The sequence below is a fragment of the Falco punctatus genome (assembly GCF_963210335.1).
Source record: "Falco punctatus genome assembly, chromosome: 1".
NCBI classification, from domain to species: domain Eukaryota; kingdom Metazoa; phylum Chordata; class Aves; order Falconiformes; family Falconidae; genus Falco; species Falco punctatus.
The window spans coordinates 122555333-123705955 of NC_137580.1; the positions used below are offsets into that span (position 1 = coordinate 122555333).

At 42.2% G+C, this 1150623-nt stretch overlaps 31 protein-coding genes and 3 long non-coding RNA genes across 133 annotated transcripts; 16 read left to right on the forward strand and 18 right to left on the reverse strand.

Moving 5' to 3' along the window:
• Nucleotides 1–8008: 8008 nt before the first annotated feature.
• LOC308063584 (uncharacterized protein C17orf67) lies at nt 8009–19989 on the reverse strand. Its single transcript, XM_080386741.1, has 4 exons — nt 18833–19989; nt 18056–18156; nt 14312–14451; nt 8009–12777 (listed from the first exon to the last, which is right to left on the reverse strand). Exons 1-3 carry the CDS (start codon nt 18885–18887, stop codon nt 14335–14337), a joined length of 273 nt encoding a protein of 90 aa, XP_080242867.1. The 5' UTR covers nt 18888–19989; the 3' UTR covers nt 8009–12777; nt 14312–14334.
• A 16-nt stretch (nt 19990–20005) lies between these two features.
• On the forward strand, nt 20006–37988 carry DGKE (diacylglycerol kinase epsilon). 5 transcript variants are annotated; one of them, XR_013927297.1, is made up of 12 exons: nt 20007–21492; nt 23169–23328; nt 23807–23926; nt 24817–24960; nt 26896–27053; nt 27353–27404; nt 27554–27667; nt 28167–28238; nt 28800–28927; nt 29850–29961; nt 30270–31079; nt 31807–37988. XR_013927297.1 is itself a non-coding variant. In XM_080381905.1 (11 exons), exons 1-11 carry the CDS (start codon nt 21035–21037, stop codon nt 30459–30461), a joined length of 1710 nt encoding a protein of 569 aa, XP_080238031.1. In that variant the 5' UTR covers nt 20007–21034; the 3' UTR covers nt 30462–37988. The 5 variants fall into 5 exon arrangements, 2 of the variants coding, with proteins under 2 accessions (XP_080238032.1, XP_080238031.1); XR_013927298.1 differs by having other exon boundaries at nt 30270–31036; nt 31080–37988; XR_013927299.1 differs by having other exon boundaries at nt 30270–31036.
• A 2250-nt stretch (nt 37989–40238) lies between these two features.
• LOC308063477 (meteorin-like protein) lies at nt 40239–49783 on the forward strand. 2 transcript variants are annotated; one of them, XM_080386508.1, is made up of 4 exons: nt 40239–40440; nt 42046–42455; nt 44085–44144; nt 46662–49783. In XM_080386508.1, the coding sequence occupies exons 1-4, from the start codon at nt 40352–40354 to the stop codon at nt 46976–46978; spliced, it is 876 nt and encodes a 291-aa protein (XP_080242634.1). In that variant the 5' UTR covers nt 40239–40351; the 3' UTR covers nt 46979–49783. The 2 variants fall into 2 exon arrangements, with proteins under 2 accessions (XP_080242634.1, XP_080242635.1); XM_080386509.1 differs by having other exon boundaries at nt 40346–40440; nt 42001–42455.
• A 3881-nt stretch (nt 49784–53664) lies between these two features.
• Nucleotides 53665–64392, reverse strand: TRIM25 (tripartite motif containing 25). Its single transcript, XM_080380860.1, has 9 exons — nt 63720–64392; nt 62611–62706; nt 60936–61169; nt 60290–60446; nt 59586–59669; nt 59112–59177; nt 58412–58438; nt 57951–58046; nt 53665–57212 (listed from the first exon to the last, which is right to left on the reverse strand). The coding sequence occupies exons 1-9, from the start codon at nt 64329–64331 to the stop codon at nt 56680–56682; spliced, it is 1905 nt and encodes a 634-aa protein (XP_080236986.1). The 5' UTR covers nt 64332–64392; the 3' UTR covers nt 53665–56679.
• Nucleotides 64393–67104: 2712 nt separating this feature from the next.
• Nucleotides 67105–72572, reverse strand: COIL (coilin). Its single transcript, XM_080381289.1, has 7 exons — nt 72291–72572; nt 70815–72006; nt 70401–70487; nt 69301–69348; nt 68616–68691; nt 67816–67904; nt 67105–67316 (listed from the first exon to the last, which is right to left on the reverse strand). The coding sequence occupies exons 1-7, from the start codon at nt 72539–72541 to the stop codon at nt 67230–67232; spliced, it is 1830 nt and encodes a 609-aa protein (XP_080237415.1). The 5' UTR covers nt 72542–72572; the 3' UTR covers nt 67105–67229.
• A 50-nt stretch (nt 72573–72622) lies between these two features.
• On the forward strand, nt 72623–83491 carry SCPEP1 (serine carboxypeptidase 1). Its single transcript, XM_080383548.1, has 13 exons — nt 72623–72773; nt 73817–73962; nt 74874–74963; nt 75863–76018; nt 76501–76575; nt 76784–76856; nt 77911–77948; nt 78135–78263; nt 79750–79834; nt 80638–80748; nt 81387–81524; nt 82867–83030; nt 83145–83491. Exons 1-13 carry the CDS (start codon nt 72710–72712, stop codon nt 83208–83210), a joined length of 1335 nt encoding a protein of 444 aa, XP_080239674.1. The 5' UTR covers nt 72623–72709; the 3' UTR covers nt 83211–83491.
• Nucleotides 83492–84721: 1230 nt separating this feature from the next.
• On the forward strand, nt 84722–262123 carry RAB11FIP4 (RAB11 family interacting protein 4). 3 transcript variants are annotated; one of them, XM_080380991.1, is made up of 16 exons: nt 84722–94306; nt 137675–137762; nt 147475–147563; nt 204476–204699; nt 208344–208535; nt 210043–210177; nt 211666–211701; nt 212605–212704; nt 213120–213223; nt 213735–213875; nt 214424–214505; nt 214773–214910; nt 215424–215582; nt 215918–216061; nt 217808–226437; nt 259907–262123. In XM_080380991.1, the coding sequence occupies exons 1-15, from the start codon at nt 94163–94165 to the stop codon at nt 217922–217924; spliced, it is 1893 nt and encodes a 630-aa protein (XP_080237117.1). In that variant the 5' UTR covers nt 84722–94162; the 3' UTR covers nt 217925–226437; nt 259907–262123. The 3 variants fall into 3 exon arrangements, with proteins under 3 accessions (XP_080237117.1, XP_080237118.1, XP_080237119.1); XM_080380992.1 differs by lacking the exon at nt 208344–208535; XM_080380993.1 differs by lacking the exons at nt 84722–94306; nt 137675–137762; nt 147475–147563 and adding an exon at nt 192909–193024.
• COPRS (coordinator of PRMT5 and differentiation stimulator) lies at nt 247961–434060 on the reverse strand. 17 transcript variants are annotated; one of them, XR_013927801.1, is made up of 7 exons: nt 432351–434060; nt 431443–431530; nt 430609–430863; nt 398207–398261; nt 272027–272111; nt 271134–271508; nt 247961–256280 (listed from the first exon to the last, which is right to left on the reverse strand). XR_013927801.1 is itself a non-coding variant. In XM_080385392.1 (5 exons), the coding sequence occupies exons 1-4, from the start codon at nt 432735–432737 to the stop codon at nt 272059–272061; spliced, it is 783 nt and encodes a 260-aa protein (XP_080241518.1). In that variant the 5' UTR covers nt 432738–434060; the 3' UTR covers nt 247961–251213; nt 272027–272058. The 17 variants fall into 17 exon arrangements, 8 of the variants coding, with proteins under 8 accessions (XP_080241518.1, XP_080241519.1, XP_080241517.1 ...); XR_013927795.1 differs by lacking the exon at nt 398207–398261 and having other exon boundaries at nt 271134–271296; XR_013927796.1 differs by lacking the exon at nt 398207–398261 and having other exon boundaries at nt 271134–271328.
• Nucleotides 434061–434195: 135 nt separating this feature from the next.
• Nucleotides 434196–447959, reverse strand: UTP6 (UTP6 small subunit processome component). The gene is made up of 19 exons (XM_080381659.1): nt 447025–447959; nt 446854–446938; nt 446141–446182; nt 445965–446057; nt 445269–445316; nt 444408–444471; nt 443722–443840; nt 443051–443128; nt 442566–442647; nt 441307–441388; nt 439901–440082; nt 438552–438631; nt 437873–437950; nt 437524–437703; nt 436537–436617; nt 435582–435691; nt 435429–435495; nt 435065–435137; nt 434196–434492 (listed from the first exon to the last, which is right to left on the reverse strand). Exons 1-19 carry the CDS (start codon nt 447114–447116, stop codon nt 434335–434337), a joined length of 1794 nt encoding a protein of 597 aa, XP_080237785.1. The 5' UTR covers nt 447117–447959; the 3' UTR covers nt 434196–434334.
• A 4018-nt stretch (nt 447960–451977) lies between these two features.
• SUZ12 (SUZ12 polycomb repressive complex 2 subunit) lies at nt 451978–492631 on the forward strand. Its single transcript, XM_080378084.1, has 17 exons — nt 451978–459321; nt 462158–462204; nt 462290–462354; nt 467129–467197; nt 470348–470397; nt 473181–473266; nt 474682–474913; nt 475692–475794; nt 478219–478324; nt 479968–480145; nt 484800–484891; nt 485343–485486; nt 486153–486310; nt 486781–486979; nt 487517–487596; nt 487921–491643; nt 491837–492631. The coding sequence occupies exons 1-16, from the start codon at nt 459006–459008 to the stop codon at nt 488264–488266; spliced, it is 2271 nt and encodes a 756-aa protein (XP_080234210.1). The 5' UTR covers nt 451978–459005; the 3' UTR covers nt 488267–491643; nt 491837–492631.
• On the reverse strand, nt 492233–507868 carry CRLF3 (cytokine receptor like factor 3). Its single transcript, XM_080380734.1, has 8 exons — nt 507448–507868; nt 504822–505029; nt 502914–503001; nt 502284–502461; nt 500588–500810; nt 499781–499913; nt 495637–495749; nt 492233–495318 (listed from the first exon to the last, which is right to left on the reverse strand). The coding sequence occupies exons 1-8, from the start codon at nt 507568–507570 to the stop codon at nt 495065–495067; spliced, it is 1320 nt and encodes a 439-aa protein (XP_080236860.1). The 5' UTR covers nt 507571–507868; the 3' UTR covers nt 492233–495064.
• Nucleotides 507869–508014: 146 nt separating this feature from the next.
• ATAD5 (ATPase family AAA domain containing 5) lies at nt 508015–526287 on the forward strand. Its single transcript, XM_080376649.1, has 23 exons — nt 508015–508231; nt 509072–510861; nt 511212–511299; nt 511872–512036; nt 512559–512697; nt 513177–513261; nt 513738–513919; nt 514703–514860; nt 515175–515328; nt 515568–515846; nt 516021–516117; nt 516990–517072; nt 517165–517319; nt 517434–517584; nt 518057–518227; nt 519229–519347; nt 520223–520316; nt 520542–520606; nt 521533–521713; nt 522486–522673; nt 522968–523785; nt 524944–525108; nt 525292–526287. The coding sequence occupies exons 1-23, from the start codon at nt 508160–508162 to the stop codon at nt 525368–525370; spliced, it is 5478 nt and encodes a 1825-aa protein (XP_080232775.1). The 5' UTR covers nt 508015–508159; the 3' UTR covers nt 525371–526287.
• Nucleotides 526216–528335, reverse strand: LOC308063746. Its single transcript, XR_013928061.1, has 2 exons — nt 528230–528335; nt 526216–527985 (listed from the first exon to the last, which is right to left on the reverse strand). It is a non-coding gene; the product is annotated as an uncharacterized lncRNA (long non-coding RNA).
• A 797-nt stretch (nt 528336–529132) lies between these two features.
• Nucleotides 529133–537174, forward strand: ADAP2 (ArfGAP with dual PH domains 2). The gene is made up of 10 exons (XM_080384508.1): nt 529133–529444; nt 530586–530716; nt 531399–531490; nt 531625–531710; nt 532060–532169; nt 532839–532985; nt 533705–533788; nt 534153–534215; nt 535491–535568; nt 536203–537174. The coding sequence occupies exons 1-10, from the start codon at nt 529351–529353 to the stop codon at nt 536419–536421; spliced, it is 1104 nt and encodes a 367-aa protein (XP_080240634.1). The 5' UTR covers nt 529133–529350; the 3' UTR covers nt 536422–537174.
• A 653-nt stretch (nt 537175–537827) lies between these two features.
• RHOT1 (ras homolog family member T1) lies at nt 537828–572432 on the forward strand. 12 transcript variants are annotated; one of them, XM_080379766.1, is made up of 24 exons: nt 537828–537967; nt 539955–540058; nt 540609–540798; nt 543084–544254; nt 549140–549198; nt 551380–551461; nt 552672–552715; nt 553485–553538; nt 553902–553954; nt 554488–554596; nt 555182–555283; nt 556709–556807; nt 557227–557335; nt 558259–558379; nt 559040–559124; nt 559504–559649; nt 560271–560371; nt 560621–560751; nt 561116–561199; nt 561898–562017; nt 562348–562550; nt 563925–564047; nt 569652–569795; nt 571280–572432. In XM_080379766.1, exons 4-24 carry the CDS (start codon nt 544218–544220, stop codon nt 571395–571397), a joined length of 2124 nt encoding a protein of 707 aa, XP_080235892.1. In that variant the 5' UTR covers nt 537828–537967; nt 539955–540058; nt 540609–540798; nt 543084–544217; the 3' UTR covers nt 571398–572432. The 12 variants fall into 12 exon arrangements, 11 of the variants coding, with proteins under 11 accessions (XP_080235892.1, XP_080235891.1, XP_080235890.1 ...); XM_080379765.1 differs by lacking the exon at nt 537828–537967 and adding an exon at nt 538938–539077; XM_080379764.1 differs by lacking the exon at nt 537828–537967 and having other exon boundaries at nt 539244–540058; nt 543035–544254.
• RNF135 (ring finger protein 135) lies at nt 538851–543028 on the forward strand (the record flags this gene model as incomplete). The annotated part of the gene is given in 8 exon segments (XM_080373797.1): nt 538851–539009; nt 539983–540058; nt 541796–541824; nt 541828–541998; nt 542002–542049; nt 542051–542176; nt 542179–542283; nt 542287–543028. Coding segments are annotated over 8 exon segments (759 nt in total). The 3' UTR covers nt 542332–543028.
• Nucleotides 572433–572547: 115 nt separating the features above from the next.
• On the forward strand, nt 572548–649835 carry RHBDL3 (rhomboid like 3). Of its 5 annotated transcripts, XM_080383688.1 has the most exons (10): nt 572548–579445; nt 582964–582987; nt 602833–602910; nt 616877–617035; nt 631439–631663; nt 632378–632526; nt 637657–637769; nt 640453–640553; nt 643519–643579; nt 644304–649835. In XM_080383688.1, exons 1-10 carry the CDS (start codon nt 579326–579328, stop codon nt 644573–644575), a joined length of 1302 nt encoding a protein of 433 aa, XP_080239814.1. In that variant the 5' UTR covers nt 572548–579325; the 3' UTR covers nt 644576–649835. The 5 variants fall into 5 exon arrangements, with proteins under 5 accessions (XP_080239814.1, XP_080239816.1, XP_080239817.1 ...); XM_080383690.1 differs by lacking the exon at nt 602833–602910; XM_080383691.1 differs by lacking the exons at nt 582964–582987; nt 602833–602910.
• An 858-nt stretch (nt 649836–650693) lies between these two features.
• LOC308063703 lies at nt 650694–658588 on the forward strand. Its single transcript, XR_013928039.1, has 3 exons — nt 650694–652128; nt 657152–657264; nt 658024–658588. It is a non-coding gene; the product is annotated as an uncharacterized lncRNA (long non-coding RNA).
• On the reverse strand, nt 652552–659703 carry LOC308062525 (protein Njmu-R1). Of its 2 annotated transcripts, XM_080384169.1 has the most exons (10): nt 658959–659703; nt 658594–658686; nt 657832–657957; nt 657275–657412; nt 657037–657094; nt 656261–656380; nt 655584–655648; nt 655327–655463; nt 654681–654784; nt 652552–654079 (listed from the first exon to the last, which is right to left on the reverse strand). In XM_080384169.1, exons 1-10 carry the CDS (start codon nt 659090–659092, stop codon nt 653870–653872), a joined length of 1185 nt encoding a protein of 394 aa, XP_080240295.1. In that variant the 5' UTR covers nt 659093–659703; the 3' UTR covers nt 652552–653869. The 2 variants fall into 2 exon arrangements, with proteins under 2 accessions (XP_080240295.1, XP_080240296.1); XM_080384170.1 differs by lacking the exon at nt 658594–658686.
• Nucleotides 659704–660131: 428 nt separating this feature from the next.
• On the forward strand, nt 660132–683617 carry ZNF207 (zinc finger protein 207). Of its 12 annotated transcripts, none has more exons than XM_080382238.1 (14): nt 660132–660322; nt 661904–662030; nt 662460–662598; nt 663201–663371; nt 664056–664131; nt 664618–664665; nt 666932–667032; nt 668161–668321; nt 670426–670668; nt 671376–671538; nt 671713–671896; nt 672118–672197; nt 676340–676394; nt 681071–683617. In XM_080382238.1, exons 1-11 carry the CDS (start codon nt 660282–660284, stop codon nt 671871–671873), a joined length of 1431 nt encoding a protein of 476 aa, XP_080238364.1. In that variant the 5' UTR covers nt 660132–660281; the 3' UTR covers nt 671874–671896; nt 672118–672197; nt 676340–676394; nt 681071–683617. The 12 variants fall into 12 exon arrangements, with proteins under 12 accessions (XP_080238364.1, XP_080238362.1, XP_080238359.1 ...); XM_080382236.1 differs by adding an exon at nt 669151–669243 and having other exon boundaries at nt 663204–663371; nt 666932–667002; nt 671713–672197; XM_080382233.1 differs by having other exon boundaries at nt 671713–672197; nt 681074–683617.
• Nucleotides 683618–687322: 3705 nt separating this feature from the next.
• On the reverse strand, nt 687323–725061 carry ERN1 (endoplasmic reticulum to nucleus signaling 1). Of its 3 annotated transcripts, XM_080377337.1 has the most exons (22): nt 724849–725061; nt 714957–715068; nt 704623–704656; nt 703539–703611; nt 701845–701917; nt 700640–700762; nt 699738–699839; nt 698971–699232; nt 698265–698343; nt 697332–697494; nt 695928–696046; nt 695400–695591; nt 694546–694801; nt 693704–693794; nt 692331–692520; nt 691692–691791; nt 691057–691256; nt 690667–690814; nt 690105–690232; nt 688697–688820; nt 688395–688462; nt 687323–688189 (listed from the first exon to the last, which is right to left on the reverse strand). In XM_080377337.1, exons 1-22 carry the CDS (start codon nt 724921–724923, stop codon nt 687983–687985), a joined length of 2919 nt encoding a protein of 972 aa, XP_080233463.1. In that variant the 5' UTR covers nt 724924–725061; the 3' UTR covers nt 687323–687982. The 3 variants fall into 3 exon arrangements, with proteins under 3 accessions (XP_080233463.1, XP_080233464.1, XP_080233465.1); XM_080377338.1 differs by lacking the exon at nt 700640–700762; XM_080377339.1 differs by lacking the exons at nt 701845–701917; nt 703539–703611; nt 704623–704656; nt 714957–715068; nt 724849–725061 and having other exon boundaries at nt 699738–699858.
• On the forward strand, nt 691720–697353 carry LOC308063627. Of its 3 annotated transcripts, none has more exons than XR_013928012.1 (3): nt 691720–691858; nt 692398–692641; nt 696218–697353. It is a non-coding gene; the product is annotated as an uncharacterized lncRNA (long non-coding RNA). The 3 variants fall into 3 exon arrangements; XR_013928013.1 differs by having other exon boundaries at nt 696221–697353; XR_013928014.1 differs by lacking the exon at nt 696218–697353 and adding an exon at nt 693600–693717 and having other exon boundaries at nt 692398–692781.
• Nucleotides 725062–728100: 3039 nt separating the features above from the next.
• TEX2 (testis expressed 2) lies at nt 728101–786009 on the reverse strand. Of its 6 annotated transcripts, none has more exons than XM_080376784.1 (13): nt 782792–786009; nt 782043–782172; nt 757882–759536; nt 750201–750401; nt 748209–748545; nt 746740–746987; nt 744169–744315; nt 742677–742776; nt 737893–738025; nt 733320–733442; nt 731349–731558; nt 730993–731113; nt 728101–730137 (listed from the first exon to the last, which is right to left on the reverse strand). In XM_080376784.1, exons 3-13 carry the CDS (start codon nt 759508–759510, stop codon nt 730015–730017), a joined length of 3372 nt encoding a protein of 1123 aa, XP_080232910.1. In that variant the 5' UTR covers nt 759511–759536; nt 782043–782172; nt 782792–786009; the 3' UTR covers nt 728101–730014. The 6 variants fall into 6 exon arrangements, with proteins under 6 accessions (XP_080232910.1, XP_080232909.1, XP_080232908.1 ...); XM_080376783.1 differs by lacking the exons at nt 782043–782172; nt 782792–786009 and adding exons at nt 767876–768065; nt 769516–769628; XM_080376782.1 differs by lacking the exon at nt 782043–782172 and having other exon boundaries at nt 782792–783363.
• Nucleotides 786010–796495: 10486 nt separating this feature from the next.
• PECAM1 (platelet and endothelial cell adhesion molecule 1) lies at nt 796496–838480 on the reverse strand. 13 transcript variants are annotated; one of them, XM_080378407.1, is made up of 18 exons: nt 838339–838449; nt 836635–836733; nt 830219–832531; nt 829610–829636; nt 827492–827785; nt 826356–826655; nt 825993–826262; nt 825350–825610; nt 824065–824346; nt 820243–820524; nt 819724–819831; nt 818873–818900; nt 818330–818400; nt 817605–817661; nt 815204–815272; nt 810257–810313; nt 802974–802996; nt 796496–798065 (listed from the first exon to the last, which is right to left on the reverse strand). In XM_080378407.1, the coding sequence occupies exons 5-18, from the start codon at nt 827625–827627 to the stop codon at nt 798036–798038; spliced, it is 1974 nt and encodes a 657-aa protein (XP_080234533.1). In that variant the 5' UTR covers nt 827628–827785; nt 829610–829636; nt 830219–832531; nt 836635–836733; nt 838339–838449; the 3' UTR covers nt 796496–798035. The 13 variants fall into 13 exon arrangements, with proteins under 13 accessions (XP_080234533.1, XP_080234534.1, XP_080234535.1 ...); XM_080378408.1 differs by lacking the exon at nt 836635–836733 and having other exon boundaries at nt 838343–838480; XM_080378409.1 differs by lacking the exon at nt 836635–836733 and having other exon boundaries at nt 830219–830345; nt 838339–838461.
• On the reverse strand, nt 838440–853644 carry POLG2 (DNA polymerase gamma 2, accessory subunit). 2 transcript variants are annotated; one of them, XM_080383323.1, is made up of 9 exons: nt 851035–853644; nt 850678–850804; nt 850423–850528; nt 849878–850051; nt 848750–848890; nt 847832–847912; nt 847112–847212; nt 846050–846187; nt 838440–838529 (listed from the first exon to the last, which is right to left on the reverse strand). In XM_080383323.1, the coding sequence occupies exons 1-9, from the start codon at nt 851495–851497 to the stop codon at nt 838526–838528; spliced, it is 1335 nt and encodes a 444-aa protein (XP_080239449.1). In that variant the 5' UTR covers nt 851498–853644; the 3' UTR covers nt 838440–838525. The 2 variants fall into 2 exon arrangements, with proteins under 2 accessions (XP_080239449.1, XP_080239448.1); XM_080383322.1 differs by lacking the exon at nt 838440–838529 and having other exon boundaries at nt 845986–846187.
• MILR1 (mast cell immunoglobulin like receptor 1) lies at nt 838552–849854 on the forward strand. Of its 8 annotated transcripts, none has more exons than XM_080384644.1 (9): nt 838552–839592; nt 839680–839724; nt 840658–840945; nt 841267–841566; nt 842095–842208; nt 842661–842750; nt 843820–843879; nt 844219–844275; nt 849275–849854. In XM_080384644.1, exons 1-8 carry the CDS (start codon nt 839559–839561, stop codon nt 844266–844268), a joined length of 981 nt encoding a protein of 326 aa, XP_080240770.1. In that variant the 5' UTR covers nt 838552–839558; the 3' UTR covers nt 844269–844275; nt 849275–849854. The 8 variants fall into 8 exon arrangements, with proteins under 8 accessions (XP_080240770.1, XP_080240768.1, XP_080240767.1 ...); XM_080384642.1 differs by lacking the exon at nt 849275–849854 and adding an exon at nt 846118–846621; XM_080384641.1 differs by having other exon boundaries at nt 838553–839592; nt 844216–844275.
• A 150-nt stretch (nt 853645–853794) lies between the features above and the next one.
• Nucleotides 853795–860925, reverse strand: DDX5 (DEAD-box helicase 5). 2 transcript variants are annotated; one of them, XM_080381411.1, is made up of 13 exons: nt 860782–860925; nt 859124–859289; nt 858897–858993; nt 858678–858811; nt 858491–858556; nt 857921–858062; nt 857681–857841; nt 857343–857515; nt 857039–857149; nt 856747–856808; nt 856609–856668; nt 855134–855358; nt 853795–854564 (listed from the first exon to the last, which is right to left on the reverse strand). In XM_080381411.1, the coding sequence occupies exons 1-13, from the start codon at nt 860787–860789 to the stop codon at nt 854182–854184; spliced, it is 1788 nt and encodes a 595-aa protein (XP_080237537.1). In that variant the 5' UTR covers nt 860790–860925; the 3' UTR covers nt 853795–854181. The 2 variants fall into 2 exon arrangements, with proteins under 2 accessions (XP_080237537.1, XP_080237536.1); XM_080381410.1 differs by having other exon boundaries at nt 860758–860916.
• Nucleotides 860926–861022: 97 nt separating this feature from the next.
• On the forward strand, nt 861023–882813 carry CEP95 (centrosomal protein 95). 5 transcript variants are annotated; one of them, XM_080377640.1, is made up of 22 exons: nt 861023–864447; nt 866343–866471; nt 867448–867555; nt 868455–868568; nt 869801–869909; nt 870411–870520; nt 871293–871427; nt 872220–872434; nt 872863–872932; nt 873527–873630; nt 874842–874963; nt 875276–875408; nt 875583–875697; nt 876511–876689; nt 876953–877045; nt 877951–878101; nt 879313–879473; nt 879976–880050; nt 880563–880715; nt 881802–881948; nt 882045–882116; nt 882189–882813. In XM_080377640.1, exons 1-22 carry the CDS (start codon nt 864426–864428, stop codon nt 882363–882365), a joined length of 2694 nt encoding a protein of 897 aa, XP_080233766.1. In that variant the 5' UTR covers nt 861023–864425; the 3' UTR covers nt 882366–882813. The 5 variants fall into 5 exon arrangements, with proteins under 5 accessions (XP_080233766.1, XP_080233767.1, XP_080233768.1 ...); XM_080377641.1 differs by having other exon boundaries at nt 875279–875408; XM_080377642.1 differs by having other exon boundaries at nt 873530–873630.
• Nucleotides 882814–887620: 4807 nt separating this feature from the next.
• SMURF2 (SMAD specific E3 ubiquitin protein ligase 2) lies at nt 887621–950893 on the reverse strand. Of its 2 annotated transcripts, XM_080378209.1 has the most exons (19): nt 950512–950893; nt 922082–922120; nt 920384–920492; nt 912513–912646; nt 911291–911356; nt 907627–907711; nt 906230–906313; nt 904629–904831; nt 904360–904444; nt 901477–901635; nt 896970–897180; nt 895325–895428; nt 893705–893819; nt 893080–893258; nt 892489–892626; nt 892134–892254; nt 890544–890745; nt 888628–888703; nt 887621–888314 (listed from the first exon to the last, which is right to left on the reverse strand). In XM_080378209.1, the coding sequence occupies exons 1-19, from the start codon at nt 950561–950563 to the stop codon at nt 888215–888217; spliced, it is 2262 nt and encodes a 753-aa protein (XP_080234335.1). In that variant the 5' UTR covers nt 950564–950893; the 3' UTR covers nt 887621–888214. The 2 variants fall into 2 exon arrangements, with proteins under 2 accessions (XP_080234335.1, XP_080234336.1); XM_080378210.1 differs by lacking the exons at nt 912513–912646; nt 920384–920492; nt 922082–922120; nt 950512–950893 and adding an exon at nt 909072–909187 and having other exon boundaries at nt 911291–911333.
• Nucleotides 950894–965389: 14496 nt separating this feature from the next.
• KPNA2 (karyopherin subunit alpha 2) lies at nt 965390–971723 on the reverse strand. Its single transcript, XM_080381765.1, has 11 exons — nt 971624–971723; nt 970728–970844; nt 970498–970635; nt 969990–970078; nt 968918–969186; nt 967693–967787; nt 967331–967594; nt 966508–966741; nt 966246–966428; nt 965988–966137; nt 965390–965879 (listed from the first exon to the last, which is right to left on the reverse strand). Exons 2-11 carry the CDS (start codon nt 970800–970802, stop codon nt 965787–965789), a joined length of 1590 nt encoding a protein of 529 aa, XP_080237891.1. The 5' UTR covers nt 970803–970844; nt 971624–971723; the 3' UTR covers nt 965390–965786.
• Nucleotides 971724–974982: 3259 nt separating this feature from the next.
• On the forward strand, nt 974983–986865 carry LOC308062622 (UPF0450 protein C17orf58 homolog). The gene is made up of 5 exons (XM_080384377.1): nt 974983–976396; nt 978299–978925; nt 979047–979127; nt 980716–980907; nt 981480–986865. Exons 1-5 carry the CDS (start codon nt 976333–976335, stop codon nt 981665–981667), a joined length of 1152 nt encoding a protein of 383 aa, XP_080240503.1. The 5' UTR covers nt 974983–976332; the 3' UTR covers nt 981668–986865.
• BPTF (bromodomain PHD finger transcription factor) lies at nt 985755–1042440 on the reverse strand. Of its 14 annotated transcripts, none has more exons than XM_080375397.1 (32): nt 1041393–1042440; nt 1028473–1029295; nt 1021050–1021273; nt 1020113–1020313; nt 1019392–1019580; nt 1016531–1016704; nt 1016246–1016421; nt 1015074–1015429; nt 1014650–1014781; nt 1013986–1014115; nt 1013083–1013218; nt 1011782–1012003; nt 1009055–1011470; nt 1008701–1008825; nt 1008334–1008462; nt 1007890–1008040; nt 1006974–1007097; nt 1005288–1005540; nt 1004693–1004854; nt 1003567–1003715; nt 1003100–1003223; nt 1002341–1002564; nt 1000868–1001090; nt 999747–1000633; nt 998901–998983; nt 996791–997016; nt 996005–996357; nt 992457–992630; nt 991358–991550; nt 990739–990823; nt 988709–988895; nt 985755–987413 (listed from the first exon to the last, which is right to left on the reverse strand). In XM_080375397.1, exons 1-32 carry the CDS (start codon nt 1042030–1042032, stop codon nt 987407–987409), a joined length of 9678 nt encoding a protein of 3225 aa, XP_080231523.1. In that variant the 5' UTR covers nt 1042033–1042440; the 3' UTR covers nt 985755–987406. The 14 variants fall into 14 exon arrangements, with proteins under 14 accessions (XP_080231523.1, XP_080231524.1, XP_080231525.1 ...); XM_080375398.1 differs by having other exon boundaries at nt 985755–986662; nt 1019392–1019505; nt 1041393–1042439; XM_080375399.1 differs by having other exon boundaries at nt 985755–986662; nt 1007055–1007097; nt 1041393–1042439.
• A 4381-nt stretch (nt 1042441–1046821) lies between these two features.
• NOL11 (nucleolar protein 11) lies at nt 1046822–1060783 on the reverse strand. 2 transcript variants are annotated; one of them, XM_080379544.1, is made up of 18 exons: nt 1060597–1060782; nt 1058217–1058330; nt 1057285–1057341; nt 1056533–1056678; nt 1056210–1056267; nt 1055525–1055663; nt 1054930–1055127; nt 1054134–1054210; nt 1053275–1053398; nt 1052492–1052595; nt 1052142–1052219; nt 1051127–1051311; nt 1050748–1050873; nt 1049639–1049860; nt 1049000–1049078; nt 1047840–1047932; nt 1047416–1047523; nt 1046822–1047116 (listed from the first exon to the last, which is right to left on the reverse strand). In XM_080379544.1, exons 1-18 carry the CDS (start codon nt 1060744–1060746, stop codon nt 1047003–1047005), a joined length of 2172 nt encoding a protein of 723 aa, XP_080235670.1. In that variant the 5' UTR covers nt 1060747–1060782; the 3' UTR covers nt 1046822–1047002. The 2 variants fall into 2 exon arrangements, with proteins under 2 accessions (XP_080235670.1, XP_080235671.1); XM_080379545.1 differs by lacking the exon at nt 1052142–1052219 and having other exon boundaries at nt 1060597–1060783.
• Nucleotides 1060784–1062513: 1730 nt separating this feature from the next.
• PITPNC1 (phosphatidylinositol transfer protein cytoplasmic 1) lies at nt 1062514–1149958 on the reverse strand. The gene is made up of 9 exons (XM_080389177.1): nt 1149634–1149958; nt 1111002–1111150; nt 1106979–1107067; nt 1106522–1106529; nt 1094728–1094799; nt 1083751–1083846; nt 1074864–1075019; nt 1073817–1073880; nt 1062514–1066941 (listed from the first exon to the last, which is right to left on the reverse strand). Exons 1-9 carry the CDS (start codon nt 1149679–1149681, stop codon nt 1066682–1066684), a joined length of 942 nt encoding a protein of 313 aa, XP_080245303.1. The 5' UTR covers nt 1149682–1149958; the 3' UTR covers nt 1062514–1066681.
• Nucleotides 1149959–1150623: the final 665 nt, after the last annotated feature.

The following is a 1150623-nucleotide window of genomic DNA, read 5'->3' on the forward strand; positions in this document are numbered from 1 at the left end:
TTAAAAAAAAATTTGGTAGCTTGAAATGATTGTTATTCTCTGAACTGCTCTGGTCTGTTATATTCCCTTCCTGCTCCTGGAGCTAATTTCTATTTCTTTGTCTCAAAAAATGATTGTATTTGTATCATCTCCAGACAGGTCACAGGAGGTACACTGAGTGCACACTGGATATGTTACACATCTGGTTTATATCCTCCTCCACTGGGCCACTTCATATCCCAGAATGCAGCATTTCTGTATGGTTGCCATATATCAAAACACAAAGACAGACATGCAGACAGTGAAGCTAAGTGGACACCGCTACATGAGACAGTTAAAAATTCAATTAATTTCAAATAGCCACTTTCTTTTAAGTGCAGTTCCTGAATCTTGAAGTAGAAGCAATACTGAACTGTAAAACTATGCAACACAATGTCAATGTCTCCATTAGGCAAAAAGGCCAACAAACTGGGTATTCTGGGTTTTCTTTGCAACAGCCCGTTGGCATTTGTATATAATCCCAAGAGACTCATTTTAGGGATGGAAAAAAGAAATGTCTATTTAGACAGAATCTGTGGCGGTCTCTCATTTTCATGATATGCACCACAACAGAGATTTACTAGCTGGTTTTTTAGGTCACTTCTTGGAGGCCCATGGACCATAGTTCAGGGGCTTCAGCAGAGGGTATAATGTATGTCCTGTAGGTGACCAAAGCACAATCGCAGTGAGAAGGCAGACCCTCGGTGCCCTCAGGCTGGCATCCACTGCCCCTGCTCTGCCAATTCATCTACTTTCCTCTTACGAGACAGGACAAATCTTTCTCGGTCAGCACAGGACAGTAGCTCTGTGAAAGGGCTGTGCCAACGGTAATCCCTGAGGCACCACCTCTGCGGGCCAAGAGAGCCTCCGAGCACGGGAGAAAGAAGTACTTGATGCTGCCTTGGGCTTCTCTGCTTCTGGCACAGTCTCACTGCCGAAGTGTTTTGTCCCATAAGCAGGTTTGGTTTGGCCTTTTAGCAGTGACAGAAGCTTTCTTTGGGTTATCTGTAAGTTCAAACTAATCTTTACTCAGATCCGCGTGGCTTTTCAGACTGGTGCAGTGACAGAAGCCAGGCAAGGTTACAGCCATCACTCGATGCAGTGACCTGACATGGAGGCAAGCAGGCAATGCCATGGACTGGCGGACAGGCTGACGGCCGAGCAGACGGCTGTGCTGGGCAGCCCCAGAGCAAGCAGGTCCGTGAGTGACGGGAGCGTGTAGCCCCTCGGCACTGCAACCACCCTGTGAAACGGCAGCGTCACAAGGCAAGCGGGCATCCCGAAGATCAGCGCTCAAAATTCAAAACTCTGCTTCTATAAGCTCTTGGGGTTGAAAAAAAGGTCCCCTGTGTGTCAGACCTGGGCCCTGGGAAGGTGTGACAGGAACGGGAGCTGGCTGGGGCAGCACAGGGATGAAACGTGCTGGGAAGAGGGACGGCACTGATTGCCCATTGTCTCCATCCTTCCATCCACCCCCCCCAACGTATGTGCACACCTGCACCTACACACCCAGTTTCACTATTGATTTGTCCCTGGATTGAATTAAGCTGAAGGATCAAAGAGCAAAGCTGGGACGCTGTTTCCACACAGACCGTAGGCAGGGACTCTGCTCTCAGAAGCCAGCCCAGTGTTTGTCCCTGCTGGCCTCACCTGATTCAATCAAAATACAGCCAAAGGCCTTGTGTTTCCAGCCCTCGCTCCCTCCCATCACACCCCCCTCAGCTTTATTCCCGCTTGGGCTCCTTCCAACTTTGTCCCCTGTTCTCCAAAATGCCAGAAAGTGTAATTCCTTCCCCCGGAGTTGGCATGTTAAAGCTGGGAGCAAAGACATTTCTGTCTGGTCAGAGGCAGGGAATATCTGTTCCAAACGCTTTTAAATAGGCACATCAAACTTTATGACACTTCTTCTAGAATAGTGGATTCTATTTTCCTTGTATAAACTTTGGTGGAACGATTTTCTGTGCCTGCATACATGTGGACTGCCTTATTCCTGGTTTGGGGAGGCTGGGTCTCTGGTAGTTGAGTGGTGCACACAGTTTCTTAATGTGAGCTTGCGTTTTTGGAAGTATTAAATCTTCAATTTTACCTTACGGTTCTGTTGAAAGTATGGCTCTTAATAATAATACACCGTTGTAGAGCTTTTTAGTTAAATGCAAACTCTTAGTGCTAATTTAAGCAGAAGTAAGATATTTACAGGTTTGCTCAGGGTGTGCAGTTTATTATTCCACCCTGAAAATTTTAGGACAGTTGAGGTGATGTATTTATAGTTCCCAAGTACCCCAGCCTAATAACAATCAATTTGAGCCGTGGCATGCATTGTTCCTGTGATAGCAAAGGAGATCAGAAGGTGAGGTTTGGAGATAGTAAAATCTGGTCATGAGGCAAATGAAGTGAACAATGTCTGAATGCTAATGTTATGGTAAATGCTGATCTCCCTGATTTGCAGTAACCACTATAATTGCAACATCTAATCAACTCTGTCACCACGTGGGTGAACGCAGCCATTGCAGTCCAAAGTGGTAAGTTGTCTAAATAATGTATAGCAATGTTACATGGGGAGGTGTTTGTACACCGCACCATAGCAGGACCTGGGTTTTAACAGGGAACATCACTTCCATAACTGAATTCTAAAAATAAAAGGAAATTACAAAGAAAAAGCATAAGCTAATAAATGCACAGCATCTTTTGTAGTCATCCTCTGCTGATAGTGCTCTGTAACCATCTCTCATAGGATAGAAATAGCAGAAGAGCAAAGCTGAAAATAAATGGGACACGTGCTTAAACTGGAGCAACAGTTAAGGAAAAAAGTCACCTTGCTGTCATTTCATATATTTTTTTGTCTTGTTTAATTTAAGGAATCATGCTCTAAAAAAGCACGTTTTGGTATTTCTGTTGTCCTCGTGCTTCTCTCTCTGTGCTGGTGATTTACTGTGTGTAGCCCAGAGCTGTAATCCATTTCTTCTGCTCAGGCAAGTCATTCCGGGCACATGTGTGTCCTGCCGCTGACAGACTGGTGCCACAGGTGCTGTTCGCTTCAGACCTGCTCTGGAGAGACTGTGGTTTCAGCAGCAAAGCTGTCGGCGCATAGGGAGCAGAATTAAAAGCTTGCGAATGAATTACCTAGGTGGCTTGCACATTTGTTATCCCCGGTAAATGGGAAATAGGTGAGTAACTGAGATGATAGAAGTAGCCTCCTCCTACCCCTTGGCAGCCATGAATTTCAGACCGTGCAGGATGATTCCCTTCCAAAGCGGAACTGAAGATGCATCAGCAGTCTGAGTGCGTAAATAATGCTGCAGCCCTTAGCACACCCAGGCAGTGTATCATCCATGCTACCCCATGCCCCTCGGGGTGGATCCCAGCCAAAGTTAAAACAGTGCCCTCTGTTCAGTGCACCATTTGAAATCTACTGTCAGATTACTTTGAGGGAAACCCCTCTTTCTTTCTTCCTTGGGTAGGATGAAACACTGTGAGTATCTTTGGGGTGAGTTGCCCCTAGGTGCAGCTGGCGTGATTATTACACAGGATGGCCGGTGGCTGAGCTAAACGAGGCAACCACAGCATGCGCTCTTGGACACGTTACTAGTAATGGGTAAGAAAGCTTTAACCTCCCTGGGCAGTTTAACCACAGCTGCAGAATTTCCCCAGTGGAGGAAGCTGTGCAGCTGATAAAAGCACCCTTAAACGGCAGGGAAGTTTCCCAGTTCACTAAAGCTGGTGTGGAAGGAAGCACTGGGATAGTGCGCTGCATGCTTAAAGCTTGAGGTGAGAAAAGGAAGACAAGTCTGACTGCAGAGCTCATAATCTATTGCATCTGTAAGTAATTCTTTACGGAGGTTGAACTGGAAAGCTGTGATACAATCACACATAATGAGTTCTGTAGGCATGCACCAAAAAACAAATAAATTGGCTTACTGTCAGCTGTAGGGATTTTGGTCTTACTCTATTTTTGTGATTGTTCACTTTGCCGAAATTCATTGGATTGAAGTGTCTCTTAAGAAATGCTTTTAGCCCCAAAGCAGTATTAATATTTAAAATGTTTTTCTCAAGCAGTGCAACAGCTGTGCAATGTGAAATAGAAGACATTTTTCTCTCTTTCCCTGAGCAGCTCTAAAGCATCAAATGGTAAACAGAGAAGAAGGGGAAAAAAAAGAGAATTTTTTTTTTCTGCTATGGCTCTTATATAAAAAACAGATATTAACACCCCACCCCCCCAAACCTCCTCCAGTGCTATAGATCTGACGTTAGCAAAACTTTGTGTATCACTGAAATGCCCTCAGATATTGATGACTTTTAAAAAAAAATTACTCTGGGCAGAAAATGTTCTTGAAAACCTTCATTTCTGCAGCTGGAATGCTGAAATGCAATTCAGAACCACCCACTGTTGAAACTTAAGCTTAATGTCTGTACTTTAGAGTACATTCAAATATATGTAAATAGATACATATATAAAAATAAATATAGACACAAATCTCCTGCATTTATTTGTTTTGATCTTTGCTTTGAACTGAAGTTTGTTGCCTGTGAGCCTAAAATTGTGGGGTTTGCAATTGGAAAATTAATAAATGTGCATGCATGGTTGGCCAGGCTGACAGCAAGCTATGACCTGCCATGGTGTCCCATGCTGCCTCTTGCCCTCAGACTTTAACCTGGCCCTCTTCAGAATTGCCAATAAATTTCAGAATTGGAAAGAACAAAGTATGTCACATGTCTTGGAACTGCTCCCTCCCTAAAGACACAGGCAGGATCTGCTGTGTGCAATTCGTATTTCAAGCTTTTCTTTGTGTCCATGGGGGCTAGAACCATGTGTTCTAAATGAGAGATTCTGGTTTCTTCATGTGGCTCTAGGAGATAATGACCAGTAGTAGTACAGCCTTGTCCATGTCAGACAGATCTTAATACCAGCCTGTTGGCCTCTTCTGTGTTAGTAAGGAAATGAGTATATTTAGGAGTTACCGGAATTGTATTTGGTAACAGAAAAAAGAAAAAGGTTGAGTACCATGTCCCATAGCATCTTTACTCCTGTGGAAGGTTGGACTTCCAGGGACAAGAGTTACTCGTATTTTACAGAACAAGATCCTGATTATTTATTTTTTAATTATACTTCTAAATTATTTCTTTTTCAGGCTCAAGGCTTCTGATTCTTGTGGATCAGGGTATTTGGCTGTTGTGCAGTCTGAGACTTCTGCAGTGACCTATTTGAAATGTGACTCACGCGATAATACAGTATCGCTGTAGTGTAAAATAGCAGCGGTAGATAATGCAGGATAACACAGTGAGGACAGCATAGAATAACCTAATATAGACTAGAAACAAAGCAAACCTACAGCTGCACAGTATTGCTACGAACAATTCCCTATATGTATGTATGGTTGTGGGCCACAGGTCTAGCTGGTGTTCGAATGAAAGGGCATGTCTCCTGATACACTTCGTTTGCTGTGCAGAAATCTTATCTAACCCTAAATACCTGACAGTTGCTTCCAGGAAGATTTTACTTTTTGAACATAACATTTGAAAAGATTTTTGGTTTTTAAGTCATTGCAGTTTCATTTGTAGAAAGGCGAGGAATCCAACACATCCGACTGAGCAGGGCTCCTTGATGGGTTGGGATGCTGCATGAATAATAAATACATCCGCAGACTCAGAGTAAATACTCAATGGCATACAACTAAGGTATAAAGGAGTAAATTTTCTACAAGTTGGCCACAGATGCCTTGTCGTTTCCCAGTAAATTAAAGAGTCTTCCATTGGACCTATAAATTTGTCATACTGGTATTCTTCCATGACTACAGAAACAGCCTGACCCTGCTTTGATGGAGTGTTCCATTCCCTACAGATAACGAGAGTCCAGTGCTGTTCCTGTGTGTACCATGGCACCAATAAATTGAGCATAAAACCCTTTTTGCAGCTCATCCTGTGGCTGCCACTGGGTGTTAGTCTTTCTTTTTTACTGGGTTTTTTTTTCCCAGAACCTTGATCAGCCTTTGCCAGAAAAAAAAAAAAAAAAAAAGTGCTCTGCTCATTACTTATAGGCTTATGAGCCATGTTTTGATAACAGAAGTGTAGGAGTAGGATGGAAATCTTTCTCCCTTTATGTATCACGGTAGGTCACCAATATTCCAAGCACAAACTGATTCAGAGGAATGGGGCTGAAGGCCATACTATTAGCCTGGATTAATTTCAGACTTCAGATTTGTTTGTGTCAGAGGTAAAACTGCTACCTATTTTGCTTAAAATCCTGTGGGTTTACATGCCTTACCCCTCCTCAGGATACTCCGAATGTCAGATCTTGCCCGTGGTTGCAAAGGGTCTCGTGGGGGAACGGATCAGTGTTGTGCTTTGCACAGGAGACTTCTTGCACGGCGCTGCACTTAGGGAGCAATCCCTGAGCAGTGCAAAGAGCAGGTGGAAGAGCTGGGAGAAGGAGGAGAGCTCTGTCCTTATGCCAGGCAAGGTAAGGCCAAACCACGTGCTGTGAAGGATCTGCCACATCCTGGGCGAGATTTGCTTGCACAGGAAAATGTTTTGGGTTTTATTTTTATTAAATATTTATTTAATATTTTATATATTGCTCTGTGGTTGGGGGGGGGTGGGGGGGTGGCGGGGTGAGGATTCTCCCTCCCAAATGTTCCACAGGCACCTGCCAGGCTCTTTGGATAGCTATGGACAAAGATGCTGCCACGTGGAATTCAGAACTTGACAAGTGTTGAATGGTTTTCAGCCCCAGGAGAAAAATGTTCAAAGTATCACAAGCACAGGTGTCTGAGCATAAAAATAGCCATGCCAGTGCTGCACAGCGGTTGTTTCTGCATAATTACCGAGGATCGGATTTTGAGAAAGCTCAAAAAGTTACAAATTTTGTAGATTTTGGGTACCTTCATAACCAACAAAAATAAATGGACGCTAGTAGAATGCCTATTCTGAGAATCTACTTTAGAATTAAAGGAATCATGACCTAGGAGGAGCAGATAAATCCCACCTTTGTTCATTATTAATTTAAGAATGCCTTATTTACATTTGATCCGTTCCTATTGCTGCTAAGGCTTGCTTTTATGTTGGGTGCGTTTTCTATGCAGGAATGCAGCAAACCCTGTTTATTTAAATCACCCACGACTGATTGCTCCTCAGATCCCTGTGAGGTAGGTGAGCTCTACTATAGTCATCTTATGGACCTTGCTTGGCCCAGTGTCTCCCCAACCAGAGAGGGGCAAACCCATCGTTCTGCAGGGCTTAGTTTAAGCTGTGCCTCTTACGGATCGGTAGAGGCTGCGACAACACTCAAAGGAGTAGATTTGCCTGTTAGGGCTGGGTTTGGCCAAAAGTAAAACTGGCCCACCAACACACGAGCAATCTGCTGGTTGAACTGGGTAAATCTGTGTGCTAGAACTGCGTATCTTAAATAACTAGGACAAGCTCTTACTCTGCAAATAATTATGCATGTGAATAATTTTTCTGATCTGCTTGAAGTTTATTACTGACATTGGAACTAATCCTATACAGTGTATGGGAGGTATATAGAAGTACATCCTGATCGCATTAAGTGGAATGTTGGGCTCTGTTGGTGTCTGGACAGTAGAAGTGCTGTGGATCTGATAATTCAGGCATTTTGTGGGCTGGATTCTGGTCTCTGTTCCATAGGCACTATAGGCATATATTCAATCACACCAAAAGAGTTCAAGAGCCAGTCTCTAAGCTGAATACGTTGTGAGCATTTGGAGCATTTTGCTCAACTGATTTTTTAAAGCCAGTCAATACTTGCTCTTCTCTGAAAAATGTAAAATGAAGCAGTAGTCTGCCCCACTTTTTCCTTGGTCTAAGATCTCCTGTATTTAAGGTTGTCTCACTCAGTTTAATAAAGGCATGTGTATGATGCTTATGTTGCATACATTGTGCGAGACAGAAATGCCCAAATGGATCCTTGGATCCAAATCCCCCCAGATTTGGAAAAAAAAAGTACTTCAAATGATCATCACTGAAATATCCTGGCGGGGGGGAAGATGGGAAGTACCAAGATGAGCTTCAGATTTGCAACAATACCAGTACTTCAAACTTTTGGTTTCACGTTGAGCCTACACTAGGCTGGACATGCCTATTTCATAGAATAAAGACAGTTGTATTAGCTCAAAGTTCATTGAACCTTTTCTGCTTTTTACTGTTTTTTCATTTTAGTACACATCTTTACCCCCAGACCTGAAAAAGGATTAAAATGCCAGAAAGGAGACAGATCACTCAGCATTTCTAATCACATACCAGAAATCTCAAGACACAGTTCTCACAAGATTTTCTACTCTTTATAGACCATAAAAGGCTCAGATACCCTTCTGAAGTCCACTCTGATCTCTTTAGTCATTAAAATTAAGATTTTACTGAGAATTTAAGCTAGTTTCCTACTGCAGTGATCACAAATCCAGTTTCACCCCACAGCTTCAGAAGTTATTTATGCATTCATTCATTCACTAAGACAGAGTAACAAGTCTTCATTCAAAACAAGATTCTAACATTCAAACCAAGGCTGTAACTATTGCAAAAAAAGCCCCAAAGCACTGCAGGAAAACATTTCTGTTCATTTCATTTTGGAGTGTTATAGGCATTTCCTTTGTCTCTGTCTTTCAGGTTCACTTTCAGAAATGCTCCAGAGAAGCAGTACTGTTGTCATGGGCAGAGGGGGACACTCACTTGCTTGGCCTCCATGAGAAGCAAGCAAATGCTGTATCATCTAAAAATGAACTGGTGAGTTTAATTTTGCATTTACCATTACCTTCACCACTGTAGAAGTGCATTTCAAATAAAGCAAGTGATTAACTTGCTTTGAGTGAAATTTCTGGAAATTCCAGCCTTAGTAAGTAAGGTGAACAGTACTTCTAGTACATGTTCTCCTGAACAGTAAACTGGTCTGGTTGAAGTAGCCCAGTAGTTGAACTGCTGCATTGCTTAGTGGCAATAGTAGAACTGCTTTAATATACCGTTTGTCTGACTGTGATAAAATCTTCTAGCCTTGGCCTTGCTGAAGAAGTTGATGCTTTCAAAAATTCCAGCCTTTGTCTCTTTCCCCTGACAGTTGTGTATTGAAATTACACTTGATATTATTTATCTACTCTTTATAGAGGTGTACTACATTTCAGGCCCTGGGCACAGTATGCTTTTTCAGTTTGGGTTTGTACAGCACCTAACACAGTCCTTCAAGCTCCTAAAGATAATAAATGTAGTAAGCTAATGTCATGCTGTGAAAAGCGATGTTTTTACCATATAGTAAAATGTCTGCAGATTACATTTTGGGCTTACTGAAGGTAGATCAAATGGGACCTACTCTGAGAGGGAAGAGCTCCTGCAAACACACAAAATTCTTTCTTAGGATCTGCGTTTGCACGGCCCACAGTAAAAAGTCACAAGCCACTACAATGTACTGTGCAGAAATCTTCAACCATTTCTTTCTATGGCATTAATTAAGCGTACTCACATAACCAGGCAGATCCCACACTAACATCCACAGCAGTCTTGGATCCAAAGGGGGAAAAAAATCAGCCATTTGCTAAAGGTCTTTTTTTTTTTCTTGTACGGTTCAGAGGTGACTTCTTATTTCAATCATCTGAGCTGAACATTTTAGGAGAAGAAGTAAAAACCCAAGAGGGGAGAAGGGGGGATGCAGCATTTGGAATCAAACGGCCGTTGAGGGCTCTGATGCCGTTTATACGCAGAAACAGTGGCATCTAGTGGGCTGTTTTTCAGATCAGAAAAGACAGCAGACACTGAAATATAAAACAAGTGAGCGATTAAAGCCAGTGATACGTTTATCTCTTTCACAGATGAAAGATTTTCCCAAGTCTGTTGTAATTCTTTTCTGCAAAAGCATTTGGAAACAAACTATTTTGCCTCCTTTCCCATCTTCAGTATACAACTTTCACAACACTTGTTCTTCCTATTTTCATTATATTAAGCCCTCCCATGGCTTTTGCTTGCAAATTCTAATTACTTAATGTCATATAGACTGTCATAAATCTTCACCCAGTAAGAAAGCTAATGGTTTGTGTGCATGTGCACAAGTCTAGCATTTTCCTCCAAGATGTGACATGGAGAAAAATAAACCTCCAAGTAGTCCTTGAACACACTTGGTCTAGTTCAACTTTGGATGATTTCAAGCACAACATGGCTTTGAAGGAAGGATCTGTGTAAAGGAAGAGAATAAAAACGCAGTAGAGCAGCCACACTAAGGGCTCTGAAAAGAGCTTGATTACATAATTTCTGTAGCTGTAACTAAATATAATGTTTATGCAGTGTTAACTTTTTATGCTAATTAGTATGAGTTTTTTCACTGCTGAGTCATAATAAATGTTTGAGTTAGTTTATTTATACCTGACCCTAAGATCCTGTTCTTTTATTAGTCTGCTGGATTACATGTAAAACTTGTATATATTATATGGACCTACAGAAATGTATAATAAGCAGGGTAAGGGGCTGCAGCATCCATGGCAGGAGTTTAAAGTAGTCACACTCATGCCTTCCCTCTGTCTTTATACTTCACTGTTTGCCAGTGCTGAGCAAACTTAAAGTCTTCTGTGCTGTCTCTCCCTTGGCTGTCTCTCAGATAGGTTGAAGGGTGTTTCTCTGTTTACTTACAGGGCCCAATTTAATTTGTATGGATGGAGAACTTGGCTGCTTAAATCTAGCAGAAGTGGATGCCTTAAAAAGCAGTATCTTGGCTGCATTCTTCATGATCACAAGATTACAGAGGCACTGATAGGCTTCAGACTAGATTTTTCTTCTTTTCCCTCATAATTTTCTGTTCTCTCTCTTTTTCTTTACACTTTTTTCTCGTTTGTGTTTCAAACTTTCCTGTGTGATATCTGCTGCTTTTCTGGTCTTGATGTACCAGGAGGTACTTCAATGGTCAGTTCTACTGCAGAACAGAAGTGCAGATACTTTTAAGAGAGTTTACTTTTGTAAAGAAGCAGAAGTGCTGGAATTCTAGAAACACTGGTGGTGTTGTTATTTGAATCTGAGTGCAGATACGAGTTGGCTCCTTTCGCCTGACACAAATTGTGACACAAATTGCATTGGCCTGGCACAAATGTGGGCTAAAGACTATTAAGACTACACCAAAATTTTTCCTCTTATGAAGTGGGAGGGAACATGGAACAAGGACCTGGAAGTACTTGACCTTTCTATGTTTCTACTTTTCTCCCTGTAAATTAGACTTAATAATACTTTTCTCTGGAGCTACCTATATGAGATCCTTCAGCCCTAATGCAGAAAAACAAATTTAGAACTAATAAACAGTCTCTATTCCACATGTTTGCTTTAGGATTAGCTCAGTGTTACTGAGGTGGACCTAGAAGCTACTATTTAACCTTACTAGTTATCTAACTCATGACTGAATATAACTAGGTGGGAGTTCTTTTATTTCAGATAAGTACTTAAATCAGTTTTCACTAGGTGGAAGTTGGCACAGTTGGCATTGGCATGAATTTTTCACTGCACAAGAAAAAACAGAGACAGGATTTCACCTAATGACTTTAACTTCAATAGACATATGCAAATTGATATCTATGTATTGAGAGTAGTATGAGTGAGGCACACAATAGCAGCCTGATTATACATTTTTACACTCCCAGATTTAATCTCTGATTTCATTTTGACAGTAGGGGAAAGCAAGCCTTCGATGCTTTGAGATTTAAATTATTTCCTTGAGTCATCTAGGAAACCTCTTACTGGAAGGAAAGTATACTAAAAGGACTGTTGATCTATTTCAGCTTATCAAATGCCCTTTGCAGCAATAATTACCTTATGCATCTTCATAAAACTGTGGTTTATTTTGCTAGCAGTCCTCAGGCTCTCAGTGTGACTGCAGTGAGGAACTCTGAAAGTTACTTTGGTCCATTCATAACTAATTCTATTGCCATTACGGATCATATAAGAGCCATCAAGACATTATTCATGCTGTTTTGCAGATGTCACATGTTTACCATCTGACTTTACAAGATATTCTATGCTAAGACATAAGTTACCAAGGCATACAGGCAGAAAAGGGATGGCTGGATACATGTGCCTGATCTGGCAGAATCATAAAGGAAAGGGAAAAGTAGTGCAGAGAAACTACAAAATGATTAGACTACACTGCAGTGCTTCCCAGCTGATGATCCTGGGAAGTCCTCTGACATTTCCTTAGGACTTCACAACACCAAGCCTTGCTTCCAGTGATTTTTGTCAGCGTATATTATGGGAGGCAAAGGCCATCTGAAAATGGATTTGAATCAAGCTTTTATTATGAAACAATACATGAAATACTCATCAGGCAATTAAACGTAGATTAGTGTTGCATAAATGTTATGTCTTCATACAATGTTGTTTTTAACCTAGGAAACTGTAATTAAGGATTCCTCCAAAGTCCAGAAAGCTGGCCTTCTCTTCATGCTTATATTCTCCAATTTCCTATGGATCTCTCCCTCCAAGTTCCTTTTGCTTCAGGCAGTCTAAACCTGTACCCTTAAAAAGCATACTGTAGGACTAATCAGTGATTTATTCTTGTCCATACCTCAGAAACTGTGGAAACCCTTGATTTATTTATTCATGCATGCAATCATTACTGGTAGCAAATATATGGTGGTCTATAACATATCTAGCCATTTATAGTTGGAAGTTTTGCTGTATCACTGTATTGCAAAGAGGTTCGGCTCTACAATGAGCATGCAGCCAACGCAGGAATGATCTTGTCCTCTTTAACACAACCGTAATATATATCCTCTTCAGCGCCCATGAAGAGATCTGCAGGAAAAAAAGAAAATATAATTTAAAAAAATGCTGACATTGGCCATACTAATAATGTATAAAGGGCTTCAAACCATTTAAGCACTTTTCTAACATTAATTCTTCACAATTGCCTGTAAGCAGTTATTGTGAAGAAATGCAACAGCCAAGTGAGCCAGCTTTCAACTGTGTCTCAGCTAGAAGATTTTTTTTAAACTGCCAACTTACCTCCCAGGGCTAAGGTCTGGGAATTTTATGGTTTTCGTTTTAAATAAGTTTCAGACCTTTGTCTTATTTTGAATTAACATAGCTCCATCAAAGTCTACCACAACGTCCAGATCTTCAAAGGTATTTAGATATGTACAGGTACAAGTAGATAGCAGAACTTTAAGCAAACTTTCTGCCTCTTGAAACAGATCATCCCTGTCAGACACCATCTCTGTATTCCACTGCTTAAATTCTTTTGAAAGTACAGAGCTAAATTTGCAACTTTTACATTAAAAAGTTAACTGTGAGTGATAGAGCATCACTGTTATGTTGATGATTCAAATTTATCCCAGTTGACAAATTTCATGTCTGCTTAAAGAATGCAAGCAGGAAGGCTTATCCTGTGATAAAAATACACAGATGTAGGTGTATCTTCTTTTTTTGGCATCACAAACAGCTGCTGGGTAATTGGAAGAGTTTATGATTAATACTTATCGTTTACAATCCTATATGCTCCTTACCTCAATACATCATTTTTTTAAATGTAGCGGTAAGTTGATAGTGCATGCAAAAAACATACAAGGAAAAAAAAAAGCATGACCATATCACAAACCTAACGTGCATGGGGTACTACTGGGATGTGTCATTTTGTCACTGATTGGCTTGTGAGTAGTGCCTGGTTTCTGAGCTGTGCTTTGGAGTCTATTTTCCAATTGAATTCTGTGATGCATATGATAAACAGAGGCAATAAAGCAAATGATGCTGCCTGTTACACTGATGTTGGAAATCATAAACAGAACTAATAATCTGTGCAACTTCTGTGAAAATGTTCTATGTTAATGTTTACCAGCATGTGTACTAAATAATGAAATCCATTTAAGAAATCAGCAGCTAGCAAATTACTATAGCTGTGATACTGCAGAACAGGCTCAACTCCTAGCAGGTCAGACTGCATCTTAAGTATCTCAAGGATGACAAGATTAATCCTGCCATAGTCCTACTAAGAGTTAAGTGAACAAGTACAAAACTTAAATAGATGAGTTGGAAAAGGAGGACAAGCAGACAGGAAAGAAACATTAATAAGAATGTTGTGCAGTCACCAACTTACATCCATATAGCAGAGAAATGCATAACCAAATGTCTTATTAACACAAATAGAACTACACTGACACAGCTGATCCTAGGGCATTTATGTTCCCTGCCAGTGCTCTGTTGCCAGGCACCTTTCAGCACAAGGTACTTGCTCCAGCCATTAGTTATTCACTCCTCTTCCAGTTTGTGGCTCTGCCTGTTATGGAGAAAGAAATATGCACCATAAAAAAAAAAAAAATATATATATATATACCAGTTGAAAGGTAGACAAAACCATTAGATCGGATGCACTAAATCCCTGTTGCAGTGTGGGTAGCAATGTGGGTTTAACCAGTGTTCAAGGAATTGCTCTTCTGATCTCTGCTCCAAGCGCTGGAGGTAAAGCATATACTCCTATTTAAAGAAAAGAAAAAGTAATTTCATTATGACATTTAAGTCTAATGTCAGGCCAATGAACTAGGAGAATTTTACAGCTTACATAAGAGCAATTAATTTACCCCTTAAAATTATCAAATATAGTGAAATGGTGTTGGTAGTCAGCTTGCTCAACCTAGCAATATGTAGTGAATGATATCACCCAGATCATTAAAGGTGTTGCACCACAATTTTACAACAATATTTATAAATAAGGAATTCTTCATACACATTTGCATTTCCACACAGAAGCCTTTCTTGGTGCTGAGGGCACAGAAGGATTCTCATAGACAGGTCTGTTGTAGCCTCTTTTGAAAATTGATTCCTGCTGATTAAAAAACATTAACCCCTTATAGGATCATGTGGCAGTACTCTGAAGGCTTCTAATAAGTAGCATGCATGAGCGCTGATTGTGCTTTCTGTGATACATAAAATAATGTGAATTTCCCATACTCCTTTATAGGAGGCTTGGTGTAAGCAACAAGTTATTAAACTAAAGTGGGCCGTGTACCAAAAACTTGACCTTCACAGGACTTTTAAAATGTTACGTCCCAGCGCATGTGGGCTGGTAAGCTTTGTGGAAACTAGATTTTGCAAAATAACCCCCCCACTGCTTTGCACAGTAGGCGCCGTAGGAATGGAAGCTGTAGCATAAACCCTTTGTACTGGCCAAGAATTCCCGCTGTCATCCAGTTCTCTGCTCTTTGTGCTGAGCAGAGGGTGACGGGGTGCCAGCAGGAAGCATTGGTATCCTGCCTTTTACTGTGCTTTCTCTCCTTGCGGCACAGGGCGACTTGGCTCGAGTCCCCCGTGAGACTGCACTATGAACTTACGGAGAACAGAACTATATGACTGAGAAGATGCAACATGATAAAAAGCAGGGTCTCAGTTAAAGTAAGATTAAAACATGCTGATAACATAAATGATATTTTTAAAATAATCAGAGATGGCAGATCTTGCTGTCTGTAACTGAACAGGCTTTTTGACTGAAACAACACTGTAGAAGTCAAAAAATGTCACAAAGAATTGCAAATTAAATTCCCCAGCTCAGCATGATCTGGCCTAGTACAAAAAGCTTTTGCTTAAAATAGATGAACGAAGGTGGGTTCATCCCAGCATTTCATTCTGCTACAAAGAACCCATACAAAATCAGTTTTTCTCCTGCAGACAGCAGTAGAACTGTGCACAGGGATACAGCAGCCATGCACCTTCATTACAGAGAAAGTCTTCATGTTCCACAAGGCAGAAGGGGATAGTTTTTTTTATTGAAAGGTAGTTCCTTTTCTACAGAAAACCTCAACATTTAGTGAGAAAAACAAATACTCTTACGTTGGAGGTTTCTTACAGAAAGCCAACATTGCTGTATAGAAAAAAGGAAAAAAAAAAGAAGGTTGGAATTCCTCAACTGTTTGCTACTAATCACGGTAGGATGGGAAGTGGCAAGGACAGAGCCACAGAAATCAGCCATCAGACACACCTCTAGCCCTAACTCCCTCTGCTCTCCATCTAGAATCATCACCTATCTCAGCTTGGAAGACCCATAAGGATCATCTGGTCCAACTCCCTGCTCCTCACAGGGCTACCTAAAACTAAACCATAGGCTGCGTTGTATGTACACATGTAACTTCTTGCAGTACAGGATATAATTCAATCCAACTTCTCTACTGTTCTATTTATTTTGTATTTAATACATGTTATATTTACTATATAGGATGTTATATAATTGTGGTGGTATATAAAACATAAGCATGGATGGGAGCTGTATTCCTGCTGATTTCTAATTTCTTACCCAGGTGGCCAAGAAGGCAAACAGCATCCTGGCTTGTGTCCGAAACGGCGTGGCCAGCAGGACCGGGGCAGCGACCCTCCCCCTGCACTCGGCCACTGGTGAGGTCACACCTCGAATCCTGGGTTCAGCTTTGGGCCCCTCACTCCAAGGGGGACGCAGAGGGGCTGGAGCGTGTCCAGAGACAGGCAGTGGGGCTGGGCCATGAGTCTGATGGGGAGCAGCTGGGGGAACTGGGGGTGTTTAGTCTGGAGAGGAGGGGGCTCAGGGGGGACAGTACCGCTCCCCACAGCTGCCTGACATGGGCTGTAGGTGGTGGGGGGTCGGTCCCTTCTCCCGAGTAACAAGCGACAGGACAAGGGGGAACGGGCTCAGGCTGCAGCGGGAGGTTCAGGTTGGATGTTGGAAACGTTCCTTCCCTGGAAGGGTGGCCCAGCGGTGGGGCAGGCTGCCCAGGGAGCCAAAGCACATAGATGTGGTGCTTAGGGACACGGTTCAGTGGGGGCCTTGGCAGTTCTGGGTTAACAGTTGGAACTGATGATCTTAAAAGTCTTTCCCAACCTACAAGATTCTATGATTCTAGTTTGCAAAAACAAGGCTCATTTAACAGCAGCTTAGAAACCAACCCAGTCCCGAATGCTGTGGGCAGCAGTGAAGCCCGTGCCTCTGGGTTTTGGCTCTGTCGTACAGTCTTCACCGTGCAAGGTGGTTAGCAAGCATGGTGCAGTACCCTTGTGACGGCTTTGATTTGTTGTGGCCTTCACACTCAACAGAGAAACGTGTGCATCGAGAGTGCTGTGTGGCCTGGTGGGTTCTTTTTGGCTGATGTACAATAACCACTGGAAAACCATGAGCTATGTCCACAATCCTGGCACACAGTGAGCTCAATCCTGCCAGGCACATAGCACTCCATGTCCCATGGAGTTCAGAAGTGTTCAGCACCTTGCCGAGCTGAGCACCTCGTATTCATCACGCATGCACAATCTATTGTGTGCTTTCTAGCTTCTGTGGGTTTTGCCTCTTCAGAACCATGCAATTTTAGCACAGCTTATTTACTTTGGAAAGAAATAGGCAGTAATTTTAAAATACCTTAAGCACCTCTTGAGAAGTGCAGAATTATATGTTACATCTTGTCAAAGCAAGTAAAACAGAAAGCTCTTTAATTCTTCTTTTGTTATAATATGATTTAGAAATAAATAAATGTAATTATTGCACGCAAAAACAATTTAGTTGCACTAAAGCTAGCAACTAAAAACTTGTACACTATCATAACAAATCGTCCTATCTGTAGCATTCATAAATAAATGAATGAAAGTAAGTGATTTTAAAAGCTAGTCGAGAACTACCTCAATCTCCACACTGACCACTGACACCTACATCTCCTTTCTGCCTTGAGTGCAGAATGTACTGTAAGCAGAAGACATTTCCTGTTATTTAGTTTTTCAGGAACAACCTGATGAAATCCACATTTCTATAAATGAAAAGCTACTTTCTTCTCAATAATTTAATCGGCATTTTTAAAGCATGATAAATAATTTCCACATTCTGCAAGCGTACGTTTCCTGAGCAATATTCAGCACTTACAGAATGCTACTTAACAGTAATTGAAAGAATGTAAAAAAGCTTTTTTAATATTTTACAGAAGAAGAACTCAGCTGCTTAAAAGGGTGATAATCATAACATATTGCTTGGAATTAAATCTATAGAAATTTAATACTAAGCACAAATGTTTGGGGGATTTTGTTTGTTTTGGGTTTTTTTAAGTTAATGTAATTTAAAAATAAGTATCATCATCACCCTCATTGGCTCATCAGGGAAACCAGCTTTTCTCGGTCTGTCTTCACGACGAGTTCTCAGAATCTGTTTGGCATCTTTTTCAGTCAAAATTGGTGAAGTGTCTAAAGACAGAAAAGCAGAAATCAGTTCTGAAATTACCAAAAAGTTAATATTTGATCTGTCAGTTGTAAAATGAAATGTCTCCAAACCTGATTTTTGTCTATATACAAAGTGTTCTTTCATTACAGCCCCTTCCCAGGGGATACTGCATTCCAGGAGATATGAGTGGAATTTTAAACCATTTTTATACTTGTGCTTTCTCTAGTTCTACCAGTATGAAGCAAACCCTACATATTCATGTTACTCTCTAAAATGAGGAAATATAACAGCACCATCTAACCACTGACATTAGTAACTCTTCCAATTATTTGTTCTTTTCTGTGTTGCTTTACTTAGGATTATTTTTCAAAGTAATGAGTTAGACTTTTGTTGCAAAGGAGAGATTGCATTGAACACTTAGCTTGCAGGACCTTGGTAAAATAATATTAAAATAGTAAGGTAGTAAAATTATTGATTTTACAATAAATGACTACAGTGTGGTAATGCAGAGAGTGAAATATGGAATACAATAGCATGATTGTTAAAAATCAAATCATGGAAAGCATGCAATGCAAAAATAGTTAAGTATCAAAAATTAAACAGGAAGATACTAAAATACGAGGCTGACAAACTAATAGTATTATAATATGCTCTGCAGCTCTACATACGTACACAGGTTTGTTTTATGTAAACTCCTACCTGTAAAAGTGGTCATCAGGACCAAAAAGGAGACAAACACAAGAAATGTCTTCATTTTGATTCTGCTTTCTCTCAGTCTGTTCCAAAATGCGTAACGCTGACTGAGGCATTAGCTTATTTGACGTAGCTACGTCAGTCACAAATGTTTGTTTATGCTTTAACTAATTTGAGCGATAGTATGATTTTGAAGACATCTGGCCTGAAGCTTTGAATTAGGCTATTATCTGCTCACACATTCTCAGCATAACTCTGTTCCTGAGGGAAAGAAAATAGCAGACCTTTTTTTCCACTTCAGGCTTCAGAGTTACACTGGGTATTTAAAATTTGTGAAAACAGATCAGATCACCTTACCTTTAGCGTAGCGAGCAAGAGTTTCGGGTGCCTCAGGTAAACGATTGTTTTTGAAAAGAACCAATTGCTCGTTACTGACCGTTAATCTCAAAGGTGGCTGCAAAGGGGCCCCTTTTGCAAAAATTGTCTCTACTACAGCACAGAAGTAGGTATTAATGTGGTTTTACTCTAGCAGAGCCAGATTACCACTGCTGAAAAACACAGCAGAGATATTTTTTATCAAATTAATAGAATGTTACAAATGAAAACTCATACGGTTCTTCTATTTTCAAGACAAGTTAGTAGGAAACAGGATTATAAATGTCCTTACTAATAAACAGAGTGTGAAGTAGGAACACAGGTTAACCAGTGTCGTTGCCAACAGCTTGTTTTGGGTTTGAGCACCACTGGCACCACCATGTGCAGGAGAAGAAACGTGTCCCTTTGAGTATAGCGTATGAAATGGGCACCCAGCACGATCGGCAGCTCTCGCCCAAGGGACGTGTGCCACTGGCACTTGCCCTGGGAGGGGACGGCGCAGCCGCCCGCATAGCCCAGCACATGGGGGCTGGTCGCCGCTTGCCGGCCTGGCTGCCAGCCGCCCCCTCCTCCCTGCCCGTCTCCTAACAGAGCAGCCTTCATCCCGCCGGTGCCGCGGTACCCGCACAGGGCAAACGGAGCGGTGGGACGTGGCACAGGGCCACAGGGCTCACCAGTGTTCTGATTCAGGAAGGTTCCAGAAACGCGAGCACGAGGCCAGCGGGAGGCCTGGCGCTGCAGCGGGCGGCTGCCTTGGCCTGGGCCCACGTCTCCTGCCTTGCACCGGCTGGAGCCCCATGGGCACGGCGGGGAGGGCTGGGGGGTCGGGGGCCATGGAGGGGCCGCTGGGGCTGGGCCGTGCCCCGCTCTGGCCTCCCTGAGCCCCCTCCCTCGGGGGCCTGAGCCCCCCCAGGCTGCGGGGGGGCGCCCTTCAGCGCAGGCTCTGCGATACCGACAGCCCAAATCCCCGGCAGTGCCGCGCGGGCGGCGTGGCGGTACGGAACTGTCCAAGGCACGTTCCGAGGGTGCAAGGCCCCGCGCCTTCTATAAGCAGCAACTGTTTATTTTTCGACCTGCGGCGGGGGCAAGCGGTTACGGCCGGGGCGGGAGGGCGAGACGGTGCGAGCACGCGGCCCCGGGCACAGCCAGCCGCCGCCGAGGCCGGGCCGCTCTGCATGTACTGTCGCGACAGCCGGTCAACCCCCAGTCGCGATAAAGCGCCGTCGAGCCCCCCCGCCCGTTTCGGGGCGGCGCCCAGCGCTTGGCAACCGGCCGCTTCCGCTTCCGCCGCCCCGCGCATCCCCGGCGGCCGGCGCTCCCCCCTCGGCCCAGCGCAGGCGGCCGCGGCCCGGGGAGCCCCGCCGCTGCGGGGCGGGCAGCGGGCGAGTGCGGGCGGTGGCCCGAGGGGAGGGGGCGTGAGGGGCCGCCCCCCGCCCCCGCGGCGGGGCCTGGGTGGGAGCGGGGCGGCCGGGGGCGGTGCGGCGGCTCCCTCCTGGCGCGGGGGGCCGGGCCCGGCCTTGCGCTTGACCCGGGCGGGCAGCGGAGCAGCCCCCCGCACCTGGCCGGCGCTGAAACCTGCCGCCGGTAGGCCGGGTGCGGGGCAAGGAGGTGCTTAGCCCTAATAAGGGATTAAAAGATGCTTAACGAAGCCGCGCAGCGGCCCCTGGAACTAGGGGGCCGTTCCCGGGCTCGGCCCGCTGCCCGCCCGGCCGGCGTGAGGGGCGCTAGGCGGGCCTGAGGGGGCAGGGGTGAGGAGCCAGGTGTCGGGGGGCCAGGCCGGCGTGAGGGGCTAGGCGTTGAGGGGCTAGGCTGACGCGGCCGAGCTGCTGAGGAATGGCAGGGGCGGCGGGCAGTGGTGGCGCTTCCTCCTCGGCCGTGGCGGACTGGAGCTTGGTGTTCTGGACTCTCTGCTCGGTGATCCTGCCGGTGCTGATCACCTTGTGGTGCAGCTTCCAGCGGTCCCGGCGGCAGGTGCTGATACGGGACATCTTTCGCAAGAGCAAGCATGACTGGCACTACACGGACCTCTTCGGGCAGCCCTCCTACTGCTGCGTGTGCGCCCAGCACATCCTCCAGGGTGCCTTCTGCACGGGCTGTGGGCTGCGCGTCAGCGAAGGCTGCCTCAAGAAGGCTGACCAGCTCTTCCTCTGCAAGGAAATCATGATGAGGAGCGATGGTGGAGCCCACAGCTCAATGCCACACCACTGGATCAGAGGCAATGTCCCGCTCTGCTGCTGCTGTATGATATGCAAACAACAGTGTGGCACACAGCCCAAGCTCTGCGACTACAGGTACTGCACGGGAATTTGACTGTATATGAGGAAAGTACGATGCCAGATCAGTATGGTATTTCCCACAGGGTTATTGGAATGCATTACCCCAAAGAAGAGCCTGCTGTAGTCAAAACATGAAACTCTGTTAAAATTACAACTTCAAGAATGAAATTGATTAAATTAAAATTGATGCTGGTGGGTAATTGGAGTCATAGATTGTGTCGTTGCATCTCAAGTCCGCTTGTTCTCTTAATTGCATGATGCACTAGCTCCTGTATAATTACATATGAAAGGCTCTCTGTGTCCAAGAGAGCTTATTTTTTAGGGGGTGACCTTGGGAAGGTTCTAACACATTTGCCATTCCTACAGTGGGTAGCCTGAGCAATTTGGGTGGTACAGCTCCCACTTCAGAGCACCAAAATGTGTGTCTCTGCAAAATTGGCGTCTGCTCAGTGTATCTAGAACAAACAACCATCCTATAGCTGTTTTAAGTTCATTTCTGGGGGTACTCAAAGCTAATGAGAACTTTTAAAAGCTACTGTAATATAATCTACTGTTTATAGGTTAGACAGGGGGTAAGAGTGTTCAAAAAATTCAAGGGACCATTGAAAGGGCTTGCACTTTCATCAGCAAGGCTGCTTGCAAAGTTGTCAGCGTGACACATGGTAGCACATTATGCCAAAATACAGTGCTAATGGCCCAGGTCCTAGGTGTCGTGTGTTACTTCAGCCTTCTCAAAGGATGTCATCTTCCCAGCGTGTATGCTACTAGCTTTTGCTTGGCTTCTGTGTGATACTGTCAGACTTCTTGGTAAGTAAGCAGAATTACTGTGTAAATGAGCATACTATCAGAAACAAAACCTTGAGAGAGAGTGGGTGTGGGAGAGGAGGGAAGGAGAGGGTTTTGGAGGCAAAGGGAGAAGAAGAGGAAAAGGAAGTCACAGTACATGGCAGATATCAGTGCCACTCTAGTTGTGTGCTGGATTAGTCAGAAAGACTCCAAAAATAGCTTGCACAGCTGCTTAAACCGAGGGTTTGGACGTAGCAAATGAGGATTAACATTCTGCAGGGGCTGGCAGTGCATATTGCAGTCTTTCCTCTTGTTCCGATCTGTTTTCCAGGACAGCTAGCTTTTGGAATAGGTCAAAAAGCTGAGCAGTTTTGCATAACAAAATCCCATCAGCCTTGTGCAGTACTGCGTAACCTTTTAGGTTTCAGACTTAAAGGGATGTTTGCATTCTTAAGAGATACATTAATTAATGTTACTAGTAACACTTCAATAAATTGAACTCTAGTGTTTTAAGTGTGCCCTTCAAGGGTGAGGGGGAGTTTCTCATACAAACTGCCGTGTAACCTAATATTGCAAACAATGCAGGAGGGTATTTATAGCACCTGGTCTGGGAATTAAAAAGAATAGAATTACTTTAAAACTTGGGGTTTTTTCCACAGAATTCAAATGCGTTTCTAGACTTGCAAGTCCATGACCTGGTTATGTAATTTTCTGTAACCAATACGTAGTCGTGTAAACTTCCGAGTAATGCATGGTTTTCTCCTCCTTGTGCTTAAAATGTTACTTATAATGTGCATGTGAACATAAGTACTTTGCAGAAGATTAACCTGTCTAAAATAAATGAGCAAAATCGATGTGCCTGTTGTTTGAGGACTTTTTTTCATGTATTTTTGTCTTTTTTCCAGATGTGTGTGGTGTCAGTACACTGTACATGATGAATGCATGATGGATTGTTTAAAGACTGAGGAGTGTACATTTGGAGAATTCAGAGACTTAATTATCCCACCATACTATATGTCTACAATCAACCAGATGCGTAAAGACAAAAGAACAAATTATGAAAAGGTAATTGCCTACTGCTTTTTGTTTTTTTAATAGATTAAAAAAAACACCCCACACATTAAAACTTGAACTCAGTACCTTGTCAGGTTAATAACTGTCAGGTAAATGTCTCAATGTACATGAAGTACTTGGAGTGTTAATTCAGAGGTGTTTGTCATGTTCTTAACATCGTAGTCGCAGCATGAGCAAAGATTTGCATTTTGTTACTCCAAAACACTGAGATTTGGGTACCTTCCTTGAATGTTTTGTGATTTTTCTGCTGCTGTGTTCATAATACTGCAGTATTTATCATCCTAGGCACTGTAGAATGGAAATCTTCAATTCGGTGTGTCAGAAGTATTTGTTTCTTGTTTGAATGCTTCAGGCTAATCGGTAGTTTCCTCATTTCAGCACTTAAGAGGGGACAGGTTTTGGAGCAAGGCTTTAACCACTTTCAAAAGTGCAGTGTTTGTGTGACTGACTGACTTTTACCTTTTTCCAGGTAGTACCTTACTGCAGAAAACACTGGATGCCAGTAATCATACTGGCTAATACTCGTAGTGGAAACAACATGGGTGAAACTTTACTAGGAGAATTTAAAATTCTGCTGAACCCCGTTCAGGTATTTATGGTGAAAAGCCACTATAATAAAATAAAAGTTTAAATTAGGATAAATGTAACTTTGTTTACACAGTGGCAGTAGGATCACAAAGGAAACACTCATGCGTTTTATTCTTTAAGAAAGAATAGCTTTATTTAGAGAGGTCAAAAGTGCAGAAGGTCCTCCTACTCCCATGTTTGTTACAGTTCTAATACTGCTACATTTTTTTATTTATTTATGTTAATACATGGCAGTAATTCTGTTAAAGATGGGTATCTGGCTCTTGAAACCGTGTACAATTTTTAGAAAATGAAATATTGAGATCTTAATTTGAGACCTGTGTTTGTTTAAATCCTCACTTCACTTGTGAAAACGTCAGTGTTTACAGTTGCTGCTTTGTGTTGCTGCTTTCCCCTTAAAATCCACTGGGATGGTACAGGATGTTGATGTAAGGCAGTTAGCTTCTTGGATTTCCTGGCTGCACCTCAATACCTTTCCTTTGAAGTTCAAAAGCCAGCCTTAGACTACAGCCTAATAGAAACCACTATGCGTTTTGTTTTGAATGCATCCCAATAAGGCTTTAAAGAATAAACCTCTTTGTATGCTATTTAAAAATTGCTTTTAAGTCTTCCATGTGTACAGAATTCATCATAATGCCTCTAGATACAGACTTTTCTTAGGACAGTGTTAGCTTGGTTTATTGGTGGCATTTATTCCTAGTGAAGCAGCTGGAGCTCTACTGTGAATTTGGGAAACCAAATCCTGCTCGTAAAAGTCACGTCGGCTCAGTTGCTAATGTAATATTGTAAATGGAGAATCTTTGTTTTGCATTAGAATGAGCTTCTTGAAGTTGTTCGTCTGTGAGGCAAATCCCGAGCCATGTTCTGTGAACTTATTTTCGTTTCTTCTAGGTATTTGATCTAAGCAAAATTGCACCTGCTAAAGCACTCCAACTTTGTACCTTGCTGCCTTGCAATGCTGTCAGGGTTCTTGTCTGTGGTGGGGATGGCACAGTAGGCTGGGTCCTGGATGCAATTGATGAAATGAAGATAAAGGTATTGTGTTTTAAATTAAAAGATGTCTGATGACAAAATGAGTTTTGGAGCTACAGAAGCAATACACCTAATCTCTTACCTGCATTTGTTGTTTTCATCTTCCTGAGTAAGCCTGCAGAGAAATACTGGTGGAATTGCTTATTTGTGTTTGGGAGTAGGGGGAAACACATCTTGTTATGAGTCCCTGTAGTTCAGGAAAAATATGAAAGCTTTAGATTTTCAATTATATTTAAAGTCGTTCTTTTCTATAAAACAAGAAGAGAAACTGCAGAATATTTTATGCGTTGTTCTTTCCTCTTTGTCTAAACAGATTTACTTTGTCGTAAAAGGCATTGCTAATAATGGCTAATGTGCTCTGAGTTCTTATTTCTCCCAGCACGCTCAGTCTTTTATAATAACCTCATAATTTTGCTGGCTGTACTGGTTATATCACTAGTATGTAAATGAGTGCCATAATTTGCATCTGCTCCTTACAGTATGTTCTAAAGAATCTTACCAGTCTGCAGCCTTACCTTTTAACAGCAAGTAGAGAAGGAAAAAATAAGCTGTATGTTTACTCTTGATTTGAAATGGAAGATGTTCCCATTTACAGGGTACTACTAAGAACTCCTGAGGAAGTTAAAAATTAAGAACAATTACTAGGGCTTTAGTGCTTTATGTAATAAACTTTTTCTCTAGTGATATAAGGAAGAAAGTTACTCTCATATTGATATTTTGCTTTTTTTTTTTTTTTCCCTGTGACTTTCTTGTTAATAAATGAAATGCTGTGGTTGAAGACCATTATTACAACTTCATGCATAGTCAAACTGAGCTTCTTTGAGAATTTTTATGTACCGATGAAGTAGAAATGCAACCAAGTTGAACTGTAGAGGTTAATGAAGATAAGTACGTGGTTACTTGGTCTTGGACAGTTGATATATTGTCCCTCGGAACCAATATAGTTTGATGAAATCTGGATTCTTTGTTTCCAAGTATTCAGATTGAGTCACATGACACACAACACATTGGAGTTAGATACATACCGTTGAGTTTATCAGCAAAACCTTTCTATTATCAGCAGTAGGTTATTTGCTCCCTTCATTTATCTTGACTCTCAAATACAGGTTACCTGGCTGATAACTCATCTTGAAAAAATAGTAACCATAATGCCACTTACTGCAAGTACTTTTCACAGCTGAATTTCAAAGGCTGTGGCACATCTGAAGTAACTGCTCGCCCTTCTGTGGTAAAGAGAACAAAGACCTTTGCTAAGGTGGCCAATTTTCAGTGTCTGCTGCTGTTGCTCTGTGATCTGCACAGGTGATTATCATCTGCTCCATCTGTCGATGACAGCTGGATCAGCGTGTGTATGTGGCAGCTCTGAAGCTTAGGTACTGACTTTCCTCCTTTGACTATGTGAATTTCTGTCTGTGGTTGAATACTCTACTATTACGTGCATCTGTTGTTTTAGACCTAACCTCACTTCAGTCTGTTCAGAGCATTTTGGTGTCTTGTTATGGTTCACAGCCTTGTGTGTTACATCTCGGTGTCCATACCGCTTTCCAGAGGTATGTGCAGTATCGGGGTGAGTAACTTACCACCGCTGCAGCAAGGCAGCAGTATATAATCAGGAAATCAGATGAGAAGTTCAGGCTTTGACTTGTAGATCCAAAGCGTCCTTCTCTTGAAGGAATACTCTGTTTGGTATTAATAATGCATTGTTTCCATATTGTGTTTGTGTTCTTTCCTTCTCACAATTTCCTTCCTTTGCGTTACCCCTGCAGTAAGTACTCAGATGTGCCATCTGCTGTGCTAACGCTGCCAGCTCCATTGCTCTGCACTGGGTAACAGGCTGCTGTGAAGGTTAATGATACTTATCTAACCTGAACATTGGGGGTAAAACGGGGAAAATGAGTGCTGGAGAAGGAGCTAATACACAGTGCTTTTGTGTCGTAGGGGCAAGAACGTTATATTCCACAAGTTGCAATTTTACCTCTGGGAACAGGTAATGACCTGTCTAATACACTGGGCTGGGGTGCAGGTTATGCTGGAGAAGTCCCTGTAGAGCAGATCTTACGAAATGTCATGGAGGCAGACGGAATCAAACTAGACAGGTAAGTAACAGTGAAAAGATAAAATCTGTACAACCAAATACTACTATAGCTCTACTGATGTCCGGTTGGTTCAGTGTATGTAAAGAAATACAACTATTGCTGAAGGGAACTACAAAAATACTGAGGTAAAAAATTGGTCTTTATTTAGTTGGTCTGTAAAGCTTAACTCTTTCATAATTTAACTAAATATGAATCTCTTGACTTGATGCCAACACGTATAAGAGCTTCCTAACTACAACTTTGATACTAAGTGAGAACAGTCTGTTATGAGTCTAAGTAGTGGCTGGTTTTTTTTTCAGGTGGAAGGTTCAAGTGACAAACAAAGGATACTACAACTTAAGGAAACCAAAGGTATCGTTTTCAAGTATAAATATGGATTTTATGGAATACCTGTATGTTTATACTTATTTTTCTGGTTACCTACTTCCCATTAAACACGTGACTCTTAAAACATAATAATGATATTTAATAGGACCATAACTGGAAGTTCTGTCTTACAGGTATTCACAATGAACAACTACTTTTCTATAGGACCTGATGCTCTCATGGCTTTAAACTTTCATGCTCATCGTGAGAAGACTCCCTCTCTCTTTTCCAGCAGGATTATTAACAAGGTGTGTTTGGTAAAGTGACATTGTCTCCTTGTAGTTGTTGACTTGATTTAAGGCTATTTTTTGCTTTATATTGCTTCACTGCCCTACTTCCTGTCATGCCATTTTAAGCGTTCACTCCTTTTTCTTGGGAAACAGATTCCATAAGTAAAACATGCTTCCAGCCCACGCACAAGTGTTCTTCCTTGCCTTTTCTTGCTTGCTTATAGAGTGTGGCTGTTTGGTCAGTTTTTTGTTTAGAATGTCTCATTTGCTTTGAAACGTAATGATTTGAGGACATTGCCTGTTTCCTTTTAAAGTGGAAAGTAAATTTCTTATGCAAATTGTAGCCTATCTCACGAAGAAAGCTTAGTTGAAGGCGTGCAAATACGTTGTGTATGAATTCTAGAAGAGGTTTGCAGAACAGTAACTATACATGAATATTTCAAATAGTCTTCATATGTATTGTCTTTCTCTTACAGTGTTTTCTGTTCTCCCTGTTTGGTTTTTCTTTTTTGTATAGGCTGTTTATTTTTTTTATGGAACCAAAGACTGCTTAGTACAAGAATGTAAAGATCTTAACAAAAAGGTTGAGGTAAGTTTTTTTTAACTTGCTTATTCTTTGGATAATCAGTGGAGTACAAAAACATACAAAAGTTTCGGGAATTTTTGTTGGTTTTGTTGTTCGGTGTTTTTTTCTTTTCAAAAGAAAAGGGGAAAAGCTTTGCAGTTTGCATGTATATGATGTTTGTATAGGATGGCTCTGGACTTTTAAGTATTTTTGATGTTCCTTTTGCGGTCTTCAGCTTACTTCATGGAATTCATGTCTTTGAGCTTAGTGAAAAGTCCTAAATTTTGGCCTTGACTCAGTTCTGTAAGTTCAAGTACTGATATTCAAATAAAATTTGCCTTAGCACCAAATACTTACATAAGTGAGGTTCCTTTTTTGCTTTATTAACAGAAATTTATTACAGCTTAGGATGTCTTGTGAAACCAGAAGTCATTTTTTAAAAGTATGAAAGGAAAACATGTTCTATTTATACAGGGCCAATTTTTCTTCAAGTGGAAGTCTATTAAATCCATAAAGAGAATAACTAGATAATATTGAATTACTGATTTTGATCCACAGTAATTAACTTGTGTTTGTCTTTTAAAGCTAGAATTGGATGGTGAGAGAATAGAGTTGCCCAATTTGGAAGGCATCATTGTCCTGAATATTGGATACTGGGGAGGTGGCTGTAGGCTCTGGGAAGGAATGGGCGATGAACCATACCCCTTAGCAAGGTACACAGTGCATCTTCTTTTTCCTTTAACAGTTCTTGTAGTGCAAGCATTTCCTGCAGCAGGCTGTGCTTATGTAGCCAGACCTGTCTGAAAGTCAGAAGATTCCTTGTGACAGTAGGCTATCTCAGATTATTTTTCTCATGTTAGAGACTTGGACTAAGTGCATCCCACATATTGAGGGTTTTTTTAAGACTTTTTTTAAATGATGTCTGGCGTGATTAAGTGATACTGTTGAAGAGGCTATTAAAAATAAAGGTAGGCTTCAAAAAGCAGAAGATATGTCCGCTTCAGAATATAAAAGAGCACATCTTAACGGAGGTTAAAATATAAAGTAAAAACAAAGCAAGCAAAAAATTTGACTCCCATGCTTGAGTAAGTCAGCTGGAGCAATACTAAAGAGAACAGGTGAGTATATTAGTTATTCCCTCTTGTGACTTCCTTCCTCAGAGGTCATATCAATATACTTCATAATTCTGTTACAAGGCTTATGATACTGGATTTCTAAAAAATACTTGGGCGAATATTTACCAAAAGCTAAAAAAATTAAGCCATGAAAAGGTTTTCCTGTAGATTAATAAATGAGTGAAAAGACAGAATATTGTACAAATTTATGGAAGTGAAGTCGACTGTGGGCCTTAAATATGCACAATGAACCTTGGAAAATCATATAATTTCCAGAAGCCAGCTAGGGTATACCAGCTGCTGTATTGCTCTACGCTTGTGTCTTTTTTTTATGGCTTCTTTTGCTGTTCAGTGTGATTTGTTGTCCAGCACAAATAGATAGTTTCAACATATTTGTAGAATAACATTAGTCTTCTCTATAGGAATAGCATAAAAGGACTGGGGTTTTTTTGGTAATCTTTGGACAGCTATTACAGAGCTCATGAGCATCACTAAAAGAGTCTGTTTTCGTAATTCATAGACATGACGACGGACTTCTGGAAGTTGTTGGTGTTCATGGTTCTTTCCACTGTGCCCAGATTCAGGTGAAGCTAGCAAATCCTGTTCGCCTGGGGCAGGCACATACAGTGAGGGTAAGTGGTGTTTATCAACCTGTTTCCCTAAATTTTTTTTAATAATACACACTACAGACTCTCAAGCGCTCAGCTGTCTGATCTGAAGTTGCAGTTGAGCTAGATGTTTCTCTTGCTTAGTAAAAATTAATTACTTGATAATCAACAGTACTTGCTGTGGTTGGTGGCCTATGAGTGCAACTAATTACATACAAAGTTTGTCCCTGGTCAGACTGAAAACGTGCAGCATCAATATATTGTAGTTGTAAAAGGTATCTTCAGAGCTCCTTTGAACTGCTATGATGGTGTGTTCTTCTGTTTAATACTAGCTGATCTTGAAGAGTTCAAAGATGCCGATGCAGGTGGATGGAGAGCCGTGGGCTCAGGGGCCCTGCACTGTTACCATAACTCACAAGACACATGCACTGATGTTGTATCACTCGGGTGAACAAACAGATGACGACGCTTCCAGTGTGTCTGAGCAAGACCACATTAGAGAACAGACGGATGAAGACGTATAGATGTCGTGGAATTAACATAGTGCAATGATGAACTTCAGCTCACTAAAACACTGAAAGCACCTAACCTCAGATGAAGGTTTATGCCCTAAGGTTCATACTTGTGAATGAACTAGAACTGAGGAAAAAGCCATGCTTTTACGTTCATGAAAACTTTCACAGCTAAATTACCGTGAACTGTTTTTTGCCTTTTTGATTGGTGGGGATGCCCGGCCTTTCTAGGTGGAGCAGTTATTTATTACTCCAATGGCCAGAAAGAGACGCACATTGCAGCCCTTCTTTGCTGTGGAGTCGGATCTTCTGCACATACACAGTATAGAATGCAAAATGTTTGATACCCTTGGAAAGGGGGAACAGCTGGGAGTTTGGCCTGTTTCCCCCTGCTCTGTTCCCCAGAACAGTCCCAGAACAGAAAACCAGACCAAGCAGGATGTGGGCTGGCGTTCTGACAGCAGGCCCGCTCCTGGCTGCCGTCTCTTCTTGGGAACAAGACAAGTACTCTTCTGTGCACCTGCCGGCGCAGTGCCTATCTCATAGGCTTGACGGAGAGAGCAGAGGATCTGGGAGCTCTTGGGAAGGTGGTTGATGGAGAGAGCAGAGGATCTGGGAGCTCTTGGGAAGGTGGTTAGCAAGAAAGATGATTTTGGACATAGGTTTCTGGAAATGTTCTGTTAGCAAATGACCTTTTTCATTGGCTTTGTAAGCCATACGTAGAATACTACTGAGGTCCCAAGTACCCAAGATACAACTTCCGAATAATTGTACCGTGACTTGTACTGAATGATCCTGTGGCTCTGCTTCTGTTCAGTGAGAAACTAATTCTAGATTTTGTACATAGCAGCATTGTAGTTCTTGAGGAGGCTTTTTAGGGGCTGTTTAGAGGAGGATTTTAAAGAAAAAATGATGATTGGCAAATGGGGGGGTTTTTTTGAAAGCTTGTTAAAGATCTTGCTTCATAATTACCCAAAAATGATCAACAGTAAGTCAGTCTGTTAACTATTGCAATTTTAAGTGTGGAGGCTGAGAGCTAAGTTTGCAGAGGTTAGCAGGTTCTGGCATTCACATGTATAATTTCTCAAAAAAACATGGAAGCATTTGTTTTCCAACTGGCTCTTAGGGGGACAAAGATACCTTGTTGGACCTGAAACTTCATTTCCTATATGAATATAGGGCAAGAAAAAGATTGGTGGCCCATGCTGATAGTAAAGGTTGAGAACACATACAACAATACACAGAAACTGTCAGTTTGACTTATCTGAAGCTTCTCAGGTTAAAAGCTTCTCAGGTGAAAACATCTTCATGGTTACTAGAAGTAAAAATCTGCTTCCTTTTTTCTTTTCTGTTGCAGGTATTTTAAGCCCGCAGCAGTTGAGAGCTATGAGTTGAGGTTTAAAATCTGTCATTCATTTAGTTGAGTCCAGTTGAGTTACTGAAGGTGATCTTCCAGGTAGGGAGAGAATTTATGCTAAATGTATACTGCATAAGCTAAGATCATAAGGAAACTTGAGAGCTTTGGTCTGAACTTTGAATGTTGCTGCTTTTGTCAGAACTCCCCCAATCTTTTTCTCTTCTTTTTTTTTTTTTTTTTTTTTCTTCTGGTGTTTCAGGTTTTGGTGGGTTTTTTTTTTATGCTAACTGAAAGTGATACCATTGGGTAAAGTAGGCAATGTTTCTAGGTTTTGTAAAATGAAACTGTTTTTCAGCTGTCTATAAAATGACATTTGCATTAACGGTGAATGAACTATTTATATTTTAAAATAATTTATTGAAACCTTGGCAAAGTCAGTATTTTTAAAACCTTCAATTGTAATCCTCTTCGGAGAGCATTTTTTTAACTTGATGGTGTTTGTTGTAGAAATTGTATGTACTAGATCTTAAATACTACTGATTATCAGTGAATTTACAGCTGTCTGAAAATGTGATTAGAGTGTAATGAACTGTAAAGCAGAAGCCATTTGTAAATTCCATATTCATTAGCCTTATACACATCATCTTAGTTTATTGTATGTAAATATAGAGAACAAATTAATAGTTAAATCTATGTAAAAATATCTATACTATTATAGTATACTATGTATAGTATAGTACACTACCTTTTTTTTTAGTTACAAGGTTCAATTTATATTAGCTTCAAAAATCTTACTAGTTATTAATATTTTTTTAATAACTTGTAACAGTATCCTAAAAATAGTTCTGTGCTATGGTTGTGTAACTGTTGTTTACAAACAAATTACAAGTCTCTGGAAAAGCAGGGTATGTGCTATGAAAGGCAGTATTTTCTCAGAGAAATGACACCACTGGCTACTTAATCTAAACTATTCATAAAACAGTTTAAAGAGTTATCTGAAGTTGATAGATTTATAGCCTAAGAACCTTTAACTATTCAAAAGCTTCACTGTGAACTCCTGACATCTAGAAAAAAAATAATCAATGCAAGACTTTGAAAGTCTCCCCTTTTTTACAGTAGGTGAGCTGGCTTCTCTACTCGAGCTTTGCCCGAGTGGGTGCCAGTGTCGTTGTACTGTGTTTGTGCCAGCAAGATCCTCCCCCTTACTGTGGCTTACTAGGAGTCAAGTCCTGTCCTAAATGCATGAAATCCTCTTTGGGAACTGTAAATCCATCATTCCTTTTGGAGAAGCATAGGAGAATTAGAAGTGAAAGTAGCATCTAATGGGGCTCTTGTTTGGGGGGACCCTCAGTAAATGGTCTTGTTTGTATTGGACCGATCATCCCCTTGTTGCACGTGGAAGTTAAGAAGTTTGTTTCACAAATTCACTGTTGGTGATTGCAGCACAAACGATCCATAGCAAATGTAGCCATTGTAAGCATGGGGAAGCCTCTTGTAAAATTGTATTTATGGTATGGAGAATATTCTGTAAGATTGAAGTGCCCAGTCCCAATCAGACATGGGGTCATCCTTCTATTGTAACTATATAGCTGTCATATGCATGACCAAAAAAAAAGTTCTTTTTAAGCGTACAGTGTTAGCACTAGAGTCTGTTGGGAAGTCTTGCTATTTTCAACATGCTGTCCTTTGATTTCAATGAATACTCCTTTCCACTATGTTGCAAATTGCATTAAAGTCTGGTTTGAGTTACTTTTATGGAACTGTTTTAAGTTTTAGTCCAACTGCAGACAGTAAATGTCAGCAATGGGCTCCCAGTTTCTAACGCTAGCATAAATGACCTTTCCTAATTTGTAATATAGCTGTAGTTGCTTAATGTTGTCATGTGTGTGTTGTGACTGTAAAGCTGTTACATGCTTTTTTAATGTTGTAGGTGCATAAAGCACCAACCAGTGCAAATAGCTACTCTGTAGCTCTTTGAAAACAGATTGGAAACCTGAGAATACTGCTGTACATTCTCTATCCAGAAGAGGGTACCCTGCAGCTGGATCTCACGTCCTGCACTGAAGAATTTTCCTTTACCCTGTAAACGATTAACATTTGGAAAAAGAGTGAAAGCGATGTTTCAAAAAGACAGATAATGAATAATTTCTTCTGGCAGTTTTGATACGGTATACCTTTGTGTAAAATGTACAGGGTGAATAATAACATCAGTTGTCAAGTGCTCAAAAGTGAATTCACACAGTTTTAAGTTTTATTGCTGTATATGCTAGCTTAACTGAAGTTCGGTCCGATTCAGATAGCTTTACTGTAGGTTCTCAGTCCTGTGACATGTAATAGGAAAAACTCGAACTTGTACGGAGAGCCTGTGAGTCAGCTTGCTGCCTTGCTCAAACCTCGCTTGTTTTCACGCCTGTTGAGAGGATGTGTATGCATATTTTCATGTGTGTAGAATTTCTTGTCATAGGCTTTGTTTTACTTCGTGTTTTCACTTCAGCAATTCATAGCAGGGTTAAACAGTTTCAAATATCACCTGCATTTTGGATCTTTCTCCATGTCTGGACTTTTTTAAAAAGGTATCTGAAGCCCAAACTTGCATTCTTTGTCTTCAAAAACAGCTGAGGTGAGCAGCATTCACTTGCATATATTTTTTTTTAAGTATGTCTGTTGTGCCTGGTATTTAAAGCAGGTTAAGGTAGTATTTAGAGTGTACTTTTAGCAACAATTTGGAATTATTGCAGTTATTACAGAACATAGTCTTGTGGTTTTTCTACTGCAATGGCAATATTTCTGTTTCAAATTAATTCGGAATTATGCTCAAATTTGAACATTTTTCCCAGCTAGCACTGTTATGAATTGCATTTCTTGTTCATAATATGAAGACCGTATAGCATAATTTATAGATTTGATACTCTTTTTATATGTTCACTTTCGATGTTGCCCCTTCATAGGGTGTTTTGTTCCCAGGTCTTGCTTTTCATAGGCACTGAGGAACTTGAAATGCCATTTACTTTAGTTAGAAGCTTGAAGTACTTGCTCTTGGAAAACAGACTTGAGTTTCTCCTGGTTGCAGAATAAAGTGCTGCCATGTTTGCACACACTTGGGGAAAATAATCTTGTTGAGACAATGCTTGTAGCAAGAGTAAGTTGGAAGTTTCTTCTGTATAACTTCAGCTGACTCAGATTGAGAATTTGTTCCCCTATACATTTTGTCTTTCTAATGTTTACAACTATTCAGTAAATACTGCTTTCCCTCAGTCATTTAATTACTCATTTCATGCTGTCTCACTACTTTCAGCTAAAAACATCATTTGGGACAGTATCAAAAGCTCTGCTGAAGCCAGGATAGTGAGCCTGGCATCTGTCCATTTTATCCATGCCAACTAGCTTGTCAGAAAACAAAATCGGAATGGCTTCACACAGTTTATTCCTAGCCCAGTATTCCCCACAGTTCGGCTTTTTCAGTCACCATAATCACACCTGGAAGGTAACTAGGAAAGACTCCGAAGGTTCCTGGTCTCCCTGACCTATTTTCAATGTACAGTTTTTGCTCTTTGCTGCTGGAGAGGAACCTCCCCGTTCTCCACAGGTTCTCAGAACTGGTAGTTAAAGGTTCTGGCTTGAGTTTGGCCAGTTCCTTCTGGTTCTGCATTATGTTGCACAGAAGCTCACAATTTTTATGGTGTATGCTATTGTATCTCACTGGTTTATAAAAAAAAAACCTGAAAGCACTGTACTTTAGCTGTGAACGGCATAATGGCATCAATGTTACGATAGTTACTCTTTTTCACTTGGCAACAAATGCTTTTTGGTAGAGCACCACTGTAACCAAGTTAGTTAATCTGTAGGTAAGAGTAGGACACTTGGGAATCTTTGCATGTGTTCTAACTGAAAATCCTTTTTTGTTCTGTATTTCATACCAACTACTGGCAGTTTTCTTCCTTTTGGAAAAGAAGGAGGATTTGTCCCTTCAGTTAGGAGTAAACTAGGATATTTTCAGATTTAAAAATAGCAGCATATAACTGATCCTGTTGAATGTGAATCATTTATTTAAAATGCTCTGACTTTTTTTCTGAGAAATGATAGCTTGCTGCTTGAACACAGGAACGAGACAACAGAGATCAGTTGTTCATTTAGCAATTAAGTATATTGAGAGAATTTATGCATTGTCTATTTCAACTTTGTTTAGGTCACAGTTCTAAAAGCACGACATGTCTTTATCTCACTAGCAGTGCTGAATACCCAGTTCAGGTTTTGGGCATCTCAGGGAGAGACTTGTAGCTGGAGTAAAGCCACATGCCTTGACTAAACCTAGTGATGTTATGTGAACTTACATTAGTTGAGGTTCCGGCCCTTAACTGTTCAAAAGTGTGAATGTATTCAAATTTTTACTTTGTTTCTTGTTAATACTGCCCTGTTTACTGTGTTGTATACCCTTATTGCTGTATGTAATTAATTTCTTGTTGCATTTGCAACTTGTTTGTAGATTTCAGCATAAAAATAATTTTACAAGTGGGAACTTCCATTGTGAGTTTATTGCGTTCTGTATCTTCAGAGTTTACATTCCTCAAAAGCCATTTTGTCTGCTACCAGCTGTTGTAATCCATAGAGTACCTCCAGCCATCTTCTCTTTGTAGGATTTTTACAGTTAAACAGAATGGATTTTTATTTTTGTAGCTTGTAACTTCAATATGTATAGTAGTTATTTCTATTTAGTAATTAGTGATTAGAATACTGTAAAAATGTTACTTTTAAGAGCAGTAACTTTAAATTAGTAATAACTAATTACAAGAAAATACCAGCATGTTAACAGTTTAGAAAAAGAAAAGTTACTCTTCAGCTTGGAAATACTGTGATGCTGTGACTTGGGATTTGTATTAAACATGTTCATGCATATATTCTGAAGTTGCACTAAATAGGGAAAAAATGAGCTTAAAATGCAAGTAATAGATCAAAAAGTAGAATTTATAACGTTGGGATTTGGTTTTGTTTTTTCAACTGAGAAAGGTGACATTTGGGATTCAGGGGTTTTTTTCTTTTGTTTTCCCACGAAAGAGTAACGAAGGAGTGATCAGTGTACTCTTGACAGAACAGTCGTTTTTTTATGGTGCAGTTTGAGAGATGTATTATTTAGTGCCCAAACATAAGCAAAAGCTGTCTGCACCATTCCTGCCTCAGAAAACAAAACCTCAGTGCAAACCTGTCTGCTCACAGCTATAAAGTATATGAGATCTCACTTGCAAGGAAATAACTAACTGACATAACACTGAACCTCCAATATAAATGTTTAAAGTCAGAATTTGCTATTTTTTTCTTGACATCATGATGCTTTCAAACCCAAATTGTTTTTCCTTTGTGTTTTTTTTTTAAAAAAAGGCAGGTTGAAGTGAGAGGGTAAGGAGATACTGCTGTAAAACTCTTGGTCATAAAAGCTGGGAAGAGTGTTCTTTTATTTACCCTGTAGGCACAGGGTGTGTGCGTGTGGAGCGTCTCGTAGAAGTCTGTTTGCATTCTCATCAGCTTCATCCAGTGTTTCGGAGGAGGGTAACAATATTATGGCCCCCTATAACTGTGACGTTTGCTCCAGCCGTTACACGCGGTGGTGTCTTAGTTGAGTAGCTGGGCCAGGTTCTGTCTGTCAGAAGCTGCAGCCTCAGTGAAATCCCAGCACGGCCCCTGGTTCTGTGGTGGTCTCACCATTAACACAAGTGGGACTGAAGAAACCTTTTGTCTTCAGTCAGTTGTGTCATGGCCTGCCTATTGTGACTTAGGCTTCCAGAAGGCTCTTTTGAGAAGCATCTGCTCCATATTACTCTTAGAAGTTTGTAAATACAGATTCTTCACAGCGCTGGCTCTGTTACTGAATTTTCCTAACACGTATTTTTGTTGTCTTGTTACTTGTACTGTATTTATCTGTAAATTAAACTGTGTGGATTAAAGTATTTCAACTCAGTTTTTCCTGTTCCCCACTGTGCGTAACCGCAAACGTGAGTTTTCAGCTCTGCAATAACCTAGTGATGATAGCGACTGCCGGGCCCGCCGAGGGCTGCAGCGTGATGAACTTCGTCATTTTGAGAACGAAGTTGCGTTCCGTTGAATGCTGCAACCGTGCTCCTGCCTGAGATCCCCGCCGCAAAGTCCAGGCGTTTCAAACCTCAGATACGTGAGAATTTCTAGACAACACGGTAATGTCATTCAGAGGCAAAGTTAATACTGTTTGGTAACCGACAAAGATGGCTCGGCAGCCACTTGCCTGCTTCTGGTTCAACCTTCTTGAGATGTTCACACCTGGGGAAGAGCCGAGTTTGTACAGCTTTATAACGGATGTGTTTAAAATGGTTTGAAAACCCCAGGCTTCAATAGTAAGGTGAACTCTCGAGATTGTCCTCGTCACTAATTTGGGATCTTAAAACAGTTTGTGATGCACACTATTTAGTCTAAGGGGGAAACAGGCATACGGATTTCTTACCTGTAAAGAGCAATTTCTGCTGTAAAGAGCAAATTAGCAGGAGAAGTTTTGGCGTTCTGTGGTGCTACTGTAAGGGAAATGCGGGAGGGCTGCTGGGCACAGGTCAGCAAAACAGACGGGGCTTTCCCCAGCAAGCGGAACCGCTGCTGGACGACGTCCAGAGATAAGTGGCGCAACGCTTGCTCCTGATGGCAGCAGATGGGTTAGTTTGGGCTTTTGGAAGTGAATAAATCCTCCTGTGGGGCCACTTCATCATAGTGGCAGCTCCTTCCCTGAGCCCTCTGTGCTGTTCCCCAATCTCATTTGCATAAAAGAGGGAACGGGCTCTGGCCACAGCTCCTACATTATGCTGCAGTCAAACCTTTTAAAGATTGTTTGTGTGTTGTTTTCCGTTCAAGATGGGGTCAGAGCATAGATATTCAGCAGGCTTTTTCTTACACGGGTAAGACAATAGTTTCACAGAGCTTTGAGGGTCACTGGCACTAATGTTAGTACAAGATACAGGTTTAATGCATTTTTATAAATATTATGCGTGGGTTTATATTATAAACATCATAAATGTTTGATTTGGGATCTTAAAACAGTTTGTGATGCACACTATTTAGTCTAAGGGGGAAACAGGCATAAGGATTTCTTACCTGTAAAGAGCAATTTCTGATTAAGAGCTTTAGCAGGTTCTCTTGGAGTGAACAGTGCCCGGCACCAGCTTGAGCCTAAAGTTGTGTGAGAAAAGTCACGTTGCAGGTACGTGTGGGGAGGAACACGGGGTCCTGGAAACGCGCAAGACTGAAATTCTATTTCTGTCTTTTGATAGTAAAAGTAAAAATGTAAAATATTTGATGAATGAAAAGTAAAAGTAGTTGTACGGGGATCCAAATAAGATTCAAGGAGTTCAGTGTATCTGAGGACTAAAACTCTGCTTTTGTGCTATCTCCTCTAGCAAATGTATTTTCCTTCTACAGAAAAATCCCTGGTTGCAGAAGCACCGCCGACAAACCCCGCTTCGTTCCCCACGCGGCTGCGGGCCATGCGAGAACACGCTGCCGCCCACACGGTAACAGATGGCCGGAGGGCCCGAGCGCATCGCGCCCAGCGGTGAACAAAGCGGCCGGGCCCTGCATGTGCCACCCAGCAGCACAGCCGCCATTGTCCCGGCCGGCTGCAAAATCCCGATTCCACGCTCAAGGGCTGCAGAAAAGCGCCTGGCTCCCGCCAACCTGCAAAAGAGCAGCTCCCTATGCTGTTCACTGAAAATATGGAAAGGTGAATGCGTATAGAAACCTAATTATCGGCAGCACAGCCTGGCTGTTAGCATGATCATCACAGCCCTGGTGCTTTCTGGTGCACAGACGGGAGAGGTGGTGGTGTAAAAAGTAACTAAGGGTAATTTGCTGATCAAATGGGGTTTTAACAAAAGGAACGTTCTTGCTGCAACAGATTTGAGAATGTTCTGTCTGGTGAGAAAAGACTTAACCATGAGGTTGCACGATGTACTTTCTCAAGGCAAATGTTAAACCATAATCTCATGTTACTATGGCAACTTTTGTCTTTGTTTAGACCTTAGTGTAAAAATAGATTAGTTTTTTAATATACAGCTTCTTGCTACGGGACTGAAAGCATAACTGTTTGCGTAAACTGGCCTTGAAGCTGAGGATAAAAGGGCTGTGTTACTTGTCGGAATTTACGAGCCTGGATGGAGCTGCGCCTCCCCGGCCGGCCAGCGCTGTTTTTGCTTTCCTGCGTTAATAAACACCTAGTGAATTTATTTCGGACTCTAGTTATTTCAGTTCAACTCTAACAGTGGTGCAGGCGGGGTTGAACGCTGGGCCGTGCACCGGCCGCCCCGCGGACCGGGCTTGTGCTGGCGCCGCGTGCGGCTGCTCCTCAGCCCGAGCGCGGGAGCCTGCGCGGGGCTTCCCGGCCCGGGGGTGCCGGGGGTGCCGGCCCGGGGGTGCCGCCCGGGGGTGCCGGGGGGCGGCCCGGGGGCGGAGGCCGGCCCAGCCCGGCCGCCCCCTCCCTCCGCCCGCGCTTATATGCCGGCCCGCGGCGGCCGCCCCTCAGCGGCGGGGTGGCCGGGGCATGGCCGCGGCGCGGGGCCCGCGCTGCCTCCTGGCCCTGCTGCGGCTGCTGCTGCTGGCGGGCGCCGACCGCTGCAGCTGGCGGGGCAGGTAGGCGGGGGCCGCCGGCGGGTACGGCCGGGCGGTTGGGGGGCGGCGGTGGCTCGGCCGGGGGGCGGGCGGCCCTGCCCTCGCCGCGCTGGTGCCTTGGCGGGCCCGGGCTGGGTCCCTCGGGCGCGGTGGGCGCTGAGGGCGGTGGGGTCGGGGCCGTGCCGGTTAGGAACGCTGTCTCTGTGAATTCTGACGGGAAACGTCAATAATAATTTTAGAAATTGCGGTTTATTAGACCCAACTTTCCAGGCGTTACAGCAGCGCTCGCCGTGCAGCTGCCCCAGCCCGCCGGCGGCGGGACCGGCCCGGGGTGCCTGAGGCGGGGAGGGGGCCGGGGCTGCTTGTCCCGAGCCGAGCGGGGCCCTGCCCGCCCCAGGCAGCGCCGCTGCGGCCGGGGGAGCCTGTGCGAGGGCTGCTGGGGCCGAGTGGGAGCTGGGGGCCGTGTCTCGGGGTCCTCAGTGATGGATGGGTACGGGGCTGGCGCACAGGTCTGATGGGGGGGTTAGTCTGGAGAGGAGGGGGCTCAGGGGGGACAGTACCGCTCCCCACAGCTGCCTGACACGGGCTGTAGGTGGGGGGGGGGGTCGGTCCCTTCTCCCGAGTAACAAGCGACAGGACAAGGGGGAACGGGCTCAGGCTGCAGCGGGAGGTTCAGGTTGGATGTTGGAAACGTTCCTTCCCTGGAAGGGTGGCCCAGCGGTGGGGCAGGCTGCCCAGGGAGGCGGTGGGGTCACCACCCCTGGAGGTGTTAAAAAAGCACGTAGGTGCTTGGAAAGTGGTTTAGTGGTGGTGTTACCGAAATCTCGGAATGAAGAATTTACCGACGCCAATGTGATGCAGATAAGCAGACACTTCTTTATTGATGGCCGGGTGTGAGAGTGAGTCTTCTCACGATCAATGCACACCAAACTTCAATATCATACACCTCATATAGAACTTATTCATACATATTCATTAAATATTCATGCATAATCATAATATTTCCTGAAAATCATTAACATATCCTCCTCCCAAATCCAATTCTGCACAGTAAAGGTTAGAAAAGTCTAGAAATGGGTCTGGGTACGATTTGGGTAGGTGGTATATGAGTCGGTGGTCGCGATCTCCCCCTGCCAGAATTACTTTTTACTAAAGTTCACGGTTTCTTGGCAGGTAACGACAAGTTGTTCCAGTCGACTCTCCCCAGTTCCCATTAATTCTATATTCTGACATTTCAATACACTTTCTACATACAGAAGACTAGTCAAATACAAAGAAATCTCTCCCCAGTCTACCTGTAAATACTGTATCCAATTATCTTCAATCATCTTGAATATTAAGTCTATTATCTAAGTTCTAATCATTCCTACTAGGTGATTCTGGCCTATTCTTTTGGCCTTGCTACAGGGCTGTGCAGAGGATTTCATAGCAGCTTTTGCTGTGCAACTACAAGTTTCATTAAAATATATTTCTTATTCCAAATGATTTTATAAAATCAAATAAAAATTCTAACTTATTAGCAGATCTGTAACAGTGGGTTTGGCAGTGCTGGATTAACAGTTAGACTTGATGATCCTGAAGGTCTTTTCCAGCCTGAGTGGTTCTGTGATTCCATTGCCTTGGCAGCGGTCTGAGCTGGGAGCCCCGATCCCGCGCGGTGGAGCAGGTCCATCTGCGCTGCACCGAGGGCTCCCTGGAGTGGATGTACCCAGCACGAGCCCTGCGTGTCCTCCTGGAGCCCAACCTCGCCAGCGCCCGGCACACCACTGTCTGCATCAAGCCCGCCAGCGACTTTCAGGGGGCCAGCATCTACGTGGAACATGCTGGGCAGCTGCATCTGGTGGTAAGCGAGGCAGAAGGAGCTCGACCTCACCACGTGTCTTGCTTCAGTGCCCACGCACCGCAACGAGTGGCCCTCTTCCTGCAGGCCAGCCCGCAGAGGGACATCAGCCGCCGGACAGCCAGCTTCCAGTATGAGCTGCTGAGCAACCAGAGCACTACTGGCTCCGACTTCAAAAAGATGGCACTGGTCGAAGGTAAGAGCAGGGCCAGACCTCAGGGCTCCCCCACTGGGGCAGATCCACGGTGGCATTGGTTATCCACTGACCTTGCCTGTGTGGCCCTAGTGACAGCCCTGAGGGGTTTGTCATTGCAAGGGAGGTCCTTCTCCTGCTCGCTGACTGCTTGGTGCAGTATATATTCAGATTTCTACCGTGGGGGGCATCATGTAGGCACAGGAGGGAGCACTGCAATGTAAGAAGAAGCTCTGCTTTTCCATTAGCAGCCAGCTTGGTCCTGGATATATGCACTGTGAACAGGGGTGTCCCCAGCCCCTGGCGGTACCATCACTGAGGACAACTGAGTGCCTTAGGAGGTTTATTAGGTTTTAGGAGCCTAAATCCTATGTTCAGAAGGGATTTAAATTAATCAGGTCCCAAGGTCTCAAGACAGTTGCTGAAAATTAGAATGAGAGTTTGAAAATGGGATTAGCTGGCTAAATTGCTTGAAACTTCATTTACCGTTCTTTCCTATTCTCACACCAACGCAATCCTGCACCTAATAATGCTTATATACTCCCCCTGCTTTATGTATCCAAGGAGCACTGAGGTTGAAGGGGCTCTTTTTCATCCTGGTTATTAAAAATCAAGACCCACCTACTGCTGCCGTTATATCCCTGCTGCTGAAATAAAGAATACCCTGGCTAAACCTGCTGTTAAAAAAGGGGAGTATTCAAGCCGTGTTGCAATGACAAGAAGCTGCCCTTAAAACGGAGGGTTTAAACAAAAAGAGCAACTGTAGTGCGTTTGGGTTGTCATCTCTCCTCCCCTCTTTGTTAACCTGCCCAAGGTGCTGCTTTGCTGTTTGCTGGAGCTTCATGGCATTAACTCAGGGAACATGCTTATTTTAGGAAGTGCTCAATAGCATCACTGGCCTGATGGCCCAGTACTCAAGGCAGGAGCTTTTGGTAACAAACGTGGTATATACCAAGTGTGTGGATAACAAATGACATTTATGGGGGAACAGAGCCTGATTGATTCAATGAACCCTACAACCTGGTGTTAGACTCATGAAAGCTTCAGGTGTGGCGTGCAGTGTTTTCTTTTATCGCTAATATATTGAATGACTTAAGCTGCTACCTCACACTTGAAAGAAAATTCAGCCACGTCCACGCTGGATTGCTGGTATTTCAGTAGACGATACTGGAGCGTTCCCTGGCTGTGGGGCTGTAGTTGTTGACTGAAGTTGTTGTAGCTCCCAGCACACACATAGATGCTTCTCTTTATTCTTATCTTTTGTAACCTAGAAGTAATATAGGAGGTTCTTCCCCTCTTTCTGCCAAAACAGAACCAAATTTGAAAAGGTTGAAAAAAGATGGAGGATAAGCGTGTGCCAGGTGCTGTGTTTTCTGCTATAGTTTTTGCATGCTTCGTCAGCTGGTAGAGGTATGGTGTGCTGCCAGGCCCTGTTGTCGCTCAGTGACTCTTACAAATCATCTGTGCTTGTTTCTTTGCTTCGGTTGTATTTGCATAACAAGAATTCTGGTTTGCACCTGATCATGATGTTCTCTAGGCTAGTAGTTCTACCCCATTTCCCCTCATAATTCACCAGTCCTTCAGCAATGAGACACACTATAGTATTAAAATAACTGTTCTGGTTTTTTCTAGCTATGTGCCGGCCTTGTGACAACGTGGAACTGCTTATGGCCATTTGCAGCAGTGATTTTGGTAAGCTGACTAAAGAGAAGTCATTTTGCCTTTAATTATGTATTGATTATTTGGATTTATTTGCTTCTTTTCTTAAAATAACAGCATGACTCTGCTCTTTGATCTGAGAAAGAAGTTATCTGTGTGGAAAATAATTCAGACTGGGGAGGGGGGAATGAAACCTAGAAGGAAGAAGCTTTCTTTCAAGGCACTTGTTTCCTGCAGGCAGAAGGGTTATGGTCTAAAACCGAACTGGAAGTAATTCTCACCAGTGTGCTGCTGGCTCTCACACAGAACAAGTCACACACCTGTGGACACGCGTACACACAGGTTATACATGCTTGGTGTGTTCCTTTTTATTTCCTTCATCCTTGTTTTTTTTGTTTTGGTGAGTTTTTTCCCCAGTGATTAATATGTTCTCTCTCTTCCCTCACAATCTGCGTACTTCCCAGTTCTATCTGTACAGAGGTAGTAAGTTGTTTGTGACCTAGCTAAGGATTTCAGGTGATTCAAACTTCTTCCAGTGATTACTGGTTAGGTTTCATGCCTTATGAGAAAACAGAGTTGAATATTCCCTAAGGGAAGAAATTATAAGAAATTCGATGGTACATTAAAAGCTTTTTCCATTTTCTCTACTTAATAATGCAAGGTATTTTTTTCCTTTTTCTCTCGATCGTGATTCATTCACTTTATTCCCATAGTTTTGCACATGGAGATTTGTACCTCTTTGATTAGCTAAAGTGGTAGAGCTGCCACGTGGCCACAATTATATTGCCGTAAATATGCCTACATAAAGAAATAAAATTATGAGCTATATTTAACCCTATTCAGTGTTTAAAAAAATCCACCAAATTACTGCTTTCCTACTAGAGGTTGCAATACTTCAAGGCTACTGATAAAATCAAACACCAAGATCGTTGTGCTGATAGAAAAACAGTGTGTGGAGCATGCTTCCCTTAGAGTGCTCCTTAGCGGGTAGTTTTCCTTCTTCTTCTAAATTAATTGGTGCAGTCCAGCTCGTTGTTTCTACTTCGTGAAGTTATCAGTTCCCAGGCACTCTCCCCTCGCACTGCCTGAAAGCCCAGAGATGACAGATGTGGAGGCCCAGGCACACAATGGGGGCACTTACACTTACAGCAGCAACAGACCAGAAGAAATGGCCCTTTGAACTGACTCTATTTATGGCCTGACTTCCCTGCCCTAAGCTCACAAATTGCCATCATCAACGTTTTTGATTAGAGAAAATAGCTGCTAATGAAAGTGTAAATGGCACTGGGAGTGAATAGGGGCTTTATTTATTTATTCTGAAGGTGGAGGTCTTCAGTCACTAGGCCCTGAGCAGTGCTGGAGCAACTGGGAGCACCAGGAGCAAGTGCATTATAGCTTGTCAATAGACTTGACTGCATCTGATTAAAAATGATCACACGGAGAGGCAGACAGAGAGCAGAGACATCTGTTACGCAGAGTTCTGGGTTCCACTGGAAGTGCCATTAAATGAGGAAGTTCTTGGGAACTTCAGAAATAAGCCTTTTCTGCCTCTTGACTTGTGGAGTTCTCTGTACCTGCATGAAAGAGCTTTGTGGCAGAAGCGTGGTGGTGTTCCCCTTGCATTCATAACCTCTCGTTTGCTCAAGAGCTGTTGGCTCAAATGGTGGCATGTTTCAAGCCTTCTCTGGATATGGGATTGAAATTAGTTTAGTTAGTAGAAGAATAATTCATTGCTTTGAAAAATGGGGGCGGTGAGAATAAGAGAGATGGCTTCAGGACAGCAAACACCTGTCAGATGAGACGTTTCATTCTCCATACAGTTGATGCAAAGGGTGCTTTCCATCAAAAAGTCTCTGGCTTGTTATGCTTTCATTCCCAGAAGACAGCTAGGATCATTGTGGGAGAAGGGAGTATGTGTATGCTATGTGTTTTTTTTTTAAATAAGGCTTCAAATAAAGTCACTTTAAGAGTTCTGCTTGTTGTTTATCATCTCCCTAAAGTGTCTTTTGGTGGATGGATGACATTTTCTTTTGAGGGGAAAAAAAATGCCAAACCTTTAAATGAAAAAATGTTTAACAAGCTCTTGTTTTTTCCAACCAAGCCATATTCTGATTCCTCTTGGATCAACCTCTGTTACTGCTGTCAAAGGAGAAGCTTCAGAGCCCCCTGGAGACAGGGAGGAGGTTGTCTGTGACAGTCATTGTCATGGAATATAGACTGAAAAAACCAAATTCCTGGGCTGACCTCATTTCATGTGCTTTTTTATCCTTTACTGCTACTTGGAAGTATCAAGCAAGTTATATGCTTTTTCCTCAGATGCAGCTGATTTGAGTAGTCATAAAGCATGCTTCCAGGCACATAGCACTGTGTGCGTAGGGATCCTCCGTGTAAAGGATGCAGTGTGTGCTCAGAAATGTGCCCACCTGTGGGTGGTAGGTGTCCAGACTGCACAACAAATCTGCTTCTCCAGTTATTTCATTCAGTGAGCTCCTAGTACCTGAACTGCTTACCTGCTGCTCCATAACCAACTCCTGTCTTCTTCACATCTAGTGGTGAAAGGATCTATCCGAAATGTTTCCCACGATTCAGAGAACCACACGTCACAGGTTGATATCAGCGTCCAGAAAGTCTACAGACAGAAAAACAGAATTTTCCAGCAGGATGAAGCAAGTGGTGAATGGCGAGGCCCCATCCAAACCCTGCTGCAGTGCAAGGTGAAGAAGGGAGGTGGAGATTTCCTTTTCACTGGAAATGAACATTTTGGTGAAGCTTGGCTGGGCTGTGCTCCTCGGTTTAAAGACTTCATGTTCATTTACCAGGCTGCCAGAGAAAGAGGAGCCAACCCATGTGAGTTTCAGCTCAACTGACAGGAGTGACACTGGAGTTGAGAGTGGAAAACTTTCAGCCCAGCTTTTGGATGCTGAGTCTTGAAGTAGAGTTAAAACCAAGGGCTAAAGCTAACAATTTCACCAAAACTGGGACCTGGAGACTTTCCTGAAGATAATGGCTCTGTGAGCCATGTAAACTCTGACTTTTAATCCACATTTGCATTGGTTGCATTATTTTCTCCTTTGCATCTTCTTTGCCTCACAAAATAACTCTGAATTTTGAAAAAGTCTTTTTTTTGTGGTTAGAAAGCAGCTTGGGCTCAGTGTTACAGAATTCTTTCCAACATCATCTGCTCTGTGTACATACTGTGTGCTTTTTCTCTAGACTTTTTTTCTCTCCTCCCCCATCTCTACTTGATTTCCCTTCTGAATAGCTCCTTTTTTTGTTTGTTTGTTTGTTTGTTTGTTTGTTAGATGACTGCTAACTATAGTCTTGGCCATAGTTACTAACCCTTCAGACAATTGGCGGGTTTGCCAGTTTTTTTGCCTTCTGTGTGTTAGCAGAGAGATTAACCCTCTGGGGCAAAATCACAGCTGGTGTAGTTCTGCAGCACTTTCTGGTTTCTGCACAGTTGACAGCATCTTATTTTTGCTCCTCACACAAACAGGCCAAGGAGGGACACAGCACTTTAGCTAATATGAACACTAACACTGTATCTCATCGCTACCACATGAGAAAAGGTGTTTGGGAAACACATTGAAATAGTCGGAGGTCTTGGTTGTAGCATTGGCTGTGTGAGAATGTAATGTTTGGTATTGATGGTACTGGGCCCACAACTACCTCTGGTTCCTGTTTAGGGAACAACAGGAGAGACCTAAGTGAACTGGCCGTTGTAAAGTTGGAGGATGGATGGGGTATCAGAGTACTTGGGTTTTGAGAGCTGGAGGTCAGCGCTACATTTCAGATTTTAAATGGAGCACTCTTCTTTGGTTGGTATTTGCACTGAAAATAAGAGATAAAATGTTTTCTTTTAGTGTAGGTGGGAGGTACTGCATTTCTTTGTTGTTTTATATATTTGTCTATGTCAAACTTCTGTGGGGTTTTGCCTTTTAAAGGGGCCTTAGCCATTTCCTATAGCGTTAATGTCATAATACTTGCTTTCATAGAGCATCATGCCTTTGAAGTAATGTGTTCTTTTTAAAGCATGTAACTAGTGTAGTTAATGAGCTGTTGAAAAACTAAAACAACCCAGTGTGAAGTGAAACAACATACTTAGAAATGCCTGTGATCTGGTGATTTAATCCGCAGCCTTGTGGATTCATCAGCCTTGCAATGAGCAACCTGAAATCCTTGCAGCTGGTGAGAATAATGAAAAGCTTATTAAAGACCGTGGATGTTGTATATGTTCATTCTATTTGACTGTAATCTCCCTATACCGCATAGATTTGAGATAACTGTCACAGTATCAGTAACTAGTAGAGGTACCTGATGTTTCCATGTGGTGGGGTAAAAAGCTTTTCTGTAGAAAATCCTTTTGTTTTCATTTGTTTCAGGTTTTAAACAAATATTCTGACTTTTCTGGGGAAAACGTGTAATGTATAGAGTGCCTACACTCAAAAAAATTTCTGCTGTGCTAACATCAGTAGTGCTACTGCTGTTTACGTTTGGTCCAAATTTCTCGCAACATCAAGACTGAGGGTGTTCAGATACAAACGTGAGTAACAGTGGGGCAAAGCAGCCAGTGTTTCCACTGGGATAAGATGAAAAATTTGAATCAGTGGAAGAGCAGTAAAGTGGTTAAGAGTAACATATGATCAGGCCATACACTCTTTAACTTCACTGACTCCATTAGTGTGACAGGGTGGACAGCCATTATCGCAGCAAGGAACTGTGGTTACATCAAGGCATTTTAATTTCATCTTTCGGTGTTTTAAGCTCTGTCAGCCTAAGTACTTAGTTTTGAGGGCAGCAAGCAATGTTTCTTGCTCTGGCATTCTACCTCCCATGGTTCCTAACTGAACTCTGGAGTCCTTTCTTTAGCCATAGTAGAATAAAAGCTAAAGGGGAATAATCTTCCTTGCACGGGCCGTGTTAGTCTATGTGTAATAGGAGCCAACAGTTGCATTTAGGTACTCATTTTAGCCTTCTCAGACAACAAGAGGTTGAACAGAGACAAAACATGTGAGGCAAGCAGTTTGTAATGCCCACTGCTTCATTGTGTGTGTCATTGGATGTATCCCAAGTTCACGCACACTGCTCTGTTTGGTGGCCCCCTTGCAAAAGAACAGGCAGAGACCAACTGTATTGAGGGCATGAAGCATTCAAACCAATGCAAATCAAAACTTAGAAAGATAGAAACGTGGACTGGGAGCAAGAGTGGTGAAGAACAGCAACAAGGAGTTCAAGCTGCAACTGACCATAATTTTTGCTTAATGGTTAGAGTAGGCATCTTCCATAAAGCAGCAGTCTGCCATGTAAGATTTGTTCTGTTGCTTGCTCTCTCCATAGATGATTAAAACCTTTCAAAAAAGTCCTAGATGTCCTAAAGGAGATATAATCTACTGTTCCAGAGATCTGTTACAGGAAGTCCCACATCCCAGGAGCTTGTCATTCTGTGTTCAGCAGCCATATAGAAGAGAAAGCATCTTTTATGACACCAAACAAACTCTTTGTTCAGTTGTTTCTCAAAAATTCTGTGGATTTTGCTCCTTTCAAGATGGATAAATAGGGCCAGGCAGCCTTACAAAAGCACAGCGATTCACGTATTCAGGGAATGGGTACCTAAACAAAGTAAGGATGCCAAAAGCATCTTCATGTTCATCTTCATGGGCTGTTTGTTTTCCCCCCCCACAGTCTTTGGGGATCAATTTCTTCAACTCTGCATACAGGCAGATGGGGCCAGAATGGTTTCACATACGGAGAGCTGAGGTGACGAAAAACAATTCTTGGAGGAATTTGGGTGCCAGCTCTCATTAGTGCCAACTTTAAGAATTGAGATAAACCTCGTATGGGGAAGGGGAGGACCTAAGTTACAGTCAAAACACATTTGTGAACACCTGCAAGCAACCAAGTGATCTTTCTTAACTGTGGTTGAATTTGACCCAATGAATTATCTTTACCCAGGAAAGCATGTAGAACATTTTTCCTTTCAGCACTGCAAGCTTAGGTCTTTCAGCCTCTTCCAGGAAGGAAGCAAAGCCTTTTCCGTGATCCTTCTGATGTGTAATATTTCATAAAGCAGCAGGGCTCTTTACACACTCAATCATTTGTTCTTTGCCGGGTTTGTGCCTGATGTGTAGATAGAGAATCAAAGGAGGGACAGGGTGTTTCCCCTGTTCGTTGAAAGACAAAAGAGCCGCAAGAATCTCTGCGAAGTCTTTGAATGACTGGACCAACACCGTGAAGTGAAGGTTTGTGAATAGACACCATGGGTTAAGTCTCCTTGACTGATTTGAATGAGGTTTCACCTGCTTACACCAGAGTGGATTTGGCCGTTTTTGAATGCAGCTGGCCTTCTCCTCGTGTCTACCTTGCCTCTTCTGTGCAGTTTCAAAGGCACTGAATTTTCAACATGCCATTCTGTAGGAAATGAATTACACGAATACAGGCTTATTCCCTTTGTTAGAGGTTTGACTCATTCACTCTCTTTCTCCAATTTATGACTGTTTTTAAGGTAAATGTTTCAATAGTTTTTGCTGCAATATAAGCTCAACTTTTGTGTCAAACAAAAGGATAAGAACTGTGTTTGCATAACAAAGTAGGGTAAGTCTTCTGTCACTGTATGAAATGGCAAAGTCGCGGCTTTCAGAGACCTTGACAGTTCTAGCGGGAAGGCACAGGAGCTGCGTGCCAAAGTCTTGAAATCAGGGGTTTATGCTGAGCTTTGCCACTGAATCAAGTACTTAATACCTTCTGCCATCAGTGAGAAAGCCCATGCTTTAATACCTCTTCTAGGAGCTCATTCTGCATTAAGATTTGTAATCTTAACTTCAGCGAGTGAGGAGGAATAATTTTTTTTTCTTTCTCTGTCCTTGACCAAGAATCCATCTTTTTCTCCCTTTTTAATGGTCTTGATCTCATTCTGTTGAAATCTAGCAAGGCTTCCAAAGTAATCACGGAGAGTCAATGAAGAATATTTGTAGTTTTTCTAAATGGTTTTCTTCATTTCAAAGTGGTGAGTTTTGGTTTCAGTATGCCACAGTGATAATTTAGAGATAATTAGAGATAATTCATGCTCCTGTAATATTTAACTTATTTATAATTTTGTCTTAGGATATAATCCTAGTAATGTTTGAAAAACTATTTCCCTGAAGGTAGAGCAGTGGCTGTCTCACTAGCTAAAGGAATACTCTCACTGTCATCTGTAGGCAAGTACCTGAAATGAATCGGGGGCTAACAGGGAATACAGGGGCTCCAGGGATGCCGTCAGCGTGCCACAAAGCAGCAGCCCTCTGTGCTGTGGGCTCGAGAAGTTACAGCAAAATTCCCATGTCCTTACCTATGACATTACCTATGCCAAGATTAAGGATAGCCGAACTGCTTGTCGATCAGTTTCACGCAAAATGAATGCTTGACTTGAATCCTAGGGGATTTACTTTTGCAGGAATGGTATTCCTGACTCCAAAAGAAAAATTGTTACACTTCATTGAAAAGTGCTGCTGATAATTTCATCTAAAGCTTTTGGGTTTGACTTCATATAAATGGACCTGTACACAAATTAACTTGTTGCCATCAAAAGTAGGATTTGCAGGATCAGGCTTCTAAGGCACAACATTCCTCTACAGACAGATCTGGAAACTCTCTCTAAATCTGGGGAAAAACCTAACCATAAAGCAAAAAAAAACCCCTTCCTTCCCCCACCAAGAACTACTTGATTTTTAAAATGGAACATAGGTGCTGTAAAAAAGGTGCTGTACAAATTCTTTTTTTACATTAAAAAACATTAATGACTTTAATACAAACACAGACAAAATACAAGTAACTCACTTCCTTAAAGTTCTGTTGAACTAATTTAGGATCTAGAATTGCTCACGATGGTATTTTCAGCTAAATTATCTGCCTCTTTTCAGTTACCTTTTATTATTTTAATGGTGGCTCCTCCCACCTCCCTTATTGCTTTGGCCAGACTCACATAATTGCCTATATTTTATGTAAATGGAATTGTTACACCGTAAAATGGTATAGAAATGTGTCTACCACACAAAGTCCAACAAATGGTGTGAATAAACCCATTATTTTCAATGTAAGAGCATCTGATAGCAGCCTGCGAAACAGGGGGCTGACAGATGTGAGCCCATGACAAGGCCTAGGAGAAAACTGAATGAGGAGCACTCTGACAGGCCACAATTAATTGACTTTTGAAATAACTCCTTTTTTTCCACAGTTCTACTTGACTGAGCAAGATTCACAAATTGCTGTCTTGAACTTTTTAATGGGACAGAATAGCTGCCAATGAAAGTCTAAATGACATGGGCTTTGAATAGGAGTCACACAATGACCACACCGTGACACGTTTTTAACTGACATATCGATGATTTGAGAAGTAGCAGCCACTCAGTTGGAAGGGAAGCGAAGGGAAGAGATGGAAAGGAGTCAGAAAACTGGCCAGAGAAACACACTTTGGTAAACATTAGCCAAATGCAATTTTGTTTTAGGAAGAGAAACAAGTATTAGGTTTCTTTCTGATAACGCTTTCACGTATGTTCCCAGAGACTCTTTGGAGTCCAAGTCTGTTGTACCTTTTGCTGTGAAAAAGTGCTCCCAAAGCTAAATCATGAGGGAGTTACATTAGTAAGTAAGGAAATAGACCTCATACGAGTGACGAGCATGCTGACTTCTGAGGTTTCAGTACCTGCTCAAGACCCAGGCTGTAGTCACCGTCAAGTTTACACAGGCTCAAAATACCTATTTGTCTTTCTTTGGAAAACAATGCCAAACTCTGGCAGACCTAATTGACCTCTTAATCCCAGGGACGTCATGGGAGAAGGAGTTAGTGAAGAGGAGGCTGGGTTGTTTTTCTTGGGGTTTTTTTGTTTTTTTACCACCTGCCACACTGATCAAGCAATACTGTTGTCTGACTGGGAACTCTTTGGAGTTTATTCCAAAACCCTCATCAGCCTAAGTCACTTGGAGAACTTTTAAGTGGAAAAGTCAATTTTTAATTTGTTTTGTGGGTCCCTTTGTTTTGGCTAGTCTTTAAAAGCCTGTTGAGCCACCAGAACAGCTCCCTGTTGAGCTGCTTTCCGCTGGCCACATGGAGAGGCAGCAGCTTGCAAACCAGAAATGCTTTAGCTTGATTTCACTGAGCAGTGTAAGGAATCGTCACCTATTGCTGCTTCTAGAGCTAACTTAAGCTGGCAGATGCTGGACATCACCTAAGGCTTTTTTTAAGCAATCCCACTGCACATACTGAGCCCTTAGTCATTCACCTTCCTCCAGCTATTGACCATGGTTTTGCTTACCTGAAAAGGTCCCAGTTTTGGTTACTAGCTAGGATGCAGCATTACTGGTAAAGGGTGCATAGCTCAGGTGAAGGGGATAGTTTAGGACAGCATTTGACAGTCCGGAGGATACCACAGCTGTCTCCCTTTTCTCTCTTCCCCAGTTCTCGTGTAACTCAGTGAGTTATGCAGTGAAAGACCTGTTGTTTGTACGCTGTAGCGTCTTTATTTCTGCCTTCCTTACTGCTTGCTTCAACTTTGAGCACGGAACAAAATACTCAGAGTTAGGGTTTACCATGAATATTTATTGAATTCAGAACGTCATCGTTCATTCACTTTCTAGCTCAAAAGATCAACAGTCGACTTCTAGAACAGGTACAAGCACACACATAAAACAGATGACGTAAAATCTATGTCTACTGCCCTGACAAGGATGTCTAGCTGATAAATATATATGAAATAACATGAAGTACATGGCTGATATAGCAGTACCATCAACAGGTTTATTATTACATAAGCATTTATTTTTCTAACTGCAGTATTTTACTGATGGGTTTTATTGAAGAAAAGATTTAAACAGATAGTGTATTTTCAGTGGGAAAACGTTTCTCTGTTTATTCTCAGTTGTTCATTAATATGCAAATCATTCCACATATTCATGGTTTTATTAGCATCAGAATTGGTTCTTTTTCTAGACTGGATAAGTTGGATACTTCATACTGTTAAAAAAAATAAGTATAATTAAAACACATGCTCATATCTACATTTTGTTTAAAACCAGTACAGCTTTGCTAGTTACTGGCTGAGTAAAACACTTCAGTTGTGTTGAAAAGGCTTTTGCACCATTATTTGTCATGCTGTAACTGGTATTTTTTTTTCTAATGTTTTGTCACCCTGATGTTTCAATATATCCAAAGATACCTGAAGCTAATGAAAATAACAGTTTTCAGGAGCGTAATTCAGTTACGCATTTCTCATTTAATTCCAATTTAACAGAACCTCATTCTAGCATTTCTAGTCGTTCATAGCACAAAACAAACAAAAAAGAGAACCAGGAATACAGCAGCAGGCTTGTATCACTGCCTGTGGTAATCCCAGACACCTTAAATATTTTACAGTGTTGGTCATACGCCAGTGTCACAGGTAAAGCATCCCACCTTGTCCAGTGTGGCAGAATAAAACCCCCCTCCTTTACTCTGCTTGAGTACCACTCCAGACTGCAGCTCAAGCCGCCCATAGTCTTAGAGGTTGGTATTAATCCCGCTTGAAAGTCAAGAAGCAAGCAATAGGAAATGTGGACTTTCTCCACTGCACAAACTGCCAGAGCACTTTTTTCCCCCGTGAACAAGGGGGCAGCGTACTCCTCCTGCACCCTGCCAAGGGGATCCGCAGCCCTGCGGCACAGCCAAGCGGCTAAAGGGACAGGATTTCCCAGAGGAAACTGCTCTTGTCCCTCGCTGCTGAAAAACTGGAGGTGCAGGAGGAAAAGCCTTGTGTTCATTGTTGCTCCTAGCAGGACACATCCTCCTTCCTGCACCTTCTGGAGTCTTCTGCTTAGTTTGGTAGTTTTAGTGCTGGCTGTGCTTTGGGATGCTGAGACCCTTGAGACAGGACAGCCCTGGCACACTGAGGTCCACCACCGATTCCGTATCCTGTTCTGCCCAAGGAAATGGAAGCCTCTTACTAGACTTACCCTATCCTTGACAAAGTACTAAGAGTTTACAAACCAAGTAAAGACAGAGATGCCAAGCCTGAATTCCTGCAAGTCTCCCTCTAAAGCACTTTGGCGAATGTGAAATGTTGTCCCAGAGGTTCTTCTGAGCCTTCCGACAACTCCCTTCCACACTGCCTGCAGCCGCTGGTTTATGTCACCCAGTCCCGTAAGGGGGAGTTTTGCAAATCAAAGCCCAGGAAGTCTCTCAAGCGAGCTCCCCTGTTCTTCATGGGCTCCTACAAGAAATCAGAGCTAGCACAGTGATTCCAGAGGCATTAACAAGTTACAGGCCCAGTTACTATGAGATCCAAATACCTTGATTGCCTACTGGTTGTTTTAAAGTTGTAAGAAATGCAAAACTACAGATCCCCCTGTACAGAGCGAGGACTTCTGAAGACACCACAACCCAAAGAAAAGGACACCAGGAGAATTAAAAATACATCCTCGTGGGAATGGACATATACTCTCCTTTGTGCTAATTCCCTGTACGTTTCAAGAGATTCACCTCTCTGCCTACAGGCTTCGAACAGAGATGAAACAGCATTTTCTAGGCACTGTGCATACTGTCTTGAGACTCCTCAAATCAGAGTGCCAGGAACACGTAGGAAATCCAGTGTCTGCCACCCGAACTACTACAGATGCACCAACAGAGAATATCCTGCCTCCCAAAGAGGAAAAGCTTTACAACAGGAGACCCTGCTTTAAGCAAACAGCACCTTTACGCTCCCTACACAAGCCAAAAAAAGCACTCCCTGAACTCAGCACACAAAGAGCCTTCGGTGTGAAGATGTGAAGCAGGTTCTGGGTCACAACATGAGACAGAATGCTTCATCCCACAAACTGTATTATGACAGGGAGCACACTACTGCTTTGCAGGCTGTCCTCCTGAAGACTGGCATACTCCCAGTCTCTGAGTCAATGCCATATATTTCCTGGTGATTCTGACACCATTTCTTATCCATCAACTCTAAAAGTCTCTGCATTTCCATTCTGATCAGATTTGACATACTAGCTTTTATAACTTAGCATCATAAAACCTGAACTTACTGATTTTAATAGTTCACTCTGTACCACCTCATGGAGTCGTACACTGGCAACATGTACGTTGCAGATCCTGACTATGAACAGTCTGTGTACAGAGAAAAAGGCAACACTGAGACCTACCACAAAGCCTGGAACCTGAATTTAGCAAGGAAGAATTCCTTGCTAAAGGGGTTACTGCTACCTGTGAAACACATCTAGACCTGAAAATTAATTCTGGAGATTCTTTACAGCAAACCACAGAAGGCACTGAAGACGTTTAACAGTTTGTATCATAACTTTGCTTTCAGAAGGACAATCAAAGTCTTTGCTAAACCTTTCATTATAGTTTTTACTATCATCAACATTTTACTGAATCACTATATCTAAAGGCTTTAGCGATTCAGACCAAAGAATCAGCAGATTTCCCAAGCTGCTTAAAAGAGCTAATAATTTTAGTCTCGAACAATCTTTGAGACTTCTTAGACTAAAACATACAAAGAGTTGCTGCAGAACTGATTACCTGCATGTAAGCACTTAGGTGAAATAAATAAGGACAGAGTCCTTACTGTTTCATTTGGCATAGAGAGAGAACAGTGCCACTGGAAAATAACCAGAAGGCAGGGTACAGGGCTTCAGTAAACTCAGCTTTGAATTTGTAGATCAAGTTATGCTTCTTTCCAACAGCCATGAAAATCACAAACCCTCCCTCACAGTGGAGCAGCACACCGATCTTGGTAGCGTGCACAGCGGGCAAACACTTCTCAACATCATTATGCCAGGATGATATTTTGGAATTAAACCACTCAATACACCAAGAGCTGCTGTTCCTCCCCAGGCGACTCTCAGGCCCCTGCCGGTCCATGCTGCCGTAGCAGATGCCAATGCCACAGAAGTTACTCTGTTGCAGTTCCACTTCCCAGTAGTGGATGCCCTTCTTGAAGCACTGCAACCCCAGAACTTGGAAACAATCGGTGAAGCGCTGAGGGTGGTTGTTATAATTCAGGGAGGTGTCCGAGACAGACATCCTGGTGTATCCGTCAGACAGAATCACTTTGTTATGAGCTGTGTTGCAATCCAGCATGATGTTAACAGCATCTGCAATAACGTGAATTGTTTGAATTTACTGAAGAGCAAAGCACTTTTATTTGTACTGTCCCACCTAGGCACTTGTTCCTAGACATGTTTATCTCCCTTCTCTGCTCTCCTCCACACTGCAGGCAATTCTTAGGGCCACAGGAACAGCTGTTGGGTTCAACTGCAGCTCTGTGTTACACCTCAGGCAAATGGAAGGCAAGTTTCCTTCCTCCCTGCATCCCCATGGGATTCCTTCACCACGTATATATATATGTGCTGGGAGAAGAAGGGGATTGCTGATCTGGCAGCAAAAGGTACACCGTATCATATGCCATCTTGGACAGCATCTTAAGCAAGCCATCATGGCCTTGCATAAAAGCCTACATGTCATTTCAAAGAGAAACCCAGTGTGTTACACATCCTGTTTCTGGGCTACCTTAATGCAGTCATGTTGGGGGAAACCAAAGCCATTACTGAGAAAACTTCATCTCCCTTTGTAAAGATACATTCATACCAAAGATAAATTTGATTCATCTGGCAAAAGAAACACTTAGAAACCTCCTGCCCACTTTTCCTCCAAAAATTTCCTTCATTTGTAGCAACCAATTGATAACCTACTAAGCCAACTAAACCCCCTCAGAAGTCTTTTTGCAGATAACTACAGAGGGAATATACCACCAGGGCAGTAAGTGCCAAACCCTCATCTTTAAGTAATGTAACTTTTAATTAGTAAACTCATCTTTAAGTTGGGTGTCTTACACTGCAAAAGCTCCTCTCTGGATTTCTTCAGAAAGCTGTCAATAAGCTCCTTGGTTGAAACGGCAGCTGCAGCATTCGATGTTCCCACGTCTGGTGCTGTGTCGGCAGAAGAAGAGAGAGTTGGGAAGTTGGGAAGAAACCCTGCATGCTTAACAACCTGAGCGCGTCTGTGATGGTGTGAAGTGGACCTCTAGAAGTTACCTGGTTTAGCTTCATGCTCCACACAGGGTTAACTTCAATATTAGCTCAGGTTGCTCACTGTCTTGCCAAGTTTTGAAAACACCCTGTTGTCTCTGGGCAACCTCTTTGGGCACCTGATCGCTCTCAGAGTAACTAGCAAGAGCCTTCTCAGAGCAAGAGTTGAACCTTTGCTTAATGTACCAACACTAGTGACCACCTACTTATCATTTTAAGAGCAGTTAATGAAAATTAGAGTAAGTATACAGAAAGTTTGGACTCACCAATTTTACCAGGTTTCTTTTTCTCCTCTGGAGGGGGAGGAAGAAAAAAAAAAAAAAAAAAAGAGAAAAAGGTGACCTGTGAGCTCTACTGAGACTGAAAAGCCACCGATAGACTCTGCCAGCTCTGACACCATCGTCATGGCTCTTCTGAAGCTGCAGCAGCATATGAAGCACTGAAGCCACATACAAATACACCCATACCAGGAAGCTGCACGTGAAGCACAACCTCCTGTTCTCTCTGTTTCACAGGGTCACAAGCCCAGAACGAGCTTCATCTCCACTCCAGGATGCAGCGTGTTCAGGCAAGTGGCAATAAGCCTCTTCCCATGAGGTACCCAGACCTGTTCCTTTTCTTTTTACAATGGAACTTCTGGTGCAGCAACAGGAGCCAAAAGTCCATTCAAGTCCAGCATCCCCCACAGACCCCGCCGAGTGCTCCACACCCGGGACTCGCGAATGGAAAGGACCAGGTGTCAAGGGCTCAGTAGAAGGGTGTGTTTAACACTTGGATTTATTTCAAGACAGTATGGAAGATCTTCCGAACAGGCTAGAGTGCCACATTAATACTAGTATCTGGACAGAAAACACTGAGGCCCTCGTATAACCTGCCACAGACTGTCTGCATCACCCCAGCCTTAGACTGTAGGCAAGATGTGGCCAGCAAAACGTTTGAGTAAGGCTGCTGTTCATCACCACTTACTGGTATCTGCCTCGACCTGTGAAGCGGCTGGAGTCTGGGGAAAGTTCTTCTCTTTGGAGGCATGATCTTGGGAGGGGGGGAAAGAAAAAACCAAAAACCAAACAACCAGAACATGGAACAGCTTGTAAGCAGGATTCAAGACATAAATCCATCAAATGTGCCAACAGACGTTTAGTGCAAATGAAAAAAAGTCTGCAAGAACCCGAGGGCTGGGAGGCTCTGCTTTGCTTTACAGCCTGCTGATACCGCTGCAGGAGCACACGGAGGCTAATGCGCCATCGTATCCGTGCAGTTTGCTGCTTTACAGCTCACAAGGCATCCAGTACTAAACAGCCCAAGCCACCCTCCCTCCCTTTCCCATGCCAGAGCACTCGCTACGGGGTAGTCACTGCATCACTGCTATAGCAAATGGCTCTTGGGTAACTGCTTGAATTCTTATTTAATTAGGAGAGGATGATATTCTTTAATACTTACATGGTCCCGGTGTCTGTCTTCCAACAAAGGTTCTGTTTGGAGTAGCTAGTGGAGGGGCTTTGGTTTTCCTAAGTGTTAGTTTTGCTGCAATGGTGATATTTTTACATTATTTTTGTATTGCCAGGAACATTAATGCATTAGCAAGGACATTTTTTAATCTTATTTTTCAGTTATGGGAAGAACTTATGTGACACACAGCAGAGATGGTAACAGCACAGAAGACACCCATACCCCAGTCCAGAAGACACTTTTGCTTAACCCGGTAAGTAGAGCTTTGTTCTACACCACTTACACAACCAGCACCTTCGCAGCTGGGTAGCCATAGTCCTGTCACTCTAAAGCATTTTATGACTTCCCTGAAATCCACATCCTAACTGTATCCAGCCCTGCTACAGAATAAAAACATAGATTACTGTAGGGAGTAAAGGCTGAGGTGTGCCGGCAGGGCTTGGTATTGTACTTGTCAGCTTATCCAAGCAGAGATAAAAGCAAAGAGACACTGATGCAATTTTTTTCTCCTAGTTTAGCCCAGACTGTAGCATTTTTGTGTGGAAATGCAGGACTGCAGGAGCTGGAAGACACAATTTATTTTAGCCAACTGTATGTGCTGCACTATTTTTTTTTTCCAATGATACTTGGATTGGAGGGGAAGATCCCTCATTTGTGCAAGGCAGAAAATGCCAGTTCTCCCAGCAGTACGTTACCTTCCACTCTTTCCTCCCTACACCGAGTCACTGCAAGTTTCACAGTGTCTTTAAGGTTAATGGCAGACTGGCAAGTGGAATGTATCAGGTTTTGGTCCATTTCAACTTCAGGAATGAAAGCGCTTTTTGTTGGTGTTCGTTGCAGTGCTGCTGCTTTCTGAAAAGGCAAATGGAAGATCTTGTACAGACCACCTTATGTAGCAGAGAGAGAAAAATACAACCAAACTATTATAAACAGGGTGGGTTTTGTACATTTATTTCAAATTTAAAGCAGCAAAGGCTACAGTCAATGACCCATGGCAAAACTTCAGCAGCAACCCACACACGATTCACAAGCCAGAAGGATCCACCAGCATCACAGCACAGAGCTGCAACACCTCACGGGGATGAGCTCTCTCACCCACTGGCCCCTCTGCGGGCTGTAGAGGTAGTAGCTGACTTGGGGCGAGTTACCAGACACCATTGCATCTCCCTTTCATTGGTATTTATGTACTTATCATGACATCCTTTTGTAGCAGATTTTTGCACACGCCTGCATTACCATTCGACTGAAAGTGTCTGGAGAGCAGGACTACCACAGCAGATTTTTGTGATTCCACATTCTTGAAATAAGAAGAATTGGATTTGCATTTAAAGGATATATTACCTTCAAAAACAGAACGTCATCCTGTTCAGTCAGCGCCACCTCAATCTGATCTCTCAGAGACTGAATGTCATTCTTCTTATTTCCCAGAACACCATAAATATAATCAAACTTTTTCCAAACTCTCTTTTCTTCATCTGCAATTACTTTCAAAATCTGATTTTCTCTTTCTTCAATTAAAGCTTTAATTTCTGAAAACTCATTTCTGATCAAATCAATCTTTCTGCAAGCTGTCTCCTGGAACAGATGAAGAACAGACAGACACTGGCTTCAAAAGAACAGTCTGTGGACAAAGTACTGCTTACTACTACTACTACAAGAAAGCCTTTGAGGAACATGTAGGCTTGAATTACTTGAAACAGGCCATAGAAAAGCTGTGTATTTCTGTGTCGTTAGGAAAGAAAACGCATTTACTCCCAAGGAATGAGGACACTTCTTGGTCTCCAGATCCCGGCTGCGGGCAGAGGCCGGGCCATCTAGGGGGCACTGGCACTGGGACAGGGCCATGCCACCACTGGCACACCGCTGTCCTAGGTTCGGCTGGGATGGAGTTACCTTTCTTCTTAGTAGCTAGTATAGTGCTGTGTTTAGTACCGTTGTTGCTGGGTAATGTTTATACTAAGTCAAGGTTCCTTGGGCCCTGCCAGCAAGAGGGCTGGAGGGACACGGAAAACTGGGAGGGGACACAGCCAGGGCAAGTGACCCAAACTAGCCGAAGGGGTATTCCATGCCATATGACATCACACTGAGTATATAAACTGGGAGAAGAAGAAGAAGGAAGGAGGGGGACAACATCTGACATTATGGCATTTGGCTTCCCAAGAAACCAATAGGTGTGATGGAGCCTTGCTGTCCTGGGGATGGCTGAACACCTGCCTGCCAGTGGACAGCAGTGATGAACTCCTTGTTTTGCTTTGCTTGCAGGCGTGGCTTTTGCTTTACCTGTTAAATTGATCTTCTCTCAACCCTTACATTCCTTTCTGATTCTCCTCCCAACCCCTTTGGGCGAGGGGGGAGTGAGCTGGCAGCTGTGTGGTGCTGAGTTACTGGCTGGGGTTAAACCCTGACAGCCACACACCCCCTTGGACAGCTGTAGCCACTTCTGCCTCGGAGATGCGACATCTCTGGTTCATACAAAGTTATTCCTGATTCTCCAAGAGATGTTCCAGAGGAGCACAAAACTACTAACAGTTTCTTGGTCTCTACCACTCGGTTCAGAAAGGACGGTGCAAGTGACACGTACCACTGATGTACCATCAGTACAAACAGCAGCCCCAATCGTCAGCTAAGAGCAAGGATTAGCTGTGGTCATTTATGGGGCAGAACCATCACAAGATTTCTGCACCGGTGCAGCCATTACAGCTCACTAATCCTTTAGCTTGGGCTGCATGGACACACACTTTCTGGTACGACAGGGAAGGAGGGGTTTGAGCCCCGTTACGGGCCGAGTGTGTCAGCACGTGCGGCTATAAACCCCTTGCACGGTGGCTGGTTTACTCCCGTCTCCCATGGAGCTGGCTGGCTCTGCCAAAACGCCTTTTCTGTTCCTTCCCAACCACATCTTCTCCTGCCAGTGCTATCTCAGTACTGCAGCCATTGTCACAAGAGTGTGACCCTCAGTGACACACAGTGGCAGTGTATGCCAAGCAACCCGACAGCATTTTGAACGGCCACTTACAGTAGTTTGGCTTTGATGTATTTTCACAGCCTTCATTGCCTGAGCAGCTTTTTCACACTGATTATGCAGCTCCACAAGTCTCTTCTTCAGCGCTGACTGCAACAGGAGAGATCAGAAGGTCGTTCAGCGCAGCAGTTGCCATGCCTGCCCTCAGTCAGGGCACGCATACTGCAGCAAGAATCATATTTACAGGACGTTTTAAATAACCATTGTAATCATTTAGCACTATTGGTTTAAAATCTACTGCGCCTTAAGCCTTGGGGGACGCAGAAGCCCTCTCCCACGTGTGTTTGACTCGTGCAGCAGGTGCCTTCCCCGCAGCTCCACCTCCCAGCAGCAGGAGCAGCTGTTGATTCAGTCTCTCTGTACGATACAGCCTGGGTGTTTTCATCAGCCCAGGGTTTCCCAGTGCCAAGAATAAACTTTCTGTTGGCTCTCAGGTTGGACTTTGGGCACTGGGTTGACATGACTGTTCACTCCTCGTTTTAATTGAGAATTTTATCACTCAGATGGGAGTTACCTATCCCTTTAGTTCAATATGCTGCCAAGCTAAATCAGGGAGGACTTCTGAGTGTAAGAAGGACACACACTTGCCAAACAGATGGGAGACTGGCCACCTAAGCTTTTCAAGCACACCTTACTCATCCACCCTCTGACTTTGCGCTGGGCTGTAGGAGAGGAAGGCTAGCCTCCCTTCCTGCTGCTCCTGCCAACCTCCTCCTGCCTCTTCTCCACCTGCTAGCGAGCCCCTGGGCTGCTCTGACACATCATCGCTTCTTAAGGATGTACACAGAGCAGCGCCTGCCTAGGGTCCCTCAAACGGCTGACAGCGGGGGCCCCGGGACACAGGTGACGCCCGCGGAGGCCACCTGGCCGGGCCGGGGGCTGCCAGTGCCGCAGACCCCCGCCCCCCCGGCGTGGGGAGAGGAGGGAAGCGCAAGGAACGACCCTGCTGGGGCCGAGCGGGCTCTGGAGGGCCCATAATGTGCTGCCAAGGCCAGGAGTGAGGTGTGCCCTCCGCGTCTTGTCCAGCCTCCCCCTGGCACACCCTGGGCCCCGGGGTGCCCCTCGCAGGGCGCTGCATCCCCCCCGGAGCACGCACCGCTCACCTCGGCGTTGGCTTTGGCCAGCTGCAGGGGGCTGGTGTAGCACAGCTTGTGCCCGAGGAGGCAGAGGGAGCAGATGCAGCAGCCGTGCTGCCGGCAGAAGAACTCGAGGAGCTTGTTGTGCTGCGGGCACTTGCGCCGCTGGAGGTCGCGCAGGGGGGCGCAGAGCTGGTGGTCGCGGAAGGCCGGGCTGTCCTGGTGCGGCCGCAGGTGCTCGGCGCAGAAGGAGGCGGTGCAGGTCAGGCAGGTCCGCGCCGCCGGCGCCCGCAGGCAGCTGTCGCAGCGGACCGGGGGGTCCCCGGGGGCGTCCGCGGCCACGCTCCCCGCCTCCCCCTCCCCATCCCGCTCCCCGGCCCCCGCGCAGCCCCGGAGCTGCTCCACCACCCGGCACAGCACCGTGTTCTTCTGCAGCTGCGGGCGGCCCGCGAAGGTGGCGCGGCACTGCGGGCAGCTGAAGTCCGCCGCCGGCCCGGCCCAGGCGCTCTCCAGGCAGGAGCCGCAGAAGTTGTGCCCGCAGGGCACGGTCACGGGGCTGCTGAAGAGGCTGAGGCAGATGGAGCAGGTCAGCTCCTCCTCCAGCACCGCCAGGCCCGGCTCCGGCGGCGAGCGGGCCATGGCGCGGCTGCCCGGCCCCGCGGCACCAGAAACGAAAGCGGCGGTGGCGCTTTCCGGGAATTTGCGTGGCCCGGACCCGCCCCGGCGGGAGGGGCCCGGCACCCGCCCCCCCTGCGGCCCGACCCCCCGGGGCCGCCGCTGCCTGGCGGGGACCGCCGAGGAACGTCGTGCTGAGCTGTCTCGTGTGTTACCAGAGAAGGGCCCAAAGAGCACCTGTTGATGCTTACATTTTTTATTTTTCTGTAGGTTAACAAAGCACTTCTTCCTGGGCTTACCTGGGGCAAGGCACCGTCATCTTTCAGAGGCTCGAAGCCGCACTGTATTTTCTCAGCACTCACCTGGTGTCCACCCGTGCAGACAAAGGTATGCAGATGTAAAGGGTAAATACACACCCTCACAACTACAGCTTTTGCTTCTGGAGCAGAAGATGGAACGTTTAGAGCTCAGGTGAGCAATTTATGTTCTGCATTGTCAAAGAGGGTTTGAAATTCTGTTTTGAGTAAGCTCGACCTCTCCTGTTGTCTAAAAACCCATAATGTTTAATATTAAAAATTACTGAAGAATTTTACCATTTAAATAGCTGCTGAAGTTCCTACTCCCTTTGCTTCCTTGCAATTACTTGAGAACTTCTCCATGTGGTTCTGAGCTAAATCTATCCCTTTGCCCAGAGAGTGCGGATTCAAAGTGCTGCTCAGTCAGAGCAGGAAGTTAGAAGCACAGCAGAATCAATTGTTCATGTACATGTGGCTGCACAAACATCGAGACAGCTGTTCCAGTATTCTTTGCCTTTTTTGGATTTAATATTCAAAGTGGTTTAAGTAGGTATGATTTGCCTATCAGAATTATAAATTACCCCAAATTCGTACAGAGCAAGCAGTATGTATAGTTGCAAGGTCTGTAGTCACAGCAGCAAACTTTTAGATCTAAGATCAGTTCAACAGCTCTGGCTTCAGCCTCCTGCAGGGGCTCAGCTGTGGGCCTGTGGCTCGCTAGCTCAAACACATCCTCGTTTTGAGTCGTGAGGCTAGAACTTGTCAAAAACTTTTAACAAGCTTTTTAAACAAACCCATAATGCTAAATTGCATAGAGGAGGGTGGCAAGGAGCCCCCGTGACTGACAGTGGGGCTGCCCCAGCAAAGGGGCTCACAACAGACGGGGGTTTGTTCAGAGCATCACCAGCTGCTTCTGGGATTCGCACGCACATTCCACATTTCTCACCATGCAGCGCCTGGGCCCTGCCCTGGCTCCCCAGGTATGAGGAACCTGTGTGTGGCTGTCAAGAGGTGGGTGGTGTGACAGGAGGGGCAGCCAGCCAGCTCCCTCACCCTGTGTTTACTTGATTTGATTGAAATTGTGCATTGAAACCTGCAGTTTCACCCAAACTTGGTAACAATGGATAAATAAAACTCAAGATTGTATCTTCAAAACATCCTCTCTCTGAGGTATGTTTGTTTTCAACCATCATGTTAAGTCACAGCCAGAGGGATTCTGTATCCATTTAATTTATAGCCCAAACACACAGTAGGCAAAGGAACAAGAGGCGAATCCTGCTCTAAAATGCTGTGAAATACTTGCATTTTGTTTCTGCAATTTCTGAAGAATCCAAAATTAATCATTTCCTTTAGAAAAAAGTCTTTCCATTAACCCCAATTGGCTCAGCACAACTGTGCTAGAAGCTCTGGAATTTTCTTTTTACCCAGTTTGCAAGAATATAGATACATGAATCTAACCATCCCTTTCTCTAAAAAACAAGCACTAGCATGAAACAATGGCAACTGAAGAGAACCACAATACACAGATTAGTTTTACTCATATAAAAAGGATTCCTTCGCAAACAAGACATTTTAATAAAGGTAATGCAAAGGTGTGCAGCATTTTAATGTAGTCAGGCCCTTGTCACGACTACATGTTAGCTAAACCATGACATACAGTTTGTCAGGTGTGTGTTTGTATCTAGGGGCTTTTTTCCATGTCTCCTGTTTAAGAGTCAACTACCCAGGACAGGGAGTATCTAAAATTTTAAGACTTGCCAAGGTGAAAGTACTTCATGGGTACGAGGTGCTGCCTCAATGCTGGTAACTAGCAGAGATGTCACTGAAGCGCAGTGCTCTGGTGAAGCGCAGAACCTGGTGAGCCATTCTGCTATTGAGAAAGAAAGAAGAAACTTTCAGCACTTAAAAGGGCAAAAAGGTTTGCTTTAAAACAAACCAACAAACAGGTTTTTAGAGCCTACACAGATTAACACACTGGGACACACTTTTGCCAGGAATTCATGTTATATTCCACGGGCTCTAGGTGAAGCTGACAGTTCCTAGTACTATTTCTCTGCCTCCCAAAATTACAGAAGCTTGAAATCCACAGGCTTTTCTTGACATCTTCAGGTAAACCCTGTAAATAACCACAAGGTCATGACATTTCCTCTGCAGCTGCAGAGCATGATACAAGAGATATGCACATCAACAATATTTATATTTAATTTTTAAAGGTTGGGTTTAATTACCCTTACAACAAACTACCTATGGCAGTTGCATGGCTCTAGCCAAACCCAGGCATTTAAATGGCATTACTGCCCATACAAGGTCGTATTTTTATCTTTTTGATCACACCGTTCCAGTTTTACAGCTTGCAGCAGTAGCATATAAAAATTGTTATTAAGCTTCTATTAAGGAAAAAACCTCAGCAGATCTATATTAAAGAGTTCTCATAATAAACAGTATTCCTGTATTACATAAAAACATATCCTAGAAAAAAAATGTTTCTTTTTCTTTTGGCATAGTTTCTTTTTTAAACCATTTATTAAAAATATCCACCAGTGCATCTGCTGCCCTCAGAACTAGAAGGCAGCATTTCACAAAACAAGTCCATACAACTATTTACATTTTTTCACATTGTAATTGTTCAGTGTTCATTTTCAATGCTGGATCCATTCACTGGGGGCTCAACAATCAGCCTTGGCTCTATCAGTGCATCCCAACTTTCAGTTATCTGAAAACAAAACACAGGCAAGACTTAGCATGCACTGGCTGTAACGGCAGATGCAATTTCTCCTACATTACGCTTTGTCTAGACTCAGAACAGCACCAGTGAACAAAGATCACAGATCCTTCCTGTGATGCATCGGTCTTGATGAATCTCAACCTGCCTGATATCCTTCCTGGGTAAGGAAAAATGCAGGTTTAAAAAAACCAACAGTGTGTGAAATTAATAACCTGATATGAAGCAATACTCTATCTACACATGATACTGTCTATTTTATTAGCCAAAACAAAGCGTTACACAGTTTGGTAACTTTGAACATGCAAGAAAGTGATTCTTTCGTAACAGTTAACATTCTTGCTAGAAAGAAGAGTTGGTTTTGCTTCCATTTATTTTAATCAGATGCATTATTATGAAGAGAATCTCACTGAGATGAATGGAGTCATAAAGCAGGCATGTGTCAGCTACCGAAAACCTCTAACAGGCTCAAAGCAGGACAAGCACGTACCTTTGTATCCTGAGGAACAGCATACTCTATCAGTTCCGCTCCATCCGCAGACTGGTAAACCAGATCAAATTTCCCTGGCTCTTTAGCAACTTAAAAAACAAACAAACAGACCCCATTGACTATAAAGAAAAAAAAAGAGTTTAAATGTTTACCATCTTTAGAAAGCTAATGAAAACCAGCTGGTTTTCTTAGCCAAGTGTTTGCATTCATAATTGTAACAAAAAATTCTGAGGCAGAACTGACTACTACACACCAACATTCAGGTAATTATCTGACTATATGCATGAAAAAGTTAAACAACAATATGCTGCCGACATTTGAGAAAAATACTCATATGGTGATGATTCATGAATTCTGGCTTAAATGGCAACAGGAATGTGTGTATACATATATATATATATATACACACACACACACAATTTCAGAAACATTGATAGTTTCAGGTCTCTGAAGTGCACTGTCTCATCGCAGGGACCCAGTTTCACATCCACTGAAGACAGTGGCTTCCCTGACACTGCAAGGAATGGCATTATGACCAAAATTTCTCTGTGTAATTCCATATGAAGATTTTAACGTTTTCATATTGGCTGGACAAATTTCATTTTGTAAATACCTACAAGCATCTTTAAAATAACTAGCAAGTGTTAGAACATCTCCATTTAAATACTTTCTTGGGAAGGATGTTTTGAGAACGAACTGGAGGAAATTTGAAATACTCCTGAAACATAAGCGTGCCTTGGACTAGCTGTTTTCCAAGTGATGTACATGCCCACAAGCATTTGGTGTCCCAGGGTACATACATTGTGCTGGTGATGACGAAAGGATCTCAAGCTCAATCTGTTTTTTATCAGCATTCCAACTGATTATTTTTCCCTCCTTCATAAAACAACAAGAAAAGAATCAGGTAAGATACACTTCAGTACTGAGTAACTATCCTGTATTTACAACCGCTGCGGTACTTGATCACAGTTAGAGGAAGCACAACCGTCTGCAGAGTTTATACACAGAGATAGGAAAATCTGACAGAGTATTAATGCTCAGCAATCTGCAGTTACTGGCATCAATAAACCGAAGTTATTCATTGTCACTGTCTTGGTAGTTTAAGTCAGTATTTATCCAGAAACTAAGTTATCTGAAATAGAAAATTTTACTTGTACCAGTTTCAAGAATTTGCCTTGACTTCAAACAGCAGCAGACTTGAACACAGCTGCGTTTTTCTGGTTGAAGGCCTGCATTTGTTTGTCATCTCTAAAATATTAATGATCATTAAGGATACCTGTGGTTTTTTTTTTAATCAACTGCTACACCTTTCAAATCTTCAGTTAGTTTTGGGTTCTAGAGTTTTCATTTTTACTCCTGTACCAGGAATAGCCGGTGGAGTCAACTGGGTGAGAAGAAAAACACTGCATAACCTCAAAATATTTAAGCCTTACCTGACCTATAATAGTTTTGTAAGTGAATTAAGGGAGGAAAGAAGAACAGTACCTTATAGTCTGAAACTTCAGGACTGTAATTTGCCGTTAGTTCCAAGCGCTGTCAAAAGAAATGCAAATAAATTACAGCTTCTCCTGACCCTCGATGATGCCACCTATACCCAGACATGATTTCCTCAGCAAGGGGAAAGTCCAAGAACAAAGTCTCCCGCTCCCGGATCCCAATGCCAGTCACAGTCCCAGGTTGTCTTCCAGGACTCACTGCTCCGCTGACCTACATTCAGGTCAGCCTGTGAGAGGAGATGAAGGAGATGGATCCCAGTCTCCTCAACTGCAGTTATCTTTTATTTGACAGTGAAATGTAATTATTTGTACAGTAAGATTTGCAATAGCATTGCAGAAATGCTACAGAGAGAAAAAACAACATTGAGATTTTTTGGTTTTTCCTTTTTATAGCATCTCATTTTAATGCTGACCTTCCTTGCGTGTTGGGAAGAGAGGGGCAAGATGCTTCTTTCTGACATTCCTGTTTAAATGTAAACCTTGAAAATATGCCCACAGTAGAGAGAGACTTTCTGAAGGTGAACCAAAAAATTCTGTTATTTGTGAACTGACCTGTGTGCTAGCTAAAAGAGTCACTGTACAAATGTACGTGGAAACGCACACTGAAATAACTGGAGAAAACATTTCTTTCTGTTGTACAAATACAAGAAGTCTAAAGAAATGCACTGAGCTTACGCACCTCCTCCAAACCTTCCTAAAAATCAAAGTCAGGCTTTACAACAGGAGAATTTTTTAAAGCCAACAACAAAAACTGTTAACAGTTTCTGTTGTATGGGCAACTATTAGGTTAGACAGACAGCAAAAGAGCTGTGAATGCTTTCAGAGATGCCTACAAACATCTGACACAAGGCATGTGCTCAACTGCTTAAGACAAAATTTTTTTAAAAGAACAATTAAGTGGGATGAAGACCACTTCCTAACTCTTATGCTTCTAGGATAACGGTCCCAGAACAATGTAAGATTAAGTTCTTCAGTGTAAGCTTTTAGCTGTAAGGACTATGCTATTAGTAGCGTGTCCTGCAAAACTTGCAGTGGCCCAAATGAAACAACTTTAGCCCACCAACATTCACTATTCCACAAGTTCTTTACCTTAAAGGCAATTCTTTCTCCCACTTGTGGTGGAGCAGCTAGAAGAGGTAACACACTATAGTTTCTCTTGGGGACCTCCACAGGATTCTGTGAAAGAAACAGTAAAGCCGTTGATTTTTAATTACGGTATTAATAAAAACAAGAGGCAATGTTTATGCTGTATAGACTGTAAGCAGTTCTGAGTCTTGGACTTGGACCAAGTAAGGTACATATTAAGAGTGCTTTGTTATGAGATATGTAATACAATCACTTCCTCACACTGCTAAATGGAGATACAGTATCAGATTTACTAAGTTAAGATCAACCTTTATCCTACTAATCTATTTCTGGTTTTAGGAATTACTCTCATCCTATACATTTTTCGTAGTTACAGCTGCAAGAGAAAGGTGACCTATGACTACCCAAGTCACTCACCTGGACAAGAACAGAAGTGTTTGTTGCAGTTTCATTTAACTGCCTCTGTTTCTGGCCTTCACTGCTGTAGTTATAGAAGAAGTTGGGGTTTGCTCCTCTCCCATGGCCTTGGCCCCTCATCATCCCACGAAACCCACGGCCCCTAGGTCCTCTCCAGAAGTTATCCTCTCCTGTTCCACGCCCCTTTCCACGGCCTGGGCTGGCAAGTGGTCCTTGAATACTGGTTGGGGACTGCTTAATAGAGTTTCTTACTATGGAATTACTCAGTCCAGTATTTGCTGTGGATTTTTTAATAACAAGTGTTTCTGAATCTGAACTATCAGACTCTGAAGAGGAGGTCTTTGCTTTGGGAGCCTTGGTGGTACTGGTTTTTACAGCTGCCGCGTTGTTAGGCGGTGACTTCTTCGCAGTACTGTCTTGTGCTGTTGCCACTTTCTCATCTTCTGTACTCGAGTCAGAATCTGAACTCGAGGACTGGGATTTTTGAGCATTTTTACTAAGTGCAGTCTTAGTGGAGTTTCCAGCGTTAGACTTTACAGTCACTTTATTAGAAGCAACAGTTTTCACATTAGAATTTGCAGCAGCTTGGAATTTGTCTTTGGGAAGCGTTGCCACTACAGGTTTACGAGAAAATTTATTTTGCTTTACGTTTAATTCACTGTTGTCACTGTCAGTTGACGTGCTGGAGGAATCTGAAGTTCCCACCCTCTTTTTTCTGCACTGTGTTGTGGTTTTTTTTGTGTTACTGTCACTAGAATTTAGAGACAAGCTCTTATTTGCCTGTTCTAAAGCCATCTTTGCTGCAGCAGCCTGTGTCTGCTTTTCATCCTTCTTTTTTGTTGGCAACTGTTTCTCCCTCTCCCTTTTGTTAAGCTTTTTAGATTGGTCAGTAGAGCTCTCTTCCTTACCTCCTGTGAGTTTATTTCTTCCACTAACTTCTTCCTTTTTTTTTCTTTTCTTGTACCTTTTTTGAGACTCCCAAATATCTACAGAGGCCTCTTCCCTACAAGAGGAATACTCAGGATTATGTTTATTCTTTTTCTTTTCCCTTTTATGCCCATCATCTTCATTTATAGGTAATTCTTCTTCCTCCTCCTCCTTTTGCCTTCGCCTTTTTTTGTCTTTTGGCAGGTAAGAGAAGCCATCATCTGTCTCTTTGTAATCCTCTGCGACTATCTCTTCCAGTTTGACTCTGTCAAAGAAAAAACACCAAGAAGCCAAAGCCGCTATTAAGGGTAATTAACACCATTTTCCTACACGTCAGCACACTCAGGGACGCGGGATACTGGGGATGCGCCACCCGCCAGAGGACGGCGCGGGGATCCCCCCGAGGCCCGCGCGGGCCGGCGGCAGCGCGCTCCTGCCGCCCCTGAGGCGATGGGGAGCGCCGGGGCCCGCACGCCCCGCTCCCCGCGGTTCAAGCCGCCGAGGGGACACCCCCCGCCCCGGCAGCCCCCCCCCCCCCACGCGCCGTACCGGAGCGAGTCGTTGTCCCGCACGAGGCGGGCGCTCTCGGCCGGGGGCAGCAGCGCGCCCTCCAGGAAGAGGCTGAGGCGGGCCCGCCGGCTGAAGCCGAAGCGGTGGCGGATGAGGCTGACGAGGTCGGTGACGAGGCGCACCTGGCCGGGCTCCAGCAGCAGCCAGCACAGCGCGCAGCCCGGGCTGCCCGGCGGCGGGTAGTCGAAGAGCAGCCGCAGCCGTAACGGGCCGCCGCCGGCCGCCGCCATCTTGGGGGGGGGGGAGCGCGGTGGCACCGGCGGGCGACGGCGCCGCGCGCGGGACAAAAAGGGCGGGAGGCGCGCGAGCTGTGGCCGCGCCCCCGAGAGGCGGGGCGAGGCCGGGCCGGGCCGGGCCCCGCGCACGTGACGCCGCGGGCGCCGCGAGCTGTTGGCGGGATGGGGCCGCCGCCGCCGCCGGTGCTGCCGGTGCTGCTGCTGGTGCTGCCGCTGCTGGCCGCAGGTACGGGGCTGGGGGGCGGGGGGCTGGGGGCTCTGCCCCGCGGCCGTGCCTCGGGCGGTGCCGGAGCGGCGGCCTCGGGCCCGGGCTGAGCCGCCGGGGGTCCCCAGCCGCGCCGAGGGTGCTGCCGGGCGGGAGTGGCGAAGGGGGTGGGGGCCCGGCGGCGGCAGGGCGGGCTCGGGGCGGGCCCGTGCTGTGCCGGGGGTCCCGCGGCCTGGGCAGCCGCCCCCTCCCGCCCCGGCTGACCGGGGTCCGCGCTCCCCGCAGCCCCAGCGAGCCCTGTTGGAGCAGGAACGTGGGAGCTCGGGTTCCAGCGGGGCAGTCCCCCCCGCCGGGGGTCCCCGCTGGGCAGCCAGCGTGGCCGTGCCCGCGCCCCGGGGGTCGGACGGGGGCAGCTTCTGCTGCTTCCCCGGGGGCCGCTCCCTGCGGGCACGGTCCGGGAGGTCAGGGATCTGCTCCGGGGAAGCGGCCGTGGCCCGGACGGAGGAGGCTGGCTGCTCAAGTCGACGAGACTCTACCGACCTGAGTTTGGTGCTGGCTCCTGGGTTCATTTAGCAGCGACCTCGCTGTGTGCCCAGCGCTCCCCGGGGGGCTGGGAAATGATTTGATCCTCCCAGGGACCAAGATCAGAGTGTCGGACCCCTGAAGGAGCACCGCTGGTGATCCTGAAACTGGTGTGAGTTACCCCATCGTGCCTGGTGGGGCTGTGCTTTCAGCCCAGGCCTTGAAAAAAACTTCAGATGTTTCCCCGATAGAAAAAACCACCAACTATCCGAGCTGTCAGGCTGCCATTTCGGCAGCAGCTGTAAGGTCAGGCGCTGATAAGTAAGCACTTAATTACACGCTTAACTTCATTCATTGATGATAACTCAGCTCTGTGTGTGGGTGTAAGTATAGGCAGGTTTCTTACAGTAATTTTTTGTAATGGAAGTAGTTCTAATTATCACACCCAAGACGGAAATGTAACATTTTAGAACAAATCTGGTGGGCAGTCCAAAGCAGAGCCTTTTTAACCAGCTGATTCTGATTTTTATTTCCCCCACAAGGTGTAGTTTTGAGGCAATCCCAAGAACCCAAAGAGCTATGGGGATACGTGCAAGTGCGAAGTAAGGCCCACATGTTCTGGTGGCTCTACTATGCAGATAACCCAACCAAAGACTTCACAGAACTACCTCTCATCTTGTGGCTTCAGGTAAGGTTTGGTGAAAGATGCTTAAAACCGGTAATTCTTTCCAGTTCAGTCTGGTAGATATCTTGCTTCTCTACAGAAACGGGACTCAAAATCGTCTGATTCTAAATGATTCACCTTGTGAGTGAGGTATTCAGGTTAGGAAGAAATAATGAAAATATCATTCTGCAGTTGCAGGGTGTCCTCAACTGCTCTCCTTCCACCAAGCTAAATTGCAGAAATAGAAGTTGTTCTTATCTTTACAGTAGTGCTTTCTGTGCCAGACACTACAAGTACGTTGTAGCGTCACAGCTCCTTTCCTGAAGAGCTTACAGTCTAGACAAGGTTTAGAGAGAGAGAATCGATACAAATGATTTCTATGTGGAAACAAGAGAGACTGATTGTTTAGAGATTGGTCGAATTCAGTCACAGCTTGATTAAAAGGCAGTGGCGTGTGCTCCACATTCACCTCCAGCGTGACATTTCAGAAGATAATGTTGGATATAATCACTTGATGACTTGGTCTTTTTCTTTCTTGGTTATTTCTTCAGAGCGAAATGCATGCGCTGTACATGCTGATAAAACTAATGACTTGCAAACCTCTGTAGGTAGCTGACTTCTAAATTTGGTATTAAGGGAATAAGGGGAAGGGTTTTCAAACTGCACTCATACAGCATGCAACTCGTTAGATGCTTTCACAAGTGGGCAATTACTTCTCTGTTAATTCTTGCTTTCAGAAATGGCATGTGTACACATAAATGAAAGATGATGAGGAACAAAGCCTGCTTGCAAATTAAAATGTAGTGCAAAAGCCATTTTTTAAAATTTATAATCTTGTCATTCTACTTAACTGGTTTGCTTATATTTTTGTCCTGTCTGTCATATCTATACCATGCTGCCTTTTAACTTATTTGTCACTTGGTATTTCCCCACAGGGAGGTCCAGGAGCTTCAGGCTGTGGGTTTGGGAACTTTGAAGAAATTGGTCCGTTAGACAAAGAAATGAAACGAAGAAATACAACCTGGGTATAGTATAATTACTGATTGCAGATGTTTGTTGCTTGTGCAAGCACATGATTGCTATGCAAAAATGCAAAGAACAGTTTTCATTTAAAGTTCAACAGAACTATAAGATTTCATCTTAAAATAGCATGGCTAATAAATTGGCTTAGAGGAATAGCATTGTTAAGAAATGAAGAACAGACCTATTATTTTGATTTGATGGAGTATCTCTGGGGTTCCATGGATTTGTGAATTGCAGATGTCTGGGAAACTGAGAGCAAGGAAATTCTAGAAAGATGTTATTTCAGGTCATAGCTTCATTGCCTACAGTCATAGCGGTTTTTCTGGATGGCTGGCAACATATAACCAATGGCTCATAATTACATTTCCAGTATGGCCTTCAAGGGAAAACAAATTGCAGCTGCCTACGAGGGTGGAAGTTTATTTAATGAAATCTATTTGTCCTCTGAGCTACCAGTGGTCTAACTCCTTTGGAGTTCCCTAGATGGTATGGGTGATCTGCCTTTGGATCACTGGGATTTTTTGGGTGCCTTTCTTGTTGCAGACTGAGCAAAGTGAAAGACCTTATGTTGTACCTCTTTATTTGTGAGCCTTACTGCTTTGAGCCATGCTAGCTGTCTGTGTGCTGATCTGCTGATCTTATTTGTACACTTGCAACTGTACAACTATAGCATTTACTGTAGTGATTTTACAAAACCTCCAAAAAGAAAACCCTCTTATTTTACATTCTGACGACAAGTCTCACCTTTACCATTCTCTCTTTGGACTTGCACCTAATTTTTTGGCAAGTTCTTTCTGGGCCAGAGATTTGGTGGCTCAGTGAATTATTTGTACCATCAAAACTAAGTTTTTTGCTGGTGCTGAACTGGGTTTTCATACAAACCTTCTTTCTGCTTGTACAGTTGCAGGCAGCCAGTATCTTGTTTGTGGATAATCCTGTGGGAACTGGATTCAGTTATGTGGATGATTGCAGCTTGTTTGCCAAAAACCTTACCACGGTAGTTTCTGATATGATGGTTTTTCTTGGAGAATTCTTCACACGTAGAACAGAATTCCAGGTAAGTGAATTGAATTCTTGGTTAGGATCATATCTTTTCTTTGCTTTTAAACAGGTCTCAAAAACAATTGGTGAACAGGCTTCCAGATGGGCAGGTTTTGCTACTAGGTAGCATGCAGTTGGTGGGAGTTAGTGCAGGTATAACCACTGCCTCTTACTTCTCACAGTTCAGAAGTTGTATCTTGAATCTGATGCTAGATAAGCAATGGCGTGGATTATTGTCTGTCGTGTGATCAGAGAAGCATAAAGAATCACTGCTGTTTCTACTTCCAAATACTGAAGTGCCTGCTTCAAAATTTACCCTGGTAATTACACCAGGACGTTACAGAAATCTTATCTGCAGCTTAGAATCAGAAAAATACCCAGTATTTGTTAGTGAGAGGTGAGCAGCCAGTGCCTGGGTTCTGTGGGATGTAGGAGATGGTTGGAGGTATCTTCTGTCCTCTGCCCAACAGGTTCATTGTGTGGTTTCTCTCTCTCCAGACCATCCCATTCTACATATTTTCCGAGTCTTATGGAGGTAAAATGGCTGCTGGCATCGCTTTAGAGCTGCATGAGGTGAGCAGTTGGAAGATGTAGTTCACTTTTTACTTTAAAGTGTGGTGGTCTGCAAGTACTTATATTTCCTGAAATACACTGTCCCTGTTGCCTAATTCAGCCTGCTACTTGTTTTTTTCACTTAAAGAAAACTGGTTCTAGAGTCACGAATATTTAACTAAAAGTTGATTATTTTTGTTTGGTTTTGTTTTCCTTCTTACTCACCAAGGCTGTTCAAAAAGGGACCATAAAGTGCAATTTTATGGGGGCTGCTCTTGGAGACTCGTGGATTTCTCCTTTGGGTACGTTTAAAATCCTCAGACTGTGGGTGGGTATTTGTTGTTGTGTTGTTTTTAAATCGTTCCATGGATACTGTGGGTGGGTGGTTGTTGTTGTGTTGTTTTTTAATAATTCCATGGATACCTAGAGTCAAAAATGCCAGTACTGCCTTAACTGAATTAAATCTCTAGTGAGTCTGGTAAATCAAAAAGAAATACTTCAACACTGCAAGCTGTGATTGAAGAATCTGCCTTTAGAATGTACCTAGATTATGAAAAGTCAGAGAGTAAAAAATAAAAAAAGTCAGCGAGGAGTATACTTGCATTTGAAGAGGGGTGGTGGTGAAATGTCCCTGCACATCTCTACAGCCTCTGAGGTGTTTTGGTAAGAGTACTGCACTTAAAATGTGGCCACCAAATGATTGACAAAACCTCAACTGAGGTTTTCTCTTTCTTTTCACAAGAAGACCTTGTGCTGAGGAACTGATGTGCTCTCAGACTTGGAAGAGAGACAGTGTGTGTCTGGTGGAGGACAAGAAACAAATTAAAGGACTCTTGATCCTTCAACGAGATTGGCCAGGGCAGGCTTCACAATTCTTTGCAGCATGGGACAGTATCAAGCAAACACCTGTCTGTCTCCTATCAGCTGATCCCTGAGACCTTGTAAACAAACTTGTTATATAACAGATTTGTTTTATATCTAAGTTTATTTCCACTATAACTTTTGCAAACAGATCAGTTTAGACAAAGCCCGTTCACTTGTCAGATCTCTCCTCGTGTTCTGGCAATGTGCTGCAGTGTTGGGTTGAGAACATTTTGGTAAGAACATGTCTGTTGCTTTAAATAAATTTCACTGATTAATGTTTAGGGGCTGAATGATATTGCAATGCTTTTATTTGTTCTCAGGACTTGTAAAGAACCTGCTCTGTGGTACATAACCTTTGGGCTAAACTGAGCTGACAGTACCTCTTTACTGATTAGTTCGTCTCCATATATGGTTACAATCATTCTTGCTACAGTAAAGGAAAACATATGTCAAAACCAAAAGCAATGTTTGAAATCTGTTCTGTTTCTTTAGACTCTGTGCTGTCTTGGGGGCCCTACCTTTACAGCACTGTAAGTACCTTCTTAACCTCAGTCCTCACCTGATTACTTGTACTGCCATGCAGTATAAATGGATAGTATAGTGATTTTTAAGGTTAGCTCTTACCTGGAATAACACCTTGAAAGCATGGAAACTGTTAGTGAGGAATGAATGTGAAATTACAATTAAAGCTGTCCTCCTTTGTGTTTGTCTTTAAGTCTCTCCTTGATGATAAAGGTCTAGCAGAAGTGACTGGTGTTGCCAAAGAAATAATGGATGCAATAAATAAAAATCAGTATGGGCTGGCCACTGAGCTCTGGGGCAAGGCTGAAGATATCATTGAAGAGGTGAGATCTTTGACCAGCATTAGTATCTAACTGGTGCCTGGGGAGGCACAGAACTTCAGGTTATCCTTTCTGTGAGCACTGGGCTGACATGAATTCTCCAGCATCCCATCTAGTAATTTTTGGCAGTGTTTGTTTTATCACAGTGCTGATGTAAAAGGGCTGTTTGTTTGCTGCGCACCACTGTGCAATTTTAAGAGGAAGTGGGTAGGGCAACCCATACGGGCTTGCAGTATTGCGTCAAGGCTTCAACCTGGCACATCACTTAAGTAGATCCTTATTTTTTAGCGTGCAGTTAGTCCCATTGATTTCTGTAGAACTGTCTCAACTTAAATGAGCTGTGTCTCCTTGAAAGCTTTGTTTTGGATATTGAAAACTATGAAGCAAGACACATATTTCAGGTTAAGCATAGATCTCTGTTTAAAGAACCATAGTAGGTGCACAGGATGGAAAGGAACCTCAAGTTACATTCTGTTACTGTGGGTTACTGCATCTTGTTACTTAGCAAGTTCCAGCTTAAAAGATAGGTAAAGTTTTACTCATTTTTCCCGTTGAAGTGTTGCTCAAAAATCTCATTCTTCTGTTGTTTTAGTACAAGTAAAGCTCTGGCTTCCTCAGAAAGATGAATCTGGATCTGCTTCCTTTTGTTGCTTTTTTTTTCTTTTTTCTTTTAAACGATGCCTTGCAAATAGTTGGTTTCACTTACTGTTTGGAAGGAGCTTGTGGTTCCTATTTTGCCTTTCTTAAGTCTGTTTATCTTCCCAGTTGTGGTATTGCTGTCAGGGTACAAGCACTTCATTTCTTTTAGGGTTGCTGTTGTGAGCTGATTTCTGTGCATCAGAACTTTTAAAAATGCAAAAATTGAATAAAGCCCGGCTTCAGGGATCTTGAGTAACTTACTCTTATGGCAGCACCGATCATACTTGTCCTTTTTATGCAGGCAGCCTGGTATGTGCATCAGAGCTGCTATTCTTCAATTCTTGGTTGCATCCAGATGTCAGCATTTCCAAAGAGGGGTGGCTGATGCCTGTCACCATGTTCTTGAGGAAGCAATTTGGGTTTTGAAGGGTTGTAGGTTGGGAGGATGTTGAGCAACACGCAGCATCAGGTGAGACTAGATCTGGCAGAAGAGACCATGTCAAAGCATCATCTGGCATTGCAGCTCCCTCCATGAGTAATGAGAATCTGCAGTCATCTGCAGGGTGTCAGGCTTCCTGTAGCTTCACATCCACTTCAGAGAAGTAAACAGCATCTCTGGCACAACCCATGTGTGAACAATAAAAACTTGAGAAACCTCTTCCCTACTTCTCAAAGCAAACATAGAACCAAAGTTTTTTCCATAAGTATCTTCCTGACATGTAGGTGAAATGCCACGTCACAGGGTCCTTTATTTAGTATTTACTTACCCCTCTTTTTTTCAGAATAGTCTGTTCCTCATATCTGAGAAATGTTTTTTTACAGTGTTACTGAAATTATCTTGTGTTTTCAGAACACAGACAATGTGAACTTTTATAACATCATGACTAAGGAGGTTCCAGAAGTGAAATCAAATGAACAAGGAAATCTCCATCTCAGTAAGTTGTACTTAAGTACTTGAGCTTCTGAGGCCCTATGTTTGCATTTATATACCTCCAACCCTGACAGTGGGAACAGCCTCAATTTAGCACATCCTTAAAATGGGGCCTTCAGATCCGAACAAGACTGATACTCTCCTGAGCAGAACTTGTTTGCTCTTGCATAAATAGGGTTAAATAGGAATGTGGAGCAACCTTTCTATAGATTACACCTCCACCTATTCATCCTGCACAAATTATGCAAAGGAAGCAGTCAGTATAATTGCAGCATAGTTTTATGACCTTTAAGTTACTTCCTCTTAATGTCTCTCATTTCTGTCTTCAAGCTAGGACACAAAAACATCTCATCAATATAGATAGTCTGATTGACTCTTTTGTTCCATTACATTTATGCATCAATGTGAAAAACACATGTATAGAATTTCTTCCAAACTCTTTATCTCTTTTTGTTGGCTTCAGCAGGGAAGGTGAGTGGCACAGTTACCTCCCAAAACTAAAGCACTGCAGCTCAAAAATAACTGCTCTGTTGAGAAGAAACCATGTCTAAAGCAGAAGCTGATCCCCTGAAAAAGTGCTGTGTTAGCCAAAAGCAGAAATGGGTGGTTGGGTTTTTCGCATATCATCCCCTGACCTACATAAGGGGTGACTTCAGTGGTTTCTAGTAGAAGTAAGCAAATCTCTCTCTGATGTTGTATTTTCATTAGAAAAGAGTTGGCTGTGACTGTAACACTGAAAATTGTTACCTACGCAGGATGACTGTCTTAAATGTGCTGATAATCAGTGTGTTCTCTCTTTTTCAATAGGACTTTACCAACGCCATGTCAGAAATATGCATAAGGACAGCCTAAATGAATTGATGAATGGACCCATCAGAAAGAAGCTAAAAATTATTCCTGACTGTGTGAAATGGGGAGGTACTTTCCTGCCTGCTAGTGTGCATCTAATGAGTCTGTTATTGCTGTTCACAATATCACAGTCTGTAGGAAGATACGTTACTGTAGTAAGCAATCACATTCAATTGTCATTATCCTTGGGCCTAAGAAGAGGTCTTATTCTCAGAAATAACACGTAATGAGGCAGGCCCATGGCAGCAGATGTGGTTCTGATTCTGTATCTACGTTTAGTGAAGCAGCTAAAAATACAGGGGGAGGAAGAAGATCCTCTGTATCTCAGCAGCTGGTTGGTCTTTCGTGCACTCTAAAATCCCTGTTGGTTTCTCTGCCAGAAATCTGGTATCATGTAATGCTGTATGGTGGGGAGGGGAGGGTGTAAAACAGGAAGGAAGGCTTAAAGGCCTGCTGCCAGCACCCTGTATGTGGTAACAGGAGGCAGAAGCTGCAGTGCTGTCTGTGAGCTCCAGCGGGAGCGTGGCTGCTTTCTGGTCCTCTTTAGTTCCTCAGATGGATAAACCAGTGGCTGCCCCTTTGGGCTACAACTGGTTTCTGTGCAGCTGTGAACTGCACTTTAGAACCCTTAGCCAGCTGCTTCTGTCCCAGCTTGGGGATGGCATTCTTCATCAGTTAAAATTTGTCATCTTTTTGGTTCCAACCAGGTCAGTCCATAGAAGTCTTTCAGAACATGGCTGAGGACTTCATGAAACCTGTCATTGATATTGTTGATCAGCTTTTGGCAGCCAATGTCAATGTTACGGTGTATAACGGGCAGCTGGATCTCATTGTTGACACCATGGGTAAGGGACTTCTTGACTGGGGTTGGGAACAGGTGACGAGTAGAATGTGAAGTTGCTGGTAATATTGGTACCGGGATCTCTGCAGTCTTCTGTGGAAATCTCTTATCTTACTGGCAACACTTAAATAGTAGTCACAAATTAGCAGCTGTTAGGATGTTTTGTTTACATCTCTCTCAGAGGTGATCCCTTTACCTCCATTATACTGTTGGGAAACAGATCTGCAACATCACTAATTGCTTGTTTTACTGAAGCCTGTAAGTAAGTAGGTAGCTAATAATTCACGTAGTTCTTCTGGCTAGACACTTATATATGTATGCTCATTCATAAATGAAGAATGAGGATAGATGAATAAATACATGGCGATTATCCTCTCTCCTGCTGTGCCTTGAAGATCCTGTTCTCTGGGGCAGAGGTCATGTCTTGCTGTAGATTTGTGCACAACACAACCTAGTGGCCTGCAGCAGAGCATGGTGCCAGCTGAGGTGGAACAAGGGTGTTGGTAGTTAATCAGGGAGGGTGCAGCTGAAGAGCGGTCACACCTGCTGCTCAGTAACCTGTAGGCTCCTGCACGACTTGGCCACTCAAGGACTTTGTTTGCATCTTGCAAGCAGCAAGGGACAGGCTTGATCAAGTGGCAGTTTGGGAGCCAGGCCAAAGGTTGCTGAAATGCCTTATGTTGCAAGACTGCCGCGCTCTCTTCCATTCACCTTTTCTTACTGATTTAAATAATCTGCAGTCACAGACTGAGCTAAAATTGAGTTGCAGTTAACATGTAAATTCTTCCAGTAGTTCAGAGGTAAGCTAAAGCTTTGTCCCCCTTGGAATTGTCCTTGGAATTGGGGCTTTTTCCTGTCTTGACCTCCACCTTTTCTAGCCAGCACCTGAAAACAGAAAAAATTCTAGTCTCTCCATATGACTGACTAATAAACAGAGAAGCAGTGTCTCTTCAGATCTCTAAGAAGGGGACTTGGTGTGGCCGATCCTTCTCCACAGCAGGACGTTCAAGGTGGTTAAGGAGTAAAGCAAAACATGTCAGAAATGTGGGAGCTGCAGAACCTCTGAGGCACATGTTCAACTTGTGCAATCATAAGTGCATTTCACTTAAATCTTCACTGTTTGCTTTTTCCCTTCTCCCTCCATTGGTTTGTTTCAGCTTGTCCTGAACATAGCCTTGGTTGTTTCTGTAGACATAGCAAAATTATTTTTAGAATCTGAGCATACAGAGACTTCCCACTGACTCTGCTGTATTGGTATCTAGTACAGTGGGCATCCAGCTGAACTGGGACTCCCAAGTTGCTATGTCAGTATTGGTGTAATCAAGCATCTCTCTTCTCTCTAACAGGCCAGGAGGCTTGGATCCGGAAACTGAAATGGCCGAATTTGAACCAGTTCAGCCAGCAGAGGTGGAAGGCACTCTATGTGTCTCCAGAATCCACTGAGACAGCTGCTTTCCACAAGGCCTATGAGAACTTCGCTTTCTTCTGGATTCTTAAGGCTGGGCACATGGTAAATAATGGAGTGGGATGCACCGTTATCAGCAAGAAAACTGAAGATGCATATATGCTTGCTCTCTGCTTCCTTATGGCACCTGCTTACCTTGTGCTCTTATCTCTGTGCTAGGTACCATCTGATCAAGGAGAGATGGCGCTGAAAATGGTCAGGATGGTGACGCAACAGCAGCAGTAGGGAAGGGGAGGCCAGCTGGCCTCGCTTCCTGCTGAATGTCAGTGCTCTTGCAGAATGTGTGTCCAGAGTAAGAAGCCGCAGGAGGAACAACAGCTGTTTGGACCCATAGCCTCTCTGTTTTTGCTGATAACATGCACAAGCATGTATGGAAAGGCGTTTTTTTTCCTTGAATGAGTTTTTGCTTTTGAATTTGTAAGCTGTGATTTGCTGCCTTAACACTGTTCATAATGACTCTTCCAGAGGGAAGTCCACTGTCATAAACAACTAGCCTTTGCCTTTGACTTGGAAGGATTTTGTGCTTTTGTAAAAAGCTGCCCTTCCCTGAATGCTCTCTTGTCTGTTCACACACCAAGGCTAAAACTGATTTGAATCCTGATAGATCTGTTTGTTCCTCTCTGAGAGCGAACTGTTTCATGAGGCCATGGAGCGTTCCTTCCTTTGTCCTCAGGCCTCTGCTTGAGTCACCTGGCTGGATTACAAGCTGAAGACATGGAGATGCTAAGATAGAGGACCTGTCCTAGAGCAGTTACAGTCCATCTCATCTTACTGAGCTGCCTGAGTTAGGATCCAAGATTCTGTGCTATGGAGAGAGAAAAACACACAGACACATGCATGCACAGAGGAGGATTTGATTTTTCTCATCTGATCGTTAGTTTCTTATTTTGTCTTCAGTGACCATTACTCAAACTTTGCCTGAAGCACATCCAGCAGGAATTCCTGCTTTCCTGTATGCTGAAGCAGGAGCCCTGTTAATACCCTCTTCTTGTACAGAAGAGAGTCCTAATGGACAGAAGCCTCTTAAAACCTTCTGAGCTCAGCCTGGAGAGTGGAAAAGGAGAGCATTATCTGAGCAATAACAGTGTAATTCTGAAAGATAATGGCAGTGTTTAAAAGAAGGATATACAAGCTAGAACCAATACCTTGATCCATACTTTTTTTAGAGCTTTTTTTAAGTCTTGCAAAGACCTGTTCTTTTGAAACATTTGGTTTATATAGTACACAGTCAAGAGGAGACTTGGTCAGGCATCATTTGACTTCTGCTATGGAGCACAAAGTGATGGTTGCTTATTGGTGTCTGATAGGAGGCACAAGAGCTTGTTCCAGTTGTCAGAATCCTAAATAAATAGCAACCCCTCAATTACTCCAGCAACTGAAACTGTCATGAAATGTCTGATAGTGTTGGCTTAGCAAGGACAGACACGATGCTATGTAAACACATGCACTCACCTAGCAGCTGGAGTTTTGGCATCTAATAATTGCTGCTTTGTGTTCTTTGCTTGAACTGTATTCTTGAGAAGTTCAGCAACGCAAATACAGATTATTTTTTTTAGAACATGTTTTTTCAATAAATGCAGTAGGTCTAATTCATCTTTCTTCAGCATCAAATCGATTTCACTGCTTGAAAATCACATCTTTTCTGTTTTGGCTTTTCAATGTAAAGCCCCTGCCAATGGGAGCAGATAAAGCCACGCTTGAGAGGGAAGTGTACAGATGTGTGCTCTTCCCCATGACTGCATTGCATGGTAAGGAGCACATGCACTGGGAACTGCACCCCCTCTCACCCTTTCCACAAAATGCACTCCTTCGGAGCAGGAAGGACAATCCAGAATGGCTAGGCAGAATCAAACCAGCAATTGTTTCTATTCTCTTTCTTGTTGAACGTTAGATGAATGAGAGGAGGGTCCTCGAGATGTGTAAATCTGCATCCTTTGAGTATCTTCAAATAACTTGCCAAGCAAGTAAGTGTCTGAGCCTGGACAGTTTGGGTTGGCTTGTAGTCCTGAATCCTGTTATGTACAATACTTTGTATTATGCCTGAACAACTAATACTATAGGGCTTGACAGAGGGAAAAAATGAGAAGATGGTATCTCCAGAAAGCAGCATTTGCTGCTGTTCTTATGCTTCTTTATCAAATAGGACATTCATTCACGTTGCCTAGAGCCTGTGCTTAGTGATAGGCCAGAGACATCTGTTTCTTGTCCTGCTTTGTTTTAGTTCTGCAGGTTTTTCTGTTGGCAGAGAGATGGCTTATGAGGAAAAAGAATGGTTTCAAGAAGGCTAGTGGTAATGATTTGTTGGTTTTGGGGGCTATGCCAAATCTAAACATGTTAGAATAAAAATACTTGCCCATGAAGACAGGCTTTTAAATAGCATCCATTTAAATGCAAACAACAACAAAAAAGCAGCAATCCTTTAATATCAGGGAAGATTCCTTCCCTTTATTTCACTAAATGCCTTGTAGCTGGCATCTTGCAGCCCTAGATCATCAGAAAGGTAGGTCAGCTGTCCAGCAGATGCTGTAAGCATCTGCTGTAAGAAATCAGTTGCTTTAAAAGGAGTTCAGGTTCTGCTGTGTATCTGATTAGTAGTGGCATACTTTATCCATTTTGATTTCATGTAGTATGCTATTTCCAGATAAGGGCTCTTGCTTGGCAAATCCATTAGATTGAATCATTCTAGATATTAGTAAGATTTTTTACAGGTGCTGGATCAGTCAAAAGAAAACTCTGTCCTCTGCAGCTGCAGGCTTTGATTGTGTAGATGGCCAGAGAGCCACTGACTTGTTTTGCTCCATCAGTTGAATCATCCATTTTCATAGAAACAAGTCTAACTGTGTTAAAAATCAGTAACTCAGCACAAACATTTTTGGCTTTCTATAACTACATTTTCTAAACTAGACAAACCTAAAAGTTACCCACTTTGATAAACAGGTGTCTCTGGTTTTTTCCTTTCTATTTTGCTGGATCTGGGAGGATATAATGGGGAAGGCTCACTTGATGCATCCACTGTGCATCCACAGTGTATACCAGTGCCTCATAGTCACAGGTGCACAGACGATACAGGACAGATGGACCTTTGGTCTGGCCTTTACAGCTGTTCCTATGCAGTAGAGGTTGAGACTGTTGTGGACAGATGAACGCAGGGGCCAAGAGACCTGCTCCATTTGCTACCATAGGGTATCTGTGCAGGCACATATTTGTGTCTAATGGAACTAACCTGGCATAGAATACATTTGCCGCAGGAAAAGTGCGTAACACAAGCTATTTCTAAAGCGAATTTGGCACATAATGCTCATCAATTTTATGTTTTTGAAGTTTGAGGCTTAATGGTGGGCATGTAGCTGTGTGTTTATCTTTTTTCAGAAGATGAACATTTTTAAATGTTATAACATCTGCTTATCTGAGGATTCAAAGCCACAACACACCTGTGTACTGAGGCAGGATGGAGATCTTGGAGCACTTCCTCACTGTCATGTTATGTCTGTTATCCTGTAAACGTTCTGCTGTATGGCAGCACAATTTGTGTGTGTCACTTCTGAACTCTGGGGTATATTTGTGTTTTTCCAGAAGGGATTCAGGAAGGGAGTAGTAATTTATCAGACCTACAGACAGTGATGAAGGAATAGTAAGAATTTAGAGCACAGTTCACCCTCACAAGGTTTCTCTGAAAACTGGTTTTGGCATTTGCTCTGTAATAGATGTGGTAGTTACAGAATAGCTTTAGCTCTTGTGGAGGAACAAATGTACCATTTTGTCACTGTTTCAGGGGGATATTTTTTTTCTTTCTCCCAACTGTGGCTGGTGATTGAAGTAATAGGGAACTATGCTTGATGTTTATCTGTGGGAGTAGAGGTGTGTTAGCATGAATGGCCTAATGCAGTGGTTTCCAACCGATCTCAGTTTACAAACCCCTCACCTAAAATATTTCCAAGGAAAGCAAAGCATCCTTACAATTTTCATATACTGACCATTACTCTTCCCTTGTATCTGATAAGTGATATAATTCAGTGGCTAGCATTAGCAAAGTATTTGCAGAATTAATGCACTAACCATACCAATGGTCTAAAACAGATGGGAATACTGGCAGGCCATGTCCCATAGGGGACTTCAGAATTTCCAGCCTTGGTCTGAAATAGCCCTAAAAAGTTAGTCTTCAGGACATAGTCTAAAGCATACTTTGCCTTTTTCTTTTCTTCTCTCTGCCCCTCCCAGCCCCTTCTCCCAGTAACCTACTAGATGTTGGGGGGCGGGGGGGGAAGGCACTAAAGGGGCATGGCATTGTGCTAATTTATCGTAGCTAGCTGTCGGTGTTGGGTGCTCCCACAAACTGGAAAGCAAGAGATGGACTACAAAAAGATTTGCCCTATGACAGGGACCTCTGGAACAGTCAGCCAGACAATAATCCCTCCGTGCCCACTGTTCCAGGGACTGGGCAAGCACTGCAGACAATCTGGCTTGAGATTAGTGTATCAGGTCTCAGCTCGGAAAGGGGGCTTTCCACTTCAGTACTTTTGTGGTCCAGAGCTTTGGTTTTCTGTTTATTCTGTGCTACAATACTGCAGGGAGGAGGCTGGGGCATCTCAGAAAACCAAAAACATCCAAATAATACCCACTTCCAGCAAATGTCTCTGTGGCTCTGCTGTTCGCTATTTCCATCTAATACCTTGCACAAATCCGAACCCAAAGTACCCTGTGGTGAGGCAGGGGTTTAGGATGTAGAACTTGCTCATCCAAAACATTCACTTGGATGTCATGTTGGCAAAAGCAGCTGCAAACTCAGAGGGGACTTGCACAAATAAGGCCAGAGTGACTGTATGGCAGGGAGGCAAAAATCATACTTTTATTGAAGCCGATTCAAATCCAGGAGTTCATTTCTGTTCTCCCCTAATTTTTATCCTCCATTTAATTACCAAAATTTATAGGTAGATACTGTGATGAATAGGGTTGTATCAATTTTAAAATGCTGTGAATTGTCTAAGCGTGAGACAGCTGGAATAGTTCCATCTGCAAGCTGTAATCAGTAATTTGATAATGCCTACCACAATCATTTTTGAAGGTAATTAAAGGCTGCTAGAACCAGCCTGGTTAAGCTGCTTTTCTAATTGCTTCTCTGTTCCTAAAAATGTCCTTTTCAGCACTGTTTGTTACAAGCAAGCTGGTTGCAGTGTGTCTTCGAAACAGCAAGACCGTGCTTATTATCACCGTTAGCCCCACAGCCAGGTTGGTCCATTGATGGTCACAGCAGTAATGATGCTGCACCTACATTCTCTTGCATAAGTATTTTTGTTCTGCCCTTTACCTCCCATTAGTCAGCCAACTCAGACTCATCTCACACAATCTGTTTCAAGACACAACAAGTAATCACTGTTTGGCTTTAGCATCAGTATGGTGTATTATGTTCTAATTTTATTGTTTTGTCCCAGATCTTGCTAAATACAGCAATATCTGGGAATTACATTCCTGTAGTCAGCTGTAATAAAATTGCAGATGGAAGATACTTATTCAGATGTATAGTCCATCTTGGATAGGACAAAATAAGTAAAATTTTAGAAACTATTTGAAGCAGTAAGGGATAACTTACTGAACAGTTCATATACTGTTATGGGTGAGTTAACTTAAAGAGAATACACTGGCTGGTGCATCCTTAGTCTTTAACAGCTGCTAGATTATTTTATTTTATTTTTTAATAAATTGACGGAGGAAAGGAAAAAAAAGTTTCCCTTCAAGAATCTGGGGCTTAGGTCTGTTAATGTTGTTTGCTTGTTAGAGCCAGAGAGGGATGTTTGTGTGTCTCTTGACAGCTCTTTTGGGGGTATAAGTTGAAAATAACGACTGTAACTACTACACTAGGTGTCCTATTTACATGATTGTCTTGGAGTCTTAAACATTTCATTGTACCGAGAATCTCTTGTGAAGGAGTGAAGATCTCTTCCTGAAGCACTAAGAGACAGAAATGACCTGGTAGCCTGGTAGCTGCTGGATGCATTCTAGCATCATTAATGCTTTCAGGAGGTTGCCCAGTGCCATTGCACATTGTAATCTGAGGCAAATGTAAGTCTACCCAACTACTTAGAGCTCATCAGAGGAAAGTTGACAGGTACTGTCTTTTCCCTAGGAGAAGGCAGCAGGGAGGCTTCTGGAACGTACCAAAAAGAGGTTTGGTCCCAGGGCATTTGGAGGACTGTGGGACTTCTTGGAACTGGAAGAAAACTTGCTTTATCTCATACTACTCATTCACCTTGTTTTACGTAATATTTTTCTTACCAGCCACAGTAGCCTCATCTTGCTGCCCCGCGCAAGGTGGCCGTTCTCTTGGCTGAGGACAAACGTGCAGTGAGATAGCTGGCCACTGGGTGGCGTAAGGAGACCGTGGGGACACGCTGGCGCCTGCAGCCGCGCTCCTGGTGCTGGCCCTGGAAACCTGGCCACCACTTGGAAACACGAGTTTGGTCCTATGAATTCACAGTGGAAATGGTTTATGTGAACCAGTAAAGAGGATTACTTGATTTTAGCAATAACTTCATAACAACAGGTATTTTGGTCTTTGGGAGCACAATCCAAGTTACAACAAGGCAGCTAAATTAGCCTGCTTTAAGCAGAACGTACCATTTGATACTGTGGTTTGTACTTACGCAGGCACTTTTGCAAGTGGTATATTCCCTGCCTATCCCTAGAACTTTTTGATCAACGTCTCTGAGGGTAGTAGCATGTTGTAAGAAGAAACAAGGCAGTGGTGTGTTTGCTGAGGTAACTGCAGTTAGCTGTCCAGCTAGGCTCATCTAGCAGTTATGCACGTACTTAATTCATAATCTGGTAAGGGTGCTGGTAAAATCAAGCAAGAATTTTCATGCTATGTAAAATTAAACCACTAAAACTTTTACAAGGTGAGGTCCATTAGCAACTAGAAAATTTGAAAGGAAGATTCTTGCTTGTTGAAACGTTTCCTCAAAATTTGTAAGGTTTTTTGTGTTCATATCACAGAAAAAAAGATTAAAGAAAATGGCAGTAAAAGAATCAAGTATCTTGCTTTTGTGCCATATTTAATTAAGCTAGCCTGAGAAAACTACATTACCTCAAGTAATGTTTGTTAAGTTTTCAGGCAGGGCTAGTTCTTGCTGCCTGTTACTTGTTCTTTATAACACTTAACAGATATGCTTTATCAGTTGGATATTCTCTTTTATGTTGCTAATCGGAGCTACAGAATTGAATGGGAAACAGGATTTGATTCAAAACACAGGAAGACTATTGCAAGCCAGACATTCAATGAGGGTATCCTGGTTTAATCCCAGCTGGTAGCTAAGTATCATGCAGCCACTCGTGCACCCTCCAGTCCCTATTGGGATGGGGAGGAGATTTGGAAAAAGGTAGTAAAACTTGAGGGTTGAGATAAGAACAACTTAGTAATTGAAATAAAGTAAAATATAATAATAATAACAATTATAATGAAAAGGAGAGAGAAAGAGAGGGAAATTGAACCCAAGGAAAAAAAAAAAGTGATGCATGATACAATTGCTCATCACCTGCTGAACAATGCCCAGGCAGTCGTTGTGCAGTGATCAGTGGCCCCCGGCCAACTCCCCCCAGTTTATATACTGAGCATGACTTTCTATGGTATGGAATATCCTGGCCAGTTCAGGTCAGCTGTCCTGGCTCTGCTTCTCCCTGCTTCTTGTGCGCCTCCTCATTGGCAGAGCATGGCGAAGTGGAAAGTCCTTGCCTTGGCGTAAGCACTATTTGGCAACAACGAAAACATCTGTGTGTTACAGTTATGCTCATACTAAATCCAAAACATAGTATTGTACCTGTACCAGCTACTAAGAAGAAAATTAACTATCCCAGCCAAAACCAGGACAGAGGGTTACATTGTGTATACTATAAAGAGAAATTGTGCTATGAAGCTGTTCTGAGAAGCTGGGTCTCGATATTGCTCCAATATGCTGGAACACAACCAGAATTGTAGATGAGGTCATCAGCCTTGGGGAATGCACTCCTTAAATGCTGTTTCTGGCACTGGATTAGAATTTGCTATGTAAGTGGAAGTGACACTGATGGAAAAGCAGCTGATTTTAAAGAAGTCCTGCAAATGACAGCCATGGCCTGTGATATTCAATGAAATGTTTCCTCTTGGACGATTTATTTTTAACAGGCAAATATGGTAGCACCACCGCTAGTCATATTTCAAGTCCAGAAAACTAGATTTGCAGAATGTAAAATATTTTTTCCACATAGTGCATGTGTCAAATGAAGAAGTTGCCAAAGATCTCCGATTAAACAAGTATTTTGATATAATACCAGTAAGGAAAAATAGCCCACTGTTATTAGCAGACATGTTCTACATAGACCTGGAGAAGCAGAGATCAGCAAGGAGTAATGCCAGCTACATCCACTGGCAATAAAAATTGACCTCCTCCTTGATTCGACTTTACAAACTGTACCTTGCCAGTGCAGTTGCCCAGCAAGTGTGTGGCATGTTTGCACATGGTGCACAGCTCAGTGTCCTGACTTCAGCACACTTAGGGCACCGCTAGTTTTCAGATCCTGGACCTTTACTGACAGCATCTCAGATCCCAATTCTCCTGTGTTCAGTGCTGTCAAATCATCTCCCAGCTGTCAGATTTTTGCTCAAAATATTCAGCTGTCTACAATGACAGCTTCTATAGCCTCTTCAGCTCTCCTGTCGGCTTGATTCCAGAGCTTTCTGGCACTCAGGCTGTCTGTGGCAGTCCTCAGGCTTAAGTACTAACTCCCCAAACTGTAGCGTCTATACTTGGAGCTTTTTTTCCTCTTCTCCTGCAACCCCCACCCTTACAGATTAATGCAAGAATTACACAGATTCTAATGCAGACAGGTTTTGTTTAAATCTATGTTGCCACTTACTTGTGTATCTAAATGATGCTCCTTCTTCCTCCACTAGAAGATGAAGCAGAACCAGTGGAAATTAACTGGAATCCACAAGACAGAGCATTATCCCTCTGCACTGTGGAAATTCTTCCTCTGGTCATGGCAAATGTGAATAAGTATTCCTTTTTTTTTTTTCCTCTCCCCATAATATTTGGTGTGACTCCACTTCTCTGTCTGAGACTACCACTGCCCACCTGCACACAGAGAGGTGAGCTGGAGGGTGTGAGGAGGCACTGAGGCAATTTCAGCAATCAAGGTGGAACAGTGACACAGTTGTGCTCTGAAGCTTTGAAGAGGCTGAATTCCACTTTAGAGCAGTTAGACTAACAGCAGCTGATTCCACACATGTGCTTTCCACAGCTCTGAGGGGTATCAGCTCACAGATTTTTGAATACTTGGAGTAGGTGCCCCTGATGGGTGTGCTAAGCTCGGTCCCCACGTAACATGAAGATGAGTTGACGGGTGCTGAGATAACAGCTAAATGTCCCCATGTCCTAAGAATCCTGCTCTAACTAGGTAACTTCAGAGAAGTTTGCTGATCAAATATTTTGCTACCCTTTCCTCTTTCAGATTTCCTCACATTTCTTCATAAATTCTTTGCTTCCCAAGGCTCGTATGTGATCTCCACACTTTGGTATTTTTCCAGTCTGGAAAGGCCCTTTTGTACATCAGTGAGGCAAAAGGAGAACTCCTCCATGTTTGTTGTAAAACTAAAGGAAGTTCAAGGTGGCAGAAGCTCTGGGACCAGCTCCTTATCTCTGTGTCGGAGGGCTGATATGTGGGGAGCTGTATTGCTAGTGCAGTGTGTGCTGTCACTCTGTTGTTGATTGACAGCTGACTTACAACCTACAGGGCTGTCAAGTCAGCTTCTTCCCAAACCCTGAATTTGCACATAAGAGACATGTGCTCAGAGAAACAAAACTTCCTGAGGAGAGCACCCCTATTGGTTCCGAGAAAAGAGATTAATTTGACTAGCTTGCTGCAATCATGGGATTTTCAGGTTGCCAAGGGCCATGTGGACCTCTCTTACTGCAAGAAGCAAATGAATGGATACTGTCTCAGTTCAAAACCTGCTGCACTTCCATGGTCATTTAAGATGGACAGCTATATCAATCACCTGCAGAACACCACTCGGTGATGGACGGTCACCTGTGCTCAGCAGCCACAGTGGGCACGTGCTGGCAGAGGCAGTAAGTACCTGAGCCTGACTTGGCCAGTGCTCCTTCCTCCCCAGGGTGTTGTCCCAGCATTCCTGATCTGAGGCACAATGCAGGAACCAGAACCATTCCTGGTCTTCCCTCTGGCAGCTCCTGGCTATGGGCTTCAAAAGCAGTCCAAAAGACTGAAAAAGGGGGACAGAGCAGAGATCAAATTAAAACCCAGCTATGGAGCACAGCAGTTGCAGAAGGCTTTAATGCGGAATCCTGCACAGGCAGGGACATCCCTTGGTTATCAGCTGTGTCTCATTAAAGCCCGGGTGAGCAGTGCCTGTTCTGAGCCAGCCCCAGCCACAGGGGTGCCTCTGCCTGCTCACTTGAGCTCAGTGAAGCAGGTGAAGCTGCTTGTCCTCCTTTTCCTTAATTGCCCCTTAACTCTTCACGCTCTGTTTTTCTCCCGCTAGCCTGGACCTTTTCACACCAGGATCAATGGCTTTTTCAGGGAAATTTATAATGTGACTGGTGTTTTATCTGAGGTGGTGGGGAGGCGGACTGAGGAGCGGGGCAGCGAAGGGACCGCGAATGGCTCTGTCACAGCCAGGGAAGGAACCCAGGGGTGCCAGGCCCGCTGTCCCTGGTGTCTTCATCCTGCCTCCCTCGCTGCCCCTTCCCCATTCCCTCCCTGGGGCGATTCTGCATCCCAGGGGAACTCCGCATCGGTGCTGCCCCCAAACCGTCGCTCCTGCCCCCCCGCAGGGTGGTCGCTCTCGCACCTCGCCCCGCCGGGCTGCGCGGCCGCTTCCCGCCGCCTCCCGCCCGGCCCCGGCGGCGCCTCTCCCCTCGCGGCGGCGCCCCCTGGCGGCGGCCCCGCCCCTGCCGAGCACGGATCCCACCACCCCTCCCTCTCCCTCCCCATCCTCCAGCTCTGCCCTATTGTTCTCCCTTCCCTCGCTCCCTCCCTCCGCCCGCGGCTCGCGTCCTCCCTCCGCTCTCCTCCATCCCTCCCTCCTTCTCGCCGTCCCTCCCGCTCCCCAGAGCTGATGTCACGCACCCGCTGAAGGCGCGGGTGATCATGGCTGCTGCGGCCGCGGCCGTGCCGCCGGCCTCCAGCTAATGCCCGCGATGGAGCCGGCGAGCCTGCTGCGATTCCTGCGGAAGCTCAAGGAGGTTTTCGACGTGTGCGACGAGGATGCGGACGGCTTCATCCGGGTGGAGCACTTCGTCGCCCTGGGGCTGCAGTTCGGCCAAGGGGATGAGGTGAGTGGCCCCCCGGTCCCGCCCCTGCAGCCGCGCAACTTTCACCTGCTGCGCCCGCCCCGCGGCCCGCGGCCCCGGCTCTGCCTGGCCAGGCCCCGCCGGGACCACCCGGGGCGCCCCGTCACCCACCTTCCCTCATGGCGGCCCGGATTCCCCCCGTCCCTTTGGGACCCACCCGCCTCCGCCCCTCAGAGCGGCCCAGACCCTCTCCTGGCAGGGCGGCTCGGACCCCCCCCCGCCCCTCAGGGGGTCCCAGAGCTGTCCCCATGGCGGCCTGGAGCCGCTTTCCCTCAGGGCCACCCAGCCGTCCTCCCCCTTTCCCGCAGTCCTCCCTGAAGACGGCCCAGAGCCCTCCTTCCCTCAGGGGGGCCCGGAGCCTCCCCCGTCCCTCAGGGCGGCCCAGATCCCCCGGGCTGACCTGGCTCCCGGTCCCCTGGGGTGGAGGGGCCGATCCTGCTCCCCCGGGCCGTCCAGGTGCCAGGGGTGCTCGGGGGTCTCGGTGCCTTTTGGGGAGGTGTATTTATTCTGGTGACAGCATGGGTTTTCTCCGCCCTGGCTGGACTGCGTCCTTACTGGGGTCCCAGGCTTGGTGGGGTACTGGGAGCAAAGCCCCGGGCTGAGGGAGCCGCAGCGGGGGCTGCCAGGCCTGCCCGCCAGCTGGTGGAGTACAGCAGCGAGGGAGGCACCAGCCCAGGTGAACCCTGAAACCTCCAGGTGATGGGCTGGAAGCGAGGACTCCATCCAGCCCTTCAGTGACACAGCGTAAATCTGGAGTCGCGCCACTGGTCTCAGTGGAGCCGTTGCGTCAGTGGGACCACTGTAGAGCCGTGACATCAGTGTAAATGAGAGCAGGATTCAGGCCAGTGTCTATGAGGGTAGTAACATGCATTGGGTTTGAAACAGTTCCCTTAAGTGATTGAATCGGAGGCTGCAGCTCCAAGAAGATTAACCAGCAAGAAATGCTTGCTTTTCCTAGGAGAACTCCCAGGATATTGCACTTAACTGTTCAATGCTTCACAATATGTCCCAGCTGTTTTGGGTGCTGGGCAGGTGGAGGGGCATTGGGACTAAGACAGGATTCAGAAAACCAGTATCAGCTGACCTTTTAAAGTACAATAAAACAAATTAATGTGAGGAGCTGATAAAGTGGTAGTTTATAAAGGGTTGCCAAAAAGGCAGCAAAACCAGAGTGAATTCACAGTAATTGTTGGAGCAAATTACTTATTTTTGGCCTACTGCTGGTAATGAAACACAGCTTGTGAATGAAAGCAGAAGACCAGGAGACAGAAGGCTTATTGCTTGCAGATAGGCACAGGTCTGTTAAACATTTTCTTAATGAGATGATGGAGTTACTTTTTTTAACAAGAAAAATGAGGAGGAGAAATGAGTAACAGTAGATAGCTTTATTGACTTCTGATTTTATTTGTCTCCTGGTTAAGTTTTGTAATTCTATATAAACTAGCAGAAGTATTTTTAAATCCTTACTGCCAGATACACGGCATCAGAATTGCTTTTTGCACTGCTGCATTTATTCAGAGGCAGATCAGTGGCTGTCTCTTGCAGCACTGAGGAAGACTGGTGAAATTCTACTGCCTGTTTTGCAGCAGGATGGCATTGATGAGTGTAACAGTCCTCCTTCTGTCTTAGAAATCTCTTAAGGTTGGGAGAGGGGAGCAGGTTCTGTAAGATGCAAAGGAGGGTTCAGGTGGTGATCTCATAAGCTTAGAGTGAATTGGAGCGTATTAGTTGGAAAATAATGCGATGGAAAGAAAGAGAAAACTGGAAATCTCAACAATGACGGCAGTAGAAAAAGTGCCACTCATCGGTGGTAGTAGCCAGGTTTCAGGATGTGATGGCTTACTGGGCAGGCACAGGAGAGATTACCAGTGATGAGAAATGCATCCTTTGTATTTTGCTCAGTTGTAACTGGTAGTGTTCAATAAGATGTTTTCAAAACTGTGACAGAGAAGTCTTATCTATATATCTATCAGGGTTATAATAAACTTGTTCTGGTTTGCTTCCCTGTGTGTATTGTAGTCATTGGCTGGCAGTTCCTTGACTTCAAAGGAGCATATGTCAACTCATTAAATGGGATTTGTAAATCACCAAAAGAGGCTTGCTAGGGAAATACAGAATCAGTTTTCCAAGTGCAGATTTACTGTAGAACAACCACTGTAGGTGAGCTAGTTTGGTTTTAAGTCATGTTAAAAATGAACTTTGTGTGATGAATCAGTTGATGTTTGGAGACGGTGAGAATCTATTCTCTCACATAGCATGGTGCTTTCAACCTTGCATCTGCAGGAACCTAATAAGCTCTGTGCAGGAACGCATCTCATGAAATTAAAGTGAGGAGACACTACTAGAGAGGAGTTCCCTTTAGCACACTAGAACATACTTACTGTCATTGAAAATTAAGTATAATTTGAACATGCTATACTTCTTGATACTTATCCACCTCAGCTCCCTTTACATTCAAAAGAAATCTTTCCACTGGCATTGGTGAAAGATTGCTTTGCCATCCTGTGTAAGTTATATGCTCCCTCTGTTTATGTAATTCATCTGGCCACAGGAAGGATCCTATTTTGTAGCATTGTGGCCTGAATAATTCTGACTCTTACCAACAGTAGCCCTGGGTCATGTTTATGAAATGATAATACCTGATACATGCAGCTTTCCACCTCTTCTGTACATCCTTGGGGCCACTGCCATCCAGAGCTTGGAGTCTGTAAATTCTTGTGTCTGGCATTTAGCTTTTTCTAGTTTTTCTGTGCATTTCCTTTTTCTTTCTTCTTTGTGTGTGGTGTGTGTAGTCACCATGCTGAAATTTATCATTCCTGAAGGATAACAACTGTCTGAAAACTGCCCCAAGGCAAAATGTTGCAGCAAGGCAGCAGCTTTCTGTTCAAACAAAGCAGTCCTTACCTGCACAGTGAAATAAACTTTAACATTTCGGATAAAATTTTTCACTGTTTTACTTTTAGTGGACTTTTGAGGGCTCTGCTTTTAGTAGCTCGATGCTATTCTTCTTTAAGACTGCACCATCACTACTGTAACTCATTCCGTTCTGCCTTTCCCATGCACACTGAAATCCTCTTCTTGCCATGTAGTCATTCATGGAGAGTCCACTGCAGCAGAACGCCGAGTGCCTGAGCGCAGCTGTTTAGGTAAGGTGTTTTGGCTGCGGAAGCACTTCTAGCAAGTTTGCTTGCGAACCTTTGCTTTGCCCTACCAGGCATGTGGTTCAACTAGAGGAAGAAATGACTTGGCCATGTTATTTTGGCAAGCCAGGAGCAGAATCGTGTCTCTCAATTCCTGCTGTGTTGCGTGAATTAATAGCAGACCAGGCTAGCTGTTGAGCACTGCTTGCCTGTGCTTTTAAGCACTTTGGCATTTTGGCCTCTGTTTATCCCGTCTTGATTGAGGGCATTTAACGGAGTTGTCTAAACTAATCTTTCTCCATGGTCATTGATGAGCAATTGAATGCTTGGAGGGTGTAGCAGGACCCAGGGATGAAATAAAGCCTTAGATGTGCTTCTTTGTCTCCACTGACAACAGAAACGCCTAGCTGAGACTTTTGGTTCAGTGCTTAAAAACAGCAGGCTTGGGCCTTGCTTTCCTGTTGAATGGTCTGTTTGTCGTTTGTGGAGAAATCTGAAGAAAGATGTGAAGAGCTGTTGCCAAAGCGACTTGACTGGATGGCATGTACTCACTAGCTGAAGAAACACTTCACATAACATTGAAAAATGCCAAGAGTCACTCACCATCTGGTTCCCTTTCACTGGGAAGATAGTTGCGCTAACAGCCAAGTGTCTAGGAGCATTGTGAGTGACATGTTCAGCAAGCCCCAGTTCTGGCACCAGATTGTGTGAATGTGTATTTCAGGATAGTGCCAGTTGATGTTTCATTATGCCAGATTCTATTTAAACTCTACATTCAGCTTTCAGCAACAAGTGAAACATGCTGAACATGTTGATGACTCCTTTTTGAGGTACGTAATCACCTCTTGGAGGTGTGCAAACTATACAGGTGCATAGACAGTAGTCTTTGTCACAGTGAGATTAACTTGAAGCAGTGTCCCACCTGAGAGGAAACTTGAGCAGCTAATAGAATTGGTAGGCCAATATCAGTTATCCTTGTGAGTAGACAGTAATTCACTTGAAGTCCATCGATGGTTTACTAGCGGTAGAACAGAGGTAGCTGAAAACAAGTTCACATATTTCACGTGAACAAATGAAACTTTCTGGCCAAAAGAAACGACTGAAATAGGGAGATGTTTGTTGCTAATTTTAGTCGCTTCCATTCATCCCCATTCTGGGCAGAAATTAAAGACGACAGCCTCAAGTAGGTACCTAGTAGCCTAGGTAGTAGATCGTGGCTGCTGGCTGAGTTTAATGACGCTCCTGATGGTCCATTTTGGCCTGTTCTCAGATGTCTCCCAGGGACACCTGATGGAGTCACCCTCTAAACACAGCCCTTCTACTGTAGCGACCCCATACTAGCTTGTCCTGTAAACAGCAGGAGTGTAATTTCACTGCATGACAGCATGGAGTCTGTCTGAATGGTCTGGGTGAATCTCAGGCTCCTAATTGTAGTGTTGCAGTTCAGAGTTGCACCCAGAAATTAATGGAATCACTGCAAATTTACATCAAAGTGCATGATGACAGAGGCTAATGCATACTTTCTTGACAATGTGCAGTGTGCTCTGGACTTATTACCAGCCACGAGAAAAGGAGAATTTGGCACTGAGACATTTAAATGAAAATATCAGGGTGTTACCAGGTGATACTGCCATTCTCATAATGGAGGCAGAAGAGAGTTATGACTTCTTTCTTCTTTGCTTTTCCTGGAAATAATTACTGAAAGAACAAATAAAATATTTGCCTAGATGTAGTGAGGATGCAATGAGCACTCCAGTGTGATGGTGTTCTCTAGGTAGCAGCAAGGCTGCCACACGTTTAGGCTCCTTAAAACTGTGTTTGCTAATGACCCAGATATTTCATATCATTTACAGTGACTTGGAAAAAATGCAGTTCTGAAATGGCATAGTGGGATACTTAGTTCATGGATTAGTCAAGGTACAGTCACTGTAGCCTTCCTAATTCAATACAAACTAGCAGCAATATGTTTAAAGTAACCTTTTGGTATATCCTGAAACTAAGCATGTATTTCTAAACAGCTGACATAAAGCAAGCTTAGTACTTACTGTTAATCAAACATTTTCTGAAACACTGTTATGAAGAGAGAAGCGGTAGGTTTGCTGTGCATTCATGAGTTTAATACATTATGTAATATGTTTGTATTTCAGAGGTAAGAGCTCTGAGGGGGTTATATGTATAGTTAAGAATTGATTGTGGCTGTTTTGCCATACAAGTCAGTGATCTGAAATAGTAAATTCTTAATGCCTGACAGAAAGGCAAACAATTTTGATAGCAATTCTTGATATTTAAATGACTGTGGTTTATAACTACTGTGTTTGCATTTACTACAGGTACAGTGATACTGTGTTGTCTTATTAAACACGAAAGTAAAGAAAAAAGTTAGCATATGGATCAAGCATAGAAGAGAGTACTGCATCTTTTGTGTACAGTATGGAAGGTACCATATGTAACTGGTAAAGTTAAAAGATTCAGTGGCCTAGCAAGACCAGATATTTATGTAAAGTCTTCTCCCTTTCCCCCTTCTCCATGCCTGATTCAATCCATGCTGTTAAGTTGTGAAATTTATATTCTTTGTCTGTTGCATGTCTGCTTGTTCTCCAGAAATTTGGTCTTGCAAATCCTAGGGAGGATTTCAGATTTCCATCACATACCGATTTTATTTCTTTAATATGAGTTAAGCTTTGAGAAGTGACTTGTACAAAATTGCTGCAAACAAGCCACTGCCATATAGTATTTGTGGGGGTGATCCCCAATACAGAATTTTTCTTGGTTTCTAAATTGCATCGTTAACCTACAATTTAGCACAATTGACTCATGCTCAGCAGCAGTGGTTTTACAGCAACAAAGTGGAAAAAATCAATGTTTAGATAAGTAAATGTGATTGTTTTAATTCTCTGTGTAGTTGACAATATAGTTTCCTATTAATTTTATTTGATTTTAATGCTAATATTCACAAACATTTTAAAATCCCGGATTTGATTTTTGAATCAGACAGTCTGCTCAGGAGCTAGAGTTGAAGTTCTAACAGTTCTTAAAATACACAGTATTTCAGGAGACACACATGATCTCAGACCTAGATACTTGCATAGGCTTCTGAATAAATACCCATCCATGTGGTGAATGTAGTTAACTCAGTGCAGGGTGTGATTGAGTACATGAATGATAAAAGAGAGCGTCAGACACAATCACTAGTACTATAACATATGGTTTTACAACAGCAATGTGAGTGTAAACAAAGCACTGTGTAATTCATCTCGGTTCCTTTTTACTGAAGATGTAACTGAAGGGTCTTGCTTGGAGGGAATGCAAGTGTTTTCACATATTTTGTGCAGTTAAAACCAAAAATAGTAGGGCTCCTTCCTAAGCCTTGTGTCCAGTTCAATCCTGTGGTATGTTTGGCCCCAGAGTGAGTGACAGGAGTGAACTGTGGGGTCAAAATACTGCAAGGGAGACAGGGTCAATGCACAGGGCAGAGACCTGGAAAAATTACAATATACTCTTTAGATTTTAAAGCTGCTTTGAGAATTTAGTTTGGGTATAGTGTTATGGCTTTAGGTCAAGTGAAAAGTTTAGAAATGCTAGAGACTTTTCTCTGTTAAGTTTCCTAAAATTAGAAGGAAAGGTACTGAATTGTCTGTTGTGGAGTGGAGAGGCTGTTGGCTTGGTGGAATGAGAGGTGTCAACCAAACCTACTTGTTCCTCTAGAGTGGTGGCAGTTTTAAATTTTCTACATTTTGATGCACAAGTATGTATCTTCTCAATTGTTCCATAACATCACACGTGCACATTCATTGTCAAACTTCTCTTTTTTCCACTCTCGGTTCAGGGCTTTCCTTAGAGAACAGAGCCATTCCCTGCTGCCCCGCAGCAGCCTGTGTCACGCTGGCCTCCAACAGAGAAGCCGACTCCTGGTACAGCACTCCTGCAAGCAGTCCTTGGATAGGAAGCTTGCAAGGAGTCATTTTCTATAGCAGATATTCAGCCTGTGGCAGTGTTTCGTGATGTTCCAAACTGGGGCACATTCCTGGTGTACCTGCTGCAAATTTGCTGATAAAGCATGCTTCATAGTTTTCCCTGCATGTGGGTCATTCTGGACATCCTCAGTGCCTGGCTTATTGTGAAGATTTGCAATGGGACAGTGAAGACATTCTGGTGTGGTTCCATCCCTTCTGGATAAACTGACCCTTCCTAATGGGATTCAGATGGATTTTGGAACATGGGATATTCTTTTCCAATGATGCTTCTGTTGTTGTGATAAAAAATCCAAACGAATGTGCAGATACAACAGCTTTGTCCATATGTTTGCAAGTATTAATAGAGTTGAGAAACTGTCCTAAAATATTGGTGATTTCACTGTTTTTGTGGCAAGTTGCTATAAAGGTATTATACCCAATTAAACCATGTGATGTATATGTTAGATACAGTAGCTAATGGCAATACAGAAATTGAAATGGCACAGAGATGTCAACACAGAGACCATTTGTAATTGTTGGCACTTACCCTTTTGTCCCTGTGCAACAGTATATTCTGTCACCATAAAGTAGTACAGAATCCTCTGGTAATGGTGTGAAAGCCGCCTTTCTTGGTGTTGTTAGCTGCTGGGAACAGTAGAAAGCTGTAGGACTCTCATTAGAAAAATTTTGTTGCAGGAGTCTCTTGTGTGCTGGATTGGTGTGGTGTTGTGTCAAAATACAATAGAGACTGCTGGGAAGAGGGCTAAAGGCAGCCATGGAGGGCTCCTAGGGATGTGGGGTGCTAATGAAAGGAAAAGGGATCTAGTAAGAAGGAGATTCTGCGGTTCTTTCCAAGCATCAGTGAGAGCAGGTTTGGCATTTTGACCCAGGGAATTGGTCATTTCATTGAATTCGGCAGTGTGACCATTGTGTGGCGTAAGCGAATGTGACTGGCTAGCATTTGCAGCCAGGTAGTAAGGACTAGCTTTGTTGCTGTTTCTGTTGCTGGTTTATTCTGTGGTTTTGATGTTCGTCATACAACAGACAAAGCACTAGCTTGTGGCCAGTGGTATGGAACAGACCCCCTTTGCATCCAGCCTGGAGAAGATGGGAGCCTGTAGTTACCCTGTCTAGGTGTCGTGGCTGCTTTCATTCCCATTTTAAGAACATTGTGCTCTTGAGCGCCCTGGTTGAATTGCTGTGTTGGTTGGCCGGCATGGCAGCTGTTGTGTTCAGCGGTGCATCTGGGCATGTAATGTGGCCATGAGCTAGCCGACAGCCTTGTCAAGCTGGGATGGCCTCGTGTTGGCTGCTGGGCCAGCCTGTTTGAACTGGGAGGGTCATGAGAGGAGATGTGTTGGAATGGGAGCAAAGCCATCTTGTATCGCATAAAAGTGTATTTCATGGGAGCGTAATTTTTACACAGTACTATTTCAGGCTTTATGCAGCCTCCGTAACAACTGCTATATAACCTTGTGCTTTCCTCTGGATCCATGCACCACCACATCCAGTTGTGCCTGGGCAAAGAGTGCTAATTTGATAGACTGGATCTGTCCACAGGAGAGCTGCGCTCAGTGAGTGGAGGGACAGACCCGAGCAGCAACTTCAAGGTAGGACCTTCAACATCAGAGGCAGATTGCAGTGCTGTACAGAGTGAGGGCATTGATTTGAGGATTTAGTCTGAGGCATGTGTGTAGTAACAACTGGATCCTGAACTTAAACTATTCTTCAGGTATGCGTGCAGCAACTTTAGGTAAATACAGATGTTGTCATGCTGCAGTAAATTGACATTTGTTAGCAGAGCCAGCAGATAGGATAGCTTTGTAGAACAGAAGGGAAAGTGTTTTGCATTTGTTGTTAAAGGGGAATCTCAGGGAAAAACAGTGCCAAAGAACTACTACACTGGCCCATTGACTTTTTTTGAGGAACCTAATGCTGCTGGGAGGGCTAAAGATAACACCTTGATGAGAGTGCTCTGAAGCTGTGTGTTTGCTTTGGTCTAACAAGAACTGGAATGTTGAATAATGTTTCTGCTTTTCTGAGTGGGTGTCTTTAGGGTTTTTTTTCCATCAGGTAATTCTTTTTCATGATGAAAAAAACAATGCAGGCAAAGCTGTTCCAAATCAGGAGTATCCTAACTCTGCCACAGGCATACTCTATAGAGGTTGGCAACTCACTTCAAACCTGTGTGTTCCCTCCTGTTGTCAGACAGATCTGACAACAGACATATGTGTTGACAACATAAAATTATTATGGTAGGATGTATACAATTAATTATGCATTTATTCAGTGCTGAGAAACTTAAAGTGTTGGCTCATTTGGAGCATGTCAGCATCTCAGCAATACAGAACCATCTAACAGTGTCTCAGCTGATGCTGATGTTTTCTTCCTCTCTTCTTTTGGCAAATAACATATAGACCCTGAGTCTGGTTTTTGTGTGAAGAGTGGGGAAAAAAAAATCCTAAAATTTCAGATGTTTAGCAAATTCTTTTTGCCTTAAAAAGGACGGAATGTAATTAACGTCTCCTTTTGGATTTTTTAAAAGTATGATATCTTGTTTGTATCCATTTGAAGTTAGCTTTTTATTGACAAAATTTAAATTGAAATATTTGGCAAACAACAAGTGAAAATGCTCTGAAACATAAGATTTTGCTCAACATAAAGCATTTTTTTTCTGTTTTCTTCTGAGAAACATGAAAAAATACGTTTTGATTTCAGTTACTTGGAGAGAAAGCTGAAAAATCAATTATTTAGCAAGTTATGTATTGAGTAAGTGCGGAGACTTTGTGGATGTAGGAGGAAGAGAAAATCTACTATTCAGTACATCTCTCCTCTGCCTAATTTGAGTTATGTTCAGCCTGCGGTTATCCAGAGCTGTGGGGAAAATAAAGCAACAGGTAAAGCAAAACCATTGATAATGCCAAGCTATGTAAAAGCCTAGAAGAATGTAAACTCTAGGAAAAGAACATCTGTGCAGGAAGCAGGATAAAAGTGTGGTACAAGACAGCGTAGGATTTTGGCTCATTAATTGTTTATTTGGCTATTGGTTTTCATAGCTCATGATCACAGTTGCCTGATCATTCCCTGGTCTTGAGCAAATGAAGTCTGACTTAATTTACTGCAGCCAGACATTGGTGAAATTTGTGAATTTTAGCCTCCAGTGTAAAGAGTGAATTGTATGTTTAATTCCTCAGTTTTCTTTGGGATTGTTTGAAAATAAGGAATTGAGGAGTGTTTTGGGATACATCTTCAAAGGAGCTTTGATAATGTCAGTTTTGCTTTCTTACTAAGCAATTACAAGGCATGGAAGTTTCCACAGAGGAAAACTGCATCTTTCCTTCTCACCTGGGAATTGTGTGCCCCTTACCCAATGCAAGCTCTTTTCACAGTTAAACACATTTACTGGAAAGTGCTGTGATATTTGCTCCCAATCAGACAGTCCAATGTGTCTTGTTTAGAGAATGAAACTGGTTTCAACAGTCTGCTGTTGACAACTATCATATGGGAAAGTCTAAATTTGTAGGTGAATACATCTGTATGCCAGGGCTGCTTTGGTGGTGACAGATTGCTCTCTCTGTTAATAATCTACCACCTCACAACTGTCCTAGTAGTCACCTCGCTGGACGACTCTCCTGGTAATGTAGAGGATTTCTGGATATCTATCAGCCAGATTGGAAGCTTTGGCTCTAATCAAGCTCATGATGTCTTTCCAATGGATGAAAAGATAATTTGCTGTGTACAGTGAGTTTGGCATAGGTCAAGTTACTGTCCTGGTGCAAATGCTGGCAGGTGCAAATAATTTGTTTCTTGATTTAGGTAGTCACCCAGGTAACCTCAGGAAAAGGTAAAAAATTCACAAACTACTTTCATTTTGCCAGAACTACAAGGCACATACTGCTTTTTCTTTGTACATTGGCCATGTGATTTCTCTTACTGTGTTTTTCTTTTAAACCTGGTATAACTATTGTGAACTACATTTTTTTTTTTCCCCCAGCAATAGTTTTCTTTCCTCCATGGCATTCTAAATACATTTTCAGAAACTTGACATCCTGCTGTGTGGAAGCATCCTCTTGGTACTTCTGATTTATTCTTGGTGTGAATGAACCACGCTGCTCCCTGAGCAGGTGCAGCAGCTGGTAGAGGTTGGTGATCTTCTGTATCAGCTCTTCTTTTAGGGTGGGCACTGAATATTCCGCACATTGGCACATGCTGGGCCAAATTACTGCTCTCGGTCTGGTGCCTGGGGCCACAGAACAGGAGGAGGAGGAGGGCACCATGCAGCAGGGATATTTAATGGGTGAGAATCAATGATGCCTCAAGGGAATGCATAATGAACGGACTGTAATCACCACTGTTATTCCACAGCATCACAGCTCTGTCTGGGTGCTGTGTTTTGGTGGAAACTATTTGAAGTAATGCATGACGTTCTGGCCCTGCTGTGTTACTCTCCCAGTGTATTCCTTCCTTCTTCCGGGTCAGCTTCAGTTTTGGACTTGTCACTGCTTGTGCTTTTTGGTGGGTGTCTCCCGTTTAACTGGTGGTGTTCAGTTAGCTCTAGCAATGTTACAGCATATCAGCACCTGTTTGGAAGGGAATGGAGCTTTGGAGGAGTTGGTCTAAGTGGTAATAAGCACAAGTGATTTACACAACATTTCAGGTGAAAAGCTTGCTTGATTGAGTTGGTGGAATAATGTGGCTATAAATCACCTTTGGGTTTATTGCAGTTGGCTGCTGCAGCAGTTCTTTAGCAATATGTTCTGTTCAATGGCACTTCTCCTAATTCAGTGCTTGCCATTGCTTGCATTTTGTAGATGTTGCACTATTCTGTAGCACTAATTCCCTGGATTTACAGTACAGGATGAAGAGAGTAGGAGTGTAGACTCTCCTCTCATAGCAAGAAATTGCTAGTGTCTCTATTTTGTGGAAGAAGTGTGAAGAGACACATTTCAAATACCTTTTTAACAGGGGGAAGAGTTGCCATGGATTTGTGAAACACTGGGTCTGATTTTGCACCCGTCCACATCGTCCCCCGCCCCCTTCACTTTGTTCTGTGATGAGATATGAGCATCAGGTTCATCTTCCAGACTCCTGTATGGCACAGAATGGCTGAAGGGACTCTTGGATTCACTGTGGTTGGCTTCATCAGAGATGGTCCTGAGCCAATGACACCAAGCTGAGCATCCTCTGGAGTGCCTGCAGAGGCAAAGGTGCAGAACTGGCCTTTTATTCTGAGGATTTGGTATGAAGAAGTGAGACACCAGAAGGGCGTTCCTGGTGTGCTTTGAAGGTGCCTGTGTGATCTGACCTCATTGAGCTGGTACCTTTCTTTCCCTTCTCACACTGTGTAATTAACTACTTTAAAATTCACAGTGTTTTAGGAGCTTGTGTCATTCACTGACTAGCAAGTATGCCCGTCACAGAAGGCATTTCTCTAATTAACTGAATACCGTTATTTCTCTTTTTTCGATATTTTCTCTCCCTTGTTTGCTACTGATAGGAACTTACCCATTTTACAATCAGTGTGTTAGTCATTATTCCTGCTTAATTTTGGTGAACCTGCTGTCAATAATGCTGATTTGTACCACCAGCAACACAAACCTGTGGTTTCTCAATGATCTGGGCAGAAGGATCCCAGTGGGAAGGGGAAAGAAGGATGTTCTCAAACAGATAGATTGCAAACAGATGGACAGCAGTGAATGAATACAAAGGAAATACAGGTGAAATGCATGAGGCTGTAAAACAGGGTATCAGTGTTTACACTATTTAAGTATGTTTGTGTGTGTATGTCTTAATACCCACATGCAAGAACTAATTTCTAGGAGTAAGCTGCCAGCTTGGAGTGGAAATTGATTTTAAGACACAAAATGTGTGCTCAGTGCACACTGTAATTAGATTGTGATGGCAGTTTCAGCACAGGACTGAACTTCAACCTTTCAAAAACTCATTCTTCCTACAGGAGCTCATGGGGCTATTTATGATATCAGCAATGAACTCAGGGGATGTTATAGGTTATCAGATGGGGAGGAAAGGAGAAGCTATTAAAAGATTACATTTTGATGGCATTTTAAATGTAACCCCCCCAAACTGCTTCTCTAATTCTGCTGAAAGTCAGTGACTCCAAAAAGCTCCAGTCATTTTTGAAAATGTGATTTTTATTTCCCCAAGTAGAGACAGTCTTAGTGAAATTTTAATGTGGCCCTAGGAAAAAGCTTCTAGCACCCAGGAGGTGCTAGACTCAATAACGTGTTGTTCTCAACAGAGCAATTTTCCCCACTGTCAAAACTGGCTGTTGTGCTTTCTGTTATTAATGAGGGAGTTATTGTTCTCTTTAGGTGAGGTTTCCATGATATCTGCTGCTTGGCGCTTCTGAGATCTTATTAAAGAGCTGATGTGATTCCCATGAAGATTTTGTGAAGGCTCTGTTAAATGGGTCACCACATGCCAGATAACATAAGCAGCATCTGCACCACTTCTTGGGACCAGCAAGGAAGGCAGGCTTAGTACAGTGCTTTATCTGTGTGTCAGCCACTGCTTTAAAGAAACACCACACACAATTTTAAAATATTCACCTTTGTTCAACTGATATTACCAAAATTAAAAAGACTTTTTTTTTTTTTTTAAATTGGTCTGTGCGGGATTAATAGATTTAGGTCGCAGGCTGTAAGTGAATGTGACTCAGCTGTGTGAATAAACCAGTTCACTTTATTGTGGGATGAATTTACACTTTCAAAGCTTTTAATAAGTAATGAATATTCAGGGTCTGCCACATGGTAGGAGATCTAAAACAAAGGCTTAAGATTCCTACAGCCTTGGCTCTCACTTAGCAAGTGTTGATACAAAAAAGAGTGTCTTGGAGTGGTAGATCCTGCTGCTCTGATCCCTGGGGTTTTTTCCCCTCTTTGCTGTTGCTAATAGGAATGCAACAGTGCTATATGCTAACTGGTGGCTCCAGAAGACAGGTTTTATCATGCTGTATTAATGCGCAGAGCATGTTGTCCTCTTAGCAGTATTTGTAGACATCAGATGGAGTTGCACATGTGTCAGAGAAGGGCATTTGAAATCTCTCATGGCTTACAGACACTGGGAGAATCTGGGAGCAATTACTCGCCCTAGCCCTGCAGGCAGAGAGGCAGCACCAGACTCCGTTTTTCTTTTAGGATGAAATGCTCAGCAATCCTGAAACTCATTTTTCTTAAATGTCTTGTTCAGCATACCCAGAATTGCAAGTGGCTTCTGAGAAAATCAGGATTTTTTCTCCTCTTGGGTATAGTCTTCTGTATATGTGTTGGGTTATGGGCTCTTCAAGGTGAGAGGAATTTTGTTCTTAATTTGTACAGCCTGGGGTGGACTGTACTCTAGAACTTTTGGCACAAACACTAGGCAGATAATAAACAATAAGCCCACATTGTTTCTGGGGAAACTATCTCCCAGCAAATGTGTTTTTGCTTTGTTGCAAAAGAGATTATCTTTGATTCTGATTAATTGCAAGGTGGTTCATCAATCCTGAAATCTGCTCATTAACAAGAAGTATTTAGTGGAACACTTATCAACTAAACTCATGCCAAAGAAGACAGCACCCCTGTGTTCCCATGATCAGATACAAGCTTCAAGGTGGTAAAAACCTGTGTCAGTGAGAGTCATGACATTGATTTGCACAGTAGAGCTCATGCTCGTGCAGGAACCAGTCAAGAAATGCATCAGACTTTCCTGGGCTCTGCTGAGTGACTCAGCATCCTGTAATAATTCCTAATCTGTTGCTGTTTGAAATACTGTTCACAAGAGTGGTGGGGAAGGTAAATAAAGGTGCTGGTTCAAAGTTACCCAGGTTAAGAATAGCCTACAACATGGCTGTGAAGTGTTTTAAGTTTGATATTTTTGCTTGCAATAGAGATTTCTTGCCAAAGCTGTCTGTGGAATTAATTTGAAAATTGAATTCAAGGTAGCTGGATAAAAATAAAAATAAAGATTTGACAGCACTGTGAAAATCTTTAATCAAAAAAGGTCTACGCAGCACCTCAGTAGAGTTCTCCTTGGTACAGCCTTGCACTGCTTTTGCTTGTGCCAAGACTTACAGCTGATGATGAAGTCAAAGAGGTGACAGGGCTGATACGGAATATGTCTGGATGAAGTGTAACATGCATTAGCCTGCCACAGCAACTTTATTACCAACACCAGGACTGCTGCTGATGGGTAACGCTTCCTAAAGTAGGGAAAAATGAGAAACACATTGTTATGAAAGTTGAGCTGATGATCCATGTGCAACTGGGAGCTTCTGATGTTTCACTGATAGTACAGCGCTGCAGTTCCAAAGTTCATGATGCTGACAAGCTTGGTAAGAAGCTCCATTACTTGTGCTGAAAATCCACCAATACAAAGAAAAAAAAAAAAAAAAAACAGCAAAAAAGAAAAAAAAAAAGGTGTTAGGTTTCTAAAAGGCAGGGGAAGATCCCTTTAACAACGGCATTGTTGCAGGGAGGTCTATTACAGCCTGCACAACTGCTCCTCCTCCTCTGCATAAATATAGCCAGACACTGATGGGTAGCCTGGTATGTGTGGCAGAATTTATACCATTGATAAAGGCAATGAATGCGAGGAAAAAACATATGCTTTAGTTGTGCCAAGCACTTGGGTGTGTGCTTTGATCCCAGTGATGTTAGCAGGGTCTGGGTGTATGAAGACAAAAGCACTGATTATTTCTGTTGAACAGGAATGGAGTTGAGTAAAAGGTTCAAGTTGAATGCATATAGCAGTGATTTGTTGAACTTACACCTTATTTTTTTCCCCTTAAGAAGTCCTGTATAACTGGGGGCATCCATTTTAACAGGATTCTCTGGAAATTAATCTGAAAGCACAAGGGATGTAAACCTGACAGCTTTCTAAGTTTTTAACCATGCTATAGAATTCCACAGCAAAAGTACATTTCATTATCAGATTCTACAAGCAGAGTAGAAATCTATCATTTCCATTAACTGCTACAGGGTTTTTCCAGAAGGGAGGTTAATGTATTGTTTGATTCTGTTTTATCATCTGTAAGGAGAGCTAAGCAGTGGAAGAAGTTGCTGAAAGTAGTTGTAAAATTCTTAAGATATTTAGAGCTAGGCTAGACGCCTGTCAGGAATGCTGAGATATTATTAAATCAGTCTTCCCAAGCCATAGCATAACGTTCCTGATGAGCCAAGGGCTACCTCTTTGATAAGGGAATAAGGCTAGGAAACAGAAAATAGAGAACCAGAAACTTGTGTTGATAGACAAAGAGGATTTGAACCTGCAAAATTTTGAACCAAGTGCAAGCTTGGCTGTGTGCATGAGTAGCCCTGACTTCAACAGGACTATTTGTGTCCTGTTCCAGAAAACTGTCCCGTTAGGGACTGGGGAATAGGCACAGACACCCTGTGAGCATGCTGCATTCTTCCTTTGAAGCACATGCTTTGCAGTTGTGCTGAGTTGGGGCTAAGCTGCTCAGCATTCCTGCAAGGTGAGAGTCTGAATAGCAGAGCAGGGCTGGGTAGGAAATCGGCTCGCTGATCAAGATGTTCCAAAGTATATCTTCAAGGCAGGTCTGAGTCAACACTTGGAGATAATGCTGTCAGGCTAAATGGTAACACAAAATATTCTGACAACCTACTTGGTCTGGAAACTCTGTTCTTTGGCAGTGATTTCTGATTAAACTGGGGGCTCTAGCTGCCAACAACCCAGTGCTAGCCGCTGTGACTCAAGCCGTTGACTCCTCTTGTTTGGCATAAAACATTCAAATATTTAAATTGAATAAATTCAAGTGAGAGACAGGAAGCATCTTTTTGTTTGGAAAATTAAACTGCACTGTAGCTTAGTAAGGGTGTCTGAGACCCACCTGAATCGCAGACAGCTATGAGGAAGCTCACATACACATGCCACAAAATAAAATGTGTAAGAGAAGATTCTTGATACAGGTACCCTCCATCTACAGTTTGCAATTATATCTGACCTTTTAAAATAACCCAGGTGCAGAAAAGGTGCTTGAATACGTAACACCCAAGATGAACTTCATATATACTTCCTGGTTTCCTGAGAGCTCTGCTCTTTGCAGTAAAGAGCAATCAGGTTAATCAAAATAACTGAGAAAAAGGAAATTATATACAGGAAATTCTCCACTGGCTCATCCAAGTGTACAGCTTGCTTGTGCTGCTTTTGTAGTAGTCTTGCAGACTTTAAGGGCAGAGACCTGAGACACTGAACAATCTTAGTGTGTGTGTGTGCGACTTTTAGTGAAAAGCCCATGCCAAACATGTTGCTGATTTTTTTCTTCATCATGTTTTGTTTCCTCTCCTGTTTCCTATTTCTGTGTCGTCTCTTCTTTTTCTTTTGCTACCTCTAGCCCTACCTTCAGGCCCTTTGCAGGATTTATATTCTCTCTGTCTTGCAGGGACAGTAGTCTTTCTGGTGACTGTTGTTGTACACCTTTCTGTCCTTAAATCTTTCCTAGCTAGTGTAGGTTTAGAACTCTTAGTGAAGTTCCCATCTTCTGTGGGAGCTGAGACCCTGGCGTTCAAAAGTATGAACAGCTTTATTTATCCAGACCTAAAAGAACACCTCCACCATCTAGACAGCATCCTCGAATTGAGACCGTACCTGCATGTTGGATAATCTGTGCATTGGGAACAAAAGGACATAAGCAGTTCCATCAAGTTGAATTACAGTGGGAGGATTAACAATAAAACAAACAGGTTCCTATTCACTATATGAAGGTCTGTCAACATATTTTGACTGTTTGTTGCAGTAGTCAGCACAGCAGCTTGTTATGTGAAAGTATCATATGTATCTGGCAGGAAATTGGCCAAATTACCTGTAACTCTCATGAATCTTGCTGTCTTTAAATAGCTTTTTCTTTTATGCATTTTCCCCATCCCATCTTCTTCCTAAATCATAGGTGGGGTGTTGTCAGAAGCTAAAGCCTGAGACGTGGCATCTCATTTTCTCCTGTTATAGAAAGACTGAACATACCTTGCTGAAGTGGACATAAAGCTTCTTCTCCATGTCATTGTCTGGTCTGAGTGTTTATGAACAGAGCAGGACTGATTGACTGGAAACCAGCCTGTAATGTTAGAAAAAGATGGTGTGGTCATCTGCCGCAATCTTCCCTGTTGCTCTTTATGAATATGTTGCTCATGCCAAAAAGAGCAAACCCAATTGTTACGTGGAGTGAGACCATACCCTACGCTGCAGTTCAGGGTTAGGGTCATGTTTGCTTTCCATGGAAAGACTGAGCGTGTATGAATGTGGCTGAGTATCTAGTCCATCTGCACATGTAACTCAGGTGGTGAAGTTGATATGTGCCTGAGTGTTGGCTTGTTCTGCATGGGCTTGTCTCTGAATGCTGGAAATGTGTGCTAGTCTGTTGAGGTGACCAGTAGGAAATTTCCTCAGACAAATGAAAATAACAATGAAATTGCAAAGCCCTGCATTGGTTTGCACCTTTGCGGAGCTCCCTTGACTATAGGAGGGCTTTCCGTGTCCACAGAGGTTGGCCGAATCTAAGCCTAGCTTACTTGCTACAAGTACCTTGAAGAGGAGGGGAAGAGGATCGGCCATGTCTTTAGAAGAGCATCCTTTACCAAGGGCCATGGTGGTTTGAACTGAGTTAAAAATAGATGCAAAGAAAATTAACATGCCTCAGAATCACTGCAATAGAGCAGAATAGAGTAAGATACCTTTCCTGATGTCTGTTCAGTATGCTTAAAATTGACTTGGATTTTAAAATTATGGGACAGACTCGGCAAACAATCAGTCCTGACACTTTCAAATCAGCTGAAGGGCACTTAGAAATGCTAATGGATGAGTTGTAGTGAACATAGAAGGGAGAAGAATGGAAATACTGTCTCAAAGGGTATCAGCAGATTTCTCTGCAGTACTAAATGCAAAAGCTAATGACCAGTGGCTGAGCACACATGTGACCACTGCATTTATTGTAGATGTCCTTCTGCAGTGTTCACTTTTTCTTATTCATGACAACTGTGATTTGCAACCTCTACCAACTGCTTAAATGCAGATCTTGTTCCTGCTTTAATTTCTTGCTCGGGAAGAATAAGAACTTATTATATATAATAATAATATTAATTATTATTATTAGCTCAAGCCTGTATCTTTACAGAAAGAATAGATGTGTCTGTGACAGTGAAGGAAGCTACAGTTCTGATTCTATGCAAGATTCACAATTTTGCCTGGACTCAGCCAAACTTGGACCAAAATGCCTGTGAGCTCTGCATTAAAACTTTTAAATGCAAACCGAGCACTTGTTTAAATTTTTTCAGTGTCTTTGTCCTTGTGGTAAGATTTCACTGATCTTTTCAAACAAAAGTAAAGATGTTTCATCTTAGACTGACTGTCTTTGGTCTTTACTGCAGAAAATCCCAGGAGTTTCATATTCTGTTTTTTATTGGCATAAAAGAGATAACAACAGGGAAAATCTGTCTGTCCTTTGACAGTCTTGAAAACACTGGAACATAAACAAAATAAATCAGAGGGTTTAGAGACCTCATGGAAAAGCACCTGGAAAAATTCAGAATTTCTCTTTGCATGTTATTAGGTAAGCAAATTCTGTTTAGGATTTTTATTCCCTTAGATTGAAGGACACTTGAAGGTCTAGCTCCGTTCTCCGTTACTCTAGCGCTGATGTAACTGAGCTTTAATGACATTCTGATTGATGCCACTCTGAGATTGGAGTAGGGCCTGTAATAGTTCTGTTAGAGTATAAGGAGCTGTACCAGTTAATGCTTAAAATTCAGGAGCCCTGTTCCCAGAGCAGTTATATAACATTTATACAGAAGAAACAAAGGAAAAAATTAATAAATTCTGGTTTAAATATTTAGAGGTCTCTGTCTTGCTTCCTAGAGATGCAGGTATGAACAGCTGTTGTGGAAAAACTGCTCAAGCTCTTTGTCTGACCAGGAATTTCCCTCTTTTAGTGCACAGGAGACAGTCAAAGGGGTGGATGCCAGCGCAGCTGAGAGCTGCTGTGCTGTGCACAAGTCCTTAAGCAGCTGGCTCCAGCCTCACAGCCCCCCTGCACAGGAGAAAGCAGTGTGTGTCAGCCATCCTTAGGAAACCTTTAGTAATCAGTACCATTTTGGTCACATCCTGGTCTACCTCCTCCCTAACTGTGGGTCCAGAGCTTCACTTCATTCACACTCTTGCTTTTCTGGCCATGTATGAAAGTAGCAGAGCCAAAGGAGAGCAGCTCCAGGGAGCATCTTCCCAGGTATGCCCAGAGTGCTTCCTCCCGTTCTTTGTGAACTCCACACAACCCCTGCTAAACATGGCATTTGGACTCCAGGGTGGAAGGGTGGAAGGCTAATGAACTGCCAGACTAGCATTGCTTCTGGAAGAGCTTTTCTGTGCACATTGCAGCTCACCAGCTGTCCACAGACTTCTCGACTTAAAAATCATAATATGCTTCTCTGTTCTGCAGTGGAGAGTGGGAGCACTGGTGTGATCAGTCCTTCTGGTGGATAAGTGGGAGCAGTAACACCTGGTTAAGGTACTGTGACAGACAGGTATGGTCTGCCCGTGCCCACCCAGTATTCAGACTGCATCAGTAGCCCAGTGCTTTAGAAATATACAGCACTTTAAAAGCTCTGTGTGTAATTTTTTTCCACTTCTGAAAGTAAATATTTTACATTAGTTCCATGATTTTAGTGTCACTGATCCGTGTTTGTGCTCAGCTTCAGTAGCCTATGCTTGAAGTCTTTCCCTCGTTCCAAGTCTTTACTGGTGAGTTATTTGCACAGGATTTGCTGCTACTGGGTTTTTTTTGCTGTCAGAATTTAAACTTTGCTGACTGTATGCTATGTGCTAGGTGGTGATTTCTTTGGCATATTTCCTTTCTTCTCTTGGCAGATCCTGAGTTTGTTCCATTCTCTTTATGAAGTGAAAAATGCTAAGCAGAATTTGCAGTGACTTTCTCTTTTATTTATTCAGTGCTTTATCTTGACATTGTCTAATGTGTAAAATTTGCCCTTTTGAAGACCAGGAGTAGTTGGTGTATGGTAGCTTTGTCACTGGGCTGCACTGGCTGTAGTTACCTATCTGCTCAGCAATTGGTATGTAACAAAAGTTTATTTCTGAGGTGGGGGAGTGGAACCAGCATTACAATTTACTAAGATTATCTGATAAATTATTCTGTTCAATAGCAATACAAACTGTGATGTTTTATTGCTGCCACCTGACCCTCTGAATAGTCCATTGTCCTCAGGTTCTTACACTTCACCCTTCACTATTTGCTCTGAACAGGCTGTGAGTTTGCAATATCCTGTGCCTCTGCTTCCCTGTCTTATTTCCAAAAGCTGTAAAGGGCAAAATCCACATCAGTGCTGAGCCCATATACAGGGCATATAGCTTGCACTGGACAGGCCAGGTGCTGCCTGTGGGTGTTGGTTGGATGTTTTGGGTAAGTATAGGGCATTAATCTGCAGCGTGATAACTCTGGAGAGCCACTGTTGCACACTCAGTGAGATCAAAACCCACAGAGATTTTCCAGAAGCCTGTGAAATGACAGCACAGATCCGATCAGCTGCAAGAGTGGAAGTAAGTGTTTGCTGTATCATGTAAGCCAAACTGTTTATTGTATGCCATGGTGAGATGAAATGAAATCAAATTGTGTAATGCCAGCATTTCTGACTGCATGATTTGAAGCTTCCATGTGTGTTTGAGCATGTGTGCTTGTGAGCGGAGTACTGCAAGGACCTGTCAATCTGAGTGGACCATCCATGTACTGTTCATTAGGAGAAGCACAGCGCAGTTTACCCTGTACAGTCTCCCCGTGTCCTCGGTTGAAGTATGTGTGAATGCCATCCACAGAGCAGGACACTTAGAGCTGCAGCATGAACCATAGTCTAAGGCTGTAGGGTAACAACTGATTTTCTGTACAAATCAATGACAGTAACGTTGAAGGACTAAGACCAAGGTAAAAACAGTTAGAGCTGTTCCCAGGTTTGAACTGAGAGCACAGCTTTGTCATGTGTTTTGTTGGGAGAAAGAAGAGCCTACAAATCATTTCAATCATGCAGTGCCCTTGCTAGAGAAGAGCAAGTTAATTGTACATCTGACGCGGCAGGAGCCTTTCTGGGTTGTCTTTCAGATGAGGTGACAACTGATAATTATGTGAAAGCTACAGGCTGTCTATCCTCTATTACTCCAGCATAGCTCTGAATGCTTCACTAGGGGAAAAATAGTACAAGGAGTGTGAGAAAACCTTTGATTATAGGGAAGGATGTAAAATTTGTTGTCATTGCTTGCTTTTATCCTAAGTAGCCAACTGTTAAATCTTGCATCTGATAGAAATTGCACAGTGTTGGGAGTGTTGCTATTGTGTTTCAGGTCTTACTTACTCTAGTGGGTAGCTGGAAGAGATCTGCACATCTAGCCAGACTTCTGTTTCTTGCTCAGTCAGAACGTACTCAGTTTGCAAGGGCAGGATTTGGGATGCAGTACATCTCTCTGCTGGCTTTAGAGGTATCTCATGCCTAATCTGCTGTCACCATATCTGCCCATCTCTCAGCAGTAACCTGAAGTCAATGTCAGTGATAAAATACAAGGTAGTTGAAAATGTTAGATGACATCTGGGTGTTACATCTGCTTGCAAATTTTTCCCAGGTACTGTATAAATTTATCTTTGTGACAGTATAAAATGTGCTGTATACTCTGGGAGCAGGGGCAAGGGGCAGCACAAAATCTGAAACACGGGGAGTTCCATCTGAACATGAGGAAAAACTTCTTTACTTTGAGTGTGACAGGGTACTAGAACAGACTGCCTAGAGAGATTGTGAGTCTCGTTCTTTGGAGGTATTAAAAACCCACCTGGATGCAATCCTGCACAAGCTGCTGTAGGTGAACTTGATTTAGTAGGGGGGTGCATTAGATGATCTCCAGAGGTCCCTTCCAACCCCAACCATTCTGTGATTCCATGACCATTAATCTACATAGACCAATTAAATTGCTTTCATCACTTTTCTGAGAACTTGACAGGAAGCCTTTTTCACTTATGCAGCACCAATTGTGCAAGAATTGGAATATGCTGTAGTTAAATGAGAATGGGACTGGGAAGGGAGGAAGAACAATATTTGTCCCAGCTTGCCATAAGCTTGTGACAGGACCCTGTGACTCAGATCTGAGCCCTGGGTAACAGTCCAGCAGAGGAGAAAAGCTTGCACACAAGAATATGGGTTTGCATTGGCTTCTCCAGAGTGTTGCCCAGAAGCAGAGGGCAACATATGAGTGTGATATTATTATTATTATTGTTATTATTATTATTATTATTATTAAATCCAATCTGACAGCTCATAGAAGAGACCTCTATCTAAACAGGCTAGGGACTAGATTCCTGTTACTGAATTAGCAGCTATGTATATTTGACAGCGTCAGGGTGATGTCCTAAATCAGTTCACTGACAGCTAGGTTTTGTCTTGTGTCAAAGCTCTCTTTTGGCTGAATTGTGACAATTTCTGGTCTGTCCTCAGACTGGAAAAATCCCTTCTTGCATGTCTTACATATGCATTTAGGCCATGTTAAGTTTCCATAAATGGTCTTGCCACCAAGACATTAGGAAGTGCAGAGCTGCTAACAGAACAGGACTGGAACCAGTTCTCCTTGGGCATTGTGAAGCTGCTGCCCAATCTGTCGGCCAGGCCAAAGAAACATTTTCTTCCTCATCCCTCTCTCCCTTTCCCTGCACTGGTTATTTTTAGAATCTCTCCACCCCTGTATGTTGGTTGTGAGGAACTGTTTTGCAGCAGATGACAGCACAGGCCAAATAGGTTCAAACCAGCCAGGCTTGGTGTTTCTGATGGGTTTTATATAACACTGCATAAGGCATTTGCTTCTTTTCATATGTCTGTGATACATGCCAACTACCTACTCTAGTATTGTTCCAGTGCCTGAAGTGGAATAACGTTTTATTTTTCAGTAATGAGACTCCTTCACACAGGACCTATTCTAAGAATAGATCTGGGGACAGAGAAGCATTTGCTTGACCTCCTAGAAGTTCTTGGAGTGCTGTAATTGCTGGAAGAAGTTACTCTGATGTGTACAAACCTATGTATGCCCACAGATTTGGATTAATTGCTGTAGTGTCTAAGCATCTCAGTCAGTACGTACTTGGTTTCACTGTTCTGGGGGTTTGGGGAGTGGACATGCAACAGAACTAATGACTTGTCCATGATAAACACACTACTCAGTCTGTGGCAGAGTTGGTAATTTAACACACATCTGCTGAAAGCTGAGCTACTCTTTCAAGAACTGGGGCTTATTTTGTATGGAAGGAGGCGCTGGGATGAGTGTGTGTGTATGTGTGCACCATCCAGACCATTTCATCACAAAATTAGCCTTACTAATTGCTTGCCCTTCTTCCTTAATTGAGTATTTACTTAACATTTTACCTCCTTTAATGTATTCAAACAGTCTGAGTTGGCTTTCTCTCAGAATTCAGTCTGCAGCTCTTTATTCGGGCAGAATTCCCTTTATACTAGTTATGCTTACTCTGGAGTAGGGCCAGTAGCTCCTACCCAGGCTACACCATGGCCTTTTAGACAAGGCACAGATTTTTTCCATCCTTGCCATTAGATGTTTTGTATGCACTTTGAGACTTTTGCTTCAGTGAGGACAAGAGCAGCATCTGGGGGGGGGGGGGGGGGGAGGGGGGGGGAAGTCTGTTTCTGTATAGTAGGAACTAGAGAAAAATATATCAGGAATTGTTTCGAAAACTTACTCTCTGGAGACGTTTTTCCAGCGTCACAGATGCAAGAAGCTTGGAGCATCCTGAAGTATGGATGCTTGCTTGATGCAGACAGAGGCAGTGCGAGTGCAGATGAGATCTGACTGCATTTAGTGTTGCTGTGCCTTTTAGGAAAAGAAATCTCCCTCCCCTTCCTACTTCTATTTCCCATCCTTTTGCTCTTAAAGCTTCAGAGTCTCACCTTCCCTCCAGGGGCAGTTTCCTGGCATTATAGACTTGAGTGATGTTCCTTGTCTCTTCTGAAGGAAGTTGCTGGTGTTGCTGCAGTTTTGAATGATAAAGAAGGAAGACCCTGGGGCAGTAAATGCCTCAGCAACGTTTGCAAACTTCCACAGATGAGCAGTCAGCGTATGCAGCTTAAACTACCATGAAAGGACAACAGGAAGAGTGCTATTTTTTTTTTTTTTAAGGATAGCATCGCATTATATTCTTCTCTGAGCAGATAATTTATTCAAGGAGTGACAGATTGTCTAGTCTGTCTGAGGCACTGGCCTGCGACTCGGCTCTAGCTGTGGTTGCCACAGATTCCCTTTGCTGTCAGTATGTGGTGTATCCAAGCATAAAATGAACCATCAGACCACATTTTAGAAGTGCTGTGTTAGGTTTGAATGGCCAGGATGAGAAACCCTTGAAAGTCTATTGCCTGCACCTGATTCACAAATGCGTTTAAGGCTTTGGTCTGCAAGGCTTTAATTCAGCATGCTGTATTAGCACTGAATTTATATCTATATTAAATGTTCATTAAGATATTAATAGCCCACACAGCAAGTGTCTTTTTGAGCAAGCGTAGGCTTTTCTGTTTGAATCAGCTGTGTATTGATCCTGGAATACAGGCACAGGAAAAACGTGAAAACTGATGAGAAAGGCTAGAGTTTACTCTGAAAGGTCACCTATACAAGAATGTAAAACTTACTTAGAGAGCTAGTGCAGGAAGGAACTGTCCTAGAAACGGAGCATCCCATTTTATAGGGAAAGTTTTCTCCATTGCCAAGAGAAACAATAGAAAATCAAGAACAGAGAAGCAGTTTTTCAGGAGCCTGACACTGAAAAAGTGAGTGCAGTTTGCAGCTTCTTCCTGATAGATGGCAAAACTTCTGGCAGAGCTCCATGAAGCTGCTGATCTCTGTCAAATCCCTTGGTAAGTCTCACTTCTACTGCTGAGTGCTGCTTGTGAGGAGCTTGACCAAGGGTGAAAAGGCCTTGCTATTAATTGGCTTATCCTCACTGCTGATCCTGCACACTGACCAGAAGATATTTAGGTCAATGGAAAGGTTCCTTTTCACTTCTTTGAGCTTTGGCCCTGCACCACAGCTGGCCTGTGCAGGGTTACACTTGCATTACTGTACATCTGTCCTGGCTGTTTGTCTCTCACTGTCTCAGGACTCATGATTGTCCCTGGAATATGGCCTGTCTCTTGTAGTGCCCCCCAGCAGGATAGCCAAGGCTTGGGGGGGATCTCTTAACCCATAAGAGGTTTGGCAGTCTTCCTCTGGTGCTGAAACCTAAGGCACTGGTGAGGTGGGTAGCACTTGCTTAGCTCCCAACCCATGGCATCCACCCCAGAAAGCAGACCTACAATGAGCCTTTGGTTTTGTGCAGCTTTAGGCTGAGGTTCGTTGGTAGAATGCTTTTGGATTAAAACTCCACAGCTTCCCTTGAGCTCAGCACTTGCCATTCGTCTTCCCTAGTCCTTTGTTCACCCACATTCCATAAAATTGATAGTAACAAGGACACAAACATTACCTTCTAATATTTCTTCCGAATGTTACGTTCAGGTTTTTGGTACGAAGATTGATCTCAGGCTGGTGTTGATGCTAGTGTTCAATAGTGCACGATTCAGTGTTCACTATGCTCTGAGATTCTTCTTTTGTTAAATAATTATTTGTTCATTTTTATCCCAGACAAGACTTGTGCTAGCACAGCAGCCTTTAAAAAGCCTTGCCGACATTATCTGCAAGTGTGGCAATAATTCAGTTATTGCACCTTTCCATAATTCTCACCAGTGCAACAGTGTAAGTAAACAGGGAGCAGTGAGACATATGATGGGAGCCAGAAGCAATTTAGCCACAAGAGTTTGTCATCAAGATACAAACCACCCTGGAGCTGGGGAATTGTCTCCTTTGCCAGCTCATGGCTTTCTGACTGCTGGCGAGATAGATGATGCCCTTTTTTATCCTCTGACAAAACATTCCTTTTTGCACAGCCTTGGTGCGTCCCCTGATGTCATTGCTGGACACAAACTACATGAAAGAGCTGTACTGATGCTGTTCCAGAGAGACATGGAGCCTCCCTCTATGCAGGGTTCAGCAGGAGACCAAAGATATCTGCACAGAGAGTTATATATTGGGCAGGCTTTGGTTTAGTGGCTGTGTTTTGAGAGGCATTTGCAAGACTTTCCTGACGGTCCCTTTAAAGAGGGATTCCTATTAGAGTGAAGAGCAAAACCATTTCATAAACTCTGTGCAAGAAGTGATGTGTCCTGTTCTGTGGCTTTTCATCCCATGTAAGTCTGAAAAACAATGGAGGTGATGAACTCCTGTTTTGTAAGGTGTATGGAAAGATACCCTTTGTGTGGAAGCTGGGAACAACAGTCTGTACTGGTATTTCTGGACTCTAGGATGATAAGACAGTCCAAACCCAAGAGTCTACTGGGTAAAAACACACAGCTGCTGAGAACAGCCAGTATGAAGGTTCAAAACAGGTGCCTATTTGTAATTCTCAGCACTTTACTATTGTACTGGTCCTGCCCAATGAGGCTTTGACAAACCTGGCTGTCGAGATTCATTCTGGACCAATGAAGGTGGAGTATGCCCTGTAATACAGGGAGGCCTGACTGCTGGACTGTATCTGAATGATAGCGGCCAGTGGAAAGTGATATCCATCTGGAGAGGGTTAAAGTCCTAGTATGAGACCAGTTTGATTTAAGTCCCACATCATAATGATGCCTTCCAGCATCTCTCAAATAAGAGGCTAAGTGTTGTTTGCCAAGGTTTAGAAATTTATTGCAAAAGCACTTTTCAGAGTTAAATACATCCATGTGGTTTTGATGATTTATAGATTTTATGGCCATTAAGTTCTAGCATGACTTTCACTGTATAATATGGTACAAGTGGTTCCTGCACCAAGTCCATTGCTTATGGCTTTGTTCAAGGTCAGGTGGAGCTGTCTACCCCTCCTGTCTACTTCCCTCCCCTTGTTAACTCTGTCTGGCATGATGGGAATCTTTAATGATGTGATGGCTCTATGGCTGCCTCACTACCTGTATACCGTCCTCACTGCTTCCCTACCTGGGCAGCACTTGGTCATTTAATAAAAATGCATCAATTTTTATTTGTGAGAAATCTGAATTCACGTCTAGAAAGAACAGCAAGGCTGAGCTGTCATCAGGTGCAACGCTCCATTGTGACTCAACGTACTTGAATGTCAGTTGCCCTGGTCTAGATCACCTTCATCCAAACTGCTCCCAGAACACCGTGAAGCATCTCCAGGACCACTTCCCCATTTCCCACGTTTGGCAGACTGTGCAGCTCCAGCCCATCTCAGTTAGGCAGAGAACTGCAGAGCCGCCCAGCTGGTGGGAGACACGGTGCAATTTGTCCAGGACATTGTGTTTGCCTCTCGTCCATCCAAGAGTCAGCACTGGCAGGATGCCCGTCTTTGTAGTATCTGTACACCTTGCTTGTGAGGTTGTTATTCCTACTTTTACAAAAAGTGCACAGATCCTGTCCAAACCGGTACAACGGAGAGCTATGGCAGCTGCTGGCTATTCAGCAGGTCGGTCTGCAGGGCGAGGTACTGCAGTGGGGGTAGGAGTGCCTCCCTGCAGTTAGGGAGGCACCAGCATATTTTTCCTTTGGTGTTTCTCTTTATATATTGACCAAGCTGCAGCCCTGAGATTCAGCACCTCACGGAGTCAGTGTCTTCATACAGAGATTTTAAGAAAATATGTACAAAAAAGGCACCGTGTCCATGAACATGTTAGGCAGAATCAGTCCATCAGCTGTCTCTGTGGAGAGCCCTCATATGCCAGGCCACAGTCAGCAGTGTCAGGTAGACACTGCCATTGCTATGCGTTACAAGACAGTTTCATGCTTTGTAACTATCTACTTTACTCCATGGTGAGGAAACTGACGATACGCTGCCCAGTGAGGATTCCTTTATTGAACTGGTCCAGTGAAAGATGTTCTCAGAAGGCTCCTTTTGTTCTTTCAAGCTCTCAGCATACCACCTCATGTTTCATACATCTACCTTTGCTACAGGGCTTCACTGAGCCTTATCACTGAAGGGTAAATTACATCCCTGTTACAGTAACAGGTATCTGCTGAGCACTCGCAGATAACACACATCAGAAATTGTGCTCCTGGAAATGCATGAGGTGTAACCTGTGGTTTGTTGTGGCTGGTACATATATAGCTATTAGCAGTGGACTGGCTCCTCAGATGCAACACTGCAGTGAAATGCAGTAGGGTGAGGACCTTGCAGTATAAATCTATTGTGATTTCTGCATTCTCTCACCTCTTGATTGTAACTCCTACAAGATATCTTTATGTTGGAGGAAAACAGATACAAGCACAGTTTTGGCAGGTTGAGAGGAGGCAGCAGCAGCAGCAGCTCCGAGCATTTGAGAGAAATGTGGAATGTCTGGCAAATACACAACAATCAGGTTTTGCCTATTTAGGTATTTCACAGGGGATCAATAAATTGCCAAGAACATTTAAACTGCGAAGTGAAGAAAAGCCTGTGAACTGAAAGGCCAAGAAGGGTGTGTAAGCACCTACTCTGACTTTTAAAGGGACTCAGCTACTTTAGAAATAATAGTTTACTGTATGTGTTATACCTGGAATTGGGGTATGGTGTGGTGGAAAGGATTAACTAGTCCACTCTCCTCTTTTGTAGATGCTCCAAAGCAGAACTGTGTGTAGTCTGATCGGCAGTGGGTAGCAGATGTTATACACTGGAGCTGATAATTTGAGCTCCAGTGACCAATTCTTTATTTCTGGGGGTCCATCTCAGGAGAAACTCTCCTGATTCACTGTAAACAGTACCTATTCTGTTTTTACAATGAAAGCGTTAGTTGGTTTTGCTTTCCAAGCAGGTCTTTCACTGATTGGGACTCTGGAGGTGCATAGCACATCGACAGGGGCAAACATGCACACACATGCCTGATTCCACAAGCAGTAGTGCCACAGTCCAGCTCATATTTCTGCTCAGGAGAAGAAGTAGGGGTTTTCCATTAGCCAAATCTCTGTTTCAAAATCTTCTGTTTCTATTCAGACCCTGGGCTCAGCACTCTTCACAGTCCATCTGTTTCTGGGTAAGAAACAGTAAAATCACATGCCAGCAGAGACAGTTACCTTTGTGTCAGATACTATCTTTTCAATAGTGTGTACAGTGAGTGGAGTATACTGGGTCCAGTCCCTCACTGAGATTCTTTCAATACCAGTACTAACTGATAACAGTTGAATTGGGCACACTTCTGAAACACAGAAGTAGCTGTGCACTTCTGTTTCCTTTTTCTTTGTATTAGGCTTTGGGCCTTTCTTCCGTTCAGCTTTCTAACCATCATCCAGACTGTAATGAGGATGCAGAGTATAGGAAATACTGTAACACGAAGCAGCCTTGTACAGCTTCTAAGGCTAGAAAGAGCATGCGTTTTCTATACGCACAGGCTTTGTCTTTCATCTATTCCTTTCTACACAAAAATGCTGGCTAATTATCATTCCTTCTAATGTCTTTCCCAGTGTAGATGAAAGACCAGTGTGGATTTCTACATGTGATTTTATACAGTGAAAATTTCCTCCTTTGCAGTTTGAATGATTCATATTCTGTATGCTCATGACATGGGAACGGGAGGTATGAAGGGGGCTTCTGGGCTATTACATTGCCTGGAGCTGGTAGTTGCAACAAGACACAGGGGAATTAGGAAAGATTAACACTGCCGGCTGTGTGAGTGCTATGGGCAGGAATCTGCCTACTTGTGCAAGCTGATGCAGCAAGGACTCCCTCTTTCCCTCAGCACCTGGTGGCTTTGCTCTTGGTGGGTTTGTTGCTATCCGCCCTTAGCATTAGCTGTTCTGACTCATGCTGTGTCACAGTCTGCTTATCAGTGCTTCCCTTGTCTTGACGTCAGTGGAGTCAGCTGCTGTTCAAACCTGTCAACCTCATTTCAGACTTGGTAATTATCCCACCATAGCGAGTGGTGCTTACTGCACATTTCCTCCTGTTTCTTTGGGGCCAACGTTATCTCCCAACAACACTTTTCAGAAAGGTTAAGCATCTTTCTTTTCAACTAAGGGGAAGATTGCTCCTTTAATCATACCTTTCTGCCTGATGTTTGTCATCTTAACTAATTGTGTGTCCCTGTGCTGGATTCATCCAATACTCATTCCTCCCAAGATTTGTGTCAAAGCATTAATTTGCCATGAAATTTCTTTCATTCAGTTTAATTTCAGGACTGCTGCTCAGGCATTTACATTTGAGATCGGATCTCTAGACCTACATTTCATCCTCCGTATCTGTGAGCATCTCAAAAGCTGACCACATTCCCTTTTAACAGCTGGGTTCAAAAGTGAGATAAGGCTTGGAGAGCTGAAGATGCCCAAATTGTGCTGCCCTGAGCAGGCCCCTGGGCAGGTCTCTGACTGGCACTCAGACCACAATCTAAATTGTTTTTGAAAGTAGATGTTGTGTGTGAAACAGAGCACTGTGTTCTGGTTGCATGTGGTTGGGTTACTTTTATGTGTTAAGCAGAGAAAGTAACAATGAAAACAGTCAAGAGAAGTGACTGTCTTAAGTGTAATTCTTGCTTTGTATCTTTGAGGCTAGAAATATAACCCATAAGGATGCTGCTGACAAAACTGGGTGTTACCATGTCTCAGGAACCTGCTATTGCACTTAGCTGTGGTTTTGACCTGTGAATCAGAGATAACAAATGAAGCACCATCATATGGCTGGCAGAAAAGTGTCTTGTTCTGATTTTGCGTAAGCTGTGCAGTCTGGAGTCACTACCTAGATTGCAGCACAATCCTGCAGCACACTTGTAGCAGTGGCACTAGGTTTATGCTCTGGTTTGGTGAATTTTCTACAGCTTCTGTTTGGCTTTAGGTGCTTTGTTTTCACTGGAATAAAGAATGTCTGAGCTGTATGCAGTGACCTACCTGCCAGTCATGGTTCAGGCTTGCTCTGTGCTCCCCACCCTCTCCAGCCTCTTCCTGCTAGTCTTTGGTGGTTTGTTTGTTCTTTGCACATGATAACTTCTCAATTAAAATGACTGCAGATGTGTCAGCAAGGAAGGTGCTGAGAAAGGGTTGGCTGATGAGCTTGCACTGTGTGCCCCACTTCTCTCCCTAGTTTTACATCGAAAAATGGTAATTATTTGTGGAGTAGATCCCATTTGGCTGATGTCTCACAACTGGAAGCCATGAAAACCATTATTCTGCGTAAGTCCCCTTTATGTGCTGGTGAGAACGATCACACTGCAAGCTGCAGAGAGAGAGAAGGAATGTTTTCTCTCAAAATAAATCCATGCTGTATCACTTGTAGATAACCCAAATATTTTACTCTGCATTGTTTAAAGGCAAAGTGTGCTGCACCGAGATCTGACAATTTCATGCTATATTTGACTTGCACTAATGAATGAGAATAATGGGCTGTGCTTCCTTTCAGCTTGTTACGACTTCTGCTAACAGCTTTGTTTTCCAGGAAGCCTTGGTTTCAGTTCTGGTAGCAGTGGAGAAGAAGGTGTTAATGCATCCCTACTTATTTTAGCAAGTGAGTGAATCAGTGGTTTTAGGAAGACAGTTCAACACATTAACCCATTTGTTTCCGGAGCAACGCAAAAAAAAAAAATCACTGTAGAGTGAACAGATGGCTCTGGCATATTTTTAGCCTTGCTCTCTGTTCCCATGGTATTCCAGACTGTGTGGGATTCCCCATAGACTGTTGTAAGATTGGTGGGTCCAGCCAAATGTCTTGTTTTGCAACACAGCATCAGAGGGAAGGAGGGAAACGGAATCCTGTTCAAATCATCTCTGTTTAAGTAACCTTAAATGAGAGGTTCTCACATATGGGATCATGGATGGTGGGGGAGTCTGTGGAGAGATGTGGTCTTATGATTCTGGTGCTTGCTCATTGTCAGCTGCTCTGTTACGTTAGGAGGGACAAAATAAATGAGAAATACTATTCTAGTGGTATTGTCTGTATGAGAATTGATGCATCCAAAGGTGTTAGATGGCAGAGGAAGAGCTCACCAGGATTTTGTTGGTCTCTGGCTTGCAGATAGGATGGGAGAAAGTAGTTTCTGTAGTTGTGAACAGTCTCTTTGGTATGTGTACTCTGAGGAAGTTCTGAAAACTTTGTAATTCCAGGCAATGATCCTTTCTTGGGTGTGGTTGGATTCAGAGCTATTCATGTGCACTCTTTTTCAAAGTTTATTGGTGAATCTGTGTGGTCATAAAATGTTTGTTCTGTAAGTACAGAGCTTAGCCAGTGAAGTATATGGTGTAAGAGAAGGGATTCCTTAGGTGTAATAACTTATGGGTGTCAGCTATGGTTAGAAATCCTAACTGTAAGGACGTTAACTACAAAATCTGGGAATGTAATATCACAAGAATTGTATTTGTTGTTATCACAGCTTAGGTTTGTGTCATAATGTGCATTAAAGTATTCAAGTAATTTCTCAATAGAGAACAGGAATCATAGCGTCAATTTTCCTGGCACTGCCTGGATTCCTGTTACATACACATTCATTGAGGTTCATGGAGTGTTATGTTCTTTTAATAGCTTATTTGCATATTAGAATGTTTTAAACAAACCATCCCTAACGTGTTCTCTCTGTGCAGTACTGTATGGCTCAATCTTTTACTGTCAGAAGATAATAAAATTATATTTGACAGAATAAGAAAACGAGACAATGGTAAGGGTCTGGCCAGTGGGCAAGTTTCATTGCAACACAGTGGAGTTCAGTAATACCTGTGTGGTGTTGTATCAGGCCAAATCATTAGCGTGTTTGGTGTTCCATGTAGAGTCAAGAAGATGTATTAAGGAGGTGACAGACACCAGTCTGTAGTACTGAGAAATTAAAAGGCAGACTATAGCGGGCAAGCAAGGGTAAAAAACCCACCAACCTACAGTGTGGACCAGCTTGGTGCAGATTTCATTGCTGTCTGCAGTATCGTCAGCTTTATAGTGCCCTTTTAATGTTGTTTAGGTATTGCCATAGACATTTTGAAGAAGGTGAAGCCAAAGCAGATAAAGTCATTTGCTGGTAACAGCAAGTTACTGGTAGACTTGCAGCTCTGACCCCCGTGCCATAGTCCCACAGTCTCTGGATACCTCTTTGCCCAGCAGCATGGGTCTCCAAGTCTAGACAGTTGAACCATCCTGTCGTGGAGGCCAGGACATGAATCCTATAGCTCCTGCCCTCATCACTCCCATGAGCTGTGAAGCAGCATTTAACTGCTCTCCTCTCCTGTTTGTCACTTCTGTAAAGTGCTCCAAAGCTTCTGCACCAGACGTGAGCAGGTGTGGCTCAGCAGATGCGGAGCACATGCTGTCCTTGCATTTTTGAAGGAAAGCAGCAGACCCCCTGTGTGTGTGCTGCAGATCTGCAGTGCTCTGCCGTTCCTGTTTTAGTAGTTCAACTGCATTCACCATCTGTTGCCCACCTGAGTCGAGGTGATGCTTACACAGGGCATTAATAACACATGAACACTAGAAGCTTCCCTTTTTGCTTTGCATGCATTCAACACCTGCAATGCCTCTGAAACTACCTCTTTCTTTCTGTGGCTTTGTAATTCACTGATAGATTTCACACACTCAGCAAAATGACGCATCATGGATGGTTTCTCCACCTGGGTAACTGGTGAATGTGTTTCTCCCATTGGACCAAGGCCCCATGTACTCAGTTCATATTTGGAAGAAGAAGCAATTCCATGTGTAGATGCTAAAGCCGTGAAAGCAGGTGAATGGATTACCTTGAATTCGATCAGATATTTTGCATTGGAGCCATTAGTAGGTTATGGATTTGACAGATTTAGGATTTTGCTCAAAGTCAAGATGAAGACTGTTCAACAAATTTGCTTATGTCATTTAGGATACAGTCCCAAAATCTGCCTCCTAGCTGGTAAATTGGGAGTCTTCAGTTACAGCAGAAACTGAAACAATTGTTTCTGTTTACAGAAAACCTACAGACAAGCCAACTTTCAGGCTTGAAGCCTGCTGATGAAGTACCAAGGGGCAATGATTGATGCTTGAAATCAAAATTCCAAGCAAAATCAAAGGCATTGTTTCCAGCAATGATGTATGTTCCTGCATGTTTTGGGATCAGACAGCAGCTGATGGAAATTCATAATGCTGTTTGCAGTGGTATGAATTATTTACAATACACAGTCTGCCAGAACTGAATGGCAAGGGCAGGCTGTTTGTTGGACTCGAGTTTCCTAAATATTGGTCTTCCATGCCTTGCATACGTGACTAGGAATTTAGTCCTTCATGTGCTTTAGGGTGAGGTTCAGGGAGAGCATCAGGTCATCTAGTGTCATTCTTGAAATGGTGACAGCACAGTTTTTAACCCACTTACTCTAGGCTAGGTAAATCTGTCAGGCTCATTGTCTTCTCAAAACACCTCAGATGAGGGAGTCTGGTCCCTATTTATAGTTCAAGACCAGTCCCATTTTATAGTTCTTATGGGTAAACAACCATGCTGATAAAAAATTGTGCTTTGTTTTTAATTTGAGTTTGTTCAGTTTTAATTTGCAGGTAATGGTTCTTTATGTCTTTCCTCTGCTAGACTAGGGAGTCCTTTAGAACCTGAAAATTCCTGCTTGCAGAAGTCTTTATACCTAGTAACAAATCACCACTTTGTCTTCCTTTTGCCAAATTAAACAGGGAAAATTCTCTTTAAATTTGGTTGCATAAGGTGTTCCCACAGCACTTGAATGTTATGTCAGTTCTCTGCAACTTGTCTAGGTTTTCAGCATGTCTTATGGAAGTGGGTACCACAACTGTGTTAGTATTGGTTTCTCCAATGCAGTGTAAAATAATTTCTCTCATCTTGTTCTGCTTCCCAGAATTGCCAGAATATCACAGAGAAGCTTAATTCGTCTCCTCTGTATCTATAAATCCCAGCTCGTTAAAAGACAGTCCTCATCTCAGTAGATGCGTTACTCCTTTTCCTTCTCTCTTTATTCTTTTCTGTTTTGTGACCTTGCCTGGCAGTGCTTAAAACATACTCTGTGTGTATGGGCTTCACTTATGAAGGTATCCAGGGCAGTGTGAGACTGTCTGCATTGTTGTTATTTATCAGCCTGTCATCTGAAAATTTCATCATCGTGGTTTTATATTTACTTCCAGTCTGTGGATGCAAACACCAAATAGTTTCAGAGGAGGACCAATCCTACTAAATCCCAGTACAGACATGGATATCCTGCACTAATGGGGCTCTTGAGCACCCATTAGCCTGTGCATCTCTGATACGGCAGGTTTGTTTTTAGTAGTAGCCCTTTAGAGGGAACTAATGAATAGCTAGATTCATCATTTAGGATGTATATGTAAGCAAGGGAACAGCAAAGTCTGTATCTAGGGTTGCCTCTAAGGACTCAAGGTGAAAGATTGCTGGTGTCTAGATGGCTGTGGCCAGCTGCAGAGTGAAGTAGTGGAAGACCAGGACCTGCAGAGCAAGGGGAAAGCAGGCTGGTACAGAGGAGGGTGGCAAATTTTGGGTGGCGAGTAATTACTGACCCACAGCAGCAAAAGTCCCCTTGCTTTGTTACTCAAGGCTCTAGATTGGGATCAGGGACAAAACAGCAGCCAGGTGCAACAGCCAGGGTGACGTACTGAGGAGGACCCTGACTGAAGAGCTCTAACATCCTGCACCACAGGGAACCCAGGGGCTGGCTAAAGAGCTGTGGGTGGGTCTCAGCACAAGTGGTGGCCACATTGCCTGGCACAGCTCAGCTGGCAGAAGTCCTGCCTTTGCATTTCGTACCATGAAGGTGTAAGCTGACACCCCTTCCGCAGATGTGGAAAAGGCCAGTCTGTTAAAATCAGGGTGAGTGCAGTTCTGCTGCTCTCTCTATAAATCATGTGTGAATTCTCTAATTCTACCCTGCAGCATTTGCATATTTAATCTCCTTTTGCTGCTTTTTGAGGTTTCTCATAAGTGCTTCTGCTTCAGGAGATCATGCCCAAATGTCGCTGCTGCAGCACAGCCTGACCTTTCCTGCAAGTGCTTGTCTTGCCATTCTCACAGCTCCCAGATGTTCCCTGCTTGCTCTTCAGGGTGAGACGTGCTCACAGACTCCTGCAGTATGAAGGTGAACAGCTGAGATGAGTTGTTTATTTCAAATGGCATCTTCTGGCTGTGACTTGGATCCTGCTGTAAGATTTCAGTGGATGGAGCCAGTGTGGGGTCCCTTAGAACTCAATTACATCTAAATCTAACAAATTTTCTTTGTGTTAACAAAATCTCTTCTGTGCTGGTCAGTTTTTGAAGAAAATTAAGTGAGGTCAGCAGGGGTCTGAGTTTCTTCTTGCCTGGAAATGGAAGCAGGATTCATTTCCAGCCAGAAAATCTTTGCTGAAAAAGAAACAGACCCCTAGCTGTTTTGGCAGCATCAGTATGAGAGCTGGCAAGGGGTCCTGAGAGGGTTCCTTGGCTGGGTGGTACCTCTGTATTGAACTCACTTGCAAGAGAAGATCAGTTTCAATAAATCACTTCCGAGGTATGTCAGTGACCTCTCCTCTTCCGTCCTCTTCCTCCACTCCATCTGATACAAAAATCCTTTCCCTTCTTGTCGTAACAGTCAATCAGATACCTGGTCACGTAGAGCATGTGGTCATACTCCAAGGTACTGCGAGACCTGGGACAGCAGGCATGCTCAGTGCTGCTGGGAAGGGAATTAACTTGAGCCAAGGGTAACAAACATTCCCCTTGCCTCTAGTTCGAGCAGTAGATTGCAGTGACTGTGCTCCCCTGTACACCTTGGTATGTGCCTGTGACTGGATCCTTGCTCTGTTTCAGGCGGTGTCTGAGTTAGTGACAGGTTCCTCTTTTGCATCCTTGGTAGGATGGCAGGTGCTTTCAGTTTGGATGTGAATTTTGGCCCAGGTGGTATGGCTACAGAGGACTCTTTACAAGGCACTCTGGGTTTCCTTTCTTTCCCCCATATCTGGTGCTCTGGTGTGGATGTAGGAGATAGGAGGGAATTTTTCTTGCCTTCGCTGGAGCACAGTTGGGAAACGGAAAGTTCTCTTCTGCAGTAAATTCAAAGCTGCCCCCGAGATAGTTAGGCGTGCCTCTAGCTAACATAGCAAGAAACTTTGGGCAGAAGAAACTGAGGAAATGCATTTCCTAGTTGATGCATTAGGTGATTTTGGCAAAACTGAAATCTTTTCTTCATAACCCAGATGGCACCAAAATAAAAAAGATTATAATATTTCAGCAAGCTCATTGCCTTTGCCTGCTTCCCTCCTTTTTTTTTTATGAGTTAAAACAAAATGACTAGATGAAGTTCAGAGAAAAATGCCCTTCTTCCCTTGTAATTTTTAGGACACTGAATTCAGTACAAACACTAGGTCTTCGGAAAACTTCAGACTTCAGGGTTGTGTGGCAGGACACCGTCTGAAATGCCTGTTGAAGGAAATGAGCAAAGGAGAGCACAGCTGACTGTATCTGCAGGCACAAAAATAACTTCAGTGCATGCTGGATTTAAAACCCTTGCAGGTAAATTTTTGAGCAACCCTAGGACTGACTGTGGGTTTCTGCCTTGGCTTCGCTGCTGCCAGGATTTCACCTCTCCTCCTGTGTCTGGACTCAGCCATGTTATCACTTCTGGCAACCAGCTGGTTCTGCAGCAGCCTAGGTGTCTAAGTGTTAAGCCTTTCGACTCAGTTCCTCTCTCTCTCCTTTCCTGGGTAGGGTTTAGTATGGCAGATTTCCTACTGAGCCTGTCTGCTGTGTTCAGTCTCTATACAGAGCTGGGTTGTAAATCATTTACTCATAGCCTTGGAGCTGAGAAACCAGCCCTTCCTGGTTCCTGACCTAAGCCAGCCTGCTTACCTACAGCGTGTGCCACAAAGCCTCAGCCGTTCACCTCCGTGTTGCATCTAGAATATTTCAAACCAGAGGCTCTCTGGTGGAAGAATATTCTGCTTCACTTTAATGTCTGCTGCTTTGTACTACTAATTCCTTCTCATTAATATGCATCTTTGCCTTGGTGAGTTTTGATTTCAAAATGGTTTTTTCACACTGAACTTGTCCCTTTATTTTCATTGTAGAGACTCTTTAAAAATGCTCCTGTCCTACTCTTATGTGTCTGAATGCAGCAGGGGGCAAACACGTCTCTGCAGCAGTCAGTGTAGCTGGGGAACCCAACAGAGAGGAGGCAAATGTGCTGTCTAATAACAGGCTGAAGTGACCTGTTATTACAATGGGGAAATATGTCTGCATTGAAAGGATAATTCATTCATTCATCCAAGCAATTTAAACAATAGGGACAGAGAGTTTGGTTTTCTCTGATTGTTTCCCAAAGCAAAAATGATTTATGTCTTCTCTCTGAGACTATTGGATATCTGCTGAAGGGTTCATTAGAGAGATCCTTGCAGCTGCCAAAAGAACTGGCTGGATTATTGAGCCTGCAGCTAATACTTTCTGTCCTTGTCCTCATCGTACAATGAAGAACTAGTTTGCAATCCAGACCTTGTTTGTGCTGTCCCACATGGTGGGGGACTGCTTTGTGTAGCAATGCAGAGAAAAGTGGCTGTCCCTAGCCCAAAACACTGTCTCTAGCTCATTGTGACGGCTTATGATGTTAAGCTCTGGAGCACTTGGTATTCCTTATGCTGCCTGCAGGTATCACAACAATCACATGGTCATTTCAGCACTGAATTTTGCCATCAGTTGGTTTTGCAGTGCCGTGTCCCTTGCAACGGGATCAGCAGAGGAGGCAGAGCCCAGCAGTGCCTGGCAATGCCGGGGGCTCCGGAATCTGGCTGTGCCCAGGACTGGTGTAGCCCGTGTATTCCACATGTACAAAAATGGGCTGCATTGCCTATTCCATTAACTGGGCTGAAAGGCTGCTGCATCCTTTTTTGCTAGCCATAGCTGTAAGCCCAGGGGGTTGTTGACTGCAAAAAAAAAAGGCTTCGATGTCATGCAGCCTGGTAGTTAGGCTGACAAGCCTTTAGTGTTTCCTGAGGCAATAAATAAGCATTACGACTGCTGATTAATTGCTGGAAGCCAACCCTTTCTGAGAAGGAGGAGGGTAGGACATTATTTCTCTACAAAGTAAAGCAGAAAGATGGTTGACACAGTATAGACAGCAGAGAAGATTTAGGGGCAGCTGTGATGGAATAGTCTATTTGGCCACAGCTTGAAATTGAGCTTAATTCTAAGTAATGCCTTCAGTCTGGAATTAACTAGGAAGAGCTTCTGGCCTTATCTCAGAAAGCTACTGGTAGAACTGCATGCTCAAGTGCACTACAGGCTCAAAAGTCTGTGCAAATATGCAGGGATTTATGTACAATACACATATGTATGATAATGCACAAACTCTATGCAAGTATCCATCTAAATGTAACCCAGTTGATAGAAATCCTTGTAGCCCCTGACCTCTGCTGAGAGCTGTGTTGATTAGTGCTGGCTGAAGATGTGAGCACTGGTGGCATTAGTTCCATCAGGCTGTTCTGTAAATTCTTCATCATCTCTTGCACAGAATTCAGTTATTTGCATTATAAAACCTAATTGAAAACCTGCAAAATTAGATTTCGAGGAAACTGAAGCACTTTGCTCAGGTGATAATTTAATTGACTTTTAAGGCATTGCTTAGACCTAGATGTGAATGTATTCTCTGTTCTTCCGTAATACACACACCCAGGTATATAACATCTTACTTAATTTTATTTTTAAAATGTGATTTTTTTTTATGGCTGAACAACTGGTTGACTAAAATCATTGGATCAACTTTGAGAAATAAACTGAATGTGCCAGATTCACTGGGAACACCCAGTGACACTGCTGTGTTGTAGCACAATATTAAATAGTGTAGAGGCTTCCCAGCTGGCTGCATCAATCTGTACATTAAAACCTAAACCACCATTTGTTGCCTCTTAGCAAGAGACCTACAGGAAACAGGATTCTCTAAAGCAACCGTGCAAGTATCTGAATAGTATTTACTTATGAGGATGCGAGCTTGCCCTTTGTCAAAGAGAGTTACAGGCTGATACTGTAACCTAGAAGACTGGTGTCTGGTTAGATTTTATTGCTGTATCTGTGAGGGGACAGTGGCCACACCAGGGTCTTCATCAAAGCCTCTGGAGCCAGGCTGAGTTACACCAGCTGACGCATCTGCCACATACTGTAAGCTACTACAGTGGTCAGGAAGATTTTCAGCAGTAAAATCTTGCTGCTCCCAGCATCAATAGCCTGTTTGATTATACTGCTTTGAATGCACCCAAAAATAGTTCGAAGAAAGGAATTTCTGCCACCGCTTCATCTTTTTATAGCATCTATATTGTTTGTGAAGGTGAGCAGGGGTAACACTGACCCAGCTTTCCTGTGTCAAGCATGCCTCTACTTAATTGATTTCAGTAAGGATTTTGAGTTAGTGCCGTATGCACTAAACACACACTACAGTTTCTGGTGAAGTGGCTGGTTTGGACACAGATACAGGTCTTCTCCTGCTACAAATTAGTGGGTCTACAGTAATCGCTTGTGATATTAGATGTAGGAATCCGATCATGACTTGCATGATAGCTGGCAGCTGGGTTCTGCTGCCTGGCTGGCAGGACTGGAGTTGTTGAAGCCTTCTGAAATAAGAAAGTTTTAAGAAGATCTCTAACTTGTCACGGGCTCTGAACTCATCATACTGTTCCTTATTTGCCCTGCCTACATGAGCTGTTTGGTTTTTTTTTTCTCAGAAAAGGAGAGGGGAGAGGATTTGATGTAAGGATCAAATTGTTTCTTTCTCAGTCAACACAGGATTTGTATGTGGGTAAATTTTTTATAATTTTCTCATTCAGACTTGCTTGTTCTAAATGAGGCCTTTGGCTGATCATGGCATTTATTGGCACAGGGGTAATTTATAAGCACTGAGGGAATCTAAAGAAAGAAGTGTCATGCGCACACATTAGTGCATTATCTGCAGGGCTTTAAGAAACTGCTAGGGTTTTGCTAGCGTGTTTAAAAAAAAAAAAAAAAAAACACACCAGAAAACTGAGAAACTGGGTCATCTGGATTCATTTGCTGCATATCTTTCCAGCTGGGCTTTTGTTGCTGCTCAGACTGACATATCTGAGCTCACACTGTAGTCGCCAGGATTGTGCAGCATCCTACGTGCCTGCTGTCCTTGCCTCCTACACTCACCTTGTTCATACTCCAGGGTGTCTGGAGGGCCCAGATCAAGGTCAGAGTTGTGCTGTAGCTGACTGTGAGCTTGCTTACGAGCAGCAAGTGGCTGCCTCTGCTTCAGTGAGGGTACCGGCTGGGTACAACAGGCAAAAGCACAGGGATGTGAGTGGACTTATACAATGTCATCCAACATATTTATCACCAAGGAGAACCGCTATCTGGGGTGTCAGAGCACTGTGCCCACCTCCCTGGACTGTTCTGCCTCTCTGCTTATTCTTCTTCAGCTGTTTTGTTTCTCTTTATTCTAGACAGCACAACACACAACAGCCTCTCCAGTCTAGACTGCTTTTTTCCCTCTTCCCCAAAGCCCTCTTGAAAAATATACCAGACCTTCTCTGGGGCAAATGCCAGTTTGGTGAGTGTGTTTAAGTTCAATGTAATCTCATTTTATGATGAGTAGTGATCAGAAAAGCTAAACTGTGAAGCTGAGATTATAAGCAGTAAGTACATTGCTTGTTTGCATACTGTACAGAAAAGAACTGTTCTGTGTCTTATCGCAAGAATCTTTCTGTGCTGTTAATATACTTCCATTTTCCTGTACAAAGCTTACATTCTCTGCTGCGGCAAGGAGGTTTTGTGTGATCCCAAGTGCCCAATGAATTTTCTCTCTTAGAGTCTGTATTCTTCAGGGAATGACGCTACTGTGGGTTGCGTACATCTTTGTCTGATCTTTCTCCTTCCCTGATAACTTTTGATAAGAGGCGTGGAGACCAGAAAGGTTTTAAGTTCTTATGAGCTACATATACAGCAAGAGCTCCAAGGGAGGGAGATTCTGTTAGCACCCTGCTCTAAGATGAAAGGCTGGGTCACAGCTTCATCCCTTATTAATAAGAGCTTAAGCTCTTGAGATCTACATAGGAGGGTATTAGCATGTCCCAGCTGCAGAAGTTTTGGTAAGAGCATGTGCCTTAGTACCAAATAATCTAACTATAAGACCTAATTTCTCCTTGCAGATCGATCTATTGGCTGATTCAAGTGAATGTTACAGGTATTCTTCCACTTGGGGTCTTCTGTAGAAGATATAAACCAACTGAGCAACAGATGATGCACCAAGCTCAACACGTATTTTATGATCTTTTCTTCTAGGTGGAAAAACTGGCAAAGTGCTTGGACCCAAATGATTTGGGAAGAATCAATTTTAAGGACTTCTGTCATGGTGTTTTTGCTATCAAAGGTATGTGCATATTTCTTAAAAATAATCCACTTCAGTTCCACTAATGTTTCTCTGGTTGCAGAAAATGTAATCAGCAAAGACATCCTCTCTTTTGACTGGTTATTTGTAGTGACAGTAGGATAACCCTGGGAACAGAACAAGTATATTTTTCCTTTTTGTGCGTCTTGTTTATCAGTGGTGAGCAGTGCTGGTGTTCCTGCATCTGCAGATGTGTGTGTATTGGTTTACTGTTAGTTTTTCAGAACAGAGGTGATGTGTTTTAAAGACAAAAGTAGCAAAAGAGTAGCTTTGTGGTTAGCAGGCAGTACCCAAGTCTGGTACTTCCAGGTTCTCATCTGGTTTTGCTGTTGATTTACCCAAGGAAGTTAGAAAGCCCTTGGGCTTTAGTTTCTCTACTAGGAAATTTAAGCCTATTATACTCTTGAGATGTCTGCAAGGTATAGTTAATTCATGTTTTCAAAGTACTTGGGGAATGTGTTGGAATGAAAAGTGCTAATTACAGGTTGGCCATGCAAGCTCTGAAGGTAGAAACCAGGTGGATCAAACAATCTCCTTTGCAAGGAAACACAGTCCTTGACAGAAAACATAGACGTTATTATGCTTTATAGCTTAGCCAAAGGGCAGTGAAGCAAACAGTGAAAAGGGACTTTAGCTGTTTTTCTGCTGATTAGTTTTCTAGCTTCTCATAGCAAAATAATCCAGCCTGTCCTTTTCCAGACACGTAGTATGTCCTAGTAAAGTGCCAGAGTACTGTCACAGCCCAGAGGCTTCACTTCAGAGATAGGATGAATGTCAAAGTGATCATAGTGTGATTCCAGAAGTCTCTGGAGAGTCTGCTACAATGAGATTATTACGAAGCCATAATGATGCAAGAACATAACACCGCAGCAATTTTCATTAAAGCTTATGGCAGCCGAGGACAGTGTATAATTATGTAAAATAAAACAGTGAGAAGCTGTTCTTAGTCCATGTTCATGGAGACACCTTCCAAGGTGGCACTGATGTGTTTAAAAAGAAGGCAATAGAAAGCCCAGAAGGAAAGTTAATACATTAGTGTGTGGACACTTAAGTCTGTACTAGAGGTTTTCCTTGTCCAGGAAATGCTGTAGCAAACTGGATTCTGGGTTAAGACACCAGCTCTGTAAGTCACCTGGTAGTCCTCTGTAATTCACAGTCTAAAGATGTGCACAAATGCATCAGGAAAGGGTAGATGTGACCCAGAAGAACATCTCTAATAACTGTGCTCTCTACATTGTTCGTAGTGGGCAGTACCCTCAGTGAAGGAGTGGGCAGCTGCATTTCCTTTACTGTGATGTGCAGCATGTGCTTATTGACACATTGGGGGGTGATGATGCCTTGGGAGCTTTCATCCTTGCTCACCTTGTGGGAACTGTTTGATGTATTCATATCCTAAGGTCTAGTCCTGCAAAGATGTGACCGAATCAAACTTTTTTGAAATACCTTGTACTCCAAGTTTATGAATAGCTTAAAGCCCTTATGTGGAGTATATTATAGGTAGGGTCCAAATCATATGCTTGATGGTTATTTGTATGTATATGTGAACAGTTACAGAGAAAACATCCAATTCTGCAGCATCACCTAGAGCTCTCAGCACATCATTAGCATTGTCGACACTTACACAGTGTCAGTGCCAAGCGTGTATAATCGCAGGAGCAGTTGTATCTGTTTCTGATAAGACGTTATTATGCATGCTTTCACAGCATTTCTTTAGAAAAGCTGATTCTATTGCTCATCTCACAGCATGGAAGCTTTATTGGTCTTTAGCTACCAGCCATATTTTTCTTAAAAATTAAATTGGGTCACATGAAAGTTCAGAACAGGTATGTCTACCTTTCACAATGGAAAGCCTCCACCATGTTGTTACCTCTCACTTCAGTGCAGTCACATTCCAGGGGTAGCAGCAGGCTTGTTATCAAATGAAAGTAATTTGTCTTGGCAGCAACAGATTATAAATACGATACTTTGACATCTCAGCCTATTGCAATTACTTGGAGCAATCAGATTAATAGAGCAAAATGAGATCCTACTATAAATCCAGTGGGTTTTTTTCAGTAATGGCATATGAAGCTGAGTTATTCTTAGCACTGGAAGCCAAATATTTGAATTCAAGCTTTACTATCCTAATGCCTTGCCTTATTTATTTATGAGACTTCAGATTAATTTGTCTCATAGATGCTTGCCTTTATAGTATGCGGAAGAAATTTTTTGCCGCACAGAGATGATGTAGTGCCAAGGTGGTGGGTTTTTTTGTAGTTCAGTGCCTTGAATTTGTTTAAACCATGAGGTTTGAAGCATCTAGAACAAAAGATTCAAATCTCAGTGGTAAAGAACTGACCTCTGATGACATTGACTTGAACATTTCAGATCCAGGTATGGATCTTAGCAAACCCCTAAATTTTAGAACCTGAAAAAATCCCAAACATTAGTGTTCAGTGTCTGCTCTGTAACTGGTTGGTTGCAGCTCTTGCTGGAAGGAGAAACTCTAAACCCTGGATCTAAAATCTCTGGCTTGGCCTCTGTCCTCCATAAACCAGGGCATTGTTCACTCTTGCATGGTACAAATGAAGTGTTGTGTTCCTTTGTAAGTGGACATCAAGCCTTGCCTCCTCCTTAGTGCTTCTGAGCTGGATAAACCTCATGACACATGAGTCATGTACCTGCACACCAGCTGCTGGGACTATCGGGTGGAAAAGACAATTAATCTTCTTCAACTGCTGAATAGCAGGAACTGTGGGGAAGGATGTGCTGAGGAGTCTTACTAACAGCTGGCACCTTTGGAAGTGATAAAGGGGACTTTTTCAAGCAGAGGTATCTATGCTAGAGGGGAAAAGTGTGCTGGAGGAACTCATTCCCACTGTCTCTGGGATGGAATACTAGACAGGCAGGGTGCTTTCTGTTTATGGAAAGCTCTGCTGCTTTTTGCTGGTCCTTTGTGGATTAAAAGACTTTGCCTCAGCATCTGTGCTGAGCCCCTGCTGCTTTCCCCAAGCAATTAGGCTCTGCCAGAACCAGGGACAGGCTTGCCATCAAACTTAAAGCTTTGCAGCAATTTAATTGGAATGCCAGAATATGAAGGTTTTAGTCCTGCTGAAGCTGCCCTCTCTATCTACTCACTGCATGGCTTTGGCTTTATTTCTAATAACTGTGTCTGGAGAGCAATTGCCATGAAATAACACCTGTACCCTCTTACCTAGCAGCTGTGTCAAAAACCAGTATAGCCTAAGTGGCACTGCTTAGAGACTTTCGAGAGCAGCCAGAACATCACTCAAAGGCTGAATTCCCATTGATTTCAGCAGGGTCAGCGTGGGATCCATTACTGTTTGCTCAGTAGAGCCAATAACTGGTTTTGCTGTGCTGAATTTATTGTACTAATCCAATAAATATTTTCTGCCAGTTGTAATACTTAAAGGTTTGAGTGGAACTGTTACTTCTAATGGGCTGTGCAGGCTGGTAGGTTCCACAGCCAGACATGTTTGCAGGACCAGGCTCCTGGTATGTTTAGCAGGCTCTAATTAAGTCTGACCTGTTCCTTCTATTTTAAGATTTCTGTTGTCTTTCCGATAGCCTCTCTGGTTTGATATTCCACTAAAAAACCCCAAATCCTGACAAATAAAGGATGAGCTCCCCCTAGTGACCTTGGTGTTGCAGCCCACAGAGATGAGAGGGTACAGCAGATAAAAATTAATACAGAATTAAAAGATAAAGGCAAATGTATTCTGACTTTATAGATTATTTTAACCGTGAAAACACCACTGACCACTGTGTACTGATTGGAGGGTAATGGCTTTCATAATGGGGAGACCGAGCCATGTTAGCACAGAGCATTTCTGCAACAGCGAATCTTTGTGCTCTAGAAGAATTACTGGGTTTTCAGATGAAATCACACAGCCTGTTTTTCTCCTGGAGCAAGAGGGTCTTTTCCTCATCTTGTAGAAGCTTAAGGACATTTAAGTTATGCTCTGTTACAATATTTGAAAATGGAAAGTTACAGGAGCTCTTTCATATTTATTAATGGTTTGGAAGAAGCATGGCTGTGAATTTATATGCTTCCCCACCTGTAGCAATAGCAAACTTTGAATCTTCAAAATAATGACACAGACCATTGTGTGCCTTCAAAAATCCATCTCTGTGCTTCCCTGGATCTTTAGGCATCTTATAACTGTAGTTGGCTGGAAAGCTTCTAGAAGCAGTCTTCATGTGAGCAGATAAAAGTTAAAAAGTAGATATGTTTCTCCATGAATTCCTAGCAATTTTGATGAAAATTCCAAGAATACAGATTTGCCCAGACCTTTAAAGAAATGTTGAAAAAGGGAAGTTGGCTGTTCTGGTAGCTCAGATTGTGACAAGTTATCTGGACACCAATATTTGCAATATATACCAATACCTAAGACCAGGGCAGCTGCACTAGCACAGGAATTTCAGTAAAGCACTGCAGAAAAGCTCAAGAGTCTTGATATATCCATTTAGGCTCGTACCTATAGATCTCAGACTTCACAGTACACGATAACTGGAGATGAGTGGATGAATCTATCCATTCTTGCAAGAATAACTTACTGATAGGAGTGGTACTTGGGATGGTTCCAAGGACAAGGACTGTCACGTAAATGTGAAGAGCTGAGCTCTCCTGTTGTAAATTACACTCTAGCTGTTTAATGAACTGAAGTTGGTTACACTTAAAAGTACTTCAGAGTTTTCTAAGACTCGACTAGATTTTACTAAATACAGCCTGAAACCATAAATGAGTCTAATACACCATTAATGATCCAAGGGTAGATAAAAGTAAAAAGCTATTACTCTTAGGAAAAGTGCCAGGAACCAACTACATTCAATTAGGTACCTAGGTTTGATTTCCTATAGTATTAAAATTGCTTAATTGCCTGTGAAAATTGCCTGATGCAGTAGGGGTTAAATCTCCCCCTTGGAGCATTTGCAGGAAATAGCTTTGATACAGTTGTGTTTGTATGTGGCCAGAATGTCTGTCTGCAAATTCAGGGTTTGTTAGGGTGTGACAACCAATTTTTTAAAAATGTAACTGAAGGTAAATTTGTAAAATGATCTCGTAAGATAAGTCATGTCTGGCATCATGAGTGAATTGAAACAAGTTAAAGGTTCATGTCTTCTCCTTCAGTAACTTTTTCGTAAAACACTTTCATTGTCTTTGCTGAGGACTAAAGGTGATCCTGTCCTGCCTCTGGACAGCCAGCACCGTTTTGAGAGTTTACGAGTCTTAGGCAGGTATTTTCAAGAAAGGAAGTATTTTAGCTGGCTCTTTTCACAAAGAGAAGGGATACATGACCCACTGATTTTGGTGCCACTTAGAATTCTTCTTCTGCAGCAGACTTCTGACCAGGGACAGGTCACTTGTCATTTTACTTTACTTTGTCCTGCAAAATGCAAATAATTCCAAGTTCATACGCTACTTCCTAACCCAGTTCTGGGCGAATGAACCGTGTTTACTTATGCATTTTTAATATTAGGATAAATAGGTTTTAACTCGGATAATTTTGACAGACCAGACTAGAGAGTGATTTAGCGTTTTGTCAAGTAAGTACTCATACACATCGATGTGTCGGTCTTCTGAGTGGCACAAACTAACTGCCTCGGTGCTGGCTCATCAGATGTCTTCAGCCGGAGAAGAGAATTCAGCAGCTTCTGGCCACTCTCATTTCATAATCTCATAGTTAAGTTCTCTCTCCAGATATAAGGTTGTTCCTGATCTGTGTTACCCTGCACAGTGATTTATATAATGTACAGCCTTTTAGCAGAGCGTTCCTCCAAAAAGGAAGATTTTTTTTTCTTTTTCTTTTTCTTTTTTTTTAATTTTGCAGAACTGCAGCAGTAAATAGACAAGGACTTGAAACAATTCCTGGGTTAGCTCTTCGCTTCTATCTGCTGCCTCACAATGATTGCAGTGCAGCTAAGTCTCCTTGGCAAGTGCTGCCCAAAAATGTAGATGAGGAAATTTTTCCAACCCTAGCAAGGGAAGAGGGAACATTGAGCACATTAATATCTTATGATAAAAGTAGACATCCAAATGAAATAACTCTAATCAGCCATGTAAGTAGCTTTTGGTTTTACCATTTCCTGGAAAATGAAGTTATAGCAATAATGGGACATCTTAGTGCAGAAGGTCCTTAAAGTAGCCAGGAAGTATTCCTTTGCTTATTTGCAATGGGTTATTTATGGACAGATTCTAGCCTTGGGTGCATACTGCTGCACAGCTTGAAATATCCATCATGGCAGTTCTGCAAGCCTAGGCAAGAATGTTTCTTCTCAAGAGGCGTACTGGTAGCAGAGAATACCCTGTGTGCCAGACTAGACTGCTCCCTGTACAAATTGTTGTTTGGTACCTTCATATTTCCATACTAAGATTTGCCAGAGTAAACTTTGATTTTTCGTTATTTTCTGTCTGAACTGTGATATGCTAATTTAGCTCACTGGCATTTCCCAGGCTGCAAGCCAACATATATTCTGGTAATAAACAGACATATGAGTATTTGAGACCTTCCAGTGTCCCTCTTTATATTATTCCCCTCATGTACTCATGGAGTACTTGGAAAATCCAAATTATCATTTAGATAAGGGGAGCGAAAGGTGAGATATATTAGCCCTGTTGCAGAAAAGCACCAAGAAAGCTGCTGCATTTTCCAGCAGCGTGCCAAACCCCACCTTCCTGGTGATAAGGGATGGCCCAAAGAAAAGACCAGCATCACAGTCCCCCAGAGGTATGAGAGTCTGATTTGTGTCTTCACAGGGAAAAAAAGCGATAGAGAATTTACTCCTTAAACAGTTCTTAACAGAACTAAAACCAGTGGCACAATCCTAAGATTCTTGAAGCCAGTGACTGTCTTTCCATTGATGTGATGGATGTTGGAACAGGTTCAGATGTCCACAAGGTAGCAATGATGTGTTTTAGTAATCTTAGAGGAAAATGGCTTCTCAGCATTTCCTTCTCTCCTTCCCTTTTTATGGAGTATAATAACATGCAGATCTTCCCTGCAGGGTGAAGACTTCCAGGCTGTCATGCCAGTTTGCATGCTAGACAAACCTCTGGTTGCTGCACATTCAAACATCTTCCTACCAAAAAGTCACTTCTGCAGGAGGAGATAGTCTCAGATGAAACTACATCCCGAGTCTGTCAGTGCCAATGGGAACTTGGTCTATGACTTCAATAAACACAAAATTTGGCTTCATTTGCCATTTTAAGCTGTGCAGCTAGGTAAACAAATTGGATTAAATGCCTGGTGATGTTCTGGAAATGGGTCAAATGCTTGATAAGCTTCTGTGATTCTGGATCAGAACATAAAAGCCTGTGCCAGGTTGTTTTCATGAAGATCTAAGGGCTGCCCCGAGTAGGTTAGGTACAAAGGAGACAATGCTTTTCTCCCCAGTGTTTTTACTGAATAAATGACAGGCTTGAATTTAAATGTCCAGGGGCTGTCATGAAGGGGTATGCCTTAATGAATAAGGAAAATTAAAGAATATAAGCAGAATAATCTTAGGTAAAAATTGAACAGCAAAGAGGGGACACAAGACCTTGCAGCCAAATGCTAGATTTCAGACCCTGGAGATGTAGGAACCATTTGTGACTCCAACTCTTAACAGATCAGTCTTGCTGGCATTTCAAAAGAAGGCAAGGCAGAAAGGTTTCTGACTGCCCTTGTTTTGGGCAGTTAAATTCTTCTTTGAAGACCCACAGCCTTTGTGACTTTTCCCCACCAAAGAAAGAAATTGGGGAAGGTGATAATTTCTCACCAAATAGGCTTACATGAAGATTGACTGTTAGAGGTCTTTAGCTAGAAGCACTGTTGTTAGTACCACTGAATTAGGAAAACAAGGCTTGAAATTACGGCTGAAGATATCATTGTTGAGAATTTTTAGAACTGTGTAAACAGGTCTCCTTCATTACACTAATCTGCATCCATTGCTGTATAGCACTTGGCATTTATTTTCTTTTTTGCTGGAAATAACTCATTTTAGTGAGTAGGTACTCCTTATCATGCAAAGCCTTTTAGCAAAGTAAGCAGTTCATACATGTAAAGACTGTCACAGTGGGTGCTGGCATAATGCAGTTTGAGTAATAAGCTTTGGTTATTAACGTCAAAAGGTACAAACAGTAGATTGAATTCTGCTCTGTAAGAGGACTAGAGAATGACCTCAGTCTAGCACAGGCTCTGACACAATGATAAAACCAAGAGAAAGAAAAGGATTGTGGCTGGGTGGGAAATGTGAGAGTCACAGGCAGGGCAAGTTATGTAGAAAGATGCCTTCTCTCGACAAACAAGTTTGACACCTTGCCTCTATCAGCCAGCAAATTATTTTTTTGAATTGTTATTCCCAGGTGAACTCCACTTTAGGAAGTGACCCTAACACACCATTCTTGCCCACTGACTTCTCCAGCAGAGCGAACAATGCACAGAAGTATGCAATTAATAGCTTAATTTATTCTCTGCTCTGTGCCACTTGAGAATCTCGCTTTGCTGTAGAAGGTGGAAAAGGGAAAAAAAGTCCTGCTGCCTGTTGTCCATGTGACGCTCCTGAGATCGTAATAGTTGCTTCATTCACCATGTACTGCCTCTGACATACGCATGTGTGTGAGAGACAGGGAGAGCGTATTGATTCACCATATTAGGCTGTTCTTTTAAGTACTCCTTTCCTTTGTAAGGGGCTCCCTTCCATAACCACAAGGTAACTTCACCCCTACAGGTGTTATAAATTTATTTTAAAAACAAGAGATAAGATCAGCTAACAGTATAAACCTGTGCATTCACACTGTTTCTCCTGGTTTACCTGCCTTGTATCAGTGGTGTAATGTCACAGCCAAATGTATTGCACTAGTTATGGGAAAGAAGAAAGAAATAGAGCTGGATAGTTGCAGCTTCCAAGTAGGATAGCGTACAACACATGCTGAGAAGGTTTCACACAGTTTAGGCCCAAGGCTGTAAGCTGGTTATTCTAAAATAACCTGGCCTGATAGTAGTGCCTTCTGCAGCTCAAGATGCCAAGTGCGGTCATTGGTAATTAATGGGGAATGAGGCATTTGGCGATTTCAGTGTTTCTATATTTGTCTCAGGTTTTCAGATGAGAGGACTGAGGGAAACACAGACATTGATTTTTCCAGCTGTTAATGTGCTTGTTAACAAAAGCAAACACAGAAGCTGAAAATCTCCAGTTGTGGTGCATAGATGTTTGCTTGCCAAACGCTGTATGCTCTGGGACCCAGCTCTTTTTGAAGGGGAATTTGTGACATTTAGGTATGGCCCCTTTGTAGCTTAGACCAGAGAAAATCAGAAGCAGCTCCACCGACACTAATGTGCAATAGCAACTGGCTTATGCCAAGCCTGCAAATCCAGCGTTTGACTTCAGAGGTTTGGGTTGGTCAAGGGTGGGTTTCTATCCCACAGGATAGTTTGCCAAGCAGTATTCAGCTTTCATTGCAATGTAGCATTTCCACGCTGAGAGTCAGCATTAGTGTGATTGCACTTAGTACATGCCACATGCTGAATATGTGCTGTGCAGAACTCTGAAGGCAGGACTTTGTTACAGTTATTTAAACATATTCCAGAGCTAGCTTTCAAGGGTTTGTGCATACAGATTAGCTACAAACCTGTGTTGCTTCTTCCATTGTCCATGCAATCTGTGGGGATACAAACTCTTAGCCTGACCATTTGCTCTTGTTTCTCTTTGCCAGGCTGTGAAGAGTTACTAAAAGATGTCCTGTCTCCTGAAAACTCTGGGCCTCGACACTACGAGCCACAGTACGTTGATTACTATTACCAGGTAAGAGAAGTGCTAATCTTGTCTTGTGTTAGCGGGCTGAGGAAGCCCCTGGAGGGATGTGGAGTTGGGTCATTGCAAACGCTGTTTTTTTACTTGGCCTATTGACCCTTCCTATAATCATGACTGCTAGCAAGCCTTCCATGCTCGTTTAAGCTGCATTTAACACAAGGTGGCCTGTCGTCTAGTGTGAGAGTATTTAGGACTTGGATAGCGTTCCTCTTGCAAGCCTCAGTATTCGCGTGGCTGTGAAGGGAGATACCACATACAAGCTCACTGGCACCACACAAGCAGAGAACACTGGTTTGTATCTAATTAAATCAGTCAAACTTTGTAGGTGAACAAGTCCTCAAGAGACCTTCTGCAGAAAATAAACAGGGACACGACAGCTGTTGGGAAGCAGAAGCAATGCACCTTTGGTAACCTTGATAGTATTTTGGCTGGTGGGTATTGCATATTTTCAAACCATTGAAGGTCTTCATTTGTATCCTCTGATTTGGTAGTGTCCGCTCAGTCTAACAAGCAGGGCAATGTTAAGTTTTCCTTTAAACATCTTTGTCTCTCCTTCGTTTTACTTTGGTTTTAATCATCTCCACCCATGTAAATTCTTAAGATTAAAGTTAGCATTGTATGTTCAGCTATGGATTGCATGTCAATGCTGTTACGAGACTGCAAGTGACCCTGAAATCAATAGAGAAGGCGTTCTACCTTCCCATGTGAAGTGTGAGAACAATACTCATGCATTGAGGAAAGACATGTGATAAGCATGCCGGTGTTACACTTCATGGTGTTATTATACAAAATGGTTTCCACTGTTCATACAGAAAGTACAGAGACATTCCTTCACCTCAGTGCAGACGATGTCTGTCACAAGACAGAAGGAGCACTCCATGACTGCAAACAGGAGGACAGAATTTGATCATAAACTTTCTTCGTAAGGAAGAGTTGTCTGAGCTTATTGGCTCTTTTTGCTTGATGAAAATGGCAGGCTGGTTTTAGTACCTGGGCTGTGGCAGGCTGACACCACCATCACTCTGCTTGTTTCTAAAACTTTATTTTTATTGTAACTGTTGACATAGGTACCACCATGCTGTTGCTTGGTTACCTTAATAGAGATCATAAACTAAACTCCGTTTTGCAGTAGATGATGGAGGCTATAAAATGGAAAGCAGGCTCTCTGCAAACACTAAATGTTCCCCATTGCTGTGCAGACATTGGGGGCTGGTTCTGACAGTCTTTCAAGGCAGGCAGCATGGTTGTTGGGTCTTCATTCCTCAAGGATTTCACATCTGCTGTCACTCAGAGATGTGCTGTGGAGAGTGCTTGAAGACAAACTGTGAGATGGCCGCAGACTGCACCTCTCCTGCCACCTGTCCTCCAGGAGAGCCTGACGGTGGGAGTTGCAGTTGCTAATCCTGATAGCAGCCGATGAGTTTCCTGTCTGAGTTCTAGATTTGTGCCTCTGGGACAGGAAGGGGGAAGAGGGTGACCCTTCCTGTTCAGAGAGTTGATCTGGCAGTGCTGTGGTGGAAGCCTTGCTGATAACGCCTAGGTAGGACTTGAGGACACCACCAGCCGCCCTGTATGGTCCCTGCAGTGGGCAGCACCATTGCAGCCGAGTCCATTAGCTGTGTTTGCCCACTTTAATTGGGCCAAGGCAGTACTTCTGTAGCCTCTGAGCAGAACCAGGTTCTTCCCCACCTGCCTACGGGGCAGATGAGCTATTGTGGTGGGGAGAGGACGGGAAACAGTGCACATTGTCGTACACCCCATGCTCATCCCACAGCTCCTCTGCACAGCAGCCCTCCGCGGGATCGTTCCATCTACAACCTCCAGGTCTTTCAGGTGCAGTTTAGCAACTCTTCGCTAGATGTCAGTTAGAGACTGGGGAAAGGCTGTGAGCAGACTGCACTGGCAAAGATCCTCTGCTGTGGCAGAAAGTTGGAGTTTTCAATCTGATGAAACAGAGACCTGAGGCCCGGGTGGATTCAGGGTTATCACTGTTGATGAAATTGTTCCCCGTTCCCAAGGAAGCACATACTGAAAACGTACAATCTATCCTTGCATCTCCCAGACCTTACTGAGTGTGAATTCCTGGTGATGTAGTGAAGTTTATGGGCAGCTCCCAACGGCACAAATGGTAGTTGCCTGTCTAATCTGATTTTCATCCCAGTATACCTTTTGCATGTCTGTTTAATTCTCAGGTGTAGTCAAATTCTCAGGCAGCAGCAGGATACGTCTGTTGTGATGGCACTAATAGATATTTTAAAAGGGAATGCATTTTTTTTATTCCACCCAGAGGGTCGTACTTGCACAAAGGCAGGTACTGAGCTGGTTCATTATTATGCTGTCTTTGTATTCACAGTGTGATTTCAGAGGAAGAGGAGATTTATCCTTGTGACATGTTATATCTCCTGTTTTCACTTTTGCTTCCCCTCCCAAGTGCCCACTCCTGTATTGTAGCTTTCTGGAGCCCAAAGGCAGAAACCTGAAGAGGTGAAGGTAGTGCTAAGCAGTGGGATGAAGTGGCAGGAGCTGTGGTAAGGTGCTGACCTGATCCAGCTGTTTATGTATGTTGAGTCAAATGGGGACGAAGAAACTGCCAACCCTCCAGCCTTTAATTGCAATCAACTGGATGCAATTAATTTAAATAGATACATAAAATCCCTTGATACCAGGAGCTTGGGGCATTTCATTTGACATTTTCTAAATGATCTGCTTTTAATTTTTATTTTCCTTCAGTGTAAACAAGAACAAAAGGCAACAAGCTTTTAACTCTAAAAAGAGAAAACACTGTTCAAAAAGAGAAAAAAATCCTATTGTATATGCAATTTGAAATGCAAAGACCATTCCATGGAAGCTTTCTAATGGTCTATAGGGAGAGGCTGTGTCAGTGATACTTCATGTGAATGGAGAGCTCTTCCTTTGAGCTCAAGTCTGTTAAGGTGAGATACACAGAAAGCAAAAAGCAGCGCTTGCTTGCTACAGGACTCTCAGATCAGTGGGAAATCTTCCACTGACTTCCATCAGCATTGATTCAGGTTGCAAACAGTACGTTTTCTTTCTAGACAGACCAGAGAACGCTGGTCCAAACTTAGGAGGATGGGATTGCAGTTAGGAGTTAGCAGTTGTAGAGCTCCTCAACTCCAGGACCTATGTATAAACCTGCCCCTTCTGTCTATGAATTAAGAGTCAGTTGATTTGGTTAAGGTCTGTAATTGTGCTCCATTTGAGGCACTGCTTCAGTCAAGTGCTGTTTATTAGTATAATTCCTGTCTCTTACAGCCTTTAGAGAGATAATAGAAATGTTTGAATTTGCCAGAAGCCAATTTATTGATCTTGAATTCCTTTCACAGTGTTTGCTGCTATGGCCTCAAGTCTTGTTTTGGCTCCAGTTTGAAGGGAGACAAAAGTCTCCCTAGGCCAGCGTGCAGGATTTGCTTTGTGGCAAGCATCTGGTAGCACTTCAGAGCTCTTGGATGGCCTTTTGGAGATGGTAACCAACCAAAAGTCCACAGCTGAAAGATGTGTGTGAAAACCCAGACCCAGATTCAGCCAGCTCAAACAAAGCAAAGTGCCTGTGTCTAGTATTTCCAAATGGCTGGCTCTGGGCCTTCCTGGGCATCTAGCCAGCTAGGAGTGCTAGCCACAGGACTCAGAGGTAATTAGGCTGGCGGCGTCTTCAGCTTCCTGGCCAAGATGTGAATTGCAGGCCCTGAAAAGAGATGACCTGGGTCTAGGTGCTCTTCTGTCTGAGCATCTAAGTTTAGGGAAAAGGGTGTTGGCGACAGGAGCTGGCTTTTTCAGCTCTTCACCTGGTGTATTTTGGCTGTTCAGATTTGAAGGGAGCCTGAATCTAGATCACCCAAGTAGATGACAGAAGAGGCTGAATGACAAATCTTAGAGCCTCTCACCACCAGGTAGCAGGGTACCTATTTGAGTAACTGCTTGTGAGGGAGCGGACTATGTGTTCTTACATGTGAGTAATTACCTTTTCAACTGAAATCAATGTCCAAATGCCATACGTGCAAACGCAGTGGAAGAGCATGTTGCAAGATATAATAATAACAGGGTCCTTGTTTTAAACAAGGCTGTTCCTTTCTTCTTAATTATTGCTGTATTGAGTTGCCAATTTCCATTTTTTTTTGCTGCTCTCACCTGTTAATAAGAGAGTGAATCTGCCTCTTAACAAGGTACAGGATGATTGCTGGATGTCAAAGATGGAGCTGCCTTTTCAGTCCTGTGTGTGTTTGCCTGCCTGCCAAGTGATTAAGTACACTGTATGAACAGCAGAAAAATTGTTGAAACATGACAAATAAATTGTGTTTGCCTCTGGGATGGAGCTGGGTCTACTAGCTGATCAGCTGCTGTGAACATATTTTCAGTAGCAATTAGGTGTCCCCCACTGGCTTCTGAAAAAAGTTTTTCCCCACTAGCTGCTTGAGAGTATCTGCTAACACCTGTGTCAGAACAGAGGGGGTCTTCCTGCACTGGAAAAAGACTCTGATCCAAATGGGGTTTTCATTAGGCTGTGGAAGAATGTAGCAGTCAAGACACAGCTGGACTGAGGAAAGGTGAAGGGCCATTTGCCTTTGTCAGCCTGGAATTGCAGTTATCATCTCTGATTGTGCTGTCTTGCTATTTATTGAAAAGCAAGCCCAGGAAAGCATTGACTATTTTATTGAATTCAAACCTGCAGTTCTCTTCTTCTTCTTGTTCCCATCTTAAATAAAGCTTTCCTTTTTTTAATTCTCTACTAAGGACAACCCTTTCACCAGGCATGCTAGCAGCTGCAGCAATGCTAATTTGCTAGTGAAAAAATTCCTCTGGATTGGGGAGCAAGTAAAGACATCAAATCCTACCTGACCCCAAGAAACATCTGCCCTATCACTTCTAGTTGCCCAGAAGCCTGTTCTGCCTAGTTTGGGGGGTGTCCACCAGGAAGACAGTGACAGTCAAGGGATAGTACTAACCTGCCACCACAAGTTAATGCAGATCTTCACTAAAGATAGCACCACACATTCCTCAGAGCTTGACTGTTGATGTATTTTTATCATTGGTGCAGACCTAGCAGTGCTGAGCCTCCAAAAAAATGTCTTCCCACATAGTTTGCTCTGGGTCTGTGCACCCTTGCTGTACTGAGCTTACTCTTCCTTCTGGAAGCTGTAGCAAAGTCATGTGAAGGATGTCAGATCTAGTGGGGAAACTTCGCAGAGTCCATAACCAGAGTTTTTTTTTGGTTTTCATCTCATATATGCTGTGTTTTGAAGCAATGACTCCACCTAGATCATCAAGTTGCCAGTGTTCTGGGGCAAAATGATTGACCTTACTTGTCAGGAAGGTTTTCTTGAGACTGTTTTTCCTAACATTAAACCTAGGTGTTGCCTAACAATGCAAAATGCGTCGTTCCTGCTGCCTTCTGCAGTAGCATTAGCAGAGACACTCCTGTCTTAGCAGAGGCAAAGCAGCTAAGAAGTTACTAAGTTGGAAATCCTTTCCAACTGATAGCAAAGGGGAAATAACAGCCTGTGAGGTAAGTAGAAGCAGTATTAAACACAGCAAATGAAGCCCTTTTTTTTTCTGTTTCTTATCAGCCTGCAGTTTTCTCCACCACCCATACTCAGCCATTCTTGGCTCCCATGGTGTTTTCAGCCCTGCAGATGCTGGATGTCTGCTTTGTATGTGAAGACTTCCCTCCCTGTGCTTGAGACTCTTGGGGTGTTTATGTTACACGGTGATCAGCACAGCGCATGTTTGCAAATCGCTTCCCTTACCAAGCTGCTGGTGGGCTTTTCTGTCCTGCTGTCGCTGTAGGACCCACACTGTGGTTATGAGCAGCTCATCCTAATGTTTTTCAACAAGAAGCTGGAAGAGAGGCTGCATCTTAATTCCTGCAGTAGCCAAAACCTGGGCCATACGTGTTCCTCAGTACTTCAGCTGGGGAACGTCCTGGCTCAGGCCTCTCTTTTGGGTGTGCTAAGGGAAACAGAAGGTTCCCTGGTTTTATATTTGGTGCTCCTAAATCTGCCAGATTGTCCTTCCCCTCAGCTTCTGCTGCATCCCCTGGGAAATAAGCATGCTCAACATCTTCAGGGATAGCCGTTTGGGAGGCCCAGCCCCTGCTGAAATCAGTAGAAAGACTTCTTGGACCCTAGCAGGAGTTAGGTCGACACCTTAGGTTGTTTCTGAGATGGTTGTTGCCTGAATCCCTCACTGTGGGGTGAGGGGAGAGAAAAGCTTGATAAAGCACAGCCTTGCAGTTACAGACATTAAAAAGTCCATGTTCCTAGGTAGAACTAGGCAGGATTATACACAGGCAACACACTGTCTGCGCCGATGAGAAGTTTATTGTAACCTCTAAGGGCAACACTGTCAGGAATTCATTTTTTTCCTATTTTTTTCCAAGCATCAGAAAGCAACTTTAACTATAACTGCTGAGGAACCCCCAGTGAACAATTACCAAGAGCAATGAAAAGCACAGCATGCCCCCATTTGGGACTAATTTACATGGAAATTGCCTGCTTTCACCTGACAGTATTCTGAATTATATTTTTTGGGTTTGTGCATACATGCAAAAATAAGTGTCCTTGGTACAGAACACCTGCATAAAAATAATCTGCCTCTCCGGCTGCTCAAGCTGCCCTGAAGAACTGCTGTATAGAGAATGAGCAGTTTTGCACTCAGGGCAAGGTAGGTATCTTTCAACAAAATAGTTGCTGACTCCTCCAAAAACAGCCATAAAAGAGATTGAGGATTATTTTCTTTTTCAAAACCAGTCTGAATTTTTGATTTGGTGGAACATCACACACTGACATTTTTAAGGGGGAAGTTACTTTGACTTGGTTTTTTTGCTCGGTTTTTGTATAAAACACACATAAAATGATACAAAAGAAGTGAAATGCTCCGGCCCAGTCAAAAAATATTTCTTCCCTTTCTAAAAATGTGGTTTGGATTTTCTTTTGAGAAAAATCCAAGGTTTTGACCTTCTCATCCTGACCTGGGCCAAGAAAATACTTTGAAATCTAAAAGGTCCCAGGCTGGGAGAAATGTTTTCCCACCCAGTTGTTGCCCCAACACCTCCAAAGCAATCCCACTGTCTGAGGCCAGCAGGACACTGCCCAGGGCTGGGGGTGACCTGGTAGTGAGGTTGCTTGAGTTTCCGTAGTCCTCAGAAGGGAGTATCTCAGTGCAGTAGTATTTATTCAGATACTGCCATCTTTCTGGGGTTGGGAAGCTGGGCAGAATTTCTGTAAGTCAGTGTTTTTTCACAAATTCTGCCAGTTAGCTGGTTTAAATTTTAAGCACCTGCTCTTTCAGGTGAACTACTGGCCTCCTGTAATAGAAGCTTAAATCAATGAAGGTCCAAACATTCACTTCCCTGTCTCAGACAGGGACTTGTCTGAGTCAAAATTTACCATTTCTTAGGACTATATTTGGCTGAGTGGTTTGAAACAGGTGGAAGGGTGATTGCCAGGTTCACCCATCCTTGCTGTGACTTGGTGACAGAGTTGAAGTTCTAACTGTAGTGTGCTTCCAGCATCTGTAGGAAAGTCACCTCATGCACTTATTGTTATCTATGACTCTTCTTAGAGTATTTCTATTCAGTGGCCCAGGTGGGGTTTTGTATAGCATTCAAAAGCTTTACCATTTTAAAGTGTGTCACCTATCTCTTTGTCAGAACCTTTGTTTAATAGACATTTTCTGTCTCATCCCTGTTTTTCTTTCTGAGGCATTATCTTCAAGCTTTTCATCTGCTGATTTTCTGATTGAGCACAGTTTTGCGGGTGGTTTTTATGGAATTGACAGTTGCCATGGCAAAATATTCCTCCTGTCCTTGTCTTTCCATGGATAAACCAATTTAGGCTGCGGCTCAGTCTTTGGGTAGGGGCTATGAAATGACTGAAAGCTAAAAGTTGGTCTCTTTCAGTCAAGGAAGTTACATCCCTATTGATTTAATCCTTCAGGTAAGTATGGCTTTGTGGTTTAGTCCTTCTTGCCTTTCGTTTGCTGTACTGAAAATCTGTCCACTTTAATTTGTAGTGTGTCTTGAATACAGCATTCCTAACAACATCAGCAAAAGAAATATTGTGACAGCACTCACTGTGTACTGTACTGCTGTGGAAGAAATACAACTGTTTGGGCAGAGGGTGTTGAGCAAGTCTTGGCTCTGATCTATGGCCTTTGGGACTACCAAAATATCTGTAATAAAAGTAGCTACGTAAGAGGCAGTACATGTAGCGTTTGGTGGGTTTCTTGACACTTGTGTGACAAGATGAAGGTATCTTTGCTCTCCAGTTCATAAACTTGAAACTGGCTATTTTTTCTTTTTTTTTTTTTTTTCTGTTTGTTTGTTTCTGCTTCATGTCTTTTCTCCTTGCTGCTTGGAGAAATCTGTGCAGCATTTATAGAAGATTTTGGGACATAAAGTGTTCTTGGAATATTTGCAGTGGGAAGGCTGTAAAATTGAAATGTAGGAAATCAATTGTTTAGTAAAAAGGACTGGGTTAAGTAAGTTTATCTTTTTTTTTCTTTTTTTTTTTTTTTGTTGTTAGAAGAAGAAAGTTCTGTATAGACCTGTAAAAGCTGGTTGATAAAGCCAAGATTCCAGGTTATTATGAAACTGTAGAGAGAAAGTCAGCCACAAAGAGATGTTCTAGCTAAACAAAACCAGTGAAATCCCTCACTGCACAAGCAAACAAAGCTTCTTTTCTGCCTTCTAGCCTCTCTGACCAAACTGAGAGCAGTGTATTTTTTTGGAGGCAGCTTCTCTCATTTTTCAAAACAAAAGAGCTGCACGTACTGCTAGGAATTTTCCTACTCACATCAAAAAAGTCCTCCATAGGTGAAATCTTACAGGAATAATTTCTGTCATGCAGCTGCTGCTATACTACCCACAATATTTTAGTGTTCAAATATGTGATTTCAGTAGCCTCAAGAATCGCCACCAAAGTGACCCATGCCGTTCATGACATTGCCCAACGCATTTCTTATTTATGAAAGCTCTAAGACACCGTTCCCACTTACTACTTCTCTTATTTCACACTCAGCTCTTGCAGTGTCCAAAAATCCCCACAAAACTGCGTGGACTTTGGCCTGCCACTTCAAGTGTCTCCCCCTGCTTGGTTTTCTGAGCCCTGCCTCCTGCTGTGGGACACTACCCCAACGAGGTGCTGCCGGGGGGACTGTGCCACTGTCCTCGATCAGAGGCAATGGAACTGTTTAAAATTAAACCATTATACTCAGCTGGGCTCATAGAGCTAAAAATTAGATCTTGATTATCTGGTCTATTTTTAGAAGGTGGAAAAGAATCAAAATGTGATTTTTGTATTATTTATTTATTATATTTTTTACAATCTGCAGTGGAGAATGTATTTGTCTGTGTAGAGGCAAGCTTTTCCAGGACTGTCACACATCTGGGCCGTGATAAGCAATTTGTAACTGAACAGGAAGAAAAAGTAGGCCAGCCTACAAGACAGTATCTAGGAATTACTCCTGAGGGAGTTGTGCTACACCGCCTCCAGCAGCTGAAATAACAGCATGAAATTGCGATTAAAAGTTGAGGAGAGATACGGGCTGTTTGACCTTCTTTCAATCAGGGACACGGAGGCCCTGTCTAGAATAAGGATGCAGAGAAATGCAGCTTCTGTTGAGCAATTGCATGCCGAGGAGAGGCTGCTGAAGTTCATGCTAAGCTCAGTGGAACAGAGAGATCGTTTCTTTCCATTTGACAGGGTCCTTGCAGAGCCTGGACCGGTTTCAGAGTGGTGTGTGGGCTGGTGGGGAGTGCCACCAGGTGGGGGGACTGCTGCCTGCCAGGCACTGTCTAGTAGTAGAGTGAAACAGTCCTTGCTCCAAGAGCTGCAGTCTAAACAGATGAGAAATAGGAAAGAAACTGTCATTTGTTACATTTTCTAAGTTTACAGAAACCCAGGCAAGATTAATTAGGCCCCTGAGAGGTCTTGTTAATTAGGAGTTTTGCTATTTGGCTCACCTTTTTACCCAGACTATTACTGTAATTACCCAGTTGACTCTTAATACCAGTTGGGGAATAAGCCATGAGATAGAGTAACCTGTTTAGGTGGATGTGTACGCTGGATCCCAGGCTTGTTTTGGTACTTGGCGTTATGATAAGCTACTAGGAAGGTTAAGTTGGAATAATAATGTAGCCATGGCAATATTGATACAGAGTTGATGCAAATGCTGATGAGCGTTTTGGGCAGACAGTGTGAACCTGGCAGCCTAGTCTCAAACCAGCATGACTAGGAAGTGTTCGGGAAGGGAATGCATAAAAAGTAGACACGGTAAGGTAAAAAAAGGCGTATCAAAAAGGATGATTCCTTGGAGCCAGCCTGTGTAAATAGGACTGTGATAACAAACAATTTGGCTTTGCTGCAAGAGGCTTTGATTTGTTCTTAGCTGTGGAGCCTGAGAGCCTGCAAGGAGACATCCCTCATGTGAATCCTGTTCATTTGTTGCCTTTTTACGTAAGTCTCTGGTAACTCGGCATATTGTTTGGGGCAAAGGTTTTCTCAGTATGTGTTTGTACAGCACCACGTAGAGCCAAAGCTGGATAATGACTGGAGGAGAGAAATTTTGCAGGTTTGCACCCTTTGACAGATACATCCCAACTACATAAATATGGTGTAAATATATTGTAGAGCTTTGGCCAGCCACTTTTATGGAACAGTGCAGTACTCAAAGAAATTTTCTTGCCCATGATAGCAATATATTCATAACACCGTATACAAAGCCTGACCTCATTTAAAATGGGGGGAATTTCTCAACTCACACACACCGAATATGCTACCACCTTCTTCCAGCAGCAGATAGGACATGTTTAGCTTTGTTTGGTCACAGACAGAACAATAGGCAGAACCTCAAGTATTTTTACATATTCTCCACAAGACGTTTCCTGTATTGGTAACTGTTCTGCATTTATTACTGGTATGTGTATGTTCAAAAAAAGATTATTGCTGTTTGTTGCTCCAGTGAGTTTTCCATTACTGTGTCCTTGAAGGCTAATGTCTTTGAGCAAGATTTGTTGGGGGTAACTGGGGCATATGTCTTTCATCAGGAGATGGACCATATGGTTACAATGCTCTAAGGCATGCTTATGGAAAAGTTTAGTGCATGGAGGATGGGAACCTGTCCAGACAGGGAGGGGTGTTCAGGAACCACTAAGAACTCTTGGTCAGATTCTTAGATGATGAAAATCAACCTAAGAACATGAAAGAAATTAGCCTGTGTTCCTGCTGAGTTGTTTTTTCCCCACCTTGTAAGCTTTTAGGACTGTTACTGTAGGAACTTTTCCCATATATATGCCTCCTTTCAACTCTTACAGCTTCTTCTCCAGGGTTCTCTTTTGTCTTTTAGAGTTTCAGAACTTAAAATGGCTTGTCATATTTAGATTTCTAAAAGGTCTCTGCCATAAATCTCAACATTTTAGACCAGTGCATTTCTTGGGATCTTTGCTCCACTGGCTTCTTGTTACACTCTTTGCAATATTTGATAGACCAGTTATTATTTCACTGTGTTCAACAGAATTTTCTCTCAGTGCATTGTACAAGAGAGCTCACATCGAGACTGAATGAAGAACTCATGTCCTACTTTCCCTTCATCCATTCACAGTGCAGAACTGTCTCTGAGTGCGTGTGCAGAACTGAGCTCTGTGCGCTGAGGAGATGGGTATGCAAAGAGAACTTACCGAAAATGTATACGCAGAATGACTGCAGCGAAGAATGCAGGAAAAAGGGAGGGGGAGATGAATTCTCAAGAATCAGATGAAACTAAAGCTAAGGCCACAAAAAGGAAGTTAAAGTTTGGGAGATTGAAGCAAAAGCAGTTGGGAAGTCTGAACAGTAATTAGAATAGTTTCTCTTGTTCACCTGCTACTTATGGAGAATGGATGTTCTGCAAATAGTTAACTTTATCTAGTACCCCCAGTTGTCCTAAAGGATCTCATGCACCGTGCAACCTCTAGACCAAATCTCACAATCTTAATTGAATTGGAAGTCTTTACTCTGGTTAAATTGCAATCAGTAAACTTGGAGGAGGAATTTCACAATTTGGTCTGACATATACGAAGCCTGTGTCTAAAGTGAAAAATAAGTGTTCCCTCTTTGTTTCTCACCACTCCCACCCCCCTCACCACCACCCCAATCTATGCATGATGACAAAATAGAAACCAATACTGTCGTGGGTAATTTGCATCCTTTTTGTGATCAGCTTATCAGCAACAACCCAAAAATGTTAAATTCTGAGGATGCTGAGTCCATTGTTCTGAGGTGTTTAGGCCTTGTCCAAATGACATCAGTCCTGCCCATAAAATAATGCAAATCTTTTCTGGAATGGGGGAGGAGGCCTTTCCTATCTGTGTGTCTGTGCAGTTGTACACACATTTTAAAACTGGATCCATGCATTTTCTACCTGCTTGCTATAGCTTTGCCTTTTTTTTTTCTGGGAGCACAGAGTGTGTCTCTTGAAGAAGAGATGCTGAGAATCTGTTTGGTGTTCTCCCTCCCTTTCCAGCAGGACATTTGCTACATGCATATGTACTGCAAAAACCTGAGGGCTCTAGACTGGTAAGCAATGTACCCTACCTCGGCATGGTATTTGGGCTTTAAGAGTTTGTGGAAATCTTAGCATAAACCAACAGTCTTTGCTTTATTAAATTCTTGGCTTTTTTAAATGAGCTTGCACAGATGTTACCAGGGAGAGATTCATAAGTTGCTATTTTCCCTGTGGAAAACTGAGGAGGGAGACCTAAATAATGAATGAAGTCAGTATTTCACTGTGTCTCTGAGATCTGATTTTTATGGAAATCAGTAACGCACAGTATTTTGTGAGACTAATAGATAAATATTGCCTTTCATAAATATTTTTCTGCTTCTGAACTCTTCAGCACAAGGATCAACAGCCATCCCTTTATGAATCTCTCTTTGCAGGGTTATCTAGCTGCAGGAGCTGTCACAGGTTTCTCATCTGAGAAGCTGTCAGTTCAGTGAAAGAGTAAATCACTGGCTTTCTATTTCCACTGTATTTTGAAACTGCGCTTAAAATCTTTCTGTTTGTCTCATTGCCAAGCCAACAGTGCGATGTTACAGGGGAATTATAGAAGGGAGTTTTGTGCAGTAAATTCAGAGTTTTCACCTGTTGCCTAGTATAATTCCTTGTCTATAAAGAAACCGAGTAAGACTTCTCCGATTACTGCACCATGACAAAACTTTGCTATCAGGAGACATTCTGTGTCATGTCGTGGTACTCAAATCGAAGGGGAAAGGGTTTGTACTCAGATACCATAGAAGATGCCCTGCCAAGAGTAACTGATATGCTGCTGGTCTATAATAAAAAGTTTTAGCAGTGAAATGTACTGAATAACACTGACCCATGTGCTTCATGAAGCAAAATCCTAGGGCCGGGGATAGTCCAGGAGCACTTTCTCTGCAGTGATTGAAAATTACTATTTTTCCTCATTAACAAAATTGTCAGATGTTTCTTGACTTAGAGCCAGGTCATTACTTGCTGTGCTGCTGAGTGATGTGCTTTTCCTTTAGCTTGTATATAGTCTCATTAGATCAAAAACCTTTACAGGAAGAAACAGTCTGTCTTGATTGTATTTTGTAGTGCCTGTCATGTGGAGCTCTTCCTTTCTCTCTCCCCTGGGAAGACAGGACCACTTCATTTTAGACGGAAGAGATGAGAAAGGGAAGAAACCAGTACTCTTAGGGTACATCAATATTTACTGTACCAAATGTTCATATTTTGTTTGACTTAGATGCTTGCATTATGTATAGACTTACCTTTATATGCAATATCTTCTTTCTTATGAGGGAACTGATACTCGAGAGAAGGATTCTTCTGAATCAGCTCCCAGGAGCAAAAACTGCATTAGGACATCCTCCCTTATCTGCTCACAGCTCACCTCGGTTAGCACAGCTCCCTGGGACTGGCTTGTGCAGGTCCACTTGGAGAGGCACAACATCCTTTCCCCAGCTCCTGCTTTTTTCCAGCAGGCTGGGGCTGCCTTCACACTCCTGCTGCTTCCACGAGAGCCAGTGGGTAACAAGAACCACATGGACCACACGCGTTTCTGTTTCCTGAGGTAATTCACCATCTGTAACTGTTTCTTAGATGATGTGGGGTCCCAAAGCTTCCCCCCAGCTGACAACTCACTGCCTCACAGGACCTCTTTTCTCATGGTATCTAAACACTTCCATATTGAATGTGATTAATTAGAAGGGAGAGGTGAGTGTCAAGGGCAGGGATCACTGTTTAAGAGTAGTTCAGTATTTTAATTTGACCAGATTATGGAAACAGAATGTGAAAGGTAACTGGAGGTAGTTTACTCCCTGCTGAAATGGTGGAGAAAGCCACATCACATTTAGCATAGGCAGGAGCCCTTCCATGACCTGTTCTTCACAGGACATGGGGCACTGCAGGCCCCTAGCTGGGCTCTCTCTCCCTGCGGCCACGGAGTGTCTCGGTCTTGCATGGCTGTTTCCAGCCTGCACTGCTAGTCTTGGTGCAGCTGCTGGGCAGGAATCTTCTGCACTGGGTTCGTTTCCTTCTAATATTGTATATTCAGAAGTATCTGTGCAGCACCAGGGCCACCGACAATACTGCTGATTACTTCATATCACAATTTAATTAGGATGAAAGACAGGGGATGAGCAATTGGAGCCTTTACACTTGGAAAAGAAACTGATTTATGGAACAATCAGTCTGTTGCCTCCGACAGGCTTTTCTTTAAAAAGCAAGGAAAGTATTCTTGTCACTTTTGGGTTCATCTGAATCAAGGAGCTTGTGCAAAATTATTCTTCTCAGCCTGTGATTGCAGAGACCTAACAATGGAGCAGAAATTGATCTCTGTTAAATTCTGTGCGGTACCTTGGGGGCTGAGGTAGGGAGCCCAGGCCCTCTCTGAGCCTGGAGTTCACAATGCCTTAGTGGGACCCCACTGAAAGGCCCTGCCTGGGCTGTACCTTTTCAGTCGCAGAGGACTGCTCTTGCTATAACTAAGAATTTCTGCTCTTTTGCCAGTGTAGAATTTCCTGGGAATTAAAACTGGTCTTCAAGAAAAAAAACCTGATCTTTAAAGGAAACTATGGGATGTACATAGATACTGCGCTCCTCTAGTCCTTGTATAAATGTGAACATTGCTGAAAAGCAGTAGAAAATTAATGTGATGGCACCTCAGAAAGGTCTTGATAGTGCTAATATTGTCAAAACTTTGCCCACACTCATGAGCTTTATTGGACAGCTGTATGTTTCTCCTAAGCTGGGAGTTTTCCCTGCAGCATTCTGAAGAAGTGTTACGTGAATCAAAGAAGGTATCCTGCCTCCTACGACCGATCTGCACCTGCTGTTCCCTGCTCCATGTCTAGGGCCCAGCATCATCTAGTCTAGCATCATCACACCCGTCTTTTGCTAGGCTGCCAACAGCCCATATGCAAGGGCTGGCCTCTGCTGTCTGAGGTGGAATGTCTTTCAGATCTTCCTCACAGTTAAGCTGAACCAGAGGTTATGTTTTTCCTGATATGTCTGTGTTTGTTGAGGAATCTTCTCTACAGTTACATTTTTACTCTTATCCATGAAGGAATGGTAATAGAAACAAAAGGCTGTTTTCTGTCACTCTCTGAGGCTGCTGGATCACTTGTTGCTTCAGAGTTCCTATGGGAAACTATAGGTTTGGTTCAACTATAGCTATGTTGCCTTCTCTTCCAATTTCTGTAGCTAGAAAGGGACATAATTCTGTGACCAGGATGGAGAGAGTGATACAAATACTTGGCTAATGAACATTTGTCAGATAAGAAAAATTAATTCTGACTTTCCTGTTAATGAAAGGAAGGATTAATGCTGTAAACACAGGACCAAGAGAGAAAAAAGCTGAATTCATTTTTCTGTTGCTACAAACCTCCTGTGATTTTTGGGCAGGGCAGCTGAACCATGCCCTCCATCATATTGTGTTGTCCTCCCTATCAGCAAAATAAGGATAAAATCAGTAGTTCTGGCTATTTGAATGGCAAGCTGGCTAGCAGAGTGCATTCCCTGACTACCTGCGGGCTGTGCTCGGCAGAATAGCCCCTTACTTGTTGACTAGCTCCAGGGAACTGTTGGTGAATTAACACGTTGTACCCCACAGCCTGAGAACAGCAGCCATGTCCCTCAGCAAACAACTGCAGAAGGGCTTGACAGTTAAATAATTGCCTCTGCTGCCTGCCTTTTAAGAAATGAAGTGAAACTTAAATGAGAGTTCTGCAAAGTTTGATAGCCCTTCCACTCCGCTGGCATCATTCATGGTGGCCGTTCAAGCTTCCAGCCTAATGGGGATTTGTGAGAAGGCATCAACTCAGAAAAAGTGTCAACAGCACCACAGGTCAGACAAGGACATATTATTATGCACCTTTGAAAACACAGCCAGACTTCACATCTCAGCCCAGCATGCAGCAATCATTAGTCACCCTGTATAATCCTCTTGACCTATTTTTTTTTTCCTTTCACAGTGGTCACATTTGAAAATACTGTCTAGAGCTGGTGGGCTCACACAAAGTTGTTAATTGGGAGCTGTCTAGCTAAGGGGTAACACAGAGGCAAAGTTCAACACAGTGTGCTTGGCGCCTGGGTTGCAATGCTGAGCGTTCCCAGGGAGGCAATGGCCAGGAGACCCGGGAGGTTTTGTGTCACCAGTATGCACAGGGACTTGATTTCTGTGGTTTCCAAAGGGACTGGTCGCCCAGGTGCTTTGATTTATCTGGAATTAAGGATAAACCCAACAGAAGGGTTTGACTATGAGATGCACTAATAGCATTTACATTCCAAGGAGGAAAACACTAGTTGGAACAATGGACCAGCCAGGAAAGGCTGCCCACACATCTCTGTCCCTGAGAGCTGGGTGAGTGTGGCCTTTGTCATTAAGGGGTGAGCATGGCCTTTGTCATTAGGGGATTTTTAAAGGGGTTGCCACCCTGGTTGCTTCCCCCTAAGGCTGGTGCAAAAGATGTGCAAAGCAGCATAGTTCACAGGCTCTGTGCACTGAGGCGGTCACTCACCATCATCTTACAGTAGGCTGCTCTCAGTTATCCTGGAGGGACAAGTGTAGGGTGGCCCTACACGGGTGGGGAGGTGTGAAAGTGATCTGCAAACTCTGTAAGGAGACTTGTTACTTCTGAGAGATTTATTCTGCATACCGTGTATCTGTTAAATTCCTGGAGGCGGCAGCCACAGATATGTAGACGAAGGAATTAGCATAAAAACTATCTACAATACTTATTCCATTATTATACTATCAAAGTACTTCATAGGCTCTACTGAATTCATGTCACAGCTTCTCTGGGAGCTAGGAAATTGTTTTTCATCCCAAGTTTGAAGATCAATTGAGCTGTTCAGTGATAAGGCCCAGGTAGGTGGCAGAGTCAGATTGGTTTCCAGAAGAGCCAGGCAACTACATACCACTGAGGTCACAGATCTCCATCACCAAGTGGGAGCCTGTGCCTACGTCTCAGCTGGTGCCCTGTCTGCTAGCCCAGCTTTTAGATCGGAGCATGTATAACATTCAACAGTACTTCTGCACATGTAGGTGGAATTGGATACTGAATTTCATGGGTTAATAATTTTCCAGAATGTTTTTCCTTGTTCCTCTGTCTGCAGAGCCTGCCCAAATGAAAGGTGGAGTGCAAAGCAGGGCTCCCTTGCCTCAGCCAGGGAGAAGATCAAAGCTCTGGTGTGATGGTGCTTAAGGCATATGCCTTTCTTGCTTACCTGCACTAGTTATGAAGCTACTAGCCTAGCAAGATTAGTATTGTCAAATCTGCTTTATAAAAATAGTCAAGGGTGGCATTATAAGTTTGCTGCACCCTTGTACAAACAAGCATGTTCTAAGTAATTAGGTCAGTAATTAGGTATTCTGCTGGAAGGAGCTAGTGTGGGAAATCTTGCCTCTCCCTATCATATCAGCCTTCCTGCCTTTTCCTGGTGTCTCGGGCCAGAGGTGTGTGTGCTGTTACTCTCCAATCCCTGAAGGCATCTATAAAAATTTGCAAGGCTTGATTCGGAGCTGATGGTCATGAAGTGTGGTGCCCACGCTGGCGTACACAAGTGGCACGAAATTGCTTCTATCCCACTGTAAGGCTGCGTGCTTGTCGTCAGGAGTGGTGCATTCACTGTATTTGAGGGATGGTGCAGGTAGGATCTTACTTGGTTCTTGGTTACTTGGACTCTGTGAAGCTATTTCCTTTTCTACTTTTGTCCTGCTGTGACAGGACTGGGCTGGGTCAATCTGCCCTGCATATTTCTGGCTTCGTTAAGTCCCTGGGTACTGAGTGCTACTGTCTGTGCTCTTTTGCTGTTCATTTCTGTAGGGACTTAGGGCAGAAGTGCTTTAACTGCCATCATCATCTTGTAAGGAGCAAAGAAGAAATGCAGTGTATTCCCTAGATGTCAGGATAATCGTATCTTGACAGCATACCAATTAATCATCTCATAATCAGGTAATTATTTCCCATGTTGCTGTCTGATTACCATTTAGTAGCCCAGACTTCAGCCTGCAAATAACTAACACTTTCAAGCAAAGGTTTAAAGGAGAGGAACACAGTCGGCCATTACTCCTGGTGTAACTCCTCTGTTTTCCTTGAATTACTTCTGGGATTGATTTGATCCACCAGTTCTTTTAGCCTACTGAACCACCCAGCAACCCTAATTATTGCCATATTGGCAACAAGAAAAGAGTATGACCAACTCCATTGCTCAGTGTAATGGGCTTAGCTGCTATACTACAGCTGTTAATGTGCTCAGAATTACATCCATATGTTGGCTCCATATGAGCTATTGCTAACCTAGCAGGTTATAAGCTAATGAGCTTGAGCCATACTTTTGGGATCAATATACAAGATGCTCTTAAAAGGTGAGGTCATATATTAGAGCATGCTGAATGCCTCTGTGGTAGAGGAGAGATTTACTTGTAAGCCAGGGAAGACGACAAAGATAAAAATTGCGATCTACAGTCAAAGCTTAATTAACATTCATACCTTGAGAGTGTTTTTGTCCCTACCTCCAGATGATTCATGTCTGGTTTAGTTAGGCTTCCCAATGTTTGTGATGTCTTGAGTGTGTGTGTGTGTGTATGCATGCATGAGTCCCACTTCTTTCCATCAAAAAGTGTAGACTCATTCCAAAATTTTAGCCACATTTGGAAGAGAGGCAGGAACCTCAACAGTATTAAACTCTTATGTTTCATAAAAATAGGCTTTTGTATGGGTATAGTTAAAGCAAGACAGGTCTGCATTCATGTGACTTTACTAGTGTAAAAATGATTTAATACATTGACACTATTCCTATATGTGAAATAAATCAATATAGGCTGATACAAGGCACTTTCCCACTTGCAGAGCCACCTCTTGGACTGGAAACATTATTAGGTGCATGTCGTTGGGGTTGTTGTTAGCTATGTCCCACACTATCTGTGTCAAAGTTATAAAATTAATCCTTAAGACAGAGTCCAGCTCAAACAGCATACATACACCTACCATGATGTTGGTCATGGACATGCCGATGAGTTAATCTCCTATTTTTTAAAGCTGTGTGACCCTAACAAAGAGGTAATTTCATGTCAGGTCAAATTTACCCCAGATGAATTGCAGTAATTTTCTCATGCTTTTTAGTGCTCAGTTGCATCCATCTGCCTCTGTGTGTATTTGCTGCATGATTACGCCTTCAGTTTTGCATTTCTATTCATGTGTCCAGATCATCAGACCTTTGGCCAACCCAGCCTCAGGATGGCCTTGCAAACACTCTGAGAAACTGGTGTGTGTTTGATTTTCCTTGGTTTGTTTTCTTTCCGTTATCTATCTTCATGGTGATAAAGACTTCTGCTGTTGACCTCAGAAGTGCTGTGACAGGTTTGCTGTGTGGAAGACACAAAGGGAGGAATGATGTGCAAGCTCTGCTCTCAATAGCTGGCATCATGGAGCTTCTCCCCAGAGAAGCCAAGAGGAGGGAAATGGGGACTACATAAATAGCAGGAACTCTCCAAGAACATGTGCTGAAATAAAAGCAGCTAAAAATAGTCTGTAAGGCAAAATGTAAATCATCTGGAGAGTAACTAGCAAAAGTTTCTGCAAAAAAATCCTGAAAGGAGGGAGAAAGCCATGTTTTCAGAAGCAATGGTGCAAGCTGGAAGCAAATAAAGTCTTCCTATGAAAAACTGCCACCTCCAACATGTGCTGTTGGGGAGGCTTCATACCCTTCCCCAGGTCTACCTTCTGCAGTTACACTGGGGCTCAGTCTCATTCGTACTAGTGCAGTTTTCAATCAAGTCTTTCTCAGAATAGGATTTTTTTTTCCAGATTTTGATTGTTGCAAGAACTGGAGCTCCAGCGAGTGGAATCAGGCTTTGCAAGAATAACAAGTCCATGTAATTTTTCTTTTCCTCGATGGTCAGGCAGCTCCCAGGTCCCAGAAACACGGCAAGGTGGTAAAACCTTTTTAAAAAGAGTGGTTTTCCTTTGCACCCCTTCTCCCAGTGCAAATGCTTATCCACTCCTGTCTTCCCTTTTTGCCATTCATTCTTCCCTTTTTGCCTGCTATAATCTGCTGCTGTGGGTTACCAGAGCTATTTCCAATGCAACATGTTTAATCCGAAATTGAAAAGTCTTTGTGAGCTGAGGCCTCCGTGTCATGCGGTGAATATCTTAGATGCAGAATGGGATCAAGGTGGCTTCTTAGTTACCAGTGGTTAACACAATCTATTGCGGTTTATTTAATTGCCATTTATACATGTCTTTGTGCCTCCTACTAGGAAGAAGTGCGATCTGGAAATAAGATAGCTTATAAATAGCTGTAGTTTTGCTTTAGCACAAGGAGAAACTTCAGCTATAGTACAGCTTTAGTGCGTTCTGACAGGCATTGAGGAGGCAGATTGAAGCCTTTCTGCTATACAATGCTGGGCTACAAAAGCAGCATTAGGGCCAGCAGCCCTTGCTAGGCGGGAGTAGCTGATCGCAGATGCATCCCATAGCATGCGGGGCAGCCTTGGCTTTCCAGAGCAGCACACGTCATGCACAGCTGCCCCAAGAAGTGATGGGAGGAGATGTGGTTCCACAGCTGCGCTGCTGTGCCAGGAGCAGGTCCTGACCTGTCTCATGTCTGCGGGAGGAAGCCTGGACCTTCAGACCCTGCTGCCACCAGTCCCGCGCCTCTGCAGTCCAGCTTGGTGTGATTTTTTTTTTTTTTTCTGGGTATCTTTCAGCTTCTCTTTCTTGTGATGGCATTTCTAGCTGAGACACTGGATAGAGTGCCAAGTCCAATGGTAAAGCTGTTTTCTGTCAAAGTCAAAATGTTCATAAAATACTGATTTTGACAACGTTTTGGCTTAAGAGAAAGGAATTATGTCTACATTTCAGAGTATCTAATTTTGACAGCTTTCAGAATGGAGAGTTTCAGTTTCATTTTGACTAGATTTTTAACAAATCTGTTTAATCACATAAACATTTAAGAAACATTTTAAGAAACTGATTGACCCCAGTTCTTTAAAAAATTATTTTAGTGAGAACTTCCACATTGTCCTTTAATTCTTTTTGAGAGTATCAGAATTTCTCTTTCAGAATTCCTATTTTCAGGTGAAAGACAGGGCAGCTATCCAGTAAAGCAATCTAGGAATATAACAGGAACTATATTTCATCAGAAATTGTTCTTTTCCATTCAGAAGAAGAATGGCTAATGCGCAGTGCTTTTCTACTAGCTGTTAACAATGCATTTATTTTTTCCTGACGTGTTTAGAAGAATGCGACAAGAGCCGCAAGACGTCTTCTAACAAAGAAACGTATCACTTGGCATTTTTACAGTGAACTGAGGCTTTTCTGGGTTACACATGTCAAAACTAAGTAGTGGGTGTAACTGCCATTACCCACCAGAAAGGAAACAGAAGGAAAGAGTCTGATAAAATCATAGTGTTTTATTAGGCAAATTTTCCCATGTAAGGCTAAAAGATTGCTGCCTGCTGAATTTATTCCAGACTTCAGGCCTGCTTTTTAAAAAGCCTGAAGTGTGAACAGATAAGGACTTAATTTACCTTCTCAGATTTAGACCTTCTGGAAGATTAATGGAAATTGTGAATGAGAGAGATACATTTTTAATCGTCCTCAGCTTATTTAATTGTAATCTTTGCCAGTCTGCTGTGGAGTGTGGAGCTCTTCCCTGTTTGCACTGTGCACCCCAGGCACATCCTAATGCTGTGGGAGAACTGGCTTCATCCCCTGCCCTGTAGCCCCTGGCTCTTAGGAGAAGGACCTTGAGCTGCAACGAGCTCCATCGCTGCTCCTGGTCTGGGCTGCAGGGATGCTCTGATGGCAGCCTTGCTGCAGAGCCGAGCAAACCCATCCTCCAGCTCAGCCTGCAGTGGGGCTGGCAAATAAGGAGTAAAATTTGTTTATGGTGGGATATTTCCAGGCAAACTCCAAATGGAGAGCCACTGAATTAAGAAGCTATAGACACTTACTATAGTCCTAAATTTTATGGAGAGGATGCTACATCAGGCCCAACTATGCAGTGATTTGACCTAGAAAGCTGAGCCTTGGCTGCTTGAGAGTGGTGTGCCTTCGGCATCTGTATGTAAAGAACATGAATTGTCTCAGGTGTCTCACTCCCTGGGGTGTCCATAACTAGTGTTATTAACAGACAATCATCTTTTTTGCAAAACTATTCACACTTAATCTCTTTGGGGCTGAATGATGAAGCTAGTTGAAGGCTGCACACCCAGGGCTCAATGCGAATGTAGTGCCAGGAGCAGGCAGAAGAGCAATTCCAAAATGTACTGCCTCTGGAAGTATGTGAAAACTCATATGCAAAACCAGAGTTATCTTCCCTCTGTACTTCCTTGACCTTATTGCCTGCTTTTGCTTCACACCCTCCTTTACAACACTGTTATTTGAAATCAGGAACTGAGGGCGTACTGGGAAGGTATATTTAACTGGTTTAGTTCAGCAGCGCTACACGTGGTCTTGTACAAGGAGTTCATTTTAAGTTACTTACATACACGTAATGGTAACTGTAGAAAGAAAGAAGAGGATTAAAGTATATCCTCCCTGAAAACTCTAATCTTTTATGTGTTTGACTCTTCCCACTTTGAGCAACCCTCATTAGCAAAATTAAGGGTTCATAAATTTCAGTTGTTGCAGAAATCTGAATGTTCATCTAGTTTATGATTAACTAATAGGAAAAGGCAGGAAATGTCTTTTCTATACCATTAAAGATTGAAAGATACTGAAAAATGTTGCCTGTATTAAGAAAAGAAGTCATTTTCAGAACTGTTTGTGATCCATATAGAAAAAAAAATATAAAAACAATCTGTCAGATCAGTCATACTGATAATTTTTAAATGCTTTCATGTGACTTCCAAAATGTAAGTCCTTTCATTGTAATCAAGCTACCTGTAGAAACAAAGATGAATGTTGAATGAGGAAGCTGAAGTGCATTCAGGATCGACTGTAACACAGGACCAATGGAAAATGCGATTCTTAAATGCCTATTCATCTCTGGCTTTACACAGGCTTCCATGAGCTCTGTGAACCTTTTCCATCTTAAAATAGAATAGCCATTAACAAAATTAACCTGTTATGAAAGGGGCAACAAATTGAAAAGGGTAAGAGCCCAAAATGACACCTATTATACTAGTTTGAGAGGTAGCAGGTAGGTATTTTTTCAGATAGGCAGTTTGATTTACTCTGCCCTTCAGACTTATGTTTTCCTTTTATCTGGTGATTTTTTGCTCTCTGCAGCTTTGTACATCTTGTATTTGGACTGTGAGATCTTTGGGATAGACCTTGTGAATTTGTACTGGCATCTGGTATCATGAGACCTGACTGTCTAGGATCTGTTGCCATAAAGCAAAGGTTTAGTCATGTGTGTTACTGCAGCAGCTGATTTTATGAGTTCCCTGTGTTTCCAGGTGTCAAGAATCTTGCAAATGCAGGTCGTAAAATATTGGCATACCAGATTCTTATAGCTGTTTAGAAATAACTGATTCCACTGCAGACTTCAGCATCAAACCTGAAGGCAGACTTTAATCCTGCCATCGTTTCTGTGATCTCCTCTGAGCAGCTCAAAGCAGAGGGGTGAAAGTATTTGTTTCCAAAGCAAGACTAATGTAGAGAACTTGTTACAATTCCAGGTAGAAAATGTTTTGTTAATAAGCAATATTTCAAATTGGTGAAAGCACTGCATGGAAGTTTAGCTTTACCTGAATCAAAAGAAAATGATGCTGTGTGCAGCTCTGTGTGGTGCCCGTGGCCATGCTGGAAGCTCCAGTTGAAAGGAGCATTTGATTAGGAATGCCTTAGCCAGGGCGAGATCTGGAGGCTTTGGAGTCTGCCCCGCGTGTCTTGGCAACGATACACAGTTGAGAGCCCTCATCAGCACAGAGAGAGTGTGTCCCAGGTCTGGCTTCACATCCCACTTGTGCGAAGGCAAGAGAGAAAACGTAGCTGCTACTAAGACGGCTTAGAGACCCTGCAGTTCCCTGTAGAGGCATCCACAGCTATTCTCAGTAAGTATTATTTCAAATTAAGAAACGATAAATTTTCTTCCCCCAGAAGTCATCTTTTGTTAAGTGTGCCATAGATCGGGGATGTAAATCAGGCTAAAAGCCACAGTTAAAATATCCAGAAGTCTGCTTCCAATTAGTGTAAAACTGCTCTAACTAGCCATTAACTGAATGGTATGCATTTGAAGGAGATGAGTCTTAGAAAAACCTTACAGATTGGGAAAGCAGAGCCTGACCCTTCCCCCTTTTGTCAGCTTTTTCTTTTCAGGAGTGAGCTCGTTGCATTGTGTGTGCAGTGCTACCTACAGCAAAGCTGTCTGCCTGAGCTGAGGGAACTGGGACAGCCTCCCCGGAGTCCTGCATGCCTTTTGTGGGCTCTGCAGAACTTGTCCTGCACTGCTGACGCAACAGGGTAGCCTGGCCGTGCAGGGGACAGCAAGCCATTTCCACTCCTTAGGCACCAAAGACAGACACTGTGATAAAGCGGTGTCGTTTTGAAGATGAGAACTTCAGCTGGGTTGGACTGTATTTTCTGTCTGTTTTCTTATGCAGAACTAGAATGCACGTTGAACTCCTTGTTCCCTTTCCGCTTTCTGAATTGCGTTTGCTTTTAATGGAGTAAAAAGTGATGGTAGAAATACAGGCCCTGGGGAGGTATCCCAAACCAGAGGAGAGGGCACAGTTGTGGTTGTGTGACTGGTTTAGGACAGGGGTGCCTGAATTCATCTCCAGCCTGTCACAGCTTTTCAGTGTGACCTCAGGGAAAGAGCTAATCTCCCTGTGCGCTGTAGCTGCCGCTGTTGAAGCGGGCCCACACACAGCCTTCTCTCCCTGGCATGTGTCGTGCCTGCGTGGGTTGGAGGTGGGGTGGGTGGGCACGACTGGCTGGTTCGGTGCTCATGGCAACTCCTCCCCTGCCTTGGATGCAAACAGCAATCACTGCAGGTATGGCTGCGCTCCTGGGTTTCAGGACGTTTTGGGGCAGAGCCGTGCACAGGCAGTGGCGCATCCTGTGAAGAAGCATATTTGTATGAAGTACATGTTAGTGTAGAGCTGAGGGGCTCACAGGCACAGCAGAGTTCTGGGCTGGCTGCGCTGCCTGCCGGGGCTACTTGTGGTCCTCTAAGGAAAGGCCAGGGCAGCGGCGTGGCTCCCTCATCTGCACTTCTTTCACAGCACAGTTCCCTAAAACTGTATCCCCAGGAAGACAGCTTGCAGCATTGCGGAGAGGAGAGCCGGTGCAGCTTCGGTGCGGGGCGATGACTCATGCAGCTGCCTGCGAGATAAGTGTATCTGCTTGTCATTCAGCGAGGGGCAGGGACCGCTCTGTGCCACCCATCCTGAAATGGCAGCGCTTCTCAGCAGCTCCTTTTGTAGGGATGAAGGAGATTAGTCACAGAGTACAGTGAGTGAAGAATTCAGATCGGCTCCTTTGGGAATAGTGAATGCTGCCGTGGGAGGAAGAGAAGTCAGGACTCGATTTATCGATGCTCTTTGATCGGGCAATCGTACAAATGCTTTTTGTTGGGGAGGACTGTGAGTTTAAAGAAACTTAGTTCAAAGGCTTCACACATCTGACGGTCGGGCCAGATCCCTGCAGCTTTGGTTGCTTGTTGGAATGAATGTGTAGTTCAAGTAAGGGCTGTCGTACTTGAATGGTGGCCAGATGAGACTGCTGCACCTCATCAGCTCTCCTGCTGTCCAGAGCTGCTCACAGCAGAGCGTCTGCGGGAAGCCAGCTGTGGCTCAGTCTGTGACCTCGCTGGCAGAAAAGTGACAAGGATTTGGCTGGCCCAGCTCTTCTCCACGTGCAGTATCATTTGGGAGATGTCAGACCAGAATCTTGCCGTTTAAATCAGCAGAGTTCACTGAAGTCAGAGCTGGGGTGATACAAGGTAGTTCAGAGTCTAGGTTGTCCTTGTTCAAGAAAGAATGTGACAGCCATGGCGGGTAAGAGGTGTGTCCCTTTGCTCCCTCGGGCAGAGGGTGGTTCAAGTGGTGTATGCAGAACTCCTTGTGTGTAGTGTGTTACTGATTAGATGGTTTGGGCTTTCCTGGGTCTCCTGCCTTGGAGAAGCACTGGGCATTCCATGGCAGTACCCCTGTGGATATTCCTGCTGACTCCCTTGCAGCCTCTTGTGATGACCTCAGGAGTATACTATTGCTTGGTGTTGAGTCGCTGGGCCTGTTGCCACAGAGCACTGATGTGTGTCATCACCCAAGTAACCTGTGCTCAGAGGTGCCAGTTGCCTCTGAACTGTGCTTCTGCCGTGACTGATGGGGAATCATTCTGGGAAAGATGCAGAATAGATCACATCTTTATCATGCCTTGCCCCAAGTCACTGTAATACTCGTTTCCTACAAGGCTGCTTAGGGATTCCTAACCTATTTTTTCCCCTTAGAGAAAAATGTGGTATTTCAGTAACAGCAACCAGCATGGATATTACTTGTTCACTCCAGATCCCCACAAAATGCGATGTTTCACGTCTGTTTCCCTCATTCATCTCAGTGTGTAAAACATGCTCCACGAGGAGACTGTCTACAAGCATGGAGCAAGTCCCCTTTCATCTCTGCCTCCCTCATCCCTCACTGAGTGTGCTCATGCGTGTTAAATAAAGCGTCAGCATTGGTCAGCTTTAGCTTGGACTCATCTGCTGAGTATTTAGGCCTCTCTGTCTCACCCGCCTTTATCTTCCCCTTCCTTTCTTTCTGTTCCTTCTCCTATTCTCCAGTATAACAGTGCCACCTAATTAGGTCATGGATTGTTTCAAACTCAGAACCTTTCAGGAGGTTTTCCAGTAGCTGTGGGTTGTTACTCAAAGCCACTTGTTCTGCTTGCCCAACCTTCCTGCTTTGTGCCTCTCTTAACTGCTCCCAACACTGAAATATTTCTTATTCATATGGCTGCAGCAGTAAAAGACACGTTAGCTCCATAACAAGCTGCTACTGACTCCTCAGGGAGCTCCCAGAGAAACATTTCACTCAGATTAATCTGCTTTTCTGCATTCCCTACTGTTTTATTAATAGGGATATTTTCATGAGAAGAAGACTCTTACATGAAGCCTTCTGCAGTTTCAGCTGCGGCTCCTCTCTGGAGCCCCAGCGCTGCCTCTTGCTTGCACAGGCTGTTGGGAACCACATCTGGGTAACAACACACACGTTGCTGCTTTCAGGGCGAGACCAGCCAAGTGAGGGGTCAGCAGCACGTGTCCAGACCTGGGAATATGGCCTTTAGATCACATGAAGCAGACTTAATAGCAGGTCTGGTTGGCTCCAAATTTTACTGTATCTGTACTCAAAGGTCTCACTTAGCCACCATAAGGTATTATTTTTCCCTACAAACAAGTTCAATTAAGCCATAAGGAATAATTCCAAAGGAGGTGCTGGTCAGTATAAGCAAGAATGGTAGAATGGGGGGTTTTGTATCTGTAGTCAAAATCTAGGAAAGGCCAGATACATCAGATTCAATCAGCAGCCAGAAGTCTGTGACAGGATGGGCTTGGACTAAATGCAGACCTTGCAGTGGGTATTTGTGGGAGACTCCTACCTGCCCCCTTGGAACAAAATACAAATTGTCTCCTGTTCTCTAATCCTAGCTTTGAAACATGCAGTTTAATACATGTTCCCAAATTATGGTTGTGAATTATGGTACCTCTGAATATTCTTAATAACTGTATAAATATCTAGACCTTTTAAAAAATCAGATTAAAGAAGGGCTGATAATTCAGAACAGTTGAAAAGATTTCAACTTTTCTTCAGAGTTAATTGAGAGCAAAGACTGTTACACCCACTCACTGCACAAATTTCAATTAGGCTGACCAGGAGAGAACTGGTCACAGTGGCTGAATCTGGCCTGTAACAAATTGTTAAGGGAAATCTTTCCTGTTTCAATCATTGAACCTTATTAAATCAATTTCATACAACGTTTTAGTCATTGCCTTTCATTCATGCCCAACTAAAGCTGCTATTTCAATCAGTGGCAACAGGGTTTGCATGCTGGAAATAACAAGACTGGCTTTGCCTGGTCACATGCTGCATAAGAGACTGTCCAGAAATTTTCATCCTGGAGTCTGCTGTATAAAAGAGGGGCAGGAGGTGCTTCCAGGTTCTTCACCAAGGAAGGTACCAGTGCATCCAGGTGAGATGGTTGTATCTAAGTCCTTAGCCTTAGTAAATATTTTACCTGGGATGTTTTGTAACACTTTTCAAAGTGAAGATAACACATGGCTATGGAGGGACTACCTTGGCTGGCTGTTTTCATGTGATAGTTTTTTACATTGCTTGCTAAATGCGACTTAGTAAAAGAATGGAAAGATACTGGAAGATGAGAAATGAATGAGGGAGACAAGAAAGCTACATGTAAGGGAAATAAGAACGGGGGGCAGTTTTTCAGTGCAGTTAGGATGTCCCAGATCTGAGCACCATTCCTGTCTCAAGAAATCTTAGGTAGGTCACCCAGTAAACTTTCTGGACTACTAGATGACATTTCTTTTGTGGTGCATTTTTTCTCAAATTTCTATTTGGGGTTTGTTGTGCCACCTCTGATTTTTTTAGAGATGCATTTCTCATTCCTTAATCACCTCAAGCACTTAAACTCAGTGGGAATTTGGAGGAAGTCAAGAGTTTTGAGCTCTCTCTCTCCTGCTGTCAGGCTGCAGGAGCTCATTGAGATATCCTTTTCGAGCAGGACATCTTGTCAGGTTTACATGGAAATAACAACTGTCCTGATTTTTTTTTTCGTTGCTTCATGTCCCTGCTGCCAGCAGCACATCAGAAATCAGGGATCCAGGCTGACCTCCTGGAGGGAAAGGCATGCTGCCAGGGAAGTAGATCTCAGGTCTCTATAGAAGGAAGTGTCACATTACCAGCTGATTAAACAGGTCTGACAGAGCCTAAAGCATAAAGCACTGAGCCCGAAGTAGTAATCCAATAACTGTCTTAAGAGGAGCCTGTGTAGCCATGGGGAGAATTCCCAGGTGACGGCAGTGTCTGCAGCCTTAAAGAGGCGTCCCCTGGGTCTTGTGCATTCCTCTGGGTTTCAGGTGGAGGAACTTAGTTGTTGCTGTTCCACTTAAATTGCACTTCCCAGAAGGGGCTGAGGGAAGAATGGATTACACAGCTCAGAGCATGCTCAGGTTATTTAAAAGGGTGACAGCTCTGACTGGGCACCTTTAGCTCCAGCTACACAAGCATCCTAACAAGCCCAGCTGGGTAGTGAATTGGTGTTCACATCTTGACCTGAGCCTGTGGAGCCAGTTGCCAAGAGGGGCCCTGTGCTGCAGCACCCGCGGAGGCTGTGCCTCTTCTCACCTGTAGCCTCTTGTCTCCTGGGCGCCTGTGCCAATAGTGTGGTGCTGCTGTGTGGACGTGGTCTCCTGGAGGGGCTGTGCCACATCTGTGTGAATGCCTCGCTTATCTTAGAGCTTTAGAGTGGCATTAGGTGTCTGCATCCAGGTAGCTGGAGCCAGTCTTCAGTCATGCTGGCCATCAGATAGGTAACTGATGATGCTGATCCGTCCTTGGGTTGTCAGTGCTGCCTGTGCCTGCCTGGGGCTGAGCCACCAGGAAGGAAGCAGAGCAGACACCCCGCATCAGGGATAATTGACAGCAGGGGCCCTATGGGGACACTGCAATTACTTCCTTCATTTTCCTTTTGTCTGATTGTAAGATGCATGATTGCCATGGGGGGACGGGGACCACCTACTGTTACACTACAATTTGAGAAAGCCTTTGAACTTGTTTATCCTGAGGTTTGGTCACCCAAATGTAAAATAGAAGCAATTAAAACATGGGAGAGGTGAAAAGGTGTGGAAGACAGACATGTAAGTAAGGCTGGTCTGAGCATCCTCAGAGCCAGGTCTGCAAAGAGCGTGGAAGAGAGGGAGGGCAGGTTTCTTTCTGGAGTGAAGGGCACTTTTCCCTTGAGATTTTCATCAGGCCTTACACCAGACTTGCAGTTCCCATGTTGTTTCCAGGCAGAGCAGTTGTGTCTGCAGGACAGGTACCAATGCAAACTCTTCTGGCAGAGCTGCCACTCAGCCATCTATCTGAAGCATTTGCTCTGTATCTGTTGCTATTCACAACTGCGAAAAGCTGCCAAAAGACAGAAAGAGCACTTGCCCTCTGTAAGCTTAAAAGGTAAAAAATTATTCCTGGCAAGACGGGGCTAGTGGCTTTCAGAGAGCTGTAGCAGCAAAGTGGTCTGTAGGACACACTTTCCATTCCCCTTTAAGCTTGGTGGAAGGGAAGGTACCAGAAGTTTCCAACCCCATCTCCCAGCCTTGGGGAGACATTCAGCCTGGCTGAAGGAGCCATCGCTCACATGGTCAGCACTGTCCCCAGGGAGGCAGCAACAGCACCTAACAGGGAAACCAGTTCAAACCAATGGAAACGTTCATGAAGGGACTTATGCTGGGGCTCAACACGTGCAAAGATAAGAGAATGAGAGCCTTGAGGCTAATGCAAAATGTGTCTTTAATGAAAGGAACATTGCTACTGATGTCAGTGACTTTTAGACCAGGTTTTGGCAGAAGTGCTGGTACTCACTGGTTCATTGTGGGCTGCCTGTATCTGGTAGCCAACTTGCTTTAACGTACTTGGATGTCAAAAAATCATTGCTTTTCCCAGGAGCAGCAGATGAAAAATTGGTTTCAGCTGAGGAGCTCTCTGATGTACTTTACTCAGGCCTTGGGGAGACTTCCAGTTTTGATGTTAACTGTGATTTAATGATAAAATGCTAATATCACTTGGGAAGGAAAGACAATTGGTCCAGCCAGCCACCCTCACAAATAACTGCTGTGCTGTGTGCTCGGGAGCCAGAGCGCTGCTGTCGCTCCAGATCGCTGCCCACGGCTTAGTCATTTGTCTGAGCACTAGTGAACAAAAACACAGATGTAGAAGGAAATGTGTCCTCTCTGCCAGAGCAGAAAATAAATCGTGTGAAATATTCTCCCCCTGTAGCTGCCCGTTGCTCAGGGAGGAGGGAAGGAGTGAAGCCAAATTTGTGAGGAAAATATTTTCCAGATGAGGATAATTTTAGACCTGTGCAGCATCCATTCTAGCAAAGTACTTCATCAGAGTCCTGGGGGTGGCATTGCAAGAATGGGGGAATGAGCATCCAAGTCCTGATTTTTTCATGGTTTTTCTGTCTGAGCTTGGAGAAGTCACTTGAAAGTAGTTTTAGGGCTAGAGACCATCTGGGCTGTATTCCTGCTGTTTAGCAAAGCCTTTAAGTGTTTCTTTGAGCTTTTATTGTACAAATATGGAACAGAAGCAATTAAAGGTTAGGAAGTAGGTGTCTGAACACCTTTAAAAGCCACAGCCTGTCTCTGTCAGATTACTTTCCAGTGAAATGGCAGTAGCCACTCTTTCTTTTCATGCAAGTATTATGAAATTACATTGATAGTATCTGAGCTGTGTTGCCCTCGAACTCCTCCTTTGTTCTCCTGTGTTTGCCCTGTAGCTCCAGACAGCACCTCCAAAGGGCCAGTTACTGAGCAAAGCTTCTCCTGGGGCAATTTGGGGATATCAGTGCAGATGTTTGTTCACAAAACAGCAGCATTGCAGGTGAGCAGCACAGAGCCACCTGTGCAGGCTCCCTGCACAATAACCCCAGGTTTCCCCATGTCCTTTCTCGTGCTCTCCATCTAAAAATGAGCTGCTATTGGAATAAACCTGTGATATGTAGAAACAATTCCAACAATTCCAGAAGAAACCACAAAGTATAGAAGTGAAATCTTGACTGCTTCCAGTTAAACACAAAAAATAGGTCCATTTTTTGTCGGCTGGCATTTGTCAAGCTGTTATCACAGTTTATGTTTATCACAGTGTTCTTTTGGGAACCATGAAGATTGCATGTGTAACTTAGGGAAATGGCCACAAGAATCAGATTCAAAATATTTGCATTGCTTACAGCCAAGGCTCACAGCATGACAAGGTCATTTCACTGTGTTGGGCTTTTAGAGGTGCTGGAGTAGCTGTGCTAGAGGTATTGAGCTGGGACGTAAAGACACGGCAGAGACAGACGGTGGCTGGGATGCCGTGCACGTTCTGATCCGTGCTGCTGAGGCTGGATTGCACACAGCCCCATCTTCCCTCCTTGCTGCCCAGTTTTTACTCTCTGAAAAATAACCACAAAGACACAGAATCATAGAATCACTTAGGTGGAAAAGACCTTTAAGATTATCAAGTCCAACTGTTAACCCAGCACTGCCAAGTCCAGCACTAAACCATGTCCCCAAGTGCCACATCTACACTCTTTTAAATACCCGCAGGGAAGGTGACTCACCCACTTCCCTGGGCAGCCTGTTCTAATGCTTGACAACCCTTGTGATGAAGAAAATTTTCCTATTATCCAATCTAAAGCTCCCCTGGCACAATCTGAGGCCATTTGCTCTTCACCTATTGCTTGTTACTTTGGCAGGAGAGACTTGACTTCACTAAAGACACTTGCATTTGTAATGTTTATAGGTCAGAGCCAGGTCTTCCTACTTAACTGTATCATGAGCTAATCCATTCATTTCAAGAGCAAAGCCTGATTCTGAGTTTACACTAGAGTAATCCCAGGTTAACTAAGCTGCAATCATTGAACAATCCCAGTTACAAGAATATCCTTGGGTGCTGAGAGAGAAATCAGGCAAGGTGTACGGACGAACACACTTTGCAGGTAGTCAGACCAGCACAAATGCTTACAGACCTTACTCTGAAACAGGAGCGTGAGGCTGGAAAGAGCTTGTGATGTGCATGTCTGCGTATTTAGAAAGACACTAGCCTCATAGCTAGAGTATAGTGGTTTTATATCAAAGTGGGAAGTTTGAGAAAAAGTGCTGATGAAGGCCAGGCTAATATCCCAGTACAGACTAAAAATACATTCCATTTGTCATTATGAACATTTGCACTTATTAATAGCCAATATTAAAAAAGTCCTCTGAGTCCATCTGTTACAGTTTCAGATTCAGGCGCTGAATATTCAGGGTATTTGGTAGGTTTTAAACATCTCTGCCTTGGGAAAGATTTTTTTTAGCTGCTTTTAAATGATGACAGAATTTTTCCGAAATCTGTTAAAAACACTTCACTTGTTCAGGTCAATAAATCAGGACCAAATTCTCACTGTTACCCACTGTCTTGAACAGTGTCTGAGGAGTCCTGTGATCAGAACTGGACACAAGTGGTGAATCCAACCTTATATTGGTGTGGTTAGGAATACAGCCACCCTTTTACCAGTAAACTAAGAATGTGCATAAAACAGTGAGATTATAATACTCAGGTTTTGGATAGCCACTTATGATAGGGGATAGCAAGTGGATTTATGTGCTGGGAGATCTGTAAGGAAAAAGGCCCTTAGATTTTCCACCTGATCACAAGACATCACTGTTGTGGGACATAAATCTAAATGACAGTGTGTGCATCTGGTTGTTAAACAATTATCTCCATACGAGTGATAGTTCGGTGCGGAATTGAAGGGGCTGTATGCTGCAGCTCTGGTAGCGTGACACAGAGCCAAAGGGAATCTCTTCGTGTGACCCATCCAGGCTCTTGCAGTAAAGAGACAAGACACAGACTGCCACTCTGGCTTTGAGGAGCCTGTTGCGGTATTAAAGCTGCCATCACTTGTGTTGTTCCAGGCAGCGAATGCATTTGAGGGTGAGCATCTCTTATCAGTAGTTCCCATGCTAGCGACTGGTTTGTCCTGTTGATTGACAGCTGTGATAATGAGGTTATTGTGAGGAGGCAATCGGTGCACTGAAATGTTTTTATGTCTTGTGGTCTGGGATCTTGGGCTTTTTGTGTCCTGAGAGGCTCTGTCTCTAGTTGGCTGGGCCAGAGCAAAGGGCAGAACATGAAATGACTGTACGAGAAAAATCCCTGTTGCTTTCTCATCTCTGCATTTCGTGGTTAGTTTGCCATAGCCCTTGTAGAGCTGTTTGCTGTAGTATCGAGACAGAGTTTTCTAAGCCTTTTTATATGCCTTTGGAGTGGAAATACCTGGGGAGCAAGGCAAGTCCGTTAGACCTTATGAACAACTGGTTGTTCATAGAGTCTCCATTACTAAGTAAATCTCCCTTGCAACACTCTGTTGGTGTTCATTGAACTCTGTTGACTGAGCTGGTTTTCATGCAGCTGACTTACTGCAGTACGGAGCTACAGCCCTGGAAAGCCTTGAATTTGGGTCTTAGCCTATACCAGAACAAAATACTGAGAAAGGGATCTGATGACTGGGCAAGGGTGCCGTGGAGGAGGAAGGTGGAATTCTGATTGCAAGGTTCCGCGAAAAAGTTTTCTGCTTATATCTTTTCTCTTTTATTCTCTGTTTTTGTCTTGCTAGAGGTTTGAAAGGTTGCTTTCCAAAGCACCACTTCCACTATGTAAAAATCTTGTATGTATGTATGTATTTATTTATTTATTTCTACTGATCCTCTCCATATTCTGCATCTATGAGTTGCAAAAAAACCCAGACCAGCAGTGGGTGGCAGTTCCTGTCTCTTAGGGACAAGATTCAAGTCCACCAAAATGAAATGTCATGGAAAGTATTGAGCTGTCATTCTCAGGTGCTACAGAAAATTGACTTGCTGTATGTTCCTGCTGCGGTGCAGAGCTGATGGAAGTGCCTGACTTGCTAGGTTTCAATATGAATGCAAAAGCATGGTGAGTAGGAACCATGAATCACAGAGGCAAAGGAATGTGCTAGGGATGGTCCAGGTTGGAAGTTGTATCTGCTTGATATCTATAATGAGTCATAAAGGCTAGAATGCAATTCATGTGTCAGCTGGTAAGACCATCCATTTGTGGCTTTTAAATTAAAATCTGTGTGTTTCTTACTGAGATTGGACTTCCCTCTGTGATACTCAACCATGCCTCTGAAATGCTTTGTAGGCATTACTTACAGTAAGTAGTGGTGTTTTTCCATCCATATGTTAATATTTTGGTGGTTGCTATTTTTTAGCCATAGTCAAGAATGAAAATCCTGTTTCTGAATAGAACTAATGGTTGAGCCCATTCCTGACTTTCTGTATGACCTGTCCCGGTTTCAGCTGGGATGGAGTTAACTTTCTTCTTAGTAGCTAGTACAGTGCTGTGTTTTGGCTCTGATGTGAGAACAATGTTGATAAGGCACTGGTGTTTTTAGTTGTTGCTGGGCAATGTTTATACAAAGTCAAGGACTTTTCGGTTCCTTGGGCCCTGCCAGCCAGAGGGCTGGAGGGACACGGGAAATTGGAAGGGGACACAGCCAGGACAGGTGACCCAAACTAGCCAAAGAGGTATTCCATACCATAGGACGGCATGTATAGAAACTTGGGGGGTTAGCTGGGGCGCGGGGGATCATTGTTCGGGGACTGGCTGGGCATCGGTCAGCGGGTGGTGAGCAGCTGTACTGTGCGTCACTTGTCTTCCTTTCTCCCTTTTCCTTTGGATTTTATCCTTTTCCCACCTTTCCATTATAACATCATTATTGTTATTATTGTTGTTGTTGTTTCTACCTTTTTATTCTGTTTAAATTATTACATTGTTCTTACCTCAACCCTCGAGTTTTACATTCCTTTCCAGTTCTCCTCCCCACCCCTCCAGGTGGGGGGAAGCGAGCAAGCAGCTGTGTGGTGCTTGGTTGCCGGCTGGAGTTAAACCCCCAGCAGTCCTTTTTGGCTACCAACCTGGGGTGATTGTTCTCACATCACAGCCAAAACACAACACTGTACTAGCTACTAAGAAGAAAGTTAACTCCATCCCAGCCGAAACCGGGACAGACCCAAGATTCTAAACCCAAAAGTAGTCCTGAACCAGGCATATGCAAATTTGCAGCAGCTGCAATTTAGACTGAAATGATTTTCTTAATATCAGTTACTGAAACATACTTAACCTGACAAGTCAGCTCCTCTGCTCAAAAATGTTGCAGTGTCTCTCAGTCAGAAGGAACTGAAAACATCTGGTTCCTCCTTTGGTGTAGCAAAGAGCCAGGAGTCTGCCAAAAAGTGAAAGATAAGGAGCACAGCAGCTGAGTGCCACAGCATCACCAGTGTGCAGAGTCACGGGAATGGGCCAGTTCCTGTCTCTCTTGTATCCATGGTGGCCTAGGGACTGTAAGAGGCTGGGATGTTGGGGTCTGTCAGCAGTGCTGTCACCATGCAGCCACAGGTGACAGTGGAAGATGGGAGCTAAGCACCAGCGCTGTGAGAGCTTACAGATCACTGTAAGGCAGCAGAGTCCCAGAGCCCCTGATGCAGGCAGATCTGCACCAAATTAATCTTGTGAAAACAGTCAAACACAGCAAACAATTCAGCTCCTGCACTTTATAACCTTCTCATCCCTCTGTCAAGCAGCTCCCTACTTAGTCTTGATGGAGTGAGTCAAGGCCACCTTATTCCTGATGGGTGTGTCTTCCCTGGTGGCAGCCAGTTCGTGGTGTTGGTGGCATTTGTCTAGATGACCAGCTCTATTTAAGGAGCCCCACTCACTGGAGATGGCACTGGATTGATAAGACAGAGAAGGTTCATGGCCTCAGCGGCAATTTTCCAAACAAATAAAACTAATGTGAGTTGTAATTTAAATTATCTACATCATGTACAGTTTGATGTATATATCAGGACTCTCAATTAAAAAGCATTTGCAGTGGCACTGTTTGGTGTCTTTCAGGGATAACAAGTGAAAAAGGCTTTCTTTTAGTTTCCGTGTCCCTTTCTCTCCAACTTTCATTGCCTTTCCTAACTGTATGCCTACCTCATTCATTGCTAAAAGCCAGGGTTGGAGGCAGGAGCTTGTATTAGGCAAACTCGTGTGCTAAGCGATGGCTTTCTGTGAAAGAGATCGTGAACTGTAGCAGAAAAGAATGTCTATATTGCATTAAAAAATCAACATTTTTATCAGATAAGTTTTCTTTTGAGATAGAAAATTGTCCATTTTAGGACAGAAGAGGGAGGATCAAACATCCTGCAAGCTCTGAGCCATCATCATACGTTACATGTGGTCACATTATCAATCTAAACACTGTCCTGGATTTGCAAGTCTCCATAAGCATAGATGTGCTTTGGGCACAGTGGGCTCATTGTCCCAAGAAAAATCGAAGGGAGGTCTTGAGTGATGTCTTGTTATATAGATGTTGCTGCTAAAAGCAAATTCTCCCAGCAAGTAAGTGCAGATTGTTTCTGTTATTGATTGCCATGGTCTCTGCTTTATTGAGACCACATGGCCCACTTTGTTTTTGTAGCTGCCTTTTATTAAAACTGACAAAGAGGTATCAGCGTTTGAAAAGATGAGTCTTGAGAGTCCCCTGGGCGGCATTTTCATGCTGTAAAGTGATACTGGCACATTTGATCCACAGATGCTTTTAACATACTAATAAAACAAAAGCTTTCCTTCCCAGGGTGGTCTTCTACACTACAAAGCTCTCTGGTTTTGTCCATGCTTAATGGGCCAGACCCCAAGAAGTGGAGAGAACCTGCAATTCCTCCTACCTTAAACTGTGCTCTCAGGATTTGGTCCTGTGTTGTAAACTGCAGAGAAAAATTCTTATGTGTATAGTTTTTCAAGCTATATTTTGCTGCTTCATTGAAGGCTCATGATGTGTTTTATATTCACATGGGTTACCTATATTGGTTTTCATATTCCTGAGAGTGGCAGTTGGAAAGCTTTCATTCTTATTTCTGGTGACTGGCATTTACAGTTCTTAATCCTCTCCTGTTCTTGTAATACCTGACTTTGTAAGGAGCCAGGTACAGCTCTACCAGAGCAAACCAGAAGATTTTTGTTTTGGCATTATATTTGAAGATATCTAAAATAATTTAGATCTGAGACATTTCATATTAGTACCTATCATGAAAGGAAATGTTTGACCTCAATCTGTCTATGCAACAGCTCCTGTTCTATAAAATGGGAATACCATCTTCTCTCATTTTGAAGAGGCTTTATGAAGACAAATTAATCTTTGCAAAGCACTCAGATGTCAGAGTGATGAACACCACAGAAAAGCTTGGGGGAAAATAAATAGTTCTGTCTATGGAGCAGGCTGTTAGTAGTAGCCGTAAATAAGACATGAAGCAACACTTTGATCAAGGAGACTAAAGCAGATATTGAACAGTTGCTGATAAACTGAGCACCATCCAGCCTATGTCCTAAACAAATACAGACCAGTGGAAAATAGTGGGTGATTGTGTGATGAAAGAGATATGTTAATGCAAGCAAGCAATAGGACTAAAGTAAAGTTGCAGTTGTGAGTTCAGTACAGGGTTTTCATTCCTTCAGGATGCTCTGTTCTGCAGCCACGTGTCATGTGAGAAATATTAGCCCCTGGTGAGCATGAATTATTCTTGTCCTGGCCAGGACAGCTTATTCTTTTTCTTTTCCTTTCCTCTGCTAACCAGTTATATTATACAGAGTAGGAGCTAAAAGTTTTAAACCATGTTTTAACTACCAAAAGGTCTGTTCTTCAGCCAGCAGACTGTTTTTTACAGACCATGCAAAGCAGAATCCAGCAGAGCTACACATCCGTCAGAGGGGCTGTCAGAACCCTCTGCTCTGTCCACATCTCCAGGCTCACCTAACTCCTGGCCAGTTGCTTGCTTGGGTAAATCAGCCAATAAAGCCTACTGTCACTGCAGCCACAGAGTTTATTTTTTAATTATTTATTATAAAATTATAAAAAGTATTATAGAAAAATAATAAGTAAAAAATATTTATTAAACAGAGGAGTTTATTTGCCACAGTAGAGACAGCTGAGTATATGTGTGTGTGTATTTTTGGTGCAACGTGGAGCTGCTTGGCACCACCTTGGCTTAAGCTTTAAGTTGGTTGAGGGATGCTCACACTTCCCTTGCCGTCTTCTGTTCTCTTGTCTGCGAATTGAAAGTGTCTATGCCCTCAGCCTGCACAGTCCTCCCCGCCCATTCCTAAAGGACAGGCTACATATTTTTCATTTAGATTTGCTCATGTAACCTGTTGTTTTATTTTAATCTTGTATTATTGGGCATTTTGACGAAGGCTAAGTAGAACAGATTTTGTGCCGGGCATGTTTTTGTAATGCTTTTGACAAAGGCACTTTAATTGTGAATTCACAGCTACTATTAGGAGATACCTTCAGAGCCTGATATGAAAAAATTATACAGTTGCAGTGATGAGCAAAAAATAAACTGCTTTAAAGAAGGGGGTGCATATCCTGTTTCACTATCAGGCCTTTGGATTTGCAGTTCTTGGCTTATTGTCCCTCAGGCTTTGGAGAGGAACACAGAAATTTTTTCCAAATGCAGCCTCATTATGCCACCAAAGTGTAACCTACTGAGGGCAAAGAGGTTGCAAGTAGCTCATCTCTAGAGAGCAATGGGTAAGTCTCCTGAAACGTCTTTGTGCTGTAATTGCATGCCGCAGAAGTAGGTCCAACTTCATTGCTCTTGTCTGTGCAGAGGCCTTCATTTGCGAGCCCTTCGTTTGACCCATGCTGTTTGATCTGCCAGGCTGCCTGCCCTATTCCTGAGGATAGTATACAAGCACACACTCTGCTTTTGTTAATGTTTAACGGGATCATAGGGAGAGCAGACCCCCATGGCCCGTCCCATGGCGTAGAGTCTGGAGAGCTGCTTCCCTGCTTGCTAAAATAAGCCTTAAGCCTCTCTGCAGAGGGGTCTTGTTTTTTGGGAGTGGGAGCAGGGGTTGAGCTGAGCCTGCTCCCACCCAGAGCAATGTTCCCATGCAGCTGTAGTTTGGAGCTGACCTCCTCACCCTGTCCTGGGGTGCAGGGATGGGGAGGGCAAAGGGGATAGTGCAGAATGCTCTGAAGAGGCTCTAGCTGCTGTAAATGTAGCCTGCTGCTGCTCTCTCTACAGTCTGCGGCTCAGCAGCTCCATGCTCTTCCTGCTTTCATGCTATCTTAACCTCCTCCTGGCTTCCCCTTCAGAGGAGTCATGGGAACAAACTGTAGTTGGGAGAGAGTTCACTCTGCACTCCCTCTGTCCCCTCTTCCCTACCTGAAAGTCTGTCTTTGCCTTTTCTGATTGTAAGATCTTTGCGGCAGGGACTGTACGCTCCCTGTGTTTCTGCAGAAACGAGCTTAATTAGGGATCATTCTTGGTTTGTTCTGTCATAATAAAAGGGATTCATAGTAACACTGCAGTAATTCACACCAGTCTCACTGTGTTTGCTTCAAAGGAGACGCTCCAAAATAAGATGAGAGTAGATGAGATGGAGATCAGACCAGCTGTAATTACTAGTCTGCGATATCTCATTTTGAAGCAGAGCAGTTACGTGCAGTAGTAACTTGGCCGGCTATTATTGTAGGGGAAAAACCCACACAAAAGGTATTTTTACATAAGTATCTGTGTGAAATAGCCACAAATATTCATCAGAGAGAGCATGATTAAAGGCCCTTGAAGCATGATTGGAGTTGCCAGTTTTCATGAGATAATTAAGATGCGGGTTTGGTATATACATTCTGGTGATCTCATTATCTTCATTATTAATTAGTCTCTGTTCTTCACATTTCAGCTCCAGTTTCTTGTCATTAGGGTGACTAGCCTGTAAGCAATGCGTTAGTAGATTCAGAGGAAGGATTTTTGCCTCTGGAACAGTAGAGGAGGTGCCAGCCTTTGTTCAGAACTGCTCCAGAAGAAATTGCAGGGCTTTGTACAAGATCAGGAGGTGTCCCTGCCGTAAACGCTTTCAACAACGCACCTTGCCTGGCATTTCCTGGCCAGGAGCCCCTGGTTTCAGCAGGCACTCTGGCTGCTGCTACTGGAAATCATAAAATGGTTTGGGTCGGAAGGGACCTTAAAGATCATGTAGTTCCAACCTCCCTGCCCTGGGTGCTCCAAGCCCCGTCCAGCCTGGCCTTGGACATTGCCAGGGATGGGGCACCCACAGCTGCTCTGGGCAACCCATGCCAGCGCCTCAGCACCCTCACAGGGAAGAGTGAGTAGTGATTGTGATTTAGGCACTCAGCTCTGTATTTAGGAATCTTCCTCTAAGCACTCAAATATGAGTATTTTGCCCAAATTTCCTCTGGCATGCTTCTGCAAGCACCTTTTCCAGGATACTTAGCATTATGAATCTGGCAGTACCAAGCATCCTTTTGCCAGTGTAACCATCTCTCTTCTTCTTTTCTGTGGTAATGGGGATAAAAGTCTACTCTCCACTAACAGAAAGGTGGTTGTCACCATCCTAACCTCAAACCCTGGACAGGAATGAAGAGTACTCATACTTTGCCAATGCCACCATGTACAAGTAGGCATACGGCAGATGAGATTTAGGAAAAACTAAGATGAATTAAGATGGAAACTGAGTGTGAAGATATGCCCTACTATTTCCAGGGGCCAGCTGTTATGTACTGGAGGAGCATGTCTGCCGTTGTACAGCTTTCCTTTGAAAAGTGGAAAGGCTGCCATTGATGGAGTCAGAAAATACCATGTTCATGAGGGTCTCAGTGGGCAGATCCTATTCATGTGAACTGCTCACGAAGCCTGGGGTATCTTTCAATGTCTGTGGTCATCTGAGCTGTTACTAACGTGCACAGATTCCTCAGCTGCCTGAAATCACAGCAAGGGAATAGACCTCCAGAGTCTCAGATGGGAAAAACGTATCATGCAACATCTTCTTCTCTGGTACTGACTCATTGAGTTGCAGCTGCCAGTCTTACTAAGCAGAAGCTGCTATCCTGGGCGTTTCGTGCAGCCGTGCAGCCCTTCCTCCTCACCCTGGCTGCTCTCAGGCAGGAAGCAGTTCAAGGTCTGTGTCACTCCCGATGTAGTTCTCATTCCTCCAAGAAAGGCAGTGATAGCCACCTTCCCTCCCTCAGCCGTGACAATGTGCTCTGGTTTTCCCTTTGTAGGAAACAAATCATAAGCGTTCGTAAACAGAAAACTATCACTTTACCATGAAATATGTAAAAAGTAAGAGGTTTGTCTCAATGGAGATCAAAGCCAGCCTATAACAATCTCTGCTTAATCAGGCTTAGCTTTAGTGAAATGAGAAATGGACCTATATTATAGCTATGGTTATTAATAAAGTCTTTATACAGTCATTCCTTAATAAGAGCTGGTTGTCTAAAATGTGTACGTTTTCTGGGATTTTACTGAGGAGCACTTCTATCAATGAGACATTTATGCCTTCTCAGTTTTTACTATGTAATAAATGGCAAAGCCCTGGGTAGCATACTGAGTAATACATCCAGCAGGTGTGCCAAACAGTTGTGCGTATGTTCTTAACATCTCTATTAGAATACTGGTTTTAACAGTAGCTGCTTGACCTGTTGAAGATTTATTTTACGTTTTCCTCCTCACAAGCTATTGAAAGGATAGCTGTATTGGGAAATCACTCTAAGTATCAGGAACTGTTTCACAAGGTGTCATAGTACTGCCTGAGCAGTGTAACAATAGAAACACTTCTTATTTGCGTCTTTCAGGAAACCATTAAAAAACATACTGTGCAAGTAATTATTTTATTTATGATTGTTATTTATTCGGCAATGAACCCTTGACATACAACTGTCTTTCAAAATGAAAGGAAAAGCAGATTTTAGAAGTGTCCTATTTAGTAAGCAGTGAAGTTGTCTGTCCCCAGATCTGTCTTGTAAAAATTGCTTTCCTGTAAATTTAGATTAATGAATAGAAGGATGTCTGGGAGGTGTTTTTGATCCCTGGCACACCGTTCATTATCAGCTTTTGCTCAGCTTCCCTGGAGAGCTCCCGAACAGGAGGGCTCCGGAGCCTGCTGCCGCTGCAGGGAGCCCAGGGTCTGCTGGCCCTGGTGTGCGGGGACCTTGCTGAGGCCGAGGGACCTCCTCGGACACGTGAGGGTGGCCGTGTGTGTTGGCTGGAGGTGCACTTTGCTTTCAGCTGTTGCTGTTACACTTTATTACACTAAACCTAAGGCGTTCCCTGCCCTTCCAAAGCTGCTCTGTTCAGCAGAGACGGAATTAATTTTCTTTTGATGAACTGGATAAAGGGTCAAGTTCAGTGAATTGCTTTAAGCTTTATGTGTAAGAATAGAGGCTAATGAATTTCTTTTGCTTTTGCTTTTTGAAAACAATATTTTGCACTTAGAAGTCGCTGGCTGCAATGATGATGAGGGCGGGCTCAGGCAACACCTGGGACATGTGACATTAAGCTGGTAGATGAATTTGAATGAAGCATGAACCGATGGGCTTGTCACTGCCCGCTTTGGTCTGTTTTCTTACAATTTCCTTATCTTCTGCTCCAAGTGACTCCTGCGCCTTTCTCCTCCCCAGAAAATGCCCTGTCTTTGAACACAATGAAGTCCAAAAGATTTGAGTATAGAAGTATAAAGTATTTAAATGATCTTTCAATCATTTACATTTACGGCATCTCTGTAACTCTGTATATGAGCACTGGTACTAAAGTACAGCGCAAACAGCTTTGTGTAACTCTTTTGAAATACTCAAAGCTACCTTTAAAAATAGGATTTGGAACGTGGCAGGATCCAGTGGGAGGGTAACGACTGGGGATTCTTTGCTTTTCAGAGTCTTTCAGTGCCATTAGGCTGGCAGGGAGGTGCTCACTGTGCTCAACCTTCAGGACTGTGTTTCCTTCCGTGTGTAATACTCTGGTGAAAACGGTGACAGTGGGTAAGGGTGGGGTTTGGCTCCAGGACAGCAGTATTGCAGAAAATGGTTGTTGGAATACCACCCCACTGCCTTTGAGTGAGTCCTCTACTGCAAAGCCACTGAAACAGATTTTATTTCTTTAATTTTTTCTTTATTAGCACAGACAGCACAGGCAAGAACAATTCTTAGGAGGTGTTGCAAAAAAGGAAGTTACACAACTTCTAAGAAGTGAATTTAAAATAACCAAGTCAGTGTGCATGTTCTCAGCCTTTTGTTTTGCTTTTCTTTATCTTGTAGCTAAAAGGATTAAAATCAGGGACAGAACAGACATCACTTCCTACTAGGATCTGTTTTGCTTAGTAGCACACTGAGGGTGTTTTACGTTGGCACCGCCATCACGGGGAGGCTGTACCTGTGTTGTGTCACACCAGGCAGGCGAGGTCATCTGCAGTGAACCCCAGTGTTCCCTGAGGCTGTCCCCCTCTGGGGACCTGGTGTCCCCACTGCCCTTGGGGGCTCTGCCCTCCAGGGCAGCCCCTTCACTTTACCTGAAAATCGGTCAGTAAAAATTCCTCCGTTGGCAGGCTGCTGGCCCCCGACACCGGGGAGGAGAAGCCGGTGGGTGCAGCGGCCGGGGGTGCAGGCGACGCATCACCCACCCTCACCTAGGGCAGCCCTGGGACCCCTTCCCACTGCGCCGGGCCAAACAGGTCTCTGCTGCCCGAGGTTTGAGCACAGGGATATGCATACACATACATAATACATACACATACACATATATATGTATATATGTATGTATATATATATATTTAGAATTAGGCGGGTTTTAAGCCACATTTCATTTCTAGGGAAGGCAGCTTCCTTTTCTACCCATGATCACGGATAATTTTGAGCCAAACTGAAGAATTATGGCACCACCACCCCCAGCGGGGTGCGGGCGACTCCCGCCAAGAACCCGGCCTCCCAGGCGCAGCCCCCCGCAAACCATCCGCAAACCAACCCGTCGGGTATTGTTGGTTTGCGCTTAGGAGTCGCTGGCTGCGATGATGATGAGGGCGGGCTCAGGCAGCACCTGGGACATGCGACATTAAGCTGGTAGATGGATTCGAATGAAGCATGAACCGATGGGCTTGTCACTGCCCGCCCGATCGTTGCGGCTGAAGGCCAAACCCCCCGCGCAGCGGCGTCACGGCGCCCCGGTACCGCGCCTACGCCAGGGATACACACACCGCCCCCACCGCCCCCCGCGTTGCCTAGCAACCGTGGGGCGGGTCGCTCCGCCCCCTCAGCGGGGCGGGGCCGGGCCGCGGGGACGGCACCGACCTCCCGGCGCCGGGCCAGGCGCGGGCAGCCCGGCGGCGCAAGGCGGGAGGCAGCCGGTGTCTTCGGTGCGGGGTGAGGGGCAGCTTCGCGGTGGTGCTGGGGGTTTCCACGCCGTGGCACCGGCGCGAGGGATGGGGGGGGAGACCAGACCCGTGCGGCGGCACCCGCCGGTGGTCGCGGCTGGACGCGGGTTGCGGAATTCCCCCGGACCCGCGGGGTTTGCTGTGGGCAGGAGGGGGAAGAGCATCTCGGCGAGCTCTGCCTGCAGTACCGGCGGGTTTGTGGTTGCAGGGAGCGTTTTGCAAGCGGGGAAGCGGGCAGGTACAGCGCAACCGTGCCGGGTTGTGTTTGGGGTTTGTTTTTTTTTTCTCCTGTTTGCCTAGGGAGGGGTTTGTCCCTCCAGGGCCACGTCTGCTGAAAGAAAGGTTGGGCGGGCGGTGGGAGAAGTGAGCAGGTCCGGGAGAGCTCTGGCAATACTCTTAACGCTGGGGAGAAACGCAAACCCATGTCTTGGCCAGCCATGCGTGGTGAAACGGGGTGTCGGGGAAGAAGGGGGGGTCTTGCTGCGTAGCTGAGCCTCACGCGCTGCTCGGGGCTCTCACCTGGAGATCACCCAGTATCTGGGCTTTAAAATCTTTAAAAAAGAGAAGAAACGAGTACTTTTTAAGGGTAAACGCAAGCAAGGGGCTTGTTGTGTAATTGTTTTCTGTGGCACTGGTGATGTGTTTGGATTGTCGTCACTTATTGTTAAATATTTTTTAACACCCAGCTGTGGTTCTGAATGCATTTGCTGGCTCTGGGATGCTGGTGACATAGTCAGGAAAAAATGATGCACGGTTAGTATGTGGCTGTCACACAGTCTGGTCTGTAACTATGGGGTCTCGTAAATAGCCCTCATGCGGGACCCGCATTACCCTAACGTGGTGGGTGAGGTGGTCCTGCCCCTGCTGAACTGAGTGGGGTCAGGCCTGTGTATGTGCTCGGCAGCATCAGCAAGCGGTTCACGGCAGAGCTCTTCCTCTGATGCTTTCAGCGGTGGGAGCATAGGAGGTATCTCGGTGTGGAGTTGCTTGTGTCTCTCTGAAACGCAGGCGGGCAGTTGTGCTTTTCTGTTATGCACAAGTGGCGTGTGGCAGAGATGCCGGGGCAGACAAATGCCATCCCTGCTCTGTGCCATGCTAGTGCTGATTTTTGGGTGGCAGTCTAATGTTACTGCTTTGCTAGTAGCAATATTCTTCATTTGTTCTGGCAGATCTATAGTTAGTGGCTTTGGGGGCACAGATAATTTATCCTCATGTTATTTGGCTGATTTAACTACTTATGTTAAGGAGGAGGGATGGTTGAGAGAACACTACTGAAATAGGTTCAAAATACGTTCTCTGAATGTGTACTTCATGGCACCTGTATTCAAGCCCTTATACCAGTATAATTTGTGACTCTTTCAGTCCCTTTTGATATGCTGTCACAGCTGTTCCCATTCAAAATGATCTTACTCCAGTCAGGTGGTGTGCTGAATGTGGGGTTGCACCCCAGTGATGGGACTAGACTGCTGTCCCTAATCATTTCTTGGTTCTCAGTAAGAAGTGAAGCGGTGGTGTTGGTGATGCGAGAGATTTTTCTGCCTGTGTCCCTTCTGACTTTTGAGGAGAGGGGAATAACATGGTGTCCCCACCGGGTGAGTTCAGTAGTGTGGAATGTTATTCACACAACTGGGTACAGAAGGGGACAGTGGATTTTCTTCTGGCTGTTTGGCAACATCTGCCCCAACTGAAAGGAGCTTGAGCTGTTCCCGATGCTCGATGTGGTAACCTTCAAGCAGTTTTAAAACTTCTTTTAATTGGGCTTCTTTTAACTTGTTGTTTGAAGAATTACTGCAAACAGCAGCAAGTCTCCCAGAAGCCACCTGACATACAGATGTTTCTCAGCTGTGGTTTCCTTGTCACGGCTCTTGCCACTGTGGTGGTTGGGGGATCTTAGCCATGTGCAAAGGCTGCAAAACAGAACACTTTCCATGCCAAAATGGGAAGGGGAATGAAATAGCTTTGCTTCAGTTATTGATTAACCAGTCCTGTGACATGTTAAGCACACCTTGATCTTAATTCTTTCAGTCTTTTGAATACAGCGTCCTAGTGAAAGATTTTAAATGGTTATAAAACTAATCATGGGTTGCTGTTGAATTAACCGTTATTCAAACATTAATATTCTCAAATGCTTCCCATATTTGGTTAGCTGAGCTCTTAAATTCTGAATTGCAGCACAACGTAATTCCTTTTGATCTTACTATAGGCATTTAGGTTGATAGCTGTACTGAACACAAAACCATGCTTTGGGCACTGTGTTGCAGCTAACACCACTGGTTAGTAGTAGGGTTCTCTGGGTATGGCTCTGCTTTGAACCCTGTTTTCGGTGTGTAAACTAATGTTGCTACAAATGTTTTTTACTTGATTGCCATCTGTTTTGTCTGTGCAGGTTCAAGGGTAGAACTGCCATCTGTTTTGTCTGTGCAGGTTCAAGGGTAGAACTATCTCCTGCCTACACATAGCTGTAAACTCTAAAATAAGCCATGTTTTGTATTTTACCATGTAAGTGAAAAAACAGTTTGTTGACTGTGCCAGAGTTTATGATCACTGGGTTCTTCATTTGTGTTTGTCATTTGTCGAGTGGTATGATGTGCTTGGCAGCCCTTCTACAATACAATTCAGTGCTTTCACTTCATTGTAAGAAACTAAAAAAGCAGGTACGTGAGAGCCTTTCTTTAAAAATAAATAAAATTACTTTTATAAATAGATGGGGAAACTGATTTTTTTTAAAAAAAAGCAGTGCTTGCAAACTTTGCTGGATAAAGGCTGCAATTCCAGTTATTCCTGCAGCAGAGACGCCTTAACCTGCGGTTTGCCCAGCCACCAGCTGAAGAGCAGCCAAGGTCCTGGAGCTCCTTCCTCCTCCTAATGAAGAGCTCTTCAGAGCTACTTCAGTATTTCTTAAACATGAAGTAAATTAGTTTTTAGGCTTGTCTGCATTCACACTGACCAATGAGCTCTGGGAAGTGTTTCTCTATAAACTAGAGCAAAGCCACATCCTTAATGATTTCCCTCTGCTTGCCAACGTAAACTATTCATCATCAAGCATGGCTGGATTTCTTATGGCGCTGGGGAAACTCGAGATGTTTCTCTACCTCTTGGGGTCTGAAGTTTCTCCCGTTCCCCAGTCATTCCTCCCCTCTGGAGACTGCAGTGTAATCTAGCCGGGGTGGGTGGGAAGACAGAAATACGATTTGTGAGGCAAAAAATCCTGTTTTCTTTGTTTTTCTTTAAATGCCTTTATTTCCTTGTGTTTGCTGGAGGCCAAACTTTTGCAGTATTATACAAAAGAAATGCAAATATTATAGTTTCCAGATTCTTTGGGGGAAGGGAATTTGATCAGGGCTCCTGTAAATAATTAGCTTAGACATAGGCAGAATTGTGCCTGCCTGGGACAGCATCTGCCTGTTCTTCACACTGGTTGTACTTAGCAATACTCTTGGGGATACTCGGAGTACCCTCCTCCTCGCCCAGGTGTGGAGCAGCGCTAAGTCTGCTCGAAGAGCTCTTCACCCATGTGCCTGCAGCACCTGTGGGCGAGTATGATGCAAGGGGTTTTTTTGCTATTTACTGAGTGCCCGACTGGGTGACCTTGAGGCTTGTCAAGGAAAACAAGTTAGCGTGTGAGCTCAGCTGTCTCCTGAGCAGCAAGCACCATTTGCAAAGAGCATCTTGTAACTTACAGACTCGGTTAATTAAGGAACTGAACTGAGAAGCAAGCACTGGACTGTGCTTCAGGCTTAAAATAAAGACATTTCTTTGCAAGCAGCCTCCAGCTCTCTTCGACATGGTAGAGGTGTTCATTTGTAGTATTGCTTCAAAATACCATAAGCTGACCTTCACCTCTGGCCCTTGGTTTTAAAGGCTGGTCTACGCTGGGATGTTTTTCGCGTGCCTTTTGCTGTGAACTGCAGCTCTGCGCTTCCTGTGCACGGGCAGCGCTGTGACATCCTGCCTGCGGTTGGCTCTGTGGACCCCAGACATGGTCTGCGTAGTTTTGTCGCACACTGTACGTGTCAACATAATGGTGACCACTGCTGCCTGAGGTGTGCCACCTTGGCTGGCCCCACTGCCCCAGCGGCAGGTTTAACAGGGGCAGGCCTGCACGTCAGTCCTAGGAAACGGGCCTTGGTAAGAGTTTGACATTTTCTGTCTTCCCTCCCTGTTAGTGCTGTTCTGACTTTAAAAATAGAAAGAGATTGTCTCATCTCAAGGCAAAGGCTTCTCAAGAGGGTTAATCATGTCACGTTTATTATCTGCTGCGTAGATCTTTTTAGGCAAGTATCGTGAATAATTATTTCTTTATTTAGTTGTATACCAGCTTTTTTAAACCAAGGGCTGCAGCACCCCTACGCGTGCAATGCAATGTTGACCATGGCTCACTTCGGCGGCGGTTGCTGAACTTGGGTGCCGTGCCCTGGAGGAGGGGGTGGCAGGCAGGTATCTGCTGTGGTATGTCCTAGCAGTTCCCTGCATGGGAAGGGCTGTGCCACCGGTCTGCCGAAGTCTGGCAGCTTGCACAGCACCTTAGGGATTCCTGAGTGACATCCTCATGGTATACCAGCATTGTGCCACTTCGCACCTCTTTTTCTAGGTATGTGAGAGAGAATGGAAACTGTCTTGCAGCTCAGAGCTGAAAGTGCCCTAATCAGTGTTGGAACAAGATGCCAAACAGTCTGGTGGGTTTTATTCTGAACTGTGGTTGATGTGCTGGCCCTGGCCGTGCTGAAGGTGAAGGGGATGCACTTTTCTTCCTAACACAGCAGTCTAGGATGTTTTTTCTTTTGCAAAGGGATGCTCCTTGCTTTGAGCCTCTGGTGATGGCTGATGAGTGTATGGCTGTCCAGTAGTGGGAAGCAGCCCAGGGAGTGATGGGGAGCAACTTCAAAGTAATGGGAAAGAGCCTTCCCGCCTGCCCCCTCTTCTCTTTAGAGAACCAAATTAGCAGCCTGCTAAAGTCTTTTAATGTTAAAACTTTCAGAGCATGAACAATGACCTGTGAAAAGGAGTGCTTGGATCTAGACCCTGTGCGTGATGAGGTCTGGCGTCTCTATTATGGCCAATTAAAGTGACAGGTAGCAGTGTAAACACTCCTGACTCCTGCCGTTCCCTGGCTGGCTCCAGGCTGCACACTGCCTTTCTCCTCTGCCTTGGAAAAGGCATGTCAGTTTGAACTTCCTATCCAGAGCACAAAGCAGTCATTCAAAACCTCTGTGCCCTCCACTCGTGTGGTTCAGCATCAACAGCCCAGAAGCTGAAGCTTGGTCTTTCAGTCAAAACCTGTTGTCCTTGACTTGCACGATTGTATGAGATACAGATGTTATCTTGCAAGGGAAGCAGGAGGCTGGCAGTGCGCTGCAGCACAGGCATGGCTTGCTCTCATCTGGGGACTCTTTGCCAGCTTTCCAGCATGCTGTCCAGCACTCGATCCTATATTTGGATTTTAGAAATAAACTTCCTCCTAGAAGTCCTTTCCAATACCCACAGCAGCTTTGTGTGTGAACCTTTGCCTTAAACTGAGCTTCAAATAATAGATTTGGGTAACCAAACAGTCAGAGGAAGATGTTCTGTTGAGCAAACTGACTTGTAGCCCTAGAATAGCTGCTTATTTGAGCAGCTTAGTGAAATAACCATGATCTGCACGCTGATAGGAACTCTTGAGAGATTTTGAACTCCCAGCTCTGTGGGGAGACTGGGTGCTCTTCCATGCTGCAGCAGGAGATGGAAGCAGTTTCTATGACTTGCTCCCTCCCCCGTCAGCCTACCTGCAAGCCATGCCGCTGCGCATGGCAGCCACTGCTGCGCCTTGTGCTTGGCTGCAGCTGTGTGGGTGAGAGCCGGCAGTGGCTTGCTCGGCTTCCTCATGGGCGCAGATGCACAAGTGTGGTCTTACTTAGTGCTTCTGCATTTTCCACTTACGTAAGTTTCTCCTGCTCCCAGTCGGATCAAAGGGTAGATCAGCATCTTCCCACCTGCCTGACAACTGAAGAGGAAAGGAAATATGTTGGGGGAGAATCTGTGCTTTAAAAGACGTTTGTAGCCCACTTGGTGTAAATATGCAAATGTTTGTAGAGGAGTGGCATTTCTAAACACACACTGGTGAGAAATGCTTCACGCCCTTCTTTGTTACCCAGGAATTAAGAGAATGCTTGCCTTCCAATGCAGTGGCTGCTTAAATAAAGGTGAGAGAGCCTGGATTTTCTCTGTGATGGATGTGCAGCAGTAAGTAACATTTCATCTGAGACTGCCAAGCCTGGCACACCTCCACGTGGCACCTCTTCCAGTTGCAGTGAGGTGACTTTTCCTGCACTCTTGCTGGGGAAAAAACCTGGATGGTGGGGGTGCAGAGACTCAGACTTGCATCTCCCCCACAGCGAGCAGATTCAGCTTGTCGGATGGGTGCAGGTCGGGGGCGTGATCCTGGTGAGGGACATGCCATGGCTGACATGCATGTGGCATTTCTTGTTTCTGGTTGCACGTGAGGGTTCCAGCTCTCGTTAGTCAGATTGCCCAGTGATGGGAGACTTGGATCTGCTTTTCTTCCCTGTCTTCTCTGGAATACTGGGAGGCTGTCTAAATGTCAGGGGTGCTGGTGATTTGGCTGCGATGGGAGTGAATTTTAACTAGGCTTGCTCTTCAGCGTGAATGTATTGATGTAGGCATGTCATGTAGCCTGTCTGTCAGCCAAGTTACTAGGTTTCAGCTGCTTTATGTGCATATTTTAGGGATTGCTTCCAACCTGGGAAAGCCCAAGTAGGTCACCGCAGGGCAAGGCAGAGCTGTTTTCCCATACCCACCTAATGCTGACGCCGCTTTCCTGCCCCACAAGGATCTGAAGGAATCTATGGGAATCTCTGTCTTCTGGCTCCTGCTTCTGTTTGGGGTGGCTGTGCAAAGGCAGGCTGTGCTTACTCATCTGGCTTCAATGCAGCCACACAATTGCCTCTTTCGAGGAAGGGAATTCATTAGTTTCTGTGAAGTGGCCTTGGATCTTTGGGCAGCAGGTGCTTCTATAGAGCAAACTGTTGCTGAATATTCAACAGTTGCTATACAAGCGTCTGGCCGACTGCCTGTGAAGCACTTGGGAGTTATCGTGAGCATCCGATTAGATAAAGCACAAAGTACTTACTGCTTTAAAGCTACCTGCAGCTATGTTGTGTTGGTGATATTTTAATGTACGATTGGTTTTGGGTTTATGTGAATCTTGCAAGATCATAAGCAGCAACTTATCTCTTTTGACTCAGCCAACAATGAAGGGAACTGCCTAGCAGGATGAGAAACACCGTGATTCATATTCAGGTTGTGAGAACCTCATTCTCTTACTGGTTTCAGCTAATGGCATGTACACTGGAAACGAATGACTCAGGACAGAAGTGTCGCCTAGTCTTTAACATACTGTTTAAACTCAAGTTAGCTCTTTCAAGGCTACCTGAATAACACCTGTTCTTGCTAACCTCTAATTTGATACATGAAGTACTGTAGATGCCTAAACTGTGAAGGAATAATTAGAGAGGTTAAGATGTGCAATCAGCCTTTTCTTTTTTGTTTTGTGGGGTTTTTTCTTTTAGAAGTTTTGTTTTCTTAGGTGTGGTCTGTAAGCAGCTTGTGCTAGATGGCATCATTGAAAGTATGGTCCTGTGTGAAACTGTGATCACTGAACAATTACAGCTTCAAATATCTTACAGCTTTAGTCAGTAAGGTGTGGATGCCTTTATGTGGATGCTATATGCCTAGCAATGTGCCCCAATTATGACTTCTTGGAGGAGCTTTCTTAACCTGTATTAGTTGTTTTGAAAGTGCTTTGTTTCCTTCTACTGGTTACTTAGGCGAGAGAAGGAAAACTTTTTGTTAAATGTGTAACTGAAGGCTGATTTCATCAAGGGAGCTGAAGAGACACCTCTGTGGTGTTATCCAAGACCCATGCTTTACAGGATTTCTGCGCTGCACATCAGAGCTATTCTTTGTGCCTAGAAATGCTGCATTATTAGGGGTGTAGTGATTCCCCACCCCTAAGCTCTTAAAACTTAATAGCTAAGCACATAATTCCTGCCCACAGAAAGCTGTCATGCAGGCTTCAGCACGGTGGCTGTCACTGGTCCTAGTTTCTGTACATCTTGCTGGAGCAGTGATCTTCAGCACTGATTGTAGGTGGACCTTCAGCACTTAAAAGCATGAATAAGCAGCTGATGCAGCTGCTGGAGCTGAGCCTCCCTGGCAGGATTGCTCATCAAGCTGCTTGCTTTGAAAGAGCGGGGGTCTTCAGTGTGTGATTTGGCTGCCAGGTACTCAGAAGAGCACCTGAGATGTGCCTCCTAAACACCCACTTTGTTTGTGCAGGTCTGTGGAGGAGAGGGGGGCTGCTGTGGTGTGCTGCGTGGTGTCTGCTTTCCTTGCTGTGAGGGAGCAGCGGAGGGCAGCTGAGGGGGAGCTTCTCAAAGGAGCTTGGCTGACCCATGCTCTGCCTTTATCCAGTCCCTGTCAGTCCCTGAGCTCCCCACAGGCCGATGGGACCAGCAGAAGGGAGAACCAGCTTCCAGGAGGAGTTCCAAGTCTTGCAGAGAGGCATTTCAGAAGCTGTAAAGCAGGTGTTCAGGCTTATGATGGGTCATTGCCTCCAAAAGCTCATTTCTTTCTTTTTTTTTTTTTTTGTTTGGTTTTTTTTTTTTTGTGGGGCTTAGAAGCGAAGGTTTAGGAGCAGAGTAATTACGCTTTTTAAAATTAATAAATGGTACTGACCAGCATGAGTACTGTCTGCACTGTACCTATAGATCAGCACTCTAATACAAGTAAATATGTGAAGGTTAGGTTACCAGAAAGTGACAGGAAAGAAAAGTGAGCCCTTAGCCTTTATAGATGACACTGCACATTTAATTGCTAATGGACTTCTTTTAAAGAGCATCTAGGCTCCTATTATTAGAAATAGCAAATGTGTGGTGTTACCTACAGGGAACAAAAAGGGAGTCTGTCATGGTTTTCTTGACCTTTACTTTCTTGTGTTAATTTGTTTAATGCCAGTGAGATTTTTCCTGCTGTAAAAACTTGCTTAAGCAGAGAGTTCTCCAAGACCTCTGAAGAAGGCATGCTAATGGCGAGGTAGGGCTGAGCAAGAGCGGTTTCTTCCTTTCCTCCCATGATTTGCGTACTCCTACTTCAGTGCTCCACTGTGTGCTCTGTGCCTCTCTCTTTCCCTCCTGGATCAGACTTTTACCAGCTGGTGCAATTCCATAACAGCAGCCAGGGCTTTATTGCATTAAACTTTTTAAGAGAAACAGGAGCTCTGTGCCTGTGGGGCTTAGTGTGCAGGAGAAAACTTTGGGGAAATGTTAGATAAAGAAACACTCGTGGATACTTCTGAAACTTCTTAATTGCTCTTAATGAGCTCTACTTTTTTGACACCTACTGAAAAGGTCTTATTGCTTGTGCTGTGTGGATCCCAAGGTACTTTGCAAAGAGCAATGGTGTCATTATCCCTTCTTGCTTGTGAGGATGCAAGGTGCAGGTCAGAAGACAGTGCTGAAGAACCTGGGGCTATAGCAGGGCCAGGGCACACTCCATGGCTGGTGTCAGACCTGGCAAACCACCAGCTTCTTGCAGACAAGGGATAGTGGCCATGCTGAAGGTGCTGCGGCTCAGAGCTATCAATTTGATTGCATGAGGCAGCATTGCTTCAATAAATACTACATGGCACAGACCAAGAATAAATCCTTTTGGACACCTCTTGGAGCAGTACCTAGGGAAAGTTTCAGGTTTAATAAGGCTGATGCAGAAAAGTGGGAGAAGGCATGTGCACACGTGTGCTTATTATTGTATGGTGCTGAAGTGACTTACTGGAATTACTTGTGTACCTGGAAGACCTGTTGAAAGCTCACCTAGAAAAGCATCCAGGTATCTGCTCTGAGTATGTACCTAGAGATTCACACTGCAGGTGAAGCTGACCTTTTCACTGCTTGGGTGTTCGTTAGTTAACTAGGTTTGAGCAGGTGGGATGGTTTTGAATTTCTTAAACCTCCATACGCTAGGAGTTTTCACAGTCATATAAATTGGTATTTCAGGAAAAATGGAAAGTGATACCTTCTAGCAGCAACCATTTCTAGTAGCAGTTTTTGCAAATCTTAAAAACCTGCACCGTCTGGCTGACTCCTCTCATGTTGAGGTGAAAAAGGCACTGAGAAAAATTGGTGTCATCAGCATAGAACATCGCTAGTTCTGCAAAAGGGGATTTTAGCCACCGTGGTTCTAGCATAGGAGTGTCCAGAGGCTACAGGGGTTGACTTGAAGCGACTCTGCTGCAAGCAATGCCACTGTAAATGTGTCCCAGTGAACGTGCTTGCCAGAAGGGCAGCTGGTGTTTGCAGTGGTGCCAGGCTGCCAGCACTGTGGGCTTCCTGGGGAAGGAGCTGGACAGGATGACAGCTGGACCTAAATATGAGGTGTATCCATGAAAGAAATGCTTTGTTACTTGCACTAGTTAACTAAGCCTTAATTGCATGATTGTCTTAACTTGCTGGCAATAGTTCAGTGGTATAGCTGCCTGTGGAGTTTACAGGTGAGCTTTGCAGCGGAGCTCTGAGTCAGAGCATTTGCAGGACTTACTCTGGAGTCATTTGTGTCACGCTGAATGGGAATTGTCAAAGCAGTATTGTGTTGTTATGTATCAAAGGATAGAGTAAAATCTTAAAACTGTATTTTTTTCAGTTAAGAATTTTTATTTGTCCCTCAGGGAGAAGCAAATAGAGAACAGCTTATCTTGGCTATTGTGAGTGTTCATGGGGCAAGAAGGGGAGGGAGGAGACAAACAGCTAGAGCAAAGTGTTGCAGTAATGAGAATGATGTCTTATTTTAGTTGATACTTAATCAAGACTTGCAGCTCCAGGAAGCAGGAACAGATGGCTTTGGCTTTGTTTTTTTTCCCTGCTCTCTTATATCTTTGATTGTCACCAAGACTTACCATAAATGTTTTAACACCTGCCAGCTTTTTTTTCACTGTATATTTTTGCCCATCCTCGAAGACAGAGTAAACTGTTAGACTTTTCAGGCTTGCTTTTGTTTAATTGATAACATTAATCACAGAACAACTCTTAGTGACTTTATGTATTCTTTCAAAGGATGCCTCTTTTATAAAGCAAACTTTGAGGATATTTATTATTTCAAGTGCGTTTTGGTAGTGAAATAGGGCAAAGCTGACTGCCTTTTATACCTGGGTGTTGTGTCCCTCTGCTATAGAAGAGTCGGAGATGGTATTTGAGCCTTTCTGGAAGGTGCCAGGTTCCTCAGGGGCTTCAAGAACTGGCTTTGTAAAGCACATCAGCCTTTTTGGTTTATGGCTTTTATCTAGTGTCACTCTTGCTTACCAGGGCATCCAGAGTGGTTTATTGCTTCTCCTGTATCCATCTAACTGCCTTGAAGGATGATCTGAATTGACTCCCCATTCTTCTTTTGCCAGGGTAGCGAAATCCAGGACTGCACCTACTTGGACAGTGAAAGCGCCTACAGTGAGTCGGAGCTCTTCCCTGATGACGACGCGATGACTCTAGCACAGCAAGAAGTTCACCATGAATCTGACATGGACAGTGCTATTGAGAGCGCCCAGAGCTCGGAGGCCTCCGACGTGTGTCGGAGCGAGGAGAAGGACAGTGTGCTTGGTGGCCTGTTTCTGCCTGGTGACAAGTGAGTGGTGGTTTTGCCCCATGGCACCCCTGTTTTGAGGCATGTGCAAAAGGACCAGGGAGGAAGGAATCTTCGTGTGACTAAACCATACTGTGGGAGGCTGAGGATGCCTGAAGGATTTAGAAACTTAATATCAATTTACAGTGTAAGGGAGATGGATGTCTAGGTCCCCTAAGTGGCTTAGATAATTCAGTCCTGGCTCCTTCTGGCATGTTCTGCGAGCACTCATGGGACTTGCATGTTGTGTGTTGAAGTGTTGGGTCTCTCCAGAATGGATCACTTCATTAGCATGCCCCAAAACTTAGGATCTTCTGTGTTCCCAAAACCTTTATATGCTGAATTAAAACAAATACTTCCTGCAAAGGAGTGCAATATGGGCAGTGCTACTTTAGTCTTTTGTAATCTAGTTATCTGAAAACGTGGGCTCTGCAGATTTGCTTTGCAGCTTTATGTACCAAGTTAATTCTGTGTTTCTAATTTTCCATAACCTTTAGTGTGCAACAGTAAATTGTGTTTAACACGGGGTGTCCTGGCATGTGTGTGTGTAACCATAGCTTGCTGTTAACACAAGATGTCTCTGTAATCCTAACTTGACTCTTCCCAGGTGTGTACCTGGGGCTGTTGCTGAAAGCTGACTGGGGGCAGGGAAAGGACCCAACTTGATTTAATCCTGCTTTGAACTGAGTTAATGCAGTACCACAGGACGGAGCTCAGCTGGGCTTGCTTTGTAAGCCTCTGCCCTGTCTTCCTTATTTTTGCTTGTCTTGATTTGTGCCTCTTGAGCTTCTTTCACTGCTAAGACAGTCCTCCTTCTCTCTCCTGGGACTCCTCAGATGCTCTCAGTGCAGCTTCATTCCTACCCTCCTCCCAAATTTCCCAGCTAGCTGAGATCTGGCCTTCTCCCATTTGCCCAAGCAATCCCAGAGACTTTATCAAGATAATTCCTGTTTTCATCTGCTCTTTATCAATCCTGTCTCCTTGCCTTGTGGTGCCCAGTTCTTCAAAGTACCAATCCTTGCGGTGACTGACTTTTACCCATACTGTGTTTGAAATTAGGATCTTTCCTCCCAGCTGTGCTGTTCAGGCTCTGGTGAAGGGGGTGGGGGAGGCATTGTGCATCCTGTACTCTCCTTCTACTGAGGGCAGGAACTACTAAGAGCTATTGTGCTACTACTGATAGATCTTGGTTTGTCCTCTGAGGCCCCCTCAGCTTTGGTAAATCTGTGGGAAAACGCTTGGGAAGCTTCAGGCTTTTATGTTAAAAGACAATAGAGATTTTTACCTTGGCCAAACCATGATAGCTGCTTGTTGAAGAAGCAGGTGGGCTGCGTATCAGGTGTGTCAGCCCTGTGAAGTCCTGCTCTGAAGAACAGGAAAGAGCTTTTAAAAGAAACAAACCTGAAAAGCATTTTTGCAATCAGACAGTGTTAGAATGGGGAAAAACAGCTTTAGAAAAAAACAAACCTGAAAGCATTTCTAAAATCAGAAAGTATTAAAATGGAGAAAACTGGCTGCTTTTAGCAGCTCCCTTGAAAATGACTGTGCAATTCCTAGACAATTTCAGCCTGTGGCTGGTTATGAGTTCAGGATCTACCGTGAGCATGGACTTATATAAAGTTTGGCAAAGTTTAGGAATAACTACAAATTAAAAGTGGATCCAGCAGTGGTGACTGTTTGTGTAGCTGCCGTAAAAGAAATTTAGCCAGGCAATGCACGAGGGATAATGGGCTACTGTTCCAGTCTGTTGGCAAGTGGTGATGTTCCAGGGCTGTTGTGCTGGAAAGTGGATTTTATGGACAAGTATGTGTGATCAGTCCTCAGCTGGGATGGTAACTCACCTCCGTCTGTGGTGGAAGTGTTATGAGGAGCTTCTTCCTAAACTGAGTTGGTGTAACAACATGGAGAGATGCAAACAGCAGTTGGAGTTACCCAGATCTTAGCAATACACAGTATGTCCGTGGCACAGCAGCTCTTTAAGAATAGATGTTTGTGTGATGTGTTGAGCTTCTCACTAATAGATCTCCCAGCCAAGAAGCCTTGGTAAGTTCGATCTATTTCTAGCATGAGTATTCCTATCTTCATCCTTTAATAGTGTGCCAGGCTTGACTTGCCCCAATTTCTGTTAATGTGAATTAGATAAATGAATTGCAGGTTATAAATGGATCTCATCAAAACAGGAGAAACAAAAGAGCATACATCTGAAAAGTTGGCAGGCTTCCTCTTCTACTAATTGCTTTTGGAGGAAGGGATATGCAAATAATGCTTGCACCATAGGCCAGAGGAACACTGTTGCATCTCTTGTTCACAGTTCAGAAATGTAGTATTACGGGAAGAGGAATCTCCCTGTTTGTAGAAGTGCAGGGTATGGTTAAGAGGCTCTAGGCAGATCCAGAAGAAACCTAGGAGGCAATACTGTTGAGCTGCTGGAGAACATCAGCTGGGAGCTACTGTCCTGTGGCTCAGCTAGTGGAGTTGAAGATGCAAGCACTGTGCACTGAAGCAGAGGGGGTGAAAAATTTAACCCAATCCGCACAGTGTCAGCGGACTGAGTTGGCAGACTGTACTGTATTGAGGCACTGGATTCTGTTTTGTAGTAGGAACACAGTAATGTGTTGGGCAGCTCCAGGGCTTCTGAAGTGGAGTATGTGTCTCAGGTCTTAGACTTGCATTTTCTGTAGGGAGAAGTTTGTTTATAAGAACTTGTATGCAAATTTATTGGATTGTCTGTTGGAATGCCTTACTGAGGTGAGAGCTGAGCAAATCTGTGTAAAATATCTGCCTCTGCAAGATAGCATGCTGCATGACTGCAGGGTGGTCTGGACTCTGGGCAGGAGAATCACCATGCACCCTCTGCAGCAAACTTACTCTGTTGTATTAGATGTGATGTGCTCAAAACTGCTCTGCCAGGTGCTTTCCTATGGTGCCTGGCTCTGCTGATCTATACCTGTATGCCCTCTCTCTCTGAGGTCACAGGGTTCTGCCATTCCCTGTGGGTTTGGCATTATTTTAGGTACTTCTCTGACAGTAAAGCAGCCTTTTCCTGTGGCCCATCTCCTCTGAAAGACACGTTTTGTCATGATGGAAGGAAGGGTGGGAACCCAGTCTCCGTTAGGTCACATCAGTAGGTGACTCTGGCATGCAGTGAGCTGAAGTTTGTTTCTGACCACACAAAAGAGAGTGTGGCTGGAACTCATGGGGTGTGGGAGAGGGTTTATGGGGATTACTGGGAAACTCTGATTGTGGAAGAGAGTGACAGCCTTTGTCTTGTACCTGTTCTTTTTGCTACCCCGTGCATTTCAGACTTATCTGAACAGTTCCTGCATTCAGATCGGAAGTCCCATAAGCAGCGATCTTCACCACGACATGGAAATGGTGACTGAGGATTGTTGAGGTGTGCTCTTTAAAGTGAAATGGTTTGTGTTGATCCAAACCTGCCTCACAGGTAGTTTGTTCATAGATTCTCATGCTCTTGTCTTTCAAGGCACTGTCAAATACACATCAGATGTGTTTAGGGCTCTATAGTTTTTTAACACAAAGTGGGTTATAACCTCAAATGAGGAGACAAGCTGTAAAGGCGGAAGATTCCGTGTGAGGTGAGATGCTATCAAAGTCTGCCTTCGAGACGTTTTGACCTCTTGTTTCAGGTCAAGTCCTCACAACCCTTCTGCAGCATCTGACCTCTCAACTTATTCCACCGCCTCTCTGATCAGTAATGAAGAACAGTTTGAAGACTATGGGGAAGGAGATGATGTGGATTTTACTCCCAGTAGCCCATGTCCTGATGATGAGACCAGAACCAACGCCTACTCTGACCTTGGCTCATCTGTATCTTCCAGGTTGCTCCTTATTCATTAACAAACAGTTTTTCAGTTTTGTCCTTCTCTGAGCATGGGTGACCATACCAGAGTTTACACTGGTTACGTAGACTCATCTTAAAACCAAAATGTTATCCATTCATTTTCTGCCCTCCAACTGACAGGCTACATTTATTAATAAGAGATATAGTAAATATGTTGTTTCTGGTAACCTCTGTTGGATTCTGTTGAAATAACTGGGCTGTTTTGCTTGTAGAGATTTTTCTATTGCAAACTGTAGGGTTTCACAGTTATCTGCTGCAAACTGGAAACCAACTGAATGCTATCCACCAGCCCTGATACAGCGGAGGGAAGATCTGTGAGAGAGCTGCTTCTCTTTAGTGTTCTGATACTACAGATCCCTTGCGCTAACCTGTAAGGTGAAGTGCTGTATATGGACAGGGGGTTATTTGAAATAAGCATCCATATTGACTTTGAATGTCTTGGAAAACATAAGCAAGTAGCTGCTGTCTATTAGGAGCTGGAAATGCCACTACAGTCCACCAGATTCCTGCATGTGACCTCAGTCTCTGTAGCTTTTACATCCTGTGGCCAAGTCAGTGGCTGATTCCCAAGCAAGGGAATGGGTGGATAGGGTTGGGGAAGAGCCAAGTGTGAAGATGCTCTAGGATTTGTCTGCTTGGATCGATAACCGTGAAGGTCTTGTGCTTCATTGCCAACACAGGACAAGCTCACCGCATCCCTGTGTTCCGCATGCAACCCCCATGTGCTACCCTCTGTTTCAAGCACTTCTGCAATCCAGCCTTGCCATCTCTGTCGTGCATGCAGAGCCAGCACCCCTCTCCAGAGACCCTTCATGATGATGGCTTGTGTCCTTCATCCCCTGTTTCCTCAGGTCTATGCAGCCCTTTCCATTCTCATTCCTGGGGTTCTGTGCACTTCATGCCATGATTGCTGTCTTTTATTTGAGTTTATTTTCTCTTTATCATGCCAAGAGCTACTGCTATCTCCTCTTTAGACCTATGTGCACTTCTCCCTCCCTCCCTCATTCTAGGGTTCCTTCCGTCCTACCATCTGAGGGGGTTTGTGTGACTACTTCTTACCAGACCACTCTGTTTTTCATCTTCCTCTCTTTCCCTTGGAGAAAAGATTCTTCAGGTTGCATGCCAGGCTCTAGTCAGAAGGTGGACAGATTTAGGGGGGAACATTGCTGAGGTGGGACATACTCATGTAGCTGCTTTTGCTACATGCATCGCATGGACTCTGTATACCTTTAGCTGTTCTTCTAGTCACCCAAACTGATCCTTTTCACTGACACCCAGAACATGTCCTGTAAAGTCTCAACTTGGGTAGACTTGCCCTAAGACTAGCATTCTCCATCAACAGCTCTGAGTTAGATGAGCTGTGGTTAGAGGTGGCTCCCCAAGTCCTTCATCTGCAATTCTGACACACAGACATGCAGTCAAGAGGAAAACCTGTTGTGAGTTGGTTACTATAGCCAGTAACATCTCTCCTTTCCTGCAAACAGCGCTGGCCAAACACCCCGAAAAATGAGGCATGTTTATAACAGCGAGTTACTGGATGTTTACTGCTCACAGTGCTGCAAAAAGATAAATCTACTCAACGATTTGGAAGCCAGGCTGAAAAACTTGAAAGCAAACAGGTAAGCAGCCTATTGCACTGCTTTTAGCAATGCCTCCTTGAAATGGGACTAGCTAGTGGCAGGAGGAGAGGAAGCAAGAGTCCTTTCCTTCCCTGTGTCCCATTCTCCCATTCTGTCTTACATATGTGGTGTTCTTACAAAACAGTAAGAAATTCAGACCTTGACATTTAGCCTGAACCAAAATGCTGGTATTCATTACCTAGTAAGTATTTTTCCGACTTAAGGTGCAGATAGCATTAATAAACTCAAATATTTTAAGCAATGAACTCCTGATTGCAGAGTGAGAGTGCTATTTCCAGGATTTTTTCTCAGGAATTGGGGTCTGCTGCGCAGCTTAGTGCAGATCTACAGTTAGCTACTCTTCTCCGGGTGGGAAGGAGTGACCTGGCAGATCCTTAGCTAATGCATGCAACCTTACATAGGCCTCTCCTAAAGCTGTTGGTCAGCAGAGGTACTTCATTCCTGTAGGAATTTTTTTGTCCTCAAGGGAGCTTGGAAAAACAATGAATCCTATGGCAGAAGTTACTTTTGGGGTTCTGTGCAATTTCAGCTTTTTTCTGACACTTCTATCTCTGCCACTTCATCTACTTCTAAACTGTACTGAGCACTTGGAAAGAATCCAGTGCTTACAACAATCATCTAAGGTTTTTGATGGAATTATTTTGGTGGGCTTCTAGCTCCCCCTAGAAACTGAATGTAAATCCTGCCTGTCTTCATAGTCCTTGGCACAGAGCGCACTGCACTGCTTCTTCTCTTGATGACACAGCAGCATAGTATTTGATATGAACAACGTTCCTGCCCTAGCAAGGAGTCTGCTAACACCCAGACTGTGACCAGCTGGAGCATTGGTAATTTTATGAGTGAGGCTATATGTACCTGGCTGAAAGAGAGCAATGCTCTGACAAAGAGCTGTGGGTCTGTGTGCTGCACACAGAGATGAGACATTCTCTTATCAAGATATGCAGCTGGATATTTTGATTTGGTTTGAGTGCTTTTGTCTGAGGTCTAGTCCTTCATTTAGGTAATACTGGCCTGTGGCTGCAAAAGGGAACTGTAAAAATGGAAAGGAAGCATCTCAGTTCCTGTACTGAACTGGGAAGCATTATGAGGAAGGATAAACTGTTTATAAAATAATCTAAAAACTGGGCATCCAGAATAAATGTCCATCACTAACTCAGTGTCCCTTTGTGGTGTTTCTAATGTTAGTTTCACTCTGATTTACACTGACAAATCTCTGCTAAATATAACAGTATTTGCAAATTGACTCATTAATGATCACAGTAATTTGTGGCTCCACTCATCTTAATGTTGTTGGTAACTGCAGCTTTTGATTAAGTTGCCTAATAGTACTGTTCACGGAATCATTTTCTTACTCTGCTAAAAAAGTCAATATTATGTTTCATTGTGCAATTCAGCCAAAGTTTAAGATTGAATCCAACACTCAAATAAGTGTTTAATTCCTGTATCATTCCCTCTGTATCCATGTAGCCCTAACAGGAAAATATCAAGCACAGCTTTTGGAAGGTAAGAGTCTTCAACTTTTTTATGAATACATGTGGAATCAGCTGTAACAATTCCATAAGTGGGGGTGGGAACGGAGAGGAGGAATAAGTTTCAGAAAACAAAAATGTACCAAGACAAGTTCTCAGGGCCTGTATTTGGATAGAGATGTTACAGAGTACTGAAGTCACTGCTAGTCTTGAAGCAGGCCCCTGAACTGGAAAGAGCTCTGGTCAGAACACAGATAGTTGCTTTCTTGTCTGCCAGCTTTCTTCCGTTTATACTGCTATTCTATCAGTCCAGCTATTGCTTCTTTCACCCTCATAATGTGGCCCTTTTTGTTATTGTTGCCAAAATGCAAAGGAAAGCAAGAGCATCCCTTTAAAAAGGACTTAGAGAACTGTAATATTCCTTTGAATGAACCAGCCCTGGGCTGGGGAGGGCTTTAAGTTTCAAGAGTATTTTAGATGAACTCCAGTGTTGTGTATTTGACACAAATCTATAGTGGGAACTGCTTGATATTTCCTTTTTTCTGTTTCTTAAATAAGTTTTTACTGTGTGAAATCTTCTAGATTAACTGTACCAACCAGTGTGCAGTGGTGGCCTTATTTTAAATTTCTAATAAGGCAAATACAACTCAGTACGCAGTGTGAATAAGGCTGAGTAATTTTTAAACTATGTTAGTGCTGGTGGCAGATTCTATCAAAAGCAACAAAGAACCCTAGAACTAATGTCATTTATTGTGCTCAGTATGACTTCATTTAGTTACCAGTCCCTTGTAAGACTTCAACAATTGTAATTGTCACTGAAATGATTACACAGATTTTAGCATCAGACATTCAAAGTGCAAAGCCAGGCTATAAGACAGTGCCCAGGCTTTCTCCTTCATCCTCATCAAGTAAAATAACTACCCTTCTGATCTTTCAGACAACTCTTCCACAACAGTAACTTCAGCAGCAGTAACGGCAGCACAGAAGACCTGTTCAGAGACAGTATAGACTCCTGTGATAACGATATCACTGAAAAGGTGAGGAGCTGTGTGCACTAAGGTTACTGTACCCAGCAGAATCCTGCTGGAGACATGCATCAACTGACAAAGCTCTCTTGCTCACAGTTGCCAGTGATCTGAAGTAGCTCATTGAAAACATCCTTAATATTTCATTAATATTGTGACTTCGCTTCACAAAAATGCAATAACTGTGCAAGTACACACCTAGGCATTGTGTTACTTCTTTACTGTATATTTACATTGATAGCCTTCAAGGAAAATACAGGGTCTGGGCAACTCAAAGTTTCGGAGCTTGATTTCATCACTGGGTGAATTTGCAGGGAAATATGCTCCCCTTAAAAAGGGTAGCGTAGCTAGATGCCAGTTAGGAACAGTGAAGGGATGTATTAAAGTTAGATTCAAATTCTCAATTCTTTTCCATGTCCCCTTCCAGGTAACATACCTAGAAAAAAAGGTGACAGAACTGGAGAATGATAGCCTGACAAATGGTGACCTGAAGAGCAAGCTGAAACAAGAGAACACACAGCTAGTTCACAGGTAATAAAGCACGGAGCCAGGTCTCTGCCATGTCAGAGCAAAGCAAGAACAGAGTTGTAGGGAAGGAGCAGCTGTACCTGTAGACTATGACCAATTCTTCTGCCTCAGTGCTGACAGGTAAAAGAAGGCTTTATCAGAGAAATCCAAGTGGACTATTTTCAGCGAGCAGAGGCCTTACAAGCAAGTTTCTTAGTACAGAGGTGTTACTGACTTGTACAGAGGAAACTTGTCTCTTACAAGACAGGTTGCCCCTGGTTTGTTTTTCTTGCACATAGCAAGACAGAAGGCTGGGTCATAGTCCCAGCTTCTTGAGACGGAGAATGAAAGAATAATAGATGAACTGATACTACTTAATTCTAAATGAGAGATATTAGAGGAGGTTAAATGCTAGCAAAGGTGGTGAAGTAGAATGACACAAAGGAATGGGGAGGAAAGGGAGAAGCAATGAAGTTGCATGCTTTTGTTTTTTTAAAGTACTTGTAAAGCTGTTAATGAGATCTGGTTTCCTTAGAGTTCATGAGCTGGAAGAACTATTGAAAGACCAAGAAACATCAGCAGAACAGACCCTGGAAGAAGAGATAAAGAGACATAGAGAAGCATATAGCAAGTATGAAAAAGAGAAGGGCACTGAAATTGAACTGCTAAATACAAGGTAACTAACATCTTGGTGCCACCCAGTCAGAACAGAGTAAAAATTCTTCTTTTCTTCATTTTACTTTGCATGGAAATGTAGGCTGTTCACAACCAGACAGTGCACAGATGGTTACAGGTTTGTAGTTCGGTAGAGTAGCTGTGCAGTTGCATGTCTAATGCCCAAAAGCTTGGAGGATGCTTTACATTAATGCTTTAATCCACGTGGCCCATGGAGACAGCTTAGCTGGGTATTTGGCATGGATTCAAGGAGGGAATTGTGACCAGCTGTAGCAAACACTTGTGTCTGCAATTGTTTCTTCATACTTAATTCTTTTTAGATACCTGTTGTTAGAAGCATAACAGTCTGAGGGTCAGTCTAGCATTTTTGGCCCTAAAAACAAACAAAAAGCACACAGTAGCTTGTGATTAAAAAATACTAAGATTAGAAGGACTGTCTTGTCTGGTCTCTTTATCAAGTGCAAGTGAAATGACTTTTTAAAGCGTGCTATTTTGTGTGTCTGCATTCTTGAAGAGGCATTTGCTGTAGGATTTTTGTTGTTGACGCAGGGTTCAGCAACTGGAAGAAGAAAATGGTGAGCTGAAAAGCACTGTCACACGACTGAAATCGCAAACTGAGAGATTAGATGAGGTAACAAAACTCCTGTGTGCTTGACCAATTTAACAGTACCTTGATTTGTGTAAGAGCAAACTCATATAGTGGTTGACCCATCTTCTTTAGTTTGCCTTCCCTAAAGGAGGTGACTAATGGAATTGGAACTTTGGTTACCTTTAGTGGCAGGAATGCCCAGAGACACATGCCAGCCTTAGGACCAGCTGTGTCTGTAGATTTGTGTTGTAAAACTGAAGATGGCTCATGCACTTACGAGCTAGCTATGAAGTTCCCCGTTTGTTCTAGGAAAGGCAACGCATGTCAGATAGGTTGGAAGACACTAGTCTGCGACTGAAGGATGAGATGGATTTGTACAAGAGAATGATGGACAAGCTGCGGCAGAACAGACTGGAATTTAACAAGGAGAGGGAAGCCACACAGGAGGTAGGTGTCAGGAGTGGTGTAAGACCAGGCAATTGCATCTCATCTGCATGGAAGCCCATCTGAAAAGAATGGACAGGCAGAATGAATGCTGAAAATGCAATATCCAGTGAATGTATTACTGGGTTGTGTTTCTATGGGAGGGGTACCCATAGTGCAATGAATGCTGCAAGAATATCTCATAAATGGCAATCCCTGACCCAAAGGGTTTACAGCTCTTTGAGAACTTGCAGCCTTGAATGTGTGCCCTAGCATTTCCTTTACTATGTTTGCAAGGGGAATTATACCGCTCAGACATGAAGCTTAGAAACCAGAGCCACTTTCGGCTTTCAAGAGGTTTAAGTGAACTGGGCTTCCGTAGAAGAGCATGTGGCTGTATTGTAGGACTGTCCGGCCTCAACCAGGCTCACAGAGAGCTTGTGTCAGAGTACAGAGGTACAGCACAGAGATGGGTGCGTACAGGGAGGTCTGGTTGTGCAGGGGCTGGAGAGACATGGCCTGCTTGCATGCCCACAGCTCATTGAAGACTTGCGGAAGGAACTGGAGCACTTGCAGCTGTACAAGCTGGAATGTGAGCGTCCTGGACGTGGGAGAAGCTCTTCATCCAGCGTGAGTGAATTCAATGCCAAAACCAGAGAGGTGGAAATGGAGCACGAAATAAAACGGCTGAAGCAGGTGAGCAGGGAAGGGCCTCTTGATCCGTGTATACAGGACTGTTTTGAAAAATGTCTATAGCTGCAAACTCTAGCGCACTGTGTTTAGATTCTCACATAAGACCTGCATTGCATCTGACAAGGACTTCTTTGCAGGTGATGTAAATTGTGCACATAGGAGACATCTATGATTCAGGCAGGGAGGACTGGTCAGTGCTGATAGGAGAGTTGCTGTTAGCTTGCAAACTTGCAGCCTTACCGTATGCCATCCAAGCTACCTGTGATTTTAAAAATTTATTTTTTTAATGAAGCCTGCTAGGAAGAACTTAAAAGCAATGTCTCTTCATCCTTAAATAGGAGAATCAGAAACTTCGTGACCAAAATGATGATCTTAATGGACAGATCCTAAGTCTTAGTCTTTATGAAGCTAAAAATCTCTTTGCAACGCAAACAAAAGCCCAGTCACTGGCTGCTGAAATTGATTCTGCATCAAGAGATGAGGTAATACGCTTTTCTTAAATCAAGTACTGCATCCAAAAATATGCATTTTTCGGTGTAATTAACTGTCAAGGTTGAACTATCTGAAGCTGACAAATGAACAACAGAAAAAATCTGCTTTGCAGATCAAGTGTGTTAGAAGATTGCCTTAAATCTAAGTGGTTTTGGATGCTGCTTTTAATATAGCTCTTCCATTTGTGTGTCTCAAAATACTGGCATTATTAGAATCTCGGTGAAGTGCTTTATAATGGTTTTATTTTAACATCTTCTATCTTACAGGGTATTGTGATATTACGACATTAATTTCATACAGAAATTACCATAGCTAGTCATTTAAGTTTATACTTTGTGTTCTAGATTTAGTTCTAAGTTCCTTCAGTAACAAACTTGCACTTAGATCTAAATTTGACCTATATATTCCCTGTAGCAGAGCTGAATTCTTGGCAAAAATAGGTGGTGTGCAAATAATAGTCTGATAATGCTTTGGAAGATATTATCAGAGACCCATTTGTATATGGGCTGAGTCAAGCTGGTATAGCTTCCTTTAAGCTCTAGGACAGATCGTGAGATCAGGCCATGTAAGAGCTCCCAGGGGAAAAAGACAGGTTAGTGATAAAGGAGATGAAAATAATTGTTTGCCTTTTACGCTTTACTACTTCTGGACAGAACTTCCCATTTCTTCTTCAAGAGGAGTCCTGAGCCAGACCGTTTTACCCAGCCTGTACCTGAATGACCCTTTTAGCCTTAGGTCCTGTGCAGTCCCTTGACCTGAGGTGCGTGCTTGAGTTTCTGCCTGAACCAGAGCACTGTGAAGGAAGGCTGTTTAATTGTTGAACTCCAATCAGGTGAAAGCAAATTGGGGTTTTGCTATTGTCAAGAAAAATTTTTATTTCTCCTTCTGAATCTCATGACTCTGGCTCATGCAAGGAATGCTCAGCACTCCTCTGAAGGAGTGCTGTACAGCTGTGGCCCAGGCATAGTAAACCTCACAGACCAGCACAGACTTTTCCTATTGTGCCATTTGTCCTGTATAATCAAAATGAAGGTAAGAAACTGCAGATTCAGGGTGGGACTTCTATGAAGGCTAATGAAAAGGGACACCTAAATCACATCAGCTTTAGAAGAATCTGGGGTTCTGGCAGTCCTGGGCAGTTTTGTCAGTTTGGCATTAAGCACGCAGAGTATAAAAGCAAGCAGTCTTCGTCTTTGGAGAGTCTGAGGGGCCTTTCACAGCTCAAAGGTTTAGTGAAACACATGTATTTAATATAGAACGTAGAATATTCACTGGGTTGTTCTTGAGGAGTATGTAGCTGTGTTGTTTGGGAGTTTTTTGAGAGAGTATGCACATGGTACAGAGGGAGCCCATATTGTTCCCAGTGCAAAATACTGAAATCCTTGTTCTGTTCAGCCTTTCATGTAATGTACTTCAGATTTCAGTAGATAGGAAAAAAAAGTTGTCATGAAGCTCTTGGATGAGCTTCCTCATCTCAGCGCATGGTGTGGATGCAGGAGGTTGATGAGGAATTTATTTCAAACAACCTGCCAAAAAGATCCTTCTGTAACTGTAAAGGTCTTTAACATACAGATTGTTTCCAATACAGATACAGGGAGGAGCTGGAGGTAGAATACCTATCACAGAAGGACTTGGTGATCCCGAGCAGGCACTAGTCTCTCACCTGTCTGAATTTCATGCTATTATGTAAACTAGTGAGAATATTTCAAGAGTAACTTCAAAATGTTACGTTTCAGCTCATGGAAGCCCTTAAAGAACAGGAAGAGATAAACTACAGATTGCGACAGTATATGGACAAGATCATTTTGGCAATCCTGGACCACAACCCATCTATCTTGGAAATAAAGAATTGAAGAGAATGTGAGAAGAAAAAGCAGCAACTGCCTGATATTTCTGCACATGCCACTGGATCTAAACAACACTCTGATACTGTAAATTAATCTATAAATATATATATACACTACGTGTGAGTGTGGGTGCGCGGGTGTGTTTATATGATGTTTGGTACACTGTTATTTGTCATTGAATTGGCTTGGTTAGACTTTTTCCATGCACTTTCAATACTTGTGATAAGATGGATACTGTATATTAATGTAATAACAATATAACTGGATCATGCTGGTTTAGATACTGGACAAAATGACTCTACCTCTAGTTGTAAAGGTAAAAAAGACAATGGAAACATATGGATGTGGCCCTAACTTTAGGAGCAAGAATTGTTCTTTCGTTCTTCCAGGAATTTGGGTACCACAAACCAATTAGCATACCCAGGTTCAGTTCCTGACTGGTGCTGACTGTGTAATTTCCTATCTGATTTAGTTTTAGTACTGAAACCACATATAAGATGATAAAAACAAACTTTGGGGAAAAGGAAGGACACCAAGTAAAAGGGAAGAAGAGGAAGATATTGTAGAACTGTTGCTGTTTGTGAAAAATCACCATCCACTTGTTTGCCACTGTCAGCACAAAGTGCTTTTTATGCGAGATCACTTTGAGGCCTGCTTTGGGATGCTCTGAGCCAGCCTGCTCTTCAGCGTGTATGCGCATGTGTGTTTCTTACGTCAGGGTTCCTGTAGCAATGAGGCTAAGAAGCTCTTCAAATCTGTTCCCCTATTTTCAGGGGTTTATTGTGGGCCATTAAGGTGAATTCTGAGATCCTTCCCCTTCCCCTCACCCTTAGTTTTAACAATTTCACTGAAGGAAGACATTCCAGTTCTTACAAAAAAAAAAAAAAAAATGCATACTCACTTTAGCGGGCTGAGCAGCCCTTGAAATTATGTCTTGAGTTGCTTTCCCACCCGAGATAGACATTTTATGGGCAAGCTGTGGAGAGGACTGGCTGGGTCCTAACACAGTGGTGGAGAGAAGTCTGATGTGGAGTGACTTTTACCTATAGGGCAGTAAAAAAAAAAAGAGCTTAGTCTTGCAGAAGTTGCCAGTCTAGACTGAGTACACACATGCATACCTAAAACTCTGAATAGGGAACATCCCGATTTAGATGAGCAGTTGTGCAGGTGCTTAACTTTAAATGTGTACTGTGACTGCTCATAGAAGTCGGTGGGACAGGACATAAGCTTTAAAGTTGAGTGAATGCTTAAATGCTGCCTTAAATAGGGGTGGACTTCAACATGTCCTGTGTTCTCCTGAGTAGGATCTGTGTACTGTAGGGCTAGGGCCTTTTTAATTAATAATGTAGCTTATATAAGGAGCTTATGGAATTGTTTGGCTAGTTGAATGCTAAAAAAACCCTTTTATTCCATGCACTTTTTTTAAAGTAAAAATTTGACACTTTTAATTCACACCAACTGGCACAGAAAAATAGGCCCAATTATCTGGCTTTCCCCAGTGCATAGAGATGTTTCCTCTATTGAATACACTCCCCAGAAGAACGTTACAGTAGAATGACTGTGCTTTTCTGCGTGTTTCTTGCTGTCTTTTGCCCCTCGTATTCTCTTGATGTATCTTGGTGTGTACATGTGATGCATTTTTCCTGAATTTGAATACATAAAACACGTATTCATTATGAATGTAAATATATTTTTTTTTTCTGCAATCTCTGTGCTCTTGCCTTCAGTGATGTGTTACTGGAGTCATGGGAAGCGGAGAAGTACTGAAATCAGGCTTTCTTGAAGGCAAGAAAATAAAACCAGTTTGTTTCTATGGTCTGCATTAGGCAGGTGTGAAGTAACTGGAAAGTGAAAAGGACCAGAGGAATAATTATTGGACACAACACCCCAGCACACAAAGATGTCTCTAAGACTTAAGTGCTCTGGGAGAGATGGTACAGTTTTGTTCCAACAGCGATGTCTCGGGGCTGGTTTCCTGAGGCTCTAGGATAATCTGGAGGAAGGGATTTAAAAACTACTCCTTTGTCACCTGGGGCTGGTGTAAAATGTCCTGTGCTAAACTGCAGCAGCTTCTGTTTGTGGAGAAGCAGGTGGAACACCATGGACACCGCATGCCTGCGCCTTTCCCACCTGTAGCTGCTTCTGGATGTGCTGCCCAGAAGGTAGGAGAGGAACAGTTAAGCCAGCGTGGTGCTACTTACAGTACGCTGCCTACAGGACTCTTCACCTGCACTTTAGTGATGGCGTGTCCCTCTGCATGGTGCATGTGAGTGAAGCTGTTGCAGGTCAGACTGGTAACTGAATGTTTTCCCCTAAATATTTTTAAGTAAACTGGACTTAGCTTCAAAATGTTAATAATCTAAGCCCCATTCCCATTAGGTAGAACATCAGCAAATGTTGAGGACTGTTTCACTGAGAATTATGCTGAGCACTTGAGAAGCAGAGAACCTGGCTTATTTCACTGAGACCACAGAGCCCGTGGACATGAACAGAAGACAGGACTGTAGCGATAGCCAAGTTTCTGTGCAGGTAATTATATGTAAGAGGTGAACAGTCACAAATAGTGACAAATAGTCATTAAATCTGGCTGAAATCCTGAAAGCGGTATTCTAGCCAAGGTTATCCAGCAGTGGATTTTCTAAGACTTGCCGGACTTCTTGTTTACCTGTGTACCCATCTGCTTTTAGCATTTAGAAGCTCTTCCTTGCTCCAGTGTTTGCATTTGAAGAGTTGCCTTACCACCATGTTGGTGGTGTTTGTAGCTTTGTTTTATTGCATAAAGGAGTTATACTTCTGCTCCTGTGGTGCCCTTGGTGTAGTGCTGCTTTCTGTTATTGTTCAAATACATATCCAGATACTTGCTATGAGTTGGAGGTGGGAGAGGCATTTCACTGGCAGATACATTTTCTTCTCTCTATATCTACCTACTAAAAATACTAATTAGCAATTGCATTCTTAGACTGAGTAACTACAGATATTAGACCAATTTGTCTTGCAGTCTAAGCCTTGGAGAACCCTTCCATCCCAGAAGAGTTGTCACGTTTTATGACATGCCAGGTAACTCAGTAATAAGGGATCACTTGATGGGTCATTGGGGCAGAGAGAAGAGTAATCTGATATCGACGCTGCGGAGAATGTATGTTTTGATCAAGTGTCAGACACATTGGCAGAATGGACAGGAGATGTGGGAGATAGGGAGGCACCAGTTTTAGTGTCCTCCGGTAAATTTCTTACTACTTTACTGTGGGTTTCCTTTGTGCTCACAGCCAGCTGGGGAACTGCAGTCTGTGTCTGTTACTGTTGGTGGAACAATGGCTTCGCTTCTCTGGGTAAATAACATCAAACACAGAAATGTGGTATCATCGCATTCTAGCAATACTCAAACGCAGTGAACATTGTTGTGTCAAACCTGTGCTTCTCATTTAACCCTTAGGGGTGCAAACACAATCCAAGGTACTGTATTTTGATCTGCTCCTTAGTTCGTTCTACTGTAGATTATGAAAAGCTAAGTGGTATCATGGTCAAACCAGCTGCAAACCACTGCAGGTATTTTTGTACAGTGAAAAAAAAAATTACTTGCTTCTGGCTAGAAGCTGTCCATCAGGCTAATCCCACATACAACCTGCTGCAGAAAAAATACCTCTTTCAGAACCCGCACTTACGAGTACCTGAAATGTAGTCTCAAGATTTTTCTAATGTTGGCTGCTTCCCTCCAGACATGAACCTTCAGCTGCTGCCTAGTTCTGGTTTTGGAGTGTGATGCTGATTCAAAACTACCTTGACATCCAAGGAGTACTTTTCAGATTTTTGAATAACTTCTATTAAAGACTCAAGCTGTTGAGTTTTTCGTCATGTTTTGAAGTGCAACAGTGGCAAATGCAAATTGTAACCATCCCATCTATTTTTAAAGAGGTTTTAATATGCAAATTTGTAGCAAGTCTAAAAATAAATAATCCAATACACTTTTGCTGCCAACTTTCCTGTTACAGTCTTGGGAGAAACTCAGATGTTTCTCAGCCAGCTCTGTAGGGAGTTGAACACAGCGTTATCAATTCTGAAAGATACGTGTATCAACAAATATTTTGCTGTCTGAAGGCAGCGGTGCTCCATTTACTTCAGTAGAACTGCATTACTCTCCAGAAAGGATTTTGGCCTATGGTATTTAGGCTCCCTAATCTGGTTAGCAATTGAGGGCTTGGAAGCTAATATATAAACATACATTGTGGCCTGCTACATCAGTCACTGTTCAGCGGTCTCTGCATCATAGTGCTAGTGACATGTGATGAATCGAAGAACTAGAATTTACAAATAAATTAATACTTTTTTTTTCTTCTTTAATGGCAGTGAATATACAGTGGTTTTCTCTTAAAACAAATACTGTATGGTGTGCTCTGAGGGATTTTTTCCAAGGAAGGAAGGAAGTAGCAGCTGATCAAACACTTGCCAAATCAGTGGCTTGGCTTATATTGATTTAAGTGAAAATTTGACTTAAACTTTAACTGAGTAGTTCCTGAATTGGTTCTGTTATAAGTAGCAATGCTTGTATTCTCGTTATGTCATTTGTTACTCGAGGAACGTTGTCAAAGAGACATGACAGGTGATGTAACACAGCTGATTTCAAAGCATATAGTTCAACAGTTGCTGGCATTTGGTTCCTTTGCAGCAGCATCTGAGTTGTTTTCTCACTATTTTTCAACTCAAAATACCGATCCTAGGAGCAGTTTGCTGTTGAAGCATGTGGCATGTCTGGGTTTCTTATTTAATGAAATTCTGCATGTACCTTTAGAGTTTGATAAGGATTGCTGTAGGTGTTTGGTCTGAATCCTGTGATCCTGCCTAATGCACTGGGAGTTGCTCTCATGTGCAAGAGAGTTGTTTCTTTGTGGGATTCTTCCCCAGTATATGTTTGCTGACATTTGCGTCCTCGGTCTTGTCCCCAGCCACTGTGCCCACTATCAGAGTGTCTGTATACCTTGGAGCAGCCACTTTGAGCAGATGGGAGGATCAGTTTGCTTCAGTTTGGCTTTAGCTACTGCAGCAAAGAATTTCAGCCCTGTCTTTATACCAGGCCAGTTCTGTCTGTGCGTTTTGTGTGGTTCTGAAAACAATTGGTGTCCCATCTATGTGGCAAAATGTTGTAGCCGAATCTCACTGTGTGGAAGCACATGGGGTGAATAATCCTGAAGTCCATCCAGGTAAGGGATCATTGGGATGTCCCCATAAGTTTTGCCTTGATTCTCTGTAGCTATCCAATTGCATGCTGTGCTTGGACACTGCAAGGCACAGCCCTACTAGCTCAGCCTAGTCAGCTTACCTTACAGATAATGACAGAAACATCTGCAGCTAGGGTCACTGTACCATAGTTTGCCACAGTGTGGAGCCAGCTAACAGGCTACATTGTGTTCTTAAACTTTTTTTTTTTTTTTTAGCTTACTGGCTTAAGTCTCCAACTTTTGTTCAACTGCGAGAGTAGTACCTATTCAAACATATAATGAGAGCGAGGTTACTTTTTACTTAAACTTTAAACCTAATGAGAACATATATTAACAAACATGGACTTCTGTGGTATAGTTTGGATACCTACCCCTAGAATCTGTATCTCTCTTTTATGTAGGTGTTCTTAGTGGTACAACTGTGATATCTGAGCTGTCAGCTTTTGCATCACCATTCTCAGCAGTGATACTCACCCTGGCAAGCCTCCGTAAAGCCCGTTGTGCCCTGGTGAAGGGCGCAGAGGTGATTGTTCTGGGACGCACATTCAATATGCAGATGGTAGGGGGTGCAGGAGGGCTGCAGTTACTCTTCCACCCAGACAGAGCACTGATCTTACACTACCCAGCATCGGCCCCGTTTTATTAAATACCTTATCTGTAGCTGAATTATTCTGGCTTTGGAGAAAGGAAGTCAGAAGGGGAACAAAGAATATCATATAACGTGAACACTAGTGTGCTACAGGGCAGTAAATTTTGCACTGATGTATGTTTAAATACTGAGATATTTTGAGAATTACTGTAAAATCAGTTGTGGGAGCCATTTGTTTTGCTTTGTTGCTGTACTTATATTTTTTGCATGGTTACATATTTTAGTACTTGTGCCTTTTACTTCTCTGTTGTGAAGAATACATTTTATTTTCACATTGTATCTCCTGTTTGGGGCACTTTTTATATACACCTTTTCATTTGATCTTCATCTCTGGTTTTCATGTAATGTACATGTGTATATATAAAATAGATCAGATTTGTATTCATGTGCCTATGAGATGTAAAAAATACTCATTTTGTACAGGTTTTTTTAGAAGCACTAGGTCATGGTCTAAATTACGTAGCAAATGAAATTTTACATAATTAGCAGTTCTTTGTCTTCTTTTAGAAATGTTGTGTCAGATGGCTGGTCTCTTTTGTAAGGCAATGAATGTCACACACACACACTCCCCAGATTTCTTGTTCAAGTGTTGTTATGAGACAATTTCCATCCACTTGTTGGTTTTGCTTAATTCAAAACAATAAAACAGCTAACTAAAAGTTACAGTCCTAACTTGGTGATTATAGTTTTTATTCACACTAAAGCCAATTTGTTTTGTGTTATACTTGAAATGGACACCAGGTCAAAATCTCATTTGAACACATTGCCCATTTCAGGTTAACTTCAGTTCTGGGATTATTTTTGTGGGAGTAGGCAAGTGATTTACTTTACCCATTGAAATGGAAAGAGAAATAGCATTACCTGTTCATAGACTCTCCTTGGAGAGGGTAAAATGCTTTACATCTGTTCCCTCCCTGGCTTCTGTGGCAGCTTTTCCTGAGGACAGATCCTGGATCTGTATGACTGGAGATCTTCCTCTTGTGGCTGTGAGAAATGGGGTGTCTAGCTTTTCACAACTTGGCAGCTGTAGAATAAGCTCCTTCCCTTGGGGTTTGTAGCACTGCACTCTCCTGCAACATTTGGGAAGCTAAACAGATGCGTTATGGTGGGCCATCTGTAACTGGCAATCAGGGACCGGGTCCTACAAGTGTCCTTCCATCCCACCAACCTCTTCTTGAGCCGGTGCTTTCATTTCTTGAGCGTTGACCCCCTCATCTGGTGAGATGCTTGAATTGTTCCCTCCCTCACACCTTGTGGTTTACGGATACCCCCACGCACCAGCCCCTGGATGCAGGGAGACAATAAACCGTGGTAAGTCACAAGAAAGAAATCATCAATATCCCCTAAATCTCCCAAAACACAAAGTTTTAATCTGTAAAATAATATGTTCCATTCTCATGAAGCAGAATTTTTTAAAGTGAATTTGGCACCTGCTTGACAGGTTATAAAGCTGCCTTAGAAACAAGGAGGTGGGTTTGTTTTTTACTTCAGAGACTGCTTGGTTGAAAATGAGCAAAGTCTACTCACTCCATTGTTACTGAAAAAAAACTGAAAAAAGCAGGCAGCAAAAGTGTCATATAACTATTTTTAATCTCATTCTGTAATTTATGACACGAGTGAAGTGACATTAGTACTGTTGCAATGTGCCATTACACTATTTTCTCTGTATTTTCTTGAAATACTCTCTGGGGACAATAAAGAGGTCCTTGCTCGTGTGGATCCTTTCAGGTAGCTGTAATGTACAATCAGACATGTAAATAAATTACTTGATTTCCCTGCATGACTAAAGCCTTGTCTGGAGTGGGTGCCTGGCCGTCCCTGCTCGCCCCGCATCCCTGGGCCTGGCGGGCGCCCTCCTCTGCCCCTGTGCTCGGTGGAGGCAGGACTGCGCGGTTCTGCCCTCGCCTGCCCAAAGGCCAGCTTCGCCTGAGGTACACGGATGTCACCAGGGAATGAGTTTGTCTCGGTACGTGCCTTATCCGACAGGCACCGCGATGTGAGCTTTGTGGGTCACACAGTGCTGAAGCTTCCCGGGACTGACCTGTTAATCTCTCCACCCACAGTGCTCCCCTGCGCAGCTGATGGGAGCTCCAGCTGTGAGCTGTTGGCAGGGTTCGGAGCCAGCTTTTTAATCTGACTTACATGTAATTATTTACTGACCCATGTGGCTAATGAGCATGTGCTCTGACTCCTTTCCTGGGGAGCAGCGGCGGGAGGGTGCAGCCTGAAGCCATGTCCTGGGGTGGGGTTGGCCTGTGCCTGGCCAGTGCTGCCCGCCCTGGGGGGCCCGCGGGGCACTGGGGAGGGGGGGTCACGGCCAGACTGATGGCAACAGCTCTCACCTGCGCTGGGGGGAGGCCCCACGGTGAGCTCTGCCCATTGCCAGGCCCCCGGGGCAGCTGCGCTCCCAGGTGTGCCTGGGTGAGGCCTGCTGGGAGCGGGAGAGCAAAGATGGCCGTGAGGGGCTGTGGTGGTGGTGGGAGCTGGGGCCTGTTGGTGGTGTGGTGTGTGGAGCTGGTGGGGACAAGCAGAGACCTTCGCTCCGGTGTGGGCTCAGGCTGGGACACCCCTGCCACCATCCCCAGCGAGGCGAGCTGTGCATGAGGCAGGAAGGCGGAGGGACATGCCAGTGGCTGCAGGCCTTGACCAGCACTGAGGTAATTTTTTTTTAATCTTCTCCTGTTTGAGCGGCCAGACCTACCAGCCTCTTCTCTGGTCTTTATTTTAACTGCTAGAGTGGAAAAAAAAAAACAATCTCCGTGGCTAGCTGTTTAGGTTCAAGGCTACTTTTTGCAGGTCTGTGTGGTGGAGTGAGGGGAGGGCACCATGGCGTGGTCACCTCAGGGGCACTGGCCTGGGGGCTGGTGTCTGTGGGCGCCATTACTGAAAAGAGGGACCTGTTAGTCTGAGAAAATGCTGCTGACAGAGGGGCAGCCGCAGCTAGCCTACGGAGGTGCTGGGTGCTTCTGACTGGGAAAAATGGCGCCTTTCTGTGGTGTGGTGGGAAGACTCCCAGGGTGAAGCGTCTCTTCAAATAGCCCTGTGCAGGTCACTGCCCCATCCTACCTGCCCAGCAGCGTGTCAGAGGGAAACCATCAGGGTTAGCCTGGAAATGCCAGCAAAGTCCATGCTGGTGTAGCCGCAGGGTGCAGATGGCTCATGGCTGTCCTCCCACAGGAGGCTTCAGTGGGTTTAAAGTTTGCCTCTTGAAAAGCTACCGCTGCCACCCCCAGCCTGCTTCTTTGTCAGGTGTCATTTGCACCCTTGATGTAAAAAAATGTGACTGTTTTGCACCCATGAGAATGACATTGAAGGATGTAAAGCCAGAGAACCAGGCCTGTGGGGTATTATTTAAGGTCTGAGGTGGAGGCTAACATGATATGCTCTCTGCCTCCACCTGGGCTCAAAGCAAGGAATGGGGGAAGGGAATTTTTGAAAGACTTCAAGAGTTGCAGGGCAAATGTTTTCCTTTAAAAAGCATTTTTATGATCTTCAAGTGATTGTAGCCTGCAGACTCCTTTGATTTGGCTGTCAGTAGTTTCTAAGCCCGGTATATGTCTTTTACAGTATCATCCCATGTGGTTGCTGGGCAGCTTTTCTCCCAGTCGGTACAGATATTTGGGGAATCAGAGCAAAGACAGCGTATGAATAATCTTTTGAGCAACATACCTGTGTGTTATGTTCTCAGGCTTCCCCATTCCCAGATTCCTCATGGCAATGAGATGTTGGATATTCAGATTTCTAACAGCAGGCTCAAAGAACGCTCCCTGCTGTGTATGCTAAACCGCTTTACCAGAGAGACACGGAGCAGTTTTGTTCCCAACTCTCAGCAGCTCAGGCTAACATGCTGTACTGCTGACCTACTTCCAGATCAATTACTCACTGGTACGCAAGAAAGACACACTGGGAAAGTAAATCAGCTGTTACTCGGGGGATAGGAATACATCAACACCATGTATCACAAAGTCTGTAATAGTTTCTAACAAATTATGCTGTTCCTACTGGGCTGGGGAGAGCAGAGACTCTTGGGTCATTTTGCAACCAGGAATTAAAGCTCAGAACTCCCTGGGAGGCGACTTATCTTGCTCTTATCTTTTGAGGGGGAAGGGAGGAAGGGAAAAAGTTTGAAGCCAGACAGGTTAAATAAGGCAGCAGCAAAGTAGGAAATAGATGGCAGGAGCTGACTCCTGAAAACTTGGATGGTGGCAAGGAGAGCCATTACAAAGAGGAAATACACCTCGCGTGAGCGCAAGTGAGTACACTAGCCAGCTCCTCTGGTCTGGCAGCAGGCTCTGATCTCCTCATGTTGTCTTGGCAGACACATTTTGTTGAACATAGCAATCTCAAAGCCATGACTTTGATGCTTTCCCTTGCTCTGTTTGCTGCTCTTGATGGCCCGTGTTTCACTGTTTGCCTAGATTTCCGATGGCAGACAGAGGTCTGGGATGTGTCACTTCACTCTAAATGTTTTTTGATGGATTTAATGCAGCAGGGACTCTCCTAGCTTGCATAACTCAGGGTAAGTTTTGTCCTTGGACCCAGCTGCTTTTTGCATGCAATAGAGGGGTTAGAGCATATGACTAGTAAATGGAAGACTGTCCCAGATGTAGAACTATAACTATTTGGGTTAGTGGTGACTTTAAAGCAACTTTGCAGCGATACGTGTCAGCATGTCTTCTGCACAGTGCTTAAACCCTTATTCCCTCACACTGAGATCTTTGTACCTTATCTTGCTAACAGACAAAGTAGTTAATATTTTGATGCAATAGCATATAACATAAGGTTACAACTCATAGTAAAGACTGTTTCTGAAAAGAAGGAAGACCTGAGCTGTGGTACCAAATGAGGTAGATGGAATTTAGCTGCTGAAAGGCTGCACTCACGCTCTCCCTGTTGTACCATAATGCAAACAAATAGCAGGTTGTGGTTTATGAAACACTTGTCTCTCTTGGCCACTGTGTGGCTTTTCTTAATGTGCTCAGGCTTTTATTTAAAACACAAACAGTCACCTGGCAGGGTTGCTGTCAGCCCTTCAATAATCCTCTGGTCTGCCAGAGCACTTTTCCTGTGTGACAGAGAAATAACCCTGACCAAACCTGTCCTTTAGCCTCTCGGATCAAAGGGTGGACTTTGGAGCTGAGCTCTGGCTGTGCAAAGCAATGAATTGCAGAGTTGCACTGAAGCAAAGCAGGAGCAGAGGAGTTTGCTTTCACTGGTGGAAATACTGTATGAGCATGGATTTAAGATGCAGCTCTGTTGCCCCCCCCCCCCCCTCAGCAGCCCCCATGCAGGTGAGCTGCTGGCCAGGACAGCGGGTACAGCAGAGCTGCCCCGCAGCAGAGAAGGGCCAGGCTCTTTGCATCACCGCTGCCAGGGCTGATGGCTGTGGAGGGATGTGGTTAAACTCCTGAAATGCAAAAGTCTAGAGCCATGGAGGGTGCAGGACGTGGCTGAAAAACAGCCATGAGTTCTGCAACCCCCATGGCTCCTGCCATCCTGCTGTTCTTGGCCTCTGGGTATCGCAGGGATGCTGGCTTCCCAAGCGACTGTACCATCAAAAAAGCAAACCTTAGCATCAGAGACCAGCTTGGAAATATTTGGCACAATATTTGTGTTAACACCTAAAAATGGGACTTACCCTTAGGAAAGCAACTGTTCCTCTTTGGCATGAGCTGTTCAGACCTCACATGTTTTATTTATTTGTGCAAGGAGCACACTGCAAACGCAGTATGTGTTCTTGCAATAAGGGTTGTGCAACTTGGATCTGATGGGACAGGCAATGATGTCTGGTTACAAATTCATAGGTATATGGTGCAAAGAGGGATTATGAGATGTCAGCTCGATAGCGGGTTCTAAGTGTGCCTGGATTTTTTAATTTTCTTTTTGTTTGCTGAATTTGGTTTGTGTTATTCAGGAGAAGTATGTGAGCCAAAAAATACCAGATTACTTTCTGCTGCCCAGCAATGACTGAAAACTAGAAACCAGAATTAAAAGTTTCAATGCGAAGCTAAACAGTGGTTCAAAACCACAAACTTCAAATTCTTCCCTCCTGCCCTACAGCTAGTGGTGATAAAAATGAGAGCTGATTCATTTCTTGGGTTTTAACCAAGCATTAGCCATAAGACTAAATATTTGGTAACTGGAAACCCGGAGGAGGAAATATTAATAATGTAGTATTGTATTTATGATTGATGCTATTATGATTTTACTGTGTAAACAGAAAATAATGGGATTGAAGTAAAACGTGAAAATTCAGTTTGAATATAGGGAACACTTCCCGACACAGCCCCCTGTCAGGCCGCCCGTTGCCGTCCCAAGGGACGGGGTGGAAACGCTGTTGCTTGGCGCACGGAGGGTGCGGGGCGGTGCGGAGCGCGCAGAGCTCGCGCCCTCCCGCGGCTCGCGCTCCGGGGGGGCCTCCCTGCCCCCTCGCCGCCCCCGAAGCGCGGCGCGCCCCTCGCCCTCCCCAGCGGGTGCGGGGCCCCGGGAGCGGCCGGGCGGCAGGCGGACCCCGCAGCGGGCTTTTTTCATACCAAACAGCCGCTGTTCGTGCCGCAGGCGGCAAGGCGTGTCCGTAGCGATGCGCGGCTATCCTCTGTCGCGACAAACACTAGCGACTGTTGGCTAGGAGGCAGGAAAACCAACGTTCACCGATATGTCTTGGTCTCTCCCGAGCTGCCCGCGCCGGTGCTGCCGGCCGAGCCCAGCGGGATTTGGGGGGCTTCTGAGCGGCGTCGCTCGGGGCACGGGGGCCGCGGGCCAGCAGCCGGCTGGGCCCGCGCCGCAGCACGGCCCGCTCGCCCTCCCGCCCCGCCGTGCTGGGCGGTTCCGCGGGGCCGGCGCCGCCCGGTCGCGGTGCCCCGCCCCGGCGCCGCACGTGCTGCAGGAAGCGCCGCGAACCGGGCGGGCGGCCCGGCGGCGTGCTGCGGTGCCGCGGACCCTGCCCCGCGGGGCGCGGGCTGGGCGGCGGTCGGTGGGAGGTGCCGGCCCGTCCCGCCGCAGGTAGCTCCCCGGGGCGGGCGGCCGGGCCCGGCGGCGGGCGGGTGGCTCGCCGGCTTCCACTGGCGGCGCGGGGGTGCTGCTAGCCCGTCGGGCGCGGTGGCCAAGTGGTAAGGCGTCGGTCTCGTAAACCGAAGATCGCGGGTTCGAACCCCGTCCGTGCCTGCCGAGGCAGCGCGGTGCGCTGGCAGCCCCCCCGCGGGGGGGCCGCGGACGCCGCCTCGTTTGCGGCTCCTTTTTGCTTTCGGTGGCGGGTGTGGGAGCTGCGGGCCGGGGCCGCGTTCTGCTGCTGGGGCAACTGACCCGCCGCGTGGTCGCCAGCCCCCGTGGATTCCCACCGTGGCCGCGGTCCCCGCGGATCTTTGCCACAGAGCTGGGGGCGGGGGGGGCTCCACGGGGCGGAGGCCGCGGGGGGAAGCTCCGGCCCCGGTGCGGCCCCGCTGCCGTGCACCGCACCTGTGCGAAGGGGCACGGAAAGCGCCGCCTCGCCGCAGGAATCTCGCCGCGCTTTGTTCCAGGACAGTTGTCTTCGCTGCAATGAATCATAGTTAAAATAAAGCTGATGTTTGTGCTGCCTTGCTGTGGGGGAAGTGTTGGGTGAGCTGGGGAGTGATGGATCCCTCTTGCTGTTGCTTTGTAGGTGTGAGGATTGGTGTAGTTCTCACACAGAGAGTCCTTAAATGATAGAGGGAGGCCAAATCCTGGAGTAAACAAATACGGCTAGGAAAAGCTTCGTGCAGTTGTACTGTTTACACCAGAATTGGCCTGGATTGCTTGGTTCTTAATACAAGTTTCACACATGTGCAAGGGCATTTCTGCTGGCTCTGTATAACATCACTTAAGCTGCTTTCAGACAGCTTAAAATATGTAAAGAATAGAGTAATTTCACTGCAAAATTGCAATAGCGAGATATCTGGGAAAAGCTGAGGAGCCTGTTCCAAAAAACTAGCTGCTTCCTTCAATGCGTAGAAAAAGCCGGCTTTTGTTGTTTTATGTGCCACACTTAGCCTGGGACTGGGTGGGCAGGAGGCTATTTGTCTTTCTAAATAAGCATTGGAAGTGTGTGTGTGTAAGGTGTTTGGGGAGGTTTGTGGGAAACGGTTCTACAGTATGTTATTAACAAGCTGCAAAAAAAGCCACAGTACATTTTGATATAAAAACAGAAAATGCAGTTTAGAACCTTTTTGGAAAAATGTAGACACCATTTTACTTGGAAAATGCAGTGCTGTCAAAATCCTGTCAACTTTGTTGGAGGCCTTTGAGGACGAAAGTTCTAGCTTTGAAACACCCTATTTTGACTTTGTATTATTATTATTTTTCTACAGCATCTCACATCAGAATGTCAAGCCAAAATGTTTCTAATGATTCAAAAGCCGTCTTGCAGCTTTTGCAGAGAATTTCAGAATTCTGTGGGTTTGTTTCTGGTTGAAACCAATTGTGAAACCACGGTCCTCCCTGAAACAGGCTTGCCATCCCGTAAACCTGAGCAGTTTAGTCTTGCCCAAACGTGTGCCACAAACCCAGGACCAAGAACCAGATATTTCAATAAAGCTCTGGCACTGCCATTCCCTGTGGCCATAACACATCCAGGCAGCTTACCAGTTGCTTAACTTCAGTCTCTGCAGAACTGGAATATTCACTCCTAGCTCCTGGGTGTCTTGTCAGGAAGGTCCTTTGCAGACTCTTTATATGGCTCCTTGGAGAGGAGCCCACAGGAAAGCTCTGTACCAGGACTACTGATGTACATCTTCACTCTTGGAACAAGCTCACCTGCCCAGATCCTTTCTGTTCTGTAACATGTAGTTCTGCCTTCAAGGCTCCCCAGTGTGTCTGTGAAGAGCTAATCCCAGGGCAGAGGTGTTTTTTTCCCAGTCTTCAGGACCATCTTTTTTGGGCTGTTGGTTTTGCTCAGCACAGCACAGTCCTGGTCTGCGATACAGGCCCCTGCTCACCCTCAAAGTGTGACTGAAAAATGGTGTGTTGGTTGTAGGAGTCAAGAAAGTCCAGACAAAGCTAAGGAGGTGTTCCTGTACAGCAAAGAATGGGCGGGGACCTTGCTATAAATACCACATTTCAGCAGGTAAAGCTTTCGGAGGAGTTTGTCACCTCTGAAAAGTTCTGGTTGGCTTGTTAGAAGGTATGCAGCTGTGCTTCGGGGCTCACATGTAAAGTTTACACCAGGGCAAGGTGCTGTGCTGAGCCTGCTGGAGAGAAAGTATGAACAGCCCTGGCTGAGGCAAGAGCGGAGGCTGCGAGTTACTTAAGATAACTGGGGGAATACTTCCAGCAGGAGCTCAGGGTGCGAAAGTCTGGCCCCACGCGTGTCTGTCACCTGGCACGCGTGCTGTGCATGACCTGCCTCCTTGGGACAGGAGCACTGCATGGTTTGTTAACAAAGCTGGAAATCAACAGCTAGACCTCAACTGATGTGAGTTAGCAGAGAGCTGCGCAAGGTAATTAGACTGTGTCAGCTGACCCTGTGTGTGAGCAACATCCAGCCTAAAAATAAAACCCGTATAAAATGTTCTGCCCATCACACCTAAGCAGAGCTGGTCCTGCTACTCGCTCCCTTCCTGGGTTGCTGGTGTGGGCACCAATGGGGCCTTTTGGTTCTCCTTTCTCCCCTCTCTTTGGTGTCTCCACACCTTCGCTTTTTGTGGGAGCTCCCAGCATGACAAGGTTGTGTTGAGGCAGATCACGTGTTTTCTCACCTCCCAGATTCCTGGCCCCCTCTTCTGACTCATTCAGGCAATAAAGTTGATTTTGGCTTTAATTTAATAGCTAAAGTCCTGAAGTGCCAATGAACTTTAATCAAGATGCTTATGATCTGATCATAGCTGTGCTGGAGATGGTTTTGGTTTGGGGTTTTTTGGTGGGTGAGGGAGAGCTGTTTATTTTGGATACAAGTCCTGACCAAAAACATAAAAAATTTTAGGTGCCCCATTTGAGTTGCTTTAGGATCTTTGATTTTATTCCAGAAAATACTGAGTAGCCTCCCTCTGAATATAACACCTCTATTAAATGAGGAGTTATTAAATGAGGCCCCTTTTAATTACCTAATAAAAACACATTACAATGACTGTACTTAAAAGATGTGTTAATGCTAGAAATCTTGGCCATATTTAGATACAGAATTTCCTGACATTTCTGGTTTGACAAACCAGTTATTCAGAATCCAGACATCTTCATGACCTCTTTAAAATAAGTGTTAAAATGACTCAATTTTAACAGCAGTATTTCTGAATTGTGTATTATATGTATTTTTGAAAGGCTGACAGAAAATGCTTGCTTTTGAAAGGTAAGATGTGAATGGGGACTAAAAGCATAATGTTCTTTGTTCGGATTATAATAACATTTTCAGTTCTTTGCAACTCTCCTGAGTGTCTGTTGCGTCCTCCCCAGGGTCAAACTTCAGCAACTGAAAACCAGTGTGTTAGCAACATAGGAGGAGCTGTGTGTCTGGTGCAGAAATAGTAGTGAGATCATTCGAAAGCCTTGCACAGATCTTGCTGTATGGAGCTGGGCAGGGGGATTGCCGCAAAAGCTCTTCAGACCCTCTTCTCCCATTAATAACGTGTTGGATTGTATTCCCCCTCTCTTGCTCTTTGGGTATCCCTCCATGGGATGGCTGACACCTTTTTTTTTTTTTAAAAAAAAAAAAAAAGAGAGAGAGAGAGAAAAAAACCCCAACAACCCAAGCCCTGAAACCTTGAACTTCGAAAGAAAAGACATGTGCCGAGTTGTGCAAATAGATCGTGGTGTGCCAGGGGTGAGCAGGCTGCCTGAGCCAGCTGGGCCATGTGCTGGCGGAGCCCTTGCTCTCTGCAGCAGGGCTGGTGTCGGGGCAGCCGGGCCCTGCCTTTGTACATGGTAAATAGCAGGGCCAAGCTGGGAGGATGCTCGGCGTCTGCAACGCGAAACTGCAGTGACGTTTCCTGCAGATTAGACAGCTAAGTGTACAAATATTTTGTAACAGTGTGGGTGCTGACAAGACCACCAACAAACAATTGAGGAGGAGACAGTGATCTTAGATGAGGCAGGAGAACACTATAGGCAGTATTGTCTGAATCCTAAATATATGGCTGAGTAAATTAACCCATGAGTAAATAAACCTCAACTGTGGAAATCTTCACATGGCTACAGCAATGTGATTCCCATTTCCATTATGCCTGGAATGTAATGGACTGCTGAAGTTTGACCAAAAGGCATTTCTTGTGTCAAAATGAAAAATTACAGATCAAAAGGGTGACTTTGCAGACAAACATATCGATCTAAAGCCTGGGTGACACAGACTTCCTGGAAGAGAGCCCAGAAGCATGTCTGTGTTTAAAGTCAAATGGCTGTAGCCTTTTACCACTGATGAATAAAAAATGTTTTTGTCTGCATGCTGAAGGCTCAAGCAGAAACAGAAATTACTCGATTTGTTCTGCCAGAGGAGCAGGTACGTGTTTGTGAATAGTAATCCATTGAACCCTGCCGTTTTCAGCAATTTAAAAAATGACAGTAAGACAGGAAATAAGAAAAAAATTTCCCCGTTGAAAACTCTGTTTATGGCATCAGTTGGAGAGGCAAAGAGAGTCGTCTCGTTCTGTGTTCAAGGGTCAAAGCTACTGGTGTCCCCTTCTCTAGAAACGTGATGAGGGCAGCAGTTGTGCAGCTACTCCGTGAGGATCCCAGTTGTATTTTTGCTTTGGTACAACACCTGTAGAGGTCCAGTCCTGAGGATGGTACTATAGATCCTAAAGAAAAGGTCCAGGTATGCCTCCCTGACCAGGATTAATGAAGAGGTCAGCGCAGCATGCTGCTGCTGCTGCTCCTCTGAGAGCAAGGTGTAACATCACGAGTGGTGGCAGTGGGATTTTGTGAATGAGCAATGTGGGCAGCAAGGAGAGGGAGTGGGAGTCCTTATTGTCATGCTGTTGTAGTGCAGAGCAGTCTTTGGTGCCTTGCTTTTCCAAGGGAACCCGTGAAAACAGAATTTAAATGGAAAAAGTGGTGCTGAATGGCAGCGAGTGCTTCTGTGAAGCCCAGAAGATGCCAGCTGACATTCCAGGCAGAGTGTCTGAAATGAACTGCACTTATGCAGGGAAGGAGGGGTAAGGGGGATGGATGGATGGGAGATTTCTAATCTCATCTCCTCCAGTATGTTTAACCTCAGCAGCACGGGGCCTACTGGTCACAGACACCCTGCTCCTCTCCCTCTTTCTCTCTCAGGTGCTTATTCATGTTCCTGACTGTAAACTGTGTGAAAGAAGCAGAGGCTCAGAGCCCAGGCCTGGAAGGTTTTGCGTGGGGGTTCTCCTTATCCGTGTGAATACCCTCTTGCATTCACCACTGAGTGGTTTACTGCAGTAAGCAAGCTGTTGCAGGATGAAGGGCAGTAACATGAGTATAGCTTTTGTTACGACCTTGATGTAAATTGGAAAGCAAATATATTGGAGCTGATGAAATTATATGTTTGTAAATGCAGTGCCATGGGAGCAGAGTCAGATTGGATTTATATAGCTTCTGAACTATTAGTCCTTATATGAATCTCGTATTATGGAGAATGATTTCCTTTGCATTCTGCACAATACAGCTCCGCCTGCCTGGTGATTATGTTGACAAAGCTAGGCTTCAGATTCCAGCCCGAGACATCACGTCAGCAATGCAAAAAGCATCAACAACAAACAGAACAAGAGACAAAGGGCACAAAGTGAGACACAGGAGGTTCCAACTGAACATCAGGAACACTTTTTCAAGTGAGGGTGACTGAGCTGGAACAGGTTGCCCACAGAGGCTGTGGAGTCTCCATCCTTGGAGACACTCAAAAGCCATCCGCACGCAGTCCTGAGCAGCCTTCTTTAGGTGGCCCTGCTTGAGCGGTGGGTGGACCAGGTGACCGCCAGAGGTCCCCTCCAACCTTAACCTTTCTGTGATTCTCTGAAACTCCTTTGCCTTTGAACTCAGTACTGTTTGCTGCTGCCTGAAAGACCCAGGGTCAAACCTGCCCCTGCACTAACAGCAGCGGGGCTTCTTCAGGGTGTGCTCCCTGTGACTGTGGCTTGCCATCTCATTTGTGGCAGCAGTAATTCAAATTGTAGTGCTGAGTTGGTGCAATCATCTAAATTAAAGTATTTAAACGGTATATGAATTCAAGGCAAGGACAACCTAATATAGAATTTAATGTTTACTGTCCTCGAAGAAGCTATAATAAACTTAGACAGGAAGCTCAAGCAAGAGATGGAGCAGTCAGCTAGCATTGCAGATATGTTGGAGGGTTCTTGGGAACCCCAGCCTGAAACTTCTGTATGTTACTGCTGGACACTGCGGTCATCAATTGAACCCAGATGGTCCTAAGAGTTTGATGGCATTGTGCAGTTTGCACTTCACAGCCTTATTGCGACTGTGAGGATTGTGCAGCTGAATGGATGGATTCCTTGTCACTAATTTCACAGGGACTGTACCCAGGTTCAAACGTATTTCATCATAGGAAAAGGAAAGCAGAAGGCATGTGAGGCTTTACTGGTGTAGCTGGGTTTAAAGCCTCATTTCATACTCCCAGTGTGTAGATGGGAGGAATAATACTGTGGCAGCATCTTTGATTTTAAGAAAGCATCCTGTATAGCCCTGGGAACACTGTCCCCTCTCAGCAGTCACTGTAATGCCTTGGTGCCCATGTAAGACCTGTGCAGTGAGAAAGGAGCTTCCACTCTGAGCCTGATCCTGCTCCCTGTGAGCCTCTGCTGGAGCTGAATTCCTGACTCCTGTCCTTTCATCACTCTGGGCCCAAGTAAAAGAGTGCTTGTGAGCTACCAAATATAGAATGTGCGCAGCCTATTTCACAACTGGAGCTTGCAAATGCTGGAGTGGATTTCATGGACTGAAACCCCCCAGGGAGGGAGCATTACAGTAAATAATGTTAGTGCATTTGTTTAATCCCTGGGAATTGTGGAACATAGGATTAAAGTGGGCTAAGGGGATTTCCCCATTGACAGCTGCTCCCTCTGTGCACACACACACACACACACACACGATTTTTTTATATGTAACTTGTTCAACCCCAAAGAATTTAAACTGCATATGGCACTGTGCATAACATGACTGTTGTTTCCACATCTGGTTACACATATCTGTCTCCCCCAGTAATTGTCTTTAATAGACACAATTGGGGATGAGGTAGTTGTACTAAGAAGAGAGATAGCTCTGTGTTTGAACAGGAAACTGTTATTTCTGAGTGTAATCGTAGCTCATCAGTCCTGTGATTTTCTCCTCTCCCCCATACACACACAAGCATATTTGCTTTAAATATGAAGGCCCCATTTATGGTGGGGCACTCATGTTGTACTGACAATTTGCCAGAGGTTCTTTGGATGGGCAGAGCCTTGGCCAGTGAGCAGAGCACTGGACCACGTCTATGCTGTGACTGGAGGCTGGAGCTCACTGGTGTTACGTGGGTGCTCAGAGCAGAACAACCAGGTCGTAGTAAGGATCTCAGGAGGACTGCAGTTTCTATAAATCCTTAATGGACTTGGCTGCTCTGTTCCTGCAGAGGTACACAGGGTCAGGCCACCTCCCTGCAGTACATCATATTTACACATTTCAGAACTTTTAATCATAAGCTTGATATTCCTATGGTTCTGATAAAAAAAAAAAAATTAAAAAAAATCTGAGACTGTCTCTGGCATGAATCCATATGTTCAAGTGAAGACCGGAAAAGTTCATCCTGTGCCATCAGTGGAGTTTCAGTTATTTCTCTCGCTACTTTGTGTTCAAGTTTAACTTCGTTGACAATCCAGTCTCTTTGTCAACAAGGTCTGATGCTGAAATACCAAGCTGTTGGCTACAAGCCACGCTTGCTTACATGCTGCTTAGTACCACACACTGGAAAGTTAACAAATCAATGGCTCTAGTTGCAGAGAAAGGTATTGCATAAGCATGGGCAGGATCAAGAAAGAAAAACTCAGAATAATGCATGCATTCAACTAGACCAAACTGTGCCCGCAGGGTCTAAGCATGTCCCAGTCAGCAACGTGCAGTCCAGTCTCCCACCCACAGAAGCTCCCTTCTGACTTCAGAGGTATCACACCAGCCTTCCACTTTGTGAAGCCTATAAAGGAGCTACTACATCTGGTTCATGGCTCTTGTTAAAATGTTTCTTTTTTTCTAAACAGGGCTATTTTCGGAAGTGATAGAATCTATTGTTCCATAGTTATTGTTCTGGGGTATTGTTGGTCTAATGTTATTAATATATTAGCCCTTTGGCTGCCAAACGGTTTGAAACAAACTGCTTATATTTATTTTTAGAGTTGTAAAAGTTGTGATGCTTTACAACTTGATATGCTTGTGATTACATCTGAACTGAATGCAGAGTTAATCCTCTGCCCAGCTCCTATCCAGACAGGGGCTGTAGTCATGCATTCCCAGCACATGGGTTCTGCACACCACAGAGAGAAGCCGGCAGGTATTTGTGAGAGTAGATGAAGTCCCGAGACCTGACCTTCTCAGGTATGGAAGTGCCTCCTGCCACAGGAAGGCATGCCTGAAACGGGCCTTATCCAGTTACCACCGCAGGACTGCCAGTGCCGTCAGTGGGAGTGGGAGCGGGCTGCCAGCAGCTGAGCACATCTCGTGGGACTAGGCTCCCTGCATAAGACCTCCCGCTGGGCAAAAATGTGTGAAAGTCTTGCCTTGCTCTCATGGAAATTAAGAAGCACTTCACATCAGTACCAGTGGGGGCAAGATGAAAGCAAGAGGCAACATGTATGAGGCTGCTGAAAATAGCAAATTAAACGGTTGGTCAGGACACCAGCTAAACAGTATGCCATCAGCTTAATTAGGAAGAAACTTCTCCATTCCCTGGCTCACGCCAGGAATAAGAGGTTGCTGGATGTAACTTGCAGTCTCCGTAAGAGTAAAAATCTCTTAGTTTCTAAAAGCTGTTGAGGCCTTTTCTTGTTCAACGCAAGTGATTTCTACAGCGTCCATGCCCTTCACCAGAGAAAAGTTTAGTGTCTTTTACACCGGTTTTGGAAGTCTTCATTTCTATCAGTTCTCACTGGGTGTTGTCACTACAGAACAAATTGAGTGTCAGCATTCCAGATGATCAAGAATGTCTTCATTTCTGTATCTTCCGCCAGTACATCTTATTTCCAAAATGCTCATACAACTTCTTCCTTCTTTCAAACCTTTTTGCCCATGGTCTGTGATTCACTTTGCGTTCTACTATCATTTTTAAACGACATGTTCCTTGGCTCTAAATATTCATTAGGCTTCCAGCCAAGGAACACGTTCTTCTGTGTAGAGAGTGGCTTTGCAGTGTTGATCAAGAGCAGTTACATGACAGATCGAGTCCTCTCTGTTATATTCTATCTGCACAAACCAGGTAGAGTCACTTGCCACATCCACAATGATGCTGATACCATACAGCTCTGAGCACACAAAGCCTTCTAGTGCAACCTGCTTACATCTGGCTGTCTTATGTGGCCTCTGTATAGACACAGGAAAAATACCCAGTGTACACAGCAGGGATGTGCATTTGCGTCCTGCTGAACCCAAATATTGAAAAGATGAGTCCTCTGGATGCTGGCTTTGATTTTTGTTAGCTTTAGCTTGTGAAGCCCAGTTTGGAACTTCTTGCTTAGCAGAGTTTTTCCTACCAGGTACAGAAGATATGGTGGAGACATTTCCATGTGTTGGTAATCTTGTCCCATAGCCTAGGCTCATTCTAGTCTGCATCTCTTGTGGACCTGCTGCTCAGCTCAATGGAGCTGTGTTCCTGCTGTGGTTTTCTGTGAACATCACCTTGGTTGCTGACATCTTGCAGGAACAGTGAGTGAGCTCCTCTCTTTTTGTAGGACAAAATGTTGCAAGCCATTCCTCATGTTTCTGGTGGCTTCAGCATGCTGCTGGACTGGTCACTACTTTGCTGTGATGCTGGAGTAAGCTGTCCAGGGGTATGATCATGCAAAGAACTGAAGCTGTCTGTAGGGTGTGTGTGTTTTGTCCCCTTTTCCACAGTTGAAAGGATCTGTAGCAAAGATTAAAGGGAGGTGCAGTAGCCGGCCAACCCCCTATGACCTGTGGGCAGGGCCCACACGTTGGGTTGGTATCCAAAGCACACAAAAGTTTCATTCCAAAAGGTCTAGAGAGCTGAAAAACGTGAGGCAGGTAATGTGAGAGCAAAAAACAGGAAGAAAGAAAGTTCCCTTTTTCATGGCATTTCAGCTGTCGCTTCTGACTTGACCTCACATTACTGAGGGCCTTGTGGCATTTTCTTAAAGTGCTTTCTTTAACTGCATGTACGTATAAATGCGTGGGTCTTTACCAAGCCCTGACAGACTGTACATCGCAGGGCCGTCCTCAGTGCCCAGGTTTTCTCGGCCGTGCAGACACGGCCACCCGGCCCTATGGCTATGGCACCAACGGGGCGCGGGACAGGCAGGAGGGTGCAGCATGCCGCTGACATCCCGGTGGCGGTGCAGGAGGTGAGGTGCCTACGTGGCTGCTTGCAGGCCCGCAGGAGAGGGCCGGCCGTGCAGGGCCGTGGCCGGGGGGTGCGCGGGGGGTGCCGGCCGCGGGCAGAGGCCGTACCTGCGGGGCGTGCGGCCGGGGCGCTGCCCGCGGTGAGGCCGGGCCCCGCGGCGCGGCCGGGGCTCTCCCAGCGCCTGTACCGGCGCCGGGGAAGGGAGGCTCCGGCAGCCCCGCCGCGCAGCCCAGCGGCCGCAGCTTCGTCGGGGTGGGCGGCAGCCCCCGGCGCGGCGCGGCCCGCGGCCGGCAGCGAGCGACCGCCAGGGGGCGCTGTCCGCCCTCGGTGGGCCGCGGGGCGCGCAGGTCGGCGCGGCGGGGCTGCCCCGGCGGCGGCGCCGGCGGGAGGAGCGCGGGGAAGGGCGGGAGGCGACCGGCTGCGCGGCGGCGGCGGGACGGCGGCGGGCACCGGCCGGCAGCAGCCTCGGCGCCCACTCCCTGCCTTGTGCGGGGCCGGATGGGCCAGCGGAGCGCCGGGGCGGGCCGGGGGTGGGGAGGGCAGCCCGGGAGAGCCTCCAGATCCGCCGAGCTGGGCTGCAGCGGGAGCTGCCCGGCGCAGGGGTGGGGACTGGCCGCTTCCTTAAACGGCGCGGGAGCGGCGGGGAGCGGGGCAGCGGGCCCGCACCGCCCCGGTGCGCCGGGCCGCGCCGACCCTCCCGGGCCGCGGCCGCAACACGTGGAGCAAACTTTCGAGGGATGTGTGCCTGCCGCCGGACAGAAACGCCGCCGCAGCAGGACTGCACCTTAGCGGTGCACGGAGCAGCTCGCCTCTCTCTGGTTTGGTGGTTTTTGGGTGTTGTTTTTTGGCTTTTTTTTTTTTTAATTGCTGCTTTTGGGTGTTTGGGATTTTTTTTTTGCTCTTTCTCCTACTTCTCTGCTGCTTGTTGGGTCGGGGCTTCCTAAGCTCGCAGGGGCAAACGCAGCCTTTGAAAAAGCCGAGAGAAATGTTGCAATGTCCCTTGTGGCAACGAATTTTTTTTTATTATTATTTTGCCTTTTGCAAGGGCAAAGACGAAGCGTGGAAAAAATCCCAACGTGATCGATACCAGTTTAAATACCCATCTGCGAGCAGCTGGGCTGCGGGAGGCAGGAGCGGGGACCGCAGCCGCCCGCTACTTCTCCCCGCTCGGTTGCAGCTCAGCCCGAGCCCTTCCCGTGCGTAATCCCGGGGACCTGCGGCGCCGAGGAGGGGAGGCGGCCGCAGGGTATCCCCGAGCCCCGTTCCCGTGCTCCCTCCTCGCTCGGAGCAGGTAACGGGGGGGCTCGGGCTCTTTTGGCCGTCTGAACCATAACGGGGTGTTTTCGCTTCGCGTACGAAGTTCCCGCAGGAGCGGGCTCGGGCTCGGCGGTGCCGAGTCACGACGCGCGTCGGAGCTGCGGGCCCGGGGGCTGCAGGCCCAGCCCGAGGTGCGGAGCTGGCCCCCGGGGTCCGCGGCTCCGGGACCGGGGGCCGGGCGACTCGCCCCGCCGCGGGCCGGGCCAGCTCGGAAGTTCGGGCAGGGGGCGGCGCGGATCGCTGGCTGCCCCGGCCGGGGGCGGTGGCTGCCGCCGAGGGGATGGCCCGGCTCCGGCGGGGTCCCGGTGGCCCCGGGGCGGGGGCCGAGGCTCAGCGCTGGCGGTGGGCACCGGCCGGGGAGAGGAGGGCGGTTTACAAACAGGCGTAAGGAATCGCAGCCCGCGCCTGATGGGCGAGCTGAGGGCTGGGTCTTTGCGGGCGAGATGAGAGCTCTGTGTCTTCAACTGGCCTACAAAGTCCCAGTTCTCGGCTCCCAGGACCTGCCGGGCTCGCAGCGGGCGAAGACGGAGCGCGGCGGCGCCGGGGCCGCTCCCGCCGGGAGGCGGCGGTCGCTGGGGCGGCCCTCGCCGCTGTGCCCGGACCGCCGCTTCCCCGGCGCTGTGCCCGGCGGGTGGCCCCGGCTCGCCGCGGGCGGGCTGTGGGGAGAGGACGGAGCTGGTTCTCCGCGAACCGTAAGTGCATTTTGTTTTCTTCCCCCGCGGAAAGGGCCTGCAGCGTGCGCGTCCCCCGGCGCTGCGGCCATCCCCGCGGGCCCCGACGTGCGCGGCCGCGCTGGCAGAACGCGGTGCCCGGGCAGGCAGCGAGCGTCCCGGTTCGCTCCTGCACGGCCATGTGCATCCTTGTCACCGCTTTCACTTTCAGAAAACACATCTGTTTTCTTTTTTCTTTCCCCTCCTTTTTTTCTTTTTTTTTTTCTTTTTTTTTTCTTTTTTTTTTTATAAATGTAGTCACCATACATACTAAGTGGCCTGGCTCCCGGTAATTCTCTTATTCACCCAAGTGCTTTAACCACCCCTGCCCCTTCTGATGTTCCTTATGATTTGTCTTTGGTTTGGGTTCGGTACACTGTTCTTCTGGAGGCACTGGTTTGTGCTCCTTCTTTGGGCACAGTATATATACCACTCTTGTATGTTACTCTTTGCTTATATCGTATTTGTAACTCCTGTGCCCTTCTGTGTTATGTTACATCACATTTTAAATTCTTAAATTAGAATTATTTTGAGGGTCCTCATTTTTTATTTTTTTTTAAATGTAGATATGTTTTTACTTCTCTCTTGTAAAGTCAATGCTATTGACCTAGAATAAGGAAAAAGGCCAAGCAGCAACAGTATTCTCATGGTTAAGGTTTATAAAAGCAAATGGAAAATTAAAATCTTCCTGTGTGTTTTTTTGAGCCACTTAAAATTTAATTCTCTCTCTGATGTAGTATCACAGGAGTCTACATGCTGCATGTGTGTACACAGACATTTACACACGCCACACAACTTTTATCCTCTGATCCCATGAGACTTTTGCAAACACTGTTTTCAGTGCTATATTCTGTAGCATTTGCCCATAAAAATAACAATATTTATTTAGTTTTTCACAATTAAGAGGAATTTGCAAATGGTGTTGCAGATGTCTGCATGCTTTTTTTCTTCTTTAGCCTTCTGTATCCAAACACTTGTGCACAGCGTCTAAAATGTTTATTAATAGCTGTTCTTCTGACATGCATTTGGGGCATATGGACCTTGATATATCAGAATTATTTTGTGTGTGCAGTCCCGCAGTTGCCTGTTTGACTTGGGGGACAGCACGCGCGGTCAGGCCTGCCTTGGGCCTGTTCCCTTTATAAACCTATTCGTAAGTACTGGCTGGGAGCTTTCTCTGAAACCAAAATTTAAAGCAAATTTTTTTTCACACTGCATTTCCCCATAGGCCCATTTTCCCAGGGAACTCTGTCTAGTGGCCACAAAAAGGAAAAGTATGTGAAAGTAAGGAGTAAAGGCAAAAAATACTGTTGCCCTTTTAGGAGACAACGCTGTTAAAAAGACCGTTCTGCTGGCCTATTTGCAGCCCTTTTCTCCCTGCAGATCTGTAGCTCTTTAATGAAATTAATCTGCAGTGAAATCACAGAAATCTGATTCTAATCATCCACCCTGGAACAAGTCAGGGCTACAAGATGACGAGCATAATGTAAAAAATGCTTTCAGCACGTGGAGCCGTATCATTAACATTAAAACCTGATGGTGTGAAAGGGGGGAAAGGGGAGTAGATTTCTGTGCCTCTTTAGCATGTTCTTTCCAACTTTTTGTACAACTTTGTAGGCAAGCAGAGATTTTTGTTGAGGTTGTTTGTGTTGCTGTTCAGGCTCTTGGACTAGCTGCTAGGCTAAACTGAAGTTTTCCCTTTCATAGGAGATTTTCTTAATTGTGGTTTGCTTTGTAAAGCTGGGTAAACTGCTGGGTTTAGCTTTTGTCAGGTTTAACATAATCTGGAAATTTTTTTTCCAGCAGTAATTGGTTTCTTCCTGCCTTTAAATAACTCTGGCAAGTTTTTTTTTCCCCCCAAACCTATTTTGGAGCACTACATAGCATAATTTGAGTTATGATCTTCTGATTTGAGTGCATCATACAAGATTCAGTCGGAACTTGGCTTCTGTAGGGAGTGAGTGCTCAGCGTTTTATGGTCATTGGGACTTGTTGAATGTGTACATTCGAGCTTCCAACTCCCCAGTCACTTTTAGATATTTTTTTTTTCTTAATGGCATTTGCCAAGGTGAAAGGACACATTTTTTCAAGCAACATTCATCTGTTTGAACTAGCATGGATGTAGTTGTTTATAGCTGCTAGAACTCTGTTGACAGACTTGCTGTACTAGGAATGTATTTTTTTTTTCTTCATTCATCTACATTATTAGCAATTATTTAGATCGTAGCTGCACACACTGCATTGACAGGCACGTCCCAACTTCTGTTTGTGCCTCAAAGAATATACAGTGCAATGCAGATGTATTTCTCAGCATCTGTTTTACACTGTTGAGTTTAAACATTCTCTCTGAATTAAAGTTCAGGCTGGAAGGGAACATTCCCTCATGCCCCAAATGACTTTTTGTGGGTCAAATTACAAAGTAAAAATATTTTATTTTATTCTTAAATAATATTGCTCTGAGGCTGGATTGGGGGTAGGCCATGGTTTAGCACTTTCCAAATGCTAAAGAAGATGGTTCAAGCTTCTGCTGCAAGTTGTGGACAAGCTCTTAAATTACTGTTTTAGCTCTGAAGCTTTCATAATGTCCTTTGCTCTCTGGGGTGCAGACTCAATTATTCCCCCCCTCCCCGGTTAATAATGGGGCTTTGTTTTATTTTCACTTCTAAACTTTATGCCTCTCTTGCTAATCTTTCTGTGTGTACAAATATGCTTTCTTCATCAGTCAGACTTGGCAATACTCAGGCCACACTAAACTAGTTCTGGGCAGTACAGCAAGGCTCTCTATTTATCAGTGCCTTTCTGGGGAAGTTTATTACACTGTAGGAGTGACATTTTCAGCCTTCTGAAAGACTTGGTAAATATTTGGCAGGTTCTACTCCTTCAACAAAAAAAGGGCCATATTTTATCTGTGATAAGGTCTGAAAGAAAACTATCTAGGCATTAAGGGCTTGAGCTGTTGGGCAGAAGGGTGGGGTTCATGCAGGATATTCTTTGAATTGCGCTGAGTGAAGTCAAATGTTTGCCTGCAATTTAGGAACCGCTGTTCCTCTGTGTTTGCAAATAAGAGACCTTCAAGCCAGGGTTGTATTTTAAGTATGCATGGAGCATAGCGAGTTTGCGGTGTTTGAGTTACAAATATATGTAATCAGGGGCAGGTTAGATTCAGACGGTGCCTGGTAGCAGCTCTGTTCTGCACAGGCCTTTCGCAGAAGCATGGACATGCTTGTGTTAGAATCTTGCACCCTTAGTGAGGACTAAATTTTGTAAGCATGAGGCATCCAGCATGTACCCAGCTTGCAGACACTTTCCCCTCCACTCTTGGCCTCGTCCACAGATGGCAAACCCCGAGCTCGGGGCGTGCTCTGTGCCAGCTCGCGCTGCAGGCCAGCTTTTAAGCACACACAGGCAAACCAGACGTGGAAGAGAATGTGCTTTTCCCTTCCCGCTGCTGGCCTGCTTGAGAAAATCTTTCCAGCTCCCGCTGATTTCATCACTTCCCTTCCTGGGATCTGTCCCTTTCTGGTCCCCAGAGGGGAGAGGAGGAGGGCAGGAGAGCTTAGAAGAGGCTGTGGGGTGGCTTGCACTGGTCGGCAGGTGAGGACGTCCCTGTGAGGCTTCAGCCCCTTCCTGTAGTCCGAGTGACATCCCTGTAAAACGAGAAAGAGTGGTGGCATCTGTGTGACTTTCACAAGGCACAGCTGTGTCCCTTTGCTGGGTATGATCTTTGCTTGGTAGAGGGGCTTCTGCTTTCTGCTTGGGTTCGATCGCTTTGGGGGAGCGAGCGAGAAGGGGAGTGTAAGCATGTGGTGGTACTAACGGCAGGACTGCGACTGCTGGGGGAGTGTCTGATGCTGGGGTAGGGAGTGTCTGATGCTGGGGTAGGGAAACCCTTCCTTGCTGAGGGCAGAATAGGTCTTTCAGATCCCACTGCCAGCCTGCACATTCGCATGAACCTTAGTGTGAGCCAGCAACAGTGTGGAAAAGAAATCATATGGCTGCAGACTGAAGGAAATGAGCTGGGGTGATGCTGGTCGGGAGATGGCTTCCTCTTCCCTATGTAACTGACGGACTACGGATTCATGGCATGTTTCTTTAGCACTGAATTATCAAAGTATTTCCAAGACGCTGCTTGGTAGATTTGATTTTGTATCTGCTTCGTGAGTTTTATTTGGATCTTAGTGGCCTGTCGGTTTAGGAGGGTTAGGCTGTTAGGATTTTTCCCCTTCTGTGGCAGCAAGCAACAGGCCTTTGTTCTTCCTCTCCTTTGGCAGAAAGTCCTCCATGGTGTCCTGAATGTCCACGTGGGTGGATGATGTGCCCACATTCCACGGCATCATGCAGGATTTCAGTATTTTCCCAATACAGATTTGTTAGTGACACCATTTCTAGATCCAGGATTGGAGCCTCGACTCCTAGATCGTGCCTGCTAGTGTTGTTATTCATTATTACTATTTTAATTACAAAGCGTCCCATCTGACCAAGGCTTTGGAGTATTGCTCAGGCAGTTACAGTACTCAGACAGTTGCAGTGCAGATGACAGACCACAGAGGAATGCGCGCTGCTTCAGGCATTATTTTGAGTAGCAAATGTTACCCTGAACTGTCCGATCTGGTGAAAGGGTCAGTCCTGTACAGCTGGAGGTAGGGCAGGGACCCTTCCCATCCTTTTCCTGGTGAAATTAATCTATAAATGAAATAGTGACATACCAGTTTTTACAGCTGTTTTGAATCTCTTTAAATGTCTAAATGCATTTTACTTTTTTTTTAAGTATGGAATTTCCTCAAACTATAAAATTTGAAAGCAGATTTCATTTAGCAAGATCTCTCTGCATGATAACTTTTAATATACGGTGAGGAACACAATTTGAAACACTTATATTTAATTCAGTCAGCAGCCTGTAGGAACTGATCTACAAGTGGCCCAAAGGCCTGCTAAAATTAGTCATGGTTTTATGTTTTTGGAAGAAAACTCTTCAGGAGTGGTCCTGTTATTTTACAAAAAAACAGGTCTTTTGAATGTGATACTGTCAATAGGGTTAAATTCAAATATGCAAGTGCAGTAGTTTAAGGAATAAATTCCAGAAGCTGTTTAACGCTCAGCTTCGTTACAGAGTGATGATCAGGTTGGGTTAGACAGAATTGCCGTATGCTGAAACATCTGGAATAATATCACATTTCTCCAAAATGGAATTTTCTTTAAGAGCAGCAGCAATTGCTGATATTTGAGAGGGTGGAGCTAGCAGCAACCTACAAATGCTGGAAAATGAATTAAGAATTTATAGAGCAAAATACTGAGACTTTGTCAGGGATTGTGATTTTGATTATGATCTCTTGTTTAAAACATCAGGTAATTCTGAGAGCTGGGACTTTCCAGGCTGCGGTGGTTGGTAGGACAGTTTACGTGGGGGCCAGGAGCTCGGCTCCTTGGCACTTGGCTTTTTAGTCTTTTGATGAATTCCAATGAAACAAGTTGTGGCAAACTGATTTGAAGCTTTGGAGCCAGAATATGCATGAAAAATCTTGCATGAAAAGAGAGATTGTTTCATAAAGAAGAATTTGAATGTAGTTCAGTTAAAATATGCCCGATTTAAAACTGTAAGTGTTATTTTGATATTTTATAAAAGATAAAAGTTTCCTCAATTCTAGCACTATGGGTGTATTTTACACCTGAAGGATACTATAAAAGTAGACTTGAAGCCTCAGTTGCATTTTAAATGGTTTTTATTACAAAATCTGCTTTGACTATAAAGATATTTGGTATAATTGTGACTTCATCTGTTAATTTTGAAGGAAATATTTCTGGAGGAGGAGAACATTCCCATGCAAATATAACAGTTGTAAAGAACAAACAGAAAGGTGCTTAATCACAAAGGAGCTTGCCCATTTTAACTTACCTTGGACTGTAAAACCAAACAAATAATGTAATTTGTGAAAAAACTTAATCAGATATTTACAGTATCCATTTTTTTAGTGCTGTGGATTATTCAGCAGTACGGTTAATGGTATTTTATGTATAGCTTTCAAATACTGAGTGTCTGTTTCATATGGATTATCATATGCCCCCCCCAATTGGCTTGAATCTACATTTTAAAACCAGCTTTTATTATTTTTTTAAACAATTGCACTAAACAAAATTCAACTGAGTAACTTAAGCTGAATTTCTTAAATCTGAGTTAGTAAAGAGCTTCCAAAACTTCATCCAAAATAGATCATAACAAAGGAGCAGAACTTCACTGAATCATTTTGCAATGTTTGTTAGCTGCAACTCAAAGCGCTACACCGAGATTTGAATTACGTTACTCCAAGTCCCAGCCTAAATTTAGCTGTAGGATTCACATACTGCACTCGCTTCACTGGAAGAGTTTGGTTCACTTGTAGCATATTTGAGCTAGTTCTGCATCTCCTTGGGGAATAAATTACAGCCTGAATGAGAACATTCACAAACACTTATGACATTAATGCTATATACAGTCGGAGGTTCTGCATGCATTCCGCCTTTGAAACTATCTCTAGCCTCCTTCCAGGACTTTATATAATTTCTGTATCAATGGCCATTAAGGACAGTGAGACACAATGAAACATTTTCTTCTGACAGTGTTTCTTTGCAGACATCTTTGCAAACATAGTAATAAGCTTCTCACTTTAGAATTTCCACTGGAATGAGCTCTTTCCTCCCCAGCCCAGCCCCATGTGAGTAACTGCACTTGTATAGCGAGTTGTTTCACATGCCCCAAATAAAAATGTAATAAATCCAGAGTAAGGAAAATGCTTATGAGCCAGTTTATGGTGTTATGTAATACTAGTTACATAAAGTTTTGGATGTCTTTATACTTTTAAGGTATTACTGCCTTCAAAAAGAACATAAACTGTAATTTAATTTCTAAACATCTGATAGGAGTTTGATCTTAAAATATAAAATGGGCTTGTATATTGTTTACATCACAGAATGAATTTACAGCTCTCCAAAGTAACAGCAAGTGTGCACATTGCTAAATAAAACATCTCTAAGGCAGTGGAGATCTGCTCATCTGCACCAGCTCAGGATTTGTCCCATACTCTGATTTTGGTGACTGGTAATGTTTTTGGATGAACAGCCATGAGCACTTCCGTCACTTAAGAGCAGTGTGTTAATAAATGTTTGGAAATTCTGTGACTCTCAAACCTTTTCTGACTTCGAAGTGCGTTTTCCAAAATTAACTGTTTTATAACTAGCTAGCTATCAGTGATACGTTAATGCTGAATTATGGTCAGTTGCTTGCAGGCAGCAAGCAGAGGTTTAAGTGCTTAAAATACATATAATTAGGTTGTTGCGAGTGCTGTAAGTTGGTGTAAATGAGCATGGGTGCTGACTGCAGTGGAGTCGCACCGATTTATTCCCCCTGACCTGATGGGCTACAAACATAAGGAGCTGGGGTTTTTTAGAGAGCCAGCTCATGCAGCCAGGATCTCACCCAGGGGGGAGGACTTGCATGAGCGCTACCTGTGCCTCACCTCTGTGTGGCCTGTGCGGTGCGCAGGAGATGAACAGCATCAACATGGTCACTGAGCTCTTCCCCTCTTCTCTCCTTTCCTCCTTAAGTAAATCCACGCCTGGAAGGAAACACTTTAGTCCAGGTGAAGGCTATGTACTACATCCCAATACAGCTTCCAGAAATAGTCTCCCACCAGAATGATTTCCACAGCAGCTAATGATATGGCCAAATGCTTTTTTGTTTTGTTAAATGAAATTTGCTACAACTTCGCTATTCCAGGCATGGCTTTGAATGCACTGCTGAGCTATTACCTGACAGCCAGGTAAAGCGAAACACGTTATCGTGGCTGACCTGGTGTCAAATGAGAAGGGCAGCAGGAAGCAGGCAGAAAAGGCACCGGGTTTCCACACTCGGCATATTCTTGCCAGCCAGTCCTCATGCCTGCCGCTTGCAGGCTGTAATGTCAGTAGTCTGCTAGGGCCAAAGGAAAAATACCATTAGATGCCCACAGAAAGTAGTCTGAGCCCAGCTCTGATGAACCAAAATGGTACTAACCACAGCAGGGGTAGGAGCAAGGCATCTTGTTCATGAATAGCATTTTTAAAGGGATAGACTTTCCCCCTTTCCCAACATTTCTTCTGCACCCCATGCAGTAGTGAACAGCAGTCGTGAACCCAGACACTGGTAGTGTTTTAACTGACAACATCTCGTTCTCATTGAAGTATCTCATAAAAGGTATCTAGCAAAACGATTCCTATTTCACCTAAGACAGAATTCAGTTAACTTCATCACTCTCAAAACTGGGTTCTTGGTCTGGGCTCCCTCCCGAGGCAGAGGGAAGGGGGTGATGGCTCCAGGGTCAGTGTGTCTCACTGGGCTGGTTCGCCACTTGAGGGTAGGAAGTGGCACCCTCTTTAGTCCAGTGCTCATCCGCTAATTACAGGAAGTTTGTACAATCAACTTTTAGTCACAGATGCTAAGACTTAAGGCTCCCCAAGCCACTTAGGCAAATGACAAGGCTTTTAACCACCTATTTCACTTAACTCTTAGATGTGCTCGATGGCTTTGGTATCAGAGATCTGCAACTTGCAGGTATGAAGCTGCTGTGGTAACAAGTCACTGGTGGTCAGGCACTGGGCACCAGTACGTGCCTACACCAGTCAGCTTTTATGAACGCTGCTGTGCCTTTATTTGAATCTATCCAGCAAGTGAATTGGGTTTCTCTAACCTGTTCTTACCGCTTGAAACTATCAGCAATTTTAAGGACACTAGCTCAACTTCATCTTGCCAAATCCTGTCTGGTTTAATTAATGACATTCAGCAAATGAGGGGAGGGGTCCTGTGACTTTCACTGCTGTAAGGAGTTTCTGGATATACAGGGTTGGATCCAAAACCAGTGGGCATTCCCAGTGGCTACTGAACCTGTATCTGGCAATCTGATCTCTTTAGAAAAACATTTCTGTGAAGTAAGTCTGAAATGAGAGAAAAAGTAATTTTTTCTCCCAAACCTACAGCATTAAGGCTAGGTTCCCTGCTAATACAGACTTCATTTTTCTGTGGAAGATTTTACTGCGTTCTGCGCAAAAAAAAATCTGCAAACTTGCAACAAAAGACCAGCGTTTTAAGCAGAAAGCAACATAGTTTAGACGCTTGATGTCACGATATTAATGGTGTGAGAAGAGTGAGGGCACGCAGGCTGGGCCAGCTGTCTCTCTGGGAACCGTGGGGTTTTTTTCTCTTCCCTGTTGTGCCCTGGTATCCAAAATAGGCACTTTTCATGAACATACTGGCAATAAATAGCATGTGATGGGATTAGTTAGAAGGAGCAGCCAAAATGTTTATCAATTATTGTATCTGTTTTCTTCCTCAAAGAAGGTTTCCTTCAGAGACACGTGCCCCCTCTCTGGTAATCAAATCTTGTGTGCTCAGTTGGTTGTTGAAAATTGATTTGTACATGCTTTGCTCTAATTGAAGTCTGTTGGCTTTCCAATATTAAATGATTTTACTGGGTGAACTTGGGCATGGGTGTTCCCTGACTTTGCGGTGCTCCAGCTGGCAATGCACATGGGTCACACGCTTGTCTCGAGAGGCAGCTCTTGTCTGGTCCATCCAGCCTCCTCAAGCGGGTATTTCCTTAGTCATAAAAGAGGCAGTTGTGTCTTAAAAAAAAATAAATGGAGCTTTCAGGTCCCAGTCTCCTCTGCTTGCTCTCCCTGGGGAATGGATACAACTCGACCTTCCTGAAATTATTATGAACTAGCAATAAGCCTTTGCTGAAAAGGTGGAAAAGCGCAGTGAAAAAAAAAAAAACAACCACCATCAAAAACCCAGGATCATGTACACTGTGGCTAATGAAATGTGAATTTACGTGACCACCCATAGCTGATGCACATTTTATGCTTGAGTTCTTCCATGTGATGAGTCCAGTGCTAGCAGGGGCAACAGTTTTAACGATATGCTTCATATTTATTTTTAGGAGTATGTACACTGCTCAGACATAAGGGAACTAATCCTGAAGGTGTGCAAATAAAATGAATGCAAGTTCTTACCTGAAGCCCTATTCAGGTAAAGTAAAAACCAAGGCCAAAGCTTTTTAGAAGCTTGTGAATCACAGTAATTAGCTCATGTTTTAATGCTAATACATTCTGATAATATACATACTATTGTAATACCCATAATCAGTATTCATGAGAACACGGGGAGAACAGGTACAGAAGTTGTAATTTAAAAAAAAGAAGTCAGAAACCAGACTTTGGGCGAATTTTTTGGAGTGCATGACCATGGGAATATTCTTCTATTCTTTCCACTTATTGAGCCTCAAAGAACTGGAAAATGGGGAGCACCAGAGTACCTGATAGATCCACTTAAAGCTCCAGGTCAGTAGCATGCTTAAGCGCATGCTTAACTTTAAGCATATGATTAATCACATCCCTGGTCCAGAGAGTAATTAAACATGTACTTATGTACTTTGTACAGTGTAGAAGCAGCCTGCAGGCGTTCTCTAAATACTGGTGTGCCTGAGAAAGTGGTGAATCAGAAGGTGATTTTTGGCTGGAATTTGGAAATGAGCTTAAAAGAGTTAGGCACCCAGGACTCATTATATTTGAATAGCTATGGAAAAGCTGGTCTTGTTAGCAGAACCACGTCAAGTAGCAAGCTATGGCCATTTACTTTATGGTAATGCTTTAGTTTTGTTTAAAGTGAAATGATTTTAAAATTGCTTCTGCTTGGTAATTCCCTGCTGCTCTCCTATAACTCTTTGCTTCTTTTAATGCTGACCAGACCAGCTTCTGTTCACCAAAGCCCAGGCCGGGCAGCCTGTGGCTGGCAGCTTCCCTCTGAACTTGCTGGTCAGTTTAGGTAGATGCAGAACTGGCGGCAGCGCTGGCAGGTTGATGCCAGCAGCACAGCTGCTTTTCCTGGCAGTGGTCAGTCCGGGCGCAGCCCTGCAGTAATGCACTGCTCCGGGACGCGGCGGGCAGCTCTGCAGCGCTGCTCGCTACCCATACACACCCCAGCCTGCTCGTGCCCTGTGCTGGGGGCCGTACCCTGGGCTCACAGCTGCCCTAGTAAGCCCAACAGCTGGTAACCGTGTTACTGAGTGTGGTCCTGGGCAGAACTTCAGCCTGGGACTCTTCCAGCCAGTCCTAGATGTGGTCTGAGAGTCAGCGTGAGCAAGGAACCGTTATCAATAGGCTGTCTGCATGCACCCCCCCCCCCCTTCTTTTCATGGCTAATAGACTTTAATAGGACAGCTGTGGCCAGACTGGGCTGGTTGGCCATGCCCTGGTTAATTTACTAGCAGTCTTGTAGCCTCTTCTAGCCAGAGCTCCTCCCTGGTGGTTTTCTCCGAGCTTTCTCCCTTCCTGTCCCCTTCCTTGTGCCAACCAGTTTAATGAGTTAGTCATCACACCAGCAAGCTCCCTTCCGAGCTGCTCTGGGTGTGTTTTGCCAGCGTGCTTGTTTGGCTGTGTGATCTGACCAGGCAGCGCTGCCATCCTCTTCTTTGCGAGCCTGAGCCAGAGAGTGGGTCTCTTGCCACTCAGGGTAGGTGTAATGTGGCAGCCTCTAGGAGGCTTTTTGATGACTAATTGTTTTATTTTATATACTTAAAGTCAGTTAGCTGCTTTAATTTCCTTGTTCTCCAAGGCTTCTGCATATAAATGCTAGTGAGGTCACCGCAGTGAGGCAAGTTGGTGCAGCATCAAACGGTACTGTCCAAACTATTGGCTCCTACGTATCTGAATGGTGGGAGGCTCGTTTTCAAAGCAGCCTCCATGGAAAGTCTGTGTAATGTGTTTGATTATCCAACCCTGTCACTTTCAGAGGGACCCAATCAAGATTAACAGAGCCTAAATGTACCCTCTCCTAAAAATAACTCCGGCTTTCCAGCTCCTCTGCTGATACTGGGGGTGGGAGGGAGGAGAAGTGACGCTCCAAACTGAGGATTGCAAAGAAAGTGGAAGTGTAAAAGGCACGTGGCCAAACCCACCCCTTCCCTGTCCCGGGAGGATGGGTGCTCTTGCATTAGTGCTCCAGTGTTCCTTCGCTTTTGGGTCCCGGTGCATCGTCCTGTGCGTTGGATCTTCCCAGGGACACTGCTGGAGCTGTAAGGACAGGGAGCTCAGCGCTCCGCACAGAGGTTGGGCAGCTCTCGCTGCTGGAGTCAGCAGCAATGGGGATGCTGTCTGTTCCTTGGCAAAGTGAAAGACTTCCGGAATTTTCCTAATGTGTATATTTTTATTTTCTTGTGGGTGAGGGAAACTAATGAACGCAGTTAACACTGGCACTTCTGGAGCACGCTTGGGCCTGCACAAAGGACAGCCTGATGAGAGCCATAGTTTGTGCTGGCAGGACCCAAAGCCAGTAACTGCTGCTCTTAGCAACTTGTTCACGGCTGACGGCACTTCCCAAACGCCGGCTGCAATTGTGCTGTGCCACAGTCTTGGGTGCAGGGCTGGCTGGGATAGATCACAGATAGTCATGCATTCGTTCTCCTGCACTGCACAGTTAGTATTTTCTTGGGGACCTCTCATGTCATTTTCAAGATGGCAATCTTGGTTTTGAGAGAAAAATCTGAAGACAAGCCTCTTTTCAGAAAGCAAACCCCACACGTAAGTGGTTTCTGGAAGCCTGCTTTGCCAGCATTTCTCCAAAGCAGCTCATTAATTTCACGGCCACGTTGGTATCAGTAATTTTCTTGTTATGTCCGTTGGCTCATTCACCTGGAGTCAGCTCCTGGTTTAGGCAGTGCACAGCGCACGGCGTGCTTGTAGCCCTGGTGCATTTTCAGCCGCTCTGAAGGCGGCCCTTCATCCTTTTCAACCTACCTCAAGCCAGCGCTGCTGCCATCTAAAACCACAGGCCCAAGCTCTTGTCTGGGAAGAGCAGGATCAGCAGCTGGAGTTAAAAGGGCCAGAGTCTCTCCTGTGAGTGGGTGTTATTCATTTGGTAGTACCAGTCCATTCCAGCTAGGGATCTGTCCCTTTGTTTTGTGTATAGGACAATTTGTTTTCAATTTTTGTTTCTGAAAGGAAACTGTCAAGACAAAATTCACACTTAAAAAAAATTAAGGGAAACAGCCCTTTGTCCTTTTCTAACAATCCCCCTCAATGACTAAAGCTGGAAGAATTGTAGAAACTGCGATCATTTTCTACCTTGGGTTTGGTTTTGTGCTGTTCTTGCATTTTCTGAGTTTCAAATCCAATGCACCAAAAAGACTTCAGTCCCAAATCACCCTGATAACATCAGTGTAACCTAGAGATCTGTGCTCTGATGACTAAAATCTGATTGTCCTTTATTTAGAAGTGGAACCGGGGCGGCAGGGAGCTGAGAGCAGCTTGGGCAGTATTCCCCTTTTCTTCTAGCACACACAGTCCCGCACTGGCTTTGCAGTCTGAGAAAGAACACATAAAGCCTCCACAAAGGGGGTTCCCTGGAACAGCACGTATACATCCTCGCTAGAATCTGCCAGCGACCAGATGCAAGTAAAATAAAATCGGGGGCGAGATAGCTACCCAGGCTGAAATCTGCAATGGTGCCGATTCCCTGTTTTGCTGTACCCTGGGTGTGCTCTGTCTGCTTGTGGTGGGATCCTGGCTGCTGGGAGGCTGTGGTCTCCCTGGGGCAGGGGCTCATCAGATTTTCTTCCATGTTGGTACAACAGCAAGTGCCGCAGGGACCTGGTCCTTGCCTGGGGCTCCTTGCAACTACAAAGAGTTGTTTATTGTCAATCCAAGAAAAAGAGGGGGGGGGGGGGGGGGGGGAGGAAAAAAAAAAGAAGAACTTTTGAAAATAATAACAGCATGCATCTCATTTAATCTTAGTCCTAAAAACTACTTCATACTCATTTCAAAGGAATTGATTCCTTAAATGAATGAAGCAGCCATGAGTGCTGCTTTCAGTGTGGGACTGCTGACGCTCTGACTCATGCTTTGCTTCTTGCAGGCTCTGGCTTTTATGCTTCATTTAGGACACCAACGTCATTAGCATTCAGAGGGCTGCTGCTTTTTTTTGGTTATTATTATTATTATACTGCTGTTGTAATTTTTTCAAAAGTGCAACTCATATTTGGACCAGAATCATGGCTGATGTTTTATTACCAAATCAGGGCATGGGGTTTGCTTTCGTTTGACTTGCAAGCCATAGAAGAAATGCTAAATGAAAATAAGGTGTAGCTTTGTACGGTAATGCGAGGATCTCAGGGGTTTCTTGGATGCCAGGCTGCCTGCTACTGTGGAGTGTCATCCTCTGTCAGGATGGGCGAGGATATTTTGTCTTGTGTTGGACATGGCTGGGATCCTGGTGACTGCCCTAAGCCTCGGCATTTCCACTGCATGCAGAGCGGCCGCGCCAGCCTGCCGTGCGTGTCCCTGGAGATGGCATGTTTGAACTGCAGCAGCTCCAAACAAGATGCTGCTCTGTGTGGCTGAAAGTGGCGACTCGGCCTCTTTTATTTTGGAGCTGAATGTCAACACCCCGGCTGGGGCCAGCGAGTGCTCGGGCCTGGGCAGGGAGCAGGGGAGCTGTGCCCTGGGAGATGGCTGTGCTGCCACTCACAGCTCACCCCGGTCCTCAGAGATGCTCAACCACTGGTGGTCTTCCCAGCCCGTGGGAAGCGGGGAAAGGAGCCTTTGCTGAGGGACACAATGTCTTTACTGCAAGGGGGGAGGAAAAAAGAAAAAAAAAGAATGTCCCTGAGAGTCTCAGGGGTTCCTTGCTCTGCCACAAGCACCCTGGAAGCCCTCGAGCATGTCACAGAGTCCCTCTCAAGGGCGATAGCTTGCAGGGACACTTGCAAGCCCACCATGGGGATGGGGCCATCCCAGCACCCTACAGACAGAGGTCATGGGGAAACAAGAGGGCAGAATTGTGGGAATCTGCCTATGGTTTCTTTTGAGTCCACCTCCATCAAAATTCAAATTACTGATGAATTAAAAGGAAAGTGTTGCTCCTTGTCCTAAGGACATGCTGGGCTGGGCTGGGATTTCCAGGAGGACTTGTGAATGAGAGTTGAAAATTCCCGGCCAATGACTTGGCACCTTTCTAGGAGGAAACCTATAGATCTTTTTTAGATATTACTTAAGATGAAAGTTTTTGAGAAATCAGTAGTAATTCCCTAATTAAAATCCTGTCTTTATTAATAAATTAAAAGCAACTGCTTCTGCATTTGGGCAGACGGGTGTGACTTGTTCTTGCTGGGAGCTGGGTGCTGCAGCTGGGCAGCCCTGGGGTCTCTGCTCCTGGACAAAGTGCCAGTGCTCACCTGACAGCCAATACCACGTGTATTTGCAGAAGGTGTCCCTGCCTTTTGCCCCAGGGGTTTGGGGTGTCCAGGGCTGCTTGCAGCTGGGCCAGGCTCTGTTTGAAGGCGTTTCTGCCGAGCGACAGACGAGCCATCTGGCGTCACACCAAAACGCAGCCTGGCCTGGCGTGCGCTGAGGAGGGAGCCTGCAGGGATGACAAAGCAGTTCCACACCTTCCACTGGCCATGTCACGGCTGGGCACTGGGGCACGTTGGCACAGCCGGGTGTGCCAGTGTAAGACGGCAGAGCCATGCTGGAGAGAAAGGCCCCTGTCAGACCTCTGCCCTTCTAGGGATGGACTGAGCGGCAGCAAGAAAAATGAGGGACTTTCAGGGGCAGCTGTGTTTTACTAACCCAGTCATAATGCCCCTAAAAATCCTTATTGTTCTTGCAATGGTCAACTGTGACCTCCGGCACGGGGAGGCCTGGAAGGAAAACACTAGCACTCGGGGCTTGGCAAGCGTGGAAGGGCAGGCCTGCCCTGGGGAAGGCTGGCTTGCAAGTCGGGGCAGTGTTTCAGGCCCCAACAGAAAGCGTTTCTGTTGGAGTGGAGCTGAAGAGATGTGGTGCTGTGAGTCGTACCGAGTACGTACTTGTGTGAAGCTCAGGGCAAGTGGGGGAAACGAAACAAACCGAAGCGCTTCCCCTCCCTGCTGTGTGTGTCTGGCATTTCCCCCCAGCAGCGAGGACTGCACCCGCAGGGACGCCCAGCCCAGCCCCAGAGAAGGAGCCGTACCCAAACCCTTCGGCCTCACCCCCGCAGTGCCCTGCTGTACTCCTCCTTCAGCTGACGGCGCTGTCGCTGCGCAGCTCTCCGCTCACCTGCAGCACCTTTCTCTGCGCTTTATTTCTACTCTCATTTTTCAGATCAGACCAGGATGCAGTAATTGCATGCAAAGAAGCAATTGGATAAACAGAACCATAATATTCAATTACTTGCCATCTTTATGCATTCTAATGCTTCATTTGCATTTCTGAGAGCTTCTATATGTTAAGCAAAAGTTTGTATTTTCATTGAACTCTGCAACAATGTTCAAAGCTTTTATCCTTTAATAAGCTACCTTGGGGTACAGATAGTCAAATTAATCTGGCCCCGCAACAGAAACAGTCCCTTTTCCACTGTCTGGTTGGTTTACTCATTACCTTTTTTAAAAGGCTTTGTTTAAAGCTTTTATTATGTTTATCAATTAATTGATATGCTTATCAATTAATTCTGCTTCATATGTCAATGGATTAGAAATGCATGCTTTTTTTTTCACAGTGACTACACAGACTTGCTTTACACATCACTTACCTATCTTTAATTGGGTTATATGGCTCTGGAGCAAGATTTACTAATTTGTTATTTGTTATTCTCAGGAGCATTTCAACTGCTTTTCTTAAAGCTGAATTCTTTGTAAACGAGAAATGACTAGAAACCCTGAACCGAGTCCCAGGCCCCGCTTAGCTCTGTAAGGCACGCTGCCGTGCTGACGCAAGGCCAGTTAAGGTATGGTATGAACGGGAGCTGTACCAGCTGCTGTGGAATGAGTATGTTCCTGTGGAGTCATCCTGCACAGCTACGGCGGAATCGCCAGCTCTGCGGTGTAAGCAAGCCCTAAAAGACAATCCTTGTCCCAGCGACTGTGTGACTAGATAAGACGAGACAATGGGCAGGAGGAAGGCACCTTGCTATCAGTTCAGGAGGGGCACTGTTCAACCAGCTGGGAACAAAGCAACTGGGGCGCTCAAGGCCCCCCAGGACTGTTGGAGTGTCCTTCCCTGCAGGCGGATTCCAGAACGGGCCACTTCTGGAGCTGTTTGTTTCAGGGATTCCTGCCTTGACACCTTTGATTTCTGAGACTGCCCCATCGTGGGAAGCCCCAGACTCTGCTCCTCTCCATGAGGATTTCTTCCTCTAGCAACTCTGTCTTCATTTGATACTGAAGAGGGATGGAAGGGCTTGAGTGCTTCCTTGGCACGATGGGCGGATGGAATTACTTTAACCTGTTCTGATTCTGGTACCTACCAAGCCAACTGGACCCAGTCACCTCAACTGCTAACAGGCTGCAGAGCGACGACCTACTACAGTGGAATATTCTTTGTGCTGAAAACAGGAAGATCAGGAATGAGGGTTTGTAACTTTTTTGGAATGTGTTTCTGTGTTATAGTTTTTATCTTTATCACCACCACCTTACTCAAAATAAGAATATTTAGATGTTAAAATAAACACATTTTTGCTCTGAAACGCTGGAATACACCTCCCCAGCTTCTTCCTCTCTCAGCTCTGCCACTATGAAGAGAACCCACTCATGGATTTTAGAGTCAGAAGGATGAGCCTGAACCTCAAACAGAGTCACTCCTGCAGTTCATCCTGAAGCCAGAGCCCTGATGAACGGATCTTTTTCTTATGTGCTGTGGGATTTCTGCCTATATAAATGTCTGACAAGCTGTTCCAGTGCTTTATAACCTTGTGTCTTGTACCTTACGGCAAGCTACAAGTTCCTGCTTATGCATCTCGTACAGCCTCTGTGGATGAAACCCTTCACGTATGTGACTGCATGTGGTGAACAGGAGAGCAGGGTGGTTCGGTCTTATTTTTATTCTGTCTGTTCCCAAAACATCTTTCCCAGTCACGCAGGTCACACACATCCCCTCCGGTTGCCATACTGCCTGTCAGCATGGAGGGAAGTGGAGCAGAGGTCTGTAGGGACACTTGGTAAGTGGCCGGGGCTTATATGCAGGATCCCTCATGCCTACCTTGCAGGTGGGATCCAGCTCTGCTGGTCTCTCTTTAGGACATTCTCAACAGACCCATGAGTCTGTTTCTCAGGGCCCAGGCTAAGCCACTAAGATTTCAAGAACAAATCTGGCTGGTTTTGGTTAGGGTTTGGGTTTTTTGTTGGGTTTGGTTTTGTGGGTTGTTTTTTTTGTTTTGAAGTTCAGGGTCCTTTAGCACCTCCAATTTGGCTTGGAAAAATACAGAAATACCTAAAATAAAGGTGCTTTGAAAAGTACATGCAGGCAATCATGTTTTTTTTCAGACTCAGTCTCAGGTGATGTCATTTGTTTTCTACTGCAGATAAGCACAGCCCCAGACTTCCTTCAGGCTGCCATCCCTAGTGGATGCTAAGTAGTATGAACATCAAAGTAGATGCTACTGAAATAAACCACCCTGGTATTCTCATGCACACAATTCTTTCCCTGAAAAATGTATTAACAGCAGATGAACTAAACTTGAGCCACCATTCATGCTACTTTGCACATCCATGAAGGGGCACAGCATCTAGATCGGTAATTGTGTTAGAGACAGACCCGAAGCAGCAAAGGCCAAAGGGTGCAGGGTCAGAGCCCAATAGGGAAAAGAAAAAAAAATCAAATTTCTCTTCAAGTACAAGCAATTCTATTAATGTCTTTCAAGAACTAGTGTTCTAGGCTGCAAGGAGTCTCTCACTGCAGGGGACACTTTCTGAACGGCCCTGTAATGTTACCAGCTGCTTTTAGTGCACAACTCCTGTCCAGTATGATGTGGTACATTCAGTCAAACAGAAATTATATGTCAGCCACATAAACAGAATAAAAACAGTGCAGGAAATACATTTTGCCTGCAAATTTGTTGCTTGCTTTTACTGAAGCCCTTTGGTACTTTGCTGTAGTTTCTGATTAATAGCTGCATCACAAAGGAAATACAGTTATTTAGGCAAACTTTGGTCATAATTTAAACACTAAATTTTCAGCAAGACTGAAGGAATCCAAGCTTTCAAGGAACCTTTAAGATTTAGCAGGTTGTTGTTAAGGTTTGTCTTTTTGGTCCAGAATTAGCTCTGTTTAGCTAAGAGAACATTTGTAGGAGTTGGTGGGAAACAAGTAGCAACTTCTCCAGTGGGATCACTGGGCCAACATTCACAAGAGCTGGACACTGTTCTGGTGCCCAGTTTGTATTGCCTGGAGTTCAAAGGTTGATATTTGGTACTTTTTAAAGAGGAAAACCAAAACAAACCCCCAGCAAAGTGAACAGACTTCCCTAAGTCTCAAGTTAAGCACACAAACTCATCAGCTGATTGAGGGTAGTGTGACTTGTGTGCATGCCTTCGTCTCGCCAAGTCTGAAACCTCTGTTATGGCATTGGAGCAGGATTTGTCTTCCTAACCTCAAAGCCCAGCAGACAGAAAGTCCGCTTGTTACTGAGGCAGATGCTGCTTTATATGCAGCTTTTAAAAAAAAAAGAAGAAGAAAAAAGTACATGCTTTTTCCTGACTGTTAAGGATACAAGAAAAAAGACTCTGGTATTCCAGATAAACAACGCTGCCAGGTGTAATGGGTTAAATCCCACATTATAACTGTCAGTAGTCCTTTGACTGTTTGTCATGGTGCCCATGACCTGACACAGTGTGACAGACACTGAAGGGATCCTTGTCAACTAGTGTCCCTGCAAAACTTTCCCCACTTTTTAAGTTCATATTCCTGTAAACTTCATTTACTCTCTGCATGTAAATTCAGACTGGTTCTTTAAGCTCAATAGCAGCATGTTCATAGACAAAGGATGCAAACAGAGAAATTTATAGAGTTGTAGCAATCCTCTTTGTAAATCGGGGTACCAGTGAGCCCACGGAGATGGCCACGATGCATTTATTTATTAGTCTGTAATTAAGGGAAGGCAATGAAGCTTCCTCTGCACACCCCCGGTCTCCTCAGGCTCTCATCTGCCTCATGAGAGAAGCTGAGAAGTACAAGAATTCACTGCACTCCTGAATCTGTGGATGAGCAGTTTGTTTTCTCAAACTGCCTGTGACTTTTGTTCAGCATTTTTAAAGGAAAAATTAAAGAAAGACTTACTGGTTCTACAGCCTATAGTTTACAAATACACTCTTAGTTCATCCACTTCAGATGATTCATTTACTTCTCCCACAACAGACTGACATCCCCTAATTAGTGCCAGCATATACAAGAGGCATTTTTAATCATTACATAATAAAGTGGAAGAGACAAGGACTAATGATACGGTAGAGCCCAATGACATTTCCAGTGCTCCATTATGTAGGACAGGTTTTGGCCACCAGCCTGTAGGCACAACAGCCATTACACATTCATACCACACTACCGGTTACGGTATCTTCTGATTCTTATGTCTGGCAGCACGGATCTTATTCTACGTGTAGTACCAAATTTTTTGCTCCACGATAGATGACAAGCAAATCTATGGATTCCAGTGGACTTCCAAGTAGTTACAGCTTGCTCTTAATTAGGGAAAGGAAGCCAAAGGAATCATGTGCATTGGAGTCAAATACCATTTATAGGAGTGGGAACTGCATGTGGATTTCAACAGTGATTAAAATAGCCAGGGACCGAGGCACACTAATGATTAATGGTCTCCTCTGAGCCGAAGACATGTCCTACAGAATCTGGCCCTCCTGAGAGACACTCACGAAGTACAGTTTGGCTGAGCCCATTTTAAAGGCACGAGCAGGAATTGGTTGGCTAGGCTTTATCTTCCTTCGTGTTGTGGATCAACTGTCACGTGGCTGGAATCATTAGATCCTATTTCTGACGTGTGTGATGTACACAAGTAGCTCTAACCCAACCCGAACCAGAGAGCAGTGGTCTTTCCCCACCCCCAGCCTGCCCAGAGGGCCTGGAGATGGTACTGTGAGCGCTCGCCCCTGCACGCTAAGCCTGGTGCTGCAGTTGGACTGAGACCAGCCCAAAAGTATTTTAAAGCCACTCAGTTTTTCTGACTCTGTTCTTGTTCACATTTTGTGACAGTGCTACTTCCTAGACCCCTGCCTGTCCCTCTGGCCAGGGGCTAGCTCTACCACCGAGGAGTGACATTCCTCAGCAGCAGCAGGTGATCTCCTGATGGAGAATCCTGCGGGACGCATGCAGGTGAGTTTGGAGAGCGGCCCCGACTCTCCCCTGTCCCCGTTACACACGGCCGGGCACCCCAGGGCCGGCTCAGCCAGGCCCTGGAGGAACAGCTGCTCCAGCAGCGGCTGCGAGCGGGCAGGGCCCGGCACGGCAGAGCTGCATCAAGGGCGCTGGGAAAGGCTGAAGCCCACGCAGGAGGTGAGCTGGAGGGGGCTGAAACCCACGCTCCACCCTCACGCGCTGTGTGGCAAAAACTACAGCCTTAACCTCGGCGTGCCTCCCACCCCGGGTGAACCAGAGGTAGGAACCTCTGTCTGTCTCAGTGGGTTTCTGCAGTACTTAATTGATTTGTGCTGCTAAACAGCCTCGCAATAAATGAGTACAAGGTGTAAAGAAGGATGCGTTAGTGGGAAAGATCCAGCTGAAACAAAGCTTAGATAGAAAACATGTGCGGGCTGAGAGCGAGCGTACCCTCTGCCCGTTCCCGCTCCCCAGCCCTGCACAGGGTGATTAATGCTTTACAGAAACACTGGCTGCTTTTCAGGCCGCTGCCTTGTGCTTGAGCATCTCTAGGGCCTGACCGTCCAGTGGGGTTTCCCGCTGCAGGAAGGAGGCCAGCTAAGGAGCTGAGTGACACCAGTTAATGCAGCTGCTCTATTCCAGCATCCTGACACATTAAGGGTCAGCCTTGCCCATTAAGGGTGTCTTTTCCTGCACAGAAACAACAGTACAAGGCATTACTATAAGAAAACTTGAAAAGGACACAAGTGAGGAACTTCTGGGAATTCCTCAGGTTTTTCCAGCTGCAGAGGAGGGTGAAAACTGTCAGCTATAAAAATATTATAGTTTATGCTGTTAAAGAAATCATCATTTGTTAACAGGTAGCTGAATTATATCCAATTCTGTTGGCAGAGCTAGAATTAATTTTTTCCCCAATGCTATTGTATAGTTAACAGCTGGCAGAAAACTGGCAACCAGGGCTGGGCTGGGCTGATAAATAACGCAGTGAGCCTTGGAGCAGAAGACACAGTATCTCATGGAGTGACTGCAGCTCATGCTGGAATGTGTTGAACAAACGCTTGTTAACAATCTATGCACAGGCGGAAAATTGCCTGATGAAAAGGTACTAGGAAAATGTTATTTAAATAAGACACAGATTTCCTAGGGTTAGCAAAAGAACAAGCCAGGGTTTAGGTCTAAGAATACTAAACCGCAGCAGCAAAGCAGCAAATATTAGCATTTCTCGCTCATTGAAACTGAGAGTCTGGTAATAATGAGTGAAATGTCCCAAGCAGTTCTAAGATACGAAAGGCAAGCCAGAAAACCAACAGAGAGAAATATTTTTATATTTGTTTCACAGCTCCCAAATTCTGCTGGAGAATTTTCCAGTCTTCCAGATGTTTTCTGAGGCAGACGCAGAGAGAGAGACACACACACTGATTTCAAATGTTGTGTTGCTTCTAAGCTGACCAGACCACGCTGCACCACCCGGGAGAAGGCAAGGTAACAAGTGAAAATGCCCCACCAGGAGATACTGCTTCAGGCTGGAGCTCAGCACCTTGTAGAGCAGCATATCGCTGCCCTGGGTTCTGTACTTAACACTGCTCTGGTTGTGTCTCTGCTTTGCAGGCATTTTATTTTTATCATGGGTAAGAGCAGGAATGTGTGTGTCTCTGTGAGAGAATGAGCATGGGGCTGCAAGCTTCATCTCAGTGCAAATAATATTTTGGCAGGAAACCTGAAGGAGATTAAATTAGGGGCCTAACGACTGAATATTAAAACATGTCAAACTTGGTGTTCCTTTAAATAAGCAGCTTCAAAACAAGGAAGCAGTCTGACAAAATTAGCAGGTCCAGAGTGCTAAAGGAATCCACTATGGGTCACTTGTTTACCGATGCAGAATTAAAAGCACCTTTTTTATTATTTTTATTGGTAGCTGTATATGTCAACATGCTATTTCCTCAATGCATTTTGAGTCCAGATTAGCTAAAGTTTTAGGTGTTGGCAGACTTGCTACAATAGAAGGGAAATGCCAATGGAATAACTTTAAACATGATCCAATCCCTGATGATTCATTGGATGTGTTAAAATTTCCTTTGAGACCATGTAAGTAATGCAGGGACTGGAGTGCAGAGTGCCTGTGACTCAGCTCTCTGCGAGGCAACAGGAGGATGTCAGAATTACTCACTGGGACAGGAGGAATCTCATTTATCTATTTATAGGCAAGGCTGAGATGAGCTTGTACCATTAAAGAGCCCAGTTTGCCAGTTCCCGTAAGGGGAGAAGGAGGGAAGGACCTCACTTTAGCTGTTGAGATAAAAGCTTTAGTATCAGCCTTCCTCCCCCCCGATTTCCAAACCTGACGACTGGCCAGCTGTATTTTCTCGCGCTTGCCCAAGCAGCGCAGGGCTCCTAGCCCCGGGCTCCTCCCTAGCAGTGCTCTGGCCGGGGGCACTGGCTGTCGCTCCCAGCCCTCCCGAGGGGCCTGTGGGATTGCCCAGTTCAGTGCCCCAGGGTCCGAGGAACTGCCGCCGCAGGAGCATTACTGTGTCATGTATCCAGCTACCAACTTCATTAAAGAAGTGCTCGTTAGAGGCCAGTGCCAGCTTTGCCACATCCTGTCTGCTGCACGTTTCTCTCTGAGGGGGTACAGCGTTACCCCTTGGCCGGGTGTTCTGGCTGCCAACATCAGAAGAGGAAAGGGCTGGGAGCTGAGCGCGTCCCCTGCTCCCAGCCGAGAGCCAGGGAGGCAAGGCAGCGGTGCTGCCAGCATCAGGACAGTGCTGCCTGAAGACGTGGTTTCAATCATGTAGACTCAGGCTTGGGAAGAGAAAGATGATGACATTTTTGGGTAAAAAGCAAAAGCTCAAACTCACAGTAAAATGTTTTAGCGGAACCATTTCTGTAATGCAACCAGACCTCACAGCACTTGCTTTGCCGTAGCTTTCTCAGCAAGAAAGAGATCAGCACGTGGTAGGGGCAGTGTGAGTCTCAGTTACTGCACTGCTTCATCGCTGGGAATGCATTTGTGGTCTTAACCTAGGCTGTTCCCTCCAGTTCCCTGCATGTAACCATCACCGTGGCTGACTCCCTACCTGTGGAGTTCTCTAGGAACACAAGGCTCTGGATTACCGATCCAGTCTCCCACTATTACAGTCAATTACATCATATCACACTTCTTGGCAAGCTATTCCAGCACTTCATTTTAAGTTTCCAGCCTTAATATCATTTGTTCTTGTGCCAGCATCATAATTTAGTTTAAACAATTCTCTTTTTTCTCTGATCTTTACCTATCAGATGTATTTACTGAAAACAATCCTATCTCCTCTAGTCTTTGTTTTGAGAAACTAAACAAATGAAGCTCTTCTAGTCTCCTCTTGTTCTAAACCCTCTGATCATCCTCAATGGCCTTCTCTGTACCTGCTAATCTTCCTTGAACATGAGTGAACCTGTATCTTCTAGGATTGTGTTTGCCTTTCCATATCAGATCAGTGGCTCACAGTTATCCCTCGAAGCAAGTAATTCTCTATATGTTTTTTTTTTCCACCACCCTGCTTTTGTCATTCTCAAGTGAGTAATGTGATATTCCAGTTACTAACTTTTAACTGCATTTTTATACCTCGCCTATTCTATCTCAGACAAATTCTGCCATTCAGTTATTGCTGATTGATGTCGTGATCTTCCTCTGTATTACCAAAGCCTGGGTCCTCAGCAAATTTCTTTACTACATTCCTACAGCTGTGCCAAAGTCATTAACAAAACAAGTAAGACTGGCTCAGGACTGACCCTTGAGGAGTTCCAGTCACTAACTGCCTCTGTCCGGCATTTCTCCTTTCCGCAGAGCTCCCTGTCATTTGCTTTAGCAGTTCTGCATTTGCTATCCACACTAATCCCCATCTTCTCAACTTCAACTAGTAATTTCCCATGTGCTATAATATCAGATTCTTGACTCAAGTCTGGATAGAGTAAATCACCTGTATTTCATTTGTCTAGGAAAAAAAAAACCACCAACCAGTCATCAAAGAGAAATACGAGGTTAAGCTGAGCTCCTTTAATGTGCCAGTTCTTTCCAAATCCTGGGATGGAAATCTGCCAGTGCACCTTGATCTGAGCACACTGAATTCTTTAAGCCTTTCCTTCCGTCTTATATGTGATAATTTTCGTTCCCTTATGTACGTTCCTGCTAGACATCCTATCTTTGCTCCACTATTCAACATGATCATCTCTATTTAAAATGTAGGCAAAGTGGTTTTGACTCATTTTTAGACCATATGTAGACTGGCCTAATGTCAGCCCCATTCTCACCCCATAATGACCACATTTATTCTCTTTTTCTCCTCTATTTATCTAGCTGAAACCTTCTGCCATCTGTTTTAATTTCCTTTTCAAAGTCTGATTCACAACTTTACTTCTGACATTTCTCATTCTACCCCTACATTTCCTGAGCTCAGCAAATTAAAATCGGATGACGAAGGCAAATCCTGCCTCCGGTCATCTGCCCCACCACTGTTCTCTGATGCCGCCCTTGTGGCAAAGATGACAGGGCAGCTCAGGAAGCAGGTGCAGAACGGCTGGACTGCACACATCACTGGCACGACGGCTGTTCAGGACCTGCTGTGTCAGCTGCTTACTCAGCCCCTGTGTCGGGGTGATGGGCTCCAGCGAAGAGCCGAGCAGGTGCTGGCCCCTGCAGTGGTTCCCCTCCAGACATCTGATTTCAATCCCTGGCCGCGTGCGGGCTGAGCACCCTCTTGCCGATCAGACCTTCTGCCCACTCCTTGCCTGCTCTCGGTTAACTCCCAACATGTGTTTGGGACTGGTTATTTATCCCACCCGTTTTGGAATGTTTCCCTACAGGGTTTGTCCTCCTGCATGTTCCAGCTAGTTTTGGAATCCAGTTTCCACCACATTCGACTCCTCAGCTCTTCAGTGCATTTGATTCCACTAATTAGTTCCCTTAATTTGCCCTTTTTGAAATGAATGTGTTTGGTGTACGACTACAGACAGTGCTGGAGATTCACTCTAATGAGGTACATTTCAAAGCTCCTGTTTCTTAACCAGAGCCTTCAGAGGCTCCGGATGACTCCCAGAACTGCACTTGCCTTTCCGTGTGTGTGAGCTCAGTATCACCGAAACACTTCTCACCATTAACTGGCATTTTCATTTTATGGACAACTGAGACGTAAAGAGCCTAAAGATCACATTTCAGAAGATACGGCACTGTATGAGGAATTAGTTAAGCACCTAAGGTGAACTGCAGAGCTTCCTGACCCCGCTGAGATCACTGCAGCAGTCTAACCTTGCTCACTCGAAAACTAGGTGTCTGTGCTTTGAATTCTGTCCAGTTCTTGAAGAGAGCAAACACATCCAGGCTGCAGATGGACTTCTCTCAGACGCACAGCCAGGACAGGTCACAGGCCAACAGCGGACCAGAGGAGCCCTGCCCCCAAAGCACCTGGCAAAACCATACTAGTCACCTAAGCCCCTTTACACGTCCGGGCCTTACTGCCAGGTAGCGCAGCGGTATTGAAGGTGGGGTTGGGACCTCCGCAGTGGGCCACCAGCCCGCAGACGGATCTTCCCCACTCCCTTGGGAACCGCCCTGGGATCCTGCCCATGACAGACGTCCTCGCTTTACCTGCTTTCTCAGCTGCAGAATGGCAGCAGCATGGCCCTCGCTCCCCAAAACAGCGTAAGACTGACACGAGCACAGCACTAAGGCCGTGTTGCCATCCTAGACAGACGGAAGCGATCTGGTGCGTGTTCAAACCCAAAGAAAGGGATGAAATGGCAGAGCAAAACCGATTTCTCTCCTTTCCTCTTCTCTCTGTTAATATACTTGAAAATACCTTGGAGTGAGAGAAAGATGTGCCCCTCTCCCAGAGCATGTCTGCCTTGAATGCCCACTGCTCCGCTGGGCACCTACTGGCCTTGGCAGTGTCACAGGACTCGTGTTTTTCTAAAAGAGTAACCTCCTTGTGAACAGGCTCTCTGCTTTAGGAAACACAAAGCACTTTTGTCTTCCAAGTGTCCTAGCCGTCTTTTCACATCTGTTGATTCCTTCACTAACATTTCTTTTTGGCCTTGGAAGAAAAACACAACTCCACATTAAAGGGCTGGTGCACCGTTAAACCCACGGGCTGCACCACCCTTTGCTCCCCCCCTGCAGGGGAAGGCAGCGGAGGAGACCAATGGGGGGGGGAAAAGAGAGAAAAATCTATCGGCTGTTGGGCACAAAACTGCTTTTGCTTTCTAGTGAAAAGGCAGCAGAGCATCCTCAGAAGCACATAGCAGCTGGTCAAACAGGCCAGAGCCTGGATGCCTGAGGATTTCCTGTAATCGTAGTAACAAGTCCAGGGGCCACATTTCCACTCATCCTGGAAAGCCTCTGCAGCTGGGATTGCTCAGGGGAGTGAGACACCAATGTTCCACAACGCCGTATGTTGTCTGTGGTGGGGATAACACTTCGGCAATCCCAGACTTTACGACATCACCTATCAAGGATACCAAATCAACAAAACACCCTTTCGTGCCCCTTCCACACTGACTCCACAGCCCTTCTGGCTACTGGAGAGCCGGCGCTTCAGGACAAGGCTTCTTACACTTCTGGAAGAGCTTAGGAGGGGTTGCAGGTGATCACTGCCTCCTGAGACCCGTACCAGCTGCACGCACGCTGCTTCCCCGCTCAAGGCTAGCGCTAAGCCAAACAAAAGTGCTGACGCTACCAGTGGATTACACTCACCTGTTTGACTTTGCAGAGAAGTATTCACAGACCTAGTGCCAGCTCCATGCCTGTCACCTCCCAGCAGAGACTTGCAACTGCGTGTGGCCTGATGCAGCTGCAGAAGGGCCATCTGAGGGCTCACAAAGCTGAAGTCCGAGGCACAAAGTTCAAGGCGAAGGTCCTGTCGTGACAGTGTGTGTGGTCAAGACCTGCCTGCCTTTGGGGAGAGGCAGAGGAGAGCAGGACTGCACCAGGAGCTCTTTGGGCTGGACCCGCAAGAGGCAATCAGCTCACTTTGGCAACAGCTGTATGTTTTGGGCCACCTGTCGGCACTCAGCATTCCACATCAGGTGGCTGTGCTCCCCTCCTGTAGCGTGATGACTGAGCTGGCACCTGAGAACAAACTAATTAAAGCACCCTGCTCTCAAGACCTATGTGACCGTGACTGCAGCCCTGTTCACTGAAATCAGTGGGACTCTGGCCACAGGCCTGATTCATCTCCCTCCTACATCAGCACCTTATCTTACAAGTCCATTGACTTGTATGAAATTAGAGCTGTTGGGCCCTGCACGTCCGTGAGGGCATGGCTAGGCCAAAGGAAATGGGGGCAGCAACGCTTGGACATGATAGAGATGGAAACCTCAGGAAAGACTGTGTCTGCCTTCCACGCTTAGCAAGTTAGCAGAACATTAACGATGTGTCACTCATAATAGAGTAAGTGCTTCTAGATGCTTGGCTGATTTTGGCAAGGGGCACTTTGTGAAGGATAAAACTGCATTTTCATTGCTGAGAATCTTCCTCCAGTAATAAGATGTGCCCCATGGGATGCTGGTAACATATTGGTATTGTCTGCACAGAGTAGCTAGGGGCTAGGGTCTTCCATTGCTCAACAGTATAGACAAAACACTTACCCCTGAGTATCACGCTAGTCTGGATCCAGGATTTACAAGCACAGGGACAGCCACAGGTAGGCTGTCCTCCAATTAGCCCATGAATCTAGAAAGAAAAAAAATGACGTAATTTTGTATTCTTTCCTTTGCATATAAAACATTATTAAAATAATCAGAAAAACAGATGCATTGTATCAGTAACTGACAAATCAAGAATTTGGTCATAGTTGCTCAGGAACCCACAGCCTTGTTGCAATACCAATAATGATTATTTATAGCCTACTATGCAAGGAAAGTAGTCCAGAAAAAATTATTATAATGTAATAGCATCATCCCAAGGGAGGAGTCTAGCGCAAGGTGCAGGCAGCCAAGATCTCACATCATTTTCTTGTCTTAAATTATAAACTTTATTGTAAGTACTGTTTGTGTATTTTGTACAGAATGTCTCAGTTCCTCTGTAACAAACACCCATTTTATTCCTGCTGAATTCCATTGAACTTAACCCTGATTTATACTTAAGATCAGAGGCAGATCCGTATTTCTGCTTTATATATAAATCTCTTGGCCGCCTGTTCACAAGGATGGGTTGAGAGAATGAGCTGGGTGGCAGAGTAGCTATTAGTCTTGATGATATTACCATAGCATCTGGCGAAGTTACATGCAGTATTAAAACAAGGTATGAGAAAATCTCTGCTCTTGAACAGAGCTAACAAAGAAAATACACAGAGGGTGGGAGGTAAGGAAGAGCCACAGAAAGAAGTAGCTGTACAACATCACATAGCAGGCAACTGAGAGAGGCAGGAGCAAATCCCTTGTCTTTCAGCCCTCCCCAGCTTCACGCTGCCTTTTGATCCTTTGTGTTTCTGCACATGGATGCATCTTTAACGACAAGCCCCGTCCAGAAAAAGAAAACATTTTTTTCTTATTGTCAAGAGAACTAGCTTTCTGCTAGTAGTGCAAACAGATTCTTTCCCGTGATTAATACCTGTCTCCTGTGTTGAAGACGTCAGTCTCTGCATGGATCGAATCCTAATAAAGCAAAGCTCTCTTCTTAGAAAATAACATGTTTTCCATTTTTTCTGCTAACATTCCTCCTCACAATTGCCCTTGTTTAGCCCTATGATAATTTTATGATGCAGTCCCAACATAACTCACAGTACTTCCCATTATTGTGTGCCACAAGTGTTTACAGAGCCGTTTTTGTGGTAGATACCAGCCTTTAGACATTCCACATTTCCTGTTTCACTGGAGCCAGGCATACACTGTTCAGTACTGAAATGCAAGTTCCTAATTAATTTATACACAGCAAAGTGCTTCAGTCATTGCAATGATAACGTAATGGAGAGCAGCCCATTAGCAAAAACTGGCTATCTAGCATGGACAAATTATTTTCTTTTCATGTTTCTATCAATATTAAGATCCATTAATCATCTTGGGGGGAAAAAACCCTACCCGAATCCCAAACTGCCTTTACACTTTTCTACCAGTACTGTATGGGATCCCAGGGCCAGTCTCGCTGCCTCTTATAGCCAGGAAACCCCTCTGATGTGCTGGGAACAACTGGGTTTTCACCACCACGGGGGACTTCACAACTGGTCCAACTCCACTAATATTCTCTTTACAGAATCAGCATGTAATAGCCCAGTTTCAACAGAAAGAAATCAAGACTAAATTCAGTATATTCTGAAGGAGTGAAAATTCCTAGCAACAGCTAAAAGGGAAGCGGAATTCATAAATACCTCTTTCATCTTTATCAAATTACCATTCAGTGCAGTTACATTTATTAATAACAACATCCCTTAAACCACATTGTGAAAATCCATTAGCAAGAAACGCTTTAAAATGTTCAACAGGCTTTAACAGATAATTTATCAAAGGCTAAAACAATTAAATACGATAAGCAGAGTGGGCATTTTTATGGCCTATGGAGCTTGCCAGGGGGCCGTTATGACATACTCAGAAATGGACTGTTTGCGTGGCATAACTCAACTTTTTTCTTTAATTCAATCATCTACATTAGCAAGGGGTGATGCAAGCTAATAGTATTCTTCGAGTATATAGTATATAAGCTAATATAGTATTCTTCATCTTACGTACTTGCCCCTGAAAATGCTGATGGCCATTTCAGAGCTGCCACCTGTAGCGTGTGCCGCGTGCCGAGGTACCAGGCTGCTGCTCTGAGCCGAGGGCGCAGGGAGGGAACCCGCGAGAGCAGAGCACGGCTCGCAGGGGAAACACTCTGTAACAAACCCCAACAAGAAGTTGCTGAACTACCCCCACGAGGGTCGGCCTTACCAAGGCTGACCTGGGGGCAATCGTCACATCATTCTCCCTTTCAGCACACCCTGCACTTGCCCTGGAAGTTCACTTATTCCCCTCTTTCATTACTTGTTTTTTTTGAAACTCAGTTTAAACGTTGATCGCTGTTGAGTAATCACTACCAAAATACCAGATACAGGGACTGAATCCAGACGAGGGGTTTTGTTGTTACCTTCATGCAACAAATTGCCAGTCTCGACTGTTGTGCATACCCTGCAACACCGAAGGTTCGTTCAGGTCCCGGGGGGGCTGTTACAGAAGGACCGACTGCGTCCCCCTCCTCCTCCTCCTCCTCCTCCTCTCGGTTGCTTCCAGCTTGCAGCAGAGAACAATAATGGCACAGGCAGCTCGGCACTGCTCCGCACTCATTCCCCAGCCGTGACTGTATCTGTCACAGCCTCCTGCTGCATCAGTGCAAGGAGGTTTTTGATGACATTTTCTTTGTTGCTGCAGAAGGCAAAGCCCGAGTCGGGGATTACAGGGAGAGGTGAGGGGGAAGAGGCAGGAGATGCAATTGCAGCTGGGGAGCGAGTGAAACAGCAGCTCTGGGGTCTCGGTCCACATTCTGGGCTGTGTGCAGGGTGGCTGTGGGCTGTATTAGGTTTTTGCTTACCTGCTGACAGATCAGCCCATGCAGGCTCTCCTTCCAGATCTGATCATTTCCTAAATCTGTAAAAAGATGCCCGAGGCAGGGGTCAGATGGGTTCTGAGGCAGACACACACACTGCCGCCCAGCTCCTCTAGAGTGCAAAGTTCTTTGCACCTTGAAGCAATATGTCTCATTCACCCCAGGCACAGACCAGCAGCACTCAAGTGTGCATTTGCTTCCCCAGTTCATTCCACTTAGGAGGGTGAAACAGTGGCAGAACAAATTAGTGGCAGAATGTATCTTCTGTAATCGCACAGGAGCCAACTTGTTAGATGATTTTCTGTCCCAGCTGAGATTGCAGCTCCATGATTACTTTCAACTGAGTGCAACTGGAAAACACATAATTGCATGGACCAAAGCACAGAGATCTGCAGCTACAGACGCCTGGTGCTCAGCTGGTAAAGCGCAGCGCACGGCGGGGGGCGGGGGGAAAGGAAGTCAGGAATGAAGCCTACCTTCCCACCCCACCACAGCCCCGCCGCAGAGCTTACGGCTGTCAGGCTTGGGCAGAGCAAAAGGCTAAAATTTCTCAGGTGTAACGGCAGATTGTGTGGCATGAAACACCAAAACCTATGTCAGTGCTTGAACTGGCGGGTTCGACTCATCCAGCCAGATGAAAGCAGCCCAGACTAATGCTGGTGAGACAACTCTTAGCATCTTGCAGGCACAATCATTCTTAGCTGTAACATCCCCCTCCTGGCTCATTTTCTCTGTTGTTGACCTCCAGTGATGGAGGAAAGGGGCTGGACGTGGAGAGGAAAAAGAGAAGGCAGTGGATGGTGCTGTGAGCAGGAGAGGGGCCTGTAGGAACGGGAAAGAGGGAACAGCTGTGGGGCTGGGAGGGAAACAGAGTCACGGGGATGAAACATACGCTTCCCCTTTGGGAGGATGGGCTGAGCCAGTCTGAACAAAAAAGAGCTAAAATGAAAGGGAGGAAACCAGAGAAGAGAAGAAAGATGGAACAAGGGAGATCACAGAGAACAACAGGAAGCAGCGCTAAGAGGACAGAGATGAAGGCTGGGGCTTGTTGGGGAAAAGCAAACAGAGAAAAAAACCTTCAGGAATATTGTGCAAAAGACAGAGAATAAAAAAAAAAAGCCCTATAAAAGTGCCAGCTACCCAGCTGCTGTAAGCGAAACTCCAGTACACTTACGTCAACACCACACCACTGATCAGCACCAGGGGAGGAGGTTTGGGGTTGTTTTTTAATTGCATGGAAAGGCTTTCAGCGACGCAGAATATGAACTCCAGCTTCCACCGAAGTCAAAGGGATTTACAGGTGCCTCCAGCCACAGAAATACAAGACCCAGCTTGATAAAGCCCATGAGACAAGATGCCACGTTACAACCTGGAGAACAACCAGCCTTTCACCTTGTCCAACTTCCACCTCAAGACCCAGGGTGGTAAGACCAGCATGTGTGGGGAGGGGGCACACAGCAGCCTCTGCACCCACGCCAGGGACAGTGCCCCAGCTCTACCCTGCCTGCACCACAGCAGCCATTTGCTCCGCTTTCCCTGATGAGCAGTGAGGTCCCTGATTTACATATCTAAGCCTGAGTAGGGGTAAGAGGCATCCGCTTTGCTGGTTGAAGTTAAATGTTTGGCTTATTGGCATGGCTTGTTTAATTTGGCTCTTAGTGCTCAGTCGGTGTTATTAGAGAAAGCAATAAAAGCACATTAAATACTAGGAACTACATTAAAACAACATGGAGCATGCAATGCAAACCAAAAAAAGCAAGAGGGCTGAGTATGGAGACTGCCATTCCCTCCTTCAGTCACCCTCTTCCACGTGAATATGGGGAGTGTTACAGGGCTGTTCGGAGGGGTAGAGGCCCAGTGGTCACCACGTGTCTGGGAAGTGTCAGACCTGTATCCGAGGTTGGCTCCTTCCCCCAATGCCAGGGTGGCTGCTGAAGTCAGAAGTAGGGGCAGATATTTAGCTCTGATGCAAGCTGACAATTCAGCAGCAGTGAGCTCTCAAAACCAAAGGCTCTGTCCCAGTCTTGCTTCAGTGCAATCTTCCCACAGGCAACAAGTGTCCATCCTCAGCCTGTCTCCCTCCAAGCTACATAAACCGTCATTAAAGAGAAGTCTGTGCTCCACTGTGCACCTAAAGTGTTCTTCTTCTCCAGGCTGGCGGATCGTCTGCCATCTGCCACCAACCCCAAGAGTCGCAGCAGCTGCAGAGAAGGACGCAGAGCCATGCACAGGGAGCAAACACCAGCAACAGAGGCTCTGCCACTCCACTGGCAGCAGCTGGGACTTGTGGCAGCCTCCCAGGCTGCACATATTGACTGGACTGTCACAGATGTTGAACTTAACTGGTCATTTTCAAATCCTAATTCACCTCAGCCACACTTCATACACTGCTACAGTTCATTAGATGCCTTTCAGCTCCTTCCACCGCTCACTCAGGGCTTCTTCTGCAAAAGACAGTCCTCCATCTCCGCAGTTCTTTGCAAACCTTGAGGTCCGCTTCACACAATTTCCTCAACTTGCAGCCAGTCTCACCCCGAACAGCTGCATGCCTCAGCTGCCCACCCGTCAGCTGCGCAGTCATAAAGCATCTGGGTTCACCACACGGCTCTGGGGGCAGTGCCCAGGGGCCTCGCGGCCAGCTCCGCTGGGGAGCAACACTTGTTTCCTAGAGATACCTCCCCATGCAAGTCAGACGACAGAGCAGAGTTTTGACTGTCTTTGGCCGACCACATACAGCCTGGCCACGCTTTTAGTGGTGTCTACCAAAGACCACCAGAGCCGCTGAGTTGTTGCATGCAGAAACGTGGGAGATGTCATCTCCTCTTTCCCCCCAGCTAGTGGTTCTAGAAAGGCTCTGAAACGGTGCGATCAGCTCCTACGTGTCCCTGCTGAGCTCCTGCCAGGCTGAATTCTTACGCTTGCCGTGTTTTCGCCAAGACATCATTTTCTTCTCACCATGTAATAATGGGCAGATCCCCACCACCACAGGGAGGGACTGAGAGATGTCAGAAATGACACATCTGTCACCTGCCCAGGCCCTGGCTCACTGCTCTACCCTCGCTTTTTGCAGCTCAGACAGATTTCTTGGTTTCTGCTTTGGCCTTGAGATAGGCCTCCTGAGGCCGTGGGATCATTCCTTTGCCCGTTTTGTTAACTGATTTGAGCCACAGCGGTATCCTTGCATTTCTTCTGCACCATGAAAACCACAACTGCACATTAGGTCTGGGCAGATGGCAAGGTGGTTATTGCAAAGCCGAGACGTCCTGAGCAAACAAAGCTTTACATGTCATCACAGTGTGTGTGTGTGAAAGCGAGAGAGAGAGTAGTTCTTGAACATACCAGTCAATTTCAGCGAGACAGAGAAAAGGATTTCTCAAAGCTCTGAAGCTCCCAGAGGTGCACTGGAGATGACAGATGGAGGATACAGACACCTTTAGTATCCCCCCAGGAAAAGGCAGCAGTGAGTGCTCCCTCCACATCAGACAGCAGAGATGCCACAAGGTGAACACTGCTCATTAGACCAGCACATCATGAAATTACTCATTAATAACCTCGGTGTGCCTGATCACCTTCTCCTGCCGCTCACCTCTCCTGCCTGGAGCCGGGCCCCACAGAGCTGTTAGTGAACAGCGTTCCTCATCACCTGCCCATCACCCTGAGGCCTGGATCTGTGGCCATAAGGGTACCTCAGTGCCGCTGCAGAACGGGTAACTGAGAAAACAGCGAGAGGATCAAGACACAAGATGACGAGAGCTGCAGTGGGGCAACAGCTGTCCCTCAGCGCACCCATTGTTCCTGCTAGGAGAAGCAGCCTTAAGAAAGTGGTGTTAATTACAGGAACTGGATCACTGGCTTGAACAATGTCAGCACGTCCCTTTGAGGGCATTCACTCCCCCTACACCATGAAATGACAAGTTATTATTTAACAGCGGACCTCACACAGAGGAATGTTTTTCTCTATTCATGACCTCTAACAAGTATAGCAATTGTTTACTACACTCTGAACAATCCAGCAGTAGCTATAATGTAATAATTATAGAGAAACCTTCCTAAAAATATATTTCTGATGCATCAGCAAAAACTCGGCAGGGCCCTCCAGCTGGCATTGAACATAGGAGTTAAGCCCAAATTGAGAATCAGATCGTGCACTACATTTTGTGCAGCTGTGCAAAGACTCCGGCGAGGACTCTGGAGCAGACGCCTTGCAGTGATGGAGGGAAGGACACGAAGCAGCAGAGAAGCAGACAGGGCAGGAGCCACAGGTGCCTGTCTCAGTGGTTAATGACAACAGAAAACATCACGCCTGTTTTCAAGCTGGATAAGCTGCGGTTCTGGAAATCAGAACACCAGCACTTTCTAATCCGGCTACTGACTTGCTAGTGTCTCAGCCTGAGTCCTGGCTGTGCTGGCATTTTTCATGGAGTGAGACGATTCATTATGTTGTTATTATTATTATTTTCATCCCTACACACTACAATAGCATCTGGAGGTTCCTGCAAGAATCAGCTCTTCTCTGTGCTCCTGTTGGCGAACTCCAGCTCATGTTCTTTGAGGAAGGTCCTACAAGGGCTTCAGATGCTGCTACCTCGTAGCAGAACCACCAAAGCACCACCCGTCTGCCACTTCCATTCTCTGCCCCAAGGCTGATCTAACCCCATTACTTTGATTTCAGCTAATCAGGCTGTGAAGGTCAATGCCAGGGTACAGGTGTTTCTTTTCTTCTTCCAGCACTGGTAGCACAGCCCTTCCCTGGAGACAAGCTGGATTCTTAGAGACTGTGGTACCGTGGTAGCCCTAAACGCTTCTGTGCCTCAATTTCTTCACCTGCAAAAAAGTCCAAGTAGAAAAACCTTCAACCTAGGGCCACGTTCAGGTTTGGAAAACACTTCTAGCACCTTGAAAGAAAGTTTCTGTGGAAAGCCAAACTGTAATTTATTGCTTCGATTTAAAAAGTGTGTGTTTTACAATCCACAGTCTGTTTACGCTTCTACTTCTTACAGCTATCTCTCTAAAAAGAACTCAGCTCTGGTAGCTCATGGATTTGGCACAGCTTGTCAAATAAGCAGGCTCACCAACCTTTCCACGACACACAGTGCTTCTGTGTAACTTTGCAGGCGGTGTTTGACTTGTCTGAACTTGAACAGTCACCACTGATTGATTGGCTTCTAAAAATACCCGCCCGCCATGGTTCGAAGTCCAGAGGGCTCTTGTTGATTTAGATGGAGACCTTCTCGCTGGTCAGAGGCTAAGACAGACATCTGACACCGGGGTGCTGCTCCGCCTGGGCTCTGCCTCCGGCCCCGGGAGGGGCTGGCAGAGACCCTGCGTGCCGCGCAGCACCCGTGCCCGGCACAGCCCTGCTCCGCCACGCTTGGCAGCCCTTGGTGCCGACCAGCAGAGCCAACGGCAGGATGAGAGCAGCCCTATGGGTCCCTTCCCTTCCTGCATCCCCGTTTCCAGACTCCCCTTGCAGCTATTGACTGTAAGTGGGATGGAAAGCGGTTACCACCCGCCCAGGAGGTGCTGCTCAGTGCCCCCCCAGCGACGGGAGAGCTCTGAGAGTCAGGCATGCAACTCCTGCCAGAGGAAGGCACGGCAGCACACCCTGGGGAAAGCTGCAGACACATGATTATTGCTACAACAGCCACAAGAGAAAAGCCAGGCTACAATCTCTACCGGAGGCAATGGATGCCTTGTTGTTTTATAAACCTGTCACTACGGGCCACTGAGCATGCTGTGGTGCAGTTCCCAGATCCCATCATCAAGCCAGCTTCAGGAGAACGGCCTCACAGGGTGTAGGCCCAGGGCTCCCCCCTTAGGGATCGTGGGGTTTGCACCCCCAGCTATGCACACCCAGATCACTACTGCAGAAGCCTCAAAATGCATTTTGGAATGGGAAGGGCGTGCAGGGACGGGGGGAACCAGGTTTGGGAAGAGGAGCCCAAGCAGCTGAAATCTTCCCCAGCGGCAAACAGCAGAAAGGCAGAGAGCATGGATACACACAGGAGTGAAGCAGTGTCTGCGCTTTCCAGCTGAGATGCATCGGTAGCGGTGTGCCGGGTGCTGGTAAGGAATGCAGCAGCACCAGGTTTGCAGAAGATGTAAAACTCGGACAGACTCAGCACCATGCACCACCACCACGTGGCTGGGGCCACGCTGATCACTCACCTGCTGACGTGGGCGCTAACAAAGACAAAGCAGAGTGCAGTGTAATATATACACTGGGTGTTGCCCCGTTACTGAATGCATCTTAACACAGCAGGGTCTTTTCTAAATGATGTATTATAGCTGAGCTAAAACCTAAATAATAAAGCCTACTTTTGGCTCTCGGGAAGATCACAGCTAGACAGTTGCCTATGGAACACCAGGCTAATGGAAGAAATTAATGTATTCTGGGAGCGTACAGGGCTGGAGATGATCGCTGCAGCCAGACTCCACCTGCACAGCTTGGCAGGCAATCCCTTCTGTGTATGGGTGACGCAGGGGGACCCTGGCCTTGCTGTCCTGATGCAAGGCCTTGCAGAACCCCGCTGCTCTGAGGTCCACAGCCCTCCTCATTTCCAGCCTAAGTGTATTCCATGGCAGTTTATAATCATGCTGTCAGCCAAAGAGCTCTTTTTATTTATATAATATTCTTCCTTCTGTTGCATCTACAGAAAGCAGTGCCCTCACTTCAGCTCTGCTGCACTGAGTGACCCACGCTCCTCTGGTTACTCCTTGTAAGCGTCACCCGTTGTCCCAGTCACCTTCCGAGTTCCACTTTGGATTTATCCTTCTGATATCCTGGCTGATGAGAACGGACCATGGCTTTCCAGACGAAGGTTCAGCCCTTCCTTGTGCGGTGGCAGCACTGCTTCCTCATGTTTTCTGGAAATATCTTGCCTGATAAACCCTCTGATCTCATCTGGCTTTTGTGTTTGGTTTTAAAAGGGATATAAAGCAGGCTCTCCAATATTTCACTTCATTTTATTTTAGTGTTTGTTATCTGGAAAGAAGAGGGTAGTTAAACTGCCTTTTTAATTAAATTCCTTTAAATCTTTGAAAACAATAAAGAAAGAAAGATAGCAAACAAAGTAAGACAGAAGAATTACCATGTATGAGCAGAGGTATTTTTTCCCGTAACACATCTATATATAAATCTCTTTCCCAAAAAGCTGCAACATTTCTCAGTTGCTCAGTCTGTCTCCTGGGTAACTTGACACGTCACAAGAGGAGCCTTGTGCCTCCGCTCTTTAGTGGGACATAAGTCTTGCGAACTCTATTGAAATTATCCTCTAAATAAAGCGTATTCCTAATTTCTTGAAGGTAAGAAGAGCTTGTGGTATGCATCCTTCTCTCTTTGGTTTCTCCATCTTCACACAGCTTACGAAAATAAAAGGCTCTGAGCAGCAATAGCCTCATTAAACCAGGGGGTTTGAGCTGTGGTCCCTTCAGGCACAAAGACTCTTTCCATAGGTCTGTGAAAAACTCCTAAGAATTTACATGAGCAGGGAGACAGTAAATAAGCTTAGGTTTGCTGCAGAAGGGTTCAAACCTGCACTGTCAAATGTTTAGAGCTCCATAAATTAAAAATAACGTTGGAAAACACTAGTTTAACTAAAATAACCTGACAAAGGTCCTCTGCAGTCAGCACAGCATCTACAGGATGAGATCTCACCACTTACACTGGATGTGGGAAAAAGTGCGTCTATCTGAAGGCTCAGATCTGTAAGTCAATCAAATCCATGGTGCAATGGTTCTGACCACAATGGAGACTTCTGAGCACAGAGCTCCATCCTGACTACACTCCACGTATCAGAGCGGCAGGAGCATTGGCCCCAAGAGATCAGGGCAGCTGGAAGCACCAACTTGACCAAGCTTGTCATCTGCCACTGCTATGGCTAGTGACAAGTAGCACGGAGTGGATGTAAACCACTGTAGGTTATTGGCACCTAAACTCACAGGGCACTTTAAAAAATCACGACATTAAGACTGGCACATGTTTGCCATTTCCATTGGAACTGGGGAATCAGGAAGATGCTGGTGTGCAAGTTGCTCTCAGTGCCCTGTGCAGCCCCAGGCACCGCGTTGCTCTCTGGTATGGTTTGTACTGCAGCAACACCCCAAAGCTCTCTCCAAAGCTGGACCTTTGTGGTAGCTGGTGCTGTAGAAGCACAGAGCACTTTTAATGCACATTCAGCCTATGTAAAGCAGATTTCAGAAATGTGAGACCACTGCGTAGTGAGGGCCACTTCACTGTCTACTAAATGGCTCTCAAACCTTGCTTGCTGCTTGCCTTTTAGCAATATCTACTTCATTTTCTCTACAACTTGCCTAATTTCTTTCTTCTTTTTTTTTTTTTTTTCCCAAATTGATGTTATATTCCTTCCCCACCCCCCGAATAAGGAGACAATGCTTTCTGTGTCTCCTTCCTCAGCCACCACCACTCTCCCAGGGATGTCTCAAACACCAAGGCCAGAAACCAAGTCCAAGAATTGTAGGTTGCAGTTAATCTAAAATTGGTGACTTGTCAATTTTAATAGTTTTAATTTCCCAACTGTCTGCTTGGGTTACACACATAAAACTTTTAAATAATATGCCTTCTCTCTCTCCCCACATAGAAAACCACTGTGTTTCCCTGTCCTCACAGTACGTGACCTTTAGCTGCTCTCCCTTGCTTATCAAGTCAAGGAATTCATTCAGCTTCTCAGCAGCTCCAACCACTGACTCTACATTCACATCCCTCTAAACGCCCCACCAGCTCCCTGATCAGTTTAGAAAGATTTATACTTGCCTGCCCCTTCATGTCCTTCCTCCTTAGGCTTTGATTTACCATCCTGGCTTCCTTATCACTCTATAGCACTTCCGACATGTTCGTCTTTATAGCTTCTCATTTTCCCTCTTTGAAATCACCAATGAGTTGTGTTTCCTTAATGGCAGTGGGAAAAATTCACTCAGCAAAGAGGCCTTTGCAAGGAGCTGTGCAAAACGGAGCTCCAGTGGAACATAAATGGCATTTTACTTCTGACACTGACCCTAAGAACAGGAAGGACTTTAAACCCGTATCAAACTTCCTTACGCAGCTCTCAGACCCTCGCCTAGTTTTACATTTCCTGTGCATTCACTAAAGGAAAGCTTTGTGCCTCCGCAAGGCATGAGGAAATACGACCTTTTTCACCTATTTTCTTAATGTCTCCCTCCACAAATCGCTACTCCAGCCCAGCGCCACTTTCTCTGGCAGAGATGGTGCCACAGCTGCAAAACGTTGCTCTTCATTTTTTCCCCTCCTGGGGTTTGTGATCAATTTGTTACACAGTTTGTGTTACCACATTAAAGAAAGGGGGCTAATGGAAAAACGCAAGGTCATGCTGGAGAGGACTCTGGCTGGGGTGGCCACCACCCTAAGGATCCCCATTAGGGTCTCTTGGAGTCACAGATACACCAATCTGGAGGAAAACAACGGATCAAAGAAAGCTGCAGACTCCTCTGCGCTCAGCAGCTTGTTGGCCAGGCCTGAGGTTCGAGTTCCTGATCTTTTAACTCAGCCTTTGAAGTTAATTTCACGTTTATTCTCCGACTCCTAAATATTCCCCTCTGCAGGGATTAAAGCTGGTAGTAAAATACCTCACAAATGTTTACGATCACAATTACACCTGTTCCTAGAAGAATTTCACAGTCAATTGAGTCACATAATTCTTTCATATCGGCCTTTCCTGCCCTGGTATCCAGACTTCCCCACCACACGCACCAAGTGAGAGCCTTGCAGGTCACGATTTCAGAGTATTCTTTAAAGTCTTTCAAACTCAGATCCTCCCCAGCCACAGACATGCAAGTCAGGCAGATAATGAAATGTCTTTAGCTAGCTGAACTGCAAAAAAAAAAGGGGGGAAATGTTTTCTGTAAACACTGTCTCTCTAAAGGACTGGGGGGTGTATGGCCAAGAACGCAGGCCAGCTGCTATAAATGTTGCAGATTCCCAGATTAGATCAATTTTACCCAAATTAAGGCATTCTTACTTTCGATCGCAAAACTTTGATCCCTTAAGGGGGTGTTTCAATTCCCAGTGTAAGTCAATACTGATCTGGGTATGACCAATACTCAAGCATGCAAGACACTGGGCAAAAACGAGGGGAAAATTCTAAACTGTCCTTGGCATTTATTCAGCCCGAATTTCTCACCAGGAAAACAGAAGATCGGCGCATGGGTGAAACTCCCCCATGATACAATAAGGATCGCCTGTTAAACAGGAGTTAAGGCACGCACAACCGGGCCGTTTGGAGGTGAGCCCTGCAAAGCCCCGCTCGAAGCAGGAATAGGAAACAGTCACCTTCACAGGAGGCTATTGAGTCCCCCACTCCCATCAAAATCACCTGGAAGTCCCGGGTGTTGTAAGGAGAGAAGAGGCTCGATTTGTAAAAGATTCCTGGACAGAGTTCAATTTTACGTAAGACCACTGCCTATCAACTTCCAGCTCCTTTTCTCCTGTAACCTCCTTCAGCTGTTAGCACCGAGCAGCAATAAAACTATATCCATGTTCACTCAGAAATCATCTTGAAATGCCTTTGTGCAAAGGGAAATAGTTTCACATCCTGCACGTTGGATTTCACATAGTCTTTCAGATTGCCAGTGTAGGATAATTTTTCCAATAGGAAAAAATCAAATCCTACAGTAAGGGCTAATCTAATCACAAGGATCATTCCTCACCTTTGAATGCCCATGAAATAAATAAGGCTGCTGATGATTACACAGTCTAACTGCATGAAAGGGCTGACAGACCGCAACGGCACCAAAACTCTTTGCCACAGAGACTGGGATATCACAGTTCTATCCTCCTCTAGTTCTAAGGAAAATACAGCTTATCTCTTCCGCTGGGATACAGTAACTTCCAGCAAAATGTTCAATAGTTATAGCTCTGTCCTAAACGTCTTAATTGCACAATGCAGTAAAAATAGATGCAACACTAGCACTTACAAAAAATGTACTGCAATGTCAAACAACACTGCCAAAAAAATACAATGGCAGGCCTCAGTTCTGCAAAGCCCCACATTTAGTCACTCTGCTTTTTCACACATTTGGAATAGCTTTTCTAAAATCATTGAACCTATCTGTAACAGGCAAGGGCCTTCGGAGGGATCAGGGGACTCCTTCACTTGCTCTACTGGTGGAAAATCAGCTCTGCTTGCTCCTATACAACCTTTTTCAAGTAATATTGAATTACCTACAAGTTACTAAAATTAGACTAACAAATAAATTACTTCGTAGCTGAGCTGATAAAATGTGACTGTTTACATATGATTTAATCCTATAACTAAGATTAAAGACTACTTCAAACAGAGCCTTTGCCCAGTATGTCATACAAAATTCTGTTTGGTTTCAGCAGAGCTGAGAATGACTTTAACAACCTTGTTAATCACAGATTAAGAATGGAAAAGATCCTATTTGGCACCAGGTGTGCCATTAATAACAACTGGGGATGCAGGGGAGCTGCAGAAATGACCTAGCTCGGACGCCAAGGAGAAGCTCTGAGCCCTGGAGCCGTGCCACGCCTGAAGTGCAGCAGCCCAGACACGGCAGGACAGCGTGGCACTTGTGCTGCCATGCGCTGCAAGCACGCAGGCACACCAGCCTGCAGGGACAGGAGCCCTGTGAGATCTGCTATGCCACCTCTTCTCAGCTCTTTTCAGTCCGAACTCCTGTAAGCCTACGCTGGATCCATTTGAAAGGTCAGGAAATATCCCTGGGAATCCAAAGTTTCCGAAAAGTTTTCTAGCCCTAATGAAGCCCCCTCCCATTTTGACAGTTTGTGCCCTGGATGAAACAAGGCACGAGGCTGATGTTCCTCAGACCACCTTTCCTTCGGCAAGGGCACCACCACACACGTTCCTTATTAAAGTCCTCGTCCACCTCCGGGCCAAGCGCAGCACTTGCGCGGCGCAGGCAGAGGCTGGGGCGGCAGAGCCTCCCGTGCTGGCACAGCCGGCGGAGATCCCTGCCACCCTCTGCTCTCCAGCCCACAGACACCTGCCCTTCTCACAACAGCCACCGGCCACCAGCATCTCACCGGACATTCCCGCACCTTCTGCCCTACCTTTCTACAGGGAACTCCTCTGCAGTGCTCCATGGTTCTGGTACAGCCACCTGATACCCTCCAGCTCTCCTCCCCAAAAGCATTTTTCTGCTGGGATGGGAAGTCAGCTGCTCTCAGTTTATGCACAGTCTGGTCCATGAGAGACTTGCAGGCAGCATCTCATCACAGATGAGATGTAGAAGTGTGCCAGAGTAGGAAGAAGGTCCAGGCCTGCAGGACCCTGAGCCACTGAGCGAAGCCCTGCAAGGTCCTTTCCACTCATCCAAGGCAGAGTGCCAGCACCTCAGGCTTTCCTGGTCCCACCAAACTGCACAGGAGCAAAAGAGAAAATCTGTTCCACACTGAATATATCTAAAAATCATTTTTTAGCACACCCATATAGGCTTTGCCTGAGCAGCCCTCCTCATCTTCACCTCCCATGCAGCCCCAAGGTCCCCCCAAAACGGATCAGAGGGACTTTGCACATCAGAACAATCTGGTTACAACAGCTGCCCCATGGATAAGCACTGGGCAATGACAAGCTTTCCCACCAGCAATCCACTAGAGAAACTTTACAAGGCCATCTTTCAGGTTTTAGTTCTTGCTCTGCAGAAACAAGGTCTATACGGTGGCACGCAGCACATGAGGCTGCTGACCCAGTGTCTAGCTGGCATTGCCCACCACAGCTCATTTCCAGCAGGCACACACCACCGAAGCCAGCACAGCTAACACAACCACTTAAGAGTGAATTATCTCCCAGTTGTTTGTTTTAAGAAAGACAGAAAAGGTAGGGAGGATGGCCATTTCTTTCCCTGTGATCTTTTAAAAGATGTTTGCCATAAATCTCTTGAAGGTAAAAAGCAGAAGAAAAGATCTGGAATCCTCCCTTCTGCTATGCAGAAGATAAGCTGTGATTCAGCATGAAAGGCCTTCTGAGTTCTTCCTAGTTCCCATTACCACAGTGCCCAAATATCCCATTGTGAAACAAAGTCTCCCCCAGTGAGGTGCAGTGCCAATGCACAAGAAACATCAGGGGGTTTACAAAAGCGAAGAGCAATCCTGGCGCCTGATATTTTGAAAACGCTGTGCAGCCGACCTTTGAAAAGCAATTCCGAAATCCCTCTCATCAAAACAGAGGCTCCTAAAATCACTTCTCATATTTTATAATGTTGGTCAGATCTCTGCCCTGACAGTTTTGCGGTAGAATTCACGTTTATGATTTGTACTCCATAGCCTTTAGTTGCTGCAATTTAATGCATGCTTAAGACCCAGACAATTGCAGAGAGTATGCACAGAATTCTATTCCTGCTTATATTGCACGTGTTTTACAGTGTTTAGTTTTTCTCTTATATTCCGTGCTACTAGTGCCCTGTGTTTCTATAGCATCTCCCAGGTGAAGGGCTCAATACACTACAGAAATGTAAATGAAGGTGAAGAATACCACCGGGACTGGCAGAACCTCCTGTTCCGTAACTACTTTGAGAACTTTGTCTTGTAACTGCTGAGTTGTGCTCTTCCACCCTTGCATGAAGCCTGTGTTCTTCTGCAAAAGGCTGCCAAACTGGTGCAGGACCAGACTAGTTTATCCCTGCAGTCCCTCTGGCAGGCTCTGGGGAAGTGACTCAGGTTTCTACCCTTTTCACAGTGTAGAGCCATGGCCTGCATGTTTGTGTTTCCTTGGGAAGCCTGGAAAGGGGCAAAACTTAAAAACCCACTGCTGTGCAGCCAGCCCCGATCCAGTTCTTCTTCCCCTGCTAGTCCAGAGGGCTTTACCAGCATGCTGCTGTCAGTACCAGAAATGAAATTCTCCTGAAGGTGCTGTGGAATAGCAAGAGTCTGGGAGCCAGGACTGAGTGTGCTGACAATGATATTTTCTTTGCGCAGAGCTCCCATGTGTTCAGGTTTTCTCGGATACTTCTTTTTTCCTCATACCAATTGTGCCTGGCAGAAGTAGAGGACTTTATAAATTTGTCTAGGAATCCTAGATACCCAGAGCCAGGTTGGGAGTAGCTATTGCTGGACTCCTGGCACTCCTTGATTTGTCACATACACAGGGATCAACTCCCCAACACGCATGTGGCCCTGGAGATTTGAGCCTGCTCTGTGCTTCAACAACAATCCCAGTGCCTGAGATTATCACGCATGTGCCGATCAGCTGCACAGAACACACACACTGGATGCTTCCTGCAAATGGTGCATTCACTATGCCAATAAACAGATTTCTGCAAGAAAATATTTACTTCAACTCGACTTTTAGCAAGTCTTCGTGTACCTCAGTGTCTCAGTGGGATGCTGTCATAAATCTACAAAGTTCTGCAAACGCCCAGGACACGTATCATTTCAGCTGAATTAAAAAGGTCACCCAAGAGCAGCACGATAACACAACCAACTCAATCACACGAGGTATTTGTGAGATCTTGTTCCTGTGTGTTGTTCTCAAACACGACTCTCTGTGGGTTCCGATTGGGCCATCACACTTCTCACCGTGCCCCCAGTACTCAGACATATGTTCAGCTTTGGTTAAATTTGACTTCTCGTTGTGTTATGCAACTGAGCTTTACTCAGTGTTATCTTTTGATTGACTCCTCCACTATTCCCCTTCCAATGTATTTATCTGAGGCCAATGACAGCCAGCAAATACTAGAACTCTTGTCTTTGGCAGCGCGTTCTGGCACTAAGTGTTTTCAGGCAGTTTGAGAAGTGGGTGTCATTTACATTAGCTCACTCTAAAATCTTGACTCACCCTTCACGCATATAATCCCTCCTGCAAATTCTAGGCCATGGATTTTAATAGAGTTTCCAAAGTAGGTGTGAGGGCCGCTGGCTGTGCTAATTTAGTTCCTATTGATTTATCTTGTCTCCTTTCATGGCAGCAAATTGTAAATGCTTCCTTTGCTTCACTCGGTGTTTGCTCCCCGTGTGACAAGTCTCTAGCATTGATGGAATGTGTTAGTAAAAAGTGCCTTGATGTCTGTTTTCAGTATCACGGAGACAGAGCCATCATCTAGTGACAGTCCCACTTTGGGAGAGCTGCCTCATTCAACCTCTACCCATTTACTCAGGGAGGAGAGCTGGGCCCCATGACGTGAAGGCTCCATAGTAAAAGACACAAACCAATCTCCACAAGATACGAAATAAAACTGCCTTTAGCATTGGTGGCAACACTAAACTACCGACCCATCACAGCTTTTTACGTGCCCCATAGCAGAGGCTGAAGTGGTTACAACCATGAATTTCTTTCTCTGAAGCCAAAATCAGTAAGACAGTTGTTGCGGGCTCCTTTCAGTCAGCAGCAGAACACACCCTCCAGCAAGAGTCCTGCTGCACACCCAAGTCCTTTATGGATTTTACTTAAAAATTTAAAATCCAATTTTACCTTCAGTTAGAAGTGGCTAAGAACTAGTAACTCTTGTTTTTATTTCCAGTTGAGCTCCTATTTCTACAATCAGAAGGGACATGTTCTTTGAAGTTGCTGCAGTTTTAGAGGGGTGAAAGGAGAGCCTGACACTCAGGTTCACCTGAGCGGCCACCTCCCTCTGGGGCTTTGATCAAGACCTTCCAGGTAACACTCCTGGTTAGCTGGTGGCAAGTCGTTATGTGTTTATTCCCTGCAGACCTCTGTGATGCAGCTGGAGGCAGCTCTGGGACTGTGTACTTGGGGAAGTATGCTGTGTTGTGTCCAACAGATAAGGTGTCCGTGCAGAAGCTTGAAGCCCACATCAGGACCCGGCGGGTCATCCACTGGTTTGAGTGACAGAGCTCGTCTAGCAGGAATATGTGGACAGAAGCTGGGAAGGAGATGGAAGAACAGGATCTCCCTCCTTCCAGCAGCAGCAAACTATAATGTGGCTCCAACCACATCAAGAAATCACACTCGAATTCCTGTTCTCAGGAGTCATTTAGGCACCAACCTCCAAACCTGCTCAGGGGTGGAGAGGAAACTGGTGTATTAACTTGCTCTCAGGACTGGGGCAAAGAAGTGGAAGCCCACGGTATAGCAATGTGATTCAGGAAAGCTGACACTTCATTACTGTGAGTAAAGGCATCCCAATCTAGCCTTTCATATGCATGTTTCATTACGTCTTGATCCAGTCCTGAGCTGTCTCACACAAGAAAGGCTGGTGTTCCAGTTGCTTTCAGTTCTCACTCATGACTTGGGTACTAATCACGTATTTTTTGCAAATACAGCACGAAGTACTCTCTCTAGGGAAGGGGACATTTAGATGGAGCCTACAAAGAGCACGCATTCTCTCTTTGCTTATACTTGCGTATTACATTAGTGTTGGTTTTTTTAATGAACAAAACAAGCCACCTAATCTTTATCATTACACATTTGAAAGAAAAAAAAAATTGTTATAGATGCCTTTTGCAGCATGCTTCCCCTGCCTCCTTCACTGGGAATCCCAGCATGTGCCTCTGAAACAGATAAGCTGGGACTGGCATCTGCCAGACTCAAATCCACAAACTTCTGGTTGTGCCAGTTCATGAATTACAGACCTGATGTCTGCAAATGACTGGTTTCCAAAGTGAAGGCAGCCATCATTTCAAAGGCTGAGAAATAAATATATCATAAATCAGCATATGTGGATTTTATTTACAAAGTTCTAATTAAATTTTGTTCTATAATTTCAATATGCAGTATACATGTACAGTGTGTATTTTTTTTCTCTTTTGGCCATAAATACGAGCGATATACCTTATAATTCTCTTCCTCCATTATGTGCTTGGTTTTTGTGCTGGTAAAGTAACATCTTAGCCTTTTGTAGTTTGTTACAGTGCACTATAGAATTTTTATTGTATGCTACAGTCTGGTTTGGAGATCATCCAACAAAGAGATCTGCTTCCTTTTAAAAAATAACATAAAATACAGCATTTTTCATAATGTGTATAAAGCCATGCAGAAATCCAAGCATGGAAAATAAACACAGCATTGCCAACACCAAGCACTTAGCAGTCCTGTCTTAGGCCACAAAATCATGAGTTTGCCTTACAAATCTTGAGATTTCAAAGAAATGTAATTTTGGGTTTCCTGTATTTGCCCTTCTTCCTTTTAAAACTTTTTGGTTGTTTTCAAGCTATTCTGTACAATCACAAAAGTTGTCAATGTACCTTCAGCTTTACAGAATGCTGAAACTCACATAATTACAGGGTATGAGGAACCAGAGCTCTGAAAAACAACTGCAACAAAATCTGTGGTAAAAATGCAAAAGCTGGTGCTGCTGCACGCTGAAATCCACTACCTGGCACAGGGCTGACACATCCTCATCCCTGTTAACCCTCACTGCTGAGATGTTCAGAGAAACAAGCAGGAACCAAACCTGCCCTGGACACATGCAGCAGTTGCTTGTCTCAACTTTTCAGCTTACTGTTTAACAGACTTTCTGCTACCAAACCAAATTGCATCCCCAGGCTGAAAAGAGCATTTCAAAATAATATGAAGTATTTGCTCCAACCTAAAATACAATTTTCTTCAGCAGAGTTTTAGATTTGTTTTTGGTGTTTTTTTTTCCCCAGGAAACACTGAAAAAAAAGGCATTATTGATCAATCCAAAGCAGGTACTGCTTCCCTCCAGTTTTCTGCACAACCCTTTTTCTGAAAGGTGCTGTTCTCACTGCTCTTGTGGGGCTTCTAGTCCCTGATGGCAAGTCTCACTGTGCAGACCCATGTGCTGGTTCAGCTCTCACAGGCAAAGACATCCACACACTTGCTCAAAGGAAAGGCACCGGCCTGATGTCAGGGAGTGCTCAACTAAACCACGCTGTGTGGCTGGGACTCACCAAGGGATCGGAGCTGCACGAGGGGATTTTGTGCCGTTGTGGTTTTATGTACAAGTGTTACATGGAATTACCACACCTCTACAGGAGACTTCTAAGTTATTGTGTTTGTTAAAGGGTAGAAAGAGGCAGCACACCCTCTGCAGCGGCACAGCAACGGCTCTGCCGGGACGGCAGCTTGTGAAGGGCTGGGCTGGATTCCCATCCACCATCTGTGCCCAAATCCTTAAAGTTCACAGGATGGGCCTGCGTATGAAATGCTCAGGCTCCCCTGGTAAAACAAAAGCATTTCATTGTAGTCAACAGGGCCGGACAAACAAGCATTAGATGATGGATCATCCGTCTTCTTCAGCAGAACCTCAGGCAGGATTCAAAGGCGACGCACTACCAAACCCAGGCGCCAATAACAAACCCAGGTGCCAAGCACCTCACCTTGGCTCTGGCAGTTTTCACAGGCGCTAAGGGAAACACTAATTCCCGTGCAGAGCAGAGCACCCGCTCATCACTCCAGGCAAGGCTGGTTTCAGCTTTCTGAGACACTCATTTTAACACCAGGATTCAAACATGAGATCTTTCTTCCCTTCTCTCTTTCACGATTTACCGGGGATAGGAAATGCACTCTGGTCCCTCTCCCCCTCTAGTCACTTCCAGGGTCAACACAAAGGGATAGGGAGACCCACAGCATCCTTCCCACCCTTCGATGCTGGGTCATGGGAAGGCTTTCTGCAGCGAGAAGGAAAGACTGTACGTTCATTCTAATTCAGAGAAACGGGCCAACTCTGAACTCACTTCAGGCGTCTCTATGCCTTTCACTTAGTTTGCTGCTGTTGGATTTCTGCACACGGATGCAGCCAGGGGTGCAACCTTTGTGTGGCCTGGCACGTCCATCACGGCACCCACACACCAGCATGTGCCCATCATACACGTACCCAGCTGTGTGCCTCACACAAGAGCATGTCAGAGCACAGCCAAGCACGGCCCATGCCACTCTGCAGCTTGTTTCTGCTCGGAAGCAGCCTTGGTGAGTGAGGCAGCGGTGTCTTCACCAAAGTATGCAATAAGCAGTTGCAGATTGGGCATCTGGAAACCAATTTTACTGTCCAGGGTCAAACGCTCAAGACCCAGTTGTGCAAACGCAATGAGGGGCCTTTCCTCACACAAAGCAGCCCTACAGCACATGCAGGAGCACCTGGCTCCAAGCACAGATCCATTTCCAGATGACTTGTTATGAAGTACGTCAATTAAAGGGCATCTTTCACTGTGGTGTTCGTTGCCAGTAGATGGACTGCATGCAGCAGAGATATGCTTTCAGTGTTGACATGTAAGGGTAGCATCGCTTCAGCAGCGACAGGAAGGTGTTGATGGGATAAAGCCCACCCTCCCAGTAACTCCATCTCTATAACTGTAGCAGGTCATAAGCCAGCCAGACAGGTTTTCTCTGTGCCACAGTCCCAGCATTAACACTAAGCAAGTGCCTAAAGACCCCAGTGGGATTGCAAAGACCTCGCTCTGTGCTGGGTGCTGTTCATAAGGTAAAAGGCAAACCTTATGTGCAAACTAACCAGCAAAAAGCAGCTGGGGAAAGAGAAGCAGGGTCAGATCCATTTTATATGCCCAGTTCCTACTGACAGATCACCTGAAGTTTGAAGGATGCACATTCACCTGCAAACTCAGGGCCTCAGTGCCTTTGTGGAGTGTCTCACGCTGACCTTCCTGAGATCACACAGTGGGGTGCAGCAAAGCAGGGAAAGTCAGGCTGCTTCCTCACCCTCTTCATCAAATCACACCGGTGCGAGCTGGACAGGTTCACCTTGGCAAGACTGAGGCAGCAGGGTGGAGCACTGCAGCAGCTAACGGCACAGCTCCCATGTCCACGGCCATCACAAGGGACCCCCTTGGTCCCACAGGGCACCATGCCCTGTCCCCATCAGCTGATAAAGGCATTTTACCCCAGAGGAAGAAAAAAAAAAAGTAGCACAATTCTCTCTGAATTTCAGTTGTTCCTTAAATATCCCCTTACATCTACATCAGGTCACACTGTGAGTCAGTTTGACACATAAAAGAGCCGTTTCGCAAGGCAGCGTTACGTGCTGTACAGATGTGATCAATCACACAAAGCAAATAACCAGCTTCAACAACTACCCAGTTCCAGCAAGGGCAAATGTCACCCCTGTGCCAGCAGTGAGCCCATGAGCCGTCCCACTCACCTGGGGCAGGGGCTTCAAAGGAAATCCCAGGATCTTGTGAGAGATGGGCCTTGTGAGCAGGATCCTAATGCCACGTTCCCAACAGTGAGTGCTCTATGCAAGAATGATTTCTGTCCTGAAAAAAACAAATCGAGTTCTGCCCAACTTTTAGGCCAAAGTGGCTTCCATGTCCACAGCGAGGCTGCAAGGCTCCAGAAGCTGTCCTAATATTTACCTGTGCTCACGGGGCACTCACAAAGTCATGACATTCTTTTGTACGTGGTGGCTAAAGAGCCTGAGAAGGCTGTGAGGCTGCTAGCACAGTCCGAGCATGTAGAGTGGGTTAGGGAATAGATCAGCGTCAATATGTAGTGAAGAACTGTTCAGGAACATCTTGCTGAAATAGCCCCTGAACTCTACGAAGATTTTGTAAGCAGCACTGTAAACACTTTTCTTCTAGGCTTTAGCCCCCAGCTTATAAGAGCAAACCCACAATTAAAACAGACTACAAACCCAGGGAAAATAGCGACACGGAGTGCCACAACCCCCCTGAGAGGAGGATTCTTCATCCTGTGCCTGGGCAAAGACTGAATGCAGATGTAATGGCAGAGGCTTCTGCGGCCTCTTCTGCAAGGTCTCCCACCAGGTCCCCCCGCAGCAGGAGGGCAGCCCTCTGCGGAGCCTGTCCTGCTGGCGCTGGAGGCGGTGGTAGGGCAGTCTGGGGACAGCCTCCAGGTCTGCCTGGGGACAAGCAGGGAGCTGCCTTCCAGATCAAGGCATCTTGCTCTGAATTCCTCCTGCGATGCATGGTCTGGCTCCCGGTCTGAGCCAAGGGTGGGTGTCTCAGGCCAGGGCTTAGACCTGACCGGGGTGGGTGAGACACAAACCCCCGAAGGTATTTCCAGCATTACACCAGCCAGCACTCGCCTTTCTCTCCCAACATGTGAGAGGTTCGACTTGTATCCTCATAACCTCTGCTCTAAAGCAGCAAAACCATGAAGTAAGACAAAAGCAAATAAAAAAAAATCTGGATGGTGAAAGATCCCATGTGTGGGGAAAACACAGTATTGACCCAATAGGGCAGGGAGCAAACATTGCAGCTAAAACCGTCGCTTGGGACAGCATAGATCGGCCTAACCCGTGGCAACACATCAAGACTCCTGTGTCACTGAAGCTCCTTTTCTGCAAGGCACCACACAGCAACACGTGCAGTAAGATGCCCAGCAATAGCAGGTGTGAGGATGGCAGGGGTAAATCCTCTCTGGGGAGGAGCCAAATGCTCCAGAAGCACTTAGCCATGGCAGAAATAGAGCTATGGCACACTCTGCAAAGAGCTTTCTTGCTAATTGAGCAAGCGAAGGCTTTTCTGGAAGAAAAACAAAGATACTTGCAGACAGGCTAAAACAATAAAGGCAAATTTAAAAGGCTGAACAAAGGGACTGGAAAGTCAGTGACAGAAATTAAAAACTCAGAAGCAGCTGCCTGCAAGCGGGCAGCAGAGGCTGCGCAGCCAGCGAGACCTTGCTGCCTCCATCCTCCCGGCCAGCCAAGGTCCTTCACCTGCCGTGCCGGGGCAAGAGAAGGCGCAGCAAGAGGCTGCCAAAATCAAAAAGATGTCCCAGACAGCCATCAATTATCAACGCCATAATCTGCGTCTAGGATTCAAAAAATGAGAAGTGTTGAAGCTATGCACTCTCCTTGGGGAGGAGCCAAACACCAGAGAAAGCCAAAGCTGTCGGGGTCAGAGCCGTGAAGAGAGGCGTGTGGGGGACCTGGGGACAGGAGGTGGCTGCAAAGGCACCTGTGAGCACAGCAGGGAGCTTGGAGCCCTGCCTGCCCCTGCCCCTGCCTTTGGGAGCAGGAAGGATTATGTAGCTTCATCATAGACCTTTTCCAAACTGAAGGATGCACACTTTATTCCTCTCATGGTTCAACCATCTCAACCAGCTCTAAGTCCACAGAGCTACAGGGTGGGGATGTACAATCCTGAACACCCCACGAGACCTTGTGTCACCGTGAGGCGATGGCTGGCGATGGGAGTGCTGAGGATAGCTGCTCGGCAGGGAAGGTCCCAGTGCCCCGTGAGGTACTGACACCCAAACTTGCAGAATGTAGGAATTAGTCACCGAGAACAGGGCAGAGCAGATCACATTTCTCCAGCAAAGACCTATCTACAAGTTGGCCATTTTCTCAAACACAAGCCACAAGCCTTTGACAGATTTTTAAGGAGGATTATACCGAGATCTTCAGCTTCAAGGAAAATTATGATGTGCCTAAAGCCCTTTACACTGCTTATATTTCAGCAAGCTGCCTGGGTGTAAGGGTGTGCTTACAGCCCTGCATTTTCTTGTACATCAGAAGCAGAGAAGGGCTCCTTACCACGTTCCCAGACACAACCCTCAAAAGCACCATTAACGGAGCTGCTTTGCCCCGGCCGTGGAGGAGCTGGAGGCAGGTGGGTGCCTGGCCTGGTGGAGCAGAGCAGAGCAGAGCAGAGCAGAGCGAGCAGCCCCAGCCTCGCCTGCCTCTGGAAGCAATTACTTAATGCAGGAACCCACCTAGATCCTGGTCTAACTACTAAATTAGATGCTAATTATTCCCTTGATGTTCTGTTCTTCCTGACGCCACAGCTGAGAATTGCTGCCTGTTGCGTTACTGTGGGGCTGCTGAAGACGCTGCAGTTGAGGGAGTGGTCTGGTGTGATTAACGCAGACTGTGTCTTTTCACACACATTGGGCCAGATGTCTCTGGTAAAATCCAGAGTCATTCCTTTGAAATGACATATTTCAAAGGTATGACTGAAAAATACTGGCTTATTTCAACAGGGTTATTCTGGATTTACAGCAATGAAACTAAAAGGAAAGTCAGAGTTTGCCTATCCCTGACAATTAGGCATAATACAGGGTGTGAATTTAAAGCACGATAGTTATTACTGAATTGCTCCTCAGAATACAACTGAATTAGAACAAAGATACCCTCTGTTCTGGAATAAAATGGTAGGATTTAGGAACAGGTACTTCAGAGTAGTATCTTCCTGTTATTTCATAACTCTGGAATAACAAGTGTAGCAGTGAAGATTTAGCAAGATGGCCATTCTAGGCTTTACCTTCTGGGCATCAGAGAAACTATCCTCCACCTTATTTTTTTCAAATCCCGCTGACTCTCCTGAAAAGAGTTTCTGTTCATAAATACAGTGCAGAATTCTAGAGGGCTCACCCGCACCACTTCCTTTCAGCATTAGTTTTTATTACTAAACTCCTGCTTTATTTTAAATGGGGAAAAAAAAATGACACAGAAAAGAAAAACAAGCATTTATAGGAGTACGGCAACGTTTTCCATACATGCTTTCCCCATGAGTCAGGGTCCATCCTGTGTACTGACACATCCTGCAGACTTGCACTAACTTGTGGGGCAAAGCCGTAGGTGCACACAGCCCAGTCACATGGAAGACACCCAGAGAAACCAGAGAGAAAAAAACTATGCGTTGCAGGAGCCGCCATACAGGACACCATCTCCCAGTAATTTTTTCCCGGGGTATCAGTGTGCTGGCTCATTTTGCTCCGCACCATGACAAATGCATATGTACTAGAAACTAGCTCCTTGGTGTTGGACTCAGGACATTTTGGAGAAGCTGTGATGTCTCTGCAGAGGCTGCAATTATAGTAACCATAATCAACATTGCCCTGTGTATCTTGCAGCACTTCTGCTGAGACTGGGAAACAGGCTTGTCTAAGCCTGAGAAGTGATTCAAGCTAAGCCTGTGCACTCAAAGCACAACTGCTGTGCAAAACGCACACCTGGACACATTTATTCTGGAATAAAATATGACTTGATACTATCCACTTTATCCCTTTGGACAGTTCAGTTGCATTGGCTTTAAAATCCGATTAGGCTAACATAGAATAACGCTCTATTTATTCTACAATGAGTTATGCAGGAATATTGACAATGGAATGACTCCATCCCTAAAATTAAACCCAGAAAAGCACACATTGAATTGCATATACTTACAACCAGTATATATCACTTCAGTGCTCAGAAGACCAAATGGCCCTCCTGATTAGGACAACTCAGGTGACTATCTGTCAGCAAGATCTCCACCCCCAAAATATCACTATCTAATCTAAAAGCTAGGCAGTTATTTTTTTTCAGTGGCTTGGACTGTGATTTATAGCATGGTGTATCAGCCCAAACCTCCTGAATGATCTTAATTAAACTCTGAGGGTGAAAAATTAATCACTATAGTTATTTTATTATGCATGACCAGTAAAAAAACTACTTCAAATTTACATAATGTCTAACTGAAAATTATTTAGTAGTCACATTGAGACTCGGATTATTATTAATTATTAACTTGTCCTTTTATCATCGGTGAAGAACAGACACTAAGTTTCTGTATGAGGACAGGGAAGGGGCTGCTTTGCTATTTCTGTCTTTTCCCACAGGTGGCCAGGCTCCATACCTGCTCTGCAACACCCCGATAATGCCCAATGTCTGCTCCTCTCCCCAGAAATAGCTCTTTATCAGCACTCCATCTCCAAAAATACTTTTACTGGTAATATATAACATAAACTGTATGCCACTAATTAATTTCCAAGCCAATCCTGTGTGGAAATGACTGTTCTCAGTGCTGAGCAGGATTATATGCAGGTTTCTCAAACAGGCAAGAGAACATGATGGGACAGGAGCCTCCCTGCAGATACCTGCCCTGCAGGTGCTCCCGAAAGAGCCCCACTTTGTGTCACCGCCGCGCGCACAGGACCCAGCTCCACCATCACCATCCACTCACTTTGGGATGCCTCCAACACCTGCATAGCTTCAACACTTCTCATTTTTTGAATCCTAGACACAGACTGTGGCGTTGATAATTGATGGCTGTCTGAGACATCTTTTTGATTTCGGCAGCCTCTTGCTGCGCCTTCTCTTGCCCCTGTCCCTGCAGGGGACACAAGCCCTGCACAGGGCTGCTGAGATGAGACCGTTTCCACCCCTTGGGTCCTTTCAAGGCACCTGAGTGACAAACTGAGCCTCGAAGAGCAGGCTGGTGCCAGCCAAGCCCCTACCCTGCTGCTGGGGTGAAATAACCCCTCTCCACTGTGTGTGATTTTGACTTCTCCTTGAGGGAAACTTATCCAGAACATCCTCACGGACCTCTGTCACCTCCGCAACCCACTGCAGCATCGGACTTACTGAAGAAATGGGCTCTGCCCTGAGCAGCGGAATAAACCCCTGCCTGAGGAGTCAGGGAGAGGCAAGGCCACAGAGGGGCTCCCCAGAAACCTCCCCCAGCCTTTTCCCCATGCCCCATCCCCAGCTTTTTCCCAAGACACACCCTGGTGCCTCTGCCAAGCGCGCTGTGCTGGGGCTGGCAGGCTGCACCAGGCGGGGGCCCATAAATCACTGTGCGGGACATGCCGCAGCACTCGCTGGGAACAAAGAGGCGCATATTGACAGGTCTGTCCACAGTATCAATGCATCAAACCAGAAGAGATCCCCCAAGGTAAAGACAACAACCTGCTTTATCAAATTATCACCTTAATGAGCCAAGATTGCAAATAAGAGACAATCATGTGGGCTACTGCCTTGGTACGAAACCAGATAAAGCAGAATATGACTGGCATGATCTCTGCAAAACGCAGCAGACTATTTATACTGAGTTTCCTTAAGAATACCAATGAGAAATGTCGAAATTGAGCAAGTATCCCAAAAATTAGCCTGATAAAGAAGTCAAGGAGCACCTGGTAAACTATTACCTGCCGCACTGCAGTTGAAAGCTAAGAAATAAATAAATAAATATTACACCATGAGAGTCCCTACTGCTGGTTTCATCAGCTGTAAGAAATCATTGACCCATGATAATATCAGCCGGAGATCAGCCTGGACGGTCCTTTCCAGCCCTGCCGCAATGGCCTCCAGCCACACACCCCATGCCTGACATCGCTCCTCGATCCTGCCGACAGCGCAGCGGTGGGCTCAGAGCCGCTGCGCCGCTCGCAGCTCCGGGGCACTGACAAAAGACACTCCCAGCCCTCCAGAACTTGATGAAATGATTTAAAGAGCATGAAGGGGTTTAGCATCACCGGCCTTTACCGGCTCCAGTGATTCTCAATAATACAACATAACAACAGTAATCATTGGGATGGTGGTGTTTTTGTAATTGCTGTGCCTGCTCCAGCCTATACTCAGTTTTTCTCTCTTGGTTCAAATACTACGGTGACAGGGAGAAAGGTGCTCCTGCCACAACTTTTTAAAACACTTGTCTCAGCATTTCCTTATTACAAAAGGGCAGGTTTTTTTCATGAATTAAAAGCATTCAGTCATCACCTTGATAACAGTTGGTAAAATGGACAGTGCTTTTCAAAACTAGAATAAAAGATGAAATGTTCCAGTTCAGGACTCTAAAGGAAAACAGGCTTTTCGTTGAGTTGTCTTCTTAGATGTGATAATGACTTTTTTCTTTTTTCTTTTTTTTTTCTTAAGTTTTGAAAAGCAGCAGAACAATACTTAACCTAGAGCACTCCTTTACAGGTCCCAAAACGGGGAAATCCTCTCAACTCAGGTAAGGAAACTGAGGCAGAAATCGATTAACAGAAGAGGTCAGAGATCATGTACAGGGACAACAACTTGGAGATTCCAGATTTTCTGGCCACCTACTACACTACTGACAGGATCACCACACAGAGGAAGTTTCATTTATAAGAATTCCTAAGACTTCTAAAGTCACCAAAGTGACAGCACGCACGGGGGCTGTGTCCTGACACCGCTGGGGCTGGGGCCACCCCTGCCGCAGCAGGATGGGTGGCATTTCCAAGTTTTTCTAAGTAGAACAGTAAGTGGGAAGGTAACAACACAAAGCAACTTACACACAACTAAATCCCCTCATTTGATAGCCCCAAAAGCCAAGCCCCACCTCACAACACGCTACGTGCCTACGCCAAAGTGCTACTGGACCAAGGCTCAAACAGTAAAACAAAGATCTGGAGGTGAAGACGGCATTGGACCTGTAACAGAGAAGAGACGTCGTTAGTCGGGCCAGTATGTATTTATATACCAGTCTCCAGAGACCAGCAATGCTCACTTGTCCTCATATGCTGGTATGCCTGGGGAGAGGTTTCCAGTTACACAAATTTATTGCAGGGTGACACTAACAGATCTGATTTCTTGAGAGAGAGAATGAAGTCCGGGACTTGCTGGCAAGGAGCAGAAATGTCAGTATGACAAGCTGATCACTTACTATACCATAACTTAATACATCCTGTGCGTGTTTGGGAGGATGTTTTTGATGAACTAGCAACCCAAATTAGCAAGGAATTTTTAGCATATGCCTGGTCTTCTCATACGTCAGGTATCAGGAATCACCTTGAACAGGGAGATCATTCCCTAAACATGACTCCATTTGCTCTAGCATTGCAATTTATGACTCCAAGGTGCTTGGAGGGATGAGTGGAGAGGTGGGAATGTCCACAATTATTCAGGGAAAGCAGATGCTATCAGACAAGGTTGCACCATCAGTTTCCAGATCACACAGCTCTCTTCAAAACAGGACAGCAGAAACGGCTGCCAGCACTGTCTTCCTCTTGATGGCCAGGATGAAAAAAATAGGACAGTAATATCCTATTCTCCAAAATGCAGAGGACAGTTTTGGAGTGATGTGGAGCACTGCCTGACCCCAGACAGTTAACTAAGTCCTTCTTTTGTAAATCCCTGCAAGAGTAAGAAGCGAGGCTGGTGATTTTTGATTCCAGCAAAGGACTCTGCAGGGGCAAGTTAAACATTGCAGCAGTGGACTTAAACACTGCAATGGTGGATCACGGAGGGATGAAGCAGAATGGCTGACATGAATGTTGGCAGTTTACAACTCAAAATGCATAGGAAGAGGATAGGCCCCCAGCTTTGTTATCTTACTGTAGTCAGAACCTGTTTACAAGACTGATGAACACAACAGCTAGAGAAATTCAACTGTTTACTTGTAGTAAACTGCTGACGCTCACTGCTTTTGCTCCATGTGCCTCTCATGTTGCTTTCCCATCCTTCCAAATATTGTCTTCAGTGACAGCCAAGATCCGGAAGGCTTTTAAGCAGGAGTCTCTTCCCAAAGGGCACTGTGCAGTGCAGTTTGGCCTTTGCATATCACTGGCACTCAGGACATAGGAAGAAATTATTTTTCTGGAGATTAGACAGGAAACTGTACAAGCTCAGAAACAGGAAGATTAATTGATGGAAATAATATTACCAAACCTGTATACCATGTGAAGTGCATGCTTGTGCAGGGTGTTTATGTATACGTGTGTATCTACTTGGTGTATGTACGTACAATCTGCCCATAATTTCACAACTTAATTTAATTGGGTGGAGGACAAAGAAGGCTGTGGGAAGGGAACAGAAGGATGCATCCATTTCTTCTACAGACCAGATGATTTGTTAATCCAGAAAATTCTCACTGATGTGCTAGCCCAACGTGAGTGCTGGCCTACTGACCCAGCCTATGAATTCAACTCATCTTCTTGTAGCCATGGGAAAGTCCATAAACATCACTTCTGCTTCCTCTTTCCAGTGTTACATGGATTCAGATCTAGAGCTTCTGTAGTAAACGAACCAAACGATTTCCAAGAGCCAGAGAGAAAGCGCAGTGATCTGAAGACAGAAAAGTAATGGTTGTGACAGACAACACCTGCAATTTACCAGCACAGAAGAGGCACCGCAGGTACTGCCAGGGCCCATGAGGCTGCCCACAGACTAAATATGCTTTAGGAAAAGCAGCTGAACAAGATAAAATATGTGCTCCTTACATACAGTACTAAGTGAAATGCTGGCCCACTGAAATCCATGGGAGTTTTGCCTTTGATTTTACTGGGGCCATAGTTCCACCCTTGTCCTTTAGTCCTTCTGTTGACAACACTTGTAAACAGCCTCACTAAGTTATAAAGTGGAAACATGCCCAAGGCACTGCTAGTGATGAGCTATGTTGCTGTAGGTGGTAAGTAAACTGTAAATAAAGCTGTCTCTTTGGACTTTGCCCACAACAATGTTTTTTCCTGACTAGAAATTAAGGCTTGATACAGAGCAGAGAACACACCGACTTTTAAAAACTGCCAGGGCAGACTGACATGGAAGACCAAGCAGATGCCAGGAACACAAGTAACTGACCTCTCCATCTTAGAAAAACCTATCTGTGCTCTGCAAAGCTCCAGTGTATAAAATGTATATAAGCAGATCTGGAAAAAAAACCACCCAAAAAACCAAACCAACCAATGATTCCCAAGTAAAATCTCTGACATCAGCTGAAAAAAGAACATGCCAGATAACAGCCCTCTGGGCCTAAGGCTTTTCATTCCTTTCCATATAGATATCGCTGGAGATGAGCTGACTCGGTTTTGGAATTGGCTCCTGAGCCCAAACCTCCCAAATTGCTGGACTCTCCAGGAATCTTCCAAACACCCAACACCTTTACAGAGAAGGCACCAAATTTTCTACTTTACAAGGGAGAGCTGGGCATAATCAGACTGATAATTATAAGCTTGGATCTACCATCCTACTATTGCTTATAATTTGGGCTTTCTTGTGAAAAACTCTTGTTTTATTTCCCAAAGCAGTACTGTCAGAGCCTAGCAGCTGGGTGAACCAAGCCTGGGTGCCGACCTGGGGAAGGGATGGTGAAAATCATAGCTCCGCTCAGAAGTCAGGCAACAGAAAGAGGAGAGCAACAGGTCCAACATACCTGTTTAGGAGAGAATTTAGTTTCAAATTTTAAACAACAGAAATATTAGTAAGGACATTATTCTGACATTTCTAAAAGCTAGCCCAAAATCCTGCTGAATAACGAGGTCTGACATGGTGACCCCTGCAATGAGTCTTTCTTCTGTGGTCCGTATTGCAAATTCATGCATTTCTAGCCTGTGTCACTCAGAAGAGCAGTACAGTTTCACAAGACAAGTTTACCAGATGTCATGCTGACCATGAAAACTCCTTGAGCTATGTCAGCAAACCCCTTTGCATAATGCCAGCAGTACACAAACCTACACCTGAAAGACATACAGGTGTTTAGATCTCCTAATCTGAGCTCCACATCTCACTCAGAGCCATCTTTGGTTCCTCATGCATCTTTTGATCTAATCCTTGTCCTGACTTGTATTGGTGATATTGCCACTGGCAACAGGCAAAGTCAGGAATGTAAGAACAAAGAAACACAGAACAGAGAGAGACCATCCAGGCCATAAAGCCCAATTTAATGAAAAAAACTCATGAGCCTGGAAATTTACCTGTTTCTTCTATCCATTTCTTCTACTTTGTCAAATAAAAGTTTTTACGTCACCCTGTAAACAGACTGGTACAGACATTTTTCAATTTGTTCAATGAAAGTCAGTTTGGCTGGGTTTTTTTCAGTCAAAAAAGCCCCCAATCATAATAATGAGACCAAAATTAATTGGAGTACTTTTATCTTTCAGATTAACAGAAAACTAAATTATTGCTAAAAAATTACTTTAGTAGGTTGATGCTGATTTAAATCAGCGAGTGCCAGAGGAACTGACATCTCAAAGCCAAGCCTGTAACGCCCGTAAGAGCTCCACTGATTTCCCTGGCCTTGCACAACCACCCAGCTCCTGCGTATCAGTCCCGCACCGGGCATTACAAGTGGAGAGAGAGCACTTAACTATCCTGCACACGTCTGCTCATCAAGGCAGCAAACAATGGAAATACTAACACTGACTGTCCAAAGGAAGGCGAAATAAGAAAGGAGACTCTGAGACTCAAGGTATTATAGAAATAGATGCCTGTAAAGCAGACAGAAAAAGCAACATCTATTACTGTTTACTGGGAATCCTATTATTTCAGTAGCGTCACACACAAAATGCCTGCTCCTGTTCCCATCAAAGTTAAAAGCAGAATACCCACTGGCTGGCCTAAGGATCAGGCCCACTATATATTTTAAAAAGTTAGATCAGCAGCTTTCAAAGTCTCTAGAGGGTTTTTATGATGCTGCCTAATTAATTCAGAAGCAAATAGATTATTTCTCAGGAGGTGAAAAGCAGGAATTATTTAAAAGCTGCCTTTAGGCAAACTACCAGGGAATAAGAAAAATGTAACTACTGGTTATGTCAGATTTCATTTTCCAGATCAAAATTCATTGTGTCAGCTCCTTTTCTTTGTTGCAATTCTTTAAAGATGTAACGAGAACCCTGGGTGTGCAGGAAAAGAAGGTGCTGCTTCACAGAGCAATGCAGCTCCAGATACCAGAGATCTACATTTTACTGTACATTTCCCCACCTAATAAATATCTTCCAAATGGGAGTATGTGGGGCTGGCCAAGGCAGTCAAGGAAACAGGAGACAGAGGTGCTTTCCCCTCATTTCCAGGTTGCCTCTGCATGGGAGAGGAAAGCTTTTCAAACATTGAATTGTGCAATGCAAGTGCTATTATGTGTCAGTTATTTAAGTGGCACATGACTGTAACCGCTTAGATTAACTCCTGCATAAAAGAATAATAAAGGAATCCTTATCCAGAGGTCTTGTCTTCTAAGTAAGTAAAGACAGGGTTGAAAGAACAGCAGAGCTGCAGATGAAGTCCCATAGCAGGTCAGTGACAGGGCTAGAATTAGCCAAGGTCCTCTGCTTTTACCTGCCAACCGAGGCTGCCTCCAGATTTGCAAATGCTCTAGTGTGGCACAGATCTGCTGAAGCGACTGAAACTACACCTGTCCACACCAGTTCTGATTTTGGCTTAGGAAGGTGGGAAATGTTTTTAGAAATTATGGCTGGAACATCAGAAAACCAAAAAGGCATTAAACAGCCAAGTCCTAGTGGAAGTCAATAAACTCAGCTTCCATTATATCCCTTGAAACAGCCCTGCTGAGATGGAGAGTGATAGGAGAGCTCTCATCTTAATACATCATGCATTTGGTAATTTAGAAAAGCTTACTTAGTATTAGCTCTGTGTGTAAGAGGTTTGTGCTTCTTAATCCCATCTAAGCCTTCTAAGACAATGCTTTTTAATTCAAGATTTTACAAGGGAGAGTGCTAAACCCTGTCCTAGACAAAGAAGCAAATGGTACAGGGCTGGAGAGCAAAGGACCCTGAGAAAAGCACAGCAAAGTCCAGCACGCTGCAAAACTCAGCTTTGTGGCAGCCCCCAGGGATGGGCAGAAGGAAGGATTGCTGGGCATAGCACAGCCTGGCCAGATCCTGCCAGAGTGAGTGGAGGTGCTGAGGCTGATGGAAAGGGAAGCTGCCAGGTCAGCAGGTCCAAGCAGGAGAAAGCCCGGAGTACTTGCCCCCCGAAAGTGCTGCAGGTTAACTCCAACAGCCGCAAGAACAGATACACAATTTCAAGCATAGAAATTGCCAGATGACCAAGCGGGAAAAGAAAGCATCTGGCCAGAAGTCTTTTATACTTTGCAATATTTTTTCTAATTTGCTGCAGTTACTGCTGCAGAGGCTTTTCAAAACCGATCCACTCTGATTTGCCTGAAGGACGTGGGAATCATTCCTATGCAACAGGACTAGCAAAGGCCTCTGCATTATTCAGTCCCACTACGCAGTCAGCCTTGTTGGTTCTCTTCACGCACAGTACGAATTTTACCCACAGCAATAAAAGCCCAGTTTCTGGAAACCACTAGGCTGGAATAACAGTGTGTCTTTGCAGCAGCTCTGGCTCCCAGCACCGCCGAGGTGATGGCTGACGCTCCCCGACCACGACTGGGTTTACCAGGGAGCGCTGCTGCTTAGCTGGTTTTTCTTCTGGGGTGGGGGGTGCTACATGGGAATTTTGAAGATCTTTAAATATTCAAACTTGGGTTTAGCCAGTCAGATTCAGAAAGCACTTAGAAAACACCAGCATTTGAGAGGGCTGGCTCAACCTCCTGTTTTTCTGGGATGCCCTCCAGGTACCTGAGGACTGTAAAGCAGAGAAAAGAGGAGAGTCAATAATTCACCCTTCTACAGGACAAAATTCAGATAAGCCTGAGCAAACCAAGCCAGCCATGCACTCTCCTTAAAAAAGCTTAGCTGCTTCAGTCCTTAAATATTTTTGGCTGACGGCTCCTTTGAATTCTAAAGGAAAATTAAGAAGCTTGCTGTTTTAAGAAGTTTTGCAAATCTCTTTCCTTTAATTCTCCTCATCTACTCTGTCTGGGTGTGTTCTCATTACAACTAGGAAAGACCTGAAGATCTTGTTTCCAGGCTCTTCAGTGTGGGGCAGATTTGAATTCAAGTCATAAGAATGTGAGAACAAAAGAGCTAACGTTGAAGAATTTCCTTACTCACCAGCTTTCCCTAGTTTTGACTTAGATCTTGGTGACTCTACTGATGTCTGTATCTTTTCACAACTACAAAGACAAAATTGTATTTGATGTGAATGTGCTGAAGACAAGAAGTTTACAACATTTCTTCACAGAGTTGTCTATATTTGAATATATTTGCTGCCTGGGCCTTAGATGGTCTTGAAGAAAATAAAGGGCTGACCCAACACCTGTGGAGTCAATAAGAATAATTTTTGACTGTGGTGGGTTTTAAATCTCAAGTCTATACCACAAAGCAGGTGCTGCGGCAGTAAAGTGAGAGTTGTGACTTCAGTCAGAGATGGTCAGGGACGAAGGACTAAACCCCTTTGTGCAATTCACTGATCCCTCAAGAATATCTGAGAGACGCAAAACTCCTTTGCAAATACCGTACAGGTGAAGTGCTGTGCAGGGGACAGAGCTGTGCACAGTCACTCTTCATGTGTCCTCCCAGGAATTCTGGGGTGGGATGGGAAGATGGAGGGACAGGGAACATCACTTGGCCAGGCAGCTTGCAGTTCTCCTCTTTTCACAAAAGGCAAAGAAAAAATAAGGAAACACAAAAAAAAAAAAAAGAAAAAACTCTGCCTGCTGAGAGGAAACCCTCATTTAGCCGTTACTGTGGAAGCCTTGGAGTAGTCTAAAGGAGATTGAGACAAGGACATCTACCTATGACTATTTTATAGCCTTCGTAATGTTCACAGCGAACTAATGCAAGCAAGGACTCATTTCTGTTACATTCAAGAAAGTGTTTACATTGGCAGAAAATGTATCTCTTCAAAGCCTAGTAACGCAGCATTACAAAAGACAGAACAGTAAGTTACTCAAACTGGAGATCAAACCTGTTTACTTTGATGAAAGAAATGGTTAAGGGCAACAAAGGGCGCAGCAACATCTGACAGGCCAATACACTGAGCCCAATCCTGCAAACCCTTCCTCTTCTGAGAGGCCAAAAACCTAAATAAAACAAACTATATGAATATGCGCAGCAACTCTGTTATTTCTAGCTGTAGTTAGGAATAAAACCAATCAGGCCATTTGTCAAGGTGCAGCCGAGCAGAACACGATGGTGTTATCTCAAATGATATGTAAATAAATAACATTTCCATTAAAGTTTTTTTGGTTGCTTTAGCCACATATTCGCAGTCACACTTGCTAAGCAGAAAATGGTTGGGTTTTAATAGGCTTTCCTGCCAGTGCGGGACAGTAGGGACACTTCAAGACAGTTTATCAATATTCTCTCACTCTCAGTCTCCCTTGGGCGGCTTCTGCATTAGCCATGCCAGGACAGAGACACTTGGGCTGCCTCCAGGCAGGACAGCTTGCTTCAGCAGAGCCTCTCCGTTTCTGTGAATGTGACTGTGCTGCTCTCAGCAGGCAGCCGGAGCGTCTCCGTCCCACATTCCTGACACCGGGACACCACTCCCATGCTGGGATGTGCACAGCACAGACATCCAGGCACGTTGCGTGGAGCCAGCCTGAATAGGAATTGCCGGCGCTGAGCCAGAGCTAATAAGGCTGGCGAGACCTGAGCTGACTCCTGCCGTCATGAGTGCAGGGAGCCAGGTCAGGGCCAGCACCGCACCGAGGCACCATCCTCGCCTGGAGCCAGGGGTGCTGGGAACCACGGCACAGAGCGTAGCCCAGACCCAGCAGAGTTCAGTAGCACCAGCTAGACTTCTGCCTACAGCCCTGCTGGGAATTTCATACTACTCTTCCAGTATTCGTAGTATCTAGTTTCTTTCCTTACCTGAACTATCCTGGCCTCTAACATGTAATGGTGAGCTGGCAGTGTTTGAAATTAATTTATAACAGAATTATAATACTCTGATGAGTTAGAGCCAATCTGCAGTGCAACAGTTTTCAGCCAGATGGTCAGGCTATCATGACCATCTAGTCTGATCTCCTAATTAACATGGGTCATGGAATTTCCCACAGCTGGTTGGTAGGATTAGCTCTGAGAGCTATTAGTCAGCAAAGCACTGAGCCGGCGTGGTTCTCCATCACTCACATGGTGGCTGAAGCAGTGCAGCCGAGCTGGATGGGTGCTTTTGCCTAGTGGGCAGCATCGCTGTCGTGAAAGATTCAGAGAGGTGCAGAGGGCTCCAGTGCACTGGCAGTCTGCTGGCAGCTGCAGAAGGGCATGGGCTCCGCACGTCGGTGCTGAGGTCCTGCCGCCAGCTCCCACTGGCAGGGGGGCTACATCACAAAGTCCTGCCTCCATTTGTAATGAAATCAGTGCAGTTTTGCTTAAGTAAGGGCTGAGTCAGTCATGAGTCAGGATTCATGGACTTGGCCCAAAACACACATATATTTTAAAATAATTGCCTTGAGTGCTTGGATAAGTTTTCAGCAACATTGGGGAGATGTGAATAACTTTGGTCCAGTAGGAAGATCAAAGAATGTTGAAAACATCCATGTTACCCAGCCTCACGGCCACTGTCCAGCCCAACCACTGGAGCTGTTTGTTTCCCAGGGTGAGAACCTCAGCCCATGGGTGTCAAAGAGTGAAATCATAGCTACTCTTTGATGTATTTATATGGGTGGAGATTCCAGGTCATGCGATGAAATGGAATTACTCACACCCTTTTGTTCCCAAGGATTAAAGCCTTTATCTTCATATTCTCAGCAGGAATATCATAATGTTTTGGGAAAGAAACCCTAAGATCTATACCAGTTATACACTACTGTTCTTTTAAATATATATGATATGTGGTTAGCCTTCAGGATAGAATACAGCAGCATAAGAGCAAACGAATTAACAGTAAAGAATGGCATATGACTGTGAACAACTGAGTACGGCCTATCGGTATGGGCCCGATCTTCTTTTTTCCTCACTCCCACGGAGCACTCATCACTTGTAATCATATGGGAAAACTACACCAGCAAAATAATGTATTGTTAATATTCCTATGTTGATTCTTTTCTGCCTGTGATATCTTGCCCTAGCTTGCACAGCCCCAGGCACATCTATTATGCTCATCCAATGGAGACAGTTCCTTATGGTTTGAAGGTAATGAAGAGCTCCATGAAAGTGTGTGCCTGCTTGGTACCAAGTTTGTATCTTAAATGATGATGATCGTGACCCCAGCACATAAAGTAACTCTGGGAACAAGAATAGTAACTCCAGTTAACAGGTATCAGTTATTCTGTAATAACTATCCTTGTGCTTGCTCTGCCCCCTTGGCAAATACAAGTAAGCCAAAGCAGTTTTCCCCTTCCACAAAAAAGGGGATAGCTGCATTGCCTTTACCGGGGTAAAAGCATGAACAAGGCAATTGTGGTGAAGAACCTGACATGCAGGAGCTCGTTACACTGCAGTAACTCGCCTGTATATCCGAGCCCTTAGCACAAGCAAGGCTCAGAACCAGTGCAGGTCATAAGCTGGAAATGGAAATATATGATACTGGGCAGGCAAAGCTACAGAACCCTCAGCACTCCTGTCATGGATCGTGCACGCAAACCCTCCTGCTATGTACTGAAATCATTCAAAGCCATTTGGCACTATGGTAATTACTTGCTTTGGTGACACCTCCTTGTGATCTGTCTTGGCTAGCTAGAAGAGGTATGAAACAGAGCAGCTATTAGGACTAATTACCATTATTTGCCTTCAGCAGGTGCTGAGAACCACAACACAGAATGCTAGGCGCTGTACAGGACACGGCAAGGAACAGCCATGCCACAAAGAATACACAACTGAAGTGAGCAGTGTGTCAATTCACAGTTTTAAAACACATCTTACAGTATCTATGTGCTTCTCAGTCATATAGTAAATCAGACCTTAAACATAGTTTCTGTAGGACTTTACTACATAGCAGTAATAGAGTACATAATTCTATTTTCATTCCTCCAGTCAAGCCCTCAAGGTGAACATCCTGTATCCACTGCAAAAGAACACGATGTCTAGTGCTCATACTTTCAAGGCAAAGTGTAAGTATCTTGAGTACACTCCAAAGCAGAGGCAGCAAATCCCAATTAAAGACTTAAATTTAAATACCTCTCTCATGATTTTACAAAGGTAGCTTTGGTTTTGCAGGGGTTTTTTTTTGTTCTTTTGTGTTTTTTTTTAACATTTGAGCAAGATGGAAATTTGATAAGGCTCAAAACAAGTCAGAGAAAACAGCCGATGGGACAGGCAAGTAACTGTGAGTGATGAGGACAGCACAACACACAGCAGCCGTGCCACAGGCACTTTACTCGCTGCTCAGCATTTTGCAGACATATCTAAGAGCATCTTAATAGGGGATTTCATGCTCTATTCCTTCATTGGACAACCACAAATTGCACTCATCTGCCATCAGAGCAGACCACTGACGATAGGCTCAGAAAAATGCTTTCACAGAGATCCCAATGAGAGCCTCTTGCTCATCCTGACATTACTTGGGTAATCAGCGTGACCCAGTGGTGACTGAGAGGGTCGAGGACATGCGGAAGACTTAAGCACATGCTTAAGACTGAGCACAGGAACAGCTTTAGTGAAGTTAAGCACATTTATGAGTGATTTTGTAGAGATGGGCTGAACTCTGAAACTGCTTGGCATTTTTGCTGATTGCATCTGCATCAATAAAAGGATTGTTTCAAGAACAAGTATCAGCTCTGTGTTACATGGAAGGGAAAGGTGAAGAGAAGAGAAATCAAGGAGGAAAGTTGGTTGCTAAGGGAAAATCAGGGTCTGAAGAAAGACTTTTTGGCTCTTCCAGCAATTACAAAACCTCCCCAGCTCCCAGAAGGGAGAGCTCAAGTGAGCTGCCTGTCATAGTTGTGACTCTAGTGTTCATAAAGGTCAGCCTGGCCACAGGAAAACGCAGGCACAGCCAAATGCCAGGCATTTGTTTGGCTTTAAGAGTCACTTACTGCTTTAAGAACTGCAAATGAAACACAGCAAGAAGCTAGAGCACACCAATACTTGAGCTTTCTCCAGCAGCATGGAGCACATGGCAAGCTGCCTCATGCCAGCAGTGGTTGTGGCTCACAGAGGTAAGGCCAGGCATGCATGTGGGCTCCTCACCTCCTCCCAGGCTGTTGCCCAGCCTGCATCACGCAGCAGCCTTAGGAACGTCGGTGAAGACTCAGTGTCTTGACAGAGGTGCATCCATGGCAGAAGACAGATGACAGGACAAGTTACTGATCTGAGACGTGGCACTGGGACCTGATGAGCGGAGCCAGGGCTCACAGGACCTGGTTTTTGTTCCTGGCCTGCCAGGTGATCATGTATAAAAGCTCGATTCCTCAGTTTCCCCCTCTGTAAAACAGTGTTAATGGTATTGACCCTTATAAAGCTCTATCAGACAGAGATATTCTCATATTTCAGATGAGAGGCAACCATGCTATGCCTGGCATTTATTTACATGCTTTAGGGCATGAATGGCTTTTTCTCTGTGTGTGTGTGGTGCACCATATGATGGGCTGCTGTCTCCACTGGGCTCCGCAGAGCACCACTGAAACAGAAATCACCAGTTAAATGAACAGACACTGTGTGTTAGGGTCTGAACTATTGCATTTGGTCAGTTATTGGATAGATGACCAGATTGCAACAGAAATTTCTTCTTCTTTGAGGGCAGGCAGCCAAAAGATCAGCATTTACCAAACAACGCGCAAACAGGGCATCCCAAGCATTCCTCACAGGAAGCGTAAGCCTCTGCTCCAGCCTGTGCGTGCTGGGGCGGGCACAGCACCATGCAGGGTGCAGGCAGGCCAGGATGGGCCCACACAGGTCACCCAGAGACACGGAGATCGCACTTGACTCGCTGGGCCCAAGACTTGGCCCCATTCCCCATGAGGGTATCCAGAGCATCTGCAAGCAGTTGAAGGCACCGAGCAGGTCCCCAGCTCTCTCTGGCTGGCAGCCCCCCCGGCAGCTCAGCCCCCCCATGCAGGCACTGTACCAATGAGCTGAACGACTTCTTCTCTCTCAATATTTTTAAAAACTTGTTTTCTGAGTATTTATTTTTTAAAAATCTCCGCTAATTGCTGTGACCCTTCAGTCCTTTCATGTTCTCCTCTAATTTTGGAAGTCCCAGGGGTCAGGTCCTGCAGGCCCATGGAGCTGGACAGCATCCATCCTCTGGAAGCCAAGTGAGGAGAGTGCGGATGGCAGGGCTGGAGAACGCCGGCGAAACGCCCCGCTCCGTGGGGACCCTGGCAGCGGGAAGGCGACAGCTCCCCGGCTTCCTCCAGCACCGCAGCTATTCCCAAGCGCTCCAGCCCCGGCAGCGTGCGAGAACCCTGCCATAAAGCTCGAGATAACCGGCTACACGCAAAGCCGGCGGGCAGAAGCCCTGCCACGGCTGGCCCGGGCTCAGCACCGGGGCCCGGACCCGCGGCCCTGGGCCGGGGCACCTGCGGGTGCGTGGGGCGGCCGCCAGCCGGTCCTGCCTCCTCCCTCGCCGCCACGGGCAATTCCCGGGTGGGATAAGCCACCCCCTGCTCCAGAACAGACCGAACTGGGGCTCCAGTTTGCCACAAGAGGGAGCAAAGCTGTCGGCAGGGCCTGGCGGGGAGAGCTCGGCCCCCCGGCTGGGGACCCCGGGCTGGGGACCCCCGAGCTGCGGAGCCCTGCCAGCCCCCCGCCTCTGGCCGCACCTCCCGGAGGGCAACACGCGGCACTTCCAGGAGGCGACACAATTTCTACCAAAAAACCAAGGTTGCACAAATACAGAACAGGCACTGGAATGAGCCATGAAAACCAATCACGCAGGGAAAGCCGATCAGCGTCTCCAGATTTCACAACTATGTATGCGTGTGTATGTATAAACGTATACATATATATAAACATATACATGTCTACATAAAATCTTCCATTATCCCTTAAGGCATTTGATTGTTTTGTTAATTCCCAGGATGTAATCTGTTTTGCATTAAGTGGGATGTTAAGCATCTAATTGTCAAGTGCTGATAAGCCATGGGAAATTTTATTACAAGATAGGCATCAGCTGAATGGAGATAAAACACATCAGATGTTACAGTGCGATTTCCAGGTGAGATCAGTCTAGGTACTTGTGAATACCACTACCCGGGGCATGCCAGGGATGAGCTGCAGAAGAGCTACAGGTGGAAATGGACAAATTGAGGAGTTACAGATCAGAATCTGCTATTACCAGCGGCTCCATGTTCCCAGCTGTGCACAGCACTAACAGTTTGCACCTGGGCTGATGTCATTTGGAAAAGGCCCCCGAACGTCATGCATTTCATGTAAAACCTGTCATTTACACCTACAAGTACCACAGCATCTAAAAATATCACCAAGCACCCATAAGTACCAGAGCAGAGACTGCAAACATGTTTTTCTGCTCCCTTTTATCTCTTCAAATGAGGCAGAATTCGCAGCTCAGCCCCAGCCTGCCATCTGGGAGCCAGTCCCTCACCGGCCAGCCCTGCCATGTATAGTTCATGCCCTTGTAAGTTAAGTTCAGTCATATTTTTGCAATTCAAACTGAGCTTATTGTCAGCCCAAGTAATTGCTTGATCTTGTGATTGCCATTACCTTCTGCTTCTTCCTGCCTGCGTACGTAGCACCATACCTTAGCATAGGCAGCAAGGTCTCTGAGCAGAGACTCTCTTCTCACGTCTGCCATAGGGGCCCCAAGGCTGTGTGACGCACAGCATGTGCCATCCATCTAGTACCAACAGCCAATATTAGGGTGTCACAGGCTACTCTGGGTCCTAGTCCATTGGTTTTACTATTAAAATTCTTTAATTATCAGTAGGCTGTTGAGCAACTTTGTCTGGAGCGGCACAAACCCAAGAGAAAGGAAAGTGTGTTCCCTTGGCACTGGCACTTGGGTAACAGCTCCTCTACCAGACAGAGCTGCGTCAGCTGGGTCCTACTTATCTCCATGACCTCCTGATACTTGCTGCTCTCTGCCATGATTTTGGAACGGCAGAAGCAGATGCAGAGATTGGGTTTTGTGATACTAATGCACTTTAAGCTTTTTAATGTCAAGTACTATTTGTTTTGCTTGGCACTTCCTCTATGGCCAACCACGCAGAGGTTGGTGCTCCGGAGCAGCCCTGCGGTTAGGAGCTTCCGACCAGAGACTGGAAGTGACTGTGAGCCTGTCCCTCACCCGCCCCACCACGAGATCTCCGGCTCCTGTTTGATAAAAGCCCAACAGGTAAAGGCAAGGCCTTAGAAGTGCTGTGAACTTTGTGCATTTACTGGGAGGTAGAGAAGAAAAGCAATATGCTCTGTCTGCCCCTGGCACCTGGCTGGGGCAGAGGCCACCTGCTTTAGCCACCATCCAGGCTCAGCAGGGACAAATCACCAGCTTGTACCCTGCAATGTTCGCACAGAAGTGGGAGATAAGGACCGTCAGGAAAACCTCACTAGCTCCCCCAGAGCTTCGAAGACCAGCCACAAGAGAAGCAGCACAGCTCTGGGGAAGAGGGAAGGAGGCTGTGAGAGCTCTCCTGGCACCCTCCACCTCTGGGAACACCTTCACCCTCCTCACAGCACCTCAGCCAGCAACCGGTGGAAAGATACCCCAGAAGCTTTGACAGGGGTAAGAAGGAAACACGTCAACTCTGACTTACGGAAGAGTCAGGAGCTTTAATCCATTGAAACAAAACTTGACACATCATTCTGCAATGCTGTTCACCCCATGTTATAACCTAAGCCCAGTCAAAATGATTCTGATTTCTTAATGTTTTACACCCCTTCACCCAGCTGGGAATGGCCACTGCAGGTCCCATGCTGGGCCATTTCAGGTCCCTGGCTATTTTGATGCATTAGCCCCTCCAGAAGCAGCAACTGCTGTTGATGAACTCACAAACAGCCCTTCCAGAGCATCCAGCTACTCCAGAACAAGTGCTTAGGACATCCCACCACTGCTTGAATCGCACCAGTGCAGTGGAGGGGTGCAAGCCCCAGTCTGGTGTGCTCCTGCGCTGCTGAAACCGAGGTCTTCTCAGCAGCCTCTGCCCTCTTGAGAAATTTCACACCAAGTGAGTCTCCATGTATTAAACCAAAATCATCTTCTCCTCCTCTCTCGACTGCCCTGACAATTATATCATATTCTTTAGCGACTGGCTGGAATGTATTTCCTATGCACATCTTTTTATTTTATTATGTGTAAAAGATGACCGTGTTCAGGTTCCTGAAATTTCCTAATTATACACTGTTAAAAAGCAACTGGCAATAAGTTCACTTCTTGTTCTTAAGAAGCCGCTTTTTTTCTTCTACTTTCTTTTCCCGTTTTGCCACAGAAGGTGGGAGAGGAAACCAAGGAGGAAACATTGTAAAAGTCCCACATATTTTAGGAACAAAAAGCAGTTGTCATTTCAGAAGGTATTTTTAAGAAACATTCACTTCATCAGTTGTCAGGCGATTCTGTTAGGCACAGTGCCACTGCAGGCAAAGTAACGACACAAGCCAGTATTATATTGTGTGTAAAAATAAGCTTATATTCCCAGCTGAATCAGAGCTGCCTTCAAACTAGGGCTCTGACAGTCCTGACTGGTACTCAGGGCTGGTGACTCAGCAGCTGCTGGTGACTCAGCACCCACGGAAATCGATGGAAGTGCCTCCAGCATTTTTTATAAGAGCTGAATCAGGCCCTAATTGCATTTTAGCCTGATAAGTGAAATGCGCTTCTGACAACTTAGCTTTGTAGCTTCAAGTCATTTTTTGTATCTGCTCTAAACTAGCTTCAACTGTTTTTTGACAAAGACAGCATTTCCCCACTGGCTTCTTGACCTGAAATGGGTTGAATTTCAACACTTGGAGCTATTTGAGCTCAGATCTTCTATGTGTTGCTTGCAATTACTGTAGGGATCTGAAAGACTTTTGACATGAAATCCTCTGGCTCCAAACCAGCATTTACGGACACAAACCCTTTTTTTCCCCTTTCTCTTCTTCTTTTTTTTTTTCTTTTTTCTCTTTCTTTTTTTTTTTTTTTTTTTTTTTTTCCCTCAAGGTGGAATGTGCATTCTTTGGGTCAGAAAAAGCTATCTACTGCTATTAGGACTTGTGGTACATTGTTACTAAACAATGCAGTGGAGGTGTATGTCTGCCTCTCAGACATTTGCCAATTTTCTCTAGGATGAAATTCTTAGTGGTAAAAGAAGCTTGTTAAAAAATGTGAGGGGGAGGGAGGAAAAATATTCAGTTGCTTTGTAAATAATTTTGCTCTGCTTTATTGCTCCTTATGTTTCTGGCTGCCTGTCTGCAGCCCAGCTCTGTTTCTCTTCCCGATGTACCACCCACAGGAACCCCACAAGCAATGGCTCAATACTGAGGTTACCCTGAGTCAGTTCTGGTAACCCCACAGTTCAAGGGCAAAGCACCACCACAGTGGTGGGCTCCTGAAAGCCGTGTGTGATACCTGAGGCCATCCTGAAGAATCATCCTCCTGAGTTACTGACCACCTTTGGCTCCAGATGGAGATCACTGAGGACCTGGCATCAGTTTTTGCTCTGCCAGGGAGGAGCAGCAGCAGCCAGGAGGCAGGGATGCCGCCTCTTCTGCTATTTAAATCAGCAAGGCCCAGCCCGTGTGTTTTGGGCAGCCCCTTGTGCAGATACCAGCCCTGCCACTCTGTGCCAATGCTCGCCACTCAGCATGCATGTGGGAAAAACACAGCACACCCACACTCAGAGTCACAGGCTCCAGTCCCAGCTGAGTCAACTCAGCCCCTTATTTTTGCAGAGGTACACAGAATCTGATGGAGCTTATCACGTGTGTAAGGGGCAGGGAGTGGCTCCTTGGCTTCAAAGGGCAGATAAAGCCATCAAAGTGATTGCCATCTTTAAACGCTGCCTACTTGCTCACTAGACCTGATCACCTCTTGAACACAGACTCAAAGCCTCTCACTCCAGTAACCACGTGGATGCATTTACTGCTTGCCACTCCTGTTCGCTTGCAGAGTCAGCACAGCCCTGGGGAGAAGAGAGTCATTCCTGCTTTCTGCTTATGCATCAGCAACACCTCGGTTAGAATGTTTGCCCTGAGATGCAACTGTTGTACCTACACAGTGTAGTACAAGGAGCCTGGGGAGCAGGAGCCCTGGGAGGACCGCGAGCAGTGGGCTTCCTGCCCTTCTGTTCCCCGAGAACATCACATGGATATGTTTGGGAAGTAAAGCAGTTATGTCAGGACACACTGCAGGTCTAGGTGGCAAAGACGGCCGCCTGGGAAGCAGAAGAGTCCTGTTTAATTCCAGGGACCCGTTCGGCAGTGCAAGTGGAAAGAACTAACCAGGCAAGATGACAAGTTCCCCGCCCTGGTGAGAACAGGAGATGGGAGGCACCACCCTTGGAGGCAGACAGGATGCCAGAGGGGAGGCAGAAGTGGATGAAACCAAAATGAACCTTCTTGGTTGACTCAGGGGCAGGAGTAGGGACAAGACAATCTCCTGCCAAGGGCTCCGTTTCACCCAGCACCACCTCGGGAGGACTCAGATGGAAAGAATTTCACTTGTGGGCAGGAGGGCAAGTCAGATACAGTATCTAAGCACACTACCCCACCCTTCCCTAGGCTTGTCCTAGGGTTTGAGATGCAGTGTGCAAATCTGGAATGCATTCACAAATAAATGTTAAATTCTCAGATGTATTGTCAGCCTTAAAGAAAACGAACAGACTTAATTAAAAATCCCACTGTTTCTTTGACTCATGACCTGAGTCACATCTCCAGCCTTGCTGCTTTTTATATATTTAACACACATGCACAGAAATACAATCAATACTTATAAACTTAAAGAAGCCAGCAAGATGATACTACTGTGTTTAAGAAAGTCATCCGTAAGCTGTAGCAACGAGGGGATCATGATCTTTAAGGAATCCTTGTGCAATACGCTTACGTGATAATGATACGCAGATTGCCATTTACTGAAATCACAAGATGCCACGAATCCGCTCCCATGTTTCCTATCCAGGGATTATGTATTTTGCTCCATCAGGTGACAGCACAGACCCATTGGGATCCAGATGTCTATTACTAAAAATCTCCTCGTAGTGGGCTGACACATTTCAATCCTTAAAAAATGAAGCCCATTTGTTCCAGATTTGTACCTCTATCTTTGACCCACGGGAACGCAACGCTCCCGCCTGGCACTCGGCATTAGAAGGAAGTCAGTTCTGACCCCCGACAGCGCAAGCCATTCCCACGGCTGGTGATGTCCCATTTCTTTTTGGTTTCAAAGGAGTGGCCAAGGGCTGCAGACAAGGCGCCGTTTGGCAGGGCAGGTTGGGCTGCACTCACCAGCGCTGCCCATTCCTCCTCCCGGGCAGCCAGGCAGGCTCTGTCCCAGCACAAAGCCCCAGCAAGCCGCTCCTCTGCCCCCGAGCAGTACCCGTATGCACCTTTCCAACTAGGATAAAAGGTGCTCCAGAATCCCACCCCTGACCACAACTGACAGAAAACAAAACCTGCAGAAGGCACCTAGCACCTCCCAGTGCTACCCTGTGAGAAGACTTCATCCAAACCACAACAAAGTCCACAATTTCCACAGGCTTCAGCTGAGGACTGTTTTAAAACCCTTCCTTTTCCAGGACAACCTCACTCCAGACCCATTTTGGCTTGTCACAAAGCCAGTGGCAAACCTCCAGTGGCTTCAGCAGTAGATGTGTTTTAGCAAAGCTTATCACAAACAGGGTTAACTGGAAGATCACAGCCATCACCTAGCCATCAAACAGAAAAAATAACCCTCTGGCTGGTGCATTCTGCTGCTGGTCAGTTGGCAGCAAACTCTGAGGAATTCAGCCTGCTGCAGGCAGCGCTGTGCCCGGCAGGCTGGGCAGACACACAGACTCGATGACCTGCCAGGCTCTATTTCAGCCATATTTTCTACTATTAGAGTTTCATCATTTTACTGCATTTTATCTGCTGCTAACAAGGTTTATCATTAAGGCTTGCCACTAGAGAATAGGCACTTATACCTGATAATACACATACAGAAAACAAAGACAACGGGCCAGCTGCTGCTGCGGTGATACCATTTTTCAAGAATGGCAGAGGACAAGTAAGAGCAAGCAGAATACACCTTAGTAATTTTGCAAACCAGGTTGTCAAGCTGCAGTGCCAGGAAATCTACCTGTTGCAAAATGCAACCTAAACACCACGTTGTTATAACATCTGCACTGCCTACTCATCATTATGTTTAATAAAAACTACCCATCTCCTTTTTCAGTAAAGCAACGTGGTTTGTATTTAGGCCTGTGTGAGGAGTTTAGCACCTCTCTTACGCTGCCTTTTTCCAAGAGATTGGAGCTCGGTCATAAAAATGTTACAGTGGAGTTAGCAGAGACACTGTCTTGGCTCAAACACAAACACCTTTTGGTAACAAACAGAAAAAACCTCCATTCAAGCACCGAAGTGCCCGGGCTGTGATATCAGTGTAACCATTCTCCCAGAGAGGTTATTTGCCTTCTCATCTGTTCTACAAGACTCAGGCCCATGCAGTAATTACAGCCTCCTTTAAGGTTCACTGAAGGGCAGTTGAAATTCTCCCATCACCTTCCAAGACCCTATCAAAACATAATTCACTGCCCAATTTTCATTTGTTTGCTTTTTTGCTAAACATTATTTTACCTAAAGCAAGCCTAAGCTTAGCAGGGTAGCTTGTCTCAGTACAGCGCACGAGCTTTAGTCCCAGGATTTAAGAACAGACTTAAAAGCTTGGTTGATACCAGAAATGAGCATCCATTTTGTTCATTATTCATGGCCCCGGCAGTGTTGGAGCTGCCTTCGGAGATTGCCTGCTCCACAATACCGCTTCTGACACGCGGAATCGCCAGCCCTTGTTGGCAGCCGCAGTAATCCCCCTCCACTCTGGGAATGCATCATTAATTGTGGAATTTGGATACTAGTGGATGTCCTTACAGTTTCCAGACTCTCACTGTTGAGAAAGCAGAGCCCATAAAAGGACTTGGTGGGGCTATTTCCTGCTCAGAAAACAGAGAAAATTAAGATTCAGCAATTTAGTCCACTCTGGACCTACTGAAGATTGAAGGTCAGGGTCTAACCTCAGCTACCCCACTGCTTGTCCAGAACACATGCCGAAAAGTTAATGGAATTACTTCAGATGTTCCCCAGCACGGCTGAGATCAGACACTGGTCCGCACTGTCTGGGGCTGAAGATATTCTGAGCCAAACTCTTCACCCTCAGCCTTGGGAACGTTTTCATAATGGAACACGATGTTTGCAAAAACTAGTCCAAAGGTGGCTTCTCTGTCTGTAAATATGTCAAGAGCGAATTGGCAAGGCGACTTCTCCATCCCTGGAATGCGCAGGAAATAGCTGTGACTATACTTATCCATAAAACAAATAGCTTAATTCCCACCACCAAAATGGTCTCTGACATGTCATGCTCACAGTAGCGTTGATAAAAGGTCATAATACACCGTATGCCCTGTAAATGGCTTTTAAATCTCAGCCCAAGCGTTTCATTACAAGCTCATTAAAAGATGACTGTTCCCTCAGACTGGCTGTGGTCACACAGCAGAACAGGAGGTAATTGGAACCACTTCCCCAGTCTTGTATAAATGTGTAACGTAGCAGTCAATGTAAACCTTCGCTTCGGTTGCCAATGTTGCCATACAAATCAGCACACTAGACTTGGCAGGAGTTCAGGCAGATTTGGCACAAGCTCTAAGCCAGTTCGTTTCACAGTTGTTAAGAAAAACAAATCTGTATCATGAACGTGCTTCAGAGCACTCAAGTTTCTGGTTTGTTTTTGGAGAAAAAAAAAAAAAAAGGGCCAGGTTCTGCTCTGATTTACTTTGGTGCAAACCCAGAGTAACTCTATTTGCTTTGATTCTTCCAGGTTTATGCTGGTCTGCATTCAATCACAACGTGGCTCTCAATCTGACATAAGGGATGATTAAATTAGGCAAGGTAAGTTCTTTTTACCATGCCATTACCATCAAAATCTTATTCACACAAATTAACAGCATTTTTAGTAGGATTATTGATTTTACTAAATTCTGTGTTGGAACTTTTATTTTAAGAATCTTGTTTAAAAATTTCATTAACTGCTGGCAACACTCCACCCTGGATTAAGAAAAGACAAGCAAGAAAGAACAAAATTTGTTTTTAACTTTGAAATAATTTTCTAATTTACATCCACTGAGGACAAGTGTTAGTTTTTGGCTTGTGGTTTGGGGCTTTTTTCCCCCAAAATATTACTAACTCTCCGTGGAAAACTATCACTGTCTTGAATTTGTGTTATCTTCTGTAAGGAGACAGATACTGGAAATTCACTACTTATATTTTGTAACGTCAGATAGAAGAAAATAAGTTAAATAACTGAAAGTACAAAGTGATTTTGTAAGGGATTTTAAGAGAAATCAAAACTGGATCAAAGCTATGTTCAGCACTACAGCATGTTTACAGCGAGCAATTTATCATTCTTCAATTAAAGTGGGCTAATTTCAACAGTCAATAAAGTAGGTTTAATTTTATTTAGGCTCTGATTAACTTTAGTAGTGAGGACCGGATGTTATTTGAATTACATATATGTTATTTAATATAATGTTAATTAAAGGCCTAATGCTACACTTGGTATACTAGTCAGCCAGTGTCAGCACTACACAGCAGCAGGGAACTCTTGAGAACTGTTAGAGCCTCATGGTAACATCCAACAATACGCACCTCCTTAAAATATCTAATTATGTGTTTCCTACCAACTGTACTAACGTTTAGGAAATGGACTTTCTATACTTTAGATGCTTACAAATAATACACTGGCTCTAAACTGTGCCCACTTCAGATGCCAGAGCTGAGCATCCTTCTTTGCAGGGAGGGAGGCTCGGGTTTGCCAATCCAGCATGCCGTGTACTCTGCAGAACTCAGAGCCAACCCTCGTCCAGTTCATGGCAGTACATAGACATACTCCTACTTTACAAAGCAAAGTAAAACACAGCAAAGAAGCAGAAACTCTGAGGAAGAAGATAATCTGAGAAAGCAGCGAGGATGCCAGCCCAAACACATCAAGCCAATCACAAGGCACAATCACAAAATCTGAGTAACACCAAACGCTGAAGTTCAACCATTAGAAATCCATGTCACTGTGGCTTTCAGGAACTTGTAACAGCACGTGTTGGAGAGGGAATGAGAGCTCAGCTAAAATGCAAGGGGCTTAAGAAAAAGATATTTTAAGCATGTGTTCTGTAACAAAAAGAGTAGCATGACTGGAAATCGTATGTCATCAGTACAATAACAAGAGAGCTTGTTAGGTGAAATACCAGACATTGTGGTGCTTGTGTGAAACATGTCAATAGCATTTGTCACAAAATATCCCCCAATACTCAATAACTTGGACATATATCATCTTGAAATGAAGCTATACTGGAAGCGTAAAATAGCAGTTGCCTAAAATAGGGTTTTCTGCACAGCAGTTGCAGGAAAAGAAGGAATGTGACAGGCCAGTGCCCCGCTGCCTGGCTGGTGTGGGCCACTGGATGGGAAGGGACAGAGACTTCTCTGCTATCGCACCCCCACCGCATTACACGGACTCCTTTTTAGCTAAATCAAGCTCCGTCTTAATAATCATTAAGACATTTCTGCCACCTCCCCTTTCACTGAAGGTGGCTCCAGAACCTCTCTCTTCTGTACTTGGAGACCATCCTCTAGTTTCCAGCTTAAATTCATCCATGGCCAGCTTATAAATACTTGTCCTCTGGCCAGAACTGGGGTTCAAACTGATTCAAACCTATTGAAATTAATGAGGTTTTTTTCCCCATTGACTTCAACAGGCCCTGAATTAAGGCCCTGTGTGTGGACAAAAAGGTTTAGGGCAGTTTTTGTAAAAGGAGAGTTTTATCCTGTTGATCTTGGCCTCTCTCCTCAGCCTGCTGTGAACTGTCTGCCTTATTTTAATGCTGTGTTCTCATCCTGCTCTAGTGCAAAACTCCTATTGAAATCCAGGATGGTCTTGCCAAGTTGTTATTAATTACTGTGGTTCTCGAGGCTCAGTCCTGCAAACTGATCTGCATGAGCTCAGAGGTTTCTCTTCAAGGATCTCCTTTCAGGATCTGGGCTTAAGGGCTACAAAACCGAGCACCAAAGGGACCGATCCAATCTCCTTCGGCTCTGCCTGCCACCCTGGTGCCACTGCAGCCCAAAGGAGCACGCAAGCCTGCACTGCTGTTTTCGTTGGAAGGCTTGGGGCCAGCAGGGAAATGGTCCTGTACAGGCAGCCTTGCCTTGAAACAGAGCGTTGCAGGCCAAAATAACCAGCCTTTTTGCTTGTCAGAGTTTAAGCACAATTCAGCTGTGCTGGAGGAGGGCACAGCTGAGCTCTGCTGCCGAGGACGGAGGGAAGAAAGCTGTGCTTCACTGTGAGGGCTGAGGAAGGGAACAACTGCTGCTGAATTTGACTTCTGTGGCTGGAGCACAGAATATTTCTTATCCTAAGAAACGGCAAGATGTCGCACAGGGCGCACGTGAGGTCAGAAGTATATCGATATGTGGGCAATCTACTGTGTTTCCAGCACTGGGAAATCCTTCTTTTATTACAAAATGGGATGTGGATAAGTTTGCCCTGCCTTCATTACCAAACCTAGTACTTAGCAGTGCCAGGACCACATTAAAAGCAAGTTTTGGACACACTTGTGTTGTTCATTTTAGCTGAATGGTGAAAAAAGCTGGAAAAAGCTGCTTTGCAGTGGAAACAGAAAAATCTCAACTAGTTATTTAAAAAAGTTATGAGCTCTTCAATTAGACCACAGGCATTTTATAAGGCAAGCAGGTCAGAATGTACTTTACTTCCTGAACCTGAAATGTTAAAATAGTCATGGTTAGGTATTTGCATAGAGTTATTTAGGATGAGTTTAGATCTCACTAATCTAGCTAGTCAGATGCCTGTAAAAATAAATAAGAACCTAAAAAGGAATGACATCAGCCATAACTGCTTATTCTGCTCCACATTTGGCAGGTAAAAATCAGCAAGAAACCAACTGCATTATGCTGCCTGGGCTCTGTGCCTATTTCCCATCATGTAGGGAGCCAGGCCAAATCCTTGACACAATAGCAATTTTTGCTCAATGCCAACTATTCCCAGCCTGGCAGTGTGAATGCAGAGCCATCTCCTGAGGTCATGGAACTGTAATGGCATCCAAGCTGCAACAAACTTCCCTGCTTTAGGAGGTGAAATGGCTGTTGCATGTAAGACCTCTTCCACCGAGTCACCGGATTCAAACACAAGCTGTCAGAAGACAAGTTACAGTGACAATAGACGAGGGCACCCTTAACGGAGTCACAGCTCACACCAAGCTGCATGTAACACATGGAGCAGTGGCCTCCAGAGAGCCTGCAAAACAACTGGGTCAGAAGAACTGCTAAACACCTCAGTATCAGCTATCTGTGTGAGCTACGACATAGCAACTGTCAGTCATGTTAAGTGACAACTGACTTCTATTTAGATGTGTTCCACTCAGTCGCTGCCATGATAACAAAAGCACTTTACTGCACTACATCCTTCCATGGGGACAGGGACACCCGACAATGGCACAGTAAAGAGTTTAGCTGCTACATTGCTATTCACTGCAGGCACAGATAGCTTCTCTTCACCTTTATGGTTGATCATCATGTCCTCTATATTGAACAGTGGGTGGAATGACACCGGCTTAATAATATACGCCTACTGAGATGGAAAAGCTAAAAAAATAAAATTATGTATTTATCTGCCACTAACAAGCACGCCCTTGCATGTGTTCTGTCTGTAAAAGGAGACCCTTGTCTTCATGCTAGAGTCACGGCAACAGAGAGGAACTTGCTCAGCTGGGAAGGTGCCAAGCCCTTTCTAAGTAATTCAAAGTCAAAGTGTCCTTAAAGCTCACTGTGGTATGGACTTACGGTGCCCTCAGAGGTATATGAATGCGCTGGAGCACTCAGAAAGGCAAAATATAACACCGCTGAGCACCTGCATCCACAACACACATGGGCAGCACACATTGGTAGTAGTAACTACGGGTATTGTCACCACAAACCACAGGACACCCCTCGCTGTGCAAAGTCAGACCTGTGCTAAGTTGTGCTCAGGGCCACAGTGCCTCCACCCTCCCAACACCACCGACTGACACCAACAGTGCTTCTACCTGAAAAGCAGTTAAGAGGCTCCGTCCCGCTGCGAGGCAGACAAGCCACAGCAGGACAGGACAGCTGCAATTTTGGGGAGCATTGCTATCTATTTTTTTATTCTAACATCATTGATGATCACTTCTCATGCACATTTTAAGCAGCACAGACTCTGCAATGCTGCCTCAGACAATCCACTCTTCTCAACCACTGCTGCCAAGCTCTCAGGCTCTCTTCAGCCATCCTACTCGTAAGCCCTACTGCAAAAGCAACATTCCTTCCTGTCTTTGTCCCCAGTTGCCTCTCACTGTCCTTGTGCCCTCCACCGTAACACAACAAGGTAACACCGGAGCAGCCTAGAGCATCACAATTAAATATAGTAACCAACAACAGGCTGTATAGCCAGTGGCACAAAGTATTTTGATTCACGTCCCTGTGAATGGCAGTATCTGTACAGACTGGACAGAATGGAAATCAGGTTCTTCTCCATGTATCCTGGCCCTGACAGTAGCAGTTTGGAAGGTTTCTGAAATCCCACGGCCTAGCACCAAGCTGGTAAGAGAAGAAATATCCCCATCACTCTCTCTTAGTAAGGGATGCAATCTATATTCTTCCGCAGTCAGAAGAGAGATGAAAGAAGAGTTCTTGGAGCTTTGTGGAAAGTGGATTGAAAACTATCCAACTGTTTAAAAATTACTTTAAGAAAAATCCGCAATAGCAGCTCCAGCGATGAGCCTCTGCAGAAAGCTCCTGCTGCCCGGGCAAAGCACGTGTCCTGCCCAGCTGCAGGGACTCCTCAGTGGACAGCCCCATCTCACACGTGGGCAGTGTGACTGCTCCTCAGCTCCACAAGCAGGTTACCGGCAGCAAAACAAACGCTGAACACATGAGGTGACCCCACAGCACCTGTAATGCAATTCAGGGTAGCCTGGCCAGCAGAGATAGCGGGGTAAGAATCTGCACACAGGGAAACAGCGAGGAGTAGCTGGGACCCACAGTAATGTGTAATCTGAAAGAGATGATTCACATGACTATAATCTACTTCCACTTAAAGGACTCATGGCGGTTCTTTCCAAAGATTAAGCAAGAGTATTACACTTTATGGCAAAACTATCTCCCACTGGCAGCGTGGAGCACTCCAGCATGCAAACTAGTCAACTGATGGCATATGCTGGCCCCGGCAGGCATGCATGAGGCTAGCCCATGCTGAGAGACCATAATCTGCCCACATGGCAGAAGGCAGCAGACAAGCTGCTCACATCTCTTGCTTCCAGGGCACAGCACCCACAAGGTGCTCCTCTGCCCCCAGTTCTGAAGCTTCTGTCCTCCACTCTTCCTGCTCAGCTGAGTTAGGTGGGAAAGAATTCCCAACACCAAATAAGCCTTAGGCAGACAGCCAGGTTTCCAAGGCCGAAGGGGAGACCATGCTTCTGCTTTTTTAAGTGCTCTGTGATCTTGCACTTGCAAGGCTTCTAGAGGCTTTTTCCTCCCACTGCACATTAGCAATTCATTAAGTGGTTTCTACAGGTCTGAAAGGGAACAGATGGACAAACTTTTAACGTATGGAGAGATGGAGCGGAAGAATTGCAAAAACTTCCCCAAGAGACCATCATTAAGCCCAAAGCAATAGGGTCAATAGCCTGCTGCACTCTCCCCAAAAGATGGCACACCCAGAGGGAGCTAAAATGGTCACAGGTAAAAAGCTGGTGTCTCCCAAGGAAGAGCTGTGCATCTTCCAAAGCTCCCCAGACGTCTTATGTGACCTCAGGTAAGTCACTTTTCTTTCCCATTTTCCTTCTCTGTAAAGCAGTGACAAAACTTCAGTTCAATTCATTAATCCTGAAGACATTCCAATACAACAGCAAAGATTCTCTATAAATATGCAAATCTACAAATAAATCAAGTATTCATAGGGCAGGAAAAATCCTGGGTGGGGGCGAGAACATCCAGAATTTGAAACTTCCCCTAGCAAGCTCCTCCCGCTGCAGTTTCCCAGAAAAAGGCTTTCTGATACACACACTGCTCTTGTAATGTGAATTTTGTTCAGAAGTCTGTATTATTATTTCTAAATTTACTAACACTGGATACAAAACCATCTCTATTCATGAAAACTTGCATGTTTACAAGCTCTCACACATACAAACAGAAGCCATTCCGAACACCGTGCTGTATTTAGAAGGCTGCTTTGAAAATGTGGCTCTTAGTTATCACCTTTGGTTGGTAAACAAACCTGTCTGGAGATCAACCACAGCCCGCACAAAAATAGTTACAAACCAGTTTATGACTCTGAGTAGAAATGGGTGTTGGTAAAGAAGCATACTTGATTTTTTTTTCACTGAAGTTGAAATGTAAAAAAAATACAATATAAGCTCTGTAAGCAGATTCTTCATGGTAAATAAATATGCAGAGATGCAGAGAATGCTAAGTGATCATTTTTAGAACATTTATTTTTGGCAGGATAAACACTTTCAGACCCCAAGCAACTTCTCTGTGTGTACAGAATCTCCAACTGTGAAAAGAAAACAAATAGCAGAGTTTCATTTGTTGTAATCAGGATTTTTTTCATGACTGTTTAGAATAAAGCTGGATCACATTTGGAGTGGCTTAGAAATTCATTGTTTAGACATTAGTCTCCAGTGGTAAACATCCTACAATATGCGTATAATACAGCAACTATTTTTGTACTTCAAAGTCTTTCCTCATAATTTGGGAAGGTGCAGGATACAAACAACCTCTTTTCCCTTCTAGGGAACGCTGGTTTTATTGCTTGTCTTTACTGAGCTGAGATCCCTCATCATCCTGCACTGGACTCCATCTACTTGTGTAGAAATTAAGACACACAAACACCAGACAGCAAATTGCGCTTCAGAAATGTAACTCTCTTGAGACATAGTATAATTGGGGGGGCTGTACAGTCCAGGAGCCTTATTATTCCCCCACTCCTCTGGGCACAGGGTTTTTTTAATACAGGAACTCACTGTTGACTCTTCAGGATTAAATATCCTGCAGATGAGGAAATCTGGAACAACAAGGACAGATGCTCAGCTGGTATGAAAGATCACAGCTCCATGGCCAGCGCCCAACTGCAGTCCCAGCTACCATCACACCCTTCTCAGAGGAGGTAACTTTCATCACTCTAGATAGAGGAATGGAAAGCTCAGGAGCAGACTGGAAAACGTATCTTCTCATTTTGAGCAACCTCATGGAAATCTGGCTGTTCAACGCTTCTGAAAACACCCGTCTGAACTGTCCCACACTTTAGTGTCCAAGGAACAAACAGCCAATATTAGTCAAGGATCTGGGAAATACTGGCTTGCCAAGGTCACGTAAGTCTGTGGCAGGAGAAGTAACAGGATCATCTGGCTCCTCTCCTGTTTCTCAGCCACAAAACTTTCTTCCTCCCCTAACAATTACATTTGTGGGTTTCCTTAACAGTTTCTTTTTACATTCCTGTTTAAACAGCACAGGGAAAAGGAAAAGGAGACTTGATGTGGAAAATTAGTTTTGGAAATGTCGAGCAGTGTGGATTTGCCAACTTCTGTTCCTCCAGTCAATTCATTGTAGACTCTCAGCTCTCACCGAAATGCTATTTTTAGGCTGTACGTCAGTTTTCACAACTGAGACTGACAGGATTTTTCTAAAGGCTTTTCCCTGAGCATTAAAAAAGAAAAACAACATGGAAATTCTGCTTCCCTCTTTGTGCTGCCGAGGCTCCACCACAGCTACTCCAGGACAAAGCTTCAAAGGGAGCCAGCCCCACAGGAGTGGCTTTTTCGGCAAGCATCAGGAGATTCCCAGCATGAGGAAGATGTGCAGGTCTTTTACATCTAGAGAGACACACGGAACCTGAAAATGTTCTGGGGAGACGCTCTGCAGCACAACAAAGCACAGACACAGAGTGGGGCTTCAGAAAATGCAGCTTTCTAATAAAACCCTTCAGCTGTTGCCAGAGCTGCCAGGCAGGTCCTCAGGGGCAGAGGCAGCTGCAGAGCCGCAGTGCCAGGAGTTCCTGCTGCTGCCCCCAGCCCAGCTCAGCACGAGGCTCCCCAGACCTTCACCACCACCTTCTTCACGCTGCTCGATAGTATCCACTGAGCTGTAGCCTTTAAATGAGAAAGCCAGAAATGCAGAGGTGGCACCTTTTGTTACAGTGAAATACCAGTAATGCCTCTGGCAGCAACAGCCATCTCCATTGCATTATTTGTTGAGCACTTGTCATGCTGTTGGACATGCACATTAAGAAATTATAGTTTCTACACAGTTATTTCCTGAAGCTAACAGGTGTCTAAAGCCAGCTTCCAGCGACGCTTGCCATCCAAATACAGGGAGCTTGACACAGGTTAACTGCTGGGGCTTTTTTAGAGACAGACTCGGTGCTTAAGATCTTTGCTATGGCTATTTTATATTTTATATTTATATTTTTATATCAGGATATGTATTGACAACACATATTGACAGCCCTTGCTGATGGAACGGGGCTGCAGTGAGGACATCTCATCCACACATAAACCCCATGGCTCAACCAAAAAAAATACTGCTGTAAAAGATTTGCTATTGCAATGTTGCTAAGCGTTTTTATTCAATATCCACATGGATATTTGAGAATGCCTGATGATAATGCAGATTGTTTCAAATATTCCAGGGCCATTTATCCGTAAGAGGCTTTGGACAAGTAATCCAGCTAGATTTCAGTTTGCAGATCAATGTGTCGAGGTATTTGATCGCACAGTTCTACAGAGCAAATGCAATGTCACTCTGCTAGCTGAGGGTGGTGAGTTCACACAGGTGTAACCGAGTGCAGAATCTACCTCCCAAAGGTTTTCTGGTGCTTCCTGAAGCTGACAAGATTCATTTAGTGATTTGAAATCTGTTGCCAAGCCCAAGTCCCCAGAAGACTGCAGAGCAACAGGAAGATTAAAAGCAGATGGTTCAGCAACCAAGGTTTTATAGTTAAACTTTTAACAGACTTAAAATTCCTGTGCTTCGTATCATCTTCATTCCTTCCTTCAATACAGTGTGTGTTAGTATCTCTTGAGCACTTCTGTAGGATGTGAAGCCAAGCACATCATGCTAACAATATGACCTCAAAAATATATATACCCTTACGACAGACTTAATAAGAGGTTAAGGAAACGTTGATTCTAGCTCAACCAAGGCTTTATGCAATTAGACCATCTCCACATCATTGTTCATTTCCACAAAAGGATGCTGGAATTTAAAATAGGAAAAGAGAACATTTCCAGGAGGTGCTTTAGCAGCTAAACCTGTTAAACACAATTTAAATGCTATTGCAGTTGACAAAGAGGCTCCTTCATTAAAGTGAGGCATTTGAAAAGGGTTATGGGTTGCTCCTGTGAGCCAATGGCCACACACTGCTCCTGAGTTCCCATTCCCAGAACTGCTGGAGTCCTCTGTCAAAGGTGGGGGGAGCAGGGGTGATGTGGGTCAGGCTGTTGGCATCCCCAGGCCTCTGAAGATCTCCAATGTAGGGGAGCAAGGCAGGAGCAGCTAGAAGCAGTAACAGTTTGGAAGTTACTTAACAAACTCATAATTTTTCTGTCCAGCCCGGGCTCTCATCTTCCACTGCCTTGATATAGCAACCATACAGCTTTGACCCACACGAGGCCAGCCACAGCTCCATCACCATTGTGCCAAGGCCCCCACCTTGGGCTCCCCTTCAGGTAAGCAGGATTTAGATCCCGACCAGTCCAGCCCTAAGCCTCAGCACACTGGGGTGATCTCCTCTCTAGATTTTTCAGTCTCTGGTGCTAATCCTGAGCACTTGTGGGAGTGGGACAGAAAACGAGGCATGTCCAAGCAAGAACGTGCCTGGCTGAATCCTCAGCAACTTGCTCCGAACTCCCAATTAACATCACAAGTGAAGGGAGGACAAGTGTCTCTCACTTGCCTACTAGAAATCTTTCCTCTCTGCAGAAGCAGCGGTTAAAACAATCCCCCAGACTTTCTACATGAGGCCCAACAAATACCAAACACAAATCAAACACACTGAATCTGTATTGGGCATTTCTTCCTCTCCAGCACCTTAGAAAACATCTTTATAACACAAACCCAGGATCTCAGATAACTTCATGGCCACCCCATCCAGAAGCTGAACGCTGCTGCAGAGATACCAAGGACACTTTCTTCACATCATCTGCACTGAACAGCTTCAGGATTTGCTTTCTAGAGGTCATTTCAGTTAGCTGGTACAAAGGCACTCGGGGGGACCAACAGCAACTCTCCACGAATGACAAAAATAACTTTGCATTAACAGCCTTTCTTGCCTAGAGTACCCTGTGATACCAAGGCAGCCTTTCACACTGCCAGCCTCAGGGTCCCTGGCTGCCAAGGCCAAGGCAATGCAGAGACTGTTTCCATCTTTCAGGTCAGGTGTGCTCCCCACTGAAGAATAAAGCAAGAGAAGTATCCACAACACCTGACACTGAAGCCTCCAGCCAGAGAACACAGCTGGCCTGATTCTTCCCATCCCTGAAAAGAGACTTGCAGGAGTGTTTCAAACCCACCCCACATTTCTGGGTGCCCACTGTGTTGTGCCGTTCTACATGCTGCGGTGAGTCCCACTTTACCCTCTCCAAATATCATTTGGAAGACAAAGTTAGTTGCAAGGACAAAAAACGGCACCTGCAAAAGCTGAGGAGGCCTGCTTCAAAAAAATCCGACCCCAAAATACATTTGGACACATGAATATAGCAGCCAAATCTCAACTTAACTCTTCCATATGAGGTGTAAGGAATCAAATAATCATGCAGAAAAGATGTCTGCAAAATAACTTGGCTCATAATATTTTCATTTGGGTTAAATTAGAATCATTGTAAATCTTCAGTGCACAGCACGAGAGCTTCATTCTGTGTAACACCGTACGTATCCCATTAAGCTTTATACTCAGTTCAGTCCTACAAAAATGCTTTGAAAACCAGACCGAGGTGCCTTTCCTTTGGGCAACCAATTGCAAAAACTGCATGAAATAAACTCTGTGAGTGAACTTTCTCCACTGCCGTTAACCAGAGCTAAAAGAGGCAGGGGAACAGGAGGGGCAGAAGAAACATTCCTTGGAACGAAGTGGAAAAGCATTATTATACACTGATCTCTTGAAGCTGCGTTAAGCCTCAGCTGTGCATGAATTAGAAGCCAGTGCCAAGTTCACTATCTCACACATAAACATGGTTTATCTAATGATCCATTCATAATGACTTCCAAGTTGTGACTTCCTGGGCATCCTGGAGATTTCAGGAAAGAAGGTATCTGGCCTCGAAGGCTCCTCACACACAAAGCACTGAGCCCTGCTGGCTGCAGCTCAGCTCTGTGGGGAGCAAGGAACTTTGGACATCATTTTCCAGGCTTTTTGCTAAATTCAAAAGACCAAGAAAAGCAAAGAGGTGAAAAATCACCTCCATTCACAACCCTATTAAATCATTGCTCATCACTACAGATCATGCTTTGATAATGTGATCAGAAAGCTCAATTCACACATTGGGATGGGAATTTACAGCACAACACGTGCAGTTGCCTGTGAAAACGATGCTAATTCCTGCTGTTCCTCCCCTCATTATGGATCATTTTTCCTCCACCACTCTGTCTTAACAACCCAGACCCCTAAGGGTATTCACATAGCTGGTGCGAGCAAAGCATGGGAAGAAGGGTGTTTGCACACCCTGCCTTCACTACCCAGGCTCAAGGATGGCCCCAGCTGGGTGAAACACAGGCATGTGATGAGACTGCTTGGCCCCTTCCCATACACAGCACAGTTGCATCTGAACGCATGGGATGAATCCACAATGCAGCTGCAAAGGCATTGCCCATGTACTTCTGGACCACCACCAAATCACCTGAGCTCTGGTCTCCACCCAGTACAGGAGCTGTCACGGAGGCCAACATATACTCTGCCCTGCATAGCATGGAAACTCCTGCAGGCTCACCACAGTGTACTGTTCTTGGGTGCTTCCACTGCATGGAGACATGCATCTGGCTCTGGCAGTGAAACATGCTGGTCTTCACTCCCAAGCATCAATCTGAGTGCTCCTGGAACCCCTCAACTCCTCCTTTCCACAGCACTGCATTTTGTAGGAACTCAGCCCTAGCCACGTGGGACAGCAGAGTTGTCACTCATGCTAGGGTCCTATTGAAGCTCTCACTTACTTGCGAGGCTTGGAATTAATCACTCCATTTCTCCAGTCCAGCTGTAAACAGAGTATTAAAATTCCCACCTCACAGTTGTGTTGGCACCAAGTGCCAACCTTAAAGAGGGTTTAAGAATCTTTGCTAAAGGTGGCACAGAAAGGCAAAGGTTAATTATTAATTGGCACAGTTCTGCTCATTACTTCTTGTAGAGGAAGAGTTCAGAGTAAGTTAAACCCCAACACATGAATTTATTTCCAGAGCTCTTTCTGAAATTGCTCCTTCATATTGGTGTTAATAAATCTTACATTCCAGCCATGCTTCTCTAATAGATACAGGCATAAATTCTTATTTCTATTTGGCCAGATTCACAACAAAGAAAAAGGGAAGAATAAAGCAAAAGCTGCAGCTAGCATTTATCTATCTCTATCCTGCAGCCTTCTCTCTCATTACTCCTGCAGCTCTCCTATTTAGAGGCAGCCAAGCTCTCTACATGCAGTTTTAATGGAACACCTATTCCCCAGCATCCAACTGCAGTGTTCAGCTGGGACCGCAGCTGCAAATAAAAAACATTGTACGTTTCCCGAACAAACACAGCAATGGTAGCACAGATAATACCTTGTACTGCTGAAACAAGAGCTACTCAAAGATTTCAAAGTGCTTTACAGACATTCATAATTTAAAGCAATCCACATCCTTCTAAAGGTGATACTGGATCCTCACTTTGCAGACGAAGAATGGAGGCATTAAAAGATTAAGGGATTGAGGGGCATGAAAAAGTAAGGCAGCACTGAACAAGGTCCTGCTCACAAGTGCATACATCACAGCAGCTGGGCTTTGTGATGGTTTTTGCAGGCACTGTAAGCATCGCTGTATGCTTCTGAAGTTTGCTTTACCAATTTCTGTTTTATTTCCTAAACTAAACTCCTGGATATTGCTGTCCCTATTACCCTCATCTTTTTCTCTGATCTGAACCCTATTGTTTCATACCAGTACCAATTCTACAGTCCGTATTACACTGTCTGGTACTCAGCAGTGCCACTGGAAACCAAGGGCATCTGCTATTTCCACATCATTCAGGCATGACCTGCTTTGGAGAAAGAGCTACAATGTTTTATCTCTTTTCTATACATTAAATATTACTAATAACTTATTAAATATACCCTACTTTCCTGCCCAGGCTGTATACTTTCTGACACTGTACAAGCTAGGGCTTTAATGAGATGAGCTATCCTTTCCAGAAGGAATCTGGGGTACCAATCTTGTTAACCAGGGTCTGTTCTAGCCTAGGGTTTTCATTCAGCAGAGGTTCTGTTTACTGAATAACCCTCAAACTTTCAGACTCCGGTTTAAAAGTTTTAATTGATGCACACAAAAAAAGTTAGATGAGGCACTGTCTCTCCTGATGGACCTCTCCCTGCAGATCATGAGACTGTGGAGTTTAAAAGCAAAGATTTTCCTCTTCCACTTCACTGCCATAAAACATCCATTCTCACTCTATAATTAATCCCAGTGAAATGAAACAAAGCAGCCTAACAGATTCACCTGTTGTGGTGCAAAGAGCAAAAAGGCTGACTGAATACACACCTTCAGAGGTGCAGTTCGACTTTTCTAATGTACCTCGTTAATGAGCATCTTGTACATGAACATCACAGAACACAGGACAGGCCAGAGAGATGATGACAACAAAAAGCTTCTACAGCACTAGACAGAGGTGAAGCAGCGCTGCAGTATGCTGAATTATAAATGAGAAAAGCAAATGTAAAGATAGTCTGTCTCATGAAAAGCCAAAACCAAATACGAGGCTTACTCCAGCCAAAGTACAAACTGAAAATAGAGAATCCAGTTTGCTTCTGAGCTGGCCTGAAACAAAAAGCTAAACTCACACCTAAGGAAGAACGCTGGAAGAGAAACCAAACCTAGAAAATGCCAGGGAATACAGTGGTATTCTTGCTAAGTGCAATGGTTTTCCTTGCTCCAAGTTGTAGGTGTATCCAGCTGTAGTTGTGCTGAGAGGGGAGGGACACGATCCCTGCCGCAGTGCTTTCATTTGATGTGTGCATGGTTCCACCTTTGGGGAGAAGTCCTGGGTACAGTTAATACATCGTCTGCAGTCCTTTCCAGTTCTGTGATGCTGAAGCCGTCACTGGTAACTTTTAAAATTAGATACTTATAAAGGCTGCCGGAGGACTATCAAGGGCGCAGGCAGAACAGCTTCATGAAAGAATGATCATTACAGCTACTTACTTAAGCTTTCCATTGAGTGTAAATAGGTGTAAATCACAGCAGGCAGAGAACCACTGCACCTCTAAGCCAGCTGTTGGCCACCTTTCCCCCTTTCTGCCCTTCCACGGTCAACAGCTGAAGGCAGGCAGAATCAGGCTCTGCCTTTCCCCACCAGTTCACCATCGGAATAACCCCTGCACAGGGATTGTTCTAGTTAAAATGTCAGGCCCACGACTCTGGCTGAACAATGGAAGCGATGTAGTCCTGGTACAAGGCCATGAAGGCACAGCTTATCCAGTCTAGGAATGTCCAACTTCTAACTTGTAGGTCAAGACAAGGGCACAACCAAGCATACACACCAAGGACTAGAGGAACAAAGCAATGCATGGTGCTGAGACTAGGGACGTGTGCTTTTACCTGCACCTTCAGGTGCCTCTCTCTTGAGCAATTCCAAGCGTGCCCTATGAACTAGCTGCTGGCATCTCCTCTTATCCAAAATATATCCCTTCAGATTCCAGTTTAAGAGAGAACAGTACCTGAGACCAAACAGAAATCAGTTAGAAGTTCATGGAGCTTGAGAGCAGGGAGATCGTAAAAGACAGAAATTTCCCCACCAGAAATCAAGAAAAACAACTTCCTCAAGGTTACATAGCACTGTGCTCACCAGGTAAGCCACAGGCTGACAGCTCAAATTCAAGTGCAATACTTAAGACTTAGTTCTTGATAAATATACACACAAAAATGATAATACTGGTATTATCTGGTAATGATGCTGGTAAATAATCGTGCAGTATGATTGAGAAGAGACAAAAGATAAACAGTATTATGGAGATGTGGAGATGAAATAATATTTTATACTTCAAAAGAATAAGATACAAAGCTGAGATTTTACTGATGGACTTTGGTTAAGGAATTAGTCATCATTATACGACAGCAATTTTACTATCCTAGCACAGCACATGTCACAAGAAAAGTCATTCAAAATTTGGCTGCATTTTAGTTGTATCAATTAAAGTTGTACAACACAGTACGACATCAGATAGCAAAACTTACTCCAAGCAAGTATTTATATAGTGCTATTAAAAGACAAAGATTTGGTTTAATTGGTAAGTAAATGGAGCTGGAGCTTGCAAACTAGTCTCTAGCAACCAAGAGGATCACTGGGGCAGAACAAATTGTTTTACTCTGATTTGTGCCTGATTTTAAGCCTTCCAGACCTTATAGTAAATGTAATAATAATATTGCATAATGAAGGTAAGTTGAAATAATGAGTTTGGGGTGAGAGGGTGAAACAGTGACTGGTATAACAGTATTTCAGCAGAAAAGTAGAGAGAAGTTGTCAGAGTTTCTGCCCGGAAAGGGGTAAGAAAAGTGGAGACACTGCAATAAACTAATGGAAATCCCCCAGAAACAAAGCTGGCACTTCAGGTATGTAGGACAGCTTTACCCAAATTCAGTACCAAGAAAGATTAGTGGTACTGTTGGCAAGAGTCAAAGCTTTAGGAAATGGTGAAAGAGGTTTGGAAAGCACAGACAAACCCAGATTTTTTCATAAACTTTCATGCAACACTCACATGAATGGACAAGGCACTGCAGCACCACCCTTTCCAACAGAGCCTGACCCAGAGACCGCTCTGGCAACATAAACATGTCCTCACAAACACTGAACACTTCCCTCAGCATCTCTGTTAGCAAAGCTTCACTACTCCATGTCTCCAAAAGAACGTGCAAACACCGTCTGAACAGATCTATGGGCCAGTATAATTTACACCAGCTGGAAATCTGACCCACCTATTTAATGCAATGGAATCGGCATGACTTCTTTCCTGCTGCATTGACTAATACCTCCCCCATCCTACTCTGAGAACTCTAGGCATTGGGATATCAACCACAGAAAACTGAGTGGAAATCCCCAGCCAGGAATAAAACATATGTTTAATAAATGGTTCTTCAGAAAACACACACACAAAAAAAAAAAAAAAAAATGAAAGAGGGGGAGGAGGAAGAAAGGAAAAGGTTTGTAGTTGTAAGATCATGAGTCCAACCATGTAAGTGATGACTAAGTGTAATCTTGTGTTTCAACAAGATGAAGAAAAACACGTTTCTTGAACTGTTGAGTGTGGTGTTCCCAGCCAACAGATACTCTTCTATTGGCCTGTGAGTGACCCTTTCAGCTTGGGCTTTCCTCCAGCCTGTGGGTCCACAGCAATGATTAGAGTAGAAAATCCCTGCTACTGGCCAGCTGTGCTTCAAATTACCTTACTCAACCATGCCTATAAATGTAATTGCTTGTTTCCATAGAATTGCATCAGAATGACCTGCTCACCCCTCGCATAATTAATGTATCTGCGACCTCTGTCTCTGTGATAAAAATCTCTTTCTTCTGCACATGTATGAAAGCACTGTGAGGACAGAGACAATTCTTCATTAACCAGGGAAATGGAGGGAACAACCAACCAGACACAGCAAAACTATGAAGAGTGCAAAACACAGGTAAAGTACATCCTAAAATGTTTAATAATAATATGGAAGTAGGGAAGAGTTTAGTGCTGCGGCCGACTACAGACCATGTATCAACATAAACCAGCAGGTCTACAGCAGGCAGCACAGCCCAGGCGGCTGTGGCGTGTTGAGCACAGCTCAACATCTCCAGTAGTTGATTACCATGGGGACAGTCTGTCTAGGGATAACTGCAGCTCATGCTGGTGGTGTACAAACAGTGTGGACAAACACTGAAAAACCCCAAGTCCCAGTTCAGGCGAGAGTGGGACCTGTGGACTCGCAAGAAGTGTCTTCCAAACCGAGTAACTGAGCACTCTCTCCTGCCTCAGCTCAGCCCCTCCTTCCCAGACTCAGCACTCCCTCCTTTCCATGCCTCTCTTCTCCTCCCTGGCTCTTCTGCCACAAGCTGAAGGAATTGGTACTTGTCATTTCTATTCTAAATAAGTGCTGTTCTGTCCCACAGCAGAGCAGGCTTTCCTGTGGCCCAAGCAAAGGGGAAAGTCACGTACAAGCAGAGGCATAGGAGGAGGTTTTGGTGACTCCAATGACGGAAGGGTGCCCTGGTGTGAACTGTAATTGGGGCCACAGCATGGTAGGGAAAGGAGAAAACTACATATCCTCAGATGGCTAGGGGACAGTTGGCAAGAGCCTAGGTGACCTAGGTGGAGAATTTTGGATCTAAGACGATGGAAACCCATGGTTTAGTTTCAAGATGAGTGAGGTCAGCCATGAAGAGAGATACAGACAGAGAGGAGGATAGGTGAAATTCACCTCCTTTCCTTTTGAAGAAAAGCCAGAGAAGAGGAAAATCAACTAGATCTAACAGCCAGCGAAATTTGTAAAACATCTGGGAGGCTAGTCTCTTAGTAGCAAGATAATGTAAGCAGACCTTTGTATTGGGACACAAATGCCACTTCCGCAAAGATGTAAGTGAACTCCCTTCGTTCAAAGGCTGCTGTAGGATGGACAGTCTCATGGCACTCCCTCCGTGCCCCACCGGACCCATCACCAGTTCCTGTCAGGCCCTTCACACGGCAGGACAGTCCCGCTCCTGACAATGACTGAGGCTCAGGACTATTGTAACCAAAAAATAAAATATGTTCCCATTAAAAAATGTGGATGATAGCAATTAATTCCACATTTTTGTGAATAAATATAATGTGTTTTGTGCCAGAACAATTTGGCTTGTTCACAGAAGCTAACAGTGACACATAAATCTAGTTTCCCTGTTGCTCAACAGACCAGCTCACTCTGCTGACCAGATTTTGCAGCAGAAGAGGTTTTTTCTTTCCGTCTTTTGGTCAGCACCTCAAACGATACTTGCTACCCATCTTCATGCCAACCTCTGGGTTACAAAACTCGCTCAAAGGTACTGGAGTCAAGGTCGTCCTGGGGTTTTCACCAGCCACTGACAGTGGTTATTTTGTTTCCAAGAGCTGCCCCACCGTGTCCCAGGAGTGATTCAACTGGAGTCAATGACCAGGATCCCTCCCCTCTCCTGTAGCCAAACCCAGCAGAATGGATGTGCCGTGAGCATCCCTGCCACCACAGCTATGCTGAACGACCCCATCCTGCTCTCGCTGTCACACAGCTAGGGAACAGCTCTCCCCAAGCACCCATGAGCCTGGGTTAGCAACAAGGACCGACCAACAACTGAGCAGAGAACGGTCAAACGATCCAGAAGAAAAGCTAATACACCCCTGTCTTTTCCCAGCTGTGTTTACTTTGCTTTACTCCACTTACTTCAGTGTATTGAACTGTAGAAGTGTAAAACCAAAGTAAAGCTGTATGGATTCTGGCTGTTTTGAAGCTTCACAGATGTTTGCCGGCCTGATGTGGGAGAAGCATCGCTGTTTTATTGACCAAAGTCTTTTTTGTTTTAATATGGAAAATCTCAGTGGCACTTCACTCCATTTGTCTTTTTTTTCTTCTTTAGTCATATGATAATGTACACTTATAACCGGTGAATCATCCCCCCAAAAAGTCATAAAGAGAAAAATAGCTCGTATGTATGCCTCAGCGGTCAATGAATCATTGACGACAGGTATAATGGGAATAATTATATACTGCTGAGAAACTTTACCCAAAGCCCAGCTCAGAAGGCTAGTTTCAAAACTTCTGAGTTATGCAGTTGGATCCAAGGTTGCGAGTGCCAGGTTAGGAAACAGCCAGGAGAATTTCAGATTTGTGTTACTGCAAGAAAATATCCTCTCCAAGCGTCTGTTATGTGTTGACAAATTGTTTATACTTAACCAAGCAATAATAATGAACAGTCTAAATAGACATTGATTTTTATGTTTTTAATTCACTTTTAGTGGGAAAATATCCTGGCAACAGAAATATGGATGTCAAGCTTTGGATGCCAGCCACTGCTTTATAACTATGCTATTTTAAGCAGTAATATGCATTATTTGGTATAACAACATATATTTTTAGGGTCTAATCCTGGAAGTTCCTACTCCAATGAGCTCCAGACTTCCAATCAAAGTTTCTAGGATTACACATATGAATTTGTAGCAGACACTGTCCAGGCAAAAAAAGGTTTCAGTCTCAATGCACTTTGCCTGCTGCCTCCTAGAAGTAGTCACAATAAAAATGTGAGGCACTTGCTCCAGAACACAAGCGCAAAACTCTTCCCTAAGCCAGCTCACAGAAATGTAGCAACTACAAGACGACGTGTCCATTGCATGAAGTCCAGCTATACAAGAAGGCTTTGATATCCCAGTGCAGTGACCATTCTGAAGATTGTGTATTATTACACAGAGCAGGCAGCCTGCTGACTCCACTTTTCAGCTGGATTTGTAACCTGGCAGCCCCCAAGCTTTTGCATATCAGTGTGGAGCCAGGTCCCACAATCACCCTTTGAGGGCTAAGATAGCAGCTATTTTGTTCTCAGATCTGCTGAAGCCTGTTAGAGAGAAAAGATGCACAAGTGTGCTCCCTCACAGTACTCTACCTGTGTCTCTGTGTCCACTCTCATCAGTGTATGATATTAATTCTTTTAAAGTGCAGAATTCCTCACACAAGGAAAACTAACAAAATGGATTATGGATTAAACTGATCTGCTGTGTGTAGCATGAGCCCTGCCATATGCCAATGGCAAACAGAAGTCCCTAAGCACCAAATATCCCCATGGTGCAAAAAAACGGTGATCAGCACCATCCTGCTGATGCCACAGCAGTACAGAGCGGTACACCAGCATTAAGTCAGCGAAGCTATAATCGCCCATACATGGAAGGAGAAGGTGGTTACAGGAGTCCTTCCTTCACTGGATAGAAACAGGCACCTTCTGAGAGCAATTAATCTGATCCATTTTAGATGTCTGTCTTAGGATAAGCTGAACCACCCTCTGGAGGTTCCCATTTCTCCTTGTCAACTGGAAAGGGAGCGTGGCTCCAGCCACAACCAGCTCAAACATAAATGTCTGACTTCTGGATGCCTTGAGATAGAGCAGAAATATCTCACCCTTAGCTGGTAAAGTAGTTGAGAAGAGATGAGTGGCTGCTGTTGCATTTCTGGGAAATGTGAGATATTATATGACCTGTTAATTTATTCCAGAGTTTCCCTTTATGCTTTAACAATACCGTTCAGTATTCAATTCAAGCCATAACATTTAATGGTTTGTGGTCAGTTAAGCTTATCCTGCATTTCTGTGCCAGCTTAAAAAATAAACAAAGCTGTGTCTACTGAATGGCACAATTAGAGGGATTTATCCTGCTCCTACCCCAAAACCCATACCAGAACATACAAATACTATTTCAGTTCAATTCAGTGAAGATGGGAAAGTCCTTTACATCCTGCTGTAGGAGGCTGTGAGAGTTGAACAGTTTGTTGAGATAAGAACATCACTATTTAGAGGACCCAAACACTGGGGACAGCTTCAAATTAACACTACTTCCACTTCAAAAATGTCTACTGACATCAGAAAAGATTGGAGATTCCATGTGTTAGGGGCTGCACAGTTATTCAGGACTTGTTTCCACCACTGAGTTAACTCAGCTAATAACATGAGTCTTCTTCTCGCTTAAAATACCATTTTGAGTTTGGAGGGTGCTTTTAATAGAGGCTAGCTGTCCTATGTAGGAGCAATGTGGCATCATTATGTATGAGCCGCCCCTCTCCGTCAGTTCCCTGTACAGCGCACTGAAGAAGAGTTAACTCCACTGCAGAGTTAATTCCATGCTGCAAATAACCACTCTGGAAAGAGATAATCCCTGTCCTGAAGAATATACAGCCAAAACCCCCATACAAGGTGTGGCAGGAGGCACAGAGACAAAAAGAGGTACACCAGCTCTTACAAAAGCACATTGGTTGCACAGTCAGGAACAGTATTTAATACTTAGCTTGTTAAAAAAGTAAAACAACCAACCCCCAAAACCCCAACAACTTGCCAAAGATGCTCCATATCTTGGGCAATGGGATCAAAAAAGCCTCTTCAGCCTAGAGATATTTTTCTCTCTCTCAGTGTTGCCAGCTCTTAAGCAAAATTGAGATTACAAGATTGTTTGAAAGTAAGGCCTGAGGTTGACAAGGTTTACTCTGAGGTTTACTCCTCACTCCCTGGGTTTCTCTTGCAGGCCTCTTCTACTATGCCCAGTTTCAGGTGTCAGTGGAACAGACCCTTCCCATACTCAGCTGGGTCACTGAGCAGTCATCCTGTATTGAGACACTGTCTGAGCATTAGCTTGAGTGTCAGCGAGTAACACAGCCAAACCTCAAACTCTACGGAAGTCTGAAGATATAAGAGCGGACCAGCCACTGCAGGTGCCAACAACATATGGAGCTCTCCCAGACGCACAATGTTAAATCTTGACAAAGTATGGTCCATGCCAAGCTTCTCTGGGTAAGCTCCCCAGTAAGCCTTCCTCCTTGGCATCTGCATCACCACACTTACAGGGTCTATGCACACTCAGCTGCTTCCATCACAATTGATGAAGGTAGACAGTAATTTCTTGGCCCCAAAACAGTTCTCTAGACATACCCAGTCTATGAATTGGCGGCATGGACCTTCTCCATGTACTCAGCTTCCTGGTTTAAAAGCCATCAACCAACTTGGATGTCTCAATTTCTTTAAAATCCTATTTTAATTTAATTTCGGCAAATAGGACTGTAACTATTTAAAGCTGTTTTGTGGGTCATGTGCTTTGAAGAAGAAACCATTGCAAGAGACTTTAGAAAATCTCCATTTATCCTCTATTGTTTCTCTGCCCTTATGCACCTTTCCCACCAGCCACTGGAATGCCGCCTGCCATCCCACCTCCTCCCGCTCCCACATTCCACATTCAATGGGCTCCTCTGCAGTCAAAAGCTTTCTCCTACCTTGTGGTGCCTTTATGAAAGACGAATAATTTGTTTGTTACATTCAAAAGGGAATTGCTTGGCTCTGTCTTTTAAAATGTACAGCATATTTACAGAGCCTATCTATCTTTTTTACCCATTGCTTGGAAATCTGTACAATTATGATCTTAGAATGAAAGTGCATTTTTTAGTAGATCATGCAGTGAGACAGGCCATTTTATCATAACTGCCTATACAGAACCCTGAGTGGTTTCTTAAATCTATCATAATAAAAGCAAAGAACAAAACTATGAGGCCATGTCCAAAAATTCAAACTTTTCCCCTATCTAAAAGAAACTCTGTTTCTGCTAAACAGAATGGAGTTGGCTGATTTGCAGGCAAGAGGGTGAGCAAGAAAGGGAATATCTTAAAATATATATTCTACATACCCTTCCATATACTAAGCTATATAGTTCAGGTTTCACCCAAATGGAGGCACTTCCCATTGCATGCTATCCTCTTTCCTTCCTGTTCCATGAAAAGCAGTAGTTAACTACTGAGTCCTTTGCTTCCTCCTTTAATGTCTTCAGCACTACAGCTCCTGCAGTTACGTCCTTGTAATCTACAGATTCACATCTAATAATACCAGAGTTTTTCTGTAGCATCTTCTGAAGCAGGATTTCCAAGCTGTGCGGTGAATATACATTAATTTGCAAATGAAAACTGTCATTATTATTGCATTAAAAATCAACTTGGTCAATATTACACAATGTAGATTCAGCACAACCTTCACATCCAGCCCTATGAAAGTCATCTGGTGAATAACTTCATTTCATAGAGGGGGCTCTGAAACTCCTCAGTGACTCCTGCTAACCTACCAGCATCGCTGCCTAGTTATGGGGACTGGATGACACACTGCAGTTCTGTCCCATGACCAGTATGTCCAAAGGGAAAAAAATAAATAAAAAAGAAAAAAAACCCCAGCCTGTGGAAGGGCTCTTGCTCAAATATTGGAACAGCAATCTTTCTTCTCTTCTGGAGGAAAATGTGGTGCTCAGAGCCTGTGGCAAGTGTCACACAAGCAGAGGAGATAAGTGAGGGCATCTAGCAGCAGTGTCTGATATGACAACATAAACCCAGGTGCTGCTGGCACAGCCCCAGGACCGCACCACTGCCAAGGCGGCAGCACCAACAGTAGCAAACACGGTTACCAGCCTTCTCTTACACCTCCACAAAGGTTCAAATGTGATGAGTTTTGTCAGAAGACCCTCGGTGAAAGAGACCCTCTGTACCGGGGGGCAAAATCCCAACCAGCCTTTGCTCATGTCTCCTGATTGCTGCTAAAATCATGTGCTAATCCTGTCAAAAGCTTTCTGCACGCACTGGCAATGGTGCACACACAAATCTGTTTCGTGCTAGCAACCACTACAAACACACATGCAGGAGAAAGTCTTTTTTAGCACGGCTCTGCTTTCAGGTTGCCCTGCTGGGTTATGTTACATACCCAGTCACAACATGCTGAAATACAATATCACACCAGAACAGATACACAACAAATTCTCCTTCAACCACCCAACAAGTGCCTTATCCCCATTCTGGTCCAAAAGACAGTGCTGCAGTGCTCCCCCAGCCACCCCAGGGGCACAGCCACACAGGCACGACATGAGCTTGAGGGGCGGATGGCACTCCAGAAATTGGGTAGGAGGAAGAGATAAAAGATATATCCTCTTGTTTATCCAGGTTTCACCTGCAAGCTCTGTTTGGTTGTGAGGAATTCCATTTCCTTCATAAAAATGGACCAAGGACTAAGCACCTGCCAAGGAGGGTGCCTACGGTGTGCAGCAGGAAGAGGAAAGGATGGGAGCACCACCAGCATCCTACCGCACACTCCACAGCTGCTAGTAGATTAGAAGCTGTAACAAATCTGCTTCACAACACCTATTGCTTTAAACTAGAAGAAAGGCAAGGGGCTAGAGATGTAGGGAGGACATCGTTAAATACCAATGACATGCACAGAGGCAGAAAAGCGGAAAAAGTTTCATCACTGAGAGTCAAGGGGTTTACTCTGAAATCCTGGCCCCATGCACCAGGTCGCTGGAATTCCTCAGCTTGCCATTGACAGCTGTGTGGCTACAGGGCGGGCAAACCTCTGTGACTCAGTTTCCAAACCTGCAAAGGTAGGAATATGAGCATTTCCCCTGCTTCAGCAGGGCTTGTTGAGGCTTGGAGGTTTGCAGTGTGCTGCAAGATCAAAGGATCAGAGTAATAATACATATTCAGTACAGGTCCATGGACTATTTGCAACGTCTAGAGGTGTGGCAGGTTGCTTAGCTTGCAAAGGAAAGCAGGGAAACCGAGATTTCACAACCCCTTATATTGCAATTACTTGTGCTGGAATTGGTCCTCTATGAGATGGGCACACGAGGCTGTTAGCTCCCAAAAAGCACTTACCTCAGAGGTACCAAAGTTTCCAGATTTGCCCTAATAGTACCCCTAGAAGGGAAGACACAGAGCTGATTCTTTCCTTTGTGAAAACACAGGGGTTTTCTGAAGCTTGTGAGTTCCCTCTAAACCATTTGTCCCTTGCAAATTTCTCTCTCTTTCGGTGGCCCTTCAGTTTGTTGGGAAACATAATATAAATCCTGGCATTCACAACACTGCCATAGATTGTGGTACTCTTGAAAGGTCTCATATTTCTAGAGAAGTAACAACTCTTTTGCTTGTCACAGTAAGCCAAGGTCTTTCTTACAGCAGACACAAATGCAGAAGAAAATAAATGTATTCCAGGAAAGCACAGGGACGAGTTCACAATTACAAATGGGAATCAGTGTTTTTGTAAACAGACAAAAATATATGACACAGATCTCTTGTTCCAGCTACCACAAAAGGTCACAAGTTAGAAGACTTGACTGGGGACCTGTGATAGCAGATGGACTCTGTTCTTCTTCCTCTTCTGCCTTCAGAAAGTCATGCTGCTGCCAGTACACCCACAGCGGGTGGGCTCTGTCCTCCCCGGGGCTCCTTCAACCTGCAGTCCCCCAGGTTCCTGCCTCCCAGTCAAATTAGGGGTTTGCTGTTCACAATAGTTTCAGGATTTTTATATTTCTTAACTTGTCCATCACAAGTGCTCACAGTGTACACATCTATCTTGCTAAAACCAATCTCCTGCTTGTTTTTAATTCTTCCTACTCACCACTCATGATGTACAACAAATGCAAAAGGCAGCACTGCCATACCCACAGACACACACACGTATGTCCACAGATCTTTGGCCCATCTAAGGAGGTCCAGCAGCCACACCTCTCTTCTTTTAAGTATCTTAAAATGTTTGGCAGTAAAGTGTTTGCCAAAGAGTGAATGTTGATCCAGTGCTCAACAAAATCAATGAGAGCCATTCCATTGACATCAGCAAGCTTCAGAGGATTGGGCCTTGAATGCCTCACACAGCTCTGAACACACACAGGTCACGCGGACTCCAGCCGCAGCACTCAGCACTTGGCAGGCTCAAAACCTGGTCTTGCCAATGCAAGCAACTAGGACAAAATGGAAGCAAAAATCAGGACAGGTGTTCTTTTATAATTTACCTAGGCTCCTGATTTAGGGCCGAGACACACAGAGAAAAATTTGTAAAAGGTACAGAAAATGCAATGAAATAAAACTGCAAAATGCAGCTGCCAGGAAAAGTTGGGTTTGGTTCTTTAGAAAAAAGCACATTATCAGAAAATATGAGCAAATTGTGGAAACCTGTGGAGGGAACCTGAGATGGTGGAAATGACTAAAACTTTTACACGAGTAGTGCAAGAATACAAAGCCTTACATGAAGAAAAAAAAAGCAAGAAAGAAATGTCTTTCTTGCAAAACCTTGGAAAAGTAGTCAAATAAAACTACATATTAATGCCAGCATTACCTGAGACCCTCATTACTGAAACAATGCTCGTGAGCAGACAACAGCAATCCTGGATTACACTCAACAGCAAGGACAGCCAAGATTTTATAAAAAAGTTTCTCAGCTGATGTAGATAGCAAATGAGCTTTTTGGGAATGATGCCAAATGCAAGAGTAAGGACAATGAAAACAGATCCGAAAACCAGGAAAAAAAGTTTACATGGATACTGCCTGCAAGCGTGACACAACACCCTGCACCCCATGTGCGCACAAAACCCCATAGGTAGTTCCACATACCACGACCTGAACTGGTCATCTCCTGGCTGGAATGACACTGGAAGTTTTCACCATCAAGGGGCCCAAAATGGAACAAGCTACATGGCGTCTTAATCTGCTACCTTAGCTTAGTCAAGCAGAAACAGCTCAGTGACTGCAAACTGAATCAAAAACTACTGAGACACGAAATAATGCAGAAGCTCTTCACACTAATTAACAATTGTATATGCAAGCTGTGGGACATGGTGGCTGGTCCCTCACCTGAAGTCTTTCAAGTTGAAGTACTCCAAGGCTCCTGTGCATATCTGGAATATTGGAAATTCATTTCCTTCTAACTCTATGAGGTCCTTTTTGATAAAAGAAGCTTAAATTGAGATTGGATGTTGTTCTCAGAGACATGTTCCAGTTCAGCCACATGTTAATGGCTGTAATACAGAAAACACTAGATGAAATGCCACAGGCTGTAATATGCAGGTGTTCAGGCAAAAGAATCACAGGGGTCCCTATGGGCCTTGAAATCATTGAACTGTGCAGAGAGCAATTAAACACTCTCACAACTGGAGATGACTTCGGTTTCCTTTGTTGAAAGCCTCAGAGTGCAGCTGGTCACCTCTTACTCTGAAGTTTTGCTCAGCACCCTGAGCATGAAAACAGAACAGAATCTGACGTATATATGCATATATATCTGCACACACATGTATACATATGGCCCTTTTGCATGACACCAAGTGAAAAGGGATCAGAGAGATAAAGGAGACTATCTCATGGAGCATTTGCAGCTGTGTACCACAGCACAGTGATTTACCAATGTCATGCTCCGTGGTGATGCTTAAGTCAGACCTTCAGCTTCACAGCCAAGTAACAGCTGAAGAGAAACTACTGGTCAAGTAAAGTAAGCCCTGAGACTCCAGGAGCTCTCTGCATCCCTTCTACCTGGCTGTTACTGGTAAGTAGTTCTACCAACTGAATCAGATGAGCCAGCAGTCCAACCAGAACATGTTCTTACTCCCAGTGACTAAAGAAATGAAGCTCTGCTAGGTAGCCTGTACGTAAATATTATTCCAGTTTGGTAAAACATCTCTATTCACAAAAGCACCCAGAAACATGCTTAAAATTACACTGTGTTTACATGCCACCCTGAATAATGAAGGTCTTCAGCATACACTTAAGAGCTTTCTTATGCTGGGTATTTGGACATATACTGGGGAGCCAAGGAGAAAAGGAATATGCTTGTGCTCCTGCCAGGTCTTTTAAGGAAGACCAAAAAAACCCCAGACATCATTAAATAGTAATATCATGCTGTGAACATGAACTAAAAAAAAATGCGCCAATAGAAGACTGAAGCATCGAGATTTACAAAACTATATGCTCAAAGGAGGGACAAAAAGAACACTGCATAGTCTAATGAGTACAAAGAAATGTTAACACTGCATCTGTACAGCATTTCTCACCCTAACATTGTGAGAAACTGGTATCCTCATCTTCCAGAGAGAGAAACTGAGGCAAAGAATAGTTGTATGACTTGCAAAATGCCCTATCAGATCTGGAAAGGCATTCTGTGAGGCTGACTCATTGATCTCTACACCAACACACCACCAAGAGGAATTGTTTCTAAGCCAACACCCCAGGTCATTGAAGCTGATAAAGAGCCAGGCCAGGGACGCCACTGTTTGCCGCGATCGAAAGCATGTGTTCAACTCTTGCAGATACCTGTTTTAGTACAGAGGGTGACTATTTCTGATAAAAAGTTTAGAGTATAGTACAGCAAGCCCACACATCTTACAGATCCCAAAGTCTCATCTGGAACGAATCAGTATCAATTCAGACTTTATTTAAACATATTGTTTAAATACAGTTTATCCCTCTTGATGCTGGGTTGAGAAGTTCAGTCTTTCAAGTATACCCTTTCTTACACTGAAATTTTCTTCTATTTAAGAACAACTTGAAAACACGTGAACACAGAATTAAGTGCTCAGATACCTTAATCCTATTATCAATAATCTGCGATGCTTTTCACAGGACATTAGACTGACATGTCTGTGGGACTATACACACCATGCCACAGCAAGTACAGCGGTGTCTGGGAATAGCTGCAACAGTGACTGTAGCAGCTAACAACATACTGTGCCACATGCATAATATACATAGCTTCGTATCTGGAAAGAAAGCTCCCAAACTTCCCAAGCCAAAAGAATTAAAAGCAAAAGGTATAGCTCAGCTATGTGTTTTTATAACATTCTGTGACAAACTAGTGTCTTCCTAGAAATTCACAGTTCAACTTCGTATAAGTTTATCCTCTGAACAATGTTATTTGCTGTTTCTCCTCAAAATCATCTCCCATTGTTCCCTACATTAATTCCTTCTTGGTAAAATACCTAGTATGGTCAAATGAATGACGAATGGCAAACTTTCTAAATTTGAGCACAAACTTGTCCAGGAGTAAACCTTTTAAGGACACTTTAAGGAGATAGAAGCTTAAATCCCGTTTTCAATAGTAATCTGGGGCCAGATTGTAAGGCTGCATTGGCATCTAAAGATTTACAGCAGTTCCTATTTTTATCCTAAATGGCTATATACCCTTCAAAAATCCGTCTGCTACAAACCAAAGACTGTGTTTGCCCTGACTGAGAGGGGAGGGCACAGAGATCTCAGAAATAGCTACACAGCCCAATCTATCCACATGCTGAAGGAAAAAAACATACAGGACTAGAGGCTCAGGCCTTGCAAGCCACACAGCCGCACTAGAGGGGCTTTAAGAACCCAGGACAACTGCTCGGTGCCACAACTCTGCTTTCCTGAGTTGGGCTGGCTGGTGCTGCGCTTCACTGGCCCCAAACCCTTCTGAAATGGGCTGCCAAAATCTCACACCACATCCATCAACCTCCTTCTCTACTTAGTACAGCTGAGGGTCATATCTTTTAATAAAAGATATCTAATAAACAGTTAACAGAGGGTTTATACATGTTTATCAGCTGTGAGCTGTGTGCTGCTGAATCTCATCATCAGTAGATGATTTACTATAAACTTACTTTTTAAAGGGATGACAGAGGACTGTGGACACTACCAGTTTCAGTGGTGTGACAGGTCCCAGAGAGGAAATACTGTGTATGGGGCTCTGCTGAACAAGGGTTAGAGGTGTTCCTGTCCTTTGCAGAAGCCAGTATCAGACAACACAGGTGTTGCTGTGCCCATGGGCACTCACTTCTCCTGCAGCTCCCCTGAGTGCCAGTGTAAAAATGCTGGTTGTACTGATGGTGCAAGATGCTCAGCCTGAGACAGAAAACCCTTTCATCGAATGCACTTACGCCTTATCCAGAGAATGAATGACCTGCTTGCCCAGCTCTAGGGTCAGCACATCATGCAATTCCGTTTGTCCCCACTCAGCAAAGCAAACACACAAATACTGAACAGCAATAAGACTAATAAGCCCATGCCTCAAATTAACCATGTGCTTAAGTATTTCCTGATTGAATCCGGACTGCAGCCTGAGGATCAACAGAGCGCCTTATGCCACCTCCCAGCACACAGAAGAGTGTACCTGGCTCTGAAAAGCAAGTGCCTCTACTGATTTTCACAGCACTTTTCCTCTTGGGTAAGCATTGGCAAAATCCAGCTCAAGAGTACCACCTAGCCTTCCTACAACATTTTACAAACACTATCCAGCGAGTTCAACATCACCAAATTAGGTAGTTACCAGCTCTTGCACCTGTCCTACAAAAGACAGATTTAAAAGACTGACTGATGACTAGGGCAGGTCTAACTCTACCACAGCATTCAGGAGTGCAAGAATTACAGATGTCCCACATAACCTTTGCTTACAAGGCGAACTCCCCCCTCTCCCCTCCTCCCATGCTCGCTGCAGGAGCTCTGCCACATGTACTCCTTCTGAAAAGCCATGCTGGAGCTGAGCCGATGTGATTGACTAGGTCAGCAAGGGATGCTCATGCCTTTGCTTGGTGTGAGACACACCAACACCGGTCCCATGGCAGTGGCACGCCTTGGAAAGCAGACAGCTAGCTACAACGCTTTCCCCCCCACAACAATACACTGGAGAAGGTTTGGATGTTTCAGGAATAATCACAGTATAGAGTAACAGCTTACACTTATTATTTTACAACCCCCGAACCCCTTTGATTCATACACACTCAGAGTGATACCCAGCCTCTGCAAAGGCTCACTATGTCCACCAGCAACTGCAGTCACTTCTGAGCTGAAGCAGAACAATGGATAACATCAAACAACAGTCTCTTCTTACAGTTTAGCCTAGGAAATAGGGGATATGAGCCACTCCAGGAAATACAGGGCATGTCCAACACTACTGGGTACCTACAGCCTAAATGCACAGTCTTCCCACGTAGCCTGGTAAGTGGGAACTACAATATAAAAGCACCTACATGGTGTGCTGCAATTGCTGCGTCATGCTGGCCAGAGGTGAGTCAAACTGCCTGGCAGCAGCATAGCTGCCCTTGTAACAGCATGGTCACAAAGCAGGAGCAGCCAGGTGACTCCTGGGCACAAGTTAGGAGGCCTGAGCAATGCTGGTTTTGTGCCCTCTGGACTTACTACTGGCTGTAATCTCTGATGTCTCAGGAAACCTTACTCCAATGCACAGCGTAAACACCCGGAGTAATCCAATGCAGAATCATGCCAGACCTCTGGCATGAAATCTCTTACTTGGGGGGTGGGGGGTTAAAACAATTAACATGATCTGAGTGAACAAGAAGGGACACGTTGCAAAGGCAACACAGGAGATTTGAGTTTTGCTCTTAGCTCCACCCAACCCTGGTGATGACAATCTTTTGTTTGCCTTTTTTCTCTACCTAGATTGCAAGTTCTTAAAGACAGAGACAGTCTCTTGGTATTTGTTTATACAGCATTTATGTATCAGTCCCAGGGATTACCACAATGATTAGAATAATCTTAAATGACCACAAATCACTGTGATCCCTGCTTTATGAATCCTCTAAGGACATGCACATCAAATAGGTGTTCAAAAAGAGGCTCTGAACTAATTACAAAGTATAAGATACACACTACAATATTTCTCCATGCTAGTTGCTGACCAGTATATCCAGCTAGGAATCAAATCCCTGTATTATTTGCCGTAACCTACTTTTAGAGGAAACTGGCAAATGAGCCTTAGCCTGACTGGGAACTCTGTGCCTTTCCTCCAGCAGGCTCACACTTGACAGAGAATTAAGAAAAGTCACTTCTCTTTTTGCCCTATTAAAAAAACAAAACCAACAAAACAAAACACCCATGCCCACCCACCCCCCAAAAAACCCAACCCAACCCCCAAAACTAAACCAAAAAAAGCCGTACAACTAGAGACAGAGAGAGATTCAACAACACTTCAGGGGAACTAAGATAGAACCTTCTTGTAACTGGGAGCTTTAAAATAAAAGTAGGGAGTCCGAGGCAGGGCTGCTGACTTTAACCGTCTACCTGGGGCACAGACAGGAGGAAAAGCAGAAAGGTGCCAGGAGTGGGAGGGACTCATTGATTGGCATCTGTTAAACCCAGAGCTGCATTTTGAATTTGCTTTTCACTTCTGAGTCTCTGCATCAAGAGGAAGTGCCAAGGGATGGGGAGGAGAGGAAACGAGCAGCAAACTGTCTCTCAGACTGGCAAACCCTGACTCCAGAATGAGCCTTTTTGGCAGATTTGTTTCTCCAGGATAGTGTGCCTTTCTCCAATGGCTGACCACAGCTCCTCCAGCTTAACTCATCTGCTACAGATTACTTTAGCATAGTCCTAGAGCTAGAATATATTAATAACTGAATTCCCTAGTTACATGTTTTTTCTAACCAACAAAACCCTGGCTCGGAGAAGTTTCCACCCTGTATGTTCTCCAGGAGAAGTGCCATCATGAACACTGCAAGCCCTGTTCTTGAAGTTTGGTTCCTTGCAGCCACTAGCTGACCTCTCTTCAGTAACTATTGCCTGGTTATGGGTGGCAAGTCCTTCAGCATATCCAGCCCATCGCTGCTCAGTCAAAGGCCGTTGGGAGTCACCAAAAAGGCTTTCATTCCCTTTTTGCAGGCTTTGGCTCAGGCCATGGAGAAGCAGCTTTTTGCTCTAATGACTTGTGACACCTATTTCAGCTACTTCTTGTACGTCTGTGGTGCTACCCTTCCCCTCGCACAGCGCAGTCCTGCGGCTGCACCAGCTCCTGGGGAAGCAGAATCAAATCCAAACAGAGCTGTTCTGAGATTGCACAGATGAAATACAGATTGGCCTGTGTGCAGACTGCGGATCCAGGATTTGTTTAGAAAAAGGACTCTGGTTTACTTCATGTGTCCATCCCTATATGCTCTTCTTCCACTTGAGATAATTAACGTTCTTGAGGAAGCATTGATTGGTGCCTAATATTCATTCAGTCCTGTAGAATGAAGCTCATTTTGGTTCTGAAGTCAGTCCTGTTCAAGTAAAGTGTTTGTTTGCATTTAAGATCTTACTGGATGTTAAGATGAAACAAGGTGCTTGGGGCTGTCAAGTTGAAAGCTTAATATCTTCAAATTGCTGCCCAGGTTACTTTGAAATATTTATATAATGTACCTTTCTTTTCTGGCAAATTACCATTAATGGGAAAGGAGCTTAGAATTACCTAATAGAAGCTCCAAAGTCCCTTTAATGGAAACAACTATTCATTCTAACCTTTTTTATATATTATTCTTCCTGTAGTATCTTAAAAATACCTGCAATTCCAAGCAAAATGTTTTATGTTAACCTAAACTGATTCCATCTTAGTAATTTTTCTCAAAGTTGCTGCCTTGAGGAACCAGACAAAGCAATAGATAAACACTGATTTCACTCTTCTGAGTACATGTTTGATTTGGAAAACCTTTTTACTAATGTAGGTTGTTTTTAAAAAGGCTGAAACCACTTCAGTTGGAAAGCATACTATCATGGTCTCAATCCAAGACCTATTGAAGCCAAATAGAAAAATTCCAAAAAGTACTCCTCAAAAGAGTTAATAAGTCAACAGCAGATATTTTCATGAGGAGTTACTCAATTCTAAACAATTATCATAGAAAGGTCAACAGGCTTTCTCTTAGCTACCTAAAATACTCAGTAACATGTTTATTCAAAGATCAGTTTGTTTAAAAAAAGCATCCATTTGAACAAAATAACGAGTTTTCAGTGAAATAATGAAGAACAAGATATTTCCATGCTGAAATGCCTACACAATGCCTCATCTCCTCCTCAAGGGGCAAAGTCTCCTATTGAAACTCATTTAATAGAACTGCAGGAAACTGGGGAATCTAAATTATAACGAAGAGGAAAGGTGGTTTGGGACTGTGCCAACAGGCAGGACATTCATATGATCTGGGTTAATTTCCCAATATTGCTGCAGACTTCCTGCATGAGCTTGGCCGAGCTGCTTACCCCCTGCATGGTACCCACCCATAACACAGCCATATCGTCACCTCTCCCCTGCTCCAGCCCTCTTCAGCCTTCCATTTCTTTGGAGCAAAGAAAGACTCCCTCAAAACGTATCAGCACAATATTTTTTAGCACAAAAAGGTTTCATTTTGGAATGGGAAGCTGGCCGCCACTGTAATTGAAACAACAGCTGCTAAATGCAGTGCAAGTCACTGCCCTGGTGTAAGTGGTGCAACGAAGCCAGAGAATGGCAGAGTTCTGAATGGCAACATTTCTGCCGTGTTATCAGCTCAAAGCAATTCATCTAGTATATATATAATTTTTTTTATGTCCCCTAGGCAATTTTTGCAAGGCCCACTAATTCAAATTGTGGTCACAGAGTAACTTTAGCAGAAGCAATGAGACAGACCCAGTTCTCCTGGGCCAACCAGCCCCATGCTAGACTGACACCATGGCATAGCATGGCTGATGCTCCCTGAGGGACTAGGACCAAGGTAGAGAAAACATCATCTCCCATGGGAGTTCAGCAGGTAGCACGTGGGTGATGCTGCTTCAACCCACATGTGCAACACCAAATTGCTTTCAGTCGGTATGTCTGAGCCTCTGATCTATGGAGTTCTTCATCTGCCCTGATTTAAGGCCTCCCATGCTATGGAAAGTCTATAAAATTGCTAGGTCCTAATATGGAGGTTGATGAAGCTACCGGAGAGGTGTGGAAGCCAAAGGGACAAATCCCTATTTGTTGCCATGCGATACACTGTTTACTGTTGTCTTGATATTCTGCCAAAGCATCAGGCTGGGGCTTTTTTGATTCAGTCCAAAACAAGAGGGAAAAGCTGCCTGTAAGTTACTTGCCACTGCTGAGCTGGAGAGTATTATAGAGAAGATGGAGACCTAACAGGATAACCTCTCATCACTGAAGGGTTGCTTGAGAGAAACATGGGCAATTCAGGTGCACGAGTTCCAGGGACAAAACAAGCTCTTGCACACATGGATGTGAAAGCTAGTATTACTATCCTCTAGGACAGTAAAAGAAATGTGAAGATGGAAGAAAACGGAATAAAGTTTTGGGGGAAAACACTGAGCACTGCAACTGCTACAGGCACATTGTAAATAATCAGGCAAACAGCCAGCTCAATACATGCTCTACTTTCTTCCTTAAGCTGATTGCAATGAATAGTAGGATGCTAAGATATTTTCATATGAGAACAAAACAAAATAAAACCAACAAAAAATTGCACCCCTCCCAGGAACTGCTGCCTGTTTATAAAAAACAAATCCATTAAGCCTCTTGGAGAAATGGAATATTCTGGTCCCAGCAATAGTGAGCAGGTAAGTAGGAGGCGAGATCTAAAAGCTATGTAGGACTCTGCAGCAGAGCTGCAGCTCTTTCAGTCGAGCATAAGTACTTACCTTTCCCAGTTATTGGTTTCAAATCAATCTCACATGCCCTATATTTACCCATCTGTACTTCTGCTCTGGCCTCTCTCAGACTGCAGGAGAGAGAGACCTTTTCTTTTTCTCTCTCTTTTTTTTTTTTTTTTTTTTAAATAGATGTCTAGACAGTTGTCTTCACATCAGACAAAAGTGGTCACACAGGAAATTCAAAGGAAAATTGATGCTGGCTGCTGCAAAATAGAGGTATTCAGGATGAAGATGGCAACTCTGTTCCCTGTCAAGGCTCCCAACATGGAGTGGGTGGCCCACCTGCAAACTCCGACCACCTACCACCACCCCTGGCTTTGCCCCCATGATGAACAAAGTCAAAGGAATCATTCAGTTCTCATCTGAGCTCCACAGAAACCAGTGAGAGATGCCCCATATAAAGCACCGCTATGACACTAAAGATCAAAATCACCCACATGGGTCTCAAGTCAGTACTAAAAGAGCGAATCAAATGGAAGTAAGCGTAATTCCCATCAACTGGTAGTGAGTTGAACACAGACACTAAATTGAGCTTCTGCTCCTTCCCTCTCTTAAACATAGTGTGTACTAACAAAATAGATCTTTGAATCATCTTATGATTCATCATAGCATAATATGAAGTGTTAAGTTACCTATCTGGTTACACGGACAGGTGACAGATGATTGGAGCAAAGTTTCAAGACCAAAGAAAGAATCTGGCTATGTAAATAAAGCAGGTGTGAGCTCGATTCATTTGTTTTCATAGTAACCATACCTCTATATGAACTAATAAAAAATTAGAATTTTAAAGTATTTTAGATCTTTTTGGAGCTACACAAATAAAACAAGAGCAGCTCTGATACATATTTTATGTTCTGATTTTTTGTTTTCTGCCTCAGGATGTATTACAGTCAGGATGGGCAAAAATCTTGAGACCATCTGATCAAAAATTGAACAAGTTGTCCAGTGTATGAAATGGATGGATTTTTTTCAGGTTTTCATTGCTCTTCTTTAAATTTATATATTATTTCAAAATATTAATGGTATTTCTCTATAATGGAAGCTATCTATAGACTTCGGTGACATTTTAAATGAAAACTTAAACTACAGTCAATATAAAACACCCAGTTCTGAAGAAAAATTCATTTTAGCGATTTTTTTTGTTTGTTTTAGATGAAAGATTGTTTCTTAATGAAAATCTTTCCCAAAGAAAAACTCTGTTTGTGTTACGCTTTCAAAATTCCAAAAACCACTTAGGAAACATGAGTGGAAGGAATCAAGGAGAAAGAGGTTCCGCCAGGAAGTGGGCCCCCTCCTCTTTAAAGACTCTATCAATTTCTCTCAAGTTCTCAAGCCAATCTAATTTACAGTGGTGGTCTTAAAGACATAAAATTCATCTTCAAACATAACCATAGTTAACTATGGAGCATTTGCAAATAATAATAAAGTGCTTAAATCCCGCAAGAAAGCCCTATTGTACTAATAGGAGCACCAAATTAATATGACCATTTTAAGGCAAAAATGATTACTGAATTACTGCTGTCACCCATATGACAGTATTTTAAGAGACTCTAGGAATAACTCTTCCAGAAGCAATTGCTTCATCTTCTGTAAAAAGTCGTGCAAGGCATTCAGTAGGGCAGTATTCGTATCAGAACAGCTGAAAGTCCCAAAGCAAACATGAAATGAGGATTCCTCACGATCCTTTTAATGGTCCCATAACATTTTTTTCTTGCCTTTTTTGGTTTTCAAATAATATACATCATTTTTTACTGCCAATAAAGTTTACTGGTATTTTCAGGGCTAACGGTAACTCGTAGTGGAAATCAGAGCCAGGGATTAAAGAGGATGCTATTTTTATAGTTCTTCTGGCACAAATTGCTTCTCCTCCATCCAAGGAAGTGAGCCGTGGCTGCCATGCTCTCCTACAACAGGTAAAGCCTGGCTACAGGGGACAAAACCAGAAAGCTTGGAGGGAGGACTTAGACCTGGGGGTTGGTTTTTATTAACCATGGTGTGCCACACAGGGCGAAATCCATCCTTTTAACAAGAAACAAGCAAAAAAATTAGATAGTATCACATACACCTTGTTTGGAGAGCTTAAAGGGGAGATGAGTGGCAGGCCAGCTTTGATTTCATCTGACTTGAGTCAAGCTCAATTAATAAAAGAACTGCAATATCAGAGTAGCGGGCAGAAAACCCTCATTTCCTTGCAATAACTCCAACAGGGGCAGGCAGGGCAGCAGCGCGGCAGTCCTGCTGCCAGTCACGTGGGTGCTCCACATTGGGGGTGCCAATTATTTGTTCATTCAAAAAGTAAAGTAAAAAAGACTTCTGCTGGAAACGATCATACTTGAAAGTCTCTAACTAAGCAGTGACGTGATCACACCTGTGCTCCCATGTAGCTTTGTCATTTTCCTTTCCTTTTCTTTGTCATACATTTGCTAAACTTTCTCAGTCTTTTGCAGCTGTAGCTGTTTCCAGTTCCTCAGCCAGCAGAGTCCTGCCTAGGTCACTGTCTTAGCAGCAGCAACAAAGACAAAACCCATCCAGTTATCTCAGGAGAAGTATTAAATGCTCTGGTGTTTAACAAATGTGAAATAAAAAGATCTGAAATACAAAACATATGGTACTAACAGTGCATAAACCAAGGAATCACGATCAGCCTGCCAGCACCTTGCAGTGGGACAGAGCCCAGGCGGGTGTCCCTCAGTGCTTTGCCAGGCCCTTTAGCCTCTGGTGCCTCAGTTTCCTTGGCAGGAGCGAATGCTTGCCTTGCCTTGCGTCTGGCCACGTGGGGAGTCTTGGTCAACACTGGGAGGCAGAAAGGAGCTGGGGTAGGAAATAGGTGGAATTCCTGAGCCTGTTGGAAAGGCTGGTGGCAACAATCCCACAGACTGCGTGGAAACAGGCATGTTGCTTTGTTTACCTCAAGCTTTATTTTTTAAAGCACCATGACAGCTCTGAGACTCGTTCTGTCTCAGGCTAATCTATTTTCCCCTCAACACCTTGCAACAAGCCGTCTGCCAGCTTCCTGTCCAGACCAGGGGTCAGAATCTCCCGCAGGGATGTACCCGGCTGCTGAGCACTGGATGAGCCGTACGGGAGCAGCAGGAGCAGCACAATCTGACCCTCTGGTGTCACCTCAGTATTCAGCAGCTCCCCAGATCTCAGGCTCAGTACTCGGCAGATTCCAAAACTCAACGTACAGAAGTCCCACCTCCTCTGCAAGCAAGGTTTTGAGGAAACGAAGGCAGCTGAAATTAAATTCTGCCTCGTCTGCTGGCACTTCACTTTTGTACAGGTTTGAAACGGGAATCTCCTATTTCTGCATTACACTGAACAAAATAAACTGTGAGGCAGAACAACAAAAATCCTATTATGCAACAAGGATTCGTAAGCCTCGTGTTACGCTGGATTTATCTCATGAGCATTTTACCAACATTTCTAACACTAGACAGTAAAAAAGTCGTGAGTCAGACTTCTTAAAATCACGAATCGGGAGTTTTTTCAACATCTCAGTCATGTTTTCAAGCTCCTTCAAAAACCACAAAGACAAGAAACTTGCTTTTTTTTTATGTGAAAGCTGAGTCTCAAGCAACATCTTAACTCTAGGTGCCAGGACTTTCCAAATAATACTAATTAACACAGCACTCATGATAAGATCCTGAGAACTGATCCTATAACTTCTGTAGGATAAACAATAATAATATTAATCATTACTATAATTATAACTAGATGTGGGGCTTCAGATATTAAAAAAAAAAAAAAAATCACTCATAAATGGGAATCCTTTTCCCAAGTTTTGCTTAATCCCAGTTTGTTTTCTGTTTACATGGTAAACTTGCTTGGGCTGAATCTTTCCCTGCTGTTTATACAGCATCTGGCATACAGGGATAGCGAACCTGTTGGGAACTTCTGAACATTGACATAAACCAAAAAAATATCAGCGTGCAGGGAATTTTATTCTGGATCTCAAAATATGGGTGGAAGTTCCCTGTTGAGAACTATCAAGGAGTTATTGTGCACATTCAGGTTTTTTTATTAAAGCAACTTTTTTTTTCTGGAGGTTTTGGATTTATCAGAACACAGCCAAGAAAAGATTCTTTCACTGCAAACAAACAGATCAAACAAAACAAATCTCTGCCACTTGGGATTTTACAGCCAACAAGCCAGAAAAATGTGCTTGAAGCAAAATAATTTTCTAGGTGTTTACAGCTCTTCTTGCACAGCTGCCCCCCATTTCATGCAAAAAAGTTTAAAAAATACAATCTAACTTGTGACAGGGACCTGTAAATATTAGCACACCACCAATTAATACCCATAATGTGATAACTGAGCTTTGCTGGCATAGTGCTGGCATAGGTGGAACGCTAATTATGTCATTAGAGGAGGAATGGGTAAGTAGATTTGAGCTGCAGGACGCTGGCAAAGGCTGGGAGGAGGCGCAGCGTCTGACATGGCCATGGCAAGCAGGCGCCGGAGGTCGAGTCTGTGCTCAGAAGAGTGCCAGAGCTGCCCTGCTTTTGCCAAGGCACGTGTTGGCCCTCCTAGACGCACCTCCCTGCCAGACAGAAATGACACGACAAACACAGCTTCTTTCCCCTTCCCGGTTGGCTGGGCAGAACTGATCCTTTACCGTTTCTATGATGTGGCACCATGAACTGTCTATGGAGCACACACAGTTAACCGCTCAAGTTAATAGTTTAACCTGAAAAATCCTAACATTTCTCAGCAATGGATGCGATGCAGACACAGCAGGGTTTGCTAATTAGGTCATTCTTTACTGGACTTAAATTTGAGTGGTGTTTTGAGTTCTCTTAAAACTGCAGCTTAATGAAGCAATTAAGAATTAGTATACTTTCATCACTTAGAAAGATCATTATTTCATTTACAGGATTAACAAAATCTAAATTTATGTCCAATATTTTTCTTTAAAAGCCACATAATCTCAAAGCAGTGAAGCTCACAGACCAGCTTCCTGCTCAAATTCAAATTTATATACCAGTATAAAAGGTAAAAAAATCGAGCTGGCAGCTCACGCCATCAACATCCTCTCTGCTACCACAGCCCAAAAGGAATCAAGCCCAAGAGAGATCAGAGTAGGAAGGAAAAGAATTCAGTACCATTTAGGGGACAGAAAAGCCTATAAATGAAGTAAGGAGCATGCCAGGTCCTCAGCAGGACTGGTACCGGGGCCGCTACCGATGACATCCAGTGAGAGTCCCTGCTCTGGCTCCTCTCAAAGCCTGGATTTCATCTGGGAGAATTCAGAGCATTTCCATCCCTCTCCAATATACATCTGTGTTTATTATTTTTTTGCCTGCACGACTGACAATGAGCAACCCTGTTCACATATTTTCTAAAAGGGAGCACAGTTTGTTTATCTGTCAGCTATAGGTGCCAGTACTTAATATGTCTGGGACGACAAGAAAATAAATGGACTTACTATGCCATATTTAGATCCCCTTCCCATCCCTCACCAGTCCCCCAATGTGTTTGTCTCCTTTTTGCTCTCACAGGGGACTTGCAGCACACACTGTGCCCTCTCCTGTATTCGCTTTGATGGTCAGAGGGCATTTTTTAAAGTATGGGATATTTTTTCATGGACTTGACTATTTATCATCCCAAAGGAAAAAGTTCTCTGTGATTTCTTGAGGATTGGCCCTTCGTCAACGACTGAAACAGCTTTCACAGACAGACCAGATTCTGCCACTTCAACCACTTCCTCACACAGAAGCAACGGAAGAATTTCATCAGATTTAAGGCCTGAAGCGATTTTTCTTCCTGGCATAGGAACCAGCCTGAAGGGAGGCGAAGGTCCCTGAGGTGTACTTACGGAAAAGCTCAGACTTTTTTCTGAGCATTCAATTCTTAGACCTGTAGCCTAAAGCCTGACAGGAGTGCATTTTTCCTCAAATGATTTTTTTTTACACATAAAATACGAAGAACTCTAAAAATTAAAATTCCAAGTCAGAAAGCGTCATGTCAAAAAACTGGCCCTGGCTGCAGGTTTGCAATGCATGCTCCCCACGCATTGGGGCTCCTCTGCTTTGGTGTTTTATAGGGACTGGCCTGAGCCGAGGAGTGCAGGACCTGCCCCAGTCCTCCCAACAGCCTGTGGCAGGGAGGGATGCCTGGAGCACAGTCAGAAATGTCTGCTGCATGGATATTCAGCTAAAGGAGAATTAAATGTGTCAAATACTCTATTTTCCCGTCCTTAAGGAAGTGTTCTAAAGGTCTGTCAGTCACATCCCTCTAGATTAAACTCAATTAAGCACTTAGATGTCCACTCTTCCTTTGTACTAACATAAGCAGTAAGTCTAGTGTCAACCTACAGGCTAACACCAATGTGAACATGATAAAGCAAAAATGCTCTGAATCAGTTTTTGAAAGTTACTTACAAGACCCAGGGTCCAGGGGAGAAGGAAATTCAGCAAGCAAAGTTAATGAAAACATTCCCAAACTACCAGCTTAATTAGCTTCAGCACAATATTTAATGTGGTTGAACAGCATGGGACAGTTTGGGAAACTCAGCATCAGCTGCAGCAGGCATGCAGTGCCTCAGTGAGAAATGGATGAGATCTCTTTCTGGTACACAGCAAACTTGCTGGGAAATGTTTTGTTTGCTGGGAAACAGTATCTGGCTGCAGGATGGATCTGCTGCCCAGTTTTGGGCAGTGGAGAGGACGGAGGACAGCATACATCCTTAGCTGGCCATCACACAGGGCTACAGTGTCCTTTCTTTTAATGTCCCAGCATGACAAGCAAAGTGGGGCACTGGAGAGAGCCTAAGCAAGTCCCCCACCTTGAAAGGTCTTGCAGCCTAGTAGGAGGAGATTAGGACATCTTTTAAACAGAAGGCGATCAAACCTGGGACTCCCAAATTAGATCTGAGCCTCTTACCCAGTTAGTCAGAGCGCAGAGCAAGAGCCAGCATTTCATCTGCCTCAGGCACCTTTGTAAATCTTGCTTCCCTTGCCCTAAGTGCAGCAGCCCAAAAGTGAAACCATCTTGTTTGGTGTGGAGCAGTAAATGGAATGTCTTGCTGGACACAAAAGGAATTACGGGTGGGGTTTTTTTCCTTTCACTTTTTGGTTGTCAAGCCAGAAAATCATGCATGTATACAGAGCATTAGTGAAATATGCAAATTATTAAAAAAACCTGTAGCGTTGAGACCAATAAACTGGCACTATTTTCTACACACACACCCCCCCTTGCAAACAGTATCAAGAGATCTTTAAATGGTAAAACCCTGGTTTTGTAAAGGTAAGAATGTAATGCCAACCAAGAGTCCAGCCTCAAATTGCCCCCATTTATGCAGTTTCCTAAGGAGACTTAAGAGGATCAGATTTAAAGATCTCTGCAAGACCAAAACTTTTATCTTATAAACTGGCGCCATTTCCTGAAGACATCCAGAAATGCTAAGCTCAAGCAATTTGTCTTCTCTACAGTCATTTGAAAAATATGTAAAAAGAGCCATTATATTAAAATCAAGATTAAAATGGCTGAAAACTTATGCAGCAAGCATCTTCTGGTGGGGGGAGGGAAGCTATTGAGCAGAAACAGTAAATCCCTGCTAAAGTAAATCCACAGCGACATTTATGCTTTTGCACCATCTGAGGATTCTGGCCACATAGTTGTTTCAAAGGAGGTCAAGGAACAAGGCTGAGAAGCTATGTACCAGTTTCCTAATAAGACTGCCTTGTCTCACATTTCTGCTGATTTCCTTCATACCTTCAAAGTTGTTACAGCAGCTCATAAAGAGAAAATAAAGATTAGACACAAGCCTTTGCCCTTGAGACCATCCCTGACCTCTGGTTTGCCATTTACATTTATTACAAAAGAGCCTGAAATGTTTTCAAGTCACAGAAAAGCATCTGATGGTTACAGAGGGTTTTGTACCAATAATGCTCTGTTCGCCGGGTTTCCTCAGACAGAACTTTGCAAGGATATTGAAACTCCCTCAGTCACAGGCAATAAACACAACTATGCCAAAGTTGGGAGGAGGGGAAGGAGGGGGATGATTCCTTGCACACCACTGTTTTCTTATCCATCTGGAATTAGGAAAGCATGCCTGGAAAGAAAGAGCCAACAGCTTTGGATAAGTCAGCCCAATTCCTCGGCTATGACATACTCATTGTATGCACGCGCAAGAGAGAATGCAAGTAACTAATTTGTCTGTATTCAACCATTATTTAAAATAGAATAAATTAAAAGAGTCACCATGGCAGTAGCAAAAGCCTTCTTTAAAGGATCTGCTAGCCCGCCTGATCTGGGCTGCGTCCCCCTCCTGCAAGAAGTGAAGCAGTCCCGAGTTCAAAATTGGATTTAGGAGAACTTCAGAGTGTTCACATCTGGTAAAATCTGACCCCAGATCAACACTTCCCTGCAGGCTTGTGCCATTGAAATCAATGGGAATTACGCTGGAGACATGAGTGTGGTTAGCTGGGAGTCACAGCAATGACAGGGCAAGAGTGAGCTGCCATGATGGGTGGGCTCCTGAAAAGGAGCATCCTTCCCTGCTTCCCACCTTTCTAGCTTCAGTTTTCTTCATTAAACTAGCTATATTTTGTCCTTGCAGAGAGCTATAGCTTTCTTTCTGTCTGCCACTCACAAACTGCCCATTGCTACCACATGCTGCACTACAGCCTAGAGGAGAAAGCCAAACTGTTTCTCAAGAGTGTTCATATATTCGTTTCAATTCAATTTAAATGTGAGCTTCATTATGACCTTGTTAGCACCCCCTCTCCTGTTTACTTTCCATTAACATTCAGTCTGTCAAACTTTATTAGCACAAATGACCATAGAAATTGTGAGCTGCTTGAATTCTCACAGTTTGAAACATATTTAGTGGGTGAAATTCAATCTGTCCAGTAGGCCAGGGGAGCTCTCTGCCATGCCCCAGCCTTCTGCTGACTTGCAAATTTTAGAAGTGTTCACAAGCAAAATGTGATGACAAGAATAAGTCTCTCTGAGTTAGGGAAAACAGAAATGACACACATGACTCCCAGGCAGCCAGCCACAGGTACGCTCATTCGGGATTGTCACAGGCTGGAGAAAACGTAAAAGGGAAAGAGCTGAATTTTTCTCCCCACAGATTAAAAAAAAAAAAAAAACACTTAAAAATTAGGAGATAAAAAGACCTCAAACATAAAGATATTCTACAAAGAGATAAAGCGGGGGGGGGGGGGGAGTCAAATAAACTATATGATTCGTAGAGCTCTGCAAACCACACAAGTATTTTGTATGCAGCCCACACTGTCACTGCTGTCTCAAGAGAAGATGACTTCTTTACTGAACTCACCCTTCCCTTTAGTCTCAGCTAGATTTCTTGTCCCCAGAAGAATATTATAACATATGGTTGGCTTTTTCACATAATACCTAGCTCACAATCTCACACAAAAACTTCCACAATATATGTCATTTTGACATGGATTTAAACATGATAAACAGTGTAATACAATCTCCAGCTGTTTGAACAATTCTGGTCATAAACTGCCTCACTGCACTGTCATCATGCTCATTTCTGCATCGAGCCTTTGTTCTCTTTTATTCCCTACATTGTTTCCCTTCCACTCTGAGATGTTTTGAAATAAAAACGTATAAATGCAACACTAAAACCAACATTCCCTTGGGTCTTTTTATCTCTATGCAAATAAGAACCTCGATTTTAATTTTTATTAAAGTCAGAGATAGAAAAAAGTGGCTTTTCTTTTTTTTAATCTGGTCAGGACATTCTGCAACGTTACGCGTAACTTTTCAACAAATGCTTGTACAAAGCATTTTGAGAGTGAGAGAAAGTATATGAAAAAAAATCCAGGAAAGTAAACCACTCCAATTTTTTAGTTCAAAATATCCAGGTCAATATTTAGTTAACTTTTATTAAAAAAAAATATGTATCAAAAAGCTTGCAAACAAAACATTTTGTTTGTTTATTATTTGTATTGTCACAGAAAAATACTTAGCTTTCAATCAATTGCAGTGATTTATTTTTTCATTTTTTGTAGCGTAGCCTATAAGATCAGAGAAAAACCTTCAATTTTTCTGTGTCGTTCTAGTAAAATAAATTTAACATCTAACAGTGAAGCAGATGTCGATTAGAAGAGGTTAACACGCACTGGCATGTTATTTTCTAAGCCCCATTTCTGGAGGTTCCCTGCGCTTGTCAGTTATGAAATACTATCTGCCTCTGCTCTAACGACAGACAGTCCTGGCAGAAAATGCCTCTGCTCTGAATGCTCTTGTGATACTTGAAAATTCTGGACAATATGTATTTTCTTACTATTCTTCTATGATAGCCCAGGATATGCTGAAACACTGAAAGATGAAAGGAAACAAAACAGCAGATGATTCCCATAAAGGCAAGCCCGTATCTCAGTCTACAACCGCCTGCAGTTGCAGGGGTTTTATTACAAACCCTTTCCCATAGAGTTACCAGTTTCTTCAGTGCTCCAGCCTGGCTGCAGAATTAATTTAAATCCCTCCCTGCCAATCCAGGTGTGGAAGAATATATTTTAATATCATAAGAAACACAGAGAAAAGGGAAAGGAGTATTTCACTTCATTAGTGTGCTTGAAAAAGGAAAGATCTAAGATAAAAGATGAAGGGAAATTTAGGGGTAGGCTAAGGAAAGAGTTCCCGAGGGAAACCATAGAAGCCCCATCAACTGCGATGTTTAATTTTAAACTCAATAAAGCATGACAAAATACATGGCACAAAACAACCCTGCATCAGCAGAAGTATCAGCCACACAAAGTGTCTTTTTTCACTCCTGGTTCCTTTTGTCTCCTCTCACTCATGCCCGAGTGTCCTGGGAGCAATCTGCTCCCACCCAGCACCCCTGTCACTCCTCAAGAAGCTGGGGCGCAGCTCCAGTTAATTTAATTGGTTTAGCTTCATGTTAAATTCCTATCTATAAATGCATATGGACACATTATTACGGGCTTATTTGAGCTGAGTAACAACTTAACTCTGGCTTAGCTTGTAACTTTACACTTCGCTCTGAATAAGGACTTCTCAGGGAAGAAGGAACTGAGGCCTCCTGCTAGTTCTTGCCCTTTTCATCTCCCTCTGGCCATAAGACATCATCTCGGGGACCGCCAGCAGGTGCCAGGGACGAGGCTTTCAGACTTCACGCTGCTGTAAGTCAGCAGAGACTCAGTGGCAGCCCCTGACAGCAGGCCAGCAGTGAAGAAACAACGGACAGGTGCCCGTGCAGAGAACTCCCTTTCACTGTGCAAACCTGGGGTAAATCTGGTTTGCAAATACAATGGGGTTATTCCTAGTGTAAGAGAAAGAATTACCAAAATCAAATAGATTAAAAACCATGTTGGCTCATGCCAGGAAAGCCATTTATAACTAAATACTGTTGACAGGGAAAAAGATAAAAATCACATGTCAAAGCTGGGGAGAGGAGGATTTGATTAAAGATGGCCTAACTGATTCAGCAGCAATTAAGGTTGCTCTTCAAGTGGTGCAGTTCATTCCTGCCAGGAAGGAGGCAGCGGGTCTGACTCTCTCCTCTTGCACCGGCCTTATGCTGGTGAAAGCCACCACCTCTGCTCAGGCAGCTGCTGCCTAAACTCAGCGCAGAGCAGAGCAGAATCCAGCCCCCAAAGGCCTGTGGCAATTGTACAGGATCAGATAAGATACCTCAGGAATGCGGCACTGAGTGGAGCACTTCGGTAATGCTTTAATTTCCATCCTTGGCTTACTCAGTCCCAGTTTTCATTAAGAGACTACACAGTGGTTAGAGAAAAAGTTTTTACATGAATTAGTTTAAAGGGCAGGAATTACGTTCGCATTTTAATGGTGTGGAAATGAATAATCTGAACAGGGAGCAACAAATGTGGGAAGGGCTGCTCCATGCTTTCTGTTTACCTAATTAAATTAACACTCGATTTGCTTTCTCAACTACCTCTTTAGTTCGCTGGCAGCAATCAGGTAGACACTGAGACTCCAGCCCTGCAGAGCGCAGAGATGCCCTCTGATGCAGTCCTGGGGTAGCAGCTGGGAGCCCCAGTTGAACTCAGACCTGGCTGTGCTGGATTTTGCCCCACCACACAATGTCATAAATGACTGAAGGGTCTGGTCCAACACAGTGGGTGATGCAGCTGCAGGAGAAGCAGGTAGCACCCTCTCATGTGGGAGGCAAAGCGGAGTCATCTGCCCACCTTCACACTGTAGCTCCATCGACAGCCCCCTCCCTAGTACAGCATCCAGACCAGATTTTAGTGAAATGCATCAGAGGACAAGAACGAATCACACCACTTTCCAGGATAACCTGTATCATACTGATTAGTCTAGAAGTGCTTTACAAGTAGTTATTAATTCCAAATGCACCCGTTAGGGAGTTAATATTTTTATTTCCCTTTTATCAAAATACAAATTGAGGTCCAATGCATTAAGATGTTGCAGTGATCAATGGCAGTCTCAGAAACAGAAGCTGGGGTCCTGCTCCAGCAGGTGTTTGTTCATCAAATAAGTATGTGTTTGCATGTTTGGTTTATACATGCATAAACTAAGGGAGACAACACACTTGCCTGAAGTTTCACAAGTCACTGCAAAAGCGTGGAAAGGACCCCAAGAATTCTCTTTAAAAACAAGAAAGCTTTGCTTCATTGTACACACAAGTCATGTGCAGCACCCATCCAAAAGCTGTGTCCAAGACAGAGGCTCATTACGGTTCAGTCAAGAAGAATCCCACAAGGAGGCCATGATTACATGTCGCTCTGGCAAAAGAACATGCTGCTGCTAACAGAGACCAGGCACATACGGATGACGGGTTTCCTGAAGTAGCTGGCAAGAATGAGCAACCAAAGGGAAGGAAAGATCTCGGACATGGGGCAGTGGAAGCTCCATCCTTGTGCTAACCGAGGCAGCCACGTTCTTGTAGTTTGCCCTCCATAGCCAGCAGTGCATCAAGCCCTCCAGTAGCCCCAGGAAGCCAACTGGGCTCCAGGGTCAGTGGCAGGGCTCTTCCAGTCGCTGCATAGAGTTAGATTGCAGTTGCTATCTTCTCATCTACTTCTGACATGCAGCAATGAGCCCGTTTGAAACATCCAACCCTTGTGTTTCTATAGTGGAAGGTCCTGGGTGGAACTGGTCTATTACTTCCTTCTTTTTGTTGCTGTTAAAGCTCTGTAGGTCTGGACTTCTGAAATCACACCACATACACTCAGGACACAAGGCCATAGACAGCTGTTGTATCTTATTTGTGCCTTATTTCCAGTCAGGCTCCTGTCTGAAACCTCAAAACCACAATATCTGCCACTTGGAAATACACAACAGTGACCAACACGGCAGAGTTCCTTGTTTAAGACCAATAAAATATGAAATTGGATGTATGCCTCCCCCACAGAGTTGATTTTCTCCAACATTTCCTAGACAAAAGCCTACCTACTGACTTCAGCTGGAATTGTATACGTGTATGGTTGCAAAGTCTGAATTATAGTTCCTGGAAATGAGAAATAAAAATGTGTCTCCAGCATCAGAAATACAATTTTGTGGTTGTGCAGGTAACCAACGTGCACGTACACATGCCTGGTCTATATGAGAAAGTGGACAAACCAGCTTCCCCTCACACCCACATAGCAGTTTCTCTTTAGAAAGGAAAATGGTGCCATCACATCTGGAGAAGGGGGTTGGTTGGTTGTTTTTTTAGTATAACTTGATTTTGGTTGCACTACAACTCTTAGCCTTTGAAGAGAAACGATCACAAAGAGCCTGCAAAAAAACTCAAGCATGACTGCCTGTTCCCCAGGGAGCTCTCTATCACATGAACTGAATCTACTCAGACAAATTAAGGGAACAGCAACTCTTGCGGTTGGCTAGCTCTCCCAAAAGAGCATCCCACCCTACAGCAACACCACAAAGGACGGAAGTGTGGGTGCACATGTAACAGTGCCATCTGGTGATGGCTGTCCAAGCCAGGCATGTGGTTTGCATATGTGTACTTACATGACATATTCAGTACGTGTGTACTGTAATAGCTTGTATTCAACCAGCATTTCAATTTTTCCTAGCTGTGCAATGGTCTTAAGGTTGGCCACTGGCAAAGACATCATGTAATTCTACCACCAATTTTTTGTTGTTGACAGATGCTTCACACTAAAATAAAAGTGCCAGATTGACTTGTCTCAGGGGTGCTGATTCCCTTTATACATCAGTATTCCTTTGGGGATGAGGCCTCACTGGCTGAACGTCAGCCTCATGATTAGAAGAAGCAATTTTCAGCCAGCACAGAGACACACCCACTACCTGAGAAAGACCCAGGGACACAAGAGGAAAGAAGCAGGTACAGCTTCACTTACTTACTAAAGTTGTTCTCTGTAAAGCGATGAACATGAGCTCTAAAACTACAGGCTATAACGGAAACAAAGAGACTTGAGAACAGCAGAGTGATCTGGAATAGATAAAGGGAATTTTGTGTTTACAAAGGGCAAGGACAGGAACAGCAACTACGTGAGCTGGGAAGATGTTCTAGGATGGCACAGAATATGTAACTGATGGTCATTAATCTCTGCAAGAGAAGGAGCTCTTTTTTTGTACCATCTGTTTCTAATTACTGCCCCACTCAGCTCTAGGCCCACATTGTGCAATTCAAACTCGGCTCCAAACCACCCAAAGTGCTAAAGGTTTTGGAAGGCACAGGAATGGGAGTACCGGGCATAAATTGCAGGGTTTATGGTATTTACACAAGAGCACCCAATTAGTTCATGCATGACTGCCAAAACAATACACACAAGCACCCCATCAGGTCACGCATGAGTGCCAAATTACTTCGCCCATGCGCACCCAATTAGCTTATGCAGGAATACTCTACTAGTTCACGTATGAGCACCCAGTAAATTAATGCATGAGTGCTCAGTTAGTATACACGAGTACCTAATCAGTCTGTGCATGAGCAGCCAATTAATTTATTCAGAAGTGCACAATTAATTCATGCATGAGCATACAATTAGTTTATGCATGGGTGCCCAGACTGGTACATGCATGAGCACCCAATTAATTTGTACATGAGTGCCTAATTGGTATATGCTTGAATGCCCTATTAGGTCATGCTTGAGCACTCCAATGCTTCATGCATGAGCACCCAAATAACTTACACTTGAGGGATGTATTTTATGCATGAGGACCCAATCAGTACACGCATGAATGCCCAAGGAATTTATGCTCAAGGACCCAAATAGTCCACGCATGAGCCCCAGTTAGTTTGTACATAAGCACCCTGTTAATTTACCCCCGAGGGCTGTGTTGGCCATGCATACAGGTTTTCAGTAGCTGAGGCTGCACTGCTGCCTCTGCCAGGTGCTGGTCACAGCCAGTGCACAGCCAGCTGTGAAATGGGTGGAAACAACCAAAATGCTCCAAAGCATCAGCCCATCAGAAGAGGCCCCAGTACCCTAGCTCAAACATATTTGAGAAAGAACAGCAGCTGCAAGCAGTGGAGACACTCGGAGAGATGGCTGAAGAGATGTGGGGCTGGAGATGCGCTCTTGGAAGGAGATACTCCATGTGCAAGGTGCTTCTTACCCCAAGGGACCAGCTTCAGAACAATTCATCAGTATTTTTAACTACTGTACTTCTGCATGTCTTTTGCAGAAGTGTCAGAAACATCACATCTGGAACCAGGAATAGAGCTGTCTAGAAGCACCGATAGAGCTCAGCTGCTTGTGATTCTGCAGCATGCCCACAAGAACTCAAAACCAGAGAGTAATGAGTCGTAGTCTTCTCGAGAGAAAAGTCTCACTAACAAAATGTATTGGCTTAAGGAGGATAAAGGATGAAGCTTTACAGCCTGTGCTACACAGGAGCTCAGATAAGATGATATAATGACACAGTGGCCATAAAGTCTATGATCTTATCATTCTGACTTGCTTCGGTCTTTTAATCACTGGTAAGTCCAACTTGCACAACTTGCCTTGTTCAGGCACAGAGAAAACAAGGTGGTATGTATTAAGCCTCGCTCATGCCAATAAAAATGTACTACAGGAATGAACATATTTATTAACTCTCAGCAGCGATGCCAATGGTTTTGGCTCAAATACAGTTTCCTGGCTTTGGACACAGGGTCACAAATTTCTAAGACTGTTGAATCTTGCCCTGGAGTAAGGAAAGTTCTAAAATCTGAGCTGGAGCTGGCTGCCACAGGGGACAGAAAGCAAAGTCTAGGCGCCCTTGAAAGAGTATGATCATTTTTTCAGCATTCAAACAGAAGAATTTAAACATTTGCAAGAACAGGGGAAAGGCTGGCTTCAAGATGTTTTGGATCATCTCTTTAGGCTTACATGCAGTTAGATGCAAAGAAAGGGCCCAGCGAGAGCACTCTGCCTGGGAGACCCTGCTGCTCCTGAAAGGGGAGGCTATTCCTGAAAGCACGCAGCAGTGTGTCAGGACAAGGCAAGTGCAGGACTGGCTGTAAAGCAAGAGGAAACGTGTGTCTACTTGGCTGGGAACCAAACTCACAAATGCAAAATTATTTATTATTTATCAGAAACAAATTATCTCTTGATGTAACTGACAAAACCTACAAATTCAGTCCTTTTAGCATTTTATTAAATATTCAGAAAATTACCACAGAAGAATGGCAAGAAGACATCCTTACTACCTAGAAAACAGCAGATGTGGGCATAAACAAGTATCACTATTATGTATCACTTGGCCATGATCATCTCGTAACTGTAAGAGTGTTGTCATTAGCTTCAAACACCACACCACCCCTTCGTTGCACACCGGAGCTCTCCTGTCCTTTGGACCAGGACAGGACATTATTTGTTCATTTGATTGCATATTCAGTATCAAGTGCAATGACAGGCAGATAACTCTTCTGAGACTACTCATGCTCTAAACTAACAAAAATACATTTAGCATTTGCCCATGGCCAATCAACCAGGGTCACGGTCAACCTCAGCATTTTGAATGTGTTCCAACAGGCGTACCATACACAATCGTAATGCTGGCACATCACTGAAAATAACTCACTTTGGAGTCCTATTTCTAAAGGTGACCAAGTTATAGAAGCACACATCTCTGTGAAAGACAATCAAAATCATCTTCCTAAGGCTCAGACAATCAAAATTTTACATTAAAAACCCCAATGCCTAGTGATTCCTCTCTGTAAGGCATCTCTTTAGGTCACACCCAAACAACAACAAATAGCAGGCACAGGGAGTACGTACTGGCTGAATCTGGTCTGAGGAATCTCTTCTGAAAATGGGTCTTGGCCTCTTAAATCCCTAAGCTGTTACTGAGAAAGTAAATACAATATTAGATTGAGAGGTAAAAAGACTATATATGGCTGCAGAAGGGAATTAGTCAATGGGTTTATGCAGGAGCATTTAGAAAGATTCAGCACATGCTCCAAGCAGAATTTGCCAAACAAGGTTTACTGAGGCTCCTGCTCCGCTCTGAAACCAATCCTCTTTCCTAACTGAAACCTAGGAGAACCAGAGATAAGTTTCTTCTAATCCAAGCAGGAGCTGCACTTGGGAAGCCATTAACCTCACCAGATGGACTACTCAATGCATTTTACTGGAAATTTTTTCAATTGAGGTTTCATTTACACCTCTGTCAGCTCAACATAAGGGAGCCTTGGCCAGTTTGTTCAGACTGGGCAACAGAAGCAACAAGTTTTACCCTTCTCCAAGAAGCATAGAAGCTTTTTTCATGTCTAAAGCAAAATCCATAGATATTGAACGTTTCTTCACGTGTCGGAATCCCTGCTGTTAGTGCTGAAATTTAACCTATCAGAATTTGCATTTAAGACGACCATCAACAGTCTGTATTTAAATCCTCAGGGGGAGATAAGGTACCTGAACACCTGTGAATGCCTGGATTTATAGACTTTCAGCAGAATCTCTTTCTGCCCATATTGAATGTAAACATGAGCTGTATGGAGTGCCACTGAACACCTCACCTTTTTCAAAAAACAGCTTTCTTCTCTTGGTCTCCTTACCTGCATGGGAAGCTTTCAGGGGAACCTTGCCAACCATACTGTAAGCTAATAACATATTTTGGACAAAGAGCAACACTAGCTAGGGGAAAGTAAAATGCAAAATAAAAAAAATACACATAATTAGTCTAGGATGTGATGTCATCAGTGATATGAAGCATTATTAAATATATTTGGCCCAACTAATGAATTGCAGGCTAGTTTTGCAGACATAGATAATCTTTATATAACTAAATGGCTCACAAATCACTGGCATTAAATCTTAGATTTGACTGTCAATGAGTTTCCAGATGAAACAGATGGAAAGGATGTCGCAAGAAAATCAGCAGGATGACGTAACAGCCTGCCGTCTTGATTGTTTTTTAAGCACAGTTTTGCAATTAGGCGAGAGGATGCCCTGTTACATGTAAACTTAGCGGGCAGAGTCAGTGTTTGAGAAATAGTATGTCCTATAAATGGAGGTTCAACCTACTGCATACAGATGGGCGAGAGCCCACACTCCTGCTCCCTCTCAAGATGAAACAGCAAAATTCAGACCACGCACATGGGGAGCTTCTCTGTGTTCCTGCAGTCTTAAGTACTTGCTTGACCCCGACTACCGCAACATCTCATCACTGCTTCGCTGTGCAATACATTCTAGATGCATTGGTCCTCACAATACTGCCGTAAGGTGGAAAACGCTTTCATAGCGATTTCACAGATATTAAAGGGAGGCATCAAGAGATTAATCTACTTGCTGAAAGTCACAGACAAAACCTGTGGAATAGCAGGGAACTGAACACAGGTTTTTCACACTTCGGATCGAAGTCATAAGTTTGTACTTCTCTTCAGAGCTATGCGAAAGACATCTTGGCTGTAACTGTTAAATTCTCTCCTTATCATAACAACTGATTTGTTTGTAGAAAGATGATGCATGTGTGCAAATGTGCCCATAAACTATGATGAGGTTATTTCATTTTCAATCAAAAATTCCGAACATTCCAGAGTTAAAAATAAAAGTTGCATTTAGCTCTACAGCGCATGTTTTTTGTTCCAGAAAAGGTTAGTACTGCTCTTGTTTCAAGAAACTAATAATTTTGGTTTTATCATTTGTATACAAGGTGTTTCTGAGGGTGTGTTTGGCCCCCGAACAGCCCTGGATCCAGCAGCGGTGCAACACATCCTTGCTGGCAAATGAATCTCTGCACATTTGGGAGCTACAGGCTTGAACGAAACATAAATCTCTTTCTGTGTGAGTGCCTGGACTCTTCTCCAGGTCTGTTACCATGCAGATAACAAGAGGGGTCACTGAACAGTACAGAAGAAAAGTTCGCATGGGGCTGGAATATGTCAAGCTTTACAATAAGACATAAGCTTTAAGAGATTTGTACTTCCAGTGCACTTGGACTCTTCTAGAAGCATCAGCCAAGGGACAAAGACAGCAAGGAAAAGATTCAGCAACTGCCTTCATGCTGCAGAAAGCCGCAAGGCTGGGTCGGCAGAAGTACACACATTATTCTGTATTAGAGCTACACAGGCTAACGATTTCCCAGAGCTGTCAGCAGCTGGACACTACCAGTCCCGTGGCTGGAATGGCTGCCGTGTACCCGCTTCCTCCTCACTATGTCTTTTGTTCTTCTCAAGGAAGGATCCACACAAGCATGAAAGAGTGCAAATAACAGCTCGAAAGGAAACGCAGGAGTGAACCTCTGGTGATTCGCAGCTCTACCTTCCCACTGTTACAGAGCATTCCTGAACAAGGATCCCAAGAAGAAAATACAGCCATCTCTAACACAGGCAGTATTTTAAAACCTCACCACAATCCATGCACATTTCCAAAAAACCACAAATCTGCTTCACACTGACATACTTTTTTATTAAACCTAGCTGAAGCAAACTGGATGCGTTTCCTAGTATATACAATCTGACCAACATCCCAGTACTACTTATTGCTTTTCAAGGCGCATTGTGGCTATTACGTCAAATGACTGCATTAGGCATTCTGAAGAGCTCTTTTCTTTCCACATCTGAAATTCCCTGTACAGGGCAGATCTTTGGAAAAGAGAACATCAGCAAGAAGTTAAATACTTGTCAGAGGGAAAACACTCACACACTCACACTTTACTAAACCTGCTCTTATCAAGCAAACCTTCTTCTACAAAGAAATATTCACCGCTCTGGAAAAGGAAACACACTTATCAGACCAGTTCTGTTTGCAAAGGAAATGAAAAATGGTGAATGTTTATAACTTCGAGTGTTTCTAATGAGCTTAACTGCTGTATTTTAGTCTTGGAGGAAGAGTAAAAATACTTAGAAAAGTAAGCAGTACAACAGAGATTATGAGATCTGCTAATACCCCTTGAACCACTTTGTACAAGTATGTATTCTTTCACCATCTTTGCCAGTCCTGTTTTATGGCATGTGGGATAACTGCAGTCTGGCACAGAAGGAACATGCCTTTTGCCAAATGCAAAACTGAGCTACTAGTACCTGTCACCTCCCTGTGGGATTCAGTAAAACTCATGACTGAATCACCAGCCACTTGCTGCCAGCCTGCTCGCTACATTTAACTTTCCAGTGGGATTCTTGCATGACAATCTCTTGAAGACAGCAAAGCATGTTCCTATTTTCTTGCTTCTGTGGCTAAAACACATGGGCTGTGTTGCAGGTAACAGCGCAGATGAATCAAAGTTTGAAACCAGTTAAAGACAGCAAGTTAGAACAAGAATCTGGGAGTGTAGCAATTTCATTAATCATCTTCATTATCTTGGCATACATCAGGAACTTATTAGCAAAACTTAGGAGCTAAGCAAAGGGGTATGAAGACTAAAAAACCTGCAATTAAAAGAGGACAACACACACCCAAGGGAAGATCAAATAAACACTAATCTGTTAAAAAGGAAAGGAGAATACAGAATATTGGAAAATAGGTCCTTATCACTAGTATATACCACAGCCAGATCCTTCTGCCTCCACTGCACCCAAACAACTTTCACTGCTCCCCCATAAATGCAGAACTGGACTTGAGTACTTAGAGAATCGTGTACACCACAAATAGGCAGAGACTGACCATAAAGTAGGGTTGACCCTAAGCAAATAGTAAAAGACAAAGAGAGCAGCTGGGTCAACCTATAGAGGGCTCAGCATGAAGCCTGGGACCTCAGCATGTTTCCAGGTTGCCAACACATCCTTAAACACTTACTGGCCTCTACAATAAATGCACTTACAGACTGAAGGGAAAGTCCAGCCCATGCTGTCGGTCAGTATGAATGACAGCTGGAGACAGAGAGAAATCTCCAACAGGATTTTCTGGAAGAGAGGTTCCCTGACAAGCATTAGGAAAAAAACCCAACTCTCATACAGTATGCAGAATTGTGCAAATTTGGACACACACAGAAAGCCAACTGCTTGGGGATTTTTGTTTTGTTTTTTTTTTTTTTTTCAAGATGTAGCTTAAAACACTATTCTTGCTTAAATTTTACTAACTGAAAGAAAGTCACAGTACCAACCTGGTTTTAACACAGTGAAACCAAGGCCTGTCTGTTTACATGAAAACACAGAGACATGAAGGAACACCAAGCCATCGGGAGTCCCAAGGTACTACGATGGCAGACGCTGAACTCTGGGCAGGCCAGTTTGTTGTAGAAACACCAGATGCCAATTTTAGCTGAGCTACATTGGCACATGCTACAGTCTGACATCCCTAAATATTGCAAAAATTTCCTTTGAATGCCAAGTGACTGGTGTTGCAAGGACTTTTGAAAGCCCATAGCAAAAGAACCCTTATTTCCTTCAACATAACAGTACAACTGGAAAAGAGAGAGATGCCTCCCCTTGTGACATACTGAAGTAAAGATGGAAGGGGGATATTCCCAGCAACACAAGCTGAGACACAAGGCAATGTCATGTACTGGGATTTCAAGTGTAGGACATCTTGTCTTTCAGAAAATAACAGGCAGGGTTCCCATTAACTTCAAAATGAGGAGAGCAGGCACCCCTCAGAAAATGTTCCTTAACCATGACTAATGAAAATTTCACTTTCTAGAAAAAGCTTGAGAGAACCAGTTGGGCTGTTTCTGATTAAGATGAAGTCAGACGTCCAAAGAGAAAATAAAATAGCAGAGGACATCTAAATTGGCTTATACATAAAGACAATTAAAAGGAAAGACAACTCCCATTCTGCTTCCTCCTCCAAGTACCCAACAAGTGAGTGAAATGCTTAAACATTTCTGATCTAACCTCATATTTAAACTCATACCAGTTTACACCACCTTGGGGGTACATAAAATGGCCTAAATATAAGTATAAATAATTATGTGTAATCAAGAATTCAGGCTCCCTTTGCCTGAGGTGGAAAAAAACCCATCTTCATTCCAAATCCAAATTCATTTTGGAAATGAATTTTCATGACTGATCAGCATATCTGCTAATCAACATATCTACAGTCTAGCCCCACAGCATGAATGCCAAGAACAGACGGTACCGATGACAAAAGATGATACAATCTGCATGTTCATTGAATTTATCAGAGTTTGACAGATACCCTGTGCCCTGGGCAGATAATTAAATGTGATTGATTGGGGTTGAATGGACCAAGTGGAAATCCATTTCAAAAATCTGGTTTTTTTCTCAAAAGCAATAGCTGACAGCAGCGACCAAGTCCCCAGCACATAATCCTTTCATCCACGGCAGAATTTCAAGGTCGTTCTGCTCAGTCGGAGAGCCACAGGAAGACCTGCTGTGCCTGTGTAACAGCAGGTCGTGACTGCAGACGTGAACGCTGAAGATGCAGTCTCAGAGCATCTTGCAGTGATGACAACAGTGCTCTCACCACCAACTTTGACCTCTGACAGATGTTGCCAAGACAAGGCCACCTGAGATACTCAGGACTTGGCTCCTGGAATCTCTTTGCCTTATGTGTTGGAATAAAACCGAGGTAAGCTTCAGAACACAATAGGTAAGCAGTACAGACCTTCCCTGCTATCCAGCCCTGATCTCCTGCAAACACTGGTCTCAACTCTGTGCCAATAAGGTTCAGTTACTGCATTTTAAACTCCTACCACACATCCTCCAGAGACTTTTAGCCTAAATCATTGGCAGAGAAGCATTTATAATGAGATGATGGCTGTAAAGCAGGGCCTGGACATGCCTTAGTTTCCCCAACGTCATTAGAAGAGTGATACCCTGCAGCGGGTAGGCAGCCCTCATCTGTCAGAGCCCTGCACAAGCGATTCCTCCATCCATTAACTCACCTGAATTGAGAGCCCCAAAAAATCACACAAGTGCTTTGTACAAAATTAGAAAGACAGCAAGGAAGCAGGCAGACAGATATTCATAACATATTTCTGAATATAGTTAGAGCTTACAACCAAGGAACCATAAGGGAAGGTATCTCTAGCATAAACCTTAGCAATTTTGCATAAGCTTTTTGAAGGGTTAGCAGCTGAAACCTAGAAACTCTTAACTACAAAACGCAAGCCAAAAGCATCTGACTAGTTCTCACATGGACACCACCGATGATTAATTAGGATTTAGAATCTGGCCTTTCTCACTCCTTCCCAGTTTAACTACCTGCTCATTACAAAGGACTAGTTCACAACTAGAAGGTTCTTGTTAGTTTGTCCTTGACAAATCTCCCTTTGGAGTCTACCATTTTCTACACATTACTAAGGATGAAAAAAAGCTGGAAAGAGAATATATAGATGAACTTTTGTTTTGCTGCCTCTTGCTCCCCTTACTTTCTACAGCCTCATCAAAGGGGGTTTGGAAGGCAAAAGCCCAAACACGTGACAACATTTCAAGAGTAATCTAGTTAGTTACTGTAGGTCTGGATCCTTTGCATTCTTGGCATCCAGCATGTGCAACTGCATATACATGAAAACCAGCACAGAGAAACAGGGATTATTTTTCCCATGGCGCTTCAAAAGAAGGTAAAGGTTGAATACTGCCTGGAAATTCACACTGGATGAACCCATCTGTCTGCAATGTTCAGGCTGTAAACATCAGTGCTGCTGAGAAACAGGAAAATTATTATTTAAAGGAAGAAATAGCCCAAGTGTGGTGATTTGTTGCACTGTGCCTGGGTTTTCTTCCAGTACTAGCAGACTGCAGCAGTAAATGAACACTTACTAATTATTTAAATCTAGAAATGGGAAGGCAACATCTACTGGCCTAATTCCCATGTCTATCTACTCTGTGGAAATATTTTACTCTGAACTTCGACACCAGTAACTCTCACAACAAACTGAGTGCTAAGGTGCATGATCTTATGGGTGCTCAAATTTGGCTCTTACTACTTTACTTGTTATAGCAAGCATAGAGATGTGACAAACCTCCTTTCTGGCTCTTCATTCCCATCCACTGACCTCGGATCTTGTAACGCACTTGCTATGTAAAGTTACCCATTATTCAGTAACAAGGATTAGCTGCTACAGCTAAAACCTGTGGGCCCTGACATCAGACCCAAGCGCAAAGCCACTGAACTGGGAAACTAAAACTTTGTACTATAGTTTACAGTAGAGATAATTTAAGCAATCACTCTGTATTTGAAAAATCCTAAATAAACAGGAGGAACGGGTTCAGCATACCCACCTCACTCCATATTGCTGGCCACTGTCACAGCTCTATTGGCACATCAAGGCAGCTGCACACACAGCCTTTAAACAGGTACTTCTGAGAAAGAAAAACTCTCCCTCAGACAATCCTGGCCCTGGCACAGAATCTGCCGTTAGCTCTGCTAGCTGAGCACACTGCTGCTTATCCACTTGGCACAGCCAAAGGAAAGTGCACTTTATCCTGCATCCGTCAGCATCAGTGACAAGCAGATTCCACATAAGGGCATGAAACAGCACATATCAGAGACTAGGTATTCATAAGAAATGTGCAAGATTTAAACAAGAATTTCCATCTTTGCACTTCTGCCCTGGGAGAATGGACTTGAGATGCAGCTCAGGAAAAGGAGAGATTTTTCCAGAACTGCCAAAGAAGCTTCTACAGAGTGACAGCAAAGTTTCCTCTCTCTGCACAGTTCCTAACATACTTACAAGTGCTGTGAACAGCGCTGAGCCTTCTGCAGCTCACCTGAGCTCTCTTATATCAGAAATCTCTGCGAAAAAAACGCAAGCTCCCGTCTTCCCAAAGGAAGAAGCCCAAATAGACTAGCAACACCTCAAGCTGAAGTGGAAGTTTTCAGAGACCAAGGTCACAGACAGACAGACCAGACTGCACAGCAAGTGCCTGGGCTCTGAAATGGTGCTTGGGTTCTGCTCCTGAGCTCTGCCACCAAACAAATGCCATGTCTGGAGCAACCCATTCAGCTGGGCTGTGCCTCAACCTGTCTTAACAGGTCTGACAGCACTGCTCTGAGAAGCAAATCCATGTTTGCTCTGAAGCCCTTAATACTGTCATACAGAAACCTGTTCTTTTTTAAACAGCAGATAATTACTAAAATACTACAAAAGCCAACAGTTACTTTTTTGGTGGCTCACGTCACCCTTTATACACACGCTAGGAAAAAAAATTAAATACTGATTAAATTCATGTATTTGCAAAGGCATGCATGTTTGTAAATGCACACATATATATATGGACACTGCTGCCTGCCTTTCCTCTCAATTCTCAGGCAATTCCACAAGTTCTTAAACCCCTTTTGCTGAATCAGTTCAGACTATATATGGGCAGCCCATTTCTGGAGTAACAGATGCTCCTAATTTATCTCAACATCACGCCTAGAAATTGTCACAATTGGAGGCCAGAGTCCCTAATTTGGAGCGTTGCCTGTCGGAATAGGGATGGCCACGGAAGAAGCTTCAGAGCCACTCTGCCATTCAAAACAATGTAAACTATTAAAAAGGAAAACCAAAAAGAATCAAGCCAGAAATCACTGCTCACTAACACACACTGCAGGGAGAGGGCAAAGCTGCAATGACTTAGCAAGAGCTGAAATTCATGCAGAGGAAAAGAACCACCAAAAATAATTTATTAGTGAATCAGAGACAAAGAAGGAAAGACAGTGAGCAATGGAAAGCACGTGGAGGAGCCCTATTGGAAAATAAATGCACACATTATCATGTATAGAAAATAGAAAAAGTGAGACTGAAATAGAGCCACTCCAAATATTTCTGTGAATAGAACCATTTTAAAATAATTTTCGTCATACTGAATCCACATGGTTCTTTTGGTATTTACTCTGTGTGACTGTTCTAGCACATAAGGTTATAAGTAGGAACGTTGTAAACAAGTGCATTTTAATCCTGTGTTAGCATATACTCAAATAATTCACATGCAAAAGCATTTTCATTGAAATCCTAAGAGTTTAATTCATTCAATCCAAGAAGAGAAACAAAATCACACGTGTAAAGCAAAACAGCATATTATCAGAGTTCAAAATACAGTATTGCCAACTCCGGCCATTCAAATGCCAGCAATGAAAACCTCTGCTTTCCATTTTTCTCATGGAAGCTGATATTAATGAATTAAAAGGACAAACTCATCAAACAGTGAGGCACAGCCAAATTTGGCAGTGGCCAAAAAATTGCTTATCTTTTTCCAGCAATTGTAACAGCTGGTCTAATAAAAGGTATTACTTCTCCCAGCAAAATCGTCTATCACCCCACCTAGGTAGGTGGAGAAAGGAAGAACGAATTAGCCTGAAAGACGTGCTAGGAAGATCATCATTTGCAAAAGGCAGACAAGTTTAGCAAAAGCTGGAACCCAGTTACTGAAAAACAAATTAAGATCTTAGATGAAACACTCCTTGAGACTGAGTCACTTCCCAGTAGCTGATCCCAGTGGTCTTCAGAGTATGTGGCAATATGAGGAACTGATGGCACATCATCTTTAAAATATGTCAATGGCACCTAGGCAGTAGAAACCGGAGACATTTTTGCAGTCATGTCACATGTAATGAATGTAAAGAAAACCTTTTTTTAAAAAAATTGCAGGTTCTCTTATGTGGGAATTGAAATGAACACATTGATTTGCTTTGCAAGGAATCACTGAATTATGCACTACTCTCAAGATATCAAGGTGCAGCAATTAAAGGTTTCTAGACCTGCAGCAATTCCATCTTGGAAAGGTTTACATTAACTGAGAGCAGGTGCATTTCTCAGCCTATTCTAAAACAAAGAGCTGATACAAAGGTATGGAAAACACAGGCCCTTTTTGTGGGATAAAGTCTGATTAACAAAGACATGGAAAACAGCAAAGATCAGTCTAAGCTGCCTGCCAGGTCTGGCTCCTTTCGGAGTGCCTCCATCACTCATAGCCAGCCCACACCCCAGCTGAGTCTCTCTGGGGAGTCGCTCTCACCTCTTTGGGGCACATAAACCAACAGGAGCTGAACACAGCCAAAGCCCTCCCGTGCGCGTTGCCTGTGGAATCCCTTGAAAAAAAGCTGAATTTGTTTTAATTTTCTCAGATGATTTGGTTCCACATTTAACAGAAGTAGTGGAGACTTTAAAAAATGAAGTGAGTCATATACTGCAGATTTTGTTTACTTCTGCATTTTTATATATAAATAGTAAAAAAAGCAATTTTTAGTATTTATTTCTCAACACCGATAAGGGAGTTACCATGGCTACCAGTCTCCAGTACCATGGTTTAAAACGACAAAAAAAAGGAAACCTGGCTGAAGCTTGTAATAAACAGGTTGCTCTGCCCAATACTCACACCATGCATGTTATGATAGAAACAAGGGACTGAAGTCAGTCAGGCTGGAAAAATACAACACCGAAAACAAAAACAAGGAAAAGGAGTTAAAAAGCTATGAGTGCCATGCACACAACTTCAGATTCAATATATTTTCAAGTACACAAAACATCTCAGTGGAACCTAGGCAGACCTACACTTAAAGCAAATCCTGTAGTAAAGTCCCTGAAACAAATTCAGACAGCTGCTTCACGAGGAGATTAATTCAGCTCCATGGGCAGTGCATGCAGGGTAGCCCAGTCCATGGGATGAATGTCCATTTTAAGGCTCAAGTACAAAGATTAAACACTGGCCCAGCTCCAGAGCATACCACAGACCAGCTGTGAATGACCCAGAAAATTGCTCATCATGTCCATCCCCTACTTTGTCCCCAAGTAAAAACACAGTTAAAAAAATTTTCCCAGCACTACAGGCATATGCTGGAAGGTCTTGCTTTCGATGTGCTCACATGCCCTGGCAACGAAGACAACAAGGGAGTGCACAGTAACACTGCTCATCCAGGCTGTGCCAGTTAGGATGCTGAATCGCAACGCAGTGCATTAATTAAAGGGCAGAGAATAATGTTACGTTTGTATTATGGGAACAAACTCCAACGAGAGAATGCTACTACTTTACTACTGGGTGAAAAAAAAAAAAAATCAGTTTAACACTTTCATGCCAACACATGCACACATCACGGATGGTTTAGAAGAAGTATACAGCCATCTTCCCACTCCAAACGCCTGAGGAGCCGAACTCAGGCCTTTCCACTTCAACATCACAGCAGCTCCTCCAGTCTGCAGACCTACCCCATACACATCTCCACCTTGCCATAAGGTCCTGACAGCTCCTCCCACTGTGAGGCATCACACCAAGGCCAAGGGGCACCCAACACTTTCCAGTCCCCAAAGCCTTTGGTGGCAGCTCCAATTGGTCCCCTCTGGGTGCACATCAGCTGCTGTATTCATACATTAATATTTGTTAACAGGTCATTCACCTGCACAATGGGAGCAATGGCACTTTGGTGTACCTCCACTCAGAAGCTGAGCCAGCATCACTTGTGTCTACAGAGTTTTTTCATCCTTCTGTTTTTATTACAGAAGAAAGTTCAATTGTCTCGGAGTCAAATTGTCAAGCCTACTGTCAGAGAGCCAAAAAAAAAAATCTGATGCTTGATACACTTGATTTTCTGATATACCGAAGGCCTTTAAACAGATGTTTGAACTATTTTATTGATATGATACAAAGGACTCTTTGTATACCAGACTTCCCATTAAGAATAGGCAAAGATGTATTCTTGTATTTCAAAAGCTGAGCAAAGGAGGTGTTAAGTAAAGGCCTGAGAAGAATGTGTGAGCGTGATTCATTTTCTATCAATACACACACTGTTCACAAAAATATAGTCTCATTTAAACAGTGTAATGTATTTGCAGGAGGAAAAAATTACCCGGCTGCACAGGATGCTGCACTTTCCAATTTGTTGTCATATGAGTGAGCTGAGTGTAGTGATAATTGAGAAAAAAGATAATTTGTGTTTATATGATTGGGACTTTAAAATTTAAATCATAAATAACTGTAAGCCTCAGTTTTTTTTCAAAAGTATCTTTTTTCTTCCCCCTCCCTCAGGTCCTTTAATATCATCCTTACCACTACTGGTATCAACTATTTAGAATGCATTCGCCCATCCGGCAACAGGCCCCATTGTGTACATGTCTGAATGCTGCTCAGCAGCAGTGAGGAAGGCTCAGTCCTTTCATAGGATTTGCCTCCTAATTTGTCCAATTCTGAATTTCCTTGTTACTTTAAATCATATGAGCAAAGAACAAAAAGATGCTCCCTTGGCAATGCCAGCAGCATCAGCAAATTTTAACAATAGTTCATTTGTGTGCTTTTCAACCTCATGATGGCCTCTGCGTGTTTGACTCAAGAGCTTGATATTTGTTGGAAATTCTGCACTGCCAGAAGTGTAATCTTTTTCAGAAAGAGTTAGGAGTATGAATTGTTTCCAAAAGCATCACAAATACATCTCTCTGAAAGACAAGGGGACAGGGTTTTTTATATGTTTAACATTTAAACAGTCCTAATCATACAAGCAAAAATTATCTTTCTGTCCCTCACTAATTTATTCCCACATGCCACTCAGCCACAGACCAATGAACCGCATAAGTATTGCGTCCTATGCAATGAAGCAATTTTCCCTCCAGCTACTAAAGTAGCACCTTGCACAGGGACGTGACAGTTCAACGCGTGCATGTTATTTTAATGAAATATCATGATAGCTCGTTAAAGAAAGATGGCAATGAAACTGGATTCTCTCCTGTTCCCATGTTATGTATACAAATGAATGCTCACCTTCTTCCAGAAGGTACAAGCAGAGTTCAGCTGAGACAGATGTCTGCTGCATCAATTGTCCTAACAACCACCTCTGACAGCCAGCCTCCAGTATGAGGCTCTGATTACCACAGCTAGACCCAGCCTATGGGTCACCCAGGAATTATGATTAGACCATATACATTTTTCTTAGAAGGCAGAAAACCAGGATAGGATGAGTAAGTTTTGGCTCACTAGAAGCTTTTTTTTTTTCTTTCTTTCTTTCTTTCCTCAGGATGGAGATGCTCAAGTTTCTAATGAATAACACTTTGTAAATGGCTGAACATGGATGGAATAAGGCAAAGAGGGACAAAACCCAGCAAACAACAAAAGCAAGTAATGCATGCTTGTAGACTACAATCTGCAATGCTTTCTGGAAAACGACATGGGGACCGACTTTAGCAGAATGGAACACACAGGAGAAGCAACTGAACAGCCCATAATTCAAGCAGAAAGGATGCAGAGGAGATGTGCAAACAGTCCACCTACAAGTTTTGAGAATACCAGTTCTGGTAGTCAGCAACCTTGTTCTCCCAGTTACCTGTGCTGCTGTGGAGAGCTTCTTCAGGAAGGGCGCTAGCAGGAACAAGATCTTGCATTGTCAAGGCTGAAGACTGTGAGCTTACAGGGAACCACCCTCCTACGCTGCTCTCCCCCTGCAGATTTGCAGTCAGGCCAATGAGAAATCCGTGGTGAGGATACACTGCTCCTTTGTACCATGCCAGTGAGTCCCTGGGTTCTGCTTTTGGCCTTACCATTCAGCAGCCACCTCAGCTTAGGTATAAAATCCAAAGTGAGAAAGGACAGATCAAGCCCTTCACTTCTTCAGCCTGCATAAAACAGGGAAACCAATCTCTGCTGAAGCCCTGTGAGGCAAATCTCTGTAGGTCTTTGAGATTTTCCTTAGCTGAAGAAACTGCAGAGTTCAATTATCATCCTGTAAGCATCACAGGAGCTGAAGAGGACAAACATATATATCAGGTTTATTCCTTGCTATACTACCAACTTCATGTGTGACCTTAGCAACTCATCAGCCTCTCCTGAGCCTCATTTCCCAATTCACTTTTAAAAAGTCTGTGGTTTCTACACAGACAGGTAAGATCAAATGATCCAGATATTTGCCATTATAAAGTTCCCCAACTCTGTTTTATATCAGCAAGGAATTTGGCTCAGCATTTCTGCTGGAATAGTTCATTGCTGTTGCAAATGAAATAGTAGAAAATAGAGAGAGAGGCTGAGAGATTAAGATGACCCTTAATTTAAAACCGACATGTTTAAATGCTAAAGGCCTGGAATGAGTGACACAAACACTCTGGCCAAGGAGATGCCTAGGAAAAGTCTCCAGAACAATAAGAAAATGGTTTGACAGGAAAAAATACCAGAAGTGCCTGAAGCAAGTTGTGCCTTTTAGCAGTCCCTTGGTCATCTGTTTCCATACTGAACAGAACAAAGGGAAAGGTTAAAGGCAAAATAAGATCATAGTTATTCACAAGATTTACTGTAAAATATATAACTGAACAGAAGATAAATCATCATTATCATTATCACACAGATCAAGAAAAGCATTGAACAGCCTGCAGCAGGTTCACTCTGGAATACCTCACTCTGCCATGCCAAGGAGAATCACAAACATCCTCCAGGTTCCTACCAAGGTGCAGCACATACAGCTTCACAAAGAGAGGTTGGAGCAATTGGGTGAGGTGATCTTAAGCCAGATTGGCACTGCCCCATGGCTCCCCAAGGAAGCTGAGCAGAGAAAAACTCAACTGGCACCATGCATCTCTGCACTGCTATACTGGGAGAGATGGGTTTTGTCAGAGATTAAGTCCTCTTCAACAGGGTCAATTTTAAGTGTTGCCTCTTGCCTCCTGCCAGCCTTCTGGGTTTCTAGGGTCCTGTGAGCACCTGCCAGGTGAGGAGCAAATGTTCCTGTAGGCTCGTTTGTTCCTTAGGAATGGATGCTTCTAGCCCTTTCCCATATATTATTCTGGTCTAGCTCATCCAGAAATTGTAGGTTTGTATTAACTATTGCACTGATACTGTAGGACTTTACACACTGATTTAATGCAGCATCATCATTTAAAAAAAAAAAAAAAAAAAAGTAGTAGACTAGTATTTCATACCCATCCAGTTTTTCCCGAAATCAACCTAATGGTTCAATTACATTAATAATAAAAAAGAAAGAAGAGCTTGATATGTCACAGTACTCTGAAGGTTATATTTAGCTGCAAACAAAAAAGAAACCACTGTAGAAAATAATGCAGAGACCATGCAGGAAGGGGGAGAGCAAAGAAGACAACAAGAGGAGTAAATTTGCAGGGGTTTGGGGTTTTGTAACCTGTCATTTTCCAGTTAGACCAGACTGGGATGTAGAGCACACCAACCACCCACTTCAGGTGCAATCCAAACATTTGTGAAAGGATCTCTTTCTGGCTTGGTTTTGGACTGAACTTTCCCAATGCATATACTCAATATGCCCTCCACTTTCCTGCTAAGAGGAGTCTGTTCCCTCCACTGAGGCAGATGTGACAGCTGGCTCCTAGAGTCTAGATCAGAAAGTAGAAAAAACCCAAATGATAGCGCAATCTTGATGAACACACACACAAAAAAAGAGTTGCTTCACTGAATTCTTAAAAGTTGTCAACATTTTGCTTAGAAATTACATGCTTAAAGATGTAGCTAATTATTTTTCTATGCATAAATTAAAAAAAAACAAAACAAAACACTACTTTGGTAAAATGAAGCACTTCAGGGATTTGTTCGTTTCAGTATAAAAAATATGGAGGGGAGTTGAATCCCAGCACATTTCTTTGCTTGCTTGTTTGAGCATTGAATTGACAAAAAACACCCAAAACAAAACAAACAAAAAAACCTCCACCAAACCAAAAAAGGGTCAAACCCCCAAACCTCTCCACACGGCTTAGGATGCAGAGTCAGGATATATATTAACCTCCACCAGCACATAACTGCACTGATTGAATAAAAGTGGCCTTCAGGATGAGTCTCAAGAAAAACTCTAGCTCACCACTCTGCCAAAATATTTTAAATTACTCATCATGGCACCTATGGCTCTCCGGTTTTCTTAGCTTTTTCTCACCACACAGCTATAAAAATGAAATGTCTACCCCATGGTTACAGATGTGAGGCACAGAAAGATTAAGCAACTTGCCTACAGTCACACAAGATTTGTGCCACAGGATAAGAAACGTTCCCCAGGCCAAAGGGGTACTTGGCATAAGGCTCGTATTTAGGAAGGAGCTGAGTTCCAATTTCACACAGGAACTTAATAAAATAGAGAAAGTGTTCTTGAGAGGAGTGCCTTGGAAATAAAAAGTACTGTTGTTACTACCCAAGTCTTACATACATTTTTATTTATACTCAAGTGATCAAATTAACTGTGCTGTCTAATTGTATGGCATGTCTAATACATCTCACCTTATGAGTTGAATTCAAGATTGAAAATAAATGGATTTTTTAGAATATCCTGAATAAAGTTTTGGCAGTTGCTTCTGCAATAGGATCTTTCTAAATTAAATATGAATATCAATATGAATACCCAATTCAAAAAAGAAAGAAAACACTAAAAAAGTTATTAGGATTTGACTCTCTCAGTTTCTATCCTAATTACTGTAGAATCTCTAATTCATATTCTTTATTACAAAATGTTATCAAATTAAAAATATATCTTCACTGTTAAAATCTGTACTTTGATGCAGCCCCACAAAAAGCAACCAGCATAATAAGAAGGGACATTGTGAATATTAACAGCCGCCTCCTCCTCCAAGTCATTAATTTTCACTGCCATGAGGAAGAATTCCTGAGAGCATCATTCTGGGTTAAGACATATAGTTCATTGATTTATGTATAAACTCATTTAAAAGAAACTGAATCTACCTACATAAATAAAGGTTATAAAAAGTCAGTTCCAAAAGACTTTTTATTCTGTTAATCCAATAATGCATTTCCCTTTTATTTTTTTGCCTTACTTGATACTTTTTCCATCCATATTTTAAGGCTATTTTGTGACAAGTAAATCCAGGCAATAAATATTTTTGTTGAGTCTGATCTGTGAATTATCAAATCTAATGACACACTGACACAGCGTGTTCTTCCTGCCATGCAAAATTTATCATATGCAACTCGAGCACCTCTGAGCAGGAAGAGTCCACCAATTTTGATTTACATGGCTTGAAAGGAAATGGACACATATTAAAGTTGCAAAGCTGCAATTCCGTTTTGTCTTCTGCTGGGCGTGTTTGATCAAATCAGAGCTTGCAAACCAAGCTCTCTACTGCGGTCCACGTTTCAGAGGGGAGAGAGTTGTTTTTGTGGGAATGATCTAGCTCGGGAAAAATGCCGAGGTTAGCACACCCTTGTGTAAAACACATTGTCGGCATTACTTGGCACTGCTGCCTGCAGGTCAAGCTTCTGCTCATGTCAGCAATCTTGGCAGGATGACGGAAAAAAAATGTACATCCCTCCCCTATGAAACCTCTCCTTCTCTCCTCGCCCTCTAGACATCAGCAGCAACACCACTATAGCTGGAGGTGCTGCTCACCTGGCCTAGAACATCATCTAACACTATTTTTAAGCATGGTTTTCCCATTAGGGAAATAGAAAGATTTATTCAAAGTTTCCTTGGCACCTTTCAAAAAATTGTAAGGGATGGAAGAGGAGAAGTAAAGAAATAAAGAGAAAGTACTACGAATCGCAGGAAAAGCAAGGGCAGATGGAGACACGTTAAAATTGCTTGGTTAAGTGGATGATTAGAATTGAAAATAAATCATATTAATATGCTGTGACCACAAGCAAATATGCTTTGATACACTAGCAGACATCACTTCAAATTCAGTGCATCTAAACGGTGACACACATTCACATGTTGCAACATCACCTCTTTCAAAGAGCATTAAGTATCCCCAGTGAGTGTGGCACCGGCTCCAAGAGAAACTGCTTTACAGAAGGTGAGGCTGACTTGGTGAGAGCAGGCACAGTGTCCCTGCCTCAGAGGGGTTGGGAAAGACCAAAAAAACCCTAAAAATAAAGGAAACTAAATAGGACTATGATTCAAGAAAGAAAACTGCTCTAGCAAACCACAAGGCTGTCTTGATGCTTTATGCTACAGTGAAGAAGTGTTAGCACCAGAGAACAGGATTCAGGTTCTCCTGCCCTGTAAACCCGACTCTCAAGCGAAAACAACATCTCTGATCATCAGCGGCACTGGGACCAGGCACACAGCTGAGTTCTCCTTCTATCCACGGGAGGGCAGAGCCGCTCACATGTTAGACATAAGACACAAGCACATTTTTACATAATTTTAAGCAAGTCTGTAACTCAGTACCAAATATCCTTTACACAGCTTCAAACAGCTTTAGTTAGAGAAAGCAAAACTCCTCTCTTTTTAAATAGATGTCAGACAGCTGGAGGAGCAAACACACAACTCTGTTCTTGGGAGAGATCTGCAAGAGAGAATTTAATTGAACTCTATAGCAGCTGCACTCCCATAGCCAAGATTAGGAAATTCCAAGAACAGATGAGTGAGGTGGCAATGAGATGGCAGAAAGAGTATTTACCCAGGATAAGAAAAGACTTTACACAATGGTATTAGGGTTCTTCTTAAGCATAATCATAAAGGCTTTAGTAAAAAGAAAGGGCAAGTACAGAACTTCCTAATCAAGATGACACACGATGACTAGGATTGCAGAAAATGTAACTTTGTTGTATTAGGAATTAAGTTACTGAGACTTCTTTGCATAGAGGTTGAACAATCAGTCCTCACATACACAAATCTCCAAAATAATGATCTAATATAGCTAAAGCATTTTTAATTTAATTCCTCGCTAAGTGCGCGAGAAATCATAGGCTAAACACAGATCTCAGCAAGCACCATGATTTCAGTTCATGTTATTCCTTACACTGATGGAATGGAGAGGACTGACTAAAAACCACGTGTACACTTCTGCTTCTCATACTTAAAAATAACACCTTGTACCTATTTTGACTTACAAGGATTTTGTGCTTTTTATTCCATATGGAGTAAAAAGGTTAAATTATTCATTCAAATTATCAGGTCCATCAGTTCCAACTTGGACAAGAAAATAAAGCAAAAGACACCATGCAGACCAGTGCACAAACACAGAGCATGAATCTTCCTCTAGGAAAAAAAAAAAAAAAGAGAGAGAGGAAAAAAAAAAAGAATGTCCTTTTTATAGGGCAGTTACATTTGTTTATATTATTTTCATAAAGCAGATCCAAGTTCTGCATTTGGCACACATTATTCAGCAGGCAACAGAAGAATTAAATCAATATAGTTGGCAGCATGGAGGCCCAAACAGCTGGCCAAAGTAGTTATGTGTGCAAACATGCAGCTGCGTGCATTGCTAATCCGTGCAAGCATGCAAATATGCATATATAGCAGAAAGGTTTAAAATAAGTCATGTCAGTTTATAATACCTCAGGTATCTGAACTGAACCGAATGCTCCACTGTGGAGTGTTTCAAGGAAGCCAAAGATTTACTTGGCAGCTCCATTTTCTCTTTGGGGCTCCCCACCTGCCAGGCCGCAAGGTTCTTTGTGCATTTTATCTGAACACAGATTTCTCTTTTACTCAGAAGTCAAAGGAAGCCGCCCAGGAGTTAGCACCTCCTGGAGCCAGGGCTGTTAAATGAGGTAACACCTCCCAGGTTTTGCTACATAGCAAGCAGAAGTAAAATACAGCACAGGAAAGAATCTCCAGACTTCCTGACGGTCTCTCTCCTATGTTATGCAAGGACAGGTGGAGGAAGGAACCTCCTTGCTCAGATGTTCCCCTTGAAGGGCCAATCCCCACAATATTGCTGAAAGCTCTCTGCCTTTCCTTCAACACATCTACTGAAATGGTTATTTCACTGGTCCCTTCCCTGTTGTGCCTTCAACCTTTAGTTTTGGGAACAATTGAGAAGGCAGTGTGCCGAATGTCTACATCTGTGACCCTGCATGCTCCAGTGAAGACAGCACAGAAAGGCTGTTTCCAGCTGAGCCCACTCTTGCTCAGCAGCTTCAAGAATGGAGCACTGAGGAGAGGGCAAAAGAGTGCACAAAATTCAAGTGACCCCAGGCAGGCTTTGCTCCACCACCTCCTGAAATAAGAAACTCTATAGCAGGAAAGCACCTGTAGCACTGAACACCACAGAGAAACCACCTAAATTACGCTCAGTGGGAATGAATGGGAAGTTGCTCACATCACATTTCTGCCACTGTACTGGAAAAGCAGATCAGAGCTACGGACTACTATGCTGGGAGTTAAATAGAAATAGGAAAGGGTGGAGGGAATTAAGAGCCAGTTTGCACTGACACTGAGATGCCATGCTCTGGGACCCGTTAGGTAAGCCTAGCCCTGAAACGCACACCAGCCAGGTTCTCCTCAGGTCCCTGACACTGCTCAGATGGTCATTGCCAACTTCAGGCAAAAAGGGATGGATGGCATCTTGTATCTCCCGTACCAACTATTTGATATAACTGTCTGCCCTGTCAGCATAATAGTTCAGGACATCATTAAAAAAAAAAAAATTACTAACGTTTAAGCAAGCCCCTCTCCCCTCCAAGCCTCAAGCCAACGGACAAGACAATGCACGGAGCCAGATGAAGTTAGCAATAGGCAATGCTAAACCACTCCTGAAGAAATCTGAGCTTGAGCCAATATCCACAGAAGTCACTGTGAAACGTTGTTCTTCAGTAGGTGTTGGATGGGAGCTATACAGTTCATCACTCATTACTACATTATATAGAGGGGGATAATAATTCCAAAACTAGGACCCTTGGGGATATGATGCTTTACATGGAGACAGAAGATTTAATGTTACAGGCATGATTTAACATTACTTTTACAGACAGGTGTTAACCAGGAGCAAACCTATTGAAGTCAGTGGATTTATGCCAGTGTAAAACCTGCACAACCAAGAGAAGAGACAGGATCAACATTAAATGGAGATAGCAGACGCAGGGATTTTGAGAACCGCCTGTGGAAAAATGTTCACACATACTTTGCACACATCATTGCTATGATTAATTTCTTGTGCATGCATGAAGTACTCAAAACGTGGGCTTGAACTTGCTAACTCCAGCAGTATGAGAATAGACTCACACAGCAGATCCTCAGCTGGAGTAAATCAACATAACTCTATTGAAACCAAAGGAGCTACATCAATTTATAGCACCAAAAGATCTGGTCTGGAGGCATTCAAAAACCGCATGAGGAAAACAAACGCACCAAAAAACAAAAACAAGAGGAAACACATTGTTGGGAATGTGCTTTTCTATCCTAAAAGGCAACTTTGGTTTTCTTTCCCTAAAGATGTACTTATTCATCCTACTCCTCCGGGAGTTGCTCACAAAGCTTTCTTACATTGCTGTCCATTTAGCATCAGGTTTCACTCCCACCAGCCATCCAGTTCAGGGGCTCCCTTGCTGATTAAGAGACTTACAGTAATTCAGTAACAGTCCAGATGCTAGACACTGCCTCTCTAGGTAGCTATTTGAGGCCTGGTAATTTGAAACCTTTTATTTAAACTCCCATCATCTTCCAAAATACAACTTTTGAGATCTAACTCACTATGCCTTCAAATTACTGAAAGCAGCAGGTGGGCTATAAGGAAGCAATTTGTTATAAACATGATGCTGCCTACATAATGGTAGCTGTTTAATCCCTGCAGTGGTTAATGGCCAGCATGCTGGAGAAGAGCACAGAACAATTTATGAATTCCAAATAAGTTTTTTGTAACAGAATTCTGGCATCCAAGAAGAGTAATGTGATATATGGAGCCGACTACTCTGATTATGCCTCAACCCTTCTTGTAGGGCCTGAAGGAAAGGTTTTAGGCTGTTCATAACCTACAGTTTAGCAGCCTAATCTGCAGATTGGAAACACCTTGAATCCCTGGGGTCAATTTAGCTTTTCATCCTTTCAGTGTACAATAGGGGTATTGAGATTGGGAGGCATTTCTGAGCATAAAAGCTCTGCAGACAGTACAGGAAGCACGTCTTGGATTAAATGATACAAATCAAGAGACTATGTTGCTTACAGATAGATACCCACAGCTTGGTGGCACACATGGGTGCTGCCCAAAACCCTGACACACACACACCCTGCTCTCCAAACAACTCTGAAAACTGTTTTCTCTTAATGTATTTGAATCTTCAGCATCTTTCCTGCAGTCTCTATATGTGGTGCTGGGCAGTGAAACGTGCTCCTCTCCTCTTTGAGGAAAGGACATTTTTCAGATTTCACTAGTGATTCCAGGAGTCCCTCTGAATGCTCTCATCCCAGCAAACACACTGGTGACTGACCATGGCTCACTAAAAGGAAGAATTGTGAGGCAATTGAGACATGTCAGACCACAATGAACATTTCTAACTGCTGCCTTAAATTATTATAACAATGATAAATGCGTGCCGTGGCCAAAAACTCACAAATGCTTCCGTTCCTAATACTTCAGACAGGTGTGAAAAGCAAACTGATTGCATCTTTTTGAGTCTGTGTGCTGCAACTGAAGATGGAAACAAAACAAACAGCCATCGATGTTATTTCATACAGCAAATCCAGTAGAAAAATAGCATTAATAGCCGACACCAGAAGGTTTGTTCTGTTTTGGGGGGTTTCAAGTAAACATCCCGAGCAATGAGTCTGAACTATACTGATAATGCATCACTGAAGATCGACGCTGCGCAGAGGACAGCAGAGGCTCTATTTATGAATCCTGGATTCAGGACTGAACCAGTAATTTCCAGTGTGTACAGCAAAAAATCCAAATGCACAGAAAGGAAACAACCCCACAAAGAGAACAAGGGAAAGCTTGAAAGTGATGTCCCTTCTAAATGAACTGGAAAGAAAATGCACTTACCGCTTTGACAGCAAATCACAAAGTAATTGTTTCTTCCTACGGACATTATTGTAACCTAGACGAAAATTGGTCATCATTAAACAAAGTTTACTCAGTGGCGTTTTTACTGTTCTGCTGATGGGCCAGTTAAGAAAACACTGAATAAATTATGAAACAATAGAAGGAAGATGTCTCTTTATAAGCAGCGTTCGATATAACAATTTTAAAAGGCTATAACACAAGATTATTGAATTTGGCAGGGCTTATAAATCCTAACTCCCATTACTGTGCTGCAACTTAAAAAGTATTCTTCAATTTGTCACTGGAAATTTCAAGTTTAAGTGGTCCCAGTGCAAAACAATAACTTATTCCATGTTCAAATGTTAACATGTACAGACCACAGGTCAAACATCTGGCTAAATGCAGCACTCCATACTGCAGCCTATCCTCTGCATGCAAGCACATGTGAGACTGGTCTTTACATATCCAGCTGACCAAATACTCATCTCATTTGAGATCCCATTGGCAGTGGTGTTTTGTTGTTGGTGATTGGTTTTGGTTTGGTTTGTGGTTTTGTTTTTTTTGTTAAGAATTCTGACCCTCTTGAACAGCTTTTAGCATGATTTGGTGTTGCACAAAACTCAAAAGGAGTGCCAGAGCATTTCAGTTCAGATGCCCCTGAGTACACCCAGCTGGTTTCATGGCAATTGAGTAACCAAAGGGCATTTTGGGAACCTTTAACTCTGGTGCAGAAACTGAAGTGCTTGCCTGCAGACTGTTTCTGGCATGCAACAATCTCATGTTGTGGAGTAATGCTCCCCAGTAGTTAACCTGGGCTCACAAGACCTTCCTCCTCCTCCAAAGATCATGAGATCTTTAAAGCCCTGATTTGCAGCAGGGAACAGGTGAGACACAAAATGCATCTGGCCACAGGCAGAACTGTAGAACCAAGTCTGAAGGATTTCAAAGGCAGCTAGGTTCTTTCCCCCTTTCGCTACATAACAAGCATGCCAATATGAAGGTGCTCTAACCAGACAACTCTTTTCTAGACTACTGTCTTACAGGCATGTCCAGTTTATTAACAGCAGAACAGGACTGGATAATTCAACATGTATTTGGAAAGTAGTAAAAATTAAAAAAAAAAAAAGTCTTAACTAGTGGGAGCTGCTAGAAATGTAGCTGCTCCAAGCCTGAAATACCAAACTATGACTAAGTAAATTATTCCAGAAAAGTAAATTATGCCAAAAAAGCCTGAAGCTTTCTACTTTGCTTTCATTCTATAGAGGATATATGGCCGTGCACAGACTTCAGATGAAAAAATACAAATATTTTGTAGTAACAAATTCATGTCACCCTTTCGTAGTTTATTAATTTCTGCTTTGAATTTGCAGCTGAAAAGCTGAAATAATCTATGTTGCAATGAACGTGAATAAGATCTTCCTATAGGACAAGATCACCTTGAAAAATACTTAACCAGGGAAGGGCTTGAACAAAAGGCCAGCAGGAGCTGATAAAAAAGTCTGTACGTCTTCAACAGTTTCTGAATCAAGTCAATGAAAGTTGCAATTGTTTCCAGGTTTTTATATATATATATATATATATATATATATATATATATATACACACCCACCCACACACACCCCTCTGCAGGAAAGACAAACTGCATTTTCACTGTGACAGCATGACTGATAAATAGGGACTTTTACAGGGACTAGGCTGCAACATCTATTTTTTAAATCTAAAAAATGCTTTCCAGATTTATACACTCTAGACCTACCTCGAATGAAATGCAGCACCATTTAAAAAGAGGGATGAGAATATCCATAGCACAGAGACAAATCTCTTCCTCCAGAGACACAAATAGTTAAATTAGAAGCCTGATGTTCATCACGTGTTTGTGTGAAAGCACACCAAGTGAAGTGACAAGCTCCATGTTTCTAGCAGAAATCAGTGATGTTGTGATAGTTCTTTGGCTGTACTGGCTTCTGAACACTAGCCTGCATTTAAGAGCTTTCTTTCAATATAAGCAATAATATTTGGACAGCTCCAATAGAGCAGGATTTACCACTCTACTTCTACAGTCCCCCTCTCTAGAATGAGTGCTTTCAAACCTCTAATGATTTTTTAAGCCTCCTTTTCTTGGTGAGGCACAGAGAGTAACAGCGTTGCCCAAAGTCAAGTGAAGGGAGAGGAAGGTGATACTCCTCCAGGTCACGCTGAAAACCCAAGACAGACTAAGAGCTCCTTTCAGATCATGATTCTGAGCTCCAGAAGCCAGGAGCTGCTGAAGCCAATGCAATTCTCTCTTCTGACTTTTAAGGGGCAATAGACCAGGACCTTTAGCCTTAACCCATGGGTTAATCTTTGGAACAAACCTGAAGATAAGTAACTGCAGAGCAACTATGCTTCTTACAAACCAGCATATCACGACAACAGCCAAATTTGCTTCATGTGGACTGGGAACATGCAGTCTACTAAAAAGCACAATTCTCATTGTTATCACATCATTGAAACCCTTAGATATTTGAAAGTGTGGTCTGCTGCTTTGAAAAACCATCTCCCCATGCACATTTTATGTCACGTTCCTTTGTTATTATAGGGCCATGTGCTGCCCGGGATCCATAGGCTCTGTTGCTGTTTCAGTTTGCTAGACAAGACCTAAAAAAAAAAGGACACTGGGTCCCTGCTGTTTTCTCACCTAAAAGTACCAATACTTTTTCTAATTCACGTAGACTGACAAGGATTGCAAGTTTTTGTATGAAAACAGATGAAATTATGGTACAGATTATAAAGAGGGAGATTTTGCTCTGAATTTTTATTTTGTTTATTTCAGAACAAATATTCCCTACAAAAAGCATTGAACTCCTACACATCTGAGAGTCCAGCTGTATTTTGGATTTAAGGTAATCACATTAGCACAGACACTGGCTGTATGCTAACAAAATCTTTTTATGAAATGTGCTCTAAATAACACATTCTGAGATGTCATTAGACTAAATGCAAACAGAACATGAGCCTTGACGTGCTCTACACATAAAAAAAAAAGGATTCCTAGAAGTTGCACTTTATGGGACATATCACACACTGCTGACGCCCTTGGATGCTTTGCCAGAGCCAAGATTAATAGCCCATTTTAAAGCCTGAAAATGTTTAAGAACTGCTAGTGCTGATGGCTGAGCTCCCTCATGTTCCACTGAGATCAATGAAATTGAAAGCATCTGGCATCTTACATGATGGGTGAGCTTTGCTCTAGCTACCAAATCTTGATTAGTCCAAAATAGAAGAACTTTGAACACAGTCTTGGAAGAACACAGAGGAAAATGTGAGCTGTCATGGAAGAGGAGTAAATCTTGTCCCTGTCAGCCACAGTAAATCCTTCTCTCATCAGCTTCCCATCCCCTCCATGACCCCAAATGAAAAAAAAGAAGGTGATCTTAATGGACAAGAGTGGACCACCTGATAGGGTATTTCTGACCAGTTACCTACAGTCTCCTGGGAATTTCAACAAACATCATAAACAAAACCAGGTGGGAAACTGGTTTCATTTACTTTCATTTTACAGAGAAGTTCAGGCTGAAATTGAGTTGTTTACAAAACTACAGGACCTTGAGGGGCCAGGAGAGAAACTTATGTCAATCTGAAATCCACAGTCCACAGCTCACTAAAAGCAACAGTATATTTATGTTATGTGCCCAGAATTAGAAATAAATAAAGAAACTCTGTTAAGATGCAGAGGCAAAAATCCTAGTTTACACAGCTGCACCAATTCAAAGCATTTTATAAAACTATGCAGTGCCTGAAAAAGGTTGAATTGCAGCCTCCTATGAAAGGAAGTTTCACAGCAGTTTATAACAGGATGTGAGGGTCATCAATAGAGTTATAACTGCAAAATAATTTAAAAGTAGGTAGAAGTAAGAAGCTGGAGTTTAGCCTGAATATAGGGATACAACATGAGGTCTTTCAAGCTGACATGTAATTTAAAATTAATGTTTCATCTCAGTGAGAAGATGGAGAGTACCCATTTGCACTATGTGAAAAAGGGCTCAGATTGCAAACAGGAACATCAGCTACTAGTCATCCCAAGTACTCCTCCAAAATTTCTCACCAAGGCATCTCCTGAGGTACTGAAACTGTGGGTAGGAAATACAAAAGGAAAGCTTTCATCTCCAGGGTTGTGCTTAAGATCCATCTGTGGCCATACTTAAATCTAGATTTGAGAACACCATCATCCCAGCTGGCCGTAGCTAAGATTACCAGCTACATGGTATTACAGGCCTCACGGTACCCAAGGACAAGTTAAGGCTGTGACATGAACTCTTTCAACTGACTTACCCCTTTGCTTAAAGGTCAGTAGCTCTACAGCAAATACGCACCAACAGTTGAGTCAGGTGCATGCTCATGCACAAGCAAAATTTTAGAAAGGAACATGTGAGGCTCTGTGGCTTCCCTATGTTTCTTGCTTATGAATGGGTGAATCTTAACTGCAGAGCATTACAATGAGCCTTAACTGCAGGCCAGAGACATCAGCGTTTTCCCATTCTTCTGGACATGACAGTAAGTGCGTGTCAAAGAGAAAATGGCAACACTTCCTTAATCAAAGCAAGGAGCAAGTTTTCACCAGCTGAAAACGCAGATTAACACTTAACTCTGATGAAGCTGCTGTCAGACCAGTATGATTGAAAAAAGATTCACACTCTTGCAGAAGTAGACTAGAGAATGTCACTTAAGAGAAAAAATAGTTTGCCAGCACAAGCTGACCTGTGTGCAGCTCCTGACATTTTTCATGCAGATTTAGAAAATGCAATTTCATGAGAAAAAGAAAAATTGCAATTTTGTAAGAGCTGAAAATTCAAAAGGCCAGATCCCTTTTTATATAAAACAGCCCCTTTTCATCATTTAACTGAGCAAAGCAGCTTACAAATACATTAAACATAAATTTACTTTAATACCCTGTTAAGACTACTGGGGTGGTACAGTGCTCCACATAAAATCAGGCATTTGGGACTCTGCAACTTGCAGTGTGATTTGGTTCTGAATTATTAGCACAGAAAAGCAACACTCAATACCAAATGGCCTTCCATTGAGCTCTTCGCAAAGTGGCATAGTAATGCAGATCTCACCTATGCAGCTGCATATATTCGCCAATGTCTTTTGTGATATTTCAAGGAGAGGAGAAAACAGCCCAAGTGGGCAGGAAATGATCAGATTTCCACAGTCAAGAAGCGAGCCACTGTGTCCAAAACTACTGCTGTTAATGGACTAAGGTAATGTTGGGCTCAGTGTTGCCCCGTATCAGGCAACAGAGGGATGAATGTGGCAGTGTTTGCCCAAACAGCACTGCCACCCCCCTCCCATTGCACTACTCTTTACACAACTCCATTGCTATTTCTCCTTTCATGGCAATGAATAAATCTCCAAGTTTCAGTCACAGGAAAGGTTCTCCCAAAAGATCGTATGAGTGTATCAATTCCAAATGTTTGCAGGTCACATAACAGAAAAGAATAGAAAAAAATAGAAAGATTAACATAAGAGTCAAGAAAAAAAGTACAGAGAACTGATCAATATGTAACCGGCATGCCCCAGTGCTTGAGGCCTTCCCCCAGCACCACTAAGTTCCAGCTAGTTACTTCAGTGTCAACTTGATAGTCATGCAGCTGCCTAGTATGGAGGAATTTACTGTGACCTTGGCCACCCTCCACAGCCCCAGCTTTGCCAAAAGCTACCTTCCTCAATCACATAGCACCTCCCAGACAGATTACCTACAGATGTCTATGATGTCTCTCACTTCCCTAAAGCTGAAAACAGATGTAAGTCACAGGAAGCTGACAGAAAATAATAATATAAAAAACCTAACCAATTTGCACCAATATTCAAGAGGAACACATGGAGCTGAAAGCACCAGGTAAATTCTTGCATTTTGTAGATTTTTCAAGATTAGGACAGGGCCAAGAGCAATAGATTGAGGCTGTGTTGGAAGAAATGCAGATGGACTCTCTTGTGCTAATATGCTGATGTTGATCTCTGCTTTGGTGTGAGTGTTCTGAAATGAGATATAAAATAAACTTCAGGAAGATTATGTGGCTTCCCTGTGCCTCAGTTCTCTGTCTACAGTTCCCTAACCAGCAGGGTATGATGAACATGCTAAAAGTCACAAAGCATTTCTATCCTACAGCAGGATCCATGCAGGGGTTCCACAACTCTTGTACAAACTACACTTAGCAGCTCCCTTCTCAGATATTTTTAATAGATATGCAAAAGGCTCATGCAGTTCCCAGGGAGTACTGTGATAATTTTCAGCTATGAAGAATAACCAATTATTTCCTGAAAAGTACTCAGGGTGCGTGCTTAGATCTTAACTTGAAAAATAACAGATTTTTCAGCTAAAATATGACAGTACCACAATAATTTTGACAATTTATGCCAGCTGAAGTTGTAACCTTGGACAGTGTCTTTTTATTTGTCCTGGTATTTGGATTATGCATCTACTGCTATTAAAAAAAAGGACACTTTGGAAATCTTACTTAAAAAAAGGCAATTATCTCAGAACAAGTTTAGTTTAGAGAAGAAAAATTAATTTACTAACAGCTGAAACCAAAGGCAGATTTGTGAAGTAATATTAGCATCAGACACAGCACTTAAATGGCCTACACTGATTGACACAGCAGAACTAATACCAGTGGGCATTACAAGAGGAGCAATCATAAATTTGCAGAGGCATCTTCAACTCAGGCAGATGAGGTGTCCCTGTTACATTCTGAGCATTAACCATTTTACCTTCATAATGAAGGGCAGTAGTTCAGCACTCAAGGTAAGAAGAAAACACCCACACATTCACTAACAGCATAGTTTGTATCTTCTTAGCACATCTCACATCTATTTGTCAACTCATTCCTTTTTGCTTGGAGACCTCCAAAGATCTTAATGCAGGCATTCAAAGGAAATTTTGATCTGTTCCCCTGTGTCTCTCCCTTTCTTTGTGTTCACAAAGAGGACAGATCAACTATTTGTATTAGGGAGATATTTGTGGCCCATGATTCAAGCCACACCTCAAGTAAGGCTTCAATCCATTTGATCTGGAAATAACCACAGTTCTCATGCTCTGGCTAGAAAGTAATTTTTCAGCCGAGTCCAACGTGCATTTTTGAGAACAAAGCATTTGTTTCATTTGCAACATGCCTGCTTTTTTCATGTTTCATTTGCAATATGCACACAGAGAAAAACTAGTAAACCAAGACTGAACATAACAAACCTATAAAATTTACAAGTTTATAAGGTATACGAGGCAGATTTAACCTTTCTGCAGTCAGTATCTATACATGCATGCAACGGACACTTTGCAGTCCACATTCTCATGATGGTCCAGTTATTAGGTTAATTTACTGATACAGTTTTGCATCATTATAAAAATACATCAAATTATTCACAAGATGTAAAAATAAAAAGAACAAAAGCCAATCGCACCCCCTCTGTCATGGGTAACATGCTTTTGTTGGAATCCACTGAGTACTAACCACAAAACAAAACTGCAACAAGGATGACACTTGTGGGAAACTGAAAAAGGCCAGTACACAGAATAACACACAGAGGTATGGGTCTCACTGCTGCGAACTCATTGCCATTATCAGGTGACAATAAGGTGCTTAGTTATGTGTTTTCTAGTTTGTCATTCCTAGTTTTCCAGAAATTTCTTGCCTTGGGACTCCAAACACTGGTTTTTCTAATATGCATTCTCAGTTTTGTTCATTCAATGAAAAACCGTTGTTTGTGGTAGGCCACAGTCACACAAGGACAGTTATGTTTCACAGAATCTCCTGACAATCGGAAACAAATTATGACTGGGTTCTGTATTCAGTACAATCCCCCCTAAAGTGGTAATGGATAGAAACACTGCAGGTCTGAAACACAGTGGCTTGCCCCAAACTTGGAATTTTTATTCCAAACAGGATCTCCAACAACTCAATAAAAACACTCCAAATATATTGAAAATTTTAGTTACAGGATAAGACATCTTCTTGTTAAAGTCAGAAGAAAGTGAAAGCTCTTACAGACAGTTTTTCCTAAGGGTTTCTCCCTTCCTCCAAGCAACCCTTCTGTATTTCCTGGAGAATCAATTTTTACTGTTATAACATCTACAGTCCTCCAGTTCCCACTTCCACTTGAGTCAGCTGCTGATACATTCCCAAAGATTTGCAAGTGCAGGCATTTTTGTCTGATAAAAAAAAAAAATCAGGGAGTTTTGTTGTCTGGAGGCAATCCTGTAGGCTGCAGCACACAAAGAACAGACTAAGATCACTATCTAAAAAAGGCAAGTAGCCATGTAACATACATTGGTGCCACAAATCAGCCCAAAAGGCTGCAAACTTTGGTTGTTTTTTTTTTTTTGTTTTTTTTTTTTTAAGTATTCACTAGGTCTGCACATATGGTAATTTGGTGAAGTTGTCAGAGGGATCTCAAGCCAGACATTTATTCACAATGTGGAGCCACATAGATCAGAGGTAGAGTATGCAGTGAAGACTCACACTTACTACAATGATAAACATCTCCGAAAAATCTTCATGAGTCACTCAGACACTCCTTATTCTTAATCCAGAAGTTGCATTCTTAAAAGTCAATATAACCTTAAAAACCCTGACATGATCATTCTTCACAGTGTCTCTGAAAGGATTTATCTTTCTTTCTGCACATACTGTCCTGAAAGTTACAATGGGAGGAAAAGCAGCTATCTTCAGTCTGATGCTGAATGTACATGAACTTGAAAAAGTTATGAGATACGTAGTTTTAAATGAAAAGCAACCCTTCCTAGTCAGTCTCGTAAGATATTACTTGTAATGCTTTGCATCTAATGAAAAATTAACAATATAGAGAAAAAAAAAAAATCAGCTAGCTCCAAGCCAGGTTCTCTGCTGAGTTTAGCTTGCATTGATCTCCCAGAGAGAGCTCTTTACATTACAGGTTCCTCAAAATGCATGATCTGTAGCCAGGGTCTACTATGCTGTATTCTGACAACCTCTGACACAAACGAATCTTAGAGCTGAAACACAGAACAGATTGAGAAGGGAAAGCATCATAGAGAGAGATTTTTGCAGTGCTCAGAGCAACCCAGTGGCACTGCGGGAACAAGATAAAGAGATCAGAGTGCAGCTCCATTCATTACTCAGGGAAGCCCAGACAGAAAGTTGTGCTGCTTGGACCTTCCCTCCATCCCAGGACAGAAGATGACCTCAACAGTACTGCCAGCTTCCCCCTGAAACTCAAGTTGGTTAGAAAAAGACCCCGTAATGTTTAAATTTTGCCAAAAATGCCATATAAATGGCCTTTGACAAAGAGCTAAGTGGGTCGATTTTGATATTATAAGAACAGCATTTAGTTCTCTGTCCATTGTGGATTGGCCACAGTAGATTATCCTCCTGACACTTGTTCCCTTTGACTGCCTTTTTGTCTTGCCCACAGTGCTGGAGCTGCACTCATCCTTCCCTCCTCTGCTCCACTTTGCTGCTCTCTACCCAAGATAACACACGGTCATAAAACAAAATAGTGCCACTAAATCACATTTCCAACACTTGCATCATTCACTGTACTTGCATGTAACATCTTTTTCTCCCAGACTAAATCAGTTGTGTCTGTTTTGGAGAGGTCTGCTCCTTAATATTTACATTTCTACAGCACTGACAAGAGCTTTATCCTTGTCAGTTCCTAGGCTCTAGCATAACAGAGGTAACAAATCTATTGAGGAGACCAACTCACCATGGTCAAAATTTCAAAAAGTTCGCATCACATGATGACCCAAAGGGCTATTAAGGCACCACGTGGCAATACCCATGTGCTCATCACCTTTGTAGACCAGACTCAAATCCATTCAGCTTAGCAAAACTCTTTTCATTCAACTGGAAATAAAGACGACTCACAGTCACCAAAGTAGTAGCAGAGAAAAACCAAGAAGATTTAGTGCTTTGACTGGTATATCTCCTAGAGATGCTGCAAGGCTAACCAGACAATCCAAAACACACATGCAACACCCCAGCTACGTGTTTAAGGCCTCTGTGAGTCTTCAATAAATCTGTCCTAAAGTTCTGGCAGGAAGTTATCTCACACCAGAGGTGTTAGAAGGGAACAAGCATAGCTTCAGAAAATAAATCATTACTGAGCTGGTGTGTATTGTTATGCAACTCAAGAGCATGTAGTGTACCTGGCATCCAGTGACACCTTGGAATGAGATGAAAGACATTTGCTAGCACACCAAACAACCACCACTCATTAAAGTGAGCTTCCTTCCTTCTACTATCCCCTTCCCTTACGCGATGAACAATTTCTACTTTTCTTGACATGACACAAAGTACTAAAAGTGAAAAGTTCTCTCCCATTCTCTTTGCTGCCGATGCACAGCAATGGTTTATGTCAACAGCCGTTAGCTGACAAGTTGCCTAAAGGTTTAAACCCACAGATACAGTATGCAAACTGAAAAGACATATCCTTGCATCTTCAGTCATGCACACATCAGAAGGGGCAGTGGCACACTGTTAAGATCAGCCCGATCCTGGGATTTTCCACAAGGATTGGTTTACTCACTCAGACTCTGCTTTCACAAAGCCCCCTACAGACATGATACAGTAACTGCTCAAACACATAAAAATACTTAATTCCTCTAGCCAAGTTTCTCTATGAGATGATCTGATGCAGAACAGAACAGCTCAGGAGTTCATCCCTACAGAGTAAACTGTAGCCAATACAAATTCTAACACACTTCTCTCTCCCCACTTAACCCTCTATTGGGGGGGGGGGGGGGGGGAAGGTTTAAAGGTAAGGTTTGTTTTAGTCAAGGTTAGAGAGGAAAGACACTACTGTGCTGGGATGAACGACTTGGAACTGAACTCAGTTATCCCCACTCCATGTATCACTGAGAAAGTTATTCCTGGTCTCTGTGCCTTAGCTGCCAATCTGTAAAACAGAGTAAGACTTACTGTTTTTCCCACCTCTTGTCCACCTTGTCTTTTAGACTGTAGTTCTGCAGAGTGAACTTTCATTTATGTGAGCTAAGAAACAAAACAAAAATAACAAAAAACCCCAAACAACTCTCCCTCACCCACTTTTTCCATTTCTGGCCTTTTTTATTTTTAAAGTATGTTTTGAATGTGGCATTTCCATGCAGATACTGTCCAGATGTCACCCACACAGAGCACTGGCAAGATCCCAGGAAGATGCAGCGCTGATTAACAGCTGAGCAATACATTTCTTAAGAAGGAATAATGCTGCACTGCTGCTTTACTGCAGCTACTGCCTGTTCCCCCAAGCCTGTCCTGCTCCTTTGACTTCTGTTGGGGCAAAGAAAGGAAAAGATCACTTCTCCATGATGAACATCAGTCACAGAGACTGCAGCAGGCAGGCTGAAGGTGACAGTTTTCTATGATCGCTACTTCACAGAACACTAGCAATTCAGAACCAGAAGCTATGGCAAATGCCATGCTACTGTGTTTCCATCACACCAATGCTCTTCTTTGATCTCAGTATTTATTTTCATTGTAGATGCAGAGCACTCATCTCTAGAAAACAAGAAGTTAATTCATAAGCAGTTTCAAAGCTACAAACATCTCCAATATGCTGCTTTCCCTTTGTCTGCAACTTTGCCAGCGATCTGAAGGCCAAGCTGGATAATACCATTAACAGGAATAATCAGTGGTTTAAAAGCCAAGGATCTCAAGGTACTTTCACAGAAAATAATAAAATTAATAACATCTATAGGAGATAAGTGTAATTATTATAGCATATTTTACAGTGGGGTAAAAATTAGTATAGGTTAAACAGAATTACCAAGAACATTACTAGGGCAAGCCAGAAATACAATGAAAATATGATTCTCAGTTCCCAGCACTGTCTGGGCTGTGCTGCTTCCCCTATTGTACAATTACTACAGAATTTTGCTCATCTTCACTGCTGCAGAAACTGAGGAGAGCTGCTCAGAAGCAGAGTTCATCACAGATAAACAGAAAGGCATTTCTAGTGAAAATACAAACAAAAAAAATGCCCTTTGGCAGAGGAGATACTTTCATTTGGAGACGATGCCAGTGTATCTTACGGCAGTTGTAGCCAGGGCCCATGAGAGCTGACAATCTGCTACTGAATGGCTGCGTTCTTACCCTGACACAGTTTTAACTTCTTAGTCAGGCAGGACCAGAGCCTTCAGAAATGGGAGACAGCATGCAACCAGGCATACTAGGGAGCCCAGTCGCAGAGAATATAACATGAAGTGCCTTGGAAGCAACTTGACATTTCCTAAAGGAAGCACACTCCATTTCTGAAAGAAATTTCAGATCTCAGAAATGAGGATTTTCTTTTTTTAAAAAACAGATAAAACTTTTGGCAGAAAGACATTATTTTCACTCCCCCAAAAAGACAATGATTGTAACAACATATAACTTTATTTCCCTGAGAGTTTTGTTTTGACCAACAGTACTTCTGAGCATTTAAACTGATGCTTGAGGACACAAATGGAAGCTCTACACCTTAAAAAAAGCCATCATTTTTATGTAACACATGAGGATAACACAGCCACTATGATGAACTGTTTTATTTTTCTCCTTCAGCCCTTCCAGTACTCTAGATCTTTTTGCCTGTTGTGTCCACGTCCTGCATTCTGTTTCACATCTAAACTAAACCCTAGGCACAACAACAGCACAATGAAGCCTTGATCGGGTGCTCTACTGTAAATATATCAGATGGGAAGATCTCATCCTATTTGCCCTCTATAAGCTCTGGATCAAGTCCAGGATGGAGAGAAGTTTATTAATGCACATACATTCTTAGTGGCCTTTGAGCTCTTTGGCAAAAATTGTTTTACATAGGCCCCTGCAGAGACTGAATGAGCAGTATTCAAATATTTACATCGAACAACAGAGTTAATTACACTTCAAGACATTAGTAAGATTTACTTTGCTGCAACCTCAGCAACATACTACGGCAAACCAGCAACATAAACTATTTTCCGCAATCGAGGCGGGCAGCTTTCCATCTGGGTTTCAGCTAAGGCAGGAATGTTTCTGTCGACAATAGAACCTCACTAATCAGCACTTCACTAATCCACACATTTTATTAACTTCGCCAAAAAACTCACAGCCTCTCCCTGCCCCTCAGCAAAGATTTAATAGCAGAAACCTCAAGCAAGGTCTTTCATTACCAAAACACATTTTTTAGGCAAATGGTACGTGCATTTGAGTCAGCCATTACAAAGCAGTTTGATAAATAATTTGAGCAAAACTAGCATTGTCAAAGACAGAGCCAATTCTCTTGCATATCTGGAGAAGAAAACCCAAGGCAACTTGAAGTTGAATCTACAAAAGAACATTTTATCAAAAAACACTTAATCCTTAGTATCTCTCAAGATTTGGACTTTTATGAACAAAATAACATTCACAAATGAAATTTACTTCTTTCAAAGTTAACACTACATTTGTCCACTTACTTGCTGGCTTACAAATTCAGTAACTTCCAAAGAAGTCTCCCTCCAGCCACTTTTGACACTTCATTCTTCCTTTCATATAGTCGTCTGCATCTTTTAAATGTAAGCCAATGAAAAAGCAAAGCCAACAACAACATTTAACTATACACTGGAATGAAAAACTCTGTCGATCCCAGTGTCTTAGCTCTGTGTTTAGCAACTCTTCATATCTCTCTGCCCCAACAATTAGCACTTAAAGTTTGTGGCTATGGCAGCTTTATTTTTCAAGCCCATCAGGTATGCACATGCCGTTCTTAAAAATGAAACTAAATGACAGGACACCATTCATTATTCTTCCACTTCCACGGACATCTTTATAAAAGTGAGAAGACTTGCTGGGGTTTTTTCTTACTCATCAATTATGCTTGCTATTGATACAGAATATGAATACTACAATGTACAAATTACATACATGCATTTATAGAGAAACATAAGGGAAATTCCCATACAGAAAACCAGTAAATTGGATGGCATTTATATTGATCCATTTCTACATTTTTGTATGAAATATTTAAGACCACATAGAAAAGAATGCCGTTTAAATTCTAGAAATGTTATTATAACTACTGTTGACTATTTAGTTGCAATTTTTGTTAAGACTCAAGCAATTCATTTTAGAAGCACAGATAAGTGCATGCAAAGATCATAGTTTCCATTATTTTCTTCATTCCAGAAAACTTATTATAAAAGCTACCTTCAGCTGTAAGGAAACAAGACAGGAAAAAAAAACCCCAACAACAAATCAACCTACAAAACACACAACCAGCAACACAGAACTTCTTATTTAGTATTACTGTGTTTGGAAGTGGAGGGAGAAATTAATTGGTTTTAATGTATATATTTTAAAACAGTGTAGTGCTAAATATTTCTTCACTGGGTTTAGTTAAGAACCTTATGAACAGTGATGTACTAGGGCTCCTCCATGCGCAATGACCAGCACAAAATAAAGTGAATGGATCCAGCCATCAACGATTTCCGAGACCGCCTTTTCAGATCATCAGCTTCAATTGGAAAGCTATACATACCGAAATCTGTACATTCAGCCCAATAACTCGTGAATGTCTGTTTTTCAGCGCAAAGGCATTCAAAGCCCCACAATTTATACCTTTGCATGGGGTCTCAACAAACTGGCCAAGCACTGAATTTGCACAAAGATGACAGGCAGAACGAAAGAATACACGAAAAGCAGCTTATTCTCTCACATGAATTAAACCAATGGATCACAGGCCAGGTTTGTCCAAAATACAGTTGGGCACCTCTTTAAAAATTCACCTGCTCAAGAGATTTTGTTCCCCATGCAATGCTCCAACTGCCCTGCCAGTCACTCAGAGGGACTGTGAATGCCTGAACCCACAGGAATTCTGCCAAGTCCACTTAGGCTATGATCAGATTTGCATCTTACCAAAGCCACCTCTCCCCCAGCTCCCCTGGTGTATAAGTGTAAGCATTCACAGATTCTCCTTAGAGTACCAGATCCCAGTTCTGGGCAAAGATACAATATAGAGCCCATATATTCTCCTTGTGAGCCAAGGAAAAACAGAAGGGAAATCCCAGGAAGGGGAGGAGGGGAGGAAGCTGTGGTCTCACATGTTCAGTCCAAAAGCTACAAACATCCCTGCTTCATATAACATCCTCTGCATTGCCAAAGCCCAGAAGAGCACAGAATGAGGGCACTTTTACACAAGCTCATTTAGAGAGCACATCTTTCAATTAGCATCCAGTGGTCAGAGTAGATGTGCATAGATACTGACAGAGAACGGGACATCAGTTTGACCATCCCCATTCAGGTCTGAGCTCTTCACAATCTTACTTCCTCAATCTAGCAAAGTTCAGATGGATACGTCAAAAGCACGGTTACTCCAGAGCTCTGAGCCCTGACAGCGTTCCTAGTTGCAATGCGTTGTGCTGGATTTACAGCAAGTAGAGCCACAAGCCTCAGGAATAAAATGGTTTATGTCTGTTAATGATCTAATTCAGTTTATTACACAGATCTTGACACTTAAAATTAAATTCAGCTCTTAAAGTAAAGAAGCATACAAGAAACCCTGATGAACCATAACTTTAAGTGAGACCAATAAAAGTAATCCTTGTACCAAGCAGTAACACTGTTGTTTGACTGCATATTCACCCACTATCATCATTTATTCTCCAAGTCAGGATTTCGGTTCAATCCTTGCAATTAGCTCAGTAGGTCAAAATTGGAAAATACCATGTTGAATTTGAAGAGCCAAACGCTGCTTCTGTCCTTGAGAGTTAAAGCAACGTTGAGATGTTCAGGCTTTCTAATCCAATAGTCCCCTTCGCTTCTACTTGAAAACATTGGAAAGACAGGTTCTGTGCATCACTAGTGGAAAGATCCAGACACCCACTTACTTATATGTCATTCTCAGCTTCCCACTGATGTTTATTGGAGGATATTTTGATTTATTCAAATAAATGCCCTGCAAAACACCCACCTCACCAGAGCAGACAAGATACTGCGGCAGGTTTTGACTTTGCACATCACCAGTTACCCCCAAAGCCTGTGTTGTCTTAATTTTGGAAAACTACACTGCTCATTGCCTCTTTATTTGAGCTGTATTTAATAATAACATACATTTTGAGTTTCCATAGCACATACTGCTGACGGGTGAAAAATCAGCTCACACACAACTCTACTGCACGAGATGGAGATTTTGTCAGGATCCCAGTGAAAGGAGTCCAGAGAAATTAAAAGATGTGTCCCATATGCACAAAGCTACATGGCATAATGAGGAACTGAACAAGAGAATAACTCATCCTCCTGCTTTAAACTTAAGCCTATCTATCTCTCTTAAGAAGGCAGATGTACTCCCCTCACAGGCCCATGAGGAGCAGAGCACACTTGGTAGCAATCCTTCTCAAGCTTTGAACCCGCAAGAAATCCCTTCTTGAAGAGTTGGTTAAATGGCTTCTGAGTTCAGGTCATCTGATCTACCCTGACATGTGGGCTTCTCTCCACTTCCTCCCTGCTGGGTTAAACTCTGCTTTGCATTCTTGCATCTACCTTGTCACAAACACCCACCACCAACTAAACTCTGTCTTTTAAGCAGCATAGAAACTTTCAACAGACCACTCTGACGTCAATGAATGAGGGAAGCCTTCCATGATCTGTGAAATCACAGGGGTTAATATCAAATTGGAACCTTAGCTGAGCATAAGGGACAGATGCAACAAAGCCTCCTCTCCTAAGGCAACTTGCTTTGCATCCAATAGAACAGGAGAAATATACCCTGCACTGTTTTATATCTGGAAATGCATCTCTGGCAAGACTATTTCAATCAACCTCAGTACACATGACATGATGCATATGGCAGAGACCTCCTCTACCAAAGAAGCATATAGCAGCCCAGTGTAAATGGTATTACGGAGAAGATTAAAACAAAAATATATCTACAGATTATTTCTTACTTGAAACAGCCAACCAATGGATCTGAGAAACTTGCAAGCTCCATTTTCCTTCTGAAAAGCTCATAAAACCATCTTTCCCACTTTATGGATTATACCCCATTTGTTCTCACTACTCCAAATTACACTGTAAGATTTCAGTTAAATTTAGGCAGAGGCAGGATGCCAACGCCATATTCTGTGTTCCGGCAAACATGCTGTAAGCATGCAAACACCCACCTGTAAACATGCACAGGATTTACATAAACATACATACATATACAAATTCACTTCATAAACAGAGGCAGACCACACCTCAATCTTCCAGTCTTCGCAGAGATCCAACTCCTACACCACTGGCAATTTCTAGATATGTTCAAACTTGAAGTCAATCCTGGGCGTGCTTTGACCTCTAAATTTCTGGGCCTAAGACAGATCTGAACTTGCACAGAAAGGTTTCACAGATACCTCCTCAATATCCAAATCAGACCTTATATTTGAAGGAACAGATCTGTCAATAATAGCCAGCAAAAGAATTACAGCATTTAACGTAAACATAAATTAACAGCCTTTGGAACAAAATTGTTTGATATTTGTTATTTTTCTAAAGGAATTTAATAATACCAGAAGTCAGGAAGGACCCAGCATAACTAATAAAGTCAGTTTGAGGAGACATTATAAAACTTATTATATTTTCATTAGGTCTTTGTCTCCACCTACTGTATGGAGGAATAATATTCATAACTCCTTGAAGGATAAAAAGATATTGAATACCTTTCTCATTATAAAAACCCAACATCTATTCCACATAGAACACAGTACTTCAACCTTTACTAATCATTACAACAGCTGCTGTTAAAAACTTAATGTTGAGACACAATCACAATGGCTTCTTTTACTTGGAACAGAAGAGATCATTAGCCCATAATTATTGCAAAGTAGCAACTGTTACCATTTTACAATACACTGTTCCTTTCTAATAATAAGGTTTTGAAATACAAGAAACAGTTGAAAATAACTTATGTAAGTGGCAGAGGTGATCTGGAAACTTCCTGAACAGGAATGAAAATTAAAAGTCTTCATAGTATTTACTTCAATTTTTTTTAATGACCAACAATTATATTAAAAAAAAACCTGCAGGATTGCAGTGTAAACCTCCATAGGCCTGTGAACACTCTCGGGTGTAAAGGCAAAAGGAATTAAACAAAACACCCTTAATCAAAACTGTCCATCTGTCAAAATCTGGAAAAGATTACTGGTAAGTCTGATCTATGGTTGCTCTATACTTTGCACTTCCTAATTTGACAAAAAAAAATGCAGGTTATGAACTTTTTCTAAAGATAGTGCTTTCCTGCTATTTTAGCACTCAACCAACCAGTTTATTTCTTTCCTACCTGTCACTAAATTTCTGTACAATCAGAAGATAAAATAAAGCTTTTCATTGCTATGGACTTGGAAAGACTGGTGCCAGGCTCTGCTTGAAGAGAAACTGGGGAAGCCCCAGGAGTCCATTAAATACTTGATTGAAATTGTCAGGCTGATGGTAGAGAAACAGGCAAACTGCACAGCAAGGGGGCACAGATGCACCCCAGGCAATTTGGTGTTTTTATTTATTCAAGCCACATGATGTTTCCAATCCTCACAATGTGTTCAGGCAGCGGATTCAAAAGTGCCAGGAAATTGAACTTTGAGACACACTGGTATGGGCGAACAGGTCTTTCCGAAATACGCCTTAGATGTACCCAATTACACACTTATAAAGGCGCATATAGAAATCACTTTGTTTTCATAAATAACTATCTTGACTGCATGCTGCCAATCTGCGAGGGCTTTCAGCTATTTTCAAAACTGTTTGTAGGATTTAAATAACCAGTACCCTGTTTATTTAATATGAAAAAAGGATACAGATGATATGGCAATTTCAAATTTTAATCCCTTTCTTTTCTGTGTACAAAATTATACAGATTTTACTTACTTCAACTAAAGAGCATGCAAAGTTGATAAAGGCTCTTACAGAAAGATGGACCTAAGGCTATCAAATGCTTAAAGAAACATATTCCATTCAACTCCTTATAAACCTCAGGAAGATTGGTATAGCAACCACCCATATATTTCACCTGAAATAAACATGTAGTTTTGCATAAGGGGTAGGAGATTTTATAAACATTTCCAAGCTACAACAAAACTCATAGCCAATATTAATCTTCATCACTTTCTTCTCATCTTCACTCAAGGAAGCCTTCAAGGCACTTCCAGAACCCAGACCGATCCACTATGAATCTGGCCGTGAGTGGTACATTAGAGACCCACACCCTCCTCTTCTGTGGATGCAGCAGGCTGAAAGACACCATTGCACGCCCCTCCACCTGAACCAGCCCAGCCTACATCAAACAGGACAGCAAGGAAGGGAATAGGGAATTGTGTCACCAGGAATGCCATGGCTTGGCCAAATGTGCACACTCACAACGAACAACTGAATGCTTTCATGTGCCTTGTCGATTGTTTTACTGAAGGACACAAAGCTTTGCAGCTCTAAAGCAGATTAATTCAGCAAACACTTTCCCTCCATTAGTTATTTACACAGGCAGGTATGTACATGTCAAAAATAGTTTCAAACCGTAAGCAAAAGCTCCACATCGGAGAAAAAACGTTTGATAACTTGCAGAAAATGTATGGCCACAACAAGAGTCATCTTTGCATAACAACCCTAGAGGACACAATGGGAAATGCCTAAACACACACTCTTTTGTGCTCAGTACAAAGGGAACAATCCCTGACAAAAGTAAGCAGTGTCAGAAGCACTTGATCTTTGACCTTTGCTGGGCAGATGTGCTGTCATTGCAGGCCAGATCCCAAGATGACAGAGCAAAACCCTCTGGTTTTATTTCCTCTGCTTCATTCTGTATTGGTTTTATAACCTTGCTAGTATTATCATTTATTGAGCTCAGTGAGGAAAGCTGCATAGGAAGCGTCTAACAGGATCTCACCATGGAGCTTATGTCCATCCCTTCACATTAAAGTAACAGGTTTTACTTTCCAACAGACCCACAAACAGTCTGCAGCAATCAGCCACGATGACAATGGTGGCAGCACCTGCAGCTTCAGGGCAAATGAGCCCTAATGAAACAATAATGGCATATCTTGACCACAGAATTCATTTGTCCTTAACCTTGTCATTTACTAGTCAAGGCATAATTTACAGTAGAAATATTCAGTGGTGCATGACCTGCTTTAAGAACAAGTGGGCATAAACCTAAGCCACTCAAACGCAAACGTGTAACTAAGCATTCTCTTAATAATGCACACAGAAGACCCTCAGCAGTATCTGCTAGAGCTCTACCCATATTCAATGGGTCACTGTGAGTCATACTTGTCCTCCCAGCCACAGGATAGTTACCTTTGTCCTACAGTACAAACTGAAGAATATGACTTAATGAGATTCAATTCAAGATGTTGTGAAATAAAAGCATATGTTTTGTATTTCCATTTTTTTGATTCCTCATGGCACCAAGTTTCATCAACTAATGCATGCAAATTAGAAGCACTTTTGCAAGTTCTATTTGATTATACTGAAAGAATGGGGAAAAAGGGATTCTCCTTTGAAGTGAAATGCACTGCAGTCCTGGAACTAAGGAAGCTTTTGTAGCCATAGCAGCAATGTAATTTTCATTATAAATTTTAATAGATATTTAATTTGGCAAATCACAGGCTGGCATTCAAGCCATTTTTTTTCCATCAGACCCATGATTTTCAATATATGAAGCTATTCATGTTTACTAGCAGCGGCCTCTGAAGCACTTTACAACATAGCTACTTTCTAAATATAATTTTCATATCAGTCTTGACACAGAAAGTTTTCTAAGTGCTTTCTACTTCTGCTGTTACTGTCCTTGAAAATACTTTTTTTTTTTTAAGCCAAGTGAAGTGTTTGCAAATGTTCATTTTTTTAGAAGACAGAACAAGCAGTGTTCTGTGGTGACTCACTCAGAAGTTGTTAAGAGTAGCTGAAATACTTTGTCTTCCAAATCCTGTTCAATATCAAAGTTATTTTAAAATAAGTACGTAGCTGAATGGATAGAAGAATGAATAAAGCTGACACTGAGCTATGTTGGAATGTTCTGTCAGAATGAAATCCACCTGCAAAAGGCTTTCTGAAATTCACTGCTGAAGATAAGACTGCTAAGCAAGAAAAAACATGCTATTTATTACTAGTGAATTTGATTAAGCACTTCAGTAGCAGAATAAGTTTCCATGCCCAAGAATACACTGCATTCTTCTGTTGTATACTGCAGACTGTAAAAAGCCTGAAAACAAGCAACTACTTCGGAAATCCAGAACTTTCTCAAGATAATTATGACAACTCTTAAACATGACGAACTCTCCACTGAAACACGCATCTCTACCAGATCTTAGGTGTGTAATGATTTAAAAATCCACAATAAAAAACACCAGCAATGAAAATATGAAGTCAGAAGGAATTTGGGATCTGTCACATTATCACAGTTCTGGTCTATCAAGGTATGCCAACGCTGTTATGATCAATAGGACTTTGCCCTAGAGTACTAGTTTTCTGGTAGAGTACTAGTTCATACTACCCTGCTTCTGGGTGTGACCACGGCAATGAGAGGTATGGTACACACGTCTGTCATGTCCTGTCATTCAGCATGGACTCCTATGGACCACCTGAAGGACCAGTTAAATCACATGCAGTCTCGTCCAACAGAAAAAAAAAAAAAAAGGATACCATTTAACAGTGGTGCAGACACCGTATTTTGCCAGATAATTATCAGAGACACCTGTAAAATTAGACAAATCACTACAGTATCAGTTTTGCGATAGTAAACAGGCAACAAAAAGGATGAATGAAAATACACAGGGAAAAAAAAGAATCACAAAACAAGAATCTGTGAAGAGTAGCATAGTCAATGGAAGTGTTAACAAAAGCAGAAATTACTCTAAATCATCCCTACAGCATCTGATGGCAAAACACACTGGTATACTTCTCATTTTACCAAAGCAAGAAGATAGTTAAAACTACCGAGCTGTCAAAAAAACCAGCTCTAAATGTCAATCTAGATATAATGATAGAATCGAGATAAAACTAATGCTAAATCCTCAATCATACTTAAATTTTTAAAGCAAAGAATCTATCTGTCTATTTAGCCACAAGTATCTATTCCTAGATTGCAGTCCTCGTAAAGAGGTGCAATGAGATCCCTCGGGTAGAAATTCGAAATAGCCAAGAATATAGAAACTTCTTTGTTATTATTAGAACATGGAGGATATTTGATAAGACATGGAGAAAACAGCTGTTGCCTACATCATTAAAATAGCATTGAACAGTCAAACAGAACCTGCAAGGGAAGAAGTGCTAAAAATAAATATCCCTTTCACATCAGTGTCATGTCTGAGGTAACAGCAAATACAGCAAAAAAGGATACAAGGCGCTCTACAGAAGGGAAAGCTCTCCACTCAGTTAGGCGAGGTTTCAGATAGAGGAAATAATCAAGTCAAACTTGAAGCATGCTCCAGCTGTAAAAACGAGCACAGTCACTGCACATTCTTTCTCTCTCTGTTCTCCCATGTTTACCTCATTTCAGCTTCCTCCCACACTCACTGTTGATACAATTCCCAAGTTATTACACAAGGTGGGCATTGCTATAATAAAGAATGCATTTCTTCTTAGTACTACAGGTAGAAACAAAACCTAAAATTAACCACAGGCAGAAGCAGCCACTAGCTGCAAAGAAAAAAAAAAAAAAAAAAAAAAAAAAAAGGACAGAAAAGGAAAAGAATTCTTCCAAAATGGAAAATTCAAGCAGAAAGTGAAACACAAACCATAGGGATAAGCCCCCAAACCAGGAAAGTCCTACTGCCAAGCCTAGAGGACTGAACTGTGGTGGAATCTAGCATTAAAGCCTTAGCAATGTCCTGAACAGGAAACTAAACAGGACTAAGCCAAACTTGAAAGGATATGTAGTGAAAAAGGTTGTTTCCCAAGTACCCGGAGTCTCAATTAGGAAACAGTTAAGTCCATTAGCAGTACACTGAACTTAGCCCTTTTGTGTACAGGCCACCAAGATCACAGAGGCTGAGTGTTACTAGTTTCCCCAGTCCTATAACACCGAACAGCCACGCTGCCACGTGCTGACAAAAAATCCACATCTACCCCATTTTCAGATGGAATCAAATTAAAAGTAAATGACAGTAATGTAACCTCTAAGTGACAAAGATGCGGCTGATTTAAGAAGTCAGTAAATACATCCTTTAATGAATTACAGATTGTGGAGCGATGGCAGGTGCCTTGTGCAGACAGTGTACCTGAGAGGAGCTTCCCCTCACTGTCAATATTAAGAGCAGGTTCTAGGCAGTCGCCCCTTTGAACAACAGAAACCCTGCTGCAGTTAATGGGACAGATGATGAAACTCCCTGTTCTTTCATCTGAGAATTTCCCTCTGTACGTAATTAGAAGCACAATCATTAAAGTTAGCGTTCCAAATGGCAGGCAGGAACCAGACACACAGAGCATTCCTATAGGGCTACAATGCACTTTACAGACCACATAAGAAAGCCTGTCCTTAAACCAAATCCCAGATCTGTCTGAAGATCAGTTCACCTGCTTCCCTCCAAAAGACCAAATTAAATCTAATCCACCTACTAACACAAGTGCAGATAACAGAACTAAATGTAGTTCTGAACTAGTAGACAGGCAGTCTCTGTCTGAGAAACATTTATCTAAGTGGCTTTATCTACAATATCTGCTCAATCCCAACCAGACTTCTGGCAAACTACAAGCTGCAGAGCTACAGGCCCAATCAAATCAAGAATGAATGATGCAGAAAAGCTAGAACAAAACAGAAGGTAAAAGGTGTTTCAAACCAGGAAAATAATAGCCTGTTCGAAAAGTATGGAACTGAAGGTACCGATAAACATAACACTGAGAACAAGGCGGGGTCTAGTATTCCAGCAAATCCAGTAGCACCAGCAGACAAGAAAATGACGATGACTTCTGAATTAGCACTGTGGCTATTTACAGGCTCCACCTTTGTGCATTCGTTTCAGATTACCACTTGTCCCTCTTCAGTTTGTGATACGAGCTAACCACAGCTGAAATAAAATTTGCAAACTCCCCTTATAGATTCTTCTGCTGCACAAGGAGAACACAGCCACAGCTTGCTGTACCAGACCTGTTCCCCTGACATGGTGTTCCTCAGGCATGCACGTAGGGACAAGGGCTTGTTCCAGCAGACCAACACTCCAGGTACTATTGTGTACATCATCTCATGTGTTTATACTAAATCATTAAATCTGTATTTATAGCTTTATTTTTTCTGTGAAGTAAAAGCTTACAATATGGAAGAAGCATTTCTTCTGCCACAAGAATTCCTTGGCTGTACTCTGGAGGATGGAGGGCTAGGCTACATGACCGAAGTGATGCCTATCTATGTCAAGTTTAAAATAGCAGCTGTATTAATTTCCCCGCTACACCCTTCCCCTTTTCCCTAGGGGAGTTTTAAGAACAGTTCTGAATTGCAATGCAACATCAGCTGTTTTTTCATATGACATCCAGTATATTTTGGCAAAATGCAGTAAATACAGCCACTAGGGCCCCAGAAATCTCTCTGGCTTCAAGCAGAAGAATCTAGCAGCCCTGAAGAACTTAAAATCTAGATGTTCCTAGTTATCCTCCTCTACAGATATTTCATTTTCACAAAGGATGCTATTTTGGTTGCAGTTCCTAAGTTTTCTAATACTGTCCACTTCGCAGTATATCAAATCCAGACCAAACAGGTTAACATGCTTCTCTCCTGACAGAAAGGGTATTTTTGGAGCTACTTACAGTCCCCATCCACCTAAGACACTACCATCTCAGTATTCATTGGTGCCAAATAACTCAGTATGAATTGGCTTCAAATAGCATCGCTTTCAGTGGCTCCTACCTGGGCTAGAAATTCAGATCTAGTGCTGAACAAGGTTCCAGTTTATCACCACTTTCCCTAAAAGTTACTAAGATGACCACTAATATAACCACTAATATATTATTTTGATTTGTTGCTCATGCTTATGTTGCAATATCAGCCACTCCTCTGACTTTGCTATTCCAATTCTACAACAGTACTGTCACCAAGACTGACAAGACCTGCTCAGCTAAAATACTTTTCATTACTATCTGGAACTCCAGTTACATAAAAGGAGGTTGTATTCCCTGTTGAGGAGTGTAGGTCCTGTTTATCAGTCACACCTATTTACTTCCCCAGAAGCGTTGGAACATGTAACACCGGAGATGGAGTTACACAATTTCCAGCCAACTGTAGCCAGCCAGTACTATATTTAATGTTGGACATTTATTCATAAACCCATAAGGTGTCTGGACAAAGATTACAGATGAAATTATATTAGTCTATCGGTGATCAAATCATTAAAAACCATCAAAATATTTTCTAGTATGCATTAAGTAACTGAAACTTCTTAGTGAAAAAGTTCTGGAGTAGTTCCCAAGCTAGAGGTAGAAATATTAAATGACTTGTTTAATGTGAGAACAAACATCTGCAATACTATACCAATTAAAACTGCAAAGCAAAGCAGCATGATATGAACTTGGCAGTCTCTGGCACTCTAGATCTCACAGAAAATGTGTTGACCAATGTAAATTTTACTAAGGACTGCTCAAAAAGGGCTGAGCAGAATTAACTTGCATTTTACTTTGAGGGAAATAAAACAAACTGAGACCTCAGGCTCATAAACAAATACATACAACTTACACAACTCAGTCTTACATTCCTGCATCATACAATGAAAAGATGTTCCAGGTCTAAATTCAGAAGTTGCAGGCAGATCAGAAAAGGTTTGATTAAAACAATTCAGGCCACAGAATCAAGACTTACTAAGAAGTTAATTTTCCTAGGCTGATTTCAGCTACGTGTCCTGAAATTTGTTATCATTGAGGGGCAGGACAAACCACACAGACTCTACAACAAGCTGAAAAGAAGCAAATACAGACATTGAGCTACATTCATGGTTCTTGCTCTGAGAAGGTCAAGTTACAAGGCATTATATCAAGAACTAAAATCCACAACAATAACGAAACACTGAACGTGAACTTTAGCTCAGAGGTGACACAGGCATTGCATAGGGGGCTATATAGGGTCAGAGCTTCTACCCGCATAATGAGCTGCAACAGTTCATACCAACTGACGACCTATAACAAATGGTTAAACGAAGCTGTTTCTACCACTAAAACCAATTATTAGGGTTGTGTACTTTGCAGCATTTTTTTAGTAGGTTACAGTTTCTTCTGCCCATCTAGGAAGCTAGGCTATGAGCAGCTGGTACTCCCAGAACTAACAACCCCACCACAACTTTATCTACTCAAGCCTCCCATGTCTACATTTGTGATACAGAACCATAGAGGGTAAGTATCACAAGTTCCTTCCCTGTGCCCACAGACACTTACTCACTAGATTCACAAAACAACCCCTGTTACAATGGGATTTACACTGGTGTCCTTGGAAGCAGCAGACGGTGAGGATGAGCTGCTGTGATCAGCACTTTTCCTTTAGCCTGTGAAATTATTCACATAGTCCCCTCAACAGTGGAAGCATTTTCTCAGCTTAAGAGTGAAAGCACACTAGTTAAAAGATGGGACAAAACAACAAGTCAAGCAGTAATGTCTTTAAAAGACACTAAAATGGCCTGGATTTTGTGGTTATATAAGAGCAAGAAACCACTATCTCAATCTGATGTATGAATTAAATGCTGTACCTTATCAACAGGAAATATGAACACATTTCCTTCAATTATTTCCTCCTGCAAATCGTTCCCTTTAGGTCTCAAAGGAAATAACAGATGCACCCAAAGCAAGTTTTCATTTCTTTGCTGGCCTGTTCAAAGAAAATGCAAAGTTCTGTTTTGTTTTTCCAAACACCTCACTATTTAGAAAAAAATTCTTGCTCGGAGAATCTGAAGTACTTTACAAACAGGCTGGTATCATTATCTCTACCTGTAAAAAGGGAAGAAAAGCAACGGCACTTCAGTGCTGTACCCAAGTCTCCTGAGTCACCATTATTATGCCACACTACCAAGCCTCCCTCACAATATAAACCCAGTAATCATACTAACCTGTAGTAAAGCCTTCCATCCTTTGAATGGCATCTTACACCATAGGTATAGAAGGGGGAAATCTTGTTAGATATATATGCACATTTATTTTATACATATATTAACTGAGAAATCTTTGACACTACTGATAAATTAGTTGGAAAATTTATGTACTGCCAATGCGTTTCTTGTGTGCATAAAATATTTATGATCTTGATTCTGTAACGGGACTCTTTTCCCTCAAATAATTTGAGCAGGCTGAAGGGTTGACACTCTTGGCTTGAATTGTTGGCTTATGTGTTAGCTTATGTTTTTAATTGCAACATATTCTTGCCTAGAATGACATGCTTGTGTCAACACAAAACAGGTTCAGTGCAAGATTCACTATGGAATTTGAAACACTCTGTAGTGCAGAAACATTGGAATCTGTGAGCTTGGTTTCAAATCCTTCCAGGGAGATGCTTTCTGAGAAGTCTGCATCTGGTTTTCTAATCCCACTGAAGTTTGTGAGTATTCAGATCAAGCTTTACATTAAGCCCCTTCCCTAACAAGCAGGGCCAAGACAAATGAAGTTACATTTGCCAACATATCCCTAGAGAGGGCAATCCATCTCTGCTCTAAAATCCTCAAGTTTTATCCAAAGCTGTTGGGGGTGCTGTCAGTTTTAACCTTAAAAGGTACTGAAAACAGATCTTTTATGTTTACAATCATTAAAAACACAAACAGCTTGGCAAGGGAGCCATTCAAGACAATTTCTCCTCAAATAACAAGACAGTCAAGCTAGACAATGCTGATAGCAATTAAAGGTACAAGCTGAAAAATTATAGAGTGCATAGAAAATGGCTTGAAGACTGTGGTACTGATGGAATTTAGGAACCACGCAGAAGATCATCCTGTTCAATGTTATAAAGGCCTTTTGGTTATCCTTTTAAAACAATTCTAAAAACCGCAGGTTTGCCTCCACAGAATTCTGTTAGTTTTATCTTTATTAAATACAGTGGGACATCTCCCACAAGCACACTAAAAAAATATATTAAGCCTGAAGTCAAGTGATGTTCTTTTCTCAGCCATGGGAGAAATTTTTCAGTCCGGTAAGTATAACTTCAGAATGAAATAAAAAAAAAAAAAAAAAAAAAAAAAAAGAGAGAAACTAATCAGGGCCATGAATCAGTCTCACTGGGGAACAACAGGACTATGCAGAACACAGATCTGAACTCCTATCAATGCTAGAAATCAGCTCGGGGATCTGACACTGGCTGATGAAACTTAGCACCAGTCGAAAATCCGCTGAGCAGGGTAGACAATTTTTTGCTGCCCTCTGCAGTGTGGTGTTGAGCATTGACATCTACAGCTGAAGACTGGGAAATGATAAATAGGCTCACAAAATCATCTGTGCTTTTTCAGAGGAACTTCCACAATTTCCTAGTGTATTGTTACTGCAGCAGTACTCTACTCAATTTTTATTTATTAATAATGCAGTTATAAACACAAATCAACAATTTTTCTCTAGCCGATGAGTCAGTTACAGTCATGCTCATAGTTCCATTCCGGTCTTCTCAAAGAAAGAAGCTACTATGTATCCAAACCTGATAAGCTGAGCATAATCAATTCTCATTTCTGTTCCACAGGGTGGAGTGCGTGTTCTAACTAACGCAGGACTCAAAAGAGCTGCACTCCTCTCTGACACACAGCAGGCCACAAAATAAAAAAGCATGTCCAGTGCCTTAGAGAGCACAGCTAGGGCTTTCTAGCTGTACTGTGCTTTCTGCTGTATGTCCTGGAGGCATGCCAAAGTACGTTTGGATGGAGATACTAATCCCTAGATCGCTCCAATACATAAGAATAAAAGAACAGGCCCTCTTTCTTGCAACCTCAACACCAGGCTTCCACTCTGCTTTGATTGCTGGGTACTTAGACATAACCAGGAATTGCAAGGTAACAGAAGAAAAGACTCATCCAATCTCTTGTCCTCTGCTCTCTAGGAAAAGATTACGCAAATATCACTGTCATTCACTTCCTCCTTCCAAACTAATGCATTAATTACTTCAGTCTCATGCAACAGATTATTAAAAAAAAAAAAAGTCTTCCAGTGATAAAAGTTAACTTCTTGCCTGAGAATAAACAAGCATGAGTACTGTGCTCCAGTGTGTCAGTGTCAAAACAAAGCCTTCAAAAAATTCTTGGGAGAGAAGTGATTAACGAAACATGAGCATTAGTTGAAGATTGCTGTTATTCAAGTGACCAGCCATTCACTCCACTTAGGTACTTCATTTGAGAACGTTTCCTTTAACTCCAAGGCAAAGGCAAGAAGGATATGGTTCTAGTTCCAGCTATTCTCTTAGAGACTTTATGGAGGTGTTTTGCATTCTCATCTCCTCATTTGCTACAACACACCACCACCAGAAACATACCAGCAGTACCAGGAACCTTAATCCACTACTGTCTGCAGGACACAGAGATTATATAGTGCAAGACATTATACAAGCATAGATAGTTTCTTCATCACTACATGTCCGATGTTGCATGAGACTGTTATAAAGACAACTGTGAGGCCTAAGGATAATACGCCCATATACAAGGTCTGATGTAGAGAAATATTTGTCAGGAGGCAGTCTTAAGCACTCAGCATTCCTACTGGAAGCAGCAGGCCCAACTTACTACGTGCCCATGTGTATTTGCAAGATGCGTACCACGTATTTGTAATTCCTTTATACTGAAATACATAAAAATAAAAACAAAACAACTCATTCTGTATTTGTCATGGCTAATTTTGTTAAACACCAGTATTAGACAGGAATCACAAACGGCAACACAGAAATACAACAGAGATGCTGGAAGGAGTTTTCAAAGCTACCTGAACCAATTTGACAGCATCAAATGAAGAGGAAAGAAAACTTCAAGTTACATGAACACACAGGGATCAACATGTCAAATCTGGCAAAGCTGAAGTTTAGAAATTAAATACTTCCTCTCAAGCAATTAATTAGCAACAACATAAATCTATGTAATACAAACAAAAAGTCCAGAAATGCAATGACTCCTTACAGCTAGCACCTGCACTCTTGTTTCCAGAGGTCAAGCACAGTCAACTTATAACCAGCTCAGAAGCAATCTAAGCAAAACTTCAGAGAAGGTGTAGCATTTCTGGCCTTACGCAGAACTCTGCAAGCAAGCCAAAGGACTCGACATGACTCAAACGGTGAAGAACATAATCCAACTCAGAAGCCAAACTTGTTTATGACCAGGGTCAACCTCATTCATCAGCATCATCAAACTGGCCAGTCTCAGTCATTCTAACTGGTGGCGTAAAAACAAGGCAAGCTGCATGGTGACAGCCTGGGTTGTAAAACGAATCCTCTCGCCATGAGTATGAGGCCAAAAGATTACTTTCCTGAAAGCTTCCACAGTGGAGATCACCAGCATCTAAAGAAGATCAAAGAAAAGATTTAAACCATGGGAGATACTTGGAAAAGTTGGTATAGTGTAGCAGGTAATTTTGCAGGTTTACAGCATCTTCCAATTAACTATTTCAATTTGATCCACCAGCACTCATGAATTACGCCTACAAAGCAAAAAAGAAAGCTGAATTTGGCAACATCTTCATTTTAAGGAAGTTTTTTGCCAAGGAAGAAAAAGCAGTTTTCTAAAAAGCTCAACAATAAACCTGGATTCAGAACACCAATCACCAGCTCTTACGATGCGTGCAGTTCTTCTACGTTTTCTCCAGGCATAAAAGGCTCATGAAACCATTACTTTTATTTCCCCTACGCCTTCCTGCTGCCTCCGTAGGCACATCCCAACCCTTTAAGAACAACACAGGCAATCCCAATCCAATTAGGAACCCTCCAACCCTTTAAGAACTGGGTCACTGGACAGAATGGAAGGGTGGGGTCCTGCAAAAACTAGTTCTGAACAACATTTCCACTAGGCTAAAATTAAGCCAAATAAGCCTGTTATTTAACCAACTTAGCACAAAAACAGGGCAGAGTCCTTTAATATAAGCAGATTTCTAGCCAGCAGACACTGGAAGGACTGAGCAAATGAAAAGCCTAGAGTATGGGGCAGCAGAAGATCCACCACAGTATATCCATGTCTCAGCCTTCCAACAGCACTGCCAAACACACCATCAAAGCAAGCATTTTTATAAAGCTTTTTAAAAGCCATAAAATGGCTGATCAAGTACATCTTTTATTTGTGGTAGTTCACCACTCAGACACTTATACTCGGTATCCTTCACAAGCACCTGAATCCTATAATCACAACTTCCTCACCTGTAGCTTATGCTCTCTAAATCCTCACAAAGGAAGGATGTGTTAGTTAAATAAAGGAAAAGAGAACCTGTGGCAGTTCAAGTGAAAAAAAAAATATTCAAGATGTTCCATAAATTTGAGCAGATGGGAGATTAAAAGGAAAGCCCAGAACGGAGGAGAAGGAAATATCCAAAAAGGATTCACTCAGATTACCCAGTGTGAAAAACCACTACTGTATCTCCATTTTAAAATCAGAATGATTTTATAGGAAGGCTACAAAAACTTTCCCACTTCCTTCCATTATCAAATGATGGAACTTGAATACAAACAGCCATTTACGGAATTAAAATAAACAAAGACTTGACAATTCCTAAGCAAAGAAAGAAGCAGTTGTATCAGTTACAAAAGATACGTATTAATGAGAAGAAAATGGAAATGGTACTACTCTGCATCAACAAAGTCACAGCAGGTTATCAGCTACTGCTGGCTAAACTCCATCCACTTGTTTTATGCCGACATACAGCCTAGCAAACGGAAGACTGAGATTCAGTTCAACACACAAGTCACTGTAAAACAGTTTACAAACTGGAGGATTAATACAACCCTAAAGACATGGATAAAACTGCTTCTATCCATTGCCACCTTTGTCCATGGGACTGACCCCAAAACAGCTACCACAAAAAAAAACCAAACCCACAAACCAAACAAAAAACCACCAACCAGCCTACAGCAACAAACCATACACTGAGACCGAGCACTTGCACTGCTCCCCTCCAAAGGACTTCAAGCTGTAAGAGGGCCGTTACAGTGTACAAACTGAATGAGTCTTCATGGAGGAAAAGAAAAACTCCTTTTACACAAAAAAGTTACATTCCTGCACTCCATGTAGGTTTCTCTTCTGCTTCAGAATAACAGATACACCTCTAAGGCCTAGCTTCCCCAGAGAAACTCAACCAGCACATACAATTCTTCTCCTTACTATTCCACTCCTTAAGAATTCAATTCCTCAAGCAAGTTTCGTGTGAATTTTACAACACTGCCTTGAAATCCTGTATTTGACAACAAAATCATGCATTGAAAATCCATGCAGCCAACATCAACACTCACTCTCCTGCAAAGCACCTACCTCCAATCACATACTAAGCAAAACTCAAATGAAGCACAAGTAAATCTGTACTCACCATAAGGATTACTTTCAGACTCCTCTAATTCTTTATCCCAGTCCTCCACCTCATACACAGTAGCAGTTTGCAGCTCTGGAAAAGTTACAGCCTCAGGCATACCAGAGACTTCACCATCCAAATCTTCCAGGTCAGGATGTATATGAGCACAGTCAACAGGAGAACCACTGACATGTTCATTGTGAGAGGTATCAGAAAATTCACTTTCTTCAGATTCACTATCAAGAACGCTTGGAATATTCTTCAGTGGACATTCTAAAATGAGTAAAAAAAGAGTCAACAGATACTTAGAAATTAAACTGGAACAATTAAATGCTTCACATGCATTAATTCAGACAGCTATACAAATGCACTTTGGGACTACAAATCTAATTATAATATATGTAGTTTCTTACATATGTAATGTCACTACAGTGCTGCTTCGGGTTTCAGATGCTTGGGAACACTGGACATAGGCTTGCATCATAACACTAGCCCAAGTCAGGATTTTGATGGAAAATGATGAAGGACTGTTGATGGAAAATAACTTTTTAAACTAAGGCAAAGGACCCAGCAGTCTTGTTTCACCTCATTCACCTGTTGGTATTTTAAAAAAAGTATGTTGAAAGACCACAGCTCTGTTTAAAAAATATATAAATTTTAAAAATAAACTTTGGAGTATTAGTAACTCTTGCACCAAGGCATACACAAATTATATACATGAAAATAACTTAGTGCAGTAACTGAGGAGACATTTCCTATGCATCACCAAAAGTTTTAAGCATATTTCCTCAAGAGAGCACAAGTTTCATTACTCACCGTCTGCTTTGCTTTGTCCTGGTATTTTAGGCTTACCTTTTCTGGGCTTCCAGGTCATAGTTTCTCTCTTATTAGACAGCTGTTCCTCATCAAAGCTTGCAGACTCAATGACAGCAGCCATCACCTATGAGACAGTTTTAAAGAATCCAGTAGCACCCTTCGTTGATTCCTCCAGCAAAGCTCATGCAACTTGTACTGCATTTGAGTATTTCTGAGCCCTTGAGCCTGACCCATTTGTTTGTTCCTTTGATTAATCTGAGGTTCTAAACCTGACAGGCTTTCACTTCAGAAAACAAACCTGCCGAGGGGTGGCTCATCCTGCTGCCACCATCAGCCACCCCAGGCGGCAGCCAGCTCCTATCTCCAAGCTGCCAGTCTCCTCACTCACAGACCTAATCCTGCTGCCGCCATTTTGGGAACACATCCCAAACCTGACCCAAAACGTGCCCGTTAGGGACAGCGGCAGGATGTGAAAGCTGCAGAGGTAATGAAGACACACAGATGGAACGAGTACAAGCACTAAAGCCTGTGAATCAACTACCTTGTGGGAGCCAACGTGCCAAGGAGGCAGGAGAAGGCCAGAGCCTCCTGCAGCCCTGAGGAGCTGGGCCAAGATGGCGGCCACGCCCCTGGAGAGCATGAGGGGAGCAGCCCAGCTGGTTTGATAGCCCCCCAGAGGGAGAGGGCAGGAGAGGCGACTTATGCCTGCCATTGCCACTACAACACAGGTGAATTCGCCGCCGGACAGCCCCCGCCCAGGGCGGCGGGTGCGGGCTCCAGGTGCCTGCCGCCGGGAGGGGCCTGACTGGGGTCGCGGCCGGCGACCGAGGGCAGAACGCCGCGGGCAAGCCCGCACCGGGGCCCCGCCGCCTCGCCCTGCCGGGCCGTGCGAGGATGCGAGCCCGCCCGACCCCCGCTCCCCGCCCCGCAGGAGCCCACCACACCTGCCGCGGCGGCGGTGCCAGCAGCCGCGCCATGCCGGCCAGCCTTGAGGGAGGCTGCGGGCGCGCAGCCGCGGGGCCGGGCGAGGCGCCGCCGTGAGGAGACGTCCGGCGTCCGCGCCCGCCTTCCCGCGCTGGCGGAGCCGCTCGTCCCCTCGCGCCGGCAGCAGCGCCTGCGCCCGCGGGCACCGTCAGGCGGGCGGGCTCGGAGGGGGGGCTGCTGCCAGGCCCGGGGGGCGTAATGGCCGTGCCTCGGCACCCGCGGTGGGGGAGGCTGGGCCGGGGCGAGCGGCGGCTTCTCCCGCTCCGGCCTCGGTGCCCGCCCGCACCCCTCAGCCCCCGCGGCCACCGCCTCATAACCTCTCCCCCGCCGGTGGAAATGGCGCCCATCGAGGGGAAGCAGGCCGGCCGCAGGGCAGGAACAGGCCATTAAAACAAGTGGAGAAAAAAGGAGAACTATAGACAGAACAGCTGTAAGAAAACACCTTTACGCTTATACGGTTGCAAATAAAATATCAGTGCCTCTCCAGGCTGTGTGGCTTTTTAATCTTGCCAGATGTAAAGCACCTGCATTGGGCCTCCTACCTGAAGGGTGCGGAGTGCTGGTGCTGAACACGGCTGCAGGTGCTCCAGGAGCAAACCTGCTTGTAGGAAGTGCTTATGGCTCAAAGGTGCTGCAGGTAGGCAGGTGAGTGGCATCGTTCTGCAAGGAACACACAGCAGGTAAAGAAAAAGGGCAGACTTTCAGAAACAGCAGTTAGCAGTTACCGGTTTTGCTGGACATCACCTCCCCCCCCCCCCCCAAATCGCCAAACTTTGCACTTCAAAGCTTTCTGTTGTGCAACTGAAGAAGCAAGGCAAGGGGTTCAGGTGAAGGGAGCAATGTAATAAAGGGCAGAGAGGGTAGGAGAGGAGTGATTGCTGGAGTGATGCCAGACACAAGACAGCTGGACTGGTGGGGAGGTTGAAAATGGCCTGGCTAAAAGCTTAGGAAAGATGGAGCTTCAGATGTCACCGGAGCAGTCGTAACAGGCTGTTGCTCCAAACCTTGTTTCCAGCTACTCAAAAGTTACTGGAATTCATTGCTTGAGAGAAGCTGCAGTTTCTACTTGTGTGAAAAAATGTTAAATATTTCTCTGTATTGTCATTATGCCACCAGTCACTGGGAAATGAGATAAAGGAATTACTGATGCATGTTCCCGTACTCTCCCCTGGGTATCTTCTACTGGTCTAAGGATAGCATTTATGCTGATTTAATGGGTCTGAAACAGGAAAACGCAGCCCTGCAAACAGCCAAAGACAGTACTGTCTCAAAAACCTGTTACCCATTTCTCAAGCATTGTGGACATAAAGTGAAGTGTAGATCAGAACTTTATACTGTCACATGAGGGACATTTGTAACCAATTTCAGCTCCCCTCTACATTTCATAGTCACTCAGAATTACAGGTTAGGATGCAAACACCAAGGTGGTTGCAGAGGTTGCTTCTGTTTTTTGAAAAAAGGATTACAGATGTCTTCAAGGCGAGGAAGCAATAAATGCCATAACTTTAGAGATTGTTTCTCCAGTGTTCCACTTAGCATTATTCAACTTAGTAAGATAAAAAGATCTCCCACAGGTGTAGTTTCCATAGGGTTGGAGGTTTTTTTGCATTTATGTGCTGTAATATTAGCTCTCCAGAGTGTAAAAGCTGATGCATGATGACTATTCCATCTGAATGATTAGGCAGGTGGAAGAGTTTGCTCTCAGAAGTCTCAAGGAAGAATAACCTCAGAGAAGCCTCTGCTTTCTCTTGTAACTGTGCACTTGAACTTGCTCCTGGCAGAAGCAATACTAGAAACAACTGCAATAGGGTAGATTATTGGTTTTTTCCACATATACATGAATGTAAAGGCGGCAGACTTTAATAAAGACCCAGAAACTTATTTACCTTTGCACAGAGAAATGAAAAAAAAAAAAAAGCACAGTCATGTTGTAACTATAGTTTTTCATAAATGTCCTGTTTGCAATAAAGTGTATTTGGAAACAAAGTCTTCCACCAAGTCTCCCTGTAACATCTTCATAGCTCTCCAGTGAATGTTCCCACAGTTTTCTGGTTTGCCTTGGGGATGACTTAGCTCCTCTTTGATATAATCCAGCCAGAGATCTTAAAAAGAAACACAGAAATTCTGTTGTTAGATTTTGATTGGATATTACTTAACAAATATACCAAAGCTAACCTAGAAACTCTCTTTTTGTAAGTGTCCTTGATGTTAATGCACTAAGGCTTACTTTGTGAAATTACAACCATCTGCCCCTTGAGGACCAAAAGCCTGGGTTCTATTCCCAGCTGGAACAGTGATGTCTTAAGAAATAATGCAGCAATATTGACCTGTTTACTTTCTTAAAAGGAATACTGCAGTAATCTTGATTATAAAAACATAGCTCCATACTGTTGACAAACCCAAATAAAAGGTGATACACATTTCTTACGCCAGCCAATGTCAAAACCTTATTTGCTAGTAGTTCAGCTGAAGCCACCCCACTGTGAACAACAACCCTGGACTGAAAGTGAAGGGTCGCTCCAAAGTGTCATGCACTTAACAGCACAGAAGAAATAAGCTCCACGCTGCATGACAGCAATCACAAGGGCAGAACAAACAGCTACCTTTTGAAATGGATGGAAATAAAAGAGGCAGCACTGAATGAATGAATAAATAAGTAAATAAATCCTCTTACCAGAATCTGTTGAACCAAACTCTCTCAAGGCACGTTCATAGTATTCTCTCAAATGAAGCATTTTGCAGGATTCCTAACAAAGGAAGGTATTAAAAGGCCATTTATTTTGTACAGAAGCGAATCTGCAGCTTGATTAGTTTCTTACAAAGAGAGAGAGTCATGGTAATTACACACGCACACGCACACTGCCAAAGATTAGTTACCATGGAACTTGGTTTTGTGTTACATGCTAGACATAGAAGACAAATATGAACTCATCACAAACTAAGGACACTACTCATAAGCCCTCTGTTTCCTATTTAAAGCCAAAGTTTGAGGTGTATTTTACTAATACAAGGCAGTAATTGGATATTCAACAACTTACTTGCTCCTTTTCTATTTGGATCATCTTCCTGAAGAAGTCAAGTGAAAATGGACGATTTTCACACAGCCTGAAATAAAAACCTAATTAACTTTAGACTTCAAGCCTTTTAACATACACGCTAGAACAACCTGGTTTGAAGGTTTTATTTGTCACCTGGTAAAGGCTCTCTTAACTTTCTTATAACCGCCATTTCTGTAAGTCCAGTCAAGATACATTTCTTTCATAGTCACAGATTCAGCAGGAGTTGTGGCATGCAAGGATCTCTGCAAGTTTAAAAGGGAAAAACCAAAAAACAAACCAACCACATAAGCTACAATTAAAAGGCAACAAGGGAGAAGAAATCAAATACTACCTTCTCCCTAATTAGGCATCTGACATAAAGCAGATCTCATAAGTGAGACACAGTACTGGAAAAAAGCATCCCAAAGGGTGTCTGAAAGACATTAGTCTGAAAGCATTAGGTAACACATCCAGTATTTTCAAATTAAAATATTAGTTGTAACCTAAAATACATGTCTCTTCCACTACTTCATACAGCTGGTAAATGGCATTTCCCTAACATCCTTCAGGTGGAGGGTTTCACAATGCTCTACAAACAACTGAATTCAAGCTTCCACCTGAAATAGATGGTTTATGTTGTAAACAGGGAGAAAAAAAACCCACAACCCAACATGCCAGGCAAAGAGGAAACATTTTTCCCTAAGCTATTTAAAGAATTTACAGAGATTAAAGTCCCAGTTTGTCCTTGAGTTTTCTGTAACGAGGCTGATGTTTATACAGATAGAAAAAACACTTTTCTATGTTCAGACAGGCATCTGAAAACAGAGCAAAAGTTCTAGACCACAAAGTAAAAGAACAGCAAGAGTCCATCACTGGTTGCGCTTACAAACATCTACATGTCTTAGAAGCATGGGGACAACGTTTGTGCTGATGAGCCTGTGTTCAACTGAATTTTGGTATCGTACAGAGTTCTACTTGAAATTCTTTGATATCAATGCATCCATGAAAGAACTGCAGTATAAACCATTTGTTACATGTTCCATTCACACACATTGTTCCTGTTTATTTAAACGCTGTCATAAAAAGTAGATTTATATTAGCTAAGTACCTGGTAGAGAGCTTCTGTGTCTTCCTTGCTGTTTGTGCCTTCACTCCATTCCACCCAGAGGATCCACAATGGCAAACTGCCCTGTAAGGTGAGCAGATAAATCAAATGACTGAAATACAGGGATTCTGATTTACAGGAACAGCACACATCCACCAGGTTCCATATTACAGCTGCTGTAAAAAAAGTCCTTTAGACATAGCTCTTAGAAAGACAACTTCAGATTGAACATTAAAATCACTTCTTGTTTCCTTCCTCACTTACAGGACAAATACTGCTTAGCTGGATAACTGCAAGACACGTTGCAAGGGATGACAGAGAAGTAGTTCTGCATCACCAAACACTGCAATGCAAAGGGAACTTCCAAGAACAAGGAGGAAAGAAACAATCACCTCCTTGTTTCCTCTCCTCACTCCTCATGCCCACAGTTTGAAATGGAACAGGAAGAAAGCACATAGCTAACTCAAGGCTTGAAATACCACACAGGCAAACTGTATCAGGACAGTGAAGAACAGGAGACACCTGACTGCTAGAAGAGTACACAAAATGTCACCTGTGAGCCATTCAGACTTTAAAACTGTTAATTTGAAGTGAATTTACAATTCCGAAATGCTCCTGAATGCAACATGCATGTGAAATGTCAAGTTATTATTTTTTACTTTTAAAATGGTTAGGGACTTTGAATGCCTTGTAAAGGAAAAAAAAACACCTCAAATAAATACACTGGAAAATAAAAAAAATAAAACAAATAAAAACACCGGAACAAGTTTCCCAGAGAAGGTGTGGAAGGCCCCATCCCTGGCAGTGTTCAAGACCAGGTTGGATGTGGCTTTGAGCAACCTGGTCTACTGGAAAGTGCCGCTGCCCAAGGCAGGGGGACTGGACTAGAAGATCACCTTTAAGGTCCCTTCCTATCCAAACCATTCTATGAGTCTATGAAATATCAGAGGTTTCCAGCCCAAAACTAATGCATGCAAGTCCAGCACAGACCTTAGATTTGACGTGCTTAAGCGCTTCTTCAAAACACTGGGTCACATCATCACTCTTCAGTTGGATCAGCACCTGCAGCCTCATCTGCCATGTTTCCACTGACAGGCGGAAGCGCTCAGTTGCAGCTTCTGCCAGCTCCGTAGCCTCCTCAGGGAGGTTGGACTCCAGTAACAGTTGAAGCTAAAACCCAGCAGACACAGCTAATCACCACAAGAGATTTGTAGTAGATTTGTTAAAAAGCAAGGTGTTGAAGACAGTATTACCTGCTTTTCTATCTACTCAAAATGTGAAGATAGGCATGCAAGCAATGCAGGACAGTCTCACAATCTGTATTTCTGTCAGCTCTTACCCACTGTTTATAGAGAGCTTCTGGCAGCAAACTGGATTCATGGGTTTTGTTGAACACACTAAGTGTCCTCTCCAGCCTCTAGAACCAACAGAGAAGAAAAAGTAAAGAAAACAAGCATTATTCCTGCACATATCAGATCCCAGCATTACAAGAAGCCCGGTGGATTAGTGTATCAACATGTCACTGAAATTCAGTGCAAGTAACTTAAATACTTTAGGTACCTGCATACATTCCAAAATAAAGGGGAAATTTGAACATTTGAATTACATCTGCTCCTTAAGGAACAAAAAACATCACAATGCTCTTTTACTGTATTAAAAGGGAACCAAACTGCACAGGATAATTATTTAAGTCAGTCATACCAAGCACAGATGCAGATGCCCACGTGCCAGCACCACACGGCTCAGACTTATTTGCAAAAGTCATTTTAATTCATTGCTTTCTTTGAACAAGCACAGGTTTGCAGGACTGACAAGGCTGGTTTATGCCCAAGTTATTCATGTTCCAGCAGGCCACATGTGAACTTGACAGTAAAAGTGATCCCCTTAGATGAAGGCTAATGATGCCCACAGGTACTTCTGATAAAATGTCAAAACATATTTGGTTCTTGTCTGGTGCATTACAGAAGTGAGTTAAGATACAGATGACTTGTTACTATGATTTCCAAATCAGCTTTTACCTTTTGCTTTAATTCTTCACTGTTGGTTTTCCTGTTGTATCTCTCTAAGCAAAAGGTGATGTAGCATTTCCACATGTCCTCTGTAGAATCAAAGGCATAATATCATACTTCATAGAATTACAAGAGTAAGCACAAATATTTATCTTTAAGGAATAAGAGAATCCAAGCACTAACGGTTAATGCCTATTTTGTTTTAAAATGCTGTATTATAAAATAGGCCCTACATTTATAACATTTAAAAATTACTTCCTGATACAAACTGCAGACAGCTACTCTAGTAAAGAGCATCAAGCTTAGTTCAGCTGAAGTTTCAGTGCATGCTGTCACTAATGCTCAGTGCACCCTGTGCCTGCACTTCTCAAAGGGCCTGCAAGAGTAAGGACACTCACAGGCAACTGCGAAAATCCTTCTTTGCCTGACTTTAGGGCCACAAAATCAGACTGATGGAATAGCTCTTCTATGAGGACGGGCTGAGACTTGAGGTTGTTCAGCCTGGAGAAGAGAAGGCTCCGGGGAGACCTTATCGTGGCTTCTCAATACTTAAAGGGGGCTTATAAGAAAGATGGGGACAGACTTTTTAGTAGGGCCTGTAGAGACAGGACAAGGAATAGTGGTTTCAAACTAAAGGAGGGCAGATTCAGACCACATGTAAGGATGAACTTTTTTAGGAGGGTGGTGGGACACTGGAACATTTCACCCAGAGAGGTGGTAGATGCTTCAGCCCTGGGAACATTCAAGGTTGGACGGGATTCTGAGCAACCTGATCTAGCTAAAGATGTCCCTGCTCATTGCAGGGGGGGTGGACTAAATGACCTTTTAAAGGTCAGTTCCGACCCAAACCATTCTATGATTCTATGACTTCAAAGGCTATATAAGCAGCAAGTTTGAGTCTGCTTCACCGACAGCCCCTTGATAGCTTCCTTTGAGAATAAGGACAATGCCAGATGTTGGATATCCACTCCACTGGCAACTCAAAACATTGCTTACTCACAGCTAACTAGCAATATACTTGAGTTCTACAGGTTTCCTTTATTTAGGAAATTTTCTCTATTTACAACTCCCAAACTTTTGTTCATCTGTGGGCTTGTAATTCTCCTCATTGGTTAAGTCTCATTAATAAAAGCAAACAAAAAGCACTTTCGGTTGAGCAGCTCGTTCAAAAGCACGAATGCACTGGAAAATAACCCCATTAACACATAAAATAGATCCCCAAAAGGTAGCATCTAAAAATGGCTTGCTTTCTTTTACGTACAGTAGAGCCTGCCAACACCTACTTCGAACCTTTCACAGTATACAGTACGCTAAAGTACCAGGAAAAAAAATGGTACAACGCAGGCAGAACTTGTCACCTGTTGGGACTGCTCTCACAGCCTCTTCAAAGACTGCACAGCACCGTTCCTCTCTCCGGGCCATTTCAGATACTTTCATCTGTTTTGTGGTGTGTTTTGTGGACTTCAGGGACCCCAGCTCCAGCTCACGACGGGCCATGTAATCCCATGTAAGAGGATCATCAGCATACTTGGTCTGCAAACTAAACACACTATGTCTGTAACAGTCCTCAACTACCATTCTTCCCTTGTAGACACGTTTAGAAGGGTTATATTAGTATAGAAATGTACTTAATTTCAAAGTACTCAAATGCCAGAGAAAAAACATCTTACCTTTCCACAAATGAAAAAGTATTAGCTTATTTTGGTTTTTTATTTAATATGGATATTCTCCAGTAATAGCATGAACTAGATAGGAAGCTTTCAAGAGACCTTTCTTATGAGAGAGGAACAACTGAAGAAGCTAAAGATCTATGTCCTGGTTTCAGCTGGGGTGGAGTTAATTTTCTTCTTAGTAGTTGATTGCAAATCTGTGTTTTGGATTTAGTATGAAATTAATGTTGATACCACACTGATGTGGTTGCTAATTAACGCTTACTCTAAATCAAGGACTTTTCAAGTTTCCCATGCTCTGCCAGCAAGCAGGTGCACAAGCAGCAGGGAGGGAGGGCAAGCTGTCCAGCAAGACAGCTGACCCACAGCCAAAGGGATATTTCACATCATAGAACATCATGATGGGTATATAAACTGGGGGGAGTTGGCCAGGGACCACTGACCACTGCTCAGGGACAGGTTGGACATCAGTCAGTGGGTGGTAAGCAATTGTATTGTGCATCACTTGTTTGGGGTTTTTTCCCCTTTGGGTTTAATTCCTCTCTCTCCTTTTAATGAAAGGTATTATTATATTTTCTTTACTTCAATTATTAAATTGTTCTTTTCTCAACCCACAAGTTTTTACCTTTTTCCCCCAATTCTCCTCCCCATCCCACCAGGGGGGGACAAGGGGGAGTGAGTGAGCAGCTGCATGATACTTAATTGCTGCCTGAAGTTACACCATAACGATGCAAAAGAACCACAAAATACACTAGCAAAACACATGGTTCCTGCAGTAAATTTATGGAAACTAAGTGTAGCGATTATTCAGCAACAACTATATTTTATCTAAATTTTTCTTAGCAGTTTCTCAAAGCCTTTTCTGAAGTTACAAGTATCCTTCTAAAAGAGCATGCTTGCCTCATGTTCTGTTTTTCAGGGATTTCCCATACACCTTAACATTCTTTTTCCCTAGAGGAACACCCTTTGGTTGTTAACCTGTCAACCCACTATAAATTAGAGAAGTTATGAGAACATGTTTTTTAGAAAACAAAATAATTTTTAAAAAAACCACCAAAACAAAAAACAACCCACAACACAAAGCCACACCTCACCTTTCAAGAATTTCTTTTTGCAAATCTTCAGTAAAATCAAAGAGCTTTGCAATAGAAAGTACAGCCAGATGGAATTCAACACCTACATTTCAAGAGAAGAAAAATAACCCTATCAAGTGGAGTATTATATCCATTACACACCAAATTTCTGTATCTTTGCAAGCTTTTGTCAAGACACAGATAACATTTAACTGTCTAGATAGATAGCCTTTTCTTTCCTGACTTGTTGCTTGCCTGACTATATTCTTTACGATTTCCATGTTAGGCAATTACAAAAGAAGGCCATGAGAGACAGGACATTCCAGACTCCAAAGTGATGAACTAGGCCTGTCCTGACACACTTACAGATCCTTCCAGCATGGTTCCACTTGCAAATGTAATCACCGCCTCCTCTACTCCTTCATTTGACTCTGCCATGAAAATACAGAAGGGTCCGCACCCAAGACAGACCTCTCCAAAGCTGCACATGGTATACATCAAGTAATTATGTCCCTCCATCTTGTATCTCCACAACTTATCTTTGAAAATGCTAAGTGACATGACTTGACATAATTAGTTCATTGTGAATCCCTATCAGACATTACTCACCTCCTTATTTTTAGGTGCTTACAAATCATTTGTATGCCTATTTATTCAGGCTATTTCTCCAGGTATTTAAATACCTGTAATTTCCTCTTATGTCCTTTTCCACCCACTACTTTTCAATGCTGCTGTTGTATTTTGACAATTGTCTTCCAAAATATCCTCATCGATCATGGTTTACCAAAGATACCTGCTACTACTTTAGTTATTTTACCCAATTCACTCAATAAAATGGGTGAATTTACCAAGCCTGGTTAATATAATCTGCTTTATTATTAGTCTGAATTCTTACTTCTTTGTCAGTAGTACTAGCTCATTAGTTGTGATCTAATGTTCAGTAAACAAAGCAAAAAAGGTGATTAATTCTGAACTGTCCTGCCACTGTGTTTTTTTAATCAAAAAAGTTTTGAAACTGTAAGCCCAGCACCTGTGCCACTTCAGCCCAAAAGCTGCTGTACTGGAAGAGGTGTCAGCCAGAAGAAAAGTTATGAAAAACAGAACTATCAGCACTATTTATTTATACTTTAGCATTATCTAGGTTCTACTGAAGAAATGTTATATTTGAAAACGTATCTTAGTATGTACACTGGAGTTAAGTCTATCTGTATTACCTACTGGAGAGCGGAGTTAAAGGTGACAGCCTTCCTAGTAAGTAAGTACAAGAAATGTTAAATCACCTTTAATTTTCTGAGCAGCATCTCTGTAGATTATGCGAGCCATTTCCCCATTAAGAATCTCTTCAGAATAATTGAATTCCCCCTGCAATATCAAGCAGAGTATCGTTAAAAAAAAATGTCTTCCTTTCTCAGCTACCATTTTTGGAAACATTGAAAAGACATCAGAAGATGGTATTAATGTTTTGCTTCACCCAAATCTATCTAATTTGTACAAGTCAACTATAAAGAAATAAGAAGCAGTATTACTACTAACTTTCAAACTGGGGGATGTAACAAAAGACTTTACAATTGTAAAGAAAAATCAATGTATGAAGTATTTGAGCTGAGCATCAGCAAACACTTGAAAAAATTGACACAGGACATATACAAAAACTTTCTCTAACCTGCTGTCAAACAAACCATTGCTACAGATCCCTTGAAACTGTGCATTCAGATGTGTGATACACAAGCAGACAATAACTCTTCAGTAAGTTTAGCTGACCTACCAAGTCCATCTTTGCTCGTTCAAGTTCTTTCTTTTCCTTCCTCTGTTTTTCAGCATGCATCAGCTCCATTCTGAAATACTGCAGAAGAGAGAATAAAATGAAATGATTGTGGGGGTAGGAATAATCTAAGTCCACAAACGTGGTAAAACAAACTACCTGAAGAGCTACAAATCAGGACTTGGCCAACATCCTACGTATGTCTGAGTGCCTTGGTTTTTAAAAGTGTGTCCGTAACAGCTATCTGCCCTACATATTTACTCAGGAGTTTCCCACATGTAGAAATTACCACTCCCTAGTCATTCTTTAAACCTTAACTTGTCCTCAAAGAAAACCATGTTTCCTAGCAAAGGCTTGGAATGCCAGATCTAATCCATAGAACGATGTCCTAACAGAGCTTACAGTACTTTAAAAGGGAATTCTGACACATTTATCTTTGAACAGTGTAAAAACCTCATTTCACATACACACACACAGTGTTTGCTAAACAACTGAAAAATGCTACCAGTACTAAGTTTTTTTGTTTCCAGGGTTTTTTTTAATCCTTCTGACATTTCCCCACTAATGAGAAAACAAGTTTTTTCCAGTTTTCACAGACTGATATGAGAAATATCCTGGACTCATTTGCTCTAATTGATAAAGTAACTGGTTGTAGAAGAAAACCAGGAACTCACTTCTTGATAAAGTTTTGGGCACTCTGGATGGAAGCGCAAAGCGCGAAGAAACAAGTGCCTAGCACTTTCTGATGAGAGTTGTGTCTCCATTTCCCATTTTGCTGCCATAATCCACAGTGCTGCAAGAGGTGATACAAATAAATTCATTTTAAGGCAAAGCAAGTGGTTGGTCATGAGAACCCATTCTGAAGCTACTCTCCAGAATGCACAGGTTGTTTTTGTTTGATGTACCCACCCCAACATGATCCATGATCTCAGCAATGGAATAAGACTGATTATCTCCCACATAAAACTGAGTTAAAGGACAGATGTAACCAGCTAGGCAGATCCAGGAAGTTTAATCTGGTATAGCTACAGAACCAATGATGTACAATGTCATCTTCAAAAGCCAAAAAGCTGCCATGAGTATTCAAGATCTACCTCTGAAACATCTACCTAGTCCCCAGTCCACCTGGGAAATGGTCACTCAAACCCCGAGGACTCCTATTTCACACCACCTTTTGATTGCTCAGCACAATCCCTGTCAGAGCCCTTTTCTCCGAAGTAGCAGCAAAGCAAAGCAAAGCAAAGCAAAGCGAGTAGCAACTTTTACCCTAATAGCTTGAAACAGAGATCTGCAAGAACTTAAACCAACGCTATACAATATATAGAGTCATTTATGCAGCATTCACCATTGTTTTATTTACCTGGTTTATTGGGATGAATGGCCAACATGGAAGAAAACACCTTACTAAGCTGATGTTTTGCATTCTGTAAAAGAAGTTTTGTTTTTAGTACCAAATTGAGCCACCAGCAAAGTTTCATTATGAACGGTTACAATTTGTAATGCAATTCTACTGGAAAAGACACTTCTCTGCTACTTTATTTTCAGTAGAAAGTTTCTCAGATTCAATGCTGACCAGCTTTTAAATGTGACCAGACTAGATTAGCATAGTTAACTCAAACCATTCTGAACTACACAGCTAACACAAATGTCACCTAACTCACAAATCCATAGTCTCACAGACACTTTTTTGAGTTAAAGACTGCATTTTTCTTTGGCCACCTGCATTACTATGACAAGGTCACCTTCTTCAGTACAGGAAAGGCAATGACCACATGGTAATAATAATAATGTGAAGACTTGCACAGGTAAGTTTACAAAGCACAGAACTGCCAAAACTACACTTTTCAGCATTGCCACTATAAGACATGTTTGTAACAAAATCACAATTCACAAACAGGTGATCCATTCATTCCAGAGAAGGTATATCCAATATTATCATTCCTCCAAACCAAACATTACTCCAGATTCTGTGCAATTAGCCTCACCTTTACCACCTGCAAGCATCAAACTTCATACTAATTCATTCTGACTCATACTCTACGTTTATATGTATCAGTGAAAATCCCAGGCAGCTCCAATAATGCTGTCAAAATCGTTTCAGTATGACAACATGGGGCAATAAAGTTTGTAACCCTGTCTTGTAATTCAAGTTCCAGATGCCTGATTATAAACACCAATCCAGTATCAAGCTCTGGTTAAGATTAGCATCTTGAAAACTCACCCACTGCTTGCAAAATGCAACATGTGAAAGCCAAAGCTGGACATCTTCCTGTTGGAAATGCAAGAGGGAAAGAATCAACCTTACAGTAAGACAAGCACAAAATCACTTGCACATTGACAAGCAAATATGCCCTTGGTACAACAACTTGGCATGCAGAGAGAAGGAATTCTGAATCTCAAGTTCCCTTCTTTTTTTCCCAGATCTTCAAATTCCTGCAAAACACCCAAAGAAAACCAACCCTTCCATCTCATCATACACTCTGAGCCTCTCCAATCAGATCTACATTACACTGAACTCAATAGAGAACTCACTGTCATGGTTCCTGAGGCACCTCATTTAGATCTTACCATGAAATGTATATCAAGACAATCTTTTCACAAAGCCACTGAAAGTTCTTTTCATTCCGTTTCTAGACCTTGTAAGGAGTCAGACCAAACTCACATTGCAACATGTGGTTCCAGACAGTTGAGGACTAACAATTTTGAAAGCACAAAGTATCATTTGTATACAAAATACATCTATCCGTTATGAATGATCCACTTCTAGGCTACTGCTAATTGTAAGAGCAAACATACACTTAATTTTTCTACTACATTATTCCGTATTACTGCAAGTATTTGGTAGCAACGGTATCCAGGTAATTTTACATACCAAAAGGGCATTTTTCAACCTACCTGTACAAATAAGCAAACTTACTTTCCATTTTCCTGTAGCACGGTTGAAGAGGCAATGGACTCTATGCAGAATAGAGTTCTCAATTTCATCCTTCTTGAATGAATATCCAATGCGCTAGGAGAGAAAAAAGCATTGATTTTATTGCAATAAAAATTTTAGCCTAAGTATTCTGCACTCTAAAGAACTGATAAACTTACTGCTCTTCTCTTCTTGATCAGTTCCAGCAGATTAATTTCATACTAGAACGGGGAGAAAAAAACATTTAAAAGCAAATGAGAAGACAAGTAAGGAAAAAAAACCCAACAGATCAAGGGTTTTTTTTATAGCTAATCAGGTGGACAATACAAATTACATCCAGGAAAACACAAGCAATAATTTTTTGGCCAGATCACTACATTTCTAAGGCTGACTAAAATTAAGCTTGAGTATTTGTATTGAACATATTTCAGACTTGAGCTGTTAGCAACCTCTATCTCTAGAATCATAATGCACAAGGCAAACTTCTAACAGCACAAAAAAATTAATTACGCTTAACTGCAATCTCCACATCACATTAAGGAACAGGGGTCTCTGCATCCCTAGAGAAACTACAGGAAAAAGTCACGAGAGACCCTCTCATCCCAAGCTAAGGCTCCAACTCCTGGCTACACCTCATGCTCTGGTGTGTACTGATTGTAAACCAATAACCGCTTCATGCGCTGGTGTGTGTCGATACAGAGCCTGAGCCCGTAACCGCCCCATGCTCTGGTCGGTCCTGACACACAGCCTGAGCCCGTAACCGCTTACAAGAGCCCAGGCGGGGAGAGGCCTTCGGGAAGCCGCCCGGTTTCCACGTGTGTAACTACAAAATAACTCCTGAGCTGGCCCTACCACGTGAGTTAGGCTCGCTCTGCTCGTCAGTAGAGCCTACCTGAATATAGTTGATGAAATCCTCCTTCCGAAGCGCTCTCCGCTGTATTTTGTACTCCAGAGCCGAGGCTTTCCTCAGGACGGCCCTGCGGGAAGGGGGAATCAGCCAGCGGAGAGATCGCGCCCCGGCTGCGTGTGCCGCCACCCCTCGCCGGGCGCCCGCCCGCCTCACCTGATCTCCCGACGCGTGAACAGCCCGACCCGCTCCAGCTGCTCCAGCTCCGGGATGCGGTCCTCCAGCCGCTGCTCGATGCGCTCCGCCATGGCGGCAGCACGGACCCCTCACGCCGGTGTAGCCCGCCGCCACTTCCGGCCGCCGCGCGCCGCCCCGCCCCCAGTTTTCCGGGACCGCGCTCCTCTACCGCCCCCTGCCGGCAAACGGCAACGGAGCAGCGAGGCGACCCCGGGGCGGGCAGGCAGCGCCACGGTGGCTGCTCACACCAGAAACCAGTACCAAACGGAACGGCCCCGGGGCAGCAGAGCCGTTATGGGTACGGACGTCGCGGGGCTGTCGTGACCCGAGCGCAGGGCCTGTCGCCCAGCCTCGCTGAACCTCTTTCACGGTTTAACCCCAGCCAGTAGCTAAGCATCCCAGAGGGATGGGGAGAAGAATTGGAAAGGGATGTAAAACTCGAGGGTTGAGAAATGAAATAAAACAAAACCAATAATAACGATAACAACAAAAACAATTATAATGAAAAGGAGGGAGAAGAGGAGAGGAATGAAATCCAAAGGGAAGGGAGAAAAGAAAACAAGTGATGCACAATACAATTGCTCAACACCTGGTGACCCGATGCCCATCCCATCCCCAAGCAATGCCTGGCCGGCCCCATCCAACCCCACCAGTTTATCACCGAGCATGATGTCCACGTGTCCCACGGCACGGGATACCTCTTCAGCCAGTTCAGGTCAGCTGTCCTAGCTGTATCCTCTCCCAAGTTCTTGTGCCACTCCAGCCTTCCCCCTAGCAAGGCCTGAGAAACTAAAAATTCCTTGACTTAGTATAAACTTTACTTGGCAACAACTAAAAATATCAGTGTTATCAACGTTGTTCTCACACCAAATTCAAACCGCAGCAATAAGAAAGAAATTAACTCTTATCTTAGCCGAAATCAGGACAGCCTCATACAGTTGGCCTCAGCCCATTGGTCCAGCCTGTCCAGATCACTCTATAGAACATTCCTACCCTCAGATTGATGCTCCCACCCAGTTTGGTGTCATCTGCAAACTTACAAATAGCGACGCTGTTTTCCAAGAAGTGATCAAAACAGGAAAGTCACCAGGAAACGGAGAGGCACCTTCCAGTCACAAGACCAAGAACTACAGACTACTGCGTTCAGAGCTCAGTGACTGAGGCAGCTCTGAATCGCAGCTGTGTCATGCGAAGGGATCGGTTACCCACCTGGAAAGGACAATAGCCGTTCCTGATGTAGGCTGTCCACCCTAGAGGCTCCCATGTCCTACACTGAACTGCCACAGTCTATGGTTTTGTATATTACAGTGCTATCAATTCACCTTGATATGCTCGCATATTCACAATAGAATTGGCAAAATCCAGCAGCTGCCTTGGAGTACTTGAGCCACCCCTGCAGTGGAAAGAGGAGCTTCCCACAGCAAGGACAGCTGGAGAGTCAGAGGGGGGATCAGCACAGCCATCCCAGCGCAAGCCATCCTTGCTTCTGAGCCAAAGCCTTAAATCTCTTGGGACCTAAATTTCAGTGAGTTCACCTCCCATTGAGTTCAGCTTTCAGTAAAGCAGACAACAGATAATCCTTCTCAAAGTGGTGGTGTAAGAGTATTATTCATGATCATCAGCAACACTTATTAATTATATCACAAGTGACTTTTTTTTTTTGAGGTGCATCAGCTCAAACCGATTCCCATGTAAGCCCAGACTTTATTTATTTTCATATTTCTGCATCTGATTGCGTGATTTTATATTATAAAAGCATTCTGTATTTAGAGCTTATCTATCATGGTGCACTTAGATCACAACATGTAAATGAGAACACCACATGCAGTGTAGGAGTGCAAAGCTTAAAAGGTAGATAGATGTCAGTCATTACCTGGAAACCTCTGGGATATTCTATTTCTATCTTCTTGCCCTCCTCATTCTTTAAACACTAAGCTCTCCTTTGGTTGAAAAACAGAAGCAGCTGCAAAAGAGAGATACAAACATAAACAGCAGTCTTCTCCTCAAACTTTAAGGTTGATCATTCTATCAGTCTGAAAACACTGTTTTGTGATCAGCCTACAGTGTTGTGCCACCTGCAGTCAGTTAGGAACTTTGAAGCTCAAAGCCCACCACCAAACAATCCATGACTGTTTTAATCTAGATGATAGAGAAGTGTGTGTACCCTAAGGAGCAACAGCAACCTCCACCTTGAATTGTGACTCCAGGAGAATTCAGCCATATACACGTATCTGCCAACAGGTCTTTGATACATGCAAGTTATTCACATACTATCTGCATACCGATAACAATGTGTGTCCAACAATGCATTTTAGAGTATTAAATCCTTTGTTAGCACTTGTCAAAGCCCCACAATATCATCCGATAGAAGCACACAGGCATAGCACAAACCACTCTGCAGGACCCATCACTGCGGGACTCAAAGAAAGAAAGAATGGTGTGCACCAAAACAATAGACTCCCCAAGTTTCTAGTTTAGAGGACTAGTATTTCCCACTGAAAACACACACACAGAGTGAGTAAGTTTAAAATACTGAACTTGTTGATGACCTCACAGGATTATTTACAAATAAAATAGATCACAAACTGATTGAAAACATTTTCTGTTCCCTCAGATATCCCCCCTTTCCTGTAAATGGAAAAAGTACAAAACTACAAATGCCTTTCCTCTTCTTCCCCCAGCAAAACAACCCTTAGAACAATTAACATAACGGACTGTCAGAAGTGTTCAAACCAAAGTGACAAATGCAGTGAATGGCAGGCAAGCCCAGCCCGACCCACCAGAACACTGCATGCTGGATTTGTCATGCAAATCAAAATGGAACCTGACATGTTCTTTGTTCATTTTCCTTTCAAAAAATCTACTTTAAATGCCTCCCATGTGCCTTGTTTTGGAAGCTGACATTCCAAATGCATCAGTGCAAATTAAGGGAGGGATCCATTTCCAATAAAGACGTTGTGATACATAGTTTCAACAAACCTTGTTGGGAAGACTGGAGAGGCAACTGCTGCAGATTGCACCTGTAGGGTCACTCAATTTGCTGCTGCTGCTTCATTTATGAAGCCTCTTCAGAAAAACTCCATCAGTAGGTCCTTGCAGGAGAAGTTCTGGCAAGCTATTGCAGCTTAATATTTATAGAGTCTGCAAGCAATGGATATATTGTGAATTAGGAATAGTGTTTTTTCTGTAAGTCTTGCCTACATTAAAATGCATGATGGTGAATGTGTGTAAGACAAATATTTAAATTATAAATAGATATATATATATTATTTATTTCTGCTATTTTACTGCCTGAATGCACAAACAATTACAGCTTTTTAGAAGATGCCACCAGATACACAGTATTTTATATATTAACTTATACTATATATGGAGATGCCTTTTAAACAATGAGAGTGATGTTCTGACCTCATGAAAATAATTGGGAAACTTGCACTGACTTCAGCTGAGCCAGTGGTTCATCATTTTTAACAAAACCCTCAAAACATTTACTGAGCATGTGGAGCTTTGGTTTAAAAATACATGAATATATCTGTTAATAAAGCAGCTTGGAATTTACTCTCAAAAAGAAACTAATCCAAACTTCAGACTATATTAACTTCTCTAGTTTTGTAATTAAAACAATTTACATGACAATTTGGTTTTGCTTCTGCCAAACTCAGCAGTCAATCTGCATAAAAAGTGGTTTCACATTTCCACTCTGAACCTCCAATAATTTATATTTAAGACTATGCAATTGGTCAGTTGGACTGCTCCATACCTACATTAATACTGGTACATGTACCCATCCTACACAAATATTATTTTTTCCATTCTGATAGACAAATGCTTGTCTTTGCCAATGCATTGCTTTACTCTTACAGCTTGGCAGCCCTTACCCTGCAGCATTAGATCTGAATGCTTTCCAGAATTTCATTGACTCACTTATCTCTTATTCATATCAATCATTGGTAAAAAGAAACCCCCAAAATAGTATTTTCATTCAATGCCTTAACAGAACTATTATGTGACAATTTACTCTTACATATAGTCTCTTAAAAAAGGCAAGACCTTTACTTTCTTCTCTGCATTAGCTCTGAACTTCAATTTTTATGAATCAGATTTTTCCTCCTACTCATTTTGAGGCTTTCTGTTTCATCTCAGTTGCCCCCAGATCTGAACATCCATACACAGGAAATTTTCAGTGAAGGGGAATGACGCCTCTGGAATTGTTTCCTTGCCTGTTCACATCTGGTACTCAATACAAGATCCATCTGTTTATTCAGAGTCTCCAGGGGCTTGTACAGTAGTGGCTACAAGTGTGCCTTTTAATTTGGTTTTGTCATTTGGCTGTAAGTAGTTGACAGTCTGTCTAAATGCAGCAGGGCAGTTATAACTAGTCAGTCATCATATTCTAGTTGCCAATTCATAATCCAATGGAATGCCAGTCACATTTCAACAATTTAAAACTACATCAGTCATCTCCTCCTACATACTCCCAAATTGTCAACACCATGAAATGTATTGCTTAATTACCTTTAATTTAATTATTCCTTACACATACATTTGCACTCATGATTGTTGCCAGAGCTCTGGAGAGCAGTCTCATGCTAATCTTGATGCACCTCACTAACCTGCCTGGGTTTAAAGAGTAGATGAAATTGTGGCACGTCCTTAGGTGACCTAGATTGGGTGACCTTAGGTTACTAGCGTAAGTAACAAGGAAGGTAAAGATAAAACTTGCTCAGAGCAAAGCCTTATATCTTTTAAACACAAAGATGTCAGTACCAGCATCAATTAAGCTGGAAAGACCACAAATTATGCCACATATACATTTATTTCTCCTTCCAAAAAGTGGGATTAGTATTGGTCACAATTTGCCTCCCGCTGTGTTTCTCACATCCTTCTGTGGAGATGCGTTTAACATGGTAACGGCAACAACCAGTAAAACTACTTCAAGAGTATAGATAATTCAGATTGTAGTGTGCAGAATTATGTATCCCAAGCAGCATTCTGAAAACAAGATAAACCCTTGTAAAAGCCTTCTGAAGCAACATCTAGCACATAAAACCACAGACAACATGTTAACTTTCATTTGAAACACTTAGGTAAACTCTCGTGTGTGAATTCTGTATACCTGTGTTAAGTGGAAAACATTGGGGAAATAGTTTCTGCCCTGATCTTATCATTTAAGTAGTTGCTGATGACAAAATTCAAAATTCTCATCTTATTAAGCTGTACTTGGTTTAGCCACAAAAAAAAAAGAATTGGTCCTGTTAAAACTTACCTCTTACTTAAAGCTGAAATTAATTTGTTAACTAATTAATCTGAGGTTTCATTTTACTATCTATTGGCATATTCTTTGATCCTCCTATATTTTTCCTTTTGATTGACTGAAGCTTTCATTCTTGCCCTGTCATCAGACTTTTTGGTGAGAAACTTCTACTTTCACCTGTAACTGACTTAATTCTCCCATCTTCCATCAGTTTCTCCTCTGTATTTCTCAGTTTAATAATTAAGTTTCCATCAAAAGTTTTTCAGTTGCTGTATCTTTCACAGTTTCCATGACTCCAGAGAACACAATTCCTGAAAGTTCATTTAGAATTATTTTTTGATAGTTCTGCAGCAAGTACTACACATGCTGGATCTCCGAAATTACAGTACGAACTAGCATGAGTCCTGTTCCATTTCCATGTATTAAGCATTCAAACTTCAAAATCTGGTATTTTTTTTTTTCTGTGTATTTTGTTTGGAATCATACATTAAACATAATCCAGCGTAGGTGTTTTTTGTGACTTGGAACCATAGAATCATTTAGGTTGGAAAAGACCTTTAAGATCAAGTTCAACCGTTAACCCAGGACTGCCAAGTCCACCACTAAACCATGCCTTTAAGACTTTATCATATACAGGAGATCTACAGATTTTCTGTTAAAAAGGCAAACAATTCTGGATTAAAATATTAAAAGTCTACAATTCTCTTTTCTGAAGCTCAAGTTTAAAAAGGGGGTTCACAACAAAGATCCACAGTTTCTGAGGTCAAAAGGGACGTGAACTTTTATACACCTCACCTCAAGCACCTTCCATTTTTTGAACACTTATAAATTTGATGAAGACATTCAAAATGAAGGGCACAGACCAACAAGTAAGCCAGATAAAGGTCTATTCTGAGTGCTGTGTGAGCGAAACTGAGCAACAACAGTCCTTCTACACAGAGACTCCATGAGTCCTTTTCCTACGTATGGAGTCTTCAGTGATACATGGAATTTATTCAGGTTTTAACACAGGTGAATAACATTACCTTGTTTTCTTTCAGCAGACACTTCCTTCTGATTTTGATCCAAACTTATATGAATACAGATCTTATTTTAGACTGTCTTTAAAACTAAGTGGATGTTATCCTGAATTTACTGCTTTTACCCTATAAACATTTTTGGTTTAGTTCATTGTAGGAGATTTATTTTTCTGTAATTAATGTTTTTACTGTTGGTACATTTCTGAGCTTACACTTAAATTGATGTCCTGCCTTTCTAGAGCAAATTAATATGTTGGGCCTAGGCTTTTCATAATGCTTTTGAAACAATTCTGGTATTTTTAGTCTACTATCTGAACAGTAAAGACAAACACTACTGCTATAAAGCTACCAATCAAAAATAAAACATTAACTGAAAATCAGGAAATAATTTTCACTGTAAAGAGTCATGAAAGAGACATTAAAACATCACTAAGAGAACTCCCAACAAACAACTCCTGAGCACACACTTTAAGCAATAATGACAAATAGTTATCACACCATGTGAATGCAGCAGATAGGTGACTCAATGGTGCAAAACATACTGTGCATTCACTTTTCACTCTCTACAATAACTCAAGACACATAAGCAACCTGCTCACTGAAAGCTGTGCATTATGGGTGCATTAAGATTCCCCGAGGGCCAAGTTCCTGGAGTACTGTGCTCCTGCAATACATTTGAACAGCTCTGTACAAAAGCAGTCCTCAGCCAAAAACACATGAATGAGAATCACAAGTGGCTGCTCTGTCAATCTTCCGCACATACCACATTCATAGCTATACGTCAGAACACTTAGACTGCTGTGTAAGATCTTAGCTCATCCCTTTGCCTCGCTTCACTACAGTTATTCCCTTACAAGTAAAGTTTATTTTCCCTTTTCTTAGTTCCCTGCTTATAAAAACAGGGCAGCACTAGACATTAATGTGCAGAAAACCGAAGCGAAACAGAGCTGCCACCCAAACAGCAAATATGATCCTGCCATCCTAAATATACCCAGTACTCCACCTACGCACTCTCACACTGTTACCCAGACAGCTGTAGCTGCTCCCTTTCTCCAGTTGCAATACTGCGTAGCCTCTGTTGACTACAGACTGGGAAAACACCAAGTGGGAGTTGACTTTTGCTTTCCAAGCAGGTAGGGAAGAGTAGCTTATCTAATAATTTCCATGGCCTGTTACTGCTGATCAACATTAAATTAATGTTGAAATAAAGATGTCTTTATTCTGAAAAATGGTTTAGTAAATACTGCAGTTGGAATTAATTCAGCATCTAGTGAGGTTTGTTCGTTTAAGTGAAAGAAAGGGATGCCACTGAAATGGATCTGTATTTGGAGTACAGTGGTGCAGCTGTGGGACCCATATCTTCCATCTATGCATGAAGTCTCAGTTCTACTGCATTTATGCATTCTCCTTCTCTGGGTGAGAAACTGTGGAACACCTGGGTTTGGTGGGCTGGACAGAGTGGGAAGGAGAACCTGGAAGCATGAAAACAGAAAGTAGTAAAGTTTGGATGTAACCACAGAAGTGGAGTGTGTAAGGTCTCCTCCATGCTGGATGCCCTTGGATTCCACTGAATGTGGTCACTGGCTCGAGGCCAAAATAACAAAATGGAGCTACCCGGAGACACTTAATGTGGATTTGTTCTCCTCAGCAACACCCTCAATAGCAAACTTCAGTTCCTTACCAATGTGATGTAAGAGTGCTCCCTAATAAATACTGACGCTGGGTTTCATGATGGCCTGAATCTGTAAGCAATTTTTAAAAAGGATTGACCAAAAGTTTATCCCCATCTAGTAAGCACTACTCTTTTGTTCCAGTTATATTTAAAAATAAGTTCTCAGAAGATAAGCTAGATCTGTAGTAGTACTTAGGTAGTTATTGACAATATAGACAGACCCATGTTTAAAGATGTGAGCAAAAGAGTATAATTATACTGACAGAACTTTCATTTAGACTAAGCTCCCAAGTACAGAGATATTTATTTCCCCTTTAGAAAAGGATTTACTTTGTAAATATTCCTGTGCTGAGATACAGTAAGGATTTATTTTGTAAATATTCCTGTGCTGAGGTGTAGTAATCTGGAGGACTGGAAGCTGGAAAGTTAAGTAGGATAGCTATAGGGGTACTACAGACAACGAAGAAAAGCATGTTACTATGAAATGAAGAAAAAAGTCATAAAGTACTATAAAATATGTGTGCACTTACTCATACATATCTGAAAAGGTAAAAATTGCTGCAGTTTAGCCTTTCAAGATGACAGGAATGCTGGGTAGGTACAGGCAGCAAAAAGCCTTAGGAAAAAGGGATTAAGAAGTAGCATATGCTGTCAATCTGCAGAAGACAAACCATCTTTTGGATATAAAATGCAAATCCCATTAACAGTACATGAAAACAAGAATGGATTGGCCATCTCAAGACATAAAATCTGTTATATCATAAAAGCACCTCTGCCAGCTACTTCTGCTTTTACTACCACGGGTTTGTTCCAATAACAACCCTGGTTTGCAAATGATTGTTTCTGCCATTTATCATATTAAACTAATTAAACTGTCCTTTTTTGCATTATTGTAGGATATTTTCTATACCTATAGCAACTATAGCAAAAAAATACACTAGTTGTCATAATCCTTTACTTTTTTTAATTTTATGAGTTAATATCAATTTCAGTAAGGTACAATATATTTCACTGCTTTTTTTTTTTCTACTACTTTATTAGAAAACATATTTTTACTGGCTTGTAGCTATCCTGTCATTTGCTAAATACAGTCAACTTCTTTGTGTTACCTGATGTATACATAAGCAAGAAAAAAGATTAAAATTATGTTTTTTTTAACAAGTGCATTGTAAAATCTATAGGGGTCTATATTATCAGGCAGGTCAAGGACATAACAGTCTTATGCCACAGCTCATTTCTTCTGAAGAAACCATAATGATTTCCACTTTCTAAAAAGGAATATGTATTTTCTTGCTTCTAACTCTGCAAAGTAAGTTACTTGCTATTTTATGCCCTGCACTCTTTCTAGCCATCCATACTATGAAGCCCCAAATATGACATTTCAGAGTTGTTGAGGCTCTTTCAGTTGAACGTATCAACCATACTCTATGCTCTTTAAGTACATATGAACAGCCCAGAGCAGCAGCAGATCTAAACAACTTTAAAAATGAAGGGTCAGTCTATTAACTAAGGAAAATGGGCTCAAGCTATCGAAGCTCTAGTGTTTGACAGTTTCCAGAGGGCTCTCTGTATGTACTCATTTTGCGCTGTGATGTCCTGTCCCATTCAAGGCTAGAGTCTCATCCTTAGTTCTGCTGTTCACAAGCAGATCCGACTCCAATGCCAGAGATTAATTGCCTAATTATCTTTCTTACTCCTGCTTGGAAAGTTGCCCTCTGGCTCCTCCTCCTGGTTTTGAAATTTAGAAGGATGAGCCACCAGAAGCAGCAGAGGCTTGTAAACAGTAGGGAGGAAACAGGAATAGCTTTTAGGCAATAAACAACTTCCAAGGACAAAATAGGAGCCTTTCTCACACATACTGCAATATTTGTTACCTTTTGTCACTTGGCACTGGGTATCACTGGCCCGAAGATCAACCCTGGATTTTTTTTAATTTGGTGTACTGTTGATATCAAGCCTGTGAGTTCAGAAGACTGGCAAATACCCAATGCATCAGAAGGCTCACCAGAAGTCCCCTCGCATTAAGAGCAAAGAAGCTACACATAGGGTCTGCAAAAATGTACAGTGCATTATGCACTGCTGCTGCTAGTAAGTAAAAGCATATTCAGCAACAAGAAGTGGCTGTAGAGAAATTTAGTAGGAAATAGAAGATCAAGAAACCGGAATACTAAGCAGAGACAATTAGGAGAAGCAGGCTCTAAAATGTTTAACAGTATTTTAGAAATAGCACTTTTTGTTAAAAGGGAAGAAAAACAGAATGTAGGTTAAATGGTACAAAGATTAATTTCTAAAAATGTAATAAAATTAAGGTTTAAGCAAATGACAGAAAAGACTGCGTGTAAAACATTAATGCCTGACAAAAATGTAAGGAAAACGAGTAACAAAAAAAAAAAAAGCACAAGGGAGGAAAAGATCTTTCCAAAACAAACATGAAAGACAGAAAAGAGAAAAAGAGGGGAGGACACTGAAAAATAAAAAGAAAGTTTCAGATATTAAATAAGTATTGAGGAACTGTAAAAAAAAAAATCAGATGGGGGAGGAAATAGTGGCTGATGAAGACTTGTGTATATACGTACATTTTCTTAAAACATAGTAAGGTTAATAACAGACAATTGAGACATCACATTAGAATCCCTCTCTGTTGATAATGTAAGGCACATTTACAGCACACCTGACTTTTAACATATGGTTTTCCTCTTAAATATTATCATTCAGTTCATTTTCCTTAACACTAGAATTAGAAAATAAACCAAGATAGTATAGTGCCAGCATTGGAGTTGTATCTGGTTTGAAAATTCAAGGCTGTGTTTTCATACACAAACCATTTTTCCCCTACCTTGTACTCTCGAAAAGTTTCGCAAAAGAAAGCAAATAGAACGCGATGGCTGTCAAAGCCTTTTACATATCAAGCTTGCCGCACCACTGATAAGGACTTAATTAAATAAAGCCATTGCTGAATTTTCCCATTGCACAGTTGGACTCTATCACATTTTCTCACACAGGTGAGGCAGCCAGGCTTCTGCCCTGCAGGCCCGACCCAAACGCGTGGCTCAGCGTCCAGGGCCAGCGGTCAGGGCTCCGAAGGTAGCCACAGCAGCACAACTTTTATTACCCCATGGACTGCACGGGTTCTCACTAAGCAATGAAAGGTGGGAATAAAACCAGAAACGTTTTACTGCACCTATGGGCCATTTCTTGTGCTGTCCTCTGAGGAAACCTCACGGTTAACTAAAGTTAAAACTACGGGATACCAGCAGCACCTCACGTCTGACCCAGCGTAACCATTTTTACCAAAAACGGATACCGACTTACACCCAAGCCTCTATTTCGAATAACTTGGCTCTTTCAACGACGGTGCCGCAGCTCCTGAGGGCAGCCGAGCGCTCCCTCGGGGACGCCGTCCGCAAGGGGCAGCTCCCCTCAGGCGAGAGGGGCACCTGTACGGCCGCGGATGCAGCGGGACATGGCGCTCGGAAAGGGGCGCAGCCACGGGCAGGGGCACGGACAGTCCGGCTAGGGCACGAACGGAAAGCCCGGCGGGGGCGGGCAGAGCCGCGGGGCCAGGGCAGGAGCCGGGAGCGGGGAGGCGAGGGACAACTCCGGGCGGCAGGCGGAGACGGCCCGCTCTACCCAGCATGCCCCGCGCCGGAGAGCGAGCGGCGTTTCCCGCGAATTCAGTTCAAAGGAGGGGGAGGGGAGAAGCGCCAAGCGGCGAAGCGCACCGACCAACCAAACTCTTCCAGAACCATCCGTGCGTCACGCGGGGGCGGGCCCCGCGCCGGCCAATGCGGCGGTGCGGCGCCATCTTCGGAGCCAATGGGCGAGTGGGGGAGGCGGGCGCGTCGTGGTCGTCGGGTTCGGCTGGTCGTAGCGCCGAGGAGAGCGGAGCGGAGGAGACTTAGAGGAGTTGGAGCTCGGCGCTTCCCCTCCCCCCTCCTCACCCCACCCGCCCCAGCCGCCCCCTCCCTCCCCGCTCGGTCTCCGTCCTGCCGGGGCCCTCTCGGGGGCCAGGCCCATGGCTCCTCAGAAGCACGGTGGAGGTGCGGGGCCCAGCTCGGGCTCCGCTGGCGGCGCCGCCGGAGGAGGAGGCGGCGGCGGAGGCGGCGGAGGCGGCGGCGGCGGGGGGTTCGGGGGCTCCGCTGCGGCGGCGGCTCCCGGCGGTAAATCCGGTGGTGCCGCGGGCGGCGGCGGCGGCGGAGGAAGCAGTTACTCGGGCGGCTCCTCGGCCTCCTCGGCGGCGGCGGCGGCGGCGGCGGCGCTGCCCCCCGTGAAGAAGCCGAAGATGGAGCAGATCCAGGCCGACCACGAGCTCTTTCTTCAGGCCTTCGAGAGTGAGTACCGGGCCGGGGGAGGAAGTAGGGGCCCGAGCCGGCGGGACCGGCCGGGGCCGCCGCAGAAAGGGCGGGAGGAGGAGGAGGGGAGGGCTGTGGAGAGTAGGGGCTTCCGGGGGTAAACACGGTCGGGGGAGGGAGGGAGCTGGGACCGGAGCGGGGGCGCGGGGCCGGTAGGGGGCTCGGCCGGGGAGGCGGGGGCCCGGCGGGCCTGGGGCGGAAGCGAGGTCCGGGGGCCGGTGTGCGGGCAGGGCGGCGAGCGGCTGCCGGGGCCGGGGCCCGCTGCCTGCAGGGCGGGGGCGTGCGGCTGCGCCCAGCCCGTGAACTTGGTGTCTCAGTCGCAGTTCCCGTCGGGCTTTCGGGGCGGCCGGTTCCCTGCCCTCCTCTAGCAGCCCGCGGGGGAGCCGGGAGCCAGGAGGCGCTTCCCTCCCTGGCGGCTGCCATTCGAGCCCCTTTCGGGGGCAGGATGTGATGAAGACTTCACTGTACTTGGCTCTTTGTCTGGCAATAATTGTCCCTTAGTTGAGATTTCGTATTGGAAATTGACCTTTGCGACCTACTGATCACCCTGTGGCGGCTCCAGATAGGAGGAAAAGCCCCTTGGATGCACCAGAAAGTTGTTTATGGAGGTCTGATTCAGAAGCACAGTGTAACAGTAAACTTACAGTAAAAGATTTCTGTTCAATTGCTAGGATCTGAAGGAAATTTTTAATGCCCTACTGAATGTACGATCCTGTTCTGGTGTTGGTGCTGTCACAGCTCACACTCCCTTGCTATAGACAGTGACGGTGAGAAAGCGTTGGAGCTTTTGATGGTGACTCAGACCCTTAATAATGTGGGGTCCTTTGAACCTTAGCCTTGTTAACAAAGCTCAGTGTTCAATACATACTGTATTGCAGATAGGTCAAGTGCCGAACGAGTTTTAAGAGGTTTGCACCGTGTCGGTGTCTGAAAAGGGGGGAAAAAATTCTCTTGCCCACGCCTCTGTCAGACAAGGGAAGCACAGAGCAGGGCAGGTAGTGATCAGGAGTAACTTACAGTATAAATGTGTCATAGTGTGTCAACTTTATATCGTGGGAAGACTGCAGTAAGTAAATAGTGGATTAGAAAATCTGAATACATGTAGTATGTATTGAATCATGTTCTTCCCGAATGTTTTCGTCCCTTTTCAAGGTCATATGCTAGAAAAAGATAAAATATTTATTTTAAGCTTTTGCTAGGTAATACGAACTTGTGAAACGTATGTCTGTCTGCAGGTTGAAATGCGTGTTTCAGAATTTTGCTGCTTGGGAAAACTAAAGTCGGTGCAGCAGTGTGCTGTCTTTGAATTAAATTGCATCCTTCTGAATCTAATTTAATGTTTTCAAACCTCTCTAGATTATAATTGTGTCATGCTCTTTTGACCACTAAAAAAACCTGGGGTATTTCTTTAAAAGTGGTGACTATTCTGTATTTTCAGTCTCTAGCAAACTGCATGTTTCTTAGTTCCTTTCTTTCCTGTCTTTTATCTTGATTTGAAAAGTAGAGATTTTATTATGATAATTTGCACTAAGGAGAATTTTACTGGTTTTTATCAGACTTCTAAAAGGAAATACTGGGATAATTTTAAGATTTTCTTCTCTAATAATAGATTCTTTGGGGTCTTGTAATTGTAAGTGTAGAAATAAGGCTGCATCCTATCTTTAAAAAGGGATAAAGGACATAAAATGCTGTCGTCTTTCACTTTAATCATGGAATTCCATAAATCACAATAAGGTTTCCAGCTATTTGCAAAAAATGTTTTGCAGTCATATGAAAATAAAGTTTTATATTTCTTTAAAATATAGTTGTTTGTTTTCTTTATGTGGGAAGTGGAGGCAGTGTTAGCAGCCTTAGCATAGGCATCAAGGCATTCTCCATTCTCTTTTTCTCCACTAATGTGTTGTATGCAGTCATTTCTACGTTTCTTGTTGACATTACCTAATGAGGCTGGCTTTTATTTCAGTTAAAAAGGGTGTATTTCAGTTTAGGTTGGAGGTCTTGTTAGATACAGCCTGATCCGGACAAAAACCTTTTTTTGTCTTGATTTCACTGAATTGGTTAAAACCGAACTTAAGGTCCTCTTTTCTGTAGGCAAGTCTTGATCTTTTCAACTTCAGTTATTGCACCTATTTCAAATGATGCTGCTACCCTTTCGTGTTGGCATGGCTGTATTATCCTCCCTTGTTTGTGCTTTGAAACTGTAGTTGCTTTACCAGGTTCAACAATTTCCTGATCCTATGAGTGTGAAAGGTTTGGGGAATTGATTTCCTAGCTTAGCGTGGTCTGTAATGTGTCATAGTCAACTGACAGTCCCTGTTCTTGTTTTGATACCTTGTAGAAGTGACCTTGGTATTTTCCAGAAGGATGAAACTGAATCAGAGACAAAATTGTCTTGACTATGTAAACTTAATATATACAGTTTTGGTATTATATTGGTTATGTTTGTTAACTTCGTGAAGGAAACTTTACCGATTCAACAGTAGGTTATAATGTGTTGAGGTACCTTTTTCTGCCCTTTTATGATATAAAGCCAGTAAGAAATGTATTTTGTGGAAAGCAGGAGCAGTCATAGTTGAGTTGTGACTACTGATTTATGGTAGCTTAAACAAGAAGTTGCTTTGTGTTATACAGTAGGTGGAGTAACCTTTGACTTGTTTACTTGGAGTTCTTTGGACATAGTGATGCTTCACTTAAATGATGTGTAAACTTGTTTAGCGAAATAAAATCAACATGCTATATTAAACGTCTTTTATCATTATAAGGCTGTATTTCAGGGGGTATAACAAGTTGGATAACATGTGTTTCTTTTTCTTAGAACCAACACAGATATACAGATTTCTACGTACCCGGAATCTAATAGCGGTGAGTAATTGGTCTTTATCACTCCTTTACTTCAGTCTTGTAGGAAACTTTAATTTGAGCATAACCTTTTTTTTTTTTCTTGCAGCCAATATTTTTGCACAGAACTCTCACTTACATGTCCCACAGAAACTCCCGAACAAATATCAAAAGGTAAAATTGGTTTTGAATGGTATTCCTAAAATGTTAAGCAAGTAGCAGAAATCCAGAAAATAGTGAAGGGTGACTTCTTTTCATGTGGTGTGTAAAACATTACCTTTTCTTTTTTAATAACTTAAAAAATGTATACATCGCTTTACAGTTGATTTCTGAAACCAAAGAACTCAGCAATGTTAAGGGTGTGTGTGACTTCATGCTTGTGACTTCTGTTGATACTGGGAGTGCTTGAATGTGGATAGTCTGCAAAATGCTAACTAATTGTTCCTTGTTAGTTTTCTGTTTTGGGGGAGAACTTCTTAAAAAAAAAACCAAACTGTCAAGGTCTGAGCTCTGGTAATCAATGATGCTTGATCATAATTATATCAAATGTTTTATTTTAAACTGTAACCTAACCACTTCTTTAAAAAAAAAAAAAACCACAAAACAAACACAAAACTGTTGGCTTTGTCAATTAGTCTTGGAAGTATCCAGTAATTATTTCTGTAATTATTTTAAAAGTGAAAAATGAAGGTCAGTTCATAGCACTTTACAAAAAATCCAGCAATGTGTTTAAAAGGTTGCTTTGAACTGGATACATCTGAGAAATGGGCTTCGGTTTTGACATTGCAAAGTAGACATTCCTATCATGTGAGGTGCTACAGCTGCATCTCAATAGACGTTAATAAATATATATACTGCGGCGTGAAAAGTGCTGTGTACATTATTAGCAGAATTGCAAAGTCCTTTCAGTTATTTCCCCCTCACTGAAAACTGGTTGTAACACTTGGGATTTTTTAGTAGCCTGAACACTTATTTTAAAACATTTTAACACTAAAGTTCTTATAGCTTGGAAACAGTTGCTGTGGGACTGGAATATTTAATTGTGAACGTTTAAGGAATAGCAATAAAATCTGATTATGCAGACAATTCTAATTTAAACTATTTGCATCTAAGGAAGGTCATATTTCAATGATCTGTTGAGCAGTAGAATTTGTATGTTTTTATTTAAATTAAAGAAGCTGTATTTGGCATTCTTGGATGTTGTTTAATGTTCTTGCTGTTAGTTTTAGTGCTACAATATAACTTGTTTTGAAAATTGAACCTGTAGCATACAACTTCAGGTACTTGGGTAATGATCAGATTTTATTTCTTTCTTTAAAAAAACCTTGAAGTTGCAGCTTGCTTTTTCTTACAAAAGTTACCAAAGAGAATTGTTTGCTTATTACAAAATAAGGCAGGCCCAAATTTTAAGAAATAATGTTCAGGGTGTTTTGTGTTGGTTTTTTTTCTTTGTTTGTTTTTAAACTAGAAGTGTGCAGCAGGAAGTTCTTGCTTACATTAACTTATAGCTGATTGAATTGCGTATGTTCTTTTACCTGTATCTGTTTCTTTGGATATCTGCTGTAGTTGCTGGGAAACAAGAAATGGTACTTTGCATGTACATTGTGCTGTCCACTGTTCCAAATTGCAGTTCAGATTCAGCTGCGCAAGTAATGCTTATTTTCTTTTTGAAACCTACCTACTGATTTTTACTAGTTCCCTTAACACTTTGTTTTAGAACTGTGGTTTTAGTGAGGTGGTGTTCTAATAACAGACAGATTAATAATCGTTTCACTCGCTAGTACTGACTTCCTGAAATCATTCTGGCAAAATACGTTTAGGAAGATTTAAGTAAAACATTTCATATGTTTTCTTTGTAAAAACACAACAATGCAACAGAAGTGAGCTACCATAGTTGAGGGGGAGGAAAAACAGAAAATAATTTTGAAGGTGTTCTCTCCTGGGTTACACCCTCCCACCTTTCCATGCTCTGTCAGTGCAGTGGTCCTTCTCTTTCAGCCTAGTTAAAACCACAAAAGCTGGAATTTAAAGGTAGTTTGGACTATTCAGATGTAGTGGCAAAACAGTCAACTGAATTTACAGGGTAGATTAGCAGGACAGTTGTTTGCTCATCTGGGCTTGTAAACACTTTCAAATACGAACAAGACCTTAATTGCCATTCTTCATACAATAGAATAAGGTGTGTGAGCCTGTTATTCTAGTGAAAAAGGGGGTTTAAAAGAGGAAAAATACCCAAACTAGAGTAGAACGTCATCTTGAGGCTTATATTAGGAAAAAAAAATATGTAACTGGCTTCAGTATAGTGCAAGTGTTAGTAGAGTTCTCTTTGCAAAAAAGCGTCTTTTGGAACTGCATCATGATGAGCTTGCTTATGTGGACCATAACTATACATGTATATTTATTTATTCCCCTAAAACGTCTTAATTCTGCCATTTTAAAATTGCTAATTGTTGTTTTGATTGCCATTTCAGTAAACGGTATCATGTGAAATATAAAGAACTTATCTCCAAACTTTATAGAACTCGCCTATCGAAACTGTAATTATAGCTCCACATCTTTTATCTCTAGCTCTACGGTAGTCTGAGAAAAATGCCAGACAAATTTGTCACTTGGAGGTAGGGAAGTAAAACTGCATTTTTACAAGAAATTATCTGTTGATATTGATCCATGTGTTTAATGCTGTGAAGGTGTTTATAAAAGACGAGAACGCTTAGAGTGCAGAGACATGTTGATAGGAAATAAGTTAATGGGCGTGTGTCAGCTTGGGCTAAAAAAGTACTGAAGTTGCTTATTATTAGAGAGGCAATGTGCTTTGGTTAAGTGTTAACTGATAGAGAATTAAAATGGGCTTTCCACCTGTGGGTCTGTTTTCAGGTGTTATACTACTTTATTAGACCAAACGACTGCATTGGAAATGAAGTTTTAACTGTTAATAGAAGTTGCTTCCCATACAGTATGTGGATAAAGGAATAATTTTTTTATTTATTGGCATGTTGTGATGTGACTTTTAATGCTTTGTTAATTATTACTGTGCTTCACTGGAGGAAGAGTGGGTGGAGAAAGGAATGCGCAAGATGCGCATACTTGCAGCACAAGTAAATGCTGTCTTGAAAATCCTGGGTGATAGGGATGGTCATTACCAAAAATTTTGTCTGTTATGCATGGGAACATGGTAACATAAAAATAGTAATTCAGTTGAAAGGCATTTCTCTGTTTTTTATGTTTCTTACAAGTTAACTTCAAAGGGAACAGTAGTGATTTAATGAGGGGTTTGGTTACTTTTTTTTCAAAGTTTTTCTCAAACTTTTTTTTTAGGGGGACTCTTGTTTTGACTAATGTGAATTTCAGATTAGGAAAGGTTGTGTCCTTGTTCTTTCTTGGGTCAATAATGCTCAGAAACATTAAATGCAAGCTGTGTCAGTTATTAGTATATTTTATGAAAGATTGTTAAACTTTCCTCCATTCCTGAAACATGTTTGTCTCCTAGCTGCCTTCTGGCTTATATTCCAAGGATGACATAACTTTGCTCTAGAGCTGTTTGAAGCAATTCTTTAGTCTGAAGAAAGCCTACTAAAGAGAAGTGTGCTGCTTTGCGATACTGATGAGCTTGGGCAGAGTGCGGGCAGAGATTTTTTTACCTTCGAGTCTGAAACTTGCCACAAAGTTCATGTTAATCCATGTTTTGGTGTAGGTGGATCAGTTCTTGAATCTGTCATCTGTGTGAACTTTAGGCTGAGTAGAGCTTTGAATCGGTGATCACCACATAGACCATAATTATTTTTCTCCTTGTTATCTGACTGCAGCCCTGCTTAGTGTTTCTTGTCCAGTGTTACTATTCGGTGACCGTGTGATTTGTAACTATATCATTCAGATGCATTACATGCTGAATGTGTACAATGTATGACATAAGTGTTTCTTGAGTCAGAATATTTCTGTAGGTGACGCTTCCCGCTTCCCCAGAGCACATCATCATCGTGTGTTCCCCCCTGGCCCCAAGAAATCCAGTATTTGGCAACAGCTTGTTTTATTATTACTTCATTTCTCTACGGCATAAATGTAAAGGAAGGATGCCTCCACAGCTCTTGCGTTGTCACTCTTGTCTAGTGCAATTTTGTTGGCACCTAGGTCCAGGCATTAACTTTTCCTTTAAAGAAAAACTGAAAGACTATTTTGGGAACTCAAATAACGTCTGTTCATGAGTGAACTTTATTTAGCAATGAACATTAAATTGCACGTATGGTAGAACAGGCTGAACATATGAGCATGAACAGACTGATGTCAGAAGTACGGAGAAAAATGATTTGAAGCGATTATTCTCTGTGACACTTGTCATTGGTTGTTGCCCCCCCCCCCCCCATTTCCTGTGAGTGCTCCAGAAGTAGCTTCAGAATTTGCTGTTCCTTGTGTTATGTCCATTTAATATAAATTTGTGGAGAAAGAAGGTGGGGGGGGGTTATAATTGAGGTTTTAACTGTTCTGTCAGCTAAGGTTTAAAGTGTTTTTCATTATTATATTCAAGATTAAAATAGTAACAACTGAAGAGCTGACATGTAAATTCCTAGTAGGTATAAGTGTTACTAAAGTGGGAAGATTTTCATTGACCAAAGCTGAAATGTGGTTAGACGTGTTCATTGCAAGGTTGGAGTATGGTGCTGTTACATGACACTTACGAGCAGTAGGATTACTTCTGAAAGATGTTTTTAATTCTTTGTATTATTTTGATACTGCTTGAGAAGCTGTATTGCAGTTGTATATACCTACAACATGGATGTGCTACTAAGCCTAAAAAGGTATGAAAAGGGTGCTTTTTGAACAGAAGGCTAAAATCATATAGAGAGACCGTTTTAGATTGAAACTCAAGTCAAAGTTCAGGCTGAATAAATTTTCTTGTTATATGTTATGGGAGTAGGGGCTCTGTGAAACTGATCTGTCTGCTTTTTCTTCACAGGAAAACATTCAAAGTAGATGATATGTTATCAAAAGTAGAGAAAATGAAGGGAGAACAAGAATCTCACAGGTATTGTCCTTCATACGTATTTGTGTGTGTCTGTACAAATGAGCACGTGCATGTGCTAAATCAAAAGTCATAGAATCATTTAAGTTGGAAAGGGCCTTTGAGATCATGGAGTCCAACCGTTAACCCAGGATGCCAATTCTACCACTAAACCATGTCACTAAGCACTGCATCTATGCATTTTTTTAATACCTCCAGGGGTGGTGATTCCACCACCTCCCTGGGCAGCCTGTGAGTCTTTTTGACTGATAAAATGAAAGTGATAAAGAGTAATTATTAGAAAGAAGGTATTTGCTGTTTGAAATGTTGCTTTCAAAATCTTAAAATGTGTGTTTGTGTGCTGGTCACTTAAAAACATGAAGAAAGCAATATAAGATAAACTTTCAATATTTGTTTTGCTGTTTCTTAAAATGTGTATAGAAGTGTCAAATTTGTCTTAAGTTTTTTTTAAGATTGTCAGTTGTGTCAGTAACAAATCTCTGTGTGTTGGAATTAGAGGAAAAAAAAAAAAAAGGGAGGGGGGCAATTTGGGAAAACTACCATGAAGTTACACTATTTGGGGTTTATATGGTTGTATACTTGTTACGTTTAACCTTATGTTCATAGTTAGGTTTAAAAAAACCCTACAACAACAAAACAAAACCCCCTGAAACGTAACAATATTTAAAAGATCTTGCCTATCTCAAGCCGTAATAGGATAATTAGTTATAAAATGTTTCTATTAAAGGCAGTAAAACTTTCAATTTTCCCTTCAGATTTTCTTGTGAGAAATATTGCTTAGTCTGAAATTTTTCTTGTGGTTAGACTTCACATATATCTCATGTTGAACCTTTGCATAGTTCTATTTGAATAATAGTGTTCCCTCTTTAACAAACAGATAATTTCAAATCTTAATTCCATATGGAACTGTCATTTGAGGGACAGCTTGTTCTGTGAATTCTAATTGTGAAATAGTAACTACCTTTATACTGGTGTACCTATTGGTTTTGTCTTGTTAATTTTTTTCTGTACAAGAGTTTACTTTATATAACACACTTAAATGTTGGATAAAACTCAGTATTGCATTTTGTGGTCTTTCAAATGTACGTATCTAAGGAGACTTTTTTTTCTCCCAGAACTTGTATTTAAATATTGGTGATTAGTTAGGCTTCAATCACATACAAATCAAGGTACCAGAGAAGCTGCCATTCATGTACATTTTCAATGGTATAATATTCGTTGGACTCAATCTTGACAGTCTTTTCCAACCTTAATGATTTTATGTTTCTGTATTTTATCAGGTCTTACTTCTGTGCTTCAGAAAAAAGTACTGAACTCTTGCTGAATTTGCCATATTGTATTTGGCAAAAGTCAAAGTTCAGCAGAGATGTGAAACTTGGGAGTGATGCATTTCAGTTCATTTGCATTCATTAGCCTACCTTTGTAATGATGGCAAAAGAAGGCATAGCAAATGTGCCTGCTGTGTTGTTTCTAGATGTGTTTCCTAGTGATGAAATAAAATGGTATGAAAAGCTTAATCACCAGGAAGTGGTGTGGCATACAATGTGTTTGTGATAGATGATGACCATAATCTATTTTTCCCATATTACTTTCTTTCTGTACGAATTAAACACCTAAGCTTTTTGTGAAAGTATGTATGATGGAAATTAACCAATGCATTGTAAGACTTTCTGAATATTTTATTTTTCTAATCCATACAGTTCTGTCAGGGATCTAGTTTAGTCCTGAAGTTTGGCTTTGTGTTCTTTTTCGGTAGAAAAATTATAGATTATTTGCCAAAACTCTTCTATTTAATATACCGAATAGATCATGAAATACAAAGCATTCTGGAAATTCTAAAACAAACTCAGATCTTTTAAAGATTAATCTAAGTTGCTGGATGTGTGAAGACCTGTTGAGATGGGTTTTTTGTGGTCTTCACTTGTTTTTTAACCAGCTGTTCTTTTTCCATAGTGTTTGCAAATAATTATATATTACTCCAGAGGCAGACATACTAGATGCAGTTTAGTCTGCTGAAACAAACGTATAAATTTTGTGTTCTAAGAGGTTTTATAGATTTACTGGATATTATTTTTCTTAATTATCATTTGCTCTGTATATTGTGGCTACTTGCTAGGTAAATATTCTCTTTTCAAGGATAAAGATAATCTTGAAACAAAACAGTCATAATACTGATTCATGTGTTGGTTTTGTGCTTTCAAAACTGTCAAAAAATGTTAGTCTGGAATTGGTCTGGAAAAGTAAAGTGGTTGAATGATGCGAGGTGGTATAGATGCAGTGTTTTGAATGCTCAAGATGTTGGGCACTTTCACTAATCATCTCAGTGCTCCTGGGAATGTTTGAGTTTAAAATCAGGCATTGAATGTCAGGTTGTGTCTTGTGGAGAAGTCAGTGAAGGTGCTCAGTACTGTGGTGTTCTAGTGTAACGTATTTTGTTCAATATTCTATACTTCAGAAATACTAAGTGGGTTTGAGGCTCATTTTGATGTAGGTTTATGAAAGCTTGCTTTAAGCTGAAATGTATTCTGAAATTAACAATTTGAGATAAAATGCATCTACAGTCAGCAGAATAGTCTAGGCTGTGAGCAGCAGTGCTGTGAAACAAAACATGCAATTGTTATTTTGATTGCATGTGTTGTGGATGACACAGACTTGATGTGACTGCTGATCTTTATTTCTAAGGCTATAGCTTCCTCATGGTAAAGATTCTCCTTGCTAAACTTAATACTAGTTAAAAAAAAAATTCAATACCAGGTGCATGGTTCAAGGTGAAGTTCTAGAAAATTTCCACCAAAACTCATCTCTGTTGCTGATGAATGTCTAGGAAATACGTTTGTCTGCTTGTGAAGGCAAGATCTCACGTCTTCAGACGATGCTTTCCTACTGTAGTGTTTAAACCCCTACTTTTTTTTCAGTTAATTATCAAGTCATAGAATACACAGAGAGAATCAGTCTGTAAAGAGAAAACTGGTCTACATCTCTGCATCAATTGCAATTGCTGTATCCAGGCAGTTTCCAAGTTAGAAAGATGGATGACTTAATTATAGTATTGCCTCCTGTGTAGGCCTGTCCTAAACAGCGGTGAATGGAGTGGCTGCTGTGAGAAGAAAGTATTTATTTGATCTAACATTTCCTTTCTTTTTTTCTGTTTAGCTTGTCTGCTCATTTGCAACTTACATTTACTGGGTTCTTCCACAAAAATGGTATGTTTGCTAATTCATTCATTATACTGTTAATTTGTAGAGCACCTTTGAAATTAATATAGATCTGTGAGGCGAATATTTGAGTATTTTTAATCTCTGCTGTTTGGATGCAGATTTTAACACATTTAAGCTCGGACTGTCCCATTAGTTAAAATACTTTCAGTAGCGCTTTAAATATGTTGTAGTGTAATTGTAATGTTATGCAGATAAGCCTTCTGGGGTTTTAGTCGAAACAGTGTTTTTGAGAAATACTTAAGGTCATCGTCTATTCAAACTGAAACAGACCTTGAGAAGTTCCTGAAGAAAAGTCTTTTTCTAGGAGTGTGTCTTTTGGGGTATTTGAAGTAGCTTTAAGATACTCTCAGCCTTCAAATACTTAAAAGGTTCAATGTGTTTTATTTTTGAGAATAATTTTTGTCCAGTAGAGCCTAGAAAGGAGGCAAAGGCTGTGTCAGCGATTGTAAAAGCAACAGAAGTCCGTTTTTTAGTGACTTCCAGTCATTCTGTTATGTCTTCTATGCACATAAGTCAAAATAGGCATACTGGAGTTCACGGACCAGCATGAAGGGTTCTGTTCCTTTAACGAAAGCAGAAGTGACCTGTGTTGTGCTGTATAGAAATGGTAAATTCACTGTCTTTTTACTTCCCTGAAAAAAATTAGCTGTTTATCTATCAAAACAAAGTGATGTTTCTAATTTTTTAGTTAAAAATATTCTGAATGGCATATTAGTCTTTGAATGTAAAAGATGATACGATTCATGTAACAGGTTTTGTACTTTTTTCTGGAAGTTGCTGTGTTCCCTCAAAGTATCTTATGCTTAACTGGATCTATTCAGTAAGATATTTGAAAGTTTTATTTATTTTTATTTGAAAGTATTAAAGTTGCAGATGTCTAGATTTCAGAATCCCCTCTTTATCAAACTGTAGTATTCTGAGAAAGTTCTTAAAATCTGTAGATAGTGAACATTTTGCTTCTGGAACTTCAGGATACTGCTGGTCTCAATGGATAGTATTCATCTTGTTCCTGCTCTCGGGAATGTCATGTTACGTGTTGTTGCCTTGAGTATTTAAGCTGGGAAACCACAGGAGACTTTGGGGGCAGCCAGTGATAAGAATAGAGAAGTATAGAATAAAGGTAGAGGAAAAGGTGTGCTGATGTGTCTTAAATTCAGATACGTAACTTCAAAATCTGATTCTTCCAGGACAGTATGTAGTAGTAAACCTTGCATATGGAATTTAAAGTACCTAGTGGATAGGGTAGTTGTTCAACAGATTTTTTTCTGACAGGCTTTACTGCTTTTTTTATTACTGTCATACACAGACATGGGCAGAAGTAGGTTTTTCAGGTGTTGATGTAGTTGATGACTTTCTATATGTTTTTGAATGTTTAGAGTACGTGACACTACTGTTAATTATAAAAACCTCTTGCTTTGGGAGTACTACATACAGTGAAACCCTGGTGATAACTTGTTTCAAAGAAAAGGATATCACCACCAGAACTGATGTTGTAGTGGATATTAAATATAGGAAATATTTAAATTAATGAAGCTGGTGTAATTAATATACTTATTTGTCTGGATAGAAATTATGTTAGAAACTCTTGAGAGTGTAGTAGACTTTTGGCTGGGTTCCCCCCTGCCCCAGCCTGAATTTCTATGTGTCTTGTGTTTAGAATAAAAAAAATCCATTTGTTTCCTAAAACTGCTGGTCTCTCTAGATGAGTTAGTTACCAGAACTTTCTCTTAACTGAAACACATCAAGTTTGTTCAATGTGGATGTAGTGTAGGGAGAAAACCTACTGAAGAGACGTGAGTTATGTTGTCTTTACTATGCTAAAGCTTTGCTCTTTATATTCTGATCAGCATAACAAAGTATTTGATTGAATGTTAGATTCTTTGTGACATGGACTAAGTTGAAGCCATTGAGTTTTTTAGCTTAAGCCCATAATGCTGTTTGTAAAATTTTAAAAGAGCAGAAATAACTTCTTATAGATTCATTCAGTGCTGACTGATCCTTGTTTTTCAGGATTTTTTAAAAAATGTTTTTTAACTAGATACATAACCAAGTTTTATCTTTTTATTATTTTTCCATATGAGAGCACGTTTTTGGGTAAATATAAATTCACATGATTAAAGTTTCTCTTACTATACAGTTAAATTCATTTTGTAAGGCAGTTCTTAATTCGTATTGCTGATCGTACTGCTGGTAGTAGCTGTCTTGAAGATTCCAGGCTCTAGGAAATTTATACTGCAGAGACTGTGAAGGCAAGTCTTTTAATACTTTTTTCAATTTTTCCAGGAGTCCTTTAACAGCTATTGTGCATACACTTAACCTTGCACAGCCTTTAATTTTTTTTTTCTTTTGCTTGTGTAATGGCATCTGGGTCTTGAAGTTCTGATGCAAACCAAATTCTAGCTTTACAAGCTGTAAAGAAAAAAAATTACAGGAAACGTTTTGACTCCTCTGAAATTCTGATTTTCCTTAAATCTACCTGTGTCTTTTTTTCTCTCCTATGAAAGTTTGGCAATGCCAAAGGTAAAAAGCATATTCTTTTAAACATTGGAGATCAACTATGCTTTTTTGATCTGCTAGTATTTGAATAGTTAGGTGGGATATGTTCTCAGCTGGGAGTTTGCAGTAACTTTGGGAAGAATTGAAACTTGGAATATGGCTAAAGGTCTTTGTTTAACTCGGGAGGTACCTGTAGTTAAAAAATTAGAGGTGGATTTACACCATTGAATAGATCTTGGCTTTCTCAGAACTTAAAATATTTTTCTGTTTAGATAAGCCATCGCAAAACTCAGAGAACGAACAAAATTCTGTAACCCTGGAAGTACTGCTTGTGAAAGTTTGCCACAAGAAACGAAAGGTAAAAATTATTTGACAAACTGTTAATTTATATTAAATCAAAATATTTATCTGATTCTGGAACATCTAATTAACATTACCATACAAAAAGATGGTGGAATGATGCTTTGTTGCGATTAATTTTGTCTTTAAATTTAAGAACCAATCTATTCAAGTTTTCTACTGACTAGGTAAGGGATTCTTAAGAAGTGTGTACATATATATATGGATTTTGCTCTGCTTTGTGAGAAATAACTGGAAGTTTTTCAAAAAATTCTACTTTATTCACAAAATTCAGCATGTTTGTAAGTCAGATTCACTCTGAACTTCAGCCACCTCTATTTTTTACTTCAGGGTTTTTGTATCACATCATGAAACTAATTCTGTTGTGATATCCAGTGGCTTAAGTTAACCAGGCAATCACAAAATCATAGTCTATGCCTTTTAGAGTTCATAAATAAAAAGGAACAAGTTCTAATTGTTTTGAATTCCCCAGTCATGTGCCAAGTCTTGTCTCTTCCCTTGTTTTTTCTGTACGTATGTTTTTTACATTGATAATCTCAATTATTGCAGATTTTAGCTACTATGAATCATAAACAATTTTCATCTTTCTTTTAAGGCATCTTTGAAATTGCTTGCTGTTTTAGCTATGTTTTTCACACCAGTTGGCAAATTATCTTCACAGCTATGGGAATATGGGAGGCTCAGTAATGCAGGCTGTAATTTTTAACCAAAAAGGCAAAGATTTGCAGTCAGAACGCTGTGTATTTTCTCTAAGAATGTTAAGCTGTTTTGACATGTTTTTAAGAGTTAATATTGTTTCTAGCCATTTTGTTACTTGCTATAGTATGGATGAATATGGTAAAAGCAGGAGGTGCTGATGGTTATTTGAAATGTTTTGCTGCAAGTTTCATGCTTAGGCCATCTTGCCTTGTTTTTCCAATGCTTCACAGTATTCAATGATCTATTTGAGATACTGAATATAATAAATCCTAGGTAAGTGGTTCTTTATCTCCCAGCTAGCGCAAAGTGCACTTTATAATATTGGAGGGAGAAGATAGGAAGCCCTTGAAATATATATGTATAACCAAAACATTTAATTTCTTTAGGTAAACAGAATTAAATTAGTATTAATGACTGTTCTACAGTCTTTCTGAGTGACTCATGTTAGTGTTGTTAATTCAATCACTTAGAGAAAGATGGCTATTGCCAGAAGTGGTTATAAAATGCCAGTTTTATTTACACTTTCAAATATCTGTTTTTGTATTTAAAACCTGGGATTGTTATTCCAGATTTTTTTATTTACATCTGTTACAAGGCTTATTTTCAAAAAGATGGCAGGACAAGTACAGTTCATAAACGATATAAATTTTAACTCTAAATGTCTTTACTCTGTGTTCTAAAAACCTAAACCTTAGCTTTCTTGTTTTCCTACAGGATGTCAGTTGTCCGATAAGACAGGTTCCTACAGGTAAAAAGCAGGTGCCTTTAAACCCAGACCTCAGCCAAATAAAACCAGGCAACTTCCCATCACTTGCTGTTTCCAGCAATGAGTTTGAACCAAGCAACAGCCATATGGTGAAGTCTTACTCATTGTTATTCAGAGTAACTCGCCCAGGAAGAAGAGATTTTAATGGACTGATCAATGGTGAAACTAATGAAAACATTGGTAACTTCAGTCTTTAAATACGCTTTTCCAGGGTTAATCTTGTAGGCACATATACGGTTGTCTTGATGTGCAACATAGGTCATGCTTTTGAGACGGGCCAGTAATAGATGAGTGACTGAACTGGCTTTCACGTGGTTTTGGTCAAGATGGGGCTAAAATACAGCTGGTAGCTGGAAACTGTGCTTCTATCTTAGTGTAAATTTAACACCAATTTTTACTAGCGTGTGATAGTGAAGGAGTGAGGCAACCCTGTTGGAGGGTGGATAATGTAAGAGAGCCCTGTGGTTGCTGTGAGTATCATTAAACCTGCAGCAACACTGGTCACTACTGACTCGGCTACAGGTGCACTTGTGGTCTCTCATCAAAACTAAATGACTAGCCAATGAAGAAAATACTTCAGTAACAGTTATTTAAAAGCTATTTTTGTAATCTTATCAGGTTAGGATATGTTACAGCCTTGGAGAGTTCATGCAGAATGAAAAACTTCCTCACTATTTTATAGCTAGAAGGGGAGGAAGATCAAATCCCAAGCTCTTTATGGTGATAGAGTAAAAGGACTAAACTATAAATATATGTGAATTTACATAGAATATGATTACTGAGAAGCTAAGTGCTCTTCCTGTTGCCATCGAGGTGTTCATTAAATACTGTCCTTTTCTATTGTATGACACAGCAGATGTAATCAACAGCCAGTTATATTCTACAGTTGCATAGAAGCTGTTTGATCTTTTGGATTTGTGCTTCTATAATAGTTGAATACTGTATCTCTTATGTACAGATGTCAATGAGGAGCTTCCAGCTAGAAGAAAAAGAAACTCCTCAAATCGTGAAGATGGGGAAAAGACATTTGTAGCACAAATGACTGTATTTGATAAAAACAGGTAATATTATCCAAAATAAATAGTCTCTGTTATTCATTAGGGATTTCTTTAGTATTAAACTTAAATCTGTTCTTTATTTTCAGTTTTGGCTGTCTTTGGCTGCATTTTCTTAGTTTGCACTTACCATAATAGCTTAGGCTTGTTTTTTGTTGTGTGGTTTTTTGTTTTTGGTTTTTTTTTAAGCCTGCATGGTTTCATAATGCATACTTTATACTGAGACCTGTTCAGTGATAATTGTAAATAATTCCCTTTTATGAACTTCAGTATTGTCTTGTTAATATGCATCAGTTTGTTTCTTGTCAGTTTTTTGAGAGTTCCAATTTCTGTGGTTCTGTTAAAGATCAGTGACAGCATAATTAGAAGTAAAACAAACAAAAAAATCTTTGAAATATGCTTACTGCTCACGTGCTTTTTGGTGGCATAATTTTCTCTGTGCCCAAACTCTTGATGATGCAGTCACAGATCTTACTCTGCTAACACCTAAAGAAGACATTAGTTCTTCAGTACTACAGTGAAATCAAAGCAGTAATTAAAATCATAATAGGCTTACTCTGTCATGTACTTTAAGTGTGATGAAACATTTTAATATATGTTATCTTGATGCTACTTAATATATTTTAAAGAAGGTGGAGTGAACTCACATGTAGCTATAGCTTAGAGCAATCCATACAGTTCAGAAAGTCGGTGGCATACCATTTACTAGATAACTTTGTTAGTAAAAATACAAATATAGCTTCAAGAAAAAGTTGCTTAAAATGGCTCCAAGTGATTCTGACAAAATGGTCATTTATCTGAATACGATTTTAGAAGTCTTACATTTCAAGTAGAGTTTTTTTTTAATAAATGTCTTACCTTTTTAGAAGTCTTGACAATATTTTTGTTCTTTTCTCTTACTTAAATACACTGGGGAACTTTTGTATGCTAAACATGATACGAACCATTAGGTGGTTTTGTAGCAGTAATACATAAGCTAGGACACTTTCACCCATTCTGCTGTACATATATATAATATATAATATATTATACTATTATGTATATAAAAACATAAAATTGCATAAGCTATTAATTTACGTTAACCTTTTGAAGTTACAGTCTTCTGTTTGATGGAGTAATTGAGAAGATATTTTACCCCAGCTCCAGGCCTGGAAAACTATTATATATAATTATGAAGATCTAGGACAAGTATTGTTTTAAGGCCATTATCTTCTCTATATTTTTTTTTTATCTTTTGAAACTCTTACTATTCTAACTAGAGTAAGTGATGGAGTTAGTGGTTAGCAAGATGCTGTCAAGAAACAGAATAAAAGATCTCTGGTGGCTTACTTGGATTGTTTATAACTTTATTCTGCTGGGATACTTCTGCTGTAGTATAGTTTATATGTAAAAGAAAAAGACAGGCTGTAGTTTACCTGTTCCAGTATCTCACTGTAGAATACTGAAACTAGAAACAGCATTTTTCTGCAAGACGTAATTCCCAAGTACAAACTGCATTAACAGTTTGCATGAGTTCACACGGAATTTATCTATTTAGAAACTTGTTTGTTTTGAGTGATGCTTCTGTAGCTTATGATCTGTTGTCAGGAATTCAGGGCCATTGCTTCAGAAGGTAATGTCTCAAAAAATAAGAAATATTGGGGAAGTGGGCTTATATTGTAAATGGATATTATTTGCTCATTTTTGTTGATATCTTTAAAACACATGTATCCATGAAACATGTTGCTGAGACTACCTTTGATTCACTGCTTTTTCTTTTCTGCTTCTCCTCCGCTGTTCAGCAAGTGGCAACAAAATACAACTATTTAAGTAACAATCAGAATTTCACAAGCCTCACTGAACAGACTGCTACATAGGAGGAGGCAGGGTGAGATAGAAAGGAAGATGAAAATGTAGCATGCCAGTTAACATGTTTGACTTATTCTAGTTTATGTAAAACAATTTTGTTTGCTTTTTGAGAATGTCATAGTTTATATTTACTATGTTGAAGTCCTCTTCAGGTTACATGTGACATGGCTCTGATACTAAGATAGGATTCTTACGTTTTGGAGGTCTGATCAGAGGTCATGCTGGTTTTCTAGAACAGACTAGTTATTAATAAAGCAAGAATAAATAAGAGGTGATTAGGAGGGGGTGTCATTCAGTTCGAGGTTTATTTCTTCACAGGAAGATTGCCGTCATGGTATTGATTTTGTATTAACAATAGCTTTCCTACATCTCTTGGAATCGCTTGGATGGAGGCTTTTACATTAATGTTTGGTATTGGGCAGCTTTTTTGTGATGGATAGTGTTTACCTAAGATCCATACCTAGTTGCCAAATAAATCTGCCAGAAAATCTGCCTTTAGGTTCATGGAAACCTAGTTACTGTGAAATGTACTCTATATTTTAATAGGCGAACAATAAAAATGAGCTACTTTTGTCCTGACAGGCGCTTGCAGCTTCTGGATGGGGAGTATGAAGTGGCCATGCAGGAAATGGAAGAGTGTCCCATTAGCAAGAAAAGAGCAACATGGGAAACGATACTTGATGGGAAGGTATGGATTGCTTTAGTGGTTGAAAGACCTGTCTTCACTTAAAATGGTCTGGATTAATGCGGAAGACTATTTGAAATGCTGTCAGTGGCTGTTCCTCTGAAAATGGATTAAATTTAACAGAGAATATACTTCTCTTTCAGGATGTATGGACATAAGTTTCAATTTAGCTCTTGGTTTAGGAAGGCTTTGGCTACGCTAGGTCATTAATACAAACACGTTCACTACTGTAGGTAGGGAAGCTGTCTTTTCCAATGACTTCTGAATTTCTGTCTTGCAAAAATCAGACAATTTAAATGTTTGTTACTGTAATAAATTCAAATGGACAAATCCAAAGGAAGAAACTGCAGAAGCAGAATATTCTGGGGAAAGAAATAAGAACCCAGAGCTTTCATAGGTGTGATTTTATACACAAACCTTCAGAAAATGCTGATGAAATCTAGTGATGAAAGGAAGAGGGTGTGTCAGTGTAGGAGTAAGTGATGTGCAGGGAGAAATTGTTGACTGAGCTGAATCAACATTTGGTGATACAGTGAATGTAGGTGGTTGTATGCACTTACGTAGTCACATGTTGTTGTGTCCTGGGAGAGTATCAGTTGTGAGGCAAAGAATATGAAAATTCTAAATGTTTGCGAAATAGTGGTGTATCAACATGATTATACAATTACGAGAAAAGCAGAGATGATCGAAAATATATAGTAAAAACATAGTTGTAAGCTCTATTAGCCAGTTCAGCCTTTACCTGGAATACTGATTCTGTTAAACGTTGTTCAAGAAATTAAAATTAAAAATCTAGAAACAGCTTTTATGAAGATCAGAGGAAGTGATCCTCCACATGTAAATGTGCTTAAAAAGATACATACAAATTGCTGTAACTTTGTTAGACACGGTTGCTTTCTGTTGGGACAATATGAGACAGTTTTTTCAAGCTGGAGGTGCTACCATAAAGAGAACAGAAAACAGTCATGGCCAGTGTGTTTGTCACCCAGATAAAAGTACGTTGTCACTGGTTTTCTGGTTTCGCAATAGCATTTCTGTAAACTAATGAGACCTAAATAAAATAAAGAGCTTTTAGGATGGAATTCTCTAATCTCATTGATAAATTTAGGGTATTATACTTGATAATAGGAGTTTGGATTTAACTCAGGTCTCTTATATTTCTTTATTACGACTGACTTGGTAAGTGAGTGGAATAGAAGAACATATCCACAGGAGAATATTACAGTAGCATTTCTACAGCAGACAGTGGTACGTTTCTTAAAGCTCATGTATTAATATACAATACTGCTCTGCAGAATTAGGAGTAGGTGTGAGCAGAAAGAGAAGTACATTGGCAGCAGGGTGGTAGGCAAGTGCTGTTTTCTTTCTAGTTAGAGTCCATGCTGTTTAGTGTTTCACAAAGACCAATGTGTGCCACAGTATGTACATGAAGTTGTTGCTTAATTGCATAGTCATCTTTTTAATCTTTTTTTTATTTTAGTATATCTAAATGTGTATGTTTATGCTGAAAACACAAGGACTTCAGGTGATTAAAAAATTACATCTGTGCCCATTCTGTCAATATTTTCTCGTGATTGTTTTTGTACATGGGAAGACACTAAATTTGCTGTTCCATTTTTGATTCCCCCCCCACCCCCGCCCCCCAGAGATTGCCTCCATTTGAAACATTTTCTCAGGGACCTACACTTCAGTTTACTCTTCGTTGGACAGGAGACACAAACGATAAGTCTACAGCTCCTATAGCTAAGCCTCTTGCAACACGAAATTCTGAAAGCCTCCCTCAAGAAAACAAGCCCAATTCTGTTAAACCTACTCAGACTATAGGTAAGCAAAGTTTGGTTTTGCTACTGAATAGTCATCTGCTCAGCACTTCTGTGCTTCAGGGTTCCTGTCTTGCTGGTGCAACTGCTTCAGGTTATCTTAAAAATGAAGAGCAAAAATGAATGGGCTTTGTCGTGTCCCATATTTTGTACATTCTTCAGGTAAGTTTAAAAGCTAAAAATAGTGAAGTCTTTGAAGTCGTGACAACATTGAAGCGATTGTATATAACGCTCACAAATCCTGATGTGAAATAAATTGAGGGGGAAATCTGTGAATAGGACTTCTGGGATTCTGTTTTACTCTACTAATTTTAATTACTGTATTCAGTAGTACTAATCCAAGTATATGGATTTATAGTATTAAGGGGGTTTTTATGCTTTTTAGTGAATATTGTTTTACAATTTGTCTATTGTATGATATATGTTAAGCTCTTGGAAAACATAGCTGCTAGTGTGAAATGTGACAGAAACTGCCTAAACCACCATACGCTGTGTTGCGTGTCTGTGGTATAAAGGCAACTCACGTTCTTCCAGAATGCTTGTGAACTGGCACTAATCCCCTGGATGCATAGTTTGATGTCTAGGCATGATCCCGTGATGGAAGCACTATATATATTATCTAGCTGTATTTTCTGCGTATTCACACCAGTTAACAAAGATTTCTGTTGAGCCTAAAGGTTCTTTCTGCTTTTTATTAATTTTGGGCAGTCTGAGGTTGTCTAGATAGAATACAGTTTACAGTTAGTACTGTCTAAATATAATTCTATGTGGGTAAGAGAAAAATGTAGCAAGTCTGCAAACTATTACTACAATGTAAGGTAAGTCTGTATTTGTTATATGTAAATTAATCTGTAAGTATTATTGAACTTGTTTCTTCCTAGTCATTAGTTAATGTTTAGAGCATTGTAATTTTAAAATAAATGTTTTTTTAATTTTGGACTTTTTCAGTGATCTGAAACATAACTGGTTTTCTTTCCTTCTGCAAGTTAGTTCCTATATATTCTTTCCAGAAGAGTTTACATATTATCAGACTTCATAATCAGCTTTTGAACTGTTTTATTATAACATTAAATATATATCACATTAAAAGCAGTAGTAGGTAGACTGTTTAAAATTGGGTTGCTTAACCTTGCTTCATGGAAACATTTTTAAATAGTGTACAATTGTTTTTACTACTTTGCTTGGTTTGTATTTAATGTAGCACTGGTACTTCTGTGGCGGCCACAGTGTCATTGAAAATTTAATGTAATTACCATTGTAATCTGATCCACTACGTGGAAGATTACATAATGTTAAATACATTAACCCAGTCTGCTAATATTCACTGCAAATCTAAAATTATAGGTTTTGTTACCTTAATATATCCCATTATATGTTCAAACACATCATTTCAAGAGCTATTGAAGTGTCTAGAAACTACTTGTTCTGTTGTTGTTACTCAAAAGCTTGTCTTGGGAAGCTGCTGAAAATAAAATTCTATTTATCCTGAATTTACAGAGGTGATTTGAAGCGCTATTTTAGAAAAACTGTAGAATGTCCTTTGGTATTTCTGTAGGTCTATGTTAAAAAAAACAGATAAGAGTTCAAGATCAGTTTCTTTATGGAAAGTCTTCTGGGAATATTTCTTTTTTCGTAAGGTTAGCTAACTACCTTGAAAACCTTAATGGGCTTAGGAGGTTTGACCTTAATAATTGTCAAAGAATGTATGATAGCACTTTTAATTCATGCATGATATAAAAACATTAACTGACACGTACTTGCTGTGTTTTACAGAAGGTTGTAGTATTACAATACGCATTTAGATAAAAAACACAGTCCCGTGACTTTTTCTCCTTCAAGAGTTGTTAGATCTACTTGCAAAATACTGCTGGGGTGGGGGTAGGCGATTGTATACTGAGTCTAGTTACTGAAAACTGCACAGGTGTGCAGCAGGTAGCATGCTGTTTGGTTATAATTAAACCCAAAAGTTAAACTTAATGTAGCTTTTACATTTTTAAATACAAATTTGTGTTTTGGTTGCTTAATTGTGAATTTGTTAATATGTTTCTAAAAACATGTTTCTTCCTTGCTGTCCGACAGCTTAGCTCCAAAAAGCTGCTACTAAAATACTTTTTGATACTAGAAAGAAAAGGCACCTTTGACCATTGTGTCCTTTTTTTATATTCGTAGCAGTTTCCTGTCTCAAGGTCATATTTAATCTAAACTCCCCTTTGATTCCTAAGTGGCAGTGGGGGCTGGCCTAGATGCTATCTTTCTTTTGGCTCACAGTTGTTAGTAAATTTGGCTTGGAATGTTGTGTTCGCAGGTGAGGCCCAAGGACAGCTGGAAAACAAGTTGTACAGAAGACAACAGGCTGCTCCTGGTTTTTTAAACAACTGTGAACATACCTAGATTCTTGACTGGCACCCAATTCACTTCAGAGTAATCAGTATTTCCAAGCTTGTCACTAGATTGGGACTGTGTGATTAAGAAGCTTCTAGGTCCCTATTAAAGAAGTAATTATCTGGAGTGCAGTCATTCTGTCTCCAGGCTTCGCCTCTGGGGTATGTGGCCAGGCACTGTGTGTGGAGAGCTGTCTTGCTTGAAGTTTTGGGGTTTGTCATTGGTAGTGCATTTGGGGAATTTGTGCAAAATGTTATTTGACTCTGATTTTGTGTTGGATATTTAACTGAGGTTTTGGAGCTGTAGTAGTGATAGCGAGGGAATTACTATGATGGAAAAAACATTGCTTTTACAAGCGTGTTTTTGTGCAGTTGTATTGCAGTATATAGTGGGAAACTTGACGGGTCAATGATAGCACAACTCTGGCAAGACTTTCTAAGAGCGGCAATTCTTTTCTTGACTTCTAGAGCTTTAGTGTGTAGTAATACAAATGTTAAAGCAAGAAGAATTTTCCCCCTGCTTGTGCAGAAGCCACTGTCTAGAATGATCCCTAACAACCTCAGCCAAGCTACAGACGTCTTTGTCTTTGGAAATGGTACAAGAATATTTAAATAAGACTGAGTCCTGTCTTCTGAATTGAGTATTTTACTTGAGCTAGGGATTGCAGACCTTAGGTCTCTTAAGTCAGGATGAATGAATGTCACTTAACACACACAAACATTAAATTATATCCAACAGAAGGGCAACAGAAGTGAGGAAGTAGTTGAGCTTTCACTGTAAGAGCTGTTCTGCTTTCTCTTTACTTCCTCATACCCGCCCTCCTTGTATTTTACAGTTTCTTGGAGACCTGTATTGTAATTTGTTAGGCAGGTTGTGTGCTCAGACTTGCAGAAGAAATGATGGTATGTTGACTAACTCTAGAAGGTGTGTACTAGTTTACTACATAATAAATACAGAGGTGAGTGGGGATGAGGCACAGCTGCATTTCTAACATACTGATAGAACTCACGTTTTCTTGCATCAGAGAAGCCAAGTATTCTAGTAAATTAATAAAAGTTAGAGCAAGTGCCACCTTCCAAAATAGCACAGCAGACTCTTAATACAGGAATATAGTAGAGCAGTGCACAGCGTTGTAAGGCATTTGTGATGATTGTGCTGTTTTCAGTCTCCAAATACCAAGAAAAGAGGAGAGTGAAAATAGTAGGAAACTTCTATCAGAGGTTCTGCTAGTAAAAGAAAAAGATCCAATGCATCTTTCCCAAGGGTATGTGAATTTGGTGTTGTCATTTTACTTTGGCATCTTTCCCAAGGCAAATCAGTGGAATAAAGGCATCAAAGACTTTCTAAATGTGGCAGCTTAAGCTTTGCTGTAATTACAAAGTGCTCAAAGTAACTGAGCCATGGAATTCTAATTTCTCTGATGTAGTGCAGGCTGAATGTCAGGCCGCCTCTTTCTTTCATATAGAAAGAGGATGAAATTTCCCTTGTTGTCCAAAATACTAAGTATGAAATAAGTGCATCTTCTAAAAGATCTCCTTATGTCAGTAGAGCTGAGACTGTTTTGCCATCTTTTTTACCATTCAGAAGCAAGTAAGTGTCATTATTTGGTCTCTCCTGAGGGTAAATTGATAAACCTGGTTAGACACATGTGGTTTCTTGTTAATTGTATGGAAGCAAATAATCTGAGATGAAAATGTGTGGAAGAGGCTCAGAGGTAACTGAGTGGCACCATTACACACACAAACAGTGAGGGGTAAGAGTTAAGGGTTAAAGTTTGTTGGTTTCATTAAATACTTCATATGTTACTTGCATTTTATACCGTTGTCCATTGTGTTACTTGGGGAACTTGTGAAATTGAATTTAAACATTGTATTTGCAACGCAGCCATCTGAAGGAAGGGTTTCTTGTATTTCCCAGCCACATGTGCTTTTAGCTATAGCTAAATAATTCTGTTTGCTTAAATGGAGTAAGAAAAGTGTTGCTTTTCACTTGACCATTTTTAAGTTCTCTGAAGAGTTCTCCAAAACTGGAGATACATCTGGTTTTGAAAAGTGGTGGGTTTGTCTTAGATTTGTGGAGGAAGCTGAGCATCAAGGCTTTTTTGTTGCTGATTTCAGCTGCTTAGGTCAAAATACAATAGAGCAGCCCATTTCCCTCAGCAGCAGTGTGCCTTTCTCAGAACTTCCATACTTGGGTAAGAAACAATGTCAGGTTGGTTTTTTTCCCCTCTTCACCAGACACGTATGTCTCTACATGTTGGGGTTTTTTTTTTTCAGCTGTGAAAGAATCCTTGCCGACAGATCTTCAAACAAGGAAAGAGAGAGATGTTTTAAATGAACCTCGACAAAAGTTGCGAATATTTTACCAGGTATTGCAAATAAGCGTTAGAGGGGAGAAACTAGAATCTAAATACTGCATGGAATTAAAATGGTCACTTCTCCTCTGGGTAGAAATTTCCGTTTGCCTCTTTAGCGGATGCCTTAAGGGGTCTCAGATTCACATATTAAGAGCTACTCCACATATTTCTTCTTGCAGGAAGTATTCTAGAAAGCTAATCTTCCTGGGGGCATGTCTGACGTTCCAAAATACAAAAGGCATCTCTTGTTAGACATCTGGAGGGGGACAGGTGGTCTCCCCGTGGGCGAAAAAATGCTTGACATACCGATGTTTCAGTACACTGAGCTGATGCAGTGTTCCCAGGAACTTATTGTTGCTGTGGAGGTCTCCTGAAATGACATCCCGCTTTTTTTTGGTGGATGAGAAATTAGCGAATGAAACGTGTTGGATGTTAATACTACCCGTTTCTTTGTTTGCATCAGTTCCTTTATAACAACAACACGAGACAGCAGACTGAAGCCCGAGATGACTTACATTGCCCATGGTGCACACTGAACTGTCGGAAACTGTATAGTTTACTCAAACATCTTAAACTTTGCCACAGCAGATTTATCTTTAATTATGTTGTAAGTATATTTTTGGAGTTTAGGACTATGAAACGCTATACAATCTGTCACAGATACTAATAATGCAGTGATTTTGTTACTAGCCTGTTCAGTTGTAGGACCATATCTACAGGTTAAATGCAGCTTCCTTTGAATAGCATGTGAATGTTTGCATGTCACGTGGCGGGGGGTGGGGGGAAGAATTGTGGGTTTGATTTTTATTTTGTTTTTAAATATATATATTTTTTAAACAATGCTCCGTCACTGGAGTGTGAATTCTGACTGTAGCTGCTGCTTTTGTGTTAATGTGTTCTTTTTATGTGATGGAGGCATAATAGAAGGCAATGCAATCTATGCTTGGTTGGAGCAAGAAGCTTTAAGAGATTTAGAAATGTTCCAATTTCTAGGGTGCTTCTTAGGAATCTTGCTGATATTTTCCTTAATTGTATAATTAGTTCCATTCTGTGTGGTTTTCTGTAAAACAAAGTGGTACAGAGCAGGGGAGCTTTAGTATCATTTGTTTCTAGAGGTTAAAAATTATTTGCATGTTGTGAAAGGTGATTAGAGCTGTCAGGTTATGGATAGGGTGATACTTAAGGTATTCAGAATTGAAAAGGTTACTTACTTGAACTTCCTGATGAATTGGCATTAGTGTTTGCTAAGTGTATTTGCAATTATCTGTTTCAGTATCATCCAAAAGGTGCTAGGATAGATGTATCTATCAATGAGTGTTACGATGGCTCCTATGCAGGAAATCCCCAGGATATCCATCGTCAACCCGGATTTGCCTTCAGTCGCAATGGACCAGTCAAAAGGACGCCTATCACACACATACTTGTTTGCAGGTAGGGAGGTGGAAAACAGTCGGTCTCTATTTGTGTGATACCACATATGGACCACATTTATGAAACTTAGGGATTTCTAAATCTGTAGGTGAATGTAAACAGTGTTACATTTTACTTATCGTTAAAGTACAGTGGTCTATGACTAAATAAAATGTTACTGAAGAATGATAACTTCACCTGTGGTTTTTCTACATCTTTTCAGTTGAGGTATCTATTCTTAGTGATGGAACTCTGTGTAACTGCTTTTTCCTAAAATTTTCTTCCCCAAAAGATGGACTGTGGGTTGGAGCAGGGTGTTAGGTTTTTTAATGGGGTTTATTTCAGTGCTGGTGATTGACCCACCTCCCCCAGTATTTTTGCAAACTATAGCCTAGAAGAATAACTTGTATTATTGAGTTACAGTTCTTAGTATTTGCATATTTGATATGATAGTTGAAAGCATTTACTTTTTTTTTCTCCCCTTCTGCTAGGCCAAAGCGTACGAAAGCAAGTATGTCAGAATTTCTTGAATCTGAAGATGGAGAAGTTGAACAGCAGCGAACATACAGCAGCGGGCACAATCGGCTGTATTTCCACAGTGACACGTGTTTACCTCTCCGTCCACAAGAAATGGAAGTCGACAGCGAGGATGAAAAGGACCCTGAATGGCTACGGGAGAAAACCATCACTGTAATTACTGCATTTACACAAAATTAAGTGGATTGTGGTTTTTAAAAGATGGTCTGCAGTTGTTGTAGGGAGCAAACAGGGCATATGTTGCGAAAATGCTGCATTTACTTTAAGAGCAAGTAGAAAATTGTGTGATGCTGAGCCACTAACGATAGAAATTCATGGAATCGAAGATTGTATTTTCAAGTATGTCTTTAGTTGCCAAGCTAGCTCTGTCCGCATGTGCCCTAACAAGTTTTCATTGTTGGTGGCTGGTTTTCTCCTACAAAGAGGAGTGATGCTGGTGTCGCAGGAGTACACAGTGGGGTGTGTATATAATGTGGAAGTAATTTATCATCACAGGTCTCTACGTGATAGGACTTTTCCAACCTTTTTGACTGCAGTGCTGCAGTACCTGAATTTTCAGCAGTAGTTATTTCTGTGACATGTAGGTGGCATAAGTTGCATTTTAGGTGTGCTTTCAATACTTGTTAGCAGACATGTGGTTCTCATGGGTGTGTTTGTTCTGTCCTTTCTCCCAATCCTTTATCTCTCCAGCAAATTGAAGAATTTTCTGATGTTAACGAAGGAGAGAAAGAAGTGATGAAATTATGGAATCTTCACGTTATGAAGCACGGGTATGTTACTGTGCTTAGTTTTGATACAAATAAATTATAGTATAGATTTGGTTGACCGTTTTGCATTGCAATTCACTAAGTACTTAAAACTCAGCTCAGTTTAGGGAAGGATCATTGAAGGATAATTTGGTAAGAAGAGTGTTTTAAGGTTTTAAAAATGTTCTTGCACCTAGTAGCGCTGTGGCTTTGAAAAGAGCACTACTGCAGATGTTGAGGCTATGTAATAGCTGGACTATGCATTTACATTGATAAACCATGTTGTAGGGTATCTTTTTGGTCTTGAAAATGTCCTGCTTGCCTAATGATGGCTTTCTAATTTGACAGGTTTATTGCTGACAATCAAATGAATCACGCCTGTATGCTGTTTGTGGAAAACTATGGACAAAAAATAATTAAGAAGAACTTGTGTCGAAACTTTATGCTACATCTGGTCAGCATGCATGACTTTAACCTCATCAGCATAATGTCAATAGACAAAGCTGTTGCCAGGCTCCGAGAGATGCAGCAGAAGTTAGAGAAAGGAGAATCGGCTTCCCCAACAGATGAGGAATCTTCTGAGGAACAAAGTGGGACAACAAATGGATATAGTGAAAATAATATGAGAGAGAGAATTTCAGAAATGGATAGCATCTCAGGTGTCACAAAACAGAGCAAGAAACAAAAGCTCTGAAGTCAAAAGTCAATTGCCATTCAACGGACAAGCATTGAAGTGACATTCTAGGGTGCATGAGCTCTATAAAGAATTACACACAAAAATACAGAGGTTCCAAACAGGCACTGCTGGATGGAAATAAATGATTTCAACAAGGATATTGTTTTAACAGGGTTTCTATTCAGTTAATTATGCAAGTACATGTATATTGGTTTTGGTGATGTAATGACAATATTCTAAGAGTTTGAGCATGAAGAGCAATATGAAAATCTTTTTGTAATTTTAGTAATTAGTGTTTTAAGAACTTTATGGAATTTACATAATTTAAGTATATGTAAAACCGTTTTTATATTAAGATTTTTGCATCTGTATCTGGCTGTTTTTCCTACCATGAAGTTGTGAAACATTGGGGAAGGGGGATTGGGATACAGTTTCTGCTTTTCTTAGAAATTCTCCAGTTAGCTTTTTGTGAAAATAACGTCTCACTATTTAAAGTTTAACCTTGATCCTTGTATTTGAAATCATTTACCAATTGATCATAAATTACAAATTAACTCTTTTTTTTTTTTTTTTTTTTTTTCCACACTAAAATTATCGAAGTTGGCAAACTTAGCACTTCCTTTGTCTTGTGCCTGTTTGGAAAGAACTTGGCTTTTCATCTTACAGACACAGTGAAGTACCACCTTGGCTTTTTGAGGTTACCAGCAGTTTGGTTTTCGTGGATAATTCTGATGTATTGATCACCCAGTGTACCATTTTAAACTTGAACATTAGCTCCTTTATATTTTTATTCCGCATTTACACAGCTACACAAATGATTTGATGGGAACCCTCTTTACTGGGGTTCCGCATCATAGCGTGCCATGCTAAAGCCGAGAGTCTAGAGTCAGGAGGTAGGCATTGCATCGATTAACTTCTTTCGAAGTTCATGCCTGCTGTTTGCCTGAGTACAGACTGCAAGTCCAGGCCATAGGTTTAGCTTTGGCTTTCGAGATGCCACTCTTGAGGGAAAAATGCACTGTAAAATTGGACCAGAAAATGTGTTGCACTTCTTATGTAAGTATTCTGTGATGTATTGTATTCAATACAGATACTAAGATGCTGACTAAACTATATTTGAGCAGTTTTGCACTGCTGTTAACACATTTTATGCATACGTTTACAGATTTTTTCCAATGGAAAGTGGTTTCACTACTGGTACAGTATCAGCACCGAAGGGTTTATTCCAGCAAGCACTGTGGTTGAGTGACATCACCTCAATTTTTTATTATCCTTAAAATATTGCATTTTTCATATTCTTTATTTATAAAGGAACAATGCTGCTGTAAATACAGGTATTTTTAATTTTTTATTTCATTCCATCACCATGAGATGCAGTTCCCTGTTTGTTTAAGGGGTATATAAGCTTTCTAATGGTGTCTTCAGAAATTTATAAAATGTAAATACTGATTTTGATGGTCCTTAAGATGTGTTTAACTGTGAGACTATTTAACTAATGGTGTGGATGTGATTTGTCATCCAGTATTAAGTTCTTAGTCACTGATTTTGTGTACAAAATAGGAAGGAGGGAAACTGCAGCTTTCATTACAAACGTCTTGAATTTGCCAGCTGTCTGAGTTTTAGCAAACTCTTAATTATGCCTCTGGATAGTACATCAAGCATTTCTCTCTGGCTTTAATTTGCTAAAGCTGTGCACATATGTAAAAAAATAGATTATTTTAGGGGAGATGTAGTTCTAGAATTATTGCTTATGTCATTTCTTAAGCAGTTATGCTCTTAATGCTTAAAAGAAGGCTAGCATTGTTTGCACAAAAAGTTGGTGATCCCCCCAAAAATAGTAATGAAATTACTTCTGTCCAGTAAACTTTGTATGTCATGTCAATTTATAATAAAAGCTGAAAAAATCCCATTGTTTTCTATTTATAAAGATGCCTTTTCTATATGTACCTTTGATAGATTTTGAAGATTCCCTGTAAGCTGGTTAAAAATAATTTGAATGGTACAGTAGATGTAAGAAGAAAAAAAAAAAAAACCAAAAAACAAACAAGCAAAACCCAACCAATTCAGTTGTTTAAATGAACCATTGTTTTTACATTAAATGTTTTCTTTGAAATCTGCTTTTGTACATAAAGTTCAGTAATATAAAATCTGCCATGATGGTTGTCCAGTCGTTTTGTGTGCATGCAGAAAGGCCACAAGCAGCACCTTGGATAAACTTTCTCTTCTGCATGTCTTTTAAAATTGGGATACATGTTCTTCCTTGGCTAGATTGTTACAAAGGTAGCGAAGTTTCCCACCAGTCTTTTTGTAGTATTTAAGGTGTCTCCATACATAACCAGGTTTTTAGCTGGATTATAATTTGCCTTCTCATTTCTTGGGGCTAGCACTGAATACCTGAGCTCTAGCTGTAAGTTGTGTATTACTGTTTAGAACTGTAATTTATACAACTGAAAATGAAACGTACCACTTGTGTCAGTTATAAAAGTAAGACTTGTGTGTTTTGCCTGCAAATGGTTAATGTTTCAAACAGATTTCACAAGATCCTTAGTTCCTTTGGAACAAAGTTGAAATCGCTGACAGTTTGTAATGGTGCTTCTCTGGGACTGTAGAGGATGGATGTTCCAGGTACTACAGAACAAAATGAAAAATGAGTGAGGAATTGTGCACTGCTTGGCCAAGTGGTGACTGTTGGATAGCAGACACCGAAAACCTGTTTCTGTGTCAGAACTCACTCAGATACTGGCATACAGGGGGTGTGACAGCCGGGTCCTGTGAAGTTGACTTCACACTGCAGCTGTCCTACGCTGTCATCTCGGAAACTGGCCAGGTTCTTCTAACCCAGCCTTCAGTGTGTTCATGGCAGATTTTAATGGTGTGTTGTATTTGGTGACGATCTTAACAGATCTGTGAACCCCAAGTTGGAACCTAACGTATGACTTGAATATTTAATTCAGTGCATTAAATACTATATTCAAAATCATTAGCTGAATTTAAGTTGTTAACTTTTAAGTGTACGTTGCTTTGAGTGTGTCTTGAATGTAGTTCTTGAATTTTTTGGGGGTGGGATGTAAAGATTCACTGCCTGGAATGAAGCAGTTGCAAGTAACTCAAACTGTTCTAGTTACTGAAGTAATCACAAAACCAAAACCCCAAACTGTACAGCCAGCCCCCCCCCCCCCCTCCAACCCAGCAATTTCACTTTGAGAATGCAGGAATGACTCTATGGGGGCAGTTTTGACAATATTGTTCAAAGTTAAGTGTTTCTTAATTTGCAGAACAGTTTGGTGCCATAATCAGCCAGTGCTTGAATGAGGGTGTTCCTGTCGGGCCAGATCCTGGTTGTAACTGATCCTACGTGGCTTCACAGTGGAGAAGACGAGTTCCAAATGGAGTAGGTAAGCCTGCCTTCCGTGACTGCTGCCTGCTCTTCTTGGGTTGCTTGATTTGAGAGATGCACCCTCTAGGAGAAATACTCGGCCCCTTACTGTAGAGAAAGTTTCTTTTATGAAGGGTGTATTTATACAAGAAAGCTACCATCTTGGGAGTCTTACTTAAACTTGTTTCACAAGTTATTTTTTCCCTTAAAAGAGACCAAATGGAACAGGCTGCAGGTAAAGCAGAACTAGGAATTAAGTAAAGCTGTGTGGAAGTTCAACATGGGCTTGACTTCAAGATGATCAAATAAAACCTACTGTTATCTATTGAGGTAAGTAGCATACAGATGTTTTTAACTAATTTTCTTTAAAAAAAGGAGATTTATTATTTCTGTCAGCTGCCAGTTAAGATCTGAACTTCAGCTGGGAATCAAATGCACAATTAAGAAACCTGGGGAAAAAAATTGTTGAGGACTCCTGAGGGACAGAAAATGAAAAAAATAAAGTGAAAGGCTGCAGTGCTATAGAATATGTTCTCTTATGTTCTTGTTAGAATGCAGTGATACTCAGCTTTGTGCCCCAACCAATAATTTACTGGGCCATACACAGGTGAGGGATAAAACTTTATTTAAAAAAATTCAAATTTCACTTGACACAAGTCTTAGTTGAGGTAAGTGAATGTACTAGCTTAAGAAAACAACTTTAAGGATTGGATTCCGTAAGCAGTGAACACTCTTGCTTAGAAGGCTCCAACAGCTAGAGGTGAAAATCTGTAAAGGAGAAGTGTCAAGTCGTCTGTCTAGCTGAACTGTTGTGGGAGAACTGAATTGCAACCTTTGCAATTCGAGCCTCTCCTGACTGCATCCTGCACTGCTTGATTACTTGGGTCTCTTATCCTGAGGCTCTTCACCCCTCCCAGGTTTAAAAGGTGCAGCTGTAAGAGGTGGCTGAACAGTACCTAATTTGCAATGTGGACTGCTAGGCTTCTGTTAAGTTAAACAAAACAAAACCAAAACAACAAAAAAACCTGAAGTACCCCCCCACTTGGCAAGCTGCCCTTGTTGAACATATTGCTAACGACTGAAGTCAGAAAGACAGTTTCTTCTATTGCCATTCTCGGCCCTCGGAGGGAGCAGTGGGGCCTCCCGTGGCCCTTAACAGTCATCTTAAGCTGTTTTGTTTATATAGTGTGAGCAGACTGACAAGGCGTTAGGATCTCTGGAAGTACCTGAATTCAAGGCTTAAGCTGAACTTTTGAAGACGCAAGCACGTATCCTGTGGAATCCACAGCCTGATTAGCCCCTCCCAGAGCCGGTGAAAAGGTACCTGACCTGGCGGTACCTCACAAGTGTACACAGTCACAACTGTAGTTTCCATACGGTAAAAGTACCAAGTTACAACTAGTACCTGACACCTAAGTATCGAAGTAAAATTATCAGCACTAAGTGGAGCAAGATTTAAGCCGGCTGCTAGCTGGAGTGCCAGGCTGACCCTCTCTAAACAGGCTGATAGTTTTATCATCTACTGAACCTTCCTGGCCACAGGAAAAGAACCGTATATTTTAAGTATTCACAATAACTCTTCACAAAGGAACACTGGAAGTACAGGACAAGCTAGTATTCTCTTACTTCCTGACTGTGAAATAGTTGAGCTTGAAAAACTGAGAATAGTGCAGGCTTTTTGTTGCTAACACTGGATCATCTTACCTGCAGGTCTCCAGTCCTCCTCACCTCGTGTCTGGCAGGGAATTCCAACCTAGCTCTGCCTCGTGCAAGTTCTTTGCATCCACCTGAATCTACTCACAATTTTTTTCCTCTTTTAAATGGTATAAATACCAACAGCCCTTTTCCTCTTCTGAATTCTTGTACCCCTACTACAGATGCTTGGGGGGAAAAAAAATGCAGGCAAGATTACTGATCTTTTTGTACCGACAAGGAGAGTATGGGGGTTATTAATCTAATGTAAATTAAGCTCTTTATGCTAGCATAGAGAGCTAATTAGCATGTTGACACCAAAGGAAAAAGGGCAGAATGATTGTCTAGGTTCTATAAAAATACTGCTATTCTGACATGCTAAAATATATTTAATTTTAATTGAATTTGAGGTAAGAAGGCCCTCAGTTAACATTATTTCAAAATATTCTTTTACTGCAGTAGTATTGCAACCTTTTGACCAGGAATAGGCTCTCTAAGTTCATTCTAACTTTCAGTTGCTCCTTAGGGGAATTAGTGGTAACTTTATGTAACTTCTGAATTAAACATCAATTAATTCATAATAATCTCTTACCCCATCCTGCTGTGTGGAGGAGAGTGCTAAATTACCACCACCTCTGCCAGCAGGGCACCTCAGCCCATCCTCTCCCACGGGGGATCTCCAGCAGCAGCCCCAGCTTGCCCAGGCTGCCTCGTCTGTCCCGACTGCTCGGACCGTAAACCCGTACTATTGCCCATGAGTGCAAGGTGTTCCCCAGTGGCTCGCTGGGATTTCCTGGAATCCTGTACATCACAACAGCACTTCCCTTGTCTCTGTCGTTGGACAACAGAAAGGAGCTTCTTTCCAAGTCTTAGGGGGCTGTGCGTGGAATCGTGGCTGCTGATCCGCACATCATGCCTAGGGACTAAATCGCCAGGACTTGCTCTGACACAGACTACGTGGTGAGTTACAACTAGGGAAGACCTTCGGAGCAGATAAGGACAACTGCCTGACCCTAGGCATTGGTCTGGTTTGAGGCAAGCATCTGCATTAAATTGATGTAAGCATCACCATGCAGCTATTCTGGAAGATATATTCCAAGTGACAACACAAAAAATAGTTCAAGAAATATCTGGAAATAAGGCACTTAAGTGAGACATTAACAGACTGGCTACATATTTAAACAGACATTATGGCTCAGACGTCCTTGCTCTGGAGGAACGAACAGTACCGTGCGTGGAAGAAATGGCTGTTACACGCAGAACCCCCTCTGCATTCACACTATTAAGGCAGCACTGTGTACAAGGAGGCGTAGCAGGACATCACTGCTCTAAATACTTTGATCTTTTTGAGTGGTATAAATAAAACTTTGGTCCCTTACCACCCCTCTAAATGTTTACAGGCTTATTTCACAGAACAGCAGCATTAAGCAAAGTTATTTCTACACAACACACGTACCCTGAGACTAGAGTACAATGAAATACTGACAAAAATCAAGTCTGGAGGAAAAAGGGGAAAGGTCTTACAAACTGCTTAAATTACTTTGCCTACACAAATGCCTGCTTCTAACTTTTTCCAGAGTAACAATTCCAATGTTTCACAATTGTTTTTTTTACATGAATCCAGTAGGAAATACAATATAGTGGAGTTCAAGTAGTATAAAGACAGTTTTTGTTAACAGGTTGTTGATGTTGAACAGCTGGAAACCCAGGTTTTAACATTACCCTTTATGAAATCTGCTTGCTTTCTGCTAGAACACCAAAACTTTCCAGCCTGGGTATGAAAACGAGCATCCAAAATACAAAGAGCCACAACACTGATCAAGTACCCAGTCAAAGACCACTTCTCTGTTGTTAGAGCTAATGGTTACTCGAAGCTTGACATTTCCCCCCTCGGTGCCAGAAGGCCCTAACTGTACAACTTCCATGTCAAATGTCACAGTCGATCCAGAAGTTACGGCAGGCAGCTGGTTTGTCATCTCTTTTCCATTTACAAATACTGCCCCTGAAATAGTCAAGACATCAAATATTATTTCTCACTTTCTGTACACACTAACATGCAATACTGTGTCTCCCTGTTTTCTTGCAGGCACAAGAAAGGGGAAGCAGCATTCCTTTTTGTCACATCGGAGCCAACAGTAACTGCAAGCCAGAAAAGGAGATCCATAATCTCACCAAAGATTTTAACTGCACAAGCCATACGTACGTAAAAGGTGGGTGAAGTTGTTCATATGTGATCCAGGGATACAAAGAACCAGGGGCTATGGCTTTTGGGAAAGAAAAAAAAAAAATCACATCCTTCAATTATGTGATTGAGACTCACCATTGGTGCTAATGCACACGGCTTTATCGCGCTGCAGGGAATCGTAGCCATTCTGCTGCTCCACACACACACCCAGGCTGTCTCGTCTGTCTGGCTGTCCCACGGTTTCAATTCTGCCAAGCAAATAGTTAAGTCAGACCCTGAAGGTTTAAATCAAAACATACAATGAAATCCAGGCAGTAATACCCTGCCACACCAGACCTCTGTACTGCACTCCAGCGCTTTCAGCAAATTCCTCCAACCTTTTGGGGAGATCCCTGTTGCATGACCAGAAGTCCTACCAGCTTTCCCAACAGCTCCACACAGCAGTGCTCTATTCATCTGTATAAAACACGAATCTGCTTCCTGCAAACCTTCATTGCTATTTAATAAAATTACTCGCTGTCACAGCTTAGTTATCTGAAATAAATTTCAGTTATCTGAAGCAACCACTATGCACCAAGCTAGAACCATCTATACCAGGTTACTGGTCCACATCGTGTTTTATGGGGAGACGGCTGTAGTTTCAGCAAGTATTTAGTAAGGATGACTCAAACGGATTTTTCTGAGCCCTGCCATGTTCTGCTGTAAAGGGGTGGGGGTGGAAGGCTGATGTGTTTGGGTGGGTGTGGTGGTGTTTTGGTTTGGTGTTTTTTTTTTAATAAATCAGCTTGGTACAAATGTGTATTAAAAGCAGGAACACTTTTTAGTCTGGCTTCTGCTCAGCTGCATTTAGGATTTTGGTCCTGGGAAAGAATCTCCAAAGAAAAAGTAAACAAGTTGTGCAAACAACCGGGGAGGCAGTTCCCTCCCGGCTCAGCCCTAGCAGCTGAGCGGGGCTGCACGGTTTGTACCCTGGAGGGCTCTTCTGTATTTGAGTCCTTTCTCTTGTACTGCCACCTCAGAGGTGCTAAATCAGGGAGTGAGCAGAGTGCCTCGGCAAACTGATGGTCTTTCCTAGAAAGTAAAACTGGTTATTTTCAGCTTGAGAGTAACAGCAGTAACTGATACATGGTTGTTGCCAAACAGCAGAAAGTCTCTGGTGGAAGCTTTTTAAGAACTGCAGATTACACTGTAGACTGGCACATGATGGGTTAATTCTTTCAAAAGGGAAGATAAAATTGGAACCATGTTTTACTTTTGCACTCCATTAGGTTTTTCGGTCCCCTGGGGATGTCACTAAGATAGCAGAAGCCTTGCACTGTAAAGCAAAGCAAAACCCCTAAATTTAATTATCCAAGAAACTTTTAGTTTTGAAGTGACCACCATGTTTTCCTAAAACAGCTTTAAATGAGATTTCAAATTTATTTTGGTGCTCTGCTTTAGATTTTAAACTCAGAGTTACTGCTGAAGCTTTATAAACAGCTATTTATCTGTAAACTGTGCATACAGCAACATTAATTCATTCCATCCCTAGTCAAGGGAGTGTTTCTTGACTTTTGGGTTGGAAATAAGTGTTTGTACAGTCACAGGAATGACCAAAAATGCATCATTCTAAACCCATTAAAAAGTAGGAATTCTATCATGTCAATCTGTATCCACACTGCCTTCCTCGTTTCTACAGACCTCTTCTGCAAAGCACTGTCAAGGCAGCCTGGATGGGCAGAAGTAGGAAGAAAAACACCAGACAAGCAGCAGGACAGTGAACGCTGGAGGTAGGAGCAACAGCACACCCGGAGTAGGAGTGTTTACACAGGAGTCAGTCAGTCCACGCTGAATCGGGACCAGCTGAGGGGGTTTAGGTTCAGCGCTCTTGGTGGTGTCCACGCTGAATCCAGGCTGAATGAGGCCACATTTCTGTGTACGTCTGTACTCCTCACACCCAGGCTTCCCAGCGTCAGGGCTCCCCTTGCTACATCGCTGCCCCTACTCCCAGGAGCAGGCTGGGCTGCACGCTAACGCGCGGTAGGAAAGAGCCAAACCTTCCCGGCAGCACCACCTGCGTGCCCCAGGCACCGGCTGAGCTGTGATGCTGCAGCAGCCTTCCTCCCCTCGCTCTGCCGCGGCAAGAGGGGCAGGACTGGCACAGATCACCGTTCCTCTCCTTACCAGGTTTTGATTTTTCAGCAATCAATAACCAGCCCAAGTACCGCACACAGTATCCCTGCACAACCTCCTAAGCTTCCTTTACTAGGCTGATTTTCCCCATCACATTAACAAAGTTATTCTCCAGCCTCTATGATCCCTGGACTTAAAATTTTTAAAAGCCTACTGAATGCGTGGTGGGACACTGCTCCCATCCCTCCTCACCACTTCCAGTACTCCAGAACAAAACCTTGCCTCTCACTGCAGCACACAGATGCTGAACTAGTTCAGCTGCCACCAGTTTCCATTTGTCTCAGAGCACAGAGAAGTAACTCTGTGGGTGATCAGATGCGCTTCCTTTCTAGTAGCGGCCAGTAGAGCTGTGGTGGCTTCCTGACAAAGTCAGAAAATGATCTTCATAGGCCATCTGCTGGATGAGCCCAAATCCCAGCCTGACCGTGGCTCCCCTCTGCAAGAAAAAGCTTTAGGGACGGCTGCAGAGCAGGTCACGGCAGGAATGTTCCCTTTTCTAAGGGCAGCTCCCCAAAGGCTGCAAAGAAACAGAATGAGTCTTGACTTAAAGCAATATTTTCCTACAGCTTGTCCAAATGCCTCACCCCAGAGGAAAACTGCAGTAGTTTATCTTTAAAAAGCTGGTACAAAGCGTTGCATTTACGGCAGCTTCACTTTTCACCGATGAGCTATGCCTGTGTCCTGAACGTACAAGAAGAATACAAAGCTGCTTCACAAACTTCACAAACATCTGTAACGTGAACCTTGCTTATTTGGTTCGCTCAGCCAGCCACTTCTCCCCTTCTGAATACACTTCTGTTTCAACAGATGGAGAAAGCCAAGTACCACATCTCCCTGCTCAGGAAAATCTCACACACACACTTTCAAACAAGGAGCTGCTCATGGACCTTGAAAGAGGAACAATCAAATTTTGAGGTTGTCTTCAGTCTTAAGATTAATGTCATTATAGTTCTTGTGGACACGTGCTTCTTAATGCTCTGCCATCCTGAAACAATCTCCTCTTGGAGAGGAGTCCACATTACCAAAATGTAAAGCAAAAGATTTTCATGTGCTACCAATAAAAAAAGATAAAAGGCATTGGTCTGAAAAAGAACCAAGGGAAACCTCGAAGCTCTGCCTTTAATTTCACAGGCATTTCTGAGCCAAGAGATGTTAAATCTAGCAACAGATTCCAAATGAAAGCTTTGGATCTTTTTATCCTGTCTCAGACAGGGCAACTGAATACATCCTCCTACTACAACCATCTAAAGTTAATTCATTACCAGGAAGGGAGAAATGAAACACCATGGAGTAAGTTACAGAAATACCACGAATAGCCCCCTTAAATTGCCTTTGAGGGTTGCCTACTGTACAGCAAGTTGTTTTATTTAACCAGGGAAAGATGGAATAAAGCTTCAGAGTCTCTGAGGTCTGTAATTACAGCTGACATATCCACAAGGACATTCCTCATACCCTGTTAAACAGCATCATCTCAGGGACAGGACTACAGGCAGCGAAGCTGCCAAAGTTTCTAATCGCGTTCTGTGTCAAATGGAAAGCTTGAACTTCACAAGATCTCTTCTCCACTCAGGGTTTTCTAATGCCAGTTTCAAGCAGTAGTCTGATCAGCCCTAATTATCTCAGTTGTTAAAGACATCAGTGCCAGACTGTCCCAACAGCACATACAGTATCTTCATGTCCAAAGTCTTCAGAGCTCACGGACAGTCTGGGAAGGAAAGCCCCCCCTGACCCCAGGTTAGAAAGAATCAATGTCGAGCCTCCACTGACTTCTGAGCGGCCAGTAACAGCTGCTACAAAACCCGAGGAAGTTCAGCATTCCACAGGCTTGCTCAGCATGGGCTAGGGCTCTGTTTTACCATCCCTCAGGAGTTCACTCGTCTCTGCTTTAGATAGGAGCGGGTCCTACAAAAACAGCAGGTGTTTTCCTAAAGAGCCAGGAGGTAGGAGCACAGAGAAGGAAGCTCAGACTTCACACAGACACGCTACCTCGACTAGGGCTGAGCTGGTGTAAAACTCCAAGATGCATCGTGACTCAGGTTTATGTACAATTCAGGTGTAATTGCTCACAGGAGACGCACCAGAGAACAGTTTCCCAGAAAGTACTTGCCTGAATGTTAATGTCTGCCCACAGAAGTAGGTGGGAGCTTTGGAGTAGAGCACACCGCATGACTGAGAGTCATTTCGAAGCGCTATGTTTCTTCGACTGCTCAAGCTGTAACCCTCCAAACCAGCCGTCCATTCTTCAAAAAAGAAAACAAAAAAAGCATGAAAAGCATAAACCTCAACTCAACTAGCTGCTGTCTGTGCAAAATCAAACCAGTCACAACGTCCACTCAGTGTGCCTCATAAGAAGGTTAAGCCACATTAAGAACGGGCTGGTTTTGCCACCTTCTGACGGAGAGTTTTCTTTTTCAAATAATTTGCAATTACAGAAAGTGTTTCCCAGTTCACAGATTCACCAGCAGTTCACTCTCTGTGATCCCTGTGAAGTCGTATTGTAGGCAAAGGAAAACCTTCATTACCCATTGCCCTTAAAAATGTGCAAGCAAAGAGAAAATTTAGGGGTTTCTTTCTCTAAGAGCTTGTTGTAAGACTGTAACTCATCAAAATCTCTTAGGTAAGGGTGAGGGAGAAGGAAAAAAATGCTTCACTTCTGGCTCATCGACGCTTTCCGAGGCTAAGCAGTGAGCTACCTGCTGGAAAGGCGTACAATCCATCCCTCACACTAGGAAGCAAAGAATAAACTGCAGGATGAAAGGATAATCCATCACACGTTACACACACACATCATAGCTAAGGACACCTCGTCACCACACAAAAAGCAGCTCCGTGAGTCATTCAGCTATAAACCTTCAGGAGGCTGCACTGATGGCACAGGTTTAAAGGTGGAGATGACCCGCAATGAAACCAGTACCGTGGGGAACCAGCGTGGTGCAGCCGATCTGAGGAACACTCCATGGACTCCACTCCTGCCGTCCATCTCCTCGGGCACAGACTCTGAACTGGTAATCGACATTTGGATCAATATGCAGCACTATGAACTCTGTCTCCGAGCCGACGTACGCATCTTCAAATTGATTGGCAGTACCCTTACGATATTGCAGCCGGTAATCTTGTGGTATGAAGTCATCATCCACCTAGAGAAACATTTATCGCATTAATAAAGGTCCGCTATTTTTTTCTTTTGCCTCTGAAGTGGCATGTATTAGGATAGTACTGCAGGCTGTAATCAAAGGTGATTCAGAGTCACAAGGTAGGAAAGAGCTGAAAGCATGCCTTATAGAAAATAAAATCAGTGTCTGAACCAACTAATACAAAAAGAAGTACAAGAATTATTTGATTACAGTTTGAAAATATCTCTAGGAAAAGAAACATTTAACAGAAGGCTTTTCAATCTAGCAGAGAGATAACAAGATCCTTCAGCCAAAAGCTGAAGATAAATTTGCAGAAGAAATTCAGTGCCAGTTTTCATCACTCACTGTTACCCTTCATAAACTGTTCCAGGGAATAACTTCCAATTCTTTGATATCTCAAAAGAGATTCCCTCCCTCCACCATCACCACCAGAAAAGCTCTACTGTCCCCCAAGCATGACTGAGTTCAGGGAACTACTCTACAGCACAGAAGATCAGACTACATGTGACAATAGCGCCTGTGGGTTTATAATCCGAGTCCACATCCTTTACCAGGTAAAGGTGGCTGACCAACGGCTAGCTGTTCTGAGAACAACAAAAGGTTGTTTAATGCTGCCAAGGAATGCCCAACAACTAAACCACGGGAGCACAGCAGTGATTTACTCAAAAACAGATTTTGTGCATTGAAGAGACCAGCCACATGACTAGCTAATGCCAATATTAAAATATTTTCTCTTTCTGTCCACTCCCTAAGAAAACAAACATGTTTAGGGGTAAAAGCGTAACAGAACAGGTTCAGCCTCATCCTGGGTCTGCTAATGCGTCTTCACAGGGAAGAAAAGCATCACCCCAGCAATGAAGTTCAGTCTCACCAAGAGTGTTTGGCTGTTACTGCTACACACACAAACCACTCGCTTCCAGAGCACAAGTGCTACGTGTGAATCACCTCTGTCAGAAACACACGCACCAGGCTTTCTTGGTCTTGTTTGTACAACAGCATCACAGGTAAGATTACGCTCTTGTATTTATTTGTTTAGTGGGAAGAGTATATGAAGTTGTTTCCTGCCTGTCCAGTACCTGGCACTCGCTTAAGCGTGGGAAGCAGGGGCAGCAGTGTTTTCAGCTGCCTCTCCTGACTTTTCCCCACACGCAGAGAAAGAGACTGTGAGGCAGAGGTCAATTAGTGTCGGCTCTTTCTACCTGCAGATGGGAGCAGGGAGAGTCCAACAGCAAGAGTCTAACACACAAGTGTCACTGGCAGGCAAACACAAACTCCAGCACCAACCACAACATCACCAGATTACCTTGCCTTTAGATGAGGCCATCACCATAAAAATATCTTCTAAAGCTTCTAACCTACACACTGGCGTGGACTGTCCTTTGAAGGCAGTAAAGAGTCCAGAATGAAAGTGGCTTTTTCAGTTTTTATCAACAGAACTGCAGTCTGAATGGTTTTCACCCAGGATATTTTACCTACCTTACACCATCGGACTAAAATACCTCCAGGCTTCTCAACAAATTCCTCTAGCTGTACAGGTGGGCGAGATGCCACAGTTCCATGTCTGAATATTTGATTTTTCAATATAGTAAGAAGGCAATCATCCAACTGGGCAGATAAACAAGGCACGTCAACCAAGGAGGGCACTTCTGGTAAGCTGAGAAAGGAAAGTTCGCTGTAATGAGACGGGCAAACTTCTACAAGTTTGTATTTTGTCCATACACTTGCATCCATGCAGATTTGAAAAGAGAGAACAGCTGCAAAAATTGGCGTGTGCATTTCAAACTTAAAAGACTCAGAAAACATTGTGTTTTGGCCCTAACCAGACTGTCTGTTTCTCAGTAAATACTCTGAAATACAAGCTGTTCCACAAGGAGAGGTTTCATCATTCACAAATAGAGTCTATATTTCTCCAGAACATATGGAGGTTGCAAGCTACTCCATTCTGTGACTGCCAACCCCAAGGAAAGTCTGTGAAACAAACAGGACAATAATACCTCAAATAAAACTTTTCAGGCAATGGAGCAGAAAGCTTTTGTTTCAAAGAAGAAAAGATTCCCTATACAAGAAAAACACGTGCCGCTGCCTCAGATCACCTCAGTATCTTACCTATCTAGCTGAATATGTAAAGCTTTTTTTGTAAAGCTGCAAAGTTTCTCATTCTGTTGTCCCACATCTCCGTGGACTGCACTCTCTCCTGGAATCAAATGGTAAAAATATTCCTAATGAGACAACGTCCAAGCAAGGCATTCTTTGCTTCAAAGAATAACCAGTTCTGACACGAACAACCAATTAAACATGAAGCATTCTCAGCACTTTTGCTAGACTCTTAGCTAGAAAAATACAATTATAGTTGACAATATAAAGTCTATCTAGCAACTTTTGAAGCTCTCAAAGCTTCCCGTAGACACACCCATAACCGATGTAGTAATTTGCCTCAGGTCTCAGGCAGTAGCAGAACTGGGGTGACATGCCAGAAATCAGGACTATTAATCTCTTCCTCCACCTGCTTTACAGGAAGAGAAAAGCAAAGCACGTTTACTGAGCAGAAAACAAAAAAGCAGAAGCATAAAAGCAAAAAATAATTTCAACCATTGTTCTGTTTGCTACAATGTAAATGGTAACTACTGTTGTAATGAAGGAAATAATCCATGCATTGAAGTACAGAGATAAGTAGAAATCTTGTCATAAACTTTCCGTATAAAGTAGCATCCCATACCTCAGCTTACAGAGACATATGCTCTGTCCTCCTATCTGATGACTTTATGGTAATTTACAACATGAGCAAGCTCAGCCCTTTTCCAAATGGAGGATTACAAACGTTACAAATCTCTAAAGAAAAGCATACGTCATAATTGGCAGCAGGAGATTTAATAACCGTGGAGGCTTAACTCCTTTCTGACTCAGATGCAATGTCTGCTCATTTTGACGCCACCACTTAGCGATGCCGCCGCTACAGCGGGAACGGTGACCAGTGCACAGCTAGTCAGGTTCTCAAGAGATCCAACAGAAACAGCGTGTATAACACAGGCAATCTTTGCCACCACCTTGTAATTCAGTAACTTGAAACTTAAACACAAGGTGACTACCAGCTGTCCCAGAGGCTGTGGTGCTAGATAAAGACCCCAACAAATTAACTGTTAACCACTGTTGGTACTCCTGTGAACAGGAGGCGTGCAGCTAGTAAGCTTTCAGCGCGATGCTCGCGCCCGAGTGGAAGCCGGTAGATTCCCTCCCCGTGGGAGTCTGCTCAATGCACTGTATTTCACAAAACTGAGCTCATGTTTTGAAAGAAAGTTAAAGTTGAGACATGAGAACAATGCAAGGAAACTGCCAACATATTCATGGCTCAGACATGCTCCCAGTAGGTTCTCCAGTGTGGGGAAAACAGTCAGGAGTGACATTCCTTTCTGGCTAGGTATTTAGCATCAGTCGGGTATAAAGTGGCCCTTATGGTGATATTCCACGTGTCCATTTTTGTCCGCATCGTCCTCAGACTTTTTTGAGAAGTTTTTCCCATACAGCGGCCACTTCATTCCTTATGTTCCACATCAACAGTGAACATAATCGCATTTATCAGCAAAGATAATCTGTTTACTTCAGCTGCTATTCCACTAAGACACAAATAACTTCCTTCAACTAGCAGAGATGTTCTGTTACTATGGTACCCGAGATGTACTTTATTTCAAAGGAGCCTGACATAACCCCTCCTAGCGTGGAGGGTACAGAACATCTCTGTAGTGAGGCATTTCCAAAGCAGGTATTTCTTGCCCTTAAGGAGAGGCTACGCTGATAGATGTACACCCTAGGATCAGAGCAAAATACTAAAATACAAACTTGGAGGAGATACGATTGATCAGCTCTATACGACAACTACTCAACTTTAACTTTTTCTTAACATCTGGTTTGAAAGAAGTCCAAAATGAGCCAAATATGCTGATCATAACAGGAATATCCCAGACATTGAGACACACACTGGAAAGCAGAGCTAAGACTCAGTATCAGGACCTGCCTTACCTTCGCGGAGCAAATCATCGGCTGTACTGACTCCGTGCTCTATTAGTTTCTGGCATTCATCCAAGGGTTTGATGCTCTCTTGTTCGATAGCATCTACTTCCTGCAGCAGTGACATTAGTCGCTCATCCAACAGCTTCTTTAGGGTCCCTTTCAAATCGTTAAAATGCTGCTCGAGTACATCTCTGGTCAGTGTTGCACTTTCTCTGATCTAAATTCAGGTAATGGGAAAGAAGGATTCAGGAAAAAGGCAAATGCCATGCACATCTTTTATTTTTCTGAACCACCTCAATTGTATCTGCTGGAGAAAAGCTGCATGTGAAGGCAGCTTTAAAAAAGGACCACTAGCAGTTAACAAACCAGTGCAGTCATTTCTAATACATGTACAGTGGGGAAGGAGGCAAAGAAAACTAGCCCGGACAAGGGGAAGAGCATATTAACTAAGCAAAATACAAACTGGGTTATGTGTACTTTACTCAACAAATTTTTCTGGTCAGAAAAGTCCAAATGCTCTGCAGGCCTTCTCCCCACCGTCCCTCAAAACTGCTGGAATCCAGTTCAAAACCCACTCTGCCATCATATACAGCTAATCCTTGTTGGAAAGAAAAAGATACCAGGCTTTTAGAAGACTATCTAGGAGCACTTTTCCAGGCCCTATCACTTCACTGGATTTTTAAAATCCTCTTAAAGCTACTTTCTTTTCATTATTTTTGTTTTCCAGTCACCTCTGATTTGTCTGTGCTCCAGGGTTACAGGGCAGGGTGAACAGCAAGTCTGTTTTGATTCTAGAAGAACCAGACCACAGAAGGTTTTGTAAGCGCTTATTAAAATGTCTGCAAACTTGCTGAATCTGACTTTTAGGGAAGAAAATGCATTTGAACACCCCTGAGCTAAAGATGCAAAAGTCAAAAGTAAACATCTCCCTACGAACAACTTTTTTTTTTTTCCCAAGTCACACACACAAGGAAATGCTGCAACAAGCACACGGCCTTACATATAATTTCAAGATCTTTAGAAGGCCTTACATATAATTTCAAGATCTTTAGAAGTTACAGATAACCAACACAGGATGTTCTCTGGTTAGGTAAAATAAATTTCCTCTTCAAGTAATATTCATGAACCTCTGCAGCTGCCACACAGCTCTGTTTCCCTTCTCTTGTTATTTTAACGCTTCAGAAAAAAGGAAGTATTTCGCTTTGTGAAGGGGTGGGGCGGAGGAAGACAGAACAGTCACTTCTCTAAGCCCATTACCTCCATTACAGGCAGATACACATCCCAGTCAACCTCAGCACTACAGACATCACTAGCTACGAAGAAGAGGAAATGCAAGTCCCAGAATACACACAGAGTGGCGTGAAGTTTTTTGAAAACCGTGTCACATTGGTCTAAAAGAAAAGGATGCAACAGAAGTGATCTAAAGTGCTTTTCCTATCACACCGGCCCACTGGTCCCCAAATAATAAAAGCTCCGCAATCTGATCCCCAGTCTAAGACATTGAGCACTTCGGGACACAGGGAATTCTTGGCTGTGTTCTTTGTGAACCAAATAGTGGCCCTGAAGATGGAAAGAGAGAAACAGAAACACGCACACAAGCAAAGGAATCCCCCCCAAGAGGGGAAGGAAAGGTAAGCTAACCGAGCACCCACAGCCACCGTGGAAGGGCAAACTGGGTCCCTCTCAGCACAGTCTGAGTTATTGCCAACACCTTCAGATGACGGCCTTTGGATTAAAGACAGCCACGACCAATTCATTTTCTTAAGTAGCCTGTGGTTTTGAAGATGACTAATTTAATGTATAGTGATTGCCCACACTCACTCAGCAGCAGGACGCTAACCTAGGAGATCTATAGCAGATTTCTAAGCTAATGGAATCTGCTTCAGAAAAATTATCAGGTCACCACAGCAACATTTTCTGAGTTTGGTTTTGCTGGTTTTGGTTTTTTATTTACCCCTCGCAGATTTGAATCAAAGATAGTAAGGCACTGGTTCCAATCTGCAAAATGGGAAATGCTTAGAGGGTGGCTTAGCAGAGAAGCGAGTCCTTCACGGGGCTCGGTGCCGCATCGCTACCACATCTGCCTATCTCGGCGTGCACCTTCAGGCGGAGCGGGTGGGTTACCAGGGCCAGCAAACGCCCCCGGCTCCAGCGCACAGCTGCAGAAACCAGCAAACCTGGAATGCTGGCAACACCAGTACGTGACCCACGGGGCTCGGTGCATGGGGACGGCAGCCGAAGCGCCGGTGCCTGTCAGGTGCCAGGGCAGGGCGGCCGGCGCGACGCTCCCTGCGAACTGAGGCTCAGGCCTCTGGACACCCGTGTCCCCGCCCGGGCCACCCCCCGCCCCCAGGGACTCAGGCTCGCTACAAACATGGCGCAGCCCACGCCCCCCTCCCCCTGGTGCCCCCGGCCCTGCCCAGCCCCAGCGGCCCCCGCCAACCCGACCCCGCGGCTCTGGAGGAAAAGGCGGGTGAGGGGCGCAGGAGCGGGGCCCGCCGCTGGGCCGGGAGCCCCAGCCCGCCCGGGAGCCGCCTCAGGGGGAGCCCCGGCCCCGCCGCGCCGGCCGGGAGGGGCGGCAGCCACGACGCCTCCCGGCCCCTCGTCCCCGAGCGCCCCCGCCCCGCATCCCCACCTGCTTCCGCGCCTGGTGCAGCCCCCGCAGCCGCTGCTCCAGCTCCCGCCGGTAGCTCCGCGCCGCCTCGATGCATTCCCGAGCCTCCTGCAAGAGGAGCCGCACCTCTGCCTCGGCCTCCATGGGCAGCCGCGGCGGCGACGCGGCCGGCGGGGCGGAGCAGCAGGCGGGCCTGGCCCCCGGAAGGGCCGCGGGGCGGGGCGGGAAGCGCGGCGGGGAGCGGGAGCCCCGTGCCGGCGGCGGGGCGGCACCGGCCTGCGGAGCGGCGGGGCGCAGGCGGGTGCAGCCCCCCCCCCGGGCCGCCTCGGCGCGCCGCCGGCCCCCCTGGCGGGCTGGGCCCCTCCCGCGCCCCGCCCCGCAGCGCAGCGCGAAACCCGAGTGACGGCGGCGGCGGAGCGCGGCGGGGGCGTGGCCGCGGTGGCACGTGATCCGGTCCGCGGGGAAGGGGCGGGGTGGGCGCCTGCGCGCCGGCGTCACGTGACGGCAGAAAGCGGGCGGCCGTTGGCGGCGCGCGCGGGTCACGTGGGGCGCCGTGGCACCGCCCCCTTCCGCGCGGAGGTCCGAATCTCGTCCCGCGCGCGCTTTTCTGCCCGCCTGGCTCCCGCGCCCGGCGGTGGCATCGGGCGCGCGGGCCGCGCAGCGCCGCTCCATGGCGATCGCGCCTGCCTCGCGCCGTGGCTGAGGGCTCCCGGGCCCCGCCAGCGCCCGGGGCATGGTGGGCAGGGTGGCCGTGCCCGCGGCGGCCGCCCCCCCCGCCCTGCCCGGCAAGGACGGCGACGCTCAGGTGGGGGCGCGGAGCGGGCCGGGGGCCGCGGCGGGCGGGGCGGGGGCCGGCGGCGCTCTCGGGGGCGGGGGGCGGCCCTGTGCTGGGGGCGTTTGACACGGCGCCGCTGCGGGAGCGGGAGGCGTTCGGCGCGGCGGGGGGTGCCCGCTGCCCGGCGCCGCCTTCGCTCGCAGCCCGGCGGCCGGGAGGTTGCGAAGCGCCTTCCTGAGGCGGCCCCGCGGCCGGGGGGGAAGGGCTCTGCCCCCGGCGGGGTGACTTGAGGAGGGGTCGGGCTCTGGTGAAGTGGGAGCCCTGGGAGAGTCCCTGGACTGCCGTGCGAGTGCATCACCCTGTAGGGTCTGCATTGCCACCCGAGGTGCGGACTCTGTATTCCTTCCTTCTGCACGTTTAAAAGATGAAGCTTCTTCTTAAGATTCACGGATATTTGCGGTAGGGTCACGCACCGTGCAGTGCTGGTGGCTCTCATGGTTGAGGGCTCTCCCAGCGCTCTGCTGAGCACCCCACCGTAACCGCCAGGGAGATCACCCCAATGGAAGTTGGCTTCTGGACCTCGGTGTTGGGAAGGTCTGAAGACCTTGTGGTCGCTGTCAGTTTTGGCGGTCTCAAAGCTTCAGAATGTGATTTTTATTTTTCTGAAATGGCAGAATCTTGATTTCGAGCTTAGATGGCTTCTGAAAACGTGGAGATAAAGTTGGTGTGCACACAGTCTTAATGCATTGACAGGAGGCTTCTGTCCTCTGAAAAAGCGCTAGCATCACTATACTGCAAATACTGCTTTATATTACCACACTAAGTCATCTTCAGTTTTTAAAAACTAAGGTTGTTAAACTTTTTTTATAGCCCTGCAAGAAACGGCGAGAGGAAGATACTTCTGTTAAAACAATCACAAGATATTTTTCGCCGTTAGCAAAACCAGTGGATAAAGTGTCGTCACCACCAAAACCCAGTAATATATTGGGTTATTTTAAAAAGACAGCTGTAACTGAGAAGGCTTCGTTACTGCTTGTAGCTGGAGAAAATGAAACGCCATTGGATGCTGATGGCCAAGACTGTAAGTCACCTTCTAAACCACCTTTAAAGCACAAGAGGAGAGGGAAGAGAGTTAATTTAAATAATACGCAAAGGGAGGCGAAAGCATCTGAGAATGAACACAAAATAGAAATTAGTAGTGATCACAGCAGAGAAACAGCAGAACTGAAACAAGACAGTAATGATTTTATTACCACTTGCACTTTAGTTGACCAAAAGAGTGCAAGAGAATTAGCAGAAGACAACGTGCAAAGAAAGAACTTCCCAAACACTGCCATCTGCAGAAAAAACTCAAAAAAAATGGATTCTCAAATAAATGGAACAAAAAATAGGGTAAAACAATCAAGGAAAAGGAAGCACAAGGTAAATATGGATTTGTCTGAAAGTTTTTCATCTGAAAACCAGCTGAATGACACATGTATAAAGGAAACTGAAGATAAGAAAAAGTTGGTAACTCCTACAACAGCAGAGTGTGACGCTACTATTAGTGATCCCAGTTTTGAAGTTCATATGGATGATAAGACATCACAGGTACATAATGGTATAATAACGGTGTCATTTGAGGACTTCTTGAAGAGTCAGGGAGAAAATAACGTAGATCAGGTTGAAGACAAAAAGCCGGCAACAGACAATTCTGCTACAGCAAACGAAACGGACAGAAGTGGTAGTATTAGTGACCCAGAAAAGTGTGAGGAGTCTCAACAGGTGCCGCTTAGAACAGTAACTGTCCTTGCACAAATTCATTCCATTCCTCTCAGATTAGCTCCGTTACATAAGGAGAAAAAAGGCTCTAGGAAAATTGCTTCAATTTTTTTGAAGCAGAAAGGATGCATAGGGGAAAAAGAAAGTAGCCCACCGCTCTTGGACAGTGAACAAACTGAACAGATTACTCAGAAAAGAAAATCTAATGTAGTTATTGAGGAAGAAGAACTGGAGTTAGCTGTGCTAGAGACTGCAGGGTCAGATTCTTTGAAGCCAAAATGCACTCTGGAAGAAAGGCATCAGTTTATGAAGGCATTTAGACAACCAACATCGGATGTAATAAAAAGTGGAGTTAAAAAGGCACCTGGAAAACAAAAGCAAGCTACTAGTAAGTCTTCAAAAGAAAAAGAAGGACCTGCAGATGACACTGCTTCAAATAAAGGATTAGAAAGTGGAGTACCAGAAGATTACGTGGATAAACATACACATTCTACTCCTAAAACAAATAGAGCTAAACCCAAAACACCTAGAAAGTTTCAGAAGAAAGGAAACAGAAGAAGGAAGGCTTCAAAAACTGAGGAAACAAATGTCTCAAATACCAGCAATTGTAAGGATTCAGGAGCTAGTGTTCTTACTCAGGAAAACACCTTAGATGTAGAAATTTTATCAAGTCCAAAGGTGAATAAGAGAAGGAGGAATTTAAGGCAGAAAAAAATCAAAACATCAAAAAGTGTTACACCTAAAAGAAACAGGATTAGAGATAGCTTTTCTGAAGATGGGCTAAGTAGCTGTCCTTTACAGACTTCTACACCAAAAGCAAGCAAGCAGTCCTTGAAGAAAAGTAACCTGTATAAAGCAGAGGTGATTACTGTGCCCTTTGACGGAAGCAGCCCAATAAGGTAAACAATTTAGAGTATATTCTACACTTTTTGCACATTGTTTTCCTGTAAGTATTTTAAAACTAAGACATAATTTGATTGGAATGCATACCAAAGCTGCATGAATGCAGATCATGCTAGGTAATACTACAGAAGAACCAAATCTGACTCAATAAATGTGCTTGTACTAAAGACATTTAAAAAAACCGAACAAACCCCAAAGAACAAAAAAAAAAAACCCACCACCACTTGGGGGGTTGCTTCGGTTTACAGCACTGTATTTAAAGGCTTTTGAAAATGAGATTTGGAGTAATGCTTCTCTTTATTAAAAAGTGAAAGTAATAATTTCATAATACTTTTTTCCTAATTAGAATGAGGTTTACACGTATCAATGTGACTACAAAATCAAATAAAGCTGAAGCAGTGAAAAATGAAGAGTTTAACTCCAAAAATATAAAGGTAATTTATGTAACAGTTTCAGTATTTTGTCATTTACTATAGGCGTATAATTGTATTAATATTCAGTATTGTGTAAGAGTTAGTATAACGTAATACAATGACAGTTCTCAGATGCCCTACGGTAAAATAATATTACTGTGATTTATGATAGTTTCTTGTACAGTTATTGTAACTTAAATTTTCAAGTGTGTCTTATCCATGTCAATCTACTTTTCACAACAGAAAAATCTAGTAAGGTAGTATGCTCATGTTCTGCAGGTTCTCAGTATGGGAACATACCAAGTTCTCAGTTTGGATACAGCAGAACAACTTACACTTAAGAACGTCACTGCCCGTATTTCATTTGTTTTGTGGACAGATTGGAGCCCTTGCAGGGCACTCACTGCCTTTTGAAAAGTATTTATATCACCTTGGTTTGGTCCTCCTTTCAAGTCTTTCATTTTCTTTTTGATACCGATAAAAATTTATTAAAATCATAGGCTTTTATGAATATGAAAATTATATTATGTGAACTGTCAAATATATTGCTATTGCTTGCTAGGTGTTTTGCTTCTTTTGTTCTTTGTTAACAGGTAAGCTCTAGTTCTAAAAACATATCCAAAGCAAAAGAGCTGATTGAAAAAGCAAAGGCTATACAGCATAACAGATCAAAGGTTAACGAAGACCTACCAGTCCCTGTGAGGCGCTCATCTCGACAGCGAGCTCTTGCTGAAAAGAAAAAATTACAAGAAAGTGAAGTAAGCCTGTATACTATGAGGCAGGGGGGAGGATATTTTGAAGTTTTTGTGATTCATTAAGCAACAAAAATGTTTCTTACCTTGCAAATGTTTCTTTTAAAGAATCAAATAAGGTACATATCTATGCAGTGGTATGGTGAATGTCATAGTAAGGTGACTGTCAGCATAGACTGGAAAGCTCATCCTTATGTAGATCTGTAACATGCGGCAGATGGTCGCGCTTGGAAGTGACTGTTTCTCTTTCCTAATGGACAGCAATGTGTCTCTTTCAAATGTGTATGTTTTAGACATTTAAATTTAGATGAGAGTAATTCTGGCCTGTGTTTATATATTGGACATCTTATTCTATATACTATTTCTGTGTAGACAACAGTAATAAAAGTATTGTATAATTTTTTAATTATGTTTAAGTTCCAAGCTCTCTAGCTTCTTCAGTTTTCTCAGTACTGATCACTAAATTGTATTGTTAATAAAGGAGGAAAAGCTGTGTTTCCTTTCTTATTTTATTTGCTTTTCCTCTAGGAATCAGTAATAATTTTGGATTCAAGCCTGAGTGATGCCACTACTACTGTGCAGAATGTGAAGCAAAAGCATCTTCAGAGCTTAAATGATGTGCTGGGAAAAAAGTCTAGAAACTCGAAGGTTGCAAAGAACTCAAATGGTAATTGGGTTTTACTGAATGTGTTTAATTTTTATTACAGTTATTGACTTTTATAACTTTATTTTATAAAGCTTCTTTTGCAGTACATTCATCTTTTCTTCTGATTTTTATTTTTTTAATACTATTCCAATATATTCCTTTTATAATAGGAGTTAACAGTGCAGAGGTTATTTACGTGTGCTGCTTTAATTTTTCTTCATTCAGGGAAAACAATTTGTTTCAAAACCTACCAATAGTATACCATGTTTTGTTGTCTTCTAATTTGAGGGGCTTTTTTTAATGTTATAGAAAATAACATCTATAGTGATGAAATAACTAGAAATAAAACTATAATGAATTTTGTTAAAATACTCAGCTTCCCCTTAAGGGGAATGCCTAATGTTATGAAATGGAACACAGAGATAATGAACAGAGAAGTAAGGTTAAATTCTGTATCAATGCTGACCTAATCATATATTTTATTTTTTTTCTTTTTAAAGGAAAACGGGGATATCCACCTTCCTTCCTAGGCAGAAGCGCTCAAAACTCTGCAGGTGAACCAGTTGTGGTCTTTGATGAAAGCAGGTCAGTTTGCAAGATTGCAGTTGTTTAATAATCAAAACATATTTCAAGATTACTTTAACATTCTCTCATTGCACACATTTAAATACACTTATGGAAATGTGATATAAAGGTTAAAGGGTGTTTTTTTTTTTAATACTGATCAATATGTTAATCTGCTTGCAAAATTTTGGGATTTTAGTGGAGAGTTCCTCAACCACTGTTGAGCCATTTTAGATGGTTGAAAATGTAGTTGATGATGACATAAAAAGAAATTCTGAATTGTATATAAAATTACAAAAAAAGCGCTTTTTTAAATTAAAATCTCTAATTTAACAATTAACATTAAATGTAAACTTCCTACATTTCAATTAATTTTAGCAGTTCTCCCAGACACTTTCTAACTTGAGTATAGAAGTGGATGTGATTAAACTCTGTTGTAAGCCTTACAAGCTATTAGTTCTAAGATTTTTTTTTTTTCATTTCTCTTTTCATTAAAGCCAAGATGCATCTGAAAATTCTCAAGATGATGATCAGTTCAGAGCAAAACGTGAATTCTTGATGAGTGGATTGCCAGAGTCGCTGAAAAGACAGATTGCAAAGAAGGCAGCAGCAATGGAAGCGTACTCTCTTGCAAGTTCATGTTTTAAGACTGTTGTCCATGTACAGCAGAAGGATGACTGTAAGCTTTTTTCCAGCTATGTGTAAATGTATATAATAATTTCTAGTAAATCTTTGCAGAAAAGAGAATCTTGATCAGCAGAACTTACTATTATGACTGGAATAACTGGTAGTGTCTTCTTGTTTTGTGTCACAGTAAGAAAACAAAACTTACACAAGCTTCCAGTGAGATGTTTGATTTGTAAATTGTATATTCACAAATTGATGCTAAAGTAATGTGTACATTCATGGGTGAGGATGCAAAATTCTTAATACTTAGTCAAAAAAGAGTCTTTTGAGTTTGAGTTTGGGGATGAAGCTATTTTCTTCAAACAAAGGCAAAACGTTTCACAAAAGAACAGTCTGTTTCTTACCACTAAGTGAGGAAGTGTGCTACAATATTCTTCTGAAAGGGCGTGACAGAAAAGCAGAATGTAGAGTAGCCCTTAACAGAGTTTATATTTGCAAACCAACCAATAAACAAACAAAATCCTTGGTGAGTATCTGTCGTACAGAGACCCAGTGAGGGCACAGGTCGTTGTTTAGAGCAAGCAGAGCCCAGGAGCAACTTGCTGGAAAAATGTTGAATTCAGAAATGTGCAAATTTGTTCTGGTTTTGGGAGGTGAAATTAATGAAGATAAAAAGTTGATGCAGTGTAAGTTAAATAAGCTTGGCTTTGACCTGATAAAGGTATAGTTAAAAGCATTTACTCTTAGTTACTGTAGGATGTTTTTGTCTGTGTTTATTGCTGTTTTGGTAATAAGTTTCCTCTTTGTTTTGTTTTTGGTGGGGGTTCTTTTGTAGGTTATCCAATGTGGAAATTGAAGTCGCCCTCATGCCCTCTGTTAACTAAGCTGAGGAAACTGAATACTGAAGTCACTAATGTCACAAAAATCACTCTCTCACTTGGTGAATTTTCCAGTGTGAACTCAAAACTAACTGGAAACTGCTCTGCACCTGTGGTTAGTACTTCAAAATGGGGGCTTGTGTTACAAGAAAAATGAAAAGAAAATTGAAATTAGTTACTAGTTAGGACTTTTATTTAAAAAAAATGTATAGTTTGAACCTGTTTCTGTTCTGGATGTTTTCTTTTTTTTCCTTGGGTGTAATTTACCCATTCTGCATTGTAACATTAGACAATTCCCGACGCTTTCTGTTAATCTGTGTTTAACAAGACAGTGACCGATTTAAATTATGCAAAACTGTTGTTGTTGTTCTGTGTGATGTTTTTGAGTAATAACTGGTGGGGTTTTTTTTTTGTGTGTGTGTGTTACAGCTTTCTGGCCACCGACCAGTTTTTCCTGATACATTCAGGAAAGATTTACTAGATGAGATCATGTCTTCCAATTCTCAATTTCCTGTGAGAAAATACTTCTACAAGTTTCTGAAAAAGCAAACTGAACGGTTGGGTTTTGAAAACAGTATTCAAGGTTAGTAATCTACATAGGGAAAAATACACTCGTGCTCTATCTAGCTTAAAAAGGCAACCTGGAACTTCCAGAAATATATCAGTGAAGGAATACTGTTGTTGGAAATAAATGGGTCCTCACACTTTTTTTACCAAATTATTTTCATATATACATTTTTACCAAATTCTTCAAGTATGGCTTAAACATACATATAGTTGTAGTGGACATAGCTTGTAATTTTGTGGGTTTTTTTTCCTTAGAAAGCAGAGAGGGCACTGCAAATTCTGAGATAAATCAGAAACGTTCTGACAAGTGGAAGGAAACTAAGAGGAAAAGGAAAGAAACAGAAGACCACAAATCAAAAAGAAGAAAACAAAGTGAAGGTACAGAGACTGAAGCAAAATCAAGAGTTTCTCCTGTATCTGGAGAAAACCAGCCAGAGACAGGACAAGCCACACGCTTGGGAAAAAACAAGACCCAGAAACTAGATGTTGTGACAGAAGACACTGAATGTTTATCAGAGCCAAATGCACTTTCAGGTAACTCCATTTCCTATCTGATTTTAATTCTCTTTGCATTGAGGGAATGTATATATGATGTATGTCAGCATTTTACTGTGATGCAAAAATCATACCTAGTCTTAATATTCTACTAGACTTGATCAACTCTTTTGTATGAAGAACTATTTTAAAATGGATGATATTTTTCTGTAGGTGTTGAAAAGGAAGACACGCTTTGGACAGAAAAATACCAACCTCAAGATTCCAGTGAACTTGTAGGGAACAAGAAAGAAATTGAAAGGCTACACAGGTCAGAAGTGGAAACATGGATCCATTATTATTATTATTATTTTTCATATTTTTCATCGTATTACTTGATTATGCTTAAAGAAGCGAAGTCAGTTATTTTATGCTATGCTTGAATAACACAGGGTGTATGTTTGCGGCCTTTGTTTTGGTTTACTTCTGAAAAGTTCCAGAAAAAATTTGTCAGTTGGTGTGAATGATCTTTTGGTCGTAGTTCCTTTTTCCAGTAATACCTCAGTAGCCTGTATGGTGTGGTACAAAACAAACACACGAAATGCTGCATTAGTCTGTGTGATCACAATGAAATACTTAAGTAACAAATGCTTTTACCAGTTTAGTAAAAACTACTTTTTGTCAGGTTATTTAAGCTCACATGCTATGAGTAAGAGATAGCTACCTACGAGTCTTGTCTGTTCTTCCCTACAGGCATATCTGATCCTAATCTTCATGCTCTGCCTCTGCTTTTGACAGTAATTTGGTGCTCAAGTCCATCTACTATATTGTGATTTCGGTTAAATTTTCTGTATGGGTTTAAGTTATTGTTGTGGCTCATATGCAGAATTTAAAGGTCCATCTGACAAACAATGCTAAACTATGACTGATAAAGCATTTCCCACAATTTATTAAGTAGCTTGCCAAGTGACTTGGTTTTATACCAATCAGCTAGTAAATGGAGAATGAAGAAGGAATCCTTTTTTATAAAAGAATTGAGCAAACTCTGAACAATTTATATTTTTTTTTAATCTGAAAGGACTTTGGTTTGAGAGGAATAACAAGTGGCATATGTCCCCTAGTTTTACGTTCTGTTCCATCTGAATTTGGTTCACTTTATTCAGCAATTATTTTTCATTTTTATTCTGTTCCTTCCTTTTATAGTTGGTTAAAAGAATGGAAAAAAAGAGCTGACTTGGAAGAAAAAAGAAATCGGAAAGGGAAAAAGGAGGACAAAGAGCATGAAGGTGCTGATAGAATTAAAAATTATATATATAGCTTCTCTTTGTTAAAGTTTGCAAAAAAAATTTACATGAATCCTTTCTTTTCTGTTAAAAAGATTCTACAGATTTTTTGGACAGCCTTGACTTTAGAGATAGTGATTCTGATACTGAGGAAGAGACTAACCTTTGCAATACAGTTCTGATAACTGGCCCACCAGGAGTAGGGAAGACTGCTGCAGTATATGCTTGTGCTCAGGAGCTTGGTTTTAAGGTTTGTGGCATTCTTTCCTCAGTGTCATTTTTCTTTTTTGTAACTAGTGATATGAGAGCATTCGTAATACAAGATGTCTAACTTTTAAAAAATGTAAATTAAATGCCATTGCAGATATTTGAAGTCAATGCCTCTTGCCAGCGTAGCGGTAGACAGATACTGTCTCAACTAAAAGAAGCTACTCAGTCTCATCAAGTGGATAAAAAAGGCATTAATGCACACAAGCCTTGCTTTTTTAACAGTTGTAGCAGTACCAAGTCACCAAGTAAGTTTCATGGTTATATCTGGGTGGTTTGGGGGTTGGGGTTTTTTTTCATTCTTTTTTTAGTTGGTTGTTTGGGGATTTTTTTTTAGGAACTGAGTTCCCAAAACAATTTTTAGACAGCAGTTTTTTAAGAAAGATGGGAAACTGCAGTTTATCTGGCCATAATAATAAGAAAAGCTCTGTTGGTTAACAAAACTACATACCAAATTAAATAATGACGTTATCAAAATGACTGACTCTTTGTTATCCTCAGCTATTTCTGTAGTGCTGGAGTAAGTGCTATGGCACTTGATATTCAAGTTGAACAGAAAGCATTCACTATAACAGGAGAAAAGTAAAATAAGCAGAAATCAGCACAGTAAATCTGTCCTGTACTACATACAAAACCAGGGATTTGCTCTAAATTTGCCCAAGACATGTCAGTTTGAGATAACGTTTCCAGATTAAGTTTAATGTAAAACATATCTTCCAGAAAAGATGTATTCTCCAAAGAAAGTTGTTTCACCAAGAAAACCTCCACTGTCACCAAAAGGAGCAGGATTAAAACGAAGTTTGCCCCCTAAAACACTTGCAGACTATTTCAAAATTCCTTCCAAACGTAAAGGTAATGATGGAGCAGTAACATCTCAAGAAAAAAATAAAGGTAGGTATCACCATTTAATAATTATTTACCTTTGGAGATGGAAACAGTGCACTGAGCTCCTGTATACGTGGAGCTGTGTGGGGAAAAGAGTAGAGCACACTTACTACACTCCAACTGCCAGCAGGAATTACTTAATGCATCTCGAATACACTTAACTACATAGGAAATAGCCATTACTCTGTATTACAGGGAAGTTAATTAGGGTACAGCCTATATGAAGTTCAGTAGGCTTTCCTTGGTTGTTTTGGGTTTGTTTTTTTTTTTTTTTTTTCTCCAGAGCAGCTAGGTAAGAGAAGAAAAATTAGAATCTGTAGAAAAACACGCCTTTATGTTACCTCAGTACTTGTTTCGGGTTGGTGTGGAGTGGTCACTGTGCTTGGTGGAGACAGATGGGTTTTGGGTTTTTTTGGGGTTTTTTTTTTTGTGTGTGTATATATATATACACATATATATAAATATAAAGTTTCTGCCACAGAATTCAAGAGTTCCTGTAAAGCCAATAAATGTTTGATTACAGACATTGGATTTAAATACATAAAGGGCACGCTGAAATCTTTGAGTCGCTTAACGTTGGAAGGTGTATTTCCAAATGTATCATGGGATCAGGAAGTCTTAAAGACAGGTCCTTAGAAAGGAAATAATATATTTGGACAATGAGTGGTTTTGCACAGACCATACAGAGGAATGCATGAGCGAAGTGCTGAATTGAGGCAACCAAGTCTAATCCTTGTCTTTTTGGGCAATCTTACTGCATTTTCTTGAAGGACTTGTATCTACTCCATGCCCCTGAGGCGTCACAGTTTGATTCCCAGCAAATTTGTTGCAATTTTTTTTTAATCAGAGACATCAGAAAAGGATGTAGGTCAGATCTAAGTTTTTGTGTCAGTGTAGATTTTCTTTAGCAGTTAATACTTGGGGTGATTTTGAAACCAGTGCCTAGAATGCATATTCATGGTTTCAGTCCTCCTTTACTTCCTGCTCAATTCTTCACCCATCTGCAGGTAATACTCAGAAATCACTTAAAGAAAAGAAAGATGCTCAAATTAAGGCAATAAACAAAGAAGGAGAAGGAGGAGAACACAACAGGAAAAGTGCAACATCTCTCATTCTCTTTGAAGAGGTAAAATTCACATGAAATATATGTGAGCAATACGTTGTTTCATTGTGTTTAAAGAATTTAACTTTCTTCTTCCCTTTGTCCTTAAGATTTCTGGGTAGATTCAAGTGTAGGCATTATCAGTTTCTTAAAAACTAATTCAGTATTTAATGATTTCATCCTCAGGAGTACTTTTTTAACCATGGATCGTTATTTTACAAAGTTATTTAAAAGATAAAGAAACTGTCATCTATCAACCATTGTTCACTGTTAGGACAGTTTGCAGGATTCTGCTAATTTAACTCCTTTGATTATGTCAGAAGTGTTGGTTTATAATTTTACACTACTTAAATGCACTGAGACACTTTAACAGTCACCGTTAATACCCCAGTAATTACAATATCTAAGCCCATATTCAGTTCTTCTTTTCTGTCACCTCTGGCCCCAAAATGTCTTGAGTTTAAACTAAGAATACCAAATTACAGCCAAGAATGTAGTTTTAAGTAAATAAAGGAGGTATAGCAATGTTGCTAACTGTGGGCTGATCCTACAGAATACTAGTGAAATTCTATTAAAAAACAAAATCCAAAAGCCACCTGGGCATGGTCCTGGGCAACCTGCTCTAACTGACCCACCTTGAGCTGGGGGAGGTTGGACAAGGTGACCTCCCCAGGCCCCTTCCAGTCTCAACCAGTCTGTGATTTTGTAAGCTGCAGCATGGAAGACTGCAAAGTGTTTTGTGCTAACAGGTGAACCTGGCACACGTATACTGTCATTGGCCACAAACATTCAAAAAATCTGTATTAATGTTAAGTCTTAGTCAGTTGTTAAAAGTATGATTGCATTCACAGCTTGTAGTTATTGTTAAATTTTTTTTGCACTTCGTTTTTTTCCTATAGGTAGATATAATATTTGATGAAGATGCAGGGTTTCTGAGCGCAATAAAGACATTCATGGCAACTGCAAAGAGACCTGTAATTCTTACTACCAATGGTGAGTACTGTTTGTTACAGTAGTTAAGCTTTACACATAGAGCCTCTTTTAATAAGATGGATTAAATGGTGATGGCTGAATAGAACTCCTAAATGTAAAATCAAATGAGTGAAGACTCTTAAAGCCAGTATTTTAGTATTTGAATAAAGATACTGGCTGTTCTAATGGGTAAAGAAAATAATTAATTTTGAATACCGAAAGTATCACTGATATCTCTTTATATAGATCCAACATTCAGCTTATTGTTTGATGGCTATTTTGAAGAGATCAACTTTAGAACGCCTTCCTTGGTAAGTCTGTGTTTGGAAATGCAGATATGTCCTAAGCAAATAATTGCCAGCTAATTTAAGTTGGAAATTTAAATGTTGATGTAGGTTTATATTTGTCTGATGTAATACATCTGTTTCATCAGAAGACTATTTTTTCAGGTTTTATGCAAGGATGTGTAGGATGCATTTACCTTTTACATGTAGAATTTTTGTTTAGTAGCATGGAAGATTTATTTTCTTAACCACTTAGTATTTTAGAGAATTACAACAAGAACATCACTTCATCACTTAACTTGGCTTTTAGAATGTAGCAAATAATTCCATAAATGATATATCTTATAGTTTTGATCTGAACACTGACTATGCCAGTATTGATTTTTTCATTAAAAAAAGTATAGGAACTATTTTAGAAATACTATGGGTTATCCCTTTAACATAAACACTAGTATTCTGTAGAGCAAATAGTTTTATTTGCAGCTATGTATTATGTGAAAAACCTAAATAAATGAGAATCAGAAGGAACTTGCTTTTGAGAAGAGGAATTTTTTTTAATGTGAAATTGCAATTGTCTGGTAGCCTGAAAGCTTTTCGGAGTTAAAAGAAAAAAGCCTTTAAAGTGAATATAGTTCACTAAAACTTGTTCGCTGGTGATGAGAAGCAAGGTGCACATGGTTTCAGGAACACAAGCAGAATGTGTGTGTTGTGTTTTGTTTCTAATGAGTTGAATTCCTGAATTGAACTTAATTCACTGACATGGACTGTTTAGATTTGGTATTCTGCTTTTCTGTAAAGGTTTTAATGTAACTATAATCGAATTTCATAAACTAATTTTCTGTATTTAAAAGAAAAATGTATTGCAAGCATAAATAGAATAATTTTCTCCTGTGTGACTTACCACAGTTGGATTTGTAGTTGTTTTCAGTGGTCTATGTCTAACTTTTGTTTAGATGAATGCTGCTAGCTATCTTCAAGTGCTGTGTCTGGCTGAGAATCTACGAACAGATGTGAAGGACTTAGCTGCTCTGTTAACCACAAATAACTGTGATATCAGACAAAGTATTCTCTACTTACAATTTTGGGTGAGAAGTGGAGGTGGATGCTTGAAAGACAAATGTTTGGCCCGTCATGGTAGGTTGATTTCATTTAATTAAAAACAACAATAATTCTCCATCTTAACATGAATTTGATGAAATCAAACCATTCTTAGACTTGTATGATTAGATGGTAACTTCCTGTAAGGCTCCTAAACGTTTGGGTAGGGTTTGGAGGTGGGAGTTGGCCACTTCAAAGCCTTGTAAATACACTTAAGGAGCTAAAAGTTTTATTTTTATTGCACCTGTTTATTACCCATCATTATGGTACTTGTACTTAATTATCTCCCTTTTCACTTCCGAGAAGCAAAACTGGGCAAAGTAGGGAGCCAGCAGTTGTTTCCCTTCACCTCAGAGGTTGCAGTTCTTTATCTATTTAGCTGAGTTGTAGGTAATTCACCTAGAAAGAAGAAGCAGAACTGAAAAAAGGAGAAAAATTGGACAGGCAAGCAGGCAGCAAGGGTGAGAACTCGGTCCCAAAGGATACAGGAAGAGTATTCTCATCAGGTGTGGGTGTGTGAGACTGTGTGAATGAGTGACAGAGACTGGTGGGGCATAAAAGAAAGAACAGACTATTTTAGATGGTCACTTGCAAAAAAGGGAGAGCAGGCAGATCGCTAACACTTGAAGAAATGAAATGGGGATGATGGGTGGGGATGGGGATGACTGATTTCAGCTGTTACTCAGAACTGCAGCAAGAAGTGACAGTTACAGTATACGTTATAAAAGGAATTGAGGCAAAGAGGGGGGAAAAAACAATTTCACGATGCATTGTTTCTTTTCAAGTAAAGCATGTTATCTTTGTGCAGGAGGAGATGAAACAGATAAAGCAAATCATGTAATTTATTCTGAAAAGACTACTGATTCCAAGATTGATTTTTCTCAAGCTGATGCACGCGTTCAGGAGTTTCCAAAATGTGATACAGGCTGTGTAGAGACGTTGCTTGGCCTTAAGAATATCCTGTTGCCTTCAGAAGATTTGTTTACATTTCTTAAGGTATTTTTTGTAGTTTACTAGCTAATACTTTGAATGATTGCCAGATAATTAAGTGTAATTGTCGCTACAAATAGCATCTTCTTGGAAGCAAATCTCTTTGAAAAGAGTTGTTGTAGAAATTAGGGGGTTCTGTCATTATTAAGCAAAATCTGATTCTAAAATCTGAACTGGTGAAGTCTCCTGCAAGCAGAACAGTCCCTCACCTCATAAAGACAAAGCCAGGACTATGGGAATTTCTGTAATAACTTATATATATGATAGGTTAATAAATTTTTCACTATTATTATTTTACAGCACAAAATCACAACCATGGACAAGTGGAATAAATTGATGCAGCTTCTCACAGAATTCCAGATGAAGAAAGTGGATTTTATATATAGTAATCTTGAACTTATTCTTCCCTTACCAGTGCAAGTTCTTTCAAACCAATCTGAAGCTTCTAACTCTCTACTTGAAAGGTCTACCACAGTTTCTTTGAAAAGCAAATCTACTAACAGATACTGCTCTGGCAAAAAATCTAAAAAGACAAAGAAGCAGAAGAGGCTTGAGATACTGTGTGATAGTGACTTATTTGATACTGAACTGAACTATTCAACTGAATTCATAACTTTACCATCAGATAGTCCTCTATCAGGTGCCGAAGTGAATAAAGAGGAATCGCAATTTCTGATGAATAAAGAAGAAAGAGAAATTAAAACTAAAACCTCAGCAAAGGAGAAAAGGTCTGCTCTTGTTTTTCAGTGTCTGAATTCGCTGACTGAATTTGTGGAGAACATGTCCTTCTTGGATTGCTATGTAAACACTAATACCGAGGAACCACTGGAGTTCTCTAAAGATGAAGGATTTAGTTGGACAAATGGCAAAATCAAAAATGGTCTTTGTGACGAATTCAGTATAGAAAATACTGATTGGTGGCATTCCCAGAGCTGTAGTGAAATAAAAGCAGCTATCGAAGCACTCAGTTTTAACAAATGTTTTGTTAATATTTCACAAAACTTGGAATCCTCTTTGAGTACCAGTAAAACACCTGAAAGTGATCAGCTGGAGGGACTTACTTTGCATATTTCAAACACAAGAAATTGTGTATCCTTCAGTCAGTCAGCTGATTCAAGGTAAGACTTTGCTAGTATTTCTGGAATAGAATGCAATTTTTTGTCAAGAAAAGCGTTTCACAGGGTGTAGGACTGTTTCACATACTGTGTATACACATATACCAATATGACTGTTGTCAGTATGTCTCAAAATGCTGGAATAGTTGTTCACTTGGCTTGTATAAGCTTAAATTAACTGCTTGGTAATTGCAAAAAGTGACTTTTCATGTTTGAGTAGCTTGACTGTAATGTTGTTCAGGGGTGGTAGCAATAATTTAGTCTGTTTACTGTAAAAACGAAGGGACAAACACCACCCCCACCCTCAAAAGAATAACAAACCCCAAAAAGAATGGCTTTTTCAAGGCAGACAGGTGGATTGAAATAGATTCTGCAACTACTAGGCATGCAAATTTTTCATCCAGTGCCTGGTCATATTGGGTCTGTGTTAAATGCATAGGTGTTACTTGATGAAGACCTAACAAAATTCAGAGCAAAGTTACTGCAATTTTTTTGTAGTAACTTATGCTAACACGTAATAACCTTTAATATATTATAAAAGATCAAAGAATACAGTGCTGCTAGCAAGTGTGGATATGAAAGACTGTTTTAACATGAACAAATGATGACATAAACAAGTCATCATATGTGAAACTGGCATAACAGGTGAATAAAACCTATTCAAGTGCCTGAATATGAAAACAGGTTAGACCCTTACTGCTGTAAGTCAGTACCCAGATGAGCAATGTCAAAATGGGTCTAACCATCTAACCTGTGACCGAGTTTGGCCAATATAGGAGTTACACATTGAAACTGATACTGACATTCTGGCAATTACAAAGCACATGATGCTTTTTATTTTTGAAGGCCACAGATGCTTTTGGTTACATTGTCAGACAGATGTACTAGATTGTGAAGACCTCCCCAGACTAAATTCCATAGCTGAGCTAAGAGCATTGGCCAAACAGACCACTGTCTGTCATGTCTCTGTCTCCGTGTGTAACTTTGTAATGCTGTGTAAGCAGCACACGATAACAAGTCGCAGGCATCTAATCCATTGGGATGCAGTTTTAGACATCAGTATGTTTACCAGAGTTTTAAACCAGATTTGATCTTAAAGGAACAAAATAGTGACTGCGCATTCTTGAATGAGAAACAATAAAGCTTCATTATCTATTTTAGCATTCACAAAAAAGCAGAGAAGAGGCTGGCAATCATCAGAACTGTATTTTCCAGAAGTCCTTTGAACCTGAGTAATAAGCAAGCCAGTATACTTGAATACCTCCCCAGTCTTCGCAGTATCTGTAGGTTTGAGAAGCTTAAAGAGCAAGGGAAGACTAAAAGAAGGTAAGCTTTTTGGTTTTCCTAAATCTTGCTACACTGTTATATACATGGTAGTTAATTTTAATAAAATAATTTGTCAAATAATTCTAGACAAGAAGGGTGAAAGTTTGCCTCTCCAGATAATAGGTGTTGCCTTGCATTTGGAAATAACTTATAGTTGTTATCCCTTTACTTTTCTTCTTATAGGTTTTTGCATTATCTTGAAGAGAGTAACCTTGAAATACCCAGACAAATGATAAATGGTCTGTGTTTGGACTTTCCTTAAAATCGCCAACCCCAGAAATATGTTGTGCCTAATGGTGGTATTCTCACCATAGTTTGATTTTAATTTTTTTTTACCACGTTATTTTATTGTATATTCAGAGCTGATTGTATATTAAATTTCTATAAGTATTTAAAATTATGTATTTATCTATTGCATTGGTATTGCTCTCCACAACTGAAATGTGGGTTTGTTTGGTGCTTGTCCAATAAGTGCATTTATAATACTAAATGCACAAACTAATCAATGGGGACTCCTTCATACGATCTTTCTCTGTAACTTGTGTATCAAATAATAATAAGTCCTTTTGTAATGACCAACTGTCACAACTTCCACAGCAAAGTTGCTTTTTTCCAAGGAGACAGTTTTAGTAAAATAAGCTTGTTTCTTTCTGAATTTGCAGTTGTGTTAAATAATTTGGGGTGGGAGGGGGCAGGGAGAGGATGCAACAAGTCTTCTAACATGTAAACAACTAATAAGAGCTCTTCACAATAATGACTGGGTAACAGTCTTTACAAAGCACTGTGCCTCAATGTACATAGATTTGTGTATGTTCATTTAATTTCCTTTCATTATTTCCAACTGTCAGGTCTGCATGTTAATCTCCTAAAAAGGTAGAGGAATGATTACTGTAGCTCAGGATGGTCTCAGAGATTAGGCAAGATTTTGTAAATAAAATTATGCCAGTGTTACTTTGGTTTCAGTAATATTTAACCACTTCTAGTCTTGTATATTGTGTTCTATTTTTATGCTTCATTTTGTATTTGGCAAGACTTCAGCCTGATTATTTGTGTTTTGAATCTGGTTTTATATGACAATAAATTTGTGATACTTTGCTACAATTCTGAATATTTCCATTGTATGAAAAATAAGACTCCTAAAACTTGATGTTTTCAGTCAATAAAGATGATGATTATGGATTTTTTCTTTTTAACGGGAAACATTTCAGCCATGTACTTTTCCAGCTTTATATTGCAATTGGACTGTACCTCTTCCTCAAACTGTGTCAGATTGGTGCCATGCAGTGGTATTCCACTTACCTCAGTGTCTCTAATAATAAGGAAGGCCATTTTCTAGTATATTCTGTTCTCATTATATATTTTTAATGTCTTAAAGATGTTCGGGAGTTGGAAATATTTATGAAAACAGTAAATTATTTTAAGCTTCTGCATTGTAGATAATAATTTTTATAGCTTACTCTTTTTGTAGCCCAGAATTATCAAATAGGAATGAAATAGTGGTGGCTGTTAAAATCTCTTAATGTATAGTTGTATCACTGGTCTAGAGCAACTCCTGTACATTTCTGTAAAAATAAAAAAATAATTTTTTAAAATGTTTAAAGTAAAGTAGAAGTGTATCTGTTCCCTGCTTTATAAAGGCACTCTCTGTATACCTATATTACAGTGGGGACCTGCATAGATTGGAAACAGGCCCTATAAAGTATTATTATTTTAGGAAATTCATGGGTAATTTAAAAGACACAAAGTTGGAAAGCCATGGGAGACAACTAACCTCCTCTTGAAGTCAACTCTGTGGTTCTGATAACTACTGTGAGAATTTTATTTTTTTTTTATAGAATCTCTAGACTGTGTTGTCCAGAAGGTAAGGTGGAATTTCAGGTATTTTATTTCTTGATAAGATACTTGTGTGCAATTACCACATAAAAACATCTCAAGCTAGTTTGACTGAATGATAATCCACTTGTGGTGATTTGTTTGAACTCTGGTAAACTAGCAACTTTGCATTTTTATGCATCAAGTATGAGCATCTTTTCTATGCTAGAGGAAAGCAAGTTTCCATGAGGGGTGGGCTGGTCTTGAGGAAAAGAGCTAAGCTGGTTTTGATTAACTCAGCTTTGAAAGGAAATGCTTCACAAGATCCATTGCAGTACTGCGGAAGTCACCTACCTTTGATTCCACACGTTTGCCTGCAATAGTTTGGGCCCTGCTTAGTACCTCATACTGCCCACCTAGCTCGCTTATGTGTCTTCTGTAGCAGGGCAGGCAACATTGCTTCCACAGTGTGAAAGTGTAATGTAAGAAAGAACAAGTTTCTCTTTGGAGCAGAAAACACCTTTTCTTCCAAAACATAAAAGTCAGCTTCAGGCATCTTGGGAGTGACGGAAGATAATGTGGAAAGAGAAAGACAAAACCTATGCCTGTGTGAAATTCAGTGAAACTAGAAGTAAAAAAAACAAACTGGGGTTTCGCTATGACACTACACTCTATTTAAAACAGTAGTTATTACTAGGTGTACAATAATTTAACAAAACAATTTAACAAAAAAAACCCTCAAACATGTTGTTGACATTTTAGTCAAGTTTCAAGCTTTTCTTTTTACTGTCATTCCACTATTGCTGTCTAGAGTATAAATGAAGGTGACATTATTCTACAGTCCCATGAGTAATACAGAAAAAAGTGGTTAAGCCTTAGGCATGTTCTTGCCAAACGCAGAGTAGAAGTAGGAGGATGGAAGGATCCTTTTACGAGCAAGACCGTACCCGTCTTTGTAAAAGCCCTGAAACAGGGCGAGAGGTGCCTTGACAGCTGAGGGCTGGGCAGGACGTGTCCCTTGCAAGCTGCAGGAAGACACTGAAGCTTAGTCATTGGACTGTGAAACTAAGAAAAATCGTGAGGTTACTGACCAATGCTGGGGTTTTGGTGGTGCATGTATATGTTGTCTTGAATGTAGATAACCATTTTGCAAATGTCATACAGATTCTTTTTGTAAGCTAACACAAAAATTAAGCTAGCGAAAGCTTCAGCATGTGGCTTGCAAGAAAATTATCTCTAGGGGAAAATTCAATCCTTGTTTACATGCTAGTATACAACAGTTCTTAAAATCTCTCTTCTCAGCACTTACCCTTTACGTAGGTAGTTGGACAATTCAACTTTTGAGATATTCTGCTGCTGTTTATTTCAGGGCTTCACAATATTTAAAAATAAAAGGTACAATGGGTACAACACTATTTAGTGCCTAAAAAAGTGGAAAAAAAACTGTTGGTACTTTCAATGGATAATACATCTCTAGTATAGTATTTCATCTACAAAATGACTGCACTGTGGTTTTACAAGATCTTACATAAACTACTAAAGATTAATTTGGCATGTTATAGTATAGTAATGCAAGTTAGCTATGCAAGTTAAGTTTAACCTGGAACTAGTAAAAGGGAAAATATTTTATTATCTCTTAATCTATTTCTGATGTAATTAACCTTGAAATTTTTCCCTCACCTTAATTTTTTCTCCTTTTTCTTTTCTCAGATAAACTGAATATTGTCACAGACTGTTGATATGGGCTTTATCTTGAAAGAGAGGCATTTTCATTAGGATTTGCAAATCCTGACATGTTCCATTTTCCCTGTATTGACTTACACTGACTTTTCTTTTTTTCCCTTGACTTTTATTTCTTTTGCTTGCTTGCTTGCTTCTTGCTTTTTTTAATTTCTTTGCTCCTTGGTGCCAGACAGCTTCTCAGCCCCCTCGCCGAGCACTTGTGGGCTGGCAGCGCTCTGCCTCAGCCAGGGCTGCCGCACGGGTGCCGGCCTGTTTGCAGCTGGCTTTTACAGTTATTTTTTTAGATATAGCCCTGAGGTGGAGGCGACGGCGATGCTGTAGGTGCGCGGAGGAGCCCCCGGGGAGCCGGGACCCCCGTCACGCCCAGCCCGCCGCGGGAGGCCGGCCCCGGCCCCAGCGCCGTTCGGCGCGGGCAGGGGGCGAAGGCGGCGCGGCTCGTTGTGGGGAAGGGGGCACCGGGCGCGGCGCCGCCCGCCCCTCAGGGCTCGCCTCACGGGCCGCTCCGGGCCGTACCGGGCGGGCGCTCCCCGGGCCGGGCCCGCGGGGCAGCCGCCGCCAGGAGGCGGCCTGAGGGGCGGCACAGCAGGGCGCGGGAGGCGGCGGGGCGCCCCGCTCCGGTTCCTCATTCTCCGCCCGGCGCCCAGCCTCTCCCGCAGAGCTCCGCGCCGCGCCCGGCACCCGGCGGCGATGATGGACCGCGACCGCAACAAGACGCTGCTGCTGGAGCTGCAGAGGGCTGCGGGCACCGGCAACGGCCGCTGCGCCGACTGCGGGGAGCCAGGTGAGGGGGCTCCGCCCGGCGCCTTTCTGACTGGAAAGTGGGGCTGAGCGAGGGGCCCGCCGGGCCCCGCGGGCTGTGCCGCCCTCCGGGCGTCCCTCCGTGGCCGGGCAGCCTCCCGGCGTGCGGCGCGCCTGGCTCGGTCCGGGCGCCCGGGGCCCGCCGCCACCGTGCCCTGCAGGCGGCGGGAGCAGGTGCTGAGGCGGCAGCGCCCCGCGCGGGGGGGCGGCCGGGCGGGCCCTGGGGGGCGGCGGGCGCGGGGCGGGCGGGACGCGGCTCTCCTCGGCCGGGCCGGGCCGGGAGCGGCGGCTGGGAGCCCCGGGGGGACGGCGTGGGGCAGGAAGTGGCCTCAGTGCACCGGCAGCTTCCCCAGAGCTATTTGTAGACGGTGCATGAGGCCGGAGGAGGAGGGTGCGTGAGGCGGGTTTCCAGCTGGGAGGGAATGCCTCTGCGCTGGGGCTGGCGGAGAACGGCACCGAGGCGCCTGCTGGAAGCCTGCACCGCGCCGGCACCCGGCGCCCCTTCCAGGTGGGAGTCCCCCTCGCCCACGGCAGCGGACCATCGGTAGGCTGCAGCTGCTGGGAGAAGATAAGCAGCTTCTGCTTGATGTGATAAGGGAGAAGCGGAGGGTGGCCGGGTGGAAGTGGCGGGCCAAGGAAATGGCCTTGCCAGAGCGCTCGGAAAGCCTCTGCGCGCTGCCCGGCCAAGGTGGCCTCGGGATGCAGCGGCAGGTGAGAGCGGGCGCTTCCATGGGCCGCGGACACAAGCCCTCGCTCTAGGTGCTCGTACTCTGTTGCACTCTCAGTAGTGTTCACTGTCCACAACATTCTTCCATTGTTAATTCAGCAACAGCAGCTTTCCACCCTGAACTAATAATTAGCTGAGCTTTTACATCACCACTCAGCTGCCTGCACCATCACATTAATTTTTAAACAAATAGGCAGTGAAAGAGCCTACAAGTGCAGGGGCTGCATTCTTTACTGGGGAAAGCAGGTGCCGTTCCTCTGAACGGAGTGAAGTGACAACCGTAAACAATGGGGTAGGGTTGGATATATTGTGTGTGAAGCCTGGGCTGTGCTTTTTTGCCCTTGCCAGTGGCTGTGCCTTTTGCCATACATTAGTTCATTCTTGTGTTTGTGTCTAGATCCAGAGTGGGCTTCTTACAAACTTGGAATATTCATTTGTTTGAATTGCTCTGGAATCCATCGCAATCTTCCTCAAATCAGCAGGGTCAAATCCCTTCGGCTTGACTTCTGGGAGAACGATCTTACTGAGGTACAGAAGACAAAAACAGTAATTCACTTTTCTCAGTATTTCATCATAACCTCCTCTGCCTCATAACTCCTGCATTGTCCACCATGGACAGAGGAACAAAGCCACACTGAGCCAACTCCAGGGTAACTTCAGGGTTTTTTTTATGACCTACTCATTCAAATTACACTGACCGTGTTTCTAACAGCCTACAGTGTTTTTTTTTTTTTTAAGCCCACAGTTAACTCTTCACTGTGGTCTAGAAGCCCACAGATATTTCCAGATAGTATGCTCTGTTTGGAAATCAACATGCCCTTCTTAAATATTGGTTCAGACTCTCAACTTTCAATTGAATTGTGTTAATAATATAATCACAGTTAATGTCTAGGAGGAAACGAAGGTATAGGGACATCATAAACAAATAACTTTTCTCCTCATTTTCTTTTGTTCTTTTAGTCAACAACTGCAATCTCATGTTCCTTCCATCTGGTTGAGAACTGTAAATGCAAAAAAGTCTCAGCCACCTACCAAGTGCAGACTATAATGCCAAAGAAAATTTACAGATGTATGTAGATATGCACTGAGAGTTATGGTGAGACTGAGCAAAAAGTGCAGTGCTCCTTTTGATAGGAGTTTCATTTTACGTTCATGACATGGTTTTGATTTTGTACTCACACACCTAACTGTAACTTCTTTTGTATTTCAGTTTATGAAGAAGCATGGGAATCTCTGTGCCAAAGCTAAATATGAGGCAAAAGTCCCTCCCTACTATTACATCCCCCGGTCCTGTGATTGCTTGTAAGTTGAGGGTGTATTCACTGCTGCAGACCTTTACAGCTATTGAACTACTGCTTCCCTCCACAGGTCTCTTTGGTTGGTTGGTGAAAATAGAGTAGAGGCAGATCAGCTTTATCCATGTTTTCCTCTTTCAGGGTTTTAAGAGAGCAATGGATTAGAGCTAAATATGAGCGTGAGGAATTTGTTGCCACCCGAGTCTGCCAAGATCCTTGTTCTGCAGGTAAAAGTTAGGATTGTCAGGGAAAAAGTGTTAGCCTTAAGGCCAACAGCACTGTGTTCTCTTTGCAGCTTTGAAGATCTTTAAGGTTGGCTTGTCATATTTGAACTGTTGGTTGTGCAGGCCTTGCTTTGAGTCTAACTTTGAGAAACTCCTAAGAAAAGGCACTTAGAGAAGTGCAAGGGTGTATTTAGATCTTACAGTTCTCTAGTTCTCCACTGATTTTTTTCATATGAGATGAAAATTCTCAGATGGAGAAGAGACTTGAAACTCAGTGCCACACCACCATTTAGATAAACTGTCCTGCTATTGTGCTGCCCTTCTGTGACGCTTATCTTGGTCTGATCTGCAGGTAGCCGTGAAGGGTTCCTCTGGAAGCGTGGGCGGGAAAGTAGACAGTTCCAGAAGAGGCGATTTCTCCTATCAGCAAGGGAAGGGGTGTTGAAGTACTACACCAAAGAAGTAAGTTCCTCAGCCAGAGTTGGCCCTAGGTGGCTGGTCAACTTCTGTCCTCAGACCCTGCTCTTCACTGGCAAAACAGAGCATAAATAGAATAGCTTTGTCTCTAGTTCTGCAGCCAGGACAGCCTGTGTTTGGAGGAGCTCAGACGTTTCCCCATTAACATATGTGGTATCTTAGGCAATTGCTTTTTTGGATTTAGCCCTTTTCCTCATCCCTTATCTTAACACTGCAGCCTCCTTTTGCTTAGTGAACAAAGGAAATGGATACTGGCAGTTGAATAGCAAGATGAAGAAGAGATCTGTTAGCTCTTATATTACCAAAATATTCTCTTATCAACTGCTGCAGCATCATCCTCAACATGTCTCCCTGCTGTGGGAGAGTCTAGCTAGTTGTTCTTTAACTATGAGGCCGGAGACAGAGCATCCCTTGCAATTGAGACACATCCTCCTCAAATAGCAACCTAGCATTTGTCAAGGAAAGGGAATCAGTCTTTGTAAGAGATTTTATGTAGCATGTAGTTAAGGCTTTATATTTCAGGTGTATCCGATATTCAGGTATTTTAGGATGTCTTCTTTCTCTTTGGTAGGGATCTAGTTCTCATATAGCTAATCTGTCCTCCATTACCTTCCCTGAGAGCACTTTAATACAGTTATGCTTTTCGTTTCACAGTCCAGAGGTCCAAAAGCCATTATCAGCATTGAGAATCTGAATGCAATGTTCCAGACAGAGAAAATCCAACATGCTCACGGGCTGCAGATCACATACAGCAGAGATGGGCAGACAAGGAACCTTTTTGTCTATCATGAAAGTGGAAAGGTGAATACCACAGAGACTGGAATAAGCAAGCTGCTTAGATGTTGGAGCTATAGCTTTTGGAAGACATACCCTATATCTGCAGGATCTGGTTTTATTTGAAGTCACTGTGACTTGCAGAATATAGAAAGTTTCAGAATTTGACACTAATAACTATAACATCTTGCTCCTGTTCCTTTGGGGCATATATGCGACTTCACACCCTGAATAGTCTTAAGGCTTCAGTGGGGCATGTATGTAAATCTCTGTAAGGTAACTGTCTCATGGTTTTATATAAATCTGTGGTTTTGAAACCTTCTTGACACACATAGACAATATTGTCCTGCACTATTTCCAAGCAAACAATGATAATTTTAGGAAGTATGTATACAGGTTTTGTTAAATTTCTGTTTCTTCCCTTGCCATAGTCCTCATGTTTTTCCGAGTACAAAGGTTTTTAAACAATCCATAACTGAAAAAACTGAAAAAGCCTGTGTACATAGACTTAGGTGACTGTCCATGCTGGGAGTGTCTGGGACCTCCCTGGAGGGGCACTTTTAAATTATTTTGGAGGCTTAATGTTTTTCAGGTATCTGGGGCAAGTCACTGACTCTTGCTGCTGCTTGGTGAGGAAGTACGTCTTTGCAAAGAGGTTACAAGAAAGGAGAAGGGCATTTTGGAGAGGCAGCACTCTTACTCCTTGTTATTCTTGTCTTTATGTTTGTATTTGCTGTTTTCCCTAGGAGATTGTTGACTGGTTCAATGCCATTCGGGCAGCACGTTACCATTACCTCAGGACAACCTTCCCAACTGTCCCTGAGACTGAGGTGAGAACTGAACAGGACTTGAAGCAGTCTGTGCAAACATAGCATGGGAAAACATTTTCTCACCTCTTCTGCCGAAGTCAGATGCTCAAATAGCAGCGTATAGATCTTGAGAACAGACAGAAGAGGTAGAAGGAAAGGCTGCGCTGGATAACATGCAGAAATGTAGCTTTTAAGGCCAAAAAGTCCCGATGTGGTCCTTATAATCTTTTAAAAGCCTTACGTTCCTTCTTATTTCAGACTTCCCTTTACTGAGGAGCCAAGAAAACCCAGACCTCAAAAGCCAAAACTGATGGTGATTAGCTTTGACAGAAACAGAACAGAAAAGCAAGCTTGAATGAGACATTTTTTTGTGTTTGTGTTCTAGCTCATACCCAGAATCACAAGAAATTATGTCAAAGAAGGATATATGGAGAAAACAGGACCAAAAGTAAGTGCATACTTGGCAGTATACAAACAGGATTGTTCCAGATGGAAATAATTTGATAATTCTTTGATGTTTACTGGTAAAGACTTGTTGAGTGAGTATATGCTTCCTGGGTTGATAAAAGACATGATATTCAAGCCTGTTACGTTCTTGGCAATCATGTCTTATTTTGTGTGGAAAATAAGACTGGGAAGAGGAACCCTTCTTGAAGAATAAGCAAGATGGATTAGCAGGCAGTAGACATGCAAAGTCCTGTTACGCAACGCTAAATGGATTGCTATATCTGCTAAGTGCAGCTCTAGAACTGCAGCTCCTGCTAGAGCAGACCATCACATGCTGACTCCCCTACTTCTCTGTTCCTCTTAAAGTTAGTAGCACACAAATCACATCTGCTTATGGCAGCAAAATATGATTGAGAAAATTCTCTGTGGAAGCCTATGGTTTGTTTTTTGTGGGAAAGTATTTGAGCCACTACTCCTTGGAAAAGCAGAGAGATATTTCAGGCACTGCTGAAGAAGGAAATAAAGATCTGTGGCCTTGTTTGAACATTGCCACTTCTTGCCTTGCTCTCCTCTGAGTGAACCATGAGCCAAAGTCCCATTATAAAATTCAGTGGTGTAAAGCTGATATTAAATAAACTGGGGTTTTGGCCCAGCTCAGTACTAGTGTCCCAATACATCTTCCTGCAGGTACTTGCATGGAAAGTACTCACAGCTACAAGCATGAAAGATTGTGTGTTTTTCTCCCAAAGCTTCAATTCCGCTCAGACTGAAGTGAGCCCTAGAAGAGGACCATTCAGTTCAGCACAGAGCCATGACTAGCTCGGGGAATGGTCAGATAAGTGTAGTTGATGGAATTAATACTTTTAAAGAAACCTACCATTGTGCATCCCTCAATGCTAGGGACACACCCCTCGAAACCAAAACACTGGAATTGATTGCATGCTTTCCTCATTATCGCCAGTGGCCCAGGGATCATTCTCTGCAGTGCTTTCCGTTAATCCATTTGCTGCAACTTCCTTAATCCTGATAATTTGATCACTGGTAGAACCAAACTTCCCTGCCTTACCCAAAGGGTTGCCATTGAATGCAAATCTCTCGTGTGAACGCAGGGAGAGGGGAGCTGAGGGCTGCACACAGCAGTGACTCACCAGTTATAGGGACAAATGAAACTGACCTCAAGCTCTGAGTCACATAGGCAGTCCAGGGATCTGCCTTGAACAGGCCGAACTCCCCTTTGGGACCTGATCTTTAAAGAACTTCTGCCATCTCCTTGCAGCAGAAGGAGGCCTTTAAGGTGCGCTGGTTCTGCCTGGATTCTCAAGAAAGGAACCTGATGTACTTTAAAAATCCGCTGGTAAGAGGAGTGCTCTTCGCTATTCCACAAGCCCCTTTGTGAAGTTGGGTGGGGAGGAAGGGTCCGTTCTCACCCAGCTTTTCCGGTGGCTGCGCAAGACTGAAGGATGCTCAGTCTCAAGAGCTCACCTGCCTTGTTGATGGATCTCTCTGAAGCTGAGCTGGTTGGGAGCTCTGGCCCTCACAGTGGCTGTGAGGGAGATCAAAGTCTTTTAAAAGTAGCTGCTGCTACTGCCTGTAGCATTTATGCCCACTCTCCCAACTCTGTTGCCATTGTGCCTGTAACCTTAGGCAAGATGAGCAATATACCAATAACAGAGGCTTGACAGCCCCAATGTCCTGCTTCCTAGCACCACTCCAGCCACAAGTATATCCTTCCGTGCTCCTTCTGAACACCCACCAACCAGCTCTGTAAGGTGGGTCCCTACCTCTCCCTTCTGAGAATGCCTGTAAGTGTGGAAAAAAAAACCAAACAAACAAAAAACACCTCTGGTGTGTTTGCTGCTGCCTGTCACCAAATAAGTGTCCCCTTCATGCATCCACAGTTCCTGTTCCATGTCAAAGGATAGGACCAGTGTCTGCTGGAGCTGTGCTGTCCACTGGCTAATTTCTGTCTTCTGCTTCCTTCTTTCTAGGATGCGTTTGCACAGGGCCAGGTTTTTATTGGAAGGATGGATGAGGGATATGAAGTACGAGCTGGCTTGCCCCAGGGAGTCCGGGTGAAGAAGAGGAAACCAGCGATCACTGTGGTCACACCAATGAGAGAGTTTGTTTTTATATGTGAGAATGAAAGGGAGCAGAGGGAGTGGATAGACACCTTAAACGGAGTCATTGCCCAGCCTTTGACGGGTTAAGACTAGCACTGGTGCACTTTTTGGGCTCTGTGGCCTCTTTCTGTTGGCAAGGATGGTGCTCAAGGCCCTGCAGTGACTAGTACAAAGGGCTTCTTCTTTTGCCAGCCACAGGCACAGGAAGCATGGCAACAGAGAAATGAGTAAGAGGGAGTGCAGATACTCAGAAATTATCTGTGCCCCTGCAGAACCTTGCTTGAAGTGGCTTCTCTCTTCCTACGTCTCTGCTTTTGAGCAGAGGAGGCCTTCCTAGCCTGACATAGGGATGAATTACCCAACGTTGTCATGTGGAAAAAACCCCAAAGTCAATGGAGAAAGTCTGACCCCAGAAGGGCTGGCATGCATTTCCTTGAGGACTCCTGCAGGTGCTGTTATATCAGCTCCTCTTTTTCTTGCCTTGGTCTGATGTCAGACAGACTCCTGTACACCCTGAAGATGTACCTGACAATCCAGCCAGTGGCATATCCTGCCAGTGGAGTCATCTGTTACATGAGTACATAGGGACAGTGACCAAGAGGCAAAGATACCATCTCCTATCAGGAAGATGCAGGGTGTCCTGTTGGATAGATCTAAGATACCAATTCATGTTGGAGTCACTGGATGTCCTTCTCAGGGAGGAGCAGAGTCAGGCAGCTACATTTCACCTGGCTGCAGCTCCTCTTCAGACAGGGACATGGTTGTTTTTGACAGAATGTTTAATGCCTTTTACAGTGTTACATTTCTAGCACAGTAAAAAAATAAAAAGTCAAGTCTGAATTTTGGAGGATACTGTAACAGAATCACTCTGATGACAAATACTCCTAGCTCCTTGCTTTCAACAGTCTCTGCTGTTTGACTTCTTTATGAGTAGCAAATCCAACATGTGAAGACCAAATTTTTCCAAAGCAACCCCACAGAGTGCTCCAGCAAACACATCATGAGTATGGGATGAACATACGCTGATCTGTCTCACTTCCAAAAAAACCAGCTGAAACTTAATTAGCTGGAGAGGGTCCAGTGGAGGGTACAAAGATGATGAGGGGCCTTGAGCATCTCCCTTACAAGGAAAGGCTGAGAGAGCTGGGCCTGCTTAGCCTGGAGAAGAGAAGACAAAGAAGGGACCTTGCCAATATGTACAAATATCTTAAGGGCGAGTGTCAAGAGGAGGGGGCCAGGCTCTTTTCAGTGGTGATCAGCAACAGGACAAGGGGCAATGGGCACAAACTGCAACATGGGAAGTTCTGTGTGAATCTGAGAAAGAACTTCTTTACCTTGAGCATGGCAGAGCCCTGGCACAGGCTGCCCAGAGAGGCTGTGGAGTCTCCTTCTCTGGAGATATTTGAAAGCCACCTGGGCATGATTCTGTGCAGCCTGCTCTAGGTGACCTGCTTTAGGAGGGGGTTGGACTAGATGATCTCCAGAGGTCCCTTCCAACCCCGACCATTCTGTGATTAGTCTGAGCATGAAAAGGCAGAAACTAGTTTTAAAAGTTATCTTCAGTGACTTGCTTGAAGACACTCGGTGAATGAAGACCAGAGCTGGGCATGGAGGGCGAGTGCCTCCTGATCAGGTACCACCTATATCCATTGTAGGAACTGAGGATTTCCGTTGGCTGATACAGTGCTCTGAGTATTTTCTTGCCTCAAGGCCAAGTCTCAGGTTTTGTTCTACCAAGCAGCCAGTCATTCAGATACTTAATTCTTCTTTTCAGATAGCCTTAGTTTGCAAATCAAGAGGAAGGCTTGCAGACTAAGTTTCTGGTAAGGTTTCCAACCTTTTGCTGACAATTACCAGCCAGTCTGAGATACCCGGAATAGTCCTCTTCTGCAGAAATGGGGAAGTGCCAGTACTTGCAGGGATTAGTAAGATTAACTCTTTTTTTTCTTTTTTTTTTTTAATTTTTTTATTTCCCCCTCCACAATAGTGCAGAAGTGTTTGAGTTGGATCATCATTCTGCCTGTCTCAGCCAAGTCATCACCATCCAACCTGGAGCAATCTGCAGCAGTTTTGCTTGCTGATAGGTTCTCATGAACTTCCCTGGGTTCCACTCTCTCTCCCCATGCAACCTGATTCATTCTAGCTCACATGCTGGTTCAGCAAATCCTAACAACCTAATCCTGCAGCCCTTGAAATCAATAGCAAAGCACCTTCTGACATTTATGAGGAACAATGCCAGTCTTCATTTGGTTTGACAGGTGTTATTTTGAGATGAATCAAGGAACCCAGGTTGACCTCAGAAGCGTTCAGTTCATCCACTACCCCAAACTTCACCCAGCCGGGGCTGCGCAAGCTGCACCATGCTGTGTCGCTTGCTCTCCCGGATGGGTCAGCAAACCAGCCATGTCAGCAACTATGACACGACTTGTTACAAAACTGGGAAATTCCCTGTGAAAATGAAACTGTGCAGATAACAGCAACGTTTTTTGAGAGTCAATAAAAGCCATGACCAGGTCATGGCGAGCTCTGCATCACAGTTCATTTCTACAGTCTGCCCAAATCCCTGGAGCAGCTCCCCGACAGAGGAAGAACTGGGCTGGTACTGGGCTCTCTGGCTGGACTGGGGAGCTCCCCAGGAGCACCGGGGTGCAGACTGGGCAGGGGGCCCCGTCCTGGTACAGCACAGCAGGCTCTAATGACGGGCCGCAGCGCTCTGAGCTCAGGGACCTTAACCCCGCAGCAGGTAAAGGAAGCAGAATTGGAAACATGGGATGACCCGAAACCCTCTGAGCTCTGCTGGGCGGTGACTTGGGGAAGGGACTGCCAGAGCAGCCCGGGGCTTCCCCCTCCACCGCCCCCCGGCACAGCCTGGGCCCCCTCCCCGGGCCAGCCCTGGCTGCAATTCCAAAGGTTTCGCCAGGGTCACAGACATGGGGCTGTGGCTAGGATTGTGGGAACTTTATCTTTCTTTTCACTTCCCACACCCCGGATACTTTGCATTTCCCATGCTAATATTAGCATTGCCATAACAGTATTGCGTGTGCTGAGCTGATGGGTTTAGCTAAAGCCGTGTTTGGGGTCCATGGGTGGTGGCTGACACATTGCAGACTGCGTAGCTGAATTAGAACTAATAGCTGTATGTATTCAGCTGATGTGTGATAGTAATAATTAATTAACTGTTCTTTGTGCTGGGTGTTGTTTATTGCACCAGCGTAGCACTGGAGACTCCTGAAAGGACAAGTATCATTATTATACAGTGCTACAGCTCCACCCAGCTGAACGGCACAAAATGGGACTTGTTCATTATCTAGATCTCTGCTTAAAATAACTCCCAAACTTGGAGGAGATGAGAAAAGTCTTTTGACCTTCATTGTTTTAGCACGTACATATCTAAAAAGCCGCCTTCAGTCTCAATAGTCGAGCAAAGAGCTGAAGCTCACAGTTACATTTGAACATGTAATGGATGAATGTTGCATGTAGACTTCATTGTGACTATTCCCACTCAGAATTGTGTCTTCCAGACCCCTCCTCAACCATTTCAGTGCTTAACTAATGTCAATGATGTAGGGATTTTTATTATTCTGCTTAACCTAGTCATGCTTTCTTTGGGGGTTGTATAGGTGACTGGTCCAATGTGTCACTTTAAAGGAGGAAGAGATACGGGACATCTCCAAGCAACTAGAAATGACTGCAGAGACCATTCACCTCTTGAGGAAAGATCTCGGTAAAACAAAGCTACACATTGTACCTTCATTACCTGCAGTTAGCTTCTGTTCCCACTGCCACCTGGGGACATGATTGATTCCAGTGTAGCCTTCCAGCCCAGAGCAGCAATCTGCCTTTTTGTCCCTTCTTTTGCTGTCACAGCTCTTTTTTTCATGAGAATGAACTATGGCACCAGCCGTACTAACTCCTATCTTGGCTGGCACAAAGGCCACTGGAGTTGTGCATTGCTGCCTTTTTCTGCCTACCCCAGGAGTAGCCTGAATGTTTCTGGTACTCTTAGATGCAAAACGCAAATCATAAAGGGAATATTGATCTAAGTTGTAAGGCAAACACTGCTGGCCATAAAATAGTCAAGATCCTTAACATGCCCAAAATCTCATGGCAGGTAATGCAGGATAGTGTCAAATTTATTTTACTCCTTTGAATAAAGGTAGCTGTTTCTGGTCTGCAGGGGTCTGTCAAAGAGCACATTAGATGGGGCAGTAGATTCTCATATTCTACGCATCTTTTCTCACAACACAATGGACTCCATGTTTTCTGCCTTTCAGGAATATACATCTCAGATCAAAAGCCAGATTACTAAAGATTTCTGTTGTGTGAAGGAATATGTTGAAAGACAGGAGAGAAACACTGATGTTCATTGAACAAGAGCAAAAAGCAGCTCAACAGAAAACTGAAAAGCCTGTTCACCAGCTCTGTGTCGAAGGGAACAAGCTCACAGACATCAAAGCCCAAACAGTAAGTGATGAAATGAAGTAGCAGAGTACGAGTAGAAACTCTTAAGCTACATGTCTTGCATAGCTGAATATGTACAGAGCACTTTCAGGTCCCCACTGCACTATTGTCACTAGTGACAGTGATACCAGTCCACAGACTTTACTGTTACCAGGGGAAGTTTGGAGTGAGAAATTCAGAAGGGAAAAGCACTAAAAAAGGCATAGGCTGGGAATGCAATTCAGAACTAGATTTGTTCCAAAGAAGCTGTTGAGCTGGAGTGAAGTGGGGACTACGTTGCTTAAATCCAGTCCTGAGTCAAATCTAAGGTTATGATAAGATGCTTTATTATCTTTCTGTATTCCAGAAAGTATGTATGTGTGTATGTGTATACACACATGTATGCAAGTTAAAGAACTCACAAAGTTATTAAGTACTTTCTAACAACTTTCTTGGGGAAAATATGTCAAGAGCTCTAAAAAGAGGCAGTTAAAGCACTTTGAATTCTGCAGAGCCCGTTTTGATGTTGGAAACAACAATGCCAATGATGCAAATTAGCTAGCAGGAATTTGGAGTGGGACTTACTGGGTGCGACGGTGCCAGGAGACAGAAGTGGACTTCCAGGACCAAGGCACAGGGGCCCACACTGGAATTCACTTTGTGTAACTATATATTTATATCTGATCTGGAGTCCCGTTACAGGCAGTGAAGAGAAATGGGTACTTTTAGAGTGTGAGTCATCTGGCCTACTTGAGACGCCTACCTGCAAATGAGATTAATCAAGCCTTCAAAAGGCCTGTTTCTTTTTACAGACTGTAAAGGCAGACTAAGAGAACAAACTCAGATGTAGATCATCACCATTTCTAAATTTAGGCAAATGAGGTTTACCTTTTTGTGGGTATTTTATGCTAGATCTCATAGTAATACATTTAAAAACTTTTGGTTTAGGGTGCATGTAAACACCGAGGTGATCTGCCTTCTTGTTGCCTGCACGTGAGAATATTTCCTTTCCGTTTTCTAGGGGGAGATGATAGGACTTTTGATCTCACATAAGTATATGAATACTTCACAATCACAGCTCAGAATAGGAAAGTGATGGTTTCCAGCTACCCAACTGATTATGAACCATCACCCAACAGATTCTGCATCAGCCAAGTGATGTGTTCAAAGAGCTTCTCTACTGGGTGCCACTACTGGGAAGCAGTTACCAAGGACAGTGATGGATAGGCTGTTGGAGTTGCTCATGAAATGATTGGTAGAAGGGACAAATTAGGAAAAAACAGAGCATTCTTGGTGTGTGGGACAGCTAGATCCCAAAAAGCAGCTGTTGGCATGGCATTGGGATCAAGAAACATTATTACACAAGGATAAACCATTGAAGGTTGGAGTTTTCCTCCAGTTTCTTTCCAACAAAAGAAGACCGTTTCGTTTTACTCCATCACTGACAAATTGATTTTGCATACTTTTGAAATCAGTGCCTCAAATCCTCTTTACCCTGCTTTCTGGCTATAGAGTCTAGAAGGAAATGGATCTTTATGTCACACAAACAGGAGATAAAGCCTGTTCAGAAAAGTGACAAGTTTGCTTATGACTGCAGAGCTCCTCCACAAGCTTCAGGAATTTACTAAGGAGCATGCAGCTGCCCAGGCTTTCCTGGAAATCAGTAACTGATACTTTGTCTGCTCTGTTTGTCTTCACACTGTGCTCTGATCTAGCCATACTTCGTTAAAGCGATTTCAGTGTATGCTAAAGGTAGTAACCATCCCTGTGGGAGTGAGGTGGATTTCTTAAGCAGCTTTGAGTAGTCTCAGGATATTCGTAGGAAGGAATGCATCAAGGAAGCTCTGAGGTTAGGGATAAGCCCTTCCCATGAACCTCATTTTCCTACATTGATCCAAAAAGTTGCAGGAGAGCATATGATGACATTACATTCTGTTGAGTAAGCTTTCTTTAGAAAGATCTGATCGAGTAAGGGATGTTCAGAAGGCAAGAATGTTACTGATCTCGTGCACGAAAATCTTTCTGTTTAGAGTAGGTACTAAACTACAGGAAATAGATTTGGTATATGAGGACCTGACACTTCAGGCAGGTGTCCCAGAAGAACATCATCTCACTGGCACCATGTTTTAGTCTTGTCCAGACCAAAGGGTTGTCAGTCCTGGTGGTGGTATGACCACGGGAATGGTTTTGGAAGCAGATGTTTTCAAATGTGTGTGTACCAGCTAATAAATAATGTGGTCACTTTACTGCTTTTTTAAAGAGCCAGCAAACAGGACAGTGTCACAGAAAGGACCATCTTTTCTTGCCAGGGAGCCTAAGGAAACAAGAGGTTCTGTGAGTTTCCTTGCCAGCATACAGGCAACGTTTCTGCCGTCACCTGTTGCATCTTTCTAGCTGTGGGGAGGTCTCTGTTGCCTGCGTGGGGTGAAGGGGCCGGAGCTGAGATCCTGCAAAACACACTGACAGCTGAATTCCTGAGAGGACCACTGCTTCACGCAGGCAGGCTGAAAACAGAGTTCCCCAAAAGAGAAAGCTTTTTCAGGAAGACATTGTCATTCCAGAACGAACAAAATAAGAAGTTTAATGTGAATAAAGCACATGGGATTCAACCAGCTGATTTAGCCAAACTGAGCTCCATGGCTTTTAAAGTCATTGATGGAACTGCTGGTGGTCTTCAAGGTTACTTTTCCGTCACTGGACACTCTGAAAGCACTTTGGACTAAATGTGTCAGCAGGACCAGGGGTAGCTTGGCCAGCCTTGCCAACTGTGTAGAGCACAGCTAGTGCCGCTGCCTCTCCTCAGGACAGAGGGGTCCCATCCTGGTCCAGATGGAAAGAGAAGAACGACCGCATGATGAACTCGTTGGACACCTCTGATTTTTCGCATTAGCAGCTGCGCCGCGCTGCCCAGGAGCAGCCGTGAGTTACGGTTTGGATCACAAATCCCGTCGCAGCTGGGAAGGGAGCGCGCTGCCTCGCTGCCGGTGCGTTCCCGCGCGTCGGGCGCGCTCGCCCGGCTGTTGCAACACTGCAGCCGGCACCGCTTCCTCACAGCTGGTGAGCGCTGCCCCGCGGCTCCGCACTAGCGGCAGAAAGCGGCGGTGCCGCCGTGCGAGGGCAGCCCGGAACGCCGCTCCCGGCCCGGGCCGCCGCTCCGCCGCCTGCCCCCCTCTCGCTCCCGGCCGGGCCCTGACGGACGGCGGCGCCAATCGCCTCAGGGGGGCGCGCGCCGCCAGCCCCCCCCGCGCAGCCGCACGCAGGCGCGCGCGGGCCGCCGCCGCCTGGCCTGTCCCTCGCGCGCCGCCGTAGAGCGCCCGCTTGGCGGCGGGGAGGAGGCGGCGCGGGGGGGCCGCGGCGTGAGGGGCGCGCAGGCCGCAGCGGCTCCGCATCCCTCGCCGAACCCCATGTGAGCCGCCCCCGCGCCGGGGCCAGGGAGCGGGGCCATGAAGAAGGACGTGCGGATCCTGCTCGTGGGAGAACGTGAGTGCGGGCCGGCCGCGGGGCTGGGCGGGGGCCGCGGCCGCGGGGCAGGGCGGGGGCCGCAGGGCTGAGGGGCAGCCGCCGCCGCCGCCGTGCCGCCGGCTGTCAGAGCGCAGCCGGGCGGGGGGCTCGCCCCGGCCCGGGCTCCTTCGCCGGGGGCGAGGAGCGCGGCCCGGGGCGACCGGGCGAGGAGGAGAGCCCCGGCCCTGCGTGGCTGGCAGAGGTCGGGGCTGGGCGCTCCGTGGCCGCGCCGAGCTCGGTGACGGCGGCGGGGGGGACGCGCCGGCGGGCCGGGCCCTGCGTTGGGCCGGCCGGCGGCTCCCGGCGGGCGCCTCCCCGGGCCGGGGGCGCGGCGCGCAGCGGGAGGCACTCCGCAGGGCTGGCTGCTTCTTGGACGTCCCTGGAGATGAAACCGGGATAGAGTGCTTGCCCTGTACTTGGCCACTGTTAAAACTTCTTTTTTTAATTTATTTTTTTTTTTAATGTGTGTATGTGTGCGAACACCAAACGTAAATCGTTCCTGTTTACTGACTTTGGAAATCAGTGGTGATACTGATTTGGAACTCAGATGTGCTCCACTCAGTCGAATGTTGCAGATTTGTGGCTACGATAGGGCCGGGGAGTCCAGATCACTGCTTCTGTCATTAACTTACTGCATGACCTTGAATAAACAGCACGTTTATATGTATATGTATATGCATGCCAAAGTTACAGCGAGTCTGTGGTTTTTCATGTGTTCCTAAAATCATGTCCTTAAGTTCACACTTAGGAACCCAACTAAGTGCGTACGCTTTCAAAGCTACAGGTTCTTATTGGTGTAAATAGCAGCAAGGAGGTTCTGTTATTTTGTAAAGTGTACTGAAGTTCCTCACAAGAAAAGAATACAGAGTAATTACCAAGTGTTATTAGTAAAATTGCCTAATTATATACTAAGAATGTAGTGCTACTGGCAAAGGCTTCCTGAGAACTGAACGCCCCATATGTATTTATAGTACAGTTTGTGCAGGTTAGCTCTGTCTGTATTGCCTACACAGATCCTTTATGACTCTTTTAGAGAGTTTTCAGGGAGATGTTACTATGTAGAAAGAGTTAATTCATCAAGCTTGTATTTGGCAAGTTTTGCAAGACTCAGTTTATTTAGAAATGTGTTTGTGCTTTTGAATACACTGTTGAATTCCTCTTCTGAATGTATGGCTAATTTACCTCACTTTCTCTGGCAGTGGTGCGTTCTCTATGGGCTCTGTACAGTGGTTTAAGTACAGGTGTAACAGGTACTTTGGTTTGGCAACTAGGTTCACAGTGTCCAGCTGTATAGTGGGTTTGCATGGCAAGGTTTTGGTAGCAGGGGGGCTACAGGGGTGGCTTCTTTGAGAAGCTACTAGAAGCTTCCCCCATGTCCGACAGAGCCAATGCCGCCCGGCTCCAAGGTGGACCCACCACTGGCCAGGCTGGGCTCATCAGTGACGGTGGTAGCGCCTCTGGGGTAATGCATTTAAGAAGGGCGGAAAGCCTGCTGCGGAACAGCCGCCAGACGGGAGGAGTGAGACTGTGAGAGCAGCAGCTCCGCAGACACCCGGGTCAGTGCAGGAGGGGCCGGGGGGGCTCCAGGCACCAGGGCAGAGAGTCCCCCCCAGCCCGTGGTGAAGCCCACGGCGAGGGAGGCTGTCCCCCTCAGCCCATGAGCCACGGGGGAGCAGATCCCCACCCACAGCCTGGGGAGGGCCCCACGCCGGGGCAGGGGGTGCCCGAAGGAGGTGGTGACCCCGTGGGCAGCCTGTGCTGGAGCAGGTTTGCTGGCAGGACCTGTGGCCCTGTGGGGAGAGGGGCCCAGGCGGGAGCAGGTTTGCTGGCAGGGCTTGTGCCCCTGCGGGGACCCATGCTGGAGCAGGCTGCTCCTGAAGGACGACACCTCATGAAAAGGACCCACGCTGGAGCAGTTAGTGAAGAACTGCAGCCCATGGGAAGGACTCATGTTGGGAGAAGTTCATGAAGAACTGTCTCCCGTGGGAGAGATCCCACATTGGAGCAGGGGGTGAGTGTGAGGACGAAGGAGTGGCAGAGACAACATGTGATGAACTGACCGTACCCCCATTCCCCATCCGCCTGCGCCACTTGAGGGGAGGAGGTAGAGAAACTGGGAGTGAAGTTGGGCACAGGAAGAAGGGAGGGGTGTGGGAAGGTTTTTTAGGTTTTGGGTTTTATTTCTCATTGTCCTACTCTGATTTGATTGGTAATAAATTAAACTAATTTTCCCAAGGTGAGTCTGTTTTGCCTATGACGGTTTGCTGAATGATCTCCCTGTCCTTATCTTGACCCACAAGCCTTTCATCGTATTTCTCCCCTGTCCAGTTGAGGAGGGGAGTGATAGATCAGCTTTGGTGGACACTTGGCATCCAGCCAGGGTCAAACCACCACAAACTGCAAATTTCAAAGATACAGGTCTCTTAATCTCTGCCATGTGCTGTATGTTGTTATATTTGTGAGTATCTTTGTATTATATTTTTGCTGGACATGTAGTCAACAGAACAGAAGGGAAAAATTTGTTTTACCTGTTGGTGAAACTTGTTATTTATACTGTCAGTACTGTTTTGTATACGTCTCATATATATTTAATATTATGAAACCATAGGTTTGTCCAGACCATGTAATACTTGTTAGATGATAACAGTAGATTGTCAAGCTCAGACTGAAATATGTGAAGACCTTTTGTTGTAAGCCTGTTCCAAAACGCAGCCTTTTTCTTACCCAGTGGTCTACATTTTAGGTTAAAGGTTGTTTTAGTCCTAGTATCCAGGGTGCAAATATCCGTGTTTAATCGTCAATAATTTTCAGAATGTTCAGCTTGTTATTTTATGCAACATGATTTAAAGGACTTCTATATGAGGGAAAAGAGTTAATTGTCACATAGTGTTGTGCTGTTTCCTTCATCCTAGGTAGCCAATATTGTTTAGGCTGTTAGTTCTAAGACTATAAACAGAATTGGAAAGGCAAATTGTTGACCTAGATTCAAGCAAAATAAGCCAAATCTCTACACTTGAATATGTGGATTTTCATAAAACAACTCTAGAATACTAGGAAGTGTATCAGAAGCTTATAAATAGTGAGCATTTACCAACCAGCAGTACATAATCTTCTGTTTTCAGTCATACAAAATTAATGAAATGGGTTTCTGTATCTGCAAAGCCGACATGTTTCACCACTGTTTTAAATTAAAGTTGACTTGGTCAGATGCAAAATACACTGCACCATTTTCAGTAATTATCTAATAACTTGCCTATCAGGAAAGTACTTACCTTTTTTCCTATGGAAATAGGAGAGCTTTTAAAGCTCTTTTGATTCTGTCAGGATGAAACTTAAGCTGTAGTTCATGTAGGAGGACACCTGGCAGTGTGAATTACAGTTCTAGCTCATAGGAGTAACTTTGATGAAGACACAACCATATTGCTGCTAAGAAACCTGCATCTTACTGCTCTCTAGCTAATACCACCGGGGGAAAATTACAACTGTTTTCCCCAAGGAAAGCAAAAGTCTTCCTCCCCAGGATAACTTTTTCTTTGCTTTTCATAATTTTGTAATAACTGCTCTTCAACTTATGGTGAAGAGAAGTTTTTCTTTCTGGATGTCAGAAGGCCCTTTGTTACTATTCTAAAAATAACTTGGGTAAGTTGAATGTATTTTGACTAGATCATTGGTTCAGTAATACCATTTTCTGCACAAAACCAACCAGTCATACAATTTCATCTTTTTTTTTTATTTCCTCCCAAATTCAGAATTACATACAATTAAATAGACAAGTCTAATTGCAGCGATATCAACAAAACAACTTATGTCAGTTGGTGACATATTGTTTTCAGTAGGAACAGCGATACAGGCTCGATGATGGCAAGCAATGTCTTGGCTGGTAAACCATGCATGCTAGCAAAAATGCTATACATCCAGGATGAAGCAGGTTCTTGCTTGAATTGAGGGCTCATGGAAGTATACCATCCCAGATAATACTTGAATCTGAATGTTTTGTTTATTAAGAAATGCCTTGAAAACAAATAAAGCAGGAATAGTCTTTCAAGGCTTTTAAAGGAAGTCGACAAATTAAAGTTTTTAGAGAGAGGGGAATCCTAAGAAAAGTTACCAGCTCTTAATTTTAAATGGTCGCATTAAAGAGTCTCAAGACGAAGCAGTCCAACTGGGGTATCAGAAGTCTGAACTTTGGAGGAAATGGCGCCATTTATTTGATCGAATAGACTTGAATACTGAAGCAGAGATGATGATCTTCCTCCTGGATTAAGAAAACAGTGACTTTAGAAGGGCTGATGGTTTGGGTTTTGTTCTTTCTCACTCTTTGTGGGAAACAGCTCATTTGTATCAAGGAAATTATGCTCTTGCACTTTCAAAGTAGTCAAACTCGTTTGTGGAGACTTTTTACATTGATGGTAGAGCCACATCTTCTTTTCCAGCTCTTATCCTTGATAGCTTAGGATGGAAGCACAGTCATTGTATCAAGAATACTATAAAAATAGTTAATTCCTAAATTCCTTTCTGTGTGCTTTCTTTGTTTTTATTTGCTAAGTTGCATTAAAATATTTCCAGTTTGTTTTGAATTTTTGTTTGTGTTCTACATTAAAGCTAATTCTTTTGTGTAAGACAGAGCAGGATTTGATTCCCTTCTGGATGAAATGCAGAAGTGTGAAATGGATCCTAAGGTTTTACAGTAAAAGAATTATAGGAGAATTGCTGTCATCCATATTTAGTATGTTTAAATAACATAAGTCTTTAATGTGGTCAGTTGGAAATTGTTTTTAAAATACTTCCCATTTGGAGACAGGGTGCAACTATTGAGTGTAACAAAACCAAATTTATCTAATCTCTGTTTTTAATGCTTTTGCAGCCAGAGTTGGGAAGACATCACTAATTATGTCCCTTGTCAGTGAAGAATTTCCAGAAGAGGTAGAGCATCCTTATTTGTTTTCTAAGTTTTATTTCTGTCCTGTTGTATAGTGTTTTTTCAAAGAGTAAGTTAATAGGCTCCATGTTAGAATAATGTTTCCTATTCAGAAAAAAAATAAAGTCTAAAACTGCGGTGATGACTTGTGGAAAAGTGATGTAGGTTACGTGAAATATATCTTGATGTGAAGATTAGGAATTTAAATTTTATCTTAAGTTCCTTCCTTGTTTTGAAATGGTTAATTAAACTAATTTTTTTGTATCTGAGGAATTTTAGGGGTTTTTAAGCAGCTGGAACTGGTCATAACTGGTAACATATTTCAACATTAATGACTTATAAATGGGAAGGTGCTGAAAGAGGTGAGACCCTCAGGGTTTGGTTTTTTTTGAGTGTTATATTTAAAAAGCAAGTAGATTGCAAAATGAATGAGAATGAGGAATTAAAAAGTCACATTGTATAAGTTTGCCATTTTTTGTAACTGAGTTGTTGCCTTTACTTCTGTTCTTGAAGAATAGACACTTTTGAAGTAAAAAAACCCAAAAACTCTCACTGCTTTCTTCCAGAATAAAAGTAAAGCTACCTCTACATTTTATTCCTTTAAAAAGAACTACAGCTGCTGCAAAGCTTTTTACATATAAACATGAATGTTTATTTCTTCTGATCACAAGTCTTAAAATAGACATCATGTGCTACTCTTTGAATCTAACACTGTGCCGTTTAATGCAAATCAGCAGGTTACCACAGTTCATGAGTCAAGATTAGATTGTTAACATACTTGAATTTAGTTCCCAACGTTGCAGGTAAAAAGGAGCTCCGGTTTTTGTTTGTTCTTAAACTGCTCAGGGACTCATTCCTTTGGCAGGTTGGTTATTGATGTATTTAATGAATTGTAGGCCTCTATTAACTTCTCAGCTTCTTCCTGCACTATAATCTAGAATATTTCTCTTAAGTTCATATTCAGAGAAAAAGCATGATTATGTATAACACAATATCTGCTTGAAATTGCAGAAATAACTTTGTAAAAATACTACATCCTATATAAACTGCTGAAAGAGACATGTACAATTCCTGCAGGTCAGTCATGCAGATCAGAGCTGTATGGGTGTGTGTAACTGACATTTCAGACTTTGGAATAGTGTTTAATATGCTGGGTATTATCATTAATCATTCTTGATGAAGATGCAAGTAGAGCCTGAAGCTTTGCAAAGAGGCATTCTTCTGGTGATTGGCATTTCTTATTTTCTTATTAAAAGAAAACAAACTATCATGAAAGTTCAATGTCAGCAAGTAAAAGGCAATAAATAGCCGTGCAGGAAGTTTTCATTAAAATTAGGTTTAAGATGATTTTTCCTGACTGTGGATTAGTGTTCTCTGGAAAAAATGGCCAACAATCATAACTAGTTTACTAGTTACCATTTTATAGAACCCACTTTTAATTTGTATCATGTTTTGCTTTGCAGGCTTTTCTGAACTTAATGTTTAGCACTCTGTCAGAAGCAAGGAAGTTGTCAGATTATGACTGTGTAAAAATTGAGACTTGTATTTTGTCTGTCATGCCTGTTTGCTGTTCTTAAATATTTATTTATTTAACAACTCATGCGTGGTTCACAGGGGTAGTTCTTGTACTGATTTCAGCAGCAGTAGGATCAGGATATCTAGTGCAAAAATTAAAACATTTTAAATGGTATTTAACTTGTTAATAATAGCATGCTAACTCTGATGTTACTTTCCTGTTAAACAATGTGTAGCCCGTTGAAGTAACTGGTTGAATTTGGTAACCCTCCCAAATACTAGAATTTTTATTTTTAGGAAATTTTTGTTTCAAGTAAATTGCAATTCAGGTTTTGTTTATAGTTTTCACTATTATAGTATTTCTGTATGGGTGGTTGGATATAGCAGATTTGGGTTCTATAGAAGCATTCATTGAACCCCTTAACAACATTGCTTTCTTGCAAAGCCTACAGGAAGTTCCTTATTCAGTAAGGGGACTAATAAGGAATGAGAAAGTCACAGTGACTTTCAGTACATTACAAAAAAAACAAACCCCAAAAGTACGTGAGCTACTAAGTTGTTCTTTTTAAAGCTGATTGGCAGGTGTGTTGTAGTATATGACTTCTTTTGACTATCTGGATTTTTTTGATCTTTAATAAAGGCTTTTTCTTGCTGTTTCTTTACAACGCAAGGTTCCACCACGAGCTGAAGAAATCACTATTCCAGCTGATGTCACACCTGAAAGAGTGCCAACCCATATAGTGGATTATTCAGGTAAGGACTACACGGTACCATTACTGTATGACTGACGTGGTATGGAATTGTTTGTCTAACTCAATAGCCTTTTTAAGTCATACAGTCATGGGACCAAAGCTGCATGTAGGAAAAGACTAGATTAAAGTAGAAACTCACGGGATGAAACAAACCAGATGGTGGTGGGTGGTCCTCCTAATTCAAAGCCTGATAATTAACTGCTGTTGGTACTTCCATGGAAGACAGTCATAGCAATATTCCAGTGAAGTGTTCTATGTGTGACAGACACATTTACAGTTCAGACAAAGGTGGGTACTTTAATGGAATTCAAAACTATTTTTCTTTCTTCCAGTGGAGAATTTACTAAGATGCAGGAGACTTTACATACCTTATATTCTATGTCTTTCGAATTTCTAAGTTCGAACACCTTATCCTTTTGTGTCAGTTTCATATTTCGTATTTTTCTTTTTTTATATACTCTAATCTCCTTGACCTTACTGAATAGATAAATAGGCTCAGTATCAAGGCTCATACACTATCATAAATATATGCAACTGTTGCACAGCTAGAAAAATCCTTCTGCCATTTATAATGGAGGTGAAGAATTAGGCCATCTTAGCAGATACCTTCCTGTCTTCTCTCTCCCACCACTGCTGAGGAAGTATCTTTGGTGTGTTTGTCTATTTGGAACAAAGAAATAATGAGGGGTTTTTTTGTTGGTCTTGAGCTTGAACTTATGTGAAGTGAATTTTTCTTTCCGTTGAATGAAATGTTTCATAGATTTGGGTAACAGAAGCTTGGTCTCACTAAAAAAAAAATCATGGACACTGCAATAAAATTAACATATGCCATATTCTGCTGTAAAAGTTTACATTATAGAACAATTGTTGCTACTTACTATCCCAGGAAGGGGCTTTTGGCAAACGTAGGGGTATGCAAAGTGTGACTAATTCCAGAGAAAACCTATCTATAAATGTAATGGTTCCTCTTTAAAATAGCTGATAAAAAACTTGTGTGCAACAGACTGTTTTTCTCTTGGAGGTTGATGGATCAATTTCATTGTTGTTACAGCAGAAGCACTCTTTAGTGCATTTTTTTAAAAGATGTTTAAGAGCTTTCACAAGGGTGTCTCAGGAGCATTGTGAAATGCTCTAGTTTGGTTTCATAAGTTTTTCAGTTTTGTTTGCAAAAATGTTTAGTATTAATGAATGGCTTATTCTGTTGAATGCAGAAGCAGAGCAAAGTGATGAGCAGCTTTACCATGAAATATCACAGGTAAGTGTATTTTAGTGTTTACTAGTAAATAGTTTCTGCTTTTGAAGAAATCTTTCGTTTTAAGTTCTCTGCATTGAGTTTGTTTGAATTGAAAAAAACCCAAACCTCTCTTGCTTGGCATTTTGTTTTGTTTTGTGCCCTATGCCATAGTAAGCCTTCCTCTATTTAAGAATAGTAGGCACTGCCTCTCTGTTGGTGAACTGAGCTTAAACTTCGTCCTTCCAAGTGAAAGGACAGAACCTAAATATCTTTTAATCAGTAGGCCAAGGGATTGACAGGTTTTGAAAAGAAATAATCCTACCTTGGAAAGATCCATTTCACTTCTTTCTGTCATGTTGTACTGTTGCATTTATGTGTAGCATGGAATTCTTGGTAATTTTATAGTTCCTTCTGTTTCCTATTTTCAGTTCTTTTTGAGCACCTTTGCACATTTTCTTTACGGTCTGTCATGGTGTTGTGTTCTATTTCTGTCACTTAGTTTGGTACTTGAGTACCTTGCAAATTATGATTCTTCAGTTTAGATTTCTTGGCATAGGCCTCTGCAGGCGTAAGTTGTGAATGTCACGCTGCAAGACAGGCTTTTTAGTGCTTCTCAACATATAAATTGTTTAAGCTTCTCAGGCAAAAATAACTTGAAACAAGTCAGGGTCTTGACTAATGATGAAACTGTTCTTACCCTGATTTTGTTATGTATGGTTCTTATCTGTCTCTGTTGCTCTAGAGACTCTAAACAGTGGGATTCCATGCCTTTCCTCTCTTTTCATTTTAGGCAAATGTGATATGTATAGTATATGCTGTTAACAACAAGAATTCTATTGATAAGGTATAGTAACACATTTTATCTTGTTACTGCTTGAGATGTAACACGCGCTGTTAATCGTTGGCAAGATGAAAACTGTATTAGACATTTAAAATGCATAAGACGGTGTTTGAGATCAAGTTGATAGAGAATGTTCAGATATATTATTGGTTCTGGTCCGTTTCAGTATCTGAGTTTTTAGTCATTTCAGTCATCTGAGAAAGTTGCTCATTAGTCAACTCCAGTTTTTATTTATTTCCTCCTTTGCGGGCAAATATGTGCCTTCTTGAGAAAAAAGCAGTAGCAGCTGTAGTCAAACTTGTGCGCAGTTCAGTCATATAAGATTTGAAAATGTATATTTCATGTTTGTTTTTAATCCCACTTTAGGTAACAAGTCGATGGATTCCTCTCATCAATGAAAGGACAGACAAAGATAGCAGGTGCATAAGTAAAGATGAGAAGTATGAATTAGGCTGCACATCAATGGACAGTGTTGAGGATGTTAATTGTTTAAGAAAATCAAATTCTAAACTTAAAGTTTATATAAGAAGTCCAAGCAACAAGAGATTTAAAGTATGTAGGTCTGTTACATATGCCAGCAATGCTATTTATTTTGAATTTCATGGGCAGCTTTTACCAGGTGTGTTTATGTTTGTTACAGTATAACTAGTTTTGGCTACATGGTCTGTAGAGCTTTTCTACTGATGCTGGTTTTGTATAACAACAACATGATTAGTTACTTTTGTGTTGAACTGTGTGGGGTTTTTTTGTAGTATCAACAAGAAGTACATTTCTGTCTAAGTGTATATCAAAACAATTTACTTAACTGCTATAATTTATTTTTGCCTGTTGGCTGCCAGTGATATTTGATTACATCATGAAAGTACAATGGCTTCTGGTGGGAGATAGAATGCTGAATTAAGATCTTTTTGTCCCTCTGTCTTCAAAGCTCTTTACCATTTTTTGTTTTCAGGCTGCCTCTTATATTAGTTGGAAACAAGTCTGATCTAGTGGAATATAGCAGTATGGAAACTATCCTTCCCATTATGAATCAATATACAGAGATAGAAACGTGTGTAGAGGTATGCAAGAATTTCTGAAGTTAGAATGAGTAACAAAAAATACATTCTTGCCAAGCATGTATGGCAACTTTTTAATAGAAAAGATGATTTATTTTTTTTGTTCAAAATAAAATATTTCAAATTTAAGTCATTAACATGGTGAGTTTATATGTTATTTTTCTTTAGAGAAGATCACACTATTGTATAATCAAACATTACTGTCAAATTCTTCTAATATTTAGAGCCTCCTTACATCCTCGCCTTTAGCAAGTGTTTTAAATTTAATATTAAGCCAGACAGATGTCTGCAAAATATTAAAAATTGAATTAGTATGTGTGGATATGCAACTTTCTTTGCACACACACACACATCCCCACCAGTAAATACAACTTCTTGATTTCTGATCTTGGTATGACAGCAAATTGTAGTCAGACCTTCTTTATTAATTACTTTACAGGTATACAGGCTAGATGTCTTTTTTCCAAAACAGCACTGCACCCACAAGAGGGGGCTAGATCTTGAAAATTTTGATGCTTGCTTAAATTTCAGAAGAAATGACCAAATAGTCAGGAAACTAGCTAATCAATATAAGGATTTCTTTTTCAGTGTTCAGCCAAAAACTTGAAGAATATATCTGAGCTGTTTTATTATGCACAGAAAGCTGTTCTGCATCCTACAGGTCCTCTTTATTGCCCAGAGGAGAAAGAGGTATTTATACATAGATTCTTAGAGCAAAAAGTATTGGGGGGGAGGGAGAGGAAGTTAATCACTTTCCTGTTCTTTACTTTTTTGTGGATTTTGCTTTTCTTAGTGTGTTTTGTTACCACCACACCACCCTCAAATGTCAAGCATAATATTCCAGAACCATAGTGATTGTTTTGCATTGTATTAATCTGATCTGTCTTTCCTCTTCATTCAAAGCAATGAAGACTTTTTTTGTTGCCCATGTGAACTGCTAAGTAAAATGAGAAGCTTTGGTAATGGCTTTAAGCCAAATGTAATGTGAACAAAATCATGTGTCCAATCAGTTCCTCTTTAGATACACATTTCACAGTAACTCCATTTATTTCAGGGAAAATACTCCAGACTTGGCCTGATTTAAAGGAAATAGCTTTTCTGAGCATCTTGTGAGACTTTGGCAAAAGGCATAAAAACCAAGTGATTTGGCTGTTTTTTAAGTATTACAGGTAGTTAGCTGAGTGTGTTATGAAGGAGTGTGGTTTTTTTAAAGAAACACATTAATTTGATGGGCAAATACAAATAAAATCTCTAAACATAATCTCCGTGTAGTATTGGGCAGTAGGAAAGTTGCTTCAATCATATATACTTTGTTAAGAGAGAACTAGAGAATAACCCTGTTTTGATTTCTTCCATCAGAATCATCTTTATAAGTTAGTAATGTTGTGATAAAACTGTTGTGCTGAAATCTTTTTGGTTTTCCAAAACCAATCTCTATGCTATCTGTGTGACCTCTGAAGAGAAGAGTCCATCATCACTGTAGTTGTTGGGAGAGAATTACCAGTGTCTCTTTTCCTTCACTTGGAAGGTATCCTAGCAATTGTTTTGTCATAGAGATAGCCCATATGATCAGTGCTTTGCCTGGTAGATGAATGAGCCTTGTGAAGATTTTCAGTATTTGATGTTTGAGACCTTCTGGAGCTGTAGTTGAAATGGTGAATAGTGTGCTTGTTTAGAAAGAGCTGACAGTAGTTCTAGAGTCGTTTAGTTTTGCAAGGCACTGGGATTGTAAACCCCCCCCCCAAAAAAAAAAAATAATTAAAAAATCATTTAGTTGCTTTTTAAAGCTTTCTGTAGCAATAAGACTGAATTTAGAGAAGTGATTATTATTTTTTTAATTAATAACTAAGTAGTACTACCTTCAGCTTGTGAAGAGCTTGAGGCTTTTCTAATAATTTAATAGAAAGACATTTAATGTGGAATAATAGCTTTAAATTTATGGATATAAATTTGCTAGATCAGGATTTTCTTTCATCTTGCTTTTTATTTTTGTGTATGTCTATGAATGTCTGTTCTAAAACTATAAAATGAAGAGTAGAATTTGTTTAATATGATTGAACTGTAATCTTTTTAATTCAAGCCTAGAAAGATACTGAACTTTCTTTTGTTCCTTAGATGAAACCTGCCTGTATTAAAGCACTAACTCGCATTTTTAGAATTTCTGATCAGGATAATGATGGTACTCTCAATGATGCAGAGCTCAACTTCTTTCAGGTAACTCTTTTGCTTATCTTTTCACCATGCTTAGTAGTTGAACTATATAATTCTAGAAAAACAAGTGATTGTTTTTGAAGAAAACATATGAAGGTGAATTGTAAGGGAAGCAGGTTTAAATATTGTCTCAAGTGCAGCATAAAAGAGCAGATCTGTAAAAAAAAAAAAAGGTATTAATTTTGTTTCTAACCATTGTTTGAGTTTTAGTTCAAGAGAAAAAAAATCTGTTAAATGTGCAAGCCCCAGTGCTTGTACTTCAAAATAAAATAAAAGTTTGTACACCTTTGTTTCCACTAAGAAATTGGATTGTCCTTTACTAGCTCATTAGAATGTTTAAGGCTGTATTTCATGCAGGACATGCTGTTTGTTCAGCTTTGTAGCCCGTGGTCCTAACAGGCTCTTTTTGGTTTTTTTGTTAGAGAATTTGTTTTAATACACCACTGGCACCTCAGGCTTTGGAAGATGTTAAGAATGTAGTCAGGAAAAACCTAAGTGATGGAGTTGCAGATAATGGATTAACATTAAAAGGTAAGCCATGTTTAACTCTTAAAAGATGTATCTTTATACAGTTGATAATCATTCTTACATAAAAAAGCTAGTCTTCTGGAATGTGATCTCTGTCTTGATTTTTTTAGACTACAAGAGCTGGGTGTAGTGGCAGTGTGATATCAGAGGGTGATTAAACTGAGGAATAATGGGGGTGAATAAAATAAGGTCTGTCTTACTTCTCATTACAGAGCTTGGAATTCAAATAAGTATACAGAGTCAAAAGAGGTTGTCTCCCTGATAAATCTGTCTCTTGTCTTTAGGCTCACTGGCTGCAACATTTGTCAACAAGGTGTCGTGTCAACATTTTAACAGCTATGCTGTACATATTTGCTCAGAGCATATGGCAAAAGTGAAAGGAGAAAAAAATGTTTTCTTTCTGAGTATCAATGTAACTTCTTTGCTTGTGGAGCTTACACATGTAATAGGACTTGTGAGAAATTGTAAAGAGTGGGACTCTTAAGGCATAGCCTTACTAAACAGGGAAATCGCAGTGTTCATTAAGCCCTGGAAAGTGCTAAACAAAAATCCTACCCAGTTATTTTGATACAGGAAAACTACTAAAGGCAGTCTTCCATGAGACCACTCTCCAGGCTTCTTGCTAAGGCTTGCTGTTTTAAGTTGTTGAAAATACAACTAAGTTCTTCTGTAATGCTGGTACTGAAAGAAGCAAACAACAGAAAACCAAGTGGATTGCTTTAAGGAAACAGTTCCTGGAGGACACTGTTACAAATAACATGATTTCTGAACCTTCAGTCTGTGTAAATAATGCTTTAACATCACCCAGCATGTTTAAAATCTGAATGTGTATTTCAAGCTTTTTTCAGTCTATTTTCATTCTGTGACAAATATTTGTTGCAGATAAAGCACTTCAGGGCCTTAAGATTTCATCATTTGATTTTTAGGTTTTCTTTTTCTACACACACTTTTCATTCAGCGAGGAAGGCATGAAACAACTTGGACAGTTTTACGTCGCTTTGGATATGATGATGACTTAGAGCTTACGCCAGAGTACTTGTTTCCTCCGTATGTATAATTTTAGCTTTCTTTAACTTACATGCATTTAATTTATGCTGCCTCCTGTTTTGACAGGAGGAAAGGATTATTGTAATGTGTTTATTTAAGACATTGTTACATCAGGTACCTCCCTTACTTTATGACCTACCAGCCAAAATCTTCATGTGACTGAAAATTATGAAGGAAGAACTCCTGTCTCTTGTGCCAAATCATGTACTGTATTAAGAGATTCTTAATACAAAACTGGAACAGAAGTCTGAACAGTTGCTTATTATATGTGGCAGAAAATTAGAAAAGGCTTGTCAGTATTTTCACAGTAGTGGAGATCCTTTGAAAATTCCCAAATGAAAAAGTTAAGAGATCAACCAAGTCTATGGCTTCTTTTCAAAAATGTAACTACATAATCTTCCATTTAAAAAAAACAAAACACAAACAAAAACCTGATTACTATATAGCTACATGCCATATAATATAAAGACACTCGTAATTTTAGAATTCCTAATAAAAAGTATGTGCTTTGATCTCTTTAAAGATAAATTATTAAAGCTAAATGCAAAGGTCAAATACCAAATGTTGCAATTCAGAAAGTCTGTATTTTGAGTTTTAATATTCTGTTTTTCATAAACACACTTAACACTTCTTCTCTTTGTTTTTGTTTTCAATAAACAGGCTAAAAATTCCTCCAGACTGCACAACCGAATTAAATCATCATGCATACTTGTTTCTTCAAAGTATTTTTGATAAACATGATTTGGTAAGCTTTTAATTCAAGTCTATGTGTGTCCTTATATTTAAGAGCCATAGTTTGCTAGTGAAAAGTGTGGGTTTTTTAATTTAATGTCATTTAATTCAGAAACTGGCTCTGGCTTAAACTATGCAGTCAAAACTAGGCTGCTGTTTTTATTTCTGTCTACAAGGAGAGTTGGCAGTTAGTTGTACTACCAATTTTTTTTTAACTACCTTATATATTTGGTCTTATGTAAAAACCAGAAAAGAGCAATGATGAAAAAGAAAGTGGCTCAGTTTCTTATAGCCAGTTTTATTGAATCTTGCAAAGGTACAGCAAGAAAATACCAGTTCAGAATAGACATGAATTAAGTGATATATGTCTGATATTGTATGATTGTTTTCAGGATAGAGATTGTGCTTTGTCTCCTGATGAATTGAAAGATTTGTTCAAAGTATTCCCTTATATGCCATGGGGACCTGATGTTAACAACACTGTTTGTACAAATGAAAGGGGATGGATTACATACCAAGGGTTTCTCTCTCAGTGGACGTAAGTGAGATACATTGCATTTTAGAAGTTGAGAACTTTGAGTATGACAGTGTGTTTGTAGATTCCTCTTAAAAATCCAGTAGAAAGAGTGGAAATTTATTACTTGAAATTTGACCCAAGCAGTCAAGTTTTTGTAGCCATCTTTATTTTTTGTGGCCTAATCATCAGACAATTGTGACAACCTGTCCAGGATTTGGCTAGTATTTAGTGCTAACTATGAAGAAGTGTCTGTTCAAAATGTGGAAATCCCCCTGAACCCTGTTGAAATACTTAGTTTTGTCCTGCTCTTTAAAGATGGTATGAATAATGGTTTTCAATAATTGGGGGGGGTTCCTATTGAAAATACGGAAAATAAGGAAAACACCGTTTGCTGAAGGAAAAAATACGATGTAGGTTGATAGGCCTCAGCAAGTACTGCCTTCGTAGTGTTTTGCTGATTAAGAGTGGTAAAACTGTCACCGTTTATCTTCTGAGTGCTTTTGTCCTTCAGTACTACATAGATCCAGGAATACTTGTGTCATGTACATCTGGAGATTGGAGGAAAAAATTGTTTCAGTACTGTAAACAGCTGTGATAACAACTGCTAACAATTTAGAAACTTCTTTTTGTCCCCTCTGCTAGACTAACCACATACTTAGATGTACAGCGTTGCCTGGAATACCTGGGTTATTTAGGCTACTCGATACTTGCAGAGCAAGAGTCTCAAGCATCAGCAATTACAGGTAATAAAAAATTTGGTACAACCTAGGAATTTAAATTTAGAAATCTGTTTAAGAGTAAATTGTTTAAACAAACGGTTTCTCTTTTTTCCCTTATATTCTCTTTTACTTTCTGCTCAAGTCAAACCTTTGATTTAATGCTTTTGAGAGATCATTTTGTGTGCATTTTAGTGTAAGTGGACAGTTATTTCATGTTTTCACACACATACATGCATGTACATCTTGTGAAAAATATTTGTATTTTTACAAAAGTGACAAGAGATAAAAAGATAGATCTCCAGAAAAAACAGACTCAGAGAAATGTTTTCCGATGCAATGTTGTTGGAATGAAAGGCTGTGGGAAAAGTGGAGTTCTTCAGGCTCTCCTTGGAAGAAATCTAATGGTAAGAAACCTTTTTCTTATATACACCTATATCTCTTTTGAGTTAAGGTTAGACAGCAAACCCAATTGCTGTTAGAGCTTCACTGATTATTGCTGAGATTGCAGAGTTCTGTAAGGGAATATAGAATTATTGGGGAGGGAGGTGTTTTAAAAATTATTTTTAATATTTTTTTCAGCAAATAGATAAATGGCAATTGCATGCAGAAATTACTTGCACATCATGGATTATAGCTGTGCATGTACTTGCAAAATAAACAAAAGATTACTGTAACTTTCGTTCATTAATAAATGGAGTAAAACAGCTGTTCAAATTTAACTTAAAGGGCAAAGTTGCTGTGATCTAACATGAAATTCTGCCTTTTCAGAGACAGAGGCAAATACGTGCAGAACACAAATCTTACTATGCCATTAACACAGTTTATGTATACGGGCAGGAAAAGTACTTGCTGGTAAGGTTACCTCATTATTGTTTGCATAAAACTGGTTAATCTTAAAATTAAGTAAATTATTCAAAGCCTTTTGCAAATAAATTTCTTTTTTAATTGTCTCTACATAAATGTGGGTTCCCTGGCCCTTTTCTGGCTCAAACAACTTCTGGTTTTACATGTGGCTAATACTTTAAAACTGAACCTGTTCAGGACCTGTTATTTTTGAAACCTTGACCTAAGTTGAACAGAATCCAGTCTATTATGTTTATGCTGCATATATCACGTAGGATGATTAGGGTGGCTGAAGTTAATCTTCAGTGGGTGGAATATAGTCTTTAAAGCTTGTTCTTCTATAGTTTTCCTTTATGATACTATGGTATTTTTCTTCGTTTTCCAAGATCAAGTCCTCTGCTCTGTGGTTTTCCTCTGTAGGATGCATGCCAGTTCCTATGGGAATCTAAGACTTTGTGTTGAAGTAAATGTAATTTTTTATGCTGAGGTTGTGATTGCCTGCAGATGTGATGTTAACAGCTCACATATGTTGGTTGCATGGTAAATTCCTACTATTTCTTTCATTCATTCTGCCTATTGTCAGTCTGTTAGTTCTAAGGATACATAAAAATGAGCCATAAAAACTTTAAGAGAAAGAAGGGTATCAGATTCCTTTAACTGCATAATGATGAAGCTTTTCTTCCTCTCTGACTACCTTTTTTTTCCAGCTACATGATGTCAGTGACTCTGAATTTTTAACTGATGCTGAGACCATATGCGATGCTGTCTGCCTGGTATATGATGTCAGTAACCCTAAGTCCTTTGAGTACTGTGCCAGGATTTTTAAGGTTTGTATAGTTTATATATACAAACCTTTATATTTATGTATCTTCTCACTGAAAAAATATTCAGTGTCAGTTACTGGTCCTATACACAAGTTCTAGTGCTTAAAAGCCATTTTATTTATGATTGCTGGTGATAATATGGCTGATGCATTGAAAATGTCGGTTTGTTACTCATACATCTATTTGTCTGTATAAAATATTCTGCTTCTAGAAATGCCTAACTTCATTGCGATGAGTATATCTTAATACTGCTGCAGTCAGTTGAATTCAGACTGTTCCAGGCTGAATGTATCATACCCTGTTCTCTTTCACTTTCTTTCTTTAAATTTGCAGCAGCACTTCATGGATAGCAGAATACCGTGCTTAGTGGTAGCTGCAAAGTCCGACTTGCATGAAGTTAGACAGGAATATAGTATTTCGCCTGCTGAATTCTGCAAAAAACACAAAATGCCTCCACCTCAAGCCTTTACTTGTAATACTGTTGATATGCCGAGTAAGGATATCTTTGTTAAACTGACAACTATGGCAATGTATCCGTAAGTACTTGAACCATTATATTTTTCATATTGCATGGGTCATGCACAATACCACTGCATGTCATTGTTAACCATGAGGATGGAAGTGCCTCACTGAGATTTAGCAACAGAGAGACTTAAGTGAGTCTGAGTAGAAACTTCAAATTATCTGAAATCGAGAAAGTTGGTGTATATATATGTATCTCCAACATATAAATCAGTGTCAGCTATTGTTGCTAAGGTATTTTTTTAAAGAATACACTAGTTCATCCTGCTCATGTTGCAAATTCAAATGAATATGTAGAGTTCTGTTTGGTCCTTATTGTGGATGCGTAACTTAACATGTCAGTATTCATATCGTGGTATTTTTGAGATACTTGTGAATATATTGTACTGTAATCCTTGTTAATAGCTCAACTTGATGGTTGATTACAAGTATGTCACTTTGGTGAACAACAGTTTCCCCAATCCACTGCTTGAAGGCTTTTTCATTTTCAGGGTGTTTATTACTATGTACTTCAGGTCATTAATTTAATAGATCTTACATTTTTTTATAGAATTTCTGTAGAAACACCTTTTGGGCTTCAGTTGCAAGACACTTGAGCTCACATTCTTCACTACATGTCTCACTGTTGCTAAGTTCACTTTGCATCTTTTTTGGTGGGTGGAGCTTTTAATATGGTGATGAACTACATAAATATTAACAGCAGATGGAGTCTAGTATGACAGCTGGCATTTGCTTTAAATTATATAGAACTGATGTCACTTTCACCCAAAATAATAGGATTTTTATTTTAATATTTGAAACTGAATTTATTAAATTAGATTTGTAAAGCTTTTGTTTTGTTTTTGTTCTCTTGTATTTATTTTGTAGCGCTGGAATACTGGGAAACCACTAAAGTGTAGCACCGACCAAATGTCTGTCATATCAATATTCCTGCTTCTCCCTTAGTTTTCAAGCATGTGTGTTTGTTAGGGTGGCAAAAGCAGGGATAACTGTCACTTTGTAAAGTGTGCATTCAAAGTGGTAGAAAATGTGGCTTACTTTCCTTTGAAAAAGGGGTGTTATCTATTGCTGTGCAGACATACTCAGAAATCTTCAGATGCTTTCATTCAAACTTAATTCAGCAAACATTTTCATTCACGTTTGTCCTTTCCTATTAAGATCTGTGCGTGGTGGTAATGCCAAAATATCCAAGACATGGAACATCTAACCTTAAAATTCTGCACAGCAGTAGTTGTACCCTTGCTTCCCCGGTGTATTTTTTTCTCCTCTCCTTACTCATTCAAATGTACCTTTTATTCCTAAATCTCTCTCGGTTGTGGCACAGTCCTAATGTGCACCTGATTTTATGAGCAAGATTTCAACTCCTGTCCTTCTGTGTGTTTTCGCAGCCATGCCCGGTTACGCTGTATGTGCGCCTGCAACAGGTGTACATTTTGCATCTGTCAGAACTTCCTCAACTCAGACTTGCTGCAATCTGTAAAGAACAAACTCTTCACTGCAGTTCTTAACAGGTCCTTAACTTTATTTACTAGGTACCAGGTGTGCTTTTAAAATAAAGGTTTTTTGAAAAAGCAATTGGTAACCTTATATACTGCAGGTTTTTCACTCCATAACCACTAAATAGGCAGATACTTACTGTAATAATTGCCATAGAATTGTCAAAATTTGTTTAACTTGAAGAAGGTACTTTAGGTCTTTTGAGCTTAGTCCAGTGATTTCTTTGAAATATTACCAATTTGGTAGTTGATTCAGGCACTTAGTGATTGCAAAAATACTGCTGAGGAATTAGGACTGTGTTTTTAGGGAACTGGTGATACAAGTTAAGTAGTGTCTGTAAATCTGTGTGACATGTCCCACTTGAGACATTATAGGTTTGTTTAGTATTGATTAGAGGTAGTGCCTCTTAGATAGCAGTTACACAGATATTAGCATAACGGCACGGCTTGACTTACAGCACCATCATATAACATATTATGTGTTTATAATTGCAAGTTTGATATTTGGAAATTCATAGAATTTCTCTGTGTGTGTTATGCTTGGTTTACACAAAAAGTGGGTATATTAAAAAAGTAATTAGTGCGCTTAACATCCAATTCCTCTCTGAATAGAATGCAGCATGTAAGAAGTGGTAAAAGGTTAAACACTTGCAGATACTTTGGAAAAAACAATTGGTAAAGAGAGAGAACTGTTTTTCAGCATTGAAAACAGTGCTATACCCTGTCCTGTGTGTACTGCAGGCAGTTTTTGACACACGATTTACTAACACCTCAGCACTTGTCATTGCACCCCAGCAAATGGGAGTTCAAACCGAACAATGTTTGTAGTGCGGTGGTTCCATTGTTTGTAGCTTTCTTGGAGGCAACTGTGATAAATGTGGTAAATGTATGTATTTGAAGGCCATGGTTAGAATATCCTGACATGCTCTTGGGTTCATGCATGTTACTACTTTTTACTGCTTTCAGATGCAGCCACTCCGAATAAGAGCAGCTGTCTCCTTTAAATGCAAGTTACACACACATAGGAGGCTTGCTGATAGCCCCAGCCTACAGTATTGAACATCACTGAGAAATACCACTGTAATCCAAGATAAAAGTGTGAACCACAGAGTGAGAATTCAAAGAAGGATGAAAAACTCATTAGCTTAGGAAGAGACTGAATGAGACTGTTTATGCTGCATCTCTTCTATAGCAGTCATCCCTTAGACAAAAATTCCTTGAAACAGCAATCTCTTTATATATTGTCACACTAAAACATCATTCAGTAGTCACTACTAGAAAATCCCAAGTCTTAATCATTGAGGCTGAAGTCACCTCTGTAACACATCTTCCTTTTTTGGAATGGTTATGAGTTGCTGCGTTAGCAGCTGTGGCTTGTTTCTCTGTTGTACGGGCCTGTGGGGTTTTTCAGTCCTGCACTAGACATTGCACTTTGTTCCTCTGAAATACTGTCAAGGACTTGAGGTATTGAAATCTTTTAATGAGAAGTCTTAGGATGCTGTAATTCCACACCTGGTCATCAGAGAGTGTGGAATAAACATAGGATTCTTCCACTGCCTAAAAAAGCCTGTAATTCAAGGTAAAGAGAATTCCTCATATACTTTCCACTGACCCTAGAGAAAGGAAGAATTATTTGCAAGAATCTTTGTCTGTAGTCACTCTGTTAGTCACTAGGGGTTTGTTGCAGGTTTCCAGCATGCTCACTTCATCTCACCAATTATTTTCCTAGTTAGCTCTTCAGAGGTGTTACCTTACCAAACACACTGTTGCTACAGGTTATTCACCATTCAGTACATTAACTATTTAAAACTACATATATAGTAGAGCTGAGTTACCTGTAAACAAGAGGGAATAGCTCCTAATTGTAGAGTTAGAAGTAGAGATGGTTTTCTTCTTTAAAAATGTTAGGTCCTTAGATGCGTTTTTAATCTAATGATTTGTGATTAGATTAGAGAAAGCATTTGAATCAAGGATTTTCTGATGTAGTTAGTTTGAATAACTTTTCTTATTTTGCCTTTACAAGTGCTTACCATTAGATCACGTAGTTGGGCACAAAGTTAAGATAACTGATGGGTGAAGGAGTTTTCTCAAGAGTACTTCATTCTCCTGATCCCTTCCAATTCTGAACCTTTAGACAGTGGAAGTAGGTGAACTGAATTTTTTCACATTGGGATCCCTTTATGTATTATTTGTTGCTAAGTAATACTTAAACACTGTTACTAAGGCAAAATATGCTACTGCATTTGAATATTCCCACCTTTGTAATTAAAGGAAGAACATTGCCTCTGTGCAACTGAAAAACCTGTTCATGCCCACCTTCAGTTTCTCTTCTATGAGCAAACTTCAGAGCCTCTCCCAAGGGTTTGTAGGCTAATGTGGAAGTTCAGTTTGAAGATGTTTATTGTGCAGGAATGGGATTGTTGGTTTGAACTACCCAGGATCACGCTTTATTGGCTCTTTGAGGAAGAAGGCACTACATTCAAAGCACTTACACATGCATGTATGAGACTTGTTACTATCTTTTAGGTGTTTGTTTGTATTTGTCTGGCTGGCACTTAATCTCTTTTTACTACATTGTTTTTCTCTTCCTAAAAGCAAGGTTTCTGCTTATGTCATTCTAACCCTTTCTTTAATGATGAGCTTGGATTTTTGGCTTTTTTGTTTTGGTTTTTTTTTTTTTTAACTCCAGAGCATCAATTTTAAGTGTGGTTTTCTGCGTTCTTGGTTTTAAATCATTCACTTGCCTTATGCTTGTATAGTAGTGGCATTTTTCGTCAGCTAAGTTCATTTCAAAATAAAATATTTCTAATGCATGAGAATTGTGTTGTTCAGTGAGGAAGAGTTCTTGGAGCATGTTTTTGTTCCCTCTGAAGTTTTTGAATGTTGTGGAATAGAAGTCAAGTTCTACTTGCATAGAAAAATAAGTATCTTACAAATAATTTGTGAAACAATCATGTTTTATATGAAAACCATCCTTCTCTAAAATTAAAGTTAAGACATTTTCCTGTAATAATGGGAAAGTTTTAGGAGTATAACTCGTGATATTTTTTTTCCACTGTGCAGTGTATGCAGATTATTTTTTCAAAACGGTAGTGTTTTGCCATTAAATCTAATTGCAGAAATCTGTCCCTATACTTAAGTGTCCCCCAAATCAGGACAGTATAACAATATTTTGTTTACGCATTTACTTCTTTCTCTAAACTGCTTAATGCCCCATACTGAGTAGAAATTTGCAAAGTTGTGTCCCCTGATTTCTTTCCAAATAGAATATATTGAATTGGCATTTTACATTCTTTTTAGGCTTTGTAGATAATAAGATGCACTTGGAACTTGTCACATTTTAGATGACTAATACATGGGGGAAAACTCTTAATTGCTGGAGTTCGTTTGCATCCTAGAAAAATGTGTGCCTGAAGGGAAGCTGCAGCATCTTGCGTATGTTACGCGGTGTTTTTGGAATTCAAATGCTTATATTTTATTGTTAGAACCTATTGTCTGTCAGAGCAGGCTGCTGCTGCTGCTTGCTGGCTGCATTAACTTGCTTATAATTTTGGTGTGAGTGGCCATGTGACTAGCCTGTTGGCCTCACCACTGTGCTTTTAAAATGCTTTTGTAGTTAATACAGGAATGTTTTTGAACTTTTATAGTTAAGGTTAAACCTTCCCAGACTTGGGATTCTTGTGCTGCTGACGTAGGGAAAAGTGTCAGTATTGGCCCATAACTCAGCATTTTCTGTGTGTAACCATGACAGGCATGCTCAGTTAACCTCTTGATAAGTGCATGTTGCAAACTTCTTGTGAGTTGTTAAAGCCTCTTAAATGAACAACTGTAGAGATTTCAGAGGTCTTACTCAACAAGGGATAAATTACTTGACTCACTATTAAGGGTAGGTTGAATGAAATCTTTTTTATTTTTCCAAAATGTGCATTAAAATCTGAGTCTTAGGTTGAAGGCAAAATTTCTAGACTTTCTTATCTATGTGGAACTAATTTTATAATGAAATACATCCCAATTTATTTGGGAGGTTTGAAAGTTAGTTATTACTTACAAGCAAGAGTTTCAAATACAGCTTCATTTATGGAGTCCTAACTACTACTGTCTGTGTGTATATGTGCATATCCATATACACGTTTTACCCTTGGAGAGAGTATTTTTTCTAATTCAGAGTTACTCTTTAACTAGCAAGGCAGTAATAATTTCTATCACTGGTGAAAATTAGCTTCATAAACACAACTACACTGAAATAAAATTTTAACATTATTTATTGAAGTGGTAGAATTTTCCAGTATGTATTGAGAAGCTTTTCTGCATTACAGCCACCTTCATGTCAAAGAACCTGTGCTAGAAACAAGCATCGATCCTTTTTTATTATTTCAGATTTTTTTTCCCTTTAATGGCAGCTAAACAATATTAAGGATCAAGGTTGCAAAAATTGAATTTATGACAGCATAAGGAACACTTCAAGGGAGAAAAATAGGAGTTATTTTTCAAAGATGTAAAGCAATTATTTATCCATAGCGTTCTGAATTTCAGTAAGTGTTCTTGGAGTTTTGAGCTGAGATGTTCAGAGGGCCCTAATCATTTCCTGTTGAAGTCAGTAGATTTCGGGTTATAGGACAAATCCCTGCTTTGATTTAGTTCCTTTATTTAAATGAAAGAGTCTGTTACTGTTAGGTTTAGAAAAGGGATCAGAGTCAATTTACTCTCCCTTTAGACATTAAAAGAGGATTTTATCATGACTGGAGTATATATTAATTGTTTTTAAAAGGCTGAAGCATGCTCAGTGTGTTTCTTGCATACCATTAGGTATGGACACGTGCAAAAGTCAAGGCAAATTGTAGATAGAAATCAGAAAACCTAGAAGTATGGGAGAGAGTGCTTTATGAGGCAATTCAAAAGCATTCATTTGCAATTTAAACAGTGATTTGCACATCTAAAGGGATGTTTTTTAAATTATACAAATAGTTGGCCGTTTCAATTAACCAAATTAAACTTGAGAGTTGTTAGTTATACGAATACTCACCCAACAGAACTTCCCACGTAATCTATTGAAAACATGTTACATTACAAGTGATTTATTTTACATACACAGATAAGTTTTATCATTTACTGATGTGAAGAAAAGGGTTTTTACAGTCTGTTAGTGAAAAACCCACCACATGTAATGATAAAACACAGTCTTTAATTGAATTATCAACAGTAATGAGATCTTGTCAGTTTTGGGGCTGATGTGTTGGAGTCATTCCAATGTGCTTGGCACAGGTACTCTAGCTCATGCATATGGTGCAGGAGTATTGCAGTATCCTGTGGACACATGAAAATTCAGACTTTGGGGATGGAGTGGGAAAAGATTCAGTTTCTTAAGCAGTTTTCTTTGTCCTTAAAGCAATGGCATTTAGGTACTTAAAAGCATATATTTTATTTAGCTTACCAAAAGTACAAACTCCACTTATTTTTGTTTTTCCCCCCAAGCACTATGTTTTTAACAACTGCACAAAAATGGGGGACTAGATGGTTAAAAATTATAAATCCTCTGGGCTTTGTTATTTGAGCATATTTGAGACACTCGCTGTTGTTGAGCCATGCTATGAACTGCAAACTGTGCATGTGTGTAAAAAGGTTAAGATCCTACATAGATGAGTTGGGGGCCATGCTGTTAGCAGACGAGGAGAGCAGTATTATGCAGCAGGTGCACGCCGTCAACTTTGTAGAAGATTCCATCTTCATGGAGTCATCTCTTGGTCCACGTTTACTTGAAGACAGGTAACAACAGCCAAACTAAGGTGACCTTGCCATTGCCTTCTCCCTTTCTTCCCATCAGCAAACCACTTGATATCTAGTTTGCAGAGAGTTTGTCAAAACTAGCTGCAGAAGAACTAATGCTTGCAGGAATTGACAAATTTGATCTGTTCCATAACCCAGCAAGATACTTTTTTAAAAGATTAGGATTTTTTAGAGACCAGCTGTGTTTCGCGGTTTATGCACCAAAGAGCCAGTTCTTCAGCATGTAGTATGACAGTACACTGATGATCTATACGGCTTATATTGCTCCTGCAAACATCTGCTAAAGAATATCCTAAACTGGTTTTGTGCATTTTGATAGCAAGTAACAACTCCTGCTTTATTAAACAGCTTGTATGCCATAGCTCTGCAGTTCACACTGTATGACCTCTTGTGCACCGTGTATGTTTTAGGATCTCTGTATGCTCCTTCTACTTAATACTTTTGCAGCTTTCACCAAGTAACCTGTGATGATTAATACAGGCTAAAATACTTAGGCTAGCAAAGTTCTGTTTTAAGTTCTATCTTAAACAAAAGCAGACAAAAAAATCCCTTTACTATTGTTTAGGAACTTGTGCTTTGAATTATGGCATTTATGGTAACTTGTTTTAAATGGTAGCTCCTGCTTTATGGTAAGCTGTCATACTTGAGACTACTTTTGAGGATGGCTAGCCGTGTTTAACTGAGCATGCTCACAGACTTCTTGCAATATTTGGGAGAGTTGGGTCATTGGCTGTCTCTACTGTCATGCAAGATGTGGCTTTTTACGTCATATAGTCACTTCATATTGTTGTTACATCTTGTCTTTTTCTGTTGATGCCATTGTCACTGCTTGTTTCACTAGCACTTTAGCTTTCAGCTTGGTATTGGATGACTGTTTCTATTGCTGTTCTTGTGACTGTACTGGGAAGAAAGGGATTTACAAATGCTCCTTTTGATTCTAGCTTTTGGAAAAATATTACTTGCTACTTGTCAGTAGACTTTTTTTTGGAAAGAAGTACAAGTAGATACTCAACGGGAATAGAAAGTTTTTCATGGAAAAGCAGAAATACACAAACTCAACATTTTAAAAAAAGGATTGTGCTGGACAGAGTTGTTCTCACTATGGGTTATTAATTATTTGCTAGCTATTTTTGTTTTCCTTTTCTGAATGCTTGCTGGTACTCTCAAAGATGACACACTGCCCTCCCTACATTCATGACTAAAGATCTGCCCCTGCATTTCTCTTCAGCTGTGTGAGCTCTCTGACTTCAGTGAGATCTACTTATGTCATCAGGGCTGCAGATCAAATCCTAAGCTTTTAAGAAAAGTAAGATGACTGTATAAGTATTTGTAAGGCTGAACTGTAAGCTGCTTGCCTGTGACAAGTGTAGTGATGAATTTCCAAAAGCAGAGTAGTTTAGCACAAGTTGTCTGGTATTCCTGTCATGGAATTAACCTGGTTTCATATGTGTGTTAAATTTTAGGCATGTGACACAAGCGGACCTCAAGAGTTCTACATTTTGGCTCCGAGCAAGTTTTGGTGCTACTGTCTTTGCAGTTTTGGGTTTTGCTATGTACAAAGCATTATTAAAGCAACGATGATCTGAGAAGAAGCACATCTGGCCCTACCAAATAAAAACCCCAAACTTTTATGTACATTCTGAATGCTTTAAATTCTGCTAGAAATATTTATATATGCAGAGTTACTTTATTAATATTTGTAATTCATGCATAAGATTATTTTAAATTATAGCTCTAACTACAGTATTGCATAATGCGTGGGGAAAAAATTGCATCTTAACAGCCAGCTAAAATGGCTTGACTTGTGAGGCCAAAAGGGAATTTGTTGTAAATAACCTGTACATATTAAAGCAGTAAGACATTGCTTCCCAACAAGCTGTTCAAAATACTGTTCTTAGATGTTTCATCATGGTGACACACTAGTGTATAGTTGAAGTTCATTTTCGGTAGAGAGTAGGTTTAACTCGAGGATCATACTTCCTCAAGGACTGCTTATTTATTTACATTGATCTGAAGTGACTTCATCTTTTTTGGACTATAAGCTACACCAGGCAGAATTTGTGATTTTCATTCTCATCTATTCTTTTTAACTCATGAACAAATTTCCTCGCTAATTACGTATTTCAAGACAAAGTCACTGTTGCCATCCTGGCCTATGATTTTGTATGTTACATGACCAGTGACATATTTAGCATTCTGATTTTTCTTTTAAAAGGAAACCATAAACTTCAAAAACTGCCAGATCAACTTCATATGCTGTATGTAATTTGTGTTTTTCAGTTTCCACTATGTTGTTTTATAACCCTTACGAATCAGATAAGCAAATTTGTATATTATAAATGTTTATAATTTGAAAAGTGTTTCCATTTAATTTCTCACATCTGTCAATCATACCTGCTGAAAGCTGTGTATAAGATAAAAATAAAATAGTACACAGTGCCTATTCTACTGTAGTATGTTAGTTGCATGGATCACAGTGCATTCTGTAACTGGCTAAATTACCTATAGACACAGCTTTTTTAATGATCAATAAGTCAAATATTAATTCCTCATGACAAACCTATTTTTCCATTGCTGGCCTTTTCAAGTATTTCAATAAAATAACTGTGTACTGTGTGTGTGTTTATATTTTCCTTTTTTTTTTCTTTCCCTCCTTCCCCTGCCCTGAAAGGTGGTCCTTATAAAACCTTGTCCTTCATCCAAGAGAATACTGTCAGTTGTTGGAGCTTAAATATCTTGGCTATGCAGTTTCTTTGCTTCATCTTACGACTGTTTTGCTTCCGTTAGAGGTTTATTTCAGATTTTTATCAGAAAAGTGACTTCTGTGATATTGTAAAGCAGTAACACAAATGCATAGTCAACCATGAACTTTGTCTTTACTGTCAAGGGCAAAATCGAACTGAAGAGGAGAGCAAATAGTTCAGTGAGTTGTTTGGGAAAGCCAGTGCCTGTCTATTACACTGACCTCCCAGAAAAGCAAGGTGAGAGGAGCTGAATGAGAGAGTTTTATCACCAGAAGATTAGGAAGCTCCCAGTCTGTAAACTATTACACTCTGTCTAGAAAATTACTTACTTTCTTAAAAGTTTTTGAAGAGAAGAGGGCTAATACTTTTCTGGGGAGGTGTATATGCTCTTATTTAAAATCTTACTTTCCCTGGGAAAGTGATGGTTGGAGACCACCTCTGTATCCTCCCTCCTGCTGGGTAACTGGAGACCACAGAAATTAGATTCCCCCACATTCAGCTTTTCCTAGGACTGAATCTGTCTTTGTGTTCCAGCTCCCTACCCATCTCAGTGGCTGCCTGCTAGTGATGCTCCCGTATGTCATGTCTGTCCTGTACTGGGAAGCCTGGAACTGGACACCGTACAGGACGGTCTCACAAGTGCCAGTTATGCCAGTTACTGAATGTGATGTGGATGGTGCTTGTGGAAGGTGCGTCACATAGCTGAACAGTATTTCCTGCCCTTTTTCTGTGAGATGTCTTCTGATATCCATGGGGCAGAAAATAAATCCATTAGTGTTGTGTAGAGCTTTTGAGCTGATGACCCGAGCAAGCAAATGTTTCCCAGTCCTTGAATTTTTACAGCACGATTCACGAGCTTGTGTTGCCATGCAGCAATGGCACTTGGAAGAGCCAGAAGGTGCATGATGTGTTCTTGGGGACTGACAGATACCTTGGGGTTTTTGTGTTTGTTTTTTTTTTTTCTTTTGTTTAAGTGCAACATACCTGCCTTGGTAGAGGGAGACCAGATTGTGATAGAAAATAAGAAGGAAGACCGCTGTGATAGTGTAAGTTAATATGCAGGGATCTTTGCTCACTTGGGGCTGTTGATCTTGTAGCATCCAAGCAAGCAGGGAAGGCTGGATACTCAGACGCTTTGAGAGTTTCCCTTTTGTTTTCCTAATAGGAAATTCTCACGTAGCAGATCTTAGCACTGCTGATTATTACCACCACCACCCCCCCTCAATGCACTTCTGAAAGGCTATTTCAGGACTCCATTTCTCAAAATCTATCTCAGACTGCCAATGTACGGATGGTGAAGTGTCTCTGAGAGGCTGACGGCCCGGAGCACTGCCTGGCCTCACCGAGGTCAGAGTCCTGGGGGGGAGGTCTGCTCTACTAAATCAGTCAGCAGCTGTGGGATCCAAAATGCTTCCAAATCCCTGATACCGCGCTCTGGATGCTCGGTGACGGTTCCCACACACCTGTCATATTATTTTATTATATTAACGACACAGCTCATCACCTGCGCCAGGTGCTGGAGGGTTGTGGCTGCTGTTCCAACGAGCCGCTTGTGTTTCATCCCGCCGGGAGGGAGCTTGTGCTGGATTTCTCCGTGGGGGAGCCCGGTGGGACGCCCGGGACCTCCCGGAGCAGGTGGCGCAGCGCGGGCGCGGGGCTGCGGCAGGGGCGGCTCGGGGGGGCGGCCCGGCCTCGGACTGGCTGACGGAATCATTTGCTGTAAAGGGCAGCTCCCAGGTCGCTACCGCGGTGAGTAACCGCATGTTAATTAAGCACGGTGTCGCCTGGAGAGGCGCCTTGCGGTGGCTGTTGCAGGCGGCACCGCGCCGGGGGACCTGCGGCGGCCCGCCGGTTCGCGCCACGGGGCGGCGGGAGCGGGCGCCAGGGGGCGCGCTGCGGCCGAGCTGACAGGGCAGTGGGCACGGCGGCGGGAGCGCGGCGCCTCGGCTCTGCCCTGAGGGGCGGCTCCGGCAGCGCAACCCCCGCCCTGCTCGGACACCGGCGGGGCAGGGCCGCGGTGGGCGCCCCCCCGCCCTGCTCGGACACCGGCGGGGCAGGGCCGCGGTGGGCGCCCCCCCGCCCTGCGCGGAGGCCCGACGGCCCCTGGGGAAAAGGCGGGCCGGGCGCGGCGGGAAAGGCCGCAGCCCTGAGGGGAGGCGCTGCCACCGGCCGGGCCTCCCAGCGCGCAGGTGAGCGGCACAGGTCGCTGCGCTCCTTTATAGAACCGGGCCTTCTCCAGTGGCTTAGGGGGAGGAATTTGCTTAGCCTGAAAGTTGGGAAGAGAGTGCAAGTCCTGGAATTGAAGTGCTGCGGCTCTGCTGGAGCGAGTGGCCTCAGGGAAACCCGTGTGGCTGTGCCACCTATGCAAGAGTTAGGGTCTTCACTGAACCACTGGCCGAGGCCTCCTGGATCCTGTGAGGATTATAGTCACCGTGAGGGGAAAGTATTCTACTCACGGAGCACATGAAGGTGAAAGTCCAACAAGCTGAGCTATTGCTGTTGAGTGCTGCTTGGTAGGGAGAGGGAGCAGCACAGTCAGCTCTGCTCACTCTGGCTCCTTAACGGTGATTTCTTTCCTCTGAGCCTATCAGTTTCCTGACAACTTCTGCTGTATCTTCCAAAACCAGACTCTCTCCTCTTCCCATTCAGTCTGATGTGGGAATTGCCTGGCCGTGGTGTAAAGTCACTGGGAGGAACAAAGACCTCAATTCATCTTCCTTGGAGACACATCCTTCACCCCTCAGCTTTGACCTCCCGTCTGAAAGCTTGTCAGTTCAGGATTAATTGTAAGCATGACTTGATTTTATGTTGGAAATTAACCTTGAGTTAAAAATTGGTCTCCATTTCAAACAATTCTTTTAATTTTCAATGGAGCTACCCATGTGTGCGGTGATCCCATCAGGTGACAGTTAAAAAGGAGCAGAGACTTATCTTCAGTACTGTAGGGCTGACCAACAGATAGGAGAGCTCCCTCTTAACACAACCACCCAAAAAAGGATTAATGGCAAATTTAATTATTTCCCCAGCTATAACCAAAAAGGCAATTGGAACCAGTTGCAACTGGGGTGGAAAAGAGCTGTAGGTGGAAAGACTAGAGTCTACTTTTTCAGTGCTGTACTTGAAAAATTTCTAAGTGTAACATGGGGAATAGGAGGTTAGAAGGATAGCCTTTCAACACAAATTAGAAATCAGAGAAGAGGTTGGACCTTATTTTTTCTCACTACTCCTTCTTCATGTATCCATGAACCAGGGAGAAGCCAAAAGGCAGCACAAAGAGTCTAACTCACACTGATCTTGTTAGCCCAGCCACAAGCATTACCATTGACACTGAAAGAGCTCTTTGCCACTGTTGCCTCCTGGGCACAGCTTAAACTGCAATCTCATACCGTCTGTGGTCCTTAAAGATTTTTTGCCATTTTCATGAAGGGGTTAATCTGACTGGTCTGAGCCAGTCCCAACATTGTGCTATCTAACTTCTTGCTAGGGTTGTGTTTGTGTGCAGTGTTCTTGGCTTCTAGTCCAAAATACTGTATTTTGCTTCAGAAGTCGCCTTCCAGGGCTGGCTGGCTAGCTAAGTGCCGGTACATTAATCAGGCTGGGTAAGTTGGTCCATTTAGTTCCAGTTGTGAGAGTTGGGCAGTTTTGTAAAAGCCCTTTGGGGCTACTTTGGGTGGAAAAAGGACCCATGAACAAAGTTTTGATCTGCTCCAGGAGGCTTAGCTAACAGATGTTGGCTAGGTCCCTACTTTGAGGGCTTTTTGTTGCATATTCACAAGCTGACCTTTTTAGACACTTCCAATGCAGGAAGGATGTATATCCTACATTTTGTGTGCAGTAGTAGGAATGTAAAAGGTTGCCTACTTGACTGAATGGGAAAATGGTTTGGGGTTTATTATCTCAAGTTCTTTCTGGCTAAGTTTCTTCCAAAGCCCTTCTGTGTTCTGTCAGCATCTGCTCTGTGGTGGCCTACAGTTCCCTAGTTTCTCTAGCAATTACTGTTTTCCAAGGTAGAGTCACCAGGGTATGCAGTGGGGAGAAATGACAGTCTAAATTAAGAGGCTCTCACAGACTTGGAAGATGATAATTTGTCTGTAACAAAACCCCTCATTAGAATACTGTTAATTTCCTTTCTGTGACAATTATAGCACAGCACTAGCTCATATGTGCAATGTGCAGAGATATTTCCCTGAAAAAAACCCTATCGTTACCACTAGTGAAAAGCATTCCTTAGAGAGGAAAAATGAATTTCTAATTTTGCAGCAGTTTTCCAGTTTAGTAGGAGTTCAGTGTTAAGGTAAGGTCTGGGGGGTTCTCCCTGTTTATTGCATTTATATTAGACTTCATGGTTAGCATTTTCCTGCTAGCATCTGGAATCAGAGGCGACACAGAGCTTTTGACACGGCAGTCCCCAACTGTGTGAAACCTGTTACCCCTGAAATTCAGCTCATTTATTCTCTCTTTACTTTAAAAACTCGCTTCCCTCCTCCCTACAGACATCTTTAAATGATTGCTGTTTCTTTCTGTTGGCATAGCATATTTTTGCTTATCCATCTGTTTTGAAGTTTTGATGAGGTTTAGTTTTTCAATCAAAAAGAAATTGTTTTTATAATAGCTGTTTTTATAATAGCTGGGATGTTTTGGCAGGGTTGGTGTTGTATGAGTAAAGTGGGTTAGTGCTTCTCAAAAGCACTGGATGTGGTAGCGCCTATTCTTACGCTTTGGGAGAGTAGGCTGGGCAGGCTCTAGACAAGCAAGAAGTGGGTGCTATGTTCAAGGAATCACCTTTAAACCTGAAGAAGGTCTGCTCTGTTTAACCAATGATGACAGTTGTGGTCATTAAGGGGAAATAAGCCCTCTTGTTTGTCAGTTGCACTGGAGACCCCTGGAGAGCTTTTATTTTGTTGTTATTTTCCCGCCTGCATACCGAGGTGGAAAAGTTCTGCTCTTCAGGTCCAAAGGTCCTAGGTTTACTTCTTGCACTTGCTTTAAAAGTTTAGCTAACCTCTTCAAAATACTGGAAGGAACATTTCTTGGAAAAGTATCTTTTGGCTAGGATTGTGATCTGCTGGGCTCAGAACCACGAACAGAGGGAATTTTAATTAAATTTAAATTTTTAACCATAGGCTCCTTGAAGATAACAGATTCATTTCTAATGTTTGTTCAGGATGGGGCATCTGGGCAGTACTACAAAATGAGATTATCTTCTTAACTCTTTCATTTGTTCCCAAAATACAGATCATTTGCAGGATTGAGGTCTCCTGCTGGTTTTGCTAAGGGATCAGATCAGGTGATGGAGGAGATCATTCCCTTTGCCTGACTTGATCAGCTGCGTGGGATGATATTTTAGCCCTTGGCCCTGACCTTAAGTTAGTGCCAGCTGCGCTGGATGCTGAGATGTGGAAACCTGTTGTTCTCTGGTGGCTGTGGGTAGGTGTAGCTCATGTGGGCATATGGGAAGAACCGTTCCCCTTTTCCTGCAGAAAAATCTTTTAGTAACTAAGAAGCTAGGAGCCAGTGGCTAAAAGCATGGACCTGTGTGGTTCCCATCATTGTGTGGGACAAATTTGATCTGGATCAAAAGTAATACACAGTACGGAGTTCATGACAGCTGCGGATGGGGGAGATGATCTCTGCTGCATGCTCTGCTAGTGCTGCATGGAGGATCCCGTTCTCGTTCCAGAGGTCTCCTATGTGGAATCTTTTGCTTTTTTTGTTGTTAGTTTTTAAAACAAATTTGTAGAGAAAAAAGGGACTTTGGCTTGCTTCTGGCCTTGCAGCTGAGGTGGGTCTGGTCTGGTGTTGGAGCTCTTGCATCAAGAAAACATGACCTGCAGTGCCGGACCCTCTCTGCTCCAGCTCCGGGCTCTGTCTGGCTTCAGCTGTAGGTGCAGCAGGAAGCAGAGGCGCTGGCACCATGCGGATCAGCCTGGTTCTGCTCGCCCTGCCCCCTTGCCAACCTGCTATTTCTGTACTTGATTGAAAGAAGCTAAAACTGCTGGATTTTTGCCTTCGGTCGAGGCATTCCTTAAGTTCCTTGTCCAGGCTCCAGATGGTTAAGATACCCGTCTTGACATATAGGAACAAATAATTACGGTAAAAAATGTGCAACCCCACACCAGTCCCCGGCTGTGAGACTCCCCGGGACGGGGAAGTTTGCTGCGGAAAGCCCCCCTCGCCACCTGCGCAGCGGCGGGCGGGAGCGCTGAGACCGACCGGGCCCCGCCGCAGGGGCTGCCCGCTGCCGCCGCCGGAGCGCCCCGAGGGGAGGCGGTGCCCAGGCGGGCCGCACCGCCTCCCCCGGCCAAGGGGCGACCCAGGGCTCCCCCCCCCCTCCCCCGCCGTGTCACCGCCCAGCCCGCATCCCCGGCCGCGCTGCAGCTGCCGGCGGTGCCCGCCGGAGCCCCCGGGGACGCGCAGCTCCCCCGCGCCGGGAAGGGCGGGCCGCCCCCCGGGCCGGGCCGGCGGGGCTGGGGGAGGCGCCGGCCCTGGCCGGGGCGGGGGGCAGGCAGCGCCCGGCCGCAGGGGCGGGCGGCGGGGAGGGGTCACCTGCCCCGCGCGGAGCCGGCCGCCGGGATGCCGCCCGCCAGCGCTGCCCGCGCTAATTGGATGTCCCTGGATGGAGGATTTCCTCCGCTCCCGGCTGCGGGAGTCATGAAGGCAGGCTGGGCTGCGCTTGAAAGTTTGCCAAGCAGCAGCTAGGTTTAATTTCTTTACGGATCTGAGGAGAAGGGGGGGGCGGGGGCTGGAGGGGGACTGCTTCCAAGCATGGGAGACAGGCTGCCGGAGCCTCACGCCAGCTCTTCCCCCGCTGTGGCTGCCAGCTCGGAGGCGGAAGAAATCGAGGTGCTGGACTCCGAGGATGTCCTACCTATGGCCGCGGAGGATGTAAGTTTCCTGTGCTCGGTGTCTTCCCCCCTTTCCCCCCGGTCGGGTTAATCGGCTCAAGCTATTTATAGACGAAGCCCGGGGTGGGGGAAGGAATGGGGCTGGTGACCCTCTGGGGGCAAGGGAAAGCCGCCGTCCCCGCCACCCTGCGCGCCCCTCGCCGCCGGCCACTGCGGGCTGTGCCCGTCCCCGGGGCCGCAGCCCGGGCAGCCCCGGCGGCAGCGGCCGGACAGGCTCGGTCCTCTCCGTGCCCGCGGGAGCCGCGCCGCCGGGGCGATGCTGGCTCACAGCGGGCTGCGGCTGGGCGGGCTGGAGAGGGGCTGACGCCTGGGCTTGAGGGGCTTCCCGGGGACAGAGAGCTTCTCCAGGGTCCCACCCGCCCGGAGGCTGACAGATGTGAAAACCGCTCCCGCTCTCGGAAGCCTGTTTCCTCTTCCAGCCCCCAGCAAGAAACAGCTGAGGAAGTTTTTTCCCCGGCTCGGCAGGGCAGATAGCTTCTCTCCATCCTCCGAGCTCTGATTGCACCTGAGGGTGGGATAACTTGGCACCGGGTCTCTGCCTCTGCTCATCCAGCCTAGAAGGACACCAAGTGGTCCTGCGTGCTTTGAATCTGCTCCTGTCAGGCGGAGCAGCAAAGCCTGCAGAGCTGAGGCAGTAGTTCTGCATCTACCGGTCCTGGAGGCTGCAGCTCGCTGTGCACCTGTCTGGGAGGGAGTGAACGCGCACAGATCCTGCATTCCTGGTGCATCCCAGGAGTGCTCGCAGCTCTCCTTCCCAGCAAACTCTGCTGGGATGAGGACTGTGCAAAGTCTCTGCTTAATCTGCAGAGGTAAGTGCAGGGTCTGTTCCTGCCTACGGAGGCATGAAGCAGTGGTACTAAATGTCTCTCTAAAGCCGGCGCTGTCTCGGGTCTTGCACCAGTATGATAGGGACCCTTGTGAACTAAGCCTCCAGCAATGGTGCGTCCCTTTTCCCCTCTACTTTTATGACACTGCTGGAGGAACCCGCATGGGGCTGCCTAGGGGCAGTGCCTGCTTCTCATCCCCCAGCCCTTCCTTCTGCATCACCTAGAATTCGGTTGCCGTTGGATTTTCCTCCCAGAGGGTAGCGGAGGAAGTGCAATTGCCTGGTAGAGCTGCATTCCCAAGGCTGTGTTCCTGAGCACTGTACAGTCAGGAGGGAACGTGTGATGCAGTTTTACCTCTGCTACAGCACTGCCAGAATGTCCTAAGAGGAGCATCCCTAAGATGCCCCTAAGAGGGGCATCCATAGCTTTCACTCCCAAAGGGTGGCTTTCCAGGAGCTTTCACAGTCCAGGTTTCCAAATCCCGGTGCTTGCTTACCTCAGACTGACCTTTCCTTCTCTGACAAATTTTGTGCTTGTCTGGATGGTCTACAGGAAAGATTCCCTGTTGTGATTCATATGAGCCCCTTGGAGTTACTCCAGCCTCTACACGAATGCAGCCATTAGTGATTCAATCCTGCCAGTGGCCTGGGAGATGCTGGAGCACTCAGTGCCTGGCAGGATTGGGCTCCTGAGACAGGAGAGACACTATGAGCTTCCCTTGGTAAAATCTAGATTCTCATCCTAGTTCTGCTACTGACTTGCTGCTTGACCTTGAGGTAGGACAGCTTGGGTTTGATCCAGCCTGCAGTGTCTCACCGTTACTTAGGCTGGGATCTGCATTGTTATTTGACTCTGGTACCTTGTTTTCTGCAAGCAACAAAATGGAGCTGGAGCCCGCGGCTACATTGGTTATGGGAAGCTGCTGAGACCTGGCAATAGATGATGTGACAGAAGCCTGAGGTATTGTATATCGTCTGCAAGTCAGAAGAGCAGGAAGTGGTGTAGATGCCCTCCTCCTCCTCCTCAGCCAAGATTTCCTGCTGAAACAAGCAGGCTACAGAGCATCATCTCTGAAAATTCAAACTGCTCTCTGCTAGGACTATGCTCCCCTGAGACCTAACTGGGGGTTGGTTTTCTGTTGTTGCTATTACATTGGAAAGCTCGATGTAAGCTCTCTGGCTTGCCCAGAAAGAGCTGACAAAAGGTCAGTTGTTTATGTGTTATTAACCGCAAAAATACTGCGTAGTGGATGTTCGGCTGTCACAGTCTTGACAGTGTATAAAAGCTCAGCTGTGATGTCATTACAGCTCTTGGAGCAGTGTCCTACAAAGCCAGGATTCAGGCAGTCCCAGAATGTTCTGTTTAAAAGACTGGGCTGATTTATGGTGATAAATTGGAGTTTATAAATGGATATAGGCATGGGGAGGAGGGGACCCAGCAACTTAACAGATTAAATGGACTTCAGTGGCCTAATATCCCACTGTCTCTCCAGTCAATTCTGCTTTCAATCTGCCTACCATGTGAAAGGAAACTTTCTTCCAAGACTATATAAGACTCTCACTAGAGCTCTGCTTTGCATATGGCACAGTGAGGGGATTGCTTCTGTGAGTCTGATGTTTGTTATTTTACTCATTTTGCTTTTCTGGGAAAGTGAATGCATCAGAAACAAAGTGTTGTGCTAAACAGCACTTCAGATAGGAGAGCTGAAAATCTGCAAGGTCTTTTCTGGGGACCCCAAGCCAGTGGTTACCTCACTGTTGCCCCACGGAAGTTGCTCTCCTTTTGGCTGTCACCCAAATCCAGGAGAGATGAGAGAGAGCCTTAAATAATTCATTAGGAATTTAATCTGTTCTGTGGGACAGTGAGGCAGCAAGCCTGGAATCAGAGGGGTGACTTGACATCAGGCTTTCTACAAAGCATAGATTGGAGCCATTTGCTAGCTTGTTTTTTTCTATTCCCAAGTGGCAATGACTTGTGGAGTGTTCACATGGTTGTCAGTGTTGAAGTAGAGCTCTGCCTTACACAGAGCTTTTAAAGCAGATCTGCTAGAACAAAACTTGTGGGGTAAATCCTTGTCATGGGCTCTCTCCAGCCTTCCACCCTCCCACCTTGTGCAAGAGGAATTACCTGTTTTGCAGATGTGGACATGTGAGGCTCAAAGAACTGGCGGGTTATCAAAGACCTTGTAGCAAGTCCCGGCCAGAGCTGGGAGCAGGCAGCAGGCAAGGCTCTGACAGCCCAGCAAGGCGGTCTGTGGGTCAGTGTTGGGCCAGAGGATCTCAGAAAGTGATCTGAAAGACCATTGCTAGTTCCTCCCTCCCCTCAGTATACACCGAGCTTTCTTCATCTCTGTGAGTAAAAAAGCCTTTTATTCCTTGCTTGCCCACAAGTAGACAAAGCAGGAGAAAAGAGAATTAACACATGAATGTTCTGAGTTCATCCTAATTTGGATTTGTAAGTGAAAACTGTCTTCCCTGTGGTTGGTAGATTCCCTCTGCCTCCTCCCCCGGAAGGGTAGGTGATTCTGGGATGAAGAAGGATGTTGGGAATGGCACTAAATCATTTAATTATTTCTCTATTCAAATATACTTCTACAGTTTACTGCATGTTAATGTCGTTGCTCTTATACCTTCTTTTTCTTCTTTTTCCTCCCTTATGCATTGCCTCTCAGCACTGGAAAGCCCTGTTTGATCAGGTATGTGAATAACTGATGTATTGTCTCTGTCTCGTGAGCAGAGTCTAACCTAGAGTTAATTTTCCCTGTACTAGATTTTCCTTGCATTTAAAATACAGCCTAGGATGCTCCATGCTCCCAGTTCCCAAGATGCTGGCATGCAAGTCATAATTACCACTGCTGCTTTGGGCCTTTCTCTCAGTTCCTCTTCAGAGTAGCCAGGGACAGAAGTGGGCCCAGCCTGGCCATCCCTTACTACAGCGCGCAGGGTCTGATCCGAGGTGCTGCAGCAGGTGCTCAGCTTGCTACCAGTTGCACTCTCCTGGCTCTGTGGGTTAAAGGATCTTTGACTCTGAGGCAGGCAAACTAGGACCTGTAAAACCAGTGCTGGATTCTTTGAAATGGCTCCCCAGCTGCTAAACTGACTTCTGCGGGATTACATCCTCCAGGGAAGGACCTGCTGCTTTAAACTTGCACAGAATTAGCAGAGTATCTGCTTCCGTACCAAAGGCTGTGATTGTGTCAGGTAAATGCCTTGGGTCAGATCTGTAGCCGGGTGAATCAGCACAGCTCTGTAGAGCTGAGTTATAGCTGCTATGAATTTGGGTTGTGGATTCTAGTTTGTGAATTATGCTTTTAGCTGCTCTGACGTGTTTGCTTTGTGGTGTTCCTTCCATCTGCCAGGATGGAATGTGAAGCTGCTATAAACTGCAGGATTTTTCTAGGGTTGACTTGCTTCTAAACTGAGTGCTGAGTTCTAAAGAGAGTGCTGCTTTTGATGTCATAAACTTTTGTGCTGTTGTGTGTGCGTGTAAATGTCACCTTCTGTAAGGGAGCTTACTCTGATGCTGGGCATCGTCCTGGCAGTACTAAAGTTCAGATGGGATTTCATCCCTGCTTTATGAGGCGATAATCTTGCTTCAGTGTCTGGCTGAACTGCAAAGCCAAAAGCTGTGGTGTGGTCTCTGTGAAAGGATGTCCTTGGTACCCTGGGGGTCCCGTTATCATTCAGCTAATAACTGGACTGCCTGTTCTGATGAGTGCTCGTTTATACCCGGTTAGCCGTGACTGACTGCTTATCCACGTGTCTGGACTGCAGTACATTTGTTGTTGTACAGTCAAGCAAGCTGGCAGTTGGGAATTGGGTTACTATAATTGTTGATCGTACCTAGATTGTGCGGTGTATTTGAATTTGTTGGGGCTTGTAGGGTATGCTGCCACTCAAAAGGTGGATGCAAGATAAATTGCTTGTGGTCTGGGTGGAATGTTTGTTTCAGCCACTTTGAATTCTCCTCCGTCTCGAATGTTGGCCTTCATCTGGAGTCTGATTCTACAAGCATCCTTTGAAGTCATTGAGCCCTTGTGGGATGGGGCTCTTGGCTGGTAGCTACTTTGGGCTCAAAGAGAGGAATCTGTAATTTCCCACTGGACTTGCTTGAATAGTTGATGGGGTTTTTTCCTTCTTTTTTTCTTTTTAAGGGAGGGGAGAGTTTGACATCTGGATTTACAGAACATTACCCGAGTAACAAGGGAATGGGCTGTAAAGGCAGACCTTCAATAATTAGCTATGTTTCAATTAGGGCTGCAGCTGAAATTTAAGCCTTGTCTGTAAGGCTTTATTATCAAAGAGAATGCAACCTGTGACAACTAGTCTAAGTCCTGAATAAATCAATAACGTCCTTGTTGCCTGTGGGCAAAGCCAAGGAGCTGATGTCTTCCTTGAGTGTTATATCAGCAATGCAATGCAATTAGCCCTGCCGTGAATTTGCAAGATGCTGTTTGTCGTGGAACAAGGTTGCTATTCCCAGCAGCTCTGTGCTGGTAGGAGCAGGGAGTGTTTTGTTTAGCACTGATTGGCATCCATGTGAAACATGAGGACAGTCTTAATACCTAAAGAAAGCCTGTGTGTTGAAACTCGGAACAGTTGCAGCTCTCCCTGGGAGATATGACCTGGCCTTATGTGTACTTAGAGCGGGAATGGGTGGCCGAAGATTCACGTGCCCTGTGCATTTGTGACTCATGGGCTGGGATTGAAGTTTGATAGCCACCCTCTCAGCTAAGACACGTGGGCCTCTGCATTCACCACCTCCCAGGAGAGCAGCAGAGCAAGAGAAGGCTCTGGAGAAAGAGTTAGAGCAGTTGGGAATTCACAGGCAGGGAGTCTGCAAGGCTCTTGTTTCTAGGGTGGTGGAGTATGACAGCAAACAGTGTGAGGGAGGGTTCAGCAATTTCCCTCTAGCCTTTGAGGAGGAAAAGAAATTATTAATGCCTTTTTTTTTTTTTCTGTGGGTAGATTTAAAAAAAATACTTCTATTTAGGTTTACTTATAAAAAATCAGGTTTCTATTTAGACATACAAAATTAAAGGGTTTGTGTTTTTTTAATGACCCCTTCCAACATCTTAGATTAAAAATTCAAAACTTCTTGATGAAAATTGCTGCTCAGCCATGGAACAGTGCTTTTTGCTTGTTTATTTTGGGGGTGAGGAGTGACTGACAATGCTTTCTGGAGGAGTTTATCTAAGCCGGTATGCTGGGAACTCTGACTCAAGCCAGTATCTCCAGCCACTTGCAGAGTGCTTCTTTTCAAGAAGTAAAAGAAAAATTTGTCAGCAGATCCAGAACTACTTCCTAGGCTTTGAAGTACAAAGAAGACCCTCCCAGGGCAAAGTCCTGGCTACACTGAAGCAAGTACCAAATCCCTCCTGCATTTAGTGGGGTCAGCACTTCACCCAAGAGTTTGGGAGCAGGCAGACTCACGGATTTTCAGTGCTGCAGCCAGGCAGTTACAGTACAGCTGCGGCTTCATACTGTGCTTACGAGATGTGTTTATTATGAGGCCATGGCCCTCAGGCAGCTCTAACTCACTTTTATATGGGAACTTTTATAGGGATTCATACATTTATTTATTGTGCTCATAAACACCCTCCACCCCCGCACACACATTAGCTCCGCATCTGCTGCCTTCTGCAGAGCCTGTACTGTCGTTGAGCTCTCTGTGCTGTCTCCGTGTGGAATCCAAGCTCTGAGCAGAGCAAGGCATTGCCTCTCTCTATTGCTCCGTGATCACTTGGAGGGTTTTCATCATTTGTTCTTCACTGGCCAAAAAAACATTGTTTTGTTCATCTTCTGGTAAAGTTCAAAGTGTGACAATCCCAGGAGCAGGTTCTGACAGTTTCACGCTTCTCTGTGCTAATAAGATCCCTTATTAACGGCCTTGCATGCAGACATGAGAACATCTCACTGTCCTTGTTGAAGCAAAGTTGTCTGAGGGTTAGAGAGTGAGTCTGCAGATGAGTCTCCCAAGGGGCTGTTCCTGCTTTGCTGTGTCCTTTCTAGGGCCTTGGGTGCCCTTCTTTGCCTCCATGTCCCTGGTGCCCCTGCTTTAGAGATGACTGCAGCTAATCGGTATTATCCAGCCCTTGGCTGTGCTGGGTGAAAGGTGCTATCTAGGAGGACGATGTTAATTTTTAGGACAGACCTGCCTTCTGAAGGTGGCTTTTAGCCATGTTAGATGCCAAGAGCTTGTACCACCTTCTCTATTTCCCCATCCCCCTATGGCTGCTGAGATTTCAAGGGTGAATTAACATTATCAGCCCTCATCTTGAAGTTCTCACTTCTTCTCACCCATACCCTGGTTTGTAGTCATGACAACAAACTTGTTTTAAATAGACACACACAAAACTCTTCAAAAAGACCCTCCTCACTGGCTCAGCACCTTGATCCTATCACTTGTCAATCCAGGCTGTGTTTTTGTTGCAGCTGCTTTAGAAATCCTGGATTCCTTCCTGAGACTTGTACGTGGGTGTGATGGCAACAGATGAACAGAGTTTATGGGGAATGCAGAGAGATGCCAAGTTACCCAGTGTGTGTAGGCAGCTAATGGAAAACCTGAGCTCAGAAACAAGGCTGTAGAGGTATCCTGGACCAGACATGCACTTGCCAGGAAGAGTTCAGTTGCTGACACTACCAGTAGTGGGTGCAGCTGAACCTGCTCTGCCATAGTCTCATAAAACATTGAAATATGCTTGAAAATATGCTGACTTTGCAGCCTTCTTAAATCCAGGGCTGGTTCCTGCACGATGAAGGTTGCAAAGCAATCCGTAAAATCAGGCTAGCTATTATCATGGTTGGTGGTAACTGAGAAAAGGAATTGTTTTGAACTCAATGATCTTTTATGTTAACTGTGTCCCTTTTCTCTGAGTGGCCTTTAACGTGGGCAGGACAAGCGATTTCCCACACTGTAAGATATTCCAGTTTGTTTACTGGGGCACTGTTGAGCTAAACATCACACCTCACTTTAAGAAGTTTCCCTGACTATTGTTGCTGGCTAAACCCTGCCAGCTGTGGCTGGAACACCTTGCCAGGCAGGTCTTTCTGAGCTCTAGGCAGTGACTTGTGCCTGGAGATTTTAGCACTTTCTCGGACAAATTGCTTGGGTCTTATTGCTGGTTTGTGTTGGTTACTGTGAGCAGGAGGAGCCAAAACTACAAGATGAAGAGTAGGAAACAATGGCAGTGAGAGCAGCAGTAGAGGCAGGGGGTTGAGCACAGGGTTGTATGCAACCTTGAAGTCATTGCCTGAAGTTTTTACTATTGCTGCCTTTTTAGAGCAGTGTTTGTCAGGATGTATGTCTGCATTTAAGTGGAGTAGTGCTGCAAAGAGGAGGTTATGGGAACTGGAATTACGAAATGGTCATAGACTTGCTACTTCATCTCCTGATGTGAACTGGAGAATCAGAGGTACTGGTGGGAAGACTGTCCATGGTGATAACAGATTAGCATCCAGGCCCTAAAACCAGAGTCTGCCTCGTCTGCTATATTAGACGCCTCTGTGAGCATGAGAAGAAATTTGCCCCCTTCTCCGCCTCCACCAAGCCGTGCATTGTAAAGGGGAAAGACACTTTAAAAGCTACAAGGGTCTCTTGGCAATGCACGGAGGGGGTTCTGCATCTGCCCCACGCCTTGAAGTCTAATCTCATTTACAGTTGTCAGCGTGGGCTGCTGGAGGAGATGAAAGGCAGAGGACAAGGAGGGAGAATAGATTAGTCTCAAGCAGAGGGCACTGGGAGTGCACCTGCTTCTGCTCTGCTACCTTGAGGAGGGGCGGCAACAGCAGCTGGGCATGTGTCATCTGCTGCTTTTTGAGGCGCCCAGCCATGGAGCACACGATTAATGACTCAAGGGGCTGGGCTTTTGTGAGCGATAAAAGCCCTTGGATTTAGGCAGGGCTCTCAGGCCTTTTTTTTTTTTTTCTGAGCAGCGCCATTACTTTACATTTTTCAAGTGGTGTTTTGGTCGCAGGGAGCTGCTGTCTGCAGCCACAATGCTTCCCTTTCTCCTCTCTCCCCAAACTGGGCTGACCTTTGTCATGCAGCATTAACCCTTTGACTCCTTCACTTTGGGTTATAGGGTTGGGGAAAAGAAAGTCTCCCTTCAAATTCATTGCCCTGTGGACAGACTTGAAGGGAAGAATGGGCTGGTAAGAGAGGATCTGTTTTTGCTGAAGGAGATTGGCTTGCTGATGTTGTCTGGATTATCAACCCCTCACTGCCCTCTGCCAGAGGCTCTTTTGCATACAGCAGCCCCCAGGAGAGAGGGGAGGGGAACTTATCCTTCCTTTGGTCAAGGAGGGAAACTGAGGCATTCAGCGGTGAATAGATGTCTGGGAGACTGTTCCCTTTGTAGGGTCATGTCCTGTCCTTTACCGTGCCTGGATTAGTCTGTGTCTGTCCCCAGTGTTGTTACAGTGAATGGCATTCTCCCAGCACTTCAGGGCTTATACCCAGATTTGGCTTTTGGCCATGATACCCTGGAGTGATGACTCGGCATGAAAAAGCTACATGGAGGTCGTTAATGACCTTCCCACCTCTTGCAGGATGAACAGCGAAAATTCCCCGACTTCCTCCTTAATCTTCTAATACCTCTGTACATTGAACACCAGCCAGCCCTTGAGCTGGATGTGGGTCTCTGAGATTGTCAGTATTTACACCTTCCCTACAGTGTGAAAGGTTTGTCATCAGCTATTCCATTTCCCTTTTCCCTGGCTATTTGGATACTATTCTCTCCAATCCCACCAGCCTGTAATGCAGACTGTTGGCTTTGCCTAGTGCAAAACGTTGGGAGTAGAAGCTGCCAATATGAACCAGACATCAGCAGTGTAGCAAACACAGCACTGTTAAGCTTGTGCTGGTAGAAGACTGCATCTCCTGAAATGTTTCAAGGAGTCATAACAAGCACACCGAAAAGCACATGGAGGCTGAGTCACTCTTACACAGCCCGTGAGTTACTGGCAGCTTGATGTCTCTGGATTTGTAAAAGCCTCAGGAGGCTTCCTACTCATTACACATTTGTGTACCTTCCACGTCTGAGCTGCCTGGAAACCTGCGTGTTAAGAGTGCAGTGTCTGAGAGGAATGGCAAGCTTCATTCAGACCGTTGTGTATCTCTGTTGCCTCCTGATCCCAGCTGCAGTGGGAGGCTTTGGTAGTGTGCTGTGCTGTTTCAGCTGAACATGCGGGATGGTTTTTAAGCACATAGATCCTTGCTAATGTATTGTTCACAAATCCTGTCTTGCATGTAGAAAATCAGTGAAGCAATAAAAACATTTAAGCCGCATGTTTAAAAAGAAAGGGAGGAAAAAGCCATAAACACGGAGTGGATTGATGCTGTTCTGCAAATCAGCTGGTGCATTGTGCTCTGTTACAACAGAGAAGGGGAAGAGAGCATCCTGTCTCCAGAGGAACAAACCAGCTGCTTAGCGAGTGAAAACAGTTTGGAGGTGCTTTTCTACACCATCATCACTTATTCCTGTAACATTTACAGGGCTTTTAAAGTCACTTTCTACCAGACCTGGAAAACAAGTGTATCTCCTCTGCGATAGGAAGTATGATGCTCCTGTTGCCTTCCGGTATTTGCAGTCAGTCCAAATGTACCGGGGCACATTTGCAAATTGAATGCAGCAGTGGGCGTGTTTGACAGCAGCCAAGGAAGCTGTGATCTCTTTCTGCCTCCTTACTAGCCGTTGTACAATGTGTTGCTTTCAAATCAGCTTGGTACCAGCACAACATGAGAGAGTTGATGGGGTTTAGTTGATGGGCTCTTTTCCTGCACCATTGTACATAAAGGGTGCTGAGAAAACCTGATCTCAGAATGCTTTCGATTTTTACGTGATTCAAACACTTGCAGTGTTTACCTGCTCAAGCTGTAGCACCTGGGACAGTCACTTCTTTTCCTTTCCTCTCCTAGTCTTCTGAGCAGTGGCATCCCCTCTGATACAGCTGCTTGTGGTGATGCTGGGGATATTCTGTCACCAGAGATGGTATGTCTTGGTAAAAGGCGTAGTGAAAGTCCTGGATGTTTGTGATCACACTAAGTCTCACTTGGACCTTGAATTCCTTCATAAAACCCCAGCACTAGCAGGACATGTATTCTTAGTATATGTTCCTGTTGCTTAGGAACAGCTGTCTGCAGTGACAGTGTTACTGGTGAAAGAATAATGATGTATGAAACTAATGTTAAACAAGGAAGATCAATCTTACCCTTAGGAACTGTTCTTTGTGTTCTTTGATACTTAACATACTCTGTAAGTAGCGTATACTCTGGAGTTTCCTGAGTTGTATGAGGAAAAACCAAACAAGGATGCTGGAGGCAAAGCTGTTTGTGACTATCATCAAACCTCTGGTCTCATGCACTCCTTCAGGGCAGCGTTCCCTGAGGGAGCATCTCTGCCTCTGTGATCCTTCACTATTAGGTACCAGTGATGATGGTGACTCTGCTTGGTGTAGCATAATTGTTTGTGATGTATGATGGTAGTGGAAACGCTTGTTGATGACAACCTACAGCCTGTGAGATGTAGCCATGCTTACCTTTTGGCAGAGAAAGGATCAATATTACAAAAGGTGAAAAATGGAAAGTTCCACAAAAAACTACTGGAGGACTCAATCCTGTGTGCTCTGACTTGGTCTAGCAAAGCACTTGAAAACAAGTATGACAATTGTCCTGGACCCATTATATGTCTAACATCAACTGTCTGTTTTGCTGGAGCTAGTACGTGTCCTAAGGGATTTGGAGACCAGAGGGAGATTTTAGTTTCTGCCCCTTGCTCTGAAGCAGAGCCAGATGCTTGCTTCCTTCCACTGGCTGCTTGCCACTCCTCTCACATGTTTACTTACCTTCATGCTGAGAAATAATGGGAAGTAGGCCTTAAGCATCTTTACTCACTGCAGGCTGTGGCCACTGTGGAAGGTTGTTGCTTTTTAGCCTTCTTGTTTGCACTGGGGAGGAAAATGAAAGTGTTTATTGTGGTTCCTTTAACTGCTGCCTCTTCCCTCAGCTGCTCCCTCTTGGTTGCTAATAGAGGAGTTGCTTTTGCACACAGTTTTGTTATCACTGGATTTATGTGTCTGAATAGCTGTCCCCCTCGTCAGCAGGGAAGGCATCAACGTTTTTCCTTCATGTGTCCTCTGACAATAGTATTTGGGGTTTGGAGCAATGTTTCTTTTGCATTGATTTGTGCGTTTAGGCAGCCCCTTTGGGGGAGACTGCTGTGAAGAGCAGGGGAGATGGTCCTGCTGCTGCTATTTTTGGTCTCTGAGCTGTGCCTGGAGACCATAGCTAGAGGAATAACTTTCTTTCAACCTAAATAAAGTGTCTAAAGAATCTTTACTGAGCTGCATGTTTGCTTTGTCACACTTGGACTTGCCAGCCCTGGGAACTGTTTGGGGATGTCTTGTGTCTATGTGCATGCGTGCAGGACTGCTCTTGTGCTTTCAGCATGGTAAATATTCTAGTGTTGTCTTCTCTAGAGCTCTATGAGCCAGAGCATACGTTGGCTTTTTTAGAGGATTCGCCAGTGTTGGGTATCCGCACTAGAGATTTTTGCTATTGCAATGCCTTTCAGTCAGTCTGTATTCCAGAAGCTGTAGTATGCTGGCTAGCTTGTGTGGTTTTCACCTGATGGGAACCTCCTGCCTGCATTCATTGCCTTCTGCAGTGTTTGGAGAGGCCAAAGCCATGTCTTTTTATGAATGAGTGCAATGGCCAGTTTATCTGCCTGTCAGGCGTAAGAGGAAACAGCTTTCATGGTGGAGAGAGCAGCAGCATAGCTTCATAGTTGTATGTGACAGCTGAAGCTGGCTGGCATATAAATGCCGCACAGTCCCCTTCAACAAGACAGGTGCATTGAGTAACTTCCCCAGGGTGGTGACAGCCAAAATGTCTTCCAAAGAATGGTTGTATGTGTGTAAAACAATATCTTCCAGCTTTATTCCCTCTGTGGCCCATGAGCTGAGAGCTGCACATTGATATATGGGATCTTTCATGGTTGGTACTAGTGGCCAAGAGGAGCTGGGGCAGAAAGTCTTTTGCCAGCTGCTGATTTATGGCCCTAGTAAACAGTCCTGAAAAGCACAGTGAGAATTTTCTGGACCTTGTGCAGTTTCAGCTGACTGGAAGCTCCAGGCTGTTATTTGACCATGTGGAGTAATAAAACTGTGAAAACTAATTAACTTTTAGGCCTACTGCAAAACAAACTAGTTCATGCAAAAAAATTACTCCACACTTGCAAGCAACAGTGACTTTATGGGTTTATAAGCCTGTATTTAATGACCAAGCATGTAGTGCAATGCATGAAGTATGGGGTTTTTGCTGACTTCTAAAGCTGAACAGAATATAACAAGCTCTACTGATCACTGAGGATGTGAATACCAGCTCTTTCATCCTTATTAATTATGTAGCTGATGTGTGGGTGGAAGTTTGACACAAAACTGCATTGGATGGTTTCTTGTAGTCTAAACCAGCTTGAATTACGCACACCCAACCCAAACGAAAGCAGTTCATTCAAGGAAAGACTCTGTCTGTAGTGAGTACTATAGTTTTTCTGAGGTCATTCTCTGCTCGCTGTTCCCCCTGAGGTGCAGCTGAGTAAGCTCTTTCCCAGTGGGAACACAAGGTGTTTTTCTGATGTCAGCAGGCAAGTTAGTCAGCCCTGCTCAGGACCTGGCTCCTGTGATGCAGATGCTCTGTGCGTGCCAGTTGTGATGGTGACGTCAGAGAAGGGATGTTTGAGTGCCCCGGTATTGTGTTCCTTGCCAATGACAACACACATCAATATTGTATAAATGATCTGGCCTCTGTCATCCAACACCGGTTTGGAGGGAGGGAATGACTGGCCATTCTCCTTAATCAGATTACTAAGGTAACCCTCCCTCTGTCCCATCAACTCCTGCATTACTTAGTAGCCCTTAATATTGGATGTTTAACTGCTGGTATCGTTAGAGTCAAAGCTACGCCTGATGATTCCTGTTCTCCTTTGCTAGGGTCTATCCATTTAGCTGGTGGCAGAGGATTGTGTAGAGCCTTTGCTCACTGGGATGCATGGTGCCACTTGGCTGTTATTTTTCTGATTGATAACTCATCACCCCAAAGAGCAGAGCTGGCCCTTTTGCAGAACATAGGGTGCTCTGGAGTAACTGTGCAGTTGTTGGCTACGTTTGAGATGCACAGGCTTGAGCTTCAGTTCCTCAGAAAGCTGCAGGCAGTGCATGGCCTGTTTTCTTCCCCCGTTGAGAAGGGAAGGGAGGAAGGTTGAATATTGTACCAGGTCCCTTTGCTGCCCCACTACACGGCTGGGGAACGAGGAAGCCTGATCTGGAGCTACTTGTTCTGGGGGGGAAGGTTGCATGCTGGCCTGGTCTATGCCCACACCTGGGTCATGCAGACAGATCATCTGGTATCTTGGCAAGATAGTTGTCACGATTGCTGATACAGGAGCAGGAATTTGGAACTTGAAAGAGAAACCACCTTAAAGGCAGGAGAACTATGATGTGGTGAGATTTTAAAAAAAAATATTTATTTATTTTAAAGTGTCTGTCCCCCCTCTCCTGATGGATGCACTTGAATTGTCACAGTACTCAGCACCAGAGTACCAGCTAGCATGGGTCTATCCCAAGATTTGGTTTTCTCCGCTAAGCAAAGTATTATTGCAGAGCTATTATTTGACCTAAAATAAGTGTGTGTGCATACTCACTGCTATAGAATTCTGCTTTTTCACGCATCAAATCAAGTCCCTGTGGATTTTCACCTCCCTCCCAGATCTGGCAGACACTGAAAAATGGAGCTATTTTTAATCTGAAATGTTCTGTGTTTCAAATTCAGGGTATAAAATGTGGTTTTTCTCCTGACAAGTTTCATGGCTGATTGCTATAAAACTCCTTGTCTTTAAAGGAAGAATAAAACTTCCTACAGGAAGAGCAAAAGCTCTGATTTTTTAGGGGTATGAATCTTAGTTCCTTTGAGAAACAGAAAAATAGTGGCATTTGCTGTTCTTGGATTAAAGAATTTACTGAGGTGGAGGAACAATTTAACAGAGGACTCTAGCACAGTCCAGTGTGGTAGGGTGGTATCAAGGGACTCTGTTCCCCTCCCGGAGGGGAGATGATGTTCTCTGGATTAGGAATCATTTGCCTGAAACAGTATGTCTGACAACCAAAGAGACTGGCATCACAGGCAGAATGCTGCTTACACCCATTTCATCATCTTCTTGCTGTCACTGTGGTTCTGTCATCCCACTGGAGTCGCTGCTCCACCTGTCCTCCTGAAAATCTGGTGTGTATTGTCCAGGAGAAGAGATGAATTTCTCTGGTTCAGTTGTTCTCCCTGCCCAGAACAAACAGATATAGAAAGTTTCTTCCCCTCCCCACTGTATGTGCTGTTCTGTGCCTGAGTCCAGTCTGACGGGTCAAAGGGGGAGCCACCTTTCAGAGGAGATCCTCCCTTCTGTGCACCCAGGGGTGGGACAGTGGGGATAGCAAGTTGTTACCACCAGGCTGCAGATGGTTGTCTAAGCGAGAAGGGTTGAGACCTTTTTTGCCCTAAGGGAGGAAGAGGGAGAGAGGCAGAGCAAATCTGAGGGTATAGGGGAGCTTGAGCTGGGGAAAGCAGCATGCTCAGTTTTGCAAGGTAGCTTTGGGTTTGGACTCCAGGCTAGGCAGTAGGCTGGATGCCTCAGGCGTAACAGGAGCAACGTTCCCTAGTCAGTGCTGAACCCTGTCCCTCTGGCACTGGCGGAGCTGCTTGAGTGCAAACACCAGCTCAACTTTCTTCTGGCTCCCAGCACTGAAGGGGCTATTCATGACAGTCCGAGTGGCTTCTGTACTGGTGGCCCCTTGAGCTGGGACAGTCCCCCCCACCCTGCTGCAGCCTTGGTAAGCGGAGAGTTGCAGCTAATGAAACACAAGAGGAGTTCCCTGCAATTGTATGGGCAGAATTTTTCTTTGCTGAGTAAATTTCTATCCTGGTTACCAACCTGGCAGCACCCTGCTGACATAGCCTTGGTCTTTGCCTGTAAGAACTGTCTAAGGCAGCCCATCGGTCACAGCATCCTGGCACCTAATGAGGCTTAATGGGACCGCCAAACTCTGAGCCCAGCAGACCACACACAGCACCGCCTGTCAGTGTGCTCCTCTCTTTTCTGCCTGATGCAGAAGGGGAGCAGCACTTGTCTCCTGGGGCTACCTAGACAATTGGTGTTTCTGCCTGGCCTTCATCTCACTGGTGTGGCTCACCAGATAAGTCACTAAGCAACAGCAGAGAGAGACCCAATGGCTCAGATCTGATTAACCTCTACAACTTTATCCTGTGTTTTAATTGGATTAGCTGCAGGGGGGCGGTTTTGCTGCTGTTCCTGTTTTTTTTCTTAAACAGGTACTTAACTGCGTGCAACAAGTTAAGAGCAGCAAGAAGACCTGTGAATAAATAAGTGGTGTTTGCTTCTTTCCCAGTGCTCAGCTAACAGCTCCTGCCCTCCCTTTCTGAAAAATTGCTGTAGCAGATGCCTGTGAGATAGTTCTGAGTAAGCCCTGCAGTGAGATCTCTTGGGAGGTGTGGGGTCTCGCCTAACAGCCTGGATGGCAGACCAAGAGTCCCTGATTGCTAACTGCCATTTTGTCGCTTTTGGGAAGGATTTCTGCTCAGTAAATGTTCAAAGCAATTTCCATGTTCAGTTTCTTTCATCTTTTCTCTGAGCTTTTGAGTTTCCTTCAGGGCCTGATACTTCGGCATCTTAGGGTTTTTTCTTATATCACTGCAGTAGCTGTGGGCTGTAGGGAATTGGCCTTATTCAGCACTGCAATAGCCCTTCCTCTTCAAGGACTTCAAAGTTCATTCTCCAGTGTCAGTTCATTTAGTTTTGCAGGTGGCAACGTGGAATAAGGAGATCAGTGATCATATCCTGTTATAATGGGGGACAGGCTGCTCCAGACCTAAAAAAAAAAGGAATGGAATCCATTTGATTGTGGGATTGCCCCTCATTCCTCACGCTGCTGTCTACCTGCATGGTGCCCAATTGAGAAAAAGAAGAACCAGTTTCCAGGAGACTTTCGCCCATGTCCATCCTTCTGTCTGAAGCACCCAGTTTTCTCTTCAACAAGCTTAAAATAGAAGCCTTTCTCCTTGCCATAGCTGTAATTGGTTCTGGATTGGGTCCTGGAGAGGGTCATTCACCTCCCTGGGTTGATAGAAGGGGTACATGCTGCTGAGAAGTGCCCTCTTACATCTGTTTCTAGGTAGCTGTGCACAAAAAAGAGTGAATTGTAGGTGTGATAGCTGAGCACAGCTCTGTTCCAGGAGGAATAATGGATGTACTAGCACTACTCTAGCTGTTACAAGATCAAAAGTGCTGTTACATTAAAGCTGGTAATACTGCCTGGCTTGGCAAAAGGGCTGAAAAATTGTTCTGGGGTTTTAATGTATGTTCAGATAAACTGTCTTTCATAGTGAGGATCAAGCCTTTGAATCTAGTCCATGTACAACAGCGTGGGTTTTAGTGACTTGGTGAAAATGTAACTCCAAGGAATTCCCTCTTTGCACAGGCCTTGAATGTGATTAATTCGTGAACACTGTGTGCATCACAGTTGCAGTCTTTAAGCAGAGGTTTCAGTGCTTTGTTGCATCTGGGGTGCCTTTACGGGGTGTGTGGTTGTCGGGCATGGACTCGGCTGCTGCTTGTAAAGAAAATGTAATCATTAAGTTGAATTATGATGGACATTAGTCTCCTTTGTCAGATTTAATGTATTCATGTATTTCGTGTCCACTGGCCCCTCAGCAGCTTGCAGGCTGGATATGTAAATTGGTATCTGCAGAGGATGACTGATCCATTAATAGGTGGAATTTGATGCTCATAAAAATGAATGCATTTCATGTTGCATGGCAATGGTTTGCCTGAATTTTTAAGTCGCCTGAGGATCTCTTACTTGGAATTCTGTGGCTCAGGCTATATTTGTTACAAAAGCAATACAAATGGAGAGGCCCTGTGGTTTCAGAGGGTTGGCTATTCTTTTGTCTGAGTATCACTTACAGTTTTCCTGTATCAAATGTTATTCCAAGGAAGCTGTGAAAATGTGAAATGCAACGATATCTGAAAACAAAGCACTGCAGTCCAAATTCACTGTGCCCACAGAAATAATCTGTCTTTGGAGATCTGTTCAGATACTATTTTTCAGGAAAAGCCAAGTTTTAGTAGATGATTTTTCATTATTAGGCTTTCATGAAGGGATGTAAAGGACTAAAAGGATTTGGTGGGTCATTAAAATAAATACAGATCTGCCACTGTGGGGTTTTAAACACAAGATGAAATCCTGGCTCCTCTGAAAGGGCCTCATTTGCTTCCTCTGGGCCTCATGCTAATTTCATTACTGATCTCAGACGGGTAAAGACTTCCCGATTTTAATTTTACAGTGCTGCTTTAAGCATGTAGATATAGAAATACTCAGTTTCTTTTGCTGAGAGTTTTATTAAAGGAGGCTCACACAACGTGCACCCCTTCCATGGTGGAGCATTTGTGTGAGAAATTTCATTTTTCAAGCACATGAAGTCATGATGATCCCTCAGATACTGAGAGTCTGCACTCTGAAAACATTGGCACTTCTTGCTTTTTCCTTCAGCACTGTGAGGCAAATTCTTCAGCTCTTCATCACTATGCAAGCCTGGGCTGAAGGGGCAGTAGCAAATATGCATGGAGAATATTGTGATATGTGCCATAAAGTTGTGCCAAGGAGAAAGGAACATCCAGGCTCAAATGATCTTTTTTCCCTGAAGCTTCTATGGTTTGCTTTTTTCTAAGGTGAAGTGCTGGATCAAAGCCTTGCTAACAGTCAACATCTTTCATGCCAGGGAAGAAATCCTTTGCTAGTGTCTTCCTTTGCCACAGTGTCTCTATATACTCGTGATATCAATGCAGCAGAGTTTGGCTGTGGAACATCTATCATTACTGTAATAATGTACAGCTCCGTGGGTACTGCATCCATCTCTGACTAATCTGTTCCCATAGAAATGTATGCCAGGGTTTGACTGAACAGTGTCTCCATTTTGCAGCCTGAGGAAATGACCATGGTTTGGTATGTTTCTGAGAAGGTGATTGAAACAACCAGATTTGCTGGGTGGGCAGCAGGGATAGAACCAGGGTGAAGTACCAGTGTGGGATGGCTGTGGCTGTGGGTGGCACTTTCATGGCACTTCTTCCCCACACTATAGTGTCTGAAAAAAACCCCAGTCCCCTAGAGGGAAGTAAGGGTGCTTGGTGATGGTGTCTTGGCTCTGAAGCTAGCTAGTTGTGATTGCAGGGACTTGCAGTCTGCTATGGGTTGGTGCAAGCCCATCTTTCAACTTGTAAAGAAGCTGCTGCATTTGCTTGAAGGACATCAGGCAAGTATGCAAGCAAAACCCAGCTGCTTTTCTTCTGGAGACTTGGTCTCTCAAATAGTCAGTGCCCAGGGTTCTTGAGAGTCTTATCTCAAGTTGGTGAATTCAGTAGTAGATGAAGGTATTTGACGTCTTTGGGTATCGGTAACTTTTTGGGGCTGTGGAAAGCTGTGGACGCTTTGGCCAGGCCCCTTTAACCAGCAGCTCTGTGTCAGAGCTCTGCCCTGCTTTACTTGGGCTTGGATGCAGCACACAGTTCTGCAGCCAGCTCACGTGGCTCAAGTGTGAAGGAATGGTAAGATGTGTAGGGCCGAAAAGACCTCAAGGAATTTCCCCCCTTCCCCATCAGTCCCCTACCACAGATCAAAGTTGTCTAGGCTGTCCCATTTCTGTAGTGTAGGAGGGATTCTCATTCAGCTTATCTGAGACCAGGTCTACAAGGCATGGGAAGAGTGAATGAAGAAACTGTTCACCAGGGCCTGCTTCTTCTGGTGGCACTAGCTGGCAGTTTCTGAAATAATTTTTGCTTTAGCTGCCTCCAGACTCTGTAGAGGTGAGAAGTGGAGCAAGCAATACTCATCAATTAAAATGGCCATATAATTTTCATTGCCATAATAAAGACTAATGTAAAGTAAAATCAATTATTTTATGCAATAGGACAGGAATTAATCTCAACTAAGCATCCTGGTCTATTGTAGTTCCCCACTTGCTACAACAAACATTTGTCTATGTGGTGAGATTTTCTAGCATAGAAGTGCTAAGAGAGGTGTGTGACAGCTATGGGAGCTGGACTGGCTTGCTCTCTAGCTGTGTTGCCTCCCTTGGTTGACAGGTGAAGAGCCTGATGGCCAGCTTCCAGTTAACACAGTTATTTTGCTAGCTTACAGGGTAGCTGTGCTGAAAATTCTGCTCTTGCCCAAGCAGTTTTGTTTCCGAAGAGGGATTCTGCTGAAATCTTTCTCCGTGGAGTGACTGGAGTAAAAACTTTAGTTTACCCTCCATGCTGGGGAAATACCTGGACTCGGGGTGCAAATCCTCAAATCAACAGCAGGTTTGTGCTTATCCTACATGGGACAGAATACTGCAGAGCCCGAAGCAGCTTCACAGCTAGGCCACAGCTGCTTCCTTTCTAGTGAGAACAAGCAGCAAGTGCATCTGTCACAGGGGGTGCAAAGATTTGCTGTCCTATGCATGCTTAGGTGTAGTACTTCACTGCAGGGCTGAGCAAGGCTAAAAATCTTGCCTGTACATACCCTGTCCAGCTCCTCCAAGTCACTCAGTGCGCTCAGCAGAGCCTGGTTATATCTGTTCTCCATCTGTCCCTTCCTCCATCATCTTTGCTATTGTTAATTGTTAGCGTCTGGCTTGAAAGATTGCCCCTTAGCACGGTGCTGATGGGATCTTTACACAGAGGATTACGGCTGGAGTGGATTGACAGGAGACAGTATCCCTGCTGTGGGAAGCTTGCCAATTGTGGGCAGGCTCAGTGCTGCTGCTCTTCCAGTTACTCCAGTTCATGTCAGGACATAGGCAAGAGTCAGTTGCAGCTCCATGCCCCCTCAGCAGGGCCAGCTGGCCAGATGTGGCCCGGGGCACTGCATGCTGAATTTGGGAGAGGCCTCCAGCACCCAGCTGCTGCATGTGGCCTTTGTCAAGATTTTCTGTCTCTTTACATCAGCTGCACCACCCTATGGAGGCGATTTCATACCTGGCTCCTCAGGTGGTTTCCACTGTGCAATTGCCGTGCTTTAATCAAGGATGTGGATAAGGATAAAAGCTTTGTGGGGGGTGCTGGCAGTAGGAGTTGAGATGTCATTTCTTACTGTATCATTCTCCTTAGGTGGCAAATGTGTCTGTAAATCACACAAGTGCTTTCCCGTAGCTTTGCTTTCTGTTACTGCCTCAGCTGCTGCCAGGATTTCATGGGACACAGATCTCAGCTTTTGGCGAAAAGCACTGCCTCCTTTCCTTGTAAAGGTACTTAGCATGTATTTCCAGTGCCCAGGAGCGTAGCCAAGGGCCCTGCTAAACTTGCTAAATCCAGGCCCTGGGAGATCATATTTCTTTTTGTGTTATTTGGTTTTCTTTCCTGTGGAGTCTGTATTTTCTCCTGTACGTGCACGGGGAGCAGGGGAGAATCCCTTGGCATTTCAGAAGGTATGAGTGTCCTCTTACCTTGTGACTCTCCTGATCTGCTCCTAACAAGTCCTTGGAGACCTTTGTTGCTCTTTTCCAAAGCTGGTATGTGTCCTGCAGTAACCAAAGGGTATCTGTCACCTTGCAAGGACAATCTGGGGCCTGGAGGTGCGTTTACTCCTTGCTGTCAGTAGCACAGGTGCTGACTCCCTTTTTTGCTGCGTTGGAACAGACTGGCAGAAACTTCCTGTGCTCGGATCTATCACACCAGGGAGGGTTTCCATGTGTGTTATGCTGTCTACAGCTGTTGCAAAAGAAGTCTTTTTCCAGTCTAAAGGAAAACCCTTATATCTAATCCATCTCAGACTCTTAAATCTCAAAGATAGCCAAGTAAAACCAGCAGAGTTCACACCAAAGGGCTCAATTTTGTGGGCTTCTTGAAGGGAATGTTAAAAGATGTTCACAGGGTTTAGAAGCATTGTTGGATTTTATTTTTCTTTTCTTGTACTATGAAAATCCCACTGGCTGGTATTCCCATGTCCCTTTAAGCCATTTGAGATAACATTTAGTTTCTTCCATTAAAACTATTTTTATCCTGGCTTGTGGGACAAGTAGAAATTAAAAGAGTGCTTGGTATTTCCTTGCCCATCCTGTCTGTTCTTCATCCCCAGATCCTTTCAGCTCTCCCCAGCTCTCCCCCCTTCCCTCCCCAGCTTGCCTTGAAGGGCTGGGAAAGCCGGCGCTGGCGCATTATGTTGCCTGTCTGATTGTTGTGGGGTTGTGTTTGTGTGGGGAAGGTCACGAGACAAAAAGACCACCAGGCAGGGGTGGGCGGGGGGTGTTCAGTCCCGCTCCATTCAATCCTTGTGGCAATGGGTGGGAAGAGTCTTGTTTGCCTGATGGGATTTCAGGGGGTGATTGCTTTTTTGTTTAGGCTTCTTCCACGGCTGCTGCATGGGCCCTGGAGGGCTACAACAAAAGTAGAGCATATATATGAGATTCACGGGGCTGAAGCGTGCTGAGATAACCAAGAGGCAAAGTAGTCCGTGCAGGAGCGACTGAGCCAGAGCCAGCCACTGTGCCCTTGCAGCCTGGAGGCTGCCGGCGATGGCTCCGGGTGGGGTGTTTGTGCTATGTCCAGTCTTGGCTCTGGTGGGAGCTCTTCCTGGGTGTCCGAATCCTGTGGGCTGAGATCCTTAGCTGGATGAATGCTGTGCAAGTTTTTTGGCTGTGGAATGAAGGTTGAGATGTGGAGGAACAGCTCCACGGACCTGCCACACTGGCTATGCTTCCCTGAATATTTTTGAGGCTTCCAGCCAGTGACTTTTAATTTGCAGCACCTGCCTCCTTCCTTGCCCATCTGATCCACACTTCTGAGAGCATTCTTGTGTTTCAATCACCCCTCTGAGATGCTGGCCCTCAGCGCATCTCTCCCCTCACCCCCCCCCCCCCCCCCCATCCTTAGAAAGCAGCTCAGGCTATATTTACCACTGGTATGCATAAAGGCAAACATTGTCAGGGACTCATTGTAACTGTCCCAATTACCCTGGGTTCATTTGCATAAGAAGATTGACCAGCCTGTGGTAGTGGCTTTGCCTTGGCTGTCTGATATGGGACACTTCAATTTGGGGAGCAGAAAGAAATAGAGTTCCCAGGCTGGGTGTAGGTTGGGGAGGGGGTGACAGTTTTGGTCCCTAACAGCATGGGTGCTACAGCAGCCCTTCCTGGTGGGAGGGTGACTTGTCAACTCCCAGCTGCTGGCAGCTCAAGTCTGTCTGATACAGTTGTAATAGCTGCCAGATTCCCAGAGATACAGATTCAAGGGATCCCAAGCATGCCTGAGCTCCTGGCTGTCCCATCTGAGTAAATCCTTCTCCTCTATAGTGTGTATGTGTGTATTTATATGTTGATATATTTATTTTTAGTAGGTGTTGACCCTGCTTGAATGCTTTTAGACTAAGCAGTGACCTGCCTTGTGCTGTCACTTCCCTCAGGCACATGTAACCTCTCCTCCTTGTGTTTGGATTTCTTCCAGAGAGCTAGCTGTTCCTGCAGGCAGGCTCTAAAGGAAAGCAGCTGGGATGAAGCACAAGTAAGGAAGCGAGCTGAAATGGTATGATCTCTTGACCCAAAGCAGTAGCTAGTGCTGTTAAGGCTAGTGCTTGCACTGCAGCAGCTGCACAGCTCAGGCTCACTGAATTGAGAATTATTCATATTCTCTTTCCCTTCCCCTCCCAGTGCCATACGTAACGTGATCTGGCTGTGCCCATGCTGGCAGATGGAAAAGCAAGACACTATTTGCAGTAATGGTTCTTCATGGGCTCAACTGGCCTATGAAGTTGCAACGTTCAAGCTTGTCAGCTTTGGCAGAGCAGCAGAACAGCCTTTCTGGAGACCTTTACTGTCCCTCTGCTGCTGCTGTATGTGTGCATATGCCTGTGCAAATGTGTATCCTTCTCTTCATCTCCCTGCTGCTTCCAGGAGAGACCCGCACACTCGGACAGCTGTTGCTGTTGCTTGTGAGTGTCACCAAGCTTAGTGTACTTCCTGGAGGTGCTTTGACCATTACTCTATCCTAATCCCTCCTTAAAAATCTTCCCTCCAGTATTTGGCAATTTTCAGTTTTTACTGGTCAGTCATTAGGTAGCAATGTAGGAGTGCTTCATGGAGGTGGCTGGAGTACATCTCAGCTACAGTAGTATTTTAAGCCTCTTGCATCCTTGGGTGAATTACTTTGCCTCTCTGCCTTGGGTTCCCAGTTATAAAGTGGAGCTCTTTATGAGGAGGTACCACTGTGAATCATAATGAGCACAAATTGCCATTTCAAAATGCACTGTGCTAGACACCTGATTCTAACAGTCAAATACCAAATTTCTGTCCTATATTTTTGGACCTCTGTGAAAGGGATTGATGATCCAGCCCAGATTTCTCAGGAATTCCTTTGCTATTTCTTTGGGGTGGAGTGTGTGTGGAGAAATCCTCATGTCTTTTCTCAGATTAGTTGCTGCTTGTGCTCTGACTCCAGGATGCTCACATTTTTTGCCTGAAATAAACTGCATTGATATTGTTATGTTTGCTTGGTGCAAGAAACATCAAAAAAGAAGGGGCCAGAACCAGAGTCTCAAGTTGGGGCACAGATGGACCCCTTGCAGTTCCTCTAGCAACACTTTAAAAGTCAGTTTTGTATGTTTGATTTCCCTGATGTGTTGAAAAGGCAAAGTAGAGTCAAGTCTTAGATTTAGATTTGTTTTCCTTTCCATTGTGTTTGGTTTTGAGGGCTGTGTCCTACCTTCCATTGGATTTCTATGACTTCTCATCTCCACTGTGTGACAGTGGAGTCTATTTATGAGCAAGTTAAACATGAGCTCCAGACACTGATTTAGCTTTTAAATGGTTGTTCTTGACAAATATGAAAGATAGTTCTGAGCATGAAGAAAAGGGCTATGATTTAAGGCTTTATGCTCTCCCTTTTAGACACTGTATCTTTTGCTTTGCAGTTGGGAAAATTAGATTTGGCACAGGATCATGTAGGAGGTGACTGATAGACCTAGGAGGATAACAAGGAGGATACCTTGGCCTATCTAAACCTGCAGACGCAAAAGGGTTGGGAGTTTGTATCTGCCACTGAGGTTCAAGTAATAAGAAGTGTCCTTCCTAAACAGTTTATTTTCCCTAGCTGTGAAAATGGTGGAGGTGGGTGAATAATGATACGTAGAGTTTCATTTGCAATTCCACAAAAGATTGGGAAAACTGCTTTTTGTTGCTCTTCGAGCAAAATATTTAATTTGACTTGCGCCAAACCATCTGGGCACTCTGAACATAAACATAAATGGCAATTTTCTTATCAAACATTTTGAAAATAGTAATGCCCAGTGTTTTGGCCTTGTAGAATCCAAGGAAACTTCTGAACGATCAATGTTCAAAACTAAGGCAAATTCACAGGAAAGTCTTGGCGTGACTGAAACGTCCCAAGTTTTTGCTTGGAAAAGTTTTGTTTTGGAAAAAAACCTTATCTTGGCTTTAGAAATGGGAGGAAAGCCCTGTAAATAACACTGACAGTAAACAATGTTCCTATGTCATACATATAAACTGCATCTTGTCCCACCTTTACGGTAGTGTTACACTTGAGTCTCTAGGGCTGCTGCTTTTAATTATCTTGGTGCTTTATCCCATCAGCTGTTTCCATGTCACTGGCTCAGTTTTGCTATGACTCCCTTTGATGGGGGCCGTCTGCCCTTTGGTGGCTGCTGTTCGGTTTGCTCTGGGTTCATGAGAATTTGTTGACTGTGAGCAAAGAAGGTGCCTGGTCTTGGAGGGATCATACAGGGATTGATGATGGTAACACTGCTTCAGGCAGCTTTTCTGCTCTGGGATTAAAGTTCATGCTGTGTTACTTGTCTCTCTCTCTAGGCCTTACAAGTCCATGTGGGAAGCTATTCTGCCTGGACTATTTAATTTTGTGCTGCTCAGCTCAATCTCTGCCTCATTTCTCTTCCTTCTTTCCCCTTCCATTCAAGCGGCATCTTTCAGTCTTCCCCATTCAGGTCTGTCTTTGCTCTCTGCCCTGTGTAAAACTTCCATGCCCTCCCTACCATTCATCACCTCTTGCTCATTCACCTCCCTGCTTGCCTTTCTCCATTCATCTGGGCTTCCTCTCAGCCAGGCTGGGCTGCCCTCCCCTCCTGCCCCTTCCACAGTCCTCCTTTTGTGCCTTTGCACTCCCTTCGCCGTGGCCATCTGAAGCACAGCAGTCTGCAGCATGCTCCCTGAGGATGCTCTGCTAGAAGCTGGCCCCAGTTGATGGTCTAATTAATCCCTAGTGGAAGCCTGGTGGGATTGCTTTGGGTGGATTTGTCTCTCTAGTTACACTGCAGGTGAGAAGTTCCATTGCCCCCCCACCCCTGCCCCTTCCCGGCTCTTCCTGCTTCCCAGAGATGCAGGCTGATGCATGTACAGGAAGAGTATTGCCATTTCCTAAACCCTCCGTTTCAGTCTGGCCTTTCTCTCTCCCTCCTAGCTTGTTTTCCCTTTGTTTGCAGTGGTTGTAGCTCCCAGGCGACTTTTGGATTGTTGTTTTGAGCTCCTCCTTCCTGAGGAGTGTAATGTGCATTTCTCTTAATTTTGCTGGCTCTCTCCTTATGATTGTTGCCTCTGCCTTCTCTGCTTCTTTATTCTAATTGTCTGCATTGGGATTGTATCAGTTTTGGAAGACCATCTCTGTGCTTGAATGTATGTTTTAAGCGTTACCCAGGAAATAGAGCCTGTGAATTGCAGTAGCCAGGGCTTGTTTTTACTAAGTCTCAATGCAGCCACAACCCTGTGCCGGTGATGCAGACATGGCTAATACGGACCACAGGCCTCTGCCAAAGATCCCCCCAGCCTGCTGTGCACCTGGTCCCCTAGAGCTCACGCCCATGCCGGCAATGTGCTCCTATTGAAGGAGCAGGTCTCTGTGTCGCTGTGCTGTGGCGTGGCAGGAAAGCCATGTGGGAGGTCTGCTTGCCTGTGGGTGCCCGTGGGGGGCTTCAGCTTTGAACTGTTAAACTGCATTCAAGCCAGTCTGTTCAAGTCAAAGGGGAATATTAGAGCTTGGGAAGAGTGGACAGGCTTGTCAGAGGAAGCAGGTGCTCGTTAAACTGTACGTGAGCCCTGTACACATGAGAAATCTGGTTAGTTCAGTAAAGGAGGCAGAAATGAGGTGGAGGCAGGCAAGGAGAAGGGGTTCTGCGAGTGAGTGCAGGTTTGACTGACAGGGCAAGCACTCTGTTGTGTGGGAGGCTGTGAAGGGAGTATCCGCTGCTGTCTCCTGAGGCAGTGAGGAGCCCCTGATACAGCTTGGGCAGGGCCAGGCGCTGTGAGGACTTGTCAATGGTTTCGATACGTCTCCTAAGAAACAATGTGAACCACCACAGCTTCCAGCAGTCTGGCTCCTTACTATGGTTGTAACCACTGTGATCACCCTGGAAAGATGCAAGCCAGGATTGCATGTTCTCAAGTCTTTAAATTATAGAAGTTAGAGTAATAATTAATACTCTCAGCTCTGGGCTCCATTTGGAACCAGCCTGTCTGGAGTACTTCAGAGATGCTTATGTTGTTGCAGTGTAATGCCAGGTACCTACAAGGCATTGCAGGGAATCATGACATACCTCTGTCTCCTCTTCACAAGGCTGACGTTATCTTCGGCTCCAGCTTAGCTTGGAAAGCAAAGGAGCTTCTTTGGTAGCTTCCAGTCCCCATGACTGGGCAAAGCCAGATGTAAAATCAGTATGAGTTAAATATGTTTCCCAGTCTGCTTAGTAAGAGTTTTGCTCTGTGGTTGTTCTAACCAGAAGCATGGCTTGAATTCTAGTATAGGTGGGTTATTCTGGTTATACATGTGTTATGGCAGTTGTTAGTTGGGGCTTTAAATGCATCTGTTTGGCTGTTACGGCAGTTTTTCTGAGCACTAATAATTTGCAGTCAGGTCAGAAGGGAACTGTCGGGATCATCCAGTCTCTAATAATGAAGACCAGAACACTTTCTGAGTGGTCTGCTTGACATTGGCCATACCTCATCTCCTAGGAAAACTTGCATTTCAGTCATAAAACTTTTGGTGAAGTTAATGAGGCATTTCTTTTGTTAATAGGAAAAATAATCAACTAACTCTAATCGAAAGCTGCTGAGCTTTGACCTCTAGCCCCTAAATGTGATTATACCTTTGTCATAGCGGAGAATCCTCTACTGCCAAATTTCTGTCCCCTTTGTCTTCTTCTGGACAGTGATCAAGTCATTGCTTAACATTTCCTGTAGTAAACTAATGAGTTGAGCCTGTTAGTGGAGCCAGTCAGACTATACCAGCAACAAAGTGCCAAACAAAGAGGTAATGTCACCTCATTTACAAACCTGGGGTCATGTTTCCTTTATTGAAGGCAGTGTTACCTTGAGAGCGCTCAGCATAACAAGCAAAGCTTTTTTTTTCTCCCCCGGAGTGGCTGCTGCTGAAGATGGCATTCCCCATCCTGTAAGCTGGCTGGCATTCTTGGCTCCTGGCCATATGGCTTTCTATTTGTTTTTACTGTAATATGTATTGTTTTCAAGCACCCAGCTTTACTAAAAGACCCAGTTTATGCTTAGTAACTTGCTGCTTTAGCTCATCTGAGCATGATGCAGACTTGACTTATGCTTTCTCCTAAGTTACTAATGATAATTCTGTAGGGGCAAGAATGAATTCTCATGGGACCCTATTAGTGGTATCTCCATGTGATGTTAGCTGTCTGTCTTAGTTTTATTTTTGAGACCTGTCAAACAGCCAGACTTTAGCATGTTGAATGTGTGACAGCCAGAATTTGTGTCATAGTAAGTTTTCAAACACAGGGTTGTCTGGTGATGTCAGATGCCCTGCAGAAATCAGTTGTACCAGCAATCTTGTCTTACGATCTGCACCAAGTTTGTATTCTCATCCAGATAATATCAGCTGAACATAATCTGCTTTCTGTCGTTTATTCTGACTGGTATCAGACCAGTCCTTCTTCAGTTATGCATTGCTCAATATCAGTAATTTGTTAATTTGCTGTGGGTTGCTATTAGTCCAACAGACCTGCTTTGTTCCATTAAATTGTTGTCCCAGCCCTGCAGTTTTGGGAGTGGTGTGCATGCCTGTTGCCATGTTTGGACACAAGTGTTGGAGCCGTGGTTGGAAGGGCTGAATTGCTGATTTGAAGCTGGAAGAAAGGTAAAAAGCAGATCTTGATGTTCCTCCAGTGCTCCCAGACTTGCAGGAAATCAATAGTAATACTGGCTTTTAAAAATCTTTTTGATGAAAATTACCTTGGCCTGCTGATTCAAAACTATCTAACTTTAGCAACTGCAGTGTAGCATTCTTCAGAGTTACTGCTGGGACAGAAAGTGTATTGTTATTCTGTAATAGAGATAATTCATTGGGCTTTTGTCCATGTATAGACCAGAAACATTCCAACTACTCCTGACTCTTTTGCACTTGTATCAACTATGCTACTTTCTCCAGAGAATATCAGACCAAAACCCTGTTTTGAATGAGAAGACTTGTCTGCCTCATCTGTACCAGCAGAGATGCTGCTGTGACAGGAGGCATTGTCAATAGCAGTGAATTTTAAGGAAATGCTTGTGTAGGTTTAGTTAACCTAGGGGTAAGCAGCGACCTGACTGCAGCAACTTGGCATGAAATACAGCCCCAGCTGAGCAGCTGTTCTGACTGTTGTGTGTTAGGTTTTGTTTTCTTTTCTGTTATTTTTATTTTATTATTTTATTTTATTTTTATTGTAGCAATAGTGATTATAGCCTGTCTGTCTCCTGGCTGTGAGGTTGACTGTGCATGCTATGCCTTCTATTGAGTTACGTAACCCAAATAAATGCAGCATCCCACCCAGAGTGTATTGCATTTCAGCTCTGGATGAGTGGCTTACACATTATGACCCCTCACAATGTAGAAACCCTGAGAGATGTAATTAATATTGATACAGGATTTTGAGATTCTCCAATAAGACATGACTAAAAAGATATAAACAGTAATTATATGGTGATAAATGAAAATATCATGTGTCTTGGTAGTATGGATATTGCTATTTTCAGCTTTTGGTATTTAATGCCTTATACCATCAAGAACAAAAGTGGGTTTTATTTTAATTAGGCTGCAGAACTTATTGCCGCAGGAGGTTGTGGAGCCCTAAAAACTACAGGAATTCAAAAGGGAGAGCAAGAGATTGGGCATTTGTACATACAACAATATCTGGGCCAGTGCTGACAAGCAGATCTGGGAAGTATTAAACCTCCTGCCTATGGATTCAAGAAAAGGTTTTAACTGTTAAGCTGGGTTTTGTCATGGCAATCACTCGGCGATCTCTTGTAGGCTTGATCTTGTCCACAATTTCAGAAAGGTGTGGATAGTCAGCACTGGATCTGGGCTGGTGATACAACATACATGACTTGCAAGTTTGGGCCATAACCTGCCCAGCCTGTTGCTGAAGCTGAGGACATCTATCCAGCGAAATGTGCAAGGTGCCCCGTGCTGAATCAAGATTAAAAAATTTATTTCCACCAAAAAAAAAAGCCCACCACTTTTTAGAGTGCCTCAGCTTCTTTCCATTAGTCTTAATTCACTTATATAAATAATAAAACAGGAAGAAGCAGAGCTGGAGAAGGCTCAGTCTATAAACATGTCTCTTTGCATTAAGCCTTGTGGCATAATGGAGGGCATCTCCTGCCATCCATGCTGTCTCATTAATCATGTAATTATCTCCCTCACTTTCAGTGCTGCATCTCCTTCCTTGTCAGTGGTGGTGATAATGGAGCTTCAATTTACCTTGGCTTCTTTCTGGGGAGCGGCTTTGGTTTCAAAGCCAGCACAGTGGCATATTTTGAATAATTTAGTTCTGGGTGGCTTGAACACTGTGTGTAATTCCCCAGCTGAGACTGGAGGCTGATTCCTGTGAGTGTTCTGTCAGGAGACCGATCTGGAGAGAGGCAGTGGGATCGCCCAGGATGGTGGGTCATCGAGACGGCAGAGGACTGAAAGCTAGCTCAACAGGTCCTGTGAGTGCATCTCAGCTCTGTCCTCTCTTAGTGTCTTAGCAAGGGCTTGTTGCAAGAAACCCATAGGCAGAGGAAGGATAGGGGAGAGAGTTGCATTAAAAATGTATATGGAGACAGAAACATGGATTTGGGTACCTGACAAGCATGTAGGCTTTCCCAGCAAGCTGTGGGTCAGAAATTCCTCGGGTCTCTGAATGCAGGATTTGCTTGGCCTAAGGTGACTTGGACCAGGAGTCAACCTCTGTGGAGTCAAGGAGCTCAGTGTGGTGTCCAGCTGTCATTGGCTTTGGAAAGTCTGGTATTTTTCTATACATGAAACCTTGGCAGAAGGCCAGCTCTGTCCATATTCTCCCTGTGCTGCTTGGCCTTGTGGCTTCCTAATTGCCCTATGCCATTGCAGCCGCCGTCCAGTCATGCTCTGCAAGGGCTCCACAGCTCTCACTACACTGGAGCCCACAGGCACAGGTGTGTTCCTTATGCCTTATAGATGGGGAAGTCAAGGCACTACAAGAGGCATCTGGGCTCATTCCAGAAATCCTGGCAATACCAAGAATGAGACCGGGTCCCAAGGCCCTCTTTCCTGTCTGCCTAACAACTGAGCAGTGGTACACTCCTGGGATCTTTTTATTCTCCCGTTCCTGTTGAATCTGTGCTTCCAGTGTCTGTTTACATTAAATGCTTTTGCAGAAGGTAACAACAGATGGGAGTAATGTAGGTCCCTTTCTTGTCTTTGTGCCTAAGAGAGTAGGAGAAATAAATTGGAGCAGAAATGCCTCTACAGATTGGCCAGCTAGCTAATGAGCCTGGTCTTTCAGGCTACTCTGCTCTTCAAGGAAAAGGGAACCTTCTATCAGCTCCCCCCATCTCCACTTTGCCATGCGTTGCATGCGGAGAGGCACTTACCCAGATCTAGGTGACAGGCCATCTGCTCTGCGAATGCCTGCCCGCCTAGGTGCAGGCTGAGCTGGGTAGCTCTCTGCTCTCTGCTCTCTCACTGCAGCTTTCTGAGGAGCAGGTCTGTCTGGTTCCCTGCTTGGTGAGTTTGTGAGGGTATATTCTCTGTGCTTAAATGCAATCTGGCTTTTGAGAGCTGGGTGGTGTTTCCAGCCCTTGGGTTCACCTCAGGTCAGAGCAGTCTAACATGCACTAAAAGTACTGCTGGACAGCCCTTAATCACTTTATATTGTCTGGGCAGTGGTGGGTAAATTCATTACTTACAGGGGATGAAAGTATGCATCACTGGAGCTAGCACTAATGTTTTACCACACACGTTCAGGAGACTCAGATTAGGTGACTTCATGGTGAGAAGCTGGATTTCAAGGTGGAGGGATATGCACTTACCTTTCACTGGCCTTCCTGTCTCCTGGAGCAGGGTTTCTCTTTTCACGTGCACCTCCCGCTATCGAAAGAGAGAGCAGGATCATTAAGCTGCTTGGAAGATCATCAGTACCAGGCAGTGATGAAACTCCTGCTAAACAGCCCCTGCTTTTTGCCCTCTCATTTGGACTGTAAGGCAGACTTTCATCTTCTGCCTTGTCATTGCTTTAATCTTCATCAAAGGAGCAAATGCTACATGTAATGCTGCAACATGGTTGTTTGGGGTAGGGTGGGGGGTGGGTGGGTGGTTTTTTTGAAAAACAAACAAAAAAACCCCTTCTCATCAACCCCAGGGACTGTGGAAAGGTAGAGAATAGGCTCCTTTAAAATTTGTGACTATCTTGAGGAAAGTTTCAGTGCCTGTCTTGAATGTCTTTTCACAGCTTCAGCTTGGAGTCTGTCAGTTCCATGTATTAACTTGAAGGTTCTTGATTTAACTACGGCATGGCCTTTGAGGCTGGAGATGGTCTGGTTGTTTCCAAAGCTTGTTAGTATTCCTGTATTGCAGAGACTATGCCATCTAACGGTCTGCGTTCAAATCCAGCAAAGCTCAGACTGGGTTCTGAAACCAAAATCAGATTTTGCGCCTGATTGACTTCCCCTTTCCAGTGCGAAAGGACCTACATGTGAACAAGAAGCAGGTCTGCTACTGATAGCTCCTTTCTGGTGGGAAATAAGGCAGGAGTTGTCATTTCTATATAATAGGAGGGGAAGCTAAAGCTCAGGGAGTTTATTTCCAGAATCTGCCTCCTAGTCTGGAGCAGAGCTAGGTCAGTGCCAGGAGGCCTGACTGCCAGGCCAGTCTCTCCCAGAAGTGAAGATACCACCAGACCACAGAATAATTCAGATTTGAAGGGACGGATCCAACGCAAAGCCAACTTCCAAATTAGATGAAGTTGCTTGGAGCCAGGCCCATTGCGAAGACAGCTTATGACTCGGGTGATGCCAAGGCAAAGCCCCTCAATGAGGAAACCGTGGGTGGCAGCAAATTCTCTGTTCCTGCAGCAGATCTGCAATCCTAAAGCCAGCCAAGGATCCTCACGCTGTGCCCAGGTCAGCTGTTGACTCTCCAGCTGCTCTGATGCCCCAGAGGGCTGTTTGCCACGAGGGACAGGAGCAGCTGGCTGCACTATGCGAAATGCCTGCGTTTTCCCAAGATACCCATTGTCTGTCTGCAGCACCAGCCTCCACCCTACTTGCTCACTCAGCCGTGGCTGATGTGTCTTTAATTAAAGAGGAGGAACAATTTGAGATTTCTTTTTTTTTTTCTCAAATGTATTTCTTCTTTACATCACAGTTTGCAGGACTCCCTCCCCTTAGTTTTGTTTTGTAGTTTTGCAGTGGGGCCTTCAGTTCATGGTGTGTCTGCTATAAAATAAGGAAGAAATAGGAAAGAATAGCTTGTTTTGGGCCAGGGAATTAAGATCCTGGGTCAGATGGCTGCTACGGTCATTAACATATTTACATTTTTGCTTAAGAGCCTGGTTGAGGATCAAGGGACTTAAGGGTGATTGTTATTGAAATGCGGAGGAAACCTTGCATGAAATTGCCGTTAGTATCCTATTGTTTGGGGGGGGGTGAGGGGGGACAAACGGCCTTCCTCATCCCTGCACCGGTTGTGTTGCTCTTGTCTGCCACAAGTAGACGGGCAGAGGCAGAAGTAACTATGCTGTGAAGGAAGCCATTGCGTTGAGTTAGTTTTTGGGAGGCTTTGCCTGGGGAGCACTCCTGTGGGGCTGGGCTGGGGCTCAGTGCAGCCGTGCTGCTGTCTGTCAGTCCTCTGGGTGAGACAAAGGTGCTCGGCCGGGCTTGCAGGACAACTGGCCCTTTATGAGATCGTCATGGATACATACATGAAGCGTCTAACAAAGGTCAGTTGCCTCTTTTATAATTGATGGACCCAAGTGTTTTGAGTGTGCAGCCACATGTTGTTTTTGTCGTGTGTGGAGCACATGTTCTACAGGACCAGTTTTACTCTTCGGTTTCTGTGGCTAGCTGTGATATCAGAAACAAGGTTTGAGGAAGTGAAGTGTTGGTGTGGATTCTGAGTGCTGTAACAACAGATGAGGCTTTTATATGCTGAAAAACATTGTTCACACATAAATAAGAGAACTCCCTTACAGCTGGGGTTTACAGTAAAACATTCTGCTCCAGGTTGTGGAAGCAGTGATCTAGTCCTGCTCTGAGGCAGGCCTTTTTAGTTCTGCTATCGGTTGTTCATTGCTCATCTCTTACTCTTTCATGCTGTTCAGATCCACTGTTTTAATTTAAACCTATTTCTAATTAGTATCATTAACTTAGTGCCAAAACCAAAATTGGTACTGTGAAAGAGGAAAACAAGCTCCCTGGCCCATTTACAGTGCTGAAAATACTAGCTACCTTCTGCCACTGCCTTCGTTTTGGTGGGACAAGCAGCAGCACAGTGCGCTGAAGGAGGAATGCTGGTGCCTATTGGTGCGAGAGGAAAGCATCCTTGGAGCAGAGGCTCATATGTAGCCACCAGACAGGCTTCATCTGTCTGTCCGTTTGGAAAGCCAGCAGCCAGTAACAGGTATGAACAGTACAGTCTTGAGTGACAGGATTGTGTCTGCTCCAGCACTAGTGAATCTGGAGTCATCGGTGTGTCCTTGCGGGCTGGTTTGAAGTTCTGAAGTGGTTGTGTAATTTTTGCGCTTGGTTACAATATGTTTCTTTTTGGAATGCTTTAAAGCAGAATGAAGTCTGGGAAAAGTGGTTTGTGATCTGAGCAGCTCTTTTGTGCCTCAGGAGCCTTTGTGCTTCAGCTCTGTATCTCTTCTGCCCTTTGAAGGAATAGCCATGTTCCCTGTGGCTGTGGCTGTTGGTCTTTCCTACAAACTCAAACAGGGAGCACACAGCATGGGGAGAGTCCCACGCTTCAGTCACTGACCATGGCCCTCAAAGCAGGGAGACATTTAAGCCTTCAAGGAGCAAATGGTTTTGTCCTAGACAAGATAGGTTCTGTCATCTTAAATGTCAACGTATAGTTAAAGCGGTGCAGTTAAGTAAGATGTTGGTTAGGTCAAATGTTTTCAGGAAACAAGGATGAACACAGCAGTATCTATGGGATTGCAGGTGTTAGATCTGTTCACTGAATGACTCATCTCCCAGCTTCTGCAAATTCCCCTTCAGAAAGGTCATCTTGGGTATTATGCTAATCATACTTTATTTTCTGGGTACCTGTGCCTCTGGGGTTAGGCACTGCAAACTTAGGCTTGCTTGGGAGCCCCAGCAAGAGCCAAAAAACACTAGAGCTGAGCCTGAGTGCAGAAGCCCTGATTTTGGGGTTGGTTTTAGAATTTGATCTGTTAACCTAAAGCATCAAAGTAGGCTGGAGTAGGGGAGCTAAACTTCTCCAGGGATTAATATTAAGCCCTTGTTTAACAGTAAACAGCTGATGAAATCCACCTGTGGCTCTGAGTGCCAGCTGTCAGGAAGGTACATCCAGGCCACCTCACAAGGACAAAGCAACCCTTGGCATAGGGCGGGGGACAATGCCTAGTGCCAACTGTCCGCAGGTGACTTGGTTTGGTTTGTGTAATCCACTTGCCCCAACAGCTTCCTGACAGAGGGGCTGCTGCTTTGACAAAACAGCAAGGGGCTGTGATCTCCCGTGCTCAGGTGAGACAGCTCCTCAACAAAGCAGCCAGCGACAGTGGAGTCCCCAGGAGCAGCAGGACAAAGGTGCTCTGGAGGGAGATGGAGCCAGATCCTTGCATGTGAGCACTGTGTCCTCTAAACATGCTTGGGGCTGGTCTGTTTTATAGCTGCTCTGCTTGCTGCAGAGCCGTGCCAGCCCTGCCACTGGCAGGCTGCATTGTCTGCCACATCCTCCTCCTCACCTCCTCCTTGGCCAAGGCAGCCTTTACCCCGCTGTGTCTGATCACAGGCCCGGCGCCCGTTCAGCTTTTGTCCTCTGTTAGGAAAGAGCGAGGATTGTCAGGACCTTTCTGGCTCTGCCAAGGCCTTTTATGTTCCAAATGTTTCTGTGAAAAGACTCCCTCCTGACCACCCTGCCCCCTGACAGCCATTCAATCCAGCCAACAAGCTTGATATCATTATCTACAAAAGGAGGCCAGTGAGCGCCAGGGTCCTCACAGCCAAGTTTGGGAAATCAAATCTCCCAGCAACGGGGAGCTGGCAGAGCTGGGGCTGCACCACAGCTAGCATGGGCTGGGCTGGCAGCTTGCGTCCACGAGTTTTCAAGGCACAAAAGAAACGTGCTCGGCATGGTGCCAGGACCGGCTTTGTTGGGGCTGGGGCTGTGCCCGCCTGTGAGCTAGCAGCCCCTCACAGAGTGCCCTGGGGAGCTCAGCGTGGGCTAGAGGCTGCTGTAAGGAAGCAGTCATAAGTCTGAACAGCCTTGCAAAGCTGTGTTTTTTTAGGTCAGTGGCGTTTTTTGGAGATCAACCACAGTCTGAGGGAAAACAGTTTTTGGTCAGAGTGGGATTCCCTCCAAATCTCATCTGGGACTTCCCTTCTAATGACTCTGGTGTACGTTCTGAAAATGGCATATGGCTGCCTTGTCACTTTTAATTTGACATAATGTTCGTCTGCTCTGCTCCCTGTCCAAAGGCTTTCTTTCCAATCCATGTTAAAATAGGGAGCTCTTCAGCAGTGAAAGCACTTACCATTTTGAAGGCCTATGTAGAGGTGATCTGGAAAAGTGACTGTCGGAAACACTGAGCACAGAAAGGGCTTGAGGATGGCATATTCCTGTGTTGCAATTGTGTTAGGAAATACAGGAGTAAAACTGTTTTCAGTATGTTTTATCTCTACAGATGGCATCTCTGGTTTGCTTGATAGTCCAGTAGAGTGATATAAAAAATAGCCAAGAGAAATGATGATGCAGGGTTAAGGAAGGTGAAGGGAGCTGACTTAGCTGAAGTTTGGGTGGAGCCCGGACAGTGGTGTGCATGATGATGCCTGGATTCACTCTGCTCTGCAGCAGGGCACTTTGCAGACCCTGGGCAGTGAAAGGAAGCTGGAGATGGGATGACTGAAGGGCAATGTGTCATGAAAGCCTAGAGCAGCCCCTGGAGTCCCTGTGGTTGTGCAGTGGGTGATGAATGCATAGGAGGGCAGAGTTGTGTGTAACATGGAATGGTTAATTCTGGCTCTTTCCCCTCCTATCCCAGTTCGATCCTGACAACACCGGCTACATCAGCACTGAGAAGTTTCGCTCCCTTCTCCAGAGACACGGCTCGGAGTTGGACCCCCACAAGCTGGAGGTCTTGCTGGCATTGGCAGACAGCAACTCTGAGGGGAGGATCTGCTACCAGGACTTCGTCAACCTGGTGAGTGCTGTGGCTGGCAGGGCCTGTCAGTCCTTGGCTCTGCTACAAATATTGGCTGTTGAGGGACAGTCTCTCTCCCTCCCTATCAACACCAGCATTTGCTGTGTCCTTGCATCACATTCTGTATGGGCTTGCTGAAGCATTCAGTGGTGACTGAACTCTCAAGCCAAGAGTCAAGTTGCTGCTGATTTTTCTAGGGAAACAAATTTGCATGGGAAGAAACTGTGGGAGCTGTTTTAAGAGGAGCATGAAGTAATGACTGCTGCTAATTTAGAGGCTTTTACTCTCAGTATCAGTTGGTAGCTGTCATAAGGAGCCGTTTGTTTGCAAGCAGAGCTCTGTCAGTCTGGATGTCTCCTGTTTTATCTAGAAATTTCATCACTTCCAGACGAAAATATATAGATAACGTTGTGTTGACTTGCTGGGTAGAGTCATATTGCACTGCTGTAGGCATCAACAGAAACAGGGATAAAGTGTTTCTAGGTCATGTTCATTTTATCCCAGGTGAGATGTCTCTGACTGTGCGAGTAATGATCTGGATGCCTCTTTATACTAATGAGTCAATTAGTGGAGGGATCTCTCCATTTCTTGTCAAGGCAGTTTGGTGAGTCAACACAGATGTAGACATGTGTTGTTAGATGCCCAGGGTGGCCTAGAAATGTTTGCAGGATAGGTATCTTGAATAGTGGCCATTCCAGGGGCTTTATCCTGTTCTTGCTCTATCATTCCACACCTGAGTCCCAGCAGATTGAGTGCAGCAGTAAGAGAAACCTAAGTGACAAAGTCAGTAAGTAATGAAAGTCAGCGACATCTCTAAGGTTTTGCTGGAAAGCTGGATGCGTTCTTGATGCAGAGTATAATCATTTGCGTCTCTGTTGTATTCCTGCAGTCAACATGGGGATCTGATCCCTCCATTTGTCATGGTCACTCATCCATGTGTTCTTGGTTTAGAAAGAAAGTGTCTTCCATTTCTTCTGTCTTCACATTAATCAAAAAAGTATGGTAACGGCACAGCTGTCAAGGATCCAGGTCACAGCTTCAGTCAGACCGTGGGCGATGTGAAGGTGAAGATGCAATGACATAGATCTGCTGTATTTAGCCCTTTGCATGTATTTAGGTACACAGAAAAACAGATGTAGCAACTATTAAATAGATCACAGTGGGTGTGAGGTTTTCCTCAGCTCCAACTTAATGAACGGTATGGCCAGTGGTACTCTGTGATCAGCTGTGTATTTATGGTAAGGCTGCTTGTTCTACAGTTTGGTGTATTCAAAGTACCATGCAAGCATTAACTGATTGAGCTGCACAACAGTTAGGTAGCACGAAGGGGTATCATCTAATTTCTTTTACAGAAATGATGACCTAGGGCCAGCCAGCACATTGGCAACAGGCTCAGGAATAGAACTGGACTTTTTCCTCTCTCCTTGCTCCACTGAGCTCAGGAGCAGCACAAGCTAATGAGAGGCAGGTGCAAGGTGAAAGGCTTGGACATTCTCCTCCTTTGGGAGTAGATCACACCAGCTCACACCCACCTGATGTGATATCTGCAAAATGGCAAATTTCCTTCACTACTGTTGAATGATTCCTGTAAAGAAGCCATTGATTTTTCTGTCATCAGTCTCTCTATCCTGATCTGCATTTTTTTGTGCTTTCTAATCAATAGGCAATGTAAATGCCAGAATGTTAAACTACTTAAAAGTGGCATCTGTCTTCTCACTCCTCCTCTAGTTGCTATTGATTTTCAACATCCAAACTTTTTAGGGCACCTTCTCTTTTCCCTAGTTTCCTCCTCCCAAACCTGCCTTTTGAACTTCCTGATGGAAAGAAACAGCACAGTTGACAAAGAATCACTGTGAAATTCGTTATTTCCTTCACTTTATAGCTGTCAGTCTTGGAAACTATGTGTGGTGGTGTTTAAGTGCATGCTTGTGCCTGGTAATCATCAGTTGTCTTTGCTTTTTGCTCAGGTTAATTTGTTTCAGTAGCTTAGCAAGAATTGATCTGCTCCCAAAAATGATGGTGCTGGATGTGGGAAAGGGAAAGGCTAACCTTTTACTAGATCTACAGAGGTTTTACAAGCATGGCTGTGTGTGTGGTTTTCCTTTTCCCCATCAGTATTCATAAACGAGTATTCTGACTTGATCAGAGAATCTCATGGCCTCCCAAATGTGTCCAAGATACTGAAACTTTGAGCAAGAGATAAAATTGCATTGATGAAGCTGTGGCCACGCAAGAGGCCTTGAGGGGAGGAGCAGGGCTGGTATCAAAGATGCAGTACAGTGAAGTTGTCAAAGCAGATGTGTGGAAGGAAGGAGACTCCTCTGTGTGTGTGTGTGTCACAAGCAGCTCATTTGGTTTGTTTCCGAGCATAGGGATGGAAGGAGCTGATGAGCTGCCTGCTCCAGCTACTATGAAAAACATTAACTCTATTCCAGCCAAACCAGTACAAGCATGTGCTTTTTCACAGAACGCAGCAGGAAGTAGGGTTTAACCCCTGGGCATCAAGAGAACTCTGTCTTCAATGGTCAATTCTTGGCATATGATACCCTCTCTGTTTTTTCTCTCAACTTTGCTAATGTTGATAAAAATCAAGCAGGAAGGGTCTTCTTTTTCAGCCTTGTTTAACCCTTGATCTTTGCTGGGTTCTCTGGAAGTGTGACAGAATGTGATGCTGGTTATTCTGCAAGGTGCTTGGATACTTACTAGAGTCTAATGCAGAGAGGTGCTATTAGTGACCGCAGAAGCAGCTGTAACTCCATGAAATTATTACTTCCAGAAGGCAATACAGACCATAAACCTCACAGAGCAATAGTGTTGACACTGTTTCCTCCAGGGCATTGTATGTCCCAGAGAGGGCTATAAAAAATGCTCGCACCCATATGCTCCAACATCATTACGATCACCAAGAACTCTGCCTGCTCTCTCACACACTGTGATCCCCAAGTAAAGAACTGCTATTGAGCAAAGCTTGTTACCCTCTGATGTCCAAAGGGTGTTATGAGCTTCTAGATGCACGAAAAATGTAATTCTAGGACTTCTCACCTTAATAAGGAGACCCACACAAAACATATGCCTGTTCTCAACTCTCAACTTGGCAAAGCAACTTAAACTTCTGAAACTGAAAGTTTTACGGGATGAGAATAGACCCTAGAAATCACTCCATAAATAATTTCAGTGATGAATAAATTCAGGGAAGCTGTAGATTCCTGGTATGATCTGCAGATGGAAAGGGCTGAAAAATATCAGATAGGCAACTCATTGGGAATTATATCTCCTCTGTATGTATGAGATTCATCTCATGTAGTTGTAAAACACAATGCTGCATTCATACCCATTTCTGTTTCTATGCTAGGGCTTGCAAGAGTGGTAGAAAGCAGTTTCAGGTGGGATTTTTTATCCTGTGTCTGAGACAGCGCAGAATAACAAAAGTGTTTCCTGTACAGGTGGAGAAGTGTTGTGAATTTCTGTTGCCTGGTTGCTTTTCCACATTGTGAAGAGAGATGCTAAAAATGCACAGTGAAAATTCCGGCTATGAACAGCATAGGCCACAGGAGGAGATAATGAACAAAGCTGTTTAACTAACTTTGCTACTTTTAGAGAGGAGACAAGCCAGGAGGTAATCATAGTTGAGATGTTATTTGCCAGGATCCTTGCTGAACAGCAGCTGCTGCTGGCAGTCCTGAACTACTTCGCATAATATCCCATGAACTGTAACAGGGCTAAAGAGCAGACCAGTAATGCCCTGGAGAGACTCAGTCTCTTATTCTCTGGCTAAACCTTCCTTGTATTATCTGCCTGAGAATGTGGATTATTGCTTTGGACAAGCTAGATTGTGGCTTTACCACCTCCTCACATTCTTGATGTGCTTCTCTTTGGACACGTGAGCAGAGGCAAGGGGGTACAATCAAGCTTCTGAGACATTACTTTGCTTGATGGAAGGGCAATATGGAGCCAATTCAGGCTGTGGAGGTAGCTTATATTCTCTTGTTATGAAAATCAGGTAGGTAACTCCTAGCCTTGCTCTGGGCAAGGAAAAGTTTTACAGAACCTCATGTTTAATAAAGCAGCTTTTGCTAGAAAAGTAAATCACAGGTTATACTGGCGCTGAAGCAAAATCCATTCTGCAGCCCAAGAAATTTCTCTGCCAGTGCAACTCTACAGATCACTTCTGAACCAAATGTGTGGTAAAAGCTGACCTCAGTGCATTCAGTGTGGTCCATATTGGACCTGCCAGCATGGGGCAGGAGGACCTGAGGGGAAGGGAGGGTGGCTGCCCCCCATTCCAACACTGGCACTATCCTGGGAGGTGCCCCTAGTGCACACTGAAGGTCTCTCTGCCCCTGCTATGGATTTCACATTCAAAGGGCAGGATTGGAAGTCAGGTGGACCTAAGTTTCGTTCCTGGCTTTGCAGAAGACTCATTGTGAAACTTGTGGAAGCCTGTCTATGCCTCATGGGTCTGTTTCTCCAGCAGAGAGAAGGAGGTAAGAGTTGCATCTCTTTTGGGGTTCACAGTTTTGGTAAAGTCAATGGCAGTTCTCCAGTGGAAGGAGAGCCAGGTGCTGGGGAACCAGCTCTCTGATGAGCATTTTCTTGAGGAGTTGTGTCTTTTAGGAGAGCTGAGGACAGATGCTGTTCCCCGAAGGTAACGGTATTTCAGTATGTTTGGGAGGAATTAGTAAGCTCTGAGACAGACTTCATGTGACTTGGGAAAAACAAAACACTACTGCTTCCAACAGAAATGTTTAGCTGTAGCTTTGTAGTAACTTGAAGCTGATGCTGCATCTCAGTAGTGAACAAAATGTATTAGCTAATTAAATGCACAGCCTTTGTTTTCCTGATGAAGAGTTAACACCCACCTTGCTTTCTCTGGCCTTGCTGGCTTCTTAGGGACAGACTAATTCTACATCATTTTCACTGAACACCACGTGTTTTTTTAAGCAGTGTGTAACAATAATCAGGTCACCCTAATCCAAACTTTGCTGGCGCCAGCACACTTTACCCTCCAGAGAAAGATTTCCTTTAGTTTTTGTGATTTCCTCTCTGGCTTTCTCAGTGTGCTGCCAGAGTGCAAATCCTGCCTCTTCAAGTAAAGGAACAAAACTGCAGATGCAGGCTAAGAAATCTGCAGCCTCTGCTCTTCCTCCTCATGAGTGACTGATAAACAGATCTGTTGGCCATCAGAGAAGGTGAGAGGAAGGTATCTTTCCATTAGTTTCTTCATGTAAGAGTCTGGAACATGATTAGCTGTTGGTGGAAGGCTAACATTGTGCTATATGCTGTCGAGCTGGATGTTCGAAGTCATTATGTAAAAATATTGTTGGAGTCATAAAAGCAAGATAAAATATAGGAGGTGAAGGAGATTAAGTGACTACTCAGAGTCTTATGGTCTGTCTATGCTTGTGGATGCTGTGGAAATACACAGGTTAAGACTCAGATGCTAGATCCTGTCCTGGGCAGGGTGATCTGCGTAGGTGTTTGAAGAAAGAGCAGGACTGGCTGATGTGATAAAATACTTTGGGACTGTGTCACAATCCAAAACAAAAACCAGAGTCCAAAATGGGTCCTTGTAATGTTTTTAGTGGGAAATGACCTGGTTCAATGGAGGCTTTGACTTGCGCTTTACAGCTTCATCTCTGTATAGGAACTTACTGTGTGGCTTATTCTGTAGAAAAAATATAGCAAAATAATGAATTTCCCCTCTAGTTTTAACACTTTTGTAGACTTGTAAGAGTCTGTAATGCTGTATAGAAACATACTTAAAGATGCACTCAATTTAAGAATGATTAAACTTAAGCATGTGCTTAAAACAAGCTGATACCTTTGCATAGCCCTGAGTTGAAGCCCTGTGGGTGTAGAATTAGCATGCTTTGATTTAATGAAGTTGTGTTGGGAACTTTGCCTTCTGGACAACTTATTTGAAATTTGGTAAGGACAAAACCTCTAAAATGCCATTGGTGGCGTCATTAAATTGGGTTCACTTGAGGCTGTTTCAGCCTATCAACTGTAATAGGAAGTAGGCGGTGAGGTTTTTTAGCTCTTTTTCTTTAAAGAGCCAATGGAATTTAATGAGATTTTAAACTGACCTATGCAACTAGGAATTAGCAGCCATGTTCCATAGCAGGATGGCAGTTTTCTCTCTGGGCTCCACAGTACTTTTCCCTTGGCTTTGTGAAAGGTACAGCACGTGGGCTGGTAGCCATTAAAATACATGTTGTCTTGGAGGCTGCCAAGCTCTTCCACCTGTGAGAATGTGTTTGTTTTTTTTTTCTTTTGTTTTTGGTGTTTTTTCAGTCATACGTATTTTGCAATTGTTTAGCAGATTTCCTGCTGGCCACTTATGCCATAAAAGGGGCATTAAAGCACCTTCTCTGACTTAAGGGTTTTACTTTTGCAGAGGTATCAGAGAAAGCAAGCACACCCTCCGGATCAGTAGTTACCACATGAAAAGTTCACATTGTCTGGGTCTGTGAAAGGACTTTCACCAAACTCTCCAATGTGTTGTTCTATCTTAACAGAGCAGAGGTGGGACATACCTCCAGCTGGGCACAGGATTTAGTAGGCAATAGTCAGCCATGTCAGAAGGACCACTTCTGCAAGGTGATGAACCCTTCCTGCTGTTCCGTTAGCTCCCTATGCCCTCTTGCTCTAGCTCCAGCCTGTTTTCCCATTGCTTTCTAAGGTTTCAAAAGCTGCTTATGTTTTTCTTAAGACATTTTTCAATAATGCGTGGCTGGAAGCCATTTATTCTTATTAGCCACTTCAGTGATAAAAGCAAGGCTTCGTTGTGCTCCCTTGTGGGGACACTGTGTGTGCCCATAGATTTTTTTTTCATGGCCATCCTTTTTGCTTTGAAAGGTGAGTAACTCTTGCCTTTGCCCTTTCAGTGCTTGCAATGGTTAAATTTTTACTTACGATACCTCCAACCTGGCTTGAACTGAAATGAGGGGAAACAGTGAAAGAAGAGCTGTAGCTAGGAGGAAGGGCAACTTTTTTGTAGAGAAAACATTGAATTTTATCTTTTGGCCTTGTGAGTGTGTATGTGACAGCACCAGGATGGCTCTGTTATCTTTGTGGAGGTGAGCTTTTAGGAAGTTACATACTGTATTCTTGCGGGGGGTGGGGGGTGGTAGGTGAGAGAGGCCCTTTAAACCATGGTTTGTTTGAGGTTTTTTTTAATGGTACTTAGAAGTACTTCATAGCACAGTCATAAAGTAGCTATAAATTCCACTTCCAGTGTCTTTGTGTGTCCTTTACTGAACCAGCTGACAGCCTGCACAGAACGCTTAGGTGAGCAAGGCTTTGCAGGAACTTTATATAATTCTTTATTACCCGAGTCACTGGAAAGGTAAGTGATAAAGCTTAAATCTCCAATTCTCAGGGGAATCCCAAGGCAAGACAATGAATATCCCCTCTTCCTGCTAAATCCTTGTTTACTTTCTAGGGAGCATTTTAAGCTTAAAAGGCTATTACAGAATAACTCAGGACCTCAGTTCTAGTGGTTTTGTCTGGCATTTGTCATTTTGTTCTCACTGTTGCTAATCTGGAAAGGTTTGTTGCAGGCCAAGCTCCAGGCTTTGTAGCTCAGTTTCTTCCCCTGTGTGCTTCCAATTAGCTGTGCTTTTGAACCAGGTCAGTTCCTCTGCCAAACATCAAGAGGACTCCCCTCTGGAGTCCTCTGGGACGTCCTTCAGCATCCAGTGGGACACCCCTTTAAGTCCTCCTTTTGTCCTTGATTCATTGTCTTGGCTGAAATATAGGATTCCTGAGCTTTCTTCCTGGCCTTTATTCAGAGGTATAATCATAAGTCTTTAATTTAAGAAATGTTTGAAAATGTCTTACTTCAGTATTTGATCTAATATTATGCTATTATGAATGAGGAGGAAACTTTCTCAAACGATAGATGAGAGTGGTCACGTGATTATGTACTTACCCATCTCTTACCTCTCAGTGTATTAAAGCCCTCACTGAGGTACAAAGTTCTTACTCCAGGGAGCATTTCCAAGAGCTGGATACCCTTCCTGACAAATGTGCCTCACACTACTTTCATGTTGTTTTCCTTCCCATTTTGGAGAGAACTGGTGATTTTTGATGTTCCAAGAGCCACGTGCATCTCCTGAGGGGGGAAAAAAGCCATCAGAGGGCCAGGTGAGTATCTTGAAATTTAATAACTGGGATGCAAGAGCTGCTTTTGGAGTGTGTTCAGCTTGTACATTGATCTGAGTCCATTAGATACTGGCTATACATAGCAGCAGCAGAGAGAACTTTCTTCCAAAGGAACTAGTCTAGCAAATAATTATTATGCTGATTAAAGTGGAACTTAGCATATAAGTTTCCATCCTGTACAATCATGTATAGTTGAAACTTGAGAAGCACAATGTCAGGTTAAATGTTTTAATTGTGTATGTATCTAAAATACATGAGTGGTAAATGTTATAAAGATATCTTCAAAAATTTTTGCTTCAGAAAATTAAATATGGATGCATTTCAAGTTGTGGAATCGTCCCAGCACCAACGAAAGATGGAACAGGTGCTGGGGTTTTGAAGTTTCAAACGTGCTGTGCTTTGACACAATGTTATTTGAACCACAATGTTAGTCTTGTCCTGCAAGCAGAGTTATTGCAATTAACCTTGAAATCTGAATGTGATTTACCTTTGCTAATGGAAGTGCTGGAAAGTCAAAGCCTGGCACATTTAATAGGAGTCCAGACAAAACCTTGAGCAGGGAATACTTGGTCTCTCCTGCCTTTAACTTTTCTTGAATCCCCACAGCAAACCACTGCTTTGTCAGAGCAAAGCAGGATGTTGATATTTGCTTTTTTTTCCATTTGATACTGTTTGGAAAAGGGCTACCAGGTTGGCTCAAAGAACGTGAACATCTGTGACAGATGAACTTGATGCTGAGCTATGCGTTTTGGGAGAAGCTGTCTTTACCCATATTAGCATTTTGTAAAAGTGCGGAGTGAGGGAAGGAAATAAATGTGAATGTTGAAAGCAAAATTGATTGGAGAGGCTGCATTTGTAAGTAAAGTGGGTTATAAAACTGGAGCTGACAGAGGCTTTTAAAAAGCTTGTGTTAACTTCTGATTTAGTGTTCTGTGTCTTGGAGGATCAGAGCTGGAGAGCTGAATGCATGGCCTGTCACAGTGTTGTATGTGTTTAAAAATAGCCGTAGACCAGCCTCAGAGATGCCAATACGTAACGGGCAGAAATCCATGTTTTTCAAAACCTCCTGAGTGAGGCTGAATAAAAACCATAAAAAGGGTGCTGTGCCCCACACAAGCTATGAAACTGGAGATGGGGAAATGCTACATGACTTGGCTATTGATTGTCTCAGGCAGCAACAGTAGTGCAGGTAGCCAAGAAACACAAAGAAATTGGTGTGCTGGTGGGAACGGACAGTTTCCATTGCAAGCTGCAGATTATCTGAGACTAGTCCTAGGTTGGCACACATGCTGAAAAAAGGCAGGGCTTTGTACCTTACCAAGGTTTGGCACTGTCCCATGCTAGACAGTAAGGACTCTTATCCTAAATTTTGACATTTTCAATGCTGAAGACAGGTTCATGTCTAAGTAGGAAAGAATTTTCCTTTCTGGCAGATGCATCAAACCCATCCTTTGAGCAGAGCTGTAGCTCTAAGCCTTGTTTTGTTTTGGTATGGTAATACCAAAGGGCAGAGGTGGCAGTGCATGGTTACCAGTCATGTCAGCTTGGCTGTTTTGCAAGGGAAATTTCTTTCTCTCTACACAGTAACTTTCCGCAGGCATGAAGGACTAAGGGAATGTGTTGTTCCCCACTGCTGCCTTCACTCTGCACATACTGTTTGCTTTACCCATCTGCCTGCAGCTTTAATATCATGCTCATTAAAGAAGACCCAGATCAATTGCATGAAGTGGGATAGGTTGCCCTTAGCTTCTGGAGCTGTAATAATGTGCAGGCCCACAATGGCTCCAGTGTTCTTTTAGCTGATGATTAAATACTTGGCTCATAAATACCAATATTATGTAATTCCAAAATCAAGTTAGCAAATTGTGACCATATGTGAGACTGTCTGTTTGGGAAGACGCGAGTCTTCCAAAGTCGGTGTGAGGAACAAAATAGGCTTCTCATCAAGAGCTGGTGAGAGCAGCAGTAGTGGCTTAATCCTCTGTCTCTCCTGATGCCCATCACCTCCTAGTTTGAGATTAACAGCATGATCCAAAGGCTGTGGAGTTGGGTGACTAGGCCCAGGACTGCTGTGTTTGCTTGAGCCCTGGCAGTCAGCTGTGCTGCCTCTTTGGAGATCATTTCCCCATTGGTGTGAAGGGCAATGACTGCAGGTGGGGACCAGCAGGAGGTCTTCTTACTGAGAGGCCTAATTTTAACAGGTGCTCAGTACATCCAACCATCCACATCTTAGTGGGTAGTGGTATGCTCCTAGCACTGTGTGTCCGTGCCCCACCTGGGGGTAAAACCATGCCAAAACTAAAGCATTTAGAGGGAACCTGGGCCTTCTTTCCATACCCTCTGCTCTGAAGGAGGCCTGACAAATATTTTGATGTCCCTGCCTGAGATGGCAGGAGGTTTAGTTAGTGGAAAGAGCTCTGAAGAGTTACAGTTGTAATTACGGGTACCAAAAGCTTTTAATTTTCTGGGTAAATTGAAGTCTGGCTCCCATTGACACAGCACCTACTGCTGTTGGTGGATGCAGGGTCTTGCTCCTTGCTAGTCATGTTCCTTCCAAGGAGTTTGCTGGTTTGTCACAATCTGGGAAGAAAACACTTGATGCTGGATATCTCCATATGTTCTGCAAGACTGCAGCAGTTCACAACCTGCTGCATTTAATTTGCAGGCAGTTTTCTTGTCTTTTTGCTAAGAGCTGATGAAATTGAATACCCAGTAGATCCTTTTTCCTGAGACAGGATTCCAGCCACCTAAGAAGCTGAATTCAGAGGTAATTTCCACCTCTGAACACTTTGATCTCATGATCTGATATCCGAGTTAGCTATAAATGGTTTCTCAGGCATTTGCTATTGTTTGTATTGACATACTCTGGAAACTCTTAATCCATTTTTATGTTTTTCTGTGCATACCTCTCAGATTCTGGGGAGGTCTACCAAAAATCAACTAGGAGGAGGAGGCTGTGCTTGCTACTTACAGGTGTGGTTGATGTGATACATCCACACCTGTTGGTCAGAGAGGCTAACAATGGGCAATGCCTTCCACTGTGTAGAAAGAATCTTCTGTGTGTTGAGGCACACGATGTCTTTCTCCAGCAGTCACATGTGCTCCAGGAGAGCTATCAGCGTTTTGCTCAAAGGCTCCCCTTGCTCTTGTGATATCAACATTTACTGCTTTCCTATCATTACCAGTTTAAATAACTCTTGGCATTTTATCATCCAGGTGTGGCCAGAAACAACCAATATGGAACACCTTGTAAAAATAATGGGGTGTGAGAACAGGTAGTTGAGAGAACAAAGCTGTGACTGTTTTTCATCATTCCTTGGAGGAACTCACATTGTCATGAGTTTCCATTTTAGCCTCTATGTGGGGTGTGGAAGATCCTGTGGTTGATTTTTCTCTGTTGGAGGAGGAAGGCAGAGCTTTCTGCTGAACAGAAGGACTTGAAAGCAGTGCAGCCTAGTGATAAGAGAAATTGTGCAACTTAGATTCTTCTAACTCTAGTGTATGGCCTTGGGCAAATCACTTAGTGTTGTGAGGTCCAGCTTCTCACCTCCCCAGGAGAGCCAGATACTTTGTTCATCTGAGGTGCAGCTTCCTCAGTGATGCTGCAATATCCCACTCTTAATAAAACCAAGACAACCTTTCCCTTCTGTTTTGTTTTTAGTCTGTTGAGGAACGCCTTCAGAAACATCATGCTGATGAATTTGCACTGCCCTGGGTGTTATTTGGGCTCTTTGGGCAGCATTAGCAGTAATGCAGAGCAGGCACTGGACTGATGGGGCTGTGCTGAATTTGGGTGATTGAACTGAGCCAGATCCTTTTTGCAATGCTCAGCAATAACAGGCGGGTTCAGTGGTGCCTGCATTAGGATCCTCTGCCGAACAAATGCAAGGAAATTTCTGTTATGAGCCTAGCACAGACATGAATGTCGGCAGCCTTTGGAGTTTCCTGCCCATCTCTGCAGAGATGAGGTGATCATCTTCTGAGGGTGGTCAGCACTTGATGCTGAACTACAATGATGGTTTTCTCTGACTCTGGAAACGACTGTATTTTCCACTGTTTTGTGGTAGGCAGGAAAATCACATGTATCACTAATTAGAATAAGCTGATCGGCAGCTTCAGTCAGCTGTCCAGTATCTTCATATGTAGCAGGCAAATTTATGGTTTCAGTCTGGATTTATTCTTGTCCACAAGAGGAGCAAAGCCAGAGAGGAGAGAACAGGATGAACTCTGTGAAGGAGAACATACAGTACATCTCTGACAGGCTGCTCTAAACAAGCCTGGAACAAAGTTTTCTTCTGTGGACAAAGTGAGGTCATTAGGTGGCTAAAGCTACCTTTTGAAACAGAGGTATGTCTGTCACCTACCAAAAAGCATCTCACAAATGCTAAGGAAAGCCTTACACCGGTGGATGTTCCTCTATGAAAATACTGTCTTTCAATATAAGCAGGATTTCTTAATGCAGCAGAAGATCACCAATGATTTTTTTTCCCCCTCATCTTCCCTTGCTTTAGATAAAAGCTTGTGGATGATAGACTTGAGAAAACTGGAAGAAATTTTTTTTTTCTTCTTCATTGCCTTTTCTGCTTCTTTTGCCAGAGGTGTTCTTTTACAAGTGTTTTATGAATGAGTGAATGAAAGAGACAGCAAAGGAGAAATACCAAGAAAGGAGAGAGAGATTTTAGGGTAGACCCGTTTCTTACTAAAACAACTCAAAAAGAATGGCAACAAATTTTTTGCCAGTTCTAAAAAACCTGAAATGGATCAATCGCCTGTCACTGTTGCTCATGTCAGTGAATTTCTGCATCAGAGGGACAGGCTGCAAAGGGAAGGCTAAGGAGGAATGGGCAGCTGCTGGGAGAATGGGTTGCAGTGCCATCACCTCAGATGGCCCCTTCGCCTTCCTCCAGTGATTAATAGGAGGTGGCTCCCTGCAGTGATTACTGTGTTTTAAGCAGCTTGGTCCAGCTTGGAACAATTACTCGGCTGCCTGGGCACTGAGCGCACTAGCTCTGGGCTTTGCTGTCTTTGGGATATCAGCCGAAACCAGTGTGATCCAACACAACTGGAAGCCAACACTGTTGACTGTCATCTCTTACTTGGTTCCGGGAGACTGAAGATGCCGGTGGTTTCTGAGATCAGTTGGCGGTTCCTTCAGAGGAAGGACCAGGCTGTCACTTTTGCTTTGCTGCCTTTTACTGTAAAATGCCCCCCCTGCAGCGGTCTTTATGCATAGTTAGCCTTTTATGCCTTCCTGCCAAAGATTCAGCCAGTACAGACAGTGACTCTAATGCAGTAAGTTTGTTTGACATCAGGGCTAATGAGCAATTATCCAAATCTTGGAGCAAGCTCTTTCAGACCTGGTTGTTTGGGGTTTTTTCTGCTTGGTTTTTTTTTTGTTTTTTTTGTTGTTTTTTTTCCCCAAGCAGGCTTAGTGTAAAATTCCATCTGCCTAATTTACAAGTGCAATTGCTTTAATTATGCATCCAAATTGAGAAAGTGTATGTTCAAAAAGATAGACAGCTAATTCTATGCATGTCAGATGGTAATGTATATACACATTATCTGTATCCTCCAAAGCCTGCACTATCTCAAAACTTGCCCCCTCTGAGGATAACTGTTTTAAAAGAAATTATCTTCTCTTGTAAGTTTACAGCAGCTAAGAACAGCCTGTACACCGGTTTTGTTTGTTGTTTTGTTGCTGTTCCTCATGCAGTTTTGTTTTACACAAAAGGATATTTTCTTTGCCCTGAGCCAGCTCCTGCCAACAAGGATCAGAACACAAGGGTTAGATGCTGTTAATGTACCTGCTGCTACATTGAAGAAATTTTCTGCCCCACGAGCTGGCAGGTGCAAGGAAGTGTGACAGAGCAGGAGCTGAGGGAAGGACGACATGGGAATGTGGATCGTGATAACCAGTGAGGAAGACAGTGGATGGAAGGCTGGAGAATGGGCCAGAGGGCTCAGCCAGGTGCATCAGCCACCTCTGCTGTGCCTTGCCAGAGTTCTGCCCTGACCTCGTTTATGGGCATCATCACAGCAGACTGTGGTACTGGTTTTCCTTGCACCCCACGTAGGTCACCCTGTGATCATTCTGAGACTTGGTTCCTAAAGCTCCAGCCTGGTGGTGGTTCTCCTGCCTGCCTGGATCTGGTGCTGCCAGACTGGCACTAATCTTCCTGGATGGTTGTGCCAGACCTTGCTTTGTCCTCATGGTTTCTTCCTTTTCTTTTTACCCAGATGAGCAACAAAAGGTCAAATAGTTTCCGCCAAGCCATCCTTCAGGGGAACAGGAGGCTGTGCAGCAAGGCGCTGCTGGAGGAAACGGGGCTGAGCCTTTCGCAGAGGCTGATCCGGCACGTTGCCTATGAAACCCTGCCACGAGAGATAGATCGCAAGTGGTACTACGACAGCTATACCTGCTGCCCTCCGCCCTGGTTCATGATTACCATCACTATTGTAGAGGCAAGTACCTTATCCTCTCTCTGGGAACCCACCTTACCCTGCCAAAGGCTTTGCTGGGACATGAACGAGGGCTAGAGTGGGACTCCTTTAGACCCAAACAAGGACAAGCATGAAGCTGATAATGATTTTGGCTTACCTGTATGTCTGTGTGTAAGTGGAGACTGTGATCCTGTCTGTCTCCAAACATGGTTATTAGTCATTGATACAATTTGTAGATGAAACTACAGAATTTGGAAAACTAGCAAAACTTTTTGAGGAGTGAAAATCTGGACAGTTCTAGGGAAACAGGTAATTCAAGTAATGGAATTAGAAGAAAAATTCATATATGGTTACCTCTGTTCTGTGAGTGGAGAGAAAAAGGACGGAAAAGGTTAAATATTCTGACCTGTTCATCTGTTGCCCAAATGAGATCTTTGCACAGTTGCTGAGTAATGTGCTCAAATAAGCACAGAGAAGGATATGATATGGTACTTACTATCAGTAGGGTGCTGAGTTCCTCTGACTCAGTGGCTGATCTGTTACAGAAAGCTGCATATAGACTTATACCAATGTGTTGCAGGTTCCTCAAAACAGGGAGCTTTAATGCTATGTGAAGCTGTCAAATGGAAGAAAAATTATTGTACATTTGACTCTTTTTCTCCATGACTTTGAGCTACAAAGTGCTTTTCAGTGAGGGAAAGCATTGCTAACCAAGGACTCTCCCTGCTCTTCTAGGTTGCCTTTTTTCTTTACAACGGAGTGGTATTAGACAGGTTTGTGCTGCAAGTCAGCCACCCCTTATACCTGAAGAACACATTGCTTTACCATCCTCAGCTCCGTGCTCAGGCTTGGAGGTACCTAACCTACATATTCATGCATGCAGGGTGAGTACTTACAAGCTGCGGAGATTCCCCCCAGTTAAGGTTCCCCAGAGAGAAGGAGAAGGATGAAGTGACAGATTTAGCTCAGAAGTAAGCTTTTAAAAATCAATTCTAAATTGCTTGCAAGAATCTGAAGATGTTGTGGAGTTCTGGTCAGTGAGGGGGAAACCTTCGCAGCTCTCTGAAGGGAGGAGGCAACATAAGGATCTTAAAAGACGCTGCTCTTCTCCCCAGCAGTATTGGGACCACACTTTCTTCTTATTGTGCACTTCCCAGTGTGTGCTTCCTAAAACTCACCGTATCAAAGCTCAATGTTCCTCTAGAGGAGCTGTGCAAGTGGTAGAACAAGTCTGCAAAGATGCTAGACTGGTATTTAGAAGCTACATGGTGTATTCTTGCTAGACTTCCTAGTTGAGGTTGGAAAAGTCAATTAAATTCCCTGTGCCTATGGTATGTCATCACTTAGTAACGTTGTCCCTTCTGTAGGGACTGAGATAATGCCTAGAAGCCTGAGTCAAGATTGAACTCCCATTTTGTACACATTGCACAAACACCAGTGTTCCTGAAGAGTTGAATATCTCGACTGACCAGATGGACAGAGAATGGTCCATCTAATGCAAAATGCAAAATGAAGGTGCACAGTAAAATGAATCCTCCTTCATCCCATGGGAGGTATGTAGCAGACTTGGGAAGAGAATACAAGGCATGGGGATTCTAACTCTGTGCTGCTTAACTGTACTAGTCCCCCCAGGACTCAAAGAGACTTAATTGTGTGATGTTTGTGATGCCATGGTGATGAGTGAGTGCCACAAGAAAGTTCATCCCTGTACAAAGCACTCTACCCCCTCTGAGTAGTTTCTCAGATCATTATCTTCACACATTCCTGGCAGATAATTGCAATTTTCTTTAATTCTGTCATTGAAAAATCACAGCAACCAGCTTTTTAGCAGTAGTTTATAGTTTGAAGCTGGATAAAGACCCTTTCTCTTAAATAGAAAGCCTATATTACCATCAGGCAATGTTCTATGAAAGGCCAAAAAAATCAAGTTGATCTTTTCCTTTTTCCACATCTCTGATAGAAGATACGCTGACGTCTCTTCTCTGCCGTGGAATAAGTTGGCGTGTGATTGCCCCTAAGCACAAGATGTGCCCCAGATCTCTGGATAAAAACTGTGGGAAGAACAGACTCCACCCAAGGGGAGAGTAGGAAAAGATTTATAGATGAAACTGCTGAACATGGCAGCATCTGTACGCTGTGCTAAATCCTTCCAAAAAGTCCATTGTATATAGGTTTCAATCTGCAAATGGAGACTATTGGGCTTAGATGTGAAGGTAGTTACGTAAAATGAGAATTGGAAATTTCCATCACTGATGACATGGGGGAAACTGGGCTTGTAAAAGGAACAAACACTTGATTTTGACTGTTAGCTAATTTTTATGTGGGTTTTTCTTCTGATGGTGGTGGTGTTCTACTTATCACTTACGTAACCACAGATTGCTTTGGGATACATTTGAAGAAAAGCACCTGCACAAGGACAATTTTTGCAGCCTTTAAATATCTTCCTGTATCACCTGTGACATGCTTTCCTAACCTGTGCAAGGTCACCCTTTCCTGTAGCAGGCAGTACTCTGGCATTCTTCACACTTGCTGGCTGAAAAATATCTCAGGTTTATTTCACATCCGCAGCTGGCTCAGAGGGATGAACAGTGGGGAAGGTGGTGTGCAGGAGACTCATCATTTTTGTGATGGATTCCAGGTTCTTTAGCTACATAGCCTTCAAAACAATGGAGAGTCCCGCTGGAGCAATAAACCCCATGATTTATCTGAAGTATCTGGAGTTTGGCTAAATGTTTCTTTATTGCTAACTTCTGAGTGTTAAGCTCTTTTCATATCAGGAGAACAGATAAATCTTGGAAAGGTAATAAGGTTTGTTAGTGGAAGCCCATCATTCTCCTCTCATTTTCAAATGAGAGGCCAACACAATGCCATGGGATCTATTGTTATCCTGCTTCCAGCTGAGACTTTAAAATGGTAATGTGGACTGCGCCTTAATTTAGTGCGCTCAGTCGGTTTTTTTGAAGAGCAAGTGACAGCCGGAAGGTGTCCAAGAAGACAGCAGTTGCTAAGGCTTGGCTGGCTGTGCCTCTAGAAAGATTCCAAAAATGCATGGAGTGTGTGTTGGTCCTGATGGAGGAAGCTTTGTCAAGGGCTGAAAAGGCAGGCAAAGTTGTAAATTCTGCCCTTCTGCTTTCATGGAAAGCAGACGTTAATTATTTGGGGCCCACGCATTTGCAACACTGCCATAACTAATGACTTGCATTGATGCTCAGTCCCATTTGTTGGGTCTCGGGGAAGGAGAAAGTCTTTAATAAATCAATGAAATTGTCATTTCAAGAATGACGCATTCAGCACTGGCAAAGGCTAATTGTATTTTATGGGTGCTTATTGACTGTGGAGCCTTCAAAGCTCTTAGCGTGATGGGGAGGAGAAGTGAATGGGATTGCTCCTGGAAAGTCTTTTTAAGAACAGCTGTGAATCAGAGCAGTCACTTTAGAGTCTAGGATAAACTTTGCTGAGCTCTTACAAAAGCTTCCTTTGAAAAATAAGACCCAGTGCTTTGTGTGAAAATGTCAGGTGCCGCCTCATGACGTTGACTGTGTGCCAGCCAAAGCTGCTTTCCTCCCCTCTGTAAAAGGGCACTTGGAAGCTTTGACTCTTCTGTGATCTCGGTTTGACCATTGCTGGTTGTTCCAAAGTTCTGTGAACGTGCGGGATCAGAACAAGTACAAAAATATGCCCATGTCCAGTGGCTTCAAAAGTCTTGAGCAAGGTAATAAAATAACCCTCAAGTTACATGCAGTGGTTTCCCATGATGACAAATTGCATGCTGAGCATCTCATACAGGAGAGAAATTTATCCTTGGAGAGAAATTCAGTGGAAACAAACCTATTAAGATATCTGAAAAGGACTGTTTCCTGCAGTATCATTTCTAGCAGTTTTTTCTGGTCCAACTTTAAATTCTTATTTGTGAGACTGTTCTGTCATTACTGCATCTCACCATCAGTGGTTTTCTCTGATGTATATGGGAAATTGCTATGGTAACACAAAGACCAAAACAGGGAAAATGCATATAAACCAAAGATTGGTAGTGTCTGTCTGCGAGCAATCCTTTTTTTTGTAAAATAGGATGTAGATTTTCAGTGCATTAGCTGCTTTCCCCCAAAAGATGCTAGCCTTCTGTGTTAAGGGTACTGCTGTGCGGTTTAGGTCCACCTGCTTTTCAAGCAGACTCAGGCGCTCTTCATGCACAAAACAGTGTACCCCTGGGTGCGATGTGAAGTTGCCATTCAGCAAGGTCACAGCCCTGTGACCCCAGGGTAAATGTCAGACACTAGCACAGTTCAGGGGCCTGGCGCTGTTGTTACCTCACTGGAAGATCCTGCAGATGGCAAAGGCACGAGTAAATATTTGTATAAAGCTTTGAAAAGTGGTGAGACGGTTTTGTTAAGTACTGTTGATTAGAGCAACAAAGAACTGAGTTTGAAACTATTGATTGAGCATAGGAGAAAACTGCTGCAGCGGAGTCTTTATCAAATATGTACATCTTGGCTGTCCCACTCTCTGCCTCTAGGTTGGAAGTGGTCCTGCACAATGTGAACAGCAGGATTTTCTACAAGTCTAATCTCAGCCCAGCTTTTCCCATCTTGTTCAGGAGTTTTGCTGTTGACTGTGATGGGAACAAGGGTCAGTGAATAAAGAGCTTCAGTGAATGCACCTTGTGTCTCACTAGGCACCTAACCAGAGATAAAAATGCCCTCTGCTTCCCATTCTGACCACGATCAGCTGCCTGGAGGAAAAGGACTTGGGGGTGCTGGTTGATGGCCAGCTGAACGTGGGCCAGCAGTGTGCCCAGGTGGCCAAGAAGGCCAGTAGCATCCTGGCTTGTATCTGAAACAGCGTGGCCAGCAGGACCAGGGCAGCGATCATCCCTCTGTACTTGGCACTGGTGAGGCCGCATCTCAAATCCTGTGTTCAGTTTTGGGTCCCTTGCTAGAAGAAAGATGTTGAGGTGCTGGAGTGTGTTCAGAGAAAGGCCAGCAAAGCTGGGGAAGGGTCTGGAGCACAAGTCTTCTGAGGAACGGCTGAGGGAACTGGGGGCGTTTAGCCTGGAGAAAAGGAGGCTCGGGGGGTACCTTATTATTGCTCTCTTCAACTACCTGAAAGGAGGCTGTAGACAGGTGGGGGTCGGTCACTTCTCCCAGATAACAAGCAACAGGACAAGAAGAAATGCCTCAAGTTGCACTAGAGAGGTTTAGATTGGATATTAAGAAAAATTTCTTCATGGAAAGGGTGGTGAAGCATTGGAACAGGCTGCCCAGGGAGATGGTGGAATTCACCACCCTGGAGGTATTTAAAATGCACGTAGATGTGGTGCTTAGGGACATGGTTCAGTGGTGGCCTTGGGAGTGCTGGTATTATGGTGGGACTTGATCTCAAAAGTCTTTTCCAACCTATGTGATTCTCTGATTCTATGATCATATTGGAGTAGGCATAGTGTAAAGGGTGAGGGTCAAATAGCACAAACAGTGAAGTGGCATTACGTGTCACAAGGAAACGGCAGCTCTCTTGGGACAGCTAGGCTTACTGTGCTCTTGATTTAATATCCTCTCCCCATCATGGCAGTGTAACATGTGCAGGGAAAGGCTGTTTCATTAGGAGGGGAGAGGAAAGGGGCAGGTCAAGTTCTAGCTTCTATTCCAGGCTCTGCTGCCATCTTGCTGCTTTTTTGGACAAGTCATTTAACTTCAAACAAACAAACAGAAATAAAAAAATAAAAAGAAGAAAAAAGAAAAAAAAAAAGTTTCACTAAGAACCAAACATGCTATGTGGTCTTTGGCTGAAGGGACCTGGGTGATATGAAAAAGATAATGAAAAAGCAGCAAGGAGGGAAGAAACATCACAGCTCTCAGTCTGATTTTTTCAGGAACCATTGTTCCTGAACCCAGTGTTACAATCTACTTTTACGAAGCAGGTGCCGCTTGATTTCCTTTCCAAGATATCTCTGTCTCAAGGGTAGAAAAGGGAGACAAAGAGTTAGAAAAGAGGACAACTGTTGTTTTTCCTTGCCGCAGGATAGAACACCTTGGACTCAATGTTGTCCTTCAGCTCTTGGTTGGGATTCCCCTGGAAATGGTGCATGGAGCTGCGAGGATCAGCTTTGTGTACGTTGCTGGAGTTGTGGCAGGTAGGTGACGCCTCTGGACGCCCCAGATGGAGAAGCATCTGAAAATGGTCTGTTGCTGACTTGCGTAGGAGAAATGTTTTGTGATATTTGGGTGTAGGAGAAGAGCAGTCACTGATCTGTGTGTTGAAATTCTTTTGGAGGCTAGAAGTGAGAAATATGCTACAGCTTGACATTTTTAACTAGCCATTGGCTCTGTGTTTCGGAGACCTGCTAAAAAAGCACCAAGAACCTGTTACTTTAAAATAGCCTTTCTTTAGATGGTCTTTCTGAATGTGGAGGTCATGCTGTTCCTTTCCTGTTGTGTCTCACAGAGACTTAGAGGAAAGGTGGCATCACAGGCATCCCTGCATGAAGAGTGTTGGGGATTTTTTTTGCCCAGGTCCTGTGCCAGTTCTTACTGCATTTGTCCTGTGCTCTCTGCTTTCAACAGCCTGAGTAAGCAAGAAGTACTTGGTTGTAAGTTGTGAACAGTGCACAGAAATCTGGAAATTAATTTAATCATAAAGTCATGGGGTTTGGTTGATTTTTAGTTTATGCTGTATTGCTTTTATTTATGTTTGGCATTTCCAGCAGTTTGGAGGTGATGGAAGTTAGCTGACAATAGATCAACATCTAATTAAAACAGGAGGAGAGTGTGAGAACAGCTAAGAGCTTCACAGTGGAACTCAGACAATGACTGACTGTCTTAGATCAAGATTTGTGGTAGTGGATTTTTTTCCCAGCTACATAATTTTATTTTTTCTGTAATGAGCAGCAAAAGCTTTTGTAAAATGGGTGCTAATAAATCCTACGTTCCGGGAGAGAGGCTGTGGAAAGAATAATGGGACTAGGACACAGGACTAGGCACGGTACAAACACCACGCTATTTAATGCAGAGAAGGGAGTTAGCAGACAAGCTCCACTGTCCCTTGCCTGTTATTTTAATAAACACTAACTAAAGAGGTCCCCAGTGTGCAACTTTCCAAACATAAGTTTTTCTGCGTAGATCCATCTACCAAACCCTGGGGCTTCATTTATATATGTGTAAATACACATAGCAGCACATCTGTGCCAGGTAAGCGAAGCAAGTGACCGTTGAATCTGCTGCAGTTGAGCCTAGGCAAGCACTGCAGGTTGCTGGCTGCCTCACAGTCCTGTGGCCATGGCCTTGCCGGCAGGGTCTGCAGGGCCAGAGGCAGGTTTTACTGGGTGTTGGGCTGGGCTGAATGCCAGAGCTCTGGAGGCTTGTAGCCAGCGCCTGAGTGAGGCTTACTAGCCCACCTAACACTATTGGTTCATTTTTGCTACACGGATGATCCCATTTTTTTCTCAGATAAGCTGCCAAATCCTCATAGGCTTGCCTTTCACACTTTACGACATATAAATTGTGGAAGACAGTGCCAAATGGAAAGGGAAAACTTCCCTTCTTAATGCAGGATGGAACTACAAATGTGATCAGACAGCCCCACACAGAAAAGCATCCCATGATACCTTTACCTGTTTGAATTGTTAGCCAATTATTAAGCATACTTTATTCTTTGACATGTGCCAGGAGAGAGAGGAAGAGGCATACTTATGTTGAGGATCTGGCAATATAAAGATAACACAGCTCCTAAATCAGGAATAAACAGTAAAACGTAGACACGGGCTGCAATGGCCACTCCCTATTTTTATGAAGTTTTTTTCTTCATTTGTCTGGCTTTACTAAGAAAGCATGTTGAGGCTGAGATCGAAAGACTCTGTGCAGTGTCTGGGGGCCTTAACTGCAAGTGCTCATTGCTTCTTTCTTAACTTCTCATTAACTTTTTCCGTAATGGCAGCGTTTAAGGTCTGAGAAGTCTCAGGGCCATACAGTGAAGGAGGGAGCTGCCAGCAGAGCTGGCTGGTGGAACCTTGCACTTTCTTGACCAGAAGCTGAGCAATTAGCAAAGAAGTTTGTTACATTCTGCACTACTGAGGACGCTCTCAAGATTTGCCATGGGTCTTTTTCCAATTCACACTGGTCACAAAGATCGTCATTATCCCTGCCTTGTGACACCAAGTCTGCCTTTGTCTCTCTCTTAAATTCCTCCTAAAGTTTGCAATGAAAGAAGCTTTGAGAAGATCCAAGCCTCCATCTGGGATAAGGAGAAGCAGTGTCTGTTTGGATGTATTGTTATTAGTGGTGCTTTTATGTGATTGACCTGTCATTTTGCTATCTTGTGTTTACTGCCTCCATCCAGGTTATTTTTAGCTAGTATTACTTGGAAGTTTTATAACAGGCTGTGCTTTGATCGGAGGCCTGTGCTAAGTTACAAGTCCCCAGTTCCTTCTCAATGTGCAAATATTTGTCTTGCCAGCATGGGAGCTACTTCCATTTTATCTTCAGGTGAGGAACAAGACACAGACATTTGTCTCCTGCTTCCTTGTTATTTTAATCAGGGTGTAAGTACCTTTTTGCAGCATAGGTTTGAGGATAGGTTGCTGCCTTGCTTGGCTGCTTTTAAAGTTAGGTGCAGAAGAATCGATCAGTCTCTGTCTTGGCAGTTCTACAGGACTGAGTTAGCTTCACAAATCAATACCCCCCACCCCACCCCCCGGCTTCTCTTTGTATATTACTGACCTGCAGCAATTAGCACAAAACAGGCAGTAGCAAGGAAGTAGGGTAGGAAAGAGGGTGTTTATTTGGCTGGCAATTGTCACAAACACTTGTTCTCTCTCCCAGGGTCCTTGGCAGTGTCAGTAGCTGATATGACTGCACCTGTGGTGGGCTCCTCTGGAGGCGTGTATGCTCTTGTCTCAGCTCACTTGGCCAATATAGTCATGGTGAGTACCCAGAGTCTAACCTCTTTGGAAATGAGCCAGGTCTGGTGGCCCAAAGGGATTGGAAATAGGGCACGGCTCAACTGTTGGCCATTCAGAGTTTGCCCCAGTTGAGTCTTGTCTCAGTGGTGCGGTCCTGGAATGGAAATGTGACACTGCAGTTGGTGGCTTGGTACCCTGATGAGTGGCAAGTCAAAGATGCTGGTAATCCAAGATTTATCAGTACTCTGTGCTATCAGCTCTCCTTGCACAGGCTGACAAATGTTTGGAAAACAAGGAGCTGACTGGCTTGGCAGAAGTTGCAGAGTGTTTCTCTCTGTCTGTGCTATGTAATGTTAGTGGGTACCTAAGGAAATTTAGTATTTTGTGCATTTGTGTGCAGAATATTCCTTATCACCATTTGTAAAACCCAGACTGAAGCTGAGCCCTGGGCATACTAGTGATGATCTTTTTGCCTTTTCACCTAATGAAGTACTTTGGGAAGGTCAGTCAGTAAATACCAGCATTGTCATTCCTCTAAGACCTGGAAACGGGAGCTCATCCAAGGTCCTCAGCTAGGTGGTGGCAAAGCCCCGCATATCTGCCTATGTGACTGCTAAGCTGGCAAAAATGGCTTTGCTGAGCGAGGTGGTACGGGGTTGCATGTCCGTCCTGTACCAGCAATATCAGAGCAGAGTAACCATAAAAATGATGGTAATGCGTCCTCCCCTGGGTATGAGTGGGAAGATAATGCAGGTCAGCTGCAGTAGAGACAGAAGGTCTGTTAAATGTGTGCTGGGAAACCTACATGTGTGGTTTCCAGCCTAAAAGAAAACCTTTTATTTACGCTTGTATGCAGTGAAGTCAGCGGGCTGCAACATGGTGCTGCTCCAGGCAGCCTTTGTAGCAGGTGGAAGCAGGGAAAGCGAGTGATTTCCTGAGCAGAATAGGTCTCCTTTGCTGTCTTCAAGCTTTTTGGAGCATGAATGAGCTGGGGGCTGTTGTCTAAGTTAAGACAGTTGAATGGCTGGCAGAAAGATAGGGAATAAAGGGGCTACCTCTATACCGCAGGGTGTATGTGGTATATATAGGTGTATATATGGGAAAATGCCTCCTTGTATACAGTCACTTTCAGTATGATTTGTGTTCCCTGCCGTTGGGCCAACAGAAGCAGGAGAGAGTTTCCTCTGTCTTGCAGGGTGGTAATGCAGACACAGGGTTTCTTCACACAGGGATTCACAGGGTCAGAGGGGGACACTGGAGGAAATTTTGGTTTGCTTTAGAAAAGGAAGAGGCTCTGGCAGATGTGTGTGGAGTGTCTTCATCAGTTACCCTCCCAGACTTCTTAAAACATTTTACTACTCATTGCTTTTAGCATCTATATTTCCCCAATATCTGCTGTCTCTCTTCTTGTCTGAAATTACTACCTTTTCCATTCTGGTGGAGGTTTTTTCCTTTTCTTTCCCTCTCTTCTCTCTCTGCTCAATTAGTATCTAGATGTGATGCTTCCACATGCTGAAAGACATGTTGGCTGTTTGCTGGTAAAGCACAGAGTCTTGCACAGCTGCTTTGAATGTGCTGGGAAGAGGAGGGACTGTTGTGGGGAGGGTCCAGAGGAAATGAAAACATTCCTGCTTGTACAAATAAATACTATTGGAAATAAATACATAAAATAACCAACAGGGGGAAGCAATAAAGCACGTCACCCTAAGGAAAAGCATGAGGGGAGGAATTCAAAACAGCTACATAGAAATTAAAACTGAAGGAAGCAGCACAGTATTAATCGAGTTCAGAGCCTTCTGACTGGGTTAGGTGTCTCTGTGGAGAGAGAAAATGAGTTGCTTATAGTGTAGAGATTGCATTTTTGCAGTCACAGAAGGGATTTACAGACAGATCCCACATATAACTTGAGTATATGTAATATGTATTGCAGAATATTTCTTCAGCAGGCTGGAAAGATAATGGGTGCCATTAAAGATAGGTTGAAGAGTTTACAAGCATTTTTTTATTACTTCAGTGTGATGAACAGGGAGTTCTTCACAAGACACTTGGCTAGCTTGGTATCTCATACTGCTTTCAACAGGCAAAATTTCATTTAGTCACCTAATAATAATGTTGTCATACATCTGAGTTCCCCAGAACATGATCTCTTTTTCTGCTTGGAAATTTTGTGCAAGTGGAAAAGGAGGAATTTAAACATTTCTCCCAGGATTTCTGACTATCATTCAGAGATTCTTATTCCACTATATGGATTAATGACCAAGCCTGAAGACAGAGGAGTCCAAATCCAGGCTTTCTTACGCACTGTTTCCTTGGTATGCTTTTATTGAGATCTTTATTATCTGTGTGTGCTCTGCCAATCAGTTCTGAGTTGCAGAATTTCAGGGAGCCCGAGGTAACAGGCTGTAGCACTGGAAAAGCACAGCAGGGCTTGAATGCACTGAAAAATTGCCTGACAGGTGACAGTGTTTGGCCTCCAAGTGCATCATGATTAGCTCTGTGATGTTAACCAGAATGCTGCTTGTGTTGAATGCTAGGTACTAGTTAAGATACTTTTATTTGATGTGGCCTAATACAACAGGGTTTTGCAGGGTAGGTAAATTCACTTATTTTCAGAAGTCAGAATTTGAGGTGAAACATCATACTAACATGTTACAAATTAGTCTATCTGAAGAACGGAGAATGGCAAGGCCAGCCAAGGACCACACCACACCAGCTGGGGCTCAGGCAAGGAAAGTCAGTAAGACTGCCAGGCAAGTCTGTAACTTGAACATGTCTGCAATATGTCCTTTATGGTTGTGTCCTCTGGGATTGACAGATCTGGGTTTGGTGTGGTGAGTGGAGAGTTCGCAGCCAGGTGGCAAAGGCAACGAAAGGGGTTTGTTGCAAGGAATGGTTGTCCTTGATGCTCTTCCAGCATAGACCTGAATCTAAAATCCCTCCAGGTTTGCATGCAGCATCACTTTGTTTTTCTTGTCTCTTTTTCCAGAACTGGTCAGGAATGAAGTGCCAATTCAAACTGCTGCGCATGGCTGTTGCCTTGATCTGTAGTAAGTATGATGCAGACACAATCCTGTTTTGTTTGTCCTTTTCATAAGAGTTTGTGCTGATTCAGAGAGTTTTGACTTTGCAGCAGGTTTGGTAGGAACTTGCAGCTGGACCTTCTGGCAGCAGACACCACATTGCTGTCAAATGCAGATTTTGGCTTTCAACGCAGGCATTTGTAAATGGTGATTTGTTGTTAGCCAGCATCTGTAGCTTGTGGCGTTTGTGAAGATCTGTGACTTAAATGTCTTTGAATTCACAAACAAGCAGTGCTTCTGTAATGATAATACGTAGGTTTCCCAGAGCAATTCCTATCTGGGATGGCAATGGCATTATACACATATTAATGAATTATCTTCCAGCCATATCCCTAGGGTGGTGTGATAAAGGAAACTAAGCCATGTATTTATCACAGACAATTGTCTTCAAAGTGTAACGCTTTTTAAAAAATTTATTTTTATTTTATGGGTTTGGTATAAATTTTGGTAGAATATTCCCCCATCTACCTACACTCCCATGAACTAGACCACTTACCAACCACTGTGAAGACCTCGCCTCATGTCTGTGCGCCACAACCCTCACATAGCCACAGCTTCCCAGCTTCCCTGCGCTCACCATACAAGGCAGTTTTTCCCTCTCGATTTTTTCAGGGATGCAGCGCTGCCTGCAAGGTGGACTTAAGAAGGGGTAGACCTAGGCAATTAATTTACTTTTCCTTCTTTGTTCCAGTGAGCTTTGAATTTGGAAGAGCTGTGTGGCTGCGATTTCATCCCTCTGCTTACCCACCATGCCCACACCCCAGCTTCATGGCTCACCTTGGAGGGGTGATGGTTGGAATCACCCTTGGTGTCATCATCCTGAGGAACTATGAGCAGAGACTCCAAGATCAGACTTTATGGTGGATCTTCCTTTCTATTTATGTCATTTTTGTCTTGTTTGCCATCTTCTGGAACATTTTTGCCTACAGCCTGTTGGATCTAAAGCTACCTCCCCCTCCTTGAAAACACAGGACAGGAAATGCAAGGGTGGAAGTCGGTCAGCTATGTTAAATGAATGAAGATGGAGGATCTATTTTTATATTTAACTTAGGGGAGGATGATTCCTTTGAACAAAAGTGTATGCTGGAGGAGATGCTTAAAGATCTCATGAAAGAATGGGCTGATCAGTTTGTTCACAAATCTAGCAGGTACTGTAATACTGGCTGGCCTGGACCCTGCAGTTTCGCCACTGCCAGGGCTCCCACTGGGCAGCTTGTACCTGGGCACTTATCACTTGGTTTGTTAGCACACATCAATATTTTATATGAAATATTTATATTTTCCAGGTCAGTGCTGGAATTATGGCCAGTTGTTGAACAAATGTCCTCAATGTTACTGAACACTGAAAGGGAAAAAGAGCAGATATTTACTAATTAGAGACTCGCATGGTGCTCAACAGGCAGCTTGGGTTTGGTTTCTATGGACACACCTGACTGTTCAGCCATACCAGTGCCACTGTTTAATTACTTGAATGGTTCCTAAGATATTTTAGCCTACAGTGAAACCTGTCTTATGCACCTTTCAAAGCAATCAGCAGAACTTGATCACCCAAAGTGACGGAGACTGGTCTTCAACTTACAGGTCAAATGTTTTGCACTATAAACCTTGGGAATCTTAGAGCGTTGTGGACACCCAGCCAGAGGTGACTCTTACTGTGCATGTTTCACTTGATTTTAATTAATCTACACACACACCCCTCAAACCTGCTGTGGCTAGAGATTGTGGCTGGGCTTTCTTTTTGGAGGGATGGAGAAAAGGAGGGCAAGTGTTCAACTGTGTTTATCAGCTGACAGTCAGGTGCTGTTTTCTTCTTACTCGATTTCTGGCCCACATTGATCTAACACCTGGCCTGCAATGAGCTCCTAGCAAGGTTGTCAACTCTTCCAGCAGGTTCTTACTAGAAAAGTAGGACCAGGATCACCTGTAGCAGCATAGGGGTAGTACTATCTAGTCTTTACAGCCATACAGTACATTTGGGGCCAAATCTGTCCACTGAAGTCAGTGGAGTTAAATCAGGTTGTATGTAGCACTGTTTTTCCACTGAAGTGGAAAGAGTGTTACTGTGTTACAGTGATCATTGTGAAACTTGATAAAACTGGTTTTAAAGTGTCTGCTAATTCAAGGATGCCTCTTCCAGAGGCAGTGGATGTTCAGGGGCTCCAAGCAACAGTTAGTTGCAATGATGCCTTTTTCTTTAGCATTGGCCAAGTCCAGGGTTCAGCAATCTGTAAATGGTCTGTAGTACAGTCCATACAGTTGGCTGTGTGGACCTGGGGACCAGAGTAGAACTTCTGTAGCACAAGCAGTGCTTGTAGGTACTCTTCTCTGTAAGGTGCTTATGTTATTTTGCCTCTCACTTTAGAGAGCTGCCAAACTACAGTTCAGGAATGTGGATGCCCTCCTTTTCTCTCCCCTTTACCCACCTAGTTTGATGGCCTGGATAAAGCAGCCCTAGGAGTCTCTCACAGATTAGCTGCTCTCTTCCTTTTTTCTATTTGCATACTGGTGCCCAGGCACCAGCCACCACAGCCTTCCACAGCACATCTCACAGGCACTGTAGCAGTTGTGTTTGCTCTGTAGCAAAATGTCTCTGTATTGTAGGCTTTATTCTCTCAGCTGTGTAATTGGTGCTGCCAGATGATACCACAAACTAGTAGGAGTCTGTCTTTCTAGAGGGGACATTCGCAAGTGCTTATCAGCTGCCCCCTTCTTTGCCTCTTAGGGGAAAAATCTCTCTGGTGTGGAACGGTGAAGTTCTGCTCCCAGAGCAGAACTAGTGCTATGCACTAGTAAAACTCCTGTTGCCTCGGGGAAGGGGAGTGGGGGAGAAAATAAATGTTTCTACAGCCTAGAATAAGCCTTACCTGCAAAAGAAACAATTTTTGCCACCTTTGTGCACAGGGATGGGATCTCTGAGGGCAACTGCACCCTCCTTGTTCTGCATGGCTAGTATAGTGCTCATGGGCCCTCGGGTCAAGGGACAAGAGGAAGGGATAAAGGTCAGAGTGCTGTTCATTTTGGAGAAGGGGATGGGTTCCCTGTGCCATTTTACCTCTGCACTTTGGGTCCAGATCAAAGCAGTCATGAGAGTTTATATGCATCGTTTCAGGTGCTGGTCCAGTGAGTTTCGTAGCTGTGGAGATCATCTCCCTGGGGAGCAGCAGGCAAGCAGGAGAGCAGGGAGCTGGGAAAACACTGACAGAAGCATGGTTAACATGTAAGGAGGACATTCCTTTCCTCAACTATTGCTAAGCCTTTCTGATTACAGATGCCTTTAAAACAGAGGTGAGCAGAAATGGGAATTCCCCTGAAGTTTTAGGAAAACTTGGAATATTTTGGTAGAAAATTTCAATCGCAACAAAGCCCAGATTATTTTGCCTATAATTTACCATGGGATAGTATGTACCCATTGCATTTTATTTTTTGATTTCTCAACTGAAAGCTACTTAATGCCCATCAGTTTCTCCTCAGGAGAGGTGCCTGTCAGTGGTGTGCTCTGGGGTGAAGCAGCAAGCTACAAGTTCAAGGGCCACCAGTTTCTTCATCAGCCTGACCCTGGGCAACATATCTTTTGCCTCTGTTCAGGAGCAGAAGGGAGCTGAACAGAGTAGTCCAGGCACTCTTCTTTGGTCCTTTATCCGTAGTTGAACATAGTTTACATGAACTGGTTGAAAACAGCTCTGAGGTTGAGCTTATGAGTTGTTCTTTTACACAATGTTCATCTTTCTGACTTTCATTGTGTCCCCATGCCCTGTCTGAGCAAGTCCAGAGGAAGCCCTGGGGATCAGAAAGGCCCCATAAAAGCAGTACTAGTTTTATTGTGGGTGAAGAAATTAAACTCTCTCATGTTCCTGCTCATCAGAGCTGAAATCTCTCCCTGTGCATAGAGCAGGCTGTACACAGAGCCTGTTGTCTGCTAAGAATCTGTCAGCTCATGGAGTCAGGAGCAGCACAAAGTGCTTAAGCTTTTATAATTATTTTTTTTAATCACTAAAATTACACTGTGAAAACTTGTTATGTTTTTACAGAGTATCAGGAAATCTAGTTATGTTTTCTAGTGCACCCAGGAGTGCCAGAGTGCTGCGGCACCAGAGAGCTAATAGCAACCAGGCTTTTCTTTTACCTCCAGATGTCCTTGAAGCTGCTGGCTTATGTAGGAGATGTAATATTCTCCATCCTGCTCATTTGTGGTTCCAACTTGTCACAGTCAGCAATGTGTTCCTGAAGGAATTGTCCACTGAGGGACTGTTTTTGGTAATTATTTTGGTTTTTTTTCAGCTGCTGCCAGGATTTTACATCAGTTGGGTAAAATGTGAATCTATTGAACCTCATGGATGTGCAGTGCTAGAGCAAAAGGCAAGGAGTGTTACCAATGTACAGATTTGAACAGTGCACATTAGAGGAAGTTATTTCATGGTTGTGTCCTTGAGTGAGGACACAACACCTGGGAGGAAAAAAGCCATTTCTATGCTGGGCTTAGTGAGTATATTGCAGCGCTGGTCCAGTGAGTATGGGTTAGGGAGCAGTAATGCAGACTGGGGGAGCCTGAGGTACTGGTGGTAGAGCTCCTTCAGGGACACTGCGGGCAGCGCAGTGATAGCAGAGGTGGGGTCCGGCTCCAAGCCTCTTGCTGATCCCTCGTCCTGGAGGAGAGATGGGAGAAGTGGCTCAGCCAGCCACGGGGAGGAAGGAGGAGGGGGAGACCAGGTAGATCAAAGTCCATGGGGCTTGCAAATGCACCTTTTATTCTTAGATGCTTGGAGACCTGTAGAGATTAATTTTACACACATCGGTAATAATACAGGAAGGAGGAGGGGGAGGGTTGTAATGGAGTGATGGGAGAGGAGATTACCAGAAACAATCTCTGAGTGAGGTGTAGAGGAGTCATAAAAATGCTGTTGGATTTACTTTTGCTGAGTTCTTAAGACAACATCTCATGTCACTTTTCCCCCATCAGTCGATGAGGAATCTTAGCACTTACGTGGCGTGTTGTGGTTCTTGACTACTCACTCCTTTAGCAGTAGGAAGTATTTTATCAATGGGGAAGGGGGAGGCCTCATTGTCTGAGGGTTGCTGGATTAGAAATAAAGCTCAGGGGTACTGTATCCCAAGACCTTGCTCCTTCTGATGGATTATACTGCCCATGTGTTTTAAATCATATTAGATAGTTTCAATTTGAACTGGGGTGTGAAGGATGGAATCTGACACATTCAGAGCTGGTACTAAAATAACAGCTATCTGCTGACCTCAGAAGGCAGCTGCTGGTTTGTGCCAATATTTAGTCTCACAGGATCGTGGGTAGGACTTTCACACATACTTCAGTGAGTAAAGAGCTTGGAGTCTTTCTGTTTACATAGGCTCAAGCTCAGCTCAGCTGCTTTGGAACCCCCATCCACTGGCTTTGCTCGAAGTGGAACTGGAGAATATGGATGCAGTTCAACACCAGCAACCTCTGGAGGTAAACTGGGATCTAGAGAAGAAAGGCCAGCACCTCTGGGGTTTTAGCCTCTTTGAATATTGCTGCTGTCTGTTTCTTTTATAGTAGTGGCTGCTCTACAGTGCTCTGTGATACAACTCAAAAACTCCTTCCGCAATCACTGATGCTGAGAGCTGGTTATAAAGGAAAACAGTGCATTTGCAGCATTATAAAGAAAGAATCACACATAAGACAGAAGCCATGCTTGTTTAAAGGTAAATGTATTTTTAATGTCACCATTAATCTTTGGTTTTTAATTGGAAAAAGCTTTCTAATGAGGTATTTCTGAAATGCCAGTAGTAGTAGTAGTACAGAAAATCTATGTTTCAGGGTACTTTACAACACAGAGCACAAAATATCCCCTAGGCCTGATTTAAGTAGCAAAAGTACCTTAATTTCCAGTGAGCTTAATAGATACGTTAGTCAGTGACTGTCTCCTGACTCCCCCACAGTGTCTGTTTAGTTTGCAAATAAAGCTAGATTTATGCAGCTTTTCTTTTGCTTATACTACTAATGCTAACAACACATTCAAGTGTTAAACACTAAGCACTAAACAATGTAATTTTCTGCCTTAAAATCCTGAACAAATGATACTTTCCCGTTAAGGGCTAGTAAAACAAAATGATATTTGCAAGGTAAGATGCTATGGTACATTTCCAAATATTTTTGTATTGTGTATATTCTGTATATTTTTGTTGTAACAATATTATTTGAGCGCAGAATCCATTAAATTTTTTTGTTGGTGTTTTTCTCTCTCTCTCTTTTTTTTTTTTTTTTTTTAATAAATTGAGCTGTTCTACATCGTATGCCAAAAAACAACCAAGAAAAAACTTTCGAAGACAGTTTTGTAAGTTTGTCTACAGTTAACACAGTATTTAACAAAAGAGCAATTGCTTTTGAGCTCTGCAGTGTAATCTTTTAATAGTGGCATTGATAACTCATTTTTATGTCTTTCTAAAAGTATCTATCTGAAAGATAAAGGGGAGAGTGAACTGCTGCTTTATTTCTCCATGAGATATAACAGGGATGCAGAATCGGGTTGGGACTTGTATTGAAATACAGGTCTTGTCCCACCATTTGACGACTGACGCTTTAGTGCAATAATGACCTCAGAACTGTGGGGAAGCTGATGGCCGAGTACATCATTAGAGCATTTACAATTTGTTATTGGAGTGGGGAGTTGTTCTTTTTTAACATCAGTCTCTACCGAATGTCTTAACATTTCGGAGGAAATACATTCTTGCCTCTTGAATCAGTAGCGGGAACAACATATCCAGGAAGTTCTGCAGCAAACCTCCAACTGATTTAGTTATTTTGAGATAACTAAAATAAAACTCCTTCCATCAATGTGGAAGGGGGAGGCTTATTCTGAAAAATATTTTTGTGGTTTTGTTGGGCAACAACGCGTTAAAGTGTAACTTAAAAGAAATGAAGATGTAACTAGCAGCAGTTCCTGTCAGATGTTACTCCTAAGGGGAAGCAGGTCACTGCTGCCATATGTGGGACTTGGCTCTTGCTTGTTTTCTGCACTTAACTGAGCTTTTGGAGACACTTAAATCTCTTTATTCACTAGCTGAGGACTTCCAGCAAGAAGGTAAGGTGGGTTTTGTCGTTTTTTGTCAGTGTTATACAAGCAGTGTTACTGTCTGCTAGCACCGTACATTTTTCTTGCTGGGTAAAATAATTTTAGAAAGGCAAACTGAAGGACAGAAATACTGCCACTTGCAGCATATCTGTCACAGAGAAGGAGCCAAAAGCTGGCAGCCTTGATCACACAAACTCATAAAACTCATTATAACTTTATTCCTGTAACTCCGATCATATTCTGTATAGTAAGCATTGCTCATAAGTGTCAGAAAGAGAAATACTAGTTTCTCTTTAGTGGCATATATGCCCCTTCTCTTGGGGGTAAAGATGGGGGGAACCCCCAAAGCACAAACTAGACCCTGATCTTTCAGACTGCAGGTCTGTAGCAGTTAAATCTAAACTTGCATTCTTAACATAGGCCTGGGGGGTTGTATGTTGGTTGGGTTTGGGGAGTTTTGTTTGTTGTTTAGGTTTGCTGTTTGCTTTTTTCCCCCTGAAGGTTTTTAAATCAGACCCTTAAAACTACAGTAAAAATCTTCCAGGTTTGCAAATTAAGTGCACATCTCAGCATCTTCTGACCTTTTGTATGCTTCATCCTGAGCATTAAATAGCTGACGGCTGGAGGAAGTCATGTCTAATACTCTCCAGGCATTCGTGTAGTTAAACAGCTGCTTCTGCATTATTTATTATGCTTTTGTTTAATTTCCTTTAGTTCTGTTTTTAAAAATAGAATTTATAATAGGAAGACGCCAGTAAAACCTGGAAATTAATGAACTACCAGGGTATATTGCAGTGTGTGTGTGTACTTGTCAGCATCTTAATAGTTAGGAAACTGAGTGGCAAAGTCACCGCAAAGCTAGCAGAAATGAGATGATAAAACAGAGGCTGCAGAAAGTAAGAAATCAGGTTTTTTATAATGCCAGCCATCCTTCGGTGCTGGGAAAATTCAGGAAAAGGAACTTTCACCAGAAGCAGCTGTGACTGAAGCTGAGCAGTTGTAACAGTACAAATTCAGCAGGACTGATACTGAACAACGCGTTACGATGGAGAGGAGAAGCCCTAACAAGACTAAGCAGAGTTTTACAGTTAAGGTTAAAAATACCCGATTTTGAAGAGTGATTTATGATAACTTACCTAGCAAACAAAACAAAAATCTTAGTTGAAGTGTAGTACAGGTCACAGGATAATAGGATAATTCAGGTTATGAGGGGCCTCAGATCTCTAGTCCACCCTTAGCTAAGGGGTAATGCGCGCTGTTCAGTGCTTCAGCCAGTTTATTCTTGAAAACTTCCAGGGATGAAGACTGCGCAAAGCAACTGCAGTTGCATCTCAGGAAGTTTATCACCACCGGCACTGCTGTGCCTGGGACTGACCTACTCTGCATGTATTGAGGCCAGCGCACAGAACACCCAGCCCAACTCCTGCCTAGGTACGGGAACAAGGAACACGCCAGGTTAGCGGGATGACTTCCTATGCTCCTACCGGATCACAGCTACCTCTTCTTCACATCCAACTTCTGTTTTAGTTTATTTTTTTGAGCACTGACCTATTCCCTGCCTCCTGATCAGGCAAAATACTAAACGATCAGTGCTCTAACTTTGTTAAAAATGTAGAAGAGTGACATAGGGTGACATGTTTAATTGAGTGGTGCCGCTTTGCTCACTCATGAATATCCTGAAGGAAAGTGTTGTTACTCCTTAGAGCTCCTGAAAATGAGAAAATAGAGGGTTTTCTTTCAGATTACTTTTATTTTCTTCTCTGACCTGCCCATATATGTTACATGTCACCTTGGGTGTCCATGTGACACTTCCTGCACATCACACTAGCAGCTCCCCTGTGTTGTGTGAATAAAGGATTTTAAACAGGAGACATTGAGGACAACACTTATTTGTAATTTAATGTAGGCACACTATTACAGACTTGAATGTGTTTTATTGTAAACCTTATTATAGGTTCAACACAGTGGTGTCACAGGAAAGCACTCAACTTTTATCATCACAGTACAGAGCACTAGCAGAACAGTCAGTCAAATTAACTGCATTAGTAAGACGCTGTTAGTGTTTCAGGAAGAGTTGTTCTAACACACCCAGAGTTCGGCATTCAAACACTCTCTGCCGTAAAGGAAAGCAACAGGGAGTTTTGCTTGTATCAGGTTTACAGAAATAGTCCTCCTTTAAGGGTCAATCAGAGGCTCGTAAGTTTTGATTCCAGCTGTAGCCAAAGATTTTCTTCAAGTATTCTGCTGTCTAAATATCTTATGATATGGGTAAGAACTCATTGCTGAAATATAAGGAAATGTTTTAAAGCCTGAATAATTAACTTGGGAACTTAGTTTACTTCCATTTCTGAAGAAGTTTCTATTAATTTAAAGTTAGTATTTAATCTGTGAAACTTCCAGGTTTAATTCTCCATGACTGAAAACCAGATGATTATTTACAGTTATGCAAAATGGGTACGAGACATACAAAGAAGGTCTTGATCACAATGCAAACTAATGAAGAAGGGGGTTCATCAAATAGCCTGGGAATTTACCACGTCTGTCCAGTGTACGTACACACATACATACAAACTGATTCCCAAAACTGTTCAGTCTTAAGGCCATTCTGTTTCATACCGATTAACAACTTGTTTATCTAGTAACAGCAGAACAAACTGCCAGTTTGAAAGTAGAATGTGGAAACTAGCTACAGGCTTGTTATCTATGTTCTCTTATATAAACAAATATGATTAATTCATTTACTATGATTTATCCACATGTTTGTGCTTCTTTATATATTAAAACAAAAGTAACCATACCTTAATGATTAGACATAATCATTGTAAAGATATTTAAAATACTTAAAACACTGAAATGCTTGCCAGGTAAGGGATCTGGTGGTTGGGTTTTTTTGTGTGCAATGACTGTAAAAACCAAATGGCATGATTTCCTCAGAAAAGGAACAAGTCATTTTGAGAATCTGCTAAGCACTGAAAATTATGCAGGAGTTTGTATGATCTGATATTTACGCATTAAAAAGGCTCACACTGCTTTGTCTAAAAAAGAGAAAAGGCAGATGAAACTGCAACTCAGGCTTGACTTAGGTAATACTTTTAAATATAAATTAAAAATCCTGCCATAGTGAAACTAAGCTGCACAGAAGAAATTAATGATTTATACAACACTCTCAAATGAGTACAGAAAAATTAAGATAATTTTAAGCCACTGATGTTTCTCTCATGAATTCCTCAAGGACGGTCACTACGTTTCTGGCTTCTGGCATTTCTGCATGTTCTACTTTAACAATCTTCAAAAGGATGTCTCCACTGCCACAGTTCTTTAAAAACATGTAACACTTGAACAAGGCATAGTGGTTCATTTCAGCCTGGCGGATATACCTCTTCAGGTTGTTAATGTCTTGTATAGCCTGGGAAAAGAGTAACAGCATTTCCTTATCCTTCTACATGGACAGAAGATGTTCTATCAAGTGGAAAAAAAGTGAAGGAAGAATAGTAGGAGAAGCAGAAGCATTCCCTGCAGGAATTTTACATTACTACTCAAGCGTGATGTAAGAATTGAGTACTGTCTTTGATGCATATTACCAGTGCTGCTGTAACAATGCAAAATGTGTGGATACCACAACTTGGTACGTCCAAATTTGAAACAAGAGTTCTCCTATTACGACAGATCACCTAAGAACTGTTAACTACTGAATGTTACCAATCACGATATTGTGTGTGCACAGCTCAAATTTACAGTGTTTTAAGAAAAAAAGTGTGCTTTATTTTAAATATGAGAAACTGCCTTTGAAGCACTCACTAAAGCAACTTCTACACTACTGTAGTTGACAAGACCAGAATGTAAGCCAGTTCTCAACTTAAACTTCATTTTTTTATTTTCATTTTTGAATATCATCAACTTTGATCATCAAATCAGACATCATAAATAACCTAAAACTTTTCCTTGCTGCAAAAAGAGTATTTGCTCCCTCGTTATTTTGCTTCTCTTTAACATATACGAACACGTACCTTCAACTTAAAGTTTTCCAAAATCTGCCGGAAGAGAAATGGATTTCCACCTTCAGCACCATTCACAAAAGCTTGCATCCAGTCCTCACAGAATCTGTTGCTTGCTGTTCAGGAACACAGAGAAGAGATGAGAAAAGGTAAATGAGCTCAACATAAACATATAGCTGCACTCACCTGGTTTAAACCCCCTCACATAACAACTGATAATAGCATACTTGGGCCAGGATGTAAGTCTTAAGAAAAAAAGAAATACATGTGGAAAAGAAAAGGAAACACAGCTACAGTGATTACGTGAAATTCTGTCCTGATTGTTGAATTCCATTTGTTAAAAATACACGGGGGAAAAAAACCCACAACATTTTGCAGCTTCCCTGAGGCATACGAGTCGCTAGTTTCATGGTGTGCAACCTAAATGCACTGTGGATTTTATTATCACAATTTTCAAACCATAGTTCCAGCATGTCTTCTGAAACAAACTACTCTGCTACCTCATAGGAAAACAGCTGTTCTAGTTTCCAGCTAGAATCCAAACTTCCTAGGCATGAACTTTTGGGCTTCTGAACATCCTCAGCTACCTCTGGTGTCCACAGCTCGGCACTTGATGGATACAAGTAACAGGAAGAAGTATTCACAGCTGTAATCTCACCTGCATTATGCAACTGAGGCTGAGGTCCACTACAGTCTATAATCATTGACTTGTGCTGTTCTTCAGTCATGGCAATACACAAGGAGGTCATTGTGCCTTCCTGAACAAGTCCTTGGAGGCTGGCAGCTGCCAGAAACCTGACACAAAAAGCCCTTGTGAACTGCTTGCTTCTTTACAATTCCTGAACAGCAAGAACAGGAGGCTGTCATACAAAAAAGCTGTTACTCACAGGTTCCTTGGTCTCAAAGTATTTTTACCTGCTGATGTCTTTTTCTGTTCTTTCATCTGCGTTTTTAACTTCTACAGGAGTATAACTCAAAGCCTTAAAACAAACAAAAAAAGAAGGAAAAAGCTGATACAACTTTGCTATTCTGTTGCTATACTGCAGTTACTAGCAATAAATGCATAATGTGGTACTTAAAAAATTGTTCTTTTCAGAGAAAGAGCAGAAGCTAAGGGAATACTCCACATTATAGTCATCACAGCTGGCTTTGTGCTCAGAAGAAATATAGCAGTTATACTCTCTTAGCAATTCCATCCAAAGCCTCCTCAAACTCAGGGACTAGAGCTAGGATTAATTTCTTTCCTGTTTCCAGTGAATTACATGAGGTACATAGGCAATGTAACATCCCTTTTGGTTCAGAGAAATTTTAGCAGGGACAGCTTTCTCATGCTGTTTCTAATTTCTTCATTCTAATTTCAACTTGGACACTACTACGTAATTTAAAATTAGTTAATTATAAAAATTGATAGAAGAAATTGCTACAGGCTTCCTTAGCAATAGAGCAGGGGAAAACTACTTGCCCTGGATTAAGAAAAGTTGTTCTTCATTTACTCCTTGCTGGGAAAGCAAACATCAAACATTTTAAACATGTTGAAATCGCTGAGATGCCTTCTGAAACTTTTTTAGTTATGCAGTTTGAAATACACTTACAGCATGTAACAAGAAGGCAAGTTTCTCCTGGAAGAGCTGTACCACTCTCTGAATAGGGCATATAGCATTCTCAAACCAGCTTCGCAAGTAGGGGTTAACGTAGGTCTCCCAGGGGTTTTGCTGTAACAAGTTGAAACAATAAAACTTTAACTACAAATTACATTTCTATGCAAATAGAAGCCTATTAATAATCTATTCAGCCTAAGATATTTGGATGTCAAAGCCACCACGGTGAACTATGACGATGAATTTGACATTTAAAGCCATGCTTTATCAGCAATGAAGGGCTTCATATTTTAAGAACAGAACTGTAATATTATGGTGTATACTGAGCAAAGACCATGCAACAGCAGACAGGATGAGGAGACTCAAACCACATAGCTTCCATTAGAAAAACTGTGACAAGAAAACCATGAAAAATCTTTCCTTAATATTCAGAAGTGGTAAGAATCTATGTGGACGTTGATAACTCTCCTGGAGACCATTACTTTTCATTAGTCATTCTCCTCTCTGAATCCAATGGCAAGTAACCTTTAACAGATTTATGACTGGCACAAGAAAGTCCCGTCCCTGCACCCCCCCTTTTTTTTCTCTTTTGACTTCTATCATTGATAGCACTTTAGACTTTCACTGTCACCACAGTAAATCAACTCTCTCAGTGTTTCACACTGGTACTTAAAACACCTAATGTCTCTATAGACTAAATTTTCCAGATTGTCTTAGTAACTAATTTGCATAAATAGTGATTTTCACCACTTAAAGAAGTTAGGCCTTACCTCCAAATCAAGGTTTATCTTCAGACTTTGAATGTATTTGTCCAGCTCAAGTCTGAAAGTATCTTCTTAAGGAAAATAAGTTGCGTCAGTTAAGACCTGCATTTTTCCCTTTCAGTGTATGGCTGTTACCAGCGTTTTCAGTTACTGGAAAGTGTGTACAAACGAGCTGATTTCAAGCAGGAAACATAATTTTTACATCATCTCCATCTCCACACAGATAAAGAAAATGTAAGGATATAGTTCCAGACCTTTCTCTGAGCCACCTAAGAAACAAACCACGTATTCTGGAGCATTGATGTCTGATTCCAGTGTTGCCATTTCTAGATTTTCTTGTTGGAAACGACAGTAATAACAACCAACTTTATATTCTGGTATGCTATGCAGAAAAAAATATATTGTTAAAGATACATCACAATAAGTAAGTGAAAAAAGCAGACATACGTGATTTCTGTAAAGAACTTTCACCCGCTAGCACTGGTGGCTCCTGTGGTCATATATAGAGCTCTTTGACCTTCTTTTTTCCTCTATGGCGCGATCACAGTAGTTTAAAAGGAAATAGACACAAACGCATGTAGTATCTTAAATATTGAAACAGTAAACTATTTACTGCAGTATTTTTCACAACACTACCTAGAAAGAGGAAAGTGCCACTGCATAAAGCTGTTACTAACAGCAGCAATAAGGCTGAAAACATGGAATCAGGATTAAACCTAAGCGCAGCAGCAGATGGCAAGATACGCAATGCTGCCAATGTTGCTTACAGTTTCTCATTCACAAATAATTTTAAAAATTTACCTCAGTCCCACTGACACTACATTCCCCATTCCTTCGAACAGGGCTCCTTTAGTAAGACGCTTAGCAATAAAACTGCGCAACTCAGTCTCTGCTTCAGATGGCAAGTTAGTGTCCAGCAAGGAGAGGCTTTGAAAAACAAGAATAAATAGTTAGCAAAAAGTTAAGTGTTACTGTTTTGTTTCTTTGAACAAGCACAGAACCACCTGCTTCCAGATGGGGGCCCACTAGGATCCTTCTCTGGCCTACAACTAAGTCGCTCTGTGACTTCTGGCCCATCAGAAATGCATTCCGTGGTTTGCCTACCAGACCAACGCCTGGAGCTGCGGTGTCAGCTGATGCTGAACTGCTCAGCAGTTACGAACCAGTCACTGTCCCCTCTCTGTTCCTGTGTTTCCCCAATTGTAATACAGAACCACAACTCCCTTACAGAGCTTGTGGGAAAATGTCCATTTAGAATTGTTTAATAAATTTGATTTACCTACTATCTACATGAAGACTTAAGTCAATACAGGAATGTTAAGTAGCAAAGAAAACAGTCTAATTCACAGATGGTAGTTTAAGACAGTATTTGAGCTCTGTAGTTGTGTCCATCCCCTAGGTATTCCAGGAGAAGCACCCGAGGGACTTCAGCATGCTTTCATGGAGGTTTCTGCTTTGAAGGGGCTTCAGTATACTTGCTTACTGTTCACCTAACAGCAATATGGTAAAGACTTTAAAGCGAGGTGGTAAGGGCAATGATGCTGTCCCGCAGGTTGGCTTTACCTGAAGTCTTCGCCGGAGGGTGTCTCTGCCCCCGCGCTGCCGGGGCTGCCATCGGCGCTGCCACCCGCGCTGCCCCCCGCCTGCTGCCAGCACCTGAAAGTCAGGCCCTGGCATCACCCGTTCCAGTCTCAGCACACAGCACAGGGAGGGGACGCAGCAGGGAAAGGTATATGGCCTTAACCGTTTTAAAGCGGGAGCTGGGAATCGGGACGTTATGGGAGGAAAAAACTCTCGGGGGGGGGGGGGGGGGGGGGGGGGGGGCGGGGAATAAAGCGAATTCCAGCATCTGGGAACTGGCCAGGCCTGGAAAGGGCGCGCACCCCCCGGCCGGCCCTGGCCCCGGCCCCGGCTGGCGCCCCGCTCACCTGCAGCTCCGGTAGCTGTACAGGCTGTGGTAGGTGCTGCCGTGCCGCTCCGGCCGCCGCTCCTCGCCCGCGCCGCCGGCCTCCTCACTGCTCTCCAGCTCCCGCTCGTCGCCGTCCGGCAGCGCCGGCAGCATCGCGCCGCCCGCTTCCCGCCGCCGCCAAGGCCTCGCCTCGCCCCGCCGCCCCGGACCCGGCGCTGCCCCCCGCCCCGCGGGCAGGGCAGGGCAGGGCAGGGCGGGCGCAGCGGCAGCTCCTCCCCGGCCCCCGCTGGGTGCACCCGCCGGCGTGGGCGGGCCGCGCCCGCTGCCCGGCCCCGGGGAGGCGAGCGGGGCGACGGGGCCGCGCTCAGGGGCCCGAGCCGCGCCGGGCACTGCCAGCAGGCCGCGTCCGCAGCCGGGGCGCAGCCGCACGCACCGCGCCGGGGCGGCCTGCGCTGCTGCAGCGCCGCAGTGTAACGCACTGGAGAAAGCAACGTGGAGCGGTGCTAGCGGTGTCGGTACAGGTCACCCTTCAGCAGCTGTTCGCTGACTGGATGGCAGGACCCGCTCAAATCATATTTGACAGGATTAGCTGTGTCACGTTTTTAAAAAGCCTACTCTTGTTTCTGAAATACTTTTTTTCCCCTGTTAAAACAGTACATTTGTTAGCTCAGCCTCGTGACAGGCAGTTCTCGCAGCCCAGCCCCGCGCGTGGGGAGCTGCTCTCCCCACCAACCTGCAGCAGGGCCGCTGCAGGAAGCCTACAGGTCTGGGCACTCCAGAGCCAGAAGTGTATGGAGGCTGACAAGCACCCCAATGGGATGTAACGGGGCGCAGGCACGGGAGGCTCTGCAGGGCAAAGCCAACTTTACAGTGCTCCCGGAGCACCATGCTGGCCCACATGGACACAGGTGATAACCACCAAAACACTGCGCAGAGCGGCCTGTTGAAGGGATACAGGCCGCTTGCCCCGTCAGCTGTCGTGGGGAAAAAAAACCCAATTTCTCCTTCACATTAAACGTGGAGACAAGAAACGCTGCCAGGTGCTTCAGAAAACCCAACCCGCGGTAGCGCCTGAAACAAAATGGCGGCGGCGCGCCACCGCGAGGCACGATGGGAGCGGCCGAGAGGCGGCCGGGGCCGCCGGGAGCCTGTCACGTGGGCACTCCCTCCCGCCGAGCCGCGGTGCAGGCTGGGAGCTCGGAGGCGGTGGCGCCAGGCGGGACCGTGGCGGCCATTTTATGTCTGCTCGCTCGCTTCTGTGAGGAGGCTGCTGTGGGCGTTGCGGCTCGCGGGGGAAGAGCTCGGCTGTCTCCTTTCTGTGTGAGTTGGGGGCGCCGCCGCCATGGGCCGTAAGAAGAAGAAGCAGCTGAAGCCTTGGTGCTGGTATCCTTCTCTGTGGGATGAGGCCGGGTGTGGGGCGTTGAGTGGGGGAGGGGAGCGGCCTGGCTCGGTCGCGTCTCGGTTTCGTTCTCCCCCGGGCTGCTCGCTCTCCTGGGACGGGGCTCATTACTCCTCTCCACGTCCGTCACGATTTGGCTCCGTGCTTGGTGTTGTCCTATTTCTGTGCTCTTCAGCGCGGGGATGGGGCCTGGTCCGTGCCCTTCCTCTGCCCCGCCCCCCCCCCCCCTCCCGCGGCCTAGTCCGTCCGTTTCCGCCTCTCTCACTTGAGGCCTCGGCCTCGTCCGATCCGTGAAGCCGGAGTAGGCCGCAGCTTCCCGGCCCGCTGGCTCTGGCGCTCCGGTGGCGGATTGTTGGGATCGTGGGCAAAAGGGAGAACGCTCTTTAGCCCCCGGGGGGAAGGATGTTAGCGGAATACAATAACAGTTTTTCAAGAAGTATTGGGGCGGGTGTAATTAAGACACTTTTTTTAAAACTTTTTTTTTTTCTTGCCTGGGGACGGCTTTCAAATTGCAATTGTTGCATCAGAGTAGTTATAATTTCTCAGATATCTCAGTATCTTCGATCACTCCTTTAGGATCTGCTTTGTGTTGGGGGGTGATTACAGTTTTATCTTTTTGAGTGCTAAAATGTTTTTGCCCGGTCTGAAATCGTTTAATAAAGGAATTTATAAGTTGCTCTGAGATCTTTTACCGTTTCGTGTTGGAAGGCATCTGTCCTACTACCCATATTAGTTTCAGTTACTTTAGTGTGAGGGATGCAAGACACACATTGTATTAAAAAGGAACCGCTAATAAATAACAAATGTCTATTTGTCTCACTTAGGAGGATATGTGTGGAGTGTTTGCTGAAATATTAATGCCGACCTGCCAGAAAGGAAATCTCAGTTTGTCTCTTCTGTCACATAGATGTCCAGAAAGTTCTTTGCTTATAATCTGTTTAGAAATAGAAAATTCTTGAACGACAGCAGTAAATTATGCATTGTCATAAGAATTGGTAGCTGGATAAGTGAAAAAAGAAAGGAATTTTTATTTTAAACCTTTTTTTATGTTTTATAAATGTTAGTTACTCATACTTGTTATTAAATAGGCACTTATAAGTATTTAGCATCACTTACCTTTCATGGATTTCAAGTCTTATTTCTCCTTCAGTGCTTTAGCAACTTTATTTTAATCTATATGTATGCCGAGAAGGTATGAGTCCACTTGAAAAAAAACTAGGACTTGAAAAGCATGTGTCAAAGGATATGGGATCGAATGGTGATTCTGATTGCCTGCACACATCTTACCAGTTTGGTATCTATGCAGAGGGAAATGCTGGATGCTACGGGGTGGGGGTGGGGTGGGGGGGTGTTGGGGATTGGTTTCAGACTTCTGTGAAATATTTGTCATGCTTAGGATGCTCAGAGGTGCTCCCTATGCTTTTGGTTTTTGTTTTGTGTGGTGGGTTTTTTGTTTGGTTGTTTGTTTTTTTTTTGCTTTAGGGCAAATCAGTGATGCAAATTAGCTTAGTGTTATATAGAAGGTCACTTTCAAGTTTATATATTTCCTTAACAGTCTTCAATAGGTATTGTAACAGGGATTTTGATGATGAAAAAATCCTTATACAGCATCAAAAAGCAAAGCACTTTAAATGCCATATATGTCATAAGAAACTGTATACAGGACCTGGTTTAGCTATACATTGCATGCAGGTAAGAGGTTTTAGGCTTATATAAGCTTTTCTTGACAGTTTCTAGAATTGGAATTAATAGTAAAGGTGGGGGGTTGGGGGCATTCCAGAGTCTTAAAAACTGATGAGAAAAACACGGAAGTGGCCTGTTTCCAAATCAGGAGTCCTGCTGTGTCAGCAGTCATATGGAGAGTATGCAGTAGAGATCTCTGCTATCATTTTTGGGGTGTGGGAGGAGTGAAGGAATTGTATTGTCCTGGTGTTCAGGAGATAAGTTTCTATAAAGTTTTAGAAGTTAATCTTAGTGATTGGGAAGCACATACCAGGAAAATACTTGGTCAGAGAGATTCTTCCCATTAAGGATATTCCTTTTCTATCGTGAACTGGCTGAAGAACACATAGAATCTTAACATGAATTGTGGTTAGAAAGACTTTTTCTTTTCCACTTTAGGTACATAAAGAAACAATAGATGCTGTTCCAAATGCTATTCCTGGAAGAACGGATATTGAACTGGAAATCTATGGCATGGAGGGCATTCCAGAAAAAGATATGGAGGAACGAAGGAGGTTACTTGAACAAAAAACTCAGGGTAAAGTGTAATCTAGCTAGTTATTTCCCTAGTCTGTTTCGTACTAATGCTAAGCTGTGTGGTAGAGGCCTCACTTCTGAGAGGGGTAAGGGTTGGGTTTAATGCATTCTGACTGCAGCTCTAGACATTTGCCAGTCACGTAGGTTGAGAGAGATTTTTCTTTTCCTGTTCAAAAGTAGCTGCATGCCAGTGCAGCTATAATAATTATCTAATTATTGTTGTGATCATGTTCTTATTTTTGAGGGTAAGGTGAGGAAAGGCCTGGGGTGATAGAAGCCTTGATGACGCCCAAATACTTGATTTCTTTGCTCTTGAAGTATACCTTTGTTTGAATTGTTTTGGTTTATTCTGGACAGCATGACGCTGCCATATGAACGAAGACCCCCATGTATGTTGAGGGTTATTACAGTGTGTCACTTTCTTTGCCTTTGTTATTTGTATGTATAGGTAGGCTCACATAGTTTTTCATCTTTGTAATTCTATGAATTGTTGAACACGCAGAGATTTGAATTTTATGTTTTTCATTCCAATTAGAATACACCAGACAAAACTGATTTCATAGAATATAATTTGCCTTCAGTCTGACCATTGTACTCCTTTAGCAGAGAGCCAGAAAAAGAAACAACAGGATGATTCGGATGAATATGAAGATGATGAATCTGCAGCTTCAACTTCATTTCAACCCCAGCAAGTTCAGCCACAGCAGGGGTATGTTCCCCCAATGGCACAACCAGGTTTGCCTCCTGTGCCAGGTGCACCAGGGATGCCTCCAGGTGAGATGGTGTTTCAATGCTAAAAAGCTGAATAGAAACTCAATTTGCTGCTTATATACTGGAGTATTAATCTGGTCTTTCTAACGCTGGGTGGTAGAGGTCACAGAATAGTTTTGTGAGGTGCACTTAAGCAGTTTCTTTTTCTTGCCCCTTCTGTGTGTGTGCATGTCTTCCTTTGTGAAGTAGATTAAGACACCTAATACTTGCACCTAGATTGAAGGAATATGGTGGTAAGACAGATTTGTACTTTAAACATAAGTCTACCAGTGATACTTGGTGGCGGTATTTTGTAACGAGATTCTGGAAACAGTGGAAAGCCTGGCATATATCTATCTAGAGACTGCTGACACTGAACAGGCAGTTTATACACAGGCAACAAATATATCGAGGAGAGAATTTTGATCAATGACAGTGAGCGAAAACTGGTCTCGTTTTCTGTAATGATAAGGCATGTTCTTTGGAGACTACTGAGAAAACTTACGCAGTCTCGCAGGGCTGATACAATGAATCTTAAGTCAGATTTGCGGATGATCTTCTATATTGCATTGTTTGTAAGCAGTCTTATTTCAAAAATCAATCTTTCGGAGCTCCTGCAAAGCATTTTTTCCAGTCTAAATTTATTAGATGACATTTGTTAGCAACTGTGTGTTGTCAGAGTTGTTTAAAATTTATTTTTCTTTTAAGGTATACCACCATTAATGGCAGGTGTTCCACCTATGATGCCTGGAATGCCTCCAGTTATGCCTGGAATGCCACCTGGGTGAGTAGCAAGAAAGACTTAATATTACATGTTCATACTGTGCATTTTAAACTAACAGAAAAAGTGAGGCTAATTAGAAAAATGTACATAGGAACCTGTGAACCCTGTAACCTTAATATAAAGGCTCACCAAAGAACTGGATGGCTGTAAACCAACATTAAAAATATGACCAAACTCTGAGTTTATGTATAAAGTATGCTGCCTTTCTCCTAACTTTACTGAGTAGTAGTATAATAATTTAAAGTTTTGTTGTGTTGGTTTAGAGCCTCCTGTGAACCCTGTTTCTTTGTATGTTGAACGTATGTTGTGCACCTGGTTATCAGTCATCAGCCTAACAGGAAAAGATACTGGATAGTTTAAATTCTTGTATCTTGGGCAAAAGTAAGATGTTGGTTTTTATGTTTGTTTGGGGGTGACACCATACCCTATCACAATGTATTTGGAAAATCACAGTTAGATTTTTGATTTTGTCATAAATTTTCACAGATTACATCAACAGAGAAAATACATGCAGTCATTTTGTGGTGGAAACATGTAAGCATCTCATTAATGTAATTCTAGGTACATTCATTATGCCATTTTATGTCGTGTCTTTGATAAACTTGAAATTGTCTTACTGAAAACCTCTGAATATTGCCTAAGAATTTGGGGGAGATGTCTGGTTAGGTTTTGGTATTATAATATAATTATACACATTATATTATAATATCTGAAGTTTTTATGCTTTAGCTAAATGAATATTACAAAGCTATATGATAGGAGAAATGCATTCTACAAAATATTAACCAAATAGACCCATAGGCACTTACAGCCTCTCTTGAAGCAGAGTACAGCTCCATGTGCTTGAACCTTTACACTGCAGGACATACTGCAGGAACTTTGTTTCTAAGTTCTGAAGTTCACTCTTAAAGGTTGCTCTCTTTGGCAACATAAATACTGTTCTAATAGTCTTTGAATTTAAAAATCATGCCGTAGTTGAACATCATGTGGATGTTCGTCATGACTGGTTTTCCTGAGTGGAAACTGAGCTGAGTTTTAGCAGGCTTGCTGGTGCTTAGTCTTTCTTAAACTCTGTTAGCTTGAGGTGAATGTAATATCATCTAGTAAAAGACACAGATTAATTTGCAAAAAATTCACTGCACTTCCATTTGCGGGGAGGAGGTGGTGTGTGTTGCGTTATGGTAGTTTAATCTAAAGTTTTGCTTACTTAACCTGATGATCTTTTACAAAAAATAAGTAAAGAAGAATTAGGACCTAGGGACCTAGGAAGCAACTTTAGGTTTTAGTGTGGCACTAGTTCTAGTACTATCCCTGCAGTTTCTCTGAAAGTCATCTTTCTGGGAGCAGCAGGCAGCAAGCATCCAGCACTTTTTTTTCTTTCCCCCCCCCCCCCCCCCCCCCCAACTGATGGTTGTCAGAATGGGTGGCAAGACTGACTTTGCCTTCTCCAACCATTAACCCAGAAAAGGGTTGATGGTACAGTGTTCCCAGTCATTACTGCTGCTGCTTTGGTTTTCTTTTGTAGCAGTGGTAGACAAGTTGAGAATAAAAGTAAGACTGGGTAGCCGTTTGCTTTGCAGAATGAATGCCTGCCTGCTCACGATGAGTTCTTTCAAGGGAATGGTGAAGGTATCTTGACTTTGTCATACAAATAGAAACTACATCTTAGTGGGGGTTTGGTGTGCATTTGGCGGCTACATATCTGCTTATTTTGCTAACTAAAGTAATAAGCATTCCTTTATTTTGTTTCCCTGATCTGGCTTTGAGTGTCTGGAAAATTTAAGCAAACTTGGTTTGTTCCCTGTGGAGGAATCATACATATTCATCTATAGCTTCCCAATTTAGAAGTATTTAGTATTGTAGACAGCTTAATTTTTATGGAGTTGCAGCCCTGTGCGGGAGGAATTTGCTTATATTAAGGGTTGTATGTATGGTTTAGGTGGGGGAACGTGTTCATTTGTAGTATGGTTTAGTAGATAAGGATGAGAGGAGTCGTTTAGATGCCACCTTTCTGTGAGGAAATACAGAGCAATTTTTTTCTCCAAGAATCGGCAGCAAGGGAAAAAAAGCCCCGACAACTTGTTTTTAGTATAAAGGAAAAACATGCCATAATGAGGATTTGTCATTAAAAAAAAAAAAAAAATGAAAATCCCACTTTTCTATCCTTAGTGTAGGGAATATTTACCGTAATTAAAACTCCAGAGGCTTTCTTATGCTGTGGTCTCTGCTTTTATCGGTATTTTCTGGATATTTTTATAGATTTGGGTTGTCTGCCATTGACTGGAGGAAGGAGAATGTTAAAATAGCAGGAGGGTGCTATAACCAGTAGTGGACTTGTGGTGTCAGAAAGGAGTAACAGCAGATGTACAGTGTTTTAATGTGATTGGAGTTAGCTGTTTTTCCTCCTTTCAAATTTTCTGAGAGTATACTGAAATCGGATTCTTGTAACTGCTGAAACTAGTAGCCTGAAGTAGATTTCAAGGGAGACACCAGTTTTGGACCTCTGATAATAGTGGAAGTGAAAACTTTAGGAATTAAAGTTCAAATGAAGAGTGTTTGGAGAGGGGTATTCTTGGTTTTGGTGGGTTTGGGGTGGGTTTTTTTTGGCTTTTTTAGTAGTTGTTTTTTTTTTTTCGCTTGTGCAAAAACATTTCCAACTGAGGAGTCAGCTGGTTTTCAATTGCCTCTGGAGGTTCTTGAAATTCTTTACTGTAATTTTTTTATCTAATACAGGTATGTGCCAATTGTCTTAATGGTTTATCATGAGTGTTCATACCAGTGCTCATTTTCTGTTTCATAGGATGATGCCAATGGGTGGAATGATGCCTCCTGGGCCAGGAATACCACCTCTTATGCCTGGTATGCCACCAGGTAGGTCAGGGTTGTCGAACTCGTACTATGGTGAGAGCTAATTTTTTTTTTATTATTTATTTACTTATTTATTTATTTGCACTTATATTTAGGATTTATATAAAGAATATACAGACTTATGCACCACCTTGGTGTGGATTGATTGCCACAGAAGCCACTCTTTTGTGCGTAGGTGAAAGGCTTGATTTATGGCTTTTGATTATTAAGAATTATCTGTGTTTGGTACCATTGTGAAGGTAAAAGCCAGAATGTAGTTACCTCTTCCTGTTGCACTTTCTCTGGCTTTTGTATTGCCAAGTCTCTCTTAATCTCTTTTTTTGATGTCTGTGGCTGCAGCTGAAAAATTGTAGTGATTGAAAATGTAGGAAATGAGAAAAAATGGTGGTATACCCAAGTAACAAACCTGCTGTGTGAAGAAACTAACTGAAATGTTGGTGTCTTAACCGTGGCTAGAAGAGATGTTTATTGATTAAGCAGCGTTAAGTTTTGAGGGTGTTCCACCTGAGCAGCAGCTGTGCTGTGACAGCTTGAGGTTAGCAGGTTTCCCTGTATTTCTTACTGGAGGAGGAGGCAAGCCAGTAGGACAGTTACAGCCTAGTTATCCTGCACAGTAATATGATGGGAACTCACGCAAGCTGTTAACTTCCCATCTCTGAACCTCTCCTAGAGCCTCACGCGTAAGAAGTGCATGTATTGTGGTGATAGGCTACAAAAAGTAGCCCTGTGTCACTGTTGCACTGTGCTAAAGACCCACAGCAAAGCTAATTTGTGTTATTACGGTCAAAGTTCTGGTACGGTTCGTGATGGCTGCATCTTATAAGTCTTATCCATGCACTTGGAAGCATAGGCACAGTGTGTTGGAAACAGTTACTGTGTTAATTGTGTTGATTTACTGAGAGTATAAACTTCATCATTGAAGCTGTACTATAAAATACAACTTAATTCAGTATTGCTCTGAAGTGTTTGAGGTTATTGCCTATGCATGGACATTTATTGGTGACTGCTGGTGATACCCTTTGTCACATTTTATTTTCCTGTTGCCTTAAAAATCCATCTTCCTTTGGGGAGACACTGTTTTAAGAAACACTGTGAACAGAATCCTCTAAAGGAATACTCTTCCTTCAGCCTGATTTTTAACCAGATCTTTGTGGTTTGTAGGTATGCCACCGCCTGTTGGTCCTCGTCCTGGGATGCCTCCAATGACACAAGCACAGCCTGTTACAGCACCAGGCATTCTTAACAGGCCTCCAGCTCCTGCTGCATCAGCACCTACCCCCCAGCCTCCAATTACTAAACCACTCTTCCCAAGTGCAGGGCAGGTAAGGTATCTCATAACCTGGAAGCTATTGTTATATTCTTCAAATTGCCCCTGTGTCAACAGTGTCTATTCTTTATTATCAAGGAGGCCCAAGAAATGACGGGTTAAGTTTCTTACTTGTGTTGATTCTAAGTTTAATTCAGTGTAGTGCTTGAATTAATTTTGAAAGGTTGTTTTGTTTGTCTTACAACAGCAATGAAACCAGACAGAAGTTCTGTAACCATGGGGGGAAGAAAGGAGTAGGCAAAACTTTGTTTAATCCCTTTAGTTTGTCATTTATTAAGGGTGCTTTGGGTGGGTGAAGGGATCTGTTAGCTACAGGAATCTGATTGCCTAGAACATCACCGGAAATTTCCAAAGTGTAGATCTTGACGTGACTTGTTCTCTCCTGTGCTTTTCATAATATTTCTACTGATAGATGATCAGTAATTTCTACTGATAGATGGACTAACTTAATTTATTCTGTAGTCCTGTTAAACATTTCCTGAATTAGGAGTTTTTTTGCTTTAAATAACGTTCAGGAGTAAGTTAGGGTAGTAAAAATTCTAAGTGTTTTGGGGAGGGAAGTGGGGAATGGATAGTGGCTTGTGACCTCTACCTTTTGATTTCTCTTGTGTATAAGCTGTGAAGTTTTTACTTACTTTCAAGTATGTTGCAGAAAACTTCGTAGTGTACTATTTGCATTTTGGACTTCTGCAGGGAAGGTAGTTGTTTACAAAAACATAGTCCTTTCATAAGAAAGGACTTGAGCATAAGAAATCCTTTCAACTGGATACTTTCCACCCATTTGTTTGGAGACTTTTCACTGTTTCCTTTCTTTTATGCTACAGATGGGGACACCTGTCACAAGCTCAAGTACAGCTTCCTCCAATTCAGAAAGTCTGTCAGCATCTTCTAACGCTCTGTTTCCTAGCACAGCACAAGTACGCAGGAAGTCACAGTTAAAACAAATTGCTTTGCAACTTAACCCTTTGGACCGTTCTGTAAAAGCTAAAATTGACTAAACATCTTCAGATAATTTCTGTTATATTCCTGATTATGTTTAGCTGGGAAAACTGCAGAGTCCTTGATTGTGAGTTGCATCTTACTAGAAATAAGCATGTCAAAGTGCCCAATTTTCTTAGTGTAAAAGAATGAAATGTTACATCCTGGTTCTAAAGGGTTAAAAAAGCATGAAAGCAGTTAAATGCATTTTAGTGGGCAGTGGTTAGCTTGATGCATGGTGAAGGCTTTTTAGTGTGTTGTTTAATATGGTACATCATAATGTAGGGAATTTTGTAATGTGCGTTGTGTGCAAAAAAATTGAAATACTTTGTTTTAATTGGAAAGTTCAGGTAATTGTAAATGTGCAGTGACTAGAAACAAGCATTCTCTCATAATTAAAGCTTGCTTTGGAGATCGCTGCATCTTCAGAGAAAGCTTGGTGAAGCAAACTTTTCTCGTCTTAACAGTTTTAATCTAAGAAAAAAGCAGGAAAGATGAGATGCTGGAATCTAGTGAACCTCATCTGCCTTCAGCTGATCATTTACAGGCGAGGCTAAAGATCTATAGAGACAATAGTACTCTGAAAATATTGCGGTGTTTTCATAGAGAGAACACTTAAAAACCCAGACCCAATAGAGGTTTCTTAAATATTGAATGAAAACATTTCTTAAATACCTAATTATAATCAATACTAACGTTTTGAGCTGTACTTTAAACTAATGGTTGCTGAAGTATGCTAATAATTTAGTGAGGTCCAATGAATTTATACTAATAGGCTCTTAAAAAAACCCAGTGATTCAGGAAAGATTTAGACACTTACCAGTGTTTGAGATTAAAAATTTTGATAGTGGGGGGTTTTTTGTTGTTGTTCCTTTTTTCTAGTTGTGCCTTTTGACCTGCAAATTGTAGACTTTTCAGTTTGTGTGTGTGTGTATGTGTATATACTGGGGTTTATTTTGTCTTGTTTTCAGTTGCTGTAGTATGCAATAAGGCTGAAGTTTACTTTTGTCAAGCTTGTTATAATTACGTATCTCACTGGAAGCTTTCAGAGGTCTAACAGACATCATTTAAGTTTCTTACGCTTTGAGAAATAAATATTGATCTATCTCTGTGTTTCACAGGCTGCAGCAGCTGTTCCAGGTCCAGTTGGTACTGATTTCAAACCTTTGAATTCTACACCTGCAACAACAACAGAACCCCCAAAACCTACATTCCCTGCTTACACGCAGTCTACAGCCTCAACCACTAGCACGACAAACAGTACTGCCGCTAAACCAGCTACATCTATAACAAGTAAGCCTGCTACCCTCACAACCACCAGCGCAACCAGTAAGTTGATCCATCCAGATGAGGATATATCACTGGTAAGTTAAAATATTTTCATTGTCTTCCTGAAAAATGCAGTTTATGCTGATAGGCTGATTAAATAGAATTTCTTCTATGCTCTGCGTTACGTGTATCTTAATAACAGTGAAAGTGCAAATTGTGGAGAGTTCATGTAACAGAACCACACATCAAGAAAGCTTCTCCAATTGCAAAGCGATGGCTGGCAGGTTGCAGTGATCTTGCTGCAGATCTAAGCCTTATTTCTGTTGGTGATAGGAAATTACTTAACTTAAAATATAATTTGGTCTTCTGTTCAGTGTGTGAGTTAAGCTTGGAAGTTAAATAGATGTAGGTAATGAGTGTAGGACAGAAGGCTTAAGTTTGAAGTGGTTTTGGTGCTTTTCAGCAGTCAGAAGTACGGAATTTATGGATAAAACAAATGAACCTTCAGGTATCTTTAGATTTGTATTTTGGCTTTGCTGTTTCAGCTTGTTAAGGAGGAAAAAAAAGGCTTTCCTCAGCGGAGGGAGGAAATGCATGCAGAATGATAAATTGGCCAGTGTTAAACAGTTACTTTGAAGGAAGGGGGGGGAAATGCAAAGGGGACTGTGTATTGTTACTAGTAGCAGTCTTTGAACTTGTAAGGAAGTTGAAATAGCTAATACCTGTGATCTACTTTGTTACACTTTCATTTACTTTGCTTTTAGTCTTGCAATGTGTTATGGTGGTCTGTTCCTGGTTTTAGGAAGAGAGAAGGGCGCAGTTGCCTAAATATCAGCGCAATCTTCCTCGGCCGGGACAGGCTTCCTTGGGTAATCCACCAGTTGGACCAATTGGAGGTATGATGCCACCACAGCCAGGAATTCCTCCGCAACAACAAGGAATGAGACCTCCCATGCCACCTCATGGTAATCATGTTTCCCAGCTTTCTTTTCTTGAAAAGACTTGTTTTGGCTATAAACTTTTTTAAAACCCAGTGGCATATACTGGCAGGGGCTTGAAGCTTTTCACAAAATGAAACTTCTGCCCATTATTAAAAAAAAAAAAAAATCTTCTTTGCATCTTAAATGTTCTGTTTATAGGTCAGTATGGTGCTCATCACCAGGGCATGCCAGGATACCTTCCTGGAGCGATGCCCCCATACGGTCAGGGACCTCCGATGGTGCCCCCTTACCAAAGTGGACCTCCTCGACCTCCAATGGGCATGAGACCTCCTGTAATGTCGCAAGGTGGCCGCTACTGATGCTACTACACACGCTCTAATAGGTTTGGAGATTAAACCTTTTCTCATCTTGTGCTGTTAATATAGCCGAGCTTCCGTCAATTAAGGCTTCATTGTGACTTTAAAAAAAATAAGTATCTTCCCACATGCAAGGAGCTATTGGACATTCTTATTTTACACGGGAAAAATTATTTGGAATAATAACAGGAACTTTTCCTGATGTTGCAATTTATACTGTATGGCTTCTTTTTCATGTTTCATCTAGGTTTTTAGAAGTGAAGTATAGTAAATATGGTTCGTTAAATTGTGAAGGCGCTGGAATTACATGAACATACCACCTTAAAGGCAAGTTCTGTAACATTATGTTGCTATTTGTGAAATGATGCCTTCACAGCACTTCAAGTGCTGTTGGACTTCATGTCCCCAACATAGGTTGGTGAGGGCTGTAACTGTTCCCAACTACTTGTACATTTAAGTCTGAACTTGTAACAATATTTAATGTATTTAGAGTTCTTCCTGTTTCAGGGTTTAAGTAAACTGACCCACTAAGGTCGTGTGACTTTTCTGTACTGTTATAAACTTCATTGTAATAAAAGAAGAGAAAAATTTATATGCCTTTTCATTCATGACCAGCTGTGGACAACTGCCTGAAAGGTTTGTACAGATGCATGCCATGGTAGCTGTTGGTGTAATGAACACAGTTATTGGTGCTGTTTTGATAAAATCTGAACTACTTATTCTAAAATTAAGTGACTCCTTAGCTGCACATCTGAGTAGACAAAGACCTGTACACTTATTAACTGACTCCTCAAAAACGAGGCTGCAGGAGGCACATCCTAACTCTTGGTTGTAACTTTTCTTAATGCATATGTTTCTTTATTTGTGCTTTCTTGTCCTCAATAAATTTGAAACGGATTTCTAGTCTGGCACTTGAAGGATGTAAAAGTGATTGCTCTAGGGTACATCCTAGTGCCAGATGTGTCCTGTTAGTTCACTCTTTTGACTGACTCTTTTTAATGTGCAAATGCATATGAATTTCAGGAGCCTTTTAGATGAAGATTTCTAGAAGCTTAGGTGCATGTCACATGGGTGAGTGACTTCCAGTTGATGTTGTATTGAAGTTGACCTGCAAAAGAGAAAAAGTAGCTTGACCTTCTCAGTGTATAAAAGAGACAGGCAGAGGGCAAGAGTAATATGTTATATGCTTTCTTTTACTTTAAATATTGGGAATTTCAGATCTCAGCAGAGTCTAAAAGATGAGCCATCTGATTTTTTTGTGCTATGAGCTGGCTGTTGGCTGAGTTTCTTGAGCCATTTAATGACAGTGTCTTACTAGAGTAAGAGACCTTTTAATCAGTTCTCCTAATTACAGTTATCAGAGAGGTCTTCCCCTTAGGAATTAGTCACTTAACAAGTGTAGAGGGATGAATTACTGTCAAGGTTATAATTCTCTGAATGTTTAACCATGCTGTGTTAGGGTGCTACATTTCTGATGAGAATGAAAATGTAGAGGGAAGCTTTTTGGAGAGAAGTGAGAGCTTCCCTGGTCTCTTCACAACAGGGGGGAAAAAAGGAGTTGTTAATTTTTCATTTGCAGGTCAACTTTAAATACATGTTCCAGCCTCAAGCCTTATCTGTGCAATTTAATTTCTGGGGATATCTCTTCTTTTAGGATAATTAGAAAGATTATCAGTATTTTTGTGTCAGTTTGTTCCATAGATGTTTTTGTAGTTGGAGTTTCTTCACTTAATTATAGTACTGAGCATTATGGCTCTTTTTCTTGAAAGTCCTGGGGTTTTTTTAGCCACACTTAAGTACTTCACGTGGCTTTATTCTGTACTGTCTCTTAATAGCCCAGAAATACAGTACAGCTAAAATCATGTGGTGTCTCTCAGCTTCAAACCTGGGGTCATGGAATAGCTCATAAAAGCATCCAGTACAGGCTGATTACAGCTGAATGGCCTTAGTTTACACATTAAGGATTGTCAGGCACTTGTTCTGAAGTGTTTAGCAGTTTTAAGACCATAACTCCAAGCCTCTGTTGAGAAGCAGTTCTCTCTGATCACTGGTATCTGCTGATCACCTGTCAGATGTGCAGTATTTGGCTTGCAAATGTGCTGAGTGGGCCTTAATGTCAGATCTTCTGTTAGCTCTTCATCTTGCTTTATACATAAATCTAACAGATAAAACTGTTTTGCTTAGGCAATGCTTTTATACTCTGGTTTTCTGTTTATCTAATAAGGATGATAACAAAACACTGGAGAGATGTTTATAGTGTCTTACATTCATGCTTTTTGTAATACTACACATAAAATTCATATATTATAAATTGATCTTAACTTCTGCTTTTAAAACTACAGAACTTCTTGCTTTTTCTGAAGATCATATTGCTGCTGTAAGGATGCTTTGCCCTTCTGCCCCTAGTAAAGTAAATACCTTCTTCCTTTGGTGTCTTTCTGTAACTTTCTGTATGTTGTTTTCAGACCCCTACTTTTCCTGCGATAAATACTTGAAAACCTTACTGCATGCACTGTTAACTCAGCATACTCTGCAAGTTGTATTAATTAAGAGTTTCCCTCTTTTAAATAGTGAATGTCTTATTGTTCCAATAGTAGTACCATTTTGTAGCTAATACTACATAGTTTGGATGCATTTTAAGATGGCACTTCCCTTAGTCGTGTTTTGATAATCCCTCAACTAAGTATTGCCACTTATTAGTTATATGGTATTTTAATAATCTTCAACAAGCAGGTAAACAACTTTTCCATGATTTTTCATGTGGATACTTACTTTCCTGCTTCTGTCATTTCTGTGCTGTAAGAGCTGTGATGTGGCTAGCTTTAGTTACTCTCGTGTCTCTTGTGTGTACTCTTCTGTGAGCAGGCGGGTATTTCAGTGCGTATGTTTCTGTTGGTCCCTGCCTTCATTTCTGTGGATACTGCTTCTTAATGTTCAGAGAGTTGGATTTATGGTGCATTTTTCCAAAAAGAGGAAAACTACTTTGAATGTAGTAATTGCTTGTATAAAGGCAAAGGCTTCGTTTACAGTACAAAGTTCAATCAACATAGTTGTGCCAGCAAAATCCCTAATTAACGCAGCTTGCAGACAGCTTTGTGCTTTGGTTAATCTCTCCCAAGATTCTGCAAGAGATTGCAGAAAAACATAGATATATATTTGTTGCAGGACTCTAGTGATACAATTAAGTAGGCAGAAGCTTTATTTTTCAGTTGTTGCCTAAATTTGCCATGGCAGATCTTACAATAAAATTAAAACTTGCAAGTGGGTTTTGATCAGTCTTTAAATTGGAATGTAATGCAAATGTTGAATACAAAAAAACAGGCTGCAAAAAAAATGTTGAGGCACAGGTGGGAAAATATGTTTAGCAAAATATTTGGAATTTATGGCATCTAGGACTTGTTTAAAAGGTTCTAAATTATTTTATGCTTGGTCTCAATAATAATTATCAGAGGGTGATTTTTAGAGCAAAAGGGGTGAGACTGGCGTGAAAGAACCTTGGAAAAGCCTGGGCTGGTTCTTCGGAAGTCTTGATGTGACTGTTTCGTACTGCCTTTAGAACATCTTTCTGCCTTTGGCAAAGGTTGCTTTAAATAAACCAGCTAAATTTTCAAGATTTTATGTGGACTAAAAATTTCTTCTGGAACTTTTGGATTATTTTTTTCCTTCCGCAGATGAGATTCTCAGATGCTAATAAATTTGAGGCTGGGATTTATATGTAATAATTTCAGTGGTTAACTATTCCTCGCTCTGTGCATGCATGGGAAAATATAACAAGCTTCTAGAAACACATTCAGCTGCATCTGCCTTCTATGGTTTCTGCAATTACTTTAGCATATGGAGCTCTTGAACAGTACTTATATAGAATCTTAACTTTCTTAAAGCTTGGATAAAATTGAATGGAATATATAACCTGCCGTTGTTTTATAGGAATAAAAATTCTGCATACAAGATAAAAAATAAAGTATCAAGGTTACTTCAGATTTATAAACAGCAAGAAGGGCATTATGACTCTCCAGCTAAATTGAGACTGATACATCAGTCCATGAGCTGGGGCTGCAATTTAAAATGGTAACTAATGGCACTTAAAAATAATAGTAAATGTCTTAATAATTGTACTGGTCTAGCTTCTACATAAATACTAAGGTGAGGGCCAACACTTTCAGTGGCTGGTGGAATCTTTAACTCTACTTTTTGTGAACTAGTACAGTAAATACTATCAGTTATGGGAAAAATGCCCCAAAGCAACTGACTTACGTTCCATTGATCAAGATACAAAGCAAAACAAACTGTCCAATTCAGAAATAGCTACCAGCTGTAAAAAGTTTTGTTTGGGCCTAATAGGATAGGTGCTGTAGCAGTCATTTTCTTTTGTTTGCTTGATCACTGGAATTTTGTTAACTTTGAATGCATGTCTTTCACTTAATTGGGTCATGTTTTTTCTAAAATTTAAATTTTTCTTCTTCCTATAGCCCTGCCATAGGACAGGCTGAGGCAGAGTCTCAGTGTTGCCCTGTTCAGTCTGAGGCAAGTGGGATTTATTTTATTCATTCTGGGGGCTTTCACAGCTTTATGGCTGTTGGATATTTATGTCCCCAAACTTGCAGCAAGTTTGGTGAAGGCCCCTAAATTTATTTTAATTTAGGTTTTTTATTCTCTTTTGGTAGATGGGCTCTATATTAATATTTATCTTTTTATTGTTGTTGTGTTTTTAAGAGTCTTAGGGGGAGGGAACATGTTTTAAGATGTTTGTGTACCTTTTCTCTTAACGGAGCAAGTTTCCTTCAAGGCTGCTCAGGTAGTCCTTGGTCACACTGCCCCCTCCCCCTCTCCCTGCATTGCATTTGTGCTGTATTTGTTTTTAGTAATGTGACTTTGTGTAGTTTCTGAACTAGTGACGTGTAAATATCAGTTACTAATGTTTCCTCTTCTGGGGAGGTGTATTGAAGTACTTAAAATATGTTGGCTTTAACTAGTAAAGTGACATTTATAGTCACAAAATTGTGTAGCCTAAACTATAGAGTAGTTTCCTGGGAGGAGGTTGAGAGATTATTACTGCTGCATATGTGAGCTGCACCACAACAAATATTAATGTAGAGCCCTATGAAGAAATAGAGATTCGAGTTGGTGAAGTAGAATAGAAGAATGAGAAACCACAGCTGCAGATCTTTTTGGTTTGTCAGGTTCAGGGAAAACTTTTTCATCAGTGACTCGAATACACTGAACGACAATATTTTGGCTGTTGCAACAATATTGAAAGTAATGGCACTTTTTTGAAACTTTGTGGAATTCTGTCACATGTTCAAAATTTGCTTAGGTATATGCTTATCTGAAGTTTCTTCTTTCACACAGTGACTAGAAAAAATTCCACCCTTTGTAAAGAGAAATGAGCTGTAGCGTTGCTGCTCACTTTGTTGCAGATACATTGGGTTTGAATGCTTGAGGTTGCTTAAAGACACTGCAGCTTTCAGAAGAACAGGTTTTGTCCCAGGAGGTCTTGCAGCCTATCAGCAGTGAAAGAGAAAATTAACAAATGTTGGAGGTTGGGATTTATAGCTTTTTACAATTTTTGAGATCTTTTTAAGATTTGTGGGTTTTGATGAGCATAGACTGTTTCATTTCTTCAAGATTTTACTAAATAATGACTCCCATATGGTTTCCAGTAGCTTTAATTAAAGGAAAGAGTTGTAATTCTGAAATTAGTTATGAGAGTGGATTTCACATTCCTGTTGTACCCTTCTTTGTTTGTACTCTGCCCTTTGCATTTTTCCCCTAAAAGGCCCCCCCCCAGATAGTCTAGTCTGACTGGAAAATTGACATGTCCTATGTTAACTGTTTCAAAATGATTACTCAGCATGGTGTTGCTTTTCTAATTCTCATTGTGGTGCTGCCCATTGTAACAGTGAAGATGAGAACAACACTTCAAGGTATACTACTGCAACCAATATTTACTGTTCCACATACTTATTCTATAGGAGCGTTTGGCTTGGTTCTTGCTACCTTAGACATCCTAGAGAAGTCGTGTAACCAAAAATGATATGCAGTATGGGTATGGCTTGTACTTCTTGCTTTAAGGATCTGAATCTCTTAGACTCAAAGTGAAAAATAGGCAAATTTTGACTGCCTGGTACTGAGCTTTGTTACCTCTTTCATTTAAGACCGATGCAGCACTAGGCAGTTTTTATCCAGCTACTAATACTCTGTAATCAAGCACACAAGGCTACAGTTCAGATACGTATGCTGTCTTGTGTCCAGTGGAGTACCCTACTTAGATCCACACTCGGGTTCTGTCTTACAAATTGATACCCATTTTGATTTCAGAGAAATTGCTTTGATCTGTTCTTGTTGAAGATAACTAGATTTGACATGCTCATGGAAAAAATGTCTCCAAAATTCAGTTCCTGTTTTCACTGTGTCATTGTGTAAGCTCTGTGTACTAATACTTCGGAGCAAATGAACAGTTTGTGATTCGGCATGTTTTGTGAGCAAAACAGCATTTCTCAGCACCATATCGCTGTAGGTTTTTTTTTTTTGGAAGCTGCTCTTAGACAATTCCAAGAAGATTAATTTCACATTATTTCTGAAAGATGCATTTGACATTAAGACAATCCTGGAGGGTGTTACTGTGTGAATTAAAGGGGGTTTTCCCTCTGGGTTTTCCTGCTACACCCTAAATACTACTTGTACTCTGACAGGTAGTTCATACATCCTTCGCTTCCATCCTTTTACATTCCTGTCCTTTCTGTAAGTCTTTAAAGGACTGGACAGGACAGGTCTTTTTTGTTCCCTCTTTGGAAGGCGGTAGCTTTAGCAGGCTACATTCATGTTACTGTGATACGTTACCACAGACTAATGTTTGTCCTTACAAGTAATGATGTGCATTTTTCTTCTGTTTTGTCCTTGAAGATACACATTCACGTGCTGCTCTTTCTGGTCACAAGGATGGCATAATGGCTTTATGTTCTTTTTTTGCTGGGAGTATTTCCTCAGCTATTAGACCAGTTGGCCTGTTATCTCTTTAAAACAACCTGTAAAACTTTCATCTGGTGCAAATCATTCATATTTTGCTCTTTTTGTGAAGTTCTGTTAGTGGTGGTTTTGTCCCTGCCTCCTCGTGTGGATCTAAGGTGGATAGTTTTTTTACTATAGTTTACATTTACGCTGCAAAGGAGATCTCTTTAGAGAGACTGAGTGAGTTTTTACTGACGCTCCGATATTGCAGCAGTCTGTCTGTCAGTCGTACATCTCGCTGTTTGTGGAATTTCTTTTCTAATGATGTTAGTATTTTAGTGACATGACTTTATAGATATTAATGGAAGTAGGTATTGGGGAGTTTGGTTTTTTTAAGCTTAAGTAGAGGTACATGCCTTTTCTTTTTTAAAGGGCAAGAATAACTGATAACTCTGCTAAATTGGGTGAATTTGCACCCACTGTTTTTAACAAGAGAAGTGAAAGGGGGATGTGGCAAATAAAGTACATACCACGCATGAAGTTTTTGGCTTGCTTTAGAATTGTGTGATGAGATCATGTTTCCTGTGCCTTGCCTAATACAGGTTGTAGCCCTTAAATACTCTGAGGAATAGGCTGGTTACCTGCAGAAGAATTTATTAATTTTTTTAAGTGCATGTACTTGCAATTAAAGTAATCAGACCAATGAAATAATGGTAGTGACTGGGTTCTATAACAATGCAGCTATCGGTGACTACCGTGTTTTCCTGTAATAGTTGGGGGTGGGTAAATACTAGTTGAGAATTAAGAGAAATTTTGAGGCAGCTGTTGGAGGGCTCAGGATAGAATTGAAGTGACTCTGAAGTGTAACGTATATAGCAAACTTTTTGAAGTTCTGAAAAAAGCTGAGTGTTTTCTTCCACACTCTAAAAACAGCAGCTTTATGCAGCCTCTTGATTGTCAGAGCACAGATTCTCATGAAGACTGTCAGAAGAAAATACAGTTTGAGTACAGTGTTTGTAGATTCTGTTGGTATAGTGAATGCTTTTTTAGTTTTGTCTTGTGAAGGTCTCTTTGAGGGAGCCAGGCCCAAGCTAGAAGCTTGTTGCTTTTTTGGACAGCCACATCCCGCCTTGAACCACAGGGTGCAGGATGTTACCCTCAGTCACGTGTTCTTAGCATCCTGGTGAGTCAGTGCTGCCTGACTGAGGGCGGGTGTTCGTACACCTGTTCGCTGCTGTGAATAGTGAGGCGCTTCTGAGCAAGTATGCAACAGCTTGTTTTATTTTTACGAGCTTTCTTGCAGGAGGAATGATCGGCAGCACTGCTCTTTTAATGCTGGGGGGTTTAACATCTCCATAAATACTGTCACGAGCTTGGTTTTTTTCTTAGGGATTGAAAGAAGTTGAAAAGTTTTGAGAAAATAGTAGAATTTTGATGCCAGTATAATCTTAAATAAAGAGATGAAGGCACAGCTCTTGAGAGCTTGAAAGCTTCCTTAAAAATTCTCATGTAGCAGTTAAAGCATATATCTCTGTTAGCTGGCTGCCTTAGACCAGATTCAACTTCTGACATCTCAAGTTTTATTTCTTAAATTTTGTCTAAGTCTTAACGATGTCCCTAGGTGCTATTCATAAAGAGTGCGTGTACAGAATTTTAACTTCTGCTGCCCTTAGTAGCCAACCTATAAATGGCTTCTGCTAGCAGCAATTTTGAATTACTAGAAATCACTGCTATACAATGAGAGGAAGCTATTTCACTGTCTCCCAACTTAGGACATTACATAATGCTTTGAGATGAAGGTGTCATGCAGAGCTTCTCTTTTTTTTTTTTTTTTTTTTCTTTCTTTCTTTTTTGGTCAAGTTATTTGCATATGTTACTTGCACTGAATTCTTCAGCTTCTTTCCCATAAATTTTCATGGAAGAAAATACATTTTACTCTTTCATTTGTAAAGTCTAGAGTAAGAAAACACACTTAATGAGACTGTTTAATGAAGGAACCTGGCAATGTAAGTATTGTAATTTCCTTTATGTTTGTGGTAGACGGCAGGATTACCTTGTTAAACTTCTGGCTTATGTATGAAAAATACCAGAAAATAAGAGCAAATTGAAAGTAGTTTTATAGTTGCCTTTACTTCATATGCTTTTCTTAAGCAACAAATTGCAGTAATTGAAGTTTGGCAGCTTTTTTAATGAAAAACTAGATTATGGGTTAAACTACTTGGTTTAATACAATTTGTGTTTCTGTTAACTAGCAGCAGAATTTCAGCATTTGCTACTTACTGGTAGAGAAGAAAAATTCCACAGCACTGCCAGTACAGGTTAGTTTAATCTGTAAGTACCTGATGTTCCTATTTGAAATAATTTGTTCAAATGATACCACTTAAATACATGAGGGGAATTCTGGTCTCTGAAATGTGAATGTATCTGTTATCTACTACTGTTTTCAGTAGTGAGTGAACGTCTAGATTTTTTTTTAAGATCTGTAATGGTTTTAACTACAATTATGGGTAGGTAATATCTGCAAGCACTTCTAAGGAAAATTTAATATGGAACCTTAACAAATTGCCATCAGTTACTGAAAAGTGTGAAGATCTAAAGTTGAAGTAACTTCTTCAGTAACATGCCTATTATAAAGAGGCTGTTTTATCAGTGAACCAATTATAGGATATTATATTTGTTGTGTTGGGGAATAAGCATTTCTGTTTGTAAGAATCCGTAGCAGTAATGTAATCTTTCTTTTGATTTTCTTTAGCTATTGCTAATTACTTTCTCCTACCAACAGATCGTTATTTTGTTAGGCCTGTAAGCCAGGACCTTGTTCTTCTTCTGCTTTTTTTTTTTTTTTTTTTTTCCTCCTTAGCCCATTTCAGTACTTCAGAGGCTGCCTACAAATGTGGTTTTGCCCAGCTGTTTTACTGTATTCCAGAGTTACTGCTCTGCCTCTGTTCTTTTTTCTTATGCTGTATTCCATATGCCTGGACATTTCGGCACTTTGTTTTACAGAATATTTTACACTTTAAAAGAAAATAAAAGGGGGATTCTTTCTGATTGGATAAAACATGCAACCTTCTCAAGAATAGCAGCATATGTTTATTTTTTTTTTTTAAGCTTTGTGTACCTCATCTTGACATTATCAGCACAGGAGATGAAAACTTTCTGTGCAGCAGCACGTAGCATAGTTTCCCAGCTGGATGAGCTGTAAAGCACTGTGCTTTAGCTCGGCTCTGCAGGGCACGTTATCACATGGTCAATTTGAGGGGCTGATGACATCATCGGGGGGTAATTACACAGAGGCTGGGTGCTGGGAAGGTCACACCAGGTGGTGGCTGAACAGACACTTGAGTTTTGCCAGCTCATCTGAATGGTCTAGAGTAGTTTTGTGAGTGACTTGACGCTTCCAGCAGTATTGCTTGTTTTAGAATTTTGAAATCTTCTGCAACATGGCAGAATTCATTGTACTAATAGAAAAGTTCCCACGGGATTGTATATTTCCAGGTTTTAGAATAGTTACGCTTGAAGCCCATCTCCTGGCGTCTTCTCTACATCAGTTCTCAGTCATTCACTTAATATTTCTTTGTATGCAAAACTACCTACATGCAGATTTTTGAATAACGTTCCATAGGTGTTTCTCCCTAGAATTAAAAAAAAAAACAACAGGAAAGTTGTGTAACAAAATTTGTAACTTTTGCCTATATTTCCTAAATCTTAATGGCAGATGTGCATGAATAACAGGGATACCTTGCTGTGGGGCCATTATCCTATTAACGGAATGTGTGCATCTTCTTTTAGCTTCTGTGGTTCGCCCTAGTTGGTACTTGATGCAGCGCTCAGTAGTAAGTTGGAATAAGCAACTGGTTGCTTTTGGCTGCTCAGTTACTTTGTGAAGTCTTAGTTTTGACAGGGGTTTGGTGCTGACCCGCACTACCTGTACACCAGCTTGGCTACCAGTGCGGATAAATAAAGGGTAGTGGTTGTTTCTAGTGTCTTATGAACAAAAGGTTTATTTGTCCAGGATAGGTGAACTCTGGTAGAACATCATCTCTTTCTGAAACTTTTTTTATGGCAATTAATTGCGGTACTTTTAATTCTACCAGAATTTTATTTTCTTTTGAGACAAGACCAAAATAACACTGGGAATGGGAGCTTTCAGAACCATGTGAGCAGTCTGAAGTTGTAGCTCAACTTCTGATACACGGTTGCAGCAGCGGTCCAGCAGCCCTCCTTCCCGGTTCGGTACGCTATATATGGAACAGTGAGTCGTTTCACACTATTTCCATAGACTTCTGCTTAATGACTCCAGATCACCTCTTCACAGGTTCCGGTCATTGTGCAACAAACCCAGACTCCAAACTGGTTTTAGAACCTTCTTAAAAGTACCTTAAAGCACGTGACTGAGTTATGTCCCCTCTTGGTAGCAGTACAGCCACAGAAGTTAGTGTGTCGTGAAGGTTTTTGCTGTAACTTGATACTGCTTTTGTGGAAGTATTATGGAAGGGATGAGACCATTGATCTTTTTTAAAAGACAGGTGGCAAAATACTGATGTTGAATTTAATTCAAGAAAGTGAGACTGGTAAGTATGTGCATCACTTTAATGCATGCAAATAATAGCAACTAGCTTAATTTTATAGCATTTGATTTACAAAGAAGATATAAAGACAGTACGGAGCTGACATCATTTGCATCCATTGGGAGCCTTCTGTGAACTGTGTGCTTCAGGAATGGTCACCGCACATATATACGGCTGTAATGTGTGTCTGCCGCTTTGTAACAGCCTCTGATTAAAGAGAAGTGAACCACTGATTCTGTGTATTTTTTCTCTTCTTGAGGACCTGTTTAAATTATTATTGCAACGAATGTTAACTGTTGCAAAGTGCGTGTAAGTGTGAAGTCCATCTTCACTCATGTTTGGGTTTGAGTAAGTTTGTGCTAGCTCTCGGGTTGTTACATAAACTACAAACCTCATTTGTGTGTTGTGTGAGCTGTAGCTGGAGACGAGCAAATGAATCCTGACTTCTTAACCTGTAACTTCCTTTTGCTGCTCATCTGCTGTCCTGCTGCTGAACTGACTACACAAAAAATTTGACTAAGTTGGAAGATAAGCTGGAATAGTCGGGGGAGTATGGAGGGAAAATGTCTGCCACTTTCATGAAAGCTGGTAGAGCGAGCATGCTGTTGAGTGGTCTGTTCTGAACTGTTTTAAAGCAGAATGCTGGAGAGATGCGTGTCCTTGCAACTCCTGTCTGCAGGACGAGAATGGATTACTGTGCTGGGCCACTTGGTCTCACTGTTTACACATAGATTGATTTCTAAAAGGTGGTAAAAGGAAGATAAATCCATTATTTTAATGCTGCACTACCTGGAACAACTCATGCTGGTTTGAATTGGATGTGTGTACTGAAGAGGAACTTGACACAAAGTAGAGGACACTTTAGGAGGCTCCTGCTTTGCGTGACCTCTTCACTGGAGTTTGTCCTCTGGCCCTTTTGGCTCTAGGGAAGGCGGAGGGGGCATTTGAGAAGTGGGACCGCTTGGTCCTCAGCGGGAGCTGGGGCAGTTGTGTGTTGCCTGGCCACTTAAGGCGCTCCCGAGTTTGATTTATTGGACTCTGGTGAATTGGAATATGGGTCAAGAGTAAAGAGCAGTGCTGCGCGTTCTGCCTTGTACAGCTTGGGACCCCGAGTGTTGGGCTGGAGGCTTAGGCATTTTCTCTAAATCATGGTCTTTTCTGCAAGGCATGGAGGAAGGATTGTGTTTATAATACCCTGATGAGATAGAGTTTGGATCCAAGCCTTTGTTTCCTAAGAGCTAGAAATGGGAGGTTTTGGAAAGCAGGAGCCCTTCTCTAACCCTCGGAGGCAAGAGGGGGGAGTGCAGCGGTGCAGGGTTGGGGTCGCTGGCTGCAGTATCGAGCCAGTTCTTGGCAGGCAGGAAGGAAACTAAGGTGCAGGATTGGTCTCTTGGCCCAGTGGTCTGGCTTTTAATTTTTTACCGTGTTAACAGTTTCTTTTTGAAAAGAAGGTGTGCTTTTGCATTTGAGTAGTTGATACAAAGTGTTAACGCAGTCAGTGCTTTCTTTTAGCTCCTGTGCATTTCCACGAGTGTGTAAAGCCGTCCTTCTGCCCCCTGCTAGACCTAAGGCTGCCTTTGCCCAATTAACTTTTCAAACAAACCCCACCCCCACCCCCCCACCCCCACCCCCCCGTCAAGAGTAGGGGACAGGGGCCTTTCTCTAGCGCTTGGTCTCTTGCTCCTAGCGGTTCAGATGCCAGGTCTGCTCTTCCAGTGCCCTGCCTAGGTAACCTTGGGGAAAGCTGCCTGTGGTCTGCTTTACCCCTTGGCATTCCTTAACCCTGGTGCAGTCTGCCAGCCGGGATTCCCCAAGCACAAGGTGCAGCCCTCCGGGAGTGTTTTGCTGTTGTCCCCCAGGCTGAAGGCCAGGGAAGGAGGTGAGTGTTGCTGGGCCAGCTGTGGCAGTTGGGGCTGGAGGGAGTAACCTGTGGTGCCGTCCTGTCTGTTCTGGATTCACAGCGTCTTGCAATTCCTTTTACAGTTTTTGGCTGTGCCCACATCTTGGCTGAAGCTGGAAAGGCAAATCATACCTTGCTACTGTTAGCTTCAGGTAGGGTAATGAAGCTTGTATAGAAATGGTAATTCTTCATAAAGGTTGTTAAGGTAAAATTTTAAGCTGTATGGCAGGTTTTTGAGAAATTTTGGTGACCATATCAGTGTCAATGTGAAACTCTTAAGAGTAACATCCAGCTTTATGACAAGAGGCATCATGTGATAGGATGGCTGCAGATACAGCGCCGAGACAGACCCCTTTGTGTGTTTCACATCAGTAAGTCAGGTTAGCCAGAGCTGTCAAGCTGCGGGTATATGCAGTAGAGATGAGTCCTGTACAGTGTGGACATTCCCTGGATATTGCTGTAAAAACAGTGGAATTGTTTGGGCTATGAAATCATAAGTGTTTACAAATCTTCTAACTGCTCCCATCTCTGCACCCCTCCGCAGCTCGTTCTGTCCAGTGTGGTTTGTGGTACTTCCTTACACAGGGAAGCGGTGAGTGCTGTACCCCTGGAGACCTGCTGGTTGCCAATCCTGATGCTTTGCAAAGGCAGCTTAACAATTACTTCCTTTCCCTCTGTGCTTCTGTACCGAGTATCGGCTTGCCGTTGATGGGCAGCTTTTTCTACGTGGCAAAGTACACTACAGCCGGCGTAGTATTAATGTTTTCAGTTCACTTCAACTTTCTGTTGCTGTCTCAGAACCGTAAGAGCAGCATGTGCCCATTCTAGCCAGTTCCAGCTTCGTGCCCTGCAGCTGTACTCACCGAGGCTCCCAGGCCTCTGGGGGGCTCAGCGCTCACCCCCAAACAGTGTGTCCTGCCTCAGCGCCATCCTGCCCTGCCTGGCAAGAGTCCAGCAGGCCTGAGCAAGCCCCTGCCTGCCAGATGCCGGGGGGGGCAGGAGGTGCTGCTGCAGCTGTGCTGCCCCTGCTCACCGTCCCGTATGGCAGCACTCCAGCATATTCCCGGGCACGCATCACCACTGGAAGGTATGGAAATACTTTTTTAAATCTGAGTACAAGTCTTTATTTAGTAGATTTATAAAACAACTTTACATGAGAAGTACAAAAATATGAAATAGGCTTTGAATCTTCTTAGCTAAAACTACTGTTACTACTATTTTTTTTTCAAGCTTTAGAAACAACTTGCACAGTTGGTATCTTAGGTAAATTGCTCTCAGACATTTTAAGACTAGGAAAAAAAAAAAAGGTTCTGTAAAGTAGCTCCAGAAAAGTAGCTGTATGTACCCGATCATACAATCACCATCAATAATTTATTAATTAGTTTTAAGACACAATGGCACAGACAGCTTCCCATGCTGTAATCTCTCCTTTAATGAGTGCCATTGAAAGGTGCAGTATCACTTTCCTCTTCTAGTTGTTATAATATCATTAACTATAAACACAAAACTGATTAAGAGTGATTTGGCATGCTTTATACTTGTACCACTTGGATTTAATACCACTTTGTATTAAAAATTAAATAAATATAAATATGTTAAATAAATATATTGTATAAGAACCCCTCACTTTAAATATTAGAATTCAGCATTTCTTCATCCTGCACACACTTAATGCTTTGTCACAGCTTTAGGGCCAATGATAAGCAATACTGCATCTTCAAAACCGCAGGCGAGCCTGGACCCAGGTAGCAACCCCTACCCACAGAAAGGGGGCGGTTCTTTTACTGCTTTATCGCACCCATTAAAACCGCTGCCCCCGACTGCACTGCTCTGGGCAGCTCCTCTGTTTCCTGGGCAGCTCCTTTTCCCCCAGGACTTGCCTCACCTCTGGCTCTGCAGCTGCTGCCCCCCCCATAAGGAAGCGAGGGACGCGGGACACTCGCAGTAACTGACACCGGTGCCTTTCTCTGCAGTTCCTGGTGTAGATCTAGTCTTGACACTGATTTCAGTCAAGGACTGTCACACTCTTCTGTGAATACTGGTTGATAGTTAAAAAATGAGGTTTATTTTCAAAGTAGGTAAACCTTTACCTGATTTTTTTCAAGTCCATATTCATTAGAACCTCACTGTATCCGCTGAAGTCTGAGACACTAATTTTCCAGGGTAGTACTGACGCAACAAATTGACTCTACGGGTTTTTTGATAATCATGAAGTGATTTCCTTTACAATCACTGTGGTGTGCCTAATGCACAATGTGGCAGTAGTGCAATGGCAGGTTCTCATGATTTTGCTACAACTAAAAGGCTCTGTTTGCAGATCCCAGTCCCTAGTAATTATATGATTTCAATCGCTGTATTTTGATTCTCTGTAGTAAATAAAACACATCAGTTATAAAATCACATACAGTACAGGGATATTGGGTGACAGTTATATCCAGCTTTTACTCTCCATTTTCACCGTCTTGGAGTAACTCCATCATCAGGGTTCTTTGCTTTGCTGAAGTTACCGCTCACTCCGTCGGCTCCTACAATCTCCCGATCCGGTGCAGGCAGAGGTACAAGGCACTTTTTGGAAGCTTGGCTTCTTCAAAGAGAGAGAATTCAGCTCTTTGATCCCACTTTTCCCTGCTAAAGGTAGGCCTGTTTCACAGCCCTGTGCGTGGAATGTTTGTCCCAGAGAAGTTCCATCCCTCTCCTCAAACAGCGTCTCCTGCCAGGCTCCGCTCTGCAGCGTCCTGATGATAGTAATGCTGGAACAGCCTTTCTCGGCAGCAGATGCGCATAGCGCTGTAGGTGTGCAGGAGCAGGCGAGGGAAACGAGCTGTGAAGTAACGTACAAAATCATCCGGGATGGAGCCCAGCGTCTCCTGCACCTCGGGAGGCAGTTCTCTGTAGTGGTGCTTCTGTAAAGGGAAAAATTGGGGAAAGCTCAGTCAGGGGCCATGTGTTCAAGGAGCCTCTTTTAAAGAGCGCTGCCTTGCTCGTGGACAGAGTAACCTCGGGTCAGTCTGTCCTGAAGGAGCTCGGTCCCCGGACAGACACAGATGAGGAACAGCAGATGGAGGCAGAACTCCAGCGTGCACGTTGCTGGCGGAAGGCGGCCTTTACCTTATTTCTCATTGCCCTCAGAAGATCCCGTACTGAGCCTCCTTTATAGGACCTGAATTTTCGGAGGTCTGCAAAAGAGATTACAAGATTTTTTTGTGTTTCGATGCAGTTTCAGTTGCTGGCCTCAAAATAGGCACGCAGTATGTGTGTCAATGCAGAATATTTCGATTGGAAGAAAAGACTTTGCTGACAAGTGAAGGTCACGTACCAACACTGAGGCAGCGTTAGCCTTACTGTCCTGTCCCAGCAAACTGGGAACAGCACGTGAGTCCTTTCCCCGCCGATAAAATCCTGTCCGTTACCTGTCTGAAGAGGAACAGTGATGTGCTCCCTCCAGTCCATCTTCACCACCTCTCTTCCACCTCTTTCTAATTGCTTGACTATTGGACCATCTAAGGATTCCTTCTCTATCCGATCACTAACATCCTGGAAGAGACAGTCAGGTTAATTTCTAGTTTTAGTTCCACGCTCTTCCCAACAATTTAAGATTGCTGCTTCTGGCTCATTACAGATAACGGAGTTGATTCTGCTTCACTCCGTGACAAAGTGCCGTACACTGGCTTGTGCTTGGGACCAGGATCGAGAAGCCTGAGACAGCGAGTTCTTTCACCATCTTCCAAAGCCTTTTACCCCAGAGCAGAAGGTATGGCTGGGAAGAACGTCAGCCCCTCGGCCAGTTCCCACCCCACACCAGGACTAAGTGCAGATACTCACTACCGGGGGCTGCCCACCCTGTTCCTGCCAAAGCTGCCTGGCGACACAGATCATTTCAGTTCGAAAAGACCTTTGAGATTATAGAGTCCAACCGTGAACCCACACTGCCAAGGCCACCATGGAACCATGTCCCTGTGCACCACATCTACACGCTTTCTGAACACCTCCAGGGGTGGTGACCCCACCGCCTCCCTGGGCGGCCTGCGCGCCAGTGCTTGGCCACCCTTCCAGGGAAGGAATTTGGGCTCAGCTGTCCAGTCAGCTTTTGGCCCAGCACAGAGGACACCCACCCAAGCCCTGAGCAGCCAGGTTCTTCAGGGAATGCTGGGGGAGATGGTAGCAAAGGCTTTGCTAAGGTCCAGGTAGACACCACGCCCAGCTTTTCCCTCATCTGCTCAGTGGGTCAAGCTGGTCCTAGAAGGAGACTGGGTTCATCAAGCAGGACCTGCCTGTCATAACCCCACGCTGGCCGGGCCTGATCCCCGGGCTGTCCCGCATGTGCCATGCGATGACGCTCAGGGTGACCGGCTCCATCACCTCCCCCGGCACCGAGGTCAGGCTGGCAGGGCTCTAGTTCCCTGGATCCTCCTCCCTGCCCTTGTAGAGGGGCAGCACCCTGGCTAACCTCCAGTCTGCTGGGGCTTCCCCAGTGAGCCAGGGCTGCTGATAAATCATGGAGAGTGGCTTGGCGAGCTCCTTCACCAGCTCCCTCAGCACCCTTTGGGAACATGTTCTCCTACTGTAGCTGCTCAATACTTCCTCACTCCACTTTATAACATCACATTCTAGCCCTCCTACGAACTATCTTCTAGAAGACTTAAATATTTGTTACGAGGTACCACCTAGGTGCTACAAACTTGGCTTTTTCATTCCTTGCAATAAGGTCATGGGTTCTATCACCTCAAACACCCACACGGCTAGGAGAGACTGAATTCAGGATTTGAAGAATGGCTACAGGAGTTCTTAGAACTGAAAGGACAGAAAAGGTCAACACACCTGAAAAAACTGGAGCTGTTTTTCTAAACTCCAAAAGAATGGGTGTTTTAGCACACAGCTGGCAGACGGACGTTTCTGAGGGTCCATGTTTATCATCTGCTCTATTAAATCACGAGCAACTATGTCTTCTGCAAAGAAAAGGGTGATAATTCTTAGGCTGTAGGGAGATGTAACGTTCTGTACTGCAGAAAATAGTGTTCTTCCTCCAGCAGTCCTGAACACTACCCCGCTAGCTCAAGTGCCCACCTCGAAGACACGCTGGACCACCCACAGTCAGTCAGTGGTGCTGAACGGGTGTGATTATGAAGATCAAAGCTCAGCTCTGTCCTACATGAAATAACTGTACAGTCAAGCTCGCAGGGTTCCGAACCGCGTACCCCAGAGACGCTTTGGGGCACTAACTCTTTAGGAGCGTTACTTCAGGAGTACAGAGTGCGGCTTTCACCACTGCCAGGTTGGGCATCGCTGTGGGCCACAGTTCCATCACGGCCATCGGCATTTTAACACCCGTGGAAAGTTCACTGAACTCTGTAGCGCTTTACATTTCCCGAGCTTTTCTTACCATGCCTCCCTGCATTTAAAGACTCCAGGCTGTATGCACCCAGCAGAATGTTGGCTTGCCGCTGCAGAGATTTGCCAAAGGGATGGCTGCCTTCAGATACCACATAATAAAAGACACAGCCAGCTGAAAAGATGTCCACGGTATATGTCTGCAAATAAACAACCTTTAATAGCAATAACACATTTTTTCCCCCTGAAGACTTTGATCATCACAGGGTAGTTTATTTTGCATTTAAGAGCAGAAGAAAACTTTTCAGCATATTCAGCTGCAAGCCAGCATGAATGCCCAGGTACTAAGTACTGTGTGTCTTAAAAGTCTGACTGCAACTACGTGCCACCCAGGGGTTGCGCTGCCTTCGCCAGGGAGCCTGGTGGAAGGGTGCAGACTTACAGGGTTCTCTTTGCAGTCTTCACTCAGCATCTCCGGGGCGATCCACCCTTCGGTGCCTGGCACGCCTGACCGGCGACTGAAGCTGTGCCTGCCCACTGCCAGCTTCTTGCACAGTCCAAAGTCTGAAATCATAGCTTTGACCTTCCCATGGGCGTTAGGCATCGAGATGAGGATGTTATGGGGCTTCAGGTCCCTGTGGACTGTTGGAAACGCCCATTTATCCACTCCAGCCCAACCCAACAATACTTGTACATTTTTAATACATTTGCATTGCAAATCTGTCAGAAGGCTGAACCACCGTTCATTAAACCAACGTCCTAACCTCAAACTAGCGTCCTTCATAGAGGCTCATCACATCACCACTAGTCAACATGGTTTACATGCCTTCCATCCAAAAAGCAGCACCCTGAATAAATGGTAACGACTAGCCTGACTACTCCGGTGCAGCGGAGTGCTAGAGGGACAAGGCCGGTGTCAGAGGACAGGCACCACTGCTGCCAGCACTAGGGGAGCTTCCACTACTCCCTCTGGGACTGATTAAACAAGCTCCCAGCACCAGGAGGGTTTCTCTTCTTTTTTTCAGTTAAGAAAACGCACCGCTGTCTATCCCATACCGAGACAATAGCCATTCTTACCAATACTGAGGGAGTGCAGGTAAGCAAGACCAGATGTCGTCTGTTGCAGGAGAGTGATGGGTTGTAAGCCATGGTGACTGAAGGCCTTCTGCTCAACGTACTGCAAATTACAAGAAAAACAGAAGATTCAGCCACAACATTGCTTATCATCACCCTCTGCATAAACAGTAAGTCTACCCCCTTCACCACCACCCCTCTGCGCCAAAAAAAAAAAAGATTAGACTGGGTAAATCGTGCCAGCTGGTAACACACATGGGCCTTTTGGGCTTTGGTTGAAGCTCATGGTCTCTAAAACATCAGAGCTGGAATTCTACATGGCACTGTGCTCCAGAGGCAAGAGTAGAGGGTCTCCAACATTCAGATAGGTGGGACGGGGAGGATGAATAGAAGGGAGCCCTTCACAAGAAGGAAAAAAAGGGGATGACAGCTTCTGTCCGTAGATAGTAGAGGGTCAGGGATGTCCTTCTAAAGGGCTGAAAACAACCCTGTTGCAGGAACATGTAATTGTCACAGAGGTGACGGGGGAGTAACTAGAACATCTCCTGCAGCAGGCACTTCAGCAACATAAGCTAAAGGAAATGGAAGGCTTCCAGGGAGAAGACTTCCACAGGTTCTGTAGGTTTGCAAGTGCCCCATCACCTCCTGTAAAGTGGCAGCACACAGCTCGATGGCTATGTACTGAAACTGCCGGTCCTTCTCTGTGCAGAAGTAGCGGATCACATTAGGATGTTCATCTGACTCTCGCAGCAGCTGTACTTCACGGTCTGCAAAGCTGAAGCACTCGGGAAGAATTCTTTTCACTGCGACATCACGGTTGTCAAATGTGCCCCTACAGACGGGAAGGAAAATCACATCAGCCTTTTATACTGTGCAGACAGACTGTAGAGAGCGAGTGACAACAGAAGACATTTTACAGAGGTGTATTAAAGCATTTCTCATGCTGGAAACAGGTATGTTTGGTCATTAAACATTTCTAAGGGAAGTAAAGTAGCTTTTGCTAGTGGAGAAATGTGGAATTAGTGGAAAATGTTCCAGACACACACAAAACACTTTTGAAAAAGTTTCAATTCTGTTCACATTGGATACCTGGGTAAAAAGAAAAAGAAAAAGAAAAAGAAAAAGAAAAAAAGAAAAAGAAAAAGAAAAAGAAAAAAGAAAAAGAAAAAGAAAAAAAGAAAAAGAAAAAAGAAAAAGAAAAAAAGAAAAAGAAAAAGAAAAAAAGAAAAAGAAAAAAAGAAAAAGAAAAAAGAAAAAGAAAAAAGAAAAAGAAAAAGAAAAAGAAAAAAAGAAAAAAGAAAAAGAAAAGAAAAGAAGAAAAGAAAAGAAAAAGAAAAAGAAAAAAAGAAAAAGAAAAAAGAAAAAGAAAAAAAGAAAAAGAAAAAGAAAAGAAAAAGAAAAAAAGAAAAAGAAAAAGAAAAAGAAAAGAGAAAAGAAAGAGAAAGAAAGAGAAAGAAAGAGAAAGAAAGAGAAGAAAGAGAAAGAAAGAGAAAGAAAGAGAAAGAAAGAGAAAGAAAGAGAAAGAAAGAGAAAGAAAGAGAAAGAAAGAGAAAGAAAGAGAAAGAAAGAGAAAGAAAGAGAAAGAAAGAGAAAAGAAAGAGAAAGAAAGAGAAAGAAAGAGAAAGAAAGAGAAAGAAAGAGAAAGAAAGAGAAAGAAAGAGAAAGAAAGAGAAAGAAAGAGAAAGAAAGAGAAAGAAAGAGAAAGAAAGAGAAAGAAAGAGAAAGAAAGAGAAAGAAAGAGAAAGAAAAGAAAGAAAGAGAAAGAAAGAGAAGAAAGAGAAAGAAAAGAAAGAGAAAGAAAGAGAAAGAAAGAGAAGAAGAGAAAGAAAGAGAAAGAAAGAGAAAGAAAGAGAAAGAAAGAGAAAGAAAGGAAAGAAAGAGAAAGAAAGAGAAAGAAAGAGAAAGAAAGAGAAAGAAAGAGAAAGAAAGAGAAAGAAAGAGAAAGAAAGAAATACTGAATGCAAATAAGACATTCATTGGTTTGTTAAATGCTGAATGCACATATTGTCTTCTACCTGTAAACAATTGTCCCTTCAGCTCCATGTCCCAATACATCTTTTGGGTTAAATGAAATCTTGCCAACCATCACCCTGTTCGCATCTTCATCTGAATGAAAAACAAGAAGGGCTGGTTTAGGGGGGGTCCAGTCGGCCCTTCACAGCTGCACATCCTGCTGGGCCACATGCAGAAGTCTTTTTGCTCATGTTTAAAACAACACCACATGGTCAAACCTTCTGATCATCTCCATTAGGTACTCACACGGTGTAGGCAAGTACCCTCTGGTGACCAAGTGATGCAACGTACAGAGTCAAACACATTCTGGACACAACGCCGGAGCTCGGGTCCGGAAAGATCATGTCTCCAGCCAGTGTAAGAGACTAGCAGTTCTCAACACACAAACTCTTTCTAGAAAGTTTTGTAGATGTTGAATTTAGGAAATGGTGCCTGCCTGTTACAGAAGTGGGTTTACTAGCAGTTCCCCTGCACAGCCTTTGGAAGGACAAGAGTGCACAGGAAGATCAGGCGGGAAGCGCTGCATAGCCCTTATTTCTTGATTCCAGTTAATCATAACACATATTTTTATTTAAATGATCCTCTCCCTAGAATGGCTACAGGTTATAAGATTATACCGCCACGGACCACAGTTAGGAACTGGGTGTTTCCCTAAAGCAGATCAATCACCCTGCTCAAAGTCAGGGCTTGGCACACCCGCGCCGTGTTCTGCAAATGGTCAGGCTAAATGAGAATGATGGTCCTTCTCAGCCTTCTGCTCCGGGATGTATCATCAATAAGTATTTTAATTGTTGTGCTGTATCGTCACACAGACTCACAATAAAAGACACTGGATCAACTTTACCTCCCTCCTCTTGCTCAGTGGAGAGGCAGCTCCCAGCGTCAGATGTGGAGATGCTGGAATACGCAGAATGGTTTGATGCTCTGGGGGACATGTTTGGGGTGCTGGCAGCAGAGCTCTCTGTCCACCCACAGGAGGCATCCAAGAAATCTGCTTCGGGAGGGAGATCACTGGGAGCACGGAAGGGCAGCTTCTGTTGCTGCAGGAGCTGTATCTTCTCTTCCAGCTGATGCTGCCTCTGTTGCTGCTGGTGTACGCTCTGTGAGAAAGGACCGCAGTTCCGTAAGTGGGGCAAGGACCTCACAGTCCTGTCACAAAAGGGAACCCTCTAGCTACGGGGGTAGCCGCACCCAAAAGGTGGGAGGAAAACTCTCTTGTTACGACACTACTGGCCAAGTAGGCTGGGGAGCTTTCCCTCACACGCTTTCCATTTCATCCTGAACTTCCACCGCAAAGCTGAGACACCCCACTGGATGGTTAAGATGGCCAAAGCTAACTGTTACTAGGTGTCGCTAAAGGCTTGATCCAAAAGCTGGAAACCTGACAGTGGTTCAGGCGAGGAAGAGAGGAGTGAAGCCAACAGTATTAAGATCGTGTCTGTGAAAAGAGTAACACATACAAAAACCAGAATGGGTGGGATGAGAAAAAATACCTCTGGAGCTGGCACATATGCCCAGAGAAATCACTGCTATGTCAGATTTGTAGCCTTTGCTACAAAAAGCAGCTGACTGCACACCTCTGAGGAGGGGAAAAACCCTGTAGTACACTACTTTCTACCTCCTGTATCATTTCTTGGGCTGCAAAATGTTACTGACTCTCCCCAAAGTGAAAAGCACATCAAGCTAAGTCAGCATTACCATTGGGTAAGTGATGATAAAAGCCACCCAGCCCACAAGCAGGAAGGTGCTGAGGATGATCGTGGCCATGTCTTTCAACATGGAGTCCACAGGAGCCTCGGGCCGGGTGATGGGCTGAGCAGGTTTCTCCTCAATATCCTTCGGAACAGCAGGTGGCACTTCTGCTGAAGAACCTTCAACGATTTCAATAACCTAAGATGCAAAGAAAGCTGTTAGCTCAATATCTTCAGGGGTAATGGAGCACTTATGCACTAGCCTTTCTGCTAAATAATTTTTAATAACCTCTAACCCTACCAAAGTCAAAGAAAGCTTTGCATGTGGGGAAAAGAAAAAAAGCAGCTGAAAGCCCTAATTCTGAAATAAGGAACGACACATCATCATACCAGTGATTCTGCATGCAAACTACACAAAAATCTGACACAACAAATGTGAGGCAATTCCATGTAGCTTTCCTTCCGAGTCATTCCCAAACTTCTACTCCTTTCTATTCTTTTATCATCCAGTAAGATGATTATTCACATCACAGACCTCTTCAATAGTGGCTTTGTCAGAGTCAGCTGGAATCACGTTTTCAGGCCTCTTAGGTAAGTTGCTTGGGAATTTCTCCAGGATCTTTGTAGGAGCAGATAGTGGTGTTTCATGGTGCCCTTTAAATAGAACACATTTGTTGAAATAAAACATTGTCCCTTTTTAGGAAAGACACCCTTGATTTCAGCATCTTTGCAGAAGAGTGTATATAAAGTTGATTTACAAAGGCTTGAGAACATCACAGAGCAAAAGCTCAAATAAAAATGATTTTTCCCTCTGTCCTCCTCAAGCAGTCACAGGTATAATGATCGGAATCCTGAAGAACACCACGTTCAAGCACTGGCTGCAGATTTGGTTCCTGGCCATCAGGGGAACACACATTATGCCTCCTAGCTCGCTATGTGGCCTTGAGGTGAAGACCACGTTGTAGACATGAAATGGTTCTGAAGGGAATGGCTTGTGCTGCACAAGAAGGAAGCAAGAATCTATCCAGCACTCAGGTACTTGGCATGCTCTTCACACTCCTTTGGCTCGTGCTAGCCAACAAAGTGAGAAGAGGGAGATGCTACTGTGCTGCCAGCTTTGGCAGTTGGAGGGCACAGAGGAAGACTCCCGCTCAGGTGTACAGCAGGAAAGAAAAAAAAAAAGAGGCAAAAACTTGAGGGCACAGGTTGTTCAGCTCGGAGGGTTGCAGAGAAATACCAACTGTTTCAAGGGAGCTGCCTGACATACTGGAAGAGCAGGATGGTATTAACAAGGAAGGGGATCCCCGGCGGAGAAAGGTGGCAGTTAAAAGAAGCTGAAAGTTACACACCGCCCCTGCCACAGAGATCCTATGGTATACATCACTTCATTAGAAACTTGCATCACTTAAAACTGAACAGCTACTCGGTTTTGAAGCAAAATTGCAAATGCCTTGAAAAGTCAATTCCAGAGTTTGGGGATTTGGGACACACAGGACAGGCTGACACTCAGCCTCTATGCCTTAGGCCTCCGTTCATAAAAAGGGCAAAATGTGATTGTCTGATCCGTGATAAGAATGAAAGTAACATTATGCACAATAACAAAAGTCCAAAGGAACCAGAATACAGTATTTACAGTAAATAATAAGTTACCTATACCCCTCCCTGAAGGAGGGGGGTAAATAAACAACTTTCCACATACTGAGCTAAGCACTCTTCATTCTATGCACTGAATAGGGCAGGGGCCTTGAGAAAAACAGCACGCATATATGTAAAGACATTCATCCATACGGAAAAGAGCACAAATTAGAAACGATTACTAGAATTCAGTAATTACTGCCTGAGTTTAGGCAGTGATTGTGACTGATGTACAGCAGCTGAACAGCAGCTCTGCGGTGTGGATGAGCACCACATCCCGCCCCAACGGCCGGCACTCGGGTACCTATTAAAAGCCAGTCGTTCCAGTAGTTGAGTTTGTTCTTTTCCTTCAGTCCACTTGAAAACTTCACATCCGTACTGGGGGTGATAACACACTCGCCATTGTCTTCAATTGTGATGCCTTCTGTTTTCGGACCCTCTAGTAAGGGTATGGCACTGCCGCGGGGCTAGAGACAGAGAGTAACGTTACCATTAAGGAAGCGCTGTGCCCCTATAATATTTAAATAGGCAACTAAATAAAAAAAACAGAAGTCAGAATTGGTGGGCAAGCAAAAATTACTGGCAGCAAAGTCACTGTAAAGGAAACACTGCCGTTACACCCTCAGCAACTGCTCCAGCAGCCTTGGACATTAGACCTTCTCAGTTACATGTTGCCTAGGAGATGAGATTACTCTCTCTTTTTTCTGAAAAGTTAAACAGGATCTTTATTTCCTACCCAGGCAGCCACAGCAAAACAAACCCATGATGCAGTTTCCTATCTATGGGGAGTTACTTTGATGAACAAACCAGCAATCTTAACATTAACCACAATGCACCAACGATACCACGTAGCAACCTCAGGTCCACTTCTGCTAAGCTTGCCTGGCACAATTCCTGATGAGCTAGTTACTCTGCAGCATTTGAAATGATTCCTAATTACGGTCATGCATTCTAAGGCTTACTGTTATATTGTTTTATGAAATATTTAATTTGCTACGCATTTCTTGATAGCAATCTGCAATTTAAAACCAAATTTCTGTAGGTGCACAGTCTTCAGTGTTTTATTCTGTTTTAACCAGTTCCCTTTGCTACTTACTACAGCATAATTGTCTTTTTTCATATATTTTAATGTATGTTTCCATTTCAACTTTTTTTTTTTTTTAAGCCCAGGACAGTACTAATTCTGTAAAGGCATTTTTCAGCAGGCGTCATCCAGCTCTTGCAGCTCCCAACTTACCACAACAGTTACTCCTTCATGCACCATTGATGGCGATGCGTACAAACTTGTGGAGTATTTCCCTACATACAGAGTTGGTCTGGAAAAAAACCAGTAAGTGTCAGAAAGCAGACAAATGGATGTTTTGCCATCTTAGCTAAAACCTTGGCAACACAATCCTGTAGAACTAATGTATGAGTTTCTCAAATCATCTATATTTATATCCTGAAAAGCCTGGATCTGTAAAATTGTTTTAAGTACTGCTGTATTATGAAGCCATTCTTCCTCATTATGAAAGCATTATTTAGTTGATTATTCACATCAGAATTACTCATTTGACAGAACTCATGGTCTATTTCTGCATTATTCACTAACTGGTATTTGCCAAAATGCTACCCACATTTTTACAACGTGAAAGGCTTCACATTACAAAAACCAATTACATTCCACATTGTAAGAAATTATTAAACGCAGAGCATCTGATTAAAGTTATGAATATACATTTCCTAAGTTTACGGTAGGTGGGTTTTTTTTGGTCTCTGACTTTAGACAGTAAGAGATCAAATACGATGCAAATAATGGCTGGAGAACTAGAGCTGCTTTCATGTATTCTTTTCACCACCTTGAAATTTGTAGCAAAACCTGTAACTGAATGTATATAAATGAGGTTTTCACGACAAAGTTCTGTCAAATAGACAGTGAGAACAACAGGAATATTCATGCTCACGTCAGTTTGCTCTTGGTCTCTGTTTCCTTCGGGAAGGGGTATTTCCACTTGGTAATGTGTCCAACCTCCCCAGACATGAATGTCAAGTACCGCAGAGTTTCTATCCCCACATTAGTGTGCATAACTTTCCGTAATCCTTCACGTTGCCAGATGTAAAAGGCTACCACAGGAGAAGCGTAGTTCTGAATCCACAGTACGTCCCCAGACTCACTGTCCACCGTCACCACCAGCCCATCTCCATTAGACACAAAGTGGGACATCTCTGCAATACACAAACACACAGGAGATTATCTGGATTCCTGCAGATGGGCAATTTTAATAATACATGTTAACAGTTCAAGCCTTATGTTAATTGTGGAGTTCATTACACCTTACATTGCAAAAGAATTGCTGATCAGCAAATCAGTTGTCAGAATTAGGTTAATAGAGGTTCAGTTGCAATGCAATAGCTTTTTCTGAGCGTGCACCACAGTTTAGGTTCAACTCCTCTCCTGCTATTTTCCACTAAATTTTATCAAGTCGTATCTTCAAGCATTGTCTTCGTAGATTCAGTTTACCTGAAGCTACCTAGAAGGCTGTAGATTTTACAGCATGTGAAGGATAAAAGCTGGCAGATGCCTATCAACTGCACAAAACTCAGACAGGACAGCTTGATCTATTAATTACAGAAAAAGTCAGAATATTTTTGCCTGTATGCAAACCTCACAGCTGATATATATATGGAGAAGGGGAAGAACAACAACAAAAGACAGCAGTTAAATTCTTACTGTATTTTATGTCTTCATCAGGCAGAGTAGCTGCGTAATCAAAATAGGTGGCATTCCACCGCAGCTCCTTCTTCTTGGTGTCATACATTGTGATAGTGTACTCTGTTAAAAAATATACAGTCTGTGAAGCAAAAAAACCTATGAGAGAATAGAATCAATCATCTCAAATCTGAGACACTCTTCAAAACACCACACACACCACTTGCTGCTCTCCGCATTTCAGTTTCCCAACACTCCTGATAAATACATATTTCACAGCTGTTAAAGATAATACCCAATCCACTCACATAGTGATCTGCAGGAATCTCAGGACAAGGTTTTTACTGCACAGCTGCTTCTGACGTACTTTTGTTTTACTTACAAGTTTCCAAACCCTGTATTCTAAAATTCAGTATACCGTGTTCTGTAACTGAACTATCACATTAAAAGAACGCATGGATATAGAGGTTAAAGAACAAGTCTGACACTCCTTTCTACTAGTCAACAGCTATATGGTGTTGGTTTAATTTTACCAGTTATTTAGAATACTGCATTTGTGATTTCAGTGGATATGCTATATCTCCATTTTCTTTAAACACTCTTTATAAAAGCTGTATGTTACAGGGCAAAAACTTGGGTTCACAGCTGCTGCTGGAATGCCCTGTTACACGGCATATAAATGCCACTTACTCACCAAGAACAATAAGGGACGATGCCTCCTGCCAAAGTTTTAAAAAAACAGTATCTTTCTGCTGTTACAGTTTGTCTCTGTACAGTCCAAAATTATAATGTGCAGAAGTTTTTCCTAAGAAGTCAACTTGAAAACCTGAACTGATCACAAGGTCATTTGTTAAGAGCCTAAACTTGAAAAACAAGGATGACAACAAATTTTCTTCTAAGCTGCAGAAAAAAAAGCATATGACCTGTTCTCCCAAGATACAGGAGGGATGCTGACGGGCAAAGACTTTCTGCAAATGAGGAAGTCAAGGTCTGCTGTTTCTCCCCAGTCATGAGGTCAATCACGTACCAAATATCCTGCTTTTTACCTGGAATCACAATTTCAGCCACGTTACCATTCAGCTGGAAAAACTGCACTTCCATCAAGCTTTTCAGTCTTCTTTTTTCTTTAGTAAGCTCATGAACTTAGCATGAATACAGCATTTTTAATAAAACAATTTCTCAGTCAGGCTTAATTTCATATTTTAGCACTACTGGCCAATCCCAAATATTGACAAGAAAAACAAAATACAATATTTATCGATGTGAAAAAATAATTTTCTAAAAATCTAATGAAGTTCTGAGTGTAGAAGATCCTGTCAGCCTGCAGCAAAGGAGACTGAACTGCTAATGCCGAAGGACAGTAGGTAGAAAAAAAAATTATGAGGGTCCACACATTTCAAATTGATTTCAAGGACTATAATTCTAATATCCTATTCAAGACTCCAGGAACTATGACCTTAAGTATTTCTTTGACACTAACATGTGTGTTGTGTTTAGAGACTTCAAATAAACGTTTTGATTCCTTTATTGGACAGACACAATAAGTAGATACTGGCCCTTCAAGAGATTAAAAAAAAACAATACTAAGTTCATCCTGATCCTTATCACAACAGTAGAATGTGTGAAGAAATAACTGTCCTTTCTTCTCCCTTTCTCCTCCCAAATCCATCTGCAATTAGAACGAGTCAGGACAGTGAGCCATAAATTCATTATTATTTGTAGTATAAATGAACTGCCTGTACCTCAGATAATGGAGGATGTCTAACTGATGCAACGGGATTTCTAACTTAATTATAATTGTGAGGCAGTGACATTTATAAGCATAAGAAGATTTTAAGCAGAAGTCACATTTTGTTGAGAGATAGCATCTCAAGAAACCAAAAAATCCCATACAGGCTATTCACTGCTTAGAAAAGCTATTTTCTCTTTCAGGAAAAGTAGGTGGGTTTTAATCTTCCAGCAGTAATTGAATTCTATATTGATCATATTTTCTGACATCAGAAAGGTTCACGAAAACCCATAACTAAAACCCAAAGTAAAGCATATTTCCATGCAGTCTGTCTGGGAGTCTCTACATTTTATAGAAACTCAACATTTATAATCTAAAAGAGAGAAAATTTGAGCTCACCCATGTACAGAATCCCATCTGAACTGCGGCAGGGAGATGCTTGCACCAGCTCTGGGATAGTAAATGGCAGTTTCTAGGGAAGAAAAAACCCAACAAAATAGGCTTATTCACACTGGTGTGATAGTCTTCGCATTTGTTCGCAGAAAAGGGAAGTCAGACAACTTCAGAAATCTCAAATGACAGGTTTTTATTGTTTATATTACCGTAGTGCCTGAGAACTCGAAATTTCAGGTCAAGGCCCTGCTCTGCAAACCCGGAACAGAGAGGAGTCTGTCTCGGTGAGCTTACCACAGGAAATATGTATATAGAACGGAAGAACTACTTGCAGCTCGGAGGTTGGGAGGCCAAGGCTCTGTGGCTTTAAGGTCTACCATCACCACTTACGAACTGCCTGGGCTTCAACATACCATGGTTTAATTGCCTCACCTATAACGAGTATAAAATGGTTCTGCACAGGACATCCAGTAATACTTACAAAGGCCAGATGTCTTCAGACAAATGAATTTGTTAAGATGGTGAAGCGCAAATCTCCAGCTGAAGAGTTCCTGAGATAGTGCCAAGCCCGCACTGCTCTTACAGAATGGGTGACAAACCTTGCTATGTTTTAAGACTCCTATTGTGATGAGGTCACAAGAGTAACGCACAAGCTGCACCAACAATAAACATCAGGCCTTTGTGAGTTTAGTTGAATATGCTAAAATTGCTCCACTCTTGCTTAAAACTTCTATAATAATGATCCTAAACAGAAATTAAATTAATTCAGAAAGAGAGATTAGCAGAATAAAGGAATAGATTCAAATAGATAGCTGCTTCATGGATTCACCCAGGAAAAGAACCAAGAATCATTTTGCAAGTTATGATCTGGCTGTGCTGGGAGGTGGGGGCAGTCAAATATTTCAGTATTTACTGACAACACTAAAGTTCTTGAAGGAAATCATAACAGCTGCCCGAGAAAAGAAACTTGTGAGAAGCCAAACATTTTGTCTGAGTATCATCACAACGTTTAAAAACAGAAGTCAAGTATTAGCTAGTATCTGTGGGTGACATGGACTGGTGACTATTTTGATAAGGTTCAGTATTTTGGTCTGCTTAGTAAATCTTACAAAGACATCTAAAGGTGTCAGCACAAAGTATCTATTAATCCTGCCTTCTGGCAGATGGTTTTAGAAAATTATGTATTTGTGTGAAAGTGATGTATCAGTTTTGTGTTATGCTGGGTACAACTTTCCCAACAAATCGTACAGAGATTATTCAGTATCTGTCATCATCGTTATTTTAGTAAGTTACAGAAAAATAGTACAAATAGAACAATAGAAAAATAGAACAAAACATATCGGATATTGGTATTTTCAAGGAGAAATTATCTCCTGATTATCTCAAATGGCAACTTTCTGCTCTCATAAAATACAGTATGCTTTCACTCTGCAAAGGTGCTAGCAACATAACGTAGGCCACTGTCATCCCAAACACTTGTATCCTAACATCAGCGCAGGCAGTGGACGCCAATTTTTGGCTAGTCTGACCCAGCTTTTCCAAATAACTGGTACACTTCCATTAAACAGCACAAAAACCTGCAAAACTACAGTGCCGCCAAGAAAGCGGGAAGCTCCCTTGGGGACTTGTCCTTCGTGTGAGTCTGGTTAGGGCACTTTTCTACAAATTATCAGAGGAGAGAATTTAACAAACATACTTACAGTCAAGCCTTCACTATTCTTGCCACCAAGTGTATACAAACTGCCATCATTTGGGTCTGGAAGAAATGCTGGCCTAGGATTTAAGCAGGAATTAAAAATGATAAAAAGACGTACCATGCTTCTCAGAGAACAGGAAAGCAACTATGGCCAGCACTGGCTTTACAGAGAAGTTCAACTGACATTATATTTTTTACTTTCTATTACCCATTTTTTGAAGTTTAATTTATTAACTGTGAAAAAGAAAAAAAAACACAAAAGGAAGTTGTTTCAGAACTGATATAACCTAAGATTACTAATACATCGGAAAATCTGAAGATTCGAATATGGCAGAGAATCACTTGGGTGAAAGCTCTTAAACAAGTCCTGTATGCTTTTAAAATGCCACAGAATGCAATTAAAAACAAACCAAACAAATAAACAAACACAGAGAGCATAAGGAAGGCAAGGAACAGTAAACAAGTTGCCAGAATTATGTAAATTTGAGAGGTAAAGGCAACCCTCCCACTCCAAACTAGTAGAAAAACCCAAACAACCAAACCCAAACCCCAACATCAAAAACAAACCACAAATAAGAAAGGATATTACCACTGACTTCAGTGACATAAAGTTACAGCCCCAGGTTTTCTAGCTAAATGTGAGATTGCTGCGCTGGAGGAACTACTCTGCAGTAACAGCCTGAGGGTTTCATTTGAAGATTCTGGTGGTGGTGGTAGCTGGAGTCTCTTTGGCTTCACTATTTTTAGTCTTTCATTTGAAGAGCATAAGCGCAAAGACCAGAGATCACTCCCAAGCTGTTTCTGCCATTTTCAAAGGTGTTCAACCAAGACTGTGGCACAGTCAGCACGCTTCATCCCTAAACCTGAGCAAGGGCTTGAGAACTGTCCGCAGACATGATGTTTCTTCCTTGCACTACAAATAACAGAACTATTATTTTTTGTATCTGCTCTCTAAACCACCTTAAATTGACTTATGCAAGTTATGCAACTTTTCTAGTACATAGATAATTTAGGTCAAATTAAACCAAATTTCAAGATGTCAGAGAAAATCAAACAAGCAGTAAATGAGATAAAGGAAACAGACTTACTCTTCCACATGTATTGGCACCTGGAGTACAGGATCTGCATAAAGATAAAAAGAAAATGTCGTAACACTGACAACTCAGTTCCTTGAACTCACTAGATACAGGATTAAGTCAAGCCTGCAACAATTTGCTCCTTTTTGAACTTCAAAGCGGCTATCTCAGCAGCTGCAGCCATCTCCTGTTTGGTCTAGAAACTAGGTTTATAAAATGGGAAAGTACAAAGCACTTGAGAAGTTTTAAACCTCCAGAAGTTCTTTGCCCAGTTTTATCCACAGTGCTCCCCAGCCACCCCTGGGAGAGGACTCTGAGAAGACAGCAGTTCTTGTTTTCACAGGTTATTGTATCTTGAGTTTTTTCTTTATTTCTCACTTGGTCAGAGCACATAGAGTCTGTTAGAACCACCTGTACACCTCTTAATAAAAACTCTTGCTTCCCGTAGGTGTGTGAGATCGCTGGGCACTGGCTGCCCAGGAGGCAGCAGACCGTAACTTGCAGCAACTGCTTCCACCCTGCAGACTTCAACAACCAATTTTAATTAAAAAACACGCTACAGCTAATGGAGGTTTGCAGGCACTGTGAGAACAGGGATACAAAAGTAGGTATCTTGATATTTTTTAATCTGTGTTTTCTGAACCTTTGCTACCTTATGTCTCAGGTGCCCCTGTACCAGGCAGGTAAGTGTATGCTTTCCAGCCAATTCAACATTTAAGATGCAACATTCAAACTGAAAAAAGCTCAGGGCTACACCTACTGAAATGAACAGGACGACTGCCAATGACTTAAGAGCAAGACTCTGACGTAAGTCAGAAAAAAATAGCTTAGTTCCACTTCCTACTCCAAGATAAAACCTCCATGATCAGCACGTCACTGAAAATAAAACCAGAAGCCTGTCAAGGGCTATACAAAATTACCTAAACCTTGATCTTTTCACTTGAATAATCTCCCCGCTAAAATTTATCCAAGAATCCACATTACATAAAAACCAAAAGGTTTGGAAACAATCTCACAGTAATTTGTATTTTCAGTGGTTCAGAATCACAGTTTAGCTGTCATCAACAAAAGAAGTTACGAAATAAAACCTGACAGTGCTACATCTAAATCCTTACATATTAAAAGGTAAATTAAGAACAATGATTTGATTTTAATCTAAGGTGATGCGACCTTGAAATTACTATCTGAAGCCTCAAAAAATCCTGAATCATGGGAATTGCAATCCAGATGCCAAAACCACAAAAGTTCCCAGATTTGTCAGACATACACTACAACTTCCAAGACAAACGTGTGCTTATTTGTGTGTATATTGGCAGAAAGTAATGCAGAAGTCAAGAGGATGCAAGGTATCTTCACTTCCGCAGGGGAAATCAAACCATCACAGTAGAATGAGCCTGAGTAAGAAGATGAAAGATGACCAAGCAAACAAACACTGTTTTTTCACCTGTCCTGTCTCCATGCAAACATCATGACACAGCAGGAAGGAAGTAAGAACGAAAACAATGATGTTTTGAGAGGCTTTGGTTGGGAAACTGGCACAGATTCGGGACAGCTTTAGTGTACTGGGATATTTGCAGAGCTAAGCAAGACAAGAACATGAAATTCAGGGTTCATTACATGGGTCTTACAAAGTCTCTACCACTCTGCATATGTTGCACCACACAAACTACTGGCTTTGATGATAACGATGATAACAGCCCAGGAGGATGTCCCTTTGTTTTATACCACAGATTTAAAAAACATAAGAAACCCCTCCCCAAACAGACCTTTAGCCACAATGCAGTTGAAAACAGCAGTCACCAAAAGATGCACATACATTATCAGAGGCAGAAAGAAAGCATAATACGAGGAACAACAGCAAAGCCATTTTTTATTTTCATTGATTCCTTTTTACAATAGTAAACGTTCTCAGAGCAGCTTTGTTCAAAACTTAACTACTTTTCTTCTTATTTTCCCCTCAAATCTAAAAGCTGTTCCAGATACATCCTCAAAGCTGTCACAGTGAACTACTCAAAAGCATATTAAGCTTCTGGGAACAACCCAATTAACTGGAGAGGGAACAGTGCTCTACTGAAGCCCTGAATCTTACTACGCCTAGCAAACTCGCTGCTTAGCTGACTTTTCAAGTTGCACACTTTACCCGTTCCCCTCATCACACAGTTACTCACCACTGCACTGGCATCTCCTGCGTGGCACGGACACATCAGTCTCCTTCCACATCACAACAAATTTCCTCTAATGCAGGGACCCTGCAGAGCTGTGCACAGCTCTGGGAAGCAACCCACTGGACAGCACAGACAGAACCTTGTCCTGTTACCTTGTACTTGGAGCCTCATACACAAGGCAACAAGAATGCCGAGATAATTTAGCTGCTACTCTTTAACAGTCCTAAACACTGACATGTAGTCATAGAAGACAGACTGCAAAAGTGCCTATCTTGAGCAGTTTTTCTCTTAATGATGAGCTATCACCATTACCACTGTTCACTGATGTAAGATGGGAATGCTATGCAAGTGTAGAGCTCCACATTATATCATCAACTGCATTTAATTTATCAAAAACCCAAGTACACACCAAAAGGCCCTAAGAATAATTAACATTCAAACAAAGGAGCTAAGTGATTCATCATTATGTAGCTGTCTCGACAGACCATGCTACTTAGTCAGATCTTCATTAACTACATCAAGCAACTCATTTTATCCCTTGTGAAGAAACTGACTTCAGGATCTGCTGGGAGGGACCCTCCTCATTCCAAACCCAAGAGTTGATTATATGCCAATTATTTCTCAGTGTCTGCTTCAAGTATTCCATGAGCTTTACAATATCTAATGCAACACATGGTGACTTACAACATCAGCTCTCCATTACAAAAGAAAAGCAAGGGTAAAAAAAAAAAAAAAAAAAAAAAAGAGGCATTAGGTGACCATTATACAAAGCAGTTGAAATCTGGAGCTGAACTGCTAGGCTGAACTCCTAAAAGCTGACGTCAAGTTTATACACTCAATGTATTCACAAGTCTAGGTGAAGTGAGCTAAAAGAAAAAAAGACATTAAAGATCACAAGCTAGAGTTTTTCTGATGATAAGTGCTTCACGGGAAGGCAAACTCTCACAGTCTTGAGAAGGAAACAGCATCATAAATCAGCAGAAAATGGCACCTGCCTCAGTTAAAGTAAAATTTAATGCAAATGCTACAAGCATTGCTAAAGGCAAAAGCCAAATGAACTTTTAAGTGTCTCCTGATGAGCTGATTACACAGAGAGTCTCACTTGGTAAAAAGTAAACTGTTGCCTATGGTGATGATGACAACAGCAATCTTCACCAACAGTGCTTGAGCAACTTCGTCCTATCTACAAACATCTCCTCAAATGATATTTGGTGATAACAATGCTGCACAACTTGTTTTTGGTCATAACTGACTGCATATACATTGTTTAAATATAGTAAAGCAGTTTTTCTTTAAAATCACTTTCTAGTCAGCCTAGGCAAAGCATAAGAAAATAGTTTATTATCCAAATTATCTTCAGAAACTTTTAAATTTCATTTTAATAAAAGGACTCCTTATTCTCTGAATTAAATGGAGGTATAAAGTTGTCATATGAAATTACAGTATAAAACTAGTGCTATCTGAAATCAAGTTCCAAATTTTCTAACTGCACCGTTACTGACATAACACAACAGGCACTTACAGTAGAACAGGTCAGAATGCAATTTCCTCAAACATATTAATATTTCAGGGGTTTTTTTCAAAGAATGCTCAGGAAAACCTGAATAATTACAGGAAAACTCAAAAGGTGTATTATGTTTTCTAGCAACTGATCCTGGTTTGTCCATGACATTTGCAGGAGAGCCTGGTAAGAAATGCTTTCCTATAGCTTCCCTCTGCCCCCAAAATACAGTGAGTAATAATACAGTACTGCATTTTCTGACTAATAAACTTGGTTTTGCATAATTTTCTAAGACTGAGCAATCTACTTTTACAAAAGCACAATTGTATTGACCAACCAGCACCATAACAGTGAAAGACAACACACACACACATATATGTGTGTGCAATATTTACTTGCATTAGGTTTTTACCTCCAGGCTTGTATTTCTGAAAGCTGTTGGGAAAATGTCACATAACTATTACATCAACAAATGTATCTATCCTACACTTTAATAAATGTTGCCAGAAATTCCATGAAAATCTCTTCAATTTGTGCTGTGCGTTTTCTGAAGCACTCTTGCGTATCAGAAGAGATGCACAAAAGCTTTATGACAAGTTCCAAGCTGTTCAGCATGTGCTGCACAGAAGCATCATGCTCATGACAAAGTCCTTAACTTTTCTTTAGTACCATTTATCTTAAACATGTAGAAAAACAGTGCTTCATCAGAAGTGGAAAAAATCCTGCTTTTACTTGTTTTCTCAGTAACTGCAATTGTATTTGCTAACAATGATAAAAAAAGAGGTAGATGGAACAGATTAGGATGTTATTACAAAGCTGCAGGGAATTTTTTTTAGTACTTACTGGCACATGAACCAGAACTGATAATTCTGCAACACTTCCTGCAACACCTAAGTGTTCTATATGAACTGTTAGAAAGCATTTAGTATCAACATCTGATTCATTTCTATACACTAGACTATTCACTGAGTCAACATAAACGGATGGAGGAGTTTATTTTCTGAAGTGGAAGGAATTCTCCTTTCACTACTAGCACCATCCACCTGGAAAGACAGGCTGTGGAAAGCCATTTCTCTACATCTTTACCACTGGGGTAACCTAAATTTTCTCATTTTCTTAACACTTTCATCCTCTTGAACTAAGATTGTAGCTCTGCAAAGATTCTTTGAAGACAGACAATGAACTCTTCACACTTACTTTCATGTGGTTTGGCACATATTCCAGCTTTATGTCAACGTTTGTTTTGAAATAAGAACTCACTCTGAGATAAAAAGAGAATCTTGAGTTTAATTTATTGTTGTCAGGTCTTACAATAGTTTTCATATGCTTGAATACAGACTAGGAGAAGATGAGTCATCTTATAACCGAAGTCATCTACTGCTCCACAACAGGTCAAACGGTAAAAGTTCTTGCAAAAGTCAGAACTGAGGCCTTATCTTCTCTTCAGCCGCTCAGCACTCCAGTATTAACATGCTGAGACTGTAATCATGTCATCCTGCTTTCAAAATTTCCCTGAACTGCAGTTCCCTGTGATTCGGTAAGTCATTCTAACAGGCCCAATCTGTTCCAATACCAACAACAGCGATAGTAACCACTGAACAAAGCAGGAAGTATTCTGTACTGGAACAAAAAACTTTACAGAGAAAATGTGATAAACCTGTGATATAAATACATCTACCTCTCCCTTAAGCTTCCATTTCCAGTAGCAGAGGAAAAGCCAGCTTCTTGTAATGTCCTACATAAAGCTTTTGGCATGATAACTGCACAAAAGCTTTCCTCTTTCTAGACTAAGAAAGCAAAGATGTCAAAAGAACTATGCAGTATGGCGGGGGTGAGTTAGGAAGCAGGACATCACCCTGTAAATCTCTCCTTTGTGCTGGAGGGATTTCTACAAACATTTCCATGGGTTTCCGATTTGTTTTTCCTGTAGCCTCCACTAAGGCAGAGTATGTTAATAATTCCTACGTTAAAATCCTACAATTTCATACATATTAACACATATATACACACATATAATATATAATATATAATACAAAAGCTTTAGCTTTCTGATCTGGTAATACACACCTGTGCGTAAACAAGCACACACTGTTAGTAAAATTACTGCCACTGCCACTCTTCATTAAATTCATTCAGCAACACATATTAATGCCCACAAGCACAGGGAGTTCAAGGAGATCAGTAGCACAGAAATGCCATTACAAAGACAGCTGTTACCTCGCCTTGTATTTGTGGGACTGCAAAAAGGTTATCCTGTAAGAACTCAAAAGCTTTCACTTTTACAAGTTAATAAAAAGATCTGTAAAATAACTGTGTTAGGAAAAAAAGAATTTAAAGGACATTGATACTCGATTATAAAGGTTTCTTCTAGAATTCTTAGAGTTTATTCACAAGTACAGCAGTTACTAGAAACCTGTGAACATAATGACTGTCCAGTAATTTAGCAAATTACTGAGTTCAGTTACACTTGCTGAAATTAACATTTTGACCTGGCAGCAGGCTGATGTCCCAATACAGTTTTGGTTGCATCATGGCCAGAAAATATTTGTGCCTCTATCCATTGCTTGTGAGTGGGCAGAAGTATACCACACGTTTCAGATTACTCTGAAATAATTCTAACCCATATTTTGCATACATATATGGAAAAAAAAAAAAAAACCATGCAATTTTTGAAACCAACCATAATGCTAAATATAACACATTTGACTTTTCTCCGTATTTCACAAACACATGGTAAGATAAAATTTGCCCTTTGACCAAAACCCAAGTCTTTTTAATGCGCAAGATAGACTTCGTCTTTTCACTGCTGTAACGTGCCCTCAGGTAGAACCAACGGCTGAAAAGGAGAAGTGGGAGATTCTGAAACAACAAATGAGTAAGTTGCTGCCCCACTGGAACCAGATGGAAAAAACGGTTTACTGACTTGAGGTCCTACCATAAGATTTCAGCTAACGGGCCAATTCAAGATCATGTCATCCTCACATGCTGCTGCAAGTTCACCAAATGAGGTTAGAGACACTCACAAACTATCCTCTGGAATTTGCTGGAAAGAGTACCGTTCTACAATCATTTTGTCTTGATTATCCTTATTGATTTACAGCTATGCATAAAGATATTGCTTCTTACCTGGGAATAACCACTGTTATTAGAGCAGGACCTACAGATCTCAGATTTGCCCTCTACAATCTACAGAATGCATACCATTGATAGATACAGTCTGTGTATCTTTGTCTTACCATGACCAGACCACTGATACCCATAGGTTATGAGTAAGGTATCAGAAATCAAAACCTTTTAAATTCATTGTGGGCCACTGTTCTTTTGATTGCTACAGGGAACTGAAGATCCTAACAAAACTTCTGCTGGCTCTAAATCTAGATCCAAATCTGTATATATTACATGTTCTTCTGGCAAATTACTCTGAATTAGTTCTTAGGGGAAAAGCTTTTAAGGAGCTGGTGAACGAAGAGAAGGAGATTGCTTTGAATCGTACAGAAGGACACACAGGACTGACTGTGAGAAGAACAGAGAAATACTCTGTCCAAGAGTACAGTTTGAAACACTACATTCTTAACATCTCAAAGTTCAACATTCTGTTCATTAACTTAAGTTCTCCGGTTAACAAAGATGTACAGGATGATTTTTATAAAGATGTGAGAGAACAGGGCAGTCTTAAAATCATGTTCTTAAAGCTCACACTGAAATCAGAATTGTAAATGCGAAGTCTGACATTAAGGAGAAAAGCACTCTCCAGTTTCTGGCTTGCCAATGTCACCATCTCTACCACTGGCTACTTTCTTATCCGCATGTAAAAGCAAACCTAAATTGCTGCACTCCGGTACCTTTCAAAGAGATCTATAGGGAATGACAGAAGAAGTTTCATTTCCAGCAGTTTTGGGGAAGATACTTCAACCTAAGTAATCTTACTGAGGACGCTCACCACATACCTTGCTAGTGGCAAGCGCAGAAAAGATGGGAGACGATCACCCTGTCACTTAGAACTGACAGCTCCTTTTACTGCTCAGAGACGGCACCAAGAGCCTTATTTAGTTTCTGATCTCAAATGTGTGCCACAACCTTTCAATACCCATTCAAACAAATGCCTTTCAATACCATAGTTTTTGTGGGGTCACAGCAGAAGCAAAGGTGTCTCTCAGAAATTTGGAGAGAGGAAGAGTGTGGGTTTTTTCTATAAACTTTCCAACCATATTCCAGGTTTCCAAGGCCCAGGGAACAAGCAGCATCAGTCACCTGGCCACTGAAAAAACCTGAGAGCTGTTGGATAGTAGGACCCTTTGAAGCTAACAGGAAATGAGGGTATAAAGCACCCTCAACAAATAAGGCTACCTGTAACTGCAGGGAAGGCAGCTTTATTTCTGAACTGCTGGAGAGTCCTATTACTAACAGACCCTTTTTTTTTTTGCCTGCTCTATGGGGAGCACAAGTATTCAGACTGCCTTTCTTGCCAGCACTAGATGAAGGCAGGAAACCCAAACATACTATCGTGGTGATAACCACTGGCTCATTTACTTTGCATACCTAAGATAAGCTTCAGTACTCAATTAAAACAAACCACACATGGCAAGATTTTCACGTTTGTTTAAGTACCACCTGATAACGAATGCTACCTTGGTTTTTTCCCCCAATAAAAATAAAACATACATGAATTTTCCTTTGTTAAATACCTTGCTGCTTAAGTGCAGCAATAAAACATTCCCTTCCTGATGAATGCTGCTGCTGCAACACTTCAGGTGACCTCCACAGCTTCCCAAAGCACATGAACTACATACATGGCTCACTGTCTGATAATCAGGGTAAAATGGCACCTGCAAAGAACACTGCTTGCAATGCATGCAGCTTCCCACTGGGTAATTCTCTGCAGCAATACAGCTTACTGTTGACAGAGAGAATGCACAGAACAATGGTGTTTAGACACTAATATTAATACTGAATTCTGCACCACTAAATCTCTCCAGGGATTTAGCGCAGCAAGATGGTATGGACTTTCACAGGCTGTTACTTCCCAACACTGTCGCATCTTTGTTGGGCTTCCCACCCACAGGGTGACCACCAACAAATACAGTTTTGCAAAAATAAATAAAAACCTTCCAATTACAAATTACATCACCAATTTATATGTACAGGCCCTTGTTCCATGTACACTTAACTAAGTTAACTCATGAGACATCTTGTAACAATGATAACTACCACTATTTTTTTCCCATAGGCCCTTGAGTGTTGTTCTATTATACAGAAATAAACCAATGGGCAGTAAGTGCTTTGCCAAAAGCAAGTGAACATACCTCATGTACATAAGGTGCAGAATAATGCACAGTTAGCAACAGAGAGGGGAAAAAAGAAGTCCTATAAAACTAGATTATCCAGTCTGGCAGTTCTACTGTACCAACAATAGTTTCACAATATTATTTTTTTTTTAAATAAGGGAAGTTCCTTGAGCAACACACTCTAAGATCCTTTTCATTACCGAAGTGTGTTCCTTTCTTCCTCAAAAAGACTCTTGCCAGTTAAGATACCCTTCTAGGATAGGACTATGTGGTGTATGTTCATGTCAGTTGAACGACCAGCAAAAACCAGTAAGCTGCTCTCAACACCGCAGCAGCCTATAGCAACAACAAAGAAGGAGGCTGCTAACATTTTTCTATTCAAGCCTGTTCAGGGAAAGGAGAGATCTAAATTTAAAGAGGAAACAGGGAAGAAAATGTGATCAAACCTGTTAATCAAGATCCTTCAAGAAAATATTTGTTCATCCCTTTTTACTCCAAAAGGAGCTACCAAAGCATTTTTTGCTCATTTATGAAGTTAACTTTTTGACTGGTAGATTTCTATTCAAATATGAATGGCTTCACAAATAAGAAAAATGGTTTGTACTGCCGGTATCAGATATGCACAATCCATTCCCTACCATTTCAGCTCACTTACTAAACTGACATCAGGTTTAAAAATAGAGGAGAGAATGATACAATCACTGTGACTCCTTTCCATCTACACCTGCTTTCCAATTTATTTCCAGAAGTGAAGAGAAAGTGCTACTATCTCTCTACCATATGTAATCAGAGTCCCACTAAAACGAGTCTGTATTAAATTCTGAATTTTTCACGAAGACATAAAGAGCTATCTCTACTCTGTAATTAAAATTACAAAATCACTTCCAGTCACTGAGCAATGTTAAATTTCTTTATACAAGTGCAGTCCTTTTATTTAAAAAACTCTGCTGTTTCCAAACAATTATTATAGAAAAAAGACCTGAGGTTTGCATGATATCCACTGCACCAGTGAATGTAGGGTATTCCAGAGACACAATCACGCAAGTCCTTGGCCACCAGCTCCACCAGCTGACACTCTCATTTGCCATCTATTCTGTTCTATGCTTGCTTAAATAATTGCACTCACTCCCATAAAACAGGATACCTACCAATTACACCACTACAGCTTAAACATTCTGGCAAAAAAAACCCCAACATCAACCTGGGAAAGATCTGCAAAGTGAAAATATGAAGATGAACATGACTCCAGAAACACTGCAGCTTAATACTGGAGCAAAAGCAAAATTAAGAAAGAAAATAAAGTTATTACCAGGCCCTACAACAGTTTGAATTATCAATTGATTTGACTGTTACTACCATTACTGAGTAGAAGCCATCAGGATACCTTCTGCTCACCTTCTTTTAAAGTCCACTTGATTGCTCCTGTCCTCTTGCTGACGGCATGCAAACTTCCATCAAGGGTTGAAACAAACAACAGTGTTTCTGGCACAGTTACTGAGCTGGTGTTCTGGAAAAGAAAAATCCATACATTGAATGTAATTATTTACTACAGAGTTTACTTGTAAGTCCCATATAGTACATTGTCTGGAACATCACTTCTTTTTAATCACACAAGTGGACGACTTTCTTGGCCCTTTGAATTAAGTGATTCCCCACCCCCACCCCCCCACCCTAACATTATGGAACCGTTTCTTGTGCTAAGTTCCCCTAGAGATAAATACAGATAAACTGCTTTAACTCAACGTCCACTTCCAATTTAATATCAATGTCTTCCTGTACTAGAGTTGGGAGAAATCAGAGACAGAGACAGGAAAGGACTAATACAAAGACTATGTGATAAGTCAGCTAGAGCAAGGGACTTAAAGCAACTCAGAGAACCTAAGTGTTAATGTCAAAAACATGCTATTACCAAGTAAATAGAACATAACATTTGCCAGGGTTTAGTTCCCTAAAGATCAAAAGACTTTGACTGGATAGAGTATGGATAAATAAAACTGAAAGGTGATCAATATTCTACGAGGGTGACTGCAGCTGAGAGACAGGATGGATCTGCAAGCATGTAAATTCTCTGAGCAAGAGCAAAATATTTAGGATAGATGCAGCTTAAAGGGTGGGTAAGATCCATACTGTTAAACCACTTAATTGGATTTTTATACCTTACGTCTCCCAATACCGTATTTCTGCAGTAGGTAGTAAATAACGCTGTGTAAGGAAGTCCATATATATTAACACATCCACAGACATTTCCTAGAAAGCAGTTAGCTGCAGGATTCAAACCTCAATTTGACATTCTAATCATTCTGCCCCTGGGGACACATCACTTCGTATTTACACATATGGGTACAGAGCTGTTTGGTGCCTGGTGTCACTCCTACAGCACAAGCAACTTTTGAGGTTGGGTATCACAGAGCATGCAATTTCATTAAAAGGGCATCATATAACCATCAAGGACTCAGAATTATGTAGCTATTACCGGAACAGTGAGGCTAAGTCCAAGGTGCTTCCCAGCACAAAGCAGAAACACGTTCATTTAATGTCTGCTCTTCTCATCCTGGCTAAGGATGATCCCATACACCCCAAGACTGACCCATTACCATTTACCAAGTCTCAAGTTACCACTCAAGTAACTGGTAATTCGTAGACTGTATCTGCACTGCTCACCTGCGAGCCACCTGCCATGTTTAGCAAGTTTCACAGTTAATAACTCTTAACCTACCATGGTTCATGAAATGGAAGTGTATGAATTTTACATTATTAATAATGTCTTAAATGATTTAAACTGTAAAAAACAATTATCAGTCATGTTAGAATTACTGCGAAGCAAAATACACCACTGCCAAATTAAAATGCATGGATATAGGGGTAAACTTCTTTGGAAAACGATACATTTGTAGTACCACTCAAAGCATTAGACTTTCAGGTAAAGCATAAAGTTAAAAGGATAATATAATAAAGTAATAACTAGCCAACTTTCAGGTCGCACCTACAAACATTATGTGCTTCTTTCTAGTCGTAACAAAAACAGCTGCAGACGACAATTGTAAAACAGTGCAGAAAAAATGAAAGTACAAATCAACAATACACAAACGATAGATCAGAGGTAACTGCTGGAAGTGCAGAAAAAAAGGAGATTTATTGTAATCCATAAATATAATTTTCATTATCTGAAGTAGTCAAATTATCAGGCTGCAAACATATCTGCCCTTAAATAAAACATTTACAGCTGCATCTGGAATGAAGCTTTGCAATGTTCATTCAAACAGGGACACCGAATACCAGCTCCTCTCATGCTTGCCTATTGAATATGCAGCTCAAGATGTTACTAATCAGAAATGAACTTAAGAGTATCTTTCTAGCCTAATGACCTGACTTTTATGTAAGAGCAAAGAGAAGCTGTACTGCAAAGTTACAGGTTCTCATTCTTTTGTATTATAACTTTTGATAAAGCAAACTACCGTAGCCACTGCATCAAAGTAATTCACGAAAATGTTGCCCTTTAGGTCTTTTGGTACATGAACTCCCAAAACAACTTAGGATGGTGTAGTTGATTTATAATCATCTTGTCTAGTCTTCCCATCTTCTTAAATCAGCATTTGACAAGCCAGATCCACTGATTCTGCAATGAGCAGGGGAACTGATAACCCACAGTCCATCATCACATCCATCTGGAGCTAAAAGCCATCTGACCGTGAGATCAGTCTGCCTCCCCAAGAAGATTTACTGTTTAAATCCATCACTGTCCAGCTGCCTGCATAGAACTACCCTTGAACAAAAACAAGAAGGGAAGCTTGGGGTTGCATTGTAGATATCTTTATAGCTGCTTTTATGCAAAAGATAAGGCTTCTTTGCAAACAAAGAACTGCTTCCCATAGAACATCATAATAATCTAAGAATTAGAGTAACTGATCTTCCTAACACTAATGAGCGAGTGAGGCACGAACTGAGCAGCGTCCACGCTCCTCACTTCTAACATGCTGTCTTGCATCAGACTGACGGATTCCCTCAGCCTTATCACTGGTGTGAGGCAATGACTGACAGCGGTGTGAATGCTGAGCTATAATATGAATATTTCATGAGTGGGCTGTGATGAGGCCCCAAAAAGATACCCAATTCAAGGAATACCAGGAGTGTGAAAAAAGCTGCGCTTAAACAGGTTTCCTTCCCTTTGCAGGACAAACAACTTTCGAGCTCAGAAAATTTAGAAGACTTGCAGACTATACTGATCTCACCGTGCATAAACTATTTAAGCATGAGAAGACATCTCAGTTCAATAGGGTACCAGCAGTAGGAACAACTATTAGGAAATCCTCCGTATCTTAGAACATTTACTTCATGGAGTTACTTCTTTGGGTGACTCCAGTAATAATATACTGCGCATGATTTTATTTTCAGTCTTTCCAAATTCCATTTACACCACTACTGCTGCAGTGGAGCCCAACTGCAACTCCTCTGGCTCTCAGAATCTGTCATTCATAAATTAACGACATTAAATTTCACCACAGTCATCCTAGCTCTCTGGTTTGCTTTAATGTTCAACAAACAATTGGGATTAACAGAAGGAATTGTCTATTTGTTGTTCTTTACCATGGAACCAAAGTCACCTCTCCCCCATGCAGGTAACGGTGGGGTAACACCCCAACATGTGACATGGCACAAAATGCCAGCTCACTTCCCAAACTCATTTTGTACAGGGGTTAGATCTTGAGACATAACTGACAGCAGTCATCCTCAAAAACATGTATGTATGTATAGCCACATACTACCCCACTGATGCTCATCCAGCCATTATTAATCATTCTGTTTTCAAGTTGTTAAGAAAGGGAAAACATTTCAAAATTTACTGGAAACAATGTTTTGATGAAACCCAGAAGTAATGGATGGTGGTCAATATTACTTCCAAATTAGCTTTTGTGCAGTAACACTTTACACTCTTATATTAATTTTCATTTGAAGATCTCAACACATTTTACCCAAAAAACCCCCCAAAACACCCAAACAATTCTGGTTAACAGTGATTTGTGATAGGTAAGGATGTTGAAAAGTCAGTTTACTTTTAAACTAATATATAGTTAATGCACAAATATACATATTTTTTCCCAGGCTTTTCTTTTAGATAACACATAACAGTTATTTGATTTCTTTAAATACTACCTGAGAAGCTTTGTAATAAATGAAATAACTTTAAAGCCTCAGTTGCATAAAGCTGTCAGTGGGGCTCTGGGCTTACAAAATAGAAACATAACAAAACACATGAACCAAAGACACTGAATTAATAGTACAGCTCTTAATTTCAACTAATTGCACAAACAAACCGTGCCTGCCAGGTTAACCGTATGTAATTAACCACTGTTCTCAACTGCCAGATGTTGCTCAACACCAGGCAGCTGTTTAAAGTGCATACTACATATCCATGCGAGTTCAAAGAAATCACAATGAACTACAACATTTGAACAATTTCTTATAACTATTATTTATTAGTTAAATTAATTTTAATTTAAATCTAATTTGATTGGTTTTTTACTCAAACTTCTGACAAGCACATTTCAGCTCTCTCATATCAAATGTGTATCTTCACTGTAGATGTATCTTCACTTCACTCACAAAAAATCCCTATCCCAGAGAATTTAAGTCTTCTTTGATCAGATTTGTAGATCAGGCAGAAAATATTTTTAGGCAGTATTTTAATACACCCATGTATATGGTATAAATCCTGTACATTATACACCACAGGGAACACAAAAAATACCTGTTTCTTCATAAAAATCTATCTACCCTAAACCCACTCCATGAACAAAAGCATTTAAATTAAAAGACTGGAATGACTGTTTGTTCTTCTATCAAGAAAGCTACACCAAAAACATCCATTACTCAAGCTGATCATTTTAGTTCATGAATACAGTGAAGCAGCACCTAGAGTGAAACACAGTAAGTCGAGCAAGAACACACAACTGTTAAAGGCAGGAAGTGAAAATTACTGAAGTTCCTTTAGATCGCAGGTGGGAATTCAACACCCTGAATATAATGACTACTGTTGAAGTTTAGTTGCAAATAAAATTCAACATACAGCAAATCTACCACATCTTCTATGTATACAGACTAAAATTGTTTTTCTAGGCTAGATCTTACTCTCTGTGCAAGTTTTTATCTTTTATCTTATCTTACAGAATCAGTATATTCTCCAGAAAGCTCTCTTCCTGTCTTCTTATTGAGAAGAGTATAAAAGGTTGTATCATTTTCACAAAAAAATGTGCCTGTAAGATAACCACCATGATTATGGTCAGGTAACAGATATCAGTAACATGTAGTACATGGAACACTACTTGCAGATCTGTAGATGTAGTATTTTATATTTAACATTTGAATGTCTATCTGTTGTGGCATCAAGGCTATAGAAATTACAAATTAAATGTTTGTTCTGGAACTCTCATCAAAACATCATTAACCAAGGTGGTCTTCCAGATGACTGACATTTTAGAAGGTTGCTAGTACCTGGGACCAAACAGAAAGTGCTAACGTGCAAAGAGTTCCTCTGCACATCCTGCAGCCACAGGAGTATGAACGCTTTTCCATACATGCACCCTCCAGATCATTTAGACGCCAAATGATAAGGAAAGAAAACCATAGCTGAAGCAGCTATTCACACAAGCTTGTGTAGAAAACCAGATGAACACCTGAATGTTGCCCACAGGCAGAATGACTAGAAATTTCTCAGATACGACTAAGATCAAGAAATCACTATAGCTTCTTTTAAGCTTTTCATAGTAGTTCAAGTTCCCCTGGGGAGGGGGAGGGGGGGGGGAAGCGCCACTCCCATCTACCATTCTTAGGGTGCCCGACTGCTAATAATCTCTAACAGTCTAAGATTAGGGATTAAACAGAAAATAGCATTTTTAAGCTACAATAGAAATATACTGTCCAATAGAAACAGCATTTCATAAACAGAAATAGAAACACATTTCATAAATACTAGTTAACACTTGCAGAAGAATCTTCCCTCAGTCCAAATCTACTACATCTTTAGATAAAACGTTTTAGAAATCAAAGTAATAAGATGACTCAAAGCAATTCTGAAGGGCCCACGGAGTCAAACGAAGGTCAGGGGAAGCTGTAGGACAAGTTCTGGTGTGTTCGTATACGGCTACGGTACAGTTCAATGTCAAAGACAGTACCTTCTTCATTCACAGCAACGTTTCACATCGTTTTAAGGATTAGCAGAGCAATGCCCTACTTTGTTTTGTTGTGTTAGAAGAAAACAGTCTCCACAGAAATAATCCCTTCCATTAATTTATCTGCTTAAAACCAGTACTTTTGAAATGCAGGTCACCAAGTATGCACAAATCCCACTGAAGTCAGTAGACACAGCAGATAAAAAGAAAACCAGGCCACTCAGTTCCTTGAGGTTATCGTTCTGTAACCTAGAAATACGTTTTGCTGTGGCAGTGATACCACAGGAGGTTCTTCGAGTATGAATAAGTAACAGGAAAACATTTCAGAGTGACCTGGATGTGTGATGGTGTGTGCTGACTCTGAGCAGTGTTACCCATTCCACAGAAATAATTGAAAGCTCGGTAGTAAACAAATCACAGTGCCAAGTGTCACCTGACAATAATTTTCTCTTTTCTGAGTCTTAAGTTGGAATACATATGCACCAAACTTAATTTGTAAGGTTTGATGGATGACAAAGGATGGATGGTTTGCTAACTAGAATTTACATCCTCATAATTTCTTTGGTAACACCTGGCTTTCTGAACAAAAAAGTTGACAAGATATATAATCACTCAAGTTGGAGAGAAAAAAATAAATCTATATTCCTCGCTGGATAATTAGTTTAATATACATCAAGCTGTACACCTGCATTTTAGTAAAAAAGTATTTAAAAATAACTTTGGCATTAACAGCACCAGACACTTTCCTCAAAGTAAGAAAAAGCCTATACCATAATTAGGCTACTGAAACCACAATCAGTAAACCAATACAGATGCAAAGCAAAATATTTTTAGACATCAGCACACGCTGCAAGCACTTGGCATATTCATCACAGTCTATGGTTTTGACAGCTATTCTCTAGCTTCATTGCCAGGCTAGAGGCTAAAACTGACTATGAATAATAAAACCATTCCATGAAGAAACTCTTTGTAAAATTCAGTAAATTACTGGGCAGGGAGGAGGAAGTTTTTCAATATAGCTGATAACAAAGTTAATACATGAAAGAGAGCTAAAAAAAAAGGTAAGTTCCATCTTCTTTAGAAAGTGAAATCAAACCTACAGATCTTTTAATCTTAAACTAAATTCCAACATGTCTTCCTTAGCTACTTCTCATCAACACTGTAACTCAGTTCCAGCGACTTTTCATTCATATGCCCGTACGAACTGCAAGAGGAAAAACTGAAAACTACAGGAGGTCCACTCCAGCCACCCTCTGACTTGACTGGACTGCGAGTGGTGCTCCACATCACAACGTCCCAGCTAGGTTTTCAGACTTGATTCTCTCTGTAAAACCAAAACTTATTTCAATATTCACAGGAACACCAGCAACCAAAATGAGCAAGACACAGTTATAAACACACGAATTTACACTCCAGGACAAAGCTGTCCATTAATTTTAGTTGTGCAAGACAAGTCTGCAGTCCCCAAACCCTAGTATATTGGGGTTTTGAGTGAACAAGGAGATCTGCAACTCAAATAAAACACATAAATGTTAGTTAACATCATGATTGAAGATGCCCTCTTTAAAACCTTCTGCTGTCTCACAGAGGTTTTCATGTGAATCAGTTAAGTGACCAAACACCTCCAGCTGAGATAAAAGAACGTGCTACAAGACATCTGGCTAAGGCCGGGGTTTTCCCATGCCAGGTGCAGCTCGTACACACCACGTACCAGAGCACTGAAACCCATCCCATAGGCTGCAGGAGAGAGCAGACCCATGTCCTAAATGCCAGTTTAATCCCCAAAAGGTTGTTATTTTTGAGTAAACTGACTCCATGTTAAAAGAGAAACAAGCACAGTCTGGAACGTCCACAGCTCACAAAAAACAAGGTTTCTTTTTAAAACTAGTGAGCACTGTAAGTCATTACTGTATAATATTTACAGTAACTGTTTATTTACTGCTTTATTGCTTTTCTCATTGCTGTATCTGAAATGTCACCCTTTTATAATGTGTTCCCATACATTGCCAGGGCAACTCCAAGAGCTATACATTGTCACCTAAATAACAAGAGACAGCATTTCATCTTATAAAGACAGGAAAGGAAGCCTTGTATAAACTGAAGGAAAACAGTATTAATGTTGTGATATAAAGTAACAAAGTGCATTTATCAAAGAAAGAAAAGGCAGAGCAGAGCAGTACCCTTAAAGAAATCTATATAAAACACAATTTGCAAATCTTCAGGCAATCTCATGTTTTTCTTGTTACCTCAATACCAAGAATTGTACGCCAGCCTTTTTCATGGGAATTTATTACTCAAGTGACATTAATAGTACTAAATAAGCTTTTCCAGTTAAATGGGTTAATCACAGGTGAGATGACTGGGACTGAGTTCACAGAAATTAAAACTAGTTCTGAAAAGGGAGTGAAGTACGGAATAGATTTCAACTTGGAAGTCACGGTGAGGACTACAGCTGGCAGAGCAAGAAGGCTAGGGTAAGCACCAAGAAAAGAAACAGAAATGGAGAATGCGAGATCAGACACTGATCTGAGGTAAGGTGGCAGGGCAGGGAGACCAGGAGAGAGAAATCTAGAGAAAAAAGGGGGCGAATTCTACCTGGGCCTGAGTCTAGGTTTTTGTGTGACTATGCAAGTAAAATTACACAAAATTTAGTAATAATCTATTAGTACTACTATTTTTAAAACTTCATGAGTTGCAAAACAGTTTTCCCTACAAAATCTGAACCCCAAAGCTGTCAGGACCCCAAGGAGATTTCAGTCCAACCTTATAGTCCAGACTAAGACAAAGACATGAGCACACTACCATGCTTACAGCCTGCATTTAATTCTTCCCAGTTTTCCAATGAAGTAACAACAGCAGGTATGTTACACAGCTTCATTACTAAAAGTGTTTACTTTTGAAGAAGGGGAGTGGAGCTATTATATCCAGGTGAAAAATGAAGTCTTCAGCTTTGCTTAACCTGAACTATACCCCCATATATTACAGCAGCATTTTCAGGTAACAATGAACAATCCATCCAAGAACGTAACTTAAAACTTTCCTCTTCTACGCTTCAGTATAATGGAAACAGCGAATGCCAGCTGGCCTTTTCATTGTCTGCTGATCCTGAGAATTTACAGAGCAGCACCTTTCAGAATTGAATTTTTGAAGACTTAGTTTTCCATCTCTACAGATGCAGTACACGGCACCCATTTTAAAGTACACTTTAAAATTATTACCTCTGTGAAAACAATCTGCTCAGCATGCCATCTGCTTTGCACCAGTTTCACCGTTCCCTGTGCTTTTACTGCTCCACGCAGTACCTTACAAGCAACCCGGTTATTTCTGAAGAGGTTCTGTAGAGCAGTGACTTGTGCACTTTGTCTTTCACCTTTGAGTTTAGGACTGTAGTCTCTTTTGGATACCAACCAACCATATGTACACAGAGTGCACGCTGCTATCTTTGCTCTGGAAACAGGATGATCCAAATGCTGCAGTATCTCGGTATGTAGCTGGTCATTTGTATTTGGTTGTCAACACACATACAGTGTTGGGGTCTTTTTTCAGGAAGAAAACAAGCCCCCTCAGTTGTGGGGGGCCAGAGCATAGATTTTCTAGCACGTGTCACTAGTTTCTCCATCCACCTACATAGTTCCAACTTCCAAAAGTTTCCCTGTGCTGCTTCCACCCACCACTTTACGGGAAATTCATGGTATTTTTATGTTTCAAGCATTAATATATACACTCTACATTCAGGTAGGGCGTTAGGTGCGGCGCAGAGACAGGTCCACGGCCTCGGGCAGGGTTCGGCCGCCGCAGCCCCCCGCCCCACGCAGGGCATCAACGGCAGCGCAGGGGGCAAGGGGCAGCGCAAGGGGCTCCGCCACACTGCCCGCTCCTGGCACTGCCCCCGCAGGAGCCCCGGCGCCGCTCTCCGCCGCCGGGGGGCCTGGCCTGCGTGGGGCAAGGCCTCCCCCGGCCCCCTCCGGCTCTGCCACCGCCGCAGCACGCCGAGCCGCGCCCACCCCGCCCCGCTGCGGCCGGGGGACTCTGCCACCGGCCCCCACCCTGCCCACCGGTCCCCCGCGGGACGAGCCCCCACCCCAGGCCAAGCGGGCAGGCTCGGCCCGCGCCTCGCTTACCCCGGGCCTCGGCGACAGCAGCAGCAGCAGCAGCGCGCCCAGGCTGAGGCTGAGGCGGCGGCGCAGCGGCTCCATAGCTGCCCCCCGCGGGGACCCGGGGGCGCCCGGCCGGCTCCCCCCGCCCGCTGCAGCCGCCCGCGGCGTGTCCGGCGCTCCCCGCGCGGCGCGGGGCGGGGCCGCCCGGCCCGGGCCACCGACGTCACAGAGGGCCGGGCCGGCCGCGCGCAGGTACTGCGGGGCCGCCCCCCGCCGCGGGCAGGGCCGGGGGCCGTGCGGGACCGCGGGCAGCGCTGCCCCGGGGCTTCGCGCCGCTGCCGCAGCCTCCCCGTTTGCGCTGAGCCCCGACGAAAGCGGCCTGCCTGGGGGGCTCGGGCAAGGGCCGCGTTTTAAACGGCGGGGAGCAACGCTAGCCGGCTGCTGCTGCTGCTTATTCGTAAAAAAAACCCTTACGGGTAAATTCAGGCTGAAGCAACAGGCTCCCTCCTCCAGCAGTACCCTGCCCGCTACAGTTTCCCTATTGATTTTTCGCTTTCGAAGCAGATCAGGCCAAATTTATTTGGCGTAGCTCCTGTTTTGACAAAGTTACTGTTGACCCTGGTGTGCCTTGCAAGGCCTTAAATAAACGCGAAAACAAAGAAGGTGCCACTGAACCAAAACCCAGGTCCAAGCTCCTCTGAACAGGTAAAAATAAACACAAAAAATATGGAATCAAATGGAAGAACCTTTAAAAAGAAGAAAGTAAATTTACACTGCTTGGCAGAGGCCTGGCTTTCAGATACCTATTTATAGAACACAAAGCCACTTTGTCCTTGCTACATATTGTTTGCTTTTTATTACTGATACCATTAAGGGAGCCGAAGAGCACACAGAGTACTAAGTGTGCAATATGCACGTAACAAATCAGCCCTGGCAGCTCCCCTTTGAATAAGCGTGCCTTTGATTATATGGGCAGGAGACACAGTTAGGAGCTAACCTGCCAATCTGCATAGATAAAACCATGCTGGAGCTAGAACCACCACTGTGATTCAGTTCCCTGGTACTAACAGACAGCTTGCTTTAAGGTGGTCTTGGATTCTAAGCATCCCCTGTTTGAGAACCAGCAGACCACCCAACATGCTGCTTTGTGAGCACCGTGGCAGCAGCACACACAAGGAACACGTCCAGACCTCTGCCACGCGTGCAGAAAGCCCTCGAAACCATACAGGACGACAGTTAAGGCGGGTGGTTGTAAAAAGCAGCCACAGTGTTGTGCAAGAGCATGGGCCTCCCCTGGGAAGGCAGCTGGGTTAAGCACGCAGCACTGTCCCGCCATTGAGTTTGGACGCTGGCAGGTGAGCTGCTAGGGACTGCTACCTCCACACACACCATTTTATTAGCTTTAAGGTGAATTTCATGCCATGCTACGTTATGGAGTTTCCCAGTTGCACACACACTGCGTATGCCCCTACCAAATCATAGCTATTTAACAGAAATGCTTCCCAGTGGCCTCGCAGGAGGCGGGAAAACTGCTGAATGCAGGTGCTGAGGCGGCGGGAAGGCCCCCGCTGCCCTGGCACCTCTCCTCAGGAGCTGAGGAACTACCTCAACGTCCGAGCGAGGTGAGCCCCTATGTTTTTAACGTTAAGCACCGTTTCTCAACAGCAGCAAAGTGCTAGAACAAACAACTACAGAAGAGTACAACTGCTTCTGGGAAGGCGACTAGAACCACTGCAGGCGCCGGGGGAGGGCAGACACGGCCTGGGCCTTACCTCCTTCGGCCCGGCGCAGGCGCGGCGCTCCCGCCTCAGCCGCGCTCCCGCCTCAGCCGCGCTCCCGCCTCAGCTGCGCTGCGCGCGCACCACCCACCCCGCGCGCGCGCGCACCCGGACCAGCACGTGCCCCGGGGCTTGAATCCTATTGGACGAAACGAGGGGCGGGGCGCCACCGGCGATATAAAGCAGAGCGGGGCAGGGGTTCGGTCTTTCCGACGGCGCGGCGGGCGGAGGTGAGCGTTGGTGGCGGGAAGGGCGGGCAGGCAGGCCGGCCGGGCCGCGGTGATGTCTCGTGACACGTGTTAGACTGCTGACATGCATGAAGCAATCCTACTACTGAGCGCCCAGGCTGCCGACACCCGGCGGGGCGGCCGCGATACACTACGTCTGTAACCTCCCGTTTTCCCTCCGTGTCTTGCAGGGCCCGCGTGGCGAGCGGCGGCGAGCGGTCTCGGTGAATAAAGCTGTGTGCACCCTGTGAATGTGTCCGGCTGGTTGTTGCGCGCGTCCGCGCCCGTTCCCCGCACTGCCTTTGACCCGGCGGGGTGCCCTCCCCGCGGCGCCGCCGGCCAAGCTGCAGTGCCAGAGCGAAGCGCTTGTTCATAACTGGGGCTGCTCGGCCCGACCCGGGTGGCGCTTTTAAAAGCAAGTGACAGACGGCCTGGGCCTGCCCGCACGAAATGGCGGCCTGAGGCGGGGCCCCAAGGCAGCTCCTGCGCCGCGGAGCTTCAAAGCCTGGTGCCACCGGGGGTGGCCGAGGGTTGGTTTGCAAAGGGGACGCTGGTGGCTGAAGTGCCACGGCTCCGCCGGGTGTTGCAGGAGAGGGATGCAAGCGGGTGAGGGTGAGCCAGCAGAGAGCACCCAGTGCTGGGGGGGCCTTTGCGCAGCGAAGCCGCTTGAAACCAAACCGATAAGGGCTGCAGCAGGGTGGCTGGCAGGGCCTGCACCCCTGCCCTCAGCCGCTGCACTGGTGCTGTCCTGCAGGCAGAGGCACACAGCGTTTTCTTTCGAGAAGCTGCACCTCTACACAGGCCCAGGACAGACCTGGATGTACAAGACTAGTACCCAAGTCTAGCAAAACCATAAAGGAAGATGCTTAAGCTGAGAGGCTTTTGCCACTAAACCTATAGAACATAGTGTGTGCCCTTACTGCAATGTGAGCCCTGGTAGTAATTCAAAGGTTTTCACAGTGGTAAAATGGGAAAAATAACATTGTTTTTAAACCATGTTCCTCACATTAACATTGACTGCTGCAGTGAACTTTGGTTTCCCTACAGTAAAATTGCCCTTTCAGAGTTAGAAGAGTCTCTGTACTGGTGAACCCTAAAATCGCCGCACGCCATAACTGCCAAGTGCAACTCCAGGCATATAAAAAAAAATAATCTGAAAAACAAATGGTATGCTATGTCATCTTGGCAAGCTGCCTTTCTAATAAAGTTATCAAAACAACTTGCAGAAAATAGTGGCTAAGCACTCTGCAGAAATAAAATTTAACTGAGTAATCATTTGACATGGGATAAATTTATTTAACAAAACAAAGCAAGCAGATTGTAGTTACCCACAGTTTGAAGTGCAATATGACAATCTTGTGTAATAAGTCTAAATCTGTTTACACATTAGTGCATCTAGTCCTTTGACTTTTAGTTATTGCACATAGAAATTAAATCCTATAAAAGACCTGCGTACAAGACATGCAGACTTCATGAAAGGCAAATAATGCCTATGTAATCGGCAAACCCCAGAATATACACAGCCTGGAATGGTCAAGGAGGAGTTCAGGTAACAAATATAACCTACTAAGATTTCAATTAAAGGTAACCAAAATAGGTGTTCAAATATAGAATTAATTTTAAATATATTAAATGCTAGTTTTCTTTTTATGTTTCAGGCAAGGTGCTGTTTAAAAAACCTTCAATATAGTAGCTTCATTTAGAGATGGTAAATCATCAAGTTACACATGGAAATTTTGACTTGCATCAAATGTGACAACACAATGTACAAAAAAGTTCTTAAAAATTACTTCTAAAAAAAAGCAAATCATGTTATAAAAGGAGAGCCAAAACTCACCTTCTTTGTAAACTAAAACATTTTCTGACATCCATGAACAGTTGGCAACACTTGAGTATCAGAAAAATATTACATGTGTTAAATAGTGGATATGTAGTGTTCAAATATTGAATTTACTGCATACGTTTAGTCTTAAATCATTATACCAGATAGAAGTAAAAGGCAGTTCCCCCTCCCCCCTTGGATTTGGCCATCAATTAGCAGAAAGTCTTTAATCACAATCGGCTTGGATAACTGCAGTGCTTGGATTCCTATTCCACTAAGTCCAAAAAACCAGTGCATGGGCACCAAAATCTGTTGGTCATGGCTGTTTCCACTATCATAAAGTGATCTGATGCCCGGAGCGGCACAGCTGTGACCTGAGAATTTGGTCCCATGCTTTGCGTGTAAACACAGTGCAATGGAAAAGACAGCAACAAACTCTCCTAGAAGAAAAACTCGGTGTTTCGTTGTAGCAAGAGGCTCTATACACAGTAGGGTAACTAAGTACTTCTGGTAATGTGCAGTATTGACATTTTGTGTGTGCTCATGTCTTTTATAAACATTCAGAATTAATCATGAACCAAGGTGATTGTACCTCACTATAAGGCGGCTTGCTAATGTTTGGTCTCATGGCTTTACTCGTTTACAAAAAATCTGACAATCCCACCTTCACTGATAGTTGTGTGTGTTTTATGGCTACTTGCTTCCCCAGAAAAAAGCACAAGGTTCTGTATGAAAAAAAGTAATATGTCTATACCACATTGAATCACAATATTACCTATACATCCAATTTACATTCTTTTATCCTGAAATCATTTCATATTTCGATTGCTTGACACAAGCTATTGACTGCAGAAGTGAAAGAACATAAAACAGTTCATTCTACACCTCCAACTGCCTGAGAAAGAAAAATACTCTTCCAGTTTTATAAATTCATTCCTTATTTAGGATTTTTTCCATTTGGCACACAGTTCCTTTGCTGCCAAACAACCTTTCAATGCTTTAATGCACATTAACTTAGCATGAAAACATAAGCTGAACAAAAGGTGTGTCAACAAGCTCCTTGATCTATTACAGTTAGGTTCCTCCTCCCTCCCCCAAAGAACAGGTCATCTTAGCCTCCGAGTTAAAATCCTGATGGCAGCCAGTACAAAAATAAATCAACTGCTTAATGGAATGAAACTTCAAGTAGCTGAAGTACACAGGAACAATAACCAGGCAAGTGAGCACAAAGGTATGGTTATAGGCAGTCCTTGGGGCGGGGGGGAATTGCATTGTGGCACAAGTTAAGGATGAGAACTACAGCACAGTTTATAAAACCATGAGAATAACTTTTATAATACTGTAAACTGCAAGTCTTCACATGTCATGGCTGATCAGGGGCCTCCGTGCTCAGATCTTTAGGAGGGCATGTAGAGGAGCGGGGATCCATGGCTGAGTGCATTAAAGGAATATAAACATCATCCATGTTTGGCATGACAAAGATTTTCTGTGAAAAAGATGCAATTAAGTTACATTTCCATATGCCACTTGAAACCTTAGTTTTCCGATTTGTTTAGTTAAAAAATGCAACAAGTTTGCAAATAAAAGGTTCTTGAGTTCAGCGCTGTTTGAGTTAATGCCAGTACTGAAGCCATAAGCCATTTAGTTGTAAACGTTACAGTTGTAAATGAAGCTTGGAAGCATGAAGATCTCTGCACTTTCCATTCAATTGAAATAGCACTACAGGAAATGTACCACTTTTCTTAACTATGCTGCTTTCTCAGCTCTTACCCACGTATTTTCAAACTACTTCTAATGAAATAAGCGGTTTTGGTTTCTGGTCGATGGTACAGGTTGAGATCCAGAATGAATCTGGGCCAGTAAACAGTTTCCCTGTCCTATAAGCAATTGTAAATTTGGAGGGTTTTTTTCCTGTTTTGCACTACAGTCAACGTGATTTTTTAAAAAATTGTTTTAAAGGAAGTAGTAACAGGATGCCTTACTGCCTCATCTGTTCTAAATTTTAGACAGCAGTTTGGCCTTCTATCATCTAAGAACACCTAGGATCATGTTTTTATTTAAGTACTACAAATGGTACCTATTTCAAAGAAAGGGCATTTTTGGCTCTAAAATTATTCTGACAAGTGCTAAAACAGGTTTCCATCCATGTCTACACATGGTCTTGAGACCATCCCAGAAGTCAGTTTCAGTGGAATTCTTAACATCCTTTCCACTGAACAGGAGCAGTGGAGGATACCAACTAGTTTTGAATGACATGAGGGACATGCAAAAATTTAAAACAAACACCCCGCTAATAGACAAAAACTATCACTAGTGACATGAAAATGTAAATGAAACACACCTGAAACTCCTGTTCTAGTTTCCTCTCTATCCAGTCAGTTACGTGAACCAGAGTCACTTCTCTCTCACCAAGTTTTGGCCGAGCTTTTAACTCCAGGTAGGGAGGTCTTCGAAAGCCATACCTTAGGAGAGTACACAGAACAGGTTTTATTATAAACACTCCTACAAAGCATATACTTACGTGGCTTAACTGTCAATTTTTCTCTTAATAGCAGTTCCTACCTCATTTACAACTAGTCTGTACTGCACCTCTTGCAGAACCCATTTCAGCTACACTTTACCTTTTTTTCTCAGTTGCAATCCCTTGGGTAGCACACACCTGAAACATTGCCCAGTTCTGCACTAAGTTCCTCTTACCATATTCTGTCAGTAGGTGGAGGTGGAATGTTAATTACTAGTGTTCCTCTGCACTCTTGTACTTCAACTGTTAGCAGCAATGGAGTATTGGAGACCTCTTCAATTTTCTTCTTAATAAACTCAGTCTCTGTTGCTTTTTGAAAGTATTTTGACTTTGTGATTTTATCCACAATTCTCATGATCTTACTTGTCCGATGTCCTCCTACATACCTTTAGATAGAGAGCACAAAAAGAGCACATCAAGGTAATTTTCTTAACCCTATTGTTTGTTAAGACACCCATGAATTTCCTATAAAGTCATTAGAGTATTTGATCTAAAAATTCTAAGCAGCACCTACACCAGGACCTGCACACAGTACCCATATTCTGTCAGCTGTGAGTGTCTGGCAGATATTCTGTCCAGTTTGAACACTCCTTCCCACATGGCACTGGAAACAGAGCACTTTTCAAAACTGCAAACATACTTACATCATTTATGCCAGCAAGCCGGCATGAGAAGTGACAACTTGTCTATTACCATTCCAACAAAACTGTCAAGACACTGATGCACCAAGACATACGCACACATGATCAGCATAGAAAGCCCAGCCATCATGTGTAATCTAGTTAACAGTGTATGCTGAACAAAGAGATTTTTATTTTAAGGTATTATTGCATTTACAACAAGTATAAAGACACTGAAAATGAAGGGGAAGACAATTTTGGCAGTGGGCAGGAAGATAATGCAAAAAAGAAGCTGCTTTTCCTGGCGATTGTGTCAGATAGCATCCTAGCTTCCAAAACAGATGCTTTAAGGGCTGAATATGTCTTTTCTCACCCCTGTCTCATGTTGGAAATACACACTCTAACAGCATATTTGGTATTTTCCACACACCGTATTATACCTAATTGTGGCTCTTGATGTTTTGTAGCAGAGAGCGCCTTGCTAAGGAAATTACATTTTCCCAATTAATAATTCCTTAAAAATTCTTTGTTCTCCTTCTTTGTTCTCTTGATAAAAGAGTTCTTGATATGATCTCTGCATTTTTAAAAGATATCAAATGCATCTCATAAAATAATTCCAACAATTCTTTACAGCTATTTACTCCTAAACCCTTTTGAAAACTCTAAGGAAACTCCTTGGAACATTTTGAGTATGTCATGGAGCGTTTTGGTATATTCACTGTAAAATCACTGAGATGCGTTCAGACATAGGAAACATTGTGATTGTCTGAGACATTCCAGGCTGACTCCAGCTTTCTCATTGCATGGCATAATTTCAATCAGATGCAGGAAGCAAAAATCAAAGCAGCAGCCAAAACAGGGAATGATGTGGCAAAACTCATGTGGGAAAATTTTCTTTGAAATTCCTGCACAGCATCAGAGGGCAGTATTGCATAGCCCAGACACTCAAAGCCCTTCAAGGAGGAAAAAAAAAAAAAGAAAAAAAAAAAAAAGAAGAAAAGACAAAACAACCCAAACCCCAGAGCAAGACAGCCAGGCTTGCATAACAGTTGTTTTCTTAAAGAAAAGAATACACTGGAAATCAGGGACCAGCAGGATCAGCACGGGTATAATGCTGCATGCAAACAGATTGTTTCAAGTTGACACACAAAATCCTGTTCTTGGCTCTGCTACCACGCATGACCCACTGGGGCAGGTCCCTGTAGGTTCTCTGGCCCAAAGACTTGTTGCTCTCTGTAATTTAAGAGTGAAGAAGCTAGGTGTCAAAGAGAGCTCTGTACAGGTCACTGTGCAGGAGCACTGTATGGCGAACAACGCTCCCAGCATGGTGAAACACTCAGCACAGCAGCTTCCTTTCAATTTGTAGTACAAGGTTTGATTGCTGCTCTTTGCTCTAGAAATGCTTAATTGCTTGGATATACTCGCACTCTGACATCCTGCATGGCAATGAGCATTGTAGGATGGGAACAAGGTATCAGTTATACTAAGTCTAGGAATGTGGCTGGGAGAAAAGTACAAACAGCTCACCCTTCTGCTCCTGGAGTCACCTGCTTCTCTCCTGCCAGTTCAGGAGCATCATCCTCTTCTGAAGACCCTGCGCTGGAGGATTCCTCATCGCTGTCTGCAAGGCAATACGCCCTTGGTCTGAAACTGAAACAATGCAATTTCCAGGTCAAATGTAACATTCTTAAGTAGCTATTCATCACATACAGCTTTGGCTGACATTACATGTATTTCTACTGGGGACTTTGAAATGTCCCCTCCTCTTTTTTTATAAACTTATCTAAAACAGCAAAACCAAAATCACTCTGAAACCAGTCTGTCAGAACGAGCTTCAAAACAGAACATTTGTTTTCTTTGTTGGAATGTAATCCTGCATAAAAAGGATGGCAGGGGAACGGCTATTCTACATATTCAAATAAAATGTGGAGATTATTCAAAATACATTTGAAAGCATCTTTGTTGCTGCTTGTGGCTTTCCATGGAAGTTGAGCAGTATGTAGGCTGGACAGGGTTTTTTGTTTGTTTTTAAAACTCTGACAAAGACATGCTTTTACATTGAAAGGTGAGAACATGTGATTCTGTCTTGTACTAAAAGCAAACATAGGACTCCAACTTAAAATGACATTGTCTACGAATTGAATCCCTCTGAGATGTTAAATGAGGTACTAGCATATATATACACCTTATCTTCACGACACTTTTAACCCAAATCAATAAATTCCATTTTGTCTACTCACACACACACAATTTCTGCAACACAGACGTATCTCCAGCAATGGTAACACACGCAAAGCACAAGGGGATCGATCTTTGTCATCTGCTTCCAAAAGGAAACGCACAACACTCGCACTGCCAGAGCAAAATTGTCTCAAACTAGCAGTTCACCTTACTGTAGCTACAGTGTGTGTCATCACTTATCAATTACATGCAGAAAAAAAGGTAATTTTACAAACAGAAGTAGACTAATATAACCCTGGGAAGCAGTATCTCTCAGATGTGTTGCAGAGATACTTTTGTCCCATAAAAATTTAGGCTATAATCTCCCTTCAGTAGCTTTGCTGGAAATACTGCTTTCCCTGCTGTTATTTGTAGGGAAATAGACCTGTGGGGTTGTGAATTTTTAAACTCCTCTGACACAATGAATGCTGTTTACAGGATTTAAGATTTTGTGGGTTTTTTTCTGAGGATGGTCCAAGATGGAATAAAGCAAAGAATGTCACGGGGAAAAGGGGAAAAAAAATAAAGTAATAAAATCAAACAAGTGCTGCTCTTAGGGTACAAAATATCACACAGTAGCAACTAATTCCTAGACTTCGACTATGGAAGAATTTATGTACACAATCACAGAAAAGGTTTCAAATCTTTCAAACAGATTAAAATTAGGGAAGGATGCAGTGAAAAAACTTCAGTATTAACAGATCTCTACCGAATGCAAGAGCTTGAAAGAGTTACACACGACAAGCTTGAAAAGGACGCAGGTTTAGCCCTAGGGACTATACCCAGGACTGTAATAGTCTACAGCCTATTCAGAATACAGTTTATAGCTGCATTTTCTTTTTTTTCTTTTTTTTTTTTTTTGGTGTGTGTGTGTGTGTGCGCGCGCGCACATGTGTTCTTGGAAATTTATTTGAAGCATTTAACTTCACACAGGGCACGGACTGAGACTACTGCACTATTCCTTACATGGAACAAACCGTTAGCTGCTGCACAAAGTCCTAATGTAAAAGGACAGTTCAAGTACATCTCACAATGCACAACACTCCTTCCTAACTGCCTGTTTAAGGACTGAAGCAGCAACCCCATCACCTCTCTACACCGAAGGATTTGCTGCCCAGGCTATGGGATCCAAACGGTAAATCTCTTCTTACCCGCAGATGCATTTTGTACCTGCAGAAGAGTGAAGCACCACACCAAAATAAACCACCTCCCTGAGGACTTCGGGAGGTGAGTGGATGGGTCACGTCACTGACCCAAACAGCAATGCTGGAGCAGCTTCTCATAGAGAAATGCATGTTTTTAGGTCAGATTCAAACTGTGCATTATCTACCTGGGGGTACCCTCACTTCACTTTCCTGTGCATGTGACACCACCCCATTCAAAGCATGCCCAGTGCATTTTCAAGGCTCTCAAATGTGGCACCTTCTTGCAAGGAGGTGTTTCATTTGTCAGGTAACAGGGCTCTCTGAAGTGCCTCCACGAGCACGCACTGACTGGCTAAAACCTCAAGATTTCCTCGCATTAAACAAAGCAAACAATAAATAAGCCTGAGTGAGATTTCAGGGGATCTCCGCACACAATGGACCATTTATACGACACAAACATTGGCAGAAAAACAATTTGCAGCTACAGTATTGTTCCTGAGCAGATTGCACAATATTTTATGAATTGCCATTTGTCAGTTTGTTTTTACATGGTACAACATTGCAAAAAAAAAAAAAAAAAAAAAAGATGGGGTAAGAAACTGCAGTAACTTTGGGTTAGCCTGCCTGCACTTGCCTAATCTCCAGTACAGTAGAACCTGCTACTGTATTGATTTTATAAAATAGGCAATTAAATGGTTTTACAACCTTTTTGAGAGCTGCATTTTCCTGAGACTGCATGCCAGACAGCATTATCAAACTACACCAGCTCACTTCACTTTTATTTCAAACAGTAACACAACAGCAACGATGGGATCGACTGCAACACTGAACCATTTGTCTCGCTTTACAATGACAATATCCAAGTCCAGTTAAAACCCAGTGCTGTTCCTCCCCTTTCTGGATGAGAAGATGCCTTTCTCACATGAGTTCGTGGTTACTGCATCTCAAGAGGCGGTTTGTTCCAGGCTCTTGAGGGACAGAAACGAGCGTAAGCAACCAACATGCATCAATTACAGACATCGCGACTGTGGATGCAAGCACGTGCAGAATAGTTTGATTTGTCATAGCAATTGTCAGTTGATAATTAAAAAAGTCAGTAAAATTAACTAACACAATGGAAAGCATAGATAAGGATCAAACTGCTCTATACTCCTCAGAGTCTTTGTTTGTTTGTTTATAATATTCATTTTATTTAAGGGAAAAAAAACCCACAGCCACCAAGCAACCAAAAAAACCACATGCAAAACTGGAATGCATTAGACTGCTCTTTATGTAAAGCTGGCATGGTACCTGCCCCGAGCATCCGCAACATCCCAGCCATGTGCAGGGAGCAATACGGTTCATGGATATACCTTCAAGTAATTGGTTGCTTAGCTACAGACATTTACATTTGTGTTGCTGGGGGCCTATTGCTCAGCTAGCATCAAGCTGATTTTAAAATATGAAATCAATGGGTTCACTAATTATTTCTGAGGTTGTTCTTTCACTGGACAGATCTAAAAAGACACAAATAAAATCCTGAAGGGATGGGGAAGAAAAGCAAGAATTCAACTTATATAGACATTTCGTTCTCTGTGCCCCATTTTTTGGATGGAAAAGATGAAATGGAATTTTCAAAAATCACACCCACTAATTATACCGACACAGATTCAGAAACATTTCAAGCAGTGATATTTGTTTTCGAGCAGGTTGATTTTAAATCCTCTGCATTCCTACCAGTGTATGATATCATTCAGCCATTAGTTCTTTCACATTTATTTTCTTGTCATGACTGCACTATAAAATAGCGTTGCTGTAAGTATTACTTCACCATACCTCAAAACAAGTGGTCAGAGCTACGACACGAGTATACAAAGCATCTCTTAACTCTCAAAGACCGCAACATTTTATTCGTATCTAAAAAATGGCCAGAATTAGAGAATATTTTCTTGATTTGTTGGCAGTGGTTGTACACTACATCAGAGACCACCTACTGTTCAGGGACTGCAGGTTTCTTAAGTATAAAGAAAAAAAGAGCACAAACAGACTCAACACTCCACAGCTGACAGGATGGATATTTGACAGGTGTCACCAGGTTAATACAAATGGACAGACTGATGAAATTCAAACATTATAAAAATAAGAGGGAAAGCACAAATAGAAGTTATCTAAGTTACAATATGTGCGTTTTCTAATTAGTTCCTCTACAAAGCATTTTACTTAGACATAGCTGGTAAACAGAAGTGGGACTGGAGACTAAAGTAGGGGTGTGACTTTTCCCACGATGCCAAAAAACTATTTAAAAAGTCTTTGCATAACAATTACAGCTTATTACCTTCCACAGTTGTTTACAGTTTACAGTTGTTTACAACTGTAGCTGTGCCACGCTGTAGTAGCATGTTACATGTGTCTACCGCCGTACCTGCAGGTGTGTATCTCTGGTATTCCAGTCCTACTGGCTAAGACTAAGTCAAGCATAAGACAAAACTAAATTTTAGTCACACAACATCTTAAAATCCTAATAAAATACATATTAAAGAAAATGATTGTACTGCAAAACCCTTATATTACGACAATTATCAATGGTGGAATCACCCACTAAAGTGGCACAGAAAGGCCAAGTTCTACACTCACATGTGTGCAACCCCCTCAACTCCTTCCAATCGATTGCAGAGCCAAAGCTGCACGTGCACATGGAAAATCCCACTTTTTCACTATGAAAGCTCTCGCTTCGTTCCACCATGGTAATACCTTACCCTTCTTTGCCAATCTCTCCAACTTTAAGAGCTTCACCAAGCGGCTCTTTACCAAGTTTGGTCAAGTTCATTTTGGTCTCTAGGGTCATTAGAAAAGATCCATTGTAGGACATTTCCAAATCAATCCAAAGTCCTAAAATTAAGAACAACAAAGATGTCACTTTAAGAACAGTCACAATCACTTTATTTTACCGTCAAACCAAAACTCATTTTAAAAAAGTCTATACATCACACTTTTTTCCACAGAGAAAAACTCTTTTTTGTCAACTGATTATGTCATTAATTCACAAATAATCAACAGCTTATCAAATCCAGTTTTCTGTTCACATTAAGCTTGTGGAACAAAGTTGAATGTGCAGATATAAATCAAAGCCATGCTGAAAAACACATCGGTAAGTACAGGTAACAATCAAAAAAAAAAAAAAAAAAGAAAAATATTTACACAGACCTAAACTACTTAAGAGATCTGAATCAAGATAAAGAAAATGGAACACAATCAGGGATTCACTTCAAAACTATTTACAGTACTGCTCCAAGCCAAACGGTAAGAGGACACTCCTCTATGTTACTTACGCCGTCCAAACGAAGCAAAACTTGAAATCCCAAAGCAATATTGCCTGTCTCGCATCAAAGCCTGCGGTCTCTTTTGCTTTCGACAACGGTGTATGGAAGAAGTATGAAAAGGTTCGCTCCATAACTCAGCTATAGGCATTCTCCTTAAGACTCACAGGTCAGGGTCGTTACTTAGAACAATTCTAGATGCGTAGTATTAAATTAAATCCTATTCTCTGGACAGACTAATTGCTTATTGCAATCACCAAAAGATTTGTCTTGGGAATAACTGCAAGATTAGGTCCTGCCTCTTAAATGACACCCTGTGGTCCCACTGATTAAAGAAACCTGTAGGGTATTTGTGATCCAGAGATCAGAAATCAGATGCCGCTAAACAGATTACGCATCTTCCTATTCCAGACACGGCAGCTGCACACATGATGCCCTACCAGTAACTGGCACATCAACCACTAATGCATTCTACTTTCATTTACTCAGTCAGAAGCAATTAATCGTAACTACTCTTTGGGTTTGATTGATCTAGAAAAGACACGCTTTTTTAGTTAAGGAACGACTGTTTTCTTTTCTGCAAAAATGTATCAGAAGAACGGCACTGTCCCCATCCCACCCATTTATATTAACAGAAATACAGCTCCCAAAGACCAGGTCACTGGTACACCACGAGATTACATGATGGAAACAGCACCGAAGGCCAGCTGCTGCTTTACTAACCCAAATTACTCTTTTCTAGCATACAGTTTTTCCACTGCTGTTCTAAATAAAACACAAGAACTCAAACACAAGCTTATATAGTTTTTTCCTCTTTAGAGTAACGAAGCAGCAGTAAGATCATTGGAAACAAGAACACAGCTAAACAGACATTTGCAATAACCAGTGAGTCAGCATGCTTGAAACATCAATGTTGTTTTAACAGAAGATCAAATTAAGCAAAGGATGCCAGTACTGAGAGGGAAAATCCCTTCTGGCCACAAAACGTTCATACACATTTTCCAGTGAGTAAAAAAAAAAAAAAAAAAAAAAAAAAAAAAAAAAAGGGTGGGGGGGTTGAAGAATTGGGCAGATGGTACACTCGATTCAGAGCTATCTGGTTCCCTGGCCTCAACAGAAGTACAGTAAATAGTACAGCATATGCTGTCACCCGAATAGGACTGTATTAACAGAAACAAGATATTTTTTTCCTAACATTGTCTGCTAACAAATTTAGTTACTTAGAGGAGCCACATAATCAAAAAATATTTTCTTGTAATCGAGCACTGGTAAAAAAGCATGGACAAAACAAAGCCTGTCACAATTAGTAACTGCATTTTAAAGCCTCACAAAAAGCTACCTCAAATGACTGACTGTCTCAAACACTTAAAAAAATAGATTTCTTATAAGTGTTTGCTCTGGATAATGACCTGAAATTTTAGGATTCCCCACTCCCCGCCCCATGTGTTGTTTATTCATAGGTCAACTTACTAACAAATACATTTATCCTTATGAAAACATGCATTTCCAATTATCATTCCCTTATTTATGGTCTTTTAAGTATAACAGCAAAACAAGTTATTTCAGTAATAATTCATTGCAAGCCCTTAAAAACTCAGATACTGAGAGTTCACATGTCATTTGACAATATGAGGCACGGATTACAAATTCTACCACCAATGTTTACTTATCAGTTTAACCGAACAAGAAACTGAAGGAGTTAATTGTTCTCCCTGCAGTTGTCAGTAATTAATTGAAGCCAAGTGCGCAGCAGTCTTCTAAATACCATCTCATGACTTAGAATGACAGTCTTTGGTTACAACTAAAGTTATGAGAACAGAGAACATTATTTTTAAAAGTGTAAATCTAGGCAAAGGGAAACACTCCGACAGGAACCTCAAAGTGCAAGTTCGTCTAAAATCAAACCATGAAACCACTTGGCAAGCATCATACGTGTAATAATTTTTAGAGTTTTCACTTTGTTTTCAATAATTCAAAATACAATTTCTGCCAGTGGTGAAGCCACTTTGCTACTGGAAACACCGGAGGATGTCGTAAGCACTGTGGAGAACCCGCTGTCCCACCCAGGAAGCATATGACAAGCAGCAGCAATTACTTTTTAGTTCCCTGAATACTGATGGCACATGAGCTTATTCCATCTACTCAATTTTGATTTCTCTTAAAAGACAGTTTTTGTTTCTCATGACAACAAAACAATTTGCTCTTTTCAAATATGCTTTTTTTATCAAGCTCAGTGGAAAACATACTTTCAAGAAGCTGGCAGCGAAGTACCCAGTGTTTCACCGATAAGGCTTTTCCCCAAAGAGCAGCAAGTCTCAAGTGAGATAAGGGCAAACAATAGCGTTTGGATACCACAGGCAGCATTAGTTAACATGTTATGTACGTCCAAGAGAATTTTAATGATTCCCCAGAGTTCATTTTATTCACTCTTTTACAAGAGAAAGGCTACAGCTTACTAACCTTCTCATGCTTTTAGTCAGTGATTTGAGTGGAACAACATTTTTAGTATTAGTGATAAAGTTTATTTATGTCCTCCTAAATTTCATGCACCTGGTATTCTTGCAAAGGTCTGACGATAACTGTTACAGAAGAGTCCTGTAATAAGTGGCAGACAAGTGAGTCTTACATCAAAACTACATTAAATAAACCTTACACAGACCAGGTTCAAACTACATAACAGGAGCAGAGATGAAGCCCCAATTGCTTCTAAGCAGAAACTGGCTTGTGCCAGAAACTGTGCACAGCTGAACTCTACCACAAATTCTCCATCCTGGGTTGCTTGACCTTTAAGAACAGCAAGCAGAACTAAGATGTTGAAGAGATGAACCACCCCAGTGAAGAGAAACCCCCCTCAAACCCCCAGGTTCAGTACTGCAAGAAAGGACGTGGTGCTACGTACCTGCTGTGTGTCCAATACCCTCACACTCTGAGAAGGTACTACATAAAGAAACGTGATAGCCTTTCCTCGCTTCGAAACACTGCGTACAGGAGAGCTAGTGAAGATTGATCCTGTGCAGATTTTCAGCTAGTTATCTGTTCAAACTCTGCTCTGTCCATGTTCGCTGTTACTGTTCTAAACGTGCTACTGAGACTTGCTGAAGTTCGGCTCATTGCTGGCCTTAACACTGAACAAGCATTGCAAATTCATTAAATTCCTACCACCTTGCTACCAGTTTATTGGTTTCAGCACCGTCTAGAAATGACTTTGATATCTTCACCTAAGAGTTGAAAGAGCAGTTTAAAACAAAAATAAGTTGTTTGCCATGCGATCCATAGCTGCACCACAACTGGTCCTCCAAGGATATATTTCCCTTTAGATCAATTACAAACTTTTCCACCTTGAGTTAAATAACCTCTTTCACTTCTCCAGCCCAGTGTAACAATATGGTAAGTAAAGGAGTGAATAGAGTGAGAGGAGACAAGTCAAGAAACCCTTAATAAACTCAGAAACAATTTAAAATTCAGGACTGCTCTGATTACATGTCTTAGAAGAAAGATGGCATCTACCTCTCCTCAGCATGCAGAACGAATACTTCTGAAGCTAAAAAAACACTAACCCAAGCTTGTCTTTCTGCGAAGCTACTTAGGTGACAAGAGTATCCTCAAATATACCCCTGTGACCACACACAAGCCAGAAAAAAAATAAAAAACCCAGTTCCAATTCGTAAAGCAGCAGCGTGAAAGTCGTTCAGCTTAGCAAAATCCATATTTAATATTAAGGAAATAAAACAGTGTTGTACTTTGAAGCTTCTTTTCAAAGCAACACTGTATTCTTGTCTTCTAAGTTATTACAATTGTATTTTCTGAATCGTTGTTTTCAGAACAAGGCCACTTCTCTTGAAGAGGGCCAAATGCCAAATCTGTTTTCTGCTATGGTAACAGAATCAGATCTTGAGATGTCCTGAGATATGCATCGCTCTCTGTCGTCCATGACTGTATCAGATACAGATCTCCACTGCATGCAAATTTTAATTTAGTTCAGTAATTATCTCCAATAGAAAGACATGATTGTATATCCATTATCTACAGATTTATGTTTATACCAAGCCTGATGCTACTACTATTGGAGATAGAGACCACTCAGCATCTCCTCAAAATAAGCTCTTATTAAGCGTACCTTCCTCCGATTAAAACACCCACAAGATAAACAGATCAGAATTCTGTTCTCCACAGGTGTGAAGGCATGAACCTGGCAAAAGCAGAAGACGAAGTATGTACTTTACCTCTGTGATCAACAGAAGGTTTGAAGGCTTGAAGGATCTTCGGCACTGCGATCCCCATGTCGAGCTCAGTTAGCGTTAGCTCATTCATGAAGTACGGCAGCTAGAAGAACAGAATGTAAAAATCAAATCCACACTATGGAACTAAACAGCATTGTTTCCTGAGACAAGAAAGGTCATTAAACTTAAGGAATGGATCAAGCTGAAAAGCCACCAGTGAAAGACCACAAATATGATTACATAAATTTCTTCCAATTCTAGGATTTTGCAGTTATCAGTTTCAAAATAATATTTTAGGGAGAAATTCAGCATCTGAACTTGGAATGTTTTTAAAACTATGCTGAAGTTCAGAGGCTGACCTTAAACTTCCAACATGCTTTTTAGTCAACACATGTAAGAAGCTCAAGAATGGAGTGTAAATCTTATTTTACTGTGAATAAAAATCAAACACTTGTTTGGATTTTAAAATCAGTCACGTATTTTATAGTTGCAGTTACATCAATGTCTCAGCTATTTTTATCCTTGCCAAATTTTTTTATAACACATTAGCTTTTAAAACTGTATCATAATTTTAGTGTAAGAGAGGCACAGAATCACAATTATTTTGGTATCCATTTACTGTAATTATTCCTAATTGATAGAAATTCTTTCTCCTGTGAACAGACAGTGCTTTAACCTACCAAAAACACATCTATCCCCCATTCCCAGTCTTTTGCTTAAGCTGTTTCCAATGAGATGTTTGGGTACCCTGCTGTCATAATTGTGGAAACAGCCAGGGTGGAATTAGGTTATTTCCCAAAACACAAGCAACACTATTTCACAGCTGGTACTGCCTCTAAGTTTCAGAGCTTCTGTCAGCAAGACTACATCTTCCTTTGCTTTTAGGAACAGGGAAACTCCTCCCCGAACATCAGGGGCTGAACAGGCCTGTGATTAACTGCTGCTGCTCGGAAGAGTTACCGAATGCAAAGGGAAGACCCAAAAGTCATTCAAAAGCACCACTCCTCCCTTCACACTTTGAGCTTATGCAGCTGATGCACAATTACATCCTACCACCCCACAGACACCCACTGACCTCTCCTGCAAGTAACGTATGTCTTAGCAGGAACACATCAGAACTGTGGTTCCCTGATCTCCTCCATCTGAAAGGCAATCTACTATTTCCCAAAGCAGATTTCATAATTTATAAACAGTTCTACTACCTATCCCTAAAGTAAATAAAATAATACTTCTGCTTCTTACATAAAAAAATTCACAAACAGTGGTAGCTGGAGTTCATTTGAAACTGAAGCAGCAAACACTGCTTCAAAAACATGTTGAGATCCTAATGTGAAACAGAGAGCAGAGCTGAACTGGAACTTTGTATCGTATCTATCTACTCATCTTTTACATAAAAGTGTGAAATCAGTGCTTCTTCCACTATTTTAAAACTCAAAGACTACGTGCTTGTTTTCCTCCGTAAGGAATGTGCAGTGCAAGTCTCCAGAGCAGTTACCTTTATTTTGCTAAGTTTCATTTGGATCTTCTTTGACACTAGATCAGACCAATACTTTTCTCCTAAAAAATCCCAAAATATTCTTCCAAGCAAAGCATTCACCCAGGCCTCCTGTTCTTCTTCAGCTTCCGCATGGGCATCTGGTAACTGAAAACACAGAGCAGGTTATTCAGCTCTATAAATTCAGGTCAGAAAAGGCCTCATTTATACTGGGAAGTTCGTGTTACAGCCCGGGTTAGCTAGTAACGCCAATGTCCAGCACAGAGTGCAGCTTTACAGCCACATCAGCTGGCCTGACATGAGCTTGCTTGTCATCATCCTGACATGCGACAGAGTGAACAGGACTACACAGATATAGATTGACCTCTGGCAATGAAATGAGAAAGCTGTGTGTAATTTAACCTCTGGCAGGAAAAGCAGATCAGCCCAGAGTGGGCAGAATTTAAATGTGTCTGTAGCAGAGACACTCTTCCCAACAGGATCCAGAACAGCTACTCTACTCTTCCTTTATCAAAAACACTGCAAAGCAAGATCCAATCTTACATCCTTAAATCCAGTTCAGAAACATCACAAACAGATGATAAACAAAGTACAGGGAAACACCGTCTTCCTTCCAATGTGTGTATATAGGACACAGGATGTATGTTGTTCCCTCTGCTGCACTGAAGGTTTTGCTTACGGTCCAAGAGATTAAGTCTCAGTTTACTTGAGAACAATTCCAAAATACTTGGAGGTATTACCTGTTCGGATGTTGCAACACTGACTACAGACACAAAAGCAAAGGCAGCTGAAATAATTTTGAGTGCATACATGCCACCATGTATTTCATTAAAATCAGGAGGTTTCCATGAAGGAAAGACGTATTTAACATCTCTCAACTGCCTGCAATGACAGGAGAATTCACCACCTTTCGTTCTTACAAGCAGAAATCCTGAAGCCACTGGCAAAGCAGTGCTTTCTAGAAGCAGTCAGGTAGACGCTACGGTTCTGAACACGGTTTCTTGGCAGCGCCCGCTCCCAGTGGCTGCAGCCTCACGCAGGCAGCACTGCTGCCTTAGGAGCCTCTGCTGTGACGCAGGTTCCCTGCCAGCCCCGCTGAGCTATTTATAGAATGATTTCAGACACGTGCCACATTCAGCAGCAAACTCATTGCTGCTTCAGGGGTTGCTGGGGGCTGAAATAGACTTTTTCCTGGAGGAACACAAGATGTGTTTATTCCTAGGGTATACCAAGGATGACCTCTCCTTTCGGGGCATCGTATGAAAGCCTGGCAACAAAGATGCGTGACATGAATTACATCTTTTAAATGAATTTGATTGTACTTAACACTAAGGATCCATGTATTAAGAGTGCCATACTTTAATACTATCAGGGCTATAGACATTGTTTACTATTATGCTGTTTACATACTACACAATACTTACAAATGAGCCATTTAGTATTGCTTTAGAAAACGTCTAAAACCAGAAACCAGACAACCCATCCATCCATTTCTTGTGCCTTTTTGAGCAGGGCTGTCTACAGGCTACAGCAAATCCAACTGCAGTCCATCCAAGAGCCGCTTCCACTTCTGCTCCCCAACGAACCCAAGCAGCAGATACACTGGAGTAAACACTGTCCCACTGTCACCAAAGCCGCAGCCAGAGGACCATCAGATACATCCTGAAGGCAAATTCCTAACTCTATTCATGGCAACAGGGCCAGGAATCACTCTTGAGAAGAACCGAAGAGGTTAAGGGCTTCCTGAAGCATGCAACAGAAACACAGTTCTCAGGTCCAGCACAAAGAGCACAGCTTCACGTGATCCAGAGTGCATGAGCCAAGCCAGACGTGGGGCTGAAAACAGATTTTATAGCGTAGTATCTGCACTGAAAAACTGCTACAGACAGCATCCAACTCATACTTGTGTTACATGTCAATTCTGTCCCCATCAGGTGCTCAGATGCACTGAGGAACTGCAGAGGGTCTTCAGCTCCACACAAGCAGCAGAAAATGAAGATCAATTTTACCACCAAGTACTAAAAATTCCACTTAAATGTTTTCAACAAGCCAAGACCTCAAAAATACACTTTTAGTTCAATCTACTTCAGAATATACACAGAAAAACTTAGCTTTTTACTACTACTGGCAAATGACATTTGTGGAATTTTGTTTGATCTTTTGTTTGTTTTCTTTTAATCTTAAGTATAAGATACAAGCTCTTTTGGGACCAATGTTTTTTAGAACACACCTGTGCATTCCTAATGAAAAAAATTTACAGCCGCATTTCCTTCAGCTGTACAATCTTTTCGGTACAAGACACGGCAAAGTCTAGAAAAAACACAGGTGTTCTTGGGAGATAAGAAATCAAACTAAAATAAATGGAAAACTTGTATATTACATTAAGAAGAAACTGTGGTCAACAGGGAACTGGCAAGCATGAAAACTCACACTGACTTTATAAAAAGTTTAGGTCCAACCTGTAGTTAAAGAAATTAATTTTTTTTCCTACATAACTGATACTTAAAGTAGCAGTTAACAAGATAAAATACATCACCACCTCTGACACATCTTTCAGGGCAGAAGTATTACCTTTTTCACAGCTGTAGGGCTGCTATCTGCACTGAGTACCGGACTACCTGAAGGGCTCTTCTTCTCGTGTGGAACACATTTTGCCATATAAATATTGTAGTCCAGAAGCATTTTCTGCCGCACATTGCCAACCAGATCCTTGTGCTTTGGCTGGGATGCAATTTCTTCTGCACTTCCCTTGCTGCTGCTTCGGCTGTGTGTGAGAACTCCAGATTGACTATCGGTCCTACCGTGTGTTGGCAAAATCCCTAAATTAAAAGGAATAATAATCATTTAACAGAAAAGGAACCTGAGTGTCAAATAGCAGAGAGTATGATCAAACACTTAAAGGAGCAAAATCAGCTTGCAGATATAATTTATTCTGAAAAAAGACCATTCAGAGTAGCGCTTTCTCATTTTCAAGGGTAAAAGTAAATTCCACTATTGTGTGCTTAGGTGGTCCTAAACCCAAATCAGTCAATATTTGGTATGATTCAGCACTCAGCAGGATGTGGGACTGGAAAACTCAGCTGATCAACAGCATATTTAAATATGGACACTCACATATGTATAACATATGGCAGAACCCCCAATAGCCCTGCTGGGGAACGCCTAAAATAAAAGTCAGATGATTAAAATGTACCTATAACTAAACTTTTTAAAATATATTTAATTATAAGCTGTTACAATTAAAAGGACTGTCAAAAACATCTAACTATTAGAATTTTAATTAGCCATTAATTTTGCATTTGCATTTCGAGAAGTTATGTGCCAGAAATAATGATGTTAACCAATTTTTAAAGAGCTTCCCAGAGAACAGATAAAGACAGAAATGCATGAGTCATTCAGATTCTAAATTATATCACAGCATGGTTTTAAATTAATATTTCAAACATTTGATATACTACTTGAATACTGTAGACTACACTACTTGAATACTGCAGACTAACATGTTTGTTAGTTCAGATATATGTATCAGCACAGGGCTTTTTATTTAAACAGTAACATGTTTTTTTCTTGTGACATTAACCCATGAGAAAGCTCTTTATTGTTTACAGGAGACTGGAGTGGAAGGAAGGAAGGATGGAGAAGAAAGAACAGGTAACGAGGACTAAGTCTAATACCACGAATGTGACATCAGTTCCAACTGGGGGGGGGGGGGGGGAGCGGGGAAGACTGTAACAATTCATCCTTACAAAAACTACAGAAGTTGTTACAGTCACTGAAAAAAATAGTGTATTCACATAAAACAGTCTAAAAATAGTAAGAATAGTTGAGGGCATACAGCCAAGTATATAGCAGAGAGAGGAAAAGGCAGGGTGGGAAAGTGGGAACGAAAGGCCAAGATAAGGAGCCGAGAAGTATCTTTAGGATTATTTGTCTGTAAAGGCCACGATGGCTGCACAGTTGCTATAACTACCACTGTGAAAACATAACTTTGGTTTGTTTCTTTTAATAGACACTTTTACTAGATCATAATTTTTGAATACCTGGCTTGCTTCCACATAAACTGGATGACTTCTTTGCTTCAGACTTCAGCTTGGATGCGAGAAGGAACCTTCTGAACCATTCCTCCTTCTCCCTACCCGTCCTTCCAAAGAGATAAAGCACTTGATCCTTTTGGCTAGCGTACTTTGCTCCATCCGGAGGTTTCTTGGATTCTTCGTTGTTCAAGTCCACTTTTTCAGCAGGTAACTTTTCCTCCACATTCTCTTTATCAGTCTGGGCCTTAGCCATAAAGTCATCCTGCCTAGCGAGTTCGATGCAAATAGGGTACTTCTTATTCCAAATCCGTTTTCGTGCCAGACTCTTAGGAACCAGGGAAATCTGATGAACAAACAAAAGGATTAAATTAATTTATTTTTCAGTTGTATCTTCTATGTTTCTATACTCATATAAAGAACATAGGAATGCAGGAGATACTGGATCTGCTGGATTTAACTGACTCTTAACTTACAGCTGGTTGATGTCCAATCCACTGCTATCGCTAAGTCTTTGCTGAGCCATCGCCTTGGAATTGAAACAAAGACCATTTAAGTAGCTTAGACTTCTACAATCATGCGGATTAGAAACTCAGTTTTCATTTAGAAGATCTTATTCTCAATAGATATGCAGAAAAACCAGAAAAACCAAGGACCTTACTTCTGTGACCATGGGGTAGATAATGAGAATCTAAACTGAGTTTTAAACTCAACTTTCCAGGCCCATCTCAGGAAACGGAGTGTTTGAAGTTGGCAACAGTCACATCAAGTACGAATCAAGCCGTAAGAGTGATTGGCAGACAATTATATTCCGAATTCAGTAGCTTCAGAGAGAACCCAGACAATGCAAGTGATGAGAAGAGTGGTAAGCGTTAAAAATTCTTATCTACCGGCTGAACTTGCGCATGTTCTCCAAGGACTGTGGGTAAATACCTTGAAGAACAGCCGTCATCTGTTCATTACAGTCAGGGTACTCCAGACTTTTGTAACTTCGACAGTTTTGTAACCAATGTGGCTGGGCTGGTGGGGAAGTACTAGAAATTTTTCCAAGATACCATGGGGAACCAATGTCAGTCAAGTGCTCTGGTAGCATGTGATAGCTTCGCTTGTCTTGGTTATGGGAAAACAAATCTGGAATAGGCAGGAATCTAAGTTTTTGCTTAATCTTTTCCATCGCCTTCCTTTACTGGAAAGCAGAGCTGACAGCCAGCTGCTTTCCCATAGCGGCTCGGGGAAACAAAGGGAGGTTTTCCTCACGGCTGCCTTGGTCCCTCTCTCCCTCTAACTTCCACCTTCAGCTGAAGCACAGCTCCCCTCTACGTCTGTACTGCCAAGACCCTCTATTGATGCAGCACGTTTAAAAAATCCATTCGTTTAATAATGAGGTATTGATGTATTACTTAATGCAATGCCAATGGAATCAACTTCACATGGCGACTCTTCACAGATTTGGGGGAGGCAAACACCACATAGAAAAACCATCCCAGCATTACTCTTGATGCACTCTTCCAACTGCAAAAATCCCTATCTCCTTCCCTAAGCGGTGGGTACCAACAGCAAGTTGCGTCTGTCCCAGCCAGCTCTCGCTCTCCGCTGTTCCATTTCTATAAAATGCATGTTCCCTCTTTGAGTGAAACGCCAACGTTGCCTGAACTGCCTTGGGACAGAGACAACCACCAAAGATCATGTATTTTGGTGTAAGCTTCAGAAGAGTCACACAGTAATCTAATGTGTGGGGAACAATCCTCCGAACTCCCACGTGTTCACTCCTGCTCTGAACCAACAGAGGGAAATCATGCTTTCCCCTTACTGTGTAAATATGTAATTTTTCTAAAGCCCGCTCCATTTTCCTCCCCAGCACAATCTTCTGCAAGTTAGTCACAACAGTTTTGTTTACATAATGACAGAACTTGAAACTAGAAGACTGAAAAAGACTTCAAAATTTTAAAAAAGCTTCTAAGTTTTTTTTGTTAAAATCAGATATAAGTAAGGCACACTCACCTTGCTCTCTGTAAGTTCATAAATTTTCTGGCTGACATACGTGACTTCAGGCTTTGGCTCATTGTACACAGCCCTTCTGGAAATATTTTTATTAGGTTTTGACAGTCGTAAGGTGCTTCCTTCAAGTCGCACATAGACAGAGTGAGTCAAAGTAGCATGGTACGTTTCTGGATCATAATTATAAATTTCATTCATCCATCCCTATAGAAGAAAACACTTGTTAACAGGCTTTTCAGCTGTGGGAAAGCCATGTACAGCGTGTACATAAAAATTTTAAATAATTTTCCAAGCTTTTGCTGAATTTTACCTACTGCACAAATACAATGAAGCAGTAAGCGCCATAAATGAGGTAGCACCAAACTGACAGAGCGTGACATGAGGACTATATTCCAAGCGCACAATGTTTTTTTTGTTTTTCTGACTAAATCATTTTGTGTAGGTAACACGGCGCTCTCTCACCTCATCCCCAGGAAACACTGTGAGCTTTGCAGACACAGGCTTGCTGGGAAAAGCCAGCAGGCAGCTGGTAAGGGCATGCTGGCAGAGCAGCCCGTCTGCTTACAGCAAGCACCGACATTTTAATCACCAACAGCCAAGGCAGAGCAAACAGTCTGTCTGCTTACAGACAGCACTGACATTTTAATCACCAACAATTAAGGACTGAGTGGAAGACCACAATGGAGTTTGTTTTAATGCATCATAACCATTTAAGATTATTTAACATGTTGTGTAACTGCCCAGTCACCACACAGGAGTCATACGTGTGGATTAAATTTCATTCATTTCTGTACAGTGAAAGAAGCAGAACAAACAAACCAGCCCTGCTGTAACATGCCTGTACGTGCTGACTCTAACCATGGGGGTGATACTACTACTCTAACAACTGATTACAGAAAATGCAAGATGATAAAATGGGGCAAAAGACACGCCAGACGACTCATTCATGGAGGGCAAGTCATCTTCCTCTTAACCTGCCATACAACATACTTTGATAATTACTTCTACCTGCACATTAAAACCTTAATTCGGCATACTCAATATTCATTAATGTCAACAGAAAGCGAAGGAGATAAGACTTTAAACAGCTGTACCCTAGAGCATAAAGTAAAATGGCATCTTTACAAATACCTGGGGGGGGGAAACATAGCAGGGGGGAGAGCATCCACTGCTGGGAAGTGGGGAGAGCTGAATGAGCACCCCTAGTATTCTTCAAAACAAAAAAAAAATTAACTACTTTATGCAAAACATCCCAGAAATTACTGCAACATTTTAACTTATTAAAGAATTTTCCACTCAGAAAGAGAAATGTAAATTTTAATGCTCATTTACTCCACTGCCATACAATTTCTCAGAATAAACAGCATAAACTTTCTTAGGTGCCATAGTAACAGTGATATCTATGTTTTGCTTGCCCCAACATCTAAGCTCTGTTTTCACTATAAACCCTGAAAAACCTAGATAAATTAGCATTTCTTTTACATCAGGAAAGATTACGACAATCATCTTTGCTCGGCTCCAAAGCACACTACCTCTTTTATTAACAGAAATACCTCCACCGACACATGCTCTTTGAAGGAGCTTTGTGTTTGGGTTCTTTTGCTTACACAGGGTTATATACAACTACCATATAGGAAATACAATGCATGAGGAAGAGTCTTCTATAAACAGTCAAGGCTCTGCACAGCAGGGTTCATGTATGTTTGAGCACATCCCATTTCCTTCCTAGAAATTATCAAGCCAAGACATCTTTGAGCAGACGGCAATTCATTTTCAGCCAGGAACTCCAGCTGGACTTACTGAAGCACAAGGACATCACGTGAGTTGCCTAAAAGCACCGTGAACCATTCACTCTGCAGAACTGGAATATCCATAAGGCCCTCAGATCTCTGGAGAGACTCCCACCTGCTCCCTGGGTCAGATCTCCAAACTATTTCTAGCTCAGACTCCGAAGTCTGGAGCCTGCAGCCGGGCAAGCGTACAGATGAAAATGTGCTGCCTCCAACGTTTAGTGCCGCCTTCTGCAAGGCGGTTCGGCCGAGGATCACACGAGCTGCCACAAAGGGAAAGGGACACTCGGCAAGTGGGTCTTTGTATGAAGCTTAGCCACACAAGCTCTTCTTGTAACTATGCTATGTTATGTTATGTTATTAATAAGCTATGATGTTATTTTCGGTAGGAGGGTTGAAACCTCCGGGTATACAAGATACCCAAGAAGGAAGGTCAGAGCACACTTGGAAGTTTCTTTAATGTCCTGCTTGAGACTGAACTGGCTGGAGTTTCTGGCAGCAGCACTTGAGCTGAGCAGAGGACACGCAGTGATAACGACAAGAAGCGATTTATACATCACTCCCTTGACAGCCATGTACCATAGTAAGAAGTAAAAAAATCCATGAACATAGCTTTAAAGATGAAGAGTGGAGATGACTGGAACACCCTGGGACACATCAGACACACAAACGTTGCTGTACCTTCCCAGCAGCTATAAGACCGTTACCCAACACCCTTAGAGTCACATTTAATTTTATCCCTCCGGCACACACAGAGCTAGCCATCTGCGATAAAAAGGAGCCAGCCACATATTAAGTGACTTAACCAAGTCCAGTGAATCTCTGGTAGCACAGGGGTCTGAATTCATCCATGACATCACCCGCTAGAGCAGCACCTTTCCTACCCTGTCTCTTCTATAACAGTGCTGGTACCAGCCTTTCTGCCAGATTTCCTTGCCCTACGTAATGAAACAACAGAGACAAGGTCCTTTTGAAGATTCCCACCTTCTTCCCAGCAGCAGCAAGACACACTGGATTTAAAGGACAAAAATAAACAGAAGAGAATCTCTGTGCTTCCTCAGTTTGTATATTCCCATTCTGCTTAAGCACTCAGGAGCCCTGGAAAGTCCCACCTGCTTTTCTGATCCCTACCATGCGCCCAGGCTTTCCACTTCAAACAAATGGATTAGCCGCGTAATCTGCCGAACACACAGCTCTCAAACCCTGCCCGCCGCCTGCCCGCACAAACCCTGCTTCTCATACCACAGCCATCGGGTTATAGCAGCTGAAGAATCATTTGTCCAAAACTTTTAACAATGATTTCTGGCTGTCTACAGTATTGAACGTTCAAAATCTAGAACCAACCGAACAGAAGCACATTTATCATCTAGAACAGCAGCCTACGTAGAGATTTGTATACAAGGAAGAGATTGCTGCTTCATGTATTTGAGGCACAGCCCAAAACCCCAAAACATAAAGAAGTTTAAATTCAAAGATTTGGGTTTTATTGTCAGACAGTACCTAGCCAACAGGACGATAGAGATACCACATTACTGCAAACCTCCTTGTACCTAAACTTTTAGTTTCCCCGATTTCTAAGGATGCACTACTGTTTTTTGGCACTCAACTTCCAGGTTATTTTTCTAACACAGAGAAACACTGCATGGCTGAGAGTCAAATGTTAGTACTTCACCAAATGATGCTTCTTCTAGTCTATTAATGAATCTGAAGATGTGTGCCAGCTGCAGGAATTTTTTCCCCTCCTATATCTAACAATGTTAAAGGGGAAAATTATATCATTACCTTTTCACTTCAGCAATTTTCAGTTTTGTAAATTGTTTCATTTAGCTTAAAAAAAAAAATAATTGAGAAAGTTTTCCAAGAAGCTCCAAAACTCATTCCTGCATTTTAAGAACAATTTTAGCAGAAATACCTCCGCCCCTCTCTTCGCAAAATGAAATTGGAACAAAAGATTCACAGCCTACAGAAACCGTTTTGCAACGCATCTAAACAGAGAAGTTATGTTACCATAATGTGCTAGCAACCAATATATTTTCCCAAACTCCTGAAACAACAATGCGTTTCTTTGTGCAGGAGAGGAGCGACTGTATGATGGGTCTTTTTTGTACTAGTGAAGTTGTTAAAATAAGAAATTTAGTAATTCAGGGAGGACAATGACCATAGTCATATGCTGCTCCGCAGCTGTTTCCCATTTACACTGATCCTGTGATCTCCGTTTATAAAGGTCACCAGTGGCTCCGGGTTCATGGCTGAGATCAGGAGAAATCGCTTCACCGTCAGGCTGGTAACTAACCTGGAAAAGTGCCTGGTGGGAACCTTGGGTGGCACAGCTTCTGTAGCAAAGTCACAGCTACTGTTCACAAACCCGTACGTGCGTGCTCGGCAGCAGCGCCCGAGCTGGCTTCAGAGGAGCTCAGCACCTCGGCCACCGCGGTGCCACCAACGGCACTGCCCGCCACGAGCGTGGGGCTGGGCAACACAGGCGTGTGCATAGAACAGCTTCAAAAGGCCAGCCCCGGCTCACCTGTCCTCTTTCATGACTCTGGGCTACAATTTTTTCATTCGAACGGCAGCTCAGCAGAACAACACATGTTGGTAAGAACGGCAGAGCACCAATTTTTAATATTACTCAGTTAAAGATCTCAGAATGTGAACCAGAGAGGGAGGTTGGGGGCAACTGCAAAAGACCCTTGCAAAAGACCCTTACAAAAGACCCAGAAAGCTGGGGGCAGACATCAAGCCTGCAAGTGAAAATAAAAATGTTATATATATATATAAAAATATAAAATATCACTGCTATGATATTATTTCAAATACAAGAATCAGCAAGTCAACTTTACGACACAAGCCAAAATCTGGATTAAAACTGCCCCCAGAGCTTCTTAGTGATATCGAGAGATCAGTAATACCCATTTTATCATTAAATGATATAATCAAATGCTCCAGCACCAAAATTCTTGAAAGACTGTTGATCCCTCAGACCCCGCTAGTTGTATCAGTATCCCTCTTTCATTATCACTACTTTATAATACTTCAATAGTATTTTCCTTGATAAATGAGGAAAAATGTAATGCAGTTTCCCAAGCTTTTATTGACGGGGAATCTTAAAGATAAAAAAGGTCTAAAGTAGGCAGAAGTGACCATCACCTTAACAGGAAGACACCTGTGTCTACCAGAGGCCACCACCAAACATGAAATCCCTTGTGTGATACTCAGGAACAGCATGCTGTGAAAAGCCACCTCCTTCTGTACAGCTGGGGCTCAGAGAGCTTCGCTTCTGCAGCAGGCACTGTCAGTCCCTCAAATCAAACAGCCCTCCCCATCGAAGTTCTTTCTAATAGAAAGGGTAAATTTATCATTTCTGTCTTAGCTGTTACTTGGAACTTTTTGTATCAGCCAGCACTACCCAAGGGAATGCACACCTGAGAAGGCCAATATGTTAGAAAAGACTAATGAATTACAGAAGAAAAAAACAACAGTGGGCAGAGGAAGGAAAAAAAAAAAAAAAAAAAAAGAGGAAGCCAGAGAACTGAAAACTAAGGGAATAAGAAGATAAGAAAACATACACTGAAGATGATGCGGTCTTATGCGCGTTTTCTGGTTAGGGGGATGTTCTCCTTCCAATACCAAAGACATCTGAGTAAAGTAAGCACAGAAATCTACAGAAGCACACACTAACCAGCACAAGTGGTTTATTCTTTCACATTGCAAAGGAACAATTTTGGGGGAGACTTCACATTCAGGTATTTCAGTTGATTGCCACGGGTAATTTTCCACACGTTCTTGAAACCAGGGAAATGCAAACTTCTCAAATAATATTTACATGGGGGAGAATGCACACATACTTGTACAAAAATAGCTTGACAGCAGTCTGGCAGAATCCCAACCGCTCGAGCCCCATAAAGGAATCTTACTCATAGCATTTATCATAATGACATGAAAACAGGCCAGGCCAGAATACAAGACCAACAAGTTCTGAAGATAACATCTTATGCAAAAGCATCAAGTTTGTTTTTCCTACATTCATGTGAGTTTTGTTACAGACTAAGTCTTTATCTCATTTCTCAGAGGATCTAAACTGTCCAGTGCTCATTTTGACAGATGCAAATAGAAAATAGTTGTATGAGGTGGGAATAATAACTTGCAATCTGCTCAATCTCGTTACATTATGTTCTGCTACAATACAGGCACTGAGCTGTTTTTTAAACTCCTGGAGCATTACAAAGCCCTTTTATAAGGCTTTACATATTAAGGACAATTTGTACGTTAATGAGCGCAAGAAATACTTATCAGGTCGTACAAAACATTAATCTCCATTCATACAGTCTTCTCCACACAATTCACTTCTTGCCTACAACCATTCTCATAACATGTATCTCCTGGATAAAAGCATTAAAAAACAGTTTAAAGGTTCCTGAATAAGAGCTAACATCTCAAAGAGCCGGCTTAACACCAGCCAGTAATGAGTATCAGGATGTTTACCAGCTTTCACGTATCAAGGCAAATTTATATGCATGGTCTCACCACCCAGCTAACAAGGACAGAACTGGAAGTTTGTCAGGATTTGTACATGTTAAGCAGCAGATAAATCAGTTGGGCAGACAGGCGTGTTCAGTTTGCATCTGCAACAGCAAATAAAGACCACCACTCACACCGTTCAAAATAAAGGGAACACCAAGGTAGCGCCAGGGCTGGGTGTGCAACTGCTGCCTGTATTCAGCAAAAGTTGGGGTTTATGCCCTGTTTCTCTAACTTTTCAGTTACCTAAAGATACATGAGATTAGCTATCAATACACTACACATTCTACAGCTTATAACCGATACCATCTCAATTTCAATTCATGCAACCCGTGTGTGGTTGCATGCACACACAACTGGAGATGCACCTTCAGAAAGCTCAGGATGGATTTAATATTTACACAACTAGAAGAAAGCATTCACAAATCCTCTGATAAGCAAGTGATACCAAGTAAAGGTCGTACCCACTGTCATTCCGAAATACTTCTGCTGCGCATCAGAAACTAGCAGATGCTTTATTGTTCAGAATTCTGTAACTGGGAAAATATTACTTTAATTCACCACAGATAGAGATTAGGAGAGGCAGGACAGGGACAAGATGGACAAAGCCACTCAGGCAACTGAGTGGCTGCATGGATCACAACCGGACAGACAGCAACATGCCAGGCGTACGAAGTGACAGCAACCTGCAGCATCTGTACAAGAAGTGGAGATGGGGAAGGGCAAAGAGGAGGGAGGATAAATTTTCCAAAAGCTTGATTTAAACCCCAGCTCTCAGGCACACACTGTACCAAACTGTAATCCATATTATGAGTACAATATTCAAGACAGCAGCACGCAGAACCACAGACAACATAACCCATTAGTACGTCCCTTTCATCACTCATTACTCCTCCCATTCTCATTAGCTAACATTTGAGGAGAATCCATATGCTATCTGCACTTCACTTGAACACACCACTTTAGAATCTGCTTTGACTGAGCAGACAAGACAAATTACTGCCTAGACAGTAAAATATCCCATCTCCCAAGATGGGGCTTCAAGCACAAATATTATTTTACACACTAGACTTTGACGCTACTTGCTCTCAGTAGTTCAGCTGGATCATTTCAAACCCATCAGCAAAACCATTTGCCCTTTTATTTTTGAAGCAATTCTGGTTTTTTACTAATTCTTAAGGACACCAAAGTCTTACATATTTCTTGGATATGAAACCGTTTGTGCCCCTGCCAAAGCTACCTGACCCTAAAACATTACTCTTATTTACAGAAGGGGGATAATTCAGCTCATTTACACTTTCAGAATAAGTCTAGTCTACTACTTCTGCCCAAAGTAACACACACACAGACACACACACAAAACGCCATGACCTCACCTTCAGTATTTCAGGTTCTTTGATGTCCAGAGCTCCTGTATTCCATCGCTTTTTCATACTTCTATGCAACGTGAGATATTCACGAGTACGTGGAGTAAGAAGCCAAATCACACAAACAGCTATCATAAATCCAAGAGCCATTCCAAATAATAGTCCACTTAAGTAGCCAGGGAGAGGGATAATAAAGTAAGCATAGACTAACAGCGTGAAGAAGTATAAAGTTTTCACTGGTATTTTAGGCTGTTGCACATCTGGATTATTTTCATCTTCACTACTGAGCATAGTACCATTGTCCTCAGTCATCTCGGGATCGAGCAAAGTTTCAGCAGGTTTTTCAGTTTTGCTTTCATCCTCTAGCAAGGAGAAGTCTTCAGAATACAGTTCACAAAACTCCTCATCCTCTCTGCTTGCTAGTGCAGACAACGAACACTTTTCAAGTACGAGTGAAGTTTTCGAACTCACGTCCTTTGTGCTTGCAGACTGAGAGGTTTTGGTCTCCGTCTCTTTTGCATGTTCCTCAGCCACTTTCGACTGATCATTCTTATTCAGGTGAGAGTCACTTCCATAGAAGTCCCCTTCAGAATCACATTCTTCTTCCTTAATGCTGTAGTTGTTATTGCTTTCCAAATGGCCATTCAAACTGGAAAGGTTCGAGAGTTCTGAAGCACTTGAAGATAAGGCTTTGGGCCTGTGGCTACCACCTTCGTCACCCATTATTTTACTGAGCAGCTGAAAAGGCTCATAGATTACTTCAGAAAGGCGTCTTTTAGTATCTTCAATTTTAGCCTCCATTTCAGGTACTTTAAAAAAGGAACGAGTGTCGGAGGGAGATGTTAATGGAGAGGAGGGGGCAGTTTTGGAGTCACCACCTGCGGCTCGAGGCTGAGTGAACTGTTTGAACAGATGCAAGTTCAGTTTCGAGTCGGGTGGCCTGTAAGACACAGCTTCAGATTCTTGTTTAGAAGTGTCTGTAGACAGAGATTTCACTAAGGTTTTCATTAACTGTCTATGTCGCATTGGTGGGGTGGGTTCTTTTGGTTCCACATCTGTTGAAAGGGACTTGACTAAACCCTTAAAAGGCTTTGAACTAGAAACCGTGGATGATCCACTAGAGCAGACAACTGATCTGGAAGGGGATGAGGATGGGGAAGACGACAGGCTGGATTTCTGTTCCACAGGTGGTGATGCACCTGACATGCTAACTGTATGACATGAGTATGACGATGGAGACAAGGCTAGTGGCACTGCAGTGAATACTTGGGATGTGGAAGGGGAATCCAACAGCTTTACAGTCTCTGCAGCTGGCAGAACTGCAGGAGATGAGGACAGCAGTGATGCAGAGTTGGCCACGTTAAGCGAGGTAGCTGGACCAGAAAAATCATGGCCGGTATGCTCAAAGCAGAGGTCTTCCTTGGCTTCAAGTGCTGTTACAATGCTTTGGTCATCTAGTTCCTCATCGAGAAATTCCTTAAACTCCTCTTCCTCCTCTTCTTCCTCCTTCCCAAATGCAGAGAAATGAATAGTGATGGTTTCTCGGGAGACAGATCGTTGGACCTGCACTTTTGGTGCCGACTGCTTTGAGGACATTTCACCAGTTTTCTCTGCATGGCTACTGTTCTGACTTGTCATTGCAGGTCCCAGAGATGTGTCAGAGTCTGCAAAGAAAACGCAGTACTATGTTAAACACATTTTTCCCCCTTCTAACACCCTTATTTTCAAGCATTAAGCCAAACACAAGAGATAGGTCACATGCAACAGGTCAGTCAGTTGAAAATTAAAAGCCTCTGGACACTCTTGATCTCACTGGATTTAAAGCTGTCTAGTCAAATTATAGACTTGTACTAAAGAAATTGACGGTAGATTTATTTCATCACCGAAAACGTATCTGTATTTTAGTTAATATCCCTTTCACATCTGCTAAACTACCTCATTCTTACTGTCACCAAGTGCAAAAATAGATTCAAAGAAAGACAAGGAGAAAAACATGCTCAGGACAACTGGCAATCATGGACAGGCGTGGAGAGCGTTAGACCCTCTCAGATGATCTTGAAGGAACAATCTGACACAATTTTAGGTAGGAAAAAAACAACCCACACGAGAAAACAATAAGCAGAAGACACTTATGCTCCAAATTACAGATCTAGGTTACTGTTTGCTAGTTAACATATTTCCACATAGCACAGAATGGTGATATTAAGAAGTGCTGTGCTGTTAAAATTGCCTTCAAGTGTTCTAAAATGATAGCTCATCTCTCATGCACCTTCCTGCTTTCTCCACTAGATGCATTTTTGGGTTCAAGACCCTTCTCACCCCAGGATACTGCAATTCTTCGCTAACTCTCAGTTCCTTCTACATAAAATAATCAGTGCTTTCTATTTCTTTTAAACAAAAGAAAGTTGAAACTCAAAGGAAGGTCAGAAATATGTAAAAGTCTTCATGTGCGGGACAGTACCTCCTCTTGTATACCTGTTTGGTCTATAGGAAGTAGAGATTTAAATTGTGTTTTATCATGCCTGTTACCATGGTTTATGATTGGACTCTATCACACATTTAAACATGCTTTTCCAAACTAAATGATTCTATGAAGCCTTTGTCTTTCCAGGTTTTGCAAGCTATGGACAAACAATCAGGATACACAATGGTCCAGTAACTGCAGGCAAAACAGAGTACGACTGGACAGAACTTCGTTATCCTCCCAAATTCTACAACTAGAATTCTACAACAACCGAATTCTACAACAATTCTACACCCCTCACAGACGTACTGTAGCAGAATCCCAGTACAGCAAGATGAAGTAGCTTCAAACACTTCAGTAACGGACTGCATCCACTAACTGTTGTCAAAAAGACGTCAGACTTTCACAGATAGAGCATGTTTGAGATCTACCTCAGATAACATATATACCCAAAGAATTTATTACTGCTAGCAGTTTTGTTGTAAGAAAGTACTTTAGCAGAAGCAGCCGTTCTTCTCACTGATACAGCAATAGTATTTTTGAAACCACTGATGCCTGCTCACATGGGTGCACGCAGACTGCTGTAAATGGAATAGATACACCAACATACCTGCCTTTGACATCAGTTATATCTACATGTTATCTCAAGCATTTTATTGACCAAGAAAGTGGACTTTGCATATATTTACACGGAGAGGAAATATCACACATTTAAAGCAAGGCACTGGTGACCACACACAAAGATCGATCTGGAATTACAAGATTAGCCCAGCCTCCCCGGCTCTGAGGCAGCACTTAATCTTCATTATCAAGACAGCAAGTTTACCACTTCAGTAACTGAATTATTTTTCAGAAGCTGTTAAAATGCTGTAATCAAACTGTCAAGCTGAATTAATGAGAGGCCCTTGCTGACGTTTAAAGAGCAGTTCAGAAGAATGAGGATGTGGTGGTGAAGAAATGTGCACTTCACAAGCAGTTGTGATATCACATTGTACTATCCAGCAAGCCAGTGCCACCTGTTTGCCATCATCTTCCTACTAAAGGTTGTAACCCTTTACACTTGCTAATGGAGCTGTTCATGAAACATTTCTTAACCTGTCAGTAAAATGAGCTGGGTTAAACATTTTAAAACCACAGTTGCCACCCAGCTCATCCAGTAATGTTCGAACAGAAGCGACTATCTGTCCACAACTTCCTACTCACTACAGTTGTCCATGTTATGGCTCCTAAATTGTTGACTCATTTATTCCTTGCTTCTTCTAGCATTTGTGTGCTTCCAATCAGGTTGCACAGAAGGAGCTCAACTCTACCCTGCACCATGCAAAGCTGCCAGAAATTTTAATTTCAGTTTTCAGTCCCAGTCCTGCTGCATTCGTCAGGGAGCCAGCTGGGGTTCAAAGAACCAAAAGCAGCTTTCAGACCTCAGTCATGCTTTTGACTGACACCTAACTATTTTTCTGACAAACTGCTTGAGGAAAAATTCTGTCTCAAGATCAGCTTCAACTTCTGGCTTCAGCATTTATCATGGAACTGTTTTCTTCTGTCCCTCCCCAAAAATCCATCTGACACATCCAAGTAGCACTATTAAATGGAGAACTCCCTTTCAGCAATGCACCTCCAGCCCACTCAGGGCTCAGCAGTTACCTTTCCTATTACATCTGTGGGTTAAGTAGTTATTTACCCCAACAGTCAGAATTCTCAGTTATTCAGAAGTTTAGATATGCATTTATCAATCATATGTATATATAACTTGGTGAGCGTTACAGTCAGTAAGAAACTTGGTCTTTCATTTCCCTGTTGGATTAGCACACTTGGGAACCACCAGCACCATGCTTCCTATGGGCACAGTTTATCTCATGTAGTTCAAACTGCAAATGTCCCAGTTTTTTAGACAAATGCACCCAAATTTATTTTGGAGAGAGAAAACACTCCTACCGGAGAAGATATGTATCCAACCCTATTTCCACTTCCCTAGTGCTGGGCCATCAGCTATCATGCATCTGCAGCATTTTGTGCCAGTTGTAAAAATGCAAGACTAGCAAACCAAAATTTGAAAGTACAAAAACCACTACACATATTCCAGGTTATAAGGAAGGAAAAAACAAGACGACGACAAAAAAACAACACAAGAGCTGCACTTGCACATAATGCTGTTGGCATCAGCTTGAAATGTCTGACTCTTTCTCTTCTGCCCATTCAGCACTAACTGCGTATCAATAATATTTTTCTCCTGTGTTGCTAGATTCACTACTCCCCCACCTCCAAATAACATTCCTAGTGTGTTATTTTTGATCAGCTACAAATTCATGGGTTTGGTTTGCTCTTTAGCACACTGTGTTTACACTGTACAGTTAATTACCTTGTGTTTAAACACCAGTTGCCATGTTGTGCTAATGCAATGCTAATTACCTGAAGCAGATGAAGTTTACTTGCACACACCAAATACACTGAAAAAAAGATTTCACTGCTTACTGAACAAGTGAGGGGTCTTTTTACATCATGATTAAGTAGTTAACACAAAAAGGAAGGAAATTCTTGATTAGCCAATATCTGTCTACTCTTAAACTTATTACTACACTATGAATTATGTCTTATAAAAGCACATTCTTAAATGCACGATCAACAGGGCAGCAGCAAAACATTAACATAAACCAACTGCCTGCACTTTGGCATCCTCAGCCCATGACTTACAAGAAAACTCTGAAGCATCCAGCGCCCAAAATCTGGCCCAACTGATATTTCTGTTGAGGGGACTCGTTTCTAGGAACAGCCATTCCTATTCGGCCAAACAGTAATTTTTAGCCACCTTTGATCTTGCTGGAACTTTCTAAGTCAACCCTGTTTACAGGTGGGGTTTGCTGCCAGGCAGTTCATGCGTTTCCCAAGCACAGCTGTTCAAAGCTGTATCTTGTACCAAATCTTCAAACAATTGGTATATTTAAAAAAATATTGTACAAATAGAGGAGAAATGCTGTAACGCTATTTACTTAAGAGAGCACACGCGTTTTGGCTAACAGTAGGTATTTCATTACAGGCATTCTGCATATCAGTTGGGATTACAGCAGTAGCTCTCTCTCTACATTATTCCAAGCTTTTAACAACTCTTAACACCCCTCAACACACCAGATACCCTACTAAGCTCCCCCATCCTGTGTTTGTGGGGGAGAAATTTACCCCTGTTCTGGGTAGACCCATGTTTCCAATCCATTCCTGAGCACAAATTCTCTTTTTTATTGCAAAGGATTTGGTGGCTGGGTTGTGGGTTTTTTTTCAAAGTAGATGTTGAAGCTTTTCCATAGAGAATACAACAATAGCATCCCTGACTTCTGCTGCTGCTACTGCTACTGACAGCTCTTCCCCTAGGTGTTCCATTTTGGTAACAAAGATATTTCATCAGATACTTGAACCATATGTTTTTATCCCTTAAATCATTCTAACAGATTCACTTCTTACTGATTTTCAGCTGTGTTTTCCTCACTCGTTGCTCCTTTTTCAGCTCCTCTCCCAGCTGTTTGAAGACCTGGCGCTCCCAGCCGGGTCTCGCTGCTTGAAGAGGCACGGTTCCAAACCCACTGCTTGCAGAGGACACCGATACTTGCAGAAACATAGGTTTTCATTGATCCTTCTTTTGAAAGCCACACTGCTCCCACCTTCTCTGGCTGCCACTTTAGGGTTTTTTTTTCTGGTTATTGCTGATTCTCAAGATGCAAGGTATCAGTTTTATTTATGTGGCAGGCAAGCCTGAATAATAATCTTAGATCCTCAGGCTTCAAATGATTCAAAACATTAACTGGAAGGGAAGGAGGCTGCTGGGAAAATAATTCCTTTCCCCCAAAGGTCTGAACTTTGGATGCTTTTGCAGGGTGGAACGAGAGAGCTGCCACTTGCAGTTCTTACATTAAGGCACTGCACCCCCATCACCCACACAACAGCAGTTTATAATCCTCACCTACAAGCACTGCTTTTAAAGCGCTACAACAACAAGAGACAGCAAACCAGGCCAACAGTGCAGGGCAGGCTGCCTGGGAATAGACAGTATTCCTTGCCCAGCCCTGCCCCACTGGGCGGCCAGGCAGCGTGGCACAGGAGCTGAGGACGGGCTTTTACCCAGATGACAAGAAGTCCCCACCACGCCGTGACGCAGGGGCTGACAGACAGGGACACCCCGGGAGAGACCAGGTGTTGGGCAGTGCTGGGTCAAGTCAGGCCATGACACCCTCTGCAACATGTGCCCTTATCTACACGAGGAATGACTAATTGGGAATGTTTACAGCAACAGCCAAGCAAGCAACCCATCCTTTTGCCCAGCAGCATAAACAGCCTTCCCCAGGAGTGCAAACCCTCTTCCTTTTCCCTGCAGCGGACAAACCCACACCCCACCCTACATGAGGTGACAGAAGAGCTACAGAAGATTGTACATTGACACACAGGACCACCCTAATGCATTAAGTCACTGTTCCCAAACCAGGCTAGAAGCATGCCAAATCGTCCTGTTTGGGAGTTCCTGCACAAGCCAATGCGATCTGAAATTAGTATTTGCTCTCAGAAATTATAGATTCCACTTCATTTACTAAAGGCCTAGCCAGTATCTTCCTTCCAGCACTGGGAGATATGGAAGGACTGTTCTTATTCTTTATACTTACTTAAAATAAACAGAGCTCTCGGCATCAGATAAAACTTCTGTTAAGAGCTAGAGGCCTTTACTTCAGGTGCTTCAAAACAAAGCACAGTATTATTGATCCTTACCAATGACAGTCTTTATTTAAAAAGTGCTTTATATCATCGGAAGTTTGTATCTCCAATAATCTGCAACCACTACTTTGCCACAGCAGTTGTCTAGAAAGTCAGTTCCCACTTCGCCCAGAACGACCTCACTGAAGCAGAGCGCACAGCTAGCAGGACATTATCAGTCACGTAAATTTCCATCTCCTTCAGCAGATTTATATCATAAGAGACAAAAAATGATACAAAACCCAAATTTCAACATCCTTTCCTATACCCATTCAAATTTCTATGTACGACAAATTAAACTCCCCTGGCACCTCCACAAGCTAATGTATTCCATGGTTAACATCTCTTATTCCTTTTACATCCACTATTCATTACTTCTAAATGAACTACATAGCCAGTGTTGGTAATTACCACCATACAATAGCCCTGTGAGATCTTCGTGTCAGGGATCCAGTTACCTCGCCTGAAGATAATACTTTAAAGCTCACTTTGCAACAAGAGTAAGAAGTTTTGTTTCACCTTTCAAGCTCACAGAACTGGATTTCAGACACAGAAGGAAATCCCAAACCTGTTTTAAATCTAAGCACAGAAATGACAAATTTTATGTCCAGTACTATTAAAAGACTACAGTCCACTGCGTTCAACAGAATTCAACACTAGGACCAGAAGCAAAACAGATGATGCCCCCCACTAGGGACTATAATATACACACACAGACCTTCCACAGCATGGACCTCTAACGGAGGTCAACCAGGTTATCACGACCAAGCCGGTCAACGGCTAAAATACCTCCAACCAGTTTGTACAAATGCTTTCAAGGTAAGAATAATCCAAATTTAAATAACCAGCGCTTAGATATGCTTAGGGATACTTAAATGAAAGATCTTAAGATTTTTAAGTATTGTTAATGAGATGATACTTTTAATGAAAAATATAAACCTATCAAAAAGACAAATAAGAGGGCTTGTTTACTGAAGTCTAGGACAGAAAGGTCAAATAAAATTGCAAGGGCAACTAAGGAGTCTTCAAAATTACTGGAATTTTTTTGAAGACAGGCACCGCTAACAAGGTCCTTAATACAAGCCTGTATTTACAATGCTTCAAAAATAATTTTAAAATGGTTTAACATTAGCTAAGCGAGTCTATTCTATATTAACACTTTCCCCAAAGAAAGGTCACCTACCACATTAGTTTCTTTGTCTTCACCAATAAAAGATTAATTGTTATTCTTTCCTAGTCTCCTTCCGTGACACATCACTTACACCAAAAACTTCATAAGGCTGCACTACAACAGTACATTTTGTGTTTGACAAACACAAAAATGTCCAGAAACTCAGAAAAAATTAACTTCTTCCTATTTAATGCTTTTCTGAAGACTGTGAAGCGACATTTACAAGAAATTGAACATTTCCCCTAACAGAAAATGAAAAGAATTTAAATCAAGGTTTACAACAAAACAAGGAATAACTCATAGAACACTGAACAGTGGACAGAGAAGAGTCACTTTATTTTGCTACATATTGTGACATTTATTCTTTTCAAAAGAACATACAGAAGCACAGAAACGCCAGTTTCCTGCAAAGAGAATGACGCGCAGTTGCAGGACAGGCTCCTCGTCCCCCTGGCACGGTCCCGAGGGGACCCAGCTCCAGCAAAGCAACATGCATCAGCGCTAGGTTAAGACCAGGGCAGCAGCAGCTCCGCCCCAGTGTGAGACAAAAGAGCGGCTAGCAGAACATGCCCAGGGTAGCCAGCGCAGGGCTTCCAGGCTGCCAGGGCTGGGAGCTGGAACCTGTCAACGCCAAGGCAAGAAGGACTTCTGCGGTTTGACAAAGCTGCTGGCACGCCCAGACAGAGGTTCCTGCCTTGCCATCGTATCAGCGTAGCACTCTTCAGTTGCTATAGGTCTAATTTTATTTTTCAACAGAACTGCTTGTGTGAAATTCAAGGGAGAAGCTGGAAGAGTATGGTGCGAGTATCGGTAACGTTAGCTAGAAGCTGAGTCCCAAAACTGGTTCTTAATGTGCAGCTCTTCAAGAACTCAATTTCAACAAAACCTCCACCAACGGTTGTTTCCCAATGAACTGCAATACTACTGGTGAAGCTCCTCAATACCCCGACCATTTTAAGTGTTAGTAAACCACTGTGAAAAGAACTGTTCTAACGGGAAAGAGCTGCTTTTACCATATAGTCAACTCATAAACTACAATACATTTTTTTCCAGATTACTCACTTTCAGTAACTATTCCTCTGCTCTTTGCAGTAGATTCAAACTGCACCAGAGTGTAATTTCATTAAAGAACATTTACACCCAGTCGGCACATAGAGAACAAATAAAAATTCTAGTACATTATACTTTCTTCATTCACATGTTCGCCTCCTATGAACTACTTTATTCTTCTTTATTTATCACTCATAATTGCAAGCAACAAGTAGCATCATTTCCTTCCAACACACTCAACATTAAACAGTTCAAAGGGACCTTTTACTTTACTAGTTCCCCAATTCCCACAACAGAACAAAACAAAATAATAACAAAACTACAACCAAATCCCCTCTCCCTCCCTCCATCACAGATTTTGGAGATTTAGTCATTTCCTCTATCATGTACTGCTGTCTTTAAGAAGTAGGTTCAAATACTTATTTTTCCAGGTAACTAGTTGCTGGCATCAAAATTACCCAAAAAACTAATTTGGTCGTGGGTGAGATGAGGAATGCCTCAGAAAAACAAAGGTTTACAGACTTAGATCTGAAACTGCTGCAGTAAGGGATTTAGAAATAAACACACTAAAACCAGAGCATACTCACAGATGGAGAGGCAAACTTTTGTCACAGTCTAAAGCCAGCTTTTTCCACTTTCCTCTTCTTAAACTGCTACACTACAATGGCTGAAGCACTCTCTTCAGAGTCACTCTTACACGCCAAAGGGGAGTAAAAAAACCACTGGTTCATTAGCAATCCTGAGCAATAAATATATAACTGCTGCATTTGTTCTCTTCTGAAAGGGAGGAAAGACTAAATCAGAATTTGCTGGTGCTGCAGAAGTTCTGCATCTCGACAGAAAACATTATTACAGAAATAAAACATCAAAAGCTTACTCAAAAAATTACGTCCTATCAAGAGGGTAAATGGTGAGGTGGCATATAAAACTATGTAGCATTGTAACTCTTATCTTGGTGGAAAGGAAAAAAAAAAATCAAGTCGTCATTAATCTGATGAAAGATTATCTAAAACCTCTGTGGATTAGTCCACAGTTGAAAATGCTGTCCACATAACTGATTAAATGAAACGTCACTATACAATCTTTAGGGGAAATTTTGACAGAGTGACTTATAGAAAAGCATGTTTCCAAAATGAAGTAAAATAAGCTGCCTTGAATCCTAAATTAAAAAAGGCTTATCAGAAGTGTATTACAGGCTCATTTTTCCCAACAATTCAAATGCGCATCAACAGGTAAAACTACCTACAGGTAGCAAGTGAGCCTTCCAGGATTTTTTTATTATTATTTTTTTGTTAACAGTTACGTTCATTTCACTAAAAAAAAAATATCAGGCAATATTCACAGCAACCGCGAAGTTAAAACAACTATCGTATACCTTCATATGAAAACAGCAAAAAAGGTATTAAAAATATGCTTGTCCACATGAAGTTTAACACAGACGAGCAGCACCACTTAATAACTCAAACTCTAGGTCCCCATGTAAAATGTAGTTATGAAAGATCTTTTAAAAAAGGAATGGAATCCACAGATTTACAAACCATACTCCATAGGTATCTAAAGAGGTAATTTTTTTCAAAATATTTGTAATGATTCATCAAATATTCTATTTCATATATACAACCTTCATTCTAATTTCATGTTTTGTAGAGGATTAGCATGGAAGGTGCTGCTTCAAGGCTTTTTTACCCAACAGGACAAAACACAGTACACAATTAATGGTTTCCTTATTTCTGAGAGATGTTTTCAACATTAGAGAAAGGGGTATTCTCTGGTTTAACTGAAAAAGACTAAAGCATTTAATAATTGAAAGTATTTAGCTTTGGACCAAGCATGTATCCCTAAGCAGCGAGGTAGTAACTCTTAAAAAAATAACAAACAAAAAACCAAAAACCAAAAAACCACAGAACCATGATAGACCAGTGATGCCGCATATTCCACACCGTCACAAAGGCAGAGCAGGGAAGAGGCACAAGGGGTGGGGAATCTTTCCACTCAACCTCGCACACACCAGCTCAAACAAGTGGAGTAGCTTTGCAACACTGCACGACACTCCACGAGCCCTCTTCTCTACCAGCAAAGTCCTTACAGCTTCATTGTCTGCAGGACTTTTTGCCACCCTGCAGTGCCACACGCCTGTGAATGCACCTTCACGGGTGTATTGGGAATGGATGGGTCAACACGTTTCAGCTAAGAGAGACGTCTATGCTGTCGTCTGCGGGCTACTCACACTGACGTCTGCTGGGTTTCTACCAAGGTAACCTCAGCCTGAAGCAGCACGTTATCTCCAGCTCTTCCAACTCAGCCACGTCATTGCTGCTGCCTTTACAACCATGCCAGACCCTGTGAGAATTGCAAGAAATACAGAATTCCCAGAGAAATGTAGATGACTTCACATGCCTAGTGCCTTGGCATGCCCCAGGCACAATGCAGTCATTATGCCATGATTATCTGCTTTCTGATCTTTCTCATCCTCCAGCTCTGGTGGTACTTGATTTCAACTTTTGGATCCCCAGGCAGTTGGCAACAAAGCAAAACCAGAACAACGAATCAAAGCAAGGCTACTTTCAGAGAGCTTGAACTGTTTATGGGAAGGGGGAGGGCTACAGCCGCATTTAACACAAATAAACAAGTATGCATACCTAACTAGAGAGGTAGTTGTACTTCATGTACTACACATGAAAATTCATTAACCTAAGGTACCTGAAAATACATAGCAAGCTACAACTATTAACACAGGGAACTACTGTTAGAGGGCATATTGATTACATTTGCCTCTCATCTACCCAAGGAAAGCAAAAAGTGCCTTTGATAAATGCAGAAAATGCATTCCAGATAGAAAAGAACAAGATTTTTCAGAAGTTTTTGCAAGCACAATCCCCAACCGGGTCCAAAGGACAGAAAAGCTTAGGGAAAGGTCAATAAATAGGACTTCGTAACATTCAACTCTTTGCAGAGTTGCATTCCAGTCTGACTTTTAGGTTGAATTACTTTTGTCCCACCACTTCTCAGACTGTTCTGCAAGGTTTCTTAAAAGAATTGCTCCCAGCACTCAGAGGCAGTCCCACCAGCAGCTCTGTGCCATTCATTCCGCAGTCTTGCCTGTCATTCGGTTCCATGAAAAATTAATGGAGAAAGGTATCGCCAGCATTCCCTACCACCTGGAAACTGCAAAGGCAAGAAACGTAAATCAGCACCACATGAACAAAAAAGCTCTTCATGATCTGATTTTGGAAGGAAATGGCTTATGGACTACATTTCCAGACTCCTCAAAGCCCTGAGCAGGTAACCACGTTATTTTGAGGTTTATTATTATTATTAGGAGGGTGAGAAAAATTTTGCTTTAACTTGCCTCACTGAAGAGTAGTGTTCACACAGCACTTTGGACAAGTAAGACCGTACAGAATCACTGACTTCTTAAGACGGCAATAGCAAAGACTAAGAGATGAGTTAAACCAGCTGAAAAATCAAACGTCCCATCTTATGCTAGCAAGAAACATGCAGAGATCATAAACCACTAACAACAGCTTCTATGCTTTAAATTCCTTTAACTTCTAATTCATAGAAGGATAACAAAATGTAAAGTCAACTCTGAAGAAACCTTGTCCTAAGAATAGCAGGAAAACAAAATGTCAAACTTGAAATAGGCAAGTACCAGACATTTCTCTCTGCTTAAGGCAACATTCATCTCATTTCATTCAGATTTATGTCCAGCTCAAATACCTAGAAACCAAAATGCAAGAGTTCAGCAGCACTGTAGCTTTCCAACTGGATGATGCAGTATAGAATGATGGGGACAGGAGAACATCCAAGATACCAAAATTTTCCCAAGACTGAAACAGAACCTAGACAGCCTTTTAACAACCCAAATTTTTCCCATGCTAAAGACAAAATTTTGGCTTGTAAAACAAACAAACAAACAAAAAAACACACAACCAAAAAAACCAACCAAACAAACAAAACAGACCCAAAAAACTCCCTGAACAACCAAACACAAACCCAAATGCACAACACAGCAACACTGTTAAACATCACTGAGCAAAGCTATTAAGTGAGGCTTAATTAAAACCATTAGGACAGTCAACCCAGACTTTCCCAGCTTCCCAACTCACTATCAAGACATAAGGGGTCTTGGGTATTTTTCAACTTGTCCAAAAGCTTTTAGAGCCTTGCAGCCATCATATACATTTCAGTACAGTCTCTCAAAGATTAATTTTGCACTAGAGTGGTTTAAGCATTTTGTGATTTAAAATATTGGACTATGAGAGACAGACACGCAAAAAAACCCACTCAAGTGCACAGGGCTGAGGCAACCAAAAAATTCCTAGTCAATCTACTACAGTACATACAAAATCCACAAAAGTATGAATGCAAAAGAAGTAGAAGTATGTGGCAAAAGTATCCACATGTGATCTCATTTCAATTTTTCTTTTCATACAATATTTATAACTGTAAACAATTCAAGGTGTAAACTTACTGACAAGACACCCGCAGGAATCTTCCCTGGACTTTGTTACCCAGAATATGAAAGAGGTGCCTGCCAAACACAGGCTACTAAAATCAAAGCCACTAGCTTGATTTGTATTCTCCTCCATTTCTTGCATTAGACACAGAAGAGAGCAATAGTTAATGGGTCAGTTTAATGTATTAAAGCTTTCTGGTGGTTTGTTGTGTGTTTGGGGTTTTTTTCTCTTTTTTTCCCCCAAGAGCACCTGAGGTAACTCCTGCTTCTAAAAACTGTGATACATTTTAATTGCAACATATGATAGGTCAATCACAGATTGCCTGGCCTTTAACAGCTGCTTTACAGGCTTGACTGTTACTGAAATCAACTGAGTCAGAAAATTCTGAGCACCTCCCACAACATATTTTTCAACCCTAATTGCTAAGAAACTATGGCAGGTAGATACATGAAAGAAAAAAACAGCTTCAACAGCAACCTGAGTTAACAGGATCATTTCACATAAAATTAGCTATAAAGATATCACATTTCTCATAAGGAAGAAGAACGTATACTGCGATGACAAAGTGATGGCCTTATGCACCTTAAAGCCCTTTTGTTCACGCCCCTCAGCAACAAGAATATGAGAGGATCCTTCCTACTCTGCTTTTCTCTCTCAAAACGTGGGTACTGTTAACACGCCTAGAAAGATAATTTGTCATGTCATACTCTCTTTTTTTTTTTTTTTTAGAGAGTGAAGATTGGGAAGACAACGAACAGTGCTCTCTTTTTTTTCTGGCAGCAGGGATCTACCCCAGCATGGTCTTTCACTGTATGAATCAGGCCACAAATGTTAAAAACACAGCACAAAACAATCAAAAAAGCAAAAAACCCCAAAGTTCAAGTTGGTTAACAGTTTTCTGAACTCAGTACTCCTTGAAAAGTGTTCTCACTGCCTCTGGTGAGAAGTAGTTTCCAAAGATCAATAATGCAGGAAAGAACACAGCCATTACTCATTACTCATTCTCTCTTAGCTCAGAAAGCAATTATTTGTTTCTGTACAGTATAATTCACTCATACAGCATGCAGACACAGACAGAGATCCTTATGTTAGTGGAAAGTAGACCTGAGGTAGACTAGTACAATGGGACAACATCTGTAAATGAAAATATTCCTCCAGGCCTCTTTAATTCAGAGATGCACATACTAAATTCTGATCAGCTACATATATAGCTGATGCTCCACGCACACAGATCTTACGTTTGCAAATGATAATGTAACTGTCTCCAGGAATTTCATCGGATAACCCCACAGGCTAAAAATTAAAAGGTCAGGAGGTGGGTGTCTTGTGGCAATGCATACCCTAATTGCCCAGTTGCCTGCTGAATTCATAACACAATATATATAAAAAAAAAGATATTAAAAACGTTTTTTACTGAATTTCTAAGAAGAATCCCAGTTCTGCTTTACATTCAAGTAGTATTCATGCAAGCTCTCCACTGTTGTTCTCCTTTGCAGTTATTTCCCTGTAATAAAGGGCTAAAATCTTTCCTTTCTCATCCTATGATATTTGCTATTCCATAACCAGGTATTATCAGTGTTACAGTTGTCCAGCAAATGCCTTTAGCACTGTAAAAGTTTCTACTATTGCAGACAGAAATTATGTCTATGGTCTCAACTACTTGGTAAAATAGGTAAGAACAAATAAACTCCACTGTATGTGGGTTACATTTTATGCATGCACATCCACAGAAAGAAGTGTCATTAAAGTAGTTTCAAGGAAATGAATTTTAGGTCATCAGTTTTCAGGTGTTGATTTGCTGGGAGATAAAAAGAACTGCAAAAGCCACCAAATGGATTCAAAAGAGCAAAGGGAAATAAGCGTCTTTGAGCCATATCCCGCCTTCTTCAATTACAGCATTATGCAGGCAATTCTAATTTCACGCACGTGGCAATGTTCTTATACACATGCTTAATAAATTCACCACGCATTTGTTTATCAAATAGAGTCATGCAGCTATAGAAGCTCTGAATTACATACAGCGTTAATAAGTTTGTGAGTGCATACATACTCACGTCCTCGTACATCACCACCCATCAGAGGCATGGCTGTTTAAGAGAGGCTTTTAATTGCTGAGGGAGGTCAAGCCAGAGAAGCCAAGCCTGGGTGGCAGCTACAGTTGTCCTCCAGGATACAGTGACAAAACCACAATGACTGGCGTGCGAGGAAGCTGCACCCATCCCTCAGAGCCGTCTGCGCCACGCTGCGTGCTACAAGGCTTTAGAGACAAGCCTGCTTGCTCTTTTGGGGAAACTGAAAAACACAGTACAAGTGGAAATCCAGGCATGGGACGGAAATCTTTTCACCTCGCATTCACCACCACACCACGAGACAAGCTCCTCTGTTCAACCAGGGAACAGCCTCCACACCCCCTCAAGAGTTCTCCTGAACTCCCTGAGGGAGTCAGAGGTGCGATCCCAACAGTCGGTGCCTTCTTGAACAGTGTGAGACCTGAACGGGTCACACAAACCCGCATTTGTTTGATTTGGGGTACTGGAACAACCCTGAAAAGCCACTGTTCGCACCGTACCTGTTCTGTGACTAGAAAGAAATTCGCAGGACAGTCAACCCATGGCAGTTTTCGCTGGTAAGTACACCACTTAGGGCATCTAGATGCAAAAATCAGATTTAAAAAAAATAATAACCTGAGAAAGTACTACACCACCACTCATGGTGCAGCACAGTGATTTACTCATTTTTTGTCATTTTAATTGTGAAGTTTTAGCTCAACAGAAAGAATAATAAATGTCTAGCTAGATTTTTTTAAAATCTGGCCAATAAATGAGAAAGCAAGGGCTCAAAAAAACGTTCAATAATCAAAAAACATCCACATCTCAAAGCTGCACATCAAAAGAAATCGAGATCCATACAACCAAATATTTATGCTCTTAAATACAACACACCTCTAAAAGAATCTTTTCAGACACTCGCAGAGTTTTCTAAAACTGCTAAGCACAGATCTTCAGCTCACTTATAGCCTCTAGACAGTGTTAAGGCATCTTGGAAAACTCAGCCTGTTGTCATAAAGGGAGTAATTTTGTAATTCAAGGGAATTACAAAACTGGAGATAGTTTGCACGCACAGAAAGCTGGTCCTTTCTACAGCCACGTCTCTTGTTATTCACTAAAATAACATAAAGAGAATAGTAGCAATTTTTCCCCCCATAAAAACACCTTTGTAAAGTTGTCACACGTTTGCTCAGAACATTTATTAAAGACCTGGCAAATCCTTTATTTAACTAGCATATTTCTGAGTTGACAGACGTTTCGGATTATCTCCTCCTGAGTTCTTCCCCCTTGTCCCAATTCATTTGTTTAATATTTCAAGTCAAGTTGAAAAGGAAGAAGTGTGAAAGCGATTAGACAAAAAGAACTGCTACTGAGAAAGTCTTGCAAAGATAAGCCTTATCAAACTTCACAGCAGCTACAAACAGGAGAAGAAACGTAGGGATCACTTTCATTTACCACAAAAATACGTTTATGTATGCGCTCAAGCCCAAACATTACACAAGAGTATTAGGAAAGAAAGTGAAGCCCCTCCAGGCAACAGAAGTTACAGATACGTATTAAGCAAGCAGAATGGAAATACCCAGCTTGGAAGGCGTCCAGATCAGAAATCTTAATCATGTATTGGCCACTCTGGGGCAAGGGGACAGGAACTAGAGGTGGGAGGTGACCGGTGGGCAGGCAGCGGGGGGTATGGAAAAGCTATGGGAACTCTGCGACTTGGTTGTGAGATTATCATGCTCGGCCTCATCTAGAGGATGCTCCCAGAAACCTGGCAGAGCCCCGTGCAGGCAGGTTCTCAATACTCAGAAGTTTCAGAAGAAAAGGAAACACAACACACTGCAACTAAAGTCAACAGGCAGAGCACGCCAAACTTAGATGACAACTTTCACTGTCTGCCTTTAGTATCACAAGCAGTATTTCCTCATGAAGCTACCACAGTCACAAGTGTCTGAGCATGACTATCTCCCTTCTTAAATAAGAAGCCTTATTTTTTGAGCCTGTCTGGGCTCATAAAAGAGACATTTTTATTTCCTCTGTCTTAATCCAGACCTCCAGCAAAACAAAACTCTCTTTGCAGCTCTCTAACTTCAGATTGGAACTTCACTGCAGCTCACAACAGCCTGCACCTACGTTTCATCCTCTGGCATCTGCTTTGAAATTCCCAGCATCAAAGGACACCGTAGCTTGGTTTGTGCTTTTATTTTTGCACCCTACAAACAAAACACATGAAATCCAGAGTAAGATCTAGAGTCTTACAGCTTTCAGTACTACTAAAACCCAATACTGCAATGTTTCAGACTCAAAACATCTCTTTTAGAAGAGATCCCCAGTTCCTGAATATGCATTTTCATACTCTTTTAAGCAATCCTCTTTCAAGCTTGACCATCCCCATCTTCTCACAGCTTCAGGACAGCAATCCCACATTGACAGGGTAAGTGGTCCAGGACATGCAATACGTTCACCAGCACTAAGGGACACTCTTCTGCAATGTTCCTGTCATCCAACACCAGTGGGGTCAGAGACCACAACAGTTTACAAACCACAGGGACACTAGGTAATGAATATTAAAGCCCAGTTCATATGACGATTCATTTGTGCTACTCTCCTGGCCTTTATGAGAAAACACCACTGTTTAACTATGTTTTATTGATCTTCTGTTATCCTTTGTCCATCAGTCACCTAGTCTTTTAGAACACTAACTTAAAAGCTGTGCTATATTATTGATTTGGACTTTGCACAGCAGAACAACACACCTTGCTGTCTGGAAAGGAGACAGTTAAATAGGAAAGAAAGCACACTGAGAGCTCAGAATTTTGAGAAGCAGCAAGGAAAGACAGGCAAGATCAGAGAATAAACCCTTTTTTACTACTATATTCTTTCTCATGTCTCTCCAAAGACACTTTAACAATTGGCTTCATCAGAGACAACAGTTCTGAGTATCCAGAGAAAAAAGATGACTGGTAAATAACCCAACACCTTAGAACTCCTATCCTCGCAGGGGGTGAAGCTGGAAGAAAGAACACCTGCAAAACTTACAGAGATTACTGCACACTGCCGATATTTCAGCCACTGTAATCTTCTCTGTTGTCAAAACTTGCTCCTCTGCTTCCTATTTCCCGGGATTTCCAATGGGGAAAGACTAGCCTTGGCTAACACAGAAGTCTCTCAGCAACTCCTCTCAGATGCCTTAATTGAGTAATTTCAATTTAAGGCACTTGCTTTTTATTTTCCAGAGATACTGGTTGTCAAGGACTCCATTAAAGAAAATGGTGATGCAGGCAAATACTGCATTACAGAACCGGTCTGATTGCAAGTCCTACACTACATGGGGCATACGGTTACTATGCTTGCCAAAAAGAGGGGATTTTGCTCTGTAAGCATACTCAAAACTCATGAAACTAAAGTTAGCATAAGGCAGCCTCCAGTGCAAAGTTACTCCAGTAAAGGACTTGTGTGAAAGAACCTAAGTATCATCTTAGAAGACTTAAAATTTCATTTGCCAAGTAGGTACTTTTGGACCTACACAACTCTATTCACTTCCAGTTCCTCAGAAGAAGACAATACTTAGGTGCTGAGTCTCCGGGTAGTTAAATCTTCATCCTCACAACGCTCCCAAGTGACCAGGCACACAGAGGCTAAGGCTGCTGGGTGAAGTTAAACGTTTCTAGCCAACATGCAATCTTCATGTTTTGTTGGCTCTGGCTGGAAATGGGATCTTGATCGATAATTATTAACTTTCTGCCTTCAATCTTCTGGGCTTGCCATGTTAACAGAAGCTTAAAAAAAAAGTTAAGCTGTCCAAGAACAGATCATTCACAGTTCTGCCAACAGTGGGGCGTATATTTTTATGACACAATAACTGGGACTGTCCCCACACATCCAGAAAAGAAGCTGAATTCAACCCCTTTATTACAAAAAAAAAACACCAAAAAACCCCCACCACAACAGACCCTTTACTTTGTGAATCTGAACCATTTACCACAATCCTCTACAACAATGAAACAAGTGGCACACTTTTTTAAAAAATCAGCAATCAACAACAGCTTTACACATGCCATAACGATATGCACCAGTGCACTGAAGGAATAAACACAGAATGGGGAGTACTAACTGATAATCCTAAAGCTTTCACTATTTACCTTAGTGCCTCTGAAGGGCTTCCAAGTTGCTCTTACACTAGAGAGAGATTTCTCAAGGACAACTCTCTACTTTGCCATTTTGCCTTTGCTCCCTAAATGTTAAATACTGCTTTTCCTCAAGCTAGGATTGTGTTACTCAGCTGAATTTAGAAAAATTGTTCCCAGTCTGCACGTATCTTCAAAACTACAGTTTCCATCCCAGTCTGCAATAAGAAAAGATTTTGCAAATACAAGCCTATTTCTATATTCTGTGTCTGTTTCCAGTATGCCTAATGACGATGCTGCCTCCCCTACAGACCTGCACAATAGAGGCATGAAGCAACAACAGAAAACACTTGGAAACAGTGAAGCAACAATAGAAAATACTCAAGACAACTGTCACTGTGTCACAAATTTTACCAATTTCCAAAAAATACAACATCCAGACAGGAAACAGCATATCTGAGACAGCAAGAGACATCAACAAAAAGATCCCAAGCATGAAGAAGCCTGGCAGACCCGGAGTTTGTGCGTTGTTTCCCACCAGCCGACTCTCAGAAGAGTCCTCCAGAGGACCTCTTCAAACAATAACTTTAAAAAAAAAAAAATTCCTGCCTAACCTAGTTGAGCAATCTCATTTCTCCTTCATATCCCTTCCTTCCCTCAACACTAACACTTAATTCCACAGCACATACCAGTTGTTTGCTTATTTCTCAGAACAGGGACCCAGCTTTCCACTAGGAAGAAATAGCACAAGATGTCCATGCTTTCACATCAGGATGGTTTGAGAACCATGAAGATGGACCACTCTGCTTGCTTCATCAGTTTGCCGGAGTCCTTTCTCCCACCATATTGAGCCGTGCATTCTCCTAATCACCAGCATTGAAGGATTTTTATGTGGCATACTGACAAATCGCTATCATAAAACAAAAGGGAGATGAAGATGGAACTAAGGTAATTAAACATCCTGTTTTAACAGTATAGTGTACCAGAAACCACATATCTGGTACACAGAACGTAGCATTTCCTATCTTCAAGTACACTGCTAAAAAACAAAACTAAAAGCCCACAGAAGATCTTCCTTTACAGAATACACACTCCCCTTGAAAAGCTGATTAGCAAGGTTTCTGTAAATCCACAGACAAGATGCTTTTTGCACTACATCACATTGTGAATGTAAGTGATTTTCATCTCAAACTGCAAACTGTTTTCTTAACTTTGGTGAGCTACAGCCAGATGAGCTGCAGGTGTGGGTAAGAAAGAAGAGACTACTCAGTGTGAGCAAGCCTTCAAGTAAACTTAGCTTTGTAAAATTCACGAAGAGGTTAAAAAATCTGAAAAACACTAATAACCAATCAAAAAAGGCACTTGGAATAGGAGTTTTTTCTGTACACAACAGGTAGTGAAGAAGATAGTTAGACTGCAGGAATCAATAAAGATACTACTAAACTGCTCTCCACCAAATTCTCTTGTCTCTCCTTTGTCATGTTGCCTTTAAAAAGCTTAATAATTGTATTATTAATGCGCTGAAATCACTGCCTGTCCATATTGTGTCACCATTTCCTTCATTTAGTCATCTGTTGTCTCCTGAAATACAAGCTCTTCAGAGAAGAGAGCATCTTTCCCCATTGCTGTACAGCACCTTGGAAAACAGCAAGTGTTTCATGAATAAGGTTCCTAAGATGTCACATGCTAGTGCAAATACATTGTTCTCCCCAGAAACAAAAGTGAAAGTTTAACATCAACAACTTACTTGCTTATTACCTGGAATGTTAAAATCTGACAAATATGTTGGCCCTGCAAGTAGCTCGGGAGTTACTTTTATGCTTGTCATTTCTGCTCTGTAACTGCTGTAGAATCCCAACAAAATCTATATGGGAAGAGACCTCTGGAAGTAGTCAGGTCCAACCTCTTGCTCAAAGCCGAGTCAACTTCTAGCCTTACATCAAGGAGAGGACACCAGGAATAAGGTCAGCTGTAGGAGCATTGCAAGTCTCGTTCTGTCAGAGAACTTGGGCCATCAGTGCAAGACAGTATGTCAAAGTTTAGACTTCGTATGGAGACCTTTCTTCAACCAGGTCTCTCGCCAGATAGCGGGCACAAAGCCAACACTGCCTTACTTCACCCCCTCATTTACCCCCTAATGCTGCATTCTTCAGCTGTCCTGAGACGCAGCATCGTCCTCCCAGTATTTCACTGTTCTACCGTCCTTCCTCCCTCTTGAAGTTACAACACATCCTTTCTAGCATCCCCTTTCATTACCTAGAGTAAGAAAAGTCATTGTTCATCCTCTTTACTGGGCTCACACAGCAGCCTTACACATTTCCAGAGTTCATTTCTACTCTGAATACATTACATTTCTTCTAATACCAAGACACAAAAGGTCACAGTATTAACTCTTCTCTTTACTTCTCTAATCTCTAAGCCTATATTACACTCTTATTTTCCAACATACATTGTCATCTGATTGTTTCATTTAGGGCAGCAAGGGCCTCCAGAACACGATATCTTTGTTCAAGAGTGTTTTAGAGCACACTGAATTAACATTACTGTGGACATCTGATACCAATTTCTAGCTTACCAAAGGAAAAGAACAGAAATCCAGAGGTTTGAAGGATTTTTGCAAGCTCCAAGAACGTGTTTAAGACCAGAATTAAGACCAACCTCTTCACTCTCTTGAAACCTACAATTTATCCCAATAAACAGCGCTTATTTTTCTTGGGCTCCTGGGCAGGTATCAGCTACACTCTGCGCACTCAGCACCACAGTTTACTCACCTCATGGGCCATGCGCAGGCTAAAGCTCTGTCCTTCACACCGCACGGAGAACAGGGCAGGGGAACAACAGCACATGACACACACCCTTACGTATGTTCCCTGCCATGCTTGTGACGGGTCACTCGTATGCTCACACAACATAAGGTTGGTGGCCTTTCAGACATGCTACGAGAGAAGTCTTCTGATTTCATCTAATGGATTTGCTTGAGTTCACACAGAAAGGGGAGGTTAGACCCGCACAGCTCCCACATCTACCAACTAAGGAGCTGTTTGAATACAACAATGCATCTGCACAGACCTCTAGCTACACAATTTTGAATTCATTTCAGTTACACTAACCTCTTATTTACTAGGTAAGTTTCCTTATCTCCCATTACTTTGTTTACACACCTAACACAACAGGGAAATTACTGGCACTATATAGTCTGTCTAGGTTTCCTGCTCCACATTCTTTACTTTGTAAAACAGTTGTCCTCAAGTTCTTTAGTTAGAAACAACTAAGCTTTTGCTATTAATATTTTAAACTACTAAACGTCGTTCCCATGCAAAAAGAACTATGCAATTAATATATACTTTACTGAGCTGCATCCTTCTAAAAGTTTTCACTTTGGATTTCATTAACTGATTTTCTTTTCTGAAATAAAAGCAAGATATGTAATTTAAAGAAGTTCTTTGCATGGACCAAAAGCAAAGTTCACAAGAGTAGTACTCAGAGAAATGCAATTCACAGGGGACACCCTACCCCAGGGGAGATCAGTGTAAAAAGAGCACAAAACTACCTTTTTAGTCTTTTGCTCAGGAGAGAAAGCGCCTTACCCTGCCCTGCCTTAGAAATGCTACCTCAGACCTCAGCATCTACTATTACTGTGCCACCCACAACAGAACAGCTTGTTGGATCAGCTTCGAAGTCAATCAGAACAGTAACCTCTCATGAAAAAAGAACATGATGTGAGAGTCCTTAAAAGTCAATTCTGACATCCAAAACATTAGCTTGCTTTCTTTTGCTTAAGTTACAAGTGCTTTTACCTCTAGTTCAGCACATTTTCAATTCAGAGGAAAGTGAAACAGAGCACTCACTCAAACTGCCTGAATTTTATTCAGTTTAGGAATGTGACATTGTTTTAAAATTTAAGAAAAAAACAAAACGAACATCTTCTTGTAAAAACATATGCCCCCAAGGCTGCGACCCTGCCTTCTTCCCCCCCTCCCGGGTTATGCGGGCAAGATCCTCTTGAAAGAGGAGTTGTGCGAGCACACAGGAGTATGACAAAGCATCTTAACAGGCGATAATCTTACAACACAGAAGTCTCACACTGATTTATCTCCCAGTTCCAATATGACAGTGACATACAGAAGTTTAGCTCAGGCTCGGCCGTCCAGCGAAGCCCCCGCACCCCGGGCGGCTGCGGGCAGACACGCACGGCGGGGAGCTGGGCACGGGCGTTCGGGAGGAACTTCAGCGCACACGGGCTGACACTGGGCTGCGAGAGGGGCAAAATGCAAATGACACCGAGGGTGACAAGGGAAGCAGCAGCTAGAGGCACGACAGCGAGGGTAAGGGAGAAGGAAACAAGCTCAGGAGACAGAAAAGCTCTCGCCTTTGACACCAGCAGCCAGCTGGAATCCTCCCCCCCGCTCCGGCCAGAACAAGCACTCCCGCCGCTGCCCTGCTGCTGCTTGTTCAGGCATCGCTGCTGCTCCCGCCGCGCTGCTGCCGAACTGCACCCCCCGGCAAGGCTCCGGCGCCGTTACACCCGTGCGGGGGAAAGAGCTCCCGCCCGCCCGGCCGTGCCCAGTGGCACAAACCAACCCGCACCGGCCCGGCCCGCACGGCGGCAGCTCCCGCAACCGCGGGCCCGCCCGACCCCCGCCGGCCGGCCCCACAGCACCGCCCGCCGCCGCCCGCCCTGCCCTAGGCCCGACCCGCCGATGCCGGACGCCCCTTCCCGCCCGCCCGAGAGCGGCGGGGGACCCCGGGCTCCCGCTCCTCACGCCGGGCGCTGCGGCGGCGCTTCCCGCCCCGGCGGGCGCGGCCAGGAGCGCGGGCGCTGCCCGGAGCGGGCCGAGGCGGCGCGGCGCGGCCCGCCCTGCCTCGCTTACCTTAGCGGCGGCTCATGGCACTGCCCGACGCGGCCCCGGCGTCCCCCGGCCCGCGCCACCCGCGCCGCGCCGGGCGGCAGCAGGGGGAGGAGAGGCGGCGGGGCTGCCCGGCGCCGCCAATCCGGGCCCCGCGGTGGGCCGGGCCTGCCGGAGCCGCCGCAGCGCCGGCCGGAGGGGTGGGGCGGGGCGCGGGCGGCCTGAGGCGGGCTGCGGCCTGGGCCGGGCGGGCGGCGCGGCGGCTCGGTCCGTCAGGCGGGCGGCGGGCTGACCCGCTCCCTCAGGGGGGCGGCGGGGGCGGCTGGCTGACCCGCTCCCTCAGGCGGGCGGCCCGCCGCCAAAGTTTCGGGCGGCCGGTGAGGGGCGACGCCTCCCTAAGGCGAGGAGCCGCTCGGGGATCGGTTAAACGGGCAGCGCGGGGGCCGCGACATCCTGTCCCCTCCCGGCCGCCGGACGGGCCCCCACGCAGAGCCAGTGCCCCGGGGGCCGCGGGCCGGTCCCGCCGCGGCGGGTGTCACCGCGCGTTCCCCGGCAGCCGGTCCCGGGCGGGCCCCGCAGGATGCGGGTGTGCCAGCGGGCAGAGCGGAGCTGGCGGGCACCACAGCGTTACAGAGGAGCAAACGCTCCCTGCCGCCCAGCCCGGCCTTATCCTGGGAACGTGTCCTGTCAGGGGCCACTGCAGCTACCCTTCCTATTCCCCAGTTTGCGGCAGACTGAGGGGAAAAAAATGAATTCTCTGTCAAAAGGTTGCTTGCCCAGTAATGGTCTCGGGCAATAAATTACAGCCTTGCCACTGCTTTTACCCTTCGCTTAATTGCTCTTGCTTCTGGAGACAGTTACTAATGAGATCACATCCACGCTGGGTCAGAGCCGTGGCGGCCCCAGCGCCCAGGTGTCTTTAGCTGCCCCGTGGATTAATTTGGCTGTGTCAATTCCCTTTGCTTTAACAATTTCAGTTTGAATTAAAACATGAAGAATTCTACGAGGTCTTTCAGACGCTCTTTCACACCGGTGCTCAATGTACAATACTTTACGAGGTGATGAGGCACAAGTTAATGTATTTACTAGCCAACATTTAGTGGGAGACGTGAGCACAATTCAAATTGCTCCAAACTAGCTAATGCAAAGAGTTAAATATATAATACTGATTTTCAAATAATTTACTATCTTATCTACAGCTCTAGCTCAGCCAAGGTTTGGGGTCCTGTTACACTAGGCGTTATGTATGCAGTAGATGGTAGGTTTTGCAGTCTGGCTAAAAAGTAGGTGCAGGTAGCACTCATCCTGCTTTTCTCTTTACGTTTCAGGGACAACTCGGTGCTTGTGGAAGTGAATTATTACCAGGCATCTTGGAGTTCTTCAGTGCTTTTAGTAACTGTTTTTAAAACCAGGGTTCCTGCATATAACTGTGAAACCAGAGGTACTGGGAGTGGTCAGCACCCAGCAAAATCTGTTTCAGTAAGGAAAGGCCTGAGCTCACCAAACGGAGGGCTGAATCCTTCCAGCTGTTGGATGTCCGAGCACTAAGCTTAGCAGTCTTAAGTCTCCCTGAGCTGAAGGAACCCAACAAAAGACTGCATTGTGTGAGCATCACTGCATCACCTTTTATTTCTTATGCAGTCTTTTTTTAATTTTTAAAAAGACAACATTGTATTTTAGATGCATGTACAAGCGTATGCAATCATCTAGGATATGATTCCTTTCATAGCTGTCATTGTATGTAGGCAGACCTCTGAATCATTATACAAAGCTGATGTTAATGTTTCCAAAGTCTAAAGATAAGATAACGGGTGTTTTCTTAACAGCAGGTTTTCACCACAAGGAAAGAGACTGTGACTGGGGGGTTGGTTTTAGCTGTGTTAAACGACAAACAATTCACTAGAATTTCTGAAGCTTTTTCTCCCCTCTATTTGCACCTGACTTAGGCAACATAAGGTCTAAAAGGCCTGACCTCAAAAGGAATATTTTTGCACCTGAAGTTAGGTGCTCAGCAGAGGCTTCTTCCATAGAACAATAGATGCTGAGCAAAGCCTGGAGCCAGCCTGCCAGCCCCAAGCCGTCTGACCCCATTACCTGCCTCTGAGCTTTGTGGTGTATATGGCCTCTTGAGAATCCTCTTCTAAAGGCAAGTCCTGATCAGATGGCAGAGGGAAGAAGGAATAATCTCTGAGTTTTTGAATCATTCAGTGCCGTAAGAGTACATCCTTTTGTTGGATAATTTATCTTCCCACCCATCCTACAAGAAGACAAGAGAATAAAGTAAAATGCCTATTTATTTTTAATATTTCAGTGTCCTGTGTATAAATATGCAGTCAGTCTGAGAAACAACAGGCGTGCAAGTTCTAGAAATAGGTATCTATAGTCAGGAGCTGCTTTTGAAAAAAATTACTTCAATCTTTTGGACTATGTGAGGGAGACATTTAAATGTCTTTTAAAAGCAGTGCTTCAGCAGGCTGTAAAGTAAGAAGTATTATTTCTCTCCCAGAGCTACTGTGAGGCTCAGTTCATTTCTCTGTAATGCCCCCATCAGAACTTCACAGCTCAGGACAGTTTAAAGCTTGTACTTTTGTGAGAAAATAACATTACATGAGATATGGGTTTCCACATGGTTTTCACAAAATTCTCATTGCCGTCAGACCTCCTGGGGAAGACCCGAGAACCGCAGGACAGGCCCGCTTGTGGCTGTGTGCTGAGCAGCTTTAAAACAAATGAGGCAGCAGCTGCGCCTGAACGTGTGAATCTTGGCATACATGGGTTTGTGTATACGAGAACAGCTTTACTGTTACTTTCTTTGTTTGTTATCTGTACAATGTGAAATGCAATGGAAAGAGGCTTAGCATGGAAAAAACAAGTCCCCCAGCCCGCTCAACGCGTACAGCAACCCAACAAGCCCTTGTAAGGCCAGAGCTTCCCAGTGGGCTTCAGCTGGTTCCAGCTGCAGGTATGGAGGAGAGTGTGAACTTCCCAAATGCCACACTCCTTCCACGGTGCTTGTGTGCCTGTCTTGTGCTTGTCAAACACCAATACAATAGCGGCTTCAGCACCTCCCAATTCTTTCCCTGCCCAACCTTTGGACCTGAATTCTGTAAGCCGCAGATCTGCCCACCTTGGCCTCCGACCCATCGCTTCTCCCACCCACTGACCCCAGCCCCGGAGCAGCAGTGCTGCTGCCCAGCTTCCCAGTGCCACAGAGGAGCACAGCCAGGGCATGCCCTCCCTGAGAGCCTCCCCGGGCAGCTCGCCGAGCCTAGCTCCAACCCTGTTTTTACCGCCCCCCCCCCCCCCAGGGACCTGCAGAAGCTCTGAGCTCTTGTTGCTTCCTGTGCTGAAGCACATTATTCGGGGTGGGGATGTGTTTGTATTGCTGCTTCATTTTTCAAGCTGAGCTGAGGATAGATCCTCTCCTCATCTGACATTGTGATCTTCCCCCTTTCCCTCTCTCACTTTTTTTTTTTTTTTATGTATTAAAGGTTTCTAGATTGCCAAGTGTCTGTGGAGAAATGGCTCTATACTACTACTCACATCAAGTCTTTGCACACACTCACAGAAGACACATTTCCAGAGCCAGAGGAGATTCTAACTTCCAGCTGTGGGCTAATGGACTTGGTACACAGGCAACAGCACAGCCTCTCCCATGGCTACCAGGGGGGCAAGTGGATCCACAGGACAGGTTAAAACAAGGTCAGCAGGACGTGCAGAGCTAGAACCGTGCTGCCAAGGTGACATCCAGAGGCAGACCTATTCCCAGGGAAGGTGCTTTGCAATGCAGCCTAGGCCATTTTGAATGCTGTGAATGTGCACTGGTTTCTCTCAGGCCTGCAAAACCTTCTTGATGCTCCTCACACAAGCTTATCTCCCTCCCTGACACCGAATCCAGGTAGGGAAAATGACTGGTGCATACCTATAGCAGTGACGCTATCCATCTCTGGGGAAGAGGTGAGTCCATATGCCATGCAGAATAGCCACGTGCACACTGCCAAAGTCACATGAAGGTTATAAGAGCTGGTATCTGTATTTCAGTGTACCTGGCAAATGCACAAAACTCTAAAAGCCTGAAATTTGATCTGCACATGATGGAGAAGTCAATACCCCTCCCTCCACAGAGACCTTTGTGAGTTAGAATATATGCTGGCTGAGTGCTGGAGTGCTCCAGAGTGCAACTCTGACAAAATACAAAACTGGGGGAAGATATGGGGATACCATGGCACTATTCTACATTTTGTCTGTGCAGGCATTACACCAGAAGTCCTTGACAATAATATCAGATGCTACAGACAATTTTCTATTAATCAGGAAAAGCAAAGCACAAAATAAACAGCATGTGTCCTGACCTTTTAGTTGCCGAATGATTCACCTATTTTAAATCTACAAGTAAATTTAGTACTCCTGATACAGAACAGCTAAAGCTACATATTTAAACCGGGCACATACACTGCAACTTTTCCACATGGACAGCTCTACTACAGAAGCATTAACACCAGCCAGCTGTACCCTTCTTCTCTTGCCTGGACAGATGCTAAGGTTCTACACTGATGAGCTTAATTTAAATGGTTTATGAGGGGAAAAGAGCATTGACTATAGACTAGCAATGAACAGCAACCTTCAGATCCAGAACTCCAAACCAACTGTCCAATATTCAGGAGGAGCTAGGTCCGTAATGTTCTTGAGGGGGGAGAAGCAGAACGTATGGTCAGGTCATCTATGATGGTTTTATTGTCTCTTGTGTTCGCAGAGAAAGTCAGAAAAATTAATCCGAATTAGTAACAAGTGTGACTTGAAAGTGGCTGGTGAAGTTACACTGGAGTCCTGCATGAGTGCTGTTACTCAGAATTAGGGGCCTTCATTTGATTTAGCTTTCTTCAGTTTTAGAATGAAGTACACTAAATCAGATTAATGCCACTTAATTCTGAATGTGAGTATCTGCATACGGTTTAATAGAATTTAACTAATCAAGTTTAAAAGATAATTCAGGTAGGGTTTTCTGAGTGATCCCTTCGAGGAAAGACTCACATCAATAGACTTAATGGGAATTGTTCCTGGATCATGCTGGCGCGATGTCAAAACACCACTATCATAAAAACAGCAACATCTTGCTCAAATGTCTTTTTCTGAGAGCATTAACACCTGATCCAGAGCTGAATGTATACCTGGTAAAACAGAATCAGAAATTGCAGCATGCAGTGAATTCTTAGTTACAAAAGGGATAAAAAACACTGCAGAGACTTTGGTTTCTCCAGCTGAGATGCAGAACTGGAATAGATGGACCCCCGGTCAGGGCAATTCCCACATTCTGAAGGTGTAAACAACATGCATTGTTTTCATAAGGCCGATATCATTTAGACTGTTGTGCAGGCCTAGACAGTGTAACTTCAAACCTGAATGTTGCTAGAACCTTTATTTACATGGACTTTGCCAAGGAGTCAGGAACTGCAATCTCTGTGACAGCAGTTAGTAACCTTTAGCTGAGCAGTAGCATCATAGTGGCCCCTATCCGTTTATCATAGGGCAATCCCAATTGTCTATGCCCGTCAGTCCAGCACTGTGGAATACATCAGCAGCAAAGTCTTCTCTTAAATGGGGCAAATCAGATGCAGAGCTTTGCTGACGAGGCTGGGCTTAATGAGAACACGAAGGTGCAGTTCCACCCCGGAACAAACAAGAGCACAGCTTTGACAGCAAACACAGGGCTGATATTTTCCCATGCTAAAGAACTGCCTCTGAGAGAGCATTCAGTACTTGTCCATTCACACAAAATGATCACAGCAAAGATTCAGTCCTTCCCTTCCAATTCAGTCCTTCACAACCAAGCAAAACCACCAGTGACAGCTCCATCCTGACCCATTTCTCTAACCAATTTGGACCCAGCCTCTGAAGCCAAATGTTCTCAGTGCCTCCACAACTGAATTCTTGTTCTGGACTTTGCGTTTTCCTTCTTTCAAATAATATCACCTGGACAGCACTTTAGGATGAAGACCTCAGCACAGACATATATTAAATAACATCTCACTGTGCTAATCATTCAGGTGGCTAAATAAGGAATCTGTGGACAGGCACATCCGAGGTAGACGTCGAATGTGAGGCCCTGAGAATAATCTGCTCAGCTTCACTTTAGTGACCTGGGTGTGTAATGCTGTTTCCAAGCCTGCCCAGCTGCCCTGACCCTCCTGCTCAGCTTCCACAGCCATCTTATATTGCTACCAACTGCAAATGGCATCACACTGTGCAGGGCAACATCTGCCTACGTATGACCTTGGGTTTTTTTCATATGTAGGAGCTGTTCCCTGTTGTTCAAGAGTGAGTCATGTCTTGTTCAGAGTATCATTAAATCTTTCAATTAAACATTGCTCAGTAATCTATCCAGCCAGAATCCCCAAGTCAAAATTTCAAGTGCAATAGATAATGTAATATATTTTTCACATAAATTCAGTGAGATATACTAAGGAATCTGAAAATATATGCACAGTCTGCTCTGGAAAAAAAAGTAAACTAAACACAGTCTTAAGCTTTTAGAGCATCAAATCCAGATTCCAGACAATATTAAAACCTTCCAGATTTGACTGAGACTCACCAGTCAGTGCTACTGCATTTAGACAGAGAATTAATCTTGATATTCAACACCTTCCAGAACTCACGTTTTAAAAATAGCAAAATTTATTTCTTTTGAAGTATGGGCTTGTTACAGCTATTTAGGAACCTCTTACTGAACTCAGATGGATCCTGAACCTCCCCTGGGGATGGTCTAGATGTCGGTATTCATTCATTAACAGATTGGAAACTGTCCAGGACAATATTGTAACAAAACATACAATGTCCAGGCTTTCTGTTTCTTCCTTTCTTAAACAGGACTTTCTATACAGTTCTCTACAAATAAACCCAAGGTTAAATATGATGAGTAGGGCAAGGAACGCAGAGAAGTTCAACCCACTATTACCAATGCATACTGCTTATTGGTCAACGGAGTGTTTCTTTCTAGTGGTAAGAGGAACATATAGTAAAAACTTCACTTGGGCAGCGAGAATCTCATCTTGCCCCAATTCCATCACATATTCCTGTTCCTCATTGCTGACGGTAAGTGTGCAAAGGTCTTACTCTTCATCAGCACAAAGACACATGCCGAGTATCTAACCCTACTGCCATCCAGACACAGGGTTCAGGCAAAAGCTTATGACCCCAGCAGGTTTAATGTTTCCTTTCATTGGATATTCTTTTGTATAAAAAACAAATAAGCTCTCGTACAGAAGCAGGCAGCTGAAACAGGAACAGTCACCCTAAGAAACGAGGCAAAAGGGCAAACCTGGATAAGTTAATGTATTCAAGGCTTCTCCCAACTGAAAACTGTTGGGCTTTGAAGACGCGGGGAGGGCGGCCACGCTTGGAGCTACCATGTGCTCCAACGGCCTGACAGGAGCAGCCTTCTCTCAAAACCAGGCAGAACCAGATAAACTCTGCAAGAATGACCTTGAAAAAAATAGCTGGTCGAGTGTTTCTGGATAAAGTGCTGTCTGAAAGGACTGAAATTGCATGCAGAGAAAGTGCCTCCTATTGTCTGATTCCTCCTCTGTTCAAGGAAACAGAATTTTGTATTTGTACTTTCTTTGCACATAAAAGAGCTGCATCAAAGTACCTGAGTGATCAATTTTGCCTGCTATTAGAAACAATCCGCTGGGCCTAAAACCATCTAAGTGCTTTGGTCAAAGACAGGGAATAAAAGCTCCATTCATTTCCTCATGAAAAGGCAACAACTTCATCCCTTTGACTGCAACTGCACAGAGCTTGAAAAGTCAAGGATGCAAAGTGTGATTGCTATGACTTATGAAGTGCAGAACAGGGGACATGTGCTGCAGATGTGATGGCTGCTGACACTCCTTTGCCCTCGAACTTGTCTTTCACTGACATAAGTACAACATAGGTGTAAAGCAGCTACCAAGTCAAACTAGTGATTTTGCGCTGTTGGGAATGACTCCAGAAGACAGAGCAATTAGGAGAATTAGTTGGTGTGAGCACACAGCCCTATCCACATTTGTATGCAATGAAGAAAACACAGATGTGACCTTTGTCATCCAGTCAGTGCACTAATTAGTGTCAGAGATAATAACCCTTTAACATGAAAATCTGACCTATATATGCTACAGAAGACGAAAAGGCAGCAATTTACTTAAGTCTCTATTACACTGTGAGTGATTATAAGCTGAAAAACTAGACCATAATGCAGGAAACTTGTAATTTAAAAGCATCAATTATCATTTTCTCCTTGCAGGGGACATTAGTCAGGTCCGCTTTCCACAGTCCCATGCAGTATACAGATAGACCTGTACGACTGTGTGATTCATCCCGGAACAGTCAGAAAGAAATCAAGTCAGTGGGAAGAGATCAGCTTCCAAAAAAAAACCAAAAAAACCAAACACCAAAAAACAAAAACAGTGAGAAAAAGAAAGGAAAAGGAAATAAAGATAGTTAAAGAAAACCCTTTCAGCATTTCTTGTTTGACAAAGCACAGGTGTATGTCAGGGTTGTTTTCCAGCAGGGCAGCCTTGCCTCCCCCCAGCAATGACTAAACTGGATTTAAGCAGCGTACACAATGTTCTGAGGTTTCAGGGCTGAGCCAGCTAATACTTTCAGTCATGCTGAACATACCATCCTTCTGTAGAGATCAACTAGTCCCCAAGGTCCCTAGAAGCAACATGAATTTCTCTTCATAAGCCTGCGTATTTCCCCTCTCTGCTCCCTTAAGGTCTTTGACTTCCAGCCAGGGAGGACAGATTGTCTAGAGGCTGCTGCAGGCTCCGCACCCACAGGTGGAACCTGTTTTTCAAGAGTGCCAACGCATGTTCTAAGTACGTTTGGATTTGTTCTTCCAGCCCTGAGGAATACCCTGAGTCAGAGCTGAGCTCTGTTCACCAAATTTGCCTGGAAGTTGCAGCTAGGGAGGTAGTCCACTCCAGTACACTTTGCCTATATGCAGGCATTTCCAGGAACACTGGGCAGCACAAAATGCTGGATTCTTATCTGGACGCCACGGCTCAAGTACCCGTGGCCACACGTGGTGAGAGTTATGGGAGTGTTGCACAGCCAGTCCAACTTGCTTGTGAGAAGTAACAGCCAACGTAACTGAAGCAATACAGGCCATCTAGTCCTGATCACCTGGCTGGGTGGTATGGGCACAATCAGCAGCTAAAAAATTGTATCTGTCATTTTGCGTGTAAGGTCTGCATTTAGACACACTTGGCTTTACCTGATTTCAGCTCTTCTGTGGGTCACACTGCAGAATCACAGCTCATCTCCAGCCACCTCTAGAGCTTTTACTTGGTAACAGCTCTTGCCATTCCTAAGCAGCAATGTTTTGCTCTTTAAAGGTATTGTACCTTTAATGATCATGAAGTTGAAACAAAAATATAAAACCCAACTCAAACAGCAATAAAATCAAAACTAGGTTTTGCATTATGGAGACTGCAAGATTTTCATTACTACCACGCTTTAAATAACTTAAAATTATTCAAAAGCAATCTATATTTCCTATTGACAATCTCATGTTAATTTAATAACCTGGGTGGCTGTAATTTTAATTAATTGACTTACACTCTGACTGCATCTTAACAGACTTGACAATTTTTTCTTCCATTAGACTCACAGCCTACTATCAAGCAGGGATGCCAAGCTCACCCCTTCCAATAACATCATGACTCAGCCCACTTAAGACAAAGCCCTCACCTTTGTCCCAGTGATGTCAACCTCTCTGTCCCCTCAACTCCCTGTGGACAGACGAGCAGCTCTCATTTTCACTGGCTTGGAAGCACTTACCCCCAAACAGAGCAGAGAGGTCCTTAAGGAAAAGCTGGGGCTGAAAAGTGGTGATTGCACTTGGGAGAGGACACACTTCCACAACTTAGTGCTGGTTGGAGCCTGAACCATCCCAGAAGGTCCCACTAGGGAACAGCCTGGGTGGGCAGCGGGAGCCGCAGGGGAGCGCAGGCATTTGGCACGGATTAGTTCCATGAAGACAGCAGTCAGGTCAGGGCCGGCAGCTCTGAACAAGCTGAAGTTCACAGGCGAGACTTTTCTGCCCTTGTAGCACTGCCTCAATTGATTTGCAAAGTGAAACTGAGTCAGTGGAGACTTGGCTCTGCATGTACTTAAAAAGTGAATAAACAAAAAGCCAGTGCCGTGGATTTAAAGCCAAGCTCTCCCTACGCAAATGGTGATAAGTGCTTTGTGAAAACAGGCTATTTCAGCAGTCACAGTTCCTCTGCAGGCACTGAACAGGGCTTGGATTATGCCAGCTAAATAACAGTGTAATATGATGACTTCTTTTGAAGACACATGTTCCCAGTGTCAATATCACAGTCTGTCAGCTGTATAGCACAGGCTCCTCAGTGCCTACGTGTCCGCGTACAGGACTAACGCACAGACCACAGCAGTTGAAATGAATCTCTTGTCTTCTTGGATCAATGGTGCTGTTACCTGCAAAGTGCTTTTTATTAACGTGTATATCTTCTACTTCTCCTAGCAGTCACAGGACTAGTATAAACCCATGAATCTTTGGGACAAGCCACCTCTACAGCACCGGTTCTGCTGCAGCACATTCCCCAGAGCATCGCCAACACCCTGAAGTGTGGAGCCATTAAGGTGACTGGACTAACGGGTCGCTTCTTCCCAAACCTTCCGCAGTCTGGAGGAGTTCTCTCCCCCAGCCCTGCTCACTCCCCTCTGTCTTTCCTACCATCTTTTCACTTTCTTTCATCACTGTAATAGCTTTCATTCCAAGATCGCCTTTTATCTCCCGAGTTAAACGTTAAACCAAAAAGACAACTTCAGAAAAATCAGGGCAGTAATCAGAGGACAGTGAACTGTCACACTGGTCACTTCTGATTTTTGTTCAGTGAAAAAGTTGTCACATTTTCATTGCCCAAAAGGAGGCCCTTCTCATCTGAGTACTGATTTCATCTAGTACTCTTTTGCATTCAAGATTATACAGAAATACACTACAAATCTATTTATTTCAGAGCCAGATTCTATCTTTACGGTAAATAATAGTTTATTTGTGGAATTACTCCTCAGCCAATACCTTTTGGATCTGAATTCCTCTTAACCTTGGGAATGCCAAGATACCGTGCAAGGCCCATTTCTAACAGTCACCATTACAGCTTCACACACAGTTCAAGGCTACTGCAGATCCAGGTTGACTGGGGCATATTCCCAGTGCCTTTGCAGTGGCTGCCTAGACCTCCACTGAGTTGCACTAGATCTTTCATTTCAGCTTCATGCTGTTATTCTGTTTGTCATCAGACTTTGCAGGTGACTCTCTCCCCAAGGAAACTGTGATTTCTTTTGCTATTAAATTTAAAATTTAACTACAGTGATTATTTCCTGCAATGGTGAGAATTTTTTCAGCCTTCCCACCCAGAATGCCTGTGGCTGGTGAGAAAAATTACATGTATAAATATAAGTGCTCACATTTAATTGAAGCTTCCCATGCAAGCCACATTCTCAGGATTGCTAGACTCTGAGCTTTTTTTAATGGGAGGACCTGCAATTTAGAATGGAGCATTTCAAAGCATGAAGACAATAAGCCCCGTTCTTTGTGATTCTTTAGACATGACAACTTGCTTATTACCTCCCAAATAACAGTAAAAATGTTTATTCTGCTTTCACCAGTCTATTCAGAAAGACCTCGAAATTCTGAAAAACAAAATGTGCCAGCATTTTAGATCTGTACTGATACTCTGTTACACCATTTGATTTCTAGCTTAATTGGTGGCTTGTGTTTATCATTTGATACCTCCGGTTTTCTCCAACTTTCTTTTCCTCACAACAGAAGGGCTGTAGCCAGTCTGACAGCATTACTTCCCTTGCCCCTGAAAGCAGAGAGCTTATGATGCAAAACAGCTTAGCGATGAATTACAACATTAAGAACTCCAACTGAACCAAGCTCAAAGAAGCAGCTAGAACAAGCATGTAACACCTGAGAGAAGTAAATAAACTTTGAGGTTTATTCACCCATGGATGAACAGGATATTTACTCTGCACAGAAGTAGCGCCCCAGCATTTGCAAACAATTCACTAACCTATGCGAAAGAAGTCACTGCCGGTAGGTTTGCACTGTTTTGAAACCCGTTCTGTGAGAGTGGCAGAGCTCCAGATGAAGAGGTCACACCACAGCAGGAGTAAAAGTCACAAGGCTCCGTTTACTCTGTGCATGTAGAGGCAAAAAAAGTCAGAATCGGGGCCGGACCTGCCGCCCTCCCCGCACACCAGCCCCTGCTCGCTCCGCCTGAGCCCCTTCCAGCGCGGGCCAGGCAGGGGCCACCCCGGCGGCAGGAGGGACCCGTGGCCCCCCCCGTGGCCCTGCAAGTCGCTTGCCACCAGGGGGCAGCACCGGATCAGCGCCGGCGGCTGCCGGGTGCTGTGGGCGGCACAACACGGGGCAGGGGGGAGGGGGCTCAGCCCGGCGCCGGGCAGGGTCCCCTCGCCCTGGGCGCAGGTGACACCAAAGGAGGCACAGCCAGCCGCACTCCGCGGCCCCGACAGGTGGTTTCCCGCACGAACCAGACAGCACACCATCGCCGCTTTTCCCACAAAAGGGAAATACACTTACGTTAGACAAGAAAATAAGCAGCTGCTGGTTTGCTGGAAATGAAAAAAAATTAGCAGTGGCAAGGAAGATGAGTCTGTTGATTTAAAGCACTTCTGTATCTCAGCCCTAAAGCCTCTGCTCTGCAGTCGTAACAATACGATAAAGTTAGCCAAGCAGGCAGTGGGGTGAAAGCCTCTTCCCCACCGTGCTTAGGGCAAGCGGGGTGCGGCGCTGCCCGTGGGACTGCCCAGGCAAGGATGCCACAAAGGGCCTCAGCATGCTCCGTCCCCTTCGTCTTCTCAGAAATATTTAGCAACACACCTCAATTTATATTTGCTGAGCTCAACTTGGCGGCAATATAGAAATCTGAATTTTTTTCAGTAACATTGTTCGAGCTCTAATCTGAGCTTTAATCTGTTTCAGTAACAGATTCAAGGCTTATTTCCAGAATGTTTCCAATGGGACAATGAGTCTTGTTTGGCGTCCAGAAGACATGCTCGTAACAGGACGTTTGGACTCCTTGTATAGCTGTTTACTTCATGGGCCCGTTTACCTTGCCTTCACTGGAGAGGTCTGCTGATCTAATGTTCCATATTTTAAAATATTTTTGGTATATCTGTAAGACAAAACAGAAGTGCTCAAAGCAGTGCGCAGCGCTCTAAGAAGTGGACAGTTCAGACACGTTTCAGTAGGACAAACAACTTCTATTACAGACTAAATCCAAAATTTTTTTAGGATTATTCCAGACAAGAGACAAGCTGAAACAGATCAATGAATTGTCCCACTGCAGCTCCATCGTGCCCAGATGACATTCTGAAACTTCCCAGAAACCAGTGCTTTCCTGAGCTGTGCCAAGGGCTGTGGAAAGGTTTGTGGAGGAACTTTTACCTTTGTAATTTAGCAAGAGACTTACATGAACGCAAGCGCTCCCACGCTTAATTCTTAAACCAATTTACCTGCTGCTAAACTTGTTCGTGACACCAGACCCAAGTGCCTGGAATCACTTGTTGCAGAGATGACATCTTCCATATGTAGATTTACACAATGTATCTATATGGTTCAGCACTAATAAAAAATGTCACAGGCATTCATTTGCAAGTGATCACTAATATGAACATGCAAGATACAGTGCAAAGTTCAATTCAGAGTTTTCTTTATTAAAACACTTTTTCACATTCCTTATACTAACGCATTTGTATGGACACTCATGGGATGCTAGAAAGAACATCTGACAAAACAACAGTGCTATGAAGTCAGTCATTTGTAAAAGGCTTATGATACAAACAACATTCGCATAGGGAACAATAAATTAGAGATATTAGCCAATAACTGGAGCTTGAAAATTTAAACATTTGGAAAGAGAATATAAAACCCTTTTGTATTTCTTGCTGGTTTTGCACCTTTGATGCAGTGCTTTAAAGCAGTAACTATATATGTATATACAAATCCACATCCTCTCTTTAACTGTTTTCTAATTAAAACAGGAACCTTCTTACCTGTGGCCCAGATCTTGTAGTAATTTAATCTGCAGCAAGAAAAGGTGAGCAATTGCAGTGTCAAAGACCAGCTGGTTAAGGGATTGGGGACAAGTACAGTACTTTTTCTGGTTTGTTTGTTGTTCTTTTTTTAAACTTGTGCAACTGAGATAAACATGGGCTGCAAAGATTAGATCCAGGTCCAAACTGGATCCATGTTAGTGGTTTATCATACTATAGAGAAAAAGGATAGGCATGAGGTTCCATAGTGGACAAACTGGACACAAGTGTGACTTCACATCTCTCCTAAAATCAGTGGAATAAGGATTATACATAACAGGATTTTCAGGTACAAACTCACTGACCTGGGTGTAGTATATCCACCCACTGAAGACCTGTATTTTGCATCATCCAAAATAACTGTGATGGGCAAGCATTCCTTGAAGAACCGTCACACCAAACTAACCAACAAGCATCAGAACCTTTAAAGGGGAAAAGCAATTCAGCAAAGAATCAAGAACATTTGTGCCTCTACTGATAGAAGCACTTGGTAAAATACTGCATCTCTGAACAGTTATTCAAGTTTTTAGAGAGCCCAGAGCTCACTCTTCTGGCATGCCCTCATTGCAGTGTAGCATCCAAGTGAGCTATAAATTAGCTGGCTCCAAGACTGGTAGCAGTCCAGCTGCTGCAGCACAGGGAGTTCAGCGCAGGCTGCAAGATCATGTCAAAGTACATACACGGTTGGCCAAGCTGTGCTGAGCTCTGTTCTGCCACAGTACAGTCTTACTGATAACCAAGTCAGCTGGTTTCAAGCAAGCTTAGAAATTTGTACATCCTACTGGCATCACAGTAGTTACTGCACTGTAGAAACGTACTTCCTCAGCTGTAGCTTCCCCTTTCATTTCCTCAGAGTGTGATGAATTGAAGGCTAGAAAGGCAAAATTGCATTAGCAGAAGAAATTAAAAATGAGAACCTAGGTCAGTGGTTTCTAGAGCCACTTTCCTATGAGAATTTTTATTTGTAATTTTTTCCATTAAATGCTTTAGGAACATCTCCATTGTTCCCCGTAAGGACATAAACTTTGAAAAGAAGAGCCTGGCAAACTCATAAATAAGTGCTGCAGAGCTTTTGAAACATTTGCAACATCTTCCATCTTGGCTTGTTTTCTTCTCCCAGCTGATCTTTGAGACAACTGTTCTAAGTAGCATCAGGATGCCCTTGTAGTCTCTGTTAGAAACCAGACAAAAAAAAAAAAAAAGGTATGAGTATAAATGTCCTCCTGCCCTCTCCTGTCCTTTTTGATCGATACAAAACTTTAAATATAGTAACATATTCCTCAGAGCACTGTACAATGAACTAATAAATACTCGCAGGTTCCCTGGGGAGATACTAATATTATCTTCATCAGATAAAAAAGGAAATAAGACAGTGGGAGATTTAGGTTAACAGTTCCAGGCTAGACTGCAATCCTGTTAATCACCAACATCTGAAACTGGACGCTTACTGATAAAAGTTGGACTCTTAAAGGAACTGCTTAAAGGAACTCTTAACAAATCTGAAAGTCAGATCATTTATTTACTAGTAGATGCTCTGCTGCCATAATCAGGCCCCCATCTTCAGTCCCACAGGAGTGAAAACCTTTTCCCAAGAAGCATTTGGGTATCTCAACAGTGAGCAATGCAGCATTCAACCTTTAGACACCGTGTTTCTACAAAAGTCTGTTCCTTTGAATAGGTTATCGTCAGTACACGGCAGGGACATAGCAACCTGGGACTGAGAATCACAAAAGGCAGCGTGCAGATGGAGTCCTCTATGCTAGCCAATGGGACAGGGCAAAGAAAGATCCCAAATTTCATTGCCTTTACACTGTAAGACAGAAATAATTCAGGTCCACTGAGGATTTACAACTGTCAAGTCTTTCCTGGCATCAGTTGCCAAAGCAAGTCTTCCAACAAATATCTGCTAAGAGTACATGGTGGCCTCTAACCTAATAGTTTAGTCTGTCAGCACCGAGGCGCCTAATTCCTTTTGTGGACTTACCCCCAAAGGATTTGCCCCATGAGTCAGAGGCAGGAATTCCTGGTTTATAATTCAGTGTTTATTTCAGAGTATCACCTTGTTTTTCATATCCTGACTGCCTGAAATCTCCCCACAATTTTAAATGGACACATCCTTCATCTTCGTTTCCTTTCTGAAACTATTGTGCCATGTTACTATGCATAGTTAAACACATGCCAGGTCCCACTTTGGAGCTGGCTATGTTGTGCTGGCAATGTGAAACAATCCCTTTACCACTGAGAATTTACAAAATACTTTTGGGCTCATTTGAGTCAGAAGAGAAAGTAGCTGAAAAAAACCCAGAAATTTCTCCAAATACATTTACATTGTACAGGTTTCTGTCTCAGAGGGCACATTCTGAGGCTGAACAAATAGGCAGCTAAAAGTACACTATGTTCTGACGGAGGTTGCCAGTCCTCGTCTACCCCTAGGACAGAATCAAACAAACAAACAAACACACATCTAAGAGGTAATAGGAGAAGAGGAGATATGAAGTCAGAATGTACTGCTGAGGTAAATTTGACACAATACCAATTAGTATTTGGCGAAGTGGCTATCTCATTGTTAAGATATTTCCTTCAATATGTTTTCAGAAACTGGGACCATTAAATAACTTAGAAAGATTGCCAGCTCTGATTTCAGGAAGGAAACCTCCTCCCAGTTCCTCTCTAAGTAATTCATTTCTTTTGCAAATACTTCCTATGGATAGCATTTAAGATACAAAATTTCTGAAACAGAGGAGAAAGAGGGAAGGAACTCCTGACACAAAACACTAGAAATGACCTAAAAGTCCAAGGCATTCAAGTTCAAGGTATTCCGGACTGCAAATCAATCAGAACCTGTATTGCAACTGGGCCTTTACACAATTAAAAGAATTCAAACTTTAACTTATTGTTTTTTCTAAAATACCGCCTTTCTTGACACAACACAAACACTTTCAACGCCCCTGTGTAACACAACACTTACTGTCAGTACACAGTGTTTACTAAAGCCCTGAGCTCAATCTTTTAATGATCCCTCAGTGAAGATGAAGCAAAGTTTCTAAACTTCCATGCTGGATTATTTATTCTGACAGAAACTATGTAGGGGCAAATGCAGACGAGCAGGGCTAGCATTCATTAATGTGATGTCTTTCATCTTTCTTTTCCACAATGCGGTACTCATTTTGCCTGTGACTTTTGGAAGACAATGCAGAACTGAGTTATCAGAGTTTACCTGAGGAGTGGAACCTGCACTGCCATTTGAATTCAGACAGTGAAAAGGACAACAGGATCTGATGTAGAGTCTCCACCATCATTACTGAAACAAAAAGGCTGCGCGGCCTCCTGTCTCTGAAAACACAGCTCTTGGCAAATCAATCCTCTCTCTGCTGTGGTGCCCTTTATCCCACACTTCTGGAATACCTCTTACTTCCTAAACAGAGTCAACTTCTACAAGCTTTTTGACAGGTCACCACAGCTAAGTAATCCATCTGGTATTTCACGTGATTATGATGCAGCTGACCAGCCTAGCTCCTGAAGGCCTCCTTTCACTCACAGATTAAGGGAGTAGTAGATCAAAAGCAACTTCACCTCTGAGCCAAATACTTCATTCAGCTATATAGAAGCAGAACAGCTGGGGAGGAAGTTTAAGCCACTTGATCACTTTAGAAGGAGCATTTTCCTTTTCATGAGTAGGTTCAACAACTCCTCATTTGGACCAAAACTCTGAGGTGCATCACAGTTAAGCACTGTGTAAAAATGAGCTACAGAAAAAAACAGTTGCAAGACAATAATGACAGAAAACATCTTAGTAGCTCCCTGCCTCTTCTGTACTCATCTATGTTGCCTGAAAAGTGCTGAGAGACAAATAGGGGGGATGGAAAAATCTATAAAGAAATTTATCTGTCCAGTCCAACTTTAGGTCACTTATCTGGAGAGTTCAAAAGAGGGATGGAACTGCTTTTTGTCACAGGTTTTATGGGAATAGAAGTGGGAATTCAAGAAGCAGAGGGTAAGGATCTGTTTTTTTGCTATGTCCTTTAGAGCACTAACAATTAAAAAAAAATAGTCACTATTTTAAGTATATGAACAGCATCTAAGGAGGGGACAATGTCACAGATGGGAACTGAGTAAGGCTACTTGTAACAAACTCAAGTAAGACGTGCAGGTGTTATAAAGCTGACTTTTCTTTGGGGTGTCTCTGAAAATGGGATCAGTTTTAAAGAATAACTAGTTTTATTACTCTCCTACTGTTCATAGGAGTTTGCATAGACAACATGAAGAAAACACTGCCCTCAGCTGACACTTTTCTCCCTTGTATCTAACATTACTCCATAAAGCTTGCTAAAGCAGACAATCTAATAGCCCAATTAATTATGATGAAAGCAATTTACATGGGGTAGTCAGTGTATTTTCACTGAAGCAGCCTCATTATACTTCCATGGAGAGATTTTTTTGCTCACTTTTGGCCTCAGGAAAACAAAAAAACCTTCATAAAACTTTGGTCTTTCATCTAATGTCCATTATAAATTATGTAGGGTGAAGGAAAAAGACAAAACCTCCTCCCTAAGCTTACACGAGACATCTATCACAGCCACTCTTGCCCATTTTTCCTTTTGTGTTGGAGAGGGATAAACTTTCTTCTACATGATTCTCTAAGAAATGCCTGGTATAACACAGAAGAGGTTTCAGCTTAATTTATTTTTAGAGATTTGAGAGCAAAGAATAAAAACAAACCTTTAAACTAAGAGAGACAATGATACGATAAATGCTACTGGCCTGTTAATATAGTCTGTTTATTGTAACACAGTCTGTGACCTTCAGCATACTGCCAGTGTCTCTAAATAATACAATGGGCTGCTTTTTTATCCCATGGGGATGCGAGTGCTGATGGAGCCTTTCAAAACTCAAATAGATGCCATAAACTGACATAGACTGTGCTATTGTGATTCTTATTTATAAGTCTCTCCCTCTTTCTTTTTAAGTACAAGTTCCAAAGTCACAAAGTGGATGGCAGAAAAAAACACCGGGTCTGCAGCGTTTGAGGTTGGATTAGATAGCTTTATCTAACTTTCATAAAAGTACACCTGAAATGTAAGTTCCCTGCCTCTTAGATCTCTTGAGAGAGCAACAGCTCATTCAAGACACTTATTCTTTTTTAAAAAAATCTGTATTTTTTCACTGGCTTCTTAGCCCTATAAAGCTGTTCACTACCTACAGAACCTTCACAAAACTCCTGTTTAGCTGAGATCCTCCATGTACGCATGGTACTATTCTCACCACTTGGTTAGAGCAGCATAACTGTGACTCAGCTATGTATTCTGACACAAAAAATTGCTCGCTTCTAAAATTTCTCACAAATTCTCAGTTTTCACCACTAGCCCTTAGAGTCATCCCACTTGCTGTATCAGTGGATGAAAATGAGCCCAGAAGGGAACAGTCACAGACAGTGCGTAGAAGGGACTTCTGCAAGTTCGGGTGCTCGGCTTAGTTTAACTCTCCATTTCACATCTTAGGAAGGACCTCACTCCTCTGGATATTCTAGTCACAGAAAATATGCCTGTGCACTTGAGCAGCCACACCCCGAGGAGATTCACCGGCACTGAACGGGTTTTACAGATGGGACTGGAACAACAGCTCTGCCCACAGTGAGCGATTTGTTTACTAGCTTAGCAGGTTTTCATATGCAGCTCTTGAGTGCCTCAGGTTCATCAGAAACCTGAGTCAAGCAGCAGCCATCCCCAACCTTGTGCCATCTTGTCAGCATAAATATTTGTGGCACATATCCAAAGCTGTGCAGGTGTTCAACACAGATTCTTAGAAGATCATTTATTTGTCATTTACCTCCTGTACCAGCACTACCAAACACCAGTCAGTTCCATGGAGGTTTAAAGCTGACCCTTCTATAAACATAGTACTGAAAACCTGATTAGTAAGATTATATATGAAGGGATTGCCCAGTGGCTGTCCAGTAAAGGTCCTCAACAACAAACAAACAATTAAAACATAGCAACACTTCAACACTATCTCACTAGATATACAATAATCTTAATGCAATTTCCCTCCATTTAACTGCTGGAATAAAATGTATACTTACAGAATGCCTGTTTTCCACAGAATCTGCAAAATAAAATGCAATGTATAAATTATGAATTGGCACATTGCAAAGCCGATCAGTTCTACCTTCCAGCAAATAGACTTTTATGTTTAATCTAACTGTTTCTGTTCACCTTGCAATGATGTAAAATTGCCACCTACAATTAACATTCAAGCTCTGGTCTGAAGAAGTATTCAAGCACAAGGGTGGGGCCAGGTATTTCAAAGACCACGCTGAACAGTGCGTGTTTGACAGCCTTCCTGATTGATTATGGTTTAGAGCAGAAGTCTCTACTAAGAGCACAAGCTGCTACTGGACAAAAAGTCTTCCTTCTAGAGGCAAGTTCTCATGAGCATTATACTTCCTCTTCCAATTCCTTGTCAGGAAAATAACATACTGCAGAAATCCAGTATAGGATACAATTTTCAGAGCCAAGTAAGATCCTGCAAAGACACCTGAAATTTTATTAATAAAAAGATGCCTGTTCCAAATGAAAACCTCAGAGCCAGCGGGCTTCTTCTGTTTAGGATCAGTGAACTTTAAGATTAGGCTTATTTTTAAAAAAGTGGGTTTAGCTACTCAGAAGTTTCACAGAATACCTTCAAATACTAAACCACAAATATTTATTTGCCCTCTGAAAGTAAGGCAATCTAGATACATAAGGGAAGTAACTCTGCTTTCAGAAGAGGACTTTAAGTCTTGTTAAAAGCGCTCTTTTGTATGGTCTGTTAAGATATTTCACACATGACTAAAGAAAGTGCTGAATCTTGAAGGGCATTTTCTTGGGAAGTATATCAAATTCAGTGGAGAGAGGTCATGTCAAGGAAATTCATCTAATGCTTAAAACAGAGGGTTTGGACTAGGACTCTGGGTTAACCTTGCCAGCATTTCTTCTATAAATGTGGAATAGTTTCTGAATCTATGTTTTTCTTAAGTATATATATTTTTAAACTGCAAATAATAACATCAGTTCTCCCATAGGCAGAACACTTACATTAAATGTTGAAAGGTTCTCTGACATCGTTACATGAAGGATTATTATGAAAGGTACTACTGCCATAAATAGAACTTTAATTCAAGATCTTTTAGTAACTCCCTTGCAAGCCAGCAGAAGTAATGAGGAAACTGAACACAGGTGAATCTAACTTTGCAGATAATGCTCGTCTCTTTTTCTCTCTTCTTTACAGTTACATCCATGTATCTCTCTGGTGCAGTTAAGCTCATACAGTTTCTACCATCCACATTTACATGAGGATTGTGATTCTGCCTCACTGAAAGCAGCATCATGAACACAGTATACAATCAGGCTGCAATTCCTGAAACACAGAGAGACTACATGAATGTCGCTGGCACTGTACTCTACAAGTTTTCTCCCAGACAGTTCTACCCAGAACTTTTAGCCTAGGAAAAGGATTAAAAACTGAGGTGACTATAGCACTTTATTCCAGTACATAAAGTTTATTTCAGTATAAAATGGATCTTAATGTTTGGGGCAAGATTGATCCCTATATGTTTAACCAGTTTGATAAGAAACAAAGTAAGTTACGTGGGAAACACGTAAAAGCTTTTTATGTCCTGAAAGGTGACAGAAGTGAACAAAAACACTGCTGACCCAGTGCTACATCAAAGCTTGACTTTAAATGGACAAAACCATATGTTAGGTTTATGAAGTGAAGTATTAACGAGCTCTAGTTTAGTCCTCTGTCACCATGTATTGTGCTTACAGGAAGGAGGAAATGAGAAATTTTGTATAAATTCCAAACTTCAAACAATGGGATGTTTGCCATCCCAAAGCTACTAGGTCACTATCACAGATAGCCCGCCTCCTTGTTATCTGTCACCCATACTCAAAATAGTGTGGCTTTCTAGCTAAGTACCATATCTCTTAAAGCACGCAGATTATTACATTCTCCTGGTAAAGTGCTGCTGGAAGGCTACATGATTTTTAAAAGGTACCAATCAGGTAAACAAGCATAGCCTCTAACGAAAGCACAATGATACAGTGCTTTTGCCAATTCTTTGCTACATTAATCTTTTCACAACCTTTTTTATTTCATTCCTATTAAAAAGATGAGGTGTTTTTTACTTGAAACACACTGATTTTACAGTGATGAAAGAGAACAGAGAGATTTTTCAAATGACACCTGGCTTTCCCATACTAATAAAACCAGGGAAATGAGAGATGCCAGATTCTAGTCATATACAGCAAAACTGGTCAAGCTTCCATAGCAGGGCAAACAAGAAACTGCATGTTTTGTGAAAGGAATCAGAGCTGAAGGTCTGGGGCTGGTGATTTCTAAAAGATTCCTAGAGTCTAATGAAGGCAGGTGTTTTTTATAGATTTCTGATGGATTTAAACCCTTGCTATTGCTTTTAGTTGATGGGATTTAAAATTCAAAGAACACATTTTTACGAAGAAATATATTAATGGCAGGAATTTAAGATACTGTCATCCCCATCTGCTCTGCCCTTTCTTGTTACTAGAGGTTATGGAGAAGACATGCCTGAACAATTGCAGTTCATAATCTATCTCAAACCCATCTCCAACACTGGTGAAAGCTAAGATGCTAGATTATCATCTGAAGATGCTGAACTGCAGACACATACTGCATTCTGCCAAGCCTTTTATTGGAGCAGTAGCTTCTAAAAGGGAATCCTGGCAGGCAGCTTGGGAATAGATCTTACACAGGGGCATGCATGCAATTCAGCTTTGCATTTTAGGTTCAAGCAAGGTCAGAAGCTCCCTGCATATTTGTGTCTTACTGAAACCATCTGGCTCTGCAGAAGTTTTGGCTGAAGCTATTATAAGCATTTGGCTCTGAAATCAATGTCTCGCAGATCCAGGCTTTGGTCTAGAATATGTCTTGAAATCTAAAGGTCCAACGGGTTTTTATTTTGGAGAAGGGACAGGTTATTTGCATGATTTCAGACTGCATGCAAGTAGCATGTGCTCATAAGGCCTGAGTTTTGAATAGCAAAACAAATCCCCAGATCCTTTAAGTTTTCTCCATCCACATTTACATAAGGATGTAATGTGGAATGTAGTGTAATGCTGGAAGAGGCATTCAGAGGGAAATTCTGGCTAAGTACTGAGGTGTTAAGCCTAAGGCTAAGTAGCAGGAAAGTATTTGAGCAGATTTCCTGATTGCTAGAACTGATTTCCAATAGTTTGTTCCAAACTACTGAATGCAATGGGGACTTCTCATGCCTCTTTCCACTGGGATATATTTATTTTTCCATAGTACATTGTTGGTTGCAATAGGATTCTTCGAATTTCCTGTCTCGCCACTGCAGTTGCTTCCAAGTGACCAATTCATTTTTCCAGGCTTGGCAGCATAAAGGCTAGCTCTGCATTTTGTTCACTAGATTTTAATTTTCTAACAAGAAATTAGGACTAGTTATCTTGCAACAAAACACTATGAGGTTCAATTTAGTGCACATCAAGATCAGCGTAAAGCCTGTCACTGCCTTTTGTGAGCGTTGGATCTGATACACAGCGAGCAAAGGCAGAATTTGCTGAAGGAGCAAGAACATACTAATACATTGTCTTCCATGGGAAGTGCCTGAAAAAATGTAAGGAAATCTGCCAGCTGGAGTTGGCTCTAGTCTTCTCAGCAACGTGAGCAGAACTATGCTACCCCAAGAACTGGGATCAATGTTGAGAAAAGGGGTAGAGCTGAGATAAAGAAGCAGTATGGAGAATGCTTAGACTTCCTGCCCCTACTGCCTCTTGGGAAGATGAAAGGTGTGATGGAAGTACATCGTGCATCTAAAAGAGCCTCCACCTACCCAGCTGAACTTAGTATCTGACACATGCTGACCCCTCCCTCAGGAAGCACACAGGCTGCCAGCCTAGCCTGCTGGGAGTCCAGCACAGGCAAAGTAGGCAGCAGGACCACAGCCATTTTATCATTCTTGGCAGTCTGTTGACATAGACAATTGCCTGTTTTGCTTAAGTTTGGAATTGTCTCAGTTCTTTCTGAACAAATAGCTACAGCTCTGGCACGGGGCTGGATATTCCCGACTCCCAATATACTTTGGCCTCTCCACAGAGCAACCAGAAAAAGCAGTATTTTAAGGAAATCAGTTCATCCTGATAGGTGTGAAGGACTTTTAGACTAACGTGTTATTGACCTGACTGATAGTAATTGTGACAATTCCCCAAATTGCCATTTGGATGTAAGGTTTGACTTAAAGCTGGGGCTTGAAGCTTTGGGTATTTTATGTGAAATACTAAAGTAACAGCCTATTGCTCTAGAAAAGATTTTACATCAATACCTGGGTGAACTTCCTGAACACTAAATCTCTGAATTAAACTAACCTTTCAGTAATAATGCAAGGACAACTTAATCTCTTTCAGCTGCTTCCTGAAACAATGCTAGTGATCAGCATCCTCCTGAAACCTCTCATTATATCAGAGGAAATCCAGCATCCAACTAAAAGAGACTGAGATTCTTTATCTATGGTACTTATATTTGACTTTCAATCAAAATACATCTGACGAGACCTGGATTTTGCAAATGATCTGCTTTTCGTATTGTTAAAAGGTTGACTGTAGTTAACCACATGCAGGTCTTCTGGGATTTGAAATGTGCATTTTGACAGTTTGTTTCCACCTATCTTTAATGTAGCTTCTCTTCAGGCCTGGCACTCAGAATGTCAGCAAAGCAGCACAGCAGATGGGATGGGAAGTCTTACCATAGTATGATGGAGACACTGAAATGATAGTAACAGGAGAGAACATAGCCAATACAGGAAAATAAAAAGAAAAGGAATAACAGCAGATGCCCAGCACACTGCCAAAGGCCTGGGGCTTGGGAAAGGTCAGAGCATTATCTGCACTATGGATTCACATTTTGGGATAAGGACAAGCAATAGCTGTAAAACTCAAAATACAAGAGAATTTGGTTACTGACATGGGATCTGCCTTACTGGGGACAGCAGTGAGAACCATCAGAAAAATGAAGTGGAAAAATACTTTAGCTCAGTCACGAAGAATCGTATAAAAACATAACAACTAGTGACAGCTCTTCAGCTTCCTCTCCAGTGGACACAATTTCTGGAAAGCACAGACAACTCCTTGAAAAGTCAAAATTGTTTATGAAGCACTCAATTCCAATTAAACAAACCCAAATCACAATAGTTACCTACAAACACATAATAATAAAATGTTACATAGGTCTTAAGTGTTAAGTCTGTCAAACTGCATAGCTGACAGCAATTCCCAAATTCATGTAATTTCCCCAGAGGACACATCTTTCTGAACCATTAACTTCCTGAAGTAGATTGTACTCTTGCATTTGCTCAAAAATCTCAAAGAATTTTCAAACATGGTGAAAATCATAAGGGCAAACAGACTTCTGCACCTACTAGCAATGTTCAACATCTTCCACAATTGGCCTTTAATATATTGATATATATTAAAAGTATTTAAGAAGATGATTTACTTCCTAGGGATCCTCCACTGTATTTATACTTTGCCACCTTGCAATCACACAGCCTATCAAAATTCAAAGTAAATGTTACATTTAAATAGACTGTAATGGAGCTATCCAAAGCAACTGCACAGCAATGTGATGCACTGCTTATCTAATTGAAACACTTTTCCTGTGTATCACTCAGGAAAACCAGACGTGATTAAAACAATAAACTGTTACTAGGTTTCCAAGAATAACTGAAACTGTAGAATGTTATACATAAAAGAGCAGGTGGACTGCAAGATTAAGGGGCGTTTGCATATCATCTGGATAATTCAGCTCGGTATTTCAATCATATCTCATTTTATTGCAGTTCCCACTTTATGGCAAGTAGTCTTCCACAGCTTTGCTGTACCAACCTCTAGTTTACACTACAACTCACAAAACATACTTCTAATATGCCACACTTTCCATTGTGTCAAAAATAGGAATGGTGAAAGGTCTAATAATCAGCCTCACACCTTGGCAGAAAGTGAGCAAGGGATTATACAGTCAGCTTCTGCAGCTTGTTACAGGTCCAACTCACGCTGACTGGAAAACATTTTAGAACATTAGTGGCCTTTGGGTTCAGCCCTAAAATGAACCCGTTTTTTCTTGTGATGCTTCCAGGTCATCATACATGAAGTGCCTAGCACTGTTCTTTAGTGTAAAGGATATTCTGCTTTTCAGTGCAAGGCTGTTAAAAATGGGTACAACACACAGGCTCAGAACTAAGCAAAGACTGAAATTCTGTTCCCAATGTTGTCACTATCTAAACATACTGCTTTAAACAAATGACCTAATCTCTCTGTTTATTCAGCTGTAAAATGGAGATTTAAAAATTGCCTTGTAAGTCTTCACAAAGGAAAATCAAGTTATGTTTTCTAAAGTACTTGAAGACCCTTACATGAAAGACTCCATAGAAACAGAATACTGTGTCAGAGTGGGTAGGAAATCCCTTATAATATAGAAAAAATAGCAAATTAAATCACAACAATCAAAAATGGCACACAACAAAGCCACTTAATAATGCAGATGGGGACAAAACCTGAACAGTTTACAGCCCTAATATTTACAAATCTAGACTTCCTAACACAAAGAGAGAAAAGGAAATCCTTTCTGATTTAGTCTTCGACAAACTATGAAGAAATGCTTTTAACCTACTGTCTCTGAACTCATTACTGCCAGAACATTCATAGACAGTAATTGCCAGTACGTTGCTAATGTCTGCATACAAACCTCTGTGTTACAGGAGGTAGAAAGGTAGAGCGGCTGGCATATACAATCTGAGACAGTTTTTGATGGTGCTCAAAATAAATAACCCACCCTACTGATGTGATCACATTGCTTTAAAGGTTTTGAGAGTTTGTTATTAGAGGTTCTATAGATATTTTCTGGGGTTATATGCAAAACCAGTGTAATACTTTATAACACATGGCAACAGGCTCAACTAAGAGGAAAAGTGTTGCTCATGAGCAGTTTGAGATAACACAACACACCATCCTAATACCTAACAGGGCATGTTCAGCTCCAGATTTGGATCCAGATGTATGGCCCAACTACTTAGTAGATTACAAATGGGCTGATGAGGCAGATGTTACAAATATGAATCTCACTGCATCAAATATCTGTCGTTTATGAGAAACCATGAAAGTGCTATACAATTCATCAACACCTGTGATTTTGTAGCTGCCCTCAGTATTTTCCTGTATGACTTGGATCTCTTTTTAATGGTATTTATCTCCAAAAGTATTCAGTCACAAATTTATCCCTAATCTCTATACAAATGCTTCCTTTATGTGTTTAATTTTCACTAGCTTTACTTACCATTATTAGCTTTTCTGATTTCACTATAAACTGTTTCAGTCCCCTTCTGTACAGGAGCTGGAAAATGTATTGGCACAGAATCAATTTCTTTTCTTTTTTTTTTTTGTTGTTTGCCTTATGAAAAGCTCCTTAAACAAGCAGAACACACTGTTTTACTTTCAGAGGAAGTAGTTAACATAAGCAGCAATGAGCCTATGGAGTCTGTATAAAAAGCAACTACACCCCCATCCCCAAACCCAGACTGTGAGGTTCTGAGAGGGACATCTCCCTCCGTATAAAAAAAGATGATTAAACAGGCTTCCCTTTCTCAATTTGACTTTAACATTCTAATAAACTTCTCAACTTAAATTGATACTACTTTAATTTTACAGAGATATCTACCACTGGAGAAGAGTTTCTCTGGATCACTCTAAAAAGCTTCTTCGATTTATTCTAAGGATTTAGGGATCCTAGACCTGAGGAGATCTATCCTTCGGAAGACTAACTACACCCCATTTTGGCAACTAGCCTGATTAAATCTTACGGGCACAAAACTGATCTAATGTAGTGATCTTTGTGAAATGTGTCAGAAGAATATCTGCAGATTTCACACTTCTATTTTGGTGCTCTCTGGGAAAGGACTCCTCTCGGTTCCTCTGGGTGGTGGAAACTTTCATTAGTGCACTGAGATCAGGCAGACATAGCAAGAGCAAAGGCTAAGGTGGCTTGTGGAAAGATAGAAAGTGAGGAGAAAAAGCAGACAGAAGATTTGTGCCTCCAAGGTCACAGCTGGGATACAAATGCCACGTTTGTCTTAGACACGTACTTTTCAGACCCTTAGTTTTACAAATAAGCTCCTTTAAACCTCTGCTCTTCTATGAGATAGCAAAAGAGGAAGAGCTTTTTGCTTCCTATATGACATCTGTGAAAGTTTACCCACAGAGATTTGATACCAAACTACAGGCACTTACCCCACTAGGGAAGGGGCAAAGCCTTGTCTAAAGGCTTGAAAATAGCAAGAACTCAGGTTCTCTATGGCCAGTGTAAACACAGCTCTGGCTAGTAGGAAATTAGGACAATTTCCTTGAATTCTTGCATGGTTGTAGATTAAGAATCCCTGGGCAACCATAGTAAAGCAAAGTGCTCCAGAACTCTGTGCATTTAAAACCACTTCCTTCATTTGGTATAAAGGCTTATGCATGCAGGGTCTAGGAGCTTGCTGTTCAAGCACCTCAAAGCGTTTTAGAAACATTCACTCATTTCAGTTAAACTGAGTCTCTTAGAAAACCTCAGAATCATATCAATATCACCTCTAATTTCTGTGGATCTTCAATGAACCAAGGTTAGATTTTTTGAGCTGAAGTTGAAAAAAAAAAAAAATTGCTGTTCCCTCTCTGCAAGAAACTGGAAAGAAAATTCACATTTCTGGATACAGAGTCCTGTACTTTAGCTATTAAAAAAAGTTTAAAGAATTCAGACATACTGATCTGCAGCCAGACTCAGGATCAGGACTGTTACTGTTCTGCATTACTCTGAAGAAATCTAAGTGTCTCTGGCACCGCATTCTAATTTCCCAAAGCTAATTTCATATTTTTTTTTTAATTCTGTTAAGCATCCTTTAAATGTTGGGAGCTACCATATCAGAATTGAGTTGCAAAACTGCCATTAATTTCAACGAGAGTAGGAGTTACACTTCACCGAGTCCCTAACCACAGCCTTCAAACTTGCAGTTTTGGCATGAACTTTCTTTCTGCAAAATAGTCTGAAGATCTTGAAGCACATTTCATATGCTCATGGACTATTGCTTAAATGATCAATTCAATTTCCAGTGAAGAAAGAAGTAATCTTCTCAGAATTTTAAAGAATTTTAATGAGGTAGCTAATTTCGTTTGGAATGCTTTTTTTTTTTTTTTTTTTTTTTAAGCAGATTACAGTCCTAAAATCTACTTGTGTTGACTCTGTGAAAGACTTGGTGAGAGGTATTTCCTTAGCTTGCTCTTTTTTTCCCTAGACCCATTTCATTAAATTGTGGTATAATCCCACTGCCCATGTTATTTTCTTCATTAATCCTCCAAAAGTCACCTCAGCACTGAAAAAATGTGCTAGGAGAAATTACTTGGATGATATGACATTTTCTTCCCACTAACTTTATAATGTTGCCACCCTCCAGATAAATAACCAGCTATAAAAGTAAAAGAAGGAGCATGTTCTTACTCAGCCACGATTAGTGGTTTCTCCCTTCTCACGTTAGAGTTATTTCCTGATCATACTTTAGCACTGGCCTTTGATTTTGATCAGATTAACAATAAAACATCTAAACTACTTTGCCATCTTTTTACACAACTAAGCTTTAGAAAAGTTAAGCACTATGTTTTTTTGTCAAGTATATAATCTCTGTAAATATTCAATTTAATAATTCTCTAGAATTACCACCTCTTTAAATATTAAATTAACATTCCACTATGACTTCTGGAATGTGTAGCCCCAGCTCCATCTTGTACTTGTCTAGCCTCTCCACCCCTACTTCAAAAAGTAGGTATCAAGTTATTCCCACATGGAAGTTTTAAAGTAAAGCAGTGAAACTTTGCGTCTAGCAAGCTTATCATTCACTGTCAGTAACACTGTAATGAACCGGGTTTTGCTCCTCATACAGAAGCACAGTACAAATAAAGTTCTTGATACACTAGCCTGTTCACCATTATACTGTGTCAAAAACTATTTCAGAAATGACCAGCTAGTGCAGACACCCTGGGAAAAAAAAGGGTGAAAACACTGCTTACAAATGTAAGTAGCCCTTTACTGTCAAAGACAAGATGTACATCCTTCTGCAATTATGTAAACCTGGTTTGAGGTGGCATTCAATTATTCCCGATTCCCAAAAGTGGCATAAAAGGCTACTGTTATAGCTTAGATACCGCAGCATTTATTGCAGTAATCTTTCACAATACAGAAAATAAGATTCTCCCGCTCCTGAGATGAACATTAGTATTGACATTGACAACAGTGGCGGGAGGAACAAATGATTGGGAAGATAAATTAATCTGAAGTTAGTCCTGAGAAATCAAAGAAACGAGTTCCTCAAAAGGCAGAAGGAATCAGACTGTACGTGCAGCCTGCTGGATGAGAGATGCGCACCCAGAGAAAAGGTAAGCATGATATACTTTGCCTTCATTCAGAAAATAAGTGGAATCAAAAGAGGTGCAATAGGGATTTGGAGCTAGGTGATAACCCAAAAAGTCTGTTCCCTGAGAAGGAACCAAACCGCAACTTGGTTTCATACAACTCTTTGCATTAAAGCAGAACTTTTAAGATGCTCTAAGAGATTAACACATTAAGATGCTCTAAGAGATTAATGTGAAATACTTGCAGTGCGGTTGCCGTTTACATAACCAAAGCATGCATTTACTAAGAACTCACTTATGTCCTGGGTGCAACAAAAGAAATAGATTAGGGAGCTATCATATCTCAATATACTTGAAGCACAGTTCAGTCTTATAGAATCAATTGATGTACATAAATAGGTCTGTAACATGAGACAGCATTCTGTTAAAATAATCTGATCTCATTTACACACTACATTAAACATTTTGCAGTTTAATGGGGGGTTCAGTCTACATAGCATGGATACCATCTTATTACTCAGCCAGGAAAGGGATGAAAAGGCTATTTTTAGAGATGCTGATCTTGCATTTAATAGGGCTTTTAATTTAAATAATCATGCACTAGCATATCTTTATCATTCTACACCATTGCATTGTGTAGTGCACACTCAGAAACAGCTGGAACAATGAAGTGTTAGCCCTATTCTGAAAAAAGAGTACAACTATGGTATCTCAGCACAGAATTTAGCAGAGGTGGATAAACAGCATGCTTAGAACACAGGGAAAACTCTTGTGATGAATGATACCGCAAGGGGAAAGAGAGAAAGAATAGGAAGACAGGCTCTTTTGGGAGAGCGTTGCTGCCAAGCTTAAAAAGTAAGCACTTTTGCCCAAACGTCTGTATTTCTAACTAAACAATCATGTCTTTGGTCTCTGAAATAAGTGAGCAGTCCTTCCTACCAGGAAAAAGCATATGTATTCATTTCTTTGTATCCATATCAGTCTGCTTCTCATTCAGCTAAAGCAAAGAAGCTAGAACATACCATAAACATCTCTCATAGATTTTATTCACTCTTAGCTACTTGAAACTTTTTGTAAATTTCTGAAGGATTTAACAGCTTTCAACACAAGGGCATAATGGTGTCACAGTTCTCCAGAGGACACAGAATGACTGAAGTGTGCATCTGGTGTTGAAAATAAATTTCAGTGGATATTTCTCTGTCAAGGTCCCAGAGACATGTACCTCAGCATTATGCTACGAGGTCTGGTTACTGTTACCACAGAACTAGAGGTAGGAGGCCAAAGTTATCTGGGCATCGATATTCTCATTTCTCTGTTTAATGTGCCACAAAATCCAGGATGGTCTCCAGGCCTCTCCAGACCGAGGGACTAAATCTATGCTGGCCTCTCTTTCTTCTCTATCACAAATGAATTACACAGCTTAGACCCTTCAACCAGTTCCTTTATGAAGGAGGAAATTCCACTGCTTTCTGTTCTCTCCATTATCCTACTCTGTGGCTAACCTCAAATGGCTATCAGTGAATTTGGACTCTGTAGCATGAAGATTCACAGCAGGCTGCCCTCTGCTCAGAGCCACAGCTCCATCTGGGAGCCCCTGCTCTGCACAGACCTCATGTGGATGGGAAGGGCAAACACATAAGAGTATGCCAGGGGAAGAAGGGCTGTGATGAACAGCGGCGTGGTTGCTACAGCATCATCTACATTAAAAAGCACTACTGGCCTGAAACTGTCACACGAAAAAAACCACAACCTACTTTTACACTGACAGATGCCAATATCACACCAGTATCAGGAATACCAGAGTTGCTCCCAAAATAATAACTATAGAGGCCAGACAGTTTATTACCTCTGTGAGGATCAAGCGTTGATACTTCAACTTCAGTGTACTCCACCTCAGCACTCTCAAGGTCAGGTCCTGCCCCAAAAATATCAAGAAGATGTTTCTTTGTAGGAGTGCATGCTTCATTTGAGCTGTGGGCCTGATCCTGCTGCCACTGAAATTAATGGACAAGTCCTCATTGTCTTTGATAGGTGCGGGATCAGGCCCTACTTATGGCAGATGGAAGTTACTCTGCTAAGAATTGTAATGTCAAACCATTCCTAAGGGTCATCTGAAAGGCAGTAGACCAACTCAAGCCAGATTTCTGAAACTGTGGGACATGCAAATTGTGCCTAAAACTCTTAATTTGTCACCTTCAAAAGCAGCACAGTGCAAATGGAGCACAGATCTATCTGAGATTCTCCCATATTCCTGCTCCAGCTCCTTTCTCTTCTTTTTCTCTCCCTGCCATTATTTTTTTCCTCCTTTTCTACGGCTGCTGTGGCAGGACACTTCCCATTCTCCACTTTCCTCACATTTAAAGCCTTCTCTAAGTTTTTCACTGCCTTCCTCATCACCTCTCATACTCCCAATTTCTGCTGTGCCAATAAGCAATTTCAGCACTTTTCCCTTATGTTGCCCTTCAAGCCCTCCATAGAACACCTATCTGATGGCAACTCATCTTCCTCCTCAAAATGCTTCTCTGTCACAGTGCCCACAGAAAGCCTCACAATTAGACGCCTGATTTACTAAGTGACAGGTACTGGCTACCTGGATACAACAGACACAAGGAACAGCTGTTGCTTTCTACTCTTTTCCTTAGGGTGGAGATGGTTTTCTACTAGATTTCTGTAAAAGTTGGAAGGAACCACAACAGTCATCCAAGACTGGAATCCTGCAAAACTGCTTACAGATCTTTTAAAACAGAAATTATAGAAAGATCTAATGATTAGAACAGCAAAGTTTTGAAGCATTGGCGAGAGAAAGGAGAGGAAAAAATGCTGAAATAAAACAAGAACAGTGTTTAGGGTGACATACTAGTTAATTACAAAGTTTAAATTACATGCTTCCTACAAGAACAGTGATTCTGAATGATCAGTACAGCCTTATGTTCCTATGTTTCTGCTGTCTGTATGTTTGTTTTGCATGAATATGTCTCTCTAGTTCTAATTTGACTTATTCAGGCCACAATGGATTAACTTCCATGCAATGACTATAAGCTCCTTCCTTTTGCTTGCTGAAGTAAAAGCTATTGCCACACAAATGTAGATGAGATGCTGTTATTTTTAGAGGTATATGAATCATAGACTTGGTTTTCACCACTGGTAGAAAGATTTGTAATAGCCTAGTTGGTTTTAATGAAGCTGCCCAGTCCACAGTAGGTAAGGATTGAACCCATTTATTTCTGGCACATATGCAGATCATTAGACCAGAGCCCATTTAACCTGAAACAGGTAGGATACAATAGCAAAAACAAGTCACTAAGCTAGAGTTTCCAAAGGTTATTTCCAGGTTTTCCTGCAAAATTAACTTAGTGCAGCACCTATCTCTTAGTTTTGTGGTACAATGCAGACCTGCACACGCAGAATTGCATCGAAGAATTATCAGCCAGAAATTTCTGCCACCTATGTTACATGCAGGCTTATGCAGGAGTCGAGTTCCATGTTCTGAATTAAGTTCAGTTAAACTTTGACATTTAGTTACACTAAGATGCCTTTCCAACTACCTTTCAGCTCATGGTCCAATAGACAATCAAGTCAAAATAAGCCATCAGAAATTGCATCTAAACCATGAGAATACTTTCACATCAACATAAAACAAAAATATATGGGACAAAGTATACTTTCAGATGGCAATACCCACATATTTAAGTGCTATACTTTCACTAAATATCTTAAAAACATCAGTCTTGAAGAAGACAATGTGCTATAATGATGCAGTAACTTGACGACATGTTTTAATTAATATGTATTTCCCATACGGTGTCTCAAAGTATTTGGCAGGTTTTATATATATATAATATATATATAAATACATCAAGATCTGTAGAAATGAAGAAAGGACAGAGAAGTAAAAGAAGCAGAAATCTGTAGAAAAGGTGTTTTTTTTTAAATTTCTGAATATTTGTTTTATAGAACTTACAATTTTAAGCCTAAGTTGTATTTTTATACCATCCTTCATTAGATGGTGTGGAATCCAGCACAACTAATAACACTTCATAATGCAGTTGGTAAATTGGTCCTGTCATTGCCATTTTGCACCCAAGGAAAAAGAACTAAGCAGCTCAGCAAAGGAAGGAGTCTTCCCCACTATCAAAGACAAAAAGGAAAGGACTGCACCTATCAAATCTAGACTGCTGCCATTAGAAAATGTCACAACTTTCAACCATAAAATAATTCAAAAATCTATTGTTTAAGTATGAAATTACCTTTACTTTCATCTGTTGATTTCATGTGATTTTCATTATCTTCAATGTAACCTGATCCTAAAATATTAAAGAAAAAGTTGAGCTGACAAAATATTTGTTACAGTCAATCAAATGAGTTACACAGCTGCAATTCCTATTGTCATTATGTTTATTTGTATATGAGAAATTCTACTTTTAGTTTCACACCCAAGACATTTATATAACACAGGTGGGAAGAATGTGGCTTTTTAAATGACCAGCTAAAACCCACCCAAACAGTAACTTTGTTTATATCAGGTGCTCTAAACAACATGTCCACCTGTCTTTGTAAAGTTCATTGAGATCCTGGAATGAAAGGTGCCAGTCATGGCAAGTTAACATTGCTACACTGTGGCCACATCACAGGACCACGTGCCACAACTCAAATCTCCTCTCCAAAATACTCTTACAGCTGTGTCAAAACCAGAAAGAATATTTTTTTATCATGATTTCTCCATCTGTAATATAGTTAGCAGGTTGCCTGGTAGAAGTGATGAGCAGACTTATAAATCAATCTTTGCATAAGACATTCATAAAAAACTTTACAAAGACAAAATGATAAAAGATACTTGGGAGAATGTTATTGGTATTCCTCTGTATTCCCAAAACACTGGCCCCTACCCAAACAACAACCATGTAAGTCCAAAACTTTAAATAAACGTTTAATTAAGCCAACTCACTCACAGTCTTACAGAAATAACTCTTACCTGAATAGTAGTCTCCATCATTGTGCTGTCTTGTCAGTTTTTCATTTGGCGAGTTTGTAGCCAATGCAGAACTGAAAAGCAAACCAATAAAAGTTGATTTAATTATCCAAAATTAGTCAATAGAAATAACAACATGATGATATGCAAAGATCAGTCATTGTCTATGACTGACTACCACAAATTCTTAAATATTCAAGCTAATGAAAATTTTGCCTTTGTCTTTAAGAGAAGCACAAACAAATTTTAAGGTCAAAAACATTCCCTCTTGCATTACTCTTCTATAAGACCTCTGTATTTTTAGTTCCATATCTAAATGCATTCAAATGCAGGCCTGACATCCTTCTATTTCTCTTAGCTGGCTTTTTTTTCTTTCCTATTTTTAGAGTATTTCCTCATCCTGTTGTGGTGTTAGCAGGTGGTATATGAAGCACAACCATCTATTGTCTGCAGGTGTGTGCCATAATAAACTATATTCATACAGTGGAAGGTCTCCAGCCCTTTAAAATAAATACTTCACCATTACCATAAAGCAAGCCATCTTACCCAGACATCTCCATGGATGGTCCTTTAGCTTGACAGAGAAAAATAAAAGCATCTATTAATAGAGTGCACAAGTAAAATAATTTAAAAACAAAAATCAAATAAAAATACAGTGATTATCTACCCAAGTCAGAATAATTTATCTTGGCTTTCACAAAATTAATTACCCAGTGTCTTACATCCTCTTTAACATACAGGTCCCTTAAATGCCTTTTTCACAGAGAACCTAAGATTCCAAACCCTGGACTCCAAATTTTCCCAAATATTTTGCAATGTACTGCATATCACAGGACAAACCAGATTTGCTTATTTTCTGAAAGATCTGAAAGAATACCTTAATGATAAAAGAGAAATCCCTAAGTGAAATTGTATTACTATGTGGGGAGAAAAAAAAAACCAAAAAACTACCGCACAACCTAATAATCTTAAATTTGTTTCATGAGGCCCAGAGAAGTACCTCAATTACACCCAAGCTGGGATCCCAGATCAAATTGTCATAGCTCTATAAGGTATCTAAAAACTCCTCAGGCCCTGTCTGCCTCTATGTTGCATGAGACTGAATTCCAAACCTAGGACTGCAACAGACCAGCGTGATTCTGGCCCGTCTCCAATAACCTTTGCTTCACTAGTGCCTTCCCAGTAACGTTACTTAGATGCTTCCATTCTTCCCACTATACTTGGAAAGCTTAAGCACACCTGCAGCTTAATTTGGACGACCTGGCATTTTAGGTTTTTTAAATGGTGTTTAATCATTTCCTGAAACCTTACCCCCACAAGCCTTTGCTCCTGAAACAAATGCAGGTTTAACTGTAATACATTTGTCACCAATCAAATAGAAGAGAACCATTCATTACCCTTTTTCTTCTTACACAAAAGCCACCATAAAGTGAGAGTTACTGCTCCTGCGATAAGTATTAGGACAAATGCAGCAATTACTCCTTTCTGCCAAGCCGCTAAGATAACTGGAAATAAGAAAGATACGTTTAAGAGAGTATGACAGTGACAGGTCATCATTACCAACTTCCGCAGTTCCTGACCTTTCATTTTACTACAAACTGGACTTCTTACACACTGAGGAAGAACTTTTAAGGAGACTTGCATGCAAAGTTCACTAGTGAGCCTCTCCTTTGTGACCAAAAATTCAGTATAACAATGGGTTACTTTTAGCTTGCATCTGGCTCCTTTGGTTTTTGGGCCTCACACAAACCTTTCTACACGAGTTAGACAATCTCCATTTATAAATGGATCTCTCTGTTTAACTTCTGACAATGGCAGAACAAAAGTAAAGAAATTATCGTTGGCAATATCCCAGATAACATGACTTCACCTGTCATGATGACATAACATGCAGTTTATCATTAAAGTTAGCTTACCACTGATGGTTATTGGATGGCTTTTCACATCCACATTAGCTCGATTAGAAGCCATGCAGTAATATGTCCCTGTGTCCTGCCTGTTCATTGCTTCCCTGCGCCACACGACTCTGTGTGCATTTTCATTTTTTTCAAATAGAAGAACTTCACGATCAGTTTTCCTAAAAATCCTGAAGCGGATTGGCCAAGATCCTTCTTTTACAGAGCAGAGAAAAACAGTCTCACTGCCATCTTCTACTTCTCCATATGGAACACTGCCCAAGCTGGCGTTCTTGATTGGTACTACAGAGGAAGGCACAAAGAAAACAAATATTAGCATTATTTGAAATAACGTTAATGATAAAACATTGTATTGTAGAAATGCTTGCTTTAATGCTTAAGCAGAGACTGAATGCACAGTATTAATCTTTCTGAACAATCTGTACCTGACAGCATCCTCTAGTAAGTATTTTTATACACCCAGAAATAGAGAGGACACTATAAAGAAACAAAGCAGCCACAGAAAGAAGCTATATCCATTCCACAGAAGTCAGTCAGCTTCTTCTCTTAAACTCCTTTGGATGCCCCTCAGGTCCCAACCTACAAATTATTTAATTTTCAGAAATAATTCCCTCAGCAGTTTGATAGCGTAAATAATGATAGTTCAATTTATGTAGCTATGCTTTCACAGTTATGTAGTTATGCTATTTTATGCTAACTATATCTTTCTTGCAACATTTAGTATATAGTGAATATGAGCAGATAATGGATCAAGTTCTTCAAAGACATAAGCAAGCAAGTCCCAGATTCTAAAAGATACAGAATATAGCAAACACAATAAAAGAAGTTAGTTTGCATTTGAACAAGTTATAAGAACATGCATAGCCAAAATACAGTTTTTAAGTTTGCTGTTTTACAAATTAAGTATTTTAACATATCCAGATCCAGCACAGGAGCAGATGAGCATCAGCACTTATATTTACATGGGGAAAAAACGTACATACCTTCTGTGATTCAAGGCACGTACAATGTTAGTAGCTTCATAAAATGTGATAGGAAGCATCTGTTTTGCTAAAAATCACTGAATAAAATTTATCTGGAAATATTACAAATGTGTTTGGGGCAGGATCACACAAGGCAGATGAAAAGGAGATGAAAAACTAAGGCAACACTGGTACAGAAGCAGAAGGAGGAAACCAGATCTGATACGAAAAGATGGCTGGCCATGACAGCTGTATTCACATTAGGAAGCAGGGAACAGGTTTAGATAAAAGACGTGGGTTACTACAACTGATCCCATGATAGAAAAGGGTTGTTCTATGAAACATAAGACTTTTTTCAAATCTGGTGCAGACAGGAAGGACAGAATACAGAGAATCTGAAGCCACCACCTCAGGAGTGGTGGACTGCAGAAACTGGCTCACCAGGCTCCAAAACGTGACCTTCTGTTGAGAACTACCCAGCAGTGTCACAATATACCCTGAACCACTCCTCTAACAGCTGGGATACACTAGCTCCACCAAAGAAACACCCACTTATTAGTGAACTAAGATTATGGTTTGTATTTGTTGATTTGTTACTTGTTACTTCAAATTACCTTGACTTTAAATCTCACTTGATAAATCTCTTCAGAGTTTTATCATTTAGCAGTTCTCTAGAGTTAGCAAAGCATATCCTGGTGGTACTGATGAACTCAAGGTGCAGTCCTACTTCTACAGTCTAGGCAAATGCAAATTCTGTATTAAGAAACCTGGTTGGGGGCTCAGAGAACAGAGAGCATGTCCTTCAACTCTACAATAATCCAACTGATTCAGAAGAAATGCAACAGTTCTGGATATCTCTGTTCTAGTCACATACAACTCCATGTCAAAACTCAGAGTGAAACTGGCCTGTTATCTTATTAAAACCAATGCAATTAGGGTTCAGCTCAGGATGCAAAACTGAGAACTCCTTGGTAAAGAGAGATTCTTTCTTCTTTTCCATAGGTCAAGAATACACTTCTGCTCTGGTCCTGGACTACTTTGTTGTAATCAGGTTAAGTAAATCTAAAATACTACTGATACATTCAAGAAAAGTAGCAAGGAGCCAAAGATATGGGTTAAAACGGCTCTACAAGTGGATCCACCATCACTAATTCCCTTACAGCCCAAAGAACTCTTTATTTTTTTCCAGCAGTATATGCAGTTACTATCTGGTCAATTGACATAGGTGCCAACAACATGCGTAGGATACACAGCTCTACTTGTCCTTCACCACATATTGTTGAACCACTGCCAAAATAGTCAATTTTATTGACAGCAGACTGACAAAACTGACCAACTCTGAACCAAGTGAGGTAGAGCTGACACTACTGAGCAGACAAACATTTTGAAGATGTTACAGGCAAATTATTAGTTCCTTTAATAAAAGGTCACTACCTACGATTAGTTGGTACCTTCTGTAGATTAAGAATATTCTCAGGTCCTCCAGGAGAAGCAGCCACAATCAAAGATTTATTTCTACTTGGGTAAGAAACTACTATTTCTGCTTACCTCATTCGCTATTAAAGATGAACCCCAACAAGATGGTGTCTGTCAACATGAAGCCTGCAACTATAAGGGACCTTCATCTACTTCAGAAGGCTTCCGTACACCTCTTCAAACAGCTACTCTGTTCTCCAGAATTATTTATCTTAGATTTTCAAATTAAATTCAAGGTACAATTCTTATCTTGGGTACAGGATATCCAAGAAACTTCCTTAAGGCCCATAAGCAAAACCTATTGTTGACAAGTAAGTTCTCTGGACACAGACAGAACGTAGTCTAAATTGGTGACAGAATTTTCTTGAGCCACACCTTTAAACCTTTAGGATCTAAACCAGGAACTGTCACATGAAACCTTACTACCATCTGCTCTGGTGCACCAAACAAACCTACAGAAACAGTGCATTAGTTAAGAAAACTCCTACCAAGACAAGACGCTGCTTTACACACGTAATGACAGGAAAAAACACAAGCACAAGTTTTAAGAGTTATCAATCCTAAGACCAGTCTTATGTGGCCTATTACAGTATTATTATTTGCTTCGTTTTTTCTTCATATCTGCCAATTTTGCAACACACTTACAAATCACAGCTTTTTCACTTGCATTCCCATTCTTGGAGTACTGCTAAGATTCCCAGCATATATCAGACATTATGCTTTCTTCCATGAATTTCAAATTAATCTTATTTTTAAAGCTTCAACTACCAGTTTCCCTCTTGGACAGAGGAATTTTCCTTTTCTGCTTCACATCTATTTGGAGATCAGAGACTTTGCTCATATACAGTAACTCCTAGTTGTTAATAAAGCACAATCACAGACTGACTTTCAGAGCTACTTAGCAACTGCAGTTCCTGGTATTGAACATATGCTCAGTGCTTGGAGACATTATTAAAAGTGCAAATTTACATCTTTTACCAGTAATCTAGCTAGCTCAATTATTTTAGTGAGTAAAATCACAGACTACTCCCATATCATTATGTACGCGTTTAATCCAGTCCTATGAAAATCAAACATGAAGAAAATGGATCTGGTCCTGAAATTTTTAATCATTATTTTTACTAAAACTGCTTCTGTATCAGTTCAAATCACATCTGTTTTTAACATTAAAATAAACTCAACTGTAGTTAACTTGATTCAGATTACGATCAAGATTTTCACTTCAGTGACAAATAATCTGTGATACAGATCTCCAACTATTTTTAATTCAAGTGAGCAAAAAATTGTAAACATTTTACATCCATTTTGTTTAGCCCATCATTTGCTGCTACAGTTTCAAAAATAAAAATGACACTCAGCAAGAAGAAGAATTAAACAAACTTACCTATTACTGTGATGTTTAGAATATTGCTAGTTTTCATACCACTGGAATGATTATTTTTAGCATCACATCTGTAACCTCCTTTGTCATTTTGTCCAATATTTTCATCCAAGAATGTAGCATATGTGTCATTAACTACTGTTTCCTTAATTTTATTTCCTTTGTAGAATGTGAATGTTATCGGTGGTGTTCCCATCACTGAACGACAGATTAACAGTAGAGACTTCCCTAACACCACCTCCGGTAAACCACTGACAACAGAAAGAGTTGGCTTGGAGACTGGAGCTAATAGGGGAATAAAAGAAAAAAATTTTGCTAAATACACTGCATAAAGCCAAAAGATACAATATTATTTTATAGAATACATATAAATATGCAATATTTAGCTAGTTTGCACGCACACAGCCTACATTGGAAAGCTGTTCCTCATTGACAGAATGGAAGCAGGGGGTGACCTGAACAAAATAAAAACATAGATAATAGAACGTATGTGACTTAGAATAAAATCACATACAAGAACAATGTAAAGGAAAACAAAAAAAGGATCAGTGACACAGCTGTGGATCATCCAAACTCCGGAACTAGCTCTGACCCAAGGAGTAAGTCTGTAGAGCAAAAATATATGCAAGCACCATTTCATGTATTACCTGAGACGGATCCTGCAGCACCTAGTCAGGGATCTCTGTTTCTGCAGTATAGTGAGTCACAACCCAGTTAATCCCCCTTTACAGACCTGAGAACCAACTGTGCTTGTTCCATGAGACGAACGGAAACTAGGGTGATTGTAATTAGTGTGCTGGTGAGGGGGTTGTACTGATAGAAAAAAACTTGGCTTTTCTGGAGGAGAGCTATCCAGATGACCTCTGGCTCTCATGGCTTTCTGCCTGCAGGGTCAGGGGGAGGGATTCAAGGCAGACACTGACAGAGTTTCAGATCAAACTGGTGAGTGAAAGGTTTGCAGAACATTCCCAGCTCCTGCAAATGGTAATGAATGAGAGTTTATCTGGCACCCAGCAGAATCAAGGGAACAGAAGGCAGACACACTAACTCCCTTCTCCTAGGGCCTGCCCTGGCAGAGTCTGACTTGATTGAATCACAATAGGCCAAATCCTCTACAGCTAAAGATGACAGGCACATCTCACAGAAACTGATATTGCGAGAACTAATAGACACCTTGCTAGTTCATGAACTAGAGTCTGATTTTGTAAACAGATGTGCGTATTCATAAGCTTACAGGTTTGATTTTTTTCCCACCACCATTGGGTTCTAAGCCTCTGTATCAACTCACCGTACACATTTATCGTTACAGGTTTGCTCTCTTTGACTATTCCTTTTACTTCAGCTTTACAGATATAGGATCCAGTATCATTCACGTTAACTCTCATTGTTAAGTTCTTAGAATTTTTCAACCAGATGTCTGCATTTGAATTTTTCCGCAATATAGAGAAGTTAGCTTTCTGAAAACCATTAATGCTGCAACTCAAAGTTAATTCTTTGTTTTCATCCAGCTTAATCACAGAAGCAGCCAATATTGGCTTGGGGAATAACTCTGCAAGACAAAAAGAGAATTAATTCATTCAAATTGAGCCTAAAAGAATATGACTACCTATCTGAAAGCATACAGAATAAAGGACATAGTGAATCAAGGAAAAAACCCAATCATGTTATTTTAAGATAATAATATTTTCAGAGGAAACAGAAACTTAGCAATCGCTTGAAAACACTTTTCATAGTCATTATTTGGAGCTATTCTTTTCGTTTGAAAGTATTGGCAGGCAAAAATCAGAAACCAAAATCTAAATCTAAATAGGCTTTAACTTCAGGAAAATTTACAGTTCGACGTGGAGGTTACACTTGGATGTTGAGTTCTACTGAATTTAAATTTAAATATTAATCCATTGAGTAAAATCTAAGATGAACAGAGGTGTTACCTGACACAACAATATTCAGTTTGGTGGTTTTAGATGCTCTCCCTTGCTCCACCTTACACTGGTATTCACCACTGTCCTCTAGAGTAGCTACTGCAGAGTATTTCAGAAGTTTCTCATCTCGTACACTGTTCAGTATTGTTTTGTTTTTCTGGAGTATGATTTCAATGTCACGCATCCGGGCTACCACAGTTGAACATTCAATCTGTATTCTATCTCCTTCTGTAATATTACTTGAGGGCTTGACATTCAGAGTAGGCTTTATAAATGGTTCTGCAAGACAATACATATAAATGCATGACCCAACTTTTTAATTATAGCAAGCAAAGAAATGTAAAAAGAAAAGCTTTTTTAAAAAAAACTTACCCCTGACTGTAACAAGTGTTTTTTTGCTGTGTTCTGAGCTTTCAAATTCGAGTTTTACATTTCTCCTAGCAAAGCAATCAAATTGTAAAATATTATCTCCTTCTTCAACAGGAAATTCCACTACAGAAAAATTTCTCTGTGATTCAAATACAGATTTTTCTTTAGGTGTTGAATTCATCTTCATCTTCCGGAAAAAGAAATATAAAGGAGGAACTTCTTCTGGCAGCTCACAACGTAATTTCACGACTTCACCCTCTAAAACTTCTTTCTTCTCAGCAGTCAGGATTGGCTTGGTCATTCCTTAGAACAGAAAACAAGAAGAGAAACAGATCATTGCATAATCCTGAAATAAACGCTACTTCTGATGACTGTGGTCATACCTCAAGAGGGTAATACAATCTTGATGCCATGTGTGAAGTATGAAACTTAAGTGTTTTGAAGGTAAGACCGCTTTCTCCTCCGTGTTTCCTATTGCCACTCAGAAATAAGCAAGCCAAGAAACTAAATGCCATACCAGCTTCTGTACCTAGAGATGCACACCTCTGAAGAAAAAGTACAGGCAGGCCCTGCACGACCCTGTAGTAATTTAATGCGGAACGAATTCTTTCCAAGGGGAAAAAAGTCACTTGCAGTCAACACATGGCTAGAAAGAGTATAGATGAAGGTGGTCCCTGTTCTCCTAAGAGATGAAAGAACAAGACTGATACAACATTGTCCACAAAAGTAGTCCACAGTTGATACTAGCTTTGGCAATGGCTGTCACAACGCTGGAATCTCTCTACATTATTTCCAGCTTTTCCAGTAATATGCCTGCCCCCCATCATGTTCATGGTCTACAAGCACAAGCTTTCACAAATAATACTTTCTCTAGTCTAGGGAACAGAAGCTCAGAGGGATGGTGGCACAGGAAGCACAGATTGACTTCCTGACTATCCCTGATATAGCCTTGGGACCATGATTTCATTTCTGTGCATTAACGTGAGGATTTAGTACTAAACTCTCGTAAAGTACTGTCACATCTACAGATAAAAACCACTTTGCAAGATATCCTATTTAGTACCGAGTATTGTTACTTCCCCTGGAAGGTTGTTCTCTTTTTATATCTTAGAAACTGCTGTGTTTGAAGCAATACTCACCTGTTACCCAAACATGTAAGGAGTTACTAGATTTTGTCTTTCCGCCTGCTTCCACGGTACATTCATAGTCTCCTGTATCTGAAGATCTAGCCACAGGTATTTCATAGCGTGCATCTCTTTTGTCTGATACAGTCATGAACACAAGTTTGCCATCTTTAAAAACTGTAAAATTATGCTTCAGTTGGAAATCGGTGCTTTTGCTAATATCAGCATGGCAGGTAATTGACAGAGGAGCTCCATTCTTTACTTTGACAGATGGCTGAACCTTAATGTCAACTGTGTTGAAAGTAAAAACTTGATGGAAAAAGAAAAGAGAGTTATATTTATTTTCAATTAGTCCAACATAATTCTGTTATCTTAAGCTGTTACATTTTAATCACAAAAATTAATTCATTGTACCATAGTAGCCCATGTTATAACTTTGTGGTCAGATCTCACAGATGTTGACAGTGCTGGCAGCTTTACTTTCCACTGCACAGATATACTAGAGGCAACTACTGATTGTCACAGCACACACTGTCCATCTGCTCAGTCTTTGCCTTGGGGAACTGAAAGAATCATTGATCTGGCCATGCTCATGACCAAATCTACTATACTCCCTAGAAGATACAGAGGACATGGGAATAGGTTTGCAGCTACTTCTTGGTTTTGCTTATTTCTTATGGTTTGCTGTCTTCAACTATATTTGGCAAGAGATCTGAGAGGTGAACAAAATTTTGTATTTATACTTGTTTGAATAAGCTGAAAAATGACAGCAAAACCCTGCTCAGAGTTGTATTAAACCCCAAGCCAATTCATCCCCAATTAGCAGAAATCCCTGGAGTTATACCAGTATTTTTTATCTGAAAGTAAGGCTAGAGTTATGTCACTCAGCAAGTTCCACTTGAAACATGTAACTGATAAGGCTGGGATAATCTTAAATCTCTAGTTTATGATAACTAGAGTGTAACAGGAGATATTTGGGTACAAATTCTGCAAGCACACATGTACATGCTTAACTTTACACTGTTGGCAGTCCAGCAACCACACTCTCAAGAGTCCTTAACAACCATACCCTAATTCAAATAAAGAATCATATGCAGAAGCAACGTTTTCAATTAATTTAGATATGTTAGCCCCTGAAAAAACATACTGACTACAATATTCCTATTCAAAAAAGTGTTAAAATTCATAAACACTTTAAGAAATAAAGTTTATAATAGCATGAATATATATATACAATGCTTCTGTGTTTGTAACCACAGCAATGATAAATAATTTGTAGCTTAAAATTTTATAATTATTAGAATCCTGGTATAATTAATATTTTATTCACACAGCTAGATGAACAAGTAGAGAGAAAGATTCATGACCTCGTTCACTTTCCCTTCCTTTAGAACTGACAGCTTTTGGGTATGCCTATTTTGGCCAGGATATGTATTAGAAATTTGCAACTAGAACAAGAAAACTTTCCTACATCTAAATAAGTCCCATGCCGTGTACCAGCTATTTATAAACTGTCCTTGCTAGAGAGAATTTTGGGTGTAAAACCAATGCAAAAATTGCAGATTTCTTTGCATGTAAGTAAAGCACATTATTAGAAGCAAACATTTCTCGCTAGAGACTGAGGAAAGGAAGTCTGCAGAGTGTACGTGCTGGAAGTCAGCAAGATGATACGGTAAAAAGTAAACGCATTCCTTTCAGAACGCAAGTTCTCTGCTCTGCTCAGGCGTGTTCTTTTCGTTTGCAAGAAAAAAAGAGCAAGAGTGAGTGCCCTTAACTTATTTTCTATAATTTTATCCTCCTTGCTTGTGGGTATGAAAGGGCTTTTTAAAGACCAAAACCAAAACACTAGTAATTACATTTTCTTTCCCATCTCTTCTCTTCTGTGCCTCAGTAAAGAAAGTTATTCTAGGAAAGATTTCACTAAAACATTTATTGAAGTACGAGCAGCACATGTCTCATTGTAACACTATACTAAGAAACACCACCAAGGAATACTTTTTTTTTTTTTTTACATGGCCCGATTTTGTACTGAGCAAAACCAGACAAACTGTTACGGATGCACACCAACAACTGATGTCTTAGTTAAATTACTTATTTTAAATTTGTGTGTGAAAAAAAAACTTAATTACCTACCTCTCTTCTGACTGTAAAGTTCTGAACCTGGAAAAAATAGAAAAGAAATGTGATTTTCAAAGCTTACAGATTGAGAAACAGTAACGGGAAACAGTAAATAGCCCCAAACAACCCCAAAACACATGTACCCACCCAGATATTTATTTACCAAACTTACACTGCAAGAAAATCACCAGAAGAGCAAGATACATCTCGTTCCTGAAGAACAAACACTTAATTCCAAAATAAAACAATATTCATCATCAGAGGTGATGCCTCCAGGTACCAAAACCAGGTTTTGGTTTTTTCTGCTGTTGTTTTATGGAAACAGATAAAATTTTTCCATTAAAATGCATAAGTTTTCCAGGTCTTCAACAGAAACTGGCTAGATCAAGTAATCGTTCCCATTACTGGAAACAGCAAACAATGACAATCTATCTGCTGCTCACAGGCAGATTACTGTTCAGGAAGTGACTGGACTTTTCCTGAGGGCGCCACCAAATGCATTTGCTTTGTTTAATTTCTTAAGGTGTATTAAAAAAACAAGAAGTTCCAATGACATTTATCCTGCAGTTCCTGTCAATATGGGTATTTTTAAGTCATGATTAACCATTTAGGAACACAAATTACCTTTGCGATTTGACCTCAGCAGATCCTTGAGTATTTCCCTTCATCCTGACATGGAGGACTCTTCCAGAGAATAGATGTACATAATCATTAATTTTTCCCCTTTACCTTCATTTCTAGGTGTCTCATCCTCGCTGTGACAAAGAACAGCTTTATTATAGGGTGCACAATGAATTCAAATCATCCCAGAAATCATAGCTACTGTTGTCTTAGATGAGAATATTGACAGGCAGGCTTCTCATACTACCATCATATATCAAAAACACAGAACTGCACAAGATTTTATTTTTAGTTCAGACAAGGCAAAACATACAAAATCATAAAACTTAAACCCCACAAGAAAAGAACCAGTTGAAGTTTCGTATCTCAGCAGAAATCTGAAGCGGCACTGGCACAATCTGAAATAGAGACTCCTCTGGAGCTGGAGTTAAATCTACTAGTAGCTTGACAGTCTTTGAATTCAGGCATCCTTGAGAGATCATCTGACCTTTTCTGTGTTGTTTATTTTTTTGCAATGATATAAGTAGTCTGACCATATGACAACCAACCTGAAATCAGGGATGATCAATCCTACATCCAAAATCCTGGAAGTAGAAATGGAGCAAATGCAGTCAGAGGAGGAGGAAATGTTCTAAAACATCCTAATTCAGCATTTTGCCCTTCATTTCCACTGGTGTAAATGCCTGTCTGAGATACAGTAAGGAACTGATCTGCATTATTCAACTTCCTTTAACAAAACAGACAGGTTTTTTCTGATTATGGACAAAAGCCTAAAGAAAGCCTGAACACAAGTAAATCAGGAGCCATCAGCTTTGATTTAGGTGGAATTATTCTGAAGAAAACTAGTTGTGAAGAAAAGTCAAATGTAATCATTACCCAAAACCTCACTACCATGAGCAGTTTCTTGATACTTAGATGGGGAGGGGAGGGGAGAACAAGGAAAGCAAGAGGATTACAGGGATGCTGCCTTATCCCTCTCTCTCCTCTTCTACTTTACTTACTTTGGTACTATCATTGTTGTATAAACATGCATGCAATCTTAAATAATCTGACAATGCAGAAGCACCAGATTTAAGCACAAATTCAATTTTTCCAGAAAAAAATTTACTCTGTAACTTTTGGGAATTCAATGTTCAGTACCTTTCAGTTGTTCAGGATACTCCTTTCCTTATTTGTCAGTATACTTTTAAGTCAGGGCTCAAGTGGAATGACTTAAGTCTAAAACTGACTCAGACTATAGGCTTGATAAAGTGAGTTGAAATCATGCCCTTCAAAAAGTGTTTTTCAAGCTGTGTCCCAGAACTCCCTAAGCAGTGATTTAGTTATTCACAAAAATCAAGCACTCAAGTCTTAATCCCTTAGTTTCTTTTCTCTGTAGACAGGGTCAATGCTTTCCTTCACTTCCACCGACATTTTCCAGGCTTGTTAAAACACTGCTTAAAACAATACTAAATACATTCACAGAAGTCTATAAATGAGACATACAGTTCTCATAAGCTTCCCTGTTTGTAGGAAAACCCTTTTTTTTCTCCTGAGTTCAATGAAAACTGTTTTTTCCCCAATAAAACAATACTTTAGAACTGTAAGTGTACTTTAATGGTTGCATTACACACAGAAGCATGGTATTTCACAAAAGGAAACAGGAGGGAAATGCTCATCTGTTTAACAATGTATCAGCAATATCAACAAGCACCTATCTAGCTGTTTTGCAGGGAGGCAGTACAGAATGACACAATAGTCATAGCAATTAATGACTAAAAGTAAGCTGGTTAACTAGCAATAGCATTTGTTCTCCTTAATCCAGTCTGTTTGAAACACACCAACAACAAAAGCCTGATGGTTTGGCTGGTTGCCAACAATGGTCTCCAGAGCAGGTAAAGGAAAAGAGGAGGAGGAGACATGGCAAGTGGAGAACAAAGGTAGATCAACTTTTGCCATTGGTAACAAAAAAAAGGAAGGAAGGAGATTTCTCCCTTCCCCATTTCCCCATGAAAGAATTCAACAGGACATACAAATCTCAGCAAAACCACACCAGTGTTTCCCACGGGGGACAAAGGCTCTCCTTAGTCATAGTGAGGGAAGGGGAAAGCGAGTGGAGGCCAGTATCTTTCAAAGTGAGCCAATGTTCAGAACCAGGCCAGTTTCAGACTGAGGTGAAAAGGCCACCTTTGAGGACAAACCAGGTCAAGAGTAAGGTTTAATGGTGCCAATGGTACCTGAGGCTGTTGTGAGATGTCACTCCCAAGTGAAGTATGTTCCATAAGATCTCACAGGCTGATTAGTGTGTCATATTCTTGATTAGCCCTCAACGTTGCCCTGGAGAAGAAAATCTGGCTGGTATTGACCAAAACACAAGAAGTAAATTCAACTGCAGGAATTTAAGCCAAAATGTCATGAAACTTGGAAGAAAAGCATTTCAAATGCAAAAGAATGGCTTGAGACCATCTTCCATTGTTAAACTGGAAATCAGATTGACTTAAACAATTTAAAAGTACCTGTGCCAGCAATACAGCTGCATATTTTCCTAACAGCCATATTACTGTAATATCTCAAGATACGTTTTTCTGAAGTATGTAAAATCAAAGTTATTCTAATATACACCATATAAAGAACTCTATTGTGTCCCTGTTATATTTGTGGGAAAAATAGGATTGCCCTCAAAAAATGCAACACACCTGAAGCAGACAGAATAATCTTTATAATCTGACGCAATGCCCTTTGAAACCTATGAGAATCATTACATTTAATCTACTGCCCAACAAATCGAACCCTTAAACATTAAAGCTGCACTCATCTGGGAATTCATGATCCCTGTTTCTACTGTCTGGATCCCCTTTTACTTGTTTACATTTCCTAAAAAACATCAGCTCTGTCACCCAAACAGAACTTTGCCTAATTCAGAGGCAAAGCCTGTCTTCCTAACTAAGGGCAAAATGATGAATAAGCTTTTTTTTGCCTCTACAAATACAATGTTTTCAGCCAGTCCCTTATGACAGGAAAGGAAGCTAGGAGTTCACATTTCGGCTGTTTGTTTCCATTTGCTCTCCAGCTGGCTAGCACGACAGTAAAGAGCACACCACAGTGCCCACCTTTAGGACTAACATCTTTCTTCATCACAGAGCACATGCCGATTCCAGCGAATCTTCTGGGGCCCTAAACTTTGTATCCTGGTCTCAAATGCCCATTCCTGATAGGAGTTTCACTTTCTTCAAAAAAGATTAAGTCTTTACATGTGTTGCCTTCAGTTTCTACCTCACTGATTTACTGACAAAACATTTCTCTTAACACAACATTCTGGGGTCATCGGTTCTTGTCCCTGATTATGGAGGCTCCAAATAATTTCTTGTATAAATTCACTCACTTTAAAAATGGTTAACTGCTGTAGAGGTGTATCTACAAATGTTTGGGATTTCCTAAATTTTATTTAAAAATTTATAGAAATTCAGACATCTGTGTCCACCTATACCAAAGTCAACACAAGCTTTCCAGTATCTAAACCAAGAATAGAAAAGCAGCTCTTATTTCTAATCCCCCAATCCCTGATGCGTATAATCTTTTAATCATTTTGGTTCCTTACAACTGTGAACTAAATTTGCTTAATTATCACTTCCTGTTTCAGTATACTCATAGATAACAGAATTCTAATAAATGCTGCTATTTTCACAAGTCTAGACAAAACCTGGATGAACTGGAATGAACTGAGTTTTTTCTGCATATATTTTCAGGGTATATTGTCTTCTCTTGAACGTGGAAGATCCACATAATTTGTCTTTATTTTAGAAGTGCCTCTTTACACCTCCCTAGAGAAGAATAAAACATTAATTTTATCCCGAGATTTGAATATTTACGAAGGACATTAAAGAAATGAACATGGGGTTATTTTCGGAAGTCTAGAAATCCTACAGTTTACAGAAATTCTAGATTGCTGAAAGTTTGTGCGTCTCAGAATAAATTGCGTTTCACAATGGCACCATCTACTGGGAGATGCCCACTGCAGCAAAGCACGCTGCGGTTCCCTCACTTCTCTTTCACAATTAAACCCTATGATCACTGATATCCAACACCTCCTCCAAATGGCAATACAAAGTAGATCTGGAAAAGTAACTGAAGGAACCAGGAAGCTGATAATGAGAGAATATCACTGAGGCTTTTCCACTTCAATTTTTCTTTTGAATACAACACGAGCTAATCATTACTATTCGGCTTTATGCTTCCTTACTGATGGTGCAACATTGAAAAGAACACTAGGAATATGAAGTCTTGACTTGTATTTCATGCAGCACACACTTCCACATATCCTAGAAATTCCTTCTTTTGGAGGTGTGAAATCTGTTCATTGGTTTACATTATGAACGTGGTCTCTAATACCACTTCAAACTTTTATCCATTCCAGTAGTGCACATAAGTGACTGATTCTACATCTTTGAGGACATTTTTAACCGCTGTCCTCTACCGGGTTAACAGGTTCCTCAGTTTAGAAACAGAGGTCACAGGCTGTGTTACTATCACACAGTGTGCTTATCTGGCAACATACCAGAATATGCACTTGTTTTGCTTAACATCCAGAATTTCTGGATGCAGCAGAAAAATAGCCTCAAGCTCTGAAATAATATTCATGGACAGTGCCAGAGAAAAGGTCAAAACCTTCTGGCTGGAGAGGGAATTAATTCTGGAAATATTTTTCCGTCTCTGTACATTCCCATTGTTTTTGTATTGCTTGATGACCCTCCAAGCATTATTCTACATCAGTTTCATAAGTAAAATTCAGATGGTAGTCACTCAAAAAGCTGATCCAAGTTGACAGAAAATCTTTCAGCAGACTTTACACAAACCAAGAGGAAGAATTTATCTGCTTTCTGATCTGCAGCAGGTATCTACACATAGCCATAGCTGCTACCATATAACTTCTGGTTAGGATGCACGAAGGCATAGATATTCCTCAGAGTACACAAAGAGAAGTTTGAAAAGGGCTGAAAAACAGACCCAGTCCTGATAGGTGTATGGTTTTTTTAACACTTTTTTCATTCAGTCTGTTAAGTAGTCAAAGTTGTTTAAAAACTTAATTTTTACCAGAGGTTAGGAAGCAGAAAAAAGTTAAAATTACATCTATGAGTTTGTAAAGAAGGCCAGTAAGAGCATACTGTGTATTTTCCAACCTATACTATTCTTATAGCAATTCCTGAACCTATTTGCCGTGAATGTTTTTCAGACAGTGATGCCAGAATTTACCCCAAGACAAATGTATTAGTAACCCTAGTTTTCAGTGTCTCACCAAAATTTTTTCTTTTTTTTTTCTTTTTTGGGGGGTAGGGGGAGAAGATTCAGAGGGAAGATATATAATTCTAAAATACTTATCTCTGGGGGATTTGGGAGATGCTAGGTTAATTAAATTGGTTACCCAAAAGTTACTGCCGCCTGTTGACATGTCCCTTGCAATCTGCAGTTAATTTAAAACCATTCGCTACATGAACATCCTTATTCAGAACCTGAGGATCACTGCAAGAAATGTAATGATATCTTAAACATGCATATAGAAGAGATCACTTCCTCTTCTATTCTCACTTGTCCTCTAGAGAAACAGTTTTCTCACCATCAAATACTAAGTAGTTAAAATAAACAGCAGACTTTCCACCACAGCCATTTTGAGTAGGAGTGCAAAAATACAGTATTCCTTGATGATCTAGCTATATCAGTAAAACCTTTTTGCAGACAAAACAGAAGCGCTTAACTTAATTCATCACCAGACAAAACTGTCAGTATATGGTGATTTCTAGCAAACCTTCTGCAGACATCTACTATAGCAGATGCTCTTCCAGAACGGAGGACCTCTCAGGACAAGAAACTGGGACTGGAAATAACTTTTAAAATTCTGCTGAAACATTCACATTTCCCTGGAAGCCTAAGATAAGACGGATACAGTGTGAAGCCTTCATAGCCTTACTACAGAATGCTATCTCACACGATTTCCATCCAAAGAATTGACCTTGTGAATGAATGTTGTTTGGCTTTTACTCTCTTCCACCTGCTTGCCTGAGGCAGAATGATGTCACAGCACCAAGTGATAAGCATCTCCCTTTCAGACTTCTTAGCTTACTTGTTTTGGCTGGATTATTTCTGTTCATTATTCTTTGTTAAAATTATTTAGCTCTTATGCATACAACCACATTGATTTCAGGTAGGAAATTTGTACATCTAATAAAAAGAAAACTCAAGCTGGCACAGTATCTTACTGATGCTACAAAACTCTATGTATGTATGCCTAACAAATCAACATCACGTTAGTCTGAAGTCAACAGCCAACTCTGCAAGAAAAAACACCAACATGGAAGTAAACTTCATTTACTACTATCCAGGACACTCTTCAAGGGACCAATAAGCTAGTTAGTATTCAAAGTTAAAGTCAGTATTCAAAAACTCACCGAAAGGTAACGCCAAAGGCTAATTTTGCCTTTTTCCCCTGTTTCACATTGACAATACAGCAAACTGGATGCCATATGGACCATATGAATGCCATTCTCCTTGCTGAAGGGCAAAATAAGACAGTAACATTTTGTCTCAGAGTAACACTACAGGATTTAATGAAGCTTATTCTCTTAATTTTGGGCCATTTCCAATCCATGTGGTAGAAAAATACTGCCTTAAAGCCTTTTATAAAGCTGCCATAAAGATACTATCCGTCTTCAGATCTGTTGAATACTCATCGCAACTACATCCACATAACCCAGCAGAAATTAAAAACATTATTCCAAGAGTACTGCTCGAGTATAATAATGCATCGTTGGCATACACAGCTCCATGAGTACACAGAGCCTGTTGGATTATGCTTTAACAGAATTCTAGTATATCCAGCCCTTCCTTGCCCTATAGGACTGAATAATCAAGTAAATTTTTCGGGAAGCTTCTTTCATTCAACCCAGCTTAATCACTTACATTACAAGCTTCATCTGAAGTCTCATTTTCTAACCAATACATGTTATTACTCTGCTAGCGGCAAGCTAGCAATTGCATTCTGGCTTTTATACAGACCAGCAGTAAGCCTCAGCTACCAAATCCCATCATAACAGTTCAAAAATCTTTTTACAGAGGAAGTGTCTCTACCAGTGCTCTGCAAAGCAATTATAAAAGTTGGAAAGCAAATGGATGTTTGAGCAGATGAAACAGCCAGGCCAAAGTATTGGACAGTTAAATGAAACATAGTTCTTCCTCATAATCCTACATGTATAGTTGAGATGGATAGGACTAGTCAAAGAAAACATATTCCCTCCAATTTCAGACTCTAAACTCAAATGTCAAGGAAAACAAAACCAAAACAAACATTGAGGACACAGATGCACTGAACTATAGGACCTCCACCCAAGCCAGAGCAAGCGCAGGGCTGCCTGGCAGAGCTCAAACCAGCCAGGAAAGGCACAAAGAGCTCTCGCGGAGCTCTCCTCACGTCCCAGACACGAACTGCTGCTTTAGCCTGCGCTTTTCCCCCCTGGACACCCACACCATGCATCCTGAGGGAACCATCCCCTGGACACCCACACCATGCATCCTGAGGGAACCATCCCCTGGACACCCACACCATGCATCCTGAGGGAACCATGGAGCTCTCCTCACGTCCCAAACACAAACTACTGCTTTGAGCCAGCACTTTTCCCCCCTGGACACCCACACCGCACATCCTGAGGGAACCGTGCAAACTCCCTGCATGCACGCACACTGAAGCTTGGTGACAACTGACCTTTAAAATAAATAAATACATATAGATATATATGGACAAATTCACAGGTTTCAATAACTATTCGCCGTTACCCACACACAAAATGAATCCACTTCTAAGGAAAAGTCAAGCATCCCATTCCTAACGAGCCAGGGCAGCCAAGCCCCTCTGTGGCTTTACAGAGCGGGAGGGAGAGGCCGGCGGCCCAACGGCTCACGCACTCTCCGCTGCCCGCCATCAGCTGCCCACCGCCCTCCCGCCCCGCGCCTCAGGGGGAGGCCGGGCCGCCCCTGCCCCTCACCGTCCGCCACCGGCGGAGCGCGGCCCGGCGCGCGGCCTTGGCGCCACAGCCCCAACGGCTCCTCCCTCCTCTTGACAGGGCGGCCGGGCGGGCGGGCCGCTGTTCCTTCGCCACCTGCCTGCGAGCGCCCGAAGGATGTTTTTTGTGGTTTTCTGACAAAGAATAGGCTTACCCAACAGGAAAGGGCACAAACGCTCCCAGTTCTTCTCCTGGCAGCTGCGTCTTTACACACGCTTCCTGCCAGCTGCACAAAAATACTCCACTCTGGTGGTTGTCAGCATTTGCGAGGGGAGGGTGGAGGTTATCTTAAAAGAAATTGAACGAAAAAAGAAAACAAAGAGGAAGTTACACGCAAGATTCTGAAACTTTGCAATGCTGCAACAGACCAGGCTTCGGGAGGTGTTTTGTATTGTGCAGGAGAAGAGGACAGACTGCGGGGCCTTGTATTGTTACCTTCAGAAACTGGAGACAAATAAGACAAGTATTACAGTAACACTTCTAAGGCATTCTCTAGAAGTAGTTACTTCTTCACATGCAACAGGGCCTACCTAGAGTTCTTCAGAAGGCATTGCCTGCATATAGCTAAAGATTATATATTTCCTTTGCCCAGGGGATGACAAGTGAAGAACATCTGCTTGCTGTAACTAATCATGTAGCTTTGGATCACTGACTAGCTCTTCACGTTTGTTTCTACAATGATGTTGAACTCAAGTTAGTGATGAGACTTGTGCCTTCTAGTACAAGATCTCACTTCCTCACAGCTTAATATTTGAAGTTTGACCAAAATATTTCCCTAACAAGCTGGCTAGCTATAAATATTTATTAGCATCTTTAAAATTCTATAGATTTGATACTTTTTTTTTTACTTTTTTTTGAAGTATATTGCTGTTAAAAAAACAACCAGTACCATGTGCTCCCAACCATATGCATTGTCTCTAGCACATGTGTGGATGTTTGATGTCAATCAGCAACCTCATTCCCTTATGAGAACAATGCTGGAAAAATTATATATAGTGTTGTATACCACATGGCAACACGGTTCTACCACACAGCTCTCACATGGAAAACTGATTATGTCAGCTATGTCTTAGAACAACTCCATGTAACATTTATTTATATCCCAGACTGCTGTTCCTCACTCCCCAGCTTTTTCTTCTGTCCACTACTCACTCTGCCATAGGCTAAATTCAAGTTGAATATGACAAAAGTCTTTACATAAACATCAGTAAAGATCAACACTGTTTCCGTATTCAGGACTTCCTCAACCCCTAGAGGCACGCCTTGAAGATCTCATTAGTGTAACAGCACCAGCTGTCTTGCTCAGTATCAAGAACATGGTTTTTCTCACAATTCTGCTGTTTTCCTACCGTAAGCCAAGGACATCCTTAAATATTACAGATCTTTCTAAACAGGAACCATTATTTCTTGTCTGAAAGCTTTCTTTTCTTCTCTTAGTTCAAATGTCCCAGCAGATTCAGAAAACTACTGCAAATAGCAAAGGTGGGTTCTCTTTTTTTGTTTTGGGGTTGTGCTGAAATTGACTGTTAACAAAAAAAAATGGGGAGGGATTGAAAAATGTCCAAGGCCTTAACGTAAATTTAAATCTTTCGCCCCTGTTTGTGCAGTCAGGCAGTTTACAAATTTCTATAAAGGTAACTATCTCTGCTGACTTGTATGTACAGTCAAAACTGATTTGTTGTTAAAACATATTTCCCCCCCCCAAAGTTTTAAAATTTATCTTAGTCATAAGCAGTTTATTATAATAGTCTATATATATACTATATATATATAATAATATATATACTATATAATATATATTATATATACTAATATACTATATTTTATATATATAGTATAATAGACTATAATAGTCTAAATAGACTACAAGTTTTTTATAACAAATTTATTTCTATAATATCATAAAAGCAAACTAATTTAATAGACTGTCAAGGCTCCTACTGCTACTATTCAATCTACTTACACAAGGTTAATTCTGCTGGTTTACATACAGCCACAAATAAAATACTGTTTTCAGTTTCAGGCTGACATGCTACCTCTCAACTAGCATATCAGGCTACTTTCTCCTAGAATTAACATCCCACAATATTTGTATTTATCTTTTACACTCCTATTATTTTCATTGCTGCTGTAGTTCAAAAGTATTTTTGTTGGTTCACCTGGATACATCTGTTGGCTTTGTGTGTTTACAATCTTTTTTGCATAAAGACATGCATTTTTCATCAAGTATTTGAAGCTTCATACTGATTTTGAAAAATACAAAGTTGTGTTGGCTGCTACCAGAGGTAGAAAAAATATAATTCTCTATTTCAACAGAAATAAATATAGCTTGGTCCTCAACATATTTTGGGGGAAATCTGAGAGTTTCTTGAATGATGGGTGCGGCAAACTCACTCAGAAGTTTCTTCTTTTCAGAGATGATATCTAATCCCAGGCTCATACCTGTTCACGGGACTTTGAACATAGTGAGGAACCAGAACGTGACCCTCTCCTGCCACTCAGACTCCGGATCTCCACCTGTCAGATACACATTGTTTAAACACAATCAGAAGGTATCCACTTTAAATAGGCCAGACTTGACTCCCAGTTTGTTTAACTTGACTATCAACTCTGCCAATGATGTGGGTGAATACAAATGCAAAGCTGAGAATAACATCTCCAGTGGTGGGAAATACAGCAACAGTCTCAACTTCACCCTTCTAGGTATGTGTTGCTGTATACCTTCTCAGCACATTTTATTTTAGGGGCACATAGCCATGTCTGATGAAGACTATCCGCAGCAGCAGGAATCAGGGTTTCGTTAGCAGCAGGTACTGTCTTGGGCTGCAGCATGGACCTGCCTTGATTGCGGAGCTGAACTTTACCGCAAACAGCTATTACTACCTTAGGAGTTATCAGTGCTATTCTGACCTAGCTCTCATTGAGCCCTCCACCCTTGATGCCCATTTCATTTGCTGACGCTGATGCTTAACTCTGAGTCTTGCTTTGGAGCTTGTCCTGTACTCAGTGATGCAGTCTTTTCAGTTTTCTTTTTTACAGAGCCAGTTTCCAAACCCATGCTGAGCTCACCCACCGCTCAAGCAAAGAAAGGCCAGAATGTGACCCTGTCTTGTCTCTCAGAGAACGGCTCTCTTCCTATCACATACATATTCTTCAGAGGAAGGCAAAGCATCTCTCCCCCAGTGAAGATGCAGAAGGAGGAAGCAGCTGTGATTTTTCTATTTATCAATTCCTCTAGTGACTTTGGACCCTATAAATGCAGAGCTGAAAATAGTGTTCACAATAATACAAAATACAGCAACGGTTTCAACTTTACATTAGCAGGTATGCATGCGTGAAACAGTTTACCACTGTAGATAAACAGACAACACAAATTTCAGTGTTGTAACAGCATAAGGTTTTTTTGCCAGAATTTTGTTCCTGCAATGTAATGTTTAAAATATATTTTTTTTTTAAATAAAAAAATAATTTTAATTTTTAAAACCAATGCAAAAAGATAGAAGTCCAGGCAGCCTAGATAATAGAAGACGTTGAAGTGACCATGAAGGACGACTGTGAAAGATTCACTGTTGCAAGAGACCCTTGGTCCACCTGGCTCCACCCTAAGAAGAATCTCGTTTCATTTTTCCGTCTAGTCCTGTGAATGAGAGAATCTACAGGCACCAGCAAGCTCCCTTCTTGCTGCTGCAGCAGTGTGCACTTAGGACTCTCCTGAGTAGCTATGTTAACCACAGTTAATCCAAAAGCTGAAAGAAAATCAGTCTTGTTTTTAATTTACAGACAATACTTACTATATGAAACAACAGTTCATGGCATAAACACCTGTTGTTTGTTTGTTTTGTTTTTTTCCAGAAGAGAGAAGCCATTTTCAGCCCTTGATCATTTCTCTTGGGCTAATCCTGCTACTATGCGTAATAGGATTTGCTCTGGCAATTCCATTTTTCATAATTCCTTCATATAAAGCAAGTGAGTTCCTTGAATGTCTGTTTCATTTCCCAGAGATGCTAATTTATGTTGTCAATACATTTTACTGTGTAAATGTCACATTACGAGTTGAGTTATGCTCTTAGTATCTTAGGATGTTGTCAAGTCTCCTCTTAACCAGCACAGGTAACTTAAGACATAGCTCAGAGGTTTTGCCTTGTCAATGTTTTAGAAGGCAGGTCTGGGATGGGGTAAGCAGAGCAACATCTTATTTAATAGACATAGATGTTGGGAAGAATTGAACCTCATTGTTCTTAGTAAAGACAGAAAATTCTATGAAAAATGCCTTTGGTTAAGGAGTAATTTTTATCATGAAAATAACATCATGTGAGATCTCCAAGTATTCAAAAAATATCATGGAGCGTTTATTTCCCTCTAAGAAAACCTGATATATGTATATAGGCATGTGTTTGTTTTTCTTTTATAATTTGCAGAAAAATTTAAGTCTACTATGTCCTCAACTGGCTTTACTTCAACAATAAATGCAGAAGAGTCTGAAGACTATGTCATATATGCAGAGATTGGTGAGTTCACCTTACTTCCTGCACAGTCACAAAGCTTACTTGTGGGAGTTGGGCTGAAGAATGCTATTATACTATTTGTAGATAGTATGGGCAAATGTCTTCAGGTACTGCAAAAGCAGCAAAGAGGACATTACTACCACACAGTACATGAGCTAGTACTCCTACTGACCATTAGCTGAAATGCTTCAGGATCCATATTTGGCATTACTTGTCAGCCATGCATCCAAAACCGCAACTGGTTAAATGAACTGAAGTTCTGTACAAAAATCTACTGTAAACACAAGTAAAATGAAGAACTGCATTTGGCAACTCACGGTGAGACTTAAATAGCCATTACAGAGGAAGAGAAAACTAAAAGACCGTTAGTAGACCAGAGGTGCAATGTCCATTTAATAAGAGACAGAAGTAGGCTATAACCAAGTTGTAGCAAAATAAAATTTACATACCCCTCCATTCTGTTCAAAATTGTTCTGTACACAGTAGTTCTTTATTCCATGTTTCTTAACTTTGACAAGACTTAAAGTCAGTTCAAACTGAAATTATGAAGTAATGCTAAACAACAAAGCAACTGACCAATGTTAAGACATTACACTGCTTCAGTTGCAGAAAATACACAATAATTAAGACATGACACGAAAGCCATGATGCTGTTAATTTGTAGGTTTCTGTGTTTGCCTAATATGTGAATGTCAGTATTTTCCAGGGAAAAAGAAACCCCCAAAACAAACCAATAGCAAAGGTATTACATTTCCCATTTCTAAATAGCAAGAAGGGAACAATACTCTCCAAACAAATCCGCCTTCCTGTTCATGTACTAGACCGGCAGAATTCTAGCTGCTCTGCTGTTAGCTCAGTGCTCTGTCCAGCTGCTCATGGCAGGTATCAACCAGCATTCTAGCATGCAAGGACAGTGACAACAGCTCTGATAAGGCCCACAAATGCTACAAAAAGCAGGGTAGGTTTATATTCAATACAGAATCTCACTGCCTTGTTTCAAGATCATTAAAAAAAAATAAATCTGGTCAGTCTGTTGTAATGAGTTAACGTCTGTACAACATCTTTAATCCAGAGCCTGTTAAAACAGAAGAATACATCAATTTTTCTGCTATTAGAAGAGAAGATGGAAAAGGTAAAAATCTCACGCTATAAATGTTGGAACATCTGATGCACCCAAGTATGTTTTGGGGGCATTTTGCTGAGGGGAGGCCAGTTATATACTGAAATTACTTGCTTACTATGAAGAAGTTAAAGTAACTTTGAGATGCTTCCAAGGGGGGGAAAAAAGCAAACAAAACCCCCAAATAAAAAAACCATCACCACCCTATGACCCAAAAATTCAACAGTCTCATTATGAAACCATGCAGAAGATGTTATTAGTGACCAAGTTGTTGATGGAATATTAATACTTCTGTTGTGTATCTGTACCAAACCCAACAATTACGAACTATGTTTTTCTGGCTTTTAGCAGAAGAGAGGGCACGTGCTACAATCTATTCAAAGGCCATTTTCAGAGACTGAGTACAAGGTAAGATCTCTTTTGTGATTAACTTAATCACATATTTAAGAATCTTTCAGTCCTTGGGTGTGATAAGTACCACTAAGTATGCACAGAAAGAGATGATGTATAGATACTAGCTTCCTGGCCTACCTAATTACTTTGTAGACAGACAATATAGCTCCTTCTCTACTAGCAAGCAGAAAGCCCAAGTCATAATATCCAAAGACTTCAACTTAAAAGAAAAAGAAGAACAGATAAAAATTGGAATTAAGACAGACCCAAATAGCAATCCCATTTGACAAACAACAGCTTATTGAACAAACAGCACCATAAAAAACCAAAACGAAATACAACAATGCAATCGCTGTCGGGTAAGATCCTGCTGGACACAATATACAGTCTGGCATTAAATGCATCTGATGACTAAACAGAAAGGAATAAATTATGTAAAGCTTTCACCCAGACACAAGTTCCTGTATATTTAACTAGTTTCCTGAAGTAGAAACTGGGTTGTATGCAAACATAAGATAATCAAAAGGCTTTAGTCAAGTATGAAAAGAAAAATAAATATATATATACACATATACACATCCCAACTGTGTTGTCTTCTTAGGCACATGCTAGAGGATCCGTATTTGGTCTCTGTACCTGCTGTTATGTAGCAGCAAGGATGGCAATTTCACAGTTCAACGTTACTTTAGCTCTCAAGAATATGGATAGGAAGCTAAAATTATTTTTTGGGACAGTTAACTCCAAAACAAACTCTACAACCTGCTATATGCCATTTCTTAGATGTTTCTGGGTTGTTTTAATGTCATTCCATAGCTAGCTTACACAGAATTCCATGAGTTCAGTAAGTCACACAGCCACACTATACTAACCTTGAGTTATATCTAGCATAATTACACTATGCAGCAATTAATATTATGTTACAAGTAACCTGTTTAAAGTTAAAGAAGCACCACATTAATAGAAGAAACTTAAGGCAAGTTCTTGTGTTTCATGACATTGATGACTACCAGTGGCCACATGCCTCATTGTATACACTTTAAAGCATTTTAATATAGTGACTCAACAAGCTGTACAGACAGTAAATCTACAGATCAGAATCACTGAATTTCTTACCTATGCAAACTCTTGTATCTGATTTTGACACTTAGGTGTTGGATAAATATGATCACACGTTAGTCTTTTTCTACCATTCTCGATGTACAGACATCTTTTGTCCATAAAAATGCTTGTCAAAACCTGTTCAATTTATTTCTTCTATTTCCTCTGTTACTCTTGATAATGTATTTTTGTTTAAGTTTTAAAACTTTTTATGTTTATAAAGAGCAAGATTAAATAGCTTAAATGTTAAAGAACAGAGGCCACACAATTGAAATACATTCCTACAAATAGACAGTATGTTATTAAAATCTTTTAAGATTTGGAAATCTTTTATATAAAATACCATTTTCCAGCAGAGCCCATAATTGTGTCAGCAATACACAGATGAAAGATGAATTTTTGGGCTAGGATGGAGTATTTTCAATAAGATCGTAAAACCGAGGACATGAAAGTGAGTATGTCCCTGCTAACAAGGGACAAGTTTGTCTCTTCCCTCTTTTCAAGGTAACCTGGAAGATCTAGATGGTCTAGACGAACAGAAAACAAATGTACGGCCAAGTTTTAGCAAAACCATTTTCAGAGAAACTACCGAGTCCATGACACCATAGAAGACAGTTCAGGCACAGATGTTTAAGAAATTCCTTTTACTCAGTGAATTTAAGTTTACAAATTTTTGGCTGCTGTTACATACTTAGTTAAAAAGTCCTTCAGCCTGGAAATGTGCATCATTTCCTTCATGGTGGTGTCTCTGCTTCTCAGCTGGACTACTCCATTCTCTAAAGTGGCGTCAGTTATCAAGATCATGAAGAGAACACTCATCTCATCATACCTGCAAAGAAGAGAGCGCACCTGTTACTGCTTTTGGTGTACAAAAAATGCAGCTCAGTTATGTATAAGTGATCACAAGCTATAAAAACTTACTTTTGCTACACTGCACTAAGTCCAGTGTGAAGACACCAGTTTTCTTGTGCCTTTCCTTGCCTACCTGATTACATGTCTTTGTATGTTCTAAAGTAACTAAACAATTTAAAGAATGTTATTTAGTGACCTAATACAAGAGTATTTTTGTAGAAGCAGAATACATCTTTCTTCTGTTATTTAATAGCCAGACTTACTTTGAAGACTACTGCACATGAACAAAGAGTCATATTTATTTTCTTTCGGGGAAAAAATATTCATCAATACGCTCAAGATCCATTGATTTGAGCAGTGATATGTTCAAAATTCACTCCTGATCAATAAATCACATATGAAGTCCTCAAAGGGAATAGCAGATTTTTATTTCCACAAGTAATTCCATCACAAACGCCAATGTTAACAGTTTCAGACCTGAAAGAACTTCAAGGCTAGACACAGGGTGCTATCTGAAATTGTACTTTAGAATGAAACACAGAACCAGTCCAGATGCAGAAAATGGGGGTGAGGGCAGGAAACAGTTCTATGAGCTTATGACTCATCTCAAGAAATCTATTTTCATTTTCAATAGGAGAGTCTCAAAAGGGCATATCACAGTTCCAGGGAAGTAACAATAACATGTGAAAGGCTTATACTTCACTTAACTTATAAAATGATCTGACATTGCTCTTTGTAATAAAACTAATTGAATCCAAGTTTATAGTCTGGGATGCATGCCTTCAGTCATGTGGTTACTGCCCTCAGTGACTTCTTACTGACAACAGGCATATTTTCGCTAGTCCACAAAGGTCATTTTTCACCTTCACAGTTTAATTTACAAAAGACTGTTTCTCCTTACTTTGTATAAAGCTGTTCCAGAGATACCTGCACGGTTTCAAGGTAACCCGGCCATACAGAAATTCTATTTTCTGACAGTTCATTGAACAATCCTTGACAAACCTGTGTTTATTTTTAAAAACGAAAGTTAAAAGACAGTTTTTGAGGGTTTGAAATACTGTACAAAGAAGCCACTACAACTCTAGCATTTGCAGTGTAAGCATTCCTAGCTGGTGTTAATTTTCTGGCTGAAATAATCGCAAAGTAGTAAGCAGCCTGGCAATTAAGTCTCCATCTCTATGTAAAACCATGCCAGTGTGTTTCCTCCCTTCTGTGGGGACTGGCTTAATGACTGACTTAAATAAAAACTTTAAAAATCCTTCTGAGGACGTGACCCATGCATTAAGATAATTCTGAAAGATTAAGAAGCAGATAGGAATTGTGTTACATATTTTCCTTAATTTTGCATGGAACAAGTATCAACTCCACTAACAGCACTGAAAGCAGTGTGTTAACACAAGGAAGACATCTACTGCTTGCTGTCTGCATGCACTCCTTCGACTACGACTTACAAGCTGCACAGCAGAAGCACCGTAAAATCTGTACAACTCATCTACAACCATGAGTCTCCAAGAATCAAAACAGCAGCATGATTTTTCCCGACATAAACAGCGTCCGAGTTGTAACAGACAGTTACATGGAGAGTCAATGCTCAAAATTAAAATACTTTCTTACAACGTACCTGCCTCAGCTCTGTTGTTGGACCTTTTCCTACGTCCAAGGCCACTTTAAGAGGTGCTAAACAAGGATGAAGCTTAAGTACCTAATAATTTTACAAAAAGCAATAGATTACTAAATGTATTTAGTGCGAAATTCTAAACAGAACTAGGAAATACTGATTTTTTTTCACTGAAATTAAGGTTCTAGACATGCAAAAATTTTCTTATGGTACAAAACCTTAAATTAGAAGCAAGCTGTATTTAATATAACTAGTACACGTGCCAGATAGGTTAGTGCGGCAGAAATCACTCCGTTTTGGCTGAGCCCCAGAGAAGAGATGACTTTTTTTTTAGCAGAGCTCCATCCTTTTTAATGGAGCCAGAGTGATCAGAGACAGCCCAGCAGACAGTTACCATCCAGTCTAGTGCCTGTTCTTAAAGGCCAAACAGCTGTTCGATTAACAAGTGCTTCTGAAAGCTGGCACTCTGAAAACCAGGGTAGAAGTGGGAATAACAATGGTCCACAGGGAAAAGCCCCACTACCACCTGCAAACCAGTTTTCCTACTCTACTCAGCCACCTTCAAATGCTACTGGAAGAGAAACACTCCTCTTTCCCAGCACAAGAGCTACATTCCAATTCCTCTTAACTCCATCACTTGCATGGTAAGAGCCTACCTACTCGTCAGAGAAAAAGAAGGTAAAGCAGAAAAGGTGAGCTCAGAATGAGAGAAAAATTGCTTATGTGAGTGAAAAGGACCGCAGAGGCAGTCCTTGCGGCCAGCCTATCGCTACCAGTGAGAAGCCTTCTGTCTGCCCCGGCTGGGGAAGGGAACAGAGCATGGTGATGTGGAAAAGGGAGATACTGCCACGCTTGAATTCACGACATTGCCTGTGGGTTTGTGTACTTAAGACTTTCCTTACACCTTCTATAGAAATTTACCTTTCTCTGTGAATTTTTCTTTTTTGTTAGTGGATTCTCAGCTAGGTGTAGAGAATCAAAGAGATATGCTAATACTCCTCGGTCCAGGTTGCCACTCACAGACAGAACGTGAGGAATAACATTCTTCCTTCCATCTCGGCCCTGAAGAGAAAAAAAACCCACACAGGGATACCTCAAAGACTGTCCCAAAAAGCCATTTGTTTACTTTAAATGTATGGGGCAGCACTGCCCTCAAACACCCTTACTACACTTCAAATAAAATCAGACACATTTAAAAGTTACCAGCAATCTTAGAAGTGTAACAGTAACTAGGTAAGAGTGTAACCCTGGGGAAATCAGAAGAGCAGGAAGGGATTATTTTCTTGTCCTGCCTCACAGACCATAAATTTCATTCTATAGCAAATACTTTAAATACTTTAAATCCTGCATTTTCTTTTGGAGATTTGTAGATTACTTCCTAGAGACCACAAGGATCTGCCCCCACAGTCATGTAGGTAACATTACAGTCTTCTGCCTTCTGTATAGGAACAAACTGCAAAACCAGGACAGCAGACAGGCCTGCCATGAGAAGGTTGCAATTTACTGCTAAAATACCAAGTTACCCTCGTTTTATCTGTTCAGCCTGACTTTTCAAACACTGTCACACGTTAGAAGTTTGTCCTCTACGATATATCCAGCAGAAAAGTTTCCCTCTGGTCCATTCACCCTTCTGAGCATGGTAACTTCTATAAAGCCTTTTGCAGCGTTTATAATGCATTAATCCATGTATACATCTATGTATCTGGAATTGGACAAGCTACAGAAAGAACATCTACAGGTTCTTGTTGATGCAAAGTTCACACTGCGTTTGTCTGACATCTACTCACACATACAGATAAAGGCTATGCAGCTGTCCTGTCAATATAGCTCATTTCTAACTTCAAAGAATGAACTCCTTGCAAAAAAAACCCCAAAACTCTATTTTACCTGCTTCTGAAAAAGAAGGTCTGACTGCAGAGTAGCAATTGTACTGCTTTTACAACAAAAGAATAAAAAGTGGCACGCTAAGCAACTGGATCAGCAAAGAAACCATTTCTCTCACACGTTATCATCTTCATCAGAAAAAGTTTTTAATATAGTAAAGCTTACAAGTAATTTTGAACTATCCCCTGGATACATCTGTAACAGTTCAGTATCACCAAGGTTCTTCAACGTTTCTATTGTTTCTGTCCCCCAAGGAAAGCTGTAGTGTAAATGAAATCCTTTCCTTCCTTCTTCATCCTGAAAGTCGGTGCTGCTGAAGTTAGATGGGCCTACTGCAAACTGAAAATAAAAGAGGTGATCACTACTGTGCATACTGTATTGAACAAAATAAAGTCTGCAATGCAAGCTGAAGTCTGATTTTCAGTAAAAGATTTTTATAAATTACAGTCCCAATCTCTTTGTTGTTTTACAGCATTTTGATCTCAAATCACTTACAGACACAAAGCATTTGCCTTTCTGCAAGTCATGTTATAAACTACTTAGGTTCACCATAAACTTTGTTAGTTTTTTGGTTTCTCACAAGAAATGTGTGTATTTCAGTGACAAGAACAGGCCAGCAATGCAACGCTGTAAAACCAGTCAGGGTGTCTGCTCCCCCACTCTGATATAAGGGAGCAGGCTGAGATTTCCCAGGGGAATGCTGCTGTTACCTTTCTCCACCATCGCAGCCTCTGGCGTAACCAGTAATCGAGCCACTGTCCTGCAGTTCTGGGAGAACTAAACCACGCAAGCAAAGACGCGGTCCTTTCGCCTATTCTTTAAACAATAGCAAGGGCAGCAAGTTAACTCCTTCAAAAATAACAGAGAAAAGGCAAGAGACTGTATTCAAAAATAATCCAAAAGAAAAACAGATGCAAACAGTTGGTTTGAGTAAGGAAAGGGGATTAATCGCTTAATTACTCTACCTGGTAAGGTTTTCGCTGTGTTGTTCGCTTTCTGGAAGGGAGTGGAAGCATACTCCAACCTGAGCAAGGCCACAAGGCAGCCTCTTGTTCACCAGTTCTAAGCAGCTCACATATTGTGCCAAAGCACCTGTCAAAAGGCAAAGGGCTCATTTTAGCAGCCACAGGAAAATTTTAGTTGGGTTTTTTGTTTTTGTAGGGGTTTTGGGGTTGTTTTTTTTTTAATTCTACCAAATGCAACCCAGGCAACACACACGGGCCGGCCGTACGACCAGCCCGGGGCCCAGGATTCAGCCCGATGCCCGCCGCACCCGCTCAGGACCACGCTCCCGTAATTCCCGCAGGCGCGGCGGCACGTACCAGGCAGCAGGCTCTCGCGGAGCGTCCACGCCGCCCCCAGCGCCGCGCCGCCCGGCTGCCGGTCCCCGAGCGCCTCCGGCCGCAGCAGGCGCAGCCCCTGCCCGGCGGGCGGGCCCTGGAGCGGGGCGTCGGCCGCGAACACCTGCTCCCGGAAGGCCAGCGCCGAGTCCCACCACTGGGCCGCCAGGTTGGCCCGCAGCGCCGCGCCCAGCGGCCCGAAGCCCGGGTGACAGCCGCTGAGGTAGGCGCGCCAGGGCTGCGGCTCCGCGCCGCCCCGCAGGAAGTGCCGCCGCCGGCACACCTCCAGCAGCTCCGCCCCGCTCGCCGCCTCACGGCCGCCGGCCGCCGCGTAGGGTCGCGCCGGGACGCCGGGCCCCAGCCCCTCGGCCGGCCGCAGGGGAACGCGGCCGCACCAGCGGCCCCCTTGGCGGCAGCACAGCGCCATCTTCCCCGCCGCCCGCATGGCGGGGGCGGCCACTGCGCGTGCGCCGCGGCCCGCGCGCAGGAGGCGGAGCTGGCGCTCGGCCCGGCAGCCGCGAGCGGGAAGCGCAGCTGCCGCGCGTGCGCGCTGGGCCGCCACCCCCCGCCCGTTCCCTCAGCGGCGGCGGGGAAGATGCCGCCGGGCCGCCGCGGGTGGCAGCGCCGGGCCTCCCTCTCGGGCGCGGCGGCCCCCGGCACAGCGGAGGGGGGAGGTAGATCACAGCCGCGCAGCGGCGTTCCAGGGGGGAGCCCCCCCCGAGCGGGCCTGAGGCAACACCGCGCCCAGCGGGGAGCGGGGGGGCGGCGCGGTGCTGCCTCCGCCCCCGCCGCGGGCGGCACCGGCCTGTGGAAATTTCCATCGGTGCCTCACCGCGGCTCCGGACCAGCGGCGGCCGGCGGGGCTGTGGTGCCATCAGGCTGCCGTAATCGTGTGCGGGGGGGCCGGGGCTCTGCGGCGGTTACCGTGAGCAGCTGTCCCGCAGCACCGCCGGTACCCTCGGAGCGGCCCGGTACAGCTCCCTCGCCCAGGTTTGTACGCGCCGCTAAGCAAGGCCCTTCCCCTCAGGGAACACTTCCCGGCCTCGGGGCCACTGAGAAACAGCAAGGAAAGAAGTCCCGAGGCACGGTCCTGTTTATCCGAGTTGTGCCTTACAGGTTACATCAAAATAATCTCAGAAATAACACTGCAGTAACCATGTCACGTGTCTAAAAGCAAGGCTGACTTAACTCTAGGTTTAAAAATTACTTCAGCTTCTAAAGGTAGGCGATTTGGCCACTTTGTTACACTGAAGTCCACCAAGAATCCAAACCTTGAAAAACCTGAAGAGTCACTCCCCACTATTTCCCGGTGAAGTTTCGAAAGCGCAGTTTTCAACCGGTAGGATTTGCAAACACCTGCCTGGGTTTCATTTTCACAAACCTGGCTGGTGCCAGCCCCCCTCTCAAGGGAAAAAGCCGCCTCTGCATCACCGTTGAAAGACGGGAGTCAGTCCATTTTAATTCACAAGCTAAAAAAAGTGTTCTACATTTTTTTTTTTTTTATACTAAACACCCCTTTAAAACAAACTTAAAAGGGAAACCAGCTTTCCATGCATTGTTTCAGGCAACTCCTGGAAAGTTGGCAATCAATGCATCGTATTTCAAAAGATATGCAACTATTTACTTCCTTGTTTTCAACACTGATAGCACTGGGCAAGGGGAATGTTGCAAAACCAGCAGGAACGACTTTGCACAGTGCCAACTAGTTTTATACTCAACCTTCAGTTTCAGGACTCCAGCTGAAGTTCTGACAAAAAGTGAACAATCATGAAGCCAACCGCCAGAATTCCACAGGAAAAGCAGAAGTGTATGGTCGAGGCACATGAAGCTGCCATTAAGACCATCACAGGCTGAACCTCAGAGGAAAACAATCACCAAGCGCAAAGCTCGGACTACCAAAAAGATCTAAAGCATCAAAGAACAAACTTGGGTTCAAAACAACTTAGAATCTTAGCCTTGATTCTTACAGATTCAACCTTGAATACATCAAGCTGTAGTTCAAGCACTGTTAAACTTGCAACTAATTGTTACCGATAAACAACTGATAGGAAGGAACTGGAAGTCAGCATTAACTGGAATTTTAGGATACCATGCTCGAAAGCAGCCAAGTACTTTAACCCCAGGATCAAACATTAGTCCAGCTGTGCATCTCATCAAAATGCTGTTGCTCTGCCCAGCACAGGCTGCACTTTGAGACTAGAGTCATTTGCATGTACTTTCAGTAAAAAAAAAAAAAGCCATAAAGTATGTGGATGGGTTAACAGCCCATTTCCCTCCCCCCACTTCCATAAAGAAATCACTGCTCAATACCAGTTTTAGTATAATTTGAAGTTTTAATACTAAGATCTTCCCATTTCTCTGAAGCTCATAGTAAGCCTGCATGCTAACTCACAAGGCCTGACAGCTGTAGATACATTACACTCAAGCCTAGTCTGCACATATGCTCCTGTGAAGGCGACAGTTATGGTGCTGCAAAAAGCTTCCTACGCTTGTAGCAGCTCATCAGCAACACCACTGCAGTTTTGGTTCACAAGACTTGTAGCCATACCATTACTCCAGTGGGTATTCTCCAAAAACTGGCCCTACACTAGTGAGACAAGGAAGAGCACTGTTTCCAACAGTTACTTAGAAGCCAGCTTTAGTTTTCTTCCCCATCAAAGCAGAGCCTGCCATGCTAAGCAATCTAGCCCAATCAAGGCAAGGCTGGTTTTTGTATAAGCTTAAATGTTTAATCAGACACAGTTGAGAAACCTTTCTAGAATTTAATATAAAAACATTTGACATTCCATTAATGTAAAGTTGTGCACATGTTGAGAAAATTGCCATCTGAAAGAAAATTCGGTCTTCAAATATCTTTATTGGAAGGCCATGCACTGCCTCCTGTTAACTGTATTTCAAATCACTGTACATTTACTTTGAAAACACTGTCTGCATTTTCTAGTACAAAAAACTAAAAATTGTTTCAGGAATGTAGAGAAATATTCAACTTAAATAGCGAAAAAGTGCACCATAATTACTGCTGCACTGCAGTCATTTCTGCATTTCCCATTTCTTAAATAACTATCCTGTTTTGATAACACACAATATAAAGAGCAATTATGAAAAACTGAGACATTTAAATACACTAAGTTATTGAGAATAACTTGTCGGCATTGGGTAACCTATCATAGGAGCAGCACCAGTGGCAGGATATGCATACTGCTGTTGGTTCATGCCATTGTGCATATTTGCAATGTTACTTCCATACTGCTGATCATAGCCATTCTGGTAAGCTCCGGCAGGGTTACCAGCCCTGAAGCCAGCTTGCATGCCTGCAGCTGCAAAGCCGTTTCCAAAAGGAGTTCCATTACTGAAACTTTGGGCACTGTAGGCCCCGTTTTGAGTTTTTGCTCCAAAGTCTCTCTTTCCTAGTGCACCATAGTTTCTCTCAAAGTTCTCCCTCTCTCTAAAACTACTAAATCCACCCCTTTTGCCCGCAGAATATCTGTCACGTCGATCACCTCGGGAGCGACCTATTAAAAAAGACAAGACATAGTTATATACATCATAAAAGGCTGCATTTTATATATTGCCAAGTGAGTTCAGCTAGTAAAAAGACCCAAACATCTTTCTGTCCCAACAAGGCAAACCTGCTACTAATCCTTTCCAGTTGCTAACTGGACTCTTGTCAGATGAAGACTCTTTTAATAGGGAGTTCTGCCTGACCTATGAGGAGAGTCACACACTCTCCCCTCCAAAACAAGTGGTGGCATAAAGGCAAAAAGCCATTTTCACCTTGCCAGCAGGATGCTTACATCCCTCTTTCCTAGCCACAAAACTGAGCCCTGAAGCGTTTCACTGTGAGGCAAACAGAAGTGCACCTTTGGCCAGCACTAGCCAAAAGCAGGCCACAGCACCAGCGGGGAGCATTCTGGTGAGGGGGTGTTGGGTTTTGCTACTGGTGTTAATAAATACCTTCTCAGGTCACCAAAACTGGTACTTAAACCACCTTCCACTTCCATTTTGGAGAGATGCTGGAGGTGGAATCTGAGTTTCCATTTTGCTCCGAAAGGTATGCACTGTGGTTGAGAACAGTACTTACCTGAACCTCTGTCTTCAATCAACTGAAGCAATTTGGGGTTGATGGCTTGATTAGCCTCCCGAAGCACAGAGATGAGGTCATTTACTTGCTTAATATTGTTAGGAGTAAAGAATGTGTATGCTGTGCCTGTTTTGGTACTGCGGGCAGTTCGTCCAATTCGGTGGATATAGTCCTCTGAGGAGTTAGGGTAGTCATAATTGATGACAAATTTCACATCTTCCACATCTGTAAAGTGTTGCAGTGTGGCAAAAAGCAAGGTACAAAGTTTTGCACACCACAACAGCCAAATCGAAGATAAACATTAGACAATAGTACTTTAAAAGGAAATAATGGCTGCAAAGAACAGTGTTAGAGTCATCCATTTCTGCATGAGTATTGTGGAAGAGAAAGTTATGCACACTCCGTCTGTTCCCGTCTCATCACCCACCCTGTGATCCAAAACCTTACCATAAAGGAGTATGCATTTGCTTGTCATTCCCAACTCAAGAGTCCCCTTTACAAATCATCAAGTGACATCTGAATGCTTCTTGCAGTAGGGCCACTAAAGCTCACAGCAGCCTCTTCATGTGCTCATTTGAGGACCTTAGAGTAAAAACATACAAGGTCCTTCACATACACACTCATTAGAAGCTCAAAAAAAAGGGGCCACACTGCTCGTCTTGCCAAGACCTTTGAACCGCAGCTGCAAGAAAAACATACCTGTCCCCCCAAAGTCACCAAGTTGTTTTTATGCACTGTGTCTCGTCTAGGCAAGCGCTTCCAAGAAGCCAGGGTTCACTTGAGAATGTGTCTCTCTCTGGCAGGTCTCGACATGACGACTATGTATAGGTGGAGGAACTTCGACTTTCAAAGGCATTTGAAAAGCCATTGCTTTCCTGCCCCACTTGCTAAAGTGAGAGGTGGGCTTTTTCTCAGATTTCATGTGCCAGTACTCACCAATTTGTACAAGGCTTAGTACATTTTAAAGCTGCTCTCTCCATTTCATGGTTGAAAAAAATTTCATTGAACATTGAAGTTTGAAATTATATTCTTCGACATTTCAGCAAACTCACTGAAATTCAAAGACCCACAGATCACAGCAGACAGTATGCACAAAACTAACAGTACTGCACCATGGCAAATCATGCAAAGCATGGAGAGAAGAGAAATACCAGGGCAAAGTGAACTGTGAATGAAACTGCTTATTTCATGAGAGAACAGTTTATGGGGTAGTAGTTTAAAGGATGATCTTTGCCTTTTGAAGATTACTGGCACACAATGCTCTCAGCTTTCACCTCTCTATTTGACTGGAAGCAGCCAGCCGATCACTTCCACTAGTCCTCCATCCCCCTCGAGTCCTCCGATTGTCATGCCTAGGCCTTGCCACAAAGACTGCACCTTTATGTGAAGAAAACTTAGAAAAATGCAGAGGTTAAAGAAAGCAATAGACTTTCTTTAAATAGCTTTGGGCAACTGGCATTACGAGTTGTACTAACCTAGACCTCTGGATGCAACATCTGTAGCAATCAGGATTGGTGCTTTTCCATGTTTGAATTCTGTGACAGAAACAACTCATCAGTCTCTTCATTAAGCAACACCGAGCATACCCTTGACAAAATTGCCAACACACTCACCATTTAGAACCCAGTCACGCTCCTGCTGACTTTTGTCACCATGAATACCCATTGCTGGCCACCTGAAAACACAGAACTTCACTGACCCAAGACCATTCCTCCAGTAGTTTCAATTAGTCAAAGACAGGGCTACTGACCAATTCCAAATAGCTTCTAGAGTTACTTTTAGTATTTTAACTGACACCTAGTATCACCATTTTACAGTTTTGACACCACAGTTAAATGGTCACGAAGAATCAGGAGCATGCTCAGACTGCTGCGGTGGCTCACTGAAGTTCCAGCTATCACTCACCCATCTCTCCTCATTTTCCTGGTGAGATCATCACACCGTCTTTTAGTTTCCACAAAAACAATTGTTTTGTTTTCCTTCTCACTCATTATTTCTTCCATCAAACGAATAAGCCTATTATGGAAAGATTATTATTAAAGCTGGGATTAATTTGTACTGTACCATGCAAGTTTAAGCAGCCCAATTTTATACTTGTAGTGGTCTGATGGGTGTCAAAAAATCCATCAGGACAAATTCGTTTCACAGTTCATGAACTAAAAACTAGCCACTGAGAACACAGATTGCTTTGCCCCTGCTGACTACTTACTTGTCATCTTTCTCTACATCATGACACACATCCACAATCTGAAGAATGTTGTGGTTTGCACTTAGTTCTAATGCACCGATGTTAATGTGTACATATTCTTTCAAGAAGTCTTCAGCCAGCTGCCTTACTTCCTTTGGCCATGTGGCACTCCACATCAGAGTCTGCCTGTCAGGCTGGAGAAGGAGACCAAGTCAGCACAGTACAAAATGAATATATAGCCAAGCCAAACACCCAACAAAAAAAAAGTATCTACCCAAGCAAGCCTGAAAAAGTTAATGGGCACTACACTTTCTTTAACAAGCATAACAGCAATAAATGCATGAATCATTTATACTCACTCTTATCTGATCCACAATTTTTCTGATCTGAGGTTCAAATCCCATGTCAAGCATTCTGTCAGCTTCATCAAGGACAAGGTAAGTACACCTCCTGAGATTGGTCTTTCCAGCTTCTAAGAAGTCAATAAGTCTTCCAGGTGTTGCAATGCAGATTTCCACACCTAAAAAACCAAGCAGTAAAGTCAGCCTAAGTAGCTTTCACATTGCCTTATACAGAAAGGCATCAAAGCTTATCCATACCTCTTTCTAAGTCACGAATTTGTGGTCCCTTTGGAGCACCTCCATAAATACAAGTAGACTTCAAACGGCATGCTCTGCTATACTCAGCAGCTACCTGCTGCACTTGCTGAGCCAGTTCACGAGTTGGTGCCAGCACGAGACACTAGAAATAAAATGCCCAGCTTTCAGTTCAATACTTATTTGAAGCTCCTAGTCCAACCCTAGTTTTGAAAGGAAAGGTTGTCACATATTCCTTCAATAACAGAAGGACTGAAGTGGATTTAGGTCACCCAAACAAGCAAACTAAGTTACCTAGCATCCAAGTTCCCAAACACCAGCCTATGCTGTGTGCCAAGATAGCTTAAAGTCACTAGCTTCCAGAGAATAGCAGTTTCCAAAATGGGACAATTGTAATGACAATCCAATCAGAGCTTACAGAATATTCTTGGGAGACTAACAAAACAGGGAACCATTTTAGTCATACAGAGAAACACAATACAGCTATGCACTCTTACGATCATAGACAATCTTGACTCAAAAACCAATTGCATTCTCCAGAAATTGAGATCTCCTTTCATTTACAATACTCACAATAGGTCCATCTCCTCGCTCCAGGAATGGCTGATGATTTATATGCACAATAGCAGGCAGTAAGTACTGTTTGGAAAAAAATAAGTCTCATTACAATCTCTTTCCGGAAGTGTTCAGCCTGCACTAAGCCAGGCTGTACCTTCACTGCTGAAATCCAGCAGTATTCCAGGCTACAGTCAAAACTTACAGACAGTGTTTTCCCTGATCCAGTCTGTGCCACTCCAACCATATCCAATCCACTCAATGCAACAGGCCAACCTTGTGCCTGAATAGCAGTTGGTTCAGTGAAGTTCTGCCTCTGGATTACTTCCATAACATTTGCTTGAAGAGAAAATTGAAATTAACTTAGGCTTTGCCTTAATTACATCTGGAAGACTGACTAGTATGCTAGTTAGTCTTCACTTACCAGGAAAGTTAGCTTCATAGAAGTTTATGATTGGTTTTGGACAGTTATGGCCCCTAACTGTGACTTCTTTGCTTGATCTGTACTGTTCAACTTCTTGCTGCAAGACAAAAACCATTATTTGAAATAAGCTTTGATACCAAAGCTGTCCTTTAAGTTACCCCATCCAAACCATCAGCACATTTGCGCTCAGCTGTTTCCTTTTTACACTGGTTAGATAGGAAACATACCACAGTACGTCTAACTACATCAGGATGTTCTTGATAGAAGTTCTTCTCGAATTTGGGCAGCTCATCTAAATTCCATTTCTTTTTTGTGAGTTTTTCCCCAGGGTTTCCAAATTTCTTCCCAGAGAGAGGTCCACCTCTACTTCCTCCAAAACGTGGGGCTCCAAACCTAGACAAGGTCACAGAATAGAATTCCAGAGAATTGTTTTGGTCCTTTTCTTACACAACTTCACCACTATCCTTGCAGTACATCCTGTAAAAAGTCAGATGTATAAACCCCACCCTACAGGATATCAAAACTTCCAAAAAAACATATGTTAAGTTGCCAATGCCATAGTCTGCCTAGCTAAAATTTGTATTCAGAAGCTAAGGTAACATTTATCTTTGCAGTTTTCTTGAAATGGAACCGGAGGGCCCATGGGCAAGTTACAACACAGACGAAGACATTAAAACCTTCGTATTATCCCACAATCAAAATGGTTTCCCACCCAACTGACACTCCCATTGCGTGTTTGTGCAGAAAGCGGGCAAGGGCAGTTCGAAAACCTTGGGATAACTTTCCCATACACCGTTTATCTCGTATCGTGCAAGCCAGCCTTCCCCCGCTGACGACGTTTTCCGAGGCCGTGCGTTTCACACGAGCATTCGAGGTTCGCTCCCCCCGTTCAGAACGGGCTGAGCCCGAAGCCCCGTCCCGGCTGCCCCGCGGCGCTGCGGGAAGCGGCGCTGAGCCGCGCGGGGCCCCGCTAAGCTGGATGCGGGCAGGGGGCTCCCTCCCCCCCGCCAGCCCCCGCCCCGGCCGGCAAGGCGCCGGGAGCCAGCCTGCCCGGCACAGCACCGCGCTCCCAGAGTGGCCGCTGCTTCCTGCCAGCGCTGTTTCCTTTGTCTCTCATTTCTGTCTACGCCACATTTTCCAGCCGCTGCCATTTTAGAGCCGGAGCTGGGCGGGGGGAGGAGGAGGAACAAAGGCAGCAGCAGCAGCCGGCATTTTGATTTCCCCTCAGTCACCGCATGGCGGGGCCGGCCATTAACATCCGCTTACACAACACAAAGCGGGAGCCGGCCGGCTTCTGCCAGCAGCGGCCGGAGCCGCCGTGCCTGGGGGGCGGGGGGGGGGGAACCGCCCTACCGAGCCTCCCCAGGGCTCCGCCATCGACGGAGCGCCCGGCCAACCCACTGACCCACAAACCTGCTGCCAGCCCGCCGCTGCCCAGCCCACCCCCGCTGAGGGGGGCGCTGAGCGCTGCGTGAGCCATCCACACCCGGCGGTACGTCCCCGGGGGGTGCGAGTCCCTTTTCCCCGCAGAAACAACCGCGCCGCGCCCCTCGGAAGCGGCCACGCACCAGCGGAGGCTGCGTCGAGGCGGATGGCTCCTGCCCCGTCCCAGCTCACGCGGCCGCCCACGGACGGCGGCCGCCGCCAAGGGCGCCTCAAACAACTTCCCCCCCCCTCGGCCTCCCCTCGCGAAGCTCCGGAGGCTCCGAGGCAAGGGGAGCTGAGGAGAAGGGTGCCGGGGCCCGACCCCCGCGGCTCGCCGCCATCTTAAACGGCTAAAAAACAACCACTAGAACCCCACAGTCGGTCTAAGAGTCCGGACGCTGGCGGCGGCTAGCGCCGGCCGGGCCCCCGGACTCACCCTCTGTCCCTGTCGCTGGAATACCCGGGCATGGCGATGGTGGCGGTGGGCGAGACGATCCCGGTCACTTAAAGTGGGTGGCGAAAGGTAGCACAGGATCCAACGCCGTTGGTGGGAGCTACTAAATGTAGAGCGCCTCACCGCCCGGATGCCGGTTATATAAGGGGGGCCGCGGGGGCTGCTGGGAACCGGTTGGTGACGCAGGCGCAGAGCCCGCCCCTTCTGTTATGTAAGCGGCCCAAACGGGCTGGAGGGCCCGCCTCCTCTCGCGTAGGCGTGGCCGCGGCGCAGCTGACCGATCGGCTTCTGCGCTCGCGGCCGGAAGTTCCGCTCCTCCCCGGGGCGTGGCCTCCGCCGCCGTCACTGCCCCCTGCGCCCCCCCCCGCGGGGGCCCGTGGCCCCCCCACCCCGCAAGACAGGGCGCGAGCGGCCGCGCCTGCGCAGAGCCACCGGCCGGGCAGCGGAACGCGGCCTAGCGCGCCGCCAGGGCCACCGCGGCAGGCCTCTGCCTCTGCGCGGCCGTGGAGATCTCCTCCCGGCCTCTGATAAACGCAGCCTGGCGCCTCGCTGCCTCCCGGTGTGTCCGGGGAGCCCCCGCGGCCTGGCCTGCAGCAGCGGGCTTCTGCTCGGGCCTGGACGGGCCTGGCGGGGAGCTAACCTGGCCGCTCACCGTGGCGCTCCCCGAGCTCGGAGCCTCGCACTGACCTGTGGCCATGTGAGCTGTTCCTGGGGAAAGCCTCCTGCCAGTGCTCCCACACACAAAACCCAGGCTCAAGTGAAGTTACCACTTGGTAACTAATAACTGATGCCTGAGGGGCTGGCAGATTGGCCTGCGTGCCTACCAGGGCTTTTCGGGAGACCAAAGGAGTTACATGTGCAGGTCCCTAGGACAACAGGTTGGATGCAATCATAACAGCAGGCAGATTATTAAATGCTACTTTGAGCAGTGCTTCTAGGCTGTTACCCACTGCCTTTTATAAATATTAAATACATGGTTTGAAAGCAGTTACTATTTTTATCTTTTAAAATTATACAAGAGGGCTAGCAAAGCAAATCAAAGGTCACAAGAAGCGCACCGGAGCACTGCAGGACAGAGCTGTTTAGAAAGCACGTGTATAATAAACAAATACTCCAGGGGGTATTGTGTTGCTTATCTGCCCTGCCTCGCTAGCTTGTGGAATGACTTGAATGTCTTCCTACCTGAGGCTCTAAGCACACAAAAGAAAAGGTCACACTTGAAACATAAACAAGCAGCCATATTGCCAGACCACCCGTTTCAAGCAGTGGCAAATGAAAAAGGAAGGAAGGAGAAGTGCTGTAACAACAGTCTCTGTTTATATCCTCCCACCTTTTAGCAATCCGTGCTTTAAGGCTTTTCTGAGGCAAAAATAACTGTATTTGATGGCCATTTCTTCCCATTTTTGTTCTATTTACGCTGTTAGCATCTAAGATACCGTGACAATGTGTTTCATGCTTTTCATTGTACGCTACCTGAAAAACATTTCCTTTCATTTTCAACACACTGCTTAGTAAGAACAAGAGACAGGAAACAAAATGAGTTATTAGAAAGGGTGAGTAACAATTTTCTATTTATTTATACCCTTTGCAGACATTAATATCTTCTGAGCCACCTCCTTTGTAAACTAAGGCTGCAGTGTATCTAATTCTTTTTCCTTCAAAAGCAATTCCATGCTTCTGAATATCCTTGCCATTTTCTCTTTATTAACAAGAAATGCACAGAATCCAAGATCTGAGTCCCATACAGATTTGCATAATAAAGGCATAATGTTTTTGATGTTGTATCTTCTTTCCTAAAGTTTTTTCCTTTTTTTTTTTATTGTTGCCAAGAATGGATCAAGGTTTTCAAAGAGTAGTGCTGCATGTTTCCAAGATCGCTTCCTCAAAAGTAACAACTAAATTAGGCTTATCTTTTGTTCATGAATAGCCTCAGCTGTTCCCCTCTCAGCAATGTGGAATACCACCTCCATCAATCACTTTTTCTTACTGTTAATTTGTTCTTTTGGTAGAACTTCAATTTGACTAGGTTTTTATTATCCCTGCAAATTTCTGATAGAGGATCCTCCCCTTTTTTTTCCCCAATATGGGGTTACTGATTTAATATAGCTTGTTACAGATTTTTCACCCAAAATACTCCTTTTAATGCTCTATACCTACTGACCCTATAGGCTTCCTGCTTCTGATGAGTCTGGAAAAGGTTTTTCAAAGGCTGTGAAAACTGCAGGTTGTCTGTCTGTCCTTGTTCTTGCCTATTACATTTAGCTAAACACAGCTTATTTTCGTTTTTTTGTTTGTATATAGCTTAGTGGTTGCTGCTACTGTGCCATTTAACCTTGCTAAGGTTGAAAAGACTAAACAAAAACCTCCTCTTCCTCTCGCCTGCACAAATTTAGTCTACAAGCAACTCCTTTTGAGTCCCTCTTTGAAAAACTTCATTTTTGTGTTCCACCCCTTTTAAGTTAAACATCGATTTCCCCATGTTCTCTTCTTACTTTGAGCCAACATATGCAAAGCAAATCCACTTTTGCAGAGCTATTTATCAAACTGGAATCCGTGTTCTAGTATTAATTTTGATAGTACCAATACATGTTTGTTTACATGCACAGAAACCCTTTTGTGTTTATTAAAGTGGTATGTGCATTTGGATTCTGTATCTGTAGGCTGTTAGTGCTAAGGTCACTGATGTTTACTTGCTGCCAGTCATTCTTACAGCCACAACTGGGATCTCTGCTGCTTCTACCATGCTCCAGGAGCTGAAGGGTAAGGGGCACCATTATTTCCACTTTTGCATGTCTTGATGCAACATGGCAACGCCAGAACTCCTAAGGAACGGGGAATACTGCTGCTCAGTAAGGAAGACCGTACTTTCACCATCCAACATCTCAAAAAACCTGTACAGCACCTAACAATACAGGAAGTTTCCCTTGACTAAACCTTCTAAATCTTACTTTTAGTAAAGGCTCTAACATTCCTGTCAGGCACCTAAATGCGCATTTACCCCGCGTTTCCCCAGCAAACTTGCATCACTCACACCATAACACTCCCCCTTCACCTCATAACCACCCCGTTAACGCGAGCACCGCCCCCGCCCCTCCGCAAACAGCCCAGGCCCGGCCCGCAAGGTCAAGTTCTAGAACTTTCCCCCGCTCCACCCACTCGCCCGCGGCCAGCCGCCAGCACCCGCCTCCCTCTCAGGGTGACGAAGGCGGAACCTGCGCGGGCAAACCCCGCCGCCACCGCACAGCCCCGGGACGTCACCGCGCCGCCATTTTGCACCGCCAGCCGCCCCCAGGGCCGGGGGAGCGGGAGGGGGCGGCGGCCGGGCCCGCCGGGGCGCCTGAGGGGAGCTGGTCGGGGGGGGGGGGGGGGGGGGGGGGGGAATGACCCCGTCACGTGACAGTGGCGCGTACTGCAGCGCGGGAGGGGGAGGCCGCATGACCCGCTCTGCGGCGTGGCCCCAGGCACAGGCGCCCCCTCCCACCGTTTCCATGACGACCAGTCCTTCCACGGCCCGCGACGGCAGCGCTGCGCGGGGAAACCCCGCCCCTTCCGCGCAGCCTGCCCAATCAGCGCGGAGGACGCCGAGGGGGGCTGTTTAAATTCCCCGGGGGGCCGCGTCCGCCGTCCGTTGGTGCGTGAGGCACCGCGCCATGGGCAGCGCTGAGGAGAGAGGTAGGGGCGGCCGCCGCCGTGAGCGGCCGGGCCGTGAGGTGAAGTAGTCGCCCGTCCCTGGGCCCCTCTCCCCAGGCTTGCCGTGCCCTGCTCGGCGCTGCGGTGGGGCTATGGCGTGTCCCTGCCACCCCGCGGGGCCTTGCGGCGGGGTGGGTGCCAGCCCCAGAGGAGCAGCGAGCCCTCTGCCCCGCAGGGGTGGGGAGACAGGGTGCAGCTGCCTTTTCTTGCCTCTCCACCTTACCACCCGCATGCTGCTCGTATTGCTAACACAGCTCACTTTATCCAGGCGTGCTTTTCCTTAAAGCTTTTTTTCTTGTGTTGTGGCTTAAGCTCTTTATGTTACCCTCCCCCCTCCGGTGACACTTCTAAACTGATAAAGCTGGAGAGTAGCAGGACACTGACACTGGGTGCCCCATCCCTGGCAGTGTCCCAGGCCAGGCTGGAGGGGGCTTGGAGCCACCTGGGCTACTGGGAGGTGTCCCTGTCGCAGGGGGGCTGGAACCAGGTCATCTATAAAATCCCCTCCAACCCAAACCATTCTATATTTAACTGAAGTTTTCTAAGGCATATCAGCCTGAAATGAAATGTAGGCGATGCTACTTAAACCTTTCATACATCTTGAAATTATTAAAGTATTAAGTTAAGCAATTTCTGGAACTCAGTGAAAAGTGATGGAAAAGTAATACTCCCTGCACACAGAAGAGGAAAAAGCGTACAAATTGGTTTCTGCAATAATGTTTGTATATTTTTTTCCTTCCAAAGATGACTTATCCCTTCTCTAGTAATTTAAAATTGTTGATAATACTTGTTAAAATACTGTTCTGTTTGCAAAAGCAACATGTAGTGGGAAAATCCAACCTGAAGAGATCTCAGACTAACAGATGACATCTGTTCTTCCGAGCTGATATTTGAATTGGGTGACAGGGAGGGCTGTAAAGCATCCATGTACTTCAAAGCACTTTGAATGCAGGACTCAAGGTTTTGGAAAAATCGGGCTCTTTATGCACACACATCTCATTGTGCTTAAGTTGGTGGGACCAGCTCCATATTCCTGTAACTCCAAAACAGCAAACTAATAAAACTAGGCCTTGAATTTAGCTGCCATGAAGAATACCTTTATTAGCAGTGTTGACACTGCCTAAGAGTATTAGAGAAGCTAGGCTTGTGAAAAACTCATGTTTTTCAAAAAAGTATATGTCGCTTCTGATTCTTCATAAAAGATGTATGAAAGCTTTAAGTCCTTCAAGGTTTGGAATTCCTGGCTGTGCAGCCAGACCAAAATTTGCCTTTAATTATGTGGAAGAAAAAAAAGGAATCTCTCTAGCCTGTGGTACTTAGTACCCTTCAGCTCTCAAATCCAGTTGTGCTAGGACTGTGTTCTTGAATAAGATCATGGCTGTATCATCCCTTACTCTGTGTTTCCATCTGAAAGGAGGTTGTAGTGAGGTGTCAGTCTCTCTTCCCAAGTAACAAGTGATGGGATGAGAGGAAATGGCCTCAAGTTGCACCAGGGAAGGCTTAGATTGGGTATGAGGAAAAATTTCTTCACTGGAAGGGTGGAGTCACTGCCCCTGGGGGTATTTAAAAGATGTGTAGATGTGGTGCTTATGGACATGGTTTAGTGGGACTTGGCAGCGTTATGTTTATGGTTGGACTCAATGATCTTAAAGGTCTTTTCCAACCTAAACAATTCTGTGATTCTACCTGAAGTAAAGGGCATGGAGCAGAAATCATACATGTTCAGTGTTTTGGATGATTGGGGTAGCATGACTGGGATTGATCACCTATGGAGGAGTCAAAGACACTTGAACGGATTCCATCTTTCACTGTAACTAACCCTGTCTTTATTTCTGTGTCTCTCAGTTCTGACATTAATATGGTTTACTTCTTAATAGATTGGATTGATGTTGCCAATGATCTTTTAAGGAGTTGCCACATAAACCAGCACATAAAGCATCTCTCAGAATGTGGTGCTGATGTGTTTGTTCGTCTTTATGAGTCGATCTTAGGAGAAAAAGTACCAGGTGGGAACGATAACTTCTAAACATGTTTTTTGTTGGTTTGTTTTTGCATGTTTTGTAATGAACAAACTAAATTTACAAAACTTATTACAGATGTAAGGTTTTAAAAGTATTTGTGTCCTTCCAAAAACAAACACAAAAGACTGTCATTCTTTAAAAAGATTCAAGTAGTATTGGCTGTTGTTTTTTTGACTGGTATGCATGGCAGCTATGAGGAGAGTTCACTAGTACAGCTACAGCAAAAAGTTTGTTATTGTAAATTAGGCCTTGAATGCCATCCATAGGCACGATACCTTTTAAGGGTGTGAATTGACTCAACTATCTTAAAAAAGTGTTAATAGTGAATCATGTTCTTATAAAATGCTTAATACTTAAAGTCTGCTGAGAGCTAAACTGTGATTTAACTCTGGTTTAATCCAACTCCATGTGACTTCAGTGGCAATAATTAAGCAAGGGCTATACACTTATTTGTTTGCTTTATGGTGAACTATTGCATGTGGGAAGTGTCAAGACTCCTACTTGCAGAAGATTTTAATAGTGCTGAGCTATTGGAGGTAGAAGTCCTGTTAAATATAAGCCCAGAACTAAAAATAATGTTACTCCCAATTAAGTAGAAGAAGTTGCAGTCCAGCTAATCTCTGACAGGGAAAGAAGAGACCTTAATACAAAGGTTCAATTCCAATTTGACAATCTGAACTAGATGTGTGCGCTGGGAGTGAAGGAGGAAAAATACTTAGTAGTCTCTATTCTTGAATAGAATACTTCAGCTGATAAAATCCTCACATCTTCCAGGGGGTGTTCTATGTTTGTATTCGGTACTTATAAAAGATTTCATATGACCATATAATATTGGGGCTTTTCACCAAGTACACAAGGTATTGAAAAAAAGCTAACTTGTAAGTGAAGGTTAAAGTAGTTAAAGCATATGCAATAAGCTACCTATTTAGGTAGCCTAAAGTCTGTTATTTATTTTGAATAGATTTCATAGCTGCTCCTAGAAGCCAAGAGGATGATGCCCATAATGTACAAGCAGTAATAGATTCCCTGGCACTGGACTATTTGCAGGTCAGCTTGTCGCACATCACTGGTAAGTACTCATTTTAATGCAGAAAAAACACCAGCTGAATATCTGTGTGCTTTAATTTGAACATTTTATAAGAACCACATGTTATAAAGCATACTTTTGTACTTACATGAAAGGTTTTTCCCTGTAGCGAATGTCATCAAAACACTGAACCCTTGCCTTGGTCATCAGGCTATTAAATTTAAACAGCATGCAGAGAATAAATAAGAGCCATCTTGTACAACATAGACCTGTAAGAAATGTTAAAGTTAACAATCAATCATACTTCACTCATCTGCTAAAGCGTTACCTGAAATCTGTTACTGGCTCAGTGTTTTTCTGTATACAGTTAAAGCTTGGAGACTGCGTTTTAAAACATGAGCCTTTAATTTCAAACTTGTTACTGAATTTTAAAAAGTTTGTGAGTAAAGACTTGAACCATGTGCTGACTATCCTTTGTACACAGATAATATGAGTATTCGTATGTAAGGTCTCACATAACAGAGACTGCAAAGAATGAAAACTGCTGGCTTGATATGGAGTAGCCCTTTCTAATACCTGTACAGTATGGCTGGTGTTTGTAATCCTGCCTGCCAGTCCATCAACTTGGTTCATGCTGTAGCTGGTATGTATAAGAAAATATTAAATACCAATTATCCCAGAACACAGCCCTGTTCTGTGGGTTTTTTTTGTGTGGAAGCAGGTACAGCATCAATAAACTTAGTAGAACTGAAAATATGCAACTTTAGGAAACCTTTAAGATGCCTTAAGCTTATGTATGTAACCATAGAGTGACCAGTTGTCTTCTGAGCTGACACCTTCACAAGAATTTCCAAGCAGTCTTCTCCAGGAAACTTGTGCTTTTGAAAATTTATCTTCTGTGATGTACTAGTTATTAATATGTGGCAGTACCTTCTCTTAAGGTGAGAACATTGTGAAAGGAGAAAGGGAATCTATCAGAAACCTCCTCGAAATATTTGATGGTTTGTTAGAGTATCTTACAGAAGAAGTCAGTGAATCTTCTTCTCAGAATGGAGGTGAGTAGACAGACGCCCTGGTTTAAGGTACTATGTTCTGCTACTGCTCTGTTATGGACAGCTTGCTTTTTCTGTTTGTCTGCTATCAAGTTAGCTTGCTGAGGGCTTAGGTTCTCGTGACCATTGTTCTTGGTATTCATGGATGGAAAACAGCTTCCACAATAGATAAAAATTGTTTCTTTGCTGTTCTCCTCAGTAACAGCTACAGGGAATGACATCCATCGAAGATGTAGGCTTTGTGAAACCTTGTTTTGAGATACCTGAGCTGTTTCCAATGTAGCAAAGATTATTTGGTGTGTTTGCCTTGTTTATAACCTTGACAATGCAGAGGAGAAAGACTGAAACTGACTATGGGGGGAGGAAATTTCAGTAGCCAAACTGATTACATTCCTTACTTTCATAAACAATAATGATACAATAGACAGATAATGTTCTCCAGTTCTTGCCTTTTAACAAGTTTTGGGGAAAATAAGTTTTCTGCTTCATTCTTGTGACAGAAACTTACTCCAGACAATTCATCCTCTCTTGGTATGTTGCTTTTCAACTTGTAAGTCAAATGATTCATGGTTAGGATTCAGGGAGGGAAACACTGACTTTAATTGGAACAAGGAGCAGACATCCCTTTTACTTATTAGGACACAAACAGGGGGATGACTTAAGCTTTCCTGTGAAGTGGGTCTTGGGAGCAGATCCATAGCAGGGGCTATTTTGAAGAGAATGCTAAACAGGGGAAGAGAAGCTACTCAGCCCTCCAGAGGCATCATCATTACTGCAGACTGAGTACTGATCTTCCTGTCTTAAAGCTGGCAAGAACTGTCATTGCCAGCTGTTGTACCCTGTGAGTAAAGGAGAGAGCAGCTGGTGGCTGAGACAATTGCCTCGTGTCACGGTGAATGACAGAAGGAGAATAGTAGCAATTTTCACTGCCTGTACTGGTATTAGTGGCTCAAATTCTCTAGTTGTAAGTACAGAATTTAATTCTTTTGAAGAAGAATGGGTTATTTAGAATTGAAATGATAGGGTATATCATAGTTTTATCACTTGGGAAAACTTACTGTAACAGTTGCCCCCCATGTCCCCCCCTGCTGAAGCGGGGCATTACATGTCACCGTTTTAGATATCATCATTGTTTTATTATGTTTACACTGTTTTGATGATAGTGGCAATAATACCTGTTAGTTAATAGGTAGAAGTAATTTTCCTGAAAATAACTGCCTCTTGATTACTGACAGATGAGGCAAATGTGCTGTCCAATAATGAAATTCAAATTGCATCTCAAGAGCAGCCAGAAAGCAACACTGATCAACTTATGCAACCCTCAATATTCTCATCAGTTGAAGGGTAAGAACAATTCTGAACATTTGCATTGATATAGTGATTGACTGTCTTTACTATCTTTTCTATATTTTTGTGTATCTGTAGAGAAACTGGCAGGTTTTTAATAGTATGCCAGTAGGAAACGTACTGATGACGTATGTCAAATGGAATGTGAGGTAACTTTCTCCTTTAGTTGGGCAGCGAGAGGGCTAAAATTAGATCCAGAACTTCCTTGAAGATTGCTGACAGCATTTTGTTTCCCTTAAGTTTACTTCACATGTGGAATGAAACAAGTTGAAAACTTGGTCTCAGTTTTAGATTACTGAATTTTCGTTAAACTGCATTTGGCTTAGCATCACGACTTCTGTCTTGGTTTGTTCTGTAGAAGCTGGTCCCCTCTGCCCTGCCCTGGAACAGCCAGCTGCCTGGAGCAGGCGGAGCTGCCGTTCTCCCGCAGCCCCATCTTGCGGGCCGAAGGGGCCAGGACACTTAAATATTTATTTCGTGGCTTTATGTTTCTCTTAGGTCCCAGTCAGAATTTTTTGTTCCATCTTGTGATACAGATGGATCAGAATCTACCAGTGAATTAATTAGACTTGGAGATACTGCTCATTCATTTTCCAAGAGAAAGGAAGGTGAGTTTGGGTGAAAAAAACTTTAAGATTACTCTGTAATAACATTTCTAGGCTTTTTTGTTGTTGTTTCTTTTTTAAAGTTACTTCATTCAGGCAAATACTTGGTCTTAAACTCTTACTTTACAAAAAACCTTACACACCCCAAAAAAACTCAGCCCACAATAAGCAAACGTACCTGTAGCTGATCTTGATGAAGATCTCTTCTCAAAGTATTCCAGTTTTTCTTAAAGTATTTCTTCTTGAAGTACTGCAGTTTTTCGTGACTTTATTCAAAGGTTTGCTGTTCAGGTTCTAATTCAGTTCTCCCTAGGAAAGCGTTTTATTTTGGTCAGTTAGCATAAGAGAATTCTGAAGCTTTTAATGTATGTCACTTACCCCAGTGTAAAACGTCTTACTTAAGACTGTAAAAGGACTAGCAGGTTCATTCTTAAAGACTCGTTAGGAGTGTGGGCCACTTAAACGTTACAGGTGGCTCTGGAACAAGTTATGTGCATACTACTTAAATGGAGTCCATTCCTATTTCCTATAAGAATATTCTTATTCTCATCAGTGATTAGTCTTTCCAATTAGAGGCATAAATAACTATTATGAATTATGACATTTTCATTGAATAGAATTACAAGTCAGAATTTAACGGACTTATTTTGATCATAGTACAGATTGCTAACACCAAGTTATTAACATACCAGACATGAAAGTTGTCCATCTAAAACAGTTTGTAGCAGGATGCTTTACGGTTCCTAATGTAATCTTTTTCAAATACCACTTCTAGAATTCCAGTCTCCTGAATTCTTACCAGCAGAAGAAGACAACAGGGTGCAAGAATCTAAAAACTCAGGGGCTATTGCAGCATTACCTAGACACTTTTCTGAAACTGAAAGGGACATTGTAAAGGAAAAGGAAGATGGTGAGTGTTAGTTCTGATAGCTAATCTACCTGATTTTAACAAAGGGGTGTAGGGGACTAAAGTGGTGTACAGGAGACCCTTAGTCCTGCATGATTTGAAATAAATAAATCCTTTTCAGAAATTGGTGTCCCAGAGTATGCAGACTTCATTATCTGGGGTATTTCTGCTTAGCTAGGATTCAGCTGCAGCTAGGTTTTTTTCCTTTTGTCGTTCAGTAAGCAAAACACTAAAAGTAAAAAGGCCTTGCGGAAGATCCTAGCGTTGAAAACCATGTGCTGGAGGGAGCTTTCATCCTGTTCTTAAGGACGGTTATGCCTAGATTGTGTATTGGGTGAATCGTTCTGACAGGTGGCAGCCATCTTCGCAGACTGTCCCTGGCCTCTGCTGCTGCTTAGAATTCCTGCATATGAACAGGATTCCCCAGCACGTGTAGCTGAACTGACTGTGCCGAAAAGAACAGCAAATCGAAAGGCTTTTACTGTGTATGCACATAGCTGCACCCGGGCGTATGAGAGCAGTATGTACATACATACATACAGTCACGAAAAACTGGGTTCTCCTAGAAAAGGAGGGAGGGAGGGGCTGCAGCATGTACCTCTGTAAACCGAACAATAAGATTGTAAGGCATAAAAATGTTACAGGACTGTTCTGTGCAATCCAACAAAGACGGTGGCTAACATTTAGGTATTTAGATACTTCCCTTTAATATGTGTGGGCAATATACAAAACGAAACATTTTGCTTTCACAGATAACACTCTAAACTTCCAAGTTTTTGGTATTTATCTTTTCAGGGTCATTGGAGTCTGTTCATACTACTGAACCTCAAAAAGAGAGTCTGAGTGCCAGTGCTACAAAACTTGGGGAGCCTCTACAGCAAGCTATTCCTCTGCTACCACCATTTCAGCCTTTGGAAGCCAGACCTTATTATCCTGGATGGAGAAATTATCACCGCTCAGACAGTGAGTCAGCAGCTTCGGCGAACAGTCAAGAAGGGAAAACACCTACTGTGAGCAAAAACCTATCCTTTGATTTTTATTTTAAATTCTTTTTTTTTTTTTTTTTCCCCCAGTAATCAATACTGCTTTCCCTTTACAACCTTCTAGAGTATACTTACAGAATGGTGTAAATGGTCTCTGAAGAACACTTCGGAATGTGTCAGATTTCACAGTTCAAAGAATTTAGGACTGTGGATTCACTCTTCACAGAGTCCAGAGAGGATGTAAATTTGAAGGGTGTGTTTATCTTATACACATATACATACACATCTCCATAATCAATGTAACTGCACAGTTTACAGTATTGTAAATAAAATAATTATAGTGTATTTATCTATAAAATCAGCACCGATTTCCATATGCAGACAAACCTAACATGTGACCTTTCTTTCAACACTCTCCTGTGAATTTATAGAAAACGTGTTGCTTTTTATTTCAGCTTGAAAAGTCAGTTAAAGAAAAAACTGAAGATGTTTCTGGTAGTCTTCCTCTATCAAGGAAGATCCTTGGTGAGAGAATTTCGCTTACTATAGGGTAGCTCTTGAGTCAAATGTTGCATTTATTTTTATTGGCACTGCTAGAAACATGGTTTTGAAACTACTAGTGCATTTTTCAAGCCACAAGATCGTATTTCTATCTCCGTTTTATAGAGAAACAAAAATAGGTTACTTGTAAGCTGTTTACTGTGCTGGAAAAAAATAATCTGTGTCCCCAGTTCAACTCTGTTAGTTAATCCCGTTAAGATGGGCCTGTACTACTGAAGTATCTTCTATCAGGTAACTCCCATGGCTGAACTTATTCTGAGCAGAGAAAGATGGTCCAAACAAGCCAGTTTCAACTCTAGGAATAAGCCCTTAACTGCTGTTGTAGAAAAGGTTTAGAAGCCAGTTTTCAGTACTAATTTTCTGTTGCCTGGGAAACACTGCTTACCTTTCTAGTTTCCATAGCACTCCCATACACTGAACATTGAAAACTTGAAAAATTACCAAAACAAATGTCACAACTGTGTAACCACAGTTGCTTTGTCATCCTGTTCTCTTCAAATTTGGATCCAGAGGCCGCAGATAACACTTTTTTTTTTTTTTTTAACTTGTTCCCTGCAGTAGCAGGTGCAGTGCAGCCTGTGCCATCACCTAACACTTACCCGTTTGCTTCTGCGGTGGGAGATGAGGTGGTATCAAATGCCGCTGAGGACGGTGTGGCAAAGGTACATATTGCATCTTTACCTTATTTGTGGACGTTCAGTCAATATTTTTGGATTTCTGCTTAATTTTCGTGATACCTTGTGGCACTTCTGGGCTTTTTCTAACCTGCTTTTGGCTTGCTTTCTTCAATATACAATCAGTGCTGCAACGTTGTTACAAACTTTACATAGTCGGTGTCTAAGTCACATCAGTTCTTTTGAGAGGTGTTTGCTTCAAGATGTGTAAGTGCTAGTACCTATAGAGTTCCGATTTATCACAACCAACCAGTTATTAGTTATCTTGGTTTTAATCAAAGGTGTATAAAACACAAAAGTGCAGTCTTGTCCTTTCTCCGAGGTGTAACAGAATTCTAAATTAGTAAGAACTTTGGTTTTCTGGGGTTGTTCAGACTCCAGTAAAAATCAGATTTCGCTGCCTTCCTAAACATCACTGAACTGCCTGGCTATATTATTTCATTTTATTTCCTTGCATTGTCCTTTGCTTTTCAAAAACTGAATAATGCAAAACCCACAAATTGATCAGCAGATGCCATTCTGTGCTTGTAGAAATGTATCTGTATAGGAAGTTTCTTGCTCTAGAAAACTTTTTTGCCTTCTGCAACCACAAGAGGTACTCACAGACTTCATTTGTTCCAGTAGTTTCAACAGCCTTTCTGCCCTCTCTGTTTAAAACATTGTCTCTGTTTAAAACTCATTTTTCCATTGGTGTATTTGCAAGTATATGCATGGCAACCCAGATTACTCCAGTTCAAACAGGTAAGTTAGCGGGCAGCACTAAATCAGTGTAACTAAATGGCACAAAGAGATACTTTTTTTTTTTCTTTTAGCTTGCTGTGAATTGTAGCTTAGTCTATACTCCGTGAGGTTTAGCTTATTCTCAGTACTAAGCATTAGTCCCAGGCTAAAGAGGTAGTACGTAGGGATACTCCATATAACTAGACCCTGTTCTTCTGCTTCAGTGGTTTAGCTATGATTCTTGATCTTCTGTATTTTTGATAATCTATTTCTTTAAACATCTCATTCTCTACAGCACACCACCTTCAGTAAAGGACCTGGAAATATGACTGTTTATATATAAATAAAATCATATAGTTTGAGATGGTTCTCCTATAAAATCTGTTGTAGGATATCTCTACTCACGTGATCTATAGTATTTCTGAACTTTACTGTGAAGATCTTAATATAATCTAATTTACTCCTAATTGTTTTCCAAGGTTCCTCAGGTATATGAGACTTCTACATCTGCTTCTTCTTTGCATCAAAAATTCTCACGAAGTGCTGAACAAGTAACACAAACTCCAAGACCTGAATCTAGATATCTGCCTGGAAAGAAAAGGCAAGTTCAGGGTTTTTGGTACTGAGCCAAGCTAGCACTTTCATATACATGGCCCCCAGCTCCCCCTTTTAAAATAAGATCTCTTCCTCCTTGGGTTGCATGAGAGTGAAAGAATAATTTTAACAGAAAGATTTCCTGTTTCTCCTGACATACATGCTTTTTCTTAAATATAGTTATAGACGTTTACACATTCAGCTTCCATTTAATTCTAGAAAAATGTGCTCACACAAGAAGTGAACTGGAATTGTACAAGGTAATGCTTATTTTCCAGGTTTTAGAATAGAAATTAAATATGTGTGTGTTCTGTTTTAGCAGATACGAAAATTCTACTATGGATTCACTTGAAGAGTCTCTTTCCCACAGAAGAACAAAGGAAAAGCTATCCGAGCAAGAGCTTCATCAAGTGTCAGAAAAACTCTCTCACAGGTTAAACGAACTAGATTTGGTAAGTGAAATGTATTCATCGTTGTATTTGAACAATCTAGTCTTAGTAATGATAGTGGAGAGAACACAAATATAAATTTGATGTTGATGAAAAAGAAATCTGCAACTAACACCTGACTTTAGACAGTTCTAAATTTTGAACTAGTGAACCTGACACAACCCCCTCATCCAACAGATGCTAAAGCAAGCTTTGGGTGGGCACACCAGAGAAGAGGACTTGACAAATGAAGACAACCTGTCTCAGCACAGCGACAGTGTCATGGATTATCGCCAAAGGAAAGCTGAACGAGGTAACAATTCGTATGCCAGTTCAGTATTAGGATGGAAAAGAATACATATAAAAAACAACTTCTCATGTAAAGCTGACAGTAACTCACTGTAAGTGGTTCAGTGTAAGTTTTGTATTGTTAGTTCACTTTTATCTTGGTTTAGATCCAAACCTGAGCAACAGTAGCAGAATTGCAGTTAAGTTCCCATTTAACGCTTAAATAGCTATGGTTAAACTTCACTAAAAATACAAGGTTCACTAAAAATACAAGGCAAACACAGCTGTGGTAGGACGTGTACAGAACGTGGGGGGAGGGCCAGAACACGCTCACTGATGGGACTGTGATTCTGGAATCGGAGCCTATTCACAATACACTGCAGGTTCTGCTGTGCCCAGCGTAGCATGTATACGTGTGTTGGTGGCAATATGATTAAATAACCACCCTATATGTACACCAGGCTATAAAACTGTCCTATAGCTTGATCTAATCCACATCATTATATTGCAAGACGGAGCTGTGTGTGACCTGGTGTATAGACAGTCTCTCATCTTGAGCTACTTTCATTTGTATTTGTTGCTTTTTTCTTTCCCATCTTTAATATCTCCTTGCTGTTATATGAGGCCCAACATTTGTGATTCAGGCCAGGGATAGTTCTAAAGGCAAAGGCTTTTCACGTTTTATCACTTAATTTGTGCTAAACTTGCTGACTCTTATGCCTTGGGAAGGTTTGACTCTATAGGTTTTGCAGGGGGTGTATGCTTTTTTTCCCTTACGTTTGGCTGGAGGATTTGTTTCTTTCAAGTTAGATACTCAGTGAATCGCCTTTCCTTACAGACACATCACGTCTAAGGTACCCCAGCAGGCCACGATCCCTTTCTCCATCCTCCCCCTCATCTCAGCATCAACTGTCTTTAGAGTTGGAAGATAAACTTTGTAGTAACAGAACAGGCCAAATAAAGAAAATACACAGCCAGCTGCAAAAAGAAAGGGATGAAAGAACAAGAAAAACAAAGGTAATTTCTAGGTTAGAGACCTCTTGGTCATTCTTACTAACAGCATTAAAACTAAAGGCTCTTACTTACTGTGGGCATCTGGCCTACTCTAATAGTGGTGTACTGTTGTATCTGTAGACTGCTGAGGAAAAGACTTAACCCCCAAATTTCACAAAAAGGAGAGTTCAAAGTGGAAGAAGCTACTTTGACCCACACACCAAACAAGTTAATGAGGTGGTTGTACAGGCTGATTATTTTCTCTGAAAAGTCCTCTTATTTTCTAGATGGTCACTAAAGCTTACGAAGATGAACTACGAATTTATGAAGCTAGGGAGAGGCTCAGACTCGGCAAGCTCAGAGAAGTTACCAAGAAAACGGTATGATGCACCGAGGTGATTGTTGGTTGTGTTTTGACTGGTTGTTTTTTTAAATTTGTTTACATGATCTGTCCAGACACTGAGGATGTCTTTTGGGTACAAAACCTCCTTGACTTCCAATGTCATAGTTACAGCACCATGTGCTGCTTTAGCAGTGAACAGGACAGCTTTTCCTGAGATAGGTAGAACCAAGAGACAAGGAGTTTTAGAAATATCAGCACTTTTTACGTATGATGAATAATACCTGTTCTTACGGGCAACAACCACCCTACTTTTCACATGAAGTGTTAACTTCAAGACACTCAGATTTAAAGAATTAAAGCCAAGTGAGCAAGCAGATAGCTTCCAGAGACTGGCTGAAATTTCTCCTCTGACAGGCACTTCACACACGCAGCCCAACAGCTACCTTAATGAAGTTGGAACCGCCGTACACTGCAAGCAGCCTGCTTAATATTGTCATAATACTGTCAATATTGTCTTGATAGCTGGGTTTGTGCAAGAGTGACTCTCTACTGTTATACATGTGGCAAAGGGGGTTTTGCTGTTTTTCTTACGTACTACTGGAACAGCAAAGAACCTAAGCTGAAAAGCTCTGTCATACCAATGTCATCACAACACAGGCTGCCCTGGACCCTTCCCCACCTCTGCAGAAGCAGTCCATAGGCTGCTGCAGTAGCGTTACATGCTACAAAAGAGCTGCCATTATGCAATAGTGAGATTTAACCTCTGTTTGAACCCTGACCTGCATTTGGTAAATTCTGGCCTTCTAGAGAATCCAATGCAATATGTCCAAATTCTCATTCTAAAGTTTCAAAGACATTTAAGTTCTGATAGCCAAACTATGTGATCTGTCAGTCTTTCCCTTCTCATACCTGTTCTCCATCTGTTTTACATCTGCTCCTAAGGAACAAGAATACAAAGAAAACATCTTTAAAGAACCTCCAAAAATGCCTCAGCCAGTGAAAGTTTATTCTAGAAAAACCACACCTCGGAATCCCAAATACAGCCAGTGGATTCCAAAACGAGGGACTGTGAAGCCAAAGAAAGCAGCTCCAAGTAAGAACTGCAAAACTATACTTGGTGGAAAACTGGCATCTTTTGAAAGCATGTGTTGAACTCCAAGAATAAAGGCATCAATCCAACATATACCAGTCAGCTGTAGCATTTTCCCCTTCTTATGACCTCTATATGTCTGGATTTTTGTTAGGGAATATAATGTTTTAAGTAAATGTAAACCACCAATGCACAATCACAACTGTGACCTATTTGCTACTTCCTTAAAATCCCTTGGACTATTTTCAAGGCTTGTTTCCATTACTGCTACTCCTGTGCTTGCTCTGCTATAGTCTGAGCTCAGTCGTTTTTGGTTTGGGTTTGGTTTTTTTCCCCCTTTTCTCTTTTTCTTTTTTTGCTTTTTCTGAGCATGTATCAGATTTAAATTTGGGTCTTTAGCTTAAGTGGGCTGGTGCTGAGCCACATACAGTTGTTGAATCTGTCAGTTGCAACCATCCTCCTCTCAAGACCCTGCCATTGTGGTGTTAATGCTGCCACTGGTTTTGCTGGGCAAGTGATGCTTCAAGAACAACCAACATACAAATCACAGGCTCAGCTCTGGTAAACGGCATGGTGCACGATTATTTAAAAGATGCTGGTATAATCCCCTGAATATCTGAACGTTGCTCAGGTACACTGCCTTATTTTTTTTCCCCAGTGTTTAAAGGGCATATACTTGGTTAACACCCATTTGTTTCACCTCCCCATCATCTTCCTTCCAGAAGGATCAAAGATGTAATGGGAGTGAGCTGGCTGCAAATCAGTTAGTTTTACACCTGTTTACTTGACCTGGACCTGTCATTACTACTGCTGTATTAGCATTGGTTTAAGATGCTGCAACCAGTGATGGAAAGAGACAGACAAAGAAATCGTGGGTTAGGGATGGTGAGAACCATATGACAAAGGAAGGGGACACCTGTCTTAAACTAGATGTGGTGGTGGTAGGAAAACAATGCCAGAGCGATAAAAGCAATTCTTCAGCAGAAAAAATGAAAATCACCCCAAGAAAACCTTGGGATTCCTTTCTCTGCTGCCATACTGACAGAGCGATGTTACATCCTGCTGGGTTTATCTTGACATCATAACAAAAGCATGGTAGTTTTAGATAGTCTTCATCTAAAATATTTCATAACTTAGGTTGACGTTGTCTGGAAGAATTTACCACTAAATGTATTCTCCAGAATTTATTGCTCACATCTGTCCTTACCTTGTAGTGAAAGTAAGAGATGACGGCCTCCTATTTCAGCTACTGGAAGAGTTTCCCCACCTGCATATTTCCCACCATACAATGAATAAAATGTGGCAGCGGCAGCTCGCACATACTGAACAACTTAAGGCAGCTTCTGGCAGAACTAGATCACACCTCCAAAATGAAGTAAGCATTCTTATTCTTACCTTCAAAGTAGCATCAGGGATAGCAGTACCTCTGACAGGACAGCTAGCAGGCATTGGCTTGTATTGCATAATAAAATAATAATGAGGTCATCTTGATTCCTTGTATGCAGCACAGGTAGGGTATGTGCACATCCAAAGCACAATATGAAAGGACAGGTGGTATCTGAGCATGGTTGGTTAAATAGGGACGTACGTATCTAGGCACGTGGGTTCAGCTTTTCATCAGCCACGCAAACATCATGTTCATTTTTTATACTCGTTTATCTAGTACTGCCTAGCATTGCTACTCTTCTGTTAAAAAGCAGTTTGTAGTTTCAAGTGCTACTTAAAAGTTAATTATAAGATGCAAAAGTTGATTAACTTATGCATGGTAACTCTCAACATAACCAAAACATAGCGAAGGAGCAATGTTTAAAACTCCTACACACAATTGGCTGCCCTGCAGAATGTGGGAAGTCATTAGCTTTTCTTTAAACCTCCAGGTTCAACAAGCCCTGAAGAAGCACGAGCTCCTCGTTGCACTTATTAAAAAAGATCAAGACCACAACAAGAGACTGGTATGTTCTTTGAAGGATATTTGTTACATAATACAAACAGTTCATGTTGAGCCAGCTAGAACACATACTCCCTGGTCCATGAAAGTGGCTTTTTATCTTGTGACAGTTTTATGCCTTTTGAGTAGCTGTGGTCTCCAATGCCATGTCATCTGTTTGCTGTGTGGCTGCTGAGGTCATGGGAACGGAATATTATTCTTAGACTGCACTGTTGCTTCAGAAGTGCAAACAAATTCTAAGAACATGCAAGGAGAAACTTCAGGCTCCTGGTGTTGCTGGTAAAAACACCAGCTACCATGGCAATACTGACTCCTTAATTACATAGTGCTCTTGATGGCACCTCTTGCTAAATTAGTGGCGACTACAGCTTCAAACCATAGATGCAGTGTAACGCTGGGGGAGGGAGAAGGTCCTCAGTAAAGGACCCTCTTTATTTAGCGATCATTAACAAAGCTTTGCCTGCAGCAGTGTCTATTGGAAGCTCGGTGGTCTTACAGCTACTGTTCTCCATTTAGCAAGAATTTAAGCAACGCATCTGCCGCCAGAAATGGGCTCAGAGTAAAGTGAGAGAGAAACGCCAGCAAGTTGCTCGAGCCAGGAAATACTATGAAGATTACCGGGTTCAGTTGCGTGCCAAGATGATGCGGGCTAGGACACGGGAAGAAAGGGTAAATACAAAATGTCTTGCTCTGCAAGTACGGAATTCTTTCTTGTGTGGACCCCAGCGCTGAGGAACCCACAGCTGGGTAGTTCAAATAGTGGTACAAGCAGACAGAGAGCAAGTTAAGTGGACCGAGCATAGGAGCCAGGATGAACTGGCTGGTCAGTCAAAGCCACAGAGGAAAAGGTTCCTTCTTTGGAAACACTGCTACGGTTTAGGGCAAACGACTGTAAAACAAGAAAGGAAGCTTTATTGGGTTAAGGGAAGAAGAGAAAGGGTGAATTATCAGTATGGAAAAACAGGGCTGGTAACATGAGAAATTGGGGAAATGAGTTTTCAGAAACAGTAGGATTAAGAACTTGTTCCTATAGTTACTATCCAAAGAAAACAATTGAGATCTTCAGTTAAGGAAACTTGATCAAAAAGAGAGCTTTGTTACTCAGTTGTATTTGTTAAACAAAGTGGACTTTTCGACAGATATGATCTCCAATTAGGGCTGGACATCAGAGCTAAGACAAGCAAGTAGAGTTATTACACTTTGCAAGAGCAGATACACAATTCTCACCTTTTAAAATAAAAGCCTGCAGTTCAGCGCATAATCCACTACTAGTGATTTGAGAACTGTTTGCCTTAAGCTGCACTGTAGCTGGTAACGCGTTCTTTTGTATAAATGGAAAGCCTGAGCACAGGCTGGATTTCCTGCTGCTGGAAATGAAGGTCCTGAAGTTAAGACAGCAGAATGCAGGGTGGGCTGTACATCACAGTGCGTGTTCAAAGACCCCGGCTTGCATTGTCAGCTTGTCTGAAGTGATTTAAAAAATGTAATATACATTTGTTGTTGTTCTAGCCCCCTTTTTAGTCATATGACTAAACTGACATAATAAATCCTTGATCAGAATTTCTGCTCGATGAGTAGCACAAGTAGAGCTCGGCTGCATCTGTGCCACCATCACTAGATAGATAACGGTGTGGTTTTGGCATGGGCAAGGACCTATCTTCATGTGATCACCGTTCTGTCAGGAAATGGAACAGCTGAGAAACGTAAATGTACACTTGAAAGTTTCAGGGTTTGGTTTTTTTTAATTGCTGGCAGATATTTAAAAACTTATTTGAAGAAGGCTTAGAAATCCAGAAGCAAAGACTGATGGACCTGAGATCATACGCTCAAGAGAAGCGTGCTGAGCAAAGGAGAGAGCATCAAAATGAACTGGAGTCTATGGAGAACTATTACAAAGATCAGGTAAAGTTTAATCTGCATCAAAGGCAGCCAGCATTTTTCACACTAGAAATCTTCCATTTCTGTAACTGGTTCCACTCAAACCTGTGTTGTGCTTAGTTTTCCATGCTAGCAGAAGCTTTATCTCAGGAACGCCAAGAAATCCAAACCAGAGAGAAAGCACAAGCACAAGTAAGGATTTTTAATTTTGTATCTATGCCTTTTGTTTTTACATGCTGTGGTTAACATCTCTATTTTCTTCAGATGCTGCAGAAAACAAAAAGAGAACTGAGATCAAGGATGGAAAAGGAAATACAGCAACTGCAAGCAGCAATAATGCAAAGTGATGACGACACCTTTTTTCAAGAACTAGAAGCAGACAGACTGAAATCAAGACTTCAGATGGCTTCCTTTCAGTATGGCAAAAGTAGTTTCTTGTAAGACTTGAAGTGAATATCACACCAGTTCTCTCTGGTGAAGATGATGAGAATCTTTGAGAGCTGCTGTAGCAGGAAGATGATGCGGGCTGTTTTTAGCTAAAATAATTAGGGCTGTTCATTTGACGCGTCAGAGGTGTAGTTGCTGGTATCTGGGAGCTCTATAGCACTTTTATGATCACCAATAAAGTTAACTTCTTTCTACCTTCTTAGCAAGGCTGCGATAATGTTGAGCTCCACACAGAGGAAGCAGGGTAAAGTCGCCTTAGTGGAGGAGCTGAATGCTCAGGCCTGCACTGGTTCTGCTGTTGCTGGAGCTGAACTGCCACACTCGTCCGTTAAAACACTGGAATGCTCAAAAAGAACAAGATCTTTAAAAGAACTTCACTGATTCGAGTTCTTATGAAAGGACAAATTAGGGAATGCCTGCAATAAACCGGTTGTGAAAATCAGTCATTTAAATAGATTAAGCAAGGGTGGGCTACTTATTCTACACAATGCCGTGTTGGCTTGTTAATGGCAGAACATATGCCGTGCTACTTCCTGTGCCACAAGTGTATTGGGAAAAGTACATGGAAGAATTTTCATAATTTCCTACTTCAAAAGCAGTAAAATCAAGCTTCTGTAAGGGCTACAACCTGTGGACAGCTTTACTCGTTATTTCCAACAGGGGTATACTAATCAGTTACTCGTTATTTCCAACAGGGGTATACTAATCAGTATATGTGCTGTAGGTGCTTCAGTTGCTGAGGTTCCACACAGCATTTCCAAACTACATAAACCCACCTGTAAACAAGCCCACTTTTGTTTCAGTTGCTGTTTCTGAAGGGAGTTGCATAATGCCATATACAAAGGGAGAAGCAGCGAGGTTTGCTCTTCGAAGCAGATTATTTGGACAACTGTTTTGCAGGGGTACTTGTATATAGTACTCTGTTGGCTGGTGTGGTTTTTAGGGAAAAGCAGATCAGTTCTGGTTCTGTCTGTGTGAAGCTAAATACAAATTCTAACATTCAGCTTTTACGTTACTTTAGGTTGTAAGGTCTGCTTCTAGGCGGCTGACAAGAGGCACTACACCTATCTTTGTAGAATCATCACATGCTATAAACAATACAGCGTTTAGTAGAAAATTCAAGTTTCAGCAGCCGTGAGTTACAGGCCCTATGAGATGCAGGTGCAGCTGAATACTTAAACTGAGAACACACTACATGAAACCAAGCTGATGCTTAGTGAAGCCCATTAATGATACATTCTCCTCTACCTGAAAAAAACCCGCAAATTTTAAATAGTTCTTCCTCAGTACCAAGGTAAACTGAAGCATAATTTTGAACAAGCTCTAGTAGAAGAATTCTTCCTGAAAATGGCACGTGTGAGAAGTTATATAAAAATACTGGAATTGTGTTGTATACAGAGTATTTAAAGCTTGCTGAGAGGTGGTTGGTGTCTCTTACAGAATTGGTACCACACTCAGTGAATTCGGACTTGTGCATTGGGAAGAAAAAAAAAAAACAGCGAAGCAGAAAAAGCAGCCCCCAGCAGCTGGAGATGCTTCCTTTACAGATGAGACACATCAGCTAGCAGTTAGAGCATGATGTACCGCACTTAAAAAACCAAAATCGAGCCTAAACAACACGCAACAAAAAAACCCTCCACAAACCAGACACCCACAACCCTGACTTTAAAAACCATTTCCAGGCAGTTGCTGTGAGCCAGACTAAGACAAAGTCTGTATCTACGGGACAATATTTACCAGCTAAGTTGATCAAATTTAACAAGTATTTACCAGATTTATTTACCTTTTTTCTTCCCTTAAGACGGTTTAGCTTTGCTGAATTTTGAGAGGAGCCATCTGTTCACCAACGCCGAGTCCCTGCCAAGACACGCGTACGCCACTGCGTGAAAGCCTAAAGTAAGACCTTTTTTGTCTGACTAGAACATCAGCACAGTCCTTATTGTAGGCAACAGCGTGTAGAAAGACATGAAGTTTTAAGTATTTTCTCCTGGAACAAAGCTGAGTTACTTAAAAATGCCATTGTTACATTTTAAAGTAAATATTTAATTAAGAAAAACTTAAAACTTTTAAAACCATTGATGCTGTGACAGTGCAAACAGCATACAATTTATTGCTCAACTTCTGCATGGGTACATACATTAAGTACTTAAAAACCATTTTATACAGATTTTTTTTTTTTGTTAAAGCTCATGTAACAGCTGGGTGAAAATACAATGATACCAATGCTAAAACACTCTGTAATAAATACAATGGAAATGATAAACTAAGAACTGTCAGTTTGTGGAGGAGTAATTACACTTGTATAAACTAATTTACAACTACAGACAAAGCTCTGAGGATGTGGTAGAGCCAGAAACCTACTACATAGTGTAAAGTACAACAAATGGCACCTGTTAACTATATGGTGCTGTTTAAAATCTGAAGCAATTGGAGCATGCTACATTAAGCTGTATGATGCATACTTATGGTATAGAAGCAAAGCTTTTACTTCCATCAATGCAGCCACTTTAAACGCACCAGAAGTTCAATACAGATGTAGTGTTGTAGAACAAGAATTTAAAAACGGCTTGTGTGCTCTGGACTTTAGTACAACACAAAAATTTGGTACAAATAAATCAGTTTAGGGAAACTGAAACTATGTGCAAAAAAATTAGAATACATACTGTACAAAGCACCATTACAAAACTCTTTACACCGAGAAATTAAATCCTCTGAAACTCGTGTACTGTATATTTGAAATCTACAAAAGTCACTGTTCATAATTAAACATTCATAATGAAAAGCAACAGCATAAAACCATAATGTGACATCTCTCTAAAACAACTAAAGACTGGATAAAGTAAAACCCAGTAAGAGGGACACATTGAAATAAATATTCACATTAATCATGGGGTGAAAGTCCAAGGTTAAAATGCAATATTAGGCTTAGCACCTTTTTGAGGGGAAAGTAGCTGACATGATCTCGAAACAAAATTTTGCAAAAGGAATCAACCCTTTTAACATTTTCAGATAAACATCTGACTAGGTGATGAGGTGCTCTAGTTAAAGCTCTCAGTCATTACGAAGGTAGAAAGGCACTCGAAGTACTTGGTATATTCATCCTCATCTGTCAGCTATGGAAAGTCAAACATAGATTTGTCTACTTTTGCCTATAATTATTAAATTTACAGTATTGATCTGTGGCAGTTAAAATTCTCTATGCCCTACCAAAACGTCTGGTAGGACAAAGAGATGCACTGCTAAGGCTGTTGTGAAAATGAACGGTATTTATCAGCCCATCTAGAGTCTATATTCTGCAGAGCTCATCTCCTCCCTCCTCAAAAATGCTTTTAGGACACAAGGGCGGCCGTAACTGTGCATTCCATACATTTACCAGCCTCAGCAGGCTGACAGGGAGAAGGTTGCTGGGAGGCGGGTATAGATGTGGTCAGGAGACACACGCTACAGCCAGTCTTTAAGTAGTGCCGAGGGGAGCTGCCCGGTGCGAGGGGAGCAGCAGCACACCTTCCCCCTGGAATCACCTAACACTCCCGACTCCTCCCAACAGCTGGATCAAACTGCATTTTCCATCCTTCATGACCAGGGAGGCTGCAGCCTTAGCCTGAGCAAGAGCGGGGTGGGGTGGCGATATAAAATTAAACAAACTTCTACAACACTGGAGTAGCTATCCTGTGAACAGTGGTCAAAAGAACCTGTCTCTGTAAATCGTCATTTCACATCCTATCTCGGCACTCGCAGGGGGGGAGGAGAGGTCTGTGGGAGTGTCTGAAGCACCGGTCCCCGACAGCGCAGCATACTGGGTGAGAAACACACTGGGCAACAACCTACTCTGCTCCCCCAGGCAACCTGGGCAGCTGTAGCAGTAGCTTCTCCGGTAATTACACCTGAAAGCCATCGATTAGGGAAGAGTACCAGCCATGTGACATGAGTGCAATATTCCCTTGAAATGGAGGGAAAAAAAGCGGTCTGATATATTTCAAACCTGGCTGTCAAAGCAAGATTCCTGGCTTTATGTTTACATCCCTAAGCAGCCTCATCTCTGCAGCCAGCCCAGAACGGGAAGCAAGTCTCTTAGAACAAACCTTCCAGCAACAGCTGTACAAAAAAAAAAAAAATATCAAAAAAAAAATCAAATGAACATGCGGATTTGGCTCACCAGATTCTTACCACAATTCTACAAAAGTAGTCCATTGCCCACTATTCTAATACACAACATCCAGTAGTAGTTTACTCACTGTGGCAGTCAGATTTGGCAGAACAAAATTAAGTTCAAGCTCCATAGAACAGACAGAAAATTAGCTAGTTCACTGTGTGACTTACACTGCAAAAATGAAACAGCTGTTTACATCCCATTTTTTTAGCATTTTCAATACCTTTTGACTTTCTTCTCATTGGCAGTGTAAAAATAGTGCAGATTTGATGACTGATTGTAACCTAAGTTACAAAACCACAACACTGATTGGAAAAAACCCGCTACTTAATTCCAAATAGCCTCACTGCTGAGAGGAGAATGCCACCACCTCTTAAGCAGACTGATTTATCTACACACCACAAGCAGATCATATGGATCTTAACTGAGAATTTCCAAACTAACTTAAAAGTTCAGTTCCCTCTACTGGTAGTGCATTTTATTCCCCTTTGAAGAGATCAACCCATGTTATAATTCATATATATACTTACTTCCATCCCTACAATCAATAAATTATGTGCTTTTAAAACCTCATTTTCAAAGCACATTACACATATTTCAGTCAATACACCATTTTTTCTTAGCTGTAACTTAAACCCACATGTCATGAGCAGCTAGACAAAGATTACAACATGTTTTACCTGATATATCTTTAGCATCGACAAATATATAGTGTGATTTGGCTGCATTCAAACAAACTTTGGTTGACTGGACAGGATGGGTTCTGAAACGAACTGCTGACGGGCTTCTGCTGTCAAATACCACCTCATCAGCACGCTTAAAAAGCTGAAAAACGCAGTGTTTAAAGTCAAAAGCAACAAAAAAATACTCTTGACAGACTTCTTAGAAAAATGCTGTTTTAAAAAAATCAAAACATCTACTGTTCATTAAAAAAGGTCTATTCCACATGTTAACACAAGTACTGCAGCACACACAGTACTGTGTCGCTCACACTAGAAATTTTGTTTAAGGAATCTGACAAGTGATATAAATAGGACCCCAAAACATCGTATTTGTAATTCATGCTTGAAAAATATAAAAAAAGCCCCCTGTGGTAACATTGACGTTGAATTTACATTGCAGAATATAATGTTTTACTCTAAGAAAATGCAGTTAACATGTAAGTGGCTTTAATTAAAAAGGTTAATGATTCTTTCAGCCAATTTTATGCAAAGTTAGAATAATCCAAAATATTTTTTCCAAAAATAGCAGGTATAGATGCTGTTCAGTATCATACATTTAAAACAGGCTGAAACATGACTTGTACCGACTGCTGAAGTTGTGTCTTGGTATCTGAGAATAGAAATCAGGTAGGCAAATATAATAGATTACCTTTTACAAAAATAGTAGTAGTCTTTTAAGTATAGAATACTGCTTAACTGTTGAAATGTAGGAAAAGTCAGCATTCTGTATGTTCAAGATATTAGTTTTTAATAGCAGCTGAATGATCCTATGGCAGGAACCACAGAACCTATTTTCTTGAAATAAAAAAAAATAATAAAATAAAATTCCAAAGTTGTCCTTTCCCTCCCAGTGTCCTAGTGTAGAAAAGGGAAAGTTTCCTGTATTTCAAGCATTTCTTGAGTCTTGGCTGAGGGAAGGGCTTTCTGGCTGACAGGAGTATAAATAGAGTCTCAGGTAAGCCTGGGAAGGGTCATTCCACGGCAAACCCGCACGTTTCTTCAATGGCAGTTAGCAGCTTCTCGTATAGCTTGTCGTAGCTCTCGTAAGGAGGAATGTCTATTCGGTTAAAGCTGTGGACAGAAGGCAGAAGAGTTTCAGCGACCTGGAACGTCAAACGTCACTAGCAGCGTTCTGTGTAACTCCGCTGAACGTACGTGAAACCACGACAAAGCAAGACGTAACAAGGCCAACAGAACTCTGTGTAAATAGAAGCAGTCTCTGGTTTTCACACCTTTACTACGCCATAACAGACAGCATTTATTGCATCAGAAAAGCAGAGGAAAGTAATAAGAAAAATAATTAAAAAAAAGAGACTGCTCAAAATACAGACAGCAGGTTGGTCTTAAATCTACGTAAGACATTAGAGACCTGAAAAAGTCTTACCAGGTATGAGCTTTCGGCAAATTATTAGTGCTGGCATCAATCTGGTGTATTGTAAATAGCCGTGGGCCTGCAGCACCTGAAAATCCAGAAGAGATCTCTACTACTACTGTGTTGCCTAATACGAAATTTCTTTGTTGCACTGCAACAACCACCGAGTAACTAAAACCACCAAATGAGGAGAAGCCACGCACGGAGCTGAAAATCACAAACAGGCAGGGAAAAACTTCAACGCACCGCACCTGTCAGACCGATTCCTCCCCACCACCCACGCGCGATAACCATGCTGTTATTTAAACCATTGAAAGATAAACAAGAACAAAGCACTGATAAGGAAAAATAAAAATGCCTGTTCTACACGGTGCACTATGTAATTCTAACAGTTTTAAATTTAACTTCTCTCACCCTTCCTAAAGAACAAAACTTGGTCAGGTGTATCTGTCCCATGTTGTGACAGGTCTCGAGCTGCGGCCACTTCCATTCACATTTGATGGAGGAGTCACAACACCAACTTCTTATAATTTTGTTAATCTGACTATACAGAGACCTCCTTAATCTCTCTACTAAAGAAAAAAAACCCCGCAGCACAGCAGCCTTTTAGATTTAGTATTTCGTTGAAGATTTCACAAAGGACAGATGATGTTACCAGCGCCCTAACGTTTGCAAAACTGGAATTGTTGCTGGAGCAGACGGACCCAGTTACAGACGTGACCCACTGGGCCAGCCCCTCTCGTGGGGGCTCTGCTGTTAAATCAAACGCGAGCCGCTTGTGCTGTGTCAGTACAACGCGGTCTAAACCTGGCAGCCTTCGTCTTCAGATCTGTGGGAACGCAGGCTTCATTCGCTCACAGAAATATTTCTTTTACCAGTGTACTCACACTGAAACTTGCAGCACAGATGATGTTAAACTGGTATTACTTCCACTACCAGTCTCACACACTCACTGGTGCGGTAATGGCACGTGCATCAATAGCAGCGTTAATACTGCCCGGAACTATTCTGACAGGTTAACAGTTCCAGCCTGCCACAAGTCCCTCCACCCCCTGCAATGTGATTTAAACACTTATTTAACCACTTGTCACACTTTAAAGTAACTAGGGTCTTAAAAGCCTCAATACTTCTGAGTTTCTCGTACTCCTGAACATTTTTGAGCTCAGGACAGAGGAAAAAAAAAATAAATCAAAGAGGCTTTCTATCTGATAACAGAGGGATGATGGAGGAGGAAGAGATTTCTAGAGTGACCAGCTTTTGTATGTGGCAGCTGTTACCACAATGTTTGTGTTCTGATGGAATCTTCCACCTGTTAAAATGGTTTATGATCAGGGTCTCCCCTGGGCAGTTTTCTCTCATCTTGTGAGAGGGCACGATCGGGTAAACGCTTGTGTTCGCTGAGCGGCATGGGCCGCAGCCAGAGCTCCCACGACAGAGATCCAGAGCTTCAACTGAAGTTCAGGAGACAGGCTGGTAATTAAGATGATAATTTCTGATGCCTGGGCTGCCTGTGGTTATGTCGCTCCCACAATAGAAGTGGTCAGCATTACGAGTGCCTCTGCGGTCAGAATTGCATGAACGTGACATGTTGGTGTGTTCTGGTCCCAGAGCTGCACAGGTGATGGGGGCTTGTAAGAGACAGAAATTAAAACCCAGGCTTCTAGAAAAGCCACAAGGAGAACCCCACTGAGATCTCTGCTGATCTGAACTTCTGGCCAGAGAAGCGTGTGCGTAATTGAAACAAAAGAGCCATTTACAGCTGAATAACAAGGTAATAATTGTGATCGTTATTCATCAAACCATTAAAAATCACTCTTAAAAAGTCACATTACAGCCAACCAGCCTCATGTTCAGCTAACGTTTCTGTGCTGTGGCCTATTTCTCCAGAAGGGACCGCAAACGCCTGCGCTTGGAGGAAGCCCCGTTACCTTGCAATGCCTTGAAGCCCTGCAGAGGCACTCGGGATGAGCCGGTCACGAACTGGAGCAGTCGCGCTCTCCTCTCTTCATCAAAAAACTCCACAGCTTTCCAGAACCATTTCACGATGTTGCTGTCTGGGGTACAGTGTTTTAACCTAGTGTTTGCCTTCCAGTCATTGACATCAATTTTTCCCAGTCCACAAATGATCAGCTGCAGATTTAAAATACAATTAAGTATTTCATCATCGATCAAGATAAAAACGGTTTTGAAGCTAGCCAAATGATAACTGATACTGAAAAACATCAACAGATTTTTATACCAACAGCAAACTGTAACCTCTCACTAATCTTAAGCAATGCAGAAATAAAACGTTTTTTTCAATCTTACCTTTGTACACAATCCATTTTTCAAACGGCCTTAATTCAAATTAAAAAAAAAAAGAATAAACCCACAGTTTTGTAAGCTTATACAGAAGCACCTTGACCTGTCAATTACATGACAGAAGCACAGATTCTGCCCCTGTACGACACTGCGTGCATCGTTCACATTTGAGCCCAGTGTGTGTCTCTGGAGCGTAGGTAAGGGTGTAGTTTGGCTGGTCCAACTCTGGACCCCCCAAAGCAATCTTCTTCTCATACCATACATGTCACCCAAACCAGGCTAACTCCCCGATGGAGAGCTTTCAGCGCTTCTAAAACGGAGCTCCGCGTTTCAGCCCAGCAGGGGTACGGTTATGAAGACGTTTTCTTGTGACTAAGAACACTGGAGCTTCCCTGATTCTGCACCTGCACAATGGTTCTGGGTTCACACTACGGCTGCCTTGCGGGAATAGTCAGGATGAAAGAGCAGCCATCACTGACATTCTGGAACAGTGAACAGAAGAGAGCATGAATAATGAACCTTGCGGTTATTTTATACGGCAAAACCCCTCAGCTCCACCGCTAACAGGCTGTATATTAGGTTGCAGTTTAACACAAGCTGGCAACGTATAGGATTTGCCTTGCGAGGGTACTGTTTGGGTGCCGATCTTGACATTTTGTAGCACACTTGTCGGTGACAGCACCTCTTCTTACGCCGTATTTACAGGGCTAATTCAGCCTGGCATAACTCAGCTCTGCTAAACCACACAGCTGCCCGACACCCAGGTCAGCGCAGCGTGCTGGAAGGGCTGGGGGCAAGTGGCGGGAGGTGGCAGGGAGTGACAGACTGAATTTAATATCGTGAAACTGCACCGTGAGAAACATGCACCAGCACCTCGGCTGGAGCAGCACTCTGCAGCGATCCGAGGTGGCTGCAGACACCTCGCTGTAGGTTCCGCTGGGTTTTCAGCTATAGGAGAGGGTCTCCTCTTCTACCACTTCTGCAGTTAGGAAATACCGCCTTGAGGAACACTCTGGCAGCTCTGGGTGGAAGGCACACGCAGCCTCAGTGACTGCGTGACCTGGTAACCTCTTATGCTAACTGTATTTCTTGTAACAGCGCACCTGCAAACCCCTAAAGCACTGGGGAGACAACTTTGCACGTTACTCAGTCTCAGAAGAATGCCTCAGGCTTTTATTGTTACACTTGACGACATAACTTGACATTAGCGGACTGACCTCTAACTCTTTCTCATCAAATGTCTTCAGCAGATGTTGTGGGATTACTTCATTAAATCCCTTCTGTAGAGCCAGAAACTGAGCTTCAATTCCTCGTAAAAATCGCCAGTTTACATAAAGTCTGCAAGCAAGTGCAAATTGGGTTTGTGAAAGATGGATTCAAATACAATAAACCTGCAATTTATCCAGCCAAAAAACAAAAATGGCCTTACTGACAGGAACACACACACCACCACCGCTGCGCTACCACTTAGGAAAAAACCCAACAACATAACACCATCAATTACCGCAAATGGGTAGAAGTTCCTCCCCACCACAGGACTATAAAAAACTTTGCAAAAAGATACTGACGTACCTGACATATTCCTTTTTGTTTTCCTCCGTCACAGGGATGCTTTTGCCGTTGGGTTTCAGTTCATGTTGAATAATTTCCCCGTATGCATTGTGTTCTACACAAAACGTATGGTCCAAGACTCCTGTGATATCATTCTCACTGGTGGAAAGAAATAAGCAAGTGACCCAGCGAAAACATACTGCGCAAATATATCACAGCCGTGATATACCTGACAGACACCACAATGCACTTTTTCAGTAGCATTTCAAATTACTGCTTGGAAGCAAAAGGTGATCATACATTTTTACTGTGCTATATTTTAAAACCGTTAACAAAGTTTCAGTGTTATATTTTTAATAACATATTACTGTTAATAATAGGCAAAATAAATAAATTAACATTTCTGAACTCCCCCTGTCCCCCAAATATGAGTACCTTGCGTGGCTTAAGCCTTAAAGAAGCTGAATCGTGTGAGAAACCTGCCTGAGCAGATCAAAATACACTTCAACTGGAAGTGTATTTTCAGTTTCTTCACAACTGACTTTAGGAACATCATCACATGTTAACTGAGACAGAATTCCAGCATTGTAAGATATAATATGCAGTACATACAGTATCCAGACTAAGCTGTTATGAAGATCAGGGTCAACCAATTCCATATCGTCCAAAGTAATTGGCTTCCCTAGCAACTGCTTATAGAAAGGCAGCGTGAAGCCCCCATCAATATAGTGTCCGTGAAACACAGCCATCCCCATGATCCGTCCAACAAAGTGGAAATACGATAAGTGTTCCTGGAATAGGAAGAAGAGACTAAGCCATTCAGCTCAGTAAGACCTCCAGGGTCCATCCGCTGAATATGAACTAAAATTTCAATACAAGGAAAAGAAAAACACAACAAACCCAGAACAAAAACATATCCAAAGCTTTCTGGTTTGTTTGTCTTAATACACAGCACATTGAGTATATCGCTTCCAGTCCAGAAGTCTTGCTACTAAGACTCAAAATAAACTTAATTTCTCCCAAAGGGGACGTAAATTGACATCTTACAGAAAATTAAGAACACATTTGAGAAGTTTCTTTGATCAGTACTAAAAAGAAATGATCATATCATTGCACAAATCCAGTCTCCAGCAATACTAACGCGAGAATTAGGTTCCTAAGCCTAGAACGCTCTCCAGACGTCTTTAATTCCTAGGCACAACCCCCCCATGTACAGAACCCATGTTACCAGTCGTACCGGGTTGACTGCAGAGTCGGGGTTGATTTGCAGTGTATAGATATCATCTCGGGAATATTGGAAGAGACCATAATACGGATTCAACATTTCGTGTGACAACAGGTAGAGCCATTCCCTGAAGAAAAGAAAGTAATTGTGTACTTTAGACAAATGCATTCCCACACAGAATCTTCTCAAAACAGGATAATTTTTTTTAATCTTACTGTTAAACACAGATGTGAGGAATTTATGTCTGAAAATGCTTAGATAAGGCTGAAATCAGAATTATTTTTACTCGCTCAGTAACTGCACAGCACCTGACAGCTGATGTATTTCCCAGCTTTGCAAATTTTTTCTCCAGATTACTTATTTCCAAGAGTTTCCAACTATGATTCTCCTTCATCCATTACACACCAAGACAAGACACTGTGTATTCTATCAACTAGGCTGCAGAGATGTTCCAGTCACAACTTTTAAAAAAAACTGTCTTCAGGTAATGGGATATGTTTAGTTAAGGTTTTAATTACGTGTTCACAGATCAGTCAATAACGATCTGAGGACTGGGAAAACCGTAACGCTTCCCAGCTTGGCCTCCCTGGATTCATGTATGGAAGACAGCAAAGGCTCCATGGCAGACAGACTAGGAACAAAACTCACGCTGAAGAATACTAGCAGATACTTTGGAAAAGAGTGCACAGTAGTATCTGTCAGTTCTTTATTTTAAGTACTATTACTAGTGTCAAAAAATTAGTAGCGATTGATTCAACAAGACCTTTTTACTAGTTATAGCTAATTAGCACGTTAAAATATTTAGGAACGGACGAAGTGAAAACTCGACTGGCCATCTGCAAACTCATGAAGATCCATGTGTTCACCCCAGAGGTGACCTGCTGTGCACCAACTACAGATGCAGAAGACGAGATGTTTGGGAGCATCGTCTGTACTTGGAAATGAATACTAATGGGAAAAAAATGCAATGCAAACAATGGATACTCCTAAATGAGTCAACACTCATTTAGAGAGAACAGATCCACATGCCAGAGGTGGGGAGTATTTTCAGTGACGTAAACCAGCATCTGTGCAACTGGCCAATACAATCCCTAACGGTGTTTTATAATGTGAGGAACATCTTCATACAACAATAAATGTCAGTGTTTATAAGCAGATGAAAAAAAACCTCAGACTACTGACAGACTTAAGCTGCCTACTAACCGCTAGTTTTTAACATTTTGTTGCAAACACTAGTGACAATTTGCGATAAATCATATTTTTTAATAAAAAGTTCCACCACAAAGCCGAATATTTAATGGTACAAATTCTCAGATACCCCAGCTTTACTAACCAAAGAAAAATATGGTAATCTCAATAGATACCAAAAGCCTGTCTCACATATATGATAGATGTCTGATGTGATCTGTAACATGCATTTTGATTTATTTCCAATAACTTAGGGTTTTTTTAATGCAGTTTTTCATTTAAGACTACCTGAAATAATATATTTTCTGACATTCTGTTACAGAAATATAAATAAGAATACTGTTAAAAGAAAGAGGGCTGAGACAAGGCTGGTTTACGATTCAATGCATGGGTGTAGCTGGTGGGTTGAGGTGGGAGGGAAGAGACAGAGGAGTGACTGTTTACCTGGCAACACCTCCATAATCGAGGCCTTCCTCCCCACGAAATTTTATCATTAATCGTTTCCACAGGTCTTTTGGCCTCATCTTCATGACTTGCCTGTAGGATTCCTGTAAACACACAACCCTTTCTTTTATTAACTGCTACTTACAGACAAGAAGCTACTACTGTTCATTAGAAATGAAGGGAGTCTCAGACTCCAAGTCCACAGGGGATACTATTAAAGGGGATACTATTTTCCTAGACACTAACCAGTTTCTCAAGTCACAAACTGGTACTTAGTTTTCTACAAACGTGGTAACACTTGTCCAGTAGAACAGATATTGTGAGAACAGTTTTCCATTAGATTTCCAGAGGGGTACGGTGATCGGAACATCCTCTCTCTCATTCTCACATAACTTACAAAAAATTACAACCTGTGTTGGTCTTTTGTTCTGCATCAAGGCTCACAATTTTTAGAGTCTGAAAAGCCAGCAGCGGAGCTTCTACTCTGGGTGTAACACACGTGCAAACCTTCAAGAAGCATTTTAAGAACAGAACATCCCAGTAAACCTACACAATTATTCCTCTATCGGTAAGGCTTCACCAAGAAAAGACAAAAAAGAAAGCTGAAAGAGGCAAAACAAATGCTAATTTAAAAAAGGTATTAAACAAACAAACAAAAAAATATCTAGTTTTTATTTATGTCCCCTTATCAGTGCCCCGATCTTTGGCGCTGCAGAACAGAAGAGGGAGGCGTGCTTGACCCAACACTTAGTTTTCAGAACAAGAACGTAATAATTTTCACTGCTGTACAGCAGCTTTTCCTCCCTTTCTTTTTTAGTTGATTATGAACTGATTTGACTGTCTCCAAAGGGAAGACCGACACAAATCTTTCTTGGCTGGGAAAAACTGTGACAATACAGTGGGGCTGTCAGTTTTGTGGGTGGGGTAAAAAATGCATCAGGGATGGGTGGGATGGGTGAGAGTGTTCTCAAGGCAACAGACTGTTCTCCAGAAAAACCCACTGAATTATAACTGTGTTTAATCAATTCAGCAGAATTATTCTTCTGAACAACATCACAAAATAAAATGCAGATACCCCACTGTGGGCATCTCTGGTCATTCGGAAGCCGAGACAATTCAGAAAAATTGGTCTGATTCAGGGGGAGGGACAGGAGGGGAAAAAAAAAAAAAATCAACCAGAATTGGGACAGATGCCAAGCAATGTAAACTCCGAAGATGAATGCTATTCAATAGTAATTTTAAGTTACAGTAGATCAAAGATCACTCCTTTGGTTTTCAATTTGTACCACTCCCTCTGTAACAGACATTTGTGTTCTTATATTCAGGGAAGAAGTGCAACAGCATCTTCAAACGCAGGAAGTGCTGGGACTCCTTCCTCCATCTCTGGCACAGTCTGTACTCCTCCGGCCACAGGGAAAGCCTTCCTCGTGTTTCTTCTCTACAGGGTGAATACATCTACTTAAGTACATAACTGTTCTTCACAGCCCCTCAAAATGCTTCCTCTTCCCATTCGCCACCGGTAAAATTCCCGCTTTAACTCCAGACTTGAAGATTTAATCTAACTGAATGACTTCTTCAGGCAGTTCCGAACAACCCTCCTCCCCTTCCCTCAATGGTAAGAAACGGGTCAAACTCTCGTAATTACCTCAAAAATCTCTTCCCTGGAGACCTCAATACGACAATGGCCAGCTTGAGGTTGCTGCTGTGACAGCTCTTGCCTCAGGATCTTGAGTTTCTGCACTAGGTCTCGCTTGTACCTTGGCACAGTCAGACACTCTGCCTCATCTGGCAGCTGACACAGGGACACTACCTGCTGCTGCTGCTGGTGCTGCTGATCTTTAAGTTGATTCTGGCGGCTAGAAACAAACACAGCTGTTTGCAGATATTCAAGGCATATGTCCCCTGTTTTCTTCAGATGTTTCTTAAATGTTAAGTCTTTGTAACTCAACTACTTTCGATTTACTACGATTGTGATTACGCTCAAAATGTCCGGGTCCAGTGAAAAAATAAAGGCAGAAAGATTTTTATCCTGACTAAAGACATATGCTTCTGTCTGCCTTGGCAACAACCATCAGTTGGTTTTAGGGTTTGTTATTACTATTAGTACTACTCTACAAAGTATGTAAAAGGTTATGGCGCTATATAATAAGGTATTATCCATACAGTTTTACTACTAAGCTGCTGACGCTGAATTTCTCAGATACCATTACCATATTTCCTTCGCGTGTTCTGCCTTCCTCCATTTTAAAATTCAGGGACCTGCCAAACACTATGCCTCTAATCTACGGTCAATACCATAGTCTGTTTTCAATGGCTTGTCTGAAAAAGAGTAAGCTTACAAAAAGATGTTTGTACTGGCAGCTTGGCAAGGACCTTGTCCCTTGTACCTGGCCTAGTCTGGACCACAGGAATTTGGGAGTTCACATGTAACTAATTGGCACAGATAAGCAAGTATTTTTACTAGCAATTCTAAGAGATTTTGTAAATCTACCTTCTTACTAGGAAAAGTAAATTAATCGTGTTGCAGAGATATCCTCTCATGTCATTTTTTGTACACAGTAAGTCGGTATTTTTACAGCTTTTCAGCGTGGCATTTCCAAACTATGTGGGATAAAAGCTGTACTGTAACTAAACCATGAGAAGAATTACCTCTGTGTGAACACATGAGAATGCCTTAAGTTTACTGGAGAAAGAAGAAAGGTTATAATTCAGAGCGTTTCCCAGTGCAATCTTAATAAACTGTTTTTTTCAACATCAAAGACCAAAAAACATTAGATGGAACCAAACGCAGTGCTAATGTATTGAAAAATTTCAGTCTGTTTCGAAACAAGGTCTACTAGAAAGCCCTTCTGGCCAGCCAGGCTTCACTTCCAGCAGGCTTCCACCACAGGGCCATTCGGAATTGGCAATTAAAAAAAGGTGGGGGTGTTCCCCGTTTGCCCAGTGGCTCTGGAACAGCTATTCTATTATTTGCTAACCTGCTATTTAGAGCAATTTTGCACAAACCACCCTCGAGGGAAACTAACACCAGGTGACCGGGAAATCTTTATCAGTAGTCTTACAAGCATAACATTTAGAAACCCCTGCAATGGCACACGTAGATCACTTCAGCAAGAACTCAAAGCTTAATATTAATAATACTACCTCTTTACTCCTGGGCTCTAAGGAGGCAATAGTGCACAGAAATCCTACTTTGCCACTGTGTCCAAGGATGCACGACTCCAGAAGTTAGCTTAATAGATGTTGTTACCTTCACAGTGTATTGCTGTTTGCTTCAGTTGTTGGTTTGGGTTGTTTGTTTTTTTTAAATAAGGCTTCCTTAACTTTATTTGCAAGCTGATCACATTGGTCTTACAACAAACTACAGCTATTTGAAGTCACTCCTGAGAAACCAAGTCATGACAATAATTTAGAGACACTCACTCAGAGCAGTTCCAGAATATGGCTCTATGTCATCTGTGCTCGTGCACGGTCATTTCTTTTCATTTGTGATTAGCTTTATGTATTTATTTCACTTAAACTGTATTTACTTGACGCACAAATTAAAGCAAAATCATCGTTCTATCTTCCAAACTTTCTAATTCCATAAGCATGAGCATGTGAAAATACTCCTTGTGTATGCCTACTAGAGGTCATAATTACACGCTGACGTGAGCATACGTTCATACTACCTTTCAGAGCAAAAAAGACCTAGTCCCCTAACCGCATAGCTGCTCAATGGCAGTCTTGATGAAAAGGTGATCTCTGGAACGAGCATGAACTTCAGATCTATGTATCAAATTAAACCAATCTAAAATAGGAAGAGAAAAATAAAATGCCATCCTCCATATCAGACTAAAATAATCGGTGCAGTATTAGCTAAACAATCTGCAGCGCTTAAAGTAATTAAATCTAATTTCTTCGTTTGTTTTCACAGCTGAATGACTCTGACCCTGTACAGTGCTTTAAGGACACAGCTCAATAGTTTTCTGGTGCCATAATGATCAAAAACTATCACAAATCCTTGGCCAATATTTTAAAACAGAACTGGGTAACAAGTTTGATTATTTTCATAACTGGCAATGTCACCAATGGAAGAACAAACTGCTTTACCCAGCTCAATAGTAAAGTCAGTATCACTGAGAGTAAACTTTTATTATGCCTTTGAACCTTAAACACTAGCACGCCCATCCCACCCAAATACTAAACTTATTTCTCAGACAATTTATAAAATGACAGGCCTAAGGCAAACTACTTTTGTTTTTCCTTTGAAAGAACAAATAGGGAGGTGGGCTTGGGGTGGGGGGGTTGGAGGGGGTGGCTTTCACGTATCCTGGTTGGTGCAGTAAAAGAATAAACACCAGAAAAAGATTTATCAGGCAGCAGATTTTGCTGATGACACTGTTGGTTGAATTTCTGAAATCCTCCCCTAATGAAAGACAGATGTACAAAAGAAAAACTTAAGCACACTGTACTAGCGCTTTAAACTTAAGGAAATGCAAAATGGTTCTGATTCTTGCAAGTCAAACTGGATTTTCCAGATCACAAAGCTACCTGTGTATTTGTCCTCCACAATACGTGTAGAACTAGACACTGTGACCCTAGCATTGTTCAAAAAAAACCTACCTGTGAAGGACAGTTTTTCAAATATTTTTGAATTTTCTACAGTGTAAGTACTGCATTGTTGTAGTTAAGAAGGTCTGAAGTTTTTCTTTGGGTAAAATACCTAAATTTGAATGAATTTAATGAACTTTCCTACGTTTCAAACACAAACATGCTCCTCCACTGGTTTGGTGTTTTTTTCAAGATCACGTTCATTTGAAACTACCAATATAAAGTCAGCTAAAATTAGTAGTCATTTCTTTGTTTTAAATTAAAAAAAAAAAAAGAAAAAAGAACCCAAAGTGTCTGGGTGATGGGAGCTTATTAAATAATATACATACACATAACCAATGATGTCTCTAAACAAAGTACGTATTTGTCAATATTTAGACTCTTCTCTCCCTCTTGGAGGGTTAAGTTCAAATGTATATTGGGCAGACAAAGGCTAGCCAGCTTTTCTGTAGGACACAAAAGCTCCTGACCTCCTGGATATTACTTTCCATTCCCCGGTTTTGTCTTTTCAGTGCTTGTTCCCATTATTCTTTCCTTCAGCTTTTCTTCCCAACGATTCACTTCCTACAAAGGACTATTCCTCCCAGTCGCTCCTTGCCCAGGGCTGGGTGGCTTTCTACCTAACCAACTCCTCATTATTTCTTCCACTTAACACCTACTCAATACTTCACAGGTGTTTCCCAAGAGTATTAAAAGGTGTTAGAAAGAGAAACAATACAGACAAACTCCCAAATAGCCTGGACAAACTGATAGCCTTGTCTATGGAAAATAAATAAATAAAATAATGTTTGTTTGCTTTTGGGTTTCCATTTTTCACAGACACACACACACACACCCGGCCCCCGCAGTGTGAAATGAGTTCCTAGGGAATAAAAACAAGAGCCAGAATTCTTTTGAGTGTCCCCTTCTCTTTTTAAAAGTGCAGTATGAGAATGTGGTATCAAAACACTAAGGCAGGGAAAAAAAAAAATACGGTTCCTATTTTATTTTATTCTTTTTGTAAAAAATCTGAGTTAAATTACTGGGGTCTTATTTTGAGAACATCTCAACTAGTCTTACTAGAATACTGAAGGTAAGAGATGAATTATTTCTTTATTTCAGGAGAATAGTCGGACACTCGTGCACCCTTGCCTAACTCATCAGTATTTCACACCACTGGCTACTGAATGCAACCTCTTATTTTCAAGCAAGTTCTCCGTAACTGAAAGCACTACGAAGTAGAAAGGGAAGGAAAGAAAGCGTCTCTCTTGCTGTCAGGAGAAAAAAAATATCTATGGGCCAATCTTTTCCTCTGGCCAGCACTTGCTTCCCCCCTCTGCTGCCCCCAACTCCCAGCATCACAATAGCCACATTCCTGCCTAAATGCTGCTAGAGAATTCCCCCCCCAGCAAGGACACCAACCTGGTCTTTGCTGTGCAACAGTAAGCTGGCAGTGTGTTCTGCACCACCACTGTGTCTTAAATACTGCTGCATGGCAGAATACCTCTCGATATAACACCTAGCACCCCTCAAGAGTCACTTTCTTTCCTCTATTCATGCGCCAGAGACTTCAGACTTACTTTAAAACTAAATGCAAGTTAGCAGATAGCCGTGGATCTGTGAACTGCGTTGTCCTGTTGTTATGGTCAACAAAATAAACTCTGCCTGTTGCCGTATTTCGGATCTCCCATCCAGGAGGCAGTGGACCAAGCTCTTCACAATTGATGTTGCTAAGATCCCTGTGAAAACAAATATAAAATGAAAAATACCTCAGCATTGGGCCTCCGAGCCAAACAAGCGTAAATGTAACAGAACAATTCCATGAAGTCTGAGAAAATGTATTGTTTCAGAAACTTGATCTGTTCAGCTGGAATCTCTACTCCCAAGGTGCAAGCCCACCAAAGAAAAAACACACACCCCAGAACACATGCCGTGGGGAAAAAAATTCTTATCAAATAACCTTCATTTTTACAAACTAACTTCAGATGTTAAATTAATAGAGGCTTAAAACAAAGACTGTGGCCATATTTGCCAAAATGGAATTGCAGTTCTACACTAATCCTGACAGAAAACATTTGTAAAACAACATTAGTCATGAAAGGAACTCTGAATCACACTTTCAAAACTCCTACAAAACAAAACTATATTTCTGAAGAGTTACACTTTCCACAAAGAATTACACATGGGATGTGTATGGCACAGGCAGTTTTGCCCCAAACCCCCAAGTGCTGGTGGGAAGCAAAGAGGTCTCTAACAAAATATTTCAAATGAAATATTATATGAACAACAATTTGGCTCTGTACCGAGCAATGCACAGGCAGCATAACGGGTCTCAGGAAGATTCTGCTGGAATTGGGAAGATGCAGGTTCATTCCAGAGGTTCGCTGAAAAATTCTAGTCTTCAAAAACATATACGCTTACTGGTTTTTCATTTATGTAATTCACACCTCGGGTATCTCCCACTGTCAAGCATGGCTCTTTTGAAAGGTGTAAGGCTTCAGATCTCCCAGTAGCACATGAGATGGGGGGAAGAAAGAGCCAAGGGACAGAACGGCGGAAAAGATGCCGCCCGCAGGGACTCCAAAGGCTGAGAAGCCACTGATGGAAAACACAAGGCTCTGGGACTGAACTTCTGCTGGTGTCACCCCATACACACGCCGCTACCAAACTGTAGGGCTTACTTTTATTAACCAAATGGCTGTGGTGTGTTAGTGTAAAAACACTATATTCCTTAGAAACGACATAAAGTCTACCCTCATGCAAACAGCCAAATTTTGGTCTCAGAGACACTCATGCAGTTTCTGCTGCCACACCTAAAAGCAGCACTAACTCACAATTTCATACAAAACGACTATACCGCAAACTTAAGGATTAAATCGTGACATAATTGTTTTTTAGAGACTTCTAGTTTCTAATTTTGCCTAATACGCAAGTCACAGACTTCCTAATGCCCAACTATCGTACTCTCAAGCCTACAGATAGGGCATCAAAGCACAGTATATTCTTGTCACACAGAAGCAGTAATAAAAACAAAAGAATCATTTGAAAATGCAATGAAGCTATAGCCATGAGACACTTTATCCTTCTTAAGATACCCGTTTCCATGGGAATGAACACCCGCAGCAGCTGACCAAGTTGCTACACTTCTCACAGATGCCAGCACTTGCTGCCAATTTAAAACTACACACGGTATTTTACACCACCATCCACAGACCTTAAGAGGCAATCATTGTCAACAGGACTGCTCGGTATTTCAAACTACCATCAGAGGCTAACAATCATTTCCATTATCCTCCTTTCCTTTCAAACACATCAGAAATAATCACGTGTACAATCACAGACAATATGTACACATGTATTGTGTAAATAAGGAGACTAAACCAGAAGGACACTTCAGATTTATTTCCTCCTGAGTGTTGAGATAGCTGCAACAGAAATAGCAGTTATAGTATTTTAATCACAGGTCAGTCTCTCGCAGCTTCTCTACCCGTTTGCTTCTCCCCACCAAATTCTTTCCCAATTATACGCTGCTAATGAGATGCTTGAAAGCATATACGATTGCTCTAGGAACATTCATGGTAGAACATTATAAAGAAAATATTCATTTCTGCTAATAGGAAACTTGCTCTAAAAAAGCTTGTGCGTTTTTAAATGTTTGCTACCATACTCAAATGTAGCCTGCCCCACCCCACCCCCCACCCCCTTTTTTTCCTTCCTCTTTTTAAAACAACAACATTCTGGCATTTCAAACACAGCTCACCATTTCAGCTTCCAGCTTTTTATGACCCAGCATCTCTAATTAGTTTCTTCAAAATGTACCAAGATTCCCACTCCTTGAGTAAATTATGTTTGGTAGTCTGAACACAGGACAATAATTATCACAGACAAGTAAATTTAAGCTAATGAGATTGTAGCTCACTACAAACTGTCTCTCTAAACATACAAGGGGCATCCACTGGATTTTCACATTTTTCCCTTTGTCTGCTCCTCCATCAAAAATGATCACATTTGTCACAAAGTTTATTCTTCATAAATATACACTGCCAATTTCTCAGGTCTTGCTAACTTCCAAAGCCTGAATAAAAAACCAAAACCAACTCAGCTTTCACTGAAGTATCTTGATAAATCTAAATCTTTGGAAGTACTCGGTTCCTACTTTTTGTTTCATTATTTTGCAGAGGGTTAAAACCGGGACGTGGCTATAACTTAAATGCATGATCTACAATCGGTTCACTATACCTGTTTTCCAAACACCACTAACGTATTTCTTGATCTTCCATTTCTGCATTAAGGTAACAACTTGAAAAACTGAGGAAGGGAGACTAATTTATTTTGATGAATGACTTGTTAAAGTGATACATCAAGGGCCAAGAGTCAGAAATACAAGATTAGAGAAAACTGAGGAGAGTACTGCTCAAACTGTTTTGATTTGATACTTTAAGGATACTTCAATCGTTTCTTACCTAGGTACTCTTGGATCGTGCCACGTGCTAACACCAGTCTGAGTATGCAGAAAATAGACCTGACCTTGCTGAGTCGTCCTTTGCTCTGTGAAATCAAGATAAATTAATAACTAGAATAATAAAAAAAAAAAAATCAATACAAAAAACCACAAAAGCTGACTACCCCAAACTAAGAAATCAAAAGGATCTCACACACAAGGAGAAGACACAACCCATTTTCCCGGTTTCTTGGGAGACCTACAATTAAAAAAAAAAATTAATTTGCATACCGTATCCTTCAGGCAAATCGGGAGGAGTGTGCAAGTGTGTCCTGCTCATGTAATTTCTGTGCCTCTGTGACCTGACTCTCCTCTCCGCCAGCCGGGGATCTGATGACTGCCCACAGGTTGCACCGTTCGTCCCTGTAATCGGAGTGTTCTCGTCCACAAAACAGCTGAGCGGTCTGCCTGGGCTGGAGTATTCAGATGCCGGCCTGTGGAGGAAAACGTGAAAACTGCAATGCTGACTGGACACAGGGCTACACACCACACTTGAGGGAGGGCTCACCTAAGGGCTCTTGGAAAATCCTTGCGGATGGCAGAACTGAGCAGCTGACTTGTTGAGCATGACACCTCGAAGATGGGCAGAAAGCTGCTGTTCCGCGCTCGCTGGTTCATCCCAGAGTAATTAGTAAACCTCCTCACCAATCTCAGGGTTTGACCTGACACTTAGTATATGATACTAGGAGGATCAAGATCGTATCAAATACTCACTCAGTTCCCACCTCAAACAGAGTGCTGAATGTTTTTTTTGTTTGTTTGCTTTTTGTCGTTGTTGTTGGTTTTTTAATGAGCAGCATACAACCCAAACTTTCTCACCATGTCTTCACACGGCTGAAGAAGTGATTAGGCTTTGTTATTCCTTCCAATTTTTAAGGAAGGTTATTAGGCAAGTATGATGAAAAAGGGCTAAATAAGACAAAAAAACCCAGTTGTGCTTGAGAGCTCTACTGCAAGAGGAAACACTGAATTATGTGGTTTTGTAGCTCAATGCTCCTTTCAAAAGGATTTAAAATGGATTCAAGAGGATTGATAAGGACGCAGGAAATCCCTGAAACAAATTATGTATTCTGTATTTGTTTTTCTAGCGTAAATGTGCCTAGAGCTTAGAATAGGTATTTTAACATACCAGGAAAAATACAGATAGGTAAATTAAAAAGCTGTTCAGTACCTTCACTCACTTGAAAACTGCAAATATATACTGGAGCTGGCAGCATTAACAGTACAGATTATTTTAAGTCAAATATATCCATACTCAGACTGGAATAATATTTACTGAGGATGGAAGAGACAGTCTGCAGGCACAGACAGTCTGCAGAAGAGTGCGAAAAATGTGCAACACCACTGCCTACAATTCAGGTAACCTCAAAACTGATTTGAGGAACAGCTTTGGAACACATATCTATGGCTATTAGAAAAGGTGATTCCAATGATTTTGAAACATGCTCTGTTAACAGTCAGCTTTAAAAGTTCTGGATTACATGGTCATAGGACGTCCACAGACAATGTGTGTCAGCTATTTGTGATCATCTTCATCCCTTACAATGCTGCACATTGTAATGTCTGTATAGGGTTCTACTACAGCAGCTCTACCAGAAAACAAAGATGCTAGTATTTGGGGAGGAAGAACACCTAGCCAGAATGATTATTTCAGGTTAGGCATTAGGCAGACTGAAGAAGTAGGATGTTAGAGAAGAAAAGCAAACAGCATTTGTGGAGTGACTCAGGGGAAGCTGAATACCCGTTAGAGCCACTTAGAATCACTTGTGCTCAGCGCTCCTGGGCAGCAAGCAAACTTCATCACCTGCAGCGTCTCCTACATAGTTTCTTACCGTGTTGGTCGCTCCCACTGAGTTGTTCGTGTAATGTGATTTAAATACTGGATCCTTCCAGAAGCAGTTCTCCGCTCCTCCCACCTAGAATTCAGACATTGAGAGATAAGGCAATAAGTGGTATTTCCAGGAAACCAGGGCACAAAATGTTTCCAACATAAATGCCAACTCAGGAAGACTTACGCTATTATGAATCATGTTAGCTGAACACGGTAACAGGAAACAACTGAAAGTTCAACTCAGAATTGATTTAAAGATTCTTCCCTTGGAAACAGGCATATCATTAACAATATCACACCTTCATGTCCAATAACTGTCTAAATTCTAATTAAATCTTAATAGTCATATAAAGAAACTTCTTGAAAACATCGTGTTTAATAATGCATTTAACTTCTTTCGACCACTGATTCTAGTAAGTGCTTTCATAGCACCTTCATGCACTACTCGCTTTCATTAAAAAGTCACCTTCAAATAACGTGACTTTTTAATTATTATGACTTTTGCAGTCCAAAATACACAAGGCTATACAGCTAACTGCAGTTACACAATTAAATAAGCAATATTTATACAAGGAACATTTTTATGTGAAAATCTAAAAGCATTTTCAGAAATGTTTTTGACTTCTCCAGACTCCAAATTAACAAAAGAATGCTGTTGAGGGCTTAGATGATAATTTACATTACAAAATTCATCATCTGAAAAATCAGTTTCTCCTGTCTTTACCTGCCAAGAATCACATTCAGAAGGTCTGTGCTTGCTCTGAAAAAGCTGATGACAGCACCAGAACCTAAAACAGAGCATTTTTCTGTATTCACAAAACTGTTTTAGGTGTTAATGATGTCATGAAATCTCACAGGGACAAACCAAAATCCTAAACCCAGGCTTTGGCAGGTAAATACAGCAAGAACTCAGGCTCCATTACCTTTTCTAATCATGTTTTCTTCACTATGAATTACATGGAAGAAAAAGCAATCCATTTTTATAACAGCGTACACCTCCGCAGCGTGCTGTGGAAGGCAGCCAGGCTTGTGCATTCACTACCTTGCTACAAAAGCGCTGTAGGGATGAAGTCAGTTTGCTGGCTGTGATTTAACATTATATTAGCTTATCAGTTCTACAATTTGAAAGACACATGTTTTCCTAGATAAGTATATTTTGTATTGCATTTACTCATATATGCCACCTCCCATTTTCCAAGAAGACACAAGACGGGGGTCAAACTATTAATGATGTTGTGTATCCTAGCTGGCTTATCTCCTACTCCTAAATGCAAAACTGTAGAACTCTGAGTGCAAGAATAAAAATAAATCAACCTATTTGTACACTGATTTCTCATTACTGCAAAAGCCTGTTGTATGAGCTGTATTTGTATTTACACCACAGTGATGTCAGCTTACCCGTCTGGTAAATCATTATCGAATAACCGACTGCAATCCACAACTTGTCCTCCTGTGCCTATTCGGTCTCTGGACTGAAGACTTACTATTAAGATAATAAAAAAAACCATTAAAGATATGATACCTGAATGCAAATTACAGTGATATCTGAAAGAGAAATGGTACAACTTGGAGGACTAAGCTGAGCCACGTTCTGGGTATTTTTTCCTTCCCACAAACCAAGGAGTTACACAAAAACGCTGCGTGTTTTCATACACGTAATCCTTTACATCTGACTTCAAGAAAGTTAGCTTAAAGAATATGAATGCAAGTTAAGGCTGAAAACAGTGAACTGTGAAGCTGTCTTAACTTGTCTCTGTATGAGACTGACTGTGACACTCCTCTGGCAGCAGCAGGGTGGCTAACGTCACACAGGGCTGGGACAGCAAGCAGCACAGCGCTAGTGCCAAACGTGCACTGCCAACAGGAGCACCTCTAACAGAAAGAGCTAAAATAACAGGTTCCTGTATGTCTTTGACTTCTCGTGTATTTTGTGCAAACAGGGGATTCAACACACGCACATACATAAAACCAGGCAAAAATTTCACTTCTAGAAGCACTACACATTTGGTTTATTGGCTATTTTCTAACGCCAGTGGTAAGAAGTCAAATGCAACGCTCACACAAAGCAGTGCTCAGCACCCTGAAAAGCCCTTACTGCCCTCAGCAAAACTGCATTACTTTTTTTTAAAATGTAATTTTTATTTTTCACATGTTTCATTGTAATGGATATTTATGCCTGAAGCTTTTGTAATACAATTATGACAACAAAAAAATTTTCAGGCAGCTTTTGTTCCCAGTATCGTAGTTTGCAAGTGTCCAATCTGGTAATTTACAACACTTGTGTTCCTGTGGAGTTGGGGTTGGGTTTGTTTTTTTTGATGTTTTGTTTTGCCTTTAACAATAAAATGATTGCTTAAAAAACTAAATACGTGCCGTGGCACACGATTCTTGAGGTGGCACTACTGTACCCCTGGACAACTGCTTTCAAGTCATATTTATATATGCAGTGAAATAAACTTACAGACTTTAACCTAGACACGATCAAACTCTTGTCAAGATCAAAGTTAAAGAAGATGTAGTAGTACTAGCAGTTTTTGCCACAGAGTCCAAATTTTCAGCAACAATAACATGTTTTGAAGCTCAGCATTTTAGGCCTTCAACAGAGCAACCCAGGGAGCCCTGCAGTATGTGCTCGCTTTACTCCTGGTCTGCCATGAACACTAACGCTACAAAACAACTTCTCAGAGCAAAAGACACCTCCAATTTAATTTCAACCACATCAGAATCTTGGAGGATGTATTTATTCTGCAGACCCACACATTACAAGTTGACATTTTTGCATGTAGGCAAGGTTTGGCAAGCAATACACACAGACAAAAATGAAACTGAACAAAGGCAATTACCTCCTCTTTGCCTACGTGAGGACCAAAATTTGTGCACGGCTTCATTTTGTAATGAGTAAGGACTCATTTTTTTCTGCACCGCCACATCAGAAATAAAATGGTGGCACAGAAGAGAGCTGCAAGATTAAGACACAGTTCAGGTGCCCTTTGCATCCACTACCCACAAGCGTCCCCTTTTCTTCCCCACTTTGAAGATAACCCCAGGGATTTAAGATAAAGATCCCCTTGCTCCTTGTCCCAAATAAAAAAGGCATACCCATGTGCACTTGATGTGGAAAGCTTATCATCTGTTGAAGGTATCCATTACATTTTAATATTGTTTTCCAATCTTGCATAGCCTCTTAATTTAAGCCAGTTTATCATTAGAAGGACTGAGAGTCTAACTTAATCTATCTCCTGACTGACTTTTAACGAAGATTTCTCCACCACCTAACTACTGCAACAGAATTACCTAGTTTTACTCAGGCTCATTCACCCATTCGACAAAACTGCATTAGTGAAGAAAGGTTAGAGTATAAGGGGATTAATAACAACAATCTGAATTAAAAAAAAAAAAAAAAAAAGACAGAAATCTATGGAATCTTACCAAGGATGCATTAAATTAAAACACAGCCATGACTAGGACAGCTGACCTTTCTGATAATAACAGTGGAAAGCAGGACATACAGATTTGTTCTCAGTCTCCACCGTAACCCAACGAGCTGTTTTCTAGGTTCAGTGCACGATCCGGCAGCTCCTGCTCATTAGGGCCAGCCCCAGCAGCATGCCCAAAGACCCAGTGCTGCTTTGGCTATACTATGTTTCACGATCACACATCAGGTTAAGCCAACTGGTCAGGCTAGTTTATGCCCACACTACCGACTAGTTGTCTCTGAAGTGTATTTGCCATGCCCACACTGCGTGGTACTCACCCCAGGCTTCCCACCTGGCATCCCAACAGCCTTGAGACCCTTCTGCTTTGGCATGGTTGGTTTTTTTTTTTTGGTGTGTTTTTTTCTTGTTTAATTAAGGCTAGCATTCCCAATTCCTGATGACAAGGATGCATGCTGCATACTCTGGAGGGCAGCATGAGAGCATGTCAGGGTGTGAAGGTACAGTTCCCGCCAGTGTCCGAAGGACTGCTGTGGGCAGAGAGCATCTCTGCTGCTCACACAGACCCTGAACAAGCTCTCCTGTCCGCTGAGCTGTTTCCTCCTAAAAGGAACCCCACAAACAAAACCACATGCACACAGCATGGATGATCAGGGGACCAGCATACTGGAGCAAAACCAAAAAGCAAACCAAACTGACAACATAACGCACCCCAGAAAAACGACTGTTTTATCCTTTACTCTTCTGGGCGAGCTCACATGGAAAATTTAATATTCAAGAACAGTCTGAAGTGTCAGCAACACACTTACGATTCCACATTTCTACCACCATTTGACTCTCCTATGCCACCTCACTCTTATCTTAATTCTGTGCAAACGCTTGCAGAACGGATGCTAGACAGATGGTTAAAGCAACATGGAGAGGTAAAGTCACAGGTACTGTTCAACAGAGCGCTCTGAGGAAAGCAAGCAAATGCACTGAAGCCCTTATTTGCTGACTGATATTTCAATAGTTTTCCCTGGCTGACAAAACAAGAATGCTGCTTGGATATTATTTGAACTAGGAATTGAACATAAACCTGCGCATGCAAATTCACTTTTCTCTCCCCCATGTCCAAACGTTCTCATTAACATCTTGCCAGAAAAATAAAGACCTCCTTATCCTGGCCAACTTTGGTTTTTTTAACTTCTTAAGCGACCTACTAGAAACACTGCCTTCTGAAACAACTTAGAGTGCACCAAAGAGTTTTTATGAAATTGAGAAACAAGTATCCACAAACAACTTGTCAGCTATCTTTTTAATTCTTGCATTATTGAGGGTTTATGAGTTAGAAGAAGACAAAATAAAAGTGTCTGTCCCAACACTTACAATAAGGGGGGTGTGTGTGTGATGTGTTTTGGTTTTTTGGGGGTGGTTCGTTCTGCTGGGTTTTTTTGTTTCAGTTTGGGGTTTGTTTTGTTTGTTTTTAAGTCTCTACATACACACTTCTAGCTTGAGATCCAAGTGGCTCTAGCACCAGACACAATTTGAAACAAAAAAAAAACACTGGAAAACTGACATCTAGGAATGGTATTTCTATAGCTACTATTAAGCTCCAAGAGAACAAAAAGATAAAACCCCTTACTTACCTACTATCTGTCCTCTAACAGTATCATTGTCATTTGGCCCAAGCTTGCACAGATCCAATCTCTGATCTGTGAAACAAGGACATAAAGTGTAAATCATACAGTATTTTCCTGCCTTTGAAAGGCAGGTACTATCAGAACAAAATTCAGCCTGGTGTGAGCTAGTTAAGACTTTAAGAGATGGGTGAAGGAATGCAAAACCAAAAATCTTCAGTCAAGACCTCATTTTTTGTTTTCATAAATTTAAATCAGAAATTGCTTTAACATTTTTCCAACTTCACAAAGCTCTTCTGATGAATAGGAAATGACATTATCCTAGATTGGATGTCTCAAGTGATTGTGAGAAGTATTTTGACTTCTCTTCCTTTGTGAAGACCAGCCGTTGCCACAAAGCACTTCCAGTTCAGCACTGCCACCAGCACAGCCGGAGCCACCCTGCGGCACCAGCCCACGTGTTCCGTGCTGGGTAGGCGCAACTGCATTAAACTCAGCAAAGTGCCATGCACTGAAACACTGGTCTAGCTACAAATATTTAAAAAGAAGAACTTCAGTTATTCAGAACCTGTTACTGAAGGTAAAATCACAACACTTCTCTACCAGCATGTCGCTTTTTTCTTTTATCATCTCTATAGCCAAGCACTGCTTTTCCATCACAAACAGTGCACCGAATTTTGTTCAGAAGTGGCATCCATTAAACATCTTATATATTAACTTTTTCAAAAGTAAATACAAACCTCTCAAAGTGTGACAAAGCACTTAATATCTTATGATAAAATTGTCTTATTAATTTTGAAGGCCCATTAATTTTTAAACTAAAAATTTAGCTTCAAGATAGATTTACCCTTTTGTTTACTCCTTAAGACTTACATTTTTGAAGGTAGTAAAAAGATAATTTGAAGGCAAGTAGAACCTGTCTTCCTTTGGAATTCCAACACAGTATGTTCAGTCTTGACATTCCACAGTCAGACTGCGGCACTGAGGGCACCGCTGTCGACAGTAACGGGGCAGAGGAGTTAAAAAGCCAAAAGGTAAGTTACATGCTCTAACCTACTCGTGTTATCCTCAGTCACAAAACACTGTTACAAACCGCCAAACTAACTGGAATATAAAGCTTTATAAAAAAAAAAAAAAAAAAAAAAAAAAAAGTCCAACCGTCACTCTTCAAAAGCCTGCGCACAAAAGTTTGGTCTGAAGGAGAGGAAACTTTAGTCTTTAGCTTACTTACAACCAGTGTCTTTAAGGCGGTTGATGGCGTTTGAAAGAAGTCTCACGCAACCCAGAAAACCAGCTCCCTGCTTTTTATGAATTTTCTTGTGATTCCACACGCTGATTGTTATTGAGTCCGACTTCCCAATATATCTGAAAAATGTGGAAAAACACTACTGTGAGTGAAACTTACTGAATACTTTGAAGATGCTCCAGAAATCATCTTGCGGAAGAAAAAAAGGTTATCAACCATTACATTAAAAATTTAACACACACTGTATCAGCCAGGGAGTAAGTCATCTTCACATAAGATGTACACATTATACTTTAATGAAAGCATGTCTTATGAAGGAGTTGAATACAAACTAATCTAAAATCCTGCTTCTGGAAGAAGGCGTTCAAGTGAATCCAAAGTCTATCAAAATCCATTTAAAAACAGTAACATGAACAAGCTGTGGGCTGGCCGGGTGACCACAGCTACAAACATGCTTAGATTCATGCCTAAGCTCAGCCTAACCAAAGACAACAGCAATGCTCGTGGCAGCATGTGTTTGTGAGCAGGCTAGCAGGCAGAGCGGTCCAAATGCCAGGACAGAACCTATCAGTTCAGCATCCTTTCACAGCACTTCATCTGCTGCTGCTTCTCAGGCTACTCTTCCAACCACCAGCAATGCAAGGCACCCTCGTTTAGAGCTCTTCTGAATGCTCAGGGAAAACATAAGGCAAACCTAATTATACATCTGCAGTTAACCAATCTTTGGGAAGCTAATTTACTATGAAGACAGCTTCAGAAGGGCCTCGTTTACAACATACATTACCTATTACGAATGTGACCCATCACATATTTTAGCTGAGATGTGCCACATTCCCCTCCTGCTGTGGACTGCCTCCTCGCAGCATTACCGCTGAAATGCTTTTGTAAAACCCAGATCTGCATTTTACAGACTTGGGGAAACCTGGACACCATAGGTTATTTTACTGTTGCTTTTTTGTTTGAAGCTTTGTCCTTCAGAAGCAATTACTTTGTGAGCTAGTTCTTGTTTTCAAAACTTTCAGAGGACAGTTTCAAAACACCTAAGATAAATCAGCTACAGCCAATACTGAACTACAGTTATTTCAAGTTGAGGAAAATGCATCTGTAGCTCTGGCTTTGATCCCAGGAACTGCTTGTAGTTCTCCCTTCCCAGATCACAAATTCTGCCCTTCTGCAGTTTAGTTCCAAGTGCTTTTTGTTTGGTTTTGGTTGAGTTTGATCAGTTTTCCTTCAACACCTAAATACATCACCCCCCATTGACTGAGACTTTATCAGCTTTAAAACATCTTAATATTTTCATAAAGATAGAAATGATACTGTCAAGGTTGGCAAACCAAACAATAGTAACTGTCATGGCTTAAAATTGCAGCTGTGATCAGCTAAGTTCTCAATTAACGCTTCTCCCATTTTTCCTTTTCCAAAACCCAGAACTTTGACAACTTCTTTTCCCCACCTGCAGACAGGGACTGACCCAGTAAGTAGAAGATGGAATAGCCTAACTGTAGGCACATACCCATGAGCGTGGTCTAAAACAACCAATGCACATTTAAACAAAACCAAACCAAAAGAAACACAAAACAAACAAACAAAAATGCCCAACACACAAGCAAAACACAAACTTCACACACAAAAAAAATCCCAAAGTTTCTTTCAATAGTAAAGTGATTGCATAATGTAGCTCAGATTTTTGGCCTTACAACCTTGACAATGCCAATTTTGCATAAAGAAACGAGAGATGAAGATGGGTATTTCACGTGCACAGTTGCAGTCTACAATGTTTCATGTACTTAAAATAAATTCTTATGAGAACAAGTTAGGTGCACTTAAAAATAAAGACTTATCATGACCTGTCTTGAATTTTCCAGTTTTCCTTGTTGCTTTAAAAAAGTCAAAGGTATATGGTTAAACACAATTTCATAACAGAACAGTTTGAATAATATGTAGAACAGCTGAACATACAACACAGTTTCCAAGAATTACTGTAACATTTCAGGGTGAGGTTCTCATGGCCAAGATGCAGACAGTAAGCCATCCATACCAAACAGGTGAGAACTTCTATATTACCACTATACCCTGGTTTTTGCACCAGCAAACCTGGCCGATTCACACAGTTAAAGGAAATAAGCAAGACAAGCTGCATTTTCCAAATAAAAATGTCCTTTTTTTTTTCCCCCTGAAGGAAGAAAAGAAATAGTTCAGTAACTGCTAGTTGGCTTTATAGCAAAATGTTTCATCTATATTTCTGCCTAATTTCAGGCATGAAAATATATGGTTGCATTTAGAGAGTGACGGTAGGACAAGTTGACATTTCCAATTCATTTGGTGGATAAGTTACATTTGTTTTACATCATCTGGCAATAAAGTTCCAACATAAAAGCCTGAGCTAAGAATTTTATTTGTTATGAAAAAAGAATGTTCCAAAAAATAAAGTGAATAAGTTTTTTAAAAAAACCGAAACAAAACAAAAACCAGCACCAGAAACAAAAACCACAAAACACTCATTTTGTTGGATGCCTCCTTCTTCCTTCTCATAACTAAAGTTCTTGGAGCTTTTTTTTTTTTTTACTTTACCCTATCAGCAATATCTATTTCACAGTACTTCAACAGAGCTAACAGGATAAGTATTAATGAAGTGAAAACCGAAGTTCAAATTTCCATATACATTAGGGCTCCGGATCAAACTGTGTGTTCAGAAATTTTTAAGAAAAATGCCTACTCTTAGCATTTCCACTTCTAAACAAAAATTAAGTACATGCGTTACTGGAAACCTCTAAAACATTTTAATCAAATTTTAAGACAGAGGGGCAACTGTCACTTTGTCCAAACAAAATGATCTTTCCCAAGGTAGCATTTCCTTCTGAGCCAGGATACCACGCAGGAAGGTTTGGTATGAAGTGACTTTTCAGCCCCATGACATTATAGACACTTTCCCTGAAGAGTTCAGCTTGGTAGAGAAAAGCAGAATGAAGAAGGGGGTGGGGGGGGAGAAATTCCTGAAAAAGCACACACCTCTTCCTGATGACAAGCCAGATGTACTCCCTCCAGAGAGAAATGCAACACTGAGAGGTCTGAACCTGTGCTTGGAAGCCAGGAGTTCCCTATTTCTAATCCATGCTGTCACACGGGGTCGTTTTACAACCTGGACAAATCACTTCGTTCCTCCATTTTCCAATTTCTGAAATTTTTCTAATGTAATGGTAGTGTTGTGTTATGCTTTGAGATATAACAATCAGTTATTATCAGACTGGGGAAGAAGAGGGTGCAAAGAGCTATAATGAAAAACATCACCTAATTTTTAACTCTCCCTTCACCCTGACATTGCCGTCATCTCTGGTAGCACCTGAAGGGTGTTTGAGCATCTGGGATGGCGAGAAGAGAATCAGCCAGAGGCTGTGGCTGAAGCGCGGTGGGGACACATGGCACTGACTGGCTGCCCCTTTCTCCTCCCCAGTGCTCCCAGCCCAGCACCCAGCAGAGCCTGTAAGAGCCGCTGCACCATGAGAACAGTGGGCACAGAGGGTTCTGCTCCAGCTGTCCTGCCAAGGCCACCGCAGCAGTTCAGCTGACTTGTACGCCTGATGGGCTTAAGCTGGGACGGCCCCATCTGCAGAGACAGGCCAGACGCAGCCCAGAAATGCTCTCACCTGAGATGCAAAGGGCACTGGATTCATCAGAGTGGTCTAAACCGTGCCACGAAGGCAGCAAAGCAATTGCAAGGAGCTGTTTGAGGGCTCTTTAGAGTCCAGTCTAGGATTGTCTGAGCCGAGCTGTTGCCTTCTCTCCCCAGGAAGGATCCAGGATGGCCAGCGATAGCTAGGCAGAGGAGAGCTGGGGGGCTGGGGGAGAAAGGCAGCTCTGCCAGGGCAGTGCATGGGCTCCACAACGTGACGGCACCCAACAGAACCAGAACCTACAGTGAGCAGATTTCAGGAAAAGGAAGAGCTGTGGAAGCTGGGTGAGGTTAGGCTTCAGAGGTGTAACAAAGGAGGACAGCAACGAGCCCATGCTAGAGCCTGGGGGCACATATTTAAAGGGCACAGAGTAAAAATGGGACGAGGACTAAGTTTTGGTGGAGATGATGGTACAAGTGTCTTTTAGAGCTAAGCAGACCATACGCCGTGGTACGCCTTAGGGGCACGGGCTGCCAGGGAGGGCTGGACCAAGCCAGAGGTGAGTGCAGGACAGCTGGAGGAGAGCTGGAGGAGAGCTAGAGGCTATTACAGAATGGTTGAAAGGGGAAGGAAGAGAAAAAGGAAGATCTGTTACGTTTCAGAACTGCTGGTTTAGGTAGTGTTTAAATGCTTTGAATGCATGAAGGTCTGTAAATGTGCTAAGTTTGGTTATTCAAAGCTTTGAGGAAAGACCTGAACAATAGGGAAACCAGAAACAAGACTGAAAATAAGGAAGGGGAATACATCCAGGGCAAGCATGGTATTTTACTGACATTAAACTACATCCAGACAGCAACTATTTGGCAATTTCTTCCTGGAAAGCCTCCCAGATCCAACCCCCCCTCCCCACCGCCACACACACCCATCTAGGCTGAAGAATCTAAGCAACTAATTCAACGGCTCCCTTTCACACTAAGATGAATTAAGAACCACATAAGGCAAAAGCAAAACCTTTTTTGTTCATTGTAACACTGCAAAAGTATTTTCACAAAAATCTTCTACAACAGAATATCTATTGTGCTGAATCAGGTTAGCAAGCCACAAAATTCCCTTGGAATTAGCAACTTAATTCAGACATTATTGCATAAATATATCACAACAGATCCATCTTACTGTGCCATTTGCATATGCCATCACATGATACACGAGACTGTTAATTAGCAGCAGTGTTAACCTGTTATACAAATTCCAGGCTGAGGACACTTCAATCAGCCCAACGTAGCCAAGAGGCAGTTTTACTGCACATAAGCCTATTACAGTTACTTAAAAACCAACAGAAACCTTCGGGGGGTGGGGGAAGGCTGAATTTTTCTTTTAGAAAATTCTGCGTTACTGCACCTTCCTCTGGTTGATTTCCTACACTGCGTGGTGGCAGGAGCAGGCAAGCTGCCACCAAGACTCCATCTGTTACGCTTGGTGTGCAAAGCATTTCCTGCAACACTGGGAAGCGTCATAAGGCAGAGACGAGCGTTCTCATGCAATGGTCTGGCGTTAGGGTAAACATTAGGAAGTTTAACACACCTATTATTTTCAAAAGGATGAGAAGATTAAGTTCTGTAACCTATGAGGTTTGCCATCAGGTGCTTAGCAGTAGGATGGTTACTCTTCCCATTGTTTTATTATTATTTTTCCCTCAAAAGTAAAAGTTAATTATCCTAGTATCTGGTGCAGATGAATAGTTGAGATCTGACACCAGGTATATTACAGTAAAAAGTTACCTTAAGATAAAAGCCAGGCTGTGATGAGTCATAAACAGAGTAAAACAATTTTTACTGCTGTTTTAAATAGGAATTGAAGACTAGGTGACTGATGTTTATAAATGGAAAAAAGTTTCCAGAGTAAGGAATAAGGTAAGACAGTAAAAGGGGTTAAATTATTATGAAGCAAGTTTTGAGGGGGAAAGGATTATTTCCAAATTACAAGGCCTGACATAATGCTAAATTTTACTTTGGATTAGAAATGCTGTGCATACCTCCGTCATCAGGGAATTCAAAAGCCATAATCAAGCAAAGCAGTTTTGCCTACAGGACAAGCAATTTATATTGAAAATAATATCCTAACTAAAAAAAACCTATTTTTTTTAGGGATCTCCTTCCCCAAAACACATACAACACCAACACCACCACCACCACCCCAAAAAAAAATTCCGTGCAAGTCTAAAATCCTTAGGACAATTCAGCAAGAGATGCCCCAAATCTGCCCAAGCAAAATTTATACCAGAAGCCCCATTTCTATCTCTGCTTGTTATAACATGCTGTGGACTGCAACCACAGCCTCGCCACAAAGCTAAGACAACTACAGTATCCAGATGCAACCATGACTTGTCCTATAAAACAATGTAAAAATACCTTCTCTTCATCCTTCCTTGAAAATTGTAACCAGAAAGGAATTTTTTCTGAAGATTTTACTATTTTTTTCCATTACTCACTGCATATTAACTTCCTCTCTCATTTCCCATGTCCTCTGCTCCTCCTTTTCTCCAGAAGGGAACCAAGTCTCCAAGTCATTAGCCCATGGAGCACTCGGCAACCCACAGAACCCACTCCTGCCAGCTGCCTGCTTGCATTGTCACACCACCAAGACCCAACTGGCAGATACTGGGGAAGATGCAGGGAACCACTGACATTTTCAAATCAGAATCCAAGAGCAGATAACTGCCAGATGATGGCCCATCATTCCTTCTTCAAAAGCATCCCTTCCTTAGCTGTCCAAAGGTTACAGGAAGGCTTTACATTCAAGTCACACTGGCAGCACTTTCCACCTTACTCCCCTTTTATCCCTGTAAAGCCATGAATTAATGCTTATTAATGGAACCAACCTAACTAAAAAAAAATATAAGTCTGTGGTCACATTTCAGGGATTTTTTTTGAGTTCTAGTCTGATCCTGGTCCTGATCCTGGAGAGGATGCAGAATGACAGAGGTCTGAAATCCATGTTCTATACGAATCAATATTTTGATAGGTTTAATAATCAAAACCCTAAAATTAACTTAGAATTCTTTAAATAAAAAAAAAGCCATTCCTTCTAAATGAACTTAAACTTGGTTTATATCCATTTTTCTAATGAATATGAATTAATGTCTCACAGAATCTAAGCTTGGATTGAATTTGAATCATAAAACTATAATGCTACAGCTTTCCTCAGAGAAAGTGCTGTTATTTCATGAAACTGCCAATGATATTCTGTTAAGCAGTAATGAAAATGTTTTCTATACTGCACCAAGACATTATGAACAATGACTTCACATATTTAGTCTTGGATATTCAAAAAAAGATTAGGTTAAGACCACTTTAAACCAGGCCTTCCACATTCTGCTAAAAGACCTATCAAGCTGCTTTTCTTCACTGGGAAAAAGGGGGACGAGAAGTTCTCTGTGGACTAATACTTGATTTGCTCTAGGTTTGGTGATGGCCAAAGCTAACGTAAACATACTCAAACAATTTCTAATAATACAGATCGGGAATGGAGCCATGGGAAAAAACGTTAGAATCAGAAAAATGCCTTAGAAAGAAAGGAGAATACAATGAGGCAAAACTGTTCTCTTCCTCATCTTCCATCCCAAGGAAAAAGATAAAGAATAAAAGGATAAAAGACAGGGAAAATAAAGCATGCACAAACACAAAGAAACCTATATAAAAACAGAAAAGCTTTAATAAATTATACAGAATATTCTACGCTTTAGAAAGACAGAAGAAAAACATGACATATACATGCCATACTGATTATATTGCTCAAAAGCACCCCAAGATGCTCAGGTGATAACAACATAATTTGTAGCAAGAACAACATTTGGGACAGAAAACTGAACACAAGGCACGCAGAAGAAAAGACACTGTAGCACTGCAGCAGACAAAAACCGCATGAAAAGAAGAGCATTTTGAGGGAAATACTGTCAAATATTTGCTTCATTTTACACAAGTGTTAACATGAAAATATTACAATAAAATAGTGCTATGGTACATGTAAAGCATGCTGCAGACATCATCATTAGGAAACCAAGTGCAGTGTTTGGATTTTGAGGGAAATAAGAAAGTTGTATTCTGAGACATGTATTTTTCACTCAAACTAATACACTCTGGGACATTTTCCGAGTTGTAAATAGGACAGTATTACAAACATCTGACAACGTCTATGTACTTTAGAGGATTCCACTTCAAACCTTTGGTTATCACTGTTACCACCTACAGGTCATAATGCTGATTCCATTTTGGATCAAGTGTATTCTTCACAGTATCTGTAGAATGGCATTGGCCAGATCCGTCCACCACAACCTTAGCAAATGGATCAGGAAGTCCTAAGAGGAGGAAAAGAAAAAAACTAGCAAATGGATCAGGATGCTTTCAAGTCCTGTATCACTACACAGTATTTGGTTTTGGTTAGTATTTTACCTGAAGTACCCTTTTATTCATAAATGAGAGCCACATTTAATGAATGGGAATAACTTGATGTATTAGGCGCAGGAAGAGGCTGAACTAACCATTTCACAGATACAGACCAGCAAAAACTTTGTAAGTCACACACATTGCAGGGGGTGGAAATCTGAACACTCAATCTTCCTAATTCAGGACTGAGTAAATTCTCAGCATCTAAAGAATTCAGAAAAAGACAGAAAACAGGTCTACATTCTTCCTCTTTTTAATATTAATTACAACCACAGTTCTGGTTGTTGCTGGTATCACAGGACACCGCCTGTAACAGGTGACTGGCTTTTGAGGCCCACTTAGGTCTCTGCTAGCTTCCTACTCCATTTGCTGCCCGCTCCGTACCTCAGAAACGCCAAACCACAGTTCAGCTGATCAACAATCAACAAAGATGACACCAAACTACACAGCTGAGGACAGGGAAGCAGCAGGGCCAGAGCAGCCTACTATTAGCTCTGCTGCAACAATTTTATAATATATAACCCGTATTACCCAACACCCAAAGGGATGGTGCCACCACGGATGCCCTGAAGCCATGTGGCCCCGTCCCTTTTTCCCCTCACGCTCATTCCTCCCCTCCTCTGAGGGCCCGTGAGTGGTGAAATAGCTTTCCCATTTTCTGTAGCACAAGTGCTGCCCCAGTCCCCCTTCCCCAGGTGACTCGGGACAGAGCCAAGCAAGCAGGTGGCGGCTCAGCACCAACACCAGCACGCGGGGCAGGGGGAGCGAGACCTTGCAAGACTTGTGCTTCAGGACACAAATGCATCACAGATTTCGAGTCTTGAGGGGTTTTTTTTAGGCGTGTTGCCATCAATTCAAAAATCCAGATAAAAAGCAAGTTTTAGAGGAATGACAGACTACGATATAATTCTGTATCGTTCCCATCTTCAACTTCTTTTCAAAGTTCAGGCCTGATCTTTCAGACCCTCCCTGCCCGCGGCTGGGAGGCGGCCGGCGGCTCGTGCGTGCAGACCTGCACAGCCGGTGACGTCCCCTTCTGCCTCCTTCATCCACCCCCTAGAACTTCTTTCAAAACATTATTAAAATTAATTCAAATATAATTTCAGAGTAGGTAAGTATTATGACATGATTATTAATAATGAAGATGTGCAGCTTAGTTAATAATTAAGATCTGCCAGACAAAAAGTTGTTACACCAAAAATATTTTAATAAATATGTGGCACTAATTGAAAAACATGTAATTTGCCTGAGAGTAAATTTGTTTCCCACTCCCATCAAAAACAGAGAGTGTGTCAGTATTTTAGTTATTATTATGAAGCTGTGACAAGTGTCACCTAAGAAAAAAAATTAGAAGCCCTGAAATAAAATGGCGTGAAAACAAAACTACCTGGTCCCCTCAAATCAAATATCTTAATACAATGATCACGTGCAAACACTGATGTACAGAACTTCCATAATATTTACCCCATCGATAAACGTATAAAACTTAACAGCTACTTACGGAAAAAATCCTTTTTCACCAAGTTTTTTGCACACAGTACTGTAAGAAAAACAGAAATACAAAATTAAGTTGCTGATTCCCAACTTAAAAAAATAAAAAGTTACTTTACCTGCCCAGCATTACACAAAATCCTTCTTAAAATAAAATGGATGTAAATGAATTGAGCTCCTACATCATTTGTATTGTCACATAAAATAATTCCTGAAAGCTGAGCCAGAAGTGTCCTCTTCTGGCAATTCACCTTTAGATAGATTATAGTGGAAGTGATACTATAGTGATTTCCTCAGGGAACAGTTTCACATGCAATTTTATTTTATTTTTTATAATTCTCAATTGTTTTGCCTACTCAGTGTTTACCTAATGAAGAAACCGGACCATTCCTAAGTAGCTCACCATATAGCGGCACTAACAGTTGTGTCAGTAAAATCAGCAGTGTCACACAAGCAGGGTCTTAGATTTAGTTCTACAGACCAGCAAAAGCTTCCCTGATGATAAGAAATAGTGCATTAGGCTGTCTAGGCACTTCTGTTATCCTGTGTGGTAGCTAAATAGGTTTTTACCTGAAAAACATTTGGGTGGAGCAGACTAACTTCTAATGCCAGAGTTTTGATGGCTCCAAAGATATATTTTATTTGTAGAAGTGGGTAATTTTTTCAGGCTTTTTTGTTTACATTAGAAGGGAGGAACATTTGCATTTGTCAGCTAAAAATACCAAGGGGAAAACAACTCCGTATGAGAATAGAATAAAAATAACAATAAATAAAAATAAATAAAAGGTCAAACAGGACAACTTTCATACAAAGATGCCAAGGTACACACAGAAGACTTCTCACAAAATGCAACACTGTTCAACTACATATGCTTATCTATTATCACAGGTCTAGTAAGCAGGAAATACTAGATTCCCCTGTGAAACATTAAAATATTTACTGATAACACAAAAGGATTCTTGGGTATTGAGTGAAAGCATGAATTCCCACAGCTAGTATAGAAAGGAAAAAAAGGGGAGGGGGAAAGAGGTACTTGGTTAGAACCAACGCTGCAGAAGACTCCTCAGTATATCATTCCCTGGGGTATTTTTTTTATGAGATTGCCAATATTATTACTACCAGGAAATGCAAAGACAGAAAAGTGCATCTGAGAAGCGCATCCCACAGACACCACCTAAGACCTAACAAAATTAGTCATGCCTTCCCCCACTGATCCTGGGGGCCACCGATTCTCTAATTTCTTTTACAGTATCTTTTCAAATAAAATTAAGCGGAGGTAGTACACGAGCACTGTTATAGCAACATCCACAGCCAGGGCAGAGAAGCACCACCCTGAATAGTTCTGCATACTTGCACAAAGTTGCATATTATTTTAAATCAATGGAATTAATGTTTTCCCAATTTTAACGTTCATATAGATGTTGATTTTAGTGAAACCACTTTCCATAGGAATTCAGCACTGTTAAACCTAGCTAAAACTCTACTCGGGTCTAACTATGGTCCTCCGTAAAACAAAAGGGGACACCTATTAATGACTCCAGGTAGTCACAGTAACAATTGACATATACCACAGAAAAGGTACATTCAAGCTCCCAGGAAAAAGTTTCAGCATCTTAGTTTGATGCGAGGGGGTGCTAATAACAGTATCATTACTCTGAAAAAAATTGTCTAGTTGCAGTTTGTTATTTTTAAAAGATGATAAAGGTAAAAAAAAATTATTTATCTCCATTCAAAGACATAATGGTACACCTAAAGCAGAGCTCTATTTAAAGGATTTTCACCCAATAACTCCACTGTAAACAGTCAACAGTAGTAAAGTACTAATACAGCACCAAACATTTTTGGTATTTCTGATACCTGGAGTTCAAGCACATATAGGATGCAAACCATCACATCACTGCTCCACAAAACAGTTAAAGTCTTTAGGATGGTGTAATGAAAATCCACAGTCACTAAAGACTTCCATGTGCCCAGCAGTTTAAAGCCTATTCTATCCATACAATTGATAAAAACTTAAAAAGACCTTAAAAGAAACAGGTAAGACAAGAAACTTAGAAAAATACTTCTGCCGTTCCTTAAGATGCTATTACACCAAGAGTATCCCCAGCCCGAGCTGTCAACAGGCACCACTTGCCTGAGAACTGAAACTGGTTGCTGCTCACTGCCGCCTTTCAACTTGTGGTGAAAAACTTCCAGTAAAAGAGATGCTTATATAGATGGCCACTTATTTAAATATATTTAAAAAGATGTAATTATTTGCACAGTTTCACCCATTAGAAGAAATGGGAAGCGTCAAGTGAAACCAAAAGGCTTTAAATCCGATAGTTAAGTCAAAATTAATCTATAGCACAGTAAGCCATACTGTACGTTCCCAGAATTGTATGATGTTCAAAATAAAGTAGGTTTGACTAATCTTTGGAGAAATTGCAAGGTTAACTAATTATAAACACTTCTTTTCAAAATATTAAGCAAGCCTGCCAGTGCAACTTAACCACAGTCTCATTTTTATAAGATTGGACACATGCACAACATACAGACTAATAACCATTTCCCCAACAATTAGCCATGAGTGAACAAACTAGTATTTTTGGCTCAAGATTTCCCTCTCTAGTAACCACATTTAAGGAAAGTCAGATGTCAACCCACTCTGGCTTTGTCAGGTTAGCAAAACAGGAGAGACGCAGAGAAATCTTCCATTAACAACACCCTCTCTGCCAGGTATTTCTAGATGAAAACACCCAAGTCCCAGGAGCATCAGCTCAACTCTAAGTGAAACAAGCTTCTTCCAAGCACAGAGCCCTAAACTATCTCAGGACTTTTTCTGGACAAAATTTTTCCCACTGGTGGGAAAAGTACCAGAGTTTATGCACCGCTTCTCTACCAGCTTCAACACTGTATTAAAACCTATTCTGCATATTCTGATAACCAACTGATTAATGGCTCTTTGAGAATAAAAACTACGGAAGTTTGGTTTCCTATGGATTTATGTTTTATGGTTGACTGAAAGCTATAGCAGAGGCTTTTCCCAGCAGTAGGGCATTTAGACAGACACTCTCCCACGCAGACTCTCCAGCGGTCTAGCAACACGGGATCTCTTGCTGCAGCTTTTTCCTCTCATTTGAGGTCACTGCTAGGGTCTCCTCTTTATCCAGGCAATGACTCTCATAAAACTCATGGGATTTAATTATCTTTGAGACCACTATCCTATGTCAAATTTGAGCTAAAGAGTAAAAAAACAGAAAGAACCATAGCAAGGTTTATTTTCCTTGACAAAACAAAGTTAGAATGCCGATTGTTCTGGACCCAAACCCACATCATTATCAGATCTACGTAGTTGCACCATTAATAGATCCTCAAGAGGCACAAGGGCACTGAAGATGGTTATTTGTTATTTGTACATGCTTGCTTTAAAACATTTTTTAGTCAAATTATTTTTAAACAAAAAAAAAAGTTAAGCTATTTAAACTTGTACTGAAGGTTTTCAGACACTGAAATACAAACCAATGCCTGTATATACTGACACTGGTTTAAAAAAAAAAAAAACAAGAAGGGGGGGAGCATTGTACCATAAGTGCATCATCAAAAGACATTAATGGCTTCTAGTACACGTATGTAGATAAAATATTTATTACAAAGTATCAATGAGTCAGTGCATAGCTATGTTTTGTATGTATTACAGACTTCCTGGGTAGTCTACAGAAAAGAGAACATTAATATTCCAATATGAAGGAACAATATACACGTGCCAAGACAAACACGCACATCAGTTTTACATACTATACATTCATTAAATACCTTTTTATCATGCCTTATGATCTCATTCTAACATATGCTACTCAGGTCAGTTCAGAGAAACATGAAAAGAGCATAATATTATAAGCTACCTAGTCTCCTTCCATGACAGCTTTGCTACATATAGTTCTCTAATACTCAAAAATAGGAATTCAGCGAATCATGCTTGCCAATTTCCTTTTTCTGATTTATTACTCCAGTGACTGACAAAAGAATGGTTTACTGAAAAATAATTTAACTATTGCAAGTAAATGCAAATATTTAATATCCCCAAACTCCTGTAATCTCATTTATATGTTAGCTATTAAAATTTACATGCAATTTTAGAGGGGGATGAAATAACTGGCTGAACCCACAAAAAAACTGAAAGGAATAATGATGCTTGAAAATATGAATTTTATAGAAAGATAAATACTTCTCCCCTTTTCTGAACTCTTCTCACTCTTTTTGCTAGCTACCGAAAACTCTTGTTACAACTGCTTTTTACTTTGGAACCATTTCTACAGAAAAATCAAACTTTTTATGACATCAAACCGTTGTTATGGAAGGTATCCTATGTTACACATTACCACTATTTTATATCCGTATTAAAAAGTATGTTTATTCCAGAATAGTATGTATATCTGTAACACAAGGTCTCCATACTTAAAGGGAAGAAGAACACAGAGTAGAGAGTGCCATTGTAGGAAGCTTGCAATGAAAACAAGTAAAAAGCGATAAAGATCTATGAGATTTCACAGAATCATCCCATCTTAGACATGATCCAAGAGCCCAATGATCCTGTTCACCTTCAATGGCTGGGTAACAGACCTAGTGCTGAGGAAGGCAACCTGAAGAAAGAAAACATTATCTGAATTTAAGGAAATTGGGCATTTAAGGGTAGTGATCTCATATTCAACCGTCACGAGTATTTCCAACTTAAGCCAAACTGTTCATAGCCAATTTGTTCACCACGTTCCTTCATACCTGCAAAACAGGAACAATACTACTTTACCTCACAGGTACACTTTAGTGTTACATTCCCTGTATGTTTGCACACTCTAATCTATCTGTTATAATGTGTCTTGATTTATGACCAATTACAAGGTCTGAATGTGTTTGTACCCAGCAACACGATGTACAAGTACCTCAGGGCTACAGCTGTAGACAATCACAAGAGAAATACATTGGGGTTTAAATTTCTATGATAAAAAAGAATATTGCTTAAGCTATCTTCTTAAGAAAATAATTTTTAAATGTGCGTATTGTTGGAGAGACGTCAATACTATCAGTGAAAGACAGGGGAAGACAGGTAAGAAAATAAAAAGCAATCATGAATGTCCACGGAAGTGAGCACGCCAGCTGAAGAGGCAGAAGGAAACACATAATCAACACATTTAATACGCGGTACGTGACTTAGTAAGAGAACACCTCCCACGTCATGTCAGACACCCGTAAGCAACCAACACTGTGTCAGCAGGCAGCCCCGAGTTTACAGGGGGAAGAAAAGGGCTGGGTCCAAAGCTAGAATTATGTTTACTAATCTTCTGGCTTTTCACGTGTCATCACCACAGAAGAACTAGTTCAGCCTTCTGAACCCAACCAACAGTTTTAACATTCTAATTCCTGTTGGGTTTTTGGTGTTTTTTTTCTTTCCCCAAGGGTTTTTCCTCCCCCCAAAAAAGTTCTTGCTCCAGAACATATGTAACACATGGGATAGTGAGAAGGACAGGCTGCCTATCAATTGTTATCACAATAGTTCATTTTGAAGTCTTTTTTTCCCCCCCTACAGAAACACCATCTTTTAATGAAAGCCATTAGCATTGCTTTTTGTGATCAGATCCCAAGTTGTTTGCATGTAATACGCAGTGCAATACAATCACTAAAATAAGTCCCAGCTGTAGAAACACAATGCTATGCTGTTGCTAATGTGTGTTGTACTGATAATGAATGGTCATCTATGCTTTAATCTGAATAAAGCTCGCAACTGCTCTGCCTCTCCTTGCCAAAAATTCCCCTTCCTCCTCCAGACTGTGGTTGCATTCCAATTACACTGCTGATTGGAATGAGCCTGCTTGGGGGAGGGAGAGACAGGAGACAAATGAACGTGCACACACACCCCTCCTCGCCTTCCGATGGCTGCCCCTGGGACCCCAGAATTGTTTGGGGTGTTCAAACCGATGGCTGACATGACATACTTTTTCTCCACGTTGTATAAAACTCTTGGTAAATTTATTTTAGACAAACGTTTGCAACAGGCAAACAGCACACCATGCACAGGTTCCAGCAGTACAGCTCAATACTTTAAATGTTTCTAACAATTCCTACTGTTTTCTTCCATTGTTGGCATGCTACCGAGAAACTTGTATTTTTCTGCATGCATTCCCCTCCTTGCACCTGCCTAAATTCCCACATGAGAAGATATAAAACAGGAGGTCTTCAACTATTCATCGAACAAAGAGCTGTAAATAACACCATGCAGATTTGCAAATACAGCTGCTCAGGTGCTAACTTCCTCAACAAAGGTTTGGAAATAAAATTGTTTATCTCAACTATTCACATAAAATTTCATTTTACAATTAACCTCTCTTGAGAACTTTTATTTTAAATTTTTTTTTAGCTTTCATTTCCTTTCAGTTTTCATTTCCTTTGAAAGGTGTTTCTTTCTGCAGATGAACAAACTGACAGAACATGATCATAAACTCATAATTTACTTTCAGTTAATGAAATTCATGCGTTTTACAAGAATGCAATTGATTATCATCAAGAAGGGACACACAAAGAGAGGTAAACCTAACAAATACATGTTTTACAGGTGCGCAGGGGTTTGTGTAAAGAAGGTATTGAAACATAAAATGGGTAAGAACGCAGCAGCTGACCATCATTCTACCCATGGTCACCGATCAACGCATGCTGGCAAGTTTCATATTGCACCTAACAATAAAGAGGGCTGCAGCTGTTCCTCTCCCAGATCAGGTCTAGCAAGCGTATGGATGCAAGGTAGAGCAGGAAGCTGAACTGGCTTCACAGAAAATTAACCTTCTGGGCAGATGGATTAGTTGGCCACTGGCTCCAGGAGCTGCACTGACTTACCCTGCGGCCACGCCACCCGCGGAGCGAGGGTCAGCCAGGCTGCTGCCCAGACAGCAACCCTGTACCACAGAAGTGCACCCCATACCTGGGAGTTTTTCAGCTCTAAAACCAAAACACATCACCCCCCACCCTCCAATGTTTTCATTTTAATGCAGATGGCTGGTTTTTTCCTCTTGTCTGTTTTGCCTTCCAGACATTTAACTTTTTTTTTTTAAAGGAAAAAAAAAAAAGGTTAAAAAGCAGATTTTGCCATCAGGATACCAAAACAGCTAGCTAGCACTCTTCAGGTTTTCAGAAACATTCAGATGAAGTTTTCTTTTCTATATCCCGAAGCACACTCAGAAGCATAGAATTAAAACTGGAAAAAGCATTTCTCTTGCTCTATTTTACCTATTGACAGCTCTTTCTGAGTCTCACAAACCAGCAGTAATTTGGAATAACCCAGTGAGCTCTGAACTAGAATTGGTACAAAACATGTACAAACACAGTGGCTGGCATGCCCTTCTTAAAAAGGTTTAATTATTTTTCCCCAAAACTTTAATCTGAAATTCAGTGCTACCCAAATTAAAACTCCAACCACCACCCTCTTCTGGGACCAGTACAGGGGTGGCACACACCAAGATGAAGGTGCCATATGACGCGCTGTGGCACACACCAAGATGAAGGTGCCATATGACGCGCATGGGGAAGCCCAGTTCACCCAGAGACATCGTACAAACTGATGCTGATCTCAGACACACTCTGCTAGATCGGATTAAATGTAAACACTCTCCACCACCCCCTAGTCGCACGGTTCTCCAGCAGGAAAGAGTAAGTGTAAGCACTTGCCTTCTGGAGCAGCCAGGCAAACCTCAAACCACCATCACTTAGCTATTTCATCTAGATACCTTTTTCTAATGTGAATTAGGAAATGCAGAACATGATCCTTCTGCCCCCAGAGCTATGGGAGCCAGAACAACTTGGAAGGGACAGTAACTCCTTCGACAGGCGCAGCTATCTTAACCATGTACACTTACAGTTCGTGCTGGTCGGAAACTAACTTGTAATTCTCTTTCAAAATTATAAACCTAGTTTAAATCTAATGCAAATTCAGCGTCATGTACCAATTCTAACTGCCTTAGTAGGAATACGCATTAGAACGATTCAGAACTAATAATAAATTTTTCAAGTGCTACTAAATACTAACCTGTCAGGTTGAAAAAAAAACCCCAAAATAAATTCAACACTAGTTCTAAGTGACATATAAAAAGCATTATTGCTAGGCTGATGTCCAAATACAAGGTAGACAGCTTTAAAATAACCTTTTTTAAAACATGTATTAGGATTATCTTAGTACTAAAAAAGAACTTCTAACAAGAATTTCCTTTTATAATTGCTAAAATTCTAAATTGTCCCATAAACACGTTTCTGCAAGTTCAACACAAGCCAGATGCTAAATCCTTAATATACTGCATGTAAAATGAAACCCATTTCAAAGGATCACATGCACCTGCTTAAAAGCACTGTCAGTTAGAAATCAAGAGTCTCAACAAATCAAAATTATTCCTCTGGGACTAAACAAACAAAACCACAATCACCTGCATTCAAATAACAAACAGGAAAGTGCAAATGTCCTAATAACGCAATACACTTTGGATCACTGCAAAATATGCCAGAAACTAATACAGTAACAGCACATTTTTCTTTCCAACAAATTCACTGTACTAAATCCTGCCTATAAGAGTAGGCTGTGCTTTGACCGGAGGCTAGAATACTAGACCCATATTACTTGCATGTAATATAACTCCTGGAAATTAAAATTCAAGATGGGAAAAAAAAATAAAATCACACATTTAGCACAGAAGAAGTGTTAATAAAGATGCATTGCATCACTGAATATAAACAGTTAATCCAATAAATCATTCATCTAGTGCAATAATAAAATTCTGGGACAGAATCTCCAAGGCTATTTTAAATTCCTGTAAGGGGAAGATGACACGACAGCGACTCAAGACTCCAGAAGTCTGTGCCAGGGATGTCTGAATGACTTGTGGACACGGCCAGATGGAGTCGGCCTAGATTTGCCATGTTTAGACTCCTGTTTTAACATCATGATGTCTACTTCACAGTATTGTTTTACTGTAAACAAAAGGCTTCCTTTTCCACTTCTCCTCCCTTATTCCACTCCAAGTCAAAAGTAAAACAAAACACAAAAACCCCCACACCATTGAATTCTTCCTTCAAGCAACTAATGCATTCACATTTCCTAGATTCATTCAGTGATGGGCTTACTGCCACACACGTCACCAACTCTATTATGTGTCCAGTTTATTTGATACGCCTGTCAAGAGGTAAAGGAAAGAAATTATGCTGCCACTTTTGCAAGGAAGGTAGCAACCCTCCCCAAGCATTTCAAATCTTAGCACGAAGGTTTACAAGTCTCTTCTATGGAGATTCACGTTTGAACCTGTGAAACTGAATATGTAGATGCAAAACCAAGTTGCTTTTGTTTTGCCTCTTTTTAGCTATATATCAAATATGCAAATTAGATCTGAATGATACAGGATTTAACGATCCCCATCAGGGCTCCATGTAAACGAAGGCTTCAGTCACAGCTCAAACAGCGTGAAAGAAGAAGTAACACGTGGGAAACTAAGAAAACAAAGGCTATTGCGAGTATTTGCATTTCCTGGCACAGTGTGGATGGAGCCTCTCAGACCAGCCAGGATGCTTCTAACCCCTAACTTTCATACACTAGAAATTTCACTCCACTCCTCCACCCTACTCCAAAGTGGCCCAACCTTCACATCTAATCCGTTCCTCATCTGAAACCCCACCACTGTACCACAAAGTCGTTACAAACACACTGCTCACAGACTGAGCTATGCTGGGCAGTTGGGGTGGGAGCAAGCAAACAACACAGCTTTAAATTAAAAGCTATTCGAATACTTTACGTCAGCAGTCAAAGATCAATTTTCAGACCAACTTCCAAGTCACCTCATCTGTTTCTCACATTTGTAGGAAGTATAAAATTGTATTCCAGTAAACAAAACCAGGGTGAGAAACAGAGATCCATTAAGGATAAATGAACGCACCAGCTTTGCTGTTGTATTTGTTGTATGATTCTCTCTTTTTTTAATCTTCCTGCAGTATTAAAAACATAATTCCCATTAAAAAAAAAAAAAAACACCTTTAAGTTAAATTAACATTACCAAGATCAACTGATCTCAAACCTGCAGAGGTGGTTATTATGTGCAAGTGTGAGTGAACTATTACGAGCATTAACTCAATTATCCTAGAAATACAGGAATAAAATAGTATTTAAGAGCTCAGGGAAAGGAAAGGGGGTACTCATCTCAAACTCTTAAAAAAAATCATTGTGCTGAAGTCTTACCTCAATCCTTAAAGACTTGTTTGAAATCCCAGCTGCTAGTTTTTAACCAAGACCCAGTTTAGACAGAAGTGATTAGTCCAAAATTACCAACTTGCAAAATACTTAAGAGGGCACAGGACTCTTCCTCTGAGGATGGGTAAATAAAAAAAGGTAACATGGAAATTTACCCATACATTTCTCAGCTTATTTTGATAGGAACAGGGGTGGGGGGAAAAAAGCTTACAGGAGAAACAAATTATAGCTCTGTTCTGCCTGATGTATTTCATGCACCTCTGAAAATGTGCTGGGGGAAAAACATGCTAACAAGAAGCAGAGCCCTCAGATTTGTTTCACTGCCGTAAAACTCTCCACCCTCTGAATGATCTATACTAGAGGCAACAACAAAAGAAATTCATGATCTAATTACCAACCAGACAAAAATGCCCTGAATTTTAAAAAGTGCTTCAGACAAGAGGCACCTGCAAGGAACCCAGGCTCCCGGGTATCAGGAACTGTAGATACCAGCAGCTTCCCAGCCTGCAGGACCACTGCCGTCTCCGTCAGGACATAGTCACATGCTTCATTTAAACAGGAAGGCTCAAGATTCTGTCTCCGCTACAGACATAATCCTAGGAGGACACCACTACTGCTGGGGCTTTTCTGGGAAGAGGCAAAAGGAAAAGAACCCCATACACACGCCAAAAAAAAAAAAAAAAAAAAAAAGAGAGACACCAAAAGCACGCACATAATTTACCCTTTGTGAGTAATTCCCATGCCACTGTTCGGCAAAAAGCTGTAAATACTCGTTTTATCAACACTAACAAAAGGATTGTCAGCAGCTTTATAAGAAACAATTTTTAAAACATGACAACAGCCAAGGTAACACCTCTTGTTGGGCGGTGGGAGAAGTCAATTCTGGCATTTCAAATACATGACTTGAAATATTTGAGTAATTTTTTTAAAAATCATTCCCTAATAAAACTTCCTGTTAAAGAGTTCATGAGGCTCATGATTTTGACGCTATCACTAGCAAAAATCACTAATCAAGCACCCACCCCGAATATAAACTCCTAGTTCAGCACAATTTTGCTTTATTACTACCACCTGATGTACCAAACCAGTATTACATGGGGGAATACAGGTAAGTGATGCACTCTTTACATCCTCCTGCATTATCATCAATATCCACAACTTCAGACATGGATTCTGATCTGTCTCCCTGGTATGTGGATCCTGCTTCTTCCTCCTTTAATGCAGCTGAAATATTTAAGCACAACGTCCCTATATTTACTTTTGGGGGGGAAACTGGTTTCAGTGGAATGCTTTCAACTCTGGGAACTGCCTCTCACTGTCTCTGGAGCTTGACAGTTTGGCTTCTGCCAAAAAAAAAAAAACCAAAAAACAACCAACCCACCAAAACAACCAAACACCATGGTCAGCAGAAAGATGTGTGGACTATACACACACCTTTACCTGGTTACTAAGCTCATGTCTCTGATGAAGTAATTTTGTCTCTACCTGCAGAAATGCAATACCACAGAAGTGAGGAGAACACCAGCTGCTTAAAGAAAGTACATATGAAAAGCCAAGATAACATCACTATTCAGACATTAAAATTCTTATGTACCTCAGTCCAGTCTTTTTCCCCCCATCAGATAGCCACAAAGCCTCATCCCCAGGAGATAGTTCTATCAATAGACTATACAATTTATAAACTGATGCAGTTACGTTATTGCAGTGCTTTATTATTATGAACAGATTCAGTTTAGTTTTCCTGTGTAAACAGATGTGATCCGCAGAACAAATCCCGTTTAAGAAGCTGCTTCTTCTTAAGAAGAGATGAGCAATCCTATTTATTTCAACAGAAGTAAAGCAACTTACATTAAAGCCTCTTTTTCCTTGTTTTGCTTTGGTTTTGCACGAGTTGCTTAAATTATTTACTCAAATCAGTACAATTTATATACTACTAGTAAGAAATAATATAAAAGGGATTTTAAAGAAACAGAACACCAAGAGATTCAGATGAAACAACACGCCAATATGTGGAAATAACAAATCTTGTCCAAAAAAGCTTAGCATGCAATTTAAACTACAACTTCAGAAGTCTTTTGGGAAGATGCAGTGTTCAAGTGGTGAAAAGAGAGTAATTTTTTTGAGAAAGAGAAGCACATGGTAGAAGACAGTAAGCAGTAGAGAGTGAAGACTAAGAAAGATAATAGGAAGCAGGTGAGAGACAAAGGAGCATAAAGCTGATTACATTAATGTAAAAATTGTAACACTGTGAATCGACACTCCTAGCAGCACAGCAAATGGATAAAAATCCAGGAAGGTATTTCCAAGAAGTTAGAGGATATTTTATTACTAAACGTCTACAAAGGCAGAATGGCTTTCAAGTGTAATGAGCATGCAAGTATTTCCATTGACCTCAGACACCAGTTCTGAGCTTCAGAAAGTCTGAGTGGACACAATGGGGATTTTGAGGGGACACAGCAATGGAAATCTCTCATTTACTCCGGTGCCTTTCACAAGAAACCCTCAGCCTCTTGCAGATCCACTCCCAAAGCATTACACTAAATATCGCTTCTCCTGATTTCTACCATTTCTACTGTGGTTGCACATGCGAGATAAGAGCAGACCCAGTTTTCCAGAGGAATCTTTACATCCATTTCCTAGGCACACAGCAGTTGGGCTATCCAAGGGGAGTGAGTGCTACCCCAGGGCCCCCCTCCAACACAATTATTTGCTAAACTATATATTAACTTACCAAGCAAGATAATTTTTCCTCTCACATCTCCTTAAATCTCAATTATTAACACTAAAACACCTTCCAATGACCTAATTAATTTAGTTTATCTATCGTTTATGTATCTTAGAGCCAGTATGACATTTTATATTAAAACAAGACCAGAGACATGCTAAACCTGTGTTCAGTTACATGAACAATGAAGGAACAAAGGGGGCACAAGCCTTTTCCCCCTTCACATTCCTCCAACTAGCTTTGTAATCTGTACCTCCCTCCTGCATTGATTAACTAAATTTAAGAATTCACAAACATATTTCCTGTTTATCTTTGTGCACTGTAGACTATGAATGGCATTGTCAATGTTCAATAGATGCAAGTTTTAAAAATACTGAAAAAATCAAAATGCAGTGATCATCTTAGAACTGGCACACTGCATTAAACTACATCCCAGCCAATCGTGCATTTTCACTACAAGCAAATAAACTATACTTAGTTCACCAAGTTCTCCAGCATCACTCGTGTCATGCTTGCATTCCAGACACGTAACAGTCCTCACTAAAAGGTGATACTGCCAAAGGGTCACAAGATGAGAGTGCTTTTAGGATGCATGCAAACAGTTTGTGATTTAGCTAAAACTCAGTAAGCACCTGAACACACTCAAACTTACAAAAGAGAAACTAGAACAAACCAGCCAGTCTCCTAGATTTTGATCCTAAATATAGACTGTTGTTCAGGAGACAATAAAAAACACAGGATTGGAGAAGATAAAGTGTTAATCGCATATTTGGTGGTTTATGAGCCAAAGCAGTCTGAGGTTTAAACTGCTTCTGCTCAGTGCTCATCCCATTCAGAGACGATGAATCATTTCCCATTTGGCAACACTTCTGCCTACAAGGCCGTCTTCTGTGAGATTTCTCCTGTATCCTTGTAATAGATTTGCTAATTTAGTACACCTGACTTTGAGCAAAAGCTATTGTTGCCAGCTGTCAGACTAGACCTCGTCCTGTTTATCAGACACATCTAAACCATCCTGTTCTGCCCCAGTCATAGAAACAGAACACTCTTTACTAATCCCAGGGCAGTAAATTACTTTCTAATATCCTTGTTTTTCTTACTCTGCCAAAATACCAACACACCATAGATTTAAAGCAACAGCAAAATCAATTTATCCACAGCAGCTGGGCTCATACCAGTTTATCCAATAACCATATTTTTTTTAAAAGTCATATTTGCTGTTCTAGTCATTCTGTCCATGAATTCCTGAGTTTCAGCAGTAGAGGTCTGACTATTTTAAACAAAGGTAATATAAGCTCACAGGGAGCGTATTCTAGTTTTTTAGGCAGGCCTTCACAGCTCTTTGAAGGACAAATCAGAGCAAAACAAAGTATTAAACACCTCACACACACTAAAACATTTCCTTATTTTCCCCAGGGCTTTCTGCATGCAAAAGAATCTGCATTACTTTCTGTTTATAAATATTTGTCTGGACAGCAGTTTAAAAGGGTAGGGGCAACAGAGAAAATATGTGGGGGGTTTTGTTTTGCTTGTTTTCTGGGTTTTTTAAACCTACCTACAGAGAATCTAGGAAACATGAAAAAACAATTTGTGTATGACATTTTTACTCCTAAACAAAACCTACCAGAACTTAATTCTTTACATTCTAGGTTACATAAATCAGTTCTATGGATGCAAAAAAGTAGACTCGCTCTTTTCAGGTTGTATACACTGCCCAGAACTCCTACTGCACTTTAAAAAGCTCACTGTGTTCGCAGGAACACATACCCACATATTAGATGCTCTCTCGATACTTACTCTTCCAGATATTTTAAAACTCAGTGTAATCAACAAAAGTATAAGAATGCATCCACTCCGCTAACAAAAAATATGGAGTATTTACGTTCCCCTCTCCTTTTGCATTTTCAGGGGGCTGTGGAGCTGCTTACTGATCTCCAGTGTTCAGACCTGACTTTGTGAATTCACGCTGCGCACCTGAGGAAGCGCACCTGGACCCTTCCACCTGGGCCTGGGAATGCCATTCAGAAACTGGGATTCAGCATGCAAAGGCCATTTACCCTGAGCAGGTTCCACACCACCCTACCCTTCTCTGCTGCTATGCTTGTTGTCAAAATTAAATTAAACTACTTGTAGACTAGCAGAGGATCAACCCCTAACGTCCTTCTTCACAACAATATCCATGCAACATTCAAAACAGGCTGATGACTTGACTGGTTTCAGACAGGAAAAAAATAAAACAATTGTAAAATAAGTAAGAGATGTCAAGAGCACAAATTTCACAGCAGAAAGAGTGGGAAATGGTTTATGCTATACATAGCACAGGTTGCTTCTAGAATATAAATACAGGAGGACTGCATGAAAGAGCGCAAACAGCATTGCTAATGCATAGTATGAATGAGAAAAGTTGCAGCAAGTTCCTAAAACAAGAGGAAACAAAGCACAAGAAATTTATGGGTGCAGGGAAAAAACAATTCTGAGCAGCTGATAGTGATGCAGCAAACCTGCGTGAGCAGATTGCTATGATGCAGTTACACACAGGGCGCGCCTGTCTACAGGCAACTGGAGCAACCCTTTGGGGATTTGCAGAACATCCTCTCCCCACCCCAGTAACTCCTTATCTACTGCAGCCAACCTGCCCTTGCAAAGGGGGCACGGATCTGGAACCGCCTGCTGCACCCACAGCTGCAGAGCCAGCACCTGTTCTTCCAGGTAGGACGGAGGAGAGGAACCTAGGAAACAGAACAAGGTCTTGGGATTTTAGGAAACGGGGGCGCAGTCAGAAACAAGTAATAAAATTGAGCAGCAGCATTATTTCATTGCCCTACAACAGCTACATCGCCAGTCCAGTCCCCTGTAAAGGCACTGTTCTCACAACTACAAGGAAAAAGACCTATATATATTTTTTTTCCACAAGGTTTTTCATTGTAACATTTGAAATGATGAATGAGATACTTGTATTTCAAGTATTATTCATCTGTACAACTTAAGCTAGCCTGAGTAATCATTAAAGAAAAATATTTGCCAGGAAAAAATAAGCCAGAATATATGATTCATTCACTTCTGAAACAATAAAACAGTTCACTATAACAAAAATAACTATATTGTAAATACCTCAATTAAAAAGTTGAAAAAAACAACCAAATACAATGAAGAAAGCATGCCCTGAAAAAAAAAACAAACTCAAACACCACGAAACATGCGTATGTGCACAAATAACAAAGTATCTTCTTATAAAAAGCTAATTCCATGAAATACAGTTAATACCATATCCGATGGAAATTGTGCTCTATTCTTTAGCTGTTTAACGGTCTTAAACAACAAAGACATACCTCACCTCTCAAACTCTGACAACTCAAGCTGATAAACAGGTATTTATTTCAGCACAAAGGTGATGCACGTAGAAACAGACCACTAGCCCTGGAAAGTTCAAGACTGTAACATCCCAGGGACTCCCAAACCACTCCCTGGGAAGTAGTTTGGGCTTTCACAGACCTTAAATCACGAAAAAGGGGGATTAGCTGAAAAAAATCAAGCATTTAATAGCTTCATAATTGCCCAATGAGCAGCTTTTTGGGTAAGAAGTCTTCATAGGTGCAGGCTGTGTTTTAGCCTCGTATCAAACATTGGGGGGAAGAGAGAAGCACTGTTAAGTATCAACAAGTGACAGCAGTGTACAAATACAAAAACAATTAAAGCACATTTGTCTTCATGGTTAGACAATAGTAAGTGTGTGTTTACTTGAAATGAAACCTTGCAATTTCGCATTGTATCAGTTAGTTTATTTTTAGTTATCTAAAAAAATAATAATAATCATACATCTGACAGTACTCACAGCTTCTCCCTTTGTCTGCATATAGCTATTTTCTGAATAGGCCTCCAAAAGAACTGTCAAACAGAACATGATGCCTTTATCTTGCTGGCGATACACTGCCCACTTTGTTTCTTCACTGTTTAAACTCTTTTGCAGGCTCATATATGCACGTGTGTTTCATATAGAGAGTGAAGATCACAGCTTGTCCCAGCACAGGCGACTCCGGATAAGGAAAGCACAGTACAGTGCATCAACCCACTAAGACAGCAACCTCCCCTGCTACAAATCCAGTGGCAACAAACTGCGTAGAATTAGAGTGCTCCCCTCCTCTATAGAGAAATCTTTAACACAGAATGCAAGACCCATCAGAGCACACAAATGGTGACTGCCATAGCCTTCTCTGTCCATTTGATATTTAATGTATTTGTATTGACTAACTAAAAAAGGTCAAATCTTTCATGCAACTCACTCATCAATGGCAGATAACACTTATCTGAAAAAAATATTAATTGTAACTCCAAAATCTTTGTGAATAGATGACATGTAAATTAGCCAAGGAAACATTAAAAGCCACATAATTCAATTATTATCACTCATTACTTAACAGAAAGTCTTCTGACCCTTTTAAAGCAGGAAAATATGAGCATTAATGATGTGACCAAAACACATTGTTTCTTAGAACTAAGGATTTTTTTATTTATTTCTCAACTTTGCTAAAAATTGAATAATTTCTTTTGTTCTACACATAAGGAGTAATCCTGATCTTATCTGCAAGCTTTTATTTGAATTATGTGTTATGAATCACAGCCACTTAGAAGCCCGCCCTTAACTCCCCATTTCTTCTACATAGGATCAAGGTGATGAACATGTGGAGCAAAGGAACAGATGGGAAAAATCCCGGGGTGGATGTTTTTTCCTGTTTGTTTTTAAACTCCTCTATCTAACTGTAACCGCTTACATTCTTTGCATTTGTTATACATCTTAAGTTCTTACAAAGCACCTCTGCTGTAGATGACAACTTCTTCCAAGTAATACACTCAAATGCCTAACAATAACATTGCATGTGCAGTAACAGCATTCTGTGGTTACAAGGCCAAGTGTTAAAAACTTTGGAAACACAAGAATCCAGGCTGCCCCTGCGACCCTCTGTCACATGCATTGCTACAACACCAGAGTCCAGGCACCGAAAGATCCCCAGCACCTTGTCCTGCCAAAAATCGGTCTCCACCACCCGCCCATTTGTCCAGGACAATTCCTTCTTCCAGGTCACTCCCTTCTTCCCCACCCTCATCCAACTTTTGAACCCTCTGTACTCTAATTAATGCCTCTCTTCACAACAAGAGTGCATCACCGCGTGTAGCATCAACAGGACAAGATCTGCTCCTGTCCCCAGCCATTTGTTAAACCGGGCACTGATTCTTGCTGGGCTGATACAGAGACATCTGCCTATTACTGCATCCCTGTTTGACAGCATTCCCACTAGAGAATAAAGGATTCGCAAGAACAGAGGATTTTTAAAAGGCATGCAACATAATTTTAATCTCCTCCTTGAAACTGGTTGAATTTTAACAGAATCTTCCCAAAATAAATTCAGTCCAATTCAGCTACTCGGCAGGAAAAATGTCAGTGTTAGCAAGCTGCTTAACAGCAACTGAAGACAGTCTCCCAATGGGAAGCACTAACTATAGTTGGCGTTATGAGCTCCAACTTGGTATTACAAGTTCAACTGTGGTTATAAATTCCACTGACAGCAAATAAAAAGCAAAGATGTTCTGACAGACAAAGCAATTCAAAATTGTGTTCGAATTACAAAATTCTACACGAAGTAGAAGCAATCGCAGGAACCAGTGCTCCTACTCGCCGCGCTGCTGAAGCGCGAATATAACATTCACAGAGGTCAGGTTGACCAGGGACAATTTTTCTTTTCATTTACTGCTCCTCCATCACAGTGGTGCAGGGTGGGTGCCGCACAAGTGCATCTCCAGTCTTGTACTGCACTAGGAAGAACTATTTAAATGTGGAGAGTGAAGTTTCTAAATTTCAACCAACTTACAAAAAATATAAAGCTTTTGAATGGGTCCAAAGTACTACCCGGCAAGATTAAATTACATTATGCTGATACACAGGAAATAGCTGACTTATTCTACAGGATGAACAATTCACCAGGGGAAAGAAACTTTCAGGAAAAATGATAAATATTGTAATGAGGAAATCCGAGGCACGTATTCACAATGCCACATTCAGATTTCACAAATGAACAGAAATTTCTTCGTGATCTCTTGGCTGCACAAGGGAGACACAGATAAATATAAATACATTGTACCTCCCCAGGCAGAAAAACCGCTTGCTGTTAGGGAGGGGAACCAAAAACTTTATTGTATATCCTTGTATATGGGACTACAGAAATCTTAACCTCCTTTTTTACCACCCCCTTGTAGGGCAGGTATTGAGAGAACATTATGAACTGTGGGAACTGCTTAGGGAAGGGAAGAAGACTACAAAAATATTTTATTTTATGAAAAGCCAGACACAACGCATGTACTACTGAGAATTACTGTAAGTCACTTTTTCCTTAAGGGCCTTCTCCTGTTGCAGAAGCAAGCAAAAACCAATAACATTTTAAATCATCCTTCAACCCAGTTCTTAAGTAGAAATTTAATGGAAGCTGTTCAGAAAAGGGATGCAATGTTACATGACATCACCACTTCAAGATAAATCTTGGCCACCCCTGCATGAGTACAATCACAAAGATTTAAATCCTTTAACTTTTTGACTAAAAGCACATAGCCTTGTTTTTTCAGAGAAGCAAATGCTGTCTGTAAATTCAAGATGCCATGTGATAATTCCATTTTGCCTTAAGTAGCTGGGTATTTCTGCCGTGCAGCAGCACTAATTAGCTTGAACAGAGTTCAGCAGCAATTTTGCCCCATTCTACACTTCCATACTTGACCACCGGTTTATTATAATAATGTGTGATATATACATTTGATAATTCTGTCCACCCACACCTTGTGCTTTACCAAACATCCAGAACTGCTTGTTAAGACCTTTAGAAATGCCATGTATAAGACTCATGTGAAATTATATGAAAGATGGCACTTAAAATTTTATGGTTGTTCACAGGCTTCCATTACTAAGAATCTTCCGCAAGAGCGGTATAAAACATTTTTGAACTTTCTACTAGAATGCTCCAAATAAAAGTTGTAGAAAATTTCCACTTTAACATGCATTACACCCTTCTTTAAAGAGTGGTCAATTAATATGTCATACGCTGTGAACCAAGGCATAAAGCTGCCAGTCATTTTTGATTTCATAACTAGTAATGCTGAGCAAGTGCACTCCAGCATACATGAGGACAAGGTCCTTCACATCCATTTCAACGGAGTACTGAGCAACATATATATTCTGTGACTCTCAAAATGTATGTATTAATATTAGCATGAGGAAGAGAAATGCTCAGTATCTTCAAATTTTCACACTGCCAACGCAACCATTACTACTTGGCTAAAAGCTGTGTTGTAACCGGCAGCATGAAACACAGGAGAGAGATTCTCGATGTTTTAGCCCAAGCACAGGAACCTGTGTTCATCTTTTGCTTCCACTACAGTGTGACACAAAACCTGGTACGTTTACAGGCCCTTCACGTCCCTCTGTCAGATCTTCAACACTTTTGCCCCCGCTGTCCTGCTTGACCTTTAAAAATGACCCCTTTTGCCTCCTAATGACAGCACCTGCCCACACCAGCCCCATCTTACAAAGTTTCTTATATCACATCTGATATCACCTTTTATAAATTAGGACAGAAGTACTTTTTTTGCTGCTAAACAAAAAAGAGGACACCTTAATATTACTACACCTAAGTGCAATGCCACTCATTTAGTACTGCATACAGTCTTCCATACAGAGCTATACACCATTATTTTAATAAATCCATCAGGGAAATCAGTGGGTAAGAGCTTCATCTCTGAAAAAAAATACGTATACGCATCATAAATTAATCATTTCAGAACAATATAAGGTGAAAAATTTCTGTCAAGAGTTGAATTGAAAAATTACTTGTCATAAGGATACCAAAATGCTTGAAATAATTAATGCTATAAGTTTCTAATCCCAGGCAATTGAGCATGAATGTAATTCTGTGCTTTTTATCCAGACATGTTTAGTTCCTTTGCATGTTTAAGGACTTAACTTTTTTTTTAGGTTTTTTTTTATCAGCCATTTTTTAAAGTACTCTAACCCAGACACATCTTTCTTTCCCCAGCAAGAATAGAAGAGGATTCATTTTAGTACATTTACATGTTTTCTATGAAAAATACCTGGATGTAGTAGACATGCAGGCATTTTTTTCATTTCATTTTATAAAGTGAAACAGCAAACTTTTACTGAGTATACTCCATCTACTTTCCCCATGTCCTATGATACGCACGCAGTTTTAGAAGTGCACAGCCTGGTCTTTATTTGCATTATAAAGAAATCACCAAGTTGGCTCAAGTTTTGAGAAAATGTCTATAGTGTTACCAATGCAGATTCCCACCTTCAATTAAATACAAGCAGAACTGCATCTATAATTGAATTTATATATGTATCTATAGATAAACTCCAAATTAAATAGCAAGGTAAGTTAAAAGGAAGTATCATGACACATATAATTAGTTATGACTCCACTTAACTTCATCAGTAATAATAAAATCTGGGTCAAGGCAGAACGAAAATGAGTGTATGTCACTTGTTTAAAACTATTTCATGTGATCAGCCAAGATCTGCCCCCAATCCCAAACACAGCCTGCTGTTCTGCTAACACCTGCCCGACTTAAGCCACCACTCACACACATATACACATGCCAAAACACAACAGTCCCCCTCTACACCCAGTTATAAAGATGGGGGACGAGAGGAAGAGGTTGATTTTAAGACATATTCCTCAGCCCACCCCCTGCAACAGCACAGGACGGAACAGAGGGACACGCACAACCCGAAAAACGGTGCTGCGGGTTGGGAAGCTTTACTATGGCACTGTCACTCTAACGGTTGCGGCAAGATGGCACCACACATGCTAATTTAAGCGTGAATGGTAGAATCTGGGCACATATTTGTACTGTGACCTGTAAATTATATAGTCTATATATGCTCTGCATATTTGAAACAACTCAGATTAATTCATTATAGAAAGGACGCATTGAACCAGTTTACTCTGACAATACCAAAGCCATGGTCGGTAACTCTCCCTTTCTGCAAGAAAACAATCTTTTAAGCCGTGTTAAATACCTACCGGCCAAGAGTCATTGCAGAAAATTAACAACAGGATACAGCCACATACACTCACATACTGCTACTTTTTCTTACCTTCACAATTTTGAAAATGTGACCACCACTTCATCGAAGCAATACTTTTTTACTCACTTTTGGGGGTATCAGTCCTCCTAGTCTGATTTGTGTGAGCAACAGCAAAAAAAAAAAAGTATTTTGAAGTAGAAAAAAGTAATCACCATGAATCTGCAGGATGCTGAAATACAGCTGATAGTGCAACACAAATACAGCATGTCAGAGAGAACCAGACCTGAATCGCTCCAAATAATCAAATCTCAGAGGGCCCAGACCAGAACCATGTTTTCTGTGGATTTAAACTCAAGAGAAACAATGGCCATGGGCAGAAAGTCAAAAGATAGTGGCTCTAAACCCAGCTTTATCTGGCTTATCCTTTTTATGATCTTAAGCACGTCTATTCTCTATTCTGTATCAGTCTCCCCACTTAAACTCTTGATGATAATGCTTAGCCAATTTTGTCCTGAGCTTTGTTATCTATAGATGAAGATTTCTTTAAAGTTACATTCTTATCTGCGCTTTCATTAAAAGTATTTAAGTATCAAGAAACAGTCAACACTTTGCTTCCTTGGATATGCTATTGCCAAATGTCCCTTGAGATTTTGATCCTCTTTCCCAAATAGGAAATGTGCTTTGCTAATAGCAGACCCACACAGTAGCTACTTTCATATGCACTCTCTAACACTGCTGAGATTAATCTTTACCAGCCTCTTAGAAGTCACCGGAATGATCTCAGACATTGCATGTGTCATGACCATTTATATTTTATATATTAAAGCATGCACGTAATAACCTGTGCAGTAATATCGTGCCACTAAGCCAAGTCAGAAGTCAGGCCACCTCATCACTGTGACGAGAGGAGGGAAGACACCCAAAGAAACCACCCACCTTTTTAAACACCCGCAAGAAAGGTCTGGCCCAGTGGTGAGGCATCATCTAAAGTAAGATGGCAAAGCAAGGAAACACTTCAAAAGCCACAAGATAAAACAGAACAAAAACATTAAAAGCTGTTGTCTTTTAAGGATCAACCCATTCACCTTAAGGACATCAAGACAAAATGTCTTCATCTGGGGCCTGATCAGATTTTCAGTGTGATTAACAGACAAAAAAAGAAAATAGAAAATAGTTTGTCACCACTAGCCGAGTTACCTCAGCTAGGCTCAGCTATGCAGACAGCCATTACGGGACAGCTTAAACTCTTTACATGCTGAAAAGTAAAATGGTAAAAATTACTCCCTTTTTCTCTACCCCCGGGACTTGTCTTTTATTTTTCCCCTAACAGCTTTATTTTTTTAAGCATTAACATTAGGACTGTCTGCAGATTTCCCATATGTCTCCCGCATATGTCCCATATGTTGCCTACACATGTAAATCCTCTACTAGCTTCTACTTGATACCTTCCCGATTCTACAACCAAAGATGAATATTGGGCCTTTTTGCCTTTTTAATTGGAGCTCTTGTAGAACTGTTTTCCTACTATGATTTCCTCCCTGAAATCTTTTCTGAACTTTGCTTTCCTTGCCACAATACCCTATTACCTATCCTTGAACACAGATAGCTAACTTTATACCCAAGTGAATAAAGCTGTCGTATAAGCTGATCCCATTGAAACCAGCAGCTGAGACTGCTCTACATTGATACTCAGTTGTTCATTACAATTCTTTAGCGTCTGTGTGATCCACAAGTGATTTATATGTACATAAATATCTATAACTATATACTGCATGTATAAAAACCATATATATACACACTTCATAATTCAATGCAAATATTGAGGGCCAAGCACCCATAAATCCCTATACAATCTGATCAGACACATGCCTATTGACTTTGTTATAACTGCACCAGTTTAATCCACCTACTATGTAATTTACTGATTCTGATTTCTGAAGTACTAGTTTTTACGAACTCATGTGTCATTAAGTCAAATGCACCTTGCACGAAGGAACCCCATTTTATTGTTAGCCAAAGCCTACCTAACTATAGGCTGCTGGTAAGAGTCAGTCCTGCCCTCTTTTTGGCTTCTTGTGTGCATCCCTCTCCTTCAATGCAAAAAAACCCATTTTTTTTCTTGGTAGGATGAGTTTTCAGCTCATCACATAGCTACACAGTTGCTGGAGTGAACGCAAGGGAGGGTCCAGAAAAGTGAAGCCAGGGACTACAAAGGGAAAAAAGCAATAGCACTCTGATTTTAAACTGACCTAAAATTGCACTCCATTTAAGTGAACTATGAAGCCATAGCCTTGCTACTTAAAAATACAGGTAGCTACTTTATCAGTCAATCAGTAATGTTGCTCCTACCATGAGGCCCTGCTACCCATGAACTTCAGTACTGCTTCCAACAACACCAATGAGAACTCAGGATTTCGGTTAACCACTGTTTCCATTTGTATTAACTGTTCGATTTAGTCACTGCAAAAACCAGGTTTGGAGATTCCACTTTATTTTGCAAAACTCAAGAATATTCTGGCTGTTTCTAAATAATACGTTATGTCTCTCCAGAAATATTATTAGCATCACAACAAGAGTTTCTATGAACTAATAATAAAAAAGTAGCACTTTCTTCTTCCAACACTACAACCTTACAGTACAGTACCACCTTTGTACTGTAAGGACTGAATAGACACTAAAATCAACAAGAGAGAGAAGGAGGACAGAAGGTGAGATGCTGTCCATTTTCTACAACACAACACCCAGCGCTTTTATTTCCCTGATTAGCAAACCCTGCCAGGAAACCTGAAAGCCTACAGTAAGGAGGAGGAAAACCAGATATAACAAGTCTTCAGGCCTACCTCTCACTCTTTACCATCAAAACTCTTCCAGCTCATTCCAGTTTTATCCATGGGATATTTATTACCCCCTTTTACAGTACAGCGTAACTGCACTTTGCAGCTATCCAAGTATCCTTACTTGTTAACTACTGACACAAGCGCTAGCTGTAACACACGAACTGAACCCCTGCACTAACCTATATTCAACCCAGTATATTCTAGAGCTCACGTAGTTTCGCAGACTTCAACCCACTATTAAAAAGTATCTTTGTTTTTGATAAAAACAGCTTTATGAACTTCATTCAGGTAACTGTCATTGAAGTGAAAGCAGACAAATGTAACTATTTTAACATTAGATAACGCACAGATTAAGACATGAAAGATTCACTGAGCAACTGAAAGCAACGGTCATTCTTCAATTTTTTTTGAGGAGTGTAAGATCAGTGCAATTCAGCATGGAAGATGAAAGAAATAACAGCACATTCTCTCTGAGAGTACAGCGTATTTTCAAACCCACAAATCCAACACAACACTGAGAAAAATCACAGTAAGAATGGAAGGCTTGACTGACCTTGCAGCTTTTGTAGAACTCAGATGTACTCAGGCCAGGACTAGCCAAAATGGTGGTAAAAATGTCAGAGCTGAAGGAACCTTCCTTATATCACAGCTTCCTTGCGTAACGTTATTACAAGCTGCTAAGAGAAATTTTGCAGAAGACTAGTGCAATTCTAGACTTTAGCTAATTTCAATGACACTGCCTATATTTTAATTAGAAATAAGCATTTACACCTCATACTAGATAAGCAAAGCATCACAGAAGGCATGATCTTTGGATATTAACAATTACCCAGTGACTGTCTAGCTCAAAATGGTGCAGAAAGCATCAACATACCTACTGCTAAAGATTCAAGTGATGTTTATGACAGACAACTAAACCTAGGAGCAAAAGAATAACCTCTTATAAGAAATGTATAACACAGATGCACTGTAAACTAAATAAAAACTTAGAAGAAGTATGCCACTGCTGTGGTTTTTCTCTGTTATGGAACCCAGACCTAAATAAACTGTTAAACACTTAGTGTAAAGGTATGCCAAACATTTCTCAGAACTTTCTTAAGGTCCCAACAAAGAATCAACCTTTTTTGCAAAATGAGGCCTAGGTTAAATATTTTATTTGGCTCCTCAAAATGGACTGAGAAGTTGGGCACTAGCTCCAGATCAGTTCTTGGACTCACATCAAACATTACCCTGTCATTTATCCAGTCAGTCAAAACAATGTCTTCCATCTAAACCTTTAATGTTTATGTCCTGAAAAACTGCTAATTGAATCCAGTTCTCGAAATCCATTTTTTAATCTATACCATCTAATTTAGAGATAATGAACAGAAAAGATAAGCATTATACAATTATTGCAGAATTAATCCTATAAATATCCAAGCCAAAACAGAAGACTGCTAGTTTCACACAGCCAAAGAAAATTAAGATTGAATAGCATTTGTCAGTTCAAGAATAAACTTTTAAAAACACTGGATATACAGATTCTTTTAATTCCAAACAGTTTTAGAATTCAAGAGCCCTCAAACTGCTTTTCCAATCAAAAAGGGTAATCAAAACCACACAGAACACTTAAAACTATTCCTAGGCAAGAACTGACAACGTCAGCTGAATTAATAAAATTCAATGTTTTTCTTAAACATGTAAAGCTTCCTTACAACAAACGACCTGACATGAAGCAACTCACAATTAGCTAAAGCATAAAATAACTTAAGTCTTTTTAACTGGAGGAACAGGCCAATGTTTCATGTAAACTTCCAAGTACCAGAACCCGGCAGCTGCAAGGGCTGCTAACTCTGGAACAGTCCCTAGACAGACAATTTTGCCTGTGTCCTGTGCTCTGCATATTCCCTTCCAAATATATAAGACGACAAAAAAATGCAGAAACATTCCTTAAGATGATTCTACCTGCTTCTTCTAGGGGCTGACCTCACAACTACAACTCAGCATGTAAAACTACTGCCTATTTCTTGCTCACACACTCCCCATAACACATTTATACTGTCACAGACAGTATAGATTTCATTCTATGCTTAATCCTTCACAAAAATAAATATAAAACAAAATAGAACACAAAATCCAAAAGTGAAAAAGACAACTCCCTAAACAGCGTTTTCCAAGCTTCTACGTAAGGCTATGGACCATTTTTAATGTTTCAAAAGATAAGCCGGTCCGAGCACTCACTGCTCAGGAAAAAAAAAGTATTAAAGCACTGCATCAAAAAAGCAATAACCTGAAGAGAAAGCTACAAAACACTTTGTAAAAACAAGCCAGCACTGTACTATGCATCAGTCCCAGCTATGCTTATTTCAGACTTTTAAGTGCAATATACAGACACTCGCAAATCTCTATGAAAACCACCTTACAAATTTAATCCAAGTATTTCCAAAGTAAAACATAAGCAGATACCTTTTACCTTCCCCATAAAAATAACAGACTAGGAAAGACAAGTATGAAAACACGTCTCTTTATTAGGCATGAAACTGGAAATAGTTCTCATGCACCAAACCTAAATGTATCAACTGTTTCAGTGCTCTTAAAAACATTTGTTTTGCAAGCTGGTTAAATCCTCTCCATGCAGGGAAGAGTGCTTATAGCGTTATCTGTTATTTTCTAGCCGGTTACCTTCACCCACCGACACTGCAGAATACAAAATAGGGTTTATCTGCTGGGGGACTTACAATATTCTGAATTGGCTCATTTCTTTAAAGTCTCCTGTATTTTTTTTTAGTGATCTCTAGCAGAACTTGCAAGATTTTTTTCCCTAAACCTGTTTACCTGGGTTCTTCTATGGAGAAGGACATACTGTTTAGGTACATAAAAACAACTTATTTTCCTTCCCAGCTGGCAGGTGAAGAGTTTTTACGATATTTTAAAATATTAGAGGTCAAGCGGTTTTCTGAAAGAGGGCACCTCACCCGGCGAAGTGTGCACAGTCTCAACTGAGGAAGTTGGTTTAAAAAAAAAATTAGAAATAACAAAAAAGTAACAACAAACAAAGAGATCAAAACAAAGAGTGTGACAGTTTCTTTCGAGTTTACACTGAGAAGACCAAGGGGGAGGGAAAGGAAAAAAAAGCGCAGCCGGGGCGGCGGGAAGGGGCGGCGGTGCCCGGCCACACCGGGGCTGCCCCACGCCGGCGGCCCCATCGGGCTGCAGGGCCCGGCACGGCACCACGGCCCGGCCCGGCCCGGCCCGGCCCAGCACGGCGGCCCCGCAGCCCGCCCGGCCGGGCTGCTCCCGGGGTGCGGAGCCCGTGGCGGGCCAGGGCAGAGCTCGCCGCCTCCCCCCGCCCCGCTCCGCTCCCTCCCCAGGCCTGAGGGGCGCCTCCGGCCCCAGGTTCAACCTCAAAGACACACGGAGGGAGCCCGCTCCCGCGCCGCCAGCCGGGCTCCCCTCGCCCCGCCAGGCCGGGCTCTGCGCCCCGCTTCCCCCCGGCCCTTCCCTGCCCCCGGCCCCGGCGGCGGGCGGCGGCAGGCCCCGGCGGAGCCCGCCCGCGCAGCCCTACCTGTCAGTCGCAGCTTGACGGGCCCGTTGCGCCGGGCCCCTGGGTTGGACATGTCCCCGGCCGCTCCGCCGGCTCAGCGCTGCCTTGCCCCGGGCTCCCCCTGCCTCTGGCTCCGGGAAGGGAGACGGGGGGAGGGGAGGCGCCAATGGAGTCGGGCTGGGCGCTCAGGGCAGCGGCAGCCGCCGCAGAAGGAGGAGAAGCCCGGATGTGCCCAGCGTCGCCATGAGCGGGGCCGGGTCCGCGCAGGAGGAGACGCAGCCGCCTTCCCCGCTTCCCTCCGCTTCCCCGCCCCCTCGCCCGGAGCCCGGGCGGCGAGCACAACAAAGCCGTGGACGGAGCCACACGGCGGGCGGACAGACGGGCTGCCTCGCCTCGCCTCGCCTCGCCTCCCCTCCCCCGGCCCGGCCTGCCCCCGGGGGAGCCCGCCCGCCCCCCGCCGGGCAGGGCAGCCGCAGCCCGCCCCGGGGACGGTGCGGGGGGAATCGCGTCAGGTGGCGCCGCGGGTCCTCTCCTCAGAAGGGAGAGGGGGGTGCCGGGGGCCCTCTCCTTGGAGGGGAGAGGGGGGTGCCAGGGGTCCTCTCCTCAGGGGGAGAGGGGCCGGGGGTCCTCCTGGGGAGGGCGCGGGGGTGAGTTGCCGTGGGGCTCGGGAGGAGGCACCCATGGCTACAGGCCCTACGGTCGACACTGCGAGCCAGGCTGACGCGCGTGCGGCCACGCTTGGGGAGTGGGGCCATGTCCCGCGCGGGCGGGGGGCGACGTACTGGCCCCCCACACTGGAGCCCGCCTGGCTTCTTGCCAGCGCTTTGTAGGAGTCTGCACCCATCTCTGTGAGCCCCAGTCTCAAAAAACACTAATACTAATTAAAAAAAGCCTTTCGTCCGTGCCGTGTGGCCTAATTTAACTTCCGTGCTGGAGGAAAGGTGACTTTTTCCAGAGTTTTTCCAGCCCCACACAAAGCTGCAGCTTTCCACGGGGTCGCAGGGGCTCTGGAGGGTGGGAAAAGCTCCCGGAGAAGCTGTGAGGGCAGCCGCGTGAGCTGACAAACCGCGCACCTATTCCTACTGATGCTCTGCACACAGTTGGCAGTGTCATTGCCCTGCCTTCCTCCTCCTGAGGCAGCTGTCAAGGGCCGTCGCATGGGCGAGCCCACGGTAGAACCCAGCCTACGGATTGGGATCCAAACATAGGATGAAAAGGTGACCTGTGCTTCAGGCAGCTGATAAGGTCTGGACACCCAGGGGGGACTTTCTGGAGTGATGTACCTGGAACTGAGCTATGAGCGCGTCTGGAGTGGTCCCACCTTGGCAGAGCTCGGAGCTTGGGCCTTGTTAAATCAAAGCTGGGGCGAGGAACGGGTTTTTTCCCACTGAAGGCCTTGGAAGTGGGATGTGGCTGTCAAAGCTTTCCTCCCTCAACATGAGAGCCCTCCCCGCAGCCAGTGCATGTGGGCTCACATCTCCTTCCTCCCAAAGTGTCTTTTAAGCACCAGGCTGTTCCAGGTAGGAATTTTCAGTGCTTCCTGCTGCAGTGGCAGTCACTGCTGTTCCAATGTCACATCACCCAGGGGCAAGGGAGTCCTGGGACTGGGACCTGGGATCCCTTCCTCATGGATTGGGACCTGGGATCCCTTCCTCACACAGGACCGTACCGTTGCCTGCCTAATTGTTTAACACAAAGCTAATGTGTTAGAAATGAACCTTTCTTTACAGCGTAGACAGAGCGTGAGAGAAAATGCCAATTAATTGCTTGGCCACTTACTTCAAGCAAAGAGAATTTGAAAAAAGTGAAAAGTGAAATCTAAACTTCACTTACTACAAAAGACAATGTATCTGCTGATTCTATGGCTTATATGCTGCACTGAAACAGTTAAAAAAGTTATTAGGTAATAGTTACGTAAAATCATACACACCTCAAAGACATTCCAGGTGTCCTGATTCCTGCATTAAGAAAAAAAAAAAAAAAAAAAAAGAAAATCAGCCTACATAACTGAAGGTCATACCATTAAAGTCTCAATCTGTTGCGAATTCACATAGCCAGGTGAATTATCCTTTTCTAAAACCAACTATATAAAGCAAATGCCTGATGGTTTGCAAATATTGCAACATTACCTGGTCACTGCTGAACCAAAATATAAAGCTACTTTTCAACTACTTAACATATTTTTAGGTTACTCTAGATCTTTCCTAACATGCGGTCATCATTTGTTTCTGGGGTCTTGCAGCACTCTGGACCCAGCATTCAATAATTCTGATATAATTTTAGAAAAGTATTTAATGTTATGTTAAACATAGTACTCTTGCCACATGATCTTTCTCTAATGGATAACGAGTGTGTGAGACATTAATTGCAATGCCAATACTTAAAGAAAAACCAACCTATTGGGATTAAATGTAGTATTTTATTGCTCGGTAGGTATATGAACATTTTAATGCTTTCATTAAAAGTGTTTTAAAAGTCATGAAGTATAATTAGTTTCATACTGCTTTTCAGAAAGGAGCTTGCTGAACTATACATTTTTCTAAGATTTTTGGATAGGCTGCTCACCTTTCAGTGAAAATTCTGTGATATATCGCAAGTGTTAGAACATTATTTGACAGTTTGTGCATTTGGTTCACTATATACAATGCACTGTCTGTAAGATTACTGCTAGTGCTGTGCGTTTTTTTTTAAATATGTGCAGTGTTTGATTTTATTTATTTATTTTTAAATAGCCTACATGTCTTGAGCTGGTTTACTAATACAGCTGAAATGCATCAGTGACATATAAGAAAGTCCTGTACAGTAGGTATGTATTTAATAGGATGAGAGAAGAGGGGCTTTAGCTTTCATTAGCACCTGCAGGCATGATACGTGTCCCATTTAGGTCAGGACTATGTCCCCTCTTGACTAAGAGAAGTAGAAATGACCTAGATCAGGTTGCACTTGGGCAGACGGATGCACCAGATGCAAACTGCTCGCTTCTTCCCATCTGGCTTTGTATAAGCATCACAGTGACTGCACCTTGGATGTCCTGCAGATGTTTCTGTCCCATCGTATCTCCCAATTCCATAGGGAAATCAGGATTTTTATTCATTATCCCCATCACTGAGTATAATTGCCAGGCAGAATTTAAGATGAGCAGCTCCGTGAGGGATCTGCTGAAGATTTGCAGAGAGCAGAGGTCAGGAAGCCTTGTAAAGCGCCAGGAACTGCAGGCGAGTGTAAGAGACCAAAGACACTGACAGTAGCTGATGATTGAAAGTGCTATTTTTCCAACACAAGAATTCCACTTGAATGTTATGAACAAGAGTTTCTTGTGCCAGTGCTATCCCCCAAGTTCTCAAAATATTCTCAGATTAATAGAATAGATATCTTGCTGATCCTGCTTTAGGTTTTAGTAGCCAACAGTTTAGAGGAAATTTCATCTTTATGCAGTTCCATTTCAAGGGTGAGAAAAGGCTTCATGCTTTACAGTGCTGATCTTGTGAGATAAGCAAGCAAATATCATTATTAGCTGCTGACAAGAGATCCATATTTCACTCTAGGCTGATATCATTGAGCAACAAATCCTTTCAAGATGAGGTAGCTAGCTCAAATCCGGAGGGAAGGGAGTGCCTTGCATCACCCTGCAGCTCACTTTTGGATGACAGCCCTGTGCTGGGCTCAGGAGGGAGCCCCATTCAGTCCACTTTAGCCAGAAGGTAGCAACTGGGGCACAGTCTCAAGGGCTAGAGGAAACATATAGAAAAAGGGTAAGCTCGGGCATCTTGAGGACACCGACAGGATTATAGAGGAGTCCATAAAGACAAAATAGCTGATATCATAGTAGCAAAAATTTTGAAGAAGTATTTAGAAATACAAAAACTTCTTTTGTTCTATAGCTGCACAAAAAAGGGCTTTGATTTCTTGAATTTCCCAATAGGAAGAAAAAGAAGGCTTTGCATTCACAGATATTTCTCAAAGGATTTAGTGGTTTTGGACACTGGGAATCGTGAACAAACATCTTTAACCAAATACTGTTCATTTTTAGAAGGAGATAGTTGTAGTTAATTTTTTGGAGGTGAGGTCCTCTCCATGTTTAGAAATGGAAGAGTACACTGGAAACTCATTCTTCAGCATGTGGTGTGTGTTCAAAGCAAATCAACATTTACGAATTACATTCCATTTCTTTCTGTATAGAGGTTTAATCACAGCACATTCCTTCAGCAGTAATGATTGCTGGCTGGTGGTGTATCACATTCTTCCCCAGCTTCTGTGATGATATCAAGAAAACAAGAGAGTTCTGCCCCTATTATTAAACTTTTGTAAGTTAAAAGGTTGAAACTATTTTTCTGAGACATTTCTTTAAATAATGATATTTACAATTATTTGGATTGTATTTCTTTCTATTAGTCATCATTTACTAAATTCCCCAGAGCCTGTTGTGGTTGAATTATAGACACCCCCTCTAGAGATCATTTGAGTTAAAGACAGCATTGATCAGAAGAGAATTATACCTCCATTTCCTTTTTCTCTGTGATGTATTTCCATTGTATGTGCAACTGTTAATGCTAAATGCCTATTTTTTGCCACCTAATGGTGTAGTTCTGAGAAGAAATGTATTGCAGCAGTATACACTTGGGCAACCCCATTAAGATTTAAATTCATCAGGTCCAATTTAGTCTGAAAAGAAATAAACTTGAAATATTTACACATCTGTTCCCTTTCTTATCACATCGATATTTTTCCTTTTTTTTTTTTTTTTTTTTTTTTGGTAAAGCTTTGTTGACATTGGCAAAAAAAAATGAATAAAAAAAAATAATTGTGAAGAATGTTGAACATTTATGCCACCAGTGTTCCCTGCCTCTTTCTTAATTTGCCTGATTAAGTCATTCCCTTTCAAAGCATTCCTATTTATCACTTTGCAGAACATCCTTTTAAAGAAGCAAGCCTTAGTTTGTTTGCCTGCCATGTACTTTTCACTAGCATGTACTGTCTGTCCCAAGCCGATTTCTACCATTAACACAGCAAGGCTCTTCAAAGCAAGGGCTTCCTCTTACCGTGTTATTGCGATGCCTGCTAACAAGCAGACCTTACCTAAGATGATGTCCCAACACACTGCTCAGTAAGATCTAGTCATTAGACTAGATTAGCAGTCTTGACCTGCTCCATCAACATCTTTGCTTGCAGTGGGCATCGTTCTCCTAGGATGCCTCTTTGGCACAGGTTTTTTCTTCTAATCCTTCTCTAAGCCAATCGTTAACTTCTTACTGTAGCAAATACCTAAAGTACTGTAGTACTTCCTAATTTCATTGCAGATCCATCATGGTTTTGCCCCGTTCCTGAATGGAATTCTGTCCTCCGTGAGGCAACGTTACCCTCATGCCACTCTTCTGTGCAAAAGAATCAAACGCTAACTGAAGTCATGTATAAAGTGCTTCTGCATTTCAGGCAGACAGAGTAGGAATGGGTAGTTTCACTTTGTACAAGATTCCTTTATTCCCTTTGCAGATTATGAACATTATCAGACTGGAGCATTGTTTGTGTTGCTGGTGAAGCAAACAAGCTACATTAATGTATTCAGATGCACATGCTTAAGTATCTGGTTTAACTCTGGCACCATTACTACTCAGAGACGAAGAGAGTTACCCCAGCAATGGAAGACATACCTGTCAGACTTATACGATGAAGAAGCACGTCTAGACAGGGGCTCTGGTTCTCACTAAGACTCCCTTTGGCATGCAGAGACAATGTTTATGCAAGAGGTCAAGATTCAATCCATTTCTCAAGCTGGAGCTTGAGATGAAGCTTTTCAGGAGAAGAAACTAGGAAGGAAATCTCCACCCATAGTCTGGCTACTGAGAGAGGGGACAGAAGCTTGGAGCAGCAGACACCATAGCCCTCTGAGACAGGATGTGTCTTGGGGAAATGATGCATCTCTGAAGGGAAATGACTGCAGCTGTGGCTACAAAAAAATGCATGAGCTCCCATATCACAGGATTTTCCAGTGGTTAGTCACTAAGATAACTTTAAGTCCATCCATCCAGAACAGATCAGTAACTGATGCACAGATACTCTGTGCAGTTCTTTAGCCATGTTATTTCTTCCTCATGTCCTGCAGGACAGCACTATCCTAATGCCACTTTAGAGGAAGAAGAGGAAGGGCAGATTTTAAAGAGACAGGCATTGAACAGACAATAAATAGATGTATTGCATTGCATTTTATTACTAGCCAGAGCCTAAAACTCACTTTCTGAAAGAGGTAAATTATTGTAAGAAACCATGTCCTGGTGCTTGGGCAAAAAATTAGAGATTACACCCATGTTGCAGCCCCACTGTCTGGCTCAACTCAACATCGTTCTGTGCTGTACAGTGCCTCACAACCCATAGCCCAACGGCAGGCTTTGCATAGGATTTTTAACAGCCCAGCACAAAAGGCAGAGCCTAGCTTCAGTCTTCAAGCATAATGAAGTATCTCAGGCTTAAAATATTTTCCCTGATTTGTCTTACATTCAACATTGATGGGAATGCTGACTTAAAGTACAAATTAGGTCTTCAAAAGTCCTGAGCCAAAAAGGTCTCATTCTGAAAAATATTTCCTTTATTCTTCCATCATTTCCACTTATTTATCCATAGAGTATTGTTGATAATAGTTTCTTTACCAGACTCTTGGACGACCGGCTTTGTCAAGTGCTTTGAGAGCTACACACTAAGTATCCCAACTAAAATTACTAAGGTTTCCTGAAGAACCATGTGTTCCATCATGCAACTGCTCTGCAGCAGGACTTTATCACGTTGCTCTGTGAATGAAACAACTGTAGAATCTCATCCTTAGCTTTTTTTGGGCAATATAAACAGGTTCATAAAAGACCTTACAGAATAAGATGGTTAGAAACAGTCTCCTCTTTGCGACACGTATCAAAAATTTACTTTACTACCGTACTACAACATCTGTCTCCAGATATTGTCTGATTCAACTTGACACAGCATGTATTTGTCCCAGTGGTATGCAGCTTAGACAAATGAAGTGTTATTAGGAAGACTGTCAGCCCAAACAAGTATTTAAGGGAGTTGACATACAGCACTGTATTCAAGCAAGCCATATTATTTAGCCACTAAAGGAATACCAAACTTTCTCTAATCTTCCTTATCCCCCATGGCCCAGCATCGATCTGAAATAATAGTTCTATTGTCTGCAAAAGATGAGCTGTAAAATCTCCTATATTCTAAGTCTCCCTGAGTCTTAATTACACTGATGCTGAGAGCAGGGTGCCACTGACGGTCATGCCAAAAGCTGACTCAGTCCTGCTGCTGTAAATTCACCCCTTACACACTGTTGATCAGCAGTGATACATGGGAAGGTAGCTGCCATGTTAAATCAATCTCTTTGTTTACCTAGTTAACATCCTGCTTGGGCCATAGCCACTATTTAATGCTTTGGAAGAAGTAAAAAATGTTCTGTGATGCACCTTCCATTCATGCAGCCAAGGAAAGCAGAGATGCTTTCCTGACTCCCAAAAAGCCCTAGAACATTGGCTGATAAGCCTTAATACTTTAGCATAATTAGCTCATTCTTATTTGCCATCATTACTTATCTAGATATTTAGGGATTAAAACATCATGGTTTTAGCTTCACAGAATTCCACATGCCAGGGGTTAAGATGAGGTTTTCAAGAGGACCAATTTATCCTGTTCCAAACTGTTACAGGAACCACAGGTATATATCAGAGACAAATACTGATACGGGTAGGTAACAAGGCTGGCAACGGACTCCTCTGCCCCTCTAATGCTGGCAGAGAAAGCAAGCATCTCGGGGTAGTTCTGATATTCCGTGTTTCTTCAAGCAAGTGAATTTTCACATGTGTCTCATACAAGTTACTTCCAAAGATTTCCGTTCAAGAGACCAGATTAATTCTAGGAGATTTATCAAATTGTAACAACATCGTGTACTCCTACAGGTAATTAAATCTGCCAGGTTGAAAGACAAAGAGAGCTAACAGAGCCTTAACTCCACAAGATTATTACTTTCTGTCACAGGGAAGCAACCACTGAGGTTCAGAATGAGCTTTCTTAAAACATGTGTACTGCTTACACTCACACTGTTTTTGTTTTCTGTTAACGAGTCTGTAGATATTTATAAACTACATGAAAACTAAATCCATAAATAAGATCAATCATGACACAAAAGCTTTTGCGGGTTCAGTAAGCACAACAATCCTTTTTTTTATCCAATTCCTAACACCTTCTGACCTGCAGAAATACCTAGCCCATCCACAGTCTGCGCTAGCTTCTTTTGTGTTTTCTTTTAACAGAATCACCCACCATTCCACGGTGAAATTGATTTGAGAGGATTTAAGATAAAGTTATCTCTGAAATTATTTCATCCTAACAATTATAAAGCAAGGTTGCATGCCAGAGAAGAACAGCACAGATATGTAAGTAGGTTAGTGGGTCTAGTGAAGTGCTAAAAGTAACCTAAAGCAAAATCTGTCACCATGTGTCTTGAATCATTCCTTTATTCCACTCTTGAAACCCTTTAAAATAGAACTGGAGGTCTGGGTTTTTTTCTTTTCTTTTTAGCAGTAGAATTCAGGGGCAATATGGCTAATCAGGCAATATGTTCTCTAACCAGATGCAATCATCCTGCAAGCAGATACATCTAGCCCCTTTATGCATATGTATTCATTCACTGACTGCAAAATTCAGGCTTTTTTGAGCAAATGTCATATCCCGGTTGTTCTGCCAAGTGCCTTGCACAATTTGGTTGCCACAAATTTAACGAACTTGGATTATATTGCTTGAAATATATTTCAATTTGAGTCTAGTATCCAGTAGGCTGGCTATGAGGAAGTGAGCTTTGCGTTTAGTTAAAATGGGGGTTTGGCCATGTTAACTATGGCACACTGAATTCTGTTGACAGCTGCAAATCTGCTGTGCAATGTAGCAGATCAAATTTTCTATTTTGCACCAGTGTTAAGATATCTGCATATGCTATTGGTTATAGTGAACAGAAAAAAACGTTAAAGGTAGTCTGGACAAATGCTTGTTGCAGGAATGGGCCATTATCCTCTAGTTTTTCTTAAGTAATTGCTAGGATTATTTGCTATTAAAACTGGTTTTATTAGAAATTATTACATCCCTCTTGTCAACCTTCCTCAATGACCTCCGTTTTTCCTTTCTGTCTTAATTTAAATCTCACACAATTGTTACCATTCCTCCTCTGCTTGTATTTTCTTTTTCTAATCCATGTCTGGCTGCAGGTGTTGAATACACTTCAATAGAGATGGGGTAACAGCTTTAATTTCAGAAGCTATACAAAGCAATCCTTCCACACAGAAGAAAGATTCCTGCTTAATTCAAATCAAATTTTGCAAAGAAGCTCTTAAAGAAGTGGAACATGGATGTCCTGTCTGTCCCCTCCCCCTGCCTTTATTTTCCTATACTGGTAACGTTCTCTCTATTGTAAGTTATATAGGCTGCAGCAATGGTGGGGTTTTTTTTTAGCCATTAGGGGAAAGGAAATGACATATGGAGCGAATTCAAGTCCCTCCTCATTCCTAGAGAGTCTATCCAGAAAGTTAGTACGCTGAGCTCCGTCCAAGTGTCGTTTCCTGCTCAGAATTGGGAAGGGGAGCTGGGGGTGGGAGGAGAGATGGGTACGTAATATTAAATTGCTGCTCCTGATTAACAGCGACATTCTGCAAATGATTTCACAGTATTGCTTTGAACAGAATTGAACCTCTGCAGCCCAAATATGTGTAGCAATCCACTGATGAAAGAGCTATTTTTACATCTGTTTCATATAGTGGGTAAAAATGAAGTGATTTGGATGGTGGAAATGCGCCTTGGAGATTGTTCAAGATTTTCTGATAACTTTGTACCTCCAATCTTCCACATGCCCACAGAGCCTTTTTACACACTTCTGGCATTATAGCTGTTTTACCACTATGAACCTCTACACAAACTGTTACAGATAGCAAATTAGGCAGCTTTTCACTAGATTTATATTTTTATATATAAAAAAATCACACCTTCAAAAGATGACCCTATGGTTTTCATTTGACATTGCAATGCAAATTGAGAGAGATACAACATAAAGTAGAAAGCTTCCTCATTATACTGCCTCTTTTGTACAGCTCATAGGTGTAATCCAGCCTCTTCCGCAGTGAAATCGGTGCCATTAATTTTGCTTTTAGTGTGTCAGTCAATTGAAACTCCCTTCCTGATGCACGATTTATACATTACTTCTGGATTTGACCCATTGCTTTATTTAAATGATTAGCACAACATTTTAATGTGCCCAAGCAAGTTCTGCCTAATAAGAATTAACAGGACTTTTCTCCACCTTGCTTTAATTTTTCTCTCCTCTCCTCATCCCTTTAAATCCCAACTTCACTTCCCTCCCACTAATGACACTCCCCAGGGCAGTGGGTGAACTGCAACCTGGAAACAGGCCACAGCTCTTCCACGAAACCTTCTGGCTTCTGCGGAAGAGCGTCCATTTCCTGGAGCCAGCCCGAGACAGACAGTGCTCTGCAGTCAGGAACAGGACTGGAATCCAGTGACCCTTATTCCATATGAAGTGCTACAAAAGTCCCAGCAAATAATTTCTTTCTTAGCTCTCTACATGCTGCACGCCTGCCCAACTCACACCAGTGCCATGCTGGGGATCACTAAGGAAGCGTTTTCCAAACACAATGAACAGCGCTGCACACTCGTAGCTTGAGTCTTCCTGTGGATGCTTTTTTTCCCCTGAACTTTGCAACTGGGTTGGGCACACGCCTCCCAGCCTTAAAGGGGGATCGTTTAATTCCCTCTTCTGTGGTTCTCCCAACCCATTTACCTGAAGGCGAGTCAAGCTTAACTGTTTAACCCAGACCAAAGGGTTAATGCGTTTCCTATTAGGTTTCAAGGGAAAAGTCCCAACATTTTCCTCTAGTGGCCAAATATCACCAGTCACAGTTAACCTTCATTAATTACTTCTGTTCTGAATAACACTACATCTTCCCCAAATTGCACGCACTCCCAAAGTTTAGACCTATGCTTAAATGTCACGTTGTACCTTATCACAGGAGGGATTCAACACTGCTGGGATAATCCTATATTCAGCAAAAGGATAATCATGACCAGAGGTGCCATGGGCACCAGGAGGAGTGGACATCAGGATTCCCAAGCTCCAGGTTAGTTCTGCCAGCTACTTTCTGAACATCTGTGGATAACTTTCTCCTATCTTAGTTTGCTCTGCTGTAAAACAGATTTAGAAACAGGAGAGACATGTGAAATATTGTTGGCTAGTGAATTCCTCTTCCTGTAGACTTACAGCTGTTCCTTTTTGCTGATATACCACTGCAGTTCTGTGCAATTTAAATAATTCTGTATAGAGTAGCAGGAAGCAGCTTCACTTCAAAGAATATTTCAGTCTAAATCACAGGGAAATTAAGAATAGATTTCTCCTAATTTAACCATTTCTAGCTTTTCCACAGTTTTAAACCATTCTTCCTGTAGAGGAAAATGAACAGGCATGCTATTGAACAACAGGACTGCAAAGCCTCTGCTCTTCTTTCAGAGCCTAGCATCTTTGGGAACAGCAACTAGAAGCAATCACACAGGCAGCATCAGAATTTCAGAGATGGTTACATTTGCCGAGATGTGAGACTGAAATCTGGCCATCACTCCACAGATAAAACAGCATTAGCAACAACTGCATTCCAAGCCAGTTTATGTCAGCAGGGGTCTGTTATTGTTGCTCTCAGCGCAGAGGTTGGCAGCCTGACACATAGGCCACCAGACATTTATTCTAGCCCTTGTCCTGACTTGGGCATTTACCAAATGAAGAAGGGTAGCTCTTAAATCTGACTGGGCAACAAAAAAACCCAAAAACCAGAAGACCAACCAACAAACCAAGAACCAGGAGCAATAAAAATTCTCCTCTCCCTTTTTGCTCCTACCACTTTTTTAAGCTAGAGACACAGCCTAATGGGTGACTGTGATCCTAACCTCAGAAATAGTTTGCATTTTCTTAGAATAAGGAGTGACTCACCCCAGTCACTTACTCATAATCACTGTAGACTGTTGCTTGTGGAAATACATGCTGCCAAGAGCAGGGCTCATTGATGGATAGGCTGAACACATTTTTCTTGGATAAAAACAAAGTCTCAGTCCCCAGAAAGTTAATTATTAAGACACTGAGCTGTCAGGCATCTAGAGAAAAATTTGCAGTGTTCTATTATTAACTCAATATATTAGATAGTTCTTTAACAAGTACTTCAGAGAAAAAAAATTAGAGATAGCACTATTCAACAAGTGTCCTATATTCTCATCCCCTTTGCTATAAACAGAGATAGAAAAATCAAATTAACTGCATTTATGCTAAAAAGAGATTAAAGTAAGGCATTGTGCTTTATAACAGTACTTTAACATGCCACTTACAAAAGATTATGCCTCATATTCAATATTTCATCTAGCTAAACACTTAGAAATCAGCATGTAGATGTTTTCTGCAACTACAAGAGGTGCCCCGAGGGATTTTATCTCAGTGTTTTCTTAACAGAAAAATAAAGTACATCATCATACCCGAGTGGTCCAGGCTGGATGAAACTCCACATCAACGTCTTGGAGGCAAAGGAGAGTGTGAGGCTGCCTGTAGCACCCTCTATGGGAAGACGTGATACTTTACAGAATTGGAAAACCAAAATTACTCAAGAATTCTGAAATATGTTTCATAAGTCATTGCGTCATTGCCCTTATAAACCCACAAATATAAAGTATGTGGAAGCAATGATTTATGAAAGCTGACTTTGCATAATTGCTTTTATATGGGTCAATTCTTTCAGTTGCTACAGATGGTTACACAGAAAATCATGAATTTGTAACTAAGCTTTTAAGTCAAAGGTGGAGGTTTGACAACAAAGCAACATGAGACTTCCCTGCAGATACATAAAAGGCCTATTTGGTTGGGGTTTTTTCCCCAGAACATTAAAGGCTTTGGCATTGCGAGGCAGATGGTTCTTTCTACTTTGCATGGGTACTGCTAAGATAATACCAGGATCTAGTCCCAAGGGTGTTGCGGTGTCTGTGGTGTTAGACTTGCGTTCTGCTCCACAATCTGGCACCATCTACAGCTCCTTCGGCAGGTGCTGGGTGCCACCTGCAGTCTCTCCGTAAGTACAGAAGGCAGACACTGTTCAGTCTCTAGCAGCACAGGCACAGAGACAGGTTAGTAACACTGACATTAACTTATCAAACATAAGATGCAACAGGGTTACAATAGCCATTGATCTATTTGCCTTTAAAGACTCCTATAGTGAAGCTTGCTATTACTTGCTGCAGCTTTGTTTTGGGGTAAAGAAAAAACAGTTAAAGTGGTACAGGCAAGAGTCACCATTAATCAGTTCAGGAAAACTGTGATTTTTAAAAGACAGTATCTTTCATGACAGGTAAAAATCTGCAGCCCCCAGGTGCTACGCCAGTGACCGTGGTGCAAGTGTCTCTGAGGCCAGGTTTGGAGCTGGCTGGAGGAACTCACGTGGCTTCAATAGCCCAGCAGAAGTAGGCTTAGGCTGGCAGAGTTCACAAGTGACTGCTCTGCAGGAAACACCATTGCTGCTAACCTTTAAAAAAAAATAATGGATGTAGACATAAATTACCTGCTACCTTTTATAACCTTATCACTGTGCAACAGTACCCAAGATCCAAACAAGTGGCTTGCACAGAGAAGTCCTGTGGGTATACATGTAGTCATCAGCCTCCTGTTAGGGAGGGTGTGATTTTTGTGATCAGACATAATAGTAGACTTGCACCACAATAATGCAAGCGAGAGCAACATCTGCTACAGTAGCAGCAACTCATTTGAAGAGGTCCTCACTAGCAGTATATAAGAATGGTAATCTAGACTTAAAGACAATCCTTTTGAGATCAGGTATTCTAACAAATAATTTAAAGTTACACCCATAGATGCATATGCACTTTAAAACAGACTTGGAAGCACACAAGACTAATGCACAAGACCAAACAAGGTTCTTTCATCTGGTTCACTTATAACACAAGGGAGGGTTATTTATTTGTTTGAGGGTTTTTTTTATTCCCCTCTCCCACAAAGGCAGCAGCAAAGCTTATGGGATCTCCAGGAGAATCACCTATGCATTAGATTTCCCCACTACCTTTTGTTACTAAACTGAAGTGACATACTGTTTCAGATATAAGGCATACTAATGAACAATCTAGCCCTGAAAAGCTGACCTCTCCTGTACCATCATAAGATCTGGAGAAGCTCAGAGCCAAATCAATACCATTATTCAGACACATTGACTCATGTGAGCTCCCAGTAAATGAAGTGCCTCAATCCAGCTTTTTCCAAAGCTGGAAAACAGGACTACAATTCTTCCTCACATCCACTACCCACCTCCCCACTCCAACCCTGTCCTGCACAACCACCTTTAGAGGACAGAGCAGGTTACTATAAGAAATGATTTTCAGAAGTAAAGGGACAACAGCTTCTAAAGCAAGGCCTCCCTTTTTGCTCATGAGCAGGCAACTGCTTCAAAGCATCTCCTATGCTCTGTGCTAAGGCTACCTAAACATACAATTGGTTAACTGCTGTACTTAGCCCTCCCTCTACACTATTACTTGCAGTTAATTAGTGCTACTATAGTCTTCAAATATTTCTCTAAAAGACAGAAGCTAGCTTCACTCAGGCTAGGATGATTTCTGCAAGAGCAGCTGGAGAGAAGCAGAAAATATATTTGTTCTGCAGTAACAGAAGGCTGCTATATGCAGAAGTCAGAGCTTGGGGTGACCAAGCTGTTCTAAGACCATCATCTTTAGAATGAAATCTCTCCTGGTTTAGACCTGCATTCTTGCCATTGTACATTTCTGATTATACTTACCATATCAGCCACTAAGAGAGCAATTGACAGTTCAATTTGTTGTATTAATATCACTTTATTCAACTTCAAATAAAAACCCTCTTTAAAAGCCTACTCAGAGTATCGATTACAGCAATAGGTTGTATAGAATATAATAGGTCATTGAAGAGGTTTGCAGAGTAGTGGCTCATTCTTTGCAAGAAGCTTGTATTTCCCACTTGCATTATCCTTGACAGGGACAGTAAGAACCAGAAAGAGAACAAGTATTTACAAATATACCCAGGAAATACTACAGTTCAGAAATCATATGTACAGTTTTGAACTGTTCAAGTATGTTTCAGTTGAGCAAAGTGCTACAGGTCACAAAAAACAGTAAAAACAGAACTATTAAGACAGAGGTGGCAGTCATTTGTTAGCCAAACAACTTGCAGGTGGTGACAGTATATGCAAGGTCTAGAAGTTGAAAGTATCTGGAGTATTGCCCTGTATTTGGAAAGTGTAACTGGCAGCAGTAGATTCTGGTACAACATTTTGGTCTTCCTCCTCCTAGAAGAAAAAGGAAAGAGTTTTGAAAGAGCAGTGGCATTTTAACCTAGTAGTCAGTGCTAGAATAGAAAACTAAGTAGAAAAAAAAGTCATCCTGCAGCCACTTACTTCTGCTGAGAAATACTTCTCAATCAGGGTGGATGAGGCTTTGTACACTTGTTCATTTTCATGTGACTGGAGAGCTTCAATTTTGTCTAGACCTCCACACTCCTCAATCATGAGGCAAAGTTTTTCAGTCTCATGAATCTTCTCAGCAGCCTGCAAGAGACAAGCATGGAATAACCTCAGGTTGATGCCATGCATCTTTCTACTGCACAACCATTAGTAACAGCTTGGGCAGTGATCAGGCATACCACATCCACATACCAGGAAGATATTCGAAATAGCATCCAGGATAACTAGCACAGTTTTGCTGTCTTTAGCGGAAAGGAGATTCAGCAGGGGTTCAACAACACCAGCCTGAACCAGATATACAATTTGGTCAATTGTTCCACCACTTGTGTAGTTAGTCACAGCCCACACAGCTTCCTTTTGAGATTTGAAATCCCCCTGTGAAAGCAAGAGCAGGGTATTTGAACAGATAGCAGTAATAACAGAAGCCTCAACATAGTAAATATAGTTTGTTTACCTTCCTCAGAATACCAATGAGATAAGGCACAAGACCATGGTCTACAACTTGCTGAATCTGATCCTGACGCCCAGCAGTGATGTTGGACATTGTCCACGCTGCTTCTTTCTGAATGTTGTTTTTGTGATGAGAAAGGAGACTCGGAAAGACAGATAGTGCTCCTGAGTCAATAACAATCTGTGTCTGCTCATCAGTACCAGTGACAATATTCCCTATGGCTCTTAATGAAGGAGTCTGAAATAAACATAAAAATAGTACTTAGGAAAATTGGTATAATGTAATCTGTGTTTGAACAAATACAGCCATACTTTATGCCCCTTCACTGTACCCTTCCCAGTTAACAGCATGATGAGTTTTAAGCTCCTTGTTAGCATTACATATGCAGACATTAAGCATGCTAAGGCTGCACACTTTCCAAGGCTAATCTGCAAACTACTCAGACAGTTTTCCTAAGCTCTGTCATAAGTACTAATGCAGTTTTATTATACTAAAATTATAATATGTGCAAAACCCATTTCTACACACTGTCCTTTGAATTTAGATTTGCAACAGCAGTTTAGAGTTAAAGCTTGCTTTTAAAAGGGTGTTGACCTGTTGTGCTGGCCTGTGTGTTAAATACAATGATTATGTAAAATCCTGATAGATTACTGCTGTTGACTGTCACATGTGGGGCAATCTCCACCAGGATAGAAGCTCAAGCCTTACCTATGCAAAACCTAGAACAAGCGTCTGATTTGTGTGGGAAGAACCAGTTACATGGACACTGCTCTAACTGCAGTTTTATTCATGACTCCAACAGCAATCTGCATGTCTGATAGCTTACCATTATTGGCAGTTCACTACATCCCAGGAGTTTCACAAGTTGTGGCACCAATCCAGTTTTCACTACAACTTCTATCCTGTCATTGGAACCATCTGTTAGGTAGGAAAGTGCCCAGCATGTGTCTGCTAACACCTCAGGATCATCATGGTGCAAGAGCCGAACAAGACTTGGAAGAATCTGCTCAATAGCTTCTATGGGTGGTGCAGGATTCTTATTGCGACAGAGGTTTGAGAGGGTCCAGGTAACATTGCGTAAATACCCAGACTGCAAGAGTTGAAATAAATGGTTAGCAACTGTTTAGTTAGTTGAGCACTTTTACTCACTTACTAGTAATTGTAACTTGAATCATATTGCACACTTACAGCCAGAGAAGAGAGATCAGGAACAGCTAGTAGACTCAGCAGCGGCTCAATTGCACCAAATTTAATAACCAGATCTCTATAGGTAGAGCCATCCCCTGAGAAAATGAGAAAAAATAGTCAGGTGAAGACCAGAGAAGGACATGTGCATACAGAATCATTATGTGTTAGAGTATGAAGTCTTCTACTGCTTAAGAAGGGCTAAAGAAAATAAGAGGACAAAAGGACTACTGACACTGTGAAGTCAGATGACAAGCATGTGTTTTTCTAATCAAGCCATTGAGCTTAATTTTTCTGTTGGAAAAAGAGGTAATTCAGCATATGTTTTCTATACAGCTTTTCTTAGGAGTTCATAAGTAAGCAGGGACTTGCGTGTTGCTTTGAAACCCTACCACTAGAACAGAGCTCTTCCCGTAATATGGGACTTCAAATACATTATAGTCACTGGTTGCGTGACTGGGTTCTATAGTGTAATGCTGACGGAATGTCGAAGTCTGCCCGAGTCCTCCTATTGCAAGGTACAAAAAGCCCTTATAAAGGAGTTTGGAAAACACTCTAAAGGTTTAAGAAAACTCCAACCAAACAAGGCTTTTCTTGAGCCGATTTTCTTTACATGAAGATTCTCTATTCTTTGTAAGGTACAGCTGTTGGAAACCATGACAAAACAGCAAGTACAGTATTAACTATATACAAATTTTGACCAGAATATTTTTAAGAATGGGATCCAACACTGGCAGATCAAGTAATCTTGAAAGGTGCATGAGAAGCTTCATTATATAGTACTTTCACACCAGTAAGTAGCTGTTTCAAAGCAAGGAATATCAGCCATCACTTACAATTAGGGAAGCCATATGCTCCTCCCCCCTCTACCCCCCAAGCCAACATACAGAGCAGAGCTCACTGATAAAGTCACAAAAAAAATCAAGTGAGATATGTGAAAAGGCCCTATGTGGTAGCATGATTACATATATATAGCAGTATCAGAACTGAACCGTAACACAGAAGCAATCCACAGGTTGCCAGGTGTAGCATGAAACATCTCATACCAGGTCTGAAGATAAAGACTTGTCTGTAGCATACTCTACATTGCAGAACATGTCTTTACTTGAAAACCATTAAGGCAGAGCTCACCAGAAGCTCAGCGAGTTGCATGACATGTCCATCATAACATCCTCCTATTTTAAATAAGGGAAAAGGTCTGAAACAGTTGTGTAGCATATTGACATACCTGCAATATTTCCCAGTGCCCACACAGCCTGTTCACTGATGTGAGCATGGGGGGAGGCCAGCAGCGAAATAAAGGCTGGAATAGCCCCTCCATCTACTACTGCCTTTGTTTGTTCTGACGTGCCAGAAGCAATGTTGGTAAGTGCCCAGGCAGATTCAAACTGAATAGGACTACAGTCTGCTCTGCCCAAGAAGGAGACAAACTTTGGAATCAAACCAGCCCGAATTATGTGGTCTATTGGGGGCTGCTTCTCTCTTGAGAGGAGTTTCCTAAGGAGAAATACAAACAGAAAGCATTGGTTTTGCCTGCAGAGATCTAAACAGATTGAACAATCTAAGCAGATCCATATTTACAAAGAGAAAGGTTTAACGTTGCATTGCTTTCTCTGAACATTAAGGCAATGCGACATGAAGGAGAAATACAGACAAGCTGAACACTAGGCTTCTTAAACCTCTGTTAACGTTGTTTTTGGCATGTCTTCACTGTGCAAGAGGTTCTGCCATTCAGACTCGGAAATAAAGCAGACCTGCAAGAGTCATAATATATCTGAATTGCTAGAGGTTTCTCAGCAGAGGGAGGTTACTGACTGCCAGAAGCAGCACAGCAGCAATATACAAGCTTGCTAAAGGAGATTTTAGAATTGGAAAGAGAAATTAAACTTGGCATAGTTCTAACCCCAGACATCTTGCTGTTCACATTATTCTAAGGTAGATCACTGCACTCAAATATTGTAGTCATGTTAATACAGTTTAAAGAGATTTTGCTTTAACAAAGGATTTATTATCACTCCTACAACTCTAAGATGGACTACTGTTTGTTTTGCCACCCTGAAACCACTAGAAAGAATTACTACTTCTAGTATAATGTTCAGGCCCTTCAGATATTCAAAATCCACATGATTCTGATAAAATTATGACTAGGTTAAATGCACCTAAGCATTGTATCTAAGGTTGACTCAGGTGTTTGTTGAAATACTGTCTGGTAAAAGCCATAGCTGCTGCCATAAGCAGATGCTTAGGTTCATAATTGTTTTGCCTTGCCCAGCTGAATTTATTACCTCTGAACTCCTTACCTGGCAGCTTGAGTAGCCTGTAGCTGGAGCTCCATATTATTACTATTAACTCCTTTGACTATTTCTTCAACTGACCAGTGTGCCAAAACCTGCACAATAAGAAGTTACATGTATGCTTTGTTGGGAGAGGCATGTGTCTTCATGACCAAAAGGCCTTCTATATAATAATGTGAATAGACCCCAGTTTACAACCACTTCCTTTATTAAAAGATTATATCAGTAAGTGATACTCTAAAACCTCATCAGTTACAGCTTTATCTACAGTTATCTGAACTACTGAAAGCTTTTTGTTCAAGTACTTTACACCACTGTTACACTAGGCTTAAACACAACCAGCTAAACTAAGTCTTAAAGGTGTTGTGTCCATTACAGTCAGTAGTACAGACTTAAGCTGGTGATGTAAACGTAGTAATGCTGCGTCCCACACATGAAAGGATGCATACTAGCGTGGCTGCGTGAGCTTATATTGCAAGACATCCACATGCGCCTGTGCTGGGTACCTACTTACCTGATTGCTCCTGTTTTCCTGAAGGGGAGAAGTAGCATCATCTGGTAAAGTGCTAACATTTCTTCTTTTAAGCATCTGATCATCTTTCTTAGCTTTCCTCAGTTCTACATTGACTTCAATACGCCGCCTTCTCATTTCCTGGAGGATATACAAACACTCATTTTAAGTTCTTGGGCTTTTACAACTCATAGAGATTATGGCTAAAGTAATAATTGCATCAAACTACTCACTGTAGTATCTTTTCCTTTGTTCTTGAATCTGTTCAATCGAGCTGCTGCTGTATTGGCATTCTCATTTACAGACATCTTGCTTGTTAGATTTTTGAGAGGAAACAGAGAAAACCAAGCCTGAAAATAGAGCAAATAATAAACAGAGTTTACTCCACAAAAGTTAAATTTAAAAACTGAGATCAGTACTCGAGAATGGGAAACACTTGTCTATATTAGATACAGTAACAGCCTCTGACTCGATCAAAGATGCTAGTAAGGTAACAACTGTGTCTTTAAACACCTGGATGTTGCAGCAGGCTCTAGCATTAACACAAAAGCATTAGACACATATACATTGTTTTAAAACACTTCCAGCCGCATCATCTGCGTCATGGTTTTAAGGAGCAAGACTGATCTTTCCGCCCATAGTGCACACACTTAAGTAGTTTTTTCACTGTGTCACATACCGATATTGCACAGGCACCCCGTCCAGCCACAGCCCGACCCCTTTTGATGGAAGGGCAAGATCACTCATTGGCGAAGCCCCCCACGCCCCGGGAGGGATTGCTGTGCCGGCACAACCAGCAGCATGTGGAGGCAGCTACATTGGTAACGAGACAGGCTCCTGCACCTTGGTCGGCTCCAGAGTGACCCACCGCGTAAAGACCGGCTTCATTTCGGCCACGGTGCAGCGAATCACCCAGCCCGCTCCAGAACACGCCAGCCCCACCAGCCCGGCTCCAGGCAGCAGCCTGTGACCGCGGAGACCCGAAAGGCTCCAGAGGGACCCCCCCATAGGGACTGCCGCCGACAAAGCCCCGTCCCTTCTGACAGGCCAGCGCACGGCCCGCACCCCCGCTGCCCCGCACCCGGCCCCTCCCTGCCGCAGGCCCCCCGCCCCTCCCGCAGCCGGGCACCTCCACCGCGGGCTCCGCACGCCAGCCGCCGCACCGCTCCTGCGAGCACGCTACCACTACCCCCGGCCGCTCCAGGCGGGATTTAAATTTCCCGCGCCCTCGCCCTGCCATTGGCCAGTTCGAGCCATAGCAACCTTCTGATTGGCCGGTTTGAAATGCTTCTTCGTCTCGCGATGAAGGACAACCAATCACCACGGCGCTCCCGCAAGAGCAGGACAGACGTCACGCATTCCACCGCCCGTCCCCGCCCCAACACTACAACTCCCGGCATGCAACGCGCGGCGGCCGTGGCGGGAAGGCCGCGGCGGTCGCCGGCGCATGGCATGCCGGGATTTGTAGTTGTACCGGGGCCAGCTCCGCCGGGGCCGCCCGGGGAGCGCGGTGGGGCGGCCGGGGGTGTTGCACCCGTGCGTGAGGTGGCAACAGGGAGGTTTCCAGGCTCTGAGCGGCTTGCGGCAGTGCCGTTTCCTCACAGGCAGTCTAAATTCTACCTCAGTAACCGTCAGGTCACCGCAGGCTTTTCCTGAGACTCCCTGTGCTGTCTCCTAGGCGCTTGGTGCCCAGGAATTTAAAGAAAACGGGATACGAGATTGCAATCAAAAGCAGTTCAACAGCAATCAAGTCAGATCAAAACTAAATCATACAGAATAACAACAAAAAAAATAATGCCTACCCTTGTGACATGCCCAGAAAATGGGCAGATCTGGGATTGTTTTGGATGGGTTTGGCCTATTTATGAGGGACGGAATACAAAAGAATGCCGTTTCACAGGAGATGCATTCAAACCATAAAATCTAGGGGGAAAATGTGACTCTGCCAGCAGCACTGGCATTTCAACACCTAAAACTTACAATTCAGGGTAGAGAAGCCTTGTCAGAGATGCACACAGATGTATCTCTGTGTTAAACCCATTACATTAAAACATTTATACTGATCTGTAGAGGCACACAGTGGTTGACAAAGGTGGATACAGAGGAGGAGGAATTACCGGTGACATTTTACATAGCTGTTTTGGAGCCTTACAGATCCGAGCTTTGTAAAAAAATAAAAATCACAGAAACATACAAGAGAACAGGGAAGTCAAGAGAAGAGAAAGCACATCAGTCACAAATGGAGATACCGAAAAGGACTAGTTTGACAGAAAAAAAAAAGGCAGCTCAAAAGTAGAAATCGAGGTAAAACACCTGATGTGTGGAAAGATCAGAGGGCCAGTGTGAAGCAAGTCCGCCGGGCCGTAAATTGCTGGAGTGGGTGGTCTGGAGCAGAATAACCTGGACGAAGGAGAGTGTGCAGGGGTTCCAGGGCAAGGAGAGGGCTCTCAGTGGCTTGGGAACTCGAGGTGGCTGTGTACGAGGTGCTGCAGGCCGGTAAGGGGCGAACATGTCTTGGGCAGTGAAGGAGCCCTCGCAGCTTGAAGGGCAGTTATCAATACAGGAAAGCGACAGAGGTGGTGGGAGGCTGGACAGCGGTGGGCGCACGGGTAATGGGGACAGCGGAGGGCGGCAGCAGGAAGAAAGGGCCGCCAGGGGAGGAAGACCAGCGAGGGGAGGAAGCTGAACGTGGAGCCGGCGGGACAGGGGGCAGCTCACGGCAGAGCAGCACGGGAGCACGCAGCCCCCGCCGGGAGGGGAAGCGTTCGGAGGCGAGAGTCGCCGGGACATGGCGGCTGTGGCCCGCGGCGGTTCCCCTGCGGGCGCACGTGCGGAAGGGGCAGCCAACGGCCGCCGCGCGGGAGGGGCTGAGGGCAGCCGGGGCTCGCCGGGCAGGGAAGGGCGGGGCCTCGCGGCGTGGGATGGACAGCGCCATGCACCAATGGTCCGCAGGGAGGGCGGGACCAGGGTGGTGGTGATCGGGAGGGGAGGGGCAGGGAGCGAGCGGACGGGGCCTCCCGCTCATGAGAGAGAACGTGCGAACCCCCTTAGGGGCGGGGCCAGCGCCGGCCGGGCGGGGCTCTTACTGCACGGCGCTCGCAGCTTTTGCTGGGTGACCCAGTGGCCTAATGGATAAGGCATCAGCCTCCGGAGCTGGGGATTGTGGGTTCGAGTCCCATCTGGGTCGTACCACCGACGTTTTTGTGGCCCCGCGGTGGCTACCCGGTTCTTCCTGCAGCGCCGCGTGTTGTTATCGCCCACCCGGGACACCCCAACACTTTTAGCCGGGGCCGGCCCGAAGCAGAGCCAGCAGGGCACAGGCACGGCCCCAAATTTCCTTCCCCGCGGCCGCCGGGCTGCCTGCCGGCACCGCCGGGCCGGGTGCCGCCGCCGCCTCCCGCCTTCCTGGGCACCCCGCGGCAGCGGAGCGCCTCCGCCAGGGGCCCCGCGGTGGCGGAAGGACGAGGCGTGAGGTTGCCGGCGCCTTCTCCGTCACAGGCTGGTGGCCGAGCGAGCCGCCCGGTGAGTGCCCGGCGGCCGGGAGCTCAAGAGAGCCGGGCGAGGGCGGCAGACGGGCGGGTCCCCGCTGGGGCCGGGATCACGTCTGGGGGCCGCCCGTGGGTCCCCCGGAGGCCCGGGGATAAGCGCGGAAGGGAACGCGAGCCGCGGCCGCGTTCTCCTGAGGCGGCACGAAGCCGCCGGCGCCGGTTCCCTCAGGGCTGGGGTACGTACTCCTCAGCGCGGCCCCGGTTCTCTCGGGGCTGGGGTACATGGGCGCTGCCCCTCAGCGCGGCCCCGGTTCCCTCAGGGCTGGGGTACCTCAGCGCGGCCTCAGGTCCCTCAGGGCAGGGGTACGTACCCCTCAGCGCGGCCCCGGTTCCCTCAGGGCTGGGGTACCTCAGCGCGGCCTCAGGTCCCTCAGGGCAGGAGTACGTACCCCTCAGCGCGGCCCCGGTTCCCTCAGGGCTGGGGTACATGGGGGCCTCAGGTCCCTCAGGGCAGGGGTACGTACCCCTCAGCGCGGCCCCGGTTCCCTCAGGGCTGGGGTACCTCAGCGCGGCCTCAGGTCCCTCAGGGCAGGGGTACGTACCCCTCAGCGCGGCCCCGGTTCCCTCAGGGCAGGGGTACGCGGGCGCTGCCCCTCAGCGCGGCCTCAGGTCCCTCAGGGCTGGGGTACCGGGGCGCTGCCCCTCAGCGCCGCCGCCTGCAGGGTGGGAGCACCCCAAACACTGCTCGGGCCCTGTAACCAAGATCCTGTCCAAAGATCTGGAGAAACTTGCAAATATAGACACAGTCGTATGTGAATATAGGTTGAATTATGGTACTAGCTAATTTAAACAAAACTCCCTGGCACACGGCAGGTCTGCGGGACACTCAAGTGTACATACCTCCCTCCTTCCCTCTCTCCCTCCCTCCTTCCCCCATCCTTCTCTCCCTCCCTCTCTCCATCCTTCCCTCCCTCCCTCTCTCCATCCTTCCCTCCATCCCTCCATCCCTCCATCTTTCCCCCCATCGCTCTCTCCATCCCCCCCGCCCCCCCCAGCACAGCCTTCCCCACTCCCCACGCTGGCTTGCTGCAGGTACACCTGCTGGTTGAGCGGGAGATGAGCTACAGGAGGAACATACGATCTCTCCCTCGTCTTTTGTTTAAATTCCTATTTCCATAATAGCTATCTTGGGATACTTTTGGAATGAAAATGTTTCAATAACAGAGGAAAATAAGGATTAATAAATGCTGCAGTAGAAACGTAACACTGAGTAACAGGCGTGTTAAAAAGTTTGTTTGTTTTGCGTGCTGTTTGGCTAATACTCTGTATCTTCACCCATAGCTGCCCGAGATAAAGCTCTGAACATTTAAGAATTCTATTAAACTGCTTAATTAAGGCAGTACAAAACAAACTAGGCAATTTCTGGGCCACACAACACAGGCATTACTGATGGGTAGATTTTCTGTCAGGAACTGGGTTTCAGGAGCTGGGGTAGAGTGCTTTTATGGGGTTTTTAAGTTGTTTGTCGCAGCTTAAAGGCATGAATGAGTTTGCTAATTTTTCACCACACCCAGTAGCAGCTAGTAAGATAAACTGTCACAATAGCAATCCTGTCTAGCAATAAGGTCACCCATTTCAACTGGAAATGTAGAAATAAGCCTACTTATTTCAGTAATCCAAATCAGGGTTGGCTTGGTGTGTGAAAATTTGTAGAGATCATGTTAGCAAATACAGTTTTAAAAATAAATCTATATTTGGGGTCAGCAGAGCTTTTCCTTGGACTGAACAGTAACTACTGTATTTTTTTCAGTCTGAAAAGGATCACTGAAACTGGTTCCTTAAACTATAAAAGGAGATTGCCAGCTGTGTAACTGGAGGTAGCCAGAAATACCTCAGTATGGTTCATTGTAATGCACGTCCCTTACAGACACTGAAGTGCAGGTGTGCTGCCTGTTCCAGCATCTCAGTTGCACTTTATAACGTAGTTCTCCATATCCAGTAAATCCGTTATTTGTTCTGGATGATTTTCTCTACAAAATGTCGTAGGAAGCAAGACCCTCCCCCAGAATAAAAACCTGTTGCTAAAAACATAGATGTTATTCACAGAAACGCAGGTGACTGACTGCAGGCGGCATGGGCTGGTGCGTGTATGGGAAGGGGGGTGTCCGTATGCATTCCTCCTCGGAGGGGTAGTGAGGCTAGTGGGGAAGGCAGCAGCTTGGTCTTGCTCCAGTGGGTTGTCCAGTGAGTGATTCCCGTTTCCCCTAAGGCTGCCTCTCATTAGCATGAATCGGGGGAAGGGCATAAAAGACTCCAGTTCATTTTGAGTCTGGAAAAACTTTACTGCAAAATGACAACCAAAGTGTTCTGGCTTCTCTGCTTTGTCATTAGATCATCTTCCAGCTCAGTGGCCGGTAAGTCTGTTAACATTCAAAGCGGGGCTGGGGCTTATTTGCCTTTGGTATCAGGGGAGGCTAAACACATTGCTACACATTCTTGCCCGAGCAGCCCTCTTCAGCTGTAGTGTTTTCAGCAAGCGGTAGCAGTAATCAAGGAAGGGCTCAAGAAAGAAACATTTCAACATGTTTGCGGGATGGGAATGTAAATTGGGCTACTGGATTTGTCAGCATTTGAAAGAATTAAGAGCACCTGCCAAAAGCAGGCAGCTAGCTGGTGCCGTGAGTCCTCCTAGCCATCATTTAGCAGTTGAAGTTTGACTTGCTTCTGCATCTGAAACTTTTGTATTATTATTTGTGTGTGACCTTTCCCTTTTAGTCTCCTTCCCCTCACCTGTAAACTCCAGATTCCTAATTTATTTCGGCATGCCCTGTGCTGTCATGTGTGCCTGCAGCAAGCTGTCCTGAACAGTTTTGGTTGGCTTATTTTTTAGTACCTCATTGATGGAGCAGAAATAAGATATACTTCTATTCCATTGGGAAGGAGCTGATCATGTTGCGGTTGTATTAAGAGCTAGACAGGAATATGTTGGTGTAGGAGAATGAGCCTTAAGGTCCTGAACAGATTGAGTAGAGAAAAATGAACTATTTCTTGTTACAATCCATGACTGAGAAGGCATGATAAACTGGTAGGAAAGTGTACTTATAAAACCAAGTCCCAAACACCTGTTCGGAGTTGAGAGCTTCCTATTGAACCATCTCCAAAACACCCTTGCCTATTGATTTCTTGAGCTTGGACTTCTTCCACCCTGTTCTTCATGGACATTCTTTTGACTTTACGTGTGGCCAGTCCAAATATCAGGGAATCTTTCCCATGACAGCAGCTGGTGAGAGAAAAGGGGGAGAAGTGGCAAGGTCAGCAGTTGAGTCAGTTACAGAAGATAAACCAGGACATTGTTGATCTATGTATGTCGAATATCTCTTTTCACATAAGGAGTTAGGATCAGCCTCCTACATGATGCTAACCACAGACAGCGAACACCCAGGCAGCGGCTGTGTGTGGGTGAACTGTTTTTAAACTGTGCTGGCTAACTAAAGGCATGCAGTGAAGGACTAAAGTGCAAGGAAAGTGAAGTGCAAGAGGAAATCTCTTTCTTCCCAGGCTAAACAGAAGGTCGTTTTGCTTTGTGAGGTCAAAGTGATTGAGGTGAAGGTATAAATGAAGGCCTAGGTGACTGTCCAGCTTGTGTGAACAGTGGCATTAAGCCTTTCCTTTTTTCATTAGATTCCCAGACGTTTCCTCCCCTTCTCAACCCTTGTCCTCTCAACTTAAGAAAAGCCTCAAAATAACTGTTCCTCAGCAGCAATAGCCTAGCTACCATGGTACTGCTACTATACAGCTCTCGTGCAAAAATCAGAGATCCAGAACTGTGGATAAAGACCTTTTCAGTAGCGTTCAAAGCCCAAAGCCACTGAAGGGTCCAGATGACATTGTCAATAAGGCATCCCATGGATGGGAAAACCAAATAGTTCTGTTGTCATGGTCTTTTAAACAAGCATCCCAAATGGCAATGTGAACCTTGTTTCCTCAGATGCTCCCTGGAGACTCAGGCTTTTGAGAAAAGGGTTTGTTTATAAATCATGTTTTTAATTTGCAACAATAATAAAGTAAAAATGCAAATCTCCTGTGTTTTGCTCACACAGCTGCCTTCTCTGCACTGGGCCTTCCATGCCTGAGTACAGAAGAATGAGGAGCTCTACCGTATTTCATCAGCTGAACTATTTATCAGTTATGTCTTATTGTTGATGGCCTCACTTACAGACCAGAACCTCGAATCTGCCAGGCACTGCCCATTCAGAAGCACACAGAATAAAAAAATTACAGTGCTAATTCACTCTCTCCTTTTCTTGTGCACGTAGGATCCCTGCCCTATATCGAGAAACCCAGTCAGATTCGTGGCAAACATGCTTACAGTTCAGCAGATGCTGCATCTGGCCAAGTCAAACCGCCAGCCTGGGGCACCGGCCGCGCCAGAGGGAATCACACAGAACACTGGCTTCTGCCTCCCACCGACCTGCGGCGGCCACAGCTCCCGGAGATTCTCTCCCTCTCTTCAGACAAAAAGAAACGCACCAAGCCTTCTCTAGAAAACAGCACGGGGTTGAGGAAACACCCCTTGCAGTATGGAGGGGCCCTGCCTCTGGAGAGCCCGACCGAGGGGCCTTCTCCTGCCTCCTTTGATTTCAACCACACCAACAGAAAGCACACGGACAGGCGGCTGGCCAAGGCTGCCAACAGCGTGTCGGCCCACCTCCACCAGGCAGCATCCCCCTACCAAAAGATGACATCCTTAGTGGAGGCTCGTCCTTTTCCAGACTCTGGCGCAGTGGAGTCAGATGATCCAAACACACTGGATCACTTCAACCGACCGGGCAAGATAATCCCCTATAAACACACTGATCCCTTCAGAAAGATCACCAAACCCTCCTGGGTCACCAACCGCCAGTCATCCAACTTGCCGTACTACTCCACCGCGCTGAAGAAAGGTAAGGGGGCAGCCGCTCTGGCAAAGGATATGGTGAGCTTTCCAAAGGTGGGGTGGCACAATTTGGATGAGAGATCCCGAAGGGGTCAGCTGCCGCCCCTCACTCTGTGTGCCTCTTCTAGATGGTGATAAGGAGAAGGCGTGTCTGACCGAGTGCAGGAAAGAGCGAGACGAAGCGGAGGCCTTCTGTGCCAGCGAATTTGGTAAGTTGTGTCCTTGGTGCACCCCACAGACAAAGCATCGCCGTTCTTTGTTCATCCGCTACCAGCGTTTCACTTCTGCTTTTAAGATACTGCTCACCAGGTATGTTAAATAATTACTAAGGACACTAAAAGGACCTATCACAGCTCTTTATAAATGTACGGCAACAAACGGTACCAAGCCTCACGTTACCCTTTCCCTGCCTTGGGCTAGTATTGCTCTTTTTTCCGTTTCCTCTGCTTTCCACTGCTTGGAGGACGAGAGAATTCTTGCTACTGGTCAACAGAACTGAAAAGACCAACTGTTTTAGAAACTCTAACATTAAACATTGTAGCTGTGTACTTACCTCTTACTATTTATAGCAAGTCTGTGATTTTGGGGGCTGACATTTCAAATGAAAATAAAATGGTGAACCAAGCAAAAATAAAACTGTGATCCCCTCCATACAAAGAATTCTCCTTGAAGTTCCTTAGGATTAAACGTCTTTAGTCCTTGCGTCCAAGTTGATGTGGCTAAAGATGGTAGAAGATAGCCTGGCAGTTTTGTATTGTTTAAGAACAAGCATTTTCTGACTGAATTCTTGCCTTGCGCTTAAGAAGTTGTGAAGTAGATACCAACTTTTTCTCACAGTATTTTAAGAGATAAGCAAAATACATGCCTAGTGGTAACAGATGTTTCCATTTGTAGAATATAAACACGTTACAAGACATCTGTTTTCTCTAAATGGCAAAGTCAGGAAGTGCTTTCTACAGATGCTATATTCTTTTATTTTTTAACCACTCTCATGCATTCCTGTCAAACATAGGCCTTATAGCAACTCGACCTTTCTATATTTTAGCCTTTAACAAGTAGTGGTCTCATTCATCTCTTAAATTGAAAAAGGCAGGTAGGAAAAAGACAGTCTGAGCAACAGACCAGCCGAGGTTCCACTGCAGCTGTCGGGGAGTGCTTTTCGTTTCTTTGCAGATTACAGAATAAATGACTAAATCAAAATTCTCACTCCACGTGGCAGGTGTACAGAAGTCCTCTTTGCCTTACCTGCCCCACATATCTGTTGTTTTCTGGCTCCCGTAGTCAGCTCAGCGCTTGCCAAAACCAGAAACTGGGTGGAGAGCACGAAGTGGCTGCATGTAAAGCAAGGCCCACTCAGTGCCCTTGCCTCTTGGCATGACAAGGGTCTTTTCTTTCAAAAGCCAAAGCGTTTCATTAGCAGGTTAGCTCTGTACTTTATCGTCAAGTTTTAAACTGGAAAATTTTACTTTAAGTAAATATGCCCACTTTTTTACGTATCAGGATGGAAAACTACTAAAACCATCACTTTTGAAACATTTGATAAACTTCACTAAGAAACATCTCAGACCTGTAAAACACAAGGTTAGTAACTCAGCAAAGACTAAGGTGATGACCTCAACAAATCTGATTATTTGAAGCAACTCCTGCTTTCAAGACTGCCTGCTACTGAGCCAATGAATTTCTGCTGATGCTTACTTTACAGTATTTTAAATAAGAGCCTTCACATATACCTTGAGTTGCCACCAAGGTATGTAATCTGATGCTTGGGTTTCCCCCCCACCCCCTCTTTTAAATCAGCAGTGAACGGAATTGTTTATAACATGGAAAGACTGGGGAATGGAGTCCACTTGATTACGCTTTTGGTAAACAGCGATGGATTATACAAGATGAGTCGCCTGTATATTACTCCTGATGCCTTCTTCTTTCGAGTTCACATTCTAGTTGTGGATACTTTAAACTGCAGTAAACCGTGTCCAGATTTTAAACTTGGTAAGTAATTCCAGCTAAATCCATTCCATTATTCCTTTTGGGTGCAGTGCAATTTTAGTCTGCCCTAGTTTAATAGGCTTATCCAGGAATGTTGTGAAAAAATAAAAATAAACCCATGTATTTACTCTTAAGCTGGAGGGCTTTTCCCTCCTAGTTTCTCTAAACTTTTAGAAGAGAATTGTGTGAAGAGGTCAAGTAGCAATATAGTCCTTAACTTTTTCTGGTTACAAAACAGTTGCAAGAGTTCTCAGGACTGCTAAAATATTAAGCAGGAGCTTAAGCTGATGCCTTTGTAAGTAGTCCAGTTTTCCTTCTGAACGCCACTTTATCAGATCCCCGTGTTTCCCTCAGAAACCTCCTTGCAATGCTAGGCAGTAAACCATTATTTCAGTGCAAGCACACCCCACATGTCCCACTGAAGCTCAGGGTGCTGCTGCACCGAGCCACACGTTCAGGATGCGTTCCTGCAGGGTACAACTTCACCCCTCCTCATAAAGCTGCTGCCCTCCCAGCAAGTACAGTGAGTAATTTTGTGCTTTCTTCACAGCATGGAAGTCTCGTTTGTTTTGCAGGCAGTAGATACATCGTGATGGGTCGAATCTACCACAAGAGACGACAGATCCCTGCAAACCTGCTGCAGTCTCTGCGCGGGCGCCTGAGGCCAGGGGACGGTTTGCTTAGAAGCAGCAGCAGCTACGTGAAGAGATTCAACAGGAAGAGGAATCGCAAAGTGCAGGCGGCTCACGCTAACTGCAGATAAGGCGCCAGCAACCTCCCTCCAGGACACAGGCAGCAGCAGAATTCCCCTACCACAAGAAACCCGGCCACGGTTTATTAGCAGCAGCGGGAGGCAGTTCTCCTCAAGTCTGCAACTGGGTGAGAGGTAGGACACTCGCTTTTGAGCTTTAGCAAACACTACCCAGATGTCCCGACTAGGTACCTCTATATTGCAAAGTTAAGCACAGAAGGCAGTGCGGGGAGTGTGAACTGGTCACGAATTTGCTCCAGCTGTTTCCAGAGCCACAGGTTATTATTGCCTCCCCTGCTGTAATGCACCTCTAATAACCTGTAGGAATTGTAAAGTAAAATTCTGGAGGTGTTTTTCTAGGTATAGAAGTAACTGCACTTTCAAACCCTGAATAGACGTTAACGATACCGGCGTGATACCTATAGATCTCCACTGTGTTTTCACACAGTTCTGCCTAAAGCATGACATGCATTTGATCAAAAAAAAAAAAAAACCAGCAAAATTAAGGATCATGTGTATTGTTTCGGTATCCTCAAACATGTCCATACTACTTTTAAAAATTACATTGTGCTTCAATCAGAGCTGGATTTTCACACGAAGCAAACAAAATAGCAATGTAATTATTTGAGTATATGAATGCGCAAACTGAAAGCAAATCAGTAACTGCACAACGCAAATGCCCAATTAGGCTTACAAATAAGTTCATGCCAAGGAATGCAAAACAAGCCCGCAACTGCACGCACGTTGTGTGTGCCTGGTTACACTGTCAGTGCCTTAAAATTTCAGTCCTAGCACCGCGTACCCGGTGTCATTTTCCCATGAGAAATATCAGGAAGTTTGTATTTGCACATCAGTAAAGTTACTTTTCGAATCAAAGACACCATCTTTTAATACCTTTAACGTGGTGGGATGTAAGAACCTATGAAACTGCTGCAAAGGGGATCTTAAATGTTTGCTGTTCCAAGAGTCAGTATTCACAAATCATAAATCTTTAAAAGAAACTGATAAAAATGTTCATGGGGTTCTGAGTTCACAGTCTCCTGGGTCCTGGAAGATCCAAAAACCTTATGTAATGATAATAAACAAAGGCATATCCTTGTCTGACATGTCTGCTGGGGATTTAAAGATAGATATTTAGATTAAAAAATGGGAAAATGCAGTCTAGCTTCAAAAAAAATACACACACTGATATACGTGACGTGACCTGGAACAGGAAGCAGCGGCTTATGTGAGCATTTTCGGGTTTGAAGCAAAGGTAGTTCTAACACAATTCTACCTGTTGTAAACATCTGCAGCTTGATTTAGCATTATTGAAAAGCTACAGAGTAGTGGACGGGCGTAAGTCACAATGTGTGAAGTATTTCTTGATATGGAATAGGGGCCAACTACCAAAAGCAAACATCGTATTTTGGGGTCCAAAGAGCTGTTACTATAGGACAGAAATTTACTTGTACCTTGTGTCTATCTAAAATATATACTCACTCACGTTTGTAACGTGAAAGATTTTGCATGGAGCGGAGCATATAGAAATGGAATTTTGCTGAGAGACTTTGAGGGGGCTTTGGATTTGGCAGAACCATGGCTCCTGGCAGTGAATCAAAGCACTGGAGTGGACTGGGAGGGACAGGAGAAGGAAGGAGAGAGGGTTCCACGCGCATCTCAAGTTTCTTTGTCTCCGTTTTCAACTGAACTCCATGGACTAACCAGCAAGTCCTACAGTCACCCACTGGCCCAGAGGAGCAATTAAGCCCCCTTCCCCACCCCCAAGACATTATTATCACCCTAAACCTGGCCAAGCGTGGGTACAGAAATAACATCCACAGCCGGATCCCATTTTGATTGTCTCTGGGAAGAGGTAAACAGTAGCACACCAGCGCTAATGACAGCCAAAGCCTGAGTAAAATGCCAATCACACACACATCATCTGCACAGCTACCGCCGCAGAAGCCAGCCTGAACGGCAGTTTATTCTGCGTTCTCCTTTTGTGTGACAAACCCCCTTACCTTTCCCTTCTTGCTTGGAAGCTCACTCCTTAAAATACCATCACAACAGGTGAGCAGCAAGCCACTGGATTTCACAGCCCAGCTGAAACACAGCTGGAGCACGAGGGGAACGCCTGTTCTTACCAGCCTTACTCCACGCTAACATACCGAATAAAAAAAAATATTCCCTAGATCAAGTGGATGTCCAGTGTCTCGCACTCGCTATTACAAACCCCCACAGCATTAACCACACTGAAAAGCAGCGGCGCTTCAACAATAGCTGCCACGGTAATTTTGATACCCCCACAGTAATAACTGTTTTCCCCAGCAGCGTAAGCATGAAAATTCTGCAGCCAATATATAGAAATCCAGATGTACGGGAACACTGTTGTCTTCCTGCCTTTCCAGGGCTTTACTCTCAAGTTTTTGGGTAAGCCCGACTTTTTATTCGACTTTAAGTCTCCATTGTAACTGTTGCACAAACTAAATCTAGACCAAGGAAAATGGCTTCTATTTTGATGAGACAAAAAGAAAATCAAGCTGCAATAGCTCACATTATCAAAATCTGTGTTACAATGTATGACCACTTTGAAACAAATGTTGCAATAATTTATAAAAATACCAACAGGAGGATGACTGAACAGAGATCACAAAGCTTACGACCTTACCAGGACTTTAAGGAAGGTGAATATTAATTATGAGTGATGTATTTTCAGTAACACCACTTAACTATAGAAGATCACCACTAATGAATTGAGAAAAGTACCTCAGCCTACTCAACAGCAATTGAAAATGCTAAGAAAGGCTCTTGGCACAATGAAATCGTACGTACGAATTAATTCTCTCATCAGCCTGATTGACTGGCAGTTCATGTATCATCTGGCAAAGCCCAGACCTACATACGGTAATGTTATCGAATGTTTCATTAGAAACACCACCAAATCCATGTCAAACACATTACTTTATTTGTCCAGGATGACGTGTCCTATAAGGTACAAAAAAGTACTCTTCAGTTTGCCACAATTTGTTAAAAACATAGCAATCTATTGCCTACAGGTAGGAAAATTTTAAATCATGTCATATATATTTATATATGAATAAATAGTACAGAAATACTGTGAATTTTGGATGAGATGCAGGATATGTTAAAACGCTGTTAAAAGTTGAGATTTTTTTTCCTTGTTGCATTAAAAACACAATGCATACAATATGCAGCATTTTTTTAAAACGTCAAAAGACAACAAAACCTAAATGCAACTAACTCTTCTTTAACTTTGAGAAGCATAAAAGGATTATTGTTTTCACATTGAACAATTATTTTTTAATTTCCACATATAGGTTAAATGACAACATCGGTACGTACAAAAACCCCACGGGTTTTTATTAGAGAAAATTACCCCAGCAGAACTTGTACACCTGAGCCTGTAAGTGTAAGAAAGTGTGGTCAGTAGCAACATCTTTGTAAGAAAAATACCAGAAGAGGTTCTTGCATAGCAAGGTGTGAGGTTAAACCCGAAAGGAGCTTGTTCATAAACCAGGGACATCCCAGAGCACTGCAGAACAGAAGGTAACTGAGTTAGTGCAAAAGCCAGTCAAACGCTCCAAGAGCCGCACACGAACCAGGGCGGATTTAACTACGGCCAGGTCAAAGGAGCAAGTCATCTACATACGCAACGCCAAAGTGACAGTGGAAAGAAAAAGCAATGGCATCTGCCACCTGCAGCCCCTTGGCGACTTCCACTTGTCCCTCACAGTAGCACCGCTTGCACAGGAACAATGGAGCGGCCCAGGACGCCTCTCCACGATACCATTACAGTCGGTGCTCTACATTCCCAGAGTACTTGGCAAAATATCACTTAACTCAGCGGTGGGCAGTGACATTTCACAAAATACTTCCTACCACCTGATCTGTTATAGTCATTTTGGCACCGCTGCAGAAATCTCATGAAGGGCCAACAGCTGCTCAGGAATGAAACGTAGTAAACGCCACCTTCGGAGCAAAATAAAGTCCGATCTGCCTGGCCGCTTCCCTCCCCTACTACCTGTAGTATCTGTACTCCTGAACAGATTCCCCAAGTGTTACAAACATATCAGCGCACACTCAAAAGACACCTACATCTGTGGGGAGAACAATTATCTCCATTTATTTTGTTTCATATACATCCATATTTTGAATTTTAATACAAAAGAAAAAAATTAGAATCTGACAAATGTTTACAAACAAGATACCTTCAAATAGATTTTACTCATTTCAGTCTGGTGCAGAGTAAATGACAAATTGTACTGTTATATTCAAGGCAACAGAGTCTGTAGTCCATGACTGCTTAGCCCAACTTTTATGCAAGCTTAATTGGTTTTATCTACCATGAATGATAAACTCATTGTTGATTCCCAGTTCTCTGTGTGTGCACATGTGTACATAGCAGCTCCTTTCATAGAAAGAAAAGACATCTAGAGGTCTTCTTGTACTTTTACCTACAGGAATCATGTTAAGATACAGAATGGATTACATGTAACCGGGGCTGGATTTTATAAGAAAAAATAATTAGCTGACAAATGAGGGCAGCAATAAAAAAGCGTCTTTTTTGCAACAATAAATAAATACAGTCAAAGTTTTCTGTGTGGACTTTAAACCAGCTTCTTCACTGAAGAACAGACGTGGCATTTCCATGGAGTTAAACGTGACCCCATTTACTGTATCTTTTTTCTTGCTCTCTTTCTCTCTTTCCTTCAACAAAACAAATTTTTCCTGCTTCTGCCACAATAGTACAACAATTTGATCTTGACAAGAAAGTGGTGCTGCTGATTTTTATTTCTTTGTCCTTTGGACAAAATAAGCCAAGAATATAATTTGACTGTTGTGACCAATAAAAACGCAGTTTACATCAAGTCTTGTCAGGATAACCTGACTAAAAACATCTGGCTTCTTAATTAAAAATTTTCAGACAACCAGATTCTTGCTCGTGTGTTAGGTTAACACGCTGAACTCTAAGAAGCTGTAGACTGCAGTTTGTTGTTATGGGACCTGCAGAATACAGAAGAAAGCGAAGAATTAAGCACCCTTCATTTTGGAGAACACAGTTGCTGCAAGGTGTTGCCAAGGGTAAATCACAAGGAGGGAATTACCACCATGTCGCTTCCTTTTTTTTTTTTTTCCCCTTCAGAAAAAGGAATACTTAAAAAATCCTGGCTTTCATGCACATTTTCTCCTGAACAAATATTTCAGTACTCGTAAAAATGCAGTGTGTCACTGATATATTCCAAAATGCCTGCAATCAGTTTTACTCTTGTATTTACATAATAGTAGTCCATCAAAAGGAAAGCAGAAAGACATTTTTAATTGTGAATATTTATAATAAGGTATACTTTGCTTAAATTTATTCAAGAAGTCTTTGGGTTAACTTAATAGAAAAAACTGAACAGGCATGTTAAAAATCACATTTTTGCTAATCAGAGTTCAGCAAAACTCTTTGACATTCACAGTTTTATTAGTGACTGAAAATAAAACAATAAAATACATGGTTTCCGAGATGAATTTTTCATTTTTCTCAATACAGTATTCGAGGAATGGGACAATTTTTTCTGTTAATACGGTTAAGTTTACCAGTACGACTGTGCTGGTAGCAAAAACAAAAAACCCAACAACATTTACTTTTTAGACAAATGGTCTGGATTTTTAGGGCAGTTTAATGTCATCGCATTGTACAATAAAAGAAAGTGACCCCAACATCCAGTTCTGATTCCAGTTAAAAAGTTCAGACTAAAGATATCACAATCTGCAAGAAAAGAAAGAACATGGATGGTATAAATGAAAAACAGTAACAAATAAGATGCAGCAATGAAATTAAGTGTACAAGCACAGTGAATGCTGGATAACCAGCTAAAGCAAGATGACAGAAACATGAGCTGAAAACTACCTGACAAAAATCATGAATATGGTATTAAACTGGAAAGAAAAATGCTGGACTAATCCATCGGCTCTCATCCCTTCCTATCAGTCCCACTCCTGTTGCATATGGAAACTCAGACAGCTTCCCCAACAATGGATGTAAAGCAAAGCTTTCCATTTAGTTAATTACACGGGGGTGTAATCCCGCATTATTATCCTGGGCAAGCAGTCAGTTACAGTTGTGACTGTTACAGTCGGATGGACAGAGTTAACTACTACACACAGACAATTTCTGAGTAATGCTGGAAGGCGCCCAACATTCGTAACTCCGTTACAGCTGGCTCATGTTGGCATACAGCAGCCATGCAGGAGAAATCCGCATACTCCCTCCGTGTTTTGAGTAAGCTGGCTTTAGCAACAGCTGTACTAAATACATTTATAATTTGACTGGTGCCGTACAACTCCCATGTACGTGCCACTAGAATGAACAGGCAAGCAACGGAAGAGTTTGTAGTAGAGCTGCACGTTCTTTTTCAGGAATGTCTGTGTTAGGGAAATACTCTACACTGATCCTTCCACAGAAAAACATTTAAAAAAGGACAGTTTCATTTTAAATAGTGAATTCTGAATTGTATTTAGTTTTCCACACCCTACTTTAACCCTTATTCTCTCTGGTTCAAATATGGACAGTTACAAAAAGATGAATTAGTAAAACCAAAACTATTTTCATTTTTCATTGGACTATAAGCTTCACAGAAGGATTGTCTCTTTTTAGCATGAGAAGTATTTACTGCACAGTAGAACATTATTGTAACTCAGAACACAGTATTTGTCCTCATCAGAAATGATTCTCACTAAGTTTTCTGCAGCGATGACTTAAAAGTGCCATTCAAATTTTCTACATTTATGATGCCGCTGCCCAAATTTGCACGTTAACAACTCATTTGGAAGAAATACTACAAAGTAACCGCCACAAAATCGTATTTCAGCCTTAATTTTGACAGAAAATGACAGCTGGCTATTATAGAACAGATTACTATTTTTTTTTTCCCTTTAAAAGAAAAGCAGTTGTCTGGAGAAATGCACAGAGGCAAATCCACGAATGCAAGGTAAGCTTATAAAAGCATTAAGAAGATTTTAGGGGACAACAGAACATCTACGATTAGGAACACTGTAGCTTACCTGCTTGCCTTAAATCCTTTTAGTTTCTGTACAAAGAACGATTCAAGAACTTCTGCACATTGGTAAAAAGGGGAGTCACTCGGATTGTAGTAACGACAGTTATCAAAAATTTTGGTCATGTCTGCCACAAACTCCGTGACCTTTTTGTAGTAACGTTTCAGTATTCTTTCCTCCATGGTGGCAAGGTCTTTAAAGAAACCAGAGATCATTACAATGAGACATTTTCGTCCCCAACAGAAGTTCACGTTGTCGAGGTTACGGGAAACAAAGCCTGTCTGGGTTAGCTGCTTTTCCAGGAATGCTGCCTGTGACACAGTGACACCAGTAGGGCTCCTTCAGAACAAACACTTACGCATTAATACGTTGTGTACAGCTACATTAAAATGTAAGTATCAAAACGACCTTGGAAAACTTGGGTCTTTTGCAGGAAGCTATTTGTTTTTTCAGAAGAAATTGGGGGTGGGTGGGTGGGGTGCAAGTCGGACAATCTGGATTCAGTTACTTGTACTTTATTTTCTTTACAGGTCTCACTGAGACCAAGAGTATAAACCTTCCGATTATTTTTTATTTGAATTCATGACTTGCTTTGAATGAATTATCAATTTTCAAGGGCATATGCACATTGCCACATGGCACAGATGAAAGATTTCAAGTGCAGGATCATACAAAACGCTAGTGCTCTCATTCTTACTGATGTCTTAGACACATTGATGAGACCAGAATGGTGAAGTAAGCAGTAACTGTCCTATTTTAATGCAAATGTAAATTAAAAAGAGGAACGAGAACTGCCGATTATAAATATAGCTGTCTAAACGTACCGTGGCACTTTTAGCTGGAAAGAACAACGACCTGCCTTTGGAAAATGCCCTTAAAAGTGCTGATATTGAACCGCCAGCAGTGCCAGAATGTGTGAAAACAAGCGCAGACAGGCCTGCGTTACCCAGGGTGTTTTACATATATTGTATACTTACAAGTGTATTTTCCTGCTAGTTAAGTTAGAAAGGGCTAAACGCACTTTTGTTTACTCCATTAAATCTTGATATGCTTAATTAGATTATTATTTGAGCCTTCCTTATAAATTTTAACCTATCAATTATGGAATAGAAGTTGTTTAGCCTTTTTATAACAGCACAATCCTGAACTTTGGAACAGAAAAGGACACAATTCCTAAGCAAATTATTATTTTCAGTCAGCATACTACAATTTTGTCAAAACATTGAAGTTAATTTCCCTATCTCTAGTTAAGGAGCAGGTGGGAAGGCTCAAATGATACACTAGGTCTCATTTAGACAAATGCCAAGGTATTGGTTCAGTAGCTGGAAGGAAAGGAGTAACATTTAGTGACACCATTTCGGGCAGGAGGTAGATTTTCCCAAGACGTTTCACATTCCAAGCGTTTATCGAGCTTACTCCTAGCTACCGGGCAAGGTCTAGTAAGATCAGGGTAAACCAGTGTAAAGCTGCAGTGCTTCCCGCTTCCGCCCCCCTGCCCCCCCCTTGAATCAATTGTTATTCATTAGCTTTAAAGACAAATTACATGTAATCCAAAATCTAGTACACTATCTAGTCAGATGGAAATAATTTTAAGCTCCACCTTAAGCTGCGTGTCACACAACTCTATGAGCACCACTTCCTCCTCAAACCACAGAGTACATACTCCACACTTGTAGGAGGAACTGATGCACAAAGGCAGAAAAAATCCAAAGCAAAACATGGTAGATTTATCCTCTTGAAATAATTTTAAACCAGGAATTCTATCCTACTGCTGCACTGAATTTCACATTTTGTATGTTAGACTGACAGTATTTAGGGTTAAAGAGCCAGCCTAGAGGTAGATATGTTAAATATATAGATAAACCTGCTAAATGTATCAGTGAGAAATCACATTGTTTCATCTGCCTCACTGCAAAACCTGTGTATTTTGCAAAACACATCTTTAAGATCCCTGGATGCAAATGGTCAGCAGGTAATTAATTTGATATTCAAAACCCTAAATCCACCCACTCACGCTGTTGCTCAGAAACACTCACCCATTGGTTCTTTAATAACACCATAATAATCTGGTGCATCATTGGGATCTACCGGTTCTAGGAATGGCCATGCCATTTTGTGAGCCTGTCAGGAAAACAAATAACACAAAACAAAACAATTGCGTTACATTAGCACTATTTATTAGCTAAATATTTTCATTATACTTTTATCTGTTGGAGTTGAACTTAAGGAAAAGCGCAGTGTTAGGTAACTAGTTCTCATCTATGAGTGGGGAAAGCTTAAAGCTTGGTGCCAGTGGCCGAGTAGTTGGGCTTCAAACCAGGAAACAACGTGAAGTTCGGGCTGAACAGGCGGCACGGAAAAGCAAGTAATGAATTTACGGAGAGTGCCTGGCACTTCACACCTAGAAACTGGCCACTGTTTTCACTTTCAAGGACTCTAAAATTAATTTCCTTTCATAACGTCTGCAAAATATAAGACAAAGCAAAATATTACCCTTTGATGATTTCTGTTACCACACAATTATTTTACCAAAATTCTTCACAGCTGTAGCAGAAAAGGCAGAGGTACTAGAAGAGAACTCAAAGCCTCCCCCAAGGCTCACCAGATATGCGCTGTACAGTAAAGCACTCCGTTTGCTGCAGTCCTTATTCTCACCTGTAAGGAACGTAGCACTCTTCTTAAACCTTCATAATCTTTATCAGTTAGTGGACTGAGCACAGTCATGGCATCTTCTGTGGACTGACATTGTGGACACACATATTCATCAATGAGATCTGCCTCACTTTGTAAAATGCCAACACAGCGCCCATGATACCAGTTCTGACATCGGTCGCAGCCAATGTAAAATCTGCAAATCCAAAAAGATGTTAGTGACTTGATCTACTTAATTCAAAGGTCACATTTAAACACATAAACCTGCAATCTCCTGCACACAAGCAGATACTTGGCACGATTAAATACAAACGTAACATGACAAATTCTAATTACACTACTCAAACTGCTTTTGTATTTACAAACAGGCTAAATTACAGACCATTTCAAAATTAGTTCCTAAATTTTATACTACACACTTTCAAGCAATCAAGATTTCAAAAATAATTCCTGTGCTTTAGAGTTGAAAGGAACAGTGTAATGCCAGAAGTCTCACCCAACCAGTATTCCAAAACAATTCAAGATACATTTTGCACAAACTGCGCTACAACTAGGACTCTTGTTTCACTCTGTACAAACATTTTTCATAAGGAAGCTTCAGTCTTGTAGCTGAATACAGAAGGGGTATTTCTATGACAAGGCCTTACAGTAAAAGATACCAACCGTATACCCCCATACTAAAATTATGCTTTCTATCCAGATCAGATTAAAACACACACACACAAAAAAATCCGCTAAATACTACATTTGTCTTTTAATCTGTCTAACCATCCCTTGTTAAAGACAGAAAAAGAAGTAATCCCAAATTAAAGTACAAGGCGTTTAGAAAAAACAAAAACAAACCAAAAAACCCCAACCAAAACCAAAACCCAATACATTTTGACCACCCTGAAAATTTCTCTTTTCCTAAACATTTACTGTATAGACACATTTTGGAGAGGAAGACAATTACTGAAAAGCAATTTGTATTACGAATGAATACAACATATGCAGAGTAACTTTTTTTTTTCTTTTTTTTTTTTTTCTTTGCAAGGAACAGGTAACCACAGTCAGAGCAGTTTGCTACCTAAACATTAAATAAGAGGTTCTTATCAGAACTCACTGTGACTCATCATAAGGTGTTCTGCAGATACAGTACAATTCCTCACTGCTGCCCTCTTGTGCCCGTTTACAATCATTACAGATGTACACATCCATTTTCTTAGCCTCCTTTTCTGTGATGCCAACACATTCTCCATGATACCAGTTAGTACAAAGATCACAGCCAATATAGAACCTAAAAGTATTCACAATGAAAATGACAATGTAATTGTCATTTCAAATGGCATGGCACTTTTCCCTGCATTTCTCTCTGATGCGCTTTCTTGCTGCCCTGCGTCAGTTATCTGTCTCGGTTTCCCTGCTTCCTAGCATTCTGTCCTTACAGACTAACATCTCATGCTGCAGCTGTACTGTCAGTAAGGTCACTGGGGTCAATTTTAAATTGACATTTCATTAAAATGCACAACAATATGTAACCAGACTTTGACAAAACTGGGCTAAAAATGTATGTCTCCAACGTGTGTGTGAAAAACTGTAAAAGGCACAAAAAGACAAGACCAAAGAAAAAGATTTACATTTTCAAAACCGTAGCTCAAAGGCCACTGAAACATTTCCTTTAAGATTTGAAAATGTAGGTCTCAGTTAATTTAAAAAACAAAAGCAAAGCGCAAACACCAACTAGGAGTTACAAGTATACTACGAAGAACATGCATACCAGCCATGTGTAGGATACATATTGGTATAACATGATATGAAAGAAAATGGGGCCAGGACATGGTTGTCATACTTGTAATTTTTTTTTTTTTTTGAGGGGGCGCATACTGAAAACCAGATAATTAAACTACTCAAAATTGCAACAAATTGGAACGTGGACTATTCTGCAGAAAATAATGTCTACTCTCAGACACAGCTGTGTGACGGAACCAGATATGGTATGACACAAAGTGAAGGGAACCAGGTACGGAATCGTATGAATGGGACCTTGCACAGAATGATGTGACAAAACTGTAAAATATTATGCAAGGATGTTTGTCATTTTGTGTATGGATATCTCAAAACATACCTATGACTAGTGACAATCAACCAGATGGGCGAAGTTACACATCCATTCTCTCTGCCTAAGCAAAAGCAAGCTGACTCAGAACCTTGATCTTCCCGGATTTTGGCGACCATCCCCACCTGCCACGCGCTGCCGTATGAATTACTGCCATCCTAGTTCAGCCTGCCAGCACCCCCTGGACACTGCACACTAGCAACAGGACAGGAGCTAGCACATGTTCCACAAAACAAGCATCTCTAATTTCTTGGGTCCGTGCATACGCTCTGGTACTCAGATCCTGCCTTTTCTCTTAATTTTCAGTCAAACAAATCCTAAAAATAAAAGTAAAATAATAAAAATAATAACAAATGACGCAACCCATAAAGAATAGGTAGATACAGCTCCTTCTGTCAACTACCAACAATGATTCAGCCTGCCTCCTCTTCCCATGAAAGACTGTGTCTCTCTGCCCCTGGTGATGCGGAAGCACATTTACGTCTAGGTGTAGGTGCTAAACCTTGCCACTAGAATGTGGAACAGGTGTCACGTTATGTCACTTCACAAGTAAGTCAGAATCTAAGTAGGAATCTTCAAAAGACACCCTTCCTGGCCATCCCTGGAAACATTATGAGCAAATCCCTACCTATAACCCTGGAGTATCACAAATGAAAACCAAACATAAAGGGATTTCCAATAAAATACACAACACGGAATGACTTTTGAGGATTTACTACATCCTAAAAAATGCATAGGGTATTCATAATATACCACTAATTAGCTTTTCAAGCAGCACATCTATCTTTTTCTGAAGTAGAAAAGAGACACCGGCACAAAGAGAAGCATCTGATGCCTATGCATATATATATATTTGAAAATAATAAAAAAAAAAATGTTTGCCAGAAAACTGTTTTAAAACTTGACTAATCCCTTTCCAGATAGTGAAAGGTTAATGTAGTTCAGTAGCACAGTCATCATTTATAAGAACATAAAATTCAGGATTCACAAAAAGCAAAGCAGCAAAACTGAATCGTATTGCTAAGGATACTAAGTCATTAAGATTTCATTTTCTTCAATTTTTGTTCTGTGCATTTAAGCACAGCTCTCGATTCAGGCTACCAAAACTCTCTCTATAACCACGTTTTTCATTGGCTTACTCAAACGCCCACCAAAAAGAGTCTGTCTGACAATCAAAGCCTTTTGCTCACAGAATTTGTTCATCTCCTCTCATTTTTGTGACCGTTCTATCGCTTACTAACAACAGAAGCAGTAATACACAGACCTTTATTCGGTGTCACAACAAAATGAGAACAGGGGATCCTCCTGAGTTTACTGGATTACGGGAAGTCTAACAGCGTTATTAAGCGTGACTGGTGACGTCCCTTAGAAGTAACACCAGGGCACCCCAGTCTGCTGTGTCTACAGAAATGGCAGCACAGAGAGCAGTCCGATTTCCCACACTGAAGTAACCGTGTCATGGTCAGAGCTACTGAACAACCAAGATCAAAAAACCCTGAAGACCTCAACTTCATGTATATACAAAAAAAATTAAACAACACAAAAGGCTAGAAGGAACCTCAAGAGATCCTCTAGTCCTGACCCTAAGCTTGGAACGAAGAACCATTACTGGAGTGAAAGCACTACTCCACCTCTGTGGTTTCTTTCTGTTATCAGCATTTAAACCACCACCAAATGGCATCAATTAACACTTTTTGGTATTGTTACTCGTTGAGCGGGTACATACTCACTTGGAATTGGTCTGAAGTCAAATTTATTTTACATACATCTCTACACAGCTATCCGATGTTAACCATTACCAGCTACTGGATGTTAGGCACTTCTAGCTTAAGCAGGAATGTGTAACGCTATCTCCCTGCAATCCACGGAATCTTCCACTCCACCACTTACTAAGTTTCTTCACAAGCTTCGTACGTAATATAAATATTTTCTCTCGTTCACAGTCAGAATCAAACTACAGAGAACTGCAGTTTTCACTTTGTCAAATGCTTACATATTCATTATTTTATCAACCCTGGGATGTAAATTACAACACATGGAAACCATTTCTACCTGAAACATTGTCCAAAGTGAACTGCAGCCCAGTACCTTCGAACCCCCTTTACTGGCTACCGACTTACAAAAAAGTCATTTATCAGAAGACGGTACCAAAGCTATTTCTAAAGAACACCAGCTGCTTGTTCACGAGAAATTGCTCACACCCAATTGTCACTTGCTTCTGAGGCAGAGGCAAAACGGCAAAAGAAAGAATAACAGAGCGGAGGGGAAAAAAAAAAAAAAAAAGAGTATGTGCATGTGAGACAGAAAGGTCATACAATGGGAACATGCAAACAAGTAGAAATATAAATCACATACATTAATAGTATAAATCAAGTATGTTAATAGTTTTGTAACTGCTAGTGGAAAAGAGAGACTTTATTCTTTATAACTTAATGATCATTGCAATAACACCTGATACTCTTATCTCCGATTCTAGAACTACCTTGCACTAACAGCTAAATGCTACACCTAAAGCTAAGGATACAGAGGAAAAGGCTGCGGCATTCACTACTCACTTAGACTCATCGTAAGGCGTTTTACAGATGCAGTAAAGCTTTGTGTCCTTCTTTGTTTCCTTTGAGGTAGTAGAAATCATTTTCTTTTTCTTGGACTTGGAAGCTGACGAATCTTTCTCCTCATCTCGCTTTCTCTTCTGGGAGGATACTGGCATTGGGACTGTGGTGGAGGAGGAGGAGACGACGCTGGCTGCGTGTTGCTGTGGTGGTGGTGGTGGCAGTGGTGGCGGTGGCGGCGGCGGTGCAGCGGCGGCTGCTGCGGCTGCAGCGGCTGCCGCGGCTGCAGCAGCTGCAGCTGCCTGGGCTTTTTCTTTTTCTTTCTTAATTTTAGTCAAGTCTTTCTTTAGCTCCTCCTGAAGCATATTAAATGAATAAATAGAGAGGAAGGCACTTCATATGATTATTCCAGGACAGGCTTAAAATCTAGACATTAAGCACGGGGATGTATCAAAAGAAAATAATTAGAGCCATTTAAACACACAAATCTTTCAACGTGCCTAGCCTACAATTCACATAACATTAAGGGATGACACACTTGGCCTACTGTGGCCCACTGGCTGTAATTTATCAGAAGCTGTTTTAGAAAACAAGGTAGTTTCAGTCCAGGTGAAAAACAAGCACTATAAAAGGCCTTAAATCTAGCTTCACAGAGACCCAGGTATCTACAACCAGAACTTCTTCCTGTATGTTTGCTTAAAATCTCACTGAGCAAACGGGTAAAGATTAACACATATATATTCTCCGCAGCTTAAAATCAAATCAGTCTTTGAGAATAACTGTCCTTACCTGTACTTCAATTTGTAGATCCTTGTCCAGAAGGGCTCTTTTTTTCAATATTTCAGCTTTCAGCTGTTCTTTATGCTTGAAAAGTAGAGCTGAGAGCTTAGTAGCATTCTGTTTACTACGCTTCTGTTCTACACTCTCTTCTCGCTTTCGTTTCTTAGCTGCCTGTTTTTCTTCTTTGTCTATCTTATCCAGAATATATTTCATCACTTGGTTGCACACAATCATTCTGGGAAGAAATAAAGAAAAAGTACATTGTGCCGAGCTGCCTATTTATCCCCAGCTGAGATTGCAGAATCATTTCATTCTCCAGCCTCTGCAAGTTGCAAGCTAAATTATCACGTTTCCTAAGATGTACAAGGCAAATTTAGTAACACACATTGTTCCCACTCATACTTTTTTACCAGAACACCACTGGGAGAGATCAAATCCCTAGTTAGGCTCAAGCGGCCAGTCCCAATTTCATTGAACTGGTCCGAGTATAATTGTTCCTCCCCTTCCCCTATAAAACTCCCAACAAAGCTTAGGCTTTAGTACAACGAGAGACATTTTCACTCAGTTCAGTTTTTACAAACAAGTTTGAAAGAGCTGGATTTTGTTTATGCTCGTGTAGGATGAAAGCAAGTTGGAAGCCTGTGAACTCTCCTAAAACATACGTTTCCACTCTCCAGTGACCACCAAATATTACTAAGCTTTTGTGTTTTGGCATAAGGACTGACATGTTTTTCAGTGTATAGAATTCACAATAAAGCAGTTGCCAATTTCTTCACTGATGACAACTCAAGATTAATTTCTCATCCGCTTGTTGTACACTCAACCACAAATCTCTTTTCCTGCTCACTCGTTCTGCAATTCACTTATTTTGCTTTACATTTCAATTAGAAAATGAATGTATTTTTGTTCTTCTGAACTTCCTTTTCCCTTCCCATTCTATTTCAAACCCACTAGAAACTAAATGCTTCTTGTTGCCAGAGTGACCATGAAAAATAACTCCCGTTGACATACAAGCTGGAAGCAAGCAACAAAATAGCAATGGGCAGGACAACCAGCTGCTGCTGGCTCTGTAGTCTTAGACTCAGACATACTGCCTTTTGATAGACATCTGTATTTCGATGACATATGAAACATCCTAGTGGTTTTGGAGGGCCGAGGGCCATACCACTTTGTTTACTTTGCTCTTCTTACCTGCACTACATCTACTTGATTTAGTCTGTTTTTTCACCAGGTAGGACACCCAAATTACATTTTTGGAGAAGAAAAAAACCCACCCAAACTATCAGTGACATAGAAAAACAGCTGTACTGCTTCTTCTTCTTCTTCTTATTATTATTAATTATATTGGACTTCTGTTGGTCTAAATACCGATTTGGCTGTCTGACACCACTACATTAAGAGTATATCACAATACATCTTACTCTGTGCAACTGTGAACGTTAAGCAAGTAGCACCTACTAATATTTTTGTAATCAACTAAGCTTGTACTCTGATTTGATGACCAAAATTTTATAAAAGCCACTACTCTTTTTCTTACTGACAATACACACAACTGTGATTATCCAACTGAAGCAACTGCACGAGTGAAAAGGTGTCAAAATAACCCCAAGACAAATGACAAACACTCCAAATCTGTGTGTAGCAGCTTTAAGCGTAAAATCTAGTTTGTCAAACAGAACTGCCTTCCAACTCTTAAATTTATTCTGTAGAGTGGGATGTACAGCAGGTAAGAATGGAAATAAACTGCCATGATAAAGAACAAACAAAACCCAGGCTTTTTTGCAACAGAACAATTAATTCTCCATTCTACCCTTCTTTTAAGGATGGTTTTGTGTTTTACCTTAAACTTAAAATCTGTGCCCAGCTTCACACACATGCAATACATTTAACTTTAAAAACATGTAATCAAAAGAAAATCGACAGTATACAGAATTCAATTACTTTAAGAACATGGTTATAAAAAAGTTACTTTTGAGCGTTACTTTAAGCAATTTTAAAATAGCAAAATTTCTTTAAGGGGCTTTTTGTTTTTTTAAAAACCAGTGTTTTATTACACCATTATAAGATGTTATAAATGCAAAACTTTCACATCTAAAGATGCACTATGATGCACATTCACCTCTGATTTTCTTCCCTCTCAGCTGGAGTCAGTGTCTTCTTTTGTTTCAAGTGTTCTATGACAGCATTCTGTTTCATAACCACCTGTAGGATGATACAGAATCCAAAATGAAATATGAAAAATTTAGCCAGTATTTCATAATATTACTGGGAGAACCAGGACATTTCCAAAGTTAAAGAAAAAGTTAGTGTTATTTATTTCAGTAAGTGACAAAATAGAACTGGTTTTATCAGGGGCAGTGCTTGTTTAAGGCAATTATCTGAGAATTGAAAATGAAATTGAAAATTAACACCATTCTCCCTCCCACACAGAGTAGGATATTTTGCTTAAGTTGAGTTGAAACCTAGGGACTAAATGTAAATTGACAGTATTTCTTCAGTGACTGTTTTTTTTTATTTTAAAAAATGGTCAGAGTCTATTTTTTTATATATATATATATATGTATTTTTTTAAGCCCTGCAGCCATCCAACAGCATTACATTTCAGATACCTCTTTGAAACCTCAGTTTCCTACAGCAGGCAATGAAAGTACTGTACATGTGTTCTGAACGTCAGCTCTCCTATCTATAACCTATCTTTCCTGAACTGAGAATGAAGATGTATTGTCCCAGCAGCTAGTGGTAAGTTGAATCAAGGCGCCAGAAGACTGCAAACATGGTACAATTGACTTGATGTGCTGAATTAACTCAGAATATTTAATGAAATTGCCAAAATGCAATCGTGCACTAACTTTGAAAGAATCAAATTAACTGCCTATCAAATGTATTAACATTGTTAACAAGAACAGGCATTTAAAATGAGATTTGTTTCATTCATTAAGTTTTAATTTCCTTCTGTTAACTTTACCTGTTTCTGGATAATGTCACTTTGATTAGAAGCCTGAAGGGTGTGCTCACGTTTAATTTCTATCTGTTGCTGTTTTTTCTTCTGTTGCTGCTCCCTGAGCTGCTGAACTCTCTGCAGCTGCTCCTGAACACTAGCTGCTTGAACTGTTACCACATTCTGAATCTGGTGAGCCTGTACTGGGCTAGTTTGTTGGATCTGAATAGGTAACTGAAGCTTGATCTGCTGGGGCACACTGCCTTGTTGGGCTTGTATCTGAGCCACAACATGTGACTGAAGCTGAGAGAGAACTTGAACTTGTTGCTGAAGCTGAGGCACTGTAATAACTTTTGTTGGAGGCTGCTGAAGTTGCAGCTGAGGACGAGTTGGGGATTGCACAGGAACCTGATTTAAACTCTGAGTAGTTGGAAGGGTTGAGACAGAAGTCTGAACCTGAGGTTGTGATTGCTGCAGCTGAGCTTGAATTTGTATGGGAGCATGGGGCTGCATCTGACTCTGCTGTTGGGTTGTAGTCTGCACCTGAGCTGGTGGCTGAGGCTGGGCTTGGGACTGGCATTGTGGGAGGACTGCCGTCTGCGGCTGGCTCGGGACTTGCACTGGAGACTGCCCTTGCGCCTGGGGCTGTGCCGGAGACTGAACTGGAGATTTAGATGTCTGTGCTTCGGGTGTGACTGGAGAGTCAACAGATGCCAAAGTCTGAGGCTCAGGCTGGGGCTGGGTTTCAGACTGCGATGCCGGCGGAGCTGCCGGTGGCTGGGCCAGCGGCGCAGGCTGGGTGCTCTGATTCTGCACTTGAGGCTGGGCTTGCTGCTGACTCTGAGGCTGCAGCTGAACTGGCGGCAGCGCTGATGTTGGCTGTGCCTGTAGAGCTTGCTTCTGTTCCCCTGTAGCTGTGAAGGAGAAAAAACAAGTATTCCATTCATTTCAAATGACGTGTCTACGAGCCTTACTAATTTAAACCTTTTAGAACTACTGTAAAGCTCTAGACAGAAATTCAAGAGATTTCTAAGTTTATAATACACTTCCAACAGATTTACTGTAATAACAGACCATCTCCAACTCCAAAAAAACTCCCATGCTACTGAAATTGAAGCTTTTTATCTGCTGAACAGAACAATGCTTACCCGAGGTTGAAGTAGAAACTGTTGTGGTAGTTGTGCTAGCTGTAGTAGCAGCTGCTGATAGTGGGGTGAAAAGAAATCTCTGAATTGTACCATTTGGCATAGCTGCTTGCATAAGCTGTTGTCCTGGACCAGGTATTACAGTCACACCCTGAGGGATTAATTGTAATTGACCAGTAGTTTGACCTTGTCCCTGAATTACCACAGTTAATCCTTGACTGCCACCCTAAAAAAAAAAGTTAATATTGATGCATTAGTGATAAAATTCTTAAACAGACTTTGTGGAAAATCAGAAGAATTAGCGTTTTGGATTTCAGAATTCAATACTTTCACCACTTCGCACATTCCTAAAATCCAAAACTAACATCTGAGACCCTGAAATAATAAAATACCCTTTCAACAATTCTATCATCAACAGATTACTGGGTTGGAGTTAGTTACACGTATTTTCATCCAAACATTGACAAGAAACCCTAGCCAGAAAGCAGCTAAAATACATTATCTTTGTTCCTAGAATTTGCAAGCAATAGAGAGCATGGACAGTTTTAGACACACTATTAATTACTTTCTGAAGAATCCCAATAGTTTGTGCAAAAGTCCTCTGCGTTCAAAACACTTCCTTACCGCATATCAGATCCTACCTACCTGTGAGCTCTCATGACTGGCTGCTCAGCCTGTAACATATTGTGAATTTCGGTTGCTTAAGATGACACTTAGGTAGCTCATGACATCACTCTCAACTCAAGTGACGGAGAAGGCAGAGTATTATCCCAACACATAGATGCGTAACTCCACATTTTGTGAACCCACTGAACAGAGTAAGGTCCCTACAAAAATCCTTCTAAGTCTTCTGGTGTGAAAACAAACTCTCTGAGAGTCTTGTTCCACATAGCAAAATCTTATCTGGCAACAAGCAGCTTGTACGTAACAATCATTTACATATATTATTTATAATTTGAAGAATAGCTGTTGTGGTAACTCACAGAAGTCTATTTTTACGCTATGCTTGACTCTAAAGTATTTTTTGCTGACAGACCTTCACGATCTAAGCAGAAGCTCTAAGAACTTTTTCTTCCTCCAGTTCCAGACACTGTAATTTTTCCTCTGGATAACGTGCATGAAAACTAAACCTTCACACGAAATCAAAAGATAAGGAACGAACATTACATTCTGAAGGTCTACAAAACAGGCCATACAAAATAATTATGTCCCTTACTGCTATTAACACAAAGACTTTTTCCCCATATTGCTAAACTTTTCTGATGCTGGTTACATTACCGGGGAATACAATAGGAAGTGATATTTAAAATTGTACATATACTGTTTAAGCTTCTTTCAGTCTATAATTATGCTACTATGGTCATTCTAAATGAAGGCCGGAACATAAATTTATGAGCAGATACATACACTGCTGAAATCCAAAGGCTTGATAAGGATTAGCACATTTCCACACCCAGAGGCTGTAGAAGCTTTTACCTGTCCTTGCGTTAGTTGTGTGAGTTGGGCCATAGTAAGTTTCACTTGTCCCTGCTGAGGGCGAGGGGGCTGCGATGGGGGCTGCGGCTGTGTTTGCTGAGGTGGTGTCCCAGGACTTGTGACAGTCTTCTGTCCAGTGCTGGAAGAAGCTGTGCTTGTACTAGAAACTGCTGTGGAGACAGGCTGACCCCTAATTATTTGAGTCACCACTTGCTGTGTCTGACCTGTAAGAGAATAATTTGTGGTAAGAAGCGTATTTCCAACATTTTAACCATCAGCACAGCAAACCTCCAAGTCACAACAACTCGCAATAGTGTACAATCAGACAAGCGAAGCAAATGCTGCAGGTTGCACATAAATTTTCTTTACAAACCATTTGCCCTGTGTGGTTGACTGAAAAATATCTGCAAAGCATTTTCTGTTTTAATTCAATTCACATACTTAGGGAGTATTTCAAACACTTAGCCTGCCTTTAAAAACAAAACAAACCAAACTTTCTCAATGCATAATTATTTTAAACTTCTTTGTTTGTTTTCAAATGAATGGACTTCAAAATGAGTACTAGATTTTCCAGTGTCAATCATAAACACCACTGACAAAGCCTGCAACCAAAACATTCAAAAGTCAGAAAAAGCACCTGTTAGAAGTCAAGCATGAAAATGAGGTATTTTTGTATTGAGACGTATGCTACAGAAAGTATTTATGAAGAAACAAACCATGGATGTCACACTGGAAATTTATATATTAAAATGAACCTACTGGCTGGAAGAATACCTTGTTGCACCACTACAGGTGTTCGAATGATGGTTTTTCCAAGCGCTGACTGCTGAAGTGGCGTCCGTATTACTGTCATACCAGGGCGGAGCGGTGTCCCTTGCACCACCTACATACACCAAAATGAAGAACATGTATCACCTTGTGAAAAAAGCTGCTGGGATAGGCCCTGAAGTTTGGGTTGGTTTTGCGTTTCTTTTAATTCCAAGATGCAAGCCGATCCAGTATTTTTTCGTCTATGTCCACACCACTAAGGCTTACCAAGCTCTGAACTATTAGTTTTTCCAATTGGAGAGAATTGTATCTCCTTGGAATAAAGGATCCATAAACTCTATTGCTGAGATGAGCCAAAAACATTGAAACGTGACTATAGAGAACTTTTAGTATCTGCCAATAACTTAAGATATATGCATCCACATTTTTTGCATTAAATAATCAGAAAAACATCTTACTTGTGAAGTGCTTGTGGTTCCTAACGTCCCTGTGGTATTTGGCCTAATGGTTACAGCTGCTGTCCTTGGCTGGAATGAAGTAAATGTTTGACTTGCACCTGTAGTTGATGGAATGATACCCAATACCTTTTGCTGAACTTGAACAACACCTAATTAAAGAAAAATTGAGAATCGTTAATGACATAATTGCCAGCAGAAGAAGTAAATGCAACCACAGGGTGGCATTTAGAAATCAGTCTCCAGGTTTCTAGAACACCTTTGAGCCTTTCAGCATTTCTCGGGAGAGCCTTTGTAAAGCAGCACTACACTTTGTTGATAATCCAACTACATTTTACGTTAAGAAATAGGTATTTTAGAAAAGTTTAAGGCAAGAATGAATCTTCACAAAGATCGGTTTGATGATAACTGCGAATAAGTCCTTGCATTGACACGGTGCCACAAATTAGTATTATACAACCATTAAAAATATAATCCGATTAATTTAAAATACATGTAGGAGACCAGTTTAAACACCTTTCACCTACAAGCTTGTGGTGCTGAAGAAAATGGGCAATACTTTTCCTCTCACCTAAGAAATTTCAATACAAAACTAGCAGCCTTCATGATTTCCTCAGACACTAAGTATAACAGACAGAGAACTGAGCTTTTCTGTTCAACATACATTCACAAATCTCAAAATATTACGTTCTCTTCCTGAGGCAAGAAGAAAGAATGCTAATCTTAGTTTGAAGCCTAACTCTTGCTCATCAGTGAAGAGCAGATGTAGGCATTAATAACTAAGAACAGCAGCTTTTTTTTTTCTCTGAATAAAGTTGTTTTTTTGATGTTTAATTTTGATAATGAAAAAAGCATGCTTCATTCCACATTGTTAAAAATAAAGCTTCTAATTTTGCATTATGAGATGCAGAATAATTTACAGGCAAAAAACGTGCATTTTCCCCCCTACAGGCACAAATATGCAAATACAGGGGGGATACGCTCTAGAAACTTGTGTGTGTATAGATATATATAAAAAATAGTATTTTTCCCCCTTCAAGTCACAGTTTATTTTACTGGAAAAATAGTGTCAATGGAGAATCAATCAGCAAACTGGAATACATTTTGAATTCAGTTCCCTTTCCCCTACCTCCTTGAGTTGATGGCACATTGACGGCAACAATCTTGCTGTTTGCAGGGAGTGGCAGCTTAGTTATCACTTTCCCTGCCATCGTTACTGGACTGCCTGAGATCTGGAAGGTCTGCCCTGTGCTGGCAATGGTTGTGGCTGAAGTGGCAGCTGTGCTAGTGGCTATTGAGGTACACAGAACAGTCAGTTTTAGAGCAGAATAATTAGTCAATGAAATGACTATTTTCAAGTATGAAACAGCAAACCACAGGATTATTTTTACAGTAATTTCTGAATGTGTCATACTTTCTTTGCTCACGTTTGTTTTTTTGGAAACAGTACGTTACAGCACAGAATGCTTTCATTACCAATGACTACTAGAACAACAACTGTCAGTAATAAATCAGACAGGTCAGAAATAAGACTACCCAGCAAGTCTGAATGATGAAAAATTAAGACAGGTATTATCTCAGAAATGTCCTGCTGACTCAGTAAGAGAGTTAAGAGCAAAGATAATAATAAGTGTAACAAAGATACAACATTCCGGAGAAGATGTAGATGCTGTATATAGGATGAACTCTAGCACACGTTCTCTCCACGATAAATGGCTACTTACCTGTCGAGGACTGGCCTTGTTTAACCCAAGTAGCAAAAGTCTGATGGAAATTCTTGTTCTGTTGGAATGTTACTGTAGCTGGAGAACCCACTTTCGTAGTTAGTACTACTTTGGTTCCAGTGGGGACTGGGCCTGCTAAAGGGCCTACCACAACCTTCTGCGGTGTTGAGACAGTAGTTGCAGTGCTGCTGGATGTAGTGACTGCAGGGGCCACGCCTGCTGCAGGTATCTGCTTCTGCTGTTCCAGCCGTTTCTACAGAATTTAGAAAAAAAAAGAATGAAGGGATGGATCAGCGTTTTCAGATTTTGTAAAATAAACCCTGTCTCTTCACAGTACTGAAAAATAAAGGACTCTGGTAGGATTTTAGTTCACATTGTAAAGACTGAAGAATAAGCTGCTTGCACACCCTATACCATGAGGCTCCTTGACCTGCAGAACTACAGGTCTGCTTATAGTACACAGCCAGAAATTTTCTTTTATAGCATCTCTAAAACCCTCAGCTTATGTTACTTTCACTGCACATTTTACTTCAAAGAACTTATTAATTAGTCTCAGATTAATCTGAAAGGTTAAAAACCTTTGAAAGATATCCATCTGTGTCTGGCTTTGACCATGTGCATTCAGCCTGCACCTAGGTCAGCACGCGGTACATCACCACGGTTTATTACTAGCATTCCTAAGTTTAGAGCTGCCTGCACTGAAATCCTGGCAGTTAAACGAAAAAAAAATAAAATACACTATGTCATTCTACTTCACCATTAAGAACGTAATTTTAATAATTACTCTTTTAACCATAAATCCAGTTTCCAGCCTGCTCAAAAAAGATTAGGTTCAAAATCCCTTACCTTACCCAGCAACCTTCCGTGCTATAACAGTCAAGAAAGCGCACTTAATTTAGAGAGCCACTTTGTGAAAGGATAGTATCAGTACGCTCTTTTACAATTCCAACTAATCTAACATTCTTCCCTATGTTACTGGAATTATCTCTGTTTTTATTAAATTTCAGCATTTGGTTAGCATATCATCGTTGTAATGCCCATTAATCTGAAACACTCCACTAGTAATGTATTTTCTTCAGGGAATATGAAATGAAAAAGGAGCAAGTTGGAAAAAAAGCAAAATTCTTAATAATGTATGTGAAATACCAACATGGCATTGGTTTCCTAATTTTAATTGCATACATTTATATACACATACACACATCTATACATCCATACCTATATATATTTATATGAAATTATCAATGGGCTTCATTCAACCAAGTTAAGATAGGGTAAAATCAAAACATTCAGTTTGATTGAAGCACAAAGAACAAACGCAGCTGTATTCCCGCATCAGCCATATACCAAGGGAGCTTCCCATTACACCACGAACACTGCTGACCTTACCTGGAGATTGATGCTTCTCAGCCTTCTTTTAAGACGGAAACAAACTAAACTTTTAGAAGTGTTACAAATTAGGTGGGGTAGGGGAAGTAGCAATCCAAACCAAATCTTTGCCTTGACCCCATTTCAAAACAATAAATGTACACAGTGGGAACAGCATCGTTTGATGGCTGAAGTCTGCACAGGAAGCGGAAACTATTTCAAAAATGGCGTAAGATAAACTTTGCTTCCCATGTTCTATGGCATGTGGACTACCAGCGCATAGTTGCTGACAGGTGGGACTACCCATAGCTCCCCCACCTGCTGGGCAGCCAATCGTTGGTGTTTTAGTTGAGCCTCCAATTGGGCCTTGAACTCCTCTGCCTTCTTCTGTTCACTAACCTTAGCCTGTTGTTCAACTGCCTGTGCCTTTTCCTTCTCCACCCTGCCAAAGACACAACCAAAAGTGAGTTATACCACCACATAAAAGCCACCCATCGAACTGGATTTCATTTTATCCAGTTTCATCGCTCTTACAAGAACAGATGTCAAGACTGAGGATCACTGAAAAACTGGTCATGGCTTTAAAAGTATTTTGAAATAAACTACTGAAGTTGCATGTAACATCCCTGAAATATTCTGATGCTAAGCTACCGCAACACCTTTCAGGAAACTATTAATCTAAACTGGAATTTATACTTACATCTCAGACTGCAAACAATATATGTCATACCATTAATTTAAAACAATTATTTCCAAGAGACTCAAAAATGTTGTTCCAAATCCAAGCATGCAGTACTGAGAATGGTCATTTTATGACTTGAATATTCTCAGGCTCTATTTACTTTACTTGTACACATTCATTTTCTTTGTATTACAGAAGTATTTAACAGATACTGTTTAAAATCAAAACAAAAGTAGCCTAAAGCCTTTCCACGCATTACACCAGCAGCCTTTTAGCATACAACAGTGATTAGTTCATAAGCATGGAGAAATTAATATATTATTAGTTCTCACAAATCTGTAAGATCTGCATAAATTAGTTTTGGTACCAGCTAATAGTTTAGCTTTACAACTTTAAGATTGACTATCATTGAAAGGCACGGTAAAAATGCAACACAGCTCCACCTGCACTGGTTGTAGCTACCAAGTTTGTGTTCTCTAGTTGGAACTTCTATTTAATACACACACACAAATTAAAACTGCCTTCTTTAAAAGCTCATTTGAGTTTGTTTACCTTTCAGCAAATGCCCTGATCTCCCATAGTTCCAATTCCTCCTCTGCTACCCAGCTTTCAATTATAACAGGACCCGTTTGCTTGGGTGTTTCTGGCCTTTTTGGCCTTAGTGCACTTGATCGCAGTCCCTTCCTCTGGGGTGTTGGCGTTTCTTTGGAGAACAGTCAAAAAACACACACATTAAGCTCAACTGTAAAACTTAAGTGTAAAGCAAGATTTAGTGTCTTTTTCAGTCTCATTTTATAAACAGGAAGGCCTTTCAGCTTCAGATAAGTCAGGTCAGTTTGTTAAATGCTTCATTTGTTTCCTATAGGTGAACAAATAGTTCCTGCCAAGCTGTATTTGCTCCCTTGATGGTCTGAATTAACATAAAGATCCAGTTACCTTGATTTCTGTAGGAGCTTATGGGGGAAAAAAAAAAAAAAAAAAGTAAAACAAACATACCTTTTGGAGCCTCTGGTACACCAATGGGACAAATAATTTTTCTTATACAGTACTCTGACCGAATTCCATATGGACCAACATCTCTTCTCTTGATTATTTCTGTTGTTGTAATTTCAGTTTCAGATGTTTCTACAACAAATTAGTCCAAACATATTACTAACAGAAAGCAAATAAAAGCTAGATCTCCAATGAACCCAAAATACTCAAGGTACAGAAACAGCAACTAGTACAAACTGTTGACCAAAAAAATTAAAATGCCATAGTTAACATCAAGCCTTTACAGAAAAGCTTGGAATGAGTATAATACTCAAAATTAACAGCGAGACCTTTTGCATTAAGAAACCCAGAAACTTAACAGAAATAATACCTGTACGTGTAGTTCCTCCCCCAGGTGGAGCTTTTGCTGCCATATCATCCCATTTGAGACATGCCCACAATAACCGCAACATAAGGCTCACTCCAGCCAATGATTTTACTGTTTGAAGTCGGTACCTAACAACAGAGTATTAGTTATATCTTAAAATCAAAATGTATTTAAAATACTTAACCAAACCAAGGGGACAAAGGCTTTCCATTCTACCTTTACTGAACAATATAGAAAAAAAATTACTAAAGAGCAAAACTTGCATGTTTGGGCAGAAACATGTTTATCACTTGCATTTTAAAATTCAATTACTTTCATCACAATTCACACTTCTCCCCAAAAATGTAAAGTATGTACCTCCAAGTGATCCCAAAAGTTGGCCTTGGGGATGGATATGGCCAGATATCCAAGGCAGGCTTTGCATTGTAATTGAAGTAAGGAACTTCTCTGATCCCTCCTTTTCTGGCCAGCTTTTTTAAGTCATCATTGGGTAGCACAAATATGCTTTTTTTACTGCTTTTAGTAACAAATTTTCTGTAAGATGGTAAGGCAGTTCCAGAACGAGTTTTTTTGGGCCTTGCAAATTTCATTAACTTCACTTTGTCTTTTGTAGAATATTCTTTGCTGACAGTCATGGAAGTCACCAGCATGCCTTCTGGGGTGGTCAGTGAATCAGTTACTGTTGTCGTAACTACTGTTTTACTATGCTCTTGCACAGAAATGACACCAACATTACTGTCTGTAGCCGGAGTCGTAAGCTTAGTTACAGTAGTGGTGGTAGTTACAGTGGATATGGCACAGTTTTCTGTCGATGATACTACTGTTGTTTTCTCATCATTAGAAGCTACAGTCTCTGCAACTTTAAACACAGTTTTGGATTCTGTAGATACAGTTGATGTTGTGGTAGTCACTTCAGTAATAACAGTTTTTATTTTACTTTCGCCATTAATATTTTCCATTTTGTATGTCTGTACACCATTCTGATCAGCAAAGTGACTACTCAAGCTAGATTCCTCACATGAGGTTACAGGCGATGGAGCAACTTTCTTATCCTCAGTGACTTCAGTTTCCATAGATTCTGTTTCACTATTCAGGTTATTTTCTTTGCAGACAGTGTGTGCTGGTGTGGAAGCAGTGCCAAAAGCAGACCGTTCAGGAGAAAGCTGGTTTTCTTCAGTTTTCTGCAAGCACTTGGGAACTTCATCTGGTGGCTGAAGACTTTCTCCAGATTCAAACTCAGGTGAACTCTGCAGACGTGACTTAGAGTCCGCATTCTTTTTGTCCTTTGTGTCTTCTACCATGATGTCACCATTCATGAATGGTTTTACTGCAGATTCCTTAAAAGTCAATGGTTTTATTTCATGTTCTGGAATAGATTTATTAATATTATTAACTTTTGGTTCAATATCACTCCCTGCCTTAGTTTCACAGGCATCTTTACCTATGCAGTCATCATTTGATAATACTTTAATGTCATTGTCTTTTCCATTCATTTGAAATGCTGATTTTCCTTTTCCTAACTCTGTGGCAGTTTCTTCATCTTTATTATTCTTTTTGTCAGTAACACTCTTTAGATTGGTCTGATCAAGGTATTTATTTATAGTAGTTGTCTCCACTTTCAGTTCCTGACCTTTCTTTTTACCATTAGCCTCAGTTAGTTTAGTGCTCAGTAAATCCTCATCAACTTCTACCTCGTCCATGTGTTCCAGACTTTGACTTTCAAGGTTTTTTTCAGAAATTAGCTCCGTTTTAAATGGTTCTAGATCTTTATTAACTGATTTTTTGTGAAATATAATCTTGTTTTCGGATTTACTTTCAGCCTTTAATGGAGCAATTTCTTCCTCCATTTCACTTTCTTGAGAGGACGTTGGTTCAATATGGCTTTTTAACATACAGTTCTTGTCTGGATCTTTGCTCTGCTGTTCAGAACTCCCTTCTGAATCGGTTTTTTCAAGAGTGGCCAGAGCATCTTTTCTACAGCTGCCTCCAGTTATCACTGGCCCTAAGTTTTCACATTCACGTTGTGATACTCTGGTAATAGGTAGTTTTTGTTTCAAAGGTTTTTCGCTTGTTTCTGAAACATCCCATTTGATTCTGCTTTCTGCATTTGTTTGTTTCAAGCCATCCACAAAGGAACTCTCAGACTCTCCAAAAGCCTCTTGTCCTTGACACTTAGCAGTCGTGGGTTCAGGGTTGTTTTCTTTACTGTCATTTTGAATGGAGCTTTCACCTTCAGAGGACTGACGTGAGTCCTCATCCAGTAGCTGGCCTTCTCTTTTTGACAGCCTATTTGTCAAAGCAGGTTCATCTAGCTCACCAGTTTTGGTACAAGAGATGCTGCTGATCGGCAAGCAGTCCTGTTCCGCATCTTCGGTTTGGGTCTTATCTGAAATGTAGGTTTGATCTTGGGAAGACATGTCAAACTGGCTTCCTTCTTTTACTTTTCTCATTTTTAGCTCATCTATGTTTTTCTGAGGGCTTACAGATCGGATGCCTACAGTTTTAGCACTAGCCTCCAGTTTCATCCTTTCTAGGCGTTGTTTTTCTTCCAGTGTAAACTGTTTTATTCGCCTCTCAAGAAGTCCATCTAATTTTGATGATTTTACTTTCCTTTTATAGCAAGTCCTTAAATGAAAACCTTCGCTGACATTGATTATATCCAGCTTACAATGACTATCCTCCTCTTTTATGTGGGATTCAATTTTCACATCATCTACATCCATGGGTTCTTCCTTGATGACTTTATTATTTTCACCATCAATTTCTTTTTCCCCTGTAAAGAAGAAATAAGTCTGAATCAGGAAGCTCCCCCAGCAATGAATACCAAACTATTATTTTTACATTAAGTACTAACAAATGAACGGACCTTTTAGGATATTAATAGATTTCAAGAAAGAGGGAACAAAAACTTCAGACACCACTATAAGGGATAATAAGCAATCATTTAACTAAGACATCTGAAATAACTTGACAAAACCTGTTACACAGTTTTGCAAACTAACGGTTATTTCTGAGGTGCTATGCTTTTACACACACAATGTTGTAATGAATAGCTAGTTTTAGAATAACTTAAAGTGTTATCACCTTTGTCTTTTACATGGTCTACATTTTCAGAAATTGTGTCAACTTCTACTTTTTCTTCATGAGACTTTTCTTCTTTCACTTGTACTTTCTCCAAGATTTCTGAAACATCGGCTTTGTCTTTTGCTTGCACATCATGAGAATCCTTTGTTCTATCTTTCTCTGTTTTTACCTTAATTGGACCTTTTCGTTTATCCAAGTTGCATTTTTCATCTTCACTCTTTGCTATTAACAAATTAATTAAATGGTTGCAATTATTCAGAATACTTTTTATACTCTGCTACATTTTAATGTATGTTAGCTTACCACTCAAATCATTCACACATCATTAGTGGAATTCTGAAATGGAATTAAGTAACAATGGTAACATCATAGATTAAGCTTAAAGCAATAGTGAATTAAAAAAAAAAATAATCTAAAAGCCCAGAGATAAAACTGTTTCATTTACCTTATTTTTTCAGGAGTCTACATTCAGCCTTTCTTAAAAACAAACCGAACCAAACCAGCCAAAAGACCCCAACTCAACAAAACCCCATACCCCCCTCCATTTTTCAGGAAACTTAATACCATTGTTCTGAAAACCCAGTCTATTAAGAGCATATTAGTTCATGTGTGCAAATTCAAGAATTATTTTTAGTAATTTTCAATTCCACTAAGCCAGAATGGACATTAGTATTAAAATGACTTTGTGCTTAACACTGTAGCAACTACTAATTGCAACACAGAAAGCAAAATAAATCAAATTTAACAATCATACAGACAACACTCAAAGCAGCAACATCTGTTTCATCTTTAATCCAGTTAAAAGCAACATGGAAAGTATGACATCAATATGTGAGGAAATAAGTTATTTCGTATGTAATATAGGGCGGGCCACCATTTTCTAAATTTTAAAATGAAACTCAAGATTAAATTTGTTATATGTAAGACTCGTACATGCATTCTAAAAGTTAACTGTGCAAAGTTTTGCTTTTTTAATATAAATCCTTGGAACAAATAGGTGAGAAGGTGTGTTTTGAACTTTCTAGAAAAATAAATTTCTTTCTCCTTATAAAACTATCATTCCCAGATAAAATTGGTTAATTGTATTCTGTCAGCATGGCAGGGAGTGGGGGGTGGGGAGTGCATATATATTCCAATATTTTAATGTTACTTCTTGCTTGTGATTATGTAATTTTTCTCTACCTTTAACACTATTTGTAAAAAAGTCCATGTAAGAAATATCACACAAATAATTAACTGAATATGCAACAAAAAGTAGTATGTTAGCAGTTAAAAAAAAAGCAAGCAATGCAGACACTTACTTGGTAGCAACTTTCTGTAATTTGCATTAGTATTTCCAGGCAGTTTGGGCATAAACCTGTGGACATGTGTTTTACTAATCCAGCTCCAGCCACCATATCCCGTTACTCTATATTCCTCTCCTTTTTGCTTCCAAACCTGTTAAATATTTTCAAAATAGTAGTTTTAATGATGCTATTTGCTGCATTATTAATGTATACGTTCATTTAAAAACCTCAGATGATTTAAAAAATTCCCCCAAAACCTTTAATTTACAGATTTTTTTCAAGCAAGTTGAAGTATGTGAAATAACATACTATCTAAAATTAAAGATATATCTGCTGATAATTAAATTGATTCTATCACAGTAACACCTAAACTCCATACTGATTTCATGGAACACTGAGAATCTATCTAAAAGCTGAAAGATAACAGAAGTTTTTGAATCAACCTGTATGTTTGTTTCAACAAACAAATTTATAGCAAAGAACCACTCCTGCAGAAGTACTTAGTATCTACTGTAGGAGACTATAAAGAGGTTTCTATCGTAGTTATCACATTATATAATCTTCCAAAGGAAAGGCAGCTGGATTTTTTTGGGGGGTGGGGGGATGGGAGGGGAGCACTGGACAAGGACAGACACATAGACAAGACTCGAATAACCATGTAGAACCTTTCCCTTAGGAAAGGCTGCACTTCGCAGACAAACATCTGTCAACTCAGGCAGTGTCACTAAGAGCATAATACATTTCAAATTTAGTTCAGACCAAGATTATGGGCTTGAATACGTGGGCAGGGCTCCTACTCCAATGGCAGGAAGTAATGCAATGACATTTAAATTTTAAGTTCAAAATGAAAACAGAAAAAGCGTAAGAAATCAACAATTCCTGTATTTTGTTTGTTCTTCACACAAAAGAAAACCTTACCTGATGTTTGACAGGAAACGTATATTTCACCCATGTAGCTTGCTGCATCGTTTCTTCTTCTTCTTGTTTCCTCTCTTTTTTTTTCACTTTCTCCTTTTCTTCTCTTTCTATTGCTGTCATTCTGCGTAACCTAATACATACAGATTTAAGTACATTTAAGTAAGGATCTTGTAAGCAAACAGAAGTCGTCAAACAACAGCATATACTACCCCTCTGAATAACTTTAAATATCCGAAGTTAAGAGGAATGCCCAGTATCGGGTTATGTGTATTCCTTGCCACAGGAACACTACTTTTTTTTGGCCATGCCAGTAAGACAAACACAGGTACCAGCACCTGTGTCTAACATCAGACGTATCTCGCTTCTGCTTCTACGACACAATGAGAGACAAAAGACAAGACTCCACTGAACTCTGTGTGTGTGTGTGTTGAAATTCGCTCTTGTAGTCTCCCAAAGTTTTATCATTTTGAGACTGTGGCTCAGAGAAAGAAAACAACTTGCTTTGTAGGAGCAATGACACCATAAAAACCTTGTCACTTATCTTCAGTGTTTCTTGTTGAGAAAAACCACTTCAGGTGCTGAATGACTGATTAAATTAGAGGAACTAGTAATTGTAAAACAAAGTTCTCATATTCAAAAAGATTTTAACGTTTATTTATATTACCTAGTGTGCCCCAACGATTCCCGCCAGATTGGCAGCATAACAACCGGTTTAATTGCACATTCCAATATAGCCAGTGCTAGCGCAAATTCTCTAGGTTTGCTGCACATCTGAACAGCCTTAATCCAGTTAGACCTAAATTGGAAAAAAAGACAAAACCCTGAAACATATACATGCACTAATGTAGCATGCTATATGTTAGCAAGATGTAATGGTGGGATAAAACCTCCTGTTATTTTAATACTTTACTCAAATGTGCAATCCTTTCAGCAATCCATCACAAAACATACATTAGCTTATATTTTAATATACTGAAACACAGTGCTTGGAAGTCACTGGTTTGAAAAAACAAAGACCATTGCTAATTAATACTGTTGGAAAAAAAAAAGTAGAACAAGAGAACATATATTTTAATTTATTAACTTACCTATGGGAAGCCCAGTTAGGGTGAAGGAATGATGCCGGGATATTGTTTTCTAGCTGAATAATAGTTAGCCTCAAAGTAGATATGGTAAGAACTTTGGACCCATGTACAGACCCATTCCATTTGAACTCTCCAGCAGGAGTCAGACAGAATTTATGTGAGAGATGTCGTCTCTTGTCATGGTCCTCCCTGTGCTGGTGCTTGTTCAATGCAAATGAATTGGTGGCATACTGATTATGATAAACACGATACTTCCCCTCTTGCCCTAATTTGAAATAATTGTTGATATTTCCTTTCATCACAACTTCCTTCTTTGTGTTCATTCGTGAGACTTCACCTTGAGAGTTGACCACCAGAACCTTATGAAAGAAAGAATTATTTCAAAGATGCACTTAAGTTTCAGATATTCCTATTTACTTATTTTATGATTCAGGCTTCAACTGCCTATATATAAAATAATAAAAATACCTCACATCCCTTTGTAGAAACAAATAACTGTTGTCCAATATACTAAGTATATGTACTTCATTACAGATTGTATAGAGTTAGAATACTTCCAAAGATCAACTTTAACATTAAAAAACCTGCCATCCAGGCTCCTCAGCAAGTCAAACAGGAACCCGTTTTGCTTCTCTGAATTATACCTATTGAGGAGACAGCTTTGGGAAAACAGCTTCACTAAACTTAAGTGAAGAACTTTCTGCAAACCCCTCCTTGGTAAATCACAGTTTTCATACATGTAGCTAAGCAAACAAGTATCTTCGACTTTGAAAACATGGTATGGATAACACCGCTGGTCTAATTACTCATAATCAAGTCCCAAATTTGAGAAGCTTGTGAATAAATATGTTAAATGCTAACTTAAAAGGAAAACCAGTTAACAAAAATAAAACAAAACCAAAACAAACCACCAAAACCCCAATAAACAATCTACAGTCACACAAAAAACTGTACCAGTGCACTGGGTCACTGTCATACCACTCCAAATAAAAGAGCAAGAGCAAAGGAGGAAAAAAGCTTCCTGTGATATTACAATTTCACCATTTGCTAATTTATTATTACTACTTTAAAGTACCTCCACAGTCTGCCAAACCCACTTTTTTATTTTTACAAAGATTATCAGTTTTCTAAAACAGTTTTCATACTACTTTGAGTTTTCCAAGATGTGCACAAACCTCTCTGCCTTCTTTATATAACTTATTTGCTTCATGGGCTGCAGCAGCAACCTGCTGGCTTTTCATCTGGCTCAACTTGCTATCTGGATTTCGTAATCTTGTGAGCATTCGCGTCGAACCTGGCGTGCCTTTTCCTGCGCCTGGAGAATCACTTCTCTCACCATTAGATTTCTCTCCTGCCCAGGAAAAAAAGGCTTTTAAAACAAAGTTTTCTATTGATGTGTAGAAGTTACAAATTAAAAAGAAGAGGCATAAAATGAAAGTTAGAGATGCTGTTGTCATTACCTATGTCCTCTGAAGTTTGGGATCCCCCCTCTGCATTTTCAGCATCATCAGGCGTCTTAATGGAGTCATTCTGCACAGAGCCCAACTCACTACCATTGCTGTTTTCAACATCTGAATGTAGAGGTGCGGCAGATGCACTGCTACTGTTGCTAGGGATCATCTGACCAGTTTCTTCTATAAAAGAACAACTTCATTTTTAGTTTTTCTTTTAAATTGAATCAATGCGATTTTTTTGAGTTTTAAATTTTTCATCAAAAAAAGTCAGATTAACATCTTTTGCTGGGCTGGAGGGAAATACCCATAAAATATTAATTCCCTTCAGAGCACTGTATGCATGAAAGTATTTTTTGTTCTGTTTCAAGCAGTTTTAACTTTTACAGCTCTGAAGAACTGCAATTCATACTTGGATGAAATATGAATGTATTTTAAATATGAGACAATTTTTTTTCTACAGATGAACAGAGAACCCTCTACTGAGACTTCGTTTTGCCTTCAGAATGCAGATTCCATGAAATGGGGTCTTCCAGCAGCTTCTAAGATTTTGCCCCTTTTGATTTTCTTGTGCTTTAGCTGTTCCTCAAAGCATACGCCTTCCAGTTCCCCTCCAGTTTTCCACTGAGTCTTTGATTATCTCTTCTTCAGTACATTAATTCTGAGGAATCCCACAGATTTCAGTCCAATTGGCACTACTCTGTATCTAAACTCCTCTGCAAACTGAAAGTATCAGCCTTCCTTACAGTGTGATAGGTCTAGATGTTGCTTCAAGCTCAGTAAGACAAATGGGTTCTTGGTCCTCAGTTGTCCTTGTTACTGTCTGTCTTGACAGCCGTGGACGTTACTGCCACCTCACTTGTTGCTAGGGCGTACTGCCAGAGTATGACCTTTTCACTGAAGCATCAGTGAATTGCAGCTACCTAGAAATAAAATCACTCCAGCTTCCCAGTAAGAACAAGCCATCATCCCTCCAGACAGCAATGTTGTCTTGATTTTGTGTAGGAGATACAGCTTAGCCGCTTAAAAAACCCCCTATTTTTCTGTTTCTAGAATTCTTCAAACACATCAGGAATTCTGTTGTTATTAAGAAAGGTGACAGAACAAAGCCTACTTTCTGTGAAATATTCACTCCTAGCAGAAAGACTATTAGACAAATACTCTGGGATTCTTAAAAGACACCCTAAGCTGAATGCATAAAGATTTCTGGCTTTGCCAGCTGGGTGACCACCACTGTTTGATCTACTTTCCTTTGTACCAAGAGGAAAAGTGGAACTATTTGTGGTGCCTGCTGTTTGGTGAAGAGTGGAAGCACCCAAACTAGACTCTTAATAGAAGACTAATACCCAAATCACATTTAACAAGGATGATGACAGACATTCTCATCTAGCTTTGCATTTTATTTGTATTTTCCGCCTCTTTGGGAGTAGCTGCCTCTCTGATACCGGTTCAGTTTCTCTCCCGCCCTCTGAAATGAAGGTCTCAAACTGCAGTTCCGTAACAGGAACACAAGCACCACTATGAATATAGCCAACTAGACATGAGGAGGAACTCTCTCCACACACACATATTTTCCAAGAAAAAAAAGCCCACTGATTTAAAAACAAGCTAGGAGCTCTGAAGGAGAAAGGTACCTGTGAAAGTATAATAAAGAAATAATGATAAATATATAAGCAAATCTTTAAAGTAAAATACGAACCCATAAATGTGTCTGGAACAAAGTTTAGGATATGTATCTTTTCCATTAAATCTCTGTACAGTTACTTTAACTTTAAAATGGAATAAAAAAAAAAAAAAAGAACAGGTAAAAATGTTTGGTCAAATATCTAAAATGTATGGCTTTTATCCTACACATTAGGACATTTCCCATATTAAAAAAGTGTATTACGAGGCTTCCAGATTATGGATTAATTTTAACTTCCATTTCCTGCTCCTATTAACAAAATTTATTATAAGGTTTGGATGCATTCACATTTGCAAGTTCAAGAATTGCAATCTGTATCTGAAGGGAGAACTACTTCCATAGAAGAGAAAATGTTTACTCCCACTTTTTAAAACATAACACACTGAGTATGGCTACATCACAGATTAGAGTATTTTTAAGGACTGAAAATAAAACTGTGATCATTTTAACAGTAATCAGATGTTTAGAATAACGTGTGGTTACACAGTAAAGCCTGCAATAGAATATAATTCTAAACATAACAGAATGTAATTCCAAAACAGCACACTGATAATTTGTTAACACCTAGTTAAATCACATTTATTCCTAAATTGAAAGTTTGCTGTTTTTTTTTTAAATTGAATTGTGTATATTACTATTTCTGAATCACTGACACGGCAGAACAAAACATGTTAAAATACAAGAGCCTCTGTGCTTATAATTCTGAACTCTGTTTAAAATTCCTAGCATGACAATTTTAATCTTGAGATTTTGGTGCAATGGTTTACTCATGTGAATGAAAATGCTTTGTTTGTTAGTAATTTATACAGTAAATGAGAGGTTAAAATAATTAACAAGCCAGCAGCAAATTAGAATTTGAAATAAATTTTGATAGGATGCTAACAATCATTATGGATCACTATGGAGAAATAAAATATACAGAAAATAGAACATAAAAAGCTTAGCCATAGTCGTCTTTGGAAGGCATGGAAACAAATGCTAATGTCACGGAGGACCACAAATTTCAAGCACTAGTTGCAAGAAAATTAACTTTGAAATGTTAATGACAACGTAGCAGTAAAGGATGGCACTGCAAGCAAACAGCATGAGTGAAATACGCTGTGAATGGTTTTAGTGAACAAACCAGATAGAAAAACTGAACAGATTCCCCAAATTACAGAGGCATTGGTAACAGTGCCTTCTGTACCTGAGAGTTCCTGAGGGAGCTCTGATGCCACCTTCTTCTCTGCCACGTTGTTGCTATCAAGGGTTTCTGACTGACACCCCATTGCGTTCTTCCCTTCAGAGCAACTAGTCTCTCCTGCAGAAGGATTTGTGTTGTTGTCATCAGTGCTTGATGTCACAGAGTTACTTTTATCCCCAACGACTGTTGCCTCTATAGTAAAACGCACAACAAAACTTTAGGGATATTCTTTAGTATGTCTTGGGATGTCATGTGGCATCATCCATAGAAAGCAACTTCAGCAGCTTTGTTTGATAACGCTGAAAAACATCAAGCTTTTTGCTCTCCTGTTTCCCACCCCCCCTCTTTTTTGCTATGTGGTATTACTGTCTCAGAATCAAGAAACTAATTCTGATGAGGAAAACAATGTTAAAAATGATGCAATATTGCTTACTACAAACATGTTGATCACAGCCTGTAAGTGCCACCTGTACTTCAAGCCAAGGTATCTACAAGCTAGCTGTATCTAGCTTGAAAAGTAGGAAAAAATGGTGAAATTACTTAACAAGAAAAACAATTACAATATACAATCACAAAGGAACTGATAAATATTACCTATTACTTCAAAAATAACTTAAGAGGATCATAAAAAAACCCCAAACCCTCACATCAACACTTACATGTGAGTAACTTAAAGATTTACTTCACTTAAATGAAGTTGTTAAAGAACAGTCAGTTTCTTTACCTTCTGTTTTTACTTTTTCTGCGTCTTGCTCGGTGGGTGTTTCATCAATTTTATCTTGGTCTCCAGATTCTTCCTTGCCTCTCTCAGCATCTGTCTGGTCATTATCAACATCACTTTTGGCCTTTTCTGCGTCATCATCTGCTGTGTTTTTATCTTCCACTATTTCTCCTTTTCTTGCTCTGATAATGTCCAAAATTTCATCTACAATAGAACGTATGTTGTCATCAATAAACAAACCACCACCCACAGAGCTGAAATAACATGACAAATACTGCTTCTTTTCAAAGAGATAAAAGATAACATCCAAATTCTAAGTGGGGAAAAAGTGGTAAGGAGAAACAATTCCAAAGATTTAATTATTGATTTCTCAGAGTTATGCGTTTATATAGTGATGACTTCAACCCGTTTTTAAACTTGAGTATCTAGTGTTCCTGTCTTCCCTAGAACCAAAGTTCAAACCTTCACAGATTTATATTCCTTTTTATTGCTCCAAGGTATATAAAGTTGGTGGGGAACTGAAATGGAGATATGCACTCTTCCACGCTTTCCGTAATAGTGCAGCCAATACTGGAGCTCTAGTATTTTTGCTATTCCAACTCCCAGTAGACTGTAAAATGTTTTTAAATATAAATAAATAAATAAATATATAAAAAGATAGTACATCAAGAAGCATTTGACAGTTAATACAGCTCCACTTCAACACCTGGAACAATCATGATCTGGGACACCCTAAGCATATCAAGAATCCACATCGTTCAGGACATCCTGAAATACACGATACATAGCCCTGCCAGAAGTCAGTACGCCACAGCCATGCTGGTACACCTGCATGACGCTGCCCCACCAACTTCTATAAACTTCTTATAATAAAATAAATATAAAGTAGCACTTGATTTGAAGTGCAATATGTATTCCCATTAAACAAAAATATTCTTACCATTTGCTGCAGAAAGGAAAGACTTGTTGTTGCCCCTTGCTTTATTAGTAAGGTCTTCTGTCACATCCATATGCCGATGAATTTCTTCACGCATTTCTTCCAGAGTTTTGCATAGGTCAGCTTCCCAGTAATCTTTGTCGAGGCATTCAATTAACTCTGCCAGCTGTATCTTTGTGCTATAGTACCAGATTTTCTTATCCTTCTCACTTTCTGAATCTTCCTCTCTGTAAGAGTATTTAAACAGTATTAATTTTAAAATAACTGGAAAAACGACAAAAATTAGTATCAGCCTACTTTTTGCAGAAAGCTATTGAATGACAACACCCGAGTGTCAGTAAACAAGCCACATGAGGACACTCAGAGGCACCCAGCTTAGTACTCAAATCACTTCTTTCTCATTCCCTCCCTTCGTTCATCCCCTCAGAAGTTTGCATGACAGCTTCCTCAGGAAAGCTTTTGAAGAGTCTCCTTAAAACTGGTTTGTCCAATCTGGCAACAAGGTCTACTCTCATTATATTTAATTCTACTGCAACCACTAATCTACTACTAAGTCTCAAACAATTTGCAATGTAAGAAGGGATGGCTCCAGAATCCATAAAGGGTTTCTGACTGCATATTCAGGCAAAAGCCAAGGTAGGAAATTCAACATGTAGAATGTCACATAACATCTCTTATGTTAACATTTCTAAGGCATTAGCCTGTGAGAGCACCAGTAAGGGGACAAAAGAATCATAATACGATCCTCTGTAGAGATCAAGAGATTTCCACACTTTTTTATCTGGGGTACTCCACAAAACTACAAACCTAGACAAAACTACTGGAGGACCACAGTGTCAAAAGCATCTCAACAGGGCCACCAGACCCAAGCGAGCTCCGTAAGTATCTTGGGCAAGGGGCTCTCCCAGAGAGCTGGAGAGCTTAAGGAGGATGTGCCAAGCAGTCCTGCAGAAGGCTGCTCCATTTCAGCTTGGCTTGTTAGGTCCTGCTCAGCAGCAGCAGCCAGATCCAGGCCGGCTGTGGGCAGGACCACTCATTTCTGCGACACACCCCAGCACTCCCAATACCATGAACACTGTATGGGGTGACACAATGATTTATCAGCCTGGCCTTCATGGGTGGAAGAGAAGCTAAACTACTGCTGCACTTGCGCTGCCTGTGAAAGCATTACATACCGATGGGTCACTAATCCTAAACCAAACTCAACAGGAATGGAAAGCTGACTGTAGTTTGAAAGATCTACCCTGGTAATGTTTGTTGTGTGCTCCTCTCTACTGCCTGCCTCCATGTGGTTTATATATTCAAAACCAAAATATTTATATATTTTGTTTATACATTCAAAAGTAAAAAGTAGCCTCAGGTATTCAGAAAGCCCAACAACTGTGAGGCAACTTGACCCTTGTCTCTTTTCCACTCTGTTGTTATGAAATGACTGTTGTACTTGCAACTCAAGCAGAATACAACTACAATAAAGTGGTTATGAAGTTAATAGTGGCAATCTTAATCAAAATTCAACTACTAACTTGTCACAACCATTACTACAGAACAGACTTCTGGTTTTGATGATAACGCCTGGTGCACTGCAAAGAAATAGTATAATTTCTCTCCAAGGTCTTTGCTCATGAAAAGCAACTAATTCTACTTTAACCATTTACTTATCTAGGCTACCAGGAACTTTCCACTAGTTTTAAAAGGTTAGTATGGTTAAGTTTGACATTTTCTCAGAAAACAACAAATTTCAGTAAGACTGCTCACATACTACACATGAAAAAGTAACAGCTGAACATGGACAATCATTCGATTCTATGGATTACTCTGCGCATGTAGACTGCCATGCTACAGAAAATGTATTGTTTAAACCATGTTTCCTGTAAACCAAGAAAGTTATTTACCAACAGGAATGGCAGCATCTTTATTCTCCTTTGTGAACAAAAGCCACAGAAAAGGAAGATAAACACCCCAAAACTAAGATGGAGATGAAAATGCAACAATACAGCTTCATACAGCAAGAGGAAAGAAAAGGATGAAACAAAATGCTTAACTAAAAAGGACAGGGAAAGTATGACTTCTGAGTTTTCCCTGGCAAATGTCCAATGGAAGTGGCAAGAGCCAGACACTGGCAGAGCAGCAATTGTAAGGCTGCCCTGCTCCTTACAAACATGACTGCAGAATATAATGCTGTCACTAAGTTTATACTTTAATTATTTCTTAACTCCCCAAAAAGTGAAATTTATTTTTTCGTTTTGAACCCCTACATCATTACATGATTTTTTGCTAGATAGATATGCTATTTATACGTCTTCTTATATTACCTAGATATGCAACAACAGGAATGCTTTATATAGTCTCATCATTCCATGAAGTAAGACTGTGCTAGCATGCCTTTGCCAGGCAAGCAGCTCAAGCACAGAGGCTTGTACATCTTGCTTAAATTTTGACGGTGATCGCCCAGGTGTTTTCTTCTTTTTCTACTTTCTCCTCCCATTTAGCAAATCTGAAACTGCTACAGCTGTGCTAATGCATCCAGGATGTGTATGTACATCAACTGAAAATCCCAAGAAGCGTCTGCCTGTTCCCTTCCCACCAGTTCTTTCTATTCTAGTGTTGCAAGATTCCACTGGACTGAAAAGCAATTAGCTGTTATCTTCAATTTCCCCTTATAACTCAAGAAAAAGCCTTCAGTACAGTACAGGTATGCTATATTAAAGGCCAATAAAACCAAGAGGCACTCCACAAAGATTCAAGACACTGGACTACAAAGACAGTACTCTGCAGAAGGCACCTAGAGCTAATCTTTCCATGTATGATTTGAGTCCTACCCATTAAAGAACTGCTCGGATGATACTCTAGAAACAGATGAGGTTATCCAAGAGTATTTTATTTCCCTTCCACTCAATTATGTAGAGTTTCAAGCATAGAATTTCTCTTGAATTCAAGGCTATCAGAACTTTAGTAACAGAATTTCAGGAATTAAAGAGTTTTCTCTTGACAAAGGCACAGATGGAAAATGAAGTGGCAGGAGCCTGCCGTTATGTATGCTTACATGAAACTCATCTTCAGTCAAACTGCTTTTCAAGATTCAGGTGTATGCCACTGGAAGCCTAGAAGAGCTCATTACCAGCTCACCAACAATCAAAGAACTACAGCAGAAATCGTTCTAGGCAGTCCATTTTGGCAAAGTTACTTAAGATTTAAATTAACAATTAAAAATTAAAGCTAACTTTCCCTGAACACCTTCTTGCATTGGCTAAAGGAGCACTACTTCTACCCTTTGAAGGAATCAGAGGGGCTATCATAAAAGAGGATAGGAAGATGCAAGTCTACAGAAGGATTGATTCCCATTGTTTTTCTCTGATAAGCTGGCCAGATTTGCCAGCGCGGTGCTGGACAGGTCTAGTCTCCAGGGGACCGGCTTGAGTCACATATATTAAGTGAGGCCAAGCAAGGGAGAAAATCACATGAATATTTCCTACCTCTTTCAGTCGCCTTTGCTGCCAGGAACTATTCACTGGCAGGCTTTAGAGGCAAGTTTTATGACTGATAAAATGACAACACAGAAGATGCTAAAAACTTCCAGATAAAGTAATAATGAAGTAGATATACCCCTTCCTAAATTCCGTGGCGCGATAAAATTAGAAACTGAAAAAGTCAGTACATTTTTAATCTATTCAAATGAAGATCCAAAACCTTTTCAAGTACAGAAAATAGAGGAGGACCCAACTAAGAACACAAACAGCATGACAAATCTTGCAGAAAAAAAGCTGAAACTGTTTTTGACTATTGAGGAAGATACATACAACTCAGGAATAACATTGTTTTATTTCTGCTATGAAAATGAAAACCAAACAATGTTTCATTATCTCCTTTCATAGATGTTTGACAAATCCAAAGCATCTCAGTATTTCTACAAAGATAACTTGTTAAAACAGTGCAGCCGTTTACTAGGAGAATACAAGCCGAAGTCCTAACTTTTCTGACTTGTTAACTTGCAGAAATAACCTTCACAAGCAAAACAAATGCAATTAACTCAGACACATCATCCTAAATTTGTTAACAGCTTGAAACAAACCCTCAGGAATTACTTCTCTCTTGCTTTTTTTTTTTTTTTTTAAAATCTTGTTGATATTTGCTCATGGGGATGTACAAGAGAAGACCTCCATAGTGTCCACTTCTCCATCTTTGTAAAACAGAAGAGGTGGAAAAGAAGCAAAACCACAATGGTGGTTTTAAATGAGGCTTATTATCCAAAGCCAGTGAGAAGCATGGAAATAAAAGTATCAGTAAACAAAGAGTCTACAAAAACCTTTAGAAGATGCTAAAACCAGTGGTATGATGGATTTGTAACATTTATAAGGGGAAAGGGGAGAAGAAGGGAGGAGAAGTAAAAAGCCCTAAAAACTCCTTTGAAAAACAACAAAAAAAACCTGCAAGAATTTAGGATTTCAGTTCTCTAATCCCCCTGGGCAAGGTTTCAAATCAGTGCTTGTGCAGATTATTTTTAGACGTATTAGTTTCCTCTGATATATCTGATCACATGGCATTGGTGAATACATTCTGTTCATTTTAATAAAGTTGATATGATAATATCATTTCATGAATCTCAGATTTTAGCATTTGGCAGTTATCCTTTAAGTTATCCAAGATATCAGGTGTGTTTTAATCTTGTTCAGTATATATGCGAAATGGTTGGTTTTGCAATACAGCATGCTTACTGAATCTAAAGGACATTAAAACCTGTAAGTACAGAGTTTAATATTTATGTGAATTATTAAAGTTGTATTTCCCTGGAATTTACTTATGTAGTACATACTTTCCCCCCTATGAAGTGACTTTAGCATAAAGTTTTAAGGCACATTATGACATAGTTAAACTTATGCAAAGTTCTGTGAAAAGTCTAGCGGAACTGGTTGATTCTGTACATCCCACGCTGCACCGTTACGGAGTACTGCTGCTGCACATCCACCCGAACAACCGTCTATCTGTTTTTTCTTCCGATTCCATCAGGAAGATTTGAAAAATATTTCAATCTAAACCACATACTTCAGAAGAGACTTGTTTTGGAAGCACACACTGGTACATTTACACTGGCAGAAGGTATGATATCTAATGGCAACAGGAAGGATAGGGACTAGCAGAGAAAGAATCTTTCAACCTAATGATCCACATAAGAATATGAAAGAAAGTTGGGAAACAATAGAGGAACTGCTTTTCTTCTTGTCTTTAAATGTAAAAATACTTTTCTATTTACATTCTGAAATATTTTAATCACAAAAAAAAGTCAGTGAAATGGAAAAACTAATAAATTTTTTTCTTTTGCTGTATTGTTTACAGTTTTGATTTGAAACGGAATACTGATGTATTTTTTCTTTAAAGAAATCGCAATTAAGATACAAAACTCACATTCATAAATCAAGTTTTATGAATGAAACAATTTGCTGACAGTTGTTTAAAAAAATAATCAATACATTTAACCTTTGAAGATGTATTTTCTAGTGTAGTTAACACATCACTACTGAGGTGCTAGAAAGAACTGTCACACACGTGGATTTCAAAGGATCAAGAAGCGCCTGTTTTAGTTTAAAACATGTTGAAGTACTGCCTGTATCAAAACCTTCTGAACATCAAATATTCCACTTTCACTGGTGAAAAAAACCCCACATTGTTCCATAGATAAAGTTTAGTCAAAACTGCCTGCATATTAGCCTATTTATCTTAAAAATCACCTCCTGAGTGAGTGACTCGGGATTTTTTAATGTTAATTCCCACACCTTTAATGGCAAGCAGAATATAATCGTTCTGCCAGTACAGGATAGCAGCGAGACAAACAGATCTTTAGAACAACCTTTTCCTGAAGAGTTTGAAAGGAAAGATATGAAAACCATGCACAGAGAAGACTATCTGTAAGCTATTAAAGCACAGGTAATTACAGCAAAAAGAGTATCAATTACATTTCCTTCACAACCAGGCTTTTTGGGGAAAATCAAAATTTCAACACGTTTTCTGGAAATGGAAGGTAGAAAATTATGTATAAGGCTATGGAAGAATTAGGCTATCAACAGCTTTGGGCTGACCATCACAACCTGCTGAACCGTCTAAATGATATACCACATACTGTAGAGCATGTGATTGAGTATAAACAGAGTATATTTAAAAAAAAAAACAAAAAAAGATGTATGTAAGAGTATCAAAGACTCCCTGCATCTTTTAAAAAGTTACTTGACACTACTGTGGTATTCATAACCCAGAGAAACTAAAAATCATCAAACATGGACACTTTTCACAAGTGTGAAAGAACACAGGAAACTGACAGCAACGATAATTAATACTTAAGAGCATCAGCTAATAATACATTAGAGAAAGTGCACTGTATTTTAAAAGACTAAGAAGTCCTTAGAAGTGTCTTGTCCACAAGATGTAACAACATCAACAGTCCTCACAGTCCTTTTTAAAGACACTGGCTAATATCTTAACATTCACTGTAATCTCTTTGCATGAAATTCTGTTAAGGCACCCAGCTGCGGCTTATTTTCTCCACAATACTAAATGGAAAATTGTGTTTCAAGAAATCGAGTAAAATCTCTTTATTTTTCCTGAATTGACAATAGCATTGATTTCACCTAAATACTATTTCAACTCCATCATAGGACAATTACATAAGAATAGTGTTTTATAAGAAAAAACAGTCTTTAGCTATTTTCCTGTGAAAAACTTAGAAGCATTTTTGTAATTTCAGATTCAACTTCTCAGTAGAAAACCAGGTCACAATGCCCCACGAACAAGGGTTTGTTTATTATTAATGTTTTGAGATACGCTCATATCTCAAGACAAACCAGTAACGGGAAATTGTGTTAAACATACAAAGTAGATCGCTAGAAGACAGGCATTCCTTGCTATTTTGACTTTGTTTACACCTACAGAAGTGTTCGCATACAGTTTTTGCATTTCTAATTAACAGATATGATAAACACCTCTGAATGCCTCAGAAAGCGTTAGCTTGAAAGGCAGACCATCAAACCAGTACCAGTATCTAACAGCCAAATACTAAGCAGGTGATAGTACACCAAAACTAGTGTCCTATATACCACGTCACAAAGAGTTAAAACTACTTTTCAGTAACTTTCTTATGAAAGTGGAGAGTTCTCATTAAAATTCACTCTATTCCTCACTCTCATGTGTTTTACGCACGATAATATTAAAGCGGAGGCCCTGTTTTTTTCCCCTTTCTATATACAAATTACATTTATTTTGGAGAAAATTGATGGATTTGATACTTGGTCTTTACAAATCTACTTACCAAACAGCAAGCAATTGTCTTATCTAAAGAAAGAACAATTGTAAGACTGCAGCAGCAACTTACAGGATATATTTAAAATACATTCAATACTGTATCATTGTTCAGAAAAAACTAAATTATTAGTTTACTCACATAATGATTCTTCTGTTCAGGAACCAGTATTTTCGTCTATGCCTGTCATATCCAATAGGTTCATGTCGAATGTATGGTTTATTTTTTTGGATTTCAGCAACACAGTCAGTTACTCCAGGCACCTTATGTGCTACACAGACCTCACACTGCCATTCATCTTCTGGTACCTCTTCAAGAGGTGGTTTCACACACTCCAAATGGTACACAGCTGAACATGTTTCACAGCAAAGCAAATCCCCAAGTTTGTGACAAACCCTACAATGATCATCATACTGAATAACACCTTCTGACATTAACTCTTCACGTGCAATGTTTGTTGTAAGAAACTGATCCACTAAGAACTGCAGAACTTTGATTTTATTCTCTACTGGTCCATAAGGATAGTCCTCAGTCTCTTGGTAAGGAAGAACATGATGGTATTCCTTGTCACTCTCACAATATACCCGCAGAACCTCTGGCCACGTCATTCCATCTATGAAATACAAAGTGGAATTAACGCTATCTTTGAGGTCAGCAGGTCCAAAGGTAGTATTTGAAGTGTCTTCTTCACGTAAAACTGCTTTTAAAAGCACTATATGCATCTCTGCCATAAGTGTGCACTGCTCTTGACTTACCAGAGCGGCACAGAAGTCCTCAAAACGAAAAGGAGAGAGGCGTAAAACAGTGCCAAAGTTCCTTAGTACCTCATAGATGGCAATAACATTCATTATATGCTCACTAGGCACCATCAAGTCCTCTGAGGATTTAGGAAACTCCAAGGGTGGGATATCTTTTTCTTCCAATATTGGAGAACGAGGACGATGCACTCTTTGTCTTCTCCTACCTGGAATAAAAAACAACAATAAGAATTTTGCCATTCACAGGTCAACATGATTAAACATAACCAACGACTGTGTCAACCTGTCTAAACTATTGCATATCAAGGATTCACATCTTCACAGTCACATAATGTGATAATTCAGCTAATAAACTTGAATTAACAGTATGAAAAAGAAATACACAAGACCTGTGAAGTTTTCCTTTACACACTCAGAGCAGTTGCATTTCCCATATAACATACATCTACTGGATCTTCAAAATGATGTCCAGAATTTTAATTTAGATTATTTAAAGACATTTCGCTCAGCCAAAATATTCAGATTTTTTTTCTCATATTTATCCAGCATTACTAGTTTTGTTGTCCCATCTTGGAATTTTAACTTTAAACTTGAAGCATCAAGCTTCAAACAACAGCTATGTCGTTTTTTTATTAAAATATTGCAAGCTATTCTCCTATCCAGCCATAGTATAAAGGAAAGATCATTTCATCTCAGGACATTAGTTTCAACCAAATTAAAATACAAAAGAGAACCTGAATTACTTTGTCCACTGCTTTCTAACTAGACTATTTCTCCTGGATACCTCCAAGCCAGAAACAAAAGTTAAAAGCCACATCTAACGAAAATGTTTGAGGAACTCTCTACTTTTTAGAACAAACAAAAAAACCCCAACCCACTCTCATGCTTCAATAAAACAGGACAACAACTGACAGAATGAGAAGACAGTAGAATTATGGAAGAACAAAGCCTAACACAAAAAGCTAATCTGAAGAGCTGTTTCACTACCTAAACAATGACACTGAGCATAATTAATTCAGTCTCAGATGCCAATTCAGACGAGATGCTACACTTTCTTCCCTTTAATTCCACTATCCTTGATGCCAAGCAGAAGGAAAAAACAAATGGAAGTTTCTGTACATGACATTGCAAGACAGATGAAATATTTCAATCTTCTATCAAAGCAATGAAAAAGTATCTAGCTACATGCAACTATTTTGCAGCTATTTGTTGAAGTATTAGGATGCACTCATTAAACCTACTTTCCTTTAAAAAAAACCAAAAACCAAATTTCATAAACTAATCACAAAACCATCACCTTGGTTTAAAACCAAGAACAGAGATGAAAACTGTTTTTAAGTCCTCTGGTAAGCATACTAAGATTCTGGTCAACAACTAGCTTTCATAATTATCAATTCTACACACAGGAGTGGTTGGCAGGATTCACAGAGAAAATCCAAAGGAAAATGAAACTGTCCACAACAGCAATTCCATATGCAGACTTTAATAAGAAGCAACCTATACTATGTATTGTTTGATCTGACACTGAAGAGCGATACAATCAGTACTCTGGAATTTTAAACTTCATATTAATAATTTCGTGATCAAATTCCGTGAATAACAGCTTTCCCCAAAAACTCATTTAAGAAAATTAAGAGATAAAGTTCCAGTCATCTTGGATGTTACAATTAAGAGGAAATGGTCCTCTGTTGCATTTGTTCAACCCATGCTACTCCCTCCAATAATCCCATAAATACAGGAAATAAGTCTAATGGGAAGTGGGGGGAAAAACCAAACACAAACCTGCCAGGGCAAGCAGATACCCAAAGACAGATCCTGTTGAATCTGAAAATGCCATCATTAAAACTTTAATGCACTGAAATGGGGGTGGGGGAGTTACCAAAAAGAAAAGCTACTTTTAAGAAACATCTCCATGCATAATAGAGTTTGCCAAATGATTCCAGAAGAAAAATAAATCAATCATTGAGCTAGTACAGCAAGATGACACCAGATACATCGCTCCCTCTCAAACTTTAAAGAATGAAATCTCATGCAACAAATTAAGACACTCTGAAACAATATAGAAGATGAACTGCCAGATGTTTCCATTACAGAAGTAACGGGTCAACATCATCCGAGTATAAAAATAAATTTCCAAGTTTAGTTAAGTTTGAGTTCTGACTGTGGAAAATGAAGGAATGCTTGTATGACTCCCTTCCAATATGCTTCTGCACAAATCAGTGGAAAATGTTTAATCATGGCAAACACACAAAAACACAGGAGCTTCAGAGCCAGGCACAAAGCAAGCATTCTTACTGCAAGAAACTTCTAGATCAAACTCCATGATCCATAACCATAGAATGGGTTGGGTTGGAAGGGACCTTAAAGATAATCTAGCTCCAAACCCCCTGTCATGAGCAGGGAATTCATATATAATCACATATGTATAAACCAGAGATGGCTTTAACTAAAAGACCCCAAAACAAAAACCATAGACGCTCACATCCACAGATTAAACTACTTTAGGGTCCTGAAGCTTCCTTCAATATTGCAGGATGGTGCAGTCCTAGGAAGTAGTCATGCAAGACAACAACGATGCAGAATAAATATTCTGAAATCACTAACAGTCTTCACAGAGTCCAAATACCACAGAAGCTGGTGGAGCTATAAACTAAGATTCTTTTCAGTGTTTGTACCTGCAGCCAGTAAAGCCATATGAGAAACAGATCTTCAAGAAAGAAAGCAGCAAGAATGATAACCCTGGTTTACCTAAATTAATCTGAAGTGACAAACTCCCCAGTATTTTCAGGCAAAGATAAACTAGAATGAAGGAACACTGCTGAAAGCAGCGAAGACTCCTTATTTCCTCTTATTTTTTGAGACTTTCTAGTCTGAGAACAAAATTGTAATTGTCCTATGCATTGTTTTTATCCTTCACCAAAAAAAACCCAAACACCAAAACTTGACTCCCCATATACCATCTTAGTTGAGATCTCTTTCACAAGAGATAAACACTGGTATATTTGTTACATCAAATTCAAAGGAAAATAAAAAAAAATAACCTTAAAACAAAGCATTCCTACAAAAGAAGCATATTGGTACAGAGATCTATAATAAGTGTGTTACCAGGACACAAAGCCTGTCACAATACTGTAGCAAAGAACTGTACTTTGGCACAAGTACAATGTAACCGTGTGGCTGCATTATTCACACCACTCTTCACTTTCTATTTAAATCAATGTACATATTTTCATGTTTGCTTTGGTATAAAACACAGAAATCTCAGAATTGTAAAACTCAGTTTACACAATAAGGAAAAATACACTGCATTATAAAATGCATGCTTCATTTGTCCACTACTTTGTGTTATGCCACACAGCACGCAGCAGTTACATCGTACCACTCGATACTCCCAATCCATACTTAAATCACACACCACATCTCAAGAGCTCAAATTTCTCTTTTCAGACACTGAACTGCTTTGAGCAATTCTGCACTGCATATAATTTGGTTTCCAGAGCTAAAAAAGGCAAGTATTCGAAGACACAGAATATTTTAGAAAGAAAAGATACCCAGACAATTTTCTTGAATGGCTTGGTGGCATAGTATTTCAAATCTTTCTACGGTTTTTTTGAGGTTTTTTTTTCTTTCCATTTGCACTTTCAATTTGCTACTGGTACTTGCTGTAACCAGCTTGAACAGAACTTGAAGTCAAGAAAAAAACACAAAGTGATTTGGAAATTCAGAATTCCAAACAATTCGTGCTTTAACATATTACCATTTGATGCATCAACTGCAATCTCAAGAAACACTCCAGACACTTTAGGGGAAAAAACAAAACAAAACAAAAAACACCCAACAACGCCAAAAAAACAAACCAACAAAACCAAGCAGTCTAAATCTCCAGTGAAAAAGATGGACATTCTCTGCCAAGAACTCATAAATCCTGAAACATTCTAAGTGGCTGTTGAACTTAAATTACAAGCATAGGCCAATGGAGTAAGATACAATGATGTCAAAGGGCTACCGTCTCTGTTTTCAGCTGAAATTTTTATATTCTCCTGGTTGGGTGGATAACCTGCGTCCTTGCCACTAGCTCAGACAGCTGAAGAAAGGCAGTTTTTAACTCCAAATAAGAACTCTAGACTGGTTAGAGATTCTGATAACAATTCCTTCATTGCTAATTATCTGCAGTGCGCTGACAACCCATACAGCTCAACTACTCAGAAGCAGTTGGAACCGTCTGTCAAGGTTTTTGAAGATCACAGTTTGTATTTACTCAACTGTTATTCATCTACATAAAGAAATCTCTCAAATTTTGGAAAAAGTTTTCCTACAATAAACAGACCTAATTTTTTAAGCTCTTCACTTTCAAGGAAAAGCTCCTCTCCTCCACAAGACAAATTGTCCCATGCTTCAACGTCACATTCACTGGCAGGCAGACACATACACACAAGCCCCCCGCCTTTGGTCTCTTCAAACATTTGTATGTTCACTTTATGTCTGCTTTCAATTATTTTAGATTCTATGATTTGACAACTTTTTTTATTATTATTATTTGTCATGGATTTTGCCCTCCACAGGGAATTTTGAGTCCTACCTGTGAGGAAAAACTGGTAATTGAAATTTAAATAACTTGATTAAAAAATAATTTAATTATTTCAATTTAAATAGATGAGAAAATGCAAGCTTGTGTAGACTATACAATTAATGATTACACAATAAAAAACATTTATATAGCTTTCAAACACTACATATGTGCATTATATTAATATGTATTTAAAGTAATATATGGAAGTGAAATAGTATAACCAATTCAGTGCAACCACCACACTGAGCAGTCGAAAGAATTACACTGTTCCTCTTTTTTCTTAACTTTGTATTACCACATCACCTACTGCCATTAATATTTTTCAATTTATCTTGGTAAAGTTTAGATAACTTCGGATAAATCATTTTTATGATTTGCCCTGAATAATTTCCTATTTGTGGAAAACTCTTCTCGTAGCAGCAGGGTTTTTTTTGTTTTAAGTAGAGAATGCAGTATGCACTACTTTGTCTAAACCAAAAAACATCAAGGATTCCAGAGTAAGTGTACTAGCAGAAGTTACACCTGCTTTAAGCACCACCACCACCTGTCTGACTAGACTTTAAACTGAATCTAGGTTTATCTACTCTCAATTAAATAAAGTCAATTTACTCACATTGAAGTTTCCCAAAATGGACTTAAGTTTTATTAAACGTAAATGGTATACTTTAAGATCGTTTCTTCATATTAATCAAATCCCTGAATCAAACTCCACCTTCAAGTTTGAGCCAGTACAAAGAGAGAAAATGTCCGCTTCTATGCCATTCAAATTCCATAGCTTTATTTGGAAGGATAAATTGATCTGCCAACAGCCTCTTGCTGCCACGGTTGGACTATTTACAGGATCCAGATCATCTTGAGTGTCTCAGCACTATACTTCTATCTAGCATAAACTTCTTTTAAACTGCATTCCTTCACTAGTAGTCTCCAAAAGTGATGAAGCAGTCTGCAATGGTTGCCTGTCCCTATTTTGAATTCTCTAGTTGAAGAGCTGCCTGTAATTAAGATTAAAGAGTAAACAATTTTATTCACATGGCACATTTTGATAATTATAGTCTACACTTACCAAAATCTATTAAAATAATTTCTATTACAAATATTTAAGCAACACACTAATGATATCTGAAATAAAATGAAGGTACTGAACATAAGTAACAGGCTGAGCACCCAAACCCAGAATTTACTGAAGCACTTAAAAACCCTAAACCCTTGTTCTTTGTTTTTCTTCTTAATTTCCATCTATTCAAGCTGCTTGGTTCAAATACTGACCCTTTCAAAATTTACAAATTAAGTGGATTTTAAAAGGACCAAACAGCTTCCCTCCATTCCAGACTGAAAGAAGAAAATGAAAATTCACATCTATTCTTGAACTCTTTTTCCATGGGAGGATATGGAACTTCAAAATAACTATCTTTAACATACCTTCTGGTTGATGTAGACAGTTTTAAAGCAGAGGATCTGAATGAACTATTTACATCAGTGGACAGAATAAAGAAAGGTTGTACCATGACTAAATGACTTTCATGCTCTTTGTGCTTTGGTTGTATTCCAATTACCATATGCATATAGCCTAACAAAAATCACAAAAATCCAGTTTTGCCTTGTCTCCCTTATGTTACATATCTCTTCACTCCAGACATACAGTACTAGTAAACACAGCCTTTCAGCCCAACATATTTCAAGTAATGGACTGGTGGATGGAAGTCCTACATGACAAATATTCTGCCAGAATGACTCTCTTGTTTAAACAGGGAGAGACTGGTAGCTGCACTGGTATGACCTAACCACTGGTTCCAGCATTGCTTGGTTAGGAAGCTCACAACTGGTCTCATCTCTCTTCTCTGAAAATCTCCCCTTCCTCCTAATTTCTCACCACCTGGGCACCACGACTCCAGCTGAAGAGCTGCTGTTCACAGTTGCAGTGGAGAGGATACGCTTGATCGAGTACAGGGGAAAGCAAAGACAGACCGAGGAGTTTCAGATACTTCTGTAACAGGAAGGGGGGGCAAATAATAGCACACCCACAGGCACACTCCACAAAACTGACCCCAAAAAGTGAAGAGACTTTCAGCTTTCCCCCCAAAAGAGGTTAAATTCTGGCTTCAACTTGTACAAGTCAGGTCAAACTACAGTACTCTTACATAAAAGTCAATCTTTAGCAAAATAGAACTGGGTTGATTTTGCTTCCCAGTCACTACAGACATTGTCAACATAAAGACCAATTGGCAGTTTTATCATGTCCTGGAAGCATGAGTACTCCTTAGAGATGATGTTCTCTCCTATGTTTTCCTTCCTCCTGGAAATTTTGTCTTTTGACTACCCTCCTAAACTCACTAAGACTGTCCTATTTTTGTTTGGTTTTAAGAAACATACAAGAATCAGACATTTGCTGTCCCACATTACTACTTCACACCAGGCAAGTTTCAAATGAGAAGTACAGCAACACACAAGTTCTTGTTAGATATCACTGAGAAAATGGAAAACAGTTGATGAAAATGCATAAAAGAATGGGGGGGTTAGCGTTTTCTTTTTTCTTTTTTTTCAAAGCAGAATGCATAAACTGGATACAGCTACATGTTTGTCACAGCAATATCCAAACTGGTTCCTTAATTAGAAGTCTGCCTCTTGGGAGAACATTTGCTCAGCTTACACCAAAGAAGAAAAAGCAGTAAAATGAATCAGTTTAACATAAAATAAGAATATATTATGAAAAGCAGTACCAAAATAGGAAAATTAAAATCTTTTTCTTGGGATGGGCCAAAATTAAAGGCTTCGACCTACACAAACATTTTTTCCCCTCCTTTTAAAAATGACAACATGATAATCAACACATTTCTAATATTCACAAGTCAAGCAATCTCTTCCAGAAAAATCCTCTGAAAGAATAAGATGCACTTGTAACTACTTCTAAGTGCAGCTCCAGTTTGAATATTGCTCTGCAATATTCGTACCTAACACAAATTTACTTATTTTGCCTGGAAAAAGGAAAAACCCAAAACCCACAAACCAGATTAAACTTGAAATCTAAACCGACTTTGAAAATGAGACATTCCAAGCACCACAAAAGCTCTGGAAGTTGAAAAACAAATGAAACAATAGCAGTTTACTAGAGTTGATCCTGAGAGCACCTTCCTGAGAGCACTCATATTGCAGAAATTCTCAACATGTGCTCCTAAGTTTGACTACTGCCTTGCACTGTACAAAACTAGGTATCTGTTCTTTAAGAACTGTTTCAAAACTTTAGAACTTTTGGATGTTTTTTGTTTTGGGTTTTTGGTTTTTTTTTCCAGTTTGTACATGCTTCAGTAGTACACTTCCAAATCTGCCTAGGGTTATCTACTGACTTTACATAAGAAGTTTAACTTCTCAACTTCATGGCCATCAGTACACTCTCGGTAGGAGCCAGGAATACAAATCCCCTATATTCTAAGCCATCATTTTAACGTTTGGATAACTAATGCAAGGCAAGTAGCAGGTAGGATCCCACATTGTTATTCTGAGAAATACTCAGCAGCACAACCCTTTCATGCCTAGAACGCAGGCAAGGAAAAAAAAAAAAAAAAAAGGTAGCACTAATAACGATTTTCATAACATTCTGACAATTTCTTTGTTGGGAAACACTCCGGATAAGCTGTAACTAAATTCGGAAGTTAGCAAGCCCTGAGACCTGGCCCCAATCTACTAAAATCCACATTTATTCACCTTACAGCAGTTCTATGCAATACAATGGTCAGCTATGGAATTTTCCTGCAAACCTACAAAAAAGTTTGCACAATAAACTCATCTGCAGTACATAAAATTATTCTACCTTTTACAACATACACACATTGATTATGGTATTTGCTGCACAGAGCTTCTTAGAAAGATGACTGAAGAGACAAATGCTCTCTTCAGATAAACTGCAAATTTGCATGTCAATACCACAGAATCAGCCACAGATTGACTCGTTTGGCATTCTACACAATTTCTTTGCTAGGACTGGTCTTCTACATTTCTCATGACTGGCATGATGATAGTTCCTCTAGTGTACAAATCAAAGTTCAGATTACTAAATAGTAAAATAAGAGCATGCCAGTTTTAATTTAGTGAACAGGGCACCCCAGGTAAGATGTTTGGGGAGGCTGGTAAATCTTCTCACAGGACAGACAAAAGAGGCTGCATTATCTTACTGTCTTACCTCAATATCTCCACTTAATTCTTCAAGAGCATGAAAACATGTTAAGATATAAAATTACTACAGTAATTTCCAGTTAAATTCTTTCACTCTGAAGATAAAAGCACACTGGTGAAGTAACTGGTTAACAGAAATGATGGTCAATCACTGTAAACGCTCAGACTAGCAAAATCCATCTAAAAATTTTATTTATTTTAAGACAACTCTTTTGGCTCGTAACTCCACTGTTGTGCATTTGCTTGTTAGACAGACTGATAACTTGCAGTCAAAATCTGGATGTACAGCTCTTCCAAAAGCTAGTTCTCAGTTTTGACACAGAAAATTCACGAAACAAAAATGATGGACTTCTAGGCATCTTGATTAAGTCTTTCTTTTAAAATTCTGCAACATATGAGAAGTACCTGATATCTATAATGCAATTGTGACAGTGGACAGGTAACAGTGAAAAATTTTTAGTAATACAAGATACACAGGATACCTATCCTAAAAGTACATCTACCTTCTGGGGACACAACGGGATAAGAGAGAAGGGACAGACACACAAAATCCGTCTACCAAGCCTGCCCAGCAGAAGAAGAGGCAATGATAAGTATCACCTGCATAATAATAAAATAATAATAAACATAATAAAGCAATAAGCTTTTACTGTATCATTATTAAGCACTATATAAAAGGCATTTTAGCACTCCTAAGATTTTGCTTCTTTGAATACTTGAATTAATAAAAAAAGTACTCCTACTAGAGACATTGCACTGTGATCTTTTAATTCATTGTTCAATGTAAGTTTGAAACAAACCATAAAAGTCTGTCACCCATTTAACTGGGATGTGATTTATGTGTAAAATCTTGGTTGGTAGGAGAGTTTGATTGTGATTGCAATTTTTCAATACCCCGCTCTCCGAAAAATACGCTCTTCAGCCCCTAAGACACATCCTGATAATGGTAGTAATTGAGGTTGCACGTGATTGAGGGAAGATAAGCAAAGAATACCGTTCATCACCTCTTCTAGTAGAAAAAAACCTAAGGAGCACTCAGGGCCAGTTTAAAACAACAGAGGAGACACTCCTTCAAGCCCTCCAGTTAACCACAGGAGCTCTGTCACTGTGTATTACAATCTGTCTGGTTTGAGGACAAATAAATGAAAGAAAAAGCCCCGTATCTAAACATAGCTAAAGACCAATTCTGGCTCACAATCCACCTGAGTCAAAGAGCACTGGAGCCCATGAAGGAATTTTGAAGACTTACCACTGTACGCTTGCCCTGTTAACACTCTTGTCTGCACTGGCCACTGCCACATAAAGAGATACTGAAGTTATGTGAATCTTTTCCTTGCCTATTAATGCTGTTTTAATGTCAAGTATCTCTTCCTGGATTACGATAAAACTAAGATTTCAATTAGTGCCACCACTGCGTAGCAGTGCTTGCAACGTAGATACTTGTTCAGCAGAAGACACAGACTGATAGAATGAAGAGTTTGTACTTTCTTGGCAAAAGGGCAACAGCGTGTCTGGGAGAGAGGGAAAGAGGGAGGGAGACCTTTAGGCAAATACTGAACGAATGAGAACTGTCAGTAAATTGCCAAAATAAGAACTCAGATGTTTTTAACTATCAAACAGTGTATTAAAAAAGAAAAGCACTTAAGGATGAAAATGCTTATACTTAAACTTATCTTAAAAAATTTAACTGAAGTTACCCTGACCGAGCAAGAAATAAACACATAAATTATCAAAATGGTTTCTGATACACCTAAATACCACATAAAGCCTGTCTATGCTTGCACAACAATGCACACAGAAGTATCTTGTTATTTGCCAAAACACTTCGGCACATTTCAAAAAGTGAATACACCCATACTCTGTAGAACTCATTTTAAACCTGGATGCTCACATAAAAAATATGTTCACGACCTAACCAATTAAAATCATAAAAATACTCTTTCCTTGACAAAAGCACCCCCCCAAAAAGTAATACAAGTTACCACGACTAAGCAGAAAACTAAAAGTCAAGAGAGTACTTCGAGGTTTTTATTCTTCTGTGAAGCCAGACCTCACTCTTTTTGAAGTAATAAATATTAACAAATTTCAATTTGATTGCAGGATATCCCTGCAACAGGTAAGTTAACACCTTAAAAAATTATCTTTAAATTAAATTATTTTTTGAATGTATGTACTTATTTTGATTGATTTAGCTTCCTAAGTATATAGATACAGATTTTTTAAATTATGCTTATTAGACATAAAGAGTTTTTTTAATGGACTATTATGAAGCCACATAAGGAGTTGATACCACTAACTCACTAAAACAAATGACACATTTAGTAGTCAGTACTTCCCCCTTTTAAAAAAATCCTCAGCTAACCACTCAAAACTACATTCCTTTCAATTAAGATGCAGCGCATTTACACCAACAACCTGTTCCTTCCCCCCCTTCCAAATTGGCCAAATACTTGGACAACTGTAGTATCTGTTATCCTGCGGCCCAATTCAGAAACACTCCTAGGTTATCTCTAAGTTTAACTATTCTCCCGGTTCAGAGACTTTAAAAAAAAAAATAATCCTAAGCTTGAACTCCATGCTAGAATGAATTCAAATAAATCCGAAGTGCTTAAATTTAGATAAAAGAATTTTTGAAGCTTGAAACCCACATGGTTAATGAACTAATTAAGGACAAATAGATGTGCAGGCCTTAAAAATTTGAGCCCCAATTTGCCACTAGAGGTTAAAAAAAATCACAATGATGTTTAACCAGTTTTAACCCCAACATGAGTTTTAAAGGTTGCCGTATCTTAAGATAAATGCAGTATTTAAAAGCGAGACTTCTGACTCAACCTTCACCTTTTAATCTTTGTGTTTAACTAAAACTAGGTTTACACCCTTGCAATGAGGCCCTGTGCACTTTTCCCCAAACTATAACAATGCAATCTCCATTTTGAACAATGCACCTCATTTCCCTCCTTGGAAAGCTAGTTTTGTCTTAAAGCTAGTAAATGCTGGATCCAGTTATACCTCTGATTTCAAGAACCTGAAAATTTTCAGTGTTTCTGGTTTTGTTGGTTTTTTTTTTTTTCAGGCCACTTCAAGTTGCATGTGCTTTCCCTCCTTTTAACATCAAGTTATATTTGCAAGCACAAGCCATCCTTTCCTGTATATATTTGAAAGAACCTCTTTGCAAGGCATGCATCTCGTTTCCCTTGTTTTTAAATATTAAGTGGATGCTCCATACACTTTTGACATTGTTTGCAACACGTTCTGGTCTATCATGCATTTCTGCAGTCACTAGAATCTCCATGCATATTTTGCAAAGCATCCCCTTGTTTCAGCAAGTACTGCCCTCCCTCCCTCCCTCTTCTCGGTGCATGTGTTTGTAAGCATCTCCTAATGTTCCCCGCATCCGTGGGGTTGCCAGCCGTTAATTTGCATACCCCTCTCTCCCTGTGAGTGCTTGCAGGCATCCCTTCCGTACACGCACGGGAGAAAGAATGCGTGCGGACTGTATTTGCAAACCTAGAGGGAGCATGTGGGGTGCCCTCGACTTGTTTTAGTTCATCCCACTGACTCTCTACCTGGGGTGCTGCTGTAGGTGCTGTGGCTCCTGAAGCTGCTCTCAGTGCAATAACTGGCATCGTCTTCATCCTCCATCTCTTCAGGGTAGTCAGAGTCGTCGTCGTCCTCCTCCTCCATTATCTCCTCCTCCTCTTCCTCGTCGGAGTCCTGGTTATCCTCGGGGTCTCCCTCCTCTTCCTCCTCGGACACCATGCTCTCCTCCTCCTCTTCACTCTCATGATCATCGTACACCACTTTGCTGATGCTCCTCCTGGACGAGGCAGCCCTGCCTTGGCTGTTGCAGCTGCCTCCTCCGCCTCCTCCCCCTGCTCCTCCAGCCCCAGCCCTGCCCCTACCCTTACCGCTGCTGCCTCCCCCACCAGGGGTGCTGCTGCTGCCGCTGCCTCCCTTCCTCTTGCTGCCCCCCCTGGGGGAGGCGGTGGCGGGGGAAGAGGCCTGGGCAGCCCCGGCTCCCTTCTGCTTGGGCCCCGCCGTCTCCGCCTGGGCCGAGGTCGCCCACCTGCCGCGGCTGCTGCCCCGCTGCCGGGACCTCAGCCCACCGATGGGGCCCGCCGGGGCGGGCGGAGCCGGGGAGCTCGCCTGAGCGGTGGCCGCCGCCGGCTGCTGCTGCTTGGGCGGCCTGCCTCGCCGGCCCCGCATCTCTGGGCGCTGGCCGAGGGGGGGAAGGGAGGGGGAAGGAAGGCTCGGGAGGGCGCTCGGAGTCCGGACAGGCGGCTACGGGGAAGCTCCCCCCCCTGCGAGGGATCCGGGCCGGGGAGGGGGGCCGCCGAGCTGTGAGGGCCGAGGGCTCAATCCGAATTGCCGGCGTCCCGCTCCGGATCGCCACCGGCCGCCATCTTGTTTCTTCGTCTCTGCCTCGGCTCGCTCCGCTCTGACTGGGGGAAGCGGCGGCGGCAGCAGGCCCCGAGCGCCTCACGTGACCGGCCGCGCCTCCCAGCCGCCGCCAGGGGGCGCCGCCGCCGCCGGCCGCTACAGCCATGTTGGAGCCGGCGCGCTGGGGCGGCCCCGCGGCCCCCCGGCTGCCTCCGCCGCGCCCCCTGCCCCTGCCCGCCCCGCCGCGTCCCCCGTCCCCCGGCGTGCCCCCCTCGCCCCAGCTCACCGCCACCTGCCACGAGGCGCTGCCTCGCCACCGGCGGCCACCACGAGAGTCCCCTCAGCCCTGGGCGCTCCCGGGGCGCCCCGCCGCGCTGCCCCGCCGCCGCACCCCCGCGGCCTCCCCCTCTCCCCACACCTGAGCGGCGCCGCCCGTCAGCGGTCCTCTCTCCCCGAGCTCGACCCGCGCCCTAAGGGGAGCCCCCCCGGGCTGCCACCCCTCGGCTCCGGCCGGCCGCGCACCCCTGCGGGGGCAGCCGCGAGCGCAGGGAGGCGCCGGGCCCCGCCGTCCCCTCCGCCGCGGGCAGGGGCTCCCCACGGGGCTCTTCCCGCCGCCGCGGCGCCCGCCAAAACCTGAGGCACCGCTCGCCCCTCAGCCTGCTCTCCTTCACCGCGCTGAGGCGGCGGCCGCCCGCCCCCGGCCCCCCGCAGGCCCCCGTGCCCGCTGCCATCTTCAGCTCTTGCCCCGCTTCCACTCTTCACCCGTGATGTAGAAATTAAAACCTTCTTACAGCTCAGCCTTACCCAGCGCGAGGAGGGCACAAAGCAAAGTAAGACTGAGGAGACCACACAGGGCCCCACCATTTGCATTTTCGTCCATCTACTTTCTCTGAACTGCTGTGTCTGCACTTCACTCAGCACCAGGAAAATGAGATAGGCTTCATCTCTTTCGTACTCCCTCTGGTTTTCCCATTTGCCAGAGCCCCCAAAGGGCTAAAAATCTACATAAACCAATTGCACTGCTGGGTTTCTAATGCCACCACTTGAATTCAGGGTATGGGTTTCCTGAGCAAAAGCTGTACAAATTGAAAGCCAGCCTGAGGCATGAAAACATCTTGCATTTCTTACAACCAGCCTTTTCATGGGTAAATTGACACACATTGGGGATCCCAGAGAGTCTGAAGTCTTACCTTTAACAAATAAATGTGTTCACATTGTCATTTTCTCTCAGTCCCTTGCTTCTGTGTGATGTAAAACCCAATCCTGGTCATACCATAAGCATGCCAGCTCTATGTCCAATGTATAATTTAATTTGCATTCTCCCATAGTAATTTTTGAAGTGTCTTTTGTTCATTAACTTGTTGCTCAGGCAGACACCTCATTAAACCCACAAACCTGCTGCAGTGTCAAGCACGCAACAATGTCACAATGGCACCAAGCAGCAGGGTTTAGCCCAATTTGCACTCTTACATCCAGCTTTTCATCTGCATCTCTTTTATATTCAGTTGCACTCTTTTATATTCAGTGTTGCAGCTGCACAGGCTCAGAGCCCTGTTCTAGACAGCACGATACACACATAGCAACAGCAGTAGCCAACATTCCCTAAGCCCATTAACACCTTTACACTCGAGCAGGAACCTTTCAAACCTTTAGACTGCTTATGGCAGGCTGATTTTTGCAACCTCTTAGAAGGTTGCATAGGATTGTGGTAACTCTTTAAATACACGAATGCACAGATACATGTTGGACATAGATTATTTCACTATCTCCTTTTGTGATTTGAGAATCAAGCAACGGTTTCTAGTGTATCTACTGCACTAATACTCACAAAGCCTGTGGCATTGTGAGAGCATAGCATCTCTAAAATACTGTGGATTTTGTGTACCTGTAGTAGACCAAAGATAAGTATCACTTGCTTTTGAATACTGTGAACCAGACTACCACGTCTCTTAATCTCATCTCTTATAAATAAGAGTTGTTGATATGAAAGTGCTTGCTGAATAGGACAAAGAATTTTAATTTTACAGGTGGAGAAATGGATGCATAGAGAGGTATGTTAACTTTCAGAGTCAGGACTATACATTAGTCCTTTCCAACACACAGCTTAGCTCAGTACAGAGAAATCAACCACAACCCCTTAACCTACTTACCTACCTACCCTTGTCCACTTGCAAGAACAAAACATTTGTCCATTAGAAACTTGGAAGTTTCTATTCTGAATCTGCTAGTATAGTTAAATGAACATATTTATAAGTGAATTGAATACATCAGGAAGAGGAATTTTTGGTAGGAGGCCCTACACTGCCTCCATATTCAAGACAGATGGAGAGAAAGACTCCTTTCAAAAGGCACTTTGGAGAAGATGAATAGCCTAGTTGTTCCAAGCTGTTGTCTGGATGGGTTCCTTGCTCCAAGGGTAAGGGAAAGAACTTAAGAACCTACAGCTGGATGGCATTCATAACAAGTGAGCATATGCTCTTGCTTAAATGATTGAGCTGCTTTTGCCCAGTCCTTCCCTCCAAACTATTTCATAACATTTATTAGGCACTGAATTTAAAGTATTCAGCTCTAGAATCAGTTACATGTACATTTATAAGACACCAAGGTGTTGCTGAGCAATGTTAGACTAGAGCTTAGCTGTAGACTAAACAAAGTCACACTTAGGAAGCAAGGACTCACATGACTTTTGCTGGTGTAATTCAGTATAATACCAATTACCATTTTATTTAGTATGATGAAAACCGAAGTATATCAATATAGTCATATGCTGAATTATATTAATATTCAATCACATTATTAGTAAAAATAAGAACATCTTATTTGCTATTCTGAACATGTATTGATGTTAATTCTATCAATAATCTCTGACGATTTGTCCCCAACCGTTTTATACTAGACTTCAAGAAATCCAGTATTATGCTTATCTGTCCCATTTTCCCCTATCCCAGATGAGCTTTCATTTACATGAATGTTCAGACCCACAAGTAGATTGTAGCAAGTCCGTTATAAGCAAACACCTAATCAAAGTACAATTCAATAGATGCTTATACCTGTAGTACCTTCAACAAGTGTTGCTTTCGTAAAACTGTAGTTCATCGCTATTTTTAAAAGAGACAGTCAAAACAAATCTAAAGCTCTGATACACTTTGAAACGCCAGAATTCTAGCAGTATAGATGAGGTTAACTTCAGGTGTTCACTCTTTGTCAACTTCCAAAGAGCCTTAAGACTTTTAACTGTGTGCAGCTACAGCCAAAGTCCAGTAAGTTATGCACCTAGCACTTTAACTGTAATAATCTCATGTTCTAGCTCTAGGCAGAGAAAGGAAGAAAATGCTGCTGTTCATTCTGAGGCAAGTTTAACCTGAAAAAGGTTAAGGAGCCATTTATTCAAACAATGATTTCCAACATTCCGCTCCAAATCAAACTGGGTGTCTCCTCTGTGCCCAGTGACACATGCTTAAGTCAGCAGTATCAGAGAAAAATCACTATCCAGAAAGAGAAGTTATTTTCAGCTAGGTTAGTTCTTTGCTCCATAATCTAACAGGCAAGACACCATTCTTGCTCTGAGCTGTGCTGGCATAGCCGTTGCATAGTCGGCTTAAAGACATGTCAAAACTCACTCCAAAGTCCACAGCATTAAACCTTACCTGAATGTTTTTATGCTCCTCTCCCCTTCCCTCAAAGCTTCAAATGTACATAGGCAAGATTTCAACAGATGAGTATTTAAAAAGCAGAAACTACCTTGGATGTAATCTTTCAACACCAGAAAGCTTCAGAAATTTCTAAAGCAGAAGTCCCGAAGTACAGCTACTTAAGCTGAAATCCACTAACTCCATTCTGCAAGTCTGTGCAGGAACGCATGCTCTAGAGGCGCAGCCTCTCTGCTTGAGAACACAGTCATCTTCAGCTGATGGCAACCTCTGAGATAGACTGTAAAAATTGTAATTTAATAATGCAGTTATTACTAAATAACTGTACTTTGCTGCTTCATTTGAAGGAGGAGTCTTATCTAGTTCCTGCTCCCTGTAACTCTTCTCCTTAGCTGTAGGCAGCCTCTGGATGCAGGTGTTTTAACAGATATATAAGATACATCAAATCAGCTTTGGATTATTGTAACTCAAGACTTTAACGGCTGACACTACCACAAAACCCCTTCCCTTCTATTTTTTTTTAAAAGTGGCATAAGAGGACCTGGTTGGACTGGAAAGAAAAGCATGAAAGGGTACACAAGTTGTGATACCATGACACAGAGGAAAGAGAGAAAGCACTGTGATACCTACACTTAAGCTCCCTTCCCCGTTTATATCTGTAAATGTCAAAGATCTCTTTGAACAAAGTAAAAACAACTTAAAAATAGAAAAATAAAAGCAGCAAACTCAAACGAGTTCATCTATAGTTTACAACCTGAGTGGAAATAAGAGAACTTTGAATAATCTAATCAGAGACTTCAACTATTAAGTAGAATAAAAATGTCCACTCATTTGATGAAACACCTGTTGAAGCCCTGCAAATAGCCTACTAATTCTTTGCCAAGAATCATGTGGTATTTTAGGATGTTCTTATGATTACATATCAAAATTACACATGAAAATATAAGCAAGTATCCAGCTTCTCATCCAGTCAAAAAGAGAGCTTTTAATACACAAGTTTCAAACTTACAACTCCTGTGTAGCTACAGAGTAACCGTGCTCCTTCTGTAGAAAACAACTTTTCACATCCCCAATATGGAGTGCTAAAACATCCTCATCATAAAAGGAATCAATAAAAAATAAATTTGTTAATAATTCATTTCAAATTCAAATAAGTTCCAGCACTTCAATAGAATATGTCTGTGAGTCTTTCTGGTGGTTAAGTCTTTGTAATTCTCGCAAACTTCCTTCAATCTTGTTGAGTTCAGAATAGAACCGTACCTAAAAAGAAAACACAGATACTTACATAAGTATGAAAAGAATTAAAATTTATTTTACATCACTATACTGTGGCTCTGCACAGTTTCTGATACTTAAACCAAACAAACATAACAGCTTTTGAAATCAAAATGGGAAAAGAGAGGCAACTGCCATTTCATGTTCAGGAAGGAGCATGCGGAGAACAGACATTATTTGATTCACCATATAATTTGCTGTTGCCTGCCCCTGCCCCCACTTCTTAACACCCATATTCTAAATCCATACTAAATGAAATAATTATTTCAGAAGACGCAACTTACTTGGGCTCTTACAAACTTATGCAGGTTTGAAAGCAATTCTTTTGCTTCTGGTAGCATCACCATAACTGTGAAGTGAGCATCGAGTAATAGGCACATCCAATCCATGATCTGAGGACAAACAAGAAAAATACACTTACACTTCATGACATACAAACGATGCAGATTTTGCTTTAAAAGCTGAACTCTGAAACATGAACTTCTAATGCAAAATGCATGGTTTCATATTTTAAGGCAACATATTTATTTTCTGATGGTAAAAAGCACTATGTTACACCTGACCATACAGGTTATATTAATAAGACAATACTCTGTAGAATGAATGTAGATCTCATTTCATTTTAGATATTCACAACTACTCACTCAATTACACACCACAGGAACCAAAGGAAGTACAACTCTTAAACTCTTACAACTAGTTTCTCACCTGATTTATATTTGGAGAGCGTACTCCGGGAAGAGTGGTATTAATTTTTTCACTACATTTCACATACAGGTAGTATAAATACCTGAGAAAGAGCTAAAAGTAGAAGAGTCAGAACATTTTTAAAGCACAAGCATTTAACAGACTGAGGAGTTTTATCCTGCACACAGTAATAATACTCATACTATTTTATTTATTTGTTTTTTAAAGCAACATAGATGATGGTATACTATGCATTAAAAATAGGTTTTATGGTTCTCTCTCTCTCTACCATCCACAGCTAGACATTTGAAAATTCTCAGCAATATTCAATGTAAAGTTACATTCAGGGTAATCTTTGTTCCAGTCACCGTGTCAGTGAAATTTAATTCAGACACAGACTTTTCTAGGAACTTTGCTAAAAAGTGTACTAGCATTAACGATTTTAGTCCCAGTTTCACTTTCATCAGCCAACAATAGATTGCTAACTGTTGGAATCAGGTCAACATCGTTTTGTGCCAAACACAAATCAAAGATTTCTTCCTCCAAAAAAAGAATGCAAGGAGATGGGTGCTAAAATGAGCTTTGTTCTCATGTGTGGGCTTTCTGATTAACTGGAAAACCACATATGTTCTCAGGTACTGTGGTACATGCAGTTCTTGAAGTTATGTTTCAGGTTCTGAGGGTCAGGGGAGGGTTTGTTTTTGTTTTTTAAACTAAGAGGATCTGAGATTGAATACTTGAGTTTGCTTTGCATTGCATCTGGCATTTTACATAGTGTACAATTTGTTTCTCATACTTTCTAAACTTCTATTTCTGATGGAACTGACTACATTAGCATGTCTTGTTCCTTTCTCAAAAAGCATCCAAACCAACAAGGTAACAAACCTTAACTTGCTAACAAAATACAAACATTTCCAAGCAGACTGGGCCATAAAGAGCATTTCTTTTTTACATTTTCTAAAATAACAAAGGACTACAAAAATTAGTAAAATATTAGTGTAGAAAAATAGTCACTAGCATTACATCTTACTAGGCATCTTAATTTCATTGTCATCCATTAGTTTGTGATTCAGACTGCCGTATGAATGACAAGTTTCTGATATACAATTGAAACACTCTTCCCCTCTCCCTCCTCTCAAAGTAATAGGGGTTTTAGAGCTTTTTGATTTTAACCTACTTACAACAGCTTGCTGAGCTGGAAGGTTTTTCAGATGAGGCAAAAGAAATGTTTCACTGTAAGCTGAAAGGAGAACAGCATTTCTGTGCAGTACTATTAAGGAAATAAAATTACAGGAAAAAATACCATATTCTACAAACCAAAGTGAATTCTAATTAAAATATTTCTCTAAGTTCTTTGAGAGAGGCCTATTTCAGCTTTTGAATCTCCTTATTTCTGTTGTGAAATACATACAGCAACTGAAACATCACAATACAGTTAGCTTGAACAGTTCTGTTTACTGCAAGTATGTAACAGGTTAATTTGTTTCAATAGGCAAACATCAAGATAATTGATGCTATTTTCTATTGATTAAAGGTTTTTTACACTTTTGCAAAAAATAATAACAATAAAATATTTTAAAAATACATAAATGTTTAAATTTGTGTAGATGCTTTCTAAAAGTTGATTGTTTCTATTCTGTTAGAATAGAATTCTATTAGAATATTCTAAACAATTTTTCTACTGAATAGGAACTTCTTTTACCAGAACTTCTCAGAAATTTCCACAATAACAGAAAATATGTCTTTTAGTAATATTAAATACAAACATTCATGTCACATATAACGCACAGACTTCCTTCATTAAAACATACAGAGGATACAATAATGCTGCCTTCTGTGGTCCAACTGGGCAGAGTTCACCATCAGTTGTCAGATGCCTCTTCTTTGTGATTTTAGTATCCCAGATATCTTGTTCCAGTTCTGCATTGAAACCATTTTCTACAATTTCAGTCTTAACATCTTTACTGTTGAATTCAGTATCAATGTAACAGATTACAGATTCTAGATTCACATCTATTCTTTGAAGATAGGCTTCACTAAGGCTGTAGGAGAAAACGTCACATTTAATACTTTCAATTATTAGCTTCAACATCAACAGTAGTACATACTACGAACTCTTTGAAGCTTACTATAGAAGGAAAAATATGTACTAAAATACAGTCTTGCAGAATGAATAAAGGTGATGAAAGAACCGTTAATATTTTGTAATTATTAACCTTGAACACTACATGTACTCCTTTTTTATTCCAACAATGTTAGTTAACTGTCATGGGCTGACTAACAGGTTATGCCCCCTTCAAAACTGTTATTTTATTCTACCTGTAGTGGGACTGCTTCAACCCCTAAGACAGTTATGATTTTCCTAATACTTATTAATAAAGTATTTGACAGTTTTAAGGTTTGAAATTACAAGATCTGATGTTTTCTTAAAAAAAAAATAATCCTTTTTGCTCTGGAAGCCTAGAGGAACAGTTACAACAGTCTTTTCTTTTCGTTACAGTGCCTACCTAAAACTTCATTCTTTTGGGGATATGGAAGCCATTTTTGTCATGAACTTAAAAAGAATCAATCTTTTTTTGTGGGCTTCTTAACCCAGGTAAGTTCCAAATTAAGTCTGTTACTCAGTAAATAGACAGGTTAACACCATATGGATGCGAATGCCACTCAAGCCAGCAGTGCTACTAAAGGCATGTTCATTTAATTACCATTTATATAGTTCTTAGAATTAACATATGCAACAGACATCTCGTAAACACTTTGTCAGTTTGCAAGACTGCAACATACACTGTACTCAGAATTAACAATTCAATGCACAGTATTAATTGCTCATCTACATAAATAAAGCCATTCTTTGCAAAACAGCTTTTTATTAAGGGGCTTGGTTTAGTGAAGAAAAAAAAAAAAAAAGAGAGAAGTAATGCCAGTTTACCTTAAAAATACTTTCAAGCAAGCATAAGTAATTTCTTCAGGAATATCTGGAAATCGTTGTAAGCAGTTTTGTAAGAGATAAACATCTTTTTTCTCCAAAGCAACAGCCATTAAATCTGGACACAAACTGTAAGAATATGGAAAGAATAAGCTGCATAGATCACACCCACTGCAAACAACATGGACAACTAATGCATCAGTACTGATCTTGTTTACACAAAAATCCATCTGGGAAGTGTCACCTTCCTCAGAAAATAAGCATAAGCACCTTTGATAGTAAATTCTGATAATTCAAGACTGCCTTATATAAAGAACTAATTTTCTACTTTCTATTTTTAAAGACTATTCCCTACAATTAAAAAAAAATGCAGAATTATCACCTGTAAGACAAGTCTCGGGTTTGGACTATCTGTAGCAGGAAATTTTGAGGGTAGTACTTTGGATCTGTTTTACATCTGTTTATAAGGGCAGTTATTACACATCCGATGGCGGCTTGGAAATCTGGCATCTGTGCTTTTGACATCAACTGTCTCAATTCATCTTCCAATACGGTCGTAGAAGCATCCTGAAAATGACAAATACTGTGCAACTCAGAAGTACAAAGCATAAATCTGATTCTTACTAAGAATTCTTACTAATTGGACCAGGGAGAAAAACAGACTGATTTTTTTAATTTCAGCTAAAAAAATTTACAAAAATACCCTCACCCCTCTGTGCTTTGGTAATCTCTCTGAAGGATGAGAGCGCCAAATGAGGGTAATTACTCACTCAGAACTCACGTAAACAGTATCTTTCAATAACGGCTCATAGATTATCCGCCTGTTACTGCAGTAACATTACCAAGGTGTCTAGCCACAGTAAAGCTATAGGAATGTTCACACAGGAAGGGATGCTACTTAAAGTACCACAACACTGGCAGCAAGTTTTAGAAAGGAACTAAAGAGCTTATTGCTATATTTGCAGTGGAATTCCTAGCATTCTGACTTTTCTAGATCCAAAAATGTCTTCAACAAAATTAAAGCCATACCTAAGAATCTAAAAAAAGCTTAAAAAAGCAGAGTTCAGTGAAATATCCTCCAACTTTACTTATTGTAAGAAAAGACTGTCATTAAAAATGACCAAATTTGTGCAAGTTTTCAGAACTCAGCTGTTATTAGCCCTGTATTGTACCATTCTCGAACCCATTCCTATGGAAAAACTTTGATTTCGTCATGCCCAAACACTATTCTTGCATAGTAACAATAGTAGTAATAATACCCTCCAACTCACCTGTTCAAGGCAGCTTTGTCAACCTGATATGTGCAAGAGGACATGGAAAAAGATAATAGCTTAAGAGACAACTAAAATATTCTGAGAGCATCTAAAACACTACTTAAGGATATTTGGTTTACTTACTTTTAGATTTAGTAAGAGCTGCCCAACTGATAAGGTATCTGGCTGTACTTTAGCAACAGTATTCCTTTTTGATCTTAACTATTACAAAGAAAAACAAAAAGTTATTATTCGGCTCCAAAAAGATGGTACATATTTAAGGATGTTAATCAAGATAACTAGGAACTTCATGTGTCAACTTGCTGCACAAATTACAATTAGTAACTGGGTAGTCCAACTCCAGAAACAGTGTTAGAAACAATGAGTAACAAACACAAAGTGAAATTTCCTTCTGCTGCAATACCTAAGAAAGTAGAAGTAGCAGCATGGGAAAGAGACAAAACAAAACCCTCATGCTCCTAAGGCTAACTTACAGTCATTCTGGACTCTGATTTTAGGGCTACAGACTGCTGTGAGTGAACAGAAACCGCCAGCTCTTCATCTCCAAGGGTATTCCAGTTTACAAACGAAGAGACATCTGTGGACACAAGAAAGAAACTATATGAAGGTCACACTTAAAGCTCATTTACTAAAGTATGACTATTACACCAACTTCTTAGCAGAAGAATCATAAGAATAGGTATTTACTGAAGTATAATCTGATTCATTTTATACAAAGACAGTTTCCAGTTCTACCTCAGCAGCAGGTAATTTTATCACCCTTTTTGCATACTTTTTTTCCATTTAGCCTCTGGGAGGAAGAGAAGTTATTACACAATTTATTGTGAACATTACTTGCAACAACATTTTCCTAGTGCAATGCTAGATTAAAGACACTGGGCCAGTACAATTTTAAACTAACTAAGGCTTGACATTGCCCTATCTAATCACAAACTCTTTGAAAATAAAATAATTTATAGGAGACAGCACTTCATTATGTTTTCAGTACTCATAGCTGGCATTGTAATATTTTCAGTAATACTGGTATTTGAATGACAACCCAGACTGAGTGAAGCCACAACAAATTCAGACATCTATGCGCTTCGGTGTTCTCTGAGCAACAGTACCTTTAACAGCTAGGAACAGAGTATGTGTTAGGTTACTTCAAGCTGTTCAGATTAAATTGATTTTATAGGACTGTATAAAAATAATTTTCGTACAATTTCAGAAGTTTTCCCTTTACGAGATCTTTTCACTGTAATTATAAAAATTCTTACCAGGGGTTTGACTGTCCTTGAGCTTTCCCACAGCAGCTGCCAAGGATGACGTTTCACACTTGTACATAATTACTGTTAGTACTTTCCCATGAGTAAAAAAAAATTTTTCCTCATAACACCACAACTACAAAATATTAAAACATATTGTTAATAAGGAGATGAGCAGAGAAGCGTGTTCTTGCACAAGCTGATGTTTAACTCCTTAACTAAAAAATTCAAATAAAAGTCAGTGATCAGATTATTTTAAATTATTTTTGGTAGGTTTACCACTTATTAGCAGACCTTCATTAACTGTTGATTTTAAATACAGAAATAAGAAGCATTCTGTTGAGAATTTTCCAGGAATGTCTTAAAGTACAGTGGCTGCTCCAAAACATTAAGCTCACCTGATAATTTTAAATTCCCTCTTGTACAATTTTAAGACAAAACCAGTCACCTGTTCTATTTCACTAGTACATTTATTACTTCGGTGTCACTTTACTTATCATAATTGATACCTGAAAAACTTGAAATGCTATTTAGGGGCATGCAGGGATCATTTAGGCCATCAATTGCAAACTGTTTGAATAGAATAGATACTGAGTGGGTTTTCTGTTTAATTAGCTATCGCATTCTCCCCAAATAATCAATGCGATCAGAAATGAGAAGGTACTGAATTGTCAAAGAAACTGCCATAAGCCACCATTCTCCCACCAAATATTCTAACAAAAATAGCTTACAAACTAGCCAATATTGTTTCTGAAACTGACATTCACTGCTCTTCCAGACAGAAGCAGAACTCCGCAGCCCAGCAGCCTCTTCACTGCTATTGTGCCAAATGCACAAAACTTAAGGACCACAAATTAAAGATTGAGCTTACTTGTCCGCTGGTGCCCAGGGGCAGCTCCTTTGAAGTCTGCAATGTCTGAAATTTTGTATTCCATATTGTTAGGCACTCTAGGGAAGATAAGATACAAAAGTTACAACCCCAAAAAGCAATGTCAGTGCTACATTTGCCTTTGCTACTTTCAGTTACAAACACTTAAGGAAACAGAAATAACTGTTTCAAAATATCTCAGTCAGTAATGTACTCAACATTAGGAATGAAGTAATTCTGGTTAGATCTTAAGAAAAATATTTCCATGTGATTTAGTTTTCCAGTGAAGAGCTTTAAACAAGTACTCGTAGCAAAAGGGACAGCAGCCAGTGCAGCTTCCAGTTAGGAAGAACATTTTGTTATACAATGCTATGTTCAGTGGCTTAAATTTGAGTCATCCCACGTTTAAGAAGTTTAGGCTTGGGACTGAAGCGCTTGTTTCACTTTAGACACTGATTTCTTACAGGACATTAGGGCTGCTTCCCCACGTAGGTCCTTTTACAAGTTTCCAAGTCCTTTTAACTCCCCTCCATCCATAAGTTCTCTCACTGCATATACTCAACTCTTTCACAAACCGTACGGAGGCAAACACCGAAACACGACAGTGCATAGGGTCCTGCAACCCACTACACAATTTACTGGTGAAAGTTATCTTTCAGCTACTGCTCTGAACGGCACAGCTTAACTACGTACTAGTTTCAAGAGCCAACTAACATTTTATTTGCACTATTTCCTGCTTAGCACTTTGCCTAAGGAAATTTTAGACCTTAAGGCATCTTAATCTCATTTTTCAAGTTACCTTTGCATTCTTCACCAGATGCACCTAGACTTCCTAACACTGCAATGTGGTCTTTATCAAGAACAACGAAAGAAGTTCCTTTTAGAACACTTCCAGATACCGAAAGGTTCAGCAGTAGTGACTTGGACAAAATCTGTTCTTCCTCTTCAGAATTTTGCTGCAGAGGTATCAGAAACTTGTACACAGAGTAATTGGAATCTGCCAAAAAAAACAGGTGATTACTCTTTTATGATCTGTTGTTGTGGGAAAACTATCTGATATAATATGGCAAAAGGACATCCAAAGAGAACAAAGTCCAGTGAATGCTGAAAGAAGAAATAATGTAGGATATTTGAATAACACAGTATGATGCAAAGCAGCAAAACGATGCATAGCTAGCACGAGATCTGCAAGATACAATCATAATATGGAGGAACAGTGAGCCTTTGCAGCCATTTAAAAGTAGGAAGGTTTATTTACTACTTCTACCACTAGCTGTTGTAGAAAGATTAAAGAGCTCAAAACATTAAACAGTAATTCATAAATATCAACATTTTATCTCCTCCCATACAATTATTTGCTTTATTATTACAAGTCATTAGAAAATATAACTTACACAAACACAGAAGTGTGATGATTTTATTTTTTATATACGCTGTGAAACTCAGTGGCTTAGATAATTCCTGTTGTTCAAGCTTATATTTGCGTAGACTATTCATCTTAAGTTTCTTTACGTAGACAAAAAAATCCCCATCCTAAAACAAGAGAAAATAAATTTTTCCTTTAATTTACATGAAGAAGAGATAACAGAAATTCAGATATTAGTACTGCTTAACTTTGAATGTTATGCAAAATTAAGAATTTACATTTTCTATAGGACATACAATCCAATTCAGAAATGTTTGTGCACTCAAGCACGTAAAGAAAATTCTAATTTGATGCAACAAATGGATTAACACAAAGAAGCACAAGAATAAAGACATTTCTGTATAATTATTTTTTAATAAGCATAAATCTGAATTAATAAGTCACTGACAATAAGCAAGTATTCTACGACAACGAAGAGTCACACAATGTCTACTGTATTTAATCTTAATTGTTCTTTGAAGTTCCAAGAGCTAGACTACTCAGCCCTGAAATCAACACAACTTCAATATAACTCTTCTATCAGGATATTGATTAAATCAGGACAGTGATTTCACTAAAAGCTCTTAAAATCCAATGAAACAGGTTATGAATTTTAGAAAAAGCACTTAGATTTGCTGCTATGAAAGTTTAAAAAAAAGAGGTATTCAACTCACTTTCTCAGTAGCGAAAATTAAGATAGGTTGTTGACCTTCATTAAAAGCTTCACTCCACCTAAAACCAGAAAGCTGTATGAACATCTTCTAAATTCGAGGACTATACCTAAAATCATATCACTATGCCTTCAGCAGCCTCTTAATTTTAGAATACCTATATAACTAAGTTCTAAGACTTTAAAAACAATGTGTTGGAAAAAACCACCCAACCCCAAGACCTTGGTATTCAGATTTGTCCCCTATCCCCTCAAAAAAGGGAACAAATTTCACCATCATCAATTCCTCTGAGCAAGAAGCAAACTTGATAAAATTGTATCACTTACTTGATGACTTCATCTGAGATAACGTTTTCAATTTCTTGTTGTGGGGCTTCCAAAAGGACATCTAAAGTTCGAACACCACCTCCTTTGAATAGCACCACTGGTCCTCCATTGGGTAGCGAATGTATTCTGTATACATCAGCTGAAAGCTATATATATATATATAAAAAAAAATATTCTATGTTGTTCAGCACATAACCTTGAAAGCCAAGTTTTTACCCACGATTTTTTTTTTTAAGTTCTTTAAATAAATGACTAACAGAATGATGACCCTGTAAGATTCCTAATAACGCAGATCTAGGAGTTCCCGATTTGCTGAAATGCTATAAATAATGCAAATCACTACCCAACAAAAAAGTGTCCCAATGAACATCACATTTCTGAAACACATCAGAAAAAACAAGACTGAGGGCAAGGTGTTCAAACAACTGCTATACAGCAAAACACGAAGTGTTGTTTAACAGATCCACCAGCAGAACAGACAAAAATAATCTGTATTTTAACATCATTCACCAGCTTTAAAGAAAGTCCTCTGAAACTGGGCTTGCAATACCAATCATTTTAAGAGAAATACTCTGATGATCGAGTCTCTCAGTCCGAGTGGATTCCTTGCAATACTCCAGAACATCATGAAACACAAGTTAAGACAACAGTCAGCTAAACGTGATATTACCAGTACTATGAAAATCAGTATCTCTTCTCTCCACCAGGTTTCAAAATGTTAACATAAAAGCAAACACATTTAAGAGACTTACTGTTGCTTTAAATACTTTGTCCAAGTTAATATCTTTGTCCTTCCATATTCTTAAAACCTTTAAAGAGAAACATTTTTTAAGCACAGTAAAACAGTAATATACAGACTTCTCACCATGCAAAATACCAGCAATTGCATGTCACTGAAACACAGGAGGAAAATATACAGAAAGCATTTATTCACAGTAACCTGAGCGGAAACTGACCCAGGGGAAGTTTGCATGGGAAGAAGCTGAAGCAGAGACAACAGGAATACAAACCAAGCTCAGAAATCTTGAATTGGAAAGAAAGGATAGGAAAGAGTAAGGTTAAAGAAAATGATACAGCAGAATCCTAAATTAAAGTAGATCAAAGTGATGGAGACAGATTAAGATAAAGATGACCTGATCTGGAAAAGAATTATTTCAAGGAGAACAATGAAAGGTCAGGACAGATATTTCATCAACAACAATACTAAAAAGCCAAAGGTTCATCGTGTGCTGAGCAAACACTGCACGTGCACAGACAAGGGAATGTTTAACTGTAAAATACGAGCAGAAAAACAAGGATGGAAGTATGAACTGTTTTAACCATTTTGGTACAGTAATCACATAGTTGTAAATGTCAACCAGGCTACAACAAGAGAAATAACTTATTCTTAGAGAACGTCTGCGTGAAGCACTCTTCACTGGAATGCTTTAGTTTTTCAAAGGCCACTGCATAACTGAACAGACGATCTCCGTATCACTGACCAAAGAACACATGGTGCAGCTGCAGAATGGCTCATCCCTGTCCCCTTGAAGAACAGAGATGACCTGACCTGCAAGAGTGCTGGAGCTCCATGCATTTACATTTAACCAAAAATGCAGCACTGCTAATTTCTTCCCTATCTACACTCACTTAAAAGACTCGGTATATCCTTTTTTTCCTTTAAGAACAGATAAAAGGATCTCACCTTGTCATCATGAACAGCTATGTATTCATGAGTTTCAAAGCTGCACACAACTGGACACGTGATAATCTGCCCATGTTTAACGGACCAACAACCTAGTGGCTTCTGATCTGAAACCTAGAAAGAGTAAGAACAAAGTAAATATAATTAAAATCTAACATGGTACACTTTGGAGATTCTTCTCATGACAGAAAGGAATTGCAAAGTAGCCACATCTGATCTGAAAAACATTAAAATATGGAAACTTCTATACTCAGAACTTCCACTTGAGCATTCCTGTTTCTGACTTTAATACCCAAAGTTCCAGAGTAACATGAAAGAGCTCCACATCAACTTGAATTCTTTCTTTTCACATAAGAAGTAACTTTGACCTGTAACCGATGAGCTTATGCCATGAGGCACAGGTACAAGGCGTGGCTTATCCGAAGTGAAGATACTACTTTTAATGACTAGTGCAAGTTCTTTTACTCACTAATGCAACCAGGCACAGAACCACGCTTTTTCTCTTCCTATTTGAGTGTAACTATTGAAACCAAGAGCAATAAATTTTACTGTCTAAACTCACTTTACAGATGATTGTCTACCTGGACTTTAGTAAAGCCTTTGACACAGTCTCCCACAGCATTCTCCTGGAGAAACTGGCTGCTCGTGGCTTGGACAGGCATACTCTAAGCTGGGTTAAAAGCTGGCTGGATGGCTGAGCCCAAAGAGTGGTAGTAAATGGAGTGACATCCAGCTGGTGGCCGGTCACACGTGGTGTTCCCCGGGGCTCAGTGCTGGGGCCAGCTCTGTGCAATACCTTTATCAACGATCTGGAGGAGGGGATCGAGTGCACCCTCAGTCAGTTTGCAGATGACACCAAGTTGGGCAGGACTGTTGGTCTGCTGGAGGGCAGGAAGGCTCCGCAGGGGGGTCTGGGCAGGCTGGACTGATGGGCCGAGGCCAGTTGTATGAGGTTGAACAAGGAGAAGTGCTGGGTCCTGCCCATGGGTCACTGCAGCCCCACGCAGCGCTGCAGGCTGGGGCAGAGCGGCTGGGAAGTTGCCCAGTGGGAAAGGACCTGGGGTGCTGGTTGACAGTCCGCTGAACACGGGCCAGCAGTGTGCCCAGGTGGGCAAGAAGGCCAACAGCATCCTGGCTTGTAGCTGAAACAGTGTGGCCAGCAGGACAAGGGCAGTGACTGTCCCCCTGTACTTGGCCATGGTGAGGCTATACCTCGAATCCTGGGTTCAGTGTTGGGCCCCTCACTGCCAGAGGAACCCCGAGGGGCTGGAACGTGTCCAGAGACGGGCAGCGGGCTGGTGCTGGGGCACAAGGCTGATGGGGAGCAGCTGGGGGAACTGGCGGGGTTTAGCCTGGAGGAGACTCAGGGGGACATTGTTACTCCCCACAGCTGCCTGACAGGGGCCGTAGGCAGGGGAGTTGGTCTCTGCTCCCGGGGAACAAGCAACAGGACAAGAGGAAACGGCCCCGAGCTGTGCCAGGGAGGTTCAGGTTGGATGTTGGGCACATTCCTTCCCTGGAAGGGTGGCCAAGCAGTGGCGCAGGCTGCCCAGCGAGGCGGTGGGGTCATCACCCCTGGAGGTGTTTAAAAAGGGTGTAGATGTGGTGCTTAGGGACCGTGGTGGCCGTGGCAGTGCTGGGTTAATGGTTGGACTCGATGATTTTAAAGGTCCTTTCCAACCTCAATGATTCTATGAGTTACATCTGGCTGCTCTGAGGGTACTCAATCCCCTCTCCTCAGTCTAGAGCTACACTGGGCATATTTACCAACACATTTATGCCCTCGCTTATGGTCTTGTCAGGGAGGACTAAACAACCTAAAGGAAGCTGTATCATGAATCTGCTAAGCTACAGTCCCTAGCCCCATGAATGTGAACGCCATTTAAAGATATAAACCCAAATATTCCTACAGTTTCTTATTCCGGTCTACTGAAAGATACGCGTACGTTCAAAGACACCAGAGCATGCTTTCAGGTTCAAGTGCCGCTAACCGAACTGCTCCATCCCGCAGGCACCGGGCAGGCGGCCCACAGCGGCTGACAGCCGGGCTGAGCGCCGCCACCGCGGCTGGTCCCCCCGGCTGGGCCGCCACAGGCCCCGCAGCCTCCCGGGGAGCACTGCACGGGCGGGGGCTGGGGGGAGAGACCCGGCAGCGCGGGGCAGCGCAGCGGAGCGCGGCCAGGCCGGGCTTCCTCGCCGGAGCGGGGACCCCCGCCCGCCTCCCGCCGGGGCCGGCAGCCCGCGGGCGGGCCGAGCCGCTGACAGCGGGGCCCGCGGCCGCGCTCCAGCCAGGCCCGCCGGGGGCAGCGCGGCCCCGAGGCGCCGCCGCCGCCGAGGCGCTGCCCGGGGCCCCTCCCGCAGGCCGGAGCCGGGCCGTTACCTTGAAGAGCGTGGCCGTCCTGCCGCGGTCGGTGAGCAGGACGTGGTCGGGGTCGGGGCCCGGCTGCAGGGCCAGGAGGCCGCCGCCCAGCCCGACGCCGCCGCTGGGCCCCAAACCGCACAGCGTGAAGCTCTCGCACAGCGCCGCCATGCCGCCCGCCGCCACCTCTCGCGAGACCCGGCGCGGCGCTCCCGGCGGGGCACAGCGCGCATGCGCCGCCCCCCGGGGAGCGGCGGAAATGGCCGAGGCCGCTCGGCGGTTTCCGGGCTCCGCGGGCGGTGGGTGCGGGCGTGCCCACGGGAGGGGCGCTGTGTGTCGCGACTTGGTGCGCCGCTGTCGTACGGCACCGCCCTGCCGAATCGGGCCCCGTGGTCCCTCGGGGGGGGGAGGCTTCGCCAGCCGGCGTTTGCAAAGCGCACAAAACCGCGACGCGTCCTGAGTATTTTAACTACGGTGGAATAAAGAGGAGCCGCCCGTGTCGCCGAACGCCGCTGCGCGGCCGGACAACCAGCGGCATGTGGGATTCCCTTTATTCCGCTGTTTGCCGTGTGTTTCGCGCACGGTGTTAGTCGGGTCGTGCCCAGGGCCGCCAGGAGCCGCCGTTGGGGGCGGGGCAGCGGCGGGGCCTCGGAGCAGGGCTGCTGCGGTTCGGGCTCTGCACCGCCAAGCACCGTTGGTCTTAAGACTGCTGTAATGAAATGTATTCCCGCCTGCTGAGACGTGCCGTTTTCACGAGGGAGGAAGGGTGGATGCCTGCCCTCAGCCAGGGCCCGCTCCTGCGGTTTTCCCAGCGGCGGGGTCTGGTGCGGGGGTTTCACGGGTGTCACGTATATTCACATGTCGGTGGTGTGGGACTGTAACACGGGCCCGAGCTGTAAACAGCACCGAGGCGATGCGAGTCACCAGCCTGCCCTGCCAGCGGCTGGGGACACGCAGGGGCTGGGGACAGGCCATGGCAGGGGCTGGGGACACACCATGGCAAGGGCTGGGGACACGCAAGGGCCGGGGACACACAAGGGCTGGGGACACACCATGGCAAGGGCTGGGGACACGCAAGGGCCGGGGACACACAAGGGCTGGGGACACACCATGGCAAGGGCTGGGGACACGCAAGGGCCGGGGACACACAAGGGCTGGGGACACACCGTAGCAGGGGCTGGGGACACGCAGGGGCTGGGGACAGGCCGTGGCAGCGCTGTCACACCAGGCTCCAGCCGTGTCCCCCTGGCAGAGGGCAGCCATGGCCTCACGCCGGTGGCAGAGCCCCGGGCCGGGGTCCCGCAGCCCGCAGAGCCCATGGCCACCCCAGCGGCGAAGCCACCCAGGAGCCACCACCATCTCCAGGCCCATCCCAGTTCCTGGTGTCTGGCCCGTGCTGTTGTGAAGCGTTTCTGAGCTGAACGGAGACAGCTGCTCCCCGGGCAGAGAAAGCTGTCCGGGGGAGTCAGCCGCTGCTGAACCACCTAAAGGAGTCCTTGTACATGGGCAATTTCTGCTGACCAAAATTAACTGACTCGTAGACAAGTCTGAGAGGTTTTAAGTGCTCTCTTTTCCAGTCTTTACAACACTGGGCCACCAAATCCTGCGTAGAAAATTACATTTCCTAAGGAAAAACCTCCTTGTCAACCAAATGGCCATTTACAAATCAATGGGCCGGCCCCAGACCAAGGAGGCACTGGCCTTAAGAAACTCGTTTAAAAGCTGAGGCACAACAAAACTCCAGTAATTGTTGTAAAGGGTTTAAATTTTCCTTACAAGGGCAATTCTTTGTGGTATTTACTTTTAATGAAGTGACTTGCAGAGCTGGGGGTAGAAATGTTCACGGATATGTTCCATTGATACGTTATCTAGATATGTTGTAGTTATATACATCCATAGATTTGTTAATGGAGACCTAGGCAAAGAAAATAGCCACAGTTGTAAAGAATAATTGTTGGTAGTTTATTTACAACAAAATGAGAGGGAAAATACAATATTAAAAATAATAAATAACTCAGAAAAAATCAGAAACTAAGTGATATGAATGAGGAATATGACAATCGAATTCTCCTGCTGAGCCTTGCATCGTTTAAGGTGCAGAGCATTTCCAGACTTGGTCCTCCTTTGGTGGTGGTGATGCGTTGCCTAAAGCAGCCACCGTTGCTCTAAAGAAATGAGTTACTGGACATTCAGGGTCACATGGAATTATCACAGAAATGAAATAAACCAATGAAACCTGTTTTAGTGATGCCACGAAACTACAGGAGATAGTAATTCAATGACCATGCTCTTCATTTAAAGCAAAACGTTGTTAGACTTCTATAGCAATTTTAACTTGCACATAAAAACCCAAGTCCAAACAGTGAGAACAGAAAAGCTCCTATTGACAAGATGATGAATTCTCTCTCACCGCACTCACTAACTCGTGTAAAGCATATACATTTGGCTTATTTCAAATGAGAGCACATTGTTTTGAAGTTATAGTGCAGCAAGCTTCAAAGCAGTTTGAACAAAATACAGCGGTCTTGTTACAAACTAAAATTCAAGGAACAAGTATTTCCATTTCAAAATCTCTACAGCAGCAATTAATGCAAATTGGCTACTAGATGTCACAAAATCACCTTCCAGAATAATCAAAAAAGCCAAAGAATAAGGTCAAATAGTTTATTTTCACAGGATTTATCCAGTCATTTACAAAATTAACCATTACATTCATAAGAAATCCTATTCAGTATGTGTTTCAGGAATGTGCTGCTCCTCATAGTCTTTATGGATACCTCCCTTTTTTAATTTATTGGGAGACGTCCCCTCCTAAAGACTGCAATGAATTGCCAGTTATTTTGTAATGATTGTTCTATACGAAATACATAAATGTACAAGCAAAGCTGGGAAGAAGTTTCAATAGAAACACAAAGAAACTAATTGTGTTCTTTGCTCTGAACTGTATTCTCCTTGATGAAAAGCTCCTTGCCAAGCCCCAGCAGAGCTGGATCGTGCAATCCTTCAGCCGCTGTGGCAGAGAACAGGAACACAGCTACTGTGCCTGTTCAGCTTTGCTGCACAGCACCAGGCTCTAAAGATGCACCCACTGAACGATCACAGCATTTATTTTTGCAAAAGAAGTGATGAACACCTGCAAATAGCTCTCTATTTTTCTCCTCATAAACATGTTTGAAAACACAACAGAAAGCACTGTGAAAAAAATCGGTAATGAAACCGACCCCTTTGCCTCGAGATGTTATGCTGAAGTGTTCAGACCTTGCTTTTCATTTAATTCCGTGTGCTTCTGAGCATTTGCTGGGAATATTCTAGAAAGTTATCCTACTTAGAAAACAAACAAACCCCAACCAAACAGAAAAAGGTATTTACAGATGACATTGACTACATGGTACTGAGCAGAGGGGAAAGCCAAGCTGAACACAGCAGAGGGTTACTGACAAAGGCAATGACAAGCCTGGGGCATCTCTGACCCAAAGCAATGAAACATCACCCATCTTTTTATCTGCCTTCATCAGCAAGCAACGCGGGGGCAACGTGACTGATCCTTGTTGTGGCCAACGGGGAACTCCGGCTGTTCCAGCAAACCCGGTGCTCCTGGAGAACAGCCCTGCTGGGTGGCAGGGTGGCAGCAGCAGCACCGGCAGACGGGACACGGAACAGTCTGTCATTTTTATCATGATGTGATCAGTGTCTTTCTCCTACATCTCTGTCACGCAGCTATTAAGATGTGCCCTATTCAGGTCTGTTAGTAATTGTCACACATGCCTTGTCCCCAAAGCCACCTAATATGATAATCACTGTATCCACGTGGGATTGGAAATCAATCGGTTAAATGTAAGTAAAGGCAGGACTGCTTTGATCTAATAATCCCTGTCAGATGCAGATGCCAGAACTTATCTAGAAACAGTAATGTGTAAGCACAAGGACACTGTGACTGGAGCTGAGCAAATTCTGCCTTGACAAAGACGACAGTCACTGAAAACCAGACGTCAGGGGGAGCAGACCTCCACTATTCCTATATAGGTCAAATTCAGGAAATTAAAACCCCACCAAACAATGCTTCATGTTTTCAAAGGTTTCCCTTCTCTTCCGATGTTCCAATCGTGCAACTAAACAAACAATAATAATTAAAAGAGCAGACCAGTTATAATCATGAATATACAATCCGCACACTTTTTAAGCTGAAATCATAAACTAGTGTAGGCAAGTTTTGTTTGCATCGTTACAGCGGCTTCTTTTCAAACAAATAAATCGTTACCCATTGGTTTACTAATCACACAGAATTACTAGCTCTGAGAAGCAAAGCAAAGCAAAACATGGACGGTAAGGGGGGGGACGCATGAAGTCAGACCACAGCTACCCTACAAAGAGCCGCAGGATTTTGCTAGCTACAGGATTTTAACTATCAAACAAATATACACTTGTTTTCAGTGCAGGCTGGCAGTGGAATTACTTCTCCTGCTACTAAAACTACTCTATAAATACCGCACATTCAAGGTAACTCCTACTGGATCTACAGCCATCGAGAAGTTCAGTGCATTTCAGCCAGCAGGTCCCAGCGTGGTGCTGAGAAGACGGCACGAACGTCCCGCCCAGGTAAAAGGCCACCCCCAAACGGAGCGTTCCACATCCGACCCCCGTTCAGCTCTGGGGGACCCTCTTTTTTACCATCCACCTAACGCCCCACCGGTGGTGCAAAATTTCACCCGCTTTGCTCTTGCGTCAGGTCACGGCTGTCGCTCCCTGGGGACTGAGCGGTGGATTATTGAACACCCCCTGCAGCACCCGCAGGTCCCGGCAGCGCCCACCTGTGTGACGGGCAGCGCACCCCAGGTGGGGGCAGCGGGGGACGTTTCTCACCGAGCTTCCGTTTTGAGAAGGAAGGAAGAAACCGCTTCTGCCATTTCTTTTTCTCCTCCTTCCAGTCTACACTTCCCTACCGGGAAACATCCTTTTCTGCACTTTAATTCCTGAGATCGAAGAGCTTCTGTTCCCTTAGCGCCGCCCTCCACGGACCGCGCAGCCCCACCATTCCCTTGCTTCCTAAAGTCACCAGGTTTGCTCACCCCTTCCTGGGACGACGGCAAAGCCTGGGACCAGCTTTTGGGAACGTGCTGTTTGGGAAAGACGGGAGGCGGGAAAGAAAAAAAGAGCCTGATATTCTCTTTCCTTTACATTCAAGATCCTACAGCGTAACTACCACTCTTCTTCCAGCGAGGAAAAGACAGAATTCATTGGTTTTGCTTCTCAACTGGCTCAATTTAGCTGCTTTTTTTTCAATCTTACACAAGGAACACCACCGATGAACACCAATACGGGCTTCGGAGACCACAAAAAGGACAGGGGAGAGCTATTAAAATACATTATTTACAACAAACAGGTGGTTTCTTTTACAAATTCTGTGCAAGGTAGAAATAGTTCAATGGCCTCAAAGTCAGTATAATTAATTACAATCGGGGCTTCGATACAGCGGTATTTTAGGTTTGAAAAGTTTTGCGTTTGTTAGCTAAGGCCCCAAATCCTGAGTCATATTAAGCGAACTGCAAGTCTGAGCGATTGCTGTTGGTGTTCGAGTGCAATGAGTTACAGGTCAAAGGTTTACGAATACACAGGAGAAGCCTGAGAGTAGGAAGGCTTTTAAAATCCGCTATAAAAGAAGAAAACGGGAGGGTTTTTTCCTGTTAACCCTGCATTTTAGTTGGCACTGATTTGCCTCAGAAGTCCTTGGCAGCTTTACTAAATACTTACTCCTAATTATAAATGCTATGACCTAGATGAGGATTTGTAGGTAGGGTACCGCTACAGGATGATTTATGGTTTTTTAGGGTTCCCCTCAGACTATTTCACCGTATGTCAGTAAGATGGCTTGAAACACTACTTTAGGAGTATATAAACTACATTCTCTTGCATGCACTTCTCTGAAGGTTTTAAGGATCAGTTCTGAGGAAAGAAGTAATCTTTCCACACCAGTAAGATTATTTTAAGAGGAAAAAAAAAAAAAAAAAAACGACCAACCAACAAACCACCATGACCTTTGTAGAAATTAAGTTACATCAGTCTTGCTGTGGTAGACATGGCTTATCAGGAGGAAACATGCTGGGTTAATTCAAAGGGTTTTTTTCGCTGGATCTGGAAGAGTGAGAGTTTCTGGAGCAGACGTTTTCCGAGGCCGGTCTTTGGGAACCGTTAGGAATTCAGGAGCATCTGTGGAGAGAGGAGTTGACGGAGCACTAGATGGAGCACTGCGGGTTGAAGAAGGCATGGAAATGTTAGCGATAGATATTGCAGGTGGGAAGACGCCGATCTTCTTGTTGGTAGCTTCCTGAGTGGCTCTTTCAAACTCTCGAACTTGATCCATTGTCATGTCTTCGGCAAGAAGGAAAGAAAGAAAGATAAAAGGCATGTTAGAATAATTTCAAATTATCATTTCATTAACTCAGTTAAACTACTTCCATCCAAATTATAAATCAAGGAATGATTGCTTATCATGCATATCATTAAGTGATTCTCCACGTGAATGCCTTCCTATTGTAATGCATTGATGGGAGTACAATGTGGCCAACATAAAGGAAATGAAGTTAAGTACATTAATCATGTACTAATGGTTCTTCTACCTGTGTCTGAACGGAATAAAGATTGCTACCTCTGTAATTGCTGGAAAAATCAAGCTATTTCACAGGCAATTAAAGAATACATTTAGATACACAGTCAGCAAGTCGACTTTTTCAGGACTTGAAACCAAATAAAACTGATAGGGGGTTTGTTTCTTTCACTGAGATGATAAGCATGACCGGGTAAAGGGCTGGCTGTCATCGCTTTGTTCATCTACTGTAATTACCAAGGGATGATAAATTCTCTCTCCCCCCTGCACAGCTCCCATCGCACGATGCGCCTGCACGCACGGACTGAGGCCGTTTTGCTTTTCACTGCCAAATCCCCAAGCTCCCCCTCTTGCTGGAGAAAGCCACAACATGCTTTTCAGCTTTCCCATCCAGAATCCGTACTGAAAACATTTCTGGCCAACTGACAAATCCACAGCTTAATTCCCTGCAAAACAGAGGCTGAGAGGTAGAAGCCACTTTGCAATGGGAAACTGGTCCACAGCAGCGGCCCGTGTGCGTGCCACAGTGCTGCGGGAACCCACGAGAGGGCAGAGCGAGCCCAGCCTCCCGTGGTCCGAGCTCAGCCCTGCAAAACTTTTCCGGATAAATCCCAAATGACTGACATCTGCTACACACGGCAAACCGAGCAAAAAATCAGCAAGACTCTGCTGAAACCTGCTACTTCACGTCTGCGTTGCCTGGAAGATGCCCACTGAGCCAACTGGAACAAATTTTATGGCTTTCACTAAACATCACGTTAAATCTGCAAACGTGAAGTATTTCATTACGCTGTTTTATAGATTCTTTCAGCTCTGAAAGCTCAACCCCCCCCCCCGCAGAAATAAAGACACTAGCATTTTAATCGATTTAAAATTCTCGCATATTTGGGCGCCTGAGACACGGGACTGGCAATGGTGCGTACCGTGTGCGTGACAAAATCCTACGCTTTCCATACATCCATACTTTTTAAGATTACCCAGCTGTATGCAGCTGTAGCCTTGGCTGCAAACGTGATGTAGAAGCTTTATGTTGCATTACAAACCATTTTAAATAAACAAGAGCCCGCATGTTGCCAGCTGCCTTCTCCCTTCCCTGCAGACGACATTCCCGGGACCTTTCCAGCCCACATTGCAGGTTATTAGGAGCGAGGACTGCGCTGCTTTCAAATCTGAGGTAAGTGGCAGAAATAAACAGATGGTCCCTGAAGAACTGTACCTACTCGTGCTGGAGATAGATCCGAGCCTGTCCTGCTGATTTACATCTTGTTTCACCCCCTGCACCCGTGTGCGCGGTGTTCCCAAACCCGAAGGGCTGAGAAGCCCCCGGACTCCGAAGGGCGCCCCTGCATTTATTCAGCTGATTTCGACCCAGGGCTTCTGTACTGCCCCAAACAAAAGCTGTCTCGGATAAATGAAAGTGAAAGAGGACAGAAAGATTTCTCAGCTTCCTGGCCATTGAAATGAAGGTTGATAAAGTCTTGCTAAGTGACTGTTCATTTTAAATTCAGACACGAAATACTTACTGTCCCTTCAGTTGCCTTCTGTTTTTTAGCTCATATTTGCTTTAAATTCCCTTGTGGTCTGCAATACGGTCAAGTAAAACAAGTCCTTGCCCTGAGCTAAGAAAGCTCAGACGTTTTTTCATTTTTTAATTTTTTTTTTTCATTTATGACAAATTCTGTTCTGACCTCAAAGGTGATTTTTCCACATGGGAACTAAGGATGGCAGGCTTCATTCAAAGCAAAATCCTTAATCTCAGAGCCATGTTCAGAACTGATTCGCGATTTACTGCTCAGCTCAGGAGTAACCTTGATGCCAGTGGAGCTACAGCATCACAAACACAAGAATTACCTCCCCTGGTTATTACTTCGCCAACAAATTGCTGGTGGCAATTTTTGTGGAGTAAGAACGAAGGAAAGACTTGGAGCCCTGCAGGCTTTGCCCCACACTCACGACGTGAGTGAAACCATCACCCAGTTCTACGGTGCAACTAGTAGAAATAAAGGAATAAAACCATTTCGAAAGCAAATATCACTGCTTCTTTTCTATTTGCAGGGAGTAATAATTTCTGATTTTAGAAATTATTTCTAATAGATTTATTAGAAAATGATTATTTCTAATAGAAATATATTAGAAAAACCCTCTACTTGAGGTGCCCAAATTAGGAACTTAAATACATTATGAAATTTCCAGAATCTGAATCAAAGAACCTACGCAGAAGACCACCCTTCTCCACAAGCTGCTGTCACATACTTCCGAAAGTTTCTCACCTTGTTGGTAACTATTCAATGACAACATCAGAATTAGTTCGAAAAGAGAGACTCATTAATGAGCTTTTTTTTTTTTTCCTGGTGAAGCAAACAATTCTACCAGTCCCATAGAAATTTTCCACTCCCCACGTTCCTGGCTTTTTGACTGAAGCACTCTGAACTCCTGCATTTTTAAACTACTGAAATAATAGAAAGTAAAACTCCTCTTTAACTTCCTCTTTATGCATCCAACTGAAATTTGAGAATTGTGTTTTCCTGGAAGACGAGGAGTTGTACGTGAGCTCATCCCCACCCTTTCTTACATCAGTGGCAGTTTACAGTGCAAATGAAAGGCAGGATCACACTTCACGGAGAAAGATTCTGTTCCTACGGAACCAAAACCTCCAAAAAATTCCACTGACTGGCCAGCAAGATCAGTCAGTTGCTCTTCGCTGATCTGTGCAGGTCTATTAGCTGAGGATGGCAATATGTGTTAAAAATTGACATACTCTTGCTTTGGCATGGCTCTCTATTTCATCCACAGTAGATGAATGTTGGTTGCAAACTTTAATGTTGGTTTTTTCATGCATATTTTTCTCGTATTCTCGAACATCATCCATAGTCATATCTGTAAAAAGTTCAAAATTGTTGGCATTTTCCATTGATTCAGTGCAAACTTCATTTTTTTTTTTTTTCTTTTTAAGGAGAAGATTCTAGGAACACATAGTCTTTCAGCAGAAGCCAAAAAAGGATTTAAAAAAAAGCACGGAGCAACTAGCTTTATGAAAACTGACTCATAAAGGTAGTTGTGTCAGCCAAGGAAGGTGTAAGAAGGTTAAGTCAAAGGGAGTCAGAGAACAGGAAGGAGTGGAAATTGTTTAGGAGTATCCGTGTGACATAAGGTAGGCAAAAAGTACTGAAGTGCAGGACTTGGCAAAGGCCACGATCTTCTAAAAAGATTTTAGAAGATCCCTTGGAATAAAAGATAGATATAGAAATATAAATATTTACTTACCTTTCCAGGCACTTTCAAAAAGATTTTACGTTATCTTTGCATAGTACATCTCATAACCAGCAAACATTTTTACTGTTAGAGCACACATCAGCTTAGATTCCAGAAACTAACACTTAATTATACTGGTAAGTGAATTAATCGTGACTATGTTAACAGTTTTGTAGCCTCAAGCAAATTAATGAATTATAAGAATTAGAAATAGTCTATAAATCAGGCTGATTCTACCAGCGGGATCATTTGTCACTGTCTAGACATGCCTGATGTTGTCAAACGACTGCGTAATCTGGTAGGTGCCTGCTAGTTAACTCCAAGCGTTTATTACAGATTTTAGAAAGATTTGTCATAAACCACACTTCCAGTAAAAACATAAAGCATCCAATTAACTGACTTGTGATCTTACTCTTCTGAGTATTCCCATGCTTTCAATAAATCTACTGGAGAGCAAGGTGTAAGGGAACATAAATCTGTCAGAATTTTGGTCTGTTCTTTACAATGGTTTGGTAACTTCAGAGCTTCATGACAGCAGCCATCAACTTTTTACTCATAAAACTTAAGTAGCGTTTTATTAGCACAGTATACTTGCAGATGTATTACCCCTTTTGGTAACGTACACTGTGCTTTTGTTCTTGAGGCTACTGTTTTTCTCCAGTTTATTACGTGCCACTTGGATTTGCAAATTCTTGTATCACACCACTCCTCGTTATTTGATACGAGGCTATTGCGGCATTTTACGAGACAGCTTTTAAGAAAAAGATATATTGGGAAAAATTCCTTTGCCAAAAGGGTTGTCCAGCACCGGAACAGGCTGCCCAGGGAGGTGGTGGACTCACGACCCCTGGGGGGATTTAAAAGCTGTGTAAATGTGGCACGTAGGGACATGGGTCAGCGGTGGCCTCGGCAGTGCTGGGTTAATGGTTGGACTTGACGATCTTACAGGTCTTTCCCAACCTCAATGATTCCATGATTCGTAGTACAATGTAGCACTACATCAGTGAAAATGAAATGCAGTCTAAAATTCTGATCAAAAGGAAACATGGAACACCACTAACTCATACTCTCTTAGTCTTTTGCTTTTAGTGTTATCTGAAATGAAAAATAAGCTCATAAGCCATGTCAATCACATGCTAAGGATGCACTGTGCCAAGCAGAGAACATGCTCTTTATTAGTAAATAACGCGGTGAAAATAGATTTTCTTATAATAAAGCTAAATACAGTTTAGTAAATTTAATGACAAGACACATTCATACTTACAGTATCAGTAACAGTAATCAGTCAGTAAGATCCATAACGTAACTGATTGATACTCAATTTTATCACACTGATTATTCAATCCAGTTTAGCTGACTAACATCATCTCCAAGTCTTTGTTAAAATTTTATTTTAAAAGATGGTAAGAGACACAGTGAAGGCACACAGATGCTTTAAAAATTATACTTTTGAAAAACCCTCCCTACACACATAATAAGCATGTTAAGAGCAGTACCACGACAGTTTTACGGATCATATGTATTAAACTGAAATGGATAAATACAAATTAGATCTCACTCGTTTTGGATAATGACATACTTGGTTTCTAGCCAGCAAGTCTTACCAACTGTTGTACTTCAGAACAACGCAGCGGCATAAGGGCTGCAGACAGCACAGAGTCACCCAAACTACCTTTCCGTACTTTCTTTTTTTATAAATCTTGATATATATTTAGCCTTTACTCATATCTATTTTAGTAAGCCCAGATTTTTTAGGTTTTGTACTTCGCCTGACAATTAAGTTCTAAAAGTACACTACATTATTTACTAAAAAGACTCACTGTGACAGTAAAAATTCACAAGATAATTGTGTATCACAGTATTTGTGGAAAGAATATTTTTGACTGTGGATTCAGTGTTAAGTTGAGAAAATCTGTAGTTAAATGTTTTTGGGCTAAACCTATTCCATATGTTCAACTTTACGACTCCTCACTTGTTAATGACTTCAATAACTCTGCTGAAGTGCAGATGACTCTTTGCTTCCCAGGAACATGTCTTTATGCCTCACTTTTACAAATATTTTGTGTAGATTTGGGGCAAATTCATGGGCTTATTTATTACATGAAGTCAGGCTGCTTTGTGTAAAGTTATCAGTTTCCCTGACTTTGTACAGGAAAAATGTCAGGTGGTTATATTTCAGGTAGAAAAAAAAAATATCTAAAATACTCCCCCCCCCCAGTATTGCTTAAGAAATCTTTCTACCTGGATACAAAACTTGCTTACTAGTTCATGGCTATCCCGAAATAGAAGATATTTTTAGGAGATTTCAGTATTTTGATGATCATTACAGCACAAGGTTTTCATGCAGTATTACATGTATTAGAACTTTATGTTTTCAACAGCAAATTCTTCTGTATTTTCGAAAAAACAGCACAATGACTTTGGTGTAGATTCTAGTGTAAAATTATGCATGTTTATGAAGTCACTGGAGATGTGTGCACACCAGCTGGGCTAACTGACTATTTCTAAGCAATGCAGCACGTTTCTGAGTTTTGATGAAAGAAGGTGTCATTCTTATCCACGAAATGCCCAAAACAGTGTTTCCTGAAGCTTAAGGAGGGTCTAAACAAACATTCTAAATATATTCCCAAATTCCTATTATATGTTACAGGAACGTCTTAGAATCTGCTCTACAAGTATCTATGATTATGGATACATCTTTCTGAAAATACACGTAAAAAGCACAAACCCCATGAGCTTATTTTACAAACTGTAATCGGCTGGTTTGATATTCAGATTACTCTGTACTATTGAAAGTGCCCATTCCTACAGCTGGTTCGTGGATTCAGAACAGTTTTTGCACGCAGCTGCTGTTGAATCAGACCCAGTAGGCTTTACATTTATATCTATTTTTCAGAAAGGACATTAAGAGCTTCATCTTTTCTTTACTGCAATCCATATTAAGAGCTTAAAACTTTCCTAAAAAGCTGAAACTGTGCTGGATCAGAGTTTGTGGTATGGAAGTGACTGCACGTCAATGCAGTCTTAATAAGAAGCTTTATTCAGACCTGCATGCAGTTCTCCATATAGATGGCTCTCGGCAGGGGCAGCTTTTATCTGCCTACAATGCAGGGTGACGGGACTGATGCATATACACCAAGATGTGCAGGATGTAAAGGTGTCCCTGTATGCTGCCTGCTGGCTGCCTAAAGCACAGCCCACTCTTGTTACGAAGAACCTGCTGTAAATGGGCTCCATGCGTTCCAGAGAAACTGAACATTGTTCCATCCCTTTCATGAACAACTTACACTAGGGCCTGACGATCCATGAAATCAATGGAAACCTGTTGTTAACTGCCATAAGCTTTGCACCAGCCCTTTTAAATGGGCTGGATTTGGAGAATACTCACCATACCACTCATCAACCCAGGCAAAAGCCTGCCGGTGACCAATCAATAGTATATCTCTGACCACCTGCAAAACAAGGAAAAGGTTAAATACATCTGCAGCAACAAAACATTTTCGAAAAGTCACAGCTGCCTTTCTACATGACTTAAAAGTGAAAAATATTCTGACAGTTTTGTGTCTACAAAGACACGCGCTAGAGAGCCAGACACGCTGGCTCTGGAGGTCTTGCAGTCCGGCCTCCCACCTGAAGTGGATCTGTCGCCAACACTGGATCACATTAGCGTGGCTTTGATGAGCACGGGAAGCCATTTGGGAATGTGTACAGAACCCGTTAATCTTTGGGCAATTACATGTTCTGGAACTCTTCTTTTTCCTTGTTAAGTTTTTCACACGTGTGGAAAGTCAATACTCTGAAAAATACTATGATTTGGCTGTTACACTGTTCATGAATTAATTTTGGTAGATGGACTGGAAAACTTCCACACTACCTGTTTGTAAGAAGTTCTGCACATCATTGCTACACGTACGGTACTCATGTGTACTCATACTTTAGCTCATATATTTATCAGAGTATTGAGGGGAGATTTAGGCGAGATATTAGGAAGAAATTCTCCCCTGTGAGGGTGGCAGGGCACCGGCACAGGCTGCCCAGAGCAGCTGTGGGTGCCCCATCCCTGGCAGTGTCCCAGGCCAGGCTGGACGGGGCTGGGGGCAACCTGGGCTGGTGGGAGGGGTCCCTGCCCAGGGCAGGGGGTGGAACCAGGTCATCTGTATGGTCCCCTCCAACCCAAAACCATTCTGTGATTCTACCATAAAATTATTGATAGTGTTTCTCAACCTTAGACATGAGCAGCTCCAGGCTTTGTCAAGTCTGTACCCAGAGATGAACTCTTTGGCTCTGCTCCAGATCCTTCAGACCTTGAGAGAGGTCTGAGAGCTGATTCAGCTGAGCTCCCCAGCTTCTGCACAGCCACGGTTACATTCCTCCGCAGGGTAGTGCTCAAGTTCTGTTTATGTGAAGGATAAGAAACGGCTCCTGTTTCACTGACCTTGTGTACAAATTGCTCTACTCTGGTTTGAAGTCCCCAGACTTCAAATTTCACAGTCACGAGTTTGTAGGAACACATAATCGGCTGATGGGTCTCTCTCCAGCCTTCTTTTAACTGGCCCCTCCCAGTCTTCTGTGACTTGAAATATTTAGGATCCTGCAAAACAAAGAAAACATACTGGGAAATGCAGGAGAGAAAGTCCCGTTTGCCAGTTTGCTAAAGTAAATGCTTTGATAAGACATAAAACATGAAAACATGCTAATAAAGATCATGAAAAAGTAATACGAAATTGACTTAAATAAGGACAAGGATATACCAAAATCCAATCCTGTCTTTTATCCAATGGCCAGTGAGTCGACAGCAGCATATTCTTGGATATGCTTTGACAATCAGAGCATCGAGGGCGTTTTCAGCTATAGGAAAATACGTTATTGCAAGTCATTACAATACAGCGCACTCCAAGTGTTATTTATGGCCTTTGGAAAAAACATTACTTCTTCAGAGCTTGCTTTTCCACTACTCCCTCAGCGTGACTTACTCGTACTTTCTACCCATGCCTGTCTTCCTGAACTCATGTCCAGCTTGAGCTTTGACACACGGACACTGACATGACCCTGATAATGCCATTTTCAATTTTAAGTGAACTTGTATATGCAGGTGACCAGCTAAGTCTGAAACTCCTCCAACGTAGCCAGCTCTGGTTACAACTGAGTTATTGTCAAAACACTAATTTCATCCCTGTCTCTGTTTTACGAAGAGTAAAATAAAATAAATTGGTTTTGAAATTACAACAGCAAGACCAAATAAGCAATAAGGACGTTAGTTCATCTTTAAAATTTACTTTTATCTGTACAAAATACAGTTTTATCTATCAAAGTGTTATTTTCCATACTGGTATAATTCCATTTCTCCTTATGTCCAATACTGCTAATTACATCTTGTAAATAGAAATAATTTGCAGTTAAGAACTGATTTTCTAAACTTGAAAATAATGTTTCAGTAAATTCACAGCGGAGCTTGTAAAATCTGTCTTCAAGAATAACCACCAGTGTTCATCTGTGTTGCCTTCCCCACAGCTGAGATCTGGGAAGATCTTTTAAATCCATCTTTTTGTTATGAAAGCAGTTAAATATGTATTAAGTACGTACTTAAATTATGCACTAAATGGAAGACAAATCAGGAGGAAAAAAACCCCAAAAATTGATCTGACCTTAATTTTCTTTCATAAGTGAGAGCTTATATACCATTCTGCATCCCTTTTTTCTACTGTTTAGGTATCTCCTGACTTGGCATCTGATTTTATCCATAAACTGAAGCTCTGTCATTAAAGCATCTCTACAAAGCTCTAATGAGGTGACAGTCTTCTTTCTCGGTGAAAGTCATTGCTTTTATTGCTGACACATTCTTTCCTAAATAGAAACTTTAAGCTCTCAGTATAATAAGGTTTCAATGTTAAATCACCATAAAAACAATTCAGCGTCATCATCTCTCAGAGCTATGTACCACTGTATATCACAACGCACAGCCACATGATGCTGCCAATCTTCTCACTCAATAAAGCTTGACCTCAGATGTATCTAGATATTTTCTGGCTGGAAGAGCTGTTTTATAACTGATCACTGCCTGAAGCAATTAGCATAATAATAGTATATATATAAAAAAAAAGTAAAAAGGGAAGGACTAAGATACAATATTCAGAAAGACGTAAAATTCTAATAGATGGTTCCATGAATGAAGAAATAATTACAGAAAATAGGATTTCAAACATTCCTGCAAAAATATTCCCCTGTAAAGTAATTATTTCTAAAAAGGAAAATCAAAGAAAAGTAGTTTCCTGTAAGGAAGGGTCTGCTGTTTCTTACATACACCTACGGTGCTAGTGTGATGGAGCCGTTGTCTTGATTAAGCGTTGCAGATACGCACTTTAATAATCCTGAGTGTTACATTTCACATCCCTTCAGCGATAACCAGCTCTGTAACGGACTAACTTCACATTGGTCCAAAGGGATTTAACGTAATGAATTTGAGTCGGCATCAAGTATTCAGAATTTATAAATGAAAATTAAATAAAGAACAGCCACCCTGCCTGCCTGCTCAGTTATGCATAAAAACTTGCGCCTCGTTCAGACGGCGCGAGCCCGCGGGATGCTGTGAAAGCCATGTTCGCCCGTTTTATTTTTGTGAAGTTAACCCAGCAGACAAGGGGTTTCATACTGGAAATCGTTCTGAAACTGGTGCCCCACAATTAATCCACCTACTGCAATACAGTGAATCCACGGCATCACTCCTGGCTGCAAATTCCTTTAAGAGCACCCAGAGACGGCACATTCGCTTCCCTTAATCGTGTCCATTTTCCTTGAAGGACACGACGATTTGCAATGCTGGGCAACACGTCTCGTAGCTGTCATGGAAATTCCTGCTTTTCTGAAAACACTCACATACTGATACTCTAAAACTGTTGAGCGATGAAGGGAAGCCAGGGAACAGCAAGAATTCAGAGGAATGGATTTCCAGCTGGCCGTATGCAAGATGAAGGCATTACAGATTTTACTGAGTGCTTGCTCAGGCGAGCTCAAACTCAGCCTGCGCACGAGCTGCGTCGTGGGCTGCAAGACACGAGGCAATGTGAAGCAAAGTGAACTCGAGAGTTTAATCTCTGGCCCATTACTTCAAAGGGCATCGATGTTTTACAGGGGGAGTCCTTACCCTAAGTAGAACGAACATCACTGGGCTTTTTACCTGGATCTAAAACCCCAGTGTTTTTAAAAAAGTCGTTGGTTTAGACCGACACACATTCTGGCTCAGCAATTGCTTGAGCTATGGTTCACACAAGGAAGTATTTAGGGGAAGAATCTCTATATTAACTCTATATTTTGCATATATTTATGCTTTTCCTAGGCCTCTGCTGTTGGCCACAGCCACGGGGAGCACACCACGCCAGAGGCACCTTTGGTGTGACCAGAACTGCTCATTTTTTGCTTTTCACTTTTCAGTATCTGCCCCAAAGCCCACTGAAACCAAGGAGAACTTTGACGTGAAAGCCACAACCCAGAATGATTTTATGTGCCTAACTCATGCTTCACATGGCCAGATTGAGTCACAGCCTGGAATCCTTTCTGCAATCCAGGCATACAAGGTCCTTCTCAAAAAAAAAAAACAAACCCAGCCCAAATCCCAGGAACTAGGGATGATAATTTTCTATTAAATGCAAGCAGAAATTACGCTGGGACACAACACTGCTTCTCCTCCTGACTTTCATGCCGTAGCTCACTGATTAAGTTTGTCAGAACAAATTAGACTCAGGGCCACGCTGCCATCCCTGCAGGTCCCAGGAGGAAGCGTGGAGCACCTGCCTCTGCCAGAGCACGGCCGTCCTCGTGCTGCTCCCCTGGGAAAGGCATGGCGATCTGCACAGCACAGCAGGCTGGGGCGAAGCAGCGTGCTCTGCGGGCAGGAATTGTGGCACACCCCTCTGAAACGCTTCTGTCAGTGACCAGAAACTGGGTGAGCTGATCTTTGGTCTGACCCTGGTTTCATGTTATTATTTAGATCATTAATTTTGTGCACGTGCCTTATTTTTTGCTTTTAGCCACCCCACGCCTTCCTCTCTAGAGAAGCCGTCATCCAAAGGATACTGACTCTATTCACTATTTTCCCCTTAATTTATCTACCGGCAAAATCCTCAATCTGTTTTAAATGTAATGGCATAGCTAAAATCTTTTTGTTTAAATAACCTTCTCGTCCTTTTATCAGGCACAATTTATTAGGAAAGCCCATCTGGCAAATCCTTTTGCTACAGAGGAGCAAAACCTACTCTGTGTTTGCAATACATTATTGCCAGGTGCAGAGTGATTTAAAAATAGCACTTCTGCTAACGTAGCAGAAACATCCTGACCCATAAGCTGGGCTTATTTGAGAATAAAATGTAAAATTACAAGAAAGTAAAATAAAAGCCACAGTGTGATGGGTACGGTTTCAAACACAGCACTCTCCCCATGTTTCTTACTTCGGCCGTGGCTGGTGGTTCCTGTCTCAACATGCTTATTATGGGAGATTCCATTATTTAGCATTTAGCATTTATTTACTTAACCTTCCTCCTGGACTGCAGATGTCATGGGCATCAGATGTGGGACTGCACCCCCCACCAGGAGGCAAACACCAACACGCTGACGACATAGCGCTGGGTTGTTGCAAAGCCTTTTCAGATTTCATTCCGAAACGTTATTTTTACTGAAATAATTTTACTGAAATATTTTACTGAAAAAAGTTCATTGCTTGGAGAAAACTTCCGAATCCGAACGGGCACACTTTCCCTTAGCTTTGCCATGGTATCAGGCGTGCTTTGAAGATGCCGTACTATTCCGCAGCTGGCAGCACCCCCTTTGTTTGTACACTGGAAGCCTGCATGGAATATCTTGTTAGCCTTGTCACCGGTCTGTCTTGAAAATTACTTGCTTGTTCAGCCATTTTCACATGGAAAAAGATCCCCAAGCTGAATGCGCTCTCCAGAGGTGAAAGAGCTTTGTGCTTATGCCATGCATCCTATTCTCCTACTGGAAGGTGCTCAGATCTTCCAGAAATGGATTCCTCCTTCCTTCCTTTTGGTGCACGGATTCATTTTTTTTAGAGTCCTATTGCAATAGATTCCACCACCATGCTTTTGAAGTGCAGTCAGGCTTTTTTCCTCCTTTAAGGTGAAGACCATTTTGTTTGATCTTGAATTTCAGAATTAATCCTTCACGGGTTTAATACATGTGATCTGGCATTTCCCCATCAGCTGCAGTTACTAGGTTTTGGATTTAAGCTTATATAGCTAGGGCTCTGGAAAGATTTGCTGATGTAAAGATGTTACTATAGACATTTATGTGGAGGAATTTTTTTAAAGGATTTTTTTTTTTCCTTCTTTTGGATTTCCATTAAAATGTATTTTCTGGAAGAGCTAAATACTTTAAGGAGTGTAAATATTGGGGTGTTAATAACTGAGATGTTAAAATATGATAATCCTGCCAGCCTTTACGTGAGCTCACAACCCAAGTTAGTAAGGAAAAGGACAATTTTCATCTGGTTTTGCTGTGCGCTGTCCCAGACTGCTGTGCTGCCGTGTCGCACACGTTCAGTGTGGGGGCTGAGGCAGCTGTATTATTTCAACTACCATAATTTTCTGGCTCTGTAATGGGATAGAGGTTTTGTTATTCTGAAAGCACCTGGACAGTACTAAGCTGGGCCTATTACAGTGCAGCTGTGTTAAAAGTAAAAAAAGCCGGCAATTGAAGAAGAAAACTGCAGCAGCTGCACAAAGTCTTTCTGTTCGGAGGTAACTTAAAAAGTTTATTCCATTTGTCCGACTCTCAACTGCTTTGTTACAAACAGGAAATGAGACACTGTTAATTTTGAGAACTTGAGTATGTTTACAAAGAACATTTTGCTCAGTAGCTCACATCCATAGTAAATGTTTCATTTCAGCGAATGATTCACTTGAGGCCCTCGCTCTTCAGCATAGCTCCGTTTTATTCTTTTCTATAATTCAGATAAATACGTATGTCTATTTAGGGAATACACGATGGCTGGTGATACATATTCATTGATGGTAAAGTTGCAAGGAAATGACTTCACAAAATGCACAACTACCCTTACCTGTAGGCTTGTACATTCTTCATACACAAATATAAAATTCAGTATTCAATGTAAAAAGGTATGTTCAGATCTGGAAACGTATGTGACTCCTTAGGAAAGACAGGCAAACTTGTTAGCTTGGATCTAGATTCAAACTTTCTCAATTTGGAACCTGGCATATAAACTTCTTACAAGTTTAAGGGGTTTTAGGTCCATGCCTGTAAAAAAAAGCTTTCTTTAATATATGGCTGCACTGCTAAGTATTCTGGTGGGTACTTCACAATGAAGTTTGTAGATGGTCATTAAGCTCAAATTAAGTCACCTGTTCTGAGACAGCCAGAAGGGCTGCAGTCAGTCATAGCTCCTCCAGCCTTCCACAAGGGCAACTCTTCTGCCAGCAGAAATCAGTGTACCTCCACGGGAGACACAATTGGACTGCGTGTGTTTGCAACAGCTAACAAAACTGTCTTCTCATTCACTGTTTACTTGGTGATTTAAGTCCTCTCATGCATATACCGACAGATAAGCCCTCCATTCTTAAGGGAATTCACATCACTTGGATGATTCCGGTCAAGAGATCACTCGGTATTATGTGGGCAGAGGTTCCTTTAAGGTGTCCCTCAATAAAACAACAGCTCTCCTTAAGCCTCCAGCTAACTGTATTTTTTTTTCTTCAATTTTAGTTAATATTTAGAAGGAGAGACAAAGCAGACGTGCACAAAGTTGAATTCAATCATCTTCCCTTCAGCCATCACAGCATTTTCATGGAACACTTCTCCTCTCTCAGCAGTAGCAGCACAAGTCAAAATGAGCTGTGCAATTCAAATGGAATAGTATACATATGAAGCTGTTTTATACATTTTGTATTTTTATGTGTGAATCATTATTATGGAAGTTACAATCGAAGAAAGAATATAGATCTGTTTATAACATTCAAATCAGGACAACTGAAAAGATCATTTTTTAGATCATAGGTGCAAGCAGTTGAAATCAGGAGTGAAAGGTTTAAATTATTTAAGCTACCTCTCTAATATACAGTAATACAACCCAATAATGCAATTTGCTATTAAAAACTGAAGGATATTTTTCATTGAAGAGGGGTGCACTTTTGTTAGGATATAAAAGAATTTTAAAGCTCATTTCTAGAAGCCACGAAGTATGCTGATCCTGGAACTTGCTTAATTTTAAGCATGTGAAAGATCCATTACTAAGATTACTAACATGCCTGAAGTTAAAATCATTCTCACTGATCTTTCCGGACGGGAGTCAGAACTTACCCTGTGGGATCTAATTCTGAAATCCTGAGGATCGTACTTCACTTTTAATCTTTAAACTTAGCATCGATTCAGATTAGATAGTCTAAAAGCAGCCAAACTGCTGTTATCTGTATAACTAAAATACCTTTCAAAAGCTTACAGTAAATGGTTTTTAGTTATCTCTGAAACTGTTATTTGGAAAACAGATCATTTCTCATTTACATAAGAGTTACTTTTTTATGCCGTTCTGATTGAAAACAGATGGAAATTACATTCACAAACAATAAAATTCTTTTTATAGTCCCTAAATTATGCGAGAGGCCTCATCAGAAATGGGAATTTGGCTTCATCTTCATCATATACTAGCATTAAAACTGCATAGTTTGTAAACTTTGGAAGATACTGAATTCAACTATTATTAATTCAGTATCAATTACAGGATGTGTACACAGTTAAGTGCTAAGGTGTTCGTAATATTTTGTATGAATTCTGAAACAGAATTTGATAACCAACATACAAATCATCCATCAGTACAGAAAAAACAACAGATGCTGGGCTATTTTTGTTGTTTAAACCCATATAAAATTCCATTTTGCTTGGGATCTAGATTTGTCTTTGAAATAACAGCACAAAGACTCTGAAATCCTTTTCTTACTTGTCATGAGGCTGGTTTTATATATCATAGGAGTAATCCCATAGAAATTTTCCTTAATAGTTGGCTATTAAAAATAGGAGGGAAAGCTGAAAAGCTAGTTGTTACCTTCGTGTTTACAATTTCCGAAAGTGCAGACACTGAGATGAAAAATCTTACATGATTTCTTTAAAACACAGTCAAATGCTGACCCGTTCAATAGCAGCAGTCATTCCTAAATGGAACCAGAAGACCGTGGAGTTCAGATAAGATGATGGGATCGATCAGCTGTTTCATGAGGTGTTATATAATTCTTGGTACTAAACAGATGGGTTTCATTATCGAAGGAAACTAATGAAATTACTTTTCATTCTACTGTAGACCCATTTTTGGTTTATGACCCATACATAAAACTTGAAATAGGGTCTATAAATGGAAGATAACAAGTCCCTGACTTTTTTTTAGCCTGAAAATCATGTCTCCTATGGTATAGAAATACATTCATTGGCAGGTCTTCATTTTCTATCCTAAAAATGATTATGTAGTCTCGTTTTGTATAGTCCAACAGCTGCCATACTCATTGCCAGCTATGAATATATACTTGGCTCCAGAGGCAAATCCTATCTCCAAAATTAAATGCAAGCATAGATCTGATCATTCCTCTCCTGCTGCTTCCTGAACCGTGATTTTTCAAGTCTGAGGTTATAACATTGAGACCTCACCTTCATTCGCATGGTGGCTGCTGATTTCAAACCAGCAAACTGCACTGACCTAAAAGAAACACGTTCTTCAGAGCCACGCGCTATCAAATATGCATGGGAGCAATTTTCCAGGGAATTTTAAGAGACTGAATGTGTCTGCTGCCATCGATGCCTTTTGGCAGATTTACCATGGTATGCAGTATGCTTCAGTCCTCCTTGCTCTTGTGGCATGGTGGCCCCCGAGCATCAGCCCTGTTCTCACTGCAGCACCTTTTCTTTGCCCAGGCTGCGACACTTCGCATGACTTAGTAGTGGGGGCAGGATGCAAATAAGGACAACAGGCACGTTTAAAACCTCTCAGACCTGCAGACACTTCACTGAGCTCCACGATTCAAAGAAAAGGCCCTTTCAGCTTCAAACGAATTCAGCTGAAAATCAAAGGTGTAGTACAGGGTATGTTCTGATAAGGGTATGAAAGCATTTCAAAAGGTTGGAGGAATCTGCAAAAGAAAGTGTCAGGCAACCCAGACAGAGGGTTGCTATCTGCTTCCCCTCTGACCGAAAGCTTTTTAAATACTGCTGACCAGCAAGGTTTCATACAAAAATAAAATTGTTTTGATTCCTATCAAAGCTTTCCTGCTTTTACATCCCCTTCTTCACCATTTCACAACCAAGTTGTCTCTTACCTCTGATTCCTTGTAATAGCGCTCAGGGATTTCATCGCTGGCAATATCAATAAAGCAGACTTCTCGCTCCAGATCTTTAGCTTCTTTGTCAAAAATCTGCGAGATGTAAAGAAATTCAACACTGTAACAAAACATGCAAAATCCACCTGGAATAATGGTTACGAGCGATTTCAATGATTTGTGCAACGTGACGTATGTTGGGCTTGCACCTGAACTGCCTCTGATGCAAGGATCGGAAGCTTTTGCAGGGTCACGGTCACATTCTGTAGCCCACTGCAAACGTCAAAGGGAAGAAAAGATCATATACGAGCAAGGTGTTCCTGAGCAAGGTTAACAACAGTCTGAATGAGGCCACAGGCTGTTTTGGGAACAATTCACTATGTCAGGTCAGGGGACAGCGGACTGTACATTAGAACACACTGCGTTCAGCACCTACTGCTCACACCGCTGCTCTTACCTTTTGTACATGGAGACTTCGGTCACAAATAGTAAAGTCAATACCTAGGCTTGGTTTCATCGCATCCTTTAACTAGAACTCGAATCCTCTAACTAACCTCTTTGAACTAGATTCCATCACTGTGTAAAAACCTGACTTTCTGGACTCTGGGTGTTTCTAACGTTTTCACTCTAGGGACACTAATGAGTTGCAGCTGTTTTGTGGGAAGGGGTCAGGCGAAGTTGCTGTTATACTGAGAATCAAAATTTTGGTTGAACAGCCCTCAGCGGAAGCTGGAAACTTCCACTATCCATTTGTGCACACATACAGCTTATTTTCATTTTAATCCTTTAGGAACTGGTTTTGAACACCAAGTCTCTTGTTTTATGCAAGGCAAATGACGGGCATATTTTGCAAATGCAGGCCATTTGCATCTGCACCGTAGTAGGCTTCTGTGCCTGTTTCCGTAATTTAATTATTTAGGCATCTCGGTGACCCATGCAACTTACGCTTTGTCTGCAGTAAATTTCTACTCATGATTCTGGGACTTGGAAATAGTGACTAGTTAAAAGGCCATCATAAAATTCAGGGAAGCCGTGCATACAGTGTCAAGATGGGTAAAAGCTAACGATGTGTTTTTTTCCTTTGAGGCACAATGTTCTATAGCTAACATTTCCAGGAAGCATAAATATTTTTGTTTTCCTTTTTTTAAGAAAAATAAATGTACCGTACGCTCTGTTCATTTCATTACATTTCATCCTAGAGGAACAGTTAAAAATATAAAATGCCAGCAATTGTTCAGTAAGAAGAACGCTACTTCATTATTTCTGAAAGAAATGCGGCTGCCCATTTAAAGCATTCAAAGTGAGCAATAGGCTACAGTGAACAAGTACCGCAGCTGGTAAGAAGAACGTCGCTCAGAAAATCATAATTCAAATATTCGAAAAGCCAAAGTTTGACCCTACAATTTTAACTTGTCTTGGTAGTTAACAGTACTGGAATAAAACAGGCAACACTGAGTGCTTACTGAGCTGCATATAAAATGTGGACGTCTCTGAAACTGCACAACTGAACAAAGGGAAACTCCAGTCTGGTTTTATTTGTGTACTTATTTTCCTTCTCCAAACCTTGTTTTGCAAAAGATTACGTTGATTATTTGAACAAATTTGAGCTGAGAGGTCCTTCCTCTGTAGTGCTCTTTCTTAGAATCAGGGTACATTTTTTAAAATAACTGTTATGTTTTTTATATATGTAATATAGGTCACTTTTTATAAGCTTCCTCACTTGTTTTTTTCCTAAACAAATTCAGATGTTCCTTGATGAAATCAGTTGAACTATTTCTGGAACAAGATACATTTCACCGTAATCTCTGAGCTTTAAATAAAATAATGGAGATTTCTCTCAAATGGACGTTACCAGGTCAGCCGAGGCTCTGCATCAGTCTATGGCTGAAGTACAAGCCTAATAAATTCAAGCCCATGCAGATTTCTGCACATCTGCAGGGATCTAAATGGGGACCATTACCCAGTATCTCATCTGAAGAACTGTGCCCTGCTCTGTCACACGCTTGATCCACATAATGCACATCGAAGTAATACAGTTTAAAATTCTTTTTCTCTCTTTAAAATGCTTTGATAGGAGCAGGGATGACAGATGCCTTTGCCAGTCTGTCGAAACCAAGAGGAATTTTTCAACCATTTCAACTATGCCTTATTTGCTGCTCAGGCTATCTCTGACCATTTCTTCCATTCCAAAAGTTTGCTGAATGTCATTCTCGCCTCCCTTTGCTGGCAGAAGCTCTTGTCTAATCATTTATGCTTCTCCCCTTCTTAGATTGTTCTCACAAGATTTGCAGATAGAGATTTAATTTTCTCATTCTATCAGCAGTAGAAAATAACAAGTCGTTAGAGAACAAGACTGATTTTCTTTCTTAGCTCTAATTCTCTTATTGCCTCTCCTAGCCACATAATCTGGGATTGTCTTAAAACCTGTAGGGAGGAATGGGTTTATTGCGTTTGTGATCAAAGCGACTAAAGAAATTTAAAAGTTTTAAAGGAAGAGATTAAAGGCCACGAAAAGAAGCATAAGGCTCCCAATCTGTGCAACTGTATTTGCAAATGTGCAGAAAATGAATGGTGAGAACAATCTGTACCCTTAAGAAGATGATGTAGAAAAGCAGAATATTAAATATTACATTGGAAAGAACTGGACAGGCTTTACATTTGGAAGCCAAGTAATTAATTGAGATTGAAATACACAATCAAATGCAAAACAAAGAATAACATTCAGACTGAAATGTCCTTTTTGCTGTAGGTTTTGGGGTCTTTTTGGGGGGGCTGCGACAGCTTTTTTACAACAGATTAGCGTTTGTCCACTTCCACTTTCAAAGAGGAATGAGAACTCATTATTGAGACCGATTCACCCACATCGTGACAAAAAGTGCAAGAAAAGTTTCAACTGGGTCATCTTTACAATTGTCAATAGTTACTTTTGAAGAAAATAAAATAAAATAAAAAATCTCCTGGCAGATGATTGAGGATTCTTTCAGGAAAGAAAGATGACACAGGATACTGCAGAAATACAAGTGCTGGTGTATTTAACTTACTTTTCTTCATTTTCCTCAGGACCTACAATGACATGTCCTAGCGCATACTTTGCTAGTGACTTCTTTCTTCCTTGTAGCCAAAGCCAGAACAGAAAGTCAGGTTATGAGACAACAGTAAGTCAACAACAAATTTAATATCTTTTTTCCTACAAGCTCCCTTCCCATTTTTCTTCTTTTTCTTCTACCTTCAGGCTTAGTTGCTGGCTTCAACCTCACTCAGATGTAGCTAACGCAAAATTTAACTTTTATGGTCAATCACTACAGCTAAGCTGGTCTGGATATAAACAGTCTAAAGCCAGGCTGAGCTGAATCCATGGATCATATTCACACTGGCAAACTCCTCACTCGTCTACACCACCAGGACTGACGGTCAAACCTGCGCTTGTTTGGCTAGGCTTTTGTTTCATAACATAGGCTTCCCTCTCGTGATTCTTTTTTTTTTTTTTTTTCCCCCTCATTGAGAGTAAAGAAGGTATTCAAGGGATTACCAGCTGGAAAGCTGTTCATCTTGGTCTTTACTACAAAATGGTTTTTCCGCCAGCCTAGATACCAGGAGTTTGTGGTCAGAAGGCTGTAATAAGGCAGCTAATTCATATTTTGAACAGTACATACAGGACACAAAACTCCCTGTGGAAACAGTTAAATAACAGGTCAACTTAGCAATAAAGACAAGTTGTTAGAAAGTGATAAGGCAGCCTATATAAAAAAAATCAGTACTATAAACAAACAAGTTTGAAAATGGATATGTTTTTTTCTGGAAGCTATTTTTTTCATCCCTTGTGACGCTTTGGGCAAGAAAAGATCTCTATGTTTTTCTTACTTGTTCTGTTCGATCCAGACAGTCAGCCATTGCTGAGAAATGCAGCTAAGGCAGAGAAATGAAACAGGTAAGAGCTAAAGGCTTTTTTTCCAAAAAAGCAGAGCACCCCTAAATTAATTACAGGCAGGTAATGGGTATTATCCCATGTGCTAAGTAATCAGACACCTGTGCCTATCTACAAACTTAAGCCAAAATGACTACATTGTGCAATGTGTAAATTCAATTTATTGAGATGAAAAATTCCACTTTAAATCAAATTTCCTCTTCTATTGAATCCTTGAGTTAATATCTACACCTGAAAATGCAGCTTTTCTCTTTCTGCCTCCCCATTTTCCCTGCCCTGCCAACAAAGCCAACAGGCATCCTGACAAACTTCAATCTTGACTTTGCAGAGCTGGACATCACAAGACGACATCTTAGTGGGATAGGCAGGCTATGACATGAATGGCACGACAAGTATATCTTTAAACATTAGAATTTGAAATCAAATTAAATTTATATCTGCCTTTCTCACCATTATATCGATTCATTCATTGTCATCAAGCTTCAACAAAACAGGAAAAAACACAGTACACATCTAGAAGAGCCCCCAAGCTTAAATGCATATATGCAACATAAATTCTTCTTTTTTAATTCAAATATTGATACTTCACTGAAGCTTTTGGCGTTTCTCTATATTTTCTCCTATCCCTGAAATGCAGTCCAGTATTGCAGCTGCAGGTATTGAGCAACCTGCACGATGACGAGCACTTTCTATGAGCAGAATACCTATGTATCTACCATTTGTAGGATGGTTTAAATCTGATTTCATAGTACGTGAAAGTTAGAGGTTTAATTGCAGTTAGAACTGCAGTGATTTTTTTTTTCTTCCTATCAAAAGAAGGTTAAAACCTGGCATAAAACCTACTCTCCACCTTGAAATTCTAATCTCCTTAGATTGCCATTGTCAGAACTACTGGCTAGTCTCCAATTTATTACTACAGCATCCTTCAGCAGGTTGTGTCCACTTTAATTCCCATTTTTCTCAAGGAAAATTTGGTCTAAAAGAAAAGAACACCTATTCAGAACTTGATCTATGGAGCTTTATTCAGTGTATAGCTTTTCAGTAAGTCACGTTCCAACCTCAGGTACCCCCAAAGTCCATTAATTTGCTTTTGAGATTTACTTGGGCAAAGATTTCAAGAATTGACCAATTTCAAACCTGTTCACTGGCTACAACTATTTATGTGGACACACATAACTGGGAGCAATTCTTCTACGGAAAAAGATTGAAGCTCTCCTGGTGAGAAGTAAATTTGGCTCACTGAACAGCATGGGAATATTGCTGTCTGCCACAGGGTGGAAGAGGCAGTTACATATTTATCAGCAGCCTCCCTCCCTGCTCCTTTTTATCTCCGTGTCACGACTCTTCTACTATTCCATCTCTTAGAAAATATCTCATTGAGATTTGTACTTTCTGAACAAAGAAATGTACTCTTATGTAATTATGCCACAGTAGCTATGCTTCCAAGACCATAATAGACTACCAATAATATTTACTGGGATTAGGTTTTTTTTCAAGGCACATCTATTGCAAGTGCCAGATTTACTAATTAATTTCAGTAGTTAAGAAAAATCAAGAAGTTGAGCCACAACCATGTTACTTGTTCACACTCTCTGTCAGTATGGGCCTTATGTTATGCTCAGTGATAGCCATCTGTGCTTGGGACATACTATTTGTAGTTACGTTCAACACAAAGAAAGCTCTTCACACAGAAGACATTTTAGGCTAACCTCTCCATTCGTTTGCCTGTATTTTTTGAGACTTGTTAGAGGGGGAAAGCTTCACAAAATCAAGATTTTTCATTGCAAATTATACAGGAGATAAACAGACACTCCATACCACCATACAGAAAAAGTCCCGGTGCAAATGAAATCATCCCTCAAAGTGACCCTTTTGACATATTTTGCAGTGATGCTTAGCAATCCTTTATACAATTTACAGAACGATATGCTGTAGTGCAGCAAGGCTAAGCCAGGGCACAGCTGAATCCGTTTCAGCTGAAATCAGTGTTTCATGCAGTTTCCTTAAATAGTGAATTTACATTTAATTTACATGTGCTATATTGAAGTTTGTTACAACCTAGTTCCAAGTTACTAAGATAGGAGACAAAAATAGAGGAAAACAACACCCTAAAACTAGCAAAACTAGAAACTGCTTTTCTTCTTAGCTGGCCATACCTAAAATATATTTTACTTTAGTCAACTGTTCCACAACCAACACTTCAGAAATACACACTAAGGATGAAGCATGATAAGTGATCCAATACTGTACACCTGGTCACTTGTAGGGCTGCAGAATTAGATCTCGCTGTCAGGAAAGGATTTTCTGACTTTACATGATGGCACTGCAATTTACTTAGGTTGCCTATCAAATAATATCTGCTATTAACTGGCTGGGTTTAGCATGCTCAAGATATTAATGTGTCAAATGATGCTGGTGTTAATTTATAACTATATGGAATACAGAACTAGCTTTTGTCATCATTCTGAGATGCACTTTCAACACTATATTATCTTTGAAAGGCAAGAAACACGCTGATAATATATTTTTCTCTTGACTGACGAAGAATTAATGCTGTAGCTCTGATGACTTTATTGGCATTACTGAGACATACACTTAGAAAAACTTGTCCAGTGATGCCCATACTTTGTCATTTTGAAATGTAACTCTGCCTCGAAATCTTTACTCCACACCTTCATTACCCTTAAGAACGTTATTCTTATTAATCAATATCACAGCCCTTTAACAAAGACCACACTGTTTCAAGATCTTGCGTGTTATTCTTTCATAATCAAGATCCAGCCGTTGAGTTTTCCAGAGCAAAGTGTTGTGCTACAAAGAGCAAGGCACTGGAAGTTTTACATCTAGTGAATTTTCATTATTGACGACTACTGGATTATTTTTACAAGCTGTACTTTTTTACTCTCCCCAGATGCTATCAGATGGCAAAAATTCACTGCCCAAATATCACCAGAAATTAATTCTGTGACTAAAAAACAAACCAACAAAACCCAGTCAAACGTAATGATCCTCCTGCAACAAATAGGAAAATTGAAAAGTCTCTGTGATTCAGTGGTTTGCTTGCACAGTGTCCACCTTCACTTCAGCTTTCCTCTACCTTCAGCTACAAACTGCTTGTCAGAAATTTTCACCACGACTAGACCGTGGCATGGAAGCAGACACGGAGCTGCAGCGCATGAGATTACTGTGCACTAATTACGGTATCTACCGGAGCCATGTGGTAGGTCCTTTCTCATCGACAGAAAGCCTGAGTTGGTGCATTCCCCACTAAAATTAAAAAACCCCTAACTGTTTGTAGTGTACAGTCAGACAGGAAGAATAGAGATGGGAGAAAAGGGAGAGCAACACACCATATAGAATGAAATCAGACTTATGTGACATAAATACTGAGCAATCAATGGATTTTTAAAAGAAAGTAACATCTGCCCAGGTAAAAAAAGAGGTTTAACGAAGTCTGCTGATGAAAACCAGACTAATCATTTATTCTCAAACAAGCAGTAACTCATACCCCTCCTGCCTGTGATTTCTGACTGCTTCATTAATTAGATAACCTTAAGAATTCTCTTGTATTTAACTTGTATTAATATAAGCTCTTGTATTAATGGTTTTAATATCCAAATATCGACTTTGTGTATCCATATTCAATTTCCCTAATTGCCAATTGTTCTTACGGGAAAAAAGTGCACTGGGTGATTAATATGCACTTTTATAGCTTGTCTGTGCTCAGTGATGCCGTCTGTTGCGGGCACCTGCACTTCCCTCTTCCCAGCGGTATCTGCTGCAACCTTGACTTGCGTAAGCAGCTAAAGACGCAATAAGGAAGCCGTATTTTCACAGATACCACCTACAGTGTCATTTACATTTCAGAAAATATTCTAATTTTTAGAAATTCCATTTTGTAACTTAAAAAAAAAGTAAAATAAAAATAAAATTTCTCTTTAAGTTTACTTTTCAAAAGACTCGTAAGAGGAAACACTGAATGGCTTGATTCACTGGTCTAGTTTCTAACACTATTAATGAAGCTATAAAGCTGCAAGGTAGCAACGACAATATTTGATGTACTCACATTTTAATCCTACACTGATTCTGTTTTGCTAAGGAGGGAGTTGCCATGCGAACATCGAGACAGGACACAGCCAAATCAGCTGCGCTGTAGCACTAGAAATCGCAACTGGATGGATTTATGGTACTGCGCTACTACCACCTAGCCAACGTTTTATTGAAATAAAGGGTTTATTGTCCATTGTTCTTTCTGACAACATTTATATTTGTGCAAATCAAGTGCAAACTTTTTAAGAGACTGGGACAACAATGCTTTAAGTACGTTTAAAACAGGTTGAAATGATGACTTGATAGAAAAACCAAGTTCCAAAGCAGATACTATTATCCTTCACTAGTTTCTTCTATCATGACAATTTAGAAGAAAAATCAGGAAGACTTCTGCATCAAGATACATTGCAGTGATTAGGTAGAATTTTACCAGACAATACAGCATGTTAAATAAAATAATTCGAATAGCATACTAGCCTGCTAAATGACAACAGGAACCCGAGAGCATTTATATTTCTTCTATATTTAGATTTCTTCCACTAATCAATGGAATTAGTTTTAGTATCCTTATATCTAATCACTGTTTTTCACAATCAATATCTACTTTGTTAGCATGGAAATGAAGAATAGATCAGAGTTCAAAGACTTCAAAAAACCTGTATGATCTCAGAAAATATAGCTAGAAATAGTTGAGTTCAGTTATCCTCATTACTGTCCTATTAATACTCATTCAGTATATTCTGCATTACAACTGCAAAATTTATGTAAGTATATTTTGGATTAATTCTTCATGAGCCGAGGTTGATAGTTACAATGAAGAAAAATACAGTGTATCTATGGAAATCTACAGAAATGGATTCTATGTTTCCTTTGTTTTCTGACCAGGCAAACACAGTGAAATTTAAACTAAACTAGTCTAATACGAAGGAGAAATACACTTCGCATTTTCTTAAGTGGGGTTTAAGCCTACTCATTGAGTAATACAAACAAGATCAACTCCTAGTCCTAGCTCCAACGTGTTTGGTTTACAGAAGTCTCTCCAGAGGCTCAATCGTGTCACTCCATCTTTACTAACCTTCCAGCATTTCAGTGCTGTACCAGCCGCATCTGTGCCACCAGACCAATGTCACTGCGTCAACAGCAAAAACGTACATCTTCCATTGGTTTATCGTGTTCACACAAGTGAGTAGCATAGCTCTCAGAATTACAAAATCATGGAAATTAGGGCTGGAGTGCAGGCCTCTAATTCATCTTAAGAGTCAATTACATTTGTTAATCTCGGTAAATACTTGCCTAGTCTGTGACTCAGGTACCACAATATAAAGGAAATATAATATTACCCCACCGCCATTCTTCTTTGATTTACATCATTTGTGTATCCTACCTCCGTGTTCCTTTCATCTTAAATTCACTGGCGGGGTACTACTTGGGACTTGATTCATAGTATTTTAGCCACAAAGCTGACAGACAGAAAAAAGTTGAAAATTTACTGATTAAATAGCTTTGGTTCTTCCTCTGTTAGGCATCATTACGGAACGTGTCTTCTCATTGCTGACATTATCATTACCAGAAAACGAGCCTGTACCCTCCGGAAAGCAAAGGTGTGGGCTTGCTCAGAATTAAAGTGCTGCCAAAAATCAGAAGTGACCATTAAAGAGTGTGTAAATGACATAATGCTCATATTGCTGGTCATGTAATACGCTGTTGTCCTCTCTCACTGATCTGGCTTAGACTCGCAGTGACAGAAAGTTGTTGGTATCTGGTGGCTAATGCATGATCGCTGTCATGTTCCCATTGGGAAAGCGTCTGCATGCCAAAAGCATTATTCAGAATTAAACCTTGTTCTTTTACATGTGATTATTCTGCCATAAGCAGTGCAACAGCTGTCGGGCTTATTAACACGCAGGCCCAAGGCAGTTAGGGAAATGTACCTCCCATCTGGAGAGCAGAACGCTTTAACCTTAACCGGGCTGCTAGAGGGATGCCCCGGGAAGCTGAAGGGCTCTGTCTCACACCCCTTAAAATCTGCTTTACCGCCACCTTCCTCCTCAAGGATGAGTTTAAACGCTCCTTTGTTAGGTCTCTGTGTTACAGATCCATTTTCCAGACATTTTAACCTGTGTATCACACCTATAGGAAACTTCCTCCCGTAAGTCTGCCACAAATGACTGTTTAAAGTGTACCAACATGAAACAGAGAGAAACATATTTGTGTATTAATCCAAGGGCTGAATCTTTACATGCCTGGCTTTATTGTTATTCTTTTCTTGCAAGCTGTGCTGTACGACTGCTGTTCTCCCTGTCAGGGCAACAAAATCCGACGAACCTCCTGCCTTCTATCCCGAGCATCTCCCGATCAGCAGCTGCTGGCTACTCACTGCCACCCTTCCTCTGGAGAGGATTTTGCATAGTTAATTATCCTTTTCAGCTCTAAGGTCTAACTGTTGATAACTTTTTAACTTTTAGGAGGTGGTTGCCAAAAGCATCACCTCAACAGCCCAGCCATTGTTCCCCCGAAGTCGTTTACTGGGATCTCTCATCTCTGACCACTGTTTAGTTTCCTGTTTGCTCTTCCTAACAGCTCCTTGGAATTCAACCCCCTTGACTCAGAGGAAAATAACATGAAACAGATAAAGTGGAATACAATTAACACACACACACACACAAAAAAAATAAATAGAAAGAATAATCTTTTCTTTACTCTCCATGAATATTCATCAGGACTAAATTAACATATTAAGTTATGTTGTGTTTAGAAAAGCAACAAGTAGAAAATGAGATTCAGAAAGGAAGTTCTGTACAGAAACCTTTCATTTTAGGGTGCTTTAGAGCTAGCTACTCTGCAAGCTGGCAAGCTGCTAATGAACAGGACACCCAGGTAGGTGCAAAGATACAAGCCTGATTACAACTTTTTCCCAGACTGAAAGACCTACAAACCCCCAGTTATGGACCACGATTAACTAAAAGGATTAAATGAAATTTTGCAAAAGCCATCGTACTTACGCTGTCATTGCTTCCTTTGTTGTCCTCGTATTTTGTCTCTATGTGAATGGAGAATTTAGGCAAAAATGAACACTGCAACAAAAGAAAAATATGTTTGACAAAAATATGCCTTGCTTCATCAGCTGACATATGCAGCACATCCTGTTTGGTATCAGCTTTCTTAATTTTTTCAGATTACTTCAAGAAAGAGTAAACGTACATAGAAGATAAGAGTGAAGGACACTTTATGATTCTGGAAGGACATAGAGATTCTATCTATAACAAAGGTATAAATAAATTAGCGTAAGTACTCTGGAATAACTAGAGACAGTAGTTTTAATGCCCACGATGCGCAAGAGTACAAATATCCTGAAAATCTTGTTAAAAGTTCAGTTCACTAGGATCTCGGCAGCAACTAGGTATTTGTTATCAAAGGTTAGTCTATTCTCCATACAAAACAATCCAAGGACACTTCACTAGCTGCAGGCGCTAACCAAACAGACAACAATGCTTTGATATGTGAGGGCTTCTAGTTTTCCAGTGAGAAATTAATTTCAGCATAATTTCCTATTAATGATATTAAGATGGATTACGAGCCGCTGTGGAAATTCCTTTATACTAAGCCCAAATCAATCTTTACATAATAATGCAAAAAATTAAGAATACGCAAATGTTTCTTCTATTAAAGACAATATTTTATTTTCTATTAAAGACAATTTCTGTATTTTACACCCAAATAAATTTATTTTTCTATGCATTACTTAATTTAGTTGGCTTATCACAGCTAGAATTTATAATACTAGGCAACACAGTTCCACTGGAAAAAATATTTCAAGTATCTTTTCTTTAGCCTTTCACAGTTATTCTTTCAAAACAACGTTTCAGATAGGCAGATAGAGTAACTGTCTAGCGAGCTCTGAAGGATACTGGTTCAGCATCTTTAATGTTAAGTCATCAAGTCTTTTCTTGCACTAACTGCCAGTGAAACCGAAGTGCCAGTTCCCTGCATGATGCATCGCTAATACCCTGTGGCAAAGTGGCTTTGTAAAGACCACGACTATTTAATGTGCTGTACACACAGATTATACAATGAGGACATTATGATGCCTCAGTGCTCGCATTGCTGTTGGTCCAAGTTTGGACTTGATAAAATTTGGAGAGTTCTTTTAAGGGAGGGGCTGATGACTAAGAAAAGAGGTGATTTAGAAGAGCAGCTGTAGTGCAGCAAAACTGAAATGACAAGCCAGCTCCTTTGAGACTGCAGAGAATATATTCCTGATGCCACAGACAGCAGCCAACAAGTCATTGTTCAAACTTCTTCTGATCACAGGGCATCCGGTATTCACAAGCAGATCTCGAATCAATCCTCAGTGAAGTTTTGCCAGAATAAGGTTCTGATGCCATGGAAGGCTTCTGGTCAAACTGTCTTCCCAGTACCATAATGAAACACTCCCATGGATCTTGCTGGTGCTGCAGCTGCCCACACCGCACAGGCTGCTCTTCACGTCTTACATGTTTTGCCTTTTATTCAAGGTTTCTGTGGAGGAGCACATTTCTGAATTTCAGTTCAACCTGAGCTGTGACAGGCTCTCAGCTCTGCAACTTGTTCATTGAGTGAATATGTGGGAGGGGGGAAAACCACCCCCACAAAACTATGAAATCAGCAGTATGTGGAGTGCAGGATGGGGCAAGTTCAGTGACAGATCTGCTAGCTCCTATTACCCATATTTTGTGGGCAATTAAACATTTCCTATGTATACATCTCAAGAAGTGCCAGCTGAAAATATACAATATTTATAAGCAGTCTGTCAGAACTGGGGATCTTGTAACAGGAATTAACACACACAAAAATCCAAATATTCTCCCAATTGAGGTTTCACCATGTATCTCAGTATGTTGCTCCTATTCTGGCAGACATCCAAAGGCATCTGCAAGCAAAAGCCTTGGCAAACAGCAGGCACTACAGGGAAAGAAGTTGGGGGAAAAAAACCCCAAAGGCGAGCCAATGTTTGTCATAAGGTTCTGTTTGTACCTCCAAAATTAACCAAAAAGGTGGAAAGAACGTCCTTGAACTATATTGTTAGCTGGAAGAAAAGATGAATAAAAGGGGCTGATTAAAAGAATTCTATAAGCAAATGTTTCTAGAGTAAGAAAAGTTGTACATGTGGTGTTACCAAAAAGCAGGGAATGACCGAGGAGACACAGGGATGCCAGCATGTCCTAAAACTGATGCCATTGGGAGGATTCATATTCAAACAGCATAAACCAACATTCTAGTTGTTTTCCATATTCGCAGAAGAAGATGGAGGATTGAAAAGTAAATTACTACTGGAGGTGGATTATGAAAAGCAGATTTTAAGAAAATGCATAACCTAACAACAGACATCATCTACTGCACAGTTTTTAACACATTTGGAAAACAACTCCATTGGCGCTAGGGTGGTAAAACCATGGGTTATCGATCTCAAAACTTTAGTATATGGCAGCCTTGTATTTTACAAAGTTGTTTATCTACAGGGATCACAGTCCAGGTGTACAGAGCTCCTGCTGACAGCAACCTAGACCTCTGCGTATGGGCATCCTGTGGGAACATCTGCGAGGAAACAGGAGATTGCCAGCGAGGATTTCGTTTTATTAGCACTTACTAGTGCTGCTTACCGAATGCAGTAACCCGTACTGCGCTACCGAGGAGGCAATGTTTAGGTCTGAATAACAGCTTTTAGAAACATTTTCACTGGAAATAGCAGAGATGCATGCCGTACTATTTATGATACACCAGTTGTTTAGAACGTTTTACTAGCATCACATCTGCATATTTCCAGGTTACTGCTCTAGGCTATGTTTTACTTACATGTTAGCTTGTGTTTAGCAACTGTGCTCTTGAGCTGAGGACCAAAATTTAATTTTCTTTGCTATGTAATTAAATACAATCAACACCCCCTAAATAAAATCTGGTAATTGATAAAAACAGGAAGCAGAATGACATCAGTGATCTGTCACTAGTGGAAGGGTCATCAGGAATATAATGTTTGAGCAGCCTGAGTATGTAGGTCAGAGCTTTGTGAGTTTGTGCACACTTTTCAGTTACGCACCCTGAGTCTAGTGGTTTGTCAGAAGCCTCAGTGGCTATGGAAACCGACTGCTGACCTTAACAGCTCTGGGCAGTGCAGCTCTCTCAGCTCTTTTAAGTATCCACAGAGTCCACCACAGGGCTTGGTGCTGCTCTCATGGTCCCTTTGTCACGTTTGAAAACTCACCAACAGAAGGAACTTCAATATAGCATCTTCCACATAGACAGCGAATACAAACCGACATCCTCACCAAAGCAGGTCCTGTTGTGATTGAAGTATTTTTACCTATGATCTAACTATAGAAATATAGGACTTGGATGGAACGTATTTTTCAATACTAAAACCATTTTTCTTTATCAGAACAGTTGGGTTTATGTCACACTTTCAGGCACAGTGAAGGATCAAAATGCAAAATACGAAAAACCTTTGTGCTGTTGATTTGATGCATGGCTACAGTTTCAGAGGAAACTGAATAAAGCAAAATGCCAGATTTCCCTTTTACCTTGCTATTCAAAACTATCTATTATTTTCAGCCACTGTCTAGAGTTTACCAGCAATGAGTCAGATCACAAAACTTTGAAATGGAGCCATTCAATTTATTGAACTCAAGGATTCATTAGGCTGCCTGTAGCAGTTCAGCAAGCCACTGCTTGATTCTAGTTGTTGTTTCCTGTGACCCAGAATCTAAACTGTAATAAAAACAGAAGAGATCTAACCCTGTGTTTAAAAAAAAAAAAAAAGTAAAAAAAAAGTAAGGATCTTCAGAGTATTACAAAATAGGAATTGTAAATGCCATTTACCTCAAGCCACCTCATTGGACAGCACAAAGTCATTTTCTGCATAAAGGCATTAAAAGTCAGCCTCCCTGGGTATTTAGTGTAAGGGCAAGGGCTCTAACAATCTAATTTGAGATTACAAATGGTAACATGAATTTACCCAAAATAAAAACAAAAATCTACCAAAAAGTACTCCGATTCAAATATATTTCTCAGAAACTCAACTGACTGGCAACCACTGTTTTAGCAGCTGTGGGGGGTCGCACTGGCTTTCAGAAACACTTAGCAGGGTCCAAATTTTTGAACATTTCACAGAATGTGTCTCATGATTCATCAGCTGCACTCTGACTAATTGGCAGAGGGCTCTGGCAGAACCAGAAAACTGTTTATGCATCATTCAAAAGACTTTATTATTCATCATGCACAAAGTTACTTTTCCCCCCCCACCCCTCCTTAAGGGGCTGTGTATTTACTTAGCCAGGGATTAAAAGTGTTATGCAACAGTAGAAATCAAACTTGGGAGTGAATGGTAAGTAATGAACCTTTTACTAGATTTTTTTTTTTTTCCCCCTCAAAGCACCACTCCCTTTCTGCTCTGCCTCCCCCGGGGTGTGTGTTCTTCCAGCACAAACCTGGCTGCCGATCCACACACTGAGCACAGGAATGCGCTGGGCAGCCTTTCCAGTTTTCCATTTCACTATCTCTACAGCTTACAAGGTTTCTCTTTGGAAAAAAAAAAAAAAAAAAGTGGTAAATTGATTCTTTAACTTGAAATTAGGCTTAAATTCTACGTAATAGGACAAAATCTTCAGAGTCCCAGTGTCTTCAATGATAAGGTTTATTTGTGTAAAGCTCTCAAAGGAGGTGTCTTTTATTGTCCCTTCCAGATTTTTTAGATGTTATAAACCCCCTTAAAAATTTGTTATAATCCAGTACACCTGTGACACTTAAATAAGGAGAATATTCTGGGCTTTTTGTTTGTTTTCTTAAAATTCATACACTTGGCACCCCTTTTGGAAGAACTAGGAGAGGTTTAAGGCTCAAGGAAACAACCAGGTGAAATAACCAGAGTCTGTAATAGTAATTACCGCACGTAAGCATGGGTATTTCCAGATTAAAACAAAGTGAAATGAAAGCAGCACACAGAAAACACAGACCGCAGTTGCATTTTCAATTCACTCCAGATAACCTCTTGAAAAATGAAAGGCCTATTTTTAGCACGATGATTGATTAGTGTTGCCATAGCAATAAGCAACACTTACAAGAACAGGGTAGAACCAAAGTATGCCAAAACACTTGCCAAAATCTTAAAGAGAGAGTCAAACACATATGGTGTTTTACAATCGTTTTATGGAAATGACTGTAAAAATAACCTTTGCGTAGTAACTACACCCGAGGTGGCTGCAGGCATCGCTGGAGTTGTCAGTAAATACGGTGGACGGAGGGTAGCAGAAAGGTTTCTCTCTCTCCCCTGGGTTACCTGCTTTGTACAAGCGAGCGCTATTCCATCAATAGTTTTAGGGAGTTTCATTTTCCATTTGGTTTCTTTCTGCAGAATGTTCAAAGAACTGTTAGAGACCCCATTATGGTACTTCACTTCTCCTGCTCCTTGTGATGTTAATCCACAGTCCTTGGGAGTTATTTTTGTACAGTAAACATGAATCCCACCTGGGTTTGGTTTTTTTCAGCATCAGAAGCATATCCCCCTAAATCTTAACACAAAAGCCTGGAGAGGCAGTCATTTCATGTAAATTTTCTCTCTGATCTCCCACCACTTTTCAGACTGATGATTTTTTTTTTTTTTTTTTTTTTACTACAGCCACATATACATTATTTTGGCAATACAGGTGGAACTGGATCCTTTACAGAGCAATCTCCACAGAGCCTCGAGGTAAGAAACACAGTAACTGCTACAGTGAGGTGAGACTGCCCAAGCAAAATTAGTTTGTTTTTTTAATAAGATAACTTCTAGATACCACATCCTTGGAATTCAAAATTTTTGGGCACTGTTTTGGGAATCAGTGGGTAGCAAAATCATTTCTTTACTGAAGATCAAAAACCTTGAAAAGACAAACGCAGTCCCTGCTTCTCTGTAACAGGCACAGGGAAATGGGGCCTGTGGGGTAGTGGAAGGTCCTTGGACTCAGTGGGGCAGGAGGGAATGCCCAGCACAGCAAGGGGCAGGGGGGAAAGGGGCAGGCACCCCCACCCCACCAGCCCTGGAGCAACGGGGGGGCATTTATAAACCAGAAGGATGGGTGGCATGAGAGGAGCAAGGTAACACGGGAGACTGCCAGTGCCTCTGGACAATGGAGAGGAAAAACAAAGAGACCTCGATACGGGAGAAAAATCAAAATCACACACGGATATGGATAAACAAGATGTTGTCTCCACAGTCTAAATGCAAGAAGGTAGGTGAAGATAATATAGTGATGTCTCTCCAGCAGATTTCAAATAACAGTATTTCCTTCAGCTTTCTACAGAAAGAATAAAGATAGTTTCTTTAATTGAATATTCAGAGTTTTATGGAAGATGGCCACCACGTTATTGACTACCTTCAGAATACTCTGGGCAGCACTGCGCGTGAGCACGCAGAGCTGCTATGTGATACAGGTTACTTGCTACACAGGCTAGTAGCATCAATCAGGATGACAAAGTCAGAAGAGAATAGACGGAAAGGGCTGGGCAGGATGATGGCAGAATTGGGAAAATGTGACTCAATGAGAGGGAGGAGAATTTGAAAGCGAGATAAGTACAGGAAGGCAGCAAAGAGTAGAAAAAGTGGTGTTGAGTGGAAAGAGTAAGAACAATGCAAAAAAAAAAAACGGGGGCTTGAAAATAAGCAAAGGAGTTAAACTCTCGTAAGCAAGCTCAGAAAGAAAGCTACCATTTGTTTGTATTACATATAATAACATGAAGATGAAGCAGTCAACTAACAAGTTGCCTCTGATCACTATGAAACTCAGCACTTATCTCTGGGTTTGCCTTCCCTTAGGATTTCCTTCTTCAACACACAAGAACAGTAACCTGTTTATTGAGGAAAAACGGAAGCCAGAAGCAGTGTGCACCAGTGAAAATGACAGTCCTATGAATCAGAGAGGGGTTTGGATTCCTTTATAACAAGCCAGTGGTGGAAAAAAGGGAATTCTCCCAAGCAGTTTGATTTACTCTGATTCAATGGGATTAAGCTATTAAATGAGAATACAGGTTTGCAGCTTTCTAAAAATATATTATTTGTTTCTTTTATATACTACAGAGGTCCTTCCTTTTGCTAGAATCTCTAAAGGAATGAAATACGTGTTTTACTAGAGCGCTGTCACCAGTTAGCCTGTCTTCTAAGTTGGGGGGTGAGAGGGGAGGAATTTTGGTAGTGACTTTGTATTGGGCTCTCATCCTGCAATACAGATTCTGTTGCGCTTTTGATGCAGCCCTCGTATACTCAAGCTGGAGAAACATTTGTGCACCGAACGCGGATGGGTTACATCCAAATTTCAAGTACTGGTAATCAGGTAAAAAGAACACAGGAAAAAAACCCACTCTACAGCTTCCTTGCAATGTTTGTCTTAAACAACTTTTTTTTTTTTTCCTTCTCAAGTCATCTCATTATGGAAGTAACAAAAACATTCCTTCCAGATAATTTACTTCATAGATAAACTGGCAGCTGCTAAGTGAAGCACAAAACATGCCTGTTTTGAAAAGTAATCAGAAGCCAGCAGGTCAATAATGGAACATTTAGCTACTATCACTCTGGGGCCTCGACACATACCAGACTAAATAATTTTATTTGCCTCAGTCATTTACTGTAGAAGAATTAGTGTCATTGTGATACATCAAAGGAATCGTTGTCTCCTGCTTTCCTTCCCATAACTGTTTTTCATAAATATTCTGAATTTATATGCTGTTCCTAAGTTGATTTGAGACACCGGCAGGTTGAAAGAATGTTCTTCCTCCTTGCAGAGTAGTAAATGCCATTTTTAGTGTTTATTTTGCTTTATATACTTGTAATTGTGAAACTAACAGCTAGCCATAAATTATGCACAAAAAAAATTGTCCAGCTGTTTTTAAATTTCAGCCCTGGAATTGAAATAGTGCTAACAACACTGAAGTGTTCAGATTATCAGCAAAAACTATTTGAAATTATCCCTGGTAAACACTTGAACTGCACCTCCAAACTCAGAAGAGTTTGCTTAAATTGTATTTTTCCTAACGTCCCTGCACTCCAACTTGACAGCTAAACTTTGTTAGGCTCATTTTTTCAGTGTACTTTGATCCCATGAATTTTTTGTGCCATAGTTTTCTACCATGTCACCATACGTTCGTGATGTGATTATTTGTTTGCTTGAGGCTCCTCTCTTCTTGTCCACAATCTCAACTGTCACTGGAACAGGTCAAATGGATATTTGCTTTGTGCTGCTTATTGTCTACCAGTATCCTGATGCAGGTAAAGAAACTTAGTTCTACGCAATCCTTTTTTGTTTGGTTTGCTACAGAGACAGGTTTGCTATCTAGTTAATAATTTCTAATCTAGCTGGACAACCTCAGAAAGAAAAATAAGAAAGCTCCCTGGAAGTTCAGTCATTCTTGTCCACATTATCTAAGAATAGCATAAATATTTTACACTGAAGATACGTATTTGCAAATGCTGTGATAAGCTGGCACCTACGGGTTTGTCAAGAGCTGCAAGGTCTTTCCTCCATCCTCCAAGTGAAAAAGGCTCCAGGCTGTGACTAGCAAAGGAATTCTTTCCAAAAGCTAGCAGCTAGCAACACCCATTCCCCACCAGCACGTGTAGCCTGACAGGAGGCACCAGCACCCAGGTCCTATCCCTGCTCACAGAGCAGAGCCCCTAGGAGTGACTTCTACAGGGCTGCCTTTCAGCTTCATCCCAAATGTACGAGCTTAACGTCAACCTAATCACAATATTAAGTGAACTTACAAATCAAACATTTATTTTAGCAAGATATCTTGTCAGGTTTCTGATCACTAGGTCAAAACCAAAGCAACTCCTGAGTTTCAGAGACTTTCTCACGTACAGTTCTTCAGTAATGCCCTGGACACTGAAACAAGGGTTTGACCTTTATAGGAGGATCTCATGTCTGGCTCTCTAAATAGTGCCCCCAGATCTGGATGACGTCCTTTGGCTTCAGCTTCGAAAGTATTTTTTCTACTTCCTCCTCCCTCTCAACATCAGCAGGAAGCTTGCGAGGATTAGCACAAGCTTTGATACAGCATTTCTCGGGACATCACCCACGTCTCATCTTCCTGATCGGAAATCTTTTGTATTGCAGCTTTAATGAGGCTCCACAAACAGCACAGGGTAGGTTCTAAAACGCTCTCCTGACATGACAATACTTCGCATATCACACAACACAAAAGCATCAATTGTGCAATCGTTCTGCTAAACTCCTTTTTTGAAGTGTGTCATTTGCTTTACATATTATTTATATGGTTGGAGAGGCTTGGTAGTAGCCCTGTTGTTCGCTGTCAAATTCAGGGGCTTGCTGTGTAGAGAATACCATCCCTTAAAGCAGGTGCCATCATAACTGGACCCAGATGTACTAACACCATGACGATCTAATTTCCATTCCTGTTTTCATGCATCCACTCACTCTTGGCTTTTTATACTACCACTGCAGAGAATACTATCATGCCTGCTGAGCTTTTTTTTCTTTGAAGATGACCTTCTTAAGCACCTGAAATTAGGACATATTTATGAAATCCATACTACTTCCACAGGAAAATCAGATTTCTGAAATTATTCTGCATTGAATCTCTGAATGCTAGTGTATGTTCCTGAATGGAATTTCCCAACAGCCTTCATATTTTACAACTGAAAAATCTTAGGACTATCAGCAAGATTCAATCTGTTGTTCACATCCTCTTCCATATCACTAACAGACACCGAAATAAGTAACACTACTGAGCCTTTAAGGTCCTTGCTCTTTATTTAGCATGGAACTTACAAGGTTAAGGTGTGAACATACTACATAGCAGTATGTACTTGACTTGGTAAGACTATGTTTTATTTATCCAATTATGGGCCTGCCTTTAGAATCAATTTGCCTTGAAGTGAGGCCCAATCTAATTCTTAGGATGCCCCGCCAACCTTGGGAGGGAATTTGCTATCATTTAGAAAAGGGTTTCCAAGCTATCTTACATATTTTGGGCAGTGTCCGTGGGTTTATTCTTTCTTTCAGAATTCTCTAATGAATAAAGAAGATCAAAATTTAGAGGAATATTTCAGACAAGGATAGGAATTATTCCCAGTGGTATATTTAACATTTCTGTTCCAGATTCAGCAGTTTGAGGCAAAGACGCTTTCTTTATTTCCCTTCAAGATAATTTCATAGTCTATCAGCTCCATTAAAATAGATGTTAGATGTTTGTCTGAAGTACAGTTTCCTTAATCTCATCCCAATATTTCTAGTTCTGTTTCTTTGCACCATGGTGAGTAATTAGTCCCCAACTCCCATAGGCAGTTATACTGTCACTTAGTGACTGTTTTGCCTACCTTCAACATTTGTAGACCGATTTAATTTTTCTTTACAAGTCTATTCAACCCTGCAATCGTTTTTGCTGATGCTCTTGAACATCTCCATAGCTGTATACCTTCACCAAAATGTGTTCCAGGTGTTGTCCCATCAGATCAGATAAAGATCACCTGCTGATTCAAATTCTACGAGTACAGCATTGCTGTTTGGTTTTGATAGTGTACTGTATTTCAAATTCAGACATATATTTCTGTCTGCTATCACCCCTTTAATAATTTTCTACTTGTCTCTTTCAGTTAAAGAAAAAAAAAATCACATTAAAATTTTCAAATTTACTTTCAGCTAAAGAAAAAATATACCACAGAGTGTAAGTAACAGACGTCAATACAACATAGCACGTGTCATCTTCCCAGACCAAGTTTAAACCTGCTATCAAAGGGTAAACCCTTAAGTAATATAAACTGTGATAGGCTCCACTAAAGATATCTTCTAACAAAAGTAGCTGAGAATCTGTCCCCTCATTGCTACTGTCCATTATGGGATACTATTTGATTATGACAATCAAATGAATTTTAAATATGAAACAAAACAGAGTATGTTGTAAGTATTACAGTACATACCAAAAAGCACAGTTTGGTACTTTAGATTTTCAACACAGGTGATCAGAGTTTCAATTCCTAAGTCTCCAGCTTTCAGATCTAAACCTTTAAATCCCTTGAATTTTTTTCTTTCCCATTTATCACATTAAAATCTTTTTCTTCTCCATATGCTTTACTGGTTTTTAAAAAAAATCTGCACAAACACTTTGAGCACTTTGGGAAGAAAAACAAGTGGATTATGTTTTATCTGCAGTCAGAAGTTCCAAGTAAATCAAGGCAGGAGTTTCTGAAAGGTCCCTTCACCTGGAACTTTCTCACCATCTCCTCCTCATCTTCCAAAGGTTGCTGAAAACTTACTGTATATTATTGAGGCCAGCACATTTACAACAATTTTTCTCATGATTTATGTGCTATATTTTGCCTTAGCTCTGCTAGAGGGAATGGCTGATTTTTCTGGGCACTGTGCCCAGATTATGTTTAATTTTGTCTACAGATTGTACAGTTTCCCAGATACTATACCAGAGATGAGCATTTTATAAGTTAATAAAACAATAAATAAAATAAAATCTGTTCTCATGTCTCCACGTAATAACTGGAATCTTAAAAGCCTTGCCCTGTTTTATAGAAACATCTCTGTTACAGTCAGTGACTAAAAATACATCAAATTATTTTGAAGTGATAAAAGAATAAGGTAAATAATTTATAGGATCCCCACAGAAACACTTCAAATTTAACCTTAAATTTCTTTAAAAAATTGCTAAAATAAAGTTCCATTATTGAATGCATTATGCGTTAGTTATATAAAGAATGAATCAGTTTGGATTTGACCACTATATTTCACAATTATTTTTAGAATAAAAAGAGGAAGAAAAACTTACTGTGTATTCTGATTTCCAATTGTCCATTTGTAAAAAAACAGAATGATGAGGGAAAAGAAAAAAAAAAGAAATGTGAAATAAAACAATGATGCAAGATCCTTACACTAAACATACATTAATAATCAAAAAACTTGTGTCAGATAATCTGCTGATTTATATTTGACTGAAGCCTATGGGACAATAAAGGGGTACAAGTCAGCACAAAATCTAAGCACCTGATGTTTTCTTGGCAAGGAAGAAATTGCATAGATACAACATTCTAGTTTTTACGTGCCCATGGCTTATAATCTTTACTTCCTGTTATTGGTCAACATAAGATGGAATAGTATGTGCAGTTCAACAGGAGCGGTTAAAGGAACTTCGTATTTATGGCTCAGTATTTAACTTGGAGCTTCTGAAGATAAGCTAAACTATCCCAAAAGTACAAATCAGTCATCGTTTCTGCTTTATTCCTTACCTGTGATGGTATAAGGATAGTAATTCCAAGCCTTCTCTGTAACATAAAAGATTTTGGGAACAACTGCCCTAGCCCAGCTAGGCAGTTTGCTGAAAATAAAAAGAAAATAGAAGATTAGAATATGTTACGGCTTAGGAGTATTTTAGAAGAGAAGATACTTCCAAACGTGCTCCTACTTTGACAGGTGTCTCTCAGGAGACAGCAATACCTGGACTCCTAGACTTCACAGCAGGGTTTTCATCTCATGACTACGCATTGTCTCAGCTTTCTCCGCAAGCACGTCTGAAACCAAGCCTGCCCGCCCCCCCCTCAAAGCCAGCGATGTGCTGCCAGCGCAACAGCCTCCGAGCCTTGTATATATTATTAAACTGAAGTTGCAGATTTCAAGAATTTATGGCCTCAAACGTTTGGTCTTGGATGCAGGGAGCAGGTTGGACCATACAAGGTGTAACTGTCTGACAGCGCCCGTAGCCACAGGGAGGCACTCTCTAACAAGAGCTCTGAAGGACGTGATTCCAGTCCACTTCAAACCCTTCCATTACTTCTTCTTAGAGACTATTTCTTCTTCCTCCATATTCTTTGCCAGCACACAAACCCTTATGTTTGACTCACCTGGCACGCAGGTTTTCCCACGCTACCAACACCAGCTCCCGAGTAGGAAGCTTTCATATTAAAATTAACAAATCACTCAAAACACCTCCATATTAGTCCCGTTTTGCTGATGGGAAAAGTAAATCACAGAAGTGAGGAGAAATAATGGAACTGATGTCACAGCTCAGAGCTCAATCTGCCAAGAGAACTTACCAATGCAGCAGTACAACAGCAGTAAAGTAAGAAAGGAAATACATGGATACAGCACATGGAAAGTTCATTAAAGGTTAATTGTATAATACTATGGAAGAGTGGGAACATTTTCTTTACCATGGATCTTGGATCATAGATCCTGGGTCTCTCATTTCCAGAACTCTGGTCACATGAGGTACCAAAGAAGTGATGAACAAACATACACTTTAAAAAGGGAAGTTCATGATAATTCATCTTTCAACCTTTTCTTAATGACATCAATTATAACGACAGAAGCTGCCAGGAACAAAGATGCAGCACCAGTCACCCCAAGGCAGGCAGACCTTTGGAGACCACAAACAGCACTGCACGTGGGACTCAGTTAAAACTGGTGTGAGTCTGGTGCTGTGTCAAGCTGATGACCAAGCCTTAAACTGAACCTTTACTGAACTAAAGTAGATGCTGTCAAACCTCAGTTTTCCAAGTGTAAATGTCTGAAACAGTTATGTTTAGATAACTGTGTGCAGAATGTAAATTAACTTTCCATATTAGCAAATTTCTGAAGCAAATACAGAGTTTGGATCATTGAGGCTTATTTAACCAAGACCTAGCTACACATAAATATTTCATTTGTCCAGAGGCAACAGACATGAGTTCACTGATGATTCAACATCAAGTGCATTGACTTTTGCTCTGCGATGACATTGCTCACGAGATTCTTTTCTTTACATAAACCTTTCTTGTGTAATCTTTTAAGCGGCATTTTACATACTGTATAATAGAATTCACTGTATTGGACCTTTTGTTTATTTTCTCAGCCTCTGTCAGTGTCTTTTTATGACTGCATGTCTACTCCCTCTCTTATCCCCACTAAACTTTACTCTGATACCTAAATAATAAATACCAGAGGATGCAGACTTTCAGCTTCTGAAAACAATGCTCCAGCAGGAGAGAAGACATAGCAATCAATTCTCAGTATAACTGGCTTACAGTGACACTAGAAATTTTTACTAGTAATATCTTTGTTCACATACAGCTGCTTGTTTTGCACTTTTTTTGGTTATTGTTGTTTTTAGCATATTTGCCTGTCTACCTGTCTTCACTGTTATGATGCATCTCCAAACCAAATAATTTTATGAGCAAAACACACGTTATTCTCAGAGCTGCCATCAAATGACAGTCATAGACAAACATGAATTGTTCCAAGGGTCCACTCAGAGAAAGAAAATACAGTATTTCTGTTTTAGCAGATCACAGGAATCTGTGGATCAATTTTATGGGTTTTTTTAATTCTCTTTTTTATTTCTTCCTTCCCTGGATGAAGTTCAGTCTTTCAGCACATGGGGGGAAGAAATAAAAAACCTGAAACCATTGGTCAGCAAGAAGACCCTCTCTGCAAGACTTGAAGTATTAGCAGGCAAGAAAAAATAAATGAAAATAACGCAAAAATCTTTCCAAGAAACCACCACTGAAATATATAAGCTCAAAGTTCTTCAGGAGATCAGCCCAGAGCAAAATAAAGTGAAGCTAGCAAGTTTATTAGGGTGGTGGACCCTGGAAGAAGACAAGATGAGAGCAAAACCTGTGTAAGGAGTCCTGTTCCTCAAGGGAGGCAGGCAGAGAAGAAGTTTTCAGCACATCTTGTATGGCAGCATGTCTCCTTAAGAGAAGTCTTCCAGAGAGATCCTGGCCTCCCAGCCAAATCCATAGCGGCCTGAAAACCTGCTAAGCCTTTCCACAAAGCTTTGACAGTACCGCATTATCTGGTGGTATGGTGACACCAAAACCAGATTTAAATAGCTAGTCGGGTCATGATTATCAAGGAATATTTACAATTATCATTAAACTCAGTGAACTGACTTAACCATCCACCATAGCTTTAGGTAAACTTCCCAAGTTGTTGTAGGCACAGAGATTTTCTTTGTCAGTGTTTGTATGCAGCTTTGGGCAAGAGATCTTTGTTCTATTGCCTGCACTACCTGAAACTACGTACTTCCTACATACTACGGATGTCCCGTATGCGCCTTGTAGCACACAGTCCTTAGGGTAATTCTGAATTACCCTGAAATGGTCATTCTGAATACACTCGTCAGTGCTTAAAGCCTTACTTCTTTTTAACATGAAGGAAAGAAATATCCAGAAACATTAAAAAAAAACCCCACAACTTCTGGGAGCTCTACAACAGGAACACATTTATTGATTTTTCTCAAGTCCTGTGTCTAGCCTGTGAGAGAACAGAGTTACAATCACAATAATATTAGATGGTGTCAAAATACATATTATTGGACTTGTGCGTGTGTGCGCGCGCAACATGACTGGTGATTGAATTTAGCCTGAGTTAAGGTTAGATATGTCAGGCTTGCAGTGGAGGAGCAATGTAGAAGCAATAGCTATAGTGTTTCTATGCCCACTACGAAATGCTGCAGAGCGTAAGTTTAATAAAATGAAACAGGCCCAGGGGAACAGAAGAACTTCAGAAAAGCAGTGATATTCAATTAGATCAGCCACAGTAAAAATGGGAACAGATTGAGCAGTATATTTCACAGGACCCCATGAAAAAAAAAAAGAAAAAATTAAAAATATAAACACATCTCTGGCCTGTGAGTGTGGAGGCATTGATCCTCAGCAGTATTATTTCACCATAAAAAGAGACACATATTTCACTTTAAGAAATGATGGAACTTCAGGGAAACAAAACCAATTTTCCCATCATGTTCCAATCCTATTATTTTGGTACAGAAGGTCATCATTGTACAAGCCCAATGGTCATTCACAATGTCAATTAACTTTGCTGAGGCAAATCTCTTCTCACCAGACACGGGATACTGGCTTTGTGTCCTTATCATGAAGTAAGAAACCCTTAAACCATTTTAATGGTTTGGTTTTCATTTTTGTTTGGGGTGGACTGTTTGTTGGGTTTGTTTTTCATTTTTTCAGCTTCCCCCTTCAATTTTGGAAAGCAAAATGACAGTGAAGTGTATAAGAAAACAAAAGCTCTGATTTTCAGTACATCCTTACTTCAAGTTAGAGTTCTATCTCTTGGAAAAGATGCTCTAGAAGAAATGACAACTAATCGCTGTCTTCTTTCAAGCCTCTGAACTATTTCACCTTCCTTCTTCCTGCGGCTGCCAGGAAGCAGCACGTGTTCACAGGAACATGTTCTACTTGAAACGGAAAGGCTATTGTCTTGCAAATTTTTATTACAGCCCACACTGAGGGAAACAGTTCTACTGCACTTGCCTGTTGAGATAAACCCGTTTCTCTGTTAGCTGACCATTGCCGTGGTTTGGATCTTCATAGGGTTCATTCTGCACCACTTCCACACCTTCACCTCTGTCACTCTGCTCATGGCTATGCTTGCTTATCATGTACAGCTGTCCAATTCTGTACTGCAAAGCAAAATCAAGAACAACATATTAACTTTACGTAATACACATGTATTCAAAAGCCAATGGCACACAATGATAGGGCAGTATGCGCAAATAAAAGGTAGTTCAAGGGCAAAACCCAGGATTTCGCAGCTTCATTCAGACCTATCAGTTGGGGACCTCCCATTGTCCCATTATCTTATTGAGTCTAGGGCATCACTTGTGGAAAAAATAACAAAACTCATGTGTATACAGATGTAGAGAATCAGACCTGCCCTTTAATTTTAGACTCTAACTATGTATGTTAGGAATAAATAAACGATCTACTGCTTCCACATGCTGACATGCAAGGGCTTTTTAACCAGCAGGTGAACTCTTCGAGTTCTGTGGGACACAGGAATCCCCCCTCACACCAACACAATGCCAAATACTGAAGCCCTGCAAAAAAATTCAGGACAACTATTGCTCATTCACAGAAAGAAGAGCACCAGCTCTTAAGAAAAAGAAACATGTAGACTCCAAGTTCTTCAAAAAAGAAGTTTGAGACAAGTGATTTGGCAATATTATTAAAATTAATTTAAGCACTTAAATGGTCCTTTTTCTATAGGCTCTTGAGTTACTTTGGACGCCAAAACCCAGGAGGTTTGACCCGATGTTGCTATCACAGAAAAATACATCGTTGTACCAGCAATTGAATTTTTTCTCAGTATGTCTGCACCTACACCAGGGCTTTTGCCTCTAGAGAAATGTAACAAAAAGTACATCCCTTAACCTTCATTAGCAAAGATTTTAGAGTAAAACTGTACTTTCCCATACATTTTTTGGTCTGAGATTTTTATCCTCACTTATGTCCGTTCCGTATTCCTGAACATAACATGGTTCTTACAACAAACTCTCTTTGGACCTATCAAGTTTTCTCCATTTGGATCCCTCCCTCCCCCAGAATTATTCATTTAGGCATATACATGCTAATCACTTCAATCACATCAATCACTTCAAATACAAAGAACAACCTGTTAATTTAGAAAATGGCACAAGCTGCCAAGTACCAACTAAGCATAAACAAACAAACCATAGTGACAGTCTGACCTCAGAGATTTTTGTGGTTATTACATATTATGAACGGCAATCCTATCACATACTTTAAAAAGCCCAAATCAAAAAAGCAATTAGCAGAGGGGGAAAACCAAACCAAGACAGACCTTATTAACAACAGCCAGCAAGGCAGCCTTACTAAACAAAACATAAGGAATAGGACCATGGAGGGCTCCCTACAGAAATTCTTAAATTCCACATAACGCTATTTCATTCCCCTGCAACAGGCAGGCCACAAGAAGGTAAGCAATTTGGAACTTGCACCTTGCGGGATCATTTGTTCAGGGGACAGGGATTTCTGTTCTAGCACTGAATGGACACCAACTCCTTCCTGGCCAGCCACACACTGCAACAGCAAGTGAATGATTTGCATCAAAATGCGCCTTTCAGAAGATCGTTCCAAAGTACTAAAAATGCCTCAAGTTTACAAAAAGGTTCTTTAAGGGCAAAAAGGTGCTCTACGGGAAGGATAAAGTAACTTGGATCTATTCTCTTTTCCTCTAACCTAATTAGGTAGTTTCAGTGGATTTTTTTTCCATTACTTATTTTGAAACACCTCCTCACAGTGAAGAATATAACCCACTCTTAAAACTTGTTGGAACTAGTAAAGAAGAGGACTGGGAGGAAAAAAAACCCAAAAGATACAGTTGTCATAAAACTAGCAAATGCCCTATGGGTCAGGTCAATTAATTGTGTGACCCTTGTAACATCTGAAAAAAAAAAAAAAATAAAAAATCAGTAAATCTCTGTGTAAGTGCTGGCTATGCAAATTGGAACTGCCTGGAAATTTCAGTGTTACGCACATGATGTTTCTTCCTCTCCTTTCTACTCATAATTAGAGAGAATTAATGGCTTTTTAAAAATATCCTATATAACTTTGGAGAATCTACCCTCTCACCACCTACAAATGTTCCTAAGACGTTCATTAAAATGATAAGTAGAATAATGCTATTTAAAACAATTTGATGCTGGTACTACCTCCTGCCTATATATTCAGCTTTCTCATCTCTGGTACTTCTTTCACACAAAATGTCCCCATTTAAGACATAAGTCCTAAAATTATTTTTCTTGCTAATCCAGTTATCTACCTTAGTCTCTACTGAATCCTTTTCTTCTCTTTCTCATCATATTTGAACATTTTGTCCTAATCTTCAAGGCTCTGAAGAGCCGCAGTCCTCACACCTACCCTTCAAGTAGTTCCATGAAAAGCTGTCTTTTCTCTTTTTCATTAAAAATAAATTAATGCATTGGTATACAGGTAAGGCAAAGTTTGTGGACAGAGGCAGTATATTGTATTTGATCAACTAGTACACTTTGAAAAAAGATAACTTCCAGGCACATGAAGCTGTTCTTCAGGTCTGAAATCAAAGCAACATACTTCAAAGCTGAAGGCAATTTGAGAAAAAATGTTTTGCCTTTAATTAGATACATATCAATCAGACCACCTGAGAGTAAAGATACTTACTGCCTGTGGAGCGATAAGGATGTTAGAAAAGAGGAGAGGTGATAAGGTGCTTATCTTCTAATGGAAAGAAAGAGATCAGTAATTTATAGCCCGTGGAATATGAAAAGGTTAGGTGAGGGGAGATGAATTACAATTTGCCACAAAGCCAATATTTCTATTGAGATCTCTATTGAGATTTTTGCCATGCCGTAAAATCGTGACTTTTAGTTGCCATGGTCATCTCTGGAAATTGTTTCATAATTGCACATATCCCTGCATGCTTTGATTTCCTACTTCCATGTAGTCTTTTGCCATTTTGCTCTTAGTTTTCATGGTCAAATCCAGACATCTCCATTTCTGCTGGAAATACTAGCTCAGAAAGCTCAGGATGAATGTAGGTTCACACCGACAACTAACAATGGGGTCGTACTAAAGCATTCACTTGCTCCAGCATCATGAATCAGCTATCTACCTATAACATCACGTGCTTTCCTAACAGACCGTTACTCCTTCGTGGACGCACACTCCCATAAAACACTAGCAGAAGATCAAATCACAGAGACAGTAAATCAATCCCAGCGCACGGCTAGGAGTGACTAGGCTGCACTCTGCAGCTGATGATCAGTGCTGTCAAGCAGAAATTGCTTTACAGATGTTGCATAGTCTGTACTTAGCGAAAGGTTCTACTTCTCTGAAGAGACTCAAAATCACACACACTCCCAATTATACCCAACATCTCTCAGAGGGTATCCAAGGCAGCTCAGCACGGCACTTTTCACTTGGAAGATGCTGAAGAAACCAGAAGGCACCATAACTGGTACTGGACAGCTCTGCTGTAGGAACCAGACTGCTACTCACCTCTCCCCAGGCGATGACCTTCCATACCTACAGACCTGACCCCGGGCAGGTGGAAGTACCCACCTTTCCTAACTACTCAAATGACTCTGCAGTCCTGCTAGAAAGCAGCTGTATTCTGCAAAAGAAACATACTCTTACATGTACTTCAAGGTAGTTAACTCAGCTCTTCTGCGTCCTATTAATTTCTTTTTATCTGGCTTATACAATTTTAATATCATTTTAGAGCTTGATGATAAGAAAGTTAACTTCCAAAAATAGAGTACTTTGCTAAACCAGAGAGCACACAACTTATTTCAGATAAATCAACTTTTAAAAAAGTGTATGTTTATATTTACATGAATGAAATCCAAAGCAAAGGTGTATCTTTTAGAACTTGCTAAATTTAAATGCCTGAAAAATAAAGGCACAGCTTTTTCTAAGTTCCTGTTGATATTGCGGAGAAATATCACTCAAGAAACATTTTACAGGAGTAAGAAATACTCATTATTCCTGCAAGGGTAAAGTGACATGCCACTATTATTTACGTTGCTCCATCACAATCTGAATTTCCGTGTTCTTAGCTGTAACATAATTTTCCAAGGCTATATAATGTTTCAAGGAAGTCAGTAAAATTTCACACAGTGGCACCTGATCTGAAATTGGCTCTGGAGGAAAGCTTTTGTTTGGAAACTCTTCAGTTTAACAGTGGAAAATTTCTTCAGTATCACAGGAAGAACTGCAACAAACGCAGGCACTGAATGCAGAGTTAGAGATTTCTAAGGATATTGCTACATAGCTTTTGCAGTGGGCTTGATGTTTCTCAACTCCTAATGAGTTCCACATTGTCTCAGTGGTGAATTCCCTTTTCCTTCAACAGGCAGATGGTGTTTGCGTATTGGGAGTTCAGTCATACAAAAAACAAGGTTTATGTTAGCAACAGCATAACGATGGTCAATCTCAATTTGCTTAAAATTACAAGTGAGATCAGAATAATTTTTTTTGCATTCTTGAGACAGGAGGGGGAAAAGAAACCACAAAAAAAACCACAGAAGGGTGTCCACCCTACACATCTTTCAACTGGAGAACTCCCATTGTCTTCAGCAGGAGCTGCAAAAGAAATCATTGTACAAACACACCTGCATTTTTTCAGCCTGACTGTTGCTCACTTTTGGACTTAATACTAGTCTTAGAGTACAATTTTCCAAACTTCACATGGAATGTAAAAAGTAACATCTCCTCAAAGGAGAAATTGTGCCAAAGGTATCCATAATCTTGATTTTCTTTACCATTCCTTGAAGTTCTTACCTAAATTCTCACAGAAAACGTAACAGATTTATCAATGGTTTCATCTTATATAGCAACTCTCATATTCAAAAGAATTGTTGAACCCTTTCACCTGTTTACTCTTCTATAACTAAACTAAACCATCAGGGATGCTGCTGCCATTTCAATTTCTGCAATTTATTATTTTAAGTCAGTTGTGAGATCCCTCCCTGCAGTTAGAAGCCAGAGTCCAGAAGATGCTGCATGTCTTTTATACCTGTTAAAGGTAACAATTGTTCTGCACGCTGCATTTTGACAATGGGAAGTATTTCTCACCCAGTGATTCATGCTAAAACACGCCGGTGGCTTCTAATCCTGTCCTCAGAAAACCGCAAAGGTAAAACAGAAAAAAAAAAAAAAAAAAAAAGAAGAGAACCTGCTACAACTAAACTGAAACAAATCTGAATTTACGTGCAAATGTGCTGCTTTGCAGAGGCAGCTATAAAGGGCAAAATTTTGCCTCCACTGATGGCAGTAGGTGTGTTGTCATTGACCTCAATTTAGTAAAGATTTACTTCTAGCAAGAAAATATAATGGATCAACTTCATCGCCAGTTGTATCTGTCTGGCTACACTGAATCCAAGGACATTGATTATGGCAAAACAGCAGCAATTTGATTAAGGAATTCTGATTAATAGAATGCCGTCTCATTAATAGAAAACTATTTTAAAATGGACTGATAAGTCTCTGATTTATTTTCAAGTCACAGTCTTTGGAAGACTGTTGGTGTGCTCTTTGGTGAATGTCTTCCAAGACTTCATTTCAGGCCATTTTTTAACTAAAAAGAATAATAGGAATATTATTCAGCACTTGTGTAATAATTTCCATGTTTAGAAGGATTCAAAACGAATTCTAATTATTCCTCTACGTGCCACCATGTGACAAGCATGGTGATCCCCAGCTAAGTTACATGTTCAAACATGCACTGCCTGTCACTCTAAGCAATCTCTTAACAGCATTTCTACAGAGATATTTTATCTCTAGAATAACTTCCATGAAAATGTACTCGCTTGAGTAAGTATCTTTGTTTAGGAGGATAGTTTCCTATTGTGTGTTTTGTTTTGATGTTAGAAAGCATTGCTTCCAGGTCCTGATTAAAACCTAAGCCCCACTCTGCCATAAATATGAAAAGCTTACAGCTGGATATTGAAGACAGGCAAAGAAAGTATTATCCTTATTTTATATTTGATTAATTGAAACAGAAATTAATACCTCAACCTTAAAAAAGTTGTCTGTGATAGAACAGGGAATTTAGCCTCAATCTAGTGATTTCCAGCTCAGAGCTTTTACCACAAGACGTAGATATAATTTAAAAAAAATTCTAAACAGTAATTACTTAAACAGAAGTGGTTTCTCGTATCTTACTCGCTGACTATAAATCCCTCATGTTATTATTGTTATTAGGCATCATTCCGTCTGCCTTCTAAAATGGGCGAAGCCTAATGCATCTTCATGCTCATCTGGAGGTTAAAGCAGAGCCCTCACCTGTGGGCAATTCCAACACTGGCTGATGGAGCACCAAGATTGTGCTTTCTGATCCCCATCCTCGTGTAGATGATGACTCATACCTATTAAGAATAATTTAAGAAAATCTTTTCCATGAGACAAGCTCCAGGTTCTGACAAGGTGATTTGTCTTCCTTGTTATTAACATTCCTACATTGGTTTTAACTAGCATAGAGGAACGTATGATGTACTGGTATTTGATGTTTCATGTACTGGTGGGTTTCTATTGGCCTCTACTTGGCCTGCTTTTTGAATTAGGTTTTTGTTTGTTTTGGTTTTGTTTCAGCTGGACTTCTGGATCTCAGGGCTACTACCCTGCAAGCAATAGAAGTGAGCATTTCTCATTAGCCACGACCTCAAGGTTTTACTGCAGGACAATGCTATGGAGGGAAATTAGTCAGACTTGTAATCATCGCATAGCTAGAACACTTTTTGCCACTGGATTAATAATTCTCTTTGCCTAGATAGCCATGTTTGGGAAGAAAATAAAACTTGCTGTAAATTCGAACTTGGAGGTGTCTCTTACGTAGCATAACTTACCAGTGTGAAGGTAGCAGTTTATATTTCTAAACTAGTGATTTTTTCCTGGTAAAATAACTACATTGTGGGCTAGAGCCATGCAAAAAGAGGACTGCTGGGAAAGACTGCTGGGAAAATCTGCAAGGAAAGCACAAACAGTGAACAGAGAACGCTGAAGGGGTGTGTTCCGCTTGCCTGGTGTGGTGCCTTGCAGAGATACCCAGACCACCACGGAACTGGTATTAAGTCTCCTTTGGCCTGGCTGAACAGCAGTGTGGAATCTGCACCAATAAATTATTTAACTTCTAGTATCAAAGCTGTTCAGAGCAAACCGGACACCTTTGTACTGCATTCTATTTGCCACGTAGAAATACCCTAAGTGCAAAGAGGCTTTATGAACTGTAATTTTAAAACAGCTGTTCCTGAGGCACAAATACAAGGAAGAAACTCCAGAATCAAAGGTAGCTTTCTAAAATTATTGCCTTCAAAAGCAAATCTGGTTTTACCTAAACAAAAGATCAATCAACCTTCTGAAACAACAGCAGGATGGACTTGTTACAAGAAGGAATAACACCAAAAATCTACACGACAGACCTTATCCAGTTATAGATTACTAGCGAGATGCCACAGTTAAGCGAGTGCCATAGTTCCAAGTGTCATTTTACCTTTTGGTTTAAACATATTAGAGGTGTAAATTGCCTCAAAAATCAGTTGTAGGAAGCAACTGAATTGAATAACAGAGCAACACAGAAAAACACCAGCGATAAGAAAAATGTGCACAGGAGAAAGAGAAGTCATAGGAGAAATCAAGACAGTATTCACTAACAGTGGCAGAAATAAGATGCAAGGGAATTAATGTTAAATATTTCAGAGGCTTATTTTGTTTACAGATGATTTTATGTGATTAATGCCATTAGTGCTCAGGACATTAATCTGTGTAAGACTTCCTACACCAATTGAATAGTAAAGATAAATTTTCTGGCAGAGCGATGTCTTCTGCTTCATCACAGTGCAAATGAGGGAACCGACCTTGCCTGTGCAGTCATTTCCCTGTCTAGTAGTCCTTAGACTAAATTAAAGTTAAACGAGGAAAAGACAGAATGAGCTGTCACGGAGGTGACAGTACTCTCTAAACTAGTATACAATGAATGGTTTCATGTAATTTCATTCAAAACAACAGCCAGATGAACAAGGTCTATAGAAAGCTTTAGCAGGAAGGCTATAACAACAACTGTAAACATCTGGGTCCTAAAATTTGAACGTAAGTATGATGCACTGGTGTGATTTGAGAGCCCAAAAAACCCGTACAAGTAATCTAGTGGTATAAATGTCACTTTCCCTAGTAATATATAAAGAATCTGATTGGTTAAAGTTTAGAGTTGAGCTTGAAATTTTTCTTTCAGTTAATCCCTGCATGCATCCGTGATTCACAGTGCACTACACATCTGCAGACTTGCATCAGCAGTCTTCTTTAGTATTGCCCAAATTCATGGGAACATGCTTTTGTAGCCTCACAAATGAACAGTTGCAGCAGGAACAGTTGACTTTTGCATGCTGTGAAGCGTAATTCTTACTGCTTTCATGTTTGCTTTGCCTTTTCAAGGAAGAAATTACATCCTTAAGTTACTTTATCTGTTTAAATTCCTGTGAATGACAGTTCAGCAACAACATTTTGGATGTTCAGAGAGACCGTATCCTCCGCTAGTATTTACACAGCTAAAGAAAAATGGCTTACTCTAAATATACAGTATCCTGGCACATAATGGCTTACAACCTAAACAAGTGATAGTGAAATCAACAGGAACAGGTTCAGATCTGTGGTTAATAGGTGTACAAAGAAAATCAAAATACGTGAAAATTAGGTTGCAAATTTTCAGCTTTCATGCAAATGTTTTGCCAAATATAGCTCACGTCCTGTTCAAATGGTAGCAATTTTATGCTTCTACACCAGCTGTGCTATTGAAAAAAGCCAGCTGTTTATCCTGAGTGTACAAGCTCATGCAATTTTTAAGAATTTATTAACAATTAAGGTTTCATGAATTAAGGTTTTATGAACAGTATTTTACAGTGAGTCAGCTGGTTACATTTTTCAACCGTTTAAACTATGTGCTTTTTACATAAATACTAATAATATTCTATTATTTAGATTTATGAAGACACATGTATTTCCTACAAAGGATACACATGCATTTCCAGGAGGCTGTCTAAAATGTCCTCTGTTCACAAAACCAGAAAGAACAGCTAAAAGGGACTTACTGTGTCACTTGACGACTTATAACCAGCCTGTCAGGAAGGCACACTGAAACACCCTTCACATCTGCTGTTCCCTATTTATGAGTACCTGCCTCGGAATAAGCCACAAATATGCCATACCTTAATTACAAATGTGCTTTCCAGGCACAATTCTTGTCTTATAGTGCAAAACTGGTTTGATAACCATCAAATATTATTGATGCTTTTTCTAAGTCAATACAAAAGCATATTTTTATAACCACAACTCATTCATGAGGTGGTAGTTAATTTGAAGGCTGAAGCTCAAGAAGCTGTTCAGTTAAGCTCTTAGAATTTTAACCAAGAATGCAGGGAAATGAAGTAAAACTTCAACATAGTTTTTGTAGAGGTTACTTAAGTTTTTTTTAGCAACCCAAACTCTTTTCCTGATATTCCAGGAAAATACTATTTCCAGTTCAGATATTCCAAGAAAACTCAGAATGGAAATGTGTAGGCTTCTGTCTTGATCACTGTCACTGATCTCTTCTTCAGCAGCATGCACTAGCCCTGCACATGGGGTGACACCTAAGTCTATTTTGCTCACAGTGAAAAGTAACATTTCCCACGGATTAGTGATGGCGATCAAGAAGCTTGCTTTATCAAACCAGACAGCAAAATTTCTTACATGGTTTTCCACTAAAAAATAAGATTGAGCAGGAAAAAAAGAGAAATTGAGCTTGCGTACCGTGCATATAATTTTTGTTGGCTAGAAAAAGAGTGATGAGGGCAGCCAGACAATGCAATACATCAAAGGGCATGAGCAAAAAAGCTGAGTTTGAACATAAAGGTTAACTTCTCTGAAGCACAGGATTTTTAAAAGTTTACTTATATTAATTCAGCTTAGTTTAAGCTGGGAGTATTCTGAGTTGCTTACATCCTTTGATGCTGTCAAAATTCACTAGAGTACAGAAATGGACTCGGGAGTTAGGTTTAACTACAAACACACACGTTTGGTACATCTATTCACACTTCTAGAAATTATTTTTCTCTTTTTGCACAGCTAACGGTATTTGCTCAATGTTTAAGTAGAACTTTCCCTCAGGCTTCTTTTCTCTAATTACTCTTCTTCAGTAATTACTCATTTTTGTGACTTACAAAAATCTCTCACACCAAACCCATCAACTTTCAAGTACAAAGAATTTGATGCTTTCAGGAAAAAAATTTGCCTGTAAACTCTGGGTTTAGAAGCACCAAAGAGACTACAAAGGACTCCATGACCTTTGCCAGAATCACAGAGGGGAATAATTCTGCATCATAGAATTCTGCTTATAAATGTGAAAAAAGGAGAACTTCCTTAGGATACACAACCTAAATTGACAAAATCCTGATCATCAGGATTTAGTATCTACTATTTGCAAGCTGAACAAGACAAATCCAGCCTGCATTCTGATATCTTATTCAGAAGAAAGTAAAATTTTATTTGCTACTTCCAATGAAACAAAAATATATTAGTCCAGAATATTTTGATTATCACAAATACTTCATCCTACATTCTGATCTTCTAAAATAAAACTGACTTCAATTGGATTTTTAAAGTGCTTTTGTTTTATGCCTACAACCTGAATATAAAATAATGTTAGATACAATTCTGTGTCTGCAAATAGTTGAGGTCACTCCTGCATCTCTGCATCTAACCTAGAGATTAGGGTGATGAAGATATTAAGGTTATCTAAAGTCCTCTGATGAAAGGAAGTACACGACAGCAAGACTTGAATTATATAAGGAAATGAAGACACACTTTCCTCCTCATTCCCAGATTTGTAAGATACACTGAAATCTGAAAGCTAATACCAAAAGAAGATAGTTTTCCCATTGTGGTTCATTAGCACAAATCTGCAAGTGACAACACCCCCCCCCCCCCCCCCCCCCAATGTTAAAATAAGTCACTACTGTAGCAACGTAATACTTCTGCACTGATGCCTTTTTTACATGCACGAAGTCTCTAATAAATGTAGTAAGTAGATTTAGGGTAGAAATCTGATTGCTATTGACTTATGGAAAATCAGAACTGCTGCCAAATAAAACTCTCGGGCAAGAAACCTGAAGTTTGCTGCAGAATGCAGTGCGGCTGTGACGTCCGTGGAGTGCACATGCTGGCGAAGTGATGATGCTTGGGACAACGTGTGTCTGTCATCTAATACCTTTGTCTACATTAATCACAGAATACAGAACCTTTCACTTCCAACTTTTCCACCTTAAAAGTGCCAGTACTTTGACAATATACAGATGAACAGAATTGCTGCTTTCCAGCACAACAGAGAACGAAAGCTCTTACATAAGTAGAAGTAAAATTTCCAGGAAGGACCGCATTCCATCCTGACTGACAGACTCCAAAGCTTCCAGATCAGACATTCTTTCAATACCATATGCAGAATAAAAGGAGGATGAAGGCAAAGAATTACCGCCAAGGGACTCTATAGGCTTAATTCAATTTTATCATAATCCAGATATGTGAAGCTATAAGGTCTCCAGATGTTTTTGACAGATGGTGTCACAGCATTAAGCATTCTACCAGTGCTTATCTGTTTTGACTGACCATTGTCAGATCCCACACAAATCCTGTAAGGAAAGTCCAGAACATCACAACAAACACAACCAGCACCTCCTCTGGAACAGAACTTGGAAACAGTACAGAGGGAAAACTACAACAAAACTGTAGATTTTAACCAATACAGAAGAATTACACAAGCTCATCATACTTAGGAAGATTAAAGAAATCAAACCTTTTAAAATATGCTGTAACTTTAGAGTGCATGGATTTTAAAAATCCTGCTACAGAAATCTCAATGCAATATTCTTCCACATGCACTTTTAATTATCATATTTTAAAAATGCCAGAATAAATTTTAAAGCTGATGTCAAAATAACATCTGCCATACCAAAATAAAAAAAACCAGTCTGACAATGTATTAGAAATGATACAATGTAATTATTCTGATGAATCCAGTAAATTGAAGGACTGCAAACCAATTTACAACAGTTTCATTGAAAACTCAAACATTTGTAAGGGGCCAAACATAATCCCTCAAAACTTCACATGGTCACAATATATCATTATAAGCGTACACACAGAAAGGTAATTACCTTTCTCTAAGGACCTTACCCATACTAACAGAGTTAAAGCGATAATGCTTGGGTTAAATGGGATATCATTTCTCAAGCTTATACAGCAAATAATTATCTCTATATTCTGCAGAGATACCTACAGTCTTGTTATACGGGAGCTGTAAGTCATAGCTGGCAATTTATCAATGAAGATATATAGCACGTAAGAGAATCCAATGCTACAAACAGAGCCGTGACAATACACCAGAGAACCAAACAACTCTTCTAGGACAGATACTGCTGCCCTGGCTCTGCTGGACACCAGCAACAGCAGTACTGATCACCAGTGCCAGCAGAAGAGTGAGTAGCTCCTGCTTCTGTGCTGGACTGTGCATACTCTATACCACAAGTGACAGATAAAACAATTTCTCAATACTCCTAAAGTGGGAGTATCTTCCTTTCCACCACAAAGAATTCTCTTTGGTGTTCAAAATTTCTGCTACAGAGAGGTTTCCAAAAGGCCACTTCAGCTGGAACTGATCCCGTCAAGTTCAATGGAAAGACTCTCCTGTTGACTCCGGAGAGCTTTGTAAGCGAACAAACAGCTTTTCTGTACTTTCTAGTCCAAAGTTAACCACTTCCTCATTAGTTAGAGCCAGCTGCGTCATCTGGAACGGATCCTCTGGGTATAAGAGTTCATGGTGTACAGTAGCACCAGGGAATAAAGATGAAAGACGTAACAACAAAGTGTATAAATAGACATCTTTATAGAGAACCTGGTTTTCTTCCTCTAGTCCTTCAGACCACAGCATAGTGCTCTGAGATAATCACGAGATTACAGTTTATGCAAGTACTCTGGGCTGTAATCTGCTATCAAAGACACACATTTTAAAAAGAAAACATATAGCTCAAAAACTTTAAATGCATGCACCTTAGAAAAAGCTGGTTTTGTACAAAAGTCTGAGAATTGATCTGGAGAGTTCTGCTGTAGACCTCAGTAATTTAAAAAAGCCCCCAAAACTACACACACAAAAGCTAAATACACACACACACGTTGTCTAGAAATACAGTTAGAGATAGCATTGCTTCCTTTCTCGCTACCCCAAGACCTTCCCCTACCCAAACAACAAAACTCTCAATGAGTCATTGGATCGGACTCAGCGAGGAAGTGGTTGCTGTAGCAGTGGCAACCCAAGGAAAGCTCTGTGCAATACAGTTTTTATTTTTTATAGCATGCAGAATGAGCAGACAGCAAGGACACAAACTTGTTGCATGCCAACATAGCTTGACTTTCCTCTAGTTCGTAACCTGCTTATTTTATAAACTTACTACTTTTCATAAAAATAAGGAATTCAGACAAGCTTATAGATTTCTTTCACATACGCTCTGTGGCTGTAAATTATTCCTCAAAAAACATAAAAAGGTGTAACCAAGAAAAAAGACAGAAGATTAAAACATGAATGAATCTCACTAAAAATATCCATGCCCAAACTGGCCTCACAGGTTGGTCAGTAATCAAATTTTAGTCTAACATACTTGTAAAATACATGTGATTCAGTCAAACATTCATAACAGTACGTAACAGTATTACTTTTGAGCTCAAACATTGCTTTTAAAACGTTTTAGATTGTTTCTACTATTTCTATAGGTGACAAACATTTTTATGAAAGGATTTTTAATTCTAAAAACTATGAACTATCAGTTTTGTTAACCAGATAACGCTAAATTTGAGTATGAATACTCAGCGCTTTATTCTACAGCTCAAAGGCCAGGCAAATGCACACTTAATTTTTCCATCCAACAAACTCTGAGTGCTCTAGCGCATCGTTTCTCAGATTTATTTTAACGTGAATCCTCCTCCCCTGTTTGAAAACTTTTGGGGTGGGAAGGGAGGGAGGGGATGTCACACTACCTACTAGGTCTTCCCAAAACAGGGAAAACTCCAGAATGTGGTATTTTAAGCAGCGCCTGGGGGCTGGAGCTTGTCTAGGAATATTTTAGCTAGGTGCAGGTTCAATGGGAGCTCATGGCACACTGTTAGTGCAGGATCCACGAGGTCGCTTCCCAGCCACTTGTTAAACTTTATAACATCCCGTTCTTCCCTCTCGCACATTCACTGCACAGCATGAATACAATAGGAATGTTAATGGTTAATTATCCAAGTTCAAAACCTAAATTCTCTGTTTGTCTTTTTTGTTGTTGTTGTTTTGCCATGCGCTCAGTGTGGACTGCATAATTCTCCTGAGAAGCAGATAACCATCTGGGCAGGCAGTGCACTCCGAATTCCTCACTGCCATGGCTGAACTGCTATCCAGCACCTCAGACTGACAAATTAAAGCTACACAGTGTCACAGCAAAGTAAGCATGTTCTTCAGCTGCATCTTCCTTGATCACCAGCATCTGATATACCGGCTTCTCAATCTTGGATTATCAAAGCCAGTCCCTGCCATCGCACACAACCAGACTAAACGGTACTTCTTGAATCTTTTCTTCTAGCTACGCTGCATACAATTAAAACCAACTAAATTAATGTATAAAATTCTACTCTTTGATTGAAAGGATGGCAATGACAAATTTGCTGTCTTAAGTGGTCACAACTGTCATTGAGAGCCAGCTATCAGGTTGGCTCTGTGGGAAGCTTGCAGTGTTACTTCAGTGGGAGCCAAATGGTCGTCTTGCTGTGAACACAAATGCTGACAAGCAGTGCAGTGTGTGGGAAGAAATCTGGCATTTCCAGTGGGATGCTTGCATGTGTATCAGCAGCTATGGGTTCATACACTGAGAGTGTATACTCTAGTTGACTAAACCTGTCATGTGCCAGATTCTCTTATCATGATTCTGAATAGCTCAATAGCTACCTGATATAACCTGGATGTCCAAACAATTACACCAAATAAACAACTAAGATACATAAATTAAGTTACTTTATAAATAAACAACTAAGATACATACATTCAGTCACTTTCTAAAGAAAAAGCACCCCAGGTATGACAATGAAATAGAACAGAAAGTGCAGTGGTCACAAAAATAATATTTAATGCCAACAAGGGAATTTTTTTTTTTTTTTAAATCAAACCAAAATTTTGATTGCAACTTACTACTTTAAATTTAGATTGCAAAATAAGTAAATACTATTCAAAAATATTTAAGATGTTTGAAGTGAGGCCTAAACATAAGAGAGGACTTAGTGTTGCAAAACAAAGTTCATTTAGGGAAAGAAGATGCAAGACTGCATTCAGGGCTGCTGGATGATAACACGCTGTTTTCGTGTCATTTTCCCATGGCACTTAGTGATGTTAAAACTACAGAGTCTGGGAAGCATGACTGATTGCTGCTTTATGTTCTTATTCTTCCAGTAATTTCTAACACAAAACCACATAATGACCATCAACATGGAATACAAAAGCTCAGACCTGACAACCAAATAAGCCTTCCAAAAGGGCAAACAGTGTGTTTAATTCAATTGAATTTAGTGAAGGGTCAGAGCTCTTTTTTACAACTCTGAGGATTCCCATTGCCTAGTTCTTTCTGAGTTACTGAGAACAAATAGAAGATTTTTATTATAGCACATATTATAATGTGAGGAGGAGAGGAAATGAAGTCAGAGTTGCAGCCTTGGATTCATCTTTGCTGGCTTTTCCAGTATTACCCAGCTGAACTCTCTTAACAAACACCAGACAATCCCACACATAGCAAGTATGTCACAGTTCTCTCCAACTGGTACAAATCCAGCACAACCAGCTCTCATGTCAGTCTTCCACCTTTCTCAGCTTCTTTTTTATGTACAAAACATGGTAGAGACAAAAAGGACGACTACACAGCACTATAGATCTGATGGCCTCTTGGTGGCCTCCTAAACAAAATATAGGAAACTTCTTGAGCCACATGAACAGGACAGGGCTCAGAATCTGCCAGCTGCAGCTGACTCCCTTGAAGGTCACCTCATTTTCTGTGCCACAGCTCGCACAAATCAGCGAACCAAGCTTTCTGTACGCTGCCTTCATTTAGTAAGGCTGTTCTCTTAAAGAAGACTGTATGTTTTTCCTATAAGCCGTAACGTATGCTACAGGGACACAACATACTCTTCTGTAGCCAGAAGGTTTGAATTTGAGGCTCGCTATTTATGTTATTCTAGTCCTTTACTCTGCCACAAAGCCCTGACAACTCCAACTATTCAACAAATGACTTCCCTGCCACAAAGGCAGCCAGAGTAATTAAAGATTCATTCATATGAATAAATGCCTATGAAGGATCAAATTCCTTTTTTTTTTTTTTTTTTGCCTGTGGAAATGAAAGGATAATTCAGTAATTTCATTACATCAGGAAGATAAAACTAGCATTGGTTTTCCACTTACTATTAAAGGTAACCGTGCAGGGCTGAAATACTATGCCATTCTTTGCCATTCCATTTTTAGATTATTTTCTTTCCATCTATTGGTGAGATTTATATCACAAAACTATCAACCTTTACAAAATGGATGCTTTTATCTTTGCAGCTAAGGTGTTTGTGAAGTCAGGATGATGTGAAACAGTTTTCTACCGTATAGTACGTTTGCCACGTGATTAACTGGAAGATGTCACTGCGGTATAACTATTTCATCTTTGTGAAGACATACATTCAGGGCAACAACAGAGCACAGTATGTGCTCTCTCCAATCTAGAAAGGCAAGCAATCCCAAAGGGAAACTTGCACAAACACACTTGCCTCTCCACTCATCTGTAGATCAAATGTTTCATTAAAGCCATGCAACTGACATTTCTCCTTCCAATGACATCAGAAAGAAAAAGTGACATTAAATGAATTCTCAGGTTACCAGCAGATATTGGCTTCAAAAATTTTTCTAGATGTCACAACAACCTCGTGGAAATTCCTAAAACTGCAATTGCCCCTGCAACAATACAAAACCATGAACAAAAATGTGGTGTTTTATCCTTTCAGAAATACACTAAAACATAGAAGAAATTCATCTTGGCCTATCAGAGAACACCATCAGCTTAAAGATCTGTATGAACAGCTATTAAGCAAGAAGCTCAAAGAACTGGAACAACCTTAAATTTTCTTGAAATGAAAGATTAGATGTGTTTTTAAGAGGTTATATGAACAGGATGCTAAAAGATGATGAGATTTAAAGGCTAGCAAATAATTCATGCGTGAAACAACACAAAAATAATAAAAAATACTGACACTGCAGTGCAAGCTCAGCATGGACTAATTCCTTTGGCTGTATTGCTCTGAGCTGCCGTGGCTAGATTGTTTCCAACACCCAGGGTAACATTTGCAGATAATCCAGGTGTAGATAACTGACTGCAATATTGCAGTCAGAAGTGTACCTATACTCTTAGCTCTTACTTATATTTTGCTAACTTTGACTTATGTTTTATTGTTATTTTTTGGAACAAAAGATAAAGGAGCTTCTGAGTGAAGCCAAATAACATTCTCATCTCCTACTGATTTGAATTCGACTTGAAGATGGCCACTGTCTTGCCAGACCTGGTCTAACACACCATAGCTCGCAGTTTCACTTAAGAAAATACTGCTCTGACAACAATTCCAATGAAGCCAGTTTAGTGAATGTCTTGCGTATTTACTAGCTGTACTGTTTATATTACCAGCAATGATGTTGATATTGTAGCAGGTCATTGCCAGTTAAGTAAAACACAGACTTACATTACCATTAACCATTTATTTTAACATTGACATAGGCAGTATATCGTGTAAATAAGTAGCAGTATTCTTCTGTTAACAGAACTGTATTTAAAATTTACCCCATCAGTTACAGTAATATGAAAATGAAGCACGTACATTGAAGAGATATGTATCTAAACTATAAGCAGAGAAAGTTACAGATCACCTATCATTCAGCCTGCTGACAACTCCCACTAGCAGAGACTGTTCTGTTGGTAACAACTCTGCTGAATTTCAGTTGCATGAATGTTTTACTGTGTCTCCTTTAGGCTCAGAAAGACGCAATCAAAATGGCTCAGGAATGTTTCAGTTGCTGGTAAGAATAACACTAATTGTTAAATAAAAGATTCATTGTATTGGGAATAAATGTGGGGTTTTTTTTCCTTTTAGAAAGCTCTTATGCCTAGAGTAGGCTAGAAAAGGGACTTGAAATTCAACAGACATGTAGTCTTTGCATAAATACTTGTCTTATGCTGTTCACATGAAAATCTATTCATGTTTAGCCCCTTGGCTAAGTCTAAACCTCTAAATGTAAGCCTTTGCAAATGGTGTTCCATTCAAAACAGAAACTTTTTGGAGCTTTCCAGAAGAATTACCAAAATATTATGTTCTTACTGTATACTCTCGAGCCTCTCACTGATCCTAGTATATATAGGATATGTTTTCCTCGTTATGTTATCACACTTTTTTCTTTTGCTTATTCTCTTCTATCATATGTCATCATGTACATTTTAAATGATTATTTTATCTATTACCCACCATTATCTCAAGCGCAGGAGCCTGTGCAGTGCATCTCAAGGTTCCAACACAGATGATAATACAGACAGTGGCTCACATGAGGCCATACAGTCAAGCTGGTTTTCCTCAGAACATTTTAAATGTCCCCAAAATAATTACAAACAAAAATTAGGCTTAAGGAAATCTTATCAAGCTTGCAAAGCCAGGCAACTCAAGAGTTACGGAAAAGTGATGGATGGCTTATTGGGTATTAATGCACTTGTGTACATAAACACTATGGCACAATTAAATAATCATGTACCACTTTTCCTCCCTATTCAAAGTAGCTGCATACTAATGCAGATGATTTTACAGAGGGCTTCTGCTCCATTTGCTGAACAGCTGAAAAACACTGGGAAACGAAAACTGTGCGAGCTCAAGGTCAAACGCATTGAAGAATACACATCAGCACGCATCCTCTGGGCATCACAACAGTACCCAGTTGTGATGCATAAGGATGAGAAATTACAGAAATTAAGAAATCTAGATAACACAAGGCAAATCATCAAATTTGCTAAATTCACTAAAAAACCCTCAAATTCTTCGCAAGCAATTGCTGTCTCCTCGTTAACCATCATTTAGGTACCCCACTTGACACAAAAGATCTGAATCAAAGAAATGCTAAATATTTACCAGATCAGTCAATCAGAACTGTGTTCTAAACGGGGTATATAATTCCACTCTGAAAAATACGGTTCCAAGTGTTAAATATTCAACATAAGCGAACTATCATACCTCAATACAGATGTTCATCACTGGTAAAATTACAAAATTTGTTAATTTTACAAAAGTGTAACGAAAATAAATTTATTCATGTTCATTAAAACATTCAGACACTTTAATGATAAGCATGACTCAAAACCATTGTAGACAGCAGTTCCAACTTCAGAGATGAGCAATAAGTTACTGGAAAAAATGACAAAAAATTGTATAATGAAAAACTGGTGTTGAGCATCACCCAGCCTCTCCACAAACCAGTTTTATGGAAAATATATTCAAAAAGCAGGCAAACCAAAACCATATAGGCAATGTTAATTTTGGCACCTCCTAATTCCAAGTACTTGTCCTTGAACCCTTAAATAATGAATTTTAAACCAGACCATGCTATAAAAAAATGAAATCATAATTTCGTTGATGTTTTGGAATCTATGAAAAAGGATCTAGGCTACTGAAATCTTTGTAGACAGGTTGCAAATGAAGTTGGTAAGAACTCAAGAGTGGCAGCTTGCAGATGTACTTTTTCCTGCTTGCAACGATTTTTTGTTTTGTTTTGTTTCCTTTTTGAGGTTAAATAAAAGCATTCAGCTTTCAATTCTTATCTTTTGGATGTGTAATATTCATGCTACAGGAAACAAACATCAGTATTTTTACCTCGTGGGTCTTTTTCCTGAAAACAAGATGTTAATACAGGATAGAGTAAACAAAACTTCAGTTTTTAAATTGAAGAAGCAGCAAAATTAATTCTGAAAGCTTCTTCGTTCAAGGCTGAAAGCCTTTATACAAAACTTCATCCTAGAGTGGTATTTTCAGCTGTAATATAGGGGTTTGTAATGGAAATGCTGACAGGCCCATAATTATGGAAGCACTAGCGGGCACCACTATAATAGTATATCAGATAGGCATACTACTTAAATTCGATACAAGGTATCAAAAGATGTGTCTGTCCTCATTAAAGCAGCACTTAAAATTCCTTTTAACCTCCAAGACTAAAACTATTAATTTGATGTTCAGAAGGACAAACACTGGTACTAATACTTGCAATGAATACAGTCCCTTTAGTACTTCAGACTGAAGTGGTGGATCTTCCTAAATGTTTGAGCTCATAGAAACTGCAAGAAAATAAACAGTAAGAATAATAACATTTTATTTTACAGGACCAACTGAAGTCTTGTAAAACCACATAAAAACTGACACATTAGTTCCTGTGATTTGTTTTAAAGCTTCTTCTTATATCCAAACATGCAAAGATATACCTGTGATGCAACTACACTTTTTATTTTTTTGGTGGGCGGGGGGGAATTTTATCACCCCATTCACTATCTTGTTTGACAGTCAGTTCTACATATTACTACAACATTCTTGATGCCTGTACAAATTCCATGCATGCAGAGAAAAGATCAAGCCTGAAGATCCAGGAGGGTAGCTAGTTGAATAATATGCTTATAGCCTACAGAGATTTCAATTTCATGTTGCTAATCTCATAAAAAACATTAAATAAATCAGTAACATGATTGTGATATGCATAGTATATTCTATTTCTATAATATATAAATTCTGATATTTCATCTGAGAGTTGTGTGCTATAATAACATTCATTCTTTTAACAGATGCAGCAATACTAGCAGGGGATTACCTCTGAATTATTTCCAGCTATATGCTCGTTCACACCACCAAGAAACTCACTCTTATTTCCTTCTTTGCATTAAGGTGCTCGAAAACAATAGAAAGAGTGAATTCACATTTCCTGCATCTAGCCAGAAAATCAATTTTTTGGGGCCAAGTTCTCCTGAACAAGCCCCTTTTCAAGCGTAAAAAATTTCAAACAGAAAGAAAAAAAAAAAAGTGTTACATTCTGTACAAATCTAGGTATACAGCTCTTATCAGGTAAGGGAAATAACAAACGCCACATTCCACAGAAGCTTGGCTCACTGGAAATGGGATTGATGGTGGTTTTGATGACTAGGTAGAGAAAGAAAACATCTCACTGAACAGAAAGTACTTTCCCATGGAAAGCTGGAATAGTACTATTTTGAGTAATGCCCTATTTAAACACAGGGACACCCTCACTCTGTCACTCACACAAACGTGATTTGCATGTTTTGGTGGCTTGTAATTCTGTCTCAGACTACAGTAATGCCTTATAAAAGATGATTCAGAAGGTTATTATATTCACACATTTTCCATTACTAAGAGTGAAGGCTTCCATGGGCCATCAGTTTCAGGCCTACAGCCACAAGAGAGCATGACCAGCAAAACAAAAAGGTCCCAACATCTATTGATGTCATTCCTATTTGAACATGGAGCATAACTGAGACTGCCAGGATTCCTGCATTTGTGGTCATAGGATGCTTTAATTTTCCAATGAGAAAAATGGGGTTTCTCCTGAAGAGGACAGGTTTTAAGACTTCGTATCACAGAAGACAATGAAATTGCCTAAGTTCCAGAACTCAGGTCCACATGAAGATATCTTTTTTTTTTTTTTTTTACTATTAAATCACTTGCTAAAGAAGATGAGGCAGTAAAGTAACAAGGGCCAGAAACGAAAAATGTATCAGCACTTACAAAGCCAGGCTCATCTCTCCTAGAAATCTACTGACCAGACAAAAATTTGCTTCATCTTGTGCCATTTTGTCCATAATATACATCATTTATCAAATAACCTGTTCCACAGTTTTATTAAAAGTCCCTAGGAAGCAGTTTGAATCTTTTAACATAATTTGGTCGTCTGATAGAACAGAGTTAAAGAACACACAGATATGAATGTCATACGCAAAAATGACTTGTAGTACTTTGTGGAAGAGTAACACAAAGAGCACTTGCTTGAATCATGAAACCAGGTGTGATTTTTTTCAGGTATCATGTTATACAAATATATACAAACAAAAAGTTCTTCAGCATTCCAGGAACAAAATGTGAGTATGGGCAACCTAAAAGTGTATCTTCTTAATGCAAACCTTACCTTCTGTTCAAATGCTGGTCAGCTATTAAGTTGCCATTAGCACTGGATCACACACTCATTTTTCCTGACCATTACACCTAACCCATATATCTCCTATATAAGTGTGAAAGACAGAAACATATCAGAGAAAGTTTTGCAGTGATGTATGTGGTTTTCAAAGGCCATGAGATTTTGATGTGACAGTAGCTGGTAGTCCACAGAAATAATACTTCATTTTTAAAGCATTTTTAGATCTTACCTTAGAAAAATTATTTTCAAGTAAGTACCTTCTTACTACAAAACTACCTGTCTTAATTATAATTTTTAACAAAGGTGGTAAAAACTTGGTCCATAGATTTTACTACACACTGATTCAATGTATTATTACAATCCAAAGACACCACAACTGAGGTAAATCTTTAATTCAAAATTCACAAGCCTGCAGACCCTTATTTCGCACGGATACATTAATTACCAGATTTTCTTCCACTTTACCTAAAGCCAATGGAGTTCTACAGAGTGCTGTTCAGTACAGAATTTGTCTTGTGTTTCATACACAGCTCCTCATTCAATGAATTCTCTTAGGATCACATTTTTGCATTCTTAGTGTAAAAGAAGGGCAACTCCCACTGACTTCACTGCGAGCAGAAGCGGACCTGAGAAGGGCACTAATCTCACTTATCAGCATACTATGGAAGTGCTGTCAATTAATTACAACCATATCAAATGCTTGGCTGCAGATAGTGTACATGGTGTGCTTTTCCCTTACTGATTTACAGCCCGTGGAGGAGGTTATAATAGAAGTGTAAAAACAAATCAAAGTTAAACATGGACATGGAAATTTATCTTTGTTTTCAAGTCTGCCAATTCTGTGTGCATTAGGCATGAACTAAGACCGTGGCGATGAAATGACAGCAGAACAGTGTTTGCTACCGGCAATGCCAAAGCCTAGAAAAACAAAAGAATCATGCCTCGTAACTGTTAGTTTAAATGATATGCACCCTACAAGATCTGGTATCTAAAATAAAGTAAATGTTAATCCCTTTCAGAGATAAAACTATCAGAAAAGTGCTCAGCTCCAAATGGAACCTAAGGAACATGACATACTGCCAACAACCACTTGGCAAAACACCTTATAATATGGAAATACTGTTGCACACCACTAACAAATATTGTTTGCCAAAAATACTATTAAACCCCTGAAATCCTAATTGTTAGCATTATTGCTACCTCTCCGATTCTCTTTAAGAAGCTGTCCCCAAATAGCCAATGATTTTAATGAGTATTTTTAAAAAGTAATCAAAACTCCTCTACCAAAGTTTTGTGCTTAAATGCAGTAAAGCAGATAACCATGCTAAAAAAACCATTATCAGGTGGTACTCTAATCGGAATTCTCTCTTTGAACTTACAAGTAATTCAACATATTGTATTAGCATTAAATGAAAATTTTACACTTTCACCAAGCAGGGCAGGAGTTGTATTTGCTTCTCATATACTTTTCATTTGCTATCACCAATTCAATATATTGAACAGAAAGCTGAGAAAAGAGCATATGAGAGCGATTCCTATTACTCAAGGGGGGGAAAAAAAAAAAAAAAAGGTGTGACTAGCACAGTTTGGATGCATAAATATGGAGGGAAAAGTTAACACAGCTTTAGTGAAGCGAGGTCATGTCTTAATCTGTCTCTGAAGGGGTCAACAGCTACACAGACAGGAGACCAAGCTGATACAGGCCAAGCCAATAGCAAAAGCCTATTTTGCCAAGGTCACTTGCCAGATGTTCTGTAAGACAAGAAGAAAGTTCCTTCCATGGATAAATCATTGTTTAAAAGACACAGTTTTAAAGATACAGCTTTAAAGTAAAATAAATAGACAAGTAATTTTTATCACTGGAGAGAGGACACTAGTGAAGTCACAGAGGAATTTGTGCTAGGTCTTGAAGTGTTCAACATACTCATTAATGATGGTAGCACACTCATCCACAACTTATTAAAAAAATCCCCAATGAACAATATATAAAAAGAACAAAACGATAACTTGAACCCAGCAAAGATGGAAAGCTACATTTTTGTAATTAACCTCCTACAAAAAAGATTTATAAGAGAGAGTAGGAGGCATATTACAAATAGTACGAAGAGAAACAAGGGGAGAACAGAGCAGAGAGGGTGCAGAGTTACAGTGATCACTTGCAGCCTGCAACGCTCAGAATGCAACTCTTGATTAGATTAAAAGCTGAGTAACTTCATCTCCTTGACCCCAGTGGCAACAAACACCTGGAACAACAGCTTAAAATTCTTTAGTGCAAATCCACCACAGGGTCACCTCAAGGCATGACAGATGGAAGAATTCAGGGATGGAAATGTAGGCTTCACCATGGTCTTTTACAGGCAGAAGAACCAAACAGCCCCATTTACCACTAATCAGTCCTTATCATGCAGCTGCTGTTACTGTTTCTACTTATAAAAACATATAAATATACTACTAGGGACACAAGACCTAACAGTGTGAAACTACAGAGAAACATCTCAAAAGGCCGACCAGGAGGAAACAAGACCTCCCCTATTACCAGTGCTTAGGGATATAGCACACAAGCCTTCAATCTCGGGCTTGAGTTATTTCTCATTCTTATGAGAATGCAATACATGCCACAGTGCCATCCTACCTTAAGGTAATGACTAATTTGTAAAGTTGTTTAGAACCTGCTTGAAAAGCATCTCCTACTTGGAATATTAGAATGGCTTTGTGTCACCCACAAGCCTTCGCATTTTCATGTCAGCAACTCCCTAAATGAGCCTCCTCAGCAACTTCATTAGATAAACTGAAACACTGGTTTTCAATCAAGAAATGATTCACAGAAGAGTTTATATATTTTTGGAGTTTATAAAAAAATGCTGAAGATTTAACAGGAACAAACCCAGTAACTCTTCATCAGTTTGAACCTTTCATCTCATCAGTATAAATGCAAAATATGAAGAAATATTTGATATTTGAAGCCTAAGAAAAATAAACTAGTATCAATACACAGGTATGGGAAATGGTAAAAAGAAGTCTAAAGCTGCTCCACATCTTTTACAGATTGATATTATCAGTTTTTTCTTTGTTTTCTAGAATATCACAAGCCGATACAGCACAACAATTCATTACAGAAGGACACAGGGACCAGATCTGCTGACTTACTGACATCAACTTGCAAAACTCATTGTGCCTCCAAAACCGCATATGTTTAAATCTGACATATGCAAATAACTTGCACACATGAAATCAGCAGAGTGATGAACTGTTACGTAGACAAAATGGAGTGTAAGTCCTTTTTCTTTGAAACTCTTGACCAGAAGGTGTCAGAAGTACAAAAGAAAAATAAGGGTTTTCAAAATAAGACAGACAAAAATGTACCCAAACAGCTCTATAATTATTTTTGCCAGTGATTACATGACAAAATTTTTGAAGGATGGCAAAGCTTTCATTAATCAGTAAGCCTACTCCTTTTCCTACATAGCTTTCTTTTATTTCCAGCTCAAAAAAAAAAAAAAGGAAAATGCTTTTAACTATGCAGCTGATGGAGCAAGTGAATTCTGCCTATTGCTATACAACCTTATTATTTATTAAATTCATTTCTCTGAAAAATGCCTTCTGCATATATCCTTTTTCCCTTTTCACTTATTTTCTTTTAGCTGACAAAATGGGTTAAAATCTCGGTTTAGACCCAAAGTCAGGGAGCATTTACATTGCACTGTCTAACATGGCATTAAGAAGCAAGACACTCAGGGTGGGAGGGGGGCAATATCAGGAACCAGCTATCAACAGTATTATAAAAATTTACACTACAATTTCACACAGAGAATTACAACTGTTAAGAATGAATACCAATAGGTAACTGTTTAAGAAAAGCATGGAATAACCAGATATAAACTCAAAATAAAGCCTGGTACAGTGCAATGGCAAATATTTCATAAACATAAATACAAAATTCTGGTCTGTAACTGATGAAGACTTTGCTAAAACAGCAGCCTGAATCAAGACTCTTATTCTTGTACCCACATGGGCTACACTGGTTAGAAATGCTAGTTTAGTTCTCTCCCAGGTGAATATTCTATTCTAGATGAGATTTAGGCAGCTCCAGGGCACCACAGGTTTAAGCAAGGGTTCTGTGACTTCCAGACGCGGTACCAGCACCAAAGGAAAGCAGAGGTCCTACATCTACAAAAAGCCCAGGCAAAGGGCCAGCTGAACAGGGGTAACTCAGCAAAACCCAAGCTTGATAGTGAACGTCCATATGGATGTGCGGACCTATGACACAACTCGTAATAGACACGATCTACTAATCCACATTAATCATCTTCAGTCATCCATTTTTTATTTCATTTGATCAAAAAGCTCTTGCAAACTCAGTGGTTTTTCTCTTAACTCATTGTACTTGTCAAAGGTTTGGATTGGCTACAATGCTGAGTTTCTTCTCTTTCCTTACCATTAAATATGCATGAACGCTTCAAAGACTAATGCTTTACTGCATACATAACGGTTAGTCCGAAATTTGTTAGTGGCCCTAGGGAACGTCCTCAGCTTTTCTGTAACAATGAAGTCAATCAACTGCTACCTGTAAGGTAAGCCCAGAAAGCTGAAGTAGCTCACTTAATTTGCAAGTCTAACCTCCAGAAGTGCCACATGTGGAAAAGGCTTCAAGTAAAGATGTTAAGTATAACAACCTATGGAAAGGAATGCGATTGCTAGAAGTTTGCAAAAGGCCTTAAGGACCTCCTTGCAAAGCTTTAAGAGGCAAACTCTGTCTTGTGCACATAGGAGGTGATACTGGTTTATTAATGTTAATGTTTTTTATATAATATAAAATATAAACCAGCTTAAAACCAAACTATGACAAATCATACCACCTTCTGAACCATGAGTGAGGGGTTGGTTTTTTGGCTTTGCTTTATTCATTGGGCAAAATGGAAAACTGAGGCACAACCTTGAACTGAGTTCAAGAGAAAAATCTATGTATGCTCACAACATCTGCTGCTGCTGCAAACTCATTTTATATCCCACAGCTATATGAAAAATTGGAGGACCCAATTAACCTTGGGTTGTTACAAAGCTTAATACAGACAGAAGTCTGACAGCTACTTCTAAAAAAGGTACAAAAATCCTCAACAGGCAACTGCTGTGCGGAACTCATGTGACAATCTCTGCTCTGCACTTTACTGTTCATACAGTCATACCAACTGGGCATCTTCCGTATCTACTCAAATGTATTTTACAAATGCCATTGATAACACCCATACTATCCTGACTGAAGCGTTTGTACTTGGTTGCTCAATACTCTTGAGCATATGACTTTGTGCAGTAAGTAGAGTGTGAAACAATACTGCTACTTCAAATTATTCAGTTTTCACATTTTAGAATATTTCTGAGAGAAAAATCTAGAATCCTTTTTTCCCTGCCTAAATATTTAGGAGAATTTATGCCAATATCTGTATCTTTCTGTCCTTTTACTTTGAAGAATGGAAAAATATATAGGTATTCACATATAAAATATGTATTTATATGTTATGTCATTTATGTATTTTATATATACACACACATATATAAAACCTTTAACTAATTTTATAGAAGTTGATGAAATCTAATCAAAAGCTATTCTTATCCTTGTGAGAAGGAAGTGTCTTGGACAGTTTTGCCGCTAGGATATGTGTTGCCAGCACCAGGAAGGTGGGTACAAGCTAACGTCAATCCAAGCCACGCTGTATTAATACAGGGCAGACCTCAATACAGATGTGCATTTCCTTACGGTGGACAACTGAAGGAAATTAAGTGATGAGATAAGAGGGCTAGTATGAGGAAATCACAAGGAAACAGCAAACTCTGTTCATCAAATACTCCTAAGGAATTAGAGCTTTGTCCAGATGATGGTACAGAAGAAGGATGAGATACAGACCTCCCCGCCTTGCACCAGAGCATCTCCCTTTCTCCCGCGTAACATTTTCTTTCTGAAGTCTGACCTGGAGGATACTCACTGATTACCACTGACCTTCCTTGGACTGTCACAAGACAAGCCACTCATGTTGCTTACTACAGTTCTGGCCACTAAACACAAATTGGCATGTCTGAAAACGTCCTAGCTAAAAGGCAGGGTTGGAGGTATCCACATTTAACTTGTATTATGCTGGCAGCATGATTAAATAAAAACATAACCACCTGTTACACTTATTTCAGTGGGAGTATCTATTTTCAATTATAGCATTTACTATCCACCCTCAAGTATGGCAAGTAACACCATGGTAACATAAACACAGTCGTGGCTGCTTGAGAAAGTTAAATTATAAATAGCAATGTATAGGCCATGAGGTCCTGGAAATAAACTAACTAATCCATAGGCATTTGTTACTATGACATAACATTTCCACTAAGATGTTGTTCGCCTCATCTCAAACCCACTCAAAATAGATTTAGAAGTTCGGCATCACTTGACTCTGAGTGAGTTCATGTTCAGACATGAAAAAAGCAGAGACTGCGGAGAAAATAAGCTATAGCAAAACAGTGGAAAACAAATTAAAAAAAAATCCCCATAGTAGGCTTTATTCTGTTTCCATTGAAGTTAATGGGAAACCCCCCCAAAACAACCTATACCAAATGTATAAAAGAATCCCTTTAATATATAGAAACATGTCTTTATACTGAACCATCCCTGAGGAAAAAACACAAATAAAAGAAAAAAGCAAAACCAACCAAAAACCACTGGGCTTAACTAAGCACCAAACAGTTTGGAAACGCACTTAGTAACCCTCTAAAAGATTCTGTGCTCAGTACTCTCTTCAGCTTCAGTCTCGGTGCAAAGATCCATGGTAACTGAGGGAATACCGAGACGCAAGCCTCAGCCCAGCCCTCGGAGGGAAGCTGAATTCCGGATTGTTCTAGCGGGCTGTGTAGCTCCTTATCCCCAGCGAGGCTGAGCGGGCCAGGGCAGCAGGCTCTTGTTGGGAGCAGCAGGTTTCTGCCAGCTGGCCAGCCGCCTGCTGTGCTTGGCTGGGCTTCCTTGCTTGGGACTGGGACCAAAGACTCAAAAATGGGAGAAAAACAAGAGAATCAGAGTTCCTACAAAGTTAGGATTGAAAATTGAGAGCAAAGAGGTTACTGCCAAGTTCGGTGGTGCGAGGACAGCAATTATTTGATTGTATGTCGGCTCAAAGACATTATCATAGGTTGGACACAAATCTGGGGCCTGAATCTAACCATGTGAAAATGTCTTTTAGGTTAGGCAAGAATGCTAAAGATTTAGAGACGTCAGACTGGTTTCTTTCTCAGTAAGAACAAAAGATTTGCGAAATCTACATTTTCTTTTGGTTTACAGCCATTGATAAAGCCTACTTTTGATCAAACTGATAAAAACCTGGAATGGATCTACTGAGGTCAATGGCATTATTTTAGATTTGCACCATGCAACTAAAATGGAATTTAAATTCCCAACATTTGTATTCCAAAAATATGCTGTGTTTTGTCATACATATTTGGTGAAATCTTGGCCTCTGACATCAGTGACAGAACTCATTGGTATTACTATGGTCTAAATTCCATTGAATGATTTTTCCTTTTACACAGAGTGAAGCAAAACAAAAGCTGATCCACTGAAGTAAGGTCCAAATAAATTTCATATCAAGTTTGTGTGATAACAGAAGCAAGCAGTTTACTTAAGACCGCAATCAGATGTACATTTCATATGTCTCACGTGGCTTATTCCAAGTCACTGTATAAATAATTTGTTAAATGAAATATTACTTAACATTCAGCTAATATGCACTTTCAAAACCCCTGAAAAAATCAGATAAATAGCTGGATAAATTTGTCAAGCACCTTTTAGAAGGTAAGAATTACACACATACTAGGACCAGCACATTCAATGGACCTAAGAAGTGAGACTACTTAAAAAAACATCTATGTATGACCAGGAGAAATACAAGCTTGGCACGTCTAAGAACTTCATGCTTATCAATAGAATAATAATTTGTCTTTATCTCTCTCACAGATACAATGTTTTGGTTCATGGTGGACTCCAGTATTTCAGTAACCTTTCCAGTAACATGGTGATGCTAGCACAAAAGGTTATTTCTATATTTTTTCTTATTTTTTATATAAATTGAGAGCAAAAAGCTGGAAATATATTCAACAATTAGTTGTGTTTCTGACTGTCATCAGTGACTGATTGTTAATCAAGCAATGGAGCAACAGTGTGTTATACTGGAGTGTCATTATCACATAATTATTTTGTCATGTATTATAATAATATTTATACTGAAAAACATTAAACATAGTCATTAATTGGGCAACACATTAAACCTAATATGACATTTAGTGTGATGAAATAGAAAATAAAGCACACTCAGCATGCTCACAGAAAACAATTCCCACAGAGCCCAAGTATTCCTAAATCACTTAGGCAAGATTAATCTTAGAACAGACATGTAAAAACTCTTAAACAGAGACCATGATTTTTCTGGAGAGCATATGAACAAGTCTTTTACTAAACCCAGCCTATAAACATTTATGCATGTGACTCATGACATGTGCTTTAAATTAGAGTACGTGCACAAGTATATGCAGAAGTTAGGAGTGTGCACTGTAAAACCAGCTTTAGAATCGTAAAAGTACAAAACTATTAGAATGCAAAACTGCTTCAGCATTTTCTAACCACAAACAGGAAAAAGATGGAAGATACATGTTTTTTTCCAAGAAAAGCCATCAAAATGTCATTCCTACAATTTAGCACCCTGCATTATACTTTATAAAAATAAAACCAGTATTTTAATACATATTCAAGGATTTTAAATCACTTATAACCAAAACTGGGAAGAAATGATGAACTGAGAAGGAGATAAAGACGACTAAGGCTAGACTAAAAGCATTATATATAAACACAGGTTAAGTTCAAGTCTAGTTTCCTCCACCTACAGACTGTAAACCATCTGTTAACCCAACTTGAAATCTAAATTACTTTTTCTTTGCTCCTTTTTAAACCTAGTCAGTAATCCTGGGGAGCACCTCTCTCCTTGCTTTCTAGACACATGCAGACATTAGTAATTTCACTTGAACAGGTGCACAATATGCCTACACAAAGTTCCTCAGGCTGCACTGGAGAACTACCATGGCAAATTCGCATGAAATGTCACTATTCGCTTAGAAAATATACTGCTGGTCATGATAGATGCTCTATAAACCAAAGATAAGAATAAAATGTAACAAGCTATAATTTTTTTTTCTTTTAAATTGCAAATAAGTTTTCAATGAGCAAGAATACGAAGAATTACTCCTCACCCACAGTTGCTGAGTATATTGCAACGGTTTGCATGTGTGTATTGTCTGTCTCCATCCTTACAGTACCTAATGGTTGCTTGTGTGTTGGGTTAGATGTTCAAGATGGAAAGCCTGCATGTATTTCAGCATCCACAACTGTCTGGGTTCTGCAAGGACAGCCTGGGGTACACATTTGTCAGCTCACTAGTCACAAAGAAGAGTATCGTGAATGAATCATTGTTCCATACTATGGGTTTTCCATTACCTAACTAGGCAGTCTTTTGTACAAAAGAACATGATCTCTAACAGATTTTAACAATACAAATGTCTATCACACGAAACTGAATACTCATGAAGGAAAATACAATTTTTTTAACCTTTCCTAGTTATTACAGAGATCTTTCTGTTCCTTTCATCTAAAGAGCTTTATATACTTCAAGGGCTATAAATCACCTACCATTTTCTTAATATGTGCGGTCAGGCAAAAAGCACATGAAAATTGGAATAATTACGTTATTTCTAACCTTACAATAGACAGATGAGGAAATTAAACAGGCTAGACTACGAGAAAATGTATTTGACATATCAGTTACCAAACTTCAAGGTGCTAATACAGGCATCTACATTATTAGGTACATAAACAAAAGTGGCTGCAATTTCAAAAGTGCTGATCATTCATCATTCATACAACTCTTACAAGAACTTCATGCTCTCAGCAACTCAAAGTTCTTCCCAAAAAATACAAAACCAGAAAGCACCAAGTTTAAAAAGCCAGTATTGACATTCTGCATCTTTCTCTCCCTGCTCTTTCGTTTCCAAACCTACATTAAACTTCAAAGACAAACAGACTTTGCACAGATCTCGATAGCATCAAAGCTCTGTAGAGTGTTTTAGCTAGAAAATGTCCTAAAACACTGACAAGCTGAATTTTGTTTTATGGGAAATGCAAAACCGGGCCCTGTATTTTGCCAACATAGCCCTCAAATCACATGTATAATATTATTTGCTATATATATACCTTGGAGAAAACAAGTGTTGACAGGGAGAGGCAGAGCTAGAGAGATGTACGTCAGACTCTGGAGTTCCTTTGGTAATATCTAATCCTTTCCACTGAAAGATTTTTTTAATGATTTACACTGAAACTTTAGGAACAAAGATTGTCTTGTTTCTTTCAGAGCTGTACTGAAATGTGCAAACAGGAGTAAAAGAAGAAAACTGGATATATTTGGTCTACTATTTGCACTAGAGTTCAACAAAGATTTGACATGTGCTCTGCATTCCTTTGCTTTTATAGCTCTCTAGGTGACCACAACTCCAACAGGAAGGTCAAGCTAAAGCAAGGTATTCCATTTTTTCCCATGGTAAAACACAGCGCTCCCTTTCATCTGCTCATTCTTACTAGACCGTGCATCAGAAGAAAATTAAATAGCTTTTTAATTGGTACTAAAAGTTAACTCCTGGTGCTTTCTCTCACCTATTTTCTCTGTTACATCATTATAATGATTCTTCCCAGTCCATAAGCTTTAAGGTCAATTTAAGGTCACACTGTATGTGGCAAAGGCCTTGTGATGCGAGTAGACATGACTGGCCACAAAAAAAACAGATCAGATCAGTTCGCTAACAACAGTCTTACACAATCATTTATTTTGAAGGGTAAAAAGATGTTCATAGTGGTGTAAAGAGCTTTTCTAGATCAATAATTAACTCTGAATACTCCTCAGAGAAATATATAGGTGCCTTCACAGTATTAATTGCAAAAATAAGGTAAGGCTGGTGATGTTCTTTTAAGACATATCCAGAAAGAATGATTAACTAGAGTAAAAATTCTTCAGTAAAACAGCACTTTAGTATCTTCTAAAGGAATGAGGGTAAGACTACAGATGCATTATAGCTGTTGACAGTTTAATTTAAAGTTGCACAATAAGCCTCCATTTTTGCTGGACAAATTCAGCTCAAAACTGCCAGATAAACTCTTTGCAGAGGTCATGGTCATGGCATGGTCTGACTATTATTTTATTTACAAGTAATTAAATTGAATTAAATTTGAAAAGCTGACTTCACCTTATGTTTGCTTATAGCCCTCTTGCTTACAACCAAAATACTGCTTTTTCAAATCTTCCATACTTTTACATATTCCTGAAAATATGTTCTGTGGCTATAGCTGGGAAATGAAAAAAAGCTTACCTCACTGATCATTATTTAATCTATCTGTATTAACTGCAGGATGAGTGTATGTAGTTTATCCTGCAGTAGACAACTGCAGTGTAGAAAAATATGTATTTCAGACTTTATACCCTATGAAAGGCTTTTTCTGTTCTACATACATATGGTTATGTCTAAATATCATAACACCTGCTAACTCTCGGGGCATAAACCCACTTTCTTAGATGCCTTCATCGAGCTTTAAAGCTGTCTGAATAAAACATGTTATAACAAGTACCCTTTGTACACAAGACAGTAGACTATGAAATCTTTTAAAGAAGAAATGTACACAAGATCCAGAGAATACAAATACTGTTTACACATATGTTGTTGAAATAAATTTATGTAAATAATCGACACTGGGAGAATTCATAATGTTTGAAAAAGAGCTAGACAATGGTTGTTTTATAAAGGAGTAAGCAAAACACCTCTAAACCCAGAATTTGTTCACGTTGAAAAGATTTTTTTGTTGAAAAATTTGTTGAAAAATTATCTACATTTACAGACATTTTGCAGGTCTCTGCTTGTTTGTATTCATGACAATACGGCTGTTCCTATACACCTCATGCAGGCAGCACTCCCCACAGATCCAACTTAGCTTTTATTTAAAGCACAGAATGGGGGCAATTCCACCAACTTCAGCAGAGATAATCTTGGTTGAAATAAAGTCCTAACAGATTTTTCTTTCTTCTTTAGGTACTCGCCATACAGATATGGTTCAAAACTAACAGAGATGTTAATGGTCATTCTTGTTTCCAAGGAAAAAAACTTATGACTACTGTATTTTATTTAATGTTCAGCTTTTAAATATATACAACCTAGCTTCACATCTTTGTTAGCATTTTACAGCAATAACAATTTCATTTTCAACAGGATTCAGCAACAATGCCTTTCCACCTATTCCCTTAAAGAATAATCACTTTCCACACAGATCAAACTTCACCGTACTTTGCCCCTTCCAAAACAGAAGTTCAGTAACAAGTTAACCTATCCGATTTGGTTTACCATTTCAGAGAAAGGCATCTCAAAAGCACGAAACCCTGTGATCCTTCCTGTGAAGAACTGTGGAATTACGACTTGCAATGCAATAAGACCCAAGTCTGAGAATTTTTTAGCATCTCCGCTCTTTTCAATTGCTTGGCATTCTTTTCACTTGCTTAGGAATGTGGGTTTTTTTAACTGATAATATTTTAAAAAAACACAATGCAGCCTATTGTAACATTCTGTCATATGATGTAACAAACTATTTCTAAGAATGAACTAACACATGAAAATGCAAGGGGAAAAATAACCAAGAGGCAGGCTCGCTTATTAATTGCAGCTGGGATGAAGACTGGTAACACATCCCAAGCAATTACTGCAACAGATTTTACTTCCTTTATGTAGTAATGAAAATAAATGGCTTTTTCTAACTTACAAGGTCTCAAGTTAACAAAAGGACTGAGTTTGCATTCATGCCACCCAAAGGTACCACAAATGAGGTAAAGAACAATTTATAATTGGCAATCATATTGGCTTAGTCAATCAACAGCTATATTCTGCCCTAATTTGCAAAGTTCTTACAGCAGTTACTATTTTGCTTAGAAATTAGCATGGTATTTCCTTTCTCAAATTATTTTAAAGCTGATGAGGCAGCTTGCACCAATATGTAAGTAACAGTCCTAAATAACTGTCAATAACGATGCAGTTCAATGAGTCAGCCTCAACCTTGAACGAGAATTACAGTGTGGTGCCACAGCATCTCAGCCAGCACTCTTGGAGCAACCTGTCTTTCCTGGTGCTTAAGAACAAGGGAACAAAGATGCAACTCAGCGCAAAATACACAAGAACAGTTAAGTCCATAGCAATCTGCATTTCTTTGGAAACATTTTATTTACAGGAAACCATTTGGCTTCCAAGCTGACAGGTATACAAACAGAATCCCCATAAATATTTTTTTATCTTATCAAATCAGGGAATCCACATAATAGTGCCTCAAGAACCCGATCCGCAGTAGATAACAAAGACCCGCTATGCAAAACCTTCTACACACAAAGATGCCACAAAGTCTTCAAACCTGGCGAGAGTGTTGCTGTTTTAGTGACATCTACCAGTTTTTTTACTCTTCTCTAAAGATGTATTTAGGTCAGCCAGTGTAGTGCTAATTGCTGTACTGCTGAGTGCATATTTATTTACATGCAAAGTAATGACTTCTAGTTACTCGACTGGACATTATGTAGCATTTTAACGCAAACTTTTTCACATTACACACAAAATCTGACTACAGAAGATTAGGTACAGGTGCCTGGCTGACATAGTTAGCACTCAGCTTTGCCTCCTGTGCCTGATTATTTTCACAGGAATGACATGGGAAGCCACTCTGGTTTTGGTGACGACACAACACAGACTAAAGATGGAATTCTTTCTCATTCATGTTGTGAGACTTCTATGTATGGATAACTGTCACTGCTAAAAAAGAAAACTGCTTAAGGAAATGCTTTTGAATGTATGTATAAAGTGCACAGGCTGAAAGCCAGAACTTCCAAACAGCATTAAAAACAGAGCTGTGAAGCCTAAGAAAAACAGCACAAAAAAGAGAAGCTATGCAGCTGCATAAGAAAGAACTGCATTTTCACACACCTGTTGAAACCTACAACCTCAAAAAGACTTAGGTGCTTACTCCAGGTAATGTCAGTGCCACTGCAGATAAGGGGCCAAACATCCCAGTTCTGCGAGAAATTGGCACGTCCTTTGGAAATTGTGTTTCCATCAAAGCCCACTAAATTTCAGAGTGACTTAGCACCTTGCAGAAGGCAGTCTGGGCCTCTTAGATCCAAAATGCTTTTGTTTTTTGAAGGGTGGAGTTGCCTCATGATGTTCTAAAGACTGTGTAATGCACCACCTTACTCTAGGCAGATGCCAAAAATATCATGTGTTATTGGTAGTTAATGTGCAACTAAGGGCAAAAATAAGACAGTAACACCTTCACAGACTGTAGGAAACACCATGAAGATGAACCGCTATGAGAAATACAGTCTGGGACTTTTATAGTATGCAAATAGTGTAACAAAAATAAGCCACTAGCTAATTTCATAATTTTGTTCTAGTTCATGTTACAATTAATAATGAAACTCAAGTTAAATATCAGACATGTTCTAGGTTCCTCATTAAGGCATCTCAGCTGCAGCTCAATGATTAAGTAATGGATGATTCATCATAAGAGAAACTACAAGATGCATGAGTATCTTCAGTAATACTGTTAACATTCTTCAGAACAACAGACTTCCAGCATTGTCTTCTGCCTCATCATGCATCAATCGTTCCTGTTTTGGGAGATTTTTGAACTCTTCTGTACCTGGAAATCTTGTTTAACAACAATTTTTCAAAATAAATTAGACCTGCTCCCTTCTGATGACATAATGAACTGCTATTAATGAAGCATGGTAGTCTGAGGACATCAGGAACTGGCTTGGATAAAATGTTGTCTATATTAGGATAATACAATAAACAAATAAAACTATGTATCAAAAGAATAATCCTATCCAATAACACTGCATATTATGTAAGTTGGTTGGATAAATGCGAGAATTAAACCTCTATCTGTTTACCTACATGTATGTGATGGGTTTAGGTCCTGCTCCCAGAATGAATTTCCCCAGCAGCCCGAAGGAAATATTTGGCAGTTTAAATTCTCCATTTTAGAATACTGTTAATTTGCCAAATCTGAAGATGTAGCCAAAAAAGACCACTGAAACGCCAACTCTTGTCACACTCGCGAGCACTGCTCCACAGATACTGCAAAAAATAATCAAGCAGTGCCGCAAAACACTCACCTGGATAACATTTATAGCAAGAAAACCGCGTAAATTAATCGGCGCGGTGAGCGCTCTTTGCTGTGCCCCGCGGGGCCAGGGCAGGGAACCGCGCTGCGGGGGGCACGGCCGCTGCACGCCGCTGCTGGCCGCCGGCACGGCGCCCCCTGGCGGCCACGGCATCGCCCGCCGGCGACGGAAAACTTTGCGCCCAGCTCGGCGCAAAGATGCGCGGGTGCGGCCGCCCCAGCGGGGCCGGCTGGCGTGGTGGCTGCGTGCAGGAGCAGGCTTGTTCCCCCGCTGCAGTACCCGCTTCTAGGGCGTACATGGCTCAACAAAACAACGGCGAGCTTCTTTTTTTATAGATACATGAGGCACTATAAAGCAGAAAGCACCGTCTCATTTACATCTGCCATCAGGCCTTTAGGTACCCATTGCACCTTATAAACGAGCACTGTTCACGCGCACAAGTAACTATATAGCACGAGTATTGCACGTAGGTATTACTGTCTTACTTAAACCAACAAGCAGGTAGGCCGTTTGCAGATAAATAAAAACATCATGTTCCTAACCCCGAGTTTAGAGCATCGACAAAGAGCAGTCTGACTTTCAATCCTTTCTTGAAATGACAAAGAAGTTTTACTAATAGATGATCACCTACCTACCGTACCTGTGCTAGAGTTTCAGGCCATGTTCAGCTGCAAGGGTATTTTAAGCAAAGGTGAGGATATATTTAGAATCTGGGTTTTGGACAAACGCTTTATCAGACAGGATTTCAGCACAAAGCATTCCCTTGCAAATATCCCTGAGATTCTTCTTAAAAAGTCTGGTTGATAAATCTTTATAACCAACACTTTGTCGACACAATGCTTTCGAGAGACTTAAGTTCCCTTCGTTCCTGCAGGATTGCCTTATTTTCCAATAAAAACATTCCTCTCTAGCCCATCATCTCCGACTTCAGTTCATCCCACGGAGAACAAATATTCAGTAAAACAAACAGAGCCTCAACTCGCCTTGAAAGAGCAAACCCTGAGTAGGGCACAGCCTAGCCAGGAGCTGCGGCGGAGCTTACCTCCTCAACTGTCAAAGGCATACAGATCCGGTACTCCTTCATGAGCATATTCCTGCTGCCTCGGTGCGGACCAGCAAACTGGGAGAAAAGTGGGGATTTCGGCACGACGAGCACGACGAAAACCAATCAGGGGAAAAAATATTCCAGCCTCTTTCTCTGTAGGCGCTTGGCAACGTGTCCACGAGGGAGTAATGCAACCATCCAGGAAGGCTGACCCAGCAAGAAGGAAAACCTTGCGGGAGCGACTGCTCCTTTCTTCCCCTTCTCCCTCCCTCAGACGGCGAGCGGGGGAATGTCACACTCGCTCCGCCGCCAGCCGCTGCCGAGGCTCAGACCCCGAACGCTGTCGCGGCGGCCAGAGACATCCGTCGGAAGTGCACGACAGCGCAGCTATGTCAAGACATGCCCGGGGCGGCGATAAGCACAATCGAGCCGCAGCCGGGGCCGGCAGCCCGTCGGGCGGCACAAGGACGAGCCGCTGGCTGCCGAGACAAAGGCTTCGCACCGCGCTTCCCTCCCCGGCTGCCGAGCGCGGCTCCCGCCTCCCGGCACCGCAGCGCGGCCGCGGGGCTGCCGCTCGGCGGGGGGCGGGGGGGCAGCGCGCTCCGGCTGCCGCGGGCTCCCGGCGCAGCTCTGGCCGCGGGCGCGGAGCGGCTGCAGCGGCGGCCCCGGCGGGGGCGCGGCTGACATCAGCGGGGCGGGGGGGGGCAGCCGCCGCTCGGGCGGGTTTAAACAACGGCGTGGGCGGCCCGCCGACCCCCGGGGAAGGGGCCGCCGGCCGGGAGACATCGCCATTGCAGCGGATTCCGCCGCGGAGGCTTCTCGATGTGGGGGGAAGTTTATTGCCCTACGTGTGACAACGCACCTTGCAACACGTTTACGAGGCGGCGTAAGGTTGCCCGGCCCAGGTCCCCCCGCCGCCGCGAGCAGGGCAGCCGGCTGGGTGCAGGCAGCGCAGGATGTGGAGGCCTCACCCATTTCCCTTCTGGT

Excerpts from the sequence above, each read along its gene's own strand:
- LOC308063584 (XM_080386741.1), bottom strand. The coding sequence starts at position 18,887 with ATGAAGACATTTCTTGTGTTTGTCTCCTTTTTGGTCCTGATGACCACT. Across the intron at positions 18,157-18,832 it reads CCTGATGACCACTTTTACAG|ACACTTCACCAATTTTGACT; the intron begins GTAGGAGTTTAC and ends TTCTGTCTTTAG. Across the intron at positions 14,452-18,055 it reads TCCCTGATGAGCCAATGAGG|GAGTATATGCTTTACCTCCA; the intron begins GTGATGATGATA and ends TTCTTTAAATAG.
- NOL11 (XM_080379544.1), bottom strand. The coding sequence starts at position 1,060,746 with ATGGCGGCGCTGTGCGAGAGCTTCACGCTGTGCGGTTTGGGGCCCAGC. Across the intron at positions 1,057,342-1,058,216 it reads TAGCTGTTCATGATGACAAG|GTTTTAAGAATATGGAAGGA; the intron begins GTGAGATCCTTT and ends TTCTCTTTAAAG. Across the intron at positions 1,056,268-1,056,532 it reads ATCTCAGATGAAGTCATCAA|GTGGAGTGAAGCTTTTAATG; the intron begins GTAAGTGATACA and ends TTCTGGTTTTAG.
- ATAD5 (XM_080376649.1), top strand. The coding sequence starts at position 508,160 with ATGGTGGGCAGGGTGGCCGTGCCCGCGGCGGCCGCCCCCCCCGCCCTG. Across the intron at positions 511,300-511,871 it reads TTAACTCCAAAAATATAAAG|GTAAGCTCTAGTTCTAAAAA; the intron begins GTAATTTATGTA and ends CTTTGTTAACAG. Across the intron at positions 516,118-516,989 it reads GAAATTGAAAGGCTACACAG|TTGGTTAAAAGAATGGAAAA; the intron begins GTCAGAAGTGGA and ends TTCCTTTTATAG.
- ZNF207 (XM_080382236.1), top strand. The coding sequence starts at position 660,282 with ATGGGCCGTAAGAAGAAGAAGCAGCTGAAGCCTTGGTGCTG. Across the intron at positions 662,031-662,459 it reads TAGCTATACATTGCATGCAG|GTACATAAAGAAACAATAGA; the intron begins GTAAGAGGTTTT and ends TTTCCACTTTAG. Across the intron at positions 663,372-664,055 it reads TGCACCAGGGATGCCTCCAG|GTATACCACCATTAATGGCA; the intron begins GTGAGATGGTGT and ends TTTTCTTTTAAG.
- LOC308062622 (XM_080384377.1), top strand. The coding sequence starts at position 976,333 with ATGACAACCAAAGTGTTCTGGCTTCTCTGCTTTGTCATTAGATCATCT. Across the intron at positions 979,128-980,715 it reads CTTCTGTGCCAGCGAATTTG|CAGTGAACGGAATTGTTTAT; the intron begins GTAAGTTGTGTC and ends CTTTTAAATCAG. Across the intron at positions 980,908-981,479 it reads GTGTCCAGATTTTAAACTTG|GCAGTAGATACATCGTGATG; the intron begins GTAAGTAATTCC and ends TTTGTTTTGCAG.
- COIL (XM_080381289.1), bottom strand. The coding sequence starts at position 72,541 with ATGGCGGCGGCCGGCGGCGGCCCGTTACGGCTGCGGCTGCTCTTCGAC. Across the intron at positions 69,349-70,400 it reads GAGAAAGAATTGCCTTTAAG|CGCTTGGAACTAACGGCAAA; the intron begins GTAAAGAACTTG and ends TTCTTTTGACAG. Across the intron at positions 68,692-69,300 it reads CTGAAGTTTCAGACTATAAG|GAGGGAAAAATAATCAGTTG; the intron begins GTACTGTTCTTC and ends TGTTTTATGAAG.
- SUZ12 (XM_080378084.1), top strand. The coding sequence starts at position 459,006 with ATGGCTCCTCAGAAGCACGGTGGAGGTGCGGGGCCCAGCTCGGGCTCC. Across the intron at positions 462,205-462,289 it reads GTACCCGGAATCTAATAGCG|CCAATATTTTTGCACAGAAC; the intron begins GTGAGTAATTGG and ends TTTTTCTTGCAG. Across the intron at positions 480,146-484,799 it reads TAAACCTACTCAGACTATAG|CTGTGAAAGAATCCTTGCCG; the intron begins GTAAGCAAAGTT and ends TTTTTTTTTCAG.
- RAB11FIP4 (XM_080380991.1), top strand. The coding sequence starts at position 94,163 with ATGCCCGCGATGGAGCCGGCGAGCCTGCTGCGATTCCTGCGGAAGCTC. Across the intron at positions 137,763-147,474 it reads TGGTGTTTTTGCTATCAAAG|GCTGTGAAGAGTTACTAAAA; the intron begins GTATGTGCATAT and ends TCTCTTTGCCAG. Across the intron at positions 214,911-215,423 it reads AGAGGGAAGCCACACAGGAG|CTCATTGAAGACTTGCGGAA; the intron begins GTAGGTGTCAGG and ends GCATGCCCACAG.
- KPNA2 (XM_080381765.1), bottom strand. The coding sequence starts at position 970,802 with ATGTCTGTAAATGAGAATGCCAATACAGCAGCAGCTCGATTGAACAGA. Across the intron at positions 966,138-966,245 it reads CTATTTCGAATATCTTCCTG|GCTGCTGAGAAGATTCATGA; the intron begins GTATGTGGATGT and ends TGTCTCTTGCAG. Across the intron at positions 965,880-965,987 it reads AGAAGTATTTCTCAGCAGAA|GAGGAGGAAGACCAAAATGT; the intron begins GTAAGTGGCTGC and ends TTTTTCTTCTAG.
- TEX2 (XM_080376779.1), bottom strand. The coding sequence starts at position 763,943 with ATGTTTCTGCAAGTATCGGTGTCCTCTGCAAGCAGTGGGTTTGGAACC. Across the intron at positions 742,777-744,168 it reads TGAAACTTAGCAAAATAAAG|CTGCCGTACTTCATGAATGA; the intron begins GTAACTGCTCTG and ends CTGTTCTTCTAG. Across the intron at positions 731,114-731,348 it reads CCACCTACTGACAGAATATG|GTATGGCTTTCGAAGACCTC; the intron begins GTAAGAGGAACT and ends TACTCTCCTAAG.
- POLG2 (XM_080383322.1), bottom strand. The coding sequence starts at position 851,497 with ATGCGGGCGGCGGGGAAGATGGCGCTGTGCTGCCGCCAAGGGGGCCGC. Across the intron at positions 848,891-849,877 it reads GGGATAGTTCAAAATTACTT|GGCCGAGATGGAAGGAAGAA; the intron begins GTAAGCTTTACT and ends TTTTCTCTTCAG. Across the intron at positions 846,188-847,111 it reads CTGGAACAGCTTTATACAAA|GTATGATGAGATGAGTGTTC; the intron begins GTAAGGAGAAAC and ends TCTTCTTTGCAG.
- RHOT1 (XM_080379766.1), top strand. The coding sequence starts at position 544,218 with ATGAAGAAGGACGTGCGGATCCTGCTCGTGGGAGAAC. Across the intron at positions 560,372-560,620 it reads TCAAGCATCAGCAATTACAG|TGACAAGAGATAAAAAGATA; the intron begins GTAATAAAAAAT and ends TTTTTACAAAAG. Across the intron at positions 564,048-569,651 it reads TTCACTGCAGTTCTTAACAG|GTTAAGATCCTACATAGATG; the intron begins GTCCTTAACTTT and ends GTGTGTAAAAAG.
- SMURF2 (XM_080378209.1), bottom strand. The coding sequence starts at position 950,563 with ATGTCCAACCCAGGGGCCCGGCGCAACGGGCCCGTCAAGCTGCGACTG. Across the intron at positions 904,445-904,628 it reads CGATTTGCCTGAAGGATACG|AGCAAAGGACGACTCAGCAA; the intron begins GTATGCAAATTA and ends TTGATTTCACAG. Across the intron at positions 893,820-895,324 it reads GATTATGGAGGTGTTGCCAG|GGAATGGCTCTACCTGTTGT; the intron begins GTAAACAGTCAC and ends TCTTTTCTTCAG.
- UTP6 (XM_080381659.1), bottom strand. The coding sequence starts at position 447,116 with ATGGCGGAGCGCATCGAGCAGCGGCTGGAGGACCGCATCCCGGAGCTG. Across the intron at positions 446,939-447,024 it reads TTCACGCGTCGGGAGATCAG|GGCCGTCCTGAGGAAAGCCT; the intron begins GTGAGGCGGGCG and ends CCCTTCCCGCAG. Across the intron at positions 446,058-446,140 it reads TGATCAAGAAGAGAAGAGCA|CGCATTGGATATTCATTCAA; the intron begins GTAAGTTTATCA and ends TTTCTCTCCTAG.
- SCPEP1 (XM_080383548.1), top strand. The coding sequence starts at position 72,710 with ATGGGGCCGCCGCCGCCGCCGGTGCTGCCGGTGCTGCTGCTGGTGCTG. Across the intron at positions 73,963-74,873 it reads CTCTCATCTTGTGGCTTCAG|GGAGGTCCAGGAGCTTCAGG; the intron begins GTAAGGTTTGGT and ends ATTTCCCCACAG. Across the intron at positions 76,857-77,910 it reads CTCGTGGATTTCTCCTTTGG|ACTCTGTGCTGTCTTGGGGG; the intron begins GTACGTTTAAAA and ends CTGTTTCTTTAG.
- CRLF3 (XM_080380734.1), bottom strand. The coding sequence starts at position 507,570 with ATGGAGGCCGAGGCAGAGGTGCGGCTCCTCTTGCAGGAGGCTCGGGAA. Across the intron at positions 500,811-502,283 it reads TTTTAGTCCGATGGTGTAAG|GTGGATGATGACTTCATACC; the intron begins GTAGGTAAAATA and ends ATGTTTCTCTAG. Across the intron at positions 495,750-499,780 it reads GGGCAGACATTAACATTCAG|AATTGAAACCGTGGGACAGC; the intron begins GCAAGTACTTTC and ends TTTGCTTGGCAG.
- DDX5 (XM_080381410.1), bottom strand. The coding sequence starts at position 860,789 with ATGCCCGGGTATTCCAGCGACAGGGACAGAGG. Across the intron at positions 857,842-857,920 it reads AATTCGTGACTTAGAAAGAG|GTGTGGAAATCTGCATTGCA; the intron begins GTATGGATAAGC and ends TTGGTTTTTTAG. Across the intron at positions 857,150-857,342 it reads GATGTAGAGAAAGATGACAA|GCTTATTCGTTTGATGGAAG; the intron begins GTAAGTAGTCAG and ends TTTCCATAATAG.
- ERN1 (XM_080377337.1), bottom strand. The coding sequence starts at position 724,923 with ATGGAGCCGCTGCGCCGCCGCCTCAGCCTCAGCCTGGGCGCGCTGCTG. Across the intron at positions 698,344-698,970 it reads GAGACCAAGAGCAAACTGAC|ACCAACTCTGTATGTAGGGA; the intron begins GTGAGCATGAAT and ends GTTTTTTTCCAG. Across the intron at positions 694,802-695,399 it reads TTATCATCACTTACCCAATG|AGCGTACACCAGCAGCAACA; the intron begins GTAATGCTGACT and ends CCTTTCTCACAG.
- LOC308062525 (XM_080384169.1), bottom strand. The coding sequence starts at position 659,092 with ATGCTGCCGGCGCTGCCGGACGGCGACGAGCGGGAGCTGGAGAGCAGT. Across the intron at positions 656,381-657,036 it reads AGATAAACCTTGATTTGGAG|CAAAACCCCTGGGAGACCTA; the intron begins GTAAGGCCTAAC and ends AACTTGTTACAG. Across the intron at positions 655,464-655,583 it reads ACAGAAAAAGACATCAGCAG|GTTTCTGGCAGCTGCCAGCC; the intron begins GTAAAAATACTT and ends TTTTTGTGTCAG.
- PECAM1 (XM_080378405.1), bottom strand. The coding sequence starts at position 829,800 with ATGTATCTTGCTCTTCTGGTGATTTTCTTGCAGT. Across the intron at positions 827,786-829,609 it reads ACTTTACAGTCAGAAGAGAG|TTTTTACTTTCAACACAGTT; the intron begins GTAGGTAATTAA and ends TTTTCCATCAAG. Across the intron at positions 818,401-818,872 it reads CCATCCATGGAGATGTCTGG|TTCTGCATTGGCTACAAACT; the intron begins GTAAGATGGCTT and ends TTTGCTTTTCAG.
- MILR1 (XM_080384641.1), top strand. The coding sequence starts at position 839,559 with ATGGTTTTTCTCACAATTCTGCTGTTTTCCTACC. Across the intron at positions 839,593-839,679 it reads AATTCTGCTGTTTTCCTACC|TTCAAATGTCCCAGCAGATT; the intron begins GTAAGCCAAGGA and ends TTCTTCTCTTAG. Across the intron at positions 841,567-842,094 it reads TTTCAACTTTACATTAGCAG|AAGAGAGAAGCCATTTTCAG; the intron begins GTATGCATGCGT and ends GTTTTTTTCCAG.
- CEP95 (XM_080377640.1), top strand. The coding sequence starts at position 864,426 with ATGGGCAGCGCTGAGGAGAGAG. Across the intron at positions 881,949-882,044 it reads AGAACTATTACAAAGATCAG|TTTTCCATGCTAGCAGAAGC; the intron begins GTAAAGTTTAAT and ends TGTTGTGCTTAG. Across the intron at positions 882,117-882,188 it reads GAGAGAAAGCACAAGCACAA|ATGCTGCAGAAAACAAAAAG; the intron begins GTAAGGATTTTT and ends TATTTTCTTCAG.
- RHBDL3 (XM_080383688.1), top strand. The coding sequence starts at position 579,326 with ATGGGAGACAGGCTGCCGGAGCCTCACGCCAGCTCTTCCCCCGCTGTG. Across the intron at positions 637,770-640,452 it reads CGTTGCTGGAGTTGTGGCAG|GGTCCTTGGCAGTGTCAGTA; the intron begins GTAGGTGACGCC and ends TCTCTCTCCCAG. Across the intron at positions 643,580-644,303 it reads GGCTGTTGCCTTGATCTGTA|TGAGCTTTGAATTTGGAAGA; the intron begins GTAAGTATGATG and ends TCTTTGTTCCAG.
- DGKE (XM_080381905.1), top strand. The coding sequence starts at position 21,035 with ATGGCAGGGGCGGCGGGCAGTGGTGGCGCTTCCTCCTCGGCCGTGGCG. Across the intron at positions 27,405-27,553 it reads ACAACTTAAGGAAACCAAAG|GTATTCACAATGAACAACTA; the intron begins GTATCGTTTTCA and ends TCTGTCTTACAG. Across the intron at positions 27,668-28,166 it reads CCAGCAGGATTATTAACAAG|GCTGTTTATTTTTTTTATGG; the intron begins GTGTGTTTGGTA and ends TTTTTTGTATAG.
- ADAP2 (XM_080384508.1), top strand. The coding sequence starts at position 529,351 with ATGATGGACCGCGACCGCAACAAGACGCTGCTGCTGGAGCTGCAGAGG. Across the intron at positions 530,717-531,398 it reads GGGAGAACGATCTTACTGAG|TTTATGAAGAAGCATGGGAA; the intron begins GTACAGAAGACA and ends TTTGTATTTCAG. Across the intron at positions 531,711-532,059 it reads CCAAGATCCTTGTTCTGCAG|GTAGCCGTGAAGGGTTCCTC; the intron begins GTAAAAGTTAGG and ends TCTGATCTGCAG.
- COPRS (XM_080385396.1), bottom strand. The coding sequence starts at position 432,737 with ATGGGCGCCATTTCCACCGGCGGGGGAGAGGTTATGAGGCGGTGGCCG. Across the intron at positions 431,531-432,350 it reads TGGCACCGCCGCCGCGGCAG|GTGATGGCTGCTGTCATTGA; the intron begins GTGTGGTGGGCT and ends ACTGTCTCATAG. Across the intron at positions 430,864-431,442 it reads GACCTGGAAGCCCAGAAAAG|AATGTCCACTGAAGAATATT; the intron begins GTAAGCCTAAAA and ends TACTCATTTTAG.
- LOC308063477 (XM_080386508.1), top strand. The coding sequence starts at position 40,352 with ATGGCCGCGGCGCGGGGCCCGCGCTGCCTCCTGGCCCTGCTGCGGCTG. Across the intron at positions 42,456-44,084 it reads AAAGATGGCACTGGTCGAAG|CTATGTGCCGGCCTTGTGAC; the intron begins GTAAGAGCAGGG and ends GGTTTTTTCTAG. Across the intron at positions 44,145-46,661 it reads CATTTGCAGCAGTGATTTTG|TGGTGAAAGGATCTATCCGA; the intron begins GTAAGCTGACTA and ends CTTCACATCTAG.
- BPTF (XM_080375390.1), bottom strand. The coding sequence starts at position 1,042,032 with ATGCGGGGCCGGCGAGGCAGGCCGCCCAAGCAGCAGCAGCCGGCGGCG. Across the intron at positions 1,004,855-1,005,287 it reads ACAAGGCCAGTCCTCGACAG|CCACTAGCACAGCTGCCACT; the intron begins GTAAGTAGCCAT and ends GTACCTCAATAG. Across the intron at positions 986,663-988,708 it reads AAAGGATTTAAGGCAAGCAG|GTCCCATAACAACAAACTGC; the intron begins GTAAGCTACAGT and ends TGTATTCTGCAG.
- TRIM25 (XM_080380860.1), bottom strand. The coding sequence starts at position 64,331 with ATGGCCCGCTCGCCGCCGGAGCCGGGCCTGGCGGTGCTGGAGGAGGAG. Across the intron at positions 60,447-60,935 it reads ATGACGTTCTGTTTTTGAAG|AAAGCAGCAGCACTGCAACG; the intron begins GTAATATATCCT and ends TTGCCTTTTCAG. Across the intron at positions 58,047-58,411 it reads AAAGAAACCTGGTAAAATTG|CACCAGACGTGGGAACATCG; the intron begins GTGAGTCCAAAC and ends CTGCCGACACAG.
- PITPNC1 (XM_080389177.1), bottom strand. The coding sequence starts at position 1,149,681 with ATGCTCATGAAGGAGTACCGGATCTGTATGCCTTTGACAGTTGAGGAG. Across the intron at positions 1,107,068-1,111,001 it reads AAACGGGTTTATCTCAACAG|CAAACTGCCTAGCTGGGCTA; the intron begins GCAAGTGCAGTA and ends TTTTATTTTCAG. Across the intron at positions 1,066,942-1,073,816 it reads CTGGGTTGATGAGTGGTATG|ACATGACAATGGATCAAGTT; the intron begins GTGAGTATTCTC and ends TTCTTGCCGAAG.